This window comes from Dama dama, chromosome 15 (genome assembly GCF_033118175.1).
Source record: "Dama dama isolate Ldn47 chromosome 15, ASM3311817v1, whole genome shotgun sequence".
NCBI classification, from domain to species: Eukaryota; Metazoa; Chordata; class Mammalia; order Artiodactyla; family Cervidae; genus Dama; species Dama dama.
Genome location: NC_083695.1, coordinates 45,292,446 through 46,401,606, shown reverse-complemented (window position 1 = coordinate 46,401,606; position 1,109,161 = coordinate 45,292,446). Strand labels below are relative to the sequence as shown.

The window sequence follows — 1,109,161 nt, the reverse complement described above, 5'->3', positions numbered from 1 at the left end:
AGGGCGAGCTTCTCCACTTTGGCCAGCTTGCAAATGGAGTCCTTTCGAAACTTCCAGGGGAGGGCTTAGAGGCCTTGGCTCAGGAAACTTTTAGCAGATTCTGGGACAAGACAGGCCTCTGTATAGCCAGAACCTCCCTGGTGCCGGTGCATGTAGGAGTCAGCGCTTGTGTCCTGGGACAGACGGATGGTTGGACGGACATGGCCTCACCGGATGCCCTCGCTGGCCATCCTTGGTGAGAACTGTCCTTTGGGGCAGTGAGAACAGCTGTTGATGGAGCCCCTGTTGTTCTTTAGTCACTAAGTTGTGTCCAACTTTTGCAACCCCATGTACTGTAGCCTGCCAGACTCCTCAGTCCATGAGATTTTCCAGGCAAGAATACCCCACTGGAGCGGGTCTGCATTGCAAATGGGTTCTTCACCACTAAGCCACCCAGGAACACTGGAGCCCCTGTAGGTTGTCCCATCTGCAGGGTTTCATAATGTCACTCTAAAAAGACAGCTGGAAAAAAAAAGAAGAAAAAAAAAAAAGACAGCTGGGCTCATGCTGGGAAGGAGGTGCAGGCCCCTGGGGTTGAGTGACTGATAATTATTATTATCCATCTATTGGTTGAAGCCCTCTGAAGAGTTTTCCTTAATGCACTCTAGGTGTGGGAAAGGAATCTGGAGTAATGATGGGGTCGGTGGCCCAGCCTTGTTGGGGTTGATGACCTGTGGGGACCTGAGCACCAGTGGGAGTGACAAGGAATCAGAGGCAGGTGGCCCAGGTATAGGACACTGGCTTCTATGGAACTCAGGGCTCCCTTCTCCATCTTTTAGATTTAGTACTTGATTTAGGAATACCCAGTGTTTGGTCTCTCAGTTGGGTAGAAGGATGTCTCTTAATAAATAATTCCCTTTATTAAGACTCTGCCACTCTCTCATTGTCTGGGAACTTTACAGAGGCTAGTTCATTTAATCTCACAACTCACAAGGTAAGCATTACTACTCCATTTCACAGATAGGGAAACTGAGGAACAGCAAGGTTGGGTAACTTCTCCAAAGTTGCATGGATGGTAGCCTTCAGTGGAAAGAGGGAGAGCTTGGCCTCGTTGCCTGTCACCCAGAGAGGGCTGAATACATGAGTTCATGAGAATAAGTGGGCTCAGTCTTTGGACCCCAAGAGGACAATGGAAGTGTAATGAGGGCCAGTTTGACAGGTGGAGTGAGTGAGTGAAGTGAAAATCACTCATTCGTGTCCAACTCTTTGCAACCCCATGGACTATACAGTCCATGGAATTCTCCAGGCCAGAATACTGGAGTGGGTAGCTGTTCCCTTCTCCAGGGGATCTTCCCAACCCAGGGACTGAACCCAGGTCTCCGGCATTGCAGGTGGATTCTTTACCTTCTGAGACACCAGGGAAGCAGGTGACAGGTGGAGAGTTGGGGTAACTACTTTGTGTTTTTCACCATCTATGGACTCTGTCCAGGTGGGACTGGCCTGTGGAGAGGAGGACATGCCATCCCAGTTTCTCCCTCTCCTGGGTCCAGTCTGGCAAGGCAGAGGTCAGCCTGAACCCATTTTATCTGCCCCTTGCCTAGCACACTTGGCCTTTGCATCATGTCCAAGGGCCCGCCCGCCCAGCAGGGATTGCGGCTGTTGATGGTGCCTGGAGCCACTGGACCCCTCCAGTGGCTTTTCCAGGGAGAGGAACACCTAGCAGGGGCCCACCACTCCACATCACAGACCCTCACTCTCTCTTCTTAGTTTCCTGGCTTCACCAGGAAAAGTGGAACTCTGATGAATTCAGAACCTGACTGACGTGGTTAAGAGCTTGTTTTACCTGTTCAAAATCCCAGCTCTTACTGACTGTGTGACTCTAAACAAGTCACTTAACTTCTCTGTGCTTTGGTTCTCTCCTGTAAAGTGGGAAAAATTATGGTACCAGTGTCGTAGGGTTCTTTGAAGTTTACATGCGTCGACTGCTAAGTGCTGCCTGGCACAGAGGAGGTGCAGGGTAAACACTAGTTCTTCTTCGACCAAGCCTAACACATATCAAGGGTTTGAAGACCTTTTGGGGGTAAAAACCTCATGTTCTCAAGAAGGAAACCGGGTTGGTTGGTTCTCAGAGCCTGAGGACGTGCCTTCTCGTAGAGGTCATGCCCTCCCACAGCTCACATAATTTTCCTAGGAAGTGGGGGTGGCAAACTCCAACTCCTCTGCAGGCTCACATCCATGGCTGAGAGCCTGGTATCTTGCCATCTGGGTCTTGGGATCCCAGAGCTTGAATGGGAGCCTGGAGTAAGAGCTGGGGTGCTGAGAGTCAGGTGTGGGGGGTTTAGGGGAGAGGAAAAGAGAATGGCTTGGGTGTCCACCTCTGGTCCTATCAGATATCAATTGTCATGGTCCTGGCCTTGCCCTGGGACATGCCATCTGGGTGGACACTGGAAATACGCCCACTCCTTGGAGACCACACCAGTGATATAGCAGGGCTCAGATGTGAAAAAACCAACTCATTTAGACACTTTAAACTCAAGGAGGATATTTATGCTCTTTAGAGAGAGGCGCTATAAAGGACTTATAATATTCTTAAAAAAAAGTGATAGCTCCATTTCTGGGCTCCACTCCTGGACATAGCCAGACTTCAGAGAATCCAACATTTGATGAGTTTTCTCTGGGACTTGGCTAAACACCTTGGTGGTGAACTTGTGTACAAACATAAAGATGGAGGTGTGCCCAGCCCTGCTCCCAAGGAGGTCATGGGTCCTGGGGTTGTGACATGCTAGGTGTCCCCTTGAGCCATCCTCACTGCCTGTCCTTGTCTAGAACCCCCTCCTAATGATAATAAAGCTCAGAGTTGATTCAGAATTTAGACTCTCTGGTAGTATAGATGGTAAAGAATTTGCCTGCAATGCAGGAGACCCAGGTTCCATCCCTGGGTTGGGAAGATCCCCAGGAGAAGGGCATGGCAACCCACTCGAGTATTCTTGCCTGGAGAATTCCATGGACAGAAGAACCTGGCAGGCCTCAGTCCGTGAGGTCACAAAGAGTTGGACACGACTAAGCGACTTTCACTTCATGGTCCTAGCACCACTTACTGCTGTCTAAGGTGGGTAGTGAGCTAAGTGCTGGTGGGGCCCCGGGGTTCTTCTGTCTGTGTGAAGAGCAGCATCTTTCCCCTAGCAGGAGCTGTTCTCCCGAACAAGCCAGGCCCACATGCTTCCTTAGTCCTGTGGCAGGAGGCAGGGTGACAGGTGTGGATAAACCAGGATCTTTCCTCTTACTCACCAGGAAATGCATTTTAGAGAAAAGTTCTATACCCTACCTGGATGGGTATTTGTAAGCCACCTTTTTCTGAGTCACTTCAGGGCAAAGCGAGGCATTTTAGTGGAGGGCAGCATCATCCAAGAGCATACATGCCCAACACCCTAGGGTGTTCTCTTTGCACTCTGTCAGAGGGGTCACTGGAGGCTGGGCCTCAGGATTGAGCCTTCTCTTGCTGCCACTATCTGCCATCTGCTCTCGGGCCTCTGGGCTGGGAGGACGGCCTCTGCTGAGCAAAGCTCCTTGTTTTCTGAGCCTGCTCTGTGCACGAGATGGGCCATTGCTCTTTAGAGCTCTTCCTTTGGACGTGGGCACTGCCTCCTCCCACTGGTCACTGGTTGCTTGACTCTGCTGGGTGCGTCCTGGCTGTAGTGCAGGGTCAGGGGCCCAGATGCACTGTCAGACAGTGCCAAGGCTGCAGCTCTGGCTGTGGAGCCCTGGTCTGGATCAGCTGGGGGCCCCAGATGTCACAGCAACCTCGGTGCAGAGAAGCTTGTGCTGCTGGAGGGAAGAGGAGGTTTGCCAGCTGTCAAATGACTGCACCATGCGGGTGGTGGGGGCACTCATCCAGCTTGAACAAAAGGTCCAGAGAGTGTGGGAGATATAGGATGAAATGACCCAAGCCAGGGGACCTCCAGGGCAAGGGCTGCCCGGGTTCTGCCAATGGGGAAGTTGCTGCTAGGGGGCAAAGCTGTGACTCTGGCAGCCTGATTCCTCTGCTTGGCAGACAGAACCCTTGTCCTACCCCCTGGCCCTGGAGACCCTGCTTTGAGGCTGTTTAAGCTCCCCATCCATGGGAACACCCCCACAGGGTCACGGCAATGTGTGGTGGACGATGCACCACAGATGTGGGAGTCAGAGGCCTGAGGTCAAGCCCTTCTATTAGCTTGATGACCTTGGGCAAGCTGTTTAACTTTTCTGTGCCTCATTTCTTAACTGTACAGTGGGAATAATTATCCTAATTTTGACTTCATAGGGTTCTGGTGAGGATCAAGGGAGATGATGCACATGAAAGCAGTTTGTGAACAACTCTCAGGATAACAAGGTCATTTGCAGCACATTGAAACCATGCTGTCTGAAGCTGTCTCCTGCTGCAGCAACGTGGGCTGGGCAAAATGCAGCCTAAGAGCAGCAAGGGAGGTGGGTGGCCAGAAAGTGAATCCTGTGCACCCTCCCCTGGGCTTTGCCTGCTTCAAGGCCCCCTCCCCTGCAAAGGTCTGGATGGGGCAGGGAGAGGGGCTAAGTGATTGTGTAATGGCCACATCTGTCAGTCCTGGCCAAATGGTTTTTCCAGGAGTCAGCGAGCTAATGGCCCCACAGCCGGGAGAGAGCTTCTCCTAAGTGGAGCACTTTATCTAACTGGGAACATAAGAGCTACGTGGCCCCAGGCCACCAGGACTCACAGAACAGCTGCTCTGCCCGCATCCTTGAATTAGCACCCTGTCCCCATCGGCTTGCCTCGCACCTGCTGCCAGAGGCCAGTCTGTAGGTGGCAGCTGAGGTGGCCCGTAAGGGGGTACAGGAGGCCAGTTAGGGGATGGCTTTGAATCCACCCACTGTCTGAGGGACCTTGGCAAAGCCCCTTGTCATCTCTAAGCCTCAGTGTCCTCATCTGTACAATGGAGACAGTGGGGCTTAGCTGTGGGGGCACTGTGCCTGGCACACGGGGGTTACTGCTGCCCAGGAGGGCTGTGAGCTCTCCCAGAAAATGCTGACAAAGAGGGCGGGACAACCTTATGGGCTGAAGGAGAAGGCCCTATAGGTGGAAAGGACAAGGGACACAAGAGCGCAACAAACCAGGACACCCAACATGTGGGGTAGACAGGCTTTGTTTCTACCTGAGTCACATGCAAGTCCTGTGGACAGAGGTCCAGCTGCAACTTACCTCTTAGAAAGTAGGTTCTGTCTCTGGAGAGCTACAAAATATCACCCATTCTCCAAATACTGGATACATAATTTAAAAAAAAAAACCCTTTTCTTTTTGTACAGATGGAACTTGTTTGCAAAGTAGAAACAGAGACGCAGATATGGAGAAGAAACCTATGGACACCAAAGGGGGTCAGAGGGAGTGGGATGAATTGGGAGATTGGGACTGAAATATATATATACTACTTTGTATAAAATAGATAGCTAATGAGAACCTACTACATAGCACAGGGAACTCTACCTAATGCTCTCTGGTGACATAAATGGGAAGGAAATCCAAAAGGAGGGGATATTAGGATATGTAAGGCTGATTCGCTTTGCTGAACTGCAGAAAATTACACAACACTGTAAAGCAACAATACTCCAAAAAAATTGTTTTAAACTCATGAGAAAAAATAAAACATCTTTATATTATTAAATAATTTTAGACTCACGTGCATGTTGCAAACACAGTACAGAGCTTTCTTGTCCCTGTCATTGTTTCCGCCAGAGAAAATGTTGACATAACCCTCGCACAGTGGTCAAAGCCAGGACATTGACGTTGAGATAATACTCGAAAATACAGACCTGATTTGGGTTTTACATGTTTCTACATATGCTGACTTTTTATGGGGAAGGATATTGGCATTTTATCACATGTATATTTTCACATAAACATCTCCTACAATCAGAATACAGAACTCACCATCGCCTCTAAAAGACTCTCTCTCAACCCTAACCTGGCAACCACTGTCTGTTCACCATCCTTATACTTCTGTTCACTGTCATTTCAGGCTGTTCTATATCTGGGATCATAGAGTGGCTATATGTTTTTTAAAAATCGAGCGTTCCACATGATATGCTAGTCATCATGATTTAAAACATTAACTAGAGGAAGTGAGTAAACATTAATTGGGTTTCCCTGATGGCTCAGCGGTAAAGAATCTTCCTGGCAAAGCAGGAGACTTGGGTTCTATTCCTGGGTCGGGAAAATCCTCTGGAGGAGGAAATGGCAACCCGCTCCAGTTTTCTTGCCTGTGAAATCCCTTGGACAGAGGAGCCCAGCAGACTACAGTCCACAGGGTCATGAAAGCGTCGGACACGACTTAGCTACTAAACAACAAACATTAACTATATGTAACATAACTTCTAAGGGGCTCTGTCAGATAATCACTTTGACGTTTATAAGACAGAGGAAATTTATTTTATTTTCGATTGTAGTTAAGTACACACAACATGAAATTTATTATCTTAAACTTTTTAAAGGTACAATTCAGTAATGTTAAGTAAATTCACATATTCTTAACATAATACTTGTGCAAACTGTCTGTAGAAGTTTTTCATTTTGCATGACTGAGACTCTACCCATTCAACAACCCCCCATTTCTCTCTCCCCCTAGACCACCATTCTATCTTCTGTTTCTATGAGTTTGACTACTCAAAGTATCTCATGTAAGTGGAATCATGCAGTGTTTATCCTTTTGTAACTGGCTTATTTCACCTAGCATAATTTCTTCAAAGTTCATCCATGTTGTAGTGTCAGAGTTTATTTCCTTTTTAAGGCTGAACATTGTTCCACTGTATGTATAGACCATGTCTTACTTATCCATTCATGCATCAATGGACACTTGAGTTGCTTCCACTTTTTGGCTACTATGAATATGGCTGCTATGAATACGGGTGTGAAAATGTCTCTTTTAGACCCTTCTTTCAATTCTTTTGAGTACATACTCAATATTTACATTTTCCTAGAAATATCAATAACCTCAGATAGCAGATGACACCACCCTTATGGCAGAGAGTGAAGAGGAACTAAAAAGCCTCTTAATGAAAGTGAAAGAGGAGAGTGAAAAAGTTGGCCTAAAACTTAACATTCAGAAAACTAAGATCATGGCATCTGGTCCCATCACCTCATGGGATATAGATGGGGAGATAGTGGAAACAGTGTCAGACTTTTATTTTTTTGGGCTCCAAAATCACTGCAGATGGTGGCTGCAGTCATGAAATTAAAAGACGCTTACTCCTTGGAAGGAAAGTTATGACCAACCTAGACAGCATATTAAAAAGCAGAGACATTACTTTGCCAACAAAGGTCCGTCTGGTCAAAGCTATGGTTTTTCCAGTGGTCATGTATGGATGTGAGAGTTGGACTGTGAAGAAAGCTGAGCGCCGAAAAATTGATGCTTTTGAACTGTGGTGTTGGAGAAGACTCTTGAGAGTCCCTTGGACTGCAAGGAGATCCAACCAGTCCATCCTAAAGGAAATCAGTCCTGGGTGTTCATTGGAAGGACTGATGCTGAAGCTGAAACTCCAGTACTTTGGCCACCTCATGTGAAGAGTTGACTCATTGGAAAAGACCCTGATGCTGGGAAAGATTGAAGGCGGGAGGAGAAGGGGACGACAGAGGATGAGATGGCTGGATGGCATCACCGACTCGATGGGCATGAATTTGAGTAAACTCCAGGAGTTGGTGAAGGACAGGGAGTCCTGGTGTGCTGTGATTCATGGGGTCGCAAGGAGTCGGACACGACTGAGCGACTGAACTGAACTGAACTGAATGATTAGTGGTGTTGAACATTTTTTCATGAGTCTGCTGAACATCTTTTAATGTGAAAAAGCCTTGCTGATAGGGATTCTGGAAAGGAATGAGTAGAAGTGAAGTTGACTTTGGTGATGTCTTAATCACTTTTTGGAGTAATTTGTCAAGAGGAGATGGAATGCCAGCCTGTTTGTCTTGGCTAAGAAATCTATGGCCAGCTATAAACAGAACATATGAATGCATGAATTTTCTATGCATATGAATCATTATAACCTACAGTCACATGGTAACAAAAAAAAATAAATGGGGTAAATTATATCTTCTTCCCTCCTCTGGTTTCTCTATGTAGAGATGCCCTCTGCTATCAGGTTCTTTATATCTGTCCAGAGATATTAATATGTATGTATCCTCTTGTCATATAAGTAGCAGCATACCATACATACTGTTTGATATTTGCTTTTTTCTCTTAAGTATATATTTTGGGGAACATTCCATATTGGCGTATATGGTTCTGCTTCTGGAATATTCTTCTGAAGCTAATTCTCAATCCACATGCCTGCATTTCCTCCACTGAGGCACTTAGCCTCTAGAAGCGTCTCTCCATGGTTCCTCTCAGCATTTAGCAAATGCACTTCAACTGGTTTATTCCTTACACACATGAGCACCCAATGTCCAGATTGGCCCAATCAACCCCAGTGTGAAAGCACAGCATTGTTGGTGGCAGTGTGCCTAATGATTTTGATCATTTCCTGCTTTAATTCCACTTGATCTCCATTACAACTTGATCTCCATTACACTTTTATTTTTTTAAGATAATAAAAGCCAATAGTCTGTATAACACAAACACTGCTGTATGGATAAATATGTGGATACTAAACCCTTGACCAACTTAAATTGTCCATTCATCAGTTGATGTTCCAACTTCTTAGCATGAGAAATTTGGTTTAGAGGCTTCAGTATAATGGATGGAAATTCTGCCTGTGGGAAAGTTGATGTCTTCATGTCAAGAGTCAATGCAGACCCAAGTGAGAAGAGCAAAGCCATGGAGGAGTGGGGTGGAGGGAGAGGAGTGGGGAACATAGTTTGAGGACAGGCAGGAGGGCCCATGTGAGCCAGGGTCAGCTCCACCCTCTAGGAGATGCAGCGTGGTACCAGAATATGAAGGGCTGTTGGGTTGACTTTATCTTTTATTATAAAAATAATGATAATTAATGGATATTGTCCATGTGCCAGGCATTCTATCAGATGCTTCTCACTTATTATTTCTGATGCTCATGTAAATTTACTATTGTTTTTCTAATTTTCCATCGGAAAAAAGTGAGGCTCAGAGGTTTGAGTAACAACCAGAGTGAAACAGCTAGTGATTGGTGGGGCTGGAATTTTTATGTGGGGTCCTCTGATGGCAAAGCCCGGGCTCTGCCTTTTGCTACACTTCCTTCCCTACTACTATGGTCTCCAAGCAGAGGTATGTTCTCTGGTGACCTCCAAAGTGTTGTGAGCCCTCCTGCCTTGTTGGAGGGGAACAGTGTCCTGCTGAAGCAGTATGGGTCAGCAGATTGGACCATGTGCCTTCTCTAGGCTTCCTCAGCCCTGCCCACTCCAAGGCAGACAGCTTGATTCCCTGTGTGCTGACATGGGAGCCAGGCACCCCACTTCCCATTTCTTCAAGGCCTCTGCAGGCATCATGCCCCTCCCTGTGAGCAGACTGGTATTCTAAGCATGGAGCTACAGAGAGTTCCCTGGAATTTTCACTGCCCACCGAGGTAGCTAGACACTCCCGCACAGCCATCAAATATCCCATGTGGCTCAGCCCATGGCCCCCATTCCAGGGCCTTCCTCCTATTCTGTCTGGTTATCACCCCGCCTGATCTCTATCAGCTCCCATATTTTGACTGATTCCAGCCCATCTCCATCAGTCAGGGCCCAGCTGGCATCCTCCCATGGGTGATGGAGGAGACCTCAGGAGAGGGACTGTTTTCAAGCATGTAGGTGTGATAAAAGAAGGCCAACAAGAGGTGGTGAAAGACCTCAAGGGCTGGTAACAGTGAAGAGCCATTCCCACCCCTGGGCCTGATGAGAGGGAGCTGCAACTAATGGGCTCTGTTTTCACCTAGAGGGGGCTGATGAACAGGAGCACTGGTCCTCAGAAGAGGGATCCAGCCACTGGCACCCCGCGGTCTCCTGGAAAGAGAGCCAGGGGAATAATTATTCCTCACCCACTTCCTCTTGCTTCCTGGTTGCCTGCCTGTTCTCCATTGCCTGGGCGGAAGGCAGAGGGCAGGGGAGACCGTCGGTAGAGCAGAGCGGGCTGGAGGACATGGAGCAGGGTGCTGGAGGCCGACTGGGAACCAGGCAGCATATCACCCCTCTGGGGCCTTTGGCACTTGAGTCTAAGCCAGTCTTGCCACCTGCCTGAGCTAGTTCTCCTGCTGTTCCAACACGGTGAGGAAAACGTCCTTGGAGGTATGTGGGTAGGTGGTGAAAGGAGGATAAGATGTGGAAGGAAGTGTGAGCAGTTACCAGGGCTTTCGGGATCCTTCCATCCCAGCTTTGGGGCCCACTGAGGCAGTGTGCCACCCCGGCTCTGCTAGTTTCTGGAGCCCCGGCTCCGCCCTTCCTTCACAGATTAAGTAGTCATCAATTACTCATGGAAATGGGTGGCGCATCCACTGTCTTGCTTTCAATAATGTCTGTATCTCCTTCTCTAGAGGTCTATTCTGAGCTGGCTCCCCAGCGCTTGTCCTTCTGAGCTCCTTCCTCCCAGGAACCAGGCAGAACAACAGTGTGATGGAGCCCTGAGGGCAGAGGGGGCCCATGGTCATCACATTGGGCTGGCTTGTTTCTGTCCTGAAGATTCTCTCTTGCTGGGTTCCTGTTTCTCCATGGGCCACCCCTTCTCGTGGGGGCAGGGGTGCTGGGCATGGGTGGAGGAGTGCTGAGAGAGAAGAGAGTGGGTGCAGGACAGCCACAACAGGACTGTTGCCACACACCACTGCCCCACTTTCTGCAAGGATCCTTTTCACCTTCCCTAATTTTTGTATCTGCCTCACTATGTTTAATGGGGGAATTAAGGAGCCAGTGTGGGGTTGACATGAATCCCCAAATTCCTTGTCACTTTCTCAGCATTTTGTACTGCTGGAGGAGATGCAAACATAGCTTGGAGGAAAACATTTCCCCTCCTTCCTCCCTCCCTCCCTCCCTCCTTTCTTTCCTTCCTTCCCCCCTTCCTTCCTTTCACCTTCTTTGGCTCTGACTTCCTCTGAACTGGCAGGCCCCTCTGCCCCTCAGTCCCATCTTGTCACCATCAGCCACTCACCCACATGGATGAGGTATGGCAAGCACTTTATGAATGACCCCCAGTGACCTGTGAAAGTGAAAGTGTTAGTCACTCAGTTGTGTCTGACTGTTTGTGACCCTATGGACCACAGCCCACAGGCTCCTCCATCCATGGGATTCTCTAGACAAGAATACTAGAGTGAGTTGCCCTTCCCTTTTCCAGAGGAACTTCCCAACCCAGGTATCAAACCTGGGTCTCCTGCATTGCAGGCAGATTCTTTACCATCTGAGACACCAGGGAAGCCCAATGATCCCTGCCTCCTGTGTAATCCCCTTCCTTGGAGTGTGGACTGCATACACTAACTTGTTTCAAAAGAATAAGAGAAGTTGTGGGGTGTGGCTTCCCAGGTTAGGCTGTGAAAAGATGGCAGCTCCCTTCTCGGGGGCTGCTGACTGTGGGGCCTTGAGAATGCCAGCAAGGGAATGGTGAGGCCACCCTGTGAAGAGGGCCATGTGGTGAGAAACCAGGAGAGGCCAACAGCTGGGAGGACCAGAGGCCCCCCACCCCCACCCCCCAGACAAGCTTGGAGAAACCCTTCCCCAGCAGTCATCAGATGAGACTGCAGCCCTGGCTGAAGCTTGATGGCAACCTTGAGCCAAATGCCAGCCAAGGCGGGCCAATTCTTAACTCACGGAATTCTGAGATAGTAAGTGTTTTAAGCTGCTTAATTTGGGGATAATTTGTTATGTAACAATAGGAGTGAAAGTGTTCAAAGTGTTAGTTGCTCTCTCATGTCTGACTTTTTGGAATCCATGAACTGTAACCTGTCAGGCTCCTCTGTCCATGGGATTTCCCAGGCAAGATTACTGGAGTGGGTTGCCATTTCCTTCTCCAGGGGATCTTCCCAACCCAGGGATCGAACCCAGGTCTCCTGCATTGTAGGTGGATTCTCTACCATTGAGCCACCAGGGAAGCCCATATAGGGGGAAGATATTGAAACATGGAATGGAGGAGCTGGATCCAGGTATAAGTCAGCAGTAGAAACTGAGGGAGCTGTGTCTGTGCCCAGGACAGGAAGAAGCACAGAGCATGCCTTCCCCAGGCCGGGGCATCGTCTGACAGCCTCACCAGCCTCAGGGAGCTCATGACACTTAGAGCTCATTGCCAAGGTTGAGGGGTGGTGGGAGACTTTACTGGGGTGGGGGAGGCTGGGGTCTCCTTTCCTTTCATTATCTACTGAGCTCAATGTCTATTTTATTAATAATACATGCCTCACGGTGATGTCTGTGAATGAATGCTTGTCTCCCAAGCCTAATTGTTCTGTTGGGCAGCCCTCCTGTAGATTTATCATTGTCTTTCGTCTTTATTTAGCAGTTTTATTGCCAGTGATTAGTAATGGCAGCAGTTGGAGTCCCTCTTTATGGGGACGATTCCTCTCTGTTTACTGGTGGGATGAATTTGGGATGAGGAGGTTTATGGGTACAGGAGCCTCTTCCCACCTTGGCCCGCCTCACCCAGCAGCCCAGGTCCCCTGGTGCCTCCACCACCTTGGGTTGCCGCCCTTCCTAGCTCAGACACTCCTGCAGGCTCAGCTCAGCCTCATCGATACCAGGGACTCTGGAGAAGGGAGTATGGGAATCTCTTCACGCTTTCCTCTCCCCCTATCCCACTTAGGGAAACTTAGCATCCTGTCACCCTCTGAGCATCCCTCTCTGCCTAATCCCAGCACCATCTTCTAGCCCCACAGTCTTAGGAGACTTTGGAAGCTGGGGAGAGGCCCTGTAACAGCCCTGGGGGTAAGGGTCATTGGCTGCATAGGCAACCCCACAGTCTAAGGCTCCTCATTGCCTGTCTCGCTATTGCTGCCCACCCAACTCAGGTCCCAGGAGTGGAGCTTTCTAACTTTGGGTGAGCCTGACCTTCTGTTGCAGTGTTCCTAGATGATAGCTCTGTCTCTGGGCCTTGCCCGAAGCCTACAGATCCCAAGACTAAGCCCCAAGCTGTGGGACTCTCACCTGCAGGATAGCCTGCTGAGGCACAGTGCATCTCTGTGCCTGTTCTCTGTCTGACTGCTGAGAGCTAAACAGACCATAAAGTGAGCCCCTCTTGTTCCCTTGAAGGTCTGTGTAGGGCTGCAGGGATGAGGCTGGTGGGCAGGGATAGGTTTGTGGGGAGGAGCATGTTTCTGTGGATGGATGGAGTTACTTCTGCTTGGGAGAGGGAGCGGAGGAGCCAGGTCGGGGTGCTCTGCTTTCAGGACCCTTCCCCACCCCTCCCGTACCCTTGCAGGCTGGACAGTGTGGTTGGGCTCTCCCTTGGGGATCCATGGTGTTGGCAAAGCAGCTCTTTGTAGTGGGCTTTGCGGGAGCACAGACCTGGGGTTTGGATCCTAGCTCTGCTCTCTGTGTGTGTGTGTGTCCTGAGCTGTCTGGCTTCGGGTTTTTCTTCAGTGCAATGGCGAACATAATATCCTACCTGAAAGGCACTCACCAGGCTCCTAAAAAGTGAGCCCAGCCCTTTGAAGTAAGGAGGACTGGCTGGCCAGAGCTTGTACCCTGCCAGGCTTCCTTTCTGCTCTCTTCCTGATCAGCCACCTCCTCCACGCTGGGCCCAAAGGGTCTGTCTCCTTTAACCCAAGCACAGCACTCCATCTTCCTGTTCTCTCTAGCACAGTGGAGCACAGAGGATCCCAGCTGGAAGTTTCCATTGTTTTGGTGATCTCTTGCTGAGTGACAAATCACCTTAAAATTAGTGGCTTAAGATACTGATGCTTTATTACATCTCATGGGTTTAGTGGGTCAGGAAGTTGAGAACAGCTTGACTGGTGGCTCTGGTTCTGGATTTTTCATGTGGTTGCCCTGGGACAGGGGCTGTGGCTGGAAGGACCCGCATTTTCCCCCATGATTGACATCAGGAAAGCTCCTCGACTTAGAAACATCTGTTGTCTTCATAGGCATTCGGACTGACTCTGTGGCGTCCCCCACTGGCCAGCCAGGGGGCGGTGGTCCAGCAGGGATGCAGCTTCATCCTGGGGCCCCACAGAGGGTGCTGAACCTCCTGTCTGACCAGTCCATGGGCAAGAGCAGTGACAGGAAGTTCTCATTCCTCTGTCCTTCTGACAGTTCCCCCACAGACCCTGCGGAGGTCCCAGCCTTTCTTTTTCCACCCGGCTGTGACTATGACCGTCCCATCCTGCCCAGGGCTGGCTGGCTGCAGGCCCTGCTGGCCTGATAAGCTGCCCTGATCTCTTTTTTGGACTGCAAGGCACCTTGGACTTTGCTTCGTGGTTGGAGGTCTACCTCCTGATGTTCATATCCACACTCCTGTCTGTTACTTCCTGTGTGCTTTTGGGAGCTTTGTCACTTCCCTCAGCCCTGTCCCTCTTGGTGTGGGGGCTTTGGACAGGCTCTGACAGGTCTCTCTTCTCAGGGAGAGGGTCATCCTGACTGTGCCCGTGGGCCCAGGCCAGGACTCCAAGCAGACAAGCCTTCACTTCCCTCCTTCATTCCCAGAGGCCATGACGATTCCTACCAGACTTGCTTCTAGGATTCTGATCTTGGACTTGGCACAAGGAGGGAGGAGCAACTTTTTTCCAATTAAGCTGTATTTGCTTTGTCAACTGAATCCAATTCCCCTTTAGTCCCTCAGTCTAGGAATTATCCATTATTAAACTTGGGCCTGAACTGCAGCTGCAGCAAAATCAGGAGCCGTCCCCCAGGTACCGCAAGGCCCTGCGTTCCTGGAGGTTTTCCTCTTGCATCTTTTTCAGGCCTGCTTGGTGAGAGGAAACCCACAAACAATGACATCTTCAGCATTCAGGAATGGGAGATGTGGGTGCGGTGAGCAAGAGCCCTCACCCAGCCTGGAGCTGGCTACTGCCAAGCCCTGAGTCTGTAAGGCCACCCACAGACCTCTACTAAGCAGTGAGGGGCTGTGGCCAGGGAACCAGGCCGATGGGCACTTAGTGGGTGTTGGGCAATGGGCTAAGTGCTTTCTGCATACTAAAGTACCCACTCTTCATTACCATCATAGGAATCTGGAATTAGAATGGTCTCCACTTTACAGATAGATACTGAGGGTCAGAGTGGACTGCTCAGTGACTAAATGTGAAACAAGGGAAAAATGAAGCAGCACCTCAGTGGCCACAACATAAAAGAGAGATGATTAACCATGATCTCTTGTTTTACAGCCTACCTGAGAAACCTCAGATGAGGAAGCAGCCTGCTAATGACTTTCTTGCTGTCCACCTGTGCAGATGCTTTGAGGGACCAGAATAACCCACCAGTGAACGTTGGATGTCACAGGCTAAAAATCTGCCACATGTAATGCACAGAACCCTCCTGAATGTGTACTGTGTCCCATGAAGACACAGGAAAAACAGTCATGCCTGCACAGAGAACTCTTGCAACTTCCCTTTACCCCCTCCAAGAGGCATTGCTTAGCTCCGACTCCCTCCTATTCCCTATTCCCATGATAAATACCCTCCTCAAAAAGCTGATGGGAAAGACAGAGCTTAGCTTTGCCTCCTGTCTCCTTGCTTTGCCTCCCTGTAACAAAGGCTTTCGTCTCTACAAAAGACGGTTGTTTTGGTGTTTGGTCTTTCTGTTATGAGCCCACTTCCCAGATTACAAGTGGGCCAATGGGCGTGTGAACGCTGATTCCAGGCCTGGGCCTTAGCTCTGGACAGATGGGGGCCTCTTCTCAGCAGGCCTGGGAGGTGCCTCTGTGGGGTGGGGACAGGAGGTGGTTTGCTCCTCTGCTTGTGTGGGTGGCAGGTCTGTAGGGCTCCCTTTCCTGGGAAGGGAGTGGGAGCAGGTATCTTCCATCTTCCCTCAGACTACTTGACTGAGGAAGGCCAGATGTATACAGCTCACAGGACATTTGACTCAGTGTCAAGGGGGACATTGAGCCACTCCTACATTCCTGACCCACAATATCATAAAAAAATAAAGGTTTGTTGTTTTAAACTGTTAATTTTCTAAAAAGTTTTGTTTTGTGTTATTTTATTATACAGTAATGGATAACTAATACAGTGTTTGTACCAAGTTCTAGTCTCACAAGCAGTGTGTGAGGATTCTCATTGCACTGTATCCTTGGTAACACTTGGGATTGTCAGAATGTTTAATTTTGTCCATCTGTTGGGTAATGCGACCCATTACCCGTTTCACTGTGGCTCTGTTATTAGACTCACAGAGTTAGGATCATTACGTCTTCTTGATAAATTGGCCCCTTCATCATTATGAAGTGTCTCTATTTACTCCTTATTCTAATTTGATTGATAATAACCAATTCAGTTTCATTTAAATATTTTTCTTCTATGGCTTGATTTTATTGCTGTGAATATTTAGTCAGTAAGAGTCATCTGTGTTTCTATGTGTAGTTTAAGTTTATTCATACTTCTTTCTATATGATATTCAGTTATAGGAATATTTCACATTTTATAGTTCAATTGATTGAACTCTAATTTAGTTCAGTTGATATATTGAACTCTATTATAACTCTATTGGTTTATAATTTATTTTATTTTACCCTAATTTTTGCCTCTATGAAGACCTTTTTTTGGTACTAAGAGAAGACAGAGGTCTCCAATGTCCTTGGAGGGACACATATTTTCTGATTTGCTGGATTCCCTGCTCAAGCAGTAAAGAGAAGGGAGTTGCACTGAGAGTTACTTTAGACCAAGGCCACCAATATGAGCTCAGATTTACTCAGGAAAATCCTTTCTCTTAGCATCTTCTGCCAATAGCCTGGAGGATTCAGATTAGATTCAAGTATGCTGAAGACATTTTTGGAGAGGATTGAATATGGCTTCTCTTTCCCTCCTGGCTTCTGGTGGCTTTTGCCCTTTCCCCCTCTCCATCTGCCACGCCAAGAATAAGACCTAAAGGTCTCCCCCAGGGGTGGATCCCCCGTCAGCAAAGATAATGTGGTCAGGGTTCCTTTAGCAAATGTGCTTCGCTGGGATCAGCTAGTATTAAATTTTTGAAGCCCCAAGAACATGCTCAAAAGGAAGCTGCTGGAACTTTTGGGAATATGAAAAATCTCTTCGTGGCTGCTTTGACTTCCTATCAACCTTCAGAGTTACCTTGTTTCAAAGACTCGTAGAGAAATTCACTGAGAGGTGACGATGTCAAACAATGTCTCCTCTAGAATTTCCTAAAGCTCTTCCATGCTTGATAATTTTCAAATTCTACTTACAGAGTTAAAATGGATGTGTGGACACCTCAGGTGGTGACGCTGTTTATCTTTTGGAGCCATTTTATTTTCTTGTAATAATATTAATTTCTCTGTCTATGGAACTACAATTAGTTTCATCGGATTGAGGGGAAATGAGAAGAAAGATAACCAGCTGAAACTATCCTTCTTGTCTTGAAGGAGAGCACCTTTGATTTTTCTTTTTTAGGTGACTTACGGGTTAAACCCACATCTGTACTAACCTGGCCTTACCACTTCGCAGCCAGACATGATGAAATACTTCAGAAGACTGTGGTCTGATCCCGAGTCCTCCCTGTGTCAATAAATAGAATTCAGGAACACTCACCACTTTTACTTAATGAGGTTTGTCTAATGTCCTCATCACTTTAGCGTCACGAGACCAGAGAATAACTTGGTTCTGACTTGGGTTTTGGATGTTGCTGTCAGTCCTGGACAAGCCTTTTGGCCTCCTTTTGTTGGCTGGCCTGGAATTTCTCATCAAAGAACATTAGCTAATTGTGAATGCTGACTTATGTGTTACATTGTGGAGCATCTGTTCCTGGGCCTTGGGGGCCTGAGACCCCATTTGTGGGGCCACAGCCTCCTTCCTTGGCTGCCCATATACAGGAGAGGGGCTGCAGAATGCCTGCTCTGGTGTGGTAGTGGCTTAACTCATCTAGATGGTATTAACAATTTGGAAAGTGAGGAAAGAAGATCAAAATGGCATTGATTGCATCTCCCAAAATATTCTTAATAGAATTTTGAAGAAGAATTCCATGGAGTTTCAGTGATGTTTACCTGTGGCCCAGCTTGGACATGGCACCATGCTAGCTAGCTGCTGGGGATGCAGTGAGAATGTGGATAGGCAAGATCCCTCCCTCTAAACCTGGTGGTTGGGTGGGCAAGAAAGACAGTCAGACAGGCAATTATAATATGGGCTGTGGTGGGGAAGTACAACATGCTCATGAACTTGGAAAATGAGGTGCATGGCCAGGAGGTGGGGCATTAAGAGTGGCCTTCTAGAGAAGAAGGGGTCTCGGGGAAGACCTTAGGGCAGGAGTGGACAAGGGCAGGTTGGTGGGGAGGGGCTGAGGGTCCAGAGGGCCCAGGGAGAGGGAGAGGGAAGGGAGGCTGGGAGAGAGGGCTCCAGCTGTCTGTTGCTGTGTAATAAGCTACTTTGAAACTTAGAGGCTCCAAACGACAGCACTCACTATTTTAGTATTTCTCCCAGTTTTGTGTGTAGGGAATCTGGGAATGGCTTGGTAAGGTGGTTCTGGCTTGGACAGCCAGAGGCTGGAGCTGAAACAGGAGGGTGGGGGTCTCTCTCTCTCTTCCTGTATCATCTCAGGGTCTTTCTAAGCCATCTTGATGTGGGCCAGGGTGGGCTTTTTGATAGCAGAGTGACCCAGTACGTGGACTGCTCTGTGGCAGCTGGGGACGCACAGAGTGCTCGTTCCAGGGGACCTATGGAAGTGGCATGGCACCCTCTGAGTTGGCCTTGAACTTACACACCAACTCCACTCTGCTGGGCACAGGCTGGGGGGTGGGGTCAAAGAGTGTGCAGAGGGGCTGGAAATGGCCCATATGGTCAACTCAAAGCAGCTCACGGTAGTGGGAGTCCAAGGGAGCGGTAGGAATAGGCAGGAGATGAAACCGGAAAGGACTGGGGTCCTGCAGCATGGGGTAGCCTTGCACACCCTCCTCTGGAGCCTGACTCTTTATTGGGGTGAGCAGGGAGCCCTGGGGTACTAGGGGGGATCTTGGACTACCTGAGGGGAGTGGTGGTTTGGAAGGGAGTCATGTTGGGAGTGGGGGCGGTGAGGGGACTCTGAGTGGGGGTGAGGGGTGGTGGGGTGCAGATGGCTGATGCATTGATAGATATCTGGAGGTAGAATCAGCAGATGTGGGGTCTGACTGAACTGGGGATAGGAGATTGAGAGCAGCAGGGATGGTGACCAGAACTGTGGCTTAGCCACCAGGGGACGCGTGGGCTGCTGAGTGTTGGAGCCAGGAAGATGAGGACCTGGTTTGGGAGGAGGACCCAGGAGCTTCCTCTTCCTCCATCTTCATCTGTGGAGTCACGTGCAGTGGCTCCGCCAACTCCAACCCTGCGCTGGGTCCTCAGGGTTAGTGGGATGTTTGTGCTGGTCAATAGCATTTTTTTGGTTTTGTTTTCCAAAATTTACATACCATAAGATTTACCATTTTAACCACTTTTAAGTGTGCGTTAAGTATACTCACCACCATTCAACTCTAGCCATTTTTGACCCTTTCCAACCAGAACTCTGTACCCATTAAACACCAGCTCCCCACCCATCCCACCCTCTCCCCAGTCCCTGGCAATCGGCATTCTACTTTCTGTCTCTATGAATTTGATTACTCAGGTGCCTCATAAAGGTGTGATCATGAAGTGTTTGTCCTACTGGACCATTGCACTCAGCTTAATGTCCTCAAGGTTTATCCAAGTTGTAGCATGTGTCAGGATTTCCCTCCTTTTAAAGGCTGAATAATACTCAGTTGTATGTATATACCACATTTTGTTTGTGCATCTGGTGACTAACATTTGACTAACATTCACTTTTTGGATAATGTGAATAATGCTGCTATGAAACCAGGTATACAAATATCTCTTTGAGATCTGTATACTTTCAATTCTTTTGTATAGGGGAACAAAATTTTCAGATGACATAGTAATTCTGTTTAACTTTTTGAGGACTTGCCTTAACTTTTTTTCACAGCAGCTGCACAATTTTACATCGCACCAGTGATACATAAAGTTTTGAATTTTTCCACATCCTCATCAACACTTGTTTTCTGTTTTTTTTTAATTTTTAATTTTATAGTCACTCTCCTAATAGGTCTAAAGTGACACCACATTATGGCTTTGATTTGAATGCCCCCAGTGATTAGTGCCTCTTGAGAAACCTGTATACAGGTCAGGAATCAACAGTTAGAACTGGACATGGAACAACAGACTGGTTCCAGATAGGAAAAGGAGAACATCAAGGCTGTATATTGTTACCCTGCTTATTTAACTTATATGCAGAGTACATCATGAGAAATGCTGGGCTGGAGGAAGCACAAGCTGGAATCAAGATTGCCAGGAGAAATATCAATAACCTCAGATATGCAGATGACACCACCCTCATGGCAGAAAGTGAAGAAGAATTAAAGAGCCTCTTGATGAAAGTGAAAGAGGAGAGTGAAAAAGTTGGCTTAAAGCTCAACATTCAGAAAACTAAGATCATGGCATCTGGTCCCATCACTTCATGGCAAATAGATGGGGAAACAGTGGAAACAGTGGCTGACTTTATTTTTCTGGGCTCCAAAATCACTGCAGATGGTTATTGCAGCCATGAAATTAAAAGACGCTTGATCCTTGGAAGGAAAATTATGACCAACCTAGATAGCATATTAAAAAGCAGAGCCATTACTTTACCAACAAAGATCCATCTAGTCAAGGCTATGGTTTTTCCAGTAGTCATGTATGGATGTGAGAGTTGGACTATAAAGAAAGCTGAGTGCAGAAGAATTGATGCTTTTGAACTGTGGTGTTGGAGAAGACTCTTGAGAGTCCCTTGGACTGCAAGGAGATCCAACCAGTCCATCCTAAAGGAGATCAGTCCTGGGTGTTCATTGGAAGGACTGATGTTGAAGCTGAAACTCCAATACTTTGGCCACCTGATGTGAAGAGCTGACTCATTTGAAAATACCCTGATGCTGGGAAAGATTGAAGGCAGGAGGAGAAGGGGACGACAGAGGATGAGATGGTTGGATGGCATCACTGTCACAATGGACATGATTCTAGGTGGACTCCGGGAGTTGGTGATGGACAGGGAGGCCTGGCGTGCTGTGGTTCATGGGGTCGCAAAGAGTCAGACACGACTGAGTGACTGAACTGAACTGAATGATTAGTGATATCAAACATTGGTCAAAAGGTTTTCAACCGAAAGGATCCATCCTCTGGGAAGTTAGCAACGTTGGCAGTGGAAGTGTGGTTAACATGTGTGGATCAGGACAGATGCGGAGACCTTTTGAAATCACACTTCCTTGTGCAGTGGGTCACCTTGCTGAATGGGGGGCTCTCAGATATATTCCTAACATAGATACATGACAGGATATCAGTGCAAGGAAAACCAGAGATGGGGCTTGACTGATGCCAGTGATATGGAAGGACCACATAAGACAATTGTGTCCAGTGAGAGGGTGTTTGTTATCTGGGTCAAAAGGCTTTCCACGTGCATAGAGTTCAGATTTTTCCCTGAGCTCCCCTCATTTATATGCAATTATTTCACTCATTTGAAAGAATTCATATGAGTGAAAGAATCCTTTCATGTGGCCAACCTCTGCGTAGACTTTGGATTCATGACGCTGGCATGCTGCAGCCCCACATATAATTTGGGGCCTCAGAAGCTGGCATTAGGTCCCTTTTGACTTCCGTATCCATCCCAGTCTTGGGAGAGGGGTCATCAGCTTCTACTGCCCATCTCTAGTGGCAGAGAGCTTAGTTCTCCCCAAGCCACTCGTGCCAAATGTGGAGACAGCTGTCGTCATTAGAGACATCTTTCTCACAGTCACTGTGAATCAGCACCCCCACAACTCCCACCCAGACATGTAACTTTCTCTTCCTTCACCCATAGTTGTATTGAAAGACAAGAAGCTATCAACTTGTTTCCCCTAAATCTTCTCCTTTCCAGGCCAAACAGGGGCTGCTAGCACTTCTCAAAGTCTGACATGCAAACAAATCACTAGGGAAACTTTTGAAGATGCAGATGGAGATTCTGGATTTCTAACAAGTTCCCTGGTCATGCGGAGGCTCCTGGTCCAGGGACCACACTTAGAGACACATGACTGAGGGTTTGAGTGCCCAGCCCGAAGTGAGAGACCTGACCTTGTGAGTGGGCTCCTCACTCGGTGACTGCTGACTGTGGGAAGTTACTCCTCATCTCAGTGCTCTGCTTCCTTTTCACTCACATGAAGCTAGTGTAGGTGCCTCTCGTAGATTTGTGGTGAGGTCTGAGGCCAGGCTCCAGTCTCCTCTGTCGGGGGCTGGCATAGCCTGTGTGACAGACATTGTGAGCTCTTGGTCATTCTCCACTGAAGAGCCCTAGGACCTTCGATCATTCCCTCAAGCTGCTCTGCACTCTTATTTCTCCCCTGCAGAGACCTGGAAGAGCTGTCAGTCGTAGTAAAGGGGCAGCGCACTAAACAGAAGATGCAGGCCTGACCTTTACCTGCAGCTTCCATAAACACTATGCTCACCATTCTCTCCACTATTCTATTAAACATGATGGTAGAAATAGTGGGTTTTCTGGGTAACTCAGGTGAGTGAAACATCAACTCAGAAGCTGATGAACATATCAGTTCAGTTCAGTTGCTCAGTCGTGTCCTACTCTTTGTGACCCCATGGACTGCACCACAGCAGGCTTCCCTGTCCATCACCAACTCCTGGAGTTTACTCAAACTCATGTCCATCCAGTCAGCAATGCCACCCAACTATCTCAGGAAATGCTGGACATATTAGCATCCAACCATCTCATGATATCATGGACATATCAGCAAAGGTCTATTCTACCAGGCTACACTTGGTTCGATGCTCATGCTGATTAGAAATGCTAGTGAACAAATAGCTAAGCCAGTACATTTTGATATGGCAAGACAGAAGTATTAGTATTTAATACATGTCATCTTTGATAGATCAAAGATGGGGAACTTCTTGCTTCCTCATAAGCTGATGCACCACTTTGTACTTCCTGGCTCAGATCAGGTGTCATTCCCACAGAAGTCCCCTTTTCCCTCCAGGCTGAGCCAGATGCCCTCCAGACCACCATACTAAATCCCTTATCATGTGGACTTGGCCTTTCTTCTCTGTCAGATTTGAATTCCCTGGGCACAGAGATCAGATCTCATTATCACGGTATCTTTGGTGCCCAGTGAATCACCTGGCACAGAGCAGGAACTCTAGAAATGTAAAGAGAGGGAGGAAAGAAAAGAAAAAAAAAAAGGGTAGGAGGGAGGAATGGGGGGAGGAAGGAAGGAGGCATTAATAACTGCCCCCAACCCCAAACAGAAACAGAAAGAAATCTATTTGCAAATGAATTGGTCTTCAGTGACTTCCGTCTCTGGAGGCATTATCTGCTTCTAAGGAACTTAGGTACTTTGCTGTGAGTGATGGAGGCCTTCCATCCAGCTGACTTGGCTGGGGGGCTAGATGTCCAAGGAAGGAATCCTCTCTCTAGACTTGTGAATGGATGCTGCATTCTGCCAGACACCCTTTCCTCTTTTACATCCACAGGGGCAGAGGACTGGGGAGCTGATCTTGATCTCCAAGTGTCTATCTTTATGTTTTTGGCTCCATCGGTAGCCCTGCTCATGTTGCTCCTCAGACAGAAGGTGGCTGGTGTCCAAACACGCGTTTGTGTTCAGTTGCTTCAGCTGTGTCCAACCCTTTTGGCCCTACAGACTGTAGCCCACCAGCCTCCGCTGTGCATGGGATTCTTCAGGCAAGTATACTGGAGCAGGTTGCCATGCCCTCCTCTAGAGGATCTTCTCAACCCAGGGATCAAACCGGCATCTCCTACATCTCCTGCATGGCAGGTGGATTCTTAACCACTGAGCCACTGGGGAAGCCTGGTGCCCAAACTTGAACTCTCCTTATATAAAGTATATTTTTCCTTGTGGGGACATGGTTACTGTAACTATGGTTATTTTTTAACTGGGGGACTCTTGTTAGGTAATTCTTTTCCTGGGTCCTAAGAATTTTGAAATGAGATACTATCTTTCCTATTTAAGTAAGATGAAAACAGGTGAGAGGATGCTTGGTGATTTGTTGGCAGAGCCAAGGTCACAACTTTGTTCTCTTCATTGGCATCCCAGTGAGTGACTCGTGGGAACCGGATTTCTCAGACAATGGCCTGCCTGAGTTCCTGGCTAACCAACCCGCTGACTCACCAGGTGTAGACAAGGCTCCTGGCATTGGGCTGGGGCCGGGGGCCTTGTGGAGCATTTTCACAGTGAAATTCAGGTGCAGTTGCACTTTTGTGGAAAACAAGCAGGTATATAAAACTCTGAATCCAAATCACAACCCAGAATATGTTTAAAGCCCCAGTTTCTGTGTGAGTCTGGGACACGGTGAGCTGGGGGCCTCCCCATCTTCCCAGCCTAGAAATGGCATGTTTGCTAAAAGGTCCAGGGCAATGCAGTCTGTGTGGTCCCCTGGGACGTGAGCAGCGCAGTCCTGACAGCTGTCTCGACAGCTGCCCCTTCTAAACGAGGACGAAGGCACTCTAGCCCCCGTCTTTCCCACAGTGCAAAAATTAAGAAGCTTCCACGGAAGCCCCGGGTAGAGGCCCACGAAGCTGGCCTGCTTCTTTCCCAACACGTTGTCCACAGGGGGCATCAGCTCACAGAGCCTCACTGCTCTCAGTGATGCAGAGGTGGTCACTGCACCCTGTTACCCTGAATTGATTCAGATTCTTTTCTCCACATCCCAGAGGGACTTGGGAGAAGTGTGATTTCCTTTTGAGCACACGGCACAGGTACCAGTGATTACATCGGGACTGTTAGGGCCTGACTTGGGTCCCAGTCATCCTTGATGGCGGCTAGGGTCTCTCTCATCTTTGCTGCCCCAGTGCTAGTAGAGAGCCTGGCCCGAGAAGGCAGGGACACTGGGATTGTGGTGGGTGAGTGCCAAGGCCACTCTGCTCTGAGTGGAGACCGTGGGTAGCCGCCCAATCGTGATGGCAGACCTGGAGGGTACGACTCTTTACTCACCAGCACAGACCCGTCACTGCCCACAGAAGATAAGAGTCCAGGGACAACACCTCGTCTGCAAACTTGTTTCACTTTTTACAAGGTGATCAGAAAATAGCCTTCAGAGGAAACTTTCATCAGTAAAGAAAACCCATTCTATTCAAATAAATATTTCTGCAAGGTTGCCTTGGGTTGCTCCTCAGCCGTTTACCCCCTAAGGTGAGCCGGAAGGGCTGCTGGGTCTGAGCGACGGTGGGGTGGCCCCTGTGTGACCTGACCTAGAAGGGGATGTGCTGGGCGGTATGCTTGCCAGCCAGGGCTCAGTGGGGCACAGCGTTTCTGGGGGCCTTAGTTGTGCTCAGGGTGTGAGCCGGCCCTTGAGGAGGAGTGGGTGGGATGCTGAGGGGAAGGCTTGTTAGGAATCAGGCTGGACACACATGGGTTCCAGGGTCAGGGGAGAAGGACAGGGAGGCAGGGAGGGAAGGAGTAAGGAAGAGGAGTGGGTCCGGGATCCAGGAGCTCTGAAGGGATTCTGCTTATGTGAGCAGAGCAGTGCCTTCCCAGGGAGGCGAGCCCCTCAGGATCCTGGCTTTCTCACAAATTTTAGGGATCTCAAACGGCTGAATATGAGTTGATGTGTGTATGTGTGTGTGTGTGATTGTTCAGGGGGAGAGGGAAGTAGCTTTTCTGGGTTTGTTGTGGGGTCAGGGGCGGGTTGCCCACTATGATTCTCAAGAAATGCCTTCTGTGGCAAAGTCCTCTAGGTCGTTGGTGGAGATGATGCCCAGGCTTGGAGCATCACCCCCCTCCTGCCCTGCACTCTGGGAAGGCCCCTCGGGGCGCTGGCCTGCAGAGGGCGGGGTGGGGTTGCCAGGAGCCTCAGAGGGCAGCTGCAGGACCACATCGTGGACGCTCTGGGGCCTGAGGCCGGCCGCCTCGGCGGTATGAAGGCGCTGCCTTAGGAAGGTGGGGGCAGAGAGCTGAGAGGAGCAGCGCAGGGGCATCAGAGCCGTCACGGGCAGGGGCCGGAAGCCGGGGTACAGCACGTAGGGAGCAGCAAGGGCGTCCGGCGGGGTTGGCTCAGGGGAACCCCCCTCAGAGGATGGGATGGAGACCTTGACGTATTTGCCTGTCTCTGGGTCATAGAAGGTCTTGATTTTCACCTGGAGTGGCAGATCGAAGACAAAGTACTCTCCAGACTGGGGGTCTTGGAGGACCTTCTGGGTGGCAGGGTAAGGGGGCTGGGGTGTAAGGGACTGGGACCCCCCAGGCCTCCTCTGGACTGGCTCTGAAAAGGCGGACACCGAGTGGCGATGCAGGGGAGGGGGCAAGGAGCGGACCGCAGGGAACCTGGGACGGGGCCTCTCTCTGGGGGACAGTGGCCTATGCTCTGAGTCCTCGGGGTTCAGCTTTTCCTCCCGGCGTTCCCCATGCTTTTCCTGTGGCTGGTCGATCTTTCTCCTCTTGCTTGCCAGCTTCTTCGCCCGCCGTAGGGCCTTCTCTGTTTTGGGTGGGACAGCAGGTGGCTTGCCAGCCGCCCTCTCCAGCTGAGCAGGAGGCTCTGGCTTCTCCAGGAGGCCAGCTGAGCTGGTGGCCACGTCCAGCAGAGAGCCTCTCGGAGAAAGCGTCCTGAGGTCTTCGGCTGACGGCTCCAGCTGGGGGTCAGAGCCAGGTTCCCACGCGAGGGCGTGTGTCAGGTCCTCCCTCCGGGCCACCCTGCCAGGGCTGGGGCTGACCCAGGGGCTGCTGCGGGGAGGCTCCCCTGGCAGCAGGCCAGGCTCACTAGGGACCTGGGAAGCATCGTCCCAAATGCTGCTGGCAGCCGGGGAACATGCACTACTCTCCTCCAGCGAGCTGGCATTGGGGGAACCCGCCAGCTCACCGGTGACCCATCTTCTCCCTGGGGGCCCTGCTCTGGGGGCAGACAAAAAGTGACTGTTGAAGCCTTGCACCTGCTCTTCCCAAAAGGTTCCCAGCTGCTGTGGGGGTAGCTGGTCTTCTGGGTCATCTTCCGGCAAAGTGATGGTAGGGATGCACCTTGGAGCATCCAGCTTCACCGGGTCTGTTGAACCACTCTTGCCATTGTTCACCATAACTTTCTGTGTGGCCTCTTGGGGTGGCTTCAGCCCCTGGCCCTCTCCTGTGAGCGGAGAAGATGGAACACACCACTTTGGGACTGCCTGGGAGGTCTCCGACCTGGCGGCGCTGGGCTCCCACTCATGGCCCTCCAGCCCCTCACAGGCCACGCCCTTCACGTGTGTGTCCCGTGCACTGGTGGGTGTCAGCGTGCTGGGCATTTCCTGGCTCTCAGGAGCACAGGGACCAGCATCCCCACCCCAGCCTGGCCTTGGCAGTTCTTCCTCTTTGTAGCCACTGCCCAGTGGGGACTCCGAGGACATGGACCTCAGGAGGGGCAGCATGATGGGTTTGATCACAGGGGTGGCCCTCAGGGTGTTGTCTTTAATTGCGAAGAGTATGTGCTTGTTTGAAGTGGAAGCTGGTGAAGGGGCAAGGCCTTTGGCATGTGAAAGAGCTTTATCTGACTTACTTCCCCCGGTCCCAGTGCCTCTGAAATTAGCTTCCTCCCTTGGCGCCTTCCTGGGGCTACCTCCCGGCAAACTTGCTTCTTCTGGCAAGGATTCCCGCTTGCTGTGCTCCTCCACGCATACGTTCCCGTTACTCATGACACCGTACTCTAGCTCATCTTCCTCCATCACTTTCTCCTGCTCATCCTTCTGACCATCACCTGCACTCATGTCATTCCTGCCGTCTTCCTGCTGGGTCTCCGTGAACCACGTCTTCTGCTGATCCTCGAACGAGGCAAAGGACTGATCTGAAGAGCTGGTGCTGAATTTGGCCTTACTTTTAAGGCCTGGCATAAAATCAGACTGGCTGTCGCTATAAAATACATCTTCTTCCTCAGGAGAAAGGGGCCCTGGGGAGAATTTCGGGTTGAAGTTTGGATTCTGAAGTCCTGCCTCTCTCTCGGGTTCTGTCTCTTGAGAGATGGATCTCAAGAATCCATTCTCTAGGCCGGGGGTCTTTGGGGTCTCTGCAGCCTTCCCTGCCTCGGGGTCTTCACTGCAAAGCTTCAGGGACAGATGTTTCCTGCGGCGGCGTTGCCTGGAGTCTGGACGCCAGCCAGGCCTGGTGTCACCCATCTCTGATTCTCCATTGGTATCGTCCTTCTCATAGTTGTTCCTGTTGGCAGCCTCGCCGTTGACACAGAAGGGGGCTTTGATGATAGTTGATGGTGAGGTGAGAGTTAGGTAGTTGTCTGCAGAGGCTGTATCAGGGTCAGCTTTGGGGTCCTTCTGGGTACTGATGAGTGGCACAGAAGGGCCGTCATCTGGGGTCTCCTTAGAGAGCTCATCCGGAGGGCTTTCCTCGAGCCCGTTGGGAAGGAGTCCACCGTTGCTCAGGGATTCTTGCTTGTCTCTGATTTTCTCATCCAGGCCTTTCACGAGAGGCGAGGGACTGTACGTGCTTTTTACACGCTTCCGCACATCTTTGAGGTTAAACAGCAGGCTGGGGGCTTTGGATTTGTAGCTGTCTCGGGACTGACATTCACTGGGCTCCTTCTCTTGGTATCCATTTAGCTGTCCTGGGGGTGAAGGGGTTATCTCCGCTGGCTGGCTCTCAGATGACTCCAGGACCTGTTTGGTGGGTATGACGGGGGTCAGAAGCTTACTGATGTTGAAAGGAGGATCGTAATGCTCGTGGGGCTCCACAGGCACGTCAAGAGCATCCTGTTCTGGAAACTGCGCCTGGGGATTGTGCTTTGTATACAAGGCTGGGCCTCTCCAGTTGGTCTGTTTCTTCTCTTCCGAAGCATCTTGTAGACTGTCTTTCCCTCCCCTGCCAGACTTTGGTTTCCTCCAGGGGGCATGGGTCGGTTTCAGTGGAGGAGGGTCAGGCTGTGAGCTGGAAGTTTTTTCTTCTATAGGAAATACCTGGGCTCCCAAATCCCTCGACACCCAGGTTCCAGATGTGGAGAGTGTCCCTGCAGCCATCTTGTTCTCTTCCTGACCGCAGTTGGCCCGGACATGGCAGGGGGAGGTTTTGTGCTCAGGGGCCGGGGGCTCTCTTAACAAGGGTGTGTCCTCATAATGCTTGAGAGCCTTGCTTTCTGGGACAGCGTCAGCAGCGTCCTTCCTCTCGGGTAGCCTTGGCTGGTGGGCATTCCATGACTCAAAAGCACTGTTCTCACTATGGAGAAAGGTCCCTTTGCGAGCCCACTCCTGGCCCCTTCCAGGCTCACCAGTGGCTGCCTTGTGGGCAGGAGAGGGGAACTTTGGCTCGAATGAATTGGCTGCATGTTCAGGTGTTGGGAGGAAGCTGCTGGGGCCGTGACTGGCCATTTCAGGGTTCTTGGGGGCTTCCTGCTCTCCGTGCTTCCGGCCAGGCTGGTGGCTGGTCTGATGGGTGCTGGAGACTTCGGCAGGCACCCTCCTGACGGTCAAAAAGGCAGAATCGAAACAGAAGTTGACGCCGCTTTCCGGAAGAGGAGCAAATTTGGGGGGATTTTTGAGAGCTGGAGGCTTGCTGGCAGGAGGCCTGCTGTCGCAGCCTTGGCTCTCGGTCCTGTCGAAAGATTTGATCAGAGATGACACTTTGGAAATAGGCTTGTTGCTGCTCCTCAGGCCAGAAACTGGCACTTCCAGTCTCCTCTGGGCTGGTGTCAGCGGGGGGCTGCTTTTGGGGTACTTCTCCTCCCCTTGAACGTACTTGGGCAGCTGTTGGAATGTGGCTGCCCAGCCTGCATGCTCAGTACCTTGGGATGGTAACTGACTCCAGATGCCGCTTTTCCTGTGTGTGTGGCTCACCGTTCCCTGGTGAAAATTCCCGAACACCTGGCGGGTGATATCTGGGGACAGGGCCAGGTCAGAGTCATGGAAGGATGCGTCCTCTGAGATGCACAAGCTCCGGAAAGCGCGGTCCGTGAGGCTGCTCACCTCCTTGTCTGCATCATCCAGCACACTGCCAATGCTTGAGGAGTCGCTGAAGCCATCCGTGCACTTCTTACTCCCCTGCATCGTCTGCCAGCCAGGAAGCCTGTCCCTGTCAGCCAGTGGGTGCCTCTGGGTAATGATTCCAGAAGGGTTGGATGCAGCTCTCTTCCCACAAAACTAGAGCTTCCTGATGATCAGATGCAATTGCAAAGTGAGAATTTCTTTTTCTCTGTAAAGGGAAGAAGTGCAGGGTATGAATATGATACCCAACTTAGCGGCATCATATAAGATGACATGCTGCTGTGGATGGGCAAGGGTGCCTGTGGTGGTTGATTTTACGTGTCAGCCTGGCTGGACCACGGTGCCCAGGTTTTGGTCAAATGCCAGTAAAGCAGTTTATACTCCACAGTGTGAGTGGGCCTTGTCCACAAGGCTGAGAAACCCTGAGCAATAGGCAATCCTACTTCTAGTCTTTGGACTAGACTTGCAGCATCATCTCCGCCTTGGGTGTCCAGCGTGTTGGCCTGCCTGAAGATATTAGACTTGCCAGCCCCATTGTGACATGAGCCAGTTCCTTACAATAATCTCCTTCTCCCTCCATGTATATATACATATATATATAAACATGGGTGTGTATATATATATATATACACACACACATGGGTGTATATATATATAACAATAGGATATATCTCTCTGTATGTGTATATGTGTGTGTATATGTATGTGTATATGTGTGTATATATTGATTCTGTTCCTCTGGAGAACCCTGACTAATACAGTGCCTCAAGTCCAGATGTGTCATTTTTGCAGAGAGAACTTTCTGGCATTCCATGGGGGTGTTTTGTCCTCACTGGCTGTAACAATGCCTGGTTCATTTCCTTTGTGGTCCTGAGCACAATCTAAAATAAAATGTACTTCTTTCTTGACTAGCCTCTCCTTAGCCTATAAGAACCAGGTACTCAGGAGCCACTAGACTGTCTGCTTGCTGACTGCCCTGGCCCCAGAGCCACCCCAAGAGGACACAGACCCTACAGCCTGCCTCGCCTGGGATCTTTCACTCTCTGACTTGCCCTTGGGTGTGGCCAGCGGGAGGTGCTGGTAGGAGCCTGGACTGAGGGGGACCCAGCATGCCAGGCGCTTCTGTCCCTTTGCTTGCTTCCTGCTCTGACTGTGGGTGGGGTCCGGGCAAGACTGCAGTCTTCTCTAACTACGGCCCCTGCCCTGGGCTCTGATTCTCCCTGCTGCCCTTACCCCGGCTGTCACTTCCTGAGTGACTCCACCTCCTGCGGTCTCCCCATTTCTGCCTACACTTCTGTTATAGCCCCTTCATTACATTCTTTTCTTCTTCCTTTTAAAATTGTGGTGACATACACAGGACACAAAATTTACTCTCTTCACCATTTTAAGTGTACGTCTCAATAGCATTAAGTGCATTCATACTGTTGTGCAGTCATCACCACCATCCATCTCCAGAACTTTTTCATCTTGCAAAACTGAACTGTGTACCCATTGAATAATAACCCCCATTCTGTCCTCCCCAAGCCCCTAGAAACTACCATTCTTCTTTCTATATCTATGAATTTGACTACTCTAAGGTACCTCATTTGCGTGGAATCAGACAGTATTTATCTTTTTGTGACCAATTTATTCACTTAGCTTCATGTCCTCAAGGATCACCCATGCTGCAACACGTGTCAGAATTTCCTTCCTTTTCAAGATAATGTTGCATTGTATGTATATGTCACATTTTGTTTATCCATTCGTCTGTCAGTCGACACTGAGGTCGCTTCCACTTTTTGGCTATTGTGAATAATGCTGCTATGAACATGGGTGTCTGAATATCTGTTCAAGATCCTGCTTTCAATTTTGGGGGGCACATACTCAGAGATGGAATTGATGGGTTGCATGGTTGTTCTAGTTTTAATTTTTTTTTTTTTTTATTAGTTGGAGGCCAATCACTTCACAACATTTCAGTGGGTTTTGTCATACATTGATATGAATCAGCCATGGATTTACACATATTCCCCATCCCGCTAGTTTTAATTTTTTGAGGAGTCAGTATACTATTTTCCACATCAGCTGTGTCATTTTATACACCTACCAACAGTGCACAAGAGTTCCAATTTCTGTTTTTGTTTTTTTTCGGATAGTTGTGGCTGTGGTTGTTCAGCCACTAGTTATTTTCCACTCTTTCCAACTCCATGGATACAGCACGTCAGGCTTCCCTGTCCTTCACTCTCTCCTGGAGTTTGCTCAAACTCATGTCCACTGAATCAATGATGTTGTTGATTTTTTTTACAGTAGCCATCATGACATGTGTGAGGTGGTTCATTGCATTCCCTTCTGGATTCTTTCCGAGGATGCTGCTTCCTGACTGGGAGCCTGATCACTACTAGTGGGTACATACCTCTGATGCCTAGAGCAGGCCTGGCCAGGGCTGGGGACGAGCATGTGAAAAGTTAGATAAAATAGCAGGTATAGACCCTAGACTGGGCTCAAGTGGGGGGCATTTGGGACAGTGAACTTCTAGCAGGGTGCTGTGAGCCTCAGCTGCCAGATGAAACACTCACACAGCCTTCCCATTCATGTTAGCAGAGGAAGCTGGAGAGGCGGCACGCCCCTGCTAGCCTGGCTGGCCTGCACAGTAAGCACAGGGGCCTAAACTGGCCTGCTAGGGATGGAGAATGAAGATGCTCCACCAGGGTGGTAGGGCCACACGTCGGGAGTCCCAAATCCCATCCTGGCTCCTCCTAGAAGGTCACCTAAAGGTGTCCCACAATGGCCCGATGCCGCCATGCTAGCAGCACTGATCTAATCCCAGAGGCTGGCCTTCCTCAGAGTTTTCTGCTTCCTGTCTCTTGACCACAGCACTCTGGTAGGCTTCTGCTGATTTGTTGGCAGGTTGACTTCTTTTTATGAATGAAAGGGCTGAGTTGGGGCTGCCAAAGAAAGCAAAGGACCTCAAGTTCTAGTAAACTGGATGAGCTGATGAGGCACCACTGACTGGCCCTGGAAAAGACTGTCTTTATGTGCCTTGAAAATTGGTCCTCTTGCTCCCCAGAAAGAATAGTAAGTGCCATTTAGAAGGCATGTGAAAGGGGAGAGCAGCCGCCTAGCCCCCGCACCTGGCCCACCTCACCCCATCCCCACCCCCTCTTCCCTCTTCTGCTTTGGCTCAAAAACCTGCAGAGGCTAATGCTCATGATCTCAGACCCCCACACAACCAGTTCTGACCACAGGGGTGGAAGCACTCAGATGTCTGGGGAAATGATTGCCTTTCTGATCAAAGGAACAATCCCCATTGTCTCCACTCTCTTAGTGCCCCTTCTTCTTGCTTTATTGCACTCAAGAAGCCTGAAACTGTCTGTATTTGTTTGATCCCCTGGAGTAGGAAAGAGCAGCCCACTCCAGTATTCTTGACTGGAGGATTTCATGGAGAGACGAGCCTGATAGGCTACAGTCCATGGGACTGCAGAGTGTTGGACAGCACTGAGTGACTGAGTGCACACACATACACACACTCACGCACACACACACAATTCAACTTGTAACACTGAGGTGTTCACTTTGCAGCCCTGAGGGAGAAACAACGCTGACTCAAAGTCATTTGCTGAGGACCGCCTGGTGGACAGAAGAACATTCCTGAGTCTTGATGACCCTGCAGGGCTGTGAGCCTGGGCCAGAACCACCCCCTCCTCTGGAATCTGTGTTATTGGGGTAAGTTGGGGGCCCTTCATGGCTTCAGCCACTGTAAGTCAAGTTTTCTGTATCTTGAGGTCTTAACGATAGAATCAGGGAGTCTTCTGGTATCCTGAATGCTGGGGTTTTGACCTCAACAATGACTGAACTCAGTAACACTGGGGTTTCTCTACTTCCACAATAACATGGAAATAGGATACTTGGGGATCTAAATTAGAATCTTAGAGTTAAGTATATACCCCCAGTCAATTAAATACCACCTACTACTAGCAGATATTTATTATTTTTTAAACACTCATCTTCCATCCCCTCCTTTGAGTAAGAACACTTGATACCTTTTGGGAAGTTTCCTCCCCTCTTGGCCTTCAGTCTTCATGGGGCTGAAAGTCAAGGAGCCTGCAGAGACCTCTCAGGGCCAAGGACACATATGAGACCCAGAGAAACCTGTGGCATTGTTTCTCCTGGAGCGATGTGAGGATGAAGCCTCCCTGCCCATCTTTGTCAGCGGCAGCACCTTCTTTTTGTCCTTTCTCGGCTTGGAAGTTCAGCCTTCACCTTGAGTCTACAAGAGTTCCCATTTCCTTTTAATACTTATCTGTTTCTGATTTATTTGTCTAGTTTCTGTTTCTGTTGCATGGACCAAAAAACCCAAACTGATCTAGGGTTTATGTCAGAATTCCAAACAGTTAACAAAAGCTGATCACTGGTATTTAGATTATTCAGAAAATAACCACATTCCTTCTGCCTCAGGAAGAAGAGAGACCTCCCTCTTGCTGGCTTCATTCAGATACATTCTTCTACTCTTACTTTACTGACTTGGATTCAATGGGATGATCATAAAGTTGACTTCAGCTTCCCCACTCCCACCGCCTAATCTCCCAGATACTCGGTGGAACCTTCAGCAGAGTAACTCAAACTGAAGGGGTTTCCAGGGCTTGGCTCTTGAATTAGTTCCATACCTGTTACAGGAGTGGGGGCTGCAGGTGCCTGCCTTGTTGGGTTTTAGGATCTGTAGTTTTAAAACTTCTTTTCACGCTGACATTTGCTGACATTGCTGCCCATCTAGAGAGAAGAAGAAAAGTAATCATGTTAGAACCCCTCAGGCCAAAAAACCAAGCAGGCATTCAGTGCAAAAGATACCTTTAAATGTCAGCAATACAATTGGCTTTCAATTTTGTTTTAATTTCACATTTGAACTCAACAAAATTCCAAATATGGGCAAGGTAGTTTTATATCCCTTCCAATGTTCATGAATTTATGTCTGGCCCAAGAAACCTTAAGAAACCTATTTCAAGCCTTTGGGATTTTTACTATGATTGGCTTAGTTGTGAAATCACTTTTTGCTAGTGATTTGCTTTGGGCCTTTGGCCCAAAGGCCCTTTTCCCGTGTGAAATAATAACTCAGGTTTTGCAGTAAAGAGAATTAGAGTGGTTGAACTTGAATCCACTCACAAGGAAGAAGTGTTCAATTTATTGTTGGCAGAAGCCTTGGGTATCTGTTTGGACAGCTAAAAGAACCCAAAAGCTGCCCAGGAGAATTTTAAGAGTATTCAGAATGAAGTGTGAACTAGTTAAAATAAATTCACTGTGCACACTATAAATGCAGACCACTGGGGCTTCCAGAAGACTGTCTTCATCTTGTAGCTCCTGGATATTAATCCAGTCCACAGTAGCTTATTAATAATATCAATAATCACAATAGCTCAAATTTGTAGACTGCATTTCTTTGGAGATGCCCAGAGGCACTTTGTGCTGCTCACTATTTGGCTAGCTGCCTCCCTGACACCCGAGGCTATCCTTTGTGCCCTGACCACGAGCTGGGTTCACCTTTTCCATGGCTCATGCCATATTGTCACACATCATAATCCAGGTCTAATAGGAACTGATGGTTGCTTCATTCACTCCTCAATTAGAAAATTCCGCGAGTCCAGGAAGGGAGTCTTATTTGCCCTCATATACCAAACATACCATCACAGAAGCCGGATAAATGTTTGTGGCAACGCTCTGAATTGGGTGTCTTCAATTTGAATTTTAATGGAAGGCTAACAGACACAGAAAAGAAGCAAGAGAGAGAAGTTCTATTGAGCAGGACCCCTGGCCTTGGGTCTTAAGGTGACTTAGAAAGCTCAGATTTGTTTCATTAACGAGAGAGCACACTCCTCTGTCTGCAGCTTCCCCTGGGTACAACTTCGGGATGAGGGTGAAATCAGTGCCCGTCACATATGGACAAGACAGAGGTGCAGAAGGCCATGCTGCCATTTATGCTGTGGACATTTAGGGAGTCATCACTCTGTGCTGGGGGTCACAGACTCACTGTCATTGCTGCTGAAGCACGTTTTTCAGAGGCCAGCACAAAACCATCCTGCTCCCTGCTTTCGATTGTTTGAAGGAAGCCAACCTCAATGGCTGAAGAGTCTGACTCATAAGAGCATTTTTCAGGTGAAAGAGTGCAGTTTCCCTCAGGCAACACGAATGAGGCAAAATAGCATACTGTCAAGTCATGCTGTAAGCAAGGCCTTGGAATCTGCCTTGATGAATATATAGAAACAAGAATGAATATTTATTCATGGTGTGGTAAGTTCCTATTTATGTCTATGCCTTCAAAATCAATTCGTTCTTTTAAATGCTTCCTGACTCCTCACCCCCTATTATTCCCTTGACTCATTTACTCTGCCGTTAGTCTCCCCTCCCCCAGGGGATTGCTCAAGGGGGAACTTGTCTCCTCATCTGACTTAACTTCTAAGGTGCAATCAAGACTGTTGGCCACTATCTTCCCAGAAAGCTCTCCCATCTTGATTTGGGAGATGTACACACTTTACACCTCAGCCTAATGGTTCATCCCTTATCTTCCTCTCTTGGATGGTTGGATTTCCTCTGCACCTGGTCCTGGGACCTCTTCTCCTCTCCCTTGATGGGCTCCCCAGGAGATTTTACCCACACTCGAGCTTCCATGCACTGATGGCATGTCCAGGCCAGGTCACCTGTTTTGTCCCAGCCTCTGTCTCCATCTGTCCCCTGAACAGCTCCACAAACTCACACATTTAATATGGGACCCATTACCTTTCCATAGGCCAGTTTTTCCTTTGAGGGTCCCAGAAATCTGACTCACTGTGACTGCTCCCTCTCCCTCTTCCATGCCTTCCCTAAACCAAGCCATTTCCAGGTCCCACAAGTCTCATCTTTGAAAGGTCTCTTACCCCCCTGCACACTATTTCCATCTCCACGGTCACTGTGTGGCCCCAGCTGCTGTCATGTCGCTCTTGGGTGATAGCAGGAGCCCATTGTCATTCTCTGCACCATACCCAGAAGCAGCTTTTAAAGAACAAATCTGTTCATGTCAACCTCTTGTTTAGAATTGCCTAATAACTTCCCAGTTTGAAAGAATGAAAATCAATCTCCTTAAACAAGTCTCCCTCTCCATCCTTATCTTGGACTATTTTTCTCTTCATGCTTGGCTTTCCAGCCACCCTGGACTTTTACCAGCTTATGTGATATGCCATGCTACCTCCTGCCTCAGGGTCTTTGCACAGGTTGTTCCCTCTGCTTAGAGTTCTTTGACTCTACCTTTCTCCTGTTAACTGCTTAACTCCTATGTATACTTCAGAACCCAGTTCACAAGCCCCTTCAATAAGGCAGATTCCTCAGGCTAAGTTTCTCTGTTGTCTGCTTTCACACCATGCTATACCCCTTTCCTTTGAAGTACTTACTTTAATTGTAATTAAGTGTTTAACTGGATTACTGTGGAATGCTTGTCTTTCCTGTCAGGCTGGATGCCTCCCTGTGGCAGGGGCCCATGTCTATCTGGCTCTCCAGGCCGTCTCCCCTTGTGGCATGGTGCATAGCACAAGAAATATCTGTTTACAAATTAGCAAATCCCTCGACTTCTGTCATGATATTATTCACACTATTGACTGGCTTAGTGGGACTTTATTGAAAGTGACTTATAATCCAGTAGTTCTAGAATTATCACAAATTTCAAATTAGTGAATTTGAACCCAGGTGACTTTAATTTTTCCTTTTGATTCCAAGCCCTAAAAGATATAAAATCTGCCTGTGGTGGGAGCTGGAAGCAGGCTGAGCAGATCATCCTTATGTTGGCCCACAGGCTGGCTGGCAGAAGGTGTTCACTTACACCATGGCATATACCAGTTAAGTTAGGGTTGAGTTTTAGGCTGAATATATACTAGCATTTACATCAGGGAGAAATAAGTGACTTCACGACTTTGCCATTTTCCTGTTTGTCTCTCTAACAGCACTCAGGGCTCCATGTTGGGGAACGGTTTTGAATCTCTCTGGAGGGCTAGTGTCCAGAAAATAATTGCTGCATAGGTTAACTGTGGTGTTGATTACAGACACATTGCAAATGGTCATTAGCTGAGATGATACCTAAATTATGGGTGTCAGCAGGTGAAGTGTTGGCATCTGCCCTTATACAGACAACCCTGGAGCCTAGACAGACTTCTGAGAACTGCTCTCCCAACACTCCATCTGCAGATGCTGGATGCTGGGCAAGGGTCCTGCAAAGCACCAGAGTGCACAAGGGGAAATGGGGTCCCCAGCAGGAATGCATAGACAGGGTTTTCCAATTCAGCCTTCAGGGAGGGGCCAAAGGCTCTGGTGATACAACCATAGAGAAGACATGCATGGGGCAAGCTGGGGCATGCATGCACTGCTGCTGTAACCAGAGGCAGGGAGAATTATACTTGAAGAAGTGTTTTGTCTTCTTTTCATTACCAGGATCATCTTTTTGAATTAAAATATGTCAAACAAGCCAGATCTGTGGGAGCATCCCCATGAATCAGCTTTTTCTCACTGTGAGCAATGACATAGCCTATGCATGGTTGTTACTAAATTCTGACTCTTCCAAAATGTTTTCTCACATGATGCTTTTCCCCATATCATCCTGAACGATGCAGTTGAACTACTGTGGACTGGAATAAGTTATTTTGTGCAGGTATTTTATTTTCTCTTTTGTTCTTTCTTGAATGTCTCACATTCAAAGCTCTCTAGTTGGGGGAGCCAGCAGTTCCCTCACACCCGTTCCTGCTTGGCCTGCGGGGCCCTGGACTTACTTCCTTGGGGTGGGTCCTGGCTTACTTCCTTGGGGTGGTAGTCCCTCTGCCTGGAACGTGTCTCTCTGTTCCCCAGTCACCGGTTCCTGACCACTTCCTCCTCTCTTCACCTATTCTTTATAGAATTCTAAAAAAAAAAAAAAAAAAAAAATTCCACTTTAGCTGCTATGAATCCACCTTCCCAACAAAGCTTTGAGCTCCTTGGGGGTGAGGTCTCCGGCTGGTTCATCTCTGACTGACAGGATGCCTATGGCACGGTGGCCATTTGTCAAGGCTTTCAGCTGCTGTTGCTGAGTACGCTTCTTGGGCCACAAGGATGTGATAACAGAGGTTTGCGGCGAGTGTGCGGCCTGGGAAGGCAGAGACGAAAGCTTTGGTGCCTCACGTTCTCCTGGTCTCTCACGGGACTCCTGGCCAGCTGCCAGCCCAGGCCTGACAGGTCAGGCAGCCCCACCCTACACCCCACCAGGCTCTGAGGACAGGAAGTGCCCGGAGAAGGGTACCTGCTGGCGCCCCCTACAGACTCTGATCCAGTGTGGCGGGTCCACAGAACCCGAGCAGACTTGTGCCCCTGGAAGACCCCAGCTCCTTACTCCTTCATGTGGCTGCACACTGTCAGTTCTGAGAGGAGATAACAGAACCTCGGGATACTCCGTGTTGCATCGTTGCTGAGTGACAGAGGTGGGCTCAGGACCCCAGCCTGGCTGGTCTTGGAGTCGAGACGCAGCAAGGGAGGTTGCAGTCGGTGGTCTGGCATGGCTGGGTTGCCAGACTGAGCAAATTAAAAATACAGTACACTCAGAGAAATCTGAATTTCAGATCGAACAACGAACATATTTTAGTATAAGTATGTCCTATATTTGGGCCATTCTTTATATTAGTCAAATTTCTCTATAAAATTAATCATCCCATGTTTATGTTAAAGATAGGTACCCAGTGTTTATCTGAAATTCAGATTGCACTGGATGTCTTGTTTTTTCATCTGGCAACCTGAGGTCCTCACCAGCTTTTAGGACCCAAAGTGGATCACAGTCAGAGGAAGCCAGTCCTGTGAGTCAATCCTGGGATGACTCATAGCTGCATGTTACTCTGCAGTTCAGGACACACTCTGGGATCCATTATCACGTTTGATTCTTGTGACCCTGATGGAGTGGGTTCAGCAGGTCTTTATTAGCACCATTTTCTAGGTAGAGAAAGAAAGGCATAGAGAGGCACCGAGTATTGCTCAGTGTCACCCAGCATGTAAAAAAGAGAACTGGGGTTGGGATTCAGCTTGGGTTCACCACTTGACCACCCCACACTTTCTCCAGCATGAAGCCCTGACCGCTCTGAACACTGCGCTCAGGCACAGAAGGGTGTGTCCTGGCTCCTGGCCTGGAGCTCAAGGGAGAATTGAGGCTCCATGGAGAAAAGGATGGTTTATCATTCTGTTCACCTCCTAAGAACTTCACAGCTCCATTTCTCATGACAACAACAGAAGCAGAAGTGACGATTCGGCCGGTTGGCACACAGTCCCTCCTGTCTGGGGAGGCTCTGGTGGCTGGTCCTTGAGAGCTGGGAGGGATGCTCTCCGGCTGCTAGGCAGGCCCTTCCCTTCTCTTTGTGTTCCTCCCGTGTTTGCACAGGAAGCCGCTGGGGTTTGCTTGGCTGCTGGGTTTGACCACTTGCCTGTAGTGTGGTTTTTGAGCTTGAGCTCTTTGGGTGGATTTAATTACCTTAATTGAATGGTGTTTTCACTTTTCAGTAAAGGAGGAAGCAGGAAGCCAGTGGAAATGACAGGGGTTGGCTTTATCACACCCAGAAGGCCCTAACAGATAGGAATTGATTCTTCTCGATCTTCTTTCTGGGTGGTTTTTTGAGACACTGACTTGGGGTTGCCTTGAGGAGCAGTTCAGTATACTGAACCATGACAGTTGACTTTTTCCAGCTTGTGAATGCACAGATGTTGTACACACAGCCTCCACCACTTCACACTGGGCAGGTGCCCATGCTGGTCATTCTTGGGGCAAGCTCTTGACCTCTCTGTGTATTTTCCAGCAGTCTTCCTGTTTCAGAGGAATGTCCTTGCCTATGTCCTAGGTTTTACATGGCAAAATCAACTTCCTCAGCTGGAAAGGAGTGTAGATATGTGTCAAGTGTCTACAGGGTGGCAGGCCCACTGCTCCCATCTTCCTGCCTTCTTTTATTCCTTATGGCCAGGAAACTGAGGCTCCCTGGGTAGCTTGTCCCATACAGATTGCTGGAGCTGGATCACACCTGCCTTTGGCTCCAGGGCCCTGCAGTCTGGCCTTTGGTGATTCCTCCCTAGCTAGTTCCCAATGCAATGATCGCTCTCTCCTTATAACTCCTTTCTACTTTTGGAAATCAGAAACTTCAAGATCATTTATATTCTAATAGAGAATTTATATTCTAATATAAATTATAGAAGAATTTATATTCTATAAAGAGTCTATTATATTCTAATAGACTCTCAGAAGCCACATTTGAAGCTTATTCCCACTTCCATTCACTCAGTACTCGTTCACTCCTCTGGGTTCTAGTGCTGAAGATCCAACCAAGGCAGGGCTGATCTGTGCCATCTCCTTGCAGAGCTGGTATGAACCGAGGGATGGCGCTAGGCTGCACTTAGACGGCTTTAGACTGGTTTCCATTGGGCAGTGCCTCTTAACCATATAAAATGCACCTTTGATTTGCACACAGGTCATCGCACACCTGGTTTGACCATTTGGCTCCACTGGTGTGGCTCTTGGCACTCCAGGGTAGGGGGTTCTGCTTGCATCCTGGCCCAGCCTGGCTTAAATAAAACCCCAACCTAGGGGCTAGACTGGGAAAACCAAGGTTCTCACATGAACCCTGAGGCTTCTGTGTGTTGGGAGAGGACAGGGCCAGCTTCATCCAACCCCAGGAACATGGTTGGTTGGCACTGGGGGCCCCAGCAGCAGTGCCTATTTGGCATGCATCTAAATCCTTCCTGAATCCATCATGTGTACAGGGGGCCTCAAAGTCCTGCAGCATGTAGAAGTCCAGGGAATCCTATGGATGTAACTGAAGAAACCAGCTCGCCTGGGCTTGCCAGGTGCAAGGAGCTGGCTGTGACCACAGGTCACAGGCCACTGTGGGTGTTCTCCTGCCCTTGGGAGAGAGCTGGGGAGCAGAGATGCTTTCTCTCTGGGACTCAGCGCAGCCTGACTCCCACTTCCGGCCACTGGTCCACTGTGTCTGGATGGGATGCTTCCTCAGGAGCCTCTGAGCATTGCCCAGACCTCGGGCCATGTCTGGAGTTGGAGGCACAAGGAAGATTGAGTCTGACCCAACCAGCGCTCCCCATGACAGGAGGGTGCCAGCACCTGGCATCACACACCCGGGGGCATCCAGTTGCAGGAGATAAGCAGAGAAGCAAGACACAGAGGCAGGGAGAGGAGGAGAAAGACGAAGAGATGGGCTGGGTTCCAGCAACCTGCTTTTCAGTTCTGTTTCTGTTTCCTGATTGCGTGACCAGGGCGGGCAGAGCAATGTTTTGCTCTCTGGGGCAAAAGCCCTGCTTTGTAACGCTGACTGATTTTCCATGGCTGATTTCTGCTATGACCTGGCGTCTGAGGCAGAGTTGGGGCGAGGCATGAACATGGGCTTGTGGAGCCTCTGAATCCTGCAGGCTCCCATCGGATTTTCAGTTGCTCTTATATCCTTGGGCAGGGCTCTCACTCCACAAAGGCTAACAGGAGCACTGTTTCTGATCATTACTAATGGCTGGCATTGCTGAGGATCACTCCTTAAAGCTCTTGGTGGCCAGATGGGTTTACTCAGTCAGTGCAGTCTTTGGACCCTCCCCTCCACCGGAAGGAGCTCAAGTCCAGCACTGGCTGGCTTCTTGGCATGGCTCCCCTGAGAGCTCTCTGCAGACACTGGGGGACCAGCCTTGGTGGCCAGATGCTCCTTGGATGAGGGGTACTGGGCTCTCTTGTGAGCTCAGAGTTGCCCCAGTTTACCTTTATAGGAGTGACTATGCTGCCATCAAAGGTAAAAGTAGGGGCAGAAGAGACCTGAGCCTAAACAACTGCCCTTGCCTCCTTCGTGCCTTCCCAGAGAGGGGGATCAATGCCAGCCACATGCCACTGCCAGAGGGGGCCGTAGGGGAGTTGATGGTTCTGTGAAAGGCTAAGAAACGAGAAAGGGCCAAACTGGTAGAAATGGTTTTGATGCTGAGCCCAGTGACCCTTTGTCCTCCTTGTTAGATGCAACCCAAAGTCCAGGGGCCACACCACTGCCAGGCCAGGGCAGGGCAGCTGCTAGATGGGGGCATACAGCTCTTCCAGAAATACAGGGGCCACCGAAATGCTGAGCCCACCTGGCATCTGGGCCAGATCCCAGTGCTACTCTGCATTTGCTGACTACCTTGGCTAACTTACAGGGAGTCTGTGAGCCTCAGGCTTCTTGTCTGTAAAATGGAGCTAATGATCTGTCCTGTGTATTAATAATAGGGCTTCTCAGCGTCTGTACCACTGACTTTGCCAAAGCTCCTGGGGCGAGATCACTGCCGGCTGAGAACTGCTTTACAGAAGAAAGGAGAAGAACATTAGTAAGGCCTTTGGAGCATCCTATGTTAGTTCATTCGTTCATTCCTTCCTTCCTTCCACCTTTCCCAGGAACATCCTGTCCTGTATTCTGGAAATGGTAGGAAGTGACATAAGATAGGAATAGACTAGGCTCTTCTGGGCAGCAGAAGGAGCTGGAGACCAGGGCAAGGTCCTGTTCCAAAGCAGTGCCATTTTGGGCAAGTCACTTCACCTCTGCCTACACTTGTAAAACTAGGACAATTAAAAAACTTCAGTTCTGCGCCCCCCACCCTGGTCAGCGGGGTGCAGCTTCCTATGCTGGAACAGGCTGAGGAAAGGAGTGGTTATGAAAGCAGCCCCCGAGGCAGCCGCTGCTTGAGAGTCTCCAGATGCTCAGAGCCACCAGACTCACCAGGTCCTGGTGCCCCCAGCCAGGGGCTACCTGCACAGAAGAGACCCACTGAGTCCTGCGAGCCCCAGCCGTCCTGCCCGGGAACCTTACCCAAATGCAGGCTGCTGGGCAGCAGGGAACATGTGCACAGTCTTTCTCTGCGCATGTTCCAGGAGCAGGGGTTTCCCACTCGTTTTTCCCTCAACACACAGCAAGAAATACATATACGTTACAGCTTACAATCAGCTCAGAGACAAATAATTATACAAAACAAGGAGAATTCATGAAGCAAAACTTAGTTTGCTTACATGGACCACTCTGCTTTTTTCATCCTATTCCATAGTAGTCTTTCATTAAAAAAAAAAAAAAAATCTACATGCAATGTGGTAAGTGATTTGAGGGCTCAATAATGAGTTATAGTCTGTAGTGTTTTTTTTTTTTTTTTTTCTTTTAAGCTGTCCTAGACCAGGATCTGATCATTCCTAATGAGCCTCTGTTTGGAGTTGCCCAGCTTATAGTGATGCTAGGTTCTCATTTGGATGGAGAAATAGGGATTCAAGGCCCAAATGCAGTGACTGTTAGGGTCTGACCGGATTCACGCTGTTGGTGAGAGGAGAAGACCATCCGGGTGGTGGGTCCATGAGCCAGGCCTTGTCTTTCTGCTTTACTGCTGCCTCCCCAGTTCTGTACAGTACCTGAGTCTAACAGAGGGTCATTCATTTGTTAAGCAAATGAATGAATGAGTAAAAGAAATCCCCATATACAGAGCACCTGGCATGAGATAGGCACTTTGTATACTATATTATTGCTTACTACTTATTACGTAATTAGGAAGCAGTTCTGTGAGATGGAAATTACTATTTTTTACAGAGGAAGACCTTGAAACCAGAGATGTTTAATACTTGGTGATGCAGAGCTTGAACCTGGGGCTGCTGGAGAGGGAGAGGATCTCTGCATCCTACATTTAAAGAGGCACCTCAAGGAGCTTCTGATGCAGGCTGATAAACTGTGCTTGGCACCACCCCACCCCACCCCTGGGCACCCTGTAGTTCCCCACTCCTGGTTCTCACCCTCAGGGTTCCCTGGAGCTCATCTTAAGACCCACAGCCACCATATCCCCTGTCTTCTATCCTGTGCACCCGTTTCCACCTGGGAGTCCAGCTTTGGCAGGCCACCCAGCAAGGCTTTCAGTACACGGACACCTGACTGTTTACTTAAGTGCTGCGGAATCAGTTAGACTTTGGACAAGTCCCTCAATCTGAGCCTCAGCCTTGTTTTTGTAACCTGGGGCTGATGGGAAGGTATAGCCTGGTTCTTGAGGAAGCCTCTATGGACTATGAAGTGGGTGTTACAGGGGTAATTGTAACTCCACTCTGGAGAACCTTGTCCAGAGAGGAGGCTGCTTCAGAGACTTTCAGAGGAAGAGGCATGTGGGTTTGCTGGGATTGGGGTGTCCCTCAGGTAACCATCCTCTCTCCAGCCCCTGGGAAGAGAGCCAGGCTATATGAGAGGACACCCCTGGAAAGTAGCCCTGAGGGGAGTCCCAGGCTTAGGCAGAGGGAAGAAGTTCCAGGAAGAGCTCCTGGAACCACAAAGAGGACAGAGGGGCACAGTGCTCTCCTCACCATCTGCAGACTTCATTTCCCCATCTATAAATTGGTGCCACAGGCTGGGTGACAAAGGCAGAGAAGCAGAGCTGCAAGAGCCACCACAGCTTACCCGGCTCCTGCTAACTGCCATGAAATTCACATCTGCCATCTTTCTCAGGGGTCACAACCACTGGCCAAGTTAGATAGGACCTGTGTCAAAGGATTCTGAGATGAAGAAGCTGAGAATCAGAGAGGTTGAGCAACTTGCCCAAGATCACACAGCCAGGGAGTGGCAGAGCTGAGATTCAGACCCAAATCTCTGTGCCAAGTGGTTTTGCCCTCCTTGAGCAGCCAAGGTAGAGAAGGTTATGGGGTGGGTGTCTTCCTCTGCCATGGTGTCCCCCCAGGGTAAGAAAGGGTGGAGGTCTTTCTTGTAGCACCTTCTCTTCCCATGCCCTCCTCTTCCCACCAGAGAGCATTTGCTTTACTAAAGCTAGAGAAGGCACCTGCTGGACATGGCCATCCCGTAGGAGCAGCCAGCAGGGTGCCCTCTTCCTGGTCCCTGAACTGTCAGGAAGATATGAGTATTGGGGCTGGGGGAGGGGTGTCCCACGGAGCCCTTGGGAATCTTTAACCCCTCCCCAACCCCATAGACACATCAGAGCCCCACTGTCCCTGGCCTTCTCCTCACTTCCTGCTGGAGGCTAGGACACAGAAGGGAAATGGTTGGTTGGTAAGTGACAGCTGTCTTTTCTCCAACCCATGTGGCAGCTGTGAGACCAGCTCTTCCAGGGAAGGAAAGAGAACTTGTCTGCTTTGGGGACACAGTCATGGAACTGACAAGCATCCCTCCTTCTTCACATAATTCCTTATGAAGTGCTCAGAGTGGTGAGACAAAGAATTTGCCATCTAGACGATCCTTCTAAAACAATTGAACAGTGCTCTTTAGACCGACAGGATTATTTAAAACAATGACTTGAGTTGAAGTGGAAAAAGTCAGTTTCTTGGAGTTCTCCTTGTTGAGATCAACAAGGAATCTTTTCTCTTTCTCGTTCATGAGACAGTGGTCCTCACTTCTCAGAATGTCCTGGAGGGCTTGTTAAACAGAGCTCTGGGCCCACCACAGACATGCTTTCTCAGGATGTTGGGGCAGGGCTAGAGCATCCAGGGACACTTGGGATCACACTTGGAACACCGATGCCCTAAGCCTTGAGCTATTGGAGGTTGGACCTCTTTCTAGGAGGTTGTACTGATGAGTCATATACTCTTGGGCCACTTGGGGTGCCTGGGGGTCAATGACTGGTTTGGGTTGTGTCTGCCTGGCTCTAGGCCTGGCTCTGGGCAGGCTGTGCATATGCAGGGTATAGAGATGAATCAGAAATGCTTCCCTCTCCAAGGGACAGTTGCCTGTGGGGGGAGAACAGGCAGAGATCAGTGCCAGCTGCAGGGTTCAGGATGTGGGAAAAGGGTGGTCTCTCCAGGCAGTGCTTGCTTGAAGGCAGCTTGGAAGGAGCTTTGCTGCCAGTCTGTGTGCAGGCACCCAGCTGGCTCCAGCCTCAGCACCCAGCAGAGGGGAGTGGAAAAATTAGAGTCAGACTATGTCCCATTTCCTAGCTCTGTGCAACCTGGGCAAGTTCCCTCCACCTCTCTGAGCCTCCCTTCATTCTCTGCAGCTGTCCTCACCTCTGTGGGCAATGGTGAAGGGTAGAGATGAAAAAGTGTCAAGGGCCCAGAAGAGACCTGCACAGAGTAATGATTCAGTAAATGGAAGCTTACACCACTAGAGACCTTGGGTTTTTTGAAACAGACCTCCCTCAGAAGGAATTAATATCTATCATCGTGGTGCAAACACCCGCCAACAGGATTGCAGGGTGAGCTCTGGCGTGTAAAGACTCTAGTAGGTGCTCACTAAATGCCGCTTGCCACACTTCTAACCTTCCAGACGGGGGCGCTATAACATAGTGCGAAGGGCATGGACTGAGGCCAGACCTCCTAGGGGCATGGTTCTTGGCTGTACTGGTTGTGAGTGGCCCTAGGGAAATTACAAAACCTCTTTCTGCTTCAGTTTCCTCATCTGCAAAAATGAGACTAAAGTAATACCTGCCTCCCAGGGTCCTTGTGAGGACCCAATGAATTCGTGTCTGTGAGGTGGCTGACACCTGGTAACTGTCAACGTCTCGTTACCATCCTCACCATATAATCTACTCCAATCCAGGGCTAGGGGCTCGAGGTCGCGAGGACAATGCCTTTCCCCAGCATGAAAGTGAGAGAGAAGCAAGCCAGTGACTGCCCAGAGCCCCCAAAGCTTGCCTGTCCTTGGAACCAGCTCACACCTTTGCCCTCTGACTGGTTCCTCTGCCTGAGCAAACTGCTCAATTCTCTCATCTGAATGCTTATCAGCTGACCGTTCAGAGCATCAGTGTTTGTATGGCGGTTGTTTCCCCTGAAAGCCATGCCTGTGTCTCCTAAGCCATCACTGGAACCAATCTGAGGAAACCTTGCATGCTAGATGAGTCAGGGAAAAAAAAAACAAAACAGGTGATTTATGTAAGTATTTTGCATATAGACTAACACAGCTAGATTCCTATGGTGAACTTGGTGGAACACTGTGGGCAAGAAGCAGCTATGAGCCCGTGGGTTTAGCAAGTGGGTCTGAGTTCCTACCCTTGATTGCTGGCAGTGCTGCATGTGACCAGGCCACCCCAGGCCAGGGCAAGCCCAGGGGAAGCTCTAACATGACCTTGCCATTGCAGGCAGGGCTCAGAGACATGAAACTGGCCACCAGACTGGTCAGAGAGTGGGGAAAGCACTGGTTGTTCAAGCGAAGCTCGGTTTCCCCTCTGCTCTTCCTTCGTCAAGCTTCAGGTAAAGGCTTTAAGATGGGACGTGGCTAAGATGAAATCCTTCTTTTAACTCAAACTTGAAGTCCTCAGCAGCTCAAGTCCACCTGGGAAGGGGCCACTCAGGGACAAAAGGGGCCCACTAAGGCCAGGGGAACAGTGTCCAGGTGCAGAGGCCCAAAGGAACCAAGGATTCCTACCGACGCCAGGCATAGGCATCTCCATGGGTTCAGAAGCCCTTCACTGTGCAGAGTCTTCTCTGGGCTAGAGCCTCCAGGTGTCGGGCAAGCTGAGAATGGAGGATACGGGGAAGGTTCTCTCCCCGCTTTCATGGGCTGTGGTCCAGAAGGGTTGCTTTCTCCTTCGATGAGAAAGGGAAGTCTGTCAAGTCCCGGGGAGAAAGCCATTCGTGATCCATTGGCTCCATTGGCTCCTCTTGGAGTCACATTTGTGAACACTCTTGACAGCCGCACCTCGGAAGGGAATGCACTTTGCACCAAGCCTTCTTCAGCCCTGAGAACCGAAGGCAGCCAAGAGCCCACTCTGTCTCAGCCTTGACATTGCTGTCACGCATTACTCACTCATGCAGCCCCCTTCAGGAAATGTTCCAGAATGATAGGCATGACCTACATTGGGGGTGACACATCTCAGCAGTGCTCCACACATTTCATTTTGGGGCCTTGATCTGTGCGTTTATAATGAGCCTTGTCCTCTCCTTCCCCATACCCCCAGCTCATATCCTGCAATCCCTGGGATCAAGTAGAAACTAAGAGGTGTTTTGGGTTTTCCCAACTGACTAAATGAGACATGAGATTGCATTATAGGGCTACAGATTGGCTGGGTCTGGTGAAATGTGATTTAAATACTCAGACGGAGATAAAACCAAGACCACTGCAGCCTGTTGGGAAATGTCAGCACTTGTATCTCCATAAGGCTGTCTTCTCTGAAAGCCCTTTTCATCTCTCCAGTAACCCCAGGCGGATGGAGCAAAGGCCTGAAAGCCAAGGAGGAAGATGGCCCAGGCCTGGCTCTGTTGGCTGGCAGGTTTCAGTTACTGAGATTTCTGGCATAGGCTGAAGGAATAGGGCTATTTCCAGACATGGGGCTTCCCCTTTCTGTAAGGGTCTCCTGGGCTTCCTTAGGGTCAGGAACAAAAAGCAAAAAGTACCAAGTCACTTGTTGGAGTCTCAGGGATAAGACATTGGGGTGGACACACTCTTCATCACGGACCTTGGGGCCACCTGGCCTTCCCTCGTCTCCTCTGCACACCTTTGTCTCCTGGGTTCCCAGGGGATCCAAGTTCCTATACTTTTAGGACCCAGCATTCCATCAGCCCCTGTCCTCCCAGCAGGCTATGGTTACTCACATCCCAGTGAGCTTCTGGTCACCAGCGAGCAGGCACAATTGTTCCCCTCTCAAAGACCAAGGGGCAGATGCAGGCTGGACTTGGGTCACCCAGAGATGTCTATTTATAAACCATCCCGATAAGCACAATCTGCCCTGCTCAACCTAGTCCTTATTCCACAGCAAAGCTAATTCTCCCAGGGGCAAGCTGAACATTTCCTGTACCAGCTAGACTGGAAGGACGAGCCCAGTGGAGGGGCAAGGAGCTGCAGAGCTAGCCATTGTTTCTGAAGGGTCCAGCTCACAGGCTGTGCTAGAATGTTCACTGCTCTTTGTATGCGAACGAAAACAACCCGTCTTAAGGAGTGGTACAACAGGGGTCAGCAAACACTTTCTGTAAAGGGCTGCATAGTACATGTTTAGTTTTTTCTGGCCACACAGCCTGGGGCAGTTGTGAGAATCAGCCAAAGACATTATGTAAATGAACGAGTATGGCTGTGTGCCAATAAAACTTTATTTATAAAACCAGGTGCCCAGCCCACAGCCTTGGTTTACCAACCACTGTAGTAAAGGGAACACAAATACTGGAAAATTAGACCTCATTTAATACAAATATTTGTTAATCTACTCTCCCAGACTCCTATATTTTGGGTTTTAAAAAATATTACTTTAAATATTTGTTATAATTGGGCTAGATATGTTGAAAGAAATGATTCATAATTCAGTCTTTTTAAAAATAGCCTTTATTTTCTAGAGCAGTTTTAGGTTCTCAGCAAAACTGAGCAACTAAGTGAAAAGTACAGAGATTTCTCAAATAGTCCCTCCCTCACCCCCCATGCATAGCCCTCTGCATTATCAATATATCCATGGGGGGTGTTAAAAATCCTTCTTAATAACTTCTTAAGGTCTATTTAACTTTACAGTATTGCTCTTCTTAAGGATCAATTCTCCCTGAGGGAAAAAAAAGATACGATGATAGATTCAGGCAGGCCCACCTGTGTGAGTCTGGCTGGAGACCCCTGGGTGTGGAAGAACACACAGTCTGGGGGGCTTTCCCTGTTGAAGCCACACATGCTCTCAGAGTCCATGGGCCAAGATGTCCTGATGACCAATTGTCCTCTTTGTTACAACTAGTAGGATCCTGCCTGACCCAGCAGTGGGGGACACAAGAGAGCCTGTCTCCCACCCTAGAACCTTTAAGGTTGCACCCATTTGACAACATAGCGCCCTGGACACACCCAAGACTTGTGCCCACTCAGCCATGTGGGAGCAACGTGTCCTGACAGATGCACGGAAGGACAAAGTCACACCCGTCTATACCACATCCTCTGTTTCCTCATGGTCCACACGGCACTTCCTCCCCACGGCACACCCAGCACACGGAGGAACTCAGCCCCGACATGCCCCTGGCCACTCACAGCGCCCTGCACAGCGCCCTGAGACAGGGCGGGCAACCTCCCAGCCCCGCCGGCCCAGAGCGCACATCCTTGCGGCCCGTGGGAGCTTGTACCTCCCAGCCTCTGCGAGGGAACCAGACCGGCATCTGACCCTACCTTCCGCTCTCCGCAAGTCCCAGCTGCTTGTTCTCCAGGCCTCCCAGGAACCGGACAGGACCCTGACTCTTCCAGCAGCCTGGCTTTGCCCAGCAGCCAAAATTTCTTCCCTTGTCAGCCAAACTGCCCAGAGATAGAGGGGAATGGATGCAAGACCCAGACCTCTTAATGTTCACAAACCTGCCCACCTGAGGAAAATCAGTGACCAGAAGCTGGCCAGACACTGGAAGTTGGGGAAGCGGACCTAAATAGAGACCCAGCCGGGGGAAACCAAATGGTGTTCTTGGTGGGGAAGAGGCAAACAGTCCCCACTGCAACACCCGCGTGGTGTCAAGTAACAGTCAGATTAAACAAACAGCCTCAGCAGCTATTTTTACATCCAGATCGGCCACGGGTAATAGATAACTTGGGGAGTGAGAAATTGCTTGCCTCTTAGCCGGATCCTAACCCAGGATTCCAACTTCTATTCAGATTGATTTTTAATACTATTCTACTGCTGAGATTCGAATAAAAACCTCCCAAGATGCAAAGGAAAACATTTGTTTAGGGAAACACTATAAACACCATAGTGTGTGCCTTGGAACCAGCGCCCAGAGGCCTGCTGATGCCCTAGGGCAGAAATAGCCTGTTTCATCATCGGCTCGGAGGACCGCAGCCTGCATTCCTCGAGTAAGGAACCGTCCTGGGCTGTGCTTTTGGAGCAAAATAACATGCCTGGCTGCAGGCTGGGGGAAGGCTAGCCTGGGGTTTCAGGGTGAGAGTTGCTGAAGGATATGAAATAATCAAAGAAGAGGTAAGGTAAGTGCCCACTGGGTGAGCTTGGCCATGGCAGATGTGGTTGTTGGCAAGGCCCAGGTGCCAGGTTAGAGTTCCCCTCCCCATCTCTGGAGGGCAGGCCCCTCCACAGCCCTGAGATGGGCTTATGTCTGACTTCCCATGGCCACTTCCTATCTTGACTTGGGGTCACCTACTCTCCAAACTGCTCACAAACCCCCCAGATCTTTTCCAACCCCCCTGCTTTTGTTCACACTATGCCAGTTCCTGGGTGTTCTATTTACCTTCCCCCAAGCTGACCCTTGGAGGGAACAAGAGTTTTAATGCAGGAATTTCTTTCCTTTTTTTCAAGATCCCTTCTCTCACTCCCCTGCCCTGGGGCCTGGGAAGGCAGAAGTGCCCGGGCCCAGACAGGTGTCCTGCTCTTTGGAAGGCTGTGTTGCACTGTACCTCTGAATCTATTTGTAGACTGCCCTGCCTGCCCCCGTGGATTACTCACGGCCAGCGACCTCAGTCTCAGCCCTAACTCAAGGCCTGGCACCATCTCCAGACTCGAACCCACCAGTAGCAGGATCCCAGGGAGACAGGTCTATGAACTTCAGTTCAAATGAGTCACAAATAACAGCTCCTTGGGGCCCTGCAGATGGAGTGGTCAAGACCTCCAACCAACAGGATGATCCAGCCCTTCCTTCCTCCTCCTGGGAGCCTCTAAACTCATCTTTTGAGGATGTGTCTGTGGGGACACCTGCTCGCTGCTCAGCACTCAGAGATGGTTTGAGGGACACCCAGAGTGAACCCCTTGATTCTACCCACCCCACTTACCTCCCCTGAGTGTCAAAATCAATGCTAGCCAACCTGGCAGATAAAAAGAATCGATTTGAGAGATCAACCATCATTAAACAAAACAAAACAAACAAAACAATAAATAAGATTTAGAGCCCTAGCCCCTTGTATTTCTGCCACGTCACTTAGCCTCTCTGTGCCTCAATTTACTCATCTCTAAGATGGACAGATTGCCTGTGCTCTGTGGGGTTGAAGATCAAATAAGCTCATGTACATATATGCTTCTATATTACAAAACTTCTCAAGTGGTAGGCATTCACTTGTTATTTTTTTCCCTGATTTTTGCCACTTCTTCAACCATCTGTACCATGGTTTACTTATCTTTCGGTAAAGAGCATTCAAATTGACTTATTTTTTAAAAAACAGAGCTTTTAAAAGCTTTTAAAAAACAGCAATACCTGAGAAATCCTGGATTTGATGCTCTAGTTTTTAAAAAATATCCCCCCCTCCCCAGTTAGACACTGGAACAAATATACAGCCAGTTTGTATGCTATCTGCTTTTGCCCCAAATTATTTTGTTCTGGATTTTAGGAAAAGTTGTATTTCTAAATCCCATTTTAAGGAGGAGTTTGTTTTGAGGAACTAGTAACCTGAGCTGAAACCATTCAACAGGGCCCCTTACTTTCCTCCCGCTCCTCAGAACGTTTCTTCCCCAGCTTACTTTTAATTCTTCACAGGTGGAGAACATGACCTCATGTCTGGTTTAGGATCCTAGAAGTGGTGAGCTTTGCTGTGTGGCAGGTGCTGGTGGTGTTTGCTTGAAGTGGCTGATTGGGAAAAGAGAACGTAAGGATGGTTCAGGGAACATTTGGAGGCAGGGCAGTGGCTGGCAGCTCTGTCAATGACGTCAGCAGGAGGGGTCGAGACAGAACAATAAAACGCAGTTGACCCGGCAAAAGCCTGTCCTGGGAGCAGGAGCTCTCAGAGTTTGGCCTGGGACCCCATCCAGCTAGGCTGACCACAGCTGACCACTGTAGAATCTGATTTCCCCCCGAATGTGCCTCCAGCTGCCCTGTCCCAGAGACCCCATGTCTGGCTCACTCTTGGTGGGGCAGCGGCGTGGACCACCCCAGGCACAAAACGCAGCCAGAGGCCTCAGCCCAAGCTCCACCACCAAGAGCTCAGGGTCTGCATAAGCCGGAGCTGGCATCTTTCCGGGGGACGGGCCCAGGCAGAGTGACCACTCTCTCCCAGTCCAGGAGCTGTGAGCTGCGTGGAAAGAATGTGAATGAAGACACAATTCTAAATGTAGAATCACGAACGCTATGTGAGCCGGCTCCCTCATCGTCCAGAAAAACAAGACCTGCTTGGACATTCTGCAAGAGCAAAAATAAAGCTGTCCTCAGGCGGTGTGCAGTGGCGTCCACTCCTTGCGGTGACTTCACTGGCTCCGACTCTCCACAGAACCTCTGCAGCATCGTGGGAGCTGCCTGGCTGCCTGACAGCATGGGTGAAAATGGCCTCGCTCCTGTCTGGACGTGCGTGATGCTGCTAACTTAATTTGGGGACAGATCTGCTCTGTTCTTCATCTGTACTAATTAGAAACATTGAGAAGCTGGTAAGGAGGGCAGTGTGGAGTGGGTCCTTCAGGCCAGTTTCCACTTCTGGGTGTTTGAAGTTCACATCTCCGCACATAACGTGAGGCAGCTCCCCTGATCCTTCCACTCTCGAGATGTGGTTGTGCTGAGCAGCTTGTCTGAGCTCTCTTCACCAGTGCTCAGCCTTCTTTATGAGTTGTTTCCATAAATGTCTTCAGGAAGTTGGTGCTTTCCCAAGGCTTAATAATAATATGTATAACAACAAAATAGTAATGTTGGTGTGCACATGGAAAACCTTTACTCTGTGGCCTGCACCGTTCTGAGTCCTTATGTAAATGAAACTACCCACTGTACTCTGTCTTAGGGCCCAGCAACATTTTGTTCTTTCACCATGAATTGCTCCCTGCTGGAGAGTTAGGGAAAGATAAGACAGGGGGACCCACTACTTGCTGAGCACCCATTATGTGGCAGGCACTGTCTGATTTCTTTTCTCCCTATATGTGATGACTGTTCATGCACCCTCTTTACGGGTGAGAAAACTGAGGCTTGCCGAGGTCCTGGATTCCACATGACTAAGGTTGGCTCTGAGGATGCAGAAGAGGGTTTGTCCTCTGACCTGTCTAGACAATAGGTCTCTTGTAGCTGCCCTAGCTGCTCTAGTGAATCACTCTTTAAGCCTAAGTGCAGGGAACACACAGGCTTCCTTCCATCCACCTGTTCTGCTTGCCTCCCTCTGGGGGAGAGAGTAAAGTCTGGCCAGGGCATCTCCTTGGCTACTGATTTGTTTTGTTAACTGTGGGATTCTGTACCTGAGTGTCAACACAGTGAAAGGGTGTCTTCAGAGCTGATGGCAGAATGTGGTGTTACTGCAGCAGGACACTTCTCACCTTCAGACCCTTTCATCAGATGGATCTCCTTACCAGGAACTCAGAGTTAGTGGCTTTGTGAAGGGATGGTGCATGATAATGGTGCCCAGCTCAGAAGGGCTTGATTTATTTGGGAGGGCCTGTTTTCAACTCGTGGCTGGGAAACGGGCCACTGGCCCAGGTCACTGAGGACCCTTCCTTAGAGATGCTCCCCCTGTCTGACAAACCGGGTGCCAGATTGGTGGCTATCAAAGTCAGTTGAGGGCTATGTGGTCTAGGAACTCTCTTTGAGGCCTTTCCTTCAGGACTCTTGGCTTAGGACTTTGCAATGAAAGATTTAAATGAAAAAAAATAGAACCTGTCCTGTGAAATGAAGTAAATCCACTTTATTAAAATACTACCATGATTTTAAAATAAAATCATGGTGACCAGCGGAGAAGTTAGCCACTAGGAGGGACCTGGAAATGAGTTAGGAGGAGTGTAAGGGGTCAGGAGCTGTGCTTCTGGTGCACATGCTGGCAAACTTTTTCTGTAAAAGGCTAGAGAGGGTATGTTTTTAGTTTTGTGGATCAGACTGTCTTTGTCAGGGCTGCTCTACTCAGCCATGAAAAGCAGTTAGAGATGCTTTGTAGATGAAGAGGTGGGGTTGCATTCCAATCAAACATTATTTATGGACATGGAGATTTGAATTTCATGTCATTTTCACATATCACAAAATATTCTGGTTTTGATTCTCTCTCCTCTTTAGATATATAAAATCCACTCTTAGTTCACTACCACTACTAGACCCTATGAACTGTAGCCCACCCGGCTCCTTTGTCCATGGTGGGTTCTTTACCACTAGCACCACCTGGGAAGCCCACTCTTAGCTCACAGGGCTGTGCAAAAACAGGGGCAGATGGATTTGGTCTTGATGTGCCAAACCTGAGCCACTCCATCTGCTTTAGTCACCACCAACCACATGTGGCTAATGAGCGCTTGAAACCTAGCTGGTCTGAACTGAGAAATGCTGTAAGTGTAAAATATACACTGGATTTCAATGACTTGGTACAAAAAAACCCCACAAAATATCTTCTTAGTAGTATTCTGTATTGACTGTTGTATTGAACCAGTGCTGAAATGGTGATACTTTAAATATTTTGGCTTTAATAGAATATACTCTTAAGATTGTTAGCTGTGTTGTATACTGTGTGTATTTTGATCCTCACAACCACCCTGGGAGGAAGCCATGCCTATCTCTATTTCCAGATGGAGAACAAGGTCAAAGAGGAGAAATCCCTTGCCCCAAGTTATGTAATTGGTTGTAGAGCCGGTCTCAGAATCAGGTGTCCCTCTCTTCCCAGACTGCATTGTTTTCCCCTGGTGCCTTAATTATTAAGATGCTGTGGAAGCAGGGCCTTCCTGGAAGAACTGCTGCTCCCTATAATACAGAGAGGTGATGGCTGGGTTTCACAGAGCAGCCTGACTGTGGGGAAGGAGGATCTGAAGGCAGGGTTGGAGTGCAAAGCTCTAGGGAGCCCTCTTGCTGTCCTGCACCCCCAGGCATTGCCTGCTCCCCTCTCTCTGAGCAGCAGCTGGAGAAGAAGGCTCTTCTCCTACATCTGCTTCTGGCACAGGGGGAGCACAATTGTTTGACCTCAGAGCAGGAGTGAGGTAAGGATCACTACTTACTCTGGCTCCAGCCACACCTGCTTCCTTGCTCTGCTTTATATTTCCCATTCTATCCTGCCCCGGGGCCTTTGCAGCTGCTGACTCTGTTTGAAGCACTTCACCTCTGTCTTTACATGGTTCCTTCTTTCTCCCCATTCAAATGTATGCTACCAGCACTGTTTACAATAGCCAGGACATGGAAGCAACCTAGATGTCCACTGGCAGACGAATGGATAAGAAAGCTCTTGTACATATACATAATGGAATATTACTCGGCCATTAAGAAGAATGTATTTGAATCAGTTCTAATGAGGTAGATGAAATTGGTGCCTGTTACACAGAGTGAAGTAAGTCAGAAAGAAAAACACCAATACAGTATACTAACACATATATGGAATTTAGAAAGATGGTAATGATGACCTTACATGTGAGACAGCAAAAGAGACACAGATGTATAGAACAGTCTTTTGGACTCTGTGGGAGAAGACGAGGGTGAGATGATTAGAGAAAATAGCATTGAAACATGCATATTATCATATGTGAAACAAATTGCCAGTCCAGGTTCAATGCATGAGACAAGTACTCAGGGCTGGTGCACTGGGATGACCCTGAGGGATGGGATGGGAAGGGAGGTGGGAGGGGGGGTTCAGAATGGAGAACACATGTACACCCATGGCTGATTCATGTCAATGTATGGCAAAAACCACTACAATATTGTAATTAGCCTCCAATTAAAATAAGTAAATTAATTTAAAAGAAAGTCGCTACCATTTATCCAAACAGGAGAGAATATGTGTGTGCATTTATATGTATTTTCTTATATTAAAGGAAAGCAACTTAAGAATAAACCCTAAACTGAAATGGTTACCTCTGGGGACAGGAGGGCACAGGTATGCAAATGAGAGGGGGAGCTAGATGTCTTAGAGTCTGCCTCGTTTGGTAGATTCCATATGGAGCCATGTGCATACCTTACCTAATGACCAAACAAAACTAAACCAAAAAGTTAAAAAAGGCTGTCTTGAAAAATTAAGAGCAAAATGAAACAAATGAATCTAATGTGTAGGGGGCATAATTTCACTAAGGGGAATTATTTCAAATGGTTTTAAACTACATTAGTTTGTTTTAACACTTGTAAGGAGGGTATACCTGAACATAAAATTAACTGTAAAGTAAAATCTTAAATCATTCTCAGAAATATAAATAGATATAGATAAAGCAAATTACGAAGTATGTTAGTGTTATGAGAAAACAAGGTCATTTTTTAGTGTTAGAGAAAAGAGCTGCAAATATAAAAGCAAAATGGTAAGTAAAACTTGGTAACATTTATTTGATACCAACATAAATTATATAAAATCAAATATGCAAAAGTGTGAAATCAAGATACAGTTTCCCTTAAAAAAAGAAAAGCATTTCTTAAAAGGCCTAAAAGTAATAACCAACATCATACCAATGACTCTCGTCTTTACCAACATTTCTGACTCTGAAGATAGCTCATTAAAAAGGACACACATTCTCTTAACAAAATGTGTAAGAAGAGTTTGAAACCTCTGGTCACACCAAAGGCAGGCAGGCTGAGAAAGATGGCTGGGATGATACCAAAATAACTAAGGAGTCAACTGAAGAGGTTCCCACAGCAACAGATGGAACAGGTTACACTAGCACAAATAAAAGCCTGGGTAGATTGAAACGCTGAGTATGGTTGAACTCATGAGCTCATAATGATACTTAAAAGAATCCCAAATCAAAACCCGAATAACTCAAACAACCCTCCATGGTCCTCCTGGAGGATGGAGGGAGCAGGTTCATCCTTCTGAAAAGTTGAACAGGGTCAAGTGCCTCACCCGCCTTTCCTGTGTGAACTATACCCAATAGTCCAAAGAGCCAGGTGATGAGTGAAGAAGAGTGGGTTGCCATTTCCTACTCCAGGGGATCTTCCCAACCCAGGGATTGAACCCTTGCCTCTTGCATCTCCTGCACTGGCAGGCAGATTCTTTACCACTAGTGCCACCTGGGAAGCCCCAATAAAGAAGGAAGGGTAGAACTAGAAGATTGTCATTTTTCAAACCCCTGACAAATAATGATCAAGACGATCCCTGAGGGATTCTTTTATAAACACACAACACCCATGATGTGCTCTTGCCAAACAAAAACAAACCTAAATCAGAACAAGTCTCTACCTCTGGATTTAACTACCTGATTATAGGAATAACAGGGACAGAGGAAACTGTTAAATGACACCATGAAGAAGTAATCAGCAAAATCCAGGGTATGGAAAACTCTATAGGACATGCGACCAATTTCTTTAACAAATAAGCCATTGAAATCAAAGTAGGTGGAAGCCATTGATTATAAGACACCTGAGAGACACAGGGATTAAGTGCCCTGCTCAGACACTCTTTGGATCTTGGTTCTAATACACCCCCCCATAGCAAACATTTATGACACTTGGGTAATCTGAATGCTTCTTGGGTATTTGATGTTATTCAGGAATTACTGCTAATGTTTTAGACATGAAAACGGTATTTGATAAAAGCAGCTTTATTATTTAGCAAGATCTACATTAATACTTCCCAGGTAGCACTAGTGGTAAAGTACTTGCCTGCCAATGCAGAAGACATAAGAGATGCCAGTTTGATCCCTGGATCATGAAGATCTCCTGGAGGAGGGTGTGGCAACCCATTCCAGTATTCTTGCCTGGAGAATCCCATGGACCGAGGAGCCTGGCAGGCTACAGTCCAAAGGGCTGCAAAGAGTTGGATATGACTGAAGTGACTTAGCACGCATGCACGCTAATATTTAAGAATGAAATGATATGACATCTGGGACTTATTTCTGAGTAATGCAGTGTATGGAGAAATGAGTTGGAGTATATTAAACAAGATTTTTGAAGTTGGATATTTGTTACACTGTCTTCTGAACTTGTGTATACATTTGAAATATTCCATAATTTTAAGAAAATAGAAAATTCCCTGGGGCAGGAAGGAACAAATGAGAGGGTCACAGTGAGCCGAGGGGGAGGTGGGAGCTCCTGGGAAGAGGAGAGACGCAGCAGGGAGCCGGAGGATACTGGCAGGCTCTGCGGGAGCCAGGGCGAGACCTGAGACTGTCCCTAGAACCACGTGGCCGAGGAGGTGGCACCTGGGCCTGCCTGGCCCGTCCCTCAGACTCCAGTCTGTCTGGTAACCTCACTTAGGGTTATCTGATATAAAGTGGCTTTAGTGAGGCCAGCAGCTCTACAAATATTGGCAGGTACACAAAGCATCAGAAACAGCTAAACGCCCAATTTTAGAGTTTGATTGGCTAAGGTTAGACTTTAAAATTAACACATTAAAATAGAAGAAAATATTTATGGAAGAGTATTAAGTAATCAGTGGCTTCCCTGGTGGCTCAGATGGTAAAGCATCTGCCTGCAATTCCGGAGACGTAGGTTCGATCCCTGGTTGGGAAGATCCCCTAGAGAAGGAAATGGCAACCCACTCCAGTACTCTTGCCTGTAAAATCTCATGGACAGAGGATCCTGGTAGGTTACAGTCCATGGAGTCGCAAAGAGTTGGACACAACTGAGCAACTTCACTTGATTCCATGTTTCCATTAAGTAATTAAGTAAAGATGGAGTTTATATAATTAATGTAAAAATGTGTATATGTTCATGGGAAAAAAACTTTAAAACTGTAAAAATGTAGTTACAGGGGGAAAAGTTCTCAAATAATATACAGCCAAACGATAGGTAAAATGATACCTAAAACCAACAAATATTGCTTTGTCAGCAGAATACGTGCATGTGTTGATTTTTCCTTTTATTTTCTTTTAAATGATGGTGTATTTTTCATTGAGATGATTTGCCACAGGGTGAAGAAAACCTGTTACTACTTTTGACAAGAGATTATGGTTGGACCAACTTGCAGGGAAATCTGAGTCCAGAGTTTTAGTGAGACACTTTCCGTTCCCCCGCCCCACACCCCCGGCTGGAGCCACCTTCGTTTGGCCAAGGTGGGTGGTTAATTTCACTGGTGATGTTAACACCCCTGGAATGGATGTATGGGATGGTGGAGCTAAAAATATCCCAGTGCAGGGGCAGTTTCTCTAGAAAGCCCAGAGCTGTCTACTTTCTCCCAAGGGCTGGGGAGGTCACTCTCCAGTGGCCAGTGCTATGACGTGATAACCATGTTTGGGGTAAAATTTGCTTCTGGACCCTTGCACGTGTTAAGAACTCCTTCTAGGTATTGCTTTTGCTGCAGAGGGTCACCTTGGGCCCTCAGAGTGAGGTGGGCATGCTCACAACCATGGGGGCGGCCCAGCTCTTGTACCTGTAATCCCATCGGAGCTCTGGCTTCCTTTTGGGGAATGCAAGGTGTCAAGACCCCTCCCCGCCTTGGCTCCTCCACTGGTGGTTCTCTCACATCCTCCTGTCCAGTTTTAGAGAGGAGTCGGGGAAACAGTTAACCATGGTGGGACCAGAGCTGGCTCAGGTGCCTTGGGAGGCTGGGACTGAGCCAGACTGTACACTCTGAGATGAGCAGTTCTGCAAGTCACCATGTCCGCTCCAGGTTCACTATCTGACATTTGGGTCTCAACCCTCCAAGACTATTACTGCTTCCAGAAGCTTCCAGCAGTCCAAATTCAGAGAGCTGTGAGGATTTTGCACAACTTCATGGGTATTCTTGCCTGGAGAATCTCCATGGACAGAGATGCCTGGCAGCCCATGAGGTTGCAAAGAGTTGGACATGACTGAGCGACTAAGCGCGCGCACACACACACACCCGGGAATCTACTAGTTGGAGTTCTGTTGGCACGAATGGCATGCAGAGGGCTATCCCACTGTTTTACGGGGTGTTGGCTCTCCGTGCAGCCCTTAGAGGAGGGCTCCGGGTGCAGCCTCATCATCTCCCACTTTCCTGCAGGGGGAGCACGGTCTTGGGGACTTGTGGAAGGCACATGGTGAGTCCAGCACATAACAGAGCTGGGTTCAGATCTAGGGCACCCAACAAGTCTGCCAGGGGCTTTCTGGTTCTCTCTTGGCCTTGGAGGAACCAGCACACACCCTTCCTTGCACACCCATTACTCTCAGCTCCAGACCTCAGGGTCACCTAGAGCAATCTATGGTCAGAGGGGACCTAAAAGGCTGCAGGAGGCTTTTGTTCTAAAGTAATTTGGATTGGTTAGCAGCCTTTAAAGACTGGGAGATTTGGGATGCCGGGTGTGATGGTGGCATTTCTGACTCTTTTTAAAATGGAAGGTCATGCACCAATGGACGGCAGGATTTGCAGGGCTGCCCCTTCAGACGAGGCATGTGCCTTTTTGCTGGCCGCTAGCTAACTTCATCATTGTCATACCTGCCAGGACTGTTTGCAATTCCCTTCTGAGCAGGGGATGGCTTAGGGTGTGCTGGAGAGGGATGGCTAACACATCTCAATGTTTCCCCAAAAGCCAGCTGGGGGGCCGGACCCTGAGCACCCTGCCCATCCACCTCCTTGCCACTGGACACCCTCAAACACTCAGAGAACTGAGTGTCACATTGAGCTGAATTAAACCTTGAAGAACACGTAAACTCGGAAGTGTTCTGCCAGCATTAATACTAAATAAGGCTTATCTTCAGAAACATTTACCTGCTGTGAGCAGATATGTCTTCATGAAATATGAAATCCACCCAAATTTATTAAAACCGCCTGCGTCTAAGTGGGAACTCAAACCGAGCAGCCCTCCTTTAGAGCCTCATTATTATTATGGCATTATTTATTTATATCCTACCCTAAGACAGACATGATGTAATCCAGTAATTAAGATTGTTATGATTGAATATTTATTAAGCACCTACAATAAGCCAGTCACTGATCCACATAAAATGAGTCTCTCTCCTCCAGAGCTGCCATCTTGCTGCCATGGGGAGCTCAGCGCTTCTCATAGGGGAGCAGGCGGGAGTTTAATGGATTTTGTCTTCCCTGAGCAAGCCTGAGAGAAATGATGCTGATCAGAAATTGGGCCCAGTTTAGTCTCACAGTTCAACTGGAATGAAATGAAAACAATCCATCGCTGGCTTAGAAAAAGAGATGGGTGTGCGTGCAGAGGAGCTGTCCACCCCAAACGAGGCATCTCAGAACCCAGCAGTAAGCAGGGCTGTGGCCTCCTGTGGGTGCCCCTGGGGCAATAAGTGTGGGCAACTTCCTCTGCATTTGTAATTCACCCCCAGGCCCAGACTGTTGTTCTTTTGTACTTCTTGTAAAATTAGCCCCTGCTCTGATAGGTCAGGGCTTCCCAGGTAGCTCACTGGGTAAAGAATCTGACTGCAATGCAGGAGATGCTGGTTCAATCCCTGGGTCAGGAAGATCCCCTGGAGGAGAGCATGGCAACCCACTCCAGTATTCTTGACTGGAGAATTTCATGGACAGAGGAGCCTGGCAGGCTATAATCCATGGGGTCACAAAGGGCTGGACACAACTGAAGCGACTGAGCGCTCACACACACGCACTGACAGCTCACAAGCCACCTGAGGCTGGGTCTCTGTGCCAGCATGGGGGCCGCCAAGGGAAGCAAACACAGCCTCAGGCCTCCTGGAAGTCAGTCCCCAGACAAGGTCCCACAGGGAGCTTCCTCCATCTGTGCAGTCCCACTGCTCCAGAACAGCCTATGAAAAGTCCGGGCTTCTTGTCTCCCTGGCTCCCCCTTTCCATCTTCTTCTGTCTTTCCCCACATTGGGCCGCTTCTCCCTAAAAGGACCTGCTGGGTTGTGAGCTGGCCAAGATAGAGCTTATGGGCTGGGCTCTCTGGCTTCTACCTGGACTCTGTGCCTGAGCATTATTTGCAGAGTGAAAGAGTAAATAAATGAATAAAAGCACTAAGGGGTCAATGAATGAAACACCACTGTAAATGTATGCCTGGCATTGATACATGAACTTCTATGACCAAGGGCTTCCCTGGTGGCTCAGATGGTGAAGAATCTGCCTGCAATACAGGAGACCCGGGTTTGATCCCTGGGTCAGGAAGATCCTCTGGAGAAGGGAATGGATGCCCACACTATTGTTCTTGCCTGGAAAATTTCATGGACAGAGAAGCTTGGTGGGTTATAGTTCAAGGGGTTGCAAAGAGTTGAACACAGCTGAGTGACTAACAAACTCCACCATCACTGCCTGGAAAAATCTAGTCTCAATTTAAAGTTCAAAGAGTGCCCAGAAAATGGGCTTACAGAGGCATCCGCTCACTCTTCAATGCCTGTGCCTCTATAGTTCTGGGTACTGGAGACGCTGAGATGCACACTTGGGCCTGACCACCATCCAGGCTCAGCATTTTGCCCCTTGCTGGCAGGAAGTGGGAATTGCAAGTTGTATTTTCCCCATTACCAGGGAGGAGTGTGTGTATGTGTATGTGGGAGTGAATGTGGTAAAGCCAGAGAATCTTTGCCCAGGCTCCCAGGCTGCTGGTCATGGGGTGCTCAGCTTCTACAGGAAAAGTTGCCTAAGGTGCAAGGAGGCAGAGAATGAGCTGAGGAGGCATCCATCAGAGGCTGGCTTGAATTTAGTGTTTGAGGAATGTTTTCGGGGATGAGAAAGCATTAAAATGGTCTGTGAGCAGTATGTGGAAAGGGGAAATGTTGTCACCAACTTAAAATGGTGAGGAATTCCAACAGCCGGTGCAATTAAAAGGTGTAGTGGAAATTGAAAGGGCTAAGAAGCCGTCAGCATTCTCCCTTTGGGATGAGGGCTCCTCCTTCTTGCCTTTCCTCCTGCCCTCACTTCCTCTTGTATTTCCTTCCTTCCTAATATAATTTATTTTTCTCATTAGAGACAATCTGACAATTTAGGAGTCGGGGAAAGAAAGTAGGAAAAAAAACCCACCCAGGGAGGTTGACTTGGGAGAGCTGTGCCTGTGTTAGGTAGGGGTATATGGGAGATTCCTAGACCTTTTACTCAATCTTGGTATGAACTGAAAGAAAACTGCTCTTAAAAATAAAGTCTGTTAACAACAAAAGCCAAAACCACCTTCTACCCATAAGTCCCATGTACTATTTATTCATTCACTTTTTTTTTTTTTTTACGTAGTTGTGATCACACCATCTGGACAATTTCTTAACTTTTTTTTGCCATTAAACTTTGTAACAAAAGCATTTATTTCCATGTCATGAATTCTTCTGAAACATTTTTTATTGAAGCATCGTTGATTCACAATATTGTGTTAGATTCTGGTGTACAGCAAAGTGATTATGTGATACATATGAGTTCTTTCTCAGATTATATTTGATTTAGGTTATTGCAAGATTCTGAATATAGTTAACTGTGCTATATGGTAGGACATTGTTGCTTGTATATTATATTTTATAAATAGTAGTTTGTATCAGCTAATCCCAAACTCCTAATTTATCCTTCCTCCCCTTCTCCCTTTGGTAACCACAGTTTGTTTTCTATGTCTGTGAGTCTGTTTCTGTTTTGAAAAGAAGACCATTTGTATCATATTTTAGATTCCAAGTATCATTTGATACTTGTCTCTGTTCGACTTACTTCGCTTAACATGATAATCTCTAGGTCTGTCCATGTTGCTGAAATGGCATTATTTCATTGTTTTTTTTATGGCTGAGTAGGATTCCACTGAATATATGTACCACATCTTCTTTATCCATTTATCTGTTGATGGACATTTAGGTTGCTTCCGTTTCTTGGCTATCGTAAATAGTGTTGCCCATATAATTGGGGTGCATGTATCTTTTCAAATTAGAGTTTTTCCCCAGATGTATGCCCAGAAGGGGGATTGCTGGATCATATGGTAACTTTAATTTTTTAAGGAACATCCATACTGTTTTCTATAGTGGCTGCACCAATTTACATTTCCACCAATAGTGTCGGAGGGTTCCCTTTTCACCACATCCTCTCCAGCATTTATTGCTTGTGGACTTTTTAATGAGGGCCATTCTGACTGGTGTGTAAGGTGATACCGCACTGTAGTTTTAATTTGCATTTCTCTAATAATTAGTGATGCTGAGCATCTTTTCATGTGCGTGTTTGCCATCTGTATGTCTTCTTTGGAAAAACGTCTATTTAAGTCTTCTGCTCTTTTTTTCAATTTGATTTTTTATTTGTTGGTTTATTTGTATTTGAGTTGTATGAGCTGTTTGTATATTTGTTCAGTCACATCATTTGTGAATATCTTCTCTCAGTCCATAGATTGATTTTTCATCTTATTTATGGTTTCTTTTACTGTACAAACGTTTATGTTTGATTAGGTCCCACTTGTTTATTTTTGCTTTTTATTTCTATTGCTTTGGGAGACCGACCTAAGAAAGCATTGCTATTATTTATGTCAGAGAATGTTGACCTAAGTTCTCTTCTAGGAGTTTATAGTGTCCTGTCTTATATTTGAGTCTTTAAGCCATTTTGAGTTTATTTTTGTGTGTGTTGTGTATGGTGTTCTGACTTCATTGATGTACATGTAGCTATCCAGCCTTCCCAAGCCACTTGGCGAAAATATTGTCTTTTCTCCATTTTTTATTTTTGCCTCCTCTGTTGAAGATTAATTGACCGTAGGTATGTGGGTTTATTTTTGGGCTTTCTATTCTGTTCCATTGATCCATATGCCTGTTTTTGTGTCAATAGCACATTGTTTTGATTACTATAGATTTGCAGTATTTTCTGAAGTCTGGGAAGATTATGTCTCCGGCTTTGTTCATTTTCCTCAGGATTGCTTTGGCAATTTGGGATCTTTTGTGATTCCATATAATTTTTAGAGTTATTTATTCCAGTTATGTGAAAGATGTCATGGATAGTGTGATAGGGACTACATAAAACCTATAGATTGCTTTGAGTTGTATGGCCATTTTGACAATGTAGTCCTTGCAATCCAAGATGAAATATTATTTTAAATGGCTTAATATTCCAAATTATGGAATTTCAATGTATTTGGCTCCTTAGGAAATGCTACAATGAAGATGTTTATAGGTAAGATTTTTTTATTTGGATTTATTGTCTCAAGATGTATTTGCAGATGTGTGATTATTGGATTGAAGAGATTCACATTATCAAGCCCTGGACGCATACATCTTGCCAAATTGCTTTCCACTGCTACCAGTGATGAGTAAGCCTGCCTGTTTGACCACATCTTTGGCAGCATTGGGTATTTCCTTTTTATGGCTCCTTTCTACTATGGGCTGTAAGAGACGACCTTGGTTATAACAGACCAAGTGTACAGTGCCCTTGGGATGACACAATTACAGGACAAATGGGGCAGGAGTTTTCAGCACGCACAGAGTGAGGCACAACCTTCCCATTACCCGCACTGGGACTAGAGGGAGAAAGCCTAGGTGAGCTCAGGGCCTAAGCTACTCTTTAAGGCAGCCCGGTATAATGCAGGGGGCTGTTTAGAGCTCTGCATGGGTTTGAATCCATTTTTTCTCTAAACTATTGGCTGTGTGCTTTTGGGCATGAAGTTACCTCCCACGTCTCTGCTTTCTTTAATATATATGTCGAGACTAGAAGGCTCCCAGGAACAGCTGTTCGGAGATATAAAAGGGATAACCTCCCCACAGGAGAACTTCAAGAAAGGCTAGTTCCTTTCTTCCTTCTGCTTCATTCCCAGATCCCCCAGGAGTCAGGTCACAGCCGGATGCAGGCCAGTGCAGTGTCTCCACGGGAGCTGGAAAGGACAGCGCCCACCCCTGTGGCGAGCCCTGCTTGCCGCCCTGCAGCTCTGGCCGTTGCTGCCCACGCTGGGCCTGGCATACCCCACACATAGGCGAGGCCAGGCCATTTAGTGTTCTGTGGGGTGCGTGCCTTGAGGCCAGCCTTCCATCATTTTTCTTCCTTGTCTTTGGGATGAGATCATGAGAGTCGAGCCTGGTAATGGCTCAGGAAAGTAAGGCTCCTTTTTAATCAGGTGCTAAAAGTGCTTTCAGCAGCCTCGTGCAGTGCTGCTGATGGGAGCAGCTTCCAGCCAATTTTGTGACACTTCAAAGAGCAGAGGTAAGACTGCTTCTGGGAAATTAGCACCGTCACACCTGCCCCCAACCTTGATTTCCTTGGACCATTGAACACACAGGTCAAATTCAGAGATGGGAAGTAGCAATGTGTCTGAAACACAACTATTGCTGAATCCCCCATTGAGCATTTAGGCAAATCACCTTCTCTGAGTGTTGCATTCAGTTTCTTCATCTGTAGAATGGGGTTACATCAGCTGAATCTTACCTTGTTGGGTTGTGAGGATCAAGGGAAGAGGGGAGAGAGGCATAGTGCTTATTGTGCTGTATACTTTTCATGTTTTGCTTCATTTGCTCTTTTCAAAAGCTCCATGAGGTGGGGAGCATCATTATCTGGGATGAAGATTCACCTGCTGACGGTTCAGTTCCCCTTCCCAGTGCCCATGCACTGTTTGCATGGACTTCTTCCTATCGTTGCAGGCAGCCAGGGATGCAGGAGGAAAGCTTGGCTTTGTAACCCACAACCAACATGCTTCTTAACTACCTTGTGCAGAAATTACTCCTGCTACCAACAGAGCTGATTGCTTTCGGCCTCTACCTCCAGGCCCAAAGCACTGGGCAAGCCACAAATCTCCCCAACATTGGGGAGAACATGTGTTCAGAAAGAGGAAACTTTGCTGAGCAGGTCATTAAGGCTGCACGGCTGGGGTGGTACGGGGTGGAGGCTCTCTCTGCTACCTCCCTCCCCAACCTTTTGGTTCTGCTCCCGATAACACGGTAGATCAAGCATGTGGCTAAATATAGCCGCCCTCCCAGCTGGGCTGTCATCGGGACTGTCAGCAGTGTGTCCAAAGTTTTCAGACTGGAACTTCTCAGTTAAACTTAGTTATAGGGGGCAGGGATTTTGTTTTCAGCAGTCCTATCCTCCTCCCCTTAAATTGTAGACCCAGGGACAGACCACATAGGGCCGACTAGAAGGCAGGGGAAGTAGGATGGGGGTAGAGAGAGCCTGGACCTGCACCTGAGCATGACAGCAAGCTGAGTCCTCAAAATCAGAGTCTTGGGCTCCTATGCCCAGTAGCCTTGGGAACACGGCTGCCTCACAGGAGCTTTCGGGCCCGTCCTTAGGGCCAGGGTAAGTCACTGTTTCATCACCAGCAGTGGGGGCACTTGGGCAACCACTGAACCTCTGAGCCACAGTGGTCTCATGTGTAGGAAAGAGTCACAGTAACCTTATGCTCTCTGTTATAGCAAATAAAGGAAAACAAGAAAGTGCTCTCTGTTGAAGCTCCTCACACTGGTGGAACTAGACTCTGCCACACGATACAGGCTTTGCCATCTCTCCATTAGCCCTGCCATGCAGGTATCTGGTTCGGCCCAGACAAATTGTTCTGAGCATCTCTGTGTGCCAGGAGCTTGAAGCTCCAAAAAATGATGAGTTCAAGGACACACAGACAGGATGCAGCAGAGACAGGAAGATACACATCTGATATTCCATCCTCCCTTTTCACCCAGGGACATCATTTGTATTGTTCTCTGGTTTATTGGTCTGCGAATTCTTAAGGAGGAAGCCAACTGAGGACAGAGGGGCAGGGCTGAGGGAGGGAACTCAAAGGGCGCTCAATCCTGATGGAGCAGGTTAGGGGGTCCAGGACTGCTGCACTGATCCATCTGAAAACCCTAGGAGCATCATTCTATATCAGTGTCATCCCTGGATCTGTGCCATCCTTAGCCTGTGCAGCTGAATACAGTGGTCCCTGTAGGGTCACTTTCTTCCAAGGCTGTCTTGGCCCCTTGAAGATACAGGCTGGGTGTGTTCGAACTTTTTCTCCAGCCTTCTGAGCTCCACAGGCTCCCAGTTTAGGAGGAGGGATTGAAATCTGCTTAACTGAAGGGGTTTATTTTTATTAGTGTCTATTTCCCCCTGTCCACTGGTACAATGCACTATAGTTAGTTTGTCTGACTTTTAATCCTTCATATATTCTAGAAGCATTTGTTTTGTAGATACCATGGGCCAGGCAATGGGATACAGCTGTGAACAGATAGGATCTCTGCTTTTATGGAACTTACACTTGGGGCTTGTGGGTGGGGATTTCTAGATGAGAGTAGAGAACAGACAGGACCAGGCCATGTGGAGCCTTGATGGCTGGGGACATGGAGTTTGCATTTTATTCAGTGTTATAGAAAGCCAATTGTGGGTTTAGTCACAGGGCCAATAGGATCTGATAAACATTTGATGAAGCTTTCATAGCAGCATTATTTACAGTTGCTAAGATATGGAAGCAAGGTAAGTGTCCATCAACAGATGAATGGATAAAGAAGAAGTGGCATATATATATATATATACACACACACACACACATACATACATATAATGGAATACTACTCAGCAATAAAAAATGAAATTTTACCATTTGCAGCAACATGAATGGACTTGGAGGGTACTATGCTAAGTGAGACAAGTCAGACAGAAAAAGACAAACACTGTATGGTACCACTTATATGTAGGATCTAAAAAATGTATTTTTTTAAATAAATAAATAATTTTTTTTAAATAAATAAACTGGTGAATATAACAAAAAAAGGAGACTCACAGGCATAGAGAATAGACTAGTGGTTACAGTGGTGAGAGGGAAGGGAGGCCGGGCAACGTAAGGATAGAGGATTAAGAGGTACAAACTGAGGTGTAAAATAAGCTATAAGGATGTATTGTATAACATGGGGAATGCAGCCAGTATTTTATAGTAACTATAAATAGAGTATAACCTTTAAAAATTGTGAATTATTTTATTGTACACCTTTAACTTATGTAATATTATACATCAACTATACTTCAATGAAAAAATAAATACATTTAAAAAAGATTTCTCTGACTGCAGCATGGAAAATGGAATGTTGTAGGATGTGATGGGGGCAGGGCCCGTCGAAGGACATTGTAGGTGTTCAGAGGGGAGTAGGTGGCCTAGAAGGTCAGAGAAGAGAGGAGAGCGGGGAGGTTATTTGGGGTAGAATTTGGCTCTGGGCACTTGGATACGAGTGATGAGGAAGAGGAGACCCCGGCAGGACTCCCGGCATCAAGTGCTCACTCACACTGTCTGCCACAAATGGAGCAGCTTAAGTTTTAGGTAGCCAATATGTGGTGGGCTGGTTTCCACAGCTAACAGGTAGTGAGCGTGTCTGTGTGACTGATCGCTATTATTGGTTCATTTTAACAATCACAGCAATCTTACAAGACAAAGGTCCTGTGCTATGTTGTTCTTACTCGTTCAATTGTGTCCAACTCTGCAACCCCATGGACTGTAGCCTGTCAGGCTCCTCTGTCCATGGGGATTCTCCAGGCAAGAATACTGGAGTGGGTTGCCATGGCCTCCTCCAGGAGATCTTCCCAACTCAGGGATTGAACCCAGGTCTCCCGCATTGCAGGTGGATTCTTTACTGTCTGAGGCACCAGGGAAGCCCAAGAGAGGTGCTACTGTTGTCTAAGTAATTTGCTCAACTCACTTGTCTGATTGCCCCAGCATCCTGATTCCTCCAGAAAATTAGTCTCAGCTATAGCTGCCATCTCTCCCTCAGGCCTCCAGCTCTGGGTATCAGAGGGAGCTTGGTTTTTGCCCACTGCTGAGGGATCTGGTCCACACTGGAGAATTTCATGTATATTTTCCCCTCTAGACATAGGGTTGCAATTATTCCCCTTATGAGTTTGCTAAAAGCTGAATAAACTGTCCCAACTCTCTGTCTCTGAAACAGATGAGATTTACCCTGGAGAGGATGTGGGGCTGCATTGAACCTCCCAGGGGACCCGGCGCTCCTGCTGAGAGGCCCACTGAAAGACCTGAAGTCCCTGACCCCAGAGACCCCAGCAGCAAGCATCTTTGAGCCTATCTGGGAGTTTCTGCAGAACAAGAGAGCTCTCATTCAAGTGGTCCCATCTAGACGCTCGTGTGCAGCGGCTGTTCCATGTGCCAGCGGGGAGGGCTCGTGAGGGCAGCTGACATTAGCCCATGGTCTCCCTGTCAGCATCACATGCTCACAGGAGAGGAGAGAGGTATACAAGGTGAAGAGCATGGGCCTCGAAGCCCCCAGGCCCCTGTCCTTTATCTTACATTGAAACTTCACCCCAGTATATCTTTGCATGGATCATTGGGCAGTTCCCTGGTCATAAAGGCCTGCTCTTCTAAGTACAATGGGAGGTGTCTGCTCAGTCTTGGGATGAATTGCCCCACGTGTGAACTTGTGCACACATGCTAAGCATTGGTATGCGTGTGGAAGCATCACAGCTCTCCTGTGGACCACGAGAGAATCAGAATAAAGAGAGAGGCATTGGGGGCATTGGGTGCAGCTGGGGACCCAGGTACTGATCTGTACCTGGCATCTGACACCTGTGAATGATGTACCATAATCTCCACCTTCCAGAGGAAGAGAATGGGGCTCTGGCTCACAGTAGCCCTCTATGGCAGGGTCAGCTGTGCACCCCACCCGCATGGCCTACCTCTTGATATGACCCCTTTGGCTCCCGCCTGGCCATCCATTGTGTTAATTGAGCGCTTGAACAGCATTTGAGGGCCAGGTTTGGTGCTTGAATATATTGCCACATTAATAACTTCAGAACATTTCAGGCAGCATTGAAATAGTAAATTAGGACACGACGGGCCATATATTCAAGGCAGAGAGCTGAAGTATCATTTTATTACATGTGCCATGGAATTAAAGGCTTAATTTTCTTTTAAAAGATGGTGATGCATCATTTCCTGCAGCCAGGTAAAAACAGTTAGCAGAAATGATTTATCTCTCCTTCCATTTAAAAATACGAAACCAGAATCCCAGGATCTAGCTCTCTGTTATTTATCTCTGCCTGGAGGGCACTTGAGACTTTGATCAGTCATTCTGACTTGAAGGACAGGCCAGATCCTGGTTGTGGTCACGAGAGGGAGGTGAGGGCAGAGCAGTGGGTTAGGGAAGTGTGGCTTCTCACACAAGTCTCAGAAGACAGGTAGACTGTGTTCCTTTCCCAACTCTGGCCATAGGCTGGCTCTGCAGTCACTATTTACCTCTTGAAGGATAGTTTTCTCACCTACAAAACAGAATCACAGGTGAGTTTATGGTGGGGCTGTTGTAAGGTTTTCATGAGATTATAGGTGGAAAGAAAGTGGGCCTTTGGGGGCTCTTGCACAACTAAGTAACATTTGCAGAAGAAAATTTTAGAATGGCTCTTTATTTTCTGACAGTAAAAGTTATACTCATTGAGGGGCTTTCCAGGTGGCACTAATGGTAAAGAAGCTGCTTTTCAAGGCAGGAGACTTAAGGGATGTGGGTTCCAACCCTGGGCTGGGAAGATCCCCTGAAGGAAATGGCAACCCACTCCAATATTCTTGCCTGGAGAATCCCATGGACAGAGGAGCCTGGTGGGCTACAGTTCACAGTGTGGCAAAGAGTCAGATACGACTGAAGTGACTCAGCACAGCACCCTGCATGTACTCATTGAGAGGAAATTTGGAAAATACAGAAAATAGCAAAGAAGAAAAGAAAGGAAATGGTATAATATGGCCTGGAGATGATCAGCGTTATTTTCCCTTTTTTGGCATACTTTAAAAACAAAATTCGATTCCTAAACATTTACAAATTACTATTCTGGTATTCTGTTTCTCTGGCTTGATATTCCCAACACCAGCTTCACCCTTAACGACTGTCCACAACTTCTTTGCGTGACTGCATATAATTCTTATTGTATGTAAAACTGCACATGATCTATATTGATCCTCTGTTAGATCTTTACATTCTTTCTTTGAAGAATAATTCCTGTGGTCACTGTAACAAGCTAGCGGTGACAGAGGGTTAATAGATATTTATTCTCTCACAGTTTTGGAGGGCAGAAATCTGAGCTCAAGGTGCTGGCAGGGCTGAGCTGCTTCAAGTGCCTGTCCAGCCTCTGGCGGCTCCATGTGTTTCTGGGCTTGTGGCCGCATCCCTCCAATCTCTGCTTCTGTTTTCACATGGCCTTCTCTTTTCTGTATGTCTGTCTGTCTCCTCTGAGAGCTTCTCAAAGAAGACTTGTCAGAGACTTTGTCACTGGATTTAGGGCTCCCCTGGATAATTAAGATGATCTCCTCATCTCTAGATTCTTAACTTCATTATATCTGCAGAGATTCTTCCCAACTAAAGTAACATTCACAAGTTCTGGGGTTAGGATATTGACATATCTTTTGGGGGTCACCATTCAGTCCACAGCAGCCAGGGAACCAGGGCTTAAAGAAGTCCAGCTCTTGGCCCAGGGTCACTGGGCCCCCAGGTAGTGGAGCTGGGATTCTGTCCCAGGCGTTTGGCCTAAATACATTTAATTCATCCGAACATCTTTTTATATACATGGGAGTCATATTTTAAACTTTTGGTTTTAATGACCTCTTTGTCTGATGACAATGGCTTTCTCCTGTCTATATTTTCCAGGTCCAGTCACTGCTGAAGACAGGCCCCGCAGACCCCATCCTCCGACCCGTCCCTACGAGTCGGGTGGGAGAGAAGGGAGCCGACACTGCAGTATGGCAGGTGTCGGCCCTCTGCCCCCAGGGTCTCCTGCTGTCTGAACCCAGCGTCCACTCCATCAGATGCTACAGGTTTCAGCAGCACTGATGGATCCAGGCAACCACCCTCAGCTTCTTGCCTTTCCTGAGAAGACCCTCAAGCAGGTCTGCCCTGCCCCCTCACTGGAGTCTGGGGGACACAACCTCCCACAGCAACCTTGACCTCCCCTTGTGGCCAGAGCAGCTAAGAGGCTCAAGTGAGTTTCCTAAGGGTGATGTTGCCTTGTTGTCCTCGGCTTTGCAAATCTGATTAACAGAAAAGAACGGTTTGTGGGTTTCCTGGGAATGGATATGAAGTCAGAGAAGGCTCCTCTCAGGGGTCCTGAGTTGCCTCATCCCATTTCCTGCTGTGGGCCTGAGTATTCGCCCTAGTAATCCCCCTCTTGGGGGCAAGACCTCTCTGGTGAGCCTCTGCGAGGACTCTCAGCCTCCAGGAAGGGGAGGTCATGCCCCTTATTATTCCTTGGGTGTCCTGAGTCTTGGGCCCTCCCTGAACCAGCCTGCTTCTGCATCTGGGGACTGAGCCTACTCATGCAAATTGGGGCTCAGGGCAAGGGGAGGGGGAGCACCTCATACGTGACAGGGGCCAAGGCCAGGTGGTTGACGATCAACCTACAGTCATTCTGAGACTTAGATAAAATTATACCCATTTCAGGGCTTCCCTGGAGGCTCAGATGGTAAAGAATTCGCCTGCAGTGCGGGAGACCTGGGTTCGATCCCTGGGTTAGGAAGATTCCCCTGGAGGAGGGCACGGTAACCCATTCCAGTATTCTTGCCTGGAGAATCCCCATGGATAGAGGAGCCTGACAGGCTACAGTCCACGGGCTTGCAAAGAGTCGGACACAACTGAGTGACTAAGCACAGCACAGACCCATTTTAATGATGAGGAAACGGAAAGTCAAAAATGACTTGTCCAAGGTCACATCAGCAGCAGGGACCAGCACCCCTTTGCTTCCGCAGTGGAGGCAGTGAGTCCTTTTCCACAGACAATCCCTACCACATGCTGGTTCTGTTTCTACTTTAGTATAAGCTTAACCCTGAGAAGGTCATAGGCAGGCTTCTGCAGGAAAGACAGGGCTTGACAAGTGAATGACAAGGATACAGGTTTGGTTTCAGGCTTGGAATCTGAATGTTCTGACCATGAGCAGCTGGGCCAGAGCCCAGAGTCAGGGGAGGAGGGTAGAGGAGGAGTCTGTGGGCTTCAGGTACCTGAGCCCTGTAAGTCCCTCGTGGGTTGCATGAATGTCCCCATGACAGCATGGGGCTGTGCTGATTATTCCATGTGCCCGGGTGCCCAGCTGGAGTGGATGGGGACTCTGAAGCTCTAACAGACTTTCTCAAGGGGAAAGGTTAAACGAAAGATGTCCAAAGTCCTGGGAAATGAGCCCAGGCTCTGTGGATGGAGATGGGAGCATCACACATACTGTCTCATCTAACCTCGCCAGCAGTTCAGCAGAGTAGGCTGGGCTATCCCCGCATTACAGACTAGGAGATGAGGCTCAGAGAGGTTAAGTGACTCGTCCAGGATAACAGAGCAAGAAGAAGATGCAGCTGAGATTCAATGCTTCCTGAAGCTTGTGGCTCAGAACATAAGCAGGTGAAAAATCTGGCCCCATTCGTCTTCCTGCGATAGCTACTCAGAAATTTACTCTTACAGGGAGAAGTGCTTAAATACATACAAGACTCAAGAGACATGATATGGTGACAGATGTGACTGAGGTAGGCATCCTAGCTAGATCAGAAGCTGTTCCTGCTGTAGAGGAAAGCCTTCTGTTAGCTTTTAAAATTCCTGGTGCTATGGAGCTGAGCATCTCTCAGGCCCAGGCCTATGGGAGGGGCCGGGTAAGACAGCCTGTGAGCTATGACTTCCTCTGGACAACTCTGCCCAGCACCAATCACTCTGGGAATAGACCCTGGTCCCACTCAGCCACTAATCAGCAGAGTCCCTATCCACCCACATCCTTGGCACTTCTGCCCAGCTTCCTGCCCTCCATGAGACAGCCTGGGGCTGAAATATCACCCGGTTAAGTCCCTCCAACCTGGCCCTGCTGAGAGAGTGCTCTTTACAGCGAGAAGCAAGGGGAGCACGGAGGCTTACTCACCATGGCAGCATCCTCCTTGAGCGGCAGGAGCGTGGAGGACACAACCGCCCACAGACAGTCATGGGCTGCGTGCAGGGCGCCTGCCCCGGGCGCTCACACTTCCTTTCTCGGAGCGGCAATGAGGCAGTGGGAAAGAATCCACTCCCACCCAGCTGGGCCTGCCCTTCGCCCGAGACACCAGATCTGACTTGGAAGCCAGCTGGACATTCCTGTTAGGCTGTTCAGAAATGGACCATGGCCCCACCGCTCAGAGAGGCCCGAGCGCTCCCGCCCCCTGCTTCCTCTGGAGCCTGGCCCTTCTCTGCAATGCCCCCATCCCGAGGGACTGGGTCTGTGACCTTGGTGAAGCCCTCGGCTGACCCGGCTCCTGCCCTCTGGCTCTGTTCGTTTATAAATAGGCCCATTTCTCATCCTGCTCCAGCCCAGAGCTCCACACCCAAGAGGCAGATGCAACCTCGGGATTCCCTTTCCAGCCAAGGGCAGAGCAGGACCCGGCGGGCTCATGGGCCTGAAGGATGAGATCACAGATTTTCCTGCAAATAGCAACACACAGTGGACAGTCAGAGGCTACTTTCCTGTGGCTGCCCAAACAAATGACCACATACAGGGTGGCTTAAACAACAGACATTCATTGTCTCACAGTTCTGGAGGCCAGAAGTCTGAAATCAAGGGGTCAGCAGGGTAGCTCTATCTGAAGGCTCTAGGGGAGGGTTCTTCCCTGTCTCTTCTAGCTTCTAGTGCCCCTTTCATTCCTTGGTTTGTGGACACATCTCTTCAATGCGTGTGGTTGCATTGCCCGCTTCTCTCTGTCTCAAATGTCTCTTTCTCTTATAAAGGACATTTGTCATTGGATTTAGGGGCTACCAAACTTTCTACTTAGCACAAAATCCTTAATTCCACCTGTAGGAACCATTTTTCTAAATAAGGCCACATTCATAGGTTTCAGGATTAAGACACAGACATATCTTTTAGGGGCCAGCATTCAGCCACTACAGCTCATTGTCACGAATGAAATTTACTGAGATGGTTATCGACAGGCAAGTCAAACGAGGAAGCCTGAGAAAAGGGACTTGTTACAGAGAGATGCAGACTTTTGCGGTGTCTTTGGCTCTGCTGTCCAGGGCTCCCCTGTGGCCAGACCAGGTAAATCCTGCTGCTTCTGAAGGAGACTTTAATGAAGGACTCTCCCCGGCAAAGCCGAGGGCTCAGGAACAGATTCGTGTTGTCTCCGGCTCGGCTGAGTGCGTGGGTCAGCACCCAGCTATTGGCTGGATTAGTGAATCGTCAATAGATCCGGTCGAGCTAAGACAGCTGGAGTAAGCAGACCACACATAGGCGCTGGTTATTTTGGCTTTTGTGGTGACGTGGTGTGATTTGTAGCTTGGCTCTTGGCCACTATGACACTCACAGAGCCTGGTCAGCTGTCACAGTTTCATGCTCTTTGCTGAGTGAAATGACCTGAGTGTAATTTCACGGTGCATGAAAAGAACACGGACTCTGGAGTCCCACAGACCCCTTGGGTCTGGCCCTGCCATTGCTTACCACCCATGGGAACTTCTCAAGGCTTCCTCCTGGGTAAAATGAGGAGGGACAAACCCATCTGGAAACACAGTTGTAATTACAAACCTAGATTCTATCTCAAGGGCCTGGCACGTAGTAGGCATCCATTAAATGTTTCTTTGGATTTGGGGTTGGGAAGCCCACCACCCACTGTGTGCAGAGGCTGGGACCTTCCACTACCTCCTGCCTCCTCTCTCCCTGGCTCCTAGTCCTACGCTGTCTTGACCTTGTGTGCCCAGGCTTGGGCCATACCTTTGCTCCCCTGGGTCCCTGCAGCAGTTTCCCGAGCACCCTCGCTGCCCCAGGCTGCCTGCTCTAGGCCCATTTCACACAGCTGCTGACGCCAGGGAAGCTCTGGTTTTGTCACATTCCCAGCCACAACGTGTTGATGATTTCTCACCCTTGCTGGAGCCTGGATCTGAGCCCCTCCGCATCAGCCCTGCCCACATGGCAGCCTCAGGGATCACCGCTCCTCTTTCACGCCCTGTTCTAGCGCCCATGAGCCCTGCTCAAGCTGCAGACCCCTCCCTGCCTCCTGTCCCTCAGAATCTCTCCATTCTCTGCATCACTCTCTTCACTCTCCCTCTTCTCTTTATCTTTTCCCTCCTCCCCTCCCTTCCCTTAACCTCCCCATGACCCCCATTGTCCTTCTTTGTGTTCCTCTGGCACCTTGAACTTCCCACAACCACACCACACGGCACTGAGCCTCTTCTGGAACCTTGCAGTGGACATCGCATCCTCAGACTGCACTCCCATGGGAAGAGAAAGGTCATGGTCCAGAGCCCAAGCTCTGGAGAAAGTGTTTGGGATTGAACTGCCTGTGTGACCTTGGGTAGATCACTGCACTTCTCTGGGTCTTGCTTTCTCAGCTGTGAAGCTTTTGTGAGTGACTCCATGCAGAGCACAGAGGATAACTATGTGTTCTAGTCTAAGTGGGAGCTCTTTCTGTCAGAGTTAACAACCTGGGGGATGTCAGATAAGATGAGCAATCATGCTGCCATGAGATAAGGGAAGTATGGGTGCGTCAAGAGGACAGGAGGGTGCTTCACTAGCCAGAGACACAGGTCTGCCACTGGCTGCCCTCCAGAGGCCTTGGGCTGTGCGAGGACGAGGGCTTGGCTGTCGACAACTTCCAGGCCATACGCCCCCACCTTCCACACTGCTGGACACCATTTGAGCCCCACACCAATCTGTTTGTCCACAATTCTCATTCTAGTTACTGCCACCTCCACAGGTGACAAACACGCTCTACAAGAACCACCCCTATCCCTTCTCCTGGACTCCACACACATGCCTCTCACTTCTTGTTTCAGACTTCCTGAGACTAGCACATGTGGCAACACCCATGGGGATCTACCGAGCACTCACACAGGTGTGGTCCCAAAGTGCAGGAGTCTGTGTACCCAGGACCATCCTTGACCTGTGGAGGGAAATGAGCTATTCTCCACCTGAGTCCCAGGAGGACAATTCTGAAAGGCATTTCAAAATGTTCTGCAGAAGTTTCTGGTTAGGTGGAGAACCAGTCCTCCTTAGCAGGGGGTAACCCATAATGCATCCTTGAGTTACCTCTCATGTTTTCCCTGCTGTCTTCTCTGATTCTACACTTCACATCCCTGGGATCCCTCCCCAATACAACTACCTACATCAGCCCTTTAACTTGGTCTCTACTGGGACCACTTAATCTAAAACCCCTAGCAAAGGTTTCCCTTGGGCTGACTGAATGCCTTGGGCAGGGAAGCCTGCCACATCCTCCAGTGCTTCTTAGTAGAGGAGTCCCCTTTATGACATTGGTACAAAAGTAAAGAAATAAGGATCAGGCATGGTGAGTGGAGAAAGGCATGGCAACCCACTCCAGTATTCTTGCCTGGAGAATCCCATGGACAGAGGAGCCTGGCGGGCTACAGTCCTTTGGGTTGCAAAGAGTCGGACATGACTGAGCGACTTAGCACACATGCACGCAGGGAGAGAGAGACCAGGCACTGGGTCCAACCAAGATGGATCTAGCTGAGGCTAGAATCCAGGTTGCTGTGTTGAGGCTTCCAACCCCTAAGCATAATATGTTACTCTTATTTAGATCTTTGATTTCTTTCCTCAGCATTTTATAATTTTGGCATACCGATCCTATACATGTTCTGTAAAATTTATACCTAAATGTTTCATTTTTTTTGGAGTAATAACCAATGGTATTGTGTTTTAAATTTTGGTTTCAAGGTGTTCATTTGTATATGTAGAAATGCAAATGTTGATCTTATATTTTGCAATCTTGCTGAACACATTTATTCTTTCTAATTTTTTTGTGTATGTGAATTTCTTGGGATTTTCTATGCAAACAACCAAGCCATCTGCAAATAAGGACAGTTCTATTTCTTCATTTTCAATCTGTAAGCCGTTTCTTTTTCTTACCTTATTGTAGTGGCTAGAACTTCAACTATGTTGAAGAGGAGTGGTCAGAGCAGATAGCCTTTCTTTGTTTGATTTTTCACTATTAAGTATGCAGTCGTAGGCTTTTGTAAATGTTCTTTATTGTGTGAAGTGGTCCCTTTCTAGTCCTAGCTTGTGTGCATGCATGTTCAATAGCTCAGTCTGTCTGACTGCGATTCCATGGACTGTAAGCCGCCAGGCTCCTCCGTCCATGGGATTCCCCAGGCAAGAGTACTGGAGTGGATTGCCATTTCCTTAGGGGATCTTTCTGACCCAGGGATCAAACACACGTCTCTTGTGTCTCCTGCACTGGCAGGCAAATTCTTTACCACTGAGCCACCTGGGAAATCCCCTATTCCTAGCTTACTGGGAGATTTTTCCTTTTCTAATTGTCATACATAGGTGTTATATCTTGTCAAATTTTCTCCTGTGTCAATTAGTATGATCATATGATTTTTCTTCTTTAGCCTATTGATATGGTGAATTATATTGATTAATTTTTGAATGTTAAATAAACCTTTGTATACTTGGAATAAATTCCACTTACTTATGCTCCATATTTCTGGCCAGTTTACCTGCCTATTCTTTATTCCCTCCCTGGAGTCCACTGGGACCAAGTCACACTGACTACATCTCTGAACTTGGACCCTCACCACAAGATCAGCACTGCTGCCCCACGTAGCAAAGCCACTGGGTGGTTGATGCTGGCTGAGCTGAACTTGAGTTCATCATGTGTCCTTGAATTTAAAGCACAGGCTGCTAGCCTTTCTTTGGAGAGGCCCACTAGGAGTCTTCATTCAGTTTCTATCAGTCATCACCCAGCAGGTCCACCCAAATCCAAATCTCTGGCTAGAACACTATAGCAAAAATCCAGTGCATTCTCATATAAATCCAGATCAAATTCCATTAAGGCTGGGCTGGAGAATTTCTGGGAGCAGACAGAAAACAGTTCTATCACGTGTTGATTTACTATTGCTTCTCTCTTCTCTGGAAAGGCAGAGAAAATAAAAAACCATTGGAATCCAGTAGCAAATGCCTAGTTGTTCAGCCATGCAGCAAGCCTACTTTGAACACAAACCAATATGAACTGGTAGCAATGTTTAATCATTTTTCATAGTCACTAATGAAAACAGTGCTGCTTCTGGCTGAGTAGTTCAAAGTGCCCAACAAATGAATTCTGAGTCCCAGGTGAGAACTCTAGACCTGGAAGGTCTTGGATCAACTAATGACATACCTTGTGCAAATTTTAAACCTCCCAATAATGTCCATGCATGTGGCCTAATGGTACTGTAGAGATTTTAAGATTGGTACATATATTAGTCACTGTAATTAAAATCCTGGAGTTATATTATATGTTATTTGTATGGCAGTTTGTGATGTGTTTAATGCTCCCAGTTTCAAAATTATTAAAGCTACTGTCCCTGGGTTGGCCGAAGTGATAAGGAAAGTAAGAATGTGATCTTATTCCCTTTTGATGGGGCCGGCCGGGAGGAGGATGCGTGAGGGATTTTCTTATAAAGAGACCAAATGCCAAATAAAAGAATTCCAGCTGTGCAACAGGAAAGTTGAAATGGTTTGTTAGGATCATTAATATTGCAATGAAAACTAATTAAACCTGGAGCTAGAAGGAGTTCATTAGTGGTTTGGAGCCAAAGATTCTGCTTCTGCAGAGTCGGTTGTATCACTGGGGAACTTGGAAACTTGTCAGCTGGGCGCAGGGTCAAGCAGTCCTCTCCTTTTTGTAGCTTCTGAAATTGGGCTTCACTAATGATAGGCACTTGGCAGACATGAGCCAAGAAATTTCCTTGGAGTACCGGAAGTGCCCCCCTGGGTGATGTCACACCTGTCTGGGGCGGGTCATCCCTTGCAGGCTACTGAGAATGAGCCTTTGAGGATAGAGAAGTGAGCCTTTGAAGATGGCGAAGTGGAGGGGAATTGGGAGGCTTTCTTTCTAAGAAATGAGAAAGATTTTCACATCGCAACTCAACTCATTTCAAGCCATTAAAAAAAAGAAAGAAACCCATGTCTTCAATGGTAGTTTTGGACTACTAAAGTGCTTTCACACACCTCTCACTTGCTTTTCTCAATAGTCCTCATAAAATCATTTTATCATTTCTTTCTCCAAGTTGGTTTCCTGAGAGAGGGGAGGTTGTTTCTGTCGCAGGTTGGGTTTGTCAGGCAGCAGACTCTGAGATGGGGTATAGCTGGCAGGATGTCTCTTAAGGAGGGCTCTTGGGACAAACCCTGTAGAATAGAGGGGTTAGCAGAAGGTATGGGTGGAGGGAGAATCAAACTTTGATCTTGTCTGACACTTCTGGGAGCTTTGGGGCTGGAGTGGCCCTCTAGAGCTGTCCTGATTTGCGTAGAGATGGCCAGGTCTTCATCCTTTGGCTTTGATCAGTCATTGCATGGCGGCCACAAAGGTGGGACCTAGTGCCTGGTAGCTCTGTGCTGACATGACTTGTGAAGGGACCCCTGCTCACAGCACGCCCAGCAGCTGGGGCAGCAAGTCCTTCCTCCCTGGGGCTTCTTGGCAGTGTGTGGCAACATCCTCTGCTATTTTGTTTATCATAATTTCTTTTGACTCCAGAATAGTACCTGGCATACCTGGCATATCATAGGATTTTTTTAAAAAATTTGTTTATTTTTAATTGGAGAATAATTGCTTTACAATATTGTGTTGGTTTCTGCCATACATCAGCATGAATAAGTCTTAGGTGTACAGATGTCCCCTCCCTTGACCTTCTGTCCCATCTCCCACCCTATCTCACCCCTCTAGGTTGTCAGAGACACAGCGTTGAGCTCCCTGCGTCATACAGCAAATTCCCACTGGCTATCTATTTTACATATGGTAATGCATATGTCAACAGACTGGTTCCAAATAGGAAAATGAGTATGTCAAGGCTGTCTATTGTCACCCTGCTTATTTAAGTTACATGCAGAGTACGTCATGAGAAATGCTGGGCTTGAAGAAGCACAAGCTGGAATCAAGATTGCCGAGAGAAATATCAATAACCTCAGATATGCAGATGACACCACCCTTATGGCAGAAAGTGAAGAAGAACTAAACAGCCTCTTGATGAAAGTGAAAGAGGAGAGTGAAAAAGTTGGCTTAAAGTTTAACATTCATAAAACTAAGGTCATGGCATCCAGTCCCATCACTTCATGGCAAATAGATGGGGAAAAAGTGGAAATAGTGGCTGACTTTATTTTTCTGGGCTCCGAAATCACTGCAGATGGTGATTGCAGCCATGAAATCGAAAGATGCTTGCTCCTTGGAAGGAAAGTTATGACCAACCTAGACAGCATATTAAAAAGCAGAGACATTACTTTGTCAACAAAGGTCCGTCTACTCAAGGCTATGGTTTTTCCAGTGGTCATGTATGGATGTGAGAGTTGGATTATAAAGAAAGCTGAGCAGAGAAGAATTGATGCTTTTGAACTGTGGTGTTGGGGAAGACTCTTGAGAGTCCCTTGGACTGCAAGGAGATCCAACCAGTTCATCCTAAAGGAGATCAGTCCTGGGTGTTCATTGGAAGGACTGATGTTGAAGCTGAAACTCCAGTACTTTGGTCACCTGATGTGAAGAACTGACTCATTAGAAAAGACCCTGATGCTGGGAAAGATTGAGGGCAGGAGGAGAAGGGGACGACAGAGGATGAGATGGCTGGATGGCATCACCAACTCAATGGACATGGGTTTGGGTGGACTCCAGGAGCTGGTGATGGACAGGGAGGCCTGGCGTGCTGCAGTTCATGGGGTCGCAAAGAGTCAGACACGACTGAGTGACTGAACTGAACTGAACTGAACTGAACTGAATGCATATGTTTCCATGCTACTCTCTCAATTCATCCCACTCTCTTCTTCCCCCACTGTGTACACAAGTCTGTCCTCTATGTCTGTGTCTCCATTGCTCACCTGCAAACAGGTCCATCAGTACCACCTTTCTAGATTCCATATATATGCATTAGTATATGATATTTGTCTTTCTCTTTCTGACTTATTTCACTCTGAACAATAGGTTCTAGGTTCATCCACCTCTTTAGGACTGACCCAAATGTGTTCTTTTTTATGAGCAAGTAATATCCCATGGTATATGTACCACAACTTTTTTATCCATTCATTTGTCAATGGACATTTAGGTTGCTTCTATGTCCTGGCTGTTGCAAATAGTGCTGCAATGAATATTGGGGTACATGCATCTTTTTCAATTATGGTTTTCTCAGGATATATACATCATAGGTTTTTAATAAATATTTATTAATGTAGATGGAATATTTCCCTTTCACACAGAAAAAACGAAGACTTGGAAAGTGAAGTAAATGGAGGAACAAGAGTTAGAACAAAGGTCCCTCTAACTCCAGAATCCCAGCCCTGGCCATTCTCTCTTATCTCTACTCATGAACAATGAAGTCCACGAAGGAGGTCATTGGGTGGTGAGCATCTGGCCCCTGGTAAAAACAAAATCAGCTTCATCTTTCAACATCCAAAGAAGATAACTAGGTTTTCTCTCTTTCAAGCCTTTTCCTAGCCCTGCCTTTGAGTGGAAGATTGTCACTAGGGAATCTTGTCACTGGGTCTCAAGAGGAAGGACAGAGGCTTTTCCAGCAGATCAAATTAACCTGGCCTTGAGTTTGAGGACTCCCAGAATGAAAGCTGGACCCTGCTGTCCACTCTATGGCTTGACAACTTTGGCCAGCCCAAGGGGCTACTTGGTTCTTGGGTACAAGCAAAGAGGACAGAACACATGGATACAAAGGCCAAGAGTTTCAGGCAGCTTGCCTTGAGCTGCTTTTGGATAGACTGTTACAAGGTCTCAGCCTCTGTGCTTGCACTGTAGGCAAAACCAGAGCAAAGAGTAAATTTGATAACTAAATATACTAAAAATGTTTACATTTCTTGATTTTCCAGTCCTTGGATTCAGCACTTCTGGTGTGCCAGGAGTGGGTTACAAAAGTGACAGCATCTTGTTTCCCTTGGTCCTGGGGGCAGCAGGCAGGCATGGGGGAGAGGCAACTGATCACCTCCAACCACAAGCAGCCTCTTTTGTTTACTTCCATGTAACACGTGTGTGCCGTAATCTAGAAAAGGGTGAGATGTGACATTTAAACCACATTGAATATTGAAAGCAAAAAATGCTATGCATTGTAGTAAGGATCTTCCCCAGTTTTCTAAGTCAAATCCCATGGCCCAAAGGAAGTGACTTGCTCTTTCCCAGGGCTCAGAACAGCCACCCTTCAGTTGTCAGATCCTTGAGCCTCTCATTCAAACCTCTCATCTTACAGATGAGGATACTGGGGTCCAGGAAGGTAAACGCCTGGGCAATGGGCATGGAAACAAGGTAAGTTTAATTTGACATTATTAACTCTGCTCATTATCCTGGAATGATCCATAAGAGATCATGAAAAATGATAATTATTTAATTATATACTTTAACTACATAGTATATTTTATGCATTGTATAATTATCACCATCATAATTAATGGTGGTGAATTCTTCTGTAGCTGAAAGCAGTCTGCTGAAGGGAGCATTTAAACATCTTTTTCTTTCACGACAAGGCTAAGCCTAGGCAGATTTTTCTTTTTGTAAATCTTATCTGCTAGTTTAAAAAAAATTATTTATTTATTTGCCTGCATTGAGTTTTAGTTGTGGCACACAGGACCTTTGTTGCATCTTGTGGGACCTTTCGTTGCAGCTCATGGACTCTATTTGTGGTGTGCAGGCTTCAGTAGTTGCGGCAGGTGGGCTCTCTAGTTGTGGCACATGAGCTCTGGAGCACACCAGCTCAGCAGTTGCAGTGCTTGGGCTTGGTTGCTCTGCAGCATGTGGAATCATCCCAGACTAGGGATTGCATCCGTGTTCCCTGCATTGCAAAACAAATTCTTAACCACTTGACCACCAGGGAAGTCCCAAACCAAGGTAGACCTTTGCTTTTTTTTAAATCCCAAGGCAGCAGAGAGATGTCATGAAGAACACTCTGACCCTAATTCTTAATCTTTATCCATCATTTCCCACTGTAGGGGCAAGAACACACTCCAGGACACCTGAGTGTGTTCACAGTGCTAGAAAAGTCTACCTGACTTTACTAGAGGCCCCCAAATGCCCTAATTTCAGAGGAGTGAAAATTTTAGCAGCCAACTCTGAACCTTTCTGGTCTGCCTTTCAGAATCATTGAGGTAATTCATAAGGTTTTGGATTAAGTTAAAATGCAATCAAGCAGAGAAATTAAAAATCTTGATGGTTTAAGAAAGTCTAGAGCCAGACTACCTAGCATTAGAACGGCAATCCCATGGTGACATTGTAGGGCAGGATTCCCTCTTTTTTTTTCACACCCTGGCATATAGCTTTCATCCTCAAGGTCACCTCATGGTCCACGTTGGTGGAAAATTCCAGCCATCACGTCAGCATTCCAGGCTGGCAGCCAGAAAGAAGGTAGTGGTGGTGGGGAGACTGAGACTTCTCTTCCCAGTTGAATAAATTTTCTGGCATTCCCATAGAGCAACTCATTTTCATTCCATTGTCCAGAAACAGTCAAACTACCTTTAACTACAAGGGAGGGAGGTGAATAAAGATTTTAGCTGGTATATCTTCTCCTAACTAAAAAACCAGGGTTCTGTAACTAGGGAGGAAAGGAAGATCATGGTTGGTGTAGATAATCACTATCTCTGCCATAAGATTCCAGGAGATAATGGGTGCCAAGTCTTCAGCCAGTGCCTGGAACATGGGTCAGTTCTTATTTATTTAGCAATCACTTATGCAGTACCTGTACCTCTTAATGCAGAGATTGCCCCGATCCTCAGGGAATTCTTGATCCAGGGCTCAGCCAGCAACAGAGGCATGGCATTCTGCAAGTAGACATAGCCTCTGTGATGGATGTGCTTTACATCAGTGGCATCTTTGTGGTTTTCAAAACATGGGACTTCTGATCTAGTCAGCCAAGGTTTGTGGGGGTTGCCTCTGGTCTTCTAGGGTCCTAATGCATTAAGAATGTTTTGGGGGCTGCTTAAAGGGGATGTTAATGTTAGGCAGCATGGTTTGGTGGGAATAGTACAGGTTGGGAGCCACAGACATCTGGCCTCAGATCCCACAATAATACTGATGTTGGCTTTCAACGTGGTGAGCCTGGTTCCTGGTCTGGGAAATGGGGATAATGCCCCATACCTGGAGGACCATCATGAGAATAGTGTCCAGCCCAGCTCTTGTCAAGATGCTGCTGCTGCTATTCTGTCAGGAACGCTCTGAGAGGCCCTGGTTTAGGGAAAGTATGTAACATTATTGTAAATTTCACTTTGTTGTTTAGTTACTAAATCATATCGGACTCTTTGCTACCCTCTGGTGAACTGTTAAACAAAACTGTGCTCCATCCATACCATTCTGATTTGTAAGGTTCTCTTAAATGATAAGGATATTAACTCCTTTGTCATATTTGTTGAAACTACTTTCTTTTAGTTTGTCTTATCCTTTTATTTTTTAAATGTGGTATTTTTTTTTTTTTGATTTGTAATCATTTTAATTTAATATTCTTTTCTTTCATTTTAATATTACTTATTCCACTATTCTTTCTGTAGAAGTGTTCTGTTCATGTTCAGAAAATCTAGATAGTCGGGGGAATCCTTCATCTCCTTTTTTTTTTTTTTTTTTGCTTTTTTTTTTTTATTTTTTTTATTTTTTTTTTTAATTATTATTATTATTATTATTATTATTTTTTCCAGTGGGTTTTGTCATACATTGATATGAATCAGCCATGGATTTACATGTATTCCCCATCCCGATCCCCCCTCCCACCTCCCTCTCCACCCGATTCCCCCGGGTCCTCCCAGTGCACCAGGCTGGAGCACTTGTCTCGTGCATCCCACCTGGGCTGGTGATCTGTTTCACCATAGATAGCATACATGCTGTTCTTTTGAAATATCCCACCCTCACATTCTCCCACAAAGTTCAAAAGTCTGTTCTGTATTTCTGTGTCTCTTTTTCTGTTCTGCATATAGGGTTATCGTTATCACCTTTCTAAATTCCATATACATGTGTCAGTATGCTGTAATGTTCTTTATCTTTCTGGCTTACTTCACTCTGTATAATGGGCTCCAGCTTCATCCATCTCATTAGGACTGGTTCGAATGAATTCTTTTTAATGGCTGAGTAATATTCCATGGTGTATATGTACCACAGCTTCCTTATCCATTCATCTGCTGATGGGCATCTAGGTTGCTTCCATGTCCTGGCTATTATAAACAGTGCTGCGATGAACATTTGGGGTGCACGTGTCTCTTTCAGATCTGGTTTCCTCAGTGTGTATGCCCAGAAGTGGGATTGCTGGGTCATATGGCAAAAAAAAAAAAAAAAAAAAAATGTGGTATTTTTGATATAGACTATATAAGATATATATATATATATATATATATATATATACACACACACACACATATATACACATAGATTGTGCAGCTTAATCTATCACATTTTCTTCTGTAGTAATTTTTACTGCTGATCTTAGAAGTGCCTCCACCATCCTGATGTTAGTAATTATTAACATATATTTACTTCTAATTTCTAAGGTTTCTTTATAAATAAAAATTCTATTTGATGACTAATATTATTTCCTTTCCCCTTGGGTGTGATGTTCCCTTTATCATCTTCTCAATTCTTACATATTTTGGAGATTTCTTTCTGTGCTTACTTAGTCTCTTCCATTGATCTGTTTGCAAATTCTTCCGCCAATAAAACACTTAATTGTTGGAACTTTAGTACACATTTTAAAATTTGGCAGAACAGTTCTCTGTTCTTTTAAGAAATACTTCCAACATTTCCCACTTGTTTATTTTTTAGATAATGTTTAGAATTATTTTGTAAATACTTGTTTCGTTAGAAAATTCTACCACTATATTGATAGTAATTGTCTTAACTATCTAATTGGAAAGCAATTAACTTTCATCTTTCTTCCTTTCTTCCTTCCTCCCTCCCTCCCTTCCTCTCTCTCTCTCTTTGTTTCTTTGTTTCGGCCTGTCTATGGGACCCTGTGGTAAAGAACCTGACTACCAGTGCAGGAGAAATAAGAGACATGGGTTCAATCCCTGTTCAGTTCTTACAAAGATAAATGGCATGAAAAAGGGGGTGCTTCAGCCTCAGCATCAGTCCTTCCAATCAATTTTCACGGTTGATTTCCTTTAGGATTGACTGGTTTGATCTCCTTGCTGTCCAAGGGACTCTCAAGAGTCTTCTGCAGCACCACAGTTCAAAAGCATCAATTCTTTGGTGCTCAGCCTTCTCTATGGTCCAGCTCTCACGTCCATTCATGCAGCGTTGGGTACTGACCCCACACAAAATTGATGCTTTGCTGGTGGCCTTCCAGTCCCTTCCTTCAGGGCCCAACCCACCCCTGTCCTGACACCCTGACCTCAGGCCCCTGGACTTGAACCCCACGCAGCAGCTCTCAGAACAGTGGGCTCCTGCCCTGTCACTGGGAAGCTAGGCCCCTCCAGTTTCCCCAGGCTCTGTCTCTCTGGTCAAGGTCGGGTTATGACTCCTGCTTGAGGAGGACCCGCCCTTCAAGGTCTGAGTTCAGCGCCTCTTCCCTCCAGCCACCCTGCCCTGTCATCTCCCTTCCCCGACAACTTCCCTCTCCAAGGCCCTGGAGAGGTCCACTCTCCTCAAAGGCCAAGTGCCTGGTCAACAAGGAGCCGCTGTGTGTTTTCCACTTCCAGCTATATTTATTCATCTTCCTGTGCTGCTCACCCTTCCAAGCTGTGGCCTTGAGCTCCAGAGCCTGACAGACAAATGCCTGACCAGAGCCCCGGGGTGGGAGTCGGGGGGACGCTCAGCCTGTTCTCACCCGTGAGCAGCTGGGCCTAGCCTGGCCCGACGCAGAGGGCCATGGAGACCCAAACTTGGCTTTGAGAGGACTCCTGGCTGAGCAGCCCCAGCAAATGTTGGATCTCAATTCCTCTAAAGTAAGAGGAATCCTTTCTCGCTTCCCTGGGGTGCCCTGAGAATGAATTATTTACTATTTGTAAAGCACTTTGTAGGGTTCAGTATCATTACACAGGGACCACAGGGCTCAAAAGCAACCCTGGATGCCTGACAGGGTGGTTGTTACTATTAAGCATTTATATAGCACTTTACATTGGCCAAGTGCTTCCCAATCATTTACTAGTTAATTCTCCCAGCACTCTGGAGCTGTCAGTGGACTCTGGTTGCCCTGTTCTCCAATCTGGAAATGAGGATGCTGAGGTCAGGCGAGGCCAGATGCCTTGTGTAGGGTTACCTGGCTCAGGTGGCCTGAGTCACTGGCTCTGCCTTTGACCCTTGCACTATCTGCAAGTTTCATGTCTTGCAATCTTGTTGTCAACCCACTCTAATCTGCAGTGAGGTGCCCTGCAAGTGGATGCTCAATTGCTTAGTCATGTCCAACTCTTTCGTGACTTCATGGTCTGTAGACTGCCAGGCTTCCCTGTCCATGGAATTTCCCAGGCAAGAATATTGGAGTGGGTTGCCATTTTCTACTCTGGGGGATCTTCCTGATCCAGGGATCTAACCTGTGTCTCCTGCATCTCATGAATTGGCAGGTGGATTGGATGGCTGTAATGTCTGACCTCAGTGACACTCCATAGAATGCTCTCATGCACTCCAGAGCATTCTCTCTCTCAATTTACAACCTCATGAAGGGATGAACACTGGCTTCAGAGTCAAAATCTGGTTGTATAATTTGTAAGATGGGTGATCATAAACACATTTCTTAACGCTCCTGAGACTTAGGGTCCTTGATTATTAAGTAAGAATAGAAAAAGCAGAGAGGTTGTTATGAAGATCAAAAGTGTTACATAAAAGAGGACACAGCATAAGACAAAGGCTTCATACTAGTTAGGTCAAGCCCCTAAGTACTGTCATGGCACAGACAGACTTGAGCTTCAAAGATGACACAGGCTGGCCCATAGAAAATGTTATAAAGGAAAGCTTTGGATCCAAGAAATCCATGGGACTCTATCAAATTCTTGCCTTCAGCTTGGGAACCTAAGAGTAAAAAGGTAAGGAAAAGGGCAAAGCTGGAGCTACTACTGCCTCCATTATACATTAATGCATCATGCTAGTTAGAATCTATGCTAGTTAAAACTCAATGAGTTTTTTCATTAATTAACAAATATTAAGTAAGCACCTACTATAAGCTAGACACAGTTTGAGGAGTTAAGGATTTGGCAGTGAACTAGGGAGACAAATAATGAATGAATGCTGATCGGGGAGTGAGTAGGGGATCATGTAGGAGAGGGAGGGGATGGTACATGCAAATGCCCTGGGGAAGGGAAGCCTTCAGAATGCCCAAGCAACAGAGAGAAGGGCTCTGTGACTACAGTAAGGGAGGAAGTGGTGAGGAGATGAACTGGGTGACAATTCAGAAGCAGCTCCCATGGAGTCCTGAATCTCAGGGTGAGGGGTGGAATTTTATTCCCTGTGCAATACCTCTGAGAGGTTGTAAGCAGAGGCAATGTGATCCTTCAGGTTGCTTTGTGTATCATTACATCTTCAGCAGACAGAAATCTGAGCACTCATCTCTGCCAGACTGTTAATCTCTCTGCTCCAAGAAGTCCAAAGTGTGTTTACTTAGTGACAGAGATGGAATGTTTGTGTCCCACCCTCTCCCCCTCCAAACCTCATCCTCAGTGTGATGGTATTTGAAGTTGGGGTCTTTGGGAGATGATTAGGTCATCAGGGTGGAGCCCTCATGAATAGGATTAGTGTCCTTATAAAAGTGACCCTAGGGAGCTCCATTCCCTCTTCTACCATGTGTGGGCACAGTGAGAATATGACTGTCTATGAACCAGGAGGCAGGCCTTCATCAGAGATCAAATCTGATGATGCCTTAATCTTGGATTTCCCAGCCACCAGGAATGTGAGAAGTACACATTTGTTTTTTATAAACCACACAATCTGAATGGACCGAGCCACTTAGAGCACGTCTGAAACACAGCCCAGTGAGGAAAGCCCCACTACCCTCATATCCATGACAGCTGGTGAATTCTCATTAAAATCCACCAGTCTAGGTGAGATGAAGCAACCATGTGGTTCCTTGGTTCCCACATGCTGGTCCAGGGTTGACTGCCTTCCTTTGTGAGATTGTTCACAGACTGGCTGTGGAAGGCTAGTCCATCTTTCTTCTCTTCTTGGGGATCAGGCAGATGCTGGTGGGTCCCAGATCCCCTTCCTGGGGCACTGGCATAGACTCTTATGTCATGCGGGGCAATCTGTGTGGGAATCATTGAGCTTTCTAGGAAGGATGTCCTGACCAGCAAGAAGCTTGCAGTCTGGGTGGAGAAACAAGACTTCAGTGTCTTAGAAACTGGATTGAGGGAGTTGTAAAGTGTTGTGGCTGGAAAGAACCTGAGCATCTTCTGGTTGTTCAAGATAAAGGCTGCAGTTACCAGGTCATACTTAATTAATTACTGAGTATGTCATCCCAACAATGTGTGGCTAGAAATCTATGCCCAGCCTAATGGTGAGTTTCCTTGAAACCTCAGTAGTAGGGGAACCTATTGTTGAGAAGCTTTTGAGAAAAATAGGGCTGAGCCTTGAGATCATAAATGAAGTCATGAAGCACTATACATCTATTTATTTTTTAACCTTCAATACAATAAAACAAAGGCAGCATACTAAATAAAGACAAAGCATTGGCCTCTTACACATCATAAATTTGTAATAGCAGGAAGTTTATAATTAATTTCCATTTACCATTCCTTCCTTCCTTAAAATCTTTAGTTATCTCTTCCTCACAATTTCAGCAAGATGCTTATAAAGCCACTTGACATGCTTTCAGAGAACATGTTTGAAGGGGATAATATTTTTGAAGTATTTTCCTATCTGGTAACTCTTCATGCCCTGGGCTCCCCACCTGTGTTGGACAGAATTCTTACCAGGAGACAACAAAATCTGTACTAGTTAGTTTCATCAGAAAGGGGATTTAAAAATCATATTTGTTTGCTTACAGGACCTCCTGGGAGACCAGGGAATGATCTTGGCTGCTACACAGTCAGGAAAATTGCCCAAGCTCACACAGGACTATTCTAGTAAAATACCATGGCTGTTGCCACCCCCTGCTTGACACCTATGACACCAGGCTCTCAAAATCCCATTTCAGTTGTTGAGAAGAGTCAGTTGTTTCTGCAATCAGACTTCTGGAAGATACAGTGTGCTGTTGTGTGGCCAGAAAGTCTTGTTCACTTCATTTTCCAAGTTGGTGTGTCAGCTTGCTGGATGCTCGGTGGTATATGGAACTCTCTTTGAAAATATAGTGTCTAGGCCAGAATAGGAAGCTCATGGGGGTGGGGGGGGGCAACTAACAGGGTCAGCCAGCCCCCAATGGTAGCAACAGTTTTCAGTGCTTCAGGCAGAAGGCAGATATCAGCTAGAACACCATGTCATGACTCAGCTCTGACTTTACAAAGTAAATGCTTTTTTGAGTCTCTAACAGGACAACGATTTTAACAATCAGGATTTGTAGAGAGAGAAAGCTTCTTCTAAGTTCTTGAAGCTCCCATGAACATGTTAGCAGCCAGCCCTGGCCACCAGGAACATCAAGGTTACAGTAACATATTGGGTAGAGAAATTCAGGATATGGTATAATCATAGACCCTGCTACGTGGGAAAGCAAAGCAAAAAGCTCACCCTTTCTACTCTAGTGAGCTATAAAAAGAGAAGGGAGAAACAGCCAGGAGACATTGGTCGAAAGTAGACTCTTCCCCTTCCCCTTCCCCTTCTTGGGGATACAATTTGGTGGGGTTGGCATGTTTAGAAACATTTCTATACCTCCCAATATCACTTTTTGCATGTTATCCTGAAAGGCTATGAGCCTTAGGAGAAGAGAGGTGACACTTCATCACCACGGTTGATCTGCAGTGGGAGCAATGGTGCGCCGCTGGCAGAAGAGGAGGCTGGTAGACAAACCACAGGGAGGGTGCCTGGGCAGCCTCCCAAGCTCTTCCATCTGCTGGTCTGTTGCCTCCTTAGCTCTCAGTTCTCTACTATATCCTCTCTGTCTGACCGGTCAAAACAAAGAAGTAAAAAGAGGAAGGAGAGTCTCTGGAGGATGCACAGGAAACTTCAGGGGTTTGGCCGGCAAGCAGTGAGTACCACTTCCACCGCATCTTTGACCAGAACCAAATCACATGACATCCCTAATCACAGGGGAGTCTGGATGATGTAGATTGGCTGTGTACCTAGAAGGAAAAGGAATGCATAACAAAGTTTCTGTCCCATACCAAGGATGCAAATGTGTCATGTGCCTTGGTGAGAGGACACAGTGGCAGCATGGGGTTTCAAGAGATATCATGAGCAGGCACTTATATCCAGGTGCTAATGGAGGAATTCAGAGCTCTGCCCTGGGTGCCACAGAATGCCCTGGGGCCAAGGACAGTGAGAGGCTATCTGATGGACCACAGCCCCAGGTAGAAACCTGATCAGTCAGGCTGTGGCAGAGGTGGGTGGAGAATTAGCCTGTGTCTGCAGCCCCCTCCCCACTGTTGCCATGAGGCCACATATACCCAACATGTGCCCAGGTTCCATCTTGGTATGAAGGAATGGTCTGCTGTCTTTCACCTCTTTTCTCCCATTCTCCCTCGGATCCACTTCTTTTAGGATTGAGACAAGGAAGAAGGTTAAAGGAAAAGGTTTCTGAAGTGGCTGCATCATTTTACATTTCTACTAGCAGTGTATGAGGATTCCATTTTCTCTACAATTTCCTCGACAATGATTGTTGCTATCTGAATTTTTGTTTCTAGCTGTCCTAATGGATATGAAGTAGTATCTCATTGTGGTTTTGATTTGCATTTCCAGGATGACTGACCATGATATTTTCATGTTTGTTACTGACAAAACCTGGGTTGGGGGGTTTGACTGCAACCAAATTTTACTTAGCTCTGCTAGAAAAGTCAAGAGTACAGGTAGTGGCTGGGGTTGAAGGTCAGGTTCAAGTGTCAGAGACAAGTCTTCCTTTCATTGTCTTTCCTGCGGCCTTAATTCATTTAGAAGCTTGACTCACTTGGCGAGGTAGAGCTGGAATCACCCAAATTTGCAGTAGCCAGCCAACCAGCTCTTTCCTCTGGTTCTTTCACTTGTTTTAGGCTTTTTTCCCCCCTGCATCCCAGCCAGGCCTCCCCAGACCTCCTTCAATACCTCAGGATAGCCAGAGCTTGTTGTTTGATGTCAGAATGGCTGAGAAGAATTCAGGGATCTGATTCCACACAGTTAGGCTATCAAGGTCATTCCTGGAAGGGCTTAGTGTGCCTGTAAACAGATTATATGTGATAATGTATGTTGTAGCAAATTATATGTGATAATGTATGTTGTAGCAAATCTAAGTATTCTTTTCTTATGTAAACCCCTTACTGCCTTCTAAGAAGCATGGGTGTGCTAATTGGAGTTTTTTGTTTGCTGAGTGCGGTTATCATGCTCTATGTAATGGCTTCCATAGGCCTGAATACAGTATTGATTTGGGTGTGTAAGTTTAAAGGCAGAAACCAGGAAATTGTAAATTGTCTTCCTTAATAAGAAAGGAGTGGCAAATTGAGTGGTCTTGGGGAAAAATCTAGGAACAGGAGGTAATAATAGAGGAGATTTAGAGCAGAGGTTGGCACACATTTTCTTAAAGGCCAGATAGTAAATATTTTAGGCTTTGAGGTCCATTCAGTTTGTCCTGGCTACTCAACTCTGTAGTTGTAGCACAATAGTAAGTCCTAGATGAAACCTAAATGGGTAGGCTGCTTCAGTAAAGCAGGTGTCTGTAGCTTGCTAACCCTTGGAAAGGTTGAAGGGATAGGATGGAAGATGGGTCAGGAAGGGAGGGGGAGAGAGAGAGAGTGAGAGTTCATGACTAGCAGTTGAAATGTTACACTTGGAAAAAGAGACATAACTAACAGAAACTTTCCAAAGGTGGCTCCTCACACCCCACCTTTGTAGTGGACAGGTTCTTTATGATGAATGCAAGAAAGTGCTGAGTATTGCCTTGTGGCTGGTGAGGGAGGGGTGCACAGACAAGCTGTATTCAGAGCACCCAACAAAAGGGTCACAGCAGAAAGTAGTTCTCAGCTCAGTTCTTGATGCCTGGGAAACTCTTAGTATAATGTTCAAATGATTCTGACTAGAACCAGCATCGTGATCCAAATGGCAGAGGTCTGACTGTGTCTCTAGAAGACCCTGTCGGTGGTGGATAACTTGTTTGGTTTACAAGCCCACTCATCTACCTGTTGCAAAACCCCATCAGGGACACCTTTCCACATGAAAACTCTGCTTTCCCCATCAGTGCTAACTTTAGCATCCTTGGTACATGGTTGCTTAGAAAGTATTGGAGAGATGAGAAATGGGGGAGAAGAGGCAAGACTGAGGCAGATGGCCTCTGGCATGGGAGACCTACGTGCCTTTGAAAGGAGGGCCACAACAGTGAATATCAGTGTACTTAACCATATCTCACCTACTTCGTGAGCATGGACTGCTTATGGAGACAATGTGGGTATCAGACCCTGGCAGGTTAATTTATTTGAAAATCTGTTCTTGGAGAAACAGATCTACATTTTTTTCCCCTGTAGAAATAGAAGTTATGTCACCTTTTTTCTATGAATTAGCTTTATTTGGCTGCCATAATGTCCTACTTTTCTAGTCATGAGACTGTTGACTTGGTTGTTAAGAAAACAGTACAAAAACCACATCAGCCATTTTTAAAGCTGGTTATTTTGGTCATGAAGACATAGCCAGAATCTTTGGTCTCTTTTGTAGTCTTTGGCAAATTATCTCAAGAGACAATTTTTTTCACATTAATTTATATCTTTTAAAAATATAAATATTCTGTTTTCTAAACAATTGATTACCTCACCAGGATGTGGAGCTTTTCTTAGAATGTAAGAGGCAGCAGGTGTATTGATTGTCTGGTTAATACCGTCTATGGGGTCGCAGAGAGTCGGACATGACCGAAGCGACTTAGCAGCAGCAGCAAGACATTGTTACACATTCTCCTTCATTTAAAGTGAGCTTTCCAGGAAAAACATTTGGTGCAAACATGGTATAAAGGGTAATATCTTTATTACTCAAAAAGCTCATGCAAATGTTGAAGAACATTAAGACCCCAACAAAGGCATGGAGACAGAACAACTCACAAAAGAGAAATAAGACAGATGCAATTAACACAATCCCAGCACCAGCTAAAAAATTAATGCTAACTCCCTATGGTTAGTCTCATATGGTGTAAATTGGTACTCCTTTTTGGAGAGCAATCTGGCAAAACGCTTCAAGATTCATGTTTATGATTCAGAAATCTCATTTCTGGAAATCTTTCAAAGGAAAGATCCAAAATAGGGAAAAAAACCTTATATTTTTGAATTCACTCCATAAGCAAACTATCAATACAAGTTCAACATTAGTGAAATGAGTTAGTATATTATCTGATAAACTCATAGGCAGCCATCCAAGAGTCAGTTATGAAGACTTATATAACATGAAAAGTAAAATGGGCAGAATTTAAGTGGTCTATACAACAAAATATACACATCATTCCAAAGTCCAGAGGAAATATACAAAAGTAATGTTTCTTTCCAGTCTTTGGCATGATGTGGAATTAAGAATAACTTTTTTTAAAAAAGAACTTTTCATTATAAAAAATTTCTAACATACATGCAGAGAAGGGAAAAAATGCCGATAAACCCATGACCTAGATTTCACAATTAGTAACCTTTTGCAATATTTGCTTCATATAAGTTAAAAAATCTTCAATAAACAATAATTTTTAAAAATGCATAATCCACATGTCATTGTCACAACAAGCAACATAATTTCTTTTGTGTGTGTCTTTTTTTTAAAAATTGACAAAAAAAATTGACATAATTTTGACTTAAAGTTGGAGGAACAATAGAATTTCTATATACTCTTATTTGGGAAGATTCGCTGGAGAAGGAAGTGGCAACCCACTCCAGTATTCTTGCCTGGAAAATCCCATGGACAGAGGAGCCTGGTAGGCTACAGTCCATTGGGTTGCAAAGAGTCGGATATGACTGAGCGACTTAACTCACACTCACATACTCTTATTCTAGAATTTCCAAATGTTAGTGATGTGCCTCATTTGTTCTATTCATCTTTTCCTCCCCATAGTCACACACACTGTGTTTTGTTTTTTTTTTTTAACCATTTGTCTTAGTCTGTTCCAGCTACGGTAACTAAAATAACACACCGAGTGACTGAAACAACAATTATTTATCATAGTTCTGGATGCTGCTAGGTCTAAGAACAAGATACTGGCAATTCAGTCTCTGGTAAAAGCCTACTTCCTTCTTCATAAAGTGACATGTTCTTGCTGTGTCCTCACATGGTGGAAGGGGCAAGAAAACTTTCTGGGGTCTCTGATATAATAACACTAATCTCATTCAAGAAGGCTTCACTCTCATAATGTAATCACCTCTAAGGCCCCACCTCTAAATAACACTGCATTGGGAATGAGGTTTGAACATATGAATTTGGTTGATTGACATTATTATGAACTCATTTTGTTGTTTAGTCGCTCAATCATGTTCAACTCTTTGCCAACCCATGGGCTGCAGCACGACAGTCTTCCCTGTCCATCACCAACTCCTGGAGCTTGCTCAAACTCATGTCCATTGAATCAGTAAAGCCATCCAACTATCTCATCCTCTGTCCTCCCCTTCTCCTCCTGCCTTCAATCTTTCCCAGCATCAGGGTCTTTTCCAATGAGTCAGTTCTTGGTATCAGGTGGCCAAAGTATTGGAACTTCAGCTTCAGTATCAGTCCTTCAAATGAATATTCCTTTAGGATTGACTGGTTGGATCTCCTTGCAGTCCAAGGGACTCTCAAGAGTCTTCTCCAACACCACAGTTCAAAAACATCAGTTCTTCAGCACTCAGCTTTCTTTATAGTCCAACTCTTACATCCGTACATGACTCCTTAAAAAACCATAGCTTTGACTAGAAGGACTTTGTCGGCAAAGTAAAGTCTCTGTTTTTAACAGACTGTCTAGCTTTGTCATAGCTTTTCTTCCAAGGAGCAAGCATCTTTTAATTTCATGGCTGCAGTCACCATCTGCAGTGATTTTGGAGCCCAAGAAAATAAAGTCTGTCACTGTTTCCATTGTCTGCCCATCTATTTGCCATGAAGTCATGGGACCAGATGCCATGATATTAGTTTTTTGAATGTTGAATTTTAAGCCAACTTTTTCACTCTCCTCTTTCACTTTCATCAAAGGCTTGTTAGTTCTTCTTTGCTTTCTGCCATAATGGTGGTGTCATCTGCTTATCTTAGATTGCTGATATTTCTCCCAGCAATCTTGATTCCAGCTTGTGCTTCATCCAGCCTGGCATTTTGCATGATGTACTCTGCGTATAAGTTAAATAAGCAGGGTGTCAATATACTGCCTTGACATACTCCTTTCTCAATTTGGAACCAGTCTGTTGTTGCATGTCTGGTTCTAGCTGTTGCTTTTTGACCTGCATACAGATTTCTCAGGGGGCAGGTTAGGTGGTCTGGTATTCCCATCTCTTGAAGAATTTTCCATAGTTTGTTGTGATCTACATAATCAAAGGCTTTGGTGTAGTCAATAAAGCAGAAGTAGATATTTTTTTGGGAACTCCCTTGCTTTTTCGATGATCCAACGGATGTTGGCAATTTGATCTCTGGTTCCTCTGTCTTTTCTAAATCCAGCTTGAATATCTGGAAGTTCATTGTTCACATACTGTTGAAGCCTGGCTTGGAGAATTTTGAGCATTACTTTGTTAGCGTATAAGATGAGTGCAATTGTGCGTATAAGATGAGTGCAATGCCATGGCATTGTTTTTTTCTGGGGATTGGAATGAAAACTGACCTTTTCCAGTCCTGTGGCCACTGCTGAGTTTTTCAAATGTGTGCACCAGAAGCCAGGAGAAAGGAACAGTGTCCCCAAAAGAGACTGAGCCAGAGTTGCCTGTGAGTGTCCAGGAGTCTCCAGCGGAGGTGTGGGTAGACAGTGGTCTGCTACAAGGTCAGGGGCACTGAATGCAACAGTGCCTGCACAAGTTCTTTTGAAAGGGGTTGCCATCTGCACCAACAGTGTAAGAGGGTTCCCTTTTCTCCACACCCTCTCCAGCATTTATTGCTTGTAGACTTTTGGATAGTAGCCATTCTGACTGGCGTGTAATGAATGGTGTTACCTCATTGTGGTTTTGATTTGCATTTATCTGATAATGAGTGATGTTGAGTATCTTTTCATGTGTTTGTTAGCCATCTGTATGTCTTCTTTGGAGAAATGTCTGTTTAGTTCTTTGGCCCATTTTTTGATTGGGTCATTTATTTTTCTGGAATTGAGCTGCAGGAGTTGCTTGTATATTTTTGAGATTAATCCTTTGTTGCTTTGTTTGCTATTATTTTCTCCCATTCTGAAGGCTGTCTTTTCACCTTGCTTATAGTTTCCTTTGTTGTGCAAATGCTTTTAAGTTTAATTAGGTCCCATTTGTTTATTTTTGTTTTTATTCCCAGTGTTCTTGGAGGTGGGTCATAGAAGATCCTGCTGTGATTTATGTCAGAGAGTGTTTTGCCTATGTTCTTCTCTAGGAGTTTTATAGTTTCTGGTCTTACACTTAGATCTTTAATCCATTTTGAGTTTATTTTGTGTATGGTGTTAGAAAGTGTTCTAGTTTCATTCTTTTACAAGTGGTTGACCAGTTTTCCCAGCACCACTTGTTAAAGAGGTTGTCTTTTTTCCATTGTATAGTCTTGCCTCCTTTGTCGAAGATAAGGTATCCATAGGTTCGTGGATTTATCTCTGGGCTTTCTATTCTGTTCCATTGATCTATATTTCTGTCTTTGTGCCAGTACCAAACTAGTACAGCCACTATGGAGAACAATGTGAAGACTCCTTAAAAAACTGGAAATAGAACTGCCATATGACCCAGCAATCCCACTTCTGGGCATACACACTGAGGAAACCAGATCTGAAAGAGACATGTGTACCTCAATGTTCATTGCAACACTGTTTATAATAGCTAGGACATGGAAGCAACCTAGATGCCCATCAGCAGACGAATGGATAAGAAAGTTGTGGTACATATACACCATGGAATATTACTCAGCCATTAAAAAGAATTCATTTGAATCAGTTCTAATGAATTGGATGAAACTGGAGCCCATTATACAGAGTGAAGTAAGCCAGAAAGATAAATACCAATACGGTATCAGTTCAGTTCAGTTCAGTTGCTCAGTTGTGTCCAATTCTTTGTGACCCCATGAATCACAGCACGCCAGGCCTCCCTGTCCATCACCAACTCCTGGAGTTTACTCAAACTCATGTCCATTGAGTCAGTGATGCCATCCAGCCATCTCATCCTCTGTTGTCCCCTTCTCCTCCTGCCCTCAATCCCTCCCAGTATCAAGGTCTTTTCAAATGAGTCAACTTTTCACATGAGGTAGCCAAAGTATTGGAGTTTCAGCTTCAGCATCAGTCCTTCCAATGAACACCCAGGACTGATCTCCTTTAGGATGGACTGGTTGGATCTCCTTGCAGTCCAAGGGACTCTCAAGAGTCTTCTCCAACACCACAGTTCAAAAGCATCAATTCTTCAGTGCTCAGCTTTCTTCACAGTCCAACTCTCACATCCATACATGACCACTGGAAAAACCATAGCCTTGACTAGATGGACCTTTGTTGGCAAAGTAATGTCTCTGCTTTTTAATATGCTATCTAGGTTGGTCATAACTTTCCTTCCAAGGAGTAAGCGTCTTTTAATTTCATGGCTGCAATCACCATCTGCAGTGATTTTGGAGGCCCCCCCCCCCCCAACAAATAAAGTCTGCCACTGTTTCCACTGTTTCCCCATCTATTTGCCATGAGTGATGGGACTGGATGCCATGATCTTAGTTTTATGAATGTTGAGCTTTAAGCCAACTTTTTCACTCTCCTCTTTCACTTTCATCAAGAGGTTCTTTAGTTCTTTCCTTTCTGCCGTAAGGGTGGTGTCATCTGTATATCTGAGGTTATTGATATTTCTCCTGGCAATCTTGATTCCAGCTTGTGCTTCCTCCAGCCCAGCGTTTCTCTTGATGTACTCTGCATATAATTTAAATAGGCAGGGTGACAATATACAGCCTTGACATACACCTTTTCCTTTTGGAACCAGTCTGTTGTTCCGTGTCTGGTTCTAAGTGTTGCTTCCTGACCTGCATACAGGTTTCTCAAGAGGCAGGTCAGGTGGTCTGGTATTCCCATCTCTTTCAGAATTTTCCACAGTTTATTGTGATCCACACAGTCAAAGGCTTTGGCATAGTCAATAAAGCAGAAATAGATGTTTTTCTGGAACTCTCTTGCTTTTTCGATGATCCAGTGGATGTTGGCGATTTGATCTCTGATTCCTCTGCCTTTTCTATATCCAGCTTGAACATCTGGAAGTTCACAGTTCATGTATTGCTGAAACCTGGCTTTGAGAATTTCAAGCATCACTTTACTAGCATGTGAGATGAGTGCAATTGTGTGGTAGTTTGAGCATTCTTTGGCATTGCTGGTCTTTGGGATTGGAATGAATACTGACCTTTTCCAGTCCTGTGGTCACTGCTGAGTTTTCCAAATTTGCTGACATATTGAGTGTAGCATTTTCACAGCATCATCCTTTAGGGTTTGAAATAGCTCAACTGGAATTCCATCGCCTCCACTAGCTTTGCTCGTAGTGATGCTTCCTAAGGCCCATGTGACTTCACAATCCAGGATGTCTGGCTCTAGGTGAGTGATCACACCATTGTGATTACTGGGTCGGGAAGATCTTTTCTGTACAGTTCTTCTGTGTATTCTTTCCACATCTTCTTAATATCTTCTGCTTCTGTTATGTCCATACCATTTCTGTCCTTTATTGAGGCCATCTTTGTACGAAATGTTCCTTTGGTATCTCTAATTTTCTTGAAGAGATCTCATCTTTCCCATTCTATTGTTTTCCTCTATTTCTTTGCATTGATCACTGAGGAAGGCTTTCCTATCTCTCCTTGCTATTCTTTGGAACTCTGCATTCAAATGGGAATATCTTTCCTTTTCTCCTTTGCTTTTCGCATCTCTTCATTTCACATCTATGTAAGCCTTCCTCAGATAGCCATTTTGCCTTTTTGCATTTCTTTTTCCTGGAGATGGTCTTGATCCCTGTCTCCTGTACAGTGTAATGAACCTCCGTTCATAATTCATCAGGAACTCTGTCTATCAGATCTAGTCCTTTAAATCTATTTCTCACTTCCACTGTATAATCATAAGGGATTTGATTTAAGTCATACCTGAATGGTCTAGTGGTTTTTCCCACTTTCTTCTATTTAAGTCTGAATTTGGCAATAAGGGGTTCATGATTTGAGCCACAGTCAGCTCCTGGTCTTGTTTTTGCTGACTGTGTAGAGCTTCTCCATCTTTGGCTGCAAAGAATGTAGTCAATCTGATTTTGCTGTTGGCCATCTGGTGATGTCCATGTATAGAATCTTCTCTTGTGTTGTTGGAAGAAGGTATTTGCTATGACCAGTGCGTTCTCTTGGCAAAACTCTATTAGCCTTTGTCCTGCTTCATTCTGTACTCCAAGGCCAAATTTGCCTGTTAACTCCAGGTGTTTCTTGATTTCCTACTTTTGCATTCCAGTATTCTATAATGAAAAGGACATTGTTTTGGGGTGTTAGTTCTAAAAGGCATTGTAGGTCTTCAAAGAACCATTCAACTTCAGCTTCTTCAGCGTCACTGGTCAGGGCATAGACTTGGATTACTGTGATATTGAATGGCTTGCCTTGGAAAGGAACAGAGATCATTTTGTCATTTTTGAGATTGCATCCAAGTACTGTGTTTAGGACTCTTTTGTTGACTATGATGGCTACTCCATTTCTTCTAAGGGACTCCTGCCCGCAGTAGTAGATATAATTGTCATTTGAGTTAAATTCACCCATTCCAGTCCATCTTAGTTTGCTGATTCCTAGAATGTCGATGTTTACTCTTGCCATCTCCTGTTTGACCACTTCCAATTTGCCTTGATTCATGGACCTAACATTCCAAGTTTCTATGCAATATTGCTCTGTATAGCATCGGGCCTTGCTTCTATCACCAGTCACATCCACAACTGGGTGTTTTTTTTTTTGCTCTGGCTCCACCCCTTCATCCTTTCTGGAGTTATTTCTCTACTGATCTCCAGTAGCATATTGGGCACCTACCAACCTGGGGAGTTCAACTTTCAGTGTCCTATCTTTTTGCCTTTTCATACTGTTCATGGAGTTCTCAAGGCAAGAATACTGAAGTGGTTTGCCATTCCCTTCTCCAGTGGACCACATTCTCTCCACCATGACCCGTCCATCTTGGGTGGGCCCCACACGGCATGGCTTAGTTTCATTGAGTTAGACAAGGCTGTGCTCCCTGTGATCAGACTGGCTAGTTGTCTGTGATTGTGGTTTCAGTCTGTCTGCCCTCTGATGCCCTCTCTCAGCGCTTACTGTCTTATTTGGGTTTCTCTTACCTTGGACGTGGGGTATCTCTTCACGGCTGCTCCAGCAAAGCACAGCCACTGCTCCTGACCTTGGACGTGGGGTAGCTCCTCTTGGCCACTCCTGCGCCACACAGCCGCCACCACTCCTGAGGTAACCATCGTCTTAGTTACCAACAATAATTTAACACCATCTGTTACCCTGTCTGTGTCCAATTATCCCTGATTTTCTGTAAAGTTGCTTGTAATTAATTTGTTCAAATCAGGGTCCAAACAAACTTTACACTTCTTATTTGGTGGTAAGTCTCTTGAAGGGGTGCTATAATAGCACCCCTTTTTCATGCCATTTACCTTTGTAAGAACTGAACATCTATCCTATGAATCCTTCACATTTTGGGTTTGACTGATTTTATCTTGCAAGTGTCATTGAACATGTCAGATCTCCTTTAACAGGCAATTAGACCCAGTTACTTGGTTATGTTCAGGTTCAGTTTTGTTTTGAAAGGGAATTTTGTTAGATGGTGTTCTGTTCTTCCTACTGTATTGTATCATAAGGAGCATGGTATCTGGTGAAACCACTCTGAAAGATTACTGATCAGTGTCCACTCACTGATAGGTGATGTAAGTCTCTCTTATTACAAAATCCCTGTCAATCTTTTCCCAGTGGACCTTCAGCCACTGATGAATATCATCTAGATTCGTTGTCTTGAGGTGGCAAAACTGTAGTTTTCTAATTCCCTGGCCTTTTATCTGCTCCTACACTTTATTTAATGCTGTAATGTACTTGTAATTAAAAATATAAATACATAAGAATGCAAGTTTATATCAGTATCAGTAGTAAGCTGAGGCCAAATGGCATTATCCATACAGAAGATTTTTAATCTAGTTTCCCAGACAGTCTCGTTACCATGCCTCTTGAGAGTGCACTAAAGTTTCCAGAGGCTGAGGGCTTATTTTGGGAAACTGTGTGACCAGTTAAATCCCTTCATAGAAAAGGAATTAAAATGCACACACCCTGTCACTCAACAATTCTATGTTGACATTAACACCAATGAAATGGCCATCTTTCCCAAGGCAATGGCTTCTGCAGCCTTATGACAGCAGTGTTTTGGTGGGCCAGCTTGAAGATAGAAACCAGGAGAGATGTACCAGGAATTTCATTAAAGCAATGTGTGCAATAATAACCAGGTGCAAAAACTCAATGTGAATGGAGGGAGGGATAAGTGAAAGGTAACAGAACAGAACATGCAAACAGAACAAGGTACAGCTGGTGAAAGGCATTTGAGCTTTCTGAATCAATAGGGATAAATCTCAAAAACTTACTGTTGAGTGAAAAAATGAGGTACATAAAAATTCATTTTTATGTCAGTTATGAAAATAAAAATATACCAAATAATATTTATTTTTTATGGATAGATATGTATCTATGTATATATGACTGTAAGACATGAGTTAAAGGCAAAATCAAATATAATACAGGTAACCACTGGGTTGAAGAGAGGGCAAAGGACCTTACATTTAGCTGACATGTTCTAACACTGTTTTTTAAAAAAGAATATAATACTTGTGGGTTGCTTTTTAAAAGAGCATAAGCACAGAAAAAGATGGAGATGAAATATCCCAAAGTAGGCACACTGTTTCACTGTCTCACATATGGGTCATTGCTCTTTGTTTTTCCCATTGTTTTTTGGTACTTTTTAATTTCCAGAGATTATAAAAGGGCAGAACCTTGCTCTGCAGCAGAAATAGCTCATCTAAAAAGGTCCCTGGAGGGACAACTCTCACTGTGATGTGATGGGTCCGTCTGGATTGGCAGATCTCACTGGAGTGGGCACCAGGCCTGGGACTGTGGTGTCTCCCAAGACCCGGTGGGCTCTTGCAGTCTGGGACCATCAGAAAGCCATGTCTCCTAATAAAAACCTGTCTGCCCTTTTCTCAGAGGCAAAACCCTGGATCCTCTGGCTTCTTTTCCTCTTCTCCCTCCCTCCCCACAGGCCAACAGTCCCCAAGAGCTGAAGTCCCACTTTTCTCACAGCTTCCCCCCGCTCCCAGCACTGCCCCCCTCTCGCTAATCCCTCTTGTGTAGATTCCAGACTGGCCTTCCTAAATCCCACGGCAGATGTCTGTCTCCCAGGTGTAAAGATTCTTGGTAGCCCCTTATAGAGGCTGGGACAGAATCTCAATAGCTTTGCCTAACATTTGTGATCCTCTCTTCAATCTGACTCCGGCCTTCATTTTTCCTCATCCCCTTCTCATTCCCTTCCTCCATTGACTCCTTTGCTCCAGTCTGTGAACAAGAATCTCTCACTAGAGCCAAATAGTCCACATGGTGTTTCTTAAGCCTGTGGCTCACCATCCCCTGACTGGCCCAGAATGCCCTTCCCTCCTGCATGGCTCTCATTGGCTCCTCTGTGATCCACTCTCAGTAATCAGTCTCCCCTCTGAGCGCTCTCATCATGTATTATCCATGCCCTCATGCATTCCTCTCATACCTATTATAAAATAATAATAAAGTAATAGCTACTGCTTATTGAGTACCTCCATGTCAGGTGCAGACAGAGTTATTAACCAAAGCCATTAGTTTGATGGAGGGCCAGAGAGATGAGAGACCAGGAAAGGGTTGGCAGGGTCCCAGGCATCCAGACTGTGGCTTGAGATGGATGTTCTCAGCCTCGAGAATTCCCTGGGCATAAGAGAGTCAAACACAAGAGGGTCTACTTGAAATCATTTGGGGGAGTTGAGATGGGCAATATGCGAAGAGGCCATTTTCTCTGATGTCTAGAAGGGGCCAGGTTTGGGATACACCCAGCTGTTGTAACTGGCTGTTGTAACTGCCCCCTTGACAACCACTTCCATGCTGACCCACAGAGGGTCTAGGCATCTAGCAACAGGGGAAGGAACAGAGGCCATCACCCCGACTCTCCTCACTTGGCCCCACTCTCCCACCTACAAGGCAGGTTCTGAAAAGCAAAGAGCCCTGGAGTCCAGCTGCCTGGCTCTGGCCCCTCCCACCCCAGCTAAGGGTCTGCCCTGCCCTGAAGCTTCTGGTCCAATAGGCACACTGCTCCTTCACCCAGTACTTGAAGTTGGGGTGGGTGAGCTCCTCGTCTATCCAGGCTGCAAGGTTCTCTTTCTACAGTCCACAGCCCATCTTCTGCCTCCTGCATCTAGTTGTCTCTAGTCCTTTGCTCAAAGTGGTCACCATGCTCCCTGTCTCAGGGCCCCAGATTCTCATCAACCTGAAGGGATAGGATGGAGGCACAGGCCCTGGGCTGGTGGCCTGAATAAGCTTTTATTTAGGGCCTTGCCTATTTGTCCAGGTGGCCTATATGTCCTTCAAGATAGGGCTCTGGGTCCTTAACACCAAATATCCCTAGAGAAAAAAGCAACAACCTGATTTCCAGATAGAGCCAGGGGAATTTTCCCTGTATAGACCAGGGACCTAAGCCAGAGACATTCAAGGAGGCTGCAGGAGTCTGTCTTGGAGGCAGAGGACACTTGAAAGCAGCCTTCTGGCCTCATTGTGGATATGGCCCCTTTCAAATGCCCAGCCTCCTGCCAGCCACCGGGGGCATCTGCCACTTACCCGGAAGCTTTGGGAAAGGCAGTGCATTTGCGGGGGCATTCGGAATGCCATCAGCTTCCGGAATGGATGACGTGGAATTTGCACATGGCCATTTTATTTTTACTCCACGTTTCTGGAGAAAGCCTAATGGCTTCAAGTGCTCCTCTCTGCTCGTGAAATTTAAAAGGGGGAACAAGAGCACACATAATTATAATCCCACAGCAGAGCAATTGGCTTGCCTCTGACTATTAGGTCCCATTAAAGATGTAATATCTCTGGTGTCTCAGGAGAAATTCCTACTTATTTATGCCTAGTATTAGGGCAAATATTAGTTAGCATCAAAACAGGATGCAGTTAAGTTTAATCTGATGTCACCAGCAGAGCTTGCCTTATAAACAAAATAAGTGGCATTTACTTTCAAGCTGAACTAATAATTTTTTCAAGTGATTCCATTTGGTGTTCATCAGAAACGTTCACCAAAGGAAGGTGTGTTCTAGGCAAATGTGCAGGGTGTGCTTTTTAATCACACTTCATTTAAATGTACAAATGAAGGCTGCAGGGCTGGCTCCCCTCTCCTCCTCCCTAGGTTTTCCTGTGGGACAGTAATTAGGAAATATGACCCAATATAGGAAATGAGCATTGCTGCTTTTATGGGGATTTTAAACCAAATGGCTCTGCTCCATTGACTGAAGGAAGGAGTTGCTCCCAAGAAGCCCAGAGGGCTGCTCTAGGCTACCTGTAATTCAGACGTTTTGGAAAATGGCTCCTTGTTCCTCTGGGAAGGACTTTCTTGAGAGAAAGAGGGGAATACCCGGGAGAGGGCCTGGGGGCAGGACCCTGGTGAGGAGCGGGCCCAGCACTCAGCCTTGTTGCACGTGACCAGGCAGGCTCTTCAGGTGGTGGTCTGGGGGCAACTCCCCTCTTCTGCACTGTGGTCTTCCTGGCAGCCAATGGCTGGGTGCTATGCTTTATTTCAGTCTTTAGCAGCTGGGCATTCAGCACATTTTCCAGAAGCAGAATGTCCCTAGCCCAGAACTTCCTCAGGTTGCAAATGTCACTCCCAGCCAAGACTCCCTGTGCCTTGTTAAATGTGCCCCTTAGTCTGACATCCACACAGCTCTCAGAGGGCTATACCTAGGCCCTCTGGGTGATAGACGGGGCCATCCATCCCTATGTCCTTCTGGGAGAGGCAGCTGCTTTGGGGTCTCACCCATGGGCATTTTCTCTGCAGCGGAGAGAGGGCCCCACCCCCTACACTGGCAGGCACTGGGGGATCATGCGCAAGACTGTGTCTCCAAGTGGACGTGAGCTGAGCACTCATCTCCAACAGGACCCTGGTTCCACATCTGCGTCTCTGCACAGCACCAGCCAGGGTTGGCCCAGGCTGTGAGAAAATCTACAAGAGCTTCAGATTCACTTCCCCTCCCAGGTTCCACCCTCTCTTCACGTAGCTCCATCTCATTACACCAACAAGGGGCACTCTCCATGGATCAGGTCTGGTGAGCTCCAGTGGCAGATTCACAGAAGAATGAAGCCCAGATTCTATGTACATAGAACCTGCACTTCTAGTTTAGAGAAATGGTAACAGATAATTAACTGAAGACACCCAGGCTGAGATGAGTACCATGTGGTAGGTGGAAAGTGGTCTAGAGAGGCAATCGTGTCCATTTGGGAGGATGAAAGAAACCTTCAGGAAGGAGGCAGTGTTTGCAATCTTAAAGGTCAGATACAATTCCCCTTCGAGGAGCTGGTTTCCAGGGATGATATTCCAAGCAGAAGGAGCTGCAGGAGGAAAGACACGGAGCTGGGACGTGAGGGGCACTTAGACAATGCCAGGTTGGTGGCTAAATTAGTTACGTTTCTTTTATTGAAGAACAGAAACCACTGACTGGTTGTGGAGGCTAGTGGCACAGATTAGCATGCCAGCCATCATGGGAGAAGGGTTGGGGTACCGCAACACAGGTGTCTGGGTGGGACAGAGATCTGGGGTGGCGGTCAAGGCCTCCAGGGCACTGCCTTGAGCTGTCAAGGGTTGGCTTGACACCAGCATGTTCAGTCGCTACCCTGCCAGCACCCACCAATGGCTCCTTATCGTGCCCAGGGCAAGTCCAAATGCCTTTGCTTAGCATGTCCTGAAAGTCTCTCCCTGAGCTGCCTTTTCCCCTTCCACCTGCTATTACCTTTTAGAAATCATTTTCTCTGACTCTGGCAGACTCTTCTTGGGGGCTGAGGTAGGCAGGCCAACTAAGCTCCCCACAAATCCCCGCTCTCCAGGAGCAGAGAGCTGACACCCCAGCACAACCTTGCTTCCCTGGTCTGTGGGTAGGCACCTGACCAATTGTGCCTAATCACATTTGTTCTAGGAACTTGGAGAAGGGCAGAGGCTGGGTTCCACAGGGAGGGCCAGTGAGGTCTGGCTGAAGTCACAGATGCTACTACTGTGTATTTTCCTGCTTCCTGCTTCTTGGTTGTTCGCATCTTTCTCAGATTCCCTGAGATATGTGTACACATATAGATACAAATTCCCTCTGTATTACTTGAAAATGAGTACTTACATGCTAATCACTTCACCCTAAACACTCAGCAAGGCAGCTTCTAAGAATGAGCCTAGGACAGTCTCAGGGAGTGGAGGAGGACTGGGGTCCATGTAAAGGGTTGGACTCAGGAGCTCTCTCATGGTTGCCAATCCCTGAGCCCCTGCTCACTTGCCTGTGAAGTGGGCTCCATATGTGTCCCCTGACATGCAGAGTGTCACGGGACTCTGCAGTTAATCTCACTGACCCGTAGGAGCCGGCCACACTGGAGCCACTGGCTGCCAGATCCAAGCCTCACCAGCTTTCCTCTGCAGCCCAGAGGTGGGAGGCAGAATGTTGCTGAGAGGGCAAGGTCCAGTCCTGGCAAAGAAAGGGGGTGGCCTTGTTAGGTTAAGAAATATGCCCAGAAACAAATCTTGTAAGCAGATCCGCCTACGGGCACACATGTTTGGAAACATTTTGCCTGCCACGTGGGTTGGTAGAAATAGAATGTCATGAAACAGCAGAAATTGGTGGATCTTCATGAACGCATCACAGTCAGCAGGAAGAACGAACGTGTCTTGGTCAGCAAGATGGCAGGAGATACAGGGCTGATAAAGAGGAAGGGTCGCTGCAGAGCTGATATTCTCTCAGCCTCCAGTGGGAGGCCCAGATGGAGACGGTGAGGAGCTATGTGGATGGCAGCGATGGGCCTCCTTGGTGAGGGTCTGGGCTGTGCACTGAGGTGACACTGAGCCGGCCCTCAGGAGCAGAGGGTCCTGGCTGTGCCTGGCCACGATGTGTGTGTCAGTCAGCGGTGTGGGCACAGACTGCTTGACCTGCCCTCAGAGTGCTGGGCGGGGCTGCACTCTCTTTTCCTGTGGCTTCTCTGAGCTGGTGCCACGCCGGTGACAAGGGCAGCCTGCGGCCTTGACTGCTCCTCTCTGACCTTCACAGTGCGGAGCCTTTCCTCAGAAAGAGAGCAGAACACAGAAGCAGCCTCCCAGGGTCCGATCACATCACCCTCTTTACCCTTTGCCTTGAAATATTTGAGGGTCCCAGCCATCCACTCGACAACTATTTTAAGAGTCACGGGGTGTTATCAGTGACCAGCAATAACATAGCGGGCTGCCTGGAATTTTTCCCTGGTGTGTATCTGGGAGCCAAAGCATTCCAGCTCTCCTCCCTGGGAGATGGTCATACCCCACAGGCAACAGCTTTTAGGTCTGCTGATGAAGCTCTTTGAGTAAAAGAATAGAAGTATTATGTTTTCAAATGAATACTTCATTGGTCACCTAATCTTAAGACTGGAAGTGCCTCCTTTTATTAATAAAAATCACCTAACAGTAACAAGGCTCAGAGAGGGACATTGACCTGTCTGGAGCTACTCAGCAGGCAGTGGGGTTTGGGATTCTGATTGGCAGCCACTCCACCACAGAGGCAGACATAAGTAAGAACAGATGGATGGGTACCTCGGGGGAGGGCTGCGAACCAATGACTTCATGTTTTGCCCCAGTCCACAGGATACTGCAGAAGACTCTGGAAGCTAGAGCTATGGGAAAGTAAATCTTGAACCACTGAGATTCTGGCCCCAGCTTCCCACCTGGGCCTTCCTCCTCTGATGGGGGTGAGTAGGTGTGAGGGAGCTGCAATCCATCCTCAGGCTGGCTGAACTCAACCCTCACTGTAGTGGCCAGAGTCTGTCCCATGTACCAGTCCCTCTGTCTTCCCGACACCCTTTCTTACTCCTAGGCAGCCAGATTTGTTGCTTTTCAGGTTCCAGAGCTGTGTATATGGGGGCAGGATGATGGCATGACTGTTAGCATAGGTTATAGAGTCACATGCTACATGCACGCTAAGTTGCTCAGTCATGTCCAGCTCTTTGCGACCCTATGGACTGTAGCCTGCCAGGCTCCTCTGTCCATGGGATTCTCCAGGCAAGAATACTGGGGTCAGTTGCCATTTCCTCCTCCAGGGGATCTTCCCAAGCCAGGGATTGAACCCACCTCTCTTACATCTCCTGCACTGGTAGGCAGGTTCTTTACTACTAGCACCACCTGGGAAGCCCAAGTAGTATCACATAGACCTGGTTCAAATCCAGGCCCCACTCTGTAGCTCTGTTTGAGTTGGCCCCCCTTGTGCAATCGGTGATCATTAGAGTTCATTACACATGTCGTGGGGGCTGAATGGGGAGATGAATGTGCAGTGCAGAGCAAGGTGCCTGCCGCACAGTAGGGAACCCAGTGACTGTGGTGGTTTTCAACACTGGCTTCAGACTCTCGCGGTCTCCTGGAGAAGGGCAAAGAGGCTTTAGAGTCCAGAGGACCTGAGGGTATGTCCCAGTTCTCTCCACATGTCAGCTGTGTCCTTGGGCAAATTTCTTTGTCTCTCAGCCTCAACTTTCCAACGCATCCTGACGTGTCATAGCTGCCACACAGATACCTGCCTTGTAGGAGAAAATTTGACGGCCAGTGTGAACACATACTTGAAAACACCTCTTTTATCTTTAATTTTATGACACTTGATGCCAGTGTTAATTTTTGTTGAGGTTTGGCTGGCTGAAACTGAAACGATAAAGTAATTGCATTTGCTACCTGTATTTGGAGATACTCATTCAAACTCATCAATGAAACTTTCTAAATTCAGATTGATTATGATCTGTTGAAATGTATTTGTTTGTATGTTTGTTTATTTTGGGCTCCTGAGACACACAAGAAAGTAAGAGTTGAAAGTGTTCTGGAAGGAGATCAGAGGCATCAAAGGAAGAGCGTGAGGTCGGGGTGTTTATTGCCTCAGATCCCTCCTGGCAGTTGCCTTGTTGTGTTTATTATGTGCAAGAGCTTGTCCCTCCCTTTCGGGTTCACTGTCATCGGGGCTGATGACCAGGCATAATGATAGGCAAAGACACCATACAGGGAAGTGAGTGGCAAAGTTTCAAGGCGAAGCATCCTTAGGGTCTCTGAGACCTGAGTCCAGCGTGTGATCTGTCCTACCAGCATACAGATGCAGCCTGTGTGGAATGCCAGGCCACTAAGCCAGCTTGTCAAGCATGTTGGTGACACACATCCAAGGAAGGAGAATTCTGTTTTGTCCAAAGGCGATCACAGGACCAGAGGTGTGAGCTGCTCACTGTCTCTACGTGAACAGAGTCTCAACAGCCATTTGGCTTCGTTTCTACATTTACCAGACACTACAGCTCTCATTTTCCCTTCCAGCAATTAATAGAGGAGGCAGCTAGAGCTATTTCAGGGAACACGAGGAGCCACTCAAAGTGGCCGAATTATTAGCAGTCGTGCTTGGAAATATGACATAGCAATAAGGCTTCATTCCAGGGCAGCCGCACTTCTAACGCAAAAGGCAGTAGGTGTTGTGTGTGTGTATGTTTTTTCTCTCTTGAGAAAGTAAATTAGTTAATACCAAAGAAGTCATTAGAACAGTGTCTGGAATAAAGCTCTGCATAGTTGTTACATATTGTGTTTATTATGTGCTAGAGTTTGTCCCTGCCTTCAGGGTCACTGGGGCCAGTGAACACCCAGGAAACAGATGCTATCCTCAGGTTAACCCTTGCACTGACTTTACCAATGATGATTTTCCTTTGTCTCATCAGGTGTTGTAAAAGGCACAGGTTTCAGAGGCAGACAAGCCCAGGTTTGGATTCTGGTTCCCCTTTATAGTAACTTTGATAAAGCCTCCAGCTCTCTCCAACCAACCCTGATATCTTCCATTTGGTCCTCTCACACTGTTGGAATGACTTCAGCTGGGCTGTGTGGGGAAGGGGAGTTCATCGTCCCTCAAGCTCTGGGCCAGATGCCTCGTCCCCCAACCCTACATTCCAAGAAAGTCTTGCATGGTACCTGATTCCACCTTCCCAAGGCCTTGTATCTTCTTGACCACTGTGCCCAGAGACCCTGGTCTCCTGGGGGTGGGACTCTTTTCAAATGTAACACTGATGCAGGGGTGAGACCCATCCTTGAACTGAGCTTCATACAACCCATTCACACACACATTGTTGAGACAGGTCAGGGGAGACTCACATGCAACATCACCCTGCAAAAAACTGAAATTACTTATTGATTTTTCTTTTTTTGGAAGTTTCTCTCTGATGCCTTCCACTCAGTCCACTTGTTGACCCGTCCCTAAAGGGCCCCCACTGGCTTCTCCTCTTCTGCTGCTGCATCTCCCTCCTCCTGTCTGCACTAGATAACACACGAACTCCAAGTCCTTCTCCCCAGAGCTGTATCCAAGTCATTTGGACGCTCAGCAAGCAAAATGGCCTTTTATTAAATGGCATTCACCTTTGTGAGAAGACAGCTAAGGATATAAATTGCAAAGTTCTTTACTCTGTTGTTTGAGTGGCTTTTGTTTGTGTTTCCCTCCCAAGGTGAATCTCAGACAAATCTTTGGGTGCAAGGAACTCTTTTGGGAGGTGAGGCCTGGGAGCAGGAAAGAAGGAGGAAGGAAGATGAGACTGGGACAAAACTCATAAAATGTGTATAGCACAGTGATTTCTATGTGTTCAGCAGAGGCTGACCTCTGCAGAAATCTCCGTGAAGCATTGCCAGTCAGAATTGTCTGTTTAAAACTCAAGAGACTGGAGGATGTGTGTTCCTGTCCCCCATCATTTGAGTTGCCCAGAAAGTAGTTACTCCCCCACATTTCCAGACTGCTTATGAGCTAAGTGGGATGCCACATCTACAAAGAAAGCTCAGAAGCACAGGCAAAGAGACCCAAGGCTCAGTCTGGAGTTGGGAACGGGTGCTTGGAACTGTCCACCTGTTGTGGCTGAAAGTGCAGGTGGCCAGGTCCATGTGGAGCAAGACGCTGGTGGCATCTTCCGCATTGTGGAGCATGTACAATAGCTCAGCAGCTCTTCCTCCCCTCACCCCTGCCCATCCCCTGACCCTTCATACAGTTGGCTTGTCATGAGATGCTGACCATGCCTGGGCTCCTGCCAGGTCTATCTCTTATCCTGGGATTCCACTTCCCTACCCAGCTGGGTGCCTGCATGTACAAACCACAGTGGAGTGCATGTGTGTGCCCCGTGCTGACACCAGGAGCAATGATGGATGAGATGGAGGCTGTCTTCAGCTCTCAGGAAGGAGGAGAGGAAGGGCCAAGGAGGAACTCTGTGCCTGTGTGGCCTGGGGGTGATCAGTGGCCAGGAGGAGCCAGCTGCCAGCCTCTTGTGCTGCTGTGACTGCACGACCCCTGGGATGAGGGGTGAGGTAGGCAGGGAGGATGTGGAGGAGCTATCCTCTGGGGGGTCTTTGTCACCAGCAATTGGCTGAGCCAGCTCTGGTGCAGAGTGTCCATGAACCCCCTTTTCTGGCCATTGAAGGGTGGAGGTGGACATGAGATGAGGGCCAGGCCAGTGAGCTGCCCAGCTTGGGGAAGTGGGGGTACAAGAGTGGGCCTAACCCAGGCACAGGTGGGTTTGGGGCCAGACCCTTCTGAGCGGCCCAGGGAGCACAGAAGCACAGACATGTTCTGCTTCTGAGGAAGCCAGGAAGTTGGTGAAGACTGTGGTTGGGGCTGTGTAAGGGGGATCAGTGTGAGGCCTTCCTACTGTGTGCAGACCCTGTACTGGGTCAGTGAGGGAACCTCAGTGTGGGCAGGTGTTCCTTGCCACCTTAGGGCATCAGCTCACACAATTCCAGGCAGGCCTTGCTGTGAGCATCATCCTGATCTGACAGATGAGGAATCTGCAGCCCGGAGAGGTCATGTGACTTGCGTAGATGACACGGTGCATAACTGGGGACGTGGATCCTGGAACTCAGACAGTCTGGGCCCAGGGTGGGTTCCTAACCATGCATGACCCTGCTTCCTTCTTGGGCTTGCACTGCTATATGACAGCCTTGTGGGACCACAGCTCATCCTGCTTCCATGCGAGCCCTGCTTCTAGACACCGTCAGTAATGGGCAGAGTCAGCACTTCCTGCTCCAAAGCTCAGAATCCCTGTTTAGGGCTTAAGAAAGGCCTGGACCCCCAGGGTCTCAGCCCCAGATGCTTAGGACATGGCTCAGTTTTCTCTCTATCCTTTTTTTTTTTTTTTAAATCAGAGGACTATTTCTCCAGCCCGATACTGCTCACATCTTCCTGCCTGTCTGTCTTGATCATGGGCTCTGCATGTTTTCCTCAGATCCCCCCAACTCCCAACTTTAATTAGAGAGCACGATTGACTCACAGCCTCACTCCTGGCACTGACTCCCCTGGTTCTCCATGTACTTGTGTCTCGGCTCTTTCCAGAGAGAATGACCCGAGGATATGAGGGATGGCTTAGAGCTCAGGTAATCAGCGGGATGGACCTCTGAGGAGAGGAGAGGAAGATGCCACCCCCAGAACCACAAAAGCTGCATAAGAGATGACGTCTGACCCTGGAGAAAGCTCTTCCCAACTGCTCCGAAGCAGGCAAAGCTCAGAACAGGATGTGATGAGAACACTAAATTCCAGCGGAAATGACAGAAGGATGCCGATAAACGGTAGATATTCGTCCCAATTGAGACCTAAGGCAGAAGTTTGACACAAATGGCGCCTCAGTGACTTGCATAAAATAAAATGGAATGAAATCTTGAAAGCAAAGGAAAAATACATTAAACATAGCTCAGTTCTAGGACTTAGGCTGCTGTGCATTTTCAACAAGGTTGGATTTAGGTTTTGTGAGCAGAAATCACCAAGGAGTTGGTTGAACACAGGAAGTGATTCTCCCATGAAAATCTTACTAGAAAAATCTCCTGGGGAAGTCTCACCACAGAGCCCACTTGCCAGTCTGGCCACGATTGGCAGGCATTTGCTGGTGACTGAGGTAGATAAAGAATCTGCCTGCCAATGTAGGAGATGTGGGTTCAATCCCTGGGTTCAATCCACTCCAGTATTCTTGCCTGGGAAATCCCACGGACAGAGGAGCCTGGTGGGCTACAGTCCCTGGGGTCGCAAAAGAGTCAGACACGACTTAGCGACTAAACAACAACAAAAACATAGATTGAATTGAGGGCTCTTTTAGAAGTGAGACCACTACTGTGACATCAATAGAAGTCTGGAAAACAGAAAAATTGAGTGGAGGAGACACTGACACTCCCACAGGTTAATAACCCAAACAAAGCTATTCTTTGTCATATTGTTGCTTCATTACCATCATTTTTCCCATGAATTTTTGTGACCATCCTGTGTAAACAGGTTTTGTATATTGTTTTCTCCTCAAATGGGCTTCTCCATGTTAGCCTTTTGTCAAATTTGCTGTTTTTAATTGTACTCTCTCCTATCAAATGTTTGTGTTTCCTGATTTGGTGTGTTCTTCTTTGAACATTTGGGTTATTTCTGATTTTTCACTGTTAAAGGTATATTTTATGCATTGGGCTGTTTTCCATCTTTGAGATTATTTCCTTGGAAAACATCCCCAGCATGGTTCACATGGCAAACAACACTGTCATTTTGAAAGCTTTTGTTGAAAATGACCAACTGACCTTCTCAAGGAGGCCCTTTTTAGTTAGTTACCATCCCTGGGCAAACATGAACTTACCATCAGGTACCGCCTTAGAGCAGAGGCTTTGTCTTCTCTTTGTTACTTTCTGACCCCATTCGTTTATTCAATATTCGTTGAACCCCTGCCATAGAACAGGAATTTCTGTGTGTGTAGTGCAAACAAAAATGAATCTGACACATCCCTGTTGCTCAGAGAACACACAGTCTAGAAGAGAAGGCAGATGGTCCAGCAGCAGTCGGGCACCAGGTTTCCTGTCTGTTGCTGCCCAGAGTCTAGCACAGAGCTAGGCCGCCCTTGTGGAGATGTCCACGTTCTTGCTCCCACTGCACCCAATGAGCTCCTCCCAGGCTCCTGCTTTCCCCTCATTCCCTCTCCTCCCATCTCCTTCCCAGTGCCTCTTGAAAGACCCTTGTATTCATATCACATAACTCTCAATTCTTGAGTTCATAACGTGCTTTCAGCTTCTTACCCAAACCATTCTACCTTCTTCAGATTGACCAGGAAGTCGGATTGCCTAATTTGTTTTATTTCCTGGGGCTTCTGATTTTTTTCTCTGCATCCCAAGGAACTTTTCATGGGCTCCCAGAGCCTCTGAGCTGTTTTCTCCATATGTCTTAGGCCATCTTGAGTTTCTTAATCCCCAGCCTGGAGTGCAGAGAGGATATTTGCATAGAGGCTGCAGCAGAGTGGCTGGGATATACAGAGCCCCTTGGAGCAATTCCACCATCACCATGCTTCTCAGATGGCCTTTGGGAAAAGATGTGGGCAATGGCCTTTCAGAGAATTAAACAAATTAGGATATTTTGGGGGAAAAGAAGATTGTTTCCTTGCAGCTTCGTTAGCTGCAAGCTGTTGGCCTGGAGTTTTAATGTTCTCTTCAATTTTTCTGTGTCATAACCTGCTTTGAGGTAAGAACTGTTCATTTAGTTTGATTCCCCTCTTTTTTTTTTCCCGACTCTTGAACAGAGGTAAAGTTGATAAGAAGGAAGTAGTTTCTCCTCAGTCCCGGAGGACTGTAACAGCAACACTTTAGCTTGCCTCTAATTACAGCCACCATGACAGTTCATATGTTGTAGCAATAAAAATAACCATAAACCTTACATAATCATTAAAGTTAAGCAAACAGCCCCTCACTGCATCATAATGTACAGGTAGTTGCTAATAATCCAGGAACAGCATTGGGGCATTCAAGGAACATCTTTCCTATCTCCACAGTTTCTTAAACAACTTTAGAGACATATTTTTATTAAGTATATGCAAGGCAGATGATCTTAAACCTCAAGAAGAGTGTGCATAATAATTGTGTACTCTTCTAATGCTCTCCAAAGACCTATTCAGAGTCCATTCTGAAAGACAATAATATATCAAGAAGTTCTGCAAACTTCCTCCTAATGAAGACATGCCAATTTGAGACCAAGAATGTGGCCTCTAAGGACAAAATAACCACCGCTCTCAGTCTCTCGGCGTTTTGCTACTTTATTTCAGAGTGATTCAAAATCTAATTAAATTTCTAAACTCTAATGAAATTACAGAAGAAAAATCATTTAGGATTATATTATGTACAATTACTCACAGCTGAAAATTACAGTTACCCTCTTTCACCAGGATGGAGCCTCCTGGGAAAACCCATGTTATTTATCCACCATATATCTGACACTTCTCTCACTATTTACAAGTTGGAGGTAAAGCTGAATTAATTAAATGTATATATCCTGAACTGCAACAGATAGGTGGGGAGGGAGCCCAGAAGAGGAATGGACTGAGATTTTCTTACACAAGAAAGGCTGGGATTGGGTGAGTAATGACTGAAACTAGATTCTGTCTAAAAGAGAAGATGCTCAGAGTCTGGGATCTCTTGGGTACAGAAGCATCGCAAAGCTTTAGAAGATGAACCTAGGGTGTAGGATGTTTTTTCAAGTTATGTTTGGCTTTGAGAATCTTTAGCTTATTTTTCTGCAGGTAAGTGAAGACCTTGCTACCAGAAGTTTGCTTAGGGATGATGGCCTGAATTTCCATTTTAAAAGGGCTCAGTAATGTGATCCATTCAGGCTAATATCATTAACCAGATGCTTTTGAGTCTTTAGCAGCTGATTAGCAATTTCAAGGAATGCATCTGCTCAGTCTTTTTTTTTAATTTCTGTGAATAAGGAGTTTTGAAGGTGCCTCCATAGATACAAGTATTATCTTGTATTGCAACAAGTTGGGCTGTGGTGGACTTGGAATTCTGAGAATATAGACTAAGTAATTCAGATCTTTCCTCTTATTAAGAATGACTGGAAATGCTAGACAAAAAATAAATTTTAAAACATATGTTTAAAGTTGTCAGAGAGCTAACAGGCAACGAAGAATTATGAGAACAAGATCTGGGAGAAGAAACTCCAAATGTGCGTGGAACTTGACAATTTTTTCTCCTGGAGGCACCTTTCAATTCCAGAAGAGGTGACTGGGAGGCCGAGAAGGAAGGAGAGCTGTCAATAACTTTGAGGGGATAAAACCAGAACCTACTATGAAAGAGGACCCTTGGAAACCCTCTTAGCTTTGGGTCTGGGTGCTAAAGGGCTAATTCCTAGTAGAAATGGTGGACCAGAAATAAACTGTCCCTCAGAAGAAGTAAAGTCCAACTTTTATTCATTTTAGTCTCTGGTATGGTATTCGGTGTGGTAAATTTTGCTAGTGAAGCATAGGATACTGTCAAAAGAAATACAAATCTACTTGAAGGAGTATAATATCATCCTAAACTTAAAATTATTTTTTTCTCTAATGTTCATATGTAATATCAGGGATTCAATAATACAATCAGGTATATGAAAAAATAAAACACACTGGAAAGAAAATAAAAACAAGAAAAATAAATATAATGAATTAAATTGATAGATTTTTCTGGTTTTAAGTCATTTTTGAATTCTTTGAATAAACTCTATTTCATCACAATTTATTAGTTTTTTAAAAATAAGTAGTTGGTTTGTTAATACTTTACAAAAATCTTTTATCTATATTCATATGTGAATATTTGTTTTAATACTGTCCTTATCTGATTTTAGCATCATTAATATGAACTTTTATTAAAATGAGTAGGACAGATTTTAGTCAATTTTTCTCTGTAAAAGTTTGTATAAGAATTATTTGTTCCTCATCAAGAAACAGGAAAAAAACCAATTAAATAACCTAACTATACACCTAAAGCAATTAGAGAAGGAAGAAATGAAGAACCCCAGAGTTAGCAGAAGGAAAGAAATCTTAAAAATCAGGGCAGAAATAAATGCAAAAGAAACTAAAGAGACCATAGCAAAAATCAACAAAGCTAAAAGCTGGTTTTTTGAAAAAATAAACAAAATTGACAAACCATTAGCAAGACTCATTAAGAAACAAAGAGAGAAAAACCAAATTAACAAAATTAGAAATGAAAATGGAGAGATCACAACAGACAACACTGAAATACAAAGGATCATAAGAGACTACTACCAGCAGCTCTATGCCAATAAAATGGACAACTTGGATGAAATGGACAAATTCTTAGAAAAGTATAACTTTCCAAAACTGAACCAGGAAGAAATAGAAGATCTTAACAGACCCATCACAAGCAAGGAAATCGAAACTGTCATCAAAAATCTTCCAGCAAACAAAAGCCCAGGACCAGATGGCTTCACAGCTGAATTCTACCAAAAATTTAGAGAAGAGCTAACACCTATCTTACTCAAACTCTTCCAGAAAATTGCAGAAGAAGGTAAGCTTCCAAACTCATTCTATGAGGCCACCATCACCCTAATTCCAAAACCAGACAAAGATGCCACAAAAAAAGAAAACTACAGGCCAATATCACTGATGAACATAGATGCAAAAATCCTTAACAAAATTCTAGCAAACAGAATCCAACAACATATTAAAAAAATCATACACCATGACCAAGTGGGCTTTATCCCAGGAATGCAAGGATTCTTTAATATCCGCAAATCAATCAATGTAATACACCACATTAACAAATTGAAAGATAAAAACCATATGATTATCTCAATAGATGCAGAGAAAGCCTTTGACAAAATTCAACACTCATTTATGATTAAAACTCTCCAAAAAGCAGGAATAGAAGGAACATACCTCAACATAATAAAAGCTATATATGACAAACCCACAGCAAGCATCACCCTCAATGGTGAAAAATTGAAGGCATTTCCCCTGAAATCAGGAACAAGACAAGGGTGCCCACTCTCACCACTACTATTCAACATAGTGTTGGAAGTGCTGGCCACAGCAATCAGAGCAGAAAAAGAAGTAAAAGGAATCCAGATAGGAAAAGAAGAAGTAAAACTCTCACTGTTTGCAGATGACATGATCCTCTACATAGAAAACCCTAAAGATTCTACCAGAAAATTACTAGAGCTAATCAATGAATATAGTAAAGTTGCAGGATATAAAATTAACACACAGAAATCCCTTGCATTCCTATATACTAACAATGAAAAAACAGACAGAGAAATTAAGGAAACAATACCATTCACCATTGCAACAAAAAGAATAAAATACTTAGGAGTATATCTACCTAAAGAAACAAAGGACCTATACATAGAAAACTATAAAACACTGATGAAAGAAATCAAAGAGGACACAAACAGATGGAGAAACATACCGTGTTCATGGATTGGAAGAATCAATATTGTCAAAATGGCTATTCTACCCAAAGCAGTCTATAGATTCAATGCAATCCCTATCAAGCTACCAACGGTATTTTTCACAGAACTAGACCAAAGAATTTCACAATTTGTATGGAAATACAAAAAACCTCGAATAGCCAAAGTAATCTTGAGAAAGAAGAATGGAACTGGAGGAATCAACCTGCCTGACTTCAGACTCTACTACAAAGCCACAGTCATCAAGACAGTGTGGTACTGGCACAAAGACAGAAATATAGATCAATGGAACAGAATAGAAAGCCCAGAGATAAATCCACGAACCTATGGACACCTTATCTTTGACAAAGGAGGCAAGGATATACAATGGAAAAAAGACAACCTCTTTAACAAGTGGTGCTGGGAAAACTGGTCAACCACTTGTAAAAGAATGAAATTAGAACACTTTCTAACACCATACACAAAAATAAACTCAAAATGGATTAAAGATCTAAATGTAAGACCAGAAACTATAAAACTCCTAGAGGAGAACATAGGCAAAACACTCTCCGACATAAATCAAAGCAAGATCCTCTATGACCCACCTCCCAGAATATTGGAAATAAAAGCAAAACTAAACAAATGGGACCTAATGAAACTTAAAAGCTTTTGCACTACAAAGGAAACTATAAGTAAGGTGAAAAGACAGCCCTCAGATTGGGAGAAAATAGTAGCAAATGAAGAAACAGACAAAGGATTAATCTCAAAAATATACAAGCAACTCCTGAAGCTCAATTCCAGAAAAATAAATGACCCAATCAAAAAATGGGCCAAAGAACTAAACAGACATTTCTCCAAAGAAGACATACAGATGGCTAACAAACACATGAAAAGATGCTCAACATCACTCATTATTAGAGAAATGCAAATCAAAACCACAATGAGGTACCATTACACGCCAGTCAGGATGGCTGCTATCCAAAAGTCTACAAGCAATAAATGCTGGAGAGGGTGTGGAGAAAAGGGAACCCTCTTACACTGTTGGTGGGAATGCAAACTAGTACAGCCGCTTTGGAAAACAGTGTGGAGATTTCTTAAAAAACTGGACATAGAACTGCCATATGACCCAGCACTCCCACTTCTGGGCATACACACTGAGGAAACCAGATCTGAAAGAGACACGTGCACCCCAATGTTCATCGCAGCACTGTTTATAATAGCCAGGACATGGAAGCAACCTAGATGCCCATCAGCAGATGAATGGATAAGGAAGCTGTGGTACATATACACCATGGAATATTACTCAGCCATTAAAAAGAATTCATTTGAACCAGTCCTAATGAGATGGATGAAGCTGGAGCCCCTTATACAGAGTGAAGTAAGCCAGAAAGATAAAGAACATTACAGCATACTGACACATGTATATGGAATTTAGAAAGGTGATAACGATAACCCTATATGCAGAACAGAAAAAGAGACACAGAAATACAGAACAGACTTTTGAACTTTGTGGGATAATGTGAGGGTGGGATATTTCAAAAGAACAGCATGTATACTATCTATGGTGAAACAGATCACCAGCCCAGGTGGGATGCACGAGACAAGTGCTCCGGCCTGGTGCACTGGGAAGACCCAGAGGAATCGGGTGGAGAGGGAGGTGGGAGGGGGGATCGGGATTGGGAATACATGTAAATCCATGGCTGATTCATATCAATGTATGACAAAACCCACTGGGAAAAAAAATAATAATAATAATAAAAAAAAAAAAAAAGAAAAAAAAAGAAAAAAAAAAGAATTGAAAAGCCTTAAATGCAAGGCATTGACGATCCAAAAAAAAAAAAAAAGAATTATTTGTTCCTGTAGAATTTGGTAGAACTCATAAGCACATGTAAACATGGGTTTTATAAAGGTGGGATGTCTTTGATCAACGTTTCCATTTTTTGGATGGCTACAGTACCTTTAATTTGTCTATGTTTCTCTTATGCTAATTTTAACATTTTATATTTTTACCAATTTTTGTCCATTCTTTGAGGTTTTTAATTTGCTTTTGTAGATCTTTATAAAATTTTTAAAACCTCTCAATTATGTAATCAGTTCAGTTCAGTTGCTCAGTCATGTGTGACTCCTTGTTATAGTATCTTATTTATTTTTATGTTATTTCTCTTGCCCCTTTGATAAGTCTTGCTAGAGGTCTATTGAATTAGCATTTGTAAAGAATCAGTGTTTCCTTAATTTCTCTTTCTATTTTCTCATTTCTATAGCAATGCAAGGGATTTCTGTGTGTGAATTTTATATCCTGCAACTTTACTATATTCATTGATTAGCTCTAGTAATTTTCTGGTAGAGTCTTTAGGGTTTTCTATGTAGAGGATCATCTGCAAACAGCGAGAGTTTCACTTCTTCTTTTCCTATCTGGATTCCTTTTACTTCTTTTTCTGCTCTGATTGCTGTGGCCAAAACTTCCAACACTATGTTGAATAGTAGTGGTGAGAGTGGGCACCCTTGTCTTGTTCCTGATTTCAGGGGTAATGCTTTCAATTTTTCACCATTGAGGGTGTTGCTTGCTGTGGGTTTGTCATATATAGCTTTTATTATGTTGAGGTATGTTCCTTCTATTCCTGCTTTCTGGAGAGTTTTAATCATAAATGAGTGTTGAATTTTGTCAAAGGCTTTCTCTGCATCTATTGAGATAATCACATGGTTTTTATCTTTCAATTTGTTAATGTGGTGTATTACATTGATTGATTTGCGGATATTAAAGAATCCTTGCATTCCTGGGATAAAGCCCACTTGGTCATGGTGTATGATTTTCTTAATATGCTGTTGGATTCTGTTTGCTAGAATTTTGTTAAGGATTTTTGCATCTATGTTCATCAGTGATACTGGCCTGTAGAGGAAACCAGATCTGAAAGAGACACGTGCACCCCAATGTTCATCGCAGCACTGTTTATAATAGCCAGGACATGGAAGCAACCTAGATGCCCATCAGCAGATGAATGGATAAGGAAGCTGTGGTACATATAAACCATGGAATATTACTCAGCCATTAAAAATAATTTATTTGAATCAGTTCTAATGAGATGGATGAAACTGGAGCCCATTATACAGAGTGAAGGAAGCCCGAAAGATAAAGAACATTACAGCATACTAACACATATATATGGAATTTAGAAAGATGGTAACGATAACCCTCTATGCAAAACAGAAAAAGAGACATAGATGTACAGAACAGACTTTTGAACTCTGTGGGAGAAGGTGAGGGTGGGATGTTTTGAGAGAACAGCATCGAAACATGTATATTATCTAGGGTGAAACAGATCACCAGCCCATGTTGGATGCATGAGACAAGTGCTCGGGCCTGGTGCACTGGGAAGACCCAGAGGGATCGAGTAGAAAGGGAGGTGGGAGGGGGGATCGGGATGGGGAATACATGTAAATCCATGGCTGATTCATGTCAATGTATGACAAAACCCACTACAATATTGTAAAGTAATTAGCCTCCAACTAACAAAAATAAATGAAGAAAAAAAAAAAAAAATCAGTGTTTCATTACTTCTTTGTTTTGTGTAGGTTTCCCCCCTCCCTTCCTACCTTAGTCATAAATCCCTAAATTTTATGCAGGGCACCTAGATGAAAGACTTTATTTCCTAGTCTCTTTGCATTTAAGTCTGATCATGATTAATTTCTTGCCAAAACGATGTAAGATGAAATGTGCTACAAAATTTGTTTTCTTTCTTTTTTGAGTGTAAATATATTAGTATGAACTTACTTTATTCAAACTGTTTACTTCTTGCTTATTTTTGTCTATTTGATGTCTCAGTTTCTAAAATAGATATATGACATTCTCTAAGTATAATTGCTTATTTCTCTCTGCAATACTTTCAATTGTTCCTTTATATATTTTGAGATTACATTTTTAGGTGCCTGCATATGCATGATTATTATACTTTCTTTCATCATTTTTACCATATGTGTAATATCCATCTTTTCACTTAAGTGATTTTGCACCTAAATTCTGCTTTATTCAATATTAAAATCACTACCCTATTTTTGGTATTTGTCTGCTAAATTTTTTGTTTCTAATTTTCAACTTTTCATGAATTTCTTTCTAAAATAGATCTTTATTTAGCAACAAATAGACAACATATTGCAGAATTTTAAAAAATTTAATGTTAGTGTTTATCTTATAGTTATCCCTACTTACATATTTAAATTTTTATTGAAGTTCAATATATATACAGAAAATGTGCATATAAAAATATATAGAGCTAAAAGAATTTCTAAAAAGCATGGTTCATCCCCAGCACTGTTTCTCCCTCCAACATCTTTGCCTTTTTCCCCATCTCAAGTCATACTGTTTAGTAAGCAGTATCCTAGCAGGAATATTACCCATAGAGTTAGATCTTTGAGTTTGTGTAAGGAAGGTGATATTCCATTTTCAAAATATTTATTTATATGATGACATCTTTTAACACCAAAGAAACTGGTGTTTATCCTAATTTCTTGTGTTTCCGGGGCAGAATCTTAGCTGCAAATTGAGAATTTGTAGATAACTCAAGGCTTACTTCCTAGGCAGAGAAGCCAGGAATGATTTTAATTCCTTCTGAGAAAATAAGGTGGAATGGGAGACTTCTGATGTTTGCTAGCATTCGCTAAGCTTCTTGCATCACCGAAGATGTCCAGATAGCCAACAGTCTTTTACTCAAGATTGAAGTTAAGAAACAGGCATCTGGATTGTGTTTTTACCAGTCTTCAAATTTGATAAATGCCAACTTTTGCAACCTTCTAAAAGATACCGGCTGAGAATGAAGTTCTTCTTTTTGATAATGAGGGAAACACTGTATACACCATAGTTCCCTAATTATCACACAGCATACAGATGGCTAAGTATGGGTAAAATGAAAGCCCCTTCCGAGATAGATTCTCTGTCCCTAGAACTCCCTTTGAACTGGGCTCTTAGCAAGCCATGCCTATGTTTCTTTGACCAGGAGCCCCTGAGCCAAGGGGGCTTTATGGTGTCCATGGCTTCTTCAAAGTCTCACTGGTAGATAAATACCCAACTCCTTAGCTTCCCTGAAGCACTGGAAAAAATTTGAGAATGAAAATTCCTTTTTGGTTTTGGTGGTTTCATTTTTTCAAGATTTATTACTTTAATAGTGAATTTTGCCTTAGTACCTTAAAGGACTTTATCCTTTTTATGATGACCTGGCCATATTTGAGAAAATTTAGAATTGCAACATTATTCTTGGATCAGTAACAGAACTGTACACAGCCATGCAGAGATAGGAGAATAAATTAAGCCATATGTAAGTTAAGGCATAAATATACATATATGTGTATATATATATATATATATTTTTTTTGGCTGTGCCACATGGTTTGTGGGATCTTAGTTCCCTGAGCAGGAGTTGAACCCAGGTCCTTGTACAGAGTCTTAAACACTGGGCCACCAGGGATCCCAAATTTTTATAGTCAGAAAATAATATTGAAACCACATCACATGTATGGGAAGATTTATGGATTTATATATAAGATTCTCTGTGGATCATCCCCAAATGTACACATATGCTTACTTATTACAATATTTCTGACTTACTTCACTCTGTATAATAGGCACTAGGTTCATCCACCTCACTATAACTAACTCAAAACTTGTTCCTTTTATGGCCAAGTAATATTCCATTGTGTATATGCACCACTACTTCTTTATCCGTTCATCTGTCGATGGACATCTAAGTTGTTTCCATGTCCCTGTTATTGTAAATAGTGCTGTGATAAACTTTAGAGTACACGTGTCTTTTAGAGTTGTGGTGTTCTCAGGGTACATGCCCAGTATTGGGATTGCTGGGTCATGTGGTAGTTTTATTCCTAGTTTTTAAAGAAATCTCCACAATTATTGTTCTCCACAGTGGCTGTATCAATTTACAGTCCCACCAACAGTGCAAGAGAGCTCCTTTTTCTCCACATCTTCTCCAGCATTTATTGTTTGTAGATTCTTTTCATGATGGTCATTCTGACTAGTTTGAGGTGATACCTCATTGTAGTTTTGATTTGCATTTGTCTAATAATAAATAATGTTGAGCATTTTTTGTCTATATTTATTAGCCATCTGTATGTCTTCTTTGGAGAAATGTCTGTTTAGGTGTTCTGCCTGTTTTTTGATTGGGTTGTTTGGGTTTTTTTGTTATTGAGCTGAACCATTCTTTAATTGTAAAAGGTTTTGAACCGAAGGGCTGCACTACTGACCATGCTTGCCTACAACCTTTACCTTTCTTCTTTCCCTGGAAACAGGTATCTACACCAATTTACTTATGAAACTCAATCAAGATGATGAAGGTAAAGGCACACATTTACTGGTATATATACTCCTGTCCTCTTACTATTTCATTAAAATCATGAGCCAGTTTAGGTTGGTTACTATTTTCTGCTTGTCATGGTCTTATTTTTAATTTTCATTAATTGTATGGTGAGCAATTTTGTATATACATCCTCGTGGGTGGTGGTGGTGGTTTAGTCCCTAAGTCGTGCCTGACTCTTGCGACCCCATGGACTGTAGCCTGCTAGGCTCCACTGTCCATGGGATTTCCCAGCAAGAATAGTGGAATGGGTTGCCATTTCTTTCTCCAGGGGATCTTCCTGACCCAGGGATCGAACCTGTGTCTCTTTAATTGCAGGCAAATTCTTTACTGCTGAGCCACCAGGGAAGCTATATATACATCCTTGTACATTTGTTCAATTCTGGCCGTAAACTATGTTTCTTACAGTGGGATTAATGGATCAAAACTTGTGTAAACTTTTAAAGCTGTAGATATAACTAGAATGGTTGGAATAATTTAAAACTTATCAAACAACTATGCCAGTATCTACATTTAATTATTCAATCTTTAAAAAATTCTCTTTAACATCTGTGGATTATGAATAAATAGACTATATAATTATGATTCAAATCTTTTGGTCCTTGTCAAACTTTGGGGAGTGAAAAGGATGCTACTATAACTATACAAAGATAATGGACATAAACCAGGACTTATCTGGGCAAAACTCAGCATATAGTCTTCCTACTAGTGAAGCATAATAATCCATGCACCTGACTAGAAATTAAAGACCTGGAATGTTGCCTCTACTGCCCACCTTCATACTCCTTCCCTTATATCTCATCTCCTGAACTTTTTGTTTATAATTTTAATGATTTTTAAAAATATTATTCAATGAAAAATATGTATGTGTTCTCTGGATTCTTTATTGTTTAGTTTTGCTTGCTTCTGTACTTCATGAAAATGGTATCATTCTGCCTGTCATCTTTTGCAATTTGATTTTTTCACACATCACGTTTTTGAATTTTATCTAAGTTGTCTCTGTCACTGTAGTTCGTTTATTATTTGTTGTTGTTCAGTTGCTAAGTCATGTGCAACTCTTCGTGACCCCATGAACTGCAGCATGCCAGGCTTTTCTGTCCATCACTATCTCCCTGAGTTTGCTCAAACTCAAGCCCATTCAGTCAATGATGCCATCCAACCATCTCATCTTCTGTCAGCCCCCTTTTCCTCTTACCCTCAATTTTTTCCAGCATCAGGGTCTTTTCCAATTTATTAATAGTTATATAATATTCCATTGTAAAATTCATCCTGAATCATTTACCCACCCTCCTGTTGATAGATTCTGTAGTTCTTTCAAGATATTGTTTGCTATCACAAATTAGGCTCTGTGAATATTCTTTTCTATGTCTCTGAATGTACAGGTGTAAGAGTATATCTGGTTATATCTTCAGGAGTAGAATTGTTGAATCACATGATAGATCTTCAACTTCACTAGAGAATAAAAATTGTTTTCAAAAATGTTATATCGTATTTTTTCACATTCTCAGCTGAACTTAAGCATTACCCAATATTTTCACCCAACCTTATTAAAGTATTAATCAACAAATAAAAGTTTGATACATTTAAAGTGTACAACTTGGTGTTCTGATGTATGTATACACAGTGAAATAGCAGTCAAGCTAATTAACATATCTGTCCCCTCAGTGTGTGTGTGGGCATGTGTATTGAAAACAATTAAGATTTACCCTCTAAACAAATTTTAAGTACAGAATACAGTATTGTTAACTATATTTGCATTTCTATGCATTGGATAACCAGACTTGTTCATGTAACTCATGCTTTTTTAAGTCCTTCTTTTCTAAGAATTTACATCTACTCATTTCCTTTTAATTATTATTTTACTTGCAGTCCACAAATCTGATACAAGATGTTCATTATCACTCAGTTCTAGCTGTTTTAAATTTTCATTGTAACTTATTCTTTGACTTATCAGTTACTTAGAAATGCATTTTTGAATTTCTAAACATGGAAACTTAATGTATTTTTGGCCACTGTTACCTAATCCAGTTGCACCATGGTAAGAAATATGGGTTGTTTGGCACCTATTCTTTGAAGTTTTTGAGAATGGCTTCCTGGTTCAGATTTTTTTTTGTAACTATTGTATGTATGGTTGAAAAGACAATTTTCTATTTTTTTGGACTGGCCTTCTATTTAAGTGTGGTACATCAATATGCGATTAAAAACCTTCCCTATACTTAGTTTTTCACAAAGCCTCCCACAGTCTTGGTGGGTTTGACAGTTTCTCCCGACTAGTACTGGGCTTTGCAGGTGGTGCTACTGGTAAAGAATCCGCCTGCCAGTGCAGGAGGGCAAGAGACGCAGGTTTGATCTCTGAGTTGGGAAGATACTCTGGAGTAGGAAATGGCAACTCACTCCAGTATTCTTGTCTGAAGAATCCCATGGACAGAGGAGCCTGGCAGGCTATGGGGCTGCAGAGAATCAGAAATAACCGAGCAGCAGAAATAACCGACTAATACTATAGACACATATGTGTCAATCGCATGCAGTGTGGCTGGTGCTAAGCCGCTGGGAGAGGACAGAAGCTTCCTGGGCATGAGGGGCCCATGCTGGGGAAGGGACAGAGCCTGCAGAATATCAGAGCTGCAGAGCTCTTTCTATTTTGGTTGGCAGAGCAGATTACCTCCCTACCGCAGGTGAGGTCCACAGCTGTGCTCTAGGCTGGAGGCTGGGCTGGCTCAATCTGTGTGTGAGCAAAGTAAAGTGATTCCTTTATTCAATAAAAGCTCTTGAGACCCTATGCTGTGTCAGTTGTGGGGCTCAGTGCTCCGGCCCCTGACCTCACAGGCTCCCAGTCTAGTGGGAGGCATCCCAACACCTATGAAAGAGCAGCCTCAGGTTAAGAGCTGGGCATTTATTATAGGGGCATGGGGTGGGGCAGCCCATTCTGGCCGGGAGAGCACCAGACCACACTGAGACTCCAATCACTCCCAGGTCCACTGGCTAGATGATGTCAGGCTGTTGTTGTTTTTTTTTTCAGATTCCAGCTTATGAGACCATTTTGAGTCTCTTCATTTTCCACTCTTCTACTCAGGTGGGTAGCAGATGCTGCATTTTCTGGCCTTAGGAGGTTGTGGCTGGGTGAAAAAGAAGTTGCTGCAGAAACTTCCCTTCATGGGTTTAAATATGAATGCTTGAGCCCTGGAAGAGATCACGAGAGGTATTCTAGAGCAGAAGTTACACACTGCTATTCGGTTTGACTTGCCACACGCGAGGGCTTCCCCAGTGGCTCAGCGGTAAAGAATTCACCTGCAGTGCAGGAGATGCAGGAGACATGGGTTCGATCCCTGGGTCAGGAAAATCCCCTGGAGAAGAGAATGACTACCCACGCCAGCATTCTTGACAGGAAAATCCCATAGACAGAGGTGCCTGGAGGGCCACAGTCCATGGGGTCACAAAGAGTCACAGACGACTGAAGCGACCGAGCATGCATACTGCCTGTGAAGACATTTTAAAATTAGTTGCCAAAAATTGCAAAGTCTGATGTCACATCAGCTTGGGACATCTTTGTGTACCTGAAGCCTCACTGGTGTGTTTTCTGCAGCCCACAACCACTGCCTGTAGATTATTATGTCTGCACTGGCATTTTCTTTTAGTTCGCTTAGGGGAAACTGAAATATCTCTCCTACAAATGTCTTCATTAAGTAGGATAAAGATTTTAAAAATCCACATGTTTCAGGAGAAGCAAGAGAGAGTATGTTTCCTGGTGCAAGTGAAGACTGAGCCAAAGTGTTTAAAATGAAACAAAGTGTATCTGGGTAAAAGGATGAAACTTAAAGGCACCAAAATGAAGAAACCTGCGTTCCCCAGAAACGGTCTACTCCACTCATGTGGAGACTCAGAGGAGCAAACACGGCAGTTCTGAAGGGGTCCCGTCAGTGGGTGTCAGCGGCTGCCAGTGCAACCTGATGGCCTCTGGCGGGACAGGTGGACCTTGGCAGTGGGTGGTGCCCACCCATGGAAGGCACAGTCCAGTGTGAGAGGCACAGACTGCCAGCCAAAGCCTTGGGCTCAACACCCAGCTGAGTGGACCTGGGGGTACCACACACCTCAGTGATGTCGTTCCCTCCTCCATCAAAGGAAGGCCAGTGCTAACACCTGACTCAGAGGGTTGGGATGAGGGTCAAACAAACTCACATTCTAAGATTGCAAGCGCTCACTGAGTTAGCTGTGTTAGGGATTTGGCTGAGCGATCCCAAGAAAAAAGTGTTCAGTTTCTGCCCACTCATTTAAATGGAGCTCTACAACTGTCATTAATTTGATTTATGTTTTTGCAAGTGACATTTCTTGCACAGTGGAGTTGGTGCCTTGATAGTTAAGTATGTGTCAAGGAGAAGTATGGAAACACATGACCCCAGATTTGTGGGCTGAGTCTGTGTTAACAACCAAGGGTCCTCCGAGGTTGGACACTTAACCTGGGATCTGTGAACTTGGATGGGAAAAAATTCCATCTCTGTCCTCTAACCTCTAATGGAAACTTAGCTTTTCCTGCTAATTCAAGTGTAGCCACTAAGCCACAGTGGCATTACCAGACAGGTGATTTTATTACTAGTAGGAGCAGTGAATATGTCCATCCATATTTCAGTTGTTACAGACATCTCTCAATATCATTTTATCATGGCATCAAGATCCTGGTAATTATTTCACTTGATGCTACGCCTTGTTATTTACTGGGTGGGTAACGAAGCACATGTATTTCTGTATCGCAAGTCTGTTTTCTAGATATTTGGATAATTGTATTTAAAAATAACTGGTTTCTTTTATAATCCTTGTGTGTGTGTGTGCATGTGCTAAATCAGGTGCTAAATCACTCAGTTGTATCTGGCTCTTTGTGATCCCATGGATTATAGCCCACCAGGTTCCTCTGTCCATGGGATTCTCCAGGCAAGAATACTGGAGTGGGTTGCCGTTTTCTTCTCCAGGCGATCTTTCTGACCCAAGGATTGAACCTGTGTCTCTTTTGTCTCCTGCATTGGCAGGCAGGTTCTTTACCACTAGCACCACCTGGGAAAGGATCCCTAAGTACCTTGTTTGGGGCACTTAAACATGTTATTCTGGGAAGAAATCCATAGGCCTCTGGAACCTAAAGGAGTCTGTGGTCCTAAAACAGTGACTGGCCACGCTGTGGGCTTGGGGGTACTTCCTGTCCTTGCCTCAAGGCTGGAGGGCTGGGAGCTACTGCATGAGCTGCACCTCCAGGCAGGCCGGCTTTGCCCACATCCCTCTCTGAGCCTCACCAGCTGGGGTCTCTGGGGAAGAATCTGCACCCAGTCACACTTGTGAGGGGAAGATCGTAGGAGATAATACTGGGTAATGATCAGCACTGTTCCCCGCGGTGCCCCCTCTCACCCCAGATGCCCTCGTTGTGCACCAGCTCCCCTTGGCTGCCTGGACTTGCTGGGATGACAGGGCTGAGAGGAACTACCAGTGTTGGGCTGTGGCGGCAGCTTCCTTCCCCGTCTGTCACGTGGGGCTTGGCCTCCCCAGAGCTTTGGGTCACAGTCACCCCTTTCTGCCCTTTTAAGAAGCCCTGAGCGGAACGCCAACATGCACTCTGCGGCCAGAATGCTGAGAGTCCTCCTCCTTCTCCTTGGTAAGTGGTGTGTAGAAAGGGGGCTCACATTCCGCTTTCTTGGCTGGGGCAGGGGCTCCACGGTGAGTCAGAAACTGGGGCTTGCTAGCCCGCTGGGTCTCAGTCCCTCAAGAACGCATGTGTCCCTTTGGACAGATGGCTTTTCTCACTTTGATGGGACAGTGAGAAAAGCTTTTGGTCTGTTTCACTCCAGCTGCAGCTGACAAATGCTTCTGGGGCTGCAGACGACAAGACGTTTCCTGTGGCAGAAAAAGCTTTGGGGTTGAGACCTAGACAAATCTAGCTTTAAACTGTGGCTCCACTGCTGGCAAAACAGAGCTTCTTAGAGTCTCAGTTTCTGAACCAATAAAAGGGAGAATAATAATGTTTACCTTCTAGAATTGTGTGAAAATTAAGTTAAATTTAATTAAGTCAAATGAAAATAATTATGTAAAATGAGAAAATGTAGATATGTAGATGCTTTTCTATTGTTAATGGTGAATCAGTCTTATTATGCAATAAAGCATGCTCTTATTTACTCAGAGGTATTTGTTTTTTAAAGTCGTTTTTAATCCTGTGATCAAAAGAGGAAAGAAGGGAGAGAGGCAGAGACTAATAGAAAAATAGGGAGATGTAGAGGGAGAAAAATCAGGCCAGAGAAACAGAGAGGAAAAACCCAAAAGAGATAGAAATCAAGACAGAGTGATGGCTAGAAAAATGCATAGATAACAGAAAAGGAAAGAGTCTTGAGACTCTTTGCAAAATTGTCTTTAACGTCAACTGTTATTTCTTAAAAAGGCAATGGATGTCTGTCATCTACACAAAGAAGCTCTTTGCCAAAGCTTGCACTGAGTCAAGACTCAGAGGCAAGCAGTCTGTCTCGATTTAATGTTCTGTCTCTCGAGTAACAGCCTGTATCCTGGACATGAGCAAAATTATTCTCATGGGCAGAACTTTGTCTAAAGCCTGCACTAAGCCCAGGAGAGAATAAAGCTCTTGACCTCCGGGTGTTAGCATGTCAGACAGATAGCAGCCTCGGCATCTGTCAGTTTACATGTGGAAATGGCGTGTAAAACAAGTGTTGGTGGCAATGAAAGGATGATGAAACCCAGGCAGCCAGAACTAAGGATGTACAGGACAGACCATGGGAGGTGTACCTGGTAAAAGTGCCAGAAGGTAGTGCAAGTTTTAACCCTTGTTTCTGCTTTTGACCTATGTAGATACACAAGCACGGGGGGAAGAAGTTAAATTTAAGGAGCCTCGTGAAAAAAAGGTGCAAATTATATGAACAGGCAATTCACTGAAGAATGGCAAATAGAAATAAACCTTTAAAATGCTCACGCTCACAAATAACAAAAGAAATAATAACGTCAAACATTTTGGAGTGCATCTGATAAGCTGCATGGTCATATATATTCTGCTCAGTACCTTACATCAGCTCATTCTGTCTCCGGGACAACTCTGAAATTAGTCCCCCTATTATCTGAGTTTTATGGATGAGGTTTGCATTGTGATACTTGGCCAAAGCATCACAACAATTTAGGGCTTTCAAACACTACTAGCAGAGATAGCAGTGATTGGCCTTGTGCGCCCAGCTCTAAACACACTGCATGTTAGTCCTTGCTCTGCTCTTTACGAGCCCAGAGAGCATGGGTAGGATACTTGTCCTCACTGTGCTCAGTTTTCTCATCTGTAACTTGGGGATAAAGAGGACCGACCCCACAGCTTGAGAGAATTCAATCTGTTATCGTATTTAAAGCATGTAGCCAGTATCTAAGCTGAGGGGCGCATTCGTTATTGAGTACCAGATTCTGTAATCACAATTTGGCAATTTGTAGCAAAATGTAAGCTGTTCACAGCCTTCTGTCCCCAAATTCCACTTCCAGGAGCTCATCCTAATAACCTAATAGGGTAGAAGCTCCCCAAAATATTTAATAGGGTGCTATTCAGCACTGCTGATCACAGTGAAAACCAGAAACTACTGATTACCAGTCAGAATCCAGCTAAATCAATTATGCTCTAAAATTTCCAATGAATCCAGTAAGTTTCAATGAAAGACTTAACTTTCTCAGAACTGATCTGGGTAGAAGAGAAGAGACAAAGTCATAGTTACAGAGTTTTAGTTATGTCGTCGTATTTTGCCCATGTTTTCTTAGCTTTCCAAAAATTGACGGGAAGGAAATATAGCAAATGGGTTAAAAGTATCCTTCGACTCTTTTTAGGAAATAAAATTATGGGTCATCTTTTAGTTTCTTTGTGTTGGATAATTTCATAATGTTTATATATATTCTTCATTCCAATAAATACATTTCTATGAAGAGAAGAATAACTACCAACCTATTGAAAATTATAAGACAAACAAAATTTTCCCTTTATGGACTGGTGAAAGTGACCTAAGGATTATCTAGTGTAACCCATTAACAGATGGCCTGTGAAGGCAGGAGACCAGGCTGGTCATCCCAGGGTATGTGTTAGAACTGTACATGAGAAGGCTTTTAGGAACACAGCAAGGTAGAGTGGCATCTCCACCTTTTCACCTCGGTGACATCCAGGCTTGCCTGGGGCCAGGGAAGAGAGCCCAGGTCCACTGTTTCCCATACATGGAGTAGTTGGAGAGCTTTTGAAAAACCAGTCCTCAAATATTTTGAAACTATTTCTAAAATCTAGATCAAGGTGACAAACATTCATGGACACAATACCCTAAATTAACACATTTCAAAATTTGGTTTTATTTTTTTAAGATATCTGTGTTTAAAAGGAGATGAGTAAGTGAGCACATCCATCAAAGAAGCAGGGCATCAGAGATGAAGTTAAACCCTTTGTCTCACTTCCTCTGTCTTATTTACCTCCCTCTCTCTCCAGAGGAAGTAGCACACCTGCTTTGACTGCTTCCTTCCTGTGTTGTTTTCTAGGTGTTAAAAGGTTGACCTGAACGCCCTCACAGCATGGGTAACATCTGTGTCATCTACCCACGCTGAGCCTATGAATCAGGTGTCTTCATCTTAACTATCTGTATGGGTCTATTGAAATACCACACAGTAATGTCGTCATCCATTCCAGTACTGACCCAGTTCACGTTGTTGCTAACTTTTCTCATGACAGCTGTAGCTGCAATAAGCCTTATCGGTCCGGTCTTCTAGAACCTATGTGCAGTGTGCGCCTTAGGAGGCATGCCTGGAAAGGAGTGACTTTCATTGTTATGTGTGATTCTCCTCTTCATCGGAATTGCTCTCCACCAGTGAGGTCTGGATTATCTATCCTGCTACTGATTCAATAAAACTTGGTATTGTCACATTTCTAAATTTTTTTTGCCAGAGTTGTGAAATATTACTTATAAGGGTTTAGGTTATATATTTCTGATTGCTAGTGTGAAGAACCATTTTCTATGTACTTATGAGACAGGTTTCTTTTTCTCTGAACTTCTTGCTAGTTTTACTTGGTTACTGGTCTTTTATGTAACTTTTTCTGGATATTAAGTTTCTGTTTATGTCATGCATTGCAAATATTTTCTCTTATTATTGCTTTTCTTGTATTACTGCTTTTCTTTTATATTTGTGGTATTCTTTGCAGAAGTCTCTAAATGTGATACAGTCAAATTTAGGTCTTTTCCTTTTTGCATGTTTTGTTTTTCTGTCTTGCCTAAGAAACTTTTTTTTAAACTTTAAAGTGATTGAATTTTTCATGTTAGGTCTTTAATTTATTTGGAATTTATTTTTGTGTAAGGGCTAATTTTAGTTTTTTTCTTTATGGAATATTAATTGTCCTATCATTTATTTAATCATCTTTCCTTTTTCTTCTACTTTGCAATACTTATATCCTCATCTAATATGTGTCTGAACTGTTCATGAGCAGCATCATTATGCCCATTTCGCATATGAGGAAACAGAGAAATAGAGCATGATTGCTAATTTACCAGAAGTCAAGGTAAGTGAGAATATTGGGATACAAATGGAAGTGTTTTGATGCCCAAAGACTATATTTTTGGCCCATCAGTCAAGAATAGAAAATGGATCATCAGGCAAAAACTGACAAGACTTTTCAAACTATCAATTTTTTATTTAAAAATAATATCAAACTTAAGAAAAGTTGCATAAGAATAGTGCAAAGAACAGTTGTACGATTTGCTGATTTCTTTAACAAATGACCTCACTTGCTTTATCATATGCTCTCTCTCTCTCTCTGTAGATAGGGAGAACACATGATAAAACAAATGTGGTTATATGTATATCTGTATTTATAATCTCTATTGATCTTTATGTAGATAATAGCTATGTTTTTATGAAACAGAAAATATCTATTATATATAGTAGATATATTTATACATATATGTATATACAGAGAGAGACACATACACACAGAGATTTTTTTCCTGAGCCACTTGAGATTAACTTATATACATCACTTTAAAAAAACCCTAAATACATTAATGTGTATTTTTTAAAACTGAAGATAGGGTTCAGTGGTAAAGAATCCTCCTGCCAATGCAGGAGATGCAGGAGATGAGGGTTCAATCCTGGGTCAGGAAGATCCCCTGGAGTATGAAATGGCAACTCACTCTTATATACTTGCCTGAAAAATTCCACAGACAGAGGAGCCTCATGGGCTATATAGTCCATGGGGCAGCAGAGAGTCAGACACACACCACTGAGTGACTGAGCATGCACAATCTCTCACAAAACTACAGTCACAGGACAGTTACCAACTTCAGGAAAGTTAGCATTGACAAAATTTTTCATGTAATCTATCATAGTCCAGTATTTCAGGGGACCTCACAATGATCTTTTTTTTAAAAATTTTTTTATTTTATTTTTTTTTATTAGTTGGAGGCTAATTACTTCACAACATTTCAGTGGGTTTTGTCATACATTGATATGAATCAGCCATAGATTTACACGTATTCCCCATCCCGATCCCCCCTCCCACCTCCCTCTCCACCCGATTCCTCTGGGTCTTCCCAGTGTACCAGGCTCGAGCACTTGTCTCATGCATCCCACCTGGGCTGGTGATCTGCTTCACCATAGATAATATACATGCTGTTCTTTTGAAATATCCCACCCTCACATTCTCCCACAGAGTTCAAAAGTCTGTTCTGTATTTCTATGTCTCTTTTTCTGTTTTGCATATAGGGTTATCGTTACCATCTTTCTAAATTCCATATATATGTGTTAGTATGCTGTAATGTTCTTTATCTTTCTGGCTTCCTTCACTCTGTATAAGGGGCTCCAGTTTCACCCATCTCATCAGGACTGATTCAAATGAATTCTTTTTAACAGCTGAGTAATATTCCATGGTGTATATGTACCACAGCTTCCTTATCCATTCATCTGCTGATGGGCATCTAGGTTGCTTCCATGTCCTGGCTATTATAAACAGTGCTGCGATGAACATTGGGGTGCACGTGTCTCTTTCAGATCTGGTTTCCTCAGTGTGTATGCCCAGAAGTGGGATTGCTGGGTCATATGGCAGTTCTATTTCCAGTTTTTTAAGAAATCTCCACACTGTTTTCCATAGTGGCTGTACTAGTTTGCATTCCCACCAACAGTGTAAGAGGGTTCCCTTTTCTCCACACCCTCTCCAGCATTTATTGCTTGTAGACTTTTGGATAGCAGCCATCCTGACTGGCGTGTAATGGTACCTCATTGTGGTTTTGATTTGCATTTCTCTAATAATGAGTGATGTTGAGCATCTTTTCATGTGTTTGTTAGCCATCTGTATGTCTTCTTTGGCCTCACAATGATCTTTGCAGCTTTCACTGTGTCTCAGGCGAGGAGCCAGTGGCGAGGATCTGGTGTTGTGTTTGTTTGCCCTTTCTCTTTAATCTTCTTTAATCTGGAACATCTCCACAAATTTTGTTCATTTATGATACTAATGTTTGAGGGTTTCTGTTCCCCTTTTTCATGGAACATTCCTCAATTGGGAGTTTGTCTGATATCCTAATGATCAGATTCCAGGGGTCCGTTCCCCATCAGAAAGCTCCATAAACTGACCTTGCGTCCTTAGGGTTTCACATTGGGAAGTGTAGGACAGCTTCCTGAGAGAGGCTGATGTACTTTTGACATAATGATAAAAGACTTACAACCAGGTTTTGGATAATAGTTGTCACAATTCTAAATAATTTGCCACTTAACTACCAACCAATCAATATTTTAAAATTTTGTTAAAATATTGCCCTAAGAAGAGCTATTGAAAATATCCAGTGAAATTTCTAGGCATTTTATTAGAGGTTTGCACCTTCCTTTTTAGAAAGCTGCTGTATAAAATATTCCTGTAGACTCTAATTCCCACCCAAATGTCAGCCATCTGTCTTCGTTTTAATTCTGTTGGAAAGTACCTGCTGAAATCTATGTATTATTATAATCATGATAATAAAAGAAATACAATATCACTTTAATTATGTTCCAGTGCCTAAAACATTCTTCACTGGATGAGGCAGAGTTATTGAAGAGAGCAGAAGCTTTTCTCCCCCCTTAATTTATAATGAAAAGATGGCAAAGGCCGGGGTAAAGAGAATTAAATTCGTTTTTATCTTACAAGTCAAAGTCATCACTTTATGCCTTGGCTCTTACTCCCTGAGACCTTTGTAAAAATCTTTCCTGACAGCTTTTCCCCTGTTCCAGATTCTTGCCAAGACAATGGTTCAGAATTTTGTGGTATGTGCATTCCAGTGAGAAAGAATTCCTGCTCTATTCTCTTTGACTATGTAACAAATGATCATAAATATAACAAAAGAAAATATGCACTAGAGTCTTTCTTGTAAAGTCAGCAGAGGGTAAAGGAAGGGGCTAGGACCCCAGGAAGGCAAGGAGAAATTTCCTGATGTGGTAAGAATTCTCTTCATAATTTTTATCCATTTTTCAATTTGACTGCTTTTTTTTAAACTGTAGAATCTTAAGAGTTCTGAATATATTTGGGATTGGAGTTCTTTGTCAAATACGTGATCTGCAAGTAGTTTCTCTCAGCCACAAGCTTGTCTCTTCATCCTTGTCACAGGGTCTTTCATGAAACAAAGCTACTTAATTTTAACTGCCTAATTTACTGATTTTTTTCTTTAGTGTATCATGCTTTTGATAGCTGAGTTTTCACCAAGCCCTAAATCTCAAAAATTTTATCTTACATTTTCTTTTAAAAGTTATATAGTTTTATATTTTATGTTTAAATCTATGATCCATTTTGAATTCATTTGAGAATTTAAGTCAAGGTAATTTTTTTCTTTTTCTTCCTTTCTATCTTTCTTCTCTACTCTTCTTTCTTTCCCCTCACTCCCTGCCTCCCTCTTTCCCTCTTATGGATATCCAGTTGCTCCAGCACCATTGTTTGACACAAAGGTTGTCCCTCTATTGAATTGATTTTGCTTGCTCCTCAAAAATCTGTTGGTCGTATTTGTGTGAAATATTTCTGTGCTATCTTCTCTTTTCTGTTGATGTCTGTGTCTGTCCCTCTGCCAGTACCACACAGTACTGATTTCTGTTAAGTATACAGGTTCCAAAATGGTAGAGTGATCATTCCTACTTTACTCTTCCTATTCAAAAAAATTTTAGCAAGTATAGTTCCTTTACCTTTCTAGGTAAATATTAGAATAATCTTATCTATATCAACCAAAATCTTTCTGGAATTTTGATAGAAATTACATTAAATCTATAGATCAGTTTGAGGAGTCTGGCATCTTTATTATGTTGTGTTTTTCGTGAAGTCAGTATTTATTACTAATTATTTAGGATGCTTTTAACTTTCTCTCAGCATTGTGGAATGTATAACGTATTAGACATTGTATATATATATTACCAGACTTGCATCTAAGTATTTTTTTGAGTGATTATAAATTGTATGGTATTTAAATTTCCTCTTTCTATGTGTAGTTGTTAGTGTATAGAAGTATAATTGATTTGTATATGTCCATCTTTTATCCTGCCCCCTTGCTGAATTGACTTATTAGTTCTAGGATTTAATTTTTAGATTTTCCTACATAGACCATAATATCACCTGCAGGGACAGTTTAATTTTTTCTGAAAAGTATGCCGTATATTTCCTTTTCTTGCTTTATTAGATTGGCAGGAACTTCTAGTAGTATGTTAACAGGCATATTCTCCATCTTAATGGAAAAATATTTCATTTTTCACCATGAAGTATTCAATATAACATTAGCTGTAAGGATTGGGGTAGATATTCTTTATCAAGTTGAAGGAATTTTTCTCTATTCCTAGTTTCTGAGAGTTTTTTTTTTTAATCATGAATGGATGTAGAATTTTGTCAAATGCTTTTCCTGCATCACTTTATATAGTCAGGCAATTTTTCCTTCATTAGCTTGTAATTATGGTGGATTACACTGATGGATTTTTGAATATCAAACCAGTCTTGCATCCCTAAATAGACTCCATATGGTCATGATGCATAATTCTTTTATCTTTCTGAATTCTATTTGATAATATTTTGAATCTATATTCATGAGTGATACTGGTTTGCAGTTTTCTTTTTTTTTACATTTAATTTTGTCTGGTTTTAATGTCACAATAATGCTGGCTTCATAAAATCAATTAGGAAGTATTTCCTTTCCATTTTCTGGACGGAACTGTGCAGAATTGGTGTGAATATTTTCTTCAAACATTTGCTAGAATTCTCTCATGAAATTGGTCTTGCAGATTTCTGGGAATTTGTAGATTATGAATTTAATTTCCTTAATAGCTACAAGGTTATTCATTCTATTTCATTTGGTTTAGTTGTGATATTTGCACTTTTTGAGGATTTGGTTCACTTTATCCAAGTCATCAGGATTTTATGCATAGAGTTTTTCATGGTATTCTCTTATTAACCTTCTGAGGTCTGAAAAATCTATATGATTCCCTGTTTCATTTCTGCTATTGGTAATTGGTATATTCTCTCTTTTCCTTTGTTAGTCTTGCTAGACGTTTGTCAGTCTGATCGATCTTTTCAAAGAACCAGGTTTTTGTTTCAGTGATTTTCTCTACTCTTTTTGTTTCCAGTCTCTCAGACACACATCCCTGATACTAGACACTCCTGAAGGGAAGTGCCGTGTGAGGTGAAGGCAGGAGGAGCCACCTCAGCAGTGTGTGTGTCTATAGGAATATTCCCCTGTTCCTTGCACCCTGGGTGGGAGCCACAGCTGAGAGGCTCAGAGCTGTTGCTGACCTGGCTAACACACTGATCAGCAGACTTCTTCACTTGCTCTCAAATTAAACCATGCATGCTTCCTCTGTAAAGTCATGTAAGCATCTCTGTCACACCCAGGCCCTCATTTATCCACCAGAATTGCTTGAACTGCTTCTTTTATTAAATTTGATTCCATTAAATAAGCGGCTAATGGTTCTCAGTAAGATGAACTGGGCTCGCGCTCTCCCTGTTGTCTGAATGAAACAGATGAGCAGCTGGGGGAGTTTTTGCCTGGAACCTGACTGCACCCACCTCAGAGACCTGTGCAAATCCTTGGGCCATGTCATCAAGGAGTTGATGTCCAGGGTTTGAGGTGAAGGACCTAGAACTGGACCCATGGGCTATACCAAGGGACTGGAACACATGGACATCAGGGCTGTCCCTTACGTTAACCAAATAGTGATTTTCACCAGACTCTGCCAGGACACAAAAAGTACATGATTTCAGGCCCCAATCTGAAGGAGTTGACAGTTCATGGAGAGGACATTTGCAATGTGTTATGTTAAGTGCTGAGATGAAGGAACAGAGAGGGAACAGGGAGGAGACCTTGAGCCAAACTAGAGTATCCAGGAGGGATTCCTGGAAGAGGAGTTTTCCTGAGAGCAATTTGATTATATCTCTGTCTGACTAAAATCCTTCAGCAGCTTCCTGCTGTTGCCAGGATTGACAAGCATTTATGTGGTCACTGGGCAGGCCTTCCTAGCCCATCATGTGGCCCATCCCAGGGCTCCTGCTCCCCAACCCCAAGAATATCCATCAAGTTTCTGTCCAGTTTCCTGTCCAGTCTCATACTGCCTCTGTTGTGAGATATGTGCCACCCGCCACCCCACAACCCCAGGACCCCAGAGATGCTCTTTCCCAGTGCTGTTTCCATGCCTGTTTGGGGTCTCACTCCCTGCCACACTGTCACCTCGGTCAGGTCAGGGATCCAATCTTGCCAGCTACCGCTCACCTCATGCCCAGCAACTGCACTTGTTTGAGTTGGTTATTGCATGAAATAGAAGCTTGGCTTCCAGGAGCCAGTCCGCAGAAACCGTGAGCAGGGACAGATCTGGTTGGCCCAAGAGGACTGCAGGAAGGCAGTGTGGTCTGGAGAGGAGTGTGAGGTGCAGCCAGGGATGATGGAGGGGTTAGCTGGAGGAGGAGTGTGAGCCTCGGGAGGAAACAGGTCTTACCCTGAGGGCCTTTTAGCAGCCCTGGAAGAAGAGCCGCCCCACCACCTCCCTGATCAGTGTAGCAGGTGAGCTAGTAGTAAGGAGCCCACCTAGGAGAGAAGACAGCCTGGATGTATCTAGGGCTTCACCCGCAGGGTCTATGCTGGCTTCTGAGGCCTCGTTACACACTCATACCAGCATTCCCACTGCGTGTGGCCTGAGGTCAGGGTGTGGCCAAGGTGCCTCATCTGTCACAGCTTGTGCTGCAGAAGACGATGTAGGACCAACTGGTTTGAGGCTGTGTGGAGACAGCCCTGGGCAGCTAAGCTGACCCAGAGAAGGTTCTGGAGATGCTCAGAGAGGGCCCCTGAGGCGACCCTGGGGTACGAAGAACAGAGTCCCCCCTTACAGAGCTGTAGATGAGCCCTCGTCACTGAGCCACCCATGACACATTAAGAACCTGTGGTCAGCCTGGAGCCACCGTCCACACTGTGCACTGGCCTGAGACTCTGAGGAGCCTGGCCGGCTCGGGTTCAAATCCCAGGGCGCGCTTTTTCAGCCGTGTGACACGACACGGTTTTCACCTACTGGGACTTCCCTGGAAGGACGACTGTGGTCCCTAAGAGAGACCTGTGCCCCTACCTGGCTTTAGAGCTCTGCCCCCTGTCCCGCCACCAAATCACACACACAAACAAATGCAAGAATTCTTCTCTTTTTTGGTTATGTTAGAAAATCCTTGAAAGTTCCAGAACTGGGTCAACACAGAGATGTAAGGGAGGGATCTGTGTGTGTGTGCTGAGGGAGTGTGATGGGATGGGGACCACGGCTTGGTGGGGAGCTGTGAACTAGAGACTGAGGGTGGGATGCTGCTTTTATTTCAATGATCAAGGGCATTCCTATGCAGACCCAACGCCTAGGTAGCTCCACTTCCTCCCTCTGCTTGGTGGTCCAGGGTGGGACGATGTCTTAATGCTGCCCCAGAGTCCATTGGGAAAAACAGGGCATGGGTTGGTGTGAGGCCCTTGGGGGCGTCAGACTGAGCCAGGCTCCATCCTGAATCCTGGGGATCTGGTCCTCCCAGCAGGTCCAGGTCAAGCCCAACATCCCCCTGCTCTGTTCAGAAGAACTTGGCAGCCTTTGGGGCCATAGGCAGGGCTGAGCTTCCCTTTCCAAGAAGGTGACCCCTGGAGAGTGTACCACAGGGCCGTGCTGGAGGAAGTGGGTCGAGCCCTCTATGTGGCTTGATCTCTAATCTTTAAACATTTAGGTGTGTGGTGTGCCTTGTTTTCTGCAAATGTTAGAAGCAGCCTTTAAAAAGATAACTATGGTGGAAATGCCTGACACAGACCTCGGCACACAGTATGGCCCAGTGATGGCGACAGATGGCTCAGATTTGCCAAGCTCCCTGGACTTTCATTGGCTGGGTGTGGCTGTTTCCTTTGCAGCTTCACAGCCCCTTCCTTGAGGGCTAGGCCAGCTGTCATCCCACAGCCCCGCCCCCTAGGCACATGCCCCCTTCCACCAAGTCCCTGAGGACTCCAGAGCGAAGCTTCCCAGAGACTGAAGAGCACACTATGAATATTGCATGAATAATAATAACCCCACCACTTAGCGGTTATGCAACGCTTTCCTCTTCCACAATACTTTACCATCATTAATTAGTTATTCTGCACTGCTTCCAGCCTCCCCTGCTCTCTCTGCAAAGGCGGGCTCTGAGATCGTTCCTGAAGACAGGCTTTCTCTGGTCTGAGGCCCCTATGTTGGTGGGTGGGCCGACCCCCACCTGGAACCCCACAGTCTCTCAGAGGCAACAGCAGAGACCTGAGACCTTGGTGGGGAGGACTTTCTCCTTTCTGATCCAAGTGCCTCTCCAGAGCCCCTCCTGATATGCTCTGTCCCCGCCTGTCCTGCAGCCCTCTGGAAAGCTGAGGACCCTGTGTCAAGCAGTGGCCAAGTGCCCATGGAGGATGGTTCATGCCCACACTTCAGTCTACACCACCCACCTGTGAGGGGATCCTTGCAGTCACAGTCCTTGTGTGGGCAGGCAGGCTTCCTGTGGTCAGCCCCACTGCACAGGGGCCACTGAAATGGGAGCCATGAGGGGCCCATGGCCACTGGCTGAGCAGGGGCAGAAAGGGGACACAGATGTTCTGGTTCCAAGCATCACACCTTCCCATCCACCATGGGGGTATAGGTAGGTTTCATGTCCCCCCAAGAGACATTCAAAGATGGAGAGAACCCATCCACTGGTAAGTGTAGAATTGATTGGGTGTTCCAACTGGGGGGTCCTCTGACCCAGGCTTTCCTGGACATCACTGCCCACCCCAGTGGGCAACCTCAATCTCCTCCCAGCTTCCAAAGCACCTTTGACCCCCTTGAGGATTCAGCAGCTCTTCTGCTGGGGGTGATAGCATTTATGCATCACCACTCCTCACTGAGCATGGCTGGAACTCCCTGTTGCCTGCTACCCCTTTGGGAGCACTCTGAGGGCCTGGAGCACCCTTGGTTCCACCTTGGGCCAGAGCCGGCTCCCTGCCTCCAGCCCCTCCATTAGCCTGGAAGGGTATTGATCAGTTTGGCTTCTGCAGCTGAGTGTTTTAATCCCAGTGTGTGAATCTTTAAGAATTAATTAGCGAAGATTGCTCAGGAAAAACAAAGTGGGCACAAGTTTTGATACCGTCTGGTCACCCACCATTAATGTTTTCCTCTTAATTATGAGGCTATTTCTGGAAGCTGGAGACATTTCCCCTTGTGTTCTGTTGCCTCAGATGGGCTCCTCCATCCTTCTAGTGGCCTTCCGTGACCTCCTGCTTCTAGGTCCTTCCCAGCTGCCTCTCCTGTCCGCATCCTCTAGAAAGCACTGAGAGCCTCAGTTTACCCATGCCCCCTCACTGCTCTGACCCACTGAGCCACTTTCTTTATTCCCAAGGCTTCGTCCTACTTTTCCTTTTGTTTTTAAATAGTGCTCACTCCTGGACCTTCACGGATGCCCAGGCTGGGTTAGGTCCCCCTTAGTCCTTCTGGATGCTAACGGCTGTATGCTTCTGTGCGTAAGGAAGGACCCCCTGCATGGAATTCCTTACTCACTGCCCATCTTCCAGGAGTCAGGGCCCACTGCAGTCCAGGGCCTGGGAGGTCCTGAGCTGGGTTTGGGAGTGAAAGGTCTTTCTGGTTCAGTGTGCTCTTGCCCTGAATGGGGATCCCTGGAAACCAAGGAGGCATCCCCAGTCTCCCAGGCCCATCGTAGAACCATCTTTGCCTTGTTCTCCTAGATCCTCTGCATTCCTTCTGCTTTCCATCTCTCAAACCTGTGCAGCTTTGCAGGTTTGTGTTCTGCTCAAAGTCTAGGTGCTTTCATAGGAAGAAAGGAATGCCCACAGTTATGGGATAGGAATGACAATGTCCTGTTTACTTGAAGTTTGGCAGCTGCAGCCTCTTTATTGAGATCGGAAAAGGGTATTGAAGAAGAGCAGTTTCAAGGTGGTTTCTAGGTTTGTGAGCCTGGAGCCTGAGGTTCCTGTAAGTCACAGAATGTCAGAGGAAGGCCATAGACCCCAGGGCAAAGCCAGCAGCCACTGGGAGCAGGGGCCACTGAATAACCCAGACCAACTCACAGTCCTCTGGCATCCTGCTCAGGAGAGGACTAGAGCCTCCATCCTGTGTTAGGGTTTCACATGTCTAATTTCTAGCATCTCACAGCCCCGGGGAGGGGCAAAAGGGCCAGGGCCACTGACCTGGTTTTTCTGAGAAGAAGACCCATCTGTAAGCTCTGAGGCGGGACGGGATTGCCAGCGCCCCCCCAAACCAGCGCGATTAGAGAAGTGTGCCCTGAACCCTACTGGGACCCCAGGGTCAGCTTCCACTGCAGGAAGGGTTTGGGACAAACAGATGAAAGAAAGCTGTCTGAGTGAGTCCTTTCTATGTGTCAGGGCCCATGTTCAGGTGAGAAGAGTGAGGTCCAGGCTCTTTCCAGGATGTGAAGCATAATGGGAGCATCCCCTCTCACTCTGCACTTCCACTCCCCTTTCTAATCCTCTCTCCTAGTGGGATCTGGCTGTGTGGTACTTGGACCGGGGCCTCAGGTGTATCCACAGCAATAGCAGCCACGTGTCCCATCTGTATTCCACACATGGTCCACAGGTATTCCTGGTCTCAGAGTCATAGGAGAAATGCTGTTACACGATCTATTTCTCTGTGGCTGAATTTTACTTCCTCCTGAGCCCTTATTATTATCACTCAGTACTGTAAACTTGATCTTATCACACAAGCCACTTCTGGTTTAACAGTAATTTCGGGGAATCTTCCCCGTCAGTTCGAGATTCTCCCCTTTCACCTTCCTCTTGCACCTCCCTGGAGGAGAAACTAAGCTCCGAGGAGTCTGACATATCATCCTGGGCTCGGGGAGGAACTGGGGCTAGGAAGTGTGTCCTTCATGCCCTAGAGCATTCTGCGGGACGGTACAGACAGGGCAGGGGCAGATATGTGACGAGGTTGCAGCGGGATCCTGAGCCAGCTGAGAGCAGGGGACTTCCAGAGGGTGGCTTTGTGCTCTGTCTTGCAGGATAAGTAAGAGCTTTCCATGGAGACAAGAAAGGTATTGCATCAAATGGCAGCATGTGCAAAGGCCCAGAGGCACATCGGTTTGCTTAGCTGGTGGATCATAGTTGGGCTTATCTGAGGCTGTCTCATGAGCTCCTGGTTCACAGACAGCACTCTCTGCTGTGTGAAGGACCTGCCACCTCAGTCATCAGGATGTTTGCAGATGACACTTACTTAGCTCAGTTTAGACTATAAGATAAAAAAGGTGTTTCCTTACTGAGGTGACTAAGAAGTCAAGAAGAGGAGCTTCAGGCACAGCTGGTTTCAGGGGCTCAAAACCTCTCTTAGATTTGGTCTTAGCCTAACCTTCCTGGTGGCTCAGTCAGTAAGAGTCTGCCTGCAAGGCAGGAGACCAGAGTTCACTTGATGGGTTGGGAAGATCCCCTGGAGAAGGAAATGGCAACCCACTGTGTCTGGGAAATCCCATGGACAGAAGAACCTGGTGGGCTATATAGTCCATGGTGTCGCAAGAGTCAGACAGGACTTAACGACGAAACCTAAACCTAGCATGACCCTATTCAGTGGGGGTTTCAGTCTCAGCAGGTTCCCTCTAGCCTGTGGGTCTCCCTCAACCCCAAAGTTACCAATTCCAGAAGGCATTCTTCATTCTCAGTATTTTCCACAAAGTCCCAGGGTTGAGTCTTACTGACCTGAGTTGGATTACCTCTTGACCAGTCACTGCTCACTGGAAGATGTCATATCTGACTAATCAGGATGGTTCACATGTCCATCCTGGGACCAGCCTCAAGGGAATCACAGGCAGGTGTTTCCCCAAAAGAAAGCTAAGGTGTTGCCTGCAGCCAAAGGGCCAGGAAATGGAGGGACCACGTGGCAAGTGTTCACCCCACACACTCCTGTTGAGACTTCCTCCAGCTCCTGGAGGTTTGCAGGAAGATGCTGAACATCTCCCGCAGCACTCTCATCTTTTCTTCAGTGTCAGTCTTGTCTGTCCATCACTGTGTGAGCTCCTTCATGGGGGGGCCAGGATCTTTTGTCCAAGAGCACTTGGATCCCCCTGGTCACCAGGGCCATGACGAGCACACCAAAGGTACTTCATTCCTATGTGTGTACTCTGTTAGGAGAGGATAGATGTCTTTTCTAGTTATGAGACTCCTTCCTTGGGCCGAGAACATTGGAATTTATGTGATCTAAAGTTAGGAGCCATTCTGTAATATTTAAGTTTCAAGATGAAAATGGCCAGGCATCAATTGACAAACACTTAGGGCAGCCTCTCCCTATTTTTAGTCCAGATACTTATAGAACGACATCTGCGTGCACGCACGCCCACTGCCCCACAACTGGAAACACACAGCTTGATTCTGCCCAAATAAGGGTGGTGAAGAGGGCCAGCTCCCAGGAAGGGTGGACCCAACAGGTGTGGGCAGCTCGGGAGGTCTGGATGATGGGGATGGGCTCTCAGGGGTCAGATTCCAGCTGAGATGGAGCAGGCCACCCCGTGCCTCCCACTCACTCCCCGGAGCAGCCTTGCCTCTTTCTTCCTCTGAGCTAACCTCCCGGTCCTGGAGGAGGGGGAGCCAAGGAGCCTCCAGGCCTCAGGACTATTTGCTTTTGCAGGAGATTCCTTCCTGTTGGGAAACCACTTGTAGAGAACAGATTGTGCTCTGTAGGGGGGAAGGGCTGCAGAGAAGGGGCGGGACACTGGCTGTTTTGCAGGGAGGGCTGGGGTATCAGGTCTCTGTCAGCTGCCTGTCCAAAGGGGGCCTGGGAGGAAGAGCCACTCTAGACTCAGAGCTGCAATGGTGTCTTTGTACATCTTAGAAAAAGGCACCATCTTCTGGGCAGGCATAGCCTCAGGTGAGTGGTTTGGTGAGAGTGCCGGGGTGCAGGGCTGGACCTGAGCGTGTTGGGGACCGTGTGGGTAGAGGCCCTGGAGCCTCACAGGCCCATCTAGAGGCAGTGCCCCTACTCTCTGCTCTGCTGTTGCTGCTGTTTAGTCGCTAAGTCACGTCCGACTCTGCACACCAGCAAAAGCCGCGCCCCAGGACCTTGGCTCCTGCACTCTGACCTGGCTGTGTAGACAGTCCTAGTGCAGTGTTGACTGTCAAGCCAGATTTGGGCAGCACTGTGCCTGCCAATGCAAGAGACATGAGAGATGGGGTTCAATCCCTGGTCAGGAAGATCCCCTGGAGGAGGGCGTGGCAACCCACTCCAGTATTCTGGCCTGGAGAATCCCAAGGACAGAGGAGCCTGGCAGGCTACAGTCCATAGGGTTGCAAGGAGTTGGACATGACTGAAGTGACTTAGCACATATGCACGCATGTGCCTACTACAGCCATGTGAATCTACCAGTCAGAGGGTCCCTGTGTGCCCCCTGGGACACCAGCCTTGGTTCAGTCAACCCCTGCTCAATCCCCTTGAACTCTCCCCTGGTTTTGAGAGACTGTTTTCTGGATACTAAGCTGCCAATTCATGTTTGCATGAGAGAACCCAGAGAATTTCAGTAAAGAAAATGTGGTGTGGCTTCCTCTGTGTCTCTGACAGACCTGAAGCAGAAGCAGTCAGGAGGCCTCTGGCTGTGCTCGCAGACCAGCAGTCCATCCTCCAGCTACCTTGCAGAGCCAGGGGAAATCATCCCTGGGGGTTTGCAGGGGTCTACAGTGCAGGAGGTGATGATCTTGGCAGGAGGCGGGGCTGGGGGTGGCTGATATAAGTGTGGTTCTGACAGGTCCTCACCAAGGGCTCTTAGAATGCAAGGCCGAGATGCTGAGCACAGGAGGAGGGCAGCTTGGAGGATTTCCCTCCCCGAGGAGGGAAAAGGCTGCCGCCAAGTGGCCATCTGGATGGCTAGCAGGAATTACTGAGATGGGAGATGGCTGATGCACTCTTGGGGTTTGGCACCGGCAGCTGTCTGAGCTGCAGCCCCAGGGAGGGCACTCACTCAGTCTCTGACCTTGGATTTCACTCCATCCATGAGGCCCAGGGAGCCTGTTTGGGGTCAGGGACTAGGAGCAGCCTCCTCTCTTGGGGTGGACCCAGGAGAGAGTATGGAGGGAGGGGTCTAAGGAGCCTGAGACTGTGGGGGTGAGAGTGGGAGCTGAGCTGAGCCAGGGACCCCTGAGGGGCAGAAAGACTGGAGCATTCAGGAGGATGCATTTGCTGGGCAGACTGATGAAGGATACTGGGCAACCTGATGAGGACTGGGGGCCTCGTGCTGCTGGGGAGGCCAGGGCCAGGCTTTTTTGGACACTAGGCGTTCTTTCTCTCTTTCCTTCTCTGCCTGCTCATCAGCAGTCTGAGCTTCTCTGGCAGAGCGTTTGTGTGTGTCCCTCTGTCTCCATGTGTCCTTGTGTCTCTCTGACTCTTTCCACCTTTCCACTCTTTCTGATCTATGTCCTTTCTTCTTTCCCTGTTCAAGTTTCATTTCAGGCTCATATAAAGATTTTTTGCTGCGTGATGGTCATGCAGAGCTGTGGTCACCAGGAGCAGACCCCTGGGGGAGGACCCAGGAGAAATGTCTGTGTCTGAGGGGGCAGGGGGAGAGGCTGTTCCTTAGTGGACATGGCCCCACACACTGATGCCTGCCTCCCCTGACCCTTGTCTTCTGTCCAGCAAAGGCCGCGTGGGGTAGATGTGTTGGAAAGGCCCCCTGGTGAGCATGCAGCCACACCAGTCAGGGTTTCCAGCATCAGCCCAGAAGTCAGTTCCATTCAGTGACTCTAGCAGCCTAGCCCAACCGTGTGTGACATACAAGGCTTTGTCCAATCCCTGGAAAGTTTTTCAACCTGGCTAGAGTGGCAGGATTAATGTGAAGAATAAATGTAAAGAAACAATGAAGCTCAGGGGGGACTTCAAAGAACTGATAGAACCAGGGTCATATTGTGTTCTGTGGTGTCTGTGGTATGTGATGGGGCCCGTGTGGGCCCATCAGTGTCAGAAGTCACCAGATTTCCAAGAAGACTAGTGACTAGAGCAAGGCTGTGTACCTTTGCTTCAGAGTCCTCCAGCTTTTTCATCATCAGGTGAGGCCATCAGAAAACCCCTAAAGTCTATTACAATGGTCCCTTCCCCATCAGTGCACTCAGAGAAGATGTCCTCTGTAGAGTGTCTGCCCAACCCCTGGGCAGCACTGAGCGTGGTCACATGGACGTCTTGTCACTTTGGTGACCAAGCAGCCACCGTTGGCCCTCCATGAGGTCAGGAGTCAGGAGGTGGACTTCTCTTGGAGCTAAGTTGGGGAAGATGTGGTCCCTCTCAATGAAGTCAGCTGCTCCCTTTTAGGACCAACAGGGATTTCTGACTTTGCCTGGAAGTTTGAGCCTAAGAGTTGAGTTTGGGTCTCACCACCCACCTGCCCTGTCTCAGCCATCCAGTCCTCGGTCTTGATGGTTTTGGCATCATTCTATTAGTTAGCTGCCAGGGATTTGAGTTCTCAGGGCATCATGGGACTTTGGGTTAAGGTGGCAGGGCTGCCACTTTCCACTTCTCTTTGGCCCTTGGGTGCATCCTCAATTTTTCAGTGCTGGATTCCTCACTCATCAAATGGTAGCAATGACAGTGCCTGTCTCACAGAACTCTTGTTCTGAATATTGAATGTATTAATGCAAGTGCTATCTCTACTATCTGCCTCAGAGTAAGGAGTCAGTTAATGTACACTTTCCAAGGCCCGTGGGTCAATCCTAGCTCTTCTAGAGCCCATCTTCAGGGACCAAGGCCCTGCTTGTGAGTCACATCTCCTATCTTAAGGTTTCAAGTCTAGGCTAGAAGAGTGAGCCCCCCTGCAGCATGCTCTGTTACCATGATTCATTCATTCATCAAATGTCTATTAATGCCTCCTGTGGCCAGACACTGTGTCAAATGCTGGGGATAAAGCACTCCCCAGGGAGCCACTCAGCCTAGGGGGAAGACCAGCCAGGAGACCCATCGGTGGGTGAATAGTTGAGAAGCTCTGAGGACAGTGCCTGGCACACAGCAATGCTATGTAATGTTCTTAAATAAATGGTGTGGTCAGTTACAATGCGTAGGTACAGCCACTGTGAAGCACCCAGAAGGGCAGCTAAGCCAGGTGTGGGGTGTCAGGAGAAAGTGACACAGAACCAAGATGAGGTAAAGAAGGAAGAGGGGAGAAGATAGAGCTGGGCAAAGGATGTGGATCAAAGGCAGCTGGTCCTGGCCTTGGTAGGGAACTGGAATCAATCAGTCTGGCCAGAGTGAGAGGGTTCTTGGGAGTAAGCAAGAGACTAGAGAGGCAGGCAGGGATCCCAGTGTGGGTCTTAGAAACCATGTTAAAGAGCTGGTTTAACTTACAGCTAAAAAAAACTGTTAACCTAAAAAAAAGATCTTTTATAAAGCGAATGAAATAAAAAGCAGTCTTCTAATGGGATTAAGAGGATCTGGTTTAACTTAACTCAGTACACTCTCATTCCTGCTTTGGCAGAGGTTCTGACATCCCAGCAAAGCTCCCGGACACTGTGACAATCAGGAACCACCTCTGTGCTCCTGTGTGTGGTGGCTGAATAGGAGGTTTCCTGTGGCAGACTTCCCCAGACCTACTGGAGTGGATGGTTGGGGACAGGGCTTTGGCCTGAGACTCCCAGCCTGATCTTGGCCAGCAGTTCTGTTCTAACCAGAATTTGGGATTTTTGTCTTTGCAGATGTTGGGGCCGCTCAAGTGTTAGCAACAGGCAAGACTGCTGGAGCTGAAACTGGTAGGTGGCTGCCCAGTGGATTCTGGATGCAGGGCTGAGGGGCAGGAGGAGGCACTCCAAAATGCATGGGCAGGTGGGGCATCTTGGTACCCGTTTCCTCCCAGTCATCATGGAACCAGGGCAGTGTTCACCCCCAGACCTGTCTGAGAGGCTAACATGGCCTTATCCTGGGGGCATGGGACTGAATAAGAGCCTGTCCTCAAAGGGGACATGAGTCATCAGGGCCACCTCTGCCCACTCTCTGTGAGATGAACAGCCCTGCACTGCATCCGTGAGCCCCCAGATAGCAGGCTCTGCCCTGGCCAGTGCCTCCCTCCATTTGCACCATCCCAGCCTCTCTCTAACTCAGAGTTCAGCTCTCCAGGTATGGTACACCTTCCATGTCATCTCCTCTGGGAAGACTGTCAGTTTCCACATCAGCCCACCTTGTCACTCGGCATTCGAGTGAGCTCTTGTCTTCCGCTGCTGACTGCAAGCCCCTTAGGATGGAGTCAGGGACTCATTCAATTGTCGTCAGCACTCGCCAGAGCAGGCAATCGGCATACACATGGGTGAACTGATGCAGGGATAAGTGAGGATGACTGCAAGAAGACAGAGAAAGGAACCACAAGCCACTTGGGAATGATCCCCACAGCTGAAGGGACCAGGGTTGGAGTTCCAGGAAGAGGAGATGCAGTGTGGGTGGAGGGGTAGGGAAGGAGCATGTTCCCAGGAGACTGGAAGATTAGGCTGGCCTCAGTGGGTTGGGACTTCTCAGGTGGCTCAGTGGTAAAGAATCTGCCTGTCAATGTGAGAGACGTGGGTTCAACTCCTGGGTCGTGAAGATACCTTGGAGGAGGAAATGGCAATCCACTCCAGTGTTCTTGCCTGGCAAATTCCATGGACAGAGGAGCCTGGTGGGCTACATTCCATGGAGTTGTAAAAGAGTTGGACACAACTGAGCAACTGAATATACATGCATGCAGCAGGTTGGACTGTGTAATGTAAAGGTCCAAGTATTTGACTTTGGACTTCATTCTGATGTAAAATGAGGTATGGAAGACTTTTACTGGGTGATGACTGATTAAAGCTCCTTGTTCAATTCCTCCCTGCCCTCCAGATATCAAATATGCCATCATCGGGACTGCTGTGGGCATCGCCATATCGGCCGGCTTCCTGGCCCTGAAGTTCTGCATGATCAGGAAGCACATGTTTGATAACGATTCCTCTGACCTGAGAAGCACAAACGTGGGCTTCAACGGTAAGGAAACAGTGATGCTCAACCCTGGTTCTGCCCTTTCCTGAGACAAGATGTATTCTGACCAGTTATCCGGTGTGAGGCTCTGAGGGTAAAACTGGCTGTAGAGAGAATAAGAAACATGGACCGAAAAGAAATGCAGTGACCTCTCTATGTCTCTGTCTCTCTCTGCTTCTGCCTCTCTGTACTTTTCCATTTAGTCATTCTTGATATTCTTAAGAATCAACTTTCTTGGAGAAACGTGGGGAAGGGAGCTGAGTTGGCTTCTGACTGAAATTTCTTTTCTTTTACCCAAATGATGTGATGAGATGAAATCAATCCCAGGAAGTGGTGAGGCTGCTCCTGGCATGGGTGGGTGGCGGGAGGTGTGGCCGGCACTGATGACCTGGGCCAAGTTGCATTTTTTTCCCAATAAATTGGGCAAGCCCTGCACTAAGTGGAGTTGTCTCCTCATGACCCAAGCAGAGTTGGGTTTATGAGTGCCCAGCATGGTTCTCCACACCCTGTGGCAGCTGTGGAGATCCGGGTCCTTAGGTAGATGCTGAACACTCACTGAGTTTCAGTAGCAAAATACAACATTGATTTGCACCCCTTGTCTCTCAAGGGGGGACCTGCAAAATCCATCCCCCATATGACTGCTTAATGGGATGATAATGTAGTTTCCAGAGGATAGAGAGGAAGGACTCTCACCATGTCTCTTGAAAATGTGATTGTTATCTGTGAAGATACCCAAAAGGGGAGACAGGGCAAGGAGGAGACTGCATTTGGGGGCCCGCAGTGTGTCCAACTGCACAGGGAACTTAATCGGTCATAGTTCACTTGCCATTGATTTTGTATCCCTAGGAATAAGGAGAAAGAGAAAATAGTCTCTTAGCACGCTAAGAGACATTCTAGATCTCCTAAGGGTGAGAGGGCCCAGGATCCTCAAGGAGGGAGGAGGTGAGGAACAACTGGCCAGGGGGGTAGGTGGGCTACTTCTAGGGAAGCCTCAGTCTCACCCGGGTGCTGAGCTGGAGGGCTGGGTGAGGGACTGGATAGAGGAGCTTCAGCAGTGCCAGTGGGGAGGGGGCAGAGCACTCAGCCCAAGACCACCCCCTCAGTGGCCCCAAACCCAGGAACCTCTCAGCATCACCCGAGTCTGGTGGGCTCTGACCCCCTCCTGCTGGCCTGACACCGAGAGAGGTGCACCACCATCACAGTGCCCCCTTCCTAACAGCCTGCTTTCTCTGTTTAGAGACCATTGCACTAAAGAAGAGAGCTTCAAGGTAAGGTCACGACCAACTTGTGTCCTCCTCATTTCCCCTCCTGTTTCATCCATCCCTCTCCCTTGCCTGACATCCTTGCCTCTCTTCCCACTTTAAAATGCTTCCTAGGGGACCAGGATGTACCCCTGGCCTCCCTCTTCTCACTCTCCCCTCCTTTGGGCAGTCCTCAAGTGTCATGAGAGTGGGAAGCCCACAGGATATTAAGTAGTCAAAATAAGCTTGGGCTCTTTTCTGCACTTGTTGGTTATATTTTGCCTTATCTCCTGCTCAGAGTCCTCCCAGTGCATCACCTACTCTCATGCTCATGTCCTCAGCTCCAGTTGGGAAACTACACGTGTTCTGTTTCCAGCTTCCCTGCTGCCATCCAGCCACATTACTCTTCTGTATAGAGCCCTTGTTCTCCAAAGACAATCCCAACTCAGGACCTTGGCACTTGCTGTTTTGTATCATATGGAATGCTCTTCACTCAGATAGCAACAAGCTTCTGCAAAGCCCTCTGGAATGAGGATTTGAGTGATACCAAGGAGGCAGCCAGTCTCTTGGAGCTGGGTGAAGGTGCAGGCCAGAATCAAGAACCAGTAGCATTTGTTGGAGTGGGGAGGTCCTAGCTGGAGATGCCCTTTGGGAAGTAGGCAGTAGAGCAGGGGTGGGGGTGGGATATGTTGGTGGCTACCTTTTTTGAATATGGTAAGTCTGAGGCTTCTGGAGACTTCCTCATGGAGGAAATGTTCAGTGAGTGACTGGTGTTCAGGACAGAATCTGAGCTGAGATGGGCCGGTGGGCTTTTAGAAGGATGCAAAGCACAGTTCCCTCCTCCAGTTCTTCCCTGGGACCTGGGGCTTGGTAAATACAAAGTAGCATCTCTTGAAGAAATGTGTGGATCTATGGATGAAGGAGAGATGGATGTGTGGCATGCTGCAGTCAGGGGGATGCCCTGGGGGTGAGCTGGAAATGGATTTTCTCATTACTTTCACTTAGTTGAGGCTCTGCCCTCCTTCAGATGTTATGGTGTCTGTCAATAATTTCTGAGGACCTAAAGCTCTTGATGGTGGGGGTGAGGGGACCTGGGAATGTACAGATGAGCCCCAGACCCAGAATCTGCATTGCCTTTGGGGCCCAGCTTGTCTCTGTGCTGGGAAGGGTAGGATGGGGTCAGTTTTGGCTGGATGAGCTGTGCCTGTGATGGCAGACTCTGCTCACAATATGCTCTCAGGGGCCCTCTACTGGGTGGCTGAGGCACCCTGGCATGTGGCTGCACGCTGCAGTGGCCAGCTCTGGCCCTGTGTCAGGATGATCGAGTGGGCTGGTGGAGGTTCTAACAGAGTGAGTGGTTCTCAACCACCCATGAGCCATGCTGTCTTGATCATCCAAACAGCTCACACTCATCGGGGGACACTTTGGGTTAAGGCATCGTGCTTTGGAAGCTCCAGTGCCCCCTGGAAGTTCCCAGAACTGGTATAAACTCTGATTCAGGGACATCTTAGTCATGGGATTCACAAAACGGAAAGATTTCACAATACCTAATTCTTAATCCTGGTGCCTTTGTACATGCGTATGTGCTTGCTGGGGGAGGGAATGTGAAAGGTTGTGATGACTCATAATGAACGTCTGACACACAGATGCTGCTGTGCAAAGATGTTGCTGTGACTGTACATCAAAAACCAATTCAAGAGCATTGAATGAACAGTTACTATGGTTTCATGTTCCTACCTATGATCAGGTCAGAGGAGCATCTGTTTGGTATATTTGTTGTTGTTGAGCTGCTCGGTTGAATCTGACTCTTTTGTGACCCAATGGGCCATAGCCCGCCAGGCTCCTTTGTCCATGGGATTTTCCAGTGGATTGTCATTTCCTTCTCCAGGAGTTTTTCCCAGTCCAGGGATTGAAATGCTAATGCATTTCCTGCATTAGCAGGCGGATTCGTGACCACTGAGCCACCAGGAAGCCCTTTTGTACATTTGGATGTGCTGAATTATTTTGATACATTGGAGCTGTAGGAGGAAATTTCCATCACCCAGGCGAGGTGTCTGCCATAGTCATCCATTGTGAGAGTGAAGTACAGGAGAAGGAGTGTGAAGGGTGCAAGAGGAAGGCAGGGGCAGAGGAAGGCAGGGAAGAGATGAAAGATGGGGAGAGGTGTGTGGTTGGGAGTTAATGGCTGGACGCGGGTTCCCCTGCATCTCTTCCCCCACCACGTGCAGGGAACTGTTCTCAGCATTATCACACCAGAGCTCTTCTATTGAGAAGGAAGACACAATTCAAGTTTCCAAAACTGACACTAGATGGAGTCAGGCTTAGTCGGAAAGCCAATAGACCCGAGAATGGAAAAGCAAAGGACACGCAAGCCATTCTCCCGTAGCAGAATTTTGCCCGTGCTTTTGGCCATCTAGGAATGATTTAGTAAATGTCCTGTCTTCCTGTTTTGCAGGTTAAACCTCAATTTCTCTGAAAGGTGAGTTGTAAGAGTGACGGACGGCTCATACTGAAAGGAGGAAAGGCAGTGCCTTTCCTGTCCTGTGCAGGCTGCAGGCTCTCCTGCATGGTCCCTGCGGGATGGGAGGGGGATCGCTAGGCATGAGCCAGAGGTCCTGGTGTCAGGCTGGCTGTGAGGTGAGGGATCAGCATCTCTTTGGGACAGTTGTGGCAAGTCCTAATCTGGCAGTACTTTGGCAAGATTTTAAATGAAGTTGTGGGGCACTTGCCTGATTAGAGCTGAGAAAACTGGGTTTTAGCAGCAAGATGGTTAAATTTTTATCTTATTTGATTTGTTTTTCTAAGACCTTCTCTTTGACAGAAGCCAGGCAACTGTAGCCAGCTTAAACCATTTGATAAAAAAAAAAAAAAATCCAAAATTTTCTTTGTGTCATCAAGCCATCAGTTTGGCAGAGGTGTCAGATTTTCGACGCTGCTGTGAAGTCTCAGAATAGAAGTGGAGACAGGATCCGAGGTTATGGCTAAAGGAGCTCTGTTCCCAGGAAGGAAGGCATCTCCTTCAGGTTTATCTGAATGGTTGGTTCACAACTCACTTCCCCTAGTCCTGCTTTCCTGCACCTCATGTACCAGCCACGTGCTCTCACTGTCCTTTTTGAAAAATCTTCAAAGCCACAGAACTGTTGAAAGAACAGTGCAATAAAAATATTTTGCGTTGTTTGCTTTAACTCTGCATGCATAATTTTTTCTGATTCACTTAAAAACTAGTGTAGATTTCATATTTACCCATCTTGTATCTCCTGCATAATCACAATGACAGGAATGGTAAGAAATGAATGGAAATGGGTAGTAATTCAATACTATCATCTCTTCCACAGCCTGTATTCAAATTTCTCTGTTTCCCAGGTATCTCTTACAGCTCTATTTCTCCAAGCCAGGAGCCATTGTACTTGATTTTGTCCCTTTTTAGTTTCTCTCGATGTTGCTTTCTCTCCCCACGTCAGTTTTGAAGGACTTGAGCTTCTTGCATTATGTTCTATTTCCTGGATTTGTCTGTTTCCTCCTGAGAAGATTCAGATTGAGAATTTTGTCATGATTACTGCAGAGGTGATATTGGGTACATATCTTTCAGTGCACTGCACCAGGAGTCACATGACTGTTAGTGACACTAACAGAGTCACTGTTAGTGACACTGCTTTTAATTGCTTGGCTAAGGAAGTGACAACTAGATCTCTCCTGGTAGAGAGAAAAATCCCTCATTTGCAATGAGTAAATAATCTAAGGGGTGGGACTTTGAGACCGTGGGAACACCCTGACCCAAGTAATTCTTCACCCAATGGTTTTACCTCTGTTTGTGACCCATGTTTGAATAGTTATTGCACTGAGGGCTACAAAGTACCGAGTTTCTAATTCCAGCATTCCTTCTATGTTTAATAGCTGGCATTCTTTTCTTATTTGTGGAATATTATTCCTAAGGACTTCAATGCATTATAATTCATCACCACCATGAATCTTTTTGATGTTTAAAATCTCCCAAGTTATCAGTACAAATCACTTCTTGGTGGCTTTAGACTGGATACCAGTAGTCACTAAGAATTTCATAGACTTCTGAAATGACACAATGTTCCAGGCTCACCTTACACTGTTCCTGCTCAGATTTGGAATCACGCATTTCCACTAGATCCATGTTTTCCTACCCCCTCCTCCAACCTCCTTCTTTTCTTTAACATTGAGCAGTTTTTAGAAACCAAGATCTGAGCACAATGGGTGCTTATGGCTACTGAGGCATCATCACTTGGAGACCTTCTCAATGGACAGTCAGCACATGCATATTTACCAACATACATCAAAAACTCAGCATCATAACATTCTTCTTAAGATTTCCTCATTCCATATTTCTATTTTGCCTCCTCTAAAGTGAAAACCCTGTTTCAAAACCATATACATATTTTTATCCATTTGCTCTATCCTATAATACACACAAAATACATACTTCAAGAATTACAATACTGTACAACTGCAAACTCACTTAAAAATTTCTTTGCTGTTCTTTGTTCTTAGAATTTAGCCCTTCATATGTACAGAGTATTGTGTTCAAGTTGAATTAATTATTTTCTCAGTGTGGTTATGCCATCAATTTGATATATAGTTAGAGATATTTGTTTCAGTGTATATGCTGGTCTTTGGTTCATTTCTTAATCTTTGTAGTTTAATTTTATTTTTTGAGTATGTGAAACACATATATAGTTTTAATCTAAAAACATGTAAATAGGTAAACTTAGAGATGTTCTGCTCTCCTGTCCATCCCATCCTGCTCCCACCCACTGCTTTGAGGTAATTAGTGTCAACAGTTCCTGTTTTATCTTCCCTGTGTTCCTTTTACAAAAATATGTTTAATTAAAAGATTTGCATATATACAATTAGATAAATGTTTATATATGCATATATATATTATTCTGGTTCTTGTATGGGTTTATTTTTATTTGGATCTCTGATTCATTTGGTATGGTGCATGGTATGAGATATAGATCACATTTTATCTTTTTCCCAAACAGCAATCTAGTTATCTTAATATCATTTTTCAAAATCACTGTATTTTCCCCAGTGTTTTATTTGTCACCTTTATCATGTTCAAAATTTTCACATATAGTTGGACTATTTCTAGACTTCATATTATTCTCCAATGGTATTTGTGATTGTTCATGTGCTATTATCACTCTCTTTCTTGTGGTGACTTCATGTATTACCCGGTGTGGCTGGTTTCCACACACCTTGCTATTCCATTCTAGCTATTCCTGTGTATTTGCTTTCCATATAAACTTTACAATCAACTTCAGAATCTAGTTACAGAAACAAACATCTTGCTATTTTTATTGGAGCTGCATTATGTTTACATATTAAATTGAAGACAATTGACAATTATCCTTCACTGACACAAATATATACTTTTTACAAGTCTGTTTTTGTGTGTCTCAGGAGAGTTTTCAGATTTTACTCTCATGGATTTTTCACATTTCTTATTAAGTTTACTTCTAAATATTTCATATTTTAGTTGCTTTAGTAAATGGAATTTCCCATCATGTCTCCTACTTGGTCATTGATTTGGGGTATTAACATGATAGCAGCTGACATATTGAATGCTTTTATTGTTTTGTTTATTTTATTCTTGATTTCCTTGAGTTTTCATCATATTATGTCTTCTGCCAAACTGTAGATCTTCTCTTCCAATAAGCCTCTAATTGTTTTCACCTCTCTGATTGCATTGGCTAAAATCACCAGTGTTAAATAATAGTGGAAACAGTGAGTGTATTTGTCTTTTGCCTGACCTTTGTGGGAAATTCCCTAGTGGTTTTCATTAAGTAAGATGTTAGTTTTAGGGCTGAAGTACACATGTTTTATCACCTTAAGGAAACCCACCTGTTCCTATTTTATTGAGTCTTTTTTTTTTTTTCAGGAATTTGTGTGGGATTTGGTTAAAAGACTTTTCAGCATTAGCAGGCATTAATTTAACCTCAGGAGACATTCTTTGGGATGGTCCCAGGAAAACAAGGACATATAGGCACCCTTGTTACTACTTTAGTTTTTTGCTTCTCTCCTTATTATCTGTATGATTTTGGAGGACATGGTGGAAAATTGGATTTAGGCAGCCACTATAATCCTAGAGTTTCCAAAAGTCTCCTTCTCTTTCTTTTGGCACCTAGCTCAGGTCTGGGTATTAATGAATCTTCCAGGTGGCTCTTTTTCTTTCCAGAAATGCACAAGTGATTGAGCTCTGAGTGAGCAGCCTCTTCAGGAGGGCAGTTTGGACAGCTACTCATTGGAGACAGCTTGAATTTGAGCATCCAAAGCTGGTGATGGACCTTTACATGGAACTCAAAATACAGAGCAAATAAACTTATAGAATCTACAGTGCCTCTGTCCTGAAAGAAAATAGTGTTTCTCTTCTGCAAAGAGCTGACTGCATAAAGGGATATAAGAGTACTCTTTCCAGCAGTAAGAAAGTTTGGAAGTCAATACATGCTCACTGCCTATCCTGGTTTCCAGTGTCAGAGTTGTTCATGCTTCATGATGACATTGTGTCCGTGGATCCTATCAGTAGCAAGTGGCTCATGGAATGAGAACCAAACTCAAGACACAGCTTCTTTAGCACCAGTCTACCAAGAGGTGAACAGCCTTGTCTAGAACTATTGGCCTCAACTTCTTAGCTGTCAGAAGAATCCATCTGTCAACATTCAAGGGAACTGAAACGTGAAAATCTTTGGGCAGTCTCCATTTCTATAAATGACTGAGAGACCTTCCAAAAGAAGAAATGCAGCCTGGGCTGGAGTGGGAGAAAGGGATCTGACAGCTATGGAATGGCCCCACAGCTCTGCAGCTTTCAAATGGCGGTACCCAGAAAGGATGAAAAGAGAAAGCAGCTGCCATGGCTTGTAGTGAGCTATACCAAAGAAAGTGATTATTGTTATTATTGTTGTTATTGTTATTATTGTTATTGTCATAGTCATGACAATGTCCTTACCTCATGGAGGACGTAACCAGAAGAGACATAAATGCAAGGCTGCATGATGCAGACCCCATTCACACTTCTCTCCCCTTAATATTAACCCTGGGTTTCTGGGCTGCATTAAGGAATACTCTTTGCCTTTTCATTCAATAGAAATCCAGTGGGCTACAAGGACTGGTTCTCCTTAGATTAGGTTACTCACCTTGTGTGTGGTAAAAGATGAGTTATATTTCAAAACAAAGCGCTCTGTTGTAATAATTTGCCTGAACTCCCAGGGCATCTTTTATCTGACTTGATAACAATGTAGTTCATTAGCAGCCTTGGTTAACTGATAACCTAAAGCGGCAATGCGATACTCATAAGCAATTTTCTGTGTGTTAGATAGAATAAACCATCTTGTAAGGTATCTGATAAGTGATTTGCTCCTTTTAGCAGCATTTTAATTAAGACAGCTGGTTGGGAACTGAAGGTGAATGCTTCTGGAGTCTCAGTAATCATTGTAATATCTATAAACTCAATAGAATGTCGGGTCCTTTCCCTCACCCCACATCATGACATTTTCCCAGCACCACTCCCAGCCTCCAGTTTTGTTTGAGTCCCACCCAGAGTCTCCTGTGTGAAGAACACAGAGAAGTATGCTGAATGCTGGTGATTTCTCCTCATCTTCTAACGGCAGACATGCTGAGGGAAGCAGAATGGGCTGGGGGTTCTAGGCAATTGGCTTCCTTGGCTTATATCCCAATTCCAAGCTCAGTGACTTCCTTCTGTAGCAGTCCTACAGAAAGCCATTTTTGACAGCCTGTCTTGATGGGAGCAGCTCCTGGGGATAGAGGTGCCAATGAGCAGAAACTCTTGGATGTGTTTTTGAAGCAACCACACTAAGTCATTGTGTCTGTAGGTGCAATGTCCTGAGTGAGAGCCATCTCTCCTGTCCTACGCTGTGGTTTGGGAGGATACTACAAGAAGCCAAGGACTAGGATAAACCCTGCCCTCCTAGCTCAGTAGACTCTGAGTCCCCCAGAACACATGCAGACCCCAGACAGCCCATCTCAACAGGCAGAACATCCTGCCCAAAGGAGAAGTGACAGATGATACTAAAATACCTGTGGGTGGAGTGAGCTGCAGATCTCAGCAACCAGGCAGGATCTAAAGGCATAGCTGTGGTTTGCTGCCTCTGCGACTCAGTACCTGGAGGAGAAGGTAAGATGGGAGAGAATTATCTAGCAAGATCAACAAATTCCAAATATATATCCATCTCTATGGGCTTCCCAGATGCCTCAGTGGTTAAAAAATTCTCCTTCCAATGCAGGAGTTACAGGAGACACAGGTTCGACACCTGGGTCAGGAAAATCCCCTGGAGGAAGAAATGGCAACCCACTCCAGTATTCTTGCCAGAATAAGCCCATAGGCAGATGACCCTGGCCGGCTATGGTCCATGAGGTCACAAAGAGTCAGACATGACCCAGCAACTAAACACGCACACATCAATCTCTATATCTTCAAGTTAAAAATATATTTTACATGGAATCTATAAATTAAAATAAATATGTAAAAATAAAATAAATATATGCATATATTCTTCTATTTGTGTTAGAAGTATGCGTATGGTGGAATTATATTCTGTCATAGAATGTATGGACATTTGAATAAGTAAGTGAAAAAAATCCCTTTTCATCATCCAAATTTGAAAATAGCTGAGAGGTATATAAGCAAGTTAAACAGATGGAAATTAAAGTATCAGAGTTGTTCTGATCTTTAAATGAGTCATGACACATTAATATCACTCTACAGGTACTAGAGTCCTGCTTGGTCCTTGCCCCAGTCTAAGCAAGAGGTTAGTGTGACTGGGGTTGGAGTGTCGGCAGCAAAGATGCAGAGGATGGATGGGTTTTGGATGGGGTATAGTGGCAGGGGGTCCCAGGGCTTGCAGATGTAGATTTGGGAGTGGAGAAAAGAGTGACTCAGCCTCAGTCCCAGATTTTGGTGCCATGGAGAAGGATGTAGAAGCCCCAGGGAATGCTAACCTTGGGAAGGGTCTGCAGTTGCTCTCGGGTTTCTTGGGTCAGCTCTTGGTGAGCCAAAAGATGGGCTGCACTTGGAGAGAGAGTGAATCCCATGTTCCTATGGGAGTTCAAGCTTGTAAACTGGGGTTAAAAGCACACATGTCAGAGATTGTTCTAGAATGTGCTCTGAGATCCATGAGAAAAGCAGGGAAGAATCAGCCTGGAGGAGCTGTAAGGCTCTTTAACAGTGAGGTGGAGTGTGCAGAGGGGTTGTTTAGACAGAGGGAAGCTGAGCTGAGCTGAAGATGCAAGCTGAGGGGCTGGTACCTATGATATGAACGCTAGAAGGGCCAGGGCCAGCCTGTGCTCAGGGCCCATCCCCTGACTGGTTCTCTTCTGAGTTATTTGTCATAATCCCAGGGCTTGTCAGATAAATTAAGCATCCTTCAAGAATATGACTTTTCACAGGGATGTTATCAATGGATGACAAATAGGTCTCTCCCAAGCGGTGTGTGCAGAGTGCAGTGAAGTCACTCAGGCCTGGACATGAGGAGTTTGTGAGTCAGGGAGGAGGGCAGACCATTTTGGAACCTGCTGTGCCAATACCTGCTTCTCTTGTGGCTCAGCTGGTAAAGAATCCACCTGCAATTACGGGAGACCTGCTTTGATCCCTGGATTGGGAAGATACCCTGGAGAAGGGAAAGGCTACCCACTCCAGTATTCTGGCCTGGAGAATTCCAAGGAGTCACAAAGAATCAGACACGACTGAGCGACTTTCACTGGCTCTGGCGATGCCAACACCCAGGAGTATAAAAGACCTGGACAAAATGAAGAAAGGGCAAAGCAATCACTGTGTGTGGGCTTAGGCTGCACAGGAGGACAGTCAGGAAAAATCAGTTCCTGATGCGCAATGTCCTGATACACTGACACAGTGGATCATGCCACTTGGTTGTCTGGATATGTGAAATCCATTTTCTCTTTCATGAAGCTAGTTTCAGAAAGACAGTAAGTGAATATGTGAAATAGAAATTCAGTGGCTTGGAAAGATCACAGAAGTCTTAGTGCTCATTTGTTAGGTGTTCTGGGAAGAATGAGCAAATAGAACAAAAACATAGACATATCAAAAGAGAGAGAATAAAAGTGAGCAGAATTGCTGAAAGGGACTAGACAATAGCTTAAAAGGAAGGATGTAGTGAGACATATGCAAAACCATCTATATACAGCAGAACCAAAGTAAAACTTGAGATCATCAGGAACAAGTAAAAGCAGATGATCCATAAAAATACGAGATTTTGAGAGAAATTAGACTTCTTGTTGGTGGAATTGAATGAAAGAAGATAAAGAACCAATATCTTCAAAATTCTCAGGGGTATGATTATGCACCATAGTATTCTATACCTAAAAAACTATCAAGTGAAAAGGAAAAAAAATACAAAAAATAAAAAAATTTACTACTCCCAAATTTTTTTTCTGAAAAAAAAAAAAAAGATGGACTTCAGCAAAATGAAAAATGAATTTAAGAAGAATGTGTGAGATAAAAGAAGTGGCAGTGAGCAAAGAAACCAGCAAAATTTATATGTAAGTTTACATAAGCAACTATTATACCATGGAATATTACTCAGCCATTAAAAAGAATTCATTTGAACCAGTCCTAATGAGATGGATGAAGCTGGAGCCCCTTATACAGAGTGAAGTAAGCCAGAAAGACAAAGAACATTACAGCATACTAACACATATATATGGAATTTAGAAAGATGGTAACGATAACCCTATATGCAAAACAGAAAAAGAGACACAGAAATACAGAACAGACTTTTGAACTCTGTGGGAGAAGGCGAGGGTGGGATGTTTCGAGAGGAATCGGGTGGAGAGGGAGGTGGGAGCAGGGATTGGGATGGGGAAGACGTGTAAATCCATGGCTGATTCATATCAATGTATGACAAAACCCACTGAAATGTTGTGAAGTAATTAGCCTCCAACTAATAAAAAAATTAAAAAAAAAAATTGTGGTGCCGTTATAATACATTAAAATCTCACATGATCTCAATATGGGAGGTTGTGTGGGAGAAAGAGAAAAGACAGGTATAAAAGCATTAAGTTGTTCAGGGACATAATAAAGAATATTGATTAGTTCTCAATAATATTAGAAAAATGCAGTATTGAATTTGCATAATGTAAATTCAGGAAGAACCACTAGAATCAAAAAACAGTGGAGGGATAGAAAACATCTAAATAATTACAAGCCTTCAGCTCAGTCACTCAGCCGTGTCTGACTCTTTGCGACTCCACGGACTGCAGCATGCCAGGTTTCCCTGTCCGTCATCAACTCCTGGAGTTTACTCAAACTCATGTCCATTGAGTCAGTGATGCCATCCAACCGTCTCATCCTCTGTCGTCCTCTTCTCCTGCCTTCAATCTTTCCCAGCATCAGGGTCGTTTCCAATGAGTCAGTTCTAAAGGAGAAAAAGAACTAGCAGCAGGAGGAAGAGGAGGAGGGGAAGAGGAAGAATGAAAATTCTTGGGTATATTCTTTTGGGAGAGACATAAAAATTGCTCTGGGGCAGATACAATTTCTATTCCTAAAACTGCAAAGCATGGGTGGCATGACCAGTGTGAAAATGGCCTGAGGAACAGGATATCATTATGGATAATGATATTATCCGCCAGCATTTTGAGAAGCCTGGTCTCCAAGGATGCTGGACCTAGATATTATAAGGAAATTACATCCCTCTCTGGCCTCCCCATCCTAGTTTCCACCTCAGACTTGGCTCCTGTGCCAGATGGCCATGAGCAAGAGTAAGGGAAATAAGTGCTGCTTCTGCCAGCCTGAGTGGGTGGCCTCCAGTGGTCTTGGGAAGTCCTCTGGGAGGGAAGCTGACGGAATAAATTGTAAGACCACTTTATCCAAAAGGGAGCAACATGGTAAAAAACAATTAGTAGAGGACAGGACAGCCCATTGCCTGGTGAGGCAGAGGGTGGGGATGTTGTGAGGATAGCTTCAGGCACAGGCTGAGTCAGGCCGGGGGGTGGGGGGTACCTGTGGGTGTCAGGAGCAGTAGAATAAGCAAGAGGAGGGGCAAGGCTACACTGATGTCTCTCCTCTAGTTTGGGAGGAGTAACTCGCCTAGACATAATGGCTGTCATTTCCATCAGTTGGATGAACTGATATGGACTGGCCTTCAATCAGTACGGGGATCTTTGGAGTGACAACAGCCACATGACCCAGACACTCTCAGCTGTCATGGTGACCATGCATTTCCTAATGGCTCAGCCCTGAAAAAACCAGCAGTGGTGTAGAGGACCATGTGGAAGGTTTTGTGCACCTTAATTGCAGGTGCCTCCCCTCCCAAGAAAGTCTGGGCAGAAGGGGCTAACTGCATTTCCCCAGAAGGGGAGGTGAGCAGAATGACAGGAAGGGAGTTTGCCCCTAAAAAAAAGAGTTTTTCCTGTGTGAATGAACCTCCTTAGAGAGGAAATAATATCTAAAGAAGCTTTATCAGAAGCTGAGTCATGTTAAGCCCCTGAAGTCCCCATAAGGAAAAATGGGTGCCAGTCAAGATGGACGTGACCTCAAGCAGGCTGAGATTGTCTCCTTTTATCAGCTTCACTTCATTCGGAGGATGGCAGTGACTTACCCAGATGAGGAAAGAGGGGTGAGAAGGGAGAGGAGTAACAGGGGTGGTCAGAGCAGGTGACTGACACCTGGGCCCTGCAGCCGGGGGCAGGTCATGCTCTCGGACATTGTTTGGTCTTGAGGGAACCCCTCCACCACTTCCCCCCTGGGGGGGGGGGTCCCCGTGTCTTTGCTCTAAAAGCAGTGAGGAGAAGGAATAAAAGGTCAGATTTAGACCAAGGACGAGGGAGAAAACTTCAGCGTAACTTCTAAGCTTCAGCTATCATTCATGAAATCAGTGAGCTATTTTGTCTTTCAAAGGGAAATCTCTCTTCAAATTAATGATAATTTACACTACTTCTGAGCATTTGCCTGGCATGATTGAAAAGAAGTATTGTAAAGCTGCCTTAGCCTTTACAAGATATGTAATCATTTCTTTACAAGATATGTATCATTACATGTTCATTACAAGATACCAAGGCCAGGGCTCAGCTCTCTAAGGGGCTCAGATACTTAGAGTTGGTGGATGGTGGTGGATGGAAGAGCTGTGGACTGGAGCAGGTGTCCAGAGCGGGCAGGAAGGGACATGGGGAGAGCTCTGGAAGCACTCTGGCAGTCACTGAGGACCACCTGGCTTGCGGTGATGGGGAAAGCCTGCACTCTACAGATGGACATGGGTCCTGGTTTGGATACCTGGTCCACAACTCAGGAGCTGCTTGACCTTGGACAAGTTGGATGGGCAAATGGCAGGAGTGGAGAGGGATGAGGGCTCTCCAGGACCATCACAGGGATCAAATAACATGATGAAAAGCTTTGCTTTGTACCTGGCCTGTGGCTGGTGGTAAATAGATGTGGATTCTTTTCTGTGTATGAACTTGGAGCTGAGAAGACGGAATCTGGATGGTGCTTCCTCCCAACCAGGCAACTGGAACAGCTAATTCCGGTCCCAAAGTGCCTGAAGCTCCATTTCCCCATGCTGGCTCCTTTGGGCACTTTAGGGCTAGAGAGGCTGCCATGCCCTGCCCCAGGCCCACCCCTGGTTCTCTGTCTTTCCTGAAGGCAGGAGCTTGCTTGCCCAGCTGGCTTTGATCAGTCTCTCACTGGGCCACTTTTCTGTCTTCATTTGTCCTTGTTTATGTTTCCTTGCAAACAAATGTCATGCCTTTCCCACGGGCTTCTCCCTAACCAGTTTATATTTTAACCCTGTATAGACAGGACCAGATGAGACAGAGGATGAGATGATTGGATGGCATCACTGACTCGATGGACATGAGTTGGAGTAAGCTCCAGGAGTTGGTGATGGACAGGGAAGCCTGGCGTGCTGCAGTCTGTGGGGTTACAAAGAGTCAAACACGGCAGAGCAACTGAACTGAACTGAACTGAGACAGGGCCAGATTTCTGCTCTTCACCCCAGTCCTATTTCCTGCACCCAGTGAGCCAAATGCTGCCTTCTGACATCTGTCCCCAGGTCCTGGACTGAGGGGCGTGTCTATAGGACCTGATATGAAGCATCCCGGGGATGGATGGGCAGGAGGTATGGAGTTTTACAAAATCTTGTGTTTATATGTGTATATATATGTATTTATTTTAAAAATCCAGTAGTATTTAAATAAAACTAGGGGTAATTTATTGCTTGGGCTTCCATGGTGGCTCAGTGGTAAAGAATCTGCCTGCTAATGCAGGAGATGTGGCTTCAATCCCTGGATCTGGAAGATTCCCCTAAAGAAGGAAATGGCAATACTTACACCAGTAGGAAATTCCATGGACAGAGGAGCCCATGGGCTACAGTCCATGGGGTCACAAAGAGCCAGACACAACTTAGCAACTAAACAACCACAATTTTTTGCTTATTTTCTTACATGTTTATTGTACAAAAATTAAAAAAAACAAGGATAAATAAAAGGATGGGGGAACTCCTTTTCCAAAGATAAATGTTGCTCACTTTTTGGTGTTTATCATTCTCAACTTTACATATCTGAGCTTGTGTGTGTATATATATAAATATAAATATACACACACATACTAGGTTTCCATAACTGGGTTTGTACAGTACAGTGGACCCTTGAACAACACGGGTTTGAACTTTGCAAGTCCACATATATGTGGATTTTTTTCAATAATAAGTACAACAGTAGGTTGAATCTGTGGATGAGGAAACTTGGATACTAGAAGTTATATTCCTAATTCAACTGTGTAGAGGATGGGTGCCCCAACCACCAGAGTTGTTCAAGGGTCAGTTATATACGGTTGCACTTACTATATTATGAACATATTTTTCCCTCTTCATCAACATTATGGCATCACTTTGTTTAGTTATCCCATATTTTATTCAACCCAGGGGTTCTCAAACTCAAATCAGTCACACAGAGGATTTATTTAAACCCAGAGGCCTGGATGTATTGGGGTTGAACCCAAGAATCTGCATTTCTAACAAATTCCAAGGATTCAAGGGTGCAACCCAATCAACCGAAATTCCTTTCCTGGGACACTGGTTGCTTCCGAATTCGTGAGTACAAATAGCACTGTATTGAAAATAGGTCAGAAAAAATCTTGGCATGCTGTTAATTTCCTTAAAGATAAATTTCTAGAAGTGAGATTGTTGAGACTGAGGGTATCACAGGTTTAAAGCTGTTGCTGCATATTACCAGAACATTGTTTCAATTTATATTTCTACCAGAGTATGCCCTTCCTGGACCTTGCATTTGTTTAATTTTTTTTTTTTAAATATAAAATGTATCCATCTGATCTAGCTAATCTATCTAGAAAGCTAGATTCCCCTCCCACAGGCTGTGTGGACCCAGGAAACCGCACCAACTGCACAGAAGCTGTTTTTTCATCTGTTAATGGAGAAAGAATCCTCCTTTGATCACATTTCTAGATTGCTGTGAGAATCATAAAATGATGGTAGGATTGAGGGCCCTTTCAACACTGTGACTCACTTGGAGATGAGAGGGTCTGAGCACTTCCCTGAAGAATTAAGAAGCAGCCCCTATTGTGGAAACTTCCCTAAAGTTAGAATTACCAGGAGAAATTTGCCTAAAAGGCTTGTCTTCCCAGCCAGAACTGTGGGCTCCATTAACTGCATGCAGGAGGCCCTAGTGGTGGGACAGTAAATGTTTAACAACATGTCCCTTCTCTGGGGTGGTAGTGGGGCAAGCAGGAAAGACTTTGATTTTAGACTTTGCCAATTACCATGATGTAAATCTTCCCTCCAAGTCCTCTTACAAGCTGCCAGTGTGTCATGAAATGTAGTAAAATAATTGGGAATTGATAAGTTTTGAATATTTGTTACTTTTGTGCATTATATAATCTAATTATAAGTTGATATGATTCTGATTTTGATAAAAGCTGTTTCACAACTGACTTTCAAAATTCTTGAAAGATTTAACAATTGGCTTTCATAAGCCAGTCCTAGCTGGCCCCAGCTCACCACTGGCTTCCCCTCTTGGCTGTAAACTCATTAAAAATGCAAGTCACTTTTCTGTCTTTCTGGAAGAATAACGTCTAGTTATGCCAACTTCATTTTTTCACATTTGAGTGTGGCCAAAACACTGGCAATCTGAATGATTTGGTTTCTGAACATTTGACATTTATGTATAAAATAGTCTAATGTTAGCCTTTGCAAGGACTGGGGTCTGGGGTCCTCCGAAGACGTTTGGCTCTCGTGCATGGCTGCACACTCCTGCACACTCCTCCTGCACACTCTGGTCGTGTAGAGAGAAACCCAGCTATGTGGAAGAAGTAGGCTTTGTTTCCAATGAGGAAACAATGAGGTCTTGAAAGATGGGTTTTTCAACTGCTGCCGTTCTTGCCTTTTAATTTTCTTTGCTTAGCTTTATCGTGATCAATTTAATTTGTTGTGCGTTGAGTGGTGAATCCTACAGTGTGACTGCTCCTTATCACATGCTCATGGACTGTCATTTTCCAAAAAGCTGACTTGATTTGTATGTATATTGTGGTTCAAATGCCAGCTAGTCATACTCTTTCCACAAAGGCAGGTAAATAATATAAAAAATTATTTTGAGATTTCTACACTGCTGTTTCACCGTCAAGTACCACTGCCTGTGAATTTGTGCTGTAACAACAGCTCATTGTGTTTTGTAGCTAGTAAAGTAATAATATATTTACTGAGTTAACTTCAAGTTTTAGGGAGTCATTTTAAAGCTATAAGCCAAAATTTAAATAATATGCAGATGCTTTTACTCTTCTCTTGTAAATAATAAATAATTCACTTATGTTCCCTTCTGATCTTTAGCATGTTTATTGAATTTCTGACAACCAGAGTGGACTTGGGACAGCGTTTGAGGAGAGCTGTCTTGTCCTTTGTGATGTGAATCAATGCTAATCTCCTTCTCACCCACATTGGCAGGGCTTATCTTTCCTCTCCAGGACTGGTGCCTACTGCCCAGGATGCTGGCTGGTTCAGGTGACAGGTGGTCAGGTGCATTGCTCACTACTTTCTGCCCATTATCTGTGCACTTGTGGGCGTGTTACAGCCTAGGGCTGCCTCCTTGACACTGGGGCCCTCCACTTCACCCATCTGGACATGCTGATCACATGGAGCAGCCTGCCCACCACAGCAAAGCCAAGTGAAATTTCTCCTAGGAAGGCAAGGGTTGTTCAACAATTGAAAAATCAAGCCATGTTAATAGAATGAAGGGACAAAATCATGCCAATAGATACATAAAAAGCATTCTAAAAAATCAACATCCTTTCATGATTAAAGCACTTGGTAAATTAGGATTTGGTGGCTCAGTGGTAAAGAATCCTCCTGCCAATGCAGGAGACATGAATTTGATTCCTAAGTAGGAAAGACCACCTGGAGAGGGAAATGGCAACCCTCTCCAGTATCCTTGCCTGGGAACCCTAATTGGATAGTGGAGCCTGGCAAGCTACAGTCCATGGGATCACAAAGAGTCGGACACAATTTAGCGACTAAACAATGACAAATTAGGATTAGAAGGGAACTTCCTCAACATGAAAAAGGCCATCTACAAAAACCATCGACATTGTCAATAGTAAAAGATTTAATGCTTCCCTCAAGATAAGGAATAAGACAAGAACGCCAGCTTTCAATTCAGCAGAATACTCAAGTTCTTGCCAGAACAATTAGGCAAGGGAAAGAAATAAAAGACATCCAAGTGGAAAGGAAGAAGTAAAACTATCTCTGTTTGCAGATGACATGATCTTATGTATTAAAACCCTAAAGAATCCACACCTCCGCAAAAAAAAATCTGTTTGAATAAGCAAATTCAACAAAACTGAATTCTAAAGTTGTATTTCTATACAATAGTAACGAACAATCCAAAAAAGACATTAAGAAAACGGATCCACTTACACAGCATCCAAAAGAATATAATACGTAGGAATCAATTTTAATCAAGGAAGGCAGGGTTTGTACATTGAAAACACACATACAAATCCCACTGTGGAGGCGTCGCTGGAACCAGTCTCACTGCACTGCAGGAACGCAGCCAGCAGCGGACTGGACAGGTTTTACCTGCTGGCCCCTCATTCTTGGCTTTGGGTTCCTTTCTTGGGACATTTCCTGTTCTCAAGGAAAACACAGCCTGATCCAGCCTTCCTGGAAGTCCTCCCACCTTACTCCCTTACATTCCCGGAAGGTGTGGGACTACCTGCAAGGCTGTGAGTGGCAGGCTGGGGAGGGACAGTGGCTATTTCCCCTGGGACACCTCTACCATCCAATAAGTAAGCCCATCAACTTACGAAAGAGACACTGTTTCTGAATGACTGGGATAGGAAAAAGACAGTCTTAAGAGAGGAGTCTGCAATAGTCATTCTGATCTTGGGGATAAAAAGAAATCATCTCAGTTCTGCTCTGGCTGTAGATACCCAGGATGTGAGCTGAAGGCTGCACAGGAAGTCAGCCCAACGCATTTAGAAACTGTGCTGTCTCACTGATGGTCTTTAGGGTCCTGGGATCTCCCCTTCCACGCAGAAGCCATGCTTCCAGAAAGTTCTCTCAGAATGAATTAGCAGCTGATGTCCTCAGCGCTGTATCCAAGGTGGCCTATGGCCAGCACATTTTAGACACAGGGGAGGAAGACCCAGACCTTTCCCCAGAGCTCTCCCTGTGGTTCTCTAAGAACAATCAAGGGGAGGGACCAGCAGCTGGGATCCCAGAGCTCCTGGGTGCGTGCGTGGCCTTCAGCTGGGATGTCCTTCCTCCCAGCTGAGGTCACCTTTTCAAGGAAACACAATTTGGAAAGACACTTCTGAATCCCCCAAACTTGTTGAATCTTCGCAGTCTCATGGAGCCAGAGCTGGGGTGGAGGGGCTCTGGGCCAGGTTGGGGCTCTGGGGCACAGCCAGGGATGTGCCTGAGAGGCCCATATGGGTGTGCCCCTCCCTGCTGCCTAATGACAGAGGAGTCCTAGGCTATTTGTGTGGGCACCCTGAGGTTAAGGTCAAAACCCGAGACAGCTCCAAACAAACCACGGAGAAGAAGCAGCCTGTTATTAAGTCTGAAGGAAAACAAAAGCAAAAGTCCCTTCCCCATTCACTTGGGGAGGCTGAGGGAGAACTCTTCGTATCACATTTCTCTGTGGCTGAGTTTTTCCTTACGTGGTCCACTGACTCACTTCTTTTTAAATAGTGACAAGAAGCAACAGAAAATGACCTCAAAAGATGATACTTCTCTACTCTGATCCTCAACTTATCTTCTGGCACTTTCTCTGCAGCGTTAGCACAGGCTAAGGTCATAAACAATTCCTGGGAAATTGGCTTTCACTGGAATGAGCTCCCAGTCTGGAGCCTGCCCTATACCTAGCAAGCAGCGTCTAAGGCAACTCACCACTTTCCTGCCTCCCTCGGTGTTCAGTCTGACAATAGAAGTTTTTTGAGAGGGGCAGTGACAAGGTGGCCCTAATTTCTAGCTGAAGAGAGGAGTGTTGTCCACTTAAAACACTTACAGCGATGGGCTCAGCCTCAGAAATGTTGCGTCCTGTACACCACCCCGGGGAACGTCAGGCTCCTTGGCCAAGTGGACAGGCTATTTCTGGAGGCTCATTGGCTCCAGGATGAATAATCCGATTCTCCCTGTAGCCTAAATTGTGGCACAAGCCCATCTCTAGAGTTAAAAGTGAAGGGAAGCAAGAAGTGGCGTCTCTGTTTCCTGCTGGGGCTGGGGCTGGTTCGCTTCCTGTTAGTTTCTTCTCAGCTAAGAAAGAAAAGGGAGGGGGACTGAGAAGAGGAGGTTTTGGAAGAGAAGTGGAGACTGGAAAATCCTCCAGGCCTTCTTGATGAGGTTTAAGACTCGCATGTGATGTGTGAAATGAGTTGGCCAGGAGTCAGAGCTCCAAGAAAGTGCTGTGTTGGTCCTTCTGGGGTTTTGCACACCAACCCTGCCAGCTCTGGCAGTGGAGCATGAAGTTCTTGGCGAGGTTGGAGACCCAGCTGGAAAGCTGCGGGGGCTGGGACATTAGGGGGCTGGGTGGGCCTGATCTGTTACCACCCTCCCCTTCCACTCTCCTCCCTCCCCCTGCCCAGGGAGGGCAGGAACCCTGTATGGGTGGCCTCTGATAAGTATCTACTTGGAGCAGAAGATGAGGCTGTGACAGAGAGCCTTCCCATGGCCAGATGCTGCTCAGAGCCCGTGTAAAAATGAAGGACAGTGGCACATTTTGGTGCAGCTTTGCTCTAAGCATCCCCCCCACCACACCTCGCCCCCGGTAAGTAGACCAAGGGGAAGAGCAGCGGGCAGCCTGACAAAGCCATCCTGCCTCTGGGCTTGAGGGGTCAGCAGTCCATCCTCCTGTCTCCTACATGTACTTGGAGTCCCAGCCTCCATCTGTAACATGTAGTTAATAGTGTCTCGCTGGTGGGGTTATTAGGAGGGTTAGAAGGAACATACGTAGATTCTGGGGCAATAAAGGAACTGACCCAAGACCCAAGTACCTTTGGAAAATGGTGTTTTCAACTAGAAACCAAATGGCAACCTTCCTCCCAAGTTGTGCTGGGGTTGCCGCAGTGATCAGCTGGGCCAGGACAGTACACCGTAGTCCTGCTGCTGCTCAATGAGCCGTCTCACCAGAACATACATCAACAGTGCACAGAAAATCAGACTAGTGAATTACTATGGCTGAGTAACAGATCACCCCAAAACTTAGTGTGTGAAGCTGCTCACAGTTTCTGAGGGTCAGGAATTCAGGCAGAAGATGGCCGAATTCACAGGTGGTGGCTTTTCTCTGCCCTGACAAGTCTGGGACACCAGTTGGAAGATTCAAAGGCTGGAAGTCAGAATCATCCGATGGCATATTCGTTCACATGTCTGGTGGCTGGCTGGGATTTTTGCCAGAACTGTTGGCTGGAACACCTCCATGTGGCCTAGGCTTCCTTACAACACGGCAGCTGGGTGCAGAGGAGAGTAGAGAGACAGAGAGAACCCAGAGGAAGTGATATTGTTTTCTACGACCTAGCGAAGTCTCCAAGCGTCAGCCCTCTGCATTCAGTTGCTGGAGGTTGTTACCAAGTCCGTTCCGGCTCAGGAAGAGGGACTCTGCCTCTCAATGGAGGGCTGTCAGTTTCACACTGTAAGAAGGGCATGTGGGATGGGAGCACTGGTGTGGTTACGTGGGGAAAATACCTCCGGTCACCCATAGCTCCACCTAATCTTCACTTTCCTTAAAGTCACCACTGCTCCCACTGGGATGTGCATGCTTCCTTTGTGCCTCTGCATTCATACACAATATAGGCTTGGTTTAGGGTTTTGTGGGGACGGGTTACATGTTTAGTTTTTACATATGTGGGATTCACTTATCTCTTGCTTTTTTCACTTAACATGAACTTACTTACTAATACATGTAGATCTCTTTATTGCAGTATAGTATACCACAATTTGGTTATGGTGTAATTTATTTAACTATTGCTTTATGTTGATGGATCTTTGACAAGTTTCTTTTTATTTTCTATTATGAATACTACTGTAATAAATATTTCTTGATGTGCTATTTTATGCACTTAGCACAAAATGTGAATGCTTCCCAGTAAGGGATGTTAATTGCTGAGTTGAAAGAGCCTGCTTTTCATTGTAATGGGTGCTACCAAATTTCCCTTGAGAAAGGCAAGCCATGCACTAACAGGTAGAATATAAACATATTCATTTCATTTTGTTCTCACCAGCACTTAACAACTGTCAATCTTTTTAATTCTTGTTTGCCTTGTGGGTGAAAACAATATACTATATAGCATGTGTTTTTAATTTGTCGTTTCCTTCCTAGAGTTAGGTTGAACATCTTTTCATATGTTTATCAGCCATCTGCCCTTCTCCTGGGGATTGCTTATTCATTTCCTTTACTGAACTATTCATTTCAGTTTTACTAAAAAGCAGAGAAGTGGAAACTGAAACAGCAAGTTTTTTGTGTTTTTCTTAAGCAATGAAATTTAAAAAGATTCTCAATGCTCATGTTGACTGATGCATTTAAGTTTAGAAAAGCCATCCTATAATAACAAATGTTAATTTATATTTTCTTTCTAAATATTTTACATTAGAAAGTAACCCCAGAGTCACATGATATTAGTCTTAGTTGTTTTATATGAGGTAAGGCCAAAGTTGATTTTTTAAAAAGTGAATAAAAATGTTCAGTGTCATTTATTGACTGAGTCTTTTTTTTTCCTCCTAGACCTTTATTACTTCATCTCTTAAAAATTCAAATATTAATACATAACATGATCTTTTTCTGGACTACCTTTGTCTTCCATTGATCTATTTAATTTTTGTGCTCTTACTGTTTATTTTTATAAGGCAAGTCTCTTGATTTATTAAGGGAGAAAGAATACACTTACAGTGTTTCCTCTTCCTGCCAGGGAGCTCTGTCTCTTTATAGGTGCAAGTGTGACTCTCCTTCACTCAGTAAAGCTCTGTGGCATTTTTCTTTACATAGTGGCTTCTATGTTCTGGAGAGTTCTGGAGAGGAGAATATTCCTAGGTGCTGTCTATGCTGGCGGTGGTTGTATTGCTTTGGGGATTATTTTCAACCAATCATCTTCTGAGCTGTTGAGAATTTGGGATCCAAGGAATTGAGTTGGTGAGACTGAGCAGGGGTTGGAGGGATATGAGGAGAAATGTTTTGGGGGAAGTGTGCTCAAGACATCCTGGAGCAGAGAGAGATGGCAAGCTGGAAGAAGTGCCAGAGCGCCTGAGTGTGGAGTGAGGTTTGTGCAGGTGGAGAAGCAGGAGGGGACTCGGAGTTGTGGGGTGAGAACCAGTGTGCCTTGGGGCTGCAGGGATCTGAGGTACAGAGAGAAGGCAACTCCTCTAGACAGACTCGCCCTTGTCGGTCCATCCAAATACGTCCGACATATTTGCCCACTATTTATTCATTAATTTGACAATAATCTATGGAATCCTTGTGAATGTGTCCATGTATTCTGCTAGATGCTGGAGATATAATGGGGGAAATGAATGAATGATGTCTCTCTCCTCATGGAGCTGACATTTAAGTAGCAGCAGATGAATGCTGGGAAGTGGTTATGACTGTACACGCACACATCATAGAGTCTAAGGGGAACGGATTCCAGAAGGCCCTGACAGGAGTTGTTTCAGAGACTGCAGAGAAGCGTGAGCCTTGTGGGGCCTAGGGGTGGGCACTCCTGGCAGAAGGGAGGGTCGATGCAAAGCCCGGGGTCAGGAGCATCCCTGGTGTGTGCTTGAGCCCCTAGGCCTGAGCGAGGGTAAGCAGAGAGTGGGGAGACGTGAGGAGGCACCTGAGTACCCAGGCCACGGAGCGCCAAAAGCCCTAATGAACCAGTGGTGGGGACTCTGAAGCAGTGAGGAGGAGGCAAGATTTTGGTCACCTGCTGCCGCCACAGTTCAAGGTAGGCCCACTTTGATGTTGGGTGATGATCGTATGTATGTGAGCGTGTGTGCGGTTAAGCGAACGTGGTCTGAATGTGTGTGTGTGTGTGAATGTCTGTTTGAGTGTATGTGTGCCTGAGGGATTATGTGTGTCAGCATGAGTGTATGTGTGTTCATGTATGTATAAGTGTCTGCATGTGTATTTTTAGGCATTCGTGTCTCTGTGTATGTACATGTGTTTATATGTGTGTGTGTGTGTTTGTGTGTGTGCGTGTGAGCACTTTATGTCTGCGTCTCTGACAATACACAAAGCAGGGACGGTCCTGGAGGGAATGAGATCCTGATGGGGAGCCTCTCCTGGCAGCCTGGCTGGGGCTCTGTCCTGGCCACGGGTCACAGAACACACCAAAGTCACTGATGAGGTCACAGAATAAAGCCAGGAGCCTAGTGACCATGGGCACCTAGCAGCCACTCGGGCTGAGGCCAGCGGAGGCTTCAGCACTGGCCGAGCCAACTCTCGCCCAACAGCTGGAAGTGTGTGCCCCCGGGCACTGGGGTCATCATGAAGCACCACTTTACAGACCGTAGGGGAGAACAGTCACCCATGGACCAGTCCACCCTCAGCCTGGCCAGCCCAGAGTCCATGGAGGAGAGCATAGAAGTGCACCGGGCAGGTCGGTGGAAAGAAAGGGTGTGGCTGGCATGTCTTTGAGAGGACAGGGGTCCTGGCGGGGAAAGGGAAGGGAAGGCAAGGCGCCAGGCCACCCCTCAGTGTTGGCACCAAAGTCCTGTGTTGGCCATAAACATGGACCATGGGTTTACTGGGGCCACTGTTGTGAGTACACAAGGTGATTTCAGGAGGTATGAGGGTGACATCCTAAAATGTGAGTCATGTATTTTAACTTGCTTTGGAAAAACCAGAATTGATGTGCCAATTCTGTGATTTCAGCAGTGATATAAAAAGTCCCTTTATAATAAATGGATAAAAGTTAATCCGTAACATCATTTTGAAGTGACCATGGGTAGCACCCAAGGGTCACACTATCTTGGGGCCAAGGTACTGGCACCAGCTCTATCAATCATTTCAATGCTCTGTGCCTCAGTTTTCTAACTTGTCAAAAATCAGAACAATGCAATTTCTTAGGGTTGTTTGAATACTGAAGGAGTTAAAATATGATAAGCACTTAGCATTTATATGGTGATGGGATCCAATGAGGGTTTCAAGGAAAGTGTGAGATTCCCCTGGAGGAAGATGAGACATGTCCCACAGGTGCCAGGGGGAAGGTAGGGTTGACTGGTCTGGCCAAAGCACTCCCCCTGCCAGCCTTTATTGAGCTGTGATTCGCATATACAAACCACATCAATTTTGTGTACAATTTGAAGAATTTTGGCAGGTACACATTTGTTTAACCACTATCAATACCATAATGCAGAATATGTTCATCACCCTCCAAAAGTTCTAGTGACCCTTTGCAGTCAGTTCCCCTGCTGCCTTTAGCTCCAGGTAACCCCTGTTCTGTTCTCTCTCCCTACAGTTTTGCCTTTTCTAGAAGGTCATCTAAATGGAATCAAATACTCTATGACCTTTTCACCCTAAGTTCTTTCATTTAGCAGAATGCCTTAGGGACTCATCAATGTTTGGCATGCAACAGTAGTTCATTTCTTCTTATCAGTGAAGAAGATTGTGCTGTCCCACAATCTGTATTCAGGTGGTGGCCCTTTGGGGTTTAGTCAAGGGCTTAGATGTTACATTCACACACTATTTGATCTTTGTCATCACATCCATAAGGCGCAGCTACATCTCTACATTTGATCCTTATCATCACCCCAAAAGGAAAGTATATATCATCCTTAATTTATGGGGAAACAGGCACAGAGAGAAAAAGTACCTGCCTGGGGCCCCCAGAGCTTGCATCCTTTCAGAGACCTGAAGTAGGTTGTGGCACTGATAAAAATGTCCTTCCACTTCCCAGGGCCCATGAAGAGAGAGCAGCTGTCTCCACGGCCAGGCCCAGCCATTCCCCATGCAGAGAACATCTACTTCCCGGGCAAGGGTCGGGGGATGTTGAGCTGGAGCAGCTCGCCATCATCCCAGTCATCCTCTGAGTACCAGTCCTACTCCCAGTACCAGTCTTGCTATTCCTGCACTTACGGGGACCAGGACGCTGCCCAGCAGAGCATGTGCGCCTTCTACACCCATGTGCAGACCGTGCAGGGTGTGGCCGTGGCCTGGGAGACCGACAGTGGCTTCGAGCCAGTCACCCGACAGCCCCGCATCCACGAAGCCGAGTTCATCAAGAGGCAGAGGCGGAAAGGCTCCTCCTTTGAGATGGCTTCCAATACGGACCTGCGCTGGGAACTGGAAGCCAGCAAGAACAACACCAGCTCAGAGCCAGAGGACACGGAGCTGCTGGCGCCCTTGGAGTGCTGCCTGCAGGAGCTGCGGGACACCCCGGACTGGCTGGTCACCACCAACTATGGGCTGCGGTGCGTGGCCTGCTGCCGGGTCTTCCCCACGCTGGAGGCACTGTTGGAGCACGCCCAGTATGGCATCCAAGAGGGCTTCAGCTGCCAGATCTTTTTCGAGGAGATGCTGGAGAGGAGGAGGGCCCGGGACCAAGGGCAGGAACAAGAGCCAGAGGAGGCGCAAGAGAGCGCTTCGGACAGCAGTGAATGTCCAAGGCCCCGTGTCAAGCTGCCTTCGTCACAGTCACAGTTGCAGAAGCACTGAGCCGGAGGTATGTCCCCTGCCCTGTCCTCACCTCCGGCACCTCAGTCGCTCCTTTCCCGGCCATCAGGACCAGAGCCACCGGGGCAGGGAGAAAGGATGAGGGCCGGGGAAGGAAGCGAGCAGAGTGTAGAGGTGGGAAGGCCGTGAGGACGTCGGGGAAGTCACCCTCCCAAAGGGCACAGCATTTCAACCAGAATCCATTTCAAAACGTGAATCAAGTGTTTCTTACAGTGGGTGCAAGACCTGAAAACCCGCAAGCTTGTGGCCACAGGGATTTCTATTTTTGCTGGTGGGTCAAGCAGGTCATGACTCACAGGAGAGACAACTACAAATGAAACTTCAGCCCTATTTTTTTCATTGTTAGGAACTCATCATAGGCCCTAATTCTATATCTTATTTTATTGGAATTAAACTTGAATAACCCAAAGTTTAAGGCAATGACTAATGGAGTGAATCATGTTATTGGGTTGGACCCACAGGAAATTGCCATTTCTGCAGGTTACCCACTGGCATGGACATCTTGAGAATGGCAGGTTCCCAGAGGTAGAGATGGGGCTGGATAAGTCCTGCTGACCCTAAGTTCAGATATGTTTTAAAATATTCAGAACTGTTTTAAAATATTGCTGCAAAATTTGCCTTTGCCCTTTCATGGGGCTGTATTCTTTCAGGAAAATATTTGGTGGCCCACTGTGTGTTAGGCATGCTGATGGGCATGCAGTCCAACTTGCAGTGAGCGGTAGCTAGGATAGGCAATTGCAAAGGGAAGGGGAGGGCTCCCAGTGGAAGGCTCCCAAACTCATGCTGGTTGATAAGGAAAAAGAAAACTTTCCAAAGAGGTTGATGCTCACAAAGATTTGGAGGACAGGTAGAATTAGTGAGACCTGGAGTTTTCTTCAGATCAACAAAACTAAGAAAGACGGTTTCTAGGAGTGGGTGAGCCTTGTTAATAGTGAGAGCAAGTGGTATAGAGCTGAGACTAAAGCATTTCCTATCCTTTGTATATGGAAATTTCTGATGGCTATAGGAGAGCAGGGTTGGAGACCGAGGGGGGCAGAAGCCAGACGGGCATGGAGCAGTAGTGAACACACACACACACAAACACTAAACACAAACATTAGCCAGCTCTGTTATCAAGTTTGTCTAAAAAGGAAAGCAATGGTAGTTTAGCTGGACAAAAGGAAACTGCAACAAGGCAAAGATGGGGAGAGAGAAAGTTTATATGCTAGTGGGAATGATCCAGAGGAGAAGGGGAGGCTGAGAGTGCAAGAAAAATGAGAAAAGAGGAGTCAAGTAAGTGAGAGGAGACTGGATCCTGACCAGATGCAGAGACCAGTCCCTGAGGACGGTCCCTTCATGTCCTCTCTCATAGGCACATGGGAAGTTAGGTCACGTAAGGCTTGGGAGCCAAAATGACGGAACTTAATTTTTTTTTCCTGTGGAAACTGCAAGGAGCTCTTGAGGAATTTTAAGCAAATCAGGTTGGCCTCTGTGAAAGATCTTCTGGTGAGCAGGGTCAAGAATGGATGAGAGAACATCACTGGTGACAAGGGGTGCAGTTGAACGGTTGGAGGCAGGGTGAGTTCACGAGACTTAGGAGATGGGAATCACCTAAGGTTTGGGTAAGTATTTGATGAGGGTAGTGAGAGGAAGTTGTCCACAATGACTTCCAAGTTTTGTTCTTTTCCCCCTGTGTGGTTGATGAGTGTAGGTTCTATTTTGGAACACCAAAGGATAAGGTTTGCTGGGATGCCGATGAGCCCACTCTTGAATAAGCTCGGTTTGTGATAGAAACCTTTGGAAGGGAGCTAGTTAGAAGGATCTGGGACTTGGAAGAACGTTAAAGGAGATGGATTTGTGGTCATCTATGCATGTGTGGTTACCATGGTGCTTTGTGGCCTAGTGTTAGATGCATTCTCTACAGGTCCCAGTGCAACAGGAGCCATGGGGTCATTTTGGAACAGATGTCAACCATGGGAATGATATCTCAGCACCATTTTCAAGATGTGGCAGGGGCAGAGACTTTCTCAATTCACTTTGAAAGAGGCTAGAGGATCCTCAGGAAGAAAAAAGGGATGGGACAATGGTTCAAACTTTGTCAAGATCTTATCTGAAGAACTATGTGGTGTTTGAGGGAGTCTAGTAGGCAGGCGGAGAAGGCAATGGCAACCCACTCCAATACTCTTGCCTGGAAAATCCCATGGGCAGAGGAGCCTGGTAGGCTGCAGTCCATGGGGTTGCGAAGAGTCGGACACGACTGAGCGACGTCACTTTCACTTTTCACTTTCATGCATTGGAGAAGGAAATGGCAGCCCACCCCAGTGTTCCTGCCTGGAGAATCCTGGAGACGGTGGAGCCTGGTGGACTGCCGTCTATGGGGTCGCACAGATAGGAAACGACTGAGGTGACTTAGCAGCAGCAGCAGCAGTAGGCAGGCGAACTTCCCCGGTGGCTCAGCGGTAAAAAATCTGCCTGCAATGCAGGAGACCTGGGTTTGATCCCTGGATCAGGAAAATCCCCTGGAGGAGGGCACGGCAACCCACTCCAGTACTCTTGCCTAGAAAATCCCATGGACAGAGGAGCATGGCTATAGTCCATAGGGTAGCACAGAGCTGGACATGACTGAAGCGACTAAGTAGGAGCAATAAGCAGGTAGACTCTGAGGACAATCTAGGAGGAAGAAGCTGAGCTAGAGTGAGCACTGGTAAGGAGGAGAACTTTTCTATTTAGAAATTAGTTGCAAAGGAAATAAAATGAGGCATAGTATCTAAGCTCTGGAATTTCAGCCTTTAAAAGACAAGTGTATTTTTGTGTTAAACACAGATATTCTAAGGGCCAAACATTGTTCTAAACACATTACGAATATTAAGTCATGTAATGCTCTCCACAATCCAGTGAGGTGTAGGTCTTATGATTAGTCCTGTCCTATAGGTGAGTAAGCTGAGACCTTGCCAAGGTCATAGGGCTGGTTCACAGCGGAATCAGTTTTCATACTCAGGCAGCCTGGCTCGAGAGCCTGCACTCTAACCATCACACGGAGAAGCCAAATTTTAACATAAAGACAGATGCAAGGTATTTATAAAAGCAAACATGTCAACTCCACAGGTTGTATTTTCTTTGGATTAAATAGTAGCAGCTGGAGATCAGGGGAAAAATAACGGGTGTTCAGGAAAAACGAAAGATGACAAGAACCATGGGGAAACAAATTTCTAATGTAGGGGATAACTTTAGCTGACATGGATGAAGGAAGGATGAGACAAAATTTTTCTTAAGATAATGACTTATTTTTAAAACATATCTTAAACTCTGCTCAAGAAAGCATTCATTTGTGGTTTAAACTTATCATCTTGTAGAGACCTGGGACCTCCACCAAATAAGACAAGCATCAGGGTGAGTAAGGGGAACCTTTCCAGAGGATCGTGGGATCTCAAACATTTTAGATCTTGAACCACTCTACACCCTTTATTTTCCCAGACTATAAACAGAGATGGAACTTGTTTTATGAAATTTACAGAAATGTGATAACAAAGCCTGATAAAGATGGCGCTGAAACAGTGAACAATATATTGATCTCACTTAGAAACACTAAATGATATCAAATCAAATTTATAGTGTGGAAAGAACAATTCACCAAGACATGACGGTAAAGACAAAATTAAATCTAACAATACTTCATATGGAAAGAAGGATCTTATGATAGTTTCAGTAGACATTAAAAAGAAAAATATTTAAAAACCCATATATTTATGGTCACTTGTTTTTCACCTATGGTGCCTAGATAATTCAACTGGGGAAAGAATATCTTTTCATCTGAAACAACTGAATAACTGTATGCAAAAGAGTGAAGTTGGTATGGTACCTCATACCATATATAAAAGTTAAAATAAAAAAGATCTAAATGTAAGAGTTAAAACTATAAAATTCTTAGAGGAAAACAGAGGTGTAAATCTTCATGATCTTGGATTAAGCAGTGATTTCTCTTAGATATGACACCAAAAGCACAAGCAAACAAAAAATATTTAAATTGGACTTCATGAAAGTTAAAAACTTCTGTGTTCATAAAATATTATTAAGAAAGTGAAAAACAATCCACAAAATCAGAGAAATAGTTGCATATCACATATTTGATAAAGATCTAGTATTATCCAAAATATATAAAGATTTTTATAGCTCAAAAAAAAACAAGCATCCCAATTAAAAAATTGGAAAAATTTGAAAAACATTTCTTCAAAGGAGATATATACAAATGACTAATAAACATATAAAAATATACTCAAATCATTAGTCTTCAGAGAAATGCAAACCAAAACTACAGTGACATGCCTATAATAAAAATAAAGATATAATAAGAAGCATTGATGAGGATGTAGAGAAATTGGAACCTCATACACTGCTGGTAGGAATGTAAAATGATGCAGCTACTTCAGAAAATATTCTGGCAGTTCCTCAAAAAGCTAAAAATAAAGTTAGCATATGGCCCAGAGTTCTGATAATTGAAAACAAATGCCCACATAAAAACTTGTACATGAATATTCATAGCAACATTATTTCTTTTTTTTTTTTGCAAATAGAAACTCAGGTTTATTTTCAGTCTTTCAAAAATATTAACTGTGGCAACATTATTTCTAATACAAAAAAGTGAAAATAACCATCTAGTGATGAATGGATAAACACAATTATTCAACCATAAAAAGAATTCAGTACCAATCTATTCTATGACAGAGATGAACCTTGAAGATACTATTCTAAGTGAAAGAAGCTAGACACAAAAGGCTACAAATGCATTGTTCTTTTTATGTGAAATTTTCAAACAGGCAAATTTATAGTGATGGAAAGCAGATTGATGATTGCTTGGGATTCAAGGGAAGAAGAGGAATGGGAAGTGATTGCTAATGGATTTGTGGTTTCTTCTTGGGGTGATGAAAACATTCTTGGACTAGATAGCAGTGGTGATTACACAACTTTGTGAATATCCTATAATCCACTGAATTTTATGCTTTAAAAACCTGAATTTTATAGTATGCAAATTATATAGCAATTAAAAATAACAAATACAGCAATAATTCCTATATTATTTTTTGAACTGAGGATAGTAAATTTCTTCAGATGATTGCTGTGATTTTTCAGTTGCTAAGTATACCCATTTGAACACAGAGTTCCAAAGAATAGCAAGAAGAGATAAGAAAGCCTTCCTTAGTGATCAATGCAAAGAAATAGAGGAAAGTAATAGAATGGGAAAGACTAGAGATCTCTTCAAGAAAATTAGAGATACCAAGGGAACATTTCATGCAAAGATGGGCTCAATAAAGGATAGAAACGGTATGGACCTAATAGAAGCAGAAGATAATACAAAGAGGAAGCAAGAATACAAAGAACTATACAAAAAAAATCTTCATGGCCCAGATAACCAACAATGGTGTGATCACTCACCTAGAGCCAGACATCCTGATATGTGAATTTAAGAGGGCCTTAGGAAGCATTACTATGAACAAAGCTAGTGAAGGTGATGGAATTCCAGTTGAGCTATTTCAAATCCTAAAAGATGATGCTGTGAAAGTGCTGCACTCAATATGCCAGCAAATTTGGAAAACTCAGCAATGTCCAGAAGACTAGAAAAGGTCAGTTTTCATTCCCATCCCAAAGAAAGGCAATGCCAAAGAATGTTCACACTACTGCACAATTGCATTCATCTCACATGCTAGTAAAATAATGCTCAAAATTCTCCAAGCCAGGCTTCAACAGTACATGAACCGTGAACTTCCAAATGTTCAAACTGGATTTAGAAAAGGCAGGGGAACCAGAGAACAAATTGCCAACATCCATTGGATCATGAAATCAGTTAGAATATGTAATTTATCACAATTTTTATTTAACATTGTTCTGAAAGTTACAATTAATTCAATAAAACATGAAACAAAAATGTTATATATAATAGAAAATTCTGTTCTTTTTTTAGAAAAAGAATATATTTACCTTGGAAGCTCAAATAAATTTAAAAAAAGAGGTAATTGAAAGATTGAGACAAAATGGATATCAAAAATTTTGTTTGTATTAAATGCAACTAATTAGGAAATAACATGGAAAATTGTCCATTTACTAGATAAATAGAAATTCATGGAAATACTGCAGGTGCAATGAAATAACATGGAAAATTGTCCATTTACTAGATAAATAGAAATTCATGGAAATACTGCAGGTGCAATGAAATATCAGTGATTATTTCCAGTTGATTATTGTCGGTAAGTTTTAGTTTTCCTGTAACATGCATTATTCTTTGTTTTCTATTTGAGGAAGTATGGATTTTATAATAAAAAGGCAATAAAACATTTAATCAAACATTACCTGAGGTTAGAAGTGACACAAGGGTCTTTCAGCCTCCACATTTGTGGTCTACAGACCACACTTTCAAAAGCCCAGCTCTTGACATCTTAAACTTTGGCTCTTCTGAATTAAATTAGCTTTGATTTTAAGAGCACATTATAATGAATGAGGAGAACGCAGCCAACTCACAAGAGTTAAACTGCAAAGTTCTTTTTGTGGTGTGTTGTCATTTCTGATCAAGGTTGACAGCTGTGAGTGAGAGACGGAGATCTTGTGAGAAAACTGGTGGGAGGTCAACGGAGAGAAAGGTTGAAAGAAAGTGAAACTGGGAAGAGAAGAAGATCATCAAAGTGGGGCTCTGCAGGGAAAGAAGGGGAAGGCATTGCAGCAGGAAGAAGGAAAAATGAGGAAGCTGGAGAATGGGGAGAGAAGGAGGAAGAGAGAGATGGCAGATGCTAAGAAGGATGCATTGACAGGGGAATGTGACATCACCAAGGTGGTCCAGGTATGAGGCTGGTGGGAGAGGATGACGGTCCATTGCAGATGGTGGAATCCTGACTGACCTTTCCATGGGAGTCTCTGAGGTGTTCAGTTATGGATGCTGTCATGGGTTGAATTGTGTCCTTTGCTCCCAAATTTCAAGGTCAAAGTCCTAACCTCTAGAACCTCAGAATGTGATCTTACTTGGAGATGAGACCTTTAAAGGAGTAAGTAAAATGAGGTCATTATTAGCACCTAATGGACCTAATCCATTGTGACCTATGTCTTTATAAAAGATTAGGACACAGATATTCCAGAAGAAAGACCACATGAAGACACAGAGAGAAGACAACCATCTGCAAGCCAATGAGGCAGGCTTCAGAAGACATAACCCTGCAGATGCCTTGATCTTGAACTTGTCCTCCAAAACTGGGAGATGATACATGTCTGCTGTCCAGACCCCCCGGTCTGACTGTCTTGTCAAGGCAGGCCTGACAAATGACTACAGATGCTGAAGGACAAGGGCCAGAGCCAGGCATGTAGGTCCGTGTTTCTGGTGGGGAATCTTCTGGGTCCCAGGTCCTCAGGAGAGTGAGCACACAGTGAGCGCTCAATCAGTACTTGTTGATTTATATACCCAGAATGGCTTGAAGGCATTTGAAATCAAGAGGTTGACTTTTGGCAAATACAGAGTGGCTTACTGGTCCTGAGCATGCAGAGTGCTTTGGGCTGGGGTTGGAGGGATTCTGGCATGTGAGTATGTGGTGGCCTGGAGTTGGTTAAGAGAATACAGTATGTTCCCTTCCTTTCTATTCTAAGCCTCTACTACTCCCCTTTTCAGGGAGACAGACTGGAAAGCCCCACCTAGAAATGAGCTGGGTCAGGGCTGATGAGGACCAGGACATGCTGAGCTGTTGGGAAGATGGAACAAGCAGTTCATGAAAATGCCATGGTGACAAGAGCATGTGTGTGTACACACACGTGTGTGCGCGTGGGTATGGATGAGTGTGACAGGGTGTGTATGTATGTGTGCACACGATATGTGCCTCTCTGCCCTGGCTGGGGTGGAGCACAAGGACCTAGAAAGAAGGTCCATGAATGATGCTCTAATGGGCTTGTTGGGGCTTACTGATGCTTTGTTGCTGGACTTCCTGCAGCCCCTCCCAGAGCACACCCAGGAACTGCTGTGCCAGTTACCATCATCTGAGGAGGAGAGAGAGAAAATTATTGACAGCACTATTTTTGCAAACTTGAATACTATTCTTTCAAAGACCGAGAACATTCTTACCGGGCCCACATTGACGTATTTTTTTGCTGCCTACACAATGACTTAAATAACAAATATTCTAGTTTATAGTTCCTTGATAACTCTAAAATAAAAACAAATTTATACATTAAATACAAAGCAATTACATCAGCAATGAAACTCAAATTGACAACATTTGTTTTATGTCACTGTTGAGCTTGGTGCTTGCAAAACCAAGTTGCCTCCTAAGTGAGTATGGGATTGAATGCAAGACAGATTCTCTGGGGCTGATGGGCCCTAACTGCAGCATAGTAAGATGACACAATCTCCCAGTGTGGACAATATGTAAAGCTGTATCAGCTAAGGTCACCCCGGTTGCCAACCTACATGCAAACAAGGGCACAGAAATCACGTGCCACAAAATGTTTATAAAGTGTGTAAGCAGAAAACCCATGTGCTTTGAATTTTTGTCCTAAAGTTCTAAGAATTCCATTAGGGAGCAGGAGGAGCCCTGGAACCCTGATTGAGAAATGAAACCAAGGAGCACTCATGTGGAATACTCCTCATTTATTCCACAGACACTCACCCACTGCTTCCTCCACAGCCAGGGCCTGGGCTCAAGGAGGAAGGACACAGAGATGATTGATGGCCAGTGTCTGATCTTGGGGGTCAGAGAGTCCAGTAGGCACATTTACGATGCTGTGTGTTGAGGTTTGTATAGCAAAGTGTGGGAGCTCTGAAGAGGGGAACTAACTCAGTCTTCGGGGCTTGGAAGGCTTCCTGGAAGAGGTAGTTACCTCTTCAAGCAGAGTGTTAAGAGGATAGAAACCCAGCACCTCCCTGACGAGGCAATTAGTCCAGATATCCCAAACTGAGATAAGACTGGGACTCTGAACTTCTAGAACAAAGGCTATCGTTATAAAGAGGGAAAAGGTTTGTTTTGTCCTCTAGAGCGCTGGCTCCTCTGTCCCCACAATCTTCTCTTCAGGCAATTAATGGCTCAGCAATTTCATCATCAGAGAGCCATTCACTGATAAAGACTTGTCATTCTCTATTTTAATAATAATATCCTTGGAAAGCTCACATACTAATTTAGGTCTCTTACATGAATTAATTCATCAGTTAGCTATAGAGGAAGCCCCTGAGGGAATGGAAATGGAGTTAGGGTGTGACCACGGAGAAGAGTTAGGACCAGATCTCAAAACTTACCTGTGGAGGGGTGGGTGGGTACTGGGAAGAGGGAAACATACCCTGAAGATGTCTCATCTCATCCATCCGTGTGCGGAGTGCGGTACATGTGTGTGTGCCCTTGGGGGAGTAAGTGGGACGTTTTCTCACTCAAAAAGAGGTTACTCGGGATACTGCACAAAGCACTAGCTTCCTGCATCTTGTCCTCATCTGGAAAGGAAGGCTGGGAGGAGCAACCCGGCCTGGCTGTGATGGAGGCTGAGCTATCAGCCAGGCTTCCCTTTTGACCAGCCCTGGCTCTATTTGGGCCAGTGTTCAGGAGGCAGCTGAGCAGTCCTGTCTCTGAATTTCCTAGGCCAGGGGTGCTGAGAGCTGGACTCAGCACTCCTCTGCGGAAGCAGAGAAAAGCCAGACTGGCAGTGAGAGACTCGGCTTGGAGATGCCTAGTCCGAGAGCAGCACACTGACCTGCAGCTGAAGGAAGACAATCAACAGCCAGTTGGAACTTGGACATGACTCTGAATTCTGTGCACACTCTTCCTACAAACTCCAGAAGCCTGCGCTTGCCTGAGTCAGTGATCTCCCATCACTCTCTCTTGTTTCTAACGTGGACATGATTGGCATTTTGTGTGCACTGTTATTTCCCTTGCAGGACTGCCCACTGCAATCTAGGGCATTCACGTCAGGGTCTCTTCATGTTAGTTGTTCATCCACCCCTCAAATCATTGTGACAATCAAAACTGTTCCACACATTTCCAAAAACCCCTAGGGGGGTCCAGGCTGCCCATTGAAGGCTGTTTCTCTAAGGACAGGCTCTGCCAGCCTTGAGCACTGATCCTTCCTTGTTTGATTAAACACAAAGTAATAAGTACCCACAGCACATAGTGAAGGTGGAGCAAGGAGACCAGGATGGGTTCATCAGAGAGGGGCTGATGGAGCACTGAAGCGGGTGGGTGCTGGTATGAAAGCAGCTCATAGCTCTGGATTGCTGTGGTCCAAGAAAGGCTGCTATTTAGAGCAAATGTCTGGACACCAAGTGGGGAAAAGTGAAGTGAGATGAACTGGCAGATTAGGAATGACATATATACAGCATTTCCTCCTCCAGGGGATCTTCCCAAACCAAGGATTGAACCAGGCCTCCTGCATTGGCAGGCAGATTCTTTTACCATCTGGGCCACCAGGGAAGCCCATATATATAGGTTTCCCTGGTAGCTCAGATAGTAAAGCGTCTGCCTACAATGCAGGAGAGCGGGGTTCGATCCCTGGGTCAGGAAGATTCCCTGGAGAAGGAGATGGCAACCCACTCCAGTACCCTTGCCTAGAAAATCCCAGGGACAGAGGAGCCTGGTAGGCTCCAATCCATGGGGTCGCAAAGAGTCAGACATGACTGAGCAACTTCACACACACACACATGTATAAAACAGAAAATTAATGAAAGCCTACTCTTTAGCACAGAGAATTCCACTCTATGCTCTTTGGTGACAAAGGGGATATATGTATGCATATTGCTGACTCACTTTGCTGGACAGTAGAAACTAACATAGCATTGTAAAGTAATTGAACACCAATAAAAAAGGCTGCTATTCACGGACGTCTGAGTGTGTGAGAGGAAAGAAGTATCTTCTGCTAGACTCTTCGTTTTTCAATCCCAGGTTAGGGTGAGGGATTTTCTTGGTTCTTTTGTTACTTCTGTTTTGGGATTAGCCATCCTTCTCGTTGCTAGCTGACCTTGGTGACTGAGTCTCTAGTCTCCTGGCTCCCTACCCCCATCTCTATTTCTTAGCTTCCTTTATCTGCTCCCTCATTGTCTGCCTTCTTCTTCCCTCCTCCTCCCTTCTTTCCTACTATTATGAGTTGAATTGAATCCTTCCCAGAATTCACCTGCTGAAGTCCTAAACCTTGGCATCACAGAAAGTGACTGTATTTGGAAATGGGCCCTTTAAGGAAGTAGTTAAATTAAAATAAGGTCATTAGGCTGGGCCCTAATCCCATATAACTGGTGCCCTTATAAGAAGAGAAGATTAGGACCCAGACACACAGGGAAGAAAGAGCAGGTGAAGACACAGGGGGAACATGCCCATACACAAGCCGAAGAGAGAAGCTCCAGAGGAAACCAAACATGCTGAGACCTTGATCTCAGGTTTTTAGCTTCCAGAACGGTTAGAACAATTTATTCCTGTGCTTTAGGTCCCTCAGTTTGTGGCACTTTGTTATGGGAGCCAGAGAAACAGCTTCCTTTCTCCATTTACTAAGGCACCCACGCACCCCTGAGATGTTTACTGATGGCCCACCATGGACTGGGCACCATGCAAGAATGTGCTTTCTAGAGCTCAGCACTCAGCCCTTCTCTTGTCTCAGATCCTGGACAATGACATTGGTTTCCAAGGCATCTCATATTGGCTTGAGGTTGAGTCAATTGTCTTTCCTTTTTCTGTACCCTTGTTGTGAGTCACAGACTCTAAAATTCCACATTTCCCTTGGATTACTGTCAGTAATACTGGGGATATTAGACTCAATGAAGTCACCGCTTCCAAACCTAGTGGAGCCCTCTCTGTGTGCCTGGAGGACCCTTGTGACAACTCCCCTCCTTCACCGACGTCACCCACCATCGTTGGGATGAAGTACAAACTCCTGGATCTGGCATTCAGTGGCCTCTAGGGCTTTGTTCCTGCCTGTACCTCCATCCACCTCTCACTCCCCAGGTGCAACTGGTCTATTAAGCTCTCAGGAGCCACCTGCAAGACTTGAAATGTCTGTGTCTTTTAATTTGTTATTATTACTTTTAATATCTTTGGCTGGTAACATGTGGGATCTTAGTTCCTTGACCACAGATTGAACCCATGTCCCTTGCAGCAGAAGTGCTGATGTCCCTCCTGTGACCTTCAGTCACTGTGCTTTGGCAATCTGTTCCCTCCTCTGGAACAGTCCCTTACCCTCTGCTGGTGGAACTCTCCCAGGATACTAGAAGGTTCAGTTCAAGGCCTGCTTTCACTGTTGAGGTTTCCAGCAAGATGAGAAAGAGGACGCAGGCACGGCCTCTGTTGTGATCAGTGATACAGATGACCTGTCCAGTTCCTAAACCTGCCTTCATTCCAATCCCTTCTATCTGAAGCCTTTTAGAATCTGCTGCTTCTGCTGCTAAGTCGCTTCAGTTGTGTCCGACTCTGTGTGACCCCATAGACGACAGCCCACCAGGCTCCTCTGTCCCTGGGATTCTCCAGGCAAGGATACTGGAGTGGGTTGCCATTTCCTTCTCCAAAGCATGCATGCATGCTAAGTCGCTTCAGTCATGTCCGACTCTGTGCGACCCTGTGGACAGCAGCCCACCAGGTTCCTCTGTCCATAGGATACTCTAGGCAAGAAGACTGGAGTGGGTTGCCATTTCCTTCTCCAGTTCTAGAACCTAGGGGTCATTTTTTTTTTTTTTTTCTTCCTGCATCCAACCAGACTGCAGAGCCTGACAATCAAACTAACAATCACTGCTAAAGTCAAGGAATGACCTGAATTTATATCTTACAGCTTGGCTTGGAGAAGCTCTTTCTATCTAGATGTACTGTCAGCCTTATAGCTTCACATCTCCTTACCTTTAGGGAAAAACCAGTGCATTTCCCACCCCTTCCCTGTTTATGCAGGGGAAAGCTGCTGTAATTTCTGTCCAAATTCCACCATTGCTGGCTCATGACTTCTTCTTCTGATTGGACAGATGCATCCTCTGTAACCACGATCTCTTCTTTCCTATCCTCTCTCTCATCAGTCACAGCTGAAACCTCTTTTGTCCAAAGTCTACTCTTTGTTCACTCCCTATTGGTGATTATTCAAGCATGCAACTAAGTGCTTTTGGCTCCAAAATGCCTGTGAACAGCAAGAAAGAGGAGATCTTAAAAATTACTTGTGTAAATCCAGAGTGAAAAAGCAACACAGAAATCCGCTGAGCATCTTAGATGGGGGTGTTTACTTTCCCTTGGTGCTTTTAGTTTAAGAATATACTTGCTATATACAAAGTTAAACTGATTATAAAACCATGCCATCCTCTTTCATCTCAGACCAGGTTTTAGCAGACAACTGAATAATGGAAGAAGAAAAGGAGACCTCCACTTCGTAGCCTGCCACGTAATTTATTTTAAGGGCACTTGGATTTCTAAGATTCTTTCGGTAGTGACTGCTATAGATTTAGGATTAGTTGAGTAGGGCCTCTGCATAGCTTAGAGTCCACAGGGACCTGGATCAACTTCAGAACAGTCTGAATACTCATCCAGAAACCCCAGACAGAGGGATTTTTAGAAGAGATAACTTTTAAAAATAATTGGATTGCATTATTCTTCTAATTCAGAACACAGTCAGACCTGATGGAGCCAGGAGTTGGACAAGTAAGTTGGTGGAGGGTTTTCAAATTGTCTTAAGGTTGTGAGTGAGTTAGCAGGCAGCATGGCACCCCACTCCAGTACTCTTGCCTGGAAAATCCCATGGACAGAGGAGCCTGGTAGGCTGCAGTCCATGGGGTCGCTAAGAGTCAGACACGACTGAGCGACTTCACTTTCATTTTTCATTTTCATGCATTGGAGAAGGAAATGGCAACCCACTCCAGTATTCTTGCCTGGAGAGTCCCAGGGACGGGGGAGCCTGGTGGGCTGCTGTCTATGGGGTCGCACAGAGTCGGACACGACTGAAGTGACTTAGCAGCAGCAAGGTGAAGGGAAGTATCGGGAAGGCCTTTGCTATTGTATCCAGAATAACTGAAATCCTGAATCTCATCTGGGTCATTGATGGTGTCTCACCTGAAGACTGGGTGTGTTTCCCTGTTCCTATGTCATGCAGCAAAGGTCGAGATAGTCTGGTAGATTATTTCAGAAGCTGAAAAGGACTGGGAGAGCACATAGCTGAAAAGAGAATATTGTTAGGTGTCGCAGAACTATAAGAAAAGCACTTTTCAGCCCCTAAATCTCCAGCACAACATCAGTTTTGGCAAAGAGAAAGCGAGGCAAAGGGTGGGCCCTTAAGTCTGATTCTGGATTGAATATCTGCTTACTTCTGTAGGGAAAGATATTTGGAAATGATACTAAAGTGATAATAGGCTCCCCTGAGTGTGTCCCACCTGTGTGAAGGGCTCCTTCTACTTTTCACCCACGGGGAGTGAATCGCAAGCACAAAGGTCGAGGTGGGAGGTCACAGAGGATACCACACAGTCCTGCCACTTCCTTAGCTTCCTGCCCACGTGTACTCATGCCGACATGCCATTTTACATGTGTCACTATCATCCGGACAATGAGGTTCAGAGAGGTTATGTTGCCCAAGGACCCACAAGTGGTACGCAGGGTGGGATGCTGGTCAGCTTTCAGAATCAGCATTCCTCCTCTGGCTTCCTTTCCCCTGTCTCACCAAGCACTGTCCTCCACAGTCAGAATCCAAGTTCTCCATCCAGACACTGCGGCCCAAGAGCCCTGGATAGGAGACCTCTTTGAGCCTAAGCTTACTAACCTGTAAAATGGAGCCTGGAACCTCACAGGGGTGGGGTGTGAGGTTTAGTGTGAGGCTCTTACACACAAAGTGGTTTCCAAGCTCTGATCTGGAAGTCTCCCAGAAATGTCTGTATTCCTGGGTTGTAGGATCCCGTTTGACACTAGTTTTTGCCCTCACTTCTTGTCCTTGGCATCAGACTCAGCAACCTTGCAGCCAGTTCCCCATGGACTCCTCAGTTCTGTCACCACCTGGTGAGAAGAGGTGGGGCTGCTCCCTCCAGTCAGGCTGCCTGGATGGTCAGCCCAGTCCCTGCAGAGCCCTGCTCCTTGTGAGGGTCCTCAGCTACAAGAGTCCTGTGGATTCCTGGCCCTAGGACCCCAGGGAATACCTGGCGTTTGGAGACATCACAAGTGCTGTGCCCCCACTGGCTGGGGCTGCAGGGTGGACTTGTCCTCTGGGACGTGACCTGGGCTAAAAACAGCCTGTGGGCACTGCCACCTCTGTCCCATGCCTTCCCCACCCTCATTCGCTGCTCTTAGAGGGAAGGAGACGGGGGCCATGTTCTCTTCTTCCTTCAGGGACCCCACTCCAAATTAGGGTCTACCTTTTCTGGAACCTCACAAAGCCCTCCTTTGACAGACACATGCAAAACATATCTAACACACATTTTCTTTGCTCCAGAAGTGCTGGACTAACACATCAGTCAGGCTCTGGCCCCAAATTTAGAAGCATGGGGAAGAGATCAGGCACTGACTCAGGGTGAGACGGGCTGAATGGCCTTCTCACCACATCCTGGCTGTGTGACCAGTAACAGCCCTTTCATCTCCCTGCCTCTGCTTTCTTATCTGCAGCAATAATAGTAAAGACAGGTGACATTCACAGGTCCGGGACCAGGTACGCATACAACACCTTAACTGGAACTGTCTTACTTGATCTCCTTAAGCACCCAGTGGTGGACATGCCCATTTTCTCATTGTACAGATGGAGGAAACTGAGGCACATGGAGGCTGAAGAGCTGTCCCAGGGTCTCACAGTGGCAGGATTTAGTGACATGCTGCAGAGTATCTAGCCAATGTCTGCGGCTGGGGGCACCCTAAGTGGTCATCACAGTTTATAGTGCCCGCACACTCTGAACTTATGTGTATGAACCTTCTCAATTTTCCAAGCATCCCCATGCATGACATCCCCCACCCTCATTCGAATTCAGCTGCTCCTTGGCTCCCAAAGGTCTCTGTGTAGAGACTGCAGGAGGTTCGTTGGGCAACAGGTTAGCCTTAGGTCCAAGAAATTCCCGCATTTGGTAGTTGCCCCCCATCTTTCACCCAAGCTCCCAGACACCGCCCCCGTAGCAATAACTGGCCTGTGATGCAAACTGACCTCCAATATCATTGCAGCTACGTATGCCCCGTGTCCGACCCATTGCCTCCCAGAACCTCAGTGTTCACATCTGTGAAATGGGAGTGGTGAAATGAGCCGCCTGCAGGTTTTGGTAGAGGATCGCTGGCGGCGGCCTCGCCCTTGCCCTCAGCCCAGAAGCCCTGGCCGGGCGTGGGGGCAGGCGGCCGGAGGGGCGGGGGCCGGGGCCGGGCGGGGGGCGGGCGCGGGGCGGGCTGCGCGGCGGCGGGGTCGGGGGAGGAGTGGGGGGCGGGTGGCGGGCAGGCGGTGGCGCTGCTCCCGCGTCACAGCGCCGGGCGCGGAGGGGAGATGCGGCTCCTGGCGCTGGCGGTGGCCGTGCTGCTGGCGCGGGCTCCGGCCCCGGGTAAGCGCGGCGGGACCGGGTGGCTCGGGGACCCTGGGGTGGGGCTCGGGTGGCGGGTCCCGGGGAGGCCGGGGCTGGGGACTTGGGACTCGGGCCTGGCCGGGAGGCCCTGACGCCTCCGGGCCGCCCCCTCCCGGTCTCCGTCGGCGCCCGCGAGCGGGGGTCTGGCGGTCCAGACGGCGGAGCCCAGCGGAGCCTCTCGAGGGTCGGGGATGCGGCATCCCTTCCTCCCTTCCCGCTCGGCTGGGACCCCAGCGCTCCGCCGGACCTTCCGCAGCCCAGTTCTCTTCCAGGGGCCAGGCCTCCAAGTGGAAGATGCGAGCAGGACTTTGCGAGTCCTAGTTTTGGTTTGTTTTCTGTTTTCTTCCCAACAGTCAGCGCCAACAGCTGTTGGCAGGTTAGTGTGGGCAGCAACTTCCCTTTAACTCTCTTCAGAGAGTTCTTTGGAGGACCGGTCCGAAGGAGCCGCATCTGCCGCCGGCGGTGGGGTCTGGGGACTTGATCGCGGGCATTTTGCGATGACCCGGCCTGGGGAGCTAGGGGATCCTCGGCTGGATGAAGCCGGGCCGTTTACCCTTTTCCTGAGCACCCGACTTTCGGGGCAGCCTCTACCGGCTCTACTGGCTTTCATTTGGTGTTTCTGCTCCCACTTCTAAGGCGCTGAAGACTTTTCTTTATTTCCCAAGCCTGAAAGGGCAGTGTTGGCTAGAATAATACTAATAATAAATATATTGATGGCACTCACATTTCCTGGGTGCCCATTGGGTGTTACAGATATCTCCTTTAATCACACAGTGCTTCAAAGTAATAATGATAAGAGTAAATATATATCCAAGTGCTTTGCAAACATTAATTCAGTTAAACTTGTCTCTGAGGGAAATGCTATTATTATTATCCCTTATTTTATAGATGAGGAAACAGGCCAGTTCCATGAGTTGACCTGCTTTAAGACACAAGGTTTATACCTGGTTTAGCTGGGATTTGAACGCAAGAATCCTGGGTCTAGACCGCTGTTACTGGCTAGGCTGTGTTGCCAGTGTTTTTTAAGTAAGGGGGCTGATGAACAGAGTTAAAGTAATTTCCCAGCATTTGGGTGGGTGGCCCAGCATTTGAGCCAGCATAGATCGATTCTGCTGGGGGAGGGACTTGGTTCCCAGTGGGAAGAAATTTACCCCTTGTCCCCTGGCTACCAGTGCAGTGGGGTTTCCAGTGAACTTGAAATCGGCCCTGTGGGAAATGTTCTTCACAGTTGTTGCTGTCTTGGCTCACAGTTACTGGAGGTTCGACTGAGATAGTTGGGCCAGGGCAGTTCTAGTGGCCAGCAGCCAGAAAGATGCAAGAGGGGGGCACAAGGGTATTTGTTCCCTGGGCTCCACGACCAATTTCCTAATCTCAGGTGCTGTCAGCAATGGTGTCCCCAGAGAGGGGCTTTTTCCAGGAAACCTCAGGAGCTTTGAGAACTGGAATTAGGGAACCTTTATTTATTTGGCCATGTTGTGCGGCATATGGGATTTTAGTTCCCCGACCAGGGATCAAACCCACGCCCTCTACATTGGAAGTGCAGAATCTTTTAACTGCCAGACTGCCAAGGAAGTCCGCTGGAATCCGAGAACCTTTAGTCAGCCCTGGCTGTGCCCAAGGCTATGTGATGATGGCAGCTTCTGCTTGTGCTGCACTCAGGATGCCAGTCCTTCTTTTAAGCTTTTCATCCACAGCCCCTGGTTGCGACACCTCAAGAGAAGGCCTGGCAGATCCACTTTATACCCAAGTCTGGGCTCTTAACTGCTGTACTTTTCTACATCTCCCTTTTGGGGAAAAGCGGGGCCTTAGGGGTTACCTGGTCCAACCTGTCATTTTATAGCAAACTGAAGGGGCAAAATGTTTACTCAGAGCTATGCTGTAGTCCAGATTGGTGGTTGAGAACTGTCTCTGATGCCAGATGGCCTTGTTGCTAATTCCAGCTCTGTCATGTTCTGTGTGAGCTTGAACAAGTGGCTTAGCTTCTCTGGGCCTTAACCCTCTTGTCTGTAAAATGGGGATAAACATACTATGAGGATAAATTAAGAAAACACAACTAAAGTGCTTAGAACAGTACTTGATCTAGAGTTCACATCCAGTAAATGTTAGTGTTCATCATTGGTCAGGGCCTTGCGTTCATCCTGGATGAGAGCTATTTTAAGGTGACCACCTTAATATGAAGGCATTACCCTGTAGGCTGGATCTCTGCTTGGTACTTGGTAAACACTGGCTTCTAGTGCCATGAGTTTTGAAGTAATACAGTTATATTTCTTTCAGAGATTTATTTGTCACAAATTCAGACTATCCTTTTAGTAAGAGTGAGATGACTGCTAACTGGTACACATAATTTGCATTCCTTATCAATGCAGAGGCTCCTGGCTTCCTGAAAGGAGAGAGGAAGTTTCTTCTAGACAGAGAAGTGTGGGGCACAGAGCCATTAGCACTTAGCTAGCCAAGTTGGAACAGAGGGACCCTGGCCTTGCCACGTCTGTGTCCCAGGCGAGGCAGGTACTCTGTTTCTGTTAGAAGTTCTATACTCCCCTGTACCTGGAAGCTGCCATTTCTCACTTCATATTAAGTGTGGGGAGGAGGTAAGTGGGGTAAAGGAGAGAAGATGGTTGAGTACTAAATAAATAGGTTGTGTACTATTTGGCTATACTGAAGTCCTTTTAGGCTGTTTTCTGAGCTTTAGTTCTTTTCATAACATTATCCAAATGGGAACAAGAGGATTAGACCCCATAAATCTTATCCACAGGAACTTAACATTTATTTACAGGGGGAACCAGCTGTAAATAAACAGGGGATTCAGTGCAAAACGGAAATGCAGGGTCCTTCATTTTAAACTTTTTAGGCTTTTAAAAGCAGAGATTAGATTAAAAAAAGCAGAGATTAAATCAAATGGAGACCCTCCAAGCTTAAGGCCCTGCATGACTGCTGATCATGCCTGCGAGAAGCCCAGCCTTCTTCTTATAGATCGCTGTGTGTGTCACTTTCTGTTATTTCCACCTGCTCTGTTCTCAGAGCATGCAAACATTTATCAGTATTTTAAAGGTGCTTTTTTAAAGTAGCATTTTTATCTATTTAAAAAAAATATTTGTTTGTGCCGGGTCTTAGTTGTGGCATATGAACTCTTAGTTGCTGCGTGTGGGATCTGGTTCCCTGACCAGGGATTGAACCCAGTCCCCCTGCATCGGGAGTGCAGAGTCTTAGCTACTGGGCCACCAGGGAAGTCCCTAAAGGTGTTTTCTTGTTGGAACCTTATACTCACCATGCAAGGCATCATCTTCCTGCTTTTGAGATGAGGAAATTGAGGCCCTGAGGACCTCACTCCTAGTAGAACCAGGTTTCCAGTCCGGCTTTGTTGGATTCCAACCCCTGGCTCTTTGCCCAGTCCTGCCACACCACGGGCAAGGCCCTGGGCCTTGAGCATCCTGGCACCCAGCCCATGAGTGGAGGGCATACCTGCCTACCAGGTCATGGGACATGCGCTTGTTGAAGAAGTGAGGTTCTCTGCAACAGGAAGCCCAACCGTCTGTTTTGGGTCAGTCTCTTTCTTGCCCATGTTGTCATATTCCTCCTTTAAGAACTGGTCTTGGGGGCCCTGGCTGGGGTGCAGTGGCCCCTCCTGAGGTCTGTCTGCAGACCTAGGTGGCTGCCTGGGCAATGGTGTGGTACACTTCACTGGAGGATACTGATCTTCCCATTTCCAGCCTGCACCAGGTTCCTCCTGCCTCAGGGCCTTTGCACAGGTAGAACCATCTTCCACAAAGATCATTGCCTCGCTGCTACCCTGAATTTGTGTCATGAGCTCCCCCTCAGCCTTCAACTCACCCTCACCTCTCCAGGGTTTCTTTCCTCCCTGACACACGGAGATCAGAATCTCACTCTCAGTTTTGTAAGCCCTGCATCTTTTCTCTGAAGTTCTCCTGTGTCTTTTTACCTGATGACCAGTGCCTTGTCCACTGGACTCTCAGCTCCTTGAGGTGAGGGATGCCTCTTCTCACAGTGCTCGGCACATGGCTGTTCTCAGCAACTATTTGTCAAGTGATTAAGTGAACAAAGCATAAGCTACGGTGTAAGCTGGAGGAAGCAGAGCACTGAATGTGGAGGTGGCCGGGGTGGGGGTGGGGCTGGGGGGCCTACTCCCAGCCCACGTCCCTGCAGTGCAGGACCAGAAAGCAAGAAATTTAGTTCTCCAGCACAGAGTGACTTCAGTACTTCCTCCTCTGCCCGGAGAGGGGAGACTCTGCCCGGCCCGGGGCTACTCCCTTACCTTGTATGGTGTCAGAGGGTCTAGTGACACCTGACTCTCCTGTCTGGTAGCTGGCTTGGTCCATGTTGCCTGCTTTGCCCCTCTGCCCTGCAGGGTGTGGATGCTCTGTTCAGATTGAGACCCAGAGGGGAAAGGCTTGGACCCCTCCCTAGCACCACACTCTGGTCAGCCTGTCTCTACTGCATAACTCTTGGCCACTCTGCAGTTTCTCTGTTGAGCCATATGGGGCCTGATAATTGCTATGGGCAGAAGCTGGATGATGCTCTCCTCTAGTATTTAAACATCCAGCTAAGCAACTGTCTGCAAGGCACTGGGTCCTCTACCTGCGTTTTCTCCCTCCCTCGAGCAATGCCACTTCTCACAACTGCCTTTGGGCTGAGTTGGGTTCCTTGGGTTTGAGGTAGTCATTTCCAGTGTAGAGGGGAGGGCATTACCTGGGGCAGTGGCTTTCTGAGAAAGGTCACTGCATGTGTGGGGAGCCACACAGCCTGAGAGCCTGTGTGTTTTAACAAAGCTCAATGCCCCGAGGAACCTGTGGGCATGATCGTTTCAGTCACACCCCTAATACTCTCGTGTTGAAAGTAGGGGTAAATATCTGGGCTGGTGATAAGACTAGGGCTGAAGTGAGCCTTCCTGAGAGGAAGGTTGTATTGCTTCCCTGGGGCCGCCATCACAAAGTGCCACAGACTGGGGGCTTCGACAACAGAGTTTAGTTTCTCATAGCTCCGGAGGCCAGAAGTCTGCAGCGCTGCTGCCTTCTGAAGCCTCTCTCCTTGGCCTGTAGTCGGCCTCTTCTCCTTGTGTGTTTACATGATCTTTCCTCTGTGTCTGCTCCCTAATCTCTTCTTATAAGGACACCAGTCATGTTGGATTGGAAAAGGAAATGGCAACCCACTCCAGTATTCTTGCCTGGGAAATCCCATGGACAGAGGAACCTGGTGGGTTACAGTCCATGGGCTCGCAAAAGAGTTAGACACGACTTAGTGACTAAACAATGACAACATGTTGGATTGGGGTCCTCCCTAAGGGCCTCATTTTAACTTAGTCATCTCACTAAAGGTTCTCTCTCCAATACAGTCCCATTCGGAGTTCCTGGGGATTAGGTCTCATTTTAACTTAGTCATCTCCCTAAAGATTCTCTCTCCAATACAGTCCCATTTGGAGTTCCTGGGGATTAGAGTTTCAATATAGGAATTTGTGGGGGACACTGTTCAGCCCAAAGCAGGGGTCTTTGCACTTCAGTGGGAGTGACATGTTTGGGCCATTTGTAAGAGAGGGGCTAACTGAAGGCAGAGAGGCATTTCCATCTTTAACTGGGAAAGATGGTGCAGTTTGCTCCCTTTCCTGGGAGCCGCTGACTCGGCCTGAGCTGCAGAAGTGGAAGAGTTACTAGTTTGCCTCCAGGATGGAATCTGGCCTCCCATGAGGACCAGAGCCCTTGGCGTGTTCTCCCGGTTTCAGTCACTATAAATAATCCCGCCTTCATGCAGCGTTAATAGGAGGAGACGAGGGTGTGGGGTCCCGGCTGTGCGCTCATCCCATCCACGTTGTTTCAATTTCCTGCTTTCCCCAGCTCTCTTCGCCTCCAGTGGGGAGACCATGGGGGCGGGCAGAGCGGGACTTCAGTTCTGGAAGCCAGCTGCTTCATCTCTGCTGCTCTCCGCTTGGGCAGCTGTTGAAGTGGGGTCAGCCTGGCATTTCTGTTCTCTTCAGGGAGCTCCCAGCATGGGGCCTGAGTGGACTTTGGGGAAAATGCTTTTGGTCTAATATAACGTGGTGTGTGGGCTGGTGGGTGAGCTGCAGGGAAACGGTGAGGGCAGTCCCTCTTTTGTCCTGTGTGAGTGACTTGTGTAGATAGTGAGATTGTTACTAGGGGGCGTGTGCCTTCCTTGGGTACCTGTTGATCTGCATTCCCGAGCGTCTCCCTGGGTGGCTTTGGCTTTGCCACTGTAAACATAGAAGACCTCATTCTTGTTCACAATGAGCTGAGTCCAGCCAAGCATCCATCTTTTCCTTCTGAATTCACTTTCATCTATTTTTTTTTAATGGTAACAAAAGACTATTATAGTGCTGCTAGCTGAATAATGACCCCCAAAGATGTCTGCATCCTGATCCCTGGAACTGTGAATGGAGCTTAAAAGACACTTTATGGATATGATTAAGTTAAGGATCTTGGAGTATCCTGGAGTGTCCTGGTGGCCTGGCTTTTAAGAGCTGAGAAACAAAAGAAAACTGACTCTCAAGTGATATCTCTTGAGATGTTCAGTTTATTAAATGAATAGTGGAAACTATGTGGAAACCATATGTAAGGAGGAGCCTATTGCCTGAATTTTTACAATGAAGGATACTGTTTGTGTTAAACTCTCCCTGTCATCCCCAGCACACACAGGGCCTCACCTTGTTGACTCACAGCCTCTTCACAGTGGAAGGTCCAAATCTTTACTCTCTTTTTCATCCTTCCTCCTTGCTTACCTATAGCACTGACCAGGGTTCAAAGTCTTGGGTGACTCTGCCATCAAGGCCCCCAAGTCCCCTCATGTGACCAGGAGGTGGTATTTGGGGACCATTCGTAGTTTGGGATGACCTTGGGGACACCTGCTCGTGCAGTAGGGCATGATGCTTCCTGGAGTTGCCTGCTGGGCAGCGCAGGGATGATGATGTGGGGCCTGCTGAGAAGACAACCCAGCTTGGACAGTAGGAGGCTCTGGGCATCCTGTCCTTCCTGGACTCTGCCTGCCAGGGGGAGGCTGCACTCGTGAGCTCCCGGGCTGCACGGCTGCAATATGTAATCCCTGCAGACACTGTGTGGTGTGTCTACTGGGAGAAGACCTTGGCAAGGGTGGCTGGGCTGGCTGATCTTGAGTGGACAGGGGGTGGCACCCTCAAATGTCAGCTTGGAGTAGAACTGTGGCTGGTGAGACCAAAGGACAAGAATTCGACCTGGGCCTGGTTTCCTGGAGCATATTTCGGGTTGTTGGGTGAATCTGGTAGCCCTCTCTGCTCCTGGGCTCATTGGGTCTTTATTCCTGCAGTTCAGCTGTTAGATCGTGGATCATGGTCCTAAGAGACATGGAGTAAGAAACAGAAGCATCTCTGTCACTCCAGTTCCCTGGTACTAGTTTAACACTCGCCTGACCAGAACTGAAAATCTGCCTTGGTTACACCTGAAATAGCAGAGACAGGGAAGGGGGCCACAGTATTGCCTGCTCAGGGAGGTGAGGAAACTGATTGAAGCAGGCCTTGGGGAGGCAGGTAGGAAAGGTGGATTTGATGTAAGCTGGATATTTTTAAGAGCTTCCCCAAATTTAAATCTTTATGTGAAATCTCCTGAATTTTAAATATCAGCAACTAACTAAAAATAAGAAAAGCATCTAGGCCAGGTGATCAGTGACATCCCACTTGCAGGGGATCATCTCATAGGTTGAGGACGTGGGGGCCCACAGAGACTCACTCCATGCCCCAAGGAGGGCTCCTTCTTGAAGGCAGAGTGAGCGTAGAAGGGGTGGAGGTGGCCCGCCTCTCTGGCCGTGCACATCACTCTGGCTCCTTGAGAGAAGATGCTGTGTGTGCTCACCTGGGGAATGGCGGTGGCCTTCCTCATTTTCTTCCTTCCTTTTTTCTCTGCAGAGGTCTGTGGAGCCCTCAATGTCACCGTGTCCCCGGGGCCTGTGGTTGACTACCTGGAGGGGGAAAATGCCACTCTTCTCTGCCATGTCTCCCAGAAGAGACGAAAGGACAGCTTGCTGGCTGTGCGCTGGTTCTTCGCGCGACCAGACTCCCAGGAAGCCCTGATGGTTAAGATGACCAAGCTCCGGGTGGTGCAGTACTACGGGAATTTCAGCCGCAGTGCCTACCGGCAGAGGCTGCGCCTCCTTGAGGAGCGGCGTGGGACGCTCTACACGCTCTCTGTCTTGACCCTCCAGCCAGCAGATCAAGGGCATTATGTCTGCAAAGTCCAAGAAATCAGCAAGCACAGGAATAAGTGGACAGCTTGGTCCAATGGTTCCTCAGGGACAGAAATGAGAGGTAAGAATACTTCTTCTCTCTGGGGAGAGGGGAAGGGGGCAAGTCAGAGGGTCTCCCTCCAGCTGGCCAAGCAGTGGCCTCCAGGACAGTCCTACTGAGCTAGAATACATCTTTCTGGACTCTAAGGGCCATGCCTGTATGAACCAGGCCATGAGAATGAGGATAGATCTTTACGTGGATGCTGGGACTGACTTGTGCTATAGACGTAAAGTCAGGACAGAAGGTGTCTGGCCCCATGCCAGCCAACCTGCCCCTGGGCAAACTTGTTTTGTACCTGAAAGATGGGACTGGCTGTGCTTCATTTGCCTCTAGCTCAGATCTGCACTGCCTTGATTGCTTTGCCTGGGGATGGGAGTGCCGGATGCCTTTGAGAGGAGGCACACATTGGGAGGTCTTGATGTGAATTGCCAGGCCTCAGAGCAGGGCAGCCTGGTGGCTCTGATCCATTGCCCAGAGGAACTGATTCAAGCCTCAGGGAACAGCTCACTCAGAAATTCATCCAAAAGTGGGCAAGGGACCAGAGGTGGCCTTCCCTTTCTGGAAACAGGTAAGAGGCATGGGCCATGTTCTGGAACATCTTAGCTACCAAATGCTATATTTGAGGTTAGCTTTTTTTTTTTTTTTTGGTGGAGTTCCCATGTGTGGCTTGTAGGATCCTAGTTCCCTGACCAAGGATTGAACCTGGACCCAGGCAGTGAAAGCATCGAGTCCTTACCACTGGATCACCAGGGAGTTTCCCAATGGTTATCATTTATTACCACTGATGTTCCATTCAAGAGGCCACCTATCGCAATTTTAATGACTTGTTACTGTGTGCTAAAATTACATCTTTGATTGCTTTGCACATGAATATGGCCTGGTAGAAAATCAAGAGAACCACAAAATAAACCTGATGACTCAAAGTGTGAAAAAGAATCTAATTTTATTTTATACGTGTCATTTAATATTAAAAGCAATAGTGATGCTGTTAAAGGGATAGAACTCAGTTGTGAACAGGCATTTTTAATATCCTGTATGTCATCCAATGGCTTCCCTGATGACTCAGTGGTGAAGAATCTGCCTGCCAAGCAGGAGACACAGGAGACTCAGGTTCGATCCCTGGGTTGGGAAGATCCCCTGAAGGAGGAAATGGCAACCCACTCCAGTATTCTTGCCTGAAAAATCCCACGGAGAGAGGAGCCTGGTGGGCTACAGTCCATGGGTCACAAGAGTCAGAACACAACTGAGCATGCATATGTTAAAGTAAATAATTTACATGGGTAGTCCAATTTCATCTGTCTTTAGAGTTTGCTTATTTTCACGTTCTTAAGCACGGAATGATGTATTATCTGAAATGTCATGCACTTTTTCTCTTTAAGCAAATTAATTCAAGAAAACAAATGACTATTAATATAAATATGTATTTTGGCACAGAAAATAGAAAAATCAGATGACCACAGGCTGAGGAGAGAATCCACTCTGGATTTCACTTCGCTCTGAAACATATGATCTTACGTATACCCTTTTAATTTTTATGTCCCGGTGTATTCTTGGAGCCCTGTTTAAATCTCTGGGCAGTAACGACTCTCTGCCAATTAGAATAGATAAAAAGGTTCCTTGCATTCAAGTGAGTGCTGTCGGCATGTCCACTATTTCATGTGTGTCCCTTCAGTGAATGACGTCGGGTTCCTTCTAGAACATTTATTTGGTTACGTGTCACAGAAACTTAAGGTGGTTTGCGCAGCTACACTGAAGCTAGTCTCTTTCCCCCACTTCTCAGTCCTTTGATCTGCTCTTCTGGGTGTGAGAGGAGGGATGGGGTTACAAGGGGGTGTCCAGGGAATTGTCTGTAAACTGCAACCGGTCACATCCCTGCTGTGTCCCCAAGATGGTGTCTCTTGACACAGTCCAGCTCCTTGGCCATGTGGTTGCAGAGTCCTTTCCCAGTGTCATGCAAGACGAGAAATCTGAACAAAAATTTAAAACCAGACCAAATAACCAATCTACTCCAACAATTGCAGTTTTACTTGCTTTATTTTGTCTGTGTGTGTTTTTGAGTTTCTCCAAAATCGGATTAAGTCCTTGAGCATGTGTGTTGAGGTGACTAAAAAAATAAGTAGCAAATTATTGGAGAAAAAAAATCTATGTTAATAAGTAAATTTGTCCTGGAGTTTTTCCTGAGGACATCTCTGAAAGGGTGTAGCTAAAAAATATAGGTTGAATTAATTGGGGGCAAACATAAGTTGTCATTTTATGTTTTAACTGAACAAGTTATTAAAAGTATGATGGAGAATCAGGGATTTGAAGAATGGGAAAAATTATTGGGTAATCGGGGATTTTGAAGAATGGGAAAGATTATTGGGGTTTGTGTGAAAACCACATATGTATGAGACTATGGAGGGGGAGAGCTCCTGATTCTAGAAGATGATAGTTATCATCTTCCAAAGAAGATGATAAATAATGAAGAATGAACACGTGTGACCCTCTAGGTGACTGGAGTCATGCTTGTCTTATTTTAGAGAATCTGTCACATCCCATGAACTTGTCAGTGTCAGTTTACTATGCGGAGGTAGGAGGAAAGGCCAAGAAATGTCATGCAGTTTCTTCAGTTGCTTGTTCCATGTGACCATTTCGGTGAGCCAGAAGCCCTGCCTGCAGAGAACCTGGATCCAAGAGCCCTAAGTGACACATGGTGTTGGAACCCTCTGGAGAGGTTTCCAGGAGGGAGGATGTTAGGTTTGATTTCATTTAATTGTTTCATCAATGATTTGGAAAGGGTAGACACATCACCTTAATGAACTTTACATAAAATACAAAACTGGGAACTGTTCTTAACATCAACAAGGAATAAAACATAACAAATGGGAATCCAAAGAGGTGAGTAATACAAGCAGGATGTAACAGAATGAGATTCAGTTTGGCAAATGGCAGAGTGATACATATCTAGGGGAAACAACTCACAGGCAGTTGTGGAGAGTCAATAGGAGGCTCTCCATGCAGGGACTTTGGTGGCATCAGTGGCAAATTAGATGCTCATCTGTAGGGTGACAGGGGGCTTTCCTGGTGGCTCAGTAGGTAAAGAATCCACCTCTAATGCAGGAGACCTGGGTTTGATCCCTGGGTTGGGAAGATTCCCTGAAGAAGGAAATGGCTACCCACTCCAGTATTCTTGCCTGGAAAGTCCCATGGATAGAGGAGCCTGATGGGCTACAGTCCTTGGGATCACAAGAGTTGGATACAACTTAGCAACTAAACCACCACTTCAGGGTGATAAGGCAAAGCGGACAGCCCATGTTATTTCCATCCATGTATAAACTGGCCTGGTGTCCCTAAGAAGGAAGTTGGTTGTGTTATGTATACTCTTCTGGGGAGACACTAATGTGGACTACACAGTCTATTTGGGGACCCTCATTTGTAGAAAGATAGATTCGATCTAGAAGAGAGTAGCAAACATGATAATAAAATGAGTGGGAGCCTTCAGAGAAGTGAACAGTTTAGCTGAGGAAGCTTTGCTGTGCTCAGTGAATTGCACATGGACTAGAGTGTTTGGTGGGTTTGTTTATTCCTCTCTCAGTGGGGATTTATTTTATGGAGCACCTGCTCTGTACCTCACTGTGCTGGAAACTTGGGGACACAGGGTGGATCTGTCTATAGGGTGGCAGATACAGAAGCAGATATGATGTCATGGTGTCAGGTGCAGTGATAAAATGTGCATGGAGCATTGTGTGAAAGCGTAGGAGGCCCCTAAGGATGAGGAGTGGGCAGTGCTTGAGCTGACATTGGCTGTTTATGTGGGGCAGGGAATGAGATGAGGCGGCATCTTGGTGGGTAGGGCATCCCACAGCAGTGAATCAGGACTGCTGGAGTCTGAACTGGGAGGTGGAGGTGGCAGTACCCACTGCCACCATAGGGGAAGCAGGCTGGGCTGGGCGGATGAGACTGTACTGAACGTCAAAGAATTTACACTTGATTTTGTAAGCTAGTGTTCTCAACACCAAAGCCAGATTCTGAAGTATCTACCTTAGAGATTCTAGTCTATTCAGCCTGGGTTGGAATTTGAATATTTAACACCCAGTCTAGGTGATTTTGGGGGCTTGTTAGGTGGCGCTAGTGATAAAGAACCCACCTGTCAATGCAGGAGATGTAAGAGATGCAGGTTTGATCCCTGGGTCGAGAAGATCCCCTGCAGGAGGGCATGGCATGGAGAATTCCATGGAGGTCTACAGTCCATAGAGTTGCAAGAGTAGGACACAAATGAATTGACTTAGCAAACTAGGTGATTTTTATCATCAGGCATTTTTTGGAGAATCTTTTCTTTAGTCCTTGGCAAGTCTGTGAAGCATATAAAGTCTTTTGACAGACCCCTCTAGGGGGACCAGGCTACAGAGAAGAGGCAGTCTTTTGGGGTTGCATGGGCTTTGTGAAAGTGTTAGTTGCTCAGTCATGTCCGACTCTTTTAGACCCTATGTATTGTAGCCTGCCAGGCTCCTCTGTCCATGGAATTCTCCAGGCAAAATACTGGAATGGGTTGCCGTTCCCTTATCCAGGGAATCTTCCTAACCCAGGGATGGAACCCTCATCTCCTGCATTGCAGGCAGATTCTTTACCATCTGAGCCACCAGGGAAGCCCATTGCATAGGCTTTAAATGATGCCAAATTTGGTAGTAGGAATGGAGAGACATTAGAGGTCAAATAAGATGTCTTTAATAACTGGATACGGCACGGGAGAAAACTTTGGGATGATACCCAGGAGAGTAACTCAGTGTGCCCAGGGTGGTGCCCATGACTGACAAAGGGAGCATAGGAGATGGAGCTCGTCTGCAGGGAAATTGAGAGTGAGCTGGGTGGAGGCCGTCCCGCACTGATGGCCAGTAAGTACGCAGAAATGTGGAGCTGGAGGGCCCATCTGATCTGGCTTGTGAGAACTGAATCTGAGTCAGGCAGGTGAACTCACCAGGGGGTGAGTTGATTTCCAAGGGGCAGGGGCAAAGGCGAGAAGCCCCGGGAAACACCAGTATTTGGGGCAGCAGATGGAGCTAGCTTGGCTTGGTGTCTGGAATGGGCTCCTCTGGGCCAACCCCATGGCTGTCTGGAAAGGGCAAAGTCTTTTCAATAGGAGAGCAGCAGCTTCTTCACAGAGCCCAGACAGTCCCACAGACTGGGAAATTCAGAGATGTTCCAGGCAGGAGGGAGGTGCATTGGCTTGATTCTGGTTGCCAAATAAGCCCTGTGTCCTCTTTATTGGGAAAATGAGGAAGGGAGACAGACCGACTGATGGCCGTGGTGGATCAAAGGGTTGGTCCCTCCCTATGGGGTCACTGCAGGGCCCCAGCTGCCCCCTAGGATGGATATGAGATGGGAGAGGTGAGTGGGGGATCTTCACTGCCAGGGTGGGGTGAAGGGCCTCTCTCCAGCCCAGACCACAGGGACCCTTCTTGTGGCATTTGAAGTGCCCCCTCCACCCCACATCTTGCTCTACCCCACCTTCCAATCTGCCCTTTGATTTGCCTTCCTAACATCTCTGTTCTCTCTGCTTTGGTTCCAATAAATATTTTGATGGTGGGGGAAAAAAAAAAGATCTCTAGGAAACAGCTTCTGGCTCATTCATCGTGAGCAGGTCAGATACAGGGGCGGGTCTCATTGCCAGGTGAGACAGGAGGACGTGAACTACACAGTCCTGCCCTGGCCGACACCAAGGATGTGGGGAGGTCCAGTCTGGAGGGCCGTGTGCCCAGCACTGAACAGGCAGAGCGAGGCTGGAGTTGATGGAACAGGGAAGTCAGGATGGGAACAGAGGGGACATGGGCAGTGGTTTGGGGTAATTTCCAACAGGGAGATGAAGCTGTTCAGCGGTGTCTCTTAAGGGGAGCCTTATTGATGATTGGGAGGTTCAGGGTTTTCTGAGTTGGAGGCGTCATAGATTGATGAATGCAGAGTTTTCCAAATGCTCATGGTTCCTTTAGGCCAAAAGAAATAAATAATAATTTTGCTTTTTAAGTAGTTGGGTCCAACGACCTTAAAAAGGATTTCTGTCCTGAACACAGAGCATAACATATCCCTAGGCATGGAGACAAGCTGTTCTCTTTGGGCTAGATTCCAAGATCACTTACAAATCGAGGTGAAGATTTGCTATTTTAAGGGGCCACCGTCTGTCCTCCAGGTGCAAGACAATGAATTTTAACTACATGTAATCAATTTTTTCACAAATCGCGATACTTTCTGAAGTTTGCTTTACACTGTCCCTGTGCACACAAAGGTATTACAGCATCTGACGCTGCGTTTGTCCTGCGCACTCAGCGCTGACTGGTGCTCGTAGTGCCTGAGGCGGGCAGTTTATGAAGGACGCTCCCTGTCTTCCTCAAGCCTCTCCGCACACCCCGTCTGCCCCGCGTCCCTGCGTCCGGGTGCTTGCTGGTTGTACGTTGTGCCTGCTTTCTCTAATCATCCCTTGACTTCCTTTTGCTGCCTCTGCTCCCCAAGCTTTGGGGGTGTCTCTGCCTTTGTACCTTTGCCCTTTGCCATCCTGGTGGATGTCCCAGTGACCTCCCACATTTGTCCTCCTTTGTGCACCGATCAGCCTGCTCTCTCTCAGGACATGCAGACCCTGGATAGTTCTAATCACAAGGACAGCCCTGAGTGGGTAGACCAGCTCCTAAGCCTGGATTTTCTTCAGGAGAGTTTCCAAGATGAAGCCCGAAAGTCCCTGGGGCTCCTGGTCAACGATGGGCTCTGGCAGAGTCCTGGGTACCACATGTCCCTAACAGTTGTTGACACAGGCCAGTCAGGGGCTCTGCGTGAGGGTCCCACATGGGCCCTTCCCACCGGGAAGTGTGGGCCCCAGGGTTCTCCAGAGTGATGCTCTCATTCATTTAGGCCTCTGTTCTTAGGGGTAGAACAGCGTCCGTTCCTGGTTCTCCAGGCTTTGTACAAATTATCGTCAATGGCTTTTCAGCCTGGTTCTGCCACCCACAGACTCAGAAACAGTCTGATATTCTAAGCAGAATTGAATCTCCTTCCTTTCAGATGGAGCTGTTTTCATTAACGGTGAAAATGCTAATAATGGAAGCAATTTGCAAGAGCTGTCTCCTGCAATTTAAACAGTATTTCAGTCTAACCCCAAATAACATGTTTTAACAAACCATATTGTTCTCTGACTTCAGATTATATAAGTGAGCTTTAAATGTTACAAGTGGACAAAGAAAATGGAAAACTGTGTTTACCCTAAATGTATTTAGGGGAAAAGATGAAATTATAATTTCTCATCTATTTAACCCTGAAAAATGAGAGAAAATTTAATAATTGGATCTGAAAGTACCACCACAGGGAACCGATATTTCAAGTTTCAGTAGAAGAAATTAAATAATTCCTTTTTCCCCAGAGACACGGAGCAGATAATTAGGAATGAGATTAACTAAACATTTAGTGCTACTGCTTAATTAAGCAAGCTCACATCATGATGTTTAAAGTGTCAACAGGTCCAGATACTCAAAGGGAACAAATTGACAACCAGAGTGTAATTTAAACACAACTTCAAACAATCCTTCATTGTGTCTATCCTCATTCTAACTGCCATGGTCTTGGAAGAATTCAAGAGATTGGAACAAACTCAGTAGCATGTGTGAAGCCCCAGTTTATGAGCCTGTGATCTCTGTGATTTACCCAAAGAGAGGTACCTATGGGGAGGTTTGATCCCCACTGTCCTGGGACCCAACCTCACAATCTGGAGGAGAAGAGGTATGTCGATATGGGTATATATTTGATAGACTTTATTGAAATAGCTAATAAAAAGTCTGAAAAGGCCAAAGAGGAGGCTGACACTTGCTTGAGAGTAAGGAAAAGACAAGGTTATATCCTTGGGGGAACAGGAGAGATTCACCTGGAGGATGTGACATTCCGCTGGGGCCACAGGGTGAGGAGGGTCTGTGACTACGGGCCATGCCACGTCAAGAGATGAAACAGCCAGAGCAAAGGCATGGATGAGGGAGAAGAGGGATTTGCAAATAAAGGAATGGAGTTGGATGCATGTTTATGGTTGGTGAGGGCTGAGGTAGACAGTGATAAGAGGAAAGGTTGCCACAGTGGCCCTGGTCAGGGACCTTGTCTCAAGGTACCCTGTGAAATTCTTAGATGCACCCACATGCCTGCCACAGTGCATAGTATAATGAATTTTGTAGATGAAGGACTGAATGAGTGATCCAAGTCACTTATGGTTTTGAATAAAATGCCATTTTAATTAATAGTAGCAAGGAGTGGAAGGTGGTAGCAAGAAGATAAGATACAGGGACTTCCTGATGGTCCAGTGGTTAAGAATCTGCCTGCCAGTTCAGGTGACATGGGTTCAGTCCCTCCTCCGGGAAGATCCACATGCTGAGTGAGGGGGAAACTAAGCCCCTGCACCACAACTAATAATATGAGCCTATGTGCCTTAGGCCTGTGCCCTACAACCAGAGAAGCCACTGCAGTGAGAAGCCCAGACTCCACCACTAGAGAAAGCCCCCACGCAGCAACAAAGATCCACCACGGCCAAAAATGAATAGTTTTTTTTAAAAAAGAAGATAATATATAGATCTATCCCAGGGTTGTGTCTGGAGAGGGCTTGGTAAAACTTACCAACCTTAAGTTTTAATATTTTCTAAATACACATGCCTTTGTATTCTGTAGCTGATTCCATTTCAGAATGCATAGTTCTTATCCCACTGCCTTGTTACAATAGGAAGTCTATTTAATACAAGTTTTTGTTTGCTCTTTTGCTGTATTTTCTAGAATTTATCTTAGAGTGAATGCAAAGGAAAGAGTGGCTTAAAATAGACAAAGTTGGAGCTTTTCTGTTTCTCATCAGCTGCTCCATCGGCGCAGGTCACCCAAAGGTCCTATGCACATATATGGCTTTGTCCAAGCCCCAAGAGAGACCGCCTTCAGCCTGGGGCTTGGAGGGTCAAGGGAGGAAGGAAGCAATAGGCAAACTTCAGAGAGCAGAAACAGAGGTGGTCTCTGTGTCTCTCTGGGTTTTAGTTGCCTTTCTTGAGAACACCGAGTCAGTTATAAATAGTGAGGACACAGCTACATTTACTTTTTTCCTTGGGAAACCATCTCATCATTGAATAAGAAAGGTCAGTGAAATGACTATATTAATTTTTGAATTTGAGCAAAAGTGTTGACTCCTCTTTATTTTATTTAAGAGTCTTGTGCATATTTCGTATCACTAGAACTCGGAACTCAACCTATGCTCTTCAGTTTAATCCAGGGAAAACAAAAGTAACAGCAAGACCTAAAGAATAAACATATCACACAAGTGTTGTTTACAAAGAACTCCAAAAGAGCCCCTTAATAACATGTCTCAAAAAAAAGAAAAAAAAATAACATGTCTCTGTGTGCAGAAATACAAGGCGAAGAATACAGCTTTCTCTGGTCCTTGCAGATTTTTCTCTCCTGTTACTTTATGCAGAATGTTGCTTGCTTAAGGTCTGCGGGCTTCCCGCCTCCATTCTATAAGAAACTAAGAACTTTCTAGCCATAAAGTGATCAAGACAGACCCAGAGCCAGCAGCTCCAAGGTTAGAGCCCTTCAGAGAAGTCAGCTCCAAAGGCCTGGTGAGCTGGTGCTATCCCCTTGCTTCTGATGTGGATCTTCCATGGGAAGCAAGGTGCTGGGTAGGCCTGGGCTCCCTGCCCTGGGCTCTCTTCTCAGCCTTCTACAATGTAAGTTGGTCCCAGGACCAAGCTTTCTCTGGGATACCTTGACCCACCAATACAGCATCATAGTCATCCCATTTTTTCATTCGTTCAAAGTAACTGTAACTTGTTATGGACTAAGAAGGATTCTGGGACATGAAAACAGATGCAGTTCGAGCCTGCACAGAACTTTTCTTCAGCTGGAGGAGGGGATAATGAACCAGACCAATGAGAAAAGTGTAGTGATGCATTATATGGCAATGCATTCAGCAGGGAGAGAGGGTATGAAATATTAGGTAATCACTAGAGGAAGGCCTCTCTGACTCAAATTCTCTCCAGCTTCCAAGTTTGAGTCTGCCTTTTGGGGAGACACATCATCCTTTATAGATGGTCTGCTCTTTTGAAAATAACTTCCTTGAAAGCTGTGTTCTTCACCTTATATTTCCCTGCACTGAGACCTGTTATTAAAGGGCTCTTTTGGAGTCCTTTGTAAACAACACTTGTGTGATAGTCTTATTCTTTAGATCGTGCTGTTACTCTTATTTTCCCTGGATTAAATTGAAGAGCATTGGTTGAGTTTTGAATTTTGGACCTTAACCTGGACTAGGCGGGAGATTGAGGCCTAGGGTCTGGCTCCTCATGACCTGAATCCCCTCTCCCATGTCTCTGGGAACTCATCTCTCTCTGTCCTAGGAGTGTGTGAGGCAGGGCTTCTCCATGAGGCTTCCTGGGACCTCGAGCCTCAGAATTTCCACAACTTTGTGCTCCTAAATCATACAGATTCCCAGGTCCTCCCCCCAAATTACTTGAACCAGAAGTTCAGGGGTCATGCCTGGGAATCCTCAAGAGGCCCCAAGAAGCCTAGTTAATTCTCCTGTACACTAACATTTTAAAAACCTTGATCTTCGGGCGCTCAGTGAAGGCAGTAGAAACAGGAAGGTAAAGGCATGTCTCACAAATTTGGGGCCAGTCCTTCCTGCATCTGGGCTGCTGCTCCCCAGCCCCCTCACTGCTCTGTGTGTACCAAGGCCCTCCCCTCACTTCTCTCTACCAACTCCTGCCTCCCAGAAGGTGTTCTGGGTCAGAAATGTGCTTCTCACTTTGGATGTAGCCCCTGGTTGTTATTTAAGCTCCTTTAATCATAGGATTCTTTATGAAAGGAGTTGGAGGCATAGGTAAGCAGGTGGGAAAGAATGTTGGGAGAAAGGGGGCTTTCCCAGGGCCTCTAACGATCCTGAGTCATCTGCTCCATGAATGACGGGGTTGGGGGTGGGGGGGGGGGTGGGTCAGTCCTTCAAAGCAGGCTCAGATAAAGGTGTGTGTATCCTCGGTGAACGGGAGACCAGGAAGGGGCCAGGAAGTCCCTCAGTTGAAGGCCTTTATCACCGGGTCTTGGCGTGAACTCAGGGGGACACACTCTGCCACAGCCTGTGAAATCCGCCTCCCCCACCCAAGGGAGTCTGCAGGATGTTCTGTCCGAGTCAGAAATCAAGGGGCTCAGATTTCACACCTCTCTGCGTGGCGGTCTCCCCACAGGGCTCAGCACAGGATACTTGACTAAGATTCTTTCTCTCCAGTCTGCTTCCTCCAGACACGCGGCTGATAGGATCATCTTGTCTTGGTGCCTCTGGGCTGTGTTCTTCCAGACAGTGTGATCCTGCGACCACTTTCAACCAGAGGGCCAAGGTGTGGTGGCTCTCACAACCCACCCCTCTTAAATTTCATCTGATTCTGCTGTCTCAGGGAGGAGCCCAGAATGGCCTGTCCCTGTTATCAGGCCACCACCTCACCAGAAGGGCAGCCCAGCAAGTGCTGGAGTCCCCAGAAAGTTACAGAGCCATCAAGAGGTCAGCTGATGACTTAGCTTTTGAGTGCTCGTTGCTTTCTCTTTATAATGTGGCCCAGACCCACTGATAAATGGGCACAGGAGTCAGAACTCAAAATGCCCACTTTATTTCTGATAAAGCTGTATTGAGAAGAGTAGGTTGGTGCTGAGGCCAAGCTGGGCTTCCTTTTGCTTCCCTGATCAGTTTTACTATCCTCTTTCCAGGCCCCATACCCTTTGGGAGGAGGTGGTCCTTGTACCGCCCTCCCTCACAAGACTTCGGGATTCAGGAAGGATAGAAGAGGCAAGGCTCCCTGGGAGGCAGGGCTGGCATCATTCCCAGCATCTAGAGTAATGAACCTTCTCTAGGAGGGCACGATGCCCAGCCCCACATTAGCTCTTGGCTGAGAGGCTGAGTTCCGAGCATGGGGCAAGACGGAGGCCACCTCGAGCAGGGCATTGGCCTGAATCTCTGGACTCAGACATGTGTGGCTGGACAATGTATCACATTCACTTTGAGATAGCACAGGATTAGCAGCTGAAATAAGATAGCTACGCTGAACCTTGGGAAGATTTCAAAAGCTCTGGCAGAATTCATGTAAAAATTTTATTTTTTGTAGGAACAGATAAGATTATGACCAGTGTTGCTGATCTTCATATGCCAAACAAGGTTGCTGTACTTTCCCATAAAATAGCCGCACTGGAGAGAAATGAGGAACCTCCACACACTCCTTGCTTAGAGCCCTTTAGCTTTGAATCCCAGCTTGTTGGTTCTTTCAATACCCATCTCTACAGGTCCACTGGGGAGACCTTATTTATTACCTTTGATCCCAAATAAGGCAAAGGGACTGCAGACATTAAGCCACAAGGGTAAGGAACTCTTTCTTATGGACCATTTGGACAACTGAAGAGTCACACTCTGAGGCACAGGGCTGACTGTAAAGGACCATGCTAGAATTAGGTGTGGGAATTAGAGCAGGAAATAAAAGAGACCAAGTTGCTGTCTTGTGGAGCTAGGGAGCTAAGCTCTTATGGAGCTGTCTTATGAATAAAAATGGCTTATTAGGTCTCAGGCACTGTTCTGAGTACTTTCCATATATTAACCCTTCTGGCTTCACACTCATCCTCAACTTATTATCATCCCTGTATAACAAATGGGGAAACTCAGGCATAACAAATGGGGAAGTTAAGTGACTTGCCCAAGGTCACATAACTAGCAAATGGCAACTTAGTATTTCAACCCAATGCACATCAGTGCATCTCACACTTTAGAGTGCATATGATTCACTTGAGAAATTTGGGTTTAAAAGCAGATTCTGATCCAGTAGATCTGGGTTGGGGCCCCTGCAATCCTGTAGTTCTGACAACTTCTCAGGTAACATTGATGCTGGTGGTCAGTGGACCACACTTAGAGTAGTAAGGTTCTGGACCATGATGGGCATCACTGATCTCCTGAAATCTAAGGTCCTCAGAGGTCCATTTTCCTTTTGGTATTGTCTTTATTAAGACTCTGTGGTTATCCTAGCCTAGGCTCAGTTGGTTAAAGATGAAAACTCCTTCAAGCTAATTCAGGAGAGAGGTGGGGATGGTTTAAGGATATAGAGCTGATTGAATGCAAGGTTAGAAAATGACACCTCAGCCTCTTGGTACCCAGAATGCCATCAAGATCAAGTTCTCTATCCTCTACCTTCCTTCTGCAGGTTCTGCCCTTGCTCCATTTGCTTTCCTGTTTTCCAAAACGGTTGCCCACCCCAGAGTCCATAGACTTTTTCAACCCCAGGATCTACAACAACCATATGTACTCTGTTTAAATTCTTGAAGGGGGAATCTGATCAGTTGCTCTGACAGTGAGTAGATTATACAGCCTGTGGGTGGGGCAAATTAAGCAGGAAGGATGTTAGACGAATTGTCTGACATATCTAGTAATGCATGAAAGACCAAATGTCCATCAAGACCATTCATTCCTGGATGTCCAGGTTGCTTTCTTTCAGGGGCCATCAGAAAGAAGTAGATCATTTATTTACTGGACGCCTACCAGCTGCCAGGCAGTGTGCCCCAAGATGGTGGTATGGAGGTATCACCTTTTTGGTTTTCGTTTTTGAGGAATTTAGGATCTACAGGGAGGGGAGTTGTTTCCCATAGGACAAAACCTTCCTTCTGAGAACAATTAGAAAAGATGAAAAAGTAGTCTGCATTTCAGTTTTCTTAATTTATTAGGATTTTTTTCCTAAGTTTATTTTCATTTATATTTCATAGATATATTTGCGTGACATAATTACACAATTACATATGTGCCTGTGTATTTTAGCTTTCCTAATTGTTCTCTGAAGGACACATAGATTGACTGCAGAGAAGAGCAGTGAAGGAGCCTAATTGTGTCAGAGTCATTTATAAGAAATTCAACCGTCCTTATGCAGTGCTTGACTGCAAGGGGGTCCAACCAGTCCATCCTAAAGGAAATCAGTCCTGAATATTCATTGGAAGAACTGATGCTGAAGCTGAAGCTCCAATACTTTGGCCACCTTACACAAAGAACTGATTCATTGGAAAAGACCCCGATGCTGGGAAAGATTGAAGGCAGGAGGAGATGGGGACGACAGAGATGAGATAGTTGGTTGGCATCACCGACTTGATGGACATGAGTTTGAGTAAGCTCCGGGAGTTCGTGATGGACAGGGAGGCCTGGCGTGCAGCAGTCCATGGGGTTCCAAAGAGTCGGACACGACTGAGCGACTGAACGGAACTATGCAGTGCTTGTTTAGAAAAGTTATTCTGAAATTGACGATCAGGTTGTTTATGAGGCAAACAGCTTTTGGCAGTTTTAACTGTGAGATGAAAATTGGAAGGTCTATGATAATTACTTGAGGCTTTCTATTGGGGAATCCTTGAAGTAAGGCAAACCAGAAATAGACCATATCCTATGAAAACTGAAACTCAGCTTCTCTACAGTTCATACTCTCATGGGATTAGGTGAGCATCCTCCTACTCTTAATTTCCTATGAGGAAAATAAAATTTCATCTAGAGTCTCCATGACTTTCCATATACAATATCTAGCTTTTGAGTTAAAAAATTATCAGTCACATCAAGGGACAAGATCAAAATCAAAAACAGATAATAGGGAACACTCTTGCATTGCTGGTGGGAATGTAAACTAATACAGTCACTATGGAAGATGGTATGGAGATTCCTTAAAAAGCTAGGAATAAAACTACCACATGACCCAGTAATCCCACTCCTAGGCATATACCCTGAGGAAACCAAAATTGAAAAAGACACATGTACCCTGATGCTCATTGCAGCGCTGTTTACAATAGCTAGAACATGGAAGCAACCTAGATGTCCATTGACAGATGAATGGATAAAGAAGCTGTGGTACATATACACAATGGAATACTACTCAGGCATAAAAAGGAACACATTTAAATCAGTTCTAATGAAGTGGATGAACCTAGAGCCTATAATAGTGAAGTACGTCAGAAAGAGAAATAATAAATATGGTGTACTGACGCATATATATATGAAATCTAAAAAGATGGCTCTGATGAATTTATTTTCAGGGCAGCAATGGAGAAACAGACATAGAGAACAGACCTATGGACATGGAGGGGGGGGGTATGGAGAGAGTAACGTGGAAATTTACAATGTAAAATAGATGGCCAATGGGAATTTGCTATATGACTCAGGGAACTCAAACAGGGGCTCTGTGATAGGCTGAAGGGTGGGAGGGGGAGGGAGATGGTGGGGAAATTCGAGAGGGAGGGGACATGAGTGTACCTATGGCTGATTCTTATTGATGTATGACAGAAGACAACAAAACTCTGTAAAGCAATTATCCTTCAGTTAAAAAATTAAAAAAATAAATATGTAAATAAGTAACAATTTAAACAGTCTTAAAGAAAAGCAGACAATAGGAATAAGCTTACAGGTGATGCAGATGTGAAAGCTATCAGGCATGAATGTAAAATAATATGATTAATATGGTTGAAAAATTATGTGACATGCTGGAGAAATTCATCAGAGAGCATAGGCTTTATCAAAAAAAGAATTAAGTGAATGACCTATAACTGAAAAAAAAAATACCATAAATGAAATGTTAAGCTTAGTAGATGGGTTTAAGAGCAGCTTAGACACAGGTGAAGAGAAGATTAGTGATCTGTGTGGTAGATCAATAGGAAGTACCAAGACCTGGAGAAAAATAAAGATGGAAAATTCAGATTTGGAACCCACGGCAATAATAATATAAAAGTTTGAGGGAGGAGCAATAAATAGAGTTAAAATTTTAGACTATCCTTGCCATTTTCCTTTCCTTTCATATTCAATTTTTATTCCAACCACCTTTGTCTTTTTATTTGGGTCCTAGATTCTCTTCTCTAGAACTCTTCAATGCAGTAACCAATGACCACATGTAACTATTTAAACTTAAGTTAATTAAATTGAAGTACAGTTACAAATTCAGCTCCTTAGTCCCATGCAGACACGTCACGTTTCACATGCTCAACGAACGTGCATTGGCAGCTGTGTACGCGGTGCAGGCACTGAACGTTTCCCTCATCTCAGAAAGTCCTATTAGACAGGGCTCTCATCCCCTGACATTTACATTTTTCCATTAGGTTAATTTTTAGATTACCCCTCTACATGGAAACGTTCCATGGTTCTAGACTCTTTAGTATTACATTCAAGGTTTGAAAAGTAGTGAAAGTGTTAGTTGCCCAGTCATGTCCAACTCTTTGCAACCACATGGACTATAGCTCACCAGGCTCCTCTGTCCGTGGAATTCTCCAGGCAAGAATACTGGAGCGGGTAGCCATTCCCTTCTCCAGGGGATCTTCTCGACACAGGAATTGAACCCAGATCTCCTGCATTGCAGGCAGATTCTTTACTGTCTGAGCCACCAGGGAAGTCCTGTAACTCCATTTGTTTCCTGATGATTGAAAGCAGGCACAGTGAATTCAGTGCTTAACCGCTGACTGAAAGCAGACAAAATAATCTCAAAATCAGATGCATGCTACTGTGTGACTGTCTTACACGGAGAACGGTGCTCAGAGTGCTGACCTGAGTCAGCAGAAGACCTCAGGCTTCTCTAGAGATACTCAGCAAGTGCACTACATTTTTGGAAGATGTAATAAGTATTAATATATGGGGTGAAAAAAAAATATACATGGGGTGAGTAGGTCTTCTACCGAACTGAGTACCAAAAACTTAATTCCCTTCTCTGGTCTCTTACTTATTATATGTAAGTCATTGCACCTTCCCCTGGCATGTGAGTTGTGACAATTAAATGTAGTTTTTGCAAATGTGAAAATTACTTTATAAATGTAAGTGCCATGTACCCCATATGATATAATCTTTTGGACTGAGATGGGCCAGGTTCATAAACTACTTCACTTCATGCTATGCAATTTCAGGTTTTTTTTTTTTTTTTTTTTTGTCTTACAGTGATTTCCCTCAAATCTTCTGAAGATTCATCCTTTGAGAAAAAGAAAGAGACCTGGGCATTTTTTGAAGGTAATTCTTAATTATTTCTTTATTATAAGATGCAGCCTCACTTTTAGATAATAGGAAATGAATAGAATAAGAAGAAAGGACCCTGACTTCTTAGTTTTTTCCTAACATCAAATGGTTTTCTTGCTTTAAACATAGTCAGGAGTAGGATGGGAATCCCTGGAGGTATCAGTCCACAGATTTTGAAAGAATAGAGTTGAAAGCTCCAATGTGCATAATTTGGTGGTGTTTGTTTTTCTTTAAGATTCCTACTCCTAAGTGATATTAAGGAGAGACCTGTAAGTGATATAAAAAGGCAAATTACATCTACTGTGACTAATTTTATCTCAGGTTTCTTAAGAGTTTGGGATTCTGGAAACATTTGTAAACCTTAAGCCAGTGATTTTCAACCCATGTTAGAGTCACCTGGGAGCTTTAAAAACACTGTTGCCTGAACCACGTCTTTAGAGATTCTGATTAAGTTGGAACTTGTTAGAAGTTCTTTCTAAGATGCCAGTCTGCAGCCATGGCCCTAGAGAGATGTTTCCCAAAACTGGTTCCAGACCAGCAGCGTCAACATCACATCAGCATCAGCACACTTGGGAGGGAGGCTGTTACAAATGCACTGTGTTCTGTGCCACCCATGCTTATGGAATCAGAGTCTCTGGGGGCGTTACCCCCAGAAACCTAGGTTTTGTATATTCAGACTGGAGCTTTGGAGCAGTGATTCTCAACAGGAGGTAATATTGTCCCTCTAGGGGACATTTTCCAATGTCTGGGTACAGTTTTGGTTGCCACAGTAACATTTTGGTGCTACTGGAATCTATTGGGTCTTGCAATGCACAGGTCAGCCCTGACAGCAAAGAATTATCTGGCCCCAAAATTCAAGAGTGCCAAGGTTGAGAAAGTATATGGCCTTAGAGTATGGACAACTCACAGAAATTATTGTATAGTGGTTGAAGAGTATGACCATAAGCATTGAAAGAATGTACTTTGTGAGTTCTCAGGCAGAACCTTTGATGAGTTAAAAAAAAAAAAAACCACACAGATTAATGTTAAGGTGTGATCAGGAAATTGTGAAGGATTACATCTTGTGAAGGCATTGCATTTTTTGATGATGTATGAACCTTGCGAAAATGTTCTAAGGAGACCTGTGTTCCTTGGGGCTTCACCATCACCTTTTATTAATTCAGTGGATATGAGAACAAGCTCATGGGAGAGTGCATTTGGATTCAAACCTACCTCTTCCAATAGCTAGTTAGTAACAGTGACTTGAGGAACTGTCTCCCTAAGAAAAATGTAACCATAATTATGAACCTGGTTTGCAAGTCATAAAGTGTCACTCAGGTAGGCCATTAGGATTGTTTCATTTTGAAGTCATAAATATTGCATTTCTCAGGTTGCACTTTACTGTAACAGTGATTCTTTGTATTCCCTGCCTTTTCTTCTGCACATTTTGTAGATGGCTTTTTCTGTATTTAATGATCTTCTCCAAGTAAAATAATCCGCAGTTCCCTCCTTTAGACTTTCATTCAGTGAATGCCTATTTGTTAGCAAAGAGCTGTGTGACTTTCATCCTCACAGAGTGAAACAGTAGAAAAAGGAATTGATGTGCCCATATTCTGAGGCTGCCTGTAACCCAGGCACTGGGAACGGGGGACGTCTGGAGTTACCCTGGGGGCTCTCTAAGATAGTTCACTGGCAGACGTGACAGTAGGAGCCCTGTGTATCATCAGATGCATAAGGATATCCTGGGGGGTGTTGTTAGTAACCCAGACTTTGGGTTGCCCCCCACTCCCACCCCTGCCAAGAATCTGATTATTACATTTAGGAAGAGATCAAAGAATTTGCACTTCATCAGGGCTTGAGGTGTTTTTGGTGCAAGTGATCCGAGGACTGTTTGAAAATACTATGGCCCCAAACCCAAGACTTTATATATTTGGAGAGACTGTAGCATTTAAAAGTCTGTACACACACACCTTGCTGCACAATCCGAATCTCTAAAACATTTTGTATAATTAATGATTACTTTTTAGTTCATGTGTAGCTACGGAATACCAGGGTTACTGTCAGTCTAACTCTAACAAAATCTATAACCCATGGTGCACTGTCTTCTCCACACAGAGAACTCGGTTTCTATAGAAAAGCAGGACTGGAATTCTCAGTGTACATCCTGCCTCAGAGCAGGACACAGAGCGCTGTGTCCAAGGCGCTCTTTCCCTGTGATTTCGGCGGCAGCAGCATCTGTGGGTTTTGCTTTTTCAGTCCAGCCACAGTGTTGACGAGGTCAGCGGTACAGTTGAAACTTGCTGGCGTCTGATCCCAGGCCTTTGCCCTTTTGTTTCTGCATGGGAGAGCAGCGGCAGCGCTTGAGGACGGATATCTGTCCTCCTGGGACTCAGCTCGGCCAGGCTGCATGCCTGCACCACAAAAAAAGCATTGTCAGGCCTCTTGGTGAGATGCTGGAGTAAGTTAAAATCCCTCCGGGCTATAGCTCAGGTATTTCTCCCCAAGCAAGATATTATTACTGGCTGGATAAAAACATGAGTAGAAGTACCTGGTTTTCTCTCCAGAACTGTAAAATAGGGATTTGTAGTTGCCCTGGAAATATAGAGGATGAACATTAATTTTCTGGATTCAATGGCCCGGGGGGAGTTGAGCTTCTTCCCTGTGCTGAGGAATGCTGGGGTCACTGGGTTTCAAAGCAGTGCTGAATACTCCAGCCAGGCTCGTGGTTGCCTGGCAACAGGTGCGCAGGTTGCCTTTCATGGGGACTGCTCTGCCTGGCCTGGCCTGGTGTGGCCTGGCTTTCTGAACGGATGGGAGCTGGCATGCAGACACACTTTGCACCACATCTTGGCTTCCCTGCCGCGTGCACATCACTCCCGCCTGCCGGCCCCACCATCTGCTTCAGGGAGGCCTGGGCTAGGGGCAGTGGGGAGACAACTTTCTGCATGGCGGCTTGCAGTTGAATCTAACAAAGACGTTGGTGTCTTTGAAAGTCCAGCAGCAGAAGATGAAACTGCAAGTGATTTCGGAGAACATAGCAAGATTTTTAGAATTATTTTGAGTGTTCAGGTGTATGTGGTATTTGAAAAGCTAAGCCTGGATTTCGTTAAGTGTAGATGTTTTGTTTAGCTTGAACCTGAACGTGAGGATTCAGCCTCCGGACAAGCATTGTTTGGCCTGGCCCGAGTTTTACAACCTCTGAGCTAACATTTATAATGAGAGAGGCGTTTATATAAAAGGAAAAGGTGAAAGACCGGGCAACTTTGGGCCAGTATCCAGCCTGAGAACAGCATCTGGAGCCCTACTGTGGCGCCCGGGGAACACTTTGGCTCTAGCTTGCTGGCAAAAACTATCCTGGAGTCTTAGCCACTTGTGCTGGCATTTCAGATGGCTCAGGGTTTAACCTTTGTTTTCCGAGAAAGACAGGGGAGGTGGTTCTAGTGTTCTGAGTAGTTCCAGCAGGGAGAGTGCCTTTATGCAGCAAAGGAAGGCTTGAAAACAGAGGGAAAAACCAGCAACCTGGGGTGCTACCCAATCCAGGGAAACCTCAGGTGTTCTTGAGCTTTTTGTCCTCCTACAAGGTGATATTGTTTAATGTTCCTGTGGCTTTGAGAATACAATAGAGCAGGCATGATCCGTGCTAAGCCTGTGGGGACCCACATGAGGGTGGCTGGTGCCTGCTGGCCAGTGTCCACAGCCCGGAGGGCCTGTGTGCTTGGCGGTGCAGCTGAGCCTTCCGGACTGGCCAGATGTTTTATGACTCTGTAGCCGTGGCTGCCTGTGGAGAGCCCCCTCTGTGCACGTTGAGGAGGCTGTGATCTGAAACTGTCATGTGGGCCTCCTGGAGCCCTTTGCCTCCTGCCTGAGAGTGGGCCACAGATGTCTGCAGTAGGTTTTGGGGGACACTGGTGGGAGAGTCTCCCTGCGACCTCATCCCTCTTTGATTCCTGCAGTCCTGAAACCAGAGATGCCATCTGATAAAGAGGGGAACTCGTGACTCAGGTCGCTCTGCTCCATCGACACAGAAACATAAGGAAGAGAGTTCTTCTCTCCATCCCAATCCTGAAGCCCAATTGCCATTGCCTTTTGCTCCCGGGGCCCGAGTCTCCGGAATCCTTTTGAGACAGATGCTGCACCCACCTGCCCGCGTTCTGTCTGCCTGGCACTTTGACTGCATTTGTTTCCCAGCCTCTAGAGCCAGAAATGGCTCTGTAGTCCTGTTCCCGGAATAGTTTGCTCAACAGTGTGTGAACCCAGGACTGGCCATATGTTATTCGTGTTCTGGCCTGTCCTGTATCCTGTCATGAGTCCCAGGCTGTGACCTCTGCTCTCTCCCTTGGAATTTCATGTTAAATGGAAGCCCAAGCTTGTCCCCCTGACTGCCCACTTGCAGAGTTCTCTACTGAATTAAGCTGCAAAGCCCACACATCTGAGACACAGGCATCTCTTTAGAAAGGCAGTTTTGATCTCACTTACAGGAGACAGTTTTCTCTGTGTCTGTCTCAGTCTCCTCATACCCCACTAGCTCCTTGACTCCAGTTATCTGGCTCTGTCCCCACCATCCTACTAAAGGGGCTTTCCTCCAGGACTTCTCCAATAACTTCCTAGTGGGAAAACCCAAGGGTGGTTTCCAGGAGCACTGGATGCTATTGGGGAAGCTTTCTTACGACATTCCACTCTCTTGGCTTCTACACCTCTCACTTGCTCCTCCTCGACTCCTGCGCCTGGCTCCCGCTCCATTTATAGGATACTCTCTCTCTCGCACTTACCTGCCCTTCTTCCTAAATATTAGTGTAAGTGCTCCCTTCCCCAGCAACCTTGTCCTGCTGTTCTTTCTGTTGATTGAACCCAGATCTCCTGTATTGCCAGAAGATTCTTTACCCTCTGAGCCACCAGGAAAGCCCCTTTCTATTGACACTTAGCTTATTTTTTAGTCTAGGCTTTGAAGTTGCCTTCTAAGAAGCTAACTCAAGCTAGCTTAGGTGAATATTCTGGCTGAGCCTGAGACCAAGGGAGGCTCTCCAGGGATGGGACTACCTAGGGCCTCCCGGGGACCCTGAGATGTGTGATTCTGTCCCATTTCCCCTTCTTTCTCCTGACCGTAACCTTATCTGCTTCTCCAGACTTCCCTGCAAGCCAGCCACTCCAGGAGGCTTACTGCTTGCTTTTTCAGCTTCAGCACTTAACCAGCTGCTTCTCCATGTCCTAATAGCTTTATAAATGTGCATTCTTGTCAACTCAGCAATTCCACGTCCAGGAACTTAAATCTTGAGAACACAATGTGAGCGTCATTAAGGTTTAAGGTTATGAATACTCATCTTAGAATCATTTCTTGTAAGGAAGTTAGGAACACTTTGAGTAGCCAATGACAAGATACTAAGTCACTCATGATGATGTATAAATGGCAGAAACTTTTATCATGTTTTTCAAAATTAAAATAACTTTTTGAAGAGACCCTAATGAGAAAATGAGATAAAATAAAAAGCAAGGTATAAAACAGTTATGATCTTAAAACTATATGCATATACATCATAAAGTGTAGCACCTCAGAGTGATGGATGGCTGATGATTTGTTTCTCTCTTTCTTTTTCTGCTTTTATTCTCTCTCTGCATTTTTGCATTTTCTATGTTATTTTAACTACAGCTTACCACAGCGGTCCAGTCTTCTGGAAAGCCCCTCCAAACCTCCCCAAGCTGGATGGGTCCCTCCTCTGTGTGTTTCTGGTACTGGGCACATATTTCTGTGGTTCAGGTACCATGTAGCCCTCTGATTTCTCGACGAGAAGACATTTGGATATTCATGATTATATCTCTTGTACTTAGGAGCAGGCTGAATATCAGTTCAGTTCAGTCACTCAGTCGTATCGACTCTTTGCAACCCCACAGACTGCAGCACACCAGGTCTCCCTGTCCATCACCAATTCCTGGAACTTTCTCAGACCCATGCCATCTAACCATCTCATCCTCTGTTGTCCCCTTCTCCTCCTGCCTTCAATCTTTCCCAGCATCAGATCTTTCCCAATGAGTCAGTTCTTTGCATCAGGTGGCCAAATTATTGGAGCTTTGGCATCAGTCCTTCCAATGAATATTCAGGACTGATTTCCTTTAGAATTGACTGGTTTGATCTCCTTGCTGTCCAAGGAACTCTCAAGAGTCTTCTCCAATACCACAGTTCAAAAGCATCAATTCTTCAGCACTCAGCTTTCTTTATGGTCCAACTCTCACATCCATACGTGACTACTGGAAAAGCCATAGCTTTGACTATATGGACCTTTTTTGGTAAAGTAATGTCATTGCTTTTTAATATGCTGTCTAGGTTTGTCATGGCTTTTCTTCCAAGGAGCAAGCATCTTTTAATTTCATGGCTACAGTCACCATCTGCCCATCTGCAGTGATTTTGGAACCCAAGAAAGTAAAGTCTATCACTGTTTCCATTGTTTCCCATCTATTTGCCATGAAGTGATGGGACCAGATGCCATGATCTTAGGTTTTTGAATGTTGAGTTTTAAGCCAGCTTTTTCATTCTCCTCTTTTACTTTCATCAAGAGGCTCTTTCTTTCCTCTTCACTTTCTGCCATAAGGGTAGTGTCATTTGCATATCTGAGGTTATTGATATTTCTCCCTGCAATCTTGATTCCACCTTGATTCTGATCTTGATTCCAGGCTGAATATGTCTGTTGGCTAAAAACATTCAAGTCAGCAGAGAAGCATTTTTAATAAGTTCAAACAGTTACCAAATTCAAATATCTGCAGCTTTTTGCTTTGTGAGCTTTCCTGGTAGTTCAGATGGTAAAGAAGCTGCCTGCAGTGTGGAAGACTGGGGTTCGATCCCTGAGTTGGGAAGATCTCCTGGAGAAGGAAATGGCAATCTGTTCCAGTATTCTTGCCTGGGAAATCCCATGAACAGGGGAGCCTGGTGGGCTACACTCCATGGGGTTGCAAAAGTTGGACATGATTTAGCAACTAAACCACCACCACCACCAAACTTACTGATCGGTTTGGAAAAATTGACATCACAAAATGTGGAGACATATAATTCATAAATGTGTTATATCTTGCCATTTATTTAGGTCTTCTTTAGTTTCTTTCAGCAACTCACTCCAGTATTCCTGCCTAGGAAATACCATGGACAGAGGGGTCTGTAGAAAAGACCGGACATGAGTCGGACATGACTGAGCGACTAACACTTTCATTTTCACTTTATTGTTGCTTCGTACAAGCTTTAGATAATGCTTCTGGTTTCCCTTTCAATTTCTGGGCAGTTTGGGCATTTTATCAATCAGATTGATGAATAAGTTGATCACTGGAGTTTAAGAAATGACTGTATATACTGTTATGGGCTGAATGTTTGTGTCCCTAAAATCTGTATGTTGAAATCCTAACCCTTAATGTGATGGTATCAGGAGGTAGGGATTTCGGGGAGAGGGGGCGCTGGGGGGTGATGAGGTCATGAGCATTGAGCCCTCGTGAATGGGATTAGTGTCTTTATTCGAAGGGACCTGTGAGAGCTTACTTGCTCTCTCTCTGTTCTCTTCCACGTGTGGATACCAGGAGAAGACATCTCCAAACCAGGAAGAGAGTCCTTATCAGACACTGGACTTGCCCGTGCCTTGATCTGGGCTTTCTAGTCGCTGGAACAGTGAGAAATAAATTTTTGTCATCTAATTCACCTGGTCTTTGGTATTTTGTTATAGCAGCCTGGTTTAAGATAGATGTGAACATGATTTAATCTTTGGACTGTAAAGCAGACTTATTTTGAGATATTTGTAGATTGATGTATATTTCTAATAAGTAATACAGAGAGATTCCTTGTACCAGTTTCACCCTTTTATCCAGTTTCTCTCAAGGCATCATCTGGAAAAACTGCAGTATAACATTGCAACCAGGATATTGACACTGATACAGCTGAGATACAGAATATTCGCTACGAGTCTCCCTGATAGCAAGACCCATTTTTTCCCCCACCCATTCCCTCCTCAACCCCTGGCAAACGCTAATCTGTTCTCCATTGCTACCATTTTTGTCACTCCAAAAAACTTTGTGTAAATAAAATCACACAGTATGTAATTTGGGTTTTTTTTTTTCTCACTTAGTATAGCTCTATGCTAAGAGTTGTTCCCTTTTATCACTGAGAAGTGTTTCATGGTATGGATGGAGCACTGTTTAACCGTTCACCCATAGAAGAACATCTGGGCTGTTTCCAGTTTGGGGCTATTATGAATAAAACTGCTACAAACATACACAGCCAGGTTTTTGTGTGAACTTAAGTTTTCATTGCTCTGAACAAGTGCCCCCAGAAAGCGATTGCTGAGTTGCATGGTAGTTGTTGGTGTGTCCTTTTAGAAACCACCAAACTGTTTTCAGAAGTGGCTGTACCATTTTACATTCTCAACAGCAAGGTCTGAGTGACCCAGTTTATTCATATCCTCGTCCGCGTCTATTATCATCCTAGTTTTATTTTGGTTATTCTGATAGGTATATGGGTTATCTCATTCTTCATATGGATACTTATAGAACACAAGTTTTAAATTTTGATGAAATCCAATTTAATAAGTGTTCCTTATTTGAGTAATGCTTTGGTGTTAAGTCTAAAAATTCTCTGCTTAGTTCTTGATCTCAAAGATTTTTCTTCTCTTTTTCCAGAAGTTTTCTTGTGTCTACTTTACATTTAGGCATGTAGTTCATTTTGAGTTGAATTTTGATAATGTGTGAAGTTCTTTTTATTTGGAGCATCTGCTCTGGTGTGGCCTGTCCTGGCAGTGACCCTTGTGTTCCTGCTTTTCAGATCTCTACGTGTATGCTGTGCTAGTGTGCTGTGTGGGGATTCTCAGCGTTCTGCTGTTCACCCTAACCATCATCTGGCAGTCTGTCTTTAGCAAGAGGAAATCCAGAGGTAAGAGAATGGATAAAGTCATGTCTGGAGTGTGAGCACAAGCAAACCACAGACAGACAGAAGATGGCTGGGCAAAGTATCACTTTGGTTGAAAAACGCATCCTGAGTCAGGGGGTTATTTACCTGTGACTGGCAAGCAAAGTAAGTGGGGGAGGTATATCTCCCTTAGACTCTGCTAAAATCAAACATAACCACTGTTGACATCATTGCAGTTCCCCCCTTTTCTTAAAGCCCTTCCTTCTCCGGTTTCTGAGCGCCCTGACCTCTGTCTCCCTCCCAGAAGAGGCTGTGGGGTCAGATGACCCTGGGTTTGATTCTGGTTCTGCTACTTAAGACTAGGTTTTGAGACACATTCCTAATGCACTCTGAACTTTGGCTTTCTTATTTGTTAAATGACATGGGATGGACACCACCTTCTTTAGACTGAATATTGCTGTGTGTTCTTAATTTAATTACAGCATCTGGCACTGTGCCTGGCAGGGATTAGAAAGGCTTCCCTTCCCTTCTCCTGTCCAGTCTGAGTGTTCACTTCCTTCTGCCTCCTTCCTTGTTGATGTCCATGTCCCCTGGATTCTGTCTTCAGCCCCTTCCTGCTTTAATCTTTCTTCCTTAGTGATTGCAGTAACTGCGACTCTGACTCTAATCTCCCTATGAATACTGCCTGCTTTCTCTCCCTAGCCTCCTCCTCTCACCAAGCCTCCACTACACGTTTCCACCAGCTCCTGTGTGTTTCCTCTGAAATACCCTTCCTGTGCCCTCCCACTTAGGAATTTCTGAAATAGATGGGGACACTGCAGCTCCCAGAGATGACCTGGGTAACAGCGGGACTTTGGAATTAAAATAACTCCAGTTCAGTGACAACTCTTCACTTCCTATCTGATGTCTTACCTACCATGCCTCACCTTCTCCATCTAAATAGTGAGGAGTACAGTAGTATATCAGTCTCATAGCATTGTTGTGAGGATTAAGTTAAAAAAACCACAAATGAAACCCTTAACACATTCTGATTCCCTGTAAGTATCCTGTATTTATGATGACATGTGGGTATAGTTATTAATATATATAATAATGATTACTGTTAGCCTAAGTTCATAAAGCTGGCAAGTATTACATTTGGTGCTCATGGCTTAAGGGGAAAATAAAGGAACACCGAGCAGCATTTCTAGAGGGGATTCTCTGCAGAGGTGTAGGCAGGGCTAAGGGAACCAGGGAGAGACAAAGAGGGAGGCCCTCAGGGACCAACACCCATGGAATGCTGTTTCTACCCTAGACCTTAGGGGACAAGAGAAGGAGAGGTTCTGGAATTTGTGAGAGCTGTAGCTTTCAGAGAGTTGTCACTACTAGGAGCCTTAGAAGAAGGATTCAGCCAGGCCAAACCAGGCAGGAGCAGAGAGTGAGCCAGGAGCCTGTACTCCTCAGGCCCTCCCTGCCCTCCTCCTTCACACGTCCCAGGGATGCTTTCCTTTGGTCCTGCCACCCAGACCTGAAGCCAGAGGGAAGTGCATAGAGGTCAGCCTCCAGGGCCTGAGTAGAGAGGAGAAGAATGATGATGACCCGGACGGGAGCACAGAGCCCCAAAGCACCCGAGACAGAGCTAGACGTCTTCCGCAGCCCGCGCCCTGCCCACCGTGCTTGGTCTGTCAGTTCTGCGCCCCAGGTGCCCCCCTCCATGGCAGCGCCCACCTTCTCCACGGTGTCCAAGCTTTTCTCCTGTTGCAAACCCTTGATGACTTTGATGAGCTCGTAGCGCATGTTGCACATGTGCAAATGTATTTGCCTCCCTCCAGGCCGATAGCGTGCAAGGCAGGGACCATTCCTCTGACCCATTCTCCTTGGAATTTGGCACATGACAGCTGTTCACCAAATGGTGGGCAAGTGGCTTTGTCTCCCAGCTGCTTTGCTCCCAGCTGCTGGAGTTCGGATGCCACATGGGCAGTCCACAAGCCTGTTTTGCTGTAAAGGCATCTGTTCCTGGGCTCAGGGGCATAATGGAGAAATCTGCCTGGAGCTGCAAGTCCTGGTAGGCTGTGGGCAGGAGCAGGGAAACAGAGCCACATAGGTAGTTCAGTAGAAGTCCTTCTTTTCCAGAGTCAACAAGCCAGACCAGGACACATACTCCAGGCCTCTCAAAGAGCCACTGGGGACCCAGGTCTTAGCTGCCCTCAACCCCCTGGGAGTGGGCCCAGATGCCCTCGTGTATACCTGCACACAGCGTCTGAAACCCTGTGAGCTGTCAAGGGCTTGGCCTGAGTACCCACTGCAGGATAGACCCCTTGTTGGTCCCTCTACATTCTCACGAATCCTTACTGCCAGCCCGAACAACAGCCTTTGTTGCTCCCTTTTGACCAAGGACACAGCTGGGGAGCTTGTCCAAGTCCCCAAAGAAGGGAGTGGTAGAACCCAAGCCCAGTCCCATCCTCAGCCTTCGTGTTTCTGTTCAAGAAAACCTCAGCCATCTGGGAACTGACCTTGCCAAGGAATTTTCCTTCAGCCTTCCATGTGGTTGTTGCTGAGGTCCTTCCTAGACAGCAACTCATAGCTCCTGCAGCAACTTGGAGCTTGGCATCGGTCTGGTACGACTGCCACCTGCAGGCTGGCATCCTGTAGCCCAGGCAAGACCATGTCCAGGCTGGGGTTAGCCCTCACCTGGACATGGTAGCCTTAGAGCAGATTGGCCAAACCTTCAGGAACAGACCTCAGAGGCCCTAACACTGCTACAGGGACCGGCAGGATGGGGGCATGGCTACCTCCATCCCTAATTACCCGTGACAGGGACAGGCCCGGGGGGATGATGGCCTTCAGCCTGGATGTGTCATTTGGGAGCCTTAGCCATGCAGTGGGTATTGTGTGGCCTGAGCTGAGGAGGCAGAGAAAGGTGGCCAGAACCTCAGGCTCCCAGGTATCTTCCTATTAGAAGAGGTAAGAGAAACAGCCCTTCCTTTTAGAGTCCTCAGAGTCCGGAAGATCACAAGTTCCCATTTAAAAGCACCACATCCTGAATTTCTGCTTCTATGCACAGGGGTTGCCTTGTGTGGCACCGAGAGCCTTTGAATCAAGAGCCTTGGGTACTAAGCTATGACCCATGGTGGAGACTGGCTCCAGAACCACCCTTTATGGCTTTTCCTCTCTTCCTGATCTCACTTCCTCACTTGCCAGTGGGTTTCCCAGGATTCCTTCCCACATAGACTCTGCACTTGAATCCTTGTCTTATAGACAGACTCTGCTTCTGGGGACCCCTAGCTAAGACAGGTGATGCAGTCATGTCATCAGCAATGATTATGCTATGCATGTTTAAGGGAGATTCCAAGCGAGGTCTAGTTATATTTTTCTGTAAAATAGTATGTGTATAAAATTTTGCATTAAGGTTTTAAAAATGTCCTTATTCCACAAGTCTGTAGGTGTTAAACTTTTTTCTGGATTGAGTTCTCAGTAAATACTGCATGATTAGTAAAGATTTAGAAAATAAATATAAAATTAATCAAAACCACATAAATATATTATAAGTTTAGATAAATAATAATCACAAGAAGTAAAATGTTATTGGAAATGGATTTTTATTTTTACTTCATATAGCCTTGTATGGATTTACTTAGTAATAGAATTCAGCATCGTTTCTAGTCCTATATTTTTAATAGATGTTAGCTCTGCAAAATCTCAGTATGAAAAGAGGCAGGAATGGATGAAGTTTCCTTACACTACTCGATACTTTAAACTGCTTTCAAGTTATATGTCAAAAGTCATAATGATCTATCATAGAAAATGATTTTAATTCTCTACCAGCTGACGACTGGATTAGCTCATATTTCAATCCTTGTTGAAAGCAAAATATTGGAAACCTCTCCTCTAGTGAAAAGTTTATGTGCCCAGTCATTAGTCATTCACTTTCTCAACACTGACACCAATAGTCCAAATCGTTTACTGATTCATTGAGGCCATTGATGTGCCCACTGGCTTTTAGCCCCAGGACAGGTCTCTGTAGTACAAGTCAGGATGGGTGAAAGGAATGCCTTGATTTTATGAAGTAGAAAGGCTCATTTAACAGGGAGGGAGGGAAAGGAATACAGCTAGACCTAGGGCAAGTTCCAGGGGAATGAATTCTAAGGAAAGAATAACATGGGAGGTGAGGATCCAGAAAATGATGTCCTTAAAACTGTTCTTTCCAGGGGTATGCAAGCTCCAGACTAAAGACCACTGACCCATATAGTAAGCTTAGGATAGTGCCAGGAAGACATGGCGAGTTCAATAAATATGAACTATGATTTTATTATTATTGCAACTATAAATTATTCAACAAATAGTAGGTATTTAGTAAACACAATCCAGAAAGAGTTCAGTTACTAACAAGGGGTTGGATCAGATAAACCAAAAAAACTCCCAAAAGCTGAGATTCTGTCATCCTGGTCTGGAGCCTGCATTGGTCACCTCCATCACAGATCACTTCAAGTGTAGGAGCTTGAAACAACTGTTTTATTTGCAGATCAGAAAGGTGAACTGGACTCAGTTGAGCAGTTCTTCTGGCCTCAACTGGATCACTTATGCAGCTTCAGCCTGCTGGTGGGGCATTTGGGGCCTGGCTGCTTTGGGGCCTCACCTGGGATGTCTTATGTCTCTTCCGTGTGGTCTCATCTTCCAGTAGGCTAGCCAGGCTTGTTTGTGTGGTGACAGAAGAGTTCCCTGCAATGAGAGAGAGAGAGAGAGGGCACAAGCCTCAAAGCACAGGGCCTTTTATGCTTCTGCTTGTGATTCTTTGGCTAATGTTTCATTGGCCAAAGCTCATCACATGGCCAAGCTCGGTGTCATTGTAGGAGGGAGTCACGTAAGGATGTGGAGAGATAGAATATATTAATGTGTGATTCATTGGGGCCATTGATGTAACACTCTACTACACAACTCCAGAGCCCTGTGGTTGTTTCAGCTTTACTTCTGTTTGAGGTAAGTTCAACAGTGAGCTTAGATTGGACCCTTATTAGGATAACTGCCTAGGTATTCTTATTTTTCTTCTGCAGCTAGAATTTTTTTTTTTCTTTTTCTGAAGGCTACCTACTATGAAGAATGTCATTGCAAAAAAAAAAAAAGACTGTCTTTCCCAGGGCCTCCTTTCAGTCCTGGAAGAGCTTTGATCATAGAATGAAACCCACTTTATAGAGAGGAACATCTAAGTGGAAACAAGTTGCCCTGAGAACCCTTTCTCCTAACTAAGGCAGAGCTCTGAGATTGGGTGACTCTGTCATTCCAGGACTCTTCAGGTTAGAATCCAACTCAACCTGGCTTGCCAAAAAAAAAAAAAGAAGATTGGGGGCTATGTAACCAGAAAGTCTGAGGTTTACGGCTTCATGCCTGGCTTGATCCAGGTGTTGAACAATATCAAGTCACCGTGGCGTCCTTGCTATGAGTCTATTGTACTCATCCAAAGATAACCTGGAGAGGTGGTTAGTGCAAACACTGGACAACACCTGGCCACCTACATTTCCTAGTAATTCCTGGGGCATGTATATCTAAGGTAGTATTTATTTACCGTCTTCTATTTCTTTTTCCTTTCACAGTGAGACACTATTTGGTGAAATGCCCTCAGAACAGGTAGGAATATTTTCTTCCTTTTTCCATGTGAAATCTTTGCTATTTTACTTTCTTTTGATATTACGAAGAAATTGGTTAAACTCATATCTTTATCTTAAGGTCAGCATATTAGTTTACAGATTGACCTAAAAACATGTATTCTGCATGCACTTACATGTTCCCAGATTTCATATTCTGGTTCTCACTCCCAGAGGGGCCAGTGAACATGTGACTCATGCTGGCCCAATGTGCATGCTGGAGGAGGCTTGGCACCTGCTCCTGGAGGACTGTTCACCTGTGTAGGAAGGGACTGGCAGATGGACTGAACCATCTTGATGCCTTCTGACCACAAACACTCCTGATCCCCTTCCACCAATGCCTGCTTGTCCTATGCCCTACTCTACAGAATGTGTCCATTAGTGACAGGTGCGCTAAGAGGCTCGCCTTTTAGCTGATGGGACACACCTTGCAGGTAACAATAGTTATAGTAGATATTGCAAACCCAAGAGTATTTAGAAATTTGAGACTTTTTTTCCAGACAGGATGGGTAAGATCAATTTCTCCCTGCTCTTCTTCCCTGCCAATAAGCATAACTATCAATTCTGGAAATAATATAAGAGACCAACAAAGGAGGACTCTGAAAGGTAGTAAGAAGAAAATTATGAAAGACAAAGGCAAAGAAAAAAAATCTTAAAAACAACCAAAGAGAAACAATTTATTACCTATGGGGAAACACATATTTGAATGACAGTGCATTTTTTCATCTAAATCCATGGAGGGCCGAAAGAAGCAGCACATTTTTCTATACAAACAGTAACAAGAGAGGTGGTAGTTAATATCAAATAAGATATCATGTAAGACAAGAAATATTGCTAAAGATGAAGAAGGAAGTTTTTTTAATTATAAAAGATCAACTCATCAGGATGATATGACACGTTACATGGGCTTAGCTACAGAGCCTCAACATACATGAAGCAAAAAACAGAAAATTGAAAGATTTTCAATTATTCTAGAACAACTGCTGGAAGTTTCAATGCTCCACTCTCAGAAATTGATGAGTACCTAGACAGAAAATCAACCAGGACACACAAGATGAAGCAATTTTACCTGACAAGTAAGAATAATTTGCTCAGTGACTGCACAATATATTCTTCTCAAGTGTATTAGGAACATTCTCCAGGATAGACCATATACTAAGTCATAAAACATATCTTTATAAAATTAGGTATTTTATTTATGTAAGAAATCATACCAAGTCTGTCCTCTGACCACAACAGAATTAAATAGAAATCAGTGACAGAAAGAAATCTGGGAAATTTCTCAATGTTTTGAAAGTTTAAACAACATACTTTTAAATACTGTATGGGTCAAAGAATTCAAAAGAGAAATTAGGAAATATTTTGAATTAAATAAAAATGAAAACACAGCATATCAAAACTTATAGGATGCAGCTAAAATAATGCTTACATAAAAATTTATGGCCTTTAAATGCCTAGATCAGACAAGAAGAAAGGTCTAAAATCAATACGTTAAGCTTTCACCATAAGAAACTAGAAAAAGAAGTGTGAGTGAAATCAGAAGTAAGAAGAAAGACCATAGTAGAGATTAGTACAGAAATCAATAGCATGGAAAACACACGTGCACGTGCGTGCTCGCACGCACACACACACACACACACACACACACACACACAAAGAGAAGTATCAGTGAAATCAAAAGTTGGTTCTTTGTAAAGACCAGTTGACCTGACAAACCTTAAGTTAGATTGTCCATGAAAATAAAAAAGAGAGAAAGAAAAAAACCAATTACCAAAATTAGGAAGGAAAAAAGGAATTCCTACAAACCCTATAAAAATTAAAAGGTTATAATCCTCATAATCCCAATGTATTCTAACAAATTAGACAACATAGATGAAATGGAAAAATTCCTAGGAAAACAAAAATTTTCCAAAACTGATTTAAAAATAAAGCTATAATCTGAATAAGCTGTAGTAAGTCAAGAAATTAAATTGTTAGCAAAACACTAAAAAACTAGTAAATATAATATTAATAAAAAGGAGTAGATTCACAGATATAGAGAACAAACTGGTGGTAATCAGTGTGGAGAGGGGAAGGAGGAGGGACAGGATAGGGGTAAAGGATTAGAAGGTACAAACTGTTACATAGAAAATAACTATACTACGAGGATATATGGTACAACACAGGGGGTATAACCAATATTCTTTTCCAATATTTTATAATAAGTATTAATGGAATATAACCTTAAAAAATGTGTATTACTATGTCGTATGTCTGAAACTTGGTATTGTATAGCAACTGTACCTCAATTTTAAAAATGAGCAAAAAGATTTGAATAGATAGTTCCCTAAAGAAGATATATAAATGGCTAACAAGTTCATGAAAATGTGTTCCATATCATTAGTATTAAAGAAGTGTCATTAAAACCATAATGTCATGCCACTAAACACCCACTACAATGGCTGTGATAAAAATGACAATGTCAAGTGTTGGCCAGGATGTGGTGAAACTGTATCTTGCTGGTGAGCATGTAAAATGGTGTAGCCACTTTGGAAAGACAATTTGGTGATTTCTTAAAACAGTAGACATAGACTCAGCCATATTCACTATTATTTATTTGGCAAGAGGAAACTTTTGTAGGGTGACAGAGATGTTCTAAACCTGTATTGTGTCAGTGGTTGTAGAACTTTATAAATCTACTAAAACTATTGGATTGTATGCTTATGATCAGTGAATTTTATGGGGAGTAAATTATGCCTCGGGAAAAAAAAATTTTTTTTTTTTTTTAAAGCACATGCCCTGAAAAGGCTCTAAGTATTGGCATTTCAGACACTGAAAGAGGTTATGGCTCAGGGGACATCATAGGCTGTGGAGAGGTCAGCCTGCCAGTGTTTCTCAGAATTTGCATCTAGCATCTAGCCTTAAATCCTTAATAAGCAGTGTGGAAGTCTGGGCCCTGCTTCCTTCCCTTCCCTCGTTTTCCCCCTCAGTTGCATCTATTCCAAGCTGGTGCTGATGCTATAAATACAGTGAGGATGTCACCCCAGCCCGGTGGGCGTTAGAGTTTGGTCTCCCCTCAGTCCTGCAAAGCCTGCCAGAGGTCAGAGATGAGCACACAGTCCCGCTTAAGTGCTGCCGCCTTGACCCGCTGGCTGTCAGTGAGACTGGTTGGGTGCCTGAGCTAAGCTCGTCCCACGACCTGTCTCCTGTTGGGCCAGCCCACAGATCTGCCTCAGGAGAACCTGCCTCTACTCACTGTGCCCCAGGACCCTGCCCACTGAAACCTGGGTGCCCTCCTGACCTGCACTCATCTTTCTGTTAAGAACCTCATGCTGATTTGACTCAGTGCAGGCTGATATCTGCCACCGGGCCTCTCTTGGGAACTGGTCAGTCCTTGCCATTTTAACTGGCCTTGACCTGAATTGTGCCCTGCCTCTGTAGCCCAGGCCTTTCTTTTTCCTGTCCCTGTTGTGCCAGGGAGCTCCCACCTCTGGGCTGCATCGTCAGTGCTATGGCAGTGGGCAGCTGGGCCCCTCAAGCCATGATTGGGATGAATGTCTGTCTGTGTCCTCTGACCACTTCCTCCTAAGGGAGAATGGGCAGAGCGCACAGGACCAGGGCAAGTTGCCAGGAATGAAAACCCTCGGGCAGGGGAGGGCCCCTCAGGAAGACGCCACATTCTGGCCCTGAGGCTGTGGTCACTGAGAGAGGGGCCTTGCCAAGCGACTGGGGCAGAACTTGGGGACTCTAGGGAATTCCTTGACTTTTTGAGAGGAGTTCAAACAGGAGGAAAACAAATCTTATCTTCATGTGTGTCGGCCCTGAAGTCGGAAACTGCTGTCTCCTGGGAGGGTGGCCTTGACCTGCAGAGCCGGAGGACCGCTCCTTTCCCATGGCAGATCGCCCTCTCCGGGAGCAGATACTTGGACCTTAGCGAGCATCTCAGGGCTCTGCAAGATTTTAACTATCCAGAGAGCAGCTCAACTGATCACTGTGAAACTGTACCCCAAAGTTCCGGAAAATCAGATTGTAAATGAAAGGCCGCCAGTTTCATAGATTCGTAATGTGTTCCCACACCAAGACTCCTCCTCAGTGCACTCAGGTGCCTTTCTTCAAGTTCAGTAAAGTTGTCAAGAGGGTGGACGAGGGCACAAAAGGGCAGTTCCCGGCCAGTGCATTTCCTGACCTTTTGCTTAAACTCGTCTTATGCCCTTGAGATAATAAAGTATCTCCAAGTGGGAGAAATTAAGATGGGCAGTATGTTATCTGTGCCGATAGCAGTTACAGCTGAAGTCTTCCAAGCTTTCTTCATGTTTTCGGTGCATACACTTTCTCAAGGATAGACAGTCAGGTCAACAGACTCTTTACATGTTGGATAAATTACAGGCACAGCTTTACTGTGTTTTGTGAGCTTAGTTTAAAGCATTTTGCAGTCTTTTCTGAAACATCAGAGATTTATAAACATTTTAAAACATACCTCACAATTGAAGTATGGGATTTAGTAAGTGATTTGTTTAGGATCTTGGAGAGAAGGCAAAGATGTGATTTCAAAGAGAATATAAAGATATGTGCTCCAAACTGAGGTGTGTGACTACTTGCTTCTTGTGTATTGAAGCAAGTTGAAGCATAGTGAATAGGAGCAGTGTTACAAAACATTTATTCCTTCTGTGAAGGGCAGTCTGCTGTGATGGCTAAAGAACTGTGACCAGGCTGCCTCAGTTCACATGCCAGCTCTGCCATAGATTGCTGTGTGCCTTTAGCTAATTTTTCAACCTCTCTGATAAAATGAGAGCAATCATAGCTCTAGCATGTAAGGAGTTAGGAGGATTTCATGAGTTAGTCTGTATGAAGTGGTTCCAACAGGTAAATGGTGAACCCTATGCAAATAGTTCTGTTATTATTCAGTCAATACTTGTGAGTGTTTCTTCTGTAGGCTTGTAAGACCCACTGAGTGAGGATGAAATAACACCAGCCCACACCTTGAGGTCTGGGAGACCCAGAGAAATAACATGGTGGCAGAAGCCGTGGCCCACAGAACTGTCACGGGCACCCAGAGGAGGCGCTCCTAATCCTGTCTCAGGGGTCTCCTGGGGCTGAAATCTGGGCTGAGTCTTGAAGGTTGAGTTAGAGCATTCCAGGGGAAGAGAGATGGGGGACAGCAGCACATAGAAGTGGGGCGAGAAGAGCACAGCTGGGGAAGGGATTTCGTCCGTGGGGTGAGGAATCTTGGAGATTCAGGGCAGAACAGCAGGGAGGTGAGGCTGGAGATGGTGGCAGGGCAGATTCCAGAGGATGGCAGTCATCATATTAAAAGTAATAACAAAGCCTCATTTATTAAATGCCAGGCACAGTGCTAAGCACGGGACACTCACTGTCTTATTCTGGCCTCATAACAACCCTATGAGTGACTGCTGTGATTATCCCCATCCTACAGATGAGAAACCAGTACAAAAAGAGTGTGGATGTTGGGGAGGTCTCCTGACCAGTGAAAGCAGGAACAGTAGGGCTACCAGCCCAGGCCACCTGGCTCTGGGACTCACACGCTAGCTCAGGCGTGCTGGGGAGCTTGGGTCTGACCGTGAGAGCTTGGATATTGGCAGTCACACAAATGGACAAGAAGTAGATACTGCAGAAAAGTCAGGGCAATGGAAGGAGAAGCGGAAGGGACTTGGCTGGAGATGACTGCAGCTGCTCTGCCTCTTCCTGACTTTGAAAAGTCCAGTGAGCTCTGGTCATAGGCATCGATTTGTAGATGTCTTCCCCTGTGACCACATTCAGCTGAGCAAGTCAGTGGGTGAGGGCTGGGACGACAGGCTCCCGTGTGTGTCTCCTGGTCTCGCTCCTGCATCCCTGAGGACATCACTATGCTGTCTTATCCGCGCCCACCCTGGGGCTCAGGCAGAGGCATGCAAGGGGAAGACGACCAAGGTGATGGGATCTGGTTATTCCTAGAATAATATGAACAGCCTCCACCTGGTTTTGGCATCAGTTGGAACCATGCCACCAGCCACTTGGTGACGTGGGACCAGTCTCTGTGGGACTATCCAGCTTCTGTGGGACTAGTTCACTCTCCACCAAATGGGCACCAACTTGGCTTTGTCCCTGCAGCTCAGGGTTGTCATGAGGATTCAGTGAGATAATACCGGCTGTGGACTAATTCCTCATAATTACTCACCAAGTGTCCGTGTACCTCTGTGGCGGAACACTTGATGGGGTTTATTTCTAATCCTCATAAAAAGCCTGCTAGGTACAAATTAATCTCCCCAGACTAAGAGCATGAATAAAACTGCCAACTGTTAAATGAATAGCTAGCCCTGTATACTATTTACGGACCTTTTGATTCCAAGTGACAGAAAAGACAGCTCAGATGGTCTTACCCAGGAGAAGACTTGGCTGGTTCCTGACTGGCGATGCTGCAGGGTGTGGGCCTCCATCCAGGGGACACTGGGTCCTTGGAGCAGTGACTTCTGTTCCCAGCCTTTCTCTGGGCAGTGCTGCCTCAAGGTTTTGATGTGTCTTCCAGCCAGTTCTACTCCTCTTAGGAAAGGAAAGGTGGCAGCAGGAGCCTTCACCCCTGGTCTCATGAAGGACTCATCTTGCTTCCACAGGAAGCAAGCACAATTACACTCACTGTTATGGGACCAACCTGAACCATGCTCTATGGCCAGAGGGTAAGATTGTGCTGAGCAGGGGTTGGGGGTCAGTGACACCCAAACGTGTCCCTTCAGCCCCAGAAGGTAGGGAGTGGATGCTGGGCAGATAACCCTAGGGATCTCTTTTTGCCGTTATTCTTATGACCCAAGGCCAACACTGCATGGAACCGCTGAATATTAAGGAAGCACCTCCCCGTCTTACCAGTTGGTATTCAGAGATTTTAAACTTAAAAACTAAACCTAAGCCTGTGTGCAGACTTGGTGAGAACTGGCAGGGACTGCAAAGGACGCGTTCTCATGACAAGACCCAGCAGAACCTCTGAGGTGATGTAAACCATTTACGATGAAAGGCCACGGGGAGGCTGTGGACAGGAAGGTGCCTTGGCAATTACCTCACAAGGGAGCAGCTCTTATCCTGATGCTCTTTGCAAAATGCATGCAAGAAGGTCGTATGTAGAAAGTAATGCATCAGGATCCCCAGGGGTCTGCAGGTCCTTTGTAGCTGCTCCCACCCTGGTGCAGATTTCTGAGAACTCTGCCATGTCCAGCCAGCTCCCTATTCTAGCAGAGCAGATTCCATAATAATGATGATACCAATGCTGGTAAGATAGTCATAGGTGACACCCATTTAGTGCTTCTACTTACCAGATATAGTTCTGTGTGCTTGACATAATATGATATATTTATGAGAAAAAGTCTTTTCAAGGGAAGCACCATTCTTCCACCTTGAAAGCGAAGTTCTACAGGCTGTACACAGCTCCTGGCATGGACTATGGATGACCTTGTGTGGTAGTGGAAGCCTATGGAGCGCTTTCAGAAGCCTCAAGCCAGGTGTCAGGAAATTCACCCTATTTACACTAGTCCTTGGCCTTTATCAATGGCAGTTGACCTTGGTGAGGGGTGACCTGTAATTGCAAATGACAGTAAGTTGCTAACATAGTTGTCATGACCTATAGCACCCTATAGACCCTAGCACTCATTCCGACCTCTCTTCTTACCAGGACAGAGCTCTGAGCAGCTATAACAGTCCTGCATTTAGTTTAGACTGAAAATGCAGTGAAATGCTGATAACGTCTTCTGCTAACTTCTCTTTAGGAAGCTGGTTTAAGCCCAGAGCAGCCATTGTGGGTCTGGCTCTGTTGACCTTCTTCCTACCCTAGTTTTCTTGTTCTCTGTTGTCTGGGCTGGGCCCAGAGTCCTTGCTTCAGGGCCTGGCAGCAGATGGAACTGGTTCAGATCCCAAAGCGCCTGCCTTGACCCCTCTGAGGCTTCATTTTCCCATCTAGGAGGGGTCAGAGATTATGGCTATCAGGTGCTTTTCACAGTGCCCTGAGTAGGGTAGACTGATAGAACTCTTATTAACTTGAGCTTCTGCAAAACATGATTGGTCACAATTGGTTCAATGCCTGGTAGAGTCCAGTTTGCCTGCTCTACCTGATGGCCTAGGGCGCCGCCCACCACTCGGGTGCAGCCTCTCCCTACGCCCTGCTCGCCTGCTCTGTCCTGCCTGGTACTTGTATATCTGTGGCTACGTCAGTGGCTCTGGAAGGGCACCCTGTGCTCTCTCAGAAAGAAAGATTTTCTGATCAAGATTGAAGTTGAAGTTTGTGCTTCCCCTCAGGGCTAAGACGTGGCACCATAAGATAACCAAGTGGTAAAATTGTTCTCCCTAGGTGGCACCATGAAATGTCCCCATTCTTCACCTGCATCCACACACTGGAGGGTAGGATCCATGCTGTTTAGCTCATGTCCCATCTCATTTAGGCTGAGCTGTCTCATCTGACCCTAATGATAACTCTGTGAGATAGATGGCAGGGGTTGTTGTTGCTATTTAGTTGCTGAGTCGTGCCTGACTCTTTGCTATCCTGTAGCCCGCCAGGCTTCTCTGTCCATGGAATTTCCCAGGGAGGAAGACTGAAATGGATTGCCGTTTCTTTCTCCAGGGGATCTTCCCGACCCAGGGATCGAATCCGTGTGTCCTGCATCTCCTGCATTGGCAGGCGGGTTCTTACTACTGAGCAGCCTAGGAAGCTGAATAGCAAGGGTACATCTCCCCACTTTGCAGGTTGGGAGATGTGGCCCAGGGAAGGGAGGGACTTGCCCTGTATCACCTCCCTGCTCAGAGTGGAAGCAGATTCAGTGCACTTCTGCCTGCACCAGAGCCTGTTCGCGGGATCCAGCCTCCGTGGAGCAGAGGTGCCCAGCCTTCGTGGGATGGGGACTCCCATGAGGGACAGCTAGGCCGGAACTTTGTGCATGTCACAACAAGGGGCCCACACATGCGCCTCCTGCCCCACCCTGGTTGGAGCCAGAAGAACTGCCCTGTTTCCCACAAATAGCACTTCTGTTCAATCCGGCCTATTTTCTATCTTCCTCGGTTTGACTGGCTCCAGCAATGCTCGCTTCCTTGTGTCAGACACAAAATGTAGCCCTGTTGCAACCCAAGATGTAGAGTAACTTTTCTTTTAAGTGAATCATAAAATGCACTTTCTTCTTCAAAATTTCCTACCAGGCCTGCTGGCTCAACAGGAGATGTAAGATGCTGAGAGAACAGTTGTCTGTCATATGCCATTGTGGTGACTCATTGTATCTGAGGGCTCATGACTGAGGTATGAAGCAGAACTAAGTTTAGTGCAGTTTTACTGTTTTCAGGGGGAATGGTGATGACAAAGCAGAGATCTTTTTCAGCTTACAGAAAGCCCTAGACTTAATGGCTTAGACTTACATATCTCAAAATTTTCATTTTATTTTAAGGAGGAAGAGGATTAAAACCAAGAAAATAGCAGAGCAAGTTGTTGTTAGGCAGTGATCAAAAAGAAAATATCAAATGATTTTAACAAAAATAAATGACCATGCATTTAACAAAAAGTGAAAATTCAAAACAGGAGAAATGTTTGTGATAAGCATGTCAGATTGATGTAAAAAGTGCAAGCAAATATATAAGAAAGACTCATGGTCCTAATAAGTAATAGTAGAAGGTGTCCATACATCATTCATAAATGAGAAAACACAATTAGACAAACACAGGAAAGGTTACTCCTAGCCAGCAGAGAAATGCAAATAAAAGGAGATAGCACATTTTTCTTTATTAAATGAGAGAAATTTTTTTAACTGATAAATCTGGTGTTAAAAAGGATGAAAACATAAATATGCTTATCCATTGACCAAGTGGCTATAAAATAGTACTAACTTGTCAGAAATCATTTTGACAGTGGGTATTGAATAGCCTTTAAAATGATCCTTTTTTCCTGAACTAGTATTTCTAGGTCTAAGAATTCAAAAATGAAAGTCTAAGAATGGAAAACCATTATGTACAAATACACTTATAGCAATGTTATTTATTTATCAAAAATTGGGAAACAGATGTTTAGATGCTGGGGAAAGGCTAAGTAAACTGCAGCATGTCTTGTCATTAGAACAGTAGGAGGATATAACAATTTGGAAAATGTAGATTAAGTAAAAAGTAGGATGCAAAATTGTAATGCAATTTTATTTTTTAAAAAACAATGTATAAGAGCCAGGGAAGAGTTGAAATTTAAGTCCACGCAAAAGCCTGCCCGTGGATGTAGCTAGCAGCGGTTTATTCATAATCTCCAAAACTTGGGAGCAACAAAGATGTCTTTCAGTAGATAAATGAATAAATAAACTCTGGTACATTCAAACAATGGAATATTATTTGACATTAAAGAGAAATGAGCTATCAAGCTATGAAAAGACATGGAGAAAACTTAAATGCATATTTCTAAGTGAGTGAAGACAATCTGAAAAGGTTCAGACAATGTATGGTGTTCTGGAAAAGGCAAAGCTGTGGAGACAGATAGTAAATAGTGGTTGCCAGAGATGGGGGAGAGGGATGACTAGGTGGAGCACAGAGGAATTTGGGGGCATGGAAACTATTCTGTACCTTACTCTAGTAATGGATGCATTATAAATTTGTCCAAACCCATAGAATGTACACCACCAAGAGTGAACCCTAATTAAACAGTGACCTTTGGGTGATAATGATGTGTCAAAGTAGTTTCATTAATTATCACAAATATATATACCATTCTGGTGGAAGAAGTTCATAATGTGGCTGGGCAGTGGTCTGTCTGAAATCTCCGTACCTTTTGCTCGGTTTTGCTCAAAAAAATAAGGTCAAAAAAAGAAATAAAACACAGCTCTTTTCTCTTCTCCGCCATCCTATGTGCGGTTGAGTTCTGTCCGCACCATGTCTTCTCACAAGACTTTCAGGATCAAGCGATTCCTGGCCAAGAAGCAAAAGCAGAATCGTCCCATTCCTCAATGGATTCGAATGAAAACTGGCAATAAAATTAGGTACAACTCCAAGAGAAGACATTGGAGAAGAACCAAGCTGGGTCTATAAGAAGCCTCACATAAAAAGTGGCACACATGTTAAGATCACTTATTTAAGCAGCTGTATCACAGTGAGAACATCACTACTGTAATGCTTGGCTCCTGATGTTTCTTATTTCCTCACTATCAGTCTGAGACCAGTAATAAATATGATACGTTACGTTGGAAAAAAAAAAAAAAGAAATAAAATACAGAAGAGGAAAAAGACTGGAAATATTTACGAAGGTTACAATAGACTTATTATTTTTGTTTTCATGTCTGTAATTACCATTTTAAAACATGAACATGCCTTAATTTATAATGGAAAGAAAAGAAAAAACATTTCAAGAGTTTAAGATGCTAGGAAATGAAGCTGTACATGTGGTTGTGTATTTAAACAATCCTGAGGGTTTCTGACCCCTTTTCCATCGTAGTGGCCAGAGTTTTGTAAACACACATTCCTTTTGGCTATTTGTGAGTTTACACAGTTGACCTTATACTTAAAGGCATGGTCAGCTAGAGTTTCTGTTCCCAATAAAAATAAGCTATCTTTGGGGACTCTTGGTGTGAACTATATTCTTAGAAATTTCCCCACTAGTCACTCTATGAGTCTGTGTTGTTTTAAAACTCAAGGACTGTATTAGAATAGTCTATTTTCTTTTATTAAAAGTATAATATTTAGATAGATAGATATTTGTGTTTAATTTACTGTTTTTCAAAGATTATACAATCACATGTGTGCGTGCTAAGTCGCTTCAGTTGTGTCCGACTCTTTGCAACCCTATGAACTGTAGCTCACCTGGCTCCTCTGTCCATGGGATTCTCCAGGCAAGAATACTGGAGTGGATGGCCATGCTTTCCTCCAGGGGCTCTTCCCAACCCAGGGATCAAACCCGCGTTGCTTATGTCTCCTGCGTTGTCAGGGGGGTTCTTTACCACTAGTGCCACCTGGGAAGCCCCTATACAATCTCATGGTTTAGTAATTTAAATTTAAAAGTGAAATAATTAATTGAAAAAATGTATGTACAGTGATAATTCTCTCTGTCCAGTCTTCTGTCTCATTAGTTCCTCAGCACCCACATTCTAAGGAATACTTTTTAAATTCTTTAATGGATATTTCCAAAGTGAATATTTCCGAAGTTTCTCTATGCTTGTGTACATAAATACTAAGATATATCATTTTCTCCTTTTTTTATACAAAAAATGACACATTTTACACATTGTCCAACACCTAGCCTTTTCACTTAATAATGGGTCTTTCCTTATCCTGGTATAAATAGCTTCCTCATTCCAGTTTCAAAGGACGGCCTTTGTATGCACTTATGGATTCACCATGATTTCCTTAACCAGTCCCATGCTGATGGACAGTTAGGCTGTTTCTAATCTATTGCTGTTGCCAATAGCACTATAATGACTTATATGTACCTATTGTACCCATGCAACAATATCCACACAATAAATTCTCAGAAGTGAAACTGCCAGGTCATAGAATATAAACCTCTGTAATTCTGATAGGCCTGTGATCCTGATTGCTGAATTATTCTGCATCAGGAAGGGTTTCCACTTGTACCCCCAATACTTCTGAGTGCCTGACTCCTCACACCCTTGCCAAAAGAGTGCTTTGCCTTAAGTTTGACTGTTGCCATTCTGATGTGTGCAGAAAGAGAGTGCAGTACATTCTTATTTGGATTCCTCTTTCTTGAGAAAGTTTTAGCACGTTTTCCTAGCTATGAGCCTTTCCTCTTGGGTGAAAACTTTACCACCTTCGTTCATTTTGGTTATTGGGTCATAATTTTAATGGATTTCTAGAAGTCCTGTGTATCATGGAGATAGCCTCTCTTGGCAACTGTACTTACCTGGCCGACTATGTGTCTGAGGACAAGAGAGGTACTCTCCTCTGGGTTGCTGGAGCCAATAGGATGCATTTGAAAGAAGACTGATGGCCATTCAAGGAAGTGTGTGAACTCTACACGCAGGTAGCGTTGACAACAGGTTTCACATCAGGCCAGTCTGGGTGTGCAGTTTATAGTGTCGCTTAGGGCAAGTCACTTGGCATCTTTGAGTCTTGGTATTCTTACCTGTAATATAAGGTTTACCCATTACTTTGGGCTATAATGGATAACACATAGAATATGATACTATAGTGATTACATAAGTAACTACCCAGATAACTGAAAACACTCACCATACTCCTGAGGATCATTTCAGCCTCTACCTTATAGGTGAACGTACAGCAGGAGGATAGGGTATGACCAATCATGGTGGCCTCTGGGGGCTCCCAGCTGCAGTTCCCCAGGGTCCTTTCTCCCTTGCACAGGGGCTGCTCTGTCTCTGGATTGTGAACTACAAAGACATGTGCAAGGAACACTGGTGTTAGGGGAGCTCAAGAAGTTTTTAGTGATATCTTAATACCCTACTGGTGATATAGCCAAGCCAGACTGAGTAAACCCATTAACTCCGTGTAAACCACTAGTCTATACATCGCCAAACAATGTAAGCAAGCTGGCCCTGGGTCTCTCCAGAGATTTTGGAATGTTACACAGCACAGTATATATTCCTAACCGGCTCATTTCATCATCCTTAGCCAAGGGTCAGTACCAGACATCCCTGGGGATAAGCACAGAGCCATCTCATTTCAGCTCTAAAAAACTCCTACCTTACATAGGTTCATCTGGGTTCTCAGAAACTGTTGCTCCCTTTCCTTGGAACAAACCTGCCTTTGCATTCACCGGGACCTTTCTCTTCTGCAGCTCAGGGGAGACTGTCACCAGCGTGACCAGTTTGGCCCCTCTACAGCCCAAGAAGGGCAAGAGGCGGAAGGAGAAAGTTGATGTTCCTCCCGCAGTTCCTGCCAAAGGTAGGAAACTAGCCAGTGGGCACCCCCATGGAGAGCAGAGCACCTGGGGTCTGATGTGCATTTAGGACAGGAGAGAGCCAGATGGAGGATGTGACATTCCTGATTACATGGTCTGCAAAACTCCACCTAGATTCTGATCATATCTGAGCCCTGTCCCTGAGGTGGGCTGAGGAGGGCGTGGGGCCATTGGCCACACACCTCTACAGACTATTCTAAAGTGTATTTCCCTCTGAACTACTAATCTGCGCAAAGCAGGATGGGGCAAAAGGGTGTCTGTTCATTTAAGCGGAAAAGTTTCTCTGATTTTTCTTTTTTTTTTTTTTTTTTGATTTTTCTAAGGATAAAAAACAGGTGTGTAACTTAGTTTGGATTTGTTCTAGGGATAAAATGAGGGTTATTCCTTGATTCCAAGGAATTATGACAGAGAAACATTAATGAGAAAGATGGGCATTTCCTGAGGCAAGAACTAAAGGTGTCTTTAAATAGTTCCTAAAATAACTGTGGCTAACTTAGGAGGTCATACCTCAAAGGTTTTGATATATAGTTGGGAATACAGGGTTTCCCCGATGAATAATTTAATAACAAGACAAGATCCATTATATTCCTCAACTGGGAGTTTCTAGGATGTCCCCTAAGCACCCTTTGAGCCCTGTGGTAGAAGGCAGTGGTGCTGAGTCTGAACATGTATCAGGTGGACGGAAGAGGCTGGGAGTCATGGGTGTCCTGGGAGGCATGACATGTGTGGATCTGGGGAGGGAAGGGGGTGGTCCCTGCTCTGGGTTGGGCAGTGTACTGTTGTAGCATCTCGTTCAATCAGAGTAGACAGTGCCCTGTCTAACGAAAGACGAAAATGAGACTCAGAACCACGTGGTAAGGCCTGACTCTGGGTTCAAGCCCCAAATCATTTAATACTAGTTAGTTACATGACATTGCAGGAAGAGCCTCGGTTTCCTCCTCCGTTAAATGGGGACAATAAGACCCTCCCTAATGACCTCACAGGGTGGCTGTGAGGGTCAGAGGTCACCACCATCAGGGTCAGTATGCAGCTAGGAGGAAGCCCCAGGGAAAGTTCCAGCCTCAGCCTTAACCAAGTGTACCTGGTTCTCACCTGCACTGACCTCTTTGTAGCTGGTGGTGTTTTGTCGACCTTGTTGAGGAGAGAGGGTGACATGTCCAAAGGCTAGGAGAGGATCACCATTCCCCAAAGGGCACCAGTCCAACTGTTACCTGGATCAGAAACTGAAGTTCTTCCACGAAGGCAGGAAGGGGCCCATAAGACTGTGTCTGTGGTGCTCATGGTAATGTGGACTTTAAGGGTCCTGGAAGGAATTGCAAACTAAACCCTTGACATGTTTCTACAGCTCCCATTGCCACCACGTTCCATAAACCGAAGCTGTTAAAGCCACAAAGGAAAGTCACCCTGGTGAGTAACCACATTCTCTGTGCTGTCCCCTCAAGCCCTAAACACACTCTGGTCCAAGGAGTACCTTTATTGACTCAAAACATGCTCCAAGTTTTTGGTGCTTCGTCCAAGCAAAGCCGTTCTCTCTTCTTGGGTCAGCTTTCGAACCAATTTTTCTCCATACCTAGTTCCCAGAGTGGCTTTTTAAAAATCCACATAGGATTGCTTTTTATCATCCATGCTCTTTTTTGAAAAGAAGGAAAAAAAGTCACACTCTGGAATGTTTAAAATATAAAGTGGACCAGCTTGTATACATTTGTCTTGATAACCACTCTGAAGAGACTGCAAAAGAACCTTCCAGAATATATGTTGTACTTTTTATTTTGAAATACTTTTTAGATTTACAAAAGTGTTAGAAAGATGATACAAAAAGTTCCTGTCTACTCTGTGCCCAGCTTTTCCTAAGGTTAACATCTCACAAAACTAAGAATTTAGCCTCAGCATATTACCATTAGCTGCACTCCAGATTCGGGTCAGATTTCAGCAGTTTTTCCATGAATGTTCTTTTTCTGGTGCAGGATCCCATCCAGGCTAGCACATGGATTTCATGGTCCTGTCTCCTTAACCTCTTCCAATCAGTGCCTCAGTTCTATGGCCTCGACACTTTTAAAGAGTAGTAGCTACATTTTTTAGAATGTCCCTTGCTTTGGGTTTCTCTGAGGTTTTTCAGTGATTAGAAATGAGGTTATGGATTTGAGGGAAGAACAACACAGAAGAGATATGCCTTTCTCATTGCGTCCTATGGAAGGGACCTGCTGTGACATTCACCTTGACCACTTAGTGAGGGTGAGTCTGCCAGACTTCTTCATATAAAATCACTACTTTTTCCTCTCCATCCTCTATTTGTTAGAATTCAATCACTAAGTCCAGGTCACACTCAAGGGGAGTGGAGTGAAGCTGCACCTCCTGCAGGGAGGGGTATCAAAGACTTTGTGGACACATGAAAACCACCACAGTAATAGGTATTTTAGGGGAGATACATCAGCCTATGCAAATAGTGTGTTTTTCCTTGAACTTTCATCTACTTATTTTAGTGTTCATCGGTGGGTTTTGCTTATAGCACTTATTACTATGGTGAATTAATGGTGATTTTCTGTTTTCCTCAACCCGTCTCTGTTTACTACTTAAAATTCTTCTATAAGCAAGAGCTGGCTCCCTTCTCTCATTGATTTATTCACTAATTTCTTTACATCAGTGTGCATACATGGAGATCTAATTTCTTTTAAATGTGTGCTTGTATTGTTATTCATTTTGTTGCTAATTTTGTTCAGCCATTGTATATTTGTGTGAGAAAGAGAGAGAGAGAAACAGAAAAAGAGAGGGAGAGAGAGGCAGAGAAACTGGCAAGCCTATTCTAAAATGTGTATGTATTGCAAAGGAAAAGAACAGAAAAGTGGAAAGTTTTTATATGCCAGTTCACAAAATTTACATTAAAACCACAGTAATTAAGCCATGTAGTAAGTAACTGGGCTTCCCTGGTGGCTGAGACAGTAAAGAATTTGCCTGCAATGCAGGAGACCCAGGTTCAATCCCTGGGTTGGGAAGATGCCCTGGGGGAAGACATGGCAGCCCATTCCAGTGTTCTCACCTAGAGAATTCCATGGACAGAGGAGCCTGGTGGGCTACAGTCCATGGGGTCACAAAGGGCTGGACACGACTGAGTGGCTAACACTTTTACTTCACTTTCAAGTAGTGGTATTAGCACAAGAATAGGCATATAAACCAAAAGAACATAATAAAGAGCCCCAAACATATCTGCATATGTATTGTCACTTGATTTTATGACAAAAGTGACATCGCACTGCAGTGAAGAAGGGATTATCTTTTCCGTATGTGGTGATTATCTTTTCCATATATGGTACCGTATGTATGTGGTACTTCACACCACACAAAACATTAATTAGTATGAAAGGTAAAACTAAAGCTTTCTAAGCATAGTGTATCTACACGAAGTCAGGGCAAGCAAAGATTTTCAAATCTGTAATGTTGTGAGCTTGATGGTTGCAGTCAGAACCTGTGTCCTTCTGAATCCAGAGCATGAGGTTTTAACCAGCTTATTCAAAGCTTTGTCTCAGAGGGAAACCTGGATCTCTATGCATGACTCTGACATCTTCTGGCTCAGCCTTACTCATGACCTATTCTGTGCCCAGGTTACCTGCTGTTCCTCTGGGCAGGATGGCTCCTCTGTTTTCCAAGAGAGAACCTCCTTTCCCCTGCAATGAATTGTGGGTTCTGTTTTCATGCAGTGTGATTCCATCTGGTTCATGTCATCAAAAATCCCTCACCATTTCTGCTCTATTGACTATACCAGTTTTGTCCTCAAATATAGCAGCAAAGGTTTTGCTAATTTCAATAGATCTATGGTCATTCAGTGGACTTTGGGAAACTCAGTTGAACACAGAGGCTGAAATGATCAACTTTTCTTAGAGCAGCCTACATCCTACCCATGAGAATCAGACTCCCCCGATAGTCTGAGCTCAGTCTCCCAGCTGTGCATACCACTGCACATTTGTGTAGGTGTGGGTGCATCTTTTCCAGATCTTTTATTCCTAATCCTGGTATTTATCAGCAACCTCAAGACTGATTATACTTTTGTAAATTTTCCCCATTTTACATTCTAAGTTGCTCAGGGCCTGTTGTTTCTAATCTAATCTCTTACCCCTTGTAAAAACAGAAACTGCTCTTTATTGACGTGCCATTGATACATCCCAGGGATATATAAGAAAAAGTGCTTTTTTGCATGTCATCATATTTAATTCTCACAGTAAGTTCCCCCATTCCTAGACTTGCCTGTGAGGACACTCAAACACTCTGCTTAAGGAAAGTGGGTTCTTACAACCCACAGGGGGTAGCGTTGCATCTCTCATGAAGAAAAGGCTGCTCCCCCAGAGGATGGAGCAGTGTCAGCAGCCTTGAATGGGCAACTCTCGAGTTCACAGCGACACAGCGCTGCCTCCTTCAGCAGTTTGGGGCCACTTATAAATGAAGTAGATTCAGTAGCATTTAAAAAAATAACTGGTCCCAATCACACGTTTTTTTCTTGTGGACTTTTTTGGGGGGGTGGTTAAAACCCCCTTCACACCTAAATTGGCCCCACATGAGTTTTTTTTTTTTTCATTTTTCATCAAATTTTATTTTTTTAATTAATTTATTTTAATTGGAGAATAATTACTTTGCAATATTGTGATGTTTTTACCATACATCAACATGAATTGGCCACAGGTATACATGTGTCCCCTGCATCTTGAACCACCCCCTCCTACCTCCTTCCCGATGTTATGGACTTTTTGTTTGTTTGTTTGAGCTGGTGTGCTCCTCTGGGACAGAGATCCAACAGAGGAAATTCTTGATTTGCACAGAAAGTAAGTCAGGGCAGTTATATATGCAGTTCAAAATGAATTCTTTGTTTTATGGAAATATTCACAATGCAGTTATTAAATACCAATTTTCCTGTCCTTTGATAATTTAAAATATGAAAAGACTTAAAATGTTTTAAACCAAATTTTCCAGAAATGAGTCAATTTGAAAACCAGTTTGCATCTACAACAATACACAATAAAGGAAAGACCTGACTCTGAGTGTACCTCTGCCTGATCAGCAGTTTAGAGTCAAAAATACCAGGCCTAGCATCTACAGGTTTTGGTTAATATTAAGATTTATTTTCCCAGTAGGCCAGCATTGACCTCAGTCTTAATTTGGTCGATATTTATCTCTCAGATCAATAAGTCTTGATGGCAGCTGAAACTACAGTCAATAGCTACCTGTTGACTCACACAGGCCTTGGTGGGTAATTTAGAAAATAATTTAGCAACATCTTTTCTTTGGGATCTGGTACCAGTTTAGGTGTTTAATTCTATAATTGCTGCATTTTGCCACAAGTCCATAATATAGTGCTTCCTGGAGTGGTCACAGGCCACAGAGTTCTCCAGCCCCCCAGCCCCTCTTTCCAGAGTGATGTTGACACATGCTCATCCCAAGAAAGCAACCTGCCCGTTCCCTCCACTGACTCGTTGGCAAGAAGGAAGAACCTCCATTTATTGAGCGTTTACTATGTGTCAGCTCCTCTGTTAGGTGCTTTGCAGGCTCCATCTCCCTCATCTCAACCACACACGCCGACTCCCAGCAGACCCTCGGACTCCAGGCAAAAATGACAGGCCTGGGTCCTTGCATTTTCACCCTCAAAGCATAACATCTTTTCTTATGTTTCCAAGATAACATGGCATTTTGCAAGAAGTATATATACCAGAGACTAATAGTGGTTTGAAAGAAAAAAAATGATAGGACTCAAGAAGAAAAAAGAGGTGAGAAAGGCATTTTAGATATTTTATAATCAAAGTGTCAAAACTGCCTTCCCCTATTTTAACAAAACAACCAAACACAACAACCTGTTCTCAAAATTAGCTTATGAAGCCATGCCTTATCACCAAGGGTCTTTCTGATGGACAGTGTGTTCCCTTTGTCTAACAACCTGGAATGCTGACAATGAATCATTATTCCAAAATATCAGTGTTTCTTCATCCTTAGGGGGCCAGGATGCACTTTCTCAAAACTCAAAATGTGTAGTTTTCCTTCCAGTTGGCGGTGGGGGGATGGGCACTAGGTCAAAGACTCCTGGAGGCCTTCAGGGGACCCCTGTTTCCTCCCCGTGGTTTTGGGGTCCCTGAACCCACTGAGATAATTTGCACACTTCCAGAAAAGGCTGATGTTGCTTCCTTGTCTCAGAAGGAACAGAATATGTTTCTTTTTCTTGCCCTAGGCCCATTATTGATTCAGAGACCTCGTGGGGGAAGAGAAAACAGTTTCTGTGATGGGGAGGCGAGACCCCAACAGTAACAGGGACTGTGAGCTGGAGGGTCGGGTTGGCAGCATCCCCAGACCGACTCACAGAGGATGCAGGCTCGTGGGCTCCTTCTGCCGCAGGGTCACGCCTCCTCACTGAGGCTGCCTCAGTGTATTACCTCTGTTTCCTGTCTCTCTAGAACCAAGTCACTCGCCTGTAGCGCTCTGTAGCTAGAAAGATCAGACCACCCTTGTTCTCTAAGGAGAAGCTATCCCTTGCGAGCAAAAGGCTGAAGACATGGGGAAACCAGTAACATCAGGGGCTTAATTACAACAAGTTTCCCAGTGGGTCTCTTGTATCCTGTCTCCCTCTAGGATCCATCTCCCGCACTACTGCCTAGGGATCTTTCTCAAACACAACTCCAGTCATGTCATTTCCCTGCTTAAAATACTCTCGTGGCTCCCCCTTGCCTCCAGGATGAAGCACGGCTTCCTGTGAGCGGCAGCTGTCATCACTGATCTCCCGCTCCACCCCTCCACCCCACTAGCCTGTGTGGTCCAGGTCCCCTTCCTGCTGGCTCCATGGGCTCTGTCCTGCACCTGCTGCCTGCCTTATCCTCCCACAGGGCTGCCTCTCACCTCCAGGATGTAGCTCACACACCACTTTCTTTTGTGAGGCCTGCTGCTCCTTCAGCCCCATTTCTTCACACATCTGGACTCTTCTAGGCATCAGTGCTCCCCTGTGTATGTCAGGGACTTCCCATCGCCAACTCTCATGGCACATTTTAGTTAATCTGTTATATCTGACCCCTCAAGGTGTTGATGCCCTTGTCCCTGGAAGTAAACATGGCCATCACCTGCCATGTACCATCACCAAGTACCTGCCATCACTCCAGCTGACTGCTTTCCCTCTTTGCTGTCACCTGCCCCCAGATGGTTAGGCTGGCTTCTGCTTCTCCACCTCTTCAGAGTGTTACCTTCCTCTGGGGTCCTCTTCTCCTTGAACACATTGCCTGGGAGGCTCAACACTCTCATAGGTGCAATAGCCACCTGTGCAGCACATTGGTTTCCTAATCTCAGTCTTCAAGCCGCTTCCACACTGGTTCTTCTGACTGCTTATGAAACATTCCCCAGGAGGCTACACATGTACCCCACACTTGGACACACAGAATTCATCACCTTCCCCCGGTCCTGCCCCACCTAGGATATCCCTGCTGAACTCTAGGTGCCTTCTCCCTCATCCTCATGTTCATTGGTGACCGAAGGCTGTCTGTTACTTCTCAGGCACCTGGCTTGTCCTTTCCTCCTCCCAGCCACAGCTGGCCCCCATGCCCACCACCTCCCCATCCATCTGACTTCAGGACTGCCCCCACCCCCCCTGCCCCCCGAAGTTTTCTACAGCACCTGACCTCATCTGTATCTTAGCACTTCTCATGCCTGACTCAACTTTCTCCCTCACTAGAACCACATCGTGCCTTTTTACAAAGTGACCTTTATGTTTCTCTTACTGTGAAGGCTGTACGTGGTAGACACCTTAGATACTGAAAATATTTTTTAAAAGTTTTTAAAAATTGTGTTAAAATACACATAAAATTGAGCATCTTAGCCATTTTTAAGTATACAGTTCAGTGGTGCTAAGTATATTCACATTGTTGTACAAACAATTTCCAGAACTCTTTTCATCTTGCAAAGGTCTGTACTCATTAAATAACTCCCCACTCTCCCCTCCCCCAGCCCCTGAAAGCTACCCTTCTACTTTGTCTCTAAATCTGACCACTCTGGGTGCCTCATATCAATAGAATCATTTGGTATTTATCTTTTTGTGATTGGCTTCTTTTACTTAGTATAACATTGTCAAGGATCATCTATGTTGCAACGTGTCAAAATTTCCTTCATTTTTAAAGTTGAATAATATTTTGATTTATGTATATATATTACATTTTGTTTATCCATTCATCTGTCGACGGACTCTTGGGATGCTGCCACATGCTGCTATGAACATGGATGTGCATTCTCACTGAGAGTGCACAAGGGTTTTGTTTTCTCTGCATCCTTGCCAACACTTGTTGTTTTCTGTCTTTTTTTTTTGTAGCCTTCCTAATGGGTGTGAGGTGGTATCTCATTGTGGTTTTGAGTTACATTTTCATAATGATTAGTGATGCTGAGCATCTTTTTCATGTGCTTTGGCCATTTGTATATCTTCTTTGTAGAAATGTCTGTTCAAGTCTTTCCCCATTTTTATTTTTTCATTTATTTTTATTAGTTGGAGGCTAATTACTTTACAGTATTGTAGTGGTTTTTGCCATACATTGACATGAATCAGCCATGGATTTACATGTGTTCCCCATCCCGATCCCCCCTCCCCCCCTCCCTCCCCATCCCATCCCTCTGGGTCTTCCCAGGGCACCAGCCCTAAGCACTTGTCTCATGCATCCAACCTGGGCTGGTGATCTGTTTCACCCTTGATAGTATACTTGTTTCAATGCTATTCTCTCAGAACATCCCACCCTCACCTTCTCCCACAGAGTCCCAAAGTCTGTTCTGTACATCTGTGTCTCTTTTTCTGTCTTGCATATAGGGTTATTGTTACCATCTTTTAAAATTCCATATACATGCTTTAGTATACTGTATTGGTGTCTATCTTTCTGGCTTACTTCACTCTGTATAATGGGCTCCAGTTTCATGCATCTCATTAGAACTGATTCAAATGAATTCTTTTTAATGGCTGAGTAATATTCCATTGTGTATATGTACCATAGCTTCCTTATCCATTCTCTGCTGATGGGCATCTAGGTTGCTTCCATGTCCTGGCAATTATAAACGGTGCTGTCATGAACATTGGGATACATGTGTCTCTTTCAGATCTGGTTTCCTCGGCGTGTATGCCCAGGAGTGGGATTGCTGGGTCATATGGCAGTTCTATTTCCAGTTTTTTAAGGAATCTCCACACTGTTTTCCATAGTGGCTGTACTAGTTTGCATTCTCACCAACAGTGTAAGAGGGTTCCCTTTTCTCCACACGCTCTCCAACATTTATTGCTCGTAGACTTTTGGATAGCAGCCATCCTGACTGGCGTGTAATGGTACCTCATTGTGGTTTTGATTTGCATTTCTCTGATAATGAGTGATGTTGAGCATCTTTTCATGTGTTTGTTAGCCATCTGTATCTCTTCTTTAGTTCTTTGGCCCATTTTTTGATTGGGTCATTTATTTTTCTGGAATTGAGCTGCAGGAGTTGCTTGTATATTTTTGAGATTAATCCTTTACAGAATAGAGAGCCCAGAGATAAATCCATGTAACTATGGACACCTTATCTTTGACAAAGGAGGAAAGGATATACAATGGAAAAAAGACAACCTCTTTAACAAGTGGTGCTGGGAAAACTGGTCAACCACTTGTAAAAGAATGAAACTAGAACCCTTTCTAACACCATACACAAAAATAAACTCAAAATGGATTAAAGATCTAAATGTAAGACCAGAAACTATGAAACTCCTAGAGGAGAACATAGGCAAAACACTCTCTCACATAAATCACAGCAGGATCCTCTATGACCCACCTCCCAGAATATTGGAAATAAAAGCAAAACTAAACAAATGGGACCTAATTAAACTTAAAAGCTTTTGCACAACAAAGGAAACTATAAGCAAGGTGAAAAGACAGCCTTCAGAGTGGGAGAAAATGGGCAGAATGGACAAATGAAGCAACAAAGGATTAATCTTTCCCCATTTTTAAATCAGATTTTTTGTGTGTGTTTGTAGATGTTCTTTGTATATTCTGGATATTAACTCCTTTCAGATATATAATTTGCACATATTTTCATCCATTCTGTAGATTGCCTTTGCACTCTGTTGACTATGTCCTTTAATGCCCAGAAGTTTTAAATTTTGATTAACATTAGTTTTAAAGTCATAGACAACCTGTTCATCACTGTGTCCTCAGTGGGGGACCTGGGATCTGCAGACTGTATGTGGAGTGAATGAATCGAGGACAAAGATCTGAGATTGCAGCTCTAAGTCCTCACTGCTCAATGTGGGGCCCAGGGACCAGCAACCTGGGCATCACCTGGGAGCTTGTTGGGAAAATAGCAGCTCAGGCCCCACCCTAGATCTACTGAATTAGAATCTGCAGTTCAACAGGGTCCCAGATGAATCCAATGCACCTTGAAGTTTAGGAAATACAGTTCTGAGTAACTTAAACAGTAGCCAGCTCTGGTTGGGTTATTGCTGGCAAGACAGAGTCATCGCTGGCCACCTTCAGAAATAGTTATACAAATATTTTAGTAAGACAGGTCAGCCCACTTGGGAGAATGGTGAATTTTCTCATTATCAACAGAGATAATTAAACATGAGGATCTGCTTTTAAAGGGTATTGTGACTCTTCCTCATTCCTGAAAACCTTTCCTGGATAGCTCATCCCCGTCTCAGCTTGGCGTAGCCCTGTCCTATGGTCTTCTAGGACCTCTCAGTCACAGGTAGAGAATTCTGACGTGTAGGAATGTGTAGCCAAGACCCATTTGCCTGGGATTCCCTTGAGTTTATAAAGTCTGCAGTAAACCTGCCTCCTCTCATAGAATCTGAAAGATCAGAGCACTTAAAACAGCCAGAGGATGAGGTTCATTCTATCATTGTTGAAGGGAACCTGTCTTAGGAGAGGGCCTTCCTTCTACCCAGTGTCAGCCCAGGACCGAGATGCCAGCTCTGTTCAGTGTTTCCCTGGTGTCTGGAAAGAACCCCCCTTTCTTCCAGCTTAGTTTTCACTATCCAGAATGTACTTCTAAGACCAAAAAGAGTTTTTCTCTGATCAGTAGCAGAAAAGGGCTTTGAGGCCCATTAGACCCCAGTGATGGAATTCTGAGAAGATTTTAATAATAACCCAAACTCCAGCAAAATTATTTCCAGAGGACATGCATTTCAGGTTTCTTGAAGGATGTTTATAATAAGCTGGAGAATTTCTCTTGTTGTCGTTAAATGTGCTAGCACTGGTTTCAGTTGAATTCTACATGAAAAGGATATATTAACCTGAATAATATATGTTCATAATCTCGATTTAAAATTAAAAAGAAGGAAAAAACCCACAACCACATGAACAATATATCGCCCCAAGTAAAAGCCTTGGGAAAAAAACAAAAACTATGCTTGTACCACGCTAGTCCCATTTTTAGAGAGATAAAATTTCTATGCCCCCCTCGGTACACATGCACATCCCATTATTGTCACAGGGAGTTATGTATGTCGACTGGAGGGAAGAAGAGATGTGGGGCTTCGGAATGGATGAGAGTGGGGAAAACAGAAGTCGTTTCATTTCATGTGCTTCCTTCAGTCAGAGAGGGAGGGGTGAGCGGCTGGGTCTTTCATGAATGAGATGTGATCACCAAGAAGTCAAGATCAGGCATCCCAGAAGTGGCAGTGGGAACATCCCGTATTAGGGACTCAGCCCTGATGCAGGGTTGTCCCTTCCCTGTAGGCCAGGAGCTCGGTTCTGATGTCCCTCCGCTGCCTCGCGCTGTCTCCAAACAGCTGCTGGGCTGGAGGCTTCTCAACTCTATCACAGGCCAATGGAGGTTGGTCAAGACTCTGATGTTCTTAACGAGGGCCCAAGTGAAGCCATTACTTTCAGGAATCTTTTAAGACTGGTAGCACCCTAGGCACTCACTGGGGACCCTCTTTTGGGAGACAATGGGAATCCTCTAGAAGTGATACAGAGGGAGTCTTCCCCGTTCTGTTCTCGAAGGATAGTGCAGCTGTGTGCTTCCAGGAGGCAGGTGGCTTCGGGATTGAACACTTCGGAACTGTGTTTCTCCCATTTGCTGCATCACAGATTCATTGGAATTGTTTTGCTGTCTTTCATTCAATGTTGACAAGGCGTGTACGAGTTGCTCTAGGGGTTGCAGTTTGACCCCTGACAAAGGTGAATAGGCGTCATAGAGGTGAGCTGGAGCCAAAGACAGCCCAGGCTGAAAGCAGGCCTGGAAGTCCAGCAGGGCCAGTCCACTGAGTGACTCCGCCTGGTCATACAGACCCACCCGGCCTTTGGGGGTCCTGAGCCCACTCTGGGGCAGGCCCGTCCCTGTGTGTCTACAGGGAATGTCCCTGTGAGAGGCAGCTTGCTTTCCATCTCAGCTCAGCTAATTTACTGCCTTTATTGGGCACTTCATTGTTGGGATCATTGCACTGCCAGGAAATTTTTTTTTTAACTTTTTCATTCTGTTTTATTTTTGTAATCTCATGGAGGAATATCATTTGTGCTCATATTTGATTTTTTTTTTTAAAGCCTATTTCATTGAAAACTTCAGTTTTGAATGCAGAGCACTTCAGAGCTGCTATTAGAAGACTTTTTCAATCTCAAATAGAGAATACGAGAAATGAAGTACCATTTTGCGGGGGGGGGGGGGGGGGGAGAGAGAGTAATAAAGCATCAGCAACCTGTGATATCTATAACATCAAGTTAGGCATCCAGAATGTCAGGAAGAAAATTTCTATGTGAAGCTCAGTTCATGACAAACTAATGGTATATATAGGGGATTTTGTTTCCCTAGCCACATTCAGTGCTTATTTATTATTATAATTTCCTAAAGCTGAATTTATAAATTCTAATAAGCACATGTGTGGCAGTAAGACACAGCCCTATGAATTAAGATTATAGAGTATGCATAGAAAGATGATGAATGCAAACTATGAATTCAGTCATAGGTGCCCATTGCCCATGTTACATATAAATCCAACAAATAAGCTAGCATACCTACTACTGTTTTATATTTGTGCTTCATGCTTGCTTTGTGCGTTGTACATTGTGTCTGTGACATAATGCTGGTGTTGGTAATGGTATTGGTGCTGGTGGTGATGATGGCGGTGATAATGATGGTTTTGATAGTAGTGACACACACACCTCACTTTGATGGCATGTGCCCATGCAGGTCCTACCCCAGTGCTTGCCAGTACACACATCAAGTAGCTCCTGTGTGCTAGGTAGCACGTGGGTCACACATCAAGTAGCTCCTGTGTGCCAGGTAGCACGTGGGTCGGGTATCTTCCTAGGAGCTAAGTTGTGGCATGCTCCAGCCCACTCCTGTCTACTAGAGAGAGGAAATCTCTCTGGCATCTTGAAATCAGCCACTGTGGGAAGATTTACATGTATAAGTCCGCAAATGCTACAAATGAATTTTCTTCTTGGAGGGTCAGTTGCTCAGCAGTTTCCCTGCATACACTGGGTGCAGCAGTGGATACATTTGATAGAGCCCCTGCTCCCACTGAGCTGAGTGATGGGGTCAGAGGCTGGTTCTTGCGCTGGCTCTGGCGCTTGCTAGCTATTAGCCCCAAGCTTGCCATTTCTTGTGAAAGGACAGTAAGATGGACTTTATGCAAAGAGCTATTGGTGCACTAAGTAAATACAAGGTGCTATCATTGCATTCCAACGTGAGAAGCCAGGTGATCACCAAACGTACACTGCTTTTTAGTGCCAAGGCGTGATACGCGCTCAGCAGAGCAAGAGAGCAGGGTAGGGAGCCAAGCGGGGACATGTTTGATGGGGCGGGGGCTGCCTTGGAGCGAAGACCTGATAAGAAGGAAGCAAGCTGCACTGCCATGTGGGAAAAGAACATTCCAAGCAGAGAGCATAGCCCAGGCAAAGGCCCCACACAGGAAGTGCTGTCCAGGTATGTCCAACAAACACAAGGAGACCTGCATGGCTGGAACACTGGTCAGCATGGGGGAGATATGATGTGAGCTGGGGACAGAGGAGTCCCAGGGTAAGATTCAGAAGGATGAGGATCTTGATAAGGACACTGGATTTTATTCCAAGTGTAAAGAGAAACAACAGGGAATTTCGTGCAGAGCAGTGAATGGCATGATTCAATTGATCTTTTTAGAACTATCTGTCCCACTATTAAAAAATTACCTGATTTTTTCTGGCACTTGTCTGAGGTCCAGTGGCATCCAGCAGCATCTGGTACATGATGTTCTCCAAATAATCTCTGACTGTCTTCTTTTCTCTGCTTCTAAATATTTCAAAGGGACCGATTGTTAAAGCAACACTTGTTCATTTCTATGATAAAAATTATAGTCATAAGAATAATTGAGCACTTGTGTAGCATTTGCTGTTTAGCTGCCAGGTAATTTTCTAAGTACATTACATTTACTAATGCATTTAATCCTCAAACTAACCCTGTGGGGTAGGTACTAGTATGGGTCCCACTTTACAGACAAAGAAACACAGGTACAGAGAGGTTAAGTAACTTACCCAAGGTCTCACAGACAGTAAATAAGTCAGTCTGCAAGAGTCCATGCTCTTAAGTACCACCAGGCAGACCCTTGCTCGAACTGATGAATCTAAGTGTTAAAGATTGAGGTTGATTAGAAGATTGAGATTCAAGAGTGAAGATTTTTAAAGTGGACTTCTACATGGAAGTAGATAACCAAACACTCTCTTATTCAAAGCATAAGCATTCTCTTGAATAATACTGCCAGGAAAAGTACATTTGGAAGACAGCTGGGAAAACATACATCTGCGGTCCATGGGGAAGAGAAAATGAGTGACTGTATTAGATCATGGAGCTCTCACTGTGACACTGTGAGAAGTGTCATGTATCAGGACCCCTCCCAAGAGCGTTGTCCATAATTACATTTTCGCTTCCAAAACACATGTTGGTGAAATCTAGAGATATCCATCTGTCTGATGACTCGTAAACCTCGGGCCTTTCAGGGTAGAGCTTCGGCACCGTCTAAAGCCAGTCACTTCTGCCTATCCTCAGAGCAATTAGTCAGGGGCATGTGACTTTCCATCACATCAGATTCATTCAGGGAATGCACTTTGCTAAACATCCTTTGAATTCTCTAGACTTAGGAGCATGATGTGAATTTGCTCTGCTCATGGTTTCCGAATGACTTCATCCAACGCAAGGTGCCAACACACCTAGATAAGACCTTGAAACCTTTATCTCCATCCAAGGCTTCTCTGCTGAGTTACAGAGGCTTTCTAATCCTTCCAAAGTCCTAGATAACACTGGGTATTGACCATCCGTCACTGGGTAACCATGGGGAGGGGAAGCCAGGTGTGAGGTAGGACTCTGCACGGCTTATAGATGGCTGGAACAAAGGAAGTGGGCCTCAGAGGGTCCTCTGTCTCCATGCACAGTAGTGGAGAGTCCTGTTCTCTAGGTTCAGATTGTCAAGGTGCACCTAGATCTGCAGTCACAGCTGTCTGCTGGGCTTGGGAGTGCAACTGGATCCCAGCCCCAGCTAAGGAGGATTCTGGTACGAGTTACGCTGCTACAGCCAGAGGTCCCAGTGTTCCACTGACCTCAGCTCTGAGGAGATGGTGAGTTTAGCCCTGGCATGTGGCTCTAGATGCAAGGTACCTTGGAAAACTCCCCTGGATTTTTCAATCCTATCCTTAGTCCTTCCTTGGCTGCATATTTCTACCTGTTCAGTGGGCACCTCTAATCAAGAGTCTGTTGCCACCCCACATGCTGCCTGGTCAAAGCAGAGCCTGTACCTTTTTCATCTTCTTTCCATGCTGGTCAGAGGCACACTTGCTCCTTTCTTGGGGGCTAAGAGTCCTTTGGGTATAAGACTGTGGAGCGAGACAAGGGGTGGCCTGAAGGGATTCCAACAAAATTCCCCTCCTCATTCATTGTCCTGCAATTGGTGTCAGCCCCATATGTCTGCCCTCAGAGCCTCTGTCCCCCGACACCAAGCCAGGCCTATGATGAGCATGGGGTGGAGGTGGGCAGCTCTCCTTACCCCGTTTCTCCTTTGTCCGGAGCTCATCTGCCCACTGAACAGTGCAGGCCTGTTCTGAAAACACGCTCTCCAGAGATTCATACCAGTAAAGCTTCCCTGTTGTCTTTGGAAGGTCTCTCTTTTCCCCTTTGGGATTTCAAGGTCTGTTGTCTGCCTGGCTGGCTCACCTGGGTGCAGTGCGTCCACATGAGAGTCTTAGTCGCTGCTGCTGACCCTGTTCTTGTAAGTTCAGGGGGCTGCTCCTGAGCAGAGGGTGGATTCCAGGCAGGACTGGAATCAGAGCCTGTCTGAGGCCAGGCTCTGCCTAGCAATGGCTGCAGGACCTGGAACCATGAACCTGCCTTTTAAAGCCTGTTAGCTCCTCTGTGAAGCAGCCATGACCACTGGCCCCACCTCACAGGACTGATATGTGAGGAGTGAGTGAGTTAATGAAGATTAGTTAACAGTTCCTGAGTTCTGTATCAGAAGGACCACTTCTCAAACCCCGCCGTTTGTCGCCTCTCAAATCACTTCTGGATCGCATCCTTTGTACCATCATTTAATGTCTCTGTCTTGGAAATGTGTTTATTTTGTTCATTTTGAGCCTTTATTTTCATTTAATGTGCACACCAGGGAACTCTACTTTTTCCTTCTATAAAATGTTTAACTGTAAATAAATAAGCCATTTGACAGACCTGTGGAACTCAAAATTAAGTCAAGTTTATTTCCAAGGCAAGTTGATTCTTACAGGACATTTAAGGAGTTGGAACCTACAAGTTTCCACTAAAGGCTTTTCATCAAATAGAGCTTCTCTGAATGTACAGTACCCCCCCCCCCCCCCCACTGAATGGCCATTGTTGCACATGTATGGATGTTAGGAGGGGAGCATTTGTTTTTACCAGGTACTCCTCTGTTGAATAAAAAATGAGCACTTATCTCAAAAGGGGAAGAGGAAGTCTGTCCTCGATAATATGGATAATATGTAATTCTCTCTTGGGTAAATAGATTCCTGATCATGCAACTCGGTAGAACTGCAATCACATTTTTAAACTCTAAGGTGACGTTAGCATAAACATCCCATGTCCTAGTTATTGATCTGTTACTGCAATAATGGTATTACCCAATTGAACTTCTGACATTGGAGAACTTTCAGTGGCTGCAATTGCATTTTTCTTTTATTCCTTCAACTTAATTCAACTTGCACATCCATCTGTGATCTCTGTGAAAAGGTGTTGTTTTGCAGGAGTCTGCATAGAATGTTAAACCTCTCTCTCTCCTGGTAGGAAAGTTATTTCTTGGCTTGATTCCCAAAAAAACATACCTACAAAATGAAGCACTCAGAAACTTCCAATGAGGAGCTTGAAGTGAGGTGTGTTTCCAAGAGGTACACAACTTCTGAATTCTTTGAGGCTGACTTTTCTGGTGTTAGCTTTAGCCAGTAAATCCTTCCCCATTGAAATATCACTCTAAAACTGAGGGTAAGTGGGGCTTAAATGAGAAGTGGGAGATCCAGCCTGGAGGCTGTCATCTGCTGTAGCAGCGTCTCACCACTGGCAGAGAGGAAAGATAGGGATGCGAGATATGGCATTTCAAACTCTGATGCTTGCAGACTCACTTTGTTACACCTGGAGTCCAGAAGATTCTATTACTGTATTCGAAAACTGGTCTGTGCAATCTTTTCCAACTTCTTCTGAGGGGATGTCGTGCAGTATAGGAATTTAATCGGGCACAGCATCAGTGAGAATTTGAGTGCAAGTCTGGAATTGCTGAGTCCCCTGGGGACAGTGAGAAGGTAATTACTGGACCAGTAGCACCTACTTGAATGGCTAAAATAAAAAGTGAATAAAAATAAAAGTAAAAAAATAAAAAATAAAATAATAAAAAATAATAAAAATTAAAAGTAAAAAATAAAGCGGACAACACCAAGTCCCATCATATATGCAGAGCAATGAAAACTCTCAGTATTGCTGGAGGAAGGGAAGAATGGTGTGGACACTCTGGATGGATAATTTGGCAGTTTCTTTCAAAGTTAAACATACTTTCCATACAACCCAGCAACCCCAGTCTTGGGTGTTACCCTAGAGTAACAAAAATCTCCCACACAAACCTGCAATGAATATTTATAGCAACTCAGTTCATAATCACCGAAAACTTAGAATGACCCAGATGTCCTTCAGCAGGTGAATGGCTAAGCAAAATGAGGCATGTGACACACGGTGGAATACTTAGTAATCCAAAGGAGCAGACTGTTGATACATGCAGCAACCTGGATGACACGTGAGGGAATTATTCCAAGAGAAAAATGCTGACCCCACACGGTTACATACCATGTGATGCCTTTCACATGACATTCTCTAAGAGAGAAAGCCTCAGTGACAGAACACAGGTCAGGGTTGCCTGAGGGTCTTGTTAGAGGGAGGACGTGACTGCAGAGATAGCATGAGGGCGTGTGACGGGACTGTCCTGAGTCCTGTCGGGGCAATGCGCCCAGAAACCTGTTCTTGTGTTTGGATGCATATAATGATCCATTAGAAAGTCACTTTTACTACATGTCTTTTAAGAAAATTAAATTAAGAAGTGAAACAAAATTCTTGGTGTCCCTGGAAGACATAGTAGGAGGTGAGAATAGATCTTTTTGTTTTTCATTTATTTTTATTAGTTGGAGGCTAATTATTTTACAATATTGTAGTGTTTTTTTGCCATACATTGGCATGAATCAGCCATGGATTTACATGTGTTCCCCATCTTGAATCCCCCTCCCACCTCCCTCCCCATCCCATCCCTCTGGGTCAGAGAATAGATCTTAATCTTGCCTCAGGGGGTGCACCACGCCTGGGTGAACCTATGGGGTGGAGGGGTAGGAGGTGTCACCCGCATTGGAGAACATAGCTCAGGGGCATGGTTAGAAAGATTTAAATATCCATGCAAATAAATTAATTAATAAAAATGTATTGTAAAATCTCTTCATTCTTTGGCCGGTGAGCAGTTTGCCCCTGCTCCCATGCTCTGCAGGCAGCTACTGGGTGACAGCATCGGGGCCACTCTCCTCACCTCCTGCCCATGAACACTTTCACTGAACTGAGAAAATTTCCTTTTATTCTTGCCTTCCTTGGATGCGCTGACACGTGTCTACATCTGAGCTTCCATCCCCTCTTGCTCGTAGAATTCCACTCCAGACCAGGGGAGTGGATTCTTCATGACTGGGAGGAAATGGATGAAAAGTGAGATTAAAGACACATAAAACAAGGGGGTTTAGAGCCTACAAGACACCACGCAGTTGACACAAACACCAGGCTTCTATTGGAGGAATAGAGAGAGAAATGGGCCGAGAGTCTTTTCAGGCCTGGTGAAAGGGAAAAGAAAGTAAAACCAAACAGTCCTGGGGAAGAGGACTGTTGCTTCTCACATGTTTAGAAAGCTCTGGGGCTTCTTCTAAAAGCCCCTACCAGGACTTCCAGCTGTTGGTCCGCTGCCCCGTCCTGTGTCCGGGAAACAGCAACAGCAGACCTAGGTGTCAAGTTCATGTCCGCGGCCTGGAAGTCCTGCCTTCTGCACTTTGCTTTGTGTTTTCAAGTGCAGGCAAGACCTGCTGTCGAAGTGTTTGTGAACAGCCAGTTCAAGAGTATTTAAGTTTGTTTTCGAGTGCTGATGTCCCGTTTACCTCCAGTACCACCAGGAATAGGACAGGGGCTTGAAGAGGGCCATTTGAGGGCCAGAAGCTGTCAGAGAACTAGCTGAAGTGTGTCTTGATTTACTTTCAGAGACCCACTCACTGCACTCCAGTTCTTGAATTGCCATACACATTAGGAGTAATTCTTTATCTTAAATCTAAACACGTTCGTGTTGGCAAGACATCACCTGAAATACAGGTGGGGCCCTATAGCAGGTCGCTCACCCTGGCTCTGCGCCATTGCAGTTGTTCCCTTTGACCTTGACATTCTGCTCCTGGCTCCCAGTTTGACTCCCAGTTCTGTAGTCTTCCCTGTTGTTATTGTTTTAGTCACTAAGTCAAGTCTGACTCTCTGTGACCCCACGGACTGTAGCCCACCAGGCTTCTCTGTTCTTGGGATTCTTCAGGCAAGGATACTGGAGTGGGTTACCATTTCCTTCTCCAGGGGATCTTTCCAACCCAGGAATCAAACCTGCATCTCCTGCACTGGCAGGCATATTCCTTACCGCTGAGCCAACAGGGAAGCTGAGTCTTACCTACTCTCACTGATATGCCAATATTGTTCTCTAAGCTACTTCTTAATGCACCTAAGCCTTCCCCTAAAGCATCAGTGCAGAGAAAGGTAGCTGAGTGGAAACTGGTGAGAAGTCTACATTTTCCCCTTTTTAGTGGTGGTAAGAAATTTATTTCTAGTTAAACAAGCTGGGAAACGTAATTAAGCACATGGTTGATGGGATAGCCAAGGATGCATGCCAGAAAAACAATAGGTTCTTTAAAGGTGCCAAGGACTAATATGCATCTCCTGTTGGAAACTGTATACACTTCACAATTCAGAGCCTCTTGTGTGCTGCCTCGTACCTTCAATCAAATTATTATATTCCAGAAATATGCATAAGGGAAATGATTCTACACATTTTATGGTGGGTTGCTGCTTGTAGCAGTAATTGAAGTACCTTTCCACTTATGAAAGTACTAATTTTATTTGTTTTTATTGCTTTTCTAGATGCAATTATTTATTTAGTGTGCTTTGGCTTTATTAAATTATGTTTACTATAGGAACATCATAAAAATGTATGAAAACAACACATCAGCCAAGCCAGCCTAGTGACCTGTATTGAGAAAGCTAGTGTTATTTTTCATATCCAAACATAATGGAATAACTTAAGAATAAACAGATAATCTATGCTAGAAAACAATGCAGTTTCAGAGTAATGTAATAAAACACCTGGACAATACGATTTCATAAATCTTGGTTCTAAAATTTACATGAGTTGGGTTTTGTGTGCTTATTTGAGGACACATGACATTTCTAAATGGAATCATTATAACGTGAAATGTAATTAAACTGAAAGGCAAGAGGTAAATGGTATTTTTGTTGGCTGGTGAGATGTGGATGACTAAGAAGAACTGTAAAGATTTTTGGTATAAAAAGATAAGCAGGAGGCTCTGACCCATGTACCTGTCCTTAACACTGAAGTTTAAAGAGAGCCGGGTGACTATGAAGGTGGCTTGGTGGTGTCCCTCACCAGCAGGTACTGGCTGTAAGTCATTCTTTACATTCCCCTCCCTGCACCTTAGTATGATGCTTCATCTCAAAATAAAAGAGGATTTTTGCTTTTGACACACATTTTAAGGAACTTAATAGGAATGTATATGATTTATTTGTCCTGAATTTTTGTGAGTTAATCAAGGTATAGCACTGAAAATAAAAAAAAAATCTACGACAACACAACCAAAACCAAAACCAAAACCAGAGCTGCTTAAATAAAAGTGAGGTGTCTTTTACAACTATAAATCAGTGACTAACTTTTATTTTTCTAATTGTGAATTAAAATTAATTAATCTGCTGTTTAAATAATGTACCATCTACAAGATTCAACAAATATGTACCATAAAGGGTGAGTCTCTCTCCAACCACATAGTTTACTTGCCCAGAGGGAACCTTGAAGACCAAGTTCTTGATTTCCAGGTGAGTTCTAAGGGTTTTCTGAGCACATAAAATATATGCATGTGTATTTACTCCCATACACACATAGTTACACAAATGATAGTAAAATATGCAGTACCCATATGGCTTCATCATTCTTTTTAAAGACTGTGCCGAATATTTCATTAAGAATGCATCGGACTCCTATTGATGTCCACTGAAGTGTTTCCAGTTTTTTGCTTGTACCAATAACATTTCCACCAACAGTATACAAGAGGACTTGTTTCTTGCTGTTTCTTTTCGAAAACTTGTAGTTTGTCAGCTTGAAAGACAAGAACTGATGTCTAAGTGATTTTAAATCATTCTTGTCTTATTTTGAGAGAGGTGAAGTCTCATTTAATACGTGTGAGAACTTTTGTATTTCCCTTCCTGTGAAGTCTCTGATCCTGTCTCTTGTTCTTTGCTTAATTTTCTAGTGGACTGTTGGCCATTATTGTTATTCAATTGTGAGACCCTTTGATCTGAGTTGTGAATATTTTGCTCATTTTTTTCAACTGTCCTTTGACTTTATTTAGAGGATATTCTGCAATATATTGCATGAAAATCTACATGTCATTTTTCTATTGCTCCTGGGTTTTGTAAGACTTTAAAACACATATTTTAAATTGGTGAGATTTTAAAAAATAATTTTTAAATAATTTAAATAATTGTTTAAATAATTGCTGAGATTATTTTTTAAAAATTTTCCCACACAGTCTTCTAGCACTTTTGAGTTTATTTTCCATGTTAAAATTTAAAATTAATGTGGCATTTATCTAATGTAAAGAATGATGTGAACAATATGACTTTTTTCAATTGGCTACCCAAGTATCCCAACACCATTTATTGAAAAATAATATTTGGGTTAATTTATGCATGTTTTCATCAATCCCATTGATGTCTATTCATTTGTTGGTATCACAGAGCTTTAATTATAGTAGCTTTATATTTTTAATGTCACTGGAGTTGGATCACAAATTATTCTTTATTTTAATAATTTTCCTTAATTATGGTAAGAAAAAAATCTATGACTGTATTATATTATCAAGAATTATTTTTTAACAAAAATTTTAAATGCCTTTCCAGTATCTATAGAGATAACCATATGGTTTTTCTCTGTATTACTGTTGTGAATTATATTAATAGATTTCTCTAGTACTGAACCGTTTATTCCATTCATTTATTTATTCCATTTATTCTATTCCTAGAATAAGATCAATTTGAGCATGATTATCTTTCAGTGTGCTTTTTTGTGCTGAGTCAATCTGATTTATGCTAACTTACACACTAATAAATGAAATTGTTATTAAGTATGTGAAGTTTTTTCCTTTTTTGTAATGCTCCGAATCAGTTTAATTATATTCGGATTATCTGTTCCTCAAAGGAATTTCTTTTAGAAATTCTCTTATCAAACTGCCTGTGCCAGGTGCTTTTGACAGTATTTTCTCTCTTCTTCCTTCCTTCTTCTGTTCCTTTCTTTTCTTTCTTTCCTTTGATGGAATTAGTATAGTCACGTGCTACTGTTTGTAATTTATATTTTTCTAGAATATTACTCACTTTATCTTGTATTTCAAGGTTTTTGCATTTCCCATTCCATTCATTTATGCTTTTTCCCTTCCTATCTTGATTAAGTTTTTGTTTGTTTCATTGGTGTTTTTTAAGCATAAACTTTTGGATATTTTTATTTATTCTCTGATTTTTCTATCTTCTGACTTATATGTCCAGTGTTAATTTTTTTTTTTGGTTCTTCCTTCTGCTTTTGTTTATTTTGTTTTTTTTTCCCTAGCTTCTTAAATTGGATGTTTGATCCATTTCATCCATATTGTTTAATATAAATATTTAACGTTATGACTTTTCTCCAAGTACTACATTCTTAGGTTCTGGTATGTAATATTTTCTTTGCCATTATTTTCATCATATGCTGAAATTTTAGTTTTATATAGATTGAGTCACTTAAAATTTCTAGGTGATAGCATTCTAGTTTTGTTGTTAATTTCTAGGACTTTTTGTTTCTGTCTCTGTTTTATTCTTTCCAGCAGAGACTGTTAGTTACATTATTTTTGCTTTGGAATTAAAGTTTGCTTTGTGGCCTCATGTTTAATCATTTTTGATAAGTGTTCTGTGACAACTTAAATCATGTGGTGTTTCTCTGCAGGACATAGTGTTCTATATAAGATGACAGGATGTAGCTTTAGGTTATTTAAGTTTTACATATGCCTTAAATTTTTTTTTTTCATTTATTTCCCTTTGAATCCCCAAAGTGCTATGAAAATACATGCCTGATGAATGGATGTGTGGTGCTGAACTCCCTGTGGTCGGCTCCAATTGTGTTGTTTTTTGTCTTATAGCCAAAGATTGCCGAGGAGAACTTGACCTACGCTGAGCTGGAGCTGATCAAGCCCCACCAGGCAGCCAAGGGCATCCCCACCAGCACGGTCTATGCGCAGATCCTCTTCGAGGAGAACAAGCTGTAACCCTGCGTCCTATTTAATATCTGCCACCAGTTATTTATGAAACTTTGGATACAAAGTCCTTATTTTTGTATTTTCACTCGTGCCTTCTGTGTGGTGGGAGCCCCTTTCTGACGGCCTTTCAGGTGCCTTCAGAGAGGTATGACGCTCCTTTCTGCAAAGAGCAGGGGCCGCAGCCCTTTGGATAAATCTCCCAGGACAAGATTTTCTGGGTCTGAGCCCTGAAGGGTGAGGACTCTGATTCTGAGACCATTCAAGAGGATTTTCTGCTGAGCCAAACCCCTGTATGTTTTTTTTTTCTCTTATCTTTTTTTTTTAATCTGAATTTTAATCTTCTACCCTTCCTGTATCTGTGATATCAAGCTCATAGTATATAGCTAGAGGAAATACCATTATGGGCCCAAGTGTGAGATGGTAGAGATGTACTAATTGGTTTTCAAAGGATCAGATAACATTGCCAGGGCACCCAGAGCAGCATAAAGTGCTTATTGTAAGCAGTCATTCAAGATAGCATCTCTTGTTTTAAATAGATGCACTGACCCTGGTGACTCAAGGGCAGAGAGACAGATTGTGGGGCGGTCTGAGGTCTAAGCCGACAATGAACTGTCTGGATACCCCTGTGCCCATTTCCCCACCCGTTATTGTTCACAGCCACAGGACAAGTAGAAAGTTGTTCATTCTGAAGTGCTTCCACCTCTTTGGCAGGGGGGGCTTATCCCTGTATAGAGACTATTCTCCAAGAAGTTCTTACTTACCCTTTTCCAAAAGGAGCAGGGTGGTGTGCTTTTGATTGACAGAATAGAGGAAGGGGGCCTCTTGGAAGTGTGCCAAGGTTACTAACTCTAATTGAACATCCATTTGTGTAAGAGCAAAGTCTTTTGACTGCTTCCCCAATGGTAGGAGAGTAGGAAGTATAAGCCAAGCTGGAAAAACGTGTCCTGGATACCCCCCTCACCCTCCCCCCGCACCAGCCCAATACAAAGTGCCTTGCTGACTCAACTTTGCATGTTAATTCGAATGGACTTGAGTGGGAGGGAGGCAGGGATGCCTGGCAAATAGATCTATGAGAAAGTTGCTCTGTGGACCTATATGACATCCATGACCTCATCATTCTGGAACAGGCCAAGCTATCAGCTATGTTGTTAAGGACACCTGATGTGTGAGTGTGCTATGGGTGGGTTTTTACTGCACACTACAGAAATTGTTTGGCTTTGTAATGGACCATGTATATATGTTAAATTATATATTTTAAACACAATCTGAATGTGAGTTGTGCCCCTCTGTACAGCCATGTGAACTTGGTTGAGGTTCTTATCCCCTACTGGTCTCAGACTCTTATTTATACAAAGGTGAGTTAACCTCTCATAGAATTCTTATAATGGGATAATGACTTGGAAGATTCTGGACGCTAGAAATTGCTACACAAGTACACTATGTTAACATGCATGCTAAAACTAGTCCATATTTTTAAAATGAAATGCCTTTACTATTTAAAGCTCTCATTGTGTTAACTTTAAAAAGTAAATATTTGTCCATGAACTTAGCTCTGTGGTAACTTTCCCAAAGACCCGTCATAGCTGATGAGTGCCTCTCATGGTTTACTGGAAAGGGTCCAAGTCAGGAGCAGGTAATGATTTTCCAGAAGCGAAAATATCCTGACTTTACAAAAAGGAAGTCATTCTCCGCTGCCTGTGCTTGCGTCTCATGCTCTCCTTCTCGCCAAGTTTCCAAGGTAGTGAGTAAGCTTTGCGATTTCTGAAGAACTCACTAGAACCTTCCAGACAGGAGGACATCTTTTAGAACAGGAGAATATATGGTTAGTACATCTTTCATATCATCATTATCCTGGGCATCCTATCATCTTTTATCATGGCACTCTTCGGTAGGGCATAGTTACATGGTGTTGTGGGGAAGGAAAGTAATTTCCTGATTTGCACAAGGAGCTATTAATATACAGATGGGTGGGGCCCTGGGAGTACCAGGTGGGAGTGGAGAGTGGGGCGTCTGAAGAGGTGATGGAGAGAAGGCGATGGAGAAGGAGGACTCTGGGCCTCTGCAGAACTGAATCGAACCTCAGTCACCTGCAGACCCACCGTGTTAAATTCAGTGGGGGCTCTGTGTCATCACATATGGAAATGAATACATTCCACTGAGAAGAGCACAGGTTTTGAAGAGTCTCTGTAGGTTAAAATCCAACAAGTCATTGTTATAGATTCAATTCAGACTCTTGCTCCAAAACTCTGGTCATATTTGCATAAATCCATGCCGAGGTGTGTGAGGAGGGGATCCACTGACATGGGGTATAAGAAGAGGCTTCAAGACCAATACCTCCTACTGAACATGCTTCCTAAGGGAATCATGGAAGCTCTTGGCAACATCTGAGCACCGCTTGCTCCACTATTATCTAGGAGCAAGTTGTCTAAACTCTGCTCAGAACTGGGAGCAATGGATGATTTGTACCTAGTGCTTCTTTGGGATGATAAACCTTGATGTTATTTTCAGAATAAACTTAAAAGTAAGTCTCCTTATTTGTTTTCTATCGAATACACCACTATGTCTGTATTGTCATTTCTAAAGATAAGGAATATATATCATTCAAATAGAAATGAGGAAAAGTTCTTCACTTTCTTTTTGCTGTAAAGCATCTGTGGGAACAACTAGATAGTTTTCAACATGGACAACGGCTTATACATTTAAATGAAGGACAAAGAACCCACTGCTCAGAATGGAATGCAGTCCTCTTGCAGGCAGAGTGCACAGACTCTCAGATTTGGTGGGGATTTGGTTTTGGTCATGCATGGCGGAATCATCACAGGAAGCAAGGATGGGGAAGGGGTATCCCCAAATGAGACTGCCTTGCCAAGTCACAGCCCTGGACCCTGAACTAAAGCAGTTGTGATGGGAAGACAGGGCTGGGATTCCTTTTAGATCACATTTTCATTAAATCATCATGTCTCTGTTAACTCACAGGGCAGAGAAGGAAAAAGCTAAGCCTAACCCTCCCTCTCATATTCATTGGTGTGAAAATGACACTGGGCACTATATATTTTTTAGTACATAGTCATCAACCCACACATGGATGAGCCCAAAGACTCACTCAGGATAAAAACACTAAACCAGTTGATGCTTTTAGGGACTGCTCGTGGCTTAGTTCATCCCTCAGTTTCTGACATGCATGACTACAACCTAGGCTGGGCCAAGAATGGGACTCATGCTCCAGGCCACAAAAAATGGGCCAAAGCATGCATGAGGCCTGGTCTGGGCTGATCAGAATTCTTAGGAGAAAGAAAGCATCTTAGAAAGCAGCTAAGCCAGGAGGCCACCTGTCAGAACCACCTACAGCAACATCTGCCAAGGGGTGAAGCCTTGGTGAACAAAAAGATGCTGAGAAAGCAGTGGGGAAGACAGGGTCCTGGGAGCACAGACAGAATCCCAGCCTGCAGCCACTAAGATCCCCCAGGCTCTTCTTTTTCCTTTAGATCTTCTTTTGATTCAATAAACTAGCCCCTTCTCCTACCATCTAACTCCTGGTTTTGCTCAAGCTGGTCAGGTTGCAGTCAAGAGAATTCCAACTAAAACAGTATGCATCAAAGCTGCTTCCCAAACCAGGAAGCAAAAGAATTACGCTGAGGGCACCACCCAAGGAGCCCACTTCCATCATATCCAGCATCCAGAATTTTAACCATGAGCTTGTGCCACAGTCTGCTTCTTACTCAGTAGGCCCCTCACAGGCCACTCACAGGACCCTCACATGGAGAGGGACCAGCTGGCTTCAGGCCTGACGTGCTCCTAAGGGAGGGACTCTTGGGTTTAGAGTAGGGACTCTGGCAGTACTGAGCCACTCTTGCGGAAGCCGCTCTGGTAGAATTAGCACATGTGAGCACCCTGTCACATGGATGTTGGAGGGAGCCTTTTTGTGCTGGCTGGCTCTGAAGTTTAGGCTGGCTTCCACATGGAATATGCTGTCTTTCCAGTATCCCTGACCCAACACACCCTGACCCAATATCCTTGGTCAGGAGGGAGCCTGTTATAAGATAAGACAGCCACGTGGTGGGGATGTTGATGTTCCCCCTCACCCAGCATAACCCCCGCAGCCCACCCCAAACATCAGACAGAAGCTATTCACTGGGTTGGGAAACAAAGAATTTCATGTTTTAGAGGAAGGATCTGCCTTCAGCCTGGATGTGTTAAGCTCTGGGGAGTGTCCAGATGGATTGGATAGATTGGTGTTCCCTAAACTTTAACATGCGCATGCATCACCTGGATCATGGTAAACAGTGGCGCATGTTCAGGAAGCCTGGGAGGGGCCTGGGTGTCTGTGTTCCTAACAAGTTCCCAGGGGATGCCCATGCTTCTGGTTCCTGGGACTGTTGGGAAATGCAGATCTGGAACCCCTGGGGAGATGCTGGGAGTGGCCTCAGAATAGAAGTCACAGCTGAAGCCCTAACAGTGAGCTAACTCCCCCAAGAGAGGCATTGCAGCCAGGCTTGAGCTATGGGTGCTCCTCTGCCTGCAGGTCTGGTCCAGAAAGCAGGCGAGATGCCTGAGGGGTACCAGAGCAGAGCAAACTTCCAGAGGAGTTAGAGGGGAGCCGGGGAAAGCTGGGTCTGGGAGTTTCTGGAAGGAGAATGGGCTCAGCAGTATGTACTCTGTAGTGGTCAAGTAGAATAGAGGTTAAACCTCTGCTCATTCTGAATTAATTGCTCATTTCACATTTTTGTTTTGGGGCTTCCCTGGTGGCTCAGGCAGTAAAGAATCAGTCTGCAATGTGGGAGACATGGGTTCAGTCCCTGGGTTGGGAAGATCTCCTGGAGAAGGAAATGGCAACCCATTCCAGTATTCTTGCCTGGGAAATCCCATGGATAGAGGAGCCTGGCAGGCCCTGGTCCATGGGGTCAAAAAGAGTCAGACATGACTGAGCAACTAACAGTACACACTTTACATTTTTTTTTAAGTTTATTAAAAGATTTATTTTGCTGGGATAAACAATTCCCCGAATGCACAAGCCTAACAGACTTTGGCACTGAGTGTGTCTGCCCTGCTCAGCTGATTTTCTCCAAAACCATCAGTTACGTTCAACAGGGTGGAAGATTTGGAGCAGACTCTTAATTAATGCACAGGGTGGGGTTGGAGGGCAGCCACGGCAGCTTTCTGCTTCTTCTGTGGTCATTGATAAAAGATGACTTGGTGCCTGCTTTCTAGTAAGCACAGCTCCACTAGTTTCACACCGACTGAGTGTCTGATTGTTAAATGTTAATGTACTACATCCTATAGTTTAAATAGAATTAGAGATGTTTGCAGCTTTGGTTAAATGCACCTTGTTCTTCCACATTAAACTTTATTACAAATGTTCTCCATCAGCAAATAGGAGAAAAACTCATTAGGAGCTGGTCTGTGTGGGGGCCATGTTGAAAGAGCTGGCATCCTATTTCCATTTATTAAGGCTTTTTAACTGATGGGGTGTTGGGTGTGATTGTTTCTTGTTTACGGGTACGATTAGAATCTCAAAAGTTTATGCAGAAGTTTGCACTGTGTGTCTGGGAGACTGATGCTCTCTTTGGTTTTACTAAAGGGGTCCACCATCCTCTTTTAGAGACTCTGTACCGGGATCCTAGCTGCCAGATCTCCCAGAGCATCCTGATGAAGTTGGTCACTTTGCAGCTGGGGAAACTAAAGAGATAGGAAGGGGCCTGCTAGTTGGTGGGCAGAACCAGTTGGAAAAGAGCTCTTGACTCTCAACCCGGTGACCTCCATGCAGCCCAATTCAAAGCCCCACACCCATGGGCTCTGGCTTCAAGAAGCCTACCTGGTCCCACTCTGGCCTGAGGGGCTGGTCTTGGCCTTGCTGAGTATAAGAGCTGCCCAGCCTCGCCTTGCAAGATCTCCTCTGTCCCTGTCCTTCCTCAGTCCCTCCTGTGAATTCCTGGTTCTCAGGGATCCCAGGGTCTAAGAGGCTCATGGCTGCACGTGGCCCAGAGAGTGGCCCACTCGGAGTCATTTAAGATGTCTCTCTCTGCTCCGCTTCTCATCCTCCTGCCTCTTCCGGATTCTGTTTCTGGTTCTTCGGGTAGTCTCCTTCACTAAGAATCCCTTTCTTGTTTTGTACCTTCCGCTGTCCCCTCAGTCTCCAGAGTGACACACACATCTCAAGCTGGGTGGACCACCCCCCAAGCTATCTCTCCTGCTGCTTCCCCCCAACCCCCCCCCCATCCCCCCAGTCAGGAATCTCTGCTTCCTGCACTGCCCCTCTGGTCTCTCAGCCTCTGCCCACTGTCTTCAGCCCCATCCCTGACCTCAACTCTGCTCCAGGCCTTTGGGGATCATGGCTAAACGTGGGTTCTATCATTCTCCACACCGTGTGACACAGGTGTCCTTTCCCTGACCTATCCAGTTGCACACCCTAGGCCACCTTGTAATCACCTCTCCTTCACTCCACTCCAGGGGTGGCTTTCTCCAAGTTGCCATCTTCTCTCTGTACATGCACACCTGTGTCTTTGACTGCTCTCGAGCTGCAGCCTGAGGACTCCGCATCCACGTCTCCAACTGGACTCCTCTCCTGACTCCATGTTTACCCACCAGCTGTCCCCTTGAGCATCTCTCATACCTCTCAGAAGCCACTGTCCCATCCTGACCACAATCATGGGTGCCTTATTCCATCATGCTGTCCAGCAGTTGAGATAATTTATTTTATCATCAGAAACTGGGATGATGAATGCACAAGGGATAGCATGCATACATGCTAAGTCATGTCTGACTCTTTGCAACCCCATGGACTGTAGCCTGCCAGGCTCCTTTGTCCATGGAATTTCCTAGGCAAGAATACTGAGTGTCTGAGTGGCTTGTCATTCCCTCCAGGGGATCTTTCCAACCCAGAAATCAAACCCACGTTTCCTGCATTGCAGGCAGATTCTTTACTGCTTGAGCCATCGGAGCAGCCCCCAAGGGATGGTAGAGAGAGAGCAAAAAAGATACTCTGCAAGAAGTTCTGCACCTTCAAGTCTGTAATTCTGGAATTCTTCCCCACTTTCATCTCTGATGAAGGGGGCTTGGAGCCTGGTTACTTTTGTCTCTGGCTTGTTCTCTTGATTTTGACAGTTTGGCAATTCAGGCACATTACTTGTCCACATGGTTTATGGATATGCGAATAAAGAGACATTTTCTAGTTTATGGGTGGCTTCAGCACTGACAGCATATGAGTGGCAAGAAGGGATGTCAGGAGGGATTCATCCAGGGTTCCGGACTTTCTGAGTTAACAGACGCGGGGGGTGGGGGGAGGTGGTGGCAGTCTCCTTTCCCCCTCCCTGGCCACACCCAAGCTTCTCCACCTCTGAGATCAACCCTGGTAGTCTGCTACCAGCGCCACCTGGTGGCCTTCTCTGAGAACTTGCAGAAATACTGCCTTGGCTTACCCTTCTTGCCAGAGACCTCCCTGCCTGGTCCTTCATTCTGCCGCCTCTGCCTCTCCTTCACGTGCTCACACATGCCATTCCCATCCAAACTTGGCCCAGATGTCTCCCTTCCTCCTTTTCATCGTCTCTGTTTCTCTCCCTGCCCCTTCATTCCATTTACAAGAGATCATTTGCATGGTGTGCCACAAGGAGGCCATATGAACCGAGCAAGTACATCCAAGCCATCTCTCTAGCTTGGGTGCCAGAGTCAGGGTCAGAGCCTCCAGATGAGTTCCGTGTCTGGCCTTCTCTCTCCTCACACACAGTTTGCTTTCTTTTGCTGGTGTCCTGGCTTTTCTCACTCAGCAGTGTCAGTGTAGGGTTTAGAGTCAGAAGATCGGATCCAAAGCCCGAGCCTGATTTTTAATTGCCGTGTGTCTTTGAGAAACCATTTGAGCTCTCTGACCTTCAGTGTCCTCATGAGGAAAATAGCCAGAGGTAACAGGATTTAAAGAGACATCTGTGTGGCTTCTCCGTGTGGAATAAGTTCCCTGGGAAAAGGGCAGGGCTGGCCTTGCCACCACCAACCCTCAATGTGGGCCCTGGATGAAAGCAGGGGAGGGACAGGCCGACGGGGAGGGTATGGAGACGTGACTGCGCCCCAGGGAGGAGCCGCCCCAGAGGCCCAGGACTGGCAGTGCTCAAGCTGGGAGGTCCAGCCCCCAGGACTGGTTCTCCCATCAGCTTGTTCTCAGCTTAGCTGGGAATAAAAACATCTGCTAATATTTATCCGACCCATGTGAACACTAGACCTGGTGCAGAGAAAGCTTTCCAGAACCTTCCCTGAGCCCTGCAATCAATCTCCAGCTCCTGGTTATGCTTCCTTAGACTGCATTCCCTTCTAAGCAAAGTCACTAAATAATGCCACTAAGGGCAGGTCCCTGTTTTGTCAGCACACTGTCCCTGTGGCCTGTCACAGAGCCTGGTACCCACCTGCTTCTCATTGCTTAGAAAGGAAACAAACAGTGAAGGACTGGGGAGGTGTTTTGAAAACAAAAACAACAAAACAAACAAACATAAAACACAACCCACGTGGAAGGGATTTTTTTTTTTTCCTATAGATTTTGTTCCTCCCTGGAGGCATCCAAATCCTGCGCCTCAAACCACATCATCCAGAGCTTCCACAACTCAGCAAAAAGGCACTGCTATATTTATCCCATTGGCAGCCCCCTCTGCTAGTTTCCATCAAGGAACAGCCTGAAATAACACACTTGTCTGGGGCCGGGGGAAGGAGGGGTGACAAGGCCACAAGGGCCAGCCACTCTGGCTGTGGTCTGGCCCAGCCTGGGGAGGAAGGAGGCTTGATGGGAATACTGGGACATCTACCACCTCGGGGACCTGCAGGGCTGCCTCTTCTGTAGGACAAGAAAGAGCTGGTATATTTTCCCAGAGAAGTTCTGGGAGCAGAATGCACCCGTCTCAGAACCCGCAGCAGCATCTGAAACCCCGTCCATCGGAAGGCCACAGCTGAGGACTTGGCCTGGGGGAAACGTCCTTGACTTCCTAGGAAGACACCTGGCCTCCACGTCAGGCTAATGTATATAGAGGCTCCAACAATATTTTACTTCCTCAGATGAAATCCCAACTCTGGAGCAAGGTAGTGAGTGTAGCTTATGTTTGTAAGTTGCTTCCACTTTCCAAAGGGTGTTTCTGGTGTATTGTATTTCTTCCCCCAAACTCAACACATACGTTTTTTAGTATTTTCTTTGAGGAAGGCCCAGGAGTTGGTCTAATTTCCAGCCACTCTAGACCTTTCCTGCTACTTAGCAGAAACAGGGGTGTCTCCTGCTGCCTCTCCATACCCAATGCCCATTCATCCTTTTCCTGTTCCTTGTCCCTGTTAAGTTGCCTCTCATACCCCAATGATGCCACGTCACTGCCTGCCCTGCCGTTTGTCACATCCAGCCTGGCTCAATTCTCCTCTGAGTAATTCAGTGGGATTCTGCAGCTCACAAAAATCTTGCAACAGAGAAAAACAGAACTTTTACTGAATCCAAGTAAGACAAACGTCAAATGGATCAGAGTCATCACTCCACTTATCAGAAGTTTTGCTTTCTGCAGTTTCAGTTATCTGTGGTCAAAGTGGTCCAAAAATATTAAGTGGAAAATTCCAGAAGCAAATATTTTGTAAGTTTTAAATTGAATGCTGTCCTGAGTGGGAATAGTGTGATGAAATCCCAAACCATCCTGCTCCGTCCCACTCAGCGTGTGAATCATCCTTTAGTCCAGAGTATGCCGCCTGTTAGTCACTTAGTAGCCATTTTGGTTATTAGATGAACAGTTGCAGTATCTGTTCCGTGGTACTTGTGTTCAAGTCACCCTTGTTTTACTTAATATGGTCTCAGAGTGCCAAAGTTGTGATGCTGGCGATTGAGACACTCCAGGATTACGTGACTGGCTTACTTCACTCGTCATGAAGTCCTAAATTTTCATTCATATCATAGCGCATATCAGAATATTTTTCCTTTTTAAGGCTGAATAATAGTTTGTTGTATGTATAGATGTTTGTTTACCCACTCATCCACTTGGATTATCTCTACTTTTGGACTACTGTGAATAATGATGCTATGAATTTGGATATAAAAGCACAGACCATGCTTTCAAAGGATGCATTTTTTTTAAGAGGCTGTTCACCATTGCTCAGGACAGGGACTTATACAGTGTTGACTTATTGCTATTTATCACCTCTCTGGAGAAGTAGGCCCCTGCTACTGAGATGAAGATGCCATTGGAACTCAAGTTTCTCTTTGAGAAACATGGAAAAATTGTGATATATTAAATCAACAATAAGGGTATAATTTAGTTCTAAATTAGATATCTAATTTGTAGTTAAGAACATTCTATTTATTTACCTTAACAATTGTGAAAGGGGGTGAAGCATCTTGAATGAGAATTGGAGAAAAATTGTAATTTTTTAAAAAATAGTGGAATGTTCTATAGTCATGTTTTCAGAGTATAGTTTGATATCTGTAATGGTTCTACTTAGGTAAACGATGTGACCAATGAGGACGGACAGACTCAGGGGCCTCGTGAAGATCTCAGGCCAGTGGCGTGCTCACCACAAGCCAGCACCCGCAGAGTCTCTATTCTAGAAACCTTTGGTCTAAATCCATTTATCCAACTAGTCCAGCTGGGGCCACTCTTGTTTCTGTTCCTTGGGAAGAACTCTAAACGCATGAAGACCGACAGGCTGGGGGAGCAGCAGGACATTATAGAAAGAGCTGGAATTGTCTGAGCCCTTGTGGGTGAAGTGTAGAAGGGTTAGACACACTGGGTGACATTCTTAAAATTCTTGAGTCTTGGAACTTCCCTAGCAGTCCAATGGTTAAGACTTTGCTTTCCAATGCAGGGTGTGTAGGTTCAATCCTTGGTCAGGGAGCTGAGATTCCACATGCATTGAGCTCCAAAAACCAAAACAGAAAACAGAAACAATACTATAACAAATTCAATAAAGACTTTTTAAATATTTAAAAAACTTCTTTGGCTGCACATGATCTTAGTTGTAGCATGTGGAATCTAGCTCCTTGACCAGGGATTAAACCCAGGCTCCCTGCATTGCAAGGGAAGAGTCTTAGCCACTGGACCACCAGGGAAGTCCCCCAATGAAGAGTTTAAAGTAAATGGTCTACATTAAAAAAAGAAAAAAAATCTCGGGTCTTGAAGCATTTTCCAGCCACTTTCTTGCTGCTTTATTACTTAACCTCTCAAAGTTTCAGGTTTCTCACCTATGAAATGGAGCTGTTTCCCCCCCTGGGATAGCTAGGAGGCTTAAAGAAGCCAGGACAGGGAACGGCTAGCAGCCTCCCAGGGTGAGCTCTGTGCCCGGTAACTGAGGGACATTGCCAACCTCCTACCCAGCTTACCGCCATGCCCCTTCACTCCAGACAGCCTCAAGTCCTCCTCTGTGATGTTCTGACACTAACGGCATCCTTTAGGCCCTTTTGTCAGGATGAGACAAAATCACACCAAAAGCATCTGTGGAGAGACTGGTACACAGTAGGTGCTGAGTTGACAGGGACGGCTCTCCGGGAGCTGGTGGTGATGCTGGGTGATGGAGGCTTTCCTCGCGCTCCTTCTGTCTTCGCAGCTACCTCGGGCTTCTGGCGGGGGCTGCGGGTGGGAGTCCCCCAGCGGCCTCTGCTGAAGCGATACTAATTGTGCCAGGGAGAACGGCTCACTAGAGTGGAAAATAGTCCTCATATATCTAGCTGAAGACGATAATGACCTTTTAAATAACAGAAGCAATTTTATTTCAATACCTCAATTACTCTGAACTCTCAAATGTCAAAGTGCTCGGCACTTTCAAAATAGCTTAATATAGACATTTATAGCACTTAGACACAGCTAGTTTCTTATCTAACCTAATTATGTGTTGTACAGGAAATGGCCGAGCTCACCATCTCTATTATTTTTTACAGTGATCCCCGCGCACGGCCCTGGGCTCAGCCTGGAGTCTTGCAACTGGAATTTCTCCCTGGCCGAGGATGCGCTGTTCTGGGAGAAGGCGGGACTGGGTTTCTGCCAAGGGGCCTGACCTCAGCCAAGTTGGGAGAGGAGATTTGATGTGGGCTTCCCAGTTGGTTAATAGGCATAGCCATGTGCCTGAACTCAGGGGATAGCTTCCATGAATGTGAGATCCCTGGGCCACTGGGACTGGAAAGAATGGCTGGAAGTGGGTCACTGGGAGCTAGGGGTAGGCATTCTGCCTCCTAGGGCAAAGGCAGGAGGTACCTTCCTAGGATGTGGGTGGTGTGAGGTGAGGCCAGCGTCATCTGACCCAGGCCTGACCAGACTGGTACCATCTCTTGCCATTTTTCAGAAGGCTGTTGCCTTCTCCACTCTAGAGAGCCCAAAAGCCCCTGGCCACCCTGAGTGGCAAGCTCTTAAGATCCTCCCTTCATTTCTACTCTGACTCTGTCCCTGATATTCCTCATCACTGCTCCAAATCACAGTCACCTCCCTGCTGTGTCTTTGAGCAGCACACTTCTGCACCTGTTCATCCCCATGCTGGAATGTTCTCTCCCAGACATCGAGTGCTCACTCTCCTGCTGCTTCAGCTTCCAGATGCCTTCTTATTGGGAAGTCCATCTTGGCCCCAAGGCTTACGTTTCCCCTCCTGTACTTCCTTGCCCCTTCCTCATTTGTTTTTTTTTTTTTTTCTTTCTTCTTAAAGAGGTACCTTATTGAATTGGTGTTTCTCTTACATAACTATTGGTTGTGTCTCAAAGTAGAATGCAAGTGCCCTGCAGGCTGGGGTTTTTAGGAGTCGCTGCTCCATCTCAGTACTTTGACACACAGTAATTGATTCGTGACTAGTGTGCAGTGGGCAGTGAACGAGTGGTCGGATGGAAGGCCAGGGGAGCAGACCAGCAGGTAGGAAGGTCCAGGGAGGGCAGCTCCTGGCTCTAGCCTGCTTGAAAAGCAGGCTCTGAGGCCAGCCTCACCACTTTTTAATTATGCCAGGAACTTGGCTCAGAGAATGCATCCATTGTACATGATGTGTTTTACTGTAACTGTTTTTAATTGAAGCATAGTTGATTCACAATGTTGCATCACATACAGCTGAACATTTAACCCTCTGCCAGGAATGGGTGTAACCGGTGACATCTTATGGATTTGGAAACTGAGGCTCAGAGAGTCGTGCAAGGCTTCTTGAGCCTCTCGGCTGGGCTTGGGCAGAGCGGGGATGTGGGCCACAATCTGTCTTCCTTCAAAGCCACGTCTTGACCACAGTTCAGTGTTCCCAGATGATGGCGGCTGCGGTGAGGCTACCAGCCTGGGGAAGGTCCAGCTGTGTGTAGCCGTTGACCAGGTCTCCTGCGTCTGCCCAGCCCCTGTCCCAAGAGGGGGCCCCATGCTGGGGGCCATTGGGCAGCCCCTGCTCCCATCGCATTGCCCACTCTTTCTCTTTGCCTCTCTCATTCCTTTTTAGGCTCTGTTTCCCCATCTCCAACCCTCACTCTTTTTGTTCTCGGTCAAGGGTCTGCTGGCACCCAGGCAGAGGCAGCCTCAGCACAACACAGCAGGCGGCCCTCCGGCCCAAGCTTCGCTCCTGTCTTCCCAGTTGCAGTGATGCTCAACGCTCCGTTTATTATGTCCTTGGCAAGACACTGAGAGAAAATGTTTGTAGAACTTTAATGGGCTCCTTTCCATTCATCATTCATTCATTTATCCATTCACTCATTCATTCCTACCTTTATGGAGCACCCATGTGGGACCAGCACTCCTGATGCCCTGGGCAGCATGAGAAAAGTGAAAAAGTGAAATGTTAGTCACTTAGTCGTGTCTGATTCTTTGAGGCCCCATGGACTGTAGACCACCAGAGTCCTCTGTCCATGGAATTCTCCAGGCAAGAATATTGGAGTGGGTACCCATTCCCTTCTCCAGGGGATCTTCCCGACCCAGGGATCAAACTCGGGTTTCCTGCATTGCAGGCAGATTCTTTATTATCTGAGCCACCAGGGAAGCCCCACTCTGGGCAGTATAGAGATAAAGAAATAGGACATTATCTCCAACCTTGAGGAACTCACAGATGCTTAGAGGATTGGCTGAAAAATGGGGAATTTCAACCCAGAGTGTTGGGCTGGGAAAGAGGCAGTGTGGCATAAAAGGAACCAAGGGGCATCCCACTCTTAGGCCAATTCGTGCTTTGGGGTCCCTGCTCCCCTGCAGCAGGCCCTGGGCTTTGTACTAGCTATCAGAGGAGGCAATCAGGGACCCTTATTTTGGTGAGGGGACCACCCAGGGGGAGGCAGACAGCAAATAGAAAAGTGCTTCCTTTTTCCCAGATGATCTGACTGAGGGAGGCAGGAGCACAGAGGAGAGACAGCCACAGTTCATTCTGGAAGGACAAGGAGGGGCAGGGCAGGCCTTGTTCTAGAGCCAAGGAATGGAGGCTGAAGATAACTGAAGGGCTCAGTGAGGTTGGAGGTTCCCTGACAAGGCTCTCCTGCAGCAGCGGGGAAGGGTGTGGAGCTAGGCTCATCCTCGGCTGGGACAGGGCACTCAAACTGAGCTCCCCAAGCCTCAGTTTCACAGACGGTGAGATGTGAGCATTACATGCAGACAGGGTCTGGATCCTTTACCCTTCAGCTCCCAGGTCTCTGCAGGACGTTCCTCACTCCCCTGCCCCGTGCCCGCTGACGTCCCATCTCACAGGACAGCGCTCCTTCACAGCCTTCCTCACCAGCCATGATCTTCTCATTTTTCTTTTGTCTTCCTCCCTGAGGGGATTGTAAGCTCCCTGAGGGTAAGGACCTCATCCATCTCGTTCACCATTGTATCCTGGCACTGAGGAGAGCAGGAGCTTGATAAAGAATTATGAATAAATATGATTGAATTGGGCTTCCCAGGCGATGATAGTGGTAAAGAACCCACCTGCCAATGCAGGAGACATAAGAGAAGTGGGTTTGATTCCTGGTTTGGGAAGATCCCCTGGAGAAGAGAATGGCAAGCCACTCCAATGTTCTTGCCTGGAGAATCCATCCCATGGACAGAGGAGCCTGGTGGGCTACAGTCCATGGGGTCGCAATGAGTCGAACATGACAAGCAACTGAGCACAAATGCACGCATGACTGAATTGGAGGGTGGCCGGCAGAGGGTGTTGCCCTCAGCGACATTCTTAGTGACCCTAAGGCACTGGGCTCAGTGGGATGGTGTGGGTGCTCTTTTGCCTTGATGTAGCAAGATGGAATGTCTGTACATTTCCCAAGCCATGCATCCATCCCCAAGTGCTGGCCCAGTTGTCGTAAATTAAAACAGGTTCTGGGGCCAGTCTAATAATGTGAATGCCAGAAACAACTTGCAGAAACAAAGCAATGGGAAGAGGAGGGGGTCTGTTGCAAACTGGAAATGCTAAACCAGCCTCTTCAAGGCATTTAAATTCAAAATAACAATTAGCACTTCATGGCCCAAACCGAAGCTACCTACAGGCTCTACCTGGTCCCCCAAACCACCAGTTTGTAACTTTGCTGTGGTCTCAAGGCCTCGAAGATTACCAGTATGGAGACTGAGGGGCTGGGCGCCCCTTCCCCTAGGCTGATGGGAGTGTCACTATTGGGTTTGCTGAGGATTAAACGGGCCGGGGACACAATTGGCCAATGCCCTGGTCACTACAGGCTTCTGAAGAGCTGAGGCCTCTCATGCCAGTGGAGGTTCTGCTCCCGCTGTACCATGGACAAGGTCCCTGGGCTTCTCCAGCTTGTGGTTCAAGAGGGGTGGGAGTGCCCTGCTTTCAAGGGCTGTGTTCCTTACTGCACAGGAGCATGTCATCCACTGGGGACCCCTTTTGTTTTGTAGGAAGTTGTCTGGAAGGTGTTGCATGCCCTTAAGGTCTGATCCGTAAGGACTCCCCCTGCTCCGGCTTCACTGTATCACCTCTAGCCCCATGAGGGCGCCCCCCTCCACTGGCCCTGCTGCCTAAGCCTCTGCAAATGTTCTCAGCCTTCCTGAGCACCAGACACTCTTGGGGCATGACCCACTTCCCAGTCATTGCGGAGTTCTGTACCTCTAATGATGCTCTCCTGATAAATGGTGGGAAATGATCTTGGACAAGGGGTGTGTCTCTATCTATCAGCTTGTGGGGCAGAGACCACAGCCTGGGAAACACAGTGTTCCCTGAGATTTCAGAGATTTGGAGGAAGGAGACAATTGGGAGACTCCTTCTATTTACTAAGAAGCCATGAAGGTGCTGCAGGTGGCAGCCCATCAGACAGCAATGGAAGCAAGCATTCAGACTCAGGTCTGAATGCGTGTGCACATGCCCACACTCACTATACACACAACCCATCCCACCTGGGCATCTGTTATATACCCAGGAACTTACTAAAGCAAAACCGATTTTGGTTTAAGAGATTTGATTTCATGCTAAACAAATTTCATCAGGATTTTCATATGAAGGGTTTGTTCCTCCCCATGTGTGCCCTGCTTGGCTGCATGTTAATGTGGTCAAATCCAATCTCCGAGTTCTCTGCAGGCCCTGGAACTGGGTTCTTGGGACTCGGCTCCTGGCTGCTGCCTGAGACCGGGGGAGGCAGTTGCTGTCACACGTGACTTCCAAGGCCCTGGGTTGCTCTTAGAGCTCAGGGAACAAAGGAATGAAAGCAGAGGGCCAGCAAGGGGCGCGAGGCTCTGTCACCAGGAGTGAGAGCCAGGGAGATGCAGAGGCCCTGGAAGCTTGATTGGTGGCACAAAGAGCCCCATGTGGACCCTCCACATGCTTCCACGGTTGAATGTCAGTCTGCTCAGAAGAAGTGATTCACCTGTCACATACTGAGGACCTGTTGGGTGCATCAGGCCCTTGGGCAGGGTACCATCTTTTGTGGCCTCTAAGGGATCCAGGGAGCAGGTTGCCTAGACTTAGCAAATACAAATACGAGATGCCCAGTTAATACTTCTTTAAGTATGTATGTCCATGTGGGCCTATACCTGTCCAGATGGCCAGATGGGTGCATCCTGAGCCTCCCTGGGACCCCAGGATGTAGAACATCTTCCTGAGGGTGGACTCAGGTGCACACCCTGATCTGGTGTTTTCGCAGCCCCACAGAGAATCCTCCTTTCCTCTGTGCAATTAGAGGAATGTCTGTTGCACTGGCTCCTCTTTCCCACCTCTCAGAGGAGGTGGAGCCTTACCATGAGGGATGGGTGGGAGAGCAGCCTTTATCTGCTGGTAACAGAGCTGCGATTTTCCCAGCGCGGGAGCAGGGGCTGCTGCATGGCTGGTGGAGGTCGGCTGGGTGCTGGCTTCTCAGTGATTAAGAAGTTGTCACGGGAGGAGCTCAGCTGGGTGAGAGCTGCGCAGGTCTCAGGCTGACCTGGTGAAGGTGGGTAGAATGTGGGGGTACCCTGACCCCAGAGGCCCCTCACAAGCTACCAATTCTAACACTGCAGGGTGGGGAGCTGCGGGCAAATACCTCCAGAGTCAGCCTGTCTCTGTCTTCTCCAGAATGTCTCCAAGTGGTGACTCCAGAGCCCACATTAGCATCATTCAAGAGATTAAAAAAACAAAAAACAAAAACAGACAGACTGTGGCTTCTGCTCTAGCTGAGACCCAGCACCTGGGAGTCAGACTTGCCTTCCAGGATATTCCTGTAGCAATGCCATCCCTGCGTGAGCACATTGGCTCCAGCCTGATAAACCTCTGGGTGTGAGAGGGACTTGCTTCCTGTTGTGCTTTCTTTGTGCCTCTTTCCAGTCTGGGCAGAGGGCTTCCTGGACGGGGGCGGAATGGCTCTCTACCAGGGCCCCGGCACAAGGCTTGGCTCAGCAAGAGAAGATACCAGTGAGTGAATGAACAAGTGATGCATTGAAAGATGACATCATGTCAAGGACGAGAGGTCTGTTGTCTGCTTCATTCCACCATCGGATAAACAGATGTGATTTCAGTCTCAGGACCAGTCACCATGTGGGCACTGGAGTCTCATATTCCAGATACGGAAACTGAGGCCAAAGCTGGCAGGCAGTAGGGACCCTGGGAATGGGGCTGGGGCTCCCTGGTCCCTGGGCGCTTCTCTCAGCTGTGATCATCACTGTGTATGCCTGGTCCCAGATTCCGGTCTCTGGATGCTGAGCTGTGGTTGCATAGCTTGGCTCAGCTCTTGCTCCTAGGCCCCTCATCTCTGCTGGATTTGGGGTGTCAGCAGGGCTGCATCCATGTGGTCCTTATTTATACTTTGGCCCAATCTGCCAGTGTTCCTGGCCTCTGCCCTGGCTGTTGGGGGCCCTAGTGCTCCCCCCTGCTCTCTCCCCCTTCCTCAGGCCTCTGTCCTGGACTTCCCTCCACTATTGACAATTGTCAGGGACCCCAGGCTGGCTGCTTCTGAAATGCTGAGACCAGCTGGAGTCTCCTCCCACCCAGGTTGCCAACGACCTTCTGACTCTGGATCCCCACTCTTCCTGGGGCTTTCCTCCCTGCCCCACCCCACGTGAAGATGCAGGGAGAAGGTGACTGTCCACAAGCCAAAGAGAGAGGACTCAGAAGAAGTCAATCCTGAGGACACGCTCCTCCAGACTTCTGGCCTCCAGAACTGTGAGAAAACTTTCTGTGGTTTACGCCCCCAGCCTGCAGGGCTGGCAAGTCCTTCTGGCAGTCCTAGCAAGTGAGCCCAGCCAGACTGACATGCCCTAGAACACGAGAGATCTCTCTATAGCCTTGCCACCTCATGTCACATTTGTTTGCACAAGCATCTTAGCTCCAAGACCCCAGCAACAAGATCCACCCCTATCCTTCCATTTTTTTTCCTGTGACCTGGGGAACCAAAATGCAGAGCTCAGGAAATGCTTGTTGAATGAATGAGCCCCAGACAGCCTTTGGGCCAGCAGACCTCTCAGTCTGGGGTAAATAACATGAGCTGTGTTTTGAAACATGACAACAGCCCTTGATATTTATGACCTTGCTTGTTGGCCTTCCCGGGGAGGGTACTCTCTGCACTTCAATTTATGGTCTTCCGTTGCAGGTCCAGACTGACTAAGGCATTGCAAATGGGCTGTCTACTAATAGCACATGCAGACAGTATGGGTGGAGGCATGATCCTTGGCTCCGGGGTCAGACACATGCCCTCCTTACCCAGAGAGGGGTGTTCTGGACCTGAGCTGAGTCTCTTCCTCCATCTTTCCGTTTGCAAAGAACTCGAAGTTGATAGGTAGATCACTATTTCCTAATCATCCTTCACTCACTCACTATTTTTGACACAGTTCATACCACCATTACTTTCTTAATATTTATCTTTACATGGACTTGCTGCTCCCTGGAGGCCAGATGACCTGGACCACGAGACACTGAGTTGTTTTTCTTGTTAGCCCCAGGCCTGAGCTAAATTGGGATGGGCCACCCACCAGGGTGTCTGCAGGGCTTAGAGAAATATGGGAAGAATTGGTATTCTCTAGAAGGGAAATTGTGGGGAGGAGGGAGTTAAAGCTGAGGAGCGTTGCCACCCCAAATCCCTGGGTGCTCACCTTAGCTGGATTTCATTGAAGAGGCAGGTGAATTTCCTTTCAAGGCTTCTGGAAGGATGGAGGTGGGGAGATGTAAGAATGAGGGTGCTGCCTTCATGGTCTAATGCCTGAATCTTAAGGTGCTGGAATTTTTCAAAGGGGCTCAATACTTGCCCCCTGCCATATATTTTCAGATGGAGAAAAAGGTCACATGGCAGTCCAGATTCTCCCAGGATAAGCTGCAGCTTAAAATCAGTATGTGAACTGGGTCCCTTGACCTTGTAAAGACAGGTCCCCAGAAAAGCCTGCTAAGCCCGAGCCAAGCCAGGACCCATTGTGGCGTGCAGAGTAGGGGCAGGCACCCCAGGGAGAGTGCGTCCTCCCAGCTGACTTGCCTATACTTGCGGTGGGCAGCCATCGTGTCTATGTTCTGAGCCCAGTCATGGAAGCTGGGCCTCCTGAATGTGATCTCCTGCTCCCCAAGGTCCCCTGCACAGAGAGCAAGACCACAAGATTCCTCTGATCCCACTGAGGGAAATGAAGGGCTGAAGAACACTCCAGAAGTGGGCTGTGCATCCCTGAGGCCTTTCTGCCTTTCTAAGTGTGGAGCCACAAATACCTCAGTGGGAAAGGCTGGCAATTTTAAAATCAAGAGACCTCTTCTATTTGGAAAATAGTTGTTTTAATAAAATAACAATACCATATTTCCCACTAGTTTCCAGGAAGCAGCCCAATGTTTTTTCAGTTCAATGAGCCCTTTGAAAGGTGAGTTGTGTAATTGCGAGTGCTGGTTGGCACCCGTGAGCCACAGTCTCCAGCATGCCGCTTACGGGTCCCGATGCACATGTGTATCTGTTTTATTGATTCACATCCGTGTGTGATCCAAGGCCAAAGTTCAGGGTATGGAGCTCCAGCGGCCTGTGGCCTCCTCTTTGGGGACCTGTTGGAAGGGAGGTCCTGCGGGTTTCTTTTGCATCCCAGGTGCTGCGTCTGAGCCCTCCGCTTGGTCCTGCTGCCCGTTGGGTCACATGGCTGCCATGCCAGAGCCTCCACCGGCTCCTGCCTCCTACCCCTCCGCGGACCAGCAGAATATTCTTCCCTTCTCATCACCAACCAGGAGTTTGGTCTGGTTTCTTGGGAAGAGAACAAATAAAGAGGAATATGAGAGCAAACCTGTGCACCCTGCTTATCCCAGACTGCATTCAGGACGTTACGACACGGGGGAGGGGGTTCAGGCCAGGACCCCAGGAGAGCCTGCACTTGGCCTCTGCCTGAAGCAGGGGAGAGTCTTGTGACTCAAGGAGAGCTCTGACCTGGGAGAGTTACGGCTTCGGAAGCACTGAGGGGACGCTCCCAGATGCTGGGGCTCTGGGGAACAGGGCAAGACCCTGACATTCTCCCTTCAGCATCTTTGGGAGTATCTCCTATCCTTTGAGCTATGCAGCCAGGCCAGTAGGCAGAAGGTAGGGCAAGTTCTCCAGCAAAGGACAGAGGGCTCAGGGCCTTCTGTGCCTTCCCATACGCCCCACCCTAAGCCACCCTGCCTCAGTCTGGCCTTCCCACCACAGCAGAACTTGCGTGCCCCACTCCAGGGCAGGAGGGGAGAAGGACAGGGCTCCTGAAGATCTGGTCCCCTGAGACTAACACGCCTAGTGTTTAGAACAGGCTAATGATTCTAAGTTCCACCATCGAGTAATTGTAAAGAATAAAACAATGCTGCAAGGGTAGTATCTGACACCCGTCCATTCCACGTTGGCTTCGAGCCCTTGAAAGGCATTTTCTATAATGTAGGAAAACCATCATACCAAACGTTACAATCATCAAGGGGCCTCAGGAAAAAAGTCCCTCTTTAGGATAAAATTACAAGTCAATATACTTTTACTTTCTGGATTTCTCTATGAATTCATAGACATTCAAGAGAGTGAGAGGGAGAAAGAAAGAGCAAGAATATGTGTGTTAAGGACCATTTCCTAGGCCTAACATGGCCATCTTGCTACTGTACATGCTGGGGCCCCCTGGGTTCCTGGGTCCTTGTCGTGAGTCCACCTCCTAGGGCCCAGTGTCCTGAATACAACAGCCAGGGCTTCCTAGGGGCAGCACAGCGCCCTCTGCTGGAGGCTTGGAGCAGCCAGCTTGTTGTTACCTGGACACGGCCAGAGCTGTCACTGCATAGTTGGCCTTGCTGGGTTTCCCTGTCAAAGCCACGCTGACATCCAGTTCTCTGCAAAGGGCAAGATTCTTCTCCCATCGGTGAACTATGAGGAACGTGCAAGGGGATAGTTAGAAAACCCAAGCGGTTTAACACACATGCGTGTGTATATCCACACACAGGGCTGCAAACACATACACATATATTTATATTTGTGGTCAGCAACTTGTTAAATTGAGGGGGAAAATATATTTAATCTTGGCCTGTGCTGTTGCAAAAAGGGCCGTCCCAATTTAATTTGCAGGCTGTGATAGTTACATGTGCTGACGTGCTGCGGTATCCATTGTGTACCAAATTGGATTTGTGTATTATTGCTTTCTAAATTGCATGCCTAGTTCAGCAAAATTGTTCATCAGTGTTTACTGGCTTTATGCTTAATAAGATACCCCACAATACCTTGCTGCCAGGATGTAACGCAGCCTGTAATTGCTTAGTAAAAATAAATTACATAAAGTTGGCATTATCAACTTACCTAAATCCGCTCATGCCATGACCAATAATTAAATGCTGAGAATGTTTGTTTTCAAAAAATAGAACTCAATGATTGCTACTTCACTCATTTTAATGACTGTATATGGGGACAGATGGTGACTCCTTTGTGGAGGGTGAGGTGGAGAGACATCAGTTGGGGCCACCACTACGAGGTCACTTGGTTGCAGTCAGGGCAGTAGCGACGCAGCTGTCCCAGCTGACCGAGGGTGACAGACAGCTCTGTGCCCCAGGAAATGCACGTGTGTTTTGTGTTTGTGCATAAGTTCCCAAACCAAGCTCTTCCCAAGGACTTTTTGTGTACCGGATTGAGCCCAAATCTACGGAGTGATTCCTAAAGTGAATTGGACTCCGCTGGGTTGGTCTTGGCTGCAAACGACAAATAAATGAATTCCAGGCAGGAATTAGATGACATCTGCACACAAATGCAGCAACCCTCATATCCTCAGTACCCTCAAAGAACTCTTTTCTTGCCTCTCAAGGTATTCAAGGAATGCAATAATATACACACCAAGAGACATGCATAAATATCTGCGTGTCAGGCCGAGGACTAGTCCCCTTCCAACAAAACAGTTATAAGCAATATTATGAGGACAGCGAGCCCTCCAGTGGCTTAGGTTTGTAAACCTGCACATGGATTTGCTAACTCTAAGCAGCGGCCTCACCTGATTTTTATGACTATGTCTGTGCCCTTGTGTCATTTTATCCAATCCTCCTTTGAACTGTAACCACAAACAGAGCAATTAATTCTACTTGGCAGTGGTGACCTCAGGCTGGTTAGGACAAATAGCAGAGGAAGGAAATGGGTGTGAGGCTCCTGTCTGCCTGACACCATCAGGTAAGTCCCCTCGTGTAATCGGCGGGTGTGTTAGGGGAGAAGTCTCCTAGTAATCTGAGAAAATGATAATCATGACCCACGTTTTGTCGAGGAGATCTTTGTCTACGTTATTACTTTTCTGTCATCTGCTTCCTACAAGTTAGGAGGTACAGGAAGCACCTCTATTGACAGAGAGGGAAATTGAGGACCGAAGAGGTTGCAGAAGACAGAGCTGGGTCTAGAACTTTTGTTTCCTGATTTTCATCTTGCTTCTCATCTCACTAGGCCCCCTTCCCAATGAGCACAACCTTGTCGATCCTGAGTAGAAACCGAAAATCCACTGGCACTTCCAGAACCAATGGAATGGCTCTGAGACGCCCTTTGTCTATCTGTCCCTTCATCCACCTACCTACCCACTCAGCTAACATTCTGGCTCGGACACCCACTTATCAACCATGGGCTGAACTAATGCCTTTAGCTTATCAGAGCTCAGTAGCTTCAGAAGTGGTCAGCTGAGTCCAAGATCGAGGTGGCTTGCTCTCACACTGGTGTGCCACAGAACACTTCATGAGCAGGGGGAGAATAAGAACTCTGTTCTAGCTCTCCTCCAAGTGGGTGGAGGCAGGGGAGAGACCTTGGCCCCTGTCCTCCAAAGAAGAACTGTGAGCTCCTAAGAATGCACAGGACTCTTTTTACACTGTGATGGGCTGATTCATTGTGGTCCCAAAGGACCCTAGAGATCTTAGGACCAGTGAACTGAATCCCCAGTAGCTGTAGATTCTTGTAAGGTCACCATTCTAGGTCAGTCTAGGTTGTTGACAAGGGCATTGTCTGATGGCATTATGTTGAAGGAAGGGATTCCCATGTAGATTCTAGGACCTAGCAGGGGCTCAGCCAATGTCCACTTCTGCTTGTGTGGATGAAGAATCCATGAATCAGTGACTAAATGAATCAAGGAAGTGTGGAGCACATATTAGAAATGAACTAAAAATGGCTACTCCCTGTAGAAGACAAGCCTCCACAATCTGGAACATTCTCTCTAGTGGTTGATCATGGGTCCCGGGATGCAGAACGAACCAGAAGAACCCATGATGACAAGAGTGAGGCCATGCAGGACCCCCAGGAGTGAGGTTTGTGTTTGCGCTCATCCTGGATGGTCTGGCCCTGGCCAAGGAGCGTGCTCTGGCAGTGGGCGTATCTACTCTGGAGGCAGAAATGAGAACTATAGTAGCAGTGGCTTCGGGTCACTTCAGGCAAGTTGTTGAACTACTCCGTGCCTCAGTTCTCTTCTCACCCAGGTATCACCGCAGTATCTTCCTCATGGGGTTGCCGTGAGAAATAAGAGAACACGCGGGAGGAGTGGATGGTGGAAACTGCTCCGGGTCAGCTCTGCCCCTCACGGCTCTGTGATGGTGGCCCTGGTGGTGCTGATGCCAGAGGCCATGGTGACAGAAGTGAGAACAGATCATCTTACTCCAGGCCCAAAGGCTACCCCCCAAAGAGGGCTCTGCTGCAGAGTGGCGGTTCTTTTACTCTGCTGATACCAGCAGTCACCTGGGGACTTGTTAGATACGGGAACTCTATCCTTCTCCAATCTTTTTCTTGAGGCTAGGACCCACCTCTAAAAGTTTCATGAGCCTCCTGGGCCATGCTGATGCAGACCACCCTCAGACCTACTTTGAGGAACTTGCCGTGGTGAGTAGGGGATGCTGAGTCAGGGACAACAGGGCAGAATGGGGCTGATGGAACAACTTCCTCTCCCCGGGGAAGCAGCAAAGCCATCCCTGCTCCTGTCTGCAGCCTGGCAGTTCAGGTCAGTGGCCAGTCGGATGGACCCAGATCCTGGGCTGGGGAGTTTGGCATTTAAGAGTCACCCAGGAAGATGGATAGCATCAAGCCAAGCTCAGCTGGGTGTGGTCCCCCCCAGAGCTCGGGAACCCCTGACAACCACCACCAGCACTGTTCACATGCCCAAGGAGCCTCCCAGAGCCAGCCGGTCCCTGAAGGGTGAGGCTGGGCCTCAGTGGGGCTTCCAAACATGGATTCATACTCCACCAGCCGCTCACAGAAAACTGTGCTCCTGACCTGAGATCTGTCAATACCCCAAGAAACTCACTGTCTTCCCTGATCTCTGCAGGCCTGGCTGGAGCTGCAGCCCTCAACAGAGGAGAGAAGAGGGGAGGGAGGGCTGAGTGAGGCAAGGGTGCTCCCGGGAACCAGGAGCATAGCAGTTACCTCTGGGGCTTGGAGATGATGGAGCCCAAGGTTCCTCTGGCGCTGCCTGCCCGGGAACAGACATCTTCACATCTTCAGTCTTCCAGATCTGTCCAGAACAGAGAACATGCCATGGGCTGGGGCAACGAACCTGTCTGCAGGCTCGGGGCCCATCCTTTCCTCCACACCTGGGGGACCCTGAGGGAAGGGGCGCATGGCCCCCTTTCACTTCTGATGTTGACATATTCTCAGGATAAAAGCCTGTTTAGGCTTCAGTTTGCCTACAGTTTGGCAGCTGTAGAAGGATGTAGACGGGATGAGTTCCCTCCCCACCCCTGGGTCATAGGGCACTTAGCCTGACCCCGTATCTGCAGGGACGAGACTCAGCAGTCAGCTCAATGTCATTTTACTTAGCTAGTGCCCACTTGTCTGTCTGCCACCATTCCCAGAGGCCTCCCTTATCACTAAGCAGCACGGCTTCCCGTCCTCTATGTATGGTGCCAGGTCTGTGGTGAGTGCCCTCAGGCTGACCACACATGGCATCTCACTTGCTAAGCCTGAACTTTCTTTCCCCGCAGGACAATGAGCAACCTCCACTTGCGGGCTTCTGTGAGAGCCGCACCGGGTCTAGCCCAGCGCTGGGCCGTCCCGGGAGCTCAGTTAGTGCGCTGAGTGGACAAGGGCAGGGCGCCTGGCAGACTCACGCTCCTGCTCTGGGGGCCCATGAAGGAAATGCAGCTGCCCCCAGCCACCCCGGGCTCCTCTGACTGATGCACAGGACAGACCACGACCCACCCAGCCCTGACCCTCATGATCTCCTCGTGTTTTAGCCAGCCCAGGATGCCCTTCCCTCTGCAGAGACCCTGTGCTCCTCTAGTCCATAGATGAGGCCCTGCAAGGGGACTTCCCAGAGGGCTCTCCTCAGCGTCGTCTCTCCTGTCCACGCACCCTGACCCCTCAGCCTGCATGGCCTTCTCTGTATGCCCTGACGTCTCCTCATCCTCAGGGCTCGGCTGAAATGCCACCTCCTCTGCTGGAAATAAATCCACTCTCCACTTGGCCCCCACCCTGTTATTCATTCTGCTTCCTGAAGCATCACCTCTGTGATGATTCTCAGACTTTGGGAATGGAGGCTCCTGGAGGATAGGGCTGCGTTTCAGCCATGCTGGCTGGCCCACAGGGAGCTTTCACAAATGCATGTAGAATTCGAAGAGCATTTTCTAGAATACTTCGAGGTATGCAACTGACACTTCCTTTCAAAAATTGTGGAATTCAAATGACAGTTTCTTGAGTAAAGCTCTTAACTCTTCCTCATCTTATTCATTCCTCCCTCCTTGCTGTCAGTCTCAGAAAAATCACCTGTGTTTTGCTCTTCCCACACTATTCCTCCCTCCTCAATGTTTCTCCTTTATTGTCTTCTTGGTTTCTTGATGGTTTCTCTTCCCAAGGCCTTCCTCAGAGCATACATGGCACTCTGATTGTCCCAGTCATAGCATGAAACACATATGTACATTTTCTGTTCATCTTTTGTTTCTAGAATATGACATCTTGAGGACAAGGACCTATTTATCATCAATTTGGATCCCTTATGTATGAGGTGCTTGGTACATAGCCAGAGTTCAATGAATGTTAGGTGGATGGATAGCTGGAGGGACAAATAAGTGGGCTGATGAGTAGATGGAAGGATGAATGCAATAATGAAAGGGTGGATGGATGAATGGAATAGTAAATGGATAGAAGTAGATAGAGAGATAAGTAGCTGGATGGGTAGATGGATTAATGGATGGATGAATAGACCAGTGGGTGAATGGATGAAAGGATGGCCTATATGTCTCTTGTCAGTACTGAATTATATTCTGATGCATTTGACCATTCAGCTTTCATAACTTGTGACAATAAGTATTTTCTAATTGTTGAAGTATATGTGTGTATAAAATTTTATGTATTATATTAATATTAAAAAAAACCCTTGCCTTTGCCCTCACATGCTGTGGGGACCTGGTCTGGAATGTTTAAATGCAGTCTGCAGATTTGACTCTTAGAGGAAGTGGACAGAATGGAGATGAACACATTTCTTGTAGCATGCCTTCATTCCACCCAAGGCACACCTACCCGGACCATGCCATCCTGACTTCCAGTGATGATGACATGGCTTGTGTCCCACGCTGGCCCCTCCACCACGTAGCAGCAGGTTATGGCTCCTTCTGGGCCCCAGGCTGTGGTAATGCTGGCCAGTGGTTGTCCGTTGACATCCCACAGGGACAAGTGGGCTCCCGCACAGGAGACGATGGTGCCCTGCAGCAGTGAGAGTGGGCTTCACTTCAGGTTGGGATCACTGCCTGTCTGTCTGTCCACTCACTCAGCTTGCACACCCAAGCACCCTCCACCTGCCGTCCTCTGAAGACTAACCAAGGCACTCCCAGACCTCCTAAGACATCCACTTCTTCCCAGGTGACTCACAGGCCTGCTGTGTTTTCATACAACGGTGCACTCCTGGTTCTTTTCGTACTGAAATCAGGCATTTGGATACTGCTGTCCCCAGCACAAGCTGACTGGCTCACCCTCTGGACTCCTCCCACAGCACTCTCCCTGGCAACATACTGACTGGCAAAAAAGACCCAGCCAGGGTACCATCCCAGGCCCAGACATGGGGTCTACACCTGGCTGGCCAGCCCTGTCCCTGTGAAGCAGCTTTGGATGACCCCTGGTGAAGGGCAGGGAACAGGCGCTTGAATGACTGCATGTAGTTCATAAAGTAGGGCAAGGTCCCTTGGGGGCAATTTATGAGGAGAAATTTGCCCATTGCATCTCCTGAAATGTGTATGTCTGCAGTGTTCATTCCTTAAGTCCTTGTCTATGTCGTGTCCAGTAGAGTTGTGGTCACTGTCACCAAGGACCCCAAGAGCCATCTGGGGCTAAGCCTTTGAGCCTTGCCCTGACCACAGAAGGGATGTTGGGAGCTCCATGCCCCTCTGCAGTGCCCTGGGCTGAGCTCCATCACGTCCCTTCCTGAATCGTTTGGTGGAGTCTGCCTGAGGCCAGGGACCCTGTCTGATACATCTCTGCTCAGCACCCAGCCAGCACTTCATGAACTCAGTCAGCTCCAGCTCACGGTGGGTCAAACAAGTTATAAAGACTCCTGATAGCAGTCTTCTCTAAGGGCTGGGGACATAATTCCTTATGAATTTATTTTCTTCCATATTAGAACATGGTGCTTTCCCTATTACATCTACCCATTCATCCATTCAGCCAACATCCATCCATCTACCTACCCACCCTCCATCTATCCACACATTCATCCCTCCATCTGCCCAACCACCTATCCATCCATCCTCTTTTTGCCCATCTAATATTCTTCCTGGATTAAAGCCCATTTGGAGCACCACTTTCAGCCACAGTTAGCACCAGAAGTCTCCTCCATCCATGACCTCTCTCTCCTCCTATGATACAACTGCTCAGTCTATGCATGCTCCAGGCCCCTCAGGTTTTCTATCAGCAGATGCAGAGCCTCAGAAAACCCCATATCCCATGATGGGGATTCCAGTGTAAAGCTCCACACTGGTATACATACATGCATATATGTATATACACAGTATATATATTATTCTATCTCTCATACACAAACACATACACACACGCATGGTGCGCTTCCTGACAGGTTTATATTTGGTAGCCAGCATGGAGGGACAAGCAGAGGTGGTTCCTGACTTGGAGACCAGAGGTGCTTGCCAAGCTTACACTGATTTGCAGTCAACTGGCTGGATCAGTCAATCAAACCCAGAAGATCCCTCACCAAAGTTAACTTCCTTCCCCAACTCCCTGATGCTCATGTCAGAACAGACACCTCCCACCAGCCCACCTCCTTGAGGGGAAAAAAATAAAGAAGCAAAAAATAAAATCGAGACCAAAATTGAGATTGCTGATGGCACCACTCTGCCTGTGTAGAGAATGTCCCACATATTTGGGGCCTCCATACACTCTGGGGTGGTCTTTGCGCCCGGGTTTTTTCTCAGGGGACTGTCCACCATGTCACCATGAAGAATCATTAGACATGCTGAGGACACAGACATTGAGGAAGAAGAGCCTCACCGAGACGTCACTGATGGCAACAGCAGATACGCCCTCCCTGTGGGCAGGCAGGCGGGCGACATGGGTGAGGTGGTCCAGGTCCCACAGGATGCACGTGCAGTCTTGTGAGCCACTCACCAGGACGTTGAAGGTGACTGATGCCGCCAGGCATGTGACAGCCTGTGTGTGTCCGTACAAGGCCTGGGGACAAGGGGCGAGAGTGCAGGTTATGAGAGGGGCCCTTAATCCAGTTACTCGGGGAGATACCCCACTCTCCCCTTTTACTGTTGGGCCCCAGATGAGAGAACAGAGATTCAGAGTGATCCAGTGACTCCAACATGTGTCAGGGGTGTGTGTGTGTATGTGTGTGTGCACGCATGCGCATGTGTATTCACGGGTCTGTGGCTGGCTTCTCAGAACCATCCCTTTCCAGGGTTGAAATCCAGATGAGGAGAGTCAGTAGTCCTTTTTATTATACTCAAGCGGAGACCCCAGTAACATCCTCATGCTCTCTGCCCTCCCATGTTATCTTGCAGTCTGAAGCAGTGCACACCACTATTAAGATGCAAGGGTGCTGGTTTGTCATGTGTGGTATCCCAACCTGTGGCACAAGTATCATCTGGGAACTTGTCAGAAACGGACATTCTTGGGCCCCTCCCAGGTCTACTGATTCAGAAACTCTGGGAGTGGGGCCCCAAAATCTGGGTTTTCACAAGCTGTCTGGAGAATTTCATGCATGCTCAACTGTGAACATCACACTAAGGGAACCTCAGAAACACATGTGCCCCTGGAAACTAAACTGGGAAGAAGGCAGGGAGGTCAGGTTATAGTTTAAAGGATTTGACTTTTCAAGCCCAAAGGATCCACGTTCATGTCCAGTCTGGCTGCCCAGTCTTGACTCTCGGGGCCTCATTCTTGACTCTCAGGTTGGCCTAGGAAGGTCCGGCTTGGCTGATGGATGGTTATGTGTCCCGACCTGGCCAGAGGCCTTGTTCCCCATGGACATGTTCCTGGGGGACTGGGGGACTAGGGATGCCTCCCAGGCACACTGGGATCCCTGGCCTGCTGCTGCTGGTGGCAGTGTGGTTTCCATTACAACTGTCCCAGCAGCTTCCAGGTAAGCCTGGTATGAGAGCTGGCAGGCACACATGTGCCTGCTGTCCTCTGAAATCAGCCTGAGAAGTGCAGAGGTGGTTCTCTGAAACCTGACTACTCCCCGCATCTAGTGGTAAACCTCCACCCTCAGGACTGTCCACCACTCACTCATTTGAGTCAATGAGGTTGAGCACCATTTTTCAAAGTTGTCACTTGGCCTGGTCACAATAATTAAAAGTTCAGCTGCAGATTCCCATTTGTGCTCCATGGATCCTAACATGGCACCAATCTGATAGATGTGACCCATGGAAGAAGGCTGGGGTCACTTTAGGGGCTACTTAGGGAAGTGAAAACTATCTAAAAGAAGAGAGGAAAGCAGAGGCCTTGACAGGCACTTTCTGGTAGTCTTCCCAGAATGACCTCTGTCTACTGGCTAAGTTCTGACTGCCGGGGACAGGACAACTCCAGAGCGTGCAGGCTGGGGACCCAGGTGTGAGGACTGGGGATGCAGAGACATCGGCTGTGAGTCCATTGCCTGTGTGAGCTGTCTGTTACTGGAGCGGAGCGCCTCTGCTTTCTTGGGGAAAGCGTTGGGGGAAGCGCTGGAGAGGGAGGGACCACTGTGTGCATGGGCACTGCCCACCTCTGTAGGCCTCTCACCAGCCTGGACACTAAAGCACCTGGAGGCAGTCAGCACCACTCCCTATTTGGAAAGGCCTGGGAAAAAATGAAGGAGGACAGCAATTTTAAATGTTCTCCATTGGCTCTTCTGTTCTCAGAATAAAGCTCTCATCATGGCCAATTGAAATAGCTCCACTGTATCACCTTATACCTAACTAAAGGAGCAAAAAATAAAAAAATACAAACCTCTGAAAATAATTCCCTATTCTGGATATGTCGTGGTGGAATGGGCACTCCTGATTGTGGTGGCACTGTAAAACCACACAGCCATTATAGAAAGCATTATGTCACTGTTCTGTAATTCGGCTTCTTGAAATTTGCTATAAGGAAATGATTAATCAGAAGCAAACAGCAATCTAAGATGTCTTCTGCAGCACTACTTAAAATACTTAAAATTGGAAGCAATGTAATTGTCTAGTTTTAGAAGAAATGATTTATTAAACTGTGGTACATTGACATAAAACAATTGAAATATAATTTTGTGGAGATGGAATAATATGGAACAATTGAAAAGTAAATTATAGAACCTGTAGAAAAGAGGAAACAATTTGATAGGCTGGGTGAAAATGGAATCAACATATCTACACAATGATCAGAAGGATATAAATATGTATATCTGGGGATCAGAGCATGCAAGGATGACATTTTTTGTATGGATTATAGATAATCATCTGACTCTGAAATATGTCTTTCATGTTGTAATATTTAGAAATAAAACAATTGAAAAAACTGTTAATGAAGCTATTTAATGATGACGTCTCTGTCTACAAGTCTATAAGTCAGGGAGGGACCCCTTTCTCTGAGCAGGTTCCAGTCTGGGGAACCCCCAAGGCTGTGTCAGCCTCTTTAGGTAAATGATAAAGTACTTTATTTCACTTAGGAAATAAGAGCATGTAGGATCCCCCTACCTTTTTGTCTTGATTTATAGCTAGGAGAGGATGATAAATTACATTTTATGCTGTCAGTACTGGGGCTTTTACACTGCATCTTCACCACTAACCAGGATCTTGGAAGGGAAATGGAGAGGGGTCACTTCCCTGGCTCCCCAAGGTGTCTTTGGGATTGGGGTGGATCCCCTCATCCCTGGAGCGATGTCTGGGAGAGGTGGATTCTCCACACCCATAATGGCTGCATAGTCTCTCCATGCAGGTCAGGAAAGTGAAGATGTGGAAAGACAGAGGGCTGTAAGCCTGGCTTGGGAGGACTTCCCTGGAGAGTCTGGGGGGAGGCAGCCCATACTTGACCTGCACAACTGCCTCTCATAGGTGCCACGGGCTCTGCAGGATTAACCAGCTCCCTCAGCCCTGACCCACGCATTCCCTACCTCACGTTTGTTGAATGTCCACTGCTGTGTACCATGCATGTGCTGGGGGTGGTGCCAGGGAATAAGGGCAGGCTCTGGGGAGACTCCATTGACTAGGAAAGCATCCAGAGAAACCCAGCATCAATTCGAGTGTAACATGTCCAGTTTAGGAAATCTAGTCAGTGGCAAGCCTTGTATGGTTAACTTTTTTTTTCTTTTTTTGTCACTTTGGGGCTGTATGGATCACTAAAACACAGATGGAAACATGAATTGCATTTGGAGATGGAAGTGTCTCCTAGAAATATTCTCCAGCAACTTCAAGTGTATGCAGGGGAAAGCACAAGGCTTAGAGTTAGATTTAAATGCAAATCTGACCTTTCTGAGCCTCACGTTTCTCATCTGAAAGTGGGACTAAGAGTACCTGCTTTCCGAGATTACAGTTAACATGCAGAACCTTAAGTAAGCAGTCAGCTTCACTCTATTTACTATTCCAAGCAGCTGTGGTTTGCGAGGTAAGACCAGACGAGTTTTCTGCCTCCTGGTCTCTTCCTTCTGTGTCTGCCACAATCACCCCTATTCTGAGACAGTCTTTTATTTTCTGACTCTATGCTCTTGGACAAGGCACTTAACTTCTTTGATTTGATTTTTCCCCAGTGAAGTGGGTATGATAATGATTCCTATGACAGGGTAAAATGAAGAGGTAAAATGAGGCTGTTCACATAAAAGTGCCTGTGAAAAATGCTAAAAAATGTCTTCTAGTGCAAAAAGCTCCCAATTTCACTGGCCCTGATGTGTAAGCAGCATCTCTCACTGAGGTGCAGGTGTCCGTGGAAGCACCAGCCCTGTGTGCTTATCAAATCCACCCAAAGACATGAAACCGCACCCTTGAATGACAGGGACCCATGTGCCCTCAATGCTCCACTGCGCTATCAGCTCCCAAGAGGGGCAGAGCTCTCGGCGCTTGGGAGCTGGAGCATGCAAAGGCACTGTGCCTACTGGAGGGACTCCACCTGCCCTGAGCCAACACCCCCGTGGAGGCTCCGTACCTGCTTGAGGCGCAGGCCTGTGGCCCGGCCTTTGGTCATGCTGAGCTCCCAAACACACACCACGGCGCTGGTCCCGGAGGTGATGATGGTCGTGGGGGACGGGCACATGGCACACAGACAGCGGCCCCAGGCGGCCAAGTTCTCGAACGTCACCAAGATCTGTGGGAGGGGAGGCAAGGGAGATGAACACTGGCGCCAGGGCCCACACGGGCAGGGAGCTGGAACAGGGCGACAGGGGCATGCGGGCAGATCTGGCTGCTTCCACTGGCCTGCTTGTGTGCTTCGGGAACCGAGGGACAGGTCATTTGTTCAAGAAAAGCCCTGGGGACAGGCTGCCCACGTATGTCTCCAGAGAGCGCCTACACCCAAGGAACAGGTGGGAAGAGGCAAGTAAGCAGGAGAGTTTGGGGATACAGCAGAAATGCCCTGTGAGCTTGGGAAAGGCAGAGCCCACTTTCAGGACGTGGGGACATCTGGGACCAGTTTCGCTGGCTGCCTCCTGCAGGAGGTGGGGGAAGGCTAGGGAGGGGAGAGAAAGCTTGGTGAGCAGGGAATTCATGCCATGTGCTAGGGTGGGAGAGGAGCAAGGGTAGAAAACAGGGCCAGAGGCCACATCAAGAAGGTAGAGAGGAGTGGATGGCCTCGCACAGGCGTGGAGGACCAGTAACCCAGTGGCTCTCTTCTGGTGGCCTGTAGAATGTTCAATTTGTGCCATCTGAGTCTAAGTCAGAGCAAGGGCCAGAGGGGCCCCTAAGACTTTCCACCCAAACTGAATGACAATCTGGGCCTTCTCACTGCAGCCAAGTGACCAGCCAGCAGTGAACACTGCAGAGGTGACAGCATGCCTATTTACAAGCTCGACTCCTGGTAACATGGGGGAAGGCTTAGCCCACTGGGCTCTTGGCACGGTTACTCAAACCCTCTCATCCCCAGGCTGGGGGCACAGGCACGTGGAGGAAGTGGGGGTGTGGGCAGCTGTGGCTGCTTTGGGCTCGCCGGTCTCCTGACCACCTCTGCCCCAACCAATAGCAGGCTGAGGCCCTGGGGCCACCCTGCACCCTGACACCACTCGCCTTGTCAGAGCCGTAGTTGCCCAGGCAGCAGCTGAAGTCGTCAAAGCCCCAGCTGAAGGTCCTGCTCCAGTGTGGAGGCAGCAGCATCTTGTTTGTCTCCACGGCCAGGATGGTCTTCTCTGTAGGAACGATGTGGCCGATGGCTCCTTTTGGGGATTCCGAGCCTAGAGAGAAGAGGTACATATCTGCTCCCCAGTCAGTAGGGAGGAATTTATTTGCCAAAGGACAACACCTGCTTTAGCTGGGCCCAGAGATGAGCCATGCACAGCCCACCCAGACTTGGCAAACACCCACCCAGGCAGGAGCCACTCCTTGTCCTGGTACCTCCATCCTGGGCCTCCCTCTAGGGGCCAGGTTACACTCTGGCCCCAAGCTGGGTCCCCGGGCCCTGGGTCTCTCCCCAGACTTAACACATACATGAAGTATGTGGCCATGCAGGTCTTTAGTGTCTCTTATGCGTTGATACCAGGGGAAGAGGAACCGAGGCTGTCAGGGCAGATGGCCCAAAGCCAGAGAAGCCGGGGGGCAGGGGCTCTGTCCTTCCTGCACCTTCCAGGCATCAAGTCTAGCAGGGCTGGAGATGCTAAGGACACTGTTGTTGGATTCAAGAGAAGAAACCCTGACAAACCTGACCTTATACTCCTTGGGACCAGAAAGCTGTTCCAGGTAGACATCCCCAATGCACTGAGGCCCCAGGATGGACTTCATACACACCCAGCCCCTCTAGGAAGCAGGGCTGGGACCTGCACTGGGGCCATCTGCCTCATGCACATGCCCTTAGCTAGTGGCTGCAGGCCCACCTGGGTGGTCAGGAGCAACAGCGACCGGGACCCAGAGAGGGGGCTGCAATCTCGAGCTATTTCTTCTAATAGTTTCCCTTTTTATTTATAAATTCTCTGCAGGCCCATCCATCTGGGCATCAACACAGAATTCTTTAATAGCAGCCATTTGAGTATTCCAAAGAGCAAACCCCTTTAGCAGCCTTTCTTACTTTCACTTTTCTGAAGGTGAGGAGGGGTCTGTGTGTGTGTGTGTGTGTGTGTTGATAGATGTGTGTGCACATGAAAGAGAGATGAGTGTTTGTCTCAACAGACAGACAGGTGGGTCTTCAGAAGTCAGGGTATAACAGAAGTGGCCCCAGACACTTCCAGAGCAGAGGCCTCCGCAGACTCCTGATATGACTGGAGACACAGTTGGGCAGTCAGACCCCAAACCTTTGCCCCAGCCTGCACCCCTGAACCTCCAGAGGAACACCAGTCACTGGAGGGACAACTGTGGACAGTACACCACACAAAGCAGGACCAGGTGCTCACCTTTGACTGTGACCTGGGAGGGCCTCAGCGCCTGCAGGCTGTAGAAAAAGGGCTGCTGGTGCCCAGGCAGGCTGGCCGGTGTGGAGACGTCCTTCCCAGGGGAAGGCTTCCCTGCAGCAGTCCTGGCTGGATGGGGTTTAGTAAAAAGCTGCAGAGGCAAGCAGACAGACACGCACCGTGTCGGTTGTTAGGACAGATGGACAGAAGGGGAGTCATCCTTGGGCAAGTCCCAGCTGTACCTCTACCCTGGGTGCTGCTGGGGCTGAGCTTGCTCCTGACTGAGGTGAGCTGAAACAGAATCATCTGGTTCAACATTTGGATGTTGCAGGGGAGTGGCCTGGGGCTCAGTCACAGGCAGCTACTTTCTCAAGGCCATGGTGTGGGGCTGGTGGAGAACTCTCTTGGAAGCCAAATCTGTCTTCTTCTCCAAGCTGCTTGAGCAAATGATGAGCCCCCTGAGGAGCCTCTGATCCCTGGGAGAGCTACCTTTCATGCTACAGCGTCAGAATGACACTTTTTCCTCCCTAGATCACGTCTCTCTTCATTTGCTTGAGCTATTTCTCATATTTTCTCTTCTTTATAAATTTTCTGCAGACCCATCCATCTGGGCATCAACACAGAATTCTTTAATAGCAACCATTCAAGTATTCTAAAGAACACAGGCAAACCCCATTAGTGGCCTTTCTTATTTTCATTTTTCTTAGATCTCTCAAATTGTCCTTAATGCCAAACTTTTTGCATGATTGGACACAGTCTGAAGTGCAAAGCCAGGCTGCCTGGCAGAATCCTTGGTGCTGGGCTAGAGAATGCAGTTGAGGCCTGCTCCAGCTTTCCACCCTCCCTCCCCGACTGGGCTCGTGCTAGGCTGGTTTCTTTAGCCAGCAGCACAGTGTTCTGCTTCCAGATGGAAATATCCCTGGGCGCCATGACAGGGGGTGGAACTGGCCTTGGCTGAGCTCAAGGACAGAGGTGGAGCTCAGCAGGCAGCCCCGGGACCTCAGAGCAGCCTTGGTTACACCCCTTGACCACATGCTAGACTATCTAGAAAAGTCAAGTGGGTGATCAATACAAACAGAAATCAGAATGATGACTTTTTTTTTTTTTTTTAATGGGATAGTTTAATCAGCTTTTCCAAATTTTCTTGCCAATACTCGGCTGAGAAGTTAAGATACACACGTCACTTAAACCAGAAAATAACATCAGAAAGGGAAAAAAACCCCAAAATTCAAATGTCACTTGTTTGAAGCAAGTTTGTCCATCAGAGTTTTTTTTTTTTTTTTTTTTTCCTTTTGGAAAGTCATGGCAAATTCTTTAAGGGACTGTATCGAGTTTGTTGGCACATGATATATCCCTTCCGTTGAAGGCTGGTTAAGGCGGGGGTGGATACAGGAGAGAAAAGGCAGATGGGTAGGACTGAAAAGGCTGGAGTGGAATATGTTTGCTGACACAGTCACAATAACCTGCTGAACCACAATCATCCACGTGTCCGCCGGGCCCTTCCCGAGACCTCCAGAGACGGTTTGCTTCAGGCAGCAGAACTGAAAACTTCCTCAGAGAGTCAAGGTCAACTTTTAATTGCACAGGAACCAGAACTATTCCCCATTCCCCCCTTTCCTGAGCCTGAGACCTCCAAGGGCAAGCGAGGCTGCCCGTCCGCTAGCTCCTCTGGCCAGCAGGGAGCACTCCACCAGAACACCCCGGGAGCACCTTCTTCAAGGGAAGTGCGAGGTATTGCATGGCTTGAGCTTCAGTCACCATTCTCAAGCAGCTTTTGTAAGTTGCTTTGTATCTTTTCTAATCTGATTATGTTAGCTGTAAGCTCTTGGCACAAGGCCTCCACATTTAACTGTACTTGTGACCCCAGGCCAGATGGTGCTGTCTGTTCAGTCTGATGGGTGTCCACACTGGAGGTTAGTGACCCCAGCTGCTCCTCCAGAGTATTAATTCTGTATCTCATGTAGAAGGTCGAGATGATCAGTGCACAGACAACAATTGCATAGAATATAAGAATATGGTGGAGAGTTGGCCATTTCTCAGACTTTACTCTGGGTATGAGTCCAATGGTTTCTGACTGACCTGCATGCCCAGGGAGACTCTTGGCTTTTCCCTCAGGTACTCTGTTCATGAGGGGATCTGCCCGAGTTGGTTTCGTTTCTCCCTTGGAGACATTCAGAACTGTCTGGGATTCTGTCACATGGAAATCTCGAGAGTTCTCAGATTCAGGGGTCTGAGATCCAGAACTACTGTATCCTTCCATGTCTTGCCGTCTTTGCTGCACCACTCCATCCAGATCTGAGAATTCATCATTGAAATCCAGAGGCAGAGATGAAGGGCGGTCTGCCCGGAAACTGTTTTCAAGAGAAGATGGACTGGGACCATTGCCAATACCTGTATTTTCTAAGTGTCCACACACAGATTTCAGTAGTTTGTAAGTTGAATCTCTGGAGAGTAAGGAGACAAATATGTACCTGTCTGTGACTGTCGCTATAATCAGGGCATTTGGCACCAGGAGGGCAGTTTTGGTTTTCTTTATCAAGGTTACTGAGAAAGCTGGAATCGAGATCTTAGTGTCTTTTCCAAAGACCTTGGAATGAAAACAAATCCAGTTTTCCGATACAAAGAGCTTCCCTTGGTATAATATTTCTTTCTGTAGAGCACACGTAAAACTTTGCCTCAGGGGTTCCTCCGTGGGGACGTCTAGAAAGAGTTTGTGGAAATGCATGTTTGCTTTGTCCTGGCTTGAAGATGAGGACTTTTTCCTTTCAATCTTAGAGTCATTCTTGCTTTCCGTTTTATAGTCGCTTTTCTCATTTGCTAAAGGGGCACCATCGAAACTGGATTTTGACCGCATGGAAATGGTTCTCTTCTGGTCCTGGGACTCGGCCTCGCTGGACAGGGTGGGAGACAGCGCTGCTGGCGACCTGCATACCTTCTTCTTCTCCTCCACACCATTCTCAGCCTCTGAGTGGGCTGAGCCAACTTTGCTCTCCCTCTTCCCGAGCACTTTGGCAGACTTGGTGTCGTCCACATCTTGCTGTAGTTCGGTCATCAGGACCACGTCTGGAGGGCACCTTCACACAGCCTCCTCCTCCCCGCTTCCCCGGCTCCCGCCGTCCGGGTTGCAGGCCCCGCGAGCCCGCCGCGCCCTCCCCTGCGCCCCGGGCCGCTGGGTGCATCCGGGCCGCCCGCGCCGGGGGCCGCCGACCTCAGAATGATGACTTTTAAATGAGCATTAAAGAATGTTCTTCATGCACATCAGACTAACGAAAGCACCACAGGCTAGACCCTTGTAACGGCTTTCGCAGGCACAGCTCCTTGTTGGAACAGTGAATGGTCCCAAAGCATTTAATCTTGTCTTCAAGCTGGGACCACCTGGGGAACTCTAATTCTGATAATTATTTTAGAAATATTTTTTAGAAGCTCATATTGGGTTGGTCAAAAAGATTGTTCGAGTTTTCCCGTAAGACATTATGGAATATAATACCTCCTTACTTAAAATCAGAATTTAAAGAGTGTACATTCCATGATCCTACTGATATTAACATATTTTTGCTTGTGGACTACTACTTCAAATTATTTATTTCTAGTATAATATTTTTAAAATTAAAGAAATGAAACTGTTTAGCTACTCTAGCTTTTTTTCCTGAAATTCTCTCCTTTCTACAAAGCCTTCCTTGGCCAAACCCACATTTGCATATATGGTCCATTCTCCAAGTCACCCTCAGGCCTTTCCACATTCCCCTTACCTAGGAGCTGAGTGAACCTGAGCAAGTCACAATAAGGCCAGACAGAAGAGATGTTATTAGATGAGCCCATCCAAGCCTCATGGTTACAGATGGGGAAGGTTGTTGCCCAGGATGGTCTTGAGTTGGCTGGGCCTATGTATTCATTTTCTGGTGTGGTTCCTGACTGCTTAGTCCGTGGGGCCATGCTTCTGCCTCCAAATGATTGTGCTGGGGGGAAAAAATCTCTACACCAAATGGAAGCTTGAACATGAACGGGGCTGCTGCTGCTGCTGCTGCTGCTAAGTCAATTCAGTCGTGTCTGACTCTGTGCGACCCCATAGACGGCAGCCCACCGGGCTCCCCCATCCCTGGGATTCTCCAGGCAAGGACACTGGAGTGGGTTGCCATTGCCTTCTCCATGAATGGGGCTGGGATCAGCTAAAAAGGCCTCAAGATGTCATTGTGAACGCAGTCTCACATCTCTATGGGACTGCCCTGATGCAGATAGAGCTGGTGGAGCAAAAGGCCCAGGGACCCTGAGGGCAGAGCTTGGATGCTCTCACAGTGGGGTCAATATGGTGTAGTTTTTGGAGCCGGCCAGATGGGGTAAGGTCTCACTGGTGACACCTGCTAATGGTGCAAGTGTAGGCAAGTTATTTATTTAGCCTCTCTGAGCCTCAGTTTCCTGATCTGTATAATCCCCATACTCAGAACTTAAGAGAGGATTTAATGAGGGAATCACAGGAATAACATTTTTTGAACGTTAATCATATTTCAGACACTTTCACGCACTTGGTTAATCTTCACAACAAACCTATATAAAGAATTAAATACTGTGTATTTATCATAGTGTCTGTCACATGGGTCACAGATGGATGCAGCCTTCATCATTGTTAATGATATCATCACCTCCCTTGACATCAGTGGGTTACGGAGAGTTAAACCTTGATATTAAAGTCCCAGAAGAAGAGGGTGGCAGAGGATGAGACGGTTAGATAGCATCATGGACTCGATGGACATGAACTTAAGCAAATTCCTGGAGATAGTGGAGGACAGGGAAGCCTGGCCTGCTGTAGTCTACGAGCTTGCAAAGAGTCGGACACAACTGGGTGACTGCATGACAACAGCAATTAAAGGCATAGGGAGGTGACTGCAGGCCATTTTATCTCTCCAGTCCTCACCTACTTCTCACTCTCTCTTCCATCCAAGCTCACCCTGCACACACTCTTTTGAGAAAGTAAGACAAAAATCATGGTATGTTGTACCTGTTTGGGCACCTGTCCAAAGTTGCTGACGAACCCCAGGATGGTACTTCTGATGAGGGGGTCGCTGATGCTGCTGAGGTCCATTTTGTCACCATAGAAGTAGGGATGGAAGGTATTAACAGCCTCCACTGCGGCTGACCCCTGCTGCTTGTACCCAAAAATGAGGTCTATCCAGTGGTGCAGGTTGGCACTGACAAAATCACTTTCCAAAGCCTGGAACCAAAACCCAAAGAGCATGAAAAACACAGGGGTCTCATGGACTCGTGGGCCCTCTGCCCAGATCAGGAGGGGGCATGTGGTTCAGGATGCTCTCTCAGCACAGGAAATATAAGCGATGCCTCCCTGGGCTGGATGAGCACTAAGCAGGATGTGCAGTCCCTCTAAGGACCACGCAGTCCTGCCTCAAGCTAGTGGCCCATCCAGTCCATAAAATAACCTTAAGCAAGAGGAAATGTGGGCCAGTGTTTGGATTTCTGGTTCACCATTCGTTTCTGCTGAGTAGAGCCCAAATCCAAAGCTTGGTCTCCAGAACCCAAAGACAGTCATTTGGAATTGGCTGGGCTCCCTGTTGATGCTAACTTGGGAAAGTCAGGTCATCTGGGCTTGGTTAGTTTTCTGATGCATATGACCATAATGCTTTTAAGAAGACCACACGTGGGTAATGCCATAGGAGGTGTGAGGACTGCTGTTACTGAATTTCCAGGGACAAGGATTAACCAGGGAAGAACTTTCTCCTTACCAAAGGAGAAGGACAGAGGAGAAGACACAGCTTTGTTACTAGTTAGGTTTGCCCCCAGGTTTTTTTTCTTTTTTAGGTATAATTTACATATAATAAAATTTTCCATAAATGTGCAACTTAATGTGTCCTGAAAACTGCATTCAGTGACGTAATCAAGACTATAATCAAGATATAGAATATTCATATCAACTCAAAAAGTTTTCTTCTCCTTGTTTATCTCTTACTTCAGAACTTAGTAATTCCTGATTTGATCTGCTTTCTGTCCCTTTAGTTTACCTTTTCTAACATCTCACAAAAATAGAATCCTATAGTATATATCTTTGGGTTTGGCTTCTTATGCTTAGGACAATGCTTTTGAGATTCATTCATGTTGCTTCATGTATCCATTATCTGTCCCTTTTTATTGCTAAGTAAGATTTCATCATGTGGGTGTATCATTCACTTAGCCATTTATGGTTATAGGCATTTGGGTTGTTTTTTGTTTTTGACTAGTATAAATAACACTGATGAATATTTATGTACAAACTCTTCTGTGGTGTTTCCATCTCTCTTGGGTAAATACATACAAGTGGAATTGCTGAGCGATATGGTAAATGCATCTTCAACTTTATAAGAAGTTCTTGTTCAAAGTGGTTGTACCATTTTTCCCCACCAGCAATGCATGATGAATTCTTGTTGCTCCACATCTTTGCTTGACTCTTGGATTTTGCAATATTTTAAAATTTAGCCATTGTTGTGACTACGTAGTAGCATCTCATGGTTTAGTGTATGTTTCCCTGATGACTAATGATGTTGAACATATGTTGTCCCCAGATGACCTGTGGCCTGTACCCGTATCAGTCTTTCTGAGTCATAAACCAAGTCCTCCCTGGTCCTGGCAAATATTTTGGCCAGTGGGAACCCCTTGAGGCCTCCAGCCCCTCTCTGATCTATACTGAGCAATACGGTCCAGGGCTTGGCCTTGACTGTGGGGTTGGCTAAGGGCACTGACTTGCCCTCCATCTAATAAGAATCTGAATTTGCTCCCCTCATGAGTTCCACAATAAATTGGCACAAGGGCAAAGCCTAATGGAGCTCTTAAAAGAGCCCAGACCCAAGCTTTTTCTTGCCGACCCAGGGCATGGGGCCCAGTCCCTTCTCTGAGTTCTTTAGACATATTTATGTCTTTATTTCCTCTTGCTTAAGGTTATTTTATGGACTGGAGTGTTTATCACAGCCCTCCACTCAGACAGAAAGCCTCTGTGGACACTGAGGGCATACCGAGGTCCTCATTCAGGATACCAGGGACTCTGCCATGACCCCACTCAACTCACTTGTCTGTGCAGGCTGATGAATTTCCGGGGGTCTCCATCAGCCCAGGGAGGGAGTTGAACATCCCCCAGTGTTGTTCCGTCCTGCATGCAGCCTGAATAGGGTGAGAGACAGCAGGTCTTTGGGTAAATGGGAAGCCAAACTGGTTAGGAGTCAGGGGTGTGTAAACACTGTGCTGTCTGGTACCGGGATTCCTGCATAGACCACACTGCTTCCTGTCTCCTCTGTTGGAAGTCACCCCACGCTATCTGCCTGAAATACTCCTTCTTGGATTCTAAGCCTTTGGGCCTCCATAAGACCCTCCTCGCTTCCAAGCAGTGCCCGTGCATAAAATGGCTGTGTCATCATTGCTGGTAAATTTCCCTCCCCTCACTCTATGCCTTTTCATGGAGGTGCTTTTTTATACAGTGCTAAAACAATAAGATAATAACAGTAACAGTAAAAGCGACTGTATTTTGAGCATCTCACTCTATGCCAGGGCACTGTGCTAGGTGCTTGGCACACATCATCTTATTGACTCTTCATTCAACTTGATAATTTACGCATTTTCTCTCCACTTTTAAAGTGAAGGCAGAAGGTTTTCAGAGGGAGCTTCCCCAGACACCAAGAAGAAGAGCCTGGATTCAAGCCCGAGTCTCCGTCCTCCCCATTAGCCACATAACCTTGAGCAAGTTGCTTAGCCTCTTGGGGAGTCACTTTCCTACCTATTACCTCCTAAGCTGGCATAAGGATCAGAAGAGAAAATACACATAACATGCTTAGAATAGTTCCAGGCATATGATGGCTGCTCAGTAAATACTAGCTATAGCCCTTCTGAAACCCTCCAGGGCCCACAAGTGCAACTGGGGTGAAAGCATCCTTTTCCCCTCTCTCTGGCCTGCAGGGCTGGCTTGGCCTTTCTCCTCATTCAGTTTCAGCTCACACCTGTCACCTCCTCAGGTGGGTCCTTCCTGGAGACCCAAGTTACACATGGCCGCTGAGGCACCTCGAACCATTTTCCTGCCTTCTTTCCTTACAGGACTTCCTCAGCATTGAATAGTGTTTTACTTATTTGTCTATTCTTTTCTATCCCTCCCTCACCGCCCCCCCCCCCCCCCCACCAAAGAATATTAACACCTTCCAGGTGATCCGCCCCAGGACACCCAACTGAATCCTCAGTGCCTTAAAAAGGACTTGCATACAGTAGGTGCATAACAGCCACACTTGTTTTCCTGACCTCCCTGTGGATCCCTGGGCCTGGGCCTGAAGGCTCTATCTGCCGCTGAGCACTCCCCTCCAGCAGAGAACCAGCCTCCACTGCCAAGGAGAACTGGTGCCCTCCCCTCTGTGCCCCCTTCACCCCAGGCCAGTTGGGACCCTCCTCTTGGCTTCATTGGTTCAGACTCACTCCTTTCATGGTCTCATCACAACTTGCGGGAACTACCCTTTATATTTGTCAAGCTCTCATCTAAAACAAGTGAAGCATCTGAGAATGTGAATACTGCCAAGGCCACGAAGTCCCACGAGCTCAGAGTCGATGGGCTGGGCCTGGGGATGCTTTAAATGCCCCACTGGTGTTCCGTCTGCAGACCACCGCACAGGAGGTGAGTGCCTGAGGCAGCTCTCCTGGGCCTGCCCCTGGTCTGGCTTGAGGTGCAGGCCCATGTGCGCGGTTTAGAGGAAGGAGGGCCCTAAGGAAGAGGGGCTCCGGAGCACACGTGTGCACCGCGCTGGCTCCCAAGGGCCTCCTCAGAGTGGGTGATTCACCCCCTCACCTCTGGGTGGGGAGGGCCATGCCCTTCAGGGGGTTCTGACCACATCCCCTCCACAAGTCACCCTGAGGTTCACAGTGGAGGCTCCCAAAGTACGTGTAGCTGCCAGGGCCTGCCCACTGGGGCTTCCTGAAACTTGTGTCCCTCCTCTAAAGCAGTGGGTGAGAGAGCATGGCTCACCCTACTGTAGGGTCTGGAGGGGAGGAAAGAGAAGGAGCCACCAAAGTGCCCGTGGGCACCCCAGCAGCCCGTGCTGGGAGATGCAGCACGTCTGGGTCCTGCTCACAGGTTAACCCCCTTGTGGGACTTGCGGGAAAATGGGGCAGAGAAGGGCCGGGCTTGCCTGAGGCATTCAGCAGGGCAGTGCCAGGCCTGGCTGTCAGCAGGGGCTCCTGCTCTCTAGCTGCCATCTTGCTGCAGACTGGGGCCTTGGGGATTCTAGGCGGGCGGTCCTGGGTAGAACTGTGGTTGGTGGTCTGCACCCTGGGGCTAGGCACTTCCTTGGCTCCTACCTCTTCATCAAGTGACACCACTCAGTGGAGGCCTCGCTCTAATCTGCCCACCAGACTGGTCTGGTGTGGGCCTGTGTGTGGGGCCGCTTAACAAAGATATTGATGTCATGACCCACAAGCTGTCCAGCCCCAGAGCCTTGCTCCGCTCACCGAACTCCAGGGCGTTGCAGTTGGTCAGGAACTCAGGCAGGTAGAAGAACTCCGGAGTCAGCTCTCTGACATCACTCATGTTCTCCCTGGAGGCCGATTCCCACGCGTTCTTCACACTATGGAACATTCTATCTGCCACATCGAAGCTTCCGCCCTAAGCAGAAAAGGGGTGATATGATCAACTGTGTGGTGATAACTTGGGGTGCACAGACGTCACTAGAGTGGGCCCTCTTCATCCACTCTGTTCCCCAGACATGGGTTCCGCCTTTAGGCCCTTTCATTCACTCCCCCACACATGTGCACACATCAGGCCACACACGTGGGCAATTGTTTCTTCAAGCATCTAATCACCTTGACCATTCACTGGAACCCTGCACCAGAGCTTCCACGGAGGATGCATGGTCTACTGTGATTAGGGAGCAACATTTCCCTGGTTTAGAAATTGGGGTTCAGATCAGAGACAGGAAAACCACAGTCATTCGTCTGACCACTTGACACACTCACTGAGGGTTAGCTCTGAGTCAAAGTACAAGGAGTGGGTCAGACAGTCTATGTGCAGGAAAGTTTCCTGGAGAAGTCAACCCCTGGTGAGACGGCAAGCCTGGTGATGGAGAAAACAGTGATGTTCTGAGCTGAGGGCAAGGCCTGGAAAGCAGGTCAGGTAGGGCCCTGGTGACGTGTAACACAGCAGCCTTGACAAGAGGGGACTGATCTGAGGATGGAGTGCTGGAAGCATATGGTGCTGCATGAGGGTCAACCTTGTTTCCAAGGCCCATTGCCACAGACGGGTCCATGCAGTCCTGAGACTGACAGCTGAGCCAAGCTCAAATTCCTTCCTTGGAGTCTCTGTGCCTCTCATTTGAATTGTCATATCGCTTCAGTTGACACTACCCTTATTTAGCATGTGATCTTGGGGGTCGGGAGGAGACAGAGAGGTCCTAGTTGGATGACTGAAGACGCTGTGGGCAGAGGGGCTTCAAAAGAAAGTTTCTGAAGCTGGGATTTGGGTCTGTTGGCTTAAGTTTAGGGATGCCCAAGGGACAACTCCTCTCTGGGATTCAGTAATTCACTTGTCCCCATTGTAACTGGGCCTTTTTTGTTCCGCCAGAACTAGCCTTTCTTTTGCCAACCTCTGCAGAGGGCACATGTGGCCCAAAGAACAAAGGGATAGAACTCAAATTGCCAGTGCCCTCCTCTGCTCCATCAGCTCCCTTCTCTCTTCAGGGACTGAGGTTTCCCATCATCAGCGGCAGACAAAGTGTAAAGAAAATGCTAGCATTCTCTGCACAGGATCGGGGACACCAAGAAACCCAGTGGAGTTTCAGCCAAACACAGTATTTGGGCAGCTGAAAGATGTGACTTTTCTCCAAGATTGTTTTGTTCTTGGTTTTAAGCAATTAGGCAAGGGCTTCCCGTGTGGCTCACTGGTAAAGAACCCGCCTGCCAATGCAGGAGATGCAGGTTCGATCCCTGGGTCAGGAAGATTCCTTGGACAAGGAAATGGCAAGCCACTTCAGTATTCTTGCCTAGGAAAATCCATGATCAGAGGAGCCTGGTGGGCTGCAGTCCACGGGGTCACAAAAGAGTCGGACAGGTTGTTTCGTGACTAAACAACGGTAAAATTAGGGGACGAAGCCCACTCTCAGATTCAAACTGAAATGGAAACAAAATGGTGGAGGGGGTGTTTCTAAATAAATCTGCTCCTAACAAGTGACTCATTGAAATGTATTAAGAGCTTTGTGTATTTAATCTGCAGCCCGAGCCTTGCATCGGAGGGAGATGGATGCTGCCTCGTCGTTCCGCTTTCCTTTTGCAGCTTTTATGAGTGCTGATGGTAATCTCCTGAGAAACAATATGATTTGGTAATAAAAAGATTACCTGTATTAAATAAAAATAATATATACATGGGAAATATTGTTAGTGCTACAAATCTGGTTAAAGATATTACTACAAAGAAAAATGTTATTTTTTTCACAGCTGTCTAATGCATTTTAGCAAAAGTAATATCTTTAAAACTTAAGCCTGTATTATTTATAAAGGAAGCAATAACTGATTTTCCTATTTCCTATATTAATAAATGTATTTGCATACATTTGTTTCAAAATTAATGGGTTTGCTCACTTTTGCAATACAAAAGAAACGCCGAATTCCCTGGAAGGAAAAGTGGAGCTGCTTTGTAACTCATATTAGTTACAAAGTCTGTGGGTTGACACAGACTCTGGTGGCTGCCAGCAAGGAGTCCCATCAGGACTTGAGTCTCAGGAAGGGAAGGAAGGAGATAACGAAGAGAAGTCAGAAGGAGGAAAGGAGAGAAGTAAGGCAGAGAAGCACAGTCAAGGTTTACAGAGAGTCCCCATAAGGAAAGTCCAAAACAAAATCAAGCAACAATCAAACTGGGTCCAGAGATTGGATGGAAACAGGGTGGTAAGAGAGAATTTCTGGGCCCAGACATGCTCCTAAATCTATCCTGCAGATATTTCTGAATATTAAGATTAATGAATCCTCCGAGTATCCAAACAGACCAAAAAAATTAATAGCAAGGTTACTCTTATCAACAGAGGAGCTACTTCTTATTGGCAGAAGATTTCCCAGGTGACATTAAAGCCAAAAGACAAGGCAACTAAGTCCGTAGGTTTCTGAGGCAAAAGCTTACAGTCTACGCCCAGCCAACATCACTCATATGTAAAGACACCAGAAGAATATTTCCAATATTGAAGGGGTCAGAAATAATACAATCCTAAGTATCTGTCTCAATTAAAATACTTTAAGAGGTGCTCAATTTTACTAAGAGATGAATCAAAGGAGATCAGTCCTGGGTGTTCATTGGAAGGACTGATGTTGAAGCTGAAACTCCAGTGCTTTGGCCAGCTGATGCGAAGAGCTGATTCATTGGAAAAGACCCTGATGCTGGGAAAGACTGAGGACAGGAGGAGAAGGGGATGACAGAGGATGAGATGGTTGGATGGCATCACCGACTCAATGGAATTGGGCCTGGGTGGATTCTGGGAGTTGGTGATGGAGAGGGAGGCCTGGAGTGCTGCAGTTCATGGGGTCGCGAAGAGTCAGACATGACTGAGCAACTGAACTGAACTGAATTGAGTGCAGGAAGAAATGACTGACAAGTTCCACTTTGCACTGTTGCTGAGTATTTGACAGGAGTTAAAATCAGAGTAAAGTTCATGATTACAGTGCATTGGTTAAAACTGCAAACACCTTGAAAGGAGTTTTTGTATTGAAGGAGCTATTCCTTTTGTATGAGGACACGGAATCTATGTGCACCTGTGTCCCTGGATAGGCATTTCAAGGGTAATAACAATTACCCCTTTATTATGGACACAACTCCACGAGGGGCTGGCATTCACAGAGCCCCCAGGTGAAAGGCCTGTGCCCAATGCTGCCCAGAGCCCTCGGTCCTCTCTGCAGTTGGCATGTCTTACACAAAAGCAGTCACCTCGCCTCAGGTGGTTCAGAAAATTCTTCCCCACTGCTGGCAGCAGCTGACTTCACGTGGGCTGTGACTTAATTAACACAGCACTTGATTTCAATTTCTTATTAAATGCAGCAGTGGCAGTGGAGGTGGCACTGTGCCCTTGCTGGGGTGCTGGCTGCCTTGCTCTGCCCCGCCCAGACTGGATCTCCCAGCTCAGGCCTGAGAGCAGCCCGTACTCTTGCCAGGGTGGAAATGGGGGCCTGTGCTGTGGCCCCAGCCTGGTGTGGCCTCCTGGTTGCTCAACTGTCTGAAGGCTCACAGACACTGGCTCCCTGCAGGCAAGGTTCCCAAGATCACAGCATCCAGGGAAGCAAGCTCGGTAGACAGCAGCCTCACACCCCAGGGAGTGGGGATAAGCACATCACCAGCGGGAGCCTGAGTCACACGGCTTGCATGTGCACCCACCCAGGTCACACTGTTCATGTATTGTATTTTCTGGATTATAAGAGGTTATCGTTGGGGAAACAGTGGAAACAGTGGCTGACTTTATTTTTTGGGACTCCAAAATCACTGCAGATGGTGACTGCAGCCATGATGTTAAAAGACACTTACTCCTTGGAAGGAAAGTTATGACCAACCTAGACAGCATATTAAAAAGCAGAAACATTGCTTTGCTAACAAAGGTCCATCTTGTTAAGGCTACGGATGTGAGAGTTGGACTATAAAGAAAGCTGAGCACTGAAGAATTGATGTTTTTGAACTGTTGTGTTGGAGAAGACTCTTGAGAGTCCCTTGGACTGCAAGGAGATCCAACCAGTCCATCCTAAAGGAGATCTGTCCTAAGTGTTTATTGGAAGGACTGATGCTGAAGCTGAAACTCCAATACTTTGGCCACCTGATGCAAAGAGCTGATTCATTTGAAAAGACCCTGATGCTGGGTAAGATTGAAGGCAGGAGGAGAAGGGGACGACAGAGGATGAGATGGTTAGATGGCATCACTGACTCAATGGAGATGAGTTTGAGTAGACTCCGGGAGTTGGTGATGGACAGGGAGGCCTGGTGTGCTGTGGTCCATGGGGTCGTAAAGAGTCAGACACGACTGAGCAACTGAACTGAACTGAACTGATCACTGTAATAACAGGTTTGAGGCAGAAAAGCAAACACAGCAACAGTAGAGGTAGACATCAATTCTAAGACCAGCCTAATAAAGTTTAATAAGACTTGATAAGATTTAAATGTGAAAAGAATAAAAGAAACCTTATTCTTAGGGATCAGAATATGCCACACTGCCATTCTTAAGCTGTCCACACCCCTCTGCACGGTGCCCAGTGGGCAGGCTACAGCCCAAAGAATGCTGTACCTGTTTTCCATCAGACCACAGAGGGAGTGCATAGGCACCCCGTCTCCACACCAAAGCCATTCTGGCCCAGCCATGGATCGAGTGCATCTCTGTGGTTCAGTCACGTAATAGCTCAGAGGCAGACTTTGTTTCATCCAGAACAAGAGTGTGCACTTTCTTCTGCTGACTCTTGCATGTGCTCCTGCTCTGGAGATACTGGACATACTCATGTCCCTGCTCTCCAGATGAGTGAGAAAGGCTTCGTTGCCTGGATTCTGCACTTCTCCACCTTTCTTCCACTTTTCCACTCTGAGATCCATGCTGGGGATGGGGGCTAGAAGTCTTGGGCTGCTGAGAATGTAGGGAGCCTCCTTTCCTTGTCACCACACAGAGGTGAAGCAAAAGTCTTTTGAGAAGAAACAAGTCTGTCCCCAGGAGGCAGAGTGGAATGGAGGGAGAAGCCTGACTCCAGGAAGATACCAGATAGTTCCTAAGGAAGTCTGCGCAGGCCCCAAGACTCCCAGATGGGAGCCACACACATTCCCCTCAGATGTAGCTGCTGTATTCATTCCCTAGAGATTACAGTTTCTTTTTTATGATAAGGGAAAAGCAGAGTCAGTTGGTTCTTTGGCTGGTTCCAAGGCCTGGACTGGTTGTGACCTACTAGAAGAGGCAGTTCAAAGTCAGAAGGAGAAACCAATTCAGAAGCGTCATGGAGATTTCAACTTGGATGAGCCAATGTGTCCCAGAGAGCGTTGAATCCAGAAAAACCAGGAATCACATCAGACGTCAGCACTGGAGTCAAAAGAACTCAAGCTAATATGACTGCGTTGGTGCCATGTGAAAGCAAATGAAATTGCACTGGTTTAGACCCTCTCAAACCAGTTTGGGCTGGTCGCCATTGGACCAAACTGGCTAGAATAAGCTCAGACCCATGTGACTAGCTTCAAAATGGCTTTAACCCAATAGGTTGGCAGCACACCTGTTTCATCTGGCTCACACCATTTGGAATACTTTGACACAGTCCAGGCCGTCTTGAATTAGCTTAAACCAGAGAGGGGCAGCTTGCACCAGTTCAGGCTGGCTCAGATGAGATCTGGTTGACGGCGGGAGGGAGATAGGAACAAGGATGATTGATCCCCTTCATGGCATCAGCCCTGAGCTAGGGGCTTTACCCACATTTCCTCCTTTAGTCTCAATGGCTCAGTGAGATGTGCATAATTAACCCTCATTTCCAGAGTAAAATGACATGCAGAAATAAAATAAAATAACTGTGGGATGTAAATCTCACAGCTCGATATTTCTATTTCAGTTTGCCTCATCTCTCTGTGAGATGACCGTTTGTAACAGGTAGAGATGGGGCTGTATACTTGGTGAGACTGAAGGGGTGAGGGGAAACTTCTGAAGCACCTAGAGCTCCCTGGGTGGAAAATCATCATGGGAGGCAGGGCCATCACGGTCAGCGGGCTCATCACTCCACGTGGATTGATGAGGAACAGCTGGATGGGATTCCTGGCATGGGGAATAAATAGCTCAGGGGCCATTTGTTCTCCAAACCAAACTTACTTAAAATGCTTGTTGCCTGAGAAAGGCTCAGGGGAAGCACGCTTGTTATTTTTGAGTTAATTTCCAGGGAGGTGGGTTATATAACGTCTAGACAATCCATGCCTTCAAGGAGAGAGGGGACTGTGCCAAGACACAGAAGACAGGAGGGGTCTGCTGCTGGTTGGGGAGAAAGCCTTGACCTTGCCTATTTGTTCCTACCCAGGGCCCAGATGATGGCTTTAGGGCTGACCCAGAGTGGCCTTTTGTCTTGGGGTCAAGTTCATCTGAGTAACTTTAAGGAGTGAACTTGCTGGTGAAGTCAGACTACACAATTCCTGGGACACTCATGCTTTTTCTTTGGTGAAGCTTGGCTGTCAGAGTGAGTCCCTGAAAGTTCAGCAGCCTGTTACCCTCCATGGCCATGTCTTCCTCTGTGTAGGACCCTTAAAAGGCCTCGATCAAGAGAGACCCTAAGCTTGGATGCTGTGCTGTGTTCTCTTTGGAATTGGCTGAGCCAGCTACCTGCAACTGGAATACCCATGGCTCTCCCCAGTCAACCCTTGTGCCCTTGGATAACCTTAATTCAAGATCCCAGTGGTAGAGTTAGAGGGAAAGAAAGAGAAAAACATACCAGCCTCCCATGAGGCACTTTGTTCCAGATGTTCCATGTGTCTTGACACTAGCATTCACCCAAAGTCAGACTGGCCTGCTTCCAGCCTGTATTGGACTGCCAGGTAAAATATAGGATGTCCAGCTAAATTCAAATCTCAGAGAAACAGCCAATAATTTTTTAGTATAAACCATTGTTTATCTGAAATTCAAATTTACCTGGGCATCCTGTATTTTTATTTGTGAAATCTGGCAACCCTAAGCTGGCATGATGTTCTGTTAATTTATGGGTAGGCAACTTGGTGAGTTTCCTTCTCCAGTTTAGCTGTGCATTTCAGTATTAAAAATAATTTGTTTGTCCTTTTAAGCCTTCAAACTTGTACTTAGCATGTTTTTATGCATTCTGACATCACAAGTGATATTCTTTTTAGTCTTCCTTTTTTGTGTTTATTTTTCTAGCCTTTGACTACCTACCTTACCTGCAAGGAAGTCTTCAAGCTTCCTGTTTCTCCTTTCCCACTAAAACCTATTTATGTTGAGTATGTTCCCCCCATATCTCACTCCTTATTTTTCAGTTTTTTTGGTGAGACTGTTGGGTAGACATGGTGGTGTGTCTGTGAAGAGTAGCTTGCCTCAGCTGGATGGTCCAGAATCCTGGAACCAGTGGCAAGTGAGAATCATGGGCTCAAGGCTGGATTTCTAGCAGGGGGGTCCCTGCCTCATCCAAGCCTAGCTTTTAGTCTGCGAGAGCTAGCTCTGTGTGTGTGTAGGGGAGCAGGGCGCTCACCTGCAGAGAGCAGAAGGCCTGGGTGAAGGGCGGCATCCGGACCAGATAGGAGGCGACAATGATGGCTGAGGAATAGTGAGTGCAGTAGTGGCACTGGACGGTCATGTCTCCTGCAATGAAAGCACGTGGCTGGGCTGCATCCCCACCTGTGGCCTGCCCACCCCTCCCATCTCCCCCAACAAGCTTGAGAATCAGTCCTGCACATCGCGGGGGTCCTGGGGGGCGGGCAGGGGCCTTCAGGGCAGTGTGCGATGCAGAACCTCAGCCTGCTGAGAACCTGCTCACCAACGGCAGGGCTTCGGGGCTGAGTGAGCCTTCTGAAACGGGCTGCCTCCGGCACATGAGGTAATCATTTATGGCTCACGGATAGATGTTCCTTATTTTAGTAGTTTCATGTTTTATTTCAAAATGTTTGAGAAAACCAGTATAGCTGGCATCAAATAAATGACAGAAAATTTTCTCTTTAAAATACATCCTTTGAAGTGTAAAAGGTGAACAGATCTAAAGAAAAACTAAGGCGCTAAGAGTGCAGCTGGCCTGTGAAGGGAGTAAAGTTGGAAAGGGAATGTGGGAATGAACAGGATTTGGGAACTAGGTTCTAGAACCAGATGAATGCAGGCTCCGTAATTTAGAGGCTATGACCTTGAGTGAATTGCTTGAAGTCTGAGTTCCAATTTCCTTCTCTTTAAAATGGACCGTTGTATGTATGAATGCAGGCTGGTGTGCACACAGAAAGGGCTGAATGGATGTCATTTCCCTGCCCCTGGGAATGGAGGTGTTTAAGCACTTTGGCAGCACAGTTCTCAGTCCTGATTTCCTGTTGGAATCACCTGGAGTGTACCCCATCACAGACTTATTTAAATCATGATTTCCAGGGTGGGACCCAGACATTAACATTTTTAACGAGTTTCTTGAGTGATTCTCACAGGCAACCAGGGTGCAGACTGCTGGATTTGGGAGGTCTCTATCCTAATGTAATTGTCTGTAGGCTAGGTGACACCTAAATCATTATCAACTCTCACTTCAAGGCATTCAGATAAAGAGCATTGTAGAAAAAAATCAAGCTGGGATCTACTCACCTTCAGTCTTCTCAACCTCTTTAAACCTCTGGATGAATTTCAGCTTCCTTTCCTTGGTCTGAGCTCCCATGGGCTTAGAAAGATCACGGAAAGTCTTGGGATTCATCAGGTTCAATGTCTAGAAGGTAAATGTGCAACTGGCGTTAACTCCCCTGGACCCTCTTGTGCCCCCGCGAGACTGCAAGAGCCACGGTCTTTAGTTTTATGGTTCTCTTTATTGGTTTATTGTCGTTCACTCTGACCCCCCTCCTCTGGTGATTAGCAGGCCTGGTAGGGTTTTATGGCCCCACAGCCAGTGATCCACAAAGACTTAATAGGGGAGAGATGGGAAATGAGAGGAGGGGAAGATTGATTTCACACTGAACTCTTCCAAGTTGACCCAAATCAGAACATCGCCACCAGTTACCCAAGAGACTTTCAAAAGAATTCCTGTTGTCAATGGATACTTGGCTTCTGCCCTCGCTGAGCAGTTTGCGGTTCAGGGTTCTTGCTTAGACTCAAACTGACTTTGTAGACAGTCAGAAGTCGTCTGTTTGGGGAGGAAATGACAGCGACGGCCTCGTGTTTTGGGAGGCACCTCCCTTCTGGGGTGGTGAAAGCAGTCCTGGCGCCCCTTCCCCTGCCCTTGGAATACACAACAGTAGCACCATGAAGAGTTTTCAGGGCTGGGTGTCCTCTGAGTTTGCATGTCTTTATAGAAGGAGGTGTTTCTTTACACGCCTCTTCCTTTCCACCTGTAGTGAATCATCAGTTTTCCTGGGGAGGCAGGGCCTGCCACCATGGCTGGTGAGAAAAGGGAGCAGGAGTGAAGCTCCTGAGACCCCTTGAGAGACAGCAGCATGGAAACCCGCTCAGCTATAGCTGATGCTGTAGCCACATCTCCAAATTCTCCAAAAGATATTGGAATACCAGCTTTTTAGAAGAAATCTCCCAATTTTTAAACACTGATATAAGAAATCAAATTTTAATACAGGATATGGGCTAATCAAAATGGGCTGGGGACCCACCTATTTGTAATATGTGAGTTGAAGCTAGGATTGGCAAGTTTCCTTTCTGAAACACCTTGGCCCCAGATGATCGAGCAATGAGAAGCAATGTATGGCTTGTGAGAAAAGGTTTGCTGTGTTGTGTCTCAAATTGGGATGGGAGCTCACAAAAGACTGAGGCCCCTTTCCCAAATTCTGGGGGTGAGCTGCCTAAACAGTTTGAGGCAGCACTGGCCAGGGCTTATCTGTAGTGCACCCAGACACCTCCGGTCATTTACATACACAGCCCCACAAGTCTCCTGATGGCCAGAGCCCAGGTGGTCAGGACACTGCTCCGTAGCCTGGTTGTCCCCCAGTGACATCACCTTGGCCAAACTTGTCACTTTTCTGCTCCTCCCTCCTCTGCCTGCTGAGGTCCAGGGACAGAGGGCAAAAGAGCGATGACCCAGTCTTACCATCAGCCTCCATTAGGGCTACATGTCTTGGTCCAGATCTAGAGTGATAGCATCACCTCCACATATCATCATCTCAGTTACTGAAGTCAGGTTGCAGGGGAGGAGTCTGTTCTCACTGTGTCTCTGTGTCTCTTGCTCTCTCCTTCTCTCTCTCCCCCTCCCTCCCTCTCCCTCTCTACCTGTTGGTTCTAGGAACACATCTCATGGCCCTCTTCACTTGATGGACCAGTGTTGGCCCATGGCAGTATCTCAGCAGATGGGTATCTCTTGTCTTCATGGTAGCAGTGAGCCAAGAAACCCTCTGGGGCACATGTCAGCTACTGCCCTAGTCATGTGGGGCTGGGACAGGGACCCAGGCACCCAGACTCCAAAGGCCAGGTGAGGGGCCAAGCCTGGAGCAGCCCTCAGGCCCAGGTGGACTGAGCCCATCGCAGAGGCTCTGCATGACTGCAGGTGCTCTGGTCATCAGGGTCAAAAAGTCACAGGACACCTGCATACCAACCACGTGAACACCTACCTGTGAGGTGTAGTCGGCCAGGACCCAGGGGAACACTGGATACTGCATGTAGTCATTGTAGGTCCTCCCAGCCAGGGTGTTGAGGTACATGAGATACTCGAAGTTGCTGATGTCTCTTTTCTGCCAGAAGAGACAAAGTGGGGATAAACCCAACAGGTTTCCTCCTGAGAGCCACAGGGGTCTAACTCCCAGACCTGTGCAGGAGGCCCTAGCTGTGTAGGTGGGAACCTTGTGCCTGGAGCCGGGGCAACTCGGGGAGGCCACACTAATTCCAAGATGAGTTGAAGTAAATATAGTCAGGAAGCAAAGTTTACTAGGAAAAAAACACAGCTCAGAGGTCCAAGCCAAGGCTAAAGCATTCTTTTGTGTTAACTGTTGGGTAATACTCAAAAATTGATTAAAATATATAGCACAAATATCAGACCTTCTTACTGCTGACTGCTTTATGATTGAAAATATAAGCTGGGGGCTTCTTTGCAGTCACCAGGAAAGAGGCCCTTACCAACAGGCTCAATGATCTGCTTTCTTGGGAACCTGAACTTTCTTTCTTCTGACTCTGCCAGTTAGGATACTCTGTGTTCTTAGGGCCCTCTGTTTCAAGATGTATAGTCATGAATGGAGCCAGGGACTATATTTGGGAAAAATTCACCAAGGCCACCTGGCTCATGAGCAGCCAGTACAGACATCATCTCTGATGGGACCTGCATGCTGCGGTCTCTCCTTTCCTTGGCCTGCTCCTTGGGAAAGGATTTTGGACATGAGTGACCAAGATTTACTTTCCTGTTGCCATGGGCTCTGTATGGCTGTCTTTCTTGGGATCCTTTCCTTCCACTGAGAACCCAAGGCAAAGAGTCAGTTCATCCAGGCTGGGAGCCACATATGACTTCCCAGGAAGTGAAGTGAAATCTGTACCTTCCTGAGTTGTGTGTCCATTTATACATATGTGTACACCTTCATGGATAAAGCATGTGTGTGCACACAGAGCTTATGTACATGCACACACACGCTCATACTAACTCCCCAGCTCTGACTCAAGAATCGCCTTTTGTCACTGAGATCTCTTCAGGGAAATGCTTGAGACATTTTAACAAATTAATAAAACAAGATCCCTCCTGATTCACCAGTGTGCCTTCTCTCTTCATCCCTGGGGCCTGAGCTATTTGCTGATTTGCTTTCCTGAGGGTTTCCTTGAACCCACAGTGTTCTGAGGGGTCACTGTACCTGCCACTTCTGCAGCATGGTCTTGTCGGAGCTGGGGTACCTCCTGTGGGACAGAAAATGATGGTGGTGACCAAATGTCTCAAGGTACAAATGGAGGGAGAGGTGGAACTTCCTGGGCCTTTGCGGGGTTGGGGCATCCAGAATGGCCATCAACTTCCCAGAGCAGCAAGATTATTTCCCAAGCTCTTCTTGCTCCCACACTGCCCTACTGAAGGCTGGGTTCTTGCCATTCCCCTTGCTATTATATGATTCCAGAATACACTGCTGCCTGAAGCATGGCCCCTGGAGAAGTCCCAGGGCCATGCAAGAGCAAGTTTGGGGTCTCACGCTCTACACTGGATTTCCCATAACCACAGCTTGACCTTCTTTGCCCATGTGAACAAAATACATGTGGCTACAGTATATTATTTGTGAATATAATATACTGACACGTGGATGTATGGCTAAAAAGTGCAGACGATACAGAAAGTCATGAGGTATAAAACAATAGTCTGCAAACTACTGTTCCCACACAAGAAACATCTATAGTTAATTTCCAAAAGAGTTTTAGCCATATGGCAGTCTTTGCTCACACAGTTTAAAATGAATTGTTCTTGGTATGTGGGATCATCTTATCCACGCGAGTCTCCACCCTGCTCCTGGAGGTGCCCACATTGTCCTGTGGCCACAGTAGCTGGGCAGCCTGGCACAGAGGGATGGGACCTGGTGGGGGCTTCCCCCGTGCTGGGTTTGGTCTTCACGAATGATGTTTGTGTGATCACCTTTGGACCTCAATCTATGTGACTTATGAGACTTAAATCTTGTAATGATTTCATGATTTGAATCTCTGAATGTATCCACGAGATACATTTTTGGCAGCAGGACTACTCGGCTAAAAACTATGAGAATTATCAAGTGTGCTACATGTCGCCAAACTGTCCTCTTAGGAAGTTGTACCAATTTATATGACCACATATATAATTAAGAAACACAAATCAAACCAAGGAAACACCATTTTAAGCTATGTGGTAGGGAAGAGTATAAAAGTGTATAGGATGCAGTGTTGGGGAGGGCGTGGGGAAGGAACCTCTCCATGTGACATGCTGCTTCTGCTCAGCTGCTGCTACTGCTGCTAAGTCGCTTCAGTCATGTCCAACTCTGTGCGACCCCATAGACGGCAGCCCACCAGGCTCCCCTGTCCCTGGGATTCTTCAGGCAAGAACACTGGAGTGGGTTGTCATTTCCTTCTCCAATGCATGAAAGTGAAAAGTGAAAGTGAAGTCACTCAGTCGTGTCCGACTCACCAACTCCGTGGACTGCAGCCTACCAGGCTCCTCTGTCCATGGGACTTTTCAGGCAAGAGTACTGGAGTGGGGTGCCATTGCCTTCTCCTGCTCAGCGAGAATGTATAAATCCCAGTTCCTTGGCCTCTGGGGTTCTGTGGTTCCTTTTCCAGTTCTATTTCTTTCCTCCTCTGTTTCCCCGAGATGCCCCTTCTACTCCCCAAACCAGGTTTTTGTTCCGGATGTTCCTCCAAACCAAATCAAGATCCGCCACTCTCTAGCCATGACCTCTGCCTCAGTCCTGTTCAGGTACCCATGGACTCTGCTCCCACATGCATCCCACAGGGACGTTCAGCCCACAGGGACTGCACCTTCATGTGACAAGGCCTGGTGCCCGAGTGCCCCCAGCAGGCCTGCACCTCTTCATCTTTGCATCACATCACTGCTGTGATGTCTGTCCAGGCTCCCCAAACTTTCCTCATTCAATACCTTCCTTGGCAGATTTTCTATAAACAGAAAGCAACTCCCTTGCTGGGATTCACCTCTTCCCGCCAATAGAGAAATCATCATTTCAGTCCATTTTATTCAGGCAAACAGTAACAACAGGAAACAGACAAAACATGGTCACATTTATTGCATTAGCTTGCAAAGACTCAAGTGGAGACAAGCTTTTCTATGCAGTCTATAAACCTGAAGCCCCCAGTTTCAGAAAACTTTGAAGGCTATAAATGAGGACAGAGCCCAGGCTGGAGACAGTGAAGAGCTCCACCTTGAAAAGAATGTGTTCTGAGCCTTTCTGAGGATGTGGGGCTGAGCCTCAAGGGTGTGGAGTTAGTACAGCAAAGCCTGCTGAACTTCATTTTAGAAATCTGACAGTGGAAGAGGACTAGGGGAGCAAAAGTCCAGGAAAAGAGAGGGCCTCTGTTTTTCCTCTTTCAGAGAAAGTTCTAGAATTTTGCCTATGGTCTTTTGTGACATTGCCATCATGTGGAATGGTGTGCAGAAGATAAAGGCAATTTACCGTCCTACCCCTCATTTCACCGGCTATGAGCTCCAAGGAAGATCCATCATTCCCTTACCATCAAAAAAGGACAACATTACCAGCAGTATCCAGAAACTCATCTAACCAAAGGTGAGTTCTCTCTGAAAGATTTCTTTTTTCAAAAAATCATGTTCATCTGAAGACAGTTATAGAACTTTCGTAATGGTCTATGTGAATTTTATGCATATCTCGTCATTAAAGTACTTCTTTCAGAATTGGTACTATCCCATAATTATAGCATAAGCTGTAGATTAAACAAGATGCCAGAGATCAATCTTGGCTTTCTAAAGCCCATCTAAGGTTGGAGGGAGCCCACATGGGAAAAAGCATCAGCTTTGGGGTCACTGGAACCTGGGTTCAAATTCTGCCCCCACCACTTGCGTGCTCTGAACTGCTGTCACCTCATCCTTCAAACATGGCTGACCCAGAAGTGCTGGGGAGCACGTGTGGCCGAGGGTCTGGGACAGGTTAGCACAGGTGTGGGCACAGGGCTCCCTCAGTGGGTATAGTTCTAGGGGATGTTGATGTTATCCTAGAGCAGGATTGATTCTTTTTTACTCTGGGAGGAAGAACAGTGTGGAAAACGAGTGAAGACTTGTTTCTCATCAAGACTTGCCTTGTTCTGCCAATACCATTCTGAAAGCTCTTAGAATAATTGTGTCACGTGTGAATCAGATCTCCTGCTCTGTCAACTCAGGGTTTGCCATGGAGTCTATGGGGCAAGAGTCCAGGCCTTCAGGCCACCTAGGATGGAGTTGAGAAGAATGGAAGAGTTTAAAGTCACTGAGGCCTAGGTAGGTCATTCTGCTTAATCTTAAGGTGGCCTAGCATGGTGGGCTCACAGAGGACATCTTACCAACTCACCCTTACCCCAAGACAGGTGTCTAAACTCCTCTGGAAGACTTCCATAGATGGGACACTAACTTCAAGTAGAACTTTGTGGCTGGCCAACAGCTACGCTGGGTTCAAATTCTTTCCTCTTTTGAGAGTGACTTTTACCTGTGCTGTTTCATTTTAATCAAATCTGTGTCCGTGAAGCCCTAGAAGTGGTCAAAGCTTGAGTCCTGCTGCCACGTGGTATTGGGGCATTCTCTACCCCAGAACCCCAGTGCCCATGGCGTGCCTCACTGTCTTGCCTTTGACTCCATTCCCTTTAGTCCAGCTCCACCTGACTGGCACCTCCCCTCTACCCTGAGCCTGTCTCTCAGAATGAGCCAGAGGCATAGCCCAGGAACTCACATCTCTCCTAGGGAGGCTGGTAGAGAAGCCTGCCAGCGGCCTTAAGCGGGTAGGCTAGCCCAGGCCAGAATGGTCTCTGCCAATGGACTCATCTGGCTGGAGGCTACACCCTCTCAGCCCAGGAAAGGATGGGATCTGAGGTGTCCCTGCCTGTCCTTCTCACCTCTGGGATTAGAAGGCTATGGCTAGTCCTTAGACACTAAGAAAATAACCAGGGAGAGCCTCCAGGGAAACTGGGCCTCCAGAGCTGAAGTAGACATATTTAAGAAGACTGATGCCTCTCCAAATTCTCCTGTATCTTTTCTATTCGCAAAACAGTTATGAGGCCATGGTGAAATGGGTTAGTGAGTAACTAAGAGGTGTCAAGAAAATATAATCCATAATGAGAAGAAAACTCACTCATCTTGTCAAACTGGAAGTGTGTCTACTAATGGTTTGGGCTGTGTCTCAGGCCAGCATCTTTTGCCTGGGTGTGGCTCTGGAGGAGCATTCTGGGGAAGCCATCTGTGGGGTGGGCAGAGTTTTCTGCGAGAAGCTGAGAGACTGCTAATAGAAACATACTCTGTCCTCATTTTCCTTTCTCAGAAGCAAATTTGGGTTTAGTCTAGTTTTCAAATCTAGATTGTAGGTCAATGCCTGCATACTCAGTTGCTCAGTTGTGTCCAACTCTCTGCAACCTCATGGATGGAAGCCCACAAGGCTCCTCTGTCCATGGAATTTTCCAAGCAAGAATACTAGAGTGGGTTGCCATTTCCTACTCCAGGGAATCTTCCTGACCAGGGATTGAACCTGCATCTCTTGTATCTCCTGCATTGGCAGGCAGATTCTTTACCATTGTGCTTCCCTGTAGGTCAATAGAAATCCAGTAATAGATAGGTGTTCTTGGAAAATAGAGATATCCTCCTGAATTAAAGGATATTGATCCCCTTTATTGTAACTTCCTGTCTTAACATGTATAAATCTATTATTAAAACAATAATAATATTTGTCTATTGCATTAGAAACTGTAAAGACTTTTTGTTTGTTGTCTAATTTTCACAAGGACTCAATGAGATAGCCAGGATCTCTTCACACATCTTCAGGTGTAAAAATGAAGGTGGGATAAGAGATGATGTGCAGACTAGGGAACTTCACTAGGGTTTGCTAGAGCCTAGTGCAGGCACCCACGAGTGTTCAGCATACCAGGCTTTGCAGAGCAGCTATTGGACCATATCTTGACCACACCTTGACTCCAGGCCCTGACTCTGAAGACAACTGCTTTCCTCTGAAGGGGAAAAGAAAACAAAAGCAAAAACCACCACCACAACAAAAAACCCCCCAAAATGACAACAAAAATCTGGCTGGATTAGAGGGCAGTTACCTGATTGTCAAATTGGGTATATTTGGAAGTTAAAAATGAACATTAGCAAAATTACTGAATTATTATTGCACAACTATGCTGCAAACCTGATGCTGCTGATGCATGAAAAGTCTGGGGGTTTACATAACTTCAAATTACCTCTAGATGCTGAAAACAAGTGGCTCTGATTTTTACAAAGGTTTACGTATCTGCATTTTAAAAGGTATTTATCTAAGCAAGTGGTACCTAATCAAGAGTACAAGCTTTTACACCACAAAGGAAACCATAAACAAAACGAAAAGACAACCTAAGGAATGGGAAAAAAATGTTTGCAAACAGTGCAACTGATAAGGGCTTAATTTACAAAACACACAAACAGCTCATACAACTCGACAACAACAACAACAACAAAACCCCCAAACAACCCAATTGAAAAACGGGCAGAAGACTTTCACAGACATTTCTCCAAAAGAGACATACAGATGGCCAACAGGCACATGAAACGATTCTCAATATCGCTAATTATAAAAGAAGTGAAAATCAAAACTACAATGAGATACATCACACCAGTCAGAGTGGCCATCATTAGAAGTCTACAAATAACAAATTCTGGAAAGGATGTGAAGAAAAGGAAACCCTCTTACACTGTTGGTGGGAATGTAAATTGGTACAGCCACCATGGAAAACAGTAAGGCGGTTCCGCAAAAAACTAAAAATAAGTTGCCATATGACCCAGCAATTCTATTCTTGGGCATATACCCAGACAAAATTGTAATTCAAAAAGACAGATGGACCCTTGTGTTCAGAGCAGCACTATTTGCAATAGCCAAGACAAGGAATCTAAATGTCTATTGACAGAGGAATGAATAAAGATGTAGTATATATTTTATATTTACACAATGGAATCTTACTTAGCCACAAAAAGAATGTAATGATGCCATTTGCAGCAACATGGATGGACCTAGAGATTATCATACTAAGTGAAATGTCAGAAAGAGAAAGACAAACACCATGATATCACTCACATATGGAATCTAAGAAGTGATCCAAATCAGCACATCTACAAAACAGAAAGAGACTCACAATATAGAAAGCAGAGTTTGGTTGCCAAGGTAGGGGTGGTGGGGAGCTGGTAGGGAAGGAAAGGAATGGGAGTTTGGAGTTAGCAGAAGCAAACTATTATCTATGGAATGAATAAGCAACAAGGTTCCACTGTATAGTTCAGAGAACTATATTCAATATTCTATGACAAACCATAATGGAAAAGAGTATGAAAAAGAATATATTAATATATGTGTTATTTGTTGTTGTTTAGTCACTAAGTTGTGTGCGACTCTTGTGACTCCATGGACTGTAGCCCTCCAGTCTCCTCTGTCCATAGGATTTCCCAAGCAAGAATATTGGGGTGGGTTGCCATTTCCTTCTCCAGGGTATCTTCCCGAGCCAGGGATCAAACTTGTGTCCCTGCATTGGCAGGAAGATTCTTTTACCACTGAGCCACCTGGGAAGCCATATGTGTGTGCATATATATATGTATGTGTGCATGTGTACATAACTGATCCACTTTTCTATACAGAAGAAATTAGCACAACATTGTAAATCTATAGTTCAATAAAATTTTTAAAAATTAAAATCAATGTATTGTTTTCATATATTTTCTCCCTTAAAATATTAATTTTATTTTTGTTTATGTTTTATAACTTTCAGATTACTTATTTTCTAATTTAAATTATATGTTTTTAGAAAATTCTAATTAGAAGTGCACTAAGTTTTAGAAGTTCAGGTAACTTTTAATTTTCTAGTCATCTTCATTTGCTCATTATGTTAAATCCATTTATTGTCTAAATTAAATTATCAATTTTATTTCATTTTGGATAGATATTAGTATTCACATATTTAAGAAGTTTTATAGTTAACTATATTTCTAACTTAATGGCTTACCATATTTTTATTTTTTCATTTGAACTTTTTCATTTTCCTTTTTCATACCTTCCGAAATTTTCATTGCTTGCGTTAATTTTGCATTTCAAATGATTTATTTGAAAATTATTTCATTTATTTTTTAATTCAATCTGGGTAATACAGTTTAGAGTATTTTTATATTTTTGTTTCTATATATGCATTTTCTAATTTTCCTATAATGTTATTTTATTATTTGCAAAATAATTTTAACATTTAACCTTTTTGCCAAATAAATAAACAAACAGATAGGACATCCTCTCAAAAACCAAAGAGTAGAAAGAAATACTGAGGCAAATTACAAGGAAGTCGAATGATATTTCATGAGCCACAGTAAGATATCTGTCCCTTCAAAGAGGCAAGCGTGGCTCTTTCCCTTCGGTTAGCAACGTGCACTTCCGGCAGTCGCCATGGAAAGCAGCTGTCCTGTACTGTAATCCCCAGGGCATTGCTGGGGGAAACCAGGAGGAAGCCCTCTACAAGCCCCTGGGACCCCAGACCCTGTCCTGGAGACCGTTTCAGCCCTGCCTTCCTTGCAGGCTGGCGTCAAGATTATGCTAATTAACGCCAGGTCTCTTGTTGCCAGGTGACAAAGTTTCACAGTCAAGGAGGAAGAACTGGGACAACTGGGTAAGCATTCCTCTGGTGGCACTTATTTTACTTTAATTCTGCCAAACAACACCTCTTTAAACTCTTTTTCTCTCCTCCTCTAAGCAAGCAACTTTGGAAATGCAAGCTTCCCTGGCGTGCTTTATTTACAAACCCCAGATGCCAGCTGATTCATTACAAAGAAGGGGAGGAAGCGGGCCCAAGCCCCAGGCAGGGAGGGCACCTTGCTGGCGTCCTCAGGCACCTGGGCCATGGACAAGCTTGGGAGGTTAGTGTGGGGATCTGTGGGCCTTTGGGGTCATCTCGATGATCTTTCAAAGTCTGAGCCCCCTTGAGTGTTGTTTCCTGCTCCACAAGCAGGTAGAGACGAGTGTGTGTGCCACTTCCTCACCAATCACCCCTCTAAGGAAACTCACTCAGTCTGGAGGCTGGAGTCTGTGAAGGGAACCTGATGACTGCTGACTGTGCTGGGGTTCAGAGCACAGTCTGTCTTTTGAGAAGTCTAGAGGCAAACCCTGTCTTTGAGTGATCCTGAACCCCGGAACCCACAAACACATGGTTGAGTCTCAGGCTGCGGTGAGCCGTGCAAGGAGGTACTCAGCATGGAACACACTAGACTACACACTTCACGTCCCTATTTCTACCACAGACAAAGGTAAGTGCTGTTACTTCGAGTCTCCGGGAGTTTGGATGAGCTACTTAGCCTCTCTGGGCCTCAGGTGCCATATCTGTCCAGTGGAGATCAAAATCAATAAATACATCAGGCAGGTGTAAGAATTACAGTGTCTGTAAAATGCCTGGCCTGGAGTAAGTGTGGAGTAATTTGAAGGAGGCGGTCAATATGGTGCTGTTGGGTGAATTTATCAGCATTATTTCCATCATAAAGGTGCTAGGAACCACATTACCATTCACTGAGTACCATTTAACATACAATCACTTAGCATACAGTCATCACCTCAATTTTCACAAAAACCTGCAATTTTCTAACCCATTTTGCAGATTAGTAAACTGAGCTCACGATTAAAATCAGATTGTCAGTGAGGGTAGGGATGCAGCCCAGTTCTACGGGCCTCCAAGCTTCCACATTCCCCTTCAAGGTATCTCACAGCTTCACAGGTGGGCAGGTTTATAGCAAAGGCTTTCTCAATGCTGGGGGTTGTCCTACAGCAGATGGGGGTACCACACAGGGGTGCCTGCCAGTGCACACTGCTGGGGTATACCTGATCTGCACCTTGTCCACCCCTCAGCAAGTTCTCACTGGGGCCAGATGGGGCGTGGTGCAGAAAAAATGCAGGTATCACTGGACACTTGAGAACTGCCCCCAACTCTGGGATCATGGTTGAGGTGTGAGGCACTGTGCCTCAGAGGAGCTGTCTCTCTGGCTTTCAGATGGAGTAACCCAAAGTCTGCCCCTGGGAGGCAGGGATGCCCCAGCAAGGAAGGATGCTGGGCTGCGGGGTCTGGATCAGGTTTCTACCCAGTTGGAATCCTGGTGTCCTGGCTCTCCTGTCATCAGTTATGTGGTCCTGTCCAGTCATCGCTCCTCTCTGCACCCCGTCCCCCACAGTCACAACAAAGGTCTTAATGGTCCTCACTCACCCTTACCTCGCCCTTCAGAAGCATCCACTTTTACAATTCTATTTACAGAAGTGGAGGCTGAAGCTGAGCGAGGCTCCTGAGACTGTCTAGGGTCACAGGATGGCATCTGGGGAGCTGGGTGGCACCGCATGTGGATCTAAGGGCCCTGCACTTTTCTCCCTGCCAAGCTGCTTCTCTGAGCCCAGTTTCTTTATCTGCAAGGGAGGGCCTGGCTGTGAGAAAATGCAGTTGTGTCTGTCTGGCAATAGCAGTGCTTAAACCACGTTGATTGAAACGGAATTAGTTGATTGAAACTGAATTAATGCTCATCTCTTGGGGTTTAAAAGTACCAGCACTGACTTTGGTTCTTTGCTTTCCGGGTGTCAAGGTTGCGTTGTGTGCTTTGAACATGTTGGTTGATGAACAAGGCATTTCTAGGCTGTTAAACTAATAATCTTAATATTTTATTTTAACTGTAAGGCACCTATTCCCTTTTGTTCCTTTAACAAATCCAATTAAAACAAAGCACTTTCAGAATTACAAAAGAGATGCTATTAAACCAATAAGAAATCATAATCTTTTGCTATTGGGCCATGTGACCCCCTGGGAACTTTTGCTTCAAATAAAAGTTGAATTCTTATTACCCTCCAGGGGGAAGGGGCCCATTTGACAGATAATGGCTTCCCAGGCAGTCCTTGTGCAGCCCCACATGGGTGCCGAGGACGGAGAAGTAAATAATATTAGAGGTAGAGGAACCTGTACATGTGTAATATAAAATCCTTAGCGCTGGCTGCGTTGATCAAATTAACCAGATAATCACCAAATGAAGTGAACCTTCCACACAGACACTGTGTCTGCTGCAGCTCTGATGTCATAGGAGGAACATCTCGCCCAGAAGCCCTGGATTAAGTTGAATGGCGTGAGCTTAGATAAACTGCTTTACACCCACCTCACCCTCAGGTCCCTATCTTTGGGTAGGAGGAATATTCCTACCTCAGAAAGTCATGAGGACTAAAGAAACCGGAGGACAAACCAGAGGGCACTTGCTTTGTGAAGGTGGCGTGAAGGGCCTCTAAAGGCTGGGTGTGCGTAGGAGAATGTGTGTGCTGGAGGCCGTGGAGGGGTGGGCAGCATCAGGGGTCTGACAAAGTCTGCAGTTTGGGACTCACAGAAGTGCATCTTACAAGTGTTTGCTTTTCAGGTGAGGCCACGCCATGAAAATGCACTTCTGGTGACCGCACACAGCGTCTCAGGGCCCGGCATAGCAGGCAGACACCCTTCCACCCCTGCCCAGGGCAGCAGACGGCCAGCTTCTCTGGTGGGCATGTGGGAATGCAGTGCGCTAGTGTTCTGAGGCCATGCTGGATGAAAAATGGAATCTTTAAGGAGGCCCACATCACGGGAGCCCAGGGATACTGGAGGGACTGAGGAACAACAGATTTCTGTCTCCATCATCACTCTCTTGTCCTAATTTTTTTTAAGAAGTCAAATTATTTCAGTTTATTTTTATACAACATGTTATGGGAATATTGCTAAAATTCTGAGAAGATATACAAGTAGAATAGTAACATACAATAATTTTTAAAATTTCTAATACATGTTTTCTTTTTTTTTTAAAAAGGATATGTATAAAATTTATTTGGGGAGGGGGCACACACCTATTAAATGAAGTGGCTGGTAGCATTACATGTAGCCTTTAAACTGTTTCCCCGCCCCCTCTCATTGTTGATCTTCAAGCTCTTACACTTAAATGACTCCACTAATGCTATTAAAATAATTTGAAATTCATACTATTCAACTACATTCCGATCTATATACATATACATGCATCTATGAAGACAAGAACCCCACACACTGGTCCCTAGACAGTGGAGTGACAGGCAACAAGCCTAGAGCAAAGGCAACTGGGGGAAAAGAGAGGCAGGACAGTATAGTGGGAAGACCATACACTTTGGTATTACACACCCAAGCTTGTGGGTGTGTAATACCTAGGGAACCTAGGCTTAGCTGAGCTGTGTTGTCTTGTGAACTTGGGGAAGTCACTTCACTTCTCTGAGCCTTAATCCTCTTATATTAAAAATAGGATGGACACTTGCATGATTGCTATGGAGATTAGAGATACAGAAAGGGCCAGCAGCATGCTGGCAATAGTTACCTTGGTACATATCACCTGAATGAAGAGTAGTAAGTGGCTCTTGACATTACGAAGCATTTCCAAAACTGAGTTCAGAAAACCCTCACAATCACGGGGTCCCTGTAAGATTTCACCCCTCCTGCCTGTCATCCTCATTTCCCTCTATCAACTCCACCAAGCGTCTGGTGGAGGTACTGCTGGGAACTGCACAGAAATCTTTCTCCCTCTAGTCTGTCCGTGTCCTAGCAATCTGTCCTTCCGCCCACAGGAAAGCAGAGCTCAATATAGCTGGGGGCAGAAGTGAAAAAAATAAAAGCACTTCATGTCTATACCTCCAGTGAGTCTATACTCCAAAAGGCAGATCTAGTTGTAGAAAACACTGCTCCTGGCCCAGAGTGGATTCTGGACAAATAGTAATTCTTTCCCCCAGCTCAGATGACTCTTGAGTCAAACATACGTGCCTGTTTTAGAAGTCTGGCCAAGGTTCTAGACACATCCCATTGACACACAGTGCCAAGGTGACCACCCACATCTCCACCTGCCACGGGGCTTCTCATGTGAAGGGACAGCTCTGTCTGGGAAGGGCTGGGGGACATGGGGAGCGATCTCAAGGCTCACGGGATGTCACAGCAGAGGTGAGGCTCTCCTCTTACATATCTATGAATGTGTCCTATTAGAGTTAGGAGAGAGAATAATGAATGACTTTTGAATGACTGACTTCAATGAGGGAAATTTGCATTACTTCCTCTTAAGAGATGTCCCACAGCAAAAGATATTTCTCCCCCGACACACAAAGATATCTCTCCTCCAATGACACAAAGCTTGCTAAGTTAGTCCCAAACACGGGCTGTGAAACAATGGTGACTTTGGGGGTTTCAGTCCCACAAAATATCTGTTCCAGTCTCAGTGCATCAACGAAAAGGGTAAAATAATTATGAGATCATGTTAGCAAAATGTTTAAAGATATCAGATATATGTGTGTGTGTGTGTGTGTGTGTATATATATAATTGTTCTTAAAAATATAAAGATACATGAGTGTGAAGCATCAGATAAATTCTAGTATTCTAGTGAAAGATAATGATCTTACAACTAAAAATGCTTGCAGATATTCCGATGGTTTTAAAATATAAGTTGCCATTACATTTTTAATTTAGATATCCATGGGGTGTCCCACCATGCTGGTTGATTCACAATGACTAGATAGAAAAATTAATTAGAAATTAAAGTCAAACCAACTGAACCAGTTTTAATAAAGTATAAAAACCAATTGTATAAAACAAAAAGTACATTTAGAAACTTCTATTTGTGTTTCTAAGCTGTTCATGTGAAACGAAATCTATTATTTGACTACCCTCTATCTGTCTATCTGTCTGTCTGTTCATCCATCTGTCTATCTAACTACCTACCCATCTATCTGATTATCTGTTTACAATCTTTCTCCCTATAATTGCCCTTGTGTGGATTGACCCTATGCTGATATTTGAAGATTCTATGAATTGATAATGACAGGTCATCAAATGAGATTTAGCTGTACTGAAAGCTCATCCATTTCACACTTCTTTTGCCAATACGTATCCTCACACCCAGTGGGCAGACCTAGGCAGGATGCTGACCATTCAGAGTTGAATAAAAAAAGGGATGGATGTCCCTAGGCTCTGGGGGTTCCTGGCACTGGTGTGCTTCTAGCAGCTCTCACAGCCTAGAGGGGTCAGAATGGACCCTGAGCAATACACCCTGCTTTCCCTAGCCAAGAGCAAGTGTCCCAGACAGATAAAGTAGGAGAAACATGAAGCGGGTGGGGACTGAGCAGGCAGCTTCTTGTCTGGGCTATCTGGGGGCCCATATGTGCTGAGAAAGAGAAGTGTGTTATCCCAGCTAGCCCCTACTTTGCCTGCAGGTGATGAATGACTGAGCAGGCTCTGAGTCAAAGGGCCCGTTTGGAGAAGTCCTTGTGGATAGCTCCATGCTGCTTCCTCCCCATCAGTCATCAGAGATGAGAGGCTTCTTACCATGGAGCAGGTGGGCTTTGGAGAGTAGGCACAGCTGGGCTTAACTGGTCGTATCTCCAGTCTATGGGAAGCATTCTTCCCAGCTAGGGCCTTCTGCCTTTACTTGCTGTGCTTGTCCTCCCTGAGCTGAACTTTGTCTTAATTAAATGTAAGAAATACAAAAGACAGCCTGGCTTTTTGGGGCTCAGAAGAATCTGGTGGCCAGAATCAGCAGCAATCTAGATTTTAACTTTTTGAGTTTAGAAACTGGCCCCATTTATTGTTTACCTGTATAAGTAACATAGAGACTAGGTACCTAGTAGGGTCTCAATAAACTTACTGAATGAGGGTATAAATGAATAAATGAATGCAGGGATAAACACATGGACTTGGCTCAAATTAGACCCAAAGAAGTAACAAGAATCATGGACAAAGGAAACTTTGCTATGCTTTCAGACCCAACTATACTTTCAGAGTTGCCAAATAAAATACAGAACTATGCAGTGTTTGGGACATATGTATACTCAAATCTGTCCATTGTTTATCTGAAGCTCAGATTTAATGGGGGTATCTTGCAATTTTATTCGTTAAATCTGGCAACCTTACCATGAGAAGTCATTGGTAAACATGACTAGAACACAGGCTCCCCCTATCTCAGTCCATATTTGTTTTAATTATGATTTTAACTCAAGGGCAGTAGGACAGCTTTTCTGATATGCCACCTTGTGCATAGCTGTTCCCCAAAGTGTGCGTGTCCATACACATGGTTTGCATGCATACATACCCCAGCAGTGCCCACATGATACACACGTGGATGCCCTTTTCAAGGCAAAACATTCAGTTAGTTCAGTTGCTCAGTCATGTCCGACTATTTGTGATCCCATGGACTGCAGCACGCCAGGCTTCCCTGTCCATCACCAACTCCCAGAGAGTACTCAAACTCATGTCCATTGAGTCAGTGATGCCATCCAACCATCTCATCCTCTGTCATCTCCTTCTCCTCCCGCCTTCAATCTTTCCCAGCATCAGGGTCTTTTCAAATGAGTCAGCTCTTCGCACCAGGTGCCCAAAGTATTGGAGCTTCAGCTTCAGCATCAGTCCTTCTAGTGAATATTCAGGACTGATTTCCTTTACGATGGACTGGTTGGATCTCCTTGCAGTCCAAGGGACTCTCAAGAGTCTTCTCCAACACCACAGTTCAAAAGCATCAATTCTTTGGCACGCAGATTTCTTTATAGTCCAACTTTCACATCCATACATGACTACTGGAAAAACCATAGCTTTGACTGGACAGACCTTTGTTGGCAAAGTAATGTCTCTGCTTTTTAATATGCTGTCTGCTGCTGCTGCTGCTAAGTCACTTCAGTTGTGTCCAACTCTGTGCGACCCCATAGATGGCAGCCCACCAGGCTCCCCCATCCCTGGGATTCTCCAGGCAAGAACACTGGAGTGGGTTGCCATTTCCTTCTCTAATGCATGAAAGTGAAAAGTGAAAGTGAAGTCGCTCAGTTGTGTCTGACTCTTAGCGACCCCATGGACTGCAGCCTACCAGGCTCCTCCGTCCATGGGACTTTCCAGGCAAGATTACTGGAGTGGGGTGCCATTGCCTTCTCTGATATGCTGTCTAGGTTGGTCATAACTTTTCTTCCAAGGAGTAAGCGTCTTTTAATTTCATGGCTGCAGTCACCATCTGCAGTAGAATAAAGTTTGTCACTGTTTCCCAATCTATTTGCCATGAACTGATGGGATCAGATGCCATGATCCTAGTTTTCTGAATGTTGAGTTTTAAACCAACTTTTTCACTCTCCTCTTTCGCTTTCATCAAGAGGCTCTTTAGTTCTTCTTTGCTTTCTGCCATAAGTGTGATGTTATCTGCATATCTGAGGCTATTGATATTTCTCCCAGCAATCTTGATTCTAGCTTATGCTTCATCCAGTCCAGCATCTCTCATGATGTACTCTGCATATAAGTTAAATAAGCAGGGTGACAATATATAGCCTTGATGTACTCCTTTCCCAATTTGGAACCAGTCTGCTGTTCCATGTCCAGTTCTAATTATTGCTTCTTGACCTGCATACAGATTTCTCAGGAGGCAGGTCAGGTGGTCTGGTATTCCCATCTCTTTCAGAATTTTCCACAGTTTGTTGTGATGCACACAGTCAAAGGCAAAACATTGGGGCGTGAAAAAATCAGACTTCCCAGTCAGGCTGAGAATGGGAAGTAGATTATGACAGAAATAGTCTATTGAGGTTTTTTCTTTTTTTTTAATTTAAATTTACCTGCAATAAAGTCAGTATACAGTTTTTTTGTATATAGTTCTCTGAGCTCTAACGTACAGCTTCATGTAGCCACCACCACAGTCAGGGTCCAGGCAGCTCCAGTGCTCCAGAAAACTCACTTGTGCAGGTCTGTTGTCAAACCTTCCCCATCCCTAGTCCCTGACAACCAACCCCCAATCTGGTTTCTGTACCTGTGGTTGTGATGTTTCCAGAAAGCTATATAAATGGTCTCATTCATTATGTAGACTTTTAAGACTGTCTTCTTTTACTTAGCAGGATGATTTTGAGAGTCATCCAAGTTGTTGCATGTATCAGTAGATTGTTCTCTTTATGCTTAATAGTACCCATTATAAGGATAAGCCACAATTTCTTATCCATCCAGGCACTGAAAGACCTTCAGATTTTTGGTTTCCCTTTGTGACAAATGTGAATAGAGCAATTATAAATACAAGTTTTCATGGTAACTTGAGTTTTTGGCTTTGGGGGGTGGGGGTTAAGTATTTAGTTGGGGAAATGCTGGGTCATATAATAAGTGTATGGTTAATTTTATCAGAAATTGCCAAACTGTTTTTTTCATGGTGATATTACCATTTTGAATCCCCATCAACAATATGTGAGCATTCTAGTTGCTCCACACGCTCACCAAATCTTTGTATTATTGGTTTTTATGTCTGTCTGTCTGTTTGTTTTTTGTTTTAGGCATTTTAGTAACTGTGCAGTGGTATCTGACTGTGATTTTCATTTACATTTCCCTAGTGACTGATGACACTCAGCAATACTTTGCGGTTTTGCGGCTTATTAACCATCCATACAACTTCTCTGGTGAAATGCTTCATTAAATATCTTGGGCATTTTTTAAAAATTGTATTGTTATTTTCTTATTGTTGACCTTGAGTTCTTTATAGATTCTGGATACTAGTTCTTTGATGGATATGGGGTTTTGTTTGTCTTTCAGAGCAAGGATTTCAAGTTTTGTTGAGGTCCAAATTGTCACTATTCCCTTTTATAGGTTATACTTTTGCCAAATTCAAAGTCATGAAAAGTTTCACTCCACATTTCCTTTAGTCTTTGCACAGTAAGTTTACTTCCCCATTCTCTTAGTTTAGTTTGCTTTTGTTTATTTAAACTGAGATGGCATATAACTGAATCTTTTATTTTATAATCCACCTGATTGCTCTGGAGATTAAAATATACATACTTATCTTTCTATAGCTTACTGAGAATTAAATTTTCCTATTTCCAAAACAACTTAAAAATCTTACCTACCATCTAGGTCTCATTAACTTCTCCCATTATGTTGTAGTTGTTGGTATGCATTCCATCTACATACATTGACAGTTAAAATTTTTGCTTTCAGCCATCACTTGTATTTTAAAAATTGTAAAAGGAGAAAAAACACAGCCTATTATATTTATCAGATATTTATCATTTCCATTGCTCTTCCCTTATTCTCAAAGTTCAAGCTTCTCTCTAGTTTCTCTTTCATCTAAAGATTCCTTTATTTTTCATTCATCTGAGATTATCTATTTTGCCTTCATTCATAAAGGATGTCTTCATTCACAGTCTGGTTGACAGTTCCTTTTATCAGCATTATTTAGAAAATATTTTTTCCAGTTACCTCTGGCCTCCACAGTTTCTAGTGAGAAACCTATAATAATTCATATTGCTGTTTCCCAGTAGGCAACATGTTTTTTTCTTTAATTTTTGCTTTAATTTTGAGTAGTTTGATTCTGTCTGAATGTGGATTTCCTCCCAGGAAGATGAAATGGCAACACACTCCAATATCCTTGCCTGGGAAATCCACAGTGGAGCCTGGTGGGCTACAGTTCATGGGGTTGCAAAGAGTCAGTCATGATTGAGCGACTGAGCATGCGTGCACTATACGTGTTACACAAACATAGCTCCTGATAAAGGGCCTGGATGATGAAGCAGAGAAAGTGCAGAGCACGTCCCCACCCATCCCTGCAGAAAAATGGAGGCAGTGCCTCTGTCTCCTGACAGCATGCTTCCTCCGGGCGGGGCGGGGGAGAGGGGGGGGGGACCTTGATCCAAAATAGAAAATCAGCAAGCAAGAGACACCAAGTTGTAGAAAAGAAAAGAGCTTCTAGAATTGGCAGGCCAATTGCATCTTCTTCCTAACTGTAGACCTTCCTCACTCCTAAGCCTCAGTCTTCTTTTTATAATGCAGCTAAGCCTATGGATCTTACTGGATTGTTGAGAATTAAAATCAGTATGTGCAAAGGTCCTGACAATAATATTTAATAGTTAACATAAATCAGGCTTTTCCTATGTACCAGGCACTGTTGTAGCACTTTATAGTTTACTTTATACTCCATGAGAGTTCTTAAAGGGGGCTATTTTCACAAATGAGGAAATTGAGGTACTGAAAATTTAAGAAAATTGTTTGTGGTGGAACTGGACTTCTAAGCTAGTCTTCTGAGGTCAGAATCAACCTGTCATTGTATGTGCTACTTTTCTGATGGTGGAAGTCCTAACTGTCCTAATGGTCCTAGATGTGATAGTCTTATCACGTCTATTGGTGCAGAGGTGTCTACAGTTGAATTACAGTGTGAAGGACGTGAGGGGCAGAAGACAAGGGGGTTGGAGGTGGAAAAAGGCAGCACTGCCTTCTGTTCTTCCAGGCTCTACCCTGACCCTCTCCTCCGTGCTCATGGGCATGGTGTATACACATTCTCCTACTTGGGGGCTTTTCTGTGCCACTTTTATTACACCGCAATTATGGTAGCAGTGACTAGCTCCTCTGGGTCCAAAAGGTGAAGACAGATGTAATATGTAAGTCATTATTAACTCCTCCCACCTTACTCCCTTATATCAAGGCTATATTGCTTCTGAGAACTCAGCAGTCCCACCCTAGGGATTCACAGGATAACTCTAAGAAAAGACTAGATTTATATGAGGATTGGGGAAAGGGCACATATCCAAGACATTACTCCGCCCCCAACACACACCCAGAAGGGGGTGTATGTAATAATCCAGGATATAAGTCAGGGAATGGCATAGCCGGAGGGGCACTGAACATCCTTCACGCCAACCTTGGACCTCCCATTTTACATCTGGGAGCATGAGGTGTGAGGAGGGCATTCAATTTGCTGAAGGTCTTTGGTTAGGTTCCTTCTGCTAATGGCCTAACTTCTCTCTACTCTCCTCTTTCTCTTATTTTAAACCATTAGAAGTAAAACATAATTTGGGGGCAGTCCAGTATCCTTACATCATCTGACTGGACATTTTTTCTCTTTTTACCAGAGTCTATCTTCTAGCAGTTTCATGTTATATTTCCTCTAACTGAACACCAATCAATGAGAACAACATACTTCCTTTACTAAAAGAACATGGCCAAGGGAGCAAAAGGCCCCAAGGGCAAAAAGATCACCCTCGCTGTGGCCAAGAATTGTATCAAGATCACATTTGATGGAAAGAAACGCCTTGACTTGAGCAAGATGGGAATTACCGCCTTTCCTAAGTGTATTTTGCGACTCACTGATGTGGATGAGCTCGACCTGAGCCGGAACTTGATCAAGAAGATTCCTGATGCCATCTCCAAGTTCCAGAACCTGCGGTGGCTGGACTTGCATAGCAACTACATTGACAAGCTCCCCGATACCATCGGCCAGATGACCTCTCTGCTCTACCTCAACGTCAGCAACAACAGGCTGACCACCAACGGGCTGCCCGTAGAGCTCAATCAACTCAAGAATGTCCGCACTGTGAATCTAGGCCTGAACCACCTGGACAGCGTGCCCACCACACTGGGTGCTCTGAAGGAGCTCCACGAGGTGGGGCTCCATGACAACCTGCTGAGCAACATTCCCAACAGCATCTCCAAGCTCCCCAAGCTGAAAAAGCTCAACACAAAGAGAAATCCCTTTCCCAAGGCAGAGTCGTCGGATATGTTTGTGGATTCCATCAGGAGGCTGGACAACCTGTATCTGGTGGAAGAGAAGGATCTGTGTGGGACTTGCCTGAGAAAATGCCAACAGGCCCGGGACAAGCTGAACAAAATCAAGAGCATGGCCACGGCGACACCAAGAAAGGCCATCTTTTCCACTTTGGTCTCACCCAACTCCATGGCCAAGGAATCCCAAGAAGATTGGAGGTGACCTGGGACCCTGACCCTAAAGCAGGAAGGGAAAAGGGAGGGGGAGAGAAGGTGGCAATGGGCTGCAACCTCAGAAAACTGAGGGCTCCTGCCATTACTGCAATAGCTTCTCCAGCCAAGCCGATAAAATACCTTTCCCTACCTCCTTGGCTTGTGATTTTGTTGATCAAAAGGCTTTTAGTTCTTTGCCATTTCATACACTTCTGTCTTCTCTCCATGCACACACCCACACATACAGGCACAATGAATCTGGAAAGGGCCATCCATCTCATTTTTGCTCTAGACCTCTCTTGCCTACAGCCTGTGGCCTGGGCAGCTGACACAGTCTTGTCTCATTATCACAGGTTTCAGGATCAACTACCAGTTCCTCAGTGTGGAGCTTTTTCTCCTGGAATGCTTTGGGTCAGGGCTTCAAAAGTCAGGCATCTCTAAACATTGGTTGGTAGCAGGGCAGATGGACATTTAGTCTTGGGGAGGGGACAAAACTGGGCCACAGAGTTGAGCAGATATTATCATTAAGTATTTGCATTAACATTTTGCGCTCAAAGCAGTCCTATTCTTTTCTCTTTTCTACATTTGCATAATTTGCTCTAGTAGCTTTTAGACTAAACCTGCAAACCCTTGACTGTGTGAATGAATGAGGTTCACTCCCATCTAATTATGTGCAATGCTTTTCCATACCTTTGTGGAATAAGGAAAGGATGGGTGCAAATAGGGGTTGCTGCAGTCAATAGATAAATACCTTACTAGGCACTGTGCTAGTACGTGCAGGGACTGTGTCCTGTGGGGGAAAGCGTGTCCTGCCCTTTGTGACCTGTAGGAAAGGCAGGTAGAAAGAAGACAGGGCATAATGTCATTGTTTGAGGAAGTTAAGAGATCAGAGCCTAGTGGTGTGCAGGGCTAACCTGGCACAGAGAAAAGATAAAGTTTCTGCAGTTGCACAGATCTGGGCCCAGGGAAGCTTTGCTTTTTACTTGCTACCTCCCTGGGCATTTTGCTTAGCTTTGGTTCCTTTATCTGAACAGTGGAAATAACACCAGCACAACTCCAAGGGTTGTCATGCATCTCAAGCAGATAGCTCACCAGATTGAGTATTCAGTATAAGTCAGTTCTCTCTAAGAACTAGAGCTCAGGGCATCTCAGAGCGGAGATCCCACTTTGGACAGTGCCTTTAGTCACTCTAGATCTGCTTGCAGAACTCACAATAGCTGAGGACTTTCTCTGTACCACTCACTCACACTTTTACACTGCCTAAAAGAAAGGGATCAAGGAAGATAACTTTAGAAAAGTTTCTTATTGTTTGTTGTTTTAAATCAAGGCCTTCCTGAGCTGGCAACAAGTTTTGTAGTCATCAGCGGAAAAGCACTGAGAGATATTAATAGATACCAATTAGTTTGCTACAACTAATGTATTTCTTTTCCATGTTATATACACCACAGCAGACAGCATATTTCTTTTCTTCACTCCTCATTGCTTATTTTCCTTAGAAATGCTTGACTACTGTATTATACTTCTAAAATCTCTGAAGATACAGATTCAAAACTTCCTTTGTAATTTTTCTTATTTATTAAATGTTGTCTATTATAAAAGTAAGAATACCACAGCATAGTTTTAAATAGAGCAGCTTAAAGTATCCACAGCTCTACAGTGTAAGTTAGCTATAATATTGACAGATTTCCCTACTAGTTATTTTTCTGTGTATATTTTTATGCATAGTTAAAATAATAACACTCACATCATTTTTATCCTTCTTTGAAACACATATGGCTGCATGGTCTTAATAATCCTAATTTAAAACATCTGTGAGATAGTCAAACATAGATATACATAACTAAGTTCTTGTTGGACATTTAGGTCACTTACCAAATCATTTTGTGATAAAGCCTGTAGGATTAAAATCTTTAAAATATTTTGGATTATTTCCTTGATATATCTTCATTATTGCAAATATTGTACTAAAGCATATGTTTTCAAAACAATTTTTTATATATGCTACTAAGTAGCTTATAGAATGCTTGCACCCATTTATCAGTCTACCATAATATATTAGAGAACTCATTTCATTGCATCCTTGTGAGTCCTGAATGTCATCCTTTATATTTTTTTCTTCATTGAAAATCCAAAATGATCTCTTAGAATCCCTTCTATAGATGACTAGAGGACACATGACTGTGAAATGAATAATGAGATGTCATGGCTGAGGCCCAGGAGACCCCACCAGAATGTCAGGCCTTGAACACGTTCCTAAATAGCCATTCTGCTATTTTAGCTACTTCATCTCTGACCCAAGAAATACAGAAGCCATGCAAGGGCATTTGATCTGAACAAGAAGTGATGTATGTGGATGCTGCCCATTTCCATTCCTCCCACTTGAGACACTTTTTCTTTAGAATTAATGAGTTAAGGAGACAGATCTACCTGTTTCCCCTACAAAGGGTCTTAGTCTGGAACACAGATTTCTCCTTTACCCCTTCTTCTGCTCTGTTGTAACAACTTCCTCCACTGTGCTTGGTTTGCAAAATCTCTCTCTAGCACCTCTCCTGGGTTTACCTCCAACTGACACCTTTTTGCCATCTTCGGTCTCTAGGTGCTTTATGCTACTTTTGTTCTTAGAGCCATGTCTCAGGAAGGGGTTTCAAGTGCATTGAATGTCACCAGGACTGAGAAATAAATGGGCAGGGGCCTTTGATATGCCCCAGGATACATTAACCTTAGACCTCTGGTTCATCAGGAAATCCTGGCAATATTATGAGTGAAGCTGGGAGACAGAGCTCAGTTATGAAGCTTCTTCTACATTTTATTCCTCTTTTTGTCAGGGAAAGGTTTAATGATGATGCTCCCTCATGCCCTAAAATACCACAGTCACCTTTACTTCTTAGAGAATGGATTAGGCCCCAAAATACTTGATAGGAAAACCACAGGGTTTTCTCTTTCCTCAAACAGAACAAAACCCTCATTCCTGCTAACCCAGTCACCACCCTCTCTGAAATCCAGGCATGACCTAGGTGATCCTTGTGTGACCTCTGCCCTTGCTGTGTTTCTCCTCCATGATTTGGAGTAATTGCCTTGGCCTCTTGTGTCTTCATCCCCAGGATACGCTCAACATCACCCTAGAGTAGCTTATGGCAAAAACTTGAAGACTAATCAGCTAACAAGAGTAAACAGCTCTGAAGAAGAAAAGCCCTCAGTTAGGAGAAGAGAGTGGCAAGGGGAACATTCCGGAAGCCAGGCTCTCCAGTGCTGGCCAAACCACTGACTTGTTTTTTAAATTAATTTTGCTTCCTTGCGTTAGATTACCTGTGTGTGAAAATGACTTTGGGAAATACTTGGTGTGTGGTTTCTTTTTAATGTATATAGAGGAAATATTTAAGAAAATGATATATATAAACTATAGACAAAGATTTAAAAGAAGACTTTAAGACTTAAAAGATTTATGGTCTTTACACCTCACTTTAACTGGTAAGATCCCAACACCAATTGCCTCAGATAATTAAATATGTATAATGTAATACTGCAAGCAACTAAAATCTGTACAAAGAATTTATACCAGAAAACCTCAAGAATACCATAGATAAATTGATGCAGAATTTTAACAGATCTTTCAGTAATGCAAAGGTAGGCAGTAAAAATAGACAGAAATGTACAATAGAGAGAAAAGTAGGAAACAAAAAATAAAATTTGGCAGACCTAACATCTTAATAATTATATTAAATGTCAGTTTCTTTATTTGTAACAGCTGCAAACTAGAAACAAGCAAATTTCCCTCAATAGGCAAGTGGTTAAACCAACTCTGGTTATGAGGCATCTTCTACATTTTATTCCTCTTTCTTTTCTGTCAGGGAAAGGTTTACTCCACATCATGGAATACTACTCAAAGATAAAAAGGAACATATGACATAACACAAAGCTTGGATGGCTCTCAAAGGCATTATTCTGAATTTTAAAAAAGGCCTAGTTCCAAAGGTCACATACTCTATGATTCCATTTATACAAAATTCTCTAAATGACAAAATGGTAGAGATGGAAAGCAGACCATTGGTTGCCAAGGGTTAAGGATGATGTCGGGTATTAGAGGGTGGGCATCACCATGAAGTGGTAGCATAAGAGATACCTTTGTGTAGATTCTTGTGACCACCACCACTATCAACATCCACAATTACTCATATGATAAAATGACAAAGAATTATGCAAACATATTGTACAAACATCAATTTCCTGATTTTGAAACTGTACTAGAGTTTCACAAGGTTTAACCATTGTGGGGAATTTAAGTGAAGGCTGCATAGGGTCTCTCTGTATTACTTTTGCAACTCCCTGTGAATCTATAGTTCTTTTAAAATAAAAACATTTTAAAGATCATGTACACACTGGTATGTTTAACATGGATAACTAACAAAGACCTACTGTACAGCACATAGAACTCTGTTCCAAGTTATGTTCCAGCCTGGATGGGAGGGGGTTTGGGGGAGAATGGATGCATGTATATATATGGCTGAGTCCCTTTATTGTTCACCTGAAACTACCACAACATTGTTAATCAGCTATACAAAATATTATTGGTATTGAAAAATTAAAATTAAAAAACAAACAAAAAATCTTATAGCCTATATGAAGTGATAAACAGATCTTTCTGTATCTGCCAAGTGCTAACTTATGAGTAACTATGGCAAGCTTAAAGTTCCTCTCCCAAAGAGTCAAGGCATTTTAGGGGAAAAAGCACCTTAACTTCAGATCACTGGACTAATGTAAAATTATCCATGTTGAACTTATCCTTGAATATTCCTGAGAAAGATGTTAAAATAATAAAAAGACAATGCATGGCTTCTTGATCTGTGCTCCAGATTTTCTGGTGGTGGCTAGGCACAAGCAGCAAATGGGGTAGGGGGACCACGAGTCAGCAAATGTTCCTTTCACAGTTCTGGACTTCAACATACCTGTCCATTACCCCATGTGGGCAGTTGACCAGGTGAAGCTGGTTGGAAAAAGGGGCCAGGCTTGGTGCAGAGAGGACTTCAGTTATACCTCTGCCTCAAAATAGGTCTGAGGTCATGGATAAGGATAGGGCTTCCCAGGCAGCACTAGTGGTAAAGAACCTACCTGCCAATGCAGGAGACACACAAGACTTGGGTTTGATCCCTGGGTTGGGAAGATTACCAGGAGGAGGGCATGGTAACCCACTCCAGTATCCTTGCCTGGAGAATCCCATGGACAGAGGAGTCTGGCAGGCTATGGTCCATAGGGTCGCAAAGAGTCAGACATGACTGAAGCATCTTAGCACACACGCGTGCATGGATAAGAATACAGCTAAGAGGAAATATGAACAATAAAGACAAGGAGCAACACAAATGGGGCCCGAACCAAGATCTGAGCAGAACCCAGGCAGAGCTCATCTCTGGTCACCGGGTTCCACTGCCCATTGCCTGCTGAGCCAGCCATGTGAGAAGCTCACAATGCCAGGGCACTGGCTCTCCCCGCGGCGTTTAGTTCACCTCTGGTTCTAGCGGTTCTGCTCTAACCCCAGGGTCTGAGTTATGCAGCCCCTACTACTGCCCTCCTAGGGCTGTGCTTCGCCAAGACGCCCAAGGAGCGTGTTTCTCCAACTCAGTGATGGAGCTGAAGTTCTCTTCTTCAAAGTAACCATGCACATTACAGACTCTGAGCCTCCCAGTTGGTCATCGGTGACAATCTCTGGAGAGTAGTGACTGAAGCAGCAGAAATGGGAAGATGGAGTACTTGAAATTTAGCCTCCATGCTGCTAACAGTGATGCCCTGATTATCATGGAAGATCCTCTTCTTATGGGGATGTATAGCTTCTTATGTTTGGTTTTCTAAGTCCTTTCCCTTTCATTATGTTTCAAAGATATTCTATGAAGGAAACTCATTCATTAAAGGAAATCTATAAAGGACACTACTTACTCAACTGCAGAACTTAGTGCCAAAAAATGAATTTCATCCTAACCATTACATTTAAGTTAGCTATAAAACTGAGGAAACCTTTCAGAATTTACGAATACAGTAAGGCCCCAAATATAAGCCCTGCCTTACAACCTACAATTTCCTCCAGCCCAGGGACACTTTTGTCTTACTGATGTGGCAAGTGAATATTTCAGGCCTCAGGGACCATGGCTGTGGAAGGGACTATGAATGTGGAAGGATGCCTCTAGCTCATTCAAAGATGTGTGTAGTGTGCAACAGAGATTTGAGAAAGAGGAAGAGTCAGATAGGCATCTGGGCCTTGTATTTCTCTGAGCTTTGTAAACTCTGAGCTCAGTAGGAGCTGAGATCACCAGAAAGGAATGGAACTGAGCCAGATCATGTTAGCATCCCAAAGAAATGTCTGTACAGAAAGAAGTCCAAATGTTAGGGCTCTATTTTTCAGTGAATCAAGATAGAAAATTATATTCTTCAGTGCTTTTTATTCATATTTTATAAACAAGGGAATTAACTTCTTTGTTATCCATGACCCTATTTATCAGTGCCAAGGGAAAGTATGTTCCAGAAAAAAAGATATCTTTCACACCATCTGTATCTTATTATCTGTCACTGGGAAATGATGTAACCTAGTACAATTGCTTGGGTTTTCTTAGTTTCAGGACAATAAGAGAAGCTAGATCACTTTGGGTACCTGATATCACATCTATGTTTTTGTCCATTAAAGGAGTTTAGGGATACTTCATAAAGGATCATTATACCTCATATTTTGTTTAGAAACTATTTCCAGCCCTTTGTGGAAGGATGCAGATATCTTTAAGTATAAAGATGTGTGTTTCTTCACATGTTTATTTCCTACTAGCTTCCCTTTCCCTGTAACTTCAGGTATTCTCACATCTGCCCACAGCCTGCCTGTGTTTAACATCGTGGAGCCTTCTGGCCATCAGACACATGTCCAGGGGGGTCCAGCTGGCTTTATGTTGGAAACTCCTATATGCTTGCAGAGCCTTGGCCCCCACAGATGTCTGATTATGCCACCATGTTGCCTTTAGAATGGTCCATTTGTACAATGGGGAGACACAGATGGATTATGGATCCCAGGCTACCCTAGGTTTTGCAGGTTGGCCAAAAAGTTCATTTGGGTTTTTTGCACCATCTTAAGGAAAAACTCGAGTGAATGTTTTGGCCAATCCAATATTTTCCATTTGGGACCCAGGTCTGTACACCATCCTTGGAATTCAGATATGGAGGCAGCCATTGTCACTGAAATTTCAGGAAAAATTCTGGTACCCAAAAGATCTGGTTTCCTATACATGGGAGATGGTCTCTAGAGAGACTAAGCCAGTTATGAAGAGCTGAGGGTTGAAGATACAAAAACCTGTAGGATAGCCAAGCATCCTGGACCAGGTGAAAACCCGCAGAATGGACCATGTACCTCCTTCAGAGAAGAGAAGCTCACATCCTCTAAAGTGTCCATAGTGCAGTTAGGCATTTTTAAAGACTCAGTGCGTAGACTGGGCTTTATCCTTGGTAATCCAAATAAAAAATGGCCAAGTTCATTCCAGGCATAAGGCAATGGCTAGCCACCACTGCCTTACCCTCTGAAACTCATGAAAGCATCCTTTGGCTGGTAGGAGAAGGGCTTGGAGTTGAGAACACAGATGCCTGTATTTAATCAATTGCTCCGTACACATGCCCAAAATACACAGCAGTTGATTCTAAAACTAAGCAAAGGAATTACCATTTATTGAACACTTACTATGAGCCCCAATCAGGCTGATCCTTAAGCCTATGGCTGGCCATAGCACCACAGCCTCACCATGTGCCCTATCTGTTTGCGTGGTCCCAGAGCCTAGGGCCAGCTCTCCAGCTTCCTCATTTTGTCAAAGTTCGTCTCCCACAAGCTTAGGTATGTATGTCTCCGGAGCAACTCTGCCTTGAATTTCAAAGCATATATCCAATGACCTGAATGACATCTCCACGTGGATAGCTGACAGGCATCTCAAAATTAACACATCCAAAATTGAGCCCCTGATATCTACTACTTCCCCAAAGTAGCTCTTCCTGTGGTCTTCCCCATTTCATCTTCCAATTGCTCAAGCCCCAATGCTTGGTCTTATCCTTAAGCACTTTCTCTTATATACATATAAGCCACCCACAACTGACTTGTCAACAAATCCCACCAGAAGTACCTTCAATCACATCCAAACAGGTCCAAAATCTGAGCATTTCACACCATCTTTACTGCCACCCACCCCAATCCAAGCCATCTGTTTTTAAAATTTATTTATTTTAATTGGAGGCTAATTACTTTACAATATCATAGCGGTTGTGCCACACATTGACATGAATCGGCCATGGGTGTACATGTGTTCCCCATCCTGAACCCCCCTCCCACCTCCCTCCCCTTCCCATCCCTCTGGGTCTTCCCAGTGCACCAGCCCTGAGCACCCTGTCTCATGCATCCAACCTGGACTGGCGATCTGTTTCACATATGGTAATATACATGTTTCAATGCTATTCTCTCAAATTGTCCCACCCTCGCCTTCTCCCACAGAGTCCAAAAGACTGTTCTATACATCTGTGTCTCTTTTGCTGTCTCTCATATAGGGTCATCATTACCATCTTTCTAAATTCCATATATATGCGTTAGTATACTGTATTGGTATTTTTCTTTCTGGCTTACTTCACTCTGTATAATAGGCTCCAGTTTCATCCATCTCATTAGAATTGATTCAAATGTATTCTTTTTAATGGCTGAGTAATATTCCATGGTGTATATGTACCACAGCTTTCTTATCCATTCATCTGCTGATGGACATCTAGGTTGCTTCCACGTCCTGGCTATTATAAACAGTGCTGTGATGAACACTGGGGTACACGTGTCTCTTTCAATTTTGGTTTCCTCAGTGTGTATGCCTCAGTATGCCTCAGTAATGTTTTCTGGGTTATATGGCAGTTCTATTTCCAGTTTTTTAAGGAGTCTCCACACTATTCTCCACAGTGGCTGTACTAGTTTGCATTCCCACCAACAGTGTAAGAGGGTTCCCTTTTCTCCGCACCCTCTCCAGCATGTATTGTTTGTAGACTTTTGGATAGTAGCCATTCTGACCGGCATGAGATGGTGCCTCATTGTGGTTTTGATTAGAATTTCTCTGATAATGAGTGATGTTGAGCATCTTTTCATGTGTTTGTTAGCCATCTGCATGTCTTCTTTGGAGAAAAGTTTGTTTAGTTCTTTGGCCCATTTTTTTATTAGGTCATTTATTTTTCTGGAATTGAGCTGCAGAGCTGCTTGTATATTTTGGAGATTAATTCTTTGTCAGTTGCTTCATTTGCTATTATTTTCTCCCATTCTGAAGGCTGTCTTTTCACCTTGCTTATAGTTTCTTTTGTTGTGCAGAAGTTTTTAAGTTTAATTAGGTCCCATTTGTTTATTTTTGTTTTTATTTCCATTACTCTGGGAGGTGGGTCATAGAGGATCCTGCTGTGATTTGTGTTGGAGAGTGTTTTGCCTATGTTTTCCTCTAGGACTTTTATAGTTTCTGACCTTACATTTAGATCTTTAATCTATTTTGAGTTTATTTTTGTGTATGGCATCTCCATCTCTTATCTGTGTTACTACAAGAGTTTCCTAACCAATCTTTCAGCTTCTGCCTTTGACCTACTGTGTTCTGTTCTCAACACAACAGACAAAATAAGTCTCTGAAAATATAAGTTAGGTCACAAGATCCCTCCAACGCTTCCCATTTACTCAGAGTAAAAGCTGATGCCGTTAGCATGAGCCCCCAAGGCTTACATGAGCTCTGCTAGCTCTCACATCTCTGTTCCCACTGGCTCTCTGCACCCCAACCACTGTGGCCCCAGCCAAGCCCACTTCACCACCTTTGAGGTCCTTGTTCTGCTCTTCCTTTGGCCTACAATGTTTTCTTCAGTTATCTGAATAACTTGTCTCCCCACTTCGTTCAAGTCTTAATTCAAATATTAACTTTCTTGAAGAGGGCTTTCCCTATCCTCCTAAGATTTCAAACCCTCCTATGCTTTCAAAACCAACTAGTTTTTATATATATCATTCTCTAACATGCTTTACATTTCACTCATTTTGCTTTTTTTCTCATAAGAATGCAAACACAATAAACAGGGAAATTTTGAGTATTTTCTGTGTTCCTCTGTCAAGCAACAAGCACCAGACATAACCAGCCATGGATACATAACTGTGAATGACTCGATGGCACCCGATCCATAGTCATTATAAATATTCTGAACACAACTCCCCTTGGCCTGAGGCCTACACAATCCTAGAGAAAACCAGCAACCACCATCCTTTTCCTATTCCCCTTCCTGACTGAAATAAAAGCACCTACTGATCCAGCACTGGCTTCCAGAGAACGTGGTACTTGTAAAGGGGGGCCTAGGGAAGGGGCTGTAAGCATTTAAAGATGCTCCATATCATAGATTCACAAACTAGTGTCTGATTCACACATCACCATACATGTATTTATTTACCTTCTGAGATTTCAGAGTCTTGGATAGAAAGCACAGACCTGGGACTGCTCACACCCCAACATGCAGCCCTGACACCAAGGTTGGGCCTAGGTCGACACTTCTATGGGCAACCTGCCCACACCCACCACAGGCAGAGGGCAGCTTCCTGCCATTTTGGTTTGAACAAGCCACAGAGCACCTGGGACTTCAAGTCCCTGGAAGTTTAACTGCAGAAGGAACTACAGGAGGACGCAGCTTATATGGGGAAGGGAGGGTGAAAAATTAAGTGGCAGGCAGATTGACGTGCTCTATGCATGCTTTCTTGGTAGGAGGATCAGGAAAATAAAGAAAATCAGAGCAAGGCTAACACCTTGCCCAGAGCACATAGCTGGCCCCCTCCCTGGACCTGTTACCTTATATTGAGCGTGTCCTCTGTGAAGCCTTTTCCTTTCAAGCTGGGTTGGAAAGAGCAGAAGCTAGACAAAAAGGGAAAGGATTATTCTATCAGCAGAGTCAGGACCCTTCCACCACTAGGAAAACATTTTCGGAAGCAGGCTAGAGATCAGGTTCATTCTTGCCCTTGCAGTGAACCCCATCTGTCCCCAGATCTGGGTGTACCTCTGAGGCACCCCATTAGCACCCTCTGCCAATAGATGTTCTGGCCTAAATAACAGCAATGATAACAAAAAAACAATAGTTGCAATCAAAATTACAAGTTTTAGAGATCTCTGGGCTGGGCACAGGCATTTCCATTGCCGATCTCAGCCACCACTGCAGTACTCCAGGGGCAGGTGCCATCTTGCTTTAATGCTCCTTGAACAAGGGTGGGGTATGGTTGGTACCATTCACTGCCTGAGCTATGGATGTAGAAGACTTCTAGCTCAACTGTGAAAAGCTTTGTGTAGCACATAGAAATCATAAGGGAACACGAACGTGAGGTTCAGCGTTGCCTGTCTACTTCTTCAGTTTGGTTTAAAATGGAACTTGAAGACATTTTAGGAGGCAATATAACAGCAGTCCTTGGAAGAGCCTCAAAGGGAGAATCACAGTCAATGGAGATGTGCCCAGAGCTGGCTCAGATGGCCTCTCTGCAAAAGTTGTTTTCTCCACTCTGGTCCTGCCCTTGGGACCCAGCAGCTGGTCCTGGTGCCAGTGATAGGCCAGGGCCAGCAGGAAGGTAAGGCTAGAATCTCTGAGCACAAAATCGCCCAGAACATGCAGGCCAGGGATGTTAAATCTCACCTCAGGACTTTTAGCCCCAGGTGAAGCTGAATATGACCACTCCTCTATTAACCCAGCTTCTGCGTCATCTGTTCACGGCTAGGAACCTACCTTTTAACACCTTCTGGATTCTTTGCACACTCACATATCTCTAACTTTAATAATATAAATATAAAATTTAAGATCTAGCTTAAATTTCTTAGATTGATTAATCTTTTTGGAGAACGTAAAGTTAAACAAAGACAGTATGCTTCTCTCTTTAAGAAAAAAAGATGTTCCGTGCAGAAGTGGGAAATCAGTTGTTAGGAATTCTTTCCAGTGAAATATGAAGTCAGAGCAACTAAAATTGGCAACTGGGATCAACAAAAATGATTAAGCCAAAAAAAAAATTACTTGGAAAATTAAAAAATAAAGCCAGAAAATTCTGGAAGACTGATTAAATATGTTGTGTCTGCACATTTTTTTCCCTTCCTTCAGTTTTTACTGTCCCAAATTACTTCAGTTCATGAAATAGAGCCTGTTTCCCAGGATTGAGAGAAGGAGCTTTTATGGTTTTCTCTTTACTCTGTTCCATAACTCAAGAGTTCTGCGGGTAAGTTCTTTCTCGAGTCTAACCTAAATCCTGCTCACTGTGGGTGGAGAACAATCTCCTGAGAACAGAGCTGTTCTGCTGCTGTTGGTTCATGATCAGTTTCCTTGGCGGAGGATTTTCAAATTCTTACCTTTTGAAGACTTTACTTCGATCACTGTTGTGGAAGACAAGAAACTTGGAATATCCATTTTGGAAAAAGATCTCCAGGGCAATGTCCTATAAAGAGAAACCCCTTTTACTGCTCTGAAGTTTCCTAGGATGGATGGAGACCTCCCTCCCCCGCCCCCTGCCCTGCGCTCCCGCCCCATGGAGCCATGGTTGTCGGCCATCTGGGCCTCTATGTCAGGTGTGGAAGGATTTCAGTCTAAAATGGACGCAGAGACATGAAAGGGCAAATCTCAGGCATGTGTGCTCTGGAAAACAGAACTTCAGAACTGAGAGATTCAGTTCCCATAGATGCTTAATTGGCAGAGGATGAAGACTTACCTACGAAGTAATGAACATCCACCAAGAATCTCTCCCGTCCACAAACCAATGAACTTACTGCTTGGACTCTGAGTGGACACACCCACCTTGCTCTCTTTGCCAGTAGATACAGCCAACCTCAAACCCTCAACCCATTAGCCTATAGCTCACAAAAGCCTGCCTTTCCTCAGTGGTTATTCCTCTGTTATTCCTGAATCAACTCAATTTCTGGTAAATTCAAGCTTGCCTCAGTTACCTCCTTATTTAGGTTGACAAAGGCAACCCTTCCTAGTTAGTCCTTTCAACCTCCCACAAAGGATATGAAGACTTTGGTAACAGTGATGAATTGGAGTCTTCACAGAGTAAGTAGGAGGGCAGGAGACCTCAGAGTTCCTTTGACTGAAGAAGGAAACAAGAGCCCAACTCACAGGAAAAGTGAGGAGGGGACAAAAGGAGGAAAGTGCCCAATGACATCTTCAGGCACTTCTACTCCTGAGTCAAGGGTTTCACTTCCTGAACCGAAGGATCATCTTACCAGAAACACTGGGGAGCTGGTTGAGTGAGTGGATGCAAGCCTTAATCTGGGCAGCATCCTATGCTGACCTGCAGGCTTGAGGCACAGGACCTTTGCCAAAACCACTCTGCTGAGCCATTTTGATGTGGCCACACCGACATAGCAATGTCTCTTCAAGGGTATTTTGTTAACACCTAAATGAACCTGCCTCCTTCCCTTTTCCTTTCTTAGACTTGGAATAGTGATAGAGTGAGCCCACATATAGGATGAAGCTCAGGGATGAGGTAGGGTCAGGGAGAGAATACTCAGTACTTGAGGAAGGGCCTGGGAGAAGTGAGGTCCGAGCATGGAGGGAGAGATGGGGAGGGTGAGGGTCAGACTCAGAGATGGGGTGCTGCATCCAGCAACGGTCAGGTCCTGCTCCTTCCTGGCTGGAAGTGGGTTCTCAAAGTCCAGTTCATTAGACTTCTGAGCAGAGGGAAAGTATCTGTAATGATAATGTAGCACCCTTCTCCTCTGCAGATGTACATAAGAGCCTCAGATTTTTTTCCTACATATAGAAGTATAAATAATGTGCAAATAGATGATGAACATAGAATCTATGAAGCCCATGACTTGCCCCAGCAACCTCGAGTGCCCAGGCTCTGGCTTCCTTCTGGGAGAATCTAGGGCTGGGCAAATGTGGGCCTTGCACATGAAGCTCTCCCAGCCCCATTTAGACATGCTCACACACCCTCCCACTTCTGGCTTCCACCACTGTCAGGCTAACCAACCACCTGGAAACAATCTCCTTTGACTGGGGAGAAAGACACTCACTTACTGATACTTAGTTGCTACTATGTATAACATGTAAATAGACATACAATTACTAAAAAAAATAATTTTTGAGTACTTGCTATGTGCTCAAAATGTGCTAAGTGCTATATTATGTAATAGTGGAAAAGACAAGGGGTGGTGGTCTGTTCACTGGAGAGAAACGGAAGCTCAGAGGTGCCCGGCTGTGCAGAGCCAGGCTCAGGACTGGACCCATGCTGGCCCTGGTCAGAAGCATCAGCAAAGGGCCTCCTCCACCCACCCCTTTCTGGCTCACTCTCTGAGAAGGCCACTGAGGGCTGGCAAAATGGGAACCAACGCTTTGTGGGCAAAAGCAGCAGAGAAGGAAGGAGAGGGAAAGAGCCAGTCAGAGCCAGCAGCTTGCTGGATCCTTGTCTGTGGGGGCAACTGATCCTGCCTAGAATGAGCCCCTCTGAAAGGCTCCCTTGAGCTTTAGCTCCAGAGAATAATAATAACATAAATAACAATGAGGCCTCCAGCAGGAGGGTCATGGGACAAAGAAGTTTACAAATGAAAGGTACACTTATTCTGTTCCAGAGGGCCAAGCACTCTCTTGTTGGCCTATGCAGAATAGACACCCTGCAGGGAGAATTGGGGAAGGGGTCTGGGTCCCGCCCCTCTCACAGGGGTGGGCCCTCATCTCTTCCTCTGCCAGGTGTTGGGAGGCCCTTGGGCACAGTTGCAGCTTTGCTATTGCAGAGGTTGGACTGCTGAGAGCAAGATGTGTTTGAGGCCAGTGGGAACCCCAGGGCTCTTCCTCCTTTTGCCCCTGAGGTGATGCTTCTAAACCAGGAGGTGTGCCTCTAAGGTAGGAGATGAGAAGTGTTTGGTTGTGACTCACTGACAACAGAACCCTGCTGCTGGAAGGAGTCTGCTCGTTTAGCAGCCAGATGAGCCCTTGAATACACCAGACAAGGTTCTGGGATCCTGGTCGGAGCGGACAATCAGGAGATCTCTAAATCACCTGGCCCAGGAAATGACGGAGCTTGAAGGTAGATGAAGATTTGAGGAGGGCAGAGGGGAGAGGCAGTAGCCTGAGGAGGTGTCCCCGCGGTCTGAACAGGGCAGACTGGCACTCAGCTCTCAGTCACCAGCTCTGCCATCAGGCAGTGGAGCTGCCCTGTCCTGTATTCCTGAGTCTCCGAGGCAGCTCTGGGGCATGTCAAGGGGAAAATAAAGCAAAGAGGCTGGATCCTAAGTGACATGGTAAGAGAGAGAAGGGCCCAGTGGCCACATGGCAGGGACTGGGAAGAGGGTGAAGTAGAGGGCAGAACTCTGTCCCAGCCAGGGGACCAGCCCAACAGAAGCCAGGGGTATTCACAGGTGTCCCAAAGGGCCCTGGGCTGTGCATGGGTGAAGGGGTCAAGGAGGTGTGCCCCTCCCATTCAGACGCAGCCTCAATGGCACCTGAACCACCATCAGGTCTAAGGGTTAGGATTAGGGAAGGGAGGGTCCTTCCTCCGGGCCCCTCCCAGGTCTCACCTGCAGGAGGAAGCGTGCCTGTCGGAGCTCCCTGAGATCACCGTAGCTGTGGCGCTGGCACGAGTAATGGTCAGAGGACCTGTCTTTGCTGCACATGTTGAAGATGAATGGGTCGCTAATGCTGGAAAGAAATCAATGCGTGCAGTGAGAGGGTGTCCAGTGAGGGCTTGCTCACCTGCCTGAACTGGAGTTTCTGGGACACATCGGGGGATGTGCCAGCACCGACTTACCTGATAAACTCTGTGTCAGCCCTGCGCTGAGGGGTAATCTGGGACACTGGCTTTACCAGAGGAGGGGACACAAGGCAAAGGGGTCACCTTCAGGAAAGACAGTGACACAGGGTGCAGACGTAAGTGTGAGAAGGCTCTCTGGGTATCGGGGTCAGAAATGGGTTGGTGATGCGGTGGGGGAAAAAGTCAAAGAGATGTGTAGTTAGGTATGGACAAATTTCAAGTTCCTGAAACATGAGGCAGAAAGATGAAGAGCCTCTACTAAACAGTCCCTGTTCAACACGGTCTCAGACAACATGGTCATAGTGTAACTTTTAATATGATATTCTTAACTAGGGAAATCACAGGACACTAAATGATAATCATGACGTTGATTGACTGGGTCTTTGGTAATGGAAGTGGATTTCAGATTAAAACATACTTTGATTTGTCCCACATTTGTATGGGACAAATCCAATTACCAGTTTATACCTGGAATTTACACCCAAATCATCTGCTAGATCACAAACTCTTTACCAGACTCAGCCCTCATCTGACTGAGCTGTGTATCTGTGGAGTCTACCCCAGTGCTGGTATAAGACAGACTTTCAATAATTATTTGTTGAATGAAATTAAACAGAGAGCTGATGCCTTTAAACTGCTGACTAAAAGCACCGATCATAAAAAGCCAGTTGGATGGTTTGCATTCCCACCAAATAAGTCAAACGCTACACCTTGTGAGCTTGGCCGCCACTGTTATGGGTTGAATTGGGTCCCCCAAAAGATGCAGGTTGACGTCCTAATCCCCAGTACCTCAGAATGTAACTTTACTTAGAAATAGGTGAATAACAGAGGTAATAAAAGTGAGGTCATGAAGATAGTTCCCAATCCAGTAAGACTAGTATCCCCCAGTAAAAGGGAAACTTAGACATGGAGACAGACACACACAGGGAGAAGATGGCCATGTGACTGGAGTGATGTGTCTACAAGCCTTGGACCATCAGGGATGGCCAGGAAACACTAGCAGCTTGAAGAGGCAAGGAAGGATCCTCCCCTAAAGCAATAGAGGGAGCACGGCCCTGCTGTCACCTTGATTTCAGACTTCTAGCTTCCAGAATTGAGGGATAATAAATTTTTAAGAAGCCACCCAGTTTTTGATACTGTGTACAACAGCCCCAGAAAACTAGTTACACGGAAAACACAGTTACCCTATTCAGCCAAGAAGGAATCTTCCTCAAAGCAAAATATAACCTTCTAGAAAGGGTCTTGCTTTCTGAGGAAAGTTACAAAGTACCTGGGTCCAATAACTGCTGGAGGATTGGCAGTGTTCTTGAGTTTTATTTGGGATGTTTTCATGGTACATCAGGGAGTCTCTTTCAAGGTCTAAGGCTCAACTATACTCAAATTGATGGCAGTCTTTTAGAGAAACATTTCAGAGTTGACTTAGCTTTATTTTTAACTGGCTTATTTATATATCTTCCTTAGTCTTCATGGTCAAAATAAGACTTAATCTCCATTGATCTCACATGATCTAATGGCCCATCTCTGAGAACCACATCTCCACAAGTGCCAGCATTTTCTTCAGGCAGTAAACAAGGGCTCAGAGAGAAAACACTGTCTGGTTTAACAAACACTTCTTTGAGGTATGGTGACTAAAATTACCTATGCAATTCTAAGGTAGTTAAACATTCTCACTACTCTCCTACTTGCATTCTAGAAAAGGACATTTTGAGACTTGAGTACATCCAACCTAACAACTGGGTGTCTATTAAAAGTGCAGATATAGTCAATTGGATCATGATTACATGCACCTCATAAACACAATTTACCTAATCAATAAGATCTTATCCAACACTAACCAGAGGTGGAGAGTGAAGCAATGGACTATGCGAGTCATTTCATGGGCACTCCATGCATATGGGTGGAGTAGAAAGCTTTCATCAGCTCTCAGAAAGGCGAGTCTGCAGACCCATTGTCCATATTGATCAGTATCAATAAAACATGAGCAATAAAATGAGATGAGTGTGCCAAGTATTAATTATATGCCTGCCTTGAAAAAGCATAGAAGATTCACTGCAATCGGTGAACATTTGGTATGGATAAAAGACGGAAGTTAGCAGACAGAAGAAGGCCAAGCATTTTAAAGCAAACCTAAATCAAAGGAGGGTGGGCTGACATCTATCCTTCCACATTCCTTAAATTCTTGCTTCTTCACATAGGTTGGAAATAATATGACACCTGGGAGTTAAAATTCTTGCTTATTGGCAGGTGAGACTCTTGTTCCTCTGTCAATAGTCTTAAATAGTGGTTCTCAAAATGTGGTCCCAGACCAGTAGCATGAGCATTAGCTGTGAATTTGGTAAAACCTTAGGCCCTAACCCAGATTTATCAACTTAGAAACTGGGATGATGGGGGGGGTGGTCCCAGAAGTCTATTTTATCAAGTCCTCCAGGTGAGTCAATGTAATTTAGCTTGAGAGCCACTGGGCTAAGAGGTTATCTTGTCATCACTTGAGCTTTGGCTAACTAGAAAAGAAATTGGCATCTAAATTTCTTCACAAGTGATGAAAACATACAACTGACAATAACTAGCAAAAGTGCTAACACAATCAATTTGGTTTTGAATGGCAATACTTCATAAACACTAGAGAATTATTCAATAAGAGCTGCTGATTGAACCCAAATACACCAACTATCAATACATTTGATCCTAGAGAACTTCAGAATTTCCTGCCAAAGATCTCTGGCATTAGTTGGTATAAAAATGACTTCAAATGTCTACCCAAATCTCACTCATCCTTCAAGACCCAAATCTTAGCTCACTTCTCCAAGTAGCTGTCCCTCACCGTACCAGCCACATATCATCCCTCCAAGTGTGAATGAACCCTGAAGAGTCCTCACATATATTGTATTTTGTCCCTTGATGATAGTGTGCTCCAAACTCTTTCCAAAAGAACCTGTATACGCTGCTGATTCTATTATGGGCCTTGCGGGGATAAAGAGGCAGTGCCTGATGTCTTGCATAAGGATGAACAAGCAAGAAGTTGTTGACTCAGTTATGCATATATATATATATATACATTATTTTTCAGCAGTATTTAACACAAAATTGTAAATCAACTATACTCCAATTAAAAAAAAAAAGTTGTTGAAGAAGTACACTGATGGGACTGGATTCTATTATCCAAATAACCTAAAGAGCGATCCCTTTTGTCCTGTGGTGCATTTCATAGCAGGAGAGCCTGAGGAGCTGCTGTATGGTTAACCGCTCCAGATTTTAGCTTTGGGGGATCCTAGCCGTGGATGCCGATGCCTTAAGGTTCTCCTTTACCTCATGGCTCAGTTTCCGGCCCAAACCTGAGCCCACAGAAAGAACAAGGTGGGAGGCATGGGCGTGCGGTGGCTGAGAAGGCAGCTTGGGGTCAGGGCAGAACCTGCCAGGACTGGAGGGGCACTCACTTGGATAAGCAGTGGCGGGTGCAGTAGACATCACCCACGGGAGACAGCGTGAAGTTCTCACAGACGTAGAAGTGCTGCTGGCCGAAGAGCAGGAGCCCTTCGCAGACCAGGTGGCCCTGCACGATGACCAGGGAGTACTTCTGCGTCACCTGCAGGGAGAGAGTGCCAGAGTCAGGCCATGCATGCGGGAAACACGCCCGACTTCTTAAGGAGGACAGGTGGGCAGTGTCTGGTCGCCCACTGAGCACTGGGAAGTGAGAGCAGCACCCTGTAAATGACAGAGCTGCTACCCCCCAGCTGCACTGCTCTGCACAGTCTAAATGGAACTTCTACACCCAACACCCTGTTTCATTATTTCACCTACCCAAGGCCACCGTATCGCACTGAGGCATGTGGATGAGTGTTCATTGCTATTTTGAACATGTTGACATTTTTCCCCTCACTTTAAGTTCCTCTACAACCATGCAAAACACTCCTCAGTAAACAATGAGCAAAGTTTTTGAGGTCTGAGGCATCACTCAGTTATAGACGTGAATAAATTTGTCAAGAAAACAGCTGGAAAGTGACTAGGACGGGGCCGGAACCAGGTCTGCCTAGAACCACAAGTGCAAGACTGGTACTACTGCCTGCAAAGGCCAAGGCTGCTCCAAGGTGTGTGCAGAGGAGGCACCAGCTGTGCCCAGATCCCTTCTTTCTGGCTCAAGCACATTCTCTCAGCAGCTGGAGATGCCGGCAGTTTCCCAGAATCCCCTCAGCTAAAGAGAGTACCTGTCATGGGTCATGTCCCGGTCTCAGTGGTCATCTGTCCCCAACAACGGGTCGGTGCAGAGGCAGACGGACTGGGCCCTTTGCCTCCATTCACTGTGAGCTCCCGTGGCCTCAGCCGAGGTCTGGCTGAGACTGCAGTGAGGGTGCACATCCTGCACCCCATCTAGCAACCCACACTCCCAATAAACATGACGCGTGCACCTCTGGCTCAGTGTTGGCTTTCTGGGGAGACTGACCTGGGATGATGTCTTGGTATGAACCAGAGTCCCACATTAAGTAAGGACTAGTTGGGTCCTTACATAGAATGAATCTCTGAAGGAATGAGTGGGAGAATACATGTATTCTCGGTGACGGGAGCGCAAAGGAACCAGAGTAAGATCAAGGCCAACATTTTCTCAGGATAATTCTGTGCTAATTTCAGCTATACAAAAGAAGAGCTGACTTTAAAAAAAAACAACAATAACCTACTATATAACCATTGGGCTTCCCTGGTGGCTCAGATGGTAAAGAATCTGCCTGCAATGAAGGAGACCCATGTTCGATCCCTGGGTCAGGAAGATGTCCTGGAGAAAAGAATGGCTACCTTGTTCAGTATTCTTGACTGAAGAATCCTATGGACAGAGGAGCCTGGCGGGCTACAGTCCAGAGGGTCGCAAAGAGTTGGACATGACTGAATGACTAACACTTTCACATAAACATTGTAAACCATTTACAAATAATCCTTACAACTGGGAAAGAAAAATTTTACTAGTCTAATTTAGAGATGAAAAAGAAAGAGGATGCACCAAAGATGGGTAAATGGACGAGCCTGGGGTTAAAGCTAAGCTCCCTGCTGACCTTTGGGAGCAATGATGGGGCAGCAGAGGTGAAACCTGGAGAGAAGCCCTGCACACCAGTGCTCACACCCTACTTCAAATGGGATTTAGCCAAAGTGAAGGACAAACAAGATAAGCAAGAACCCTACCCTCGTGGGACTTAAAATCCAGTGGGGGAAGACACATCCACCAATACATTATCAAAAACTGTGATATGCATTGAAAGAAGAAAAAGAAAAACAGGTTGATAATGATATAAGGCAGAGAGAAACTTGGAGGGGACACTATCTCAGACAAACTCTGAGACCTGAAGGATGGAAATGAGCAGTCATGGCAAGGCTGGGAGAAGAAATTTCATGGAATAGGAATATCCATCTCAGAGCATAGAGGCAAGAAAGGCAGATCTGGGGAGCAGAAGAGAGGTCAGTGTGGCTGGTGAAGCTGGAAAGCATGCTCAGATCCTGAGGGCCTTAGGTGTCTTCATTTTCCTTGGAAGGCCCCCATGTGCTCATAAAAATAAAATCTGTCTGCACTTCTCCTGTCAATCTGTCTTCTGTCAACTCAATGCTGTAGCCTAAATAGAGACTCTAAGGGGGTAGAGGAAAAATTTTGTCTCTCCTGCAGTATAATCTTCCAAAGAGATTCTGTGCCTACATAGTTTGTTTTATACATATTATCTTTTTTTTTTTTTTTACACAAATAGCATATTCATACAGCTACTGATCTGCATCTAGTTGTCTTCCTTAATAGGCCATCTAGGAGCCCTTTCCAAATCACTTCTTACAGAGTTGTCTCACTTTTATTAAAAGATACAGACCATTAGTTTGCATGGATGTGCTACAACCTTCTATTGATTTGTTTTCAAATGTTTTAACATTATAAGTGATGCTGTAGTGACGATCCTTGTGCATAGGTCACTTTGAACACATATGTAAATCTGGAGTAAATCTTGTAAATTCCTAGAAGTAGAACTGCAGGTCAAGGACGTGGACATTTTATATTCTGATCTAGTGCCAGACTGCCCTCCTGCAAGGTGACGCTAATTCACACTCCCACCAGCATTGGTGGAGGGTGTTTATGCTTCCTACGCCAAGCTGTTGAAGCTTCTTCTCTTACGCCTTTGTACGGAGGAGACTTCATCCTCAAGTTCATATGGTCGGATGTGGGGCCCGAGTACACAGGCCTGGGTACTTCCCTGGCCTCTCCTGTCCCTGTGATGCCCCACCCTTGCCCAGACTCTGTGGTGCCAACAGCAGGGGCTGCAGCATGTTCTCATGATCTCCTGGTATTTTCCTTTGGGGGAGAATTAAGTAATAACCAGAATAAACCAAACCACAAGAAGAATGTCTGGTGAGAGCTAGGTCAATAGCTTAAAAATGGATTCTGCTAGAAAAGGATAACATTCTAAAAACTGGAAAATGAGCCCAAGTGAACTATTCCCTGCTCTTCCATTTAAATAAACCCTAAGAGGGCTCCATCACCAAGTTCACTTGTGATGAAGAAATCCCTCCTGCCCTGATTCTATCAATCACTTTAAAAAGAGTGGGACTTCAGCTCCATAAGTAGAACATTTTTAAGTTTGGCTAAGTGACATATTTTCACTCCTAATGGGTGAGTAAGCACACAGCCACACCTGGCCCAGGTATGATAAGGAACAGGTTGTCTGGAGGTCCAAAACCACCAGAGTTAAAGTTAGAGGGGAACAATGTGCTGGGACATTCTATGGAAGCCCATGCCAGCACATTCTCCGAGAGGCAGGCCTCAGCCTGATGTCTGCAAAAGGGGAAGTTCAGCTGGAGGCTCTCTCAAGATTTCTTCCAGCACTATTAGTCTACAACTTAGTGCAACACCTTAATTTTCCAGGTAGAAAATGTAGGATTCAGCACTATCACATGAGGTATCCAGTGACAGAGCTAATGTGTACATCGTCTCATTGTTGCTGTTTCGTCGCTCAGTCCTGTCCGACTCTTTGCGACCCCATGGACTGTAGCCTGTAAGGCTCCTCTGTCCATGGGATTTTCCAAGCAAGTATACTGGAGTGGGCTGCCATTCACTTCTCCAGGGGATCTTGACTCAGGGATCGAACCAGCGACTCCTGCACTGCAGGCAGATTCTTCACCACTGAGCCACCTGGGAAGCCCACATTCTGTCACACTTGTCTGCAAAATCTACTGCAAAGAAAGCTTCAGCTCTGTTCACAGGTGTCACACTTCTCTTTTCATACATCTGCTCACCTAGACCTTGTTAACAATAAATTCCGCTACACTGGTGTCTGGAATAAGAGCATTCTCTCTCTCTCTCTCTTTTTTTTTTTTTTTTTTTTTTTATTTAAAAAGAAAGCACAGATTGCTGAGAAAAAGTTAAGTATCAAAAAGGAAAGAGGCTATTCAACTCCATTTACATTGACTACCTATGAACTCAGACATCTACTTTTTCTACACGGATGATTTTTAGATGAAGCGTTCTGTCACACTAGAAGTCAAAGAAATGTATATTAAAACAATAAGGAGACACTATTTTTTATATGTCAACTTGGCAAATCTGAGAAGAAATATAACGCAAAGATCTGTTGATGGCAACTCTTCTTTTCAGATGGAGACAAGGAGCTGGGATGACCCCTGTCTGCCTGCATCTGCCATTTCCACAAGCGAGCCTGCAAACAACCAAACCTTCGGCCTTTCTCTGCTGGCTCTGAGGAGACCAAATGGAAAAGGATGGAAACTGAAAAGGATTACAAGTTCTGAAGACTGTTTAAAGCGCAGTGCATGGCACTAAGTGCATTTACTGAGGATCCACGCATCAGTGGTTAAAGTCGGAACATGTTTCTAGCTAGGGCAGCTCTGGATATTGTAAAACCCAGACCCATGAATCTCAGCATTTACTTGAAAAGCTTAGGTAGGAGAGTTGCCCGGGCAGCTTGTTAAAGTTCATATTCCCAGGTTACATCCCAGTTGTTCTGATTCAGCAGGTACAGAGTGGGTTCTGGAATCTGCATTTGAATAGGCAGGCCAGATGATTCTGATGCAGATGACCTGAAGACCACTCTTAGAAACTGAGCCAGGGACACCAGCCAGGCTACAAAAGCTGAGGTCCCGTCTTAAGCAAACCTATGGCTACCACTCACTTATTTGCTCATACTTTCATTTAATAGAGATGTGTTAGATGTTTTAGCCTGTGTCCCCATGCAAACACAAGGGGAGATAAAGCACATGTTTGTGGTGCTTGTGGTTTGACAGGAAAGAGAGGAGAATATCAACTGTCCTTGAAGAGCATGGTGTTGGAGGGAAGCACACATACTTTGGGGGCACAGAGGAGAGTGCCTGGCCCAGACAGAGCCCCGAGAGGGAGTGGAGGCGACATCAGAGCAGTGAGTCTCGAGGTTGTGACCCCAAGGCTGTGGTTATGAGTTAAGAAGATTAAAAACAGAGGAGAAAATTTCCAAGGCACAAAGGCTTGCGACAGTGGGACATGTTTGGAGAATATAAGCAATTCTGTATAATTAGAGTAAAAAGGCAGGTGTGTGTGCATGCACACTTGCACACTCATGTAAGGGTGAGAGAAGCAAGTCCAGGGGAGCACAGGGCCAGCTCAGAAGGGCACGAAGTATGCCAAAGAGAGCCTCAGAAGGTTTTCAGTAGGGACCACATGTGTAGCTCTGCATTCTAGAAGGTCAGTCATGGTGACCCACCTTGGGGGAAAGATTCTACATGAGAGGTTTAACACACTTCTTCACTTTCTACAAATGACTTCAGCTAAAAATACCTACGAAGAGCTTGATGCTGCTCTCTGTTGTTCAACACGAAAAGATCTCCCTTTAAGCTGATTTCGCTTCTAACAAAGTCATGCTAATATTTTACATTGAGTCTGTATGAAAAAATAAATGTTTAGTTTTTCATGTAATTAATTACATATTACATGCATTAAATAATTAATTCATGTAATTAATTAATTTTCATGAAATTAATTGATTTCATGTAATTTTCAAGCAACAGTAAAAAACAACTCTCATGGGAGTTCTAACTCTGGACTGGGTCTGGAAGCACATTTTTTAAGTGGATACACTTTTGCAAGCAGCTCTGTGGAGGAGGTGCAAGGGACGCAGCAGCTGACACAAGCCCACGGTTAACATGCATTAAATAAACCACTCCTCGTGTCAAATGGAGCTGTTTGCAGAGAAATGTGTTTGTGGTTCTGGGAATCATTAATCAATGGCGCAAAAGTGGCGTAGAATAATTACTGTCCCAGGTATCGCTGGAGGCTATCAGAGCTCTCACATAGAAATGAATTAAGCTGCTGCCATTCTGAGCTCTGGTCTGCTGGCTTCCCCTAGAGGCCTCTGTAGGGACAAGCCATCCAGAAGTGTGTGAGGAGATGTGCCCTGCAGTCTCCTGGGCTGGGTCTTGCAAAGGCCCTAAAAGCAAGTGCTTCTGAAATGGCAGGGGAGAAGGGGCAGGACTCGCCGTGAGGCTGCCTGCCCACTTTCTGTGATGGCCACTGAAGGCAGGTGTTCTGGTTTTTCTGAGTGTGGGCGCACACCTGCCACATATACCCTGCGTGGGTGTGCTTTCACTTAGAAAGCACACGAGACCCACTCAAGATCCACAACGTCTTATGGAGACATCTGAATTAGGAGAATTCTCAACAATGCTGACATTGTCTCAACAATGCTGAATTAGAATTACAACAATACTTGCTACAAAATATCTCAACACAAGCAGAAAATATTAGTCTGAGGAAATGAAGAAAATAACCATCTATACACACACACACACACACACACACACACACCCCTGCTGTGGGCACACTTCCTGTATCTTTGCTTGAACTGTTTCATGGTCCGTGTGTGTGTGTGTGTGTGTGCGTGCATGCGCGTGCACGCGCACGCTCAGTCATGTCCAACTCTTTGCCATGCCATGGGCTGTGTAGCCCACCAGGCTCCTCTGTCCATGTCATTTTCCAGGCAAGAATACTGGAGTGGGTTGCCATTTCCTTCTCCAGGGGTCTTCCCAACACAGAGATCAAACCTGCGTCTCTTGAATCTCCTGCATTGGCAGGCAGATTCTTTACCATCTGTACCATGGTTCTAGAGTCAGTGCAACAATTCTCCCTTCCTTGACAGGGCAAGTGCTGAGCTGCGACAGATTGAAAGAATCCAGGCCTGAGTGGATCTCTTTCCTGCTGAGATGATGAAGGATGGAACAGAGGGTCAGAGTAGAACCCAGGAGAAACCTGACCTGCTGGGCGGAGGCCCATCTGGGATTCGACGCCGTCCATAGACGAGCACTTCCTCGTTTGCACTGACAGGCCCTTCCCCACTTCCTCAAGGTCATCGCTTGGTGTTCAGAGTTAATACCCCATTTTCCCCTTTTTCTTGGCCTGAAAGAACAAATCTTAAGATACTATTAAAGAAAGAGCCACGGTCACAGTAATAATAGCAGGTACAAGCCATCGAGAGCTGCTCTGTGCCTGGCACAGAGTCTAGGGTGAGGACATGCAATATAAGTGGTGGAGGTGGAACTGGGGCCAGACCCCTGCCCACTCTGCCTAAAGGGAGCCTGTCCCCACGGGGCCCTCGCTTGTCTCCTAGAACTTCTCCAGGGAGCGGCTGTATCTGGTGGTTTGGTCCACAGACCCTGCAGGAATTCAGCTGAATCAGAAAACAGTCTCTTCCACAATTAACCATAAAGCCAGAGGGAATGAGCACAACTCAACAAAATGGATCAAAACAACTCGTGCAAAGAACAAATGTCTTGATAATGTTCAGAAACAACTTGCTTGCAGCTGCTCAGCACCTCATTCCTGGGAGCTGACGCTCCTTTGGCCCCCACACCCAGGGTGGTCCCTCTCCGCAGACAAAGGGTCACCAAGCACTATGTGGAAACAGGACGGTTCCTGCCTCAGCCCCTGTTGGGCTTCACAAGCTCCTGTCTGCACAGCCTGGAGTCATGAGCCACGCGAAGCATTCTGACAGTTTCCTGCTATGTGACATGGAGACCCAGAAAGACTGAAGTTTAAGTACAGGCAGGGGAGGACAGGAGAACAGCATCTTGCTAGTCCTGGCCTACCTCTCAGAGCCTGGGGGCTTCAGGCTCTGGCTTCCCCAACAAGACCCCTGAGTGAAGTGCTACAGCGTGAGACAATTAGCAAAAATACTGAAGGCAAGTACCTGCTGCACAGGCCAGGCTGGTATTAGCACCGACCGTGACTATAAACTTCAGACCTTGCCCTCAGCCCAGCCCAGTCAGGGCTGCAGATACCTAGCCAGTCTTGGCAAGCACCTGGGGGTCATGCTATCTGCAGAAGCTCTTCTTGGACAGTAAGAACATGGATTAGGTGAGATATGGATCTTCAGTGGTACCAAATGTGGCAGGCAGTGTTTACGGACAAAGATGTTCCCCAAGAGCCTCGTCCCTGGTTATCCCATCAAACACTAACCCAGGTGCTACTTGAAGGGCTGGAAATGATTCCTCATTTCAGATGAAATTAAGACTGCAAATCAGCAGACCTTAAAATATTGAGATTACCCTGGATTATCTGGTGGGTCCAATTCCCATGAGACCTTAGCAGCTGAAGAGGAAGGTGGAAGAGTTGGTGGGAGAGAATCAATGGAGGAGGGAGGTAGAAGGGAGACGAAGGAGAGGGAAGATGAGGCAGAAGGGGGTTGGAGAGATGTGCAGGGTGAGAAGGCCACTGCAGCTGGCTTTTAAGATGCAGGAAGGGGGCCACAAGGCAGGGATGTAGGAAACCTGCAGCAGCTCAGAATAACCCCTGGTTAACAGCCAGCAAGAAATAGGGACCTCAGTCCTACAGAATTGTAGAACTGGATTCTGCCAACACCTGAATGAGCTCAGAAATGCATTCATTCCCAGAGTCTCTAGAGAGACCCGCAGTCCTGCCAACACCTCAGTTTCAGCCCCTGTGAGACTCTTAGGCAGAAAACCAGCTGAGCTATGGTGTGCTCATAGTTTTGAGATAATAAATGTGTATTGTTTTAAGTCACCAAGTTTTTGGTAATTTGTTATGGCAGCAGTAGAAAATTAATATACCAAATGAAAACAAAGCATTGCCATTGCTCTCTTCTTATCAAAACAATATAAAGAATTACATGTCAATATGGAGACAATATATAATTCCCTATTTCCTTACTCTATCAGGGAAGTAGGGAGGGATGGCTAGGGCTCAATAATCTGTGTAATATTCATCCTTCATATCAAGATTTCTCACCTTGGCACTATGGGCAATTGGGGCTGAATAATTAGTCTCTTCTCTCCTGAGCACTGGAGGATGTGAAGCAGCATCCTTAGCCTCTGCCCACCTGACGCCACTAGCAACTCATCCCCACCAAGTCATGTCGACTAAATGTGTCTCCTGATATTGGCAGTGGCCCCTGGGAGCAAAGCTGCCCCATGCTGAGAATTCACATGATCCTTTAAGAGCCCAAAGCAAAGAAAGGCTTTTAAAGTAAAAAAGCATGATCTCTTAGCTGTTTTCAATTGACTGGGCAGTTACTAAACATCCATTTACCTATATGAACATATTAACAGATGATGTGTTCAAACTGTCATCGGCTGTTAGTACTCGGCAGCTAGATATTATGAATATGTATACACACATATAAACATATATATGTTACATATATTTGTTTTAATATCCATTTTTTAAACTTTAACATAGTAGACTAACACTACTTCCATAGTCAAAATAAAAGGAATGTAAATATAATAAATCTTTGGGGCTTCCCAGTGGCGTTAGTGGTAAAGAACCCATCTACCAGTGCAGGAGATGTAAGAGATGTGGGTTTGATCCCTGGGTCGGGAAGACCCCCTGCAGGAGGGCATGGCAACCTACTCTAGTACTCTTGCCTGGATAATTCCATGAACAGAGGAGCCTGGTGGACTACAGTCCATGGGTCACAAAGAGTCAGACGCAACTGAAGCGACTTAGCACACATGCACTCATAATAAATCTTCATTCGTCAGTGTTTACTGACTGGCTTCTCTAGGCATGCCCCTAGTTGGGCACCTCAGGAAAAAATGAGGGTCCCTCCATTTATGAGCATCAGTACAGTGAGAGAGAGACAGGTGAAGTGGTGAAGGTTAGCCTGTATGCCAGGGGCAAAGGTAAGAGGAGATGTAGTAGGAAGGGGACACAGGGAATGAAGGAGAGACAGCTCTCTAGGTCTCAGATTGGGGACAGGTCAAGATGGGCTTTGGTGAGTCAGTTGCCAGTAGTCTAGCATGCAGAACACTGCAGGTAGATGAACCAGCATGAGCAAGGCACAGTGGCAAGATATGATGGGGGCTTGCAAATGTGCTCTCTGGCTGAAGGCTGCGGGTTAAGCACATATCAGGACCTTGTTCTTCCAGGACTGTGTGGATTGGACTGTTACCCAGATCTGAAAGCAACTAAGCAATGTGGTAGAAGCTCTGCAGTCATCCCTTTGGCCAATGCACTTCAAGCCAGTCCTTTTACCCAATGCCTAGAAGGAGCAAATCCCAATCTGACACCCTCCAGGGGTCTCTACCAGGAACCTACCCCTGAAAAGGACAGGCTTCAGTTCAGTTTCTGCTCCTTGCTGAAACGCATCACAGACTCTCTGAGCTTGTCACCTGTGCCTGGAAATCCAGGCTGCTTACTCAGTGGCCTGTAGCTCTGGTCTGCTCTTCTCTACCCTGTGGCCAGGCTAGCCCTCAGCTCTCATGCATTCACCTCTGTGTAGACCCTGCATGACTTTCTGGCCCTGCCCTACCCTCTGCTTTGCTGGGGCCTCTTCTTCACTTACATGCATAGAAACCCAGACAGAAGTGTTGATAGATGAGATAGACGGCCTTTGAAAAGGGAAGAGAACTGGTCTTTAATAAGCCACCTCACATGAGCTGGGCTTTGCACTAGTCACTTTGCTTCCATTATTCCATTTAAGCCTTATGAGAATTTTGTGAAATGTTTGCTATGGCTGCGATATTAAAGATGAGAGTAACTGAGGTTCACGAAGATGAGGTAACACGCCATTTATTTAGTATGTGGCCAGGTTGGAATTTCAGTTCAGTTCTGTTTTACTTTAAGACAAGTGCTTCATCTTCCATACTTACTTAGATTTGTGTAAGAGAGATCACCTCTGTGCCTATACTTCAGGGAGACCCCCTAACCCTCCTTCAGGCATACCCAGAGGTCATGCACACCAAGAGCCTGGGATCCCACAACCCAGCCCCAGGCATTCCCAACCATGGGTTTCCCTGCTAACTGCCCAGCCTGCCTCCTGGCTGTGCACACTACGCACGGGCCCACCCTTTCCGGGGCTCACGGTGCTATGAGTATGCTTCCTCTAGGCTTGACTGATGGCCAAGGGGAGCTGATTTCAGGGTGAGGAATGTGGGGACAGCTGGGACAAATGGGTCAGTGTCCAAACACATCCACCAAGGCCCCTTTTGAAGGTGTGGGATGAACCTTTAGAGTGGTCAGGCTGTGAGCAGGGGATCAAGATGCTGAACCATAAGAAGGTCAAGAATTTCTAAGTTGAAATTGGCCTCCCAGGTTATTATAAAGGTCAATGTAGGCCATTAGAATATATTTCATTTAACAGATTAACAACATGATTTACATCTAAACATTTTGATGCAAGATGTATAGGCATTCACGTACTTGCTCTGGGCCCACAAATTTAGGAGTATGCTGGGTTTTTTTTGCTCCTTCACTTCTTTATGGTGAATAGAGATATCACCTCTCATGTGAGTGCAAAAAGTTGAGTTCTTTCATGTCTGATAATCTTTAAAGAGTAATCGTGACAGGCTGTGTTACCTTTTCATGATCAAGAAGCTCTTGTAAGATGACTTGTCTTTCCAGACATAGTTCTAAGAAATCTTCAGAGTGCAGGCTTTCACGCAAGGCGGGGAAGAAGGTCAGCTGGGTGCAGTCCACCACCTCGTCTCTCTCGCTCTCGCCTTCCTTCAGTGTCAGCTCATCTGCAACAGCAAAAAGGGGACATGTGTTTTGGGCATGGGCCACCTTGCATCATGAGGGAAGTGTGGAGCCTAGGTCCGAGGCCCTGGGAGGAACTGCAAAGTCTCAGAGCAGCCATGAACGGTGTGGATTCCAGGGTGTCCCTCACTGTTTCTGAAAGTGGACATACCCCTCTGACCTCATTGTGAGGTGAACATGTCTGCAGGTTGATGTACTCCAGAAAGTGCATCTAAGCCCAGTTGCTCTCGGGTCTCCAGTGACCACAGGGCGACATTTAAAAATTCACCTTCATTAATCAGAAAAGCAGTTCCCTAGAGGGTCACCAGGATTTGCTTTTTCTCAACTTCACTCTGTTCACTCTTTTTAAAAAGTGACCTTTGCCCTCCTAATCATGGAAACTATCTTCTTATTGTAAAAAAGAAAAAACTTGGAAAACTCATGAAGTTGGGAGAAATTCAAAAATTGTGAAAAATTAAGCAAATATTGCCCATGCACCCAGAGAGAGTGCAAATAACAATAGCTTCCATTTAGTGAGCACTTTCTCTGTGCTGGATCCTTGAATGACATTTTCCCTCTACTCCTACCTAGGTTGTAGATTCCATTCCATCCTCACTTGACAAATGAAGATACTGACAGAGGCTAATTACTTGACTCAAAGTCATATGGCTACTAACATCTGAGGCAGGATCTGAACTAAGTCCCTCGCTAGAGTCCCTTTCATCTCTAGGCTGTTTGCCCTCACTGGCCATACTTTGGTGTACTATATATCGTTTTTGTACACATATACATATGTGCAGAAATACACGTGTGTTCATGCTGTTGTGTCTGTCTCTTTGCAATCCCATGGATTGTAACCCGCCAGGCTCCTTTGTCTTTGGGATTTTTCAGGCAAGAATACTGAGGTCGGTTGCCATTTCCTCCTCCAGGGGATTTTCCTGACCCAGGGATCAAACCCGTGTTTCATGCATCTCTTCATTGGCAGGCTGATTCTTTACCACCGAGTTACCTGGAAAGCTCCATGTATATGTACGCACACGTATAATTTTGACATGATGAGAATTATATTGAATTTATAGCTTTTCTTTTCTAAATTTTGCTCAAAAAAAGTTATGCCATGAATACGTTCCCATTCCATTAAAAGTTCTTAGAAAGCAACCTAAGTGGCTGTGTAATAATCTATTGTGTGACTTCCATAAACACTCAACCTATTTCCTATTCTTTTAGAGATGCAACTATTATCTATTTCGGTATTACCAAAATCTACAGTGCTGCAATCAGTGTGTGTACATACAGACTTATTTCCTGAGGATGCTCTCCTGGACACGTGCATTTGGGTACCAGCTAAGCATAGACCTATGTATATCTCTAGATCTTGTTCCTCCATCCTGTCCTGGGTGTCCACCGGCCTAGAGCAGCACATTGCACATGGCAGCCAGGTCAAGGGGGCTTCTGGTCATTCTCTTGGTGCCAGGATGCTTATCTCTTTGAACTCCTCCCCACCTGGGTATCTCACATCTGGATGAGTGAAAGTGACTGCTGCTCACAGCAACAGTCATCACAGGCTTTCCTCAGGCAAAGAAAGCACTGTGCCGACATGGGCACCCCCGAAGGCACGGTGGAGATCACAGCCCTTTCTTTTCCCCTTCCTGAGTTCCCTACTGGGAATTGGGGGTCCATGCTGGAAGCACAGAGAAGGCCTGGGGTCCTAGGCGACCAGGGGAGTCTTATGTATGGTGAATGAGGGGACTCAGCAGCCTGTGGCCCTCGTCCTCATAGAACCAGCCCTTGCTTTCTGCCACTGCATCTTCTGTAGCGACCCAGTCTCCTTTTGAGAAGATCAGGCAGACAGTCCCTCTAACCTTAGGGTTATGGCACTTGGGCTGAAAAGAAGAGAAACCAGAAAATGGGTATTACAATGTCATCCCAAGTCCTGTGCTGCAGTGGGACCCCCAAATCAACACAGGTTCAGGTCTCAAGATTCTTATTTCTGGGCTTTGTTGCTGCAGACTGGCAAGATAGCAAGCTCCACACAAAATCCGGGGCTAAGGCACCGAACGAGACGAATTTAATCAGCTCTAGGAAGTTGTCACTTGGTTAAGGAGATGACATTAGCTGCAGCCTAGGACACAGTGAAACTCACAGACAGGGAGTGTTTGAAACAAAAGGCACATCCTTGGTAGAAACACAAAAACTGAAATACAGTGCACGTGTCTGAGTGTGTATTTGGTATGTATTTGGATGTGTTTGGGCCTTCCCTGGTAGCTCAGCTGGTAAAGAATCTGCCTGCAGTGCAGGAGACCTGGGTTCTATCCCTGGGTTGGGAAGATCCCCTGGAGAAGGGAAGGCTACCCACTCCAGTATTTTGGCCTAGAGGATGCTATCACAAAAGTTGGACATGACTGAGCGACTTTCACTTTCACTTGGAAGTGTATGGGGCAAAATGATCTCTGAAAATAAGCTAGATTATCAACATATCAATTCAACCAAGTTCCTCCACGAGTATTAGATAAAAAGTAAACCTAAGGAATTCAAAGTACATTTCCAAACTGGAGAGATAATAATGACCACTATATTTGTCATCTTTATAATCAGAGAATTCAGTGTAAGTATTAAATATCTCTTCCATCCACTTTTGCTCTAAAACATTTTCCTATTTTCCTCCTAGGTGTTTTAGGTCATATATTGAACATGTATTTGTATTGGGCAGGGCACTTTTAAGATTTCCCTCACAGAGCACATTGACAAGATAATTTCTCTGAAAAATGTTCTTATTGTTGCAACATAAACACAAAATCCTTCCCTTAATAGAGTGTTCATGTCTGCAAGCGCACAGTGATGAAAGGCTTTACACTCTCTACTCTAGACTTGCAGCATTCTTTTCCTACAATATATTAACTTGATACCTTTAAGAAGATGTTGAATAAATCAAAAAATTGGTTTAACTATTAAATTAAAAAATAGATAAATTGAATACCTTGGTTTTCAGTGTTTATTTGAGAAACACTGCCATTTCTGTTTTGGCTTTCCTAAAATAAAACCAGAGAAACAGAAATTAAATTTGGATACCTATGTGCCCCAGCCCCCATTCCAAAGATTTGCACAAACACACATACACACGCACGCACACATTTGACCCTTTGAATCACTCATACACTCAAGACTCAGATGCAAGGGGGCAAAATGCCAAATCCTAAAGGACCGCGATCAAATGCAAATATTAATGTTCCTGAGTCAAAGGGGAAAAAACCCACAATTTTCCATTAAGTCAGATTTACAGTAATTACCAAAGATATGCCAAATGGGAGTAGAGAGCATCCTGGCTGTCTGTGGTATGGGCTACCCTGGAGGGGGGACCAGAGACAGGGTCTGGGGCAGCCCAAGAGACCAGAGGCCAGGTTCCACAGCCAGCCTTTAGCCTTGTCATCACCACCATGGGTAGGCTTATTTTTCCTGCCTCCATCTCCTAAGGAATGTATTTGAGGGAAAAATACTATATACCACCAGAAGTTTATTGATAATACATTAAAAATTAAAAGGTCTACTGAATAAATTAAATATAAATTTTCATTAGGTTTTACAAAGGATTTAACATAGGTAAAAGATTCTAAGGTGATGGACTAGAGAATAAACCCAACATTGTAACTTCGGGTGGATACAGAAGAAAATATCTTGAGTTCCAGGATTTGGAAAGACAGCTTTTTAGAATCTCTTAAACCAGGATCATTCAGTGAGAACATGAAATGCTGTTAACAGATTCTTCCTATATTCACTATTAGTTCAAGGATGATTCTTCATCATTTAAAAGGCAAAAACCCAAGTTTGACAGAGAGTCCAAGCTTCATTACAGCCAAGTCCCAGGGACTGTCCAGATTTTCTTGCCTGGGAATCTAATCCAGTTTCAGTGTCATTTGGACTAAACGGGTCACTGGCTCGAGCTTGCAGAAAGAGCTGAGTTCCAGCTATTTCCACTGTAAGACTTGATATGGGATTTGCCTGCACAATAATGCCCATATGAGGGCTGGTTATGACTGCTCCAGGACACAACTTGTGCATGTAGACTATGTCCATCACATTGCTCTTTTCAAAAGCTGGCATCCAGATCATTCTAATGGACTTTTATGGATGTCAGCATGGTATTAGGTTGGTGGGATTGGTCGTGTAGATATGAACCACTCATATCTACATTCATTCAGACTGTAGTTAGAGCATCCCTTTTATGTACGTGGGGAATTAGTGATTCTTCTGTCAAACAGCATCAAGAATACATTACAGCACTCCTACAGTTAACTGTGGGCATTCTCTTTCCTACCTGTTCATGCCAAAGCACTCCTGATGGAAACACCAGATTGAAAAGCTAAGGAGACACCTCCCTACACATTTCCTGTCTGGAAGCATCCTGTCTTGTTGCATCTAATTCTTACCTTGAGCATTTCTTGATTCGGGGCCTCCAGTGGAGATAAGCGTCTGATGCGTTTCCGCATACGAGCTGGTCCTTCTCTCCAATCCAGTTCCCACTGGGAGCAGGGTGTGGCTTCTGCCATCTGATACCACAAGCCCAGCTCCCCAAAAAGCTGCTCCTGGATTCTGGCCCACGCATTGGCTGCCTTGATGTGGCCACATCTCCGTCTCTGGGAAACAGAAGTATAGCATCACCCCTGGACACAGCTCTTTATTGGGCCGGCCCCAAACCTCCTGGGATGAACAGACCGAGCCCCTCATAACTGCCTGAAGAAAATAACCTATAAAGGCAGCCCCACGCACCTGCAGGGTGTGTAGTGAAATCTCTGGAGCCAGGACCAGGTCAGGAGAAGAAATCAGTTTGTCCAGCTTTGAGACCATTTAACTCAGGTTCGAGGAGGAGAAAAATCCTCTGCCCTTTGGCCCATAGAGCTTCATGACTGCTGTGTGCTGTGCTGTCCCAAAGGTCCCCATATACTACTCATCAGAGGATTGGGGAGCTATTTGATAGAACAGACACAGCAGCCCACCATAACCCCTGCCCTTCAAAGTAGACAGGGAATTTTACCATGGTCCCTACCCAGTCCTACTGAAAGCACTCCTTCTAGTGTCTGGACTGAAGGTGCGATAAGACTGTTCACAGAAGCCCAAACCTTTGATATTAGTGAAAATAACCCCACCTACTATGGACTGTAGCCTGCCAGGCTTCTCTGTCCATGAGATTTTCCTGGCAAGAATACAGGAGTGGGTTGCCATTTCCTCCTCCAGGGGATCTTCCTGACCCAGGGATCGAACCCCACATCTCTTACGTCTCCTGCATTGCAGTCAGATTCTTTACCACTGAGCCACTGAGGAAGCCTACATCTTCTGCTAGAGTATAACTCAAACCTCTAACAAACACATCAACACCCCAAACCGCTTTTGTACGCCACAGTGAAGTTCCCTACATCATCTTTCAAGAAAACATTTCAATTCAGTTTGGACAGCAGAATCAACTTTGTCTGCAGGGCAAACTTTTGCAACTATTCACATATTTGATGGTATGCACCCTACATTTTAATTTTTAAGAAAACTGAAAGGTGAAGGTGTTAATGACAAGAAGCACAGACCTTATAAATGTGACATAGAGAAGAAACTCATTGACATGTATTAAGCTGAGCCCCTTACCTGCTCTATCTCATCTCCACTATACAATGACACTGAAAGTGAATGTGGGAACTTGTAAGTAATTTCTGTTATCCTCATGAAGGAATGAAGTCTAGAAGAGGAGAAGTGATTTCCCCAAGGTGACCAACAGCTGACCAAGCTAAGATTGAAACCCAGTCTGTCTGATTCCAGAGCCTTTAGCTTCAACCTGCATGCCTGATTCCTTTCCTAGGGCCCTGGTATCATTTTGTTAAATCTTAATTTCTGCCCGTATTATTTCAAAGACTGGCAGACTTAGAGGTAGATCCTGAAAATATGGACCATTTTAAATGGGAAAATCATTCTCAGAGCTTGAAAATTGTCTTAAAAACAAGACAGATGGTATAGTTCTAAGCACATGGTCTTTGGTGTCAGATGAACCTGGGTTGTCACAATATTTCTGCTTTTCACCAGCCACTTAATCTGAAGGAGACTCAGAATCTTCATCAGTCAAATTTGGTTAGTAATATTACCACAATAATAAAACCATGGGATTATATAAGGATCAAATGAAACAATATTTTCAAGAGTTTAATATGGTGCCTCGCAAACTTAAGCAGTTAGTATTATTATTGTGAATAAAGCAAATCTTATTTCAAAACAAGATTACTTTGCTTCTCCACAGTTCTTAAATTCATACCCAAAATGATCATAGCATTTTACAAGTACTCCAATTTTTTAATAAAAGACTCCAGGAAAATAATGACTATCCAAAGTCTTTTATACGGATTTAGTTATATGAAATGAACACTTGTTTGGGGAAAATGTTTCAGCTCCTTGGAGACTATTGTTGCATTTGTAGCTCCATACTGAGTTTCACAGAGGATGAACAATCCCATGCTACTGGGTTGTCCATCTGGAGTTTCAAATTAGTCTTTTAAGATCATCCCTTCCACCATAGGGCTCAATTTGTGCAACCTGGAGGTTCACGGCTGCCTGAGTCTGCATCGCAGGGCAAATGTGTTTTCTTGAATATCTGTAGTCAGACATACGAGCGTCGTATGATAGGGTCCCTCATTCATCCCTCAGAGATGAACAATTGTTTAATCCATAATAGAAGGCTATATGTGGTCCCAGGACAGAGGACATGACGTGACTAAATAAGCAAAAGTCCTGAGTTTCTACCCCTGCAAGGTGTTCATAAGGCCCATGTTTGTGTACAGGGTAAAGTCCTCTTTCAGTTCAAACCTCTAATGGGCCAAATGCCACATCAGACCCAGAGGCAGGGATGCTGGTGAATTAGAGAGAGCTATGATTCTTGGCTAAATAGAAACTCTTGGGTAGCCTCATTGAGGCTTTCCTCTTGGCAACCAGCCCTTCTCTACTTCCAGTCCCAGTGCTGAAGTATGGTTTATCTGACTTTGGTGGGTGATGAATGGTTTTAGGATGGGTTACTGAGCATCATTTATTGGGATTGGAACTATTGGTCTCGAGAGCCCATACAGAGCAGACTGCAAAGAGGTGGGTGTGTACATACTCAAGGCCACACACCCCTGCTCTTGGCAACCTTATGTCCATCAGGAAAAAGCACATGATGTATATGCACCTGAGGTAGACACAGCCTATAGGCAGGTCGCTCAGCAATGAGACAGTCCCTCTGCACAAGTTAGATGATTTTTCATCTTTCATATGAGCTCTTCCTGGTTCCAGGATGTATAACCTGGGGAGCAGAGCATGAGTTCCCTCAAGCCTCACATACTCTCCTCCATGTGCCCTGGTGCCTCAGACTATAGTAATCTTGTACATTTATGTGTGTATGTTTGCATGTGTGTGTGTGTGAAAAAGGAAGAGGGAGAGAGGAGCCAGATTCCTTAGAGAAGAGCTTGAATATTTGGATCCAGCTCTTCTTCCAGAAGAAGCCTGATCTTCTCCTGGATCTTTCAATAACACAAAACATTTCATGTGTTGCCTAAGCCAGTTTGGGTTGAGTTTCTGATACTTACATCTGAAAAAGCTAGGACCAAAACCTAATGGATACATAGAGCCTGAGCAAGAAATGGAAACAGCCTGTTGGCCCCCTCAGTTCAGTTCAGTCGCTCAGTCATGTCCAACTCTTTGCGACCCCACGAATCGCAGCACGCCAGGCCTCCCTGTCCGTCACCAACTCCTAGAGTTTACTCAAACTCATGCCCATCGAGTCGGTGATGCCATCCAGCTATCTCATCCTCTGTCGTCCCCTTCTCCTCCTGCCCTCAATCTTTCCCAGCATCAGGGTCTTTTCCAATGAGTCAACTCTTCGCATGAGGTGGCCAAAGTATTGGAGTTTCAGCTTCAGCATCAGTCCTTCCAGTGAACACCCAGGACTGATCTCCTCTAGGATGGACTGGTTGGATCTCCATGCAGTCCAAGGGACTCTCAAGAGTCTCCTCCAACACGGCCCCTAGGGAGCCCAAAAGAGATCAGACAGAGCAGTGCCCCTCTCACATTTTTTTTAAAAAAGGGCCATTTCTGGGGTGGAAGGCATTTTGCAAAGAGCTTTAATCTGTAAAAACTGTAACTTAAAAAAACCACAGACCTAGTGAGGAATATCTGTAAGGGATGATGAGGACTCAGTGTAAGAGCAGACAGCCCGGGTACATGGCAGAGCAGAGCCCAGAGCAGCCAGACCACAGTGAAAAGAACAAATAGAACTGGAAATGGCAAAGGGGCATCCTGGCAGAACCAGAGCAGAGGCATCTGTTTCCACCAGTACCTCTGGAGTGATGAGAAATTTGCAGAGTGAATATCAGAACTGCATGATTTGCTGGTGATGAGATGATGGAGTATAGTGATGCTTGGGTTAGCTTCCAGGGCACTGGGTGATGCTATCTTGTCATGTCAGGAGCACCTGCATCTCCAGCGACCTCTTGGGTGTAGGTAAAATGCCTAGTTGAAGAAGTCTTATGTAACCTGTTACTGAGAGTCGTGTGGGTGGGGGCCTGAATCTCATTATCTCCACCCTCTTGGGAGGACCTCATGGAGTGTACTTAGGAGAAGCTGTCCTTGAAAAACATGGCATATTTCATGGGCCTGATTTCTTTTCAGACCTTGGACTTGACTTCTCAGGTAGTGGAGTGAGGCTACATTGGGAAAGTGTGCTGCCGCTTAAAAGAAAGTAGGGTGAATCCTCCAGACCCCATCATCTCCGTCAGACAGTGATAATATCTGCATTCTTTAAAACATCAAAACAATCTGTCTTAAATATTTAAACACTTGGAAAGTGTCCTTATGGATTAGCTTCAAAATGCTGATTTTCTCAAAAATACCTCAATCAACAGTAAAGCTCTACACAACTTTCTCAAGCACTCTCTGAGCCCCAGACAGGCCCCATGCTGAAAATGAGCCCAGCTGACGCTCCAGGAGACTGGACCCTTGCCTTCTGGGCTCAGAGCCTCTGCTGAGGTTCCGTCCTTTCCCATGAACTTTCCATCTTTCAAATTTCAGCAGAAATCCACCAAGGACCACAGAGCACAACTCTCCTAGCCGTGAGCAAATCTTCCCAGCATTTCTAACCATTAGAAGAGAAATGGTCACTGGTCTTGACTGGATGCTGATTGGAAAGTTTAGATAAACAATGTCGCCTGTCTTGAAATGGAACAAGTGTGATGATGGATAGTCCTAAATAAAGGATGCAATCCTAAATGATTCATCTTATTTTTCCCCCAATGGCAACTGAATTTATTAATTGTATTGCTAGTCCTGAATGAAGTCAGTGAACTCAAATAGTGAGGCGTTGACATGCAAGGGCCTGTCCAAGGGGCATAGATAACAGAGTCATGCCCCTAGCTCCCAGCACAAAGTCTGAGGCACCCTGGGCTCTTGATGCCTATTTACTAGTAGGTGAATGAGTAGATAAGTGAATGGACACACTGCCTATCTCTTCAGCTGCTAACACTGTGGATCCAAATTCCATGGCGTAGGTCTTGCAGGTAGAACCGACTCACTAATGATCAACTATTTTCTGAGCCAATTTAGAGTTTAAACCAAAGGCTCTTGTGAATCTTTATTTCATGTTCAAGGTGGATTCCAGTCTAGTGTACAGAGAAAGACACTGTCTTGCTTCTTACCTGTACATGATCTTTGTATAGAGATGCATATAGTTCTTGTCCTCTTCGTCTGTAGTTTTCAATACATGACAAAAAGTCCTGGAGAAGAGAGAAAGCAAGCCACAGCTAGTAACAGCTGTGATTTTAGATAAGAACTTCCTGCTCTGGCCAAGTGCCAGAGGAAGTAACAGTCACAGGACTTGTTGGTCAAATCATTCACAACCTCATGAATACATGAATCACCTATGCTGTTACATACACATACAGATTCACATACATGCTTATGGGTTACTTTTACTTCTAACTACGTTGAACCAGGTTATAGCAGATAAATCTTCCTCCCAAGAATAACTAGAAAAGCTAGAACATAATATTTAAATCAAAAGGGAATTCTAAAAAACGATCAAGTAACATATTTATGGAACAGGGCACCCAACGATAGTAGAATACACATTTTCAAGCCCCCACAAAATATATACTGAGACAAACTACATGCCAGACCATAAAATAAACTTCAACAAATGTATAAAAAATTGAAATATGAAAAACGTATTTTCTGATCATAACAGAATCAATCTGAAGTCAGTAACAGGAAATCTCCAAACACTTGGAAACTAAACAGTATACTTCTAAATAACCCATGGATCAAAAAGTAAGTCTCAAGGGAAATTTTGCAAAATACATTGTATTAAATAAAATTGAAAGTAGAACATATCAAAATTTGTGTTGCATAGCTAAAACAATGCTGAGAGGGAAATATATGCCACCAAATGCATACATTAGAAAAGAGTTAAGTTTTAGAAAATCTGAACAGATCAATAACAAATAGGGAGACTAAATAGTAATCAAACATTTCCCCCACAAACACCAAAATGCCCAGGACTAGATGGCTTCACCAGAGATTTCTATCAAACATTCAAAGAAGAATTAATACCAAACCTTCTTATATTTCAAAAAAAAAAAATAGAAGAGGGAATACTTTTCAACTCGTCCTAAGAGGCCAGCATCACTCATACCAAAGCCAGGCAAAGATACCACAAAAAAAGAACACTAAAAACCAATATTCATAATAAACATAGATATAAAAATCCTCTATAAAATATTGGCAAACAATTCAACAGCACATTACTAGAATTGGATACCATGATGAAATGGAATGTATTCTTGGTATGCAAGGATGGTTCAATGTATGCAAACTGATTAAAAAGATAGCAAGAGAATATTACATACAACTAGATACACATAAATGTGACAACTGAGATTAAATGGACAAATTCTTTACAAAAGCACAAGCTACCAAATCTCAACCAATATAAAACAGATCATTGGAATAGCACATAACGGTTAAGGAAATTGAATTCATAATTTAAATACTCTCCCCAAGTAAATTTCCAGGTCCAGATGACTTCACTTGAGGATTTTACAAAATATTTAAGCAATAATTAACATACATTTTACAAAATGTCTTCCAGAAAATAGAAAATATGGGTACGTTTCCCAATTTGTTTTATGAAGCTAGCAATACCCTTATAACTTTATATCACAACCAGACAAAAATACTACAGGAAAATAAATCTAACTTTCACAAATAGAGATGCAAAAATTCTTAACAAAATATTAGCAAATAGAACTTAGCAATACATAAAAATAATCATACAATGACAGAATGGAGTCTATTTCAGGAATGCACAGCTGGTACATACCCAAAAAGCAATCACTGTAATCTACCATATTAGTAGGTTAAAGAAGAAAATGACATGATCATATCAATTGATGCTTGATAGTATTTGAAAAAATTCAACCTTCATTCACTATAAAACTCTCAGAAAGCTAGGAATATAGGACAACCTGATAAAAATCATCTACAAAAACTCACAACTAACATTAGATTTAATGCAAAACAATAAATGCTTTCTCTTTAAGACTGAAAAAAAGATGTATGCTTTTATTGTTCTCATTCAACAAATTGCTAAAGTGTTCAGATTTTATACCAGAAGCACAATTCAGAAAAGGAAAAATTAATGAATTTGATCTCATCAACAGTAAAACTTTTGCTCTATAAAACTCATATAAAAATGATATAATTAGCTACAATCTGGAACAAAACATTTGCAAGTCACATATCCATCAAAGGACTAATATCTGGAATATACGAAGAAATTTAAAACTTAAGTGCAAAAAAAGTCTATGAGAATATGTGCAAAAGATATGAAAAGACATGAGGAAGATATGAAAATGGCAACAAAGCACATAAGGGCTGAGTTCTACATCAATATCCTTAAGAAAATGAAAATAAAAAGCCACAATGAGGTATCACTACAGTTGTATCTGAATGGCTAAATTTAAAAGATGACAACAACGAATGCTGGTGAGGATACAGAGAAACTTTATCACTCATGCATTGCTGGTGGGAATGTATGGTACAGTCGCTCTGGAAAACAAGTCAGTAGATTTAAAAAAAAAATCTAGTCAACCACCATAGGATCCAGAAGTTGTAACCTCTGGGGATTTATCCCATGAAAGAAAAACTTATACTCACACAACAATCTGTACATGAATGTTTATAGCAGCTTTATTCATAACAGACAAAAACTGGAAACAATCCAGATGACCTTAAATAGGTGAATAATTAAAGAAATTGTGAAACATCTATAATGTGGACCACTGCTCAACAATAAAAAACAATGAACTGTTGATACATACAACAACCTGGATGAATCCACACAGAATTATACTGAGGGAGAAAAAAAATCCCCAAAGGGCAACAAGGGGGCTTCTTGTAGTGATGGAGATATTCCTTGTTGTGATACTATGTTACAGTTTTGCAAGATGATACTATTTGGGGAAACTGGGTAAAAGGTATATGAGATCTCTCTGCATCATTTCTTACAATTGCATGTGAATCTACAATTCTTAAAATAGAAAGTTTAGTTTTTAAAAAGTCATTGAGGGCTCTATCTTCACTATTTGAAAAAAAAATTTAATTCGGGGAACACACATAATTATTCTAAATCAATAAGATAAAAAAAGAGACATTCAGTGGAAAATTTTTAAAAAGAAAAATTTGAACAGGCACTTAGTTAAAAAAGATGTCAATGACTAATACACATATAACAAAGAGGTCAATTTCATTTGTCATCTGGAGGATATAAACTAAAGCCACAATAAGAATATCTAAATTCAAATAGCTAATAATGTCATGTTTTGATCATCACATGGAGCAGCTGGAACTCTCTTACACTGCTGAATTGGTACAACCATTTTGGAACATTGTTTGGTAGTGTATTAAAAGATGAGTATACACATACCCAGTGAACCAACAATTTCATTTCTAGATATATACTTAACAGAAATTCATGCATGTGTATTCCAGAAGACATGTGAGAAAGTTGATAACAGCAGTGTTTGAAGTAGTCCCAAAGTGAGAACAATGCAGGCTTTCATCAGGAATAGACTAGATAAATAAATTATGATATAGTCATATATTATATCCTGTATGGTAATGGTTCTTAAAATGTGGTCCACGAATCCCTAGTGGCTATTAATACCCTTTCAGGGAATCTGTGAAGTCAAAACTATTTTCAAAATACTAGAACACCTTTGCCTTTTTTCACTGTGTTGACATGTGCATTGATGGTCCAAAAGCCACGATGAGGAAAACAATTTTCATAGTCCAAATCAAGACATTGGCACCAACTGTACAGTAATCATTGTACATAGTCCTCATCAGTAGGAACTCATAGGGAAAAAAAATCTTCACTTAAGAATGTCATTGATGAAAAAGTGCAGGATTAATTTTATGAAATCTCAGTCTTTGAATACACTTTTTAATAGTCTATGTGATAAAATGGGAAATCTACATAAAGCACTTCTGAATACCAAAAGCCATAGTGGTCATTTCAAGGAAAAGCATTTGTATAATTGTTAGAGTTGTGAACTGAACTAGCTACTTTTGGAATAGGACATCATTTTTATTTGAAAGAATGTTGTTGTTGTCGTTTAGTTGCTAAGTCAAGTACAGTTATTTTGCAACTCCAAGGACTGTAGCCCACCAATCTCCTCTGTCCACAGGATTTCTCAGGCAAGAATACTGAAGTGGGTTGCCATTTCCTTCTCAATGGGATCTTCCCAACCCAGGGATCAAACCCATGTCTCCTGCATTGGCAGGTGGATTCTTTACTGACAACCCACCTGGGAAGCCCTTGAAAGAATGACTGACAGACAAAACTAAAGTTATGAAGACTCGGGCATTTGGCAGATATTTTCTTGAAAATGAACAGAATGAACCTGTCATATAAAATAAAACCACTGACAGTATTTGCAGCCTATAATAAAATCTGGGCTTTCAAATTTCAAATGTTAGAATATTGGAAAACTTGTAACTACCTTTGTCAGCTTGACAGTTTCTCAGTAGATAAATATTTTTCTGATAGATTGGTGGTGTATGAATATGATTTTTCCACGTTGCATAATGGAAATCAACATTTGGGAGATCTTTCGACTCAGGGAACCAATGTTTTCACTATTTGTTATATGCATATTCCAAATCATGTATGGGTTGAAATATGCATTCAAACTGTAAGATAATAAATACATTTTACTGTAACAGAGTACAAAAATTTCACTGATAAAAGTTTCAAATAACTTCTGAGAAACTGCTACTTGTTGAATTTTGGTGTAGTATCAAAGAATAATTATCTATAATTTTCTGAAAAGTTTATTAAAATACTCCTTTCTTGGGACTTCCCTGGTGATTCAGTGTTATGACTCTGCAGTTTCAATTCAGGAGGTGTGGATCCAAACCCTGGTCAGGGAACTAAGATCCCACAAGGCCACACAGCATGCCCTCCCCCCAAAAAATACTCCTTTATTTTCTAACTTCATATCCATGAAAGATGAGATTTGCTTCACTTATTTCATCCAAAAAAAAAAAAAAAGAATTACAACTAATTGAATAAAAGGCATATATGAAAATCCATCTGCCTTCTACTAAGCTAGATAGATATTAAAGAATCTGCAAAAATATAAGACAATACTACTCTTTTCACAATTTTAAAAAACTATATAATTTTAAAAAAATGTTATTTATGCTTGCATATAAATTACATAGATTTATTACTGCTATTTTTAAATTAATTAATAAATGCCATTTTAAAAATTCTGTTTTAATTTCTTACCCAGTAAATATCAGTAGATGCAATCAATATGATACAACAGCTCTTTGAAATCTCAATAATTTTTAAGAGGGTAAACAAATCTTGAGACCAAAAAATTTGAGAACAGTATGAAAATGTTGTTTGGTCACTATAAAAATAAATGAACTACTGTTTCATGAAATGACATGGATAAATCACATAGTTCGGAGTGAAAAAAAAAACAGAAGAGTGTATATGTTATTTCACATACATAAAAGTAAAATGTAGAAAGCTGATGTATGTTAGCTGCCAGGAAATTGTCTACTTTGAGGCTAGAAGGTGCTAGTGACTAGAATGGGGCATGAAGTTGGGGGTGCTTCTAGGGAGCCATTAATGTTGTATTCTTTAACCTGGGTAGTGGTCACACGTTCACTCCATGAAAATGCTTAAATTTGTATATTTGTGACTTGAACACTTTTTTCTATGTGTCTCATAGTTCAATAAAATAGAAAAATGTTTATCAACAAAGACTCAAAACTATGGAAACAATATAATTTTAAAACCCCAGTTAATGTTTTGGAGTAGTGGGAATAGGGTGATTTCTTTCTTTCTCTCTTTTTTTGTTTACAAAATTTTCCTTAATATTGCTGTTACATGTTTATGCACATTTATAAGGAACAATCATTGTGAGCACTGCAAATGACATAAAATGCTGACAAATTTGACTAATTTTACATCTAAGGCAAAAGCCCAGTCTTTTTCCTAATATGATACTTTGGAGACATGCAGCAGAAGAGAACTCTTGGGGGAACTTGGACGCAGAGCAGCTCTGTCAAAAGGAATGTGCTCTCTCACTGAAGAAGGAGAGGAAAACATGGCTCTGCTTCCCTTGAGCGCTGAGCCAGTGAAGGCTTGCAATAGTGGACTAGGAGGATGGGCGAGGGACCTGACCAAGGGCACCTGAATGGTTTATATAAGTGTCGCTAGCCCAAATACTTGTTATCCTTCGGTCTGTTCTGTCAACTTTCCATCCAATAACCAATGTGCACATAGCACTTTACAGCTGACAAAGGAGTTTCCATATGCACTATCACATTGCATATTTAGCCACCTGACAAATCCGAATTATGATGATTCCCATTTTACAGAACAGGAAACCGAGGACAGGTGACCTCAACAATACAGGAGCTGGCAGCACCAGAAGATGACGTCTTAGATCACCACAAGCCTTTCTCCCACATGGTTTCCCCTTGTGCGTCACCACAGTACTAAACGTATTATTGCTTTGCTATTGACTTTTAAGAACTTTCGTGCCCTGGAAAGTTGTCACGTTCAGGACGTGGAGACAGTAGGAGGAGGATTTCGGTTGGTTCAAGGGCAGAAGCTCGTCTGCCTGGGCAGCAGTGAATATGACTCATCGATGGGGGACAAATTTAGAGCAGAGCTCTGCATTACTTATTGGAGCAAAATAGCCTTTGCTTAGCAACTGCCTGTGTATTAAAGAGGTTGAGAACCTCTGAAGTAGAATCAAGGGTCTCAGAGGGCTGTTTAGAGATTTGAAAGGCAAAGCAGGTCTGGTTTAAAGAGCGTGTGCCTTGCTGTCCCAGTGCCTCCTTAGGGAAGGGTTTGGCTACAGGATACAGATCAGATCTTGGAATGGAAAACAAGATACAGCCTATCTGGAGGGTCACCTGTAAGTGAGCTGACCTCAGCTTGGTCGAACCCACCTTTGCCAGGAGCACCCCTGGGGCTGGCCAGCTGCTGGTGACCCTCCTGTTCAAGTTCTCCCATAGGAAGCCCCTGCTGTCACTGATGACAGTCATTATATTGTTTGTTTAAAGCATCATTAGTCCTGTAATCACAGTTGTATAGCCTCGCCAGAAAAGAGAAAAGCCAATATCTAAACACAACCCCTCAGATACTGCTCAGAAACTTAGTACCAAGATTACAGTTGTAGGCCCTGGCCTCTCCAGCCACGTATGGCATGGTCTGGAATTGAACTCAGTAGTGAGAAATTCCAGTGTATCTACCAGTGCTGACATATATGCATGTTATTTTCATCCTGACTCACTATTTTCACTGCTAGTCACTTACTCCAAGGAAATCATAAAATGTATGCACAGATAGTCACTAAACAACATTTTCCACCATCCTGTTTATAGCAGCACAAAATAAAACAATTTAAATATCAACACGTGGAGGGATGGTTCATCCTTACTGTCGGCTATTATGCAGTCACCACAAATTACATTCACACAGGGCCACCACTAGTCCATACATTACCTTCGTGTTCCCTTTGAGCAGATGCGGTCCTGGAACTGCAAGGGTAAGTTGAATAGTGGGACAAAGGCTGAATTTCAGCTTCCTTTTGCCACTCTGGCCAGGTGCCTTTGTGCACAACCTATACAACCGTTCATTGCAGCCCTGGTGTCAAAAAAGTTCTGATGATATGGAACCAGGTTTTTGATATATCTAGATTTTTTAAAATGAAGTTAGAAAATAATGTGCTAACAACAATTAAATGTGCATAGATTTGCAGGGACAAGGAAAACTGAAAGAAAATACAGGGTGCTGATCATTAGTGCTATTCGCTAAATATTTCTAGGTCTTTCCTCCTGCAGATACATGGCATAACCACTTTTCCTGTCACCTTTGAGCCAGGTGAGGCCAGGGAGGTGTGCTGAAACTTTAAGGGCTCAGGCTCAATTCGCTAAGCTCTTTTTCAACTGTCACGGCAGTACTCAAAGTTCTAAATGATGACTGCTCCCTGAGCTGGTGTCACTGGGTGAGGTTAAGGCACAGGAGCCTCATGACGAACTCAGAGTGTGGCAAACATGAGAAATAAACCTTTGCTATTTTAGGGCAATCAGTTTTTGGAGTGTTTATTACTGTCATATAACTTTTCCTGAATAATACACACACAAAATATGTTAGGAAGGGTTATAGTAGAATTGCATTGAAATATATTTGTGATCAGTGAAAAAAGATCAGAGAGCCAAGTGAAAGCAAGTGTGAGATCAATTAAATGTTATGAGCAAAAAGCTCAAACAATTTGAACAACAAAATAAATAACAAGCTTGGTGGATTATAACCCAAATTATAAAATAAATATGGATGAGTCTCTACAGATATAAATAAAAGATTGAATAAATTAATTAGGGGGGAAAGAGACAAACCTTTCAAACAGAAGAATTTAGAATAATGTGTACAGATATTTCCCTTGTCAGGAGGCAGAGCTTAATTGCCTTAAGAATGGTCTGGTCTTAATGACTTGCTGCCAAAGAATAGAGGATGGAAGGGAAAATAGTAAATTTACAGTGGAGAAATCTGGCAGACCCCATCATGACAATGTGATGAGAGCTGACATCACCAGTGATGATACTGTGTGGGTGTCAGGCACCCCTAACCTGATACGGTTTAATGAGAAGGGCGTGTCTCCTCTGTGGTCTTCCTTCCAAAAATTCTTAACCTCAGGATAATTATGAGAAGAATGTTTAACAGACCCACACTGAAGTACATTCTACAAAATATCTGACCAGTACTGCTCCAAACTGCCAAGGTCAGAAAAATAATTAAAGTCTGAGAAATTGTCAGAGTCCAGAAGAAACTAAGAAGACGTGACAACTAAATGTAGTATGGTGCCTTGGACTGATTCTTGGATTAGTGGGAAAACTAGTGAAAGCAAAATATGACTGGAGATTCATTACTGGTAACGTGCTAATGTCAACTTTGATTAATGTACTATGATAATGTATAACCGGAACAAAAGGGGAAATTGGGTGAAGGATATAGGGAGGTGTTGAATATAAATATGAAAAGTACATGGAAAGTATTCCAAAATAAAAAATGTATTAAAAATACAATGGAATTCTCACAACCCTGTCACCTAAGTCCCATGATGAAACTGAGATAGAATAGATGAGTCTGTTTTCTCAATTGGATATGGTTCCACATATTTCTTGGATGTAAATAATTCATTGTAATGAGTATAATTCTCGTGCTTGAAGATAAATAATTTTTGGTAAGTCTTGTTCTCCCCAAACTGCACAAGCCAATCACTTCATCAGACACTTTAACAGAGAAATAGTAATTCATTCCCCAAATGGCGGAAAAGCTGCCTGATGGATGTACAAAAGGATGGTATAGAATACACAAAACCACAAATGATATTATTCTCTATCAGTAATCTTTTCAAACCTCTCTATCAATATCTTTTAAGAGTATTGTTGCCAACTTGATTTTCATTTTATTAATAGGCTTTAAAACTTAACTCCATATAACATGATTCCACCATAGGCAGTTTTCTTTATAATTTTTTAAGATGTCTAAATATGCACTAGTGATCCATAAAAGAAAAGCAATAACCACACTGTTTGATTTTAGTGTCAAATCCAGATTCCTTTTTCTGGCCAAAGAAACAAGTGACAGGCTCAAGTTAAACTCAGGCGATCTCCCTCCCATTCATCCTGGCAAGAGTGAGCTGTGGATTTGGAAGCGGCTTCCTCCACCATAGGGCCCACGTTCTCATTGGCTACACTGGTCACTCATTAGTCACCTCTCCTCCACTGGTACAGGCTGAGGGGCTGGATTAACAGTGCCAGTAGTTGGGTGGCAGTGAGCAACCAAGGAAACTATGTCTGTGTGAGCCCTTTGCTATTATGGTATAACAAGCAATTATCAGGAATACTCTTCTCATTCCTAGTACACACCCTGAGGGCCCCACAGAAGAGTGGCAAACTCTGCAGAGACAGTGCTCCACATCACAGTGACTGGGTTCCTCACCTGAATCCCCACTAGAATAAACTTTTCAAGGACATTGTCCATCTCTGTCCCCAACAGCCTGGCAGATGCAGACAACAATAGATAAAAGTTTGAGAGACTGAAATGAAGCTCGTGAGATTTATCACTTCTCTGAGACAAATTCTCTGCAGCTGGTCGCTTCCTGCCTGGAGTAAAACACTCCTCATGGTCAGGATTAATGAGACCCAGGAGAGCCAGGTGACAAGACATCCAGATCTGCAAAGAACAAGAGTCAGGAGCTGGGCAGTTCTGGCCCTCACTCCCACTCCCACGTTTAAATCCATCTGAAATTCTGTATTTTCCTGGTTGTGAAATGTTCAATAAACAGATTACCTATGTAACTTTTCTGTTATTCCTTCTCTACATAAAGGCTGATGTATCATCTGCCTTCAAAAATAAGTTCTTGGTGGAGACCTGGTTTTAGTTAAATGATAGAAGCAGTTAATGAGAAAACAATGAAATGCTTTTCCTGTTTGTTGGCAAATCCTGTATAATACCTACATATGCACCTGCCAAATATTAACAGTTGGTTATGAAAGAGGTAAATAGGAACCAAGGGACAGAATGGCTTGGGTCTGCAGCAAGCTGTGGTCAAGGTGTCTGTGGAGGAAAGTTATTTGGATGACTCAGGCCAGGAAATGCTTTTTCCTCCAAATGCCCAGATAATTGCACTTTTCTCTACTCTGGAGACAAAGCCCCTGGATTCTTAATAAATGTCAAGCAATACCAGAGTAATAATCATATTTCCAGCAATAATGACAAACAACTGGTGCTCAGAGTGTGTGAAGAGGGACCAGATCACCACAGTGCAATTCATCTCTTGTTAAATTCACTCACATATTAATTTCTGAGATGAATGGAGGTTTCTAATTTGTCTTTTTTGAACTGTGATGTTTTTATTAAATTCAATCATCATGAGTACGTGGAGACTGACTACCTTAAAAAAAAAAAAATACTCCTGTGTAGCAAAAGACAAAAGCTCTGGAATTGCGGGCACCAAGTCTTTTCAAGGAAGCCACCTTCCCTTTTTTTGTCTCTTCCTTGGGCATCAGAGCCTCTGTGAGACTCAGACAGATGGGAAGCATCAGCACGCTGACCTTTCCTGAAATCTGCCAGGTCTTTGCAAGTTTCTGTCATCTTCATCCTCAGAGGTGAGGCTCATGGAGACCCAAATCTTCCTGGGCAGGAGCAGAAGCTTAGGAATTGTGAGTGACTTAAGGTCTGAGTGAGAGATGAATGTGAGAATCTACTCTGGGAGACTGCAACCCATGGAAACACTTTCCCCCTGAACACATACTGAAATTAAGGTTGCTGTTACCAACTGAATTATGTTCCCCCCAAATCCATATGTTGATGCCCTGAGTCCTAGTACCTCAGAGTGTGACTATACTTTAGAGATAGAGTATTTAAAAAGGTAATTGAACCAAAGGCTTTTCGAGTAGCCCTTTTCCAATCTGGACAGTGTCCTCCTAAGAAAAGGAGGAGTTCCCAGGGGTGCTCTCAAGGAGAAGAAGGCCATTTACTAGTCAAGGAGCAAGGCCTCAGGAGAAACCAAACCTGCAGACAGACACCTTGATCTTGGATTTCTAGCCTCCAGAACTGTGATAAAATAAATGTCTGTTGGTGAGGCCCCTAGTCCACGGTAATTTGCTAAGGCAACCCTGACAAACTAATATAGCTTCCTTGACTCCAAATAATGCCTATCACTGAGACAGTCTGGATGTTGAAACTGGCAATACAAATAGAAGTAACAGGTCAGCTGGAGCTTATGGAGAAGGCTCCTTCTTTAGGCTGTAAGGAGAGAGACAAGGCCACTTTGACCAGTAGCAGCCTATCACTGGCCACATCTGGAACAGAACCCTTAGCCTGAGCTCTCGAGACAGGACTGAACACAATCTAGGCCCACACGAGGATCTTCCGGATGACCACCCTGACTGTATACACCCCTGTCTGCCAGGATGTCGCACATATCTGCTCACCTCGGCTCTCCTGGGGGCCACACCAGGACTTGCCAGTAGGTGTCCACTGCTGGGCTGCATGTGACTCACGGGTAACATAATCAACACCAACCCTTCCCTCTCCCTTAGGCTGGTCTTGCAGAGATGCCACCATTGTGAGTGAAGAATAGATAACTGTGGCCACAGGGGTCATGGCCAGACTGGAAAGGGCTTTCAGGAGGGACAGTGATTTTAAATCACAGGAGAAAGCAATTGGTCCAGTGGAAGGAGCAGCCTCTTCCAAGTAGATGGGATGACATTTGCCCAAGTGAAGAGATGGGAGAAGACAGGGTACATTATATGGAAGTGGGCCCATTTGGCACCAACACTGTGCAAGATTGTCACAGGAAAGAAACTTAGAAAAATAGTGAGGATCAGGCTTCTTGCACTATGGTCATGGGTCTGAGGCCTCCTCTGGACAGTGTAGGAACAAATGATGGCTTTTAATCGGGAACATGACATGATGAGACCTGATCTTTAAGAACTCACAATGAGGGTGCCATGACGGTGGGATGGGGCACAGTAAGCTTCTGGGAGGGACCACCTGCTTTGTTTTCCCTATGTCCCTGTTCTCAAGCACTTCTGCTCCTTGGCAGAAGCATAATTGATGGGAGAGGAATAAATATATAAACTATCTTGCCTCCCACTCCACAATGACAGCCAGAAAGCTCAGGCATGCTGTAGATGTTTGACTGTAAGTCGTTATGGACTACATATTTATGATCTTAATTCCCTAGGAATTGACTTCCTTGTTTTAATTTTATTTTTCTTGATCTCATTTCCTCATTTTATTGCATGCATCACATTAGATACCATAAATCCTCTGGGGATTGAGTCAGAATATAAATAAATACATACATGGGATCAACATAAACAGGATATGATATTCCAGTAATAATACAAAGGCAGCAGCTGACCCACGACAGTTCCTTTGCACCTGGAGGGGCCCCTCTGTCATCACTAATCTTCCTTCACATCCTTCCTCCTCCTTTCCATCCTCCTCCTCCTTCTCCAAGTCTCAGCTCAACTTCAGCTTGTTAATACTATAACTATTTCACCCACCTAGAAGGTCAGGGACATACTTTTTACTGTTAGTACCCTCTGGCCTTAAGTCAATGACCTGGGATATGGTAGAAGATCCATGAATGTTCATGGACTGTTGAAGGAGGGAATGTCCAGATCAGAACTGAGTGTTCAGTAGATCAGAGAGAGATGGTGGTAGAGATGCGTATGCAGATGGAGTCACAGACATAGACGTCTTTTCTGATGCCTAGAAAATTGAAATGGCACTTAACAGCTGGCCCCTACCACCCTCTTCCTGGACCAGTCTCACATTCAATCTCTGTGATCCATTTATTCTCCCTCTGTTCTCAAACACATGAACTCATGCCCACCATCAAGCCTTGGCACTAGCTGAGTCCTTTTCAGGAGTCTACTCTTCCCTCTCAGCTTTATTACCACTTACAACCTATGGCATTCCCAAGTCTGCCCCTAGTCCGCACACCAGATCCCAGACAAAGAAGTCTATGAGTCAGGAACCATTTGCAAGAATCCATCTGATGCTCAAGCTCAGCTACTCCTCCTATCACTCCTAATTAAACCAGTAGATACTCTAGCGTCCAAGAACCCCTGAGAGACCTCCCAGGCCTGGACTCCACGCTCTCTGGCTGTCTCCACTGCCTCCTCCACGTCCAGGCCCATTTCCTTCCATGACGGCCTGCAGCCAAGTTTGCACCAACCCCCACTGACAACAGTGATGAGAAGAAAATTTGAGAACTTCCTGTTCTGAGACTTTGAAAGACTTTTTTAATTAACCAAAATGGTTTCTCATAATAGATGGGTCCCAGGGCGAGACCGCGGCTCTAACTCACGCGGCAGGCGCCTCGCGGCCGAGCTGGGAGTGAGGGGCTGGCGGTGGTGATGGCAGCAGTGCCTCGGGAGGGCCCCAGACTGATTCTCCACTCCACGACCATCTGCCGTTTTTTTATCATTTATATAGTTTGGGACATTTCTGTCTTATGAACTCTAAAGCATTCCACACCAATGAATACACTTAAATTTTAAATATTCAAATTTAGAGGAATAAATAATCAAAAGATGTGTTTTCCCCAGCCAAACATCATAATTTTTAAAAGTTGAAAGCCTTTCCTGTAATGATGTTACCCCACCCCAACCACAACATAAAGTTTCTGGAATGCAGGCATACCTCACATTAGGAAATCTAATCTATAAAAACCTGAACCTCAAAATAGATACCTAGGTATAATTAGCCTTCAAAGTAAAGGACTGAATTTAGTTTTCAAAAGGATTCAACCCAGGATTTTTCAAGTTGCCAAGTTCCTACGCAAATTTCAAATCTGTTAATTTATAAAATATTGACATATCTACATTTTTTTTCAGAAATGCATCTACTGTAATTCGTCTTAGATATAATCTAGTAGGGAGATAAATACCTGGACTTCAAGGATTTGTTAAATGTAAGGTCCTGTGTTATTCATCTCTATATTCTTAGTGAGGACTAGTATATCTTCAATAAATTCATATGCTGTTGAACTACATATGATAAAGTATTTATTGTATTTGATATGCTCCACTTTTGTGGAGCACGGTGATGGAGCCATTCCTTAGCGCCAATTACAGTGACCAGCAGGAGGCAGGACCGTGAGCCAGCCATGGGACCGAGTAAGTTATTGTCAGTATGAAATATTGTTTAATTCTGTGGCCTTTGCATTCTTAGTAAGTCATGATATAGTGGACCACATTAAGTTTTAAGAGTAAACAGTCGATAACGCTGATTGAGAAATTCTATGTGCTAGCTGAGGTAGGTACTTGCTACATGTTAGGAGAAGGTCACCATCATGCAATTTTTGCAGAAGGATCCCCTGGTCAGATCAGGGTCTCTGCTAGCCTAGCCACTGCATGTGTCCTTTGCATGAATTAGAAAAAGAAGCCCTCTCTGGATAGGTGGTACCCTTCTCCCAGGCCAACATAGACTACACCACAGCTCACGGCTTGTCAGCAGAGCTTGGGGATCAGTTTCAATAATGCCCATCTCTATGTGGATCTCTGGCCCTGTGCTGCTGAGTTTCGCAGCACGGTGTCACTGTGGTCTGGCTGGCCTCAATCCACTGCCAGTCACTGAACAATGATGTCTGTCCCACCCAGGCCGCAGGACATCAGCCTCTCTCCGCTTGGACTACAGGGATGTCAGCACCCACAGTGATGACTAGCTGGTGGTTCACTGGGCTCTACTCATGCCCAAGCTCTGACACTGATCCTCTCAAGAGGACAAGAGGCAGTCTCTCTTAGGCCTCTGTATTTCTCTCTGCATTTATCTGAAATCTTGTACATACATAACTGAGGGGTCTGGATCTATCACCACCTAAATCCATCCCTGGAAAAAATTATCCAAGAAGTAATGTAAGAGGTTCAGAATCCCGAAAAGAGACTTTCCCTCCTCCTTAAACTGATGGCATCAGCTAGACACTCAGATGGCCCAGTGTCTTCATGGGAGAAGATGGCAAATGTGGTATCATGGGCACTGAGAGCTCACAGTAAACTGCAAGCTTTAGTAAAGGACAGGAATTCTAGGGTTCCATCAAGATTATTCAAAGAAGAGAAGCTTTGGGGCTTTGGGCAAGGTGGCTTCTGTCTTGGGAGCCTCTTTTCCAGCAAACGTCTAGAGACTGTGATGTTTCAGGAAAGGTCCTAATCCAACAAGGTTACTGTATTCAGCATGACCACAGGCCCATTTCATCAGAAACGAAGGGGCTGCCCTCAGAAAGCAGAAAAATGTGAATCTGCAACCAAGAAGTCCAGACCACAAGTCTGATCTGGGCAACTTCCCTTTTCCCTGTGTGTGTAGGGACACATGCTCTGAGCAAGTCATTGATTATTTTCCAAATGGAAAAAATACATTGAAAGAGTTGACCTAAAATGCCTTTAAAGAGCAAGCTCAGCTAGAGAATTTAAGTAATAGAAAGTTTTCAGAAAAAAAAATCAGTTGCGATATTGTTCAACACAAAGGGTACAAACACACACACTAAATAAAATGATCAAATATGCACAAAAACACAAAACACAGTAGCAAATATATCAACTAAAGGCTCTGCATACAGCATTGTAATCTCGCAATGATTCAAACAGTGAACAAATGGCAACTTTAATATACACCATTAATAGCAAAATGTCTGCTTTACTGACCAAAAAAAACCTAAAAACTATGTTGCTCTAAGCAGTTTTAAAATGAATATCTGATTCAAAACTTCCCCTGTGCGTATAATCACATGCTAATTTACATTTTAATTACTTCGTAAGAAATCAAAAGCATTTGTTGACAGTAGAACATAATGTCAACTTCATGGTGCACTGTTGGTGGATGCTTAATGAACTTAATTAGATAATTAGTGATGTTAATTATCCTTCTATTATGAAGATAAAGCTGTCTCACAAATGATGCAGTTGGTAAAGAAACATCATTAAAGGTATCAGTGTTTGCTTTGTTCATTTACTTCTATTTTTCAAACTCCTGTAACAAGGACTTATGATAGCCTGGTAATATTTAAGCCTCTCTGAAAATGTGAAAAGAAAAGCCACTGTTTCCATCAGCCCCACATGGTGCCTCCCCTTCATTCTGGATACTATGTATTGGTGATGGGACTGCTGTTTCAAGCCCTGTTGTTGGAACCTAAGTCTGTGGCCAGTTGTGGTATGGAGTTTCTGTTTCACAACATATCCTTCCTGTGGGCTCTAACATCTATTGTTTTAAGAATGGGTTGTGTGGGGACTTCCCCGGTGGTCCAGTGGCTAAGATTCTGAGGGCCCAATGCATGGAGCCTGGGTTCAATCCCTGGTTGGAGAAGTAGATCCCACATGCTGCAACTAAGAGTTTGTATGCTGCAACTAAAGAACCTGTATGGTGCAAGAAAGATCAAAGATCCCTCGGCCGATGCCTAAGACCTGGTGCAGTGAAATAAAACAATATTTTTAAAAATAAAATAATTAAAAAAAAAAAAGAATGGGATGTATATACTTGTGTGAGCATGAATGCCTGTGCATGTGTGTGTGTCAAGAAGAGAGATTAAGAGAGGGAGTGTCTTGGTTGAGTGCCCAGACCACTAGAAGAAAATCTAAAGGGCTAATCCTCAAACACACACATACACACACACACACGTTACACACGTTGCCCTGGCCCGGTGAATTTCCATAAGCCTGCAGGGCTGTGTCCCCAGCTCCATCACCAGGATGCTTTCCTGCCTTGGGCAACCCCATTCTGCATGTGGTGTGGGAATATCTGCATGCCTGACCAAGGGCTACGATACATCATACACAGACTTTACTTTCAGATGAAGTGAAATAAGACACTTCAGAGATTTAAGCAATAAGATACTGGACTTCACCATTTTTCTTTTTCTTGTCCCTGAATACTACCACAGCCAGAGCTTAATAGAGGTCCTTTCTGCAAGTGATTCTAGTCTAGACACAGCATGAAGAGCTCTAAGACCAGGCTGGGGAGGGTGGCATTATTTTTAGGGTCAGTTATCTTGAGCAAAGCATCAGGAGAAAGTGTCACACTGGCAGCCTTACCCACTACAATTAAGAAAACCAAGATTCCATTTAATAGAAGGTCTCAGTAACAACGCTCACATCAGTAGAAGCAATGTACACTTTTCAAAGTCTTTTTTTAAAGATATGTGCTGTGTGCTCAGTCCCTCAGTCAGGTCCAACGCTTTGCGACCCCATAGACTGTAGCCCACCAGGCTCCTCTGCTCATGGAATTTTCCAGGCAAGAATACTGGAGTGGATTGCCATTTCTTACTCCAGGGGATCTTCCCAACCCAGGGATTGGACCCATTTCATTCATTTCTGAGTGGTTTTACTCCTCTAACAGAGTCCCATTTAATTACTGGCTCACAAGGCTTCTCCCCCTACCGAGCACTACAGGGCTTATGAGCAACTGTGATTGCTCATAAAGTCTGTGTCTGCAGGTCTTCTCTTCTCCATGGTTTCCAGTGGCTCGTTTCTCCAGCCCACTCCTCCACTGATGTGCTGACACAGGCTATCTTTCTGCCCTCCTGCCCCACCAGGAGGATGTATTATTAAGACCTCACCAATCTCTGGGTTCTCTCACTCCTTCACTTTCAGAAGTCCTCATGTGTCTTCATTTTCCCTCAAACTTAAGCTGTGCTGTGTTAAGTCACTTCAGCTGTGTCTGACTCTTTCTGATGCTGTGGACCGTAGCCCACCAGGCTCCTCTGTCCATGAGATTCTCCAGGCAAGAATACTGGAATGGGTTGCCATTTCCTTCTCCAGTGAATCTTCCCGACCCAGGGATAGAACCCGCATCTCTTACGTCTCCTGCATTGGCAGGCGGATTCTTTACCACAGCACCACTTGGGAAGCCAAATTTAGACTACCTGCTTCCAAATATCTCTCTTTAAAGGCACATTCATCTCCTGGAAAAGTCCTTTTCCACCTGCCCATGAACCTATTGTTGAATTTATGACAAGTTTAAGTAAAAATGGTCCCCATGATAACTTTCTGAATTTCAGATTTTTTAAATTTCCTACACCCTCTTAAAAGGCTTCCTAGGTGTCGCAGTGGTAAAGAACCCACCTGCCAATGCAGGAGACACAGGAGACATGGGTTTGATTCCTGGGTCAGGAAGATCCCCTGGAATAGGAAATGGCAACCCATTCTTGTATTCTTGCCTGGAGGATCCCATGGACAGAGGAGTCTGAGGGGCTATGGTCCATGAGGTCGCAAAGAATGGACAGGACTGAGCGACTGAGCATTCACACATGCACACTCCTTCTTAAAGATTTTTGTCTACAATTTGTGGAGCCTTATACCAAGGTCATAGGTGCAGGGCCTCATACTGAGGACACAGATGTGGAGCCCCACACCAAGGTCATCTCAGGAACTGACCGAACCCCCATAGCAACCGTTGCCATGAACGCCCCCCCCCCCCCCCCCCCCCCCCCCCCCCCGCCGCCGGATCTAAACCATCCAGCTCCCTGACTCCATATTAGGTAAAAACCCTAACCAATCACCTGAAGACATCCTTCCAGCAGGAATTTTCTTTGTCTTGAGGCTATAAAAATAGGCTAGCTCTCCCTTGAGCCGGCCTGCTGTTCTAACAGTCGGCTCTCCCTGGTCTGTTAGAAGGTCTGCCCGCTATGCTTGCAGCGCCCTCTTTATCTCTGGTCTTTGTTCTTAATAAACTCACTCTTTCTGAAATACTCTGTGTCTGGAAATTCTTTTCCAACCTGCCCACAGACTATGACATTATTAATTTACAGTAGAACATCTCTGGGAATTCTAACTTCCAATTTCATCGTTGCTTTTTGACTTCCTTGGTTGGTCCCCCGGACTCCACCACTTAACTTCTCCATCATTTCAAACCCCATTCTTTGCTATTATCAAAAAGTTCTTCCCAGCACTGGGGCGCTCCTGACTTATGATACATTTTCCCAAGTGAGTGAAATCTGAGGCTTCAACCTCAAGGGCTGCTCACCCCCGGACATGAAGGAGCAAAACACTAAACCGGAAAAACGTTGTGTCCCGTCAGACCTCACTCTCCTTCCTGAAATGGGGAGTGGGGTTCTCAGAGGCTCACAGCACTAACAAGACCGAAATCTCTCAGCAGCAGGAGACAAATGCAAACAAGGCAGAAAGCAAGACAGAGAGTGGCTTGATCACTCCCAGAGTGACTACTCAAGCCTTCCATTCTGTACTCTTCCTTCTTTTTCTGCAGTTTTAATTTGGGCATCATGATTTCTTTAAGGAGAAAATAAGTATAAAGGAATATTTACACACGAAATGATATGATGTCTGGGAGGTTGCTTCAGAATTATTCTGGGCAGAGGGAGAAAGTGAGTGGGGATAGTGAAGAGACAAGATTGGCCAGGAATTGAAAACTGTGGAAGTTAAGCGATGAATAGATACATGTGGATTCATTTTTTATTTTCTCTACTTATATATCTGTTTGAAAATTTTCCACAGTGGTTTTTAAGAAGGGAAATGGGTAACATTCACAGAATGGACGGTCACAAATGTCATTTTCCTTGCTAGGGACCTGAGTCAAGACTGCTTTTAGTAGAGCTATCACCCCATTGCTGGTCTCAGCCAGCACCTCCTCTTCCACCAGGGGCAGGGCTGCTCCATGGCCGGGGATAGGATGTAGTGGACCTGGCCACACATTCAGAGAAGTAGCTAGCGGCAGGACCATGGTCATCCTATTCACACAAGTGACCAGTCTCAGAGACCATCAAGGCCCCCAGGCTTGGGCACTGCTCGTTTTGCAGGCAACTCTGGTGTGTCTAGGTGGGCAGCGGCTCACCCACAGGGCGGTCGTTAGAAGACCTCACGGGACCTTGGAGTAAACGCTTAGTGCGTTTGTGTCCTTGCCAGGGCAGACCTAAAATCCTTGAGAAAAACTTGTCTTTGGTGTTTTAGCTACTGCAGTGTGCCCTTCTCTGGCTTTCAGGGAGTCCTCATCCTTTTCTGCTAATTCTAATAGGGCCTTAGCTTCCCTCCATGGGTCAAGTCAACATTCTAATATAAGACTTTGAAAACAGCAGCTGAAAACTTGCTCAGCTATCACTAAAATGAGGGAAATGTGCCAGACACAAGACCAGCTCTTTTCCACCTTTTTGCTCCACTATAACCCTTCTAAGTTTGCTCAGGTGAGTTGTATGTGGCCCCTGCATGGGACATCTGTCCACCCGGGTACAGTTAATCACAGGAGGACAGTGGGGTGAAATCCAGCTCGTGCTTTGCTGAACAAGACACAGGTCAGGGGCCTATGTCCACCCTGAGAGGCTCCCACCTCCTTATGGGATAGAATTGGCCCCCAACATCCACCTGCTGGTCCCCTGGTTTGTTCCTTCCCCTCCTCCGCAGAGCCCCAGAAAATATCTGAATCACACACCTCCCACACCTCCACTCGTGGGTACACTCCATTCTCATGGCATGATTTAAGAGGCCTGGAGCTAGGACCCGTCTTTGGTGGCCCTTTATTTTGTTTTGCTAATCCCAGTCATGGTAAACAATTTCCCTTGTGTGTTCTTTGGTTTCCACTGCTCCAACCACTGCCGCTGCAGCCTCCAACATCTCCCATGTGAACAATGCTACAGCCCCAGCTTGTCCCTTCTTCCAAGGGTCCTAAACGCCAACATAACCTATACAAAGAGAAATATGCCATTCCCCTGCTTAACCCCCAGTGCCCCCCTGATCTGCCTCCATGCCCATCCTGCCATCTGCAGCTGCCATGACTATCCCCCTCCTCACATCCACTCATCCTCACAACCCCTTCCCACCTGACTTCCAGCTTCCATGTTCAATGAGCCCACTTTCTCTTTGCTGATGCTTAAAAAAAAACAACCAGAAGATGGTATACTTTATGTTTTGGAATAATTTTGGATCCACAGAAAAGTAGTAAAGATAGTACACAGAATCCCTGTCAACCCCTCACTTAGTTTGCCATAACAAGGTGTGTCTGCCAAAACTAGGAAACCAACATTGGTTGTTGGTGCTTTTCCAAACTATTTTTAACGAAGAAAGCCTGAAGCTAAGCAGGTGACCAAAGTCACTCCCACTGCTGTGAAGAGGGATGGCTGGCCAGAGTGTGCCCTCTGGATATCTCCAAGCTGAAAGAGGCATAATAAAGTGACTTCCTGGACACCCTTAGTTGGCCTTTGGTGACCTCAAGGGAGCCCAGGGTCCCAACTTCTGTCCAATACACTTACGCCCACAGTCTTCACCCTGGTAGAGACCATGACTTCACACTCTGATCCCAGAAGGGACTGTGATGGAGGTCAGGGGGAGAAAAAGAAGAAATACCATCTATCATATCAGTCTTGCCTCAAAGTTCAGCTCACCTGCCAAGAAGAAAGCATTTTCTACTGAAAATGAAGCTAGGTAAAAGGCATCGGGAATCGTACATTATGTGTCTCCCTCCAAGAAACAATTTATCAGTGCTATAGAGCTGTCAGCTGCTGACATGATAAGGAATAACACCAAATGAATAATGTTTCCTCCAAAACCAACTCCTTTAATTACAAGCCTCTTCTTTCCAGAAGAGAGACAAAAGATGCAGAAACACCAATTTCATGCACTTGTGCCTGAATAATGTCTCCATGCTGCTTTTTCCAGATGGCGACCTTCTCACTGGAGGGACTAATGATGTGGGCATATTTAGGGAAAAACCAATAACGGAGTCTTTAACCTTCAACAACAAAAAACGTGTTGTACAAAATGTTCCTTGGGATACATTAGAAAATATCAATTACATTGCTCACTGAGGTGTAATCAGCTGTAATAATCAAAATTAATTTTTAAAAATAATTAAACAGACCCCAGGGCAAATAGTTGTGCTCTTATCCTATGACATCACAGTGTACATATGTACCTGAGAAGTTGTGCCTTCTGTTAGCTACAAAGGCATCTAGCGTGGATGAGTGACGGATGCGGGCTCTATAGGCTGGTGAGTTTCTTCCCACAGAAAGAAGGGAGAGCCCTGGGCAGCTCCCTACACATTCTTTAAGAACATTCTATGTACTGCCAGGCACTGTACCCATCCCAGACTGAGTTACTGGTAGGAGATGCTGCTCAGCAAAGATGCAGTTACTCTTTTTAAATTAAAGCATGGTCCACTTTGTTTCAAAAATGATTTGTCTTTTAAAATTCCACAAGACAGAGTAAGCTATAGAAAAGATAGGCTGGAGGTAAAACGGGGTTCAACCAAGAAGGAAGAAGTGTGTGCAAACACATGTGTGCTTGTACACGTGTCTGCAAAAATTTATCCCACTGGACATGTGCGGTTACCCAAGTTGGGCCACCCTTATCTCTCTGGCTTCCAAGTGCCCAAATGAAAGAGGAAAACATAATGGTGTCAGAAGTTCTCCTTTTTATAAGTCACTGCAGAAAAGCACAGTCCTTCCTGGTGCTAACAGCTGAGGGACACGTACCCTGAGGCTGTCTGGCCCCCACTGCCGTCCAGCCACACTGGCCTCTGCTGTCCTAGGACCTCCAACACACTCCTGCCTTGGTGCCTGTGCCCGGTGGCCCTCCCTGCCTGACCATTCTTTCCCAGAGTCACAAGGCTCCTATCCTTCCTTATTTCTCTGCTCTCACACCTCCCTCCCAGAGAAGACTTCTGGCCACTTCCATCTAAGTGGCCCAGCACCTCTCTCTTCACCCCATCCCAGTTACTGCTCCATTTTGCCATGTTGCAATTAGCACCCCAACATTACAAACTTCTTTATCTGTTTATTGTCTATCTTCACCTCCTAGAATGCAGTCTCCTTGGAAGCAGAAAATATGCTGGTTTTTCCTTCTGTAATCTCAGTACTTAGAGCAGAGGACTGAATAAGCACTCAATAAAAATTTGTGGAGTGAATGAATGGATGGATGAGACCTCAACTGCTGTAGAAGACATCTTCAGCAGTTTGCCTTCACCAAAGACAAAGCCAACTTCAAATATTCTTTCTTCCAGATCTCTCAATGTGAGTCAAGAACAAACTGCTACTATACAAATCATCTGTAAACCGACATGGCTCCAAACATTGTTGTCTACTCAAGCTTCTTTCAGATGTGCTGTTTCTCAACAGACCTCCCTAGGACTCAGAGCTACTAAACTGTGCCAGTGACAGCGACCTGGCAAGAGACAGTATCAGTAGTGCAGGGGTTCCCATAAAATACATGTGAACACTCAGAATCCCAGTTGTCACTTCCCAAGCTGTCCAGCCAGACTAACCTGTCCTCCTGGGGACAATGACCAATTAACTTGGTCAAGGACTTAGAAGCTTCAGAAAAGCCCAGGGAAGAGGGGCTGGACCCTTCCTGCTACAAATGACACTGGTCAGGAGCAAGTGCTTGGGCACAAGGAGGGATGTTCCTGCTTCCAAGATTGGGGCAGCTGAGCCATGTGTGGGATGGTCTTCACCTTGAGCTATAAAGTAAACTGGAATTTTGTAAACTGTTCTATTTCTAAAGCACTTACACATTCCGAGTGCTTCCACATAGTCTAATGTAAGCAGAGCACATTTCTGGTTTGAAGTTCAGGAATCAAAGCTCTGAGAGGTTACGAAGTTGTCTAAGTGTGTGCTCAGCAGTGCAGAGACTATGAATGAAGATCCTATTTCCACTCTGCCACTTCCTGGCTGCAAAGCCCTTGACTTTTTTTTTTTTTTTTTTTTTAGATTTTATCACACATCTATAAAATGAGACTAAAAATAGTTGTGTGATGTAGCTGGCACAGAAACCTCAGTTATTCACTCACTCAGTCAGCCAGTAAGTCTGTAGACAAATATAATGAGCAGTGTCTTCCACAAGCCAATTCACTGAGGACACAGCCTGCCTTCAGCTCTGAACACCGTGGGCCCAGCCAGCCTAGTCAATTTCATTTTCTGTCTTCCTTTCCATCTTGGGTTTTCTCTGCTTGTCCTGAAGTCTACTGTTTCTGAAGCTTGGAAAGAAGAAGCTCCCCTTCCCCAGGAGGTCTGGGCACTTGCAGGCAGCCCCTCATTCCTCTCTTCTCCCAGCATCCAACGATGGCGCCCTCCCCATCATGCATTGACCAGAGTGGACAACAAGACCCGTGGTGACAGCAGGGCCTAGATTCTGAGCACAGAGCATATGGAGCCAACCTCACTCTCCAAAGTTATATGGGCAGAGTTCGAATTGGGTCATGTATCTGCCAACCATCTACCCCACTTCCTGGGGAGTCCCTTCTCACAGTTTCCCACAGGTATTTGTCCCACTGTGGAGGTCAGGAGATAAATGACTCAGAGGAGTTAAGTGAATTTCCAAAGGTCTCTTGATCCTAAGGCTATGACTACTGAAGGACTACCTTCTGCCTCTGAAGGTAAGTCAGTGACCCCAGCATTAGAATATATGACAGATTGTGTTCTCCAAGGAGAGCCTCGGCATTATTTCCAATACGATGTGCTCTTGCAGAACCTTGCCACCTCCCTACCAGGAGGTAGAGTCTTTTGCCTTCCCCATGAATCTGGGAAGAGTTTTGAGCTTGTCTGGACCAAAAACGACTGCTGCAGAGGTGATGTTACATAGCTTCCAAAGCTGGGTAATGAAAGGCAATGGGGCCTCCACCTTTCTCTCTCCCTTTTTCCATTTTTCTCTCTCTTCCTCACCCTCACTATGGAAATGTAAAACTCAACCACTAGGTAGTAAGGAAGCTTAAGAGGCATGAAGAAGTCATGTGTAGGTGTTCTGGTCAACAGTCTCAGCCAGAGCCAGCAGCAAACCCCAGATGTGTAAGTGAGTTTTCCCATGATCTCACCTAAGGCCATCATGGAGTAGAGACACCCCTAACTCCTACTGTGCTCCAGATTCCTTACCACAGCATGCACAATCACACACACATACACAAAATCATGTCACTATTATTGAGTTTTAGGTTGGTTTGCTATGCAGTTTTTGAGACATGGATTAGAAAACCCCAATGGCTCATCCCCACATGGTCAAGAGGACCTACCACCATGTCTCCCAAAAATGGCACCAGCTATTCTTTCCCCCTTTGCTGTGCTCACACACCCAGCTCCTGCTGAGCTGTGGGTTAGGGCTCTTGTAGTACACCTGACTCCAAGAAAATGGGCACGAGGATTGGTTTGTGTTTTAATGCCTTAAGGAACAGCTGCTCTTGGCACTCAAGTGGAGCCCATATTAACTTCCAGCTAAAGCTAACCTAAGACCTGACTCCCTTAGATGTAGCCTCTACTGGGAAGCCACATGCATTACCCTTGAATGTTTGGAAGAACACGGAAGCAGATCATATCCGGTGACAAGAGAGAGAGAGAAGACATGACACACGGGTATTTGAAGCAAATGTCTAAGGCAAAGGGATCTGGGCTCACCTCTGCTTTGCACTCAGGGTCTTTGGTCTGCCGCCCAGGCATCAGCCTCATGGCTGAGGACAAGCTTCCACTCCATGAAGAAACTTTGCCATGGTGTCCAACGTTTGAGCGACTGGCCAGTGACTTCTTTTCAGATGCTGATGATAGAGAAGCAAAGACATCAGAGCTGAAGTTAAGAGGGAGACACACATGATTTCTATAGCTTGCTTGGCTTTCAAAGGGCCATCCAGGGGCACAAGCCCAGTGTGCCTGTCTCCAATAAGGGAAACAACCTAGCCTACAAGTTTGAATCATTATGAATTTTTTGATGCTGAGAAACTTAAAAACAAGTATGTGAGTCATAACTTGTGAGTAATGACCTCTTTAAAATGAAACTTAAGACACCATTCCTACAATGGCATTGACTAATATGAGAGTAAAAATGTTGAGTCGCTTATAGAATGCAAAAGATGTTAATATCTTTGGGATGAAGACTTTTACTTGGAACTTGAAAAACCTGAGACTCCAGGTCACTGCATGACTTGGCACAAGGTTTCAAACTGGATATGTGACTATCAGGGCAGGACCTAAAGCCCTAAACCACAGAGTCCAAGCTAGAGCTCCAACGTGTGGCCCTTTCCTCTAAGAGATTACTAGAGTCTGCTTGCTTGGTTGGCACCTCTGGCCTTCCTTTCATCTGAGATGCAAAGCAGCATTAGTTCTTTGAGCAAAGACTTATGAGGCTTCAGTGATGTAAATCCCACCCACCAAAGGGATGAGAGAGAAGGTGTGGTATAAAAGGCTCTGGGCCCTGAGTGGAACTCTGGGGGAGCCTGGCTCTTTGAGACTCAGAAGTTCTGTTCCCTGAAGCCAAGTAGACAGAGACCTAGGTAATGCTGCCAGGCCTTGAGCATTGTCTCTTCCCAGAGTGGGGTGATCTCCTCAATCTTCACTTCACTCTCTCCAGGTTTCACAGAAAGATCAATCTTGAAGGTATCCTCCAGTTCCTGCCGCCTCTGTGCCACGAGCTGCTGCCAGAGAGTCCGTACAGTCTTCTGGATATTGTGCTGAACTAATGGAGAGAGTACATCACACAATCAGAGCAGCCTCAGTGCTTCCCACAGAGAAAGTCAGAAGATGGCATATCATGTTCCTTTTATGTGCATCTTTCTTGGACATCATCTCAGCTTTGCAAGCTCCAGCCAGAAAGGGGTCAGTATGTAGAGCCATAGGACAAGGACAATAGCTACCAACATCCTTGTGACCTGGCCTCTCCCCCATCACCACCATCAAGTCCTGCCTGCCTCACATGTCCAGAGCTGGGAAACATGATTGATGGGCTCAATGAGCCTATTTCTCCCATCCCCAATTCTGTTAGATACCAAACAGAGAGATACCCTGTATAAGCTCTAGGTAACAAAATAGCCCCCCAAAAACAGCTCCTTCCAACCTTGACTTTCATGTCAGCCCCTCAGGGGGATGCACACTGAACCTAAGACTGTACCCAGGGGACCAGGAACCAAGCCAGTCCTCTCTGTTCATACTTCCAATTACCTACCCATCCAGTGCCCAGGATTTTCAGGGAGATGGATAAATCTAGCCAGCCAGTTGTAACTGTTCTGCGCCTAACCTTCTACTCTTAACTGTGTCTGTCTTCTGATTTTGTGTCACTTGACTCCCTCTTCAGTACCAGCCTCTATAGTTTGTTGTTCTCACCCCAGGGAAATGGACATTGTTCGGTCCACTCTGCTAGTTAAATCCCAAAATGCAAGTATTCATGCTGCAATTAAGACTGTAGCAACATAAACTCTAAACACACAAGATTTTTGAGCACTGGCTTTGGGCACAGGTCTGACCAGAAAATAAGGGCCCTTGTCCCTTCCACCTGGCATCACAAGACATCACACGGTAAGTGTCACAGCCAGCCAGCTAAAGTGGCGGAAGAAGGTCTGCTGAGGCATTCTGGATCAAGAGGGAGAAATTTCTCAGATACAGGGATCTGGCTGCCTTTTCCTCCCCCCACAAACTGCCAATCCCTGTAACTTGATTTGATGCTATCAAATCCAAGAATAAAATCCAGTAAGCCAAATATCTTATAAAGTAATGAGTTGCTTTATTTCATTCCCATTTTCTAAAGTAGAAAGCTGAGAGACAGCTAGGTGATGGCTTGAACTAGTGAGATAGCATACCCATTTCCACATCTAGTGGTCCAAAGAAAAGTCAAGAGATCAGCTAAGAAGTTAAATCAACTTACTGTGAAGTTCTCAGGCTTTAGATAGTATACCAAGTTCTTAGTCTCACCAAGTCCACAGAACTTTCCCTTTATCCACCCGTACATACGTCCATCCATTCTATTTCTTGTATACAAAGATCATTCCAATTTTATTCTATACCACGTTACCTTGCTATATTATTACACTGTTCTAGGACCTCTTCTGGCTTTAAAGAATCTTCTTCATAGTATTTGCTCCCTTGTCTTAGGGGGAAAAAAATGAAAAATGCAGCCCTAGCCATTACCACTATCCATCTACTCCTCCACAAACAACAAATAAAATGTACCATCGCTCAAGCTTGGGAATTCTTCCCCTCTTTTTTCTCTTGTTTCTTCATTTGGAGAAAGAAAGACTTGATGATAAGGAGTCATTCTAGGCTTGGGTTCCAATCCAAATCCTTCTGGATAACTAGTAGAGAAGAGATTATTCATCATGAACTCCAGTTTCTTTGGGATCATTTCACTGTTCTTTGTTACAAATAATTATCCTGCAAACTCAGTACACATCAACATGAAAAAAGAAAAAAAATTAAACTTGTCTAATCAAGTTAGAGCAAGCATCTACGACAATTTCCATGACAGATATTTTATAGAAGCATTCTGGAAAATAATAATTAAAAAAGCTGTCTTTTTATTTCTATCTTATTAAATCCCATCTATGCTCCCAACAGGCCCCCTCCACCCTCTCTTGGTTTTCCCATTATGAGAAGTGGTCATTTCTTTTTGCAGACTCCTGAAACATTGAAATCTGCCTTTACTTGGCACTAATCTCATTCCTTGTGGAATGGGGCCAGGGCCAGCTTCATGGGCCTGTGACTCATGCAATTGTGTATGGGCCTCACTCAGAAGGGTCCCATGCTTGGGCTCTGCTGTTGCAATCTTGAAATTCTTAGTAATTTTTGAACAAGAACCCTGTATTTATATTCTGATGAAAACCCACACGTCATATAGCTGGTTCTAAGTAGGGTGCAGCGGTTCACATCTTAGGTTCCATATGGGCCACGTGCTCCAGATTTCCTGGGGGTGTTCATGTCCAAGTACCCTCTTCTCTGGGCCCATCACCCAACCAAGCAGAAGAGACAGAACATGTTTGTGGATTGAACCAAAAATGAGAAACAAGGATATGAAAAAATACCAGTGTATGAGAATGCCCATTATTGAAATTTCTAGGATAAAGTTCTTTTGGGTTTTGGAGGTCTCTTTGCCACATAGAGGGATTTGAGGGGAGCAGCTCTAACCTTCTAGCACTGAGCAGCAGAAGACAATGCATGAGGCACATGAGGAAGCTGGCGTTGGAATTATAGGTGGCAAACACAATGTCCCAGTGTTCCTGAAGAAAGTCCAGGATGCTGAGAAGGCTGAGGCATTCGGAGAGGGACTGGTGGGGCTTGGAGAGGCTATAAAGAATAACTTTATTTAAACTGCTGTACAGAGCACTGATGACAGTGTCCTTCTGAGAAGAGGCATTCTCGATGACCTGTGTCACAAAATAAACACACATACACACACATACTTGGGAACACTTTGAAGTTTAGATACCAACCCAGTTAATCAGGAAAATGATACAATCTCAGATTCTTTTCTGTATTTCAAAACGTGACATTTCTAAAATCAAAAAAGGACTACTTCCTCTACCTTGGATCTTCTATTTAAGTGGATGACCAATAAAGGGAATTCAAACATTTAAGTTCACCAAAATTGGTATAAAAAATTAAAAGTTTACCATGGTCAAATTATGTAAAGCAGACATGGGGACCAGAGATTTCTGTGTTACCAACGTAACACAGTTGACATTCCATATACAAGAACGAGCTACTAATAGCATCTAGTGTTAAAAACACATTATTAACTATCAATACTTGTTGTCAGGCATAGATTGTTATGCTATCCCAGTTACCATGCTAAGTATTTTTGCATTTGTTTGCATATGTGTACATATATTGCTTCATTTAAACATCATAACAACATCATGAAGTAGACACTAAGATTATCACACTTTAGGGATAAAAAGGCTGAGAGTTTGAGGGATGGGAGAGATAGGTGGTCAGCAAGAGTAAAACCTATACCAAACACTTGAGTCATCCTCTTAACCACTGTATCTTCTAAAGGACATGTGCACTCAAATATCCATGGACTTCAGTATGTGAGAGGTTTTAGAGGGTTAAGGCAGAACGTCCTGATTTCTGGTCTGAACATTGAAGCCATCCATCTGTTTGACTTTGTTGAAAAGAATCCATAGAACAAATGCTATGTGCAAAACTTTTTAGTAGATTAGAAGGGTCATTTGTTACTTTTAGATTGCTCTCTTCAAATTTCATAGGTAATGCAAGTTTTATACTAATTAAGTGTTATTTAAATATGCTGGATTTGCAGCTCATGTTTTTATCATCATCCTCTCCTCCTCTACATCATCCTCTCCTCCTTTGAAATATGGGTCACATCTTTCAAAGTGAGGTTAAGAGTTGTGAGAGTCACAGGTGGTGAGTGGGAGAGAAGGGTGGTAGATGTGGGCAGTGAGAGTCCTGGGGCCTGGCACCCTGCTGAACACACATCAGCCCCAGGAGGCAGCAACTCTTTGCTATTAGCTCTGAGTATTTGCTTTGATCACCAGGGAGCTGCTATGGATTAAACGTTAGTATCACCCCCAAATTCATATGTTGAAACTCTAGTATTGTAATGTGATGTATTCAGAGATGGAATGTGATGTATTTAGAGATGGGATCTCTTGGAGGTAATTAGATCATGAGGATGGAGCCTTCAGGGTGGGATTAACGCCCTTATAGGAAGAAACAGGTGAGCTTGCATGCTCTCTCTCTCTCTCTAGCATGTTGAGGGTGCAATGAGACCATCTCTAAAACCAGAAAAAGAGCCCTCAGGAGGACACCAGATCAGCTGGCACTTTGATCTTGGACTTCCCAACCTCTATAACTCTGAGAAATAAACGTTTGCTGCTAAGTTCCCCAGTCTAAGGCATTCCGTAATAGGAACCCAAACTCACTAAGATAGGAACTTGGTGGCTACTCTCATTCTCGACACAACCTCCCAATAATCTGATTTTAATCCGCTTGGAGCTGACAAGGGATATTTCTCCCTTCTTGGAGTTATTTTTGAAGAAGCCTCTGAATATCTTCTTTTCAGGTTGCCTAGAACTGTGCATCAGCCAGACTGAATACCACCCGAGGAACTGAGCCAAGGCCCTGTCCTGGAGTATGCAGGTGCCTCCACGACAGAAGTGCTGGGGGAGCTGGTGTCACTGTCTCTACAAGGCGTGAAGAGGAAGGAGAGGGGCTTCCCTGGATCCTGCTGCAGGGAGCACACCGGGAGCTGTGGGCACAGCTTCTGGAGGTAGATCTCAGCTTGTAAGAGAAAGCGTTCTCCAACCATCACAGGCGTCCTGCTGCCTTGAACCCCCTTGTACCACAGACAGCGCCTCACAAAAAAGTGAATGGCCACTTGTCAGGAAAGGTTTCCAGAATGAAATGGGAAGCAGCAAGGACCAAAACAGAGTTCAACTCTGGCATTCTGAGATTTTATTAATCTGTGTGTATGCATGTGTACACACATACAATAAAGAATGTGTACACATGCGTGCACACACACAGATTTACATATAAGCATGTATTTGCAGGCATGCATTGACATGTGTGGATATGTATGTAGATCTAGAGAGAGAGAGCACATGCAAGAAAAATATGACCAGATAAAAACAGACTCTGGCTTCAATTTCAGGAAGGCCCAAATATGACAAACAGAAGTGGATTTTATAGAAGAAAATGAAATAGAACTTTTGGCCGTAAAGACCTTTTTGACCGTTTGTTGATGAGGAATAACAATAATTAGGCTGAAATCCAATACTTTGGCCACCTGATGTGAAGAGCTAACTAATTGAAAAAGACCCTGATGATGGGAAAGACTGAAGGTTAAAGGAGAAAGGGGAGACAGGATGAGCTGGTTAGATAGCATCATCGTCTCAATGGACGTGAATTTGAGCAAACTCTGGGAGATAGTGGAGGACAGAGGAGCCTGGTACACTACAGTCCATGGGGTCGCAAAGAGTCAGACATGACTTACCAACTGAACAACAATAACAACAAAGATTAAACTAACATTCACAATAAAAACCCAAAGCGGGCGTGCAGAGTCTGGGAGGGGACAGAGCTGAGGTGCGTGTGTGGCAGGCTGTGGCCCCGGTCACTGAGGTGTATCTCAGGTGGTCCAAGGTGGGAACACTGCAGGGTGCTCAACAGCCACTAAGTGTTACCTGGGTGATAAAGGTCCTCGGACTTCCTCCCACCCATCTCAGATTCTGTTTCCAGGAAGGACAGCAGGTCAGTCTGGACCAAGTGGCCAGCAATCAGCAGTGTGTTATACAGACACCTCCTCAGCAGGCACCTTACCACCATGGCCAATGTCAGGTTCTTACCACCATGATGTGCTCCGTGATAAAGAGAAGGATGTGTCTGGGATCTGCTGAGAACATTCCACTGTACAGCTTCTCCACCAGCTTCTGGATGAAGTGGGAGATGTTGGCAAGTGAAGGAGCAGCAGCAGCTTCTGCATTCGGCTGAGGCTCTCTACTGCCTGGAGGGTGGGAGAGGGTGACAGACCAAGGCTGAGAAATCAGCAGTCTGAATTGCCTTCTTTGTACAACAGTCTCCAAGCTCCTCTTGGAAACCAGCCACATCTTAACCTCTGTACATCTCATTGTAATCTGTATAACCGTTGCTTCAAAAACAGGATCTTATACACTGTAGGTACCCAATGAATACATGTTTATGCAGAGAGATATTGAACAATCAGTGATATGAACCAAGTGGGAGGAAGCAAGTGAGGAGCAGCACATCTTCCAGTGACCATTTGGAAGAAGAGTGGATGGGAATTTAAGGCATAGGTAGTGGGAAGGCTGTCATGGTGACCCAAGTCCCTGACGTTATGTAGGGAAGAGGATGAAGGTATAGGATCAGATCACCCATCTGTGCTCACCAACACAGCACATGTTGTGCTCAGATATGGATGCAAGCATCTCAGTTAATCCTCATTAACAACCCTCTAAGTTACCCACGACTGTCCTCCGCACTCACATGGTCCAGCCTCTGGCTGGAGTAACGCCACCGTCCAGTCATAGAGCCACACTCAGGACTGGGCTACCAAGCTTACACTTTTAATCACTCCACTACCTTACCATACTCAGATAGCCCAGAAAACCAAAAGTCAGGGCTTCCTCACTGTGGGGCAAGAGGAATCCAGGATACCAGTCATGTCACTAAGGATTCCACGGCTCAGGAACCACAGAAAGAACTTTCGTACAGTCTTGTTGGGAAGTTATAGCTGCCCCAGACCCAAATGTTCTGAATGAAGTTTCAGTCTGAACTTCTTTGGGGCAATGGCAGCATCTTCATCCAAGTTCATTCATTTAAGAATTGTTTACTATGCCCAGGCATAGGGGAGCAAAAGAATGTTCAATTCAGGTGGACATTTTGACTCCCCTCATAAGAAGAAAATTTTATACTGAAGCTAGAGGATAACTGATGTTAGCTCAGAGGACAGGGCTTTCTGTCTCTGATTGAATCAGGAATGGCAGGGGTGACATGGAAAGTAGTAAGAAGGCCATTCCACGGGTCTCCGGGCAGAGTCACTGAGCTCTTATTGCAGACAGGTGGAGGGCAGTTTCCTGTGGTTCCTAAAGCATCCACAGTCCTGCAGCCTAGTCTTCCTCTAGGGTTCTGGGGTCAGCAGTTGGCAGGAGGTGGCTTCTTCCTCAGCTGTCAGCAACTTTGTGTCATCGTGTAAATCTATGGCTGATTCATATCAATGTATGACAAAACCCACTGAAATGTTGTGAAGTAATTAGCCTCCAACTAATAAAAATAAATTAATTAATTAATTAAAAAAAAAACAAAAAACCAGGAGGAATAAGTCATCCACCCGCACTTACCTCTCAGCATCGATGCATGACCTCCACTCATCAAGTGAAATATTTCCATGGTGGAAAGCAAGATCTCAGACTGAAAGTCTCGCTTCTGCTGACTGGTGGCATTGTCTGGAGAAGCCTGGAAGCAAACCCTGAACTAGAAACCAGCCACATGGCCATCATTTCCACTCAGTGCCCATCATGTCCACTCAGTCCCTCTCCTGATCCATATGCTAACACTGCAGCTGCTGGGAGTGTGGACAGCCAACAGCTCACAAGTGCCCCTTCTCTGGGGCATTGCCCTCTGCTGATCAAGTTGCTTCACCCAGGAGGCAATGCCCACTTCCCAGGACAAGTGGTGGTGGGAGGAGGGGCAACAGGTAATGACCACCTTGCATGTACCTCAAGGTGGGGCCAACTCTGGGATGCAGATATAGCAAACCTCAGCTCCCCTTGGAACCAAGCTACTTCTGAAGCCAGGTCCTGCCTAGTTTCTCCCTCATCATCCTCTACATCCCTTCTCAGCTTTCCTGAGAGCACCGCCCCCAATAAAGCACTTCCAGAAAATCCCCACCTCAGACTCCGTTTCTAGAGACCTGGCTAAGACCTGCCCTCATTCATCTCTTCACCTGTTGCTTGGCGAGCTCCCTCTGCTGGGGACTGTGGTTCCCCGAAAACCCCCTCCCACCAATCACTGCAGTCCCGGGAGATGTTCCTGACCACCAACCAGCTGGCATGCACATGCTTGGGTGAGCTCTATCAAGAGACTGGCCCTCGGGGCTCTTTGGGCATACCCCACCCTCTTAGTGCCCACACCCTCCCCGGTCTGTTCTCACGACACAGGCCCGAATGAAGACTTTTCTAACTCACTTCCAGGAGCACCTCCAGGGGCATCCACTGCTTGGGGTTTGGAGCCCCAAGCAAGAACTCCCTCAAGAGTAGCTGCATGAATTCCTTCAGCTGCTTCCGGGTGGGATGTGACTCGGCAGGAGCCTGTAGACCCTCTGCGGTGTTGTCACCTTCAGCCTCGGCCTCGGGACTGCTGGGGTTCTGGGCAGACTCAGTCATGACCCCCTCAAAGACAAGAGAATACCAGCATGAGTTGCCTGCTCTGCCCCAAAGCACTCACATCTGACATGTGCACGGTGGGATTCTCATCAAACCATTAGCACGTAAGGAAACTGAGGCTCTGAGGAGGTAGTCAGGCTCAGAGGTGGCCTGCTGTGACTTCTGAACCTGTGGTGGGCAGAAGCTGGGCACAGAGGTAGAGAAACCAGTAGCACTCAGCGAGGAAGCCCAGGATGTGTCCTGGGCAAGGCATTTCCCTCCTCGGTGCCATAGTTCCCCATCAGTCAAGTGGTAATGATGGAAAGGAACACACAAAGACATGTGAGGATGAGATGAGAAATCTTGCATGCAGCATGCCTGCCCCTGGTATATGGTCAAGATAGCTGGTTCCCACCTTTCTGTGGGGTTCTCACCTTTACTGCCTGCCAGGCTCTGATTTGTTGACCCTCAGGTGGAAAGAGAAGTGGGACTAGAGCCAGTCCTGACATCCAAGACCCTGAAGTGCCTTGGGCTTCACTTTCTCAGTTATACATTACAAAAATATTGGGAGATAAATGTGATGGGAGTCATTAGCCCAGATACGTCTGGGAAGACATGGAGATGCTGGGAGGCCAGATGACACACCCAAGGACATGCGACCAGGGACTCCTGACTCCTGGCCCATGAACTTTTCATGCAAGTTCATCTGCTGGCACCTCCCTTGGCTCATTCATAAAATTAATGCAGCCATTCTTAATTAAGCTGTAAAATGAATTTAATGGCACCTAGGGAGGTGGTTGACTGTATTAATTAGCTCCATGTGGCCTTGGCTGGATAGATGCCATATAAAATCGTAGCAAATAGAAATCCTTTTGGCCACCTGCCTTCTGCACGAAAATGGGTCTGTCACATATTCTGTGCAACAAAGGACTTTTGGAACTGACTTGGAGCTGAAAGGAGGCCAGGAGGTGCTGGGATAAGAGTTCTGGAACCAGGGCCTGTCTCATCCACCATCGACTGGGAGGTGACCTTGGGCCAGGCTCTCCCTCAGGTGGGAACTACTGAGTGTGGGGAGGAACAGCCTTGGGTCAGGGCTCTGTGGCTACTGGCGGGGAGCTGGCTGGAACCCCAACTCAGCAGATGGTGAGCCTGGCCTGTGGGCATAGGGGCTGAGGTGGTGATCTGGACTGAGAAAGTTAGACCATCAACTTAAGGTCCTGTCCCTCTCCAGGCGAGGGGAATGGTGAGGGGCTGTCTGTAGAACTTTGCTTCCTCCCTGCCTGGCCGGGGGGCTGTGGGGGCGCCTAGCTTCTGGGCAGAGGTCCCATCCCCCACCCCCTCCAGTGCTGCCTTTGATCTTTTTTGCATCTTTTTTTTTTTTACTTACTTTTCTAGTATGTTGCTTTAGTTGGTATTAACCCATCAAAACATCTTATCTTTTTGCAAATCTTCTGGTCTTTATAGTTAGTCTTTTTATTAAAACTAAACACTTAAATTTTATTAGGTCATTTATTGTTATTTTAAACTGACTGATGGAAACGAATAGGTTTCAGGGTGAGAGACTGCAGTGTAAATCTTGGTTTAGTCACCTATGAATCACATAAGCTGTGGCATGTTTCATTTCCTCAACCCTTTCAACCCTTTCGACCCTTTCGTGAGATGGGTCTCATGGCCCCACTAACCCGGGAGGGAGCTGGTCTGTGGAGCTTCACCTCCCTGAATCTCGCCTCCACCTTTAACACCTGCATCGGGCCTGTTAGGGGGATGTGAAGCACCAGGCTCAGGAGATGGAGGCTGGCACCATGAATACACTTCCAGAAAGGCTTAGCTAAAAGAGCATATTCATCCACTTGGCCGTTTAGCAAATAATTATGGAGCAAACATTACTTGCCCTCATTGTGCTTGGGATGACTTCTGGATCCTCTACTTACCAATATGCCTAACATATTCCTTTGGATACAGTTACTGATTTGCAGACAGGAATCGATAATTCACTCTCCTTGGTTGGATCTCAGCTCCTATTCCACCAAGGCAGGTAACGAGCAGATTTCTGCCCTTCCTTCTCCAGCACCTCGCTTCACACTGGTCCTCACTTGCTTCTCTCAGCTCCCAGATGCTCCACACTCATGAGTCCCCTTGACCAGCTGGGACTGGCTCTTGCTCTCAAACTCACTCATATCTCTTCCCATAGTGGCCTCTCTACCCCCACACTGACACCTTGTCCTCAAGACGCAGTTGGTCCCTCTGCCCTCCCAGCTGGGCCTCGGCAAGCCCTCTGATTGAAAGGCACCATAGCCTGCAAATAGAACAAGGGTCCTGCAAAGAAGACGGGACCCTGTGGCAGTTCCACCCCTCCCCTAGCCGGGGCACCAGCTGCGGGCTTCCTGGAATGGAATCTGTGGTTTCCTCATGCTCCATGTGTGGGTATTCTGTGTTGATCTGGACTTAATCTACCATCAAGTTTCTCATCACTGAGATTCCTGACAACTCAAAAACTTATTGAATCTCAGAACCAAAAATGACCTGAAGCTGTACCTCATAAAGAGAAGGAAAACTACAGGAGTTGTTTACTTAAGGTTTTGGCTAGGTTGACTTAAAATGTATTTTCATTTGGGGAGGGGTGTGAAGGCATTTTGTCCTTGAAGGGTGATGATGCTCACCCCTGCTCTCACCAGGGCAAGGCGGAGGTGTGTCTTACCTTCTGGGTTCCCAGGGGGAAGGTGACTGCAGCCAAGGTCTGGAGGAACTCTGGGGCCCGCCAGGCTGGATCCTGGGGGTAGGTGCCATGCACAAGGCCAAGGAACTGCAACACACTGGCCGGGAATGTCCGTTCCCAGGCACCATCTCCAGAACCTGTCGAGGGCTGAGGACATGCTTCATGAGAGGCAGCACGTGGGGGCACAACTTGGGGCTGCAGAGGAGCCAGAGGACTTGAGATCTAGAGAAACCTCCTTTCTGAGCCTCTCAACAAGACACCTTATTGCAAGACTCCTAGTAATAATACGACCTATTTCTTAAGATTGTTGTGAGAATTAAACGAGACATTTTAGTGCTTCAAGCTTATTTTCACAGTGACTAGTACAGGGTAAATATAGAAGAAGCAGGGAGATAAGGTCAGATCCCTGGTGGCTCAGATGGTAAAGCATCTGCCTGCAATGCAGGAGACCCAGGTTCAATCCCTGGGTCAGGAAGATCCCCTGGAGAAGGAAATGGCAACCCACTCCAGTACTCTTGCCTGGAGAAGTCCATGGACTGAGGAGCCTGGTAGGCTACAGTCTATGGGGTTGCAAAGAGTCGGAGATGACTGAGCGACTTCACATACAGGATTTGGACTTTTGGAAGAATTTGATCAGGCATTCCCTGAAGATGCTTAGGCAAGGCACCAGGCTGGATCCTGGGGGTAGGTGCCCCAGAATGAAATATTAATGCTGGACACACGTGTTTCCACCGTGCTCTTGTCCTGTGATCCTGCCTGAGTGCATTAACCTCCACAGCATCTATATTTGCACAAGGAAGAAAATGCTGTCTGCTCCTAAGGATAGTTGCACACAGCAGAATGGCTAACATCTGCAAGACCAACAATGCTAAACAATGACAAGGAACTGGAGCATCTAGAACCTTCCCAGAATAAGAGTTAGTGAGTGTAAATTGACTCTTTATTTTGGAGACTGTTTGGCAATATCTACTAAAACAAATCATATGTACAGCTTAACCACAATTTCATGCTGGGTATATTTCTAACAGAAAGAAGTGTGTATGTCCACCAAAAGATATGTGCATAGCAGCTTTATTCATAATATTTCCAAATGGAAACAACCCAGAAGGAATAAATGCTGATCCATTATCACAATAAAATACTACTGAACAGTAAAAAATAAATAAATAAATAAGGAACTACGAACATATACAACACAAGCAAATTCCACTCATGTTGAGTGAACTCAGTCGTGTCCGACTCTTTGTGACCCCATGGACTATACAGTCCATGCAATTCTCCAGGCCAGAATACTGGAGTGGGTAGCCATTCCTTTCTCCAGGGGATCTTCCCAACCTAGGGATCAACGCCATATCTCCTGCATTGCAGGCAGATTCTTTACCAACTGAGCCACAAGGGAAGCCCTGAGTGAAAGAAGCGAGATGCCAAAGGGTACATATTGTAGGATTCCACTGATACCAAGCTCAAGGAAAGGCAAACAAATCTATGGTTACCACTGTGCAAGGGAATAACAGCAAGCAAAGTAAAGTTATAAGCAAAATAAATAAACTGAGAAAGATATTCACTACAATTTTACTTCTGATCTTCTCTTATCCTTTCAGTTTTGGCCTTTTAGATTTTGATGCTTGTCTACCATATTTGGTAAATGATGCTTTCATGGCAGATAGCTTCACTGAACCAAAGTCTGCCTCTGACTTTGCTTGTGTTATATGTTAGTCAGATCCCAGAAGACTGTTATAAGGGTGACGTATGTTATACAGCAGTTAACCATTTTATGTTTGCTGTTATAAAGTAAATGTTTGGTCTTACCTTTTCACTTCTGTCAGCATACTAGGTATTTTCTTCACTTGAAATGCTTTCATGTTATTTCTTTGGTTTGCTTTTTCTAAATAGCATTGATTTAAAAAGTAATAAACTTTCTATGCTGCAAAACAAATTTTTTCAGGCATCCTCAAATTAACTGCACATTAGGTCTACAAGAGAGCCATGAATAAATTTCCCAGAGATGGAAAGTCTAAAGAACGCTTGCTCTGACTAGGACAAAAATAAACTGGAAATAAATAACAGCAATTAAAAAAAAAAGTTTAACTACATGGACATTGAAAAAGAGGAATCAAAAAGGTCTCTTTTTTTAATAAAAAATTTCTTTAAATCTGCAACCACAGAAACACTAGAAAACAATAACAAAAAAATGAAGATGTCAAATATCAAAATTTTAGAACTAGCCAGAAAAAATGAAGGGGAATGACATATATATCCAAAGTTGTTTTTTATAAATCCATAAATCTTCAGCTCCTTAAGCAATAAGATGGGTGAGGTAAAGAAAGTGCATGAACTCACAAATTAAGAATAAGAAGAGGAAAATAATCACAAAGAAAATTAAATGAATTAAAGGAGACCATTTATGCAAACTGAATACTTGGGAAGATTTTTTAAAAATATCAATTACCTAAACTAGGTCAAGGAGATATTTAAAAGCCTAAGCAAGTTGATAAAAGAAAAAAATTCAGGCCGAAGCTGTTTCATAGGAATGATTTAAATAATCTAAGAGTCATGGATTTAGCATCTTCTTGAATAAAAGAATCTTTTTTTAATAAAACTAGCATAATACTGATATCAAAACTTGACAACATGTGAAAAAAGAAAACTGAAACCTAATATCATTTATGAACATGACTGCAAAATCATAAATAAAATATTTACAAGCAGAATAAGGAAATATGCTAAAAGAATAAGAACAGAGTGACAAAGTGAGATCTTTGCAAGAATGCAAGGAAACCTGTTGATATAATTCATCAGAGGTAACTGGTTAAAAGGAAAAAAATGTAATCATCTAAATACCTGCTAAATGAGTATTGATTTTTCTATTTTTGTATTTAATCTTAATTGGAGGATAACTGCCTTACAATGTTATGGTGATAGTTTCTACCATACAGCAACATGAATCAGCCATAAGTGTATATAGATATATGTCCCTCCCTTTTGAGGCTGTGAGGACTGGACCAAGCACATCTGTACAAGACTGTGGGATGTATGTCGAGAGGAATATATACATATAATGTCTATTGTGAGCTTCTGAGAAAGAGAACACGTGAAGTGCACCTTGAACCAGTATCCCACATCCTGGAATTTATACCAAGGAGGTCATCAAACTAGAAAGAAAAGATATCTTCTCAAGAAAGCTCATTACAGACTTTTTATAACAACGAATGTTCCTAGAAACAATACAAATTTCCATCTACAAATATAGATGATTCCCAACAACATGTTGGGGGAACAAAGGCAAGAGGAAATATGTGGCTTCCCTGGTGGCTCAGACAGTGAAGAATCTGCCTGTGATGTGGGAGACCTGGGTTCAATCCCCGGATTGGGAAGATCCCCTGGAGAAGGGAATGGCTGTCCACTCCAGTGTTCTGGCCTAGAGAATTCCATGGACAGAGGAGCCTGGCAGGTTACAGTCTGTGGGGTCGCAAAGAGTCAGACATGACTGGGTGACCAACACTTTCAGGAATTTATGTGGTCTGATTCCCTAAGGACATGGTATACTCTTAGGTGTCTGAAAGATATTCTACTAATGTTCACGGTGGTTATCTCTGGTTGGGTGTGCTTCAGGTGATTTTTACTTTCTACTTTTTTTCCTTACTTTAAAGGTAATCATGCATCGTATTACAGAAGCAATTAGGTTTCCACACATATCAAACCTCCAGTTGCCTTTAGAGTCTATAGAATGAAGCCAGAATTTTTCATGGGTGTTCTTGTTACCTGGTCCACAATTAGTTCTGCTCACAAGCCACACGGCCTTTGCCTTCAGTTCTAAAATAACCTCTCCACCCACCTTCAAGGTGGACCTGGAAGGCCTGAATCAAAGGCTCTCCATGTCTCGTCTGCAGCTGGCAGGCATCTATCTTCTCTAAGACAGGTCTCTGTCTGGTGGGTCCCTCAGGAGAGGCCCACCTGTCCTGGTAGAGGTGAGCTTCTTGAGGGAAGAGGCCCCTGAAGGGAAGGGACCACAGGGCCCTTGAAACTCTCAACTCAAAGCAGTTGCCCAGAAATGTTCCCTTTGACTGGAGGCCTTAAATCTCCCAGTGAAGAAAGTCAAATGTTTGAACAAATGGAAAACAGATGTCTTCTGGTAAGAACACATAAACTCCACTGGGGACATTAAGGCTGGGTTTCCCATTGAGCTCCTAAGTTATCACCTTGCCTCTTCTATCAAAAGTTCTGAATAATACCTGCAAATTATCAGCACTACCAGAAAGTTGCTGGGAAAAGTCAAGGGTGACTTTTCTGAGCCTGTCTTCCCATCAGAACCCCTCTCAGCATGTGGGGAACGGATCTCACCTGGTTCATGGTGGCTTTCAGCATTTCTAGGAGCAGCAGGGCGCCTTCAGTGCACAGCCCTGCCCGGAGGACTTCTTCCGTGTGGTGTTTATGCAAGAGCCACTGAAGCATGGCGTCCAGGCTGTCCTGAAAGAGGAGGCAAGTGCTGTCAGAGACCTGTGGGTACCACCAAAGAGACTGGCTTTCCATCCAGTATGCCATGTTTCCCTGGGGACCTCAGTGAGAAAGACAAAACAGCACAGGTGGCTGGTCCACTAGAGGAATTTCAGCCCACTGATGGAGCATAAAGGAAACACACATGTCTAAAATAGGCTGAAGACCCACCAGCAACTGGCATTGGGTCTGACATCAGAAATACTCAATCTCCCAATCAACTTTAATGAATTTTTGTAAATGAGATTGCAGAAAACATGTCAAATTCAGGGCAAGTGCAATCAGGAGAGAGAGCATGGGGTTGACAAGCAGGACGATCTGACTTTGCTTCTTTAAAAGCTGGGCTTATGCAAGCTATTTAGCCTCTTGGCAGTTCAGTCTCCTTCTCTGTGAAATGAAACTTACATTATCTGCCCCATGGGATTGTTATAAATATCAAGTGAAATAAAATATGTAAAACATCTGTCACGGGTCCTGACATTCAGCAAATGTTTGTTTCCTGAGCCACAGTATGGGAAAAAATACAAGTTTTTGATGAGTTTATCAGAGTATGTTAAGAACTTGATTTTGAAGTGTGATCTGTAATACTATTAACATATATCAAGATTGAGATAGGTCAAATATAAGGACATGCAAGAAGTGAAATTTTCAGTCCTCAGCAAAGCTGTGCCCCTCCAATGACATCAATACAGTGCAGTTTAACTCAAGTCTATCAAGACCAAGAAGCAATTTCTGAGTCTGTTTATCAGGTGCTCAGGAGGGTGAGCAAGAGGCAGGGTTTGTTCTTGATGTGCTCAGCATCTATGGAGAGAAGCAGCCATAAACGTGCTGGTGCTTATACAAGGCGAAGGGGTGATGAGGCCTGAGATAGAAAGGTTCCCACTGTCTAGGGGGTCTCAGCTCGAGGTCGCATCTGAGTGGAGAACTAAGGAAAGATAGCTTTCCAGGAAGGTGAGATGGGAGAAGGCTCCTTAAATGCCCAGGGCAGGCAAGCGCAAAGCAGTTGGTCTTACTGGGGAGGTGACTCTGGAGGATCACAGAACAAAGGGCCAATAAGAAAGGAAGATGGGCTGGGAGACAAGTGAAATCCCAATCAGGGAGGGGCTTGATGCTGCCTGGGGATTCTGATCCTCTGGTCCCACAGGAACAGGAGCCAATGAAACCTCGGATTTGGTGCAAGTCAGTGAGCTAGTGAGTGAGAAGCTAGTGAGAAGGTATCCACAGTGAGTGGAGACTCCTCTTTGGAGGAGGAACAGGAGAGCAATACACAGGACATCAGTTGGTCAAAAGTGTGAGCCAAGAGGGCAGCTTCTGGTTTTAGGTGGGACATAATTTATCATACTTACGGTCAATGAGGAAAGAATCAGTAGAAAAGGAGATGCTGAAAATACAGAGAAAAGATAATAAGGCATGCAGTCACTTGGGAAAGGAGTGGAAGGAACACAGATCAGCCTTAAAAAGGTGACTTTGCCAGTGACAATGAGAGAAGGTGATAAAGATGGTCTTGGAATACACAAGTGATGGAAGGTGGAGTCCTGAGGCAATGCCCCTTCATGGGGGCTTCCATTCTACTGTTATTTAAGTCATCTGAGCAAAGGGTAGTTGTGGGCCAGAAGACTCAGGGTGTGTAAGGTTCACACTAGAATGCAGGGGCATTACTAAGGTACGGGGACATGTTTCTTTGAAGGTAATAAAATGAGGCTCTATGCCTGCGGTGGCAGCAATTCAACCTCCCCATGTTGCCCCCACCATCATGTGATTTGTCTACCCAGAAGGAGAAAAACTTAAAAGTGGAACTGATAAAAAACAGAGATCTACTGGGAGGGACAAGGGAGGCAGAGGCTGAGGAAGTCAAGGATATTAGAAGAGCAAGCAAGGAGGTGGGACTGCTAGGGAGGGAAGTGGGTCAGGATGAAAGTTGGAAGACATGGAGGAAGGTGAAGAGAGTCTTGGGGGATACAGAAATCAGGAACCCAAGTGTTGTCACTCCATCCTGAGAGCCCTAGAGCCTACCTTGGGCCCATCCACCAGCTCTGTAAGTGGTGTCTGTAGGAAGAAGGTGGACACGATGAGGTAGACTTCTGGAATATGAACATGGTGGGCCAAAAAGTCACTCAAGACTCGGAACCCAGGAAGCGAGCAGGGGCTTTGGTCAGGCGTTGCAGGATGGCTCTTCAGGTTATCTATCGATCAGGGAGAAGCACACAAAATCCAGTTGAGAACAGTTGCTTCTGGTCAACATGGGGATTGGGCACAGGAAGGGATTCTCTCCCACCAGCCCATCCTACAGACCTGCCAGACGGAAATACATCATACATATAGAGCACAAGAATGTGCTCAATAAGAATTTCTTTTCCTATTTCTGATGTGCTCATTCATTCATTCAAACACAGATGCTTATCTAGTGCCTACCACCTTAGAGATAGCAAGACCTCTTTGCATAGGCAATAAGAATGTAGTGTTCTGACAAAATATACAGAACCCTGGGACTTCATCAACTACTTACAATGTGGTGAGAGGAACAGACATTACAGAATTAAATAACTAAATAAAAATATGCTTGTAAACTATGATAAACCCTACCCCCAAAAAAAGAAAGAAAGAAAGTATAACAGAGGTGCCCTAATTGACATGGGACCCTCCTCTCCTGGAGGAAGTGACATAAAATCGAGACCCAGCCCAGAGAGCCGTGCTGGTGTTGAGGGTTGGGGAAGCACCTCTGCAAGAAGGAAAGAGTTAAGGAGACTTTGAGGAGTGGGAAGAAGTCCCCAGCATCTGAAGAGCAGTGAGGCCATGTGGGGAGGAGCCTGAAAAAGGAAGTTAGAGGTGGGGGAAGGGGTCAAGGTCAAGGTGACGCTACAGCAGGCAATGTGAAGGCCCCTTAGTCCTGGCAGGTCCTCATTCACAGGTGGCACCCTGTCTCCTGGAGATGGCCGCACACTCACCCATCACGATGTCCATGCCCTCGGAGCTGCGTTCCACCCAGGAACCTGCAGGCAGGCCGTCTTTAAATCGCCCGCGGAGGGAGGGGCTTGACAAAAAGTGCAGCAGCAGCTTCAAGCCCAGCACCACTGTGCTGGGATGCACGTGGCCCTGCACGAAGAGCAGGAACCAGTCGGACCCCAGGTTCAGAAACATCTCTTCCTTTGTCCTGGTGGGGAAGGGGGTCGATAAATGCTATAAATTATCTCTCAGCCCATAAGCAAATGACATGTCCAGAAAATACAAATAACATCCAGCTTCGTTAGTCACCTAGAAAAGGCAGGTTAAGGTTAACATCTGGACATCACTCAGCAAAGTATATATTACATTTTAAAAGATCGGTAATGTTGGCAAGGCTGCTGTGAAAGAGGTGAATTTGCCTACTAATGGCTGAAGCTTAAGTTGGCCAAAGCTTTTGAAATATATTGGAAACTGTGTACCAAATGATAAAGCCCTGCTCACTAATATTCATACTTACACAGTGTCTGACTGGCCACCTACTAATTACATCAACCTAGTCACATAAAAGACATCATGGTTTCTTAACTCCCTTTTAAAATACACTGTTCAGAATTAATCTTAATGTAATAGTTCACTATTTATGCATCTTTATTGGTTTAGACAAAAAAAAAAAGTTTAACTGTCATTTTCAATAATGAACTTTAAAATGATGTGTCTAGAGAATACAGACTTGCTAGAGGGAACTGGAGGACAGAGAGATGGGATCCGATGCTCAAGGGCAATTGTTCAGCAAAACCTGAGTCTCCTGAGAGCCAGGAAAGGGTCCATCCTGGCTGGGCAGCATTCTCAGCATCAGTTGCAGATTAGGTGAGATGAGGGCATGGCCACTGAAACCAGGAGTCAAGAGATGGTCCTCTCTTTTAGTCATGACTTTGTTTAGTAATTGGATGACTTTGGTGAACTCTGATCATCTTCCTTCAGTATGACGATGAAGAGGATGATGGAAGTGACTGTGGTGATGAGGATGATGGAGATGATGTTGGTGGTGGTGGTGATGATGATGAGGATGATGGTGGTGACAGTGGTGGTGGCGATGGTGATGGTAGTTAGCTGTTGGAGTTTATATAGCATCCCAGGCACCATGCTCAGAGTTATCCATCTATTCATTTTTGTCTATGGCAGCTACTATTTTTATCTTCACAAAGATGAGTAGAAGAGAGACATAGAGGGCTTAGGTCACCTCCCTAAGGTCCCTGAGGGCAGAGCTGGGATTTGAACCCAGGAGGTGAAGTTGTCAGAGCCCAAGTGCTTGAGCACTACATTACATTCCTTTTCAAAAAGGTGAAAAGGTAGAGACTAGCTCATCTCCCTGGGTCAGAAAGATCCTCCAGAGGAGGGCATGGCAACCCACTCCAGTATTCTTGCCTGGAGAATCCCATGGACAGAGCAGCCTGGCAGGCTGCAGTCCACTGGGTCGCACAGAGTCGGACACGAACGAAGCGACTCAGCACGCACGCAGCTCACCTCCAGGGCATCTTCCAGCTCTACTATGCACTGATTCTAGAAATCTAGAGACTTTTAAAGCACTATGTACAAGGCTGATTTACCGAGGGGTAACTCCCCACCCCGACGCCTCCCAGCCCAAACCACATACACACTAAAAGGTCAGCTTAGTGAGAGTAGGATCTGGACTGACTTTTTCAGCATGGCCTTCTCAGAAGGAGGAACAGTGTCTGGCACACAGTAGGTACTCAACAAATAGCTATTGAATTAGTGACCCCAGAGCCGAGATAAAGCAGGCGGTCCAAAAGAGTTAATGGAATTTTATGACTGCATGTTGTTTTGAAAGTTAACTGAAGGCAGATACTTCTTTTTCCAACTTGGAAAAATAACTGAATGGCTAACAGTAAATAGCAGAAGAATTTGGCAAGCCTTTTCCTTGATAGATGTTATTTAGGCTAACCATTTCTCCATTCTATTGTCTGCCAAGTATAGGACATCAAAATCAGTAATTATCACAACTGCCAAGACAATAACAATTACACTATAGCAATGGTGACAAGAAGAGTTTATTGTAATGATAGCAAATCTGCTTTGAGTTACTCATGCCATTTAACATTTGCATCAGAATGTCTTAGGGCAAGGTCTGCTTTATTGGGTGGAGAGAATATAATTTTCTTTCTGACTAGTGCAGGAAACCAACTCAGAGATGCTAAACTTTTCATTAAGAATAGGTTTTAATACTGCACCCTGTATGAAGCAGCCTTGTGGCAAATCACTCTTTCTGGAACTACTTACTCAGAGGACAGATGAAGTTGGGAAGAAGAGATTACACCGAGCAGCATCTCCAGCAACTGGTTTCTGAGCCAGATTGTCTTTCCAGATGTTTGGCTTCCAGCTACAAAAAAAGAAAATTCAGATTTGAGAGAAAACGGATGTAAAGAGACATAATATTTGCTGCAGTAGGCAATCATATTCACCAAATGCTTACTTCTCCCAGGAGTTGAGACATGCATGGGACTTGAAATTTTGGCTTTCAACTCTAGATTTCCATGTAATGCTTAAAAAGAATTTCTGGAAATGTTTCTGAAGTTTCCTTTAACTAGAGATGTTTATGATGCTCCCCATAGCCCACCCCCCTCCAAAAAAAAAATCCTAAAAATGATAGGGTCAAATTTTTCTCCCAGTAGAAAGAGTTTTAAAATTATCATGGACTGTAACATTTCCTGAGCACCTACTATGTGCTGGGCATTATGCAAGGCAGTGAGAGCAGAGTGGTGAAGATTATGGTACTCAGTCTGGGTCCCTGCTCTAGTCTAGGACTTTTGCGTGTCTATGCTGCACTAAAAAATAGAGCTTGAATTGCAGCAAGAGGTATGTGGATCCAATGGGAGAAGAAACTTTACTTCTGAAGTGTTATTATGACCTTGAAGGACAAACAAATACTGTCTTCGTAGATAATTAGCTAGATAAAAGTTTTAGAATGGAGTCCCCATGAGAAGGAGGGTTGACTACATAGTATACTGTTGGCTAATTATCCATTCTTTCAGCCCCCTTGGTTGGCCAGTTATTTTACCGCCAATTCAGGGCACACAGCATGCTGTAGAAATAGAACTGATGAGGCAGCTTGGAGAAATGGAGTCAGAGTACCCTCTGTTTGGATTCTGACACCTTCTCTCTTTAAGTTCCTAGTCTCTGAGTCTCTGTTTTCTCATCTGCAAAATGGGAATAGCAATTCCTACTTTTCAGGCTTGATCTAAGGATAAGAGATAATTTATCTGGATTGAATAACATTAGCCAAGAGAATCTTCTGTGATAAGAGTGCTCTCTAGCTGCCCTGTTTAATACAGTAACCACTAGCTCCACATGGTTATTTAGCACTTGGAACACGGCTAGTGTAACTGAGGAACTGAATTTTTAGTCGCATTTCATTTCAATAAATTTAATTTACATGGCTACACTTGGTTAGAGGCTCCCATCTTGGACAAAGCAGATTCAGGAGGCCCAGGACAAAGTGGTCAGTAATAGTCCCCTTCACGTCTGCCCCTAGCAGAGGGAATTCAGAACATGATGCAGCTGCTGTTCTGAATCTGGTTGAGGAGAGAGAGACTCAAAGAAACAAATCACAAGCCTTGGCATGAGAGTAAGCACAGGGACTCTAGAAGCCTAGAGAAGGTGACCTAACCTGGTTTGTGGGACTGGGAATGGCTGGCCTAGTGGGGTGAGGTGGGGGTGGGGTGGGGCAGGGGAGGTGATCCTGCAGAGGGAACAGCAGGGCAGAGTGGGTGGACAGCAGACCATCACACATTAGAATGTGTAAGTGCCACAGGGTATCGAAGCTGGGGCTCTCCAAGGGAGCCAGGCAGAGGCTGGGGCGTGAAGGCGCCCACCTGCCGATCTACAGGGCGCTGTTATCCTGCAGGGCTTGGAAGCCATTCCAGGTTGTGAAGGAAGAACACACAATTTATTTTTATTTGTGACTCTAATAATATAGCTGTGACCTCAGAAGACAGCACCTAGGAACATCTCGGTTGTGCTGTGGGTGCCTTTCCCTCCCTTCCCGCAGCCTTTCACTCAAACTGGCCCCACGGCATGTGCCTGTCAGGGTTGCTGTGGGTGTCGTCCTGCTGCTGTCAAACCGTGGGAAACGTCTTCTCACCAGGCAGGGAAGGGTCCGGGGCTCCGTCCACACAGATCTGCTTCTCATTCACCGACGAAGGCTTGAGGGTGTACACCACAAACAGCCCAATTCTTAAGGCAGAAAGAGAAGGACACATTCAACTGTGGGTTTGGCCCATGTCTCCTGAGCACCCATGAATGTTTTCTACACAGATCTACCCAAATGCAGCTTCAAGGGAGGACTTGAGGGGGAATCGCGTTACTCTGATCAGTGTGATCTTTCCAGAGACTTCTCCAATCTGTCAGGATTCATCAGAGAAGCTGACTCTGGCTCTGCCAGGTCAATAGGACAGACATGGCTGAGGACACAACAGCTGAAACGTCCTATCAGCTGGGAAATCTGCAAAAGGCAGGTGTGTTGGGTCACTGGCTGGTGAGGATGGCCGGGCTCATGGAAATTCTGGGTTTCTTGGTAGGTGTGTCTGAGTACCAGGGAGCAGTGAACCCACAGCCCTGTTGAGGAGTCTAGGGGACCCACCCCTTTTTTCAAGCCGTGAACAGAGAAAATGTTTCTAGGAGGGTCCAGGGAAATAGAACCTGCTGCTGCATTGAAGGGTAGTGCTGCTGAGTGTGGAAAGGAGAGAGCTGGGGTCTACGTTCCCTCATGAAGCAGCCCTGATGCTCTGCCCTCTCTCCCGGGGAGCTGGCACAATACCTGAGCAAGTCCTGGAGGCTGAAGTGGCCCCTCAGCTGACAGCCCAGGATGGCAATGATGGTGGACATCTTGGAGGGGGTGAGGCCTGGCTCATTGAAGAGGAAGACGAGCTTGGGAATAAGCTGTGCCTGGTGAGCAACTTCAGCATTCCGGGGTCCTTCCCTGGTGAGCCCAGGAGAGAGGCAGTAAAAGCTTTTACTGGAATGAACCAAATTTGCTGTGTTTCTGCTAAAAAAGGTTCCACAGTCTGGGTTTGCCGGCCCTCTGACTCTCATGCTTTCCTGGCAACTCATCAAAATGCTGTCAGACACCCATCAAATATGTGTCTGCCCAGTGCCCCAGTCGCTTGGGGGTGAGCCTCCCATGCCCTTCCATCCGCAACCCCACCCCCACCGGAACTGCCTTCAAAGACAACCACCAGTTATTGACTTTTAAATTCTGAGCCTCAGGGAAAACTAATGCTGGTGTCAGAAAACTCAGAACAAAAAGAGCAGACTGGAGCTCAGCCACGGAGCACTTCCCAACAGCCGGAACGCGGGCCTCGGCCAGCCCGTCAGCATGTGTGTCTTCCTGCTTGCCCCAAACCACAAAGTGGATGAACACGCCGCTAAGAGTCAAAGGGGAGAGAGATGGGATTCAAGCCTCCGCACCCCCTCCTCAGGATAATCACAAATACAATTTCCTGTAAATTCTACTCCCCCAAAGAAAACAGCTCCCAGGGTGAGTGTCCATCTCTTAGAAAACAACAGGTACAGAAAGACAGTGGAAAGGGGGAAAGAAAAGAAACTGGAGGAGAATGAATGTGGATGGATTGCTCCTTCTTGAGCCGTCTTTCAGTACTGCTGTGTTGAATTCTGCCGAGCCCCATATCCCTGATACACAGAAGAGGTAGAACCAGCCAATTCTGTGTGTGGCTTGCACTCATGGGTTCAATGGGAAGATGTGCATTCATCACCTATAAGTCCCCAATGTCCTTTGTGCTCTCATCACTGCACTGAGCAGCCTGCTTTCTGCATTCCTTCTCCACAGGGCTGTGTCTTGTCCTTCCCTGAACCTCCAGCACTAAGAAGTAGAGTGGGTTATAATAGTCAGTCATGAGTGAATGAATGAAAGGGTGGTTGCAAACACCTTTGAACACTAAGGTGCTAATGATCACTAGGACAGTCAATCTGTAAGGAGTCAGGTGGAGGTGGATATGAACAGCCCACTGTGTAAGGAATGAGGTGGGTTGATAGACTGGCTTCCCTGCCTCCCTTTTCCCTTATTCTGATCACAATCCCTGGTTTTCTTTGGGACTTACCTCTTTCTAACTCTCCTCCACCCACTCCAGAGGGCAAGAGATGCTCCTGGCCTGGCCACATGACCTACGATGGCCCCTGAGACTCCATCCTACCGCTAGGAGTATTGAGTGGAAAAAAAGCCCTGCTGACTGTACAGAGCTGAGGACACTCTATGAAGTTGCCCAGCCAGAATGAAACCAGCATGGAAGAAAGCACAGACAAGACCAGGGACAGATCTCAGATAAAGTAATATAAGCATCATCCAGACAACATGTGAAGATCTGCCTCTGTCAACTGTGTAAGCCAATAAATGTCCCCTTTCTCTGCTTTCCTTTTCACCCTCTATTTCTTTCTTCTTTAAGTTGGTTTGAGTTCTGTTTCTGCCATTTGCTATCAAAAGAGCCTTGACTAATTGAAAAAGTAACAATGTGATGGCATTTGGAGAGGGGCCTTTGAGAGATACTTGGGTTATGAGGGTGAAGCCCTCATGAATGGAATTAGTGCCCTCATAAAAGAGACCTCAGAGAGCTCCCTTACTCCTCTGCCACTTGAGGTTGTAGTGAGAAGACAGCAAACTATGAACCAGGAAGCAGGTCCCCACCAGACACTGGATCTGCCAGAGTCTGATCTTAGATTTCCAGCCTCCAAAACTGTAAGAAATAAACTTCTGTGGTTTGTCAGTCCCCTAGTCTATGGCTTCCATTGGAAGAAAAGCTATGACCAACCTAGACGCATATTAAAAAGCAGAGACATTACTTTGCTGACAATGGCATGTCTAGTCAAAGCTATGGTTTTTCCAGTAGACATGTATGGATGTGAGAGCTGGACCATAAAGAAGGCTGAATGCTGAAGAATTGATGCTTTTGAACTGTGACGTTGGAGAAGACTCTGGAGAGTCCCTTGGACTGCAAGGAGATCAAACCAGTCCATCTTAGGACTTCCTTAGGATTTCCTTTAGAGGAAATCAACTCTGAATATTCATTGGTAGGACTGATGCTGAAGCTGAAGTTCTAGTACTTTGGCCAGCTGTTGTGAAGAACTGACTCACTGGAGAAGACCCTGATGCTGGGAAAGACGGAAGGCAGGAGGAGAAGGGGAGGACAGAAGATGAGATGGTTGGGTGGCATCACCGATTCGATGGACATGAGTTTGAGTAAGCTCCAGGAGCTGGTGAAGGACAGGGAAGCCTGGCATGTTGCAGTCCATGGGGTCACAAAGAGTCAGACATGACTGAGTAACTGAACTGAACTGAACTAGCCTATGATATTTTTTGTCTTAGCAGCGGAATAGACTAAGACAGACCTACTGCCCCCTGAGGACCTCATGCTCTGGGAACTGGAGAAGTCCATAGTTACTGAGCAACTGGCTGTCCTGTCCTCTTGGTCCTATTCTTGGCATGAAACTTTAGCTGCAACCCCCACGCTGCCAAAGCCCAGCCTACCTCGTTGACTGAAGGATTTCCACTAGATGGGAAAAGAGAGAGAGCTCCAAATTGTCAGCAGCATTCATCCAGAGCTAGAAGACAGAACACAATGAAGTCAAGTGTGTGAAGGGGAGGGTTGCCAGGCAGTGTGACTGGTGAGGAGCTCAGAGTGGTCTTCTTTGGCTTGGAATCACTAACACAGCTTACCAGCTCCAGAATCATATCAGTTCTCCTGACCACACCACCCCCAGGAGAAAGTGCAAACACCATTCCTGTCTTCCCCATCTCTGCTGCTGCCTGGAGCTTTGCTGTGGATCTAGATTCAAACCAAGGACACCTACAGTGACCATCTTCTACCTGTGTCCCACCCTGGGCCTCACAGCCTGTGCATCAACACAGCAAATGCATCTCATTCTCATAGGATCCTACTATACAAGGCAAACACCAGTGTTCCCAATTTAGAGATGAGAAAATAGAAGGAAAGATAGACCTTTGAGAAACAGGTCCCTTACCACCAGCAAGTCATTGAACTGGAATTAGGAGCTGAGTCTCACCTCTCAGGTTTTATACTGCAGCAACTATGCATTCAGCTTGTGCGTGCAATTTCTTCAGGTCCCCTATCTATAGAACCTGTAGCTCCTATGCAACAGAATTGTGAATGACACACCCTTGTGAAATGCACTGAGATTCTAAGAGGGAAGTTTATCACTCAGGTTATTTTCTTTATTGTAAACAAAATGCAGCTGCTCCCCATTCTTCTGGGGCAAAGGTGATAGTGCGCCTTCATTCTTATTTCTATTAATACTTCCCTTTAGAGAGCTCTATTATTCTCATCTAAACGATGACATTTCCTAAGTCCCAGAATCTAGAAAGTTCAGATGTGGGAGTTTAAAGAGTGCACTCTTATAGCAGCAAAAGGAGCTCACACTTACAAATGGTACCATTTGCTGGAGGCAAGAAGGATTGCACAAAGTCCCAAAACCAAATCATTATCCGCATTTAGTAGATAAGAACGGTGAGTCTCAGAGAGACTGAGTACCTTGTCTGGCGCCCACGGTTTTTAATTGGCAGAGACTGGCTTCAAAGCCTGGTCTGTCTGACCATGGAGCCCACACTCTTTCCTTCTTGCTGTGTTCCCCCACAGGCATCTCCTGCAGACGGTGACTCAGAGAGTCAATAATCAACCTCACTTGAACCAAGCAAGTAGTCATGGCTCCATTCATTTACTTATGGGGAAAAGTGGAACAACCTCAGTGGCTTTAAGTTTATTATGAAGGCAGAGGCTGTCCCTCTCCAATCCGCAAGGCTCAGCATCATACATGCCATGTAGTGACCTCTTAATAAGGATCCACTCCCTTTTTTAAAAGAGTGAATACAAAGTAAACCAAAATAAGACAAGTGGAATACTCTTAAGCCAAAAACAGCCTGACATATTTCCAGCCCCTGAAAGCACCATCACTGCCAGGTACACACAGAAGTAGGGCAGCTGTCATTTGAGAGAGCTGGTGTTGATAAATGTGGCTCCCAGGAAGGTAGAGGTAACCAGACACGGCACCCCAACATACTCAAGAGGATGCCAAGAGCTTTGCATACTTAAATTCATGCATTCATTCATGAAGGCAGTCACTGAATAAATGATACATGAGGCTCTGTGTTGGGAACTGGGGGAGCTGAGAAAGTAAGACAGACACCCTGAAGCATACGCCTCCCCCTGTCTTCTACTCCAGAACTTTAGAAAAATAAGTTGCCCCAGCACACTTGAGGCTACCCAGCTCTTTTAGAAATTACTTTACATAATGCCAACTGTCTGAATTTTAGAAAACATGCATAACTGAATCTTTTGGGTGTTATTCTATGTCACATAACTCCTGTACTAAAGACTGTATTAATACTAAAGACTGTATTAAGATGTCTGTATTAAGTTAGTTTGATTATCAAATGAATAATGTGTCAAATTCTGCTCTCTCCCCACCCCTAGGACTACCTCAGTCTCAGAAAGGGGTGGCCTTTTCTGAAGCCACAGGCCTAAGGCATGCATGACTTCAACTTCCTGTCCCTTTCAGCTTCTCAATGTCCTGCCCCTCCCTGCTGCAAACCAGTCATCAAGGGTCTGCCCCTTCTGTTGTAACCTACTCTCTGCTCCCCAAACCTACCCTCTCCTTGAAGGATTTGTCCCATCAATAGTTGATTCTTACACTGGTATTTTAGATGCCCCCTTTTCACTGCTCAAGTCTCCTAAGTTCTGAAACACTTCTCCTTTAATTTTCTTCTCTCCTTGTCTCTTCTTCAAAAACCCACCAACTGTCTCCTTCCAGCCTCCTCCCTGCTCTTTACCTGATGTCCAATTCCACCATTTACTTTTCCCTGGGCCTGTCAGTGACCTCCAAACACAACAGACACATTCCTGCCCTGACTTCACTTGAAGTAGCCAGCACTGGGGAAATCCTTCTTCTTTTTAAAATTCCCTCCTCTCAATCTTTTACAAATGTTATGTCATTTCATTGGTTTATTGTGGATTTTTTAAAGCATCTTTTCTGCTTGTTTTTATTAGTTCCCTATTTTCTTAACCCAAGTGTGAGAAGCACCAGCTCAGCTGAGGGGCTAGTTCATTCAGGGAGGGGACGGGTGGTGCCCATGTTGGTTCCAGGAGCAGGCAGTAGGAGCCAGGTGGGTTCCTGTGTGGGTAATTCCTGTGCTGGGCTGGTGGCAAAGATATAGAGGAGCCAAGATGCCTGAGCATGGCCATGGCATTTTAGAAGGGGCAGCAGTGTGGTCAAGGCACGCTGACTTGTTTACCAGGGTGGTAAGGCTATTTCGCATATTTGCTTCCTGCTATGCACTGGGAGCCCATATCCCAGGTCTGGTTGACTTCCCCGACAATCCTTGCATCAATCTCCAGATCCAGGAGGAGAAGGCGACGACAGAGGACGAGATGTTTGGATGGCATCACTGACTCAATGGATGTGAGTTTGAACAAGCTCCAGGAGATGGTGAAGGACAGGGAAGCCTGGAGTGCTGCAGTCCATGGGGCTGCAAAGAGTCACCTCTATCTGCAATAACATCGCTGCAGGTGCCCCAAGCCACGTGCTCTCAAATGCCTGTGGTTGTTCTCATCCCTACATGGGAGTCAGTGGCATCCACTCCACCTGGAACATTCCCCCACTGAATATGTTCTGCCAGACTCAGCCCCAGAGCCCTGATTAATGAGCTGAGCTGACTGTCCCCTCTTCAGACTCCCCAGAGGCCCTGTCCCCCCTCACTGGCACCCAGCACATAGTAGCATCAGCTACGTCCTGTCCTGGGCCCAGATGGCTGTGTGTGGGAGCTGTGTCTTGGTTATCACCATACCTCCAGAACACACCAGCATGTGACCAGCATTCAATAAATGATGCTTTGTGAAGGGATCTACCCAAAGGTCTGCCCAATACTCCTCACTCAGCCTCCTATGTGCCCTCAGGATCTCTCACTCATTCCTTTACAGGAGCATTTCTAAACAGCAAAGCATCATCCAAAGGAAATGGGATGCTTTAATATCCTCTGATGTATGGAAGCCTACAGTTTTAAAATCTTTTCCCAGGTAGTAGCGGATTTGACTCCCACACCAGCCTGTGAGGGAGAGATGATGGCCTCCCTTTCACACAGGAGAAGACTCAAACTCAGAGAAGTCAAGAGACTTGCCCGAGGCCATACAGCCTATTATGGTAGGAGTTAATTATAGAGCAGGGACTCTGAGCTCCAAAGCCTTTGTGGTTTTCTCTCTCACTACCACCTTGACCATGGAGGAAGCTGATTCGCTGGGTTTAGAGGAGGCTCCAAGCTTTCTGTATCATCACATACCTGCTCCTTTAGGGCTAGTGACCAACCTCCAGTTTACCTCGAAATTGCAGAGGATGTGTTGAAAGACACCAACGTTGGTGATTACAGAGGACCCAAAGCCCAGTTCTGCAGTGCCGGTGATGGACAGGATCAGCTGAAAAATTCGATGGTTTAGAAAAGAGGTCTTTTTCCTCAGGAGAAAAGCCATTATCTGCAAAGGTTAAAACACAAAGCAGTTTTCTAGTGAATGCATCATCAGGAGTCTCTCCCTCATCCACCTGTTCCTACCAGCACTTTTGTCCGCCCAGTCTGAAGAAACTCTGTTCTCTGGGACTACCTCATCCATTGCCTTTTTCTCAGAAGGAAAACAGACACCAGCTTTTGCAGCTGCTTCCCCACCAGTGTCCACTTTTCTGTACTTATGTGGCTTCACCTGTCACTGTGGGCCCCGGCTCCTTCCTGAATTTTCCACATTTCCAGAATGCCACGGTCTCCTGGTTTCCTTCCACATTTCTGTGCTTTTCTCATTTTCCTTTACAGTCTCCTACATTCATACCCATCACACAGATGATGCTGTATCACCAGGCAGCCACCATCTGCCCACAAACCCAGTTACATCAGCTTCACTTCAGGCTGCTGCCTCCAGATGTACCATTCTGCCATTCTGCTGTGCCAGGCCCTGGGAAACTGGCAACACACAGACATCCATACCAGGGTCCAGGCACTGGAACCCCAGTGGCCCACACTCATCGCAGAGATGGACTAGGTGGATCTAACCTCGCCTCCTGTCTCTGTTGACCTCAGTAGCACAAAAGTCAGGCTGACCTACCATCCACTTGTATCTGGGTTGTCATCCACTACATTGAGAGTCTCAGCTCAGCTCATTCACAGCTCAGTTCCCCACTCCTGGATCTAACAAAGTCCACCCCCCGTCCTCTTAGACATACTCTTCCACTGTGTCATCAGGAAGTCTCACTTGTTGTCATGGGCTGAATGTTTGTTTTTCCCGAACTCCACATGATGAAACCCTAGTCCCCAGTGTGATGGTATTTGGAGGCAGGTCTTTTGGGAAATAATTAGCATTAGATGAAGGCATGAGGGTGGAGCCCTCACAGATGGGATTAGTACTCTCAAAAGAGTCACAGGAGAGCATTCTTCCTCTCTCTACTCTGCCACGTGAGGATACAATGAAAAGTTGGCCATCTGCAATCCAGGAGGGTCCTCACTCAACCTGACCATGCTGGCAACCTGATTGTGGACATACCAGCAATCCAGAACTATGAGAAAATTAATTTCTGTTGCTAATAAGCCACCCAGTCTATGGTATTCTGTTATAGCAGCCAAAACTGAGACAATTTAAATCAGCAAATAGTTTCTTTTCAGACTATTCCAGTCACTTCTTTGGCATATCTACCATTCCTCACTCCGCTACCAGGACATAATTAGAATGGCTGAAAGTTGCATGAGAAAAATCACTCAAGTTGACTGATTTCACTTTACATTAATAGTGTCAAATGTCAAATTGGTATTCAATTTGGCTTGGCAGTCCAATTCTGCTTTTTTGTAAGCTGGCTTTCCTCATCCTACAGATGATGATCTCAACTCTTCTCCTCTCTCCACAACTTCCCACCACCATCACCCAACCCAGTACACAGCTGAGAGTTTAGAATCCAGACACGAACACCCTCATCTCCTCACCACCAGCTCCACAAATGCCTGCACTGCATTCCTTCCTGTCACGACCCGGGTTTCCATTCACCTGCCCTCTGGAACCCACCCCTTGCCTGCTCCATAGGATAACTCTCCTGTCCTAGCTCCATCCACATTTCTCTTTTTTGTCACTTTGTTCCTGATAAACACGACAACAAGTACATATGTGTGTTTGTGTTCAGTTGTTCAGTCAAGTCCGACTCTGCGATCCCACAGAGTGTAGCCCACCAGGCTCTTCTGTCCATGGGATTTTTCAGACAAGAATACTGGAGCAGGTTGCCATCTCCTCCTCCAGAGGACCTTCCTGATCCAGGGATAGAACCTGAGTTTCCAGCATCTTCTGCATTGCTGGTGGATTCTCTATTGCTGAGTCACCAGGAACAAGTACATATACATCATGCCACATGAGCATGCATATTAGGAAAAGGCAAGAAAAAGTGCTAGAAATGGATGAGGTAGAGTGAGTGAGAGGCAGGAGACATAGACTGTGGTCCAGCTGTGGCCACAGTCCAGGTGAGAGGGGGTTGCTTGATGTGACACCAGACAGCTTTCTTCTAAGACCCTGACTTGGGTACGTACCAAAGAGAGAAGGAGGCTCCTTCCTGCCCACACTGGGCCCAGAAGGAACGTGCAGCTGTTGTGCCTCAGTGACTTTGTCTAGACTTTGACCCTAGTCTCTGCCCTCCATGCTTCCTTTCTTGGATGCCTCTCAGCCAGGCAGGGCACTCCTGGAAGACAGTGTCTGTGTCTCATCTGACATTATGAACAGTAAATAGCAATATAATCATGGTGCACACACACACAGCAGTTACTCTGAGCAGCCATGCTTCTAAGCACTCAGCATATATTAATTCTGTGATCACGATCCTACACAATAGGGGCTGTTATTATTCCTATCTTACACAGAAGAGAACTGAGGCACAAAAGTTAAGAACTAAAGTTGGCCAACATTTCTAGGGCATTTCGTCTGGGCCAGACATAATTCTAAGCCCTTCACCTGTATTAAATCATTGAGTCCTCACTGCAACCTCATGATACAGGAAAAACAATAGATCATATTGTACAGATGTGGAAACCAAGACAGAGAGGGGTAAGTAACTCAGGAAAAGTTAAATAGAAAGCTAGGAAGAGGCTCATTTCCAACCTAGCACTCTGGTTCCAAGGTCTGGGTTCTTAGCAGTCACGTTAGATGCAAAGTAGGGGGATCACAAATGATTCTTGAATTCATCAGTGAAAGATGCTGGCAGCCACAGACAGGTGAGCATCCCTGTCCTGATCAGAGCCCCTCTCTGGCTGCTGGTCACCTGGCCCTCTGCTCTGGTGATGCTGAGGGACCAAGGAACTTTCAGTTTCCTTTCTCCAAAAGTCATACTGATAGGAATGTCTACTTGGGCCAGCAAGGCTCCTCCCCATTCCTCGGGGATGACAGCTTCTTTCTGGGTGATGGGGGGCATTTGCAGACTCAGATGGGAGGGTGGACTTACCTGGTACCCACAGATGTGCTGCATCAGGTGGTCACACATGACATTGCTGGTCAGAACCAAGTGCAGGACTTTCACAGCTGCGTACATGCTGTGGTCATCTGTTGCTAAGGAAATGAGGCCCAGGAGGATGGCAGGCCCGCCAATGAAGTCCAGGCTGCTGGCAGCAGGGCTGGAGTGGAACACCCTTACCCCTGGGTGGGACAAAGACTTTCCTGAGTATACCACAGCTTCATTGCAGTGGACATTCCTCTGGCAGCATGCAAAAGCTATCAGGGACATCATCCACTTACAGCGTGGGGCCTGTGCACAGGACAAGCTGGGAGGAAGAGTAGGGGCTTTAAAAGTTTTAGGTCACTGAGAGATTCTGTGCTGAGTCCTTTCTGGGTCATAGAAGGCTGAAACAGCCCAGGGGATTTCAGACCTCCACCCTCTGTCTTAGTCCAGAGTGCCAGATGAGCCAGCCATCCTCTGAGCTGGCTGCTCTGACAACCTCTGGCTCTTGTCTGGGCTCTAGATCCTGCAGCATTGGCCCCTGGCACCAGCTCTCTGGTTTGCTCTTGCCTGATTGCAAGGCACAGTCACCAGTTATTTTTTTCACCCAAACCACCACCACAATTGCCTCTGCTCAGAGGCCCCGCTCTTCTCACTAGAAAGGCTCTGTTGTGCATAGATGCCAGCTTGGTTAGTAGCAAGTTCACTACCAGTTGTCAGATACAGTAAAGTGATTTGATCTGTGCAGGGAAGCTGACTCTCTGGTGGGGTTAACTCTCAACTCTTACTCTCACCATCTGAGCTTCTCAGCCCACTCAGTCTTGCCTACCACCCCAGAATTCCAGGCTGCACAAGTGATGCCAGCCACATGCTCTTCTTCCCAAATAGCAGTAAAAGCTCATACCTAACTGGCCCACAGCAACAGCTCCAATGGTTCGAAGAGAACCCGAGAGGTGACCAGCACAATTTCTTAGCAAGAACACAGGCACAGCACTGTCACGGGATGAAATGTTCATCTGGAGAAATTGGCAACAGTTAGTCCTAAGCAACTTTCCTGGAGAGGAGGAGGTCTTGTTCAGGAGCTCCTGGAGGGCAGGCATCCTGAGGCCTGGCACTCTGTTAGTGTAAGCCATTGGATAAATAATAACTGAACCAACATCAGAGGGACTGAAGCCAAAATTCAGGTTCTGTCCTGCCTCCCAGTCTTTGGCTTAATCAGAATGGAGAACCTTTCATTATACAATTGTGCCACCAATGTCCCACATGGTCACTAATTAAACAAAAGCTCACAGCGAGGAGCTGATGAGAGTAGGAAGGCCCTGAGGACACTTAGAGGCATAAGAGTGTTGAGAAGGCCAGGCCTGCCTTCTTTCCTGTCTAGGGTCATCCAGCTCTTCAAGTCCTGGCATCACTGGTCTCCAAGGGCCAGAAGACGGGACCCTGGCCTCTTCTAGCAGAAAACTCTGTGCTGGTAAGGCATAGTTTTAGTGCTCAACAGGACTTAACCCATGATCCCGCCTCCTCAGGAAAGGGAGGGGACCCTCTGTCTGTGAGGGTGGCAAGAATATAGACAAATGAGCCCAAATTCATCAACAGTAAAAGAGCTCTTTATGCAGGGGATTAGGAAATAGGAAATCTAGTGGCCTCTTTACCTAACTAACTTGTCTGCTTGTTGCTTTGCAAATTTATGCTTAAACACAATGACTCAAAGACAACCTTAGGGGTTAGTAGCACCCAGGAAAAAGAAATTTAATAGTGTTTCCAGTGTCACAAATGTTGTTTAGATATTCCATTTGTTCTTGCTATACTGAAGAGAATGAAGAGTACCTACTTTCTTCTCTGAAAGAAGAGATTTGGTCTTGAGGAGTGTGAATGGGCAGGAGTCATAGAATATTTTCACAAATGAAGTGTGTCTGTCAACACACACACCTAAATGTGAATTAGTGTTCATTTAATCCCTGAAAGCTGCAGCAAGCCATAAGATCTTTATTCCAAAAAGGAGCAGCAAGTAACATTAGAAGGTGTACCTCTTTGGCAATCAGACGGCTGTCCACCTCATTGTATGTGCTTCTGATGTCTGCAACACTGGTGACGGAGGAGCTGGCTATGTGAAGGCCAAAGGAAACCTTTTCCTCTGCAACCAGGGGTGTCACTTCCACACCAGGATCCTCTCCTATGACAACACACCTTCAGTTATTTCTACTCTCACTTTACTGAGTAGGAAATTAACCCTCAGAAGAGTGAGCATCTACTGCTACATGGCAAAGTCATCACTGAGCAATGTTTGTAGCTATTATATGTTATTACATTTTATGTCATTTAACACATGTCTCATTTCTGATACATAGAAAACTGTAGAGAAATCTCCAATATTAACCCTACTACAAAATAGAAGCACTCCAGGTATGAAATTACTAATACTGTCTTGAGACATCTATTGTGAATGTAACCTCACCCCCAAAACCAAAGTGCTGGGCTAAAAGTCCTATGGTTTTCAGTGAGCTGCATGTCCGTGGTAAACACCTCCCTTGGTTTTAGCACACAGGTGCTCACTCAGGGAGAGTGAGCTCACTCAAGGAGAGCTAGATATGCTACTTGAGAAGCATGGTGTAAACAAAGAGTTGATGACACTTTGGCTCCAGACCTGGCCTCCTCACATTGTCCTTGCCAGTGCTCGTTGCTAGAGGAAATGAAGTTCAAAGAACACATGAAGCCTAAAGACAGAAATGCTCCACAGTGCTCAGTCACCCTTCACCATGCAGGAAAGCGTCAGTACATAGATTCATTTATCATTCTTCCCAGATGAGAGTTGACCCCCTCAACTTGGCAGAGCACAGAGAGCAATACTCCCTGCTTGAACAGCCAACAATCAATAATGAAAATGTGGATGTTTTGTCTGCCTGTTTAATAATTGAAGATAACAGTATACTTTAGTTAAAAAGCTTCTTCATTAAAAGGAATGTAACTTATTTATCTCATTCTCTTCCCTCTTTCTTTGCTGATGATATTACCTACCCACTTTTCTCTATTACGAACTCTGGAATTGAAACCTACAGGAGATTGTCATTTCCTTTTCTGTGACATTTTCTATTGGCTTGTAAATATATAATAATCCAGCTACAGAGGACTTCCCTAATGACTGGCCTGTGATGAGTTTTTTCCTTATAAATAAGCTATAAATAACTGGATGTCTTTTTAAAAATTAGAATCAGCAAGGTCATTATAAATCAAAACACCCCATACCTTGGACATGCACAGCCTGGAAGTTACCACAGTATCTTGGGCCAAGTTTGTTAATAACTTCCAGGGTTTCCATTGAGATGGCTTCTTCAAAGAAGTAGGTGGGGCCCAGACGCCATATTAGTAACGACTTTTGTTTCCAAACTCGAGGGGTAGCAATATATCCATAAACATCCACAAATGAGGATGGATCCATTGAAAGGAATGGTCCTGGTAAGGCCTGAATGTACAACATCTGTTAAAACAAAAAGGTGGGAGAAAGGGGTAGGTGGGACATATTTAATTTCAGAATTAATCAAATAAATACATAAAACAAAAAATGATGTACCTTATTCATCTCTCAAAGTAAAAACTTTGTTCAGAAACTTTACAAAGATAACTCTCAAAGCTGAGAAACACTGCATAAAACAGTTTATAAAAAAAACTCTGTGTGTATGAGCTCTCAGTTGTGTCCAACTCTTATGACCCCAAGGACTGTAGCCTGCCAAGCTCCTCTGTCCATGGGATTTCCCAGGCAAGAATAATGGAGTGGGTTGCTATTTCCTCCTCCAGGGGATCTTCCCAACCCAAGGATTAAACCTGAGTCTCTTGAGTCTCCTGCAATAGCAGACAGATTCTTTACCACCAGCACCACCTGGGAAGCCACGTGTGAGTGAAAAACTGACATTGTGCCTTTGGAAATAAATGTGATAAAAAAATATAAATTGTCACTAAAAGGTTCATCTTTTTCTCCAGTCATTTCACAAAGAACTTTAAAGTCCAATGTTGGCACATTAACTAAGCTTTACATACTAAATATAGCTACAGACTAGAAAAGAAGAAATAAAACTGTCTCTATTTGTAAATGGCACATCCATGTAGAAATTTCTAAGGAATTCACACACAAAAAAAACCTAATAAATGAATTCATCAAAGTCACAGGATATATGATCAACACATAAAAACAAATTGCATTCTATAGACTAACAAAGAACATGCAGAAACTACAACTGCTCACAAGAAAAATAAATACTTTTTTGTTCTGCAAAATTCCATGTGAAAGAGGATGAAAGAAAGCTATAGATTAGGAGAAATTATTTACAAAATTACATATCCAACAAAGGACCATTATCTAAAATATTTAGATAAAACTCTTAAAACTCAATAGTAAAGCAGTAAACAATCCAATCAGAAATGAGTGAAACATATACACAGACATCACTAAAGAGGATATACAAGTTGCAAATAAGGTTCTAACATTTGGGAACAGCTGTTTCATCTCCAACCTAAGTCCATCTTTTTTCTTGCTCAACAGACACCTGCATCTAAACACAGACCTTATGTTTATCCATTTAAATTTCACTTGCTAACAGAAAAAGAGACACAGATGTACAGAACAGACTTTTGGACTCTGTGGGAGAAGGTGAGGGTGGGATGTTTCGAGAGAACAGCATGTATATTATCTATAGTGAAACAGATCACCAGCCCAGGTGGGATGCATGAGACAAGTGCTCGGGCCTGGTGCACTGGGAAGACCCAGAGGAATCGGGTGGAGAGGGAGGTGGGAGGGGGGATCGGGATGGGGAATACGTGTAACTCCATGGCTGATTCATGTCAATGTATGACAAAACCCACTGCAATGTTGTGAAGTAATTAGCCTCCAACTAATAAATATAAATGAAAAAAATAAAATAAAAATAAAATAAAATAAATAAATTTCACTTGCTGACCTTGACCCAACTTGTTGAAATCATCTTGGAAAGTCATCTCTGTCAGTCTTGGCCGTTGGCCATTCTCCATGCCATATTTTGCGTATTTTGACATATTCCCATGGCATCTCATCCCTTTTAACCTCCATGCTGACTCACTCTGGTTTAGCAGGCCCCTGAGGTTGGATGTTCATCTATGTGCCAATTCACTATACAACACATCAGCCTTGTAACTATAAATTCAATACGATTCATCAAGTGTATGTTGCATGCTTTCAGTGTGCCAGTCCCTGTGCTAGGTGAAAGCAAGTTCCAGATATCAATAAGACAAGGCTCTTAGCCTCACAATACATGTTCTGCTTCAGAGAATACAATCTATTCTATGAAACAAGACTGGATACCAATATATTCTGTGAAAGAGGACCAAAACTAGCCCACTCTGTAATTACGCCTAAAGAGATTTAAAAAAAAAAAAAAAAAAGACTTTGGGTGACCACAAATGTAACCACACTTTTCATCCTGGCTAACGTGAGTGACCACTGCTCTTTTTCCAGTGACAGTTTAAGCCCTTTCCCTTTCTTTCTGCTTCCTGATTAAAAGTTCTGAACACACATAGACACCAAATTGTCTCTCTGACAGCACCCCATTCAGAACTGACTGACCTCCACTTTTTTGAACCCTCCCCAAAATCACCTAAAGTGAGCCCAAATTCTGTTAGTTCCTCCTAATGCCTTATTACTCCATGCTAAGGAGGGTAAGAAGCCTCTTGCTACAGCAAGCTTCATAAACATACCTCTTGTTTTGTACTATATGCATGCTCCTAGAGGTATTTGACTGGTGGGCATGGGCAGTTCCTAACATCTAAAACAATACCTAACATATATATTAAGTGTTCAATAAATATTTAATGTGGGAAGGAACAAAGGAAGAAAGGAAGGTGCAAGGTAAGAAGAATTGTTAACAATTGAAGTCAAAAGTTAACTTTACATTTTGAAGGACTTTTCTTTTAATACTCTTGATGAATCCTTCCGGTTACCTCTGTGACTAGGAGGCATGGCCATGGGGCAAGCACAGCTTGGGGGAAACATCTCACCTTAGCCGAGCCGATGACCTGTCCATCCAGATAGGTGAACACCATACAATTCCTTTTCATTTCCTTGGTGACAACCACAGCCAGGTGGTGCCACTGACCACAAGCCAGCAGCTGGCCACACCTGACCCGAAGCTGGCGTCCCGCAGAGGGCTCAGGGTCATCCTCGGGTTCCATGACATCTGGAAGAGAACGCAAGCACAGACCTCACCTGCAGTGTCAGGGGCCAGCACCAGGAGCCCTAGAGCCAGTGGAGCCAGCGTCGAGCCTCCCATAGAAAACTAACAGCAGCAGGAGGTTTCATTGCTTTGTGCCAGACACTGGGGTATGTGCTATCATGATTCCCATGTCACAGAGAGGTTGGGTAACTTGCCTAAGGTTGCATAGTTGGAGTTCAAACCCAGGAGTCAGGCTGGGTCTACCCATCACTAGACTGCCTCTATAGGGACACACATGGGTTGGCAAAGTCCCAGAAGGGAAGGAGCTTAGGTGGCTGGGCTGTGTGTGAAGGACACCAAGCCAAATCCTGGGCCTTCCAAAGTCGATGTCTCACTATGAAACAGGGCACAAAAAACAGGCATGGCCATAACACCCTGGGCTTGGCCATCACAGTACACTTTGGGCCACTGAAGGCAGGTGAGCTTGGAGACCCAGGTTGAGCTCTAGGCGGCAGAATCAGAATCAGCCACCTACCTATACAGCTGAGGGCAGGCAGGCAACCCAGGCTCTTGGGCCAAGAGCTGCTGACTCAGTCCCACATCCCCCAGGTGTGGGTGAAATCTTACCCAGGGGCTGAAACTCTTTCTCTTCTGTAGACACAACCAAGGAGAGGTCTTCCGGGCAGAGGCTGACAGAGAAGCAGATGAAGGGCTGCTCGGTCCTGGCCAGGTGGCGCACCAGGGTCAGGAAGCGCAGTGGATGGCCCTCTGTGGCTGCGCTGTGCCTGCCGATCAGGAACCAGCAGGAGAAGGTCAGGCCCCCAGGCGGAGGGAAGGACCTGGCAGCACCTGGGGTCAGAACACAAGCACGCCCTGAGGCTTCGTCCTGCTGTGCAAGCCTGTCTAGACTCACTGCGACTCTGATTCGGCCCAGGGGTGGCCCTGCTCTGTGCCATTACTGGGCCCTGACTGACCCACACCCACTTCACAGTGACCCATGCAGCACGACGCTCTTGTCTCCTTCTTTAATCATAGTTTCAGGAATAAGTCATATTCCCTCCAGGACTTGAGCCTAGATCTTCAGAGCCTCTCTACAATTCTGACCCACCTATTATGCTGCGTTGCTAACGGAGAGAAGAGGGAGCACACCCCGAGATCCATCACCACGTGGCCCACAGGTCAGCTGGTCTAAAGCCAGCCTATGTGCTATGTGGGGCAGAGGAAGCCAGACTAGCTAAGCTAAACCTTGCCTGGGGAGCGCTCACTCTAGGGATACCCAGGCTGGCAATACAGGTGGGGTCCACTGTCCTCACTGAATGGGCAGAATCAGGCTTGGAACTCCGCGCTGATGAGCTGTAAATGCCACGCTCCTCAGCACCCACCTTCCCACAGAAACCCAGACCCTGGCTCTCCTAACAGGGGGTGCCTGGTCTTCAGCTGAGGGCGGCACTGTACAAAGCATGCCAAGGCCCAGCTGATCCCCACAGGAGTCAAGGACAGGCTTGTTCCTCAGTGGCCACTGGCACAGAGCTCATATTCCTCTCTAGAGTCATCAGGTGGGGTGAGGTGTTCATGTTGGCCTCTGTCAGTCATTGACAAAGGGCATCAAAACCAAGGCTCAGCTTCCAAGTCAGCCGTCTGAGCCCGTCAGTGCTCACTGAGCCCCAATATGTGCAGAGCTTTGGGCTGGGCCCTTGGGATACACAGTGAACAGGAAACCCCTGGCTCAAGACAGAAACAACCAAAGGGAAGGATGCGTTCTCTACAGACACGTGGGACCAAGAGGAAGACTCATGCTTTCTGGAAATGCCAAAAGGAAATCTGAAATCGAGACTCCCCCAGGACTTACTCCCAGGTCAGGGGCAGGGGGCCTCAGCAAGCTAAACCCCCAGGGAAACACATACCTGTCCCAATCCCTCCGGAGATCGAGTACTCGGTACTGGCTCCCATCACCGTAGCCAGGGTCGGAACAAACAAACAGCTGGAATAGGAAAGTGTCTCAGATCATTGAACTGTAAGCCAGCCTCTGACGTGATGTCTGCCCCTCTGTCTGTCTTCAGGGGCCTCACTCCCTCCTAGATCATGGGGCCCCCAGGACACAAAGTGACTGATGCTGGCACCATGGCCCTAAGAAAGGAACCTGGGCTGGAGGCTGGAGGGGAGGGCAGCCTAGAATGCAGACAATCAGAAGGAGACAGTCCTGGCCTTAGATGGCTGGGGATGCTGCCCCTGAAGATGGGGTGTCTGTGACCCAGACATTTTTCACAGCTCACTGTAAGAGCTGATAGAAACTATAATTTGTAATCAACATTATAATTCACCCAAGGCACTGGGAAATTAATGAAAGCCTGTCATACCCGTAACCTTCCACGGACATGTCGAATTCCACGAAGGATGGAGCCAGGGCTGCCCTCTGAGGCTGCAGGTTGCGGGGGGAGGTCATGGAGATGAGGCTCAGGGCCGTCTGAAGGGTGATGGTCGAGCTCTGGGATGGCCCCATGGGCCTGAGGGTCTGTGTGCTTGCTAAGTGAGGGCTGGCATCCTTGGGGGCCACTGCAGAACCCTCAGCAGGCACTGGCATCGCTGCCTGTGATCCTAGGGTCGCAACCAAGAGAAGAGCTGGGTCTTTGCTCAAAGCATTTCCACTCCTCTTCTGTCAACAGTCCCCACCCTTCTGCCACAGCCCCCAAGGAGGGCTCTGCAGAGCACCATGTATTCCCAAACCCGCAGGGTGGCCTCCTGGGCCCTCCCACTCACCCTCTTGCCTGGGACCTCTGCTGATGCTGATAACACTGAATCAATGGTGACAACCTGCTCCTCCTGGAAACTTCTCCCTTTAATTCTATCATTGACGCCACTCCTTTCTACTACACGTTTTCTGTGGCTGTCATTGGCTTGCCCCATTAGCTGTCCTTCACTGGGGCTTTGTCCTGGCTCTCTGACCTCCAACTCTTTCACAACAGCCTGTCTCCTCAAAGGCTCTGTTTCCCACCTCCAGCGGCTGGCCCACTCCTGACTCTCCATCCTTGCTTTTCAACTGGGCCTCCTAGCCTTAACATCCTATGTGATCTTATATTCAGCATGTCCATGGCTTTCTTTTCTCCAAGCTGGTTCCCTGGACCAGCATCTTGCCAGGTACCAGGCCAATGCTTTGTCCTCCAGACCCCCTAACTCCTTGCTGAACTGTGAGCTGTGTGAAGCTGACCCTGTTCTTCTGTCCAGGGGCAGTGCTGAGTACCCCTGCATATGCTATGACATGAAGGTTGCTATGCTCCAGGCATAGAAAGGGGCCAAGTCCATGCTCACCATCACCATCTTATATGAGGCTAAGAGTCTTCCTCCTTCCAGATCTGGTCTTTATCTAGGGACCACGGATCTGATCTTTCTGCTCGTCCTCATTTGCTTCATTGAGCAGCAGGCAAAACCATTTTTAAATCTCTCTGCTTCCCATATTCCGTAAAGGATTCCTTACAGGAAATGCATGTTCTCTTTTAAATCCCATTATCCGGCCCCTATTCTCTCCTCTGTCCTCACCTGGGCATCCAGAGTCCCCTCCATGCACATGAGATGAACTGAGTTTTTTCATTGCAGCCGATGGAGGTGAAGCAATTCCAAGGCCTAGAAACTGTCTGCATATCATAACAAACAAGAGAACCAAATGATGACATTTTCAGCCAAAAGTTTCCTCCAGTTCCATCTGAACACTTGTCCTAGATCCCAGAGCCCGCTGGTTCCCCCACCATGCCTTCCCCTTTCGGCCTGGAATCCTTTTCCTCAGGCCATACAGAACCAGGGTGTCCCTGGCCAGGCACTCAGACCAGAGAGCTGGTGAATTTAGGTGCTTTTGACTTAACCAGTGACCAGCTAGAAGCCCCAAACTGGACCTGGAGAGGAAAAGGATTTTGTTGGGAAATAACTTTGCCATACTCTAAGTTTCTAATGGACTTGACTGATCAGCTGAACTAAGCACGGTGGCCTTGTCTGACAGCCCCATGGATAGAGGCGGAAAAGGCTGGCCTGGCCCCTGGGTCCCATACCTGCTGGCTGGAGGGGTTGCCTTTCATCCCCCTGCACTTGGTCCTATATGCCTCCAGGGGTCCAGGAGCTTGTGGCCCTGAGCACCACCCTTCCTACATCTACACCCTCTAGGGCCACAGGTACTTAAGAGACCCTTGACCTCCTTCCTGCCTTTCTTTCCTCTGCTTTTTTTGTCTTCTGTGTCTGCTCCTCCCTGTGCATCTCCCCTCGCTACTGGGACTCTCCAGGAAACATGTGGTCTCGTGGAGGGTCTACCAGTGAGAAGGCCCCACAGGATACAGTGGTACTGCCTCTGGCCCCTCCATGTCACGTGTCCCGTCACTGCCCCTTAAGCCGGTCAAGCTCCCTGTGGTCTAGTCTTTCTCTTGGCAGCCAAGCCCTCATAATCACCCTGTCGCCAGCCCCCACCACCCCTTTCAGCAGGGTGTCTTCACATGCCTGGTTCTCTCCTCTCCTGGACTGGTGACCATCTGCACAGGCCATAGACCTCAGCCACCACTGATCCCTTGAAGCCCCCTCTTTACACCCAAACTCCCAGCTGTGGTCCTCGCAGCTCCACAGAGCTCTCACACTGCACTAACATCCCCCCCAACACTTTCTGAATTTTCCACAGGACCCCTGGCTTATTGCTTCACCCCCTAGACCATCAGCTCCATGAGAGGAGCTACGTCCACTCTGCGGGCTACACATTGCCCAAGGACCCAAGACTCCAACCTGGGCTTGCAGTGACCAATGCTGGGAAGGCAGGAGAGGCATGGGGATACTCTTACTGTCCACTGTGAACAAGCTCGGCTACCAGGGGCCAGCAAGATTTAACATGCAACACATGGTACCTTAACACGTCTGGTTCGATGGCTTGGGAAGCAAGCTTTTCAAAAATCCTGATGAGGCCTGAGTGCAAGGGGCTGCTGCTGGTGGTCAGGGCCTTGTGGCAAGAAGTCATGAGGGTTCTGAGCATCCCCGCCTCACACATGACCTGACGGTTCTTCTCCGACTTCACCAGGGACTGGATGTGACTGGCCATGGAGCACTGGATCTCCCTGGAAAGCTTAGAGTAACCAAAGCAAGCAAGTGGTGAGCCCTGCAGGTCAGCATGTTTTGGGAGCCACTTTCGTCACCTCCCAGCTAGAGCTTGAGTTGGTGGTAAGGTGAGGAGACTGAGTCCCCCAGAGCCTAGTCTCACTGTCCCCAGCCTGTCTTGGGCACTCTCAGAGGTACCCTCTTCACACGAGCTGCCAAATAGGTAGATAGCTTAAAACAGACTGCAATCCAGCAGGCGAGAGCCTGCTTCAGTCTGAGATATGTGGTGGTTGAGCCATACGACATTTCTGAATTGCTAACATTTAAAATACTGGCGATTCCACACAGAAGTCCAGATATGTGGCCTCTCTTAAAAAGTGGAAAGACCTGGTCAGGCCATTTGCCATTGTGAGTCTGTTGAGAAGTAGCTGGAGCTGCGCAGAGGCTGTGCCCTCTAGAGGGTCCCACACCTTACCCCCCAACCACTGGCATCTCTCACTGGACAGTCCCATTCCAGTTTGCACCCCTGGCCCAGAAGGTGGAATCCTGTGGCAGCTGCAGCCTGCTCCATACTCTCAGGTCAAACCACACCAGCCTACACAAGCTCCTGAAGTCACAGCTTCTGTGGAGAAGCCTCCCCTCCAACCCACTTCCTTTGTCTGTCTTTCTGGGCTAAGTGCATTCAGACACACACACAGCTGCCCTCTTATCTTCCCCCTGCCAAATTTCAACTCACTTTACCATCTTTATGCCCTTGAAGCCCACAGGATAGAGGCATAGAGTCAGCCTCATCAGCATTTCATCCAAATACATTACATTATTTTCATAATCTTCCTTTCTTCATAAAAAGATAACCCCTTGGCATTCCCAGCCTCCACTGAAAGGGAAATTCCTTCACAAAATTTCTACAGATTGTCCTCCTTTTCTTTGACTTTCTATGAGATTGTCTGAAATCACCAGGATACCAGTTTGATCCTAAAGGCGGTATCCTGCAGTGGAGGCTATGGGGGCCTCCTTCTGCAGGTGAGAATACCCGTCATAGCTGCCCCTCCTGTGGGCGTCAGCTCCCCTAAGTGGTAGCTGGCCTGCTATGTAGCCCCATATGTATCTTCACGTGTGCATACAAGTGTATACATGTACATACACATGCACACACACATAAAAGTGGGCACACACACACACATATATACACCACCCCTGGACGATAGCCAATGGGGCCATGCCCTTCAGCCTCCGTGGCTGAGACCCCTCACACTTGAGACCCCTGTGCTATGGACTCATCCTCACTCAGTTGCTTCTCCTGCATCACCCTGCTTTCCTCACCTCCCTTCTCCTGAGCCTCCCTCCACAAACCTCATACACCAGTACCCTGTCTTGGACTCGACTTTGAGGAACACAACTAAAGGCTATAGCTTGCTCTGCATACTGCACACCTTTGCCCTAGTCTCTAGTTTCAAGAAAAGGGATCTATGATGAAGTAGGTTATGTCTAGGCTAGTCCACCAATGTAAAGCCAGCAGTCACCATGAGGCACTTACTTTAGGACTCTGAACCCAACAATCAAGATTACCTTACTCTATCATCACCTCCCTGTGCGTGTAGTCATTCAAGGCCACCCTGCCCAGAGATGGTTCAGAGTATGTCTGTGTCACCAAGGGACAGAATTCAATAAGATGGCATTCTTCCTTAGACTGTGAACACAGTTTTGTAGTATATATGTTTCAAGGGTTACAATGTATGGTGAAACATATATACACAGTTAATCATCAGTTTCTAGATTATTTTTAAATGAAGGGGTCGCACAGCTCACCCTCCCACCCTTCCACGCCTTTCAGAAGCATGACACCTACAGCTTTTTCCTCAAACTGATGGCATCTGGTGAAATTCCCATTGTTACAATATCTCCAGTAATGTTTTCAACTTCAAATTTTAGACTACTCTTAGTTTAAAATGCAAACTACAGTAGAATGGTTTTTCAAGGTGAGTACTTCCAGGTAGGATTTCATTACTCTGCCAACATCACTGATATCAAGGAGAGATCTCATTACTTGAAGAAGATGGTCCTTGCAATGAAATCTTTATGCCTCGCCCCATCACCTCTCAAATTCAGATGTTGAAACCTAACGCCCAGTGTGATGGCATTTGGAGGAGGGATCTTTGGGAATATTGCGTATGTGGTCAGTTATGTCCAACTCTTTGAGACCCCCATGGGCTGTAGCCCACCAGGCTCTTCTGTCCATGGGATAACCCATTCAAGAATACTGGAGTGGGTTGCCATTTCCTCCTCTGGGAGATCTTCCTGACCCAGGAATCAAACTCACATCTCCTGTGTGCCCTGCATTGGCAGCTGGATTCTTTGCCACTGCGCCACCTAGGAAGACCTGAGAGTATAGCCCTCATGAATGGGATTAGTGACCTTAGGAGAGAGACCCCAGAAAACTCCTTTCTCCCTTGCACACTGTGAGGGTACAGCGAGAAGAGTGCATGAGTGAGGAAATGGGTCCTCACCAAACACTGACTCTGCCAGTACCATGATCCTGGACTTGCCACCCTCCAGAACTGTGAGAAATAAGTTTCTGTTGTCGGTAAGCCCCTGGTCTATGGCATTTTGTTATAGCAGCCTGGATGGATGAAGACAATCCCCTTCTCTGTCACTGTGGTATCTGCACCGCCAGTGTGAACTGCTAGAGGGACACGTAACCCAACAGAGACCAGAAATGGAAGGAAGAAATGCCAGATCTAAGTTATACTAAATGATTCCATGACTTTTACTTTAAGATACTCTTCCATGTGGAAATCTACCCAACCTCCTTGACTCCCTTCCCCAGATCTTCCTTCTGATGTTCTAAGCATCCCTTCCTGCATCCATGGAGCCTGTACCTCTGCTTTCCTTCTCCTCTGCTCAAAACAGAAGAGCTGCTTCCATCCTCTTGCCTAGAACTCTCCCTCTCCAAGAACTTGATTATTTGGTAACTGCAGTCTTTTAATTTGGGGTGAGAGTTGGGGAGACAGTCTGCATGAAGCAAGATGCAAAAATAACAACACAATGTATTATTAATAAGAATTAAAAACAAATGTCTACAATCTCCAATTTTTATTACCAGCACTTCACTTATTGCTTTGGGAACTTTTGGCTTTTTTGTTGTTGTTTTTTGCTTTTTTTTTTACCCCACCAGAGCAGGAATACTGAAAATCTAAATATGCAAAAAATAAAAAGTTTTCAAAAGGGAAAAACAGAAATGCTGATGTTGTCTAATGATGCCACAAGTTTACTCCAAAATTGCTCAATACCCCATAATGGAGGAGGGAAAATTGATCGTCCTCATTATCGCTGCAGCTCTGTCAATACCAATATTGCCTTGTTTTGAATAAAATGTGCTGGTTTTTTTTCAATGTTGGTTCCAGTAAAATGGGGTTTTAGTGAAAATATGAGCAGTAGCAGGAAACCAGTCTGGTTTCTCCCTCTACAAATGGATTGATTTTCCTAACGCGCATTACTTCCAATGCAGGAAGGGGATGGTGGTTCAATTAGGACTCAGTGGTAAGCGCTTAGGGTCACCAGCGGACTGGACCCACAAGGCAAATTATCACAGAGAGAGACATGTGGGGCTGCCTGTAGGAGTTTTCTGCTTTCTCCACTTAGCAGCTGAGTCTTCATGTCTGTCCTTGTCCAGGTGTGAATGTTTAGTCTTTATCTGTCCCCCACCCGCCTCTTTCTTGGTCCAGATTGATACAGCAGTTCCAGAGCCCATTGAGGGCTAGTCCTGATGGAGTCGGTCCCTCCAAGGAGGTGTGGGCTTTGAGTACCTTAGTCCAGAGCGTGTCTTCTGGACATTAATCACACAATCCTGACACAGACTAAAAACCATCAGATGACCAGCGTCTCCTTCCCCCAGACACTTAGAAAGAACTAGGGACTTCTACTGAGTTACTTAAATTTGGATTAGTTGCTTATTCCAATTTGGTTGTAGTGTTCTTTATTTGATAATTTTGGACGAGAGGCGATACACTTTAAGTGACTTCAGCTCTTCAGAGATACCATAGGTAAACAGGACCCACAGATGTGTTTTATTTGACAAGCTGTTGTGCTTTTCATCTTGTTTGCTTAGAATTAGCGCTCTCTTTACATGGGCATAAACTTTTCATTTTGCACAGTCCCCACCACCCTGATACACTCATTTGTGGTGTCGACAAAGCCTTGTAGGAATGGGAGGCTGTGATCTTGGTTTAGGTGTAAGAGGGTCCAAATTCCAATGAATCGGTAGGATCCATGTCTAAAGGCATGGCTTCATGGATGCCCTTATATAAATTTGCAACAAAGACCAAGATGCATGTGGATGCCTGCTCTAAATCTTCTGTTTCTTTTATGAATTACATCCATACGATGGCCAATATTTCCTGGTAACAGGAGCCTGGGATCTTATAAAATATTAGTTTCTTTCCAACTTTACTTCCCAACATCCCCTTTGGTCTACCCCATACTCTACGCCAGTAACATCCTCACCCTTGAATACTTTTTTGAGTAATGCCCAACGTTGAGACTGTCCTTTCTAATCCCATCCCCTTTGATGAGGTCCTAATTATTTTTCAAGAGACAATTCACATGTTCTTTCACTTAATAAAACTTTTCTGACTATCCAAACCAGCACCGTGTCCACACTTGAATCATTATAAACATCACACTATGACAGGCTACCTACGTATCTATGTCCTATTTATCAAGAACTGTGAACTGATGCCTGAGACAATGGCTCTTCATCCTTGTTTCCCTAGCACATCTCTCTGTGTCTCAAACACAAGAGCCACCGAGTAAGCGCAAGCACAAAGGCATAGGGTGTAGCAGGACACAGCAGGTACACCAGACCCAGAGGGCTGACAAGGTGGTCAGAAAAGGTGATGATCCAACTGAGTGTTGAAGGACAATGAGGACAGAGCCAGGTCACCAGGGGAAATGATCTCTCCAGGAAAGGAAACAGTAGGTGCAAAGGCCAAGGGGTGAGAGTGAGTCTGGCCTTTCAAGGAAAACCTGGGGATCACAGACAGTTGCCAGCCAGGCTCGATCACCCTCTGCCCCACATCCCTCCCCAACAGTGAGCCTGTGGTCAGCCCTGAGATGCCACATGAGACCATCATCGGGGAAACCAGCTGATAAACATCCATCTGGGAAGATGCCTGCATAGTCTGAAACCTGAAACGTTTGTGAAGAGTTTCCATCACCTTGGACACACACACCCTCACCCCACAATAATTAGGTCAGTTAAGCAGAGGAGCCCAACAGGGCTCCATGAGACCCAACATCAGCTTTGTGCCAGAACCCTGTGGCTGGTACATCCTCAAGGAGCTCAGGAAAGGAGGAATTGACTTACGCTGAAGATCCCTATAGCTTTGGCCAAAGTAATTACTGACACAACTCTTTCAAGATATACTTTTTAAACAGATTTTTTGTTGTTGCTGTTGTTAATAGATTTCCATACATGATTGTCTGGAGAAGATTCCTCGAACAAGACTGCAGGGTACACAGTCTTTTGTAAAGATGAGGGATCCATTTCCAAGCAACCTGGGGCTCCGGCCCTGGCATGTTGCTTTTGAGCTTCCAAACAAACATTTCACCCTTCCTTCATTGTCTTGGCACAGGGCACTCAAATACCTACCCAGAAGTAGGGACTCATGTTGATTTGATACTAATGGGAAACTTGGGCTAGTTACTTACTTTCCCTAAGCCTCAGGTTCCTTAGCTTTAAAATGAGAATATTGAAAATACCTCCCTCATTGTCTGTTGTGATTTTGGGGAGAGTCAACCAGAGTTCCATCTGTGAAAGTACTTTTTCTTATAGGATGCAAGTGTTTTCAGAATATTGACCCCTTTTATTTGCAGTCTATCAGTAAAAGCCCTGATTAGTTATCAATTGTATTCATCAATTACTTTATCAATTGTATAACAGAAGCTGGAAATATACCTAAAATATATGTAAAATATATTATCTTTCATTTAATATTTCCAAAATGTTATATACTGTGACTTAGTGTCCTAGAAGCACAATGTCACAAAAACCAGAAGAGAAAGAGAGAAGGTATGATAGCACATATTGTGTGCCAGGTAAGGTTCTAAATACTCTCCAACTATACTCCCCACTGAAAAGGTTACATCAGTTTCCTCAAGTGACGTGCCAATGAGTCGCAGAACTGGTACCGCAACTCTGGTCTTACGTCAAAGCCCATGATTTTAACACTGTGTAATGTACTCATTATGAGGAAGGGAACTCAATATCTCATAAGAGGCATACACTGAGGGTCTGTATAAATGTTTTACTTGGCGGGGTAGTTTGGCTTGGCTTCTGTTTAATTTCCCCCTAGCTAGATGTGAGTACCTTTAGGCTGGGCAAGTACCCTTCCCAATGGCCACAGGCCTCACCATTCCCTACTGTTTACATCCACACATTTACTTTACACTTCTGGCCCCAAGACACTGTGTCTGCAACCCCTATGATCTAGGCCATATCTGAGTAGCTGAAACTGATGTGCAGAGAAGGGAGGTGACCCATATAAGTCATATAAATGATGATGGTAAAGGACTAGAAGTAAAGTCACCAGATAATTGGACCAGAGCTCAGCTTATCAACTTCACTTGCACTCCATAATTCTATGTCACTGTTGCTTGCTTTTGAAGCTTTTCATCTCCATGCAAGATTACGTCTATTTGCTTTATTTAAGAGATAACCCTAAGAAGTATCCTGGATTTTGACTAGAATATGACATTTCCTCCCCCCTCCCCGGAATGATAGAAATACTTGAGGGTGGGGTTCAGAATGAAAAAGCATAAGAAATATAGAAATTCAACATAGTTGAAATTTCTAATGTGTTGTAATTTGACAAAACAAGACTCCTACTTTGCCAATTTCCTTGTTGAAGGAAATGACTCTTTTCGGATAGCTTGCCCTTACATAATCCTACCCAGAGCTATTAATGCTGTCAATACTTCAGTTATTTGAAACCTGTATGATTAGTTCAAAGTGTCTGAAATACAGGCTAATTCCAGAAAATGGTGCCCTTTCTAAACTGAGGCGCACATCAGTCGACAGATGAACGCAGCCCAAGCCTGATCTTCTTCCTGTCCTGTCACAGTGAGCAGGAGGCTTCCGTCACAGCAGAAACACCCAGCAACCAAGGGAGGTGCAGACTGGTGACAGACCAGTCTCTCTAGCATCTGATCATGTCCTTGCTTTCCAGTTGCCTCCCACCCATGGCTACCACTTATCTACAGGGAAGGCAACGTGGTACAACGGCAGGAGGTCCCAGGGCCTTCCATCAGGCACATCTACCACCTACCTAGGATGTTAACTCTGTCAATTCACTGCTACAAGCTTCCAGTCCTCATCTGCAAAATGGGAATACTGATATCTACCTTGCTGGGTTATTATGAAGATCAAATGATAAAATGCTTGTGGGGTTTTGGAAACTTACAGCAGGAACTACACGGGTCAGCAAGTGCTTCCCATGGTGCCAAGGATGTTCTGCTCACTGTGCTAAGTGCTCCTGCATTGCTTCAGCCGATCCTCACAATCATGCCATGAGGAAGATGGCATTATTCTCCCCGTACTACAGCAAAGAAAGTTAAGGGTCACAGAGATTAGATAATTCCCCATGGTTCTGTAACTGTTAAGTGGTACAGCTGAGATTTGACCCAAATCTGTTGTCCTCAGAGCCTCATAGAGTGGTTTAGGGAAACGTAGTGGTGATGACGACAACAACAATAATAAAGGATGGTAATCCAATAAAATTCATCTGTCTTAGTATGGTACTCAAGGTCCCTCACGATGTGGCTTCAACCTACCAACATAGTGGTGATAATGACAACAACAGTAATAAAGGATGGTAATCCAATAAAATTCATCTGTCTTAGTATGGTACTCAAGGTCCCTCACGATGTGGCTTCAACCTACCTCTCCTGCCCCACTTACAGCCTGTCTAGCCACATGGTTTATCCTAGTCCAGCTGAACTATTCAGTTCAGTTCAGTTCAGTCACTCAGTCGTGTCCGACTCTTTGCGACCCCATGAATCGCAGCACACCAGGCCTCCCTGTCCATCACCAACTCCCAGAGTTTACTCAAACTCATGCCCATCGAGTCGGTGATGCCATCCAGCCATCTCATCCTCTGTCATCCCCTTCTCCTCCTGCCCCCAATCCCTCCCAGCATCTGGGTCTTTTCCAATGAGTCAGCTCTTCGCATGAGGTGACCAAAGTACTGGAGTTTCAGCTTCAGCATCAGTCCTTCCAATGAACACCCAGGACTGATCTCCTTTACGATGGCTGGATCTCCTTGCAGTCCAAGGGACTCTCAAGAGTCTTCTCCAACACCACAGAAAAGAAGTCCCCAAATGGGCATCTTTATGTGTGCCTCTGTCTGTGTCTGAGTGTCCTGTCTGTCCCTCCTCTATCTGATCTGACATAGACAGGTCTCTTCTTTAAAGTCTGGCTCCAGGGTTGCCATCTCTGTGTGGCTTTCCCTTCCTTCTCTCCCAAGACCCTGTGGGAAAACTTTTATTGCCATTAGAGTGTTGTCTATCTTCTCCATTCCTCTGAGCACCCACCATCAAATTCAGACTATTCATTCTGGTGATGTTTGTCTCTGAATCCCCAGTGGAACCTAGTAAGTGTTGAGTAATTATTCACAGACATTCATGCACAGCATTGGCTGCCCCAACACAGGCTGAGCTCCACCTCTGGAAAACTGTATCTGGCTACCCAGCCTCTGAGTTCCTGTTGTCATGAACACAGCAAATAACCCTCTGCTAAAACCCGAATGGAAGTGCAGTGATTGCTGGGGAGTGGAGAGGCCTCCAATATTAGAGTTCTAGTCCAGAGCTACATCCCTATGGCAAGGCCTACGTGGCTGTTGAGCATCATGAAAGAGTAAAGGCTTTTCTTCTCAATGAGTTATTTCTGCCTGGGGCCAACTCAGCTCCAAGAGAACTGAGCTGGACTCCATTTCTGCCTTATGCTTAGGCATAATAAAATTCCTACAGTCTAATTTTAATACTGGTGATGCTACAAGAGGCAAGAAAAAAAATTAGCTGGATTATCTGTTTCCAAGAGCAACTTGCAGAGCTAGCATTTTGGAGAGGGGGGAAAACAAAAACCCTTTTGGTCTTGAACAGAACACATGCAATGTGGCCACAATTAGAAATAAACCAGACAACCCATATAAGTAGTTAAGCAATTGCTTTCTAAAATGATACCTGTACCTTGGAAAGCTATCAGTTTCTCACCCATAACGTAGGAAGAGCCTCTGAGGAACGTACAGTGGGTAAAACCATAGGGACCCACCAGGCCCATCTAAAGAGACGAGTGGGAACTCACAGTCCATCTTTCTAGTAACACTGCCATCTACTGAAACTTTCTGCTCCTTTCTCTGTCTCCCACATCTGCAATCCCGCAGTTAGTTTCATTTCAGCATTTTCTTGCGTGGGTCTCATTTCACATCTGATTTACTATTCTATTTGTTGCCGTGAGGTTTCCCACCCTCCCTTCCAGAAATTAATTACTGTAATTATCCAACTTTTAATAGCTGCTGATTTGGCATCTGCAGGACATTTTTGAGAAAATGCACCACTACATTTCATTTGCATATTTGAGAGACAGTGCGTGAGAATTAGAATTTTCCTAAATTACTTACTGTGACCTGAATAGAGAAAAAGTATCCTACCAAGTGGAAGTCTCATTTGCATACTTAATTTGGCCAATTACCATCACAGGGTGAGAGAAAGTTCTTCCCCACACACTTATGTGACAACTCAGGGTGTTTATCGGGAACCCAGGCTCATCCACAAAGTCTTCATATACTAGGAGACAGAAGGACAGGCCACTGTCTGCTCTGCATCACTTCATCAGTCATCCTCACGGTGGAGATTTGCAATAACATGTTTATCAGCAATCAGTTTGATTGCTAATCACCCAAACCACAGGCTTGGTTGCTCCCTTTGCAAGTGCATTGCATGGTATGAAATATAGACATCCTCACAGTAAGGCAAATGCCACTGGGAAAGTGTACAATGCCAAGATGCATAACCTCACATCAAGAGCTGCAGAGAGGAGAGGTTTATTCATCAAACACAACTTGACTTTGGGCCTGAAGTGAGTTTTAGATCTCCTCTCACCACCCCCATGATTTTAGGAAGCTGCACAACTTTCTTGAGCTTCAAGCACCTATAAACTGGGGAGAATTTCATGTACTTTAATGACTTGTTATGAATATTGATTAAATAATGCTCCTGGAACAGAGGTAACCCTCCCTGTGTGTTAGTTTCCAACATGCTCCAGGCAGACTCTGTCCTGAAGACTAATGTAAAGAAAGTGAGGTCCTGGGCTTTAGATAACTAAATGACTCAAAGACATTTGGTTTAGGGCTCAGATAATTTTATCCATCAGTTAGATGTCTGAGGCAAGCATGGTGGTTGGTCTTTAAAGATGCCCCCCAACAATTGCTCCTTTAGGACACACAAGCCACCCCTCACATCAGTAGAAGAGACATATGTCCCTTCCTGCCGAGTCCAAGCTGAACCTGTGATTCACTATGGCCAATAGAATGCTACTGAAGCAATGCTGGCCTGTTCCGGGCAGGGGTCTCTGGAAGGCCTGGCAGCTTCTGTGTTTGTGCTTTGGGAACCCTGAGCTGCTGTGTGACCTGCTAGAGAATCAGATGTAGGGATACAGGTAGAGGCCAGATGGAGAGAGCTACATGGAAGAGAAGTCAGGATCCTCCCAACAGCTTAAACGAAGGACAAGGCAAAGCTGGATCTGCATCCCTGTGAACTCCCATTCTCCGATAGAAGCCACAGCTATGCGGGGAAAGACCAGGAGCCCTGGCAGTAGGTAGGACCACATTTAACACCAGGTCCACCAACTCAGAATCGTTAAACAGCATGCATGTTGTCTGAGACTCCGTTTGCCACTGGATGAAGCTAGAACAATTATACTCCCCACTGTGGCGCTAGGGGTAAAGAACCCGCCTGCCAATGCAGGAGAGATGCCGGTTCGATCCCTGGGTCGGGAAGATCTCCTGGAGGAGGGCATGGCAACCCACTCCAGTATTCTTGCTTGGAGAATCCTATAGACAGAGGAGCCTGGGGGGTTACATTCCATGGGGTTGCAGAGTCAGACATGACTGAAGCCATTTAGCAGCATCAGTCAGGGAAAGGGGGTAACACGGGGCCTGCTACATGGTAGCTGCTCAAGTCAAGTCCTTTCCTTTCACCTGCTGCTAATTCAAATGTACGTTTTCCAGGGTTTCCTCAGCTTCCAGTTTCTTTCTTAGAACCTCTAGAGAACATGTTTTACAAATTGCGAGCACTTCCTGAGAATCTGTCTTGTTCTGAGGCTCGACGCTCTTGCTCATACAATCTCAGGCCATCAGTGCTGCTGGGTCAGGAGCTGAGAGATGCCTTGCCTTGCCCATCGTCCCATTCCCTGAATCCTGTTCATCTCGGGGCCTTGAGTCTATCTCGCAATAGGTCTCCTGAATCCTTGCTCTTCACACTTTCCCACAGACACCACCTTAATTGGGCTACCACCACGTATCATCAGACTGTGGACAAGGCTCTCTAACTCCCCCAGGCCACCCTCCAGGCAACAAGAGAGATTATAATAGAAAAACCTGATGGCATACCCCTCCACTCGAGAGAGACTTCGTGTTGCTCGTGGGATAAAACCTGCCCCTCGGCAGGGCTGCACCTTCCTCCGCCCACGCCATCCGGCCCATGTTCAGTTCTCCTGCTCTCACCCCAACTGCCTTCAGTAGGCTCATCCCCACCTGGATAACTGCTACTCACTTTTCAGGGCTCTGCTGAAATGTCACTGAGAGTTGGCTTCCCTGACCTCCGTCCCTTCATCTAGTTCAGTTGCTCAGTCATGTCCGACCCTTTGCGATCCCACAGGCTGCAGCACGCCAGGCTTCCCTGTCCATCACCAACTCCCGGAGCTTACTCAAACCCCTGCCCACTGAATCAGTGATGCCATCCAACCATCTCATCCTCTGTCATCGCCTTCTCCTCCTGCCTTCAATCTTCCCCAGCAACAGGGTCTTTTCAAATGAGTCAGTTCTTTGTATCTTTAATTAGGTCTTCCTCCCCACTTCCATTCCCATTATTCACGCTCAGCATCCCATTTTTCCCCCTTAATATCACTTGTGACAAATTTTAATTGTGTCGTCATTTGTGAGCTTAGTTACTTAGTCTGTCTGCCCCACCACCACCTCCACACCATCAGTCCCCACCACAGATGCAGGCTCCTTGGACAGTGCTCAGTGCTCATGCCCTTAGCCCTGCACATCCTACACAGCATTGAGCCAGGGTAAAAGCCAGTATCCAAGTGATGAATTAATAAATGGGAATTGAAGGACTTCTGGTCCCACCAATGCCCAGTGCTATGTGCATCACTTATATTGGACTTGCCTCATGAAGGTTCATCATTTCATTCAACTTTTGCTTGGTTGTTGTTTTTAGATGGTCACTTCATCAACAGAGCAATTTGTTTTGAGTGGCAATGGAAGGGTGGGTAGCACTCACTCAAAGGTCTCAGAACCACTGATACTCCCCCGCAGGGACACTTCATGAGGGAGGCTCTGCTAATACAGAGGACCGAGGGCAAAGGCCAAAAAAAGGGAAAGGGAGCCTCTGGCCAGAGGAGCCTAAAAGATCAGTCATGTGAAAAAGACAAACCTGTGTGTTCATCAACAAGTACCTGAGGGTGATCTTCGTGGTACAAGCGAGGCAGCAGCCTCACCATGATGCACAGGACCCCGGGGTGCATGATCACAGCATCACTGTCATCTGTCCTGCTGAGAGAGGGAAGCAGGACATCAGACATCATTTCTGGATCTCTCTAAGACAGGCCATTTGCAGCCAACCACTTATTATCTATATGCTAAGCTGTGCTGCGCTTAGCTACTCAGTAGTGTCCAACTCTTCGCAACCCCACAGACTTTAACCCACCAAGCTACTCTGTCCTTGGGGATTCTCCAGACAAGAATACTGCAGTGGGTTTCCATGCCCTCCTCCAGGGGATCTTTGGAATCCAGGGATCAAACCCAGGTCTCCTGCATTGTAGGCTGATTCTTAAACATCTGAGCCACCAGGAAAGCCCAAGAATATTGGAGTGGGTAGCCTATACCTTCTCCAGGGGATCTTCCCGACCCAGGAATCAAACCAGGGTCTCCTGCATTGTAGGTGGATTCTTTCCCAGCGGAGCTACCAGGGAAGCCTATCTATATGACCTTGAACTAATTAATCTGAGCCTAACTCCCCCTAACTGTACAAGAGCTGTGCAACACCATACTTTCTGCATAGAGTCATAGAACAATGCCATTGTGTGCTAAGGCACAGCGCCCAGCACAGAGCTGATGTTCACTGGAAGTTAGTTTCCTGGACCCCTACCCTCTCTCCACATGGATGGGAAATGGAGAAGCTCTCATTCTTTTATTAAACACACACACACAGAGCACTTCTGGCTTCCTTCAAGATGGTGTAAGCACTGTCCCACCCACTGAATGCAACTTAAAACCCACATAGAAAGCATGAGCAGATCTCCAAGGACTGAAAAGTAAACCGCAGCAGAGACAGAAACCAAACCGAAAGCATCATGCAACCAGTGACACATTTCCTGGGGCTTCCCCATTCAGCATCCTCTGGAATGGGCTTATAGGGAGTAAGAACTGTGTAGCAAGTGTGGACAGGACAGACTGAGCTCTAAGAGAAGGCTCTATTTCTGGTCTAAGGCATGGGAAAGGAGGCTTCAGCAGGTCACAGAGCATGGAGGGGAATCCCTGGAATTTTCTTTGTTGGACTTCTCCATCCATTCTTTCTCACCCATCCTTCAAGAAATCTCACAGCAGCAGCAGCAGCAGTCAGACTGGTGTCTGAAATTCTTGGGGAGGGGAACCCTTCTCTCTGACCAGAGGAGTTCTGGTCCCAAGAGTCAGGCACAAATCTCCATTGCTTTTATCTCTCTATTTCCTCTCCTGGCTTGGCCCCAGAGACAGATGCAGTGTGTGGCAGAGCAGATAAACTAAAGCTCTAGCTTTCTAGGCAGAGGAGCAAGGAAGGGACCCCAAGGAGCCAGAAAGTGTTGGGGAAATGATGAAGAAGAAGAGACTTAAGAAAGTGAAATCATTAAGTTGTGTATCAACCTCTGGGTTCAATTATGAGCTGCACATGAGTGGATCTGACCCTAAACCACATTCCAAAGACTTTGAGAACTGAACTCAGGGATAAACTACCACCCAAGACTGGCATGGGACAATTAGAAGGTACATCAACCTGCCCAGTAAAATCTTTGAAAACCAGACTGATACTGGACACATGGTCCAAGAAAGGTGGATAAGAATTTGCAGCTTGAACCTCATCGGGTCAGTTCCCTGCTAAAACAAAATAATCAACATTCTCCAAAATCTGACAATGAGGGCCAGAATTCATAACATTAAAAATGTCCAGGATATAATCTGAAGTTACTCAGCTTAGAACAAAGAAGGGAAATCACAATATCTCACATGGAAAAAGATAACAGATGCCAAGCTGGAGATGACACAGTGGTTGGAATTATCAGAAAACAGCAAAAATCAGTGAAACTATAAATTGAAAAACAATAGAGGAAAAATGAAGTAAAGATCTAGTTATATGAAAAAGTTTAAAAAATTGAAAAACCACCAACTAAGTTAGCAAAGAAGGAAAAAAGACACAAATAACCAATATTAGAAATGAAAGAGAGACTGCCAATACATACCCCTCAGACATTAAAAGGATAAGAAAACATCACAAATAACTCTGTGCACACAAATTTGACAACTTAGATAAAACAGACCAATCCCTTCAAAGCTACAAAGTAACAAAAGTAAGCAAGAAGAAATAAACAGAACAGTTTTACAACTATTACAAAAACTGAATATGTAGTTTAAAACCTTTCCACAAAGAAAACTCCAGGCCCAGATGTTTCCACTGGTGAATTTTACCATACATTTAAAAGATAAATAACACCAATTCTATACAACTTCCTTCAAAATATACAAGAGAACACTTTTAAATGCATTTTATGAGGCCAGTATGACTCTGATATCAAAAGTAGACAAAGCCAGTACAAGAAAAGAAAACTACCTGCCAACATCACTTATAAAAATAGGTGCAAAATTCTCAACAAACTTGCAAAAACAAATATGACTATACATAAAATAAATAAGGCATTGTGACCAATATGCCTTAACCTGCAAGACTGGTTCACTGGTCAAAATGAGCCAATATAATCTATTATATTATTAAATTAAAGAAGAAAAATATGATCATATGCAGAAAAAACATTTAAAAAATTCAACATCTGTTCATGATTTTTAAAAAAACTCTCGGTAAAATAGGCATAGAAGGAATCATCCATAACTTGACAATGTACATCTACCAAAGAAACTTAGCTAATAGAATAGGTGATGACAAAAGACTGAAGACCTTCTCTTCAAGTTTAAAGACAAGGCAAGGGTGTCCTCTCTCACCATTCCTATGCAACATCATGCTGAAACAACAGACTGGAAAGGAAGATATAAAACTGTCACTATTCACAGATGGTATGATTGTCATATAGAAAAACATCCCAAGCAATCTATTTAAAAAAAAATAAAAGCTCCTAGAAAAAATAAATGAATTAGCATGGATGCACAGTGACATACAGAAATTGATCACATTCCTATACACTAGAAGTAAACAATTGGGATATAAAACATTTAAAATATCATTTAAAACCATACTCCCAAAACATAAGAATAAACCTAATTTTAAAAATGTGCTTGCTCTGTATGCTGAATACTATAGACCTTGATTTTTTTTTAAAAAATCATAGATTTATATAAATGGAAAAACAGTCTATGTTTATGGATTGGAATACTCAATGTAGTTAAGGTCTTAACCCTCTCCAAATTCATCTATAGATGCTTTTTAATACAATTCCAATCAGAATCCCAGCAGGAATTTTGTAGGCATAGGCAAACCGATCATTAAATTTCAATCTGTGAAAGACACTTTAAAAATGAAATGAGAAGTTATAGACTGGGAGAAAATATTTTCATCCACACAGTGGAATACTACTCAGTAATAAAAATGTAAGAACTACTGATACAACAAACTGGATCCATCTCAAAGGCCTTGTGCTGAGTTTATAAAGCTAGCTTCAAAAGACTACACACTTGTGCTTGCGTTTATATGTTATTCTGAAAAAGACGAAACTAAAGGAATAGATCAGTGGTTGCATGGGGTTAGGGGTTGGGAAAGGGTTTCATTATGAAGGGACAACATTGGGAACTATTTGAAGGGGTGGGACTGTTCGTTCTGTATCCTGAATGTGGTGGCGGTCACGTGACACTACACGTGACTTAAGACCCATAGAACTCTACACCAAGAAAAAGGCTTTAATGCATGTTAATCGGGAAAAATAGCAATAAGAAGAAAAACAAAGGGAAAAAAATCACAAGACTAATCCTGAATCACAAACACTTGATTTTCAAACATCTTGCCTCTAGCATTGCTTTTACAACCTACAATGATATTGCTCTTGGCACCACCAGCCCTGAAAAATGTCTAAGGTGCCAGGAGTGCTTCTAACACTCGGTGTTAACTTATCCAGTTCAGTATTGAACAAATATTTGTTGACCTACGTATCTTCCTGGCATGCTGGATACACCTATAAGCTAAACAAAGTAAAACCCATACCCGATAAGTGAGAAGAAGGGTATAGACAATAAAGATAAACATAATAAATAGGTAAATTACAGATAATAAAAATTACTATTGTTATATAAGTTATACTATACTATAAATAGCATTGTAAAACATAAATACATGTCATATATTATATAGTATATTTAATAATGTAATAGAATAATAAAGAAATTACATATTATGAAGAAAGATGATAAATGTTATGTAAAAAACAGAAAAGAGAAAGAATTTAGAACATTGGGTGTAAGAGGGAAAAAATTGACAATTTTAACTTGGGTGGTAGAATTGGCTTCTTTGAAAAGGTAACATTTGGATGGATTTGACAAAGGGGATGCAGATATCCAGAGGAAAAGCATTTTAAGCAAAGAGTATAGCCAGTGCAAAAGCCCGCAAAGTGGGGGTATGTCTGACCTGCTCGAGGAGCAGCCAAGCCCGCATTATTCCTCTGATACTAAAGCCACACAAAGAAAAGAAAATTACAGACCAATATCCCTCATTAATATATGTGCAAAAAACCCTCAACAAAAAACTAGCAAAACAAATCCAACAGCCTATGATTATATAACATGATTTAGTGGGATTAATCCCAGGAAAGCAAGAGTGGTTCAACATTAAAAAAACAATCAGTGCAGTACACCACATTAATAAACAAGGGGAAAAAGTGATCATCTCAAATGATATAGAAAAAACATTTGACTATATTCAATACTGTTTCATGATTTAAAAAAACACTTGACCCAATGTCCTGTCCACCTTCTCCAGACCCACACTGTGGGTTGGCTGGCCCAGAAGCGCGTCATCCATCCCAGAGAAGGTCAGCATGATTAATCACCGTGGCAGCTGCCGTCTATTGAGCTCTACTGTGGTGTGTGGTGTTGTGTGTTTGTGTGTGTGTCATGCATGCTGTGAGGGGTGTGGTGGGTGTGTTTCATGGGTACTATATATTCTGTATTTTGGAAGTCACAGTATATATTTGGTATTTATATAATATATATCTTCTATTTTGTAAAAAATGTTACTGCATCATAGTTGTTATATAGATTAACTAATGCTTCTGAGGGCTTCCCTGGTGGTTCAGATGGTAAAGAATCTGTCAGCAATGGGGGAGATCCAGATTCAATCCCTGGGTTGAGAAAATCCCCTGGAGAAGGAAATGGCAACCCCCCTCCAGTATTCTTGCCTGGAGAATTGCCGGGACAGAGAAACCTGGTGAGCTACAGTTCATGGGGTCACAAAGCGTCAGACACGACTTAGCGACTAATACACACACACCCACAATGCTTCTGAAGAGCAAGGCACAGCCTCTGGACACAAATGCTCAGTCAACAGCGGCGTGATCACTGTGACTAAAAACAGCATGGTCTCCAGGGCTCAGCTCACAACAGCCCTCCATGTGGATACTCTTACTATCCCCACATTCAAATTGAGAAATCGAAGCACAGTGGGATGAAGTAAACGTCTCAAGGAACACGGCCACTGAGATGTAGAATACAAAGGCCTGAGTCCAAGGCCCACAGCTTTTGTCTTCCTCCTGGAGACCAGGGCCCACTGCATAGACAGAGCTGAGCCAAGTGGCTTGCCCAGGGGGATGCCAAGTGTCGGTTGGGGGCACAGATGGGCACCCTGTCCCCCATGTCCAGCACACTGCCCTGTCCTTTACCCCACAGACTCTCTCAGAAGAGGCTGGGGTTTCACTTCCTCTTTTCTAACCATTAGGGAAGGTCAAGAATGACATATTTATTTTAACGAGAAAAAATTGTTCTATTTATGAAATCTGACTCTCATACATTTAAAAATTACTCATTGTAAAATCAGGATGACATTTGACAGAGGAGTTATCCATAAAGAATCAGGCCTGATGCCATCTACAAGTTAATGCCCAAACTTTAAATCGCAGGCTATTGAGTCAGAACATTTAGCAAATCATCACTATTATTGTGGGAGTATCCAGAAAAAGCAGGACAAATACACACATACCCACATACCCTGCCCCCCGCCACACACACAGAGGCTTTGAAGGTAGACATCATCACCATGGTATTGTGAAAAGCTCCCTTTGTTTCTCTTGCTTCAGTAAAACATCCATACCTCTACAAAGCTTCCTGTGCTCATCCCACCAGGATGCTGGAGAGATCCACACATCTTTATATCCGAAGGTGAGTGAACTGGGACACATGGAGGAGGCAGTGTTAGTCACTCAGCTGTGCCAACTCTGTGACTCCATGGACCATAGCCCACCAGGCTCCTCTGTCCATGGGATTCTTCAGGCAAGAACATTCCAGGGGGAGGAGGCAGAACCAGGGACAAAGGCAGTGCTGGGATCCTGGCCCCCCCACCACAGCCACAGCAGCTGAGCCCATAGCTTGGGTGAAACTGGAAGCATCAACAGAGGTGGCACATAGGACACAGACCCCCACAGCCACAGGGAGCTGGGCAGCGACGGTGGTGGGACCCAGGACGCTGGTCCCTCCAGCCAAAGCTGCACCCGCAGCTCCAGGCTCCCCTCCTCCCAGCAGCAGCACTTAGGAGTGCAGCAACCCTGAAGCGGTGAAGACACCAGTGACCCTGGTTCCTCCCCTTCCCCACGCGGCAGCAGTGCCCATGACCCAGGCGACCCCAGACATGGCAGAAGTACCAGTGATGGCAGCAACCCTGGCAGCACCCAGGCACCAGCCATCCCAGAGGAAGAGCGATGAGGTGAGTCCACAGGGGCACCCCTGGCAGAGGGGCTGCAGGGTGCCAAGTGCTGGTTTTAAATACAGCCAGAGGCCACCAAGAGAAACCAAAAACTTGGGCTACAGCACCACCTACTGAAAAACAAAAGAAAGGCCTTCTAATTGGGAACTTGAATTGTTAGACTCAAAGTAAACAAAACTTCACCTAAATATCAAAGACATTTCCTCCTTCAAATGCACTGGCAGAGGAACAACTCATCAAGCACCACGAAAAACCAGGATAACACAGTATCACAGGAAGAAAATAACAACTCTCTAGAAACTAAACTTAAAGCCTCAGAAGATTGTGCTCTAACTGACAGAATTCAAAATAGCTGTCATGGAGAAAACTCAATTAACTACAAGAATACTCAGGAAGGCAACTCAATGAGTAAAGAGTAAAATTAATAAACAGAAGGAATACTTTACCAAAGAGATTGAAACTCTTAAAAACAACCAATGGAAATTCTGGAGCTGAATAACTCAATAAATGAGATGAAGAATGGATTAGAAAGCACTAGAAACAAAGCAGACCATATGGAAGAGAGAATTAGAAAGCTCAAAGTTAGAAATCTACAAATGATTTGGTTAAAAAAGTAAGAAAATAAGATTTTCAATGAAGAGACTCTATAAGAATTATCCAATTTGATTAGAAAAGGCAACTTAGACATAATGGGTATTCCTGAAGGAGAAGAGAGTTTACTTAAAGAAACAACAGCTGAGAACTTTCCAAATCTGGGAAGAAACTGGATATATAAGTCCATAAAACTATTAGAACTCCCAATTATTTCCCAATACAAAAAGATCTTCTTCAAGACACATGACATTAAAACTGTCAAAAGTCAGTGATAAAAAAAAGAATTTTAAAGATGATCGGGAGGGAAAAACAGACAGTAACCTACAAGTTACCCCCTTTAGGTTATTATATTTCTCAGCAGAAATGCTCTAGGCCAGGAGAGAGTGGAATAATATACTCAATATACAGAAAGATTAAATGTGTCAACCAAGAATACTCTACCCAGAAAAGTTATCCTTCAGATATGAAGAAGAAATAAAGTCTTTCCTAGACAAATAAAAGTAGAGGGAGTTCATCACTACTAAACCTGCCTGATAAGAAATGTTGAAGGGAGTTCTTCTACCTGAAAGAAAGGAGCAAAAGTCCCCAGAACTTTGAGTAGGTGATAGACAGAATCAGAAAGCTGCAACTCAGCTGTATCAGAATAAGTTGTTAAGCAATTAGCACATACAGGTCAAAGGGGGATAAAAGCATTTAAAAAAAAATATCTACTCCAATTTGGTAATAAACTCACAACACAAAAGGGAATAATTTGTGGTGACAAAACTAAAAGGGAAGAATAAAAAGATAAAATCTGTATAAGCGAATGAAGATGACAACTTTTCAGTAGAAAAAGAACTATGCAACCTATGAAGTGGGTTTCCCAAGTGGCACAGTGGTAAAGAATTTGCCTGCCAGTGCAGGAGATACAAGAAACACAGGTTCAACCCCTGGGTTGGGAAGATCCCCTGAAGTAGGAAAATGGCAACCCACTCCAGTATTCCTGCCTGGAAAATTCCATGGACAGGGGAGCCTGGAGGGCTACCGTCCATGGGATCACAGAGTCGGACACAACTGAGCAAGTGAGCACACACACAGCACAGCAACCTATGGAACAGTTTATACAAACCACACGGTGACCATAAAACTGAAACCCAGAGCAGAGACGTGAAACACAAACAACAGAAAATTTAGAAAAATGCCATATACAACCACCAAACTGAAATGACAGAAAAGCAAGGGAAAAGAAACTCTGAAGATACAGAGCAACCAGAAAACAAAAGGTAGAATGGCAATATTGAGACTTCGTATATCAATAATCACCCTAAATGTAAATGTGTTGAATTCACCAACTGAAAGACAGAGTGGCTGGGTGGATTAATATTTATATATATGGTACATATACACCATGGAATATTACTCAGCCATTAAAAAGAATTCATTTGAATCAGTTCTAATGAGATGGATGAAACTGGAGCCCATTATACAGAGTGAAGTAAGCCAGAAAGACAAAGAACATTACAGCATACTAACACATATATATGGAATTTAGAAAGATGGTAATGATAACCCTATATGCAAAATAGAAAAAGAGACACAGATGTACAGAACAGACTTTTGGACTCTGTGGGAGAAGGTGAGGGTGGGATGTTTCGAGAGAACAGCATGTATATTATCTATAGTGAAACAGATCACCAGCCCAGGTGGGATGCATGAACAAGTGCTCGGGCCTGGTGCACTGGGAAGACCCAGAGGAATCGGGTGGAGAGGGAGGTGGGAGGGGGGATCGGGATGGGGAATACGTGTAAATCTATGGCTGATTCATGTCAATGTATGACAAAACCCACTGCAATGTTGTGAAGTAATTAGCCTCCAACTAATAAAAATAAATGAAAAAAACAAAAAACAAAAAAACAAGACCCAACTATATGCTTGTCTCCAGGAGACTCATCTCAGCTCTAAAGACAAATATAGGTTCAAAGTGAAGATATGGAAAATTATACTCTAGGCAAATGGCAGCAAAACAAACAAAAAAACAGGTGTAGCCATACTCATAGCCAACAAAATAGACTTCAAGCCAAAAAAGATAACAAGAGAAAAAATGAGGATAATCCCTCAAGTAGACATAGCATGTGTTAATATACATGGGCCTAATCGTCGGACACGACTGAAGCGACTTAGCAGCAGCAGCAACATAGGAATACCAACATATATGAATTAATTTTAACTAACCTAAAGGGAGAAATTGACAACAACATAAGAAGAGTAGGGGACTTTAATACCCCCACTCACATCAACAGTTAGATTATTTGGACAGAAATTCAGTAAGGAAACACAGGACTTAAGTGAAACATTAGACTAGAGAGACTTAAATAAATACAGAACATTCCATCCAAAATCAGCAGAATACACATTTTTTTCAGGTGCACATAGAAATTCTCCAGGATAGACTGTATGTTGGGACACAAGTCCTAATAAATTTAAGAATGAAATCATATCAAGCATATTTCCAACCACCTGTATGAAACTATAAGTTGATTACAAGTGAAAGGATGGAAAAATCACAATATGGGGAGACTAAACAACATGGTACTGAACAACTATTGGGTCAATGAAGAAATCAAAAGAGAAATAAAGAAATACCTGAAGACAAATTCAAACGAAAATATGCCATACCAAAATCTATGTGATGCAGCAAAAACAGTTCTAAAAGGGAAGTTTATAGCAACACAGGCTTACCCCAAGAAATAAGAAAAATCTCAAAAAAACAGTCTAAGCTTACACCTAAAGAAGTAGAAAAGAAGAAGAAACAAAGCCCTAAGTCAGTAGAAGGAAGGAAATAAAAAACAAAACAAAAAAAAAACTGGTGGAAATAAATTAGAGACTAAAAAGACAATAGAATGAAACTAAAACCTGGTTCTTTGAAAAGACAAGCAAAATTGACAAATTTTTAGCTAGACTCACCAAGATAAAAAGAGAGAAGGCTCACATAAAATCAGAAACAAGGAGGAGGAGCCAAGATGGCGGAGGAGTAGGACGTGGAGACCACTTTCTCTCCTACAAATTCATCAAAGGAATAACTGAACGCAGAGCAAACTTCGCAAAACAACTTCTGATCGCTAGCTGAGGTCATCAGGCGCCCAGAAAAGCAGCCCATTGTCTTCGAAAGGAGGTAGGACAAAATATAAAAGATAAAAAGTGAAACAAAAGAGCTAAGGACGGAGATCCGTCCCGGGAGCTCTTAGGCGGCATTGCTTGGGGTAGGGTCCGGGCCTGAGTGCCCTGAGGACAATCGGAGGGAGCTTCTGTGAGTTGCCAACTTGAACTGTGGGAGACCAAAGGAGAGAGAGTAAATTAGCCGGCCCGAACACACTGCCGGCCGTTCGCAGAACAAAGAGACCGAGAGGGTCCAGAGAGGAGCTCGCAGGCTGCGGACCGGCCCAGCCCCGCTGGAGGCAGGAGGCAGGGGGGAGGGGAAGGTCGCAGCGAGACACAGGGCGCAGGCACCCGACCGGCGCGGGCGGGGACTGGGGCTGGGGACGCGGAGGGCAGAAGGCGCGCGCACCCGACTGGCGCCAGCGGAAACTGAGACTGGGTCCGCGGAAGGGAGGGGGCGCGCCACACCTGGGGAGAGTGCGCCCACCAAGCCCCTGGCTGCCTGGACCGCTCTGACGGGGAAGGCACTGAGAGCAGGCGCAGCTTTCCCCTCCGCGCTTTTGTGGAACACCCGAGGGCTGGAACCTCGCGCAGCGCGGGGCGCGCTCCATATAGAACAGCCGGGAGCCTGAGCAGCGCAGAGGAGAGAGCAGCGTCAGCCCCTCCTGGCAGCCCCAGCCCATCCCCGCGGCGCAAGCCCCGCGGCGCAAGCCCCTCCCCGCAGAGCGACGGAACTAGCTACCTGAATAAGAGTCCACCTCCGCCCGCCTGTGTCAGGGCGGAAATGAGGCTCTGAAGAGACCGGCAAACAGAAGCCAAATAAACAAAGGGAACCGCCTCAGAAGGGACTGGTGCAACAGATTAAAATCCCTCTAGGAAACATTGTCTACACCAGGGGAGCCTGTAGATATCGAGAAGCGTAAGCTGGAACAAGGAGCTATCTGAAACTGAGCCGAACCCACACTGACCGCAACAGCTCCAGAGAAACTCCTAGATATAATTTTACTTTTTTCTCTTTTTTTTATTTTTTTTTATTTTTTTTTCTGTTTTTCTTTTTTTCTTTTTTATTTTTTCTCTTTTATTTTCCTTTAAAATCCCCTATTACTCCCCCATTACTCCTTAACTTTCATTTCCATAGACTTTTACGATTTTTTAATTAGGGGGAAAAAAAAATTTTTTTTTCCTTTTTTTTTTTTTTCTTTTTTTTCTTTTTTTTTTTCTTTTTCTTTCTTTTTTTTCTTTCCTTTCTCTCTATTTTCTATTTTTCTTTTTATCTTATTTCTTTTAAAGTCCTCTAGTACTCCTCTACTACTCCTTAATTTTCATTTTCAATATACTATAACCTTACAAAAAAAAAAAAAAGAAGAGAAGCCCTATTTTTAAACCGAAGATTATTCTCTCCCAATCTTGACTCTCTGTTTTCTACCTCAGAACACCTCTATTTCCTCCTTTCCCCTTCTCTTCCCAATCCAATTCTGTGAATCTTTGTAGGTGACTGGGCTACGGAGAACACTCTGGGAACAGACAGCTGTGTAGATCTGTCTCTCTCCTCTTGAGTCCCCCCTTTTCTCCTCCTGTTCATCTCTATCTCCCTCCTCCCTCTCCTCTTCTTCATGTGACTCTGTGAACCTCTCTGGGTGTCCCTAACGGGGGAGAATCTTTTAGCCATTAACCTAGAAGTTTTCTTATCAGGGCTGCATAGTTGGAGAAGTCCTGAGACTACAGGAAGAATAAAACTGAAATCCAGAGGCAGGAGACTTAAGCCCAAAACCTGAGAACACCAGAAAACTCCTGACTACAAGGAACTTTAAGTAATAAGTGACTGTCCAAAAGCCTCCATACCTACACTGAAACCAACCACCACACAAGAGCCAATAAGTTTCAGAGCAAGACATACCACGCAAATTCTCCAGCAACGCAGGAACATAGCCCTGAACATCAACATACAGGCTGCCCAAGGTCACACCTAACACATAGACCCATCTCAAAACTCATTACTGGGCACTCCATTGCTCTCCAAAGAGTAGAAATCAAGTTCCACGCACCAGAACACTGATGCAAGCTTCCCTAACCAGGAAACTTTGACAAGCCAATCGTCTAACCCCACCCACTGGGTTAATCCTCCACAACAAAAAGGAACCACAGACCTCCAGAATACAGAAAGCCCACTCCAGATACAGCAATCTAAACAAGATGAAAAGGCAAAGAAATACCCAACAGGTAAAGGAACATGAAAAATGCCCACCAAGTCAAACAGAAGAGGAGGAGATAGGGAATCTACCTGAAAAAGAATTTAGAATAATGATAATAAAAATGATCCAAAATCTTGAAAACAAAATGGAGTTACAGATAAATAGCCTGGAAACAAAGATTGAAAAGATTCAAGAACTGTTTAATAAAGACCTAGAAGAAATAAAAAAGAGTCAATTACAAATGAATAATGCAATGAATGAGATCAAAAACACTTTGGAGGGAACCAAGAGTAGAATAACAGAGGCAGAAGATAGGATAAGTGAGGTTGAAGATAAAATGGTGGAAATAAATGAAGCAGAGAGGAAAAAAGAAAAAAGGATCAAAAGAAATGAGGACAACCTCAGGGACCTCTGGGACACTGTGAAACGCCCCAACATTCGAATCACAGGAGTTCCAGAAGAAGAAGACAAAAAGAAGGGCCATGAGAAAATACTCGAGGAGATAATAGCTGAAAACTTCCCTAAAATGGGGAAGGAAATAGCCACCCAAATCCAAGAAACCCAGAGAGTCCCAAACAGGATAAACCCAAGGCGAAACACCCCAAGACACATATTAATCAAATTAACAAAGATCAAACACAAAGAACAAATATTAAAAGCAGCAAGGGAAAAACAACAAATAACACACAAAGGGATTCCCATAAGGATAACAGCTGATCTATCAATAGAAACCCTCCAGGCCAGAAGGGAATGGCAGGACGTACTGAAAGTAATGAAAGAGAATAACCTACAACCTAGGTTACTGTATCCAGCAAGGATCTCATTCAGATATGAAGGAGAATTCAAAAGCTTTACAGATAAGCAAAAGCTGAGAGAATTCAGCACCACCAAACCAGCTCTTCAACAAATGCTAAAGGATCTTCTCTAGACAGGAAATGCAGAAAGGTTTTATAAATGTGAACCCAAAACAACAAAGTAAATGGCAACGGGACCACACCTATCAATAATTACCCTAAATGTAAATGGGTTGAATGCCCCAACCAAAAGACAAAGATTGGCTGAATGGATACAAAAACAAGACCCCTATATATGCTGTCTACAAGAGACCCACCTCAAAACAAGAGACACATACAGACTAAAAGTGAAGGGCTGGAAAAAAATATTTCATGCAAACGGAGACCAAAAGAAAGCAGGAGTCGCAATACTCATATCAGATAAAATAGACTTTCAAATAAAGGAAGTGAAAAGAGACAAAGAAGGACACTACATAATGATCAAAGGATCAATCAAAAAAGAAGATATAACAATTATAAATATATATGCACCCAACATAGGAGCACCGCAATATGTACGGCAAACGCTAACAAGTATGAAAGAGGAAATTAATAGTAACACAATAATAGTGGGAGACTTTAATACCCCACTCACAACTATGGATAGATCAACTAAACAGAAAATTAACAAGGAAACACAAACCTTAAATGACACAATGGACCAGCTAGACCTAATTGATATCTATAGGACATTTCACCCCAAAACAATCAACTTCACCTTTTTCTCAAGTGCACACGGAACATTCTCCAGAATAGATCACATCCTGGGCCATAAATCTGGTCTTGGAAAATTCAAAAAAATTGAAATCATTCCAGTCATCTTTTCTGACCACAGTGCAGTAAGATTAGACCTCAATTACAGGGAAAAAATTGTTAAAACTTCAAACATATGGAGGCTAAATAACACGCTTCTGAATAACCAACAAATCATAGAAGAAATCAAAAAAGAAATCAAAATATGTATAGAAATGAATGAAAATGAAAACACAACAACCCAAAACCTATGGGACACTGTAAAAGCAGTGCTAAGGGGAAGGTTCATAGCATTACAGGCTTACATCAAGAAACAGGAAAAAAACCAATTAAATAACCTAACTCTACACCTAAAGCAATTAGAGAAGGAAGAAATGAAGAACCCCAGAGTTAGCAGAAGGAAAGAAATCTTAAAAATCAGGGCAGAAATAAATGCAAAAGAAACTAAAGAGACCATAGCAAAAATCAACAAAGCTAAAAGCTGGTTTTTTGAAAAAATAAACAAAATTGACAAACCATTAGCAAGACTCATTAAGAAACAAAGAGAGAAAAACCAAATTAACAAAATTAGAAATGAAAATGGAGAGATCACAACAGACAACACTGAAATACAAAGGATCATAAGAGACTACTACCAGCAGCTCTATGCCAATAAAATGGACAACTTGGATGAAATGGACAAATTCTTAGAAAAGTATAACTTTCCAAAACTGAACCAGGAAGAAATAGAAGATCTTAACAGACCCATCACAAGCAAGGAAATCGAAACTGTCATCAAAAATCTTCCAGCAAACAAAAGCCCAGGACCAGATGGCTTCACAGCTGAATTCTACCAAAAATTTAGAGAAGAGCTAACACCTATCTTACTCAAACTCTTCCAGAAAATTGCAGAAGAAGGTAAGCTTCCAAACTCATTCTATGAGGCCACCATCACCCTAATTCCAAAACCAGACAAAGATGCCACAAAAAAAGAAAACTACAGGCCAATATCACTGATGAACATAGATGCAAAAATCCTTAACAAAATTCTAGCAAACAGACTCTAACAACATATTAAAAAAATCATACACCATGACCAAGTGGGCTTTATCCCAGGAATGCAAGGATTCTTTAATATCCGCAAATCAATCAATGTAATACACCACATTAACAAATTGAAAGATAAAAACCATATGATTATCTCAATAGATGCAGAGAAAGCCTTTGACAAAATTCAACACTCATTTATGATTAAAACTCTCCAAAAAGCAGGAATAGAAGGAACATACCTCAACATAATAAAAGCTATATATGACAAACCCACAGCAAGCATCACCCTCAATGGTGAAAAATTGAAGGCACTTCCCCTGAAATCAGGAACAAGACAAGGGTGCCCACTCTCACCACTACTATTCAACATAGTGTTGGAAGTGCTGGCCACAGCAATCAGAGCAGAAAAAGAAGTAAAAGGAATCCAGATAGGAAAAGAAGAAGTAAAACTCTCACTGTTTGCAGATGACATGATCCTCTACATAGAAAACCCTAAAGATTCTACCAGAAAATTACTAGAGCTAATCAATGAATATAGTAAAGTTGCAGGATATAAAATTAACACACAGAAATCCCTTGCATTCCTATATACTAACAATGAAAAAACAGACAGAGAAATTAAGGAAACAATACCATTCACCATTGCAACAAAAAGAATAAAATACTTAGGAGTATATCTACCTAAAGAAACAAAGGACCTATACATAGAAAACTATAAAACACTGATGAAAGAAATCAAAGAGGACACAAACAGATGGAGAAACATACCGTGTTCATGGATTGGAAGAATTAATATTGTCAAAATGGCTATTCTACCCAAAGCAGTCTATAGATTCAATGCAATCCCTATCAAGCTACCAACGGTATTTTTCACAGAACTAGACCAAAGAATTTCACAATTTGTATGGAAATACAAAAAACCTCGAATAGCCAAAGTAATCTTGAGAAAGAAGAATGGAACTGGAGGAATCAACCTGCCTGACTTCAGACTCTACTACAAAGCCACAGTCATCAAGACAGTATGGTACTGGCACAAAGACAGAAATATAGATCAATGGAACAGAATAGAAAGCCCAGAGATAAATCCACGAACCTATGGACACCTTATCTTTGACAAAGGAGGCAAGGATATACAATGGAAAAAAGACAACCTCTTTAACAAGTGGTGCTGGGAAAACTGGTCAACCACTTGTAAAAGAATGAAACTAGAACACTTTCTAACACCATACACAAAAATAAACTCAAAATGGATTAAAGATCTAAATGTAAGACCAGAAACTATAAAACTCCTAGAGGAGAACATAGGCAAAACACTCTCCGACATAAATCAAAGCAAGATCCTCTATGACCCACCTCCCAGAATATTGGAAATAAAAGCAAAACTAAACAAATGGGACCTAATGAAACTTAAAAGCTTTTGCACTACAAAGGAAACTATAAGTAAGGTGAAAAGACAGCCCTCAGATTGGGAGAAAATAATAGCAAATGAAGAAACAAAGGATTAATCTCAAAAATATACAAGCAACTCCTGCAGCTCAATTCCAGAAAAATAAATGACCCAATCAAAAAATGGGCCAAAGAACTAAACAGACACTTCTCCAAAGAAGACATACAGATGGCTAACAAACACATGAAAAGATGCTCAACATCACTCATTATCAGAGAAATGCAAATCAAAACCACAATGAGGTACCATTACACGCCAGCCAGGATGGCTGCTATCCAAAAGTCTACAAGCAATAAATGCTGGAGAGGGTGTGGAGAAAAGGGAACCCTCTTACACTGTTGGTGGGAATGCAAACTAGTACAGCCGCTATGGAAAACAGTGTGGAGATTTCTTAAAAAACTGGACATAGAACTGCCATATGACCCAGCAATCCCACTTCTGGGCATACACACTGAGGAAACCAGATCTGAAAGAGACACGTGCACCCCAATGTTCATCGCAGCACTGTTTATAATAGCCAGGACATGGAAGCAACCTAGATGCCCATCAGCAGATGAATGGATAAGGAAGCTGTGGTACATATACACCATGGAATATTACTCAGCCATTAAAAAGAATTCATTTGAACCAGTCCTAATGAGATGGATGAAGCTGGAGCCCATTATACAGAGTGAAGTAAGCCAGAAAGATAAAGAACATTACAGCATACTGACACATGTATATGGAATTTAGAAAGGTGATAACGATAACCCTATATGCAGAACAGAAAAAGAGACACAGAAATACAGAACAGACTTTTGAACTTTGTGGGAGAATGTGAGGGTGGGATATTTCAAAAGAACAGCATGTATACTATCTATGGTGAAACAGATCACCAGCCCAGGAGGGATGCACGAGACAAGTGCTCCGGCCTCGTGCACTGGGAAGACCCAGAGGAATCGGGTGGAGAGGGAGGTGGGAGGGGGGATCGGGATTGGGAATACATGTAAATCCATGGCTGATTCATATCAATGTATGACAAAACCCACTGGAAAAAAATAATAAAAGGAAAAAAAAAATAAATAAATTAAAAAAAAATAAAATAAAATAAACCAAAAAAAAAAAAATAAAATAAAATCAGAAACAAGAGAAATTATTACAGATATCATAGAAATACAAAGGATTGTACAAGAGTACTCTGAACTGCCATACATCAACAAATTGGACAACCTAAAGGAAATGGATAAAATCTTAGAACAAACAACTTTCTAAGACTGATTCAGGGAGAAACAGAAAATCTAAACAGACTGATCACTATTGATGACTGAAACAATCAAAAATATCCCCCAAAACAGAAGCCCAGGATCAGACAACTGGCACATTTTGCCAAACATTAAAAGAAGGATATCAAGCAAAAAATTGAAGACAAGGGCATGCTTCCTAACTCACTTTACGAAGCCAGCACTACTTTGATACCAAAACCAGACAAGAACAAAACAAAAAAAGAAAATTATAGGCCAATGTCTTTAAAACATAGATGCAAAAATTCTCAACAAAATAGTAGCAAACTAAATGCAACAGCACATTAAAAGGATTATACACCATCATCAAGTGGGATTTATTCTAAGGATACAAGTGCGAGTCAACATCCACAAATCAATCAATATGATACACCGTATAAACAAAAGGATACAAATCATATGAGTATCTCAACAGATGCAGGAAAAGCATCTGACAAGATTCAACATCCATTTATGATTTTTAAAACTCTCAATAAAACGAATAAAGGTCATAAATAACATATGTCAAATCCAGCTAACATCTTACTGAACAGTGAAAAACAAAGCTTTTTCTCTTAGATAAGAAACAAGTATACCCACTCTCACCACTCTTATTTACTATAGTATTGGAAGAATTAACATTGTTAAAATTTCCATATTACCAAAAAAATCTACAGCTTCAATGCAATTCCTATCAAAGTTTGAAGAATATTTTCCACAGAAACAGAATGTAAAAGTTCTAAAATTTGTATGGAACCACAGACAGCCTTGAATACCCAAAGCAATTCTGAGTTAAAAAGGACAAAGCTGACGGTGTCACACTCTCTAATTTCAAATTATACTACAAAGCTATAGTAATCAAGACATATATAAAGAACTCATGCAACTCAACAACAAAAGAACAAATTTTTTAAATGGACAGAACTCTAAGTAGACATTCCAAAAATTACATGCAGGTGGCCAACAGGCACCTGAAAAAATGTTCAACATTACTAATTATTAGGAAAATGCAAAGCAAAATCACAATAAGATATTACCTCATGCCCAATAGGGTGGCTATTATTTAAAAAAAAAAAAAAAAACATAGGCAGGAATGAGTATTTGCAAAGGTGCAGAGAAAAGGAGCCCTCATACACTGTTGGTGGGAATGTAAATAAACATCATGGAGATCTTGCAAAAAATTAAGAACAGTACCACCATATGGTCCAACTATTCTGCTTTTGGGTATTTATCCAAAGGATATGAAAATGTTAATTCAAAGAGATATATACACTGTTACATTCACTGCAAATTTATTTACAATAGCCAAGATAAGGAAATGATCTAAGTGCCCATCAACAGATTAATGGATAAGAAGATGTGATACACATGCACATACACATGCACAGTGGAATACTACACAGCCATAAAAATATGAAATCTTGCCATTTACAATATAAACGGACCTTGAAGGTATTATGTTACTTGAAATGTCAGATGGAAAAGATAATGTATGATTTCACTCATACGTGGAATATAAAAAGTACAAAAATAAATGAATAAATAGAAGAAAACCAAAACAAACCCATAGAAGGAATTCCCTGGCTGCCCAGTGGTTAGACTCCATGCTTCCACTGCAAGGATCTCAGTTCCCCTGGTTGGGGAACTGAGATCCCATATGCTGTGCAGCCAAAAAAATTAAAAATGAAAACAAAATAAAAACATAGATACAGACAACAGATTGGTGGTTAGAGGAAGGGAAGAAGGGTTGCAGGAGGGCAAAATGGGTAAGATGGATCAACTGTATGGTGATGAATGGAAACAAGATTTTTGGTGGTAATCACATTATAGTATATACAGAAGTCAAATTATAATGTTGTACACATGAAACAAATAGCTATAAACCAGTGTCACTTCAATTTTTAAAAGGTACAGAGTATAATAGACTTTTGCCCAAAGAAGATACACAAGGAGCCAACAAGCACATGAAAAGATTCTCAATATCAACAGCCTTCAAAGAAATGAAAATCAAAAGCCCAATGAGATACCACATCATCCCCATTAGGAGGGCTATAGTCAAAGAGAAAATGACAAGAGTTGACAAAAAGATGTTCAAACTAAATCCTCGCACACTGCTAGTAAGAACATAAAATGGAGCAGTCACTCTGGATAATGATTTGTAGTTCCTCAAAATGTTAAACATACAGTTACCATACGATTTAGTCATTCTACTGTTAGGTATCTAGCCAAGAGATACACAAACGTGTATCCACAACAATCTTGTTCATGAATGTTCATAGCAGTATTATCCATAATAGCCCTAAAGTGAAAACAACCCAAGTGTCCATCAGCTGTTATGTACACGTTAACTGTGGTACACACATTGGAATATTATTTGTCAATAAAAAGAATTAAGTACTGATACATGCTACAACATGGATGAACCTTGAACACATTATGCTAAATGAAAGAACTAGAAACAAAAAAATCACATACTCTACTATTCTATTTATGATATATCTAGAATAGACAAGTCAGTAAAGACAGAAAATAAATTAATGGTTGCCTGGGAATGGAGGTAGGGGTGGAGGAAATGGAAAATAATGGATAATGGGTATGGAGTTTCTTTTTGGTGTGATAAAAATGTTCTAATCAACTGTGGTAATGATCATATAATTCTGTGAATATACAAGAAAAATATTCAATTGTACATTTTAAATGGGTAAATTTTATGATTTTATATCTCAATAAAGAAGCTGCTCTTTAAAAAAAAAAAGAAAAAAGAATAAACTTTCTCACAAGAAAACATCAGGGTCTTGAGGTTTTACTGGCAAGTTCTATTACATAGCTTAGAGGGACCACCGCCCAACTGATTAGACTAGCATAAATTTGACAGTAAAAATAGTGAAGAAAGTGTGAAAGGTTGAACTTTCTCACAAACAAAAAATTTTTAAAAAGTCAGCAAATCAAATCCAGCAATAATTAACATCATGAGCAAATTCTGAAGGAATGCAAGGTCAGAAAACAAATTGATTTACCAGATTAACTGGTGAAACAAGAACAATCACGATTATCACAGTGGTTGGAGAACTGACATCCAGCTCCCAGGACTGCTGTCTGGCTGACACACACGGTGCTCACTTTGGACAAACATGTGCAATGAAATGTCTTTCAGAAGAGAATCCTGTGGTGTTAAAGGCAACGTGACCTGAGAGGTGGCAGGCAGGATAGTTTACTGCAATATTAATTTTTGTCTTATCATTGATGCTTCAGAGGAATGAAAAAAAGATACCAACTATTCTGTTGCTTTGTTCTTTCATGGGATCCCCCTCCTGATCCAAGGGAGGTGGGCGGTTCTTTGTGATCCCTCACTTTAGTGGAATTCTGTGCTATAGGAAGGAAAGTAAAAAGTTGTTTATCAAAGTCAGGTCCTTGAGAAGATTGGCCTGCAGAAGAGATGTCCTTGTTAGGGGAAATGGAAGCAGCAATAAAGAACAAGAAGAGTCCCATGATTGGGAAGGATGCTATGGTTTGTGTCTCACAAGTCAAGGACCTCACCCACGCCCTGGCAGTGAGTGCCCTGGCAGCAGGAGACGCCATCTAGGAAGGCAAAGGCTACTCAGCACACCAAAGAGGCTGGGCCCAGGCACCTAGGCTCCTAGGCACAGCAGAGATGCCAAAGGAGAAAGTGAGCCTGTGCGCAGCAGAGCTCTGCCCTCAGTTTCCAAGATCAGGTAAGCGTCCCTGGTTCTCGTGGGACTCATCAGTATCCCCTGGCCCTGAACTGAGTCAGACTGGTTTTCTGCCAGCTGTCAGGGTAGGGGGGTGAAGTCAACTTGATTTAAAGAAAAGAAAAGACAAAGTTAACCAAGACAAAGTGAACTTGATTTAAAGGAAAGAAAATCGTGCTGTCACCAGCGAAGTCCACTGGGATCCCCAGGAAACATAAGATGGAATCTAGGTGATAAGATAAGGTCTAACCTCTTCCTTTGTGCTTAGTCTAGTTCCACGTGTTCATTGGTTACTGCATGCAGAGGCCCTCCACCGGGCAGGCACTTCAGACCGGAGTTCCCGGTGCAGGACACGGCAACCCGCAGATCCGGTGCGGAAGCGAGGTGCGCCATACTCGACTCAAGATGGTGGCAGTGGGCCATGTTCAGTGACGGCGCGCCCAGCACTGCGGTCTCCTCCCCTCCCCTCTACATAGGATCCCTACAGGCAGCCCGGCCCCAGGCTTGTCCAGAGAGCAAGAGAGCTTGCAGCTCTCCATTCTCTGTTAAAAGAAGAAAGGTTTCCTTTGCTTCTGAATCCGCTTCGGTCTCCTATTGGCTTAAACATCAGGTAGGCGGGCCCTTGCTGGGAATGGACTCAGGAGGGTTAGTAGCAGTGTAACTTTCCGCACACCCACTTTGTCCTACGCATGCGCAGATTTGTGCAGGGGACGCAGGAGACAGACACACCGGGGACGGATTAGGGAAGCAGGCGGCAAAGCTCTACCTCTCTTCCGGGGCTGGCCACTGCTTGAAGTTTCCCTGGGGGTCACAGCCAGGTTCTCCCCTCTGAGGGTCCACCACTAGCTCCTGCCTGGTCCTCGGGGCATCCTTCAGGTCCCTGCGCAGGTGGAGGGTGCCTCGGGCCATGCTGTCCAGAAAGCTGAGGATCTGCAGGCAGCTCTGGATCTTGGGTGGGAGCAGGCTGGCAGAGGAGAAGGCCGCACTCAGCAGGTCAGCAAATGGCCTGGCCTTTGTGTCCTCCCAGGAGGGCGGAGGGGCATCCTCTTCCTCCAGGGCCCCAAAACAGCCCAGCAAGCAGAGGTCCTCGGCCAGCTTCTCAAAGAGCCCGGTCCTCCTAAAGAAGTCACCGTTGACAGGGTCCAGGTACAGTGCAGCAGACAAAGCACAGAGGGTGTGCAGGACAAGGTCCAGGGTCTGGCTGGGGGACACTGCCCCCCACGTCTGCAGTGGGGGCTCCTGGAGAGACCCCTCCAGGTCAGAGAGGAGGGACAGCAGCCCGTTGAACCCACTGGAGACTCTGAAAGCAGCGCGGCCTTTGGGGGTCTCCAGGATCCGGAGCAGAGACTGAAACCAATGAGATAAAAGTGTGTGAGGTCCAGGCAGCAGATCTTTAATGCTGAGCTCCAGCCCAGCGTTGCCAGAGCATTCCTGATGCTCCTCCAGGATCCATGCCAGAGGAATAGCGAGTTACCCAGGGGCAATTCTGAAATATTGGAAAGTCAGTACTGTTACTCTTTATTTTAGTTTCGGGTTGCCCCTCAGCCTTCCTCTAGATTGAAGTGACATGAAATCAGGCTTACTCACTGCTGTGGATTGTGGCACCTACTTAATAAATACTTGCTAAACTCATGGAATGAACCACTTTCTATATTGCAAAAGGAAACACAGTGAAATCTATATAAAGCAGTTTATTACTATTTACCTTCCTCTATGTGCAAGTGCAGGTACTTCTAATAAATGGAAGATAGTCAAACAAATCTGCTTAGAACCTGGTGTTAATATACAAGGGAATTAAGGTGGAAAAGAGAAATCCTTAATGGAGGGAAACATATAGGTATAGCATATAATATAGACCATGTGCGGAATTTAGGCTGTTAGAATGCACATAGTAGAATCTACCTTTGCAAGACTGCTGAGGTTTTTCTGGACAGCTAAACTTTTAATTCCCTCTGAAATCAAACATTTACTAAGCCCTTCTGATGTACTATTCTTTGCTCTTAGTATCCATGATATACACTAGGTGCTCAGTAAATGTTTTAGAAGGAAAGAAGGACTGCTCTTAAGAAGTTCTCATGCTGGGCTAAAGTCTCACACCTAAGAGTGAAGAATGGATGGATGATTTTAGATAAATATCAAAAGCCTCTAAATGTTGGTATTTAGCTGTTTATTAATCATGAAAATTGAATGGGACTCCATCAAACACCCAGGTCTCTTAAGCATGTTTCCCAGAAGATGACTAGTCCCTGTAGTTTTGCTAGTAGGTGCTGGAGGAGTATTTGAGTTGTTTCATCCTTTATGATGTTTAATGTTCTAGTGACACAGGAAAGAGAATTTTCTTGGCAGGCACAACTTAAAGTCAATTTCAGGATGCTTGAAACAAGGTTCAAAGAGAAAAAAGTAAAGAAAAAAAAGTTCCTAATTTGGGAGAGAGGGGTGAAGCTGTGTCTTAAATACATGGCTTAGGGTGATAGTCTGTGGCATAATACATAAAAATCCAACGACAAAGAGAAAATTGATGGGTCAGAAAAGGGAGCGAAGGGACTAGACTTCTAAATTCTCATATAGAGAAAGTCAAATAGAAACTCAGTAAAGTTATAGGTAAGTATGAAATATGAAGTCATGTACTTTGTGGGAGAAAGTAATTTTCTAGTTCTATCTCTAAAATGCTGATAACTCTAACCTAACACTAGTGCTTGTCTGAAACAATATAACGTGTACCACTAGAACCCAAATTTTATTATCTAAGATTATAATCTGCTACAAGAAGCTTGAACTGCTTGGCAGACGGTGAACCCAGGCATGTGGTAGGAAAGCATGAAATGAGCCAGAACTAAGCTAATGCACACAAGCAAGGACTGTTTCAAAGATGGAGAGAAATGATGACCAAGAAGCTGCTTAAAGTGTTCCCACTGCCCCATCAATGATATTTCAAGTAAACAAAACAAAGACTGTAGAAACTAGGAGGATCTATACAAGGCCAGAGGTCACGATTATGCTCAAAATGGACAAATTATCATATAGAGTGAGGTAGAAAGATTCATCCTTACCAGTATGGGTCAATTGATCTTTTCCCAGTTATAGGAAAAGGAAATGCATGACTTATGGTGGTTAGATCAATCATTGCCCACCACAGCTCAGGGGGATGGCTGTGGGGAAATTGAATTATTTTGTTCTTTAAAAGAAACCCAACATCAGGGTCACCCACTTACAGGTGATCAAATCAGAGTCATGGGATATGCTTCAGGGAAATGGGCTTTCCAGACTGTCTGACAGACAGAGGCAAATTGAAACACTAAAGACTAGTGTTTCTAGTGATAGACGCTTTCTCCTCCTAGGTGAGGATATGACTTAGCTACTTCTGTTGTTGTTTAGTCACTAAGTCATATCCGACTCTTTTGCAACCCCATGGGCTGTAGCCTGCCATGCTCCTCCATCCGTGGGATTTCTCAGGCAGGAATACTGGAGCGGGTTGCCATATCCTTTTCCAGGGGAGCTTCCTGACTCAGGGATCAAACCCGTGTCTACTGCATTGGCAGTCAGATTCTTTACCACTGAGCCAACAGGGAAGTCCAACTACTTCTGTATTTGGCTCAAAACTCAGGAAGGATTGCATTTATAGACAGGTCCTTACAGAGAAGATTATTTGTAGACTATTAGAACAGATTCTCCAGGATGGTAATGTTGGTGAATGTAAAAGCTTATGGCTTAGCAGCACAGAGTTCCCTAGACTAGGCAGGGACTTTCTCTGAATACACAGCATCACCACAGCTGCCTTCCCAAAATCCCACCCCCAACCCTGGGATTCTGGGGCCAGTTGTCTGTGCCTGCCTTGTATGAGCAACTCACTCTGGACAGAATTAACACTTCTTTGCTAAGGTGGAAATGAGCTCTAACCTTCAAGTATGCTGAGTGGTGGGAGTCTCTTCCTGCCATCTGATAATCCACACGAAAGGCTGACTGACCATTAGCGTGTGGTTCAGCACTGTCTATCTCAACCTGTCTCAATGTGACTAGTGCCACAAAAAATAAATAAAGTACCAATACATCAAGAAATCTGAGGCTCTAGGGTGTTAGACTGTCTAAATTTATGTGGGTGCTTTCAATAGCTCTGAAAACCACTATTACGTTATTCGGGGCAAATGGAATGAATGGAAGTCTTCTGCTTATCACATGACACGTGACAAAATAAACACCCAAAAGAGAGAATGATTAACAAATAAAACTAATCAGATTATAAGCAATTGTCTGAGTGCTAGATGACCACTAAAACTCCCCTATTCCCTTAAGAAACCACCTTCCAATTATCCAGTTTGATACCAAATATTGCTCAACAGATCTCCGTCATTCCAAGTGCTGAGAGCAGATATTTTAAAAAGAGATCAACACAATAATAGCTATCCTTATGATCTGTGTCTCTCAGAGGGTCTATCCCCTTAATTCGTAGATGGCACTTCTCTCCTCCTATAGGGAGAGGGGAAGAAAAAAAGGAATGGCTGTCCTTAATTGTTGCTTTGTTTGATTTATTAAATTCAGAGTCATTATCTAAAATGGAGGTAATGTCATTAGAACTCAGGCTTCTCTATTATTTCTTGGGATGGGGTTAATTTCATATTTGCAGAGTCATAAAGTAAAGAGTCCAAAATCTAATTACAAAGACTTAATTTCATAGCAACTAAAGAGAAACATTTCTATCATAAAGGAAAATAAATACTGCGCTACTTCGGGAAACGATTTGTCAGGAACTGGGGGCCTAGGAGGAGGGTCTCCATTACTGTCATTCAACTTTGCATGATAATGCATCACCTAGGCTTGCAAGTCTGCGGAAGGGAGTAAATTTAATCAGCTGAAGTCAAAGTAATCAGGCTAGGGTTGACACATTTCAAGAAAGGTCAGCGTTAAGCACATTTTCTCCTCCTTAACTCAGTTACCATGTCATCGTCTCTGAGTTAGTATTCCTCCAGCTTGAATCTATAAAATGGATGTCTGCTGCAAAGCGCTAACTATGTTAGGACTAACAGGATTTATTTCACATTCTATTATTTGTTATTCCTCATAATTTTCCATGTGTCATGCTGGAAGACGGGTGAGGTAATGCAATTAAGCTCAGAGTTGAACAGCTAAATGTATATTAGCAAATCAATCTGAATTTGTGCATAACCCAATCATGGTCCCACTGGCCGTGGAGAGGAAATTCATTTGCTTACATTATTCTTTAACTCGGTTATCATTTGCCAGAATTAGGTGGTGAAGTCACATGTGCTTCTGTATTGGTATGGAAGCACCACTGGATTTTTGGAAGCAACTGCCTTAAGTCACATGTTTCTGGAGGAATTTTCTCCTCCACAGCAGCTGGCTAATTCTCAGGGAAAGGAAGCAAGGGTGGCACCATGATGTGAGTATACTTCAGAGATGGCAAACCTTTATCAGGTGGTGGGGTGGAAGGTCCTGCCTTTGAGGTCCCCACATTCCATCACTTCCCCTTCATTCTACATCTGACCCACTTTGCAGGCACAGAGCAGGCACACTCTTAGCGACCAAAAAGGGGAATCTATCCAGAACTAATTTTACATCTTTGTTTCCCAAGGGGTTCCCAAAGTGATTTAGAACAAAGGCCTATCTCACATCAGATTCCAGCAAATGTTGGCTAGTTGCTCATAGGACTCGATGGTGGGCAAGGCTGGAACAGGCTCTGGGGCCCAATCCTTCCCCACAACCCACCAGAGCTTCAGTGTGTTATCAGCCTGGCCCCAGAAGAGCCATGGAGGCTCCAGGCACCCTCCCCACTGCCCAGCAGTAACTTGGTACCCAGGAAGAAGACAGCACATTGAGCGCAGGGTGAAAGTGAAGGTGAAAGTCATTCAGTCGTGTCTGACTCTTTGCAGCCCCATGGACTATGCAGTCTGTGGAATTCTCCAGGCCAGAATACTGGAGTGGGGGTAGCCTATCCCTTCTCCAGAGGATCTTCCCGACCCAAGAATCAAACCAGGGTCTCCTGCATTGCAGGTGGATTCTTTACCAACTGAGCTATGAGGGAAGCCCAGGGTATGACTGTGTTAAAAAAGCTCACACAGTATTCATCCCTAATATACTCTCTTGATAGTGTGATACTGAAATGATATTGAATCTGTAAAACACCATGGCTTCACATTGCTAATTCTGGAAATTCAGTCTTATTACCGAAGGTCTGACACTCCAGTAAGGTGCCTCTGGGCTATCAGATAAACAAGATGAACTTTGGAGCAAAGCAGAGAGTTTTTCTGTAATAGACACAAAAACACTGTACTCTCCAAAACTTTCCTCTCCATGGATCTGTTTGACTATAAATGTGAAAATGCCAGGTACAGTTAGGGATTCCAATTATTCAGCCAATAGAAAATCAAAGTCCTGACTCCCTTGCTCCCTGCCTTCCCTGTCCCTCATTCAAATTAAGGTGAACAGAGACATATGAGAAAAAAATTCAACAAAGAGCATGGTGAAGAGAAAAGATCACCAAATTTTTAGTCACTAGTCTTAGACTCAAATTTAACTTCATCTTTGAGTATTAGAATCTCTCCAGGTCTGTCTCTACTGCCGCATCAGGACTGGACCACATGAAGCCAAGGTGCTTTCCAACTATAAACTCTCATTAATTCTTGCTATCTCTCTCCCTTAATCTCCCCTCTACATGCTCCCTTCAGACCTGTTACTTCACATAACCATGGAACTCCAGTATCTTTCAAAAGACCTTTAACTTTCCTTTTTTGTTCCATTACCTTCACTGACTTTTTGACTCTGTGATTAAATCACTGTTTTGGTTCTTGTCATCTATGAAATGCACAATAACTATAGTCAAAATGTCACTTTTGGGTGGTCTTCTCCTGACACATTGGCTAAGGTGAGCTCTACAGGCTTAGGTCATCAGATTACATGAACACAGCTACATCAGTGCCTGACACTGGCTTTGCTGAGAAATTAAGTAGGTAAAATAAACTAAATGTCGTTCTCTAACTGTTAAAATGGCTTTGTACTGAGATAGTCATGGCTAAATATGGTTGAGGGTTTAATTTTGGAAGTGAGAGCAACTTTGTGTTATACACAATTCACCAGTGATCCAGTATAACATGGTAATGAAACAGGAGTGTGTATTGCATACAGGGTTCTTTTGCACATAGATGTGATAGGTCCCCAAATCAGTTCCCTGGGGTATATTTGCATTTCAGTCTGCTTTTCTTTTAAACAGCCATAAACAAAAGATAGGGTATTTTAGTTAAAGGTATAAGCCCCCACAGACAAAAGAAATGGAAAAGCAGGAACAGAAAGAAAATTGTGAGAGCTGTAAGGCTGATGATACTTATTATCATCTTTAACTATTTTACGACAATTTGATGATGGTTAACAATATTATAAAAACAAAAATACATGCTTTTCTTTGTTGTCCAAAGGTGACACCCTAGTTTGACTTCTCCTTGTATAACCACTGTTCCTGTGCTTTTGACTGCCTTTGGCTTCCTCTTCCCAGTTCAGACGTTTGCTCCTCTGTGACCCTTCCTCAAACATGCAAGGCAACGCTGGTTTCTACTTCTCTGTTCCCATGGCAGCCTGCTTTCAGCATCTACCAGGGCATAACCATGCTGCATCACCATGATTGCTTACTTAATATTAGTCCTGGTCTAGAGCTACCACTTAGCAAAGGCTGAGTTTCATTCAACTGTGTGTCCTGGGCACTCAGCATCAGGCCTGGTAACTGATAGATGCTCACTAAAGGCTGGGCAATTAAACAAGGCAGCAGCTTGGCCACCACTGATTCGGGCTCCACTTCCATACTTTACAGTGTGGCTGAGAAGTAACTGCCCAACCAAGGGCTACATTTCCTGGCACCTCATGCATCCGGATGAATCCTGCCCAAGGAAAATTGGACACGCACCAGTTCTAAGCCAGAAAAAGAATGTGTGCCATTTTCTTTGCTCTCCCTTCCTTTGTCTGCTGACTGGATTAGATGCCTAGGTGACAGTAGTCCCTGAATGACATTCCTCCCAATTACTGATTGGACCGTATGTAAGAAACCTCTAATGTGCCAGGCTATTGAGTAGGTGGGATTTATTTGTGACAGCAGCTAGTACTACTCTACCTGTATGATAAGTGACCAAGTGAAGGAATGAATGCACGGGCAAATGCCGATCACTTGCTGCATGTCCATAGGAAAGCCTATCACAAGGGAGGACATGACATCACCTTCAGGAGATCCAGTTTCAGCTGTATTTCCCCTTGAGTGGACGAGCACAAAGCGCCCACAGTGATGCTCATGTACTCCTCGGCGTTGATGACTGAGAGCTGCTCCAAGATGCTGAGTGAGGCTCCCCGGTAGCACTCATCATCCAGGAAGATCTTGATGAAGGGCACCATGCCGTGGTCTTTCAGGACAACTGGGGACCAGACAGACAGTATTGCTAGAGTGATGGGTGCCTTGGCACCTTAGTTTCAATTATAAGGACAGCTTTTCTTTACAATTTCCAAGTTTGTTTGGCTACATATATATGTGTTTTTTCCACCCATTAGAAACTTTTTTTTTTTTCAAAATCAATACTTACTGTTAAAATAAGAAGAGGAATAGAGAAACTATGTAGCTGAGAATTTTTAAAAATCCGCTTACTTCTCTAGTGAGAATTCTGCTTTTGAAACCACGCTCCCCCCCCCCCTTTTCTAAGTAATATAAACTTTAATTGGACATACCTCTGACACTTATTTCCACATAATTCCCTAATCTAGTGAAGTGAGTGAAGTTGCTCAGTCTTGTCCGACTCTTTGCGACCCCATGGACTGTAGCCTACCAGGATCCTCAGTTCATGGGATTTTCCAGGCAAGAATACTGGAGTCGGTTGCCATTTCCTTCTCCAGGGGATCTTCCCGACCCAGGGATCGAACCCGGGTCTCCTGCATTGTAGGCAGATGCTTTACCGTCTGAGGGCAATTCTTATCTTATCAATTCTTATCTCTGCCTAAAGTCTTGTTGAAAGCAAGCCAGAAATTAAGAATGAATTTAATTCATAGGCAGTTTCTTGGGATGGTGGGGGAGCAGAATCAAAGAAATTTGGCTAATGGTATGTTTTTTGTTTAAAAGTAATCTTAAGAATTTCATCCCCAGGATTGATCTTTGGAGTAATTACATGTAGAATAAGAACCAGGAAGTAACTGGATGATTCAAATGGCATGATGTAGATTTGAGCTGGTCAACTCCATGAAGCAGGATTTCCCAATTATGGGCCAAGTATTCCTTACATGGAATCACCTAGGGGGCCTGTTTAAAAGTAGATTTCTGGGCTCTACCTTGACCTGATAATTAGATCTCTGGGAAGGAGCCTAGGAATATGTATCTCCCTTTTAACCAGAACCTCCAGGAAATCTTTTATAGTCTCACATTAGAGATGCTCTCCCATAATGAAATAGTCATTCACAGTTGGTATAGTTGACTGTGAGGGCCCCAGGTAAAGATGCACCAGATCACCAAACCCACTCATGTCACTTTTTTGATGCATCTGCTTCATAGTATAACATACATGCATGTATTTTTAACCATGGGAGCCACGTGATCTCAGGAAGCTAAATTATTTTTTAATGAATGAAGCTATGAAATCCATCATGGGCTAGAAGCACATCAAATTATATCTCTAAAAATGATGACAATATTTTACAATTCAAATCTTCTTATAAAAGCAACTATAATCAGTGCAGCAGGATATTAAAAGATTTTACTGGAGAGAAATGGGGTTTCTGTGGTCTCATAAATTTAAGATAACTCTTTGACTCACAACCTTACTTAGCGACCTAAACAGTAAAAAGTGTCAACTGATGTGTCTACCAATTTACTGATGATCACCAGACATAAAGCAGTAAATGGACATTAGCCACAGCCATAGTGTTGGCTATTCTTTGGATATAGCCTTTGAACACTGACATAAATCATCAGGAAATAGTCAGTGTTTCCCCAAGCAGTCACAATGTGAATTTGGTACCATTCTCACCTGCATTCCTAACTGACCCTTTCAGAAGCGTGACCACAGTTTTCAGCATCACACAAGTCAGTTCTCTTTCTGTATCTTGAACTCCAGGATTGAACTCTTTGTTTCCTGCCATATTTAAGAAACAATGAAAAAAAAAATTAAGTACATGTGATATGGCCCCAAATCTCCAATTCTATTACTTTTCTATCCTCTGTTGTCGTTGTTCAGTCACTAGGTCATGTCCAACTCTGCGATCCCATGGACTGCAGCACACCAGGTTTCCCTGTTCTTTACTGTCTCCTGGAGTTTGCTCAAACTCATGTCCATTGACATGTCCACTGTCTATCTTCTTAAAGAAAGATGAATATCATGCTTCCATTGTAAAGGAGTGTGCATCCCAACTTGTAAGATGTGACCCTACAATCCCTACATCAGAAGCTCTCCAACTTGAATTGCATCAGAGTCCCCTGGAAGGCTTATAGAAAAATCCAAGGTATGTACATGGGGCATGGTTAGGCAGGAAAAGAATCAGGCCAGCACTCTTGAGGCAGAGGTGAGGGGATGCTGCCAAGAAGCCATGGGTATACAACCCAGCAGGGCACAGAAAAGTGTGGCCAAGTTTAGAGGGGCAAGCTGAGCCAGCAAGGCCCTGGTTGTTGATCTCTGTTCCGAGTGGGAGATCACTGGGCCCTACAGCACCGTGTGAGCAGGGTGGCCATATTCCAGTAGACCCCAGAGCTGATCCCACACCTTTCTCCCACCCAGAGCTTCAGGCCTCTCTTCAGGCCTTTCCCTTTTGCATTCCTGAGGCCCCGTCGTGTTGTTGCCCCATCTACCCATCTACGCAGGCAGACAATAACTGGTGCAGGAGGTATCTGATAGCTTAGAACTCATCAGGCCTGAGTTAGCCCATGGGTTGGCTTAAAGTTACACCTAGCCCTCTCAACTTATCGTGGGGAAGAGCAAGCAAGTTACAGAAAACAGGGAGGCTGCCTGCTCTGTGAAGCCACGTATCCCAAGGGTACTCTCTCTAACCTTCATGGCACCAGGCGACTCTTGCACACTCACTTCTCTCTGTTATGTTGATGGGTGGTGAGGCTGGCACACAGACCAGGCCCAGCTAACAATGACCCCGGCCCATTCCCTACTTCCCCTCCTGACGCTCCAGGGAGGCACCTGACTTCCTCAGGATCTTGGCCTGCTTCCGCAGCTGGGCCAGCAGCAGACCCAGAAGCCCCGAGTCCCGGAAGATGTCAGTGAAGAGCGGGTCGCCACCGGCAATCCTGAGGATGCTCTGCAGGGCCACGAGGGTACAGAGCGACTCCGGGCTCTCCTGGATCAGGCGCTGCACCTTCCGCAGGATCTCATGGGGCACGTAACGCAGCTCAAACACCAGGGCCTCCAGCATTTGGAAGAAGTGCCTCTGCACTAGGGTCGGCTTCAGGGGCACGATCTCCACAAACTGCGAGATGGGCTGCAGGGTCCACTCCAGCAGGAAGAAGTTGCGGGTGTTCCAGGTCCACATGGTCCTAATGGATGACAGGACTTTGGTGCAGAGGATGGGGTCGCTGACTTTGTGGAAAACATTCTGCAGGACTTGAAATGCCTGAAGATTCTTCACAGTCACCCCTGAAGATGCAAAAAGGAATCATCCTGCAAGCCATTTCTCCTGACTATGCTTAGAAATATGTGGTCGAATTATCACGAGGATTTGCCATTTAAAATTTCTACTTTCTAATTCCTGTAGTAAATATCTATCACAAGTCCAGAGAAGCCATCTGCATAAGGTATGAGTAAGGTTAGAACTGCATTGTCCAAGATGTGCTGGCTAATTAAGCATTGAAATGTGGCTACTGTGAACCCAGGCGTGCCTGAGTTAAAAATACACGTCAGATTTCTAAGACATAGCACAAAGAAAAGAACACGATGAAAAAAATCATTAATGGTTATTTGTATGATCACATTTTTGATGGAAATATTTTGGCTATATAGAGTTAAAGAAAATATATTATGAAAAATAATTTAACCTGTTTCTTCTTAATTTTTTCAATTTTGTAATTAGAACATTTAAAATTATGTAATGTGGCTCACATTATATTTCCATTGGGCAGCACAGGGCTGGAGGACTGGTTTTAATTAGCTAAAATCAAATGATGTTAAAGATTACTAAGCAAAGTCAGTTTCATTTCTAGACAAGCTGTTAAATAAAAAGACCATCCCCCTTTTTCTCTCCAGATACAAGGTCAAGTCTCATTCTATCCTGCCCTTGAGACACTTCCTCACAGAACTCTCCACTTCCAGCTCTCTCTGCCTCAGACACTCGAAATGTTTCTGAAACTCCTCTCTAATCCACACACTGCCCTGTGTGTCTGCTGGAGTCACATCCAGTGGCTTTTCCTACACTGGCCCCACAGCTTTTTACCCTCCACTTCATCCCCCTCCTTCCTTCCTGGCCCACCCATCCTTTGCCTTGAAACCTCTCTTGAATGAGACTCTCTGTACAGTTTCCTGACTGACCCAGGCAGAGCTAAACCTCACCCCTAGTGTCACCTCTGTTCTTATTTTATCAGCCAGTTATTGAATAGATTATAGCTCGGAGTTTATGTGACAGTCTCTGTAGAGCATCTTTAAGGCAGAGACACGTGGCCTGTTCACCATGGTTTCCAGCATGGTGCAGAGTGGCTGCTGGACAGAAGCATCAGTAAATCAATCAATCAAAATATCATAGAACTAAGGAGGCACTGACTCTGAGCCTGGGTTGCTATTCCAGGGCCATCAGCCCCTGTTAGACAAGCAGATGTCACAGAGTAAGTCACATCAGAGGTGAGAATGGAAATCATAGACTGTCTCCATTATTTGAGCAAACATTTCCTCTAAGTCTCACCCAGGGCATTTGGGAAAATGTATAAAGGAGAGATTCTAAATACATAGGTAATCCCCCAAAGGCATGACAGAATCAGACCCTACTGAGTCACTGACAGGTGCCACATGTTTGTTTCTGCACAGAGAGTCAGGAAATGATCTGCATAGCCTTGTCAGGGCACAAGGCACCCAGAGACGCCCAGAGACCCACCAGAAGACTCGTGATGGAACTTGAAGCCTTCCAGCTGTGGGTAAGTGATGCTGTCGAACACCTTCAGCTCTGACCTCCCACAGGTTGTCAGCCATACCACCAGCCCGAGAAGCTCCTCCAGGTGGGGGTCGACCTCGCTCTGGGTCAGTCCATCGTACCTGTGGGGACAGACGAGACCAGCTCCCTGGATGTCTTGGACAGAACAGCCAGGTTTGCTCAAGGTGCTCTTCACAGGGAGGCAGAGGCAATGAAGATCACAGTGCTTGGCATGACCCCAAAGATCTCCACCAGTTTAGCACCAGAAGGCATGGCGGTGGGCGGGGTGGGGGGGGGGGGTGGATAAAAGTCACTCTGTTTGCAAGTATCAGCCCTAGATCTAAGGACTTGCAGAGATACAATACAGAGAAACCTGTGAAGAGCCACAGCATCTGCTCACAGGAGAGCTGCTTTCTGTGGTAGGACTCCAAAAATGTATGGGCTTCAGGCACCGACAGGGCAGAAGCACTCCCAAAATGAGAGATTTGATATTTCAGAAGAGCAACAATACAAACCCCATGGGAAATACTTGGACTTTATTAGATTTCTTCATGCTTATTTCAAGGGTGGGTATTTCTTTCGTTTTCAGCTACTTATGTGTAGTGGGCTGCCTTGCTCTTCTCATGGAGAATGGTCTCATTGTCATGTCAAGGGTAAAAGTGTTTGCAGTGTGACTTCCATTAAGGCAGAAAGGAAAACAAATGAGCCGATTTGGGTCTTTTCTGACATTCCCGGAACAGTTTATTTTCCCTCTTGCCTTCCACAAGAAGTCTGGGGAAAACCAACCAGCCATTTAACCAAAGAGATATTCAGGAACTGCTATGACAGAGACATCCATGGTAGCAGTCACCAGTCAGTGCTGGTCCAGACTTGTGTAAAATATGGCATTCTTGTAGAGACGTTCCTTGGGCTTCCCTGGTGGCTCAGGCAGTAAAGAATCTGCCTGCAATGCAGGAGACCTGGATTCCATCCCTGGATTGGTAAGATACCCTGGAGAAAGGAATGGCAACCCACTCCAGTATTCTTGCCTGGGAAATTCCATGGACAGCTACAGTGAGCTATATAGTCCATGGGGTCACAAAGAGTCAGACATGACTGAGTCTGTTTAAGACTAAGTCTGAGTCTCACAGACTAAGCACATAGAGACATTCATTCTGTGTGTGCCTTTGGAGGAAGGTCCTCTGGATGTTGTCATCTAATTCCATTCCTTTGGGATTTCAGTCCCCTATCCGAGTCATCCCTCTAGACTAAAAGCCTGACTGTAGCAAAATCTGTAAAGCGCAGTGGTAATCTGCACCCTACAGATAAGCAACGCTGCTCGTATTCAGAGCTAAGCCAAGGGAATTTTTGTGGCTTTGCCCTTATAGAGCTTCCCCATAACCAGTGGAAGAGTTTGGGCCATCCCCAAGTTTCTTTCACTTCCATCCCTTGGTTTATCCAATCCCTGGACCCAAATTGAAGAGGACATAGCAATTCAGAGTGGAGGAAATTAGTCCAGATTTTGCTGAGTCACATCTTTGTGTGTTTCCCATGGATGAATAATTTGAGAATAATAGTAGGGGAAAGGCCCTCTGAGACAGGGAATGGAAGGAAACCAGCACAGGAACATTACCAAGCAAGAGCAGTTGGAGCTTAGTCCCCCTGGGGACTCTGGAAGGCAAAGTAGAGCTATCCCACCCAAGGGGCAACTTTGCTGGGTGTATATCCATCAGCTTCTACCAGTCATTGGTAGAGGGCTAGTCCTGGTGTTTGCTGATCTGTGGGCACTTCCTGCCCCTCATCATACTGGCAGAGCTCATCACAGCCATCCTAGAAAGCCTTCCAAACAGGATGTAGACCCTGACAGGTGACTGTCAGAGCAGCAGGCATGCCGGCAGTACATGCCACCAAATGGACTTGGTAAAACTATTATTGAGATCACCCATTGGTTTCCTAAAGAAGTAGCTTCAAACTCAGCTGCACATTGTATTACTTTTGCAATAAAAGTCTCTCTGGACACCATCTGTGGAGATTTGTATTTCAGAAGGCATTGTGAGAAGCCTCAATATCTTTCTCCAGAGCACCATATATGATTCTGAGGGCCTCAGCTTCCGCTGTTTCTTTCCCACCAAGCACAGCCACTTACCGAAGTAACACTTTGAGCAGCAGAGGGTAGCCCTCCCCCGTCTCAAACTCCAGGAACAGAGCTGAGGAGATGGTATAGGAGTCCTTCACAAAGCCCAAGATGAGGCTCACTACCTCGCTCACCTCAGGAGCGGGGAGGGTGTCAACGAGCCTGGAGAGGTTTTGGAGGGAGATCTTGATGCAGTCCATGGCTGTAGGGGGAAACACACCCATGCTGAGTTCAGAGACAATAGCTTTGCTGCCGTGGTCATTCCCTCCCCACCTGACTTTAAATTGTATGTCAAGATGTGAATAACAATTCATCCAAAACACTTCTGCTGACTTTTGGATCAAGAAGAAGCCTCCTCTCTGAAAAGTGTCATCCTGAGAGCCACGCTCTGGGGCCCAGATGGAAAGAAAGTAAAAAAGGAAGAGGATGAAAGTCTCTTAGCCCTCTGCCCCTAATTCCCAGCATGCAGAGGGATCCAGGTCCATTAAATAACAAGATGTGAGACACAAGACCTGAGTGTCACAGGAGACCTTAAGGAAGCAATGCCGTGCAGAAATTAGCTTGATGAAAAGTGCAGGGAAGGATATATGAACACGTGGGAAGACGAAGGGCAAAAAGATGGTGTGTTTCAGCTGCTAAAGAATCCAGAGGGTTGGAGCCCGGAAGTGTGTTCCACAAGGTAGAGGGCAGAAGATGGTCCAGCTGGTATGTGGCCTGCTATGGAATGCACTGTTTACCCCAGAGCTGTGAGAAGCCAGGGGAAGAACTGAGTCAGCAGAAAGATGCCATTGGGTTTGCATTTTGATGGATCACTGTTTTTAGGACTCTTTCATTAGGAGAAGCCTCTTCTGAATGCCAGGAAAGCCACGCCAGTGTTCAGGAAAAGTACCTCCCAAAATTTGAGATAAGGCATGTTCAGTCCCTCACCTGTGAGGCCAAGGACATGATCTCAAGACTGCATGCTGGGCAGGGAAGCACTGAGAGTTGCTGGCTTGGCAGGGAAACACCAGCCTAGTCCTCACTTCCTGGCCTTCTCCTCAGCCTATAGGCCCATGGAAAATACTCATTCCCCTGCAGGGGCCCTGGGCACAGGACTCTAGGTGACTAGCTCTCCATAACATGGCTTTTTTTTTTTTTTCCAGCTGAGAATAATGACTACAGTGAGAGACCCCTGCCAGCAAGGCAGGCAGCTTTTTCTCAGGGGTCTCCGAGAAACTCCTGTGCGGAGTTAGTCTGTGAGGGGTGCATGGGTTGCTGAGCACCTCAGGCCTGGCTCAGCCCTACACTATTACCACTGGACCATAACTTCATCGGCAAATTTCAGTCATGAAACTGGGGATGATGTTTCATCCCAGGGATCAGTTACAGTAAGAGGGGGGACTTGTGTGTGCCCAGCTCTCACCCCCTGACTTAAGAGGGGGTGAGAGGTCCCAGAAAGAAGACAAGTCATAGGACAAGTGCTTGTGGACAAGCAGGTCACATTGGCAGGCTCAGATCCTTTGGAGTTAACCCAAGAGATGGATGGTTGTGTTCCTAAGAGGCACTTCAGCTGGTGAAGCTGAACAACGGTGGTGGGAAGGTCAGCTGAAGACTTTTATTAAAACCTACTCATTCAAGTTATCCTTGCAGAGCCTCCCTCCCTGCCCCACGGTGGGCCAGCACCTGAAAGGAGGCCAGTACATTTTCCCAAGATGCTGCAGGCCACAGTGGTGTCCGTGCTTCCCAGCATTACCTGAGTCCTTGGGAGACAGACAATGCTAAGGGAAGTCCTGGGACAGCTAAAGCATTGATTCCCTCAGGGTACAACCTTTGATCACAGCCAAGTAATGATGCTGGGATGCTGACCAATGGGACATCCACTGCCAGGTACTGTCTGAGGGCTTCAAATATGCCAACTCATTAATGCATCACAACAATCCACTGAGATCAGCGGGATTGTTATCTCCATTTTACAGGCAAAGGAACTGAAGCACACAGGCGTAAAGTACTGAAGGTCACTCAGCTAGGAGGACAGGGCAGGAGCCCACAGCCTGGCTGTCTAACCTCAGAATCTAAGTCCTTAACTTTTACACACACTGTCCAGAGCAGAACCTAAGGCACTGGAATTGGGCATCTCGGGTTTAATATGTGATCCTCTTCTTCACTAGCTTGGGAGCCTTGGCAAATTCTTCTATTAGGCTTAATCATGTTTCCTCACTACAAAATGGCATTACTCATCAATATCTAGCTCAAAAAATTAGATAATATACAAATGAGCTCAGCATAGTATGTGTTTGACAGTATGTATAGTAAATAAGTTGCCCTTCCCCCTCCCTTCCAATGGATCATCAAAATGAACAGTAAAAGCCCTGCCGTGAATGGACCTAAGTAATATAGGGTCACCTACTAGGCATAATTGGGCATCAGTGAAAACCCTGTTTGTTCATCTCTTTTTTGATCCCTGGAATCTATGCTAATGCTGCCAGGGCATCCCAGAGTCTTATTCTAGAAAGTGTGCCCACAGACCATCCCTGGTCTCCCAGGGACATACCCTGTAGGTATTGGATGACGCCGACATTCTGGGCCTTGGAGATGGTCTTCAGCACACAGAAGGTGGGCTCCTTCCAAAAGTAGCAGCTGTGCTCCCGAAGACACGTCGTGGCAATCATGAGAGACTGGAGCTCATTTCCTGAGAGAAGTCCCTCCAGACCCTGAGCCTCACCGCAAATGTTGAGCAACATCTGAGGGGGAAAAATACAAAGTCTCTGATTAGGAAGCCTCCTTCCTGTAATGAATTTCTTCCTTACTTTTCCTTGTCTCAGCAGGAGAGGTAGAATTGTGGATGATCACCCTCTGCCTGAGACTGGTATGGTCAACAGCCACCTATAAAAAGGTGGCAGGGCAAAAATGTGGACTCCTAACCCAGTACAAGCAGTGGTTATCCTTTCCACTCCAGAATAGCACAAAAGTGTTTGACTTAGAGAAGTGTCTTATTATATAGAAATGCAGAAAATGCCACCTGTGATTAAAATACAGAATTAACGGTGCTATTTAAAAAGAGAGCCATGTTCCTGAATCCCTGGCTGGCACTCAACCTCTACTTCTCCGTAAGATTATGAGCGTTATCCTGTAACCTCCTAGCTGGACTTCTTGCCCCCACCCATCCCCTGTTCCTATGGTTACCTCCTGAAAACCTTCTGTGCACTGGCATGGAAACCAAGCACTCTAATACGGCTCCTAGAGCTCTGCATGGCCCAGCCCTGCCTCTTCCATCACGTTATCCTACGCACTCTCCTTTTGGCTCTTGGTGGTCTTGCGGGGACCCTCTTCCACTTTGGCGAATACGGAAAGCTCTTTCTGTCCAAATCCTTGAGCCCCTTTTTGCACAGTGATGGAGTCTCAGCTGGATAGTCATGGAACTGGGGACAGATCCCCTTTTCTGGTCTCCCCTGAAGATGGCAGGTGATGGTGGCCGTGTGACCCTTCACTTGGCCAGCCGTTTCTTCTCCTCTCCTGTCTCCTCCTTTCTTCACATCTCCATCCCAACCTTCAGCTCCCTGGTTCAATGCCATTTCCTCACAAATGTCTCCGTTTATGTTCAACCATAAGTCAGGTCCCCTGGCTCTCATTTCCCACCACATCTCTCAGTTTTCCATCAGAGCATTTAAAAAATTGGACCCTGCTCCTTTATTCCTGTGATTGGTCTCCCCAGTTGGCTTCTCCATCTCTCTGTCATCTCTATGAGAGGGTGTGGGTCTAGTACAGAGATGCACCCAAGAGGAGCTCCGTATATTTTTGTGGAATGAAATAAGGAAACTCTGAAGAACCTTGAGGTGGTATCGCTCTGGCTCACATTCTGTCCATACGTAGAGAGGACCGCTGAAGACAGGGCTGCATTAATTCCCTGAAGAGCACGTGGAAACCACACAGTAAAGACTTGTTTCAGTACCCAGTACTGTGTCCTGACCACCACTCAAAATATGATTTATATGTGGGCAAATGAGGCCTAAATGTGTAACAAGTGAAGCTTAGGGGATGGCCCTGAATAAGTGGAATCTGGCAGAACTCATGAGATACCCACTGGTAATGAGGATTCTGGCTTGAGCATTGGCCTAACGTGGACGTGGATGTGAACATGCATGTTCAGTGGACAGTGGCACTGGCAGTTCCCAAATGGTCCCATGTACCCGCTCCATGTGATACCCTGGCCAAGGCACAAAGAGAAGTAAGACAGACAGCACCCCGCCTCCACTAGAGAGGCAACAGGAGTTTTCTGGAGAACACAGCATGCCAGAAGTTGAGAAAGCAGAACTTGTCGGTAAAGGGGTAGGGGAGAGAGGTGAGAAGTTATGTGAAAAGTCTCTGCCAGTTAGAGAAGATAGGAAAGATGGGTAATGACATGAGCACACCATGTGTGATAGTGGCCTGAAATGGTGTCTGAGAGGAGAGATGGAGGTGACCCCACAGAGTGGTTAAATGCAGACTCAGAAGCCAGATTCCCAGGGTTCCAATCCCTGCCCCCACTCACCTCCTCTATGACCCTTATTGTTGTTGAGTTGCTAAGTTATGTCCCACTGTTTTGTGACCCCACGGACCATAGCCTGCCAGGCTCCTCTGTCCATAGGATTTCCCAGGCAAGAACACTGGAGTAAACTTCCATTTCCTTCTCCAGGGGATCTTCCCGACCCAGGGCTGAACCCATGTCTCCTGCTTGGCAGGTGGATTCTTTACCACTGAGCCACACTTGGACTCTGGACTCGTGTTTACTCACCATACTTTAGATTACACTGAATGAAGATGACAATACCACGCACATCCTGTGATGAAAGAGAGGACTCAGGGAGGTGATGGGTGTAAGGTTATGGCACAAGGCTGGTACATAGCAAGCACTTATAGAGTTACATAAGGGGGGCTTAGTGAGTTTATTCTCAGAGGTACAGGGGCCAGAGACAGGAGGTTCCAGGTGCCCAGGAGGGCAGGCAGGACCCTAGAGCACAGACTGGAGGACAAGAAGTTGGTGCAGCCAAGCGGAGGAGGAAGAGAAGCACACTGTTCTGGAAGAGAACAAGGGCAGTACAGAGGTACAAGGAGGTGGAGAGAAACTCTTTCTTCCAAATGCGTGGGATTCCACAGCATTTGCAGAGCCTAGGGGCGAAGGGGTGAGCTGGGCCCTCCAGGAGAATAGAGGAGGCTCAGAGCTAGGGATAGAGAGAGACCAGAGGAGGTTGGAGAAGCAGGTTGGAGGACCAAGAAGAAGCTTGGTCTTGGCCCACGAAGTCCAGCCCTCCCCCTACTCACCTGCACAAACATCCTCTGAACTTGAACATCACTCTCCAAAAGCTCATCCTTTTCCAGAGGAAAAACAAAGAACAGGTAAAGGCACTGGAGGAGCAGGGCTGGGAGCCCAGATTCAGCAACTCTGCCCAGCGTCTCCTGCAAGGGAAGTTCAGACATGACCCAGGGCTGCAGAACACGGCTCCAGACCCAGACCAGAGAGGTCATCCAACTCCGCTTTTTCAGCCACGAACTTGGGGAAGCCACTTCCTCTTTCTCGGCAACACATTCTCAATTAAGAATGGAGACAACTTTAGGGCCAGTGGGGCAGCTGTGACGATTAAGTTTACATAAAGTGTGTATTGTGTGCTAGGTAGACATATCTTTTACATGATGGAGAGATGATAGGAAGGATAGGGGGAGGGCTGCTGCAGAGCAGAAATCAAGGGCATTCCTGGCAATCACACTGCTGATTTTGACAGGTTTCCTCCTGATGAGGGAACTGGGAACTCAGTCAGGAAGCGGTGGCTGAGAACAAGTTCAAGCATCTGAATCAAGGATGTGATCAGGGCCCTTACCATCCCTTTGCTCAGATCCAAGACCTCATCTTGACCCAAACAGCCCTCTAGGTGAGCACCTATATAGGTGAGCCACACACCTCAACAGCCCCAGGGCTGCCGGACAGAGAGGAGACAAGGAGTCAGAATAGAGGGGTCAGCCTGAGTGTGAAGCTTCACGGGGCCTTTCTCCACAGGCTCTGCCTGCAGCTCCACCGCTGTTACTGCACGGTGACCTCTGCATGTGTGTGTGCACACGTACATGCTCATGAGAGAACACGTGTGTGGTTAATATAAAGTATGCAATATCCCACCCGACTGACTAATCTGACAGACAACGGTGGGTACATTAGAAAAGAGAAAGGAAGACTGTACAGTCTGGGCCAGCACCAGGCTGCTGGTGCCTAGAAATTTTCACTGCAGGTAATGTCTGTCCCCTGCATTGGACATGTGTCCCTGCGTGGCCGCGCTCAAGGTGTCTCTCCCTGTCCTCTGAACTGCACCATCGCCCCAGAAAGCCAACTGCTTCCTCTCTCACTGCTTTGCAGGCAGGCTCCTCCCAGCAGAAAACAAGGCTTTAGGTTAATTTTTACTGCTCACGCAGAAAATAGTCCTTCCTCAGGGAGTGAAGAGCCCTGGCACTGTGCTCCAGGTCACTGTCCCTGATGGTGGTCCAGGCAGCTCACAGAGAGGAAATGTCAGGTGGGTGGTCCCCCCGCTGGTGAGCAACTATTTGCCGTGCTCCTCTCCCCCTTCCTGGTACTATCTCCAAATGCCCGTCAGATGCCTGTGTTCACCATTAGACAGAGGGCAGCCACCGCCCCAGCCTGGTTCCCTGCTGTTCCTAGTCTGGGCACCAGGACACTCACAGACGGGCACTCTCGCTAGACAGAGGCGCCTCTGGACCTGCCCTGCACAGGACTTTGGGTCATTTATGCTGATGGCCACAGCTTCTGGGGGCTGCTTCTGCCTGAGAGGCCATCAGTCATCAGCAGATCACTCAAGGTCCCCACTTCATGGTGGGATGAATACAGCCAGGATGGGGCCTGGGTGGTAAGAAGGAAGAGTAGTTGTTTTCATCTCTGGTGTGGCACAGGGCAGGTGCCCACAGGCCTGGCTCCTTTAATCTGAGTTCAGCAGGAGGTGGTAAAGAGCAGGGGCTCAAAGCATGGAGTCAGAGAGGCTGCACATCACAGGCAGACCTGACTGTTGTCGCCAGTGCCGCATCACTGTACTCAGATTCCTAGGGTCTTGGGAGGATTAATTGTACAATGCATGGCATGCCCCCAGCCCCACCCTGACACACAGGAAATATAGTCTACACACATCACCCATCATTGATCCTCACACTAACCCTAGAACGGAAGCATTATTATCTCTAATTTTAAAATTAACAGCACAACAATGATGCAAAGAAATCAAATAATTTGTTCAAAGTGGCACATAAGGTGGAAAGGCAGGATGTGAATAGGCAGGATTTCAGACTCTGAAGTCCATGTTCTTTATCCAAGGGGGTGTAGAGGAGGAAAAGCAATAAATCAGTTTCGTGGAAGGAAAACACCCTTGAGAAATTCCACTGCCCTGTGCTGGGACATTGGTGAGAAGTGCCCAGGCAGGGAGGCGGGGCCAGTGGGGCCCGGAACTTACGGAATCTGTCCCCGTGAGCACGTACACCGACTTCAGGAGTAGGTAACCATCCTGATCCACGTCCACATCTCCCTTCCATCGCAGCAGCTTCCCAGCTGCTACCCGTGCTTGCTCTGGCAACAGTGTGGGGAGGAGAGAAAGTGTCACCAGCAAGGCGGTGCAGTGGCCAGGTCACCCAGCTTCCCTCCCCTTGGGCCCCTCTCTCCCTAAGGTATGCCTTAGCATCCTTACGGAACTTCCACCTCTTGCACGCCCAACAGTGATGCCTGTATCTGTACCAAACATTTCATACTCTGTCAACATTAATCTCCTTGGAGGATAGCTCTTATTATGCCACCATCCCTGTTCAACAACCATCAGTGGCTCCCTATTGCTAAACAATAAGAACAAGCTCCTCAGCAAGTGGACCTGCCACAATCCAGTGTCTTCTCCCCACTTTCTATGTCACACAGCCCCTTTTGTCACAGGGATTCCTCCATCTACACCATGCTCAAGCTATTCCTTCCCCCTGGAATCTCCTTCTGCTATCAGCCTTATAGCCCAGGCTCTGGGGGTCCAACTCCGTGAAGAAAAGGATGTGAGCCAGGACCTATAGCAGGAAATTTGCTTGACTTTGGTTTCGTGTGTGTGTATGCGTTGGTGGGGGCGGGGGGAAAGGAGTGGTGTCTGTGTGTGTATGTGTGTATATATATCACACACACATATATAGGGTAGGGTCAATGATGTGAGTGTGTGTGTCTGTGTGTTCCTCCCAAGAGCAGCAGAATTTCCCAAGTCCTCCTTCTCTTCCCTCTTCTAGCCTTTTCCTTTGTTCTTCAGGGTCCTCAGTGTCAGAACCTGGCCTGCTGTGCATTTTCAAAGGCTCTACTTTAACTCCCCTAGAAAGCAGGGAGGGGCTTAGCCAGAGGCCTGGGAGGAGCCCAAAGAGCTGTTTTGCTCTCCATGAAGTTCTCCAGGACAGCTCTTCTCTTACCTGCAGGCTTTCCCACAAGTGCCTTCTGTATTTCTTGGGCAAACTGGTTGGAAACATCTTCAGCCAGGCGTTGAAGACTGGGAAAGCAGATGATCCCCACGGAGTGTTCCCAGGCCTGAAGTGCAACATGCAGGATTCACTCAGTGATGTCAAAGCTACAAAGCTAGGCACCAGAATCACCTCCCCGCCAGCCTCAGCCACTTTCCCAGGTTCACTGGAAAGCCAGTGAATCACCTACCCTCCAACTCCCACTGTCTCCCTACACTAGTGCTTATGAAGTCTTCAACTTACTGCTGAGCTCCAAACACATCCAGCTTTGACTCTGGACATCTCCCCTGAACTCGTGCTCCTGAAACCCCGAACATACTTCACTGAATCCATTGCCTTCCCCCAAAACCCAGTGTATCTTGTCTCAGTGAATGACCCTACCAAGCACTCACCTGCTCTAGTAGGAAATTCCAAGAGTAATTCTCTAGGTCCCTCCTCCCTCCCCTTCCTCACCATCAACTGCTGGGTCTCACTGATTCTCCTCTTACACTCTTGTCAAACCTCATGCAGATATTTTAGTTTAGTAGTGCAAGTATTTCTTTCAGATAAATTCTAAAAGATGGAATTGTAGGTTTAAAAAAGTGGGATTTTCAATTGTTGCTGTTGTTCAGTCTCTCAGTTGTGTCCGACTCTTTTTGTGCAACCCCACAGACCACAACACACCAGGCTCCCCTGTCGTTCACTATATCCTGGAACTTGTTCAAACTCATGTCCATTGGGTCAGTGATACCATCCAATTAAAAGAGTGTTTTTTCTCCCCCTTTTTTTAGTGAATCGGTACCTATAACTATTAATAACTACGAACTCACTCTCCAGAAAAAGTTTAACAGATTAGCCTCCAACGGCTCTCTAGAAAAGGGCTGATTTCTTTCCACCCATATCAACATAGAGCACTGTGGTGCTTTTTCATCTTAAATAAGAAAACTTACAGAAGAAAAAATATCTCATTTCAGTCGCAATCTTTGGGTAACTAGAGTGGACAAACACTTTTAATGCCTTTTGAATTGTCTGTTCTTACTCTTAGCCTATTATTCTATTGGGATTTTCATTATTTTCTTATTTATTTAAAAAATCTTTTTATGTACAAAAATCATTAACCTTTGGTCTATAACATTATCTCAATTTTTCTGAATCTGTCATTTCATCTTTAAATGTGGTATTGCTTGGTAAACTGTACAGAAATCTGAAATTCCTATGAAATGAAATTTCTCAGTCCATTCCTTTGCTTTCTGGATTTAGTTCCAAGCTTAGGAAATCCTTTCCCAGTCCAAGTTGTTGCTGTCATTGTTTTTAGTCTCCCATTTATTTTAATTTCCTTAAAATCCTCTCTTATCTGTCCCTTTCATCTCTATCCCATCTGGTCTTCTTTTTCCTCAGACTTTGCCTGATTATTGTTAAAAATGCTATTTAATAGAAGTCTTACAATTCTGCTTGGGATGCCAGGCTCTTTCCAGAATTTCCCACAGTTTCCACAGTAATCCTGTTCCTACGTCTGCTTTTCATGTGAGTCCTTTCCCTCTGTTCTCCCATGTTGTCACAGGCTGAGTACAGAACAGAGTGACTATCCTTGGCCCCGAACTTGAGTTCCTGGCAATTCCTCACCCCAGGTTCCCACCAGGGAGATAAGCTGTTGTGCCCATTCCTGGCAGTTAGTGACCACTCTGAAATGCAACTTTGCTAGATTGTTGTTCACTGCTCCCGCTCACCAGCCATATTAAATTATATTCCTTTCCAAAGGCATGACCAATTTTTTTAAGCTGAGATCCTCCTTCTAGAAAGGGTGAGAAAGACATAAAATTTCCAAAGGGAAATCATTCTCAGTATGTTTCCTTGCAATAGATACTATGTTTGTTTAAAAGTAAAAACCTTTAAAACTCTTCTTGATATGAAAAGACACTATATACAAAATGAGGATGCAGACTACAGATTGGGAGAAAATATTTGCAATGCATGTAACTGACAAAAGGCTGGTATTTAGACCTCTATAAATCAATTTTAAAAAAGACTGATTTTTAATAAACAGGCAAATGAAGCAACAGGAAACTTATCGAAAGATAAATAGAAAATTACTAATAATCAGGGAAATGAGAACTATAACTGCAAGAAGATATTTTCTACTTTTCTGGTTAGCAGAAATGAAAAATCTGACAATACCAAATGTAGGGAAAGTGAGGAACCATGGAACCCGCATACCCTATGCTGGAGAGTTACTTGAAAGAACCTCTTTGAAGAAGCATCTAACACAATTAAATAAAGCTAAGGGGGCACACATGTCCAACCTCCCAGCAATTCCAGTGCTAGGGAGAAGTCTCTAAGTATATCCCTAAACAAGCTGGCCTGTGTGCCCAAGGTGACATGGATAAGAAATATTTATGCAATGTTATTTTTGATTGGGAAAAATTTAACATTCATCAATAGGATAATGAATGATTTGTGACAAATTTATATAAGTATATCACATAGAACTGAAAAAGAAAAAAAAATAGAGCTGAATCAATACAGATAAATCCCAGAAACAGAATGTTGTGGAAAAAGCAAATTGTGAAAGTATATTAAAGTTTGAGCTACAAAAACTTGTGAGACTATACATAAGTTGCATGATAGTATTACTTATGGTTATAAAAATACATCCATATTATTGTATAATTTACATACAGTTTTTTTCCTTTTTTTAAATTTATTTTTATTAGTTGGAGGCTAATTACTTTACAATATTGTAGTGGTTTTTGCCATACATTGACATGAATCAGCTATGGATTTACATGTGTTCCCCATACAGTTTTATAGGTATCTTAGAATGATACCATAAAATACTTTTACAACTTGCTGTCTCTTTGGATATCATTTCACACAGGGCATGTTAATTCAGCAGGTTGGGAGTTACCATTGGGAGTGAGCGGAAGGGGAATAAGTTCTTGAATTTATACACAGGTGGCTTTAGTTTATCTGAAATGCTTTATTTCTTTTATATGGGTGGTGTATGTGTGCATGCTAAGTTGCTCAGTCATGTCTGACTCTTTGCGACCCTGTGGACTATAGCCTTCCAGGCTCCTCTGTCCATGGTATTCTCCAGACAAGAATACTGAAGTGGGTTGCCATGCCTGCCTTCAGGGGATTTTCCTGACCCAGGGATCAAACCTGCACCTTACCTCTCCTGCCTTGACAAGCAGGTTCTTTACCACTAGCACCACCTGGGAAGCCCATATGGGTTGTGAGTACCTGGCTATTTATTTTGATTTGAACATAACTTTGTATCTGAAATAGTTAAAAAAATATTAGCCCTATAAATGAACATAGTCACACCTTTCCTTTGTAAATAAAATAAAGTAAATAAAAAAACCGTACATCAGAATTTTGCTAAAACTACAAAAACAACTAGGTGAATTTTAAGCACTATTTTACATAGTAGACCTCCAACAAATATTTAATAAGTGAACATATGATGATGGGACCCACATTATGCAGAATAATGGCCAAATGTGTTGCTGGTTTTGTGCCAAATACTATGCCAAGCACTGACATACATTGTTTTCACTAATCCACATAACATACCTTTGGGATTGGTATAGTTATTATTCCTACTTTACAGAAACTGAGGCAGAACCACACAGTAACCTGAGATAACCAGTTAAGCCGCAGAGTAAAAAGTTGAATCATCTCACACACACTGAAGTAGCATGTGCATGTCTAAGAAATGTATGGCTACCACCTGGAAACCAGCTATCACCTGGAAAAGTTAATCTCTGGAGAAAAAAGTCAGTCCTTCTGGCTGGGAATTTCAGTGGTAACATTATTTCCTTCCCCAGGACTGAGAACTCTATGATATCTTCCTAACAAATGCCTGTGCCTCCTCCCAGGGCTGGCAAACCCCCGAAAGGCTGATTTGCAGGCAGTTGACTCAGAGGCACTGAGATTGTCTTTGAGCAGTGGGACTCCAGGAGGCACTCTACAATAAAGCAAATTGGGCCACTGTGAGCTGAACAGTAATTGTACACTCAGCCAGATTCTCCCAACGCTCACACTCCTTCCTGGGTGTGATGGCTACTTCTGGAGGCCCCATGAACTCTTTCAGGCCACTGGGGTGCTATTTGATGCACAGAGGCAATCATTTACTGAATGGTACCATGGAGACCCCGAAGAGTTAAGGCAGCTTTCAAAAGGAACTAATTTTTTCCCCAAATTGGGATTTGCATGCTGGGAGAATATTGCTCAATATTTTTAAAAAATTTTATTTACTTACATTCTCTAAGCTGTACCATCATGTCTTATGTCTTATGGCTGTCCCCTCACATGGAAGAAAGAAAAAGAAAATGATGCTCTGGTCTCCAGAGCATAAGGAATGACAGAAGCTCTAGAGGAAATGAGAGAAAACTTTGGCTTTGAAAGACAGAGAACCTGGTTAGTTTTCAAGTGTGACTGCAGTATCGCTATTTCTTCATTGCTGCAGAGTTTGATGACTTGGCCTTTAAGTAAACTCAAAACATTTCAGATACTTTACATGAGTTTCCCCTGCTAACTAATTCTCTCCTTTGTAAGCAGAAAAAACTGATGCATCAAAAGTTTAACATAACAAAAATATTGTTCCCCTGAGAAGGGAATAAACCATGTTGCAGGCCCCATTCTGAAGTGGATTAGAGCCAGAGATGAACAAGAAGGAGTATTTATCCTCACCATCCCCTCTGGATACCACACTTGGAAATAACTCTTGGTCATCCTTGTTATTATATTTAATGTCACTTCTCTCTCTTCCATAGTCAGTTGAGTCCATGCTGGGTTTATATAAGAATAATTGACTACATCCAACAGTATAAACTCTGTACCACTGGCCGGGCAGTTAGCCTAAGAGTACCTATGCACACCTGTGTACATGCACACACACACACACACACACACACACAAATACAACTGACTTGGTTTTAATTCCAATCCCCCAGCACTAGGAAATAAATGGATTCCTGCTTGTGTTACCCACTGTTCTGATTATCTATTGCTGTATAACAAACAAGCCCAAATTGAGTGCCTTAAAATAACAGCAATCATTTATTTTTCTCATGGACCTGCAATTCGGGCAGAGCTCAGAAGGAACAGCTTTTCTCTGCTTCACTCAGCTGGGGCGGTGAACAAGGGCTAAGAGATCCAAGATGGCACGCTCACATGGCTGGCAAATGGTTCTGGCTGTCAGCAGCAGTGCAGCTGCAATGTCAGGAGCTTAGGTTCTCTCCACATGGGCTTTTACTCAGGGCTGCCTGTGCTTCCTCACAACATGGCCTCAGGGTTCTAAGAGCAAGTATTCCAAGTGACAGGGAGAAGCTACAAATCTCTTGAGACCTGAGCCTGGAAATGTCATTTTTGCCCTAGTCAATTAGTCAAACCATCACGAACCCATCCAGGTTCCAGGGGAGGAGACACAGATGTCACCTCTTGAAGGGAGCAGTGTGAACCTATTAGCAGTATCCCTAATCTACCAAATGCACAGAGTTGCCTTTTTCCCCAGGTCATCCCACCCCTGAGACTGTCTGTCCCAGACAGGGAGGAATTTTATACTAATTGCCAAGGAATCCCTATCATTTAGCTGCCTGCTTTCTCTCAAAGTACATATTCTAGGGACAATCTACAATAACTACACCTGTAACTATAGTTTCTCCATCTATTATTACCCAATATCTATATGCAATGAGAGAATGCAAGCGGTTCCCTTTTCCCTAAAGCAAAGTCAACTGGAGGCCAACAGGACCTGCCCATACTTGTGAGAGGAAAGCCTTCTCTTGCTCTAAGAGCTTATGATAGGAAGGTTTCAGAAAGACCAAAGCCCAAGGCTCTTGGCAGGGAAAGAACAATGGTCCATTGAATCCTTACTGCCAGCACCACTCTGCACCCTGGGAATTCATTGGCTCTGTGCTGCTTCCTGCGTGATGCAATAAAAACACCTCCTTGTCTGCAACATCCTGGAGTCAACTCCCTAAACAACACAAGTGCAAGGGGTGGCGGTCTTTCTGAACTCAAGGAGATATAGGAAAGCCTTGACTGGCCACATGCCATAGGAGATGGCTTTTTAAGTCCTGATACTCCTAAGAGGGTTCTTTGCAAACAAACTTAAAGAACTCTGTTTTATGGATATACAATTCAGAAGAGACTTTGTACAAGCTTGACTTCTTACATTGTAATCCAATGGCCATCCCCAGGCTTCAACTATAGCTCAGATTTTATCTGCACTAAAACCCCTCCCCCTCCAAAAAAAAAAACAACTTCCTACCTTCCCCATGTTCCTTTCTGCTACCAATTCTTAATTAAGAAGCTTGAGAGCTATAGTTCTGGCAGGGTTTTATTGGTCAAAACTTAATAGGAACAACAGGTTGTAAACGTATGGGCCTTAAAAGAATATAGATTTTAAGAAAACGATAAAAAAAAAAAAGAAAGCTGGTGATAGTCTGCCTCAGAGATGGGCTCCAGAGATCCGAAACATAGCAGATATTGTCAGCATTTTCGGGGATCATAGTAACTAATGGGATTTCAAACTGCACATGTGCAGTCAGTTTCCAGGAGACTGGTGGAAAGGAAATGGGCACCATGTCTACTTTCCATGTGCTGTGGACTTTACAATCCTCATCTGATCTAACCCTCACAGTATCCTAGCAAAGTGGTATTGATTCCACTTTACAGATGAGGAAACTGAGGCTCAGTAAAATTTAGTAGCTTGCTCAAGGATGCTCAGCTAATAAGTAATGGAGCTGGGACTGGAGCCCTACTGTTTGACTCGAAATCCCATGTATTCAACAATAGGGCCATCGTTCTTCCTGTGATTAGGAAAGGGTTTGGGTAATATGAACCAATATGGATGTTAGGTTATAATAGGAACCACTTGCTATTCATGAGGTCAATGTGTATATAGGGTCAGATAACATAAATCAGTGATGTGGATTGGGTGTATTAGGGAGTGAGGAACTAGGGTAAACTAAGAGACCAATACCATCTTCTGTTTAAAGAAGTGCCCCTAACCATCTCCATCCAATTATCACTATTGCAGCTACAAATATTTTCAAGAGGAATGTGAAATCTGAGTCTCACATGAAAACTTTCCACTTTGAAGCAATGGCACCAATTCATTTTTGAATGAATTCAATTTTGAGAGTCCCTTGGACTGCAAGGAGATTAAACCAGTCAATCCTAAAGGAAATCAGTCCTGAATATTCACTGGGAGGACTGAAGCTGAAGCTGAAACTGCAATACTTTGGCCACCTGAAGTGAAGAACTGACTCATTGGAAAAGACCCTGATGCTGGGAAAGATTGAAGGCAGGAGGAGATGGGAACAATAGAGGATGAGATGGTTGGATGGCATCACTGACTTGATGGAAATAAGTTTGAGCAAGCTCTGGGAGGTGGTGATGGACAGAAAAGCCTGGTGTGTTGCAGTCTATGGGGTCACAAAGAGCTGGACATGACTGAGCGACTGAACTGAATTAATTTTTAATCTCTAGAAATCAAACAAACACATTTTAGGTCCTACTCAGTATCCTCTGCTCTGGACAGTTACAGGTAAAACCTCTATTGGTCTTCCTTACTTTCATAGCACCAGGCCCAAAAGAGGCTATAGGAGCTCAATAAAGAGCTCCTCTGTCCATGGAATTCTCCAAGTAAGAATACTGGAGTGAATAGCCATTCCCTTCTCCAGGGGGTCTTCCCAACTCAGGGATCAAACTTGGATCTCCTGCATTGCAGGCAGATTCTTTACCATCTGGGCTACTAGGGAAGCCCAAATATTTGTACAACAAAAGAATGAATTCTCAAATCAACAATCTGGAGAGAGGCAAAGAGGTATCAAGCCCTGGCTCTCAGGTGCAGAGTCCTTTCATCAGAGCTAGGGCTGCTCAGAGGGGTGGGAAAGATACAGTGCTATGGCTGAATCCATATACTTTCCCAGTGACTTGGTGGGTAAGAGGCAGCGATTCTCACATGTTTCCTTTTATAAGGCAAAATTGATCTGAGAACTGGGTAAGACTGCCTCCCAGAAGTTGGGGTCATCAGAGCAGGAAGTGCTGGGAATGAGAAACCTAAGTGGCCTCTCTGTATCTAGTTGCTCTTTTCCAGTATGTTCCCTATGCACCAGTTATCCAATCTGTGAAATGGGATTTATGGAGAATACCAGTCTAAAACATGGAGAAAATTATGAATTCATAAACAATAAGTTACTTGGCAACTTTTTACAGAAAGGCATGCCTAAGTATTCAGTACATCCTGTAAACATGATCCCAAGAAAATTCTGAGTCATCTTTGGAAATCATTAAGTATTTCTGGTTAATAGGTTAGATGAAACATATTAGCAAAGGGATTTCCCAATAAAAAATCTGCCAAAACCTACACCTGGATATCCAAGTTTATTTTCAAATATGAAAATATCTCATATTCTCCATACTTTGAATGTTAAGTACATGGATTTTGCAATAATATCCCCAAATCAGTGGTCAAGCAAAAACTAAGTCTTCATAAAAAAGATGCTTTTCTAACTCTACAATTAGATTTTAACATACTCAACTCCAAGGCAGACCTCACTGGCAGGAACTTTATTCCAAGACACTAAAGGAAATTCCTTGTACCCAAACTGTTCCCAGCTGTCACCAGCCAGAGTGCCAGCCCAGTGGACTTCTCCTGTGTGTCTACAACCAAGGAAGGGAATACTGCTCTGCTGCTCCCCACTGATTATATCTCAGTTTGCGTTACCGACACAACTTATGTTCTGACTCTCCCAGGCCCTGGTATTGGAGTTACCAGCCACCCTGCCACTCACATGTCAGGACACAGATTCCTTTCCTAGCTTCCAAAGGAGCAGGTTTCTCCTCTGGCTCCTAAGCAGGTATTGAACAATATCACTGTTGAACAATGTCCTTTTTTAACTAAAGAGACAATAATACTCAAGAGCCAACTGTCCATCCTTTCCAAGTCTATCCTCACCCTGGAGATAAGCCTTACTGCTATCTTTATTAAATAGCACAACACTCTCCTCTAAGGAACCAGTCAGAGACCACACATGATGATATTAAAACCACCGCCGACTCCAGCTTCCAATCATCCCAGAAAGGTCCCCAGAGTGCTGTATCATCTTTTTACAGTTTCAAAAATGAGAATACCAACCTTTAGGAACAGTGGGAGAAGATTCAACAGGCTCTTCTGTTGCTCAGCCGGGCTTCTGGGAGCCAACTGCTGGTATTCCAGAAATTTCCTTTCTAGCATCTCCCAGAGGGCAGTGGGGCCAGGGGTCTGCCCTCCTGGTGGGAAATCAGGTTGTGCAGCATCAGGCTGGCCTTTATTTTTAGAACCTGGATCCTCAGCTCTGTCTTCAGCCTCTGAGAAATCTTTTGCCTCCATGCCTCAGCAAAGCAGATCTGAATTCAGAACAAACAAGAAAACTGAACAGTCCCATCACAACACTTTCTGATGAAGCTGATTGTGGAACGAAATATCATCCTCATTTAGTCCAGTTCCTATAGCAGATGGTTCCTCTAAGAATCTGAAACTGACTAAAATAAGGAACACTTCTGAAGAAAGAGATTCCAACTTAGATGTGACTCATACTGACAATCTAACATTTGCCAGGCACCATCCTGGGCTCTTTACACAGACTCCCTCACAAGAGACATGGGTACTCTTATTTTCTTTATTTAAGTAGGGAAACTGATGATCCAAAAGTCACCCAGGCAATGAGACGTCCAGCTGAAATGTAAACCTTTAATACCAAATCTGGTTTTATTTATTATCTGACATTATTCCTCTTTAAAAATGCTGAGTAAATAGAAGAAACATGTAAATGTCTCTCAATATTTGTAGAGGCATGTAATTCCATATCTTCTATTTTAACTCCATCATGTGAGACTAAAAGGATGCAAGTTCTTCATTCTCAGCATTATTAGCTTCACACTCAATGTTTTTAGAGAACTTTACCCTCAAAATGACTCTTGAAGTCCCCAAGTTAACTTAAAAGAACTTCTGTGTTAGTACACACAAAACCGACATTTACCAGCTGGGAAGCTGGGGGCAGTAGGCCTGAGGACAGGAATATAGGCCATGTGTGCATGCTCAGTCGCTCAGTCGTGTCTGACTCTTTGCACACACATGGCCTGTGGCCCGCCAGGCTCTTTTGTCCATGGGACTCTCCAGGCAAGGGTACTGGCATGGGTTCCCATGCCCTCCTCCAAGGGATCTTCCCAACCAGGGAACTGAACCCATGTCTCTTGTGCCTCCTGCATTAGCAGGCAGATTCTTTACCACTAGGGCCACCTGGGAAGCCCATAAAACTAGCCAAAGGCTTATTTGCCAGATAGGTAGCCTTGAGAAAGTACCGTTATTTGTGTCTGTGACTTTTCAATTGCCATACTCTGTAGCTGAGGCAGGACAGGCTCACAGCACAATAAACGTTTGTTTGTTTTTGTTTGTCAGGAGTGTTGGAAACTCTGAGCAGAGACCAGAGTGTCAAGGTGCCCTGCAAGAAGCCCTCCCCAACCATGATGTCACCATGTCACCACGTAGGTGCCCACCCTGGAATCCAGCCAGCGACTGACAGCCACCAATCAAGGGATGGCAACCAGACAGATAGACACAGAGGTGGGTCCACAATGTTTTGCTCTGGGCTAAGAAGCTGAGGAGGTACATCATGCTTTATTCTTAGCCCAAACACAGAATCCTTGTAGGCGAGAATTCCCACTAACTAAAGATCACATGGCCAGATGAGCCATCCTTCTTTGAAATGTTCTCACCCTTTAGGTACAAAACTCCTTGAGCCCCTGCTCTTCTTCTATCAAACATACTTATTACTCTCAGACTTCATTTGCAGAAGTCATTTTCTTATACAAAAGTCATGTACATTCAGCATCAAAAATTGGGAAGGAAAAAAATATCAGGAAGAATATCAAGCAGGCCTACATCTAGAAAGCTGAACATTGATATTCAAGCTTTTCTTACAAATATATTGTTTAATAATATCATTGGGACAAACTTTTTATTTGTACTTTTGCTTTCACTGGTTGGTTGGCTGGGACTTCACTGGAGTTTATTTATTTCCATTTGGGGCTTGACCCTCAGTTGCCGAACTTCCCAGGTGGCTAAGTGGTACAGAACCCGCCTGGCAATGCGGGAGACACAGGAGATGAGGGTTCAATCACTGGGCCAGGAAGACCCCTGGAGGAGGAAATGGCAACCCACTCCAGTAATCTTACCTGGGCAATCCCATGGACAGAGGAACCTGGTACATGGGGTCGCAAAGAGATGGACAGGACTGAGTAAGCAAGCACTCAGCACCTCAGGGGCAGGGGGCAGTTGCCTCACACCATCTCAGCACCGTCTCCTTCCTGACTAGGTGTTGACTGTTTATTCACTTTTCCCTAGACTCTTCATCCCCCATTCCCGTCTACCCCATCCCACCCAGCCCACCTGCTTGATAGCATGGGTCCTTATAAAACATGGCATGATTTCTGAAGGCATTTTATTTCCCCAAATGGCTTTTTGCATCTTTTTTCAACTTACTTTCTCACTCAACATTATGACTTCAGACCCAAGCATGTGGCTCTGTATTTGTCAACCGCGTTTCCCCTAACTGTTGCTCCATGTTACACACTGGGCATCATGTGCCTGTTTGATTTGTTCACTCCACAGTGGATGGTCAGATTGCCTGAGGTTTCCTGTACTGCTCTCCATCCTGTCCTGGACATTCCCACCAGGCTTCCCTCACGGGGCTGCATGTGACTGTCTCTGGGTACAAACACCTAGGCAGGAAGGCTGAGTCAATAAGGTATGTCTCTTGATTCAACCAAGTACAGTCAGCTAAGATGCCTTCAGAAAGCTGGCACCGAGCCACACTCCCCCACCTCCAAAGGGTCCTCTGCCATCTCCTCCACACCCCTGCTTGACATCACCCTGCTTTCTAATATTTGCCCATCAGATTGAAGTAAAGTGATCCTTCATTTTAATTTGCATCTCTCTCACCAATGAATCTGAGCATCTCTTTATATGACTCATAGTCTTTGGATTTCCTCTTCTGAAAAATGACCACTCAAAATCTTTGCTTATTTGTCTTTGCCTATCTTTTTCTTGTTGTTTTGAGAGAGTATATTCTAAAAACAGATCCCGTGTTGCCTTTAAAAAATTGCTAATATCTTCTCTCAATCCATTTCCTCATAAATTAGTTCATGACTTTCTTATGTCACAAAAAAGTATCATTACTACTTCCTGTGTTGTTAAAAATCCCCTACATCTTCATTTTTAATGGTGTGTAGTGCCTGTAGAACCATGTTGATCCTTTATTTAACTAACCCCCTAAATGTAGGCATGTAAGTCATTTCTAATTATTCACTGCTGTAAACAACATTGTTACAATAATACTGATGTCTAAGCCTTTCCATCTATTCATGACTAAATAACAGTTTGTGGTACATTCCAAAAAGGAAATAGCTGGATTTAAGGATAGGTAAAATTTTTAGGCTCTTGACACGTATTTCCAAACAGCTTTTCCCAAAACACCTCATCAATGTACAGTCTTCCTACCAAGCATGTGCCAGATTTGACACTTCCTTAGTTACTGTTTTTTTTTAATTCTTTCTGATTTAGTTTAAAGGCTGATTAAATGGCATCCAACAGGCACATGAGAAGAGGCTCACCATCACTAATCGTTATGGAAATGCAAATCAAATCCACAATAAACTGTCACCTCACACTTGTCAGAATGGCTATCATCAAAATGAACACAAATAACAAATATTGACAAGGTTTATAGAAAAGCAAACCCTTGTAGGCTGTTAGAAAAGTAAATTGGTGTAGCCACTTTGGAAAACAGTATGGTGGTTTCCCAAAACACTGAAAGTAGAACTACCTGATAACCCAGAAAGTCCACTGCTGGGTATGTATCAAAAAACAAAACAATAATTTGAAAAGATATATGCAACCCAATGTTCATAACAGTATCATTTACAATTGCCAAGATACGGGAGCAACCTAAGTATCTGTCAACAGATCCATGGATAAAGAAGATGTGATAAAGAATATTACTGAGCCATAAAAAAAGAATGAACATTTGGCATTTACATCAACATGGATGAGCTTGGAAGGCATTACACTAAGTGAAGAAAGTCATACAGAGAAAGACAAATCCTGTATGGTATCACTTATACATAGACTCTAAAAAATAAAACGAACTAGTGAATGTAACAACAACAACAAAAAGAAATAGACTCACAGATACAGAGAAAAAACTAGTGGTTACCAGGAAGGAGAGGAAGAAAGGAAGACAATATTGTGGTAGGAGAAAAAGAAGTATAAACTATTAGGTATAAAATAAGCTATAAGGACGGGGCTTCCCTGGCAGAGCTAGTGGAAAGAACCCACCTGCCAATGCAGGAGACATAAGAAACATGGGTTCGATCCCTGGGTCGGGAAGATCCCCTGGAGGAGGGCATGGCAACCCACTCCAGTACTCTTGCCTGGAGAATCCCATGGACAGAGGAGCCTGATGGGCTACAGTCCATGGGGTCACAAGGAGTTGGACATGACTGAAGCAACTTAGCAGCAGCAGCAAGCTGTAAGGATAGGTTGCACAACATGAGGAATATAAGCATGTTATATATAGGCATAAATATAATAGGCATAAATGGAGTATAACCTCTAAAAATTGTGAATCACTGTGTATCTCTGTTGTATCTCACTATGTATTTTGTTAGATGTGTTTTTGTCTGTCTGCTATTCAGTGTCCTTAACAGGCTCCTTGTGGTGGTCTTCTGGTGTCAGATAGATGCCACATGTTCTCATTTCAAAAGTTCCCTGTAGGGAAATCCCAGCTGTTGCCCTGCCATTAATTACCCTCAAGAGCCACATATCCACTAAATGTTAGCTTTGTGAAAGAAGACCATTGCACCTTCATCAGCTGCTACTGCTGCTAAGTCGCTTCAGTCGTGTCCGACTCTGTGCGACACCATAGACAGCAGCCCACCAAGCTCCTCTGTCCCTGGGATTCTCCAGGCAAGAATACTGGAGTGGGTTGCCATTTCCTTCTCCAGCCTTCATCAGGGGTTGGCATGAAGTAGAAGCTCAATAAAATATTACTATATACATGAACAAATGAATGAATGAACCTATATGCTGATGGCAGCCAAATCTCTCTATAGCCCAGACCTCTCTTCTAATAAGTCCTTTTTCTACTTGGATTTCCCCCAGACTCTGAAAGCCATTATATCTCAATCAAACAGACATTCTCATCATCAACAAAACCAACCTAAGTCCAGCACAGACATCCCAGTACACAGGATGGAGGCTACAGTCGATCCAGGCTTGGCTGTATCACATAAAAGTCATCATGGGGTTACATCTGCAGGTGCTACTAAATGATTCATTCAATAAAATGTATCAGAGGCCCTGCTAACCCACCACATTCCTAGGATAAGCAGGTGAGAAGAAAAAGTGAGTTTCAAGCTGTGAAAATGTGATCCTGGGGAACAAAGCTGAACACCCAGGAGAAATATCAGAGCCCCTCAGATCTCCTCTGAAGTTAAGAAGCCAGGTTTACTGAAGTGTTCCCTTGAAAAGACTGAGATTTTCAAAAAAACAAGAATTTCTAACAAAACGGGATCCGTGACTCGTGTGGAGAACTTGTCTGACTCAAATATCAAGTTGTGGCCTTCTCTCCTGTCCTGTCGATCTGCTTCAGTTTTGTTTGTAAAAGGAAGGAACTGGGGAGCAGCCTTTCAGGGCTGTATGAAGAACAGCAAGAAGAAGCCATTCTAATCCACTCTGTTATCAGGAGTGTCTTCTTTCCACTGTAAACAGGTGCGGGCACCAGCACAGACTCTGGAGCCAGGCTGCTCCAGTTTGAATCTCATGGGCTTAGACCAAGTGAAACATCTGTCCCAGCCTCAGTGTCTTCATTTCTGAAATGGGATAATCATAGGGCCCCTCAGAGGAGATTGAGTCAGAGCTCTAGGGTGGCATTTATTAGAGCCTCCTTGGTACAGGATTTACCTGCATCCCTTCATGTAACCTTCCTGCCATCCAGCGATGTCAAAACTATCAGCCTTTGTTTGCAGATGGTACTAAGGCTCGGAGCAGAGAAGTGACCTGCCCAAGGTCCCACTGTGAGCCGGTAGCCCAAGGTGGGTCCACCCCGGGTCTATAGACAGCTCTGCACACCAGAGGCTGAGCTCAAACAAGGGCTCACTTAGGGCGCAGGGAAGACAGAGGGGCTTGGCCAGGTACCATGCTAGAAAGTGTTTCGGAGAAGTAGAAGTTTGGGAAAGATGAAGGGAAAGATGACCTGGCAAGATGAGAAGGCTGGAGGTTACACGGGGTCCCAGGAGACTCCAGGGAAAGACAAGGCCCCATTCTGTGCCGACAAGTTGTTTCCCAGTTCAGGTCAGGCTCAGGGTATGTGACACGTAGCCCAGCTTAGTCATGTCTCCTCCACATGCCTCACCAGGCAGACTCGAGGCCCTGCCTTTCTGCAGCCTGGATGTGGCTGTGAGAGACAGGCAACTGTGCAAGCACCTGCCCACTCATGCCACCCCCAGGCAGAGGGGGGCTGCAGGGCTGAGATGGGAGTCAAAGGCCTAGAGTCCAGCCCCAGCTGGGTGCTGTGCTGCCTCAAGCAAGCTACTTCCCCTCTCTGAGTTGAGGTTTCTCCTCGTTGAACTGGCCCCAGTAATCTCAGTTCCACCCTCTGACCTTTACGCACTGACCGCAGAAGAGATGCAGGCCAGTGAGTCAGTGCAGAAGGGCTGGAGAGGTGCTTGAGTGAGCTGAGAGCCTGTGGGGTGTGTGTGGCGAAGGGCGCAGGCCAGCTGCTACGTAGGAGCCAGATGACAAGTCTGCAGTGACCTGAGAAGGGGAATTCCCTATGACCTCAGGGACACTGGGGCTGGGAGTGTCCACCTATCCTGCATGGATCCCTAGCATCATCGGAGCTTTATAATGTCTCAGAAGCGAAGCATCCAGGGCATCCTGCTCACAGCTGCTATGCAGGAGGCCAACATCTGGAGCCTGAAGAATCATCTGGGTGACTGACACTTGGCTTGCTCAACCCACCTTCAGCTTCATCCCTGACTTCCTGTGGGATGATTTGCCAATGGGTTGAAGTCTCAGGATGTTATATTTGATTTAGCAGCCCTGGGAGTTAAAATGCCGGGAAGCTATTCTGGAGGAAATGGAGCAAGAAGGTGTGTGGAGCCACCCTCCAACAGGGTAGGTCAGAAGAAACCTGGGACTCACTGCATTCTATGTGGAAGCTCAGACCTAGTGACAGAGTTGCTAAGATAAAATTCAAGACTGAAGTGCCCCCCATTTCTTGTCAGCCTGTATGACTGTTAACCCTTTCTGGATTGCACACCCCCCAGTGCAGAGGCACACCTATTACCATCCACATCACGGGCATGGTCCCCAGGTCCCGGAGCTGGGGGAGCCTCTAAACCAGGTAACAGAGAACAGAACAGCAACTTTACATGTAACTGCTGCAAACGACCTGCTTTCCCTTCCATTCAAAAGTCAGTTCCTCATTGTATGTCAGCAGATCCAAATGCTCTTGCTCCTGTGTCCGCAAGAGCCTGGCCTCAACCTGGAGCTCTCAGGAGAAAAAAATCACAAAACCAATATTGTTCCAAAATCAGTTGCAGGGTGGGGCTCAGCCTCACTTCCATCCCCACCATTTCATATTAACAGGAGAGCTTACAAGCAAATGAAAATAGGGAGGGGTGAGCAGAAGTTCCAATAACAAGGATGCTCTGTTCACTCCACAGCCTACTGTTAATCAAAAGCACTGAGGCGGATAAGAACATCAGCATTAGAGAAAGGTAGACTAAAACCACGCTGATATACCAGGACACATCTATGAGAATGTCTTTTAAAAAACGAACAAAATCGGTAAGTGCTGACAAGGATGCAGAGCAACCGCAACTATCACTCTCGCTACTGTGAATGCAAATGGTGCGGCCACTTTGGATTTCTCAGCAATTTCTGAGAAAGTTAAACATATTCTCGCCCATTACCTTCCTGGGTATTTACCGTAGAGGAATGAAAATTGATGTTTATTTAAAAACCTATACATGAATGTTTATAGTAGGTCTATTCATAGCTGCCAAAACCCGGAAATACTGCAAAATTTTTATCAAGGGGTGAGTGAATAAAGAAACACATATCTCTGTATGGTGGGATGCTTCTCTGCAGTAGAAAGGAACACACTTTAGACCCACAGCAACTTGGATGAGTCGTGAAGACCTTATGCCAAGTAACAGGAGCCAGAATGCTGCACACTGCCTTACCTCATTTATATGCCACTCTGGAAAGGCAAAATTTCAAGGACAGAAGATAGATCAGTGCTTGCCAGGGATTTCAGATCGGAGGGTGGCTCCAAAGGGCAATGGGAACGTCTGGGGTGGGAGAAAAGTTCTATATCTTGACCTCGGTGGTGGTCACACAACTGAGTATGTGTCTCCAAAGGGCACATTGCAAGGGATAAAATATTGTATGTAAATCACATGTCCATCAAACTGACATGAAAAAACACATATGTGGAGATGTTCTGTTCAGTTCAGTTGCTCAGTCATGTCCGACTCTGCGACCCCATGGACTGCAGCACACCAGGCTTCCCTATCCATCACCAACTCCCAGAACTTACTCAAACTCATGTCCATCGAGTCAGTGAGGCCATCCAACCATTTCATCCTCTGTCGTCCCCTTCTCCTCCCACCTTCAATCTTTCCCAGCATCAGGGTCTTTTCAAATGAATCAGTTCTTCACATCAGGTAGCCAAAGTGTTTCAGCTTCAGCATCAGTTCTTTCAATGAATATTCAGGACTGGTTTCCTTTAGGATGGACTGGTTTGATCTCCTTGCAGTCCAAGGGACTCTCAAGAGTCTTCTCCAACTCCACAGTTCAAAAGCATCAAATCTTTGGCACTCAGCTTTCTTTATAGTCCAGCTTTCATATCCATACATGACTACTGGAAAAAGCATAGCTTTGACTAGACATCTTCAGCAATACATGAACCGTGAACTTCCAGATGTTCAAACTGGTTTTAGAAAAGGCAGAGGAACCAGAGATCAAATTGCCAACATCCGCTGGATCATCAAAAAAGCTAGAGAATTCCAGAAAAACATCTATTTCTGCTTTATTGACTATGCCAAAGCCTTTGACTGTGTGGATCACAATAAACTGTGGAAAATTCTGAAAGAGATGGGAATTCCAGGTCACCTGACCTGCCTCTTGAGAAATCTGTATGCAGGTCAGTTAGAACTGAACATGGAACAACAGACTGGTTCCAAATCGGGAAAGGAGTACGTCAAGGCTGTATATTGTCACCCTGCTTATTTAACTTATATGCAGAGTACATCATGAGAAACACTGGGCTGGAGGAAGTACAAGATTGCCTGGAGAAATATCAATAACCTCAGATATGCAGGTGACACCACCCTTATGGCAGAAAGTGAAGAAGAACTAAAAAACCCCTTGATGAAAGTAAAAGAGGAAAGTGAAAAAGTTGGTTTAAAGCTCAACATTCAGAAAACTAAGATCATGGCATCCGGTCCCATCACTTCATGGCAAATAGATGGGGAAACAGTAGAAACAGTGGCTGACTTTATTTTTCTGGGCTCCAAAATCACTACAGATGGTGACTGCAGCCATGAAATTAAAAGACGCTTACTCCTTGGAAGGAAAGTTATGACCAGCCTAGACATCATATTAAAAAGCAGAGACATTACTTTGCCAACAAAGGTCCATCTAGTCAAGGCTATGGTTTTTCCAGTAGTCATGTATGGATGTGAGAATTGGACTATAAAGAAAGCCGAGCACTGAAGAATTGATGCTTTTGAACTGTGGTGTTGGAGAAGACTTTTGAGGGTCCCTTGGACTGCAAGGAGATCCAACCAGTCCATCCTAAAGGACATCAGTCCTGAGTGTTCATTGGAAGGACTGATGTTGAAGCTGAAACTCCCGTATTTTGGTCACATGATGTGAAGAATTGACTCATTTGAAAAGACCCTGATGCTGGGAAAGATTGAGGGCAGGAGGACAAGGGGACGAGAGAGGATGAGATGGCTGGATGGCATCACCGACTCAATGGACATGAGTTTGGGTAAACCCCGGGAGTTGGTCATGGACAGGGAGGCCTAGTGTGCTGTGGTCCATGGGGTTGCAAAGAGTCGGACACGACTGAGCAACTGAACTGAACTGAACTGAGACGGACCTTTGTTGGCAAAGTAATGCCTCTGCTTTTTAATATGCTATCTAGCTTGGTCATAACTTTTCTTCTAAGAAGCATGACTTAATTTAATTTCATGACTGCAGTCACCACCTGCAGTGATTTTGGAGCCCAAAACAATAAATATGCAGATGGAAGGAACACCAGTAGAGAAGTTAGAGGCTAAGGGTTTAGGCCCTTCACCTGCTCATTCTACTGAGGCTGCCGCTCAAAGAGGGTTTCACCAGCATCCCAATCTGATCTGTACAAACCAGACTAAAGAGTCTGACCAGAACCCTGGGCTCCCCAAGCTCCATGAGAGCAACAGAGGAGTCCCCAGACAGGAGAGGGCTGAATGCAGGCATGATGGGAAAATCACGCTTTAGCCAAGTTCTAGTGGCTGACACAGATGTGGAGTTCTAAATAATAGATCTTAAACATCTAGAAAAAGAGAACACAGCAACATGAATCTAGAATGGTTATTCCTAGCTGGCATAAGCCAGACTTGGAACAGGGAAAGACAAGAGAAAAGATGATCTCGCAGCAAGGACTAGTGATCACCTTGGTGTGGCCCCCACCCTCTCCAGTTAGCAAGAGTCCCCTCCTCTTACATCAGCCAAGGGAGAAGAGTACCAGCAGGTGGAAAACAGCAGAGCCCTGGGCCCTATCTCCTGTGTCATATGACTCAAGAAGAGAAGAAGGCCACTCAGGTTATTTCCAGAAGTACAAGAATTCCCTTGAAGACTAAGATGGGGACTTGATTGGCAGGAATCAGGCAAGTGAGGCGACACCTCCCATGGCTCTCAACACTTCCTTTTTTTGATTCCACTCCGTGCACTCCTGGCCAGCACACACCTCTGTGGTTTTTGAAACAGCAATAAAATATAGGAACTCACAGTGTGCTGGGGAAGGGACCTAGTTTTATATCTCGGTATGTGTACTGACTTCCACATTACCAAAAATGGCCAGGGAGCAGTTCCCCTGAGCAACCATTGCCAGCACAAAGATGTGGGCTGGTGAACAAGCAGCCCAGTTCCTGTAACCAGGAGCCTCCTCAGCAAGGGAGTTTATCTGTGGCTTACCCTCTACTGGAACGTAAGGAGATGCTGCCTAAGTAAGAAATGGCCATAACTGAGTGAGCACCTAACAGGCCATCAGAGTTCCCTAATCTTAGAAAATTTGTAAAGGAAGTATTATTGTGTCCATTATACAGACAGGGAGGGCAAGACTCAGAGAAAAACAGGTAACTTATCTGAAATCAAACTGCTAATAAGTGTTAGAATCAAAGTCAAATGCAGGCTTTTTTTACTCCAAAGTCCTCCCCTCCTTTCATCACTCTAGGTTGGCTTGACACAGTGGCTAACAGTGGTAACAACAGACCTCAGGGGCACCTCAGGTACCCGCTGGACACTGTTACTGCCAGCACTGCAGGGGTGCTCTGGCTGGTCTTGCAGAGTTGCCACTGACCCTTGGGCATAGGAGGTTTAGCATCATACTGCCTTCGGGCCCCCTCACATTGTAGGTGAGCAGGCCCAGAAGGGGACCCTCTAGTTTTGCCGTCTCCCCAGGGTAGAGCTACTCTCTGGGAGCCACAGTTTCCAGGCACACCCAGTGTTAATCACTCACCCTCCAGGCTAGCCACCAGAGCTGCAGCTCTACTCAGCTCTCTCTGCATGGTGGGCTGTTTGACTGTTAAACGTACAAGAAGCAGAATCACCCCTGGTCCACACCCTGGTCCACCTCACAGTCAAGGAAGCACTGAGGAAGCAGACACAGCAGGGTAGGAGCTGGGCAGGGAGGTGCCTGGCTGTGGGGCACAGAAGAGGCTCATGGCCCAGCCCAGAGAGGGGTGTGGTGGTCTGGAAGGGCTTCTCAGGATGGACTGCACCTGGGATGGGCACTGAGGGATAAGGAGGAGGTGTATCTGAAGCAAAACAGATGAACACTCCCGGCAGCATGTGTGTTCAGGGATGTGGGTAGGGTTCAAGGCTGCATCACGGGGAGCAGGGATGGGGTGAGGGTGTATGTTGCAAAAGGACCTCTAATGCCAGTGTGGACATGGACATGGCCCTCATCCCATGCAGTGTCATGGGAGTCCCTGTGGAGCTCTCAGCAGGGAGCATCACAGATGGCATACAGAGACTCGCTTCTAGATGCTGGGCCTGCCCAAAGGGCCCAGCCCCTGCCCCCTCCCCCAAACCCAGTGCTCAGAGCCTGTGGGGAACAGGAGGCAGGGAGAAGGATGCTATGATACAATGTCTGAAATATATCCTTTGGAGAGGAATCCAGCACTAAGGGCACAGAGGAAAGGAGCTGGTTATTGGGGATAATGGACAGGTGGTGAAGGTGGGAGAAGTAAGAGAGTGTTCACAGAAACAGAGTCTTGGGAGAGGGAACATAAGGGAAGGAGAAGCAAGACTGTGGAGAGGCTAGAGAGAATTGTTCCTGGGGAAGGGCACACAAGGGGACGAGAGATGAGAGACGTGAGGCTGAAACACGGGTGGTTTGTGCCACTGTGAGGGATGCAGGGTAGGAGTAGGGTGGAGAGTGTGGGCAGAGGCTAGGGCACAAAGGTCTCCTGATCCTGAGCTGTCCCCATCCCATTCCTCACCCTCTGGACTCCCTGGGGGGGTGACATCTCTGGGGACTTTGCAGAATCCTTATTCTCAGGCCACATGTTCAGGTGAGAGATGAAATATTTCCAGGATTGGTCAGCTCATATAATCGGCCTGTTTAGCTTATTAAATTTTAAGTATTATTTGGTCAGAAAATAAACACAAAAACAGCTCATTAAACTTTCAAACATACCTGGAGGTATGCATTCCTGACTTGTAAGAAATTAAGCATCTCTTAAGTCTCATGGAATTCATTTAATAAAAAAATTCTTTCAAGGATTACACAAACAGATGGAAAGATGTATACCATGTTCTTGGTTTGGAAGAATCAATATTGTCAAAATGACTATACTACCCAAGGCAATCTACAGATTTAATGTGTGTGTGTGTGTGTGTGTGTGTGTGTGTGTGTGTGTGTGTGTGTGTGCTAAGTCACTTTAGTCATGTCCAACTCTTCCCAACCCCATGGACCGTAGCCCACCAGGCCCCTCTGCCCATGGAATTTTCCAGACAAGAATGCTGGAGTGGGTTGCCATTTCCTACTTCAGAGGATCTTCCCAACTCAGGGATCAAAGCCACATTTCTTGCGTCTCCTGCATTGGCAGGTGAATTCTTTACCACTGCGCCACCTGGGAAGCAAACAGTAAGGTACCAGCGCAAGAACAGAAATATAGATAAATGGAACATGATAGAAAGCCCAGAAATAAACTCATGCACCTATGGTCAATTCATCTGTGACAAAGGAAGCAAGGCTACACAATGGAAAAAAGATAACCTACAGATGAAAGGGGAGCCTGAGAGTGAAAGTCACTGTGATTAGACATGATTTGTGAGGTCAGACAGGGTAAAAGTCCACATTATGTAATTCCCAAATTCATCATTTTCACTCAGTACCTTTTGCCTGCAACTGCTGCACTTACCACTTTTCTCCTTGTGTTGACCTTATTCATGAAGACACTTTCTCCTACTCATTCCTGCATTTCCTCAATTTTAAATTTTTATCCATATAAAAATGTCACAATAATTTATTTCATGTTGGGGTGGTATTAAACACACACATCAAAAATGATACTATTCAGACATTTAAAATCACGTGAGGAAAGACATTTTTCTGGGGAGGGAGGTGGTATTGTAGCCAGGTTTTGGGAGAGGGGTCCCTTCACACAAGGGGAAGCAGTAGAATCACTCTGCAGGGTAACTGCACTCCCACTCTCACCCCAGGCGCAAGACGGAGCCTTGGACCCATTTCAGTTCCCCTGGTGTGGTAAATATGTCACTTATATAATGGAATGCTTCCGGGAGACAGGTGCATGCAAGGAAAACCTGAAGTAAAATAACAGACTGTGGGTTCTGATTTTTTTTATTTCTTTTGAACGTCTGGATATTTGCCCACCCTCATTGTGCTGGTTCTTTTCTCCCCCTTCGCTCTACCCAAAGGAAGCCTGCGCAGGACGCCAGGCTCTCCGGCACCCTGGGAGCCTCCGCACCTGCGGAGGAGCCTGGAGCTGCGTGACTCCACCCTCCCCAGTTTGGGCTGCTGCGCCCTCTTCTATCACTGCCTTCCACCAGCTTCTAAAGGACGCTGCATGTTATTAGGCCCTGCCTTTAATACACTTGTCTCCCAGCTGCCCCATCCCTACTACCCCCGCCCCCGGGACCACCTGGTTTCTGCACCTGGCGCCACTCTCAACTTTATCTGGTCCACGCTCAAAGAGCTCGGGGGAAAGCCCTTAGCGCTCACGGTAGCGTTTCAGCATTATTAACTCCTGACATGCTCTGACCATCCTATTAACACAGTTTCTTCGTGTGTGTGTTTCTCTTTTTCGTCTTTGACAGTACATCTCTTTATATCGTATTTTGTGCATATCCTTTAAAAAGCTGACATTGGGGTGCTACTTGGGCTATATTCTTAATATTGAAAATACAAAAATCAACAAGTGTTTCCTGCCCTTTTTTTTGTATACCACTTTTCACATCCAAGCATATGTTACTTGTAATTTATGTACCAAGTCTTAATGCAGTACGTGCCTTTCATCATACCATAAATATATTCTATGTTGCCCTTCTCCTTAAATTATGAGATTTATTAATGGAGAAGGATTCTTGGTCGATTCCCCATAACTGATTCTCTTACTGTCTATGAACAGGATGCTGAGGGCATCTCCACTGTTGCTATAGGCAGGGCTGAGAGGAAAGATCCCCTCACAATCTCTTTGTTTGCTGTAAATTATCTATGAAGATGAATTTTCAAAAGAAGGATTAGCCATTGCCCAAGAGAGAAGAGCAGTTTTCACACTTCTGCCACACACTGACTACATCTTTCTAGAAATGTTCCATCAGCTTTTTAGTGGTAGCTAAGGCAAAGCACACAGACTTTAACATCTGGTGGATCTAGGTTCAAATTCCAATCAAGGCATTTAATGTCTGAGGGTAAAGGACTTTACCTCTGAGCCTCCATTTTTTCATCTGTAAAATGGGAGTAATGAAACTGATCTCACTGTGGGGATCAAATGAGATTGCAAATACCAGTGCCCTACCCAATGTCTGGCTTATTGTAAGTACTAAATCCATTCTTCTTATCCTCCATACTTTCTCCTTGGAATTATTTAGGATGAGGGACTTTTCACTTCTCTAATTTCCCATCCTTCTTGAACCATTTTCCTCATGAAAGTCTTAGCCATGGAACAAGAAATATCATTTCTCTGAAGGGTGCTTCCCAGCAGAAATATAAAACCAACCACAAATTCAAGCCACATGTGTAATTTTAAATTTGGGGGCAATCACATTTAGAAAGTAAAAATAAATAGATTAAATTAATTAAATCTCTTTATTTAAATATATTTTAAAATATATTTTATTTAAGGCAATATATCTGAAGTATTATCATTTCAGTATGTTATCAATATTTTCAAGTAAAGATAGTCTATATTTCTTTTGTTCTTTGTTTGTAATATCTTTGAAATCCAAGGTGCATTTTATAACTTACATCACATCTCAGCTCAGACTGGCCACTTTTCAGGGATGACTGCAGGCTATTGTATTGGACAACGTAGGTCTGGACTTTGAGACTTAAGTGTTTAACAGTGTAAGAAGGGCTTAGAAATGTTACACAGAGACATCATTTCCCATGTAAAATGCAGGGACATTTTGATAGTTTGCAGGACCTTTGGAGGGAGACAACCAAAGTAAGGCTTTAGCTGTAAATAAAATGGATGTGAGCTCTACAGTGTGGCTCAAGGACCTCTGAGGTGCTCATCTTCCCCCTTCCTCTCCTGCACAAAATATCTCGCCTCCTGAAACTGAGTCCCCTTAAAATCAAGTTCCTCTGATGAGTTTACCATTAACCCCTTTATCCAAAACTTTATTTGAAAGAAAATAAGAAAGATCTTGTCCAGCACCTGTTCCCCTCAGGACTGAAGAGTAGCAAATGAAAAGGGGAATTGAAACCAAGCAGGACTCTACAGGGCCCTATGGGTAAAGAAGACCCTCCATGTCCCTCATGTCTTCTTTACAGTGAGAAAAAAAGACTTTATTCTCCTAAGCCTTCTGTGTGTTCCAAAAAGCAGACTCATGCAGTTAATGATTAGGAAAACAGAGTCAGAGGACTCCAAGTTCCCCCGAAGAGAAATAGATAACAATCTGATGCATCTCTTTGAGTTGCTCTGTTGAAACTAAGGACCATCCCCACCCCCCCACCCCCGGTGGGGGATGGTAACCGCATGCTGGGCATGTAAACCCCAGACTGGCTGGAACTAGAAGGTTGATGACTGAGATGTTCAAAACATCACCCTGTTACCTCACCACCAGCCAATCAGAAGAAGGTTCATGAGCTGATCACATGTCCTACTACCCTCTCCCTTTTACTTTTTTTTGCCTTTAAAAACCTTGTGCACCAGCCAGTTAGCAAGATGAATTTGAGACAAGCCTAGAACTCCTGTCTTCTGAGTGAGCACCTCCTTGATTAATAAACCTTTCTCTGCACTAAACTCCAATGTTTGTTTGTTTGATGTAACAACAACCCTTCTCCCAAGTGGCCACATGGCCTTGATTTCTACCAAAGGGCCACTTGAGGGAGATGATGCCAAGAATTCATTCCTCCACTTGATGTCTGATTGTCATCCCCATCTTTATATGTTCAAACTGATATTCTGGAATAATCACCACCTTGCAAATATGTTCCTTGACAATTAAATTCTCTCTGTTGCTCTAGACTCATCTTTAACTTCTCTCTTCTACACCCAACACTTGCAACATTGTTAAATCTCGCTCAAAAAAATATCTAGAATCTCACCACTCTCATTGCTGCTCATTACCTCTGTTACTATCACTTTGGGGCAAACCACTGTTACCTTCAGCCTGGGTTATAACAACAGCCTCTTAACTGATAATATTTCTTCTTCCTTTGTTACCCACAGAAAGTGATTTTTCTTCAAGGGAGCATGTATCAGCAAGAATCAAAAAAACATATTTTTGAAGACAAGGGCAATAATATAAAAAACAAACCAATTAGGAATAAATCTAGGCAAAGTATGCACTGATTTTATAAAAGAGACAAACAATATTCATGAATTGACAGAGTCATTTTCATAAAGATATAACTTCTCTTCAAATTACATTTCTAATAAAATCTGAACAGAACTTTTTTATTGAAACTAAGAAGCTGTTTCTAAAATTCACATTAATAAAGAAGGAAACAATATGTCAAGATAGAATGAAAGAATAAGAAAAAATGAGGTGACACTTTCCAGATACCAAAACTTACTATAAGCTTCTAGTTAATAATATTATTCAGTGTTGGCAAAGTGTAGAAAAACAAATGACAGAAGAGAGCTCAAGAACAGACCCACTACACATGCCAACTTGATTTACAACAGAGTTGTTATAGATTAGTGACTAAAGAATGGCTTTTTGACTTATGGAGCTAACACTCTTGGTTATCCATATGGAAAGGACTAAGTAAAATAAAACTTTACCCACTACCTCACACCCTACAGAATAATCATTTCTAAGTAGGACTAAAGACTAAATATGAATGGCAAAATTATTTTTTTAATTTAATAATAAAAAAGAATAATTTTATGACTTTGCAGTGGAGGAGAATCTCTTAGATAATATACAAGTATATATCATAAAAGAACAGATGGGTAAATTAAGCTTGTTTGAAACTAAGAAATTCAATCATTAATAGAAATCACAAATAACATAAGGAGACAAGGCACAAACAAGAGAAAAGCATTTACAACATACATAAATAACAAAGAATTAACATCAGAATATGTACTGCATTACAGAAAACCAATAAGATAAAAGACAGATGACCCCATAGAGAAAAAGATTTGAACAGGAAAAAGAATTTAGAATGGGCAAGGAGGATATAAATAGATGACCAAACTTAGTATTTCAGAAAATGCAAATTTAAAACACAGAGGGCTTTTCATTTGCTCTGAATCGGTATAAAATTCCAACAAGATCAAATGTTGGTGAAGATGTAAAGCAAGAGAAACTTTTACATATTGCTGATGGGTAGGTAGTGTTACAATCAACTTGAAAGAGGTTTCACTATTATCCAATAAGGCTGAAGATTTATATACCCTACAACCCACCAATGCTACTTCTAGGATATGTACCCTAGAGAATTCTTGCACATGCACCACAGGATATATGCACAAAGGAGAGTCCCAGCAGTGCTTACTGGTGCTAACAGCACCAAACAACTTATAATAGAAAAAAAAAAAATACCCTAGGAGTATCCCAAGCGCCCACTGCAGTATACTGAGGTATATTCGTGTATAACAGAATACTATCCAGCAATAAGAGGGCTTCCCAGGTGGTGCTAGTGGTAAAAGAACCCACCTGCCAATGCAAGAGACATGAGTCACAGGTTTGATCCTTGGGGTCGGGAAGATCCCCTGGAGGAGGACATAGAAAACCACTCCAGTATTCTTGCCTGGAGAATCCCATGGACAGAGGAGCCTGGCAGGCTACAGTCCACAGGGTCGCAAAGAGTCAGACACAGCTGAAGCAACTTAGCACATCCAGCAACAAACATGAGTGCATTAGAGACATATTCAGTAATATGAAGAAATGTCGACCCATAATGTTGATGAAATTAGCAAATCTTAAAAGAATATTTAATTACTATCGATAAAGTCCACAGCCATGAGAAAGCAAATAACATATTTAGCAGTTTAAATATACAAGGTCAAATTGAAAGGAAAAGCAAAAAGAACAATAAGCCCAAAATTCAGAACCACAGCTTTCTCTGAAGAGAGAGAAGGATGAGCACGCAGATGGCTTCACAGATGCTGGCGCTCTTTGAAGCAAAACTAAGGTGACAACACACAGGGCCATTTTCATTGCTTACAGTTTACATATGTTCTCTAAATTTTCCTTTCTATCTACTCACTATTTCAAGACTTCCCAAGTCTGGGGGACTACCGCCCAGGTCCTCACACTGGACAGGAAGGCCCTCCCTGACCTGACCCCACCCCAGCCCTCTCTGGCCGGGTCACGTGGCATATTCCTTACCCCTGTCTGCCACTCTGGCCTCCACCAGTCCTCCTCCTCTGCACCTTGACCTTCTCGGGTCCCTCTGCCAAGAGCACAGCTCAGAAACACACTTGGCTCAGGCCCTCCCTTCCTTCAGCCTCCACTTAGAAGACCTGTGCCTTCCTGGGCTTCCTGACCCCCACTCCCTATCCTCTGCTCTCCAACCCACTGGAGCCTGCGGCACCCAGCACCACCCACCCCTGACCACTGACCTAGCTGTCTTTAGGAAGTGACTGGAAGCCGTCTGGCAGGAAGTGGCTCTCCATAAATATTTGTTGACCAATTAAATGGATGACTATGCAGAAAATCATATCAAAGTTGAAACTTTATGGCAAAGGTAACATGTGAACTTCTTAGTTACCAGAGTAACTCCTCATGGTTCAGAGAGGTCCGGACAAAGGATTGGTTGTGTGTTCTGTAAGATGCAACTTTAGGTGGGAAGAAAAGATTTAATTCTTGAACCCCTGTGGTCCTGCTGATTCAAAAATACTGATGTTTCTAAGGTTTTAATGCAGTAAACCAGGTGAGGGAAGGGCAGCCCCAAGGGGCACCTACTTATCAGACCCCTAGGAGTAACCACAGGGCCAGGTCGGAGCCATCTCTCTTGGTGACCAGTCTGAAGTGACCCCCACTGTTCAGCGTCTTTCAGAGACCCACACAGCAGGTGGAAAGAGGGTCTCGTGGCCGGCCCTCTCACTCCAAATTTGGTTCACACAGGCCCGTATCCAGCCTCACCTAGGTGTGGGAGGTCATGTTCCTTAGCAGAACCCTGAGAATGGGCTTGACCTGAGGTAGGAGGGTGAGGAACAGTGCTGGAGCCTGGCCCAGCTCAGCAAAGCCCAACAGCGACAGACACCCCAACAGTAAGACATCCCAACAGTGGGACACCCCGGTAGACTCAGACATTGGAGGAGCCCTAAGCATATGTGCCCCGTGTCCTACACACACTTCCTGTTCCTCAGCTTATCTCCTCTCCCACATCCACAAACTCAGATCAGGCACTGTGGTCACACGCGCTCCCATGCTCAGCTTTCCAGGAGGCGGCCAGTCGGCTTGACCTGGAAGACAGGACACCCATGCCCACCTCTAGGCTGGCCTGGCATGGCCAAGGACAGGGTTACCTACCTGGAGTGTATCCGTCAGGGCCTGCAGATGTCAGATGGCATGGGCGCCCCCATACCTCCCCCTCAGGCTTAGGGGAAGAGGACCCAGCTCAGAATCTTCAGTCTTTAACTGCGTTTCACTATGAATCACTGGGTTTCTGCTCATTTCCTGGAGAAAGCAGAAGTGGAGAGTCGGCAGATGCCTGACTCTGCCCACTTCCCAGCCATCAGCAGCGTTGCCTGAGTTCTGACTGGTGACTTGGCCCCTGCAGAAAGGCCACTTGGGGCAGTATGGTTAAGCAGTGCTGGGTGGGGCCAAGGGCAAAAAAGAGAAAGCTAGTAAGAGTAGACCCAGAGTTTGTTCAGCCCTGCGCTGTGATGCTGGGCTTTTCCTCCTTTGCTTGGCCCTGCTTCTCCTCTCTGAGCCTCTGGGAAAATAAAGATAATAATGGTGTTTCATGCTCATGCTTAGTCACTCAGCCATGTCCGACTCTTTGCGATCCCATGGACAGAGGAGCCTGAAAGGATTCTTCAGGCAAGAATACTGGAGTGGTTGCCATTTCTTTCTCCAAATAATGGTGTTTAGGTGAATTTAATTAGAAGTGTGTCTAAAATACATCTGTGGGCATTGCATGAGTTCATCATCTTCCTCCCTAAGGCTTTCAGGCCCAGAAGGAGCTTCTTACTTGGAGTCCCTCCTCCTCCATCCTCAAGGCTAAATTGGACCACCCATCAAGGGAGTCCTCAGATGACCAACAGTGAGCAACATTAAAGTGATGATGAAAGAAAAGTTTAAGTCATAGAATAACATTCTCTAGGATTAAGCATCAAGATTCTTGTTCCTTTGGGATTGTTAGGTTGAATCATTTCATACCATTTCTTGATAGCATCATCCATGTAGGACCAGCCAGCATGTCCATTCGAATACAATGTCTCCCTGGGCCACATGGGCAAGAGCAGTGGTTAGCATGAATGCTTGATCCGTAAAGCTAGCTCATCACCTGATTCTAGTTCGCAACAAACTGACCATTTATGACTAACTATTAGTGATGAAACATCATCTTTTATGGGAGGCAAAAAGGCTCTGAGATGGGTTAAAATAATGAAAACATTTGTAGTAATATCTCAACTCTTGCCAGTAAAGATTGACAGTAGATAGTAACCAAACTAGGAGACTTGTCCAGTTTAAGTCCTTAGTCACATGCCCATGTTGACCTTGTACCCATTCCCCAACAGTAGTCACAGGTACCAATATCTCTGCTCAAGTTCTCATTTCTCATTCCACCATTCATGAGTAGAAAGGAAGCTAGAATGAAGACTGGAAGGGTTGTAGATAGGAGGGCATCACAGATGACCCTGAGACATGGAAGAGGCGTGTGGAGCAGCTCAAATATCATCTTGTCAAGCCAGAATGGGTTCCGATTTTTTTAGCAACCAATTAAGACCCATGGTTATACTATATGCAAGAGCCATTGTGCTATATTATGTACCATTATGAAGAAAAGTGTTAATTTTTTCAGCATCTGGTGCAAGACCCTTTCTTAGGGAGATATCTGCTTCTGTTGACTAAAATGATAAGTAGAGTCTAGGCTTCTGGGTAAAAAATCTGGGTTGAAATTCTCATTGCTACCCAAAAGGAATTAACATCTTCAAGTCTGGTTCTTATTTGTGGAATGGAACCAATGCCATGTACAGAATAAATGAAGTAATATTTGTAAGAGGATTTTTTAAATGCTAAATATGGCTGTAGTGGGGATTTCCCTGTTGGTCCAGGGGTTAAGACTCCACACTTACAATGAAGGGGGTTTAAGTTCAATCCCTAGTTGGGGAACTAAGATCCCACATGCCACATAGCCAGAAACAAATAGTAAATAAAAATGGCTGTACAAATATGTGCTATTATTACTGAGAGAGTTGCCCATGCTTAGTTAGGCACTGAAGCTGCCAGGACAACCATGAACTGAACATGTACATACATGGAAATATGTATTTTTGTTGAGGGGAAATGTGAGATTCTGTAGTTTTAAAAAATATCTAAAAATAGGAAGGATATTCTGCTCCCAGTTATGACAAGAGATAACCTCCCATCGAAGGCTACTCTAAAATAGGACAAATATATAGGACAATTGGTTTCAGGCATTGAATAGCAGGCATCATAAGACCAACCCTTGAAATAAGAAAAACAAAGAAGGTGAGCCTGTTGCTCTGCCTTTCTTCTTATGGGTGCTTTTTTGCCATGGTACATGGAGGTGAAGCCCCAGGGGCAGTAGTATCCTTGCACTAAAAAGATTTAAGTCAGAGAGTTCCAGGTTTCCTAAGAAGTTAGAGTTTTCAGAGCAGGGCCCTGAGAAGAGTGTGTTTTATGGGAATTCACTGTGTATGGCCTCGACCAAGGGTTGTTATACATGCATGGGGTGAGACACCAAAAGACATAGAGGAGATCACCTGCTCCAAGGCTGAGAACTGAGGTAATAGAGATCAGGCACTGTTAGCTATGCTGGCGTTCCATACCATCCAGGGTGGTGAGACCTCCCTGAGCATCTTGAGATTTCATCTTATACTCCAGAAAAGCCAAATCTGAAAACTAAGAACTAGAGCCTAGAGTAGGAGTCATGAACTAGAACAGGTTCTTACTTGAAACAAAAGAGCACTGAAAAGAAAGGTGAAAGTGAAAGACGCTCAGTTGTGTCCGACTCTTTGTGACTCCATGGACTATGGGGTCTCCAGGCCAGAATTCTGGAGTAGATAGCCTTTCCCTTCTCCAGGGGATCTTCCCAACCCAGGGATTGAACCCAGGTCTCCCACATTGCAGGTGGATTCTTTACCAGCTGAGCCACAAGAGAAGCCCAAGAATACTGGAGTGGGTAGCCTGTCCCTTCTCCTTTGAATCTTCCTGACCCAGAAATTGAACTGGGGTCTCCTGCATTGCAGGCAGGTTCTTTACCAACTGAGCTATCAGGGAAGCCTGAAAGAGCAGTAACAGAGAATAAAAGCAAGTCTGGCAAAACCAAAAGGATATTCCAGTTACTCAACTGTTAACCAGGAAAAAACTCATCATTCTTTAAAGGAAGAAAACAGTGCAGCAGCCTTCCATGTGGCATCCACACTGTCCAGCAAACAACTAAAATTAGTAGAAATCTGAAAGAACAGAAAAATGTGACTCATAAGAAGAAAAACAACTGTCAGTAGAAATAGACCCCAAGATGAATCAGATGTTGGAATTATCACATAAGGACTGTAAAGCAGCCATTGCAAATATATTCAATGACTTAAAAGATGGCCATAATAATTGAAAGGTGGGATATTTCAGGAAGTAGATGGAAGGTATAATAAGAAGATTTGGATGTAAATTCTGGAAGTGAAAAACATATCTGAAAAGAATATTTTACTAATAGCCCAAGAGTAGATCAGTGGGCAAAAATTTTAAAAAAGAAAAGTTAAAGAAATTGAAGACTGATGAACAGAAATTATTTGAACATAACTATCTGGACAAATATTTGAACAAACAATCTGAACAGAGAAAAGACTGAAGAAAAATAGACACACACTCAGTTGTCTTTGGGACAATATCAAATGGTATAATACATGCGAGTCCCAGAGAGAAAGAAGAGAGAGAACAGAACCAAAAAAAATTTTGAAGAAAAATGTTTGAAATTTTCAGTTTGTTGAAAAACAGAAACTTGCAGATATAATAAGCTTAGCAAACTCCAAGAAGAACAAAATGGATAGCTCCTGAACATCAGAAATTTTAAAAAATTATCTTAACAATTAGAGAAAAGAAATCACACATTGGGGAACAAAAACAATATTAGGCATATGTTTTATCAGAAACAATGGAAGTCATCAAACAATGGATAGCTATCTCTTGTATACTAGAGGGAAAAAATTGTTAACCCAGTTATCCTTAAAAAAGTGAGGATGAAATAAAGTTATTTCCAGATGGATGACAGCTGAAATCATTCATTTACAAAAGATTTGCACTACAAGAAATTCTAAAGGAAGTTGTTGAGGCTAAAGATACCAGATGGAAACATGAATCTACAGAAAGGAAAGAAGAACACTATTAATGGCTGATATGTGAGCAAATGTAAACTATGTACTTTTTCTTGTCTTAACTTCTTCAAAAGACTATAACTGCTTAAATCAAAAAGTGTAACACTGTACTTTGGAATTTATACCATCTCCAGTTCATAGAAATTGTAGGTGAAACATAGATGACAACAATTGCACAAAAGATGGAATGAATGGAAACAAGCTGTTGTGAGGTTTTCACATTTTACATGAAATACTATTTTATTTAAAACTCTAAGTAATAACAAAACTGTGGTATTTATAACTTTGTGATGAAGGTGTCAAGAAAGTCAAAATTCAGTTCTAATCAACAAACTCACACTGAGCATCTATTCGGAGCCAGATCCCAGCTAGATCCTAGAGAAACAGAGATAGATAGAGCAATCTTGAATGAGGCAAACTTAACAACAGTTGTTCAAGTGGGCAGTCCAGTAATATGTCAGCCTTAACCTACTATTAAGGGAGAATGCATTTTGGTAGGCTATCAGTCTCTGTCATACTCTGTCATACTCTTTTCAAAGACATTATGTCTATACTCTGAACAACGTACAAAAAAATTAATAATATTTTTCTGACTTTTAAAATAAGCCATTGTAATTTTATACATGATACAAAAAAGTATAAGAAATAGAGAATAAAATAAAAGTTATTAATACTGTAAGTATCCTAAACAGCTAAGCACTAGCCATGTTGAGAACAGCTTAACATTTTTCCATATTGGCAAGAGTGTATTTCTTTGATCTCAATTTTTTCTTAATAAATTTAAAATTATGTCTTAAATTATACTTCATAGCCTATTTGGTCTTTTTTTCACTTAATTCATCATAAACTCTCTGCCATTTCATTATTACAATGTATTTTTTACACCAAGTTAGGATCAAGAGGAAGGAAGACTTTTTACACAGCAAGGGGGTATTTTTTTTTTAAAACCTGGAGAGAAAGCAACTTTCTTGAAACTAGTTGTATTTCCACATTCCCCATGAGGACTATGATGAACTCCAGAAAAAGAGGGTATTTTCTCAGAGATGAAGGGTGTCAGTCCTGGAACAACTGGAAAATGCCTCCATGGGACACCAGGAGCCCATGGGAACAATGCTAGCTACTGCTGCTGATGTGGGGAGACTTGGAAAAGGTAGAGAGGATTGGAAAACTACAAGTGGGCAACTATTCTAATTTTAATTTTCCAAAACAGCTGGAGGTTGGAATCTATAAATCCTTTCTGCAAAGGCAGTACTGGCATAATACTCAAAAGGGGCCCATCAAAAAAGATCAAGAAAAATTAGAAGATATGATTCAGTTAAATGCAGGCTATTCAATGCACTTCAATCAGCATAACAATTTGCCAGGATTAAGTCCTAAACTGGATTAAGTTCTACAGGCACAAACGATAGGTAGCAATGCCTTCCCCAAGGAAGCTTCAAACCAAGAACAACTTTTAGGCTAAACTTACTTATATTTCTTTAAAGAAAAATTTTTTTTTATTAAAGTATAGTTGATCTACAACTTTGTGTTAATTTCTGCTGTATAGCAAAGTGATTCAGTTATATATATATACATTAAAAACATTTTTCCATTATGGTTTATCATAGGATATTGAATATGGTTCCCTGTGATACCCAGTAGAATCTTATTGTTTATCCATTCTATATATAATAGCTTGCATCTGCTAATCCCAAACTCTTAATTCATTCCCGCCCCACTTGCCTTCCTTCTTGGCAACCACAGGTCTGTTCTCTCTGTGAGTCTGTTTCTGTTTCGTAGGTAGGTTCATTTGTGTCATATTTTAGATTCCACATATAAGTGATATCACCTGGTATTTATCTTTCTCTTTCTAACTTATTTCATTTAGTATGATCATCTCTAGTTCCATTCATGTTGCTGCAAATGTAACCTTACTTATCTTTGGTGGATGAGAAGGCATTGCATCACTGTGGGTGTGAGCTTCTGTAAGGCATTGGTTAAGGCCTCTCAGGGTTGACACTTCCATTTATTCCACCTCTGTCTCCTCAGCACCACCGTATGACTGACACGATGCAAGCTGTTGGGGTGATAAGATCCAGCCTATCTTTAGGGAATTTACAGATATCACACACACACACCATACAGATCTCAGCCACTATGCACAGCCACACATCTGTCATGCCAAAACGGTTTTATTTTGGGGAAGTAGGAATAGATGGCTGAAACTTCAGTTTAATTCTGAGTGACTTTATGCCCTCACACCATTAATGTGCCACTAACAGAAATTAGGCCCTCCCTAAAGATTCTTGACTTTCGGGGAGATCTCATGGGACGAGAGGGAGAGCATCAGGAAGAACCAGACTTGAAATTGGAGTTGACTGTAGCTTCTGGCAATAAGGAAAGTGAAATACTGCTTTTTGAAAAGATTCATGAGAAACCTTTTCAAGAAACAGTATAGAAACAACATGAACCTCCATGATAAAAATAAATCAGTCTCATTCCTACCTCATACCACATAGAAAAAAAAAAAATCAAGGTGTTTCTTAGATTGAAATGAAAAGGCTACAGACTTCCCTGGTGGTCCAGTGATTGAGACTTTGCCTTCAAATGCAGGGGGTGTGGGTTTGATCCCTGGTTAGGGAACTAAGATTCCACATGCCTCCTGATCAAAACATCAAACAATAAAACTGAAGTAATATTGTAACAAATTCAATAACCACTTGAAAAATGGGCCACCATCAAAAAAAAAAAAAAAAAAAAACCTTTAAAAGAAAAAAAAGGAAAAGCTAAAACTCTAATGCTCCTAGGAGAGTACCTAGGTAACCTGAGAATAAAGTTCCAAGCACGTCTAAGTAGTCAGGAACACCTCCCCTGGCACCAAGAGGACAGAGACTTCTGGGAGATGGCCCTGGAGGCCCCTCTTCCCCAAGAAGCAGATGGGCAGGAAGGGGGAGACACCCTGAGGAAGGGTTCGGGGATGTGCAGGAGGCCAGTGTTCCCAGCGCAGATATTATGGGAGGCACTGGATGGAACCATGCTCAGCTCTCCCGGGTGGTGACCAGTAGGATGAAACAGACCAGGGGCACCCAAGGGTCTGATATGCACCCTCAGAGGCCAGGCTGAGAACTAGGACTGACTCCATGGGCAAATGCTAAATGAGGACGCTGGTGGGCGGTGGTGTCTGGGCGTGGTGGCTTGGACATCTTGGAGGGAGGCTGGAGCAGAGAATGAAGAGAAGTTTCCCGAGATAAGACTTTGCCCCACTCTCCTTAGTGAAGCCTTAGGAATGGTCTGGATGGGAGATGAGTCCTCAACACCCTGACCCCTCAACCCCCACCCAGCTACCTAGATTCTTGGTGCTTCTTCTACACAACTTACTGGGTAGGTTTTTGGTGGGAGGCACCAAACGAGCGGCTGGCTTGGTCTTCGTGAGCAGGAGGTGCTGTCCTCTCACCCCCCACCCTTTGCATCTTTCCACATGAGGGACTCTGGCTGGCTCCCTCGCTGGCTCACGGCACTCACAGCAGAACACAGCCCCATGTCTTCCCCACACGAGGTCCAGCCTCACAGAGACGCTCTCTACTCTCCATCGCTGTGTGGATCAGTGAACACCTGGACCAACCAAATGTGGCCTGGATGGGACCTGGGAAGTGACTGTGATTAGGTCACTGTGGGCCAGTGGGTCAGGCCCCTGGTCAGAACAATCACTGGTGGTGCAAATGCCCGCCCATCTCACAGTGAGCAAACCTGGCTGCCCGGCTACAATGGCGCGCAGGCTGGGTGGGGGAAGCGGGTGCAGGGGAGGCTGTCTCATCTGTGACCGCCAGAGGCTCACACCCCAAAGCGGCCATCTGCAGCCAGTCACTGCCAAGACAGCCAAGCATGTTTTCTCCTTGAGCTGGAGGAGATGCTGGGTGACATGCTGCCGTGTCTGACTCTGGAGGGAGAGGGAGCCCAAGGCCTGGGAGGCTGAGGCTGGTGGGTTCAGAAGGGCTGGGTGAGGTTAGCAGCACTTCCCCACCCTTCCCCCAAGAACATCACTGAGAGGCAGGGTGGTGGAGCAGAAAGAGCAGAGCGAGCGAGCGAGCTTCCGTTCTTGGAGGTGTGAACTCTTGTCTGTCAAGGTCGGGTGCCTCTCTGTGGAGGAGCCTCCCTCCTAGCTCCTGCCAAGACTGATGAGGTGATGTAAAGGAAGGGAAGCAGCTTTATCATGTCCCAGGGCCAGTCCTGGGGTCCTGTGTCCTCTGTCACGGGGCACAGACCCCAATGCTTCCACAGCCTTCCTGGGGGCCCCTGTGCTTTGGCACAGCCCGCTCCAGTAGGGACTTTCGGTTACAGTGGACGAGGCGGGCACTGGGTACTGCAGATGGGGCTGGCTGCACGCTTCAGCAGCCGCGTTGCCAGGTGGTCCGCGGCCCCTGGGGGCCTCCGCTCAGGCGCAGCTCCCGGACGTGCCCTGCAGAACAAGACCTTGCGGAAGAGATCAGCGTGAGCGCCACACTGCAGCAGGAGCAGGGCGGCCACACGTCCCACCAGAGGCTCTGAGCCACATGGACCCTGTGTCTCCCCGACCCCCACCCCCACTCCCAGAGCATCGTTCCCCGCGGCCACAAGGCCTTCCCGAGGAAGGGTCGGGTCCAGGACCAGCCACACCGTGCTGGGGAGCGGATGGGGAAGCGCAGCAGGGAAAACGCTATCACAGGCTGTTTCCTCATCTGAAAATGAAGACAGTTATAGCAATGTCATACGGACTGTGTGTTGTTGAAAATTAAATGTGCGTCACTGCGTAAAGCTGGCAGGTCAGGGCACCCTCCCCTTCCCACCAGGGCCCTGCTTGGGGTGACTACAGAGAACAATTCGAGGGACCTCAAGGGACTAACAAGGGGCCGGGGGGTTCCTTCCTCGCCTAGCCCTGCCCCTAAATATCTGGGAAACAGCCCCCGCTCCTACAGGCTGTATACTGCCCCCTGCTGGAGGTACTGTGAGCCGCGAGGTTCTCTAAGGTGGGAACCTGAGGCATGGACTTCTTATTTAGGGAAGCACCGCATTTCCTGGAGGGGAGGAGGGATGACCAAAACAGGAACTTGCCATAATAAGCCGCCAAAACGTAGGGCTCGGAGTAAGGAGTTTAACCGCCCTGGACTTTCCTTTTCATGCACATGAATTTAGGGTAATGAAGAATAATTTATAAGAATGCATCACATGGCCAAGTGCAATGCGCAGCACATTGTGAATATGTACGGCCACTCCCCTGTGTAACAAGAGAATCCCCCTGGCTGGCAAGCAAAGGTGGAGCCCATGGAGACTGGAAAGAGGGATTAAATATGACTTCGGGCCTTTCGGGATGTTTGCATATGTGGTCGAAAGCAAACTATACTGTAAAAGGGATTACCTCAAAATATATAGGGTCCAGGCCAAAAGTTGCTTTTTTTAAACAGTGCAAAGTGACGGTGAAAGTCATTTAGTCATGTCTGACTCTTTGCAACCCCATGGTCTGGGACCTGCCAGGCTTCTCTGTCCATGAGATTTCCCAGGCAAGAATACTGGAGTGGGTTGCCATTCCCTTCTCCAGGGGATGGAACCCGGGTCTCCTGCATTGCCGGCAGATTCTTTACCATCTGAGCCACCGCTTTTAACAGTACTTATGTTTTTGTTTTTTTGTAATTTTTACTTATAAAATTATACCTACACATGGAAGTAAAATTCAGTTTATAAGAACATAAAAAGTAGTTTCCCTTTTGTCTATAACCATTCTCTCCTTTGCCCAAATAATGACTAGAAGCCATTGCTTTTCGATCTTCTGATGGTTACCATTACAACTTTAATACTTTTCCTTTAGGATTAATTTTAGACTGTACCTTTAGACCTACCTGCAGACTTGAAAAATAAGAAAATTAGCATGCTTACACTATTTTTTTCCCTCTCCTATATGCCTTCCTGATTTGTAATTATATTTTTATTTTATTCCTCTAAATGTTGCCTTTCCAGCTTTGTTCATCGCATTTTTATAATTCCCTCTAATAATTTCCTTTCTGACTTTGAACAGTGTATTCACTTTTCCATGTACTCAATTAAAACTGTTTACTGCTCTGCAAGACAAGGATACTAGCTTAGCTATTCTTCTTTCCTCCTCCCCTTATTTTTGTTTCTTATATCATTGTTTTCATATCATCATGGTTTAAAATATTTCTGTTAGCTAACTAAAAGAATCTTCCTTGCTTTATCAATACATCGATTCTGAAAACTAGAAAATGAATAAACCACATTGACAATATTGTGGTTTCAAATATAATATTCACTCTAGAACCAAAAAACATAATTGACTCAGAGAGAAGGAAAATATTCCTGTGTTATTAAAACTTCACAGTTAATTACATGTTATATAAACTTATCAATAGGCAAATTATATTTAAAACAAAGGTAGTAAGTACTCAGAATCAACTCACTTAGTTACATTTTGCTTTTGGTTCTGTTGAGGTCACCAGTACCTCACACACCTATGTGGTGGACATGCTTTATCTCTGCACTTAGTGATGTCATGCTGGTATTTTTTAAACTGGCCATGATAGGAGAATTTACACTATGGAAACTGGAAAATGCTACCAACAAGTGCTTAAATTATTATTTTGTTGACTGACCTTAATACGGTAGTGGAGAAAGCGTTAGTAATGTTGTTCAGTTGCTTGGTCATGTCCAACTCTTTGTGACCCCATGGACTGCAGCACACCAGGCTTCCCTTTCCTTCACCATCTCCCGGAGTTTGCTCAAACTCATGTCCATTGAGTTTGTGATGCCATCCAACCATCTTGTCCTCTGTCATCCCCTTCTCCTCCTGCCCTCAATCTTACCCAGCATCAGAGTCTTTTTCAGTGAGTCAGCTCTTCCTATCAGGTAGCCAACCAAAGTATTGGAGCTTCAAGTTCATCATCAGTCTTTCCAATGAATATTCAAGGTTGATTTCATTTAGGATTGACTGGTTTGAACTCCTTGTTGTCCAAGAGACTCTCAAGAGTCTTCTCCAACACCATGGTTCAAAAGCATCAATTCTTTGGCTCTCAGTTTTATTTATGGTCCAACTCTAACATCCATACATGACTATTGGAAAAGCCATAGCTTTGACTACATGGACCTTTGTCAGAAAAGTAATGTCTTTGCTTTTTAATACACTGTCTAAGTTTGTCATAGCTTTTCTTCCAAGGAGCAAGCATCTTTTAATTTCATGGCTGCAGTCACCATCTGCAGTGATTTTGGAGCCCCAAAAAATAAAGTCGCTCACTGTTTCCATTGTTTCCCCAACTATTTGCCATGAAGAGATGGGACCAGATGCCATGATCTTAGTTTTGGATGTTGAGTTTTAAGCCAGTTTTTTCATTCTCCTCTTTCACCTTCATCAAGAGGCTCTTTAGTTCTTCTTGGCTATCTGCCATAAGGGTGGTGTCATCTGCATATCTGAGGTTATTGATATTGCTCCCCACAGTCTTGATTCCAGCTTGTGCTTCATCCAGCTCAGCATTCTGTATTAGTAATGTAGATTAAAGTTAAATTGTGCTGAGTCTATAGCTATCATGTTGTGAACAGCACTTAAAAAAACTGAGAAAATATTTTTCCAGTGTCTGAAAATGATTATCCAATTCAACAAAAGTCACTCAGAACATTGGCAATGGAGAAAAGTTCTGACATACATAGTGTTAAATCTGATAATTGTTTAAGGAATATAATCTGTATGAGGATGAGAAATAGTTTTACATATTAGATTTAATGACTAGAAATTATTTGGTAAAGCCTTGTGTATCAGGATGCAACTCCATTTGTCAAATACTGGTTAAACTGAGACTATACCTTGGCTACATAGTCAAGAGTTTGGCAAAAATTAATGAGTGTTGTCTATAAGAATCAATTGGCCATATAGAATTTGCAATAGAGAATCATATATTTCCTTATTATTTCTAAATTATATGCTACACATCAGTAAAATTTATAATAAACTTAGGCAGAGTGTTCAAGAGCCAGTTGTTAGCATTTACCAGCACACCACTATCTCAGAGGCTCGCTGATTCCACCATTATATCACATAGGAAATTAGGAGGAAATGGAGAGAAACGCCTTCTCCTCCCATGCTTCAGGCCAGCGTGGTCCCAGGGACCACAGCACTCATCAGAAGGACAGCCAGGACTCTTCATGGAGGACAGGGAAATAAAGGCTGGGAAACAGCAGTGCTGACAGGGCAGGTCATGCCTCTCTGAGCCTTCACCCATACATCTCTAAAAAGGGACTGCTGATCCCACCCCCTTGGCCTGTTGGGGCATCTGTGAGTATGTGCAGTCGGCAGTGGAAGGGCTTGCTTCTGAAGGCAGGTGTCCCTGTCCCCACCACCAGCTACCAACAGAACCTGTAGCCCAAACAACACAGGGTCACCCACTGCCAGGCTCCCCCAGAGACCATGGGAAGCTGCCAGCACCGGAGCCATTGCAGAGGCTGGCCTGATTCTGAAGGAAGAGGAAGGGACAGGGAGGCAAGGCCACTTCTGCTTTCTGCTCACACCCACTGAGGTAGCAGCCCAGGGAGCACATTTGAATTCTCAAACCTTAGCTGCAGGTTCACCAAGTTCTGAAGGAAAACTGACAGGCAGTTTCATTACAGCTCACTATGGCAGAGTCCTCTGAAGAGGCACCTTTTTGTCCTTCTGGAGAACCATAAAATGTGGGGATGATTGCTCGTTGTTTGGGGTGGACATGACTGTGTGACTATGACCCACAGAGACTGCCCCTTTCCTTCAGACCTTCTTTTCAGAAAACCCCAAACTTCATTTTATTTACCATTCTGTGAATCTATCCTAAGGAAATGACCCACTATTCAGAAAAAATTTCTTATATATCTACCTCAAATCTTTCTAAAATAATGGAATAAGGTGGAGACATAAGTAAATGCAAAAGCAAACATTTGTGTGAAAATATGCTCTCTGCATGTTGGAAATAATGTGAAATGTTTGATTACAGAAGACTTTAAAACAACCTGTTATACAGTCATTAATACACCATTTCAGATGTTATTTTTAATACCATGATGAAATGCTTGATTTATATGTTCAGCTAAGGAGCAAATTGGGGCTTCCTAGGTGGTTTAGTGGTAAAGAATCCACCTGTCAATCAGGAGACGCAGGTTCAATCCCTGGGCCAGGAAGATCCCCTGGAGGAGGACATGACAACCCACTCCAGGATTCTTGCCTGGAGAATCCCATGGACAGAGGAGCCTGTAGGGCTACAGCCCATGGGTCACAAAGAGTCGGACATGACTGAGTGACTTAGCACACACACCCAGTGACCAAACAACAAGAAGCAGATTGGCAGCATTATGGCTGTGAGACTGGCCCTGGGATCAGGGCACTTGGGTTGAGTCCTGCCTCTACACCTCGTTAGCTGCCTGACCTTGGGCAAATCACTTCAGCTCCTTAAACCTCAGCTTTCTCATTGGTACAAGGGACCCCAGCCATACCCTTCTTCATGGGTGGGTGTGAGGACAATGGGGATTCTCAGCACCTGGTATATGGCAAGTCTTCAGCATTATCTATAACCAGCATTATTGTTGCATTCGTGGCAAAATCTGTCCACATAATATACTAAAGGGACATGTCACAGAATGCCCCTAGAAGTTATTGCAGGGTGGAGCAACAGGGAGAGATGTCTTATCCCCATTCCTGCCTTTCTGGGGTAGGATTGTTTCTCCTCCCCTGCCCCTATAGCACCTTACACTTGCCCACTGCATCTCTTCTGCAAATCGCTGTTAGCATTGCCTCCTTGCTTTTCCGGTTTGTGAACTCTTGAGTCAGGGACTCTTTCTTGCTCATTCTGTAGCCCCTGCCCCAAGCACAGAACCTGGCAAACAGTAGGTGCTCAATCAAACATATAATTGTCAAATGTTTCCAAGTTTTATTGAAGAGTGTCTCAGATAACCACTGGTGTGTGACAAAATATAATGGCTTAAAATAGTAGCTGTGTGTTGTATCTCACGATTCCATGGGACAGGAAGCAGCCAGGGCTCAGCTGGGCAGTTCTTTCACTCCACATAGTGCGGGCTGGGGGCCACTACCTGCATTCACTTGGGGGCTGGGAGGGGCTGGAATATCCAAGAATCTTTATTCACAAGACTGGTACTTTGGGGCTCCTGGCAACTTTTCTTTCCCCACATGGCCTCTTCTCACTCACTGGACTAGAACACAGGCTTTTAACCACAGGGCAGCTGGACTCCCAGGGAAAGAAAATGAAGATGACAGATTTCTTAGAGGCTATGTGCAGAAATTTCAGAGCATCATGTCCCACCTCTTGATGGGAGAAGGGGAATTATATATACTAATTATCATATGCATTTTGCCTTTTGATCTTTAGAGAAATCTTTAAAAGGATGATAAATAATATACATTAGCAAACTTTTAACATCCTAAGATGACCTTTCTATGAACATACATAATAGATTCAGTTCAGTTCAGTCCAGTTTAGTTCAGCCGCTCAGTCGTGTCCGACTCTTTGTGACTCCATGAATCGCATCATGCCAGGCCTCCCTGTCCATCACCAACTCCCGGAGTCTACCCAAACCCATGTCCATTGAGTTGGTGATGCCATCCAGCCACCTCATTCTCTGTTGTCCCCTTCTCCTCCTGCCCCCAATCCTTCCCAGCATTAGGGTCTTTTCCATTGAGTCAACTCTTCGCATGAGGTGCCAAAGTACTGGAGTTTCAGCTTCAACATCAGTCCCTCCAATGAACACCCAGGACTGATCTCCTTTAGGATGGACTGGTTGGATATTCATGCAGTCCAAGGGACTCTCAAGAGTCTTCTCCAACATCACAGTTCAAAAGCATCAATTCTTTGGCTCTCAGCTTTCTTCACCATCCAACTCTCACATCCATATATGACTATTGGAAAAACCATAGCCTTGACTAGATGGACCTTTGTTAGCAAAGTAATGTCTCTGCTTTTAAATATGCTATCCAGGTTGGTCATAACTTTCCTTCCAAGGAGTAAGCGTCTTTTAATTTCATGGCTGCAATCACCATTAGGAATGTATATAGTTGCTTTTAGTGAGTATTCACTATTTTATATTCTATGTTTTGAACTTTTCATTTTGAAATGATAATAGAGTCACAGGAAGTTGCAAAAATTATCCAGAGTTCCCACATACCTTCTCCCTAGTCTCCCTCAATGACTACATCCCAAGTAAATATACTACTATATCAAAACCAGGAAACTGGCACATCTGATTGCTTTTCTACCTCCCAAGCTTTGCTATTAGGTGTTTATAGTTTCAAGACTTTTGCATCTCTGAGACTTGTTGCTCTTATCATCTTGTGTTGACAATCTTTGTCCTCAATAAAGCTCTCTCCTTATTCTATTTTATTTCATATTAGTATTATTACAAAGTTTTCTTGTAGCTACTATTTGGCTGGTGTATCATTTTCAATTCATTTATTTTCAATATTTCTGTGTTCTTATAGTTTAAGTCTCTTGCATACAGCTATAATTTTAAAATCAAACCTAAGTATCTCCAGCTTTTAATATGTGAGCTTAATCTATTTACATCTACTATGATACTGACAGAGTTATACCTATATTTTACTTTCTTCTTTGGGGTTTCCATTTGCCATGATTGTCCTTTCAAGTTTTTTTTTTCCCTCCCTTTCTTCCTCCTGTTGAATGTATTAGTCCTTTTTTCTGTCTTTATCTCCCTCTACTGGTTCAGAAGTTATACATTCTGCTTTTTCACTTGTTACTTTTCAAATTTTAGCATTTATATTTGACTTTAAAATGTCTAGTACCTCATTGTACAATACAGTAAGGCGTAGCCTCCTTTGGCTATTTAGCAGTTGAAATGGGATCAACCAAACCATTAATTTTTATTTTAATTAATTTAAATTATTATTTTAAAATTGATATACAATACAGTTATTGAAAAGCTTTTATAGATGTTTGGAGCAATTTGGATAGATGAATCACCTCTTTCAACACTAAATTTTGTGAAATCTAAATATAGGTGAAATATTTCCAATGGAAATTCAGCATCTAAATTGAGATTTACATTATAAATGTAAATAGCATACAAGATCTTGGAAAACTTAGTATATAAAGAATATAAAATATTTTTTTCCAGCCCTTCACTTTTAGTCTGTATGTGTCTCTTGTTTTGAGGTGGGTCTCTTGTAGACAGCATATATAGGGCTCTTGTTTTTGTATCCATTCAGCCAATCTTTGTCTTTTGGTTGGGGCATTCAACCCATTTACATTTAGGGTAATTATTGATAGGTGTGGTCCCGTTGCCATTTACTTTGTTGTTTTGGGTTCACGTTTATACAACCTTTCTGCATTTCCTGTCTAGAGAAGATCCTTTAGCATTTGTTGAAGAGCTGGTTTGGTGGTGCTGCATTCTCTCAGCTTTTGCTTATCTGTAAAGCTTTTGAATTCTCCTTCATATCTGAATGAGATCCTTGCTGGATACAGTAATCTAGGTTGTAGGTTATTCTCTTTCATTATTTTCAGTACGTCCTGCCATTCCCTTCTGGCCTGGAGGGTTTCTATTGCTGTTATCCTTATGGTAATCCCTTTGTGTGTTATTTGTTGTTTCTCCCTTGCTGCTTTTAATATTTGTTCTTTGTGTTTGATCTTTGTTAATTTGATTAATATGTGTCTTGGGGTGTTTCACCTTGGGTTTATCCTGTTTGGGACTCTCTGGGTTTCTTGGACTTGGGTGGCTATTTCCTTCCCCATTTTAGGGAAGTTTTCAGCTATTATCTCCTCGAGTATTTTCTCATGGCCTTTCTTTTTGTCTTCTTCTTCTGGAACTCCTATGATTCGAATGTTGGGGCGTTTCACATTGTCCCAGAGGTCCCTGAGGTTGTCCTCATTTCTTTTGATCCTTTTTTCTTTTTTCCTCTCTGCTTCATTTATTTCCACCATTTTATCTTCTACCTCACTTATCCTATCTTCTGCCTCCGTTATTCTACTCTTGGTTCCCTCCAAAGTGTTTTTGATCTCATTCATTGCATTATTCATTTTTAATTGACTCTTTTTTCTTTCTTCTAGGTCTTTATTAAACATTTCTTGTATCTTTTCAATCTTTGTTTCCAGGCTATTTATCTGTAACTCCATTTTGAACTCTGTGGGAGAATGTGAGGGTGGGATATTTCAAAAGAACAGCATGTATACTATCTATGGTGAAACAGATCACCAGCCCAGGAGGGATGCATGAGACAAGTGCTCGGGCCTGGTGCACTGGGAAGACCCAGAGGAATCGGGTGGAGAGGGAGGTGGGAGGGGGGGTCGGGATGGGGAATACATGTAAATCTATGGCTGATTCATATCAATGTATGACAAAACCCACTGAAATGTTGTGAAGTAATTAGCCTCCAACTAATAAAAAAAAAAAAAGAAAAAAAAAAGAATATAAAATCATTCAGTAGTAACATTTATATTGGTTACATGTTGAAATGATAAAATTTTGCATATATTGCATTAAATAAAATATATTATTAAACTAACTTCACCTCCTTCTCTTTTGAAGGTGGCTGCTAACAAAGTTTTGATTACATGTGTGGCTCACATTATGTCTATATTGGACAGTGCTCAACCATAGCTAAAGCCCAGGTACCCAGGAGTCTGGATGCTCTGATTCTCCCGTCTTGTTGCAGATGTCACTGTGTTCACTATTGTCTATCATGTCATATGTGATTTTGTTTCCACCCTATTCTTCAAACCCCCACCTTAATTTTCTACTCTCATTTCTTTCATACATAATGATGATTCAGGCTTACCAAAATGTTTGCTGACTTCATCCTCCACCTGTGTACCCGACATCCCATGCTTTCTTCACTGATGAGCTCTTCTCACCCAGCTTCCAGGGGCCACACTGCCCGCTGCTTTGTTTTTCTCAATGTCATCAGTGATCCCGAGGACTCAGACCACAGGCAGAGACCCACCTGCCACAGCTGCCAGGGCCGCTGTGCTTCTGTTAGAACCCAGCTCCTCCTCTATCTCAGCGGAGCCGCAAAAGCCTGCAGGTCCGGGAGGTGCTCTGCGCAGCCACCACGCCCTGCTGACCGCCGCTTGCCACACTCACACTTGCCTCTGACTCGAGTGGGATTGCGGCTGGGGCAGCACCTTGTGCATTCCTCTTAGTTCCCTCCCAGAAAGTACATCTGATGATCCTGGCCATACCCTGAGGACAACAGGCCTCAGTGCCCCAGCTACAAGAGCTATAGTAAAGCATCTTCCCCTGTGCTATGGTCTTGGGGACCATTCCCCAGTGCCCATGTTGCTACTCACATACACATCCCAGCTCCGTAGACCCAGGGCCTGGATGTTCAGTTCAGTTCAGTCGCTCAGTCGTGTCCAACTCTTTGCGACCCCATGAACCACAGCACGCCAGGCCTCCCTGTCCATCACCAACTCCCGGAGTCTACCCAAACCCATGTCCATTGAGTCGGTGATGCCATCCAACCATCTCATCCTCTGTCGTCCCCTTCTCCTCCTGCCCTCAATCTTTCCAGCATCAGGGTCTTTCTTCGCATCAGGTGGCCAAAGTATTGGAGTTTCAGCTTCAACATCAGTCCTTCCAATGAACACCCAGGACTGATCTCCTTTAGGATGGACTGGTTGGATCTCCTTGCAGTCCAAGGGACTCTCAAGAGTCTTCTCCAACACCACAGTTCAAAAGCATCAATTCAGCCTGGATGAGGGTGAAGCAAGTGAGGCACTCACAGCCTCCTTAAAATTTGTACCCTAGATGCCTCACTCGCCTTACCCGAGTCCCAGCCCTGAACTCCCCCGGAAGTATGTGTTTCCCTGCATAATAGGCGCTATGCAGGTGACTCCTCTGAGCTCCCTGAGGCCAACAGAGCCTCTCCCACCCCACAGAAGGGCCTCCTCAGATTGGTGGTGGCTCACAGCTGAAAAACCCAGGAATGCTGGAAGAAGTGTGTGGAGACTGCCATCTTGTGGCCGCAGTTGCCAATTACAGTCAGGATTACTCAGTACCCATATTATAATTGGGCTTCCCTGGTGGATCAGTCGGTAAAGAATCTGCCTGCAAAGCAGGAGATCCGGGTTTGATCCCTGGGTCAGGAAGGTCCCCTGGCGAAGGGAATGGCTACCCACTCCAGTATTCTTACCTGGAGAACTCCATGAACAGAGGAGCCCGGTGGGCTAGCAACTAACACTTTCACATTATAATTAGCTTGGTGTTTCTTTTCTTTCTAGTAGTTGTTTGTTTGTTTGGCTGCACTGGGTTCCAGTTGCAGCACATGAGGTCTTCAACCTTCATTACGGCACGTGAACTCCAAGTTGTGGCATGTGGGATCTAGTTCCCTAACCACGGGTTGAACCTGGGCCCCATGCATTGGGAGCACAGAGTCTTAACCACTGGACCACTACTATCTACTAAGCTGGGATGTGTATGTGAGTAGCAACATGAGCACTGGGGAATGGTCCCCAAGACCTTACAAGAGAGGAAGATGCTTTGCCGTAGCTCTCAGGTGGGACCCTTTTGGTTGGGGCACGAATGCCCCTCATCCCAGTGTTTCTTCTACCTAATACTGGGAAACCTCTTCAAAAGAAGGTGGAAACAATCTCTGGGCTCCAGCATCAACTTCAGTACTTAAACTCATAAAACAATATGTAGCCTTCCTATGCTTACAACTTATAGCAACTAGAAAAACCAAACAACTTTGCTAGATAAAAAACAAACAAAAACCCCCTAGGAACTCTTAATGAAATGTGACTTACAGTGTGTTTCTAGGTGAATTTGTGACTGCTGGGGTTCACTGGCTCACTGAACAGAGGCCGCCAGAGGATTGTTGTGTGGTCACCCTGATTTCTGGGGGTTTTCAGGCCCACAGAGCCCCTACACAGAACCTTTTCTTTCGTGGAAGCCAGTTAACTCAGTGATGGTGACGGATTTCCTGGCGAGGCTGTGGGTCCTCACCCAGTCACCCAGGAGGTCTCAGAAAAGTCCCATACTCTGGCTGCTGGCTCCCCCAGAGATCCGCTTCACAGGCCCAACATGCTAAACATTACAGACAGATGCATTCTGTGTCAGCTGCTGCCAATTTGATTTTAAATACAAATTCAAATTCAGGCATTAAAATGACCTGGGAGAGTTTGACTTTAAGGTGGTAATCCCACCTTCTAAAAAGGGCTTACTTTTTCATTTATTGTGTTAAATTACAATACAGAGTTTCTTAAACTGTGCAGGAAACCCAATTTAAGAACCAAACACTGCTTTAATCAATGCTGCCACTGAAGATGGAGGAATATGGAGGAATCCAGCCCTTCATGGGTCCCTGTTCAGTGCTGAGGCCTCACGGCCGTGAGAACTAGCACCAGCAAGTTCTCTGCATGACTTACCTCCTCAATCCTCACAACAGACCCTGGAGTCAGCTACATTATTATTCTTATTTTACAGAGTGAGAATGGGGTGCAGAGAGACAGCATAACTAACCCAGCTGGGAAGTGTCCACGGCAGGACTCAAATTCAATGGTACTTGACTCCAACACCCTCGTTCTTTCCACGCCAGCTCTACTGCCTCCCCCAGAAGGCCTGGACAGACAGTTAGCACTCCCTGGTGCAAGCGCAGAGAAGGCCCGGTCTGCTGTTTTCCAGCTGAGTCCCCCTAGGAAGGTCAGGAGCAGGACATTACATCTTGCTCCTCAGGATCCTGAGCTCTGGCCCTTGCATCAGGTCATGAGCCTCCTTACCTGTGAGAGCAGTGCCTCTCCACCATGGCCCACCCCGCCCCCTCCCAGCAGTCCCCAAGGGCTGGCAAGAGGTTATCACAGTGCTTAGGGTGAGTGATCACCCGCCTTGGCCACCATCCCCTCCCTGAGCCTGGAGTGACGGAGCCTCCCCCCTAGCCCCTGCTCTGCCCAGATGCCAGTCCATGGCCAGTTCCCCTTGCCTGGGTCAGGGAGGACAAGAGTGAGGGGCCACTCTGAGTCCAGAAGAGGGGGAGGTAGCTCTTTGCCTACCAGTGCCCCACTGGGAGGCAGGAGACTGAGGACCACCTGCCTACTTCCCTCCTTAGCCTTGGTTTTCAAACGCTTTGCAGTCAGCCGCAGACCTTGGTTTCAAGTCTCAGAGATGCAATCCGTCACCTTGGGAGATGGACTGAACGTTTCTGACCTGCTTCCCAATCCACAGACTGGGGACGTCTGGGTGATACTGGAACTTCGGGAAGTGGCTCAGCTCCTCCCTTTGCAACCTGCGGGCTCCTCCCCTGCTAATGACTTTCCAGCCCCAACTTCCTCCCCTCACTCCAGACAGAACTGGATCAGCTGCGTGCAATTCAGCTCCTCTGCTTGGAGGAAGCCTGCACTGGAAGCCCCGGGAAGGCCGTATACCCTGCGAGCCGCCTCTGGCACCCGGAAAGGTGAGGCTACAGATGAGGGTGGGGCGAGTTGGCATTTGCGGGTCCAGGGGCCGGGAGGGATGCAGAGATGGGGCTGCGAGGGAGAGGTCCAGGGGCGTGGGAAGCAGTGCGTGAGGGTGCCCACCGGGGGGCGCGCTGCACCAAGTCAAACCCCAGGCTGGCGACCGCGAGCCGCCCTGCCCCATCCTTTCCTGGCAGAGGTCAGCCTCAGCCGTGGAATATTTCCTGAGCCGAGGCTGCGGCAGCCTCTTAGCAGGCCAAGGACGGCCATCAACGCACCATCCCCAGAGGCCCCGAGGAGCCGGGGAGCCTGGAGCCGACTGACGATGTTCGTCCTGGGCAGCTTCCTCCTGGTCCTGCCCGCCTCCCCTGCCCGCTGGTCACATGGGGTCTGGGGGCAGGGCCAAGGCCACGGAGGGCCGCCGGGGTGACGAGAGGGGGCAGGGAGCCGGCGCTTCCTCCAGGCAGTGTCTTAAAAAGAGGGAGCTCCGAACAGGTTCTGGGAAATGGAGGCGTCCAGCTCCCCCATAGCAGGTGAGCAGACCCTGGCCTGGCAACCCCCAGGCAGCTTTCCGGGAAACCTGGGCCGGCCCCTTGCCTTCTGGGCCCAGATGTCCTCCCGGTGATGGGTGTCGTGTGCCTCCTGCTCACACCCGCTGGCGGCAGGGAACCCTCTAGGAGATGAGTGAGGAACCACAGGGCGAACACATGGGGAGGCCAGTCTAGGACCATGAAGAATGGGACGGCAGGGGATGCAAGAGCAATCTGGGTTTGGACCCCACACCTTCACTGTGTTAAACTCTGCGACTCGGGGTGACTCACAGTCCCACTGAAACATTTACCTCTGAGTGCTGTCACCTTAAGGGGTTTGGTCTACAGCCACTGCCTTTTAAGTGCTAGCTGTCATTATTAGTAATGCCTGTGGGTGAGGTGATGCCCAGGGACAGGGCACAGTGGCCTGAATCCAGGAAGACCCGGTGCTCCCAGACCCACCCCTACAGTGAGCCCGTTGGCTCTGTGGCCGGTGCCAACCAGAGCTGCTCCTGGCTGAGACATCCCCCAGCTTGCTCTCCAGGACTGTTCTTCAGGGCACAGTGCCACAGCCAGGGGAGCTGTGCCCCTTCTGTGCTGAGCTTAACTGGGCTGTCGCCTGCCCTGGAACACAGCTGCCGAGAAAGGTAGGTGAGGGGCAGGCAAGGGCTGGGGTGGGTGGTTAGTGAGCAGTTCTCTTGCCCCTCTCCCCCAGCTGGAGAGCAGAACCCACCATACCAGACCTTCCACCCATGTTTTCCTCAAAGCAGATGCCCATGCCCCTGGGCCTTGTCATTCTGCTGCAGGCTGAGGTCAGTGAAGGTCATGCCTTCAACCAGAGCCCTCATGATGCAAATCATGCCCCCCACACTCATACACATATACATCCCCCCATGGTGCAAGTGGACAGTGAGGGGCAGGGTGGGACAGAGGCCCTGCTATAGTCTCCCAGGGAGGCCTCTGTTCTGAGATAGCAGAGCTGAGATTGGGGCATAGACTTGGCCAGGAGAAGGGCAGGGGGTGGGAAAGGTAAGAAGGGCCATCAACACATCCGGGAGGAAGAACTGAGGTTATTACACACACACACACTCACACACTCACACGGGGGTCAGTCTCATTACCTTACCCTTAGAGTTAGAGCACCCTGCAGGGGACATTGTATTTTTAGAGCCATTCTCCCCTCTTCTTGATCACAGTGCCCTGGCATCTCTTTTAGCATCTTCCTCTGTTCTGTACCAGCCCAGATGCATTGTGTGAGCCAACATCACCCAGCAGATGAGACCAGGTGATTTAGGCAATCAACGCACCACTTTCCACAACCATCAGGATTATTTCAGGGATGGATTGTTTGCCCAGTCAAGGTCATGAGGGAAGAGATGTTTGAAGAAATAGAGAGGGAGAGCTTCCCAGCACTTCTGAGAGACTCACTAGGGGACATGTTTTTTCTTCCTGCTACACATGAAGGAGGAAGTATTAGCTCCTGAAGTTGGTGCCCAGCAATTTTTTTTCTCATCAATAATCTTTTATTGGTTATGTGCTGAAATTATAACATTTGGAAGAAAAAGTAAAGTGAAAGTGTTAGTTGCTCAGCCATCTCTGACTCTTTGCAACCCCATGGACTGCAGCACACCAGGCTTCCCTGTCCATCACCAACTCCCGGAGCTTGCTAAAACTCATGTCCATCGAGTCGGTGATACCATCCAACCATCTCATCCTCTGTCATCCCCTTCTTCTCCCACCTTCAGCCTTTCCCAGTATCAGGGTCTTTTCCAATGAGTCAGTCCTTCGCATTGGGTAGCCAAAGTACTGGAGCTTCACCTTTAGCATCAAGTCCTTCCAATTCAGGACTGATTTCCTTTAGGATTGACTGGTTTGATCTCCTGCAGTCCAAGGGACTCTCAAGAATCTTCTCCAGAAGCACAGTTCAAATGCATCAATTCTTTGGCACTCAGCCTTCTTTATGGTCCAACTCTCACATTCATACATGGCTACTGGAAAAGCCATAGCTTTGACTAAATGGACCTTTGTCAGCAAAGTGATGTCTCTGCTTTTTAATACGCTGTCTAGATTTGTCATAGCTTTTCTTTCTTTTTTTTTTTTTTTTATTTTTTTTTTTTAGCTTTTCTTTCAATGAGCAAGCATCTTTTAATTTCATGGCTGCAATCACCATCTGCAGTGATTTTGGAGCCCAAAAAGTAAAGTCTGCCACTGTTTCCATTGTTTCCCCATCTATTTGCCATGAAGTTATGGGACCAGATGCCATGATCTTTGTTTTTGAATGTTGAGTTTCAAGCCAGCTTTCTTACTCTCCTCTTTCACTTTCATCAAGAGGCTCTTCAGTTCCTCTTTGCTTTTTGCCATAAGAATGGTATCATCTGCATATCTGAGATTATTGATATTTCTCCCGGCAATCTTGATTCCAGCTTGTGCTTCATCCAGCCTTGCATTTTGCATGATGTACTCTGCATATAAGTTAAATAAACAGGGTGACAATAAACAACCGTTACATAGTCCTTTCCCAAATTGGAACCAGTCTGTTGTTCCATCTTCGGTTCTAACTGTTGCTTCTTGAGCTGCATACAGATTTCTCAGGAGGCAGGTCAGGTGGTCTGGTATTCCCATCTCTCTAAGAATTTTCCAGTTTGTTGTGATCCACAGAATCAAAGGCTTTGGCATAGTCAATAAAGCAGAAGTAGATGTTAGGGCTATGCTTCATTTTGTGTTAGTTTTTGTGTATGATATTCATTCTGTTCCTTGTGTCTATTTTTTTCCAATGTCATTTATGAAAAAGACTATCCTTTTCCTGCTGATTTACCTTGACATCTTTTTAATTGAAGTATACTTGATTTACAATATTGTGTTCATTTCTGGTGTACAGCAAAGTGATCTAGTTTTATGTAATGAATATACATATATATTCTTTTTCAGATTCTTTTCCATTATAGGTTAATACAATATATCAAATATAGTCCCCTGTGCTATGCAGTAGGACCTTGTTGTTTATCTACTTTATATTTAGTAGTGTGTATCTCTTATTCCCAAATTTCTAATTTGTCCTTCCCCCCAACTTTTCCCTTTTGGTAATAACCATAAGTTTGTTTTCTATGTCTATTTTTATTTTGTATATAAATTCATTTGCTTCATTTTAGATTCCACATATAAGTGATATCATATGAAATTACATTTCTCTTTCTGCCTTACTTCATCTAATATGATAATCTCTAGGTCCATCCATGTTGTTGCAAATGATATTATGTTGTTCATTTTTACGGCTAAGTAATATTCCATCATATACATATATGTACAGAGATACACACATATATATGGTACAATCGTGCCCCCTATACTCATGATGCAGGTGGGTAGTGAGAGGCAGGGATCTGCCCAGGGCACTTGACACAGATGAGACAGAGGCCCACTGTCCTGTTTTCTTTATCCATTCATCTGTAGTTGGGTGTTTAGGTTATTTCCATGTCCTGGTTATTGTAGTTAGTGCTGCTATGAACGTTAGAGAGTATGTATCTTTTTCAGTTAGAGTTTTCTGCAGATATTTGTTGAGGAATGAAATTGCTGGACCATATGCTAACTCTAATTTTAGCTTTTTAAGGAATCTCTGCACTGTTCTCCATAGTGGCTGTACCAATTTACGTTCCCACAAACAATGTAGGAGGGTTCCCTTTTCTCCACACTCTCTCCAGCATTTATTAGTTATAGACTTTTTGATGATGGGCTTTCTGACCAGTGTGGGGTGGTATCTCATTGTAGTTCTGATTTGCATTTCTCTAACAGTTAGTGGTGTTGAGCACCTTTTCACGTGCCTGTTGGCCATCTGTATGTCTTCTTTGGAGAAATGTCTATTTAGATCTTCTGCCCATCTTTAAGATTTTGGGTTTTGTTTTCTTTAATACTGAGATATATGAGCTGTTTGTATGTTTTTGGAAATTGATCCTTTGTTGGTCTCATCATTTGCAAATATTTTCTCCTATTCTGTAGGTTGCCTTTTTATTTTATTTATGGTTTCCTTTGCTATACAAAAGCTTTTAAGTTTAATTAGGTCCAACTTGTTTATTTTTACTTTTATTTCCATTACTGTAGGAGACAGATCAAAATATATTGCTGCAATTTCTTTCAAAGAGTGTTCTATGTTTTCCTCTAGGAGTTTTATAGTGGTTGGTCTTACATGTAGGTCTTTAATCTATTTTGAGTTTATTTTTGTGTATGGTGTTAGAGATTGTTTTAATTTCATTCATTTACATGTAGCTGCTCCGTCTTACCAGCTCCTCTTACTGAAGAGACTGTCTTTTCTCCACTGTACATTCTTGCCTCCTTTGTGAAAGATTAATTTTCTGTAGGTGTGTGAGTTTATTTCTGGACTCTGTGTCCTGTTCCATTGATCCATATGTCTGTTTTTGTGCCAATACTGTGCTATTTTGATTACTGTAGCTTTGTAATATTCTCTGAAGTCTGGGAGGGTTATGCCTCCAGCTCAATTATTTTTCCTCAGAATTGCTTTGGTAATTCAGGGTCTTTTGTGGCTCAATATAAATTTTAGGATTATTTGTTCTAGTTCTGTGAAAAATGTCATGGGTAATTTCATAGGGATCTCTTTAAATCTGTAAAGTGCTTTGGGTAGTCTGGCCATTTAAGCTATATTAATTCTTCCAATTCAAGAGCATGGGCTATTTTTCCATTTCTCTGAATCATCTGCAATTCCCTTTATCAATGTTTTATAGTTTTCAACATGTAAGTCTTTCACCTCCTTGGTCAGGTTTATTCCTAAGTATTCTTTATGCAATTTTAAAAGGGATTTTTTTTTTCTTATTTTTTCTTTCTCTATTTTATTGTTAATGTAAAGAAATGCAAGGTAGTTCAGTGGTAAAAAATCTGCCAGCCAATGCAGGAGACATGGTTTCGATCCCTGGGTTGGGAAGATCCCCTGGAGAATGAAATGGCAACCCACTCCAGCATTCTTGCCTGGGAAATCGCATGGACAAAGGAGCCTGGCTGTCTACAGTCCATGGGGTCCCAAAAGAATCAGAAAACAACTTTTGACTAAACCACAACTGCTACTCTGTCTTTTGTTTGGAGCATTTAGTTCATTGACACTTAAGGTAATTATTGATAGGTATATGTTTATTGCCATTTTAAACCTTGCTTTCCAGTTGATTTTGTATTTTTCTTTGTTCCTTTCTTTTTGTTTTTGTTTTTCCTTTTGTGGTTTAATGGTTTTCTTTTGTGTTATGCTTGAGTTCTGTTCTTTTTAGTTTTGTGAATCTATTATGTTTTTTATTTATGGTTATTCTGGTTTTCAAGTATGTTAACACACTACTATATCTATTTGGCTTATGCTGGTAGTCATATAAGCTCAAACACATTCTTTAAAAAAAATTAATTTTCTTACTCTCTTTCCCCACATTTTATGATTTTAATGTCCTATTTTACATCTTCATGTTATCCTTTTGCTGTTCATTGTAGTTATAATCACTTTCATTAAAATTTTTAATTTTTTTATCTATGTACTGTACTTGCTTTTTAAGTGATCTCTATACAATCTTTTTTTATATTTGCTTTTCCCGATTTGATTTTTCTCTTTCCTGTAGATTTTTGCTTATTTTCTATTTAGAGAAAAACTTTTCAATATTTCTTTTATTAATACAATGGGTTTAATATTGCTGTATTCTTTTAGTTTTTACTTACCTGAGAAATTCTTTATTTCTTCTGTTCTAAATGATAATCGTGCTGGTTAGAGTATCCTGACAATATAGGTTGCAGGTTTTTCACTTTCAAGACTTTGAATACATCTTGCCACACCCCTCTGTCCTGCAGTAGAGAAATCAGCTGATAACTTCCTTGTTACTCTTTGTTTTTATTTTGCTGCCTTTAGAATCCTCCCTTTGTCTTAACTTTTGCTGTTTTCAGTCCCCTTTCTCTTTTTTCTCCTTCTGAAACCCCTTATTATGCATAGATTGGCACACTTTATATTATCCCATAAGTTTCATATATTGTGTTGTTTTTTTAAATTTGTCTTTCTATCTGCTATTCTGAATGGGTGATTTCCATTCTTCTGTCTTCCAGACCACTTATTCATTCTTCTGTGTTATTTAGTTTTCTAATTGTTGTCTTTAGCTTGGTTTTCATTTTAGCAGTTGTGTTTTCTAATTCTGATTGACTCCTCTTTATAGTTCCTTGTTTCTTGTTACAGTGATCAACATTTCCATCAATAGCTTTTCTTAATCCTTTCAGTATTTTTATTACCCTCTTTTGAACTCAGGGTCTGGTAGACTGGAAAGGTCTATTTCATTGTTTCTTTCAGGGGATTTTCTTGTTCTTTTATTGAGGTACTTCCTCCCCTTCTTTATTTTTCTTATATTTCTCTGACTCTGAACTTAGAAAAAATAGTTATCTACTATGGTCTTGAAGGGCTGTTTTTATATGGGAGGCTAATATTTTAAATATTTTAATATTAATAAATATTAATATCTTAATATTTGCCTGCATGAGTCTAATATTTTTGGTTCAAGGGCTGTTTTTGGTATGGATGCTTGCCATGTCTTTTCCTTAGGGTGTGCTGGTCATTGACCCCTTGGTAGGGGATATGATTGGTGTTTTGGTGAACAGAGTTTGCAGTGAGTGTTGAGTGGGGCCTCCTCTTTGCCCATTAGGGCAGAGTCTGCTCCCCAGTTGAATTAGAAGCCCCCAGATCTAGTTCTAAGCTGCAATGTGAGATAACTGGGACTGGAGTCCCGCTGGGGTGGAGCGAGTGAGTATTCCTCCACAGGAGCTGTCCACTGGGACACACGCTCTGTGATGTCACCCGTCACTCGTGCATGCTTACAGAGTGCACTGTTGTTGGCACTGCCCCGCTTCAGCCTTGCAAATACAGACCATCCACCCAGATGTCCCTCAGACGCTGTGCTGAGAAAGCCATTGGTGCCGATCCACCAGCACCCACCACAGTCATGCACCCAGACCCTCCATGGTAATGCTGGGAATCGGCCCAGTCCTCGGCCCTTTCTCTGAGTAAGTGTACCCTTGAAACCCCACCACTGCTGATAGGAGACCCGCCCCAGCCAGGGGTGTGCCAGTAATCCGCTTGGATGTCCCGAGGTGCTGCACTCACATATTTCTGCCTGAATCTCTCAGGCAGCCACAAGAAATCAACTCAGACTTCATCCCCACTTTCCAAGTTGTGCACCCATGGGGAACTGGCTCAGATTTCAGCCCGGCCTCCATATGTGAGCAATCTCCCTCCATTTATGTGCTCCCAGAGCCTCTGATAGTAGAGCTGTGCCCGCCCTGAGCATGCCAAGAACAAGGTTGGTATGGCAGGGCCGAGTGCCCCCTCCGTTCACATGTGCTGACAGTGGGGCTCCTACGTGGACCCAGGATCCATGCTGCATATACCTCTGCACCACACTCCAGGCCCTTCCCGCTGTCTGTGCAGCCAAATCAGGTCCTCTCCCCTGGTCTGTCACTGATGCCTGAGTTTCTGTATCCAGCCACTGCACACACTGGCAGGCGTGCATCTCGGGCTGGGGAGTGCAGTGAGGTAGCCAGGACCATTGTGCTGGTCTCTCTCTGCCCTACCCGCCACAGGCTGGCTGCTGCCCTCACCTCTGAACCTCTCAAGTCCCCCGTCTATCCTGGCTGATCTCCCAGCTGGTGAAGGGCATTCCCAGCATGAGGGAACCTTTCCTCTTCTACAGCTCCCTTCTAGGTACACAGGTCCCATCCCAATTCCTTTTTTTCCTTCTGTTCTACCTAGTTATATGGTAATCTTTTTGCAGCTTTGGTTTTATGAGGTATTCTGCCACTGTCCAGTGAGTATTCTGTGAAAACTGTTCTACATGTAGATGTATTTTTGATGTTTTTGTGGGAGGAGGCGTGCTTCAGGTCCTTCTATTCCACTTTGATCTCCACTTTAGCATTTTTTATTAAGGCAGCCTTGATGATGATGAAGCAGACACCTCAGGAAGCAAACAAGAGAATGGGGGCAGAGGGAGAGTCTGACTTGGTTGACATTGTCAAACTGCTGGATCTAGCCATACCTGAAGTCCGTATCATGAGAACTTTCTCAATAAAGAAGCCAAAATACTCCTCTTATCTTCTAAGCCAATTTTAATTGTCTTTTTTGTTTCCAGCAACTGAAAGAATCTTACCTAATCATCCTCTTTTGACCAAAGCTAAAAATGGATACTCAGAAGGCATATGGTTGCCAGATAAAATATAGGTCACAGAGTTAAATCAGAATTTAGATCAGTTACTAACAATGAATAGCAACAGTACCTTTATAGTAGATGTTATCTCCCTTGAAATGTTTGTAGCACATTTATACTATATAACAGGGCATTCCATATTGTTATTTGCTAAGTCTGGTAGCCCTGTTTCAGCCACACATCCATATTTATACTACTTAAAAAAAAAAAAAAAAAATGGGCCTGGACACAAACCCAGAGTTTTTAATTCTAAAGCCACTACTACACCAGGTCATGCAATGGGAGTCTTCCTCTCACTCCCCACGCCCTCCATCACCTTGCCGGCCTTGTGCGCTTAGAGGGTGTGAAGAGATGTCACTCTGTCCCCAAGGTTCTCTGAGGTCTGTCCCAGTTCCAACGTCCTCAGGCTTGACGTGCCTCTAGTTCCGTGGCTTTGCTCTGTCACTGCGTCTCTACTTTGGGCTCCATCTCTCTTCTCACTCTGCTGTTTACCCTGACTTCCCTTTGCAAGCCAAACCACTGTTCACGTGGTCCCACGGACATGCTGCCATCTCTGGTTGGGGCTTTGTTGTTCTCTTTCACGCTCACCCACCAGCTTCTGTGCCCAGCTTCCCCAGGTCAGTCCCCAGAACACGCTTGGCCCCTCTACGGAACTATCCCCACGCTCCCCCGAGGGCACCAGGAGCAGGAGCTGTGCCTGGTCACCAAGGCACGGAGCAGGGTGCCCTGGCCCCAGGGCAGCCCGCAGCCCCGGAGTGGAAGGGATACACCCACAGCGAGGGCTGGCTGTGTGGTTCTATCTGTAGCAGTGACTCGGGGACTTCCCCAGAAGTCCAGTGGGTAAGACTTTGCCTTTCAATGCAGGCGTTGTGGGTCCAATCCCTGAACAGTGAGCTAAGATCCTACATGCCTCAAGGCCAAAACACAAAACCAATATTGTAACAAGTTCAATAAAATAAATTTTTAAATGGCTCATATTTTAAAAATCTTTAAAAAGAAACAGTGATCGGTTCTATAATCACAAACATGAAGCAGATTCAACACAGCCGAGGCAGGGGAGCAAAGGAGACAAGAAAGGCGGTTGAGAGAATGTTCTGTTGGCTGTCCCTCCTGCCAGGAGTTGTTCTCAGTCTGTGTAAACTCCCTACATTTTTAAATAGGATGACATGCCCCCTGCCCTGGAGCTGCCTTTCCGTCGGTTGCCAAGACCACGATGTCAGTGACATTGAGGGCTAAATAAACGTCACTTGGCTGTTTTCTAATCGGGATTTTTCTTTTTCATTTTCCACAGCTATAAAATATGCGATAATGAGGCTAAATTGCCAGAAATAGAATGAGATGCCAGGCCGTTAGCAGCAGTGTACCAGGGTGAGGGTCTGCCGTGGGTGCTGCTGGGGCTCTGTTTCCCCATCTGGGTGTGGGGTCCGTGTCCTTCATCTCCCCACTAACAGGACTGCTGTGCATACCAGGTGAGGGTTTGGGAAATCACACTTCACATTTGCAGGTTACTGTTTGTAGCTGTTTTTGAGGCTCTCTGGAAAACACATCTCCTTTTAAATTGAGGCCAGCTGATTGAAAAGATCAGACATAGTATCTGGCATGTGTGAAGGGCTTTGCCATTTTATACCATCTTATTGACCCTCCATTCACTGTGAGGTGTGGTTCATCATTGTTCCCATTTTGCAGATTTGAGGAACTGATACCCAGTGGTCTGTGACTTGCCCAAGGCCATTCCACAATCCCTAGTACGCTTGCATTTAAAGAACTAATTCCTCATGGAGAAGCTTCTTGTTTGAAATCCAAGAAAGCACCAGATAAAGGGCATTCTAAATATATTTCTTTTCTATAGATGCTGATCTCCTATTACTGGAAAACAGGAATTAGCCTGTCTGCTTGAGGATGTGGTTGGTTCTTTATAAAAAGGATATACAAGAAAACTTGCACATAGACTGCCAGCTTCGTTATGCTGCCGACAGCTTCCAGCAAAAGAAGAACATTTGCAGCCAGATATTTCGGTAAGAAGTTGATTTTATTCTATGTAGAGTATGATTACCTTTGTTCTTAGCTTCTTGCTTGGGGGATGGGGTCACTTGATGCACCCAGAGGAGCTGTCTTGGTCTTATAAGCTGACAGCACATAGGGGTGTCTGTGGTCAGGGCTCAGGCACTGACTGATGGCCTAGCCCTGACCCCTGAACTCAGGAGCTGGTTCATGTCTGCCTGAAAAATAGAGCCTTCAACGTCATGTCAGGGGCCCTGGCTCCAGTGGCTCAGGGCTCTGATGACAGTCAGATTCTGTAAGAATCTCTGTGCCCACAGACCGCAGGTGCAAAAAGTCATCACAGGGAAGGCTGTGCATCCTGAGGCTGCCCTGTATCTTGCTTGAAAACAGTCAAGCCCAGCAGTTAATTCAGAAACGGCAAGGACTGTTCAGTAGTCTTCAAGAGGCTGCCCAGGAGATAACTTAGACAAAGTGGGACAACCACTGGGTGGTCATACATGCGGATGACTAGGGGGGAGAGTCGTACCTGGCTGACTGAGTGGCTGTGCAGTGACATCTCTTGTTCTCTGGACCTCAGCGCCTTCAGGTGATGACTGAAATCCCAGATGCTAGACAGAGAAACACAGTCAGTGGTACTCAACCTGGCTGTATGTTAGAATCATGCTGGAGTTTTTAAAAATTCCCAGGCATTTTTGAGGCAGGTGGTGGAGTGGTTGGGGCGGGGGGGTTGTTTGCACTCTGCAACATGGGAAATCTGAGTTCCCCAACCAGGGATTGAACTCATGTCCCCTGCAGTGGAAGTGCAGAACCTTGACCACTGGCCCACCAGGGAGGTCCCTCCCCGGGCATTTTTGAGTACTGGAGATCAGGCTTCATTGGTGTGCGGTGGGTTGTGGGCATCAGCAGTTGCCAAATGAACTGTGTGTAGCCAGGCCACCAGACAGAGCCCAGAGAGGCCCCAGATCACACGGCAGGCAGCCTTTGCTACGGTCTGCACAGGGGTCCACAGGGATGTGGAATCAAGTCCTGTGTTCACAAAGCCAGGTCCCGGGGATCCCACCCTGGGCTGGACACATGCTGCGGTCCTTGTCACATGTTTAACTCCTCTGGACCTTCCTTTTTACAGTAGGGGGTGGGGAGCAGCTGAGATTAGCCTTGACCTCTGTTCAGGCCTAATGCATTGGGTTGGGGGCGTAGGGGATGCTGTAAAATCTCCAGATATTTTTCTCTCAGATGGATTTATGGGATCATCTCTCTCACCCTGGTACATTCTAGAGGAGATTACTGGGGGACTTGAGCTTGCTTTTAACTGAAATTTTTGAAGACTGAGGCAAACAGAAACTTAACCACAAACTTACTTTTTTGAAAGGTTCCAGCTATCAGATTTCCATGGTGTGGCAGATGTCCCCTGCCTTCAGAGGATGCTCATTCTTTGAGAAAACAGCAAATGAGCTCTTGCCCAAGATACCTAAATTTAAAGAATTTAATTTTTTCTTGTGATGAACTTCATATAAAATTAACCATTTTAAAGTGAATAATTAATTCAGTGGCAATTTCAAGATGTCCCACAACTATCACCTCTCTCTAGTTCCAAAACATTTTCATCACTCCCCCAAAAAACCCATCTGCATGAAACAGCTGCTCCCCACCTTCCCCAGCCCTGGCAACCACTAGTCTGCTTTCTTTCTTTGTGGGATTACCTATTCTGGATATTTCTTATAAACAGAATCATACAGTGTGTTGTTCTTTCATGTCTGGCTGCTTTGACTTGGTGTAATGCTTTTGAGGTTTATCCACATTATAGCATGCATTGGAACTTTATTCCTTTAGATTGAATTAATTTTTAAAGTATTATCTGACCACAGCTTGGCAGCTTCGTATAAAAGGAGCAGCAATGCTATTCTTGGGAAGGCTTTGGAAAGGACAGAAGAGTCATCCAACACAGGGGACGTGTTCTCCACCCCACCTGTGGTCTTTCTGTCAGCCCTGTCTCTTCTCCCTCTCCCTGTTTCTCTCTGTCTGTCTGCCTGTCTTACTCTGACCCTCCTTTTTCTCTCTCTCACCTGGATACATTCTAGAGGAAATTGATGGGGAACTTGAGCTTGCTTTTAACTGAAATTTTCAGAAAATTGGGGCAAACAGAAGATTCTTCAGGGTTAAATTGAGCTGCTATACTTCACTTAATTGTTTTGCCCATAATTTTACCAAGTTGTGAACCTGCCGTGTAGCAGGAAGCCAGAGGCCAGCTTCTACACAAGTCTTGGCCTTTCACTTGGGGGCCCTGTGCTAAAACTCTCACCCAGGCCTGGGCACCAGCCTTAAATCTACCTCTTGTGACCTTTCCCCGTGCCACGGTCTTGCTTAGTCAGACCAGCTACAGTCTCTTCGCTTCCAACTTCCCAAATACCTGGTCACTGAGCTGCCTGGTTCTCTCTCCAGGACTGGTGACTTCTTTTAGCTGACCCTCCATGAATAGCCAATGGGCATCTGAATCATAGTGGGAAGCAAGATGATGGCCTCTGCTCATACCAGGCCAGAGAGTCCACAGAGACGGAGAAGGCAGGCCTGAATCTAGCCATTCCTACAGTTCCCCCACTTCCTCCACCCACAATCTGACCTTCAGAACCAAGGCCAGGGGGCAGCTTGGAATGGGCATCCTCTGTCACATCCCTTTCCCAGGCCTTTCCAACTCTGTGGCTTTGCTGACTTGTCCTTCCTCTGGAGCATACCATTACCCCGCCCTGCAGTGATACAGGGTTTGGAGGAGACCACGAGAACCCAGGTGGGAAGGCAAGACTGTGTCCTGGGAGGATGGGACACTCAGAGAGAGGGGAGCTGAAGTGGTAGGAAGGGGAGTGGTGGATGATGCAAGGGGAAAGGTAGGTTGATGTCAGTTTGAGGAACTTGGGCTCTTTCTCATGGGAGGTAGGGAGCTATTGAAAGTTGTAAACACAGGACTGATCGGAATTGTTTACAGGAAGAATGACATGGCAGCTGGGCATGATTTCAGTTCTCACCTGGGTTCTTATAAAGGTCCCCTCACTGGTCTTCCTGATTCTACCCATGGCCTGTCCATCTCTTCTCAATATTACAAATGGAATAAGGCATTTAAACCAAATCAGATTAGATCTGTCATTCACTCAGCACACCCCAGTGAATTTCCATGTCACGCTTCCACCTGGCCCAACGTTACTCATCACCTCCTCTCCTACACAGCCCATTTGCCTGGCACCAGCAACACCAGCCTCCTTGCTAATCCTCGGACATACCAGCTCTTTGTTGTGCTCTCACATCTCTCTGGAGCACCCTTCCCCCTCAGATATGTACATGACTCGCAAACTCACTTCTCAGATTTTTACCCAAATGTCACCTTCTCTTGAGGCTTTCACTGACTGCATGCCTGTGTCACAGTGGGATAGGTTACACCATAACTGGGTCACATGTCCTCTTCCCATCACAGTAATTCAAAGGCCCAGGCTAATGGAACAACCTTTATCTCAAGTGGTGCCGTTAGACAGACCAAATGGCAAAGGGAGATATTGAGCTCTAGAAGGGTCTTATATCAGCAATGAAATCCTCAGTCTGGAAGTCACACATGGCTCCCTCCACTCACAACTCCTTGCTCTTGCTAACCACAGGGGGTCCAGGAAGCATAGTCCAGCTGCATGTGTGGAAGGGAGGACTGGAAGTATTTGGCAAACCACACACCAATGGCTACACAAATTGAATCCTGCCCTGACGTTCCTATCCTACTTCTTCGCTTTACTCCTCTTCATAGCATCTGTTATTATCTCACATATTTCTGTGTTTTAACAGTTTGTGGACATGTAGGTTACATAGCATATAATTCATTCATTCTAAGTTCTAGAATAGTTCATTCTGAGTAGTTCATTCATTCATTCTAGTTTATAATTCATTCATTCTAAACTAACAATTAAATAGTTTTTGGTAAATTTATAGAGCTATACAACTGTCACCATAATCCAGTTTTTAGACATTTCTATGGCACAGAAAAATTCCCTCCTGACTATTTGCAGTTAATCCCACTCCCGCCCGCGCCCGCCCCCCCCCCCCCCGCCCCAGCCTGGGAAACCACTGATCTACATTATGTCTCTATAAACTTGCCTTTTCTGTACATTTTATGAAAATGGAATACTTTGTGGTCTTTGGCATTAGGCTTCTTTCATTTAGCATCAGGGTTCTGAGGTCCATTCACGTTCTTGTATGTATCAGTAGTTATTCCTTTTTAGCTGAAAATACTTCATTGTATGGATGTGCTTTTTTTTATCTGTTCACCAGTTGATTTATTATTTTAGGGCATATCCTGAAGGATGTTCCAAATGTATATGAAAATAATGTATATTCCACTGTCATTGTGAGGAGTGTCCTATATATATCAATTCAGTCAAATTGGTTAATAGTGTTGTCCAAGCCTTCTATATCATTGCTGATATTCCATCCAATTGTTCTGTCATTTACTGAGATGACAATAAATGACATTATGACATTCCCTATTGGTGTAGGGAATTCTCCAACTCTTATTATTTGATTGTCTGCTCTCATTTTTTTGCTTCTTGTATTTTGAGGCTGTTTTGTTAAGTCTGTGTATGTTATTAATTGTTATGGCTTCCTGATGTATTCAACTTTTATCATTATAAAATGGTCCTCTTTGTTGTAATGTTTCATTTCTTAAAGTCTATTTTATCTTATATTAATATTGCTGGCTCCAGCTGTCTCATGGTTCCTGTTGCATAGCATATCTTTTCCCATCCTTTTCCTTTCAACCAGTTTATATCACTGAATCTACAGTGTATCTCTTATAGAGAGCATATAATTGGATCTTGCTATTTCATGAGGACAACCTTTGCCCTTTGAATGGGGGTGTTTAGACCACTCACATTTAATATAATTACTGATATACTTGAGTTTACATTTTCCATTTTGTGATTTGTTTTCAATATATCTCCTCTATTTTTGTTCCTCTGCTCCTCATTTATAATCTTCTTGGTATTCTATATTTTCTAGTATACTACTTTAACTTTTATCGATTTTTTTTGCTATATTTTTGTGCCATTTTCTTAGTGTTTGCTCTAAGGATTGCAATATGCATTTTATCTTAATCTATTTCAGATTAATATTTAATTCCAGTAAAATATAAAAACTTTGCTCCAAGGTAGTTCCATTTCCTCTCTCCTCCTTTGTTCTATCTTTGTCACGTACGTATTACATCTATGTATTATAAGCCCCAAAGACACTATTATAATTATTGCCTTATACACACTTAAGTCTTTAAAAGATGCTAAGAAAAGAAATGAGAAAAATATACTTATAGAGTCTTTCATATTAATCCACATATTTATGATTTCCTGTGTGCTTCATCTCTTCCGTTGGATTCTGGTTACCACCTGGTGTTACTTCCTTTCAGGCTGAAGAACTTCCTTTAGTGTTTCTTATAAGGCAGGTCTGCCAGCATGGAATTCTGTTAGTCATTGTTTATCTGGGAATGTCTTAGTTTTGCCTTCATTTTTGTAGGATAGCTATTGGGACATAAACTTCTTGGTTAGCGGTTTTTATTTTTCAGCCCTTAGAATATGACCTTCTACTTCTAGCCTCGTTGTTTCTGATGAGAAGTCAGTTAATCATTTTGATGTCCCCCTCCCTGTCATGAGTCATTTTTCTCTTGCTGCTTTCAAGGTTTTTCTTTATCATTTCAGCAGTTGAATTCTAAAGTATTGAACTATATATCTCTTTGTATTTAAAACTGCTTGGGATTTTTAAAGTTGGTTACATGTGAAGACTGATACTTTTTCATCAAATTTGGCAAGTTTTCAGTCACTATTCTTTTTAAATGATTTTTCTACTTCTCTCTTTTGTCTCCCTCTAGAACTTGCATTACACAGACATTGGCATGTTTGCTGGTACTTGACAGATTTCTAAATGTCTGTTCTTTTTCCTGTTCTTTGTTTCTCTGTATTCTTCAGATAGGGTAATCTCTGTAGCTCTATCCTAATGTTCTTGTATTCTTCTTTCTGCCATCTCAAATCTGTTGAACCCGTTTAGTGAATTTTTCATTTCGGTTATTGGACTTTCAACTCAAGAATTTTCATTTTTTTTTTCCTATCTCATTGAGATTCTCAATATGTTAATTCATTGTTATTGTGCATCCTTTTAGTTCTTTAAACATGTTCCCTTTAGTTCTTTAGATGTATTTACATAGATTTTTTTTGAAGTATTCATATTCTAAATACAAAAATCTGGGAATATTCGGAGAGTTTCTGTTGGCTTTTTTCCTAAGTATGGGTCACACATCCCTTTTCCTTTGTACATCTCATAACTTTTTAATTAAAAACTGGGCATTTGGTAACGTATTGTAGGAACTCAGAAGTATAATTTATTCACCTAAACATTGTTGTTGTTGAATTGTTTGGTAACTTGCCTGGGATAAGTCTGTTAAATCTGTCTCCCCCCACAATATGTAGTCACTAATATCTCTGGTTTTGTTTGTTTTTTATTCTTCCTTTTATTTTTAAACTTGGCTTCCTAGAGGGGTTACCTGTTTCTGTGTAATTCAGTAGTCAACCAATGATTAGACAGATACTGTATTCAAACACTAAGCCAGTAGAGCTTCCATCCTCTGCTAATAGATATGCAGGAGGTAGGGAAATGCTATCAAAGTTCAGATTGTTTTCAAGTTTTTCAGGTTTGCCCTGGCTTTCACTGTCTGCTGAACTCTTCACATGACTTCTGCACATGCCCACAGTCTTAGGGTTGGCAGGAGTATATGGGTGTCCTCAGCCCCCTCTGATCTCAGCTGTACACACATGCAGACTAATGGCCGCATCAATGATTGCAAACTCAAACACAGTCTTAGTTCTCCCTGTACACTTTGTTGCCAAGATCGTCTATTCCACCGACAATGACTCTGGGTGTGGGCGTCACCCACTGCTCAAAATTGAATGAGCTGCTTTTGACTTCATCAGCAGAGTTGCTGGTCTCCATGATGTATCCCACCCTGGCAGAAACTCTGTTGAGGACTGAGCTGGGGAAAGTGGGATAAAAGCACCCCTTGGCAAGAACTCCACAGACTCTCACTGTTCTTAGCTAAAGTAGAGCAGTCTTCCAAGCATAAGTGATTTTCATACTGCTGCGTTCCTTTGATCAGTTTCAGAGTATGGAAATGGTTCTTTTGTCAGTTTTGTCCAGACTTACAGTTGCATTTGGAGAAGAGGTTTTGCTGACCTCATCATTCAGACGTAGTTGGAAGCCCTGCCTCCTGCTTACTTATTTCACCTCTGATCTGCCTCCCCTCTCCCATCAAGATACAGGCTCTACTCTACAGGCTTTATTGCCATTACCCCTTTGGTTACTATTCAAGCACACTTAGAGTAAGGAGGGAAAGTAAGGTTAACATTGGAGCTGTTTTCACAGTGCCTAGAATGATGTCTGACACACAGTATATGCTTAATAACTGTTGAATGAATGAATAGCAGGGAGAGAAGATGAATGGAGGTCAGGTGGCCTGCTTGAGGATCCAAGTCAGTAACAATATGAAAGGGACAGTGGGCTCAAGAGATGATGGAGAAAAAAGATGGACAAGAAAAGTACTAGATAGGGATGGCATTGTAGATGTCTATGCAGCTGGTTTTGGTGTTGTAAAAATACTTCTGCAGAATTCCAGCCCTTTATCACAGAGCTAAACACATACGTGGCCCAGGAGTCAGAGAAACTTAGAGGTTCCGTAGGAAGGTGGGACGATGGCAGGTCCAGCTGCTGCTTCCTCCCAATGAGGTGAGGCAGCTTATCAGCAACAATGCCCATGGGCTACAGAATGGCTGATGCTTCGTTTTCAGTCTCTCAGATCCCCCAGGAATCTCCCTGAGGCCCAGCCTATGGGAAACATACAAGAAAGGGGACCCTGGAACATGTCTCTTAATCTTGCCAGGGACTTGCCAGTCTTGCCAGAAAGCCGTCATGGGTTCTTATTCTCTGGTTTTGAATGTGGGAAGCCAAAGAAAGATGTGAAGCCATGCTAAGATTCTAGCAGGATGACTCTGGGAAGGGAAGCTGATGAGCAGGGGAGAAGAGGCTAAGACAGGGAGACATTTCAGCAGTTCTGGGAAGGGCTGATGAGATGCTGGGCCGATAGAGTGATGGAGGTGACAAAACAGCCTAAGAATATGAACTGCGCAGAGCTGGGTATCTGGCTCCTGTGGAAGCTTCCTGAGGAAGGAGAAAAGTCAAGGCCTAACCTTCTGCTTGAGCATCTGCACGGGAGGAGGTGCCATTGTTGGGAGGGGGACAGAAGAAGGGACAGGTATGGGGAGCGCTGCTTGGTGCCATTCCTAACTGACCCTTCTAGCATTCTCTGTCCCCTCACTGTCCCCTTTCATCATGCATGCCTGCATCCATCCATCATGTGTGCCCTGTGGGCTGCTCTGGACAATACCTCTGAATGAAGAGAGACACCTACTCCCCAGCTTCATACAAGCAATGACCCATGGTACCTGCCCCCTGCACCCAATACCATGCACACTGCACTGGGGCCTGTCTCTATCCACAGGCAACTTGACAGCATTCAACCAAAGGTCTGGTTGGCTTCTGAGGTGATCAGCTTCCTGGAGACTGATCTGGTAGGGATGGTGGCACTGTGTACATAGAGGGCAGCTTCTCTGACTGTCCCCCCACCCACTCTGGCCCTTCATGCCGGAGGAACTCTCAGAATTAAGCTAAAACTCCAGTCAACCTGATGCTGTGTCCAAATCTGTCTTCCCCAAAAGCCGAGCCCAAGGGCTTGGGTGCAGGTGGTTTATTTGGAAGATGATGCCAGGAAGCAGGAATGAGGGGATAGGGGTGAGACATGGAGTAAGGGAGGGCCTGTCTGAAGGACATTATCAAGGTCGTGCTGTCAGCAACAGACCAACTTTTGCAGGAACTTAAGAAGAGTGTGTAATGCCTCTCACTCCCGGTGAGAAGGAAGGGCAGTTTTGATTACTGGGCTCAAGCTCCATAACAAAGGTGGCAGGCTGGGTAGCTAAAACAACAGCAATTGATTTTCTCATAATTCTGGAGGATTAAAGTCTAAGATCAAGGCATCAGCAGGTTTGGTTTCTTCTGAGGCCTCTCTCCTTGGCTTGTTAGATGGCCATCTCCTCCCTGTGTTTTCACGTCTTTTCTCTCTGCAAGTTTGTGTCCTGATCTCTTCTTCTGAGGACTCTAGTGATAGTTGGAATAGGACCCCTGCTAATGACTCATTTATAACTTAATCACCCCTTTAAAGACCTCATGTCCAAATACAGTCACATTCTGAGGTACTGGGGGTCAGGACTTCAGCATATGAATGTGGGGTGGGAGAGCACAATTCAGCCTATGAGAGCAGAGGAGAGCCCTCTTGCTTTCCTGGACTCTGAGCTGAGGAATAGTGAGGCATCTGTGCCCCAGGAACAGGGAGGCTGGGGAGAGGCTGGGCAGAGCCCTCAGCCAGTGTCTAGAGAGAAACTCTGCCAGACACCCTGCCTCTGGGAGCCAAGCGGAAGCCCACACTTACTCACCCCCAGCAACTGAACCAAATAGAGACTGAGTCAGGGGCTTCCTTAGGGAAGCAGTTTCTTATGCTGATTTCTGTTCCTGCACATTTGGGAGAAATGACTCGACCCTGAGAGTGGTTGCGAAATGGCAAAACCGCACGGGGGCTCAGAACTCTTTTGCACTCCCCTTGGTCTTGTTTACCACTGCCCCAGCTCTCTGGGGGTGGAGCAGCTCTCCCTGTTGGCCAGATGAGAAAGCTGAGATTCAGGAAGTCTGGTGAGTCCCAAGGGCAGCAAAGGCAGGACTCAGCCCAGATCTGAGCTGACCCCCTCTACTACTCATTTGTAGGTGTACCTCTGCCTTCAGGGACATAAGCTGCACCCCTTGGCCATAGCCATCAAGTCCCCTACCCACATCTGGAATGTGTATCCATCCGGCTTTCCAAAGTATGACTGACTGGGTTAGTGGTACAAATGGACTTCTTTCAGCATGTTTAATGGCTGGCATGTAAGACTGCCAGTCAGTTACCATAGTGGCATCCTGGTAGCCTGAGTAGAAGGTGAGGATTAATATGGAGACAAAGATGCTCATAGCATTGACTTTCTCTGATACCTGCCCTAAATGCCATCTAAGAATCAGTGCATCCTAAAGACCAGCTCAGCCTAGTGTTCAGCTGATAAACTGTTTTCATTCTTTTTTATGACTGAGTAATATTCCTGTGTGTGTGTATATGTGTGTGTGTACCACATCTTTTTTATCCATTCATGTGTCATCCATTCAAATGTCATCTGTTGGTGGACATTTAGGTTGCTTCCATGCCTGGCTATGGTAAATAGTACATTAAAATGAATACAACATTGTAAATAAGTATACTTAAAATAGCATTCTGTTCCCCTTCTCTGCCGTCCAACAAGAGAAACCATTTTCTGTCCTCTACCCAGACATCTTCTTACCCCCTCCTCTTCTTAGCCCTATGTCATGATCCAGTCCTTGTTAACTTTCTAGTGAATGCGGAAAGTCAACCTTCCCACCCTGACACTGGCATCATTTTGCCAGTTCTGAAAAGATAAGTATAGTCCTTAAAGAAAGCCAGAAAGTCAGACCTAGGTGTAAATCTTGGTTGCACCAATTACTTGCTCCATGATCTTATTCCAATGATATAATCTCTCCACTTGGGTTCCTTACTATAAAGGGGAGATGATGATGGGCCATTAATTTAATGGGAGGGTCTAAAGCACCCTCTGAAGATCATGTGGATCACAGGCCTCTGGGAGGTAAATCAGGATTGTCTAGGGATGGGGAGGTGGGAGATGCAGAAGAAGTTGTTTGAAAAAGAAATCATTATGCAACAGCTACTAAAATGTAAAGACCCAGGTTTCTGGTTTTACCTTTGATATGTAAAAAGCTTAAACATAATCATTCCCACCCTTACAGTAAGGAAGAAAGCGAGTAAACTTAAAATCAGTGACTTCTTCTACCCATCAGAGAACTGAAGTCACAGACCAAACCACTACCCCAAATCTAGAGTCATAGGGGAGTTCAGAACATAATAGCCAAGATATGGCAGCAATTTGGGGATTATCAGTTAGATAATTTAAATTAACTGCGATTAGAATGTTAAGGATGCTAGTAGAAAAGGTAGTCAACATGCAAGAACAGATGGCTAATATAAGCAGAGAGATGGACATTCTAAGACAGAATAAAAAAGAAATTCTAGAAATAAAAATCACTGCAACAGAAATGAAGAATGCTTTTGATGGGCTCACCAGTAGGGTGGACACAGCTAAGGAAATAATTAGTGAACTTGAACATTTGTCAATAGAAAATTCAAACTGAATGCAAAGGAAAAAAAGAATAAAAAAGCAGACAGAATATCCAAGATTGGTGAAATAATTTCAAAATGAGATAATTTCAAGATGAGGGCCTTCTGATATTATACACCCTGGCGGGCTGGGTCTGAGACACCAGCTTAACCCCTGGTAGCTGGGGATGTGGTACATATAACACACGGCCTCTGAGCCTCACTTTCCTCTTAAGACAGGATTGGCAAACCACCTTTGGTTGGTGTTGTGTGTGAACAGTGGTGATGGGGCCAGGTACTAGGTGGGTGGTCAAGAAAGATAATGCTAGAATAATAATGATGGTAACAACCAGAGTAAGGGAAATGTTGCCCCCAGGCAGTGTGCTCCTTGACATGTCAGGGCCTCTTCTAAGGCTGTATGTATACAAGGCTGAGAAGGCAGGCCCATCCTCAGCAGAGGTGCCTGACAGACACCTTTGGACCCTTGAAACCTGATTCATATGCCCACTGCAAAAAAAAGCCTAAGCCCCATGTTAGCTCCTATGGTGCCATCTCTGGCCATTGTCCACCTTTCTCTGAGCTCCAGAGTTCTGTGTGCAAGCCTTGGGGCTGATTCTTCAGACAACTCACAGTGCAGGACAAGAACTTTGAGTCTGGACAGTGCCTTTCTCAAAAGACAAAGGTGGCCCTTCTTCTAGGCTGAGCCAGCTACAAGATCAGGCTTGTTAAGCAGAGCATACACCTGTGACTTATTAAGCAGTGCACCCCTCCCCATGGTTCTTCAGCCAGATGTACAGTTGATAGGGCCTAAAATCCCCAGCTCCACCTATTGGCCCTTAGTCTATGCCCAAAATTATCAGGTTGGGATCTTCCTAATTCCCCTGGATATCAGTGGAGACCGAAATTCACATTTGAAATTTAGAAAGAGGAGCAAGATGCCATGGGCACAGGCTGGAGCTACCCTTCACTGCCTTACCCAGGGACAGAACAGGACACTGCATGTCCCTTGTTCCTTGCCCACTCTCAAACTCAGTCCTGAGCCTGGGCCCAGGATGGGATGCAACAGGCCCTGCATTATTTTTTCTTGCCTAATTTCCCTGGCTAAAACCTCTAGTAGAATGTAGACTAGTAAGAGAAGATATTTTTAAAACTCTGTTACCTACTTTGTGACCTAACGTTTGTCTACCCAAGGATGTGTTGCCAGTACCCTTGAGATGAATATGTTTAGGTGCTGCTGTCAGGTGGAGATGTATATTAGATCTAGTTGGTTTATAGTGCTGTTCAAGTTCTCTGTTTCTTTGTTGATATTCTGTCCATTACTGAAAATAGAATATTGAAGTTTCCAATTACCATTGTTGCAGTGTCCATTTCTTCCTTGAGTCTATCTATTTTTGCTTCATGGACTTTGATGCTCTATTGTTAGGCAAATATATGTTTATAATTGTTACATCTTGATGTATTTGACCCTTTTATTAATATATATTGTCCTTTTTTCTCTCTCATAATACTTTTTGGTCTTAAAGTCTGTTTTGCCTGATTTAAATATAGCCATACAGCTCTCTTTTGGTTACTGGTCTCATGAAATATCATTTTAAATCCTTTCACTTTCAACCTGTTTGTGTCTTCAAAACTAAAGTAACACTCTTTAGAGAAAACATTGTTGGATTTTCTTCCTTTTATTTGGAGAGCTTAATTCATTTATACTTAATGTAATTACTGATAAGAAAGGACTTACTCCTACTATTATGCTATTTTTCCCCTATGTGTCATATCTTTTATGTTCCTCACCTCCTCAATTACTGACTTCTCTTGCATTAAATGTATATAATGTCTGTCATATTCTTTTAATCATCTTGTGTTTTCATTTACTGTATATTTGGGGGGTTATTTTCTTAGTTGTTGCCTTGGGGATTACATCTTAATGTATTTCAGTCTAGTTTGGATTAATACAAACCGTATACAAAAACTTTATTTTTTATTGAAGTATAGTTGATATACAGTATTATGTTAGTTGCTGTTCTTCAGTTGCTATGTCGTGTCTGACTCTCTGTGACCTCATGGACTGCAGCATGCCAAGCTCCTCTGTCCTCCAACATCTCCCAGTTTGCTCAAATTCTTTTCCATTGAGTTGTTGATGCTCCTATAACTTATTATGTAAGTTAAAGGTTTGCAATATAGTCATTCACAATTTTGAAAGGTTTTTCTCTATTTACAGTTATAAAATATTGGCTATATTCCCCATGTTGTACAATATATTCTTGAGCCTGTCTTACATCAAAGTTTACATCTCCCACCCCCCACTCTTATTTTGCCCCTCCCCACCCCCTACTGGTAACCACTAGTTTAGCCTCTATATCTGTGAGTCTGTTTCTTTTTGTTATACTTGTTAGTTTGTTGTATTTTTTAGATTCCACATATAAGTGATATCATACAGTATTTGTCTTTCTTTGTCTGACTTATTTCACACGGCACAATGCCCTCCAAGTCCATCCATGCTGTTGCAGATGGCAAAATTTTTATTCTTTTTTATGGCTGAGTAATATTCCATTGTATATATACACCACATCTTTACATTCATCTGTTGAGCAAAAACTTTTATATTCTTCATCATCATTCACTACAGCTTTATACATTGTGTGCTCATCAATCAACACAGGTTTATCATTTTTATGATGTTATTTTTTTAAATCAGATAAGAGAAAAAGAGAAGTTGCAAAGAAAAATGCATTGATACTATCTTAAATATTTACCTATACCATTACTTTTACTGGTGTTCTTTATCTCTTCATGTGGATTTGAATCACGGTCTAATAATTTGAATCACTTTCATTTCAGCCTGAAGGACTCCTTTTAACATTTCTTATCGGGCAGGTCTGCTAAAAATTAACTGTCTCAATTTTTGTTTATCTGAGAATCTATTAAGTTCTCTCTCACTTTGAAGAATGATTTTGCCAACTGTTGAATTTTGGGTTGACAGTTTTTCATGGAGCCCTTTGAATATATTGTTGTGCTGCAGGCAGAATCGAGGCAGCATATGTGCAGCAGACCCTCACCAGGGTCAGAGGTGTATACCCAGACAGGAGCTGGATTTGAAACAGATGAGAATGAAGCCAAGGTTGGGAGGAAAGAGGAGTTTGCCGGAGTGGGAGGGCCTCATCCAGCAGTACCTTTGGGGTGAACTGTGAGTGCTATCAGTCATGGAAACATGAAAATAAGCTGTAGAAAACTAGAGTCATGGTCTGGAAGGATGGCCTGTGGTTTCCAGTTTGAGACTGAGCTTGGTGGCATAACTGGGGAAATAAGGAAGGAAACACCATCCGTGAGAGAAGAGACAATTGGGAGATCATGTCATCTGTGCTGAGTTAGGAAGACTAGAAAGTGAAAGAGGAGAGCCATGTGAAAACAGGGGCTGAGAGGCATGATATGGACACCAGTTAGAATTCTGTGCGTTGCAAGTCACAGAAAGACAACCTAAGCCAGCTAAAGCCAGAAAAGGGAATTTATTCAAAATGTATCAGAGATTTACAAAAATCCTTTGGAAGCTGGAGAACCAGGCTTGGAAAAGAGCCCCAAATGATGGTGGCTCCAGGGAGCCTAAAAATGAGGAGCACTTCTTGCAGAGATGGCATGGTCGGGACATCTTTGCAGGATGCCTCCACCATAGGAGAAAGCGCCAGGCTCACAGCAGGATGTCGTACTCCTCCTCGTGCTGGGAAGTCCTTTTACTCATCTCCCAGTCTGTTCATGACATGCTCAAGATTAGACCAGACCCAGGCAGAACCATCTGATGGGCTGAGCCTACATCACATGGCCACAGCCAGCTGCCTACAGGGCCAGAGCAGACCAAAGAGGGAGGTGGGGGCCGGGGGGGCAGGCGAGAGGGAGTCATTCCAAAACAGGAAGACCTGAGTGTGTCTGTCAGCTTAGAGAAGAGAACCAATGAGAGGAGGAGGGATTAAAGATGCAAAAGGAGGGGAAATGTTTGGAGGAGCAGATGAAGGTTGTGTGCCCAGGGGGAGGGGCTGGTCAAGCACAGGAGGAGTCTGGACTTTGTGGATGTGAGTTGGGAGAGAAGGCGCCTGGGAAATTTCCATTCTTTCCATCTGTTCCAATCCCTGCCATTCCACAGCAAGCAGGTGTTCTCACGAGGGAGAAGACTTGTTTTTCAATAATGCAAAACTGACTCGAGTGGTGATTCATCATTTTCTTTGGGGGAGGGGAAATCATTTCAGACCTACTTCCTTGTTGGACCTGGGTGAGGACAGAGGCTGCCATTGGAACCTGGGCTGGCTGATGCTGGTGGGAAGCCCACCTGTAGGTCCCCCACCCTCTGCCAGAGAGGAAGGGTGACAGCTCCTCGGAGCCTCAGTACCTCACGTTCCCAGGACCCAGAAACCCACTAACGAAGTATCATTTCCCTCTTTCCTCTCAGCCTCTGACTACCAGAAGCAGGAACTCAGCAGGGGGACCCTGCCTGGCCCAAGGTGTCAGGGCCAGTGGGCTGCGGTCCCTGCTGCCACTCCCAACAGTGCCCTCGGGGACTCCACCTGCTCCCACAGGGCCTGTCCCACTGCTGGCTCTACACAGCCTCTAATGGAAGCTGTTTTCCCTTCTGAGGAAACCACAGTGAGACATCGCAGCCGAATAAAACTTTATCTGAAAGCCGCCTGGCTAAATGGAACAGAGAGTCTTAGGTGAGTAGAATTAGTTTTAACCCAGTTTTTACAGAGGCCTAAAAATGAGGCCTGCCAGGTTCATAGGACCCCATCAGGTACACACAGCTGAGCTACTCAGCAGCCTCTTCAGGAAAAGACTTGCTCCCCCCAGCTGCAAGGAGTGGGGTCAGCTGACACCGCCAGCTGTTGGCTCTTTTAAGGTCAACTTCAGTTTTTGAGCCAACTTTATGTTCTTCTTGGGTGGCTCCCAGCCAACGACTGTACAAGGCAGTGGTAGCCAAGGTCGCACTCCTTTTCGAGAAGGCCCTGAGCCAGTGACAGCAGTACATGAGAAGAACCACCTCCACCCAAAGCTAGACTCCTCTTCTGGGCCATCTGCCTCAGAGCCCCAGGTGGGCTGGCAGAAGCTGTCAGGTATGCACATGACTCAGACCCACCTCTCCCTCCCCACTCCTGCCTCCTCCCCTTTGCTGAACAAGTGTTCATCCCTCATAAAACTCTCATCTCTGTATCTGCCACTGGAGAACCCAGCGGGTATACCACTCACCCATCCTCTCAGCACCAAGCCCCCCTGCACATCAGCTGTCTGGCCTCTAGCTGCTACAAAGAGAAAGGTGATGGGTGACCAGTGGTACAATGGAGGTTCAAACCAAAGGTTATGTTCTCTGAACCAGCTCATTTAATTACCCTAAGCCACCTTTCCCCCTAATCCAGGGCTGCAGGACTCAAGAAAACATGCCCGAGGCTACGGGTCACAAGTAAGTGACTTTTCCAAGCAAAGCCTCTGTATTCTGGTCTGAATGCTCTTACTGGCCCAGGGTTTCTGGTGATTTTCCAATGCCCAACCCTGGATTCTGCCTCTTTGTCCTTCTGACTTTCTGCCCGGGATCCCAGGATACCAAAGACTCAGAAAAGTAAGAGTTCAGAGCACTAGACCCATTCTGGGGGCCTGGGCCATATATGAGAGAGTGTACCGTAGACTGTCGTGGGTGGACAAGACTGAAATTAAAGCCAAGCTACACATCTGGAGGAGGCATTGGGCCAAAGGACAGAGACGGATTTCAGGCCAAAGGCAACAGGACTAAGGCCAGGTACAGTGGGCCAAGAGAGAAGCCCTGCCCTCTTCCCTTGGGGACATAACAACTTGCGGAACCCAGGTGCCCAAAGGTGAAGCTAAGGCCAGCAAGTTAAGGCCACAGTGTAGGAGAAGGTTCACCTTAGATGAATCCCTCACAATTTTGTGATTAAAATATCTAGAAAAAAAAATCTAGAAAGAATATCTCAAAGACAGCATACTATAAGTTTTATTTATAGTTTACATTTAAATTCTAGGTTATAATATTTAAATTATGGGTTAATTTTTTAATTATGGGTAACTGTCATTCAGTTGCTCAGTCGTGTCTGACCCCTTGCGACCCCATGGACTGCAACACGCCAGGCTTCCCTGTTCATCACCAACTCCCGGAGCTTGCTCAAACTCATGTCCATCAGGTTGGTGATGCCATGGTCCAACCGTCTCATCCTCTGTCATCCCCTTCTCCTCCTGCCTTCAATATTTCCCAACATCAGGGTCTTTTCTAATGAGTCAGCTCTTCCCATCAGGTGGCCAAAGTATTGAAGCTTCAGCTTCAGCATCAGTCCTTCCAATGAATATTCAGAGTTGATTTCCTTTAGGATTAACTGGTTTGATCTCCTTGCAGTCCTAGGGACTCTCAAGGGTCTTCTCCAACACCACAGTTCAAAAGCATCAATTCTTCAGTGCTCAGCCTTCTTATGGTCCAACTCTTAACATCCATACATGACTACTGGAAAAACCATAGCTTTGACTAGACGGACCTTTGTCAGCAAAGTAATGTCTCTGCTTTTTAATTAGCTGTCTAGGTTTATCATAGCTTTTCTTCCAAGGAGCAAACATCTTTTAATTTCATGGCTGCATCAAAATCTGCAGTGATTTTGGAATCCAAGAAAGTAAAGTCTGTCACTGTTTCCATTGTTTCCCCATCTATTTGCCGTGAAGTGATGGTATTGGATGCCATAATCTTCATTTTTTAAATGTTGAGTTTTAGGCCAGCTTTTTCACTCTCCTCTTTCACCTTCATCAAAAGGCTCTTTAATTTCTCTTCGCTTTCTGCCATAAGGGTGGTGTCATCTGCATATCTGAGGTTATTGATATTTCCCCCGGCAATCTTGATTCCAGCTTGTGGATTGATTGATTCCAGCATTTTTCATGATGTACTCTGCATATAAGTTAAATAAGCAGGGTGACAATGGAACCAGTCTATTGTTCCATGTCAGGTTCTAACTGTTGCTTCTTGACCTGCATACACATTTCTCAGGAGGCAGGTAAGGTGGCCTGGTATTCCCGACTCTTTAAGAATTTTCCACAGGTTGTTGTGATCCACACAGTCAGAGGCTTTAGTGTAGTCAGTGAAGCAGAAATAGATGTTTTTTTGGAATTCTCTTGCTTTTTTTATGATCCAACAGATGTTGGCAATTTTATGGGTAATAAATATGAGAATTTAAATTGTATATATATAAATTATGGGTAAGGGCTTAATAGGGTCTGGTGAGAGAAGTTTTAGAAGGTTCATGTGGCCTCAGGTGGGGGTGATAAGGGAGATATAAGAGGTTTAGAACTCTAGGCATGAGGCTCTGATAGGCAGGTGATATTGAAACAGGGTCCAAATGGATGCATCAAAATCTAGGTGGTGAAGAAAGACAGGCAGAGTGTTTATTTGGTGGGAAGGTCAGGTGTAGTAAAGAAGACTGACTAAGTAATGGCTCTTCTGAGATGTCTGAGATGGTTCTGGTTGACAATGGGGACTGGGCTCACTCAGTCACTTAGGGACCCAGACTATGGGCCTCTGCCCTCTTTTACATGGGGCTTCCAAGGTGGCCCCAGAAAAGGGAGACAAACATGGAGGAGTGTTGAGCAGAGGAGTTTTGTGGGCCAGACATCAAACTGGCCACAATTTATCTGCTCATGAACAATGACTGGAGCCCAGCCACACCAAACTGCAAGGCAGCTGGGAAATCTGGAGCATCTGGGTGTGCCCAGGAGAAAGGAGAGAACAGTTTGGCTGGAGAGAAAGCACCCCCTGCCCACAGTGGGGAGTCGACAGTGCCTGGGGCATTCAGAGCAAGCCTGGTAGGGAATGATCAGAGCTATACTAGCAAATGTCAAACAACTGGCTCTCTGGAAGGAAAAAAAATGTAAGCCCTGATTTTGTCAAACAGTAATCAATATTGAGGCTGCAAAGAACAAAGAACTTTATTTGGGCATCTTATGAATTGCAATTTGAGCAACACATATTCCAAAGAGTATTTCAGGGAAGAGCAAAAACAGGAGCTTATAAAAGCAAAAGCAATGAAGCTATGTTCTGACACTGAAAAAGAAATATTCATCCTTGAGGAATAAGTTGTCATGAATTATAAGAGGGTAAGGGTCTGATATGTATCTCGAGTTTCTAGCAGGAGTTCTAGATGTCTTCTTTCAAACAATATGTAGCATTTGCTGATTTTCTTGGCATAAATACTCCCACCACTATTAGCTTCTAACTACCAGCATACCATCATGATCGGTGAACAAGGAGTTGGGAAGAGATATGTAGTAGCAGCTCAATATGTAGTTGAATTAGAATTCTTCAGAGAAACAGAACCATATATATAATACATACATACCTCAAGGACATATGAAGTGTTTGATTATATATACAGTGATCTTCCTCAATTTACAATGGCATTATGTCCTAATAAACCCATCATTAAGTAAAAACATGCATTCAATACATCTAAGCTACCGAATATCATGGCTTGGTCTAGCCTATTTTATACATGCTCAAAACATTTACATTAGCCTACAGTTGGGCAAAAATCATTGAACACAAATTTTGTTTTATAATAACTAGTTGAATGTCTCATGTGATTTATTGAATACTGTACTGAAAGTGAAAAAACAGAATGATTATATGGGTCTAGAATGCCTGTAAGTGTATCTATTCTAAGTTCCTGGCCATGATCACCTGGCTGACTGGGAGCTGCAACTCGCTGCCATTGCCCAGCATCATGAGAGAGTACCATCTGGTGTGTGGCTAGCCCAGGAAAAGATGAAATTCAAAATCTTGAAGTACAGTTTTCTACTGAAAGCATATTGCTTTCACACTATCACAAAGTCTAAAAATCCTAAGTTGAACCATCATAAGTCAGGGACTCTCTGTGTATATTAAGAGATTTATAACGAGGAATTGGCCCACACAATTATGGAGGCTAAGTTCCAAGATCTGTAGTTGGCAAGCTGGAGACACAGGAGACTCGGGGTGGTTCTAGTTCGAAGGCAGGAAAATACCAGTGTCGCAGCTCGAGGGCTTCAGGCCAGAAGATTTCCCTTCTACTCATGGGAGAGTCAGCCTTTCTTTTCTTCTTGGGCCCCCAACTGACTGGATGAGTCCAGCCACCTCCAAAAGGGCAATGTGCTTTATTTCATCTACAGATTCAAATGTTAGTTTTGTCCAGAAACACCTTCACAGAGACACCCAGAATAATATGTGACCAAATGTCTGGGCAGTCTGTGGCCCAGTCAAGATGACATAAAAATCAACCATCACAATAGTATTTTCATCATACAGATAGGATAGGGAGAAATAATCCTAAGAATGGAAGTTGTTCAACAACAGGGAAATGTTGTCAGTAGTTAGAAAGTCATGTCTGTTGAGTATGTATTATCTTTGTGTTTAAAATAGTTTATTTAATTGTAACTTTAATTCATAATATAATTTCTAATGATGTCTGTGTTAAAATTACAAAATTCCTAAAAATTCACCAATCAGTTTTCAGGGCTATTGGGACCAGCTGGATGGTCCAGCACACCCAGGATGGACAGATGTGGTATGCTAGGGAGATGGAGCTTCAGCTGCCTGGCAACAGAGATTGTGAGTGCCGTAAACTGGGAGTCTGGGGACACTGGGTACTGGCGACCACTGAGCAGGCATCTCAGACTCAGGGCTTTCTTATCTATATGACATCTTGGTATAAATTAGAGAAAGGCTTGCCCTTGTCACCATGCTAGAACACACGACTTTGCCAGCAGAGCCCAAACCCAGTCCTACTCCCCTTTCTATTGATACTTTTGCACAGTGTACAGCTTGTATAACAGTACCTATAGCTCTGCGTGGAATGGAGCTGTCTCATGTTAAGCCTTGAGATACAGGCCCGTTTCCACTTTCTGACTGAGAGACTGGTTGATAAATGTGCCCTTCCCTCAGAAGAAGCCTCCCTGAGGCAAGAGCAGGCAAAGACTATTTCTGGTGGCTTTGGGCTCATGGATATGTAATTATCTAATAAAGCAGTGGTTCTCAACCCTGGCCACACATTAAATAATCGGAGGAGCTTTTATACCTCCCAAAGACCAGTGTCCACACCAGATGAGTTAAACCAGAACTGATGAGGTGAAACACAGAAACTAGTTTTCAGAATGCCCCAATACACAGCTAAGGCTAAGAACCAGTGACTTGGAGCTATCCTGGCTCTGGGCCAATGATGTTGGTGGGTGATCATCCCAAGAGGTGTGCATTTCTGCCAAAGCCTTCTGGACAGTTCTGCCCTCCCAATCCTTTCCACTCGCCTTGCAGTGCCCAGAGGTGCCTGACCCAGAGGAGCCCCTTAGAAAATGCAGAAATGATGCAGGACAGGGAACCAGCAAAGGGAGAAGCAAGGACCACTGCCAGGAGGTACAGTGCTGTAAGGACAGTGGGTAAGGGGGCAGTCTGTCTGTCTCTACTCCTAATTGAGACCTTTATTTCTCCTTGGCCTCAGATTACTGCCTGTGTAAGAGGAGTGGAGTGGTCCCTTCAAATAAAAACTTACTCAGGAGACCCTGCTCTTGTCCTCACCTCACCCCTTCTCCCAGTGGTCTCAAAGGGAACTGGAGGGCTCGCAGGGTCCTGCGGTGTAAGGTTTGTAAACTTCAGGAAGGAGAGGGTGCTAACGTCCCTTCCAGCTGGAACACATGGATCCCTTCATCCAAAGAAGTACTGGGAGTGTGGTCTGAGGACAGAGAGGAAAGAGCTACCTAGCCCCTGCCCCGCACCGCCCCCCCAACCCCCAACACCATTCTCTGGTGCAGAGTTCAGATTAGCTCTGCCATTTTCCCAGCTTTGCTTCTGGGCTTGAGCTTAGAGCCTCTCTGGTTTTGCCCAATTCCAACGCAGATCCCCAGAAAAGCAGGCGGGTAAGCTCAGCAGCTAAATATCATCCAGGGAAAGAGCTGCACAGAAAAACTGCCTGGGAGTAGTTTCGTAACCAAAACAAGTGTGAGTGGACCCAAACTAAGCCTTTGGGGCATTTTTCCTGCCTCTGGTTTGGAGGAAGTGGTCCAGGCTGCATTACTCACAGGCTTTTGCGATTGCTCAAGACCTTGTCACTGGCCACGGGACCTCCCTCTGCAACACTGATGTCAACCTGAGATGTTCCAGCTCTGTGTCCTTTCCTCTCCTGCTAGATGGTCTCTGTCCCACCCTGATCTGACCTTTTCCTGGCCCCAAAGAAACAGGAGGGCAAGTCTGGCATTCAGTGGTGTTTCTCAAATCTACGCATCAAGCCAATATTCCTCATGAGGTTCCTGGCCTGAGTCCTACCTGAGGCTCAGGGCTTGTTGTGCAGGAGGGGCACTGGGCGGTCTGTGGCACACAGATAAGAGCCCTGAGGAAGTGCGTGCTGGTGCCCCTTCTGGAGGCAGAATCACGACAGTTTGGGAGACTTGCTTAGAATGATCAGACTTGTGTGATGGGAAACACACCCAGAGAAAAGGAAGTGGGAGCACGCAGGAGCAGGGACTGTGCATGCAGAGGGCTGTGTGTAGCATTACAGGAGAGGTCACAGAGGAAGTATTGGCCAGTACCATAAAAGGCCTTGGATGTCATAGCAAATTTACTTATACTTATTCATCCCTTCTGAGGAGCATCTGAGGGTCAGAGTAGGTGACTGGATGCTGAGTAAGACCGCTCTGTCTCTAGGGATACTGTCTCTCCCTTCACCCTGGGGACTTGACTCGCCACATCCTGGTGAGTCCTTAACCTCTCCCATCCTTCCCTCCTCTCCACAGTCCATATCCTGTCCTCTCCCGCATGGACTACTGCACTGGGCTCCCAGTGGACCCCCCAGCCTCGGGATCCTGTTCCCTTCCAGCTGCTAAAGATTACACGTCAGTCCACCATTTGGGGACCAGTGGACATAGGGGCACTATGAGGATTAGGGTAGGAGCATGGCCAATCAAAGCAGAGGGGACCCTGTTCAAATCCCTCATCTCCTACCTATTAAGAGGATATCACACAGTACCCAGGCCCAAAGAACCCAGCCCAAGTGCCTAACAGGGCACCTGGGGGGGTTTCAGGAGCAGAAAGGCTGGTCCGTACTATCCAACAAATTCATTGAGGGCTCTCAAGCCAGGAATGTTCATGAGAAGTTATTGGAATCAGGGTACTTAGACTGGCATCACAGAAAGGCATGAGCTGCAGAGACAGGGTCGGTTCAGGCCCCAGCCCTGACAGGACTGTGTGACTCTGGGCAAGATACATAACATTTCTGTGCCTTATTTTCTTCATCTGAAGAACCGTGACAAAGGCTTCCCTGCCTCAGGGAATCTGAGAATTGAAACAGATACAGAATATAAAGCTCCAACCTCAAGGACACATAGTAGGTGCCTACTAAATAACAACAATTACTGTGATTGCATTTCTTGGGCAATTTTTAGGATCTTGAGCCTGAACCTTCCCAAAGCCCCGTTAAACACTGTTTAGAACTCTGCTAGTATTAAACTGGAACATGGCAGTTGGCAGAGATTCACTACTCAGTGAATAGTCTTTAGTAAGATCTGGAAGATCCCCTGGAGAAGGAAATGGCGACCCACTCCAGTCTTCTTGCCTGAAGAATCCCATGGACAGAGGAGGCTGGCAGGCTGCAGTCCATGGGGTCGCAAAGAGTCAGACATGACTAAGAGGCTTAGCACTAATTACTTACTATATGTGGGCCCTAACCTAAGTGTTTCACAGGATTCTTACTCCTTTCACCCTACTTAAGTAGCAAAAGAAGTTAACATCTCTAACCGGCTTTGCTGGGTGAGTTCCCTGGGACTCTGAATATGCCAAGGCTGTACCTCTTTTTAAGACACACCTGTCTTTCACAGTTGGAACTGTGACCTCATAGACAGCCTCCTGGTCCCTCTTGGCAGGAAGCATGGGGCAGAGCAGGTCCCCAAGGACAGACCGCTTCCCTACCTCCGGCCTTGGCAGTGCGTGCGGACCGGGGACACAGGGCGGCCAGAGTCCGTGCATTTCCTGCGACCTCTCGGAATCTCTAGCGGGCGGCGAGCACTTCGACGAGCCCTCCCCACTCAGAGGGCGGATCCGATCCTGGAGCCCGCCCGCCCTCCGGGCCGTCGGTCCAGCTGGGACCGCGCGCTCCGCCTGGCTCCTCCAGCCCCGCCCTCCCCGCGCCTCCGCCCGGACCACGCGCCGGCTCCGCTCGCAGATGGGCAGTGCCGCGTGCTCCCTGGCCAGGCGGAGGGACAGCCAGGCCGCCCCGCCCTGGCCCGGTGATTGATCAGAAACGGTTACTGAGCCTCTTAATGGTTTACTTGGATGGGAATTAATTCTAAGATGGATAAATAATGCATTGAGGTTTACGTTGTCCAAGGCAAGCCGTCGGTCCGGAGCCGGGAGAGGCAGCCGAGGGAGCCTTGCTGGTGACGCCAGCGGCCATGGGGGCCGGAGCGGGGCATGGTGGGCAACTGGGCGAGAGGAAGAGAAAAGGGAAATGGATGACAGCATGATCAGCCCAGCGATCCCATCCAGGTGGCGGCAGGAAGATGCTGAGCCCAAAGATCAGGCAAGCCAGGAGGGGTAAGTCCGACTTCCTGCGGCCGATCTGGGCACAGAGTGGTGAGTCTGTTGGCAGATGGGCGCGGATACTCGGCTGGCTGCATGCTGCGGTCACATGGGGCGGGCGTTCGGCAGGCATCTTGGTGACAGACAGCCTGGGGTCTATGGGGGTCAGACCTGATGCTGTCAGAGGGAGATAGCCAATTTAGCGCCCCGGTGGGTGTGCAGGTTTCAGCTCACATTCCGTTTTACAGGGTCCCTGGCTTGCTCAAAGTGATGAGGTGACAACTTTGGGAAAACTTTATTTATTTATTTATTTATTTATTACTAAAAGGGAAATGCTGAATGCTTAAGATCTGCCCTAGCTGCTAAGGCAAAAGTAGCTGTCACCAAGAAAGGCAATGCCCTGACTTCTCCAGACAGCCAGGTCCCACCACAGCTGGGCTGCAGAAAGCAACTCCTCAGGCAGGCAGGCAGGGACTCTGTTGGGGAGAACTCCCAGAAAGCAGCAGGGCCTGGAGTTGCTGGTGTTGGGGGAGTGGATCCAGAGATAAGTAAGGGATGCAGGTGAGCCTTGCAGGGGTGATCTGCAGCACTGGGCTAGCACCCCAGCCAGCATGTGGCCCTGCAGAATGGCCTGGGGCCTCAGGACAGGTCTTGGGGCTCAGAACAGCATCTGCCTGGACAGCAACTTCTTGGCTAGTGCAAGTGTCATGTTAGATGACAGCATCATGTTTTAAGAAAAATAGAATATGTCTTTTCATGTGACCAGCGTTTGTGGAGGGCTGAACCTTCCTTGTGAGTAAGGAGCATGAGGAGAGTGGTTTGGAAGTAGGTGGAGCTTCTGCCCAGGGAACTTGGAACCAGAACTTGTCTCACCCAGTGTTTGTATATTGGAGGCAGGGATCCTCTGGGCTTTCGTGAGTTCACAGGCACACACCCATCTCATTAACACACTGCAGGCATTTGGATGACTTTCCTGGGCAGGCTGGCCCTCTAGAGCATAGTTAGAGCCATCAGGATCCCTCCATGGGATGCTTGGAATGGGCTGTCACCTGTGGGCCCCAGGACAAAGGAGGGCTGTGCATGGCTCTGATCAGGGTAGGGGTACAGCCTGGTAACAATGCAACAGGTGGGCCAGGCCAGGCCCCTTAAGAGAACTTGGGTCTCCTCTCCCCTTCCTGGCTAGTATACTGGCCACACATGGCTATTGAGCACTTGACATGTGATTAATCCAAACTGAGAAAAATACGCAGAAGATTTTGATGACTTGGGGGAAAAACAATGTAAAATATCTCAATGATTATTTTACATTGATCACCTGATGAAGTGACAATACTTTGGATATATTGGGTTAAATAAAAGTTTGATTGGAATTCAGTCACCTGTTTTTCCTTTTACTTACTTTGCATGCTGTTCCTAGAACATTTATAATTACATATGTGGCTGACCTTATGTTTCTGTTGGATGGGGCTGGTTTAGGAAAAAACCAGTGCTTTGCAAACGGCTCTCAGGAAGCCTGCCTTTGAAATCTCAGTCTTCCTAGAAACATTTGTTCTGGGTCGGTGGTTCTCAACCAGGAGCTCTTTTGCCCTCTGGGGGACATTTGTTAATGTCTGGAGACATTCTGGTTGTTCCAGCTAAGGGATGCTACTGGCATCTAGTAGATATAGGCCAGGGATGCTGCTGAGCATCCTGCAATGCAGAGGACAGCTCCCACAACAAAGAATTCTCTAACTCTAAATGTCAGTAGTGCTCAGACTGAGATACCAGATGACATTACCTTGTATTGTATGTTAAAAGATAGAGTTTATGGTGCTATATATCAGACATTTATAAGATAACCACTTACCCATAAAAATGGGCTTCCCTGGTGGTTCAGCTGGTAAAGAATCCACTTGCAATGTGGGAGATGTGGGTTCCAACCCTGGGTTGGAAAGATCCCATAGGAAGGGAACAGCTACCCTCTCCAGTATTCTGGTCTGGAGAATTCCATGGACTGTATAGTCCATGGGATCACAAAGAGTCAGACACGACTGAGTGAGTTTCACTCACTGCCCACAGAAATACATGATCATAAACCATGACAAGAAGCATTCTAAGGGCATAAGAGCATATACAACAAATGAAGCTTTCAGAGGAACCAAGTGGTGCTTGAGCTGTGAGCTGAAGAATGGTGGGGCTACCTAGGCAAGGGTGGTGGAGGGGGGAGGCCACATTATAGGCAGCAATTGGCACGTGCCAGTGCTGGTGGTGGGGGGAGGGCTGTGCACAGGGTCAACAGGCTGGACCTGGAGACCAGGTCAAGAGTCAGAGCACGCAGGGACATTTCTGGAGGAATACAGACCAAAATTATATATGCATGCCTCTAAGAAATTGGGCTCTGGTAGAACTTTCCTCAAAATTCATCCCCCTTGGCATCTTTTAGGAGTTGGGCAGGCTTCATGTCATAAACCCTGCCAGCCTACAGGATACAAATCACAGCCCCTGAGATCCACACACTGCCTTGTCCAGGCTGCTCCAGGCGATATATATGCCAGACACGCTTCCGGATTGCACCACTACCTGGTTACAAAGGGTTGACGGAAAAGACCTGGGGTCACTTTCTGGAATAGTTAAGAAAACCAGCCCAGGTCAACAAGGCTCAGAAGCCTTGGCTGCTCTGCAATAGGGGCTTCCCAGGAAACCTTGCCCAAGGTCAATTGGCTGTTAACTTCCTGGCAGGTCCCCATCCAGGCCAGCTCTGATACTGCTGCACAGAGCGCCATCACCCTAAATACATCCTTGTGTCTCTATCCCAGGGAGGAGGAGCTGTCAGGATTGAGAACCTCCCAGGAAAAACCCTACTATCACTTTGCTACTTGTTAAATTGCTTCAGTCATGTCCAACTGTGTGCAACCCTATGGACTGTAGCCTACCAGGCTTCTCTGTCCATGGGATTCTCCAGGCAAAAATACTGGGGTAGGTCGCCATGCCCTCCTCCAGCGGATCTTCCCGACCCAAGGATTGAACCCGGGTCTCTTATGTCTCCTGTGTTGGCAGGCGGGTTCTTTACCACTAGTACCACCCGGTACTTACCCACATATAAAACTAAGTTTGCTCAATAATCGGAGCTCTGTTTCCAAGAAGTAGTTAGAGGTAGGTGAGGCAGATGTTGTACACACACAAAGAGGACAATAATTAAAAAAATAGGGAGGCACCCAAATCAGCAGGAAATGTCTCAAAAGAGCCTGTAAATTCAAACAGTGTGCTTGCTTTTAAGCACATCATATAATTCAGACTGATTCAAGAAAGTGGTCCAGATTGGTTGGTACCAGCTCATACTGGCCATTAATACTGTGATTCTAGCTTGCCATTGCCTGCTTAGGACCAGCTCAGACTCACCCTAGCTTATCACGGCCTGTGGAAGCCAGACGAGGCCATTTGGACCCAGGTGCAGTTGGCTCTACCTCACTTAGCTCCTGCCTATTTCCTAGGGTCCTGTTCAGGGAGCCTTTCCTGATGCCATGCCTGGCAAGCTCTAACTCCACTGAGATTTGTTGCCATATTTCCAGAGTGGGAACAGAAGAGACCGTCACCTCACCCCTGCCAGTTTTCCTAGAGGAAAAACAGGATAAACTCACAAAAAAATCCATGAATTTATCACAGATACAGGGAGCAAGTCACAAATGCATATGTTCTGTGACACTGTAAAAATGGCCTTTTATTTTTTTTAAGATAGATAACAGAAATATAAGATAGGCACCCTCTCCCTGTGAGTTTCCAGGGTGAGAGAAGGCAGCGGAGCCCCAGGCTGTACCCTCACGCCCACCTCCAGACTCTGTGAGTGCTGTGTCCTCTGTGCACCCACCACTCACACAGCCCCCAGGAGGTCGTCAGAACAAAGCTGCAGAATACTAGACCCTGATGCTACCCCAGCTCCCTGGGATTGCTCTCTTTCCTGAAATCCCACTGACACGGGCCCTTCTTCAAAGATTTGTGTGTCCCCGGTTTTGATTGAGGCCTCTTCTGTGCCCATTAGCACTGCCCCAAATAAAGATTTATTGATTTGGCCTTGCTTTGTTTCACAAGGATAAGGTATGGGAGGCAGCCATGCCTTTTACCTCCCAAAGAGCTCTTGACTCTGCCTGTCTCAGTCTCCTGTTATTATCCTCTCCCAACCATCATCATTTCTAACCTGTGGCAGTAATACTCTGCCTCACCCCCACCCACTCCCATCCATTCTCCACTCCAAAGCCAGAGCCATCTTTTCAAATTTAAATCCACAGTGTACCCACCACCAGGCTCCTCCTCCAGCCCCAACTCACAGGAAGACCTCTCTTACAGTCTAGCCACTGGCCAAACCTCCAGCCTCCTCTCACTCTCCAAGCTCCAGCCACACTGGCCTTCCCATTCCTCAACATGTTCCATGGGCCTCCTACCACAGGGCCAGAGCACACTCTGTTTCCCCAGCTGGAATGCCTCCTTCTCTCTGTCAGCCTGTCTATCTGTCTTTCTCTCTCTCTCACACACACACCCACACACACACTTCTTAACTCCCGTTCTCCCTCCAGTTCTCCGCTCAAGTGTCGCCAGCCAAGTGCTCCTGCAACCCCGGTCTAAACCGAGTCCTCTGCTCTGGGCCCTCCTTTCCTTGTAGCACTTATCTTGAGTTGTAGGTGTACACTCCTCAGTGTGACTATTTGGTGAATAACAGTCACCCCACTAGACTTTGCACTGCAGGAGAGCAGGGCCCATTTCTGTGTTTAGGTATCATTATACACCAATGCCAGGCATCTGGTAGGTACTCAATACATATATGGTGAATAAATGAATGTGTGAGTAGATGAGTGAGTGAGTGAACTACTAGCAGAGAAAGCATTAGTCTAGGAGGCTGAAGCACTGTCTCTGGACCTAACTGGTCCAGGTCCTTAGGAAAATCAGCCCTCCTTTGATTGATTTATATGTTGCAAATATTTTCCCAATTTGTTTCTTGCCCTTAGTTTTTATATCAGGGTCTTTTTTCCCAGACGTATGCATGTTTTTAATTATGATGTCATCAACCTATCAATATTTCCTTTTAGAGTTTCTGCCTTTGTTTAAAATATTTCAAAATAAAATTGATGTTGCTATTAAGGAGGCTCCTTCTTTTAAAGGAAATCTTTAGCCTGATGAGCACAACTCCAGCAGCTTGAGCCATCTTCCTTCGAAGAAGTATCAATGTCTTAGAAGCCTTGATGAATGTGCAGAGCCTGGTCAATACTTTGGGGATGGAGAGAAAAAGCTCTATGAGTGAGATGAAGTACTTTCACTGGCCTTATTTTTCTTGATTTTCCCTGAAGAAAACAAACTTACATTTATTGTGTGCCTTCCATGCTCCAGGCATTTTTATTGTACTTATTTAATTCTCATGACTATACTATGATGAAGCACCATTATTCCCATTTTAACAGATGTGCAAGGAGAACTGTGGATACCCTGCCAACAAGTGTTGGAATTCATGTCTGTCCAGTGCTGAGGCATATGCCCTCTCCCTAACTCAACACAGGGATTCACACTACCCAAACACCACTGCAGGTGGCCCTGCTGGCCCCAGGAGAGCTATAAATTCTTTGAGTAATGAAATGCGGTGTGATTTTTAAGAAGATTCCCACTACCTATGAATACATGGAAAGTAGATTCAAACAACTGTTAGAATATTTAAGGTTGAATTATTGATATGTAGTAGAATACTAAGCAAATTAAAAGGCAAGGCAATTATGAACTCCAGGGAAAACAAAAAGTGGTTCATGAAATATTATAGTATACTGCATAGCTCAACTGGGACTAACAATTACATAGTACTAATAATGCAAATTCTGCATATTGATCAAACTAAAAATACACTGTAACTATACTGGGAGGATGGAGTGGGTACTTACGTGTGATGGGGTGGGAGAGTGAAATTAATGAAATCCTCATCTTTCATAGTTAGAAGTCAATAGGTAGTATTTAAAATGGAAAAAATATCAAGAAACTATTTGGCACAAAATAGAGAACTCAGAAATAAATCCATGCATGTGTGGTCAATTAATTTACAACAAAGGAGCCAGCAATATACAATGGGCAGTATATGAGAAGGAGAGTCTCTTCAATAAATGGTGTTGGGCAAACTGGACATTCACAAGCAAAAGAATGAAACTCAACCCTTACCTTTTACCATACACAAAAACCAACTCAAAAGACTTGAACATTAAATCTTGAAACCATAAAATTCCTAGAAGAAAATATATGGAGTAATCTCTGTGACATCAGTGGTGACAGTCATTTTTCAGATTAGACACAAAAAGCGAAGGACACAAAAGCAAAAATAAACAAATGGGGCTGCATCAAACTAAAAAGCTTCTGCATAGAAAAGGCAAAAACCCATAAAATGAAAAAGAAACCTACAGAATAGGAGAAAATATCTGCAAATCATAGATCCAATAAGGGGCTAATATCCAAAATATACAAAGAACTCCTACAACTCAATAGCAAAAAAATCACAACAGACTGAAACATGGGCGGAAAACTGAATAGACATTTTTGCAAAGAATATATACAAATGGGCAAGAGGTACATGAAAAGGTGCTCACAGCACTAATCGTCAGGGAAATGCAAATCGAAAACCATGTTGAGATATCACCTCACAACCGTTAGAATGGCTATTATCCAAAGACAAGAGGTAACAATATTGGCAAGAATGTGAAGAAAAGGGTGCTCTGGTATACTGAATGTAAATTGGTGCAGTCACTATGGAAAACAATATGGTGGTTCCTCAAAAAATTAAAAATAGAGCTACCATGTGACTCAGAAATTCCATTTCTGGGTTTGTATCTAAAAGAAGTGAAAATAGGATCTCAAGAGATATCTGCATTCCCTTGTGGTAGGATTTCCTTCTCTTTCCTCCTGCCTCTCCTCACAGATACCAGCTGATGGGAAAACTGAGTTCTCCCCATGGAAGATGCCCAGAGAATATAACCAGCACCCTTAGACACTTAGAATCTAAGGCACTGCTAGATGCTGGGCTCCAGGAGCTCCAGAAAGGACTTCTGTCCCCACAGAACTGAAGACTTGGCCATGAACTTCATGTTTGCAGGTGGAAATAAATGATTTATTTGCAAGACAGGCCTGAGCAGGATTAGACCTAGGCTGGGAGGGCTGCCTTGGACTCCTCTCAACCAAGACAGCCAGGGACCTGCCCTGACTGCTGAAATCATCAACAGCCTCAATGATTACTTAACCAAGGGTGGAGAACGTATTGATCTAAGCTAATGGCCCATAGGCAGGCAGAAATGAAATTTATAATCAATACTGAATTACATCAACTCCACCGATCTCCAGCTCCTGGTGAATGGCTTGCTAATCTGAACAGGAGCAGAGGCAGCAAACCTAGGGCAGCTGCTGCTGGACAAGGTCTGAAAGAGGGGAGACAGCCTCTGAAAGAGGGGAAACAGCCTCCCAAGGCCTCAGCCTGTAGCAATGAGAGACAATACTAACCCCCATTCATCCATTCAGTGCGTCTCTGCAGCACACTTTCAGAGTGCCATTTACTTCTTCCTCATCACAGTTTAGGTAGTGGGTAAGATTTGTATTTTGTTCCCATTTTATCTGGAAATCTGGGACTCCGAGTGGCTAAAGAGCCTCCAAATGCTGTTCCCCTTCCACAACCTCAGTTAGCCTCTCCCCTCCCACTGCCAAACTAGGAAAAGTAGGAAAATGGCATTCTGTTTCCTGCTTCTGCTTGCTGCTTCTCTGATAAGAGGAATGGCCCTTTAACCGTGCCCTTTAACGTCTCATCATGTGGAAACAGGCCATGGGCAGTAGAAATCCTGCTGTCAGGTTTCTTCCAGGCCAAGATCATCTCTAGAGGCACAAAGTCCCTTGGGTTTGATCTTGCCTATCTTCTTTGAACTTGAAGATTCCTGTTTCATGTCCATTCATGCTTTCAACAAGCATTTAGTGAGCCACTCTGTGCTACATTCTAGGGATCAATCATGAGGAGGGCACCCTCTCTGGCCATTAGAAGCTCACAAATCAAAACAGCATAGACAGGCACTTGTCTGGCCATAGGTGTGTGCCCTCTATGGGTGCGTCATAATGGATGGCAGGCAAGACCGTGCTTTGGGAACCTACTAGATGAGTCCTTACACAGTAGGAAACAGCTGCACTGACGCTTCAAGAGTGACAGGGCTCATCAGGCTGGCAAGCAACAGAGGTACAGGGATCTGGCACAAAATGGCCTTTGTGGGGACCAGTCATTGATCTGGGAAGAGCAGAGTGTGTGCTATGAGTGGGAAGTGAATCTGGAGACCTGGATGCTCACTGACTCACAGAGGTCTTGTCATCTTCCCAACTTCTTACCCATGTTGTGACAGCTAAACAGCATCTTTAAAGGAGATGCAGGAAGAGGGACCCTGCCATGGGATGGTGGTTGGAGATCCAGTCTGTGGATGGAGGTTAGAGGAGATCCATAAGGCTTGTCTTCCTCAAGGATTAATGAAAGGATGATTCATTAGTGTTAGTGGGAAGAGGTTAGGGTTTGGTCTGTTCTAAGGCAGGAACATGGGTCCATGAGAGTCAATGTTAAAAGCTTGGGAGCCAGACTTCCTGGGTTTAACCCCATGCCCTTTCATCCTGCATGTCTTCCTGCTCCCTCTGCTGAGCACATCCTTTTATCCCACAGCCTTCCATAATGTAGGGGAGAAAAAACTTTCCCTCTATCCTCTTAAGCTATGTACTTGAGGACTGCTAATTAAAATGATAAAAGATTAACAGGAGAAAGAGCATATAAATTTTATTGATTATTTTAAGTGTGTGAGGGGGTGCTTCATAGAAAAGGGGCAGCTAAACCCAGGGGCATACACTGTGGGAAGGTGACTGGGAAAAGTATGGCAGGTAAGGGTGGTTTAGTGAGGTTCATTATGCAGGCTGAAGTCACCTCTTCATGATAAGAATCTCATTCTTCTCTTCCTGGTATGGGAGTGGCAAGGCACCTTTATTCAGTGAGGGAAATTTATGCCCTGCTTTTAGGCAGGAAGGGAGAGGGGAAAGAGCTCCCGCTGTGTACTCTTTCTCAGTTGCCTTCAGCTCAAAATAATCAATATGCCAAAGTAGCATATTTTGGGGTGGTGATCCCCTCTGTTCTTTCTGGCTCACTCTGTTCTTTCATCTAGCTTCCGTCCCACCTCTGGCCTCCCAGCCTGACTTCCATGCATCTGCCTCTCACTTCCCATTATACTTGCCGAGATGACAGACTCTTGTATTTGGGTGTCTCTGTTCCCCCTTTCCTTCTGCCAGGGCAGGTATGTGCCTTTTATCTCCACACCCCAGTGGCTTACACAAGGTGGACACCCAGGAGGCCCCATAAGCTCTGTGAATGGATAAATGAGGACTAAGCCCAGCTGAACCTGTGGGTGCACACCGTGTGGAAGTGAGGGTCAGGCATTTTGGGGGCCGCCTCCCTTCTGCACCCCCTCACTGAAGACCAGCACCAGCTGAATCAAGAGACAGACCCAGGAAGAGCCAACGAAAATAACTGTTAAGAATGTGATCTTTTAAATTGATGTTTTTAAAGCATTAAAATCATCATTATGGGGAAAATAATCCAAACTTTCTAGAACCTCCTCATAGTTATATTAGAATTAACACTTCTTACTTTGGGGGGCTAGTTTTCCTCCTTGTTCTTCACCTTCCAGGTCCTGAAGTAAGACCCATTAAAGGAGCCTTGCTGGTTCTCTAGACCCCTCAGGTGGGGAGCTTAGCAAAGAACAGATGACCAAGTGGAGCCCAGAAAGAAGCTAAGTAATAGGTTTTAAAAAAAAAATTAAGGTAGAGAGCACTCAGGAACTGTCCTGTAATAAATCATCTGAGGCTCTCAGGACAGCTGGGAACCTCACGAGGCCCCCTTGCCCTTGGTGGCAAATTGCATTAACTTTATGAAACCGTCTCGTCTCGTCTGCCCCCCTCCAGAGCGCCCCTTCCATTACCTCACCTCTCTCTTCTCCATCAATCTTTCGGCCTCGATACTTACCCTTTAAATCAATTCAGCTCTGAGAGCTGTCTTGCTGTTTCCACAGCCCGGCTTTAAAATCCCATTGACTTTTATAAATCAATTGTGTTTTAGTTCAAGTGCAGCCACGCCTTCATGCTCTCAGGGCTGCGCTAGGAGAGCTACAGATGGAAAAACAGGGTGCTAATGCCCTGGCAGCTGCGGAGGCCGGTGCTGCCACAGCCTAGTCAGAAGGCCCTGAAAACAGTAAGGTGTGCCTGGCGTGGATCTCATAAAGAGGCCCTGAGCTGAGGATTGTCTGCAGCAATTTCTTGAAGAGGTGTTCCCAAGGGACACCGGTGAGGGGATGGGGGAGCAGGACCAGGAAGCGGAGGTCCAAATTGGGCTGCAAGGCCCAGTTAAGGCGGGTATCAATCAGCCTGAGCCCCTGGGGAGTTTCGAATGTGAATTGTTCCTCTTATGCCTCCTAGAAGTTTCAAACTAGAAACAAGACTGCAGGGGCTTTCAAGCCCACACCCAGGAGTCTTTGGCCAAGGGCTGGGGAGTGAGGGAGGGGTGTAAATTCCTGGGCACTTCCGGTTCGCTCAGTGCCTGCTCAGAATGGCCCCAATAACCCAAGGACGGTCTCTAAAACAGGCCAGCAGCCCTGAAAAATCACCCAGGGAAAGCTGTTGGAAACAAGGGGGCATAAAAACAGGGACAAGGAATCAAGGGAATTTGAGCAGAACTCTGACATGATCCACTGTGTCAGGTATCTTGCGTGTGTTCCCAGCCATTTCCAAGATGCAGCAGTTGCCAGGTACTCCTGTGGCAACACTGGGGGAGTGAGTGACTCACACACTCTCTGAGCCTCTCTCTTATGTGAAATGGGATGGAGCACGAAGGCTGGAGTAGCAGGCCCACCGGAGGGGCTCACCTACAGAGGGTCCCTCTGACCTGATCCCATGGAAGGTCTGCAGATGAGCCAGAAGTGCTTCCACGAAGGATCATCTGTTCAGCCTGGAAATTCTGAGTAGGCGGAGGCTAGGCATCTGTTTGTGTTGTGGTCCACAGCTTAGTGAGGTGCTTTTTGCAGATAAATATGCTTAAACGTTTATCCAACTCATGACATTTTAATTGCTATCTTAGATCTCCTAAGGGGATTCAGCTCCCTCTCAAAAAAGCTCTGTCTTTAAAGTTTTTATTTTAATTCATGTAAGCAATGCACACATTCTTTCCTGTATAAAACTACAATACTACAGTCCCATCCTCTCCTCCATGACCATAGTCACTGTTACAGGTGTGACATGTTCCTTCTATATAAATGCATGTACCCACTGAATATATCTTGTGATGTCTTTTGTTTAAAGGGTTGTGTTTTTCTTCCGTTTTTACATAGTTTTATACTTTGTATATTGTTCTGTGATTTGTCCTCTTCTACTACTATACTAGAATTTAAGTAAATATTAAAGCAGGAAAGGGGTAATGGAAGGGTTGGGGATACATCTTAAGAGTGGCCAGGAAGTCATCACTGAGAAAATGGCATTTGAGTGAAGAACAAAGGGGCTGAGAGGAAGCCCTGCAGGACCGGGGACAGCAGGTGCAGAGCCGGGCAGCAGGTGCATGGCTGGACGGATTGCACAGGCGATCATGAACCATCCCTGTGAGATGTCCCTCAGATGGTTTAACAGGTGATCCTGGAATCCCAGAGAAGGACCCAGGCAGAAATAAAGACCTGGTCTCATGACAGAATGGAGGGCATGTGGGGCAATCCTGGGCAATAGCAGGACTTTCAGGGAGAACAGAAGGAACTGAAGTCAGAACACATTGGGCAGGTAGTAAGACACACATGTGTACCAGGCAGTTTGGCTCTGCAGAGCAAGAGGAAGAACTTCAGGAAGAGGGTGATCAGTGGTGACTGAGCACCAAAGGATCTTGGAGGCTGAAAATCAGAACCAGACTGTTGGATTTGATCAGAGCAGTTTCAGGAGAGGACAGAATCTCCAAATGCAGAGGGTTGGTAGGGACTGAGGGGTGAAGAAGGAGAGACTGGAACTGTGAGAATAGGTGACAGCGTCAGCCCAGCCCAAATGCTGATCTGAGCCAAAAGGTAGCAAATGCCTCACCTGTTCCTTCCAAATCGGAGCCCCCGCTTCTTCTGAGGTGGGTCCAAATACTCTCATCCTTCAAGGCTTAGCCCAGGTGCTCCTTCTCCAGGCGGCTCTGCTGATGTCTACAGCAGAAAGGTGCCCCTTCATTTAAGTGTCTGCAGCCTGTGCCTGTCCACATGGCCCGTGGTTCTTTCATCTCCATGTGATTGTTCTTTGTGGCTGATTTCCCCTGCCAGCCTAGGGGAACACAAGCAACTCGGGGTTCTGCCCCATGCCTGGAGGAGTTCTGCAGACTTGGAAGGCATGGATGAATGAGTCAGTGAATGAATGATTGTGCTTGTGAGCTGAAGAGCCAGACCCTGAGGCGGGCAGAAAGCACCCTCCTCCTCCTCCTCAGGTCATGAACCTGCTCCTGGGCCAGAAGTTCCCCTTGCTTCTGGAACCTTAGAATGTCAGAGCTGTTTGACTTGAAATCTCAGCTTAAATGTTTACAGAACTGAATTGCTTGATTCAAGGAAGTGCTAAAGACAGGAACAGTGGTTATTAATAAATAATAACAGCAATTATTTTCCTTTCAAGCTGCTCTATGGGCCTTATAAGTAGTATCTGTGTGATTGAGTGGCTGGAGGACAACCCAGGCTGGCTTGGCAGCCTAAGTAGCATCTATAGCAAGCGCCTCCCTGGTGAGCTGAGGGGAGCAGAGCTGGCCTCTTCTCTCCTCCACAAGAGCCCTGCTTCTGCCAAGTAGAGTTGAATCTGTAAATCAACTATACTTCAATTTAAAAAAAAGAGAGTAAGTCAAAGCAGCCCATGATGTTTGACAACCATGTTTTACACCCATTACCTGCCTGGCATGGTGATGAGAGCCACACATGCAGAACTAGATAAGGCATCATGTCCTTCCCTCCCTTCCCCTTCAGTCAAGAGGGACAGAAAAGCAACCACACAGATTATTACCAGCCATGGATCTCATGTCCTGGTAGGGGAGGGAATGACTATCTAGAAGAGATCAGAAGGAAGGTTCTGTGGAGTTGGATCTTGAAGATCACCATTCCTGGGTGGCTCAATAGGTAAAGAATTTGCCTACCAATGCAGGAGTTACAGGAGACACAGGTTTGATCCTTGTGTCAGGACAATCCCCTGGAAGAAGAAATGGCAACCCATTCCAGTTTTCTTGCCTGGAAAATTCCATGTACAGAGGAGCCTGGCAGGTTACAGTCCATGCGGTCACAAAGAGTCGAACACGACTGCGCACAGCACAGCAGTAGCATGCAGCCAAAGCCAGGGGTTGAGTAGGCAAGGGATGCAAGAAAGGCCTGGGTTAGTGGGATGGCATGGACAGAGGTCAGCTAGGCTTAGGGAACTGCACTCACTAGAGTGATGAGAGAAGCTTAGGCAGATACACACACACACAGAATCACAGGTACAGTGCAACAGTTGTGGGTTGTGGGGACCATGCATTCCAATCCCAAAGTTAGGATCTATGGTCTAGAGACTGCAAATGTGATTACAAGTGTGATTACATTTGGACTCAGAGTTGTTCCTCCAAAGTCCGGGTTGGCCTTCCTAGTGACCCCTGCAGCAATCTCCTTGACATTCGCCAGAGAGAGAGAGAAGAGGAGCTCTGCCTGAGACGAGAGTCAGGGAGGTGTGGGAGGGGCAAGAACTCAGTCACCGTGAAAGGCAGTACCAGCTCTGGCAGAGTGCTGCCCCATGGCATCTGCAGGGCAAAAGAGCTCACAGGCCCTCCGAGGCTCTGAGGTAGGAGGACGACCCCTCTGTTCTGCCAGGGAGCCATCAACCAGTCATAGCAGGCAAGTGCAGCTGAGGCCCTGCTGGCCAGGCCCAGCCTCTAGCATGATCCCAGGGAAGCAGCGAGGGAGTTTGCCAGGTGGGGTGGGGGCTTCTGGGCAACGGTGAGGCCTCCAGAGGAGGGGTGCCGTGCAGAATCCAGGGAGGGAGTCTGCTGGGGCCAGCTCCCTTGGGCCCTGAGTGACAGGAGCCCTGCTAGAAAGTGAGGACCTTCCAGTAGGACCCAGATGGTTATATTTCTTATTTCATCGCTTGTTTCTCAATAGCTATAACAGTGACTGGCACATAGTAGATACTGTATAAATATTAGTTGCTGAATTGAGGAGCGAGTCATTGAACACATGGAAAGATGGACAGATGGATGGATGGATGGATGAGCAAACCTGGGGAAATGGAGAATCTGGGGTCCCACGGAGGCAGCAGAAACTAACCAGGCAGCAAGCTGTGCACTACCCCAAGTGGATGACCTTTGGCTGAGGGGCTCCAGCCCTTGCCCCTTTCAACCTGAGGAGGAGGTAGGCCAAGCATGATCACGCCCTGCTTGCTGAAGCTCCCATAACAGTGGTTACCGGGCAGCTGGGATAGCAGAGTGGGGCAAGGACTGACCATGGCCTGCCATCGTTTGTGTTCATTATGTGTGTGCTTGGCTTCCAGCCCGCTCCAAAAGCCTGGTGATGGGAGAGCAGAGCCGGAGCCCCGGGCGGCCGCCCTGCCCCCGCAGGCTGGGCCCCGTGCTGAAGGCGGGCTGGTTGAAGAAGCAGAGAAGCATCATGAAGAACTGGCAGCAACGCTGGTTCGTGCTGCGTGGGGATCAGCTCTTCTACTACAAGGACAAAGATGAGACCAAGCCCCAGGTGAGAAGCACACATCCTGTGTCCAGTGGGCATCATGGGGGGCTCCTGGGGGCATGATTAACTGTCTCCAGGAGAGGGGAGACGGCAGAGAGAGACCCTCCCATCAGCACCTCCACCCCTCAGGCACCAAGCCCCTGACTCCGCTCAGCATCACATTTCACTGGGATTTCCAAAGTGAGATTTATCCTCAGCTCTCACATTCCTGGGATCACACCTGGTTTTACTGCAACACATCTATAGCGTCAGTCTTTGAAATGTTTCCTTCTTATACTGATAGAAAGCATCCCTGCATGATTTTAAAAAAGAACAACCACCCAAAGGGTAGTCAAGTGCTTAAGACTCTGTGCTTCCAAAACAGGGGCCAAGGGTTCAATCCCTGGTCTGGGAACTAAGATCCCACATGTCCTGTGGCATAGCCAGAAAAAAAAAAAAAAAATTCTTCTTCATGTCCTTTTCAACCTCTCAGTGCTTCCATGGAGGACACACAGATTCCATTTCTTTGACTGTGCCGGGAAACAGGCATCCAGGCAAATCTAATGTCACACTCAAGTCTGGCTCATTTTGAAACCCCTGTGTCAGAGGCCTCTGCTCCTCTGGATGGCTTCTGTTTTCACCAGTGCTTGAAGCTCCACCTTTGGTGCTTAACACATCTGCCTTTCCACTCAGTTGCACTAAGTTCACTCACTCAGAGCCGCCACTGGCCTCATCCATCATGGTATGTCCTGCTCACAGTTGCCCCATGCAGACATCGTAACCAAGTGCTCTGCAAGTTGCCGACCAAGGTGGCTGGGCTTGTGGTGATCAGGCAGGTTAACCCTTGTTATGGGATTCACACAGAGAAAGAAAGTCTGGGAGCTACCCTTGTTTCTCTTGAGGAAAATGGGGAAGAACTTGAAGGACTTCTCCCAAAGAAAGGTTGCACCTAGTCATTGATCCAAACTGGAAAGTAAAGTGAGATCACCTTTTTTGGGGTCAGGAATCACAGAATTTTGGGAGGTTGGGAACGGGCTCAGTGATGGGCAAGATGGGAGGGGGTACCTGGGCACAGTGCAGGGTCACTTTGACATCATGGCGAGACAATGACCCTCCTTTCTCGGAAAAGTCACTCCTCTTCCAGATTTTCTGAGTATGAAGAAGGAATTGTCATATCTTTAACACTTTCTCCAATACTTGGGATCCTCCCTTAAAAACATGGGGCTCTGAGAACAGACTTATGGACATGGGGAGAAGAGAGGAGAGGGTGAGATGTACGAAGAGAGTAACATGGAAACTTACATTACCATATGGAAAATAGATAGCCAAAGGGAATTTGCTGTGTGGCTCAGGAAATTCAAACAGGGGCTCTGTATCATCCTGGAGGGGTGGGATGGGGAGGGGGACGGGAGGGAGGTTCAAAAGGGAGGGGATATATGTATACCTATGGCTGATTCATGTTGAGGTTTGACAGAAAACAACAAAATTCTGTAAAGCAATTATCCTTCAATTAAAAAAATAAATAAATAAATTTTTAAAATGGGGCTTTGAGGGTGGGAAGGAACAGCCCTCATCCCAGAGACCTCAGTGACATTAGTCACCAGCTGCAAGTTAATACCTCTCTGCCTTCACTGTATTTATTCTAGTGGTTAACTTCTGTTTATGGAAAGTCATACTGATTTCCGTTCGTGAGAGTCCTTGCATGTTTTTCTTTCTAAACTATATCTAAGTTTAAAACAAAAACCCTAGCGCAGCAACGTGAGTGTACTTAATGCTACTAAACTATATGCTTAAAAATTGTTAAGATGGTAAATATGTGTTATGTGCATTTTACACACCCACACAAATAAGTGAGACTTATTTAAGGAAAACTTTAAATCATTAACAGTAGAGGTGAGAGGTGGAGATGACAAAATTCATGAAGGTGGATCTAAGCTAAAGTTTAAGGAACTCTGATCTCGTTCAACCTCCCAGGCTTTATAAGGAAGGGAAGAGAGGTGGAATGGACCACATAGGAACTTTGAATCTGATCTGAATTAGGTCAAGCATGCTAGCTGAATAACTTGAAACAAGTCACTTAAGTGTTTTGTTTGTTTCAGTTTTATCATTACTAAAATAGAGACACTATTACCTACCTCACAGAGATACACCAAGGATTAGATTGTAGAACATACACACAACTGAACACAGATCTTAGCACATGGGATACTTAAGTCTGAGTACCCTTATATAACCTCAGCCCTGCCTCTGCCTTGCTCCCTGTCTCCCCATCCCTGCCACTCAGCCTTCTCCCCAGATCAGGAACCACAACTCTGGCTTGCCCACCATTTTCCTTCTGGCCTCTGCTTTTGTGGTGAAGACCAGCCTCCTTTAATAGCATCTCGACTCTCCTGGCTGTGCTGTTAGTGACATGTGCTTCTGATGATGGTGGCCACAAGTTGCCAGGGCCCCTAGCATGTCAGAGGCCTGCCTCTGGTCCCTACCGTCATCCCCCTCCTGGCTCAGCTCACAGCACTGTCTCCTGGGAGAAATGTACCATGATTCTGGGTGAACTCGGTGGACTAAAGTGACATACTGAGGTCACCCAGGCTACGTGTGGACCCCTGCCCCAGGCTTTCCCACATATTCCTCACCATGAGCCTGAGGTGGCCCGTGCCCATCACTGCGGCTCCATAATGAACCTTCACCCCCCAGGTTTCCCAACCTGGACAGTCTTCTCCCTCACCTGTCACCTTTTCCAGAAGTCAATGGCTTCTGGTGGAAACAGTTAATAGAATAGTTAACAGTTAATAGAACATCCCAGTCACCAGCCTGGACACAGAAGGAGCCCTGGGGTGCCACCCAAACTAGACCAGGGCAGCTGTCACAAAGGGAGCAATTGGGTCCCCGAAGGGTGCCAGCATCTCCCAGTCGATGCCAGGGTCATGCCCACGGCTCCTCTTTTGGACTCTCCAGGGTCTCAGTGACCCTGCCAATCCCTCATGGGGGATTATTCTTTTCCAGAATCCCCCCTCCCCAACAAAGCCTGATTTTCTAGCAGCCCCATTGCTCAGGTTCCCAATCTCAAGGAGACTCTTGGTTAAATTTGATTCACTTAGCTTTATAGTATGATCTCAAACCTGCATGCCTTCTGGCAAAACAGCCCAGAGATTTCCTTTTAATTGCATGAACTACATGTAATGGACTAATTTTCAATATCTGGTTCCTGGAAAATGGGCCCTGCTCCCTGTTGACAGAGACAGAAGTGCCCAGGAGTGAGCTCCCTCCTAACAGATGGCCTGTTGTCTGTCCAGCAGATATAATTGTGAGGAGGGGGGATGTCCAGCTACCCTTGATGCTGCCCAGAGCACATGTGTGTGATAAGGATCACTCCCAGCCCACATTCTTGTTCTCTCTCCAGAGCCCTATCTCTTCCACTCTGCCCTTCTCACTGGCAGGAAGGTCAGCAGAGAACATAGAGTGCAGAGATGGGGAAAATCCAAGATGGCGGAAGAACTGGCTCAGATGGAAACACAAATGGAAAAACTAGGCAAAGGTGCTTTAAAACTGAACCTGAAAGTGTGGCCCTGTCCCTCCAGCTTTCCCAAACACTTTTCCATAATAGTTTCCAGCACACAGATCCTACAGTTTTACTAATAGAAGATTCCAGGTCTTTTCCTGTTAAATGGTTTTAGCTTCTGCAAAATGTTTCTTGCACCATGAAAACTCCTGCCACATTCTTTATTGATCAGCCCAGTCTGTTTCCACTGTTTGAGGATTCACTTAAATTTAGTTATCCCCCTTCTTCACTGTGGGTTTCTTGGCTTCAAATAGAGATGGAATAGAATAGAAATGGAAAGTATAACTTTCAAAACATAAGATGGAAAAAATGTAACAATGTTAAATGCCATCAGTTCAACAAATGGGCAGAGAATGGAGGGGGCCAGGAAACAAGAGAAAAAGGTAAATAGAAAACAAAAAGTAAATAAATAAGATAGCAAGGAATAGGAGCAAACATTTCAGTTGTCATAATAAATATGAATAGGTCAGATTCATCTGTCTCTTAAAAGACAGAAAGTAGAAGTCTGGCTTTAAAAAATAAAAAGAGAAAGTAATAAAATAATAAACATAAAGGTTGCAAAATAAAACCATGAGGGAAAAAGGTATGCCAGCAAAAACAAAGCAGATTTAAGAACATCAAAATCAAGTAGAATTCAAGGTGGTAGGGAAAAAAAAAGAACAAGGAGAAATTTTCATTATAACATAAATAAAAACCGACTAAGAAAATAGATCAGCTGTGAACTTTTATGCTTTTAGTGACATAGCTTTGAAGGATACATAAACAAAGAAAAAATTCTCATTGTTTTCCATTTTTTAAAGAAAAATTAAATTATAGAGACTTACAATAGTGCAAAAGAACAAAAAGAAGACTTAGAAATTCAAAACAAAGTGGTAGTGAGTGAGGGCATGTATGCGAGAGAGAAATCTGTACATGTGGAAATAAAACACACACACACTTTGTAACACTTAAGTTAATAGAAAATCAAAGCTTAAATTCAAGCTTCTAGTCAAGGATGACAGATTTTAAAACCCCACAATTCCAGTATAGAGCACTAAACGTATGCTTGTGAAGGTGTGGACGCACCTAGATGGAGACGGCAGGAGAGAGACAGCCGCTAGTGGAGGCTAGACATCAGCTGGGCAGAAGGTGGAGGATTCAACAGACCCTAGTAAGCTCAATTCCAAACCAGCACTACAGAGAGCACAAAATTGCATCTGGTTTGCAATGTCTGGTTGTTGGGGGGTGAGGGGGTGGGCCCCTCACCCCTCAGCAAAGACTCAGATCACTGGCAGGACCAATTATCTCTGAAAATGAGGGCAAATGAAGAGCTCCATACAGGACTGATTGAAAGTCACTTTAAAAAGCAGTTCGGTCCCAGATCTCCTGAACATTCTGGTGTAAAGCCGTGACCACCCTCCTTCATTGGGGTATAACTGGGAAGGACACTGAGGATGCTGGCCTTATCGTTGAGGTGGGAGAAGGTACCAGTCTGGAGCAGGAGGCTCAGATGGAGGTGGACATGCAGACCAGTTACTTAGCTCTTCCAGTCTTCATCCCACACTCGGCTCCCAGATCCCAGCAGTCAGGAAGAGCCCTCAGGAAGGAAATGAAGAATTTTCACTGGAAAATCTGATAGGCCAAGAAGAAAAACACAAAACGTATTGACAGTAGGGGTCCCCCATGACACAGCCCAGGCAGATCTCTCTCCTCTCTCTCTCTCTCTCTCTCTCTCTCTTTCTCCCTTTCAGCCTGCCATGTGAACATCCCTAGCCTTCCCCTCATACAACTTCCAAACAGTTGCTTAGAGAACAATAACTAGTAGGCATGAAGTGCTTTGGGTCACTAGACACTTAAGGGAAGGATCACATATAAAGACTGGACAGAAACACAGGAAAGGATCAAAATAAAAAAAGCAACTTGGATGCAATAAAAACTATGCAAGGGGGAGAAAACTTGTATATAAAACTATCTTTGACATCCTCAGAGAGAGACTATAAAATGGACAGCCAGAGCACAAACCAGCTCCCAGAATTGAGAAATAAAATACCAGAAACAAAAACTCAAATGAAAGCTTGGATGGAAAACTTGACATAATCTCTCAGAAAGAAGAACAGAGAGGAAAAGAGGAAAGACGACTCAGCATCTGAGAAGGAGTTCTAGAAACAGAGAAAAAAGGAATCCTTGGAAAAGCTATTCAATTAAGTTAAATTTCCCAGAATGAGAGTGTAAACAGCTGAGTGATGAAACCAAAGGTATTGTGGAGGCTCTGGAAGTCACATTGAGGGGGAATAGGGCTGGGAGGGGAGTTAAATAAAGCAAAAGTTCAAACTTCCATGCTGGGAATTCCATAGCTAATGCCTAAAAAATTTTTTACACAGAAGTCATTTATTGATTTCATTTTTCTGTTGTTCTTTTGGCTGCTCTACAGCATGTGGGATCAAACCTGCACCCCCTGCAGTAGAAGCAGGGTGTCTTAATCACTGGACTGCCAGGGAGCTTCCCAATCCCTAAATTTTAAATCAATACACAGTGATATAAGCGTATATTTAGAAATAAACATAAGAAAAGAAGACAACTCACCTACAAGAGCTGCAAGTGGTGACTAAGATGTGGGCAATGGTAGAAGAGGAAGAAATTGCTGCCTTGTAATAAGCCTGGCAGAACTACTTGATTCTCTAAAACTAGTATGAGATAGAGCTTGCACTTAAAAAAATAAGGGAAATAAAGCTAAAATAATTTTGGAATTTTCAGAATATGACTACTGCAAGTCAAAGCTGTAGGGCAAGGCTTTGGGGAGAACATGGAGAATGGGGTGATGATCAAAAAGCTTGAGATTTATTTGTGTTACAGTTGGCCCTTCATATCTGTGGGTTCCACAGCCGTGAACTTAACTGGGATTAAAACTAGTCAGAAAAAAATTTTTCCAGAAGTTTCCAAAAAGCAGTACTTGAATTTGTTGTACACCGGGAACTATGTACACAGCATTGACCTTGTACTAGAGATGCTTTCAGAAAGTATGTGGGAGGATATGCTTGAGTTCCTGTGTCTCCTGTGTTGGCAGGCGGATTCTTTACCACTGGCACCATCTGGGAAGCCCCTATATGCAAATACTACACATTTTATATAAGGGACTTGAGAATCCAAGGGTTTGGATAACTTCACAGGGGGAGCAGCAGTATAGGAACCCTTCCCCACCAGTACTGAGGGGTGATTGCATTTTAATTTCTCACAGGGAGGCTATATTTATTTAAGTCTATATTTTAAAATATTTTAAGTTAAACAAGAAAAGAAAAATGAAAAGCAGAAAAGGAATGCAGCAGGGACACAGCCCCAGACAGTTCTCTTCAGATAACGAGAAAGGGGAGCAGCCTAGAGGTCAGACGATGGGCGCCCCCTTCCAGACAGAGCTGCCAAGCCCAGCCCGCCCCTGCAGATCTGGCCCTGGCACATGGAAGGTACTTAGAAAATGTGTTTAAAATGAACTTGGGGGAGGGGGGCGTGAGTCTGGCAGCTCACACCCAGGGAGGAGCCCTGGGTCTCTGAAGCAGGAGTACAAGGCTCATTGTGTTGGCAGGAACCCAACCTGCACGTGGTACCAAAAACTGCATGTGGAGGGCTGGAGTGCCACACTCAGAAGCTGGATCCTTATTCTGGCAGCACTGAGGGGCTATGGGCTTTGGGGGCTCAGACTTAGTTTTCGGTGCTCCAAGAGGAAAATCATCTACAACAGCCCAGGCAGGGGTTGGGAGGGCGCCAGGCTGGAGGCAGAAAAACCATCAGATGGGGCTGTTGTTCAACTTCCAGGTGTTGAATTAAGGGACTGAGGAACCGTGGAAGCAGCAGAGGACAAAGTGTGGGAGGGGATGCCTGCATCCCGGGGTGGCAGAGTCTCAAATCTACGCCCGGGTGGCTGATGCAGCTGTAGGTTCTAGCAGAGGCAATTTAAACATCACTTTGAGAGCAGGCTAAGCTCTGTTTTGTTTTGTTTTCCAGGAGCATAAGTAATGAGAGGCTCAGCAGTGGGAGAGAAGATTGATTTAAAGTTTGATTTAATTTAGGGTAAAAGCTTGGAATTGGGAGGAAGAGAGACAAGATGGATGGGAAAGCAGATGCACTTCTAGGAGCAGACATTAATACTAGGCGATCAGAAACCTGCAGTCTTTAAGAAAGAGAAAACCTCAAGGGAGGAAAGACACCATCTGACCCCAGAGCTTGAAGGTCACAGGGAATGTTCCAACAGGCAGCCAGTCACCCCTTTCCTCCAGGCTTTGTTTACCAGCTTGAACGTCAAAGACAAAACCAGTGTTGTCGTGAGCTGGCTCCTTGGGTCCTGGCCCCTGAGAAAGGTGCCTGTGTTGTTTCCATGTTCCCTATGAGGGAACTGGGGACTGGCATCAGGCCTAGGTTAGTGAGTATGTTACCATAGCGCCTGAAGTCTGCTTAATGTCTGCCCGCAGAACCTCACAGCTTTGGCTAGTAAGGATCTGCCCTTATCTCAGCTCTATCTGGGGGCAAGATTAAGATACCATCAGGCTGGCCTGAGCCACTCTGTGCTCACAGCAAGTCACAGAGCAAGCTATGTGTCAGACGCTCTTTCACAGCTAGACCTTGTAAGTTCAACTCAGCTGGAGTTGACTCAGTAAACCCTAACTAAGCGTCCTTCATCGATTGTAAACTGTTACTCAAACCAGCCTAGAGGTCATTATTGTTGTTATCATTGTTGCCACTGTTGACATTACTACTGGTATTTTATAAAAGTTTCTTAGCTTCATATCTTCTTCATTCTAGGCTGTAAACCTCATTCAAGTGGGACCTCTATCTATCTTTGTTGTTGTTGTTGTTCAGTTGCTAAGTCGTGTCCAACTGTGGAAGAGTCGGGAGGACCGGAAGGACAGGCTTCCCTGTCCTTCAGTATCTCCCTGAGTTTGCTCAAACTCATGTTCATCGAGTCAGTGATGCCATCCAACCATCTCATCTTCTGTCACCCCCTTCTCCTTTTGTCTACTTACCACTTATCTTTTCCCACCACCTAGCATGGTGCCTGACCCATAACTGATTCAGTAATATTTGATGCTTACATGAATGAATGAAGAAATGAATAAATTGGCTAAATGAGTGAACACTCTGATCTAGCCTTGTATTAGATCCTTGGTGGGAAAATGTTTCATTGTTCTTGTAAAGTGCTCGATAGGTGGCAAGAAACTTATTTTACTGCCTTCACTTATTAGAATGTAAGCTCATCACAGTCAGGATTTTGTTTGATTGGTTTTCCCTGTGTCCTCAGTGTCCAGAATGGTGCCTGACTCCTAGTAGATGCTAAATAAATACTTTTTAAATAATTTCATAATTTTTTACTCTAAATTAAATAACATTCATAATTTCCATTGAGCCTCACAGCAACCCTACAAGGGCAGATACAATCCATTTCCATTGTGCAGGTGGAGAAAGTGATGCTCAGAAGGGTGGATGGAGGCTTTCATTCCATGGAAAGAAAACAATATTTGGAATCGGAGAACCTGGGTTCAAATCCCATTTATACCACCTACGAGTTGTAGGTTTGTACAGATCATTGTAGCCTTCTTGCTCCCACATTTGGTGTGATATTCTGGGGCTGCCCTGAGGGTTGGACAAATGGCAGCTGGTAGCTGTAGTGATGTCAGTGCTGCCGAAACATTCGGAGACAAGATTCCTGTAATCCTTGGAATGGTATCTAAGATAGAAGTCCTCCAAGGAGGCTTCTAAAATGAAATGTGAAAACAGGTGACAGATCCTGGAAGCGCGGACCACCTGAATCCATGAGGCTCCCTGAGAGCAACCCTGTATTACCTTTTCCAACTAGGTGTTCAGACCAGTGGGCATCAAGACCGTCATGGACACACAGGTGTCCGGACTTCAGTGGGTTGTTGAATCCTGCATGACAGAGAATGACAGATTTCTAGATTTTGGCTTACTAGCTAGTAACCAGAGAAGTTATTGCCCTCTCTAAGCCTCAGTTTTCTCTTTGTGAGGTGAGCATACCCACACCTACCTTATAGGGCTGCTATGAAAGTAAGATTATGTCCTCGTGGTGACCTCCTCACATGGGTGGAACTGTACCCAGTGAAGGTTTAGCAATCACCCAGCTCAGTCAAGCAAGAGAAATTCGGTGGCATGCAGCATGGCCCTGATCTTGGCCCTGCCTTACTTCATGGGTTTGAATCTAAATGAAAGCTAACACTTACATGCGTATGAGCCCAACGAGAAACAAAGTCTCCTTCCTCTCCTCTGCACCTGAGCTGCCCTAGTGATTACTTGACCAATAGAATGAGGCAGAAGTGATGCCATGCAAGTTCTAGGTTCAGTCCTTGAGATACCAAACAGCTTCTGCTTTTGCTCTGGGAAGCCCTGCCATACTGTGAGGATGCTTGAGTAGACCACACAGTTATGAGGAGATAGACCTCATGGCCCCAACTGAGACATCCTTGGGCCTTCTAGCCCATTCCAATCACCAGCAGCCAGGATGCTCAGGAAACTGAACTACCCGTATGAGAGACAAACTTAATAAATCATTTAAAGAGAAATCTTGGGAAAGGTACTAGATCAGGCCCCTGCACCCTTATGCAAACAAGATTACATTTATTCTGTGAACCTCCAAAAACCATATTCAGAACAAATAGAATTGCACAAAGGCTACCATGCCCCCCCTCCAAATATGAAGGGTACTTTGTTCCAGTCCCTGATGCTGAATTACCTCCCTAATTGCCCCCATAGATCTCACCACAGCAAATTCCAAATGATCCAGCTGTGCTCAGAAGGAACCCGCATGAGTTTGAGGGAAGGACAAGGCCCACTCGTCACCTCAGAAGAGCTCAGTAACCGTTATGCAGATGTTCTCCACAGGGCGATAGAAATAACCATGAGCTAATTGCATACTGGTATTAACGTTGCCATTAGTGCTGCAGAAGAAAACTTAAACAATAAATGTCTTCTTATTTCAAATGCCCTTGGGGATAATTTCAAATGCTGCTTTTGTGAAGAATTACTCACCAGAGTCTTATGTTTTCTTTTAAAAAAATCATTTATTTAGGTTCCAATATCAGAAGACATGGCTTTTCTTTATGGGATACTTTATATTTTTGTAGCTCTTTGAGAAATGTAACTCCGCTCCACTAACAGATCAAAATGAAAATTCTTACCAAATAGTTATTTAAAAATCAAACAGAAATGTATCTAGTAAATTTAGAATTGGCTACAGCAGCCAAGTCGTTTTTGAACAATTTTTAAGGTATTTCATTAAAGTAATTTTTTTTTCTGCATCGGACATGTCAAGGAAAAACATAACCATCCCCAAATATGTGTTCAAGCTTATCTCATACCATTCAGCAGTGATTCTGAAAGTGACCCCTGGAGTAGCAATGACCCAATACCTTAGGAGTACCTACAGCTCGTCAATATGTGGTGAGACTTTGCCACTGTTGTGGGGAAAGAAAACCCAGTTGTTAAGAAGCTTGATGACTTGCTCAGGAGTATGTAAATCACCACTGCCAAGTGTCTTGGTTGCCCTGAATTATTTTGCGTTCAGACTGTCACTGCCTACAGAATGGATCTTCACCTTCTAAAAATGACTTCTATGTTTCCTCCAGTGTGTCTGCCTGTTGGTGGAAATATAATAAGCTTCTCTCAGGGTCTGCTAATTTAAGTCAACACAGATATTCGCTTACAGTATTTAAATGACTTCCACTTAAAATAGATCAATCCTTTGGCTTTCAATTGAACCCAGTTAATTTACAGTAATAGCTGGAAGACTGATTGGTAAATGACTCATTTGGTCAATTACAAGTCAAAAAAACGGAATCAAATACCATTGAGGCAGCATGGAAAACATATCTTATTCATTGTTTAGATGAGCATAACTTATTTATTGTATTTGGTACATTCTAGCTCCTTCATACTGGAGAAGGAAATGGCAACCCACTCCAGTGTTCTTGCCTGGAGAATCCCAGGGACGGGGGAGCCTGGTGGGCTGCCGTCTATGGGGTCGCACAGAGTCGGACATGACTGAAGTGACTTAAGAGCAGCAGCTCCTTCATACATTAGTTGAGGACTGAATTACAGTTTATCAGCAAAATGGAGCTGATTAAGGGTGTTGCTGTGACTTTGCTGCCTTGCCTTGTCTGCTGAGGACAGTGGGTAGGCTTCCCGAATGATCTTTCACAGAGGATCGGGATGGGAGTGTGCCTTCCTCGGCAGAAAGCAGCATGAGCTCTCAGCAGCAGTCTGCTCAGCAAGACAGCCTGGCAGGGATCAGTGCAAAGGAATCTACACCGTGTTTCTCAGGCTAACCTGCTCTCAACTAAACAGCATAGCAGATGACCCTCTCCCAGATGACCATAGACCCCAGAGCATAGCAATATTGCAGGGCCTGGAGAGCAATAAGACAGAACCAAACCACTTCCAGTCAAGAGGGGGCCCCTCCCACCCAAGGCAAGCACCCAGACCTGGCATGTCCCAACAGTAGGTATTCTGAGCAGAAAGAAGCTTCCCAGGGAGTGAGCTTCAAGGTCCAGGCCAAACTGAATGGTAGGGGAGCCTCTAAGGCAGCCTGCCCATCATGAGCAGAGAAGGCTGGAAGCGGTGTAACCCCAGGAACGTGGCAGGGACAGTGCATGGAAGAGCACCTCTGTGGTTCAGTGCTGCAGACTCTGGCTGTGGAGCAGCCACGTACCCCGGTCTCCTCACCACATGGGCAGGGGCCAGGCAGTGCTGCTTATCAAGGGCTCCTGGTTCTGAGGCAGAGGCTTCTCCAAACCTGCCACGTGGGGTCTGAAGGCCAAGGGCACCTAGGTGCAGCAGAAGTTGACACCAACATCTGCCTGAGTCTTGGGTCAGAGAATGTGTTGGAAAGAAGTGGCTGACCGGTGAAGTCTCATTCCCTGCTAGAAAGCTCAGAGCTCATGCCCTCTGATGGTTGCTTCTCTTCTAAGTGCATCCGCTCTTGATTGCAGTAACCAATGCAACCATCATCACAAGGACGCAAGCGGAAGTAGGGGTAGTTCTCCCTAAACTTCACCTTGCACACCAGGTATTTTAAGGAGGCAAAGAGACCTCCTATTCAGTCCATTGAGCCAAGGAGAAACGGGGGCATTTTCACACTCCCAGGACTGCCACTGCTCAAAGGGGATCCTTTACAGGCTGGGCATTCATCCAGGGACAGTGGGAGCCATCACCCTTTTTGGATAGTGACCTGTATCCTTACTGGGTTTCCCATGCTCCAGTCCGAAGGGTCAGGGAGGAAGGGGGTTCTCCACCTGTTGTGATTGGAGGCCAGAACCCAGACCTTCTACCATGTCCTGCTCAGCATTTTGACCACAGAGCTAGGCAGATGCCAGCTTTCCCTGCCCCCCAAGGCTGTGTCGTGAGTAGATGGATCTGCCCTCTCGTTGGTTCTCCTTCCCAACATTCAGAGGAGCAAGAGGATAATTGTTGTTAGTTAAGTGGCTTTGCATAGAAATAGAGTGTTTCAACAGTACTATGATATTAAAAATTTTATTGTGCCAAGTGAGCGGTTTGGGGCAAAGTTACGTAAAATGTATCTGCTCAGTATACCTAATCAGTTAAACAGTGCTAAATCCTGAAATCCCAGCACCTAAATGCAATAATAGTTTACCTCTTGCTGCGGCAAGTCTGCTGTGGACCAGACGGCAGCCTCATCCATCTCTGTGGCCTCCGAGGTTGAAGCAGGGAGGGAGGGAAGAGAGAAGGCTGGAAGTCACACAGAGTTTGTAAAGGACCAGGCCTGGAAGTGGATGATGTCACTTCCACCCAGTCCTGATTGGCCAGAGCCCTGTCTCCACCAGAGGATTTAGGAAGCCCCCATGTAAGCATGCTGGCCCTCATCACAAGCATTCATTCCCCTGTGTCTCTAGAAAGCTACTCGGCACTGCAGCATTGGGCCTGCCACAGTGATGCAGAGGGGCCAGGATACTGAACCTAGTGAGTGCTGGCTTCACACAGACGCCTTGCAACATAGGATCGAACCTTGTTCTCATGAACGTGATCACAGCATTAATGACAAGGGCCTGGGGGGGTGATTGTGTTGGGACCTCTCGCCTAGGTGGAGCCCGAGGTGTCACAGTGCTGGGACCACGGGCACAGCCTCAATCCCACAGCCTCTGGAGTGAGATGAGACTGATTGAAGAAATGTCCCCAGGTGTCCCTCAGGGACAGTCAGGGTTTCATTATTTGGGGCAGAACCTAGATCAGGGTCCTGGAGTGACACAGAGCTAACCACAGGGAAATCCAAGACCATCGAAGGAGGACCCACCCACCCTGGAAAGAGCATTCTCTCCTGGGTTGGGAGAGGTTGTTGGCTCTGAGGCTGGAGGGTTGCTGAGGGTTCTGCCCAGACCCCAGGCCCCAGGCTCACCCTTGATCCTAGCTAGATTTTTGTGGGCTTGGGTTGTGGGGTGGGCAGCCTCCCAGTGAGGGCTTCAGGGCCTCTGATCATCTAGGGAGGTGCAGGAAGCTGGTGCTGAGACCCCAAGCCCCTGCTTTCTGCAAAGCATAGTACTGTCCCTCCAATACTCTGCCCCAAGGCGCACACCTCTCAGGCTGACAGATTCTCTCAGGAGACCAGGTGTGGCCCACGACACGGTGGTGAAGCAGGGCGTGGGGACGCGTCAAGTACACCAAGTGCATTTGGAGTGCATGGGAGGTGGTGTCACTCTGGAATCTGTTGGAAGAAGCTTCAGGATGAAGTCTGGAGCCAAGAATGAGACCAGACAAGTGACTCATCTCAAATCCTTAGGGAGAGAAAGTACCCCAACCAAGAAGCAATTTGTCTCCAACTTTTAGTTTGCCTTTTTAAATATCTACATTTTGGACAGTAATGGACTGTGATTACAGGCTTGTGTGATAAGGAAAGAGGAGAATGGTTCCCTGCTTGGCACTGAAATTCATTCTGATCTGTATTATTTAGAATTTGGAGCGATTCAGTTCTTGGTTGGGTGTCAGAGGCTAAAGCTTTCTAAGACTGATCTGAGGCCACAGTCTGAATTACAGGAGATAAAGAACCCCAAGTGGTTACTTTTAAAAATGTGTCTGCAACTTTCCAAGGTTCTGCTGGTGGAAAATCGTATCATGCCACTTGCTAGGAAGCATTTCAGAAGTTGGTTCTTTAGATAGTCTCCCTCTCATCAAGATGAAGAATGAAGACTTCCCAGAGAACCAGCTTTGATCAGTTTAGGGAGAGAACTGGATTGGAGTGTGAAGATCACAGAACAATTGTGAAGCTCAAAACCCAGACTGGTGGGAGAAGTACAGACACCCCCGGCCCTGCAGGAGGTCCCCCCAGGATTGTCACCACAAATTATGAAAGAGGAACCCTGTCCTTCACCATCCTGGGCCTGCTGAATCTACACTGTACCTTATTCTATGGCACAAAGGATGGTGTTATGTGGGGAGGGGGTTGTTCCTAGGGCCAAACCAAATGAACAGATATAGAGATCAACATAGGTTTTAAAATAATAATTGTGACAAGTACTTGTATTCATTCAACCTTTAGCACTTTACAAAGCACTAGTTCAGGCAACCTAGTGAGGCACAAAGGATAAAGGTTAATGTCCTCATTTGTACAGGTAAGAAAACCAAGCCTCAGTCTTGGACCTGCTTGAGTCCCACATTAAGTGGTAACATCACAATACTTACAAACCCCTATAATTATCTTGAAAAGACCCTGATGCTGAGAAAGATTGAAGGCAGGAGGAGACAGGGATGACAGAGGATGAGATGGTTGAATGGCATCACCAACTCAATGGACATATGTTTGGGTAGACTCCAGCAGCTGGTGATGGACAGGGAGGCCTGGCATGCTGCAGTTCATGGGGTCACAAAGAGTCGGACACGACTGAACAACTGAACTGAACTGATAATTATTTTTAAATGTGTATATGTATTCTAACTCCTGTAAAATGGTTAAAAGCAGGCTCTATTCCTTGGCTATATAATAATTCACAAATTACAACAACAGCACTTATTCTCGCCAGGCATCCAACCCAATGCTGTGAAGGCTTCAAAACACATCACCCTAGAGGAGGAAGCTGAGGCTCACCTTGTTGCTCAGGCATTGAAGGCCCAGTCTGAGCCCTGGTTGTAAGCTCTCACTAGTGACACCTCCACCACACCGCCCTCCTGAGTGGCTGCTATCGTCTGGCTCCATTCCAGGCCCTCTGCCCACTCTGTCCCATTTGATTCCCAGAGAAGCCCATTGAACAGAGAGGGAAACTGAGGCTGGGAGAGGTTCCTGAGCAATATTGGTCTGTAGTGGCCCTTTCTTATAATGTCTTTGACTGCTTTTATATGCAAGTAATGTTGGCCTCATGAAATGCACTGGAAACCGTGACTTTTTTTTCAGTTTTCAGAAGAGCTTGTGTAGTATTGATGTTATTTCTTCCTTAAATATTTGGTAGAATTTGGAGTTTTCCCTGGGGGAAAATTCCATCTGAGTTTGGAGTTTTCCTGGTGGAAAGGTTTTTGGCTACAAATTCCATTTCCTTACCAGATATGAGGCTACTTAACTATTTTTGAGGGAACCTCAGCAGTTTGTGTGTTTGTTTATCTACTTCATGTAAACTGCCAAATTTATTAGCATAATGTTATTCTTAACATTATCTTATTATACCTTATATCCTTTTAATAATTGAAGAATCTGTACCAAGGTCACCTCCCTCATTTCCTGATACTGGCAATTCATCTTCTCTCTGTTTCTTGCTTAGTCTAGCTAGAGGCTTATCAATTTTATCAATAAGAACTAGCTTTTAGTTTCATTGACTTTATTACTTTTTATTTTTCATTTTTATTTATTTCACTTACTTATAGCTACTCTGATCTTTATTTTTTCATTCTTTTACGTTGGGTTTAATTCACTCTTCTTTGTGTAGTTTCTTTGGTGGAAGCTGAGGTCATTGAGGCCTTTCATATTTTCTGATATCAGCATTTAGTGCTGTAATTTACCCCCAACTACTCCTTTAGAGGCATGTAACAATTTTTTTTTAATTTTTTATTTTACTCTGTAGTATAGCCGATGAACAATGTTGTGACGATTTCAAGTGGACAGCAGAGGGACTCAGCCATACACATACATGTATCTGTTCTCTCCCAAACTCCCCTCCCATCCAGGCTGCCACATATCATTTAGCAGAGTTCCTTATACTATATAGTAGGACCTTGTTGGTTACCTATTTTAAATATAGCAGAGTGCACATGTTGAACCCCCTAACTGTTCCTTCTCCCACATTCTGCCCCCTGGCAACCAAAAGTTTGCTTTGTAAGTCAGTGAGTCATGTAACAAATTTTTATATGTTGTGTTTTCATTTCTATCCAGTTCAAAGTACTTTCTAATATTTCTTTTTGATTTCTTTGACGTACGAGTTATTTAGAAGTATATTAATTGGTTTCCAAATATTTGAGGATTCTCCAGAAATTTTTCTGTCATTGATTTTTAACTTAATTTCATTGTGGTCAGAGAACATATGTTATATTTTAATTCCTTTTTCCATTTAATAAGTCATGTCATGGTCATCTTAGTAAAAGTTTTCTGGACATTTGAAAACATATTCTACTGTTGAGGAGGCAGCAATCAGGCCAAATTGGTCAAAACTGTTTTTTCAGGTCATTTATATCCTTACTGATTTTTTTTTTATCTGCTTGTTCTCTAGATTATTGATAAATAGATGATGACGTTTTTACTATAATTGGGGCTTTCCTGGTGGTTCAGACAGTAATATTTCTATTTTCTATTTCTCCATTAATCTTCATTCCTTTGGTCCTTTTTTCCAACTAATATAATTTTCCTTCTGTGTGATTGTCTTTAACAATTCTTGTAGTATGAGTCTGCTAATGATGCATTATTTCATATTTGTTATGTATATCTTAAAAGATCTTTACTTAGCCTTTATTTTTGAGGGGTACTTTCTCTGGATTTAGAATATAAAGTTGACAGATTTTTTCACTGCTTTTAAAAATGTTGTTTTTAAAAGTGCTAACGCTCACTTTGGGCTCCTCAGGGAGATCCCGGACCGCTCTAGTCCAGAGCGTGGTTTGAGGCGCTGAAGGCACTGCTTGTCCTCGGGAACTGCAGGTGTCGGAGGCGCAGCAGCTCCACCAAAGCCTGGCTCTCCAAGGCCAGCGTGAAAACGTCGACTCACTTAACCCTCACAACAGCCTCATGAGGTGGATACTATTATTATCCGCATTTTACACATGAGGAAACTGACGTGCAGACTAAGTTTATGGAAAAGGCACCTTCCTTTGGATACTTTAAGTTTTACCCCTAAACTAGTTCTCAAAGTGTTTTCCTGGGAGCCAGCAGCATCAGAAAGCAGGTTGGAAATGCAGATTCTCCTTTTTTTTTTTTTTTTGGTCAAGCCTCGAGGCTCCTGAGATTTTAATTCCCCCAAGGAATTGAACCCATGTGAAAGTCCCAAGTACTAACCACTGGGTTACCAGGAAATTTCTCAGATTCTCCTTCTTTCTCCAAACATTTATAATCAGAAACCCCAAGGATGGGTCTGTCAGCGCTATTGCTTGCCAGCCAGTTGTTAAATATTTCCATTATTAGAATTTAAATCATACAGACCTGCAATTAAATAAATTATATTAAAAACAAAGATAATCAATGGATAAACAAGGTCCTACTGTATAGCACAGGGAACTATATTCAATATCCTCTAATAAGCCATAATGGAAAATAATATGAAAAAGTGTATATATATATATATATAACTTAATCACTTTGCTGTACATATAAAACTAACATGACATTGTAAATCAACTATACTTCAATAAAATAAATTTAAAAAATAACTAAAACAAAAGTAATCAGTCCTCAAAATGTATCATCCCCAATTGTTTGACTTCATTTACTACTGTTTGTGCTCAGGGACATCATTTTGCTGACAAAGGTCCATATAGTCAAAGCTTTGGTTTTTCCAGTGGTCATGTATGGATTTGAGAGTTGGACCATAAAGAAGGCTGAGCACTGAAGAATTGATGCTTTCAAACTGTGATGCTGGAGAAGACATTTGAAAGACCCTAAGACAGCAAGGAGATCAAACCAGGAAATCAACCCTGAATATTCATTGGAAGGACTAATGCTGAAGCTCAAACTCCAATACTTTGGCGATCTGATGTAAAGAGACAACTCACTGGAAAAGACCCTGATGCTGGGAAGACTAAGGGCAAAAGGAGAAGAGGGTAACAGAGGATCAGATGGATGGATGGCATCATCGGCTCAGTGGACATGAGTTTGAGCAAACTCAGGGAGATAGTGAAGGACAGGGAAGCCTGGTGTGTGGCAGTTCATGGGGTCACAAAGAGTCCGACATGACTTAGCAACTCAACAGCAACAGAACAGAGCCTGTTGACCACTAGCATGTTTGTGTAGCAGGAACACTGCAGTAAATTTCTTCTCGGAGTCACATTCAATGATGACATGAAATTGGCCACGGGGAGTAAATCACAGAAGTTGGTAGACACTGCAAATCAGATTGCCTTGTTTATGTCAGAGAGCCTGTTGTTAAACATCTCCCACAACACCACCAGACCTAGTACTCTGTTTTAACAAGCCCTGGGGTGACTCTGATGCCTGCTCAAGGTTTAGACCTAGCCCAAGGATGCTGGAGGCTTCATACTGACTCCTATGTGTTTTTCATCACAAATATCATGCCGGAAACAGAAAAGCCAGTTCTGAGGCCCCTTCGCAGTGATGGGAGCCACACTGGGATTCTGATTGAGCACTGATTGGTGGGTCCCAGAGCCTGGTGGCTCTCCAGGCAAGCTTCTTGCGTACAAAGTCAGCCAGCAGCTGTTGTCACAAATGTGGAGGCAAAGTACTCCGGCATCAGACACCCGCGGGTACACATCCCAACTCACCCTTGCCAGCAGTGGTACATGGAGACTGGTTACTTCACCTCCGTGACCTCCATCTGTTTGTCCAAGAAGATGAGAATAATAGTGCTCTCCACTATGGGACCTCTGGGAAGATTAAATCCAGTAGTTTAGACAAAGAGCCAGGAATATAGTACAAGTTCTGTAAACAGGAGTTATTGCTGCTTTTCCATTTAGCTGGAGTAGAAAATAATGTCAGTGTCAATATTGTTACTCCCATTTTATGGATGACAGATATTGAAGCATAGAAGAAAAAAAAAGCAAAGTGCTCAAAAATTATACCGAGACAGTTACTGAAACAGCTCACACAAGAGACGCTTCCCATTAGCCAGTGATGGATCTCTTCCACATCCTGCAATGAACATGTATCCCCTTCCTGGGGTTGCGGTCCTGATTTATTCTCACTAGCTCTAGGTTCCCTGGAAAGAAACTCTTAATTCAGTTACAGTGATTACCATCTGGTTCTCTGGTTTATTGCTGTAATTTCTCTAAAGCATCCATGGGTAAAAATGCCATTCTGCCTTTACATCGCTTAAGTGAGAAAAGGCATCTCTACGTGTTCGTGCAGCGCAAGACTTCAGCAGCCATGTGGTGCCTCCACGAGTGCATGCTCAGACGTGTCTGACCCTTTGCAACCCCATGGACTGAAGCCTGCCAGGCTCCTCGGTCGATGGAATTCTCCAGGCAAGAATACTGGAGTGGGTTGCCATTTCCTCTTCCAAGGGATCTTCCCAACCCAGGGATTGAACCTGCACCTTCTGCATTGGCAGGCAGATTCTATACCACTGAGCCATCTGCGAATCCCCCGTGTGGAGCCTCCAGTCACCTCTTAAAGCCAGAAATTGCCTGGAAAAGATAGGGATGGAAAGAAGAGTGCTCTGTGAGCACATGTGGGAGTGGGGCCTGGACGCCACCATGTAGACGGTGCCAGTCACCTGGGCAAGTTCAGGTAGGGGTAATGTTCTTCACTTGGCATGGAACCCTGACACAGAGTAAGAGCTGGGGTTTATGTAGCAAATGCACAGCTTTCACTGCCGGGTACTCCTCTGAGGGCTTCCCAAGTACTAATTCATTGGTGCTCACAAACAAACTGACAAAGGACTATTATTATTCTTACTTCTTAGGTAAGGAAATTGGGAGGTTGTGCAGAGAGGTTAAACAACTTGCCTGAGGTCACACAGCCAGGAAGTAGCTGAGCCAGGATCTGAACCCTGGTAGTTAGATTGTAGGTATGGAGTTTAAAATGAATTTCCCATGGAGAGAACCAATAACGTGTAGTTAGAGCTGTATGTAGTCTGAGTTGAACAAATCTGAGCATGAATGAAAGGCCTCAGTTGACATCAGTTACTAACACCGAGAAAGGGGATGAAGGAGGTCCTTCCTAGCCCCGTGTGTGGGGACAGGGTGAGTCAAGATGGTTATAACAGCACCTTGTTGTTTAGTACAGGATTTCTTCAATGGGAATCTGGTATCTCAGTGTCCCTGAGAAGTGGGAGTTACTATCCTATTGTACAGACAAGCAGAGAGGTTCAGAGAGGTTAAGGAGTCACCCAGCCTAGAAGTGCAGCACAGAGGCTCAAACCCAACCTGCAGGTCTCTATATCCCATGTTCTTTCTCTGCGTCTTTCAGCCTGGCTACCAGGTTTCAGCATTAGAGAAGGGGGTGGGCCCCACAGGGCCCCACCCCCTGTAATGTACACACAGGGATATACCGGGCTTGAGGCATGATTTGTGCTGGGTACCTTCTGCATGCTAGCTGACGCCCATGTAACAGGTAAAGAAATGAAGTCTCACCCAGCCAGGAGGGGGCCCAGCTGGGCTCATACAGATCTCTTCCCCCATGTCACCTCCTGGACAGTTACACCTTCCTCTCCTGGACTCTCTCCCACCTAAAACTCCTGCCTCCGAAAACCTAAAATGGGCACACTGGTACAGGGGGCCCACCCTAATGTGGAGTCTCCTTCCCTGCTGCTGATGGGCTTACCAGATGCTTACTGATGCCTTAACCAGAAGAGTGATAACCCTGGGCAGTCTCCTGTGAGTCAAGTACCTCCAAGAGTGTTAGAAGGTAGTGCCATTCCACTTGAGTGGGGTCCCCATGCAGGGCCTCCTCTGTACCCCATCCCTGCCATGGAGAGGAGGCCTGTGCTGCTCCCAACCTACCCAGCCAGGGCCTGGGGGACTGGGACTCTGACCCTCAGCTTCACCCTCCCCCCAGAACCCTGACCACAGAGGCCCTTTCCCAGCCATCTCATGTTTGTATTTTTTTCTCTGTTTAGGGCTTTATTTCTCTACAAGGGACCCAGGTGACTGAACTTCTTCCTGGCCCTGAGGACCCAGGAAAGCACCTTTTTGAGATCAGCCCAGGTAGGCCTGAGCACCCTTCAGCTCTGTGCTGGCGCTGGCCCTGGTGACCCCAGTGGGGGTGTCACCGCAGCTCTGGCCTGGGAAGGGCCATCTTTACAACACTCCTCTCTGCACAAAAGTGAGCTCTGTCTCTAGGCACAATTCAGAGATTCGGGTCAAATCTAGACGATATTGTAAATTTGGGGAGAATTTCAAAAACTCAATCAATTATCTAGGTAGTTAGCTTTGATGAGAGGAAAATGTGGATTTTAAAATTCAAAATGAAACAAGAGAGGAAAGCAATCAATGAGGATGCCTTAGAGTGAAGGTCCAAACACAATATCTGAGTCACATGAAAATAAATCCAAGGAAAACCATGAGCACAGGTTTAGAGCATTAAAATAAGCTCTATCATGAATCCCAGAACAGAAAACTGAGATGTAGGGAAATAATTTAACTCAAAGAACTGCTATTATATTTGCAGTTACAAAGCAGGCTTTTAAAGTTCCCAGTTTTAAAATGTGATCCTTACTAAGTCATTGCCTCTTGCAAATGAATCAGTCTGTTTACAGACGGGCCAGCTTCTACAGAGAGGTGGCGTTTTACTAAGTTTGACCTGTCCTAGAGGCAGAGCCTCAGACAAGGAAGCTGAGTGATTTTCTGGAGATGAAAGCACAGACGGGGAAAGGAGCAGGAAGAGGGAAGAGCCAGCAGGGTGTACTAGTGAGCTAGTGCTGACGTGAGCACCGGGGCTCAGCTCCAATGGAAGGATTCAGAGATGTTTCATCCAAGGAGTGAGAGGGCTGCAGGTCTATCCACCAACTCCCACCAGCCATTCACTGAGAGCTGCTCCATGGGAGGCTGACTCTGGCATTTCCGGCCTGCCCTGCACTTGGCCAAGTTCCCTGCATTCAGAAAAAGTCTTTAGGCAAAGTTGCAGGTACTTAAGGAAAGAGGCCCCCAGTGTGGATGGGAACAAGTGAGTGTTGGGGGGTCTGGGCAGGGCACCAAGAGCATCAGTTACAGGCAGCTCATCATCACATTCGATCATGCGCCATCTGAATTTTGACTTTCTTCTGGGAAGTCGTGGCTGTGGACCGAGTGTGCCAGGACCTCACTGGCATCCGTGAGCCAGTACATGTACGGTCCCAAGTGGCAAGGCCACCCAACCACTCTGACGAAGTGACCTGGCCACGGGACAGGTCAGCCCAGGCACAGATCAGCCCAGCAAGCTATGGCACATTAGGAGTGAAAGTGAATGAATCCAAGCCTGGGACAAAGAGTATTCACCTTTGCTCTGTCCATACTGGGAGCTCCAGGGCACAGTCTGCAGGTTAAGTGCAGGGAGACCCTCCCAACTGCATGCTCCATGTTGAAAATTCAAGTACCCATGGTTTCATTTGACTATTTCATCTACTGCAAGAATCTTGATGCTGAAAGTGCACGTTGGAAGGTGGCAACAGAGGGACCCCAGGGTATGGAGTGAAAAATAGAGGCTTGGTTGACTATGGATCAGGAGTAAAGTAGAGAAGGTACCTTCTGCTGAGAAGGTAGAGAAGAAATGACAGAGAGGACTGAGGCAGGCAGGGCTCCCAGTGTAGGGGAGGAGGAGCTGGATTCATGGAAGGAAGGCTTGGGGGAGTGGCCAGGGGCCTGGGCCTAGGACTTGGGGAGGAGTGAGGTGAGGCCAGAACCAAAAGGTAGAGGTCAATACGCACCACCATAAATTCATAAAGACCCTGGGCATGTGCCCCAAGGGCCAGATGGGAATGATCACAGGTGTGCGTGCTCTTTATCTGGTCAGAGCTGCTTACAAAGATGTCTTGGACTCTGTGGGGGAGAAGACCACTTGCCATGTAAGGTAACATATTCACCTTAGGGATGATTGGCTTTAGGATTCTAGGGATTAGAATGTGGACATCTTTGTGGGGCCATTATTCTGCTGCCATAATACTCAAGACATCCCACTAAGGTAAGAGGTACTTCTGTGCCCAGTCTATAAAAAAGGACACTGGGGATTAAAAAGAATTGGTCACTTGCCCAACAACACACAGCTGGATGGCAGTGGGGTCAAGATTTGTACCTGGACAGCCTGACTTCCAAAGTCCTCCAACACAGGCACCTCATACATGTCTGGTAATTTCCCTACCTGGGCCGGAGAGGTCTAGGGAGGGAATCAAGGCTCCCCACACTCCTTTATCCCAAGCACAGAAATGGTTGAAGCACCAGATGTATGCAGGTTCCAAGCACTGCCTGCCTGTCTCTGTCCTCTTGCCTTTTGAACCACTCCTGAAGGCCCGGAAAGATGGTGAGGGCAGCTGTGAGACAACTCGGGGAAAGCGGATCAGGTGGTAGGCGGTGAGGGGTCCATACAACCTTTGGGGAGAGCCGAAAAGGGAAGACTTGATCACCTGCACTGGATGCATTTTTCTGGCCCGGGAAAGCCAGGCAGCGGTGCGTGTTGTCCACACCCAGTACCCCAGAGGGAGGGAAACGTGACAACTCTTGGACACGTGACAGAAACACAGGAATGAAAATGCATGAGATCAGTCACATGAATTTTAAGTCATCTGTGCTCTTCAGCGGTATTAAAAAGAATCACAACTTTTCATCAAGATAGAATTTAAAATGAGGAAAAATTATACTGTGAGCGCCATCTAGTGGAGAGACATGCCAATTCTAAGCCGGCTGCGCGTGTCCTCCAGCTCCTCCCCCAGCCAGCCCCCAGCCTTCTCAGCCAGGCAGCAGCTCTAACTCTTGACAGACCCCGACAGTCACTGAATAGTGGGGCTGCAGCTTGAGCCAGTTCTAGCCGCAGAAACCTGACCTCCACCGGCACTCCAAGGCTGGCTCCTGGGTCAGGCCTGAAGAAGTCAGGCCCCCGGAAGGGGCTGGGATTCAAGGACCCTGGGTCTCCTTCCCACCTGGACCTCTTCTCCAGCCCCAAGTTGTCTGGCAAAACCCAGCCCTCTCAGCCTTTTGAGAGCTGTCTGCCCTGTGTTGACTTGATCCTGTTGGCCTACCAGGCATCTGGCCATAGGCCAAACACAGGCCTTCCTCCGAATCTACAGGCTAGAGTAGGAAGGAGAGGCCTGCTGTAGTGCTCTGGACAAAAAGCTGCTAAACTCACAAGATGCTCGTGTTTGGTACCCCGAGTTAGGTGATCCGTAAAGCAGTATAACTCGTTGCTAACATCCTTCTGGTATGAGCCTGATGCTACACAGCCCACTGACTACAGGAATTCAGATGGTAGCCCTAAGTCTTGCTGGCGAGTGACTGCTGGACTATCATCGCTCCTCTGTTGCTGGGCGTATCTTTCCAGAGTCCCCAGTGGCAGGTGGCAGAAGCCAGTTCTGACCAATGTAGGCAAAGGGGAAATAGCCAGAAGCTATGGGGCCATGCAGAATCAACCCCCGGGAAGCTGGAGAGGTAGGTGTGGAAGGGGCAGCAGCAGGGCTGCGCAGGCCCCCCAGAGCCAGGAACAGAGAGTGCGAGGGGCTCCATGCAGGGAGGGCTGCGTTGGGGACGCCGCTCTCTTCAGTCCAGGTGGTGACGATGGCTCAGGGTCTGAGGTCCAAGTGGCTTTGTTTAGGCCGTGAACCTACCCCTGGTAGGCACAAGGACCCCACTCCTACTCCTGCCAAACTGAATTCAGGTGCTTCCAGGGAAGAGAGAGGAGGTACTCTGCATCAGAGTCCTTGGCTATTTCTCTGGGGGCCAAGTGTCATACTGATCGTGGGTCTTTCTGCAAATCCACACCAAGGCCCCAAGTCTGGGTCCCTTTCCAGGCAGCATTTCCTCCTGGAGGGCAAGGACCCCAGTGTGCAGAACTGAGGATAACCCAGGTGAGATGTGAACAGCTGCCCAGAATCTCAGAGCAGGACGGTGCTCTCTTCTGGAGCAGGAGGAAGATACACAGGGGCTCACACTGCTCTGACATCTGGGCCTGGTTCCCATCGCAGAGCGCCTGTCTGCTTTGGGCCCTGCAGACCCCATTTCTCAAGATAAAGTGCTGGAAGCTCTGGTGGGGGACATTGCCCCGTTCAGAGGTCTGGCAGGTACCCTCCCCCTAACATACTGTTTGGGACCCCCACCTACTCCCCAGACACTGGGGGGGCATCCTGCAGGCAACAGGCCTGGGTGGGGATGGCTTTGGGGCCCTGGGTTTTCAGTTCCATCCAGGCATTGGGGGCTGAGGTATGAAGAGAGTGAACAGTAGCACCCTGTGGAAGTTGGGGAGATGGTGGGTTGAACCCAGGCTTGCCAGCAATGCCTCTGTTCCCTAGAAGCAGGCGTCTGCACACAGAAAGGAAGGTTGCAGGGGAGAGAGTCAGAGGCTGAGCCCATGTGCCATCCCACTGTTTGTGCCTGCTCTCTGCGTCTCCCAGCAGGACATGTGTCCCCACAGCACCCAGCTCTGACCAGCTCCCAACCGTCCTCTCCAAAGTCTCCAAAGGGAGAACTGGTCAGAAGCCCATCCCTGCCACCCAGGGCCTGCTGGTTTCGGACAAGTCACTCAATGTCCCCGTGCCTCCATTTCATCCCTTATAACTTGGAGATTATAAAGCCAAGTGCCTTGGGCTTGGTGAGGATGCAGTAAGAGCCCAGAGCCTGGCTCAGCATTGACGCTGATATTTTTTTCATTCTTCCCTACTCTCTGCAGTCTGTCTGTTTATCCTTATTATTAATGATAACAACACAGTTCCCGCTTAGCTATCACCTGTAAGTTATCAATCCCAATACCATTTGATGCATGCCCCAACAAGGGTATCCACGGGGCTGAGGGCCCAGAGCAGAGGGTGGGGGTGGCTCACCTGGGTGGTTGGGGAAGATTTCACTCGAGCTAAGCCTTGACAAGGAAGGGGAAATGACCCAGCTGAGCAAACAAGAGAAGATCAGCCCTGGAATGGTCCAGAAGGGAGGAGAGAGTACACAAAGGCACAGAGAGCATGAGAAGTAGGCTGTGCAGGAGACGTGGTGTGTAGAGGACCACAGTGGAAAGGAAGGTGGGGGTCTGGCCATAAAGGGCCTTGGATGCTGGACAAAGAGGCTTGGACTTAGCCACTGCACATCTTTAGCAAGCAGGAGGGATGGTTAAAACCAGATTTGTATGTTAGAAAAGCCACTGATGTAGTGATTGGGAGGTGGGGGATTGCAAGGATCTGGCAGGAGATGAGGTAAACTGCCACTCCTCATTGTCACCCTCTGCCCGGACCCTTGCCCTGGACAGTGTCCATGGAGGAGACCACCCTCCCCTGCCAGAATGCTCACCAGTGAGCGGGGTGGGCGGGGGGGCAACTCAGAAGCTGAACTGATTAAAGTCAAGCTCTAATTCTTCCTGTGTAGTTCCAAGCTCATGTGCCAAGTTCTTTGCAAGGGGATCCTGATCATGCACATGCCTTTGAGGTCTGTTTAGGTGGGTCCCAGACCCAGCCCAGGCTTTCCTGTTGGCTCAGTGGTAAAGAGTTCACCTGCCAGTGCAGGAGAGGCGGGTTTGATCCCTGGATCGGGAAGAGCTCCTGGAAAAGGAGATGGCAACACACTCCAGTATTTTTGCCTTGGAAATCCCATGGATAGAGAAACCTGAAGGTTATAGTCCATGGGGTCGCAAAGAATCAGACACTGCTTAACGACTAAACAACAACAACGACAGACCCAGCCCAGCCTCTAACTTGCTGGGGGCAGCCAGAGCAGATGTCCTTGGTTTGGTTTCCCCAACTGTAAGATGAGGAGGCCTCCGAGGTGTCTACCTGCCCCAGGAGAGTAGCCTTCCACAACCAAGCTTCCCCCAGAAGAATGGGTTCCAGCAATTTCTTAGGGCTGCACTGGGTCTTTGAAGCCTCTCTCAAGCCTTGAGCTTACAGCTACCCGTCCTTATTCGCCTGCAGCTTGGAGCAGATAGGAGAACTGCTGCCTGCTATCTCTGCTGCCTGCTATCTCTATGGCCTGACCTTGAAGTAAAGCCAGCACACACAGATCACTCTGTAGAAGTAGACTGATACGGCGCTCCTGACATCCCTGGAGCATCACTCATCTCATTAGCCGCCTCCTGAGCGGGATGCCGAGCTCAGTCTATCTTGGCACCTGGTACCAGCCAGCCAGCGTATCAGCCTGACCCCGTGTGGCCCCACTGAGTTTGCCTGCGGCGCGCCAGACGATGGGTAATGACTAGAAATGAAATTAGATGAGCAATTCACTCACCACCCCTGAGGGTGGGAGAATCAACAAATACGAGAGTGGTTTCCGGTACTTCCCTGCTTTGTGGTCTAGCCCTCCTGTCTTAACCTCACTTTTCTTAACTAAACACCAGGCCAGGTACGGGGAACCCCCACTGGTGTTCCTGGAAGTACATGCTCTTGCAGAGGAAGTTACAATTCATCCCTTTGGCCAAAATCACATTCTAGAGCAGCCCTGTTCGATAGAAATACAAAGCAAGCCACGTTTGTAATGAAATCGACAATCCCCTGGCTCAGTTACGCCAGCTGTATTCCAAGCAGTCACATGTGTCTGGTAGAGCCGTATTGCACGGTGGAGGCCTGGATGAGGAGGCAACTGGATGTCGTGCCTGACAGAGAATAGCTCATCGCTGTTGCTGTTTGGTTGTTAAATCATGTCTGAGTCTTTGTGACCCCAAGGACTGTAGCCCTCCAGGCTCCTCTGTCCATGGGATTTTCCCAGGCAAGAATACTGGAGCGAGTTGCCATTTCCTCCTCCAGGAGATCTTCGAGACCCAGGGATCGAATCAGTGTCTCCTTCTTGGCAGGTGGATTCTTTACTACTGTGTCTCCTGGGAAGCCCAGGTGCTCAACAGGTGCTCCAAAAATGAAGGGGGTGGGGGAGGACGAGCAGAGGGACTGGGGGGAAGCCGAGGTTTTGGAGTCAGATACTGAGATTCACATTTTAGCTCCCCCACTCACTAAAGCCAAGAATTCGGGCCAGTAGCTTACATTCTCTCTGTCTCATTTTCATCTTCTGCTAGTAGAAATAAAACTACCTACTTGGCAAGAAAGCTGTGAACATCAAGTGAACTAAGATATGTGGACGTGCAGAGGACCTGCACTCTCCACCAGCCAGTTCTCTCTCCCCGCCCTCCCTCCCTCCTCTCTTTCTCTTTCTCTCTCTTCTTTCCTTCCTCTCTCCTCTTTCTCTCTCTACCTCCCTTTCTCCCTATCTTTCAACTTCTCTTTTATCTGCCATATACAAGCAAACTTCACATTTCTTTAGTTTGTGGCTTTCAAAACAAATTCCAGCCCTCCAGCAGTTGTTCTCAAGTTTTCCTGTATATCCAAGCCCCTGCAGCGCTCGTCAAAAACCCTGGGTACTAGGCTCATCCCCAAAGTTACAGGTTCCGAGATCTAGGGTGGGGCTGGAGGATGTGTTTTTTTTAACATGCTCCCAGATAATGCCACTGTTGCTGGCCTGGGATAATTAGACAGTTTGAATGGGAGCTCATGGAAGAAAGGGAGAAATTTCATATTTAATGCCCTTAACGGTGCTTTTTCCTGCTTTTTGAAGACAGAGTCCTGCAGTTTTACTTTGCACTAGGCCCCACAATTTATGTACTTGGTCCTGAGCACAGTGGAGGGGCAGTGAGGAGCCCAGAGGCTCTGTTCATGGAGACATGAGTCTGGAATAAAAGAGGTGATGATCTGGCACTGTCCTAGGAGGGTCCAATGCAAGCAAGGCTGAGCTGCTCCACTGTGGAGGGAAGAGGGCTCCAAGGGACTTCACGGCCAGACAATAGATGTGAAATGCTACAACGCAGGAGCAGGTATAGCTGTGCTTCGTGGGGGCCACAGACAGACCAGGCATGGGGTTTTTTATTTGCTATTTAAATAGCACACTCCCTTGGGCATGGGGATACTCGTGGGATAAGAGGAGACCACTCACAGGCACCCAGGGTCCCCCAAGGTGCAGTGCACATGCCCATCAGCTGCCAGGTCTCCCTCCCAACAGCCACTGGACCATGGTGCCATGCCCCATCCTGGACAAGAAAGTCCATCCCGACATCTTCTTCCCCACAGCCCGATGACCTACCCCATGCACTGGCGCTGTCAACCAAACCAGGGACTGTCACCACCGTGCTCCACCCTGAGACTCTGCCGGGCATGTGCTCCTGACCCCAGCCCTCCACCAGACTAGGGGAAGGGGTGGCAGCAGTCACTGGGGGGAAGCAGAGGTGTGCTGCTGGCCCGGGGCACCAGGAGGCAGGGGGTGGCTGAGCATCCCTGGAGGCAGGAGGCTCAGGGGCAGGACCAACCACAGGAGGGCTGAGGTTCCAAGCCCTTGAATACACTCCAGTGGCCCATCAGATCTCACTTACAAAATACAAATTTAAAGACAAAATGATTGACAACCTCAAGACAGCCACCAGAAAACACCAAATACCTAGCGCAGGGTCCTTCCCAGGGAGATCCTTTGTACCTGCCCTGATCACAGGCCCCTGAAGCCAGCCCTGACTGTGGGCCTCTGGATGTAAATGCAGGACCTGTCTGTTCTTTTGCACTAGGCCCCAGCCTGTGAATGCAGCCTAACACCTCTTGTTGACCTCTTCTTGCAAATTCACTAGCCCTTGGAACCTCCAGTCATAAATAAATTCAGTCCACATCTTACCAGTGTCCTTATCCCATCCATAAACTTGGCACCCAGAAGGTGTATGGCTTCTCCAGGGGCTGAGTGTACTCCACACCTCACGGCCCAGCCCCATGTTCTTTCCGTCCATCCCTGGCCGTGGGTCCAAGGCCATTGCTGCCCTCTGTCCTCTCCTTTCGGTCCTGTTGATAGAAATGCTCCTGAACTTGCTGCAAGTCTCTACTTCTCCCACATCCTAAACTCCTAAGGCAGGGGGTACTTTAAGTGGATCTCCTGGCATCCACAGAGGGCATCAGGGAATGTTGACCTGGGAGGTGCCACCTGCATGCTTGCAAGTCAAGACTGTGGTCCATTAGGTGATAGGACTGAAGCTGTCTCTTGTACGAGCCAATCAGAAAGAACCTTTAGTGGCCCACCCAGGGCTGTCTGCCACCAGGCAGCCCAGCCTGGCTTCCTAAGTGTGTAACACAGTCCTTACCCCGGTACACTGGCTCAACTTCACCTCAGCAGGTATGACATTCTTCCTGACTCTCTAACCCACAGCCTTCTGATCTGCACTGTGAGGGCCACCTGCATGGCCTGTGGGGACTCCAGGAAGTGTCGTGCCCTGGTTGGGAGAGGTGCGTGGGCCCAGCTCTAGGCTTGCCACTGTCGTCCTTATTCCAGCCAGATGACCCACCTTCTCCCATACTGGGGCTTTTCATTCAAACCTGCACTTGCTTCTGTGGTTGCACCTTTCATGCATGATTTGAAAAGTACCTCCTGGTTTTTTACCTTCTTTTCTTTTGTGGGCAGTTATGTTTCTCTCATCAGACTTAGGTCTCCTTAGATGCAAGGATTCACATCTCCAACTTCAGCCCAGTGCTCTGTGTCTGGCCTCAATGGGGAGCCCTGGAGGAGACATGCACAGTTGTGCCAGTATCCTGGGGCAGGAAACAGCTTGGCTAACTCTGAGCCATTCGCTTGGTTAGATCCCAGAGAGCCTTGGCATGTGGACAGTCTTATAAGCAATGAGGAACCACAGGGGAAAGTTATGATCATATTTAGCAACAGTGAAAAGACTGGATTGAGCAGGGGGTAACAAGAGGGACCCAGAACCAGTGTTGCGGGGGTCGGGTGGGGGGGTGGCAGGCCGTGGCGTGCTATTTTAATAGAGCAGCAGGGACTGCTCAAGTTAGAACCAAACAGAGGCCAGGAAGATGGAGGATGGCTGGGAGGTGAAATGTTCAGACCTGGTGAGGGACAGGATGTTGGAAGTAGAATCCAGAATGACTGCCGGGTTGATGGCCAACTAAGAAAGGACAGAGGGAGGGAGCAGTAATTCAGGGATAAAGATGATAGAGTCAAAGTGAGGTCCCAGAAACCCAGGCCAGTGACTGTGACACCTGGATTCGATGTTGCAGGGAGCAGGGCTTCTCAAACCCTCAGTTTCGCTTCCATGGCATCTGATGTTCTAGCCCTCCCCCACTGTAAGTGATGCGGTTTCTCCATTCAAGGCCGAGATCAAGGACCTAGGAAGCCATTCCAGACTCCACACGCTTCCTGCAAACCCCTCCCCACAATGAGTCTCTTTAATGACAGAGTTCAAAAACTGGACCCAGGGACTTCCCTAGTGGCCTAGTGGTTAAGAATCTACCTTGCAATGCAGGGGTTGCCGGTTCGATCCCTGGTCAGAGAGGTAAGATCCCACATGCTGCAGAGCAACTAAGCCCAGATGCCACAACTACTGAGCCTGAGTGCCACAACTAGAGAGTCTGTGCACCACAATGAAAGAGCCTGCGTGCTGCGACTATTTTAAGACCCAATACAACCAAATATATATATATATATATATATATATATATATATATATATATATATATATATATATATATTTAAAACAACAGGTCCAGAACTATGTGCACTTGGTCAAGTTGCTGACTTCTCTGTGCCTCAGTTTCCTCATATATAAAATGAGAATAAAGTGTCTATCCTTGGCTTAGGCATAGGGGTGAAGCAGTTGGATGTGACTATACAGAGGGAGCAGAGGGAGCCTTAGTCTGATGGTATAGTTAAGTATCTTAATGGTGGTGATACTTTCATGTAACTACATGTGTGATAAAACTATATAGACCCCTCGCCCACCTCAGAACACACACACACACACACACACACACACACACACACCAGTGTGTATAATGGCAGGATCTGAATCAGCGTCGTGGACTGATTATGCAAGATCAGTTTCCTGGTTTCAGTGGTGGGATGTAGTTATGTAAGATGCTAAAACTTGAGGAGGCTGGGTTTAGAGTGCATGGGACCTTGCTGTACAGTTCCTTGCAATTTCCTGTGAATCTAGAATTATTTCAAAAGAAAACTTTTTTAAGTGCATATCCCATAGTGTTTTGAGGATATGATAATCTATATCTTAGGACAATGCTAGCCTGTGTTAAGTATCTGGTAAAGTTTAGCAAGTATTATAGCAAGGTGTCTACCATCAAGAAACAAAGGATCAACGTATTTTAAAAAGTAGTTAGCAACCTTTTCAAACGATAGTCTCAGTATGTTTCTCCACCTCCAGATATATTTTCAGCCAGAATGTCTCTAAACCTAAATGAATGGGTCCATCTGTTTATATTAAAAAGTATGACAAATACAGTACTTTCTCCTAATTTTGTGACTTTCTGGCCATTCTATGGTTTACTGATTGATCAACCAGGTCCCTTGTTTCTCGGAAGTATTTCAGCTGAAAAAAAAAAAAAACACTGAGAATGTTATTTGAAAATTGGCAAATGTGGTGTTGAGCTGCTCATTTGATACTTCATGACTTCTCGGACACCTGTGTGCGGCACTCCTGCAGCCCTGGTGACTGTTCATGTGTCTGCCCACCTTCTGTATGGCTGCCTCTTACGTGCCCTGACCCAGAGCAGGTACGGGAACATGATTGCTGACTGATGCAATAGAAGTCCACTCTCAGGGAGTGTTAATTCCTTCAAGAGCAACTGGCTATTCCTGGGATAGCAATAGGAGTAAGTTTCCTATATTAACACAAGCAACGTGAGATTCTTAAAGTCATCTGTTGAGTTGCTTTTTAGAAATAGAAGTGGGAAGGGCACCATACAGTATATTGGTTCAATCTCCCTGACACCCAGTGAGTAGACCTTACACTCCATTGTACAGATGTGGTGAATGAAGCACAGAGGAGTAACTTGCCCAAAGTCACATGACTAGTACAAGATGGAGTCCGAGGTCCATCCTGGGGAGTCCCCCTTCAGGGTCCCATCCTAGGCTGCCATCAGGAGCTGAGGCGGGTGCTGGGCACCACAGCTCTGAGACACGGAGGGGCGCAGACAGAAATTCCTCAGCTAGAGATATGCATACCGGATAGGAAAGGGTGATGTGCAGTATGCTCAGTGCCAGCTCAGAACAAAGATGTAGATAAAATTCTTTATGAGTGATCTCAGCTAGACTAAATCTCTAGATAAATTAGGATGTGGGGAGGAATGTGGCAGGGGATTAGTGGTGGGGAGTTGGATGACCCAGGTCACCTCTGGGAAGCCAAGCCCAGGTACAGAGGCTCCTCTGACGGGGAGCCTTCAGCTTAGGAACTTCTTTAGACACAGGGCTATTCTTTAGGTCCTTCCTAAACAAGGTGTGGTCCGTGGACCAGCTGCATCAGCATCATCTGGGAGCTTGTTGTACATGGAGATTCTCAGGCCCCACCCAGAACTGCTGAAACAGAATATGGGTTATAGGAATATGTCCTGAGGGATTCATGTCCATGTTAAAATGCAAAGCAATGCTCCCGAGTAAAACAGCACCAATACTATGCAACCCTGGACTACGACCTCCTGAAAGAGGGACAGTGCACGCAGGACCTTGTGCTGGGCTTTTCAAGATGTTTGATAAACTAAAATTATGAAAAAGCAGCAACTCAAAAGCAGGAAGGAAGCTGAAAGTGATGGTAGAGAGAGGCAAACAGTGACAAGACACTGAGTCTAGTTCTCAGGCTGCAAGCCAAGCTGTGAACCAGGGCTGATTGCCCATGAGCTGATTCTGGCCCATAAGAAATATTTTGTTTGGCTCATGGCGTATTTTTATGTGCAAAAGATTTTACCCATAGATCTCAGGTGGCGCTAATGGTAAAGAACCTGTTTGCCAATGCAGGAGACATAAGAGATGTGGGTTTGATCACTGAGTCAGGAAGATCTCCTGGAGAAGGACTTGGCAACCCACTCCAGTATTCTTAGTTGGTGAATCCCATGGACAGAGGAGCCTGGCTGGCTACAGTCCATAAGGTTGCAAAGAGTTGGACACTAATGAAGCGACTTAGCACGCATGCATTCAATGTAGATTTCTATAGGGTGAAACTGGGGCTGCTTTCCCCCTACAAACAATTAACAGGAGCTCAGTAATAGCTGCCCCTTTTGACAGAGCCTGAGTATCCTCTAGTTAGCCAGAATCCCCACCTTTTCCTACTGCCCCATCCCAGCCTTCCTCCCACCCTGACACCTGCTTTTTCAGTACACCTTACCTATCTGATCTCTCTATAAAAATTTGAGTCTGTGAACTCTAGTGTAGATAATGAAAAGATGGCTAGAAAATGATAGTTACTGTGTATTGGCTGAGTCATTCGATGCCTCCATTTATTTGTCTTGTGCAGCTGTAATTTAGGGTGAGGTGTTCCATCACGCTGTCTGAGATTCAGTTCTGGTTCAGCCTCTGCCCAGGTCTGGGGTCCTGAGGGAGTCACATTACCCCTTAAACATCAGTCTCTTCTGTAAAATGGATTCAGTAAAAGCAGCTTCATGTAAAGCATTAAACCTTGTCCCTGGAACATAGTTAGCAGTAGCTGATTAGTAAGATGTTAATAATTATGGTTGCTAGAGCAAAATAACACACAGGCATGCAGGTGTTTGTTCCCTGCATTGCTAAAATATAGGCATTAGTTATCAACACTTTCTACCAAAAGGCATATAGAATACATAAAATTGTTAATTTCAGTGAAGCTAAATATACATTTCAAATAGAAATTATATGCATATGGAAAGCATGAAATGAAAACATAAACTTATGAAATATAAAGGTTAAAAGTATTACCCTTCTAATAAAAATTATTGGTAGATGAAATTAATAAAATGTTATTCAAAAATAATAAACCAAGCCCTATAAAACAAAGAAAATTTTAATAATAATGAACCCTTGAAATGAAATCACATTATTTGATGTTATTTTTGAATCATGAGCATATTTTGGTGCCCATTTTTTCTAACTGCTATAAAATTTTTGAGGGGATTGTTCTAAACTAAATTTCAAACTAATATTATCCTTTGAGTACTTTATCTTCAAATAATCATTTTTCTTACTCAGTATTCTAGAGGTGTTTTTTAACTTTTTTTTTTTTTTTTTTGGTTAGCAGGGGCTACATCTTTTAATTGATCATGAGCCCAGTTGTATTTCATAAGAACCATTTCCAGTGTGTCTCACCTTCTGCAGTGTTCTCCTGGGTAGGTGACTCCATGGGTCTGGTGGATGGGTCGCAGGGAAAAGCTGTACTTGAAGGCCGCTGGTTTAGAAAGTCTTTGAACCAGAATAAGGATTTTTGTTGTGATAGAGGTGCCTTGGTTCTTTTCCCCCTGTGGATTATGGAAGAATAGAAAACCACTTTCTAAATAAGTTTTCCTTACAGGATCCAAATTTCTGTTGAAGCATTTCCCCAAGTGTAAATGATTCTGATTTTTAAAAAACATATCACAAAATACCTGTAGTTCAGTGTGTTTTAAAATCACACTATTCTGGAATACCAGAATGTTAAAAATTGGAGTTACAACCACTAAATAAAACACCCCACCAGATTTGGAAGCTCTTCTCAAGGTCAGTGACACCTTCCTGGGTCCCAAGGGCACGGCTGCCCCTGACGCTTTTCTGCAGACTTGCATGAGCGGACACAGAGCCTGGGAGGCTGTGGCTGGGAAAGAAGGAAGGTCATTAGAGAGGTCATCGTTGTCCTCCTGAAATTCACGTCCAGCGGAAGTCTTGGAATGTAGCCTTATTTGCCAATGCAATTAGTTAAGATGAGATCTGGAATAGGGTGCGTCCTAAGTTAAATGACGTGTCCTTATGAGAAGAAATCTGGACACACAAGCACTCACAGGGGAGGTCATGTGAGGATGAGGCAGAGACTGGAGCGGTGCAGCTACAAGCCAGGGAAGGCCAAGGATTCCCCACGATGCCAGAACTAGCAGAGAGGCATGGACAGCCTTCCCTAGGGCCTGCAGAGGGGAGCATGGCCCTGCCAACACCTCCATTTTGGACTTCTAGCCTCCCAAACTCTAAGGGAACAGATTTCTGTTGTTGCAAGCACCCAGTTAGTGGCAATTGTTGACAGTAGCCCTGGCAAACTGGGACAGTCATGCAGTTAGGAGTGAGGTGGCCAGAGCAATGGTTCCTTTGGCAGCAGGACTGACTTTCACTGGCCTGGAGAATTCAGCTTACGTTCTTAAGGCCCCCAACCCCAAAGACCTGGCTTACCTCCCTCCTCTTCTCCCCGGAGGGTCCCCCATCCTCCTGCACAGCCCCTCCATCTGAGCAGCCTGCTGCCCCAATTATGGCCCTTCATTTGCTCTATCTGTGGCACTGCCTGGTCACTTCCAAATGCTGCCAGTGGTCCAGTGGGAGGAACAGAGCCCCAGGAGCCCCAGAGGACTCCCGGGAGAGGAATGGCTTCTTCCTGGCCGTGCACTGGCCTTGAACAGTCACCTCATCTCCTGAGCCTCATTGGATGGTGGCAGTAATGACCCTGATGGGCCTTAGCAGGAATGCAGGATGCAGCAGTACATCATCTGCGCTCCTACATGTGAGGGCCCTCTCCCACCCCCCAGGGCAGGAATGATGAAAATCCGGGCATCCTGGAGAGCTAGGCCTTTCCTGACCGACCACGGCAGTGCTGGAGCAGGTGGGCCCCAGAACACACCTGCAGTGGGGGGTGCCTTCTTCTGCAAGCCACTGTCTTCATCACACACACACACACACACACGCAGGCCGGGCTGAGTCGGGCAGGGGGCTCGGGTCTGTGGTTTCCCGTGTCTGGCACAGAGTGGCGCTCCACAAATAACTGCCTCAGGAATGATGCTGGAGAGGGAACGAACAACCCACCAGATGTGTCAGAACCAAGTGCTGCCAGACCAGCCCACTGCGCAGGAGCCTCCAAGGAAGGAATGTGCAGCGTGGAGGGTTTTCTTTTCTTTTAAATTGAGAGAAGCTGTCCTTCTTTGTTCTGTGAAGGGTCACTTAAGTGGCCTTCTTAGAGATGCAAATACAAGACAAGTAGGCACCCAGCATCCTGGGATCAGTACTTAACCAGGGACCTTTTGTGCCTAGTAGTGCTGGGTCCTATTTTGTATCTTTGAGTGGCTTGGCAAAAATCCTGCCCTTCTTTGGCATGCAGCAGAAGTGGGATCCGTGGGGAGAAATGGGGAGGAAGAGAAATGTGTGGACTAATTTACACAAAGAGCCCAGGCTTTCTGGAAGGAATAAGATGGCTACCTTCCCACCGTGATTTTACTTTTTTTTTTTTATTACAACAAGAAACGTTACATCCCACTTGTGAGGGCTCAGGAACACAGGGAAGCAAGGGTCTCACAGGACAGTACTGTTTCTATATGCCATGCATCTGGCACTTTCCACTCTGTGATTCTATCTCGTTTTTAAAACTACAGGCCAAGACCCATTGAGTTGATTTCATGACTCCTTATTGGGTTGGAGTCCATAGTCCGAAAAATGCTTCTTGGGGTATCGTGGTCAGGAGACCTGTTGGGTGGACCAAGGCCTGGCTGTGGGAAGGATGCTGCTGCTGTGGAAATAGAGACTTTGGTGTTAGTGAGCTCCACCTGGAACTGTATCTAGAGAGATGAAAAATGGTGGTCCTTGGTACTAGAACTGGGTCTGATCAGGTTATCTGAGGCCAACATGCCCTGGAAACTGTGTCTGTGTGTGATTTGACAGAGTGGAGTACACTAGCTTCTGCACTCTCTCCCCATCCAGGTCATATTACAGAGGTGCTGTGTGTCCCTGGAGAGACTTGCTGGCCCTCTCTATACCCTGGGGATATTTCCGAGATGCCCAGCAATCCATTCCCACACAGCTGTAATCTCATTGCCACCACCAAGGCCAGCTTGGGAGGGGCCTGCCCCATGCCCACCGTCCGGGGGCAGCCCTCTGGTAGCACTCGGCCAGGGAAGCCATAGTCATACCCTAGCGCTTAGTCCTTTAGTCATGTCTGACTCTTTGCGACCCTTTGGACTGGAGCCTGGCAGGCTCCCCTGTCCACGGGATTTGTGGGTTTCCATTTCCTTCTGCAGGATATCTTCCCAACCCAGTAATCAAACCTGTGTCTCCTGTGTCTCTTGCATTGCAGGCAGATTCTTTATCCATTGAGTATACCCTAGAGGTCCTGCCTTAGCAGGCAGAGAGCCCTCCCGTTGAGGGGAATGCTGAGGCCTGAGCAGAATACCCTGGAGAAGTTGCTATTTCCACAGCAAAACCTTGGGGAATGGGGATTTCATCCATCCTGGCACCTATGCCTTAGACACATCGCCAAGGCCAGCTTCTGCTAAGAAACCTGATGGTCATCAGGATGGGACAGAAGTGGCCTGGACGCTTACCGACCAGAACCAGAATCGGGAAGCCAGGTTGTCCTGCCCTTTCTCTTTCCACGACTAGGTGGCAGCAGCAAGCAGAAGTCCTTGAACCCCTCTCTATGGACTCGGTCATCCCCACTTCTCTCCTCTGGGCTGAGACTCTCCCAGTCCCTCCCTACCATCTCCCCTCCCCTTGCCCAGCAGTCCTGGCCACAGTTCCACACTATGAGAGGGAAGGCTTCGGGGCACTTACTTACTCCGTTGATCTCTTTTCTCAGTGCCTCACTTAATCCTCACAGCCCTTCAGCACCTTCAGCCCCATCCAGTGCCCCACGGAAAGACTGAGGGTCTTTGAAGGTTGGAGTTCAATTCCGTTTCAGTCAAGGCACTACAGAGGCCAGACACAGCCTTGGGCACCAAATGGCCCAACTGCGCCTCAAGGCACCTCACCTCTCTGAGCCCCAGGGTGGCAGTCAAACTCGTTTTTCTGTGCCCATGCAGTTTTTCAGCCTCCCCCGCAGTAAGATAGGTCACGTGACAGAACTCTGGACAGTGGAATGTGGGTGGGAGTCTGGCTGCAATCTGCTCTCAGCCCCTAAAATCCCCTGAGAGCTCCCTGTTCCATCCTTCCTCCTCTGATAGGATCCAGGGGAGGACTCTGAGGTCCTGGAAGGAGCCTGAGTCCCTGCGAGACTGCCTGGAGCGGAGCCCTCTCGTTCATTCCCTCACTTCACGCTGACCTACTTGAGGTGGTAACCTAAGCACAAAAGTGTCTGTTTATAGGGTTAAGACTCTGAGATTTGTGGTTGTTTTGTAATGTCGGCCAGCATCAATTTCTGATTAACCTGCCGGCTTCCTTGCCTGTAACATGGGGTTTTCTACACTCGGTCTCAGGATTGTATCTATGACATACAGTGTGTTCAAATCGCCAATCTTTGGGGCTGGTGCACTGCGAACATTCAGAGCATCCCCAGGTAACGGAGGCCGCTCCCTTGCACAGTCAGTATCTGCAGCAGCAGTGGTAACAACACAAGTAGGACTGACTGACCCCCAGCTTACAGCGCCCTGCCCTCAGCTAAGCAGACCAAACAGCAGGTGGGCCAAGCTCATGGTGGAGGGCCAAGTGGGGATACTGGGAGTCTTCAAAGGTGCACAGATCCCACCTATGCAAATGCTTTGCACCTGGATTTTTGCTAATAATGTGGAGACTAGCCATTAGGGCAGTGTCTGTAACAGAATGCCGAGCTGAGGGGATTGCACGTACTGAAAGAGGTTAAGAGCTACACAGGAGCCAGGCTCCTCAGTTCAAATCCTGTCTCTTCCACTTACTAGCTGTGGGACCCCAGGTATATCACTTAGCACCTCTGTGCCTCAGTTTCCCCATCAGTAAAACGGGAGTTTTAATAGTGTTCTGGTGGAGTTTGAGTTAATATATGTAGAATGCTCAGTGCTTGGCATACAGCAGGTGCTCAATACATGTGGCTTTTATTACTGAAGGAGGTATCCCACTGGGTGACTCCTGGTGAAGCAGCTGAGACCACCTCTGCCCCGTAGCCCATAGAAAGGTCTGATGCCATCACAGCCACCAGGAAGTGCCCTCCACTTCCTGCTCCCTGCAGTGGCTGCTGCAGCTGGTCTACCTGGACAGGAAACAAAAGCCCCCAGGACCATGGCTGTGGGCTCCTGCTCTTTCCCATCCTGCATTTCTCCTGGGGCTGGGGGAGTAAAGAAAGAAAAGCAGAAAGAGCAGGTGGGAGCAGGGCTGCGGGTGAGACTCCGGGAAAGACAATGAGCTTTGTAAAATCCCTCTTGGGCAGTCTGGCCAAGTTTAATGGCTTCAGGCCACATGAACAGCAAGAAAAATGTGGCCCAGGAATTTCTCCCCAACCATGCCCCTTGTCTTTCTCTGTGAGAATTTGGAGCTGCAGACACATTCCTTGCATGAACAATATCCGCAGCAGCTGAAGGCCCATTGGCCAGAGCTGGGGAAACCAGCTGGCCATGCACCTCTAGGGCCCTGCCCTCAGGGCCCCCTCCTCCCTGAGAACTGGGCACAGCAAATGTGCAGGAGAATAGGCTCTGGCTGGCAGACTTCAGATCCCACCGTGTCAGAGACTGGCCCTTCCTGGGCACTGCGGGCCTCTCCCGAGAGCCAGATGTCCAGACAGTTTGTGCAGCTGCATTTCCCTAATCTGTCACCCAGAAGTGGAAACTAGACATCTTGGACAGAATCCCCACCTCTTAGGGATGGGAATTCACTTTTTTTCTAAGCCAAGTACTTCCCAAGTCAAGAGGAAACAATTTCCCAATGCTCTAAAATTCTAAACAGAGAGCAAACTACATAAAGCCCATGGGCCAAAAATGGCTTACCACCTGCTTTTGTAAATAAAGTTTTATTGAAACACAGCCACACCCATTTGTTTCTGTATTGTCTATGACTGATTTCACGCTACCAGAACAGAGTTGAGTAGTTGCTATGGAGACAACGTGGCAAAGTTTAAATACATTTATGATCTGCCCCTTAAAATAAGTTGATCAATTCCTTGTTTAAAATAGAATGTATTACATTCACTTATTAACTTATACTCCTATGTTATTACACAAAGGGTTTGAAATGGCTTCTAATGAGAACACTTAAAATGAAGGTAACGCAATAGTAATAATTTTATAAATTAAGGACCTGAGAAAATGCAAATAAAAGTAGAAAAGTAAAATCAGGAAACAAAAACATAAATGTGAAAACCTACTTTGGGGCCTTCATACTTGCCAAAATTGACCTTTAAAATTTCCCTGAGCATCCTGGTAGCCAAAGGAAGAAGAGAAATGAGACTTAAGTCTCATTAAGAGAAAGGAAAAGACTTACCAACCCATATGGAATCCACAGCCTTTTCTAGCACAAAGCAGTGCGGGCTTGCTTTAAATAAACTCTGTCTTCCCCAGAATGACATTCTTCATTAAGGAAAGAAAAGAACACAGAACAATGAGTCTGTAAAGTGAATAACACCAGTGCTGTTGATGAGGGATAATGGGGGTATGTGAGGGAGTTAACATGTTTAATCAGATTGCTGCTGTTGTTCAGTTGCTAGGTCATGTTTGACTCTTTGCAACCCCATGGACTACAGCATGCCAGGCCTCCCTGTCCCTCACTCTCTCCTGGAGTTTGCCCAAGTTCATATCCATTGAGTCGGTGATGCTATCCAACCATCTCATCCTCTGCTGCCCTCTTCTCGTTTTGCCTTCAGTCTTTCCCAGCATCAGGATTTTTCCCAGTGAGTCAGCTCTTCTCATCAGGTGGCCAAATTATTTGAGCTTTAGCTTCAGCATCAGTTCTTCCAAAGAGTATTCAGGATTGATTTCCTTTAGGATTGACTGGTTTGATCTCCTTGCTGTCCAAGGGATTCTCAAGAGTCTTCTCCAGCACCACAATTTGAAAGCATCCATAGTTAAATCCACATCAGTTGGCTTCCATGTACTGAGGTAATAGTGCACAAAACTTATTTTGAGAGATTGTAGGGGAGGCCTGTTTTCTGCTTATCATATTTCTACATCTGTTTCAAAGCAAAAACTGAGGTTGACTGGGGAAAGCCCTAACTTGTCACTAATTCAACTTTAGTGCCTGGCACATCATAGGCCCTGAAGAAATGCTTATGAGGAGTGGATCTAGCATCTCTGGACTTCACATTTCCCATGGTAAATGAGAAGGCTGTATTAGAATGTATAAAGTCCCTCCCAACTCCAGAACATCTGTGAGTGTTGAATGTATGGCATATGCACATTGGATTTTGGCCAAATTCCTATCAAAGATCAGAACTATGATAGGAGAAGAAGATGAGAGAGGGGAACACAGGCCAAAAAGCAGGAGGCAGGGGGCTGGTTGTTAAAAGGTGTCCTGTGGTGGTCAGTCTACCCAGATCCAAGGACAAGCTCTCCCACCCTCCAGCTTTGTGACTTTGAGAGCTCATATAACCTGGGCAGGTGTTCCTATTCTCCCCTCTAAAGTGAGTGTTATGATATATCATCATCATGAGGCTGCTGTGAAAATTAAATGAGATAACAGCACCAGTAGGGGTAGATTTGTAATAAGCATTGTACAAAGTGCTTTTATCTTCAAGAAGCCCCCTCTAATTAGGTGTCAAGGCTAACAGTGAAAGTGAAAAAGTTGCTCAGTCATGTCTGACTCTTTGCAACAACGTGGACTATATGGCACATGGAATTCTCCAGGCCAGAATACTGGAGTGGGTAGCCTTTCCCTTCTCCAGGGGATCTTCCCAACCCAGGGATCAAACCCAGGTCTCTCACATTGCAGGCAGATTCTTTACCAACCGAGCTATCAGGGAAGCCACCAGGGAACAGACATTACTCTGAAAAGCTAACACAGCAGTGAGCCTCACACGGCCTTACTGACGGATGCCCTCTGATGTCCTCCAGCACTCCCCAAGGGCTATCTTTTTTACTATATGTCTCATCTATGAACATGCCTTAGACCTGTGGGGGCCTGCATCACCAACTCTGTTCCTTCTCCCTTCAAAATATCTACCATAGAGTTAAGAACAGAGCCTCCAAAACAAGACAGACTGGGTTCTAAGCCCAGCTGGGCCACTAATTAGCTGTGTGAATTACTTGTGCCAGTTACTTCACCTCTCTGTGCCTCAGTCCTCTTCTGTAAAGTGGAAATGATAATGATAGGGAACCCATGGGATAGCTCTGAAATTCAATGGATTGTCGTGCTCTTAGCCAGGCAGCACTGGCTATTAGGATGATGTTTTACCCCCACCCCCCAGGTTTCAGGTGTGATAGCGCCTAATAAACTACCCCAACCTTAGTGACCTAAACATTTATTTGCTCTTGTTCTAGAGCGTGGCAGGGCTCAGCATGGATAGCTTGCCTCTGATCTGCTCTCCCTCTATCAGCTGGAGGATCCGCCTCCAGGAAGGCCTCACTCGCGTAGCCTGACTTGGTTGGGCCCAGCTTCCCGGAGCATGGCAGGATCAGGAGAGTCCCACTGCTCTCCCTGGAAGACAACAGTGGAAGCTACCAAGCTTCTTAGGATTTAGCCCAGGGCTGGCCCAGGGTCACTTTACTTCTGTCACCTTGTTAGTTAAGGCAAGTCGTGGGGTGGCCCAGATTTCAGGAGACAGGAGCACAGAGGGTGTGGATTGCTGGGGACCACCTTGCTAGTACATAGCTCAGCTTGATCTCCGTCTCCTCTGCACTGCATCTCTTGTCTGCCTTATGCCTTTTGCTTGTTGGCTTTTTCCCTGCTCTGGTCTCCCCCTTCTCGTCCCCCCTTCACTCCAGCACCAGGCTGATCAGTCAGAATCACAGACTGCATCATACTCTAAATGTCCTGTTGAGCTGCTTCCTACACCAGAACCCTGCTTCTTCATGTGATAACACTGCTTGCTCATTGGAGGAACATCCCCATGCCACCCCTCAGGTGCTAGACTCCTCATCACATCTCAGCTCTCATCTCAGAGACCTCTCCTCTAGAGAGCCTCTCTGACCACCCTTTGTAGACTGGGGCACCGTTCCCCCCCAGAGCTCCCAGGTGTCCTCCTGGCATCCCCAGAGGGCAGTCCTGGACTCTACTCAGGTGTTCGGTTGTGTTCAGTCTTCATTTGGTACCTGGGTGAATAAATGAATAAAAGAATGAATGAATGATCATAGCAGCCCTACAAAGCTACATTTATGTCCCCATTTCTACTCTTCCCTGAGCTGCCCAGGGCTGAGCTCACACCTTGAGATGGCACCCTGGAGGTACCTTGGGTATGAGCTGGGAGGAGAAACCACCCTCCTGCAGAGGGGTATAAAGGCCAAGTACTGAGTCTCCTAAGTAAATTCTTGAATGGCCTGCACATGTCTGACACTCAGGTTCTAGAGGGCTAAGATTCCAGCAGCAGCAGCCTCCTTAAAAATAAACCCATATTCTTACTAGCAAACTTGGAGTCTTTCAGAGAAATTGACTAAAGCAGCAGGAAGTGGAGGTCTGGGTGGGTGGGGGTAGCCCCACAGAATCGTTGTCCTCCAAACCTGGTGTCCAGCCCTACCCCGAGAGGCCATCGTACTCACTGGATACCCGCCCCCTAGTTCAGGCTCTGCTTTCCCATGATGTGTTGGCCTTGCAACTCAGGAATATATTTCAGGGGCCCCCACCTCCCTGCTCAGTTTTCTAGAGTCAGGTGGCTTGAGCTTGGCTGGAGCCTTGGAACACTGAGTGATCCTGATGTTTTGGCTCAATTCAAGAGGGCCTGGTATCATTATCAATTCAAGGGCTTTGTTCACAGAGTTTAATATTTCAGGTGAATTCTGTGCTCAGTATGTGCTTTTGCAATTGCAACCCATGACTCTATGCCTAACGGGGTAAATGCCATTCTCCCATTTATCTATCCACCCACCTACCCACTCACCCACCCAGTCATCCACTCACCCACCCACCCATCCATCCACCCACCCACCCATCCACCCACTCACCCACTCATCCATCTATCCACTCATTCACCTACTCAACCCACCCACCTGTCTGTCTACCCATCCACCCATCCATCCATCCTGATTCTGACACTTGTCATTTCATTGGTCTTAGGCAAGTCTGTTCACCTTCCGGAACTTTAGTTTCTTCCTCAGTAAATTGAATCTAATGGTGCCTCATGGGGTAGTCCTGTGGTTAATTGAGATAATAGCACATGTGAGTTGCCTAGTGGAAAATACATAGTAAATAAACATGGTGGAAAACACATAGTTAATGTTATTTTCCTTCCCGCTTGAGAAACAGACACACACTAGCAAACTATAAAAAGACAATATATAATCAGGACAATAAAAGTGTGTGAAACCAAAGGCAGTAATACTATAAACTCTTGCCTTGTATTCTGTTTCATAAACTGTCCTGGGAGTTGATATTTAAAGCCACTTTGAAAAGTTGAGTATCCCAAAATATATTTGAAAAGTTGAGTATCCCAAAATATATTTGAACGGTTCAATGGGGATGCTGACCCTCTATAATAGGTTCATTCGAAATGATCCTGCTTTGCTACTTCCTCTTAGAAAGATAAACAAGCAGCCCACAATGGCTGCTGTGATGTTTTCTTTTAAATCTTGCTTTCCAAATGTAGGACTTGGCTGTTGGACAATCACCCGGGGGCTCGCTCCCCGCACATGCTCTCCCTGAATGCAGGAAGCTCTAGCTTGGAATTCCTGGGGCCTCATTAAGCCCGCTGTGACTAAGTGATCTTGCCTGGTGCTAAAACTGTTTAAAATGACTTGGCAACAACCAGAAGTCAGGTCTCTCTGTTTTTTCTCAGTTACTCTCTCTTTGTAACCCCCGCCTTCATGTCATGAAATGAAAACATCTTCCTTTCCGGATCTAGTGCAGGACAGCCCTCCTCTCTCCCTGAAGAAGCCTCACCCGGGTCTTTCTGGAGAGTTAGAGAGGGAAGCAGAAATCTGTCCCACTGTTGTTAATCTCTCCTTTGAATGAGACTTAACTCCTGGGAAAACTCTCCCCTATTCCAAGTCATTCTTTCCTCCCTTCCCCTGCCTCCCCCCACCCCCAACAATTAATTCTTCTGCTCCATGCTCTAGGCAGCCTCTGCCTTGGGCCTGGCCTTGCCACTGCTCTCCTCCAGACTGTGTCTATTTTCTCAACATGGGATGGAGGTAGGGAGGGAAGGAGAAAATTCCAGTCGAGCAGAGGCCATCAGAGGTTGACCATGGCCCTGTTTTAGGGGCAGGAACAGAACCTAGGAACTGGATGGATGAGAGGGAATCTAATATTAAGAATCCTTCTCTGTGCCAGACACTTGAAATAATCTTTCTCATTTGACTTTAATTCTACAATAATATATGAATACGCCTTCCTTTTAAAAAATTAGACCACTATAAGAATGCTAAATTCCCTTGACACCCGCTTGCAATCCATTCCCATTTCTTGCCCTTTTCCTGGAGGGAACCACTTGATTATTTTGTTTTCTTCCCAAATATTTTTCCTGGCCCAAGTGTCTAGAGCAGTGCCTGGCATGCAATGGGCGCTATACAGTGGAATGATATTCTGAAGGTGTGTGTTTTACATAAGTACTATGAATCCATAGATCTTCAACATCCAACTGCAGCTCCCTCCTTTGATAGTATTTCATTTCATGGAAATGCCAGTGTATTTGATAATCCCTTTACTGCAAACATCTTTTTGGTTGCAATTTTTTGCAGTTTCAAACAGGGCTGCAGTGAAAAGCCTGATATGGGTTTTCCTCAGAGTGTGGGCCGACTTCTTGCTGCAAAATGGAATTGCTTGGTCCCAGGGTATGAGCCTGGAAGATCCTATGGATGGAGGAGCCTGGTAGGCTGCAGTCCGCGGGGTCCCTAGGAGTCAGACACGACTGCACTTTCACTTTTCACTTTCATGCATTGGAGAAGGAAATGACAACCCACTCCAGTGTTCTTGCCTGGAGAATCCCAGGGACTGCGGAGCCTGGTGGGCTGCCGTCTATGGGGTCGCACAGAGTCAGACACGACTTAAGTAACTTAGCAGCAGTAGCAGCAGGGTATGAGCATTTTTAGTTTTAATGAGCACCTCGAGTGTTACCTTCCAGAGTGATGGCACCAAAGCAAGCCCTCACCAACACTTGACGATGATGATAATGCCCGCTTACAAGTGACAGTTGCCCAGTCCTGTCCGACTCTTCGCGACTCCATGGACTGTAGCCCACCGGGCTTCTCTGTCCAGGGTATTCTCCAGGCAAGAATAGTGGAGTGGGTTGCCATTTCCTTCTCCATCCCACTTACAAAGCACTTCACAAAATGCCAGATGTGTCCTAGATCATTTTAACGATTATGCATTAAATCTTCGCCAGGATTCCCTCGAAGCATTTCTATTACTCTTCCCATCTGATAGCTGAGGAAACTGAGCAGAGTGTTTAAGTAACTTGACACCACCAAACCTTTAATTTGTGCTCAGGAGGGGAAGTGACTTATCCAAAGTCACACGGTCCATAGCCCAGCCAGGTTTGGGAGAAGCCCGGGCAACTCCTCAGCTATAGAGTGCAGGGGGCTGGGAAACAGAGCAGGGTGGCCCTCGTAGACACCTCCCAAGTCACCACGAGACGACTACTTAGAGGATGCTGGGGGAGGGGTGGCGCCGCCCTTGCAGTGCGAGGGGACCTCTCCTTCCGGTCTGCCAGCATCCCCCACTACCCGTCCCGGGCTCCCTGCGGGTAGAGGGAGCCGCAGACCGCGCCCGCTCGCACAGCACCCCCTGGCGGCCCCTCGCGAGCGCACAGCCCGGCGCCCCGGGAGAGTAACGGGCCGTGGGGAGGGCGCCCGCGAGGGCAGGGAGCCGGCGCAGGGGCCGCCCCGGCGCGCGGAGATAAAAGCGGGCCGGCCGGGCGGCTGGCGCGATCTGCGCATTCTCCTATTGATTAGCAGGGTCTGCCCGGAGGCCGGGATACCCGCGGAGCGGGACCGGTACGGAGCGTAAGGGAGACGGAGCTGCCGGGTCTGTGGCCCCGTGCCGGGCTGGGCACCGTCCGCCGGCCGGACATCGGCCAGCCTGCTCCGGGGGTGCGTGCAGCGGGCGGCGCGCCAGGCAGCGAAGCTGAGCCGCGGGCGTCGGCGGCTGCTATGGGGCTGTGTTGCTGCAAAGACTGGAGGGGACACCTGCGAGCGCCCAAAGGTAACTCTTGGGCGCGCACGTGCGCCGCGGACTCGGGACTTATGCGCTCAGGCGAGGGGCGCGCGCCGCCGGTTCCCTCCTGCAGCCTGTGGAAGCTGCTGGTCCCGCCTCGGGGATTTGTCCGCAGAATTCCCTTGGGCCACCCGACACCTGCTTCCGCCGTGGAAAGGGCTCAGATGTGGCTGCAACTTCCCCCGGGTGACCGAACTTTGGAGCGCGCGTCTCAGAGTCTCCTTTTGCTCGGCGGAGTCCGGCTGGAGGTTAGGGTCCGGTCCCGGGGTAGGAGGGGAGCCGAGAGGAGGGGAAAGCCCGCCCTACGGGGTCCGGCGTGGACGGTGAGCGCCGGCTGCTGGTCCGCCAAGTCCAAGGCTGGGTCGGCGGAGCCCCTGGCTCCCGGCCCCGCCCGCAGGTCCTCTGCAGAGAGAGCCTGGTTTGCTCCCGTCGCCGCCTCTGCGGCTTAACCGCCTCGGAGCGGGGCCATTCATTCTCCTCGCCCGCCTCTGTCACAAACTTGGACCCAGGGGCCCTGACTCAGAGTTTTCCAAAAGTCGCGGGGAGCTGCTTGTGGAATGCAACGGGCTTGGAGAGGGTTCCAAGCCGAGAAACGCGCCGAGGACGTTGGCGGCTGCGGAGGTCCGGCCTCCTTGGGCAGTGGCCCTTCTAACTTAACCCTTGACTGGCTGAAACTATCCCTGTGGATTGCCAGAGACAAGATAATGCAACCCTTTACCGCAGCGCCTCCCAAGCTCGTGGGAACCTAAAACCCACCTGTCCCTTGCTTATTAAACAGATTGCCTAGCCTCACTCTGACCTACTTTCTGGATAGGCTCTGGGGAAGGGTCTGCGAGGCTGTGTGTTTAAGGGCTTCCCTAAGTGACTGGTGTGACAAGGTGAGTCTGGGAAGTCTTGCCTGTAAACTATAAGTTGGGCTCCGGCTTTACCAGATGGGCACCAGGTTTTTGTTCTTTGAAAAGTATATTCTGGATCCTGATAAAGAAAGTTTGGAATGTGTCAAGCAGCTTGAAGAACTCTTGTCCAGGTGATGATAAAGATGGCACAAATGTATTGGTTTGTTTCACAAAGAGTTTGAGGTCATTTTTAACATGAGAAGTAAATATAACAAAACTAAATAGGGCCCTACACTTCAACAGATCATATAGAGCAAAGAGAGAAAGACCCTCCCCACCCCCCCACCAGTTAATCTGGCCATAAGATAATATCTGTGGTTGAGCTTTTGTGCAGCTCAAATGAAATAAGACGAGTTTCTTGGTTCTCATTGCCCTAAAGCAACAGTTTTCCTAACTTTGATTTTAACAAGAAAAAAGAATTTTGCATGTGCATTTTCGTGTTTGGAAGGAATAGATGGAGGGCAAGTGTATCTTGGCTGCTGAAGTAACCAGGACCTCCGTAGGATTCAGAGGGCAGGATCTGGCTCATGCTGACAGAGGTCAGGCCAGAGCCCAGAGCACAGCAGCAAGAATTTCAATGGGGGCCTAGATCAGCTTTGGTCTTTCTGGACCATTTCTCAGTAAATCCTGTTGGGAGGTGGAACTTAAATCCTAGAAGCAAAGGTGGATTTGCCAGGGCTGGGTTAGGAAAGGTACTTACTCAACTAATAGCCTCAGAAGGGAGCAGTAAGAGGGTCTCCTGCTGGGGTTATCTTCTGGGACTATGGACCCCAGGTTGCACAATCTATGTGAGAAACAGGCCTGGTGCAGGCGTGTTTCCCACTCTGCTCCCATCCTCCCAACCCTTCCTAAGGCAGAGCTGGCCAATGCAGCCTGGGAGCAGGGACCCAGTCTAAATCACTCACAAAGTCCTGAAGCCCACCTAAAGTAGCAGAGCTGGACGATCCTGGAGTGAGAGGGGCTGGGCAGCACTGAAGTGCCAGAGTGCACCTGCCCTGTCCAGAGCAGGCAGCCAGCCACTGGCAAGCAGAAAGGATGGTCCAGAAATGGAGACATTTGTGGCTTTAAAAATATATATATTTATTTGTTTGGCCGCACTGGATCTTAGTTGAGGTGTGGAATCTTGCATCTTCATTGCAGCATGTGGGATCTTTACATGTGTCATGTGAGATCTAGTTCCCTGACCAGGGCATCAAACCCGGGCCTTGTGCATGGGGAACGCGGAGTCTTAGCCATTGGACCACTAGGGGAGTCCCAATATTTGGTTTTTTAATGTAAAATCTTCAAATGTTTAAATGTTGTTGCCTCATTGAACAAATTTGAACCCATGTGACCAGTCTGGCTGGGCAGGAGACAGTTTGGATCATTGTTCAAAATGAGTTCTACTATAAACAGGTGAGCAAGGTTTCCTTGGCCGTAACCTTAGAAATCATGAGTTATTAAACTTTGGGAGGCTTTTCACTGCAAGACTTCAGAACTTTCAACATATTAATTGATGCAAATGTGCATCTCCAAATCAGGTGGAGAGTGTTAATAGATACAGTCTTCAAACTTTTGCCCAGGGAACCTGCCTTTTGTAGAGCATCTCATGGCATCCGTATCTTTGAACACGTTTTGAGAAACACTTCTTTGGCCTGTGATTCAGTTGTCATAGCAGTGACACAGTCCATCTATTTTCAAGGGTTGTGTATGTAGGTGTGTGTGGGTTGTGTAGCTGTTACAAGCTACCTGTGAAGAAGCTTTCTGACTTTCCAGACTAGAAAAGTGTGTTTTTTCTTTAAGATCAAAAGAGAATCCATTAGTCATTGGTATACATTTCCCCAAGACAACAGATATTGTTATCGATTTCATTCTTGGATATTTCTGAATCAGACTTTTACAACAGGATATTTGACCTTGTTGTCCCTGAGTAGAAGTGTACTTGATAAAATCAGCCGGCTCAAGTAGTAAATTCCATAAAGAGAGCGGCAAAAATATATCACGTGCCAGAATCACTGTAGTGGATCTGGGCTTAATGTCTTTAAAATCCAAAGCCTGGCACTCTCTCCAGAGGACACCTTCTCTCCTGGTGGTGGTGTAGTTGCGGGGGTAGGGGGCATCCTGGACCTGGGGAGGGATTACTGTAGACACTTTTTGGGGGCATAATATAAATCCATTCACTGTCACATGCAGGTGCTATCATTTTCGCGTCCCTCCTCCCGAATTGTGCCTGACTGGTCGTTCTTACCTCCCCTGTCCAGCTATTCTCCTACCCATACGCCAAGTTTGGCTGTGAGTTCTCTGTTTCTCCCTCTGAACTCTGCAATAAGCGTCTCTTATACATCTCTCTCTCCATATACAATTGGAGCAGTCCTTGGTCCCTGGTGCTTCTGCAGAAGCCCAAAGGTCAGCGAGCAGGATCTGCTGTGCAGAGAAGGGTTACTTCCTTCTAAAAGCAGAGGTGAGCAAGCTTGCTCTGAAGTCTCAGGACATTGTCTCATTTCACTGTTTCTGGATGACATTTCCAGACCCTTCTGCTGTATCAAGCTCTGTGGTGGGTCTGTTCAGTGGCAGATTTCATTGTCTTCAACTTTGCATCGGGACCCAAGGCCAGGACTTGGAGGAAGAAGTGTTCCATGAGTGCAGCACTGAGGCAACTTTTGTCCAAAGCCGGGGAAGGGGCAAAGGCAGACTGGGGAACCCGGAGACCTTTGAGGTCTGCTGGTCACCCCCCATTGCTACTCTTTGCCAGTCACGCTTCCTGCTGGTCTCAGCACTGGGAGCCCTCCTGTCTTCGGGAATCTTGCCCCCGTCGTGTCCTCTCTGTTCTGACCGAGCACCCTCACGCTTCCTTCCACTGACTCCTCCTAGCAGCCGGTGAACCTGCTTTCCATCTCTCATCAGAACATTTTTTTGTTTAAAGTCTCTTGCCCTTAGGTGCTCCACAGGCCTAGCCCACCTCTCCTTCGCTCCATCACCACCACACCCTCCCCAGGGACAGTGTGCTGGCCCTGCCTCCCGTTCTGCTCCTCCTGCACTTATCTGTGACCCCACACTAGTGGTGGACCTAGTGAACAGTACCACTGCTCCAAGCACCCGAGAGCCTGCCCCACGCCCTTCCTCCGGGATTGTGCCTGCCTGGTCCTTCATACCTCTCCTGGCCAGCTATTCTCCCACCCATACACCAAGCCTGGCTGTGAATTCTGTTTCACCTTCTGAACTCTGCAATAAGTCTCTCCCACACATCTCACCCCAGGTCCCAGTGGCTTTGATCACCTTTAAGGAAAGAGCCCCCAGATCCTCTGCCCCTCACCTGTGCAATGCCCACCTTCAGCCTGCAGATCCAGAACCCCAGCTGGAGCCCCTTCTCCCAGTTTCCTGGCTCTCAGCCCTGCCCTGGGTCATTTCCCGTGACCAAAGGCTGACAGCTCCTGAGATCCTGCCCAGGGCTGTGACCCAACCCCACCCCCAAGGCCACTGAACTGCTTGTGCAGACCCTCATCATCTCAACTGTACTGGCTTTCTCAACTGGTCATTCCAAGTTTATCCCTGCATCTTCTAGTCCTCTGCCCAAGCCAGCATCCCATGCATGGCTCCTGTCACCTCATGTCCCTCCTCAAACCACATCTTGGCCTCACAGAGCTTACAAAAGAAAGCCCCGCTTCTTAGCCTTGCTGGTGTTGCCTGATACCCCTCCCCAGCCCCTTCCCAACCTCCCCCCACCACACAGCCTGGACCTCCCTGGCCCTTGCAAACACCATGCCTTCTCATGATGCCTTCAGTTGAGCCCTAGGAAGGTGGCCTGCATCTGGAAGCAGCTCTGAAACCCTGACCCATGAGCCTGGTCCATTTCATTCAGTCTAGTGCCTGGTTGGTGTGGGTCTGTGCCCCCTAGCTGACAGTTGTCTTGTCACTTCTGTGATCTGGCCCTGCACTTGGCAGACAAGCTGGCAGGAGAGCAGTTGGTGCAGCAGGAACAGGGAGACAGTTGTGCTCACCTGCACCTGTTTCCGTCTCCTGACGCCCAGGGTCCCAGAGGCAGTCCAGCTGGGAGAGTCCAGCCCCACCTGGTGTAGCTCTCCGAGTGAGAGTGAGGCACTGACATGGACTCCTTGTCCGTTTCCTGATATCAAGGGCTTGTCTGGCTGTCTGGTGGCCAGGGCACAGAGGCCAGTAGGCGGGGCAGGAATGCTGTGACTGAACACAGTTCAAGGTGGGCAGAGGTGCCCCTTGCTGACCTGGAGGAAGGGGCTGCCATCCCAGGGTTGGGATGCCATCCCAGGGTTACATAGGTTCTCCTCTGTAAACGTCTGTACAACCTCTGAGCCCACTTTCTTGAGACAGTTCCATTTTCCGCAAACTCTTCCAAGATTGCTAAATTAGGCCATCTCGGGCAGTTCATTTAACGATCATTTGTGGCACTCGCTCCACACCAGGCCTAGTGCCTGGCATGAAGATAAAGAGCTTGGGAGGGTACAGTATCCACCCCCACTGTGTTCACAGCCTGACGAAGCAGAGACCCAGGCCGCAGAAGGTGATGTTACAGGCTGAGAAGAAATGTGGGGAGAGCAGCAGGCCTGCATGCTCTGGGAGGGCTGATGCCCAAGCTGAGTCTCACAGGACGAGCAGCCAGAGCAACAGATGTAATAGGGAAGGGCTTCCCAGGCCCGCGGAGGTGGGTCAGGTCGAGGCTGCCCCAGCAGTACAGCTCCCCAGCTGCTCCTTCTCTGCCACTGCTCCAGGCTCCTGCACAAGGAAACATTGGACTCACTTCTGCCCCCATCCACTCGGCCCTCTTGCTGGCAGCCTTCTCAGAATCACAGTGATTATTCCGCCCAGGCCTCACTTTGAGCACCAGGCTCACTTGACGCCTCCATTGGTTGTCTCCTGGCCTAGAGAGTGGCCAAAGCTGATCAGGCTAGATCTAAACACTCACTTCCATTTTCCTCCTCCAATCTGCCCATGCCAGGTTCTGCCAGTTGCATTTCCAAAATCCATCTGAATTTCTCTACTGTCTCCATCCATGCGAGCTCACCGGGTCCAGCCACCAGCCTGCCGCCCAACCACTGTAGTGGTCTCCTGGTCTTTCTGCTTGGACCCTCCCCATTCCAGTCCATCCTCCAGCTGCAGCCAGAACCTGCTCCAGTGACCCTTGGGGTGCCGTTGCCCCTTGATCAGAAACACTCAAGGGACTCCAGTGGCACCCACTGTGAACTCTCAGTGTCAGTTTTTCCTGAGAGGCCCTCCTCTCTCTGACCCCTGGTATTTGTGCACATGCCATCCCTTGCCTTTCCTTTAAAACACCTATCACAAGGAATAAGTATTTGTGTGTCAGTTTGCAAAACCTGTCCCTTCACAAAGTGAAGCCCCCTGGCGGGAAGGCAAGACAGGCTCTGTCTTTTCTCTCCTTTGGGAAGGCTGGCAGAAGCCAGGCGAGAGAGCCCGGCAGCCTGACTCGACCTTAAGGATGTGATGAGCTGAAGAGGATGGATGTGAGGTGGGATGGGTGTGTCAGAATGTTTGAGCCTCCTGCTGTACGATTGTGCTTGAAGCCCAGAGCCTGGAGGCCTCCTATCTGTGGCTCAGGGCTTGGAGGGTCACAGTTGCTTTCCAAGAAGTGTCCCCATCTGTTACCTCTTCCCCATTCAGATGTCCTGGGGTAGCAGTCTTGTGGGTTTCTCAAAAAGGGAAGCAGGTTCTGGTGAACTGTTTGGTTCCATTTCCTAGCCAAGTACCCCAGGCCACCTCTCACCTCTCTGAGCCTCTGCATCTTCACCTGTAAATGGCGACAGGCACGCCAGCCTCTCGGGTTGTCAGAAGGCTGGACGACAATCCTAGTACTACCCTTCTTGAACTGAGTTACCACTCCGAGCCTCAACTTCCTCATCTCCAAAGAGGGAAGGAGGCAAAACTGGATGATCTCCGAGGTCCCTGTCAGCCTGAACCTCAGATGGTTTTTTGAGGAAGCTCGGAACTGCTCTGTGCTCTTAGCAGCGGGGCTTCAGAAGGTCAAATGCCTTTTCCTACCTGCTCAGAGAGGGGCTCAGCCAGCACTCATCTAGGGGTGAAGGAGCGATGGCAAGGATAGGTCAGCGGTCAGAGTTTATGAGCAGGTCTGTTTAACCAGCACACAGCCATGGTCAACACTGCTGTGACTGGGGTTGGAGGGTGGACTTATGGCCTGAAGAGGAGTCAGTCCTGGAGGAGCCTGAAGTCCTTGACCTTGGCCATTAGGGCAGCAAGCCTCCCAGAGAGCTCGAGTCCTAAATTCCTGGAGGGAGAGGGCAAAAAAATGCTGATGTATGTTTTCCCATCCTCTTTGTTTGTAGGTCCTTGCACCATAAAGGGATGCCCTTTCAGAAATGCTGGACCCCAAATGGGGAGCATCCAAGTAAAGTGAACCCCTAAATAGTTCTCCTTATCACACCTGCCCCAACCCAGCTATGTAGCTCATGGGCATCCTGCCTGAATTAGACCTTTTGCTGGACTCTTCCCCCAAACACTCATCACCTGACTCTTTAAACATCTTTTTTGAGATATATTTCAAATATGATAGAATGCATTTATTTAGACTGTAAAGCTCTGTAATTATTTTAATATATTTAGAGTTATGCAACCATCACCACAATCTAATTTTTGAACAGTTTTATTACCCCAGAAAGAAACCGTTTGCCCATTAGTAGTCACTTCCCATTCCTAAGACAACCCTCGCCCCTTATCCTGCAGGCCCTGGCAACCACTTAACAGCATACCTTTGTATCATATGTGGCCTTTTGTGATTGGCTTCTTTAGCTTAGCATAATATTTTCAAGGTTCAGCCATGTTGTAGCATGTTATCACTACTTTATTCCTTTTTATAGCTGGGTATAGTCCATGCATGGTTGTGTCCGACTCTTTGCGACCCAGTGGACTGTAGCCCACCAGGCTCCTCTATCCATGAGATTTTTCATACAAGAATACTGGAGTGGATTGCCATTTCCTCCTCCAGGGGATCTTCCCAAACCAGAAATCCAACCTGTGTCTCCTGCATTGGCAGGTGGATTCTTTAGCACTGAACCAACAGTCCATAGTATGATTATGCCATATTTGGTTCATCCACTCATCAACTGGTGAGCATTTAGATTGTATTTTGCTAGTGTTTTGTTGAGTATTTTCATATCTGTATTCACAAGGAACGTTGGTCTATAGTTTTTTTTTTTTTTTTCTGCTGTGTCTTTGTTTTTGTTATCAATATCAGAGGAATACTGGCTGCACAGGAATTGGGAATCATTTGCTCCTCTTGTGCTTTTTGGAGGGGCTTGTGAATAATTGGTATTAACATTTTAAGTGTTTGGTAGAATTCATCAGTGAAACTACCTGATATTCATCCTTTAAATGAATAGTAGAAGTCATTAGTGAAACATTTTGGGGGATGTTTAAATTATTAACTTAGTCTTATGTTAAAGGTTTATTTCTATTTTCAATTTCTTCTTAAATCAGTTTTGATATTTATATCTTTCTAGGAATTTTTCTTTTCATCTAAGCCATCTAATTTGTTGGCATAAAATTGTTCATATCATTCCCTTGTAATCTTTTTTATCTCTATAAGGTTGGCAGTGATGTCCCCGTTTTCATCCTTGATTTTAGAAATTTAAGTTTTGCTCTCTTTTTCTTGGTCAGTCTAGTTAAATTTTGTCAGATATGGTCATCTTTTCAAAGAACCACACCTTGTTTTTATTGATTTTCTCTATTTTTGTAGTCTTTGTTTTACTTATTTCTACACTAATCTTCATTATTTCCTTCTATTTGTTTGATTTGAACTTGGTTTGTTGTTTGTCTAGTTTCTTAGAGGGTAAAGTTAGGTTTTTGATTTGACATCTTTATTATTTTATAATGTGGGCATTTATAGCTGCAAATTTCCCTCAAAGCATGCTGTACTCCATAGGTTTTGATATGTTGTGTTTTCATCTCCATTCATTTCAAAATGGACTTTAAATTTCTGTGGTTATTTCTTCTTTAGTTTATTTAAGAGTGGGTTGTTTAATTTCCACATATTTACGAGTTCTCTAGATTTCCTTTTTTATTGATTTTTAATTTCATTCCTCTATCATCTGTATTCTATCATCTATACTTTACACTCTATCATCATTGAGTATACTTTCATATTTTGTTTCATTCAACCCTTTTAAATGTTTAAGGCTTGTGTTATGATTTAACACATGGTCTGTCCTAGAACACGTTCCACGTGCACTTGAGAAGAATGTGTGTTCTGCACTTGTTGGGTGGCGTGTCTTATAAGTTAGGCTTACTTGGTTACTTAGGTCGTTCAGCTGTCTGTTTCTTTATTGATTTTCTGCCTAGTTGCTCTATCCATTATTGAAAATGGACAACTGAAGTTCCCAACTATTATTTTTGAATCTTACTTCAATTCTATTTTTACTTCATAAATTATGGAGTTCTGTTGTTAAGGCATATTTGTTTATAATTTTTATGTCTTTATGCTGGATCAGTCTTTTTTCATCATGAAATCTTCTTGTTTGTCTCCACTAACATTTTTGTTCAATAATTATGGCTCTCTTTGGGTATTGTTTGTATGGTATCTTTTTCCATCATTTCACTTTTTGTTTACTCGTGTTTTTAAATCTAAATGTGTTTACTATAGACAGTATATAGTTTGCTTTTTAAATCCATTCTGTAATCTGTTAATACTTTTCTGTTGGAGTACTTAATACATTTACATTTAATGTAATTACTGACAGTGTGGATTAATGCCAGCCATTTTGCTATTTATTTTCTATGTGACATGTCTTTTTTTGTTCTTCTATACTTTCATTACTGCCTACTTTTGCATTAAGTAGATATTTTCTATGTACTGCTTTGATTTCCTTATTGTTTCTTTACAGTATTTTAAAAGTTATTTTCTTACTCTTTGTTCTGGGGATTACAATTAGTCTTTTAATTTAAAGCAGTTTAGTACAGAGTAATGGAGAAGGCAATGGCACCCCACTCCAGTACTCTTGCCTGGAAAATCCCATGGACGGAGGAGCCTGGTAGTCTGCAGCCCATGGGGTCGCGAAGAGTCGGACACGACTGAGTGACTTCACTTTCACTTTTCACTTTCATGCACTGGAGAAGGAAATGGCAACCCACTCCAGTGTTCTTGCCTGGAGAATCCCAGGGACTGCGGAGCCTGGTGGGCTGCCGTCTATGGGGTCGCACAGAGTTGGACACGACTGAAGTGACTCAGCAGTAGCAGCAGCAGCAGCAGCAGTACAGAGTAACACTCCGTTAACTTCATTCGCATACAGAAACTTTGCTCCAGTGTAGCTCTGTTCCCGCTCTCTCCCTTGTGCCATTATTGTCATACTTACTATATCTTTATGCATTATAAGTCCATCACACAGTTTTGTAATTAATACAGTTTTCCTTTGATCAGATAGAAGAAGAGTGCTACAGAAAAATACATATATACTGTCTTTTACATTTAATTATAGTTACTTTTATTGATATTCTTTATTTCTTTATGTAGATCCAAGTGATTATCCAATGTCCTTTTTTTTCACCTTTGAATTTCTTGTACTACTGATCTGCAAGGACAGAGAGTTGAATCCTCCCATTTTTTGTTTATCTTGGAATGTCTTAATTTCTTCTCCATTTTGAAGATGGTTTTGATAGGTGTAGAATTCTTGGTTGACAGCCTCTTTTCTTTTAGTGTTTGGAAAATGTCATCCCACTGCTTTCTGGTTTCCATGGTTTTTGATAAGATATTAACTGTTATTGAGAATTCTTTGTATGTGATGAATCATTCTGCTTCTTTTAAGATTCTGTCTTTAGATAGTTTAACTATGATATATCTGGGTATGAATCTGTTTGAGTTTATCATACTTGGAATTCATTGAGATTCTTGGATCAACAATGTTTTTCAGCAGACCTGGGAAGCTTTTGACCATTACTCCTTCAAATATTCTGTCTACCCCTTTCTTTCCTTCTAAGACTCCCACTATGTGTATCTTGGTACACTTGATGATATCCCATTAGTCTCAGAGGCTCTGTTCATTTTTCATCATCTTTTTTTCTTTTACTCCTCATATTGCATAATCACAGTTGACTTATCTTTAAGTTTACTGATTCTTTCTTCTGCCAGCTCAGACATGTTGTTGAATCTCTATAGTAAATTGTTCATGCTACTTATTGTTCTTTTAAACTTCAAATTTTCTATTTAAATCTCTTTATTTATATTCTCTATTTGGTGAGCTGTCATTCTCATATCTCCCTTTAATGCTTTAGACATAATTTCTTTGAACATATTTATAATAGCCAATTTGAAATCTTTGTCTAGGAAATCTAACATCTGAGTCAAGAGTAGTTTCTATTGATAGCTTTTTTCCCCGTTGTGTATAAACCACATTTTCTTCTTTTTTTATGTATCTTATAATCTTTTGTTGAAAAGTGGACACTGTAAATAATATAATACGTCAACTCTGCAAATCAGATTCCCTTCCCTCCCCTGCTTTTGTTATTGTTGTAGCTGTTTAGTGACTTTCCTAGACTGAATTTATAAAATCTGTAGTATACAGCCATGGAAGTCTTTCCTTGATTAGTTTAGTGGTCAGCTAACGATTTGTCAGAGATACCATTAAATGCCTTTAACCAATAAGTCTTCTACTTTTTGCTAAGTGTGTGTGTGTGTGTGTGTGTGTGTGTGTGTGTGTGTTGGGGCACACCTTCAGTGCTTAGGTAGTTTATGACTGTGACTTAATCTTCACTTCCTACTTGCGCGGGGACCTAAAGTTGGCCAGAGGTCAGAGACTGGGGACCTCCCAAGTCTTTGCTGCTCATAGACGCGAGTCTACACATGTACATGGCCTTGTAGGTATCCAGAAAAATGTCAGAGTTCTTCAGAGCCCCCAGTATATTTCTCCTTCCCCATAACTTCTTTTTGGCTAGAACTTATTTACCCCAATTAGTATCAGTTTTAGGCAGCTGTAATATTAAAGAATTACTACCGACTTCTTTTGACAGATGCCCTGGAGATAGGGTTTTTCCACAGAGTGAGGTCAAATAATGACCATGCTTTGTAAATGGGGCTTTTTTGGGGAGTTGTCCAGTTGTGACAGTGTCCCAGGATAGGACTTTCTAAGATGCTGTTTCATCCCAGGGTATGTGGGTAGGTCCTTGGCTCTTCTCTGGTTCAGGTCTTGTCCGTCTTACCTCACCTTACCTAGATGCTAAGTGATGACTTGGGGGTGAGTTAAGGTGCCTGAGGGCTTGGGCTCAAGTGGGTAGTGTGAAATGTTATAAGCTCTTGCATCTGGGAGTTGGACAGACCTGCTGAATTCTGGCTCTTCCTTCTACTGTCCTTGCAGCCTTGGGGACAAGTTACTTCTCTGAGTCAAAGAAGGATGCCTTTGTCTGTAAATTGGGATACCAGCAACCTCACCAGTTTGTGTCAAGGGAAAATTTAAATTAGTCTCTGTATATGAGGCTGCTTGCACACAGAAAAATGTTCAATCATGAAAATGATTATTATTTGTCTTAAGGCTTAGGGTAAGACTCTAAAAAATGATGAGGCTAGTGTTGTTTTGTTGAAATGAAAGCAATGATAAACCACGTAGCACCCACTGTGTGCCAAACCCTATCCCAAGTGCTTTGTACATAAGAATTCATTTAGTCCTCACCATGATCCTCAAGTGGATTCTTTTACAAGTCTCAGTTCAGTTCAGTTCAGTTCAGTTCAGTTCCTCAGTTGTATCTGACTCTTTGCGACCCCATGGACTGCAACTCACCAGGCCTCCCTGACCATCATCAACTCCCAGAGCTTGCTCAAACTCACGTCCATCGAATTGGTGATGCCATTCAACCATCTCATCCTCTGTCGTCCCCTTCTCCGCCTGTCTTCACTCTTTCCCAGCATCAGGGTCTTTTCCAGTGAATCAGTTCTTCACATCAGGTGGCCAAAATATTAGAGATTCAGCTTCAGCCTCAGTCCCTCCAATGAATATTCAGGACTGATTTCCTTTAGGATTGACTAGTTTGATCTCTTTGCAGTCCAAGGGACTCTCAAGAGTCTTCTCTAACACCACAATTCAAAAGCATCAATTCTTTGGCACTCAGCTTTCTTTATGGTCCAACTCTCACATCCATACCTGACTACTGGAAAAACCATAGCTTTGACTAGATGGACCTAAGTAATGTAAAAAGTAATGTCTCTGCTTTTTAATATGCTGCTCAGGTTGGTCATAGCTTTTCTTCCAAGGACCAAGTGTCTTTTAATTTCATGGCTGCAGTCACCATCTGCAGTGATTTTGGAGCCCAAGAAAGTAAAGTATGTCACTGTTTCCCCATCTATTTGCCATGAAGTGATGGGACTGGATGCCATGATCTTAGTTTTCTGAATGTTGAGTTTTAAGCCAACTTTTTCACTCTCCTCTTTCACTTTCATCAAGAGGCTCTTCAGTTCCTCTTTCCTTTCTGCCATAAGGGTGGTGTCATCTGAATATTTGAGGTTATTGATATTTCTCCGAGCAATCTTGATTCTAGCTTGTGCTTCATCCAGCCCGGCATTTCGCATGATGCCCTCTGCATATAAGTTAAATAAGCAGGGTGACAACATACAGCCTTGACGTACTCCTTTCTCAATTTGGAACCGGTTCATTGGAACAAGTTCATTTGGAACAAGTCTCATTTAGAGATGAGGAAACAGGCATAGAGGCCCTTGCCCCAGGCCACTCAGAGCTGAGAATCCAACTCAGGCTGTCTGGCACCAGAGTCTGCCATTCTCACACGCACAGTTTCATTTTAATGCCACACAGCTCCAAGCCAGGTATTCACTTTGATGACGGCAGTGGAGAACACTCAAGCGAGAGTAAGATGAAAAGTGGCATTTGCCCTTTACTGATGAAACTGGGAATGAAAGGACTGGATACTCCCGAGTCACATTCACTTTGGAAAAAGTCAAAGGGTAGTCTCAACCCAGCAGCTTCTCCTTTGTAGCTTCAGTCAGGCCACAACCCCCAGCCAGCTTCCTCTCTGAGATCAGGCACACAGAGGACCTTCCCCCCGTTGGAGTTCCTCTTGGGCTGGAGACTGCAGCCCTTCCCTGGAGCTGGCCGCTGTCCCAAGCACAGCCATTGCCTGAACCTGCTCAGACTTTCACAGGGACTGAGGGCTTGTTGGGGGTGGAGGGAGTGCTGCAGGCTTCAGCCCTGCACCCCCTCTCCTGTTAGCTCTCCATGCGAATGCCTTGGAGCTGGCAGCAGCGGGAGGGATGGTTAATAACTTGGTGCTCACTTTGATACACCAGGGCCATGAAGATGAGGTTGCCCCCGGGATTCAGTTCAGTCTCCTATAACCAGCCCAGTCACAATCGCTGAGATATGGTGGCCCCGCCTGTCGTGTGACTGTCTCTGCAAGTGCAGAGCACCAGGTGTAGCTCAGGAGCTGGCACAGGGGCCCCCTGCACCCATTCCCCACCTTCCTTCCTAGCCTCTCACCAGGAGGGCCCTCACCTCCCAGCTCCCAGACACCTTCCTGCCCAGGAGGGCTGCAGGCATGGCAGACATGCAGAGAGGGAGCTCACCAGAAGAGCTCAGAGGTTTGTAAACTGCTGAAACATTCCCAAACCAGTTAGTAAATTGTCACTGCCCGCAGCCTCCCCACTGTCTAGGACTGGCCACCTAGGATCAGACGTGGCTTATGGCCCACTTTTGTTCTGTTTGATCCTGGTCCCTGCAGAGCCTTTATTGAGGATTCCGAAAATTTTTGCATTCCAAAGTTTGCATCAGCAACTTCTGGAGGTAGAGAAACTTGAACACGGACAGATCTTTGAACTTAAGTCGTTTCCACTTCCTCAGTTTACTGTTGGAGACAGTCAGACTGAAAAAGACCAGGTCACTCTGCAAGGTGGTGCAGATGAGGGGACAGCCTTGGAGTCAGGCTGCTTTGGGCCCGAGTCCTGACTCGCCCACTTTGACCTGCAGTGCCTCTGACCATACACCTGGACTCTAGGCCTCAGTATCACCTGGCCAGGAGATCACTGCCTCACCAGGCTGTCCCCGTGCAGTGAGAGCATGGAGGGAAGGTGCCTGTGTAGGACAAGAGTCCACAGTCTTCCCTAGGACAGAAGGCTCTGGAGTCCTCTGCGAGACACCTGCACCTCTGACTCAGTGGCCACGTGCCTACAAACAGGCCCCTACCTACCTCGTCCCAATTCAGTGTGGGGAACAAGAAAGCTCTTTTCCAGTATAGGCCTCCTGGGGAGAGGTAAGGAGAGCATCTACTCTTGAGTTTCATCTTGCTAATGATGGAATCATGGGGACTTAAGAGATTACGGGCTCAGATGGGGCAGGAGTGGGTGGATCCCCAGAGATTCACCTAGTCTGACCTCATTTTCTAGGGGAATGTTTTTAAAAGCCCCCTAAAGAAAAAATGACTTGCCTAAGGTCCCCCACCATATCTGTGACCCAGTTGGGACCTCACCCTTGGGTCTAGGGACCCCCTGCTCTTGGTTCTGAATAAGGCTACCTAACTTCATTCTGGGAGAAGGCAATGGCAATCCACTCCAGTACTCTTGCCTGGAAACTCCCATGGACAGAGGAGCCTGGTAGGCTGCAGTCCATGGGGCCGCAAAGAGTTGGACACAACTGAGCGATTTCACTTTCACTTTTCACTTTCATGCATTCTTCGGAGAAGGAAATGGCAACCCACTCCAGTGTTCTTGCCTGGAGAATCCCAGGGATGGGGGAGCCTGGTGGGCTGCCGTCTATGGGGTCGCACAGAGTCGGACACGACTGAAGCGACTTAGCAGCAGCAGCAGCAGCAGCAACTTCACTCTAATTTAGTCATTTAATTTTGAATTGAGGACAGGTTTGTGCTGGGCCACTTACAGGGCTGGTATCACACCTTATTACTCCAAATAGAGTACTAGAAGGAGGGAGCCAGGCATACAGGGGTCATACAAGGCAAGGGTGAGGGTGGGGCAGGGAGCTGATGGGGAGCCACTCTCAGGCCACTCTTGACAGCTGGATGGGCAGTCAGCCCCTTGGCCATAGAGCCCCCTCACCGCCCCCACTTAGAATGTGCTGGGGAGAGTTGGGGGAGGGGAGGAAGGTCCAAGTAGCTCTGTTAAAAATCCTTCCTTCGTTGTCTCAACATTTCCAAGTACCAGACGGGCTTAGACGTAAGCCTCTTTTTCGCTCAGGCTGTGGCCTCTCTACTGTCCTGCTTTGCTCATTTGCATTGATACCACAGCCCTGATGTCTTTGTGGATTCACAGGGTCGAGAGGGGTTCCCTTAATGCCTTCCAGGTTTCCCCTCCGTACTTCAGAAACATTTTATGAATGGAATGCACACATGTATTAGATAAATGGTCTTTCATCTGGGAAGAAGAGAGGCCAACATTTGTTGAGCTCCAACTGTGCCAAGCACAGCGCACGCTTGGCTTCTGGTTTGCTTCAGCCTTCCCTGCAAGGGACGTCCAACGCTATGGATTTTAGAGGTGAAGAAATCAAGACCCTGCAAGGTAAATAATGTGCCCCAGCCCACCCAGCTGGTGGTCAAGTTAAGTCTAAACTCTGCTCTGAATGACTCCAAATTCAGGCTGTTTATCTGTTCCCTAAGCTGTCTTTCAAGTCTTAAGAATGGAGTCTTCTGGAACGATTCCAATTAATAGTCTGGCTGCTAGGACTGTGGGCCTTTGAGGTTTCTCTGGCCCCCTAATAAAGTGATTTCTGATGAAAACCCACGGATATCCTCCCTTCCTGTGACCCCCTCCTCCATGACCTACAGGACATTGGCAGAGCTTGGAAATACAGGAGATGCAGACGCCAAAAGGATGTTAGGGGCCCCCTTTTCTTTATTCAGAGTCTGGGGGGGTCACTCCTTCCCAATAAACTCCCAGGAAGCAATCTACCAACCAGGACTGGGCGACGAGGGTGGGGGAGTGCACTGCCTGTTGAGTCTGGGGGAAATGAGGCCACGGAGCCCCGGAAAAGGCCCGGGTCACCCAACATCCTGCCCTGTCTCCCCTGTGAGGCCCCATTGTCCTGGCTCGAGCTCGCAGGCTGGCCTTCCCTTGCCGCTGAGCATTCATCAGCTGGCTCTGAGGCCGATTCTGAGTTGGTGCTATTTGTAGAATCTTCTTAAAATACCACAACAGTGCCATTCACGGAACGTCTGCACGGCGATCGATGGCGGAGGCTGGAACAAAGCTCTGCTGTGCTCGGCATCCCGTTCAGGCCTCAGCCAGAGGGCAGCCCTCCGCTGCGCTGGTGGGCGGGGAAGCCGAGGCTCTCCCTGTCCTGGGTGCTCCTGAGACATGGACTCTGGCCCCTCACTCTGGCCTGGAGTGCATCCTGGACCAGGCTGGCCAGCAGAGGGAGTGCAGGATGGCATTAGGCTCTCTGTAAATAAGATCCTGCACTTTATGGTGGCTCTTCATGGGGAGGTCAGGTCTAGTCCATCCCATCAGCAGGCCACACCCAGGCTTGCTCAAGGACAGTAGTGTGGATGGACAGAAACAAAGATCAGTAAAGGGTCATCAGGGAGGGACCCATAAAGATGTAGCCTTTGCGCCCAGAGTCAAAGGCTCTGGCATCTCAGTTCCCTATATGTTTTTTCTCAGTTTCATCATGAGATGTGTCACAGCAATGTCCTCATCAACTGTGTTTCTCTTCCCCCACCTCAGCGGTACCCACAGCATCTTCTCAAGAACATTTGCTCTCGGCGTGTCTCAGTATCTTACCAAGTGTCACCATTAATGATGTGCTTTCTGGTACCTGGGAAGTGCTCAGCAGAGCTGAGTGTTTTCTCTGCAGTGGGACCTCTCAGAGCCTTTACCATGCCAAAGAACCATGGACTGGGCCCCCTGCACTTACCCTCCAGGCCCTTCCTCACAGCTGCTGGCTGAGCAGTGGTGTTCTAGCCGGACCTTCCTGTGGCTCCTCCAGAATGTGGATGTGGCGGGAGCCCCAGGAGGAGTACCCATCTGTTCAAAAGCTTTGACGACTTTCTGGTTTTTGTCTTTCCCTCTCATTGGTACCTAGCCATGTGTTGCATAGAAAATCAGACATTCTTCCAAAGGAGGCATCTTAGCTGGCCTAACCTCTGCCTGAGGCTAAGAGCCTGCAGTGGACCTAGTTTGGGGGTTGCTGTGGGACCTGGTGGGTAGCAGGCCCTGAGAGGCGGGAGGAGCTGAGGTTTTGATCCCTAGCCCCACCAGCTCTGCTGAAGGGAAAAGCACTGGACAGCAAACTGGTGAGGCATAAAATCTCAGCTTTGGCCCTCTGGCTGGAAATTTGGGGCACTTTTCTTCTGTAGAACGTGGGAAGGTAAGACTGTTGCATAACTCCTGCAGGTGGGATTCACAGAAGCTGCAGTGTGAACGGGGGCCTCCAGAGGGCGCCATTCATTTAGACTACAATGAGAATGGCTGCCTGGCGGGAGGAAGGGGTGGGCAAGCACTCAGACTCCACCTCCAGGGGTGTCCCATTCATTCAAACTATAAGGTGGATGGCTGCTTCCAGAGGGTTCCAGGCACCTAGAGTACCATGTGAGTGGCTGCCTGTCGGAGTCGTGTGGGGGAGCGGTGCTGGCTAACAGCTGTGCTGTGCTTAGCCACTCAGTCGTGTCTGACTCTGCGACCCCATGGACTGTAGCCCAGCAGGCTCCTCTGTCCATGGGGATTCTCCAGGCAAGAATACTGGAGTGGGTTGCTATGCCCTCCTCAGGGGATCTTCCCAACCCAAGGATCAAACCCAGTAACAGTGAACTTATTAAACTTCCATCCTGGCATTAGCAGGACTTCTTACTTTTCTGATTGTTTATAACTGGCCTCCAGGAAGGAGGCAACTTTAAAAAAAAATAGTACGTTGTTTTTTAAGGAATCTGAAGAATTTGGTTGAAGAGTTTGGGGAGAATGTTAGCTAAAGCCCTGAGGTCTCACACACCTGCTGAAGGTGGACCCACGTTCTGGTGAACCCATGCCGAAAGGAAAAGAGCATCAGAGATCCATGGTGTCCGTATTGAAGCAAAGGATTTCTTATGTGCCCAACACAGAGTTTGTGGCTCAACAAACGTCCACATGACTGACGAGCAGAGCAGAAAGGAACTGGGAAAGTTGGACTGACTATGAAGTGCTGGGTAGGAGTCCCATAGGCCCCCAGGCACTGCATTGCTGTCGGGCAGGTTCCTTTCCTCAGGCCCAGTCTCCTCACTCAGCCCTTCTCCTTGGCTCTCTCTGCGGTGGCTGCTCCACCCTGGCCTTGGGGAGGGGGCTGAACCCACCTTTGGTGGAGGCAGAAAAGGTAGGAACGCCCCCTCCCCCACTCCTCCAAGTGCTCCAAGGTAACCCAGGCTCCAGCCAGGTTTCTCCCCAACCTGGAAGAATTCCTGTGATGGGGAGGTTTTGTGATGCAGAACAGGGGAAGGGGCCTAGGAGCATCTCCATGATAAAGAGCAGAGAGACGGTGCATTCTCCCAGACTCTGAAGGAAAGAGCGGATGTCCTTGTTGCTCATTTGGCTTCTTGGGCTGCTTCCCAGTCTGTGGCTGACCCACTTGCCCTTGACTCCCTGAGGTCCAGGGCTTCATCTCTGTGTCCCCAGTTCCCTAGCATGGTGTCTGATAGGTTGTTCAGGATAGGATTCGAGACTGTCCATCAGGGCAGCAGTTCTCAAGTACCTGTCCAGAGGGCCACCTGGGGACAAACAAGAACTTCCTCCTGGTGGTGGGAGGAGTGGAGATGTAGGCACAGGCTGTCTGCCAATGTGCATAGGCTGGTGTCAATGATAAGAATGTAATCTGGGTCATTGGACAGCATCAGCCCCTGCATCAGGCCCCAGGCTGTTCCCCGTGGTGCCAGGCTGGGGCGCCTGGGCACTGGGAGGACACAGCCAGAAAAAGGGGTTCAGGGCAGGTGTACTGGGTCTGTGCTTTTCAAGCAGTTGGGCTTGAACCAGAGGTGGGGATCATTTGGGAGAGGGATGAGAGAGGATGCCACTAGCATTTTTTTAAATTGATGCTTGTAATTACTAAGTAATTTTCAAAAAATTTTTGAATTAATTTATTTTTGTCCTGTGCTGGATTTTCCTTGCTGCACCTGCTCTCTCTAGTTGTGATGAGTGGGGGCTACTCTCTAGTTGCAGTGTGCCGGCTTCTCATTGCAGTAGCTTCTCTTGTTGCGGAGCACGGGCTCAAGGGCTCGAGGGCTCAGTACTTGCAGTTCTCAGACTCTAGTGCACAGGCTCAGTAGTTATGATGCATGGGCTTAGTTGCTTTGTGACATGTGGGATATTCCCGGATCAGGACTGGAATTGCATTGCCAGGCAGATTCTTTACCACTGAGCCATGAGGGAAGTCTCCCAAAGTGATTTTAAGAGTCTAACTGTGCAGTTTCTGGAGACAGAGAGCAGGGTGTGTTGTAGGAAGGGGGACTCCCCTTCCAGGGCCCGAAGTTGGGCTCTTGTCTAACACTCGGAAAAGAATTGTCCAAGGAGACACGTGCTGACAAAGCAAGAGATTTTATTGGGAAGGGCACCCAGGTGGAGAGCAGGAGGGTAAGGGAACCCAGGAGAACTGCTCTGCTGCGTGGCTCGCAGTCTTGGGTTTTATGGTGATGGGATTAGTTTCCGGGTGGTCTTTGGCCAATCATTCTAATTCAGAGTCTTTCCTGGTGGCGCACGCATCGCTCAGCCAAGATGGATGCTAGTAAGAGGGATTCTGGGAAGTGGACGGACAGGTAGTGTCTCCTCTCGACCTTTCCCAAACTCTTCTGGCTGGTGGTGGCTTATTAGTTCCGTATTCCTTATCAGGATCTCCTGCCATAAAACAACTCATGCAAATGGTTACTATGGTGCCTGGCCAGGGTGGGCGGTTTCAATCAGTGTGCTTCCCCTAACAGATGTAGTGGGGCTTAGGACACCACCCGCCACCCCCGCCCCCACCCCACAAGGAGTTCAGTACCTGCCTGAAAGTGAAAGTCACTCAGTCATGTCCAACTCTTTGCGATCCCATGGACTGTAGCCTGCCAGGCGCCTCTGTCCATGGAATTCTCCAGGCCAGAATACTGGATTGGGTAGCTGTTCCCTTCTCCAGGGGATCTTCCCAACACAGGAATCAAACCCAGGTCTCCCTCATTTCAGGCAGATTCTTTACCATCTGAGCCACCAGGGAAGCCCAAGAATACTAGAGTGGGTAGCTTATCCCTTCTCCAGCAGATCTTCCTGATCCAGGAATCAAACCGGGGTCCCCGGCATTGCAGGCAGATTCTTTACCAGCTGAGCTACCAGGGAAGATAGTACCTGCCTAGGCTCTACTTATGCCCCGAGGGTGGGAGGGCTTGGAGCCCCAGAAGCCCAGCCTTGTCCTCACACTTCCTCCAGATCACCACCGAGACCAAGACAGATCCTGAACCCAGATGTCACCCCCTTCACTCACACCAGCGCTTCTCCCGGACATCTGCCATCCTTCCCACCTCTGGACCCACTCTCGCCCTCCTGGGTGCAATAAGGTACACAGAGGACCTCAGGGCTTTTCCCACCTTGGCACTTGCTGCCTACCCTCCTTCCCTCCATGCCAGGACCAGCCCCTGAAGTCACTTAGTTCTGGGCTTGAGGACCCCTAAGACTGGCCCTTCCTGACCCCCTGTTTAAGTAGCAAGCGCATCTTTGTGGCAGTCACCCATTTGCACCCCCTCCCTCTTCGGTTTGCTCCCTCAACCTTTGTCCGTCTCCACCAAGAGTAAGCTCCAGGAGGCAGGGCCTTGCCCTCCCCTTCCCCTAGGGCACTCCCTCCACCCCATTCCTGTGCCAGGCACAGAGTAGGGCCTCGAGGAGTATCTGTTGCCTCATTGAAAGAAAGGGCCTCCGTACACATGCTGGCCAGGCCACATCCAGCCCGCTGAGATTTCCTGCATCAGTCAAGTCCTGTAGAGAAGGTGGGAAGGGGCAGGGGCTGGGGGTGTGGGAGAGGGATGTTAAATTCCCTGGGCCCATCTATGACCCATCGTGACTGGAAGCCTTGGGTTCCTGCTCCGCTTGTGTCCCCTGGCTGGCAATTCTGATCCACACTTCAGGAGGCTGCACTGACCATGCCAGCAGGATGGAGGCCCCAGGCCCCCAAACAGTGGCGCTCACCATCTCACATCACGGTGGGCTGTCCCTCCTTCCCCATTTCATTTCCTGCCCTGCTTCCCAAGCCCACTACTATTCTCTAACTTTGGTTTTGGGGGAGGCAGGCTAAGACACACAGTGTTAGGGGGAAACATTCTCAGAGGTAATGTGAAGTAACAGAAGACACCAGTTCCATGTGGTTTAAAAACAGCTCCTGCTAGCCCAGAGTGCTACAGCCATTTAACCAATGTCCACACGCCCACCTGGACAAAGCTCTCTATTAGGTGTCAGGAGAGGTGCAGGGGGATGCATCTCAGACCCCAAGAAGCCTTGGAGGGGAGACCCAGGAGGTTGGGAACCTGGACTGGTAGGAGACTGAGGAGAGTCTTGGATGCAAATCAAGTTTGTGCTATTACCAGATCCTGGGCCTTGGGAGAGGCTTCGCTGGTAGCTCAAACAGTAAAGAATCTGCCTGCAATGCAGGTGACACGGGTTCGATCCCTGGGTAGGGAAGATCCCCTGTAAAAGGGAATGGTAACCCACTCCAGTATTCTTGCCTGGAGAATTCCATGGACAGAGGAGCCTGGTGGGCTATGGTCCATGGGGTTGCAAAGAGTCAGACACGACAGAGCGACTAACACACACAAACACAGGTTTGGTTTCCTGCACATAGTACGGATGGTAATGTGATCAGAACATTGACTTCCTAAAGTCACTTGGAGGGGTACCCATCTTTGCAAGTACCAGCAGTGTGGGGATGGCAGGACTAGTGAAGCTGCAGGAGGGCCCTTGTTTTCTCTCTGCAGCTGATGTTTGCAACGTTGTAGAAATTAATCCCTCTTCATGGGTACTAACCAAGGAAGCAGGGGCGGAGCATGCACTTCATAAATGTTAGTTCCCATTTCCTTCTTTAAAATAATGAATTAAGCCAATTTTCCCTCCAGGTCACTGAGCATAAATCACATTTTTTCCCCCATTTGAAAGTGCCAGATCCACTCCCCCTCTGCAACCCCCACCTTGGAACAGTTTAGAACCTCCTCCTCATCTGACAGTTGGGATATTCCATTTTTTGTATGTTGCTATTTTTAGCTTATTTTTTTTTCTACGCAAAAGTTATTTTTAAATGAGGGGGTAGGCTGCTGGGAGGACATTGTCCTTACAATCAGTGGTGTTTTCCAGTCCTGTTCTGGGTTTCCTGGGAGGTCAGGAGACAAGAGGAACTAAGTCAGGCCAGGCCCAGAGCCCAGCCAGCTGAGCTGTTGGTGGGAGGTGGCCCTGGGGATACAGTTCTCAAAGTGTGGTCTTGCCCCCCACACGCCCACGCTCAGCCCCACCCTTCACCTCTGCCTTCCCTTCTGGCCTCCTTTATGCTCTGAAGGTGCAGTTTTGCTTTTGTGGCAATGGCTGAAGCCTGTCCCCCCCCCCCCCCCCCGCCGCCCCCCACGGCCAGGCTGCATTACCCAAGAGGCAGGGCCTGTGTCACTGCTGTGTCCCCAGCACATGACACAATGCCTGGCGCGTGGTGGGCCTGTAACACACATTTTGTGGAAGAGGGAATGGGATAAGGAAAATTGGAAGTGGGTGAGGGGCAAACAGGGAAGGTGAACTTGAGCTGGGTTTTGATGAATGAGTAGGAGTTTACCAGGTGGACAAAATGGAAAAGGCATCCCAAGAAGAGGGAATGGCATGTGCAAAGACAGAGGCATGAAGCACATGGTGTATCCTGGGAACAAGCAATAGGATGGAGTGCCTGAAGGGTCCAGTGATAGGAGGAGTAGCTGGCTGGGCTGAGGACATCCCCTCAGCTCATCACAGAGGAGCCCCAGGGGGAAGCAGTGAGCAGGGACGTTTCCTGGAGGTAAAGGAGAGAGGCAGTAATGTGGAGTTTTTACCAGGGAAGGGAGAGACCTGCTTCGTATTTCAGAGGGAACACTCTGGCCAGACCCAAGCATTCCCCAGCTGGCCCCACGTTCTTCCTTCACTTCTGCAATTGCCCCTGTGAGAAAAATCACAGTCCCAGTTTTCCCACAGGGTACTACCCTGAGCAAGGTCAACACGGATTCCCTAAAAACCCAAACATCCCCAGAACCACAAAGGAAGATTTCCCAGGGAGATACTGGTTTTGAGAAATGAAACTCTGCTGAGGGGATGGGCGACAGAAGGGGAACTTGGAATGCAAACCAATTGGAGGACATTTGGGATATTTTTCTAAATTAAAAGTACTCCAAGTTCAGGGTAGGTCTGGCTTCTCCAGGGCCAAACCAGGAGCTACCACCTCCCTTAACAATGAAAAGAAGCAGTGATTATTCAAGAAAGTAGTCTGTGCCTGTGGGAACACACGCACAATAACACACATACTCAATAACACACACACGCAATAGTACACACACAACACACAATAACACATGCAATAACACACACACACAATAACACATGTAGAAGCACTTCAGAGAGCCTACAGCAAGAAGTAAGCCTCCTATGGACATGAGTTTGAGTAAGCTCTGGGAGTTGGTAATGGACAGGGAGGCCTGGTGTGCTGCAGTCCATGGGGTTGCAAAGAGTCTGACAAGACTGAGCGACTGAACTGAACTGAACTGAAGCCTCCTATACCTGAGCGCCTTGCCTCTTCTCCTGAGCTGAGCCTGGTCCCCTGAATCCTTGTCCTTCCAGAGATGGAGCACAACAACCACCCCCACCCCATGTGCCCACATCACTTTCACACAATTGGCAGCATGTGCTTGATGCTGTATTTTGCTTTTTCCACATAATAATATATCATCTCGTATCACATAGTTCCATCAGCTTCTTTTTTTGGATGTACATCGTTTATTTAACCAGCACATTATATATTTAACCTGATGGACAGTTGGGCTGTTATCCTGTTATTCTCACTGTCTCCTTAGGCACATGTGCAAATTTATCTGAAGGATAAATCCCCTAGGAATGGACTGCTGAGTCATTTAAAATTTTGATAGATATTGTAGTGCCCCCCAGTCAGTGGTTTTGCTTCCCGTGGTTTCATTCTCTGTGGTTTCAGTTATAGCCAACTGTAGTGTAAAAGTACATTACATGGAAAATCCCAGAAATAAAACACATATGTTTTAGATTGCACACAGTATCAAGTTGAAATCTTGTGCCGTCCTGCTCTGTCCCCTGGAGATTAATCCTTTTGTCCAATGGCTCCATATATACGCATACCCAGCTACTCAATGTACATATACTTAGCAGCCCACTCGGTCATCAGGCCGTCGAGGTATCACATTCACGTAACTTTTATCACAGTATATTGTTATAATTGTTCTATTTTGTTGTTCATTGTTAATCTCTTGTGTACATGCCAAGTAGCTTCAGTCATATCCGACTCTGTGACACTATGGACCATAGCCGATCAGGCTCCTCTGTCCATGGATTTCTCCAGGCATGAATACTGGAGTGGACTGCCATGCCCTCCTGTAGGGGATCTTCCTGACCCAGAGATCGAACTTGCATTTCTTATGTCTCCTGCACTGGCAGCCGGGTTCTCTACCACTAGTGCCACCTGGGAAGCCCTAACCTCTTACTGGGCCTAATTTATAAATTACACTTTATCACAGATATGTATATATAGAAAAACATCATCTGTATAGGGTTCGATGCTATCCATAGTTTCAGGCATCCGCTGGGTGTCTTGGAGCAAATCCCCAGCGAATATAGGGGTGAAGGGCTATTATCAAGTTATGTAGCACAGAGAGACTGTAGGAAATTCCATATCACTATTCATTACAATGAAGAAAGTTGTTGACTTTCTTGTTGTCTGCCCCGGGTCAGTGAGTCCAGCGGTGAGCCCCACACCCCTTGGTGAGCTGGCCATGTGGTTCTGAGTGACTCCAAGGTGCCAGGGTGCCCAGCACCCAAGCTGTTTCCCATTGTGTGCAGTCTGCAGCCCACAACCCACACGTGATGTGAGGTTTCTTTCACTTGCCACTTTAAATTCTGTTTTCATCTAGTGTTCCAGATATCACGGTTCAAATATCAAAAGGCCAAAGTTAGTCTCCCTGCACCCTTTTCCTCTAGCTGTCCACTTTCCCCCCCAAACAACTGCTGCTCCCAATGTCTGTGTCTCTTTCCAGTGATATTTTGTACAAACCCCATATGTTTCTGTTCTTCCTTCCTCCTTCCCTTCCTTTACAAAAATGACCGCGTGTTATTCTTCCTTTTATTTTTTCACTTAACAGTATCTAACAGAGGACATTCTGGCTACAGTGAAATAATAACCTGCAAATCATCACATTTGATAAATATCTATCCCTTTCGTCTCCTTTTGTCATTTGTCATTTCACTTTCTTTTCTTTGCCTTGAAAATATTTTAAACTTTCCTGTAGTGAAATTTTTTTCATGGGCTCTGGTTTTGGGGTAGTATTCGAAAGGCCTCTCCCACTTTGAGATTATACAAAACTTCTCCCACAGTTGATCCTGGTACTTTTGCAGTTTCATTTTTAATCTTTAAATCATTGATTAATCATGATTTTTTATTTTGTTGTAAGATGTGCTGTAAGTATCCAACTTGACATTTTTTCTCCAGGTGACTATCCAGTTGTCCCTATTTCATTTATTAAATAATCCGTCTTGTCCTTGCCCGTTTGAAGTAATTCCTTAATTCTGTTCCAAACTCTCAAATACATTTGAGTCTATCTCTGTTCATGTTTTGCAGTACCATGCTGTTTTAATTATTATTGCGGTATACTTTACTCTGTTTTAATAATTGGTAGGGCTGGTTTGACTTCCTTATTCTTCTTTACAAAAATGCATTTGCTGTTTTTGCTTATGAACTTTTGAATCAACTTGTCTAATTTAAAAAGAAATGCTATTCGTACTTAATTGTGTTAAATTTATGGACTAAATTAGGGGGAACTGGTATCTCCAGTTCAGTAGAGTATCTCCAGTCCAGTAGAGATTTTCTACTCTATGGATGGTGTGCATTTCTCTTTCTTCTCATTTATAAGTAGATTGTGATTTCTGTATATTCTGTATATTTTGTGTCTGGCTACCTTACTGAATTGCGTATTGCTTTTAGTGGTTTTTCATACCACTGACCTAGGTTTTTCGCACATATAAATAATAACAGCAATGATGATAACATAATACCCTCCCCTCCTGCTTTAATAGTTTCATGTTCTCTCTGTAATTGCACTGGCAGATACTTCCAGGAAAATGGTAAATAACAGTGGTGATGTGGGCAGGCTTGTTTTGTGGCTGACTTTGATGGGAATGCTGCTAGCATCTCTCCCAGGGCTGGCTTTGGGTACATCCATGTTGAGGAAGGATCCATCTGTTCTTACTTAACATAGAATTTCTGTCAAAATGGATGTTGAGTGTTCTCATGTGCCTCCTGAGTTTTCTCTTGTACCCGGGCTGTGGGTCTACCAGGTGCCCTGCTGGCCCCAGACCTGCCCCTGCCTGGCAGCTCCTGGGGAAGCTGGTGCAGCAGTGAAGGGCTGTCTGGGGGCTCTCGTTTCTGGACTGGGATACTTTCCACTGCAAGGAGCAGAAAAACCCTCCTAATGAGCTTAAATCAAAGGAGATGTGTTATTCTCACAGATCGAGACGCCCTGAGGTACGCAGCTCCTGGCTGAGCAATTCAGGGACTCAGCCAAGTCAGCAAGAATGTGGGCCCCTCCTTCCCCCACCCTCCTTGGCCTTTTGGTTGGCTTTGGGGGCTGGTCCCATGGTCACATGACCACCAAACGTCCCAGAGACAGACAAGCAGGTCACCCCCCTCGAAAAGAGAAGACTTTTGGTGAGGTCCTTCTTAGAAGTCAGGAAGCTTTTCTCGGAATCTGAGACTTCCCTTGTGTCCCAGAGGCTGCATCCTCCAGTCAGCCTGTGAAGTAGAACTGCTTTGTTTCTTTAAAAATCTTCCTTAAAAAAAAAAATTTAAAAAATAAAATAAAATAAAAATCTTCCTTAAGCACTCATTTTTTAATGGCTACATATGATTCCTTCTGGTTTCTGTACCCACTTTCCTAAGCCATCCCCCGACGTTGTTGCACTGGGTTCTTCTGTTGCCTCCTGTTGGGGCGTTTTGAGTTCCCAACACGCTGGGTGCTGCTGTGACCACTGCCTTTCTCCGGCGAGTTAGAATTTTACTTTTGGTTCTAGTTCATCAAGAGGTGCAGTGGAAAGCTCAGAGTCGGGGCCCAGAACCCCACAAATGACAGGGCTCAGGCCGTAGAGAGTCTGCAGGGGGTCCACTACATGCTGACTGCTTGGGGGTGGGGGCTCTAATTCTCTGCCCATGACTGGGGTGGGGGGTGGGGCACACTTGTTCAAGGTGTCAGCCATTTCCTTGCCTGCTCTGACCCTAATGTGGAATATCTAGGGGCCTGGAGGAAGCCAGACACCCAGGGCACTCTGTTCAGGGGTTTCACTATCTGGGATTTAAAAAAAAGCCTTCTCAACCAGTGCAGACCCAGGAAGAGAGAGGCCAGTGTAAAGTTTTCATGTGCCCCAGGGTAGTGACATGGGGTGCAGTCTGTGCTGGAACAGGGGACCCTGTTTGTCCCCCGTCTGCTTGAGCAAGCTTTCTCTCTTCTTCACAGGATCCTTCTCAGAAAACAGCACAGGGGCCCAGGTAGATATTACATGCATGGAGCTTTGTGCAGCCTGAGGACCTGCCCTGGGATCTGCATCCTTTTTCCTTCCGGTGCGATGTAGCAACCCCAGACTCCAGAGAGCCCTGAAGGAATCATGGGGACCTGAAGTCTCTGTTCCTCCCCTCCTAGAGGGTCTGCCCTCCAGTCTCCCAGCCAGCTCTCCTCCCCAGGGACAGTCAGTAACTTCTGGGGTGCCCACTGCAGTGCTCTGCTGGGGATAGAGCAGGATGGGGAGGGAGGGTGAGCATTTGTGAGACCGGGGGCCCTGATGTCACTGTGATAATAGAAACGCAAGGAGACTGAGTTCGCTTGGCAGGAGCATCTGACAGGCAGATGCCAGACTACCCAGGCTTCATTCCTGTGTGACCAGCAGTCCTCTTCCATATCTGTTTTTGCTGGGTCGCTTCTTTCCCTACAAACTCAGAGGTGTCTTGTGGCACACATTTAGGCCCTGAGTCAAGCTTTCCCCTACTTTCTTCGAGCCCTGTGTCAGATGACTGCCCAACATTCTTTCTACTCTCCCCTCCCCACCTGCCCTTTCTCCCTTTTTCTCTCTGCATCTATGACAATAAAATAAGCTGCCAAGCAATGCAGAGGTGGGTATCAGCCTCCTCACACCCCCAACTGAGGGCTGGGGCAGTGGGGGGCACACAAGACACCAGTCACATAGATGACATCCTGTTGCTTTTTGCCCTGTTCTGTTCTAGTAAGATACTAGGTCCCGACCACATGCAAGGGGGGTGATTGTCCAAGCGTGTGAATGCCAGGAAGCAGTGTTCAATGGGGGCCACCTTGGAGGCTGCCCAGCACAGCGATTGGAACCAGGAGGACAGACTGCAACCAGACTGCCAGGGTTCAGATCCTTAACCTCCAAGAGCGCCTTGTGAATGGCCAACACTTTAGAAGACCAACTGGCAAGTGATTTCCCCTTGCTGACCAGTTGGGAAGCGCCACTCCAATTAGTTTTGTGACCTCAGCCAAATTGCTCAACCTCCCCCAGCCTCTGCTTTTGCATCTGGAAAATGGGTATCCTAATTGTACCGCCTTCTAAAATTGTCCTGAAGATATGAAGCTGAGCTGTGCAAAGCTTTTAAAACAGTGCCTGGTATGTGATAAACACCCAATAAAACTTGAGTGTTCTATTAGGAGAGACTGCCTGTCACTTGCACAGAGCCCTCCATGTGTCCCTACAGTGACCAGCCAGTCACTGAACTCCCGCCCCTTTCCAGGCCTGGGGATTCTGGGAGGTCAAGGGAGGCAAGATCGTTCATGAAATTTATATGCTTTTAGCAGAGACACAATCAACAAATATATAAATAAAGAAGCTAAGTTTCCTCTGTGCTACATTATACAGAGAAAAGAGTGGGAATGTCATTTGTCAGAAGGAGCAGTTGCTTGACAAAGATTCCCACCTGGGGGAGTATTCTCTAACTGATGTTTAAGCTGACGTCTGAAGGTGAGAGGGGGGCCACCCCTGCCAGAAACTAAGAACCTGAAACTGAGAGGTTCTCGTTGGGAGAGGAAGAGCTTGAGAAAGGGGCCCAGGATGGCTGATGGTAGTGAAAGGGTGGGCAAGAGGGAGGAGGTGTGGCCAGGGGACCTGGAGGCCCAGGACCACATCGGAGATGCATTTTATTTCAGGAACAGTAGGCCTTCCTAGGAGTTTTAAGCCGATGTGCTTTGCTTTTATTGGCGGCTGTTCTTTGTTGAAGGGATGGGTGAATGGATGGATGGATAGGTAGACATACAGGAAAGGAGAGGTAGATGGATAGGAGAGGATGAAAGTGAAAGTTGCTCAGTCATGTCCAACTCTTTGCTACCCCATGGACTGTAGCCTGCCAAGCTTCTGTCCATGGGATTCTCCAGGCAAGAATGCTGGAATGGGTAGCCATTCCCTTCTCCAGGGGATCTTCCCAACCCAGGGATCAAACCCAGGTCTCCTGCATTGCAGGCGATTCTTTAGCATCTGAGCCACCAGGGAAGCCTTAGGAGAGGATATGTAGACATATAGGAGAGATGGGGAGATAAACAGGTGGCATCAACTCAAATGCAGCCTCTTGCCCTGTGCTCTCACCAGAGTTTCATGCCTACTGCCTGTCCCAGCTCTTTAGGATGGTATCTGCAGAGCTGCTGGTCCAGACTCTTGACACTGTGCCCTGGAGGACTGAGTGATACAGGAGAGGCAGCCGGGCCTGGCAAGGAGCTGTCTCAGGCTCTGTGCCCCCAGAATCAGGGATACAGCTTAAGGGGTGGCAACTAATTCATGGAAAAAATCCCAAACTGCTAAATCCAAATCCTGTTGTACATTTCCCGGCCGGGTGGCCCCGGGCCACTGGGAACCCCAGCTGCCCTGTCATCACACAGGCACAGGGAAGACAGAGGGTATGACAGCACTTAGGAAGCACGTGCAGGGTCCTGCCCAGCCCCTGGCCTCCTTGCCTCATCCAGTCCTCACCAGAATCTCCCAAGGTAGGTTTAGTCATTGGCCTCATTTTGCTGATGAAGAAATGGAAATGCAGAACGGTTATGTGAACCAGTAAGCACTTATGTTTTCTCAGCCTTCTCCCATGTATTCACTTAATCTCTACCAACCAGGAGAGGAGGTTGGAGGCTCCACTTGGAGAGGAAGACCAGGAGGCACAAAACTGGTGGGCCTGGGGGTCCAGCCTGTGCTGTCAGTCCCAGAATACGGGAAGGAGCATGCAGGGTGGCAGGCACTTGGGACCTGCCTAGGGGTTTCCACTGTAGGACACCCGGACAGGCCCTGACTCAGCGCCAGTACCAACTGGAGGGCCCACCCCTGCAGGAACCCAGTTCCTCCTCGCCCCTCCCCACCTGGGACAGTCCCGGCTTTGAGGCACTGAGAAGTACAGAAGTTCCCCAGGAGAGACTAAAAGCGCCTGGTCCCCAGTTCTCGGGCAGAGCGCACAGGCAGTCAGGAGGTTGCGACCTGGTGCGGCCAGCACCCCGTACGCCTGGCATCTGTTCCTGGGCGAGCTTGGCTGCTGCCATCCCGCTACCACAGCCCCGCCAGTTCTTGCACCATGCCTTTCTGCCCCACCAGGCATCTGAAGAGGAGCAGGCTGCTGCCTAGGGGTAAGTGTACAGCCGAGGCCAAGAGCCGGCTGCAGGACACCAGACTGGGGGGTGATTAACCCTTGAAGGGCAAGTGGCATTTGGTGGCTCCAAGTGAGAGGAGCAGGGTACAGATGAGACAACAGGGATACGCGGGAGGCTGGAACTGCTGCTCGAGTTTAGCCCGGTGCAGCCTGGCAGGGATAGGCAGGGAAGGCCACCCCTGGGGACGTTGCAGAAAAGCCTAGCTGGCAATGAAGCATTGCCCAGAGCTAGCTGCATGCACACACTCACGTGCGCATGCACAGACACACACACACACACGCATATGAGTCTCAGGAAATTAGGATGGTGGGCTCTCCCACTCCCCTCTAGCCTCAGTCTAACCCACCTGAAAGCTGTCCAGCCTTCAGCCACCAGGCCTCATATGACAACTGAACCCTTGAAATGTACCTAGAGCAGGTGTGCTGTTAGTACAAGCTACACACAAGATTTTGAAGACTTAGTACAAAAAGTACATAAACGTACTGTCTCAGCAGTTTCTGCTTATGTGTTCTAATACTATTTTGGATCTGTTGGGATAAACAAAAATATATTGTTCAAAACAAGTTCTTTTTCTTTTTTTAATGTAGCTACTAAAACATTTGAAATTATACTTGTAGCTCACGTTGTATTTTTCCATTGGATTATGCTGCTTTGGACAGCTGCATCCCCATGCTAGGCCTTCACCCCTGGGAATCCAGGTGTTGGAGCCTTCCCTGGGGTTCCTTGCTCCCCTGGGCAACTTGTAGAATGATGACGGGCCTGTGACACACCATACATTGCAGCTGCTGTCACCTTTAAATAGTGACTTCTTTTGATTTTTAAACGTTTTCCATAAATCCTGGACTAGTTCAGATATCATTTGATTAATTACATAAGAATGACAGCTTTTTGACCTGAATGTCATAGAAGGAGTTCCATGGGCTACAGTGGTTTACAAAATGGTTTTACAGATATCATTTACTCTTTTTGCATTTTATTGTGAAAATTCTTGTATAGCAGAATTGAAAGATAGGAGTTCTTGTCCTGGAATCACTGCCAGGACTTGCTGCATTTTGGAGTCACCTCCTCGCCCCAAACCTCTTGCGCTGGTGGAAAGAGAAATTCAAACACAACAGGAAGTTCTGAAATCGAGGATCCCAGAAGGGAGGAAAGCCCGACTGGGAACAAGAAAAGCTGGGCTGGATCCTGACAGGGTCATGTAGGGGCCAGTACCCTTATACAAGCCATAGGTTGAAGTAGTGAGCACAGAGTGGGGTCAGGGTTAGGAATCAGGCTGCGTGGAGTCATTGTTCACTGATTTTACAGCTTGGACATGTTTCTAGATATCCCTGGCCTTCAGTTTCCTTTCCTTTAAAATAGGAATCATGACACCACTTTGCCATCAGCTTGTGAAGATCGTGCCTGCCTTAGAATGGGTGCTCTGTGTGTGCCTGTCACCTTGGTTCTTGCAGCTGCTATTATTCTTCCATTCTCTGCAGATTCCATGCAAGCCCTCCCCATGCCAGGGACGGCTCAGTGTGCTGGAGTTGTTTATAAAACAGACATATCAGGAGTGGGCTGAAAATAAAGTGTCAATAAGCATGTCACATAAACACATAAAATATATGTATAATGGATTTCCATAAGTGCTATGGCAATGCGGGAGACTCAGGTTCAAAATGTGGGTCAGGAAGATCCCCTGGAGAAGGGAAGGGCAACCCACTCCAGTATTCTTTCCTGGAGAATCCCATGGACAGAGGAGCCTGGTGAGCTATAGTCCATGGGGTCTCTAAGAGTTGGACATGACTGAATGACTCTTATATGGAAAGTTTAAGGCTGGGAAGGGGCCCGGATTGCAGTGGGTGATGTGGAATGCAGTAGGCGAGGTTTCATTGGGTAGTCAGGGAGGATCACCCCAGGAAGGTAATGCTTGAGGGAAGACCTGAAGATGAGGGAGCAAGTCATGGCAGTGTCTGGAAGAACGGCATTCTGAGCAAGAGCAAAGGCAAAGGGCGAGCTGGTGCAAGGACCCTGGGCAGCGGAGTGTCTCGCTCTCTGGGAAATGGCAGAGAGCAAAGCAGAGAACAGCTATGAGGCCAGAGGGGTAATGGGCAAGAGATCGAGGCCCCTGGAAGATCACTGCAAGGACTTTGCTGAGGGGTGGACACTGCAGAGGTGTGTGAGCTGGTTTGGGCTGGGCCACTATGCTGCCATACTGAAAACAAGCCGTTGGGGGCAAGGGAGGGAGCCTAAAGACCATACCAATAATCCAGAGGAGAAATGATGATGGCTTGGACCAGGTGGAACAGTGATAAGTGGCCAGATTTTGAAGATCTTGAAGAAGGAGCCAATAGAATTTACTCATTGGTTTCCTTGGTGTGTATGCCCAGCAGTGGGATTGCTGGGTCGTATGGCAGTTCTATTTCCATTTTTTAAGGACTCCCGCACTGTTCTCCATAGTGGCTGTACTAGTTTGCATTCCCACCAACAGTGAAAGAGGGTTCCCTTTTCTCCTCACCAATCAGTTCTAATGAGGTGGATGAAACTGGAGCCTATTATACAGAGTGAAGAAAGTCAGAAAGGAAAACACCAATACAGAATATTAGCGCCTATATATGGGATTTAGAAAGATGGTAACGATGACCCTATATACAAGACAGCAAAAGAGACTCAGATGTAAAGAACAGTCTTTTGGACTCTGTGGGAGAAGGCTAGGGTGGGATGATTTGAGAGAATAGCATTGAAACATGTATATTATCACCTGTGAAATAGATCGCCAGTCCAGGTTTGCTGCATGAGACAGGGTGCTCGGGGCTGGTGCACTGGGATGACCCAGAGGGATGGGAAGGGGAGGCAGGTGGGAGGGGGGTTCAGGATGGGGAACACACATACACCCATGGCTGATTCATGTCAATGTATGGCAAAAACCACTACAGTACTGTAAAGTAATTAGCCTCCAATTAAAATTAATTAATTAATTTTTAAAAAAGAATTTACTCATTGGAATGGCTATGAGACAGAGTGGAGCTGAGGATGTGTCTGGTTTCCACTTGGGTAACCAGAAGGTGGAATTGACCTCACCTGGGAAGGGGAGGGGTCCCAGATGTGGAGATGGAATTCATATTTGGGAGATGCCTGGAGACATCTCATTGAAGCTGTCTGGGGAGGGGCACAGAAGGATCTGCAGGGCAGGGAAAGAGTGAGTCTGGAAGTTGTCGGCTTAGGGATGGCAGTTAAAGCCCTGAGACTGGACGAGCTCATCAGGGGACAGTATGGGACAGGAAGGGGACAAGGGGAGGAACAGGTCAGGTGACTCAGGTGACTCCCAATTTTCTGCTCTGGGCACCTGGAGACCCAGCACTAAGACAGAAACACAGTAGGAAGCTGGTGTGATAGGTGAGACAGTTATGATTTTCAGACAAGCCATATTGTGCCTACAGCTGTAGGATCATAGTCATTTAGGCTCAGAGGAGGTCTAGATCTCATTGCTCTATATCAATGCTTCTCAACTGGGGGCAGCCTTGACCCCCAAGGAACATTTGAGAACAGGTGGAGACATTTTTGACTGTCAAACCTGGGGAGGAGGGAGAGGCTGCTACCAACATCCAGTGAGTAGAGGCCAGGGGTGCCCTATACACCCTACTATGCACAAGCAATGGGGACCAGTTTGCTCTCCCACCTAAAACAATCCCCCCAAAAGGACAAATAATATGAAACAATGATTTTTAAGATACTTACTTTCAAAACATTAGGCAGTGAAGGACTGTTGACATCCACCCCCCGCAAGAGATGGGAAACAAAGGAAGTGAGCCCTACACCATGCAGTAGCTTACTGCCCTGGGAAAGTTTTCAGGCTGTGATGCAGGAAGGGGAAACCCACGTGGAACCCAGTGGGCTCCATAAGTTAGAGAGACAGCTGGGGAGACCAGAGCATCTCAAGTGTTCAGAATAGAGCACCAAGGAGGAAAGTGCTGCTCGGAGAGGAAACTCCCTTGGAGCTCATCACCTCGTGCACAGGAGTGTGCGGAAAATCCCCGAGGCCAAGAGAGAAGCACTAGAAAGGGTTAGAGGCCACACTCAGCATTCTGATACAGCGCAGGGAATAGTGCCTCTTGCTGTCTGCCAGACCTCGTGACTCCTGGGGCATTGCATAGAATGCACAGGAGTGTTTTCTCTCAGCAGTGGGGGATAGTTTGCTCTATACTGAGAACTCTGGACCCACCAAATAAGTCTTAGAAACAAAATATATAGGAAGACATAGACAGAAACTCAGTAAGAATATGTAAAATATTTTTAAAAGTCAACAACTAGACCTAATTTATGGAACACTTTACCCAGCTACAGCAGAATCATTCTTCTCAGTGCACACAGAACACTTAGCAAGATAGACCATATTCACGGGAATTCCCTGGCAGTCCAGTGGTTGGGACTTCACGCTTTCACTGCTGAGGACACTGGTTCAGTCCCTGGTCCAGGAACTAAGACCTGCAAGCCGTGTGGTACAGCCAAAAATATGTTCAAATCAGACAGTGTATCTTCTCTGAAAACAAGGGAATTAACTTAGAAATCAGTTAACAGAAAGATTTATGGAAAATCCTCCCAAACTTGGAAATAACACATTTCTAAATAATGCATAGGTCAAAGAAGAAATCCAAAGGATAAGACATTTTGAGCTGAATAAAGATGAAAAAAACAATATACAAATTTTGTGCATGCCTCTAAAGCATACTTAGGGGGCAATTATAATACTAAATACTGTAATACACTAGAAAAATAAGACCAAATTAAACACAAAGTGAACAGATAAAGAGAAGCAATTAAGATCAGAGTGTAAATTAATGAGATACAACACAAGTTGGCAAACTACAAGCTGCGGACTGGCTTCCCCTTTTTGAAATCAAATTTGTACACAAACACACAGCCCTGCCCTTTCACTTACATGTTGTCTGTGGCTGCTTTTTAACTACAACAGCAGAGCACGTAGTTTTGGCAGAGACCATATGGCCTGAAAACCTAAAATATTTACTCTAGCCCTTTCAAAGGTTGCTAACCAGAAAAACAAAGACATAAAGTCAGTAAAACAAAAATCTCTTTTTTGAGGTTAATAAAATCAGTAAGCGTCTAGAGGACTAACTAGGGGAAAAGAGAAGACACAAATTACCAATGATAGAAATGAGAGAGTCGACATCACTAGACTCTTCAAATACTAAAAACACAGTAAAGGAATATTCTGAACAACTTTATGTCAATGAATTCAACAACTTAGATGAAACAGACAAATTCCTTGAAAGACACAAACTACAAAGCTCCCTCAAAAGAAATAGGTGTCTATATTAGAGAAATTTAATTTGCTATTAAAAATCTTCCCACAATGAATTCTACCAAATATTAAAAACAATGGCAACTCTACACAGACTCTTCCAAAAATATTGAAAAAGGGAATACTTACCAGCTTATTCTGTGAAACCAGTATTACCCTGATGCCAAAATAAGACATAAAAGAAAACGGCCTACCAATATCCTTTGTGAATACAGATGAAAAATTCTCCACAATATTTTAGTAAATTGAACCCAGCAATAATAAAAAGGACAACACATCATGACCAGTTGGGATTTCAGGAATGCAAAAGTAGTTTAACATTTGAAAATCTATGAGCATAATTCACTGTAATAACAAACTAAAAACATAAAATGCGGTTTTTCAAAAGCTAGAGAAAAAAACATTTGACAAAACCCCAACATCCATTTCTGTTAAAAACAAAAACAAAAAAACTCTCCAGCAAACTGGAAATAGAAGTTCCTCAACCTGAGAAGGGACATCAGTAAGAAACCTGCAGCAGATAAACTTAATGGTGAAAAGTTGAATGCTTTTCCTATCAGATCAAGAATAAGATAAGATGTCCACTCTTACCACTTCTATTCAGCGTGGTATAAGGCTCTAGTCAGCACAATTAGGCAAGAAACAGGAATACAAAGCACCCAGATTGGAAGGGATGAAGTGAAACTGTCTTTATTTGCAGGTGATGTGATCACCTGTGTAAGTGCCCAAGTCAGTGTGGAAGGATAGTCTGTTCACCAAATGGTGCTGGAACGACTGGACATCCATGTATAAAAGGATGAATTCCAAGCTTTATCTTCCACCATCTACAAAACTAACTCATAGGCTAAACATAAACCCTAAAACATGAAACTTCCGGAAGAAAATCTAGGAGAAAACTTTTATAACCTTGGGTTAAGCAAAATTTTCTTAGATACACAACCAGAAAAAATTGATAAGTTGAGCTTTATCCAAATTAAACACTTCTGCTCTTGCAAACACACTGTTAATAGAATGAAAAGAGAAGGCACAGACTGGGAGAGATATTTACGTAGCATATATCTGATAAAGAGCTTTCACCCAGAAGATGTAAAGAACTCTCAAAACTCAATAATGAAACATGAACAACTGATTTTTAAAATGGATAGGGACTTCCCTGGTGGTTCAGTGGCTAAAGACTCTGAGCTCCTATTGTAGGGTGCCTGGGTTCGATCCCTGTTCAGAGAACTAGATCCCGCAGGCCGCAACTAGGACCCGCCTCAGCCAAATAAATAAAAATAAATATTTTAAAAGTGGATAAAAGATTTCAACAGATATTTCACCAAATAAGACACATGGATGGCAATTAAGTACATAAAAAGATACTCAGCATCAATAGTCATTTGGAAAATGCAAATTCAAACATGATACTCTGCCCCTACACACCCATTATAATGACTAGAAGTAAAGAGACCAGCTGCAGCAAGTGTTGGTGAGGAAGTGGAGGAACTGGAACCCTCATATATTGCTGGTGGCAGCATAGAGTAGTGCAATCACTTTGGAGAACAGATTATGGCAATTTCTTAAAAAGTTATATATGCTATATAAAAATACACATAGATAAATGTATACACATGAAAAATACTTGAAAAGTTAAACCCACAGGCTGAGAGCACCAGGAGAGCAGGACCCTAGGCCAAGATGCAACTGGACGTGAGAGAATCTGTCAAACCTGCGGGAAGGGCAGAGCCAGGTTTTGAGCTTATTTGACGTGGGTCACCCTCTTTAGAAAAAAAGAAGTGAAAAAATGAGAAATTCCAGTTATATACAAACCTGAGTATTCATTTAGGACAAACAAGTAACCACAACAGATTCTTGGAGTCGTCGATCTCCAGGTCCTTTTCTTCTGAGTTATTTTGGAATGTTTCTCCAGAAAAGCAAACATAGAAAAGCTTCCCGTCCCCACACGCAGCCAGCCCTGCCTCATAGTGCATGTGGTGTTGACTCCTAAGGATGCAGAGCCAGCCCCTTCTCAGTGGTGGTGCCCTTGCCCTGTGAATGACCACACAGCTGCCCCAGCCATGCCTCCAGTCTTTGTTTTCCATTGGCCTCACTGTCTCTTGGGCTCCAGGCTCTGCTGTCTCTGCTTCAAGCTTCCTTCCTCTCTGCCTCTGCATTGCTGCCTGGGCCCAAAGGAGTCGGACTCCTGTGTGTGTCCTGAAGGGCTCAGAAGGCATCCTAGGACTCTGGCTCACCGCTCTTCTGAGCTTTAGGCTCCATGGGCCCCATCAGCACGCTTTCCTTTTACCCTGCCTCCAGGCCTCATGTGTATCGTCTCAGCAAGGATGCATCTCATCCCATGCTCCAGCCCTCAGAGCAGCCCCCTCGGTTTCCCCAGTCCTCAGCGGCCTTGCTCTGGGCACTGTCAGCCTGACCCCAGCGGGCTGCCTCATTGATGGAGAAACGACAGGAGCATAGGCTGGATCAGAGCCCAGTGCCCGGGACTTCGAATCCCAGGCTCTGCCATGTATTCAGTTCAGTTCAGTTCAGTCGCTCAGTCATGTCCGACTCTTTGTGACCCCATGGACTGCAGCACGCCAGGCTTCCCTGTCCATCACCGACTCCCAGAGCCTACTCAAACTCATGTCCATTGAGTCGGTGATGCCAACCAACCATCTCATCTTCTTTTGTCCCCTTCTCCTCCTGCCCCCAATCCCTCCCAGCATCAGGGTCTTTTCCAATGAGTCAACTTTTCCCATGATGTGGCCAGAGTATTGGAGTTTCAGCTTCAACATCAGTCCTTCCAGTGAACACCCAGGACTGATCTCCTTTAGGATGGACTGGTTGGGCCATGTATTAGCTGTGTGAATTCAGAGAAGTCCCGTAGTCACTCTGTGCTTCAGTTTCCCTGCCTGTCAAATGAAAATAGTAACAGTACCTCACTCAGGGTCATTGTGAAGATTAAAGAATCCTAGAAGGACAGATGTGTGTCAGCTTTGTTCATCAGGAGAGTCATATATGCTCTGGTTCACTACTCCTGTCTTCCATCACTGGGCTGCGGGTTCCAGAAGGAATGGCCTGGGTCTCACAGCTCTCCTTTCATCCCACTCCTTTGGGAACAGAGATGTCTGGGACTCACCCCATCAGCAGGTTAACCCACTTAGGGTCTGAGGTTCTGGGACCTTAGCAAGTAACAGTGAGTTATATGCTATGGGACGGGCCATAAAGATAAGATTATTCTTGAAAATCCCTTAAATTGCCTGTATATAGACCTCAGTTCAGTATAAATTGTTTTAGGTATATGTCCAAAATTAATTCACTTGCACATGAAAACTCAAGGACCTCTGGAGCTACTGTAGAAAAAGTCAATTCATCAAAAACTGTCTGGGCATTCCTATCTTTCTGCCTTTGGATAATAATCCAGTATCTAGCTGTGAGTGGGGACAGATGGAGAATTCTGGAGTATTTGCTTCATCCTGGTTTAATATCGTCTCAGTAACTTAAAAAAATTTTTTTTTGTCTGCACTGCATGGCTTGCAGGATGTTATTTTTCTTAATAGGAATTGAACCCAGAGTCCCGTCAGTGGAAATGCAAAATTCTAACCACTGGACCACCAGAGAATTCCCTCTGTAACTTTAATACATGTGAAGAAGCAGGCCTTGTTTTCAGGGATGGGAGAGCAGGCTGTGATGTCACAGCCCATGTTAAAAGCACTTAGTGACATTTAGCTGGGTTTAAAGATGTGTAAAGTTGATTTAACAAAATACGTACTGAAGCTCCTCTGGTGTCTGAGCTTCTCTGAGCTGCTGTCAAATCTGCATGCTTTTTTCTAATAGTACCCCAGGATGATTTTAATAATAGGGAAAAATAACCAAGAAGGCTAAGGGAGAAACCCAAGAGGGCCCCAAAGACAGATGTTCGAGGTATGAAGATGTGCAAATATAGAACCAGAAAGCACAGCTGCTGCTGAATGGTTTTTGGAGAGACGGCCGTCTCACACCCCAGGGAATGAAAGCCACCTGGTGTTGGGCCGGAGAGAACCCTGAGGGGGAGGCACCCCATGTCTGCCCGGGTGCCTGCAGTAAGCCTGTTCTCTCTGTCTTGCAGGTGGTGCCGGGGAGCGGGAGAAGGTGCCGGCCAACCCCGAGGCGCTCCTGCTCATGGCCAGCTCCCAGCGGGACATGGAAGACTGGGTGCAGGCCATCCGCCGGGTCATCTGGGCCCCGTTTGGCCGAGGTACTGCCCGTAGCGCGCATGCTCACCCTCTAGAACCCTTGCCTTCAGGTAATCACGCCCCTCCTCCCCACACTGAGCCTGCAAGATCCCTCTGTCCCAGGACTTGCTGGCTGAGTCCCATGCTTCCTGCGGCAGCAGACAGACAGGCAGTGTTGTCCTTTTCTGCTGCCGGTCCTCAGGACCCTTGGTGGACCCTTGGTGGACCAAGCAGGTCCTAGCAGGGGAGACTTGGGCCACTTTTCAAAAAAGTGCCCTCTTCTGACCCGAAAGTCCTGTGGTTTATGTGTGCTTCCCTCTGTGTCCAGATCCTTGCTGAGTGTTGGGTGTGTCTGAGGCCAGAAGTAGGCACTCAGGGTCATATTGGATGGTGAGGTACCAAGTCCATCCCTCTGCTGCGACTTGTGGCCCCTTCATGGCCTACATAGCCCTGGACCTGACCTGAAAACGAAAGTTGCCATTTACTTACCTGCTCCTTTATTCTACACTTTTGTTGGGTACCTGCCATGTATGGAATGGTATTCCAGGTGCTAAGAATTAAACCAGAGGATGCCTCTACCCTCCCCTCCCCCTTCCCTTGTCCTGGGAGAGACAGATGATAGGCAAGTAAAGGTGGCTCATGATGTCCCCTGGGGAGAAATGAAGGGAGCCAAGTAGAGCCACACGGAAGGACAGACTTTATAAAGTCAACTTAGTAACGTCACCGGGAAAGCCAAGGATATGGAAAAGAGATGCAGGCAGAGGGACCAGTGAGTGCAAAGGGTTGGGAAAGGGCCGTGGAAACACGAGGACTCTCAGGAAGATCAGAGGGTCTTAAAGAGTGAGGATGGGAAGATGGAGGACCTAAAGCCTTGGGGATATAGTGGGGATTTTAGATTTCCTTCTAAATTGATGGAACACCAGGGAGAGCTCTGAACAGGAGACAGACACTATTTGACTTATTAGAGCCCTCTGGCTGCTGTGTGAAGGGTGGGCCATAGAAGGACAAGGCTGAGACTCTCATCTGACAAGGATGCGGGGCCTGGGCATGAGTGGGAATGGAGGAGACATGGAGAACGGTCAGCTGAGGCTTATCCTGAAGATGGGGCTGCAGGGTGTGCTAAAGGTCTGGACATGGGGCACAGAAAGCAATGGTGATGCCTAGCTGCGCAGGTGCTGTTCTCTGTAGGTTGGTGTCCCTGTGCAGTCATCATGGAAAGGGCTTCTAGAAGGATCACCATGTCGGCTGGGCTGGGGCCACCAACTTGCCACTGAGTATGGAGACAGGACCAGCCATGTCCTAACCACACGAGCCATGAACATCCTCTCTCTCCATGTTGCATAGTGTTTGATTGATGCACCATCCAGGCCGGGGCAGAAGCTCACCTTTGGGGGCTTCCTAAGTGGCCCCACCCTGTTAGCCACGGCCTCCCTGCCCCCTGGTGATCATGGCGCCTTTGACCCACAGCCCCAGTTTAATGGCCTGGGAATACTTAAGCCCATCAAGGAACTTCTGCAGCCTCTACAGGCTCCTTTATGTGCAAGGTATTTGAAAGTGACCCAGTGGAGGAGAATAGAATCCAGAGAAGATGCCTATGCAGCTGGACTTTCAGGTGGCATCTTTGAGCAATAGGGAAAGGAGAACATTGCCATGATCTTGGCTAGCAAGAGGCTCTTTGAATGAGTTACAGAAAGCACCACGTGTTTAGCAGCAATGCAATGGAAAAATAAGTGATTCATTCTTACAACAGAAAACTCTACAGCAGTGAGAATGAATGAACTACAGTTCCACCCAACAATATGCATGAACCCTAAAAACATACTGTGAGACTAGGACAGGAATTCCATTTATATAAAGTCATACTGTGAGACTAGGGCAGCAATTCCATTTATATAAAGTCAAAGATAGGGCAGAAAGATGGAACTTCCCTGGCGATCCAGAGCTTCCATGCAGGTTCAATCCCTGCTTGGGGAACTAAGATCCCACATGCCTTGGGGCATAATAAAAATAAAAATTTTTAGAAAATAGGGCAGAGGGAAACTATACTGCTGCTGCTACTGCTAAGTCACTTCAGTCATGTCCAACTCTGTGCGACCCCATAGACGGCAGCCCACCAGGCTCCCCCGTCCCTGGGATTCTCCAGGCAAGAATACTGGAGTGGGCTGCCATTTCCTTCTCCAATGCATGAAAGTGAAAAATGAAAGTGAAGTCACTCAGTTGTGTCTGACTCTTAGCGACCCCATGGACTGCAGCCCACCAGGCTTCTCCGTCCATGGGATTTTCCAGGCAAGAGTACTGGAGTGGGGTGCCATTGCCTTCTCCCGAAACTATACTATTTATGGCCAAATAATTAGGCAGCAAAAAATATAAAGTCAAACAAAGAGATGAATGCTGTAAAGTCAGGATGGCAGGCCTAGTTGCAAGGGTATGCATTTTTAATACTGTGCATATCTGTGAATATGTGCTTTAAATACTTTTTGAATTCTGCATATTTCACTATATTAAAAAATCAAAAACTAAATAGAACCAAGAAAGGAAAGAAACTAAAGGTCAAAGAGGCTAAATAATTTGCCCAAGATGACAGAGTTAGTCATCTGGAACTGAGAAACAGGCAGTTGTTCTGACCTCTGAAGCTGTGCTCCGTCCCAGCCCATCAGGACACTGTCACATCACACATGGTCTACCTGTACTCAGGGTGTGTTGACTCCCTGGACACATGTGCTTGTCTGTCTGTCTCTGTGCTTGCCGAATGGGGACCGTTTGCAGAATCCCACATAGAATCCAGATTTGCCCTCCCCCAGCCTTCTTCCCCCAGCATTTACAGATTTCTCAGGCAGTGCACTGTGTGCTGAAGAACTCACAAGAATTTAAACAGGAACCGCCATCAAAGGCGCTTATCTCCTTTCGACCAGAAGTATAGAGGAAATGCAGAAATCCCAGGGGTTAGTGGTGACAGACATGTCCAGGCAAGTGTGGGCTCTCGAAGGGGGGGGCTTCATCCGCCTCTGCAGGTTTCCTGGCAAAGCTGTTATTAGCCTGGGTCCCCCTGCAAAGGAGGCTTAGGGGATCAGCCCTTCTTTCACTGTTTAATAACGGAGCCTGTGAACCCTTTCAAGTATGTTTGTTCTGGCAGAAAGCGACCACCTCTGACAGGCACAAATGGGCAACATGCCTACTGCAGGCAGGGGAGAGCCTGGCTGCCCCAAAGAGAAAATGGGGCTGGCCAGTGGGTCAGGGGAGCTGGTTACTGCTGATGGCCTGCCCAGGAGTGGCCCTGATAGAGTGACTTTTGTCTGGGCATTCATTCATTCAACCAGCCAGTCATTCATTGGAGGATGTGTTCTAGGGGCTGGAATCACAGCAATGAGTAGGACAGACAAGGTCCCTGCCCCTGTGGAGCACACATTCTAGGAAAGAAAACAGACAGCAAACAAGTTGGGATGGGGAGGGCAAGTGGGAGTGATGGAGGGTTCAGTGTATAGTGACATTTGACTAAAGGAGATGAAAGGGTGATTACACATCTATCTGTGCAGAGCGTTTTGAAAGTAGAGACAGGGGTGTCCATGTTGGAAGAGCAGTAAGGAAGCCAGCATGACTAGAGCAATCTGTGAAGGGGGAGAGAGGAGGTAGGGGCTGGTAAATCAGGAGGGCCTTGTCACAGTGATGACTCTGGCGAGGTGGTACCATTGGCAGGTCTTGAACAGAGCAGTGGCCGAGTCTGACTCAGGTTCCAACAGGGTCCCTCTGGCTGCTGTGTTGAGAATGGATGAAAGAAGCAAAGACAGAAACAGGGAGACCAGTTAGGAGCTCATTATACAATCATGCAGGTGAGAGATGATGGTGGCTTGGCTCCAGATGGCACTAGTGATGAGGAATAATAGATTTCTCGATATATTTTAAAGGTAGAGCCAATAGTACTTCCCTCACTGGAAAGGGTGAAAGGTGTAAGAGAATGAGAGAAGTCAAAGGTAATTCCAAGGTGTTTTGACCTAAGCCAACTGGAAGGATGGATTAGTCATTCACTGAGACAAGAGAGAAGAGAGAAGTGCAGTTGTTTGGAAGGAAAATGGAGTTCACTTTGGACTTTAGTCTGGGGTACCTGTTAGAGGCTCAAGTTTAGGTATCAAGTAGGCAGTCTGACAGTTAAGGCTAGAGATCAGAAGGGAGGGCTGGGCTGGAAAGGGGATTTGGGAGCCGTTGACACACAGATGGGGTTTTGAAGCCATGAGTCTGGATGAGACATCACGAAGCTAGTGAAGAGACAGCAGAGGACCCGGGCTGAGCCCTGAGCTGCCCTCAGGTAGGGGGACAGGAAGAGAGGAGGGGCCAGCAGGGGGGCTAAGGAGAGCCAGGAGTGACTGTGGTTCCTGAATTGAGTGAAGAGACCACCTAAGGAAGACGTGTCTATGAACTGCTGGTAGATCGACCAGGAGAGAACAGGTGGTGAGCACAGTTCACTGGTGACTTGGACAAGGGTGGTTTTGGTGAAGTCCTGGGGGTAAAGCCAGATGATAGTGGGCAAGAGAAAAGATGAGAGGAGGGGAACTGAAGTGTGAGCATAGCCAACTCTTTCAAGAAGTTTGCTGTAAAGGGAAACAGAGAAATGGGACAGTAGCTGGAGTGGGGAGTCAGGTAAAGAGAGAGTTTTATTTTTTTAAGTTGGGAGACAAAATAGCAATGATGGTGCAAGTGAGGGAGAGAAGAATTGCTGGAGTACCAATATCTTGTGGATACAGATGGAAAATTTCTCAACAAAATACAAAAGTAATTGAAACCAGCAATTTATAAAAGGATTACACATGATGAACAAATGAGATTTATCATAGGAATGAAAGAGTGGTTTAACATCTGAAAATTTATTAATGTGATGCATCAGTAGAATAAAGGACAAAAACCACATGATCATCTCAATCAACTCAAAAAAGGCATTAGATAAAATCCAGCACCATTTTATGATCAGTTCATTTCAGTCGCTCAGTCGTGTCCGACTCTTTGCGACCCCATGAATCGCAGCACGCCAGGCCTCCCTGTGCATCACCAACTCCCAGAGTTTACTCAAACTCATGTCCATCGAGTCAGTGATGCCATCCAGCCATCTCATCTTCTTTTGTCCCCTTCTCCTCCTGCCCCCAGTCCCTCCCAGCATCAGGGTCTTTTCCAATGAGTCAACTCTTTCCATGATGTGGCCAAAGTATTGGAGTTTCAGCTTCAGCATCAGTCTTTCCAATGAACACCCAGGACTGATCTCCTTGCAGTCCAAGGGACTCTCAAGAGTCTTCTCCAATGTCACAGTTCAAAAGCATCAATTCTTTGGTGCTCAGCTTTCTTCACAGTCCAACTCTCACATCCATACATGACCACTGGAAAAACCATAGCCTTGACTAGACGGACCTTTGTTGGCAAAGTAATGTCTCTGTCGCTTTTTAATATGCTATCTAGGTTGGTCATAACTTTCCTTCCAAGGAGTAAGTGTCTTTTAATTTCATGGCTGCAATCACCATCTGCAGTGCTTTTGGAGCCCAAAAAAATAAAGTCAGCCACTGCTTCCACTGTTTCTCCATCTATTTCCCATGAAGTGATGGGACCAGATGCCATGATCTTAGTTTTCTGAATGTTGAGCTTTAAGCCAACTTTTTCACTCTCCTCTTTCACTTTCATCAAGAGGCTTTTTAGTTCCTCTTCGCTTTCTGCCATAAGAGTGGTGTCATCTGCATATTTGAGGTTATTGATATTTCTCCCAGCAATCTTGATTCCAGCTTGTGCTTCCTCCAGCCCAACTTTTCTCATGATATACTCTGCATATAAGTTAAATAAGCAGGGTGACAATATACAGCCTTGACTTACTCCTTTTCCTATTTGGAACCAGTCTGTTGTTCCATGTCCAGTTCTAACTGTTGCTTCCTGACCTGCATACAGGTTTCTCAAGAGGCAGGTCAGGTGGTCTGGTATTCCCATCTCCTTCAGAATTTTCCACAGTTTATTGTGATCCACACAGCCAAAGGCTTTGGCATGGTTAATAAAGCAGAAATAGATGTTTTTCTGGAACTCTCTTGCTTTTTTGATGATCCAGCAGATGTTGGCAATTTGATCTCTGGTTACTCTGCCTTTGCTAAAACCAGCTTCAACATCTAGAAGTTCACAGTTCACGTATTGCTGAAGCCTGGCTTGGAGAATTTTGAGCATTACTTTACTAGCGTGTGAGATGAGTGTAATTGTGCGGTAGTTTGAGTATTCTTTGGCATTGCCTTTCTTTGGGATTGGAATGAAAACTGACCTTTTCCAGTCCTGTGGCCACTGCTGAGTTTTCCAAATTTGCTGGCATATTGAGTGCAGCACTTTCACAGCATCATCTTTCAGGATTTGAAATAGCTCAACTGGAATTCCATCACCCCCACTAGCTTTGTTCGTAGTGATGCTTTCTAAGGCCCACTTGACTTCACGTGAATTCAAGGATGTCTAGCTTTAGGTGAGTGATCACACCATTGTGATTATCTGGGTCATGAAGATCTTTTTTGTACAGGTCTTCTGTGTGTTCTTGCCACCTCTTCTTAATATCTTCTGCTTCTGTTAGGTCCATACCATTTCTGTCCTTTATCAAACCCATCTTTGCATGAAATGTTCCCTCGGTATCTCTAATTTTCTTGAAGATGGTAAATACACTCAACTGTCTAGAGATAGAAAGGAATTTTCTCAACCTGCTAAAGGGCATCTATAAAAAAACTTTCAGATAACATCATGCTTAATGGAGAAAGCTGGATGCTTTTCAGGAACAAGACAGGATTCTTGCTTTTACCACTTCTGTTCAACATTGTACTAGACATTCAAGCTGAGCACTTAGGAAAGAAAATGAAATAAAATGCATCCAGATTAGGAAGGAGAAACAAGTAATCTATTTGCAGATGGCATAATCTCATATGTAGAAAATCTTAAGAAATCTATTTTAGATCTAATAAAAAATTCAGCAAGATTGCAAGATACAAGATCAAGTAAGCTGTATTTCTATACAGTAGCACTGAGGAAACAAATTAAATTAAGAAAACTTCATTTATAATAGCATCCAAAAGACAAAATACTAAGGAATAAATTTAACAAAAGAAGTACAAAACTTAATACTCTGAAAATAACATTCTTGAGAGAAATTGAAGACCTAAATAAAGGGCAAGGTAGCCCCTGTTCATGGATCAGAAGACTTGATAGTGTGAAGAGGGCCCCACTCCCCGGTGAATCTCTGGACTTCCAGGCCCAACTCTAGGAACACGGCCCCCCAAGAGGCTCTGTTGGGCAGTCCCTCCTAGCTAGCTGTCTGTAAACGGGGAGAGAAGGAGTCATGGGATACCAGAGTCACCCAGCATCTGCTGAGTGCTTGCGGTGAGTTCTATCTTGCCTGGTTATCTGGAGCGAGCCAGCAAGTGCTTGAAAGTGTGTCTTATGTGCATAGGAAAGTGCTTATTAGCAAAGCCTTTTGAGCTGAAGTATTGAAGGAGGCAGAGTAAGCAGAGGTCTTGGCAGCAGGCTGTGGTCTGCATGTGATCTGGCTCTGCCCTTGCTTGCTGTGTGACCCTGGGCATGCCACTTAACTCTCTCTGTGTTCTTGTTTGCAAAATGGGAAAAAGAACATCTTCTTTGCAGAATTGTCATGAGAATTAAGAGAGAAAATGGATACAAAGTGCCCGGCAGTCTCAGTTCTGAAGAGTTCTATTTATTCAACACAGAGCAGCATGTAGGCTGGGCACCCAGCAAGGATCAGACGGAGGTTCCATTCTATGCTCTCCAAGGCATAGGACAATTGTTCTCATACCAACCACCCAGGAGAAGGCTTGTAAAGTGAGACTGAGAGTTGGAAACCCGTTTCTAAGTTGCTAGAATTTGTTTCTAACAAGTTCCCAGGTGATGCTGATGCTGCTGGTCTAGGACCCACATTTTGAGAACTGCTGTGTTAGAAGGTGGTGAGTGTTACGGTAAGAAAAATATAGAACCATTTGGCCACCCGACGTGAAGAACTGACTCATTGGAAAAGACCCTGATGCTGGGAAAGATTGAAGGCAGGAGAAGAAGGGGATGACAGAGGATGAGATGTTTGGATAGCATCACTGACTCAATGGAAATGAGTCTGAGAAAGTTCCGGGAGATGCTGAAGGACAGGGAAGCCTGGCATGGTGCAGTCCATGAGGTCACAAAGAGTCAGACACGACTGAGCAGCTGAACAACAACAAAACACAATGGTGAGGGTGGTCCTAACGAGAGAGTGACACCCAAAGCCTGGAAGAAGTTGTGAAAGTGAGCCAGGAAGACGTAGGGTGGGTGTGTGTCAGACCCGGCAGCAGCTTGGGCAGCAGCAGAGAGTACTGATGTGATCTTGAACCCATGCACAGGCAGGTGGGCTGAAGGAGTGAGGGACAGGGAGCGTGAAAGGAGCCTGATGGCAGAGGAAGGACGTGCTCTGATAAATAGTTAAAAGGGCAGCTCTGATTGCTGACCACAATGGGTCAGTAATGTAGGCAATAAGCAAGAGTACTTCCCCTATGGTGGGTGGTGGTGAAGGTGAGCAGATTCCAAATCTGTTTTGAAAATAGGACCTACAAGATCTCCTGGATGTGGGTTTGAGAGAAAAGGAGCAGTGAAGATGAACACCCAGGGGTCTGATCAAGTGGCAAGAAAGAACTGGAATTAAGCAAGAGAGGAAGACAGCCTAGAGCAGGTTTGGGACAGTGCAGCAAGACCACAGCTCCATTTGGGCACAGGGGAGTTTGCAGTGCCTGTTAGTCATTACACTGCTGCCCACTGCAGGCATCCTGAGTGGGCAGTTGGATGCAGGAGTCTGAGGACCGGGGTTTGCAGCTCAGTAACTAGGAGCATAGTAACTATCCCCCCTACCCAGCGGACACTGCCAAGCAAAGCCCAGAAACTGTCTCAGCCTTACAGGCTGCAGCACAGGGCAGCAGTCCTGATGCCAGGAGCCTGGCTTGGGCATGGTGTCCTTGCCCAGAGTGACAGCTCCATACTGAGGGGCACGAAGGGCCAGGCAGCAGGCCCGCCGTGGCCATCAGACCTGCGCTCCCCGTGCCGGCCCCACCCCGGTGTGTGTGTGACTCTCACAGGCCTCTGCAAACTTTCCCCGACCCCTCCCCCCAGAGCTGACAGTCCTGTCCTAGATTCCTCAGAAATCATGGAGGGAAGGAGGGGGACAAAGGCAGCTCCCAGAGGCCATGGGGCAGGACACTTGACATGGAGAAAATCCAGCCTCAGGACAACTTGGAGAGACACAAAGCATCCTTGTTAGGCCAGCTGGTTGTGGTCATTATTTGCTGGAATGATATCTCCAAATGGAAGCCCTCAAGGCACAGATTGAAGATGAAAGGTCACTGGCCCCAGCCCAGGCTGGCAGTGGTGGAGCCTTCTGCCCAGCACTACTTACTCCAGATCCCAGCTCTCGGGAGATTCAGGAAGAGAACATCTTATCTCCATTTCCGCTGAATTTAACCCACCAAACCAGTGGGCCTGGACCTTTCCTGGCAGCCTTTCCAAAAGGAGAAAGATGCAGCTATTGCTGACCTGGACTGGGCTTCAGTCACTGCACCAGGAAAAGGGGGCACTTGAACCTGAGTCTGGTACCCCAGGCCCATTCTGGTGGGCCCTGAGGGACCACATGTCAAGTGGAAGAGGAATCACCCCCACAGGCCTTGAACCTCATCCAGCCCCAAGCTCGCAGACGCCAGATCAGTCGTCTTACAAGTATAAGGGTCAGTACACAGCACCCTTTGGCCTCCTTCTCCTGCAGCCCTCAAGGCTTCTCACCTGCAGTGCCCCGGGAGTCTGTGATTTTAGATCCCCACAGGGGAAATAGCCTCCAACCGCAGACCCCACTGATCTGCAGCCAGGGATCCTGGGGTGGTTTACCAGGGGAACAAGGCGGAGGAGCTGCTGCCTTATCTTGGGAGAGCCTGGCAAGCCAGCGAGAGTGATTTATAAGGGGCAGCTCGCCACTGCTTCCTGTGATATTCAACTGCTCAACTAACTGGCCCTTGCCCACCTTGCTGGCTCACTGAGTCCTCCTTCCCTCCTAGCAACTGTGGTGGAAATGCCCCTGCAACTGGGCCTGCTTGGCTTCCTGTGTGTGCTAAGAAGAGCTCAGATCCCAGGGCTAGAAAAGAGCTTGTCATGGTCATTGCTAAGCTGAGACCACTGAAGGCTGTTGCCAGCAACACTGTGTGATGTCCTGGTGACCACCAGCCACAAGAGGAGAAGTTGGGCCACTCTCCAGAACAGCTAGTGTTTATTCAGCATGTCCCGGTGGTAGGCTCTGCAACCCTGACTGACCCTCACAGTGGCCCTTTGGAATCAGTCCCACTATAGCCCCTTTTAAGGTGAGGAGGCTGAGCAGCAGGGAGGTTCAAGTAATCCATCCAGGTCCCAAAGGAGTAAGCAGGAAGCCAGCGCTGTAACACAGGTCTGCTGGAGCTCCGAGCCCGGGCTGGATGCTGGTTCTAGAAGAGCCGGATGCCAGGACCTCTCGGGATGTCCTGTGGTCAGGTTCACTGGCCCTCAGTTTCTTCCCCGACAGCCTTGGTCTTCCATGTCAGCCTGAGGAAAGAGGAAGTGATCTCATGCTTGCCATTTGCTACTCTTGACAGGGGTTTATTGTATCAAAATTAGATTATAGAGAGGGACCAGGGCCCAGAGAGGTTCAGCAGCTTGCCTTCACAGCACACAGCAGGGTTGAGAGCAGGCCCAGCAGGCCTTCAGGTTGAGCCCATCCAAAGATGCTCTGTTGCCAGGCACCATAGCCTCTGGATCTGCCTTGTCTCAAAAGTGGTGTGGGGACAGGGGAAGGGAGGTAAGATTGAGGAAAGAGGTAGTCCCCAAGGGACTGGACCCTGCCCAGAAGTGAGAGCCAGCCCAGCTCAAGAAGTCATCTATCACCAGTTGTTCATGTGAGAGGACAGGACTCCCGCTCCCAGCCTCTCAGCTCCCTGGTCCTGGCCCAAGAGGAAAGCTTCATAACTATCTTTGCACACCCACCCCTCACTCCAGGCCTCATGGATAAAAAAAGCCCCACATGGTGGCATGGGTGTTGACCTAGCCAGGGTTTATCCTAGAGTTCATTATGGCAGTGCTCACCAGAGTCCGGAGCCTTCTAAATAGGAGGCACCTGCAGACCTCCATCCACCTGGGAATGTGGGGGGCGAAGGCACAGGAAGTTAGGTGAAGGGGTTTCCTAGAGATTGGCCAGTCTAACTAACCACACAGGTGGGAACACTGGGGCTCAGAAAAGAGAAAGCAAGTCAGTACCAGGGCCAGTCAGCCTAACTGGTAGGGCCCCCTGCTCCTGGAGCAGGTGCCTCCACTGAGCCCTCGGACCTTTCTCTTTGTATTTTATGTTAATTAATTAATTAATTTAGGTGCATCAGGACTTAGTTGTGGCATTTGGGCTTAGCTGCCCTGAGGCATGTGGGATCTTAGTTCCTCGACAAAGGATTGAACCCTCATCCCCTGTGTTGGAAGGCAGAGTCTTAACCACTGGAACACCAGGGAAATCCCTGGACCTCTCTCTCTACTGTGGACAGAGCTGATCAGACCTTGCGGACTGTGGGCCCTGGGAGCCCGGGCTTTTGGGGGCAGATTTAGGGCAGGATATTCCTTGACTTACAGTCCCCTGTCCCCACGAATCGCCCTTCCCAACCTTCACGCTTACCTGGACTCTGGGAGGGAAGAACACTGAACGAACCCCTCCCACACATTCCTAGCACTTGGGAGGACTTCAGCCTGCACCCCCACATTAGTGTCAGGACCAGGACTAGTGGGCCTCACTGGCCTGGGACACCAGAAAACTCCGATCAAAATGAATATTTTATTGTAATTTTTTAGAATGAAAAGTAATGCAAAAAAATCCATTGTGGTAGTTTCCAATTGCTGCTCTGTCACAAATATAGCAGTTTAAAGTAACACAAATTTATTTCAGATGAGCCCCCACCCCTTCCACCCCCAGGGCTCCCCTAAGCCCCTCCCTTACAGATTTCTTCCCACAGACCCCTGGGGATCTCCATTCCTTCTTCTGGTGTTGCAGGGCTCCAGCTTTGCCTCTCTGTCCACGTTCCCTCCTGGTGAAGGCTGTGCACCCATGTCGGTTCTCACACTTTGCACCCTTGGAAGTGTGGGATTGTGGGCTTTTTTCGCTGGATTCACAGGCTTTGCAGAAATACAGTATAGGTTTGAATTGAAGATCTGTCACTTACTAGTTGTGTGGCCTTAGGAAAACTACATAACTTCTCTGAGCTTCAGCTGTCTCATCTGTAAAATGGGGACATTAATACTCATACCGCTCAGGACTGCACAGGACGCCTAACCCTCCGTGGCAATGGGGCGCTGGCCCCTCCGAGGGCTGGAGCCCAGAACACCATCTCCACGGTCGGCAGCCCTGCTATAGATCAGGCTCAGCACTCTTCCCGCTGCTTGACCCAAACCGAGTCACCTGACCTCCCTGAGCCTCCGTTGCCTCCACCTGGAACACCTGCCTTCCATTCCGCTCCCATTCGGGAGCGGAAACTTCTAAAGCGAGTCCTTTAGGAAGAAGGGGCCGATCACTGGGAATTGCTAGTATTCCTACGGTGCTGTAACATCGAGCGTTAGCAAGAAGCGGGTCAGAAGCCTGAACTCCAGGAGCAGCATTTCAGAAACTCGCAGGTCCCGGGCCCTCCCTCCCTCGCTCCAGGGTCCGGGCCCGGGGCGGGCGGCGGGCAAGACGCTACCTGCGCGCGTGCCGGGCATTCCTGCCGCGCTGCGCCGCCGCGCCGGAGCGCGCCATGGGCCTGATGCCGGCCGCGCGGGCCTCCTCAGGGTGCCGCGCCTGCCTACGGCCGCCCTGCCGCCTGCCCGCCTGCTGCGCGCCGGCCGCCCCAGGTAGCGCGGGAGAGGGTACGGGCGCCCCGCGAAGCCGAGTGGAAGCCGCGTCCCAGGCCGACTGCGCGCTTGGACGCAGATCCTGCGCTTGTGCCAGGACAACGTTGAGCCGGCGCGACGCGGGGCGTCCGGGAGGGAGCGGGGAGACGGGTCGGTTGCGGGAGCGGGTAGGGGCAGCAGCGGAACCGGTCGCCGGGCTGAGGGAGCGAGCACGCGTGTTGAGGGGAAGAGAGCTCGGACGCTTCCTCCTCTCTCTCTCCCGGGTGGTGGGCAGCCCCCGTGCACGGATGAGGAACCTAGCCTTTCAGGGCACGGGGACTTGCAAAAGATCACCACTATTGAGGGAACCAGGCAGGATGCCAGCTCTCGGCTACCAACTTCAAGTCCACTGCTCAGCCCACGTTGGCCTCTCCAGACTTCAGAAAGTCCCCTATGCCTGTGGGCTGGTTAATGCCAGAAAGGTGGAGGTCACTTCTGCCCTGAGGATGGGCTTGCCCTGGGCAGAACAACACCCTAAGATGTTAGCTTCTCCTTGTATTTCTCTCCCCTGGCTGATTTTCAGCCTGTTGGTTGTTGAGACTTGGTTACAGCGCAGCCAATTTGTTACAGATGTTCAGAGCAGCTTTGAGGCTGCTAAAGGGGGCTTCCCAGGTGGCTCAGTGATAAAGAATCTGCCTGCCAACGCAGGAGACACAAGAGAGGCACCTTCTGATCCCTGGGTCGGCAAGATCGCCTGGAGTAGGAAATGGCAACCCACTCCAGTAATCTTGCTTGGAAAATTCCATGGACAGAGGAGCCTGGCGGCTACAGTCCATATGATCGCAAAGAGTCAGACACGACTGAGCACGCACACAGTACCTAGAGGAGGGCAGTGCGCATGGGCACAAGTGTGGGAGTGATGGAAAGTGGATTTACACACCGTGGGCTGCATGCAGGGAGGATGGCAGGTGTCCTGGGGAGGGGAGTAGAGAACAGGAAGGGTTTGTGAATCTCTGGAGAGAATTTAATAACTATTTTCCTCATTGCGTCTCTCCGCTATTATGCCTCTCCCCTTTACTGGAGAGAGCCAGCCTGACGTCTCCACTCGGAGATCAGCTCCAAGAGAGAATCTTGGTTGTCTTCCTTTCCTGCTGGGCTCCCAGGGCAGGCAAAGCCCACCCAGTCCTGGGCTGGCCCTCCTGGGTCAGGAGACGTCCACTTTGATCAAGCACCTGCTTCCATTAGGCTCTTCCACAGTTACTGCCAGCCCTATGACATGGCAGAGACAGGCTCAGAGATATTGAGGACATGCCCAAGGTCACCCAGGACAGGGATCTGAGTCAGCTGAGTGCTGGGCCTGTGCCTTCCTGCCCCTGCATGGGATTCTGGGGAGAGGGGAGTGAGGGCCAGGCTTTGCCAGGGAGCAGCTGGCAGGAGGGGAGGCGTGGCCCAGCTTTGAACCCGTCAGCAGGTTCATCCAGAGGTCCATGCCAGCTTCCTCTCCGGTGGCAGAGCTGAAGCTTTGTAAAGAGCGTGGGCTGGGACCTCGAGGAACCCACACGCTGGCTGGCTGGGTTTCCAGGGATCTGACAGACCTATTAGAGCTGGTTCTTGGCAACACTCCCCCATGAGACATGCCAGGAGGGCTGAGGAAGTTCAGCACAGCCGTCCCAGGCCCTGCCAGGCTCTGCCCAAGAGCCCCTGAGAAGGGGAGTGGTGGGGAAGGTCCCTGGCTGAGGGAGGCCAGGTCTGTTGCCTGAGCGCAGGGTGCCTCCAGCAGGAGGAAGGTGGGAGCAAAGCCCTGGGAGGTGGAGCTGGAACCATCCTTTCCTATGGGGCTCCGGGAGCATCTCCCCCTCAAGGGAGATGTGCCCTCAAGGTAAGGGGTCAGCTTGCACCTGAAGCCTGAACAAGGTCTGATGCAAGGCTCCACGCTGCCTCGCTGGCAAAGTAGGGTCAGCCCCAGGCCTGGTGATGCCTGGGGGCAGGGCCTTGGGGTCACCCCTAAGGACAAGTGTCATTGTCCCCATTTTATAGATGGGGAAACTGAGGTATAGGAAGGGAGGTCACTTCACTCTACAGTGGCTTAGGATGTGCAGGTGCGACCTCAAAATCTTTGTCTCCATGGCCTTCAGCCTTGAGCATCACCTGCCTCCTGTGTTCCCCACCCCTATCCTTAGCACCCTCACCAGGCTCAGCACTTGGGAGGGCCTCTGGGAAAGTCTTGTCATTTCTCAGAGCCCCTGAGCCCTGCATGAAGTCAGTCCAGTGCTCACCAGGAGTTATGGTTCTTGTCAGGACCCGAGACTGCCATGTTCCCAGCCTCTTCACTCATACACGCACCCTCCAACCCCCAGGGTCCTCATCAGACCTCCCTCCCCAGGTCTGCCTTGGGGATTTCTGCTCATGCATGCCCCCAGACCCCAACCCCTGCCTTCCTGGCTATCTCTTGCTCATTCTTAGACCCTAGTCCTGATGTCCCCTTCTCTAAATCACCTCTGTTTAGAAGCACCTGGGACCCTGTGGACTTCCCACAGCCATAGCCCTGTTCAGGGGACTGACTGGAAGAGTAGGCTGGAAAGCTTCACCAGGGTGGGAGGGGAGTGGGTGGTGGTTGAGATGATGTTGAAAGAGGGCTTTGGAGATGTGGGAGCTGTGTGACCGCACAAACAGCGGGGCTGGCCATGCAGCAGCTGCCCTCTGCCTGACCCAGGTTCTTTTGCACCTCAGAATCTGATGGAGAGGTAGGCAGGCCCTTGTCTATCTACTTGCCAAGTTTAGATTTTATCCTGGGTGGGGAGGAGGGAGGCAACAAGGGGTTTCAGCAGAGGAGCCTGTGGTAGTATTTACATGTTTCTAGTCCTCTGGACAGATCTGAGACCCTCTAATACCTAGAACAGGGTGGGGCACAAACGCAAGAGTGATGGAGGGATGGATGGACCAGTGGACAGGTGGACAGCAGATGTCCTGGGAACAGGAAATTGGAGAGCAGAAAGGGTTGGGGCCAAGAGGAGGCTAGATAGATTTGCCCAGGCTTTGTGACTCTCTAGAGAGAATTTTGGAGAAGGCAATGGCACCCCACTCCAGTACTCTTGCCTGGAAAATCCCATGGACGGAGGAGCCTGGTAGGCTGCAGTCCATGGGGTCTCGAAGAGTCGGACACTACTGAGCAACTTCACTTTCACTTTTCACTTTCATGCACTGGAGAAGGAAATGGCAGCCCACTCCACTATCATTGCCTGGAGAATCCCAGGGACGGGAGCCTGGTGGGCTGCCGTCTATGGGATCACACAGAGTTGGGCACGACTGACATGACTTAGCTGCAGCAGCAGCAGAGAGAATTTTAGAGTTCTTTTCCTCGGTGTCTCTCTTCCCTGACTGTGGCCTTTGGTTACCTGTGAGCCAAGGGTGGGAAGCGGAGTGCATGAACTCGGGATGGTAGACAGTCCTGGGCTGTGTGTTCAACCTCCTTCACTCAGCACTCCCTGACCTCCCCTCCAAGCCCAGCACTGGCTTGTGACTGGGGAGAGGGGCTGGTTCCCAGGGAGGAACCAGGCAGAGGCAAGCATCTTCAAATGGTCTGTGATAGAGGGCCAGAGAGGGAGCCCAAGAGCCCTGTGGTCGTGCTGAAGAAAGGATCCGTGACAGCTGATCTCAAGGGCTAACCAGAATTTTGCACAGAGTGAACAGGGAGGAGACCTCCTCTGCCCAGGCCAGGCAGCAGGAGAGCAGAGGTGTTGAAGATGCTCGAGTAGTGGGTAAAGCGGAAGTGAAAGGGACAGGGCCTCTGCCTGAGTGGGGAGGGAGGGGGGAGGCGGGCGCCCAGGCTGCAGTGCCACGTTGGCTCCACCCCTTCCGGAGGACCCTCTGCTCCAGGGCAGTTCACCCGTATGTTCTGTGCCTGCTTATTTGAGGTCCTAGCCGATGCCCCTGGTCACAACAGGCCTGACTTCCCATTTCTGTGAGTCAGGGCTCCTCTCCTACTTCATTCTGACCTGGTGCCCGGTGTGGAAGCACAAGTCTGTGCCAGGGAAAAGAGGTGAGTGTTTGGCAAAGCCCCAGGAGTGAAGTGTGGACTGGGTGTTAGGCAGTAGGGGGTGATGGGGACTGTGGAGAATTAGCAAATACATGGGCTATCAGAAGGACAGGAAGAAAGATAGCGCTAAGTCTTATCTGACTCTTGCAATTCCATGAACTGTATAGCCTGCCAGGTTCCTCCCTCCATGGGATTCTCCAGGCAAGAATACTGGAGTAGGCTGCCATTTCCTTCTCCAGAAAGACAGAGGGGCCACTGAACTCCGTCAGTGTGATTGTTTGGAAATTCCAGCCTGGTACCACCAGATTTGTGGCTGCTTTTAAGAGAATTTTTTCCAGATTTTTTATATGAATAAAAAATCTCTTATATGGTCCAGATTTTTTTATATGAATGTTTTATAAAGTATAAAAGTATAAAGTAACTAATTTTAAAATGTTTCAAACATCTGCCTAGCTAAACAGGAACATTTGTGGACCCATATAGCTCATTGTTGGGCATACGTGATTGAGCCCTAAGTGTGTTGTAGAAGGAACAGTGTCCTTGTGTCCCCAGACCGGCCTAGGCCACTCTTGGACTGGGCAGAGAGGCCAGGACACTGTTGGTGGTGGGTACCTCAGAGTTGCCCCAGGCAGCCCCATGCCAGTCTTTGGGCAGCACCCGCCCCTGTGTTCAACACTGTCTACAGGTTACACCCCAGTGGGCAAGGGCAGCTGAGCTGTCCAGATCCCAGAAGGCAGACAATTTTTCCTTTTTTTTTTTTGGATTTTTCCTTTCTTGTCAATATTCTAGCCTCTGCTTACCTCTGCCTGTTGTCCAAATGACCACATCCTTGGGAGCTACTGGTGAAGAAAGACAGGAGAAACATGGGAAGCAAGACTGGTGGGGTAATGGCATCACATAGGTATCCATGCTCCAGGAAGGGTGGAGGGTAGCCATGTGGCCTGGAATATTCCCCAGACCTGGAGCCAGACTGCCTGGGTTCTTTTGTTTTTCTACTTTTTATTTTATTGGAATATAGTTGCTTTATAATTTTGTGTTAGTTTCTGATGTACAGCAGAATGATGCAGGTTTATATACATAATATACATACACTCATTCCTTGTTAGCTTCTTTTCTCATATAGGTTATCTCAGAATACTGAGTAGAATTCCCTGTGCTGTACAGTAGGTGCTTGTTGGTTATTATAGTAGTGTGTGTGTTTTAATCCCAAGCCCCTTGTTTATCCTTCCCCTCCATGTGTCCCCTTTGGTAACCATAAGTTTGTTCTCAGTGTCTGTAAGTCTGTTTCTGTTTTGTAAATAAGTTCACTTTTATTTTTTAAACTAGATTCTACATATGAGTGATATAATATTGATATATAATAATCTCTTCCTGACTTCACTTAGTATGATAATCTCTAGGTTTATTCATGTTGCTGCAAATGGCATTATTTCATTCATTTTTACGGCTGAGTAATAGTCCACTGTGTATATGCACCATATCTTTAACATTCCTCTGACGATGGACATTTAGGTTGCCTCTATGTCTTTGCCACTGTAAATGGTGCTGCTGTGAACATTGGAGGGCTTCCCTGGTGGCTCAGACGGTAAAGCATCTGCCTGCAACACGGGAGACCCAGGTTCGATTCCTGGGTTGGAAAGATCCCCTGGAGAAGGAAATGGCAACCCACTCCAGTACTCTTGCCTGGAAAATCCCATGGATGGAGGAGCCTACTAGGCTATAGTACATGGGGTCACAAAGAATCCGACACGACTGAGTGGCTTTACTTTCACTTTCATGAACATTGGGGTATGTGTGTATCCTTTCAGATCATGTGTTTTCTCCAGATATATGATGAGGAGTGAAATTGTTGGATCATATGGTAGCTCTAATTTTAGTTTTCTAAGGAACCTACATACTCTTCTCCATAGTAGTTGTACTAATTTACATTCCCACCAACAGTGTAGGAGGGTTCCCTTTTCTCCACATCCTGTCTACCATTTATCATTGGTCGACTTCTTGATAACAGCTGTTCTGATGGGTATGAAATGATACCTCACTGTAGTTTTGATTTGCATTTCTCTGGAAATTAGTGATGTTAAGCATCTTTTCATGTGCCTTTTGGTAATCTGTATGTCTTCTTTGGAGAAATACCTATTTAAGTCTTCTCCCTATTTTTTTATTAGGTTTTTTTTTTTTTTTGACATAGAGATGCATGATCTATTTGTATACTTCTGAGATTAATCCCTTGGCAGTCACTCCATTTGCAAATATTTTCTCCCATTCTGTTTTTTCATTTTGTTTATTTTTTCCTTTGCTGTGCAGAGACTTTTTAAGTTTAACGAGGATCCCATTTGTTTATTTTGTTTTTGTTTTCATTACTCTAGGAGGTGAATCATAAAAGATACTGCTGCAATTTATGTCAAAGAGTATTCTGTGTTTTCCTCTAAGAGTTTTATCATGTTCAGTCTTCCATTTAGGTCTTTGACCCATTTCAGGTTTATTTCCATAGGTTGCTTTGTATAGTCATTTTGACAATGTTTATTCTTCCAGTGTTGGTATACCAGGAACATGGTATATCTTTCCATCTCTTTGTGTCATCTTCAATATCTTCCATCAGCATCTTATATTTTTCAGTGTATAGGTCTTGCCTCCTGAGGTAAATCTACCACTAGGTATTTTACTCTTTTGGATGAGATGGTAAATTGTTTTACCATGGGATTGTTTCCTCAATTTCTCTTTCTGATCTTTCATTGTTAGTGTATAGGAATGCAAGAGACTTCTGTATATTAATTTTGTATCTTGCAATTTTACCAAATTCATTGAGCTCTCATGATTTTCTGACAGCATCTTTAGCATTTTCTATGTATAATATCATGTCATCTGCAGACAGTGACAGTTCACTTACCCAAGGCAATCTAGAGATTTAATGCAATCCCTTTCAAATCACCAATGGCATTTTTTATAGAACTAGAACTAAAAAAATCTTAAAATGTGTATGGAGACACAAAAGACCATGAATAGACAAAGCAATCTTGAGAAAGAGAAACAGAGCTGGAGGAATCAGACTCCCTGACTTCAGACTATACTATAAACTATAGTAATCAAAACAGTATAGTACTGGCATAAAAACAGAAATATAGATCAAAAGAACAGGAGAGAAAACCCAGAAATAAACTCACATGCCTGTGGTCGATTAATCTACGACAGAAGAGGCAAGAATATACAATGAAAAAAAAAAAAAGATATTCTTTTCAGTAAGTGGTGCTGCGAAACTTGAATAGCAACATGTAAAAGAATGAAATTAGAACATTCTCTAACACAATACACAAAAATAGACAGTCATTAATGTACCCATTAAACAATAACTTTCCATTCCACTGTCCTCCAGCCCCTGGCAACCACCATTCTACTTTCTGTCTCTATGAATTTGATTATGCTAAGTATGTTATATAAGTTGAATCATACAGTACTGGTGTTTTAGTGGACTGACTTATTTCACTTGGCAAAATGTCCTCAAGGTTTGCCCATGTTGTAGCGTTTGTCAGAATTTCCTTCTTCTTATGGATGGATAATATTATGTTGTATATATGCATCACATTGTGTTTATCCATCTGTCCATCAGTGGACCCTTGGTTTGCTTCCACCATTTGGATATTGTGAATAATACTACTGTGAACATGGGTGTTTGTATATCTGCTCAAGTCTCTGCTTTCAGTTTTTTTGGGTATGTGCCCAGAAGTGGAATTGCTGGATCATACAGTAATTCTGCTTTTAATAGTTTGAGATGCCTCCGTACTGTTTTCCACAGTGGCTGCACCATCTTACTTTCCCATGAACAGGGCACAAGCATTCAATTTCACGACGTCCTCACCAGCACATGTTGTTTTCTGCTTTTTGGATAGTAGCCATCCTCACGGGTGTGAGATAGTGTTGACTCGAGTTTCCCTAATGATCTACAATGTTGGGTCGTGATTCTGCTTTCGTATTATCTGTCCTCTGTCTTGTTGCTTGTACCTCAGCAGTGCTCATGGCTGTCCTGTGCTCCATGGTATGAGTAGACCATGATGATCCTGCTCATTCTGCCACTCATGGGCATTAGGCGGTTTCTCATTCAGAGAGATTGCAGGGAGTGCCACTAAGAACATTCTGGAGTGCGTCTTTCGATGGCCATGGTGTTAGGTTGTTAAATGCAAGCCACTGCCATTTGAAAGTTAGTATTGCATATATAAACCAATACATAAATAAAATGTATGATGCATGCTCCCCGAGGGCCCAAAGGGTCCTCAAGCTTGGACAGGCTCCACAGGCCAGGCTAGGCCTGGCCTTTCTGCCGTGTCCCAACCGCCTGCTGCCTGCCCTCCCAGTTTCTAATCTGCTTCCCCGGGGCGGGGGCGGGGGTGGGGGCGCCACCCTGGGCCCTGACAGCACTGCCTGCCTGCTGTTGTCCCCAGCGTCCTCCCCACTGGTGAGTCAGCTAGCTGAGGGTGTGACCAGCTCCTCTCTGTGCCCAGGGATCTTTGGGCAGCGGCTGGAGGACACAGTCCACCATGAGCAGAAGTACGGCCCCCGCCTGGCGCCGCTGCTGGTGGAGCAGTGTGTGGACTTCATCCGGGAGCGCGGGCTCACCGAGGAGGGCCTCTTCCGCATGCCCGGCCAGGCCAACCTGGTGAGGGACCTGCAGGATTCCTTTGACTGTGGGGAGAAGCCACTGTTTGACAGGTGAGCTCCTGGGAGGAGATGTAGATAGGGCCACCTGTCCATTACCCTTGAAGAGTCTCCTCTCAGGATGCCAGCTGAGAGGCCTGGGTGCAGGATGGAGGGCAGGGTGACGCCCCACACTGGCACACATGTGCCCCGCCAGCCCTCCTGATGGGCGGAGTGTGGGGCATAGAACCAATGTGGCAGCCCTGGGTCTCCCACCTGGGTGGATCCTGCCACTTCCATGCGGGCTCTATCCACTGTGGAGATGCCCCTCATAAGCCCACAGTCTGTCTCTTGGCTCTGCTGTCTCAGGGTGACCCATTCCCCCACCTCCTGGCTTCTTAGGTGCCAATACTGAGATGCACATCCTCACAAGTTTCAGGGGCAGGGGAGCAAGTCTCCTCCACCTGTCCTCGGCCAGCACCCATACTACTCCATCACTGGGGCTTACTGGGTCCTAGGCTCCACCCTGGGATAGAGTCAGCCTCACTGAGTGGCCAGGGGCTAAGAGCAGGGGAGAGGTGACTGTTTGGGGGCCTCATGTCTCTGACAGAACCCCCATTATGGGGTAGTTTTTCATAGAAAGTTCTTTCTGCAGCCAGCCAGCCCTGACCCCCATGGAGCTTCTGTCCCTTCTTCTCGGATCCACCCTCTCCTGGGGCAGACAGGCCCCCCGCCTTGCAGCATAGGCCCACAGGTTTCTGCTGGCAGCCCTGGCATTTTCAGGTCTTTTCCTCTCAGGGCAGAACACCGCCAGCCCCTCCAGCATCTGCCCACACCATCACTGCAGCCAGGAGAGTCTATCAATATCTGTTTCAGATGTGGAGTGTGAGTCTGATCACCATTTCCCAGAAGAGGTCTGCCCAGAGAGGGCACAGGGATTCCTTCATCTGGGCCAACAGTGTGGAGTGGGGAGAGGGTGAGGAAGTGAATTTCTAGGGAGGGAGGAAAGATGAGGCAGTCAGGGCTGAGCCAAGCTCCCAGGACCAGGAGTACTGTAACCTCGGGCAGCCAGGAGGAGTCAGGATGGGGCTTTGGGCAGGGACGCCCAAAGTTTCAGGGAAAGCCACGAGGTCTGCAGCCCAGAGGGGCCACCCTCTAAGTTTACTTGCCCAGATCAGAAATGCTTCACCTTCCCCACCAGGGGGAGACACAATGGCTGGCCCTTGTCCAAAGGAAAGCTGCTCATCCTCCTGGCGTCCCATCCCTCCCCCCATCTTCCTGGCATTCCTGCTCATGCAGTGGCTGGCAGTGAACTCATGGGGTCCCCAGGTGGAAGGTTGCTAGGGCTCAAGGCTAAGTATCCACTGGGGACATAAGCTTCCAGGAAATGGGGGTGTCAGCAGAGGAGTGGCTGGGAGAAGGCAGACAAGGGTGAGGGTGGCCGTGTGCTTGGCTGGAGAGGGGAGGTGGGGGCAGGAATGGGGGTTGCTCGGTTGGCCAGACCAAGAGCCATCAAGAGCCACCAGTCCTGAGGCAGGGAGGGGCTCTGGGGATACAAATTCAAGGTGCATGTTGCCCTGTGGAACCCCAGAATTCCAAATGCCAGGCTGGGAGGGACAGCAGGGCTCATCTCAGTGATGAGATGGACAGCAGGCCAGGAGCACCTTAATGGCACAGCCACTTTTGGCCTGTGGGTCATCTTTCCTGAACACCTCCCATGAGGGAAATGCAGATCCAGAAAAGCAGATGAAACACCCGGGGCCCACCCAGCCTGGAAGGCAAGCTTGGAGGAGGTACCAGGACTGCAGCCCAGGACCTGACCCCAGAATCCAAACAGGCCCAGGGCCACCATCCTCTCCAGGGCCCACTTCAGCCTGGGCAGCTCCGAGCTACAAGCAGGAGACTGATGCCTGGGAGTGGACATATGGGTCTCTGGGGCACTGGAAATGGGACATCTGTAGTGTAGGAGCCCAGAAGCCAGGGAAAGATGCTGACCTCTGACCTGCCCAGCCTAGGTGCCTAAGAACAGCTGCCCTTTTCCAAGGGGCTTGGCAGCCCTGCATGGTGGGCATGTTTGACACGGTCCTCCTGCTTCCACTAGAGGGTGAGCCTGGGCAAAAGAGCAGGCTCAGACTTGGGCCAAAGGACAGCTGTGCCCCTGGCTCCCCGACCCCAGAGTACCCTGGGGCAGGTACCAGGCCAGTGGAAGGTGGCCCTTCACACCCACCTGTTCCCTAGCCGGTCATCATAATGTGTGCGTGTGCATACACACACATACACGGATGTGAGAGCAGAGACTGCCTCTGAGGGGGGTGGGCGAGGTGCTGGTTGCCCTGCAGTTCTCTGGTGCCCAGCCTCACGGGTGTCCCCTCCGTCTGCAGCACAACCGACGTGCACACGGTGGCCTCCCTGCTGAAGCTGTACCTGCGGGAACTCCCCGAGCCTGTGGTCCCCTTCGCCAGGTACGAGGACTTCCTTAACTGCGCCCAGCTGCTCACCAAGGACGAGGGGGAGGTTAGTGGCTCACGGGGACCCATGCTGGGGGAGTGGGCCTGCTAGTTGATGGGGGGTGGTGCGTGTGGAAACAGGACTTTTCGTGACTTTTCATGGTACATAGATCCTGTAGCGTGCTCTGTTGGGGATGGGGGGCAGGCCTAGAAGCTCCAAATCTGGGGAGGGCTAGAATATCTCCCCGCTAGGCAGGAGGGTACTCTGGGGTGGAAAGCCTGGAGCATCCTCTCCCTGTGTGCGGCCCTCCATCTAGGAGGGACAGGTACCTCCTGAAGCAGGCTGTGTTCCAGCCATGCTCTTGAATGCAGCCTGCCCAGGCTGGACCACCACTCAGTAGGGACTCCTGCTCCATCACCTCCTCCCACATCTTAACTCAGGCTACCCAGGCTGGCCTTGGGATTCAGAAACAACCAGACCTTTCATCTATTTCTATCCTGCCTCCTCCCAAAAGAATTTGAGACTGCCCCCAGGACAGAGCCCCCCGCCTGCAGCCCTGGTTGGCTCCAGCTGGGGAAGAACTGTTTGCCCTCCCCTTGGCTGTGTGGGAGATGAGGGGTCTTTATCTGGCAAATATTTGTGCCTCGATAAGTGAGCTGAGCGCTGGCCCTGACATTCCTCTGTGGCTCTGCAGAGGCACATCCCTCACAACAGCATCTCGAAAGTAAATCTCTTTCCCCCCAGAGGTCACCAGCCAGGGGGATGAAAGTGTGGTGCCCTCTAGTCACTGGCGGCCAGGCCTGTGGGCTGTGGATGGAGGTCTGGACTCGGATTCCCACCCCTTCCTCATCTGCCTCCAGCAAGAGAAGGCCTGGGGCCTCCCTGCTGATCTTTGAAATGCTGTTTTTCTCTCTAAATCCCAAGGGGACTCTGGAGTTGGCTAAGCAAGTGAGCAGCCTTCCCCTGGTCAATTACAACCTGCTCAGATATATCTGCAAGTAAGTGACTAGGGGTGGGGCTTCCCTCTCCTGCAGTCTGGCTCCGTATGCCCTTCACAGGGGTCGGGGGGGGCCCACCCACCCACACATCTATGAAGCCAGTGGGGGATATAAAAGAAGTCTCTGCACTTACAGAGCTTATCATAGTCCTGGTTGGGGCAGGCAGTGTTATAAAGTCCTGAGTACATCATTCCTGAAGGAAAGCGAGATGGCCTTTGTTCCTTCTGCCTCCCCTGGGTGCCTCTCATCGCCCCTCCCCATGGGTCTGCTTCCTGACCATGACCTAGGCTCAGGGTGCCAGGAGAGGACAGGTAGGGTGAACCTTCACCCAGCCCTGCATCTGGGGGTCTGAGCCTTCCTAGGCAGCTGTACCCAGTGCAGGTGGGGGAGTTATGTCCTTCCACACCAACGACAGGCCCTGGTTCCAGTGGCCTTTACTTCTGATGGCCCTCCAGATCTCAGGAAGCTCTGCCCTCTTCTGAGCCTGGCAGGGGCAGCTGACTGTGCCCGGTAGCCGTGGAAAGATGGGCACAGCTGAGCACGAGGGCCAGGCAGCTCCCAGCAAATCTGGAGTCAGGATCTGCTTCTCTGCCAACTGTCTCTTCCTTTCTTTGTAGGTTTCTGGATGAAGTTCAGTCCCACTCAGATGTCAACAAGATGAGCGTCCAGAACCTGGCAACTGTTTTTGGGCCTAATATACTTCGGCCACAGGTAGAAGACCCAGTGACCATTATGGAAGGTAATGGAGGGGGTGTACGTGGTGGTGCTGGGTGCTCGGGGCTCACGTCAGTCCCGGCCAAGTCCTCAGAACCCTCACACCTGGCCAGCAGGAAGGGTGGCCCTGCCCCTGGGCACTTGGAAGCAGCCTCTCTGGACCTCCTCACTGCCTTCTCCAGCCCCTCTTCCCCCATGGGGTCAGCTCTAAAAGGAAAAGGAACTTTGCCCTGTGGATGGGGTCATAAGGTGCAGTTAGAATGATGGGAGCGGCTGAGGGGGTGGAGGTGGGGTGGAAAAGGTCAGTGCCCTTGCCCTTGAATACACACAAATGTTTTTGTTTTACCGAAGTAATTTTCAATTAAGTAATTGTCACAGGCTTCTTCTGGATGTTAAAGCTCAGCAAACCCTAGGGATGTTATGTTCTGTAATGAATAGTCATAATAAAAAGATTTTAAATAATATAGCAACAGCCGCTTTCCACACGTCAGAGCCTCTGCTGAGTGCTTTCCTTCTACCACCGCATTTCAGTCCTCACAAGAAGCCCCCGGTTACTGCCCCCATTTGACAGATGAAGAGACAGGCCGCGAGAGGTGAGGTGACTCTCTCAGTCTGACGTTTCAGAGGGCACACAGGTGCAGGCTGGCCTGGACATGAGCGCACTGCTTGGAGGCCCCATAGAAAGACCATCCTCTCTAGTGTGAGAGTCTAGCTGCTCACAGGAAACCTGCAGCCATTCGAGCCAAGGAGCGGAGAGGCTGGCAGAACTCACGCAGAGCCTGCCTGATGCCAGCTGGAGCCTGCTGCCCCTGGCACGAGGCAGGCTGAGGGCAGAGTGGCCGTTCCTGTGGAACATGAACTAGGGGAGGTGCGTGGGGCTAGGGGTGGGCTGCAGAGCTTTTCCCTGGCCCACCCCCAGCTGACAGGGTTGTTCTCTTGTTTAGCACTCCCTTGGCCTGACTGGTAGTCTCCCCAGAGCTCCCACCTGCCAGGTTGCACAAATGCCTGACGGCAAATGCTCACCCTGCTGAACTGCCAAGTTCTTGCTTCACCTAGTAAAGATTGTTTACTTAATCCTCCCCATGACTCTCCATTACTTCTAGTGGGAGTAGAAGCACTTGACCTTCCTCATCACACAGATGCCTCCTCCTGTCTCTGGTCTTTGCTGGAGGATAACAGGAGGGTAGATACCATGGTCCCTCTGCAAAGCCTCCCTTTGTCACTGACCCCTCTCTCTACCCCACAGCCTCAGGAACTGAGTCCCCACATATGCCACAGGCTGTGTCTCGGGGGCTGTGGCCTGGGGAAGAGGAGGCATGTGCTTGTGTGTGGGGTTGTTCATGTTAGGGGGGGTGGCTATGTGCATTTGTGTGTGATTGTGTATGTGTGCCTCTGTGTATGGCGTCGTGTATGTGTATGACTCTGTGAATGGGATTGTGTGTGTGTGACTCTGTGTATGGGGTTGTGGATATGTGACTCCGTGTATGGGGTTGTGTGTGTGTGACTCTTCGTATGGGGCTGTCTATGTGTTTGACTCTGTGTATGGGGTTGTCTGTGTGTGACTGTGTATGGGGTTGTGTGAGTGACTGTATGGAGTTGTGTATGTGTGTGACTCTGTATGAAGTTGTCTGTGAGTGACTGTATGGAGTTGTGTATGTGTGTGACTGTGTATGGGGCTGTGTATGTGTGTGACTCTGTATGAAGTTGTCTGTGAGTGACTGTGTATGGGGTTGTCTGTGTGTGTGACTCTGTGTATGGGGTTGTGTGTGAGTGACTGTATGGAGTTGTGTATGTGTGTGACTGTGTATGGGGCTGTGTATGTGTGTGACTCTATGAAGTTGTCTGTGAGTGACTGTGTATGGGGTTGTGTATGTGTGTGACTATGGGGCTGTATATGGGTATGTGTGACTATGTATGGGGTTGTGTGTATGACTGTGTATGGGTATATATGTGACTGTGTATGGGGTTTTATATGTGTGTGTATGGAGTTGTGTATGAGGTTGTGTATGTGTGTAACTCTGTGTATGAGGTTGTGTATGTGCCCACATGCACCCGTAAGACATCTCAATTCCGTGTCCCAGAGCCCTGTGGCCCCCAGAGTGGATAGTCAGGCATAGCCATTGTGGGCAGCAAATGGGGCAGCCAAGAGGGCCCTGGCATCCAGGTCCTGGTTTCCAGTTTCAGCCTGCCCCTGGCTCACCCCACAGCCTTAACCAGCATTGTGTCTGCTCCTCCCTCCACCAGCTAGTTGGAGTGGGCGTGAAGGCTGAGTGCCTTTCTGTGCTCCAGACCCCACATTGGAGGAGGGGCATTTTGGGTATGGTCCTTCTGTCCCTGTCTGAATTTGGAAAGTGTGGTGGCCATCCTTACCTTTGGAGTGGAAAATGGCGAGCTCTTGTCGAGTCCACACTTACGGAGTAGCCTGGTTTGAGGCTAATAGCAGAGCTGGGTGCCTGGGTCCCAGCTGCAGCTTGCTGACTGGTCTGGAGAAACTAGACTGGAGGCATTCACAGTTAACCTTTTCTTATTCCTTCTTCTTGGCAGGCACTTCTCTGGTCCAGCACCTGATGACCATCCTGATCCGCAAACACAGCCAGCTCTTCACTTCGAGGACCATGGAGGGGCCAGCCTTGCCACGCGGGGGCCCACCGTGCACCGTGGGATGGGGCTCCGAGGAGGTCACCAGGGACGACCAGGCAGAGCCCAGCAGTCCCAGCGCCCCCTGCCTGCCCTCACACAGGACCTCTTCTCTGGATGGGGCTGCCGTGGCGGCGCTCTCTAGAACCTCTCCCACGGGCCTGGGGAGCCGAGGCAGCCCTGCTGCCACCAGCCTTGGGAAGAAGGTGCAGACTCTGCCCAACTGGAGGTCTTCCTTCCGGCAGTCAGGGTCCCGGTCGGGGAGTCCGAAGGTGGGCACCTCATCCCTGGAGGTCCCCATCATCTCCTCTGGAGGGAACTGGCTCATGAATGGGCTGTCCTCCCTGCGAGGCCACCGCCGGGCCTCATCAGGAGACCGGCTCAAGGACTCAGGCTCCGAGCAGAGACTCTCCACCTACGACAATGTGCCCCCGCAGAGCTCCTTTCCCAGCACACCCAGTGTGGCCAGCCTGCCATGGTCTGGGGTCTCCTCCTGTGAGGCCTCGGCCAGGGGCTCAGTCAGCAGCTGCACAGCATGCCGGGCCAGCGACTCCTCTGCCTGCAGCTCCCTGCACGTTGAGGGGGCCCTCGAGCCCTCCCCTGTCCTCAGCAGCAGCGAAGTGGATCTGGACCATGGCCTGGATGGAGTGGGCGCCTGCATCAGCAGCAGCGAGCCCAGTGACCCGGGCAGCCCCGCCCAGGACCACGCCCGTCGAACCGAGGTTCTCCAGGGCCTGGTCACAGAGCTCAGAGCAGAGCTGTGCCGGCAGAGGACTGAGTATGAGACGAGCGTGAAAAGGTAAAAAGCCTTGTTGGGCGAGTGCAAGACTGGCACTCCTGGGCTGGGCAGAGCACTCGCAGCCAGCAGCTCACTGGGCACCGGTCCTGGGCAATCAGCCTCTGGCTTGGAAAGATAGCTCCTGGAGGCAGGGCTCAGAGCAGCCAGCCCCCAGGAAGCTGCCTTTCTGGGAGAAGGTTCCCTAGGACAGGGCTGGGAATGGAGGGGTGGGGGTCCTCTGTCTGGGAAAGCTTGGGAGCCAAGGGCCTGGCATGCAGCCAGGACTCCATGAGGCCAGCTGGCTAAAGGAGCGAGTCAGAATCTCAGCCTGAGCTGCTCAGAGTACCTTTGATGGAGAGGTTCGGAGTGGAGGTGTCTGTGTGACCCTCAGGGAGGAGGCAGGCCCCCCAGAATGTCCTATAGTTCAGGAACTGGGAATGGGGCAGGGCCTCTGTGCACTGCAGGCCCCAGGCCAGCCTGACTGACCCACCATGGTCGGGTCTGAAGTAGAGTGAGGACACCTGGATGGAAATCCAATTTCCTCTGAAGAGGGAGCTGACCTTGCTGAGCCAAGCCCTCCCTTCTACCGGGTCACAGAAGACGCCTCGTGCCACCCTTTAAGGCTTGCAGGCTTGCTCACTGATGGGCCCTGCTTCCGTCCTCTCAGCGCCTGCGTGCAGAGGGCTTTTTCCCTCATAGTCATCAGCAGAGCCTCTGGGTCTCCCCAGGTGGCGCTAATGGTGAAGAATCTGTCTGCCAATGCAGGAAACAGACATAAGAGTCTCGGGTTTGATCCCTGGGTCCGGAAGATCCCCTGGAGGAGGGAATGGCAACCCACTCCAGTATTCTTGCCTGGAGAAGCCAATGGACAGAGGAGCCTGGTGGGCTACAGTCCATAGGGTTGCAGAGTCGGACACAACTGAAGCAACTTAGCATGCACACAGAGCCTACACTAGACAGTGAGCAGTGCTTCCATCAACATCTCAGACCCTTTAGCTCCTTTCGCCCCAGGCCTTGCATCAGCTGACTGACCTATGAACCCACTGACCACTGAAGCAGAAGGCTTCAGTGGGCTCTGAGTGCTTCCTTTTTCCATCAAACAGTGGAGGCTGAAAGGATTCATGCTTCCGTTTCTGAGCACGGGATTCCCACGGGGAGCTGGAATGGCAGCATCTGACCCTCTTGTCCTGCTGGCAGCTGTCTCCTGGGTACTTGGGGAGTGTCAGGTGTGTGCCAGTTCTGTGTTCATGGGGGGAAAGATGGCAGGAGAGGGGCTATGAGGGCAGTGGCCACTGCCATGGGGGAGATCAGGGGTAGGTGGGGTCACAGCAGGTGATATCTGAGCCAGGACTTGGCTCAATAGGAGCCAAGGACCAATAGGATTGGGCTGAACAAGGAGAAAGGACCCAGCATGAGTAAAACCCAGGGTGTAAAATTGTGGAGAAAACCCACAGGGTAAGCACTGGGTGGAATATACCAGGCAGAGATAGCTGGAACTCCCTGCAGATTCACTGGAAGGTGAGGACTGCTGAAGCTGAGCTTATAGAGCACACAGGACATGTTACTTGGAGGATGCTATCTGAGGGCAGCCTCAGAGGGTCAGAATCACCCTGTCCCTTCTTTGGCTATTTGTGGAGGTGACTCAAGCTTTCACCTTCTCTAAGGCTGGAGTCCTCAGGGGAAATGCAGTATTGTTGTCTGGTGGGCTCTGGGTTCAATCCTTGACCCACTGTGCATTTGCTGAGTGTCCAGGCAGGCTCCGAAAGCGTGAGGTAGTGGGGGTGGGGTAGGGGGCGAGGCCTTTTGCCAGGAGTGATGCTTTGATTTTATTCCCAGTGAGATGTGAAGCTGCTGGCAGGCCTAGAGTACTTTGATCACTTTGATGAGGTGCGCTGGCTGCTGCGTGCAGGAGTGCTTGACGAGGCAGACAAAGACCAGTTAGGAGGCCGCTGAGATCCAGGCCAGACCTGTGGGTGGCATGGACCTAAGAGGCAGCAGTCGAGGTGGGCAAGTGGCCAGATTCAGAACATGTTTGGGTTCTTCCAGTTGATCAATTGTGGGATGAGAAAAATAACTGACTTGAGGGACACCATTTTTGTTTTGGAAGAAGGTGGTCTCTGAGTGAAGAGACTGGGGCTGTAGGAGGGTGACTTGGGAAAGGAGGACAGGAACTCACAGGAGCAGGAGCCGTGGGTCTGTTAAGCTGTAGATGCTTATTAAGTTTCTGAGTGGACTTGAGGGAGATAAAGATTGAGGGTTGTCACTCAACCTGTCACTCACTCACCACTTCTGTGGTGCTTGGAGCCTGAGGCTGGACAAAATCCCTTTAGGAGTGGCATGGAAAGAAGAGGGGTGGCCCAGGCCGTTCTCCAGAGCACTAGGGGGCAAGGAGGATCTTGTGAAGGAGGAGCCCAGAGGGAAGGAGAAGCAATGAAGAGGCTCATGGGGGGACCTGCTGCCCCCACTTTGGGGGGGGGGTCTTCTGACACTATGTCCCCCCCAGATGGGAGGTTAGAGTAAAGGGAGGCTTTTTCCCTTCTCTATGTTTTTTTTTTTTAATTGAAATATAGCTAATTTACAGCATTGTTAATTTCTGCAAAGTGATGCAGTTTTAATATACATATATTCCTTCTCATATTCTTTTCCATTATGGTTTATCCCAGGATACTAAATAATCCCTGTACTATAAAAAGGACCTTGTTTATCTATCCATACACACACACACACGAATAGTTTGCATCTGCTAATCCTGAACTCCGAATCCCTCCCTCTCCCACCCCCTCACCCTGCCCTTGGTAACTACAAGTGTGTTCTCTGTATCTGTGAGTATTTCACAGATAAGTTCATTTGTGTCATATTTTAGATTCTACATATAAGTGATATCATATGGTATTTGTCTGTCTCTTTCTGGCCTACTTCACTTAGTATGATAATCTCTCAATCCATCCATGTTGCTGCAAATGGCATTAGTTCTTTCTTTTTTATGACTGAGTAGTATTACATTGTGTGTGTGTATACACACACCACATCTTCTTTATCCATTCATCTGTTGATGGGTATTCAGGTTATTTCCATGTCTTGCTATTGTAAAATAGTGCTGCTATGAACACAGGGGTGCATGTATCCTTGTGAATTAAGAGTTTAGTTTGGGTATATGCCCAGGAGTGGGGCTGCTGGATCATATGGCAGCTTTTTTTAATATGTTTTCGATTTTTTTTTTTTTTACTTTTGACCATGTGGCATGGCTTATGAGATCTTAGTTCCCTGACCAGGGATTGAACCCATGCCCTTGGTGGTGGAAGCGCAGAATCCTAACCACTGGCGCATGTGTGTGTGTGCACGCGCGCACACATGCACTGGTCGTGTCCAATTCTTTGCGACCCCATGGACTTAACCTGCCAGGCTCCTCTGTCCACAGAACTTTTCAGGTAAGCATGCTAGAGTGGGTTACCATTTCATACTCCAGGGGGATCTTCCCAACCCAGGGATCGAGCCTGTGTCTCTTGCATCTTCTTAATTCTTTACCCCTGTGCTACCTGAGAAGCCCCCCCCTAACCACTGGACCGCCAGGGAATTCCTAATTTTAGTTTTTTGAGGAACCTCCATACTGTTTTCCTTAGTGGCTATACCAACTTACATTCGCAGCAATAGTGTAAGAGGGTTCCCTTTTCTCCACATCCTCTTCAACATTTATTATCTGTAGACTGCTTAATGGTGCCCATTCTGACTGATGTGAGGTGATACTTCATTGTAGTTTTGATTTGCATTTCTCTAAGGATTAGTGATATCAGCATCTTTTCATGTGCCTATTGGCCATCTGTTACCTCATCTTTGAGCTTCCCTGATAGCTCAATTGGTAAAGAATCTGCCTTCAATGCAGGAGACCCTGGTTCGATTCCTGGGTCGGGAAGATCTGCTGGAGAAGGGAAAGGCTACCCACTCCAATATTCTGGCCTTGAGAATTCCATGGACTGTATAGTCCATGGGGTCACAAAGAGTTGGAGATGACTGAGTGACTTTCACTTTCTACCTCATCTTTGGGTAATGCCTGTTTAGGTCTTCTGCCCATTTTGTTATTGTTTTCTTTGTTATCGAATGAGCTATTTGTATGTTTTGGAAATTAATCCTTTGTTGGTCACATCATTTGCAAATATTGTCTCCCAGTCCATAGTCTCTTTTAATTTTATGGTTTCCTTTGCTGGAAGTTTGATTGGCTTCCATTTGTTTAGTTTTGCTTTTATTTCTGTTGCCTTGGGAGACTGACCCAAGAAAACACAGGCACAGTGTCAGAGAATGTTTTGCCTGTGTTCTCTTCTAGGAGTTTTATGGTGTCATGTCTTATTATTTAGGTCTTTTAGCCATTTTGAGTTTATTTTTCTGTATCGTATGAAGGTATGTTCTAACTTGATTTACACACAGCTTCCAACTTTCCCAAAACCACTTGCTGAAGAGACTGTCTTTTCCCCACTGCATATCTTGCCTCCTTTTTCAAAGATTAATTGACCAAAGGTGTGTGGGTTTATTTCTGGGCTCTCTATTCTGTTCCATTGATCCATATATCTGTTTTTGTGCCAATACCATGCTATTTTGATTACTGTAGCTTTGTAGTATTGTCTCAAGTCTGGAAGTGTTATGCTTCCTGCTTTGTTCTTTTTCCTTAGGATTGCTTTGGCAATTCTGGATCTTTTACAGTTCCATATAAATTTTATTTGTTCTAATTCTGTGGAAAATGTCATGAGTAATTTGATAGGGATTGCATTAAATCTGTAGATTGTTTTGAGTAGTATGGTCATTTTAACAATATTCTTCCAGTCTAAGAGATGGGATCTTGTTTCCATTTCTTTGAATCATCTTCAATTTCCATTATTAATGTTTTGCAGTTCTCAGCATTTAAGTCTTTCACTGCCTTGGTGAGGTTTATTCCTAAGTTTTTTGTCTGTTTCTTGTTCTTTTGATGCAATTTTAAAGGGGATTGTCTCATTGTCAGTGTAAAGAAATGCAACCAATTTCTTTCTGGCAATCTTTCATCTTGCTACCTTGCTGAATTCCTTTATCAGTCCTACTAGTTTTTGTGTGGAGTCTTTAGGGTTTTCTACATACAGTGTATGTCATCTGCATATAATGATGGTTTTACCTCTTCCCTACCAATCTGAATACGTTTTATTTATGCCTCTTGCCTGATTCATGGGTCTAGGACTTCCAATAGTATATTGAATAAAAGTAATGAGAGTGGGCCTCCCTCTCTTGTTCCAGATTTTAGCCCTGCTCCATGCTTTGTCCTCAGTAGTTAAGGGTAAAGGCCTAGGCCTTGTGGGGGTGGGAGGAATGGGTATTTGCTCCATGTACGTCATGTGCCAGGTAATACGCCGTGGATCTCAGTCCATCACAGCTACAGTGCATGGTGGAAGGTCATCCCCTGTGTTTTCAGGACTCAGTGCAGTTTGCGTCCTGCCCACAGTTTATGTCTTGTAGTCAGGTCGGTTCCCAGAGACAGGCACAGCGCGTCCTTGAGGCCTTAGAGGAGTGGGTCATCTGGTTGAAAAGATGAAAGGCCTGTGTTGTACTCTGTGGTAGCAAAAAGGAGCAGTGTCTGACATGCTGGGGAGGATCAAGAGAAGCTTACCAGAAGGTGAGACATTTGAGCTGGGGTATGAAGGCCGAGAGGGAATGGAAGATGAAGTGAGAACCTGAGTGGGGTTTCCTGTGAGTCGCTGTGTCTAGATGGAGTTCAGTGGGTCTTGTAGAAGAGCAAACGAGGCAACAGTTTCCTGCTTCCCTCTCGGTGTAGGGCTCAGTCCTGTTCTCTGCCAGTGAGCGGTCCAGCCCTCACTATGTCAGATAACCAGGCGGGAGGGTAAGTGGTCTTCTACTTGAGTGAGAACTCAGGGAGGGCCCCTGACCTTGAGTGCTAAAGGCCGAGAGGAGGATCTTGGGGGCGGGGGGGTGAAGCCCCAGAGTCTTGTGAGGATATGCAGTCTGTGAAGCCTCACCTGGCACCAGGTCTGAATCCACAGCATCCTTCCCCTTTGCTATCAGGTCTGAACGGCTACTTTACCCCATCAAGTGTCTGCCAACAGTGGAGCTTGCTTGCAAACCTCAGCCCAAGTCTAAAATGGTGTCTTTCTTCTTTGATTTTTTAAGACTCGAAGAAGGTAGTGCCGACCTGAGGAAACGAATGTCACGGCTAGAAGAAGAACTAGATCAAGAGAAGAAAAAGTACACAATGCTGGAAATAAAGCTGAGGAACTCGGAGCGGGCACGGGAAGATGCAGAAAAGAGGAACCAGCTGCTGCAGAGAGAAATGGAGGAGTTTTTTTCAACCCTGGGAAGCTTGACTGTTGGGGCAAAAGGTGCCAGAGAGTTGAAGTAAAGGAACCAGCAGAGTTCGTTTCTGCTGCATGCTTGTCCTCCCAGCCTTCCACAGTCTCAAGAGGAGCCAGAGCCTCTGCAGCTGGACCTGGGCTTCAGTGGTGCCAGGAGAGCCGGCCCGGGCTGGAGAAAGCAGTCCTGACACCCTGGCAGGAGCCCGAGCCCCACTCGGGATCTGGAGGCTGCTCCGACCGTGCAAGGTGTGGCAGGCATCAAAGCGGCAGTCCCATGACCATTAAAATAGATGGCACATGGGATCTGAGTAGCCCACCAGGAACTTTCTGCATTCTTTATTAAATGTGCTCTCAAAGCATGATGCCTGGGTGCCTGACTCCTTTATGGTCATGCAGAGGGAGGGTACCAAGTGACCTCTTCTATTTCTCACAGGGTTGGAAGTCCTCCAGGTGTCCCATGGGTGGAATGGCATGGAGGAGCCTTGAGAAGTGGGTGGCAGAGCTCCCTGAGAGCACCCAGTGTTATCACGGTCACTGAAGCTGACTTAGGCACATCTGTGTGCTCGATCTCCTGTGCTCAAGGCAGGATGGTTTTCCTCACTGCTTGCTCCCCCTCTAGCCACTTGGACCTTTGCAGCTGTTATCTATCCGGAATTTCTCTCAGGCCTTCTACTGTAACCTGCTGTCCTTTGTGTGGCCCCGGCCCCAGCTCTGCTGCAGAGCCAGAAGCTGTGAGTCATAGCTCAGCAGGGGTGCTGCACTCCCTGCTTCTGCCCCCCAGGTTTGTGCAGGGTGACAAGGCATGACTGAGAGGTGAGCCCGTTATGTGCAGGGTGATGAGGCATGGCTCTGTAATGGAGAGGGGGGCGCCCGAGTGATGGCCAGTGCCTGTTCTCTGTCCTCCAGGTGCCACACCTCAGCTGTGCCCACCTCCTTTGCAGATTCCCCTCGAGCTGGTGCCAATCCCTCTCCCTTCCCTACCTGCTTATCTCCGTCCTCCAGTTCATCCCCAAGGCTCCATGGAGGCAGTTCCTTCAAGCAAGCCTTTCCCACTCAGCCCGGGCCTGGGCCTGAGTTCCTCAGGATGGGCCTTCAGGGGCACCAAAGCAGCCACCTCTGAGCAGAGGGGACTGGTGTCTGGAGAGCAGGCAGTGCAGGCACCATTCCCTTCACTTGCTCCTGCTCACGGTATACTTCCCTGTCACTCTTCACTATCCTCAGCAGCCAACTGCAATAGTTTTGGGGGGAGTGGGGTCACCAAAGTGCCCTGATTTCTGACTACCGTCTCTAGAGAAATCACTCAGGCCAGCTACCCATCTACCCTGGAGTCAGGTATAAACTATCACAGCAATGCTCTAAATGGCAGGGTGCTGGTGCTCCCAGAAGTGCTGGCTCTCCATCGTTAAGGTGCAAGCCCACAGGCCCAGGCTGACTAGCAACTCCAGCGGCAGTGAGGAGGCTGATGACTGGCCCTCAGCCAGGTCACTGCGGGCCTCACCAGCCAAGAGGAGAGGTGCCTGCCGAGGGCCCTCAGCAGCATCAGCGGTCAGAATTCTCTGGGGGGATCCCGAGGGGTGGGGTCGGTGGACAGCACTACCTGCATCTGCTCCCAGGCCCATTGCTATCATAGCAGTGTGGGTGACCAGCTTTCCCACGGGGAAAAATATTGCCCTCCTCCTCCTGTTCAAGGAGAAAGAAAGTAGTGTGAAGTGACTGATTGCTCACAACAACTCAGTAACACAGGAATTAACCACATGCTCCCCTGTTCAGTGGAGAAGCTGAGCCCAGGAAGAGATAGGTGAGAACCCCAGTGTATTTTATGGTCCTCAGTTCTGCTAACTTTGACCTAGAGAAAAAATGCTGCCAGGCTATGAAAGGAGCAGAAATGACCAAAGGGGCTCGACATGATGACAGGGACACCATCTGTCTTAGCCATTAGTAGTGGCAAAGGCTCAGCTTTTGGCCAAGTCCTTGGCCCAAACCAGCTTCTGAGCCGCACTGCCACCTGCTGGCAAAACTTAAGACCTGCAAATGCAATTTTTCTCAAAATTAGGCAGTACTCAGTAGCTATTCTGTCCTCCAATTTCCATTTAATCGGCACTCTCCATTTTGTTTGTAAAACATCCTGACCTCTGCCTGTAAATCACACTGAGACTGAGGGGCTCTGGCCCAGTACCCTGTCCCCATCCACCACGTTCTCCCCAGTTTAGTTACATTTAGTTCCCAAACCTGGGGATTCAACTTATTCCTATTATTGTAATGACATCTTTTAATACTAAGTACACTGATGCAACTAGAGATTATCATACTAAGTGAAGTCAGAATGACAAATATCATATGATATCACTTAGTGATATCCACTTAGTGGAATCTAAAATATGACAAATGAACCTCTCATCTATGAAACAGAAACAGAATCACAGACACAGAATAGACTGGTAGTTGAGGAGGGAGGGGATTGGGGGAGGAATGGAGTGAGAGGTTGGAGTTAGCAGATGTGAGCTTTTATATAGAAGATAGATAAACAACAATGTTCTAGTGCATAACACAAAAAACTATATTGAATATCCTATGAGAAGACATAATGGAAAAGAATATATATATACATATATATGTACAACTGAACCACTCAGCCGTACAGCAGTAATTAACACGACACTGTAAGTCAACTATATACTTTAATTAAAAAAATAAATTTGAGAATCTGATGAAAGCTATAGACCCACTGAAGAAGAAAAATAACCACATATACAAAAAATTTAGCTTTCAAAGGCCTTTTGAAGCCTGCCGCTAAACTCTGTAATCAAAGTTTAGAGATTAAGGGATTAATAGTAAATTATTAAATTTGAAAAAAATAATATTAAGTAAATCAATGAATTATAAATGTGAAAAGATAGGGAATCAATTTTTTGAAAACCTACATGAATGCTTTAGAAAGATTCAGTAACCACAACTTACTAAGAATAAATTGTCAAATTATCGATGAATCAAACATACAATGGTGGAAAAACTCTAGGATTCTGCTCTCAAACTACTTTTTAAATTTTTAAAATTGTTTTAAAATTTGTGTTTGACTCTAAAGAAAAAACTGGAAATTTTAAGTCTTACACTGAAAAAAAAAATGAGTTGGCTTACTTTTACAAAGACTGGCAAATGCCCCATGTTAGAATACAATTTTAAGAATGTGTGTATATGAAAGAGACAGAGGCAAAGACAGAAACAGAGGAAGAGATATTCCTTGTTTTGCCTGGCTGGTAGAATAATGGACCAGGTAAGAACTGTGTTCACTCCACACAGTAAAAGGACTTTAGAGTCCAGGTAACCAGGCGCTCCAATCTGTGGGCAATAAATGGAGTCAGTAACAATATCCCCTCCCTCCTGAGCAGGGCCCCAACCCCCCGGAGAGTTCTCCCACCATCCTTACACAGCTCCACCACAAAGGGGCAGCAAGAGGAGGCAGCAGCAGCAGTGTGGGATAGCTGTCGTGTTTACTTAGCTGGGAGCTCATATATATGAGACACTGTGTGATGAAACTAAGACTGAAGGACAGCAAGGGGCAGTGATTCAGTTAGACAGATCCAGGCAGAACTCTGCATGAGTGCCAGTGCCCTTGCTGGCATGGGAGATGGACAGGGCCAGAGCCAGGCAGGGACTGGCTGTAGGTCCCTGTAGGTCCCTGTTGCTTATGGTAGAGTTACTTTTATTTAGGGATACTGGAAAGCATTCAAGGGCTTTAAATAAATGGACATGAATTGGCTTGCATTCAACAAGGAAGGTGACTCTGGCCACTGCTGGACAGTGGCTCAATTTGCCCACAGAAGGAATAGCAGCAGGGAAACTAGTCAGGGAACTATCGGTGTGGTCCAGGCCAAGTGGAGTACAGGGTCAGGCCAGAAGCTAGCAGGAACCGACTGAAGACTGAATGAGAGGTGAAGAGAAGACCCTGTGCCCAGACCAGTCTTTCCAGAAGTGCAGATGAAGCTAGAAGCAGACAAACAGGGTGGTGGAGTGGAGAGGGCAAAGGAGAGCTTTTACTGGGGATTACTAGAGCACACTTGTGTGCTGCCAAGAGTGATCCAGCAGAGGGGAAGACTGGTGAGGAAGAAAAGAGCGTGTCATAATGAGGAGAGGTGATTCTGAAAAAAAGAAAAAAGACAAGGAAAAGTAGAAGGGCTGGGTTCAAAGAGAAGAGGTAAGACAGGGACATGGTTGAGGTAGGTTTATGGAAATGCATACCGAAGTCAGAGGATCCTTGAAAAACGACGAACGTGCTTACCTTTAATTAGCAGCCCCCAAATTTATTTGAACACAAAACCCCCCTTTTTTCACATGAGACTTCTTAGGCAGTTGAGCACAGTGGTCACAGAGTGAAAACTGGAGGCAGATTATCCAGATTCCGATCCTGGCCCCACCACACGGTTGTGTAGCTCTGAGCAACTTGCTCAGCATCTCTGTGCCTCAGGGTGACCACCTAAGAGGGAAGAGTAACAGTTCTTACCTCATAAAGTTGTTATAAAAACTCTGAGCTCATATACTCACAGCACTTAATGCCCGGCATGGAGTAAGCTCTCCAGGAATATTGCTACTAACTCAACACAGAACTAGCATTCTGTGCAACGAACTTTAGCAATCGCTACTAGGTACTGAGACCTTGAAGGATTTCAGGCAGGGTGGGGGCATGATAACCACTTCAGTGGCATGGTCTGCCCCCTCTCCCTTGCCCATCCCTTTCTGGCCTCCTTCAGTGGTCTCCTGGTATCTTCCTAGTTCCCTTCTTAGTAACACCCTGGAGCATGACCTACCTCATTATTTGCTTCACCTGTATCCCATTCGTTACTGCTCCTGGTGGAGGATTTGGTACTTAGTTCTTCAAGGCAGCTGATAATGAATGGAGGGACTGTATCAGGACCACCTTCTCCCTCTGACTCCTTCTGAGAAAACAGAGCCATAAAGAGTTTACCCAAACTGCTGTAGGTGCGGCAACCAGTGTGAAGCCCAGATTCAACTTCAGGTGTCTGCTGTCAGCATACGCTCACATTACTACAGCAATTTCATAGTGCTGCATGGAAAGTTTCCTTATGCCAGATCTTGAAAGCAGTGAATACTGAATCTCAGAGGATAGAAACGGTATGGAAGACAGGTCCTCATCAGTAACTTATCCAGACCAACATTTATTGAATGCCTACTTCCCAATCACTGTGAACACACACTTCCATTCAAAGGATTCCGGGCTGAAGCACCAGTAGAAGATAAGCACACAGGATGCCCTCACAGAACAGGAGAGACATAAAGCACACTGCTGTCTTACAGAACAAAACGGGGAGTGTGTGAACAAATGAACAGAGTAAGGAAACATGCAATAGGGACAAGAAAGAAAAAGTCCTTGCAGAGAAGGTTTATCAGAGGAGAAACGATCAGATCGGGCCTTCAGCAATGAAGACTTCAAATGAACAAGTGGCAGGAGTAATGTGCACAAAGATGTAAAGTATATGTCATGGAGGAGGCTCAGCTGGAATGAACTGAATGGCAGGAATGATACACAAAAATAGCAAAAGAATCAAAACAATGTTTAACTGTCCACTTCTCAGAAAATTAAAAAAAAAATCCTCAGTCAATACTGATATTGAGGCATTTCTCTCAAGTGAGAATTATTCTTACCAACCACATGAAGATTGAGACTACTGGGGATAAAAAGGATGACTTGGGGATCAGCATGTATTTAAGGTCTCAAATGGGAGGCCACACAAAATTCCTCCCTTTCACTTCAATATTTCCCCATTATCTTAAACCATTTCTATTCCTTTCCATGGCTAAAGTCAACAGTTATATTTGCTTTACATGGATTATCCTGATAGAAGTACACACAGTCAATCATTTCCACAGCCCTGTGAAAGACTTATCTCCCATCCTGTGACAGATGAAGCAACTCCAGGCTTGGCAAAGCTGAGATTTGTCCAAGATTACCAAACTCTCCATCTGGAGCTCAGGCTAGTCTGGATCCATAGGACTCGGTAGAACCCACCCTCTCCAGAACCGTGTCTCATCAAGAGACCGTGTCTCACATGTCTGTCACATGTGCTTTTGAATTCTCCCTTTTAACTTGTTCTGACCCCTCAGTCTACCCTTTGTCTCTCAAGACATTGTCCTAATTCTTTGTATTTCCTGCCAACTTTTTGAAAGTACTTTTCACTGCTGCTTTACCACTCACTCAATATTCAGCAATCAGAACTACGCCCCTACATGTTCAGGTAACTCCAGAAGTCTTATTTATGTTACGTCCAACAGGAATCCCCTATCTTTTCCCTCTGTCTACAAAATGACACTAATGAAAATGGTGCACAGGCCACACAAGCAAATGATGCAGACTTCACTAGGAACAGACTGTGAGGACAGAGGCTGACAGGTAATTAGGTAGCAATCTTTCCTTTTCTTCCACTCCTGGAATACTAAATGGCAAGTTAATGCCATACCTGAAGTGTGTTCTGTCATGAACTGTGATGTACCAACTGTAAAATACATCCAATGTACTCTCCCTGAACCTCTTGTGTGCTGACCAGCTGGCCCCAAATGCTAATCTTGGCAACTTCACTTATGTGATGGCAATCTGAATCCCCAATTTTCCATTCTCAATATGCAGAGAGGACCTCAGTTCTCTCAACTGAGTATCCCCGGCTTCCCAATCTCCATGCCTCCACTCTTAGCAGACCCACACCCACTGTCAGTTATTCTAAGTCTGTTCATATTAACTCCATTCACAAACCAGTAGTTCCTACTGCTTTTAAAATGATGACAAGTTCTTCAAAATGCTTTACTTCTGATATTCAACTTTTCAGTCTTACCTCCCATCACATTCTCTCTTTACAGTCATACCCCACTAGGCCATTCTTCACTTCTCATTCCCTTTACCTGGGAATGCCCTTTTCTCCAAACCTTCCTTAAAAAATGCTTCTTCTGCAAAACCCTCATTTCCTCGAATCAGTCGTTCCCTGTGTTCCTTCAGCATGGTCTTTGCTCCTCCATACAAAACTTATTTCGATCAGGCTTACTAGACTCGAAACTCATCATTTTAAGATCTCTCCTCATGTCCAGCTTCTAACACAGGGTCTCAGACATATATGCACACACTGATGGAATTAAATGAAATACGTTACTAATCATGAAAGCAGAGAAAGAGACAACAGGATATGGTAAATTAATTATGTCAGAAGTCTAACTTGACAGAATGTATTTGAAGTTATCCTTTAATTTCAAATCAAGTCCAGACATACTGCTATAAAAGCTAAAAACAAAAAAACAAAACTCAATCCACAAAATCAATACAAAACAACTTTCAATAACACAGTCAATGATCTTTTAAGGAGCAGTACTAAAATAAATCTAATGCCTCAATTAACAAGAACTACTTCATTTTATTTGGTGTCACTAGGGTATTATGATTGAGTGGAAATTAACTCAACACTCAACATGGTTGTCTGCTCTTGCCATCCAGTCTGTCACCAGGGGTCTCTCCAATGACTGTGATGAGACAGAGAGCATCAGGTTGGCAACCACATCAGCCAGCAGAGCAGTAGTGGTCAGGTGGATACTTGGCCTTGCCTGTCCTTTCCTCAGAACCGGCAAGTGTGAGTGCAGGTGAGGAGGGGTGTGAGCTTGTGGATATGAGGGTTATCTGGAGCAAGAGTTGAGCAAGATAGAGGAGTGTCAACAGACTGGATGTATGCAATGAATAAGCCTGTTGGCCTGCATGGTATAGGCAAAGAGAACACTTGCCTGGCAAAGCTGGAAATGCACTGAGCTGAAATCCCTGGTTGGTTTTGAAACAGATCCTTTTAAAATACTTCTTGTCAAGTGATCTGCTGTCCATGTGACTTCTGCCTCACATGGTCACCAAGAACTAGGTTAAGGGCATTGAAGCAAATTCCTTTCTTAAGATAATGTTTCTCTAGCAAGTTCAAACATCAGAAAAGAGTAGGTAAGTCAGAAAACCAGGGTGATAGTTTAGCCTTTTCACAATTTATATAAAATCCAAATCTAAGAGACTTGCCCTAGTATCCCTTTAATCCCAAATCCATAGGAAATCTGACACCTGCCCAGAAAAACTTTTTACCAAAAATTTGTATTTTGTTTTCAATGAAAAACTCTTAATTTCGTAATTTTCATATCACTTTTTTCTTTTTTATTTAAAATATTATAACCAATTAACATACTAAGATAACATTGTTTACATTCCAGTGGTGCATGTTTAATGACTAGGGCATGAATGATTAAAAACCACAATAATTATCTCAGCATTCCCTACAAAGTGCCCCATTTTGTTTTGTCTAGAGGAGGGGAGAGGAGAGGGAACGGAACACAGGGAAGGGAGAGGAATGAAGAAGGAATGGCATCATACAGGGAGAAAAGCAAATGTCAATTATCATACTTAGGTTTCAGGTTTCAAAACCTGTTGAACAGGATAAACTATGAGAAAATAGATGTCACAGTCCAGGTAGACAGCTAGTTCAGTTTTAACTTCATCATTCGGCTAAAAGATTAAGAGCTTCTCAAAAATATACCAAATATCGGGCCTACAAAAGTAATTTATTTCTTCGTAAAATTTACTAAGATTTATTCCTTTTGTAAAATGTAAAGAATGGACTGATATCACGAGCAGGTTTCTACTTACAAAAACAGACAGTAATAATGTCCAACGAGCATATCTAACACAATTTTCTAAGATACATAGTGAAAGATTTTACAGGTGAGTCTCTCTTACTGATGCAAGGTATATATTTTACATACTTATTGGTATAGTGTTGACACTGGCTATAAAGTACTTAACACACATAATTCACACGCAGTGAAGATCTAACAGTAAGGGCAACTGCTTACTTGGGAAAGCATAGAAAATTAGTGTGAGGTAGTTCAATAAAAACCTAGTTTAATTTGTAAGTTACTGTGAGAATAGAACATTGTGCAAAACTAATCCACAGGTAATATTTCTCATAAGTTTCTGTAATGAAGAGAATCTAAATCAGAAATGGCCAGAAAGTGTTACTCTTACTAGACTCTCCTTAAGAGCACTTAACTAAGAGCAAGTTAGTTTGAAACTAATTAGGACATTTTTTTCCTTACCAGTATTTTAATCATACCCCAAACTATACATTTCTGCTTCAATGCCCTTTACCCCTTCATCTTTCATGCTATTCAGGAAAAATTAGTTTCCTCTGACTCAGGAAAAACCTAAGAGAGATCAGTAGAAACACAATGTATACTGAAATGTCAAGGATCCAGAGGCAACACTTAAGAGGGCTGCTAATGACAGAACAATGGTGTCTGGTTTTCCTACTGGCAAGTATCCTGGGGTCACGGGGCGTCATGCATTCACTCTACAGCTAATGTGTGACTAATGAACAACACTCACAAACAACCTACAACAGTATTTTTGAAAATAGACTATGTTTTTACCTCAAAATGTTGTACAGGCTTATGTCTAGGCAACAATGAGTAGTTACATCTTCATAGTGTAGCACATACTGGCCGATAGTATATACCAAGTCTTATCTGTAACCTCAAAGGGCTTCATTCGCCTGCTGCTGATTGCACTATCAGATGTCCACATCCTCTTCACCTTCACCTTTTTAGACAACACAATAGGATCAGCATGGAAAAAAATAACAAAAGGGCTTATGGGAAAGTCTGTTTTACATGCAATCAAGCTTCTTGCTATTAAGGGGGTTGTGTGATAGCCTTCTCATTTAAGAGGCTGGTATTTCTCTTAGGAAGTCTGGTGTGAATACACTGTGCCTTTACCAACATAGGGCGTGCATACCAGGAACAATCAGCGGCTGAGGGTGTGTAACAAAATGAGAACTGTTCAGCAAACGGAATGAGAGCGTTGAGATGCTCTATTTATGTCTATTATAATTAAGCAATCCCAACAATACAATCATTTAATAAATGGTCAGTTTATATTAGAGGGTAACAGAATAGTAACCAGGAAGAAATACACAGAAAGAATTACTTTCCTAACCTATAACACTGAATAATAAATCTTAAGTCTAAATAATTTTCTGACAGTAAGACCATGGGTATATAAAGTATATAAAGTTGAAAATCCAGTTATAAGATAAGCAAGGTGGTTTTACATAAGTACTGCTTGACAGAAATCTTATTTCCATTTCTTTGAAAAGTGTTTAAGATGTTTTAAAGGTTCAAAAACTTCTAAAAATAAAAAGAACTAGCCCATCTTTAGTTTATTTAACACAGTTAAGAGAAGAGGGAAAGTAGTATTGAGATACTGCATTTTAAAAACCCTGGGCACGCAACACTTAAACAGACTTTGTTTTCAGGATGTATCTTTCTACATGACTATTAAGTTTTGTTTTCTCTGAATCAACTGAAACATGCTGGCTGGCAAGTGGAGCTGGCATTTACAATAAATGATACTGTTAAACACCTGGTTTTCCTTGCTTAACCAACACCTGTACTAAGAGATGGCTTATCAGCAAGGAAACACAAAATGAAGGGAATCTTTTGGGAGCATGTCAGTTGTTAAAGTGCAATAGTGAAATAATCTATTCTATAGAAATAAAGCTAGTTAACTGTCAAGCTAATAAAAACTTAACACATTCGTGCTCAACTGAAACTGCAAATCCAATCCTATTTCTACAATTCAAGAGGTGTTATAGCCTCAAAACTTTATTTTGCCTAATAAAATTAATGCACCCTGTCATATGAGTGGAAAAGGAATTAATAAAAAGACTGCCACTTCAAAAGAGGCTGGAAATCATGGCTTAAACAATCAAAAACAATCTTACTATTTCAAAGCATATAAAATGGCTGTTAATGTATTTTGATCCTAAATATTGCACATTAACAATGACCTAAAATACCTTATTCAAAAGGAATTTTGCACTGAATACATGAATACCATGCCAAGTGGACTTTCATATGCCATACGTTAAATCGCACCAGTTCCTACTCCTGCTGGTCATTAATTCCATTGGGCTTTCTGCCTAGAACTTTTTAAGTATGCATTTCCCAGTTCATTACAAGAAATCCCTCTTGTTCCAAAAATAATAAAAAGTGCCTGCGGCATTACAGACAACATATTTCAGAGATAATGAGACTTCAATGACATTTTACTTAAGAAAAATTCTGTTATAGAGAAATAATTTTGCAGATATAAAATGTAAACAATTAACATACAACTGTCAGGAGCAGCACCATTCTTACACTATTCAACATCCACATCGTGTGTTTTATTGAAAATCAGGTATTTAAAAAAATGAAAGACTCAGACTAAATAACTACCACTTATGCCTGCTCTGCTCAATATGAAGAAACAGTCCTTAGAAAATGATATCCTATATATGGCTGTGTGCTACTATTTTCAGATGAACGGTATATTGCTCATTTTATACATCACCTACAGAAATCTAAGTAGGCTTTGGAACCTCCCAACAGCTAGTATAAATATGATTATGCCACAGGTAGAATCAAATGGCCAGAAACACCCTGAGAACTGGTGCTCAACTGACTGACACTCTAACAGGAAACTGAATAGGTCCAAGGGCCCGAGGCTGTAGGAAAGAGAAAGACCAGACTCTAGATCATTGCTAGGACCTACAGCCTGAGTAGATTAACTCAGTGTATACAAAAACAGGCTCATAGCTAGTAAAGGTGAACCATCTGTTTATTTGCACTGAAATGTATTATTCATGAAGTATCCTCTTGACTTTATGTGATCATAAGCTTTGAGCATGCCACAAATTTGCAGAAAACACCATATTCTCTTACTGTACTGTTGGTGGGTGGATATGGGGATAGGAAGGTGGTGGTAGACGCCCAACACTTTCAAAGACATGCTCTGAGTTATTCTGCCATTTAGACGATGGGGCTTTTGCCAAAATTCACATAGGATTACCTATCAATTGTATGTAACTAAATTAGAATTGGCAAGTAGCAAATATTGGAGGTTTTTTTTTTTTTTTTTTTTAAAAAACACGTTCATCATTTACAGTAGTTATTCCTGAATATAACTGGCTACAGGTTATTTTCCCTCACTCCTCTGGGGTTATTTCATTGATAAGCACATAACCCTAAAGGATAGCATCATGAACAAAACATTTGAAATAAATTCTAATAAAAAAACTATAAAATCTTAAATAATTCATGATATAGGCAAGTCACCACATAATAGTTGCTTTGATAAACAAAATCTTACAAATTCAGTAAAAAAAAAATCAGCAGCATAAGATAAAGCAAATATGCAAAAGTTTTAAACCATGATAAAATAATTAGGTTTACATTATACAGTTAATTACAGCAAAAATACACAGTTCTGTTGCTGTTTTAAAACACAACTTAAGTTTTAAATTACATCACTTGAAATTAAAAAAAATAAACTACTTTACTACAAAATGAATTCTACATTTTTGAAAAATCACTCAAAAATAAGACCACTGAATTGTTTTCAAAGTAGTTCTATCAATGACTAAACAACTCCCCATCCCTCCCACCCCCCCGAGGCCCAAGTAGTCATCTACAGCAGCCCAGAGGCCCAGCTGATGCTTCTAGACTGCTGTCTGTATCCGAGGCCAAAGTCGGATCTGTTGACATTGAAGACACATCATTGACAGATGATGATGATGATGGATGCTGAGAGCCATTGATCACTGCTGCACCTGTGCTATGAGAAACAAAACAGCAAATCAGTTGCAGACAGAGTTGCAGATCGAGCTACTTGTACTGTACTGACTACCTCCAGTGGTCAGTATTTTTCCTTTTGGTTTTAAAAGGCTCACTAAAAATAATCACAAATGATATACAACACAACACTAACTTACAAACACTTTTCACTGCAAGCTATGAGGTGAGAATTTGGAAAATGTCTGGAAACCTGGAGTCCTGCCCTTTCTACTAATTTTTCAATTTCAGACAAGAATTATTCAAGACAGAAACTGTCAACTCCAAGCCATATTTAGAAACAGTCCTACAGCAAGATTCATGAACTGGCTTCAGATTGTGTGTGAATAATACTGATAATACATGCAAAACTGTCTGTACTGAATTTTTGTTGTAGAGAGGATTTCAAGGGATGCATGACTCAAACAGTTAAAAAACTACAGCCCTAATAAATGTAAACTGGTGCAGCCACTATAGAAAAGAGTATGGAGGTTCCTCAAAAACTAAAACGAAAACTGCCATTCAGTTCAGTTGCTCAGTCATGTCCGACTCTTTGCGACCCCATGGGCTGCAGCATGCCAGGCTTCCCTGTCCATCACCAACTCTCAGAGTTTACTCAAACTCAAGTCCATTAAGTCGGTGATGCCATCTAACCATCTCATCCTCTGTTGTCCCCTTCTCCTCCCACCTTCAATCTTTCCCAGCATCAGGGTCTTTTCCAGTGAGTCAGTTCTTTGCATCAGGTGGCCAAAGTATTGGGAGTTTCAGCTTCAGCATCAGTTTTTCCAATGTATATTCAGGACTGATTTCCTTTAGGATGGACTGGTTGGATCTCCTTGCAGTCCAAGGGACTCTCAAGGGTCTTCTCCAACACCACAGTTCAAAAACATCAATTCTTCTGTTCTCAGCTTTCTTTATAGTCCAACTTTCACATCCATACATGACTACTGGAAAAACCAAGGCTTTAACTAGATGGACCTTTGTTGGCAAAGTAATGTCTCTGCTTTTTAATTAGCTGTCTAGGTTGGCCATAACTTTTCTTCCAAGGAGCAAGCGTCTTTTAATTTCATGGGTGCAGTCACCATCTGCAATGATTTTGGAGCCCAAGAAAATAAAGTCTGTCAGTTTCCCCATCTATTTGCCATAAAGTGATGGGACCAGATGCCATGATCTAAGTTTTCTGAATGCTGAGTTTTAAGCCACTTTTTCACTCTCTTTCACTTTCATCAAGAGGCTCATTAGTTCTTCTTCGCTTTCTGCTTAAGGGTGGTGTCATCTGCATATCTGAGGTTGACATTTCTCCCAGCAGTCTTGATTCCAGCTTGTGCTTCATCCAGCCCAGCATTTTTCATGATGTACTCTGCATGTAAGTTAAATAAGGGTGACAATACACAATCTTGACACACTCCTTTCTGTATTTGGAACTATATGTTGTTCCATATCCAGTGCTAACTGTTGCTTCTTGACGTGCATACAGATTTTTCAGGAGGCAGGTCAGGTGGTCTGGTATTCCTTTTTCAGAATTTTCCACAGTTTGTTGTGGTCCACACAGTCAAAGGCTTTGGCATAGTCAATAAAGCAGAAGATGTTTTTCTGGAACTCTCTTGCTTTTTCAATGATCCAACGGATATTGACCATTTGATCTCTGGTTCCTCTGCCTTTTTAAAATCCAGCTTGAACATCTGAAGTTCACGGTTCACATACTGCTGAAGTCTGGTTTGGAGAATTTTGAGCATTACTTTACTAGCGTGTGAGATGAGTGCAACTGTGTGGTAGTTTGAGCATTCTATGGCATTGCCTTTCTTTGGGATTGGAATGAAAACTGATCCTTTCCAGTCCTGTGGCCACTGCTGAGTCCTCCAAATTTGTTGGCATATTGAGTGCAGCACTTTCACAGCATCGTCTTTTAGGATGTGAAATAGCTCAACTAGAATGCCATTACCTCCACTAGCTTTTTTTCATAGTGATGCTTCCTAAGGCCCACTCGACTTCACGTTCCAGGATGTCTGGCTCTAGGTAAGTGATCACACCACTGTGATTATCTGGGTCATGAAGATCTTTCTTGTACAGTTCTTCTATGTATTCTTGCCACCTCTTCTTAATATCTTCCGCTTCTGTTAGGTCCATACCATTTCTGTCCTTTACTGTGCCATCTTTGCATGAAAAGTTTTGAGGTTCCTCAAAAAACTAAAAAGAAAACTGCCATATGATCCATCAATCCCACTCCTAGGCATATATCCAGACAAAACTAAAATCTGCAAAGATACATGCACACCAGCATTCATTGCAGCACTATTCATAACAGCCAAGACACAGAAGCAGCCTGTATGTCCAATAACAGATCAATGGATACAGAAGATGTGGTGTACACACACACACACACACACACACACACACACACACACACACACACCTTGGAATACTACTCAGCCATAAAAATAACAGTGTGAACTGCAGCAATATGAATGGCCTGTTGTTCTAAGTCAGAAAAACAACTACCATATGATATCACTTATATGTGGACTCTGAAATACGACAAATGAATTTATCTATGAAATAGAAAAAGACTCACATAGAGAACAGACTGGTGGTTGGCCAAACAGGAGGGGTGAGGGAGGGTTGGACTGGGACTATGAGATTAGCAAAAGCAAACTACTGTACACATGTATAACTGAATCACTTTGCTGTACACCAGAAACACAACATTGTAAATCAATTATACTTCAATAAAATTTTTTTATAAAACTACTACCCTAATAAAAAATGCTTCATGATATCTTCTCACTGTAAAGTACAAACCATCCTTCTGATACATCCTGTTTTAAAGCAAAAGCCACGACAAAGATTAAAATCATTTTAATTCAAAGGATTCTTGGTCCAACTGCCCCATTTGGTTACATGACTTGCCAGAGCCACACAAAGGCTCTTGATAGGTAAACTCAGGTCTTGTTATTTCAGTTCTAATAAGTACTTGATAAATGTACATATGGACTTAATAAAGAGATAAAAGAAAGGGAGACTCTTTTCCTTTACCAAAAGTATAGCCTAACAAGCATTTCCTGGATTTTAAAAAGTAATAGGAATACTTAACCTACAGAAGAATTCTCACAGTGAGACTGGGTCAGGAAGAAGGAATAACATTATGGGGCGGGGAATATGACTCATGCAATAGATAAGAGCTTTTGAACTATATGATCACTAAATAAGAATCATTCCAAATTTGAGTATATTAAATAATGCAAGTTATACAGAAGTTCTTAAGAACACATTTATGGAATAAAAAGCAACAGTTTTCAAACTGAGTAATAAAAATTTCTAGGGGTGAGTTTCAGGGACCCAATGATGTTAAAACTTAGCAAGTTGAAAACCACTGCTCCAGAACCCAGTACCTCAGTGTTTGAAATTATCCCTCCTTTCTGTCCAATGATAAGAAATAAAACATTTAAATATGAACGGTCCTCTGGGAGCTTGTCTTCAAGTCCAACAATGAATTAACTAGGGGACTTGGAATAGGCAAATCTTTAGGGCGCTGGGGGCAGGGACTGGGAGACAAAGAATGGAACCTCAAGGGACAGAGCAGGTGATGGGAGGTGGACTGGCAAAGGAGGTGCACAGGATACTCCAGGCCTGACAGAAGAGAGGAAAAGGAGATATGTGATAACCTAGAATTCTAGACCCAAGTCACAGTGAAATGATGATACTAAACTTTTAAAAGTTCAATTCTGAGTATCATTTAGAGTCTTTCATCTACAGATTAAAATCACTTCAGAAAAAAAAAAGTTCAATTCGTACAACACTATAGGCTGCACCTTTTCTGACTAAAGGGTGTAGAATCCCATGGATAGCTTCAAAGACCTGTACTGAAACATTCAAATCATAAAAGTGTTTTATCACATATACTTTCTCATGCCTCTATTTTTTTATCCAAATTTTATCCAAATTTTTTAATCTAATAAAAATTAAATTTTAAATGCATCATAAATTAAAGCTAACTTTTTAATCTGAAAATCAAATACCTAAGGAAAAAAAACTTGTTTATTTCGGACCTTTCAAGCAATATAGTAAATTCTCTGAATGGCAATAATATGGAAAAATCTTTATCTGTATCTCAAAGTCTTTAATTTCTGGATCTGATATCTTTAATTTCAGGTACCTATCACCTCCCTCTCTGTTACTCTCTACATACTCAAAGGCATGAAAACTCATTTTAATATTACCTAAACCAAAATAAAGACAAGAGGAAATCCAGGGGGCTAAATTATATATTTACTTTTTAAAATCAAAAGACTTTTTAAAGACAAAACAGTGTTGTGAATTCCTGATATTTTGAGTAATATTGTTTCTTCTGTTTTTGCATATAATCAAGAACGGAGTACTTTTACAGCATTAATTTACTAACACTCTTCTTTGCAAGCTGTCACTGAGAATCCAGAAAATGTCTAGAAACTTGTAGTCCTGTCCTTTCACTGACTTACTTTGTCACTAAAATTAAGGTTGTCTAGGATTCAAATTTTTCATTTATAAATTAAGAACAAATACAACTGCTGTATCTATCTCATGAGATGATTAAGTTTACTCAAACATTTGACACAATGTGCCACTGGGTGGGATATTATGCTAAAGTATAAAACTCTCCTAAATAATGGATTTTTCAAATCCCATTTGAGCCTCCATCATGAACAATTCACTTATATGACTACTGCATATCAATTACAAAGCCAATTAATTAACTCAATTATTAAAAAAAGCATTTATAACAGACCCTTTGTTACAACTAATTGTAGCTATAAGCTGTTGAAAACAATTTATATTTTCAACAGAATCTATATTATAATTTGGAAGGTTGCATTTCTGATCAAGGATTTAAAAAACAAAGAATTAAAATATAAGCAAAAATGTCATAGAAAGCTACAAAAATTATTTAAATATATGTTTACAGTACAAAAAACTGGGCACCTGAAACTACAGTTATAAACCTTACTTCATAAACAAGATGCTAGATATGATATCCAAATTTTTCTTAGAATTATTGTGTAAGAGTTTTAGAAGGATGACACAGTTTTACTCTAATTCAAGACCTATCAGTTGAAACAGTATTCTTCAAGACTCAGCTCAAATTTAATGTCTCCCTAATCTTTGTCCCCAGAAGTCTCTGCTGCCAGCCAGAGACCAAATTGGATGCTGGAAAAACCATGCCCTCTTGAAGTTACTGATAAAAAACATGGCCTCAAGTATTCACTTTTCTACACAAAAGATTTGTAGTCTTATATCATTTAACTTTTCTAAACTGTTTGCTCATCTGTAAAATGTGCACAACAATCCCTTCCTCAGGGTTTTCCGGGGCTTAATAAAACGAAGTACAAAAACTACCTATGTCTATCATGTGGTATGTACTTACTATGTACATGTTGTCATCTAACTTTTCCCTTAAACTCTTCATGCTTTTACAAATACTAAAAGTTAATATGAGCTTATGATAAAAGAAAATGTTTAACTCATACAAAGCAACATTCTTAAGAGATAGAATACCTTCTGACAGCAGTTTTAACACCACCACCACCAACAAAAAAGGTTTTAAATTTCAGTTCTTCAATGGGATGTCAGTATCACAGAAGAAGATACGTATTTTATGAAGTCAGTTACTGATATATTAGTACAATGTATTGATAGAACAGTGTGCCAGTGCTTTCAAATTTAACCACAAAAATTGTACTCCTTATACTTACTAAACTTTGGATACTAACGGTAGTAAATATGGAAAGAACTGAAAGTTTCAGGCCACTGAAGATTACAACACAAGAAGTAAACTGTAATCATAACTAAGCTTATATTGTAACCAACCTAAAGGAGAGGGCTGCCCCCGTATAACTCCATTCTTGGTTCTTTCCTCCAAGTCCATAACTTCTTTGTATATCAATTCTGAAAAAGAGGTAAATAAAAACTTTTCAAAGTTTGAGAGGCAATCTCTCAAGATATGTGTATGTTAAGTAAAAAATTTTCACACACATTAAATACTTCAAATAGTGTCCTTGCAATGGTAGAAGGTTGAAAAGTGTCAACCAGAGGTTCAAAGGTGTTATTAACAATTATTGATCCTCAACCGCGAACTATATTGAAAGAAAAAAAATTTCTGCTGTAATATTCCAAAAGTTAGATTAAGATAGATCTAAGGTTAGAAGTTTTATCTTCTATACTCCACCAGGACTTTACATTATATCATTCTATATTACAAATACTCATTTAATTCTCTTAATGAGGGCTTGAATCAAATTTGTCTTACTAACTTCTATTTCCCAAGGCACTGTAAATACTTACCCAGATACCTGTTAAAAGATACAAATGCAAGAGTATATGGAACCATTTTTAATCAGAAGAAAATACCAATACATTTTCATTAAAGGAAAACAATCAGGTAGCTATACTTCAACACTTTCTGAGTTGAAGCATGGCATATTATTACTGTACAGATTTCTTCATGAGAATCTTGTTCCTTAATTAGGCTTCTAGACGGTGGGTGGGTGGCTGGCAGGACTACTCCAACTGAGGAGAAGCAGCAGATACTGCCCTGTAGCGTATTTGTCCCCTGCCCTGTGTTCTTCTACACGATCTGATGTCAAATGTGATGTGCCTTATGAGTCTGACTGTCAACTGAAGACCTTTCTGGAGTATGCTAACATTGCCATTATTCTTCTCAGGTCATAAAGTTCTTTGAGGACTGCATAAAAGTAATGAATGCTCTTCTGAGAAAAATGTATAAACAAAAAATGCTGCACAGAGTTTCAAGGAGTCTGTAATTCATTTAACTAAATGAATTAAAACATTTGATAAATTAAATTTGATAAATTAAAACAATTAAAACATTTGATAAATGATTTCTGATCAGAGGGTATGGCAATATTCATGTTGATAATAAGGTAAAATAAGTGGATATGTTGGGATGAACAAGAGCTGGAGACACCGAAGTCTGCTTGCGATGGCAACCTACTTGGGCTAGGAAGAAGAAAAATAGGAAGTCTTTTGATACAGGCAAGAATGGGAGATGTCTTTAAGAAACAAAAAGGAATGCTAAGCATTCCAGATAGGAGAATTAAAGAGAGAGACAGATAAAACAGTTATCTCTTTGTAAAAAGGGACTAAGGCAGAAGAACCAAAACTAATCAGGGGTACTAAGTAGACAGATTAATCTGTAGTTACTGGCTTTGGCAATCAATTTTTTCTGTTATGATGCTAAAAAGGGAGTTTGCAGGTAACTAATAAACTGCCTTTGGGTAGGAGAAAGAGATATAGAACAAAAATAAGTATGTTTAAAGTAATCAAAAATCCTAGAAATATACAAATGAAAATACTAAGTTTCATTGATTTTTAGACGTACTTTTTTCAGTTAGCTTAATGGTGCAGTAGAGCTGGCACTGTTTTCTCTTTCTTGGTGGTATATAATAGTGTGTTTTACAACTTGGGGCCTGTTAAAATTTCACGAAATATCATATATGTTTACTGTAAATGTAATGATACATAAAATATCAGGTTAGATATTTTAATACCTACTCTGATCCATAGTTTCTATACTCTTGTATATTACATATTACACAGACAGGTGCACTAGGTTCTACCTAATTCTATCATCTTGGTGGGCTCTACAGAACCTTATTAATACTATATGTCTCCCAAGTCAACTAAGGGAAAACTTAATTTCTGATTATTCCGAAGAAAGAATCAACTTCATTCCTCCCAAATAAACCTGTAAATGGATTACCTGCTTTGGTTTATACCTCCCCAGTCCCTTTTGTCTTCCAAGTATTTAGGTTCTTAGCTCTTAATAACATACCTTCTGTCCACCTGATTTTAAGTGACTTCTCCAAAGTCATGGATACAAAATGGTCAAAATATTACATGACAACAATATAAATAGAAGCAAATGAGATCTAAAGGCAACTTGGCCCAAATGTCCCAGGGAATCTTTTAAAAAAAGAAATAACTTTAACATTTCCATGACTTTCAAAGCATTATTAATATTCAACCAAAGTAAAAAAAAAAAAAAACAACTACTCTATTAGATATGCAAAGATTAAAAACTACCTCACTCTGTTGATGAGGGTGGGGATAAAAGACATTCCTATACAATGCTGATGTGAGTGTAAACTGTTACAATTTCTTCAGAGAGTAATTAGAAACAGCTAAAATATCCTTTGGCCCAGCAAATCTCCTTGTAAGATTTTTCTCACAAGCATATTCTCAGATGTGCACAAGAATACTACAGAGTTGACTGTAAGAACAACAGACTAGACCCAGCTTAAATGCTCTTCAAATGGTTGTTAGAACAACCGTGTGACACAGCCACACAGCACATCACTAACCAGCTATTAAAGCAGATGAGTGGGTGTATGGAGCAAGAGGGAACAATCTCTAAAATATACGAGAATATCAACAAAGCAACTGTGAGCTGTATCCAACTGTATGTGATTAAAACAGGGTGGGAGAGGACAAAGGGCAGACATCAAACACACAGGTTTGTATATGTGCAGACTATGAAAGAATATTAAAGTTCCTGAAAATACAAATGTGCCTTTGTCTGGGGTGGGGAACATAAGGCATTAAGTTAGTGAAGGAAGGAGGTTTAATTTCTACTTCTGCAAAATATTTTAAATCATATTATCAAATATCAGTTATGAATAACAGAAATTATCTTTCATCTCCCTAAAATGATGAGTAAATAGCATAGAAAGCCAGAGCTCTCTCAGCTTCATCTTAAAGAATCTGGTGAATGTTACCTTTCCACTCTTCTATTGTGTGTTCCCTTTCATCTAACTGCTTGTCAGGTATCTTTGGTGGGGGCTGAAAAACAAGGTAACAAAAATTGAGTCAGTTTATTGAAAGTATACAAATTCCTTAGTTACTTGAAATATTAACCATGCAGAAGCCTTGGAAAAACACACCATTATACTAAGATTGATCAATGATGATTTTGTGTAGACAGACTAATTTGGGAAGACTCCATGACAGGAAAAAAGATGCTTAAGTCTTTTTTCTCTTGTTTTTGCAGCTATTATATTTACATCATAGAATTGTGCTATGCTTTGGACACAATAATTTGTTTACAACAAAGTAAAGATGTTTTCTCAAAGTGCTCAACAAAATAGTTCAACTTACAAGGTAATAAGGCAAAAAGGCAGAAACAATGGGAGGGAAGTTTATTTTGTGTAGGAGGTACTTGGATATGTTCATTCTCTAAAGAATTTTTCATGCAAAAACAGTAAGCACCATCATCATTTATTTATATTTTTATTTAAAATTAAAAAAATATACTCCAAACCTAACTTCAACTCTAACTCTAAGAGTACAATATATTCTTCAAACATTCAGAAAAGAACTTACAGCTTCTGCTTCAGAAGGATCATACCAGACATTGATATACGGGTGCTGGAGAGCTTCATCTACAGAAATCCTTTTAGATGCATCAATTACCAGCATTTTGGATAACAAATCCCTTGCCTGACTGGCTGCAAAAATAATGAGATGTTTATGTACACGCATCTCATAAGGTTTTAAAATTATCAATAAATTTCAGAAACCTGAAATTATTATTTACTAAAAAATGCTTTAAAAAGAATAGATTGACTATAAAATTAGATCATACATATGATTAAAAATATAACTAAAAATAACTAAAACCTCACACTGTTCCATTACTCAGAAATAATGTTGAGTTACGTCCCATAAGAATATAAATAAACCCCCATATACCTCCTCCACAAACACCCACCTACCCACAATGGAATTAAAGATAATATTTTTAAAAGTACCTTTAAGTTTGTTGTGTTCCGAGTCAGCTGGGAAAAGCACATCAGGGAAGAGTTTCTCAAAGCTATATCCAGCATATTTAGGTCTGTTTTCAACATAAGTCCTTACTGTTGGTTGCAGTTTCTTCATGAATTCAGGACACGGTGTTCCAAGCTGCTCAATAACTTTATTCCACTGATCAATATCTAGTATCAAGTAGCTAAGAAAAATACTGTGTATCTAATGCTCAACATATTAGTCATATCCATGTTAAAACAACAAGATAATAGCAATTTAAAATTCTAAGAAAGAATGTGGCAGTTATAAATCTTATAGCCACCTTGCAAAAGGCAATGACTGTAGGTGGACAAAAAGAATCAATAACAAGCTTTGTTAACCTTATTTATTATGTGCATGTGTGTGTCTACTAATACTGATTTTATCATAAAAATGGAAGCTTAAACTCACAAATTCCAAATACAAATGATGAGTGGCTCAAAGAAAAATGGTAATTACTACCCATATAGACTCTAAATGTAAACTGGACACAATTTTGAACATAGAATTTGCCTTTTCTTCTAGCTTATCAGAAAATCTGACTGCATTTCTGAGACGATAAGAAATATTTATCATCTGTCCTGCTTTTCCAAGTTTTCTAAACTAACAGAAAATAACCAGTAGCAATAAATATGATGGCATTTCTTTTTGCCATTCTTTGTTTAGCTTATGTTAACTAAAATATTTTAAAGCTCTGAAATCTGAAAAAATGACTCACCATTTTGGTTAAGGTATAAGGCTAGAAATTCCCTGGTTTCTTTCCTCCTAGTCTTTAAGTCTTTATACTTCAAGTGCTCCCCGTGGATTAAGATCTAAAACTTTCTTACTGTAACCCAGTGAATATGGTTTCTCCCCTTCTTCTTCTTAAAACAATTCTAAGTGTCACTAGCTGATAGACACATAACATATCACTGTTACTGTAAATATCAGAAGTAGTCAGATGAACAAAAATCATGAACCCAAATCTACTCATCACCATATACAACTATTACTGCTGAAACTCTCAAGATGAAAAGATCAGTATGTTATGTTGAGAAATGAGACAACAACCGAAAGACAAAGAACACATAGAACATTAACAAAAAAGAAGGTGGGGAGGACAAAACAAAAGGATGACCAGAAACAACAATTTCAAAATTTATATTATGTCCTAAGTACTTCTAGACTTACTCAAGTGTGTAATTATTAGAAAAATTTAATGCAAGCCATGATTTTTGATTTAGGTTAAATAAATCAACTCAAAGCCAACAAGTAATTGTGGATAATTAACTTGAGTAGTTTTCAGAATTAACAAATCAGACAACCAATGAGGGAAAGGAAAGTCTATGTCAAATAGCAGGTGGTATTTTGAAAGAGTAATTTAACAATACTTTCTTATTAGGGAGAGACAAAATACATTATACCTGATCAAGCTGAAGTGCTGTCATACATTTTGACCTTTAGAAACTACATTTTAGGCCAAAGATAAGGATACGATCTGTACCTGGGAACAAAACACCACCTTTGATCATTTCTCCCATGATGCACCCAACTGACCAAATGTCAACTGAAAACAAAATGCAATGACATTAACATAAAGATTTTGGTTAAAATAAAAAAATATATAAACATTAAAAAAAAATCACGCACACCATGTATACTTCAAAATTAAAGAAAGCAGTATAAAATAAAAATGAGTGACAGTGAATGTGCTCTAACTACCAGCAGAGACTGTATGTCCTACTGCCAAATGCAGCCTACGAACATTACAGAAATTTTTGAACTATAACAGCCACAAACTTTACATCTGTTTTAAAAAACCCCACATGTATGAATGTACACTATATTCATTTTCATTAGAGAACATAAGGAAGTTCATCACCTAACTAATCAAACTGCTGCAGCAGCACAAGGATACAGTCCCTTCCTGGAAAGAGGATTTTGTGGCAAACCATTTCTCCCATAATGCACCCCACAGACCATAAATCCACTATATGTTTGCAGCACAAAAGAAGGAAAAGCAAAGCAAAAGGTCGTTAAAATCAAAGAAGCATAATATGACTGCATTATATAAAAACTGCAAAACATCACAGAAAGAAAAAAGTGACTTTAATTTTAGCTAATGGAATAATTTAAAACAAAATATTTTTCAAAAGGCTTTGATTCACAAAAGCAAATGTGAAGTGTAGCCTTTTAGCTACATATCTAATTTAAAGGGAGAGCTATGCACAGAAATCACATGATTTTAAAACCTATAGTTTGCCCCTGGAAATTTACTTATAAAATATGAAAAAGAACCAACACAAATTTATAAATAAGGCTGAAAATGTACATGAGGTACCAAAATTTAAAAAATAAAATCCTGATACTATTTGGAGGTTTAACTGTGCATTATACTCTCTCTTTAAGTAAAATAAAAGAAGAAAAAAGCATGAGCAGAAATAGTCTAGCATATTAAAATATTTAACAGAAATAATGTTTCTATGAATAATTACAGTTAAAAAGTTAACCTAAAGGTCTTCAAAAATTTTCAAGTTGGAGTTCATAAATTTGTTTTGAGAAGTGCTATGTTTACTCTGAACAGAAAATCATTTGTCTTTTTGGCAACACCATGTTGCATTTACTCTACTATCCCAAAAGGAACAAGTACATGGAGAATGAACAAATAATCAAGAAAGCACAGCAAAAAAAGTATATTTCATGTTTTCCACCTAAAGTTTTTTAAACTTATAGAACTAAACCACTTCTGGTTTGTTTCGGCTGAACACAAATTTGTTATCTACAGAGTCGCCTTACTCACTGGCCCTCGCCAACTTTATTTATTTTGGCCACACGGGATGCCCAGGAACTGAACCTGTGTCCCCTGTGGTAGAAGTACAAGTCTTAACCACTGGGCCACCAGGGAAATCCTGTGACGCTTGTTAATTTTAAATAAGAGTTCCAACCAATGTTGAAAAGAATGTGCCAGACACAGAAATGAGCAATTTGAGGATCTCCACCTATTTCATTAAAACTAACCACATACCCTGACACTTTATATTTTTGGGTTTGAAAACAGATAAAAAGAGTAGGTGCTTACAGTTTAATACAAGAGGGGGAAGAATGAGCAATTTGAAGGGAAAGTTTTAGAAACTTGCATTTGTTTTTGAAGTCTTGAAGACTTCAATTCTTTTAACAGCAAAAGAATAAAAGGGCAGGAATAGATGTTACAGATGTACCTTTAACCATGCAGGACGACTTGAGAACTTAAAATCTGTACTTTCTAATACGCTCATAAGGAGACTATTAGTTCATTACAGAATTTTAGGAGCTATATTTAGGAATAAATTTTGGAAATCCTGTGGAACTAAAGTTTCTCTAAAATTTCACATTAGAATACATACAAATCTTTTTGTATCTATGGCATAATTCAACCTCCAAGGATAAAATTTTATTATTTTTTATTTATTCATTTATTTTTTCCCAAGGATAAAATTTTAGAGGGAAAGTTAATTTTCACCTATCAGTTCAGAGAAAATTTTTTTCCAGGGTTTTCATTTTTGGCAAAAATCTATTACAACAATTTTTACTTGTGGATTTTATAGAGAATAGCAAATTTTAGTTAAATATCTAGGACACAATTTATGTACATAATCTTGAGAAAAACATATTTTAAAACATTCCAAAAGCTGCAAGCATGAGAGGCTATTGCAAGCACTGTCTGGGCTAATGAAGACTTTCCTCAGAATATGAAAAGACTGATTCAAACATAAAAAGATCTTTACAAGTCTAACTGCTTAGTCTATTTGGCAGTTTAAATATATCCCATTATCTCATTTTGCAAAAAGCTTTGAGGGTAGCTTGCAATAAAAGACATATATATAAAATAAAGTTGTTAAAACAGGTGTAGGATGGGTGAGAGGTGTCACTAAAAGGTGGAAGTTCTTATGTTTAACCTTGCTGGCTAATGTAGTTATCAATATTAAGCATTATATTTGACTCAGTTTCCTGGAGCCAAAAAAAAAAAAGAATGCAATAAAGTGGACCTATATAATTCTTATCTAAGAAAGAAAAGTATGTCAACTCTTTATGTGATAGCTTTTCTTGGTGCTAATTTCTACTAGGGAGCGCCTAAGATCACAATTCTAAGACAAAGTGACACATTGCACATTATTTATGACAATCAATGGTTTTACAGCAAATACAAAAACAATGATCATGTTCTCACTTGAAATAGTAATTCTCCAAATCAAAAAAAGAGAGTTTAATACTAAATCTAACTCCCTGGATTTTACAGGGTATAAGACAATTTTAGGTAAAGAGTAAGACAACAAAACAGCATGTTTATTTAAGAACCAAAGAATAATACTGATAATAAATGTTTGAAGCGTTTTTAACTAGCTCAGATAAGAATATTAAGCTAAAACCCTCACTTCAAAGTTATCTCTTTTAGAAAAAAAGAATCCTCAAAACTGATCTGATACAGTTTCCTGATTCAGAGTAAACTGCTGTTTCAGAGTCTTTTGCTAGAAAAAATGTCTAGGTCCTACTTTATGAAGTATTTTGAATTATCACATTAAAAAACTTAAAGTCAGTAAAATCCTGTGTAGACTTATTCATCTTCCAAATGACTGAGATTCAGCAAAATTTCTTAGGTATAAATATGTGTATGTATAACATTTTTTAAAAATTCATGAACTACATGCCTGATCATTTTCTTCAACCTAATTCTAGTGTTAATTTATGTAACTGGCTATATTCGCACATAGTAATGCCATTTCTTTAAGGCTGGACACAAGGGCTTTGATGAAACACCATTTCCTCTGAAAGGTCACCTTAAATTAATTATCCATCAGCTTTGTAGAACAGCCTTATTGTAGCTATTAAAGTTTGCACTAAGTGCTGCTGCTTTAATGTCACGGGACAGGAAACGTGTGCAAATATCATTAACGCAAACTAAGATCACCACTGAAGATATGGGTCCACCATATACTTCCTTGAGTCCATGTTAGAATCCTCATTTTCACGTTACAGGCAAGAAAATGGTATGTATTCTATATAGGCATTCTGTTACAGGGGCCATGGTAACAAATTCTTTATCTGATGGTTGTATTGATGATTATGTATTTGTATTTAAATAAACAGGGGCCCCAAGTTTTTCCAAACATTTATGACAAAATTTGTAGTTACTTCCAGACTCTTGATAAACATTTCAAACAGTGATAATTTTCTTTATGCATTTCAATTTAAGTATTTACATAAGAAATCTGACAAAAGCACATAAATCTGAACAGAATTTCAAGTAAATAGTGTTTGCTGACCGTTTTCTTTGTAGCCCATGCCTAGGATGACCTCAGGTGCTCTGTAGTAGCGAGTCACTACGTAAGGTGTCATCATAAAACTAGTTCCTGCAGTCCTGGCCAGTCCAAAGTCAAGAATCTTCAAAGTGCAGTCTGATTTTACTACTATATTACTGGGCTTTAAGTCCTTCAAAAATAAAAATACAAAAAATGACTGCTATGATATAAACAAATATTTTGCAGTCCACACGTTATGAATGAGATCACTTATAAAACAATTCATGCTAATTGTTCATTTTTCTCAAACTGTAATTGTTACCACTGCACAGATTCATCATAATAGGCAAATCTGAGAAACTAGCTTGATGGCATTTTTAATTTACAAATACATATAGTAGTTATTAGAAGTTAGTAATGTTTTATTTGCTAGAAAATATGATTAGACACTTTCAATCAAGGGGTGTAAAAGCGATTGGAATGGCATCTCAAAGCTCATCTAAGAACTTTTTATGGTTAAATAAAGAGAGAATCATAAGTTAGCATTTATATTCACTTGTACACTAAATTACTAGCTTTTAAAATTCTCATTTTAATATCACAATAAGCTTTATATAGATATTATTTATGAACAATAGGCCATTCTATGTCAACCCAATCACACGTCATTTGACTTTTCAAATAGGCAGATAGATGTTCAACTCTGAAGGACCAAAGTAATCATTATCAGTTTTCCCATCACTGTTTTCGCACCCAAAATCATACAAATTTGTTCACACAATTTTTGACTGCCCACAGAGGTAGGACATCATTGTCCTGGTGCCACTAGTCCATAAAATTACTTGCTGCTGATGCTACTATGTAACGTCTGTGAAGAACTACCCACGTGAACCCAACCTCAAGGAATTCTATTCTACAATCATAAAAAGGCAGCACCATAAATACTCAAGGCTTCAAGTTCAATCCATCTTGCCTTTTAGCTACAATGAATCCTATTATGAATGGAGAGACCAAAAAAAGCAGGCCTATAATTCACATATATTGAATATCAATGATTAACGGTACAGAAAACTGGCCTGAAAAATAATGATTAATTACTCTTGCAATGTGTATATACAGCAAAATATGTATATTGTCTTTAGCCTATTTCGATAGGCAATCATAGATGGATTTAGAAGATATGTCACCTATTTGTTGTTGCAGTTCAGCTGCTAAGTTGTGTCTGACTCTTTGCAGCCCTATGGACTATGGCATGCCAGGTTCCTCTGTCCCCCACTATCTCCCAGAGTTTGCTCAAACTGATGTCTATTGAGTCGGTAATGCTATCTAACCATCTCATCCTCTGCAGCTCCCATCTCCTTTGCCTTCGATCTCTCCCAGCACCAGGGCTTTTTCCAAAGAGCTGGCTCTTCGCATCAGGTGGCCAAAGTACTGGAGTTACAGCTTCAGCAACAGTCCTTTCAATAAATATTCAGGGATGATCTCCTTTATGGCTGACTGGTCTGACCTCCCTGCAGTCCAAGAGACTCTCAAGAGTCTTCTCCATAGCACCACAATTCAGTGCTCAGCCTTCTTTATCGACCAACTGTCACATCTGTACATGACTATGGGAAAAACCACAGCTTTGACTAGATGAACCTTTATCAGCAAAGCAACGTCTCTACTCTTTTAATACGCTGTCTAGGTTTGTCATGTCATTTATAGGTTTTATCAAATTAAAAATAAATATCAACAGGCTTACTGGAACAGAAGATGAACATCTTTATTATTGCTATCCTATAAATATGTGGTCATTATTTCCAAAATGCAATATTTCAGCAAAGAAACACTGCATGTTCAAAAATAAATATTATGAGCTTTGACGCTATTTCAAAGTCTATCATGTTGGTGAATGATTTAATGGCTCATTGTAATATTGAATTCTAGTCTAAGAATAAGATTTCAACCTTAAACACTTTACTTTGGAAGAGTTAAGAACAAAATAAAGAAATTTTTAAATAGTCATTTTTTGTTAAGGGAAAGAAACTTTCAAAAAAGAATATCATCTGAAATTCATCCTTGTATATCAATATGTATGGGCTTCCTAGTGGCATAGTAGTAAAGAATATGCCTGCCAATGCAGGAGATGCAGGTTCAATCCCTGGGTCAGGAAGATCCCCCTGGAGTAGGAAATGTCAATCCACTCCAGCATTCTTGCCTGGAAAATTCCATGGATAGAGGAGCCTAGCGGGCTCCAGTCCACGGGGTGGCAAAGAGTTGGACACGACTAAGCGACTAAGGACACACACACACACACATCAATATGTACCTTTCTACAGATATTTACTAGTATTGCTATCTGTATCTCTGAAGAATTACTGAACTTGTATGAATGTGTGACAGAAGTAGTGAACTAACTTAATATTCCATCTTCTCTACCACATTTTTCCAACCTGTGATTAATTTTAGTCAATGAGATGTGAGTGGGAACTAAGAATAGAAGGGCCAGTTTCTTATACACTAGCAGTGGACCATCTGAAAAAGAAATTAAGAAAATAACTCCATTTATAATAGTTTCCAAAAGAATAAGATACCTAGGAAAAAATTTTAACTAAGGTCATGAAAAGACTTGAACACTGAAAACTGTAAAACACAGAAGATCTGTCACAGACTACACTGCATTCCCCACCCCCAATCAAGTGCAAACATTAAAGTCCTAACCCTTAATGTGACTGTATCTGGAGACAGGACCCTTATAGAGGTAATTAAGGTTAAATGAGGTCATAAGGGTTGGGCTCAATACAAAAGAACTGGTGTCCTTATAAGAAAAGAAAAAGAGACACCAGAGTTTGCTCTCTCTTCTTACAAGCACGGAAGAAAGGGCATATGAGGACACAACAAGAAGGCGGCTACCTCCACATCAGGAAGAGAGATCTCACTAGAAACAGAATTTACTGGCATGTTGGTCCTGGACTTCTAACCTCCGAAAACTGTGAAAAAATAAATATCTCTTGTTTAGGCCACCTAGTCTGTGCTGTTTTGTTATGGTACACATAATAGACTAATACAACCTAAGTAAATGGAAAGACATCCTATATTTGTGAATTGGAATACTAAATATAGTTAAGACAGCAAAACTCCCCAAGCAATCTACAGAGTCAATGAAATCATTACTATTATTACAATTCCAATGGCCTTTTCAGCAGAAATAGAAAAGCTGATACTCAAAGTTCATATGGAATCACAAGGAGCCCTGAACAGTGAAAATGACACTGAGAAAGAATAAAGCTGATGGACTCATACCACCCCATTTCAAAATTTACTACAAAGCTACAGTGCTCAAAATAAAGTGGTACTGGTAAAAGCACAGACACAAAGACCAATGGAATTGAGAACTGAGAGTCCAGAAATAAAAACATATGTCTATAGCCAACTAAATTTCAATAAGGATGCCAAAATCATTCAATGAGAAAACAATAGTCTCTCTTAATAAATGGTGCTAGGATAACTGGATTTCCACAAGCAAAAGAATGAAGTTATTAGCGCCTTATCTCATACCATATACAAAAATTAACTCAAAATGGGTCAATGACCTAAACATAAGAGCTAAAACTATTGATGAAAAACTAAGAGTAAATCTTTACGACCTTGAATTCGACAATGGATTCTTACATACGACACTAAAAGTACAAAACAACCAAAGAAAACATAAACTGATTTTAATGAAAATTAAAATGTTTGCATATCAAAAGAGATCAAGAAAGTGAAAAGACAACATACAAAATAGGAGAAAATATTTACAAATTACTCATCTGATATCTAGTATTCAGATATCAGATCAAGATATTCAGATATCAAGGATCTAGTATTCAGAATACATAAAGAACCCTGATAACTCAACAACAAAGACAAATAACTCAATTAAAAAATGGGCAAAGGGCTTGAACAGATATGTCTTCTAAGAAGATATACAAATACACAACCACCATGAAAAGATGCTTAATGTCATTAGAGAAATCCAAGTTAAAACCACAATGAGATACCACTTCATACTCACTAGGATGGCTAGAATGAAGAAGTCATTAGGAATCAGCAAAGATTTGGGGAAATTGGAATTTTTGTGTACCATTGCTCGAAATGTAAAATGGTATATCCACTGTGGAAAACAATTTGCTGGTTCTTCAGAAAGTTAAATAAGACCCAGCAATAAAACTCCTAGGTAGATACCCAAAAGAACCAAAAACAGGAACTCAAATACTTCTACATTAATGTTTTTAACAGCACTAAAAGCTAACAGGTGGAAATAACCCAGGTGTCCATTAATGGATGAACAGATAAACAAAATGTGGTAAATATATACAACAGAATATTCATCCATCGTAAAAAGGAATGAACTACTCATAACACTTTAACATGGGTGAAATTGAAAACATTATGCTAAGTTAAAGAAACCAGACAAAAAGCTCATATATTGTATAATTCTGCTTATATGAAATATCCAGAAGAGGTAAATCCATGGACACTGAGAGCAGACTGGTATATGCCAGGGGTTGGGGAGAGAAGGGATGACTACCATGGGTAGGTAGTTTTCTTTTGGAGCAATGAAAATATTTTGAAATTTGGTATCAGTAGTGGTTGCACTATATTGTGAATGCACTAAATATCATTGAACTGTATACTTTGAAACACTGTGAATTTTATGTTACATCAATTTAACCTCAATGATTAAAAAAAGATATGAGTTTTTTCTACTAACCCGATGAATAATTCCAGCAGAGTGAAGGTGCTTGATTCCACACAGCATCTGATAGAGAAGGTAGGACATTCTTTCATGATCTAGTTCCATCTGAATCACTTGACAAAGATTTGCATCCATGAGCTCCATGACTATGTAACTTTATGGGTGAAAAAAGATAACAGCTAAAGTATGCAGTAACAATCAAAGAATAATATGTATTAACAAAATTTTAATTATTACACTTACACATCTTGAAATTCTTCTAGGGATTTCTGTGGTGTAAAAACATTCAAAAGGCCAATTATCTGTGGCAAAAGCAGAGAAATAGAAAAATGAGAAATTCCTTAACAGTATTTTCGTTTGGAACCTGCAAATACATGGATTAAAAAAAAGCCACCCTTCAGTGTGAAGTTTTCAAGTCTTATGTTCTAAGCTTAAGTAATTGCCTTATTTTATATATTAAACCTTTATGGCCAGGGTTGGAGGCAGGGAGAGAAGCAGAGCACAGAGGATATTAAGGGCAGAGACAAGACTCTGAATGATACTGTAATGGTAGATATATGCATTATTACACATTTGTCCAAACCCACAGAATGTACAACACCAAGGGTGAACCCTAATGCAAACTCTGGACTCTGGGTTATAAGTATATGTCAATGTAGGTTCACTGATTATAAAAAATGTACCACTCTGATGGGGGATGTTAATAATGCAGGAAGCTATGCATGTATGCAGGCAGAGGATATATGGGATATCTCTGTACTTTTCTTTAGATTTTGCTGTGAACTTAAAACTGCTCTAAAAACAGTCTTACACACACACACACACACACACACACACACACACACAAACTATACCAACAGAAGAGCTCCAGAAAATCCATTCCATTTATGAACATTCAATTATTACAGACCTATATTATACAATCCTCTATATCATCTGTAAGCAAATCTTAAGTACTTTCTGCTAGCTTTTATCCAACTCAATACTTTTATGTAACCTCAGCCCTTTCAACCTCTGGTTTTTCATAAAACTGCACTTAGCCAGATTTCCTCATTTTCCATCTAGTTCACCAGTTTATCCATAGGCATGCAGTCTTTCCCACTATTCTTTTTCAATCCTCCTCCCTTCTCTATTTGTACCCTTTTCCTGGGTGATACTATGTATGCTTTTTCCCTCCAAATCTATGTAGATAATTCCAAACACTCATTAAAGGTTCTTTAGTTTATGAGTCTCAGATTTTCATTGCTACTTCACATGAGGTCTCTCAAAATAATATAAAATTGAAATCATTACCCTTCCAACCCAAACCTCTTACTTTTCCACAGTATCTTCTTTTCTACAACAGAATGCAGAGTGATTTTTTTACTCTTTTTCTCAACATCTGAAAAGTCAAAGTGTTAGTTGCTCAGTTGTGTCCAACTCTTTGTGACCCCATGGACTGTAGCCATTTGCACCATAACAAATAACAGAATGCTATCCATTCACTATTGTCAGGGTGAATGTCAACCTCTTTTCACTCCCTGTGCTACTACATATGCTGAGGATTCTAACATCTCATCTAGACTGTTCATGCTGTAATAACTTCTAACACTTGGTTCCCTAACAATGTTTTTCTGCAAATCCAGCTACCATTTTACTGTCTATAATATATGGCAATAAAAAGATAATATTACTCACCTCTTCAAAAATCTAAAGCCACCAAAAAAAATTCTCTAACTCCCTTGCAGTACATTTAAAGCCCTCCATGACAGGACAGCAACCCACTTCATCTCTTGCTAAGCCCTCTATTAAACTTGATACTTGAGCAAAAAGGCTTTTTTAAAAAAACTGTCAAGGCCTTTAAATATACTATTCCCTATGTTTGTCACTTTCCTACTAAATCTTCAAGATAGGCCTCTTTTGTAGGGTCTGACAATGCCTAGTTCTTAACAGAGTGGAGTATTCTACCTTGGCCCCACAACATCTATGTTATTATGGCATTTAATACACTGTAGCATAGTCCTGCTTTCACAACAGCCTCTTACTCCTTTTTACAATTTTGACAAACAAGAAGATACCTGACACATATTTTTGAAATGTGTTGACAATTAGAATGTTTTTCTAGACATAAACTTCATGAGGGCAGAACCCATGTTAGTCATTTAAGCATAAAGCTTTGCTTACAGAAGGTATCCAAATACATGTTAAGTACATGTTCAGTGTTAAAATTCCGAAAAATAATTTTCAGATCAGAGAGGGTAAAACAAATTTGTTTAAGACAGAGGAATAAGTATCAAATTGTTCTAAATGAATGCCTCCTAACATGTCTCCTAATCAGATAAACTACACACTTGGAGACTTGAAATAGTAAAACTATTCTCATTAATATCTAGGCAATCCCAGAGTAGAAGTGTGGTATCAAAGATGAAAAGCATACAAAGGCAGAAAGGATATCAGTGGTTTCTCGGGAATGAGAGCCAAAGGAATGGGGTTTCTTTGTAAGGTGATGAATATGTTATAGAATGTACTGTGGTGATAGTCACATGTATCAGCGAATATACTAAAAACCAATGAATTAAATGGATTAGTTGTATAGTATGTGAATTGTATCAGAATAAAGCTGTTATACAAAACAGATTAAAATGGATAGCTGTCTTGCTTTTCCAAAAGAGAAATGAAGAAAATTACATCAATTGTACACTGGACAAACAAAAGTCAAGGACTGATTAAATGGGTGGCATATGACCACTTTGAAAGAAGTAAAAATTATTAGAAACATGTAAAAATTCACTGAGAAACTTTACTTCTGTGAATAGAAACAACAATAGCAATAATAACAAAGAACAGCAACAGATTAGAGGAATGCAACCAGATATATATGAGGATTTCAGAAAGGTATTTTTGAAAATGAAAAAATGTAAAAGGGTGAAAGTCATATGTCTAAGTTTTTATAACCATTTAGAAAACAGAATTAGGAATGTTTTACTAATTTCATTTAAACATTTTTTTAAAGTTTCTGCTAAACTGCTTTATCCAATATTATTAAATAAAGTTCCAATGTCAAAGAATAATGGGAACAAATTCACCTCTGTGCTAAGGTTCCAGTTTTCTGAAATGTCAGCCTAACAGAAAACAAAAGGCAGAAGATGAGATAAAGCCTACATAGAGTTCTAAAACATCTACCTGTTTAAAATTCCTCTTGAAAAGTAGATGTCAGAAAATTATACAGTCTTCATTTCATAAAGTATTTTTCATCTAATATTTAATAAAGTTGAGAAAAATTTCACAATCCAGATACACTTTTAAGCAATGTTTCAACCCAAAAGAACAATTTAAAGTACCTACTCTTTTAAAAGATTTTGATATTCAGGTATCTATGAAGAAGTCTTGATTTTATACTTACGAAATTTTCTAAATGTTCACTTACATTTTTGTGATTTACACATTTCATAAGAACTAGTTCTCTGTAAGCACGCTTAGCATGAGTTTGATTCTGAAATGGCCGGCTTAGCTTCTTGATTGCAACGTTTCTTTCAAGAATGGCATCATAAGCTGCACTGTAATAAGAAATTCCAAAACAACAAAAATTTAATAAAAAATCTGCAAACTTAATTATGAAACATTCATGTAGATTTCTCACTTTCTCCAAAGATAAATGCAACTGAATCAATTTCCAGCCCTTAGTACTCAACATGTTTCTTAAAATACTAATGGATTAAAAGCAAAAATGAACTGTGAAGAAAGAGACTGCGTGTTCACTGGGGGTCATCCAAGATCCATCTAGCATACAATGGGCACATAATACACAAATCTTTAATGAGTATTTAAGTCCAATAGATATACCTTAGAGCCTAAATGAATCCCTCACCCCAAATCGACATTTAAGAAAGACAGGATAAAAAATACACGTGGTCATAAATTCTACTTGTTGAAGAATTCTACTAAGTACATCACCTCCTCCTCTTCAGACACAACAAAACAAACACAGAAAGAGGAAAGTACATATAAAGGCATCTATATGAAAGATTATTTTATAAAAGTAAACACAAAATTTGTTTTGGAGGTGAAATTAAAAATCAAGGTATTTATAAATGCTAGATTTCAGGAAACCAGAAGCCACTTCATAACTATTAATGAAACACCTATAATTCCGCGAAATATAACACTATATTCATTAACTCGTCATCTCTCAAATAAGACACTGACCAAATGGTACATTTCACAAATGACAGGTCAAAGAAAGTAAAGCACAAGTAAGGTAAAGTGCCCAAAAGTTATAGAACAGTATGAAAGAGATTTTAAAAATCATTTGGATTAATCACTGCCTGATATAGGGCCAGAGAGGTTAACTAATTTGTCCAAGGTCAGCCAGAAGGTTGAAAGCAAAGCTGAGTCCAGAAGACTGAGAGATAAGGTCATGCTTTTCATCCTGGACCACTATAAAAGATGATTTCTCTTTATGTAATGTTTGGAAAATCAGCATTTGTTGTTGTTTAGCTGCTAAGTTGTATCCAACTCTTTGCAGCTCTATGGACAGCAGCCCGCCATGCTCCTGTCCATGGGATTTCCCAGACAAGAATACTGGAGTGCACTGCCATTTTCTTTTCCAGGTGATCGTTCTGACCCAGGGATAGAACTCACATCTCCTGTACTGGCAGGGGGATTCTTTACCACTGAGCCACTAGCAAAGCCCAAAGGTAGCATAATACGGATGAAAATTATTCTCTAACATAACTGGAACCTAAATTATTCTCTAACCTATTCTCTAACCTATTCCTAATAGAGGAAAACAATAGAATGGGAAAGACTAGAGATCTCTTCAAGAAAATTAGAAATACCAAAGGAACATTTTATGCAAAGATGGGTTCAATAAAGGACAGAAATGGTATGGACCTAACAGAAGCAGAAGATATTAAGAAGAGGTGGCAAGAATACACAGAAGAACTATGCAAAAAAGACCTTCACAACCCAGATAATCACAATGGTGTGATCACTTACCTAGAGTCAGACATCCTGTAATGTGAAGTCAAGTGGGCCTTAGGAAGCATCACTACGAACAAAGCTAGTGGAGGTGATGGAATTCTGGTTGAGCTATTTCAAATCCTAAAAGATGATGCCGTGAAAGTGCTGCACTCAATATGTCAGCAAATTTGGAGAACTCAGCAGTGGCCACAGGACTGGAAAAGGTCAGTTTTCATTCCAATCCCAAAGAAAGGCAATGCCAAAGAATGCTCAAACTACCGCACAATTGCACTCATCTCACACGCTAGTGAAGTAATGCTCAAAATTCTCCAAGCCAGGCTTTAGCAATACGTGAACCGTGAACTTCCAGATGTTCAAGCTGGTTTTAAGAAAGGCAGAGGAACCAGAGATCAAATTGCCAACATCCGCTGGATCATCGAAAAAGGAAGAGAGTTCCAGAAAAACATCTATTTCTGCTTTATTGACTATGCCAAAGCCTTTGACTGTGTGAAAGTCGCTCAGTCGTGCCCGACTCTTTGCGACCCCATGGACTATACAGTCCATGGAATTCTCCAAGCCAGAATACTGGAGTGGGTAGCCTTTCCCTTCTCCAGGGGATCTTCCCAACCAAGGGATCGCGCCCAGGTCTCCCGCATTTAAGGTGGACTCTTTACCAGCTGAGCCACCAGGGAAGCCCAAGAATACTGGAGAGGGTAGCCTTTCCCTTCTCCAGGGGTCTTCCCGACCCAGGAATCAAACTGGGGTCTCCTGCATGGCAGGCGGATTCACTTGACTGTGTGGATCACAATAAACTGTGGAAAATTCTGAAAGAGATGGGAATAACAGACCACCTGATCTGCCTCTTAAGAAACCTGCATGTAGGTCAGGAAGCAAGAGTTAGAACTGGACATGGAACAACAGACTGGTTCCAAATAGGAAAAGGAGTACGTCAAGGCTGTATATTGTCACTCTGCTTATTTAACTTATGTGCAGAGTACATCATGAGAAACGCTGGGCTGGAAGAAGCACAAGCTGGAATCAAGACTGCCGGGAGAAATATCAATAACCTCAGATATGCAGATGACACCACCCTTATGGCAGAGAGTGAAGAGGAACTGAAAAGCCTCTTGATGAAAGTGAAAGAGGAGAGTGAAAAAGTTGACTTAAAGCTCAACATTCAGAAAACAAAGATCATGGCATCCTGTCCCATCACTTCATGGCAAATAGATGGAGAAACAGTGTAAACAGTGGCTGACTTTTATTTTTTTGGGCTCCAAAATCACTGCACATGGTGATTGCAGCCATGAAATTAAAAGATGCTTACTCCTTGGAAGGAAAGTTATGACCAACCTAGACATCATATTAAAAAGCAGAGACAAAGCATTACTTTGTCCACAAAGGTCTACCTAGTCAAGGCTATGGTTTTTCCAGTAGTCATGTATGGATGTGAGAGTTGGACTATAAAGAAAGCTGAGCACAGAAGAATTGATGCTTTTGAACTGTGGTGTTGGAGAAGACTCTTGAGAGTCCCTTGGACTGCAAGGAAATCCAACCAGTCCATCCTAAAGGAGATCAGTCCTGGGTGTTCATTGGAAGGACTGATGTTGAAGCTTAAACTTCAATACTCTGGCCACCTCAGGCGAAGAGCTGACTCATTTGAAAAGACCCTGATGCTGAGAAAGATTGAGGGCAGGAGGAGAAGGGGACAACAGAGGATGAGATGGCTGGATGGCATCACCGACTCAATGGACATGAATCTGGGTGAACTCCAGGAGTTGGTGATGGACAGGGAGGCCTGGCGTGCTGCAGTTCATGCGTTTGCAAAGAGTCAGACACGACTGAGTGACTGAACTAATTGGAAACTTGAGTTTTTTTGTGTGGCTATTTTACTATATTAAATATAGTGAAGAAATTATGTATTAAGAAATTGGCACTGCATAAAAGGATATATCTATACATTATATACCACAAGTATTGCCTATATGCATATATATATACATACACATACCAAAACATATTATTATCTTTATTAGAAAGTGCCATTATTTACAGGTATGTTCTTCCCAAATTAAAAAAAAAAGCAAAGCAAAAAAATTAGAGGTCATGCAAATGTTTAGAAGTTTTGATTGTTTCAGATAAAGCATGTTTTATTTTTAACCATTAACTTCATTCCTATTATTTTTTATCTATTACATCAAAGTAATATTTCAAACTCTAAAATTGAAAAATTCAAGTATCCTATTGAACTGTTTTGTATCCAAAGAAATTAGATTTCTAATTATTGATTCTCAAATATGCACAAATTAGAAACACCTGGGTATTCAGAGGTCCCAATCCAGACCCAATGAATCTTACTATCTAAAACTGGGGCCCAAAATAATGTCTTTAAAAAAAAAAATTAAGTTCTTCAGTTGATTCCGTAATACAACATTGACTTTAAAAAAATTATTATTTGTCTATTTCATAGTAATGTTTTGGAAGGAATAATCAAATATTTGAAGGCATTTATTCCTTAGGACAGGTGTTACCTTCCAAAGCAAGTTTAAAAAAATTCTGGTATACAAATTTCAAAAAGCACTTACCTGAGGATAAGTGAAGGTACCTGTTGAGGCAGTCCAAGCGCAGGTTGGAAAAGAATTTCCAGACACAGAGCATTTCAGAAGGGAGTGAGTTTATTAAGAACAAAGAGCAGAGATAATGTGGGCACTGCAAGTGCAGTGGACTGATCTCCTAAAAGACTAGGTAGAGTCAACAGTTTTCGTGAGCTAACAGCCAATTTTTATAGCCTCAAGATAAAGAAAACTCCTGCTGGAAGGCTGTTGCTAGGTGATTGGTTGGGGCACTATAGGTGTTTACTGGAGTGGGCATCTTTGCCTAATTTGGAGTCAGGAAGCTTGTTAGTGATGATCAGGGGGCTTTGGGCAACAGTTACAAAGGGGCTCAATTAGCTTTGGAGATGACCCTGGTTCTAGGTCCTGCTTCTGTGGCCCTGGTGCAAGGCTTGCCCCTGTGACCTTGGGGCACGACTCAATAATACAGAAACTATACTTTTCAAATATCATTAACCATTTTATAAATAATATATTCCACATAACAACCATGCATATATTAGGTGGGAAAATAGGCTATAGAAGAGTTAATTTGCCATGTGTCACAAAGTTAACAAATCAAAGAGCTAGAATCTGAATCAAGAATTTGCTTTCAAAATTCTTATAATATTGATAAATACCACATTATTTTCTTCAAATTTAATTTGTGGTTGGTTAAATGTGATTAGTTAAAATGATAACCATTCAGCCAATAATGCTTTATAAAATGACCCAGCTTCTGTAATTTGTGACAGTATAAATTACAGCCCATAAATTACTTTAAGAATACAGAAAAGAGAATAAGATATTTCTGTTGTTGCTCTTCAGTCACTAGATCATGTCTGACTCTTTGTGGACCCATGGACTGCAATATACCAGGCTCCTCTATTCTCCACTATCTCCCGGAATTTGCTCAAATTCATGCCTGTTAAAAGTTTGTGATGTTACTGTTCCCATTACACAAATTTATTGATTCTAGTATTTCACCATTATTCCTCCAAAGTTTGTTAAAAGAAATATATTATTATATATAAAGCCCCTTCCTTCTTCCTTATTCTCAGAGGTAAGTACTACTCTGAGTTTGGTGTTTATGAATGCTTTTACATCTTTGCATTTATAAATTATACATGATATTGCTTTATATATTCTAAACTACATATATATGTATATTCTACATCTTGCTTTTAAACTCAACATTACATTTCTGATTATCCTTGTTGATACATATAGCTCCAGTTCATTTTAAATGATATACAGCATTTCACTGTATTTCTATTCTCCTACTGATAGATTTGATGCTATTACCAATTTTTGCTATTATAAATGGTATTGCAAAGAACAGCACTATATATGTCTCTTTCTGGACATATGCAAGAGCTGTATGCAAAAAGTTTTTCTTGAACCTGGGAGAACTGCAGGATTGTAAACACTTAGGATTTTTAAATAGATTCAAAAACAAATCTGGTCCAAGAAGAGGTAACACAGATATAATTAAGCTTGAATGAGGCTTAGAATCCCCAACACTAGCTTATTTTTTTTTTCCCATTTATTTTTATTAGCAACACTAGCTTATTATGCTAACTTTGTGACCTAAAATCATTAACAGAACTGTCCCAAAGAGTGTTTTGATTTTCAGTTTATAAGGAATTATAATGATCTATAAAGCCTAGGTCTTTTGTAGAAATTAGCTTGTAAATCAATTTTAAAGATACATATAGTTTTGAAACACACACAATGAGACGTTAGCTGACTTTATTTCCAGTGTAAAATAAGATTTATGAAATTTCAGAATTTCATTACAGTGTAAAAGCAATGATTAAGTGAAGCTTCTTACTGAACAGTTATGGGAACAGACATAGAATTAATAAGCATGCCACTTATTCTTTCCTGACACAGATATTTGTCTTTACATGGCTTAAGACCAAGTATTTAATCATAGTTTACACTTAGAGATGACAGAGCTGATTTATAAAGTTATGTTTTCTGAATAATAATAAAAAGCCTTAATGTCAGAAGAAAATAACATTACTACAGCTTTAATTTTATAGTTTTAATTTAATTTTTTGAGGCAAGCTAAATATTTACCATGGGAATTTATGAGAGGAGAAAACAGAGCAGTTAATGATTTTTTTGCTTAACTTCTGGAAGTAAAAACTTACCATACTATTCCTTGGGCTCCTGAACCTATAGGTTTTAAATTCTGATACCGTTTCAGGACTGTGAATGTAGAATCTCCAATCTCTACACTATAAAAATTGCTGTCACGCTTGCTTCTGCTCATGGTGGCAAGCAATTAATTTAATGGCTTCATCCAAAAATTCACCACGAAGCTGCAAAATGGAACAAAATGTGATGTTAATAAAATGAATTTCCTTAATCTTAAAATTCAAGTCATTACTCTGTTCACAGATTGCTAGATGTTAAAAGAGCTGCTTCATTAAAAATCACAGTTAGAAAGAAAAAATACCACAGAGCTTAGTTAGCATCTGTTACACTTAAGAAATAACTGATAGCTTAAAAAAGACAAAAACAAAAAAAGCAAACATTACAACTAAACATGTTTTCAAGGTCTCTTACAGTTTAAAAATTAAACCAGTCCTTTTCATGTGTTGATTTTAGTGTTAAAATCTTAATTTTTCTAACTGATAAACTTTCATTCAAAAACAGTCCACCATCTCACTAAGTGTATGTGGAAGGAACAAACTGAAGGGCTAGTTATCACACATCACTCCTACCAAACACACACACACACACAGCACTCCGCTGTCATCGTAACAGAGCTTCTGACACCCAACAGAGACATCTGGGTGTACTGTACATGCTGAGGTTGTAATGGCTGAAAAGTGAGAATTAGGATAGAAAACATAAGATTAAAAAAAGAGATAAGGTAAAGTTATTTTAAAAATAAGAAAATATAAGTGAGAGAAACATTTAGTATACTGAGATATGAAACAAAACAGTACTGTTTTAAATTGTTTGGGTCACCTAAAACATAACTTAAGTTCTGACCACAGTCTTTTTGTTTTTTGTTTTTTAAACCATCTGTCTGATCAAAGCCAAAGCAGTCTTTTTCTATCCATTTGAGTACTGGTTACCGACAAACCTTATCTATCCTTACTAGACAAAACTAGCCTATTCTAAAATGCACGCAAGGGATGTCCCTGGTGGTCCAACGATTGAGTCTCTAGGCTTTCAATGCAGGGGTGCAGGTTTGATCCCTGGCCAGGGAGCTAGGATCCCACATGGCGTGAACTGCGGCCAAAAGATGAAACAAAATAAAATGAGCCTGAAAAATGCATGCCATACAGTTCCAACCTACTTTCCGTATCCCACGATAAACTGAGAAACCAATTAAAGAACTACTTTTTATGTGTATGGTCTTAAGACAATGCTAACAACAACAGAAACAACAACCAACCAACCAAATTCTGATAAGACTTATAATGCAAAGATTTAATTTGAAGTGTATTAAATGCTTACTATGTGTCAGGCACTATGATGTACCCTGGGGCCAGATCATGCAGGGGTTCAGGAACTGGATGCTAATAGCTTAATTCTTAAGAGTAGGATAGAAACCACCAGAAAGTTAAAGTACAGAGTAAGAGAGTGCCTTGGTCAGCTGCTACGTGGAGGTGATACTGTTAGAGGAGAGGGAGCAAGAGCTCGAAGAGGAAAACTAGTGAGCTACTGAACTAATACAAATGAAAGAAATAGAATTAAAATTATTAAGTTGTAGGTATGTGGAGTTAAAAATAAAAGTTAAACACAAAGTACAAACAGTATAGGCTTTAAAGGAGAAGTAAATTAATTGAAAGCAATTGAGAAGGTAAATAAACTAATTAGATAAAAGAAAAGCCCAGAGGAACATCTCCAAATCAATAACTAAACTAGTCATGTAATACTCCAGAGAATACTGTCTGAAACCAAAAGTCTCATTAACTTTGCCTAAATTGAAAGACCCTAGACTTGTCAATTTCTACAAAAAAGCCTGTGGATATACTGATTTGAACTGCACTGAGTAACAAACATCAATTTGGGGAGAAATGACATTATAATAATTTTGAGTTTTCTGATATTCATTTCAGTTTTCTGATCCATATTCATGATATTCATTCATTCATTTGGTTCTTCTTTAAGTTCCCTCAACAACATTTTATAGTTTCCAATATACAGATCTTGCTAAATTCTGTTCAACTTCTCCACAGTATTAACAACTTTAAGATGCTACTGAGAATGTTTTTATTTTTACTTAAATTTCAGTTGTTCATTGCTAGTACAAAGAAATACAATTTATTTGTATAATAACTTCATAATAAGCTCACTTGTTATTTACTTAGTAAACTTTTTTTGTTCTACATATACAAGCAGTTCCGTTTCTTCATTTTCAATTGAGATGGCTTTGACTTCCTTTTCTTTCCTCACTACAACGACTATAATCCTGAAAAGAAGTGATATGAGCAAACATCAGTCCCCCATTCCCCATCAGGGGAAAAGCATTCAGTCTTATACCACTGAATGTGATGTAAAGTGTGATACCAATTATTGGATTTTACTAGATGCCCTTTAACAGGCTGAGAAAGTTCCCTTCCAAGTCCTAGTTGACTGAGTTTTTATCACAAAAGAACACTCAATTTTGTCAAATGATTTTCCTGAATCTATTCCAATAATCACAGTTTTTCTTTCTTACTTAGTAGGTTCATATGGTGAATTACACTAACTGATTTTCGAATGTTAAACCAAACTTATATTCCTGTAATGAATCTTACTTGGTCAAAGTGTTATCCCCTTTGTTTTTTTTTTGTTTTTTTTAATAACTACTGATTGAGTCCCATCACATCATGGCAAATAGATGGGGAAACAATGGAAACACTGACAGACTAAAATTTCTTGGGCTCCAAAATCACTGCAAATGGTGACTGCAGTCATGAAATTAAAAGACTCTTGCTAAAGTCAAAAGTGGCCACAGGACTGGAAAAGGTCAGTTTTCATTCCAATCCCAAAGAAAGGCAATGTCAGAGAATGCTCAAACTACCGCACAATTGCACTCATCTCACATGCTAGCAGAGTAACGCTCAAACTTCTCCAAGCCAGGCTTCAGCAACATGTGAACGGTGAACTTCCAGATTTTCAAGCTGGTTTTAGAAAAGGCAGAGGAACCAGAGATCAAATTGCCAACATCCACTGGATCATCGAAAAAGCAAGAGAGTTCCAGAAAAACATCTATTTCTGCTTTACTGACTATGCCAAGGCTTTTGACTGTGTGGATCACAAAAAACTGTGGAAAATTCTGAAAGAGATGGGAATAACAGACTACCTGATCTGCCTCTTGAGAAACCTGTATGCAGGTCAAGAAGCAACAGTTAGAACTGGACATGGAACAACAGACTGGTTCCAAACAGGAAAAGCAGTATGTCAAGGCTGTATACTGTCACCCTGCTTATTTAACTTATATGCAGAGTACATCATGAGAAACACTGGGCTGGAAAAGCACAAGCTGGAATCAAGATTGCCGGGAGAATTATCAATAACCTCAGATATGCAGATGACACCACCCTTATGGTGAAGAAGAACTAAAGAGCCTCTGGATGAAAGTGAAAGAGAAGAGTGAAAAAGTTGGCTTAAAGCTCAATATCCAGAAAACAAAGATCATGGCATCCTGTCCCATCACTTCATGGCAAATAGATGGGGAAACAGTGGCTGACTTTATTTTTTGGGGCTCCAAAATCACTGCAGATGGTAACTGCAGCCATGAAATTAAAAGACTCTTTGGCAGGAAAGCTATGACCAACCTACACAGCATATTAAAAAGCAGAGACAAAGCATTACTTTGTCCACAAAGGTACATCTAGTCAAGGCTATGGTTTTTCCAGTAGTCATGTGAGGATGTGAGAGTTGGACTATAAAGAAAGCTGAGCACATAAGAATCGATGTTTTTTAACTGTAGGGTTGGAGTAACCTCTTGAAAGTCCCTTGGACTGCAAGGAAAACCAACCAGTCCTTCCTAAAGGAGATCAGTCCTGGGTGTTCACTGGAGGGACTGAGGCTGAAGCTGAAATTCCAATACTTTGACCACCCGACGCGAAGAGCTGACTCATTTGAAAAGACCCTGATATTGGTTGAAGGCAGGAGGCAAAGGGGATGACAGAGGATGAGATGGTTGGATGGCATTACCGACTCAATGGACATGAATTTGGGTAAACTCTGGGAGTTGATGATGAACAGGGACGCCTGGTGTGCTGCAGTCCATGGGGTCGCAAAGAGTTGGACACAACTGAGTGACTGAACTGAACTGGCTAGAATTTTATCACTATTATCGACCTTTTTAAAAAGTCAGATTTTAATTTCTGATTTTATTTTGTACTGTTCTATGTCTTTGGTTTCTGCTTTTGCCTTTACTCCTCTTTTTGTTTTGGCATTACTCTTTTTTTTTAATTTTGTTTTTTTATTTTTTTTCATTTATTTATATTAGTTGGAGGCTAATTACTTTACAATATTGTAGTGGTTTTTGCCATACTTTGATATGAATCAACCATGGATTTACATGTGTTCCCCATCCTGAACCCCCCCCCCCCCACCACCACCTCCCTCCTCATCCCATCCCTCTGGGTCTTCCCAGTGCACCAGCCCTGAGTACTTGTCTCATGCATCCAACCTGGGCTGCCGATCTGTTTCACACTTGATAATATACATGTTTCAATGCTATTCTCTCAGATCATCTCATCCTCGCCTTCTCCCACAGAGTCCAAAAGTCTGTTCTGTACATCTGTGTCTCTCTTTCTGTTTTGCATATTATAGGGTTATTGTTACCATCTTTCTAAATTCCATATATATGTGTTAGTATATTGTATTGGTGTTTATCTTTCTGGCTTACTTCACTCTGTATAATGGGCTTCAGTTTCACCCACCTCATTAGAACTGATTCAAATGTATTCTTTTTAATGGCTGAGTAATATTCCATGGTGTATATGTACCACAGCTTTCTTATCCATTCGTCTGTGGATGGACATCTAGGTTGCTTCCATGTCCTGGCTATTATAAACAGTGCTGCAATGAATATTGGGGTACACACGTCTCTTTCAGTTCTGGTTTCCTCAGTGTGTATGCCCAGGAGTGGGATTGCTGGGTCAAATGGCAGTTCTATTTCCAGTTTTTTAAGGAATCTTCACACTGTTCTCCATAGTGGCTGTACTAGTCTGCATTTCCACCAACAGTGTAAGAGGGTTCCCTCTTCTCCACACCCTCTCCAGCATTTATTGCTTGTAGACTTTTGGATAGCAGCCATCCTGACTGGCGTGAAATGGTACCTCATAGTGGTTTTGATTTGCATTTCTCTAATAATGAGTGATGTTGAGCATCTTTTCATGTGTTTGTTAAACCATCTGTATGTCTTCTTTGGAAAAACGTCTGTTTAGTTCTTTGGCCCATTTTTTGATTGGGTTGTTTATTTTTCTGGAATTGAGCTGCAGGAGTTGCTTGTATATTTTTGAGATTAATTCTTTGTCTGTTGCTTCGTTTGCTATTAGTTTCTCCCATTCTGAAGGCTGTCTTTTCACCTTGCTTATAGTTTCCTTTGTTGTGCAAAAGCTTTTAAGTTTAATTAGGGCCCATTTGTTTATTTTTGCTTTTATTTCCAATATTCTGGGAGGTGGGTCATAGAGGATCTTGCTGTAATTTATGTCGGAGAGTGTTTTGCCTATGTTCTCCTCTAGAAGTTTTATAGTTTCTGGTCTTACATTTAGATTTTTAATCCATTTTGAGTTCATTTTTGTGTATGGTGTTAGAAAGTGTTCATTCATTCTAGTTTCAGTTTTCTCAGCACCACTTGTTAAAGAGGTTGTCTTTTCTCCATTGTATATTCTCCTTTGTCAAAGATAAGGTATCCATAGGTTCGTGGATTTATCTCTGGGCCTTCTACTTTGTTCCATTGATCTATATTTCTGTCTTTGTTGGCATTACTCTTATTCTTTAGTTTCTTTAAACAGAAGCTTAAGAGTAATGATTTGAGAACTGCTTTTTATAATATACACACTGAATACTATTAATTTATGCTTAAAGCAGCACTTTATTGTTTCATTCAACAATTTTTTTACCATCATATCTTTATGATGGTAAAGATCTTTTTACCATCATATATTTAATTATAAAAAAGCAAAATTTTATATAGAGCTTACTTTATGCTATGTGCTATTTCAAGTGTTTAATAAATACTCTTTTAATCCTCACAACAGTTCTATGAGGGTTTTCTATTAATAACTGCTTATGGCTAGAGAGTAAATTCAGTCCCTGTTACTATATCTTATCTGGAAGTGGAAGTCCCACATACTCCTTTTGTCTGATGTTGCATTACATTAAGAAAGGATCTGTTGTTTTTTTCATTTTACAGATGACTAACTGAGTCTTAAAAAGGTTACCTATGGTTACAAAGTTAGTAAGGAGTAAAGTGAGCAGTTCTTTGTGCTGTTTGTTTGTCTGTTTATTTTGAGTGAGGATTTGAGTCTTTCAACCATACACTATATATACTGAGTTCAAAATAAACAAGTCTCGGTGCTGAAGAAGATATAAAGGAAAAGGAGAAGTTATAAACATGTTGAATCTTAAGTATGTTGAGACTGAGATAGATCCCTGAGACATCCAAATGGAAATGTCAATTTGTTAGCTAGATACAGATGAACCTCAAGGAGATGTCTGGGTGAAAGATACAAATTTAAGAGTTGGCATTGTTATTAAAGCAATGAGAAAAAATGGTATTACTCAAGAGGATGTTGGAGCAAGAAAGGCTTGAGTCAGCATTGTGGATACCCACAATTAATAAGCAAGTAGAGAAAGATAAGCCAATAAAGAAGTCAGTGAAGATGTAGCCAGAGACAGACAGAAAATGAAGAGAATACATTGAAGAAGCCAAAGGAAGAGTGTTTTAAAGAACAGAGTGGACAGAAGTACTGAATGCTATAGAAATGTCAAATAAGTAAAGTTGACGGGAGCAGAAGGGGACTAGAGTGATGGGAGTAGAAGATAGATTGGAATGAGCTTAGGTGTGAATTAAAAAATACGATTTTAGAAGTAAGTGGGTGTAACTATTTCTTTAGAGAACTTTAGCAAAGATGAGAGGAAATTGATGGAGAATGATATATGGTCAAGAAAGGATGATCAGATTAGATACACTATATAACATTATACAGCATAGCATGCATAATATATATAATACAAAGACAACCTGAACATATTTACCTGTTAACAGAAAGGACTGCAAAAGATGGGAAGGGTGAGACGAGGAGAGTGAAAAATAAAACTAAGGTTTCAGTTAGAATAATCTCTCTGAAAACACAGAAAGAAATGGGATCCAAAGCATATGTGCAGCCATACAGATGAAGATATGAAAGTAGCATTGCCACCAGAAAATACCTTCAGAGGACTAAGACAGAAGGAACACTTTCCAAGGTAAGGGTATTAAGGATACTGGTGAGATTTAGAGAGGATGCATTTGGCATACTGTTCTCTCCTTGATGAAGCTGAAACAGGAAGACTGTGAGGAGGCAATGATATGGAGTCTGATAACTCATTCCTCTACTCAAAAAGGCCTCTTTGTGGATTAAAAACAACGAAAGTATAGGTAGAGAATTTAGATGTGACTGGTTATGTGGCTCATAGGAAAAAGAGAAAAGACAGGCATTATTATGCCATTTAATAGATGAGTAACTTAGGCTAAAAGTGATTAACATGCAACAGAATGTTGTAGACATAATGAATTCAGCTTTAGCTTTCAAAATATTCTTCTGCAAGAACACTACACTTACGTCAACGTGGCTAAATTATCACTCCCAAACTCTCATGCTCTGATTGACTAATTTCCCTTTCTTTCTTGGGGAAATATTTTTCACCTCTTTTTTTTGTATCTATGTAAATTAGAGAGAGAGAAAGTCGCTCAGTCGTGTCCAACTCTTTGTAACCCCATGGACTGTAGCCTACCAGGCTCCTCTGTCCATGGGATTTTCCAGGAAACAGTATTGGAGTGGGTTGCCATTTCCTTCTCCAGGGGATCTTTCCGATCCAGGGATTGAACTCAGGTCTCCCACATTGCAGGCAGACGTTTTACCATCTGAGCCACCAGGGAAGCCTTCTATCTACCAAAGACTAGCTTAAAAATAATATTCACGAGGCCTTTTCCAGCTTGAACCGAATTTCTCATCAAAATTAACTTGCTGTATACCTGGATATGCAGATTTTACTACGAGACTGTGTGGCCTTTCTGAGGGTAAGGACTGTGTCTCCTACACCTTCAGATTTACAAAACATGTCAGCTCTTCAAAAGAGGTAAAATTTAATAACTGCTAAAAATGTTAACCAAGAACATGAACCTTTTTAAAGTAACAAATTAAAGTGTTCTGTTTATCTTTACCACTGTTTTCCTTCATAAGTAGGGGAAAAAATAAAAAAGACTGAATTAGGTTTCTATGACCAAAGGTTTACTTCTGTAATGTCTATACAAGAAACAAGAATCAACTGCTATCAGGCTGGCTCATCCATGAAATGGTTGGTCTGCTGAGCCTGAATGTAGAGACAAACAAATTAAACTTAGTAGTTTTATAAAAAGTACTTAGGGAAAAAAGAGTGAGTTCAATAGAGCCATAAAGCCAGGTCTCACAGACAAAGGGAAATAATTCAGGCAATGCAACGAAGTTCAGAATTCGAGATTGCTCTAATCATCACATAATCTTGATAATAAGTCTCTCGGGTTGAAGTGGAGCCTATCCATCTTTACTCATCTTGTTTTTATGGCTACCAACAGATGCCATCAGTGATGGTTAACTCTGCATGTCAAACTGACTAGGCCACAAGGTACAGAGATACTTGTGTAACATTACTCTAAGTGATTCTGTGAGGGTGTTTGGATGCCTTTAACATTTAAGTCAACAGACTGGGTAAAGCAAATTGCTCTTCTTAATGTTGGCAGGCTACTTCCAGTCTGCTGAAGGCCTGAATAAGAACAAAAAAGTTTATTACACTGTAAGTAGAAGGGAATTTCTCCTGTCTGACTGTCTTCAGGATGGAATATCATTTTTTTCATGCTTTCAGCCCAGAACTGAAATCTTTACTCTTTCTGAGTCTCGAGCCTGCTGGCCTTCAGGCTAGAACTTACATCATCAGCTCTTCTGGGTATTAGGCCTTTAGACTTAAAGTATTACATCAGCTTTCCTGGGTCTCCAGCATGCCAACTTAGATCTTGGAACTTGTCAGTGTCCATTCATATTTTCTCTCTCTCTCCCTCCCTTCCCATCCATCTATCCAGCCACTCAGCCATCATTTAGGTTCTGTTTCTCTGGAGAACCTTAACTAATATAATATCTCCTTCTACTCTGAAGGTTTCTTCTGTGTAACTCTTGGCTTCTCATGGTGGCTGCATGCTGCGTTTTCTCTCTACATCTGACTCTGCTCAAACATCGTTTCTCAGAAATGCCTTACATGACTGTGTGTGTGTGCACTCAGTCACTCGGCTGTGTCTGACTCTCTGTGGTCCCATGGGCTGTAGCCCACAAGGCTCCTCTGTCTATGCAATTTCCCAGACAAGAGTACTGGAGTGGGTTGCCAATTCCTATTCCAGGGGATCTTCCCAACCCAGGCACTGAACCCACATCTCTCATGTCTTCTGCACTGGCAGGCAGGCTCTTTACCACAAGTATCACCTGGGAAGCCCTGTCTTACATGATTAGCCTACCTAGACTACCACCTTCTAATCATACCCTCTTCCTCAGCCTGTTTCATTTTTCTTCAAAGCACTTACCACTACTGACATCTATTAGATGCTAATTATCTGTCCCCTCAAACATGAGTTTCAAGAAAGCATAAACATTGGTCTGTTTATGATTAAATCATTAGAGCCTAGAATAGTAACTGGCCATTCAAATAGGTGAATGAACAACAAATGAACAAACTGTAACTATAAGTTCTCATTACAAATTGCCCATCATTCTCTTCCTCTCAAGAAGTAACTTACAGGAAAAAAAGAGGTATGTGATTGATTAGGTGAATCCCCATTACTGCTTTTTGTGCAGTTTTCATACCAGGCAATTTCACAGACCACTAGCCTTAGGTCAAAGGTCTGCCGTGGGCTTATCAGTTATGGCCAAGGTGGCAGAACCACAATCTACAGTATCCATCTATGCTAAGGAATTGTTTAGCACTGCTTTCTCAGCAAGCAGATAATATAGCCTTTCATACGACAGCCCTATGCATGTTAGTCTCTGTGATATCAGGTCTAACTAATGAAGTCTGACTATTTTCAGAGTATAATAAGAGATTTCCTGGCCTAACACCGAAGTCAATGTTTCAAAAATCCTATTAAATTTAATAAATTTACATTTTATATCACTCTTTAAAAAATTTTTTTTTATTATTGAAGGATAATAGCTTTACAGAATTTTGTTGTTTTGTCAGACCTCAATAGGAATCAGCCATAGGTATACATCTATCTGGTCCCTTTTGAACCTCCCTCCCATCTCCCTCCCCATCCCACCTCTCTATGTTGATACAGAGCCCCTATTTGAGTTTCCTGAGCCATACAGCAAATTCCCATTGGCTATCTATTTTATATATGGTAATGTAAGCTTCCATGTTACTCTTTCACACATCTCACCTTCTCCTCCCCTCTCCCCATGTCCATAAGTCTATTCTCTCTGTTTCTCCACTGCTGCCCTGTAAATAAATTCTTCAGTACCATTTTTCGAGATTCCATATATGTGTGTTAGAATACAATATTTATCTTTCTCTTTCTGGCTCACTTTACTCTGTAGAATAGGTTCTAGGTTTACCCACTCAAATGCCTTCCTTTTATGGGTGAGTAATATTCCATTGTGTATATGTACCACGACTTCTTTATCCATTCATCTACTGATGAACATCTAGATTGCTTCCACGTTCTAGCTATCGTAAATAGTGCTGCAATGAACAATGGGATACATGCATCTTTTTCAATTTTGGTTTCCTCAGGGTATGTGCCTAGGAGTGGGATTGCTGGGTCGTATGGTGAAGCTGAAACTCCAATACTTTGACCACCTCATGCGAAGAGCTGACTCACTGGAAAAGACCCTGATGCTGGGAGGGATTGCGGGCAGGAGGAGAAGGGGATGACAGAGGATGAGATGGCTGGATGGCGTTACCAACTCGATGGACATGAGTTTGAGTAAACTCTGGGAGCTGGTGATGGACAGGGAGGCCTGGTGTGCTGAGATTCATTGGGTTGCAAAGAGTCGGACATGACTGAGCAACTGAACTGATGGTGGTTTTATTCCTAGTTTTTTAAGGAACTTCCATACTGTCTTCCATAGTGGCTATATCTATTTACATTCCTACCAACAGCTAAGAGTGTTCCCTTTTCTCCACACCCTCTCCAGCATTTATTGTTTGTAGACTTTTTGATAATGGCCATTCTGACTGGTGTGAGGTGATATCTCACTGTGGTTTTGATTTGCATTTCTCTAATAATGAGCCATGTTGAGCATCTTTTCAAGTTTGTTAGCCATCTGTACGTCTTCTTTGGAGAAATGTCTGTTTAGGTCTTTTCCCCACTTTTTGATTGGATTGTTTGTTTTTCTAGCATTGAGTTGTATGAGCTGCTTGTATATTTTGGAAATTAATCCTTTGTCGGTTTCACTTGCTATTATTTTCTCCCATTCTGAAAGTTGTCTTTTCACCTTGCTTATAGTTTCCTTTGCTGTGCAAAAGCTTTTAAGTTTAATCAGGTCCCACTTGTTTACTTTTGTTTTTATTTCCATTACTCTAGGAGGTGGGTCATAGAGGATCTTGCTTTGATTTATGCCATTGAATATTCTGCCTATGGTTTCCTCTAAGAGTTTTATAGTTTCTGGTTTTACATTTAGGTCTTTAATCCATTTTGAGTTTATCTTTGTGTATGGTGTTAAGAAGTGTTCTAATTACTTCTTTTACATGTAGCTGTCCAGTTTTCCCAGCAACACTTATTGAAGAGGCTGTCTTTACCCCATTGTATATTATTGCCTCCTTTGTCAAAAATAAGGTACCCATAGGTGCATGGGTATATGTCTGGGCTTTCTATCTTGTTCCACTGGTCTATAGTTCTGTCTTTGTGCCAGTACCATACTGTATTGATGACTGTAGCTTTGTAGTATAATCCGAAGTCAGGAAGGTTGATTCCTCCAGCTCCATTCTTTCTCAAGACTGCTTTGGCTGTTTGGGGTCTTTTGTGTTTCCATATGAATTGTGAAATTTTTTGTTCTAGTTCTTTGAAAAATGCCATTGGTAATTTAATAGGGATCGCATTGAATTTGCAGATTGCATTTGGTAGTATAGTCATTTTAACAATCTTGATTCTTCCTACCCAGGAACATGGAATATCTCTCCATCTGTTTATGTCATCTTTGATTTCTTCCATCAGTGTCTTATAATTTTCTGTGTACAGTTCTTTTGTCTCCTTAGGTAAGCTTATTCCTAGATATTTAATTCTTTTTGTTGCAATGGTGAATGGGATTGATTCCTTAATTTCTCGCTCTCATTTTTCATTGTTAGTATATAGAAATGCAAGTGTTTTCTGTGTATTGATTTTGTATCCTGCAATTTTGCTAAATTCACTGATTAGTTCTAGTAATTTTCTCATACAATCTTCAGGGTTTTCTATGAACAGTATCATGTCATGTGCAAACAGTGAGAGCTTTACTTCTTTTCTGATCTGGATTCCTTTTATTTCTTTTCCTTCTCTGATTGCTATAATTAGGACTTCCAGAACTATGTTGAATAACAGTGGTGAAAGTGGACACCCTTGTCTTGTTACTGATCTTAGGGGGAATGCTTTCAGTTTTTCACCATTGAGAATAATGTTTGCTGTAGGCATATCATATATGGCCTTTACTATGTTGAAGGAAGTTCCTTCTATGCCCATTTTTTGAAGAGTTTTAGTCATAAATGTGTGCTGTATTTTGTCAAAGGCTTTTTCTGCATCTATTGAGATGATCATATGGTTTTTATCTTTCAATTTGTTAATATGGTGTATCACATGGATTGATTTGCATATACTAAAGAATTCTTGCAGTCCTGGAATAAACCCAGCTTGATCATGGTGTATGAGCTTTTTGATGTGTTGCTGAATTCTGTCTGCTAAAATTCTGTTGAGGATTTTTGCATCTATGTTCATCAGTGATACTGGCCTGTAGTTTCCTTTTTCTGTGTTGTCTTTGGTTTTGGTATCAGAGTGATGGTGGCCTCGTAGAATAAGTTTGGAAGTGTTCTTTCCTCTGCAATTTTCTGAAAAAGTTTTACAAGGATAGGCACTAGCCCTTCTCTAAATGTTTGCTAGAATTGTCCTGTGAAGCCATCTGGTCCTGGGCTTTTGTTTTTTGGGAGATTTTTGATCACAGCTTCAATTTCAGTGCTTGTAATTGGGTCATTCATAATTTCTATTTCTTCCCGGTTCAGTCTTGGAAGATTGAACTTTTCTAAAAACCTGTCCATTTCTTCCAGGTTAGCCACTTTATTGCCATATAGTTTTTCATAATAGTCACTTATAATCCTTTGTATTTCTGCAGTCTGTTGTAACTTCTCCTTTTTGATTTCTAATTTTGTTGATTTGATTCTTCTCTCTTTTTTTCTTGATGAGTCTGGCTAAAGGTTTGTTGCTTTTGTTTATCTTCTCAAAGAACCAGCTTTTAGTTTTATTAATCTTCACTGTTATTTCTTTCATTTCTTTTTCATTTATTTCTGCTTAGATCTTTATGATTTATTTCCTTCTACTAATTTTGGGTTTTTTTTTGTTGTTGTTGTTCTTTTTACAGTTGTTTAGGTGTAAAGTTAGGTTGTCTATTCAATGTTTTTCATGTTTCTTGAGGTAGGACTGTATTGCTATAAACTTCCCTCTTAGGACTGCTTTTGCTGCATCCCATAGGTTTTGAGTTGTCGTGTTTTCATTGCCATTTGTTTCTAAAAATTTTTTGATTTCTCTTTTGATTTCTCCAGTAACCTGTTAGTTATTTAGAAATGTGTTGTTTAATCTCCATGTGTCTGTGTTTCCTACAGTTTTTTTCTTGTAATTGATATCTAGTCTCATAGCATTGTGGTTGGAAAGATACTTGAATGATCTCAATTTTCTTAAATTTACTGAGGTTTGATTTGTGACCTAAGATGTGGTCTATCCTGGAGAATGTTACAGGTGCACTTGAGAAGAAGGTGTATTTTTCTAGATTTGGATGGTATGTCCTGAAGATATCAATGAAATCCATCTTGTCTAATGTATTATTTAAGACCTGTATTTCCTTATTAATTTTCTGTTTTGATGATCTGTCCACTGGCGTGAGTGGGGTGTTAAAAGTCTCCTACTATTTTCTGTTACTGTCTATTTCTCCTTTTATGTCTGTTAGGGTTTGTCTTATGTATTGAGGTGCTCCTATGTTGGGTGCATAGATATTTACAGTTGTTATGTCTTCCTCTTGGATTGATCCCTTGATCATTATGTAGTGTTCTTCCTTATCTCTTGTAATCGTCTTTATTTAAAGTCTATTTTGTCTCATATGAGGATTGCTACTCCAGCTTTCTTTTGCTTACCATATGCATAGGATATATTTTTCTATCCTCTCACTTTCAATCTATATGTGTCTTTAGGTCTGAAGCGGGTTTCCTGTAGACAGCATATATATGAGTCTTGTTTTTGTATCCATTCAGCCAGTCTGTGTCTTTTGGTTGGGACATTTAGTCCATTTACATTTAAAGTAATGATTGATATATATGTTCCTACTGCCATTTTCTTAATTGTTTGGGGTTGATTTTGTAGATCTTTCTTCTTCTCTTGTATTTCTTGACTATACAAGTCCCTTTAACATTTGTTGTAAAGCTGGTTTGGTGGTATCAAATTCTCTTAACTTTTGCTCGTCTGAAAAGCTTTTGACTTCTCCATCAATTTTGAATGAGATCCTTGCTGGGTACAGTAATCTTGGTTGTAGATTTTTCCCTTTCAGTACTTTAAATATATCCTGCCATTCCCTTCTGGCCTGTAGACTTTCTGCTAAAAGATCAGCTGTTAAACGTATGGGCTTACCCTTGTATGTTACTTATTGCTTCTCCCTTGCTGCTCTTAATATTCTTTCTTTGTGTTTAGTCTTTTTGTCAGTTTGATTAGTATGTGTCTTAGCATGTTTCTCCTTGGGTTTATCCTGTATGGGACTCTTTGTGCCTTTTGAACTTGACTGACTGTTTCCTTTTTCATGTTGGGGAAATTTCCAACTATAATCTCTTCAAAAATTTTCTCATACCCTTTCTTTTTCTCCTCTTCTTCTGGGACCCCTATAATTCGAATGTTAGTGCATTTGATATTGTCCCAGAGGTCTCTGAGGCTATCCTCAGTTCTTTTCATTCTTTTTACTTTATTCTGCTCTTCAGAAGTTATTTCCACCATTTTATCTTCCAGCTCACAGATTCATTCTGCTGCTGCAGAATTTCTGCTCTTGATTCCCTCCGTAGCATTTTTAATTTCAGTAATTGTGTTGTTTGTCTCTGTACGTTTATTCTTTAATTCTTATAGGTCTTTGTTAACTGATTCTTGCATTTTCTTCATTTTGCTTTCAAGGTTTTTGATCATCTTTACTATCATTATTCTGAATTCTTTTTCAGATAGTTTGCCTATTTCCTCTTCATTTACTTGGACTTCTGTGTTTCTAGTTTGTTCCTTCATTTGTGTAGTATTTATCCACCTTTTCATTATTATTTTTTTTAACTTATTGTGTTTGAGGTCTCCATTTCCCAGGCTTCCAGGTTGAATTTTCTTTCTTTCTTTTGGTTTCTGCCCTCTAAGGTTGGTCCAGTGGTTTGTATAAGATTCTTATAGAGTGAGATTGTGCTGGGTTTTTCTTTGTTTGTTTTTCCTCTGATGGGCAAGGCTGAGTGAGGCGGTAATCCTCTCTACTGATGACTGGGTTTGTATTTTTGTTTTGTTTGTTCTTTAGATGACTTGTCCTGCACAGTGTGCTACTGGTGGCTGGGTGATGCTGGGTCTTGTATTCCAGTGGTTTCCTTTGTGTGAGTTCTCATTATCTGATACTTCCTAGGGTTAGTTCTCTTGCAGTCTAGGGTCTTGGAGTCAGTGCTCCCACTCCAAAGGCTCAGTGCTTGACCTTTGGTTAGGAACAAAGATTCCACAAATGGTTTGTTATGGCATTAAGTGAGATTAAAACAAATATCCAAAAAACGAGAAACCAAAGATGAACCCCAGACAAATGGCAGTTACAAAATCAGGCAAATAATAATTAAAATAATGGAATATACACATATACATATAGACCCATCAGCAAAGTCAAAACAGTCCAACAAAAATAAAGTACAACAGATTGACCCAGCAAACAAAGGAAATCAAAAATTATATTTACCAGTGAGGAACAAAACGAACTAAAGCACAAACTAGAAAACAAAACGAAAGCAATGTGCCAGGTACGGAATAAAGCAAGGAAAACAAAACTAACAAATATGTTGAGAGGAAAGGAAAGAAAGAAAAGAAAGATTGACCCGGCGAACAAAGGAAACCAAAAATTATGTCTACCAGAACAAAACTAACTAAGACACACTGGAGAACAAAACTAAAGCAAGGTGTTAACTGGGGAATAAAGCAATGAAAATAAAACTAACAAATATGTTGAGACTAAAGGAAAGAAAGAAAGAATAGATATTCAAAGTTACATAGAAGTAGATAAAGAAGATTTATATGTATTAAAGATTAACTGTAAGGGGAAAAAAACGGTAGGAAAAGTAAACAAAAGAATAAATGTAGAAAAAATAATAACAGGTTTAAAAATTTTTAAAAAGAGAAAAGAAAAAGCAAAACAAAACAAAACTCCCCTGAACTGCAGAAGTTCAACACAGAGGCAGAGGTTTATAGCGACAGTAAAAAATGTGACTGAGAAAAAAAAAAGCTCAAAAGCTTAATTAGATTTCATAGTGACAATAAAATTGACAACTACAACAGAGGGGGAAAAAAAAGAAACTCCAAAAGAATCTACAGAACAAGTTAAAACATAAGAATAATAAATGTTTTTCTTGAGTCACTGCTGTCAGAGTCCTTTCCCTCACTGGGAGTCACAGTCCACTTCACCTCCCTAAGATGCACTCTAACACTGTGTTGATCTCTGGACCTGCTGTGGGGACAGCTCAGATTCTAATCTGGTCCTACGCCTCTGTGTTCCTGCCTCCAATGTCCACAGCTATCAGAACTAGTGCGTTTTCTTTTGTGGGAGCTCTCAGTGACCTCTTATATGTTCCATAGACAGAGTCTGCCTAGTTGATTGTGCGGATTTAACCTGTAGCTTGTATAGCTGGTGGGAGGGTTTTGAGTCTTCTTCCTTAGTCACAGTGCCCCTGGGTTTCAACTGTGGTTTTATTTCCACCTCTGCATGTGGGTTGTCCACTGGGGTCTGTTCCTGAGGCTGCCCTGGAGGACTTGGGTTTGCCCTTGTGAGGGTCAGGTGTGGAGGTGGTGCAGTTGCTTGGGTCACAGGGGTTCTGGCAGAACCAGGTACTCAAGGGAGTTGGCGGCTAGGGCAGCTGGAAATATAGTGCTCCAGAAGGGTATGGCAACCAGTACTGGCCAGTACGCTACAGTATTCTTGCCTGGAGAACCCCCCTCCCTAACAGAGAAGCCTAACAGGCCACAGTCTACAGGGTTGCAAAGAGTCACACACTACTGAAGCGACCCTGCGTGTATAGGCACAAAACTTTTTTTGCTTGTGGTAGCTCTGCCCCAGTGAGAAAGACTGACCTGGTGAACAAAAGAAACCAAAAATTTTGTCTACCAGAACAACTCTCACTCTACCCAGGGAGAGTTGAGTGTGAAGGTGGCTCAGCTGCTTGGCTTGCAGGGACCCTGGCAGCCCCAAGTGTGCAGGGAAATGGACCGCCTCCACCACAGGAGTTATGGCCCTACCAGAGTCTTTTTTCGAGCCTCTTGTAGCTGGCGATCAGAAGGCCTCTTTGGCCAGTTTTTCTCCATAGCTCTGCCCATTCAGGCACTTAAGACGGCTTCCGTGCCTGGGGTCCCTCAATATCACAGTAATCCAAGTCTATGCCCCAACTACTAACACCGAAGAAGCTGAAGTTGAATGGTTCTATGAAGACCTACAAGACCTTCTAGAACTAACATCAAAAAAAGATGTCCTTTTCAATCACAGGGGACTGGAATGCAAAAGTAGGAAGTCAAGAGATACATGGAGTAACAGGCAAGTTTGGCCTTGGAGTACAGAATGAAGCAGGGCAAAGGCTAACAGAGTTTTGCCAGAGAACACACTGGTCATAGCAAACACCCTCTTCCAACAACACAAGAGACGACTCTACACATGGACATCACCAAATGATCAATACTGAAATCAGATTGATTACATTCTTTGCAGCCAAAGATGGAGAAGCTCTATACAGACAGCAAAAACAAGACTGGGAGCTGATTGTGGCTCAGATCATGAACTCCTTATTGCAAAATTAAGACTTAAAATGAAGAAAGTAGGGAAAACCACTAGGCCATTCAGGTATGACCTAAATCAAATCCATTATGATTACACAGTGGAAGTGACAAACAGATTCAAGGGATTAGATCTGATAGACGGTCTGCCTGAAGACTGCCTATGGACAGAGGTTAGCATTGTACAGGAGGCGGTGATCAAAACCATACCCAAGAGAAAAAAATGCAAAAAGGTCAAATGGTTATCTGAGGAGGACTTACAAATAGCTGTGAGAAGAGAAGTGAAAGGCAAAGGAGAAAAGGAAAGATATACCTCCCTGAATGCAGAGTTTCAAAGAACAGCAAGAAGAGATTAGAACGGCTTCCTAAGTGAACAATACAAAGGAATAGAGGAAAACAATACAATGAGAAAGATAAGATATCTCTTTCAGAAAATTCCTTAAGTCTTAACATAATGATAACTTTAAGAACAATGACATTTAAGGCCACACTAAACATAAGATGCTCACCCTATGAGAGACATAAAGGAACTAATAAAATAGGACAGTAGATACCTGCCTCCAAGAGCCTAATAAGTTCACTGAGATGGACAGAATTGTTTGTACAATTTAAATTGTCATCTATCTGCAAGATATGCATAGCTGGATACTCCAAAGTTAAAACTAAATTCATGTATGATGAAATGTCACTACCATAAGCATTAAAATAATGAAGCTTCCAGGAAGAAGTTAGAATCATAAAACTAATTCATCTGACTCAGACTTTATTAAAGTAAGAGCCTAAGTGAAGGCTGAAATAATACCCCTCTAAATTTGAGTCTCTAACTTCTCCTTCATTCTCCACAGGCACCGCTTTCTTACAAAGAAGAGGTTAGGATCTACTCTCAGAGATCCTTTGTAAAAAAGTGGAGAGTAAATCGTTTAATCATCAGTATAGTTATCATTCTCTCAACTACCCTTGATTGCACAAAGAAATTATTCCAGCCAAGAGATAACTTTTGTGACTAGGCCACTACCAATTCCTTCTATTAGGAGAATCTGACCCCTATCCACAAAGAGGCCTGGTTTGTACATTTTTTTAAATTTATTTTTAAATTGAGGATAATTGTTTTACAATGTTATGTTGGTTTCTGCTGTAGAGCAGTGTGAATCAGTCATAAGTATACATATATCTCCTCCCTCCTGAACCTCCCTTACACCCCTCCATGGTTTGTACTTCTGCAATTGGATTTTCTAAGACCTATCCATAAAATAGATTTAATTCTTTTTTGTATGTGTAATTTTTTAAAATTGAAGTATAGTTGATTTACAATGTTGTGTTAAGTTTCAGGTGTACTGCAAAGTGATTCAGATATATATATATATCTGAATATATATATATATATACATATATATATATAATTTTTCAGATTTCCTCTAAGTTATTATGAAATTCTGAGTACAGTTCCCTGTGCTACAAAGTAGGTCTTGTTGCTTATCTATTTTACACACAGTAGCATGTTTACTTTAATCCAAAACTCCTAATTTATCCCTCCTCCCTCCTTCCCCTTGGGTAACCGTAAGTTTGTTTTCTATGTCTGTGGGTCTATTTCTGTTTTGTAGATTAGTTTAATTTGCATCTTTTATTTTTTTAGATTGCATATATAAATGATATCATGTGATACTTGTCTTTCTCTGGCTCACTTTACTTAATATGATAATCTCTAGGTCCATCATGTTGCTGCAAATGGCATTATTTCATTCTTTTTAATGGCTGAGTAATGTTTCATTGTATATACACACGTTAAATGAGTTTACTTGAATAGATTTATTTCATTCCAAATAATGCTAAGACAGGTGTCCCTTCACAATTTTTATATTTTGAGGATGACTAGCTAAAACAGAGGCAGCTATATGGAAACCTCATAATTAGTATCCAAGATTTTACACCTTCAAGTAACTTATTAAAGACCTCACAACTTTATAGCGTGTTGATAAATGACAGAAACCAACACAATATTGTAAAGCAATTATCCTCCAATTAAAAATAAATAATTTTTTAAGAAAGACTTTATAGCACTGTCCTCATCAATAAAGTAATATGCGTCTGATTACTTTTTAAACAAATGATGGTAACTTTATGTAATGGAATCCAATATGGTTATAACATTTCAGTTAGATGGTATCCAAAATTTAAAAATCACTTTGTTTTCAAAATGGCAAAAACCTCAGAATATTAGGAAACTGGTTCTGGAGTTCTCAACTGTATCTAGTTATTAATGTCAGTGGCTAAAATGCAACACCAATATTCTCAATGACATTCAATTAAATAAAAATAAGTAACCTAACTTGTAAGGATATACTATTTCCCAAGGTTTTCAAAAGGTATTTTCATTTTAATGTTAAAAAATTCATACATGTAAATTCCTATAACATTTTCATGAGTTCTTCTAAAAGAAAGAATACCCAGTTTTAAGGGCACCTATGTACGATGCAATACCTGGGCAAATTCTTCCACTATCCAAAAAACTGGGCATACAAAATACTCCTTGAGAAAGATTCAAATGCCTGACGTTTTCTAATAACTTTTGCCAAGTCTTTTAGTAATAAGATTCTCAGGTTCACAAGAGAAGAAAACGTTGATCATATCCAACCACCACCAGAGATACTTTCTAAAACCACAAATTGGGAACAGCAAATGAGAAGTATCCCAGAAGCATCTTACAGGGAATTTTATTCATGTTAGTTAATTCCACATATAATTACCACGAGCTTTATCTTGCCAGCAATGAAACTATAACCATATATTTTTTTTAAGTGCTAGGTAGGTGTTAGAAGAAAATGATCCCATGACAAACAGCTTTCTGTAATTAAATATGCAGGTTCCCAGCAGGACAAAACAAAACAAAACCCTGAATTTCAGAGTAAATTACACCATGTTTCAGATGGGAAGAAAAACAACACTTCCATTTGATTGTATTAACCAGGTATGACAAATCTAAGTTGAAGATCTGCAACATTAGTAAAAAGGTTCAATTGTTCAGCTACAAAACTATAATCAATCACTCAGAAACATTCAAGTTTTAAGTTCTATCTCATCTTCAAGTTGCCCTTCACTGGATAAGACCTACAGCTTAGGCCATAAAAATCTCCTTTTTTCACTAACACAGTAACAGCAACAAAAGCCAGAAACTGAAAACAAATTTTTTTCCCCACATAAATCTACAGTAGATATTAAATGTTTCTCCTCTAATCTTCCCTCTCAGATTCCCTAAAGAGATACATGACTTTCTGGAGTAGTACAATAATCTACATACAGAAAAATCTCATTAAGTCACTTAGAAGACAATTTAAACATAACATGTGCTGTCCAACATACCAAATGGCAGAAGTGATAAAATAATTTGCTTTTTGGGGTTTGGAATTTTCTGATTCATAAATGTTAACAGTGTTAACTACTTTAAGTATATTTATTTGTTCCTAAACAGCTCTCTCTTTGAACAGTTTTAAACTATAACACAGTGAAGTACTTTGAAGGAAAAAATCTTTGAGTAATTATGTCATACGACCTAGAGGAGAAGGCCTCAAAAAACAAGGCATACTGCAAGCACTCAGTATTAAGAACAAGTCCTAACAGTGCTCAAAAGGCCCAGGTACAGTAGTGATGCGTAACAATCACTAATTATGACACTCCTGAGGCCTTAAAAAAGTAAATCATCAGTGTACTCCATTTCAGAAAGCCAGAACCTGGCTAATAAAAAACTTTAAAGCAAAGTTATGTTTTTTAAATGTCATTATACTGGAGAGATTTTAAAATCGCATATAATACGCATCACTGTTTGGCAATAAGTCACAGTCGCCAAGGTTGCCAAAAAGTCGCAGTTAACCCTCACATCTTTACAACCTCCTTTCATGTTCCAATATTTTTTGACCCCTCTGGAGAGTCACTCAAGAGTTCCCAAATCCAGTGGTCCCTTCATCAACTCCTTTTTAACTTAAGTTTCTCTGCAAATTGCTCAAAGGTTGCAAGCACCTTTTCTCTGCTCCTAATTCCCACTCCTTAAACATACACAGTACCAAAGATGACCATATCACTCTATATATTACCCTTCCTTGGTAAATTCATAGCTTCAGCTATGATTCCCAATTCTGTTTTCAGCCCTGACCTCCCTTCCATATTTTCAACTGCCTCTTAATCATCTCAGTATGGATATTCAATGGGTATTCAAACTCTAGGAGTACGTCAAAGCTGTATATTGTCACCGTGCTTATTTTACTTATATGCAGAGTACATAATGTGAAATGCCGGGCTAGATGTAGGACAAGCTGGAATTAAGATTGCAGGAAGAACTATCAATAACTCAGATATGCAGATGACACCACCCTTATGGCAGAAAGCAAAGAAGAACTGAAGAGCCTCTTGATGAAAGTGAAAGAGGAGAGTGAAAAAGCTGGCGCAAAACTCAACATTCAAAAGACGAAGACCATGGCATCCGGTCCCATTACTCCATGGCAAATAGATGGGGAAACAATGGAAACTGACAGACTTTATTTTCTTGGGCTCCAATATTACTGTAAGGGCTTCCCTGATAGCTCAGCTGGTAAAGAATCTGCGTGCAATGCAGGAGACTCCAGTTTGATTCTTGGGTTGGGAAGACTCGCAGGAGAAGGGATAGGCTATCCACTCCAGTATCCTTGGGCTTCCCTGGTGGCTCAGATGGTAAAGAATCTGCCTACAATGCGGGAAACCTGGGTTCGATCCCTGGGTTAGGAAGATCCCCTGGAGAAGGGAACAGCCACCCACTCCAGTATTATGGCCTGGAGAATTCCATGGACTATTATAGTCCATGGGGTCACAAGGAGCTGGACACAACTGAGTGACTTTCACAAAATCACTGCAGATGGTGACTGCAACCATGAAATTAAAAGACACTTGCTCCTTGGAAGAAAAGCTATGACAAACCTAGACAGCATATTAAAAAGCAGAGACATTACTTTGCCAACAAAGGTCCGTCTAGTCAAAGCAATGGTTTTTCCAGTAGTCATGTACGTATGTGAGAGTTGGACCATAAAGAAAGCTGAGTGTCGAAGAATTGATGCTTTACAACTGTGGTATTGGAGAAGACTCTTGAAAGTCCCTTGGGCTGTAAGGAGATCAAACCAGTCAGTCCTAAAGGAAATCAGTCCTGAATTTTCATCGGAAGTCCTGATGCTGAAGCTTCAGTCCTTCAGCCACCTGATGCAAAGAACTGACTCATTGGAAAAGACCCTGATGCTGAAAGCAGGAGGAGAAGGGGACAAAAGAGGACAGAATGAGATGGTTGGACCGACTTGATGGACATGAGTATGAGCAACCTCTGGGAGCTGGCAATGGACAGGGAAGCCTGGCATGCTGCACTCCATGGGGTCGCAAAGAGTCAGACACAACTGAGCGACTGAACTGAACTGAATCAGAAAGCAGAAATCTCAGGCAACACATACAAATGTCTTTATGAGTTGCCAAAGTAGTGCACTTGAGCCATCTAGTGGATAAAAGAAAAAGTAATGTTAATTCTGTTAAGAAAATGCATTTTAAGGATCTGGCTTTCCATCAAAATACTGTATAACTTTATCCCACAACTTTTAATATTTTTCATTATTACACATGTCACTTTTGGTAGTTTTTGTTTATAATTACTGTTGCATACAGATATTTTAAATTTTGTCTTCTTGACTCTAGACTTAGCAATGAGGATTTAGATATGACACCAAAAGCACAAGAAACAAAAGGGGTAAGAAGAATGAGTTGAACTTCACCAAAATTAAAAACATCAAAGGATATTACCAAGACAGTTAAAAAGACAATTTATAAAACAGGAGAAAATGTTTGCAACTCATATCTGACAAAGGTCCAGGACTCAGAATATATAAAAAATTCATACAATTCAACAACATAAAAATAAACAACCTAATCAAAAATGGGCAAAAACATTCTCCAAATAAGACACTCAAATGGCCAGTAAGCACTTGAAAAGATATTCAGCATCATTAACAATCATAAACATCATTAACAATCAGGCAAATGCAAATCAAAGCGACGAGATCCACTAGGATGGCTAGCTTTGTCAACCAGACAGACAGTAGCAAGTGTTCACTGCAAGGATGTGGAGAAATTAGAACACCTGTATATTGCTGATAGGAATATAAAATGGTGCGACTACTGTGAAAAAGTCTGGCTACTGCCTCAATAAATTAAACACAGAATTTACATATGACCTAGCAATTCCAGTCCTGGGCATATATCCAAAAGGACTGAAAATAGGCACTCAAACAAAACCTTGTACACCCACATTCAAAGAAGCACTACTCACAGTAGCCAAAAGCTGGAAACAATCCAAATGTCCATCAACTGTTAAAGAATAAACAAAAATGTTTATATAATATATATATAAAATGAAGTATTGTTCTGACATAAAGAGAACAATGTACTGATATTACTGATATCACAACATGAATGACCTGAACTGAAAACATACAGGTAAGTGAACAAAAGCCAGTCATAAAAGGGCTTTTTTAGGTAAAGTAAAGTAAGTTACTGAATGGCTGCATTTATGTGAACTATCCAAAACAGGCAAATCCATACAGAGAAAAAGTAGATTCATGGGTGCCAGGAGCTGAAGTTGGGAGACTGAGGAATGACTGCTTAATGGGCATAGGGCTTCCTTTCGGAGAGATCAAATGTTCTGAACAACATACTGATGATGGTTACACAACTCTGTGAAAGTAGTAAATGTGACGAATAGTGAACTTCATGTTATATGCACTTTAAATTACTGCAAAATGACCAAAACAAGACAAACAAGTGTGATAAACCTCTGGTGAGACTAAGCAAAAGTAAAGAAAGCACAAACCCCTCAGCATCAGTGGTGAAAACATGGACGTGACAACAGGTGCTACAGGTACGAAACAGACAAAAAGGACACTATAACCAAGTTTTATATCAGTGTTCTATGTACTTGTTCTATCAGTTAATGAGAAAGCTGAAAACTCTCAAGCTATGCTTATGGATTTTCTTTTTTCCTCCTGGTATTTCTTTTTTGCCTTACATATTTTGGGATCACTTTATTAGGCATGTAAAGTTATAACTGTTTTATTCCCCTATTGTATCTCTTAGTGTGTAACAACTCAATTTATCTCTAGTAACCCCTTTTCCACTTAAAAATTTATAACGGTATCAATGTTTGCATGATGCATCTTTTTCCAACTTTCAACTTTCTTATACTCTCTCCTTTCTAGGGGGTGGGGGGTTGGTAAACTGCATTAGTTGAATTTTTAAAATTTAGCCCGACATTCGAAATTAATGGCTTATACTATATTTTATATTTAGTGTAGTTACTGATATGTTTGGATTTATGTCCACCACTTTACATTTTCTACTTATTCTGTGAACTATTTATGTGTTTGCTTGTTGCTTTTCTTCTTCTGGATTTCACAGTTCTCCCTTACCCCATTTTTTATACTATTTCAGAAGTCATTCCTTCGGTTTTTTTCAGTTGCTAATCTTCATATAAAATGCATGCTGATTAATTTAGACTCTGAAAAGTTGTATATCTCTACTCCTCTTACCAATAAGCACCTTAGAATACATAAAGCTATTCACCCTTCTCTGACTTATATATTATTGCTAGTATATATATTAATTCTATTTTTAAAAGCCCATGAGACATGACTACTGTTTTATACAAATCATTATTTGTTTAGACTTATTAAACCACTTACTACTTCATGTGCTTTTCATTCCTTCTTACATTTCAGGACTTTCATCTGAGAATCACCTTCCTCCTGCCTACAGTACATTCTTCAGAATTTCCTTTAGTGAAGAATTCCCATCTATTTGAAGTGTCTAAATTTCCCCTTCTCCCTTGGTGTAGAATTCTAGATTTTTTTTCTTTTCACTTATGTTTCAATGACTTCTGAGTGTAACACCATTGAAGGTAAACCTCTCTTCCCTCTCTAGATAATTTTAAGGTCTTTTCTTTGTCTTTGATCTTCTGCTGTTCTACTGAAACAAAGCGAGAATTTCCTTTTATTTATCCAGTTTGGGTTCCTGTGGTTCTTGAATGCAAGGGTTAGCAATGCCCAAAAGTTGTACAAAATTCTTAACCATTATCTTTTCAACTGTTGTCTGTTTCCAGTCTCTCTTCAGAAGGCCATTCAAGTAACCGTTTAGATATTCTTGGATGGCTCTCAACTTCTCTTTCATAGTTTTCATCTGTTTCTCCTGAAACATGCAGGATAATTCCTTATATTTGTTTCAGTCCATTATTCTCTTCTTCAAATTTACATGTATGGTTATATTCAACTACTGAGGATTTTCTAAAAGTTTCAATTAGTATAATTTTAAATTCTGTTAAATTCTAGCTGCTTTAAAAAATCTTTTGGGATAGTTTTATAATTTCTTAAACTTGGAATATATTTTAACATGTCTATAAACTTACTAAGCAGTTATTTTATATTCTATGTCTGATTATTCTTACTTCCTAGCTGGTCTCCTGCTGACTCCTGCTCATGGTACTTAGTTTTCTTAAGCTTGTACTTTCAACTGTCAGTTGCTCTACTAACTTGGAATTTTATATCTGGGAAAGCTTTCAGCCCTGGGACAGAGATGAGTTTCTCTTATGAGAATCCATATGTGCTTCTACCAAGAGCCTACTGAGACTCAGTGCAAATATATGATCACTACTGTCAGGGGGGTACCAAATTAAATTATCTCAGGGAAATTCTATTAGACCACCAAGAGGGTATTGAAATCAAACTGCAAACCACATGAGCAACCATCGTTTGTTCAAAATTCTCAGCAATGATCTTGCCCCCATATATCTACACTAGTAATTTTCATAGTGTGGTTTCCGAACAGCAAAATCATTGTGACCTGGGAACTTGTTAGAACTATAAATTCTCGGGCCTTATCCCATACTCATGAATTACAAGCCCTGGTGGATGTCCACTACGAATCCGTGTTTGAGCAACCCTCCAGGTGATTCTAATGCAAATTAAAAACTGAGAAGCACAGAGAAAAATCAATTTTCTTTGCAGTACTGAAGGATGGTGGGATTGGTGGGGGTTTCCAGTTCAATCCTCTGAGGCTGAGCTTTTAGGATAAGAGGACAACTTACTAGATTTATCATCTCAGATAGACCTTATTATTCCTCAAAGTTTCTCAATGCTTCCTGAGGCTGAGGAGAGGAAACTTAAGTTTACCAGGTTTCAAAATCACCCTCTGGATGAAAACTAATTTCTGTCACACAATTAATTTCTCAGAGATTCTGTGCCTTTAGGTTTTTTATTTTCTCTGAGAATTTCTCACCTGATGTTTTAGCTAGGATTTCTTTTTAACTTTTTATTTTGAAATAATTTTGAATTCACAGGAAGTTGCAAACATAGTACAAAGAGGTCCCATATACTCCACACCCAGTTCTTCCAAAGATTACATCTTGCTGAACTACAAATACAAAATCAAAACTAGGAAACTGGCTTTGGTACAATATGTGTATTTCTATGCCATGTTATCACATGTGTAGATTTGTGTGACTATCACCACCATGATCAGCATACAGAATTATTCCATTGTCACAAAGACCATCCTTTAGTCGATCTACCTCCCTCAAAACCCTTTACCCCTAATCTCTGGCAACAACTAACCAGTTGTCTGTTCTCCATTTCTGTGATTCTGTCATTTCAAGAATGTTTATATAAATGGAACCATATAGCTATTTTTTGACAACTGTTTTTTTAATCCAGCAGAGCAGACTTTAAGATCTAGCCAAGTCATTGCATATATTACATTCCTTTTTTATAGATTAAGATTCCACAGTATGGACACACCACAGGTAAGTTTAATCATTCTCTACTGTAGGACATTTTAGTTAACAGTTTCTGGTTGTAACAAAAAAGTTGTTATGAAAAATCATGTACATGTTTTCACATAGACAGTTTTTCCTTTTTCTGAGATAGATGCCCAGGAGTGCCACTAGTGGGTCATATGATAAGAGTATGTTTCGTTTTTAAGAGACTGCCAAATTGTTTTCCAGAGTAGCTGTACCATTTTACATTCCTACTAGCAATGTTTAAGAGATTCAGGTTATCTTCATCCATGCTAGCAAGTGGTATTGTCATTTTAAAAATTTATCTATTTATTTATTTATTGGCTGTGCTGGATCTTCGTTGCTGCATGGGGTTTTCACTAGTTGCAGCAAGTGGGGGCTACTCTAGTTGTGGTGCTCCAACTTCTCCTTGCAGTGGCTTATCTTGTCTCTAAGCATGAGCTCAAGGGTGTCCGGGACTCAGTAGATGTGGCCCAAGGTCTCTAGAGCATAGGCTCTGTAGTTGTGGTACATGGACTTACTTGCTCTGCAGCATATGGGATCTTCCCAAACCAGGGACTGAACCCATGTCTCTTGCATTGGCCAGTGGATTCTTTACCACTGAGCTACTAGGGAAGCCCGGTATTCTCATTTTTTAAATGTAATGGTCTCGAAAGGTGTGGAGAGATATCTCATTATAATCTTAATTTGCATTTCCTAGTGTCAGTGATGTTGACATCTTTTTATGCGCTTACTGCCATCCATATATCCTGTGTGTGTATGTGTGTGTGTGTGTGCTAATTGCTCAGTCACGCCCGACGCTTCGTGACCCTACGGACTGCAGCTTACTAGGCTCCTCTGTCTATGGAATTTTCCAGGCAAGAATACTGGAGTGGGTTGATATTCCCTTCTCCAGGGGATCTTCCCAACCCAGGGATCTAACTCAGGTCTCCTGCATTGCAGAAAGCTTCTTAACTGTCTGAGCCACCAGGGAAGCCCATCCTCTTTACTAAGATGGGTCTCTAGGTCTCTAGTCCATTTTCTAACTGGACTGCTTTTTTCATGTTGAGTTTTAAAGAGTTCTTCACTTATTTTAGTTATGAGTCCTTTGTCAGAAAGGTGGTTTGGGAATACTTTCTCCTTGTATGTAAGCTTGTCTCCTCATCCTTTTGACAGGGTCCTTTACAGAGCAAATGTGTTTCATTTTGGTGAAGAACATTTTTTTTTCTTATACTGTGCTTTGGGAATCATGTCCAAGAACTCTACATCAAGCCCTAGGTCCCAGAGATTTTCCTCTATATCTTCTTTTAAAAGTTTTAAGGTTGCAGCATTTACATTTAAATCTATGAATCCATTTTGAGTTAATTTTTGTATAAGGTGTCAGGTTTAGATTGGAGTTCAAATGGTTGTCTATGGATATCCATCATTTGTTGTATAGACTATCCTTCCTCCATTGTCTTTTGCATCTCTATCAAAATCAGTTGGCCTTATTTGTGTGGAGCTATTTCTAGTTTTCTATCTAGTCTGTTCCATTAACCTACAGGTCTATCTATGTGCCAATACCACACTGTCTTGATTATTTTAGCTGTTTAATAAGTCTTGACATTAAGTAGAGTGAATTGGCCCACTTTATTCTTCTTTTCTCAAAATTGTTGTAGCCACTCTAGTTCTTTTGCCTTTCCATATAAATTTTAGAATAATTTTGCTAAACCTAAAAAATCTTCCTCCCCATCCTACACAGTAGATGTGAATGTAAGTTGGTGCAGCTATTACAAAGAGAAGTATGGAGATTCCTTAAAAATCTAAAAATAGAATTACCATATGATCAGCAATTCCATTCCTAGACATATATCCAGAGAATACATGTATCAAAAAGACACATGTACCCCAACATTCACAGCACACTGCGTACAACAGTCAAGACATGGAAGCAATCTGAATGTCCATCAACAGATAAATGGATAAGGAAGATGCGATACACACACACACACAATAGGATATTACTCAGCCATAAAGAATAAAATGATTCCATCTGCAGCAACCTGGATGAACCTAGACGTTATGGTGTGAAACACTGTAAATCAAATATATTTACAATAAAAATTTTAAAAATCACTTATAAACTTCCTAAAGGAAAAAAATCTTCCTGAGGTTTTGATAGGAGTTTTTTAAATTTGTGGATCCATTTTGGGGAAACAGATTTCTATACTATGCTGAGTCTTCCAACCTATAAACAAAGTATACCTCTGCATTTATTTAGCTCTTAAGATTTCTTTCAGCAGCATTTTACAATTTTCAGTATACAAGTTCTATAAATATTTTTATTAAATTCATATCTAAGTATTTCTTCTTTTGAGCAATTGTAAATGATATTGAATTTTTATTTTGGTTTCTACGTGTTCATTGCTTTAGTAGAGAAACAGATTTTTGTCAGTCTTACATCTGTGATATTGCTTAACTCACTTATTAGTTCTACAGGTCTTTTTACAGCTTTCTTGGGATTTTCTACACATATGACCACTGCATAGGCAAGCAAGAACAGTTTAATTTCTCTTTTCATTCTGTACACTTTGTCTCCCCATCTTACTGTGTTGGCTGGAACTTCATCTTGAACAAGAGCTGTGAGAATGGACATCCTTGCCACCTTATTCCTAATCATGGGGGCAAAGCATTCATCTTTTCATCAAGTATAACTTTATCTTTTCTGCATATGTTCTTTATCAAATTGAGGAAATTCCCTTCTTCTTCTAGTTTTCTGAGAGCTTTAGTCATGAATGGTGTTCACCTTTGTCAAAACCTTTTCTCCAATAACTGATACAATCATGTGATTTTTTCTTCACTATCCTGTTACTATGGTTGATTATATTGACTAATTTTCATATACAGAGCCAACTTTGCATTCCTGGAATTAAGTCCACTTGATCGTAGTTTATTTTTTTAAATATACTTCTGAATTATATTCTACTTATAATTTAAGAAATGTTTGCATCTATACTTACAAGGGATATTGGTCTGCAGTTTTTTACTTTTTTGGTATTGTCTTTGTCTCTGACTTTGGTAGCAAGGTTATTATTAGCTTCATAAATGAAATTAGTAAGGGTTTCTTCATTTTATATATACTGTGTAGAAATAGTGTGAATTCTTCAAGAACGTGGTAGAACGCTCTAATGAAAACATTCAGGTCTGGTCTTCATTCTGAAATTACGAATTTCACTCCCTTGATAGTTTAGGGCCGTTTAACATTACCTACACCGCGATGTGGGAGCTGTGACAGCTTGTACTTTCCAGGTAATTGGTTCGTTTTATCAAAGCTGTTGAGAATTTACATTTTTTTCATTTGTTACCAGTGTGTTTATAATTGTATGTTGAAAAATTTTCTCAGTGGCTGCTTTAAAATCCTTGTCAGATATTCTGACATCTGTTAGAATAACACCTGTGTTATCTTGCCATTGGTGTGTATTAACTCTCTTTTCTAACTTGAGTTGAAACACTCCTGGTTCTTGATACGATACTTTCAGTTGAAACCTGCATGTCTGGGGTATGTGATGACACTATGGATCGTATTTAAAAGTCTGTTATAGTAGGTGTCTTCCGCCTCCGCTCTGGTGGGGGAAGGATAGTCTCATTATTGCCTGGCAAGGGTGGAAGTGCAGGTTCCTTGCTAGGTTTTGCTGACCAATGATGGGAGGGGAAGGGCAAAAGGAACTTGTTATAGTGGGTGAAGGTGGGAATTCAGGATCATCAGTAATACTGCCATGGCTGAGAAGAGCACATTACTACTCCATCCCCTGACCCATCTATCATCTCTACTGACACCACAGGAGAGAGGGGTTGCCTTGTTATGACTGAGAAGAATGAAAGTCTAGGTCCTCACTTGGCTTCTGCTAATCAGGGTGATTTTTCCTGTATATCTGACTGGAGTATAATGGTTACTGTCTAAATGGTTACTGTCTAGTTCTGTCTCACTAGGCTATCCCATTCCTAATTCCTGGCTAAAGAGGACAGATTTTTCTTGAGGCCTTTGTGCCAAACCTTTCTGGGTTGCCAGCTTCTCCATACCCACACCAGAACATACGAGGTAATAAGAAAACTCAGTACTTTCACAGTCATATTATTATTTGGGTTCTGAGGTCCTAAGCCTATTTACCTTTTTCTCTTCACTTTTCAGAGTCTTACATTTGTTTTATTCGTAATGTCCATGGTTTTTACCTGTACTTAGCAGGAGGAATAGAGAAATGTGTATTCTACCTTTCTGGAAGAACTCCACACCGCATCACTTTTAAGTTTACTTTTATATTTTCTTCAGGGTTAGGGTTGGATAGGGGGAGAGGTGTGTATATGTGAAAAATCAGATCTTAGACTCAAAATAAGTGTTCCTATTTCATTTTATTCTCAACAAATAATAGTTAACTTTACTAAATTCACAAAATATTTAGGATTGGCTTTCTAACAGAAAATAACAAAGAACCCAAAACTTGTATACTGGTTGACTCACAGCAGTTAGGAGAGAACTGATTGTAGAAAAATAAAGTGGGGAAATCACAAAACTACTGGATTAAGCCATGAAACCGGGAGTTCCTGACAAGCTTGCAGAAATCTGTAACATCTCCTATGATCTTATTTATTTTCTGCATACTTTACTCTCAGAGGTAAGTATGCTAAAGTCTCCCAACAGGATTTACCAATAAAAAAAGACCTTTTCTATTCTGTTTAATGTTTCATGCCTTGAATTCTACCATATCATATATTACCATTATACTTGGTTTCTTTTACAATTTCCTAATCTTTTTTTTAAAGTTCATGAATTTGTTTTTTAACTTTTAATCTTTCTGCATCACTTTGTTTTAGATGATTTTGTTTTCTGCCTCTATCTGGATTTCAGCAGGAAAAGAAGAATGAGAGACATACACGATCATATCACAATCTTACCTAGAATTCCTGAATTCCTACAGCATTTTAACTTTGTCTTAGCAATTATAACTGCATGATTTTGGCAAACTTATATATATATAATCTGTCCATAAACTACAGGCACTTGGAGGGTAGGAAAAATCTTTATTAGTTTTTGAAAAGCCTCCCAAAGTACTTATACATTGCTGTATTTATAAAAGATACCCAACAAATATATTTTGAATTAATCAGGAAGATTAATCTCTGCACTAAGCATTGTGTGGCAAGAGAATATATCAACAATGAAATCCTAGTAAGAAGTCTGCCAGTTTAGAAATGTATGCTCAGAATGACTACCAACAAGATATTCAATCAGTTTCTGTAGAGAGGCCTGATGTGAAACCTCCCAAAGCAGGAATGAGCAGAATTGCTTTGGTTTAGTCATGATGAAAAACTAATGACTAGTGGGAAACAACAGCAGATGGCCAATCTGGCAACAATCTCAAACAGGGGTAGCTCTTTAGGAATATAGACAACAGGGAGTTATAAATAGTACCAAAATCTGTAAACTCTAAAGTAGCTCAAAAAAAGTAGCTCACAAAATCTGTGCAGCTTTAAAAATGTATATAGAGAAGCAAATCTGTTACCCTAAACTTACTAGGCTTCACCTGGACCATATTTACTCACAATAATTTTAAGACTTGACCAACTACAGCTGTTTTCAAATTATCTATGGTCACTGAGGAAATCCACTTAATAGAGTCAAAATAGCATATGATCTTTATTTATTCTGATATTGCTCTATTTTACCAAATATTGAATTTGCATTCCTTAAATGTATCCTAAATGGGGGAAAGACTGGGGATATACCAGACATGTGCTATGTTCAAAGGGTAATCCATCGAGATAGAATTTAACTACTACAAATCCATATATCAAATTAAGTTGGGTTTTTAATTAATACATTCACAGCACAAATTTTCCATATATTTTTATGTATGATACTACCCTCTTTTCTCTGCCTCCTTCACTCTGGCTTTCTATCCTCAAATGCCTTCTCTTGAAGACAGTAGAACAAAAAAATCATCCAAGTTTTAGAGTCTGCCTTAACTTTTGGGCAAGATAAGACTACTGTCAACTGAACCTTTCACGTCAGGTCAAGTTGGTTAATTATTTTGGGAACTGGGTCACGTGCCCACCATCTCACAGAAAAGGGTAAGACAAAATTCATCATGGTTCTCATTCCTCATTAAAAAAAATAATAATAATACCCAACCAAATGTTCATCACCATCCCCACAGGAGTTCTATACTTCTCTGACCTTGACCAAGACCTCTACTTCTCCTCAATGCTCCCAAACCATTGTATGGAGCCACTATAACTGTAGCTCCAAATTCCCCTATAATCTTATTTATTTATTTATTTGATTCTTTGCTTTAAATTGGAGAAGGGAATGGCAGCCCACTCCAGGATTCCTGCCTGGAGAATTCCATGGACAGAGGAGCCTGGTGGGCTACTGTCCATGGAATCGCAAAGGGTAGGAAACGATTGAGTGACTAACACACTTGCTTTAAATGAAATCTTATCTTTCAAAGCACCACTTCTTATGCTGTTCTCTCAGATGGTGGTATAGGTAGGTATCTTTCTTACTCTCCACTGCCACCTAAGCTTTCTACTCTTAGTATCGGCCCGTCATATCTGCAAATACAGAACTCCTGGATACAGAGGGCTGACTGTTCTATGCCTTTTTATATAAGGGACTTGAGCATCCACAGATGTTGGTATCCAGAGAGACATGGAACTATTTTTATATTTTGTTACCAATGCTGTTATTATGTTTTAACTCAGATCCACAGCTAGATTACCTAGAGAAAAAAATATGTCAACTGTCCAATATTACCCATTATATGGATATATTAAATAGAGTTCAATTCCTTTAAAACAATAGTTCTTGAAGCAACTCTAAAAATAAAAATTAATAAAGCTGACTTCTGCTTCTGGCATGGTGGAGTAGTAGGATCAGATTTACCCTCTTTAAGTAAGGAGGAAGGGGAGAAAATGTGATACTGTTATCAGACACAAGGTAACAGAGAAATCAGGCCTTCAAACCCTGGGGGGAAGAAAAGGGAAACTAATAAGTTGTCTTGTAATTTCCCTCCTCTTCTGCCTGGGGGCCCTTTCCAGACCACTGTGCAGACAGTCACAATGAATGGAGCACAGCAGCCTCACATAGCTGAGAAGTCAGATAAGGAAAGCGAAAGTGACTGAAATCTTGAGGCCAGGGTAGAGAGAAGAGAGCCACTAAGAGGAAAAAGAGCTCCAGAAATCAGCACAGGAGTCCCCTCTTCTGTCTTCAGCCAAATACCAATTTACACAGGCATAAGGCAAAACTCCGTAAGCTGGCAAAGGACAACTGCCAGAGAGCTATAGATGTACAGTTTCCAAAACTTTTTCAGAAACAAGGACAAAAATTACAACCAACTTTCCCTCTAAAACCATGCAAGCCAGAAACTACAGGAGACTATAACTTTAAACTGCTGAAAGATAAAAATGTTAAATCCAGAAATGCGTTATCATTCTTCTTTTTCATTCTCATTCTCTCAAAAATGTACAAGAGTTTTCCAGAGTCTAAGAAATCTGTGAATCCACAACGTATTATACTGTTTTTTATTTTGTATAATAGTTTATTTTTCATTAAAAAGTTAACTTACATTAACCTGCAACTGGTTTATTATTTTGTAAGTGAACTGATAAAGTTCTTTAAATTATTTAAAGTTCTTAATTTTAATTACTAATAGGTAAATTTTGATTGCTATAGCCCGCAAAAAGAAAACCTGTTTGACAGCCTCAATAATTTTCATGTAAAGATAATCCGAGACTAAAAAGTTTGAAAGTGACTGCTTTAGGCATGGGCTTTCCAGGTGGTACTACTGATAAAGAACCCGCTAGTCAACACGGAACCAGAGATCAAATTGCCAACATCCGCTGGATCATCAAAAAAGCAAGAGTTCCAGAAAAACATTTATTTCTGCTTTATTGACTATGCCAAAGCCTTTGACTGTGTGGATCACAATAAACTATGGAAAGTTCTGAAAGAGATGGGAATACCAGACCACCTAACCTGACTCTTGAGAAACCTGTATGCAGGTCAGGAAGCAACAGTTAGAACTGGACATGGAACAACAGACTGGCTCCAAACAGGAAAAGGAGTACATCAAGGCTGTATGTTGTCACCCTGCTTATTTAACTTATATGCAGAGTACATCATGAGAAATGTTGGGCTGGATGAACCAGTATTTTCCAAATTACCAATGCATAGGCAAACGATTTATTTAAATGTAAGACAGACCAATAGGTTTTAATAGAGCAAGAAATTTTTATTTATATGGTTCCAGATTTCACATTGCAATTAAATTGTTAAATTTTGGCACAATATAAAAGAGGAAGATCTAAATTATCTATATGATGAAACGAGAAGTACACACAAGCACTTCTTTTGTATACTGAAAAATAACTGCTGCCTGAAAAAAAAAAAAAGCATCATGCAACTATTTGAGTTGTGAGCCATTTTTTCATAAAACACTTGAAAGAAATGGACAAACTATCACTTGGGCTAGAGTATCCAGAAGACATTTTCTCAAAAATGACAGCTCAGTACTTCAAAGAAAACAAGTGACAGTATTTACTACCAATGATAAAATTCTAACGTTCAACTTAAAATTAAAATTTTGGAAAACTTATATCTGTCCCTGGGAGTCTTGGCAGCTTCCCAAGATTATTCTGGTAAGACAGGTAGTGAGAGTAACACGTGATTTTTTAATTTTATAGAATGTGGCAGCTCAAGCTTTTTGCTTTCAGGATCCCTTAAGCCCTTTAAAATTATTGAAAATACCAAAGAATTTTTATTTATGTGAATTATACCTATCATTATTTACTGTATTAGACATTAAAGTTGAACACTTTAAAACTTATTTAAAAATAAACTTACTGCATGTTAATATAACTACCATTTGGATAGAAAATAACCATTTTTAAAAAGCTAGTGAGAAGAGTGCCACTGTCTCAGTTTTTCAAATCCTTTCCTGTCTGGTTTAACTTCAGACAGCTGGATTCTCTTATGTGGTTCTGCACTCACTCTGTTGCCACATCACAGGTCAGGCCATATGGCCACTAAAAAACTCTTGAGAACAAACATGAAAAAGGCAAATAGCATCTTAGTATTACTGTGAAAATTGCTGAACTTCATAGAGTTCTGGCAATTCCTTCCTATGTTTTCTACTGTTAAAGAGATGATAATAAACCTTAGCAAACTAGCAAACTAAGGTACAGAAACCAATGTTGTAAATCTCTTCTTTTATAAAAATCCTTACTTTATTAAGGACATGTTTCTTTAAAGCAAAATATATTTTTTAGACTTTAATCCCTAATCAAATCAAAGCAGTTATCACTACTCTAGTCCCCAACTAATATAAGTTAATATGACTTTTAGATCTCGCATAATAAACACATACATGTGAGTCCATGTACATAAATATATGTAATTTCTCACCCATGCATGGAATATATGAAAATAAATACACCAAAACATTATTAGCAAGATTATGGATAGTTTTTATCTTTTTATCTTTCTCTTCCCCTCTATTTTCTATATGTATTTGCATTTGATTTTTTTAAAAATGGGAAAATGCTTCTCACTACTCTCTTCAGCACTGGATAATTTTCTTTCAAAAAGAGTGTGTGCCCTGACCTTAGGAAACCAGCAGGCCTTAGTACCTATAAAGAGGGAAAGAATAAGAAGAAAATTCCACCAGGAAATAGGATGCAGTGTAATCTACATCAACATATCAAAGAACCAGAATATAGAATTCTGATCCAAAAACCTAGGATTTCCAGTAAAATATGTTCTTCTCATAAAATAATACATCTTATATAGTGTCAGCAGGAACTATGTACACCAATAAACTCATTATAAATATTTAGCTCTGTAGTTTATTAAATATTCTCACTTACTCTCTACTCTCCTTTGATCTTATATCATCATAGAATTCAGCACTTTAAAATTCATACTGTAAACAGATTTAATAAACTTTTTAAAAAAGAAACCTCAGTCTTTCTGAAGATTACCACTGTTCAATGTCTGTGTCTTGGCCAAAAGTAATTTCAGTAACGGGCCAATAACTCAGAGCAATGAAATCCAAGGCTCTAACTTCTTCTGGTTAGAAATCTCAAAACTATATTACTTATACAGTTGGTTTGCAATGCCACACCCACTATGCCATAATTAACATGAAGAGAAGAGAGAACATGACGTTGAAGCACAAACAACTCTTTTACATAACCAGCAGAGAAGCAGCACAAAGCCGTGATTAAAACTCAGACTCTAAGGCAGATTGTCTGGATTCAGATTCTGGCCCCACCATCCTGGGGAATTAATTTTATCTGCCTCAGTTTCCCCATCTGCAAAATGAAGGAGTACTGAGTCACTCAATTATGTCTGATTCTTTGCGACCCATGGACTGTAGCCCGCCAGGCTCCTCTGTCCATGTGACTTTCACAGAATAATAAATAATCTCTACCTACAAGGTTGTTAAAAGGATTAAATGAGTGTTAATATTTGTAAAATGCTGGCACAGTAAATATTTTTAAAAGAAAAAGTAACAAAGCCCAGAAGTTAAAGTTCAAACACTTTAAAAAATAAATGATGAAATAATTGTAGAAATGCAGAAAAGCCAAATCAGATCATTTAGAATACTGTATACTCAACTTTGTAGCTTCTTAAAAGGGTATAGTAATGTGGTGTTCAATTATCTCTTAATATAGCAGGAGTTCAAATTGCTGAAGTACAAATCACTTTGAGGGACTTCACAAAAATGTGGCTTTATGTAACTTAAAATGTCTTTATGTCCACATAAACTGAATAGAAAATGTTCTGTTTTTGAAATAAGTAAGATCATATTGAATACTAGCATGGACTGGAGAGACCTCAATTGTTCTGCAGACTACCAAAGAAAGCAGAAAGAATGATCCTGTGTGGCAAATCTGTTCAAAATGTGAATGAAAGAATGAACAATTACATAAAATTAAGACTGAAACTAATTTTCTACAGAAATGAAGTGTTCCAGATTGAGGCAGAGTATGTACACATTGAAACACAGACATCTTCCACTGGCAGGAAGCACTCAGTGACCAATCAGGTTAGGTCAAAATGACAGAATAGTCACTATAAGAAATTCCCACTGACCAAATCTGAGACAATTTGAACATCAATAATAATAATAATGACACCTAAAGCAAGCAGGAAAAAAAAAAATAAGAATTAAAGCAGACATCAATAAAACTGAAGACACGAAAATGAGGGAAAAAAACACCAAAGCTGTTTTTTGAAAATATGAATAAAATTAATAAATGTATAGCTAGGTTAAGCAAAAAAAAAAAAAAAAAAAAGAGAAGACACAAATTACCAACAAAAAGAGGGATCATCACTACTAACTGCAAGTATGTCAAAAGGATAGATGATAAAGGAGATGAAATAGATCAAATCTGTGAAAAGACATAATCTACCAAAATTCACACAAAGAGAAATAGATAATCTGAATAAGCCTATATCTATTGAAGAAACTGAATCAGTAGTTATTAACCTTCGGCCAAAAGTGCCAAGTCCAAATGATTTCACTGGTGAATTTCACCAAACATACAAGGAACAAAAAAATAAAGATAAATTCTCTATACTCTCTACCAGAAAACAAAAGCAGAGGAAATATTACCAAACTCATTTTATGAGTGCTGCATTATCCTAACACCAAAATCAAACACATTACAAGAAAACTACAGAGCAGTTCTCTTCTGAACACAGATGCAAAAATTCAAAACAAAGTATCTGCAGTTAAATTCAACAATGTATAAAAAGAATTCTATACCACAATGAAGGGGTATATTCCAGGAAATCAAGGCTGGTTCTAAAATTTATAAATGTAACCCACCACATCAAAAGGATAAAGAAGAAAAATCATATAATCATACCAACAGAAGAAAAAGCATTTGACAAAATCTAATACCTATTCATGATTTAAAAATTTTAAAAACTCAGAAAACTAGAAATAGAATTTGAGAATAGGAATTCCTCAATTTGATAAAGAACACCTTTAAAAAAAAAAGTCTACAGTTAACATTATACTTAAAGGTAAAAAACTGGATTTCTTTTTTTAATTTAATCGCTCATTCATGTCAGACTCTTTGTGACCCCATGGACCCCGCCAGGCTCCTCTGTCCATGGGGATTCTCCACACAAGAATACTGGATTGGGTTGCCATGCCCTCCATCAGGAGATCTTCCCAACCCAGAGATGGAACCCAGGTCTCCCCCATGGTAGATTGTTTACTGTCTGAGCCACCAAGGAAGCCCATGAATACTGGAGCACTCCCTTCTCCAAGGGATCCCCCCAACTCAAGAATCAAACTGGGGTCTCCTGTATTGGATTCTTTACCAGCTAAGCTACAAGGGAAGCCCAAAAAACTGGATACTTTCCAAGTTCAGAGACAAGGTAATAAACATGGCTTCTTATCACTCCTATTCAATATCATACTGGAAGTTCTAGTTATTGAAGCAAGACAACAAAAGAAATTACAGAGTACAGAGATTGTTAAAAGAAGAAAACTGCTTTTGTTTGCAAATGAGATGATTTATAAATTCCCACCAAATGGACCAAAAAAAACCCCCATCCTAGTTGATACAGTCGTTTCTATTTGGGTATAAATCATTAACTTTGATACTGCTATACACATATACATACTGGAATTGAACAGCCAAGTAAATGGATGGTATATGGTAGGAGGCAGGTTTCTCACTGTTGGAGGAGATTTATGACCAATAAGGGCAGGATGCCAGAATGATTCATGTGGTAATGGATTAAAATGGAAGACAGTAAGAACTTATATTAACATTACTACTGACATAGATGGCTACACAAAGAAATATTTATAGACATGTATATAGACACATTTATACACATGTGTTAATATATACATATTCATTTTTTTTTTTACTCTGTCTGCTGAGAGTGCCTAAAAGAAACCATATCCCAGAAGCAACAAGCACATTTAGCACCAAGATCTTATTATCTTTATTGGAACACACTTAGTACCCAAATCTTATAATCTTTACTGGAGAATTAGCACCATTCTCCAATAAACTGAAAGAGGACTCCTTGAAGAAATAGCTGATTCTAGGTGTGGGACAGAAAATACACAAGATGAGCTAGGAGCATCTTGTAGTGCCAAAAAGTAAAGATAGCCTCAAAAACAAAATCACCCACTTTGACAGAGGTAAGTCAGAGGGGCACAGCAGCCAACTGAAAGATCTCTTAATAATCAAAGTTAGAAAAATCTAAACAAAATAGTTTAAATACCTATAAATCTATACTGATATTAATGACTGAATAAATTAACAAATGGGAGATGAGACAAACCTCTTGTGCAGAAGGCTTCTTAATAACTAATGTACTCTACTCTCAAGGAGAAAAGGTGTAATTCCTCATTCTTCAAGGTTGCACATAGTGACTTCTTCCCCACAGTATACACAACCAGCAAAGAGGTAAGTGGAAAGATCTGACAAACATTACCTCAACCAGGCAATCAAGGTCAACATCAACAGTCATAAATTATGCTTATGAAATATTCCCTTGATATTATGTGATGAAAATGGCACCTAACCTCTGTGATCTTCCTCTCTAAAACCCATGTGTGCTGGGCTTACTTGCTCAGTCATGTCCGACTCTTTGTGACATGGACTGTAGCCTGCCAGGCTCCTCTGTCCATGGGGATTCTCCGGCAAGAATAAAGGAGTGGGTAGTCATTTCCTTCTCCAGGGGATCTTTCCAACACAGGGATCAAATCCAGGTCTCCCGCATTGCAAGCGGATTCTTTATCGTCTGAGCCACCAGGGAAGCTAAAACCTATAACTCTAGTCTAAAAATAAGAAAAACACCAAATTCCAATAAAGGGACATCCTACAAAATATCTCAAAACTATCAAGGTCATCAAAAGATTCAAGAAATGTCTGAGAAACTCAAAGCCAAGAAGATCCTAAGAAGACATGACAACTAAACGTAACGTGGTATCCTGGATGGCATACCTGGAACAGAAAAGGACATTATATCAAAGGAAAGTTGAATAAATAATGGGCTTTAGCTAATAATAGTATATCAATATTATTCACTAAGTATAACAAATGTACCATCATAATGTAGGATGTAGGTAACAGGAGAAACTGGGTGCAGGATTTATGGGAACTCTCTGTAATATGCTCTTTTTTTTTTCTATAAATCTAAAATTCCTAAAAAAAAAAAAAAAAAGCCTAGTGAAAAAAGGAACAGTGACTAAATGACTACAAACCCCATCCCTCCAAACCAAAAATTTCTGTGAACCAAAAGAGAGAGAAATAAAATTATTTGACACCTTTGGAGATGACTAGTCACCAATTTTCAGAGTTGAAATCTAGTTCAGTGTTTCAGAGTTGAAAGAATTCTCAGAGTTAGAGTTGATACATCAAAGGAAAATAAGCATATCCGTCATCTTTTTGGGTAGAATTGTAGTTCAATCTCAGTTGATGCAGGAGGGGTCTTTTTAACAGAGGACAGCTGGCTAATAGATCCAGAAGGATCTTGCATCACTCTGCAAGCCCAAATGAAATAACTGGTTTAGATAAGGTTCAATACATGCTAGAAACATCAGGTAAAATGCTCCTGGGAAACAATATTTGTAGGGTATCAAAATATCACCTCACTGGTCAACTGCTAATTGCAAAGGGAAACGAGGAAAGTCAACTTTATAATGAACTGATTTAGTGAGTATCACCTTAACCAAATGATCACATTTCAGGTAGACAATCTGATAAGACCTGTCTTATGTTATGAATCAATGTAATGTACACAGGAACATGTAAGTCAAAAAACTAAATATAACGCAGCCTTTAAACCCAAAGGTTAGAGATAAAAGTCAAATACCATAAGAAAACAATCAGACAAATATAGAAGGCCAAGAATATTCTATAAAATGATTGGTCTGATCTCTTCAAGAAGTCAGTATCATGGGAGAGAAAAATGGAGGTGGGACGAAGTTAAAAGTGACTAAAGAAACAACAATCAAATGTAATGCATGAACTTAAAAATTCTGGCTCAAGAAAGCCCACTACTAATGGACAACTTGAATACAGGCTAAATATTAAGGTTGCCCTCTTCCAAATATGACATTTATAAAACAATGTGTTTAATTTTAGGAGATGCTTTAGGGGTCAAATGCAGCCCCCCCCCCAAAAAAAAAAGTCTCTATTAGGAGAGAAATAAACAAATATAACAAAATGTTAACAACTATATCCAAGTGGCAGTATACAGGTGTTCACTGTCCTATTCTTTCAATTTCTCTGTATGCTTGAACATTCTTAAATGAAAGTCAGGGTAAGGGTAGGGGTGGAAGAATAGAGTCATTCAAAAAAAAAAAAAAAAATGCTGATTAAATGACCATTTGTAAACCTCCAGAAGACAGTAATAGTAGGTTCTATGGGCAGGTGTGAAACAGAAACACAGATTTTAAGTCAGTCTCCTATGACATATATACTGCATGAATACTAGGAAAGTAAAAACATGAAAGAGATGGAATCAGTTTAAGAAAGAATTCCTATCTTCTAAAGTTCAAAGTGTCAACCAAAACCCTACTGATAAAATGACCTAAGACTGAACACCTCCAATATCTCTCATTTCTTCAGAAGAAAAAAAAAGACTACAAAAGAGGTTATTTCCCTTTTCAACTGCAATGGTTGATGAATGATAAAAAACTTTTGCAATTCTGAAATTTCAGAAACATATGAATGTGCTGAAGGATCAGCAACATAAATGGATTCATGAAGACCATAAGTTAATTTACATATACAAAATACATATGAAGATGGCACACCAAATCAAAACCAGCAACATTTCATATAACTTGTATTAACAAGTTTCACAGAATTAAGTTCTCCCTGCAATCCCTTACTATATTAGTGGCTTATATAATGCTATAAGGCACAATCATTATGTCCAGTCCAAAGGTCAATCCCTCCATTTAATGACCTAGATGGCTACCCTGGGGTTTCTCTGTAGACCAAATTTTAAAATTTTCTTCAACATAACTATGCAGATACTTCTCATTGCCTCCTCCATACTACCTAGGACTCTACAGCCTTATAACTAAGACAATATCATGCCAAAAGTATGTCAGTTGCTTTTGTATGTGACTGACCTTTGTAATTCCTGACAGACATGAAAATGTTACCTTATCTTCTTCTCTCCCAAACCTTGCAAAAACATCATTTTCTGACAAGTATTTCTTCCCTTTTCTAATCTTAATCCTGGTTTCTTTCTCTAATAATTGCTATAATGTATAGATGATGAATATATACCATATATATAAGAATACTGGTAATCAAACTCTCACCCTGAGACAAAACTAAAATCACACAGATAGAATTTCATAGAATTTCAAACATAAGGGAATTTCATGACATAAGCCTTCATTAAGCTAACAAATTGCTTTCCCTTATAATAGTGAACTGCCAAGTAACACATGAGAGTTTTTCCATAAATAAGGCTGAGCACCAAAGAATTGATGCTTTGGAATTGTGGTGCTGAAGACTCTGGAGAGTCCCTTGGACTGCAAGGAGATCAAACCAGTCAATCCTAAAGGAAATCAACCCTGAATATTCATTGGAAGGACTGATGCTAACACTGAAGCTCCAATAGTTTGGCCACCCTGATGTGAAGAGCTGACTCACACTGGAAAAAGACCCTGATGATGGGAAAAATGGAAGGCAGGAGGAGAAGGGGATGACAGAGGATGAGATGGCTGGATGGGATCACCGACTCAATGGACATGAGTTTGAGTAAGCTCCGGGAGGTGGTGAAGGACAGGGAACCCTGGCATGCTGCAGTCCACAGGGGTCACGAAGAATCGGACACAACTGAGTGACTGAACTGAACTGCATCACTAGCCAGTCCCTGAATTCGTCACGCTATGATTTCATTAGTAAATGGGACTTTTATCTTTTTCTGCCATACCTTCACCCCAAATTTTCAAAAAAAAAAAAAAACCCTTTCAGTAGTCTATCACCATTGTCTGGCGTGAAAAGTCAATTCACTGGAAAAGACTCTGATGCTGGGAAAGACTGATGGCAAAAGGAGAAGGGAGCAACAGAGGATGACATGGTTAGACAGCATCACTGACTCAATGGACATGAATTCGAGCAAACTCCAAGAGATAATGTAGGTCAGAGAAATCTGGTGTGCTGCAGTCCATGGGATCACAAAAAGTCAGACATGACTTAGCAACTGAACAATGACAACTGTAATAGAGAAGTGGGTAATTTAAATTAACTCTCTTACTGAGAGCAAAGAGAAAAACTGGACATCTCACAGGCAAAATTAGAAAAATAATTAACAGACTGCTAAAAAGGCAATAAAAAGGTATGGAGGCAAAGATCTGGGACCCCAGAAAATCTTCAGAGGTGAGCCAGGCATGCGAGGGCCATTTTCTCGGGGGCATCTGTCAATTCCATAAAGGTGGCTGGAAAGCCAAGCTCAACTTTTCAGATTTACAAGGTTGGCGGAGAACGAGTGTTAAATATTAGAGGTAAGGAACCAACGAAGTATGGGGTTAGAGAAATAGGGGGTTAATAAAACACTTGGTTTTATCTTGGGACTCCCTAGGGTAATATCCTAGGATTAAAGAAAAGATAAAATAGACCAGTAATGGCACTGCCCAGCTTTGAAACATTTTTGTCTCTAAATGGATTAAGATGATCCTTGTTAAATTATGCCTGCAATTTTTCACATATAATATCTTAATAAAAAGGAAGAGAGTAAGACAACATGATAAAAAAAAAAAACCTGACTATGGCCTATAGGAAAACACAGAGGATCAAGATAATAAAAGTTATCCAATACAGAAATGCTTAATATACCAAAATTTTTTTAACTGTGAGCTGGCCCTGTACAAAAGCCCGCTAACCTCAATCAAAATTTCAAATCATACATTCCTAATCCTTAAATTCATCTAACTGATTCTTTAGAAATTCACAGTTCTTCTAAACCTTTGGTCCACATACATCCAAAAAGAACATGATATCTACTAAAATTAAAAAAAAAAACAAATCAGCCTTCCAATCTAAAACCTATTCATGTGCTCACAGTCAGGCCCTCTAACCTGCCCTACTGGTACATTCCCCAAGGTGGGGCACACCCCGCTAAGTTGCCGCCAGAGAGAGGGACCCGCCATATCTCAAATCAGATGTTTTCAAGCGTCTTGCATCACAACCAGTTACATATATACCTCTGTGTGTATCTATTGTAAGAACACTCAACTTAATTGAAACACAATTTCATAAAACAGTTCTTAGCTATAGAAAAAAAGCAAGACATGGTGACTGACATAAGGACAGACATATAGATAAATGGAATAAAAGTGAGTTGAGAAAAAAGATTTTAAAAACAAGAACTCTAAGACATTTGAACAAGAAAGCACAATGTAGTTGACCCTTGAACCCCACCATGCAGTTGAAAATCTACATAGAACTTTACAGTCGGCCCTTCTAATCCACATCCACAGATTCATTCAACCCTGCATCTTGTATGCAGCATTATAGTTATGCATTCATTGAAAGAAATCTGCATAAAAGTGGACTAGCGCAGTTCAAACCCATGTCATTCAAGGGTCAACTGTTTTTCAACAAATAGTACTGGGATAACTATATATCCATATGCAAAAGAATGAAATCAGATCCCTTCCTCACATCACACACAAATTAACTCAAAAAGAATCACAATGCTAAATGTAAGAGCTAAAACTATAAAACTCTTTGAAAAAGACACAGGAGTGACCTTCATGACCTTGAATCAGGCAGTGATTTCCAAGATAAACACCAAAAGCACAAGCAACAAAGAAAAAACAGAAACTTGTGCATGAATGCTCATGACAGTATTACTTATTACAGCCAAATGCCCATCAACTGAAGAGTGGGTAAAGAAAATGTGGTATATTTGTACAAGCAAATATTAGACCACAGAAAATAATGACATACTGACACATACTACAAGATGAATGAACCTTGAAAACATTATGCTAAGTGAAATAAGCAGTCATCACAAAAGACTACACATTACATAATGTCCAGAATAGGCAAACTTATTATAGAGACAGAAGCAGAAGGTAAGTAGTTACTTGGGGCTAGGGCTGGGGCAGGTGTGGTTGTGTATATGTGCACAGGCAGGAACAGGAAATGACTGCTAGCTAATAAGCATAGAGTTTCTTTCAGGAGTAACAAAAATGTTCTAAAATTAGTTGTGATGATTGCATTACTTCATGAATTTATGAGAAAGACTTTGTACTGTATACTTCAAATAGGTGAACTGTAATAATATGTGAATGAAATCTCAATAAAGTTGCTAAAAAATTCTTTTCTTAGCCCCTTATTACTTGTGATACACCCTGACATTTTCTATTATATTTCACTTAAAAATACAACACTAGTCATGATATCTCAAATTCCTTCTACAATCCCCAAACAGGTCAAGGCTAGCAATCCTATGTCTTGCCAAAAACACTGCCATTCTATGTCCTCTAACAGTTGAACTGATGGCCACCTTCTCTTAGCTACTAGCAAGATTAATCTCACCACACCCTACATCCGAGTCCCACTCTTCCTGATCCTCTGATTCCCCAAACTGTCACCGCCATGCTGCTTGTATATCCTCCATTTCACCCAATTTCTCATCCCCCACCCCGCAAATCCTTTACTTGCCCTTCTGAAATTTCTAACTTGTGACCAGCAAACAGAAAATTCATACTACCTTTACAATTCCTTATCATTAACTACCTTCCCTCCAATTCTCCCTCACTGATTAAAGATGTCAGCAACTGATTCACAGTATGTACCCTTACCCCTCTCACCATTCATGCAGACTGACTGACCCCTTTAATGCTTTCGGCCCCTTTAATTCTTTGGCTCCCTCTTTTCCAACTGCTCCACCTCAGCAACCCATCCCAAGGCCACCCTGGACATTATCATTGCCAGAAACTATTATATCTGTCAAATCACTATTTCAAGCATCTCACTCTGACCATCACATTCAACCCTTCCAGTTCTCTTACTTCATGTGACCACTACCAGCAACAATTCTAACCAAAATTTCCAATACATAGATACTACCACTTCCTTACTATTCATCCTGACTTTACCGCCTTTCTTGTCCATAATAGGCTCCATGATTCATCACCGTTCCCCTAAACTCCTTCTAAAATGCCCTCATTTCTCTCTTCATTAAAGAAAAGTTTTTAATTAAAATTTTTATAATTGTGTTGCTCTCATGTGCACAGCATGGTGATTCAGTATGTTTACATATTATATTTCATTAAAGGTTATTATAAGATAATGGGTATAATTCCTGTAATACATAATATATTCTTGTTGCTTATCTATCTAATACATGGCAGCTAGTCTCTTAAATTCCATACTCCATCACGTCCTTCCTCCTTTTCCTCCTCCAACTGGTAACCACTAGTTTGTTTTCTATATCTACAAGCCTGTTTCTGTTTTGCTGCAGACATTCCTTTTATGTTTTAGGTTCCACATATAGGTGATATCATACAGTATTTGTCTTTTTCTGTCTGACTTATTTCACTAAGCATAATATTCTCTAGGTCTATCCACATTGCTGCAAATGGCAGAATTTCATTCTTTTATACTGACCTAGTTTTATGTGTCAACTTGGCTGGGCTACACTTCTGTTATTTAATCAAACAGTAATCTAAGTGTTGTTGTGAAGGTTTGTAGATGTGTTTAACATCCACAACTGAGTAAAGATTATCCTCTTTTAAAGCTGGTGGGCCTCATTCAACCAGTTGAAAGGCCTTAAGAACACAACTGAAAATTTCCTAAGGAAGGCAAAATTCTGCTTCAAGACTGCAACATCAGCTTCTGTCCAAGAGATTCTTGCCAGCCTGCCCTAGAGATTTCTAACTTGTCAGTCCCCATAACTGTGTAACTAAGTGCCTCGAAATTTCTCTATATACACATACATACAAATGTAATTCCTGCTGATTTGTTTCTCAGGAGAACTCTGACTGACACACCTGGCAAAACCTCACTCCAGAGAAACTGAACCATCTGCCTTATCTGTGCTTGTATCTAACCAGAAAAATAATGCTGGGGTAGCCAGCAGTAAACACAAAACCAGGCTGACTGATATCACTTTAAATTCAAGACTCTAACTCTTAAATGAACAATCAATACTTCTTACCAAACTGCTTTAAACACTCCCACCCCCCTCTGGCCATACCAATCTCACTGAGAAAACAGAAACCAAGAGAGAAGATAAAAACTAAAAGGATAAGCCTTCATCTTACAGCCTCCAAATTCCCTTAGAAGAACACACAGTTTTTCCACATTCCCTATCTGATGGAGGAAACGTCTAACAAAGGCCAGTCTCTCTACTTGTGTTCTCTATCTCCTTCCCTGTATATGCTCCTCTTTACTCACTGAACCCCACATTTTTCTTACCTAACAACTCACTTCTCTGTTCCATTTCATAGACATACTAGAGAAACAGCATTTGCAACTTTTCATATAATCTGGAATTAGGGACAGACTTGCTAACCATGGTATATCATTTAGAAGTCAGTAAAGACCAGTAAGCTTAGAGAAAAAAAGTCAGCATGACAAAACCATCATAAACAAATTTAAAAGACAAACAGTAAACTGGAAAAATATTTCCAAGAAATTTCATACAGCTATTTCCTTATAAAAATAAATCCCACAAATCTAAGAAAACCAGTAACAAAGCAATAGAAACTTCGGCAAGGTTATGGATAGTTCACAATAAAAATACCAATTGCTGTTCAGTCACTAAGTCGTGTCTGACTCTTTGCAACCCCACAGACTGCAGCATGCCAGGATTCCCTGTCCTTCACTATCTCCCAGAGTTTGCTCATATTCGTGTCCATTGATTTGATGATGCCACTCAACCACCTTGCCCTCTGTTGTCCCGTTCTCCTGAAGCTCAGTCCTTCCCAGCACCAGGGGCTTTTCTAATGAGTTGGTTCTTCATGCCAGGTGGCCAAAGTACTGGAGCTTCAGCTTCAGCATCAGTCCTTCCAATGAATATTCAGGGTTGATTTCCTTTAGGACTGACCAGTTTGATCTCCTTCTTGTCCAAGAGACTCTCAAGAGTCTTCTCCAGCACAACAATTCGAAAGCACTGATTCTTTGGAGCTCAGCCTTCTTTATGGTCCAACTCTCACCTCCATACAATAATCCTTAAAGGAATGATGTTTAACCTCACTCATACTGGCAATGAGGAAAGAAGCAGGCATCCTGACACAGTGCTGGTGAAATGTGCAGAGGTGACACAGACCCTACAGATGGCACTTCAGCAGTATCTATCAAAGTTATAAATGCACATACACACTCTGACCTAGCAATTCCATTTCTGGAAGTGTATCCTACACATTGCTATACAAGTGTGAAATTATATATGCATAAAGTAACCCACTGCACCATGGCTTCTGATAGCAAAGCATTGAAAACAACCTAAATGTACCTCAAAAAGGAACTACTTAAATGTATGTTATACCTGTTTAACAGTGTTACTGGATTTTTTAATCTTCCCCAAATTCTTATGTTGAAGCCTGAGCCACTCCCTACATAATACCCTAGGGTAATCAGGTTTACAAGAGGTCATGAAAATGGGGTCCCCTTGATGGCATTAGTGTCACAAGAAGAGGAAGAGAGAGCAGAGCATTCGTTCTCCATATGAAGACGCAGCTAGAAGGTGACATCTGAAAGCCAGGAAGAACTCTCACTAGGAACCAAATCTCTTAGCACCTTGACCTTAAACTTCCCAGCCTCTAGAACTGTGAGAAATAAATATTAGTTTTTTAAACCACCTAGTTTATGGTATTTTGTTACAGCAGCCAAAGCTAAAACAAGTGCTATACCATGAAGGTGCTAAAAAAAAAAAAAAAAAGAATAAGCTTGCTGTTTAAGGACTGCTAAGACTAACATGAAATCATCTCTAAGCCACACAGCTAAGCTAAAAACAAAAGGTGAAGGCTATGTGCATGATCTGCAACTTAAAAAAATAGGGGAGGCAAAGGACATATATACATAAGATACACAATCTCCCACTGGCAATTGTGAAATCCATAAAGGTCCAAGAAATACAAGTTTCTTAAGTTCAGCACAAATACTATTTGATATCAAACCTATTTGACCAAAAATTCCACAAGACTACTTATAATTTTTATTTATCCTTACTATCTATTTATGCTTTCAATACAGAAATACTAATGTGCTTAATTATGGAATGGTACAGTACTTCCTGTGAGTGATCCTAGATAATATAGCAGAAGCACTACATTATCTTTTTTACAAGTGCTTCCTTCCTCCCCACCCCTAAAAAACCAAACCTTAATTCTGAAATACATCCAGACCAAAGGTTTTGGAAAGGAATTATATATATATATATTATCTGCACACACATTAACAACCTTTGGAAGGATTCATGGGAAACTCAACACTGTCTCCACATGAGGGAATGGACTGGCTGGGCTGCAAGGAGTGGAAAGGAAACTTTCTGTTGTTTACGTATCTAAATCTCTGGAATTCTGAATCAAATGATTATACTGCTTTGTCAAAAGATAAAATAAAATGTAAATAAAATAAAGTCACTAATTCTTAAATTCTCAACAGTAACAAAGCCAGACGCTTTGGTTTTTTGACTGAAAAGTGACTCCTAGTCACAGGGAAATCTATACAGTGGTAGCTTTCCTTTCTCTCACTTTTGGTTGACCCAAATGGCATTTTAGAGAGAATCACCCTCTCAGAAGCAAGGCAGGGAATGGTGGGTTTCCACTCCCATTAATAGCTTTTAGGAAACAGCAACCTCCTGTGGTTTTTCACGCTTCATGCCAAGCAAAGCAGGTGTGTCTGACTGTTAATTTCTTTTCTAATGTTTTCATCAATATGATGTGGCTTAGGCCCCTCAGCAACAAGAAGTAGTAAAGCCACACTTAGCAATATCAGAAAAAGGCTTAAGAAAGTGCTGCAAGCATAAATCTAACTCTCAATATTCAGAGCTTCAATACAGTAGCTGGAGGATTCCAGGTAACATTTGATGTGCACCTTTTCTGCTATCTTCAAACTTTTCATATACTTATTTTGATGTCCTGTTATGTTCCAAAGTGGATTCGAGGTGACTAGAAGGTATGCCTTTTCTTCTGATTTAGATTTTAAATGATCTGTACCACACTCTCAACTTTAACCAGAAATTAGGAGAGAAGAAATTTTGCTTTTTGTGGTTTATCTAGTCAGTATATTTTAAAAGGCAGGGCTAAAGATGCTTGGTTCAGAAGCCCCCCAAGGCCCCAACATCCAGCCAGCTCTGAAGCCTGATGCCTAAAGAAATTCCCAATGAAATGCCTAACAATACTTGGTTTTGGTCCTAATTCTTGGTATTAGGACCTAAAAGCACTTATGTTTGTTCTTATCTCCCATAAAGTTACACTCATTGAAAGCAGAGACTAACTTCTACATCACGTGGCCCACACAGTCACTTAATTCCTGATTTGGTATAGAGTGCCTTCTCAATAAATACTGCATGTGCAAAACACATCACCTCATAGTCGCTGTCCGCAAGAAGGAACAAGAAATTTGGTCTACCAAAATAAACACAGAAAACAGAGAAAAGAAAAACAGTATTTCCAGATGCTACCTAACAACCTCTAGAAAATGGTTAATGAACTATTGTGGTTACCCAGTCTCTAACAAATTTGCACTTTTCACACAGAATCGGAGATCTCAGTAAGATTAAATTTAAAAGATGTGACAGTATTCCATTTTCTTCAAATGTGGGTACATGATAAAGTTATTCACAGCTCCTGGATTCCCATTCCTTCAGATATCTGTTAAAATAAACCTAGGAAAGCTTTGGCAATTCTCTGCAGCGGGAAAGGTAAATGTGGCAAAATTTTGTGTTAGATAATGAGGTAAAATTTTCCTTTACTATTTGCTTTGGGAACATTTCCAAATTTTAAGGCAGAGAGGATTACTGATCCAAATGTTAAATCATTTCAGTCAATTAAGATTAGGGTAGACTTGGCACTGATGAACCTATTTGCAGGGCAGCAATGGACATAGAGAACAGACTATGGACACAGTAGGGGAAAGAGAGGGAGGGACGAATTCAAAGAATAACATTCATACATATTACCATATGTAAAGAGATAGCCAGCGGGAATCTGCTATATGATGCAGGGAGCTCTAACTCAGTGCTCTCTGACAACCTAGAGGGGTGGGAGGGAGGCTCAAGAAGGGGACATATGTATACCTATGGCTGATTCATGTTGACATACGGCAGAAAGCAACGCAATACTGTAAAGCAATTAACCTCCAATAAAAAAACAAAACCTAAAAAAAAAAAACAGATTAGAGGACATGATAAAATTTTAAATAAAATCCCAGAGACTCAGAGGAGGGGGAAAAAACTGGTGTATTCTGGAGAATCTGACTGGATACTGTACATCAAATTGGTTTTAAATTTACTTGGCATTTTGCATTTGCTCCAAGTTAAAAATAATTAGTGATAACAATAGCTAAAATGTCCTTAATACTTACATCTAAGTCTTCCAGGTACTGTACATGCAGTACCTTATTTAAATCTCACAGACCTATGAGATTATGTGCTATTCTCCTTTGACAGATAATAATGCTACATATCCAGAAATGTTACATAAACTGAACTAGCCTATGCCATATAGTCAGTTAGATCTGGAGTATGGATTGGGACTCAGGAATGACTCTAAAGTACATGCTAGCAACCACAACTAGGTTTGAACACCTTAACAGTCTAATAAAATATTGGCAGATTTTAACCAAATCTGATGCACTATAAAAGGTATATGGAATGGAGACATATATTAATATTTGTGCTATATTTGTTATACAACCCACCACCCTGAAAAAGAATGGCAGTTAATAAATACTCTAAAAGGCCTTATATGTATACACACTCACATATAATTTTAAAGACTAGATTTCAATAAAATTTGGCCTCACCAGATTTGTTCGTTTGGGAGAAGCCTCATAATCTTTTAAGAGAACATAAATTCACTGTTTAGATATGCCTTAAGTTCTATTCCTGATCATAAGCTTCTTGAGACTAACTCTTCTTCTTCACATTTTCCACTAAGTATCTGAAAGCACAAAGTCTCATTAGTGAGCCTGGTGCTACAGAATGAATAAAATATACCATCCAAAGAATTCCTGAGGCTTTCCAGGTGTGCAGTGGTAAAGAATCTGCCTGCCAAAGGAGACACCAGTTCGATCCCTGGGTAGGGAAGATTCCCTGGAGTAGGAAATGGCAACCCACTCCAGTATTCTTGCCTGGAAAATTTCATGGGCAGAGGAGCCTGGCGGGCTACACTTCATGGGGTTGTTAAGAGTCAGACATGACTGAGTAAGTGGATGAAAGAACTCCTGGCTTCCAGGAGTTTCAGCCAGTGAGGCTTTATATTTGATCAGAAAATATTGCTTCAATAATTTTCTCTGCTTCCGTACATTACAAAGTCTAAGTTTCATTGTTGTTCTTGACACAGGATTTTGGTATCACCCAAGAAGCACTCTTTTGTCCCAGTAGGTTTTCTAAAGAACCAACTATCTGGGGAATAACCTTTCAATTTTTTTTTTTTTAAAAAAAAAAGCTCCAACAGCCTCAGTTTACAATTCTAACCAAAAAGATAAGCCACTTGTCTACAGCTCTAGGGCTTGTTGACGACAAAGTTCAGATGACAGAACTGAGAAGTGAAATGTCTATTTCTACCTATGGCCCTGACTGACAGAAGTAAGGGCAGCTTACTTTAATAAGCTCCTGTCACCTTTTCAGCAGCAAAGTTTGTTGACTCAGAACTCATTTGTGAAATCAAAGTTCAAGTTAATCTGCATTAGAGCAAGAAGACAAAGCTACTAAATATTGATGTAAAGAACCCATGACTAAGACAATAAGCATCATAGCTCACAGAAATAGGCAAATGACTTCTATCTAAAGCTATGTGCCTATAATGACTTCCTTGAACTACATGAATCAGTAAGACTGCTATCCATACTACTGACTCGAGCACAGATCTCTAGAGAGCTGGCATCTTAATATCAGACATTACTTTATACACGTGCAACAAAGCATCTCAATTATCTGGATGACTCAAATATGTCAAAACTCAACTCACTGACAAAGTCAAGACATTAAGAAGCAGGCTTCTATTCAACAAGCTTTTAATTGCAACTAGGAAAATTTGTGACTAGTCACTTAATAAATTACTTCAAGTTGTTTCACTAAGCATTGAATATCATCACAAGGTTATTTCCATAATATTAGGCACTGAGCAAACAGCTAAGATTCTAACTTCATTAATTTTGGTAGAATTTACTCTTAAACTAATTTCCTTCCAAGCAAATTGTTCTTCCAGGACAATTAAGGGGCGCCTTTTTCAAATTCATTAATGGAATATACTTATTATCAGAATCAGTGCTCTCTCTTCCTTTAAAGATAATGTAAAGTGGAATAAGGAGTAACTGCTATTGAGTATGGGGTGTCTTGAAAAAGTTATTTTTTAAAGCCAACGGAATTTAGAAAACCAAGCAAAAAAACTCTGATTTGACACAAGTATAGCATGACTGTGAGGATCTGTATCAGTAACCCTTACTGAAATCTGACATATATTAAATATTAATCTGACATATACTAAGCAATAAAGCTTAGTATCTCATGATTTTCATCCTTTATGTTAATAAAGTATCATTTTGTTTATTTGTTCTCTAAATCAGAGAATAAGTTCACCTCAAATTCTTTTATATCCAAAGCAAATGCTAAAATATACTAAGTGGAAAAGAGATGTAATGTGGATAAATTAATATTATTTTCAGTTTTAGGCCCATATTCCTCACCAATAGTATTAGTACAATGAAGAATTTAGAATTAAACATTTCTAACAAAAACTTTTATGCAATTTGTTTCCTTTAACTTTTTCGCTGAAAAGAGTATTCAGAAACTTTTCAAGTAATATCACAAAAGGTAATATTCACAATCATTATAGACCCTGTTGAAATATCACTGTGTGTCTGTCTGTGTGTACTTATCACACACAGAGACACACACATATTTTAAAAAGTATTTTAGACAAGGTTTAATTTTAAGATAGTCAATGGGTAAGAAGTGATAGGGAAAAAATTAATACTGAAGTGATTCAAAAGCCCCTATTTTCGTGACAGATAATAGATATGAATTGATCACTTAACCACCTGGAAGTGACAGTTTGCTTGAGTCTTCCAAACTATACAGAGAACATTAAAATGTTTTTTGTTAAGGCTTGAGTTTAGATGTTATCAGCTCTAAAGAGCTTTTCATCAACCTGATTTTCATTGAACACTTACTATATTCCAGGCTAGGCGTTAGAGACACAGATGCAAGACAGGCCTGTCCTCAAGGAAATCCCATTTTGATAGCTTGTTACATCAAGAACACACTAAACATGTTCACTCACAGCATCTGACCTCCTAGGCTTAACCCACAGCAAGGGATTCTGAAGTAAATATTACAAATGACTAAGGAAATACATAAAAGCTGTTGTACATTTAGATCAAATACAACCCTACTTCTTAATAAGTATAATGTTACACTAAAAATTCCAGATATTCTACCAAAAAATAGTAAAATGACCCAAAGCATAACTATACCTTCTTTAACACACATTACTTATACAATCGTCTAATTTATAAGTACATCTGTTGCAGTTCAGTCAAAGTATTTTCTTCCATTAAAGGGTATTTCTCTTTGCCCTCAAACTCCATCTGGGTACAATGCTGAACAGTTCCTGAATGAATGAATGAAATAAACAGACTTTCTATTTACCAAGGAGGTACTTGCTAGATGTTTTCCTTAAAACACAATGGACTGACAGACCAGAATTCTACTAGAAAGATCAGTGAGTTTCAGGAGCAAAAATACTAACCATTGGACATTGTCTGATACCGTGTAGTCAACATGTTATTAAGTTAGTTCACAGTAAACATATGATGGGAAACTTTCAGAAATTAAAATGAAAAGTGTTCATCACAGTACTTTAAAGCAGACTTGGCTCCCATCGAACGACAGGAAACACAAGTGCAAGACAAAGAGAAGGGAGGGTGGGGTGAAAAAGTCAAAAGGTCGCCACCGAGTGACCCTCGAGAAATGCGCGCTGACCACTGAAGCTCGCGCTGAGCTTGACGGACACCTCCTGCCCAAGCCTCGAGCCCCAGCTCCTCCTCGAAGCCCGGAGCTGAAGGCCACTCCAGCCTCTTTCGGCACCGCCGCCTGCGTTCGCTCGGAACATTAGCACAAAGAAACCACCGAGAAACAAAACACTGCCCCCGTGGGCGCCGGGCAGGCTTCGCGACCCGGCCACCGGAGCGCTCTTTGCGGGTCCCTGCCGCCGGGAGAGGTAGCCGGGGAGCAGCGGGCCGACTAGGCGCCTTCATCCAGATCTTTCCCGAAGTGTTTTAGAACTTGCCACCCACCTCCCGCTCCATTTTCCTCTCCCGACGTGGGCGCGGGACCCGCGCGAGGAGGGCGCGCGAGGACCGACGGGCGGAGCTGTGGCCGAGAGGGCGGCCGGGACGCGCCTGGGTCCCGCAGCCCCACGCCCCCTGGCAGGCCCCCGCCTCCTCGGCCGCTATTGTTCCCGCGCCGCCCCCGCCGGCCGCGCGCCCCCCGCCCGCCGCGCGCTCCCGTCCCCATTCCCGGGAGGGGGTCACGGCTGAGCAAAGGCGGTGGCGGCGGCACAATAACATAAACACGGCGGGGCCGCCGGCCGCCCTGGCCCTGAGGCACTTGCCGCACTCACCCGGCAGCGCAGCGAATGGCGACAGGAAAGCCCGGCGGCGGGAACCGGCGCCGTCTCGGCGGTCTCCGCAGCCGTTACACAGCGCTGCTCGCGGCTCCGCGATCCGGGCCGCGTCGTCCGGCCTCCGCCGCTCCGCTGAGTAACAGGGACGCGGGCCGTCACCGCGCACGCCCGCTCACGTCATCGCGCAGGGCCCCGCCTCCGCGCTTCGAGACAGGCCCATGGGGCGGGGCAGCCCGGGGGCCCGGATTGCGGGGGCGGAGTCCGCAGCCCGGGGGCGGGGCTACTGCAGGGGGCTGGGCGGACTTGCGGAGGTCGCCTGGAGGCGGAGCTACGAGAAGAGCTTGCGAGAGTCTCCAGTGAGGGGTGTGGCGGAGTGCTGAACGGGGCGGGGATTTGTTCCTGGCGCGTGGCGGGGTGTGGCCTGAGTGCCCCGCGGCTGTATGGGGGCGGTCCGCTAGTCCTAGCCAAGGCCTCTGGGGCTCCTTGCCCCAGAGTTAGAAGGTCGGGTGCGCTTAAGCCAGACCCGCCCGGGAATCTGGCACTATGGTTAGGGCTCACACCTGAGAGACAAAAAGCTCTTTACCATGACTGGCAGTACGTTCCACTCTGAGGACACCTGCTTCGGGCTCAGCAACCCTCAAGCAAATATTCTCTTCAGCCACTTGGAAAGACCTGCCTCCGGTTTTTCCTAAATCCACTTCCTACAGAAGTCATTGCATTATCCTGTTTGTCTCTGGGCCCCACAACGCATGTATATGTTAGTTATAGAAGTGACAAATTGGCAAGCCCTTAAATATCCCGCGAGTGGAAAGATGTCTAAATTACATACATGCTTGCAATAGAATACATTTTAGCAGTTTAAATACCATGTGTTCGAGGGATTCTTAACGACACAGTAAAATGTTCATCATACTTCATTAAGAGAAAGAAGCAAATCTATTATACATAGAATGATCCTACTTATATACTACACATACATAGGAAAAAACCTAAAAGAAACGTGGCAAATTATTTTAACAACCTAGACAGCATATTGAAAAGCAGACATTACTTTGGCAACAAAAGTCTGTCTAGTCAAAACTATGGTTTTTCCAGTAGTCATGTATGGATGTGTGAGTTGGACCATAAAGAAAGCAGAGCGCCAAAGAATTGATGCTTTTGAACTATGGTGTTGGAGAAGACTCTTGAGAGTCCCTTGGACTGCAAGGAGATCCAAACAGTCCATCCTAAAGGAAATCAGTCCTGAATATTCATTGGAAGGACTGATGTTGAAGCTGAAACTCCAATACTTTGGCCTCCTGATGCAAAGAACTGACTCATTTGCAAAGACCCTGATGCTGGGAAAGATTGAAGACAGGAGGGGAAGGGGATGACAGAAGGTGAGATGGTTGGATGGCATCACCAACTCAATGGACATGAGTTTGAGTAGGCTCTGGGAGTTGGTGATGGACAGGGAACCCTGGCATGTTGCAGTTCATGGGGTCACAGAGTCAGACACAGCTGAATGACTGAACTGAATTGATTTTAACAGTAGTTCATCATTGGACTGTGAATTGGTTTTCTTTTATATTTTGAGTATTTCCCTGTGGTTTCCAAATTGTGTTCATAATCAGAAAAAAAAAAGTATATTACTTTAGTAATGAATAATGCATATTTATTGAATAAAGGAGTGAATTCAGGTAGACTATCTTCCATGTCATGTTGGGCTGGCCTGTTTCCAGTGATTCTGAAATGAAACATAAGTTCATTTGTTCAAATGTTCATTTGTTCATTTTCTAATTCCTCCCTCTCTCTCAGGCTTCTTTATTTCCTTCCTTCCTTTATTTCTCAAATAAATATTTATTATATGCCCATTCTGTGCCAAGTACTTTGCTAACACTGGCAATAGGATGGAGCTTACAGACTTAATCATTATAATATAGAAATAATATCAGTAAACAAATGCAAAATGATCACTGCATTATAATACAAAATGATATGGATACATATTATTATGGAACAAGTTGATAAAATTAATAAAGCCAGGAAAGTCTTCCTTGAGGAACTGCCTCTTGAACTGAGAACAGATTCAACTAGGCAAAAAATACTTGTTTCAGACAGAGGTAATTTAGTGTGTAAGACTCATGTGATGACAGGGAGCAGGGTCAGTTTGATAAATTGAGGAAAAGACCAGAGCTGCTGGAAAAGCAAAGAAGAAGGAGCTATGAGACGATGTTTGAAAGATTAGAAAAGAACCAAACCTATACAGCCATACTACTCATGCTGAAAATCTTGGCTTTATCCTAAGTGCAATGGGAAGCACCTGACATGCTGTAGCAAAGGGAGTGGCATGGTCAGAATGGTATCTTGAAAAGATTACTTGTTGAAAAGAGGCCAGGTAGACACAGGAGTAGTCTAGATGGCAGATGGTGGAGGCTTGCTCTAGGGTGGTGGTCATGGAAACAGTAAAAGGACCCTTTGGGAGATCCAATACACAGAATTTGGTGATGGATTTGGGTGGGCAGTGAGAGAAACAGAGTTATTATGGAAAAGTTGTAAGTTTTTTGCATGTGGCCAAAGATGGGATGTGTGTGCTGGCTCACTGAGATGGGAATCTTGGAAGAGAACAGGGGTTGCATGGAAAGATTGTGAGAGCAAACAGTTTGAAGGTTTCGATCTGCCCCAAAGAGATGCCAAGTTGGAAGGTGGTATTCAGAGCTGGGACCAGGTGGATAAGAGAAGAATCACTGACAGACAGTGATGACTTGAAGCCTTGGGTGTGGATCAGTTAGCCTAGGCCTGAGTGAGAAAAGGTACTGAACAAGAAGAAAACATGGCTGGGAGCCAGGCTTGAGGAACTTCAGCACTGAATTCATACAAAAAAGACGAGCGTGAGAAAGAGCTGCCAAGAGGAAGAAGGAAAACCAGGGGAGAAGGATTCAAGAAGGAGTTATCAATAATATCAAGTATAAGAGGAAGCTTAAAATCCTGGAGTATTTAGATCCAGAAGTAGTTTGAAGTGGGCTAAGGAATGAATGGGAGATTGAAAATGGAGATGGTAGGTAATGATGAGTCAGGAAGTGAAGGAAGACGCAAGCATATTTACATCTGGTGGGGAGACTGTTAAGAGGGAAAGGTGGAACAGAAGGAAAAAGCATGAGTGTAAGATTCCTGGGAGAGCAGGGTGAAGGAAAGGGTAGAGGATATAAGATTGGACAGGCAGGTGGAAGTATTGACAGCTACCTCCTACTCCCCACCAGATAATATTGAACACCTGGAGGTAGCAAAAGACAAAATAATCAGAGCAGTTGTGAAGTGAGTACTGCAGCACAGAGCTCCGAATTTTCATACCTATTTCTATAATACTAGTAACAGCCTCTCTTTCCACAGGAAGAGCTTCTGTTTAAGCCTCAGCCTTCCACTGTCAGCTTCCACTTACTACATCTAGAAAAAGACATCCTGCATGTTTATATACGTATATGTGCATGTATGTGATTTCAGAAGGCATTTCACTACTTGTGATCGAATGTTATCGTCTTTGATATTCTGCAAATTCAAAATCCTTTCTGTAACCCAGACATGGCTCTGGGCCTCCTTCTTCCTTCTCATGGCATTCTTCCTTGTTAACTGGTTGTAGTTCCTTGTGAACCTATTGAGGGCTGACTCAGTAAAAGAAGAGCTGAGGAGTTGTTTCATTACTGGTTCTTTAATAAAGTTCTACACCTGCCTGCCACAGCTTAGATATACCTGTGCTAAATTGCCCTCTTGCTATCCACAGCCAGCTTTGAAGGTATTCAGTATTTATCCCCTGGAGAAAAAAAAAAGGGAATTGAGTGGAAGGGAAAGAATATGTCATTGAAGTCCTGTAACAATAAATAAAATCCTTGCTGTTGTTTTAAATAAATATATATTTAGGAAGAAGACTTTTCATCAGGTGTCTCAACAAGGATTCTGTGCCTCATTTACAATCCTTTCACCTACATCTCCTCCAGTCCAGTGAAATTTTGCTGTTTGTACTGCAGAAAATTCATCTAGGTCCCGTGGTAGAGAGAAGAGAGCCATTCACTACTGGCCCCTCTCCCTTGACAGTTTTAGGGAGGACACATCGCCCTTGCCTCTCCATCTCCATCTCTATTTCTGTCTTCATCCCCACCTCCATCTCCATCTCTGTCTCTACATCCATTTCTGCCTTCAACTCCATCACCACCTCCATGGTTCCCTCCCTTGCCCCTCAGATGTAAAACCAGAATTCATGTTAGATTGGCTTGCATCCAGAAAATGACCTTTTAGTAGGGAATCCCCTATGAATTCCCAACCTCTGCCAAAAGTTCTACCCACTCCCGGTTAAATTTAGAAAGGCTTTTTGTAGTGTTATTGGCTAGCAAGAAGGAGATTCTGGCATCCCTGTAGAGTTAAGAGTCATTGTCTTTAGGTGGCAGGATTTTGAGCCCCCTGCAAAGCAGAAGTGTTGCTAAGAGAGGTGTTTACTATGACTGCCTTGCCAGAGGCCTCTGGCTGGACAAGAGACCCGCCGGGATGTGTCTCCTGTCCATGACTCCAGGGGTGATCTGGAGTCTCCAGTGGTCCTGAAACGATGTTCTTGTTTCTAGAAAGCAGAGGGTAGGAGACCATCTGGTAAAGGATGGTCCTTACAGTTCCTTTATCCTGTTCCTAAGCAGATTCCCATACAAAAACATTTCTGTTTCTCTGGGGTAGGTTTCATTGCCCCTCATGCCCAAACTAGCAAGATTAATTCTCAGCTGCATCAGCCTTCCAGCTTGAGGCTTATTGTGGACCTAAGAAGAGGGCAGAGGAGAGTAGAGTTTCTGTGTCGGGGAAAGGCAGAGGGAAATGCCATAACCCTTCAAGGTATGGACGTTTTAAATGAAAGACAACTACACAGGGAAGAAAGTGAGCATTCCTTCCTGAATCTAAGGCAGTTTATACTCCAACTGATGCTTGACAGATAAACAATCCTGCATTAATAGGGGAGAAAATTATTTCTGCTAAACCACATGAAGACTGGATAAGGTCTCAAACCCAGCCCACTTTCCCTACCCCTCACAGTGTTCTATTTCCTTGTAAAGCCAAAGTGTGGTTGGTAGATGTCAGCCTATGCAGAGCAGAGAGCAAGACTCCCCTTCCCTTGGAATCAGCAGGAACAATAGGGATATCACAGGTAAACTTCTCAAAGGCAGGACCACGGCATGAGGTTCTAACACCAAGCAATCAAGCAAGGCTGTGCCCACAAAGAGATGAGGACCACCCTGTTTGGATCCTCTTGTGCACATTCTTAGAGAAGATGGGACCAAACTGATAGATTCAAATACATGGCTCATTCTACCTTCACAGAAGGGTGGGCATCAGGATCTTGGAGGTAGAATTCCCCATTGTGTCAGAGGTCAGCAGCCTTGAGAGGGAGACTGGACGGGGCTGGAAGAAGCAAGCCAAAGAGCAAATCAAATATTAGGAGCTAGCTTGTGGGGCAAAGATTTTAACCACAAAAGAAAAACAAACTACACAGAAACGAAATCCCCCAGAAGAGACTAGCCAAGGCACTAGACTTCCCTTCACCCCAAACAGTCCTATAAAGCTTATAGATCTGAGGGAAGAAGTACAAGAGTGCCAAGTAAATAGCAAGTTCAAGGATTTTTGAGTGGTATTCAATTGCAATCGAAAGTCAGGTTTCAAAATGGTTTGTGTGTGTGTGTGTGTGTGTGTGTGTGTGTGTGTGTGAGGGGGGGGCGTGTGTGTGCATGTGCTCAGTTGTGTCCAACTCTTTGCAATCCCGTGAATTGGAGCCCACCAGGCTCTGTGTCCATGGAATTTTCCAGGAAAGAATACTGGGGTGGGTTGCCATTTCCTACTCCAGGGAATCTTCCTGACCCAAGGATTGAATCTGCATCTCTTGTGTCTCCTGCATTGACAGGTGATTTTTTTTTTTTAAACCACTGAGTCACCTGGGAAATCCCTCAAAATGGCTTAATGTTAGATATTTCTGTAGAATCTTTCTCAACTCAGAGAAATAAAGACAACACTTGGAAAGAGTATCCAGGAGCTGGGGTTTTCCTAAGCATGTTGAATGAAAGGGTGGAGGGCAAGGAAATTGAAAGTATTCCTGGGAAGATCAGGATAAGGACTGTGGGGTCCAGGTTGGGCAAGAGGTACAGTGAGGCAAGAAGTATGGTGAAGCCGGTAGAGGACAGATAGATTGGGGCAAAATTCACACAAGGAGCAAGGGTTTTCAGTACTTTAGGACTGAGAATGGTTGTCAGTGTACATAGGGGCGTGCCTGAGGGAGCTGGCCAGAGAGGAATTAGATGAGACGTTGTAGTTTAAGTTTCTGACGTGGAGCAGCCACTAGGCATGTTCACCACTGTGAATAGTTGATCTGAAGCAGAACTAAAAATCACTCATAAAGTGAGTCGTCAAGGAACTGCTAGTCTTTGTGTTGGACAGGTAGAACTAGATGTCCCCGATTGTCCAGGATGGGCCCAGTTTACACCTAGTGTATTTATTAACAGCACTTCCCATACTTTCAAATATATTCTTTTAAGTTTGAATGATGACTAGTTTCAACGGCAGTGGCAGTAGTAGAAGCAGCAGCAGTGGTGGAAGCCGTGAACATGGCCCAGGAGTGAGGAGGGGGATCTGCATGAGGGCAGGGCTGGGACCTCAGTGAGAGGCACCTTCCCATCAGTCTCCAGAGCACCTCCCTGGGGAATCTGCACAAATATGAATTCTTTGACTTGAACTCAAGGACAGAAGGGCTTCCCTGGTGGCTCAGTAGTAAAAAAAAATCCACCTGCCAAGGCAGGAAACACCAGAGACATGGGTTCCATCCCTGGGTCAGGAAAACACCCTGAAGTAGGAAATAGCATGGAGAAGGGAATGGCAACCCACTCCAGCATTCTTGCCTGGAGAATCCCCATGGACAGAGGAGTCTGGCTGGCTACAGTCCATACATCTGCATGAGGAGATGGACCCATCTCACAAACAGCTGGACCCAAACGGGTGCACATGCACAGGCACAGTGACAGACTCTGCTCCTACTCAAATAACTTTGTTAGCCATAAAACTGTACTTTTTTAGAAAATACAGATGCCACATAGACATTACAGTAAATCGTATCAGGGTATTATTAGAGTTCTTCAAAAAGATTAGAATACCTGGTTTGGAAAACTGCTGTGACATGGCAAAGCAAATATCTACAAGCTTAGAAATTAAGGTTAAGGACTGTTTTATTCAATGAAAATGAATACCATTTTCATATGAAGCTACAGATGAACCAGTTACTAATGAGGAAGACAATTTTAAAATTGATTTTTCCTTGTAATTGATAATACAGCAATAAAGCAATAATGCACAAATAGCTGTTTTAAATTACACACAAATCATGAAGCAGCTTTTCATTTCTTGTTCAACTTTGCACAAGTTACAGAAGGTATCAGAGGAAATAGTAAAATGACATTGCATAAATTTACATTTAAAACTGTAAGATGTAAAACTGAGTTAATTTTTCTTCTAGAAAAAATGTTCTTTATTAATCATCATTTCCAAATGTACTAACATTTTCATTTTAAAATAATTTGTCAGAAATTTATCCTGATGTTATCACAGCCTATAAAATACTCACCACAGCACCAATAGCTGTTGCATCCACAGAAAGATCCTTCTCAAAAAATTTATTTTTATTTTTGGCTATGTCATGTGGTTTGCAGGATCTTAGCTCCCCAACCAGGGATTGAACCATGGACTGTAGAGGTGAAAGTCCAGAATTCTAACCACTAGGCACCAAGGAACTTTCCTCAAATTTAAAATTATAAAAAATTATTTGTTATCTTCACTTGCCAAGAGCAACTGATGTCATTTTCAATTATATCAATTGAAAGTTGATTTTTAAAAAGTTGTTAAAACTATAAATTTTGATTACCTGACAAATGAATTTGTAGAAAAGTGAGTCAGAAAATTATTATGATCAATCAAGAACCATAATAGCAAAGTATTATATTCATTATAAAAATTATGACACCAAAGGTAATTAATATGAAATAATATCAAATTACAACAGCAAAAATGCGATCATTTTTGTAATCTGTAGGTTTATGCTGTTACTCATGAATCATTATTTTTGTTGTGGTGCAGTCACTAAGCGGTGTCCAACTCTTTGAGACCCCATGAACTGCAGCACGCCAAGCTCCTCTATCCTCCAATAACCCTTGGAGTTTGCTCAAATTCATGTCCATTGAGTTGGTGATGCTATGTAATCATCTCATCCTCTGCCATATCCTTCTCCTTTTACCTTCAGTCTTTCCCAGCACCAGGGTCTTTTCCAATGAGTCAGCTCTTCCCATCAGGTGCCCAAAGTATTGGAACTTCAACTTCAACAACAGTCCTCCCAGTGAATATTCAGGATTGATTTCCTTTAGGATCGGCTGGCTTGATGTCCTTGCAGTCCAAGGGACTCTCAAGAGTCTTCTCCAGCAGCACAATTCGGTAAGTAGTAAAATACTTTAAAGGGAAAAACTTTGTATTTTAGTACCTTTAATGATGGGTTTCCCTGGTGGCTCAGTCGATAGAGATTCTGCCTGCAATGCAGGAGACCTGGCGGGCTACAGTCCATGGGGTCACAAGAGTTGGACACAACTTAGCAAATAAACTATCACCACAACCTTTAATGATGTATTTTTTCCTGCTTTTTGAAAAAGGGGCCTCCCGTTCTCATTTTGTACTGGCAATTATATAGTTGGCCTGCCTTGGGCATTGAATTTACCCAGACTGATTGTATGATATGGCATAGAAACATTTCCAAATACCTCGTGAATGTCAGGAAATATGGAAAGGGCAGAAGAAAGGCTTGGTAAAGAAATAGTAGACCTCTCAAAACAGGAGGGCTTGGGCCATGAGGAATGGGAGCTTGCATTTGCCATGAGAACTGAAAAGGCAGCTGTGTCTTCAGGGAGGTCAGGGGCAGTCAAGGTAAGGAGGTTACAGAAATGTCACTATGGAATCCCTTGGGGAGGGAGTTGTTGATCAGTCTGTTTCCCCTCAGCAAGGTTCAAGAGAAGGTAGAGTCAGGGGCAAGGAATTATTCTCAAGGATGAGGTTGTAAGCGGGGGCTGCCTTACTCTTCAAGGAGGTTAAATTTTAATTCTGTTGAGATTGGCACAAAGTATTTGCATTATTTGTTTGTGCCAGTCAATATCCCCAAAGGAAATAGCCTCACTCAAATGGGGTAATTAAGGAGAGTTTAATAAGGGCTATCTCCAGAGGTGTGGGAAGGGTTAAAGGGAACCACCAGGTGGTGATGCAGTATCTTGGGGCTACTAACAACATGGGAGCCTTAAACACACCTGGTCTCGAGGGGCGAGGAGAAGGAGCGGTTTTCAGCACCAAGCCAGGGCAGTGACAGGAAAGAGCCACTTGACAGGAGCTGTGGTCTGTGGTAGAAGGACACAGACAACCCTCAACACATAAGTAGAGAGGGAATGAATACCCTGACTTCTCATCTTCTGTCTGCTGCCATTGCGTGTTGCCTCCCATTGGCCAAACAGAACCACAAGCAGAAGGCCAGGGAGCCCACTGATACAGTCTTTACAGATGAGTCCCTCCCACCCCACTCAAAGCATAGAGCAGGTGAGAGGGTGGAGAGTGGATCTGCAGGGACAAGGTATTCTGCATTGGATATGTGTATATGGTATATGTATTTGTCATTGTTGTTTAGTTGCTAAGTCATGGCCAACTCTTTTGCAACCCCATGGAGTCTGCCAGGTTCCTCTGTCCATGGGATCTCCCAGGCAAGAATACCAGAGTGGGTTGCCATTTCCTTCTCCAGGGGATCTTCCTGACCCAAGGATTGAACTCATGTCTCCTACATTGGCAGGTGGATTCTTTACCACTGAACCACCATGGAAGCCCATCAGTTATATACATTCCATATGTATTATATATGATATCTATCATCTATATAATATCACATCATATTTTATATATTATAATCTTGGCCAAGGATAGAAGTAACTATATATATATATGTATACACACACACACACACACAATATGTGTTAGTCACTCAGTCGTGTCTGACTCTTTGCAACCCCATGGACTGTAGCCTGCCAGGCCCTTCTGTCCATGGAATTCTCCAGGCAAGAATACTGGAATGGGTTGCCATGCCCTTCTCCAATATATATTATATAGATATATGTATAATTCATTACATGTTAATACACACATATTATAGAAGAAACATAGCCAATTTAGAATTTGGGAAGTAAAGAAAAATTATAATAAAAAATTATCACTTGCTAATAATTGCTCACAGATTTCTGATTCTTTCAAAACTATGAACATAAAGCTAGCCAGAAAGGAGGGTGCTTTTTAGTTTTCTTGGCTGCACTTCCCCTGGGGCAGGCAGGAGCAGCCAAGGACCTGAATTCCCATGGAGAAGAGGAGGCAGTTTCTGGTTGTGTGTGTAAGTGTGTGTGTGTGTGTGTGTGTTTAGGGTGGAGGTACAGGGCAGAGACCTGGGTCACATACCAGGGTTTTAGGGTGGAGGCTGATAGTATAATTTCCTTCTTGCTCTGTTTAAATGTATCCATATTTGAACATGATCCTCACTGGCCTAGAGCCAGGTATAAAAGGTGTGGACTAGTCCACCTGTCCCCTGCAAGTACTAAAGTAGGGTGGTGGTGCAGTGCAGAAAGCAGCAAAGAACACATCTAGAAACTGCGTAACATGAGATTGAAATTGGACATTTCCGTTGTCCCAGGGACTTGATGTCTTTGGTGGGATTTGTCAGGAACCCATTCATTCTCCAGCTCCTAGTCATTCTCTCCAACCTGATTCTATCCCACCACATGTAAAATGCCCGGAATCTCATCTTCCCTCCACACTCTGTGCCCTTCAAATCTTCTACCTCGTCTTTCCTTTCTCTGCTCCCCAAAACCAACTGAAGACTCCTAAGGGGGTTCTGATGTCAGTAACAAACAGAACTTGTCATTCCTGGGTCCTGCCCCAAGACACTCTGGTTTTAAGAGATGAATCTTTAAAAGGAAAATTTCCAATATTTCTAAACCAGATTTCTTCCATTAGAACTCACTGGATGTACCAGGAAAAAGTTCACATCAAGAAAATACTGAGGCCCAAGACTTTAGTATTTGGTCAAATTCCTCCAGTCTCTGGGGATCCCAGAATATCTCTTTGGCCTGCTTATGAGTTGCTGACAAGTAACTGCTTATGAGTTGCTGACCTCTGTACTCCATCATTTCCCCAACGCTTGCCAAGGATGGAGGGCCTTGGAGATCACAGAGAATTTACCCTCGTTGAACTTACTAGTTCTTCTATGTTAGAGTTAGAAGGGTGAGAAAATGGAACTATCCAATCCAAATTAATGCTCACTAGAATCCAAGAGACACAGGATTGCTCTACAAAGGGTTTTTGTCAGTGTCTGCCCCAAATGTGATACACATACAAGTATAGAGATGGGTCAGATCACACTGGGAATGGCCTCCAGCAAGCCATGCTGCTGTCTCTTCTCCAGCCTGATGGGGCATGGAGAGCTAGTTCCCAATGAAACACAAATTTTGAAGACCTCCAAAATGAGTGTGCTTGTGTGCAAGTATCCTTGCATTCTGGGAATTTTCCATTGGTAGTGAAAACTTTATTGTAATGAACATTCATTGCCTATCTTCTAGGGAATGTGGGCTACTTAGAATTGCAAAAATAGGGCCTTATAGAACACTGAGTAGAATAGTAGAGGGGAAAATGGAGGGGTGATCTTCCAAAACCAGGACAAGTAAAACAATGGAACTCATGGCACACTTAGAGAAGAATTTCCTCTTGATGCTTGCACTGGATGACCAAGATAGCTTACAAAAAGATAATACAAAGCCAAGTTGTTTTCTAGTTTTCATAGCTCCAAGAAGTGGAGGCTTGTGTAGTGGGCTACCCACCCAGCTCTGTTTGACCTTAAAAGCTTTATCAGCAAGTCCTATCTAAAATTCAAGGAACAGATAATCCTCTTATTATATTACTCATTTTATGAAGCTAGCATGACCTTTATAATTTAGAAGGTCAATAAAGAAAAGAAAATTATAAGCTAAAATCACACAAATATAAATGTAAAGTTTCTAGGCAAAATATTAACAACCTGAATCCAGTGATATATCAAAAGGATAACTATCATGACCAGGTTCAGCTTATTTCAGGAATACTGATTTAACCTTAGAAAATCAATTAAAATAATTGACTACAGTAGCAGAGGAAAGGGAAAATATTATATGATCATCCTAATGGATTCTGAAAAAGTGCTGGATTTTTCAAAACCCATTCATAGTAAAAATTTTAAGCAAACTAAATAGAAAATAATTTCCTTAGTCATTATTATGTGTTTACTCAAAACAACAAATGTCATCCCTTAATGGCAAAATGCTGAAAACTTTCCCTCTGAATTCAGAAATCAAATAATGAAGCCCTGTTCCATTTTTAATCAATATTGTACCATTCAGTTCAGTTCAGTTGCTCAGTCGTGTCCAACTCTTTGTGACCCCATGAACCACATCACACCAGGCCTCCCTGTCCATCACCAACTCCCAGAGTCCACCCAAACCCATGTCCATTGAGTTGGTGATGCCATCCAACCATCTCATCCTCTGTTGACCCCTTCTCCTCCTGCGCTCTATCTTTCCCAGCATCAGGGTCTTTTCAAATGAGTCAGCTCTTCACATGAGGTGGCCAAAGTATTGGAGTTTCAGCTTCAACATCAGTCCTTCCAATGAATACCCAGGATTGATCTCCTTTAGGATGGACTGGTTGGATCTCCTTGCAGTCCAAGGGACTCTCAAGAGTCTTCTCCAACACCACAGTTCAAAAGCATCAATTCTTCTGCGCTCAGCTTTCTTTATAGTCCAACTCTCACATCCTTACATGACCACTGGAAAAACCACAGCCTTGACTAGAACCACAGCCTTGACTAGAACCACAGCCTTGGACCTTTATTGGCAAAGTAATGTCTCTGCTTTTTAATATGCTGTCTAGGTTGGTCATAACTTTCCTTCCAAGGAATAAGCGTCTTTTAATTTCATGGCTGCAATCACCATCTGCAGTGATTTTGGAGCCCAGAAAATTAAACTCAGCCACTGTTTCCACTGTTTCCCCATCTATTTCCCATGAAGTGATGGGACCGGATGCCACGATCTTAGTTTTCTGAATGTTGAGCTTTAAGCCAACTTTTTCACTCTCCTCTTTCACTTTCATCAAGAGGCTCTTTAGTTCTTCTTCACTTTCTGCCATAAGGGTGGTGTCATCTGCATATCTGAGGTTATTGATATTTCTGCCGGCAATCTTGATTCCAGCTTGTGCTTTTCCAGCCCAGCTTTTCTCATGATGTACTCTGCATATAAGTTAAATAAGCAGAGTGACAATATACAGCCTTGATGTACTCCTTTTCCTATTTGGAACGTATGTTCTAATATAATAATGCAAGATAAGAAGTAAAAGGTAAAAGAATTGGAAATGAATAATTCAAACTGTTATTGTTAAGGAACTATAACATATATATGTAGATAATTCAAAAGACTCTACAGATTAATTATTATAATTAATAGACAAGTTTGGCAAAGTAATCAACATTTAAAAATTAATTATATTTCTCTACATGCCAACAACAAACATAATAAAATAAATACTAAATGAGTTAAAAGATATTTCAAATTAGTTTTAAAAATATGGAGTACACAGATATAAATCTAACAAATTATGCAAGACCTCTATGAAAAAAATTATAAAACTTAACTAAAGGCATTAAAAAAGACCTATAAATATGTGGAGAGATACACTGTGTTTGTGAATTGGAAGACTGTTGCAAAGTTGCCAATTCTCCCTAGATATACCTAAAGATTTAGTGCAGTCATATCAAAGTCTTAAATAGGACTAGAGCCCCATATTTTGCCTTGGCCTTAGAAAGAATCCTTCCATTCTTCTCTTATTCTCTCTCCAACACTCTTTTCAAACAAAGCATCTTAAATACCTTTAAAGTACCACCTCCTTTTCACAAAGCAGATTCCTTTCCTCTCCAGCACCCTTCACATCTGCTACCTCATTGCCATCTCTTTGGCCACCGTGACCTTTCCAGTCCCTGGCCCTGTCAAATTCATTATCAGTCCTTGGACAGATGGAAGGAGGGTCTTTAATTCTAAAATATAGTTGCATTAATTAGGCCGTGTTACCTGCTAAGCAGCCATTAAGGTCAGCTGACAAGAACTGGCATTTCATGACTGAGGCAGTTGTAGTTCCAGTGGTGACCAGTAGGTGTCATGGTCACAGGTGGGATATTGCATGCTGGGTCTGTCTTGTTGAACTGCCTTGTCACTGCTCTTCGAAAGCCTTTCTTTTTAGCAACTTGATAGGGGCAAAGAAAAACACCTCAGACAATGTTCCCTACTCTTTTTTAAATTATGGCCTCCTCCCCTTATTTGGGTGGGCCATTTATGGATTACAGCTGTCTCATCTATCAAGGAAAATATTCAAGCAAGAAATGATGGGAAGAGTGTGCCTGGCCCCTTTCCTAATGAACAAATCTAGAAGAACTTTTGCTCCTCACCTACTGAGTGCAGAGAAACTACCAAAGAATGGGCCCCTTTTCTGATTTGGTATTTCCTTTTTCACTTGGGCTCTCAAGGGGTTATTTGTCTCTTCCTGGCACTTTGTCAACAACTAGAATACGTTGCCATGAGAAGAAAGAACATGGAAGCTGCTTTCCTGGAAGGACTGAGGCCGTCTGACATGAGGTGTTTCAAATTCTCCCCATTGGCCTCAACATTTCTATGCCCTTTCCCTCATCCTTTCTCATCTCATCTCTTCTTCCTCTCATCTCTCCACTCATCTCATCTACTCATCTTTTCTTCCTTAAAGAAAGAATGACCTCTCCACCTCTCCAAAGCTTTCCCTTGCGTTGGTTCTTCCAGTGGGAGGTACACAGGTTTTGAAGTCTAATTTGGGTTCAAATTCTAATTCATCGTTTATAGTTATGTGTCCTTGGGCAAATTATTTTAATTCTCAGAGCCTTAGTTTCCTAATATGTGAAATGGAGATAATACTCCTCATGTCCCAGGGTGTGTGCATATAGAATCATATATGATGTGTATGTGATAAAAAGTCTTGAAACACAGTTGACTTTCGTTAAAGCAAGTGGTTTCTGGTCCTGCGCCTCTGTAGGACCTCTCATCATCAGTCATTCCCATGCTCTTGAATGCAGTTTCTGCCACTTTAGGAATTCTGCATGCATTTGATCACTTTGTCCATTTCCCAGCTAGGTGACCTTACCCAATTCATTTAACCTTTCTGAGATTTAATCATCTTTTGGAAAAACAGCAAAAAAGCATTGACTTCACAGAGCTAGTGAAACTAAGAGAGACTAGTGAAACTAAACCAAGGACAGCATATCTCTACAGTGTCACCGTGAGTACTGTCTGGGTCCTGTGTCTCACTTTAGTCTTTAAAGGCACAAATATTCCAAATATTCATCCAATCAGTATGTATTTAGTGAGCATCTGTTATGAGACACAGTCTTGATCTGGGTGCTGGAGGTGCAGCATTGTGGCAGGAATTCTTGGGTTTTCACCCAAGAGACACATACTCCTTTTTTCTTTCATCTCAGGGGCTGATCCGTATGAACTCTTGGCCCATGGACTTCTCATTCACTGGGGAGAGGTGCCTTCAGACAAGGGTGGAGTGGGTCTTCTTGTCTAAGTCTGAGTGGGGGGACTTCTTAGGAGTGGATAGATGATGGCAGGAAGGGTAGCAGGGCATCTTGTCATGTATCTCAAAGATACTCAGGATTTGGAAGGAGGAGCTAAGACAAGTGGTTGGAAGCAAGCTAGATGCCTCCTGGACCCTTTGGAGGCAGTCAGGTGAGTCAAGGCTACAGAGATAGATTCCAGCTAGGGGTTCAGGGATGGGCGCATCTGCACATCCTTTGCAGAACCACCACCTTAAGCAAGATGCAGAACTATTCCATTACTACAAAGATCTCCCTCATCCCATCCCTTTATAATGATTCACCCTATCCCTAACCTTTAGCCACCACTAACTTGACTTCCATCTCTATAATTTTGTCAAGAATGTCATATATGTAGAATCATATTATATGTGACTATTTGAAATTGGCTTTTCCCACTCAACATAATGCCGTTGAGATTCATTTGTGTGATGCTTGTATCAATGATTCATTCACTTTTACTGCTGAGTAAGATTCCATGGCACAGCCACTTCAGTATTCTTGCCTGGAAAAGTCCATGGACATAGGAGCCTGGCAGGCTACATACAGTCCACGGGGTTGCAGAGTTGGACATGATTGAGCAGGCACACAGGATTCCATGGACCACAGTTTGTTGAACTATTCGTGTCCTGTAGGACATTTCGGTTGTTAACAGTTTCTGACTGTTGTAAATAAAGCTGACAAACAATCATTTACAAGTTTATGTGTGAATAGAAGTTTTAATTTCTCTAGGATAAATGCTTAACAATTTAGTTACTGGCAAAGATATGTTTAGTTTTTTTTTTTTTTTTTTTAAAAAGAAACTGTCAAACTCTTTTTCTGGGTGGCCGTGTCATTTTTATATTCTCAGTAGCAATGTATGTGAGGTCCTGTATTCTGTTTAGAATAATACAACTTTATTATTTTATATTTAATTAATTTAAACTTTGGACATAGCCTTGATAAAAAGCATAACAGGAATCAGTTTTAGTGTTGAATTCTACTTGACTATATACCTTGCTCTCAAGAACAGTAGATAAATATGGATTAACATGGTTCTTAAAAGTGAAACAATTGAAGTTTTAAAGATATGCCATTTCAAAAATTTCAATTCTGAATTAGGATTTTTTTCTTGCTCTTATGTGAATGAGTAAAATCTTAACAGAGATAATTGTAGAAGGGGATTACTGCTGAGTGCTAACATTGGTAGCAAAAAAAGGTGAATGCAGTGGGGACTTGAGGCAGACCAGCCCATACCTGGGCGTCCGTGATTCCGTGCTGCTGTCTGCTCTATTGTGAACTAGCCACATGACTGGAGCAGTTCATGTTCTCTTTCTGAGCCTCAGTTTCTTCAATGGTACATGGTTGACACGAAAAAATTACCAAATAAAGATTACTTAGGGCTAGTGAAAATACAGATGCCCCTGGCTCTCCCCTAGAGATTAGGGTTCAGCAGGTCTGGGGAGGTGTTGGGAGATCTACATTTCATCAAGTTCTAATTTAAATCTGATGAGTTGACAAATTTGGGAGAAACTGTACAAGATGGTTGCAAATGATGAATTTGGGAGAAACAAATTTGGGAAACAAACAAATTTGGGAGAAGCAGCACAAGATGGTTGTACCATGCTTTACTAGCTGGTGGGAAAACAAGTAGCCTTGAGCAGGAAAAAGATAAATTTTGTAAAACATTATATAATATTTATTAGTTTTTTTAAAGCAATAGAATACAAGAGAGTACAGGGGGAAAAATCACAGAAATGGACAATAATTTCCCTGAATAAGTAATAACTAATGACTAAATGACAACTCAAAACACCCCAAAGCAACCACTGTTAAGTTTCTAGTGATTCCTTTTAGAGTGTATATATATATATATATATATATATATATATATATATATCATACATCAGTTCAGCTCTGTCGCTCAGTCGTGTCCGACTCTTCGCGACCCCATGGACTGCAGCATGCCAGGCTTCCCCGTCCATCACCCACTCCTGGAGCTTGCTCAAGCTCATGTCCATTGAGTTGGTGATGCCACCCATCCATCTCATCTCATTACATGAATAGTACTATATATAAATAATATATTTTCTATTTATATATATAATGTACATATTTACAATAAGAGAAATCATACAGGCCTATTCCACACCTTTTGTTTTTTAAAAGATCTTGGCAAGTGTTGAATGCCAGTGCATACAGATGTATCTGCCTCCTTGACATTGCTGAGTAGTTGATTTTCCACTGTGTATGAACTGCAATTTATTTACCTGTCCACTATTGATTGACACTTTGGTGGCTTTTAGTTTTTCACTATTACAAAAAACATTGTGATGAGCATCCTTTTTTATATGCTTGAGTGAACTTTTACAGAATGATTCATGAGGTTAGTTCCTTGCAGCTGTGTTTATGAATGACATGCACATTTACAGTTTTAATAAATATCGCTAAATGCCCCCACTGAGAGGTTGCACTAACCTACATTCCCACTCCTGGCACATGGGACTGCTCACTAGGCATGCCCTCACCTAGCTCTGGGTTTCATCTAATGTCATTTTTATATGCTTTGGTCTTTATACGAAGTGAAATGCTTGGTTTCCTGTTTTTTTTTAGTCTCTCCATTTTGAAACTGCCTTTTATTTGAAGGGCTCTGACGATCTACTCTTTCGCCTTTACCTTTACAGAGCTAATGTCACACTAATTCTTGCTGTTCCCCTCTGTCTACTGGCTCCTTTTTGAACCTAAGTGCCAGAGAGTATGAGAATTCCTTTTCTCCAACTGTAGCCCTCCTTTAAAAAAAACAAAAACATTTTATTGAGGGCTGATTGACATACAAGAGTGGTCTATATTTAACATATACAACTGGAAGCATTAAAAGATCCTTGTACACCCATGAAAACATCACCACAATCCATGCCATAACCATACCCATCATCTCCAAAGTTCCTCCTGTCCCGTTGTTACTATTATTATGTGTGTGTATCTGATGATCACAGTCACATTTCTCTGGCCTTCTAACTGGCAGCTCCAGGTTATTTCTCATTGTTCTTGCATATTTTTCCATTCTTTTGGTGCAGGTCCAAAGGGCATGGAGAATGGTGGAGTTAGTGAAACTAAGACTCCGTTCTTGGCCGGGTCCTGGTTCTTGGCAGGGCTCCATTTTTTGATTGGACCAGGAGATAAGGTGACATCATGGTCAAAGCTCCCGCTGAGCTGCAATCCTATTGCCTTCAGTGGCACCTAATCCAGTTGAGCTCTTAGAGGCTCTCCCGGATCACTGGCTTTGAGGACACAGATTGCTGGGGTGGCTCTGCCTGCTAACAGGCCAGAGGCTGCACGGGGCTTGGGGCAGAGACCAATCTGCCGGAAAGGGAAGGGCCCTTGTTGACTCACTTGCTGGGCCACTGAGTGCTTAGTAACAAACAGTAAACAAAGCCAGCAGCACAGGCGACAGAAGCAGCTCAGGGGAGAGACAACATCCCTGCTCCTTGTTGGAGAGTGGTCCATGATGAAGGCCTAGACCAGGTCACGGAGACTTTTTGGATGCAGCCTTTGACACAGGACACAGGTACTTCTTGACTTCTTGACAGGTACTTTTCTCCTATCAGTCCGCATCAAGGGAAGGGTAAACCCATGGGGAATAAGGAGAGCTCAGCAGGGCTAGGCCTTGTGTTGAAGGCTCTTTGCGGTATTGTTTGAAGTATTATTTGTTTCAGGTTGCTGGTATGGACTAATTCAAAAACAAGTGAAGGTACATTTGTTTCTAACAAATAAAGAGTTGGCTCAAGGGAGAATTTAGTTTAGAGTCAGACCAACCCTTGTTTGCATCGCCACTTTGCTATTCAACATCTGTTCAAACTGAAACAAATGCTTTAACTTCACTGAGACTCAGTTTCCTCACCTGTTAACTGGTGATAATAGTACACACTTTGTTGCAATGTTGAAGATACCTGAGGTGATATATAGAAGGCAGGTGCTTGGAGGATAAGAGTAACCCAATATATGATAACTGTCCCTATCTTCTAGGAATGAGTGTTGCAATTATTCCTTATAGGAGGTCAGTGGTTTAAGGTCATCTCAAGACATGTCTATGTAACATCCAGGAAACAATGAACAAAAGAAAAAAAATGTCAATTATTCATCTAATATAATATGCATGCTTAAAGGAAAGAAAAACACTCAGTTTTGAGTTTTTTTTGACATTTTAAACAACCTTTGTTGTTAAAGCAACAACTGAAATCAGAGATGAGTATCTCCTGGCTAAATCTCACAATTCGTTATAGGCTATTAGCTGAAACTAAGCTATGACCTTATCAATTTAAGAAGCACTTACTAGGTGTCTCCTGGGTGCCATGTTAGGTTCTAGGTGTCGGAATACCTCCCTCTGCTCAGAAGATCTTCCAGGTGAGTGGAGGAGCCAGCAAGGTTACCTATACAACAGCTTGTGGTGGTAGCAAGTGCTGAAGAGGCGAGGGCTCCTGGAAGAGGTGCTGACTGAGCACTGTTTGAATTCTAGGTGAGAACTAGCAAGAGATGGGAGGGCAGGAGTTGGGGAAAGGCATCTTAGGCAAAGTAAAGCTCATGTAAAGGTCTGTGCTTGCATGCTAAGTCGCTTCAGTTGTGTTCAACTCTGTGTGACCCCATGGACTATATCCTCCAGGCTCCTCTGTCCACAGGATTCTCCAGGCAAGAATACTGGAGTGTTGCCATTTCCTCTTCCACGGGATCCTCTCTACCCAGGGATCAAACCATCATCTCTCACATCTCCTGCATTGGCAGGCAAGTTCTTTATCACTAATGCCACCTGGGAAGCCCAAAGCTGATGTAAAAGTCCAGTGGCATGAATAAGTTAAGCACATTCTGGGAACAGCAAGCAGTTTGGAATAACTTGAGTAAAGTGTGAGTGTGGGCATCTGATAAGAGAAAAGGCTGCAGAGGTGAACAGGGTAGATCAAGGAAGGCCTTCTGGAGCTTGTCTTTCATTCAGAAGGTCCTGCAGAGTCATTAGTGATTTTAATGAGGGGGATGTCATGACTGCATACAAATATTAGAAAGATTATTCTGGTAGTGATATGGGTATGGGAAAAGTGACCCTGGAATAATGATGGCTTCCATTGTGGCTCAGTTGGTAAAGAATTCACCTGCAATGCTGGAGACCTGGGTTCGATCCTTGGGTTGGTAAGATCCCCCGGAGAAAGGGAAGGTTACCCACTGCAGTATTCTAGCCTGGAGAATTCCATGGACTGTATTGTCCATGGGGTCGTAAAGAGTCAGACACGACTGAGCAACTTTTACTTTCAGCCTAACCTAAGGAAACAAGAAAGGGGATGTCGAGAACTTCCAAGCAGGTGCTGCTAACACTGTGAAAAAACCAATCATGCATATATACATATATATATATATATAAATTCATTATAAACATCATTGATATGAAGGATGGGTATTGCACACTTTACAGGTGATAAAATATACAATACTCTTTACTGCTAATTTAGTATAGCCAAAGAATTCACAAGGAAAGTATTCATTGATTTTTGCTAAACTCTTGTATTCTTTATCAGCCTATGTTTGCAATTGACCAACGTGTGTAGTTTCAACTTTAACTGATATTTTTGTTTACATTGACAAGTAAAAAGAAAGTTAAGCAATGAAGGTGAATGTGTTGGTTCTACTCATTGTCAATGACATGAATGACTTTTGTGCTGAATTGAACAACAGTTTTGAATTCTGGAAGACTATTTCCCCAAATTTTCTTCTATTTTCAATATAATAGCTACAGATATGACATACTTTTAGCTTTAATATGCATTGTTAATTTTTTTTATCACTTTCTTAAGTCTTGTTGACTGAAAAAAAAAAGGCACAATCTAAAAGTTGAGACTTGTATTTTATCTGAGGGCATTATTTAGGACTGTCACCTAGGAAAGTAGCCTCTCAGATAGCTCTAGGGGACTATTCCAAAGAGGCTACCTTCCTAGGTGACAGTCCTAAGTTTCCAATGTTCTATCTCTGGACAGAAAGTTGGAAGAGATATGTACCATTACACCATCATGTGTAATTTCTATCATATACGTGGAGGTGATTTAAATAAGCTCAAGAGCAGAGACTGCAATATAGTATATAGCAAAATAATTAGGAAATGGTGGGTTTGAGTATATTATTAATATAATTTATTTAGTTGGAAGTTCCTATAACTTAATTTTTTGTGATAGCTATGTTTAACAACCAGCTTGCAAAATTTCTGGAGATTTAATAGCTGCCTCTCACTAGTCAGTAGGAACATTCTTCGGCACATCACAGGATCCAAGAAAGTTTTAAAGAGGAACTTGCCTGGTGATCCAGTGGTTGAGAGTTTGCCTTTCAATGTATGGGGTGCAGGTTTGCTTCCTGGTCTGGAAGCTAAAGGAAATCAGTCCTGAATATTCATTGGAAGGACTGATGCTAAAGTTGAAACTCCAATACTTTGGCCACCTGATGCGAAGAACTGACTCACTGGAAAAGACCCTGATGCTAGGAAAGATTGAAGGCGGGAGGCAATGGGGACAACAGAGGATGAGATGGTTGGACGGTATCATTGATGTAATGGACATGAGTTTGAGTAGGCTCTGAGAGCTGGTGATGGACAGGGAAGCCTGGTGTGCTGCAGTCCATGGGATTGCAGAGTCAGACATGACTGAGTGACTGAATTGAACTGGAAGCTAAGATCCCACATGCCTCCTGGCTAGAAAAACAAAACATAAAACAGAAGCAATAGTTTAACAAATTCAATGAAGACTTTTAAAAGGATCTACATCCAAAAAAAATCTTAAAAGAGAATTTTTAATTTTTTTTTAAAGAAAGTTTTAAAGAGGCACAATCCATGGGGAGGGAAATATGATTAGCAGGGATAGAAGAAGGAGAGACAAAGACAGGAATTAAGAAGAATACCTGCTTCTCTCTATGGGCAAATACATCACTCATCAAAATAGGAAATACAGGAATGGATTCAGGGGTGCAAGTCAAGGCTGAACTCTTTGGAAAGACCAATATGGAAAGAGGACTATGATTTAAAAATAGAACAGAGGAGGATGGGGAATGTTTACAGCCTTCAAGAAATATCACTGGACTTCTTCAGATGCCTAGAGACCTGGTGCTCACTCCCCTGGTGGGATCCTATTCTTTGAATTCCCTGCCTCTAAACCCCCAGATCTGGCTCCTCATCATTCAGTAGAGTTTATTTGGCCAAGTTGTTGTGCATTGATCCTTTTACTTTTTAATGGAATGTTTACTTTGCCCTGCTATAAAATGAATGTAATGCTACTCTTGTTTTTAGCCTAAAAGTACCTGTAAAGCAATGTAAACCTCCCTGGAAAGACTCTTGGACTGTCCATCACTCATGCTGCCTCTCTGTCAGTCTTGCTCATTGAAGCTGAGGTTATGGAGGAAGCAGAGGGCTGGCTTAGAAGGACCTGCAGACTCGAGAAAGTGCTGTTGGTGGGCCAGGGAAGTGTGGGCAGGGCACAGAGCATGTATGGGAATGTGAATGAAAACAGCCCTGTTGACCATTTTTCCCCTTCTCAACCCCCCTAGTCTCTGGCCCTCGTGGTCACTCACCCCGCCCCCCATTATTCTTTTTTGCAAGTCTCTTTTACCCAGCTTTTGTGTTCAGAAGACTACCTTTTGTGTTCACAGAAGCCTAACTGACATTGAGCATCTGGTCCTGGTTTATGGCCTCGGCTTATCCTCTGATAAGTCCTTCACCAAATTCCTTCTCTTTGATTTGAGAGAGTAGTTACCCAAGTCACCCAGAACAGTGACAAGCCCTAGCTGGGGGTCTCCTTGGTTACTTAACACAGCAATCACACCTCCACATTTTAGTTGACTGCAGTCATTGCCTGCTTGTCACTGGTTCTTCCAAATAAGCTAATGGAACAAGCAGGGCTCTATAGCTTGTAATGTGCTGTGAACCACCCAAAGATCTTTGGTGATTTTGTGAAAATGCAGATTCTGACTCAGGAGACTAGAGGAGGGCCTGAGTCTATTTATAACAAGCTCCCCGTTGATGCCAATATTGTTAATCTGAGAGACCATGCTTTGAGCTGCAAGGAATGGGGTGTACAGCTTAGGCCAATGGCACCTGTAGCCCCATTGATAGAGTTACATCTGTTCTCAAGTGTTAGTTTTGTGGGTTTGTCCCTACTTTATCCCTTGCCATCAGTGTTTACTCACCGTTAATAATACAAATAGCTCCCATTTCTTGAGACGATACTGTGTGTCAGACCCAGTAACCAATATCACACAGCTTCCCAGGTGGCATCAGTGGTGAAGAACCCACCTGCCAATGAAGGAAGCGTAAGAGATGTGGGTTCAGTCCTTGGGTCAGGAAGATCCCCTGGAGGAGAACATGGCAACCTACTCCAATATTATTGCCTAGAGAATCCCATGGACAGAGGAGCCTGGAGGTTACAGTCCATAGGGTCACAAAGAGCCAGACATGACTGAAGCGACTTAGCATGCATGCACGCACAGAGAAAATTAACTGCCCAAGGTAGACAACGGTCACTCCTACCCTGACTTTTGAACCTGCCTTCTCAGCCACTATGATTTGCTATTCCTGTTTTCCTTCTGAGTTTTTTGGCCCTGAAGTTAGTGTTTTTAGTTGCTCTCCTCCCAGAACTCTTCTTCCTGAGACAGGCTAACTTTCCTTCCCCAGACTTGGTTTTCATTTTATTCTTGATCACAGGCAGCTGTATAGCTAATTGCCCTTATTTTTCTTGCCTTGGTTGTAGACCTTCTGCTTATATTTCCTTGAGTTTAAATGGTTGTAATAGCCTAACATTATTGGAAATAGAGTAGGTAGTGAAGAAAAGTGAATAGGTAGTGAAAGGAAGCAGAAAGGAGATTTATAGAATGTTGGAAAAGTACGAGTTCATGGTGGGTTGGTGTCATTCAAGGGGAAGATTTTGAGACCAAGCCATCAGAACCTACTCTTCCATAAATTGTTGTTCAGTCGCTAAGTTGTGTCCGATTCTTTGTGACTCCATAGATTGAAGCACCCCAGGCTTCCCTGTCCTTCACTATTTCCCTGAATTTGCTCAAATTCATGTCCATTGAGTTAGTGATGCTATCCAACCATCTCATACTCTGTCTCCCCCTTCTCTTCCTGTCCTCACTCTTTCTTAACATCAAGATCTATTCCAGTGAGTTGTCTCTTCACATCAGGTGGCCAAAGTATTGGAGCTTCAGCTTCAGTATCAGTCCTTCCAATAAGTATTCAGGATTGATTTCCTTTAGGATTGACTGGTTTGATCTCCTTGCAGTCCAAGGGACTCTCAAGAGTTAAGGACTGTTTCTTTTCCAACTGTTATTTTTTAGAAATCTATTGGCCATGCTGCATGGCGTGTAGGATCTTAGTTCCCAAATCAGGGATTGAACCCATGCCCCTGCACTGACAGCACAAATTCTTAACCACTGGACCATCAGGGAAGTCCCTCCGGCTGTTATCTTTAATGGTATGTTCTGGATGGATAAATTTGTCTGAAGGATGTATCTTGACCCCCAAAAGAATATTTAAAACAAAGTATTCATTTTGCAGTTTGTGACAGAGTGAGCCTCCTTTCAGCTTAAGTTGGGAGCCCACTAAAGTCCCTGTTCTGCCTGAGTTCCCTCCATCAGAGGTTGATCTAGTTGTCACTTTGAGACAAGAGGGGACTAAGGTCTCTGTGAAGAGGGACCCTTCTAGACTTGTCTGGCTCCTGGACCTCTCTGGAGGCAGAAGACTCTATCTAGCTAGCTGGTATTCACAGATCATTGCCCTCAACACACTTAACCTCTCTCTGTTTCACATTTTTCCTCTCCCATGGAGTAATGCAATCAGCAAAAGGAATCACTTTTTGTCTTCGGTTGTCAGGCAGAAATGGTTGAGTTTAAATGTAAAGCCTCATTCCTTTTTACAGACCAAAGTGAACATCTGGTGAACTAGGACCAGAAACCTGACTTGTTAATGCCCATTCCAAGAACTTTGTTGCAATGTTTACTTTATTTTATATTTTAAATTTAATTGAGTTTTATTTTACTATTTTATTATTTTAATTAATAGACTTTCCTTTTGGAGCACTCAGCATAATGTCCTTGAGGTCCATCCAAGTTGTTGCAGATTTCAACAGATTGCTTTTCATCTCTGAACAGTATTATGTAGCATAGCCATACCACAATTTGTTTAACCATTCACCAGATGAAGAACATTATGGTTGCTAATAGTTTTTATTTTTTTTTTTTCTGTATCTTCACTAGCATTTAGTATTATCACTTTTTTCTCTACTAGCAGGTAGATAGTGATATCTTGTTATAGTCTTAATTTTCCTTCCTCTTGTGGCTAATGATGTTGAACTAGTGATTTTTTCATGTGCTTATTCACTGTGTATATATCTACTTTGTAAAGTGTCTCTTCTTGTCTTTTGCCCATTAAACTTTTTAAAAAATAGATTTTATTTTCTAGAGAAATTTTAGGTTCACATAAAACTGAACAGAAGATACAGAGATTTTCCATACACGTTCTGCCCTCACTCATGCAAGAAGTGAAAGTTGGTCAGTCATGTCCAACTCTTTGAGACCCCATGGACTATACAGTTGATGGAATTCTCCAGGCCAGAATACTAGAGAGGGTAGCCTTTCCCTTCTCCAGGGGATCTTCCCAACCCAGGGATCAAACCCAGGTCTCCTGCATTGCAGGTGGATTCTTTACCAGCTGAGCCGCCAGGGAATCCACTCATGCATAGGCTTCCCCATTATCAATGTTCCCCACCAGAGTGGTAGATTTGTAACAGCCAATGAATATATTCATTGACTTATCATCTCCTGAAGTCCATAGTACACATTAGGAGTCACTTGGTGTTACACGTTCCATAGACTTGAATAGATGTAAGATGACATGTATCCACCATTACAATATCATACAGAATAGTTTCACTACCCTAAACACATCATCTTTGTTCCACCTATTCATCCCACCCTCCTCCCTAATCCTTGGCAACCACTGATAGTTTTACTGTCTCCATAGTTTTGCTTTTTCCAGAATGTCATATAATTGGAATGAAACTGTATGTAACCTCTTCAGATTTTTCTCCACTTAGTTGAGCAATATGCATTTGTTTCTTCCATGTCTTTTAATGGTTTGATAACTCACTTCTCCTTAGCCCTGAATAATACTCCAGTGTCTGGAAGTACCATGGTTTATTTATCCACTCACCTACTGAAGGACATCTTGGTTGCTTCCAGGTTTTAGCAATAATAAATTAAGCTATTATAAACGTTCGTGTGCTGGTTTTTATATTGACGTAAGTTTTCAACTCCTTTGGGTAAATACTTGCTGGGTCATATAGTAAGAGTATGTTTAGTTTTGTAAGAAATCCCCAAACTGTCTTTCAAAGTGGTGGTACCATTTTGCATTCCCATCAGCAATGAATGAGAATTTCTGTTCTTCCACATCTTTGTCAGCATCTGGTGCTGTTAGTCTTCTGGATATTGGCTATTCTAACATCATTCTGAATGCTCCTTTGTGAAGTACAGACATATTAAGGATGGTCATGTCTTCTTGGAACATTGACTCCTTTATTATAATACTATGTAATTCTTGGTATGGTAATTTCAAGAACTCTGTCTTATCTGAGCCTGGTTCTATCACTTGCTTTATTTCTTTAGACTGATTTTCTTCTTGCTTTTATATATGACTTGCGATTTTTTGTTGAAACCAGACATGATGCATTGAGTAATAGGAACTGAGATACATAGGCCATTATTGTGAGCACGTACATTAATCTGGCCAGGATTTACATTGTTTTTACTATTTGGTGTAGCCATAGGTGTCTAAGGCTTCAACGTCTGGCACCTTTGCTTTTGTTTACCCAGTTGTTTTTGGGTTTCTCTAAAAATGACTTCTTAAATAGAAGCCTTTTGCTGCCATCTTCCGTTTTTATACAGGAGTCCTGTTGATGTGGTGGTGAAGTGTTAGTAGTAGTAATGTGCCCAGTTGCTCAGTCATATCTGACTCTTTGTGACTCCATAGACAGTAGCCTGCCAGGCTCCTCTGTCCATGGAATTTTCCAAGCAAGAATACTGGAATGGGTTGCCACTTCCTACTCCAGGGTATCTTCTTGACCCAGGGATGGAATCCACATCTCCTGTGCCTCCTGCATTGGCAGGCAGATTCTTTACCACTAGTTCCAGCTGGGAAGCCCTGGTGGTGAAATGCAGAAGACAAGTTATGTTCTATAATCCTATGATTAGGTCTCTGTCTCTTAGTAACTTTGTTGCTCCATTGGGCTGTGACCTTCACACATTCTTCTTAGCTTCCTTCTCCCCTATGGTGAGACAGGCAGGCTGGAGGCACTGGATTTGGGTATTTCCCTTCCCTTATTTTGGTTAGATTCTGGTAACGTAGTTTTCCTTAAGGAGGAGATCATAGTGCTTTTGCCTTCTTTTTAAATGGTTATGTTTTTTCTTCCCCTGCTGGAAAGCATAAGAGGATTTTCTCATATTCCCCATGAGAATCTGGTGGGACTCCTGGAGATAAAACTCACAAAATGTGGGGTTCCTCTAAGATGGGGCTCTGCAGAATTTTTAATTGTCAAGTTAGCTAGTCTACCCTAAGCCTATGCAGCTTGTCAATTATAGTCCCTTTTCCTTCCTGGTACTGATTCTAGCCACTTTTTTTTTCTTATTGTGAGATTGGGAGTGATGACTTCCAAGCTCGTCACATGCTGGAGCAGAAACTGGAAGACTGCCTGTTGCATATTTTAAGACTTAATTCATGTAAATGCTGTACCAAACCTTCATTTTTAAAAAAATGTAGTCCAATATATCACTCGTCTTTCATGGATTTTGAATTTTTTATCTTGTTTAAGGAAGAATATTTTCACCACTTCATTTATATATTCAGTATTATTATATCCTAAATCTCTCCCTTTCTTCCCCTCTTTTCTTTCTCTTTCCTATACAGATATATAATATTTAGTACTTTAATTAATTTTAAATATTGTGTGTGATATGAAGTAGGAATCTGAATTTATTTTTGCCAAATGAACAACTGTTGTCCTAATATTATTAATTAGTTGCTGAATAGTCAGTTCACTGGACTATAAAGAAAGCTGAGCGCAGAAGAATTGATGCTTTTGAACTGTGGTGTTGGAGAAGACTCTTGAGAATCCCTTGGGCTGCAAGGAGATCCAACCAGTCCATCCTAAAGGAAATCAATCCTGGGTGTTCATTGGAAGGACTGAGGCTGAAGCTGAAACTCCAATACTTTGGCCACCTCATGCGAAGAGCTGACACATTTGAAAAGACCCTGATGGTGGGAAAGATTGAAGGCAGGAGGAGAAGGGGACGACAGAGGATGAGGTGGTTGGATGGCATCACCGACTCAATGGACATGGGTTTGGGTGGACTCTGGGAGTTGGTGATGGACAGGGAGGCCTGGTGTGCTGCGTTTCACGGGGTCGCAAAGAGTTGGACACGACTGAGCGACTGAACTGAGGCAGTTCATTAGTCAGTGCATCTTTCCTCATTGATTTAAATGAGTAAATTTTCTTATTCAACTTGGCTTATTTTTATTTTATATTTTGTTAGTCTCTTCACATGTGAATACCACACTGTTTTATTCAAAAGGGTTTTATAAGACAACTCTTCTTTGATTTAACACTGAGTGAAAAGTCGGCAGCGCCTTCATTTGCACTTTCCCCTTCACCAGGGAGCCTGGCATTGTGGAAAACACACCAGGTTTGAAGCCATTAAATCAGCCACTGTGAACTTAAAGGATAATATACCTGCAATATTTTAGCTTTAATGAAAAAGTCTTTATATGTTGCCAAGGATTTTTCTTTAACTGTGAAGTTTTCCCCTGATGACATCTGCGTTTGATCTTTGGTCTTTCCATTGCCTCTATTATTCTTCTCATCTTCATTTAGATTTTTGTTTAAACAAAAAACAATCAATTGTTCCAGCTAGATAACTTTCTTTTATTTCTACACTGTCTCTAATTGTGTGCAACAGTGCTAATGCCCTTGACTCAGTAGCTCAAGGGATGTCTTACGTTCTTTAATTTTTAAAAATGCTTTAGAATTTCATGCTTTTTTTTTTTTATTGTTAAAACTTGTCTTCTCTTACACTTGCCAAAATAAATATGTCACAGCATGGTTCTGTGACACTTTCAAACCACTTTGCATGCTTAACGTTTGGCATTCAACATTTGGCTAATGTTGCACAAAGATCAGAGAAAACTTTGAGACAGAATACTTCCGAAGTAGAGTCAAAGAGCACAAGTGAGTGAAGATGAAGTACAGGAAATGAGTGGGGATAGGAGTTCAGCAGCCTATCATCAGCTTGCTGAATTCAGTTATTTTACTTAACGTTGTTTGTTATTACTTGGTGGTGTGAGATATCTCTAGGAAAAAGACTAATGAAGTGTTTTTCAATCTTATTTCCTTATTATATTGACTTTACTTTCCCAACTTACCAATCATGTTATTTTTATAATAGAGATGTGTTTGTTGATTGGAGTTTATTAGAAGAAATATGTTCATGTTATTGTTCATCTTCAATATTTTTATTATTTTATCTTAACAAATTTCTAAGAAAAATGTTATCTCTTCCTATGACCGTCAATTTCTAAATTTCTGTGCATAATTCTGTTAATTTTTTTCTTTTTAGATTTTCTGGTTGTATTTTTGGTACATTTAAGTTCATGATTGGTATTTTTTTTTAAGGATTTTCTTGGTCATAATTTTGACAAAAATTTGACTTCTGTCTTTTATTACTATTGCTATGCTATTAATAGCTTTATTTTGGTTGGTGCTTCCATAGAACTACTATACTTAATTCTATCTTTTCCATTTTTCTATTTTAGATAGCTTGGTTTAAACAATTTTAGCAGTTTACTTTTTCCTCTAATCTGATAAACTCAGTTTTTAGAAAAGCTTCTTTTTGATATTAAAGATATATAAAGTACAAAAATCATAAGTGCTCATCTTGATGAATTTTCACAAACTGAGCATACTTGTGTAACTAACACCCAGATCAATAAATGGAGTGTTACCAGAACCCTTACTTGTACCTCTTCCAACATTATCCCTATCCCAGGTAACCTCTATCCTGACTTCTCATGGTTTTTTGTTATCCTGAATGAACTCTGACAGATGTATTCTTCATTAATTTACCATTTTATTTGGAAAAACTCCAAATGCCTTACCATGGCCTGAGCATTCCTCTAGGACATGACCTCTGTTTATCTCCTCAACTTCATCTTGTTCCATTCTAGCTCTCCTTCATTGTACATTAGCCAAATTAGCCTTCTGTACACAAAAGACCACAAGCATGACTGATTGCTATTCTTTGAAAAGCCTGCTTACAAGTTTAGCCCTCGGCTGGTTTCTGGGAATTTAGTTTTCAGGAAAGTCTTCACCACTCTAACTGATAACTGACCTCCCCTTACCCCTCTTTTTAAATAACTATAGATTGACTCAGATAATGTACTCTTGTGCATGGCTTATTTTGCTCACCATTCTATTTATCAGGTACATTTAGTTGTAGTTTGTTAGTCTCTTTGCTGCTGAGTATTTTATTATGTGTGTACACTAAGATTTATCTATCCTATTGCTTATAGGCATTTGAGTAGTTTCCAATTTGGTGGTACTATGAATAGTGTTGCTATGTCCATTCACTGCATGCCTTTTGGACATGTATATATGAAGAGTAGAAATTTGACTTCATGGATATGTTTAGCTTTTGTGGACACTGCCAGATAGTTTTTTTAAATTGTTGTACTAATTTATGGGGCTTCCCTGGTGGCTCAGTGATAAAAAACCTGCCTGCCAATACAGGAGATGTGGGTTAAGCCCCTGAATTGGGAAGATCCCCTGGAGAAAGAAATGGCAGCCCACTCCAGTATTCTTGCCTGGGAAGCCCCATGGACAGCGGAGCCTAGCCAGAGGGCTACAGTCCATGGGGTTGTAAAGAGTCAGACACAACTTAGCAATTGAGCACTCATCACTAATTTATGTCTCTGCCAAAGAGATATGAGAGTCCTAATTCTTCTATATCTTCATCAACCCTTGGTACTTTATGTCTTTTTCATTTAGTTTTTCTGACACTTGTATAGTGTGATTCTAATTGTAATTCTCAGATGATTGATAAAGTTGAGCATTTTTTAATATGCTTATTGGCCATTTTTGTGTATCCTCTTTTGTGATCTGCTTGTTCAAGTTTTGTCCATTTTTATTTCTATTTGGTCTGTTTTTTAAAAATTGACTTGTGGTAGTTTTAAAAATACATTCTGGATAAAATTCCCTTTTTTGATATATGTATTCTAGATATCATCTCCCGCTCTGAATTATCATTTTACTCTTTAATGATGTCTTTTGCTAAACAGAGTAAAGGTACCAGCCTTTTAGTAGGTACATTGAATCTTTTTACATATACTGATTTCTGATATATTATTGATGTATTTGGTCCTATTTTGTGTTTTATTTATTTATCATTATTTATCCTGTTTTTTCCTTTTTCTGCTTTCTGTTGCATTGATAAACTTTTTTTAATCTTTTTATAATCCTCTGCTATTTGGAAACTATTGACTGGATTTCTGTTTTTGAGATGAGTACCCTAAAGTTTTTTTTTTTAGCTTTATATGCTACTGTTAAGATAATTTCTAGGGCGAGTATAATGGCCTTATAAATGATCTATCTTTATATCTGATAACATAGAGACTTTGTTTTTGATGTTCTATAGTGTTGCTGCAATGTGTCTAGGTGTGATTTTATTTTGATTTATCCATTTTTGTCTAAGGGCTCATATTTCTTAAACTCTGGACAACCGTCAGCAATTCATTTATTTCTTCAAATAGTCCTCCTCTCCTGTCCTTCCATTCTCTTCTGGAACTTACACTAGAAAAATGTCGGAGCCTTCCAATTGTACCACATACCCTGAAGCTACTGTGATCTTCCAAAAGTATGAATTCTATTATGTTGGTCATATTTGCAACTCTCTGTGCTGGACGTTTTCCTGGACTTTCCAGCTCTTCAATTACTTATACAGTCAATTTTTTGTGTTAACTTTTTTCTTTTTGAAAAACCTAATTTTTTTTTATCCTGGATGATGTCTGACAGATGTACTCCTCATTAATTTACCATTTTATTTGGAAAAATTCCAAATGCCTTACCATGGCCTGAATACTCCTCTATGATGTGATCTCTGTTTACGTCCTCAACCTCATCTCGTGTCATTGTACCTCTCCTTTATTGTAGCCAGATTAGCCTCATGTACACAAGAAACAAGCACAACTGATTGCTATTCTTTGAAAAGCCTGCTTATAAGTTTAGCTCTTGACTGATGTCTGGGAATTTAGTTTTCAGGAAAATCTCCACCACCCTAACTGCTCAGAGTGGTTATCTGTGCTTAGATGGTGCAAACAATATGATTTGTGTTAAGTACATGCTTTCCTTCCGGGACTCTGGAATTTTGGTACTTACTAGGCAGAGGGTGCATGTGGGATCATTCCCTGGTAAAAACCTTGGGTAATGGGCTTCCGAGGTTGACAATATTTCAGTTATGTCATTACAACTCATTGTTGGCAAGCACATCCTTTCTAACAACTGGAAAAGGACTCTGGAAATTTTGTGCCTTTTTTCCCCCAGGATTTGCCCTATTTACCTTTTGTTTCCACTGATTTTGCTTTGTATTCTTTCTCTGCATTGAATAATAACATGACGAGGACTATACACAGAGTCTTTTGAATCCTCCTACTGAATCATGGAACCTAGGGGTGGTCTTGGTAACACCACCCACACATATCTTAGAGATCTGTGAAGGAATAAGATATTGCATAGTATTTTAAAGTCCATTTAAAAAATCTCTTGTATTATTTCCAAAATTTCACAAAGACATTTCCAAGCACACTTAGTTTCAAGGTTAGAAGTCATAGAGATTATAGACTAACTATGAGAGCAAATAAATTCCTAAATTTCACAAAGACAAATGCTTTAATATACATTTTTACCCTTAAGAACATCTTTGGCTATGTATTTTTAATAGATAAACAGACAGTGTAAAGCAGTCTTACAGTTATAGTGATTTAGTTATTACAGGACTGGACGTACCTAACTTCCTATTGCAAACACTGTTGTCATTTTTGGGTGAAACAAACATGCTTCTCTATGGCAAACCTTCAAACAACTGTGATTTAATTTTCAAGCATACATAGGTTCAAGGTTAGAAGTCACAGAGATTATAGACTAACTACAAAAGCAAATAAACAAGTACTTTGTCAGAACCTCCCTTTTAATAAGCTATAGCATAAACATAAATTTAACTTAAATTTTGCAATACCTCATAGGTAAATAATTAATCTCCCCCCTTATCTTTCTAACCTCGAGATTTCAAACACTGGGTCAGCAATTTGTTTATTTGAAGTCTTTCATTAAGCACCATGAGCATTATCATGATTTCAACAGAAATTTTTAGTAAGGTTGTATTAAGACATTATAACCCCCTCCTCAACAGTTCCAATTCATTACTGCCATAAGGTTTTACGTCAGCAACTCTCCTCTGCCATCTTTGCAAGGCTAACTTCTTTATTGTTGTTCAGACCTCAGTTTGGATATTACCTCCTTAGAGAAATCTCTTTCTAAAAAAACCAGCTGTTTACTCTCTTTCATGTTTTTATCTTTGCAGAACACTTACCAGCCTATAGTTTGTTGTTTCTTTAGTCATTTATTTTTCTTCCTCACTAGAACATAAACTTCATGAAGAAAGGAATTTGCTATATCCCCAGTGCCTTTCATATAACTGGCATGTAATCAATGTTCATGGACTGAATGAATGAAAAAATAATGCTAGATTTAAAATTCTCTTGATATTTTAATAACTTTTAATTAAAACATAACATAGTGTAAGCATACCCATGTAACCACCATCCTGATCAGCAGAGGACATGAACAGTACCTCAGGATTACCCCTTCCTTTGTTTTTCCTTCAAGTCAATATGCTCCTCTCTCTAAAAATAACCATAATTTTGACTTCTAACACTTAGATTATTTTATGAACTTTATGTAAATAGAATCTTGTATTATTTTTCACTCAGATTATTTCCTTTAAATATATCTATGATACTTACCCATGTTGTTGTATACTATGATGCTAAGTTGCTTCACTTGTGTCCGACTCTTTGTGACCCTACGGACTGTAGCCCACCAGGCTCCTCTGTCCATGGGATTATCCAGGCAGGAACACTGGAGTGGGCTGCCATTTCCTTCTCCATGTTGTATTCTATAGAAATAGTTTATTTTCTTTGCTGCCTAGTATTTTATTGTTAGAGGTGACATTTGATCCACTGTATAGTTGATGGCTAACTGTATTGTTTCCATTTGGGGGTTGTTATAAATAGTGCTGCCATGGACATGCCTGTACACACCATTTGGTACACACACATATACTTCAGATAAGTATCAGAAGGTCATAGCACATGTATTTATTTAGTAGATCATTAAAATAAATACTCTAATGTGATTGTACCAGTCTCCAGTAAATCAACATTTTCACCAATTCTGGGAATTATCAGTCTTTTTAATTTTTGCCATTCTCGAGTCCTTATTGTACCATTAGCTCTTTGATGCCTTCAAATATATTTTAAAACTGTTACCCAGTATTTTCAGTTATTTTGGTGGGGGGTTGGTTTGATATTGGATAGTCCTTTAATTTTCCTTCTGTAATCCATCAATTCTTCTTATTTTTTGATGCATTTTGAAGAAAGTTACAGACATTATATCTAAACACTTCAACATGCATATCATTAACTAGACTTCAATGACCTGATTTAAATTTAATCTCTCTTTTTTTTTTTTATGTACCAACTGTGTGCATTTGAGCATGTTACTTCAATTCTCTGAGCTTTGGATTCCCGATAGGAAAAGATGCTGATAACTACCTTATAGGGGGTTGCTAGGTGGGTTAAATGAAATTATAAATGCATGAACATATATGTATAGGGTTTCCCAGGTAGTTCAGTGGTAAAGAAACTGCCTGCCAATACAAGAGATTCAGGAGACGTGGGTTTGATCCCTGGGTCGGGAAGATCCCCCGGAGAAGGAAATGGCAACCCACTCCAGTATTTTTGCCTGGAAAATCTCATAGACAGTAGAGCCTGGCTGGCTACAGTCCATGGGGTTACAGAGTTAGACACAACTGACCACACACCCACATACCTGTATGTAGTTACTTATTGATAAATGTTTATGTGTGCATGCCTATTTATAATTCTTGCTACAGGTTTGACATGTGTAGCCATTATTATTGTTATTATTAATCTGTGGCCTGGAGGACAACCGTAAGTTATTGTCACTCACCCTCTTTCCTGCTCACCTAAATCGAACTCTCAACCAGGAGGGTAATGCTCACAGGGAGCTGCTGAGGGCAGAGGAATGGTGTTAATACAACTATTTACTTATCATAGCATGATTTGTCCTTCTTCCTCTGGAATATGTAACCATGAATATTAAAGGCACGGCATTTCTGTGGACAGAAATTCTGGTCTTGAGCTTTCTCCTTCTATTCAGTAAGCTGATTATGAGAGAGACTCTACCAAATTTTCTTTCATATGCTATGAAATTGTCATAGAATGTAAACAATTTCCAAATAAATAGAAGAAGGCACTTTCCAAAAACAGTGCCAAAGTGCCATAAGGGCTGAGTTTAAACTTGGCCTGACTATGGCCACATGGGGTCTTCTTATTCTCTTTGCTTTCACCTTGCATGGCCGTGAGTGTGCCTTGAGAAGCATAGGCTTGCTAGGACAAGCGTGGGCTGTTTGAGTGTTCTCAGCCACCTGTAGGAAATTAAGAAACTATGGCGAAGTGGTTGATAAAATAGATATAGGAGATAGATAAGAAAGCTTTATAAAGATAGTATAGTGTTTTAATGGTGTAACTTGGATAATAAAGCACTTAATTAGAGTCAGAATGAGCCAGTGAGGAATCCAACTGGTGCAACTTAGGCAAACAAACATCATGAAAAAGTGTTCACTTCCAGTTTTAAGAGGTTGTGTTGTAGAATAGAAAAGTCCCAAAGCTAAAAGTTCAGCCAGTTATTCTGGGAAAACTTCGACACATATTCTGTCTATAACTCATACATAAATTAAATATTTAGACCTAGTAGCCTTCACTGGGGAAGTAAAAAAACGTTTGGAAAGACAAAGACAGAGCATTAATATTTGTAATGTTCTGTTAGGGATAAGCCTTGTAATCATGAAGAAATATATATTTAAGATATTTGAAATATCTGAGAAAATATGATATATATGAGAACACTCAACAAACTTGATTTAATATGAAATTATACGAATGTAACTAGTTAAGTTTATATATGGTGTTTATGTGTGGAAATTTAAGGGATACACAATTCAAAAATAGTCAGCTGTTCTTTGATGATTAGAATTTGAAGTTATAAACATAACATCAATTGCATCAGCCCCAAAAAATTATCAAATGTTTAAGAAAACTTGTTTTATTTGATATTCTACCTATATTCATTACATTTATAGGATATATATATATATAAATATATATATAAATATATATATATATATAAAGACTTGGACTGATAGGTTTATAAATTTACTTTGGCCTAATTAAAAGTATTAAAGTTTAAAATGCAGTTCAAATATTCAAAGGAATTTAATTGACTAATTTTGAAAACATAGTTACTTTTTTAAGAGTATTTAATATGTTAATCTGCCTTCCCTGGTAGCTCAGTGGGTTAAGAATCCTCCTGCAATACAGGAGACCCAGTTCGATTCCTGGGTTGGGAAGATCCCCTGGAGAAGGGATAGGCTACCCACTCCAGTATTCTTGGGCTTCCCTGGGGGCTCTGATGCTAAAGAATCTGCCTGTAATGCAGGAGACTTGGGTATGATCCCTGGGTTGGGAAGATCCCCTGGAGGAGGGCATGGCAACCCACTCCAGTATTCTTGCTTGAAGAATCCCCATGGGCAGAGGAGCCTGGCGGGCTACAGTCCACGGGGTCACAAAGATTCGGACGTGACTGAAGGACTAAGCACAGCATATAAAATGCTAATCATAGGTGTATGGTTACTTTATGATGTGTCAACTTGGCTAGGCTCTATTACCCAGTTACTCAGTCAAATATTAATCTGGGTGTTGCTGTGAAAGTGTTTTGTGGATGTGGTACCCCAATCCATCCTGTGCTTGTTTACCCAGTTTTGAAATATGTAATTGGAATAGGTATACCCAGCAACTGGCAGAATACTAACACTGAGAAGATTTAAGGCGTTACTTTACAGTAAGTATTTAAAATTGGTATCCTCTGAGTACAGATTGCATTATAACTGGTCCTGAGGCCATGTAAAAGGGTAACACAGTGCTTTCCAAAGGACACACAGGACCAAAGAGCAGAGGTGGAACACAAGCTGCATTAATAATGTTGAATTATGTTTTTGACATTTCACTTTGATTCTTCAGATTCTGTCAAGAAGTCTGTTCAGGATGAAAGGCCTTTCACATTTCTTGAACAAACTGCTCCTTTTACAGTGAAAGATCAAGCCTTGGGCTCAGAGAATTTGGAAGGCAATATTATCTAGCAAGCATTCAATGATTTAAAAAATTAGTTATACTTAACCTTCTATGTCCAATAATACTAATTTTTTTACTTTTTATAAGTATATTATACATTTTCTTTCTAAAATGGGGCTTCCATGATGGCTCAGACAGTACAAGAATCTGCCTGCAATGCAGGAAATAGGATTCAATTCCTGGGTTGGAAAGATTCCCTGGAAAACAAAAAGTATTAGTCGTTCAGTCATGTCCAACTCTTTGTGACCCAATGGGCTGTAGCCCACCAGGCTCCTCTATCCATGGAATTCTCTAGGCAGGAATACCAGAGTGGGTTGCCATGCCCTTCTCCAGGGGATCTTCCTGACCCAGGGATCGAACCTGGGTCTCCTGCATTGCAGGCAGATTCTTTACCGTCTGAGCCATCAGGGAAGGGAGTACCAAAAAAAAAAAAAAAAAAAATGTTATGAAGTTAAAAAAAACAAAAACAAAACACTTGCCTCATTAAGACAGATAACATGGGAAGGTGGCAAATACTGGGGAAATGGTATGCAAAAGTGGAAGATGGGTGTAACACTACTTTAAAATGCTCTGTAAGTTTTTCTGGCCACTGATATTCGTTCTCTTGTCTAGAAATGCAAGACTCTACCTCGGAGTACTGAAAAACTAGCCCATCTGCTAGTTGGCTTTTTCCATTAGCTTGTTCTGTTTCTCACAGCCATCCTGTAAGGTAGGAAGCATCATCTTCATTTCATGGATAAGGGGAACAAGATTTTGAGAATCAGCTTATTCATGGTCATACTGCATGGGTGCTGCAGCCAGTATTTAGATCAGGGAGGAGGCCAGGGTCTGTGTATAAAATGTTGCTTGAGGTCAGGTTAGCTCACTGTGGGAGACTTCTGGAAGGTAAGAACCCTGACCTTTACCTCTTTAAACAGAGCCCAGATGAAGCAGAATCTGTCTTTTCCTCCTGGAGGGGAAGATGGCATTTGCCTTCTGCAAAGTTTTGCTCAGATTTCGGCCCGAGTGCAGGTAGGTAGTTTTTAATGAGCATTCAAAGGAAGAGGAATGAAGGGAGACACATGGAGCTAAAGGAGGAGAGAAGCAAGGATCATTCTGAAAGCTTTGATTCTTTGGGAGCCCCACATCCTTCTCTGGTCCCTCCCTGGGGTGTCATTTTGGGGACATTGAGATATTTTAGGCTTTTTGCGAAGGTTGAAAATGGGAAGTTTATAGTGCCTCAATCCTGGCAGACAGATGGAAACAATTAACACCATAGCTTAAAAATCTCATAGTTGGAAGCTGCTCAGCAGCCCTGATGCTTAAAATTCCTCTCTGGGTGGTTGGAGCAGAGATGAAAAGAGAAGGGAAATAAGATGGGTTCAGCACTTTTTGCATACAGAGCACTTTGGTATAGTCTCCCCAGCAGTTCCGTGAGGGAGCTGCCATGATTAACCCTGTTACCCAGATGAAAAAACTGAGGCTCAGAGAAGTTACACGTATGCTCTGTGCCCAAGCTCACATAGCACAATATCCTGGCTGGGAATTCAACCTCCCCAAACTCATCTGTTTTTAGCCAACAGATAGAAAGTGTTGCATGAGAAAACCTATAGAAGGCTGAATAATGCCTCCCTCCACCCACAATCCCCCAAAGATATCCACATCCTGGTCTGTGGAACCTGTGAATATTATGTTACAAGGCAAAAAGACTCTGCAAATGTGATAAAGTTAAAGGGTGTTGAGATGGGGAGATTTTCCTGGATTATGCAGGTGGACCCTAATCCCGCATGTCCTTTTAAGAGTCAAGCAAAGGGAAATTCAAAACAGACAGAAAAGGAGATGGTGAGGTGACTACAGAGACTGGGGTGATGTGGCCACAAGCCAAAGAGTGCTGGCAGCCACAGACACTGGAAGAGACAAGGAACAGATTCTTCCTTAGAGCCTCTAGGGGGAGTGTGGCCCTGCACACACTGGTATTAGCTCCATGAAACTGGTTTCTCTGAGATAATAATTTCTATAGACCACCAAGTTTGCAGTAACTTACGGTTACGGCCACAGGAAACTATTAGAGGATCCTGGATGGAATCATAAGGGACAGCATTTCAGGAACAGTGAGAAGGAGAAAGAATGCTGAGAAAGTTAGGGGGAGCCAGGAATCTGAAGTAACAAGGAGAGTTTCCTGGAGAGCGTATTCTCCCACCGGCTTGTCCCCATGAGACCAGAGGCTGTGCTTCATCCCCACTGGACAGGTCTCCTCTGCAACCCTCACTTCCACATTTACGCCCTCTATTCCTAGGCTGTAGTTTTTGAAACTCCAGAAACTTTGGTCCAAGTTCTGTCCCAATACAGGGGTGTCTTCTAGGGCATCACAGAGGGTTATGAATGATACTAGCTACACATGGTTCAAGGCCAGAGATCATCATTGGTGCCATGGCAGAGGGTGAGGGAGAGGAGGGAAATGAGGGCAGGATATTGGAACGTGATTAAAATCCCATAGCTCAAAAGCCATTACATGGTCAATAGATGATTAAGATTAGTAGAGATCCTTAGTTCTTCAGAAGCCAGCACTTTATAAACACTGTAAAGTATCATGGCAACAAATTAACAAGGCACACCCTCAGGTAGGTGCCTTGATCCGCCAGCTGGCACTCTGCAGCTGTCTAGATGACTCGGACATGATTCTTCCTGGGGGGGGTGGGAGGCAGATGTGAGCCTTGCCCTTGAGAAAAGCCATCTCTGCGTACAGAACTGGTGAGGGCTTCAAGAAGATAGAGTGTTAGACTCTAGCCCCCAGGCACTGTCACTCCCTTGGCTCTGGTCCATACTCAGCAGCTTGGGTTGCATTTCAGCTGCAAGCTATTAAATAAATATTGATAATTTTGAACTGTGGTGTTGGAAAAGACTCTTGAGAGTCCCTTGGACAGCAAGGAGATCCAAGGAGTCCATCCTAAAGGAAATCAGTCCTGAGTATTCACTGGAAGGACTGATACTAAAGCTGAAGCTCCAATACTCTGGCCACCTGAAGCTGAGTTGACTCATTGGAAAAGACCCTGATGCTGGGAAAGATTGAAGGCAGGAAGAGAAGTGGACAACAGAGGATGAGATGGTTGGATGGTATCACCGATTCGATGGACACGAGTTTGAGCAAGTTCAGAGAGATAGTGAAGGACAGGGAAGCCTGGAGTGCTGCAGTCTATGGGGTCACAAAGAATTGGACACGACTTAGCGGCTGAACAACAGGTGTCCCCATACCAAAGGCATGCTGTAGAGCATCCCCTTGTCTATTTGTTCTGTCTAGTCTTCTCTCTGTGGAATAATTTTATCTGTTTACCTATTCATTGTCTGCTCCCCCTCCACCCCATCCTCCCTAGGATATAAGCCTCAAGAGGGTAGGATGTTCTATTGGACCGATGTTCTATTTGTCACCAGGGCTTACAATATATAAATATTTGTTAAGCAAAGGGATGGCTGAAGCAAGGGTGTGGGAACAACATCACAGATGAAGCTCAGGGCTGCCGCCACCCATGGCCCAGGTGAGAGGGCAGAAGAAGCACTGAAGAGCAAAGTCATGGATGGAGCGTCTGTGCCAAGCTAGACCCAGTGTGAGGCTGCTGGAAGGTGGCAGAAGGGATGCACTACAGCATGAGAACTTGTGGAAGGGAGCCCTAGGAAACTTCTGAATGGCCAACAGGGTTTCAGGTGGAAAAAGAGACTTTTAGGTTATTATATGACCACAAAAGTCTTCAGAGAATGGCGTCGATACAGAGGACCCAGGCAGTGGTGGTGAGCTTGAGAGATGAGGGTGCAGCCATGGAACTCCCCCCTAAGGGCATGCCCATTGGCTAGATACTTTCTCCAAGCATCCTCACTGACAGGGGGACTAGGCTTATCTGTATGGGTGGATCCCTCCATCCTTTTTACAGTTAACAGTCCCCTTTTTAGTCCATGATATAGCAGTAGCATGGACTTGCCCACCAGACCATTTAGAAAAACTTGGAGAGAAGCCCAGAGGCATCACAGCATGCTGGCAAAAGGCTGACGATGACTGTTTCATAGCCCATTTGCTGTTTAGTTTAGTTACTTTCATGAATTAATTTTGTAAGTCTCTACTCTTTGTTCTGTGTGGCCGCTGAAGTCTCCACTCAATTAATTTAGAGGGTATCTAATGACTGGACAAGGATTTCTCTAAGGGCTCGTAACCAATAATTCTCCCAGTCTTCACTGGAGGGCTTTGTTTGACGTGAGAACGTGCCTTCAACACTCAGTCAGGCAGTAGGACACTCTGCCTTAGCTGTCACTTTAGACTTGCTCAGAGTCTCATGGTCAGCCAGAGGTGAGTGTTTAGGGCCTTTTCATGTCTTACAACCTTGGCCATATACACAGCCCTATCTACACATGTGACCTTTAGCCTCTAAGGCTATTTTGCAGCTTTTCAAAGATAAATAAGGGCACCGCATTTCCCAGTTTTAGAATTTTTTTTTTTTTTTTTTTTGGAGTCACTGCCTGGTATGCAGGATCTTAGTTCCCTGACCAGGGATGGAACTCACACCCCATATGGTAAAAGCACAGATTCTTAGCCATTGAAATGTCAGAGAAGTCCTCCCAATTTCTTCAAGATTTTTTTTTTAAATTAGCTTGCTGTTTGCCCAACTGTTATTGCTACCTCCAGCAGCTGCAACATTAAAACAATTGTTGTTGATTGTTTTTGAGAAATGTCCCCTGGGAAAAGTCTGCTTGCATGGGGCAAGCTCTGAATTTGGTCAAGTAAAAGCAAACATCGTGTGAGGGGCTTTCCAAAACTGCCAGACAGGTCAGATAATGATAATTCTCTGATTATGGGGTTTTGAAAGAGCTTACAACTATGTTTTGACCTTCATGGTGTCTACAAGGCTGCTTGTTTCTTCACTGCTTTTATGGAGGATTGTGGAGGTTTTTAACTTTGCCATTCCCGTTACCTCATTTTCTTCTTTCTTTTCCTCCCTTCCTCTCTCCCTTCTTTTTTACATAATTTATTTACTGAAAACCTAGATAGTTTGACTGACAGAGTTTCCCAAGTATGGATTTTGTGATGGCATACTCTCCATGTTGCTCAATATATTCTTTACCCTCTAAAGGTCATAAGACGGCAGTCAGATACAGAGACCTGATCTGACTCAGGTTTAATCCCTTTGTAAGACTATAGCTGGTGCTGTGTTCCTTCTATGGGAGACACAATATATGAATTTTTAGGGCAAATTTACAATGTGAACAAATTTACTTTCAGATAGGATGGTAAATACATTTCCATCCATGGAATTCTCCAGGCCAGAATACTGGAGTGGGTAGCCTTTCCCTTCTCCAGGGGATCTTCCCAACCCAGGGATCTGACCCAGGTCTCCTGCATTGCAGGTAGATTCTTTACCAGCTGAGCCACCAGGGAAGTCCAAGAATACCGGAGTGGGTAGCCTAGCTCTTCTCCAGTGGATCTTTCTGACCCAGGAATCGAACTGGGGTCTCCTGCATTGCAAGTGTATTCCTTGCCAATTGAGCTATCAGGGAAGCTCCAAAATTAAAATAGGAGCAGAAATCTCATTCAACCATGCCTAAACCTTCTTACCTGGCTATTGGGATAAGAAAACTTCAATGTGTTGGTTTGTTTAATATAGAATTTTTATGATTTAAGAACATCTATAATACCTTTTATAATATTTCCATACAGTGTATTAATTCCCTATGAGTATTGGGTTGGTGCTGCCCAGTAATAATCCTAAAAGTTAATACTTATGTATATAGTGTCTATTTGTGCTAGGCACTATCCTACCCCTGTTTAATTTTTTTTAAAAATGTATTTATTTTTATTTTGGCAGCACTGGTTCTTTGTTATGGCACACAGGCCTCTGTAGTTGCAGGATGAGCTTAGTTGCTCTGTGGCATATGGGATCATCGTTCCCTGGCCAGGGATTGAACCCACATCTTCTATATTGGAAGGCAGATTCTCAACCACTGGACAACCAGGAATGTCCCTATCCTACCCTCATTTACATTGTGTGTGCGTTTTTCATTTGTCTCTGCTTGGTTTGTAGTAAATTGAAAATGTGGCTATACACAGCATATACGTTTAGCTCCTCCTATTCACATGTGTTGGAAAGTGTTGTCTACATTACGTGCAATAATCACTAAGTCTCCACTTTCAGTCTCCTTATTTTAGAACCCTGAACAAAAACCTGCGATGGGCAAAATATTGTTCTTCTGCTCAATTGTAGCTATTCAAAAGGTGATATTAGAGTTTTACTATTATATCTACTGAAGAAGCAGACATGGCAACATTAACCACCTCACACATATTTCAAATATTTCCACCCAGTCTTTAGCTTGTCTTTTCATTCTCTTAACAGCACCGTTCTGAGAGCAAAAGTTTTGAATTTTGATGAGGTCTAATTTATCAATTTTTTCTTTTATGGCTTGTGCTTTTGGTATCAAGTCTAAGAACCCATTGCCTAGTCCTAGATCCAAATATTATCTGTATTTTTTCTAAAAACATACACTTTGATGTTCTACATTAATCTACAATCCACTTAGAGTTCATTTTTGTATAATGTGTGAGTTTTTTTCATGATGGATCCAGTACTATTTGTCGAAAAGTCTACCCTTCCTTCATTCAATTACTGTATTGAAAAGATGGTATTAACTAATTACTGCAGCCTTTCTATACATTTAATGCAGTTTTCTTCTAGTCATAAAGTAACTTGAAAAAAACATATTTGATATTTGTGTAAGATATTTGATTTTGATATTCAGAGGTCTCATTTACCTATTTGAGAATCAATACCTTGTCCCATTGGTTTTCCTTTACTAAGCAGCCTTTCATTGTGCTTATAAAGATTTAGAAAAACATGGCACAGTGAGAATGCCTAGTCCATGAGTCCTAAGAAAAGTGTGAAAGAAGTCGGAGGAAGATGAAAAGAAAGACAAGAGAGGGCCTGGGTTTCAGCTTTGATTCCATCATTTTTCCCTTGGGTAACCTTAGATTGTTTTCCTGCCTGTAAATGGGATCAACAGTCCCTCTTCACAGATTCCTTGTGATAAATAACATCACGTACAGAAAGCGTCTAGGTCCCGCTGCAGTGCCCTTCTCACCCCAGGGGATAGATAGATGGACGAGCCAGACTCTTTCTTCTGGGAAACCAGCTCTCTTCCTGAGGCTGCGGGAGGCTGGTCTTAGAGGCATATGTAGAGAGCTGAGCAGCTGGCAAGTGGAGAGCCTGGATTATCATGTTGGATAGAGGGATGGCGGGCCATAATATGCTTCCCACCCCACCCCCAACCCTGCACATCCGCCCTCCGAGCTCAGCTGCGGAAGAGATCAGTGACGTAAATGGATTAGGGAAAGCCTGCCTGGCCTCTTCCTGCTGCCACTGCACCTGGGGCTCTCCACGTTGGAGATTAGTCGGTGGCAGCTTTGTCAGGGGGACAGACATTTAAATGTCAGCTTTAAACGAGTATATTTAAGAAGAGAGGGAAGAGGAGACCCTCCTTCCTTACCTCCTCCTCCAGCAAATCAGTCCCATGCTTCCCTGTGAGTCTGCACCTTTTCAAAACACAGGGCTTAGTATTCTTTCTAGTGATTCTCACCCTTCGGGCAGGTGCTAGTGATCGTTAGAGACAGGGCTGCTACTGGAACCAAATCCAACTCTGCATGTGGCAGCCAGTGAGGAACAGACATGAATCACGTATTGGAGGCAAGAAAGGTTGTTAACCCACTTTCCCAGACAGAGAGGGGAGCAGGCGAGAGACATTCCCCAGCAGGAAGCTCTCTGTGACAGCGCATGCCCAGCTCAGAGGGAGCCATTCTCATGGTTTGTTCATTCATTCATTTATTGACTTAACCCTTAATTGGGAGTTTATTTATTTACTGATGTGCTCATTTACTGAGAACCAGCCAAAGCCAGCCAGTCTCCCAGTGAACATTTCTTTAGCTTCTCCCGTGTGCCTGGCCCTGAGCCCAGCCCTGGGGCCACGTGGTAAAACATGGGACTGTGCTGCACAGGGGCTGGACTGTGCCCAGGCTGGCATGGCCAGTGCTGGCCCACATATGCTCCTGGACTAGGCAAGGGCTCTGCCACATGTGTGTCTTTGCAGGTATGAGCCCGGCCTCTGTGACTCTGGCCAGTGCCCTCCAGGTCCGGGATGAAGCTCTATCTGAGGAGGAAATCTGGTCCCTCCTGTCCCTGGCGGCTAAGCAGCTCCTGGAGGACCTTCGTGATGGTAAGACAGTGTGTCTGGGGCAGTTGAGTCACAGGGAGTTGAATGTGAAGCTTCCCAAACAGCTTATTGATCTGTCATCAGTCCCAGGTGTTAGACTGAGCAGGCAAGAGACATCCCCACCCCACCCCTGTGGAGCTGCTCTGGGAGGGCAGCTCTGTCTCGGACCCATGGCATGCCACAGAGTTGGAAGAAAGTCTTTTAGCCTTGGTGTGGCAACCTTTCCAGGCATGGCGTTTAGGGAGAGAGAGGCTGGGAGCTCTGTGGGGCTCTCCCAATACCTGGGCAGCCTGGGCAGAACCAGAGACAGGAGGCAGGGGGCAGTCACGGGGATAGCTGGCATTCCCACATCGTCCCCTGCCAGATGCTGCAACCGTTAGTAGATAGAACCCACACACTCAGTTGTCTAAACAGGGGAGGTTAATATGAAGAATTGTTAAACTAAGATAGAGAAGTAACCATCAGGTATGAGAAAACTTGACATGGTCTCCTAGGACCGAGGGCATACCCAGTGAGGGACAAACTTTGAGGGGAAGCCCCCCTCTCCAAGTTGGGGTTCAGATCTGCTGGAGGAGCTGTGCTTGCAGACCACGATGATGGCGAAATTCTCTGCTTTACCTGGCCATGGGTGTCTGCAGCCACGGGACACACACAGTACAGGCATCGCCTACAGGGGCAGGGTGATCCCCTGGATGTGGGCAGGCAGAGATGAGCCACAGCTTTGGGAGCTGATGCCTGCAGGAGGCCGGGAACCTGCTGTGTCTCTGTAGATAGGGTTGCGAAGCTATTACTTCACAAGGTCAGGCTGAGGGGTGGCCTAGGGACCGAGAGTCCAGGGCGTGTGCAGGAGCAGAGCGTCACTCTCACGCACACACCGCTAACCCCAAAGAAACAGCAGGAGAGCCCGCCTCCCGCCATGTCTCTCCAGCGCCCTCTACTGAGAAAGCTTTGCATTTCTCTCGCAGTGAAAGAGAACTCTTGCAGTGAAAGGAGGGAGCAGGTATTGAAACATGGATTTGCAATTTCCAGGCACTGAATTGATAACTGGGCCAAACACTCAGATGTCCTGCCAGCCCGCGGTGGAGTTTCCCCATGTGGGAAATCACACGCATGCAATCAGGGTGAGGACCCTGGCATGGGTATGGAGGGAGGCTGTGCACCTGTACTTTCGGCTACATCTTCCTCCTAGTCTTCACTCCTCTTCCCTGCCCTGGAGGCTTTAATGAACAGCTAGAGTTTGTTCAGAAGGCCCGTTGCCTTGGTTTCTAAATTGACTCCAGAGAAATCAGACTTGTGCTAATTTCCAAGTCGATTTGATCGCTCTTTACCTTTTGCCTTGAGACTCTTGGGCCACCTGTGAACTTGGATGTGCTTCCTAGTTTCCCAGCCATTGCTGCAGCCACCCTTTGTGACACGTGCTCCTGTGCCTGCATGTGTCAGGGTTGAATTCCTTCCACTCCCTGGGTCTTGCTTACAGTTCATCTCAGAGAGGATTTTGGAAGACACCTGCTGGGCGCACTCCCACAGATGGTGCTCCCGATGGTGGCCCTATCTCTACACCCCCATCACTGCCTTGGTTTCAGATTCCTCGAACTATGTGGTCTGCCCCTGGTCAGTCTTGCTTTCTGCAACCGGAAGTCTTTCCTTCCAAGACCATGTTTCCCATATAGAGGCAGCTCCTTTCAAGGCCCCTGAACTGCTACAGGGACAGAGCGATGATGAGCAGCATGATGCATCTCAGGTAAGGCACATGGTGTCTCTGCAGCATCCGTGGGCCTGTCCTCTGGGAAAGGCCTGGTCCTAGGTCATCCCCAGCTCCCAGCTCAGCCCGAAGGAATACTGAAGCAGGATGGATTTAATGAATTTTTTTAATGAATTTAAAAAAAATTCCTAGGCTGTCTTGCCAGTAATTTATTAGCTCTTAGGTGAGAGCAAGTCAACTTCTCTGAGCCCCAGGTTTCTATATCTGTAAAGTGGGGGCAATATGACCTAATCAATCAGCTTATTATAAATACTCAAAAAGAAGTGCTGGAAGAACTATAGGTAAATGGTCTTGCAGCAGGTAGCAAAAACCCTAAAATGTCCCAATAAATCCTCAGATGGAATGTATCCCAAGGCTTGAGTAAAGACTGATGTAGCTGTACCAATGTTTATCTGTATTGTTGACATTAGTGACAAACTGGAAACAGGCTAAATGTCCAGTGAGAGTGGACATGAAACAAGACAGCATTACAATGAAACTGTAGAAACTTAATGACATGAAAAGTAATTAAATATATGTAATATAACTTATATTATATGTATATATATTTACATGTATGTGGTCTTAGTTGTGTATATACACACACACAAACACACGCCCAAGGTTCTAAAAATAAATGTCTGCATCGATTATTTCTGGATGTCAAATCAGTGATGATTTTTGTTTTTCCATGGAGATGTTATACCATGCTGCTTTCTGACAACATATGATACTTTTTAATCAGACTGAGTCACAGTATGTCATGTAGAGACAGTTTTGGCTACAAGAAACAAAAAGCCTAAAATATAGTGGCTGGAACCACAGACGAGTTATTTATGTAACAAGAAGTCAAGAGATTGGTCATCAGCTTTAGTAAATGATGACATTTAGTAAATGTCATCATTTACTAAAGCTGTATATTTTCATTCTATCCTCCTTAGCTGTTGACTTTTTGGCTTTATGCTTGTTGCCTCATGGTCACATAATGGCTGCCATGATTCCATATACCATATCAGTGTTCAAGTCAGAAACAAGAGGGGAAAGAATGGGACCAGATGCATGTGTTCCTGTTGACGGTAAAGAGCAAACTTTTTCAGAATCCCCCTACTTCATGTCTTTCACAAAAAATGAGTGTCATGGTCATGGAGACTTTTAGCCTCTAGAGTAGGATGCAGCAGTGTTTAAAGGAGTTGCAGATGGTTGTTGGGCTAGGCAGCCAACAGTGTCTGCCACACATGAAAATAAATTGTATTTCATTTACAGGACCATGGAATAACAGAAATGACAAATCTAATGATGTGCTTTTTCTCTTGGATAGATGCATGTCTATTCTTTGGGAATGACTCTCTACTGGTCGGCAGGGTTTCACGTTCCACCAAATCAGGTCTGTGAACAGGATTATCAAAGTCTTGCTAGGTGATGTCTTTGGATTTATTTAGTCTGTTTTTCCAGGGCAGGAACCACATCTGTTGAGCTATGCACCACCACTCTGTCCTCCTGGGTTCTAGGAAGGATTGCCAATTGATTTTAAAGAACTGCTTCTGCTGAGTCCAGAAAGAACCTCAGAATCCTACTCAACATGGCGCTCCAGGCAGCCACAATTTGGGATTGGCAAGCAGGATAAGACTTATATGCCACTCTAGTCCAGAGGAAGCAGGAAGCTAGAGAATGTTATAGATGCTGAAGATACCAATTTATAGAAAAGGTCTTAAAGAAGCCCTTACTGAAGTGAGATGCTTCCATGAAAAAGGGTTCTGTGCTTAATCCATCAGGGAAAATGTTCCCTACAATGTCTTATTCTTGAAGATTTATCAAAGTAGTTTATTAAAGACTCTGAGAAGGCTTAAAGTGCAGAAACTTTTAAGCTTTATCATAGCATTTTATAAAAATTTTGACTACAGAATGCATACGTGTCTGCTTGTATATGTAAATATTCATGACACTATAACAATTTTGTGGAAACTAGTGTAATGAGAATACATGTTGGAGAACTCTATCCAGTCTGTTTGGCTTCTCTCTTTCCTCCCAACCCTCCTTCCTCCCTTCCTTTTTTCCATCTCACCCTCTTCAATTCAATATCCTAGTGCTTCCGGTGCTCCTTCTGAAAAGAGACCTGGCCACCTTCCTCTTCTGTGGAATTGTTCACAGCTCTCCACTCCCCAGGGGGTTGCATTTCACTCCTCAGCACAGAGTGTGTGGCCTATGTAATAGCACACTGCACTTGCAAGGGCCCCACACTTGATTTAAAGTTCTTAAAAGTTCTTTAAAGTTCTTAAAGTTCTTTAAAGTTTTGCATTAAAGTTCTTAACCGTTTGAACAAGGGAATTGTCCTTTTGCCCTGGGCCTGGTTCTACCCGTGGTTCCCTTCCTTCCAGACACGTGCCAGCCTTTGCACCCACTGCTTCCTCCATCTGTGGTTCACCTCCCACCTTTCTCCCAATCAACCCAAGTGTGCTTTTTGATGTTTAGCTCAAGTTCCTTCCTCATCTCCCTCCTCCCTCCCCAGGATGGGCCAAGTGCCTTCCTGTGTGTTATGACCTTGTCTTGTACTTCCCAAGACCAAAGCCCTTATCACCCTGTACTGTGCTTGTCTCTTTGAATGACCATCTTCTCCATTAGACTTTGAACCTCTTGAAGACAGGGACTGTCTCCCAGCTTATATCTCAAGTAGCTATGCAGTCTAGGCACATTAGAGGCCCTCTGGTGTGCTGTGTGAGTGTAGGACTCAGTAGTCTGCATACATGTGAAGATAGAAATTCACAGCTGATGCTCCATGGCAGGAAATGGTAGAACAGCCTTCATCTGAAAAAATGACTTGCAGTGTAGATGAGCGTTAGAAAAACATCTGATTGTGAGTCTGAATTTGACACCCTTTCTATATAAATGGTGGCCTCTTAGACGCATGAGGAAAGGGTTTAATAAAATATCCATTTTTTCTTTTGCCTGAAGAGTTCATGTGACATGAAGTTCAACTAACGATTATTGACCTTATGCTGACCACTGGTGATTCCAAAGTGAAAAAGCCACAGTGCTTACGGTCTTGGAGCTCACATTCTAGGGGAAAGACCCAGTGAGAACCACCTAAATAATTTGAGAAAATGACAGGCTGCCCAGGTGAATGTGAGTTAAAGGCTGATCCTGGTTTGATCTGGGTCCTTGGCATAGGCAGAAATCCATTTTGTCAAGCACCTGTTTTTCATAGCGATTTCAAGCATGTGTTTGGGCTCCCCAGGCACCAAAGGTCGTTCCAGATTAGAGAGCGGCAAACCGCACACAGCTGGTTCAGAGATAATTGCTCTGCATTTTGTGGTCTCGGTGAAGTAGCCTGTGTCCCTTCCTAAGCCACGAAGGAGGAGTGGGCATCTGTCTAGTTAATGAGAATATCCGTTCTTGCTGGCCCTGGGCACGCCTGACAGGACATTGCCCTCAGTGGCTGCAGCCCTGTCAGCCTCTCACAGGGCTGCCCCGCTTTCCAGCCCCTGCAGCTTTGCCAGCCCCTGCACTGCATCTTGCTGACCATGTGCGAAGACCAGCCTGGCAGGCGGCTGCCTCTGCAGTCTGTCCTGGAAGCTTGTCAGATTCATTGGGAAGAAGCGGCTGTCCATCCGACTTCTGCCAATCTCCACGTCAGACAGCTGGTCGGCTTGGTCCTGGGCACCATCTCTGAGGTCAGTGTGGATCTGTGCTTTTCAACCTTGGGGCCTTTCCCTGGCCATGTGCGGCTGTTGAAATTCAAATGAGCTAAGTTATAGTTCATTAGAAGGAAATAAAACATTCAGTTCCTCAGCCACATCTACCACACTTAAGTGCTCATTAGCCACTTGCAGCTTTCGAGGGCCATGCTGGAGAGGGAAGATCTAGAACTTTCCTGTTATTGCAGTTCTACTGGGCAGCGCTGGTGAAGATCTTTGGGGGAGCTTAGATTTCTAATGTGGCCAAGACCTTTGGGATCTTTAAAAGAGCCTCTTTGCTTTAAAATGGTTATGTTTATGACCCACGAGTTAGCTGTCTTATCAAAATCCAACTCTAGGCCTGATATGAGAAACCTTCCCTGACTGTGCCTACGTCCCCGGCCCCTCCCTCTCCTCTGCCATCTTATTCCTGCAGAGGTTCCCCTTGCTGTGGTTGTCTCATTGTGCCGCTTGCCATGTTGTGTGCTTGCACCCATTGTGTGTTCTCCAGCGCCTAACAAGGGGTCTGGCACATACTAAGCATTTGGCTTAGGTTGGGTTACCTCGAAGCAAAGTCAGGGCATTTTTGTGCAAGTTAGTTATTAGGGAGGTGCTCCTAGGAGAGGGAGTGATGGGAGGATGTGTGGGTGGGACAAGCAGAGTAAGGTGATGGTCTCGGGTGGTCTCAGCCTGTTGTCATGGGTCGCTCCAGAGCAGGAATCAGACCAGCCTTGATTCCCCTTGAGGCCAGGACAGAGCTGGGACTCAGGTGGGGCAAGTGAGGTGCCAGCTGTGTGGCACTGCCCTTTAGCAGGGGGCGTGTTGGAGAATTGAGACCAAGACTAACAGGGAGCCATGTGGGTGGAGGGGAGGGAGCAGCTGGAGAAGCTGCCCACAGTCAGAAAGTGCCTCTCCCAACCTGTCCTCCTGTTTGGAACTTCTCCCTTGGCATGTAAACATGTTACTCCTGTCCACTGAGCACAGGATCCAGTGGGGACTGAGGGGCTCTTTTATTTGAAAAACACTAGAGCCTGCCATCCATCAGCGTGCATTGTCCCCTGATCAACACTGTGATGATGCTCAGCATTGTCATCAGAAAATTATAAAGTGATTTTGATCACTTATTCAACTCTAACTGGGGCACTGAGCTAGGTGAGCCACAAGGGTGTGTAAAGCACGCAATGAAGTCGCAGGAGGCAGACAGGCAAGTGAATTTGTTGCAACATGGTGTAATAGAGACAGATGTGAGTAAAGTGCTGAGGCGAGGTGATGAGAAGACATTGGTATCAGCAGTAATGGAGAGGGCAGAGGTGGAGAGGATTAGAAGTGGAGACGATGTAGCTCTGAGTCTTGGCAGCACAGGGGCGATCATCAGGGAGACCCTGGCCTGCCAAGGGTCTTGGCGTGAGCCAAGGCACAGGAGTGCGTGGGTAGGCAGGTTTTGGGGGGTGGGGGCGAGTGACCCATTTCTAGGCTGTGTGGTTGGTGAGCGAGCGTGTGGGTGAGCTCACTCTGGTGGCTACTGTGCTCCTTGTTGGACTCCCATTGTGAAGGACAGACCCTTCCACATTGACTCAAACTGATGGCCAGGCTGTATGTCTTTATATAAGTGTTCCCTCTTGACCTTGGGATGTGGATGTGTGATGCACTTGGCCATCAGGTGGAGAGGAGGGCCGTGGAGGAGAGGTCCTCTGGGCAGCGAGACAGAAGCCACCTGCTCAGGAACAGGCTGCATCAAGCGAGCTATGAGAGCCAGGCGGCGTGGGCTCTGGGGTGTCCGCATCGCTGCAGAGGTGGGTACGCCCTGAGCGTTCCCTGGGTGGGCTGATGATATCCACTGTATTGTTTCCTGCTCCTTTCGTTGTTTCATGGCCTGATGTCCATGCTGTGGGCTCAGAGAAAGCCCAGGCAAGCCCCATTCTTCCAGGGTGCCCCTGAAGAGAAGGGACTGAGCTTAGGACTCTGCCTGTGTCCTGAGGAAAGCTTCACTTGGAGATATAATTTAGCTGAGTTATTTATAGCCAACTTAGACTCTTTTTATATTGAGTTTTAACTGTCCGAGTTGATAAAAACAAATTGAAGCAAACATCACCAAAGAAAATTTTTTCCTTTAATTGATTTCTAGGCGGAATGAAAGGAGAAGCAATTTGTAAAGATTATTTTTATTGTTGCTCTAAGTGTGTCGGAAGAATGCCTTTTAGAATAATCTTCAAATCTTCTACTATTCTCTACTTTTCAAATGAATGTGAGATTTGAGAAAGAAAATAATGTTGCTGTCTGTTGACCCTAAAACAAAGTACTCTTTCTTGTTAGGCTTTATCTCTCCCAAACTCCCCCAACCGTCTGTGACTGCTATTTCTGTTTATGTTTTTTTCATGAGGAAACAGAACGTTCAAGGAACTTTGTCAGCATCACACAGCTATCAAGTCGTGATGCTGATATCCGTACCCTAAGTTGCTTAATGCAAGAAAACTGTGTTATTTGCTTCTGCCCGTGCCTTTCACTATGATGTTTGGTTAGTTTCAGAGAGAAGCACAGAGACCCAGAGCTCCCTGGAGCCCAGACTGAACACCTCAGCTCACAGTCGCTGTAGCATCTCTGTGAACAGGTAGGCAGCAAGGTGTAGAGTGCTGTGAACTTGGTGTGGGGTATTGGTGTGGGAGCGGCTGTACCCTGCTTCTTCTCTTTTTGATTATTAATGAGAAATCTCTTGCTTTTCAAGAAAAACCTGATCCTATTCCACTGGCAGGTGAAGAAGCCACCTTTAAGCTGATATGAGCTTAAGGTGATGAGGGGCCTGATGGCAGTTGTGCTGTCAGGGCGTTCTCTCTCCTCTAGGAACCACGTTAGGCTCAGTTTGGAAACAGCGTGCTGTTATGTAGAGACTATCTATGTTACATGAGCTGCACAACAAGCAACCATAAAACACAGTGTTAAAAACAATGACTCATTTAGCTTTTGATTCTGTGTTAGGAATTTAGGCTGTGTTCAGCCTAGAGGGAAGCTGTTTCCACTGTTAATTGTTGCTTCTTCTCTGACTGCTGGCTAGCGCCCTTCCAGTTCAAGTTCCCCCAGATCTTCAGGAAGGCCGACGGCTCAGCTCCGGTTCTGCTCTCCCAGAAAACTCACGGCCGGCAACTCCTTCCCAAAGGGGTTTTTTGCAAAGAAAGGGAAAGGTGAGCAAAAAGGATCGAAGGGCACTTCCACAGGTGGTGTGAGAGAGGAGCCATGACGCTGACACAGCAAATGAAAATGGGCAGGATCCTGCTGAGGGCCAGCCTCCCTGGGCTGAGACTTACAGACTGAAATAATCTTCAACCTTGTAATTCAGGGCAGTAGGTGTTATGGAGTGGCCTTGCTATAAACTCTGTAGGATAGGAGGTTGAAGGTTCCGGGTCCCACCATTCAGGAAGTTCACAGCTGTTGATGTGAGGTGAGGACAGAACAAGGGAGGTGGTGAGAGAGCTGACAAGGCCAAACGTACTTGGAAGGGGCCTTCTGAACAGGTGATGTGTGGAAGCAAAGGAATGGATGGGCTAGTTTGGGAGAGAGATTCTCCAGGCTGGCTGGCACAAGAGCAGGAGAGTTTGCATAAGTGTGGGGAGTTGGGGCTCAAGAGTAGCAGGCCGGCTTACCCCACTGGGAAGTCCAGGCTGACAGGCGAGACCATGTTGGGTGGCCCCTGCTCATGGCTCCGGGGACCTGAGACTCCTGGCAGGCAGTCTGGTCTCAGCTGAGGGGCCAGCTTGCTACGCCTGTGCTGGAGGGTGAGATCGGGCGTGGTCCCAGGTTGCACCTTCTGCCTGAAACAGCCCTGGTGCCAGCAGTCAGAGCCACTTCCACTGTTTAGATAAAAAGCACCAGTTCCTCCATGTGTGATACTGACATTAGCTGAAAAACTAACCACACAAGGCCACAGTGGCCATGGGGATGGGCACCCCTGGATCTGTGACAAGCACCTCCAGAGCAGGCTGTTCACCAATGAGGCTGTCTCTGCCTGGCTTTCTGTTTGAGCATTAGGAGCCCTTTGGGAATGTCAGGCCCAGAAGCTCCCAGCAGGCCTTGTCTGCCTGTCTGTCTGTTGCAGAAAGATTTGCTTAATGTGCTCAACTAATTAGGGGATGAGTGGAGCCTGGCATAGCCTCAGACATCCTCTCCTGTGTGGCGATGAGCACCATATTCCACTCCAGCCCCTGCTGCCCTCCAAGACCTCTCTCGGGTCCTCATGAGCTTGGAGGGATGGGGATCGAATGCTTCTATAATACTAGCAACTCTCTCAGGACATGCATTACCCCCTGGCTGCACTTTTGGCCTCTTGAGACAGAAGTCCTATTGGGTACCCATGGGGGACACATTAGAAGGCCCACCTAGGGACTTCCCTGGAGGTCCAGTGGTTAAGACTTCACCTTCCAATGCAGAAGATGTGGGTTTGATCCCTGGTTGGGGAGCTAAAATCCCACATGCCTTGTGGCCAAAAAAGTAAAACATAAAACAGAAACAACATTGTAACAAATTCAATAAAGACTTTAAACATGATCCACATAAAAAAAAAAATCTTAAAAAAAAAAAAGGCCCACCCAATCCTGTGATCCACTGGGGTTAGTTTGGGTGAATTTCTTAACCTTTTGGAATCTCCATTTCCTGCAAAAGGGGCTGAGAATGTGCACCCCACAGGATGATGGCTGGGTATAAATAATAATGGCATCAGGGCATTTCCTGGGTCACAAGTGTGCTATGAACATGAAGTACTGTGACACTGAGAATAAATACTCAGGCACACTACTGATTCAACATCCAGAACAAGGTAAAATGTTTACTTTGAATGTAAATCTCAAAGTTTTTTGTTTTCCAAAACTCTTGTTGCATACAATATATTTTTACATATAATGTGTTGTATAATTTTGAGACATATAAAAGATTATATGATGATGCATGAATTATGACACTTAAAATGAAGTGGACACTCAAATGAAGAGCTAGAACATCACCAAAGCCACACTTACTTGTTTAAGACATCTGCTCTGAGATGCCTAGCCTAGCTAGGGCCTCCACCCAGTTGATCCCATCTCATTGAAACCTGCTTCCTGCTGGTTTGGGGGAAGGGAATGCTGACAGTGGGTAGGAGGAAGTGAAACTATGGGAGAAGCTCAGTTCTGAAGCTGGGGGTCCAGCCCTGTGGAACTTGACTTTGATTTCTCTTCTTTACCGAGAGTAACTCTGCCTGTTTCCTCAGTTCTCCAGGCCGGAGTTTGCCCTGATGGCTGGAGAGGCCCCGGTGACCTTGTATCTGCCTGGATCAATTGTGGTAACTGCTGGGTTAGACTGAAGGGTGGTGAGCGGCCAGCTGAGCAGTACCCAAGGCTGATCGAGCTCTGAGGGGCTTACCATCTCCTCCAGGAGCCTGCCAGCCCTTGCCAAGTCACACTGCTACTTCACATCCATCCTTCAGCATCCTCTTCCCCTTTTGGAAGAAACCTCTGTGACTTACCAAGTCCTGCTTGTCCTTCCAGACAAGCTCTGTCTTCATCTCCCTATTTAGTCAGGAAATATTGTTGAAGCATCTAGTAGGTGTCAGGTAATGCTCCACACCCCAGATCTCTTGATATGAAAAGAGCAGATATTCCTTTTCACATGGAGTTGTGTTCCAGCATTATGCATTTATTTTCTGGAGAGGAAAAGTCAATCTCCCTTCCCTTGGTCTGCTGGCTCAACCCAGGCAGACCTGGATTGGGGGTGAATGACAGGCTGTCCCTCCTGAGGCTCAAGAAAAGAGCTTTGGTGTTGTTAGTCCATTGTGGGTACAGCCACTGTCTGGCTTGCTCTGAGATGTTTGACTGGGACCCTTCCTGAACCAGCCCTTTGGGGAGGAGGGGAGAGATGTTGGATTATATAAGTGGGTAGCTTCCCTGAGTGAAGGTTGGCAGAGGTTACAGAGTAGGGAGGGGGAGGGGGAAACTGGAAGGGGCCTGGGGCACTAGGGAACAGAGAAGCTGGCAGCCAAAACCCGTTACCAGAGGTGGGCAGGCAGGACCACTGTGAACCCAAGCTCTTTGTGCATGTTCTAATGGGACGTCATTTAGAAAACATACATTTAAGCATGCAATCACTACAAATTTCAAGAGGGCAACTGCAGAGCATTAAACTCAAGCACAGAGCACTTCAAGCACCTTCCATACCCTCCCCCGCCCCTGGCATGAGCACGTGTGTTACACAACAATCCGGTGACACAGGTGCGGATGAGCAGGGACCAGAGTGGCTTAGGGTGTGCCATGTGGTCACCCCTGCCTGGGACCATGGGGAATCCCACTCTCACAGGATCCCAGTCCAGTGCTGGGGAGTGGAGCTGCCGCTGGGTGTGGGAGGGTCATAGTGCGGTGGCAGGCTTGGTCTCGATGGAACTAAAGCCATCTGCAGTGTCCATCCATGACTGTCTTTTAATGAAGACATTCTGAGGAGGTCTGGGCCAGGCCTCAGGCTAGGCTCTGGGGCACAGGGAATACTCAGCCCTCATCCTTAGAAAGCAGGGCCCCTGAGCACAAAGAACCAGGGCAGCAGAGAAGGGAGTGGGTGGCTCAGTCCTCCAGGTTGCAGATGAGAGGTCCTGAGCCTGACTTGGAAATCTGGTGGGAACTTGCATGAGAGGATGGAGGGGAAGGGCACTGGGCGCAGTGGGCAGTGTGTGCAGAGATGTGGCAGACCAGCTTCTGTGGAGCGGACTGATGGGCTGTTCTGGGTGGCTCGGCGGAGGTGGCAGTGGTCAGGGTGGGGCTACAGGGGCAGATGCCTCTGGAATTAATCTGAGCAGGGTCAGGGACAGAAGGCAGATGCTGCTCCACATCTTTGGATGTGCCTCTGCTGATCAATTTCTCAGTTCACAGTAATCCGCTAAGCTCTAGCCCTCTCTCCTCCTTGGACAGGTGCCCACCCAAGTTCTCTCTGTTGTGCTCTGTGATGACCTGGGGTCAGAATTGCACTGTTCACTACTCTGGGGGTATATGGTTCACCGTTGTGGCCCTGGGCAGTCCTCTTGGGAAGTGGAGCCCCAGGGATTTTTGCAGGGGAGAGACATCCGCTACATGAGTCCCCCCCCCCCCCCCCCCCCCCCCCCCCCCCCCCCGCCAGTCTTCCTGGCCCCTGCAGAGCCTGGCCAAGAGCAGGGATTTGAGTCCAGTTCCGCCTTTTACTAACTGTACAACTCTGGGCTGGTTCCTTACAGTCTCTGAACCTTGCTTCTCATCTGCTGAACGGGAATCATAAACAGACTCATCTCTTAGGTTGTTTGTCAGTTGAATGAGAAAATACACATAAAGCGGTTAGCACAGTAGCTAGCCCATGGTAAAGACTCCATGTCTTTGAGTTATTGTTACGGTTTATACTGTTCTTGTTTTCAGACCAAAAAAGCCAAGTCCTACTTGGCTCTCAGGGGCCTCCGTGTGGTGCTGCTGAGCGGGCAGTGCCTGGAGGTGAAATGTGACGTCACGTCGACAGTGGGAGCTGTCTTCAGTGCCATTGTATCCTTTGCCAACCTTGGGGAGCTCACCTACTTTGGCTTGGCTTACATGAAGGGTAAGTGGCTCCCAGGTAGCCCACAGCTGCCCTGATGCCTCAGGTAACCCTGGTGTCTAGGTGTGCGTGTGATAGGTGTGCTCAGTCACACATTTGTGTCCGACTCTTTGTGACTTCATGGACTGTGGCCCACCAGGCCCCTCCGTCCATGGAATTTTCCAGGCAAGAGTATTGGAGCAGGTTGCCATTTCCTACTCCAGAGGGTCTTCCTGACCCAGGGATTGAACCCTAGTCTCCTGTATTGGCAGGTAGAGTCTTTATCACTGTGCCACCTGGGAAGCCCAATGTCTAGGGCCCGGAGTTCTAGTCCTTCTAACAAAACTGCTTGAGACTAGGACGCAGCACCTTATACACCTAGATACAGAGCACTTGGCCCATGACAGAAATGGAATAAATACTCAGTTCTGTGTTTTTTAATTTTATTTTTATAAAGTGGTCACTGGGAGGCAGATAATAAGCAATATCTCTTCTAAGATAAATATTTTATTTTCTCTTCTGGGTGCTAAGTTTCTTTTCACTGACACTCTCATCTTTGTTCCCTCTTCTTGGCCCCTCATGGACCTGACAAAGGTATTGGGGCACTAGGAATCCAGACAACTTGCTTCCTGCTCTCTCCTACACTCAGTCGGCTCTTGTCTCACTCTTTGGGCAGAGCTCAGGGCTGTGAGTCTGATGCGTGGTGCCTGCCTGACTGCTTTTCCCTCTAAACACTCTCTACTTCCATTTCAGGTAAAGAGTTCTTTTTCTTGGATGCTGAAACCAGGTTGTGCAAAATAGCCCCTGAAGGCTGGAGTGAGCAGCTCCAGAAGAAGAGCTCCCCAAATAACTTTGTGCTCTTTCTAAGGATAAAGTTCTTCGTGAGTCACTATGGGCTGCTCCAGTGAGTGCTGCAAACTTCTTGGTTTATTCCTTAGGGCGTTTATGTCTGTCCAGGCTGACATTAGAGTTAATGGGTAGGCAAGTGTTTGGCAAATTAATGTGTGTACACATTACAACAGTTATTGTGTCTGGTCTTCTTTTTACTGGATTCCAATATGACAGAAAAGGGGAAAAAGTAAGCGTTTGGGGACAAGCCCTGGTCAAAATGAAAACTTTACCTTTTTGTTTCAAACACATGCCAGTCAAGGTCAAGTTCTCTCTCCCCTGACCCCAACATGCCCTACCTCCCGGCAGCTCAGTGATGAGGATGGGAGGAGAGGGTCACTGCTTTGGGACTGGATCACTTTCTCTATTCCTTTGCTTATTAGACATATCATCTGACTAAGTATTCGTTTTCTTACTTGAGCCACAAGAACAAACATCTCCAGGGTACTGTGAGAAGTGAGTAACCCTGTGTCATGGGCACAGAATAGCCCTCAATGAGTGACAGGAGGCATGGTGTGGATAAACAAGATCACCCTTGTGTTACTGGTACTGCCCTCTGGGTTCCTACTGATGTGTATCCCATCTTCTCTCCTTTTTCTGCTTCACAGACTGAGGAAACCCTCTGACTTTAGTGTTCTCCTTTGCCTTCAGCCTTCCAGTAACCTTTATTCCTGCATCTCTTTGGCAGGCACAGCTGGACAAGGCATCAATTTTACCTGCAACTTCGGAAAGACATCCTGGAGGAGAAGCTGTATTGCAATGATGAGACTCTGTTGCAGCTGGGGGTCCTTGCCCTGCAGGCTGAATTTGGCAGTTATCCAGAGGAGGTAGGGGTGGAGATCAGGGGCCCTTGGGTGGGGTCACTGGAGAAGCAGTTATGGGACAGTGGGGAACTGTTGTAAATGTGAAGACTGAGCCCGTGTTCTTAGTACCTACCACTGAGATTGGGGTAAACTGCATCCATCCATCCATCCATCCATCCATCCATCCATCCATCCATTCACCTATCCATCCAACAAATATCCATCAAGTCTTCTTTGCTAAGCCCTGGGGGATACAAAAATGAACAGGTCAAGTTTATACATTGTAAGGTAGTTCTAATCTAAAGTCTTGCCTACACCCAGTAATGTACTAATTTTTGAGCTCATCATCACTAGCTTTCAGATGTTTTGTGCCATGACCCTGATTAAAAAAAAAAGACAAACATTATAACTCAACCTGTTTACATGTATCCATGTAACAGAAGTGAGGCAAAAGTTTAGGAAATAAGATGCACTTATGTGATACATATTGGTATTTCCTGTTCTATTCTAGTTAATTTATAAATGCTGGTTATGAACCATTCACAGGTCACCAATGGATTACAGGCAGCAGTTTGAAAAACATTTTTCAGGCTTCACCAATATCTTGCTCTCTTCCCAGCACATCTTCAGAAGTTGCCTCTAAGTCTGGAGCCTTCTAAGTCCCTCTTTATCCCCTTGCATTTTTCACCGTCTGGTATGGAGTATCCATTTCCTTATCAGTCTTGCTATCAGTCTCTCCATTAGAATGGAATCCACCAGACGGTAAAGATTTTGTCTGTTTTGTTCTGCCATTTCCCTCACGCCAAAGCAGAGCCTCAAATATAGGGAGTTTGCTCAAGAGCAACTTATCTAAGGAGTGGGTGGATGAACTGAGTACAGGCTCTTGGCTGGATAACACTGTGGATAAAAGTCATCCATCAGGAAAGTCAGCAACTTAATGTCAGGGAAATGTAGTTCAGTTCCCAACACCCTACCCTTCTCTGACCCTCACTTCCCTGCTCCCACTTCATCTACAGGGACTGAGACTTCACTTTCTTCTCTTGGCATGTCCCCACCCTAACCCCTGCCTGGGCAGGAAGTCTCCCAGGGCCAGCCTAGTCCACATAACCCCTCCCTGCCCCTTTGACAAAACTCCAGGCCTATCACTGCTTGGAGCTCCTTTGTGTCTCCTCGCCTCCAGAGCTGGAGTCCTAACCATGCCTGGGCTGCTCACTCCTGCCCTTGTGCTGTGACTTTGAGGGGGTCTTGGGAGGAAAACGGCCCAGGCACATAGAGGGTGCTATAAACCAGGGGTGCCCTGGCGAATCAGTCACCATCCTTGTTGCAGCCTCTAGTCCAGCCCTGTGATGGCTCCTACAGACAGGGAAGTGTGGCCTCCCAGGGCAGTGTTGGGCTGACCTTGGCAGGCTCTATAGATCGAAGGAGTTTTTGATTCCGACGGAATGAGGTCCAAACCCTGCCTCTTTTGTTAAGTCGCCACATGGCATTAGACATTATTTCTCTGTCTCAGCTCTTCATCTGCAAAATGGAAATAAGAGATAAGAGTAGGTCAGAACCACTGTCAGGGTGGAAGGTGGTGATGTGTGTCCGAGGCCCTGCACATTGCAACTGCTGTTTGCAAGTTTTCCTGCCCCCACCCCAGACTCAGGAGTGCTCTGCTGGAAAACAAAGACTAACTTTCAGTCTATGGATTCAAACATACAATTTTTAACCTGATGCCCTAACTTAACGCTGAGAGTTGACAGAAACAGCAGGCCAGGTCCACTGAGGGCAGTTGGGAGCACACAGGCCCAGACCCTTCTACACTTTCTGCAATCCAGGCCCAGACCTGACTCTAGGCACCCCATTCTGGTGACCCCTTATGCCCACCATGTGCCCAGTTTCTGACTGGCCTCACCTAGTTTCTGCCTCAGCCTGGATCTCATCCTTCACCTTCAGCTGCTACTTCAGATCCTGTCTCACCTCCACCTCTGCATCAGCTCTGGCCACCAGTGTGGTTCCCAGATATTCTCTGCTGCCCCCATGTGGCCCCTAGAGGCAGGCCTCTTCCCTTTCTTGCACATGTGTGTGCGTCTGTGTGTGTGTGTATGTGAGAGAGAGAGAGAGAGAGAGGAAGCAACAGATTACACATACCCGTTCATTTGTGCATCTACTCGCTCAACCCTAATTTATGGAGGGCTTGCTCCTTGCTTGCATCATCTAAGCCTGAGTCAACCCTGCAAAGTTGGTGTTATTTCCATTGCATTTTATTTAAAAAATTTTAAAAATAATTTGATGTATTTATTTCTTTGTTTTTGGCTCTCCTGAGTCTTAGATGCTGGGGAGACTTTTCTCTAGTTGTGGTGAGTAGGGGTTACTTTCTAGTTGAAGTGCACAGGTTTCTCATCATGGTGGCTTTTCTTGATGCAAATCAAGGGCTCTAGGGCGCAAGGGCTCCAGTAGTTTTGACACGTGGTCTCAGTAGTTGCGGCTCCCGGGGTCTAGAGCACAGGCTCAATAGTTGTAGTGCACGAGCTTAGTTGCTCCGAGGCATGTGGGATCTTCCTAGATCAGGGATCGAAACTGTGTCTTCGGCATTGGCAGGCAGATTGAAGAATTGTGCCTCTGTGAGGTTAGGCAAGCTAGTGAGAGCACTGTTGGGACTCATTTCTAGGGCCTTGCTATATTATGTGCCAGGCACTGCAGTGGGCACGTTAAACGGCATAAGGAGGTCTCAGAGTGCAGGCCTCTCCCTATATCTGGGTCACTGAGTGGGCAGGAGGAGGAGGCTGGCCCATCCAGAGCTGCAAGGATTTCACGGCAGCCTTAAGTTAATGGGCCTCGAGGCTGGGCAGCGCTGCCAGTCAGATCCAGGAAGGAACCTCGTGTGCCCTTCTAAGGGGTGGATATTTTGTCTGATAAATGGTTGTGGTGCCGCGGAAAGAAACATGATTTGGAAACCACTGCAGTGAAAGACTGGAGGCACTGATGAATTCTAAGCTGGGAAGTAAGTAACATGATTACATTTGCATTTTAAAAAGGGAGACAAAGACAGTTTGGTACAAAAATAAATCTCCTTAATCACATCATTGCAGCAGAACAAATTTCCTCTGGGTGCATTCTCTTCCAGCCTTTGATCACACATGGGGATTTTATGCAGTTGTAAACATTGCCACATTTGATTTGCATTCTGCTTTCTCACTCAATAGTATGTCTTCCCCTGGCCTTCCTAATGAGCTTTTGGGATAACCACGTGGTATGCCTCACTAGGACCAGAAGTTGGCTTTCTTATTTGTTTTCTCACTCGTGGGCATCACCTAGAGGCGCCATGGAAGTGCTCATAACTACTACTATTATTGTTCCAGTTGCTTCTAATTTTTCTTTTCAAAATAAATGACAAAGAAAGAAATACTTGTGCTGGAGCTTTTTTAGTTTCATGCTGACTTCTGTTGATCTGACTTCTCTAGTTCTAGCAAAGGGATGCTGGGTCAATGGTCCTAAATTAAAAAAAAAAAATTTAATGTCCTAAACAATTTAAAAAAATGTTTAATAGACTTTTGTTTTAGAACAGTTTGAGGCTCATAGCAAAATTGGGTGGAAAATGCAGAGATTTCCTATATGCCCTTTTGCCTCCACATATGCTTCCCCCACTATCATTGTCCTCCACTATCACTGTCTCCTACTATCAATTGCAATTTATTGCAACTGATAAGCCTACACATTGATGTATCATTATCTTCCAGAGTTCACAGTTAATATTAGAGTTTGCTCTTAGTGTTGTACATTCTATATGTTTGAACAAATTTATAATGACAGATATCTACTGTTACAGAATCATACAGAGTAGTGGCTTTTTTTTTTTTTTTGGCCACACCACGTGGCTTACAGTATCTTAGATCCCCTACCAGGGACTGAACCTGGGCCCTGTCAGTGGCCTAACCACTGGACCACCAGGGAATTCCCTAGAGTAGTTTCATTGCCTTGAAACTCCTCTGTGCTCCACCCTCCTCTTCCCCTACCCCTGGCAACTGCTAATCTTTTTACTGTCTCTATAGTTCTGCCATTTCCAAAATGTCATATAGTTGGAATCATATAGTACATAGCCTTTTCAAACTGGCTTCTTTCACTTAGTAATATGCATGTAAGTTTCCTCCATGTCTTTTCAGCTTGATAACTTATTTCTTTTTATTGCTGAATAATATTCCATTGTCTGGATGTACCAGAGTTTATTTATTCATTCACCAACTGAAGGACCTCTTTTGCTTCAAAATTTTGGCAACTATGAATGAAGCTGTTGTAAACACCCATGTGGAGGTTTCTGTGTGGACATACATTTTCACCTCCTTTGGGTAAATACCAAAGAGATGATAGCTGGATTATATAGTACAAATATGTTTAGTTCCATAAAAAATTGAAGAACTGTCTTCCCAAAGAGGCTTAACCATCTGGCACTCCCACCAGTAATTGAATGAGTTCCTGCTCTTCCACATTTTTGCCAGCATTTGGTGTCAGTTTCTGGATTGGGGCCATTCTAATAGCATTCTGAATGCTTTTTGTGTACTGGATTACCAAGCAATTTCTTCCGCTTAGTGTCTCTGAGCTGAGCTCAGAACTGGCACGGGCCAGCCCTAGGCTGGAGGATTCTGTCTCCAGCCACATGGGGACTCCTGTGCCAGACCAGGAACATGGGGATGTAGTGGGTGCTGTGCTATTCCCGTCAGACCCCCTCATCAGACCAACATGCCCATTCCCAGCCCCGAGAAGGCCAGATGCTCCCAGTGGCCAGTTGTTCCCAGTTTCCAGTTGTCTACCTCATGGACAGTTGTCCTCAGCTTGCGTCTTGACCAAGATTAGGCTGATATTGGCTTCCTGAGACTAGATGGGCTGATTCAGGAATAGCATGGAAGGGTCAGCTTCTCTATCTGCCAAGCTCTACCTTCCTCATTCCTTACTGTGAACCCTGAGGCCACTCCTCCAAAATGTCTGTGTACTTCTCCGTGCCCTAGAGTCCATACCAGGGAACTCAGTGTTGGGCAGTGAGTGATGATGAACCATAATGATCTTCCTGCAGCAGCTAGTGGGGCTGAAGCCTCAGGTTTCCAAAAGAATAGATGATGAAGGCTCAGGCCTGGGGCAGGCTGTTGGTGTCAGATCTTCTCTTGTTTGGGGGACAACTTCTTGAACATCTTGTTATGAAGAGATAGTGCCATAGACAAGGCCTCCCTTGTGAGAGGGGACAGTATACTGGTAGCACATACAAATAAAAATACTAAATAAATATATAAAAACAAAGCTTTAGAGCCAAGATTTCACTGTGCCATTTAGGAAGTGGCATGACATTGTGGAATGGGTGAGGGCTTTGTTTCTGTCACTTCCAAATGGTGTGGACTTAGCCATGTTAAATGACTTTCTTGTTCATTTGGCTCATCTTGGCAATGACAATAATAATACTGTCCTCTTACAATTACCTTGAGGATAGAAAGAGCTAATATGTTCTGGGGATCTCCTGGCATACAAAAGGGGGTCAAAAACAAGTGGCTTCTTTCCTCTTTCCCTTCTGTTTCTGTTATATGGTTTGGCTCAACCTCTAATATGGTAAAATATGATATCCCAGTTGGCACTTCAAAAGAGCATCTTTTCCCTGGGGCTCTAACTGAGTTGTGACTGCAGACAAGCTTCTGTTCTGCTCAGAGTCTTATAGAAGGTGTCTTGGCTGTATCCCTTTTCTTCTGCATCTTTCCAGCAGGTAGAGAACAAAGCCTATTTTCGAGTTGAAGATTATATCCCTGCAAGTCTCATTGAGAGGATGACGGCTCTCCGGGTCCAAGTGGAAGTCTCAGAGATGCACCGTCTGAGTCCTGTGCTTTGGGGAGAGGATGCTGAGTTGGAGTTCTTGAGGGTGAGGCCTTTGGACTCTTGAGAGGGCACATAGTCAGCAATACCTTCCAGAGATTTCTCTGGGGCTAGATGTGCTCAGACCCACAGGGAGGTACAAACACAGGACTTGAGACTTTTGGAAGCAGATGGCATTGGAAATGATCCCCCAAATAAGTAGGATTTATTGGGCCAGGGTGGGTATGGCAGGCCCTTTCTTCAACCTTGGATCTCACACAGTCAATGTTCTGTGAGTGGGGGTAGGCCACATTTCTCATAGAGACACTTTTGACATCTGAAGTACAAACTTAAGTGTGAGCCAAAAGCAAAGTCTCTCATGTTTGTGGGTGCACAGAGCCTCCAATGAATAGCTTTTGCTCAGTTCACAACTTAACACCTGCAGTGGACCAGGCACTACAGGAAACAGAGGCAGGAAGGATGTGCTTTCTGCCTCTGGGGAGTTCAAGCTTTGTAGAGAGGACAGAAGGGGACCCAGAGGCTTGCAGCACTGTGATAGCTGATAGCTGCCCAATGAGAACGGTGACAGTACCAGTTACTCTACTTCAGGGTGGGAGGGGCTGGCTGCTCTGCCTGTGCAGATAGAGCTGGGGGTGGGGGAGAGACACATGGGAGGAGGCCCCCTAGCATCCCCAGGGTGATGTACCTGGTGGGGCTTCTAGAGCTGGGGAGCAGTTTCAAAAGGGAACTCCAGGGTTTTTATTTCTTTTTACAATGTCTCCTGGGACAAAAATATTCTGTGTTTTCTAGCCTTTGATAGAGATAGTCTTTTGAAAGCAGAACTGCTGAGATGAGGGCTATCCTTTTTTTTGGTCAGTCACTTGGAACTTTCTGCAGAACCTAGTACAGTATAAGCACTTGAGTGTTTCATTTGAGCAGCTCTGGCAGAAAGGCGCTCAATGTGTCCCCTAATCCAGCCTTTGTTCCGGTTCCTTGCTAAGTGGATGCAGCATTCCCAGGACAATAAACAAGTGAGGACTTCAAAGCCATGAGCACACCTCTGGTGGAGAGAGGCTGTAGGACCACAGAGCCAGCAGAGAGGCCAAGGATTTGGGTCTGCAGGCCTCTGCACAGGCCCTGGCTTACTGTGCCTGGCTCATTGTGCCCCTTCTTCCTCCCACTGAAGGATGACCAGTGGTTGTAAAGGAAGCCACCAACTCAAGGAAAAATGTGGGGACTTTTCTGGGGGGATATCTTTTTCAAATTAAAGTAGTTGATTTACAATACTCCATTAGTTTCAGGTATATACAGCAAAGTGATATATATATATATATAAATGGCAACCCACTCCAGTATCCTTGCTGGGATAATCCCATGGACAGAAGAGCCTGGTGGGCTACAGTCCATGGGGTTGCAAAGAGTCAGACATGTCTGAGTGACTAACACACACACACACACACACACACACACACACACACATGCAAATAGGCTTTCCTGGTGCCTCAGACAGTAAAGAATCTGTCTGCAATGCAGGAGACCTGGGTTGGACCCTGGGATCACAAAGATCCTCTGGAGAAGGGAATGGGTATCCACCCCTGTATACTAGCCTGGAGAATTTCATGGACAGAGAAGCCTGTAGGGCTATAGTCCATGGGGTTGCAGAGTCAGACACAACTGAGTGAATAACACATTCACTTTTCACTTCATTCTTCCCCATTGAGACAGTACAATCAATTTGTATATATTCATCCTTCCCTCTGTCATCTTTGCATTCACATGTGTACATGCATTTATGTTTAAAATTGGATTTATATTATATAGTCAGTTTTGTGGGCTGTTTTTAAATCTCATCTCACTAAAATTTTGAACTTTCTTTTGAATCAACACATGAGGTACCCAAAATTTTTTCTCAGTATCCTGTTGTTTAGCACATAAATTATTTTAAATATGAGGCTATTTTAAACAACACTGAGATTCATATTTTTTTCTGCATACGTCTTTAACTGCATTTCTGCTTAGTTTCTTAAGGACAGACTCTCATGAGTAGAATCACAGGGTCAAAGGTTAGAAACATTTTATACATTGTTGGCATATATTGCTGACAGTCTACATCACAGACATTTCTGTTCATTTCTTGTCCCCTCTTCTAGGTTGTAAATGTCCAGAGGGCCTTGGATCCCCAGAACTCAGCACAGAGATGAGTTACTCCAATAAACATTTACTGGATTATTTAATTATAGCTCCTTGTGGCTCCCTTTTCCATTATCAGATGACACCTATTGGCCTATGCTTCACTGATGACTAATTCTGCCAGTTCATCAGATTTGGTCGAAGTCCAGTTTGGGTACCGCTGATGGCAAGATTCACACCTATATTAGCATATTAATCTCAGAATAACTTGTTCAAGGTTAAGTCAGTGTTTTCCAAACTTCTTCAACCATGGAGCCATTTTTCCACGTAACTAGGGATTGCCATATGCTGTTAAAATATTTTCCTTTTGTTGTTGAAGTCATACTAATTGTACCTTCTATTTTTTCCCACTTGGCATTATAACCTATGCATTCCCCAGATAAATACAAATGTTTTGTAAATATCCTTTGTAAAGTTTGCCCAATAATCCCTTTTAAGGTAGTACTTTTGTGTTTAGTTGCTCAGTCGTGTACTACTCTGTGACTTTATCGACTGTAGCCCACCAGGTTCCTCCATCCAAGGGATTTTCCAAGCAAGAATACTGGAGTGGGTTGCCATTTCCTTCTCCAGGGGATCTTCCAGACCCAGAGATCAAACCGACATCTCTTACATCTCCTGCACTGCAGGCAGATTCTTTACCTCTGAGCCACCAGCTTCCCTTACCTTTAGGTGATACCTTTTTAGGTAGTACCCCATAGGTGGTGGTTTAGTCACTAAGTCGTGTCCGACTCTTGCGACCCCATGGACTGTAGCTAGCTAGCCAGGTTCCTCTGCCCATGGGATTCTCCAGACAAGAATACTGGAGTGGGCTGCTATTTCCTTCTCCAAGTACTCTATAAGGCGGTGCCTTTAGGAACATTTATTCCAAGGAACTAGTTTTCTCAACCCAACTCTGGAAGTCTGCACCAAACATCACTTTGATCAAAGGGTTTTGACCTTGATCATTTGGTATATTTTCTTAGGACAGATTCCCAGAAGTGCAATGATAGGGTCAAAGGAGGGAAAGCCTAGGAAGCTGAAGGTTTTCTACAAACAAGAGGCAGGCAAAAGAGATTGGACAGGGAAGTCTGTCCCAGGAAAGCCCTGTAGGGTACTGCTCTGTTACAGAATAGCACTGAACCATTTCAAGAATTTTGTGGCTCTAAGTACTTCAATATCATATCCCTTTCTGTATAATTAAAAATTAAAATAAATACTAAACAATTAAAAAAATAAAAGAAAGTCTAATAGAAGCTAATCTATTGATGAATAGAATCTTCTATTGATGATGAATATTCAATAGAATAGAATTCTATTCTATTGAATATTCTACTCTATTGATTCATCATCTAATGATGACTGTTTTAGTGCTTTAATTTTTTTTTAAGAAATAACACATCAAATTCTTTAAAAGAATTTACCCAATTGTTTTGGATTGGCCCTGCTTTGTCATACTTTAAGTACATGTGTAGTCTGGCCATTGGATATTTCAACACTAATGTCCAATAAATACTGTTTTAGATGATGATGATAGTGACAATGCCCGGGTCTTTCCAAAGTTAAAAGAACCAGTGAGATTCAGGGTCCAGAAATGTAATCAAGATCATGCAAATAGCTGTAAGTTTTGTAGGCAATGTGACTTATCTGCACAGATTACTTATCAATACAGGGAGAAAAGACAGAAAGGACCCTGAGAAAGGAGCTCTCCAAAGCCATAATTTGTCCTCATTTTTGTGACCTGACCTGAGGATGAGAGAGATTGGGCAGGATTTTGTCCCCTCTGCTCTGGGGTAGACATGAGCACCAGATCTCACCACTGAAACCCTTCTGAGAGAGTTTCAAATGTGTGGAGAACACATGCACACATTTTGAGCCCACCTGCTTTGAGCCTGGGTGCATCAATCTTCTAGTAAGAACTAGAGTCTACCAGGTGAAGATGAAGATGGCAGAGACCAGAATAGAGACATGATTACCATTCAGACATAAAAAAAAAAAAAAAAAAAAAATTTGTATTAGGTTTACGCACCAGTCTGTGAAGATTTTGGTTAGCCTGATGCAGTTCCCAGCTCTGACTGACACTCAGGTCCCTGACGAAATTCTATCTCCTAAACTGGTAAACTGAAGACAGATCTTGGGCTGTGGGGACCCCACTAAATCACTGCCACATGGTGAGAAATGCCAGTGATTGCTCATTTTTTCTGCAGGATGTTATTTTGCTTTAATAGTGCTGCTGATCATTTGAAAGGCTGCTTTCTGTGCCTGGGCCTCAGTTTTTCCATCTGTAAAATGAAGGAGTTGTATCAGATAGTACTACAGTAGACTTTAGGAAAAGAAATCCCTGTGAGATGATTCAGAAAAGTCTGAATTCTACAACCTTGTTCAGAATATTATTATTTTTTGGTATCACTTTCATAATTAATATCAGTGTTCCAAGTGTCTCAAGGTACTTCATTAGGGAAGGATTCCTTCATTCTATTAATAAAATATAACAACACTATCATATTAGAGGCACAGAGAAATGCTGTAGTAAGGAGATATGTTTAGCTCAGTGTTTCCTAAACTTATTTGGCAATCTTACTCTTTTTTTCAGAACATCTGTTAAGGTTTTTTTTTTTTTTCCTCATGGAATGGTTTGAAATCCATTATTTTAGACCAATGTGCCTGTCTCTTCTTAATTGACCTTGTTCTCATTCTAGGTCACTCAGCAGCTCCCAGAATATGGTGTGCTGGTGTACCAAGTTCTCCCAGAGAAGACAAGGCCAGAAGGGGAAATGGCCTTGGGGATCTGTGCCAAGGGTGTCATAGTATATGAAGTGAGAAACAACACCAGAATTGCAACTTTACGGTTTCAGTGGAGAGAAATTGAAAAGATTTTGTCTTATGTGAGTGTCACTCAGTTGAAATGACCCAGGCTTTTGTTTTCCTTTGATCTGTTACCCCTTTAAAGGAACAATAGGTCAGGTGATCTTCTCCTAAGAAAATAAGCTCACAGCCTGTCAGCTAACCTGTACTCCGTTGACTATGGCATATTTGGAAGAAGTCTCTCAGGGGATTTGAGAGTCCCCTGGAGGCCATTTCTTCTGGCCATCTCTCACACAGCCCCCTTTCACCTCCGTGGGCAGCCATTAGCCTAAAGGACTACAACTTTCCCTCTGGGTGAAGTTCTTTTAGTTTGGGGAATCTACTGATTTTGAGAGCAAGGTTGGGAATGGCAGATGGGGAAGAAGAGTTTGAAGCAGGCGCAATGGAGTCTGCATGCTTTTGAAATATTTTCCTTGTATTTTAATTTTCCCTTTGCACACATAGCATGGAGGCATCTGGGCTGTCTCCCATGGACTACAGATGTGAAAACATTTGTCAGTCATTAAAAAAAATTACAATAGCAACACACCTATTAAATGTAAAGATTTTGAAATAACATTTGAACATCATTTATTTGAATTTAGTTGCAATTAATTTTCATACTGTTCATGGGGTTCTCAAGGCAAGAATATTGAAGTGGTTTGCCCTTCTCTTCTCCAGTGGACCATGTTTTGTCAGAATTCTCCACCATGACCTGTCTGTCTTGGGTGGCCCTACAAAGCATGGCTCACAGTTTCATTGAGCTAGACAAGGCTGTGGTCCACGAGATAAGTTTGGTTAGTTTTCTGTGATTGTGGTTTTCATTCTGTCTGCCCTCTGATGGAGAAGGATAAGAGGCTTATGGAAGCTTCCTGATGGGAGAGACTGACTGAGGGGGAAACTGGGTCTTATTCTGATGGGCAGGGCCATGCTCAGTAAATCTTTAATCCAATTTTCTGTTGATGGGTGGGGCTGTGTTCCCTCCCTGTTGCTTGACCTGAGGCCAAACTATGGTGGAGGTAATGAAGATAGTGGTGACCTCCTTCAAAAGGTCCCATGAACGCTCTGCTGCACTCAGTGCCTCCGACCCTGAAGCAGGCCACTGCCAACCCACCCCTCCGCTGGAGACTCCTGGACACTCATGGGCATGTCTGGGTCAGTTTCTTTGTGGGGTCACTGCTCCTTTCTCCTGGGTCCTGGTGTACACAAGGTTTTGTTTGTGCCCTCCAAGAGTCTGTTTTCCTAGTCCTGTGTAAGTTCTGGTGGTTCTTCTATGGTGGGGTCCTCCTCCAAGAGGGCTTATGCTGTACCCAGAGCCCCTGCAGCAGGCCACTGCCGACCCATACCTCCACAGGTCAGTTTTCATTCCAATTCAAAAGAAAGGCAATGCCAAAGAATGTTCATAGTACCGCACAATTGTACTCATCTCATACACTAGCAAAGTAGTGCTCAAAATTCTCCAAGCCAGGCTTCAATAGTACATGAACCATGAACTTCCAGATGTTCAAGGTGGATTTAGAAAAGGCAGAGGAACCAGAAATCAAATTGCCAACCTCTGCTGGATCATCAAAAAAGCAAGAGAGTTCCAGAAAAACATCTACTTTTGCTTTATTGACTATTCCAAAACCTTTGACTGTGTGGATCACAACAAACTGTGGAAAATTCTTAAAGAGATGGGAATACAAGACCACCTGACCTGCCTCTTAAGAAACCTGTATGCAGGTCAGGAAGCAACAGTTAGAACTGGACATGGAACAACAGACTGGTTCCAAATAGGAAAAGCAGTATGTCAAGGCTGTATATTATCACCCTGCTTATTTAACTTATATGCAGAGTACATCATGAGAAAAGCTGGGCTGGAGGAAGCACAAGCTGGAATCAAGATTGCTGGCAGAAATATCAATAACCTCAGATAATGCAGATGACACCACCCTTATGGCAGAAAGCAAAGAACTAAAGAGCCTTTTGATGAAAGTGAAAGAGGAGAGTGAAAAGGTTGGCTTAAAACTCAACATTCAGAAAACGAAGATCATGGCATTCTGGTCCCATCACTTCATGGGAAATAGATGGAGAAACAGTGGAAACAGTGGCTGATTTTATTTTTTTGGGCTCCAAAATCACTGCAGATGGTGACTGCAGCCATGAAATTAAAAGATGCTTACTCCTTGGAAGAAAAACTACGACCAACCTAGACAGCATATTAAAAAGCAGAGACATTACTTTGCCAACAAAGGTCCGTCTAGTCAAGGCTATGGTTTTCCAGTAGTCATATATGGATGTGAGAGCTGGACAGTAAACAAAGCTGAGCAACGAAGAACTGATGCTTTTGGACTGTGGTGTTGGAGAAGACTCTTGAGAGTCCCTTGGGCTGCAAGGAGATCCAACAGTCCATCCTAAAGGAAACCAGTCCTGAATATTCATTGGAAGGGACTGATGCTACAGCTGAAACTCCAATACTTTGGCTACCTGATGTGAAGAACTGACTCATTTGAAAAGACCCTGATGCTGGGAAAGATTGAAGGCAGGAGGAGAAGGGGACGACAGAGGATGAGATGGTTGGATGGCATCAGTGACTTGATGGACATGAGTTTGAGTAGGCTCTGGGAGTTGGAGATGGACAGGGAAGACTGACGTGCTACATACAGTCCGTGAGGTCATAAAGAGTCGGACATGACTGAGCAACTGAACTAAACCGAACTGAACAATTAATTTGGCATAAAAAATGTTTTATGTGTCTCCATAGCAGAGAATGGTCCACTAGCTAATGAACTCTCCTGTCCTCTGAGTCCATGTCCCATACCTTCAGCAATGATTTCATTATAAAACATGAAGTTCTTTGAATGTGGCTCAGTAAACATTTTCGTTTTTTTTCTACTGAATTTTCTTCTGTGGTTTTCAAGTTTTTCCTACTAACAAGTTTTTTTTTTTTTTTTCTGATTCTTTGGTTCTTATTTTCATTATTACTATCTGATGTTAGAGTTTCCTAAGCAGAACACAATTGGTTTTATTCATTTTCTCAGTGTTTTTTGTTTTTCTCCCATCTTGGCTGTTGAAGTTGACCTTGTTAAAGTGTGGTTCTCAATATAATTTCATAATAAAGTATTATTTTTACTTAGGGAAAAAAGTTTACATCTAAAAATAAATAAGAATTGAGCATAATTTTATTAAAGTGGCCTTTATGATATCAGAAAACTGACTTTTTCCCAAATATTTTTGACCTTACCTAAAAAAAAAGCAATTGATATTTTTATTTGTGAACTTCTCAGAAATTTAATGACTCAAATGACTTGATTTCAATTGAAAGATTATTTGGTGAAATTTAATTATTGAATGAGGGCTTCCTTGGTGGCTCAGATGGTAAAGAATCTGCCTGCAATGCAGGAGACCAGGCTTTGGTCTCTGGGTGGGGAAGATCCTCTGAAGAAGGGAATGGCTACCCATTCCAGTATTCTTTCCTGGAGAATTCCATGGACAGAGGAGACTGGCAGGCCACAGTGGGGGCATGATTATTGAATATTCAATGCTGTTATTACTTCCTATTTTCTCTATCTCATAGTTAATTGTTCAAAATTCTCAATTCTCAGTGTAATTTCTCTTAAAACATTTGTAGAAATGCAGACTACCTACCAAGTAATTTTGAAAAATAGAATTTTTGAAGCCATAAATTTAACAGCCCCCTTAAGTATTTTATATTTAAGTTGGTTTAACTTTTACAGATATTTATTTTCCCCATGACCACAAGCAATTTCTTATTTAAAGCTGGAAAGTCATCTGGTTCACAAAACAATCTTAGTAGCTTTAAAACAGCCAGTCACTAATTAGGATTTCCACGTTCTGATGACCAGTCTCTTTCTCAACATAAATATCCTTTTTTATGGAAAAGTCATCATGGGAAGTAATGTCACCAGCTGCTTGCCACAAACCCAGCATCTTACACAGAAAATGACTTGAACTCTTCATGCTACAACTTAGGAAGCTAGTTTCAAATTTGCTTAATTACTAGCGGAAGCCAGAACGCTTCAGACAGTTGCTAACATTTGTTTTGTCAACCTGAAGAGAGGTAGCCAAGGAAATAGAAAAAAAAAAAAATGCCATTTTTACAATGAATATGATTTGTGGGTACATTGGCAGCCCGCCTGTGATAGAGACATCGATTCAGAAGATTATTCAATCACGAAATCATTCATTGTGAAATGATGAACTTACCCGTGCTAATAACTGTTCTTGGATATTAATAGTAGTTAAAAATGTCTGGAGAGAAATGCGTGAAGCCTGGGAGGATACAACATTTGTAGGGCTCTCTTTAAAAACAAGGACACAAATTTCCAAAAACAAACAAGGTTTTAAAGTGACTGCTCATGTAGAATGAGAAAATAAATCACCACAACCCTTGAATTTTAAAAGATCAACTACTGCAAAATCACAAAAGTAAAAAGAATTAATATTCTTTTGAATGAACTTCCTGATAAACTATAATTCTTTTTTTTTCTCTTTCAAAGTTTTGGTGGCATACACTCTGTACTTTCCCATAGGATGATACTTTCATAATATCTTTTTTTCTAGAGAGAAGAGAAATCTAGCACATCTGATTGAAAGTTGTTTTTATTGATGAGATCCATAAAACATGCAGCTTTGCGACAGAGACATTCTTGCTCTTTGAAGCCCCACTGCAGGTTTCTAGGCTACCAACACAGGAAAATCAAATAAATTCCATATTGTGTGATTCCCATCAAAAAAAAAAAAAAAAAGAAAGAAAGAAAAAGAAAAAAATGTGCACTGTATTGATAAGGCAGTATATATACAATTACAAAGTACATTCCTGATACGATAAAAATTCCACTTAATTAGATGTTTTTGAGAATTAAATTACAGGTTTTCATTTCTAATGATTGAAAATGTTTCCTGCAGACTGGCCTCTGGCTCTGCACTTCAAATCTTATTCCCCTCTGGCACTGACGCCACATACTTCTGAGGCTGGGTATTGTAGGGCATAGTCAGTTTTACATGACTACTGGCCCTATGTCTTTATGCTGAGACTTTAGGTGAGTTGGTCCAATGCAAGGAGTATTCTGGGATGGCTGGCAATAAACTGTTGCAGGAGAGACTGCAAATCACATAAATAAATCCCATTAACTCTACATTGAAAGCAGCCCCATTCATTTCAGCTTCCTCTTAGTGGGGTCTGCTTCTCCATCATGCAGTGTTACCTCTGGTGAGAAAAATAAAACTGAGTTGCAGTCAAAAGAAGAGTCAGTGATTTTAACTGATTGTGGTGAAAGCATCTTTCTTTTAACATTTTATAAAAACACATGAAGCCGTTGCTTGTTCCCTTCCAGGAAATGGCCTTCCCAAGTAGGGGTCTGGAGTTTCAACTTCCTTAGCTGGGCACATCTGCCTCTGTCTCAGAGAATCTTAGCCTGCAAAGATGTGTCAAGCCAAACAAATAAATAAGCCTGCAAAGGAACAGAAGCAACAACAAAATTACTAGGAAAGAAATATTTGAAATGATAAAACATGCTTTGAAACAACCATGATGTTACAGAAACACCAAGTATTTTTGTCTGTAACAACACAGATGTAAATACATTTTTTTGTGTTTGTGCTGAAAACCCTGAGATTCAAGTTACACATCATCTTGTTCATAGAGCAGTTTGCTTGTGTGAAAGTTGGCTTGAAGATATGGTTTTCCCATTAAATGTTGTTATCAAAGTGGAAAAAAAAATCTAAACCACTACAATCAAGACTTCTTTCAGCTTCATGCCAAGAAATGAGATAGAAATTCTACTCTCTGGGGTTTTTAATACTTTAGGGCACTGGGGTCCAAAAGTATAAGAGTTTGGCAAGAGTTTATGGTCTGAAAGAAAGATGTGGTATATATGTGTGCATGTGTGAATAATTCTCTCTTTTTTTAGATTTGTTAAAGAAGAGTTATTCAGTTTAAAAAATGACTTATCCAAGATTTTTGATACCTGAGTGAACTTAATATAAAATTGTCATGACTGTATATAAGCATATCAATGCATACTGAAAAAGTAGATGGATTCTAAGCAAATATTCAACTTTGGGAAAGTATGGATAAAATGATCAACCAGTGGAGTTTAGACATTATAATTTGAATACTGAGGAAAAATTTATAAGGATAGTTGGATAGCATCTATGAATGTTTGAAAAAACGCACTAAATAAAAAATACTAGATATAATTCAGTTGAATTAAAAATCCATTCACATTAGTACAGGTTCAACATTAATTTATTAATAAAAGTAAAGGATATTTAGAGAATGCTTAAATGATCTGAAATTAGGTTAATGGTAAAAAAGAGTTTCTTAAAGGAAAGCAATGAACAGTTGTCGCCCTTTGTTAATATTTGATTGTGTGAATGGAGTTTCTTGGGAATGGTAACGATCACAAATTAAAAGGGATTAGCCTTAAAGAAGTTCAGGAGTTTCAGAGTGCCCTTTTAAGCATAAAACCTGTATTTATAAAGTTATCTTTACAGGAGCAAGCTCAAGGTTCTCATGAAATATCTAGAATAGAGATTTTATTTGGAAGTTTTATATAAATTTGTATTTAAAGTAATTTCTATTACTGTATATTTCATTGTTCTTATTAGAGTTATATATTGCAAACATTTAAGGATCTTTTCCGGGAAGCTCCATATAGATAACCCCATATAGATAGTCCTTTCCAGTTTATCTCAATGAGCTGTACAAAAATCATCCCTTTGTGCATGGGTCTTGAAGGTATAAATGTTGAGGACGTGTTTCTTGGTGATATGACCTCAGTTCCTGCTGCATTCTGAGGAGTCTCCATCTGCTTCCTCATCTGTAGAATAAGGATAATGATGGGACTGCTCTCATTCTGTAGCTTCTAGGATGAAATGAATTAAAACACAGAAGGGATTTAGAACAGAACCTGGCACATAACAGCATGAAATATGAGGTTACTGATGTGATTTTATCCTTTCTATAAACCTGCTAGCTGAGATTTTGCCTTCCATGTCTGAGAGTTTATGCAAACTGTTATTTAATGACCTTTCCCAATGCACATGGAAATTATATTCACTCCTTGCTTAGGGCAATGCCTGTACTGAACTCATTTCATATTCTTTTCCCCTAGCACAGTCCTTGGCAGATAGCAATTGCTCAATAAAGAAACATTTGATTTATGAATGAAGGGGAAAAAAAAAGTTGTATTTAATCTAAGAAAAAATGTTGGGCCATAGTCAGATAACATCTGCCATACCCTTCTGGATGCCTACCACACTGGTATCCAACTGACAGCTCCTGTATTTGGTTATTTTCTGGATAGTTGTGCTCTGATGGATGGGTGAAAATGATCAATATTTTAAAGTCAGCGTTTGTTCCCCACAGCGAAAAAAGTTCATCATCACAAGCAGCATCACTGGGAAAAAGCACACGTTTGTCACTGATTCAGTAAAGACCTGTAAATATTTGCTGGGCCTGTGCTGCGCCCAGCATGGGTTTAACGCTCAGATGAGCTCTCCTGGAGTTACAAGTGGTGAGTAGACCCTACGTTCTCAACCTAAAGCTATTTGGGTTTGAAGGCTGGGTGTATCACATTTACTGTTGAGCTCTCACCATTATTTCTTATTCATTTATAACAGGGAGCAATATAATATAGTGGTTTCACCATTCATATTCCCAGAGCGGTCTCTGTGGGTGCATCACCTGGGAGCCAGCTAGGAATGCAGAATCTCAGGCCCCTAAATCAGAATCTGCACTTGTAAAAGAACCCAGGTGATCTGGATGCAGATGAACCCCGGGCTTGGAATGTGGACCCTGGAGTCCAACAGACCCAGAGCTAGGCCATTTACTAGCTGCGTGACTCTGAACACTCACTTGCCCTTTCTGGGCCTCGGTGTCCTCAGTTGAGCACCTGTTCATCCAACAGGTTTGTGCTGTTCTCCAAGGATGGGCCATGCTGTTTCTCGCTCATCTAGAGTGAATGTGTGATGGTCATGGCTCTATGTGACTAGTAATGGCAACTCCTGCTTGTGGGGGTTTTGTTTCTTATTGTTGTCCAGTCGCTTAGTCGTGTCCGACTCTTTGCGACCCCATAGACTGCAGTGTGCCAAGGGGTTTTGTTTGGCACCAGTCGATTCACAGGGGAGCTGCATCACTGGGTCCTGGCATCCTGGGATTGGGGATCAACTAGGAAACAAAATTGTTGAGCGTTCGGATGCAGAACCAAATACAGAAAATAAAAGTGGCCTCTTATTTTCAGCAAAACCAAATAAATATATAAATATGTCTTTGAAGTCACAGAGTAGCATTTCTATGATGTTTCCAGGGAGCTGGAAATAATGAATGTAAATTGTGTCTTACCTGTTATTGCTGAGATAAAGTGTGAGACATCAGTATCTATTTTATTGCCTGATATCAATGAACATAAAATATTTATAAAGACACCGTGGGCTTACTAGCAAAATTAGTCTTTGTAAGCCTGTTTTGCTCATAATACAGTGTTTTCCCAAACTACAAAATCTACCATAATAGGAATTTTGGGGAATCTAATATTTGCATGGCCTCTACTTGCCATGCTCTTCCAGGCTTAGACAACCAAGATAAGTCTGATTCTCCAAGAATAAGTTCAAGGACAATCTGCTCCTTGAAGTCCTTGCTAGTTAACTGCCTCTGTACTGCCTTCCCAGATGGAGCTGACTACTCCTTCTTTTGTGCAGGCTCCATCTTCTCACATGTGGCGTTCTGCCCCTTTTATTTGTGGATGTGTCTACCTCCAGTTTTCAGTGAGCTGGGAGTTCCCAGAGGGTAGGGAGAAGGTCCCTGCCTTTACTGTTCCAGCATGAAACAAAGGTGTATCAAGTGGGAGATGGTTAATACTAACACATGTTTTTTGAATGAATGGATGGATAATTGGTGTGGAAACACAATCATTTAGTTAACTGTTCCTCTATTTTGATTTTATGTTTACTTTTCAGTTTCCAATATCATAAATAATATTGCAGCAAACATCAGTGGAAGAAAAATTTTTTTGTATCTTGTATTATTTCTTTAAGCTAGATTTCATTTAAATTTGGGATACACAGGCAGGGGCATTTTTAGGGCTTTTGCTGTTTTTCTGAGTGCCATTCCCATGCCCAGTATCATTGTGCCTGTTTTATTGCATCTTTGCTGGAATAGATATTATCATGTTTATCTTTGTTCATTTATAGGGAGAAATGATTTCTTAGTATTGTTTCACTTGACATTTCTTTGACTGTTGGGAAGTTGGACATTTTCCAAGTGTTTCTTAGTCATTCTTCTGTGAATTGTCTCAACAAGCATATTACTTTATAGTTATATTTGATTCCCTGGGGAGAGAGAAAAATCACCGAGCTTCTACAAGTGCATAAATTCAGGATTAAATCAGAGAGAATCTGTCAGCATTGCAGAGGGGGAACCACAGGGCTTTTCTCGTCCTTTCAGACAGATGGCCAGAAGCTTCAGGGGTACTTGTGGCCCTTCCACAGGCTTATGGCTGTAAGACTCCACAGATCTGCAGTGACCAGCCACCATCCTACCCTAATTCCCTTTTCCGTTTCCTTGTGGCTTCCTCTCTGATGCCCCAATGCTCTCCATCTTCTGCTGGGGACAGAACTCTGCTGGGAATTCAGGCCCTTGGTGATCTTACTCCTCTGCTACCTTCTGGAGCCTTCCTCTCTTAGGGCACATCCTCTTCTTCCCATACTGCCAACCTCTATGCATAGGCTTCTTTGAAACCCACAAAACCTTTTTGAGCTGAGTCCCTGTCACCACTTTCTTTCCCTACAGTGTCTCCCTGTGAGTATTAAATATCCACCATAATTAAGGCTAAGGTCACTGTCCCTGTAGACCTTGGCAATCAGAGGGGGCTGGACATGCTTCAGATCTATCTCCTGTGCTGTTTTTATCTCCATGTCCTTGGTACATCCATTTTCTGGCATGGGCTGTAAAGTCAGCTGAGTGAGTTTTGCTCTACCACCTACAAGCCCTAGGGATCTTGAGCAAATTGTTAACTCTCTCTCAGCCTCACTTTTCCTCATCTATAAAGTGGGTATAACAATATCTAACCCACAGGGTTCTCGTGAGGATTAAATGAGACAATGTACAGATAACATGCTTACCACTGTGCCTGGCATGTAATAAGCACACAGGATGGGTAGGCTGCTAGTGTGGATATTACTGTCATTGCTGCTATATCATATTCAAATTGCGTTTAGTCTTCTTTTCTTCCTTGCCTGTTGTTATTCAGTTGCTAAGTTGTGTCTGACTCTTTTGTAACTCTATCTGTCCATGGGACTTCCCAGGCAAGAATACTGGAGTGGGTTGCCATTTCCTTCTCCATCTCCCTTGCCTACTGTATGTGAATGATGATATTGAATGCCTCCTAGACACAGAATGTTTCACCGAAGTATTTTTTAAAGGCTACCTTGGGACTTCTCTGGCAGTCCAGTGATTAAGATTCCTGCAGGCAGTGCAAGTTTGATCCCTGGTCAGGGAATTAAGATCCCACATGCTATGTTGTGAGGCCAAAAAAACAAACAAAAAAAAAGAGCTACCTTTTTCAGTGGATACAGTACTGACAACAAACCAGGCACCGTTGTAGGTAAGGGGGATTGTCTACCAGAGGAAATAAATGCTCATGGACAAGCTCTAACTGAAGACACCTGACTGTGCTTTAGATATGAGCGCAGACACACACACTCACACACACACCACTGGAGCCACACAAATGCCATGTGTTGAGCATTCTTTGCTTCTTGGTCGTAGCAGGGTTGTACCATCTGTTGATAGTCAGAACATAGTCATCATTTTCTTTTTTCAAATTACAAACCGGGCTTTGTATAAATCCTGGTTAATTTAAGGAATCTATCTATCGAATCCAGTTTCTTACGAATGACATAAACAGTGAAGTGGTGAGAGTCACTCATATTCCTGGGCTCACGTTAGGGATTTCATCAAAATCATTTGTTACCTCTTTCTGCAAGAAGGGAGGGAGGGCGTGGTTAAAACTGGAAGACAACACATCTGATCTATTCATATTTCAGAAAATCAGATCTTAAATCTTAGTAGTAAGGAAACTAAGCTGTGTAGGGATGAAAGATTATGTTCCACAGGGCAGAGAGTAATCTTGGGAGCTCAGGTAATCTGCAGACCTATTTGTTAACATTTGGAGGATGGTTTGTAAAGGCAGCGAGCAGAACGGGTGGCGGCAGTTAATTTTACACAAGGCTCTGCTGGCGCTGACACTGCCGTTAACTGTGGCTCAAAGTCCTGTCAGCTGCTGGGGGATGGAGGGTATCCCTTCTCTTTCTACCTGTGTGTCTGAGTTTTCTTTCCTTAGTGAGTGCTAACAAGGCAGACTTGGCATTCTCAGGGCTCATCACAGCAGCTCCAGAAGCCAGCATGAGGAAAAATAGGTCCCTCCATGCAGACAAAGAAAAGCCAGGACAGTACCTGGGGCCTGTGATGTGTTTTTGCTGCCATAAGAGTGATGGACCCAGCATCATTCTTGTGGGTTTTTATGTTTGTCCATTTCTGCCACATTTCAGACTCTGATAAGTGTGTGCAAATGGCCAGTCTGAGTCTTGCACACCTGGCCCAGTCCAACCAACTCACTTGGATTCAGAGACTGTCATGCTCAGAAAACGCGCTATTCGTACCTGGACTGGAGGATGCCGCGGGAGGCCTGCTGCACAGGTCCCTGGATAACTTCACCATGGACACCAGCAGGGGGACGAGGGCACAAGGACTCAGAGGCAGGTGGGTTCGACACATCTGTTCTCTGGGCCTGAACCACCATGTACTTGGTGCTCTGGAGCAATCCCTTTAAACAATGAAGACATTGTTTAAAGGAGGTCAGATGTCTCAGGGAAGTATGCATTCATTGGGTAATTATCAATTAATCCCACAGAGATTTCCCAAAGGCTGTCTGTGGGCCAAATCTATGCTACACCCTCTAAGGCAGATATCCCGTGTCCCTCTACTATGTTGCTCTATCTTTTGGTGGAGAAAGAGCTAGGTGATGATATGAAATTGATGAGGACAAAATAAACAAGCTGTAGTAGCCTTTTCGGGTTTGTCATGAACCAGGTACTATTCTAAACACTGTACCCATCAAAGACTTTAACCTTCACAACCCTACAAAGTAGTTTCTATTTTCTCCCATTTTGAGACTTGAACACACACAACTGGCCCTGGAATCTGCACTCCTAACTGCTACACTACTGCTGCTTTCTTTGTTGATAAATCACTTGTAATTTAATTTGCAAGGGAAAATAAAGAGCTTATCAACATAACTCTACATTATAACACAATGATCCATAAATTTTAAAATAGCCTATAAGTTGGATTGCACTAACATGGTAAGTTCTATAAATAGCACAGATTCACAGGCAGCATGTGACCAATGAAGATATTATAGGAGCTGTTCTTTGGAAGGAGTTATACATCTGTTTCAGCAAGAGAAAATGGTGGTTGATTTGGATTGTGATGCATATATTATATCTTAAAGCAATTCACAGAAAATTATGGCTCCCAATTCTGTTGATGCAAATATGTACCACCATATACTGCAAACCCAATCAATAATGATGAAGCAAAATTATCTATTACTGTGTAACAAACAACTCCAAAGCACAGTGGCTTAAAATAACAGGTATTTTGTTATTCTGTTTCACAGTTTTCTGGGCTACAAATTTAGGGCAGGGCTTGGCTGGCTGATTCTTCTCCTCTTGATGGTACTCATCTGGACTGGTCTGAAGGCTCCAAGACTGTGTTTATTTACATGCCCAGCCCCCTGGTGGGGATGACTGGGATGGTGTGCTCAGCTCACTTGATAGATTAAAAGCTGAAAGAAGCCATGACTGACTCGAGGCCATCTTGAGAATGTTTTGACTGCAAAATACCCTTCCAGTGACCTGCTAGTAGACATGCCCATGAGGGGACTGGCAACACTGCATGGCAGCCAGCCTTCTCAGTCGAAAGCTGAATCAGAGTCCTCAGTGATCTCTGGTACTCCTCTACTTTTAGTTTATGAATGCCAGATTTTCACAACCCTTAATGACTCACATCAGTCAGTCAGTTCAGTTGCTCAGTCGTGTCCAACTCTTTGCAACCCCATGAAACGCAGCACACCAGGCCTCCCTGTCCATCACCAACTCCCGGATTTTACCCAAACTTATGTCCATTGAGTCGGTGATGCCATTCAACCATCTCATCCTCTGTCGTCCCCTTCTCCTCCTGCCTTCAATCTTTCCCAGCATCAGGGTCTTTTCAAATGAGTCAGCTCTTCAGATCAGGTGGCCAAAGTATTGGAGTTTCAGCTTCAGCATCAGTCCTTCCAATGAGAACCCAGGACTGATCTCCTTTAGGATGGACTGGTTGGATCTCCTTGCAGTCCAAGGGACTCTCAAGAGTCTTCTCCAACACCACAGTTCAAAAGCATCAATTCTTCTGCGCTCAGCTTTCTTTAAAGTCCAACTCTCACATCCATACATGACTACTGGAAAAACCATAGCCTTGACTAGATGGACCTTTGTTGGCAAAGTAATGTCTCTGCTTTTTAATATGCTGTCTAGGTTGGTCATAACTTTCCTTCCGAGGAGTAAGCATCTTTTAATTTCATGGCTGCAGTCACCATTTGCAGTGATTTTGGAGTCCCCCAAAATAAAGTCTGCCACTGTTTCCCCATCTATTTGCCATGAAGTGATGGGACCAGATGCCATGATCTTAGTTTTTTGAATGTTGAGCTTTAAGCCTACTTTTTCACTCTCCTCTTTCACTTTCATCAAGAGGCTCTTTAGTTCTTCTTCACTTTCTGCCATAAGGGTAGTGTCATCTGCATATCTGAGGTTATTGATACTGCTCCTGGCAATCTTGATTCCAGTGTGTGCTCCTTCTAGCCCAGCATTTCTCATGATGTACTCTGCATATAAGTTAAATAAGCAGGGTGACAATATACAGCCTTGACGTACTCCTTTTCCTATTTGGAACCAGTCTGTTGTTCCATGTCCAGTTCTAACTGTTGCTTCCTCACCTGCATACAGGTTTCTCAAGAGGCAGGTCAGGTGGTCTGGCATTCCCATCTCTTTCATCAGAGGTTACTGATAACTTTCCATGAAAAGGGAAATCTAGGGTCTCTTAACTGTGGTCAAATATATGTAACATAAAAACACTGATCCCAGGGTACAGTGAGAGGCTTGGTGGCAAGCTGTCTGCCAGCATCCATCTCCACCTTGGTCTAGCTGCCTAAAACAGTGGGGGCAGGTGTGGAGTCCCTGAGGTTGGGGCCACCCTGGGTGATAAAGGGTTACTGGGTCTGTTCAGATGGTTGATCTCCTGGCCTGCCTTCTTCAGATGAGGCCCAGTGCTGGCTTTTTCCTAGGCTCTAAGTCCTGTGGCTTTGCCTCTGTTCTTCCTGCTCATTCTCTACTTTGTTCATCCCTGAATGTAGCTTATGTTGAGCAGAGGTGGCCCTGTGGGTAGGGCAGGCTCCCCACTTCATTCATTATTCTCCTAGGGCCTAGAACATCCTTTGTTTGCTAGAATGCTGTCTCAGCAAATTGAGTTGAATGCCAGCATGAGAGGTTCCTGTTTTCAGCTGCAAGGATCAGCAGGTAAGTTAAGGTGTGAAGACCCTCAGGGGCCATCACAGTGGGGATGCTGGAGCATGGCTGGCCAGCTGGAAAATGAAAGCAAACTACAAAAAGTCAGGACCCACTAAAAGCAGCAGTGCTGTATACATACTACCTTAGTTTGCAGCCATCACAGTCTTGGGAAATAGGAATATTATTCTTTTGTTATAGTTAAGAAAGTGGAGGTTTTGAAAGGCTGCTTATCAAACCCAAAGAAGAGACAATGGGAGGTTCATAGGGGACCTTGGTGACTCTAGGGTCTCCTCTATGAGAGAAAGCTCCCAAAGCCATTCCTTCCAGTGTACTTCGAATAACCAGATCAGCCTTTGATGGCATCTATGGATCTGCTGACCGATAGAGCATGGGACCACCACACATACTCTGAGTGGTGGGAAGCTGCCTCCCAGGGGCCTCTGATCAAACTTATTGTCTTTCCCCACAGCCCCTGCCTTGGCCGAGAGCAGCTGGAGCGTCTCTGTTTGATTCAGAAGCCGACAACTTGTGACCCTCTCTCTAGGCAGCCTGCTCAGAGCATGCTCACAGGTACAGGCCAACCATCAGCCAAATAGGGGTAAAGAAAACCTTACACATCATGCTTGGTTTCAGTCTTTTGCCATCACTTCATTTTGCTTCTCCAATACTGTTCACAGTCTTTTTGCTTTTCCATTAATCTCAAAACTACTTATGGTTGAGAAGAGCCCTTGTTGTCCACCTTTGGCTTGGGCTGGGCACATTGATCTGAAATGTGTGAGCACTGGCCAAGATTCTGAGCACTCTGGTCCCGTGAGAGGCATACCTGCCGTGGAGAGGCATGGTTAGAAAAATGCTTCATTCATTTTTGTTACAACTCTTCATGCAGTCCCAGAATATCATGTCCCACTACTTACCAGAAAGGGGATTCCCTGGTGACTCAGATGGTAAAGAATTTGCCCACAGTGCGGGGGACCTGGGTTCAATCCATGGAAAATTCCCTGGAGAAGGAAATGGCAACCCACTCCAATATTCTTGGCTGGAAAAGTCCATGGACAGAGGAGTCTGGCGGGCTACAATCCGTGGGGTTGCAAAGAGTCAAACATGACTGAGCAAATAATACTTTCACTTTTTCTTACCAGAAAACATATACAGGGCAGGTAGCCTCCCCCTTTGTCATATATCCTCTAGGAAGGTCCCCAGTGGGACATAAAGATTCCTGAATTAGAGAAGATATTTATATTGGATGAGCATTAAGCCTGGGGGCTGGATCTGGAATACCACCAGGTGGCTCTTTACATGACCTGTGTGCCAGTCCCATTATGGTGCCTTGTGGGAGGGAGTGATGTGGAAATCCTTGAGGGGTGGGTTACCGTTTGGGGATTTTTCCATGTGCTCTGTGGTCAGCATTGGAATGCCCCTTAAGGCTCTGTCTTGAGTCCCCTGCAAGACCCAAGCTGGGGGAAAACTTGTAGGGTGCCTCTGCTGGACTTTGAGGCCACGTCTCCCCTTGTGGTGAGGGGCCAACAAGAGGAAGACTTTGCTGTCTCATCTCTCTGCTCCAAATTTAGTTTTAGCTTTCATTGTTAGCAAGGTTGTACATGCTCAGTTGCTCAGCCGTTTCCGACTCTTTGTGACCCCATGGACTGTAGTCCTCCAAGCTCCACTCTTCATGGGATTATCCAGACAAAAATACTGGAGTGGGTTGCCATTTTCTCCTGCAGGGGATCTTCTTGACCCAGGGTCAAACCTATGTCTCCTCCATCTCCTTCATCGGCAGGCAGATTCTTTACCATTGTACTCCCTGGGAAGCCCTGTCAGCAAAGTCATCTCTGCTCAAATTCTGTCTTATCCTAAGACCAGTATAGTAAAAGAATAGCTGTAATAAGTCATGCAGAACAAGCACATGGCCCAGCCTGCCTTGCCTCTGCTTTTGATGAGCCACCACTGACCCAGTGAGCTCATCTAGTATGTGTTCAGTAATCCATATCCAGTATCATGCATGTACACATGCATGTGTGTGTGAAATGCTGTTCACACCTTTTGTATTACATCTCAGATAATTTTGGGAAAAAGCACAGTGTGTGGCTTTGTTTCCATATCTAGGATCACGAAATAACAGGAGAGGGAGCTTTATAGCTGAACCAGATGGAGAAATTGTGCATGTGACTCTGAGCCGGGACCCACACCGTGGTTTTGGTAAGAGGGCCCCCGGTAGAGGAGTCCCAGTCTCTCTCTCTCTGGGAAGAAAGGAGGTGTGTACCATCTTCCCTTTAGACTTTCCTACTCCCTTTTCCTGCCTGTCCTCTTCCAGTTTGCCTTTTTTCAATGATCACTTCTTTTTCTTCCCTTTAAATATCCCTAATGAGTAATGGGACTTTGGGGACAAAAGTTTCTTTTTAGATCCTATAAGATTTTGGAATGCATATCTTGAAAATCTAAGAACAAGGTAGAAAAACAATTTTTCACCTAACACCATTTCTTAGTATATTGAAATTCTTAGTGATGGAAAAGAATAGACAATATTTTTCACCTCTTACAATTTACCACATATGAAGACCCCTAAAAATCTTATTATAACCTTACAAGAAATAAGGCACTGAGAGAAATTACTTGATTAAAAATCATCTTTTTCTTATCTCTGATTATGTATTGGAGCAAAATCCATGCACATTGATGGGCTTTAGTTGTGTTTCTGAAAGGGAGACAATCTACTTTTCTCCATGTGTCATGGCAGAGTAGAAAGAGCTGTTTGACGATCAGAGGGCCTAGGTACAAATATCACCTGCATAATCTCAAATAAATAACCTAACATCTCTGAGCTGCAAGATCATTAACATCTTCTTTAATATAATTGGACTATAGGTTTTGTGATTAATGAGGGGGAAGATGTAGGCAAAGTCGATCCTGGCATCTTTATATCTTCTATTATACCTGGGGGACCAGCTGAAAAAGCCAAAAAGATCAAACCAGGTATGTCTTTTTAAATTGCCAGAGATGCTGCTTTAAGGAATTGCTCTTTTTCATTTTCTTGATGGGATGATTGAGATGTCTTATTCTTCCAGGAGGGCAGATACTAGCCCTGAATCACATCAGTCTGGAGGGCTTCACATTCGATATGGCTGTTAGAATGATTCAGAATTCTCCTGACAACATAGAATTAATCATTTCTCAGTCAAAAGGTATGTCTTCATCTGCTTTCAGAAGCTGGAGAGTCTTCTTTATTCTCAGGAGTGCATCTTTACCTTCTGGGACTGAGATTCTAAGTCATGGAGGTCTTGTTTATTACTTTCCCCGTGGTAATGGCTTTGGCACAAATCAATAAACTCCACAATTTCAGGGCCAGCACAGGCTCTACCATTGCTGGTCCTGCTGAATGGGAGAAGTCTACCTTAGTTCTTTATCAGATGCAGCCATTGTGTGTTTTGCTGCCACTCTTCTTACATGACAGGGAGGATCTGCATTCTGTCACCCAAGTCCTCATTAAAAGTGGCTGCTGTGGGATTTCTACATAGTTGAGGCATAGGTGTGGCAATCAAAAGGGAAGGAGATGGGGGCAGGGGGCTACTCACATAACAAGCATTCTGTTCTTACTTCGTCAAGGCTCAGCATGTTACAGATCAATCAAGTGAGTAAAGGTTTTTTTTTTAAATGTTTTTATTCATTCTTTAGATAACTATATGACAATTATCTACTATCAAAAAACAATATTACTATGTTTATCTGGGGCAGATTTAGTGGGGGCTTGGTGGAAGTAATGGGGAGATATTTACATCTCTTTCCCTCCCAGTTACCTAGGTCCTCCCCTGCTTTTTGGTTGGATGATCCTGCAATTTGCCAGCAGACTGCCTACAAAGCAGGGCTCACACTTCAGGAGCTTTGTATAATTCCCTCTCATGTACAGCAGTGCTTCACGCCACACCAGCCAGCAATTCTGGGTCCTAAATGTAGTTGCCCCCTTTGCCTTGTCCACTGAAAAATCTCTCATTCTTGCATGTGTGTACACCATCACCAGATGGCTTTCCCAGGTGCTGCAGCTCCCCCTGGTCCAGAAGCTATGGGGAGTGGGAGAGGTGGCCAAGCTGGGGCCTCAGACATGTGCCTTTCATCCTATATTTAGAGTTGACCCAGGAGCCTGCCCAGCCCTTCCAAAATACCAGTCGCAGCTCACTGCTTTATTGGCTTTTGTACATTGTCACTGTTCTTCCCACATTATTTTAGCTGTCCTTGGTTTCCCTCTACACTTTCCACAGGAAAAACAGAAAGGAGAAATCAAACCATCCTTTTCTTAAATCAAGAAACATAATGCAGTTGAGCTGGAGTCATTTGTGTCAAGGGTGTCTGCTAGGATTGGGGGGTGACCAAATGTGGCACCCCAAATCTGTGAGGCTCAAAATCACAGTCTCATATTAGAATTTTAGATGATAGAGTACCCACAGTGCCTCTGAATTGCATGTACTCTCATCCTGGGAACCTGTCACCTGTTAGTAACTCTGCCTGGTCACAGCTGGGGTTCCTGGACACAGCTGCTACCTTTGTTGGAGCAAGATGTTTTCACAGAGACTCCAGCTGGTCACTGTGGGCAGAGGCTTGATCGCCAGGAGTTTCTATCTGGTTGGGGTGCTACTGGGGGAGGTGCTCTAGATTGGAGGTCAAGAACAAGACAGATATCATTCCCTCAGGAGCAGTCATCACCATCTACAATAAAATGAGTTTTAATTACCCATAGAAAGTCTCCTAGCTTGTATTTTCGTTAGGCAGGACATACGTTGCACAGCTTGACATTTTAATCCAATCATAAGTCCTGTCCTCATCTCTTGTCGAGGGTACGGAAGAAAATGAACAGATGCTTCCAACATTGCCAGAGGACAATGACAGTAGAATCTGAATAAAAGGGCCAGAAATGAGGCATTACTGAATGGTAGCTCCACTACTCTCTACTGAATACCTTTAGGATTGAACAACTTTTAATCTAATTCATTAAATTAAGTTCATTCATTGGATTTGGGCACTTTCTTGGGTGGTGATGAGTCTGTATAGAAAGTTGTAAACTTACTTATGTGTCTACATATCCAGATTTAAAGAAAATCTAACTGTGTTCCTTCCTCCTATATACTGGGATCTAGTTGAATCACTGATACTAACATATGAATAGTAAATACATGTATCCGGGCTCTTAGTACCAAATACTAAGCTGTAATCTCTCTCTCCCCCTCTTTTCCCATATATAAACATCTTTCTCTGTATATAATCTCTAAGCCTCACCAACCCTGTGAAGTAGTTGATATTATTTCTATTTTAGATATAAGGAAATTGAGGTCCAGAAATGTGAATTACCTTGTCAAGGGTTTTGCCTATTGATTCTTCAGGTTCTTTCCTCTGCTTTATGTCAACTCAAGGGTAAGACATGGGGTAAAAGGGAACCAGTGGCCCAGTCTTCACCCAAAAGGAGTCCACCATCAGTTAGTACAAAGTTGCTCCCAGTGACTGGACACTTTGATCTTTGGATCATTTTGGAGTGATTACAGGTGTGATCAGCAGGGACCCTGGAAGAGGCCAGCTCTAAGAGTGCTGCTACATGCTGGTTATGAGGTCTTGGGCAAGATTTAATCCTTTTCACTTTGCTTTCTTATGTTTGAACTGGGGTAACACCTTCTTGGTGGGTATGTAAAAGAGATGGAAAGGTACATATGTATGTGTGTGTTCGGAGCCCATCACATGACGAGAGCTTAGTAAGGGGCAACTGCCATTATAACTGTCCGTTGCTCCTGTGTTTTCACAATTGGGTCACATAAGCTCTATTTAAGCTTCTAGAACACATCCAGAATCCTCCCTTCCTCTACTCTAAATGCATCATCTTTCACGAGGTGCTGAACTCACACGGCTCCCCGCTGCTGTGAAAGATCTCTCCATCACTGGAGGAAAACACGGTGCCCCACATAGAAATGCCGCCGAGACACCAGCCTTTTTCCAAGCTGTCAATTTCCTCTTGGCTTGTTTTTTTAGGTGTTTGTGGCAATACCTCAAGCGAGGAGAAGAATAGCACAGCCAATTCAGGGGTATTCTCTACAGACAGCCTGAGCAATGGGCACCGGGGAAGTTTTTCATCACATACACAAGACCGGGAGAGAAATATCGAAGAACTGGAAATGGCTCAGACTCAGAGTTTAATGCCCAGGTTGAGGACTCAGCTGTCTGCTCTGCCATTAAAGGTAATCATCCTCTTGCTTCACTCTAGAACCTGGAGTAAAGAGAACAGGCTGTGAAGCCCAACAGCTTTGGCTCAAAAATTCTTCTTTGTTCTCTATTTGCCACGTCAGGCGGATAGAGGTTACTTAACCCCTCTGACCATCAGTTTTCTCATCTTCAAAATGGAAATAAATGCTCACAGTGCATGGTTGTTGAGAAAAAATATAAAAGGGAAAAGGTAAAACTTCTAGTACAGTGCCAGGGCTCAGTGTTCGAGGTTTCAGTGACCCTGGTCACTAATTATAACTGTGGCTGGTAATGACTGGCTGCTGCCAAGGCCAATGCAGGGACAATCAGACATCTCTCATTGTTGGCCTCGAGTTGGCCCTCAAGCTGCAACTCATTGGCTTTGCTCTTGACAACACACCAAGGAGGAAGAAGACAAAGGCTGGCTTTGGTGTGTAGAGAACTGTCTGCTTTAGCTCCCAGGCCACCACACTCCAGCTGTGTTTCACTGACACTAGATGGAAAGGTCTCCTTGCCCCACCAGACCTCTTTCCCTTTTGCTGTGGGCCCCATGGAGCTGTGTCAGTTGTATGTCTTCTGGTTCACTCTGCCTTAAAGCCCTGTGTCTAGAACGAAACTCTGTTCTCCTTTATCTCACACACCACGACCCCAGTTGTGTGGGTTTTCCATATCAAGCAATTCTGATGCTAACGGGCTGGAATTAGCACCAGATCCCACAGGTGAAGGACTAGTTCCTCGAAATGGCTCCACTTCAGACCACAATCAAGTCATCAGTCTCCAGGTTACCCACATTCCTGTTCTACTTGGCTGCAAACTGGAGTTCTCTGTAACCACCTCCTTGGGTTTGTTAATTTCCTAGAACAACTCACAGAACCCAGGGAAACAGTTTCATTCAGAAATGGTTCCGTTTCAAACAGAAATCAACCATAGCTGATCTATTGTAAAGGATGTTTTTTAATGGAAACAGGCATATGAAGAGATGCACAGGGTGGAGTCTAGAAGGGTCCTGAGAGCACGATCTTCTGTCCCTCTGGAGTGCGGGTGTACCATACTTCCTGCAAAGATGGGTTTATCAACACAGCACCTATGAATCCCATACTTTTAAAATGTTTATGGAGGCTTCAGCACATAGATATGATGGATCATTAGCTCAATCTCCAGCTCCTTTTGCCTCCCCAGAGGATAGGGAGTTGGGTGGAGTTGAAAGTTCCAAGCTTCTAATCATGGTTTGATTTTATGGTCACCAGTCCCCATCCTGAAACTGTACAGGAAGCCAGAGTCCACTCTTTAGAACCAAAGACATTCTCCTTACCCAGAAAATTCCCAGGGATTTGAGAGCTCTGTGTTAGGAACTAAAGTCAAAGACTTTATTAGTATCAAAGATTTTTTTTTTTAAGCTTACTTCAGCCTGTTTATTTTCTATGTGCTAATTGTATTTTCTGACAAGGTAGACCAGGAAGTAGCTAAGTCAAGGAGGCAGATAGGACAAAAGGCTGGGAGTATCTGTGGCCCCATCTTCTTGGCACAGTTCATTGAAAGATCCTTCCCCATTAGAAGTAGTTCAGTATGGGCAGGTGTGTCTTATAACTGCCATCTCCCCAACTTTTACAGTACCTGGCATATAGCGGGTGCTCAATTAACATTGCATGATTGGAAGGATGCCTCAACATATCATGCATGTCACAGCACTGAGCAGAATGCCTGGGATGAGGTAGATAATTTTCTCTTCTGTCCTTCCCTCATGCACTCACTCACTGTAGAGTAGAGGCCCATGTAGCTACTCTCGCTAGAGATGGCTGAAGATCCTCCTGAGGTTTTCTTCTGCTGGGGAAGCTGCTATGTGTCTGGTATCCAGCATGCCCTCACTTGAATGGTGTCATGTGTGTAGGAAGTGTCTGAATGACTTCAGTTCTTGTAACAATATTTGCATCTCAAGTAGAAACAGAAGGGAATCTATTGAGGCCATGTTAGGTGTTGGGCATCATTCATACTCACTGTTAGAAGGAGATCTCTCATTCCAGCTCTGTGGATTGGGAAACAAGGCTGGAGAGACCAGGAGATAAGTCCAAGTTTCATACAAGGAATCCTCTGTTGGCCCAACCCTGAAACTTATGATTTTTTTTAGTGTGCAATTTTTTTTTCTTTATCTCCTGAGAGCGAGGGAGAGGTAAGACATGCCATCTACTTAGGCAGCACCAGTGCCTTCACACCTTCTCTTTTTCTGTTTGCTTGTGGCAGGGTGCTGGTTCTTCCTGTCCTCCATCACCTTCAGAAACCAATGCCAGCGAAATTTACTTTGTGGAGCTGGTTAAAGAAGATGGGACACTTGGATTCAGCGTGACTGTAAGAATTTCTAAGAGAGTTTGAAAAGTAAATAGTTGAAAAGATGCTCATCTGGAGCCTTGGTGGGCATTGCACTCATATGCCAATCTCTAATAACCCAGTGCCCATTGGGTACAAGTAGCACACCGGAAGTGATGAACCAAGAAAATCTGTGGGAGCCTCAGTGAGGAATAGGAGTTGAAGGTGAAATTGGGGGACTGATGACAAACTTGGGATGAGCAGACACTCCAAGGAGCATGGCTGGAATTAAGGTTACACTGGACAATAAGGAGAGGGTAGCAGGGTGGGGATTCAGGGACACAAGCCAAAGATGAGTGGGGTTGTCTCCAGTCACCCACAGCAGGGACACAGTGGGGCCTCATGCTCCCATGTCCAAGGCTAGGACAAAGTCAGGTTGGCAAGACTTCTATTCAGGATGGACACTGCATTTGATTCCTGAGCTCCATCTGGCGGACCCTGGAGGAGTGAGGATAAAAACTGTACATAAATGATATAATCCCACTTAATCTTTATATGTATGTACATACATGCATGGAAAAATTAGAAGAAAAAAGGTTAGATCTTTGTCTAGTGATGGTATGGACCTTAGTGATCTATTGTTAAGTTAAAAAAAAACAGTAAATTGCAGAACACTGTGTAGTTGAATCCTACCTTTGCATACACAGATCAACACACAAGCATATGGGACAGGCCAAGCACCAGCCTTTTGGATCATAGCTGTATCCACCTTTGCTGGTCTCTGCTTATGGAGACACAAAGTGGTACATTGATATGATTCATTTCTGAGCACCTGCCATGGGCCAGTGCTGGGCTGGATACAGCACAACTCTCTCATCCAGCTCATATTGTTATACTTCTTATGAGCATCTAACCTTCCTGCTCAGTGGATAGTATAGCCTAAATGAACAGGTGAATATATGAGATGGTGTCACATGGAGAGGAGGTGATAGGATAGAGTCGCAGGCAGATGGGGGCTCTCTGAGTCAGGGAGGTTGGGAAAGACCCTTCAGGAGGGGAGCAAATGGCTGGTGAGTTTTTTTATTGTATTCTCCAGGGAGGAATTAACACAAGTGTGCTCTGTGGAGGTATCTACGTGAAATCCATCGTTCCTGGAGGGCCAGCTGCCAAAGAAGGGCGGATCCTGCAGGGTGAGGGATGGGCTCTGCATTCTGGGGTGTGAGGAGCCCTGGCCTGGGGGTTGCAGCCCGCAAGCCTTGCCCAACTCTTACTCTGTCCCCTGTACAAATGATTGTCTCTCTAGCTCTCAGTCTCTTCACCTGGAAAAGATGATTTAGCCTGGCCCACCTACCTGACACTAACATGGGGCTCAAAATACATGGGAAACACAAGTGATTTAAAAATATGAGATTTTTAAATAAGCTTGTGGCCATTCGGCTTTCATGGGAGTAGTGCTTCCCATGGAGGATGGAGTAGGTGTCGGTCACCACCACTTTAGTATCTGGGGAGAACACCAGCAAGCCTCCTCTCTGCCCTTCCTCAAGCCCACTGCTCTGAAGGAAGGGGGAGAGTTTTCACTGCTCTCCAAAATGACCAGAATGTAGATAAAAAATGTACTGAGATCTTACCTACATACATTTCCCCTAGAATTCCAGCATCCCTGGCATCAGCCGGGTCTCCCTAACCTTTTTTTGAAATAAAAAATATCCTGGAGATATGAATGTTACCCATAAGAGACTTGCAAAAACTTTCAAAAATAGTCTCATGGGAAGTTGAGAGAAAGGACAAGGCTGTGCTTGTTAGTTGGCTTAATTACTCTGTGAGTCAATGACAGAAGTTTCTAGACCACTGGGAGTGGAGGTGTTCACAAGGGGCCAGTACTCAGGCCCAGTCGGGGCTCCTCCCAGCTTAGCTCCCCGTTCCTTCTTGAGGCTGCATGGAGAGGTGCTGGGCAGGGTCTCCTCAAAGAGTCCTTCCTGCAGCTTGAGGAGCTTGAGGACATGACATCTCCCCCCCTGCCCCCGCCCCCCCCCCCAGGTGACCGGCTTTTGCAGGTGGATGGAATGAGTCTGTGCGGCCTCACCCACAAGCAGGCCGTGCAGTGCCTCAAGGGCTCTGGACAGGTGAGTGCAGCATTACTGCTTACTGGGGAGCTTCCCATCCCTCCAGAGATTTCCTGGCAACATCTGAAGCTGCAGTTGCCTCTGGGTGCGAGAAGGGTAGGCAGGAAACAAACAAGACTTTCTGCTTTTTTTTTTCCTTTCACATCTACCTTTTAGCAGCACTTTTCCCTGGAGGTGTCAAAGTCAGGAGGAAGCAGGCAGATGTTCCCAGGCAGGGAAGCTCACCTCCCATAGAGAGCCCTGAAAATCTTACTGTCGCTTGGCAGGAGTCTGGAATCAGACAGTTGGACTGAGCTGATGAAGCAAAGGGACTTCTCCTGCCTGGCTCCGGCCATCCCCTCATACCCTCAGCTCCAGCCGTAGCTGACCAATGCCTCCATCTGCTCTCAGGGCCTCTCAGCACTTGCCTCAGCACACACCGACACCCCACCGCACCCGAAGTTCATGCCAGTTCCATCATCTTGTGTAATTATAGGACACACTGTCCTAGGGGTCTTTTAATGACAATGAGGTAGAAATCAAGATGCCCAGAGTGTTAACTTCTAAGTTCTCTTTCTGTACAGTATCCAGGCAGCATCTGGATATTATTGTCCTCTGTCCCATCCTCCATTTGAGGGTGGGAGCCTCTGCTTGCCACAGTGTCCTAAGCCAGAGAGCTGTGATCTCCCTCTTGGCAACTGAGCAATTGGCAGAAATGCAGAGGACCCCTGGGACCCACTCTGGCAAATAGAGGCAAGGAAGGGCCTCCTTTTGCTTCCTTACCCAAACCATTCTTCTAGTTTGTGGTGAGATTTACTTGTCTTGGTGACCATGGTTGACATATCTTGAAAACAGAGTCATCATTTATTAGTATTCTCTATTCTTTAGAACTTGACTAATGGGCATGCTTAGAGAATGGCCAGCCTACTAGTGGTGTGACAGGTAGTAACTGTCACTCTGGGGTCACAGGCTTGGTGCTGAATGACCATTGCCGCAGGAGGATGCTGGCAGGGTCGGGTTCCCTGAATGGCAGCTTAGAATCAAAAGCTTCCAGGTGATGTCTGGTCATGGGATCATGCTCTGGGTAATGGGAGCATACAGTGTGGGGGAGAAGGATGGGAAATTGAACCAGAAATAAAGGGGGAGGCCAGATTGATATAAGCCTGGGATCCTGTCCTGAGGGGTTGAATTTTAGGTGATGGAAAACACTGAAGACTTTTAATCAAGAGTGTTGCACGTTCTACGCATGTCTTATTTTAATCCATCAATAACCTTGAGGGGAATGGACTGAAGGAAGAGGAGATAGGGTCCAGGACGTCAAGTGACAGGGTACTTGCTCCAGTTCAGCTGGCCATTGGCAACAGGAGAGGGAATGGAGAAGGGAACATTGTGGGGGATGTTTCTCATGGAGAATATACAAGTCTTGGAAGTCAGATGTGTATTTGGAGGGTGGAAGGAAGAGAGTTGGGCTACTGCAAGTGTGGCCCCTGGGAGGTTAGCTGAGGGACTGGTCTGGGTTCTGAGAGAGCAAAGGCAAGAATAGGAGTGTTTTAGGCAGAGTGAGGAGGGGGCAGGGAGGTTGAGTGAGACAAAGAAGATGATTTGGCCTTGAATATACTGAAATGGAAGTACATGCATTACTTCCAGGATCATTTGTCCAATAGACAGTTGGAAATGTGGCTCTGGACCCCAACAAATAGGCTAGATTGGAGATTTTGATTTGAGATTCAAATGAGACAGCTACTGGAAGTATCAAAAAATTATGAAGCATTTTCAGTGTGGAGGGAGAGCCTCCTGGTTGCCATATGAGGTGTAAATTGAGTTCATCCACCCACACTTCTAGGTTGCAAGACTGGTCTTAGAAAGACGAAGCCCCAGGATTGCACAGCAGTGTCCTTCTGCTAATGACAGGATGGGAGATGAGTGCACGGCTGTTTCCTTGGCAACAGTCTTGCCTGGAAGGCCCGCAAGCAGTGTCTCGGCGACAGATGGTGAGAGGAGAGAGAATTGAGTGTTACTATAGTCATGTCATCCTGTGCTACTTTTGAATTGTCATCTCCAAAGGGAAAGCAGGAAGGCTTCATCTGGGTTCTCAGAAGATAATGAGCAGTGGTGGTTATAATGGGGTCGACTTTCTGATGTGATGGAAGGCAATCTAATGAAATATTTCTGGGGAAAAAAATGCATTGTCCAAAATATGATGACCAGGTATAATTCTGCCCCGAAGCCTTCTGAGGTTTTCTGATCAGCTGCTGGAATGCTTGTGTATAAGTGTTTGGGGTTGAAATTGAAATGAAAGGGTCATGCCTTTTCTGACCAAATGTCCATATTTCAGCCAAGATTTTTGTGGCAAAATCTGAAGGAATGCTGAGGTGGGTGAGGAGAGGAAGGTGCTCAGAAACCTAGCCTAGTTATTAGCATTTAAAAAAGCAAAATCACGATCAGTTTACAGGGATACTATAGCACATCTTCTGATGGGTTGCCTTTCTGTACTTCCCTATGGACAGAGGATGAGATGGCTGGATGGCATCACCAACTCGATGGGCATGAGTTTGAGTAAACTCCAGGAGTTGGTGACGGACAGGGGGGCCTGGCATGCTGCGATTCATGGGGTCGCAAAGACTGAGCGACTGAACTGAACTGAACTGATGGTTTTGTTTCCTGCTAGGAAGACACTTATTCCCTTAAAACATCATGATTTGGAGCTTAACTGCTTTTCAACCTCTTTATAGAGATTTTTCTGAAGGCATAAGTCATGTTGAATACACATGGTGGAGGGGGGAAGGTGTGTGCATAAAATAAGCCTGTTTCCTCTTTCATTGTTCCTCATCTCACTCCACCGAGGACCTTTGAGAAATTGACTACAGAATGAGCTACAGTGGTCAGATGATGATGATAGTGAAATGGTCATGTGACATACCTGAACCTAATTGCTTCAGACACTTTCATTCTTGCCCCAAATCTGAGTTTATAAATTAGTGCTCTGTCCCTCTATTGGGGTGGTACAAGCAGCCAAGGGGAGGCCTAGAGGCCTCTTTAGTTGCCAGACTATAAAAGTTCCTGAGTCTGTGTCCACCTTGGGTGCCCAGAAGCAGCTGTTTTGTCTATAGTCAGTTCATAGGGCTAAACAAAATGGCAGCAAAAGCATTTTCATAGAGTTGGCCATGATTATTTTCATGGTCTAATTATTCCAAAAATTTTTTTCAAGTACTCTAAAACATGACTGGGGTTCTAAAAGGGTAACAGGAATATATGAAATACAAGTTTTATTAAGTGATATGGGTTTATTGTAGATGGCTATACATTGTATCTTTACATATAACTTTGTTGGCTATCTATAATTACTCTGTCCAATATGGTAGCCACTTGCCCATGTGGCTATTGAATGCTTGAGGTGTGGCCAATCCAAATTGATAAAATACATACTCGAGTTTTAAAGATTTAGTTCATGAGAAGAATGTAAAATACCTTATTAATAATTTTTTTCACATTGATTGCATGTTGAAAAGGTAATATTTTAGATATGTTGGGTTAAACTTTGAAATTACATATGTAGTTTGCATATGCAGCTCACATATTTCTATTGGATGGCATTGACCTATAAAATGTATAACAGACTCCATACAAAAGTGAATAAAATGAAACCTTTTAACATAAAACAGAAATAATTTATCTATTTGACAATTTGCATTTTGAGGCTGGCAAATTTCATCTGTAGTTTACTGAAGGATGAATCTCATTCACATCCCATATACAGGCCCCAAGTTTGAAGTCAAGCTAAAAAAGAATGCCAGTGGTTTGGGATTCAGTTTTGTGCAGATGGAGAGCGAGCACTGCGGCCACCTCAAGAATGATCTTGTGATGATTAAGCGGCTCTTCCCTGGGCAGCCGGCGGAGGAGAACGGGGCCATCGCAGTTGGTGACATAATCCTGGCTGTGAATGGAAGGTCCACAAAAGGCCTGGACTTCCAGGTGGGAGGACGTGAGGGATGAAGTCCTGTTTGTGGACTAAGGTTTGTGGGCTGAGAACGTTCCTTTCAGGGCCACCCACCCTCAGTGAGGAATACTGTGGGCTCCTGGAAATCACACCTGGAGTCTGAGCTTGAATCACATAAAGAGAGAAATTGGCAGAACATCCTCATATTAAAAATTTCACCTCAATTCTTAGGTATCTGACCTTGAGTAAGCCTTGTTTCAACTTAGGTTTGTAATGAAGCTCAAGATAAAACTCTGACTTCTGTGCTAGTGAGTGAAGTGAAGTTGCTCAGTTGTGTCCAACTCTTTGCGACCCCATGGACTGTAGCCTACCAGGCTCCTCCATCCATGGGATTTTCCAGGCAAGAGTACTGGAGTGGGTTGCCATTTCCTTCTCCAAGGGATCTTCCTGACCCAGGGATTGAACCCAGGTCTCCCACATTGCAGGCAGACGCTTTACTGTCTGAGCCACCAAGGTCTCCTAATACTCACTCCCAGAGATGGGCATGAAGTTTCAATGGGCCTTTTCTACTCTGTTTCCCATTTCTCTATTAAATTTACAGCTTTGACATGTAGAGTTGTGTAGGTTGTGTTTATGATAAAAAACGTAATAAAAAAGAAAGAAAAAAGTGGACACTAGAGGAGAAGAGGGCAGCAGAGGATGAGATAGTCAGATGGCATCATTGAGTCAATGGACATGAATCTGAGCAAACTCCAGGACAGAATGAAGGACAGAGAAGCCTGATGTGCTGCAGCCCATAGGGTCACAAACACTTTGACATGGTTTGGTGACTGAACAACAACAACAATGTTTATGACATAATGTCTTAATGAAATATTGTACATATCAGTCAAGGTCCTGGCAGAAATTGGACCATTTGAGAAAGCTTAATAAAAGTGTGGAGGTTGTTGGGAAACTCAAGGGAAAGTGTAGAGCCCTAGGGCTGAGACCAGTGGATGCAGTTATCTACCCTCTCCCCCAAGTCCAGAGGGAGTGGGTAGAAGCAGTTACCAAAGTGCAGAAACTGAGTGAGCTGGGTAAAGTAGACTTACTGACATGAGCTATGAAATTAGCTGAGAGATATCATTATTCCATGATAACCCCATGGGCAGGAAAGCAAACCTGGACCTCCCCCTCTTTCTCAGATCTGATCCCCGCTCACCCACTTGTTGGCTGAACCCAGCAGAAAGCTTCTCTGTAGACCATGATGCAGGTTCACCTCCAGGGCACACAGCAAGGTGCATGAAGGAGGGGTGAGGAAGGGTGCAGAATCTTCAGAACAAGATTAGAGGGGGGATGTCTCCATCCATCCTGCATCCTTAATCTGATCCAGGAACTGTCCTCTGAGAACTGCTGCTGGGCCAGCAACTGTATGAGGAACTGAAGACACACAGACGGACAGTTTATAGGGTCTCAGAACTCATGGGGCTGGTGGGATAGACAAGAGAACAACACTCACTGCAGGAAATAAGTGTTATGAGAGAGAAAAGCCCCTACTCCACTGCTTGCTCAAGGGAGCTAGGAAGGAGCCCCTTCTGTGGTAGTCCATTGTAGCTGGGGGTATTGAGTAGGATCCAGATCAGTGATTCCCAGGTAGGGGTGAAATTACCTCTTGGGACATTTGGAGAAGCCCAGAGACATTTGTGGTTGTCACAGCTAATGGTATCTAATGGGTAGAGACCAGAGATGTTGCTCAACATCCTGCAATGCACAGGACAGCTCTGACAACAAAGTTATTTAGCTTAAAATGCCAGTAGTGCTGAGACGTTGAGGAGTCCTGGTCTAGTTAGGTAATAAGAGCTCCTCAGGCAACCTCATGCCTGGGGCTTTGAGAGGATGGCTTGGAGCAAGACGTTCACCATGGTGGGAGCTACAGATGTGGGTGCAGAGAGGAGAAAGTGGGAGAGAGACAGCAGGTAAGACCAGGTTCTGGATGCTGTGCTTATGTTGAGGGTGAGGTGAGCCAGAGAGAGGGTTCAGCAGAAGAAGAACCTGATGATATCTGCATTTTGGAACGATTGCACATTAGCAATGTGGAGGAAGGGAGGTGGGTGAGGGTGGAGGAGCCAGGGAGCAGAGAGGAGGTCACTGCAGTGTCACCGGTGAGAAGTTCCGAGGGCCTGAGCTGAGCCTGGGCAGAAGCTCGGGGCTGAGGGTCAAGCTTTAGAGATTAGAGTGGTGGTGTTTATGTGACCGATGGCTCCTGATATGAGCGGGGTAGAGAAGTAATGAACACTGAGATGGGAAGAGTCATTTGCTAGAATCATTCTTTCTCTCTGAAGAAGAGGCCTCAGTATTGGCAGATGCTGCTGTGAAAAGGCCCTGAGCAGACCTTGGTCATTTAAAGCTCAGCATTGGCTCATCATTTTGTGGCCTTGGACCCATGCATTTGGGGAAGTCAGGCCCACAGCAGTGCTCTCCAAAGTCCTCTGCAGCCAAGAAACAGAAAGAGGTAGGCAGAGGAGGGGCCAGAGAGATAGTGGGGAACACAGAAGAGGATACCCCCACAGCCAGGCCAGCCCCATAACTAACCATAGATTTTGGTTTCTGGTAGGAGGTGCTCCATTTACTTCGAGGAGTCTCACAGGAAGTCACACTCCTGCTTTGCCGACCCCCTCCAGGTGCGCTGCCTGAGATGGACCAGGGCTGGCAGGTAAGGGGTGCTGCCCTCTGCTCTCTCCACATGCATCATGTTCAGGCACCCCTTTCTTGTCTGGTGGGTCCTGAGAAGCCTAACTTTTGCCTTTGATAGGGTTCAGTGCTGTCTTATTTCACTGGGGCAGGAACGTAGTTCACCACCCTAACCTCAGTTAGTCTGTGACAAGCTCATAACGCCCTATCTTTCTCTTCCTCTTCCTGCTCCTGCCTCTCCCAATATTTGAGTCTTTCCGTAGTTGGTTACATATTTAAATTTTGACTGTGAAACTTCTAGAGCTGGGTTCTCTGGCATCAGAGGCAGCCAGGCATCAGAGAGGGGAAACCAGGGGCAAGGGGAGTACATATAAAACCAGACAAAGGGGAGGTAAGAATTCCCATTCTGAAGAATGAAATGGAGGGGAAAAATAGGAAGGATCTAAGTCCACCCTTCTAAAACATGAATTAGGTGTGTATGGTCTGGTGCAGAGAAGAGAGGTATTGGAATCTGGAAAATACAGATTGCTATGTTGACGCCTGTGTTAGGTTCTTGGGAGAAATATAACAAATAGGATATGTGTGTGCATGTGTGTAGAGAGAGAGAGGAAGAGAGAGAGAGAGAGATTAAGGAGTTGACTCAGGTAATCATGGGGCTTCAGTTCAGTTCAGTCTCTCAGTTGTATCCGACTCTTTGTGACCCCATGGACTGCAGCACACCAGGCTTCCTTGTTGTGGGGCTTGGCCAGTCTAAATTCTGTGGAATAGGCTGGCCGACTGGAAATCTAGCAGAGAGCTGATGTTACAGTGTGAATCTTAAGGCAGTCTGGAGGCAGGACTCATTTTTTCTTGGGGATCTCAGTCATTTTTCTCCTAAGGCCTTCAACTGACAGAATGAGGCTCTCTCACATTATAGAAGGTTATTTGCGTCACTCAAAGTCTACTGATTTATAGACAACTCTCATTTAAAAAATACCTTTAGAGTCACATCTAGATTTGTATTTGAACAATTATCTGGGTACTATGGCCTAGCCAGGTTGACACTTAACGTTACCCATCACATTGCCATCTGTTGAGTCTCCAGGACACAGATTCTGTGATAGAGACTGGAGTGCAGGAGGTGTATGAGGACAGCTCTTGGGGACACCCTTGTGAAGGTGAGAGAAGCAGGGCTGGGCGGAAGGGGAAGTACATGAGCTTCAGCTGCAATAGGGGCTTCAGCTGACCCCAAAGGGAACTCTGAAGCTGAGATGGCCCCTCAGAGCTGTCCTTAACTGGAACAAAAAAGCCTGTACCTTTGCTATCTGCACCAAACAGCACTGGGGTATGAGCTACCCAAGGGAAAGGCCTAACTTTGGCTGAGGCAGTTCCCTTAGGCTGAACACAATTCCTGGGAGGGATTTGCTGTGAGCCACCAGCAACCAGCAGACCTCCCTCATGGAGAAGGGTCTGTGTGGACACCCTGGAATCATCTGTACCTGCTCTGTTTGCTGCAAGGACCTTGGACACTTGCCTGACTTCTCTAGGTCTCATGACTCCTCATCTGAGATGTGGATAAGCCGTGTATAAAATCAATCACTTATCACTGAGGGTGAAAGTTGGTAGAGACAGCACAGGGACTTGGTGACCCATGTATTCTTGATGCTTGGACTCTAAGAGGGCATTTTATACCAACTTTGGTGAGACAAGAGCTATAGGAAGGAAATCAGAGACCTGCTAGTTTGGAGAAGAAGGTCGATGATAGCAATTGTGTTAAGCAAGTGAACAGGGTGGGAGAGGGTCAGATTTCACACACTCAGAGGTCATCAGGCCAAGGGGCTGGTACCCTGTGTTTTTGTTTAGATATCTGGTAAATCCCAAGGAAACAGTTGTCCTGTCCTGGAGAAGAGCTTCTACCAGAGAACCCAGAAGTGTCCAATGGAGAGGGTTTGAGGCGAGGAATGGTGGGCATGCTTCTTCTCTCCTCATACCTGAGGGCCACGTGGAAGAAGAATTTTCATTCATTCACTTGGCTCCAGAGGTCTGATTGAAGACCAAGGAAGGGAGACTTTAGAACTCGAATAGTTACGAGAAGGAGGCAGCTATGCAAACATCTGGAGTTAGGTCATTTCAGGCAGAAGGAGTAGCAAGTACAAACGCTCTGAGACAGAAATGACCTAGATTTTTGAAGGACACAGAGATAAGGATTGTGCCTGGGCAGTAGTTAATGAAGGGAACTGTGGAAGGGGAGGAGTTGTAGAGGGGGTTGGGAACCGCATCATGTAGGGCTTGTAGGTTTTGGTAATGTGCTGATTCCATCCTGGCTGCCATGGGAAGCCACCGGGCTGGGGAGGTGGGAGGATAATGGGTGAAGCAGAAATATGGCCTCATCTGGTCCACACTTTGGAGAGGTCACTTAGGTTGCTGGGAGAGATGGAGTGGAGCAGGTAATCTGGCAGTGATTCAGGTGACATATTGTGTCTTAGACTCGGGCTGTAGCCAGATAGCTGTAAGAAGGAGTCAGATTTAGGATACTCTGGGAGGTAGAGCCCATGGGATGATTTTTGGATTTGACATTGGTGTGAAGACTGGGAGTAGAGTTGGCTCAAGTAACTGAATGAATGGTGGTACCACTTACCAAGATAGGATGTACTTGGAGGGAGCAGTTTAAGGTATGTGGAAAGAAGCAGTAGTTCTTGATAGCATGTAAACAAATGTTTATAGAGCATTCAATGGAGATATCTGCTAGGGCTGGAAAATGTGAATTTGAAATTACCAGCAAATATGCCACTGAAAGCTGTAAATCTGATGAGATCATCTTGGGGAGGAATACAAAAAAAGTCAAGAAGAGGGCTGAGAAGTGAGCGATGTGACACCCCAACATTGAGTAGTCTGGTCCAAAGAAATGAGATAACGCATGAGACTGAGAAGGAGCCTTGGAGGTGATTCAGATAAGGGTGGAGCTTAGGGTAAACTCAGTGTTTAAGTAGAGTAAATGAGTAAAGGACATTCTCAAGAAGGAGGAGGGTCCAATTATGTTGAACATTGCCGAGAGTTAGAGATGAAGACAGAGAATTATCTTTTGGCTTTAGAAAGATGTAGGTATCTAGAGATACTAATTAGATATCTTTTAGTTGAGCGATGGGGACAGAAGCCTGGTTCAGGTGGGTGCAAAGAAGAAGAGGTGGACACGGAAATAGCACGTCTAGGCACTCATTTGAAAAGCACAGAAAAGGGGTGAATTGGTACCCACTGTGGTACCAACTGGTACAAAAGCAATATTTAAATTTTGCTCAATGTGCACCATGAATCCAATAATCCATAGTATTTCTTTCAATAGACACCTGTGCTCACAGCAGACAAAGAATTCACCAGAGCAACGTGTACTGACTTGGAGCAGAGCCCCAGCCTGGATCAAGAGGACAGCCGGAGGGACAGTGCCTCCCCAGACACAGGGGAAGGCCTGGGTCTCCGGCCAGAGTCTTTCCAACAAGCCAGCCAAGAGGCACAATGGGACCAAGACATAGAGAGACCCTGGGCCACTTCCTTGACTGGTCCTCAGGATTCCTTCCCTCATTTATGCAGACTTCACCAAGAAATGGAGGCATCAACATTGGCTACCTCTTTGGAGAAGGATTTGAGGCAAAACTGCGATTCAGTTTGTGATATTAGGAGACTTGGAAGGTAAGGCTCAGTCCATTTGCAGACATATTGTAAATTGTATGCATATCATTGTTAGAAATTACAAGCAAGCAATTAGTAACATGGCTCAGATGCTTGCTGGGCCAGAAGGGCTCTGGGCATTTGGAGGGGAGGATGAAGCAAGAGAAACCTGAAATCTGGAGCTGCGGTAATCACAACTTGTGAAATTTTGGGAAAGCAAACCCCACCCAAAGGTCCTCCAGTATCCTTGGAGACTACAGATGGCAGGCCTTGGGATTTCTTCCTCGAATACAAAGCTTTGTTCTGCATCCCTCATGGCCTCTTGAGCTTTGTGGTAAGAAAGGGTTTCCCTTGTGTGCATCATCACTTCTGTAGCTAATATGATGCTTTATAATCAACAGAAGCTAAAAAAACCCCCCCAAAAACTACATCTTCAAAACCAGACTGAAACCTTCAGTTTTTAAAAAGATTAATTTATTTAATAGTATTTTTTGGCTGTGGTGGATCTTTGTTGCTGTTCGCAGGCTTTCTCTATTTGCAGTGAGGCAGGGGCTACTCTTTCATGTGGTGTGCAGAGCTTCTCATTGCAGTGGCTTCTCTGGACACTCGGGTTTCAGTAGTTGCAGGGCTCAGTAGTAGCAGCTCACAGGCTCTAGAGTGCTGGCGTGTAGTTGTGGTGCCTGGGTTTATTACTCTGAGGCATGTGGGATCTTCCTGTATCAGGGATCAAACCGGTGTCCCTTGCACTGCAAGACAGATTCTTAACCACTGGACCACGAGGGAAGCCCTGTAATGTTCATTTGAAGAGCCATTTGTTTTTAACGTAGTCTGCGTTTTTGTGCTCATCCACCCCTGAGTATTCCCACTTCTCAGTCCTGTTCTGATGGAAAACAAACTCTTTCATTCAGTTTGATGAGTATTTACTATACATATCCAAGGTGCTTGGAAACCTGTTAAGAGCAAAGAGAGGGGTACGCTTACGGAGAGAGGGTAGGATATTGCTCCTAGACATGTTGTTAGTTAGATGCATGGGCACAAAGCAGCCAAACAATGGGGAAAAATATTTCATGTTTGACATTGTATAAACCCACTGACATTAAATGGCTCTTAATTGTTGGCCTCCTAGAAGGCTTATAAGGGCAAATCTATAGGGACTAGTAGGTGACACGAACTATAAAGCAGCTGGGGTAATGCAATTAGACAGGGTTTGATCTGTGACAGACAGAAGCCAGGCATGTTTCCTAGAAGCATCCAGATAGAATACTGTATTGTTCCAGCCAAACAAAATTTAGCTATGTTAGCTTCTCCTCCAATAGAACCTTAGCTTGCACTTAAAGCACATATAGTTCGTGACTTCCCCCTACAGGAGGAAAAGCATGGCACATGACCAGCAATCTCTGGACACAGGTCCCCCAGCTCCTGGGTAGGGTCAGAATTAGGATTCCAAGGTGGGATTGTGGTTCTTTGTGGATCTCCCTTGAATGTCCACAGTTTAGTTCTGAAGTGACTGCCCCAGGTAACTGCCTCTTTGTTTCTGGCATCCATGAGTGAAGTTTTCTTTCAGTGGTTTAGATCAAAAAGATCACATTCTTGATCACATAGCCTTGGTTTCAGCTCTACTACTTACTAGCGTGTCTAGAGAATTGATTTCTCTGAGCTTGAGGATTCTCAAATGTTAATGAAGACTTCGGTAACTCCAAAGTGTGCCGTGCAAAAGAAATAACGCATGCAGAGCGCTAGCCCAGAGCCTAGCACACAGCAAAAACTCAACACAAGTTAGTTTTCCTTCTCTTTCCTGAGCCATTTCCAGCTAAAGACAGATCCCAATCAATTGAAATTCCCAGCAAACTGCCAGATCTTGCCATCTACCAGGTGGTTACTTCCTACAGCCAAGTGGCTGCCAGCACCCTTGCAAACCCAGAGTGTTCATGGAGAAGATGAAATTCTACTTTTCTTGCCCTATTCTCTTCTTTTACCACAGTGTACACATACTACTGCCATATAGTAATAGATCTCTGTAAAACATGTAAGAAAGCAATACAGTATTTGACTTCCTATGCCTCTTCTTGCCTCACCTCTCTTTTCACACATCCACAAGCAAACCCCAGGTCAGAGCTCCAAGAGCAGTCGGGAGCCTGGGTGGAAGGGTGGATGGAAAGGCACTGATTCTCCCTGAGGTAAGAATGTCACCAGAATGGCCAGCATGTCACCCTGGAGATCACCAACCCTTCTCCAAGCACCCAGCAGCTTTGCCTCTTGCCTCTTAGGCTGATGGCCTCCCTGGATCTTTGTCCTGGTAGGACCAGTAGCTAGAGCCCCAGATTCAATCTGGAGAGCATGGAGATTATTAGAAAGATTGGAGGAGCACAGTCGTGGGAGGTGAAGTGTGGACTGCACAGGCACTGCCCTGTTGTCCCTGCTTCTTGGCAGGGAAGGTGGGACAGGTTGGCAGCTGAGGGGTTGGGGGAGGGGAACAGAGTGGGTCTGGGCACCAGGCTGGATTTCCTGTCCTTTGGTAAAGCTTCCATGACGTTCCCTCCCTATATTTACAAAGAAACACATTTTTCTACACAATTTGGTCAAGTAGTTTAAGGTTTTAAACCAATTTTTTCCTTAAAGTGCTTAGAGATTTTAAAATATTTTCTTAAAGTGAATGTCCTTACAGAATATAGTCCCTTTTTAAGCACATGAGTGTGTGTATATTTACATGAAATGCACATTTATTTGAACCCTGTATCTCTCATGAGCAGAAAGGATGTCTCTTTAACAGCGAAACTCAGGTTGAGACAGCTACTCTGGCTCTACTGGAAGGAGGGCCACCTGCATGGGTGTTTGGGAGCTCTTGGCTATAGGGAGTTGCCAGCGCTGGTTTTCAGGGAGAGATGTATTGCAGGAAAGGGAATGGGAGGGCAGAGGATACTGACAAAACCAACCTGTTGATATGGGGGTGGGTGAAGAGGCTGATACACAAGGACTTGTGTATTTGGTACAAAGATCAACCTGTTCGCATTTCTTTTAGATTTTCCTACTCATCGTCTCTAACCAGACTCTCTACAGATATTTTCTGAGTACCTTCTTTGCATGTTGGAAGCCCTATGCAAAATGCTCTGTCATCTTTATGAACTGCTCTTTCTAATAAAAAAGGAGTGTGTGGTGACCTTTGGAAGCCCCTGGAAGCCTTATTCTTTCACCATTGCTTCTGCATCTTCGTCGCCAGACAATGAGTCTCGCCGTTCATCTGCTTTCTATGTCACACAGGGAGTAAATGTTACTCCAGCTAGCTGCCTCTCCAAATAAGCACTTTTGCAATGCTCAGAAAAGGACCTGATATTTGCGCAAAGTGCTTTGAAGGTCAGATGCTTGAGTTGTTCTGAGCCTCTTGCTTTGGCCCTTTCCATCTAATTCCTCTGTTGAAAGAACTATAATCATAGTAGTAATCACGGCCTCCTCCATTTACTGAGAACTTACCCTGTACCAGGAACCATGGATGGCAGTATCAAAATTATTTAACTTAAGCATTCCAACACTCCTATAAGTTTCTTGACCTTCCCATTTTTTTCAGATGAAAAAACTGAGGCTCTAGAGAAGTTAATAAACTTGCCAGAGGTCTGACTGTCTTCCCATACGAAGCATAGGTCAGAGCTCTGCTTTTGATCCATGTCCTCTAGCGAGTCCCCCCACCATCTCCTGGACTCAGGAAGGAGCACGCCCACTCTCATAACATTCTGTACGGTAGCACTAACTACCTGATTGTAACATCTGTTCACTGCTTACTCTTCCCATTGAATCACGGACCCCTCAAGGTCAAGGGCCATGCCCTGTTCACTCTTCACCTCCTGGCCCCAGAGGAGTCTCTGGCAGGAACTGTTTAAGTCTGGCTGGCTTGCCTGTGACATGTCATGACCAGCATCCTGAAGGCAAGGGAAAGTGGGGAGCAGGATTTGTGATCAACCCTGGAAGACACGTGGATTTCTGTCTTCTAGTCCTGAACTGTACAGTGATAACGAGGAACGGGACATGTACCGTCCACCTGGAACCCCTTCTCCTACCTCAGAGGATGAAGCATATCTGACTATCAACCCTTCATTGGGAGACCAGCTACCCTCTGGAGAATGTTTGGAGGCAGATTCAGGGACCATTCCCTTACCACAGTTCTCTTCCTGGGGTACTTTCTCACAGACTTGGCCTCCAGAAGTGTCCCATGAGAGTAAGAGCAAGTGGGAAGACCTTGAGGAGGCCGAGGACCCAGATAACAGCACCCTCAGGTGGGTAGCACTCTGGGTGGAATGAGGCTGGGCTACATTCTTCTAGAGGGAGTCAGTGACTCTACTTTAGGGATGACGATCCATGGGCATTACAGCATTCTCCTTGCATCCTCTCTGGGGTCACACCTCTTCTTGGTACTTATCATATTCCATGTTCCCAGGCAACAACCCTATACCCTGACACATCACCTTATACTGATGATGCATTCAGAACTTTCCCAGGGTCATTAGTAAGTAAGTGATGGAGTCAGAATTCAACCCCAGGTCTCCCACTTCATGGACCCCCGGCTCAGTGCTCTCCTCTGCTGCCTCCAGCATGTGGCCAGGCCCACTCTCTCTCCTCAGCTCTCTCTCTCAGTGGGTTACTTTGTGTGCTTCTGCCTTCCCATGGGCTAAATGTATTTCAGAGAAGAGTCTTGGTGACATGTAATGTGGCCCTTCTCAATAGCCCCTGTGGTTTTAACACAGTGAGCTCTTTCTTAATCAAGAAAGCCAAACTGTTCACACAAGGTGCTACCAGAAACTGGGATGACCAGGCTGGAGTCAGATCAGATTGATGAAGATGTGGAAGGAGTAAGTGTCACAAAAACTGTCAGACTGCAAGTAGAGAGGGTTAAACTCTTGAGTTCTGTTCATGTGCCTACAACACAGGTAGTTCCAGTATTTGAAAAGTGCTGAATGTTCAAGAAGCTTTTGCATCAACACATTTTCATGACCCACTGAAACTTACCAAGGCATTGGCTGTGAAGATTTAGGTATAATTGAAACACACTCTTTCACTTTCATTTCATTGTGTCCCAGCTACATTTTCATCACAAATGATTGAACTGGACTCTCAAAGGACAGTGGCAGGCAAGCTGATAAGGTGGGTGGATATTTGAAATTCAAATGTGACAAATGGGCTGGTTCTTATCTGAAATAGGAAGCAATGCGTTAATAGAGAGGATGATATGGAGGCTTTGAAGACCCTGCATGCCATTTATGGGAAAGTTGGACACTCTGACAACTTTAAGCGTGATGCATTATGGGTTCACAAAAGTGTATAGCAAGCAGAGAGCAGCTTATATGTGGAGGGCAATCTTCCCAGAGGGGAGATTAGCTCCTCAGGGCTGGGGAGCTAAAAGGAAATGGGGTGAGCAATGCTTTGGGGATCCTTCGGGAAACAGTTAAGGACTGAAAGTGTCAGTACTTATGAAATGTCCTAGGAGATCTGCAGTGCCTTGAAGGGAGGAGGCAGAGATCAGAGTCGCATGAGAGCACGGCTCCAAGCTAGGCTCCTGACTAAATGGCCTGCAGCAAGTGACTTTTAAAACATCTAGTTAAGTGAAGTGAAAGTCGCTCAGTCACGTCCAACTCTTTGCAACCCCATGGACTGTATAGTCCATGGAATTCTCTAGGCCAGAATACTGAAGTGGGTAGTCTTTCCCTTCTCCAGGGGATCTTCCCAACCCAGGGATTGAACCCAGGTCTCCTGCATTGCAGGCAGATTCTTTACCAGCTGAGCCACAAGGGAAACCCCTTTAAACCATCCAAGATGCAGCTAACTTACTGCCACGTGGAGATAATGAAATCCACCTCATGCTGTCTCTGGGAGAGTTAGATGACAATTTGAGTGACGTGTTTAGCACACTGTGTGGCATGTAGTAAGAACTCAAAAAGTGTTAGCTACTTTTAATCATAAATCATAAAGGAGGAAATTACAGCAGTGAGATGATGCAACCTTATTAATGCATTGATACACTGCCTTTCTTTTTTCCCTTGTAGACAAAGAACTTGTGCCCGAGCATGGGGTTTCAGGTGGGGTGAGGAGAAGCACTGGTTTATGGCAGAGATGTCAAGATTCAGGGTGGACTGAATAGCCCTCAGACGGACGATGGCTTGGGATGTAGTTAAGCTGAGTCCTGTCATGGTCACTTGTTATCCCTGCTGACAGAAGGTGGGCCTGTGGGTGGGGAGTGCTCAGGCCGTGAATTCCCAGCCTGGGCTCCATGGAGCTGCTCACAGATGTGCTTCGAGGCAGGTGGGGAGCTCTACAGTTAGAATGTTGACTTGCTGCATCTTTTGGAAAAAGTAAATTTTAACATTCTCCAAGTTCTCCAGGAGAATAAATCGCCCAAAGGTTAAGGGCCTCTGTTGTATACATTTTCTTTCATCCTGGAAGTATGGAGACGTTTTGGAGGGTATAATGGGACTTTGCTTATGGATGGAGTCATGCATCCTTTAAAATTGTGTAACAAATTATTTTATTTGGTTCTTTTAGATATTAAGACAGTAATAGTATATAGGTACTTTCTATAAATGACTTAATTGAATCTTCATTTCAACTTTGAGTGGTATTCTTATTCCTCTTTTTTAAATGAAGCTTAGAAGGTTTATTTAATTTGTCTGAGGTCATGCAGCTATGAGGGGCAGATTCACACCGCTGCTGTCTGATTACCCTTTTGGTGCATTTTTACATTTCCCCTAGAATGTGCCTGTCCACGTGGGCTTATATAACACACACATCTTTCCATCACATGTCATGCGTCCTCCTGCTTCTCTCTTCTGAGGCTGAAACAACCACTGCTGTCCAGTAAGATTAAAAAGACAATTGAACTGTTCTGTTTAGGGAAGGCTGCTGGCCAAAAGGCAAAGCAACCCAGTAAAAGCTGCTATTGTTTTAGGTGAGCAGAGAAAGTGGGACATTCGCCAGAGGCAGAACCCGAGGGCTTCTGCCTGGACATCCTTCTGACCCTGATCACATGGAAGAGCCTCAGATGTTGGTCTAAAGAATGTACCCACATACTCTACAATCAGGAAGGAGGCCAGCAGGGCTCTGAGAAGGTGACCTGGGATGGAAGTTCTGGCCCACTTAAGAAGTAACTTCAAAAAAAAAAAAAAAGCATGCCTGTCACTTCTGAAACTCATTTTTTGAATAGTGATTGTGACCCTCTTTAGTTCTGGCATTTATGTTGAATAGAACTCTGTGTGTACGTGTGTGTGTGTGTGTGTGTGTGTGTGTGTGCACGTGCGCGCGTGCAGGCACATGCACGTGCCCCTGCGAGCTCAAAGTGGGACTTCCCCTGGTGAAAGAATTTGAGAATCACCCTCTCACATCAAGATAAACCTGTAAAGGGTACATTCTTACGGTACCGTAAGTGTGCACTGGTCACACTTTTTGGGACACATGCTTTGTTGCAGCTGGTACTTTTGGGTTCTCCACTGGTTGAAGGAATTTCCATGGTATTCAAAGTGCCCCCAGATCCCTTGAAGGAATCTGATGAGAGACTTAGCTCAAAGCCATGGGAGTAATATGTTTTGTTATCTGTCTATGTTTTTCCCATGCAATTCCAAATGGTTATACATTCTTTTAAGAACATTTTCCTTTTTGGGCTCTGATTCTAAAAATTATAGGAAAGAAAAATAAGATGGGACCTTCTAAGAAAAAAAGAAGAGTGAAATGGCAGATCCACTATTACCGGATAGCCACCACCATAGCAAAAACTAAAATCCAAAACTTGGAGCTGTCAAATGTACAAAAGAAACAGACTTGGGGGACCACAGTGTGAGCCCAGGAACCCTGAGTGCTATATAACAGGGGATTTACAGCAGTCAGTGCCTCAGTGTGGGGGAAGAGGCCAACTTCATGGGTAGAGCTGGAAAAGATGACTTAGATTCCAAATTCACTTCATCTGCTAAAATTACATACAGTTTGATTTTTAAAAAAGCATAGGAAAACTGGTAGAAAATAGACTCTGGTTTTATCAGATCTACAGAGGCATAGTAACTTTCTCTGGTAGCCTGCAATAGACAAAGCGTATAACAAATAAGAACGCAAAGTTGACAATATTGGAAAAGTTAAAACTTCTGTTTAGTATCAATGACAAAACTAATGTAAAAATAGGAGAAGTGGATAGGGAAAACATTTACATAATTGTGAATACAGATTACTATCTGTAATATTTAGAAAGGTCATTATAATTTACAATAGAGTAATAAAGTATTTAAATTGACAATGTATATGATAAAAATACAAATGGTAGACACATTCTAATAAAAAATAATGAATGCCAATATATACATTTGCATCCACCACATTTGCAAAATTTAAAAAATACTATCCAATTTTTGCAAAATTTTGGTGAATTTGGTATTCTCATAAATATCTAAAGGCATAAAGATACTTATGCCCAATGACCTAACAATGATATTCCTGAGAATTTATCCCAAAGAAATAATTCAGAATAAGAAAATATCTGTTTAAGATGTTTGTCTCATTATTCTTGATTAAAACAGCAAACTAAAAATGGCTGGAATGCCTTAGAATATATCAGTAATAATATAAAAAACAATTATTTTTGGTAAAAAAAAAGAATAGAACAGAAATGGCAATAGAATAAAATATGGTAATACTAAAGACAACATGGTGAAAAAGAGCAGTTCTAGTATATTAGCACTAATGAATATTATGCAGTCAAGAAAACAAGTAAAATAAATACTGAAAAGTCACAACTTAAGAAAATGTTTGACATAATAACTCCAAATTGTATGCTAGTTGAATAAAAAGCAACAGAAAAGCATGTATGCACACAGGAATACAATGAAGAGCAGGGAAGGTGAACCAATGGAATATTAGTAGAAATTGCCCAGTGTTTGGGTGATGGACTTAGGGGAATATTTTGTTAAAAATTCCTTTACTTTTATATATTTATTACTTAAATAATGAATTTTACATTGAAAATTAAAAAATTTGCAACAGCAGAGAGAAAGAACAAACAAAAACAATAACAAAGGTTTAAAGAAGCCTGTGCTTGAAAATTTAATTTATGAGCTCTTCTCTAAGTACTTTTATTTCTAATTTCCTGTTTTCTTTATAATAGAAGGGATTCCCTGGTGGCTCAGAAGGTAAAGAGTCTGCCTGTAATGCGGGAGACCGGGTTCAATCAGGAAGATCCCCTGGAGAAGGAAATAGCAACCCACTCCAGTATTCTTGCCTGGAGAATCCCATGGATGGAGGAGCCTGGCTGACTACAGTCCATGGGTCATAAAGTGTCAGACACGACTGAGTGACTTCACTTTCACTTTCTTTTACAATAGAAAAGTCTGATAGGTTATTTGGAAAGAAGTTTGCAGGCATCTGAACAGTTTTGTTTCCAACCTTCTTGGGGCTGGAGTCAGCTCCCTCGGGGCCCTATTGCACAGTTTCATGGACCTCAAGGTTAGGGGATTAATCAAGTAGGCAGTGCAGTGAATAAATAACAGTATTTACAACTTTGCAACTGCTTGCAGTCTTCTGAACTCTGGTTTCTTATTTTCTCTTTGGAAAAGAAGTGGGTGGCTACAGTTTCAAAATGAATCTAATCTTTCTTCTTATAGGAAAGGTCCTTCCCCCTCCCTCCAGGGCTGTTTACTCATTTTGAGCCATATTTCTTGAAGGACTTGTTCATTTGCCTTAAGTGAACTTGATTTCAGCTGCCACTTCCTTTGTTTCAGGGCAAATATCAGAAAGAACACTGTGGTCCTAAGGGACTCAGCTCATTGCATGCAAACTGTTTCCATGTCTAGTTTCTGTATTGCATGTTCTCAAACCTGACTGTACCTGAGAATCAATTATAAAGAGTGTTAAAAATAGAGGTCTGCTGGCCTCAACCCTGGAGAATCTGAACCAGTAGGCTTGGCTGAGGTGAAACCCAGAAATCTGTACTTTTACTAATGTCAGCAGAGGATTGTATGTGTGTCCAAATTTGGGAACCACTGATGCAAGCTTTTCAAGATTTTCCCAGGTTCTCCCATCCTTCCTTTCTGCCAAAAATATTTATTAAGCTTCTATTATCTGCCAGCACACTATTTGTATTAGGTTGCTCAAACATACACACATTCATCACTAAACTGCAGAGCAAAAATGGCCTTCCCAACTCAACATGGTAAAGATGTCAATTCTCCCCAAATTAATTTACAGGTCTAATGTGATTCCTATCAGATTCCCAGGAAAACATTTTGTAGACATAGGTAAGCTTATTCTAAAATCCATTTTATAAATTTTATTTTAAAAAATGTTCTGAAAATGTGCAAACCTTAGAGCAACTAAAATAATCTTGAAAAAGTAGACTGAAGTGAGAGAAACCACTGTACTAAATAATAAGGCTTACTATATAGCTACCATAATCAAAGTATAATCTATACTTTGTCAGTATAATCTATCAGAGGGATAAACATATAGATCAATGGGACAGAATAAAGAACCCAGAAATAACCCTGCACAAGTATTCCCAACTAATGTTTGACAAAGGTACAGAAGAAATTTAATGGGAAAAAAATGGCCTTTCAATAAATGAACATACATAGACCAAAAAAAAAAAAAAAAAAAAAAGCCAACAAAAAAACAACAGAAATCCCCCATTAACCCTATTGATTTTACACCTTAAACAAAAACAAACTCAAAATGGATCACAGACTCAAATATAAATGTAAAACCATGAGAATTTTAGAGGAATAAAAGGAAAGGATTGGGTTCTTGTGTTGCTGCATTGCATGCATACTCAGTCACGTCCAACTCTGCGAGTTCATGGACTGCAACCCTCCAGGTTCCTCCGTCCATAGGATTCTCCAGGCAAAAGTACTGGAGTGGGTTGCCATTTTCTCCTCCAGGGAATCTTCCTGACCCAGGTATCAAATCTGAATCTCTTGTGTCTCCTGCATTGGCAGGCAGATTCTTTACCACTGTGCCACCTGGGAAACCCTGAATTGGGTTCTACGGCTAGGCAATGAGTTCTTACACTTGACATCAAAATCACAATCCATAAAAGGAAAAATGAAAAATCTATCCTTTTCTCTGTGAAAGTTTCTATTAAGAGGATGAAAAGACAAACTGTAAACTGGGAGAGATTATTTGCAAGCTATGTATCCAACAAAAGACTAGTATCTGGAATGTAACTCTCAAAATTTAACAGTAGAATATCAAAAAATCCAATTAGAAAATAGCAAATGAACAGATATTTCACTGAGGATTATATATAAATGACAAGCAAGCATATGAAAAGATGTTACATCTCATTAGTGATCAGAGAAATGCAAAGTCAAACCACAGATATCTTTATATATCTATCAGAATGGTTGAGTAAAAAATAATGACAACATCAAATGCTGGTGAAGATATGGATAAACTGGTCATTCATACATTGCTGGTGGGAATATAAAATTGTACAGTCACTCTGGAAGACTGTTTGGCAATTCCTTATAAAAAAGTAAATATACAATTACCATAAGACTCGGCAACTGCATATTAGGCATTTATCTCAGAGAAATGGAAACATATTCACACAAAAACTTGTACATGAATGTTTATAGCAACTTTATTTGTAACAGCCAAAAACTGCAAATAATCTGGATGCCCTTCAAGCAGGTGAATGGTTAAACAAACTTTGGTACATTCACACCAAGAGGAGTAAACTATTGATTCATGCTTGGATGCATCTCTAGAGAACTATGCTGAAAAAAAAAAGTCAATCGCAAAAGTTTTCACAGCATGATTCCATTTATATAGCATTCTTAAAATGACAAAGTTATAGAAATGGGGAATAGATTTGTGGTTACTCTAGATTTAGGAGGAAGCAGGGGAGGAGGGGCAGGTAGGAGGGAAGTGGGTGTGGTTATAAAGGGGCACCATTCTGATGGTGATAGACTGTTTCATATCTTGACTGTGGTGGTGGATACAGGAACCTACTCCTATGATAAAATTATGTAGAACTGTTTCAAAAAATTGAAACACAGCTGATGTACAGTATTATGTATGTAAGTTTTAGGTTGTATAGAACTTAAAATACACACATAAAAATGAGTAAAAGTAAAACAAAAGAAATCTGAACAAGAGGGATGGATCCCATCAATGTCAATATCCTGGTTGTGATGTTCTGCTAGTTTTGTAAGATGTTACCATGTTACCAGGGGCAGACTGAGTGAAGAGTACCGGAGATCATCTGTATTGTTTTATATAACTGCATGTGAATCTACAATAATCTCAAAATAAAAAAGTTTAATTTTGAAAAGTGGCCTCTTTACTCTGCTTCAACCATGCCGTGACTACTCATGTATTGGCAAGGCGGGTTCTATAGGAAGTTTCAGAATGACCTGAAGGTGGCCCTTCCTTCATTTGAAAAGAGGGAGGGCATTATAAACAACTGGTGAATGGCAACATGACCCCAGTCATGGAGCTGCCCTTGGAGGTATCTCAAAAAGGAATTCTTAGGGAAATTCTTAGGGAAAGCCCATGATTTCCTCAGGACAAACAGTCAGCAGAGGGTCCTGTATTGGATTCCAGCTGCAGAAGTGTCAGATGCTGGGTCTGGAGGGTAGAATGTGGGTGTGAATTTGGGTAAGAAAGGAGAAACTGAAGTGCCCACTTCCCATGCCTATTTCTAGCCCAAAGCAGTCCTGGCCTCAAGATAGAGATAGCCCGAGAATTAGATAAGAAGTCAGAGGGAGTCTTACACTGAAAAGGACTGTTCTGGGTGCTCAAAGTTATAGACCTGCCCAAGGTTTTATATGCAAGACCCCAGGGGGAAAAATGCATCTAAGCATTGAGTTTGAAAGACATTAGAAAGGAACAAAGAAGTTGCCTTCTGCACGCACCCTATTCTGTCCAGCTAATAAGATGCAGTAAGATGGCAACATCTGAATTTTTGCTGTAAAGCCCAGGGCTTGGCACTGACCGAGAGGACCAAATACATGAGGCCTGAAAGGCATGCATCTAGCTCCTCTCTCAGAATTTGGCAGTGTTTGCAATTCAGTTTCTGCCACATCTTTATTTGACTCTTAATAAGCAGAGCTGGAAGTAGAAGGCAGGGCATTGTGGCAGACTCCCTTGCCAACTTAGCAACTCTCCCATCAAAGCCTAAGGACTCTCTCCTTAGGCTTGTGTGTGTGTGCAGGCAGAGCGGTAGACTGTTTGTTGCTCTGCAAATGGGGGAGCAACCAACTAATGGATCGATCAATTAATATTTATGGGGCATTGACCATGTGCCAGGCCCAGGAACTAGGCAGCTGGGAATCCAGAACGAGGTAAGTGCATGTCCTTCGGCTTTTTAAATAAACCAGTGTTCAGCTTCCACTGGGATTTTTATTGGCCTTGTACTTTCCACAATTTATTTTTATAGAGTCTTTTATGTGAAGTAACTCAAAGCTGAACAGAGAGAAAGAAACACACAGAAATGGCCCCACAGCTTCTTCCAAGCTCACAGTCCCCACTGACTCACACTTGGTGGTACTGGGTGTGAAGAGCACCATCCAAAAATAAACCAGGCTGTAAAGCAGAGGTCTGTACCACGATGGAGCCTGTGGAAGGGTAGTGTGGCTGAAATGATTTTTTGTTGTTGTTGTCAGCTTTGCTTGTTCTTAATTATCCGCTCTTACCTGGCCCCAAGAAAGGTTTAGAAAACCCTGAACTTGAACATGGGCCTTGGGGGCTGTGAAGACATGACTTTGGGTCCTGAGGTTCTGGGGGCAAGCTGTTTACTGGGATCTGGGAGGTCCTCAAGGGTCCTCTCTGATTGTGTCTGGAGACTCACAGCTTGAGATGAGTGGCCATTTGGGCAGTAAATTCTTGCAGTTGAAAGCAGATGGGTCTCAGCTCAATGGAGAGCAGAAGTATGCCTGGCTTTCAGGGTCCATCTTGAGGGAGTCTGGGTGCTCAGACCAGGGTCAGGAATGCAGACTGAGGTTCCAGAATCTGCATCACCTCTGTGCTGGTCACTGCTGCTACACTAGTTGAGCTTCCCCAGGAATCCACAGTGGACCTGGAACTGAGCAGGATACAAAAAGGTGGTGTCTGCGGGCAGCAGGGAGGGGACAACCAAGCTACTCCTCAGTCAGGCTAGAAAGGGGACCTTTCAGTAGCAAAGGAGGGACTTAAACCTTGGCCTGCAAGACTCCTTGTACTACTGGTGATAGCAAGACTGCCAAAGAACGGCAGAAATTTTGATGAAAAACTAACTTTATAATTCTTCAAATTTTTCACTGGTGAAAACATAAGCAGCCTCTTGGGTATGTAACCACTGGGAACAGGATATGGTTTAACAGAAAGCTGAGGGACAGGATGAGACCTCAGGGACCACTTCCACCAAGTGTTCATTCAGTCTCCATTCAGTGATTTCCCTATGCCATGGGCGACACTTCTCCCTGTGTTTCCCCATGACAGCCATATAATATGTAGGAACACATCAATAGAACATTCTGATTCACTTGTGCTGCTCAGATTTGTGAAATAGTGATGGTGCGCAGACTTTTGACATTAGACACGATGAGAAACATCAAACAGGAGCCCATCTTTTAAGGAGGAATCCTATCCTGAGATTGGAGGAAGCCTTGGCTGCTGAGGGATGGCCAGGCCTCTGGTGGAGAGTGGGCAGCTATTGTGACTCACCACGCAGGAAATTGACCCCTATGCCTGGACAGAGGGTGACTGTTTTTGCTCAGTCCCAGCTCAGTTCAATGATATGGCTCCCCTGGACCAGGCTGTGCGCTAAGTGAGGCAGGTCTCATCATGCCTTAAGGGAACTAGGTTCACCAGAGTGGCTCTGGTTAGGACCAAATGAAGAGAGGTGCTCTTGTTAGGATAAAACCATTCTGGCTTGTAGTACTGAGACAATGTCTATACGCTGAATTCCCCCTACACTGACCACCCTAGCTGAAACTGTCTCACCCGACTTAGCAGCTAAATGACCTCACATTCTGGCACAGGCTAGTGACTCCTTTTGCAATAGTCTATCCTATCCAAAGTGCCTAAACACTACCTGCCTTATCCTGACACTGCAAACCAGCAGCCTATCCTGGCTCCTCTCCAATTCAGTAGGAAGCTTAGGGGCAGGTGTGAACCAGGCGACCACCCCCAGAGAACACAGTCCTCAGTGGGTCAATGGATGTGGGCATAGCTCAGAGAGTTGCCGGCATTGGGAATGAGCATACACACGGGAGTGGACCAGGGACCACAGGAAATCCACCACCCGGTCCGCGGGGATCGCGGCAGTGCTTCGGAAGGCCAGCAGAGGGAAGCACTGCTACCGAGGGTTCTGGAGCCGGGCGAGGCTCCGTGCGCAGGCCCACGGGAGCCTCCAGGATTGGATGGCACCGATCTCGCCTGGCCTGAGAGCTCCCGCGTGAACCCAACTGGCAAGGGAGCGGGCTGGAGGCGGGCGGGGTGGTTGGGGCCAGGCTGGGCGGGGCAGATCCAGGTGAGGAAAGGTGGTGGGGGCCAGGTGGGACACGGGGGAGGATAGAGGGGGCTGCTGCCCAGGAGCGGGAGAGGGCAGACTTGGGTCCAGCCAATGGTCTTGGGAGGAAGATGCCACTGGTGCCCACTGAAGGAGTGGACTGTGGCCCCAGTCACCACAAGGAGGTCTTTGGGGCTGGATTCGGGCAGGCCCTGGGCAAAGTGAGATCAGAGTCCGCTGAATCCTTGGGGGAGGATAGCCTGGGCAGTGTGATGCCCAGCTGTGCTGTGACATGTGTCATGGGTTCTGTGTGTCACAGGTTTGGGACAGGAGTCACTTCGGTTCAGTGGTAAAGAAAGGCGTTGAACTCTCGCTGAGGAGCATGGAACTGCTATGATGGGTAAGAAGCCATAATCGGGTCTTAGGACAGTTTCTGCTCCCTGAGCTGGGGAGGTTTGGAGGCCAAGAGCTCTGTTCTCACTCAAGGACCAGGGAGGATTGTAGGACTTAGAGAGAAACAGAGCATTAACCCATGATCAATTCCACAGGTTGTTTTTGAACACCTCCTGTGTGCTAGGACTTCTCTAGATGAGCAGCGTGCTTGCCTTCATGGAATTATATTCCAGGTGGGAGAGAGCCACTCAAGGCTGAGTTTTGGGGTTTTGCCTTGCTATTTAATGAGATGGGAGAACACTGTAGGTGAGAGGTAGATTTCCCATCTGGAATGGATGGAATCAAAATTTGTTTTGAATATATTATGTTGAGACTCCTAATAGGTTTTTCCCCAACATACAACATATGAACAATATACTTGGAAAGAATTTTACAGTGAATATGCTTACCACCTAGACCTTACTATTAATATTTAGCTATGCTTGTTTTTCATCTCTCCATCACTCTGTTAATCACCTGGTAGATTTTTTTTTTAATTATGGTAAAACATATGTAATATAAATCAGCTAGTCAATTTTTAAGTAGGTATGTCAAATATGCCATTGGAAATTTGAGTCTAAAGTCCTAGAGGATTTTAGGGCTAGAATTGGTCTTTGGAATCATTACCACATAGGTGGTATTTAAATTGAAGGACTAGGGGAAACCACCTAGGTTGAGAGTGTACATAGAGAAGAGGAAGGAAAGCCAGAGGGAGATGGTGGCCATCCACGGTGAATATGCAAGAATAGTTTGGTAATTAAGAGGATTTTCATCATTTTAACAAGAAAAGCTTTGGTAGACTAGAAGGGTCTTAAAGTCAAGTGGATTTTTCTTTTAAGATAGGGGAAACTAGAATATGTTTATGTGCTAGTGGGATTGAATTCATAGAAAGGGGAAAATGATGCAGATGAGAAAGGGGAACATTTCAGGGGAAGTACTTGAGTACCTCAGAGAGGAGACCCCAGTGCTGGTGAGTAGTTGGCTTTGAAATGAATAGGAACATACAGTCCATTGTATCTAGAGGGGAAGCTGAGGAAAGTACAGATGCAGACAGGTAGTAGAGGCACCATCTGTCTATGAAGGCAGCCAGTGGCTGATAGTAAGGGCAGCAAGGAAGAGGAGAAGAGGTGTTAGGAGATCCATGTGACATAGCCCTTCTGGAGAGTGGGACAGAGAACCAAGTGGGGAAATGGAATTGGATTGCTAGGCAGCGCTGAGTGCCTGTTTGAGATGTGTAGTCGTAAACTTAAAAGTGAGATTAACCCAGTGGGGTTGTTGGCTTCCTGTGGGTGGGAAAAGTGTTGTGAAGATTAGGTGAGGTAATACATGGAAAACGTTTAATACAATGGCAAGCATATGGTGACTGTTAGCTGTTTGAATCCTTACTTTGTTTTTCTTTTGTTTATACAAATGTGACTGAGGAAGGCGACATTTACCACCTGAGGGGAATCTTCTCCTGTGACATATTCTCTAACAAAAGTCCGCCACAGTCTGCAGCTACTTGAAAGTCTAGCTCCTGGTGCAGTTACATTTATACAACTTGATACTTGAGTATGTTTTTCTAAAAAGAGCCAAACTATAGCAAATAGAGCTTTCCATTTCCAGACTAACTCATAATCTTGGACTGGAGGAGCTGGGGGTTTTCCTCAGTGATAGTTTAAGATTTTGTGAATATCTATTATTACTTGTTTTATTGGCTCTGCTGTAATGGGAATCTACAGATCTAAGATCAGCAGGGAAAATTTTCAGCATCATAGGTTGTAATTTCTCCCTAACTGCTTGGGCTGTATTATGATACAGATAATAATAATGGCTGACACTGACAGCTCTTAAAAGTGCCAGGCACTGTTTAGAAGCACATTATATGCATAACCTTGTTGAATTGTCACCTCAACTCAGTGAGGCAGGTACTATTATTATCTCTATTTTTTCAGATGCAAAAGTAGGCTCAGAGGGGTTAAGTAACTTGCCCTAGGTACACGTGGTCTGATATCCAGTTTCTGCTGCAGACTTCAACTTTTTTTTTTTTAAGAACTTAGCCATCACTCATCTATACCGTAGTAGTGGAGTAGACAAGATAATGGACTGAAGCAGGTTGACTGGATTCAGAAACTGCCACCTACTAGCTATGTGACTTTGGGCAAAATATTTAACCTCCGTTCCTTTTTTCTTTTTATTCATGAAATAATAATAATAATAATAATAATAATAAAAGAATAATAATAATACCTACATATAGGGTTCTTGTGAGGGTCACATGAATTTGTATACTTAATAAACCTAAATTAATGCCTGGTTATGTGAATACTGCACTACTATCTCCCTGGTAGTGCAGCCATGGTGGTGTGTGTCCTGACTGATTGACACCCCTGAAATCATTTTCTAAGGTTTCTGTTGCTGGATTTAGGTTGAGTTTGGAAATGTGCTTAACTCAGGGATCATCTTTGTTTTCCCTACTTTTATTACCTCTCTGAGGGAAGCAAACATATCAGTTTTCTTCTCAGTGCAGAAAACAACTCAGATTTCATTCAGACTCATCTGACCAGTGATATTCATTTAATTTGTCCTGGCATTGCAATACCATTTAGAGGGAAATAAAGCTTGGGGAGTAACGTGATTCCATTTTGTCCTTACCTGATCAGCAGCCTCTTACAGGGATTTGGTTGGAAAGGACAATGGACTATATAGCTAGTGCTGGGCACAGTGTATGGTAAACGATTGGGTCAAGGGGCATCTCACACGAACATGTTCTAAAAAGACCTGTAAAATCAAGACCTACTGTGATGTGTCACTTCATCTGCTGACTAAAAGCCACTGAGCAGGCTTGGCACAGGAGGCCAATGAAAGTTCTAAATGATGTTTTCTGGTGGACAACAGGGAGACTGAATGCATGGCATAAAGTTACGGTTCCCAATGGATGTGCATCAGAATAACTGGGGGAGTTTTATGAAGCTTTGCAAAATGATTGGCTTTACATCCACAGATTCTGAATCAGTAGGTCATGCTGGGGTTCTGGACTCAATCTGTTTTTTAAGAGCTCCCTGAATGAGTCATATGTGCAATTAGCATGGGATATCATTAATGCAAATCAGAGCTTTTCAGTCCTATGTTTTAAAATCACTGTTGAATTAAACTTTTTAAAAACTGCTAATGTTCTAAGCTCCCCCCAGAGATTCTAAGTTAGTTGATTTGGGCCAAGTCTGGACATTTGGTATTGGTATTAAAAAAAAAAAGTCTTCTTAGGTAATTAACCTACAGCCAGGTTTGAGAAGAATCACATAGCTTCAGGCATCATCTTATCAGAAGAGTAAAAAAGTTTGTATTTCTAAATTTACCCAATGCAGATGTTCAATTTAATAATCAAGTAAGAAAGAAAAACATGAATTGATGATTGTTGTTGTTCAGTTGCTTACGTCGTGTCTGACTCTGCGACCCCATGGACTGCAGCCCACTAGGTTTCCCTGTCCTTCACTATCCTCCGGAGTTTGCTAAAACTCATATCCATTGAGTTGGTGATACCATCCAACCATCTCATCCTCTGTCGCCCCGTTTCCTCCTGCCCTCAATCTTTCCCAACATTAGGGTCTTTTCTAATGAGTTGACTCTTCACATCAGGTAGTCAAAGTATTGGAGCTTCAGCTTCAGCATCAATCTTTCTAATAATTATTCAGGGTTGATTTCCTTTAGGATTGACTGGTTTGATCTCCTTGCAGTCCAAGGAACTCTCAAGAGTCTTCTTCAGCACTACAGTTTGAAAGCAACAGTTCTTGAGAGCTCAGCCTTCTTTATGGTCTAACTTTCACATCCATATATGACTACTGGAAAAACCATAGCTTTGACTATATGGACCTTTGTTGGCAAAGTGATGTTAACTGCTTTTTAATATGTTGCTTAGATTTTTCATAGTTTTTCTTCCAAGGAGCAAGTGTCTTTAACTTCATGGCTGCAGTCACTGTCTGAAATAAGTTAATGATTGAATTAGCATTTATCACTGTGCAGTGAAGATTTCATCAAGTTTTCCCTGGGGAGGAGAATTAACATTTACTGAGAACTTTATCTGTAGTCTTAATTTTAGACAATAACTCTGGGAAGTGCATATTATTTCCATTTTGTAGGTGAGAATTTTGGGGCAAAGGGAAATTAAGTGACTTGTCCAAGATTTACACCCAGATACATGCAGCTCTGTAGTTTAGGTTCCATTTCCTCAATGGTTCTCAACTTGATTTGGTTCAGGGATCGGCATTTTGCAAAGCTCTCCAGATAATCCTGACGTGCAGCTGAAATTAACGGTCTCTGCATGTAACCTTCTGGTGATCTAAATTCATTTTCTTTTACAACAGTATGTTGTCCCTCTGTAGTGTATTGTGACTGGGTTCCTTTCCCCCCACACATTCATTATTTTAGTGTCCTTTCTTTTCTTTCCTGCCTCTTAATAAATATGTTTTGAGTGCCCAGTTTGTGCCATTTTTCTTGGTGCCGAGATGACAAAAATGGTAACAAGACTGACCAAGTCACCAGTCTCATGGTCCTTATATTGATTGAGATACACAGTAAACATATAAGCAGATAAATTTTGACTTATTCCATACAAACGTAAGCAAATTTTAAGGTAATGACAAGTGCTTCTAAGAAAAATAAACAGGGTAATAAGTGATCCAAACAGCAATAATGAGCATCCCAGTTGCTTCACATTGTTGCCAAAACTACTTTGTATTGTTTTGTGTGTGTGTGTATGTTTAATTTCAGCCATTCTAATAGGTATGTGGTAATATCTTAGTATTGTTTTCTTTTGCATTTTTCCTTTGGCCAGTGGTGATGAGCATCTTTTCATCTGTTTGTGTACCATTTGTATTTTTCCTTTGTAAAAAAAATTTTTTTTTGAAATTTTTTGCCCATTTGAAAAAACATTGGGTTGATTTTCTTTTTGAGTTGTAAAACTTTTTATATGTTTGGGATATGCTCTTTTTCTAAAATTCCCCTCTTTTCTTTCCAACTCCTTTACTAAAATTGCCCTTAACTTCTGTATTTATATATTTAATTTTTAAAAATTAAATTTTTTTTTTTTGACCATGCCACACAAGATGTATGACCTGGTTCCCTCACAAGGAATTGAACCCGGGTACCCTGCATTGGGAGTGTGGAGTCTTAGCCACTAGACCACTAGGGAAATCCCTAACATTTGTATTTGCATCAATAGTGTTTTTAAGGTAATCTAAGTTCTTTCTGTACCTCAGAACTCTTCCATCTTCTACCCATTACCTAATTCCACATTTTTAGGTAATTATTACATCAGCACAACATTCTGGTGCCAGAAAATATATTAGTTTCCTAGGTTTTCCATAACAATACTACAAACTGGATGATTAAAAAAAAGAAAAATGCATTCTTTCACATTTGGAGGCAAAATTCTGAAATTAAGTTGTCAGTTAGCCTTGCTGGCTTTAAAGTCTCTATGAGAGAATCTTTCCTTGCCTCCCTCTTTTCATGATTGCCAGTAATCTTTGAGTTTCTTGGTTTGTAGACATATGACTCCAGTTTTTGCCCCTGTTATCGCATGGATTTCTTCCTCTGTATCTGTGTTCAAATTTCACTTGTCTTTTAAGGATATCAATCATTGGGTTAGAAACTCATCCTCACTTGGTTGTACCTGGAAATGCCCTATAAGTTCACATTCACGGATACTAGAAGTTAGGACTTTAAAATAGCTCTTTAAAGGGCACAGTCACATAGGAGAAATCTAGATGACCTTGGTTTTGGCAATGAATTTTTAGACACAAAACCAAAAGAAAGAAGAAAAAACTTACAAACTGGACTTTATTAAAATTAAAAACTTCTGTGAAAGATATGTTAAAAAATAGACAAGTTGTACATTAGGAGAAAATGTTTTTGCAAAACACATATCTGATAAAGGCCTTATCATAGAGTTGGAATCATACTGCCAATCTGGAATCATACGTTTTCAGACTGGCTTTTTTCCCAGAGCAACATTCACTTAAGATGCCTCCATATCTATTTCTGGCTAGATAACTTATTTCTTTTTATCACTGAATAATATTTCATTGTGGATATACTATAGTTTATCCATTCCACTGTTGAATTACATCTTGATTACTTCCAGTTTTTGCTGATTATGAATAAACCAACTATAGTCATTTGAATGCGTGTTTTTGTGTGGACATAGTTGTAGATCAATTGGGTAAATAACTAGGAGAACAATTGCTGGACCATATGACAAATACTATTTTGAGCTTTGTTCAGTTCAGTTCAGTAACTCAGTCGTGTCTGACTCTTTGCGACCCCATGAATTACAGCACACCAGGCCTCCCTGTCCATCACCAACTCCCAGAGTTTACTCAAACTCATGTCCATTGAGTCGGTGATGCTATCCAGCCATCTCATCTTCTGTCGTCCCCTTCTCCTCCTACCCCCAGTCCCTCCCAGCATCAGGGTCTTTTCCAATGAGTCAACTCTTCGCATGAGGTGGCCAAAGTACTGGAGTTTCAGCTTCAGCATCAGTCCTTCCAATGAACACCCAGGACTGATCTCCTTTAGGATGGACTGGTTGGATCTCCTTGCAGTCCAAGGGACTCTCAAGAGTCTTCTCCAACACCACAGTTCAAAAGTATCAATTTTTTGGTGCTCAGCTTTCTTCACAGTCCAACTCTCACATTCATACATGACCACCGGAAAAGCTTTGTGAGGATCTGCTAAATAGTTTTTTAGAGTGACTGTACCATTTTGTATTCTCAGCAGTGAATCCACATTCTTGCCAGCATTTAGTATTGTCATGTTTTTGAATTTTAACCATTCTGATAGTTAGCGCTTAACATCTTATTGTAGTTTTATTTTGCAATTCTCTAGTGACATATGCTGTTGAGCATCTTTTCATATGCTTGTTTGCCATTTGTACCTTTTTTTTTTGGCCATACCAAGGGTCATATGGGGTCTTAGTTTCCTGACCAAGGATCAAACCTGTGCTCCCTGAAGTGGAAGCATGGAGTCTTAACCACTGGACTGCCAGGGGATTCCCTGCCATTTGTACATATTCTTGGGTGAAGTGTCAGTTTCACTTTTTTTTTCCTATTTTTAAATTGGTTTGTTTTCTTATTGATTTTTACAAAAGTACTTGTTTATTTATCCCACTCCTAGGCCTATATCTGGAGAAAACTTTTAATTTGAAAAGATACATGCATATCAGTGTTCATAGCAGCATTATTTACAATAGCCAAGACATGGAAGCACCTAGGTGTCCATTGACAGATGAATGGGTAAAGAAGATGAGGTATATGTAAACAATGGAATGCTGTTCAGCCATAAGAAAGAATGAAATAATGCCATTTACAGCAACATGGATGGACCTAAAGATTATCACATTAAGTCAGACAAAGACAAATATATAATGTCACTTGTTTGTGGAATCGAAAATATGTCTTAAACAAGGATTTACTGTATAGCACAGGGAACTAGTCTCAATATCTTGGAATAACCTATAAGGAAAAAGGATCTGAAAAAATAGGTTATATAGGTATGCATAACTGAATCAATTTACTGTACACCTAACACAATTTACTGAAACTAACACAACATTGTAAATCAACTATATTCCAACAAAATAAAAAATAAAACTATACCTTAACACACACACACACACAAAATAAAATATACAGATGAACTTATTGATAAGACAGAAACAGACTCACAGACATAGACAACAAATTTATGGTTACTGAAGGGGGAAGGGGGTGAGGCAGGGATAAATTAGGAGTTTAAGATGAACAGATACAAACTAGTATATATAAAATGGGCTTCCCTGGTGGCTCAGATGGTAAGGAATCTGCCTGTAGTGTGGGAGACCTCGGTTCATTCCCTGGGTTGGGAAGATCTCCTGGAGGAGGGCATGGATGGCAACCTGTTCCAGTATTCTTGCCTGGAGAATCCCCATGGACAGAGGAGCTTGGTGGGCTACATGGGGTTGCAAAGAGTTTGACACGACTGAGCGACTAAGCACAGTGTAGCATTTATAAAATAGATAAGCAACAAGCTTCTATGGTATAGCACAGAAAACTATACTCAAATCCTGTAAGAAGCTGAAATGAAAAATACTGTGTGTGTGTGTGTGTGTATTTATATATAATTGAATCACTTTGGTGTATACCAGAAACTAACACAATGTTGTAAATCAACTATACTTCAAACAAATTTTAAAAGATTGTATCATTTAAAATATTTTCAGTCATATATCTGGGAGGCATAAACTTGGGCGTCATTCTTCGTGGGTTTTATTTAACAATAAGATATTTGACTTTTCAGTGTTATTTCCAGAGGAGGCGTACCACTTATGTGCACCACCTTAGTATCGGTCACAAGGCCACAACTGTCCTTTTATTATTTTTTGGCCTTATGGCATGTGAGATCTTAGTTCCCTGACCAGGAATCAAACCCACGTCCGCTGCTTTAGAAGTGTAGAATCTGAACCACTGACCTTCTAGGGAAGTCCTGCTGTTCTTTTAAAAAGAAGAAATCTACCCGAACCCCTTCATAAAAGTAGAATTTTCAAAAAATTTAAAATGTAACTCATTAAAATTTGAAATGCAACCATGTTAAGGATTTTATTCCGTTTATTTATTAGTGAAGCAACCGGGAAGGTGACAAAGGTGGTTCTGAGAACATTTTGAGGGTCTAGGTCTTTATAAGTATTTTGAACAAGTATTAGAGTAAGATTGCTAGGTCAGATTTTAAATGCCTGGTTTATGTCCAACAGGACAATAAATTATAATCTTTGGTATTATCTTTTTTCATCCAGACGGAAATTATTTGTATCCCTACAGGATGAAAATTTATAGGTTAACATGTATTCTTACTAAGTCTAGGACTTTGAATCAACAGTAAATAATGAGTTGTACAAAGTACAATCTCTTTATATAATTAAATAATCCTTGGGAGGGCCTTTTAAACACCATCCTCATATAACGTTGAAAGGATATGCCACCTATGATTTTGCCTTACTCCCATGTTTTAAATAATTACTCTTAACATACTGTACCACAAAGTTTTAAAATATATATTTCAAAATAATAACTTTTAGGTTCAGTTATGGTAACCTTATTTCTGTGGTGGAATGGTAAAGAATCTGCCTGCAGTGCAGAAGATAAGTGTTCGATCCCTGGGTCGGGGAGATCCCCTGGTGTAGGAAATGGCAACTTACCCTAGTGTTCCAGAGAGGAGCCTGGCAGGTTATGGTTCATGGGCTGGCAAAGAGTCAGACATGACTTAGCAACTAACACTTTCACTTTATTTCATTTGCAAGTAAACTAATAAAAGTCTGATAAAAGTCTCCAGACCAAAAAAACAAACAAAAAACCCTCTAGATTTTAACCAATAGGAACAATATAACATCATCTTACAGGCCTACTATGGCAAAGAGTAGAAGAGAAAAAAATGTTTATCCTATGTGAGGACTTTTTATAGGTTGTAAATGAACTCCTTGAAGATAGGCTCTGAACTTAATTTTTATCCTTCAATAATGAGTCCGCAGCACCTAATTCAGAATAAGTTTGGCATAAAAGAATTAATTCGCTGAATCAGTTCAGTTCAGTCATTCAGTTGTGTCCAACTCTTTGTGACCCCATGGACTGCAGCATGCCAGGCTTCCCTGTCCATCACCAACTCCCAGAGCTTACTCAAACTCATGTCCATTGATCGCGTCAGTGATGCCATCCAACCATTTCATCCTCTGTTGTCCCCTTCTCCTCCCAGCCTTCAATTTGCTGAATAACAGTGACTAAATAAATGAGTAATAATATGTCAAAACTGAGAACCTGAGTTGTCTAAAATTCCTTTACACTGTATGTTTGACTAGGTGAAAAACAATTGTGTGCCAGCCCCAGGATATTAATTAGACCGTCTGTCTAACTCTCAGAACACAAGGCTCAGTACCTGGAGAAACCTTTTACCCATCTCTTTTGGGAATGACGACATGTCTTCACCGGAAAATGCTGCAGCAGAGTCTGGTAGGTTCTTATGCACTGTGCACTGTGGTGGGTGCGGGGAGCAGGAGAGTTAGAGCAGTGCTTCTCAGACTGTAAATATGTATGAACCATCTGTGAATTTGTTAACCTGCGCATTCTGATTCACTGGGTCTGTGGTGGGGCCCAAGGTTCTGCATCTCTTAACAAGCCACCGTGCTGAGAATAGCAAGGATTAGACTCCTATGTTTTATTTTACTCTGATTAAATAATGTTTATTTCTGATTGTAGGTATAATATATATGTATTGCAGAAATACCTATGTACTTTAGGAAGTATATAAAACCACAAAAACATGAAGAAGAAGGATTTTGTATATAATACTAATGCAGTGTTTTCATTAGATGCTAACTGTCTCCAGCTGACCCATGTTGTCATTGTTGTGCGTGCCTCACACATTAGTAGCTTCCCATCAGTTTTCAACATTTCTTTTGTACCTTTTTTCATTCTTTCCTTGTTCAGCTTAGCCCCTGGTTGCTCTTCTACGCTGCCTCCCTGTAATCAGTGTGGGTGTTGCTCCCTCCCGCTAGAGGTTTAAGCCAGAGCTCTACATAGGCTGCTGTTCTAGCCTTGCAGTTCTGACTCCAGAAGTATTCTGGTCCTGTTTGCAATCTGAAAGGCCTGGAGGCCGCTTTCTTTCTCATTGTGATATTACTTATTCATAACATGTATGTTGTTTTCAGTTTTTGTTCCCTTTGATTATAAATACTACTATTGATTTATTAATAATATTTATAGCTTTTGTTCTTTCTTTAGGATGTGTGCTAAGTCGCTTCAGTCTTGTCCAACTCTTTGCAGTCCCACGGACGGTAGCCTGTTAGGCTCTTTTGTGCATGGAATTCTTCAGGCAAAAATACTGGAGTGGGTCGCCATGCCCTCCTCAAGGGGATCTTCCTGACCCAGGGGTCGAACCCGCATCTCTTATGTCTCCTGCATTGGCAGGCGGGTTCTTTACCACTAGTGCCACCTGGGAAACCCAATTTATTCTTTTGGATAAATTCTCCAGATGGGGATTCTTGAGCTGATGGATCTGAATTTTGTATTAATTTTTATTATTAGAAGAGTTTAAATCACATTGCCAGCAACATATTGGTTATACTGTAATCTCACCACATTTGGTGTTATCATAGCAAAAAGAAGCGTGGTGAATTTACTTGTTTTGAAATGATGCCTTGAGCTTTCTTTAATTTACATTGCTATGTTTACTGTCCAGGATTATTTATTTCCTTTTGTGTAACCTGATTTTTTAAAAAATCTGCTTGATACTTTTCCCATTTTAAGCTAACTGTGCACTAACCATTCTATCAATTATCTTCTGACCTTCTATTCGATGAAATTTAAATTTTAAAGGAATCTTTTAAAATATAATTTGACTCAGCCTCTTTCCTGTTACATCCTACGCACTCCATGACTTTGTTTTAGAATCTGGGCAAAGGACAAAAAACAGCATACGAAGAATACTTGTCATTAATTTTCTTAAGACACTTGCAAATTAATATGCAAGTGGCCCAACTGGGTGTGCTTTCTTGAAAGAAATTAAAGTAAAATTAGCAATTCTCATATTTTATTGGTAGAACTGTTCAGATTCTGAATGTATTTTTCTCTATTCAAAAAGAACTACATTATGTTATAGTAATTTATAGTTTTATTCTTTATTGCCACTTAGTGAATTATCTCTTTTCTCAAGGAAAGAGAATGTGTTGTAAAATTGAAAAGCTAGACATATGGATGAATTTAAAATCCCAAATAAGAGAGAGACAAAGCAAGAGCCAAACTACTTTACTATTTTAAAATTTGTATTGGGGTGTAGTAGATTTGCAGTACTGTGTAGTTTCAGGTGCAGCAGAGTGAATCGGTTATACACATATCCACTCTTTTTTGGATTCTTTCCCGTATAGGCCATTGCACGGTGCTGGGTGGAGGTCCCCGTGCTCTGCAGTAGGTCTCTATTAGCTATCTGTCTCACATAGAGTCGTCTGTATCGTCAGTCTCAGTCTTCCCATTTACCTCTTCCCCCACTCACCTCCAGGTAACCATACGTTTGTTTTCTACATGCTCTATTTCCGTTTTGTGGATAAGTTCATTTGTACCCTTTTTTTAGATTCCCACATATAAGCAATATCATATGATATTTGTCTTTCCCTGTCTAACTTCACTCAGTATGACAGTCTCTAGGTCTCTCCATGTTGCTACAAGTGGCATTATTTTGTCCTTTTTTATGGCTGGTAATAAATGGTAATAAGATGTAATAAATATAATAAGATGTAATAAGTGGTAATAAAGATGGTAATACTCCGTCTTATACATGTGCCACATCTTCTTTATCCATTCCTCTTTTGCTGGACGTTTACTGTAGGTTGCTTCTGTTGTGTTCCTTTTAAAGCACAGAAATCTTTCATTAAGCTCCTGTCCTAGATTTTCATTTGTTCCGACTATGCTTTAAACATATTACTTTAAAAGTCTTTGTTCATGCCAACATCTAGAACTCCTATATGTCTGTTTCTGTTATCTGTTATTTCTCTCATTTCAGTGTTGAGGATGTATTGGATGGATAGTAAGTGTGAAAATAGCAGGCTTGTTAAGAGGCAGTGGCAGTAATTAAGACAAATGGTGACAACTTGGACAATGGTTAGTGGCATCAGAAGAGGAGAGAAATATTCAAGAGATCAAAAAATAAGGCTGCTCCCATAGGTGGGAAGGGAGCAAGAAGCTCTACCTCCTAGAAGAGGGAGTAATATTAGTATATGTATATTATTTGGGATTACCATATAAAGAAGATTTGTTTCTACTCCCCTACTTATTTATTTATTCATTTGCTTATATCAGTATGGACTCATGCATATATATTTTATAATTTATATTATAATTTAGTTATGCTATTTACTTTGTTCAAATTGTTCCAGTCTGGGCCCTTGGGAGCTCTTTCAGGTTGACTCCTGTATCTCTTTGACATAACCCATCCTTTTGTTTTCTGAGCATTTAATCACTTGATTGCGTGATAAGATACTCCAGGCTTATCTTACAATATCTGAAAGTTGTTGTCACATGTGTTTTGTCCTATTTTCTGGTTGTGAATAAGTTTTGTAGCACTAAATCCCTCATGGGCAGAAGTGAAAGTCAGTGGTAGGTTATTCTAATTTTCATTTCTTTATTAACTGATGGTGGACAGTTTTTCATACATTTATTGGTCTTTAAGTATTCTTCTTCTATGAATTGCTTGTTAATAATTCTTCTGGACATTTTTTTCCATGTAACTGACTTCCGTAGCATTTGAAACTCCTTCTTAGATTTGAAGAGCTCACTGTTATTTAAATCTTGATATGATACAATAGTGGCAGTGATATCCAATGTCAAAGGCTTTAGGAAGCTATGGTGCAATTTTAACATTCATTATCAGGAGTGTTAGACATTATCCCACATCATTCAGAGGACCATATCTTATTGCTCAGTTTTTTTTTTTTTTAAGTGGTTAAAGGAGTTTCCCAGAGGACATGAGGTAAATTTTCTCTATTCTCAAATCAGTAATAGTTGGTTGCTCTTCTTATTGAATTTTAAGAATTCTTTATATATCCTAGATAAATTTTTTCATCAGTTATATCATTTTCCCCTAGTAAATGCTTATTTTTGATACTTTTAAATGAATATTCAAATATCAGTTTTTTTCTTATGTAAACTGTGCTTTCATGATTCCAAAATCTGTCTCTACTCTGAAATAATACAAAGAGTCTCTTTCCTTTTGTATATTTTGATTTTTGATCTTATGCAGTGAGGAAGGGATATGATCTTTCTTTTATGGTAGGTAAACCAATTGTCCCAGCCCCATTTATTTTATTTTATTTTATTTTATTTTTCTGGTTTGTGTATTGATATGTATTGTGCAGCCTATACTTAATTTTTTAAAAAATTTTTTAAAAATTTTAATTGGAGGCTAATTACTTTACAATATTCTGGTGGTTTTGCCATACATTCACATGAATCAGCCATGGGTGTACATGTGTTCCCCATCCTGACCCTCCCTCCCACCTCCTTCCCCATCCCATCTCTCAGGATCATCCCAGTGCACCAGCCCTGAGCACCCTGCCTCATGTATGGATTTCTGTGTGTTAATTTTATATCCTGCAACTTTACTGTATTCATTAATTAGCTCTAGTAATTTTCTGGTGGAGTCTTTAGGGTTTTCTATGTAGAGGATCATGTCATCTGCAAACAGTGAGAGTTTTACTTCTTCTTTTCCAATCTGGATTCCTTTTATTTCTGATTGCTGTGGCCAAAACTTCCAAAACTATGTTGAATAGTAGTGGTGAGAGTGGGCATCCTTGTCTTGTTCCTGACTTTAGGGGAAATGCTTTCAATTTTTCACCATTGAGGATAATTTTGATGTGGGTTTATCAAATGTGGCTTTTATTATGTTGAGGTATGTTCCTTCTATGCCTGCTTTCTGGAGGGTTTTTATCATAAATGAATATTGAGTTTTGTCAAAGGCTTTCTCTGCATCTATTGAGATAATCATACGGTTTTTATCTTTTAATTTGTTAATGTGGTGTATCATATTGATTGATTTGCAAATACTGAAGAGTCCTTGCATCCCTGAGATAAAGCCCACTTGGTCATGATGTATGATCTTTTTAGTATGTTGTTGAATTCTACTTGCTAGAATTTTGTTAAGGATTTTTGCACCTATGTTCATCAGTGATATTGGCCTGTAGTTTTCTTTTTTTGTGGCATCTCTGTTTGGTTTTGGTATTGGGGTGATGGTGTCCTCATAGACTGAGTTTGGAAGTTTACCTTCCTCTGCAATTTTCTGGAAGAGTTTGAGTGGGATAGGTGTTAGCCCTTCTCTAAATTTGTGGTAGAATTCAGCTGTGAAGCCATCTGGTCCTGGGCTTTTGTTTGTTGGAAGATTTTTGATTACGGTTTTGATTTCTGTGCTTGTGATGGGTCTGTTAAGATTTTCTATTTCTTCCTGGTTCAGTTTTGGAAAGTTATGCTTTTCTAAGAATTTGTCCATTTCTTCCAAGTTGTCCATTTTGTTGGCATATAGTTGCTGATAGTAGTCTCTTATGATCCTTTGTATTACTGTGTTGTCCCCATTTATTTTAGTATTTTCCCCAGTCTAATCTGCACTGCCATTGTTATCAAATGGCAGATGCTCTTACATGCTTAAGACTGTTTTTGAATCTCAGTTCCTTTATATTGACCTGTTTTTCCATCCTTACACCAATTCACACTGTTTTGATGACTTTAGCTTATAATAAGTATTGCTATCTTATAGGGCAGATACACCCAGTCTGTTCTCCCTTTCCAGAATCGTTTTTCCTGCTCTTAGATTTCTGTTTCCTAGTTTGTTTACACACACACACATGCAAATACCCCCACACATCCTGCTTGAATATTTATCGGATTTGCATTGAATCTGTGGTTTAATTTAGAGGATACTTACCATTATTATGATAGGAGTTTTCATTTGTATGAAATATAGGTTATTCTATTTTTGTAACTTTTAACAAAATTTTGCAATTTTCACTATATATTTTTGGTTTGGTCTATTTCTAGTTACCTTGTATTTTTATTGCTATTGTGAATGATATATTTTCCTTTCTTGCAGTATCTGGTTGTTGGCCTATGAATGGTCCTAATTTATTGATCTCATGTCAACTCTTCCGTCAGACTTTCTTATTACTACTAGTATTTGACCTTGGAGTCTCTTTAATTTTCTATGTAGACAGTTACAATATTTGCAGATAATAATTTACTTGCTTTTCCCCCAGTCATTATGTCTTTAATGTTAAACAAGTAGTAGGCTTTCTTATATTTTCTTTAAAACAATGAGAATGTGTCTAAAGTTTTGCCATTAAGGATAATGTTAGTTCAGTATTTTGATTAGATAAACTTTTCTATAAATTAAAGAAGTTTTCTTCTGTTTCTACCTTGGAAGACTATTGAATTTTTCACATGATCTTTTTATGTTAAGATGATAATAGGATTTCTGTCCTTTCTTTTGTTAACATTTGTTAATATGCCAGTTTGCATTGATAGATTTTTGTGAAACTGAGCATACTTTGAATTCTTGAGATAAATCTTCATCTATGCATTTTTTCCACTGCATCATTTAGTAATATTTTATTTAGGACTTTTGCACCTATGTTCATTTTTGAATTTGGCTTATAATTTTTCTTACATGTATTTTACATGCATTGTTTTCATATCAAGATTTGCTAACCTTTTAATATAAATGAAACACTAGTACTTAAAATTTTTGTTAAAACAGTTTGCATAAGAAAAAGATTTTTGTTCATTGGAAATTTGATAAAATATCATCTGGAGATCTGTTTGGGTTCAGATTCCTTTTTTCTCCAGGATGTGAGACTTTTTATTATTGGTTTAACTTTCTAAATAGTTATACTATTCAGACTTTCTGTATATTCTTGAGTAGATTTTGATAATTTATAATTTTATAAAAGTTACCATTTGATCAAGTTTGTCTAATTGAATTTTCTTCTTAGTTCTTAAAATGATAGTTGGATTTGTGGTTGTGCCTTTTTTTTTTTTCATTTTTGCTATTATCAAGTATAGTGAACAAGTTTGTGTATTTTTAAGTCTTTGATTTCAGAGAAACAACCTTTGATTTTGTTGATTATTCTGTTATGTTAGCTTATTTTCTATTTGTTATTTTTCTTTATGATATCTTTCTGTTTTGCGAGATTTCCTCAGTTATTCTTGGCCTTTGTGACTGAATACAAAACACATTTTTGTCATTTCTTTTTTTAAAAACTGTTTTTTGAACTATACATTTCCCCTTTAAACACTTCCTTAGCTACTTCACATTAGTTTTAATATGTTGTCTTTGACTGATATTTCTTAATATATACTTAGAAAATTAATTCATGTTATAGTTCATAATTTCTATTTGATTTCCTTTTTTGGCACATTCAGAAATGCATTTTTCCATTTCTACAGTACTTGTTTACTATGCTTTACTTTTTATTATTGATTTGTTGATATACTATGTTACAAATTTCTAAATCATAATGTTTAAGGTTACCATATAAGAAATAGTACTCTGAGTGCTCAGTTCTTCAATTCAGTTCAGTTGCTCAGTCGTGTCCGACTCTTTGCGACCCCATGAACCGCAGCATGCCAGGCCTCCCTGTCCATCACCAACTCCCGGAGTCCACCCAAACCCATGTCCATCGAGTGGGTGATGCCATCCAACCATCCCATCCTCTGTCGTCCTCTTCTCCTCCTGCCCTCAATCATTCCCAGCATCAGGATTCTTTCAAATGAGTCAGCTCTTTGCATCAGGTGGCCAAAGTATTGGAGTTTCAGCTTCAACATCAGTCCTTCCAATGAACACCCAGGACTGATGGACTAGTTGGATCTCCTAGCAGCCCAAGGGACTCTCAAGAGTCTTCTCCAACACCACAGTTCAAAAGCATCAATTCTTCAATGCTCAGCTTTCTTTATAGTCCAACTTTCACATCCATACATGACCACTGGAAAAACCATAGCCTTGACTAGATGGACCTTTGTTGGCAAAGTAATGTCTCTGCTTTTTAATATGCTATCTAGGTTGGTCATAACTTTCCTTCCAAGGAGTAAGCGTCTTTTAATTTCATGGCTGCAGTCACCATCTGTAGTGATTTTGGAGCCCAGAAAAATAAAGTCAGCCACTGTTTCCACTGTTTCCCCATCTATTTGCTATGAAGTGATGGGACCAGGCACCATGATCTTAGTTTTCTGAATGCTGAGCTTTAAGCCAACTTTTTCACTCTCCTCTTTCACTTTCATCAAGAGGCTCTTTAGTTCTTCCTCACTTTCTGGTATAAGGGTGGTGTCATCTGCATATCTGAGGTTATTGATATTTTTCCCAGCAATCTTGATTCCAGCTTGTGCTTCCTCCAGCCCAGCATTTCTCATGGTGTACTCTGCATATAAGTTAAATAAGCAGTGTGACAATATACAGCCTTGATGTACTCCTTTTCCTATTTGGAACCAGTCTCTAAGATCAGAGAAAAATAACTTCCTTGGTTTCTATGAAAGATTTTGTGGAGTAAAATTAACAGAGTAATTACCAAAAATCTTAAAATAATGCCAACAGTGAGTATCCTCGGGATGATTCATATGACATTCTTCAATAAAGTCTAAAACAACTTTCTATGTACACTAACATATTTCTGATTTATTATTAACAATATGAAATGTAAAAATGAGACTTGTATAACACACTATTCTTTATCCAAGAAATAGACTGTGAAACATAGAAGAGTTTAATTCTATAGATCCCAATGCATAGGTTCTGTAGGTGGTATATATTCAGAATTTTCCTGAAGAGTACTTTACTGAGTAGTATGGAAGCAGGAACAAAGGGACTGCTCAAAAATCCACTTTCTGAGGAAAATCCTAGAGGTAGGATCATATTTGCTATGTTATTTTTTCAAAGCAAGGAGAAAAGTGATTAATATAGGAGATTAAGGTGAGGTGACTCTAAAATAGGAAAAGTAGATGAAAATTCCCCTCATGTAACTTGACCTTTCTCACTAAGTTTCAACCTGTCCTCTGTAACCCTTTACATTTAATCACTTCTTTCCTTTCTTTGTTCAGGAGAAGATCAGAAAGGAAAGGACTCTGATATGAAAAACCTGACTATATCTTTGCCTATATCATCTCATGATGACCTTCCCTCATCAAGTCATGATGACCTGCATTCATCAAGTTATGAAGACCTGCATTATTCATCAGGTCATGAGGACCCGCATTCATCAAATCAGGAAACAACACCTAGACTAGTGAATTATAAGGTAAACCTAGAAGAAGAGGGATCTCTGCTAATTGGCTATGTTGTTGTTGTTGTTCAGTTATCCAATCATGTCTGACTCTTTGCGACCCCATGGACTGCAGCACACCAGGCCTTCTTCTCCCTCACCATCTCCTGAAGTTTGCCCAAGTTCATGTCATTGCATCAGTGATGCCATCCAGCCATCTCATCCTTTGACAACCTCTTCTCCTGTGTAGATCTTTCCCAGCATCAGGGACTTTTCCAATGAGTCAGCTGTTCCCATGAGATGACCAAAATACTGAGGTTTCAGCTTTAGCATCAGTCCTTCCAACGAGTATTCAGGGTTGATTTGATCTCCTTGCTGTTCAAGGGACTCTCAGGAGTCTTCTCCAGCACCACAGTTTGAAGGCATCAGTTCTTCAGTGCTCTGCCTTATTTCCAGTCCAGCTCTCACAACCACATGTGACTATTGGACAAACCATAGCTTTGACTAGACAGACCTTTTTTGGCAAAGTATTGTCTCTGCTTTTTAATATGCTGTCTAGGTTGGTCATAGCCTTTCTTCCAAGGAGCAAGTGTCTTTTAATTTCATGGCTACAGTCATCATCTGCAGTGGTTTTGGAGCCCAAGGAAATAAAGTCAATCACTGTTTCCATTGTTTCCCCATCTATTTGCCATGAAGTGATGGGACCAGATGCTATGATCTTAGTTTTTTGAATGTTGAGTTTTAAGCCAGTTTTTTCACTCTCCTCTTTCACTTTCATCAAGAGGCTCTTTAGTTCCTCTTTGCTTTCTGCCATAAGGATAGGGTTGTCTGCATACCTGAGGTTATTGATATTTCTCCTGGCAATCCTGCTTCCAGCTTGTGCTTTATCCAGCTCAGCATTTCTCATTGTGTACTCTGCATATAAGTTAAATAAGGAGGGTGACAGTGTACAGCCTTGATGTACTCTTTTCCCAATTTGGAACCAGTCCATTGTTCCATGTCTGGTTCTAACTGTTGCTTCTTGACCTGCATACAGGTTTCTCAAGAAGCAAGTAAGGTGGCCTAGTATTCCCATATTTTTAAGAATTTTCCAGTTTGTTGTGATCCACACAGTCAAAGGATTTGGCATAGTCAATAAAGCAGAAGTAGATGGTTTTCTGGAACTCTCTTGCTTTTCTGTGATCCAGTGGATGTTGGCAATTTGATCTCTGATTCCTCTGACTTTTTAAAATCCAGCTTGAACATTTGGAAATTCACAGTTCACATACTGTTGAAACCCGCCTTGGAGAATTTTGAGCATTACTCTGCTAGCGTGTGAGATGATTGCAATTGTGCGGTAGTTTAAACATTTCTTTGGCATTGCCTTTCTTAGGGATTGGAATGAAAACTGACCTTTTCCAGTCCTGTGGCCACTGCTGAGTTCTCCAAATTTGCTGGCATATTGAGCGCAGTACTTTCACAGCATCATCTTTTAGGATTTTAAACAGCTCAGCTGGAATTCCGTCACCTCTGCTAGCTTTGTTCGCAGTGATGTTCTCTAAGGCCCACTTGACTTTGGACTCCAGGATGTCTGGCTGTAGGTGAGTGATCACACCATCATGGTTATCTGGGTCATTAAGATCTCTTTTGTATAGTTCTTCTGTGTATTCTTGCCACCTTTTCTTAATATCTTTGCTTCTGTTAGGTCCATACCGTTTCTGTCCTTTATGAAAAGGGAAATACATTTTCATCTTGTGGGTGCCTTGCATTTTTTTCTTATCTAATCTATTGGAGCTTTGGGACTTCCATCATGTTACTGTCCTAATATTCACTTCCAGTAGGTTCCAGAATTAATAGAGATAAAAATCAGTACCAAGAGCAGGAACTGTCTCCCCTACTTTCCCAATCTGATTGCCACTGCCACTCAGGGCTGGCAGTTGTGCTCCTGCTTTGAAAAAAATCATGTAGTTTGATTGTTCTCTTATGTAGAAGTCTATCCATTCCTCTGTGACATGTAAGATGGCCACATCAAAGCAACCATGACATTTGTGGCTGGCAGTCTTTCTTAGTGTAATCCAGGGTTCTCAGTCCCGCTGTTGACACTCTTCTCTGATCTGAATGATTTTCTACTTGGAGAAATATTTGGAAGTGAGAAACTTCATAGAATGTCTTGAGTAGATCCTTTACATAACTATACTTGACTGAATATATCTTATTTTTCAAATTTTTAAAAAATTATCTATTTAAGAAAAACGTTTATGATTTTTTTGAGGAACTGAGTATATTTTATGGTTTGGATTTTTCCTCTGTATTTTATGACTTGACTTTTCTAGGATGAGTTATGATACTCTTTAAAGTTTCCTTTTAGAGAAGAATATCTTAGAATACTTCTGGGTGTTTTTAGAATATGTTGTGAAAATCAGCTAGTTTTATTAGAATTTGCCTTGCTTACACTTCATGAATTAATTTGGTGTTATAGTGACTTGATAACCTTTCAGTTATGATGCTGTTCTTAGGAATAGTTTAGACTTCATAGACTTGTGTGTTGATGATTACATTTAGTAGATAGATAAATAAATTTTTATTCCAACACTGATTTTAAAGGTGAAAAACTAAGTCCCAGGAAGCTGAAATGATTTGTCTGTGATCATACAGCTCTTCAAGTCACAGAAAAAAGACTAGAAACCAGGCTTCAATCTCTTAGCATGACTATTTTCAAGTTTCACTCATAAATCTTTGGCATATGTAGTGCACAACAGTTAACTTAGGCTCCTTGGAAAAATATATTCAATTTTTTCTTTGATAATAATTTGACAAAAAGAGCACTCTCCAAAAAGACCTGGCATCTTGATAATTTAAAGTATTTCTCTTTGTGCCTTCTTGGCATTGTTAACCAAATCACATTTCATTCCATCAAAGACATGTTAGAGTCTTGAGTGAGCTTTATTTGAATTACAGCTATCTAGAACAGTTTGCTTCTTTGATAAATATAATCTAGTTTATTTTGAAGCATGGCTTGAAGTATATCTCAGGTTTAAATTATGCTGGGACTTCTCACTCAGGTTATGTCACTTTTTCTTAGCAAATGAGTTTAATACAAATGGTTTTTTAGCATGTCTTGTTGGAGATGGGAGGGATCTTGTCAATGTGTAAGCATGGCCCCATTTCTTTTTTGCATTTTTTTTTCTTGGAATTGGTCTTGATCCCTGTCTTGTGTACAATGTCACAAACCTTTGTTCATAATTCATCAGGCACTCTGTCTATCAGATCTAGTCCCTTAAATCTATTTCTCACTTCTGCTGTATAATCGTTAGGGATTTGGTTTAGGTCATACATGAATGGTCTAGTGGTTTTCCCTACTTTCTTCAATTTAAGTCTGAATTTGGCAATAAGGAGTTCATGATCTGAGCCACAGTCAGCTCCCAGTCTTGTTTTTGCTGACTGTATAGAGCTTCTCCATCTTTGGCTGCAAAGATATAATCAATCTGATTTCAGTGTTGACCATCTGGTGATGTCCATGCATAGAGTCTTCTCTTGTGTTGTTGGAAGAGGGTGTTTGCTATGACCAGTGAGTTCTCTCTGCACAATGCTTAGCATAAACAATAGCAAGGAGAGATAAGAAAGCCATTCTCAGTGATCATTGCAAAGAAATAGAGGAAAACAATGGAATGGGAAAGACTAGAGGTCTCTTAAAAAAATTTACAGATACCAAGGGAACATTTCATGCAAAGATGGGCTCAATAAAGACAGAAATGGTATGAACCTAACAGAAGCAGTGTGGATCTAACAGAAGATATTAAGAAGATGTAGTAAGAATACACAGAAGAACTATACAAAAAAGATCTTCACAGCCCAGATAATCACAATTGTGTGATCACTCACCTGGAGCCAGACATCCTGGAATGTGAAGTCAAGTGGGCCTTAGGAAGCTTCACTACGAACAAAGCTAATGGAGGTAATGGAATTCCAGTTGAGCTATTTCAAATCCTAAAAGATGATGCTGTGAAAGTGCTGCACTCAATATGCCAGCAAATTTGGAGAACTCAGCAGTGGCCACAGGACTGGAAAAGGTCAGTTTTCATTCCAATCCCTAAGAAAGGCAGTGCCAAAGAATGCTCAAACTACCACACAATTGCACTCATCTCACATGCTAGCAGAGTAATGCTCAAAATTCTCCAAGCCATGCTTCAACAATAGGTGAACTGTGAACTTCCAGATGTTCAAGCTGGTTTTAGAAAAGGCAGAGAAACCAGAGATCAAAATTCCAACATCCATTGGATCATCATAAAAACAAGAGAATTTCAGAAGATTATCTACTTTTGCATTATTGACTATTCCAAAGCCTTTGACTGGATCACAATAAACTGTGAAAAATTCTTCAAGAGATGGAAATACCAGACCACCTGACCTGCTTCCTGAGAAATCTGTATGCAGGTCAGGAAGCAACAGTTAGAACTGGATGTGGAACTGCAGACTGGTTCCAAATGGGATAAGGAGTACGTCAAAGCTGTATATTATCACCCTGCTTATTTAATTTATATGCAGAGTACATCATGAGAAATGCTGGGCTGGAAGAAGCGCAAGCTGGAATCAAGATTGCCGGGAGAAATATCAATAACCTCAGAAATGCAGATGATACCACCCTTATGCGAGAAAGTGAAGAACTAAAGAGCCTCTTGATGAAAGTGAAAGAGTAGAGTGAAAAAGTTGGCTTAAAGCTCAACATTCAGGAAACTAAGATCATGGAATCCGGTCCCATCACTTCATAGCAAATAGATGGGGAAACAGTGGAAACAGTGACAGACTTTATTTTTCTAGGCTCCAAAATCACTGCAGATGGTGACTGTGGCCATTAAATAAAAAGACGCTTGCTCCTTGGCAGAAAAGTTATGACCAACGTAGAAAGCATATTAAAAAGCAGAGACATTACTTTGCCAACAAAAATCCATCTAGTCAAAGTTATGGTTTTTCCAGTAGTCATGTATAGAGGTGAGAACTGGACTATAAAGAAGGCTGAGTGCCAAAGAATTGATGCTTTTGAACTGTGATGTTGGAGAAGACTCTTGAGAATCCTTTGGACTGCAAGGAGATCCAACCAGTCCATCCTGAAGGAAATCAGTCCTGAATGTTCATTGGAAGGACTGATGTTGAAGCTGAAACTCCAATACTTTGGCCACCTGATGCGAAGAGCTGACTCATTTGAAAAGACCCTGAGGCTGAGAAATATTGAAGGCAGGAGGAGAAGGGGATGACAGAGGATGAGATGGTTGGATGACATCAGCGACTTGATGGACATGAGTTTGAGAAAACTCTGGGAGTTGTTGATGGACAGGGAATCCTGGCGTGCTGCAGTTCATGGGGTCGCAGAGTCAGACATGACTGAGTAACTGAACTGAACTGATATCATATTAATGGATAATAAGACTTAATATAATGAAGATAACAGTTTTTCTTAATTTAAATTACAAAGTTAATTTAACCTAGTTTTAATACAGATTTCAAATTTTGTGTGTTTGTAGCTGAGGGAGAGAGAGATTTAATCAGCTGAATCAAACTTACTTGGGGAAACAGAAGGCCAAAAATATGCAGTATTAGGAAAGGAAGACAAAGTGTATATGTGGTGGAATGAGAACCGAGATAACTGCAGATTATCAAGACTCATTATAAACCTTAAGAGTTGAGGAAATGTGGTAGTAATTTAGGAAGTGGCAAATAAGACAGATGAAACTGCTTAGAGATTACAGAAGATGACCTATGCATATATGGGAACTTTTTCTATGACAGGTGGTATTGTGGATAGAATGGTCTGTGCAATTTATGGTGCGGGTACAATTGGTTATTCCCAGAGGAAAAATAGTGCTTTGAAGTGCTAAGACTAAAGACTCACATACAACAGCCAGACAGTGGTGATAGGTTGTACTGAAAGGGTTTTTTTTTGAAAATTTGAGGTGAAGGTGTGGCAGAAAAAGATAAAATCCCATTTACTAGTGAAATCACAGCGTGATGAATTCAGGGACTGGCTAGTGATGCAGTTCAGTTCAGTTCAGTCAGTCATGTCCAATTCTCTGTGACCCCGTGGACTTCAGAACGCCAGACTTCCCTGTCTATCTCCAACCAGACCAGCTTGTGATTTATCCAGTCTGGCATTTTCCCATGATGTACTCTGCATATAAGTTAAATAAGCAGGGTGATGATAAACAGACTTGTACTCCTTTCCCAATTTTGAACTAGTCTGTTTTTCCATTCCAGTTCTTACTGTTGCTTCTAGATCTGCATACAGGTTTCTTAGGAGACTGGTAAGGTGATATGGTATTCCCACCTCTAAGATTTTTCCACGGTTTGTTGTGATCCTCACAGTGAAAGGCTTTCTGTAGTCAATGAAGCAGAAGTAGGTATTTTTCTGGAATTCCCTTATTTTCTCCATGATCCGACAAATGTTGCCAGTTTGATCTCTGGTTCCTCTGCCTTTTCTAAACCCGGCTTGTACTTCTGGACGTTCTCAGTTCATGACCTGCTGAAGCCTAGCTTGAAGGGTTTTGAGCATAACCGTACTAGTATGTGAAGCGAATACAATTTAGGGTAGTTTGAATATTCTTTGACCTTGCCCTTCTGACCTTTTCCAGTCCTGTGACCAGTGCTGAGTTTTGCAAATTTGCTGACATATTGAGTGCAGCACTTTAACAGCATCCTCTTTTAAGATTTAAAATAGCTCAGCGGGGATTCCGTCACCTCCACTAGTGGTTATTTATGTGAAGTTAAAACTTAATCAGTTACATTTTTTGACTTATCCTGCAAAACGAATGTGCTTGATAAGAGTTCTAGGTAGTTATTCCATTAACATCTTGCATTTAAAATTGATTGTGCTTGTGTCCATGTTCTAGAATGTCAGCTGCACATATGTCCACAAGCATATATATACCCACAGGAAGTATTTCAAGTCTAGGAAGTTTCATGGAATTAGGCAAAACACATACACATGAATATGGACTAAGAAGAGGGGAAAGGATTAATGTTTCACAAAATAAGAATAATCAAAAGACACTTCAAAAAAGATGACAAGACATAACACAGTATATGGCTGGAGATGCTGCATAAGAAATAGGTGGGAGCTGAGGGTGGAAAATTAGGCAGAGTCCAGACCATGGCAGGCCTTCTGGACTTTGGACCTGCTATTCCTTTTGCTCAGGATGCTTTCCTGTCTCTTTGTCTAACTTTCCTTCTATTTTTTAGGTACATGGTGATTAAGTATCACCATAGTTTGTTACTGCATTATTGTTTATCACAGGTGTGGCTTTTATATGTTTGCTTGTGTATTTTCTCTTTCCCCATGAGAATGCATACATTTCACAAGGACAGAACACATCATGCCTCTTATTCAGTGTTTTATCTGTAGCACTTAGAACAGTATCTGGATGTATTTGGACCCCAGAAAAGAACTGTCAGATGAGTGGGTTAATTGAAGCAGAATTGAGGGCCAAAATATTGATTACTGAATCTTTATTTTAAGGTTATTTTTTCCTTTAATTATATTCAATTTATTTACCAGTGGTCTGGGTACTGTACAGGACAGGGCAAAGTCAACAATGTGGACTAAAGTCCATTTAGTAGTACAAAATTTCATGGCAGAGATATACCTAGAGTTACTGGATTAAATTACATAAGCACTGAAATAAAGATAAATAGTGTGTTAGTAACCTTATATTAACAATAAGCTAAATGAGATAAGCACTCATTATAAGAATCTCCTCTGGGCTGCAATAATAATCTTTTTTTTTTTAAAGAAAAATAAGCTTTCTTTTTATGAACTTCTGGAAAATAACTTGGAAGATTAAAACTTGGGTGATTCAATAGAAATAATTTATTTGTGCATGGTACTCTACATGCTGTTTTGATGGATTGGAAAATATTTAAAGGGAGATATACATTTCAAGTGATTTTCTAAGAGTAGAAATCACACCATGATTGTGATTTAATTCTATTATTGAAGACCTTATTGCTCTTCTTGAGAAGCTATAAAAATCATTTTCTCTTAAACTGTTGATTCCTAAAATATAGCTGTAATTTTTTTTCATACGCCTATAGGTTTTTCAAAATGAAGTTAACTCAAGGAAGCTAAAAGTCTTTCTTCAAGATTTCCAACATAGTGATGATTCTGAAGATCAGTTTAAAGATGAGGCTGAAAGGTATAATTCATATGATTATTTAGTAAGTTTTCTGCTTATTCATATTCATAGCTAGATCTTTCAGTGGAGGCTGAATAATGGCCCTAAAATGTTTGATTAATTTTAAAAATATAGTACTTTGTAGTAAGTACAATCTGACTTATCTAGAAATAGGTTGTATTTATGACCTCATAAATATGCTATTAACACAAGAAAAAGGTATTCCTAAAGAATTCAGTTTCTCTATCATCTCAACAATTACCCAGTTCCGAAACCTTTGTAAGTGTGTTTGGAGTTCTTGGATGGGGCAGTGTACTTGAAGTAAGGTAAAGCTTAGTACACAACTAAGTTTTATAAGACATTACATGTTTCCAGAAAGAAAATAATGTATACTAGAAATGGAACTATTAGAATGGTGAATACTATATATGAAAAAAATTAAAAAACTTGAAGAAAAAGTAAATTTCTATTAGAAACGAAAGAAACAGCAACTTTAATGCTTATAAAATATTCAAATTTAGGTGTTATGTACAAAGACATTAAATAAGAAAATATTTTATCGAGTTATATTTTCTTGGAGGTTTGTAAGTAATGTTAGCTACAGTCACTGGAAGAGCACTGCATAATAATGTGTATAGTATACAGTTGTATAAACAACTTTCAGAAGTGCATTAAATGAATAATAAATAACATTAATTTGAAAGTTTTGAGATAATATTATATGTTACTAATATATACTAATTATTAGATACTAATTACATACTAAGCACTGTATACAAATACAAAATATTAATAGTTCTTGTTCTGTAGTTTATAGTTGGAGCCCAGACACATAAAAGACAAAGTTAAATACAGTAGTAAATATTGTTATAGAATCAGAGTCCAAGGATTGTGGGTACAGAAAACAGAAAACTTTGCAAGGGGGAGAGTTCTCTACCAGCTGCTTTGAGGAAAAGATATTTTGGTTGGATTTGGGATCTTAAATAAACAGAGATTCAGCAGGTGAAAAGCAAGGGAAGAAAATTTCAAGCTGTGGGAAGAAGTCTGAGCAAAAATAAGGAGCCATGAAAATATCTTATTATTGGTGAGAAATGTTATGTGTCAAGAGTTATAGGGTATACGTTAATTGGAATGCCAGGAAGCTTGGGAAGATGAGAGGCAGAATAGAATATATAATGTGGGCCATAGTTTGAATGAACTGAATATATGTAAAACCAAGGAGTACACATTTATTCAGTCTGTTAGAATGAAAACGAAGCACAGATGGAGTCTTTTTGCATCTTCCTATCTGTCTGTCAGTCATCTATCTATCTGTCATCTATCAAGAAGGAGGCTTGATGGTGAGATAACTGGTAGGAAATGGAGAACAAGTAGATGTTTACAGTAACTCAAGAAAAGGGGGAGGAACAAAGAGTTAGAAACCTGTTGTTACCCTCAGAAACAAAAGGAAGACATTTACTTTGTTAAGGCTGAGGCATAAAGTATATAAAGGAAATTAATAGAGATTAGGACAGAAAAGTAGGCAAGGGTGAGACTATTAGCCTCCTGAATTTATGAGTTCAGTGGGGAGCCTGAGTTTATCCTGAAGTTGATGGGCAAGTATAACACTTAAATTTCCTTTTAAGGGAGAATTTTCTCAGGAATTGGAGAGCAGACCAAGAAATCAAATTAGGAGACTTTTGCTAAATGGGGTTGCAAATGAAAGTGCAAAAAGAGCCAAACTGATAGCATAAGTGAGTAAATTGAGTAGTGAGAAGTTGGAAAAGAAACAGAAAGGAAATGTGGGCTGGTATTTGAGAACCTGTTAGAGTATATAGAACAGTATTTTGATGGAGATAGAAAGATTAAAGGGTTTCCTATTTTTAAGGTAAGAAAGAATCAGTTGATTCATATCTATTCTTATGATATGAAAGAATTTGTAGGTAGGGAGAAATTAGTTATATATAAGAAAATATGCAACATTCGAGAAACTAAGACCATGGCATCTGGTCCCATCACTTCATGGGAAATAGATGGGGAAACAATGAAAACAGTGACAGACTTTATTTTGGAGGGCTCCAAAAGCACTGCAGATGATGACTGCAGCCATGAAATTAAAAGATGCTTGCTCCTTGGAAGAAAAGCTATGACCAACCTAGACAGCATTTTAAAAAGCAGAGACATTACTTTGCCAACAAAGGTCCATCTTGTCAAAACTATGGTTTTTCCAGTAGTCATGTGTGGATGTGAGAGTTGGACTATAAAGAAAGCTGAGTGTGGAAGAATTGATGCTTTTGAACTGTGGTGTTGGAGAAGACTCTTGAGAGTCCCTTGGACTGCAAGGAGATCCAACCAGTCAATCCTAAAGGAAATGAGTCCTGATATTCATTGGAAAGATTTATGCTGAAGCTGAACCTCCAATACTTTGGCCATCTGATGCAAAGAGCTGACTCATTTGAAAAGACCCTGATGCTGGGGAAGATTGAAGGGAGGAGGAGAAGGGGACGACAGAGGATGAGATGTTTGGATAGCATCACCAACTCGATGGACATGAGTTTGAGCAAGCTCGGGGAGTTGTTGATGGACAGGGAATCCTGGCGTGCTGCAGTCCATGTGGTCGCAAAGAGTCGGACATGACTGAGCCACTGAATTAAGGTGAACTGAACTGAAGAAAATAATTTTAGAAAAATGTCTCAGAGGAGACAGCATAGAGTTGAAAACCTGAAAGGATTAATTCTGAACGTGGAGAAAACAAGGAATAGTGAAGAATGCTGATGCACTTAAGTGTACATTTTTAAAGAGAGTAAGTTGAAAAAGTTTACTTTCTGGCTTACATTTCATAGTAGTGGCTGCATTGTTACTAAAGCAGAGGATTGAGAAAGGTAGTACATGAGAATGGTAGCTCAGAAACTAGGAATGGGAGAGGAAACGGAATAGAAACATACCAGGGTTTTCCAAATGGTTCTCTGCTGATACTAGAAAGCCCAGTGACCCCAGTACTTTTTTTCTACCACAGCCTGGATGAAGGATGAAAGAAGATAAATAGGGGGATTGATCTAAGGCGGCTGGTTTGCAAGCGAAGTGAAAGCTAAAGTTGGAGTTTGTGATCAGACATTGGGACTTTGGAATTATCTCTTTGAAAGGGGGCCAGTTCCTGGAGTTGACAACAGAAGTGGGTGGTTGAACTGAAATGGAGGTGAAAATAGTTAATATAGATTATCAGAGATTCTCTCTTAAATACACATACATTCTCTAAGCCATGGGCAAATATAAATTTCTTTTCTAGTGAGAATGACGGCACCTTGCGGAAAACCAGTAGCTTCTTTCTAAAGCAGAAGTTGAGCAGTGAGGATGAAGAGCTTGCAGGGCCTTCCCATCCTGAGATTCCTACGCTTCGGGGTATGACCTCATCCCATTTTATTAGCAGATTCTTGATGAGGCTATATTTCAGAGGTATGCGCAGAGAAATTTCTAATAGAGATGCAGGAAAAGAGCTAGGAAAAACTTTTTCAAAAGGGGAAAAGATGATTTTCTAGGATTTTCCTTTAAAAATGAAGAAACTGTTCCATACCTCACATTAATAAAAGGTACATTTCTATTCTTTCTTTAAGTATTTTAGTATAGCAAACATGTCAATTTAATAAAATGAGCTGTGTATTTCTTAACAACTTTTATGGATTAAATATGACCTGCTTCTTCATTTTCTTAATTTGACTTTGTTGCACAGTAGTTACTTTGTAAGTAAAATAATAACTTTTTTTTTTGGATTATACATTATCATATGTGTGAAAAAAGAAAATATAGGTATGAATAATAAAGTAAACCATAATACTGTCTCTTCTTCTCTCAGCATTTTTTTTCCCCAGCAAGGCTAGAACACAGTGAGAAGCCAAATGGGTGTTTCTGTTTGGGATGGAAGATGATCAAAATGGGTTCAAATGGGAATTTTGTCTGCTCCTTTGGCTTCCTGCACTGTAGGCGGATTCTTTACCAGCTGAGCTACCAGGGAAGGGCTTCCCGGGTGGCTCAGAGGTTAAAGCGTCTGCCTGCAGTGCAGGAGACCTGGGTTCCATACCTGGGTCGGGAAGATCCCCTGGAGAAGGAAATGGCAACCCACTCTAGTATTCTTGCCTGGAGAATCCCATGGACGGAGGAGCCTGGTGGGCTACAGTCCACGGGGTCGCAAAGAGTCAGACACGACTGAGCGACTTAACTTTAACTTTAACTTGGCTTCCTAGTGGCTACTCCCTGGTGGTTCAGATGGTAAAGCGTCTGCCTGCAGTGCAGGAGACCTGGATTCGATCCCTTGGTCGGGAAGATCCCCTGGAGAAGGAAATGGCAACCCACTCCAGTATTCTTGTCTGACGAATCCCATGGACAGAGGAGCCTGGTGGGCCACAGTCCACGGGGTCACAAAGAGTCGGACACAACTGAGTGACTTCAGTTCACTTCTGGGCTTCATAGAGATACTTGTGGGAAATTTTAGGATTTCTGTGACTGCCTCTCCCCACCAACAGTTCCTCATTTTCGCCTCTAGAAAGAGTTTTTGGATATAACAGGGTTCCAAGACAAGATGAGTTTCTCAGGGCAGTGCAGATTCTTAGAAACTTATACCTCTTTTTATGCCCATTCTTTTGTTTAATTGCTTCTTGTGTATTTTTGCTGGTATTTACTTGATTTTTGTTATATGATTTGGCTTTGGAAAGAGATTTCACTTATGCATTTTACCTCAGAATTCTTCTGTTTTTAAAAAATGAGAGTCCTTTTATGTATCAGGATTTCTGTTTTTCTGGCTGTGTTGGGTCTTAGTTGCAGCATGTGGGATCTTTGTTGTGGTACCAGACTTCTCTCTAGTTGTATGCTTGGGCTCCAGAGGGCATGGACTTTGTAGTTTGTGACATGCAGTCTCTCTAGTTGAGGCATGTGGGCTCAGTAATTGAGGTGTGTGGGTTTAGTTACTTTGAGGCATGTGGGAACCAGGTTCCCCAACCAGAGGTCGAACCCACTGTGTTGGAAAGAAGATTCTCAACCATCAGACCACTAGGAAAATCCCTCAAAATTCATATTTAAAAAAAAATTATTTTAATATTGAGTTTCTAGATTTGTGGCATTTTGACCAGTGTACATGATCTTTAAAATTTTAGATATTTAGAATCTAGATTATTGACCTGACCTAAAAGACCATTAGTTTTTCAGAAAATTTCCATATGTACTATTAAATAGAATGTATTCTTTTGTTGTGATTGGTTACAAGTATATAGCTATATAATATACATCTATATCTGTAGTATAATATATCATTATTGTTTTTGTTGTTGTTCAGTCGTTCAGTCATGTCCAACTTTTTGCAACCCCATAGACTGCAGCGTGCCAGACTTCCCTGTCCCCCATCATCTCCCTGAGCTTGCTCAAACTCATGTCCATTGAGTCGGTGATACCGTCAAATTACTTACAATTGTATATAACATATAGAGATATATGTTATACATTTATTTTAGTGCTATCAATTATATCATATAGATCCTCTTAATCCTTGTGTGTGTATGCACATGTGCATGCTTGATCTGTTTTAGAATTAGAGTTAGAGGTGTATTAGACTCTGCATATATTCTCATCTCAGATTCCAGGGTCCAGGGACTTCTAAACACTTGGTCCCAGGGAGGACAAAAGTTCTTTCTTTTTCCCATCCATGTCTTGTATGTGTTTTGTTTTTGTCCAGTCACTCAGTTGTGTCTGATGCTTTGTGAGCCCATAGACTGCAGCATGCCAGGCGTCCCTGTCCTTCTGTATCTCCCAGAGTTTGCTAAAACTCACGTCCATCGAATCAGGGATGCCATCCAACCATCTCATCCTCTGTTGCCTGCTTTACCTCCTGCCCTCAGTCTTTCCCAGCATCAGCGTCTTTTCCAATAAATCGGCTCTTCGCATCAGGTGGCCAAAGTATTGGAGTTTCAGCTTCAGCATAAGTCCTTCCAATGAATATTCAGGACTGATTTCCTTTAGGATTGACTGATTTGATCTCCTTGTTGTCCAAGAGACTCTCAAGTCTTCTCCAACACCACAGTTCAAAAGCATCAATTCTTTGGCACTCAGCCTTCTTTATGGTCCACCTCTCACATCTATACATGACTTACTGGAAAAACCATAACTTTGACCATATCAGCAAAAATAATGTCTCTTTGTCAGCAAAGTAATGTCTCTACTTTATAATGTGCTGTCTAGGTTTGTCATAGCTTTTCTTTCAAGGAGCAAGCATCTTTTAATTTCATGGCTGCCATCACTGTCTGCAGTGCTTTTGGAGCCCTCCAAAATAAAGTCAGTCACTGTTTCCATTGTTTCCCATTTATTTGCCGTGAAGTGATGGGACCAGATGCCATGATCTTCATTTTTGAATGTTGAGTTTTAAGCCAGCTTTTCACTCTCCTCTTTCACCTTCATCAAGCGGTTCTTTAGTTCCTCTTTGCTTTCTGCCATTAGGTTGGTGTCATCTGCATATCTGAGGTCATTGATATTTCTCCCAGCAATCTTGATTCCAACTTGTGCTTCATCCAGCCCAGCATTTCGCCTAATGTACTCTGCATATAAGTTACATAAGCAAGGTGACAATATATAGCCTTGACCTACTCCTTTTCCAATTTGCAGCCAGTCCGTTGTTCCATGTCTGGCTCTAATTGTTGCTTCTTGATCTGCTTACAGGTTTCTCAGGAGGCAGGTAAGATGGCCTGATATTCCCATCTCTTTAAGAGTCTTCCACAGTTTGTTGTGATCCATGCAAAGAATTTAGCATGGACAATGAAACAGAAATAGATGGTTTTCTGGAATTCCCTTGCTTTTTCTATGATCCAACAGATGTTGGTAATTTGATCTCTGCCTTGCTTGCCTTGGCATAATTGTCAATATATACACTCAGTCACATTATAAAACAGATCACTTCTCAGTCTATCATATGTGTTATATTTATAATGCAATGGTTTTTTCTAAGAATAGTGGATTTTGTGTAATTTCAAGGTGTGTAGTCATGATTTTTCCAAAATAAGGCCCCTTCCTTTAAAAGTAATAATAGACTTTTCACCTCTGGAAAAATAAAATTCCATTAATTCTTAAATGGCTGGATCTTTATTTAAGAGAAAACAATAAAAATAAAATCTCCCTTCACACATATATAAGTAACTTACAGATGTGAATTTTTCTCTTTCTTAGGTGTGGAAATTGTTTCTGAAAAGGAGCTAGCTCAGTTAGCTCTGGTTCGACCATTAGTATTCAATATGCAGGAGCAATCAGCCATCAGGGATTATTTTAAAATACTTACAAAAAAAGTATCAGAATATGAAATCACCCAGGAATTTATGGTAAATATTTTGGTTTTAACCAAGGTCTATATGTGATTTGTTTTTCTACTTCTCAATCAGAGAATATCTGTTCTTTTTTTTCAGGTTGAATATGTTGTTTTTATTTTTAAATATTAAATTTGTTTCTAAAGTAATGGGTGTACATAATAAAAGAATGAAATAGCATGAAAGGTTATAAAACAGATAAAGTCTCTTTTTCTCTCTTGATTCCCTTTACCACTATTAAATCTGTCATTAAACTTTCAGAAAAATTGTTGGCATGTACTTTATTATTTTGCTCTTTCTTTCCTTTTATAAAGAATTCCAATAAGAAATAATCCCCAAATATATTATGAGCATATATAGTCCTATCTCATTCTTTTTAAGTATTGCATGGTAGTTATATGAATGAAGACTTTTTTTCTTTAAATAGTCCTCTATGATGAACATTTAGATTATTACAGATGTTGTTATTATGAAAAACATTGCCCCTCTTCATTCATGTTCCTATGCATAGTCTTTAGAACAAATTCCTGGAAAGACAACCAGTATTTTGGGATGTTTGATTTTTGGGTCTTTACTCATCTTTCAAGTGACAGATGATTTCTTGTTGATGTTCTAATTGGCATTTCTTAATTTGAGAACAGATAGTTTTCCATATGCTTTTAAGCCTTTTATATTTATTTTCGGTGAACTAATTCCAGTTGTTTGCCTAATTTTCTATTTATTCCTTTTCTTATCAGTTTTTAACTCTTTATATAATGAAGAAATTATCCTTTTTGTATGTGTTTTGTATAGTAAAATTTTCCACTTTGTTTTTTGTGTTACATGTGTGTGCATATACATTTACTGTGAGGAAATAGCTAATTTTTAATGGTTGAATATGTCATTCTTTCTTTCGGAGCCTTCAGGGTTTTCTGCATCCTTTAGGGATTCTCCTTTCACTCTAGGAACATAGCAATTATTTCTTGCTTTTTTTCCTAATATTTTATGATTTTTTTCAATGCATAAATCTTTCATCCAGCCAACATGTAATTTGTTATAAGATATTTGGTAGGGATCCAACACTCTATAGCTAATCAGTTGTTCAATGATCCTCTTGTCCCAACTTCAGTGATGTGAAATGCTACTTTTTCATATACTGAAGCACCATGTATATTTTATTTTTGTGGTTTTTAAAATTGATTTGTTTATTCATGTACCAAACTTTTAAAATTAACATAACTTTGTATTATATTTTACCATAGATTAAGACTTGTCTTCCCTCATTACTCTTCTTTTATAGAATTGTTCTGCTTCTTTTTACAGTTGCTTTTTTCTAGGCTACTTTTAGAATTGGTTTGCAGAAAGATTAAAATGTAAAAATAGATGTGGAGATTGTTTCTGAAAAGAAGCTAGCTGTTAGCTCTGGTTCGACCATTAATATTCAATACTCAGTAGCAATCAACCATCAGGGATTATTTTAAAATACTTACAAAAAAAGTATAAGAATGTGAAATCACCCAGGAATTTGTGGTAAATATTTTGGTTTTCACCAAGATCTATATGAGACCCTGATATTATCTTATGGCTTAAAACCTGGATTCTCATTCTCCATTGCAGTACTGGCCAACATTCACTTACGGTAGTGCCAAGTTGGCTACCCAAGAGTTACTGAAGAGTTTTTAAAAGGTATGGACTCTCAGGCTTTATCCACAGTTGTTCAAATAGGGTAGGGCTGGATACATATCAGCTCCCTTTGTGTATGAAACAAGGCCTCCCTAGTTAGTTTTAGTTCTCCTTTGTGCTCTGTGTTCATGTGTTCTGTGCTGTTGTTACCATACTGTTAATTGTTTTCTAAAGAGGACCTCTATACGTCCATGCCTTTATTACTATTCTCCTACCTGGTGTAATGCCCATTCACCTCTTCTTTCCTTTCACACACACAGATTTCCAAGCTACTAACTTCTGAGCCTCAGGAAGGCTCAGTTCAAATGCTGCTTTCTTTCCAGGAGCTTTCCTTTCCATACCTTCAAGTACAGTCTAGTGCTGTCATTTATACTAGTGTGTCTCTACGTTGATCACATGGCCACCTCTCTAGCTGTTGTTAACTTCTTAAGTATAAAGCCATTTTCAGATTCGTCTTTGTATTGCAGAATGTGGAACAGTGATGAGTACATCCTAAATGTTCATTTAATGTCGAATTCACAGTTGGTAATCAAGTTTTTGAAAAGAAGAATTCTTTAGTGTTCTAACTATAATTTCTTCATGGGGCAAGGAGTAAATTGTGAGAGTTTATATTTTTGTTTCTGTTATTTTATTATTTTCATTTATAAAATGATAGATTAAGGGGTAGGTCCTAAGAAGTTAATATTCTGTATTGGCTTTTTTTTTTAATGAAAAAGGAAAAATCTTGGCGTTCAAGGGAAAAAGTATCTCCAGAGAGTTGAGCATCTCCTTATCAAGCAACTTGTTGATTCACATCTCAAATCTGAGATATTTTATATAGGACTTTTCCAGTGGAGCTCTGACTTCTTTACTTACCATGGAACACATTTAATATCAGGACATGTCATAAAGGGACTTGAGAATCATGAACACTACACAAAGACAGATATTTTTTCTTTCCTCCTTTTTTTTTCTGTCATAGTAAATGTATTACTTATATTTCTTACCTTTTAAAGGCTTTGGAAGTTAAGAAGCTGCCTGCTGTTTTCCACTCTGGGAATGAACTACACAACAGAGACAAAAATAGATATCAAGATATTCTTCCATGTAAGCTAACAATGGTTTTAATTATTTTCCTATTTACACTTGATAAAAGGTAAGAAGTGGGTTGTATGGCTTTCAGTATTAGCCATTTTGACCTGTGACCATGATGAAGAACTCTGGAAGCTAGCACTGGGTGACCTGGGCATATTCTTGGTTATCCTAGATCATGAAGAAGGTCAAGTCTTCTATCCCAGGTAAATCTACTCACTGTCACAGGATTCTTTTCACAAGTCCTTCAACCCTGTTCTTATGCATTACTACTTCTGAAACATCTTATGCATTGTTGCATCTAAAATAGAAAGTTTAATACTCTGAGACATCTTTCACTTTTGCTACCCTAAGCCCTTACCACCTTCCCTGATCATTTTGTTTAGACACACAAATACAATGGTACTATTTATATCCTTTGTCCTGAACAATAAAGCTGCCAATCTACCTTCCAACAGGAGGCTTCCCTTTGATTATTGCCAAAGACATATTCATTGCTTTCTAGGGCTAGTTTCTTCCCCACCCAGTTACAGATTCATCTGTCTCAGACCTTCCAAAGAGCAGAAACAAAGCAACACAATTTTACTCTTAGGATGGAAATCTCATTTTTATGCCTCACATTCCTTTCAAAGTCAAAAAAATTTTCCAAATTAAATTACCATTTTTCTTCCTACAAAATGACCTTCTTTATTCTGTATCTTATTTAGTTTAACCACTCATTTGTTCAAGCCAGAGAACCCGAGTCACCTGCAGTATCCAAAGTGGTCACAAAGTCCTTTCAATTCTACCTTCTTAATACCTCAAGAGTCCTCTCGCATCTCTTGATTCCCACTGCTGCTAACTTAGATTGAGTCTGCTTTCTCTCTCAGCTAGTTTCTGTCTTCTTCACTGCCTCTGCTCCCATCTACTCACAGTAGCTACTGAAATAATTTCCCTAAAAGCTCTGAAGGTACTAACAAGTTCCATGAGGTGGCCATAATCCCCCTCTTCCGCTGCATTACCTTCTCTTTCCCAGCCTGCACCTGTGGCTTCATGACAAGTTCCTTATGATCAATTGACCAAGGACAGGAAGACTGGGCCCAGGTAACAGATGGTTCTGCATGATATGCAGGCACCTCCTAAAAATAGATAGCAGTTGCACTACAGTGCCTTTTTTGGGACATGCCTGAAAGACAGTGGTGAAGGGAAATCCTCTCCGTTGGTAGAACTTTAAGCAGTGTACTTGGTTGTTCATTTTGCTTGGAAGCAGAAATGGCCAGAGGTACAAATCTTTATTAATTCATGGGCTGTGGTCAGCTGTTTGGCTGGATGGTCAGAGACTTAGAAGAAACATAACTGGGAAGTTGATCACAAGGAAATCTGGGAGAGATAAGTGTGTATAGATCTCTCTGAAAGGGCAAAACCATGAATATATTTGTGTCTTTTGTGAATGTTCACTGAAGGGTGATTTAAGAAGAGGTTTTAACAATCAAGTGAATAGGATGACCTATTCTGTGGATACTAGTCAGCCTCTTTCCCAAATACTCCTGTCCTTACCCAACGGATTAATGAATAAAGTAGACTTGCTGGCAGGAATAGAGGCTATGCATGGACTCATCAACATGGACTTCTCCTCACCAGGCTGACCTTGCTATGGCCATTTCTGAGTGCCCAATCTGCCAGTACCAGACCGACACTGAGGCCCTAATATGACACCGTTTCCAAGCGTGATCAGCCCCCTAGCTACCTGATGACAGGTTGATTACATTGAATTGCTTCTGTCATGGAAGGAACAATGCTTTTTTGCTTACTAAAACAGACACGATATGGATTTGCCTTCCCTGCATCCAAACTTCTACCTAATCTACCAAATGGACCTGAAGAATGCCTTACCACCATCATGATAGTCCACACAGCCTTGCCTTGTGAGATCAAGGAACTCACTTAAGGGCAAATTACTTGTGGCAGTGGGCCCATGATTATGTAATTCACTGGTCTTGACACACTCCTCATCATTCTGCGGCAGCTGGCTTGATAGAGCAGCAGAATGACCTTTTGTAGACGCAGTAACGGTGCCAGCTAGGTGGCAGTACCTCACAGTGTTGGAGCAGTGTTCGCCAAGAGGTTATATTTGCTCCAAATTAGGGCCCAATGCATGATGCTATTTCTGCCACAGCCAGGAGTCAGGAGTCAAGGGATGGAAATGACAGTGGCCCCAGGCACTGTCACCTCTGAAGTGAGAGCTGAAAGTCGCTTAGTTGTGTCTGGCTCTCTGTGATTCCATGGAATGTAGCGTGGGTAGCCATTCCCTTCACCAGGGGATCTTCTCACCTCAAGGATCGAAACCCCGTCTCCTGCATTGCAGGCAGATTCTTTACCGTCTGAGCCACCAGGGAAGCCTCACTGTTACTGCTAGTGATCTACTAACACAATTTTTGCTTCCTGTCACTGTAACCTTATGCTCTGCTGGTCTCACTCCTGGTGGCTCTCTTCATTAATGGCATCTGGTATTTGGTAAGGACTTTCCACCTGAAAACTTGAGTCTTCCTTGAAGGGCAGCAAATCATGGAATTATTTGTAGATTATGGAGTCTAGAAGAACTGCTGCATAATATGGAACAAATGACTCAGGTACTTTGAATAAAGATTCCTTATCTGAAAGGCATGAATAATAATGACTCCTCAAAGGACTGTTTTGAAGTTCAGATGAGGTGATGCATGGCTTGCGTGTTTGCACTGAATTCTCTTTTTGAGGGGAACTGAGACTAAACCACCACCACCACATTTCTCCTATGGCCACCAGAGCTATTTCTTTCCTGCTAAATATAAGCATACCTGGTTTTATAGTGCTACACTTTATTGTGCTTTGCAGATACTATGTTTTTTTATAGATTGAAAGTTTGTGACAACTCTGTGTTGAACACCATTTTTCCAACAGCATTTCCTTACTTCCTGTCTCTGTGTCATGTTTTGGTAATTTCTGCAATATGTCAAACTTTTTCATTATTATTGTATCTGTTACAGTGATCTACTGTCAGTGATCTGTGACGTTACTATTGCAAAAAGATTATAACTTGCTGCAGCCTCAGATGATGGTTAGCATTTTTTTAGCAGTAGGGTATTTCATAATTAAGTACTTCATTTTATATAAACATTATATTATTGCACATTTACCAGACTACAGTATAGTGTAAACATAACTTTTATATGCTCTGGGGAACAAAAAAATTGATGTGGCTTGTTTATTGCGATAGTCCCTTTATTGTGGTGGTCCGGAACCAAACCTGTGTGGTCTCCGAGGTATGCCTGTGTTCTATAGTTTGTTTCTGAAATCCTTTCCTTTTATGTATTCCCTTTGTGTGTTCTGCATCATTCAGTATTTTAATAATTATTGTCCTTTTTTTCATCTATTTTTTTTGATTCTGGGAAAATTCCTTAAGCTGTATTCTAAATTACTAATTTGTTTTTCTGTTTGCTTCTCACTTTAGGGATTTTTAATTGATAAATTGTGGTTTTTATTATTTTTTTTTTATTATTATTTTTTTTTTCCAGTGGGTTTTGTCATACATTGATATGAATCAGCCATGGATTTACATGTATTCCCAATCCCGATCCCCCCTCCCACCTCCCTCTCCACCCGATTCCTCTGGGTCTTCCCAGTGCACCAGGCCCGAGCACTTGTCTCGTGCATCCCACCTGGGCTGGTGATCTGTTTCACCATAGATAGTATACATGCTGTTCTTTTGAAATATCCCACCCTCACATTCTCCCACAAAGTTCAAAAGTCTGTTCTGTATTTCTGTGTCTCTTTTTCTGTTCTGCATATAGGGTTATCGTTATCACCTTTCTAAATTCCATATACATGTGTCAGTATGCTGTAATGTTCTTTATCTTTCTGGCTTACTTCACTCTGTATAAGGGGCTCCAGCTTCATCCATCTCATTAGGACTGGTTCAAATGAATTCTTTTTAATGGCTGAGTAATATTCCATGGTGTATATGTACCACAGCTTCCTTATCCATTCGTCTGCTGATGGGCATCTAGGTTGCTTCCATGTCCTGGCTATTATAAACAGTGCTGCGATGAACATTGGGGTGCACGTGCCTCTTTCAGATCTGGTTTCCTCGGTGTGTATGCCCAGAAGTGGGATTGCTGGGTCATATGGCAGTTCTATTTCCAGTTTTTTAAGAAATCTCCACACTGTTTTCCATAGCGGCTGTACTAGTTTGCATTCCCACCAACAGTGTAAGAGGGTTCCCTTTTCTCCACACCCTCTCCAGCATTTATTGCTTGTAGACTTTTGGATAGCAGCCATCCTGACTGGTGTGTAATGGTACCTCACTGTGGTTTTGATTTGCATTTCTCTAATAATGAGTGATGTTGAGCATCTTTTCATGTGTTTGTTAGCCATCTGTATGTCTTCTTTGGAGAAATGTCTGTTTAGTTCTTTGGCCCATTTTTTGATTGGGTCATTTATTTTTCTGGAATTGAGCTGCAGGAGTTGCTTGTATATTTTTGAGATTAATCCTTTGTCTGTTTCTTCATTTGCTATTATTTTCTCCCAATCTGAGGGCTGTCTTTTCACCTTACTTATAGTTTCCTTTGTAGTGCAAAAGCTTTTAAGTTTCATTAGGTCCCATTTGTTTAGTTTTGCTTTTATTTCCAATATTCTGGGAGGTGGGTCATAGAGGATCTTGCTTTGATTTATGTCGGAGAGTGTTTTGCCTATGTTCTCCTCTAGGAGTTTTATAGTTTCTGGTCTTACATTTAGATCTTTAATCCATTTTGAGTTTATTTTTGTGTATGGTGTTAGAAAGTGTTCTAGTTTCATTCTTTTACAAGTGGTTGACCAGTTTTCCCAGCACCACTTGTTAAAGAGGTTGTCTTTTTTCCATTGTATATCCTTGCCTCCTTTGTCAAAGATAAGGTGTCCATAGGTTCGTGGATTTATCTCTGGGCTTTCTATTCTGTTCCATTGATCTATATTTCTGTCTTTGTGCCAGTACCATACTGTCTTGATGACTGTGGCTTTGTAGTAGAGTCTGAAGTCAGGCAGGTTGATTCCTCCAGCTCCATTCTTCTTTCTCAAGATTACTTTGGCTATTCGAGGTTTTTTGTATTTCCATACAAATTGTGAAATTCTTTGGTCTAGTTCTGTGAAAAATACTGTTGGTAGCTTGATAGGGATTGCATTGAATCTATAGACTGCTTTAGGTAGAATAGCCATTTTGACAATATTAATTCTTCCAATCCATGAACACGGTATGTTTCTCCATCTGTTTGTGTCCTCTTTGATTTCTTTCATCAGTGTTTTATAGTTTTCTATGTATAGGTCCTTTGTTTCTTTAGGTAGATATACTCCTAAGTATTTTATTCTTTTTGTTGCAATGGTGAATGGTATTGTTTCCTTAATTTCTCTGTCTGTTTTTTCATTGTTAGTATATAGGAATGCAAGGGATTTCTGTGTGTTAATTTTATATCCTGCAACTTTACTATATTCATTGATTAGCTCTAGTAATTTTCTGGTAGAGTCTTTAGGGTTTTCTATGTAGAGGATCATGTCATCTGCAAACAGTGAGAGTTTTACTTCTTCTTTTCCTATCTGGATTCCTTTTACTTCTTTTTCTGCTCTGATTGCTGTGGCCAGAACTTCCAACACTATGTTGAATAGTAGTGGTGAGAGTGGGCACCCTTGTCTTGTTCCTGATTTCAGGGGAAATGCCTTCAATTTTTCACCATTGAGGGTGATGCTTGCTGTGGGTTTGTCATATATAGCTTTTATTATGTTGAGGTATGTTCCTTCTATTCCTGCTTTTTGGAGAGTTTTAATCATAAATGAGTGTTGAATTTTGTCAAAGGCTTTCTCTGCATCTATTGAGATAATCATATGGTTTTTATCTTTCAATTTGTTAATGTGGTGTATTACATTGATTGATTTGCGGATATTAAAGAATCCTTGCATTCCTGGGATAAAGCCCACTTGGTCATGGTGTATGATTTTTTTAATATGTTGTTGGATTCTGTTTGCTAGAATTTTGTTAAGGATTTTTGCATCTATGTTCATCAGTGATATTGGCCTGTAGTTTTCTTTTTTTGTGGCATCTTTGTCTGGTTTTGGAATTAGGGTGATGGTGGCCTCATAGAATGAGTTTGGAAGCTTACCTTCTTCTGCAATTTTCTGGAAGAGTTTGAGTAAGATAGGTGTTAGCTCTTCTCTAAATTTTTGGTAGAATTCAGCTGTGAAGCCATCTGGTCCTGGGCTTTTGTTTGCTGGAAGATTTTTGATGACAGTTTCGATTTCCTTGCTTGTGATGGGTCTGTTAAGATCTTCTATTTCTTCCTGGTTCAGTTTTGGAAAGTTATACTTTTCTAAGAATTTGTCCATTTCATCCAAGTTGTCCATTTTATTGGCATAGAGCTGCTGGTAGTAGTCTCTTATGATCCTTTGTATTTCAGTGTTGTCTGTTGTGATCTCTCCATTTTCATTTCTAATTTTGTTAATTTGGTTTTTCTCTCTTTGTTTCTTAATGAGTCTTGCTAATGGTTTATCAATTTTGTTTATTTTTTCAAAAAACCAGCTTTTAGCTTTGTTGATTTTTGCTATGGTCTCTTTAGTTTCTTTTGCATTTATTTCTGCCCTGATTTTTAAGATTTCTTTCCTTCTGCTAACTCTGGGGTTCTTCATTTCTTCCTTCTCTAATTGCTTTAGGTGTAGAGTTAGGTTATTTAATTGGTTTTTTTCCTGTTTCTTGATGTAAGCCTGTAATGCTATGAACCTTCCCCTTAGCACTGCTTTTACAGTGTCCCATAGGTTTTGGGTTGTTGTGTTTTCATTTTCATTCATTTCTATACATATTTTGATTTCTTTTTTGATTTCTTCTATGATTTGTTGGTTATTCAGAAGCGTGTTATTTAGCCTCCATATGTTTGAAGTTTTAACAATTTTTTCCCTGTAATTGAGATCTAATCTTACTGCACTGTGGTCAGAAAAGATGAGTGGAATGATTTCAATTTTTTTTAATTTTCCAAGACCAGATTTATGGCCCAGGATGTGATCTATTCTGGAGAAGGTTCCGTGTGCACTTGAGAAAAAGGTGAAGTTGATTGTTTTGGGGTGCAATGTCCTATAGATATCAATTAGGTCTAGCTGGTCCATTGTGTCATTTAAGGTTTGTGTTTCCTTGTTAATTTTCTGTTTAGTTGATCTATCCATAGTTGTGAGTGGGGTATTAAAGTCTCCCACTATTATTGTGTTACTATTAATTTCCTCTTTCATACTCGTTAGCGTTTGCCGTACATATTGCGGTGCTCCTATGTTGGGTGCATATATATTTATAATTGTTATATCTTCTTTTTTGATTGATCCTTTGATCATTATGTAGTGTCCTTCTTTGTCTCTTTTCACTTCCTTTATTTGAAAGTCTATTTTATCTGATATGAGTATTGCGACTCCTGCTTTCTTTTGGTCTCCGTTTGCATGAAATATTTTTTTCCAGCCCTTCACTTTTAGTCTGTATGTGTCTCTTGTTTTGAGGTGGGTCTCTTGTAGACAGCATATATAGGGGTCTTGTTTTTGTATCCATTCAGCCAATCTTTGTCTTTTGGTTGGGGCATTCAACCCATTTACATTTAGGGTAATTATTGATAGGTGTGGTCCCGTTGCCATTTACTTTGTTGTTTTGGGTTCACGTTTATACAACCTTTCTGCATTTCCTGTCTAGAGAAGATCCTTTAGCATTTGTTGAAGAGCTGGCTTGGTGGTGCTGAATTCTCTCAGCTTTTGCTTATCTGTAAAGCTTTTGAATTCTCCTTCATATCTGAATGAGATCCTTGCTGGATACAGTAATCTAGGTTGTAGGTTATTCTCTTTCATTACTTTCAGTACGTCCTGCCATTCCCTTCTGGCCTGGAGGGTTTCTATTGATAGATAGTTCATGTTGGCAACTCACAGAAGCTCCCTCCGATTGTCCTCAGGGCACTCAGGCCCGGACCCTACCCCAAGCAATGCCGCCTAAGAGCTCCCGGGACGGATCTCCGTCCTTAGCTCTTTTGTCTCACTTTTTATCTTTTATATTTTGTCCTACCTCCTTTCGAAGACAATGGGCTGCTTTTCTGGGCGCCTGATGACCTCAGCTAGCGATCAGAAGTTGTTTTGCGAAGTTTGCTCTGCGTTCAGATATTCTTTTGATGAATTTGTAGGAGAGAAAGTGGTCTCCCCGTCCTACTCCTCCGCCATCTTGGCCTCAAGGGCGTGGTTTTTATTTGAAAGCAAGCTTTTATTGCTTTAGATTGTTTAATTTTTACTTATTAAATTCCCCCTTTGAAAATAAAAAGTTACTTTCTACTATAAAGTGGTACATATTTACTGTAAAAATTTAGATAATAAAACAGTCCCTACTAGCATTTTGATAAACGCTGTGCTGTGTTGTGCTCAGTCGTGTCAGACTCTGTGACCCCATGAACTGCCAGTAGCCTGCCAGTCTTCTGTGTCCATGGGATTTTTCAGGCAAGAATACTGGAGTGGGTTGTCATTTCCTTCTGCAGGGAATCTTCCCCACCCAGGAATCGAGCCCACATCTCCTGCATTGGCAGGCAGATTCTTTACTTCCGAGCTATCAGAGAAGCTCTTATATATGACATATATGTATATATACATATATATGATGAAAGATCTCAGTTTAATGCCCTTTTACCTCCTTTGTAATTTAAAAATGTAACAAATTTATGTCAATAAACATGCATATATATGTATATCATCCTTTTAAATAATAAAATAATGTTTGCTCAGATTTCATTTAAAATACAAATAAGAATTCTTAGAGTATTCTTACAGAAAGGAAGACATTTGCTGTGATTTCTCAGAATGGTATCCTTTTGTGGAGTACTAGCTATCTTTATATATCTAGTGATTGTTTTGTCTATTCATATTTACAAGGAGAGATTTATGTTTGCTATTTTTGAATTTGAGAAAGGTTCTGTCAGAACTGGTGTAAGCCCTGTTGAGAGATCTTGGTCATAGTGTTTTTGGTAGATGAGTGGGCCTCCTGACTTGAGTACTAGGGAGGAGCTGCTGGTGAGACCACGGCATGGCAGGGAAAGACCCTCTTTTTATTCTCTCTGTGGGAGCAGTGGTGGAACCAGAGCTCCAGGTGTCTACGTAAAGTGAAGAGAGGGTTCCTGGGCCAGTGGGGTTTATTAGTGAGCCATGTTATTGGCTTTTCCCCTCTCATATTTGTTAATAATCATCCATATTTTGAGCAAATCCCCTTTGTAGCATCCTTTTGCCACAATACTTTTGCTTTGATGAGCATGCTACTTCACCAGGTGAAATCTGAGAATGGACATAAAAGATAGGCTACTTTGTGTGCAGGGAGTTGATAGAATTCTAATAATCCTAGAATTTGTATCTACTCAACTATCCCAATCTTTTTTTTTTTTTTTTCAAAAACATTAGTTCCTTTCTGGCTGCTGCTGCTCTGAGCTTTCAGGTTCTCTGGATTTGTAGGAGAATGCCATTCATCCACTTGCTCCTTCAGAGGGCTCCTCCTTTGGTGTGTTTAGTTATATGCTAGGAGATACCTCTCTTGGCCTATTCCTACTCGTGACATATGTAACAGAAATCTCTCAAGGTGTCTGGATACTGATGGCATTCTTCTCTTTTTAGTAGAAACAGATTTTTTTAAAAAAAAACCTTACCCTAATTGTATATTTCTAGAAACTCCTATGCCATCTTTTCTATTGGTCAAAGAGTGAAATGATTTCATGAAATCTGCATGTATTGCATATCCTGCTTTTCCTTTATCTGCTACATGTTTCTGTTTTTGTAATAGATGATTCAACACGTGTTCCTCTTGGAGAAAACAAGGATTACATCAATGCCAGTTATATTAAAATAGTCAATTCTGGAGAAGAGTATTACTATATTGCTACCCAAGGACCACTGCCAACTACCACGAATGACTTTTGGCAAATGATTTTGGAAAATAACTCTAATGTTATTGCCATGATAACCAAAGAGAAAGAACGTGGAGTTACCAAATGCCACCATTACTGGCCTATTTCTGTGAAGAAACCTTTGGAATTGAAAAGCTGTCATATCTTCCTGGAGAACTACCAGATACTTCAGTATTTCATCATTCGATTGTTTCAAGTTGTCAAGAAGTCTGTAAGTTAAAAAAATAAAATCAGCATTAGATATATATTTCCTTATATACGCACACATGTCAGGATAGGAAGTTAGAAGTCAGGTGGGCCATAGCTTGGGACACTTGTTTAAAGTAATTTTTTTTTTACTTCTCCCTGGTACCAGAAACTAAGACAACACCATTTCTTCTTCTGCCTAACCAAACTCTGACTGGAGAGATGAAATAATTGAAAAGGGGAGTTGGGGTGGTTGAGAAAGAGTATTGGACGTTACCTAATCCTGGGGTGTACTTTGGCTACCTCTGCTGAGAGGGACAGATATGATGAAGTCCTTAACATATGCTGATAATCACTGGGCTAGGCATGGTGCTCCTTACTGAGTAGCAAATTGTTCGGTGCACTCACTGGTACTTGCAGTTACTGTGCTCAATGGATGGTAATATTGAGATCTGTATGGAGTGCAGAAAGGAGGTTCTCTTTGGGTTTGGGCAGATGATTTGCTAGAGGAGGTGACATCTGTATTGAGAATTTACCCAAGTGAGGAAAATGAAAACAGTAAGTAGATGATGAAGGTATAAAATAGCATGGGACATATGTACAGAGAGATGTAAGTAGTTAAGAGTTTCTGGAATGTAAAAATTCAAATACCAGGGAGGAATGAGAGATGAGATGAGGCTATAGAAAGTAAGTAGAGAAAGCCAGAACATGAAATGTTTTGGATTTCAGCTAAGGAGCACAAACTTTATTATGAAGATAATTAGGAGACATTGAAGAATTTTAGTAAGAAGGGTATGTGATCAACTTAGGGCAACTAGCAACTAGATAGAAAGCAAGGACTTTGATGCTTTTCCGATAAAATTGGCAGACTTTATATGACTTACGACTTGTGACTGATAAGGAGTGTTCAAAAATTATGCTGTCCAATGTGATAGCCACATTTGACTGTTTTAGATTTAAATCATTTAAACTTACATAAAATACCAAATTTAGTTCCTCACTTGGAATAGCCACTCTTCTAGTGTTTAATCACATATTACTAGTGACTACCATATGGGCAGCCCATCCTTGAAGAAAGTAATATTGGGAAGTATTGGTCTAAAATAATTCATAGAGCAATTCATTTCTTGCTCTAACAGACTCGGAAAATAGCAAAGGAATGATTTATAGGAGAAAGTGATGTTACATTGCTCTAAGTGGATTTGATTAGCAAGTAGGTGATACATGTGTTCTATAAGCATGAAGGTGGTGGGAGTTAAATTGGAAACTTGAAGAGTGATGAGATTTGGAATCATCACCAAAGAAGTTGATTGGAGCACAGGCAATGATCAGGAAAAGGTTGCTGAAGGTGCTGAGGTTGGAACCCATAATTTGCAATAACAATAAAATATGCAACTATGTGATTTTTTTTTTTCCTAACCATGGGATTCCTGAGCAGAGATTATGGAACTGATTCAGGGAGCGATGTTGCTCAGGATATGTGGCAAGATTCAAAGGATGAATGGAGTTGACAGTTTGGTAAGAGAATGTTTAGATAATCAGTCATAAGTCTAAACTTAGGGAGATGAATGGAATCAGCAGCTAGGAGGAAATAGAGGACATCAATGGCAGAAGAATTCCATCTAGTCACATTGTTGGAGGTGAAGGACAGATAAAGTGGTAGCATAAGAGTTTCTGCTCAGAAAATGATGGTGGAATCTAAGAACTGGAAGATTTTTTATACTGGCCATTATAGGTGATGGTGAGTCCAAGGAGTAAACACATTGTGAGGACTAGAAAACATGAATGGTCTCCTCTGTAAGAGAGAAATAAAAATGTGAGGCTAGAGTGTCTGTTTGGCTGTTGAGATCCCAAATTTGCCCTGTCAGAATCTGTGGTAAGGTGATAGTGATGAGAAGACGAAGTTAAGAGGTATGAAACTTAAAAAGAAGTGGGGTTTTTGTACAAGGAGAAGAAATAATGAATTGGAAATTGTGTTGGGCAGCAAGGAGTATGCAACTAATCTCTAGACTCTGTAGTACCTGGAACACAGGAGAATAGGTGGCCTGGATTAGAGAGAACTGCAGAGTGCAGTACCCATGGAGGCTAGGCAAGGAAGTAGAAGAAGCATTTAGGGAAGTGATGATGCCTTCCAAGAGTTTACTGTAGCATGGGGGCCTGAGGAGATCAAACCAGTCCGTCCTAAAGGAAATCAGTTATGAATATTCATTGGAAGGACTGATGCTGAAGCTGAAACTCCAATACTTTGGCCACCTGATGCAAAGAACTGACTCATTGCAAAAGACTCTGATGCTGGGGAAGATTGAAGGCAGGAGGAGAAGGGGATGACAGAGGATGAGATGGTTGGATGGAATCACTGACTCGATGGACATGAGTTTGAGCAAGCTCACGGAGTTGGTGATGGGCAGGGAAGCCTGGCGTGCTGCAGTCCATGGGATGGCAAAGAGTCGGACACGACTGAGCAACTGAGCTGAACTGGGGGTCTGAGTAAGAAGGGAGATGTTGAAGAGATAAAGTCGGGAGAGAGACAGAAAGATAGAATTGAGGAGCATGAGGATCAAGGTACACAGTGGTGTGACCAGGGAGGCCAAGAATAATAATGTTGGACATTGATGTCAGGCTTGCTAGCTGTGTGCTAGGCCCTGTGTTTGCTCTGTACACCCAAGGATTTGCCTGATGCCTCACTCTCCTAACACTTGATTCCCTGATATGAACCAAGTACTGTGTCAGATGCTGGAGATAGAAAACAGACACAGTCTCAACTCTTAGAGTACTCACAGTCTAGTGGGGAACAAAGACACCAGTTCTAAATGACATGTGATAACGTGCTATGGCAGGAGAAGGACAGCATGCTTGGAGAATACAGGTCAGGTGGAAGGCCCAGAGGAATGATCTTGTCTGAAAAGGTTCAAATGTTCAGGTCCACCTGTGGAGTTGGCAAAAGGATCTAGGATGGTGGCCTTTGGGCTGATGTTCCCAGACCTCAAAACCATGGGGCTGATATTTGAAGAATCTGCCTCATGGTACTGGGTCAGGAAAGCAGTGATGCCCACCTTTGTGCAGATTCTCAGTGGTCAACAGTGTAGGAAAGATGTAATTCCTGAAATATGTGATGGAGTGAGATCTATCATCAATTTGGTTCCTTCACACGACTTTTAAGCATCATTTGCCGCATCCAATTTCATGTACCAATGATTCAAACTTGAGTCTTTCTATTTTCTAACGTCATAGAAAATGGTATTTTTATTTGGAACTTAGGAAAATAAGTGGTGCATTAAGGAGAAGTAGAGGAGTGAGAAATCCTTCCTGAATTTTTTCACAAGAGTGCCCAGTGAAGTAAAACGAGGGTTCCACATTGGGGAAGGGGTGAACCCTCTGGAATAATGATGGGTAAACTCAAAGCATTTTATCTGTCAACCCTAGGGAGAGTTCCATAACTCCACTTTCAGGGGGCTCAGTGAAAGAATAAGGACCAAAGTCTACTCACATGGTCATTAACCACCCTGTCCTGGTTGCCAGCGGAGACTGCCTCCCATCAAACCCCGATTAAGCAACTTGACAGCACCTACCTGTTTTAATTAAATTTAGTGTCATATTTGGGCTTCTCTGGTGGCTCAGACTATTAAGAATCCACCTGTAATGTGGGAGACCTCGGTTATATCCCTGGATTGGGAAGATCCCCTGGACGATGGCGTGGCAGTCCACTCTAGTATTCCTGTCTGGAGAATCCCCATGAACCAAGGAACCTGGCGGGCTACAGTCCATGGAGTCTCAAAGAGTTGGACACGACTGAGCGACTAAGCACAGCACATCATAATATTTAAGCCAAGATATATCTTGGCTTTTCTATATTATTCCTAACATGTTAGCTCATTTTTCACTGTTTTGGATTCCTGGTTTGTTTGGTTTCTTCTGCATTCTCATGGTGCAGAAGAAAGTTGGTAGCGTTAGATTTGGAAAGACTACATTATTGTCCCAGCTCTAAACATATGAGCCTGACCTAGCATACATCTATCAATCACTCACATTCTTAGTTTTTCTTCTGTAAAATGAGGATAACACAGTGTCTGCCACCCCAGGGCTGATGTGAGGATTAAATGAGAATAATGCGTGTGAAGTCTTTAGTACCGTTCCTACAGAGTAAGTCCTAAATTCATGTTACCTGTTAGTAGTCTTATTTTTATTATTGTATTACCATATAGCCATTATTATTATTATTTATGGCATATTATAAATTAAAAGAAGATCTCTAATATGAGAAATTGATAAATCTCTCTTCTCCGTCTCCCCTTCCCTGTCTCTCTCCCTCCCCACCCCCGCCCCCACAGACTGGAGCTAGTCACTTTGTAAAACACTTGCAGTTCACCAGCTGGCCAGACCATGGCACTCCTACTTCAGCAGAAGGTTTTATAAAGTATGTTCGTTACGTGAGGAAGAGCCACCTCACAGGGCCCATTGTTGTTCACTGCAGTGCAGGCGTGGGCCGGACAGGGGTGTTCCTGTGTGTGGATGTTGTATTCTGTGCCATTGAAAAGAACTTTTCAGTAAGTGTATGAATTCAGCAGATACACGGATGCTGTTAGTAAACACTGTGCTTTTAACAGCCTTCTCATAGCTGGAGACTAATATTTGGCCTTCCAGAGCAACTGAGTCAATAGAAAGCATGTCAGCTTTGGATACCTGCTTCTCACTTAACTGCTGCAGGTTCTTGGAGGTGGTTCTGAGGATTAAACTAAATACATAATGCAAATGAATGGCTTCAGACAATATCTGGAGTGCAATAAGTGCACAGTAAATATGAATTCATTTTTCTTTTCTTCCTTCCACCCACATAAACAGTTTTTAGAGTCTTGTTAAAGACTGTCAATGATGTGTGCCTATTTAGTTATTTTTTGGTTGCACTGCACAACATGTGGTGTTCCTGACCAGGGGTCAAACCTATGCTCTTTGCAGTGAAAACATGGATTCTTAACCAGTGGGTCACTGGGGACGGGCCAAAGTGTGTCTGTTTTTAATGAATAGAAATACATGCATGTGAGCACATTGGGGGAAAAAGTAGACCTCAGAGTTAATGAGAGGTCCCTGGGTCTGACTGCTAGTTTGCCACACACTTTAGATTTTGGTGACTTTGTACAAATTGCTCATTTTCTCTGAAATCTAGTTTTCTTATACATAAAATAAGGATAATAATATTGCTGGGTTTGAGTCAACCATTAACAATTCTTTACTTTCTTCCTAAATTTGGAACCAGCCAAGAGATAGACACAGGAATTAGACATGTAGTGATTTTACTGTTACCTTTATGATTGATTAATTAGGGGACATGACTTTAGATTTGTGCCCCAGAAGGCCTGCTTTTACTGAACTGCTTTCCTGTGCTGCAGAAGTGAGGAGGGGAAGACATTTGTTTACTTAGCAGGCACTTGGGTTGGGGAGGGTGGTGCCTCTCACCATGTCTCCAAGGAATAGAAAAGTCCACAGCTCAGTCATAAGGCAACAAGGGCTGGGAGGCATTTGCCCTGATAGGCAAATTCTGCGATTATCTTATTATCAGCATAAATGTTAAATCACTGCTTTATCAGGCTATATATAGTTATACTCCAACAGTGACCAGGTCTCCCCTATGACAACAAATTGGTTGCGTAAGTTCTACATGTTTCCATCCTAAGATCTCATTATGTCAGGGATAGAAAAATGGCCTCTACCAGGGACTCTTTAAAGGATAGAGACAGAGGAAGTCTCTTCTTCTCAGAAGCTTGAGCCAATATCTCCTAGCATTTCCCTGTTCCTGATTCAGTTATAGCCCTTTCCCTAAACTAACCACTGTGGGAGATGCTGGTCCATTAAGATCAGTCAGGACTACTCTAAGCTATGAGGTTGAGAATAAAAAAGTAACGGTTTCCCAAAGCAAACTGAGAGTTTTATTACAATGAATATAAACTGGGTGGTCAAAAAAAAGACAAAAATACTAAAAAATGCTGAAAATTTCAGTACTATGAATCTGATGTTACCTGTTCCTGTAATTAATGTTGTTTTATCCTTTTAACAGAAAATACATTAGCATAATTTTTATTTTATATATTCTTCACCATAATTAATTTGTTTATATTTTTTCTTATTTTATATACCTTATAGAAATTGTAAAAACTATAAATATTGTATTTTATGCTTCTAAGGAGCACTTTTTCCCCCTGTCGTTATACCTTTTTTAAACTCAAAATGTGCTTTATAATAAGTCATCTGTCAGCTTAAATGACAGTGTTTTTCTTAGCAGTATGTGAAATAGTGATGTATTTTACCATTAAGTATGCTTAGATTTGACGGAAAGTGGTTCAGAAATAGGAAATGCATCCATTGTTGGCTTATTGGCTTTCCATAGAGGCTTGAGATGTCCGGTATCCTTACTGATGCCCATCTCCACTCTTTTCAGAAATTTTGTCCACCAGAGGTACTCAAAGTATGGTCTTGGACCAGCACCAATCTGTGAATGTTTGTTATTTGCAGAAAGATAAGTTTTCTGAAATTTAGAGTAAGCATTTAGAAACTTTTCAAAGCAGTTTGATGTATTTCAGAGACATCCAAGAGCATGACAGTGGGTTGGTCTTGGTAAACAGGATGCAGACCAGTTTGTGTGTTGTGTAACTCACACAGGGAGTCTTACATGCTACAAGCTGCTTATCAGCCATGTGTGACTGACATTTTAAGATTAGTTTATCAATTATAACTCTAAAGCATATGAAGTTCTGAGAAAATGTAATGATTTATTTCTTTTTACTGTTATTTTATAGTCAGTTTTATTTTTAAGTAAGCTTGCTTAAATATCCTTAAAACACTGAGAATAAGCTGGCTCTTCTCTTGACGAAAAACTGAGATTGTTCTGTAGTTGAAACATTCTCAATAGAACTTTCCCCTCTAACCATCTTCAGCATACAGTAACAGTTGTTAAATATCAGTTACCATATTATCATGTAATGAAGTGAATAGTCCAAAATTTAACACATTAACCTTCACAAAATAAAAAATACTTACCATATCACTAAACACACTGTCTTGTTCATTCAGAAGGGGTTCTTTGGTTTTTGTTTTGCTTTTTTTTGGTGGCAAGACTATTTTTAAAAATTTGTTTTTAAGTGGAGGATAATTACTTTACAATGTTGTATTGGTTTCTGACATACAACAACATGAATCAGTCGTAAGTATATATATGTACCCTCCTTCTTGAACCTCTCTCCCACCCACCGCCCCATCCTACCACTCTAGGTTGTCACAGAGTACCAAGTTGAGCTCCCTGTGTTGTATAGCAACTTCCCATTTAGCTATCTGGTTTACATATGGTAATATATATGTTTCAGTGCTACTGACTCAGTTTGTCCCAACCTCTCCTTCCTTCACTGTGTCTACAAGTCTGTTCTATATATCTGTGTCTCTATTCCTGCTTTGCAAATAGGTTAATCAGTACCATTTTTCTAGATTCCACTTATATGCGTTAACATACGATATTTGTTTTCCTCTTTCTGACTTATTTCACTCTGTGTAACAGTCTCTAGGTTCATCCACCTTACTAGAACTGACTCAAATTCGGGGTAAATTCTTTAACCTGTGTGACTCTCTCAGACTGTTTTCTTATCATTGCGGTTCTACTGTCAGAATATAATCCTACGCAAAACTTAAGCTCCAAATTACATTTGATGACAATGTAGTACTTTGCAATTTCATGACGTTTAAAATTAGTTCAGTTCAGTTCAGTTCAGTCGCTCAGTCATGTCCGACTCCTTACAACCCCGTGGACTGCAGCACGCCAGGCTTCCCTGTCCATCACCAACTCCCTGAGCTTGCTCAAACTCACGTCCATTGAATCAGTGATGCCATTCAAGCATCTCATTCTCTGTCCCCTTCTCCTGCCTTCAATCTTTCCCAGAATTAAGGTCTTTTCCAGGAGTCAGTTCTTTGCATCAGGTAGCCAAAGTATTGGAATTTCAGCTTCAGCATCAGTCCTTCCAATGAACGTTCAGAACTGATTTTCTTTAGGATTGACTGGTTTGATCTTCTTGTAGTCCAAGGGACTCTCAAGAGTCTTCTTCAACACGACAGTTCAAAAGCATCAGTTCTTCGATGCTCGGCTTTCTTTATGGTCCAACTTTCACATCCATACATGACTACCAGAAACACCGTATTTGTGAGCAACTTTGTGCCGTTTAAAATTAGTTAGTTGTGATTGCCAGTAATAAAACAGAAAAGGAAAAATTCTTCCTTCTTATCACTTCATGTTCAAATCACACATATACTGAGTCATTATATTAGCAGTAGCTCTTATTCAATAAGTTGCGATGGTAAATACTTTGCTACTTTTGTTTTGTGAGTTGGTACCACTCTGCATCACTAGCCAGTCCCTGAATTTGTCACCCTGTGATTTCATTAGAAAATGGGACTTTATCTTTTTCTGCCACACCTTCACTCCAAATTTTCAATAAAACACTTTCAGTATGACTTCTATCACCATTGTCTGGTTGTTGTGTAGGTGTTTTTAATCTTAGCAGTTCAAAGCACTATTTTGTAAGTCTGCAAAGTATTTATGTTTCATGTGAAATATTGAACATGAGATTTTAAATTTAGTATTCTTTAAAATAATTCTTTTGTCTTGAAGCCTATTTCTTTTGTTCTGTAAGTGACAAGTAAATTTTAATGGTTTCTTTGCTATGTTAGCCAGTACATCTTTGCAATTAATACAAGTGTGGTTTTAGCAATTCACAATCAATAATGCTCTAAACTCAATATATGATGAATCATAATTCTAGGTAAAATTAAAATGAACTCTTTTGGTCTTCATTTCTTTGAAGTTACTTCCATTATTATTATTTGGTTAACCACTAAAGCTATCTTCAGAAAAGCTGTGCTTTTCTTGAGAAGACAATCCAGTGACACTTCTTTTGCTATCAGTAAATTAAGGTTAAAAATGAATAATACAAATTTATCTCCATAATTTGCCTAATCTTAAATTATAAATTATAAAACAGACTTCCAAGAAACAATGGTTTCTAAATTCAATGAAGTTGAATTTTTATCATATTTCCTTTTAAGGATCGTTCTTTTGGTGTCAAGTTTAAGAACTCTTCACCTTGCCTAGGTCCTAAAGAATTTTTGCTATGTAATTTCTTAAAGTTCTGTAGTTTTATGTTTTATATTTAAGTCTGTAGTCCATTTTGAGTTAATTTTTTATAAGGGGCGAGGTTTAAGTCAAGGTTCACTTTTTTTTTTTTTTTTTTGCCTAAAGATGTCCGGCTATTAAGTTTCCTTTGTTGAAAAGGCTATTCTTCCTCCACTGAATTGCTTTTACATGTTTGTCAGAAATGATTTTGAATATTTGTTTGGGGCCTATTTCTAGTTCCGTATTCTGTTTCACTGATCTATATATCTATCCTTTTGCCATTACCACACTTTGGATTCCTATAGCTATATAGAAAATCTTAACACAGGGAGAGTGATTCTTTCTCTTTCAAAATTGTTTTAGCTATTATAAGTCTGTGCCTTTCAATATACATTTTAAAATTAGCTTTTCTATGTTTATAAAAAAAAGCTTGAAGAATTTTGATAGGACAAATTTTAGTATGTTGGATCTTCCAATATGAATGTGGTATGTCAACTTATTTAGGTCTTCTTTGATTTCTTTCATCAGCATTTTGCTTCTGTATCATCATACAGCTTCTGTATGTGTTTTGTTAGATGTATCTTATTTCATTTTCTTTCAAGCTGTAAATGGTATTGTGTTTTTACTATCATGTTCATTGTATGTACATGTATGTACAAATGCAGTTGATTTCTTCATGTTGATCTTGTATCCTGTGATCTTGTTGAACTCACTTGTTGATTCTAAGAGGTTTTTTTGCCCTGTTTTATTTTGTTTTTAGATTCCTTGAGATTTTCTACATAGATGATCATTCCAGCTGCAAGTAGAGACACACATCTCTTCCTTCCCAATGCATTTGTTTCTTATTTCTTTATCTGGTCTTATTGCACTACCTGGAACTTCAAGTGTTGTATTGAAAACAGGTAGTCAGAGCAGACATTCTTGCCATCACTAATATTAGGGAGAAGGCAAATTCAGATCATTTGTTCTGTGAAAGACCCTATGAAGTAGATGAAAAGACAAGCAACAGACTTGGAGAAACTGTTTGCAACCACATTTCCAACAAAGGTCTCACACCTAGAATTTGTAAAGACTTCAAAATTATAAGTAAGCAAGCAATTCAGTTAGAAAATAGGTAAAAGACATGAAATTTCAATGATAAGGATGTATCAATGACAATCACATGATAAGAGGCTCAGCTTCATTAGTCTTTAGGTAAATGAAATCAAAGAGATTTCAAACCAGTCAATTCCTTAAAGGAAATCAACCCCTAATACTCTTTGGAAGGACTAATGTTGAAGCTCAATGCTTTGGCCACCTGATGCAAACAGCTGATTGATTAGAAAAGACCCTGTTGCTGGGAAAGATTGTAGGCAGAAAGAGAAAAGGGCGACAGAGGATGAGATGGTTGGATGGCATCACTGACTCAAGGGACATGAGTTTGAACAAACTCCAGGAAATGCTGAGGGACAGGGAAGCCTGGCATACTGCAGTCCTTGGAATTGAGAATAGTCGGACACAACTTGGTGACTGAACGACAACAACAAAATGAAGTTAAAACCATGATGAAATATCACTAGATATTGATTAGAAAGGCTAATATAAAAAATAATGACAACACCAAATGCTGATGAAGATTTGAAGAAAAACTGGATTAGTTACACATTGCTTCTGCTTCCCAGGTGGCTCAGTGGTAAAGAATCTGCCTACTAATGCAGGAGACATGGGTTTGATCCTTGGGGCAGGAAGATCCCCTGGAGGAGCAATGGCAACCCACTCCAGTATTCCTGCCTGGAGAATCCCACAGACAGAGGAGCCTGGTGGGCTACAGTCCATAGGGTCTCAAAGAGTCAGACACAAGTGAGCCGCAGCAGCATACATTGCTTATAGGGATGAATGTAAAATGGAATATCCAGTCTGGAAAGTAGTTTTTAAATTTCTTTAAAAAAAAACAAAACAAAAGCATAACTAAACTAAACTTACCATATAATCCTAGCAATAACACTCTTGGGTGTTTATTCCATGGAAATGAAAGCTTCTGTTCACATAAAAACCTGTATGTATGTGTTCATAGCAGATCTATTTATCATTGCCCCAAACTGGAAAAAAAACCTAAATGTCCTTCAACACATCCATACTGTGGAATACTATTTAGTAATAAAAAGGAATGAACTATTGATATACTCAATTTGCATGAATCTCAAACAATTAGCAATGACAAAAAGTCTCAAAAAGTTGGATATTACATGATTCCATTATGTAATCCACTTGAAACAACAAAACTGTAGAGATTCAGGACAGATTACTGGTTGCCAAGGGTTGAGGATTGGAGTGGGTGGGTAGTTCTAATAGATAACAGGAGGAAGGTGGTATAGTTATGCATCTTGGTTGTGGTTGCAGTTACATGAATCTTCACATGTGATAACTTTGTGTACAATAACACATGTATGCCTATGCTGACAAATGATTGCATGTAAAACTGGCAAAATCTGAAAAGGCTGTAAATTATACCAGTGTCAATTTCCTGGTTTTGATATTATACTCTAGTTGTATAAGGTGGTATAATACCAGGTGAAAAGATACAAACTATCCCTGTACATTTTTTGCAACTTACTATGTATCTATAGTTATTTCAATATAAAAATATTGAAAGGATTAATTAAAATTTTAAGTTATAGTAATGAAACGTTATAAAAATAAAAGAATACTTAAATTTTCTCTGATTTTTATGTACTTTTGGATGATAGTTGACAGTTGACAAACCTTAAATTTCACGTGGTCTTACTGCACATGACTGGTCCTCAGCTTGCACCACATGTGACTTTTCAAGCAAGTTGAACAACACCTGATCTGGTCTATAGCCTGTTCCACTGATGAGGCTCCTTGGTGCTACACCACTGTCAGATTGCCATTAAGATTTTCTAAACACTTGTTACCAGTTTCTGGAGTTATCTCACTTTGGTCTAGCAACAGCCTTTTCCAGACCTGCACCAGCTTAGCGACCACAGTGGGTAGTGCTGTTCTCCGAGCACAGGTGCAGAATCTGGTGTTGGGCCAACTGTTGCTCAGGGTCTCCACTTGAGTTGAGAGGGCTCTTTATATGAGAAACAGCTGTGTTACTGTTGTGGCCAGAAAAGGTTTTCTATGCTTCAGACTCTTGCAGAATCACAATGCTGCTTTAAGTTCTCCCTTTGGAGAACAGAAAGTATACACAGGGGCAAATTTGTTGTTATTTCTTTTGGAGAACGTTTCTTATTATAAATGATTGCTTCCTGCTTTTTCCTGGAAACCCGTTTGAACAAGTCTTCCTTATCCACTAGACTAGGTTAAACATAGTACATGTTCCTATGATTGAAAATGAGAACTTGCTAGTTAAATCTTGAGATATCTTTTACTGGAAGGAAGTGTGGCGTACTCCTTAGGCATCTGTGGGTTTTGTGTTTTCCTCCTCCGGATAATACAAAATTACTGTCATCCTGTTACAGTTCAACATCATGAATATAGTGGGCCAAATGAGAGAACAACGTTGTGGAATGATCCAAACAAAGGTAAGTCACACCACATAAACTCTCACAAGAGCAATAATGATATAAGGATGAATATTACATTGTAACATACATTGTATAGCACATTACAATTTGTAAAGCTCTTTTACCTACACAATTTCATTGAATTCTCACTGTCTGAGGTAAACATAAGTTATGCTCTGACATTATTGATGAAGTACCTCAAGTTCAGAGCAATGAAGTTTGTTTTGTCAGAGAGCAAGTGTAGGAACCAAATCTGAAACTGAAGTCTCATAATGCCCAAACGCATGCTTAGTCCATAATGCCATGTTATTTAAGTAATGTATCTAAAGTTATTTTCCATAAATTTATGAATGGCAATTTTAGGACATTTATTTGCAACTAAAGTATCAGTCATTGGCATGTTATAAAAGAGATAGCATAAATATAACAGATATTAGTTATACTAATCATTGAAGGGTCAAGAGAATATGGATAATGAAAACAAACAGGTACCCCTAAATCTTTTTTATGTTTTTTTTTAAGGCAATGTTCAATGATATGAAGTATTTCCTTTGAACTAGGGTTGCCTAAGAGATCTGAGGCTACATCTTTAAAAAGTTTAAATTTGATTCATCCAATGAAGATATAAAGAGACTGATATTGAGTCAGATTCCCCCCTCTTCAGTTAACTAATTCTAGACCAAAGACTATATTATTACTGTTTATCTTCCTGATGCTTTAAAAAACATATTTATATAAAGAAGTTCTTGGTTAAATGTTAACCTTTTTAATGCACTTCTTTTTAGGTTAAGGCACTCTTTTTAGGTGCTTTGTGGTTAAAAATACAAATGTCTTTTCTGAAAGTGGATATTGGTATTCAATTAACATTCCATTGTTTTTCATATATGTGTGTGTTTAGGAGCAGTATATGTTTTGTTATGAAATTGTACTTGAAGTTCTTCAGAAGCTTTGGACTGTAAAGTAAGAAAAACTTCTATTGCCTCACACTTGAAACTATTAGCAAGTGGCTTGGAGCCTACTCTTAAAGAACATGTTCGAGCTGTGCTTGAAGGGCTTTGCTTCTACAAATGTGCTTTCTTGGTATATCATTTGACTTTCTGACAATTCCCTGAAGCTAGTACCATTTGGTTTGGGGTAAATGGCATTTACCCACTGATCTTACCTAGGTAATATCAAATACCTTCCCATATTTCCCCATGAAATGAAAGTTATATAAAACAACTTCCGTCTATTTGGTTGAAGAGATTACAGAACCCAGTAAAGGATTTAAACTGTATTATTTAAGATTTTATTTGGAAAGACAGCTGGAGGGAGCTGAGAATTTTCAGAATCACAAGATCGCAAGATTATATCATGATCTCTTAGCATTTTCAAGACAGATAACGTATCCGTGTTTTTTAGCTAGAGTCTGTACTTTTAGGTGGTATTTGAATAGCTTAGGTCACTGAAGAACCCAGTTAGAAAGGGTCAACTTTCTATGCAAATTGGATTCCCTTTCCCTGTAGTTCTCTACTCCTGTGGAGCCTCAGGGACCTCAAAGGACAAGCTGCCTTTCTAGAGCAGCTGGACAAGGTCTGGGAAGCATTTTCATGGGTGGGCAGAGTTCCTCCTCTCCATCACTTGAGCACACTGGCGAACAGTCCAAAACTAAAATAGATGTTTATGTAGAAAGTCCAAGAGGAAATTTTTGCCCGTTCTTGAGTTCTTTCCTATCCCACCCTAACACTTAACATATTAGTCTGCTTTGTTAAAAGCAAACATTACATTTTACTTGCCTCTTGATCTCTGCCCTTTAGCTTTAGAGGGCAATAAACTTGATATAAGCTTTATTACGTACTTCTAGGTATCTGTTACGCCAGATATATTTTTCAAACTAAAATCTATGATTATTATTTTATTCTTCAGCATTCCATTAAATCATTTATTTCCATTACTGCCCCACCTCTGCCATAACATTTAGAAGTTGGCTTTGGGAACCAGATTTTGGAGAACCAAATTCATAGTTGTGAAAATGAAAACTTCCATATTCTGTTTTTGAAAAGATGTGGCCATTATTAAATTCATTTTATTATAGGACTTTGCCTCATACAATTAAAGTGATATTTTTGTCAAGGAATTTTAGTGACCAGTTATACTTGATTATAAACTATAAAGCAGGTGATACATGTCTTTGTATGATGTAATTCAGTTGAAATCAGAGTAGTCTTTGCGTTGTACTGAGAAAGTTTCTAATATTAATCCATAAGTCTTGAATTTTTAAGAGCTTATTTTGTTCCCTTAGCTGAATGAACACTTGAAGAGATTGAATTAAAATTGATACTTCTCATTTTAAAAATAATTAAATGCTGGAAATGTAATTTATTTTAAATGAATTGATGATTTTACCTAGTTACATTGTTTTTGTAAATAATAATCTGTGCTAAACATTAATTTTGATGATTGGTTTTTAATATTTATATTACTAATTTTCTTTTCTCTCATAGTAAAATAATAAATATAATGTACAATAATATTTCTGAAAAGGATTCTATGCTATTTTTTAAATTGAAAGATTTACTGTGTATTGCCTGAAGTATTTTTATTATTTGGACCTTGAAATGTTCATATAAAGAAAATTTCCACAATTCTTGATGGTAAACATGTTTCTTCTTTAATGTGTGCCTCATATTTTTATAGCTGGACTAATTTTTAGTTTTTCAGAGAAATAAGTAAATATGAAAATGCTAATTGCATTTGTTTTTATTTCATTTTGGGGAAGTGAATCCTGAATTGAAAATTTTTGACTAATTGAAATACTAAATTTTATATGAATAATAAATCAATTTTTGCCTAGGATATGAATATGAAACTCCCACTAACACCTATATGAGTTTATAAATGCTTATTTAGAGGAACTTTTAGAACATTTAAATATAAGCGCATATGTACATGTTAGCTTTCAACTTTAAATACATAGTTTAAATCATATGTTCTTGGTGAATTTATATATTGGACGCAGACTTTTCAGAAATAAATGTAGATTTTATGCTCATGTAAGTCTTACCAATTTATTTTTCTTTTGGACATTTCACCTCCGATTTATCTAAAGGACTATTGAATTTTCAATTAAGTTTACAATTGTTACTCAAAGGTCATTTCAGTGATTTATTTATACTGACAAATTTCAAGGAAAACACCTTACATAACTTTAAAACAAATAAGTTTCATTTTCTACTTATTTTTTCTCAATCTCCAGGAAAAATTAATTTTCTTCAATGTTGTCTTGAAGTTCAGGTAACTAAACCAGAAGATTGGAAAGTATTCATTAAATAAGTCAGCAATGGGATGATGAATCGTTCAGTAGGGAACTCCATTGTGTCCACTGCCATAATCAAAAACTAATAACTAATGACCTCATAATGAAACGATTTGAATTAGAAGGAATCTGAAAAGATATCTGAGGCAACCATCATATCTGAAACTTCAACATTTTTTAAACACTACTAGCAAGCATCATCACATTTGGAGATGAAAAAATAGTCTTCTGATTAACAAGACAGTACCTCCTGTTAGCACTATAGGTGAGTACTGCTCTAGAGTTCGGGGAAGGTGATGGCTCCCCACTCCAGTACTCTTGCCTGGAAAACCCCATGGATGGAGGAGCCTGGTAGGCTGCAGTCCATGGGGTCGCTAAGAGTCGGACACGACCGAGTGACTTCACTTTCACTTCTCACTTTCATGCATTGGAGAAGGAAATGGCGACCCAGTCCAGTGTTCTTGCCTGGAGAATCCCAGATGGGGGAGCCTGGTGGGCTGCCGTCTCTGGGATTGCACAGAGTCGGACACGACTGAAGCGACTTAGCAGCTGCGGCAGCTCTAGAGTTATCTAGCCAATGCAATAAGATTACAAAATGGTATAATTGGCATAAATTTTAGAAAATTGGAACATATAATCTTTTGTTTGGATATTTTGCCCAACTAGAAATAGTGAACTCAAGTATAGTATTAGAAAACTCATTACGAAGTATGGATAAAAAGATATCTATGCACCAAAAATTAATCTTTCTTTATATCAAGGGTCAGCAAACTAGCCTGCAGGCCAAATCTGACCTATTGCCTATTTTTGTAAATGGAGTTCTAGGACCGTTTCTTTGTATATTGTCCTTAGCTGCTTTTGTGCTGCAGTGGCAGTGGCAAGGTGGTAGAGATCATAGGGCCCATAAAGTCTGAAATATTTATCATCATGACCTTTTAAAGAAGAAGCTGGCCAACCTCTGATATATATCTCTAATGGGAAAAGCATCTCTGAGCAATAGGGATATGTAACATATGTATTTTATAAAATGTATAAAATACTGAAGGTTAAACTTACCGGGAACTTGACCAACCGATGCTGATGTTCTGAATGAATAGTAAATGCACGAGCCATGATATTTTGTAATGAAAAATTAATTGTGAGGAAGGGAGAGGGTTTGCCTTAGCAATAATCAAAGTATTGTCCAAAGTCACAGTAATTAAAACAATGTGATACTGGTATAGGGATACATAAATTGTTCGGTGGAACAAAATAGTCAAAAAATAGACTCCATAGACTCATATATATTTGTGAATATTTAATACATGTGTGTGCATGCTAAGTTGCTTCAGTCATGTCTGACTCTTTGCAACCCTATTGACTGTAGTCCCCGCCAGGCTCCTCTGTCCATGGGATTCTTCTGGCAAGAATACTGGAGTGGGTTGCTATGTCCTTCCCCAGAGGATCTTCCTGACCCAGGTCCATCTCTTAAGTCTCCTGCATTGGTAAGTGGGTTCTTTACCACTAGCATTGCCTGAGAAACCCATTTAATTTAATACATATTGTATGTGAAAAATGGCATTTCAAATCCAGAGCTTCGAAATATATGAAACTGATAGAACTGACAAAACTGGAAAGATAGAAAAATCTTCAACTATAGTTAAAGGTTTTGCCTCTTAATAGTTGATAGAATAAATAGATGGAAAATCAGTAAGGATGTAAAAGAGTTGTAGAACAATATCAACCTGCTTGACCTAGTTGACATTTGTAGAGAACTGCACCAAACTATAGCAGATTATACACTTTTTAAAGTGCATGTGGAATATTCACAAACAGATTATATTTGGGGTTCAAAATAGTCTCAATATAATTAAAAGGAAAGGAACTACATGTTTATGGAATTAAATGGAGATCAATGCTATAAAAGTATTTTGAAAATTCCAAGGTATTTGGAAATTTAACAAGGTACTTCTAAATAACTTATGAGTCAAACAAAAAAGAGAAATTAGAAAATATTTTGAAATGAATGAAAACAAAACAATATCAGCTTGTAAGATGCAGTGACAAAATTTAGGGGGAAACTTGAAAACTTTTTTGAGAGAGCTATACCAATATTTAGAGGGGAATTTGTAGCCTTAAATACATATGTTAGGAAAGAAAGGGCAAAATTAGTAAGATAAACAAGCATTAATCTCAAGAAGTTAAAGGACAGCAAAATTAGCCAAAGTAAAGTTGGAGGAAGTTAAGACTAGAAACAAATGACATAGCAAATATATAATAAGGGGAATCAATATAGCTTGATCAACATTGATTCTATTAATAGTAAGACATCTAGAAAGCTGAGAGAAGGCACAAATAATGAAGAGCATGAATAGAAAAAAAAATTATTATAGAATCTGGAGACTTTATAAAAAGAAAATGCAGGCTCCAAAAGCAAAGGCAACAAAAGAAGAAATAAAAGTGAGAATGTGTCAAACTGGAAAGCTACTGCACAGCAAAGAAAACTCAACGAAATGAAAAAAGCAACTTAGAGGATGAGAACACATCCCAACTCATATGTGGAAATGAGTCAGTGTCCAAAATTTATAAAGAGCTCATACAACTCAATAGCAAACTACAACAGTAACAACAAGCACAAAAGGAAACTGATTTTTAAAAAATGAGCAGATGATCTGAATAGACATTTTTTCCAAAGATGTCCTACTTGTACAGAAAAGATGCTCAGCATCACTAATCATCAGGGAAGCGCATATCAAAACCACAATGAAGTAACACCTCACACCTGATAGAATGCTATTATGAAAAAGGTAAGTAAGTTCTGGCATGTGGACAAAGTGGGAACTGCATACAATATTGATGAGGATGTAAATTGGTGCAGCCATCACAGAAAACGTCATGGAGGCTCCTTAAAGTGAAAGTGAAAGTCGCTCAGTCATGTCTGACTCTTTGCAACCCCATGGACTATTCAGTTCAGTTCAGTCCCTCAGTCATGTCTGACTCTTTGCAACCCCGTGGACTGCAGCAACTCCAGGAGTTTACTCAAACTCATGTCCATTGAGTCGGTGATGCCATCCAACCATCTCATCCTCTGTCGTCCCTTTCTCCTCCTGCCTTCAATCTTTCCCAGTGTCAGATCTTTTCAAATGAGTCACTTCTTTGCATCAAGTGGCCAATATATTGGAGTTTCAGCTTCAGCATGAGTCCTTCCAATGAATATTCAGGACTGATTTCCTTCAGAATGAACTGGTTGGATCTCCTTGCTGTGTAAGGGATTCTCAAGAGTCTTCTCCAGCACCACAGTTCAAAAGCATCAATTCTTTGGTGCTTGTCTTTCTTTATAGTCCAATTCTTACATCCATACATGACTACTGGAAAAACCATAGCCCTGACTAGATGGACCTTTGTTGGCAAAATAATGTCTCTGCTTTTTATAAGCTGTCTAGGTTGGTTATAACTTTTCTTCCAAGGATCAAGTGTCTTTTAATTTCATGGCTGCAGTTACCATCTGCAGTGAGTTTGGAGCCCAAGAAAATAAAGTCTCTCACTGATTCCACTGTTTCCCCATCTATTTGCCATGAAGTGATGAGACCTGGTGCCATGATCTTAGTTTTCTGAATGTTGAGCTTTAAGCCAACTTTTTCATTCTTCTCTTTCACTTTCATCAAGAGGCTCTTTACTTCTTCATTTTCTGCTTAAGGGTGGTGTCATCTGCATATCTGAGGTTATTGATATTTCTCCCAGCAGTCTTGATTCCAGCTTGTGCTTCTTCAAGCCCAGCGTTTCTCATGATGTACTCTGCATATAAGTTAAATAAGCAGGGTGACAATATACAGCCTTGACATACTCCTTTTCCTATTTGGAACCAGTCTGTTGTTCCATGTCCAGTTCTAACTGTTGCTTGTTGACCTGCATACAGATTTCTCAGGAGGCCGGTCAGGTGGTTGGGTAATTCCATCTCTTGAAGAATTTTCCACAGTTTGTTGTGATCCACACAGTCAAAGGCTTTGGCATAGTCAATAAAGCAGAAGTAGATGGTTTTCTGGAACTCTATTGCTTTTTCTATGACCCAACAGATATTGGCAATTTGATCTCTGGTTCCTCTGCCTTTTCTAAATCCAGCTTGAGCATCTGGAAGTTCACGGTTCACGTATTGTTGAAGCCTGGCTTGGAGAATTTCGAGCATTACTCTGCTAGCATGTGAGATGAGTGCAATTGTGCGGTAGTTTGAGCATTCTTTGGCATTACCTTTCTTTGGGATTGGAATGAAAACTGACATTTTCCAGTCCTGTGGCCACTGCTGAGTTTTCCAAATTTGCTGGCATATTGAGTGCAGCATTTTCACAGCATCCTCTTTTAGGATTTGAAATAGCTTAACTGGAATTCCATCACCTCCACTAGCTTTGTTTGTATGATGCTTCCTAAGGCCCACTTGACTTCACCTTCCAGGATACCTGACTCTAGGTGAGTGATCACACCATTGTGATTATCTGGGCCATGAAGATCTTTTTTATATAGTTTTCTGTGTATTCTTGCCACCTCTTCTTAATATCTTCTGCTTCTGTTAGGTCCATACCATTTCTGTCCTTTATTGTGCCCATCTTTGCATGAAATATTCCATTGGTATCTCTAATTCCCTTGAAGAGATCTTTAGTCTTTCCCATTCCATTGTCTTCCTCTATTTCTTTGCACTGATCACTGAAGAAGGCTTTCTTATCTCTCCTTGCTATTCTTTGGAACTCTGCATTCAAATAGATATATCTTTCCTTTTCTCCTTTGCTTTTCACTTCTCTTCTTTTCTCAGCAGTTTGTAAGCCCTCCTCAGACAACCATTTTGCCTTTTTGTATTTCTTTTTCTTGGGGATGGTCTTGATCACTGCCTCCTATACAATGTCATGAACCTCTGTCCATAGTTCTTCAGAAACTCTGTCTATCAGATCTAGTCCCTTAAATCTATTTCTCACTTCCACTATATAGTCATAAGGGATTTTATTTAGGTCATACATGAATGGCCTAATGGTTTTCTCTACTTTCTTCAATTTAAGTCTGAATTTAGCAATAAGGAGTTCATGATCTGAGCCACAGTCAGCTCCCGGTCTTATTTTTGCTGACTGTATAGAGCTTCTTCTTTTTTGGCTGCAAAGAATATAATCAATCTGATTTCAGTGTTGACAATCGGTGATGTCCATGCATAGAGTCTTCTCTTGTGTTGTTGGAAGAGGGTGTTTGCTATGACCAGTGCGTTCTCTTGGCAAAACTCTATTAGCCTTTGCCCTGCTTCGTTCTGTATTCCAAGGCCAAATTTTCCTGTTACTCCAGGTATCTCTTGACTTCCTACTTTTGCATTCCAGTCCCCTATAGTGAAAAGGACATCTTTGGGGGTGTTAGTTCTAGAATATCTTGTATGTCTTCATAGAACCATACAACTTCAGCGTTACTGGTCGGGGTATTGACTTGGATTACTGTGATATTGAATGGTTTGCTTTGGAAATGAACAGAGATCATTCTGTTGTTTTTGACATTGCATCCAAGTACTGCACTTCAGACTCTTTTGTTGACTATGATGGCTACTCCATTTCTTCTAAGGGATTCTTGCCCACAGTAGTGAATATAATGGCCATCTGATTTAAATTCACCCATTCCAGTCCATTTTAGTTCACTGATTCCTAAAATATCAATGTTCACCCTTGCCATCTCCTGTTTGACCACTTCCAATTTGCCTTTATTCATGGACCTCACATTCCTGGTTCCTATGCAATATTGCTCTTTACAGCATCAGACTTTACTTCCATCACCAGTCACATCCACAACTGGGTGTTGTTTTTGCTTTGGCTCCATCTCTTCATTCTTTCTGGAGTTATTTCTCCACTGATCTCCAGTAGCATATTGGGCACCTACTGACCTGGGGAGTTCATCTTTCAGTGTCCTATATTTTTGTCTTTTCATACTGTTCATGGGGTTCTCAAGGCAAGAATACTGAAGTGGTTTGCCATTCCCCTCTCCAGTGGACCATGTTTTGTCAGAACTCTCCACCATGACCCGTCCGTCTTGGGTGGCCCTCCATGGCATGGCTCATAGTTTCATTGAGTTAGACAAGGCTGTGGTCCATGTGGTCAGATTGGTTAGTTTTCTGTGACTGTGGTTTTCAATCTGTCTGCCTTCTGAAGGAGAAGGATAAGAGGCTTATGGAAGCTTCCTGATGGGAGAGACTGACTGAGGGGGAAACTGGGTCTTGTTCGATGGGCGGGGCCATGTTCAGTAAATCTTCAATCCAATTTTCTGTTGAAGGGCAGGGCTGTGTTCCCTCCCTGTTATTTGACCTGAGGCCAAACTATGGTGGAGGTAATGAAGGTAATGGTGACCTCCTTCAAAAGGGCCCTTGCAGGCACTGCTACACTCAGTGCCCCGACCCTGCAGCAGGCCACCACTGACCCACACCTCTGCCAGAGACTCCTGGACACTCACAGGCAAGTCTGGGTCAGTCTTTTGTGGGGTCACTGCTCCTTTCTCCTGGGTCCTGGTGCACACAAGGTTCTGTTTGTGTCCTCCCAGAATCTGTTTCCCCAAGTCCTGTGTAAGCTCTGGGGGCTCTATTGTGGGGTTAATGCTGACTTCCTCCAAGAGGGCTTATGCCATACCCATATGCAGGTCTCCTGCACCCAAGCCCCTGCCCCTGCAGCAGTCCACTGTTGACCCAAACCTCCTCAGGAGACACCCAAACACAGTTCTGTCTCAGTCTCTGTGGGATCTTTGGTCTTGGTTTGCACAAGGTTTGTTTGAGCCCTCTGAGCGTCTCTGGCGGGTATGGGGTTTGATTCTAAATGCAATCTTGCCCGTCCTACCATCTTGCTGGGGCTTCTCCTTTGCCCTTGGACATGGGTTGTCTCCTTCAAGTCACTCCAGCACCGCACAGCCGCCGCTCAAGCACCATGCAGCCTCAGCTCCAGCCGCCGTGCCGCTGCACGGACTGTACAGTCCATAGAATTCTCCAGGCCAGAATACTGGAGTGGGTAGCCTTTCCCTTCTCTGGGGATCTTCCCAACCCAGGGATTGAACCCAGATCTCCTGCATTACAGATGGATTCTTTACCAGCTGAACCACAAGGGAAGCCCTTAAGGAGTTAAAAATAGAACTACTCTATGATCCAACAATTCCACTTCTGGGTATTCATCCAAAGAAAATTAAAACACTAATTTGAAAAAATATATGTACCCTCGTGTTCTCAGCAGCATTATTTACTATAGCCAAGATATGGAAACCACCAAAGTGTCCATCCATAGATGGATGAATGGATATAGATGTGAGATACACACACACGCACACTCATAGATACACAGACACACAATGAACACTATTCAGCAACAGAAAAGAAGAAAATCTTGCTATTTGCAACAACATGAATGGACCTTGACGACATTATGCTAAGTGAAATAAATCAGAGAAAGACAAATGTTACATGACCTCACTTGTATGTGAAATCTAAAAAATAAAACAAAAACCAAGGTCATGGATATAGAAAACAGATTGGTATCTATTAGAAGCCATAGCTGGGGGGTGGATGAAATGAGTGAAGGGAGTCAAAGGTACAAATTTCCAGTTATAAAATAAGTCATGGGGATATAATATACAGCTTGGTGACCATTGATAATAATATAGTCACCAATATAATATCTGAAAACTGCTAAGAAAGCAGATTTTAAAAGTGCTCATCACAAGAAAAAAAAATTTAAACTTGTATGGTATAGGATGTTAACTACACTTATTCTGGTGATCATTTTGCAGTGTATACAAATATAGAACCCTTATGTTGTATACCCGAAACTTATATAATGTTATATGTCAATTATCCCTCAATAAAAAATGTTGAAAAAAGAAAATGAGAGCATATCAATAAGTGTGTGCCAATACACTTGAAATGGACAGATTCCTAGAAAAATACTAAAACTAATAATCAAAATAGAAATTCATAATAAGTTGGTTTAAAATGTCAAAGAAGCTGATTCCTAATTAGAACCATTCCTCAATAAAAACTTCAAGTAGGTAGCTTCACTGGCAAGTTCTAAAAAAATAATTAGAAATTTCTCCAATCTTATCCAGTTCTTAGATAGAAAAAAAGATGAGCATAACATTGACAGCAAAACCCAGGAAGGAACTATGAGAACCTACGAGGTCAATCTGACTCAGGAGCATGTATGCATTTATCCGAACAAAGTGGCAGCAACTGAACCTAGGAGAAAACTGTTAGAAGACAATTTTTAAAGACAGCATAATTATTATTTTAATAGCACAAAATATACACAGGTTAAAATTTGTGTTTAACTTATCAATCAATGAGGGAACCCCTAACCTCATTCTCAGGAAAAATTTTAAAAAAGCATTCATAAATAGGTATAATATAAGCACAAGAATATAGTACAGGGAATATAGCCAAAATTTTACAATAACTATTAATATAAATGGATTATAACCTCCATTGAGAACACCAAGTAATCCATGTTTGGTCCACTTCAAAGCCTTTCACAAATTTTCCTGACAATATAAAGAGAATAAGCTATCATGATCAAATTTGGCTTATTCTAGAAACGCCAAGTTGGTTTGACAATGTCAAATCAGTGAATGTGATTCATCACATTATTGGATTAAAAGAGAAAATCCTACACACAGCTCAATAAATGCAGAAAAAAATTTTGATGAAATTTTATATCCATTTTTTTATTTTTAAAAAGAAAGTTCTTAGCAAACTAGGAACTGAAGAGAATTGCTTTAATCTGCTAGCAAGTAGATGCAGCATACTTACAGGAAATGTTCATTTAATAGTAAGACATTGCAGCCTTCCGACAAATCAAGTGCTGTTTCAGACTTGTCTTCTGAAATGTTGGGTAGCTGTGGAACTGGGGAAGTAGTCCACCACACAGTCAAGCTTGGATAGTAGCTCCAAGGAAATGACTAAGTGTCCCTTTATGTAAAAGATCATGCCTTCCTTACTGCTGATGATTCTTAAGTTCTTTGGTTAAGAAGGCTTTGGTTAAGTATACACCGTAGAACACCTTCAATATTCTCAAACAGTCTCCTTTCTGCTCAGTGTCAGCCACTTGGGATGTCAGCAATCCAGAACCAATCCTCTCACAAACCCAGCGTAGAAAACTTACTTCCCAGAAATACCTGTTTGTATTTTTATTCTCTCAAAAAATACATCTGAAGAGCTCAGTACTCTGGTGTTAAAGTGCTTGTTTACAGGGAATTCTGCCTGTACAAAGCAGAAAACAAAGCAGAACATTAAAGCTATTTTCAACAAAGGGCCAAATCAAAGAGACACAGCATTCCAGAGTCTGGGCAGTTCCGGCCCTACAAAACAAAATGGTGTGTGTGTCCCTTAGCGACTGTCCAAGCTGGCTTGCTATTGAGCATTGGGGTCTGTTGTGGCCTGCCCAGGGTGCCTGAGCTGGCATACTTATGTGAGCAGCTTGTTTTTACGAGTGTTCTAAAGACTTCTAAGGGGTGACAATGTCTCTGCCCACTGGCACTAACTGCTACCCTCAGAGCTGAGTGATGGCATTTGGCCTCAATGGCCACCCCCTAGCTCCTCTGGTCAAGTTCTGTGGGGGAGAGTCATCCAGAGGGTAGAGAGACTGCCAGGCTCCTGCCGGAGCCAAAGAGCATAAGTAAGGCATTTATAAGGGAGGCCTGGGGTTGAGCAGAGTCACTCACATCTCCTCTGACTCTTGACCTTCAGGGAAGGTATGTTGATGGAAAGATAAGCTATAAAAGCAAGTCATAGAAAGCAGTGCAATAATAATGAATAATCTGAGAATACACTTTTGTTGGGATTCATTAAGTGAGAAGAAAAGAGGCCTCTGCTCATCGCTGTAATAATGAGGCCAGGACTAGATCTGTGTCTGTGGCCAGGACGGTGTCCTACCTGGAAGGGGTGCTGGAGAAGTGCAGGAACCTGAGAGGTAAAGCTGGGGGACTGCGAGAGAGCCTCCATAGATCTGCGGGCAGGGGGCACCCTGGGCTGAGCAGGCTGGTTTGCTGGAGAATCACAAATGTACACTACTAATGCCCTCTCTGTCTACTGTCATTCACAAGTTCCCTAGTCGTCCACACCCAGATACATGGGTAGTCATGCAGGTGTGATCTCCTGGTACTTCTCTGCTTTCCCCACCACCCACCTTTCTTCTGAGCAGAGAAGGAAGGGACAGGGTCACATTCCACTTAAATCCCTCTCCTTGAAATAGGTGCAGACTTATGAAGCATTATACACTTTCTTCACTGTCACCCCTAGACTGTTAGAGCGATTGTTTATATCACAACTACAGCAAACACAACATCATAATTATTAATGGGTGACTTTCTTAGGAGCTGTCATAGGCTCAGCTGTGCTTCCCTCTGCTTTGAGTCATTATTACCAAGTGTGATGCCTAAATAGAGTAAGTTCTCAGTAAAAGATGAATGGAGAATGGATGAACAGAAAAATTGTCATTGCATACCTATCAGGTAATGTCAATATTTTGGAGCAATGTTCCTATCATAGGCATTGGTTTATGACATGAGCATACTATCCAGAAATGCTTAGGCATATTCCGCAGAAACCAGTCCCATGAGAGTTAATAAGAGAAGAGTTCTTGGGACATCCTGCATTCCATAGGCTTCCTGGTGGCTCAGATGGTAAAGAATATGTGTGCAGTGCAGGAGACCTGGATTTGATTCCTGGGTTGGCAAGATCCCCTGGAGAAGGGAATGGCTACCCACACCAGTATTCTTGCCTGGAGAATTCCATGGGCAGAGAAGTCTGGGGGGCTACAGTCCATGCGGTCACAAAGAGTCAAACATGACTGAGTGACGAACTTCATTCTGTGGGAGTTCCATAGTACAGACTAGTATACTATCATCAGATGGACTAGGAGAAGGACTTGCACACAGAAAATGCCATCTCTCTTGATCTTTGGTATGAAATTATGATTACAGGAAGAAGGATGAATGAATTAAATATTGGATTGTAATAGAAAACTTACTTTTGTCTCTTTAGTGGTTATATAGGAATTCTATTGCATTTATTAGCATTTATCCTACAATAGCTTTTCCAAGAAGAGCTCATGAGTTCTATATTCCATGTCTGGCATATTTGAAAATGTCTTTCTCATGTAGTATTCTGTTTGTTAGGCTCTGCATAAAATTCACATGTCTTTCTTTTCTCATTTTGAGGGTTTTGTAGATATTGTAGATATCTGTAGACATTTTGTAGACATTCACTTAACCTCATAGCATTGAATGTTGTTATGGAGGAAGCTGTTGTGTTGAAAACATAATTCTCATGCAAACAGACAGGTAACATATTTCATTGTTCCATTTAACTTATTAATGGCCAGACCAGCAGGAAGACAAAAAGGCTGGCTGGGTTTAAGAAATAAGAAAATTTTCCCCAAGCACCATCTACTCATGTTTAAACTTCTTTTGTCCTCCCATGACCTTTTTCTTCTCCTCCTCCTTCTTTTTGAGGGCTTCTCTCTCCTTTAGTTCTTGTTTTGTGGAACCATAATTCTCATCTATTGAGTATTCTTCAGCTGCTGGTTGTCTGTTTCCTCTCCTCTGGTGTTTGAATAGTTCCCATGGTTGCTCCTTTCCACTCTGACAGGAAACCCTTCTGTCTACAGTGAACACTCAAGGATGGTGTTGGTATTGTCAGGGCTGGAAGCTTGGACTTCTCTCTGCTGCCTCTGAACTTGTCCTTATCAGCACTGACTTCTGCGTATGTCCCTGCTCCTCAATTTCAAGTAGTTCATATATTTGAATGAGTGAATGAATGTCCATACCTTATTTTCAGGGTGCATTTTCCCAGTGTTTTGGTGAAGCTGGTCGCCACCAACGCTTGTTTACTATTAGAGAAACTAAATGAATAAGCAGCTTAGTGTTGTCACAGAGGGCCCTCAGGAGTTCTCCCTTTTCATGAAGTGAAAAGAGACTTTGCATTCTCATGCTACAGTGCTAAAGACTAGACTTGTTAAGTAGACAGCACTTGACATTCTCTCCCAGACCATCTCTCAAGAGAGGCAGTCTGGTAACAATGAATATACAATCACCATCTTGATTGCTGGTGCTGTTTGTATAAGGCATTTTGGGAATCACTGGTAAGTGAATCCTTCTGGACTTGGGGATTCCCTTTTGCTTAGCTTTTTCTGTAGATAACAGGTAAACCAAATGTTGTTGGCTAAAAATAAGTCAGAGTGTTTGTCAACCCCAGATTCTTCTCCCCACACGCATAGTGCTTGGATATGTTGAAAGTGCCTAACCCTGTGTGTCCCAGAGACAGTGGTAAGAAGGTGAGCTTCTTTCTGATTCAAAGCCCTGTTCACCCTGGAAACTGAGAAGACGTGACTCACTCACAGAGAATGATCAGAAGGAAAACAAGGAGAGAAAGTGACAGTCCTTGAAGCAAAATAGGGGCTCACCAGGCCCCTTCAGAATCCTGCTTCTGGCTATAGCACACTGTCCACATTGGCCCGGCTTGAGTGTATCTGGCCTTGCACGGGCCCAGTACGTGGCGTCCTCTCGAGTGGGTGTGGTCTATATGTGAGTTCCTCCTGCTATGAGAGTAGGATCACAGCCATCTTTTAAGTAGAAGTGGTTGTTCATCTTTCCACAGACAGTAGTGAGACCCTGAGGCCAGTTCCTTGTAATGACTTTTCCTGGCAAGAGAGATCCACACTGAGAACAAGCCGTCATTATATTCCAGGCTGCTGAAAAGGAAGGGTGGGTACCAGAATCGGCAGGCCCTAGTTGCTGGGATCAGCTGTCATTTGTCTCTTTCTTGGTTGTATCCCAACTTCTTTCTAACTCAGGGTCCCTTCAGACAGGGTAGGTCAGCACTGGGCCAGGCTTAGAACAGGCACAGCTCCTCTCAGAATTATTATGCTCTAGTTTTCCATGTGATTTTTCTCTTACAAAACAATCCATCCCACCTGAGGAAAGGGGGAAAAAAAAAAAAAAAACACAGACCACGATATTAAAAGTTTATTGTTGCAGTGATAATTTTACTGCTCACCTCTGGATTAACCTTGGTCTAACACATTTCCAACTTCATCGTATTCACTCTGTATTGTTAATGCTTGAAGTATTTTCTGTGCCCCGAAGCATTAATTAAATGAGTGGTTACATAAATGACAGAAGAAGAGGCAGCAAGGTGAGTTTATTCTAGCTTTAAACGTAGTTGAATGCCTGTTCTTTGCGTGACCTGTCGGGAGGAGCAGCACCAGCCACCCTGGGGCGTGAGAGCAGTGCCTCCTTGCCGAGCAAGGTCACAGCACAGTGGATGCTTGGGTCTGTTACCCCATCTGGAGCTCACAGGAACCCCCGAAAGAGAGGTCAGTTGGTCCTTGTTGGAGAGGCGGACTCTAAGTCACATGTTATTGTACCCAGAGCCGGCTGCCCCCGTTCTCCATCCCTCTGCTCTGCCTCAGCTCTTTAGTAGGGCTCAGGGTCTCCCTGCTTTTCTGCTTGGATTTGGAGCTGACAACGAGCCTCTTTGTGGACAGAAACACAGCCACCCTGACACTTCCTGTGTGGGCTGATTTTCCACTTGCCAGCAGCACTGGCCCCCAGGGCCCACAGAGCCCAGGGAACCTGTTGTTTGAACTCAGGTGGCTTCTGTGTGACCGGAAGCCCCAAGTTCTCACCCCTCCAGGCTGCTCAGCCCACTCCCTGGTAAAGACTGACCTGGAATGACAGGCAGTTTCTACAGTTAGGTTCGAGAGGGTGGGATGTGCTCTGTCAAAGAAGGAAGGTGGGAGGCTGTTGGATCAGTGTTTGCCTGGATCCTTTATAACCATCTTGAAATGGTTTCCTGCCAATAAGGTGGTCCCACCTTTGTCAGACCCCCACCACAGGGCACCCCCTCACCCATGCCAGCACTCAGCGTGTGTGCCCCTCTAGGAGAGCCTGTTACCTCTAATGAGATTACTCTGCCCAAAGCCTGGCCTGGTTCCCCTCCATGTAACCAGAAAGCTCCAAACCTGCTGGGCAGGCCAACTGTGAAGTCTTCTCCACTGGCACAGCCTTCTGCTTCCTGGAGAAGGAAACGTGGACAGCAGCCCTCACATCTAGGTCTGGAAGTGGGGTGCTGGCCAACCAAGTCTGCTCTGAGGTCACCAGGTCAGCCTCCAGGACAAACAGACCCTGCTTACCCTGGACCCAGGCACTGAGATGGGGGCAAAGCTGCAAGGGCCCCAGGCCAGGAACAGCTGCCCACGGGGCCTTCAGCTCAGGAGGCCGTCGCTCAGGCCAAAGAAGCGCCATGAACCAAGGCCAGGCTTGGACTCTCAGGGTGGCTGGAATAGCAGGCCAATCGTTTCCAAGGCTTGGAGACAGTCCCAGTGTGCGCAGAGCCCTGAGCCCACAGCGGCCTCTCAACCTGAAGGGTCTCCATGGAGGTCGTGTCTGCTGTGTGGGGTGCGGCGCGGTGCCCTGGCCCGGCCTCCCCTCTTGGGCCCTCTCGTGGAGCCGAGCACGCTGCTGGCACTCAGCAGATCATAAATCACCATCCTGCAAGGCCTTCAGCTGGGATAACTGCACAGCTGGAGGAATTTTCGTTTTTCCCCCCAAACTTAACACATCATAAAACACAGCCGTTTAGGGAATGAGAACAACCAGGAGGTGTTTTTGCCTCAGAGGCTCTGTTCTAGGGAAGCTTGAAAGGTGAGGTTTGGAGTCTGATACATCTCCACTCCCAGGCAACCTTACCAGAGAGCATGAGAACGGTCATTTCCATGGGTCCCTGGGCACCTTCTGAACTGGCAGGCTGGCAGCTTGGCCAGGGCCAGCCAGACCTAGGCCAGAAAGAGGCCAGGGCTCTCTCCCCAGGGCCATCTTGGGTTCGTGACAGGTGGGTTTACTGTAAGTGAGTATAAATTTGTCCCAAAGTTTGGTCCCAAGTCTCCTCATCCCATTCAGACTCTGTCGGCACTTGACTCTGGGTTCTGCCAGCCAAAGATAAGGCCTAGTCCAGAGGAGAGCTTGGAGGTACCTGGCTACAGTCTGGTTAAGGAGGGAGTCTCTGCCAAGCCACAGCTTCTATTTCCTATCAGATCAAGATTCTCCAACATGGGCATTAAAGACTACTTTCATTCATTAATTCATTGACTTACTCTCTTTTCCTTTTCTTTCATGTTGCAAATATTACTGAGTATTTCTTAAGTGTCAGGGGCAACCTAAGCAGCAGAAGCAGATAGGTGTCTGTTCCCATGGTGCTTTCAAACACTTCAGGAAGATTACAATGCCTATAATTTAAACATCATCTTATGATGATTATTTGAGGAGATGCAAGGTATGAAAGGAAGCAGGTGCCTGGAGAACATATGACAGAGAAAGGGGATCCATTCTTAGGGTTCAGGGCTAGTGACAAGGGGGCAGTGATGTCTGAGCTGAGATCTGCAGAGCAAATAAGAGTTAGTTTGCTGAGGGCCCACCAGACGTACCAAATGGCAGAGACAGAGCTGCCTGCAGTGGGCCTATGCAGGGGGAGCAGGCTGTGTTGAGGGAATTGAGAGAGGAGTGCAGCTAGTCAAGCGAGGGTGGACATCTCCATATATATGTGCACCTCAAACTTCACATATATGGTCCTTTATACAGATGAACATATATGATTATATATTAGATTTTATATATATTAGGATTATGCTCTTCATATATATGTATAATTTTTTTAGTTGAAGCAAGTAGTATGAGAAAAGGTGCAGAAGAGAGAAATGTGTTGCATTCTGGAAACTGCAAGCTGATCAGCTTGACTGGAGCCAAGGACGAGGGGGAAGGGCTGGCTTAGTTTATGTCCCTGAGGGTAACTAAAAGAGAAGGAACAGATGGGTCATATTAACTTCTCAGGATAAAGGTCACCTTAATTGGAGGCTGGGGATGACTGCATGCCAGTGAAATAGGTACTGGTCCAGCTGATGTGACTTGCAGGATGCAGGAGGACTCATCTGCTTATGCATGGCCCCATAGACTCCTGAGAGCATTGCTCTCAGACTGGAGTGCTTTTCAGAATCATCAATCCCATGAGTCTGAGAAAAAAGGCCAAGTAAATTACACACAAACAAAAACCAAAAACAGCCTCCAAACTCCCTTTCTCTATCCTTGGGAGGACTGTCTTTATTAAAGTCTCCTTGGTATCTAAAGCTGTAAGAAGTGCCGTAGTTCAGCAAAACTGTGACTGTTTAACCCAGAGTCAAGCTATTGATCCTGTCTTTTATTTTCTGTATCCTGAGGCTTGGACACCTTGGGACCTTGCTGCCAGTTCCTAAAGATAGTAAACAACCCACCTGAGAGTATGCTTTTCAACGCAGACCAACCAGTTCAGGGCCCTTACCCCGACTACCTCCTTTAGTGGTTCTCACACTTTGGGCCAGTATCCATCTGCCCTAATCACCCAGGGCCACATACCTGAAACGTGCCCCAGAACTACTAAAATCGTTCAAACTAGCCAATCCTAAGCAACCTCATTCTGACCTGTCTAATCATTCCCACGAAAACCACAATAAAGGCATTTGCCCACAATTTCCCCCTTCCTCTGCCTCTTGATTGACACTGGTGGCCCTGCATGGCAGGATGTGTCTCCTGTTTCTAGGGATCTGTGGATGTAACAAAGTCAAGACAATAATTTCCAAGTCTGCATGTCTTATCACACTTGATTAAAACAAATCCCAGTACCTTTACAACAGCCCTATGGGTAGTCTGACCAGGACAGTCCTGCCTGACACCTATTGCTCTACATAATTTCTTTAATCCTCCAAAGTGTCCCAGTTTGGATGATAAGTTTTTAAAGGGCCATGTCTCCCCGTTGAGAATCATAGGTGATACACAGCAAAAGAGGAGGGTCAAGGGCAGAGTCCTAGAGATTTGTGGGAAGGAAATTGAGGGTTGATGTGAAGCAGGAGAACTTGTCACATCAGAGAAACTGAGACTTGGAAGTCACAGGAGTAACAATTCATGAAGAAGCCAAAGGAAGTGAAAACCACGAAGGAGCCTTTGCACCCGCTCTTCCACGGGTGTGTATGGGGGCGGGGCACTACGCCTGTGGCCCAAGGGTGGATGGACGGCAACGTGAGAAGTGGTGACTGCCTAGCTCACTACTCGGCTTTACAGTCACGACGAGAAGTTGGGATGCAGATGGGCAGGAATCAGAAAGGCAACAAGCCTAAGGACATAGTTTATTTTAAGGGGATAAACTCAGTTTTCCTGAGTTTTGTAGAGGAAGAGAAGTCACAAGACAGAAAACACGGTGAGAAAGGATCGTCTCTTTAAAAAAAATGGTTCTGGGAAAACTCCATATCCACATGCAAAAGAATGAAATTAAGCTTCTATTTGACATCATAAATAAAAACCAAAGAAAAATGGATTAAATACGTAAGACCTGAAACTATAAAGTTCCTCAAAGTAACCATTGGTGGGGGGAAACTTCTTGACATTGGTCTTGGCAATGACTTCTTGGATTTGATACCAAAAGTACAGGAAATAAAACCAAAAATAGACAAGTGGGACTATATCAAACTAAAATGGAAAGGAAATAGCAAACAACAGTGAAAAGGCATCCTATGGAATGAGAGAAAATATATGCAAACCATCCATCTAATAAGGGGATACTATCCCAAACATAAATATCTCCTTCAACTCAATAGCAACCCCTCCCCGCAAATAGTCCAATTAGAAAATTGTCAAAGGGCTTGTGTATACATTTCTCCAAAGAAGGCATACAGATGGCCACCAGGTGTATGGAAAGGTGTTCAACATCCTTAATCATCAAGGAAATGAAGATCAAAACCATAGTGGGATATTACCTCATGTCTGTTAGGATGATAATTGGCAAAAGTAAAAGATAAATGTTGGCAAGAATGTGGAGAAATTGGAATGCTTATACAATGTTGGTGGGAAAGTAGAATGGTACAGCCGCTATGGAAAACAGTACAGAGGTTCCCCCAAAAAATTAAAAACAGAACTACTATATGTTCTGGCAATTTCACTTCTGGGTGTATATCCAAAAAAGTTGAAATCAAGAAGTCTAAAAGATATCTGTATCCCCACGTCCACTACAGCATTATATATATAATAGTCATGATACAGAAACAAATCAAATGTTTATCAACAGATGAATGGACAAAGAAATTATATGTATCATATATATATGTGTGTATATATATATATACACACACATGTGTATATTTAATCTCTAAAAAAGGAAATTCTGCCATTTGTGACTGCATGGATGAACCTAGAGAACATTATGCCAAGTAAAGTAAGCCAGTCACAGGACACAGACCACATGATCCCACTTATATGAGCCATCTAAAACAGCCAGCCTCAGAGAAGCAGAGAATAAAATGGTTGTTGTCAGAGGCTGGGGTGTAGGAAGGGATGAGGAGTTGTTTTCAACGGGTATAGAATTTATTATACAAGATGAATAAGTTCTAGAGATTTTGTTATACAACATCTTACCTGTTAGTTAACAATATAGTATTGTGCGTGTGTGCATGTGTGCTAAGTCGATTCAGTCGTGTTTGAGTCTTTGCAACCGTATGGGAATGTAGCCTGCCAAGCTCCTCTGTCCATGGGATTCTCCGGGCAAGAATACTGGAGTGGACTGCCATGTTCTCCTCCAAGGGATCTTCCTGCCCAGGGATCTAACTTGGGTCTTCCGCATCTCCTGCACTGCAGGCAAGTTCTTTGCCACTAAGCCAGCAGGGAAGCCCCATAGTATTGTACTCTTTAAAATATGTAAAGAAGATTGATCTCATGCTATATTCTTACTGAAAAAAAAGAACACAAGGAAATTTTCTTGAAAGTGATATATATTTTTCGTGCCTTGGTGCTGTGGTTGTGGGATGGTATCATAGGAGTATGCATATGTCCAAATTCATCAAGATGTAAAATTAAATATATGCATGCTTTTGTATATGAATTATATCTCAGTAAAGCTAAAAAAAAAAAAAAAAAAAAAGTTATAAGACAGACACGTGGAAAGAGGTCAAGAAGGAATCAGGAAAGTGAGGGATCCAGAGTCCAGGAGGAAAAGTTTGTCTTGAAAAGAGGAAGACTATTTCTCAATAAAGACCCACTGGGGAAAGAAAGAGACATTCTGAGGCAAAGGGGAGAGAAAGTAAGAACGTCATTATCAGATGAAATTTCAATAAATTATGAAGCTCATTCATCAGGAAGTGGGGGTGGGTGTGTGGGCTTGGAGAGAGGAGAAAGATTGGGAACAGCTGCTGGAGGAACCTGCTGGAGGCCAGCAAGGGATGGAAAACTGGGTTATGCAGCAGCCTCAAGGGTCCAGGGGAGGTTTGCAAGGACTGGCTGTTGAGGAGCTGAGGCGTACAGTTCCACAGCCTCCCTTTCTGCACTGCATGGACCAAGGGGCAGAGGGGAAGCCAAGTGTTGGCTCCTCTGGCATTGGAGCCTGGCAAGGTGGGAATGGCAAAATGCCAGGAGAACCAGGGATTTTGAACCATATGTGAGCTGAGAGTTGAAAATGATTTCGAAAGGAACTTGCAGGATGAGAAAATGGATGAAACGGGAGATAAAGAGCAGATGAACGAGGACTGGGGAGAGATGGAAGTGCGGGCAGATTGTGGTCAATGAGGGTTACATCAGAGGGACTAGCAATGGAGTGGTTCTTAATATTTAAGATTCTATGCTCACCTTAGTTTCCTCTACCCCAAGGGTCCCTTTCAGGCCAATTTTGCTCTATGAAAGTGCATGTAGCCCTCATTTTGCATTGGTCTAATACGCGTGAATGTCTGTTACCCTGCTTTCAAGATTTTCCTTTTTTTAGTTTTCAAATGTGTTAGCATTGAAATTGAACAGGACACTTTGTGACACTCTTGGGTATAAGAACACTTCCCTCCAACCACGTCCCCCCCTCTCTTGAAGTAAAAGCCTTTGCTTCAGGCCTCCCCTGAATCTCAAAAGGCTCAAGAGTTAATGGTTAGGAAAATGTGAACATGTAGTTAGTACAAAGAATATCTGTTGGGCCAGGAAACTGGTAATAATTGAAACAACACATCACTCATACAGCATCAAATCTATAATGCATGTCAGAATCTATAATGCACTTTTGATTATAAAAATTAAAAGTCATATTTTATATCTCAGGATAAGAGGTAAAACTGACTTCAGACAAAAATAACAAATTGAGGACAAGGCCTCCCATGGCTGGGTGGTTGTGCCTGGCAAAATCCTTATCATACTTGAGAGGAAGGATAGAGATGATGAATAATAATGCAGATCATTCTCAGCTCAAAGGAGAAGGTAAGTTAGGGATATAAATTGGAAAGATCAGGGTAACAACTGCAAGAACAGAAAAACGTAATCATTTCAAAACCATAAAGAAAGCAAAAATTGCCTGTGCAAGAAAAATACAAATAAAAAGAGAAGCAATGGAAAGGTATGAAAAAAAGAAGCTATAAAATAAGATAGCTGAAGTAAGTCCAAGTTATATCAGTAATCACAAAAAAGCAAACAGATTAACTTACTTATTAAAAGATAGATACCATTAGGTTAAAAAAATTTTAAATCCATCCATATGCTGTTACAAGTGACAGAACTAAAATAAAATTATGCAGAAAATTAAGGGATAGAAAAAATACATACACCAGGCATGTGCAAACCTAAATAATGATGGTGAAGCAATATTAATCACAGATACAATAGAATTTAAGGCAAATGGCATTTGGGGGTAATGGGAATTCACTATCCTTAAAAGAATGACATGCAATTATGAGCTGTATGTTTTTTAATAACTTAGCCCTTGAGTATCAAAACCAATATTGTATCAATATGCATAAGGCAAAACTCAACAGAATGATAGAAAATTGCAAAGCTATAACCATAATGGAAGATTTTAATTCACTTCTATATAAATAGATAAGAAAATTAGTTAGTAGATGGAGAATCCAACACTATCCCCCTGTATAATCTGATAAATAAATATACCACCTTGGAATCATTGTTGGGGCCATTCTCTTAAAAATCTGGTGGACATCCAGGCTGGCACTTCTTTCTGATGGAGATGGCTTTCTTGGTAATAGAAGACAAAAATCACTGTCCTTCCAAACCTACGAAGTAATGGCAATGACATGAAGAAATTAGAACCCCCTGCCATGTTCTGCGTTAGTGCTCTGAGCCTCAGGATTCCAATCTGGAAAATGGGCATGGGAACCGTGGTGTGGTCTGCTAACTGGGAGGACAGAGTGGCGAGGGGAGGGGAGGAAAGGAACAGGCTTTGAAACCCATTAAGTTCCATCCATATGCCAGCGTCCTTATGCTGTGAGATGTTCTTGTGGATTCAGACCAGAATGCTACTGGGTTCACAGAAGGTAAGAGACAAATCATGGCTGGATTAGTTAGACAGGGAGCAGAATAAATCAACCACATGAAGAGTTTGAAATTGGTCCTTTGGGAGGAAAGTCTGGTTTGAACAGGGAGCTATTATTATCCTGGAAATGAGGGAATTGGGAGTGTCCAGTTCATCAGAGCCCAGCTAATTAAGGCTGGGCTTAGTCACCCTAACAGGAAGTCTGGGAGCCTGATAGCTGGAGGCCAGTGGACTTGATGCTACCATGCCCTGGGGTTCTGCCAGGCCACAGAGGCTTGGCCCTGGGACACTAAGGGGTTCCATCCTGAGCCCACACTTGAACCCACCGATGCGTGGAACCACTTACTCCTGAGAGCTGGTTCAGGGGCCCTGGTTCAGGCTATAGATCCCCACCCCAGCCAATGCTTGAAGGCCTATATGACACTCCGTTTTCAATGAAGAAAGAAAGGATACTTCCAGGGAAGAAAGAGTCTGGAAGCTAAAGGAATGGGGTCATATTAATTATCTATGCTGTGTAACAAGCTACAAATTTAGCAACTTAACACCCACTTATCATATCTTAGTTCTTGTAGGTCAGAAGTGTAGGTGGGCTCTGCTGGGTCACCTGCCTAGGGTCCCATGAGACTGAAATCACCAGGCCAGGATCTTATCTGGAGACTCTTGGTGGACTCTGCTTCCTAGTTCCCTCAGGTTGCTGTCAGGATTTAGGTCTTTGTGAATTTTGATCTGAGTTCCTTATGTTCTTGCTGGCCGTGATCTGGGTTCCGCTTTAAGCTCCCAGTAACCATCCTCAGGTCCTGGCCCCCTGCTCCTCCCTCTCAGCAAGGGAGCCCCTACTTCAAGCCTAAGCCTCCTTACATGTCAGACCTATCCGAATGCCTTGTCTCCCACCAACCAGAGAAAACCGCACTTAGAGATCCCAGGGGATTATACTAGGTTTGACGAGATCCCTCCAAGTCTCCTTGTCTTAAGGTCACCCGATTAGCAACCTCAGTGCCATCTGTAAAGTCCCTCTGCCATATAAGTAACTTCATCGAGAGAGGGATATTTCATCAGAGTCACAAGTCTTACCCACACTCAAGGGATGGAGGTTGTACAGTGCCGGCATCCAGCCTTGGCAGGATCCAGGGGGTACCCTCAGGATGAATGGCATCAGCGAGAGAAGACATGTGAGACCAGCCTTGATGGGGCCAAGTCTGCGAGGGAGAGGGCGAGGGCGAGGGCGAGGGCGAGAGAGAGACCAGACGGGGGTGTGCAGCAGAGTCTGGCAGAGTCTGGCAATCCTTTATTTTTTACTGTAGCTTTTATACCCTAAGTTAGTACATTTCTAAGGGGAAGATAGTTTAACATTACGTCAGCTTGTCCTTCACAAAACCAGGGTGTTTTCTGCATACTTCTTTGTTTATGAGGGTCTTGTACATTATCTTCTGGCCTTGGGGCCTATTAACATTTTATGCAAGTCAGGTGAATGTAAACCTATTTTCTGTTTCTATGGTGACCTTAACTGAAAGGGAGCAGTCTCATAGGGCAACAGTACAGAGTAGAAGTATAACCTTGTTAACACAAAAATTAATCCTTCTGCAGAAGTTGTCAGTTGCGTTTATCTAAGAAGTTTACCCCACACTGACTCTGCGACTTTGGTGAGGCAGCCTCTGCCTAGCACTCCTGGCTGACAATTAACAATTAACATCTTATTGTTACCACACTAGGGCTAAGCTCTTATTTCTCTAGATCTTTAACTATATTAACAATGGTTTCCATAACACAACGTTAGCACATTAAGAGCAAAAACACAGCAAGCAAAACACAAGCAAAACACAGCAAGCAAACATCAACCCAATAACCACCTTTAGAATAATTTTTCTTATGTTTTCTAATAGGACTCCTTCACCCCTCAAAAAGGCTCTATGTCTATTAGGGCCTTTATATGATCAGGTTCTTTATGCTGTTTTATGATTAGGGTATTATAAGCAGTCATGCATATTAGTACTAAGGGCATAAATGCATTTGCCAAACAAACTAAAATACCAGCAAAGGAGTTTAAATTAAAACACTCCTTTCACCCTGGATAATCTCATAAAATACCACCACCTGGGAAACTTATTGATTAAAGTTCTAAATTGATTCTTATTTGGAAAGAGATCAGGGAAGGCCTTCTGCCTGTGTCACAGAAATTAGGGAGTAGTCTATTGAAGCAAGCATCAGAAAGACAGATATCATCTTTAAGGTGAGCGCCAGGGGCAGCTTTTCAGAATCCCTGAAAACCTGATCCACCCTGCCCGTCAGGTTTTCTCCCTCATGACCTTGCCATGGGTGGGATCTCGTGTGCCGGCTCCCGGAAGTACAGGGCAAAGGGCTTCAGGCTCACCTTGGCCTGCTACCCTTCCCACAGGGCTTGGAGGTGAAATGCAGTCAGGTTGGGCCAGAAAGGAGTTTCCTGGCCCCTGGTAAGCTGGCGAGTTTGACTTTGGGGATATTCCTGTCACACTGGGAATCTACGGAAGCCTGGACCTTGCTGTCAGCTGAGATGTGCTCACCACTACTTGCTGTATCTGTCACCCTGAACCTACTGGCTTGAAGACCAATGTTTATTTAGCTCGGACACTGCAAGGCAGGCTGGAACAGGACTCCGCATGGAGGTGTCAGCAGGGGCAGCTTGACTCGGGACTAAGGGTCCCACTTGGTGGCGGATGAGCAGGCGCTGGCTGGCGGCAGGGGCTGGGCTGCAGCTGAGGGCCAGGGTCTTGGTTCCTTCTTGTGCAGCCCTTCCACTCAGGCTTCCTCACAGCATGGTGACTGAGTTCCAAGAGCGACATTCCAAGGAGGGGAGGCTACCAGCTCCTTGCAGCCCACCCGAAGAACTGGCACAGGATCGTTCCTGCCCTGTTCTCCTGGTCGAGCCAGATTCAAGGAGAGGGCAGATTCCCAGTCTCTCGGTGCCAGGAATGTCATAGAATTGGGGGAACAAAGAGTGTTTAGGAAGGGCCACCCATGCTGTGTGACCTTGCCAAAGACTCTGAACCTCATCTAGAAAGTAGGACAAACACTTTCTCCTCTTGTTAGGAGGAAGGATGTAGCAGGTACAAGCCCAGTCTGGGAGCCTGAGAGTCAGAGGTGAGATCTCTGCCCTTTGCAGAGTTGTGGTGCTAGGGAACCTGACCCAAGGGGCCATAGGAGAAAAGAGGCTTGGCTAGGCTCACACAAGTTGAGACCCAATAGCTCACCTTGAACATGGCTTCCAGGGCCTATTTCGGAGAGCCAGGTCCTGGGATGCCCGCAGAGAAGCAGCAGGTCAGCATGCCAGTGGGCTGCTTTAGAGCAGCAGCAGAAAGAAGCAGCAGAGGAAGCTGGGAGGCTTCCTCCCACTCTCCCACTCTTCAGCCAGGAGGACAGACAGAGGGACTTAAGGTGCCTGAGTGCAGCTGGGGCAGCAGAAGTGGGACAGGTGCACCTCCCACACCTGTGGGTGGTGACCGAGTGCATCCCTGGGCTCCCTGGGAGAAAGGCAGAGTCAACCTGCTATTGGGGCTGTTAGCACCTGGTCCAGAGGACTCCCGGCAGGTCATCAGAGGGCTGGAGCCCTGGCCCTGTCCTCATCCTGGAGAGGGTCCTCCTCCCTCCAGTAAGGGCAGAGGCCAAGGACGTCTGTGGCTGGAGGTGATACCACAGCCCCCACTCAGCAGAGGGAGGCCCATGCTGACACCATCAGACCTGCTCTCCAGACGGCTGGGCTGCCAGGTCCGGATTCTCCAGAGACGGCAATCTGCACTCCGCTCACCAGCTGGGAAGGGGTGGGCTCTCCATCAGCCTCCAGCCTCCAAACAGGGTCTGACTTAGGGTTTTCCGTCACTTCAAGCTGTTTGGGAGAGCGATACACCAAGCCAGGCTTCGGTGTGGAAAGGAAAAAGCAAATTTGTTGAGTCTCTGTTCTGTGCCAGGCACTGTGCTAAACACGTCCTCTGATCCAATGCCTATTTTATAGCAGGGAAACTGGGACTCAGAAAGGCAAAGGAAAGGTCCAGGTGTTAGTTATCTGTGGCTGCACAGCAAATTACTCCAAATTTGGCGACTTAAACAACATTTATCACCTCACAGTTGTGTGGGGCAGGGATCCAGGTGTGGCTTGGCTGGCCCCTGGCTGAGGTCTCTCACAGGCTTCATTCAGGTGTTGCCGGGGGCTGTGGTATCATCTCAAGGCTCGACTGGGGCAGGCCTGCCTCCAAGCTTGCCCAGTAATGCCGGCATCATTCATTTACGTGCTGTTTGTTGACCGAAGCCCCTCTTGTGAGGTTCCTTGTCACATGGGCCTCTCCATAGGGTAGCTCAGGGCCTGGCAGCTGGCTTCCTTCAGAACAAGTAAGCAAGAAAGCAAGAGTGGCACTCAGGATGGAACCCAGAGTCTTTTTTGTAACAGTTTTGGAAGTGACATCACATCAGTTTCCCATATTCCCTTCATTAGAAGCAAGTCACTAGGGGCACCCTCTGTTCAAGGAGAGGAATTACACAAAGGAGATGGGATACCCAGGATACCCAGAGCCAGAACTATATTTGACCCCACCTGTCTCTGACTGCAGCCTTTGTGCCACAAACCCCATTCCACCCACCACACACTCATACCACACACTTATCACAATACTGCACGTACACATACATGCACACATTCAGAGATACTCACACAAACCACACACATGCACACAAGCACACTTACCAAGCCACATACATGCACATGTACCATTCACACTCACACCCCATTGTCAGGAGGAGGCTGAGGACAAGGTAGGTATAGCAATGAGCATTGAGAATCGGGGTTCTGTTGTCACTTAGAAAATCATCTTGGGACCAAAAATAGAATGCTGGGCCAAATACTAATAAAAATATCAGTTCAAGAAGAAAGTTACAGGATCCACAGCAGCATTTTAGAAAATGCAATAATTTGTGGAGCTCAAAGGAGCAGAGGCATCAGCTACAGAGCTTGGTGTTTGGAGTCCCTCCCTGGCTGGGTGGGCTTGGATAAGTCGTCCTTTTTGTGTGATGGTGACACCTACGTCACGGCTTGAAGCCTGGCAGTACTAGGCCCTTAGCAAATGTGACCTCACCCCATTTCCTTTTCAGACAGTTTGGCTGTCCTCACAAGTCCCAGAATCAGTTTTTGGATAGAAAAAGGAAGCATTGTTTTACAGCTGCTGATGGCCAGCCCCAAGGCGAGACCCAGCAGGGGGGAGGCTGGGAAACATCTGTGTGTGGGTGCAGGTGTGGGTAAGGGCTGTGGTAAGTGTTCACGATGGTGTATGTGTGCCTGTCACGTGTGAGAGAGGTGGGATAGGAGGGTGCAATAGAATAGCCACCCCATAAAACTGCGTACTGATTCATGGTGTCAACTATATCCACTAGGTGGCGCTGCTTGCCTGTGCAGCCGCAGGTCAGGGCCAGAGCCTGCTGAGTCCTGACTGATGCTTATCAGATCTGTGCTCCCAGCTGTGTTCTGAGTCAGATGTCTGAGGCCAACAAATGAGCCTCAGCTGGAAATTGCTGCCATCAGAGCCACCCGAATTCTGTTTGAGGATGGGCTTAATATTCCACTCCCCAGTGCTGCACTTGTTAATTTCAGGGAGGAAGGAAGCCTTCATTTGCACCATGAAAGCACTTTGCATGCAATACTGATTTGGATCTTCACAAATAACCTGTCCAGTGAGGAAACTGAGCTTTAGAAGTTCAGCAACTGCCCAGGGTCACACAGCCTGGAGGCGAAGGAAACCTGGACTGCCTTCAGTCTCTTCCTATGGCCCCACCTTGGTCCTGCCCCAGGCTCAGTGGAGGGGGCTGTGCTGGGCGCAGGGTAGGGAACTTGTGGGTGCATCAAGAGTCGTGGACCAAGAGAAGACTGAGGCCAGAGGGGGAGGGGCTTCTATAATCAGGGCTTTGCTCTTCCTCTGTCTGCTGGGATGGGAGTGACTAGGGCTTGTGAGCCCAGAGCAGTGTGAGTGGACATTAATGGCCTCTTTCTTTAAGGGGAAGAAGCCATGGGCATGCCCTAGGGTTGCCCAGCTTGTTTCCAGAGCGCCCAGTTCCTGCCATATAGGCTGCCCTTCAAGCACCTGACACACAGTTCTGAAGTCCTGAATCTAGCAAGGCAGGAGCCTTTCCAGTGGGACACATATGGGCAGACTGGGCTCAGAGGCAATGGAGCTGGGAAGGAAACTCTTGGGGAGTTTGAGGGTGGGGGCTGGAGAAGGGGGAGAGTCGGGCTGATCCCTCTGCGTTTCTGAAGACTCTGCAGTCCCTCAGTCAGGGAATCCAGGTTTCCCCTGAGTTGCCTGAGATGAGCAAAGGTGGCTGGATGGGGTGGGGACCAGGACCCAGTCGCAGCCTGAGTAAGCACTGCTGGAGGAAGGGGAGGGAACACCTGATTTGCACCCACCTCTGAGCCGGGTGTGCAGGGCAGGTTGCCTGGCTAACTCCTATGAGAAACCTGATGATGGAGCCACCTTACCCCAAGAAGGGACAGCATAAGAAAGGTGGGGAGGGTGCCACCCAGGCTCACTCGGCCAACAGAAGATCACGTACTGCCCTGGAGGAGGGTGAGAGCCTGGCTCGGGTCTCCGTGTGAGGGTCTCTATTCCCCTGGCCCTGTGCGCCCAAGCTCAGTATCCCTTTTGCTCATCCTCAGCCTGTCTGCAAGGAAGCTGCCACTGCCACCCTTCCTTTCACACTTCTGTGTCCCCAGGGCCTGTCACAGAGCCCCAAACTGGATACCTGGAGTGCCCTCTGTCTGCCCACCCCTGACAGTGTTTGTCCAGCTATGCTTGGCTTTCTGACTGAAACACTGCGATCACTTCCCTCTGTTCCCCACCGCTCTGCCTGAACAGGGGGGACGTTTTCCTAGTCAGTCTCCCACCTCCAGGATCACCTGTCTCAGGCTTCAGCTGCCCATTTCCACTCAAGAACGCTTTAGTGAGAACCTGCCCTGAAGCCACGCTCTGTGTTCCCACAAGGAATGGTTCCCACGCAACAGAAAAGAGGCCTTTCTCCACTTGCACCACCTCTGCTCCCAGGGCTCCTTGTCACTTAGAATCTAAAGTGGGTGCGCCTTAGTACGCCTCTCCAGGCCCCGAAGGCCCAGGCTCTTTGGCCCCTGCCTGCCTCTGCAGCCTGAGCCCCGCCCCAGCATCCCAGCTGCTGTGAGCCACAGTAGGGTTCCTGCCTCTGCTTTGGATGGGCCTTGCCAGGGGGTCAAGGAGTGGGAATGTGCAGGCTGTGGGTAGGACCTGGGAGGTCTCCCTGCAAGGGAAGGAACCCCACTACCTTTGTCTTTGGGGCCTTGAGGTAAAATAAATTCGGACATACATTTGGATTTTGCCCCCAGTTCCTGGCACACAGCTCTAAAATCTTTGGAATTTCCTCAGCATAGGAGTGTCTCTAGTTATTCGTAAAGAGCACCTTGACTGTACCTGACATTATGTCTCAGAGACACATGGGTACCCTGGTGGGCCCTCAGAAGAGTTTCAGGATGGGGGTGGGGATGGAATGGCCATCAGAAAGACCAAGCAAGAGATTAGAGGTTGAGAGCTTTCAGTCCTACTAGTTCTGAACCCTGGAAGGTGGGCATGGGGGGCTAGAGATTGTGCCCAGTCACATGAGCAGTGATTTGCTCAACCTGCCTATGTGATGAAACCCCAAGAAAAGATCCTGAACAAAGGCAGCCTGAAGAGTTTGTGGGCTGGTGAACATGTGGATGTGTTGGGAGGGACCCCTGGGACCCCTGCATCGCCCCCCCCCAAATCTTGTCCTATGCTCTTCTAGTTGTTCATTGTGTCCTCTATAAACTGTATTAGCCAGCATAGGATTTTCCCAAGTTCTCTGTGTTGTTCTAACAAAGTATCAAAGCTGGGGGGTGATTCGTGAGAATCCTCAGTGTGTGGTCTGCTGAGCAGAAGTGCAGATAGCCTGAGGACACCTGCCAACTTGGGGCCAGCATCGGCAGTGGAGGAAGTCCTGTGGGACTAAGTCCTTATCCTGTGGGGTCTGCTCTGACATCAGGCAGCTAGCCTCAGAAATAAATTGAATTGTAGACACCCCATCAATGTGGAGAACTGGTGTGGGAACGGTGCAAGCCTGCAGCCTTCTTCACCAACCTCACTTCCTACATTCATCCCCTCCATGACGATGTTCCAGACACACTGGTGTGTGATCCAGGTGCCATCTGGAGGCAAGGTGAACTCCCAAGCATTATGGAAGAAGAAGCCGGGAGTACAAGGGCAGTACATCGCTCTGTGGTAAAGTCATCTGGAGTTACCTGGAGGAGGGAGAGTGAACTGGGACAGTCCCCTGGTGAGAGCTTCCATTGCCCGAGTGCTCAGTCGCATGCTCTCAATCACTCAGTCATGTCTGACTCTTTGCAACCCCCTCTTTGTAGCCCCCCAGGCTCCTCTGTCCATGGGGGTGCTCCAAGCAAGAATACTGGAGGGGATTGCCCTTTCCGGCTCCAGGAGATCTTCCCGACACAAGGACTGAACTTGCGTCTCTTGTTTCTTCTGCATTGGCAGGCAGATTTTTTACGACTGCACCACCTGGGAAGCGCCCTCTGCCCAAGGTTCAGCACTAAGTCTCAGGCCAGGGAAAGGGTTCCCACGGTGACTGATGTGTTAGCACCCAGGGGACATGCAGCTACTACAGATACAGTGGCCACCCCCGGCACGTCCTCTGTGAAGTCCCAGGGTGGTTGGCAGCACCTGGAGTTAAGGTAAACTGAGGAATGAGATAACAGATGTTCCTCCACTTAGGTTTACTGTTTCCAAATGGACCAGCTTGGGGCTCGGGGCATATGATGAGTGAAGCAGGGCGACCTTGGTGGCTGGCGTGGCTGCTCTGGACATTGAGGTCTTCTTTAAACTGATCATGACTCTGGCAGGCATGGGGTCTCCACAATTACTGCTTGACTAGTTACAGGTTGGCTCACTAAAGAACCTTCTCTAGCATTTTCTGGGTCTTTCGCATCCTGTTTTCCATTCTCCAAACTCCCTCCATGAGAAGGGACTGCTGTGAGCATTTGAGAGCTCTGAGGCTTGCTGGCTTTTGTCCTCCAAGCTTGGCAGTGGACTGGAAATGGGAACAGGACATGGTAGCAGGAATCAGGGCTATTGGAAAATCACGAAAATGTGTTTTGATGATGCTGTTGTAAGCTCTCCAGTCTATAAAGAATTCCAAATGGTGTAACGGGAATGCACTCGCAGATCCCAGGCCTAGACCCTCTAGTTCCCATTCCTGTGCCTGGGAAAGATATTGACTCCCCCAGGCACACAGCAAGGCTCCAATCATAGAAACTCAGATGGGTCCTCCAGAGCGTGGAGAGGGTATTCTGTAGTTTGTCTCTTTTAACTTATTCAGAAATTCCATCCGACATTACTTATACATGTAAGACCTGATCAACAGAGTCCTCATGACAGGCTGAAAAACTTTAGTTGGTCAGCATGTATGCAACTCATTCACTCAATTGACATTTACTGAGTCCTTTCTGAGTGTTCACTGAAGCCCCGGGGTAGCGCTTCTATATATGTGGCCACCAGCATCATCACTAAGAAGATCTGAAGTTGGAATTGCAAATTTTCAGACACTATCCAGATTCACTCATCAAAAACCGTGAACGGGAGCGACCCCAGCATTGTGCTTTAACGGGTCTTTACAATTGCTTTTGATGCACCCTTAAGTTTGACAGTCACTTCCCTACAGCATGCTCAGTGCTGGGGGTGGAGGACAAAGTGGGTCATCGGGAAATAAAAAGAGAGTTGAGAGCGCAGGAAAGCAAAGAAAGGCATCAAGTTAGGGAAGCAGGCATAAAGCCAGGTTAGCAAGTTTCCTTTCCTTGAAATGTATGGGAAACCACTGATGTCCATGTTGGACATTTAGGAACAGCTTCTTGAGTACTGCGTTGAGGGTGAATTGGAAGGGATCCAGATTAGAATTCAACCACTTAGAAGGCTGGTGCATGAATAATCCAGACCAAAGATGATGAGAGTCTGATTCAGGGGAAGCGCAGTCTTCCTGCGCTTCCTGCCCTGGAAGGGCAGCGGGTGGCTGGATCTGAGAAAAATTAGGTAAATGTGAACTCACTGGTGGGGTAGACATCTCAAATGAGTCCCAGGTTTCTGGCGAGGGGACTGGGTGGTGGTGATGTCATTCTTTGGAGCAAGGAACAGGAGTGAGTTTGGAAGAACCAGCAATGAGTTCAGTTTGGGACATGGTGAGTGTGAACTGCCCTTGGAACTTTTGGATTGAAATGCAGGTCTGGCGCCAGAGGAGATGGGGCTGGAGATGTAGAGGGAGGTGGGAAGGCCCCCTGGGGAGTGTCAGGGATGAGCTGAGGGGGGCCTGGGCTGGGCCTTCTGTAAGCACAGCCCCTGAGACCATTGCGTGTCACCAAATCTACTCTGGCTTGAGTTCAAGGACGTGAGAGGGTCAGGGACATCGCGTGTGGAGGCTGGGGAGAAAGGCTTTGCTACTCCGATTGGGTGGGGCCAGGGGATGAAGACGAGGTTCACTCCCCATGCTTGCTGTATCCATAGAGACGGAACCGCTCAAATGATGGCATGGGGCCTCTTCGGGGATGCTCAGGCCCCACAGAGGTGGTGTCCCTAGAAGAGCCTGAGAGAAAAAGAGAAGGGCCCGGAACCCATCCCGTGGTAGTGGTTGAGTGGATGGTTCTGCTCACACGTGAGGGGTAAAGGGAGGGAGCCGATGCATCTGTTTCCTGGTGGCACTTCATCTGGGTGGCTCTGTACCTCCTGGAGTGAGGCAGCCAGAGGAGGGGGCTGCCAAGACTCTGAAGGAGCTTTCTGACTTTGGAGTTGTAGTCCCTCCCAGGACCCCGCCCCCCAGGGATGTCTTGAGAAGCTGGACTCCATTTAGGGAATAATACAGAAATGGCCCTTCTTACAAGAACTGGTTCTGATGGATCTTGGAAATTACCTCAACACTGAGGAGGGGGTGATTCTGTGACTCATTCTCCAGGCAACTGTATACCAAGTATTAGTTGGCAAGGTGACCAAGGTTATGGCCTTGGTCATGGTGGTCATGGACAGGTTACTGGATGTCACTTAGCTGAGAGGACACCTTGGGACATCTTTCCCTGAATAAAGGGTGGTAAGGGTTTCAGACTTGATTCTATTTTCTTTTCATTCATTTGCTTCTTTGTTATGGTTCCGGTTCTCCAGAGGGAGGGGGCTCTTTTTATTAAAAGGAAATCAGAAGCTGGGAAAGTAAGCATCCCGTGACTATTTTGAGGATGAAGAAGGGGGCACAGGTAATTCCAAAGCCATTCATACAGCTGTGAAGTGAACGTGCTAACAAGTGGCAGCATATGATACAAGGATGGCCGAGGGCAAGTCAGGAGCCGGGAGCCCTGAGAAGGCACGTGCTGAGCAGACATGTATGTGTCACAGTTCCTATATTTGGCCCCTCTAGACTGGTGGTGATGAGAGACACATGGACATGGGAAGCAGCAGGCAGAAAGCATGATATTAGGGTTGGTGTGGTAGATGGGTTGAGACGGGCACAGAGCTCCTAGATATCGTCTGATAACTGAGGGATAAATAAAAGCAGTAAGATCGTTCCAAGCCAGGAAGTAGTTGGTGTTGAGATGTGCAGTTGGTGGAGCCCTCAGGCAGGTTTGTGGAGTTTCCAGTGGTTCATTGTGACTGAAGTGGCAAAGGGGAGGCCAGGGGCTAAGAAAGGGCAGAGGTAAGGTGACTTGTCCCATGCCCTGAGGGGCTTTGCTCTACTTGGTTGAAGAGAAGAGCGCTTAAAGACTTTCTGCAGGGAAGTGGCACCATGTGCCAGCAAGACTGCTTCAGTAGCAGTGGTCTGGATAATGTGTAACGAAGGTACAACTAGGTCAGAGGAAATGGGTTAGGAGAAGAGAGGATGGACAGGGTTAGGAGGTGGGGCCAGCAGTACTCTGAAGCTGATGGGAAGCTTAGCTCCTCACTTGAATAATCTGGCCTGGAAGATTAGAGAAAGATCTTCACTCCCTTGGTGGTAGAGTTGAGCCCTGGGGCTTCATTCCTGGGCATGGCTCTGAGGCAGGTGTTAGTGGGTGAATTGCCCAACATCACAGTGTTGAAAGCAGAGCTCTGCCTCCAACCTGTGCTGTTCCCATGAATCATGATATTTTTCACTCATTCCACAGTCTGCCCAGTGTTCAAGCTCTAAATGCACCCACACTCACACCCATACCCACACCCACACACACTAACTACACTGAATACACTAAACAATTAGCTTTGTTTGAAATAAGAAATAAATGGCTGGTTGAGGGGACATCTGGTCCCCTCAAGCACACCTGCTTCTCCATAACCACAGAAAGCCAGCCCCACTGGCCCAGGGATCACTTTCTGGCAGTAAAAGATGCGGGGCAGGGTCAAGTGCTCAAGGCTTTGAAGCAGTTTCAGTTGGGCTTCCAAGCCAAGGCACATGGCTGAATTTGTCTGGGTAAGTGATCATGCACCCTTCTTCATTTCCTTGGCTATAAAATGGAAGGAGAACCCAAGAACCTAATCCCACATAGTTGGTGTGGGTGTGACCTGGGAAGAACTGGACCACACAATGGCCATGGTACCTGGTCATGGCAGGTGCCCCCGAAGCGACAGGGCTCATTGGCATTGGCATCGGTGGCCGCCCCCTTCTCTCATCATCACTGTCATCAGCATCACTGCTGTCATTAACCTCCCCACCTCCTTGCCTTTGCAGTCTGTTCTCTACATAAACCTAGGGACAGTGATTGGGGGGAACAGTAATGAATACAAATCGCTCCCCAGCCACCTCCGAGGCTGTCGTTAGCATCTCGGCCTCCCAGCGCTAATCGTCCTCATTACCTCCTGAGCAGCTGCTGTCAGGGCGGGGAGCACAGGCTTGATGAAGACAGATGACGCCTCCTCTGCCGGGCCTTTGCCTGGGGTAATGGTGTGCAAAAATGTGGCAGAGCATTTATTCAGAACTCTGCTCTCTGCCCAGAGCCGAGTAATTGGAGGCAGGTGCTAACTGCAATTTAAATAAAATGTTGAGTTAATCAGGTCAGTCTGACAAGGATGTTACAAGTCTCCTTTCAAGTTTTCAACAGAAATTTGAAGGGCTGAGGAAGTGTGATCATGTCTTAAGTTTCTCTGCAAAGATAAGGTAAAGGAATTCTTTTTTTAAAAAGCCTATTTATTTTCACTTTTGTGATATAAAAATGAGATGGTTAGAAGACCAGCAAATATATTTGTCTAATCCATCACGTAACTATGTGAAGTACTCAGCATGGGGCTGTCATGCTCACCTTTTGAGGGAGCACCCCAAGTGAACATAGTCAAAAGCCAATAGACCCAGATGCCTGGCCTTGGACAGCAAAATCTGTGCCCATGGGTTCCCAAACTTAGAAGCCAGAATGCCACCCTTCCCCCCCACCACAATGTCTGGACAAGAGCAAGAGGAATGATATAAAGTCCAGACCCATCCTGTCCACACAACTTAGGCTCAGAGGGTTAAAAAAAAAAATGTCTGAAGTCCAGAGATTCCTGGTGTACAGGGGCCCTGCTGGGGTGCAAGCAAGAGGCATTGTCTCATGTAGCCACTGTGACCTCTGCCCAGGTCACTCTCAGCTCCCAACCTGCACAACCCCAGCCAATGGCCAAGCCCTGTTCCTGCTGCTCTAGGTCAACAACAAGCCACCACAGGCTCGTTTTCTCCATTCTTTGTCTTGATCTCAGGCCCTCCAGGAATCCGATCCCCAACTCATCTCCTCCCGTGGCTGTTGCCCGTGGGTGAGGCTGCCCATCTTGAAGCTAACTGGTACTTTCCAAGCCCATCCCTCCTTTCATCATTCCAAGCATGATTGAACATTCCATTTTCATTTCTGGAACCTACCTGGTAGTCCAGAAATTTGACTGTGTTTCCTAAGAAGTCAAGAGTTAGGTCAAGAGGCTGCCCTGGACCTGAAAATAGTTGTTGGGGAGGCCTTGGCTGGGAGCTGAGTGAGGAGGGACATAAGACAGTTCCAGCCTTATCTGGGTGGTGGCCGGTCCCTAAGGTTCTATAATAAGTGGTGTCACTCCTTGTGAGGCAGTGTGGACTAGAGGAGAGGCAGGGTCTATTCAGTCCAGAGAAGCTGGGGGATTGAGTCCCAGATCCACCTGTTACTATTAGTGTCACTTTGGAGGGACATCTAATCTCTTCAAGCTCTGTTTCTTTGCAGACCTGAGCCAACTTCAGCAGAAGTTGAATTTATTGGAAGAGATCAGGCCAGGGACAGAGAAGGCTGGTGCATGGGCTGGGAGAACAGGTAGGAATCGAGGCAGGTGCAGCTGCCAAAGCCAAGGTCAGTTGGGAGGGTGTGGGCCCAGGCCACTGCTGCTGCCATGCTGGCCCCACTGCCCTAAGCTGCCACCTCCGCCCTTCTCACTGCTGGATGGAGGAGTGTGGCAACATGGCCTGGCAGGCACAGGGAGAAGAAAGACTGAAGAGCTGTGCATACACTGCTCACTCTCTGTAGCAGTGGTTGTGCCCTGTGTCCCCTGAGACTCAGGCCAAGGCCAGCTCTCCGAGCATGAAAGGACATTCAGAGGCTTGGCAGCCAGCAGAGCGAATGAGAAGCAGCCTAGTGCCAATTCACATGTTTTTTTGGGGAACCCTAGTGATTAAAGATAAGGTCTGAAATGTTCTGGATGCCCTTAAGGCCCTTTCTCCATCAACTTCCTCAGGCTGAGTCTCATGGCCCATGGCAAATCCTCTGATTTTCCCAGAGAAGATTTTGAGGGGCATGTGGCCTAGCCTTACCCAATTGGTTTGGGGTCCAAATGCCTAATACCTGGATCAGAGGGAAAAGGAAAGGGGCTAATTGATTCATTGACTTTTATGTCACAAACCCAAGGGTAAGAGGAGGGGCTTAGTCATCTGAGTGATTAGTTTGGGCATCTTGGGAGATAATTAGAAGGTCATTTATCTTCTTCTTTTAATTAGGATTTCCATGGAGAAAAGCTGGAGTCTGCTACCAGACATCTTGCTTGTTTGAGAGCCATAGTTCTAGCTGCCCAAACAAGACCAAGGCAACTGTTCACCCTCAGCTCGTTCTACCAGTCACAAAATAAAAGCCAAGTGCCAAGAGTGTGGTGGACTGAGGTCTGTGTCCCCTCCTTACTAACTGTGGGTTTTACTTGACTTTGCCAGGCTTTAGAGGCTTCTCTCCAAATAGAAATCAGGATCTAGTGTTTAGGGTGACTATGAAGATACAACAAAACCATTGATGTAAACTTCCTGGAACAAAAGTTGGCAAAATTTCTCTGTACAGAGTCAGATAGTAAATATTTTAGGCTTTGCGGGCCATACGGTCTTTGTTGCAAATACTTAATTCTGACGTTGTAGGCTGAAAGCACCCAAAGACAAAACATGGACCTGGTTGCATTCCAATACAACTTTACTGACAAACAGACAGTGGGCTGAATTCAACCTGCAGGCCTTAGTAGGCTGAAAATAGTAGGTGTTCAATAAAAGTGAGGTCCCTTCTATCAGAGAAAGTTGAATTGGATGATAAAGAACTTGAATAACATGTTCAACAAAAGTGGGGCTTGAGAACAGGCAGGAGGAAGAGAAAGGGGCTCAGAACATTTCCTCAAGAAAGATTGGATTGTACCATAGAGCATCTGCCCTGACACACAAGCAACATCAGCCACAGGCAGGCCTAACTTGAACACCCTCTCTCCTACAGGGGTCTAGAAAGGCTGGAGAATATCCTGGGCCATTAGCTGCGGGCTGGCCACATGTCTGCATTGAACAGTGATGGTCTTGGGCCAGGGCTGACCATCACTCCAAAATGGAAGTGCCACCACTGGGAGTCCTGACCAGAGGACAGTGAGTGGGGTAGGGGCTCTGAGCTGGACCCTTACAGTACTACCTTGTCCTGGAAGTGAGCATCCTTGCTCAGGTGGCGTTATGCTCATGTGGACATTTTCCGGGTCCATGGGATGCTTTAGAGCTAGTTCCTGAACATACGATTACTTTCTGTGCAGGAGCTCGTGCCAACTCTCTCATCTAGGCTGATATTGCCAAGTCTTAACTTTAGTGGTCTCATATTTATAGCCTTTGTTTTGGAATCAGCAAAGGAGTCTTCTGTCCATTTGTCCTTGGCTGGGATCTGGAGCAAGATAAGAGCAAGATGAGAGCAAGGCCTGGGAGCTGGGAGGAGACTCGAGCAAGGGCTCCCGGTCACAAGAAGGACTGAGTGAGTTTGGGAGGCACAGGGAGATATGACTGATACCTGGGTATATTGTTCACCCCTTGTGCAAGGATATGTGCTCAGCAACTGACTTGGCCCCAGGCTTTCACCTTTCACCTGCCCTTCTTGGGTATAGGAACAGAGAAAGATCATATGGATGGAGTTGCTCAAGGTCTAGGGGGATGAGAATCTGGGAAATAAACAACAAGAGAAGCCATTTAGGATTACATTTTTATTTTCCCGCTGTACATTTGGCTAGTTTCCATTATTCAGAATTGTCCTTGAATTTTAATCTGTTTTGTTTTTAATGACTGCGATATAGACCCTCAGAATTATCCCAAGTACCCTATTAGGTTATTGTGATAACCTAATGTGTTGTGATCAACATGAGAATATCTCTCAGGACCCCTCCAGCCTCCTTGCACTGAAAGCAGAGGGCCACTGATGGTGGTGGTGTTCACAGCACGTGGCTAGGCTCTGGAAGTGGCACCCTTTGTGACCCAGGCACGGGGCCCAGGTAGGGGAACCCCTCTTTTGTACTCGGTTAAGGAAGACCTGTCATCTTTCCTGAGGCATAGCAGACTGCATCACCTTTTTCTGTCTCTCACTTGGCAAAGTGGGCTTTCTTAGTCTGCAGCCCTGCTGTGCTTTTCAACATCCCATTAGCAGAGGGACTGAAGTTGAAGTCTGGTCCCTTCTGTGATGCTTGACCCTGGAGTCCTTAATTAGTGTGTGACACCAATTGTCCATAATTTCCGCCCAAGCCCTGCTATGATTTCTCCAGCACAAACATGGTTCAGGGACTACTGATAAGGGGCAGAGGGGCCAGAGCAGAAAGCCCAGCATTTCTTGTGTCCACAGCCAAGGCATTGCACAGTCGATGTTGCTAATCCCTTAATGAGGACCTAGTGGCTGCCGAGGGCAGGGGCCAGGGAAGCAGGGAGGGATGGAAGAGCACAGACTGGACTGCACAGAAGCCCCAGGAATGCCTTACATTAACAAACCTAGCTCGTGGGGCAGCTATTCCCGCCTCTTCTTGATGCTTATGGAAACTTGCACTAATTATAGACAGCAACGTGGCTCTGGAAAGGAAGTTCTTTCTGAAATCTCATGGCCGCGAGTGATAATATTTTAAAGCTGTGACATGAACATCAACAGTCCATGGTAGGTGGGCAGGATGAGAACATGCCGGCCCAACGCAGGCTCTGCACCCATGCCTGCCAGATGGATGCCCAGGGGGAGCGTGGTATGGCTGTGCACCAAAGTGACTCATAAGCGCATTTTTGAAACCAGACAATCTTAGGTTCAAATCCCACTTCTGCTTCTACCCACTGTGGGTTTGACCTATGGCACATTTCTTATGGGCCCTAGAGAGGATCTCCTGGCTGAGTGGAGACCTGCCCTTCAGCCTCATCATTGCCACGTGCACCTTCAGGGCACCATTAACCCTGCCATATCTCCTGAAAGATGCTGCTGCTGGACTTCAGAGAACCTGAGTGGTTCCTTCTCTCTTTAATCCCAAAGCCCACGGCAGTTGGCAGTTTGCACTATCTCCTCCCAGCCCTGGGATTTCGTGCCAGGTGCCTTGGAATGTGTACCCCAGGGCCCATCCTAAGCAACCCATAGAAAATAAGTAAAATAATTTGTTCCTTCTTCCTTTGTTTCTCTACTGCATGTGGAGAAAATAGGCCTTATCTTAGATGCGAGCCAACTCTGTTTAAATTGATCTGTCTCAAAAGAACTGAGAAAGTGCAGGGGTTTTCCTCCTGGGTAGGAGGGGAACATGACAAGAGCCTGGAAACTTGGCAAGGATGCCCTGGATCGCAGCTCTGGCATTGGTCCACTTGGCCGTGGACAGGGGATAAACTTTCCAGTTGTCCAGACACAATTCCCTCCTCGGCTTAGATGAGGCAGGCGCACGTATGGGCGTGGCACAGATGGGACTCGAGCCAGCAAGGGAGGTTGCACTTCTCCACTTGACCTCAAGTCAGTGGACACGTCCCATCATTTAATGAGCATCACTGTGTGCCAAGCACTCATAGGTGGCACTTCCCACGGTGACAGGTGACTCTGGAGAAGCACAGTTTTCTAGCTTCTCCCAGGGCCTCCGGATTCTGGCTAGGTGGGGTGGGCTCAGAGGTCCTGGGACCAGCCAGGCAGGAACAGCCTGGCTATGCTTTTGTGAATAGCCACCCATGTGGCAGGCCTGATGGGAGGAACCGTTTCAGAGGGAACTTCAGCAGGTGGCCCTGAGCTCTTGGCACCTGGATCTTGAGCCTCCAGGGACCACAGCAGCCAGGCCTTGACGTAATCATGGACTCAGGGAGCCCAAGGACCCACTGGGATGGCCAGGTTATAGCTTGAATGGGAAACAGCCATGCGGGATGGGTCCCGAGACAGCAGGGAGGAGGTGTTTCTCCAAAAGGACATGGGGACAAGAAGGCTGAGTTGCTAGTACTTTCTGGGTCCCCTCTCCTTAGAGTAACACGGAGGGCATCTGTGTGTTAAAGGCCCCCACCTTGCCCTCTGCCAAGCTGTTGCTGAGGCAACCTGGCCCTGCTGAGGGGCTGGGTGTGTAGAAGTGAGACCCTGGGGCTTGAAGCAAACCTGTCAGAGGAACAGCGAGGGCTGGAAGTCCCGGGTGGCTAAGTGAGGTGGGGGGACTGGAGCAAAGAGGTGGGGCTCAGAGTGGGGACACAGAGGGCCAGCATCTAGTCTTGCAGGCCAAGAGGAGTGGCATTGTAAGGGTTGAGGACACAGCTTGCCCAGTACAGCCAGAACAGAGCCCCCTGAGTGGAAAGCGAGAGAGCAGCCTGTTCCCTCTGGGTGTGGGGGTCTCTGAGTGCTGAGGATGCTCAGATTAGGGCAAGCAAATATCTGAGACGGGGCTGTCACTGGTGCCAGCTGCTGCTCTGGGGCCTGTACATGAGATTTCTCTCTGAGTCTCCACGTGGGCCCCCCCAGCTTGTTTTAGTGGGGAGAGCGTGAGGAGACAGGGCAGGATAGTTTCCCTCACTTGACTGGGGTCACACAGTGGCTTGGAAAGGATCCAGTAATGTGGACTTTGGCTCTGTGCACCCCTCAAGCCCCATACAGGCTGAGGTGTATCTCTGGGTGGTGGGAAGAGGTGGTCTGAGGGCCAGAAGGATCTTCACAGAAAGGACCACCATCATCTAGGAGCCCGGCCAGGTTGCTAGGCCCTCCCACCTCCCTCCCCTCTCCCAAGCCCTCCCTGCTCTGATGGACCCAGCGCTGAGGCCAAGTAAGCTGGAGGCGGGCGTTGCTGGGGAGGCAGGAGGGCTTGGTGCAACGCCCCAGCTGGAAGGCGATGTGGGAAACTTCTGCTTGAGGAGAGCTGCTCAAACGGGCCCCAGGGCCTCTGCGTTCAAGGTCTTGTTTTCCCACTGCCTCTACAAATGGAAAAGGGACTCCAGCAGCCGAGGCCTGAACAATGGTCCTGCTGGCTGCCCGGCTCACCACCAGGATGCGGGGCCCTGGCGGCCAACCATTGCCCTCTGAATGCAATGCCTTTGAAAGTCTCCTCCTGGGAAACTGGGCACTGGGGCCTGTGACCTTCAGGCTCCCCCATGTTCCTCCTTTCTCCGCAGAGCCCTGAGCTCAGGGGAGAGACTGGGCATGAGAGAGGGTGTCAGGGAAAAGTGCTTCTGGGAGTGGGGGTTTTATGCAGAAAGGTGAAAAGAAGGGGGATACACATGGCATAGGGTAGGGAAGAGAAATGGTATAAGTCTCTCTGCAGGCAGGAGGGCTGAGGGCTGTGTGGGGGTGTATAAAGTAGGTGTGCTGGGCAGGTGAGGTGGAAGGTGAGGGTGTACCTGGCAGGTGAGAGGTGTCTGTGAGGTTGTGGGTAGGAGGTGTTCTCAGGAAACAATGCTGAGGTTTGTGTGGAGGGTGGATGAGTGAGGGAGCAGGAAGCCCGGGAGCAGGCTGGTCTCAGGACCCAAGGCTTTCGTTGCCACAGGGGAGCCCTCAAGGCTTGGGAGGAAGCAATGGACGCCTGTGGAGTGTGGGGTGGAGTGCAGAAGCACACAGAGGCAGGGTAACTAGTTGGGCCCCAGGCCCTCCTTCTGGGAGGGCATGATGGCCTGAAGGAAGCGGTTGAGGGCCAGTTCTGTGGGGCAGGGGTCATTGGAGGAGGGCCAGGGGGACTCCATAGCAAACTGAAGACGGGGAGTGAAGGCTGGGGGGCTCCCCAGATAAGGTGAGTCTGGGGCAGTGTCTGCATGCAGTAGGTGCTTATAGATTTGTTGGCTATGTGACTGGTTGGTTTGTGGTACCAGTGGGCACAAGGGTGCTCAAGAGGGGCTTCAGTGTGTGTGTGACAGAGTGAAATGGTGTTTGCGTGCACGGATCTTGTCTCTCCCTGTGGCAAAGGTTGAAGCGTCATCTTCATCATGACCAGCAGGGGGAGCTATGCCACTGAGTGGCCCCTCCCCCCTCTCTTTCCTGGAAACACTTCCAACAGCTGAAATGCATATTTTTACATTTTTGAGTGGGTGCCATCTCTGGCATTGCTTCGATGGTAATCTAACTCCGGTCCTAGCTGGCAAACCATCCACACCTCATTGCCTCTTGTGCTAATAATACCACAGGATATCACACCCGGGGCAGCCTGGGGTTCCTGGTCCCCTCAGCCTTTCTCAGCCCTGAGGAGGGGACAGACAGTCCCTGTTAAAAGGCATCTGGAGCATGTATGAAATAAAGCCAGAGAAAGGGAAGGTTCCCAGTCCACACAGGAGGAGCAACAGGGAGCCTGAAGGCCAGGGGCTTCTCTGGAGAGGGATACCCAAGCCTCTGTTCTCACAGGTTTGGGGGCCTCAAGGCCGCCTGGAAGGGTGTGGTTTTCTTGGCAGTGACAAACAGTAAGAACAGGGGCCCTGGGAACACTGCTGGGATCCTCAGGTCACACCTGGAGGGGGCCATACTGCCTCTGCTTAGGTTTTTACTCACTGTATTGTGAACTCATGTAGCATGAAGGATGCACTAACAAGGCACGTGTGGGAGCCAGGATGGCCCAGAGGAAGGGTTCACTTCGGCTGGGGGTTGGGGGAGCTGTCAGGCACAGCTTCAGTGGAAGGTTTGTCTGAACCGTGTTCTGGAGGATGCATAAGAGTTGGCTGGGCAGTGTTCCACACTGTCAAGGCCTGTGTTGCACAAGCAAGAAGTAGCAGCTGGGTGGTTGGGAGCAGGTGGTAGAAGGTCACAGGTCCGTGCCAAGAGTTGAGGCCAATCACCCCCATGGGGAGCTCAGGCAGCTGAACTCACACACTCTCGGGGAGGGGCTCACTCCTAGGACAAGGGGGCTGGAAGGGATGGAGGTTGATCACTGAAGCCAGCAGGGGTGGTCTTGAATCTTACCTTGGTATTTTTAGAGTCAATATTAAGACAAACTAAACTTTCAAATCTGAGCCTTTCCAGGCACAAATAGCCAGCTTCTCTGGAACTGGGAATTCCAACTGTCAAAGGGAAATGGGGGTAGGGTGGGGTGATGATAAATCCTGAAAGGGCAGTTGTGAGGGTTAGATGAGACATTCATAATCACTTACCAGCACCTCACACATAGTAGGGATCAATAAATGCTAACCACTATTATTATTCCAGGATTTCTGCAGATTAGGAAGTAGGGAGGAAATTTAAGTATGGTATCTAATTTTCTGTCTTTTTATCTAGCATGAGTTTTATGGATGAAGATTAAGGTCAGTTGAGCTTAGTCACTTGCCCTGGCCACTCAGCCTGAGCTCAGCAAAGCTGGTAACTGACCCAAACACATCACTTCTCACCACCTGAGGGGTAGGCCTCGCTGGGGCCAGCTGTGCGTGGCAGGACCATCTTCGGGTGCTGTGGGACTCAGCCCCAGGCAGGCTCTCAGACCTGGTTGCCTGAGTGGAGACAGAAAGTAGCTGTGTGTTTAAACATCATCTTTGGTAGCAGCAAAGAAGGGGAAAGAAACCCAAGCAAGAGTGTCATGGCAGCCTGGCCCTCCAGGGACTCCCTGTGGCCTGGACCATCCTGCTGCCTTGGATTAGTTTGTGGTCGGCCATGCTGGGTGAGAGGCAGTAAGAGCAGCCCAGGGGTCTGCAGGCCAAGGGCAGGTTGACTAGCCTGGAGGCTGCAGGCTGCACTGGTCCCTGCATGGGGAACATCTGAGTACCTCGATGGCTCTGGGGGGCAGAGCATGTGGCCCAGGTGGGGACAAAGGAAGAGTGTGGGATATGTGAGGAGCCTTCCTGCCAGTCCTCAGAGTTGTCGAGAGGTTACGGGATGGGTATTAAGTGAAGTGAGGTGAAGTGAAGTGAAATCGCTCAGTCGTGTCCGACTCTTTGCGACCCCATGGACTGTAGCCTACCAGGGTCCTCCCTCCATGGCATTCTCCAGGCAAGAATACTGGAGTGGGTTGCCATTTCCTTCTCCAGGGGATCTTCCCAACTCAGGGATTGAACCCAGGTCTCCTGCATTGCAGGCAGACACTTTAACCTCTGAGCCACCAGGGATGGGTGTTAGGGGATCCCAAACAGAGGTAGGTCATAAATGTGGTGTGCAGGTCAAATTTGTCCAGTCAAGGTATTTGATTTTACTTACAGAGTACCTTTCAAAAATTTTTTGATTATGTCCCACCCAGCATTTTGCTATAAAAAATCCAGGTTTGAAGTCTCTCTTGAAAAAATGGAGGCTCTAACCACACCGTGAGAGAAGAGACAGCCTGTGTAGCTGGTGAAAGGGTTACCCCAGACCCCAGGGCTCTCTGTACTGTCCCTCTCCACTGCTTATGTGTCCTCTGCCGGACCACTCTGTTAGCAGCCCCCACTATGGTTGGGGATGCCCTCCTTCAGCCCCTGGCACCTCCCCAGGACCCTCAATCTATGATCCTAGTTGCTCTGGAGAGGAGTATGGGGGTGGTGACAGCTGCCCAAGGTCATTGGTCTCAGCAGTCCAGGGTAGAGTAGGGAGTAAATGGGGGAGCAGTGAGAGAGGGCTTCCCCACCTCAGAACTAGTGATTTGGGTTTGGGCTGGAAACCTGATGGGAGGAACCACCCCAGGACCCTGTGAGTGGCTCAACCTCTGGTTCTCTCATTCTGGGAGAGAGAAGGCTGGAGCTGAGTGACCCCAGTCACAGTGATAGGGAGGAAAGCTCCACTCACTCTGGGGAGGTGAAGGGAAAGGGCAAAAAGAGGCTCCTGAACTTTCCAGAAGCTTCCAGATAGACCACAAGCTTCCAGGACAGACAACAGACACGGGAGCAACTGTTCTTAACCCCAAGCTGAGGGGGAGGCAGGAATGTGGAGAAAAGGCTCCACAGCTCCCAGGGGCAGGCATGCCCACTGGGAGGCACAAGAAGAACTCCCTGGTGTCAGGACCAGGGGCAAGCGCTGGGTCAGCTTGGGCTGAGCAGTGCAGCAGGACCCACCATGGCAGGCCCCCAGGTGACCCTGGGCACAGAGATGAACCTGAAGGTGATGGGGTGGGGTGGAGACAGGAGAGAGAGACTGAGCGAGAAGGGGAGAGGGAGAGAGACAGAGAAACAGAGACAGAGAGAGATGCAAGTGAGAGATGAGACAGACAGAGAGAGATCCACAGAGACAGAGAGACACAGATTCAGAACAAGAAAGAAAAGTAAGTTGAATGAGCTTCTTGGGACCTGTTGGTTCTACCTGACTTGGGACCAGCCGGGTGCCCACCTCTCTGCCCTGAAGACCTGAGAACAGCTGGTCCTCGCGTCTCCCCTTCCAAGGCCTGGCTCATGGCCTGTGTCAGGGCTTGTCCTGTCCTAATAATGCTGACACGTACCAGGTGTTCAAGAACTCTCCTTATGATGATTGCTTCTCTGTCTCCTGCTAGTAGATCCCTGCTCTCCAGGGAAGGCACACCAGGGAAGCTTCAGCCAGCCTGCAGACATGTGGGAAAGGACCACGGGGGCTGTGTGGGGTTCTGCTGATGACCAGTAAGATCGGGCGAGGCCAGTGCTGTCCTCAGCAGTAGCCGGGCCGGGCAGGAAGGCTCGGCAACCTGTCTGAGCCCAGCCTCGGTCCTCAGGCCCTGCCCACCAAGAGGGGCCTGTCTTTGAGGATCCATAGATAGAGGTCTTAGGAGGCATTGATGACAAAATTAAAACCATATTTTTCTGTGTTGGGAGACTGAGCTGTGATAAATTTGGAAAGAAATAAATATCAGAGCTTTGCAGACCATTTCCCGGCATCTCACAGCACACCAGCCGGAGTGGCGCGCCCCCAGCTGCGTGTGGCCTGGACCAGGGGCTGCTCCAATCGGTAAAGGTGGGGCCATGCTCGGGAACGCTGAGTGCATTTCATTAGAGGCTGGTGATGGGGTGCTTCCAAGTGGATGGTTTGGAAGCCCACGAGCAGGCCATGTTGGGGTTGGGGAATGGCCTCTTGGGAGTTGTGGCCAAAACAGACCATGGTTATTCACAGTGTGGTTTCTAACTGCTTCCAAGTCTGCCTTGGCCAGCTGGGACTGTGTGTTATGCCTCCCCCTGTGGATCTCAGTTTCCCCAGCTTCTCCAAGACATCGGCCAACCTTCTGTGATGCTGACAGTCTTCCAAGCAGGCTCGAAGGGGGCACCCAAGGCTTCCTGAAGGTAGAGCCTCTGTACTGGATGGTTCCTTTGTGTCATGAACCGGCCTGAGTAACACTAGGATCAAAGAACTTACAGGCATTGGAAGGGATCTGTTTCACCTCATTTCTGTGGCTGCTCATGGCCTTTGCTGGCTGGGTAGACATATAGAAACTCCTTTTGTATGAATACCAGGATAAGGGAGATCAGAGGGTGTGGGTGCAGAGCCTCTGGCAGGACAGGGTCTGAGGGCCACGCCATGTTCAGGTACCCATTTCAGGGGGCTTTCCTCCCCAGTTGCACAGGGCTGGTGGCCTCGAAGTGCCCTGAGCCCACTCTGCTCTTGTGATTTCCTGGCTTCCCTCTGTACTTGGCACAGAGCTGTGCATCCAGCTTGACCTCTCCTGGTCCTCCTTTTTCTCTCTGGAGCCCCTTCTTCCTGGGATTGGACTCCAGGACCCCCCTGATCCATGAAGACTTCCTATGGCCCTGAGTCCCATGAAGAATATCCTCATGGGTGGCTCTTGCACAAAGGCCTCCATGGCAGGACCGGCCAATTGCACAAGCTCTGCCCCCTGCTCTGACCACCACATTTGCTCATCGCCTCCCTGGCTTCAGAGGTGATGACCCAGCTCATGGGCTTGTCTCACGTGTACACAGGCACCATGCATGGACCAGGCTCACAAAGGCACATAGTATTTTTGCCTCCATTTCTCCTTGCTTATTTCTGTTTAAAACTTATGACTGCACAGCACGTTCAATTTATATATTTCCATAATCCCAGCCTTATTTCTAAAGACTTAAGCAACCTAGAGAAGCTAGTTTGAGTTTAGGATGAAAAATATTGAACCATTCAACCTAAAATGGAGCCATGACAATCCCACTGGACCGGGTGGAGTCTATGTCCTTGCTTTGTAGTTACTATGATGCACCATTGTGATAGCAGTACCCAAAGGGGTAGAACCAGGTTCTCAGAAATCACTCAGTCCTTCACTTTACGGAGAGGGGAATGAGTTCCATCACGTGAGCTCTTGTTCTTTTTCTGCTTCCTGGTCTCTGTAAGGTCCAAAGGACGTCACAGCTGAAGGACATTTTCAGATTATATTCTCTTAGACATTCCCATCCTGGTATGTCCATAACTCTTGTGACAGTGATGACCAAGGGTACTGCCTGGGGGTCCCAAGGGACTGCATTCAATAGACTATCTACAGTGGGGAAAGCCCACATTAGAATGTGAGGAATCTTGCAAAGAGTAGCTCCTAACTTACCTGAGTTGCTGAATCAAAGTGTCTGGGCAAAGGCTTCAGGTATCCTGGAGAAATGAGGTGGGTGGGGCCCATTTTTTGATGACTAAAGCAATTTATTTTAAAGAAAGACTGATGACAGACATTCCTGTGGGAGCAGTTGTGTAAGTCATTTAGTGTAGGTGTCTGATTTCCTTCTATGACTGGTTCATTTTAATAAAGCATGTTCTTCTGATTATCAAAGTTACCTATGCTCATCACACACACACACACACACAAACAGATAAAAAAATGAAGAAAACGACAATCACAAATGGCACCGCTCAGAAGCATTTTAGCAATATTCTGGTAAATTTCTTCTAGTTCTAGACACCTAAATGCACACAGGAGAGGAATTTTTTTAAACACTGTCACTATCATATCATCATTGTGCCATGTAATGCAATGGGAGCGTCATTTTGCTGACATATTTGCCCGCATTTCTAATCATTTCTATTCATAGATTCCTGGAAGGGGAATCACGGGGCTGAGGGTGTGAACATGTTGACTATATCTTGCCAATTTGTCTTCCAGAAAGTGTGAGTCACTTTATTTTATCCCCAAGAGTGTGATACTACCCACCACCAGTCTTTAAGAAAGGATCAGGGCTGGAGATGACTCAGACGTGAACCTGATGCCAATCTAGTGATTTGATGACAATCCAGTCCTCTCGTGACACAGAGCTACCCGGCAGGGGTCCCTCGGTGCAAGTGTCAGGGACAGAGAGCTGGCTTCCTGTAGAAAAGCCTACACTTCTGCAAGTTCTTAGGTTGGCTCTGTGTGCCCTTGGCTACCAGGCAACTTCCCACAAAAGACTGTCTGAGCAATGGAGGGTCTGGTGGTGAGCGAGCCCCATTCCATCCCAGGTCAGTCATGGTAGACCTAGGTTCTAGTAGTTCTTGTTCAATCTGGGAAACTTCTTTAAGAAAAAAACACAGAAGTATGAACACAAAATTAGATCTAAAAAAGGAACATTTCCAATGTGACAGAATCACAATCATGATAAATCAGACATCAGAATCACAGATGTCTGTGAATCACAGAATCATCAGAACCACAATAAATCAAACATTTTAAAAAGGTGATAAATAACATAAATATCATTAAACCCTTCAAAAACATAATTTTGACTCACTTCTAGCCATACTTCTGTAACACTTTCCTTACATTTGGCTGAGTATTCTTTGTTCTCTTCATGTGACAATGATTTTCTACAGTCATAATAAAAAGATAATTTAGTCTTTCTTCAGAGCATGGCTGATCAAAAATAGTAAAAGTGTTTGGGTAGTTTAGAAAAACTGCTTTCAATTTCATAACTCACTGGTAATGATATGTAAATTATAGTATATTATCAAATTTGGGAAATATTTGTTTTATGTTTCTGTTTGTATCTGAGCAATAAAATTTTAGGGCATTCCAAGCTTTTGCATGGTTATTATTCTTAAATAGTCTTTGAATGATGATATTCACATCTTTGGCCATGTTATAGTGGCATTTCTATATTTTGGGTTTTTTTCATTGTCAGTTTTAGTGAATTCAGCAAGAAATTTAAATATCTACCCATTATCTTCCTGGGAGTCACTGTTTTTAATTCACTCTTTTCAACATTCCAAGACCCTATTTATTATTTTCATTAGAGATTTAGCTCTTCCTCTTCATGGTAAAATCTGGGCATTTAAAATTTTAATTTGATTAATAATGTTTTTATTGATTCCATTGCACATCTTTAAAATTTGTCATATTCCACTGATTTTTTAATGTAATATTTTTCTCAGTTTCTTTTTTTTTAAATTGAACTCTAGTTGCTGTACAATATTATATGTTACAGATATACAATATAGAGATTCATAATTTTAAAGGTTATACTCCATTTATAGTTATTATAAAATATTGGCTGTATTCCCCATGTTGTATGATAAATACATCCTTGTAGCTTATTTTATATTTAGTAGTTTGTACCTCTTACTCTCCTACCCCTGCATTGCCCTTCCTTGCTTTCTTCTTCCCACCAGTAACTACTGGTTTGTTTTCTATATCGTGAGTATGCTTCATTTCTAAGTTTCTTAATTAAAAATTTAAATACAAAAATTTATTTGTACAAATAACTTACTTGGTTTATTGCAATATTTTAAGATGACTTTTTAAATTATAATTTAAACAGTATATTCCCAACTGAATCTCTCCTTAGCTGGATACCAAAATGCCCAGAGTCCCACCAGTGCCACATAATGGGGGTGGGGGTATATGTGACAAAGGGGTATCCCCAGTGCAAAGAGAAGGCAATCTTACTTTTTGTATTGGGCTTTCCTGGTGGCTCAGATAGTAAAAAATATCTGCCTGTAATACAGGAGACCTGGATTTGATCTCTAGATTGGGAAGATCCTCTGGAGAAGGGAATGGCTAACCACTCCAGTATTCTTGCCTGGGGAATTCCATGGACAAAGGAGCAGGCTGCAGTCTATAGGGTCGCAGAGCCAGACACAATCGAGTGACTAATACACGAACACGCAGGGCTTTGAAATGGGCTCCTGCAAATTCAGAGCCTGGCTTATAAGTGTCATTAGCTTGAAGGTAAGTCCACCTGTGGCATCAATCTTGGATTGCCATCCCTTCTGCACTTTGGAATCTCTTTTCAAAAGACTTTCACTCTTTCAACTCCAAAGCCTTAGCCTGAGTTGATGACAGTGGCTTAGCAGGCCAGGTGAGATGGACTTGACCATGTTCATTATTCAGTTTCACCAGGGGAGCTAAGACATTTCTGTAACTCCCGACAAACCTGCTCTCTCATGTTGAGGAATACCTACCAATCTGCGTTTGTGTTTGGGTTCAAGAGTTAGGAAGAAGGCCTGGATATATTTTATGGATCTCTATCTCTTATCAATTAACTTAAAATAGCTTCAGGTTATTTTTGTCTTTAAAAATCAATATAATTCAAGAAAAAGAAAAGACAAGCCTCTGATTGGAAGGCATATCTAATAAAGGACTTATGTAAACTATACAAGGAACTCTTACAACTCAACAGTAAGAAAATGCATGCCGCCGACTAGGAGAAAATATTTTCAAAAGACATATCTGATAAAGGACTGAGTCGAATACACAAAGCTCTCTTAAAAGTTTACAGTAAGGAAGTGAACAACTCAAGTCAAAATGGGCAAAAAATTATATATACCGTATGATTCTAACCTAGTGATATCCTAGAAGAGGGAAAGTGATATCATAGAAAAGGGGATAGTAAAAAAAAGATCAATAATTGTCAGGGCCTTCTGAGGAGAGAGGGATGAATAGGGGAAGCACAGAGGATTTTTAGAGCAGAGAAGATCCTATGACATTACAACGGTGGATGTATGTCATTACAGGCAGACCTTGGAGATACTGTGTGTTCAGTTTCAGATCACTGCAATGAGGTAAATTTTGCAAAAAGCAAGTCACAAATTTTCTGGTTTCCCAGCATATATAAAAATTATGCTTACATTCTACTGTGGTCTATTATGTGTACAATAGCATTATGTATAAAAAACAATCTACATACCTTAATTAAAAAGTGCTTTATTGCTAAAAAATGTTAACTATCATCTGAAACTTCAGTGAGTCGTAGTGGTAACATCAAAGATCACTGGTCACAGATCACCACAACAAATATAATAATAATGAGAAAGTTTGAAGTATTTCAAGAATTATCAAAATGTGTCAGACAAGTAGTGAGCAAATGTTGTTGGAAAAAAAAATAATACCAATAGATTTGCTCATTGCAGAGTTGCCACAAGCCTTCAATTTGTAGGAAACACAGTATCTGTGAAACACAATAAAGGAAAATGCAATAAAACATGATATGCCTGTGTACATTTGTCCAAACTCATAGAATGTATAGCACCAAGAGTGAACCCTAATGTAAACTATGGACTTTGGGTGATAAAGATGTGTAAGTATAGGTTCATTGATTGTAATGAAGGTACCACTCTGCTGGGGTGGGTATTGATAATGCGGATAGTATGCACATGAGCGCAAGGACATATGGTAGATCTCTATATTGCTCTCGGCTCAATTTTGCCGTGAACTTACCACACTAAAAAATAAAAGCTGTTAAAAACAATATATTCCATGATTTTATACTTTAATAGCCACTTCTAAGTAATTCATTCAATCCATATTTATTAATCGATCTCTGAGGCCCAAGGGACATAGCCAAGAAACAGGCTGAAGAGATTCCTAGGGTCACAGTATAATTCTGCAGAAAGACCATCATCCAGGAATGAAAATAACTGAAATAATCATAATAGCCGTAAGTGTTTTCTTCAGTCATCTGTATTTCACAGAAATAATGAGTGGGGTGGGGGGCACACAAAATAGTCTACAGGATGAGGGCATTTTTCCCAAGGAAGTGACAGCTGACCTGAAGGGTGGTTGGAGTCACTCAGGTCAAGAGAGTGGCAGCAAGAGGTCAGAGGAATAAAAAGACCTGTGTGGAGGCCCCGAGCAGGAAGGGGCTGGGGCTCTGAGGTATAGAAAGAAGGAGTCTGTGGCTGCAGCTCAAGTTGCAAGGGGGTGACTGTCCAGAGTGGGTGATTGAGCATAGGATTCTGCAGAGGGGGCAGGGCCAGCCCTGCTATGGCAAGGGGTCTCACCAGGGCTCTCCTTTCTCTCCAAATGGATCAGAAATATTCAAAAGGCTTTAGTGAGGGGTGGACATGATTGGGCTTGTGTTTTGAAAATATTACCCTGGCTAATGCCCAGAATGGGTCAGGTGGGGAAAGGAGTGGAAATGGAAGACTAGTTAAGAGACATCACGGTGACCCAGGCAGGAAAGCATGTTGGCCAGTGTGGTGGGAGAGGAATGGACAGAGCCAGGAGAGCTTCTTAGACTGGAGACAGGGGACAGCATCAGAGAGATATGGGGTCATATCCTGAGACAGAGGACGCTGGAGTGGAGGAGACCAGGGAATGAGGACGAGGCAGTCACTGTGGACCTGCCGAGTGAGATGGGCTGCTTGCAGCCAGACCCCCACATGCAGTCTGGGCTGGAGACATAACTCTGAGCAGATAGACAGTAATTGGAGCCATGCGGCGGATGAAATCATCTAAGGGGAACGTGTGGGCTGAGATGAGCAGGGAACAGGGCCCCCATGGCCGCCTTCATCCTCTGTTGGGACATCACCAGTTCTTCAGCAACCAAAGCTGGAGCCTACATTTGTTCCATGCTCTCCAGGTGACAAAGGCCTCATAGCAAACCATGTCCCCCTGATTCCTCACCAGACCCTTAGAGGCAATTGTGCTTGTACCCACTGGGAGGCTTTGAAGTGCAGGGGAGACAGAGCAGGGCTGGGAATCACAGAGGCCGAGGCTCTGATTCATGGGGTACTAATCCTGATCCCTGAGAGTCGTGGAGATCCAATGACATGCTGCATTTATAAAGCACCAGGCACTGCGCCTGACACATGGCTGTTGAGGTTTTAAGGGACTCATAAATAACACCCCATTACTCTCCTCCTCTGCTCACATCCAACTGAGAAATGAGACACTGGGGCCAGATCAACCGAGAAATGGACGAGCGACGGCATCCTTGTGGCCCTGCTGATGGACAGCAGGCTTAGCTCTGCAGTCCACATGGGGTGTTCACCTTTCCGCACCTGCCAGCATCCTCCCCATCACATGGTCCCATCAAGGGGCAGCCCACCTGAGAGACTATGGGGGCCAGCAGAGCAGTCAAACTCACCCAGGAGCAATGGAAATATGCTCAGACATTTCACTCTTCCTGATGAACAATCCTCCAGGCACCTGGACCTCCCCCACTCTAGCCTCCGGACCTTATTATGCTAACCAAGTGTCCATCTCTGTCATCCTAGTCTGGTGTGTTCCTGACTCAGAGGAAGAGGAGAAAGAAGAAAAGAAAAAAAAAATCTTCCACATACTATATAAACTAGCAGGGATGTATCATGAGGGAGAATGAAACTTGTGCATGAATTTTAAAGATAATAAACAAGACCTCAAAGAATTTTCTGGATTGTTGCTTCTTTCTGTCTGTGCCCCAAATGCCCCAAATGACTTCTTCATTCACTAGAGATTGGTTGGATAAAAAGTTCAAAATGTGCTGACTTCACCCATTTAATCATTTTCTTGCTGTTTCTTTGGTAGATTTTTTTTTTAAATTTATGTTTATCAAAGTCATACATGTACATAGTTTTAAAAGTTAAAGGGTTCTGCATGACTTATAATGAAAACCAGCATTTCCCTTCCCCCCTGCCGACCCTCTTCCCCAGAGGCCATCACTTTGAATCCTTCTGGTGCTTTCCTTCTAATTTTAAAATAACATGCTTAGGCTTCCATTTCTTGATTTTCCAGTTTAAATGTTATTTGATGAATTCTGACTATGGAAGAGGAGGACTTAGCACTCTGAAACCACCCCCCACCTCTCCCCCCGTGCATATGCACACTCTCTTCTCTTCATCCTCCCGTCATGGTAGTTATAGTGTGATTTTTGGCCAAATCAATATTCGGTTTTACGTAGTTATGACTATGTTCATATTATTCACAGCTAAACCATGTAGAGCACATTTCCTATCTTGTACAGCATTTTGTTTTGCTTGGAATAAAGAGTTGCCAAGTTTTCCCTTTGTTTAGTGTTTGATTACTCGTCATTTGTAGACTCTGGGCTCAAGGAGGTTCTCCTTGCTCTTTGTACAGATTCATGTGCTCTCCAGTGTGGACTGGCCACTGCCTGTACTGATCCTCTCCACCTCGTGGTCTTGGGGTCCTGGGCACCCCTTTGACTTCCCCGAGTTGAGTCTCTTGGTTTTCTCCTGTTTTGATGAACTGCCTCCTCCAAGAGGTTCCTGAGAAACGTTTTTATGTGAATACAGTGTTTTGAGAGTTTGTATAGGCAAAACTTAGCCATTCTACCCTCACATTTTATTGGCAGCTTGGGTGAGATGCTTGACCCTCAGACTTTGAAGCCGTCGCCCACTGCCTTCCGGCTCACAGAGCTGCTGTTGAGAAGTCAGATGCTGTTCTCTTCAGGCCAGTTTCCTCTCTGAAGTCTTTCAGACATTTTATTCTTGTGCTGCTCGGGTGTGGGTATCATTTCACATGGGGGTTTTCAAACTGGAGGCTCATGATTGTTACTCACAATCTGGTAAATATTCTTTTATTATTTTCTACCCCTCCAGCTCATCCTCCCAATCTTTTCTCTCTGTTCTCATTTCTAACCCTTTCTGCTTTACAGTCATGGACCTAATGAGCTGATTTGCTAGAGTTTGCAGTTTTTCTCTCCTGTATTTCATTTCTTTGGTTGTGTTTTGTCTTTTGAAAGATGTCTTAACCTTTCTGTTGAAGCTTATTGTATGCTAATTTGTTTTGCATATCTGCCATGCTAATTTCCAAAAACACTTTAAAAATTCTGAGTGATTCTTTTAAAACCATCTTTATTTTGTAAGCATCCTGCTCACTCATTTCATGGATACAGGAATTGTCTTCTTATTTCCTGGATATAGCACTTGTAATTTACATAAATTAATCATTTTTTTCTCCCCCACTCTTTGAGGTGTCTCTGTTTCCTCTAAGTTCATTTTTTGCTCTTTAATAGTTTTCTCCTCTGACTTGATGTAACAGTAATGCTGTAACAAACACATTGGAAGCTCTGTGTGTCTGGGTGGGGCTTTGTTGGAGGAAGACTAGTCTGGGCCATTTACTGGGTGGGGGTGAGGGATTGAAATGCCAGTTCTGAATAGATTCTATTGGTCTGGCCAGTATCCCCAAGAGGAAACTCATCCAAAATCCCACTTAGTTCTTAGTTCTCAAGGAGAAAGAGGTATAGGGTGTGAGTTTCAGCATTCAGCACATTCACTTTATCTCTGTGTTCAGCCTGGTACCCTCACATGCATCCATGCCCATGGTTCCTGAATCCAGAGCCCCCACTACCCTCTTGCTATAGAGCAGAGCCCCACCTTCTACCAGGACAATGGAGAAGTAGTTCCTGACTTGTACAAATCGGGTCAAGGGACCATGGGCCGAAATATTCTCATACTAATTTCTAACTAGCCCTTTGTTTTCTGCTCCACTCACATTACCACCTGCAGAGGTACTTGCCGCTTGCCATCTTGATCCTTTTCTGGCAGACTCTGCTTCGCTTCCAGGCTCCCCCTGTCACCCGGGTAGGCTTCAGGCTTCTCACATCTGCTCCATCATGACCCCTCGGGCAGCTGCTTTCCAGGTTCCAAGCTTTTGTCACTGTTGCTTCCTCTCCGTTTTCTTTGTCCTCACCTTATTTTCCCTCCTTTACTGTCATTTCGTAAACTTCCAGAAGAGACTGAATTAACACCCTGGGTAGCCCATGGATCTTTCTTTGCTGACTAACTTCTGAAGACTCCACCTATCCCACCCTACCCTGCCCCTACCAACCCAGGACCAATTGCCCTGTCTCCCTCTGCCTCACAGATGGGTGGAAGATGAATGATTAGAAAATACTTTGAGCAGGCTCTGAACCCAGCCTCTAGACCCTGGGGGCTAGTTGGCATCCACTGTATTGCGCTTGACCTTTGGAGTCTGCACAAATCAAGGATGAAAGAGCCCCCCTGGAGCATCCAACACCATTGCCTTCATCTTAATGGTCTCTTCCAATCCTTTACCCATTTTTCCATCAGATTGTTTTCTTTGTGTGATTTGTAAGAGTTATTTTTGGCTATGAATCCTGTGCTTGTTAGAAAATTCCAAATGCTTGGCTTTTTTTTTTTTAACTTTCTTTATGATGTGTTTTAATTTTTGTGAGATTAATCAGTTGTTTCCTTTATGGCTTCTGGGTGTTGAATCTTCCTTTCTGTGGAAGGGAACCCCCACCCTAAAGTTGTAAAAATAATTCTCTCCCTAAAGCTTTCATAGCTTTTTAATTTAGCCTTTTAAAATATTTACTTTTCATGTCAAAGAATGCATCCTAGTGTAGCCAAATAGTCAACACAGAGATGTGTCACAGGATAAGTTAACAATCCTTCCCTTTTTACTTCCAGGCCAACTTCTTTCAGGTTACCAGCCTTAGCAGTTTGAGGTCATTCACACGCTTCTTCTGAGTGCTAAAATGCTTCAGTCATGTCCGAATCTTGTTGCAACCCTATGGACTGTAGCCTACCAGGCTCTATCCATGGAAATCTTCAGGCAAGAATATCGGAGTGGGCTGCCATTTCCTTCTCCACACCCTTCTCTTATGCTCATTCAAATGCATATTCAGATTTATGGGATTTAATTTTGCTTTGTTTTTATCAAAATCGTAAGAAGCACTTTAACACCTCTGAAACTAATTTTAAAGCTTTATTTATTATAGATTCTGTTGTTGCACTTTAAGAACATTTTAAATAAAAATTTTAATTGAGATAGCTATAGATTTACATGTACTTGTAAACAATACTGTGTATCTTCCATCCATTTTCCTCCAACAGTAATATCTTGCAAAACTGTAAGATATCTTGCAATATCTTGCAATGGTAACATCTTGCAAAACTGTTCAGTTCAGTGCCAGAATAGTGGCTCCAGGGATGATTCAGGAATCTTCTCCCCAGCTTTATTTGTACTCCTCTGTGTGTGTGTGTGTGTACAACATTATCATGGGGGCAGGTTCATGTATCCACCACCACAGTCAAGATACAGAATAGTTCATCATAATCAGGATCCTTTTCTGTCTCCCTTTTATTAGCACATTCACTTCCCTCCTACATGCTCCCTGCAGCAACATTCATCCACCTTCCTCCCATCCCGAACCCCTGGCAACATTAAACTCTCCTCTATTCCTATAATTTTGTCATTTCAAAATGTTATGTAAATGAAACCTACAGTGTAATAGCTTTCTGGATCGCTTTATTCACTCAGTGTAATTCTTTGGATCATCCAGGCTATTGGGCCTCTCAATAGTTCCTTCCTCTTTATTGCTGAGTAGGATTCCATAGTATGGATAGACCACTGTTTGTTTAACATTCACCTGTTAAAGGACATCTGGTTTGGATTTTAGTTTTGGGCTACTGTGAATAAAGTTACTATGAATCTTTGAGCACAGGTTTCTGTGTGAACACAAGTTTGATTTCTCTGGAAAAATGCCCAGGAATGAAAAGGTGTGGGTCGTATGGTAATGCATGTTTAGTTTTATAAAAATTTGCCGTTTTCCATTTTCCAGACTGTGAAACTATTTTAAAAAATATTGTTTGAGACGCTTTGGGGTTCATAAACTCAGATCTAGCCTTTTTGGTTTTCACAGCTCTATCACATCTCTTAGTGTGGATGTCATGCAATTGAATTCACCAGTCAGGTTGTCTTGGTATTTTGCCACTGTCAATGATGCTGTGGTGCACATCCTCTTACAGAGAGCCTTACATACTGGACTTGATTTCCATAGGCTGGATTTTCAGAATTGATAGATTTAGTAGATATGGCATATTTCTTTCCAAAAAATTATGGGAATTCACAGTCTCACAAGCAATGTATGAAACTGGCCATTCTCCCACTTCCTTGCTAGTAGTGTAAACTGTCAGTCTTAGTTTTATTCTAATCTTTTATTTTTTAAGTTATTTAAATCCCTATGGAACTTACCTTGGAGTGCATTATAGACTATAGGTCTAACTTTATCCTCCTACCCTAAAGTCTTCCAGTTAGCTATTACTGCATGGCAAGCTGATCTCCAAACTTAGTGGCCAAAACAAATAATTTGTTATTGCTACAACTTCTGATTATGGGATTAGAAATTGGGACAGGACATAGCAGCAATGACTTCTTCTTGGTCCATAATGTCTGGGAACTCAGCTAGGATGCCTCACACAGTTGGGGGCTGACCCAGGGTCCTCCTCCATCTCTCTTTCCCACTGGCTGTCTACGTGGTGAGCATGGACTTCCTCACAGCATGTCTGCCTCAGGATATCAAACTTCTCACACGGCAGCTCAGGGCTCCAGGAGAGAGGGAGCAGCATCAGCTGTCTCTTAAAGTCCAGGACTAGAACTGACATAGTGTCACTCCTGCCACCCTCTATTGGTTAAAGCAGTTAAAATCCATCCCAGATTCACAAGTGGAAGCAGACTCCACCTCTTAATGGGAAGAGTATCAAGGACTTTAAAACCATCTTTGATCTGTTACACAGGTGTTGATACCTAATTCTGCTACTATTTATTTCATTATTCTCTTTTCATTTATGGGCTTCCCTGATGGCTCAGATGGTAAAGAATCTGCCTGCAATGCAGGAGACCTAGGTTCAATCCTTGGGTTGAGAAAATCCCCTGGAGAAGGCAACCCCACTCTAGTATTCTTGCCTGGAGAATTTCATGAACAGAGGAGCTACTTTTTTCTTGGACTCTATTCCCTTTCACTAATTTGTTTTTTCCTCAGCTAAAACTATTATGTTCTTATTCCTACAGCATTATAGTATATCTTGATACTTAGTAAGATTTGTAAACTATTATTGGCTCCCTTAGCCCAGAATCAGCCCTCACACAAGGTGATCATTTTGTAAATTTGCCTTTCCAGGTTCCTTGCTGCTAGGCTATATGGTCCAGAATCACTTGTCTGACATCCTAACCTGGGAGCCAGTGATGTAAAGAATCAGGGACAGTGCAGAATTATTTCCAGAAGCAGTAGCAGCAAGAATGTGTAAGTACACATTCAAGTGATGTTTTTCCCGCTTTGGGATTTGAAGATACTTATTTTTCGCTTTGAGGGATGGGCTTCCCTGGTGGCCCAGAGGTTAAAGTGTCTGCCTCCAATGCGGGAGACCCGGGTTCGACCCCTGGGTTGGGAATATCCCCTGGAGAAGGAAATGGTAACCCTCTCCACTATTCTTGCCTAGAGAATCCCATGGATGGAGGAGCCTGGTAGGCTACAGTCCACGGGGTCGCAGAGAGTCGGACATGACTGAGCGACTTCATTTTCTTTTCTTCTTTGAGGGATGGCTAGTGCTGCCCGGTCTATTTGGGGTTACCTGAATGGGGATTCTCTGAGCTCATATATTGGCATCAACTCCAAAGTGTGAACCAAGGCTGGGGGAGAAAAGAAAGTTGTTCATCCCAGTGAGAAGAACTACAGGGCCTCCTGCCTCAGAAGCTTTAAACAATCAGCGTTCACACAAAGTGTGATAAGTGCTCTGAGCACACAGGAGGCTGCCGCCCCTTCATTATGGCTTATTGCTGTTGTCTTTTAGTCACTCAGTCATGTCCAATTCTTTTGAAATCCCGTGACTGCAGCCCACCAGGCTCCTCTGTCCATGGGATTTCCCAGGCAAGAATACTGGAGTGGGTTGCCATTTCCTCCTCCAGGAGATCTGCCTGACTCAGGGATGGAACCCACATCCCTTGCAAGTCTCCTAAATTGCAAGCAGATTTTTTACCGCTTAGCCACCGGGGATGCCCTCATTATGGCTTACAAGCACACTGAATGCCCTTTTGGAAAGGCTGGTGTGTGAAGGAAGGGTTAATTTGGGGCAAATGCTTCAGATGTGCAGGAAGACTCTGAGTAAGACAACCATTGCAAGAAACATGCCAGGCACTATTAAGCCACCTTAAGGCACAGTGAAGGGAGGGAGACCCGGATCAAAGTAACACTGGATGCCTCGGACATGTGCGGTAGTGTCCATTTCCTAGATGTAGAAATGAAAGGGGGGTTTAAGAGGAGAGGCTGTCACACCTTTGCTTGGAAAGCTGCAGGCTTAAATTGTGAACCATTGTTTCTTTCCTCCAAAGGACCGAGCAATCAGCACTGCTTTGGTTTTGATTTTCCATGTAAAAGAAAAGGGCGGAAATATGGTTTGTTTTTTTTTTTTCCTCTGAGAGCTAATGTTCACAGCCAGGAAGCCTGGGGAAGATTAGAGGGAAGACTGATGTGTGACATTTTAATATGGGGTTTGGGAAGGATTGCCGTTTTTTTTATAAATCCATTTCTTTTGTCCGTAGTCTCAATAGATATGGATTTGTCACTGGTGATAATTTAACCATAACATAACCTTGGGCAAAATCCTGTCTGCCTCTAATGAGAAGCCTCTCAATAGGCCATAGCAAAATCTGCATGTGTAAGATTTCTAGATGGTGAGGGACTCACTTTACCTATTTCCAGGAGAGGGGGAAACATGTTATGACTGCTAAGATGGAAAACAAGCTTCAGCTGCTATCTATCTATATCTTTAGAGTGATAAGTCACAGTCACACTTCTAAGGGGACAAATATATGTAAATATCATCTATAAAACACTGGTCGAGGACGATGTGTTAAATCGGGCTGCTCTTCTAGAGCATGTAGTGAGGAGGACCTGTGCTATACTACACTCTGGTCACCGAACAAGGATAAGGGTGTCCCTACTTTCATGAGCTTTTATGAGTGAGAACAAACAGTATTTACCAAGTGATACAAGAGAGAGCTAGATTAAAAGAAACGGCTCTATTTGATACAATGGGAGCAGAGGTACCTGCAGTGTCTACACGTAGCACACTTGCTTGGGTGTGGCCATATTAGCTGGGAAGGGCCAGCTTTTCTGCTGACTGTTCAGTGCCTGTGCTGAGTGCATTACTATAGTATGAAGTGGAAACAGACATAGGGAGATCTTGTCCTATTAGACCCTCTCCCCCACTTACCTCTGTAGGCTCCATGAATTTAGTCTCTTATCTGTTATTGGCCTCTAAACAAATTCTTAAATTTCAGTTCCTCCCTGCATCCTGCTCCTTTGTTTAGGACTCACACATACACATTCACAACTCCCTGTGCCTACATGCTTTTCCCTGGTATTAATCTGGATGCACTCATCTCACACGCTAGTAAAGTAATGCTCAAAATTCTCCAAGCCAGGCTTCAGCAATACGTGAACCGTGAACTTACAGATGTTCAAGCTGGATTTAGAAAAGGCAGAGGAACCAGAGATCAAATTGCCAACATCTACTGCATCATCGAAAAAGCAAGAGAGTTCCAGAAAAACATCTATTTCTGCTTTACTGACTACACCAAAGCCTTTAACTGTGTGGATCACAATAAACTGTGGAAAATTCTAAAAGGGATGGGAATACCAGACCACCTGACCTGCCTCTTGAGAAACCTGTATGCAGGTCAGGAAGCAGCAGTTAGATCTGGATATGGAACAACAGACTGGTTCCAAATAGGAAAAGGAGTACGTCAAGGCTGTATATTGTCACCCTGCTTATTTAACTTATATGCAGAGTACATCATGAGAAACACTGGGCTAGAAGAAGCACAAGCTGGAATCAAGATTACTGGGAGAAATATTAATAACCTCAGATATGCAGATGACACCACCCTTATGCCAGAAAGTGAAGAAGAACTAAAGAGCCTCTGGATGAAAGTGAAAGAGAAGAGTGAAAAAGTTGGCTTAAAGCTCAACATTCAGAAGAATAAGATCATGGCATCCAGTCCCATCACTTCATGGCAAATAGATAGGGAAACAGTGGAAACAATGGCTGACTTCATTTTTCTGGGCTCCAAAATCACTGCAGAAGGTGATTGCCATGAAACTAAAAGACGCTTACTTTTTGGAAGGAAAGTTATGACCAATCTAGACAGCTTATAAAAAGCAGAGACCTTACTTTGCCAACAAAGGTCCGCCTAGTCAAGGCTATGGTTTTTCCAGTGGTCATGTATGGACTATAAAGAAAGCTGAATGCAGAAAAATTGATGCCTTTGAACTGTGGTGTTTGAGAAGACTCTTGAGAGTCCCTTGGACTGCAAGGAGATCCAACCAGTCCATCCTAAAGGAGATCAGTCCTGGGTGTTCATTGGAAGGACTGATGTTGAAGCTGAAACTCCAATACTTTGGCCACCTAATGCGAAGAGAGGACTAATTTGAAAAGACCCTGATGCTGGGAAAGATTGAGGGCAGGAGGAGAAGGGGACGACAAAGGATGAGATAGTTGGATGGCATCACCGACTCAATGGACATGGGTTTGGGTGGACTCCGGGAGTTGGTGACGGACAGGGAGGCCTGGCGTGTTGCGGTTCATGTGGTCACAAAGAGTTGGACACGACTGAGCGACTGAACTGAACTGAACTGAATCTGGAGAACATCTGGCTTTGTGTTTTTCATCTACTACCTGGGAAACATTCAAAACCCCAACAGGACACAAACACTTGTGCTGTTGAGTAAGTCTCCCCTCTGCCCAGGCTCCTACTCCCTCAGATCTCAGCACAATGGCCTTGCCTCAGGAGGCTCACCTGCTTGCCATAACTCAGTCACACTCTCCTGGGAGGTTAATCTTAGTTCCTATAAAAACTGTTAATTATAGATTTATTTGTTTTATTTATTTGGTGTCTGTCTTCCTGGTATAGCTGTGAGTATCAGGAGAAGAGAAACACTACACATTTTGTTAATCACTTTTCTCAGGGTCCAATCTAGATCCTGAGGCTTGGATGTTTCATCAAAGTTGGTTGTCTATGCTCATCTTGCTGCTTAAAGAATAAAGAATGATGCATCAGTTTCTTAGGGTGTTGAAACAAATCATCACAACTGTGGGGCTTAAAACAAGAGAAACTTATTTTCTCCCAATTATGGAGGCCAGAAGTCTGCTATCAAGGTATCATCAGGGCTGTGTTCCCTCTCAAGGATTTAGATCTTGCCTTGTTTCTCAGTTTCTGAGGTTGTTGGCCACTCTTGCCATTGCTCAGCTTGTAGGTACCCCAGTCCAGTCTTTGCCTCCATTGTTACCTGACATTCTTCCCATATGTCTATTTGTATCTCTTCCTCTTCTTGTAAAGAAACCAGTCATACTGAATTAAGGGCTCACTTGACAACAGTATGACCTCATCCTAACTTAACTAAGTATATCTGCAATGGGCATACTTCCCAATAAGGCCACATTCAGAAATTCCAGGAAGAACATGAATTTGAGGGCCTACAGTCCAACCCTGTACAACTGAGGTGTCTCCCTTTCAGCCTTCAGCTATTGCTGGGATCATGCTCCTGGTGTGCCCTCCTCACCGACAGATCTGTCCTGACTTCCTTGGGCTCCATGAAAGGCACAAGTTGGTGCCTTTTGTTCTATGGTAGAGAGTTTTGGAGGAGCAAGGAAAGGCCAAGGGCTCACTCCTGAGAGAGGAGACCCAGACAATCCAGAGAGGATTGGATTCAGATTCAGATTTCCGAGAAGTTAGTAAATACTTGTTTTTCTGCACACTCTGCAAGCCACTGTAGCCTCTGCAGGATGAGAGGCATGGCTCCACAGTATCAAGAATGAACTTGAGGTCTTCCTTGGTAATGACAGAGCATCTTTATCATGGGACCTTGGCACTGTTCCTCTGGGCTCTTCCTAAATCATGAAGTTTGAATTACGACTTGTCTGGGGATTGGGATCCAAATCTATCCCGGGTTTGCCAGCTCAAGGGCCTGAGTACCTGACCTTGGACATGGACATATTTGGAGTCCAGAACATATGGGCCAGAGCAGTGGAAAGTGAGCCTCAGACAGGCTCTCCTCACACCTTGAGGATAGACATGTTCTTGGGCAACTGACAAGCCCTTGCCTCTAAAAGACTCATGCTCCATTATATTTTGCCATTGCCAACATAAAGGGTGGGTGGGCTTGGTTTGGTTTCCAGGAAGCAAAGAGAATAAATACAAAAGCATTTGTACTATAGAAGACTGAGTGGGGAGGAGAGATATGAGAGAAAGAAAGAAAGTGAAGTTGTTCAGTCATGTCTGACTCTTTGTGACCCCATGGACTGTAGCCCAACCAGGCTCCTCTGTCCATGTGGATTTTCCAGGCAAAAGTACTGGAGTGGGTGGCCATTCCTTCTCCAGGGGATCTTCCCAACCCAGGGATCGAACCCAGGTCTCCCACACTGCAGGCAGATGCTTTACCATTCGAGCCACCAGGAAAGTTGATAAGAGGGGAGTTAAAGCATTTTGTCTAGCTGGCTCTCAAGTACATAAAATCCATAGCAGGACTGATGAAGACGTAAAAGTAATGACCTTGTCAAATAAAACCATGGACATCTTTATTGAGCTATAATTCACATATCGTACAATCCACCCATTTAAAGTGTACAGTTTGATGATTTTGATATATTCACAAGCTGTGAAATATCAAATCAAATTTAGAACATTTTCATCACCAAATAGAAATACTTCATTTCTTAGCTCCAATTCCTCCATTCCCCAAGCTGTAGCAACTTTGCTACAGCTAAGCTACTAAGCTACTTTCTGTCTCTGTAGATTTGCCTATCCTGGGCATTTCATATAAATGAAAACATACAATATGTAGACTTTTGTGACTGGCTTCTTTCACTTAGCATCATGTTTTTAAAATTCATCCACATGATAGCATGTGTTAGTACTGCATTCCTTTTGTGGCTGGATGGTATTCCATTATATGGATATACTGAATCTTGTTTTACCCATTCATCTTTTGATGGACATTTGGGTTTCACCCCTTCTGTCTATCATGAATAATGCTTTAATAAATTTATATGCAAATTTTTGTGTGGACATATATTTTCATTTCTCTTGAATATATACCCAGGAGTGAAACTGTTGGGTAATATACTATTTTTAACATTTTGAAGAACTGCCAGATTATTTTCCATAACAGTTGCACCATTTTACATTCTCATCAGCAATGTTTGAGGGTTCTAACTTTGCCAACACTTGTTATTATCTGACTTTTTGATCATAGCCAACCGAGTGCATATGAAGTGGTATCTTATGGTTTTGATGTGCATATCCTTGATGGCTAATGTTGACTATCTTTTCACACGCTTATTGGTCTTTTGTATATCTTTGGAGAAATGTCTATTCAGATCCTTTGCTCATTTTCTAATTGGGTTATCTGTCAATTTTTTATTCAGTTGTAATAGTTCTTTGTTTATTTTAGATACAAGTCTCATATAAAATATAAGATTTGTAGAAAGTTTCTCCCACTCTGTGTGTTGGCATTTCACTTTAATGATGGTGTCCTTTGAAGAACAAAGTTTTAAACTTCATTGAATTCTAAAATATCAGTTGTTTTCTTTTGTTGCTAATGCTTTTGGTGTCATATCCAAGACTTCTTTGCAAATGACAGGCCTTGAAGATTTAGGCCTATGTTTTCTTATAAGAGCTCAGTAGTCTTATCTTACATAAGGTCATTGATTCATCTTGACTTAAAAACCACAGATATGTTTTACAATAATGAGATGTTTGGAAAGAAAGTATAGGACAACTTACCCAATGACCAATTTGTGGTCTTTAGCAAACTTATCTACTTAACCTATTCATTTCTGCATGCTCATTTATTTATACAAACATATAATAATAATAGTAATACAACAGTAGTAGCTATTATAGCCACAGATTAAATGGTGTACTAATCTCCCTCACAATAGGGACTTGGTAGTGAAGGGGGGGAGCCCTCGGTGCACCACAGCCTCTACTAGAAAATCCTTCAAATTAGCACTTGACCTAGAAAAGTAACCATTTAATTCAGCTTTGAAGACCAATATACAATGACTGTGCTCATGTTTTCACTCTTCTTAATGACCAAGAAGCTGCCATTACTTTCTAGAACTTCTGTTGTAATTCAACTTGCCCCCGCAACAGGGGCAATCCAGGATAAAGGGAAGACAGTGGCAGAGTTGTGCCAGCTGGGATTGTTCTCACTCTGGATTCACTATGGGAATAAGAATCCCCCATGCTGGTCTGTTCAGAGCATCTGGAGTTGGAAAAAGCAGACGGAAGCAAGGCCAGCTCCCTTGTAGACAGCAAGCAACAGCCATCTGAAGCTTAGCCAGAGAGTGGGAGCCAGACAGGGGGCTGGCTAGTGACTGCATTTGGTCTATCTGGAGGAAGGGCCAGGGAAGACCATGCCAGGCAGGGTTCTTTTCGGTAGTGATACAGATTCAGAAATCTAACTTCTCAGGGTACCTGGAACTGTCTGAGCACAAGGGATTGACTCAAAATAAACAAGCTGTTAAGATATTGATGATAATCATAATAATGGTGGTGGTGATGGTGATGATGACATAGCTAACATGTACTTTGGAACTTCTTTGTGCCAAGGTCTAGGCTAAGTAGTTTGCATGAACTATCTCTACAAATCCTCTTCATAAACCTCTAAAGTAGATACTATTTGTATCCCTTGTACAGATGAGAAAACTTACCATGAGAAGGCTGGGTTCAAGTTACATAGCCAGTAAGTGGTGAACCATTATTTAAACTTGGCCAGTCTTTCACTAGACCCTACACCCCTCTCCAAGTCTTCTTTTTCTCATTAAAGGGTGCCATCCTTCACCTAGCTGCTCAAGCCAAATCTTCTAGGAGTCAGCCTTTAGTCCTTTTATTTGCTAACATCCTATAACTAATTTATCAGCAAGTCTCATAAATTTTACCTTGAAAATTTCTCTTCAACATGGCCGGTTAGCCTCATCCCCCAAACTACCACTACATCAGTCAGAAAGAGCTAGGTTATGCCTCAGTAACAAGTAGATCCTAATTTTTGGTGGCTTAAAATAACAAATGTTTTCTTGCTCTTGTTCTACATGCATTGCTGGTTGATAGGGCTCTGCTCCAAATTATCCTTACTCAAGGAGCCAGGTTGACAGAATTTCTAGAATTCAGAAGGCATGGCAAAGAAAGGCAAGGTGTGTGCAAGCTCTTAGAGGTATCTTCTTCTCACATTTTTTGGTTTTAGCAAATCATATGTCCATGCCTAATTTCACAGGACTAGGGGGTGCTGTTCTATCACAGACACAGGGGGAGCCCTAGAGACACAGGAGAGCAGCAGCGTCACTGCCGAAGCCACTGTAGATCCAATCTGCACTCTCTCTTACATAGAGAACTTTAACTGCCTCAAACCAGTCCCTTATTTCTGCTCTTGCCCTCTAAGTCTTTTGTCATGTAAAAATAGAATGATTTAAAACATAAATCAGGTCACTTTCCTCTCAAGCTTAGAGTCCTAAATAGCTTTGATGACATTAACAATAAAAGTCAAAGTTCTCACCCTGGCCTACAAGGCTCCAAAACAAGGGTCAACAAACTACAGTCCTCTGACCACATCCGGTCCACTGCCTGTCTCTGTCAATAAAGTTTTATTGGTACACAGCCACATCCATTCATTTACATATCACCTGTGGCTGCTTTCATGAAACAGCAGCAAAGTTGAGTAGATATGACAGAGATTGTAGGGCCACAAAGCTTAAATATCTAACTAGCCCCTTACAGAGACAGCTTGTTGACTCCTATTGTGAAATACCTGGACTCTGCCTCCCCCGACCCCCAATCTTGTCTCTTCTCACTCCCTGTGGCTCACTCCCTTCAGCCTATTGGACTGTCTATTATTTCCCAAACTGTGCAGGTCCCTCCCACTTCAGGACCATTGCACATTCCACCCTTCTTCCTGGAAGCCTCTTCCTTCTTTTAACACTATTTATTCCAAGAATGAATGGCTGGTTTCTTCTCTGATAGCACCTTCTCAGAGGGTTCTGCCTGATCCCCCCTACAATAGCAACCCCTCAATCTTGTCACTTGATTCTTTGTCACATTCGTCTCCACTTGACATTGCAATACAGATTTTATTCGTTTACATGTTTCCCATCTTCTTCCATATTAAAGTTTGTGTGGTCTTAAAGTTTTGGGTTGAGGGGCCTGGAATTGTCTCAGTACCTGGGTAATCTTCTCTTACAATCTATGCCTTCTGTGTCTCTCATTCTAAACTGATCAATACCCTCCTGAGCAAGGGATTTTTAATTTTTGGCCCGAGCTCTAAAGAGTGTACATTTCCAAGAGATTTTCAAGATTGTTTGATGTTTGAGGATTTTAATTTTTGCATTTGAGGATCAAGGACAATGGCGGTATTATGATGCCTTTTTAAAAACACTTCAAGCAAATTCCGGTCATCTCTGGGAGGCAAACTTTGAACATCTCTGCAGTCCCCAGGGAGAGCAATCTTCTGTAACTTTGAAGCCAAATAGGATTTCTGAAAAGGAAGTTACAGTCAATTGAAAACTCTCAGTGGAGCGTGAAGAGCAGAGGGTTCCCTGTGGTGGAGCTACAGCTGGGCCTGCCCAGGCTAGACGTGCCCTTCTCAGCTGGAGGGAGACCGCACAGACAGCACAGTGGGCAGGCTGGAGATGGGATGAGTCTTGGATCTGACCATGTGCTCAGACACCAGCTTAGAAGATGAAATATTCTTTCCTCAACTTTGTTGTGGGTGTGGCCAGTTCAAATGAATTTAGGTGACTAAGACAGAGAAGACAGAATAAAAACAAATTGAGACTGCCTTATCTTTCAGAAATACTCTGGAATGGGGCTCCACTGATTGCTCAGTGGTAAAGAATCCACCTGCCAAAGCAGAAGATGCAGGTTCGATCCCTTGGTCAGGAAGATCCCCTGGAAAAGGAAATAGCAACCCACTCCAGTATTCTTGCCTGGGAAATCCCATGGACAGAGGAGTCTAGCTGGCTACAGGTCATGGTGTTGCAAAAGAGTCAAATATGACTTAGCTTAAACAACAACAATACACTGGAATATATCAGAAACAAAGAGCTGAGATTACTGATGGTTGGATAAATGTCTTTAGGGGAAGGTGGTCCATAGAACCCTTTGCCCAATCTTCCTGATAGGAGCTCCTCATTCCACCCTTTCCTGCTTGGCCACGGATTGTGGATGGATATGCAGGGGTGCTGAGGGGTTTCGCTTCCTTCCTGGCTTCCTGCCACTCTCATGTGATCTTCTGCCACCCACACCCTTGTCTGCCTGTTCAGGTGCTGGTGCTCTGGATCATTCCCTGGAGTACCCTGGGGTCTGCCTTGCCTCACCCTAAATGATACCCTTTCCTCCTATTTATCAGTAAAGTCCAAGCTTAACTGAGTATTCCAAGCCATTTGCAGTCTGTGTCCAAGATCATCTCCTCTTTCTCTCTGCCATTGACTTACCCTGTGTTGAACCAATTCAGCTTCCAGCTATTTCTCAATGATTCTGGCACTGTCCTGCTCCCTGCTTTGATTCATGGTTTTCCAAACTCCTTGGTGTCTCCTACTTCTGTCTACAGGAGTGTATTTATCCTCCAAGGCCTTTATTCCAAAGGCCTCCTATTCCGTAGTCCTCCTATTTCATCTTCCCTGTGACATTCCATCTGCTTCCTTGTAGCCCCATCATGGGTATCTGTGCCTCTGTCATGGCACCTTCACACACATCTCTTCCACGGAGCTCCATAGGAACAGAGCATGGCTTATTCATCTTCATTCCATTCCCTTTTGCTGGCCACCCAAGGGGCCTGGTGCAGAGAATGAGTTAGAGGGTGTTTAGTAGATAAATAAATGCTCTAAGAACAGGGACTAGTGATATAATTCACACTGTATTTACATGTGGCTTTCCCAGAAAGCTTGGCATCTCTGAGGTAGTGGGTGAAGGTGGAATAGGACAAGATACTGTGAAAGAAAAGAAAACCTAAGCCAGAGAAGGCACATGGGCTGCGGCTCCTGTGCAAGGCTGGCTGACTGATTGGAGTGAGTGGCTAGGGTAGCTGGTTGGAGTAAGGATTGGAGTAACTGATCAGAGTAAGCGATTGGGGTTATCTGCTGAGTCCTGTGCAGGGGGACTGAGAGACTTTATCTGGCTCTTCCAGGGCAGGTTAAGGAGTGCTGTCTGATGTAATCCCAGTGGAACATACATGAGTACTCACATCTCTGTCAAAGGTGTGAGTCTCAGAGAAAAAAAGAGGAAGGCAAATCTCAGCTTCAGAGATCAGATGAGCTATGCCTTTGGAGGCTTTGACACTTCTGCAGTGCCCTCTGATGCCCTTAGAAGTACCTCCAGGTGGACTGAGCTGCTTTCACCTTAGATGTGTATGGGGAGCTTGTCCTTGTACCTTTGTAATTGTGAAGCACAGCCCTCACCCCATCCTGGCTCCTTTCTGTGTCCTGTCGACCCTTGGCCGTGCCCACTGGAGTTTCAGCCACACACATAGCACAGACCTAGACACACCTGGGGTCCTCCTCATTCCAGCCCTCTCTCTCACAGGTCAGAAACCTCCACAGGCACCATGCTATAGTCAGTCGTTTCAGAAAGTTCACTTTGACACAGTTCTGACGAGGACGGTGGTTGGCAGGTGGCCTAGTTCCTGTTCCGGGTGCGGACTAATGCTTTACCAAGAAACCCATGTTCTACAGAAAGGCCCAGCAGGTCCCTGGATGTGTTCAAAGGCTGCTCCCCTCCAGTGGCTGAGCAGAACAGCTCCTTCCCAAAGGTCATGCTGGACGCGAGGAGCTGCAGTGCCGAGTGAAGAGACGCACTGTCACTAGAATCGTGATCACCGCTGGGGTTGGGGGGATAAAAAATCTGGGAGTAGGAATCAGATGAAGGGGAAAAGCCATGACAACCACGTGTTGAGGCGAGCACAGTTCAGGGCAGGCCAGGCCCACTGCCCCACTGGATGGGTTTAAAATCATCTACTTCCCAGCAGAAGAAGGCCCAGAGGCCAGTGCTACCCCCCAGATTGCCTCCATAATGTGGGGAAAAAAAGCAAGGTACTCCCTTTTCCATTAGCAAAGTCACATTTGTTTCGAAGCCTTTGGGGGAGGGTCAGGAAAGGAGAGAGAGTGATACAGCCAGGGTGGAAGAGTCTTTAAGGCTCCCAAAGACACAAGGTGGAATCTATCCTTGTTTTCTAAGCATATCACCTCACAGCCACATCCTAGAACAGCCTGGAGTCCTCCTAGGCCCGCTGAAGCCCACATGGATGCCACCCTCCCATCCTGGTGAGTGCCACTTTTTGGTTGCCAGTCTCAGCTCTGCCCAGCTTACATCCTTATCTCTTCTCTTACCACCTCTCATAAGAGCTTCTTCTGCCATATTTCTCCACCAATGCACCTTCCACATGGCTTCTGGAAAGGTCTCTCAAGGTGGAAATCTGTGCACACATCTCTCTCTGTGCACACTCTATACCTACTTTCTGGAACACCCTTCCTGTGCCCTGCTTTGGGTGAGCGCAGGAGTGATGGGGAGGAAGTTAGGATATCTGGGAAGGACTTGGGGCTGGGTCCTGTTGACTGGTGATTCTCAAACTTGCTCATGTTGCAAAGGTCCTGGAAGACATGGGCTCATTCTTCAGAATACCACAGACTACTGGTAGATTTCATTCTAATGTGACCACAGGAAGGCACATATTAAATTCGAAGATAGTCCTCTGATATGCAGGACTGTCACATTCCTTATGCACATGCAACTCTTGACACATGCGTAATGTGTTTTTATTAAAACACATTTCCAAGTTGTTCATATCATGTGCACCTTCAATTTGCTCAGTCATTTTCTAATATACTTGGTTTAATAAATTGGAGCATGTGGTTGTATAAATTTTATCACCTTGCTGAGCCCTGAGTTTCTTTACCTACAAGGTAAGGATAACAACAATTCCACAAGGATTCAGTAGATAAACCACCAGTGCACACTGGAGCTGCTCAGGACATGCCAGCAGCTTTTTCACTGTCACTTTTCCATATGTATACCACTGGCCCCTCTACTTGTGACCCAC

The 1,109,161-nt window shown here is 44.2% G+C and overlaps 12 protein-coding genes and 1 non-coding gene across 34 annotated transcripts; 9 read left to right on the top strand and 4 right to left on the bottom strand.

Moving 5' to 3' along the window:
* Positions 1 to 25,702: 25,702 nt before the first annotated feature.
* C15H10orf71 (chromosome 15 C10orf71 homolog) lies at positions 25,703 to 30,007 on the bottom strand. Its single transcript, XM_061163077.1, has one exon. It carries the CDS (start codon positions 30,005 to 30,007, stop codon positions 25,703 to 25,705), a length of 4,305 nt encoding a protein of 1,434 aa, XP_061019060.1.
* Positions 30,008 to 134,622: 104,615 nt separating this feature from the next.
* Positions 134,623 to 173,661, top strand: TMEM273 (transmembrane protein 273). Of its 8 annotated transcripts, none has more exons than XR_009696092.1 (7): positions 134,623 to 134,772; positions 155,282 to 155,335; positions 156,435 to 156,575; positions 157,807 to 157,837; positions 159,457 to 159,557; positions 160,266 to 160,289; positions 164,019 to 166,348. XR_009696092.1 is itself a non-coding variant. In XM_061162008.1 (6 exons), exons 1-6 carry the CDS (start codon positions 134,727 to 134,729, stop codon positions 171,627 to 171,629), a joined length of 327 nt encoding a protein of 108 aa, XP_061017991.1. In that variant the 5' UTR covers positions 134,623 to 134,726; the 3' UTR covers positions 171,630 to 173,661. The 8 variants fall into 8 exon arrangements, 5 of the variants coding, with proteins under 5 accessions (XP_061017991.1, XP_061017992.1, XP_061017993.1 ...); XR_009696090.1 differs by lacking the exon at positions 159,457 to 159,557 and adding an exon at positions 160,716 to 160,846 and having other exon boundaries at positions 164,019 to 164,037; XR_009696091.1 differs by lacking the exon at positions 159,457 to 159,557 and adding an exon at positions 160,709 to 160,846 and having other exon boundaries at positions 164,019 to 164,037.
* On the top strand, positions 156,532 to 184,367 carry FAM170B (family with sequence similarity 170 member B). Of its 3 annotated transcripts, XM_061162006.1 has the most exons (4): positions 156,532 to 156,575; positions 157,807 to 157,837; positions 160,266 to 160,289; positions 183,177 to 184,367. In XM_061162006.1, exon 4 carries the CDS (start codon positions 183,182 to 183,184, stop codon positions 183,932 to 183,934), a length of 753 nt encoding a protein of 250 aa, XP_061017989.1. In that variant the 5' UTR covers positions 156,532 to 156,575; positions 157,807 to 157,837; positions 160,266 to 160,289; positions 183,177 to 183,181; the 3' UTR covers positions 183,935 to 184,367. The 3 variants fall into 3 exon arrangements, with proteins under 3 accessions (XP_061017989.1, XP_061017988.1, XP_061017990.1); XM_061162005.1 differs by lacking the exons at positions 156,532 to 156,575; positions 157,807 to 157,837; positions 160,266 to 160,289 and adding an exon at positions 179,343 to 181,223; XM_061162007.1 differs by lacking the exons at positions 156,532 to 156,575; positions 157,807 to 157,837; positions 160,266 to 160,289 and adding an exon at positions 181,235 to 181,877.
* Positions 184,368 to 200,282: 15,915 nt separating this feature from the next.
* VSTM4 (V-set and transmembrane domain containing 4) lies at positions 200,283 to 280,565 on the top strand. The gene is made up of 8 exons (XM_061162003.1): positions 200,283 to 200,381; positions 208,300 to 208,698; positions 225,611 to 225,679; positions 234,450 to 234,557; positions 240,101 to 240,134; positions 253,869 to 253,975; positions 255,337 to 255,398; positions 277,919 to 280,565. The coding sequence occupies exons 1-8, from the start codon at positions 200,327 to 200,329 to the stop codon at positions 278,042 to 278,044; spliced, it is 960 nt and encodes a 319-aa protein (XP_061017986.1). The 5' UTR covers positions 200,283 to 200,326; the 3' UTR covers positions 278,045 to 280,565.
* Positions 250,928 to 251,299, top strand: LOC133070173 (large ribosomal subunit protein eL39). The gene has a single exon (XM_061162004.1). The coding sequence runs from the start codon at positions 250,994 to 250,996 to the stop codon at positions 251,147 to 251,149; it is 156 nt and encodes a 51-aa protein (XP_061017987.1). The 5' UTR covers positions 250,928 to 250,993; the 3' UTR covers positions 251,150 to 251,299.
* A 17,515-nt stretch (positions 280,566 to 298,080) lies between the features above and the next one.
* WDFY4 (WDFY family member 4) lies at positions 298,081 to 553,758 on the bottom strand. 5 transcript variants are annotated; one of them, XM_061161999.1, is made up of 62 exons: positions 553,602 to 553,758; positions 533,241 to 533,491; positions 524,066 to 524,180; positions 523,093 to 523,205; positions 520,913 to 521,047; positions 518,166 to 518,355; positions 515,648 to 515,837; positions 513,487 to 513,644; positions 511,590 to 512,042; positions 510,435 to 510,539; positions 508,648 to 508,838; positions 501,200 to 501,780; positions 478,775 to 478,871; positions 465,852 to 466,066; positions 464,515 to 464,609; positions 463,338 to 463,575; positions 462,885 to 462,961; positions 461,608 to 461,829; positions 460,826 to 461,004; positions 458,048 to 458,279; positions 456,832 to 456,977; positions 455,709 to 455,820; positions 454,814 to 455,004; positions 451,678 to 451,830; positions 447,822 to 447,895; positions 445,101 to 445,262; positions 444,426 to 444,517; positions 442,565 to 442,664; positions 440,269 to 440,474; positions 439,337 to 439,506; positions 437,171 to 437,296; positions 432,812 to 432,976; positions 429,937 to 430,140; positions 429,091 to 429,205; positions 427,579 to 427,736; positions 424,394 to 424,632; positions 423,443 to 423,564; positions 421,770 to 421,955; positions 420,905 to 421,041; positions 395,117 to 395,194; positions 389,849 to 390,055; positions 388,402 to 388,453; positions 385,266 to 385,429; positions 373,888 to 374,036; positions 370,221 to 370,341; positions 367,056 to 367,141; positions 365,526 to 365,588; positions 335,150 to 335,192; positions 333,929 to 334,048; positions 331,971 to 332,088; positions 330,892 to 331,001; positions 323,182 to 323,335; positions 320,771 to 320,862; positions 318,719 to 318,931; positions 313,729 to 313,876; positions 312,416 to 312,579; positions 311,343 to 311,501; positions 307,239 to 307,418; positions 305,262 to 305,444; positions 303,171 to 303,258; positions 299,564 to 299,675; positions 298,081 to 298,553 (listed from the first exon to the last, which is right to left on the bottom strand). In XM_061161999.1, exons 2-62 carry the CDS (start codon positions 533,472 to 533,474, stop codon positions 298,487 to 298,489), a joined length of 9,549 nt encoding a protein of 3,182 aa, XP_061017982.1. In that variant the 5' UTR covers positions 533,475 to 533,491; positions 553,602 to 553,758; the 3' UTR covers positions 298,081 to 298,486. The 5 variants fall into 5 exon arrangements, with proteins under 5 accessions (XP_061017982.1, XP_061017980.1, XP_061017981.1 ...); XM_061161997.1 differs by having other exon boundaries at positions 312,416 to 312,600; positions 553,602 to 553,757; XM_061161998.1 differs by having other exon boundaries at positions 312,416 to 312,600; positions 478,775 to 478,868; positions 553,602 to 553,757.
* Positions 315,033 to 316,878, bottom strand: LOC133070170 (GRAM domain-containing protein 2B-like). Its single transcript, XM_061161996.1, has one exon. The coding sequence runs from the start codon at positions 316,775 to 316,777 to the stop codon at positions 315,476 to 315,478; it is 1,302 nt and encodes a 433-aa protein (XP_061017979.1). The 5' UTR covers positions 316,778 to 316,878; the 3' UTR covers positions 315,033 to 315,475.
* On the top strand, positions 353,930 to 354,697 carry LRRC18 (leucine rich repeat containing 18). Its single transcript, XM_061163076.1, has one exon. It carries the CDS (start codon positions 353,930 to 353,932, stop codon positions 354,695 to 354,697), a length of 768 nt encoding a protein of 255 aa, XP_061019059.1.
* On the top strand, positions 433,233 to 433,305 carry TRNAC-GCA (transfer RNA cysteine (anticodon GCA)). The gene has a single exon. It is a non-coding gene; the product is annotated as a tRNA-Cys (tRNA).
* A 21,157-nt stretch (positions 553,759 to 574,915) lies between the features above and the next one.
* ARHGAP22 (Rho GTPase activating protein 22) lies at positions 574,916 to 751,075 on the top strand. Of its 7 annotated transcripts, XM_061161989.1 has the most exons (13): positions 575,474 to 575,555; positions 585,060 to 585,237; positions 585,618 to 585,783; positions 606,598 to 606,699; positions 625,210 to 625,409; positions 647,127 to 647,214; positions 715,175 to 715,303; positions 736,686 to 736,893; positions 739,200 to 739,332; positions 740,191 to 740,264; positions 740,882 to 741,003; positions 743,523 to 744,414; positions 750,535 to 751,075. In XM_061161989.1, the coding sequence occupies exons 3-13, from the start codon at positions 585,732 to 585,734 to the stop codon at positions 750,761 to 750,763; spliced, it is 2,229 nt and encodes a 742-aa protein (XP_061017972.1). In that variant the 5' UTR covers positions 575,474 to 575,555; positions 585,060 to 585,237; positions 585,618 to 585,731; the 3' UTR covers positions 750,764 to 751,075. The 7 variants fall into 7 exon arrangements, with proteins under 7 accessions (XP_061017971.1, XP_061017973.1, XP_061017972.1 ...); XM_061161988.1 differs by lacking the exons at positions 575,474 to 575,555; positions 585,060 to 585,237 and adding an exon at positions 574,916 to 575,021 and having other exon boundaries at positions 715,175 to 715,351; XM_061161990.1 differs by lacking the exon at positions 606,598 to 606,699 and having other exon boundaries at positions 575,473 to 575,555; positions 715,175 to 715,351.
* A 7,795-nt stretch (positions 751,076 to 758,870) lies between these two features.
* Positions 758,871 to 851,000, bottom strand: MAPK8 (mitogen-activated protein kinase 8). Of its 3 annotated transcripts, none has more exons than XM_061161986.1 (12): positions 850,842 to 851,000; positions 792,883 to 793,053; positions 786,601 to 786,730; positions 783,438 to 783,496; positions 783,210 to 783,348; positions 778,499 to 778,664; positions 775,117 to 775,188; positions 773,186 to 773,368; positions 772,758 to 772,882; positions 772,154 to 772,217; positions 769,227 to 769,304; positions 758,871 to 763,384 (listed from the first exon to the last, which is right to left on the bottom strand). In XM_061161986.1, exons 2-12 carry the CDS (start codon positions 793,002 to 793,004, stop codon positions 763,239 to 763,241), a joined length of 1,284 nt encoding a protein of 427 aa, XP_061017969.1. In that variant the 5' UTR covers positions 793,005 to 793,053; positions 850,842 to 851,000; the 3' UTR covers positions 758,871 to 763,238. The 3 variants fall into 3 exon arrangements, with proteins under 3 accessions (XP_061017969.1, XP_061017968.1, XP_061017970.1); XM_061161985.1 differs by lacking the exon at positions 775,117 to 775,188 and adding an exon at positions 774,694 to 774,765; XM_061161987.1 differs by lacking the exon at positions 775,117 to 775,188 and adding an exon at positions 774,694 to 774,765 and having other exon boundaries at positions 763,239 to 763,389.
* Positions 851,001 to 897,264: 46,264 nt separating this feature from the next.
* FRMPD2 (FERM and PDZ domain containing 2) lies at positions 897,265 to 961,412 on the top strand. Its single transcript, XM_061163075.1, has 28 exons — positions 897,265 to 897,406; positions 898,987 to 899,144; positions 902,621 to 902,812; positions 904,476 to 904,608; positions 905,336 to 905,423; positions 905,865 to 905,991; positions 908,049 to 908,120; positions 910,207 to 910,381; positions 911,111 to 911,261; positions 911,934 to 912,072; positions 917,774 to 917,926; positions 922,725 to 922,910; positions 930,242 to 930,379; positions 934,361 to 934,388; positions 934,423 to 934,633; positions 937,949 to 938,049; positions 939,583 to 939,675; positions 940,342 to 940,449; positions 940,542 to 940,658; positions 943,483 to 943,688; positions 945,931 to 946,035; positions 947,090 to 947,183; positions 948,031 to 948,116; positions 949,939 to 950,086; positions 951,853 to 952,067; positions 954,626 to 954,724; positions 958,022 to 958,365; positions 961,364 to 961,412. The coding sequence occupies exons 1-28, from the start codon at positions 897,265 to 897,267 to the stop codon at positions 961,410 to 961,412; spliced, it is 3,858 nt and encodes a 1,285-aa protein (XP_061019058.1).
* A 22,788-nt stretch (positions 961,413 to 984,200) lies between these two features.
* On the top strand, positions 984,201 to 1,034,934 carry PTPN20 (protein tyrosine phosphatase non-receptor type 20). The gene is made up of 10 exons (XM_061161325.1): positions 984,201 to 984,234; positions 992,851 to 993,047; positions 1,001,073 to 1,001,173; positions 1,004,418 to 1,004,530; positions 1,008,332 to 1,008,480; positions 1,011,123 to 1,011,213; positions 1,021,007 to 1,021,341; positions 1,025,645 to 1,025,860; positions 1,033,926 to 1,033,988; positions 1,034,869 to 1,034,934. The coding sequence occupies exons 1-10, from the start codon at positions 984,201 to 984,203 to the stop codon at positions 1,034,932 to 1,034,934; spliced, it is 1,365 nt and encodes a 454-aa protein (XP_061017308.1).
* The last annotated feature ends 74,227 nt before the right edge of the window (positions 1,034,935 to 1,109,161 follow it).

What these genes read in the sequence shown, in the direction of transcription:
- C15H10orf71 (XM_061163077.1), bottom strand. Translation starts at nt 30,007, where the DNA reads ATGCAGGGGAGTAAGAAGTGCACGGATGGCTTCAGCGACTCCTCAAGC.
- TMEM273 (XM_061162008.1), top strand. Translation starts at nt 134,727, where the DNA reads ATGCACTCTGCGGCCAGAATGCTGAGAGTCCTCCTCCTTCTCCTTG. An exon ending in GACTGCTGGAGCTGAAACTG is followed by an intron (nt 155,336 to 156,434) that starts GTAGGTGGCTGC and finishes CCTGCCCTCCAG; the next exon opens with ATATCAAATATGCCATCATC. An exon ending in CTAAAGAAGAGAGCTTCAAG is followed by an intron (nt 157,838 to 160,265) that starts GTAAGGTCACGA and finishes CCTGTTTTGCAG; the next exon opens with GTTAAACCTCAATTTCTCTG.
- FAM170B (XM_061162007.1), top strand. Translation starts at nt 181,766, where the DNA reads ATGAAGCACCACTTTACAGACCGTAGGGGAGAACAGTCACCCATGGAC. An exon ending in CATAGAAGTGCACCGGGCAG is followed by an intron (nt 181,878 to 183,176) that starts GTCGGTGGAAAG and finishes TCCACTTCCCAG; the next exon opens with GGCCCATGAAGAGAGAGCAG.
- VSTM4 (XM_061162003.1), top strand. Translation starts at nt 200,327, where the DNA reads ATGCGGCTCCTGGCGCTGGCGGTGGCCGTGCTGCTGGCGCGGGCTCCG. An exon ending in CTCAGGGACAGAAATGAGAG is followed by an intron (nt 208,699 to 225,610) that starts GTAAGAATACTT and finishes TTTGTCTTACAG; the next exon opens with TGATTTCCCTCAAATCTTCT. An exon ending in GTGAAATGCCCTCAGAACAG is followed by an intron (nt 240,135 to 253,868) that starts GTAGGAATATTT and finishes TCTCTTCTGCAG; the next exon opens with CTCAGGGGAGACTGTCACCA.
- LOC133070173 (XM_061162004.1), top strand. Translation starts at nt 250,994, where the DNA reads ATGTCTTCTCACAAGACTTTCAGGATCAAGCGATTCCTGGCCAAGAAG.
- LOC133070170 (XM_061161996.1), bottom strand. Translation starts at nt 316,777, where the DNA reads ATGACCGAACTACAGCAAGATGTGGACGACACCAAGTCTGCCAAAGTG.
- LRRC18 (XM_061163076.1), top strand. Translation starts at nt 353,930, where the DNA reads ATGGCCAAGGGAGCAAAAGGCCCCAAGGGCAAAAAGATCACCCTCGCT.
- WDFY4 (XM_061161997.1), bottom strand. Translation starts at nt 533,474, where the DNA reads ATGGAGGCAAAAGATTTCTCAGAGGCTGAAGACAGAGCTGAGGATCCA. An exon ending in AGGTCATCGGCTCGGCTAAG is followed by an intron (nt 458,280 to 460,825) that starts GTGAGATGTTTC and finishes TTGTTTTAACAG; the next exon opens with ATGTTGTACATTCAGGCCTT. An exon ending in TCCCCCTGGGAACCCAGAAG is followed by an intron (nt 430,141 to 432,811) that starts GTAAGACACACC and finishes CTTGTCTTTGAG; the next exon opens with GGGGTCATGACTGAGTCTGC.
- ARHGAP22 (XM_061161988.1), top strand. Translation starts at nt 585,732, where the DNA reads ATGCTGCCGACAGCTTCCAGCAAAAGAAGAACATTTGCAGCCAGATAT. An exon ending in GAGAAGCCACTGTTTGACAG is followed by an intron (nt 736,894 to 739,199) that starts GTGAGCTCCTGG and finishes CTCCGTCTGCAG; the next exon opens with CACAACCGACGTGCACACGG. An exon ending in CTGCTCAGATATATCTGCAA is followed by an intron (nt 740,265 to 740,881) that starts GTAAGTGACTAG and finishes CTTTCTTTGTAG; the next exon opens with GTTTCTGGATGAAGTTCAGT.
- MAPK8 (XM_061161986.1), bottom strand. Translation starts at nt 793,004, where the DNA reads ATGAGCAGAAGCAAGCGTGACAGCAATTTTTATAGTGTAGAGATTGGA. An exon ending in CATGGGCTACAAAGAAAACG is followed by an intron (nt 775,189 to 778,498) that starts GTCAGCAAACAC and finishes GCAAACATATAG; the next exon opens with TGGATTTATGGTCTGTGGGG. An exon ending in CACAATAGAAGAGTGGAAAG is followed by an intron (nt 769,305 to 772,153) that starts GTAACATTCACC and finishes CCTCTTTTTCAG; the next exon opens with AATTGATATACAAAGAAGTT.
- FRMPD2 (XM_061163075.1), top strand. Translation starts at nt 897,265, where the DNA reads ATGTGTGTCTTTGCAGGTATGAGCCCGGCCTCTGTGACTCTGGCCAGT. An exon ending in TTTTGCAAAGAAAGGGAAAG is followed by an intron (nt 905,992 to 908,048) that starts GTGAGCAAAAAG and finishes CTGTTTCCTCAG; the next exon opens with TTCTCCAGGCCGGAGTTTGC. An exon ending in TTGAAAAGATTTTGTCTTAT is followed by an intron (nt 922,911 to 930,241) that starts GTGAGTGTCACT and finishes TGTTCCCCACAG; the next exon opens with CGAAAAAAGTTCATCATCAC.
- PTPN20 (XM_061161325.1), top strand. Translation starts at nt 984,201, where the DNA reads ATGTCTTCACCGGAAAATGCTGCAGCAGAGTCTG. An exon ending in ATATCAAGATATTCTTCCAT is followed by an intron (nt 1,011,214 to 1,021,006) that starts GTAAGCTAACAA and finishes TTTTTGTAATAG; the next exon opens with ATGATTCAACACGTGTTCCT. An exon ending in GTGGAATGATCCAAACAAAG is followed by an intron (nt 1,033,989 to 1,034,868) that starts GTAAGTCACACC and finishes GTGTGTGTTTAG; the next exon opens with GAGCAGTATATGTTTTGTTA.